We start from the raw sequence: 1,153,433 nt of genomic DNA on the forward strand, positions 1-1,153,433 counted from the left end.
AAATAAGAAAAATCTCAAATAAACAACCTAACCTTACATCTAAAAGAACTAGATAAAGGAGAACAAAAATCCCAAATGTAGTAGAAGGAAAAAAATCATAAAGATTAGAGCAGAAAAAATGAAATAAAGACTAAAAGAAATAGAAAAGATCAATGAAAGTAGGAGCTGGTTTTTTGAAAGATAAATAAAATTAAACCTTTATCCAGACTTATCAAGAAAAAAGAGAGAGGGCCCAAATATATAATTTCAGAATAAAAGAGGATAAGTTACAACCAACAGCACAGAAATATGAAGGATCATAAAAGATTACTATCAGTAATTTTATGCTTTTAAAATGGACAACATAGAAGAAATGGATACATTTCTGGAAACATACACTCTCCCAAGAGTGAATCAGGAAGAAATAGAAAATATTTAAGCAGTTCAAGTATCAGTGATTAAATTCAATCAATAATAATAATGTAAAAATCTCTCAATAAACAAAAGTGGATGACCAGACATGTTCACAGTTGAATTCTACCAAACATTTAAAGAAGAGTTAACACTCTTCTTTAAACTATTCCAAAATTGAAGAAGAAAAATGCCTTTGAATTCATTGTAACAGTCCAGCATCACTCTGATGCAAAAACCAGAGAAAGACACCACAAAACAAGAAAATTACAGGCCAATATCAATGATGAAAATAGATGCAGAAATCCTCAAGAAAATATTAGTGAACAGGTTTAACAATACATTAAAAACATCATACACCATGATTAAGTTGGATTTATCCTAGTGATTTAAGGATGGTTCAATGTCCACAAATCATACAGTGTGATACACCAAGCTAACAAACTGAAGAATAAAAATCATGTGATCAACTCAATAGATGCAGAAAAGGCTTGTGGCAAAATTCAACATATATTTATGATAAAAACTTTAAAAGAGTAGGTATAAGGGAAAATATTTCAGCATAATAAATGCCATATATGAAAGACCTATAACCAACATCTTCATCAGTGGTGAAAAGCTAAAAGTATTTCCTCTAAGGTCAGGAACAAGACAAGGATGCCCACTTTCACCTCTTTTATTCAACATAGTTTTGGAAGGCACAACAATCAGACAAGAAAAAGAAATAAAAGGAATTCAAATTGGAAAGGAAGAGTAAAACTGTCACTGTTTGCAGATGACATGATACTATACGTAGAAAATTCTGAAGATACCACCAAAAAACTATTAGAACTAATAAATGAATTTAGTAAAGTTACAAGATGCAAGATTAATTTACCAAAATCTGTTGTTTCTATACACTAACAAAGAACTATCAGGAAAAGAAATTAAGAAAACAATCCCATTTACATTGCATCAATGAAAATAAAATGCCTAGGAATAAATCTAACCAATGAGGTAAAAGACTGATACTTGGAAAACTATAAGATATTGATAGAAGAAATTGAAAATGATATAAACAAATAGAAAGATATACCATGCTCATTACTGATATAATTAATGCTTTTAAAATGACTATAAAATTCAAGGCAATCTACAGATTCAATGTAATCTGTATCAAAATATCAGTGACATTTTTCACAGAAGTAGAACAAATAATTCTAAAATTTGTATGGAAACACAAAATACCCTGATAGCCAAAGCAATCTTGAGAAAGAAGAAAAAGCTAGGGGTATTATGCTCTCTGATTTCAAAGTATACTACAAATCTACAGTAAAATATAAGTATTTTATTGGCACAAAAATAGACAAATAGGTCAATGGAACAAAATAGGGACTGCAGAAATAAACTGATGCACATATGGGCAATTAATCTATGACAAAGGAGGCAAGAATATACAATGGGAAAAGACAGCCTCTTCAATAAATGGTGTTGTGAAAACTGGACAGCTACATGGAAAAGAATCAAACTGTACTGCTTTCCCGGGACATATACAATAATAAACTCAAGATGGACTAAAGACAAGTGTAAGAGCTGAAACCACAAATATTGTTGAAATGTCTTTGACATCAGTCTTAGCAATAGATTTTTGGATATGTCTTCTCTGGTAAAGAAAACAAAAGCAAAATTAACAAAGGACTACATCAATCTAAAAATTTTTTGCACAGTGAACAAAGCTGTCTACCAAACAAAAATGCCACCTACTGAATGGGAGAATATATTTGCAAACAGTATATCTGATAAGGTGTTAATATAAAAAATATATACAAATAACTCATACAACTCAACATCAAAAGAACAAACAGCAAAATTAAAAAAATGGAGTATCTGAATAGACATTTTTCTAAAGAAAATATACAGATGGCCAACAGACACATAAAAAGATGCTAAATATTAATCATGAGGGAAACACAAGTCAAATCCATGATGAGGTACCACCTTACACCTTTCAGAATAGACATCATCTAAAAAATGACAAGTAATAAGTATTAGTGAGATTGTGGAGAAAAGGGAACACTTGTGTGCTGCTGGTGAGATTATAAGTTGGTGCAGCCATAATGGAAGACAGTATGGAGGTTCCTAAAATATTTAAAAATAGAACTGCCATATGATTCATTAACTTTACTTCTGGACATTTAGCCAAAATAAAAAAAAAAAACACTAATTTTAAAAGGTGTATGCTCTCTAATGTGGATTGCAGCATTGTTTACAATAGCCAAGGTATGGAAACTACCTAAATGTCCATCAATAGACAAATGGAAAAAGAAGATGTAGTATATTTACACAGTGGAATATTACTCAGTCATAAAAAATGAAATGTTGCCATTTGTGACAATGTGGATAAATCTAGAGGATGTTACGCTAAGTGAAATAAGTCAGACGAAGAAAGACAAATATGACACAATCTCATATATGCAATTATAAAAGCAAAACAAACCAACAAACAAAATGAAACAAAAATAGACTCATAGATGCAGAGAAAAATTTGTGGTAGCCAGAAGGGAGAGTTTGGGAGGGGGTGAAATAGGTGAAGGGGATGAAGTAGTACAAACCTCAACTATATAATAAATAAGTCATGGGGTTGTAATATATAGCATAAGGTATATGGTCAGCAATATTATAATAACTTTGCATGGGGACAGTTGGGACAGACTTATTGTGGTGATCGTTTTATAATGTATGCAAATGTCATGAAACTAACATAATATATATCAACTACATCTCAATTTAAATAAGTAAATAAATAATTTAAATCCTTGCCATCATGTTATGTCATATCTTTTCCCAATTTTTTTTCTAAAATAACTACAATACATTGTCATATCTAAAGAAATTATCAATAGTATATCATATTCTATGTAGACCACATTACATTTTTTCTACTTTTTAAACAAATATCACTTCTTATGAATGATTTGTTCGGATCATAATTTGAATCATGTCTTTACATTTTATTCCATTTCTTAAGTTTTATTTAACAAGGAACACCCATTCCTTCCCTTCTTTCCCATCATGTTATTGATCTCTCAAATAAACATGACTATTATCCTCAAGAGTGTTCAACATTCCAGATTTGACCAATTACTTTTTCATGGTCTCATGTAACAGATTTTTTTCTATTCCTTATGTGTTTTTCAACCGACTTAGATATGGAAGTTGATTACATTCAGGAATCAGGGTTTTTTTTTTTTAATCAACAAGGCTTCTTTGAAGCATTATATATTTCATATTACATCACATCAAATGGCCAGCAATGAAAGACTGTCCCAATTTAATGATGCTAAAATAAATTGGTAGGTTCATGTGTTGGTTATCCGATGTCAGATTCCTCATTAACAGTTCTTTTTTTTTTTTTTTCAGTTCAACATTTCTTTTTTTTTTCGCTTTATAACAAATTTTATCAGTTATACATATACATATGTTCCCATATCCCCTCCCTTTTGCGTCTCCCTCCCACCCTCCCTATCCCACCCCTCCAGGCGGTCACAAAGCACCGAGCTGATCTCTCTGTGCTATGCGGCTGCTTTCCACTAGCTATCTACCTTACGTTTGGTAGTATATATATGTCCATGCCGCTCTTTCACTTTGTCACAGCTTACCCTTCCCCCTCCCCATATCCTCAAGTCCATTCTCTAGTAGGGCTGTGTCTTTATTCCTGTCTTACCCCTATGTTCTTCATGACATTTTTTTTTCTTAAATTCCATATATATGTGTCAGCATACAGTATTTGTCTTTCTCTTTCTGACTTACTTCACTCTGTATGACAGACTCTAGGTCCATCCACCTCATTACAAATAGCTCAATTTCATTTCTTTTTATGGCTGAGTAATATTCCATTGTATATATTTGCCACATCTTCTTTACCCATTCATCCGATGATGGACACTTAGGTTGTTTCCAGCTCCGGGCTATTGTAAATAGGGCTGCTATGAACATTTTGGTACATGTCTCTTTTTGAATTATGGTTTTCTCAGGGTATATGCCCAGTAGTGGGATTCCTGGGTCATATGGTAGTTCTATTTGTAGTTTTTTAAGGAACCTCCATACCGTTCTCCATAGTGGCTGTACCAATTCACATTCCCACCAGCAGTGCAAGAGTGTTCCCTTTTTTCCACACCCTCTCCAGCATTTATTGTTTCCAGATTTTTTGATGATGGCCATTCTGACTGGTGTGAGATGATATCTCATTGTAGTTTTGATTTGCATTTCTCTAATGAGTAAAGACGTTGAGCATCCTTTCATGTGTTTGTTGGCAGTCTGTGTATCTTCTGTGGAGAAATGTCTATTTAGGTCTTCTGCCCATTTTTGGATTGGGTTGTTTGTTTTTTTGTTATTGAGCTGCATGAGCTGCTTATAAATTTTGGAGATTAATCCTTTGTCAGTTGCTTCATTTGCAAATATTTTCTCCCATTCTGAGGGTTGTCTTTCGGTCTTGTTTATGGTTTCCTTTGCTGTGCAAAAGCTTTTAAGTTTCATTAGGTCCCATGTGTTTATTTTTGTCTTTATTTCCATTTCTCTAGGAGGTGGGTCAAAAAGGATCTTGCTGTGATTTATGTCATAGAGTGTTCTGCCTATGTTTTCCTCTAAGAGTTTGATAGTGTCTGGCCTTACATTTAGGCCTTTAATCCATTTTGAGTTTTTTTGGGGATGGTGTTAGGGAGTGATCTAATCTCATACTTTTACATGTCCCTATCAGGTTTTCCCAGCACCACTTATTGAAGAGACTGTCCTTTCTGCACTGTACATTCCTGCATCCTTTATCAAAGATAAGGTGACCATATGTCATATGTCCGTGGGTTTATCTCTGGGCTTTCTATCCCGTTCCATTGATTTATCTTTCTGTTTTTGTGCCAGTACCATACTGTCTTGATTACTGTAGCTTTGTAGTATAGTCTGAGGTCAGGGAGCCTGATTCCTCCAGCTCCATTTATCGTTCTCAAGATTGCTATGGCTATTCGGGGTCTTTTGTGTTTCCATACAAATTGTGAAATTTTTTGTTCTAGTTCTGTGAAAAACGCCAGTGGTAGTTTGATGGGGATTGCATTGAATCTGTAGATTACTTTGTGTAGTAGAGTCATTTTCACAATGTTGATTCTTCCAATCCAAGAACATGGTACATGTCTCCATCTATTTGTATCATCTTTAATTTCTTTCATCAGTGTCTTATAATTTTCTGCATACAGGTCTTTTGTCTCCTTAGGTAGGTTTATTCCTAGGTATTTTATTCTTTTTGTTGCAGTGGTAAATGGCAGTGTTTCCTTGATTTCACTTTCAGATTTTTCATCATTAGTATATAGGAATGCCAGAGATTTCTGTGCATTAATTTTGTATCCTGCAACTTTACCAAATTCATTGATTAGCTCTAGTAGTTTTCTGGTAGCATCTTTAGGATTCTCTATGTATAGTATCATGTCATCTGCAAACAGTGACAGCTTTACTACTTCTTTTCCAATTTGGATTCCTTTTATTTCCTTTTCTTCTCTGATTGCTGTGGATAAAACTTCCAAAACTAGGTTGAATAAGAGTGGGGAGAGTGGGCAACCTTGTCTTGTTTCTGATCTTAGTGGAAATGGTTTCAGATTTTCACCATTGAGGATGATACTGCCTATGGGTTTGTCATATATGGCCTTTATTATGTTGAGGAAAGTTCCCTCTATGCCTACTTTCTGCAGGGTTTTTATCATAAATGGGTGTTGAATTTTGTCGAAAGCTTTCTCTGCATCTATTGAGATGATCATATGGTTTTTCTCCTTCAATTTGTTAATATGGTGTAGCACGTTGATTGATTTGCGTATATTGAAGAAACCTTGCATTCCTGAATAATCCCCACTTGATCATGGTGTATGATCCTTTTAATGTGCTGTTGGATTCTGTTTGCTAGTATTTTGTTGAGGATTTTTGCATCTATGTTCATCAGTGATATTGACCTGTAGTTTTCTTTCTTTGTGACATCCTTGTCTGGTTTTGGTATCAAGGTGATGGTGGCCTTCTAGAATGAGTTTGGGATTGTTCCTCCCTCTGCTATATTTTGGAAGAGTTTGAGAAGGATAGGTGTTAACTCTTCTCTAAATGCTTGATAGAATTCACCTGTGAAGCCATCTGGTCCTGGGCTTTTGTTTGTTGGAAAATTTTTTATCACAGTTTCAATTTCAGTGCTTGTGATTGGTCTGTTCATATTTTCTATTTCTTCCTGATTCAGTCTTGGCATGTTGTGCACTTCTAAGAATTTGTCCATTTCTTCCAGGGTGTCCATTTCATTGGCATAGAGTTGCTTATAGTAATCTCTCATGATCATTTGTATTTCTGCAGTGTCAGTTGTTACTTCTCCTTTTTCATTTCTAATTCTATTGATTTGAGTCTTCTCCCTTTTTTTTTTTTTGATGAGTCTGGCTAATGGTTTATCAATTTTGTTTATCTTCTCAAAGAACCAGCTTTTAGTTTTATTGATCTGTGCTATTGTTTCCTTCATTTCTTTTCAATTTATTTCTGATCTGATTTTTATGATTTCTTTCCTTCTGCTAACTTTCTGATGTTTTTGTTCTTCTTTCTCTAATTGCTTTAGGTGCAAGCTTAGGTTGTTTATTCGAGATGTTTCCTGTTTCTTAAGGTGGGATTGTATTGCTATAAACTTCCCTCTTAGAACTGCTTTTGCTGCATCCCATAGGTTTTGGGTCGTCGTGTCTCCATTGTCATTTGTTGCTAGGTATTTTTTAATTTCCTCTTTGATTTCTGCAGTGATCACTTCGATATAAAGTAGTGTATTGTTTAGCCTCCATATGTTTGTATTTTTTACAGCTCTTTTCCTGTAATTGATATCTAGTCTCATAGCATTGTGGTCAGAAAAGATACTTGATACTATTTCACTTTTCTTAAATTTACCAAGGCTTGATTTGTGACCCAAGATATGATCTATCCTGGAAAATGTTCCATGAGCATTTGAGAAAAATGTGTATTCTGTTGTTTTTGGATGGAATGTCCTATAAATATCAATTAAGTCCATCTTGTTTAATGTATCATTTAAAGCTTGTGTTTCCTTATTTATTTTCATTTTGGATGATCTGTCCATTGGTGAAAGTGGGGTGTTAAAGTCCCTTACTATGATTGTGTTACTGTCGATTTCTCCTTTTATGGCTGTTAGTATTTGCCTTATGTATTGAGGTGCTCCTATGTTTGGTGCATAAATATTTACAATTGTTATATCTTCTTCTTGGATCGATCCCTTGATCATTATGTAGTGTCCTTCTTTGTCTCTTCTAGTAGTCTTTATTTTAAAGTCTATTTTGTCTGATATGAGAATTACTACTCAGGCTTTCTTTTGATTTCCATTTGCATGGAATATCTTTTTCCATCCCCTTACTTTCACTCTGTATGTGTCTCTAGGTCTGAAGTGGGTCTCTTGTAGACAGCATATATATGGGTCTTGTTTTTGTGTCCATTCAGCCAATCTGTGTCTTTTGGTGGGAGCATTTAGTCCATTTACATTTAAGGTAATTATCGATATGTATGTTCCTATTCCCATTTTCTTAATTGTTTTGGGTTTGTTATTGTAGGTCTTTTCCTTCTGTTGTGTTTCTTGCCTAGAGGAGTTCCTTTAGCATTTGTTGTAAAGCTGGTTTGGTGGTGCTGAACTCTCTCAGCTTTTGCTTGTCTGTAAACGTTTTAATTTCTCCATCAAATCTGAATGAGATACTTGCTGGGTAGAGTAATCTTGGTTGCAGATTTTTGTCCTTCATCACTTTAATTATGTCCTGCCACTCCCTTCTGGCTCGTAGAGTTTCTGCTGAGAGATCAGCTGTTATCCTGATGGGGATTCCCTTGTGTGTTATTTGTTGTTTTTGCCTTGCTGCTTTTAATATGATTTCTTTGTATTTAATTTTTGACAGTTTGATTAATATGTGTCTTTGTGTATTTCTCCTTGGATTTATTCTGTATGGGACTCTCTGTGCCTCCTGGACTTGATTAACTATTTCCTTACCCATATTAGGGAAGTTTTCAACTATGATCTCTTCAAATATTTTCTCAGTCCCTTTCTTTTTCTCTTCTTCTTCTGGAACACCTATAATTCGAATGTTGTTGTGTTTAATGTTTTCCCAGAGGTCTCTGAGACTGTCCTCTGTTCTTTTCATTCTTTTTTCTTTATTTTGCTCTGTAGCCGTTATTTCCACTATTTTATCTTCCACCTCACTTATCCGTTCTTCTGCCTCAGTTATTCTGCTATTGATCCCATCTAGAGTATTTTTCATTTCCTTTATTGTGTTTTTAATCGATGTTTGATTCATCTTTAGTTCTTCTAGGTCCTTGTTAACTGTTTCTTGCATTTTGTCTATTCTATTTCCAAGATTTTGGATCTTGGAAATAGAATCTTGGATCATCTTTACCATCATTATTCTGAATTCTTTTTCAGGTAGACTGCCTATTACGTCTTCATTTGTTAGGACTGGTGGGTTTTTATCTTGCTCCTTCTCCTGCTGTGTGTTTTTCTGTCTTCTCATTTTGCTTATGTTACTGTGTTTGGGGTCTCCTTTTTGCAGGCTGCAGGTTCGTAGTTCCCGCTGTTTTTGGTGTCTGTCCCCAGTGGCTAAGGTTGGTTTAGTGGGTTGTGTAGGCTTCCTAGTGGAGGGGACTAGTGCCTGTGTTCTGGTGGATGAGGCTGGATCTTGTCTTTCTGGTGGGCAGGTCCACGTCTGGTGGTGTGTTTTGGGGTGTCTGCGGACTTTTTATGATTTTAGGCCACCTCTCTGCTAATGGGTGGCGTTGTGTTCCTCTCTTGCTAGTTGTTTGGCATAGGGTGTCCAGCACTGTAGCTTGCTGGTTGTTGAGTGAAGCTGGGTGCTAGTGTTGAGATGGAGATCTCTGGAAGATTTTCGCCGTTTGATATTATGTGGAGCTGGGAGGTCTCTTGTGGACCAGTGTCCTGAAGATGGCTCTCCCACCTCAGAGGCACAGCACTGACTCCTGGCTCCTCAATTTGGGATGATTTGTTGTCTATTCATGTATTCCACAGATGCAGGGTACAGCAAGTTGATTGTGGAGCTTTAATCCACTGCTTCTGAGGCTGCTGGGAGAGGTTTCCCTTTCTCTTCTTTGTTCTCACAGCTCCTGGGTCTCAGCTTTGGATTTGGCCCCGCCTCTGCGTGTAGGTCGCCAGAGGGCGTCTGTTCTTCGCTCAGACAGGACAGGGTTAAAGAAGCAGCCTCTTCGGGGACTCTGGCTCACTCAGGCCGGGCGGGAGGGAGGAGCACGGAGTGCGGGGAGAGCCTGCGGCGGCAGAGGCCGGCATGACGTTGCACCAGCCCGAGGCGCGCCGTGCGTTCTCCCAGGGAAGCCGCCCCTGGATCCCGGGACCCCGGCAGTGGCGGGCTGCACAGGCTCCCGGAAGGGCGGTGTGGACAGTGACCTGCGCTCGCACACAGGCTTCTTGGCGGCGGCAGCAGCAGCCCCAGCGTCCCACGCCCGTCTCTGGGCTCCGCGCTTTCAGCTGCGACTCGCGCCCGTCTGTGGAGCCCCTTTAAGCAGCGCTCTTAATCCCCTCTCCTCGCGCACCAGGAAACCAAGAGGGAAGAAAAAGTCTCTTGCCTCTTTGGCAGCTCCAGAGTTTTCCCGGACTCCCTCCCGGCTAGCTGTGGCACATTAGCCCCCTTCAGGCTGAGTTCTCGCCGCCAGCCCCAGTCCTCTCCCTGCGCTCTGACCGAAGCCCGAGCCTCAGCTTCCAGCGCCGCCCACCCCGGCGGCCGAGCAGACAAGCCTCTCGGGCTGGTGAGTGCCACTCGGCACCGATCCTCTGTGCGGAATCTCTCCGCTTTGCCCTACCCAGGTATGTGGGGAGTTTCTTGCCTTTTGGGAGGTCTGGGGTCTTCTGCCAGCGTCCAGTAGGTGTTCTGTAGGAGTTGTTCCACGTGTAGCTGTATATCTGGTGTATCCGTGGGGAGGAAGGTGATCTCCGTGTCTTACTCTTCCGCCATCTTACCCGGAAGTCTCCTCATTAACAGTTCTTGCAAGGGTTTGTTTTAGCATCCATTGATAAATGTTGCCTAGATCCATATTTCACTAGGGGTTACGAAGTGTTGTTTCCAAATCTTATTTGTTTAACATGTTCCACTGGAAACCTTTTCAAGATGGATCCTGTATCCATTTATCATGACCCCATTGCTTTCTGGAACTACTAGACAATGCAGGCTTATTCTGTACAATTTTTGCCCCAAACCTCAAATCAACTATTTCTTCAAGCAACCATAGTTCCCTTTAAAGGATAATAGAAACTGTCTCAGCCCAGGTTCTTTAGTAAATAGATTTTAGTGCAATCTCAGGGCAGCATGAGTAAGGGAAATAAAAAGCGAAGCAGGAAAGAGTGGGAAGCAATGTAAGATAATGCTTACTCACGTTTTTGCTTTACACTAAGCTTCGTTGGAGACATATCCTTGCCAAACACATCTGTGTGGCCATGTGGGAGTCTCCAGAAAGGCTTTACAAAAAAAAAAACATTCTTTGGAGCATCCATAAGAGAGAAAAGAAGGGAGTAAGTACATCTGTCTAGCTCCATCTTCTTTTATTTACTATTGGTCAATGTTCACCCCTAGGAATTAGTGTTTTGCACTTCTTTTCTTCATCATCTGAAACTTTTAGGAGCTGTTGGGAAGCCAGATTCTATGTCCCACACTGTGATATTTTATCTGCATACAGGAGTTGTGAGAGGGACCAGAATTTTAGAGGTGTGCTTTGTTGGCCTGGCTCTGAGAGTGACAAACAAATGGTAGTACCTGGTGCCTTAGGTCAAGGTGTTTGTTGGGCCCATGCAGTAGAACTGAGTGGATACGAAGGGAGTTAGTCAGTTGGGTGGCAGCTCAGGTGGAGCAAGCATCCTAGGGCTGGGAGGTACGTGAGGCCAAGGGAGTCAGGAGAGATACATATGGTACGTTTGACATAGAAACTCATGATATTTTTAAAATATATTTTTAGGCAATATTTATTTTTTTTACATTATGAAAAGATCTATGCTTCAGCAAAATGATGTTATTCCTAGAAAGCAAAACCTAAGCTGTATGAGTTAGGATACTGCTAGAGAGCACACATAACTTCCATTACTTTCCATTAGCTGAAACTCAGTTGTTGGACCATACTTAAGTTAAAGAGAGGCTGGGAAATAAGGTTTAGCTGTATTCCTGGGGAGAGAAGTAAATGGGTTTTGGAGAGCCAGTTTCGTTTGCATAGATAATGTTTAGCATTGGGATATTTCTAAAGTATTGTAGTGATGGTCTTTTAAGCAGTTATTCGTTGTTTTTAGAGGTTAATATGTAATATGCCACAGAGATCACTGATGTAATATGCCACAGAAATCACAGATGTTTGGCCACAGGTAGCATTTTTCTGGTGACTGTCATGGCTTTAATTCAAAATTAGAAAATAAATGAAGCAATAAAAATAGGAAACTGGCCATCACAGAGTACTTGTGTTATGCTACAGCTGAATCACATGCTGATAAAACTTCAGTTGCTAACTTCTTTTACTATACTCTAACATTCAGGTCAAGAAGATATTGCTACTCCTCTATTATATAATGTTGAAATGGCAACATAAGGAATAATTAATTTGCTTATTAAAACTGAAGTTCAGTTTTATGGTGGGAACAGCCAGCTATTCAGTGAATTTTATTTTGATCCATTTAATGTATTTGAATATAAAAAAATTATTCTTGCATATTTATGAATCACTATATATTTTATAAAGATATGACTCAGCATTATTACTGTTACATAAATATTGGAAAACAAAGTAGAACACAACAATGTGGCATGATATATATTTTTCTAAGAACAAAATTTCTTTTATTGAAAGAAATAAGACTTAGTGCTGTGTACATTTCATTCTATCATATCAGGATGTACTAAATGTCTGCGTGTCTTCCTTTCAATGATGTAAAAATCAGTGGGTTCAGATGATGGCAGACTGATATTTCGACTGAAATGTTCTTCATCAGCACTTTACCTAATGGTTTTAACATCTACTATTAATCATTGCCTGAGTAAAGTATTTGTTATTTTTTAATTCTATGACTCCTTTTGCATTTATTAACTGTGATTATTTTGTAAAGTAGAGCTATCCTTCATGAATTATTTGATTGTCCTGAAACACAGTCCCTATAGGAAAGCCAAAATAGATACTTAAATTCTTTCCCTTTTTTATTTTATGGCAATTCCCAGAATGATGAATCTTGTATCCAACAAAGAAAATTAATGATTTTGCATTTATTAGTGTGAACTAATAAATTTTTAGGTATTATATATGTTTCAATTAATTGCTGTTATTGTTCTTTATGAGCTCAAGTTATCCTGTCTTTTCTAATGGGATGTGATTAAGTCTCCACTTAAATGATAGCCTTTATAACCACGATAAGGAGTCCCAATCTCATCCTGTACATTCCTCCTGAAAACTTAAATCAGCTATTTCCCCAAGAACGTTTCTTTTAGTGGTGAATGGAATTTGGAAACCAAAAGTTGTCCACTGTTTATTCATTATTTGTATTATTTATCAATTATAGGTGTTCATTGTTCTTATAAACTTTTACAGTGAAAAAGCTAATAAACAGGCATTTTTAAGAAAAATGTTAAATAAACCATGAATTCATACTGATATTTCTTAGTCAAAGATTACAGATTTTATTTTATATATGTATGTATCTCTGTTCTTCTATTCTGAAAGTATACTCTTTTAATAATTTTAACATTTAAATGTACATACTGGTTATTTCAAAAACAATTATACTAATTATATTACTCACAAGAAGACCAATGAATGTAGATTAAGATGTGTGTGTGTGTGTGTGTGTGTGTGTGTGTGTGTTTGGTTTGTCCTTGGTATGTACGTCTCATTAGAGGCATGACATGGGACATGACAGTTCCATACTGTCAAAATACTGAATTAAAATACTTATCTTGGGGCTTCCCTGGTGGCGCAGTGGATGAGAGTCTGCCTGCCAATGCAGGGGACATGGGTTCGTGCCCCGGTCCAGGAAGATCCCACATGCCGTGGAGCAGCTAGGCTTGTGAGCCATGGCCGCTGAGCCTGTGCGTCCAGAACCTGTGCTCCGCAACAGGAGAGGCCACAACAGTGAGAGGCCCGTGTACCACAAAAACAAAACAAAACAACAAACAAACAAAAAACTTATGTTTGTGGTTATAATTCTTCTATAGAGAAAAAATTTAACTTCTCAATCATCTAACTGATATATAGCTAATTTTCCATTTATTCTTATTTTTTGGAGGTTGCTTTTTTTTCGTTTTTGTTTGATTTTTAAATTAATGTAAAACATTTATATAGTTCCAAGCTCAAAACTATGAAACAAGTACGTTGAGAAAGAGCTTGCTTGCATATTTTTTCCCACATCCAATTCTCCACTTCCTTAGTAACTAAAAATTTTTATTAGTTTTTAGTTTATTCTTCCATTATTTCTTTTAGAGAATATTAGCAAATATGTGTTTGTATTTTTCCCACTTCTTCCACAAAAGGGAGCATATACTCACTGTTCTGCACCTTATTTATTCACCTAAAATTGCATATTTTTTGTAGTCTACCTTAGGAATATATCCCTTGACACGGGATTGCTAGGTCAAAGTGTAAATCCATATAAAATTTTATTAGTTATTGCCAAGTTCCCTTCAATAGAATTGTATCATTTTGTTTTTGAGAAGATTTTGAAAATAAGAGTTCCATTGTCTCTCACCTACTGAATCAGACTCTGAGCTTTAGATTCCCAGGTGATTTGGATGATCGCCCTAGCTTTTGGAAGCTTGTTCTGAAGGAAATTTTAAAGTCCAGCATGAAATTAAATCCAATCAATTGCTCACTTGATATGTGCTAGGTATTATGCTCGACACTAGTGAGAGAAATTCTAAGATGAACATATTATAGTCTCCCTTGGAGGATGTCATAACCTAGATAGTGGAGAAGAAACATTTATATACAAATCATTGTAACATCATGTGATTGCTGGTATAATAGAGATGTATACATGGTACTAAGGAAACACAAAAGCGCTGACACAAAATCTCTGTCTATGAGAATTGTACCTGGTATAGATTGGGATATACTGCTCTTAGAAAAAGCAGAAGTATTTATTTAATAAACTGTTTACAAAACTCATTTAATGGATTCTTCTTGAGAATAAATAAACATGAGTTTAACTCTGAATTTATCTCATTTGTACTTGCTTCTTTGCTAGTTTATTCTTTGGCATAACTTTCAGTTTTCAAGTTGAAACTACCATGGACCTCTACAAAGATTTTTGAACCTAAGGTGATAACAACATGCAGAGTCCTAACATAGTGATATTTTCAGTGTGAAAACACTACCATAATTATGAGCATATTGTGGTCTGCATAAAATAATGTTACTCATGTAGTTGACAGGAGAGAAGATAAAAGACAATAAAAAGAGAATTATTTATTAAAAAGATCTAATGTTACAAGAACAGGACACAGAACTATTATCTGACTGTGCCTTCCACATGGTATATACCATTATATATAGTATATATACAGACTGCATACAATATATTTAACCGTTTGACATGGGGTCCACAGTACCTTCATTTGGGTATGCAAGGCATTCAACTTCATGATATTTTTAATTATGAGGATTCTTTTTTTCTTCAGAGTTCAACTGATGTTATATAAAAATACAGTCTGTTTAGTGATTTAAGACTGTGTGGTTACTATTCCATCCAAGAAAAAGCTGACTCAGTATAATGTACCTTGATAAGGAATGCTGTTCTGCTTTCTACAAAGTAACAAGTATGTAATACATAAGTACATAAACATTTTAAAACCTGTTTTTAATAGGTTTATGATGCAAAATACATATTCTGTGCATGTTGCATAAAAACATCCCATATCACTGATTCCTATAAGAATACATCAGACATTCTGTATTTAAATATTCTGTCAGATACACACCATCCATCAGCTAGTAAGAAATATTGGTTAATTTGAATTTGCCGTGTATTGACATTATACTTCATTGGGCTTTGTTTTATAAGAGTTTTAGTAATAATTCAATTCTTAAAGTCCGCTAAGTCTAGTATGAAACACCATGGAAAATGAAGAAAATGATTTGATTCATCAAATATGAAGTAAAAATTATTGCCCATTCTTTAATATTCTTGCTGCAGTTTTTTCAGATGCACAATCTGCTCCTGCAAGCTATACCATACTTGGGGGGAACTCATATTTTGCCTGCGAAACAGTTACCATCCCTCTATATGCAAAGTCCAGCCTCTCCCACTCCAAAGGAGGTACTCAAGGAAGGCCACTTGGTTGTCGTTATACACAGGCTTTGATATTCACCATCCGTGGTAATTTACTACAATAATCTATTAACCAAAATAGTCTTCTAAATCACTTCTTGTTTGTTTAGGGTTGTCTTGGGCATAATCCCCCGCAAAGAGGATGAGTAACCAAAACAAACAGTGGTTCTGTGTCTCTGAACACAATTTCTGAGGATGTTCAGAACAGAAACTCCAATCTCTCTTCTGGTTCTACAAGGATTACCCTTTAGAGCTGGCAGCTTGAGCTCAATACTGTTTCATTTTTGCTTGCTGTTAAAGATGCGAATAGAATTAACAGGTTTAGATTTTATAAAGGAAAAGAAGTATGACTGATTCACTTTGTTATAAAGCAGAAACTAATTTAAAAAAAGGGGAAAAAAAAAGGAAATGAAAATAATCTACCTTTTGTTCTCATATTAACAACACCTGTAAAACGGTAGTTTCTCCAGGCTATTTTTTGGCATATGGTTTTGCAATAACTATCCCTTCAGGCATCTTCTTGGGTCTAATGTGAACTCTGGCACGTTCTCATACTGGTTAGAATATCTGTAAAATATCATCACATAGAAAAGTTTCACCTCACTTTCTGACAACTATCTAGGATCACTTAGATTCAAGTTGAGTCCTCAAAGAGCAAATGGGTATTACCTCCTAAGCAGTGTATGGCTAGATGGACTAGCTGAGACCCTGTACTGAGGCCATGTTTCCACACACTGCTTAATTTTTTTAAAAAATCAATTTATCCAAGAGGTCCTCTTTATTTTAATAGTTGGTAAGATTTTATTAATGGCATGTGATGCATGTAACTCTTTAAAAAAATCAACATTTTTTATGCTTGAACCATTTTAATCCATAGACTATCTCTATGCAAAATTACTTGCAGAACAGATTTTCATTGTCCTTAAAATTATTTGCAGTTAGAAGAAAACCTTGGGCCTAATACAACACTTTTTTTGGCAATGAGTGGGGAAATGGGGAAGCTCTGTCCCATATTCATTTCATTTTCAAGTTAGCACCCTTGGCAGCATGTCAGTATCTGCAGCTTTTAGTGATCATATATATATATATATATATATATTTGTGACTTTATATTTTGTTATTAAAAATAAACATTTACTATACTTGCAGCTAGATAACATAGTACTTGATGAAAAACAATAGCACTTCAGTTCATTTTGACTCACTTTCTATTTACCTTGCACTAATGTAAATGGCTTATTCCCTATCCTAATAACTTGCTCTAGGGATGCATATAGAAGAGCATATTGACAAATTTTGCTATTTCACTATGCAATCATACAATATTTTTTGAGAAAATTTTTGTGTACTTATCCTATAATGGACCACACAGTTGAAGTATTTTTTTATATCTCCTGCTGCTTTGTCAATCGGAATAGTCAGCCAAAGGAAAAATGAAAAACAGTAGACTTGGAGTCTTAAGCAAATTTTTCATTCTCAGTTTTGTATTTGTGTTTGAAACAGATCTGCTAGAGACCACTTGCTTAACAAATGGATGGCACACACTCAGGGTCATCAGATATAAAATCAAATTCCAACATACTCAAAAAGTAAATAATACATTTGACAGAAATTACCTTTGCTTACAAAATTTATTACATACAATCTGCATATTTTTATTGGACCAATAACTGTCCTCTCCATTTACAAAAAACAAAGAGAAACCTGACGGATAAGTAATATTCCCCCTAACCTCCTGTAAGTGCAACATGTGTAGTTCCAAGTTTTTAACACTTATCTCAAGGTCCTGGGTCTCCACTTACATTACACTCTATTCACTGTTGTTATCAAGCTAAAGCAAAGCAAATTAAGTCTGTAGTTTTCACCAAGAGGTTGAAGGAATCATCAATGCCAAAAGCAACGTTACTGATGATGAGGACGTGGAAAGAGTGTGGAGGGTTGACTGAGCACTCGTGATTTTCCCACCTGTGGAAAAGAGAAGCATTATATGGACAAAATTATTTTGGTTTTGCCTGAGCTAGAAAAGAGTTGTTTTAGGTATGTTAAGATAAATGAATGCAACATCAATCCTCCTTCTGATGAGAGCGTTCCTTGTGCTTATGAAACAAGATGTTGTCTGGGGTTCTCAAAAGGTATATGGAGGGCAGAAGTCTATATGGAATATTGTGTTAAAAAGGTTGTGTCATGTCGAACAAATACACCTAATCAGAAGATTCAGTATAATTTTCAACATGATGCACTGACGGAAAATATCCCAAATTCCAGGTATGAAAATAAAATAATTTCTATAGTACACAGTTCAGGAAATGGAGTAAAAATAACTAGCAAAAGTTTGTGGCAACAAGAATTCATAATTTATTTTTTACGTAAATTTTTAAATTTAATAATAAAATATTAATTTATTAATTTACTTATGGGTCCTTGATTGATTTGACTGTTTCAATTGAGCAGGCTTAAATTATAGATTCTCATGCCAAACTTGTTAAAGAAGAGACATCTTTCATTAATCTTACCTCTACCCAGGAGAAGTTATTCCTTCTTGAGACAAAAACATTGTATTCAGTTAATGTATTAGGGTGGTTTCTTGATTAAACTCACTGATTTGAATGTATTAGTCTGAAGTAGTTTTGATAGCTCCATAAATTCACAAACTAAGTATGGCTCTTAGACCTAACTTCAGGAATGGTTCTTCAAGCCAGAGGTCTTTGGAAGTATCATCATCATGATTGATATTTAATGAATGCTTATTATATGCCAAGTACTGTACAAAGCCCTTCTTACATGTTATTTAATTTGATCCTCACAACATTCCTATGCAGTAAGTGCTATTATTTATCCTGGTGTTGCTGATGGTACCAGGGCTTAAAAAGATTATAGAAACTTGTTTAAAGTCATTGAGCTAGGAATTAGTGGAAAGAGATGCTCTTATATGTTGTCTCTATTAAAACAATGATTGGCTTTGATTAAAACCATGATAGACTAATAATAAAATGTATGAACTGATTTTTGGAATTATCCTTCTGTCACGTTATCCTCTCTGACCAGACTGAGTGTAACAGGATTCTGGGTGTGATTTTTGTTACAGAATAGAGTCTAAATTTATTTTTCAGATGCTTCTTTAAGAGCTGAAGTAACTTTTGTTTGGTAAACTAAACATATACACACTCTGAAAGCAGCAAATCTTCTTTCCTTTGAAAACTGTTACAGCTAAAGCACTAATAAAAGCTATTATTCAACATATTGGGGAGTGTTACATATATTTCAGCTTGTACAAAGTGGGGTCATTGTGAAGTGCATGGCCACATGTGAGCTATAAGAAAGGCATGATGACAAAGCCTCACTGGAGTGGTATGTGCATGCATAATAAATGACTGTGAAAACATTCTTTCTGTTTATTTGAGAGTGGCTGCATCCTTGTTAAGTCAACTAACATGACATTTTTCCAAAAAAAACCTCACTTTCATAATGCTAATTAGGATCTATATCTCAAATTCCACATAGAATCCACAAAGCAAAAATATGCTATTTCAGCATAGCAAAACAAAACAAAACACAAACAACAACAAATATTGGACTATGTTCTAGTCCCAGATATAAAACTAATTAACTATTTCACTTGAGCAGGTCATTCAACTTCTTAGGCTTTTGGTTTTTGGAAAAAGATAAGAATGAAATCAATCGTTGCTCATGTTTTATCGGTCTAAGAAAATACCATGAGATTTCACTTCATTAAAACTCAGGAAATGGGTTGTACTGGCCAAAGTGTTTTATTAACTAAAACATAAAAGTTGATAAATTCTTTTTATGGAATAGAAGTTACAAGTTAATTAAAATATAAATGGGAGAATCAAGGTGTTTGTAAGTACTTTCAATCTTGGGGCTGATATTATTTGGATGATACTTTAGAATCTGATTGTGTTACAGTTGAAAGGAACCTTGGAGAGCCAGAGAATAATAAAGTACTTAACTCATAAGTTTGTTAGGAGAATAAAATAAAATGACATATAGAAAGCACCTAGCACAATGGAAAGAACACGACCAGAGCTCAGTAAATGCTCTTTGTATTGTTGTTATTAGAAATGTAAGACTTATCAAGCAAGCAGAGAGTTGTCATCTTTTTCACTTTTCAGAAATAATATTTAGTTCTTCCATGTGCTCTTGAAAATCTGAACATTTCAATTGTGAATGAATCAGTGTACAGACATTATTACCTTTCTTGCTCTTGAAACTATAATTTTATAAGTAAATCATAAAGTGTATTAAATTTATGTGTGGCCACAATATATTTAAGTTCTCAGGTCTTTTCACCTGAATTTCTGAAAAAAAGTCAGATTTTCTGTATCGTGTGATTTTTATTTTTAAATGTTCATTTTGAAATAATTTTAGATGCACAAAAAGTAGTGAGAATAAAATAAAGAATTCATCCAGATTCCTTAAATGTTTATGTTTTATCTTCTTGCTCTATTATTCTCTCTATATATACATACATTTATTTCCTGAACCATTTGAAAATAAGTTGAAGACATGATGTACTTTTACCCCTAAATATTTTAATGTGCAGACCCTAAAAATAAGATATTTTCATGTATACAGTACAATTTTTAAAAACAGGAAATTAATGTTGATATAATATTATCTAATTTACAGACATTATTCAAATTTATCAATTGTCCCAATAATGTCCTTTATCTCATCTTATATTTTTATGCAAGAATCTACTTACCAAGTATTATGGCAACAGCTTTTCCTCAAAGTTTCAGTCTATCTTATTATTTTCTCCACTATGTTTTCCTTCTATCTCACTTTGTGGCATCAAAAAAAAAAAAATCTTAAGAAATGCCTCTGGTCTTAACCTAAGTTGAGCAATACATTGAATATAATAAAGCCACATTCAGAGTTCTATAGAATATCATTGGATACTTCCCTCTAGGTTGATACTTCTGCTTGAGAATGACTGCTCAATAAATAATATTCATAATTACCTATTAATTAAATGTACATTAAACATTTTAATACAAGGCCTTAATAAAAATTGCCCAATATTTTCTCAATGAGACATTTGTTTAATGAAATCTTTCCTTTCTTTTCTGACTACCTCAATGAAATGACTACTTTCTTCTGAATTTGTTAAATCTCCCTTCCTTTAATCAGTTTTCTCTTGCTGGTGTAATAATGATGACAGTGGGGTTGAACCCTGGTTCCTCCCCTTAGTAATAGTGTGATCTTAGGCAAGTTACTTAAATTTTCTCTGTAAAACAAGAATAATACAACCTACCTCAAAGATTGTTAAGAGGATTAAATAAGATGATGTATGTAAAGCACTTATGACTGTGCCTGACATATAGCAAGGGCTCACTCAAAGCTAGAAATTATTAATATTGCTAAGAATAACAATGATGCTCAAATAAGTTCTAGAGATCTAATATATAGCAAGTGATTATAATTAATAAAACTGTAATATATACTTGAGAGTTGTTAAGAATGAAGATTTTAAATGTTCTCACTACAAAAAAGAAATAGCGGTTATATGATGTGATGGAGGTATTAGCTATATTTTTGCAATAAATCTGTGTACATATTTGCAATATACAAGTGTATCAAATCAACAGTTGTACACCTTAAACTTATACAATGCTATATATCAATTATATTTCAATAAAGCTGGAAAAAGAAAAAAAAAAAAAACAAAGATATTCAATGAAATTTATAATTTATTTTGAAATCCATAGACACAATCAAATTTTAAGTTAAAAAACATTCCCTTTAAACTTTCCTGTCCCTCACTTTCCATTATCTAATGACAATAGAGAAATGGGTATAATATATTAAATTAGTGCAATACTGGTTAAAAGCAATAATGAAAAGCACAAATGACCAGCAAGACACTACTTGAGCTCAGGATAGACAGGGGAGTTTCACAAATAAAGATATTTTAATGAAAATGTTAACTCTTTTCTAGCCCACAGTTGTGAGTGGGCTGCCATGGTTTGTATTAATTGGAGGATCATATAGCAAATCCGAGTAAAATAAGAGAAACTCCAAAGTCTCTGAACCATGCAATCCATCGTGTTAATTTTGATGAGTTTTACACCATCTTAATATTGTTAGTGGTTATCAGATTAAACCTATTGTGTCAAAACTTACCTGAATATGAAGAGACCCTGATTTGGGAGCTAGCGGTTCCATCCCCTCCTTCACTGCATGCTCGAACTTCAATAATATAGACTCCAGCATCAGGGAGTGGGACTACTGCTTGAGCTTTCTGTGTTTCAATAATTTGACTGTTGCTGTGACCCTCTTGCCTATAAAATACCTGGGAATAATATCAGATGTTTACACATTTGATATTCAATCAAGGATTTCAAATGTTTATTGACTGCCTTCTGTATGTCACATTCTGAGCTAGGTACAGGGAGCTTACAGCTTAGATAGTTATGTAAGCAAATGCAATGTATGTGTTATATGCAGCAATAGAAGTATACATAAGGGGCTATGGGAATACAAAAGAGAGAGTTTAATTCCATCTGGTGGTTTAAGGAAGGTTTTTAGGAGAAGGTGATGCTGAGCTAAGTATTTAAAGATAAGTAGAGTTCACCAGTTGGAAAAGGCAGGAAAAAAAGTCTACAAAGAGATAAAAGAAGATTAAAAATACATCTAAACAATAAGAAAGCAATAGCATTAGAAAACATTTGAGAATAGTGAGAAATTGAGGCTAGAGAAGTAGGTAGTGAGGGGGCAGATCATTGAAAGTCTGTTATTCCTGGTTCTTGAGATGAATAGTATTCTGAGGGAGTACTCAAAGCTGTCATCTTCAAATCATCTGAAAGGAGTAATCAGAAAATTTGTTAAATACATCAATAATAAATCCTTAACAATGTAGAAGATAGCTGAAAGCTTAAAATTATATTGAGTATTTTTATTTTTACTTTTGTGTTTGCCTTTTGGTAAATTGGCATTTGGATACGTTGGGTAGCCAAGTTAAATGTTTTTGACATCTGTTCATGGTACTAGAATTGAACATGTATTCATGGCAAACAGAGTTTTATAACTATAGATTAGGACACAGAATTATCCTGTGTTTACAGGTCAGAAAACTAATGTCATAGAGATTATACGATTTATACAAGATCATATGGCTAGCTGTAGAAGCAATTGAATTGCAAGATTAGTATTCAGATGATCACTTCAGAGGTGTTTCACTGTATTATACTGTTTCTATGCATTTGCCCCCAATAAACTTGTGTGTGTGTGTGTGTGTGTGTGTGTGTGTGTGTATAATGGTCGAGTAGCAGCAGTTAAGATTTTAAATGCATTTGCATTGTTTCATTGCTTTTGTGCTTTTATCATAATTGTTAGTATTATGATTGCTTTGCATAATGGAGAGAACAATGCCTTTGCAGTCTCACGGATCTGGATTCAAAACAATCTCTTACAAAACAAAACAAAAAACAATCTCCTACACATTCCTGTCTGAGCAAATTTGAGCATGTTACTAACCTTTCTAAATCTGAAGTGCCTGTACTGTATAGTAGAGATAATAACACCTATTTCATGGTTTTGTTAGGAAAATGCATATAAAATGCCTAGCACAGGACCTGGTAAGCTTAATAAGAGAAAGCGACTTTTTCTGTTGCTATTATTGTTCATTGTCAATGGTCAGTATTTCATTTGCATCATAAAAGATGAACTTCCTTGGGAGACTAGACAAAAAATTATAATACTTTGTGTTTATTAAAAATGTGTTTTGAACTTGAACTAACCTACATACAAGAAAAATATACTTTAGAAAAGTAATATTTTCATATATTGAAGTGTGTCTGTACTCGATCCTCCTTTCTGCATTCCGGTAAAGTATGTTGCCTCCATTTACTTTCTCTATCTTTCATGGATTTAAATTTAATTCGGAGTCTTGGGAGAGAAGTAAATTCTCTGTAAAAGTATAAAATACGTGCAATAATTCTATCTACTGAAATTCTTATAGGGAAGGATGCCATAGGTTTAACATAGTTGGGAAGTGGCAAGAGCAACATCAAATATTTTACTGGGTATCTCATGTGAGTTAGGCACAGTGCTATATGCTGGAGATTCATCAGAGAATAAGACTATATGGTCCCCTCATGGCACTTACTGTCTAACAGTGGAGACAGATAAACAGTGCAATCGAGTGTGCTACTTGCTGCAGTAGGAAATATATTTGATGCTATAGCCATGTACAGAGTGGTACAGATTTGGGAATCAGAAACATTTCTAGGAGGATGCCTATAGCACGTTCTTTTGGCTTTAAAAAATGAAAATTGTATCAGAATTTATGCTTCTCATTTTGACTGTAGCAACATACTGAATTAGAATTCTGTTCATCCACATGAGGTAATTAGAAAGCAAATTTATGGCAACGAAAAAGTATGTAAATTGGTGAGGATTGGCAGGGGATTGACTATTTTAGAGGATGTTGTTATTATGGTTCAATAAATTACAATTCTTATGACAAAGAAAAATGCAGTCAGTAATGCATATCTAATGTGGCTGTAAAATCCAGAGTTGAAGAAAAATTTGTGGATCAGTTGAGATTTAGGAACAAAGGTAAAGGCAGGAAAATATCAGTTAATGGTAGCAAAAGAAGTTTGAGATTAAGTGTGGTTTTTAACAATACATCCAGGGAGATGCAGTGCTATGAGTCAATAAGTAGGTATACTAAGTGAAAAGATACATTAAATTAATGGTTAGTCTTGTGTGATTTAGAGAATCTTTGCTCATTTTAAAGTACTGATTTAGAAGACATGACTACGAATGAGAAATATGAGAAAGTTAAGGAGTTATCAAGACATGTCAGAAAGAGTTATTGACAGTGAGAAGACCAGGGAGTACTTTGAGAATCTGGACATTTATAGATTGGAAGTTGCAATGATGGCTATCTCTAGGCATAAAGAAAATTGTCTATTGTCAAGACTATTCTCAAATTCTACTTAAAAAACTTAGCCAAAGAGATGATCCTAAACAAAAAATTAGTGCAGTCCTGTTATTCTCGAAGGCATGATCTAGAAATGACTAGTTTATATGTCTGATAGTAACAATAATGGTGTGAGTGTGCCTAAAAATATAACAGAATAAATTTTTGCTAGTTTCACCCACAAGTGTCATTGGAAGGATGGATCCTATTAAATGGAAGGGCTATTCACTTGCTGAGCATCTTGGGTACAATTGTTCTTCACAAAAGTGGGTGAGGGATCCAAAACCCCAGTGACAATGTGTGGGTGAGGAGGAATCAGCAAGATAGTAGAATCTAGGTGCAAAGAAGGTGGCAGGCTCAAGTACCAGTGAGAAGCCACAAGCTGTAGGGTGACTACAAGAACTTTTAAGAACAGGACTTCCTATGGCAATTTTCAGATGTTTGTTTGTATGTTGTGCCTTTCACTCTATCTCCCACTGACATTTCCATAAAGTCTTCTTTGTATATGTATATACTTGACATTATACAAGCCATTTCTGTTTTAATCTTTAAAAAAATATTTTATGATGAAAAAATATAAGCATAATCAAATATAGAAATGATGGTATAAACCATTATATATGATCCCTGAATTAACTTGTAGGGATCACAGGAAAGAGGCTGAGTCCCATATTTGGAGTAAGTGTAAGATAAAGGAACAGCTGTAAGATACAAGAAATCAAGGAGACCAGAATGGCCACAGACCTTAGGCTCCCTGAGAAGCTGGAGAAATATAGGGATGGACTTCAAAGATCCACAGGCTGTGGAATACAATTTCAGTTCAAGTGTACCTATATCTCAGGAGTCTAGAAGGCCCTAAATGATATCTAAATGGAATAAACAAACAAAAATTTCTGTCTCTATTGATGGATCATATAATAACTAGTAAGCTTTGAGCCTGATTTTCCCCATACTCTCCCTAGCTCTATAAATATCAGAAAGTAGAGGTGAGGGAGAAGATGTATGGTGAAGAGGTCATATATCTGGGAAAGGATATTTCTAGATATAGACAGAAAAATGAGACCCTGTTTTCTTGATATGTAGGCTGAAGCCCTTATCCTGAATTTCCTCTGAGTGCTTTTGTCTTCCAATGGACAGAAATCTGTCTTGGTGGGGAAGGGGATATTTGCACAAGGGAAAGCATAGCCCCTGTGTATTTAGCATTTATTTTCTCTTTCACTTAAGTTTAAGTCTGTATAAGGAGAATAAGGTGGGGATAAGATGGCTGTTTTACTTTATAATCTTGGTAAGTTTCTTTCACAGTACAAAGAAAAAAATTCTCCATTCTCAAGATCATTAAGGAGAATTATGGCTAAATATACTTTAGTTTTGTTATTGGCATTTCTTTGGAAGTGGTAGTAACAGACATAACATGTGCCAAAATTAGTAAGGATTCTAGATTCAGACCCCAAGCTAGTGGAGTCATAAAAACAAAGTTTTCTTCATTTAAAAATACTTATTTGGGAAAAATAAGTTAAATTAGGAAATTTCTTTGAAGTTTTTGTTCCACTTTCCTGATTTTATATATATATATATATATATATATATATATATACACATATATATATATATATATATATATATATATATATATATAGAGAGAGAGAGAGAGAGAGAAAATATGTAGCTAATCTGAATTGGGAAATGTAAAAGAAAAAGTCAAATATTAAAATGACCTGAAGAAGTTATGGATATTCTAAATAAACTCCCAAATTTGACTCATATTTTTAGGTGGGAAGCTATTTTGTTTGAGTGGAAATAATTTGTAGCCAAGTCTACAAACGACAATTATTTTCCAGCATTTTTCTTGTTCTTCATGCTTCTATTCCTCTTGCTTGTTAATAGAAGCTGTGATACCTTAAAAGTATTACTATTAAATCTGGAATTCTTAAACAAAATCCCAAGAAGTCCAAGTTCTCTTGGACAGTCTCAAAGAGCAGTGAGAAATTTCAGTACTAGATAATTCTATTTATCTGAATAGATACAATTTTGATGTGTTTCCTGTGACACTGTCATATATGGTTCAATTCCATCGTTCTTTCACTATAATGTTGGTCACTTTTGAAGTCCCTGATAAGATTTTGTGGTGGGGAGACCTTCTTTTTCTCTTAACAACTTTGAACCAATTTCCCTTGTTATTGTATCTTTCTCTGGTAATATCTTGTCCTTATGTATGTTGCTGACACCTCAATCTGTGGAATCAAGTAAAGGAGTAAGATTCATGCTTCCTTAGAAAATGGATTTGTCTAATTCCAAGCTCTGCTGTTTGTGTGTGTGTGGTTTATTTTTTTGAGAATACATTGTATCCAGTATATGATATCTTAACTATAAAAAAGAAGAGATTAATGGATTATTTATTGATCAAATCTATGGAACAAATCCATTTTTCTCCATATTTATCACATTTCAATCATTTTCACAATCTGGAAATTTTCTAGATGAGGATTTTTTCTTAATTCATCCATCTTAAACTGGACTTGATATAAAACATGGAATATACAATCCCTGCACTTTAAACCTCAGGCATTAACTCCTAGTTTCCAGCTTCAAATTTACATACCATGTATATTTCTAGTGATCTCTTTTGCTTTTACAAGCAAAGTCACTTGGCCAGGACAAAAAGTAAAAATAAATTTACTTTCCTTTTGATATTGCAATTAATCGTGGAAGCTCTCTCTTGCCCTGATTAGCAGGAAATCCTCTACTGCAAAATTTCCAAGAATCTCAAGAGGCAAACTTAGTCTTAATACAGCAAGCTTACCTCAAATTACCTCATGGAAAGAGAAAAGATTAGTGTGTTGACATGTCCCTAATTTTGTTAATTTTTTTTGTGACAGCCACACACAATTATGTTTAAGAAGATGGGGCTCACTAATACAGTGGTGCCACTCTTGGTCTGGCAGTAGTTTTTTTTGGGATGTAGTAGGAATCAAAGTCTTCTCCCTCTGAGTACCATACTAGCCACTCCATATTTGTGTGAACCTCCCTCCAGATGGTACATCTCTTTCACTGCATGCAGATCCTTGCCTAAGGCTGCAGTAGTTCTCCTCCAACTCATGCTCAGAAAAGGGGGCTCCAAGCTTGTGTCATCTGGGTTCCACCTCTTTAGTAAATATTCACAGCTACTGTTTCTAATCCTATTCCTGTTCCATTATGCCTGTGTCAATAGGAGCTTTTGTGCTTAGTCACCTGCCCTGTGAAAACCAGACCTTCCCAGGAGAATCCAGGCTCTATGTTAAGCCTCAATCATCAATCTGAAGTCCCCTTTCCCTTGCAGGGCCCTTTGTGTCATTCCTGCCAGTAAGTCTCTAACTGGGGATTAGCCCATACATCAGAAGTTGTAATAAGGTTTAGTTGCAGAAGAACAGGCTTTGAGGTCTCACTCCATTTGTTATCAGCAGAGTCCTTTCTTAGGTGCTAGATTTTCCTTCTCAGGGACATAAGGAGGTGAGACCATTTCAAGGAAATAAAAGAAAAAAATCCTCTGTCAACATGTACCTACTTGTCATTATTTATACAACTAAGATGGGCCATGTTAGTGATTACCCCCTCCACAACAATGTATTCTAGGTGACTTGTGCTGTCTTCATTGAGACAGAACTAGCAGGCAAATTTTAAAGATCAGTTTTTTCTGTTAAAATATTTAAAAATTCCACCTTACTAGGTGGAATTCTTCCAATAACAATAAGAAAGACAGTAGCTATTTTTCAATGAGCACTTCCTATATGCTAAGCATTTTACACAAATTATCTTACTTAATCCTTAAAATAATCTATATAATATGTTATTATTTTTGCATTTTTTTGAAGTTAAAATGAAACTCAAGTTAAGCAACTAGCTCAAAGTTACACAACTGGGATTTGAACTGAAATCTGTCTGGCTCAGAAGTCAATGCTCTTTTCCCATTCCACCACAACACATAGGAAGGCCATGATAGGAAAAACACACAGCTGATAATACACACTTTTGAGTAATCACATAAAATACCTCAAGTTGGGTCAAAAATTAATTTATCCACCCACTCTAGAAATGTTAGGGATAAAGAGATGAGTAAGACAGAGGCCTTGCTTTCAATCATATATAAACAGGTTGGGGAGACAGTCACATGTAAAGAGGGGAGCAATGGCAGAGGTAGAAGTGGCAAATGCGAGCAACAAGGAGGGTCATCCCACCTGGAAGCCCTATGCCGAGGCTCATATATTCTCCAGGTTGTATGGTATATCTTTTCTCACCTGAAATGTGCCTGAAGCCAAATGGCTCTTCTAGGCAGTCATATGCTTTTATCTAGCTCTTTCTTGCGTCTATTTGCCTCTCCAGTTTGGGAGATTGTTTGCCAGAGTTCTAATGATATTAGATTGGTTCTCGGATGGTCCATCACCATTTCTGGCCAGACTGCTATCCTTAAGCATTGAAGGATATCTTTGCCTTAGAATACAAGTTGTGAGAATGAGGGGAAGGATGTGGAAAGAAGAGGACTAAGAGAAGGATACAGAAGATGGCACATCTACCCTCCCCCCAAAGATCAAATTCAATACCCACGAGGATTAGGACAGATTTGAGTGTGAGTGTTTAATTGTGAGGATGTCTATGATCCATAGCAATCATAGTCTGTAAGAATTGCTACAGTTTGTGCCTTAAGATATTCTTAATGGGAATTATCTAACTTAAAAATATATTCCATTTATAACTTTTTCAGTTTTTAGCTTCAGAATTTTAGCACTTTATATACAAAGTGCTGTGTTACCATCTCTGATAGTTGAACAGCCACCCAAATGATGCTTGTCAGTCAAATATTATCACTGAAATTAAAAAAAATCTGCTATAAATAATATTCCACTAATGAATCAGTATGAGTTTAAGACAAATAGAATCTGATGTCATGGAAAAAGAATTTGAAATTCAGCCAATTCAATATATTGACCACATATTTTAAAATCAGAGACAAAGCTGTTTTTGAAAAACAAACTGCCTAAACATTTTTATATTTGCAGATCTCTTGCTGGCACATAGCAGGATGACCATATGTGAAATGTTGTATCTATTTTGGAGCTTGCTGTCTCTCTCCATGGTCTCTTTCCTATCCCCCGTGCTGAAACTAGCATTTTTTCTACTTGTGTTTCTTTGCTAATGGAAAGTCTTTCTACTCAAACTATGTAGTCCAGTCTTTTCCATCTGCCAGGACAGTTTGTCTTTGGGAAGAGAATGCCAAAACTCTCTAAGTTCTGCTTGTCCTGACACTGTTTCATGGAGCCATTTTTACCCTGTATTCAAATTGTTGTCTTCCCTACCCATTCCCTTCTTGTGCCTTGTGTAGCTGAAACTGATTTTGATTGCTTTGGATTACCCACGGCAGGAAGGCTCTTTCTAAGATACAGGTAGAAAAATGATTGAGAAAAAGATATGTATGTTAATAGATCTTTATACACCTTTTAAATTACACATCCTCACGTTAGCAATTTTTTAGATGAGAGTCTATCCAAGAGAGTGAAAAAACACTGACCTTGTAGCCCATGACTTCAGACTCGTTGGCTAATGGTCTGACAGGTTCCCAGTCCAGAGAAAGCTGAGAGCCTTGCTGCTCCCACCTGAGGTTGTTAGGTGCTTGACTTGGGGCTACAAAATAAAAAGTGAAAGTGAGTGGACGAAGAGTCTTAAATACATTTATTCACTTAAATCCTTGTGAGTATTTCAGTCTTTTCTTGTGCTCAGTCTTTTCTTGTGAGTATATCAGTCTTTTTTAGTTGACTGGCACCATAGGCTTCTTTCCAGCTAGAGTCAGATAAGGAAGGTTTTGCTCCAGGAGTGTCTTTTTTTTTTTTTTTTTTTTTTTTTTTTTTTTTTTTTTTTGCGGTACGCGGGCTTATCACTGTTGTGGCCTCTCCCGTTGCGAAGCACAGGCTCCGGATGCGCAGGCTCAGCAGCCATGGCTCACGGGCCCAGCCGCTCCGTGGCATGTGGGATCTTCCCAGACCGGGGCACGAACCCGTGTCCCCTGCATCGGCAGGCGGACTCTCAACCACTGCGCCACCAGGGAAGCCCCAGGAGTGTCATTTTAATAGCTACTCTGCTGAGCTTTTGAACCTGAATCCTTTTATCTCCCTTCTGTGTCAAAATCGCTTAGCCTTGTTTCACAGGAAGATAACCCTTATCTACTATGAATACAACATTTTCTGAGCTAGTTTTGGAATTCAGATCTAAGCATTGAAGCAAGACTATAAATCAAAACTCGTCTTCAATTCTGCTTTTTATGTACCTCACATGGCTTTCAGAAATGTTAAAAGATGTTTCCCTTTTGTCTGAAACAAACAAAAAGCCCAGGTCACTTACGGGATTTCTTTGTGGTTGCACTCACTTCACTGCTAGGTGGCCCATATCCAGCTCCATTATAAGCTCTCACTGTGAAGTGATATAATGTATTTCCTTCTAATCCTGTCAGGATGACAGATGACTCATTCCCCCTAGTTTTGATGGTTTCTGCTGCATCTTCTTGTTCCATGTCTTTCCGATAGCCAATCTGTCAACATGAAAGATTAATTTTAAAGTTTCCCCTGTGCTTATGATTGTTGATTTTTTTTTTTCCTTTGGATGTTTCTCAAACCGATCCCTGGGAAATCACTCCTGTATCATCCAATTAACAGGTTCTACTAATGAGGCTAAAATCACTGTCTTGGCCACTGCATAATTTGCATCTGTGTAAACCGCAGCAACTTAGCAGTACTCAGCAAAGCAACGAAAGGTGCTACCTTGTACCCTGGTAGTATGAAGAATCATTCAAAGGAATTGAAGAAGTTCTTTTCTCATAGGTCATCAGAACCATTTCCCATTCAAAGCCATGGGGCTTTTAATGAATTATTTGAGAAAGAGGCATGAGAAATATTTCCTCCTGGGCCCCACACAAAGGTGAATCACACAGCTGGATGGATTTAACAGAGGGGAGGCGACAGAACACTCATGATAATTTGGAATTGTTTAAATGCAGAGAAATGGCTTTGCTAGGATATGGGAGGGCGGCAGAAGGGAACAGCTCTTTGTCAAAGCACAATTTGTTCATTGAGGTGGTCTTCCCTGGTTATGAGCTCTTGGTGGCTGGTCTCATACAGATCTTGACCCCTTTATGAGATTCAATAATTATCTCTGTGTACCTAAAGCTTAACCTTACTGGAATTTAGCCATGCATAAAGGCACAAGAGAGTAGTTAATTTTCCCCCTACTTATTTATTGTGGTAAAAATAATGGAAGAGTAATTCTTCTTTCTCCAATTAATTACTGTGGTGAAAGAAGTGGACTGCTGCAAACATTTCATCCTCCTTCAAGTGCTTTTTCTACTCTGCAGGCTAGAAAACCAAACATCACATTTTCCAGATTCTGGTTTACCTAAGGTTGATGCTACAAAATTTGGGCAGTGAGGAGTTTGTTTGGAACTTGAGATATTCTGGAGCATGCCTAGGACTACCAGTTCCTTGGGGCCATAAGAAGTCACTGTAGGCTCCTACCTCTCAGGAAAAAAAAAAACATTTGAGTCACTGTACCGTTTTAAAATGCGTCTACGAGCCTAGATGATGGCTAAAGACAAAGGGAGTAAGAAATGGGTAGAGGAAGAAGAAAGTTACAAATTATAACTGCAGCCTTATGAAATGAAGACTGTAAGAACCATATTTTCTTCCTTATACTGTTTTATATCTAAATATTAAATAACCTGGGCCCCTTCCTTTCTTGTGATAGAGTGTTGTGGGTAGGTAAATTTCTAATGTAGTTCATTACAGGCGATGGGCAGATGGACTAATGGAAATTTCCTTGGCTCTCCCTTTTAGGGAGATGGTGGGTACATTTTCATTTGTTTAAGAGATATTTGCACAATGGAGCATTGTCATTGCCAGTTGTTGCTTTTGGGGAGTTGTTGAATGGGAAGAAGGATGTGTATGGATGTTGAGTAACCAAAGGGATATGGTACTTTAGCTTTCAGCATCCATTTCACCCTCATTCTAGTGTCTTCCTGGACTGAAGAAATGCAAAGATAAGAATCATACTTCCAAGACTCCCTTGCAGTTAGGGCTCTGAATATGTTTTAGGCTTAACCAGTCAGATGCCATGCCTGGTATTTGAAAGTAAAAATGAGATGGAGAGTGAATTTCTACAAATTCTGTTTCTTTTGCCTATGAGTTTAGTAATGGAGACATTATTTTTCCTTTCCCCTCCACCCCCTGACTGTAGCAGCAAAAATGAATGGCTTATTTTCTAACCATTAGCTTTATGGGAGTCAAGGAGCCAGACACAAATCATTCATCTTATTGGTACAAATTGTAGTAAATATGGTGAGATTCTGGAGCAAGCAGTAATAGCAGAGGCTTCCAGATCACAGAGGCTTCCTGAATGAGGTGCCATCTTGTTCATGGTGGCTTCCAAACCATGACAGTGGAGTGTGGGACTAGGGATGGAGACTTCCTGTTTTGAGAAGACAGCAGTGTCTTCCTGGTGGCTTAGTCTTATTGACTAGCTTTAACAGTTTCTCTTGAAAGATCACCCTGGAGTCTGGTAATTTAACTCAATAATTTTGTAAACCATTTAATACTTATAATAAAACACTTCTAACTTAAACTAGATAGAGTAATTTAGTTCTTTACAATTAAACACTGCCTGACACACCTACACAGATCTTGAATATGAATATATATATAGATATAGATATAGATATATAGATATGGTTAACAAGATAATCATAATCAAATTTCTATTTCTCATCCCTGTCTCTTCATAGATTTGAACTGGCATACAGCTGAGTGACTGAACTTCAGAAATTTGTTTGATTAAGCTGAAATGCTCTAACACTGCCTTGTGTACTATGTTTGCCCCATTAGTCCCAATTCCAAGAACTAACTTATCTTGCTTGGTCTCAAGCATACTTTTAACTGAAGAAATCTAAGTTATTTTCAAACTACAAAATTTGATGAGATGTTGTTGGATGAACAAATGTGTATCTTTCTCCTTCCCAGTGATATATCTGATTTCTAGGTCTCTGCTTCAATTTTCTTTAATTGGCTAGATTATTTTAAGTTAGTTAAATGTATATATATATATTTGAGGGAGTGGAGTGTGATTAAATTCAGCAAATTACAGATTTTGATACAAACACAGATTTCAATACAAATTCTGGACTTCTAAATATTGAATTCTTTTTGACATCTTTATTGGAGAATGATTGCTTTACAATGGTGTGTTAGTTTCTGCTGTATAACAAAATGATCAGCTATACGTATACATATATCCTTATATCCTCTCCCTTTTGCATCTCCCTCCCACTCTCCCTATCCCACTGCTCTAGGTGGTCACAAAGCACCAAGCTGATCTCCCTGTGCTATGCATCTTCTTCCCACTAGCTATCTATTTTACATTTGGTACTGTATATATGCCCATGCTACTCTCTCACTTCGTCCCCACTTACCCTTCCCCCTCCCCGTGTCCTCAAGTCCAGTCTCTACGTCTGCGTCTTTATTCCTGTCCTGCCCCTAGGTTCTTCAGGACCATTTTTTTTTTAGAGTCCATTTATATGTGTTAGCATACGGGGGGTGTTTTTCTCTTTCTGACTTACTTCACTCTGTAATACAGTCTCTAGGTCCATCCACCTCACTAAAAATAACTCATTTTTGTTTCTTTTTATGGCTAACATTCCAATGTATATATGTGCCACATCTTCTTTATCCATTCATCTGTCGATGGACACTTAGGTTAAATATTGAATGTTTAATTTTCTGATGAATCACCACAAAATTAAACAACCCAAGTAAAAGATAAAATGTTCGGAAGTAACTGATTGTGAGAAAACACAAATACTAGCTGCACCAGGTAAAACCTGTGATAAATCTAAAAACTCCACACATTATTTCTCTTTCTGGCATACTGAAAAATAGAGCTGGAGAAGCTACGACCTTCATAGTGAAATAATAATTTTATTTACTACATTTTTTTTTGATGGAGGATAGGGTAAATCAGAAAAACAGAAAAATATTTGGAGTTTAACATCATGCTTAATTAGTGATTCTTAACTTGGAATTGATGTAATATAGTATTCATAAGTCACACTGCACCTTTGAAAGTTGAAACTTCCTCTTCATTCAATTTATTTCATCATGATTCAATTCTATCCTGATGATAGAATTTATCAACCTATAAACTTTGAACTCTGTATGAAATCACTTGAAATGAAGTTAAAAACATTTAAAAAGACATAAATATCTGAAACTGGAAGAATAGATAACCTGCTATTTTATCACCCTCACACAATTGGGGATTTTTTTGTGTGTGTGTTTATCCCTTCCTGTATTTTTTATTACATATAGTTAATATAATTATGTACCTACTTTTCTTCTCTAACATTATAGTCACATATAAATATTTTTCCATTTTTTATATCAATACTAAAAGTCTATCATATGCCTTGTGTACCAAATATCATTTAACCACTTTTCTATTGTGGAACATTTGGGTAGCTTCCAACTTTTCCTCTCTTAATTAAAATGTTTCCACGAATATGTTCATGTACATTTTTTTCCACATATTGGAATAATTCCCAAGAATAGAATTCCAGACAGGTGATTGTGGGGTCTAAGATTATTGAAATTTTTTGCTTTTGATACAAAAATGCCACACTGGTTTTCAAATAGTTTTTACTAATTTTCATTTCCAAGAAAAGTGTATGAATCTGAGAGATATGCCATAATGTTGCAAGCTTTAGGCACATCATGGTTTTGGAGTCAGAAAGCCTAAATTTTAATCTTATTTTTGATATCTATAAGCTTCATATAATGGGACAAGTTACTTAACCACTGAATCTCTATAACCTTGTTTATAAAATCCTCAGTTTTATGAACAGTTTTAGACAGCTCCCTTATTGTTACCCAACTACTTGAACGATTTTGTTTCTTGATGGTTTAACATTTCTGATTTTTGTAATTTGTAAGTTTGTTTCCTTTTATGCTGTCCTTCATATTGTTTTGTTTTTTGACTTTGTTCCTCCAAATTATGTAATATTAATAGTGGCAGGCAGGAAGCATGAATTCTGAGTCAGCTGATACCTTTAAGATTGTAGATTTTAACCTAAATCTAGATGGCTTTTCTTAGTAGATAATCCATTTCTTTTTCCAAAGTTGATTCTCCATAATGATGATTTTAACTAAGCAGATAACATATTCAATTATCTGATGTGATGATTCTAAGATATCCATGTCGTACACAGTCTGGTTCCCTTACATGAAATTACAGGATCTAAAATCCATGAATGCTGCTATAGGGAGTCAGTGGTTACTGGATGAGCTATGAACATTCCCCTACTTCCCAGTCTTCATTCAGTCATATATATAATCATTGAAGAATTCTTCCTAGTATTTTATATTCTCCTGTCTGATTTTTGTTACCTGTTAGATTTTAAAAACACAATTCTTAGCTCCTGTATTCTCTTGTTTCTTATAATTTAAATTGCACTCAATGATCACTGCTCATTCAATAGTGTACTCTCTGAATTTAATAAAGACAGCTCTACTTTCTGCTGTTATTTAATGTTGCAAAACAAAAATCCGATTTTTGCACCATTGAAAGTAATTTATTCTCTAGACTAGTAAGGCTAGGTTTTTTTTTTTTTTTTACTTTATTTATTTTGGCTGTGTTGGGTATTTGTTGTTGTGTGTGGGCTTTCTCTAGTTGTGGTGAACAGGGGCTATTCTTCGTTGTGATGCATAGGTTTCTCATTTCAGTGGCTTCTCTTTGTTGTAGAGCACGGGGTCTAGGTGTGTGGGCTTCAGTAGTGTGGTATGCAGGCTCAGTAGTTGTAGCTCATGGGCTCTAGAGCGCAGGCTCAGTAGTTGTGGTGCACAGGCTTAGTTGCTCTGTGGCACGTGGTATCTTTCCAGACCAGGGCTCAAATCTATGTCCCCTGCATTGGCAGGTGGATTCTTAACCACTACACCACCAGGGAATCCAAAGATTAGAGTTTTAAAAAATAATCAATATGCACATTGAAATGTAAATATTTTACCATACTTTGAGATCTTCAAAACTATTAATTTAATTACTTTAAAAAAAAACTGTTTTGAATATGTATTATTTACCAAGCACTGTGCCTGCAGGCAACTGGGGTAATGGTGAGCCCAAAAAGACATTGCATAAGACTCATCAGAAAAAAAAAAAGGAGAAGACTCAAATCAACAGAATTAGAAATGAAAAAGGAGAAGTAACAACTGTCACTGCAGAAATACAAAGGATCATGAGAGACTACTACAAGCAACTGTACACCAATAAAATGGACAACCTGGAAGAAATGCACAAATTCTTAGAAAAGTACAACCTTCCAAGACTGAAGCAGGAAGAAGTAGAAAATATGAACAGGACAATCACAAGCACTGAAATTGAAACTGTGATTAAAAATCTTCCAACAAACAAAAGTGTAGGGGCAGATGGTTTCAAGGTCGAATTCTAAAAAAAAAAAAAAAAAAACATTTAGAGAAGAGCTAAAACCTATCCTTCTCAAACTCTTCCAAAATGTAGCAGAAGGAGGAACACTCTCAAATTCATTCTACGAGGCCACAATAAGCCTGATACCAAAATCAGACAAAGATGTCACAAAAAAAGAAAATTACAGGCCAATGTCACTGATGAACATAGATGCAAAAATCCTCAACAAAATAATAGCAAACAGAATCCAACAGCACATTAAAAAGATCATACACCATGATCAAGTGGGGTTTATCCCAGAAATGCAAGGATTCTTCAATATACACAAATCATCAATGTGATGCACCATATTAACAAATTGAAGGATAAAAACCACATGATAATCTCTATAGAAGCAGAGAAAGCTTTTGACAAAATTCAAGACCCACTTATGATAAAAAACTCTCCAGAAAGTGGGTATAAAGGGAACGTACCTCAACATAATAAAAGCCATATATGACAAACACACAGCTAACATCACTCTCAATCAATTATCTCAAAAGGTGAAAGCATTTCCTCTAAGATCAGGAAGAAGACAAGGGTGCCCACTCTCATCACTATTATTCAACCTAGTTTTGGAAGCTTTAGCCATGGCAATCAGAGAAGAGAAATTAAAAAAAAAAAAGAATCCAAACTGGAAAAGAAGTAAACTGTCACTCTTTGCAGATGACATGATACTATACATAGAAAGTCCTAAAGATGCCACAAGAAAACTACTAGAGCTAATCAATGAATTTGGTAAAGTAGCAGGATACAAAATTAATGCACAGAAAACTCTTTCAGTCCTATACATCAATAATGAAAAATCAGAAAGATAAATGAAAGAAACACTCACATTTTCCTTTACAACAAAATGAGTAAAATACCTAGGAATAAACCTACCTAAGGAGGCAAAAGATCTGTATGCAGAAAACTATAAGACACTGATAAAAGAAATTAAAGATGATACAAACAGATGGAGAGATATACCATGTTCTAGGATTGGAAGACTCAACATTGTAAAAATGACTATAGTACCCAAAGCAATCTGCAGATTCAATGCAATCCCTATCAAACTACCAATGGCATTTTTCACAGAACTAGAAAAAGATATTGTACAATTTGTGTGGAAACACAAAAGAACCTGAATAGCCAGAGCATTCTTTCTTGAGAAAGAAAAATGGAGCTTGAGGAATCAGGCTCCTTGACTTCAGAATATACTACAAAGCTACAGTAATCAAGATAGTATGGTACTAGCACAAAAACTGAAATATTGATCAATGGAACAGGATAGAAAGTCCAGAGATAAACTCACGGACATATGCTCACCTTATCTTTGATAAAGGAGGCAAGAATATATAATGGAGAAAAGACAGCCTCTTCATTAAGTGGTGCTGGGAAAACTGGACAGCTACATGTAAAAGAAAGAAATTAGAATACTTCCTGACACCATACACAAAAATAAACTCAAAATGGATTAAAGACCTAAATGTAAGGCTAGACACTGTAAAGCTCTTAGTGGAAAACATAGGTAGAACATTCTATGACATAAATCACAGCAAAATCTTTTTTGACCCACCTCCTAGAATAATGGAAATAAAAACAAAAATAAACAAATGGGACTTAATGAAACTTAAAAGCGTTTGCACAGTAAAGGAAACCATAAACAAGACAAAAAGACAACCTGCAGAGTGGGAGAAAATATTTGCAAATGAAGCAACTGACAGAAGATTAATCTTCAAAATATACAAGCAGCTCATGCAGCTCAATATCAAAATAACAAACAACCCAATCTATAAATGGGTGGAAGACCTAAACAGACATTTCTCCAAAAAAGATATACAGATTGCCAACAAACACATGAAAAGTTGCTGAACATCACTAATTATTAGAGAAATGTAAATCAAAACCACAATAAGGCATCACCTCACACCAGTCAGAATGGCCATCATCAAAAAATATAGGAACAATAAATGCTGGAGAGGGTGTGGAGAAAAAGGAACCCTCCTGTACTGTTAGTGAGAATGTAAATTGATACAGCCACTATGGAGAACAGTATGGAGGTTCCTTAAAAAACTAAAAATAGAACTACCATATGACCCAGCAATCCCACTACTGGGCATATACCCTGAGAAAACCATAATTCAAAAAGAGATATGTACCCCAATATTCATTGCAGCACTATTTACAATAGCCAGGGCATGGAAGTTACCTAAGTATCCATTGACAGATGAATGGATAAAGAAGATGTGGCACATATATACAATGGAATATTACTCGGCCATAGAAAGAAATGAAATTGAGTTATTTGTAGTGAGGCAGATGGACCTAGAGCCTGTCATACAGAGTGAAGTAAGTCAGAAAGAGAAAAAAAAAAAAAACATATGGTAACACATATATATGGAATCAAAAAAAAATCGTTCTGATGAACCGAGGGGCAGGACAGATATAAAGATGCAGACGTAGAGAATGGACTTTAGGACACAAGAGGGCAAGGGAAAGCTGGGACGAAGTGAGAGAGTAGCATTGACATATATACATTACCAAATGTAAAATGGATGGCTAGTGGGAAGCTGCTGCATAATGCAAGGAGGTCAGCTTGATGATTTGTGACAACTTAGAGGGGTGGGAGGGAGGCTCCAGAGGGAGGGGATATGGATATATATGTATACATATAGATGATTCAGTTTGTTGTACAACAGAAACTAACACAACATTGTAAAACAGTTGTACTCCAGTAAAGATTAAAAATTTAAAAAAAATAAAATGTAAAAAAACCCACAAATGTTACATTTACATTAGAATAAAAATATTAAATAAGGATAAATCTAAGGAAAGATTTGCAAGGTCAGTATAGACAAAGATCAAAGAAGGCTTAACAAAAGAGGGATATAATTATCACTTATCATATATTCTACCAAAATTTTTCTCTATACTCAGCTCTATTCAAAACAGACCCAAACTGCAAACAGACCTAATGCCCATCAATGGAAGAATGATAAATAAATTGTGGGATACTCACATATGAAATTTAGGAGAAAACACATAACAATATGGATGAATATTACTGATATAATTTTGAGTGAAAAATGTGACATAAAAAGCTCCATACGATTCTCAAAACTAGTAAAACCAATCAGAAGTCAGGACACTGGGTTTTTGTTTTTGGTGGGGGTGTGGGGTTTAGAATAAGGATAATGACTATAAGAGACACATGGTGATTCTCTAGTTCTTAGTAATGTTTTGTTTCCTGACCTGGATTGTGGTTACACAGGTATGTTCACTTCGTGATAATTCACTGAGATGTAGATTTATGATTTGTGCACTTTTCTATATGTAGATTAAAAAAAGTCTTACCCTTTGAAAATAAAGTCTCAGCCATTTTGTAATTAGCAAATAGTCAATTAGTAATTGGCATTTTTATAATGCTAAGCATGTCTTTTGCAAAACTTCCTTTTTGTGCGTGTTCAAACACCATATAATATTTCTATATTTCTTAGTATAGTAAGCAAGACCATGTCTGTATCTATCTCTTCAACACCCATTGAATTAGGACCTCTATGCCACAAGTATGTTGTCAGGAGCTTAAGATAAAAACCCAACCCTCAAAAGGAAGATTATGTTGCAGTTTGGTATTTCTCATATGGGTCATTCTAAGAGAATGTCAACAAAAATATTCCAAGTATTTGTAAAATTAAATGGGTTGATGTCTACATTTGTTATTTTATTTTTTGCATGGATGCTTTCTGTGTACAAATGTGTATTACATAACAGAGAGTGAGATTGTGGATGGACATGATGAGCTCAGGATGGCTGCGTTTAGGAGTAAAGAAAAAAAACATGTTTAGAGGTCACACAGTAAATTACCATTTGTGTCAAAGAGTGAAAAAATAGGAAATACTTTTGAATATGATAAAAGATATCATCCATACATACCCTTTTGGTTCTTCGTGTGGGTAAAACAATATATTCAGGCAAATATTTTAATCTTTTTGAAAATAAAATGGTTTATAAAAGTTTTAGTAGGAGAAAATATGAAATGTGGTTTGGGTTAGAGAATTTTCTCCATTAAGCAATTTATTTAGAAGTAAATGAAACAGAAACACTGTATACACTGAGTTATTCATTACTTTCTAAAAGAATTCTACAGGGTTGCCTTTCAATAGGACAGGGGAAGGAACAATTTAAGCAACTGTTACATCTTCAAGTTACTTCTATAATTTCCTTTTGATCTGCTGATTTTTTTAAAATCATAAATAGTTTTAGTTAGCCTCCCAGTCTCTGAAAATAACCTAAGAAGTAAATCTAATGATAGGGACATGAAAGCTATTTGATTTTTCAGAGTCCGCAGAATTTCAGAAAAGGGAGTGTAGAAGTATTTTCTTCTCACTGTTTAGTTTTTTATATTCTTATTTTTATATATTCAAAACAAAAAGCCAAAGGAGAATCTGTACAACAGCTGCTACCCACACACCATATGGAAAATAAAACAGCCTTTGTTTTAGCCTTTTGGTAACTGGTTTCATTTTGGCTTCTTTTCCCCCTTTAATTTATGTCTGAAATTCCATTTTACACACACACACACACACACTCACCCTTGCACCCTCTGCTATACCAATTAAGTGCAATCTGCCTAGTATGAGTTATTGTCAAACAGCAGTGAGGACCATTTTTTTTAAATTTTTTTTTTTTTGGTCTCCTGCTTTGATGATTAGAGTCAGCTCATAAAATAAAAACAACAACCTCATCCCTTTTCCCCTTAAGAAATCCCCACTACAACTTACTTTATAGAGCAAAACACAATTAGTGTCTTTTCAGTGCAATGAATAAGTGGAAATGACTTTAGTGACATGTCTAAAATGAACTTCTGAGTTACATACCCTCTGGAAGTTCTAAAATAAATACATGCAAGTGTTGAATATAGCCTGGGAAAAGGAGTCGCTAAGGGTGTGTGTGTCTATTAGTGAGAATTGTAAAATGGGACAAGTTGTTTTGTCTTTTGTTCTTCTTCATAATAAGCATGAAAAAGTTAAGAATTAGGACTAGGACACTGTGTACTTTTCCCCCTGCTACAAAAATACATTGTCGCTCATTATTGAAATGAACACAGCCATTAAAAAATATACTTAATAATACTCTTCCAAAAAGGTCACAATGAATACAAGCACCATTAACTTGATAATCATGAGGAATTTTGTTTCACTGGCAGAATATACAATATAATATTTAAAAATATGTCTAAAAATATTTTACTTACACTTTCAAATACATTAAATAAATAAAATATTATTTTATTCAGTAAAATTTTTATCGATTGATTTATTGTTTTATTTAGGAAAATTGAGGACATTTAGGGACAGAAGCATATGCTCAAGCAAACAGAAACTTATGCCCATGCAGGGCATTGGCATGGGTTTATGTTACTAGTGTTTCTTCAGAGGATCAGGATGCTAAGGAATCCCAGTCTAATTATGGACATAAGAATTGTATTGTTCCAATGTCTTCCTCTCTGCCTTTTGCTTATTTAAAGTTCCCACAAACATCTCTCAGTATTAAACTGTGAATTTTTTTGAAGAGCAGGGACTAGATCTTAATAGTTTTTGCATTTCCACTGCCTAGAACAGTGCCTGATAATAAATGCTTGATAAGTGAAGGAATAACAAATATTAATCATCCAACATTGCATCATAACCCAATTTCCTTTGTCATTCCTCCCAATTTGGGAAAATCAGAGAAAAGATGATGAAATTTGGTCCTATTTTTCTTTAGTCTTTTTTCGTGCTAAACTGGCATCTGCTCTGATTTTGTATGCACATAAAAATCCCGGTGTTCTAGGAAAACTTTAGAGGCTCTGCTCTAAGATTCAGGAATTACCATTCACAGGACACTTAATGCTGGTGGGTTCATAAATTCAAAACTGAAACTAATAATTTATTTGCATGGGCCAATGAAAGGGATGGCACTCGAGATGGGACAGTCATGATAATTCAAAAATCAGTCATTCAGTAAATATAGCTCACTTCTGATTTTCAATCATGCTGCCTGTCAGAAGCTAGAAATTTCAGATATCTCAATGTCAACGCTTCCTACTTCTAGTCTCTGTAGCCATGAAATCTCAAGCTACTTCTATGTAAGTAAACAAAATTCTCAAATGGGTTGTTTTAAGAGAATGTCAACAAAATTGTTTAATTGTATTTGTGAAATACAATTAGATGGAGTGGTGTCTATATTTGTGATTTCATATTCTTTCTTATTTCCTCAGATGGTCATTTTTGTGAGGTAGTATAAGACTTGTATAATAAAAGGCAGCCTTGCAAACTTGTTGAAAAGACCACTTTTTTTCTTTTCATAGCAGAATTCGAATCTTGCCTAATTGTGACATTTAGAAATGTCCATGGGTGGACCCACTTTGAAATTAAAGGGGATGATATTACTAAAATTTCCTGAAGCCTCTTAATATAAAGTCATTTTATTTTCTGGTAGGCTAGGGGCTGTCATCATTCTGACCCTATCTTTATGCATAGCTATTTCTACCATATCAATTGCTTTGACCATTCTATTAGATAGAGCAATTAGTCATTTTAATAACAAAAGCAGTTTGATTTGAATTAATTGGTTAATGTATTTGAAAGTGTAAGTTAGTTGCAGATGAACATAGTTTAAGTCAAAATGCTTGATTCATTATTTGGTAAACAAATCAGAGTGTAATGGAGGCTTCCTTGTAAAGGACAAAAGTGCTAAATGTAGGTAGGTAATTGATAGATGGTATCAGGGAAAGCCTGCTACTGAGATCCTTATAGCTGCCCTATAGGTCTGGCTACATCAGGGAAAAGAATGTCAAAACCAAGACATCAAACAAAAGGAGCTACAAGGCCTTACCAAAAAAACAAAATAAACAAAAATGAAAGAAAGAAACTGAAATAAAGTCTCCCTTGCTAGACTGTGAACTTCATAAGGGCAGGGACTCTGTCTATTTTACTTATTGTTTTACCCCACACACTGCACCAAGACTTAGCAGGCATTCAATAAATAGCACGTGGATAAGTAAGTGAATGAATAATAAATGATAACTGAGATTCAGATGAAATACACAGAAAGTCAGATCAGGGACAAACGAGGTCCAAATCTGACTGACAATCCAGGTCACAATTAGAATCAGGCTGTGAGTCAACTGAGGAGCTTACAGGGGAAGGAGAATACAGTGATGGGAGCTTAGGAAGGGGATCAGGTGATGTTATAATAGCCTTAAGGACTTTATTGCTCTTAATGATGTCCATCTTCCCTTTAAATGACCCTTGCTTGAGGGTAGCCTCCCAAAATTAGTGGAAGAGAAAATACAAATATTTCAGAGTCAAGTGAACGACATAGGTTCAAGTTTGATTACTTATTAAGAAGAGTTCACTGAGGGGTTATCATTAATTAATACTGTACTATGTATTCTAGAGATAAAGCTTGTCTATATCAAAATGGCAGTTGAGTATGTGTTTGACAGGAGCCATATCCTAGAAAGAATTAAATGTGTGAACATGATTTCAGAAATGATTTTTTTTCTCATTTACTATTATGCCTGGTGTATCAAGGGAAGTTTCCCATATAAAAGTCTCATCTTGACTTCTTTTAACTGCTTTTATCTGAGGCTAAAATAGTTGTCTGCAGTGGTTAATTCGATTCTCTTATAGTCATATGATTCTAATGTATATCAAGACACCTTGATATCCTGACAAGAGACTTAAATGATTCCACAACAAACAAATGTGTTGCTGGTCTGGAGTTCTGAATTGAGGTTCTCTCCAAATTGCTGCCACTAGCCATTATTTAGATAGAAGAATATTCTTAAGGGTATTTGATGTCTACAACCTGAAGTAACTAAACTGATAACACAAGGGATATTGATCACTTTTTTTGTTTGTTTTTTATTTTTATTTTTTATTTATTTATTTTTTTATCTAACAAATTTAATCAGTTATACTTATACATATGTTCCCATATCCCCTCCCTTTTGCGTCTCCCTCCCGCCCTCCCTATCCCACCCCTCCAGGCGGTCACAAAGCACCGAGCTGATCTCCCTGTGTTATGAGGCTGCTTCCCACTAGCTATCTACCCTACGTTTGGTAGTGTATATATGTCCATGCCGCTCTTTCGCTTTGTCACAGCTTACCCTTCCCCCTCCCCATATCCTCAAGTCCATTCTCTAGTAGATCTGTGTCTTTATTCCTGTCTTTTTAAAATTTTTTTAATTGTGAAAATTTCCTGAAGATCACCAGTAACTGCTAAACCCAATAGAAACTTTTCTGCTTCCATCTCGATCTTTTAGCAGGTGTAAACACAGTTGACCATTTCCTTCTTTTTGATTAGCTCTTTTAGTTTCTTTGATACCTCACACACTTGATTTTCTCTCCATCAAAATGACCTCTCCTTGTCACTCTCCGTTCTGATTCCTTTCCTTCAGCTAAACTTCTACATGCTGATTGTAACAGGACACAGGTTATCTCCCCCTTCATTCCTCCTCTTATCCTCTCCTTTCCTCTACTCCCTTCTGGGAATTTGTCCTTAGGTGATTTAATGTAACAGAATGGCTTTAAATACCACCTTTCTGATTGCCCCCTTTATGTCTTCAGCCCTGATCTCTTAATTAGACTCCAAACTCACATATCCTATTGCTTATCTGACGTATCCTCTTAAATTTCCAATAGGCATCTCAAATTTAATTTAGCCAAAACAGACGTCTTTATTTCCCATTTTCACATCTCTTCTTTGTCCATGTTTTCCCTTTAAATTTTTAAAATTTTATTATTATTATTTGGTAAATCATACCACTATTCATCCATTTGACCAAGGCCATGATATAGGAATCATCATTTTCCTTCCCTCCACATCTGATCATTCAGAAAATCCTGCCAGGCCTGCCTCTAAAGTATGTCTACCTTTCTCCTACTCCACTGTTATGACCTTAGTCTAAGTTCTCATCATTTCTTGCATGGATTATTGCAATGACCTCCTAACTTCTACTCTTGACCTTTCTCTCCTCACCCTTTCATTCTGCATGGAATAGCTGCCAGAGTAATATTAAAAAAAAAAAAAAAAAGTAGATCAGACATTGTCACTCTCCTCCTAAAATTGCCCCAATGGCTTTTCATTGTACTTGGAATAAAATACAAACTCTTCTCATAATCTCTATATCCCTACATAATATTGTGTCTGCCCACCTAACTCTCTGACTACTTCAAATTTCACTCACATCAATGTTCACCAAAGTGTAGTTGCTCCACTTCCTTCTGTTCCTTAAGTGAATCAGGATCAGGTGTGTTCTACCTTTGCACTTCTACATGTATTGTTATCTAAGTTTATATTTCTCACATTTATTTATTTATTTATGTCCTCCCATTAGGATGCAGTATTCATAAGAGCAAGACCTTTTCTACCTTATTCACCCATTCAATTCAGGAAAAACAGGAGATGTGACCAAAAACACTGTCTCCACTATTTTCAGAATGTCACAGGACTGGTAGTGGTTATAGTAACTAACTACTTTAGACATTGCATGTAAAGCTGCAATTATGGCTAGAAAAATGACTCACAGGATTGATATGATAAGTACATAAAACTTGAAACCAGTCTCATTGGTTTTTGTGACAAAAACAATACTTGTTTCATCATCATCATGCTCAGAATTCTACTATTAGTAAATTCAACTAGGATTGTGGCTGGGCTAGAATAGAGGCGGGAGATAGTGATGAGAAAAAATATTAAGCTTTAGGGGTTACTACATTTTAGAAATATTTAGTTCGGGAGATCTTTTTACTTAAAAGAAAGATGAGGAGACAATGAGAAGAGTAAATTCTGGGATGGGTAAGGTGAAGAGCAGAGGTAGAGCTTTTCTTAAAGGGATAGAGAGTAGAAAAAAGAGGCAGTGGGAGTGCTGCTGGTAATTTTTACCTATATTACATTTATTTGTTTTTGAATTTTATTTATTTTTGAATTTTATTTTATTTTTTATACAGCATGTTCTTATTAGTTATCTATTTTATACACATCAGAGTATACATGCCAATCCCAATCTCCCAGTTCATCCCACCACCACCACCACACCACCCACCCCACTTTTCCCTCTTGGTGTCCATACATTTGTTCTCTAGATCTGTGTCTCTATTTCTGCCTTGCAAACCGGTTCACCTGTACCATTTTTCTAGGTTCCACATATATGCGTTAATATATGATATTTGTTTTTCTCTTTCTGACTTACTTCACTCTGTATGACAGTCTCTAGGTCCATCCACATCTCTACAAATGACCCAATTTCACATTTATTTTTAAAATCTACATGAAACTATGCACTTATGAGACAGTATATCTTATAAAGAGTCTTTGCTGACTATATTTTACTTAAAATAACTGTTATGTCATATTTGGTCATTGAATTATATAATTTCTGATAATGAAAAGCATACATTTGATTTTCCCATTAACAAGATATTTTCTTTTTTTTTCGGTAACAAGATGCCATCTTTTAAAAAATACAATTTATAATGCACTATAAAATACTATAAATGTTACTGTGCTCATGGAAGCTGTGTTGCTTCTTGTGTAAAAATAGTTGTCAGAATTTGTGTTGATTTACTTTAAATAAAATTCAGTCAATGTAATGATTGCTCCCGAATTTGATTAAATGCTTTTAACATATCCTCAAAGATATTCCATTTTTGCTTGTGATAAGTTGTTGTTTTGAATACAATAGATTTAGAGATAACTTTGTGCTCTGACACTCTTGAGTGCCATGCTTGAGTGATCTTGATCTTGATCTCTAGTAGAACCTTGATCACCAGCATTTTGTAAAACCCTTCTTACCATGGTCAGTAAGGTCTCTGTGTGGCCATACCCATTGGGCAATCTCAGGTCTCGTCTTTCTGAATTTCTTAGCAGCATTTGATTCAGTAGAACACTCCATTTTAAAATTCTTCTCTTGGCTTCTGAACTTCTTCAATGTCTTCTATAATTTCTTTGGCCATATCCACTTTCTTTCTTGAGTTCCAAATGAAGAGGCGCCATAGGGCTCAATTCTCAGACATCTTTATCAACATTTGGTGATCTCAGCCAGCACATGTATAAAAACCATTTATATACTGAAGATTCCTCAGAGTTATAACTCTGTCTCTAACCTTTCTCTTAAAATAAGACTTACTTGATAGCTCTTTTTGTAAAAAAAAAAAATATAATAAAAAAAGGCTTATAAAATTTAACAGATTAAAATAGAATCTTTGATCTTTTTCTCTAAAATATGCTCTTCTCCATCCGTTCCTTATGTATGTGAATGATTTGTCATTCTCCCAGCCTCTTGGGTCAAAAAGCTCTGGAATTAACTTTGACATAGTCCACATCTAATTTATAAATCAAATCCTGCCACACTTCCACTCAAAATATATCTTACAGGGTCCACTTCTCATCAATTCCACATCTACTATTCTAGTCGAAAGCAACTTCATTGTCTGCTAGGTTGGAAGGACCGCGTCTCCACTGCTCTACCTGAGGTCCTCTCTAGAGTCTGTTCTTCACCCTCTAGACCAAGAGGTGCTTTTAAAATATGAGTCAGAGACTGACTGGACTCTCTGTTCATAATTGTTAATGGCTTTTCCTTATACTGAAGATAAAATCTAAACTCCTTTTCCTGGTTCACAAGACCACATATAACCTGGTTCTTGTCCCAGCGATTTTTCCTGCTACCACTCTTCCTGTTGTTCACTGTTATCTAGCCAAAATAGCTCCTGTTCTGTTCTTTGAACAAGACCAGCATGCTCTTAAGACAGGGCCTTTGAGTTTGCTGTTCTCTCTGCCTATCTCTCTCTCTCTTTCTTTCTCTCATTTGATCATGTCAAATGTCACAACCTCAGAAAGGTTAATTCCTCAAACCTCTATAAACAGCAGACTCTCACTCTACCTTCTTGTGCAGTACTATTTTTCTGCACAACATTCATCAATCAACTGAAATTATATCACACATTTATTTGTTAGCTTCTTTATTGTTTGCCTTCCCTACTACAACATAAGCTTCATGAGGACAGGGACTTTAGTTTGCTCATTGTTTTATCCCTAGCATCTAGCTCAGTGTCTGCTAATTAGTAGGCCTCCAATAAATATCTGTTGAAAGAATAGATGAATGATGATTTATATTTAGAAAGAGAACCATTGTTCACAGCTTAAATCTTATGTGATCTCTGTAGGACCTCATAGAAAGCTGTTATTGCAGGTGAATCATGGTGGGAATATGAATGTCATGCTATTAGGACAGGCAGAAAAATAGTTGAGGGTGACTGGTTGTGTGACAGGAGCACCACTTTGAGATGTAGAAGCCTGGATCCTCACTCTTCTGAACAGCAGAATACACTTTATGGGTTACTACAAGTATGCACAACAGATGTTCTGATTCAGAGGTCTAGGTGGACCTATACTCATGTAATCATTTTAGGTTTAGTTCCATAGAAGCAGAGCTTGAGACAGGGATTTGAATGATGTAATTAACTGTGAGATTGCTTGCAGGTGAATCTATAAGGAAGGGAGGAAAAGAACATGGAAAGTAGAAGGAACTGAGCAAGAGTGTGGTCCCAGGTGATCTAGCCTTGGCCTGATGTACATGACAAAGTCTCTGGATCATAAACTGCACCATAAAGTTGTTTCCTCCTTGAAGCAAGGGACAAGTATCAGTCAGTATCAGCCAGTCATTGACCTTGGGTTGCTTGATTGTGGGGTTGGTACCTTTTCAGGTAAGGCATCACCCCTTAGTGGAGGGCAGTTCTCCAGAGGGGAAGCTGAAAACCATTCATAGCCAACACTCACAGCAGCTAGGGGATGGTTCTTGTTTCTGTGGAATACTCAAGTTCACAGACTGCCCACAATCCTTTAGTCCATGTGGAGAATAAAAATTTATTGAAGTCAATGAATTGTTATAAAGTGTTCACCACTATAAGGCTTCCATAACTATGTTTAAAAACAGTAAAATTTGAAGGACAAAAAGTCATTTGAGTGAATAGGTACAGATCTCTAATTTCCAAGAAAATCTGAGAAGTTAGTATAGGAGGTAAGATCTGCCACGAACAATATAATAGGAAAACTTGTTTTATACATTAAATTATTAGAGATAACTACACGGAAAGTATTTTTAACCACCAATAAATTGGATCCCAGTAAATATCAACCTGTAGCTCCTGTTTTTTTAACTAAAGGTCTATTTTCTTTTTTTTTTTTAAATCTTTGCCCAGTGCTATGGAAACTACTATATTGAAAAATAAGCTAGCTAATGAGCAACATAATACATGTCAGCAGAATAGTATATTTCTCATTTCTTTTCCATAGAGCAAAATTTCAAAGGAATGTAATTCTGTTGAAGTGTCACCAAACAATTTCTTCAAGACAGTACAGTGCCGGCAGAAATAACAAGGCTTATTTTCAGTAATTCTGTTCATACCTCAAATCCCTGTGGTCTTCCTAGACTCTCTTTAATATGTTTCCATGCAACAAGAATCTCTGACACAGACACACTTGTAGCCTTGACATCTGTGGGAGCAGCAGTGGGTTCTGTATGAAGGAAAATGGAAATAATAAACCACGATAGTAACAAGTTATGCATACCAAAGCATTGCACCTGAATATGTCCAGTGTTACTTCCTTCTATCTGATTTTTGAAGTGAAGTGCTGTGATGATTATGAAAAGCACAGCAAGAAAAAAGGATGCTCTTTTTGGATTTTTACACTGTGTCCAGTCTCATCAGTACCTTACCAATGACAAATAACAAATCTAGCAAGACAAGTAAAGAAGATCTTTATCCTTGGATTAACTAGGACATTTCTGGAGAAGTTAAATTGTCTGACTTAAATTGTCTGCCAGTCTAGCATAATGATCAAAATAATGGACCAGAAGTCAGGCTTAGATTTTTTTTGGTTGTTGTTGTTGTTGATTTTTGTCTTCCAAAAGATTACTTACCTTCAGACAAGTTGCTTTACCTCTTCCTGAGCTCCAGTTCCATCTTCTGTCATTTGGGCATACTGAGAGTATTTAGCTCATAAACTTTTAAGGTTAATTTAAATTGAAATAATACATATAAATTATTTAGCACAGTGCTTGGCCCTTAAAACATTAATTCACAAAATATCACTTTTTATTTTATTTTTTTACCCTGTAAATGCACAAACAGAAGCTAAATTTCATTAGATTTCTTTTGTTGTTCCAACCACAAAGCTACATTTCCATGGTTGTGTAAGGAACGTGTTATGAATCATAATATTTAAAAGGCATGCATTGACTTTTAAGACAGATATAGGCCAAAAAGGAAAGTCCCCAAAGGTCTTGGTGCTGTTGCTCAAAACTACCTTTTCATTCATTCCTATGCTCAGTGACCTTTCTCACTACTTTTTTTTTTAATACACCATGTCTGACTGGTATCCATCAAGATGTGTACTTTATTTGAGGTTGTACTGTATGTGAGGAACAAAATATTTTCAGCTTTGACATTGCTGAATCATAAATACTGTGTCACAAACACACGTTAAATGAAATGGTGGAATAAAGGCCATACGTTAGTTCAACTAGTCTATACAAAGTCGATTTCAAAAACCCCTACCCCATAAAAATTGTAGAGGCTTTTTGATTCCAACCACATATAAGTGGTAAGACTTCAGATGAAACTGTTGACTATATATATATATATATATATATATATATACACACACACACACAAACACATTTTGTTGTTGTTGTTGTTGTTTTTAGATTCAGGGAACCATACTGCAAAGGCAGAGTTCTAAATACAATTTTTAAGTCTTAGTCATATAAAGGGAATTATTGAGTTGGCCAAAAATTTTGTTTGGGTTTCCCATAAGATGTTATGGAAAAACCCAAACTAACTTTTTGGAGAACCAAAAGTAACCATTTGCTGAGATTTTTCCTTTTCTAATGGAAGGAAAGTGGCCACATATCTACCTGGAGAGCCTTTATGTATTATTAATGGAAAAATATAAGTCAAAAACTTCTACTCTTGTTACTGTAAAAAAACACACAGAAGACTTTTTCAAAGGTGCATGTTTGCACTGAACACTGATTCTTCTTTTGGTAAAGTTTTCATTAAAATTTTATACTGAGGTATTTAAAAGTTGTTTGTTTGGGAGAGGGGGAAGATGGCGGAAGAGTAAGACATGGAGATCACCTTCCTTCCCACAGATACATCAGAAATACATCTACACATGGAACAACTCCTACAGAACACCCACTGAACGCTGGCAGAAGACCTCAGACCTCCCAAAAGGCAAGAAAGTCCCCACGTACCTGGGTAGGGCAAAAGAAAAAAGAATAAACAGAGACAAAAGAATAGGGATGGGACCTGCACGAGTGGGAGGGATCTGTGAAGGAAGAAAGGTTTCCACACACTAGGAAGACCCTTGGCAGGTAGAGACCATGGGTGGTGGAGGGGGGAGCTTCGAAGCCATGGAGGAGAGTGCAGCAAAGGAGTGCAGAGGGCAAAGTGGAGAGATTCCCGTACAGAGGATCGGTGCCGACCAGCACTCACCAACCCGATGCTTGTCTGCTCACCCTTCGGGGTGGGAGGGGGCTGGGAGCTGAGGCTTGGGCATCAGTCAGATCGCAAGGAGAGGACTGGGGTTGGCTGCATGAACACAGCATGAAGGGGTTAGTGCACCATGGCGAGCTGGGAGGGAGTCTGGGAAAAAGTCTGGACCTGCCGAAGGCAAGAGACTATTTCTTCCCTCTTTGTTTCCTGGTGCGTGAGGAGAGGGGATTAAGAGCACTGCTTAAAGGAGCTCCAGAGATAGGTGCGAGATGTTAAGTCCACTGCTGCCGCCACCAAGAAGCCTGTGTGCGAGCACAGTTCACTCTCCACAACTCCCTTCCGGGGAGCCTGTGCAGCCTGCCACTGCCAGGGTCCCGGGATCCAGGGACAAATTCCCCAGGAGAATGCATGGCACGTCTCAGGCTGCTGCAATGTCACGCCAGCCTCTGCCACAGCAGGCTCGACCCCCACTCCATGCCCCTCCCTCCCCCGGCCTGAGTGAGGCAAAGCCCCTGAATGAGCTACAACTTTAAACCCCGTCCTGTCTGAGAGAAGAACAGACGCCCCCCGGCAACCTACATGCAGTGGCGGGGCCAAATGCAAAGCTGAACCCCGGGAACTGTGCAAATAAAGAAGAGAAAGGGAAATCTCTCCCAGCAGCCTCAGGAGCAGTGGATTAAATCTCCACAATCAACTGGATGTACCCTGCATCGGTGGAATACCTGAATAGACAACGAATCAACCCAAATTGAGGAGGTGGACTTTGAGAGCAAGATATATTATTTTTCCCCTTTTCCTCTTTTTGTGAGTGTGTATGTGTATGCTTCTGTGTGACATGTTGTCTGTATAGCTTTGCTTTCACCATTTGTCCTAGGGTTCTGTCCGTCAGATTTTTTGTTTGTTTGTTTTGATTTGGTTTTTTCTTAAAAAAAATTTTGTTCTTAATAATTATTTTATATTAATAACTTTATTTTATTTTATCTTATTTTATTTTATTTTATCCCCTTTTTCCTTCCTTTCTTTGTTTCTTTCTTTCTTTCTTTTTCTTTATTACTTTCTTTCTACTTTTTCTCCCTTTTAATCCGAGCCGTGTGGATGAAAGGCTCTTGGTGTTCCAGCCAGGAGTCAGTGTTGTGCCTCTGACGTGGGAGAGCCAACTTCAGGACACTGGTCCACAGGAGACCTGCCAGATCCACATAATGTCGAATGACGAAAATCTCCCACAGATCTCCATCTCAACACGAACATCCAGATTTACTCAACGACCAGCAAGGTACAGTGCTGGAAATCCTATGCCAAACAACTAGCAAGAAAGGAACACAACCCCACCCATTAGCAGAGAGGCTGTCTAAAATAATAAGAAGGACACAGTCACACCAAAACACACCACCAGACGTGGACCTGCCCACAAGAAAGACAAGATCCAGCCTCGTACACCAGAGCACAGGCACTGGTCCCCTCCATCAGGAAGCCTACACAACCCACTGAACCAACTTTAGCCACTGGGGACAGACACAAAAAACAGTAGGAACTATGAACCTGTAGCCTGCAAAAAGAAGACCACAAACACAGTAAGATAGAAGAGAAGACAGAAAAACACACAGCAGATTAAAGAGCAAGATAAAAACCCACCAGACCTAACAAGTGAAGAGGAAATAGGCAGTCTACTTGAAAAATACTTCAGAAAAATGATAGTAAAGATTATCCAAAATATTGGAATCAGAAGAGAGAAAATGCAAGAAACATTTAATAAGGACCTAGAAGAAGTAAAGAGGAAACAAGCAATGATGAACAAAACAATAAATGAAATTAAAAATACTCTAGAAGGGATCAATAGCAGAATAACTGAGGCAGAAGAATGGATAAGTGACCTGGAAGATAAAATAGTGGAAATAACTACTGCAGAGCAGAATAAAGAAAAAAAAAAGAATGAAAAGAACTGAGGACAGTCTCAGAGACGTCTGGGACAACATTAAATCAACCAACATTCGAGTTGTAGGGGTCCCAGAAGAAGAGAAAAAGAAAGGGACTGAGAAAATATTTGAAGAGATTATAGTTGAAAACTTCCCTTATATGGGAAAGGAAATATTTAATCAAGTCCAGGAAGCACAGAGAGTCCCATACAGGATAAATCCAAGGAGAAACACACAAAGGCACATATTAATCAAACTGACAAAAATTAAATACAAAGACAACATATTAAAAACAGCAAGGAAAAACCAACAAATAACACACAAGGGAATCGCCATAAGGTTAACAGCTGATCGTTCAGCAGAAACTCTGCAAGCCAGAAGGGAGTGGCAGGACATATTTAAAGTGATGAAGGAGAAAAACCTACAACCAAGATTACTCTACCCAGCAAGGATCTCATTCAGATTTGATGAAGAAATTAAAAACTTAACAGACAAGCAAAGTCTGAGAGAGTTCAGCATCACCAAATCAGGTTTACAACAAATGCTAAAGGAACTTCCCTAGGCAAGGAACACAAGAGAAGGAAAAGACCTATAATAACAAACCCAAAAGAATTATGAAAATGGAAATAGGAACATACATATCGATAATTATGTGAAATGTAAATGAATTAAATTCTCCCAGCAAAAGACACAGACTGGCTGAATGGATACAAAAACAAGAGCCATATATATGCTGTCTACAAGAGACCCACTTCAGACCTAGGGAAACATACAGACTGAAAGTGAGGGGATGGAAAATGATATTCCACCCAAATGGAAATCAACAGACAGCTGGAGAAACATTTCTCATATCAGAAAAAAATAGACTTTAAAATAAAGACTATTAGAAGAGACAAAGAAGGACACTACATAATGATCAAGGGATCAATTCAAGAACAAGATATAACAATTGTAAATATTTATGCACCCAACATAGGAGCACCTCAATACATAAGGGAAATACTAACAGCCATAAAAGGGGAAATCAACAGTAACACATTCTTAGTAGGGGACTTTAACACCCAACTTTCACCAATGGACAGATCATCCAAAATGAAAATAAATAAGGAAACACAAGCTTTAAATGATACATTAAACAAGATGGACTTAATTGATATTTATAAGACATTCCATCCAAAAGTGAGAGAATACACATTTTTCTCAAGTGCTCATGGAACATTCTCCAGGATAGATCATATCTTAGGTCACAAATCAAGCCTTGGTTAACTTAAGAAAATAGAAATTGTATCAAGTATCTTTTCCGACCACAATGCTATGAGACTAGATGTCAATTACAAGAAAAGATCTGTAAAAAATACAAACACATGGAGACTAAACTCTACACTACTTAATAACGAAGTGATCGCTGAAGAAATCAAAGAGGGAATTAAAAACTACCTAGGGGGTTCCCTGGTGGTGCAGTGGCTGAGAGTCCACCTGCAGATGCAGGGGACATGGGTTCGTGCCCCGGTCCGGGAAGATCACACATGCCGCAGAGCGGCTGGGCCCGTGAGCCATGGCTGCTGAGCCTGTGCGTCCAGAACCTGTGCTCCACAACGGGAGAGGCCACAACAGTGGGAGGCCCGCGTACTGCAAAAAACAAACAAACAAACAAACAAAAACTACCTAGAAACTAATGACAGTGGAGACAAGACGACCCAAAACCTATGGGCTGCAGCAAAAGCAGTTCTAAGACGGAAATTTAGAGCAATACAATCCTACCTTAAGAAATAGGAAACATCTTGAATAAACAACCTAACCTTGCACCTAAGGCAATTAGAGAAAGAAGTACAAAACACACTCAAAATTAGCAGAAGGAAAGAAATCATGAAGATCAGAACAGAAATAAATGAAAAAGAAATGAAGGAAATGATAGCAAAGGTCAATAAAACTAAAAGCTGGTTCTTTGAGAAGATAAACAAAATTGATAAAGCATTAGCCCGACTCATCAAAAAAAAAGGGAGAAGACTCAAATCAATAGAATTAGAAATGAAAAAGGAGCAGTAACAACTGACAATGCAGAAATACAAAAGATCATGAGAGATTACTACAAGCAACTCTATGCCAATAAAATGGACAACCTGGAAGAAATGGACAAATTCTTAGAAATGCACAACGTGCCAAGACTGACTCAGGAAGAAATAGAAAATACAAACAAACCAATCACAAGTACTGAAATTGAGACTGTGATTAAAAATCTTCCAACAAACAAAACCCGAGGACCAGATGGCTTCACAGGCGAATTCTATCAAACATTTAGATAGGAGCTAACACCTATCCTTCTCAAACTCTTCCAAAGTATAGCAGAGTGAGGAACACTCCCAAACTCATTCTACGAGTCCACCATCACTCTGATATCAAAACCAGACAAAAATGTCACAAAGAAAGGAAACTAGAGGCCAATATCACTGATGAACATAGATGCAAAAATCCTCAACAAAATACTAGCAAACAGAATCCAAAAGTACATTAAAAGGATCATACACCATGATCAAGTGGGTTTTATCCCAGGAATGCAATGATTATTCAATATATGTAAATCAATCAACGTGATACACCATATTAACAAATTGAAGGAGAAAAACCATATGATCATCTCAATAGATGCAGAGAAAGCTTTTGACAAAATTCAATACCCATTTTTGATAAAAACCCTGCAGAAAGTAGGCATAGAGAGAACTTTCCTCAACATAAGAAACGACACATATGCAAACCCACAGCCACCATCATCCTCAATGGTGAAAAACTAAAACCCTTTCCACTAAGATCAGGAACAAGACAAGGTTCCCCACTTTCACCACTCTTATTCAACATAGTTTTGGAAGTTTTAGCCACAGCAATCAGAGAAGAAAAGAAAATAAAATGAATCCAAATCAGAAAAGAAGAAGTAAAGTTGTCACTGTTTGCAGATGACATGATACTACACACAAGGAATCCTAAAGATGCCACAAGAAAACTACTAGAGCTAATCAATGAATTTGGTAAAGTTGCAGGATACAAAATTAATGCACAGAAATCTCTGGCATTCCTAATCACTAATGATAAAAAGTCTGGAAATGAAATTAAGAAAACACTCCCATTTACCACTGCAACAAAAAGAATAAAATATCTAGGAATAAACCTACCTAAGGAGACAAAAGACCTGTATGCAGAAAATTATAAGACACTGATGAAAGAAATTAAAGATGATACAAATAGATGGAGAGATATACCATGTTCTTGGATTGGAAGAATCAACATTGTGAAAATGACTCTACTACCCAAAGCAATCTACAGATTCAATGCAATCCCTATCAAACTACCACTGGCACTTTTCAGAGAACTAGAACAAAAAATTTCACAATTTGTATGGAAACACAAAAGACCCCGAATAGCCAAAGCAATCTTGAGAACGAAAAATGGAGCTGGAGGAATCAGACTCCCTGACTTCAGACTATACTACAGAGCTACAGTAATCAAGACAGTATGGTACTGGCACAAAAACAGAAATATAGATAAATGGGACAGGATGGAAAGCCCAGAGATATACCCATGCACATATGGTCACCTTATCTTCGATAAAGGAGGCAGGAATGTACAGTGGAGAAAAGACAGTCTCCTCAATAAGTGGTGCTGGGAAAACCGGCCAGGTACATGTAAAATTATGAAATTAGAACACTCCCTAACACCATACACAAAAATAAGCTCAAAATGGATTAAAGACCTAAATGTAAGGCCAGAAACTATCAAACTCTTAGCAGAAAACATAGAGAGAACACTCTATGACCTAAATCACAGCAAGATCCTTTTGGACCCCCCTCCTAGAGAAATGGAAATAAAAACAAAAATAAACAAATTGGACCCAATGAAACTTAAAAGCTTTTGCACAGCAAAGGAAGCCATAAACAAGACCAAAATTCAACACTCAGAATGGGAGAAAATATTTGCAAGTGAAGCAACTGACCAAGGCTTAATCTCCAAAATTTACAAGCAGCTAATGCAGCTCAATAACAAAAAAAAAAAAAAAAAAAAAAAAAAAAAAAAGAACCCAATCCAAAAATGGAAAGAAGATGTAAATGGACATTTCTTCAAAGAAGATATACAGATTGCCAGCAAACACATGAAAGAATGATCAACATCATTAATCATTAGAGAAATGCAAATCAAAACTGCAATGAGATATCATCTCATACCAGTCAGAATGGCCATCATCAAAAAATCTAGGAACAATAAATGCTGGAGAGGGTGTGGAGAAAAGGGAACACTCTTGCACTGCAGGGAGGAATGTGAATTGGTACAGTCACTATGGAGAACATTATGGAAGTTCCTTAAAAACCTACACATAGAACTGTCATATGACCCAACAATCCCACTACTGGACATACACCCTGAGAAAACCATAATTCAAAAAGATTCATGTACCAAAATGTTCATTGCAGCTTTATTTACAATAGCCAGGAGATGGAAGCAACCTAAGTGTCCATTGACAGATGAATGGATACAGAAGATGTGGCACATATATACAACGGAATATTACTCAGCCATAAAAAGAAAGGAAACTGAGTTATTTGTAGTGAGGTGGATGGACCTAGAGTCTGTCATACAGAGTGAAGTAAGTCAGAAAGAGAAAGACAAATACCTTATGCTTACACATATTATGGAATCTAAGGAAAAAAATAATGTCATGAAGATCCTAGGGGTAAGACGGGAATAAAGACACAGCCCTCCTAGAGAATGGACTTGAGGATATACGGTGGGGGAAGGGTAAGCTGTGACAAAGTGAGAGAGTGGCATGGACATATATACACTACCAAACATAAAATAGATAGCTAGTGGGAAGCAGCTGCATATCACAGGGAGATCAGCGCGGTGGTTTGTGACCACCTAGAGGGGTGGGATAGGGAGGGTGGGAGGGAGGGAGACGCAAGAGGGAAGAGATGTGGGAACATATGTATATGTGTAACTGACTCACTTTATTATAAAGCAGAAGCTAACACACCATTGTAAAGCCATTATACTCCAATAAAGATGTTAAAAATATGTATATACTATATTTGTGTTACTTCAAAGTGCTTTGGTAAATTCACATTAATGTTTACACAGAACTTGACATTAGTTTCTGCCATTGTATAAATAGTCATTTCTCATTCTGCCCTTTGAATATCTTTTTTTTTTCTTTTGCTCAATGGTTTCCTTTATCCCACTTTCCAACTGCCTATTATTTGTGCATCTACCTGATTAAAAAAAAAAAGAAAACTCTGTGAAAAGCTTCTACTTTTATTTCATTCTAGAATTCTGTTCAGCAGACCTGCCACAAAATTTTATTTTCATTGTTGTTAAACAGGAGTTAAAATTCTTTATTTTGCAAGTTAATAAAAGGAAATGCTCATGTTCTTAAGTGTGTATAATCTGATCTCCAGGATTTAAGATATGATTTATTTCAAAAAAAGCCACCCTTTGAATATCATTTGTTATTTGGAAGAAGTTTTGCTTATCTGTTAAGAGAATGCATTGCAGAGATTTGTGTGACAAATGCCTTCTTTCAACTTTCTTTTTATTATTGAGGCAATTACATCTTTGTCAAAAGAGATTGCAGGGGGATAAATAATTTCAGAAGCACAAAATATGTGTTTGGATGACAACCTTTCGATCTCTCTTTACCACTATAGAAAGAAATTTCTCTCTCAGCTTTCTGTAGCACTACACAAGTTTAAGTACTTTTTAAATAGAATGATGAAAGCTTTAAAACAGTAAAAAATAAAGAAAAAATATTCAGAAATTATTTCCCAAACCAGCACCCTAATTTCTATTTAAAACCTCTAAGCTTTTTAAATCCAGGTCAGACACAAGAAGACATTTCACAGTTGCACCCTCGGGGGATAAATATTATAGTTGCATCAAATGAATGAGGGTAAATGAAACAAGAATTGAAGAGTCATTTTTTATTTTATTTTTTCACCGTCTGGATGTAAATAGTATCAGAAGTAGACCCATGCTGACCTGCATTGGAAATTTTAGCATGTAAAAATGTGACCTCATTCAGTTTACTTCCAAAAGTTTCAATTTGTATGGTTCATTAGCCAGTGAATATTTTCTTGTATCAATACGTTTGTCTGCAGACAAGAGTAACTGACTAGATCATAGAATGTCTGCTTTGAATTGGAACTAGCTGTCCTGTTTGGGCATGCCATTGTAATTGAATGATGGAAAGTCACAACTAGAAATAATTTTAGAAACTCACTTGGATCAAAGGTCACACATGGTTGGCCAGTGGGTCTTCAGCCATATTTTGTTTTCCCAAATAATCTATTAAATTAATTAATTTCAACATTCCATATAAAAATAAGAATTTATGGCTTATTTGGGGGAAAAAAGCGGGATACCAACTCAGAATCCTTGGGTGCTGGTAGATGAGAATTAGCAGTTGGTCTCATTAGTCAGGGCATATTCTTTTTAGTTTGCCAGATTCTCTACCAGTCTTTATTGTCTCACTTCTGGGACTACTTCACTTATTTATATTTCTTACCTGACGTCTATAGACTTTTGAGTTACAAACCTATGTTTTAAATCCATGTCCTTTTTTTTTGTTTTTGCTTCTTATTTATTTATTTTTAATCTAAAATACCGTAAAATCACGTAATATGATTCAGAAGGCAAAGTGTCATCAGGAGCAAAATAATAAATCCAGTGATCTTTCACTGTAAATATTTATTATTCTCTTACTTCTAAAGCTTAAAAATATGAATTTTATTGTTAATTTGATGAATGCTCCCTATCATGAAATTGTTTAGATGCCACACACACAGTTCTCATTGCTCCCTCATCTTAGTGATTGTAGACTCAATGAAGATTTGTGTGTGTGTGATAAGTTTGCGCAGGCTACATTAACTGCATAAAGGAAAAAGGGCTTATGAATATTATTGTATATAATAGGTACAGTTTGAAAACTTAAACATGCCCTCATTTTGCAGATGAAAAAAGTGACATAGAAACAGGTTGATTTATCTGAACTCTGCTTCTGGCTCTGAAAGAGCCCCAAGTAGAACTCAGGTCTCAAGTGTTCTCTCTTCTGTTGTTTTTAAATGGCACCAAGGAAGCAGCTGGCTCATTCTTTACCTCTTAGGGCCAGTTTTGGGGTGCAGAAGAGATTTTACAGGAAGAATGTATAGTCAATTCTCTTGCTGCACAATTGTTTCCAAATAACTGACAGATGAATGAATAGAATAAGATTAAAAACAAATGAACAAAAATAACAAAGAAAATAGATGAGGGGGGAATAACCAAAGGTAATAATAGTAACTGCCATTTATTGAAGATTTGATATATGCCAAGCATTATTTAAAATTCTTTATAATGTATCAATTAATCCTCCCAACAACGCTACTATCATTTTCACCATTTTTCAGATGAGGAAATCCAGGGGCAGAGAGGTTAAGCAACTTGCCCAAAGTTGCACAGCTGCTAGAGGGTGGAGAGAAGATTTGAACAGAGCAGTCAGGCCCTGACCACCATACTGCTCTGCTTCTGTGCACACATCTGTGTTTACCCCCTGATGCTTCTTCCTACTGCTTTATCTTCTCCTTGCCCCACCACACCTAACTTCTCTCAAGAATATTTATGTTGGAATCCCCAGCAGGCTTCTCTAAGCCTGGCCAGAAACCACCTAAATCCCCGTCATCTCCTATTTAACCCTGCCACAGGCATACTATCAACTCCTTTTATTCCTATTTCATGGAATTTTTGATAATTTTGAACCAAAGCTACACTGCTCCTCATAGATCTTGTCATATTCAGGCATCTCTAAAACTCTCCTGATCTGTAAATCACAGGATGCTTCTTGCCACGCTCACTTCTATCTGTTATGCTTGGGAAATTTGATGAAAATTCAGGGATTTATTTGAGATTACACTAGCATTTTGTCTAATAGATTCAAAGATTTTTAAAGATTTCTTTTTTCTTTTCACTTATGATGATATTAATTAGGCCATGGCTGACTCCTTCAATCCAATCTTGGGATATGAAGTGGACAGGCTGACTGACAGAATTCAGTTCCTGTTAGATTAAAAATTTTGTACAGCATTACCATGTTCATGAATTTAGATGATACATTTGTATTAAGTGAACTAGCAGCTGGAGTATTCCAAGTAATATGGGGGGATGTGCTTATAATATTGATTATACGTTTGACTTCCCAGGAGGGGTGGGCAAGAGCATTAATCAAAGGACAGTTTAATAAACTCCTTGGGAGAAGCGTTATGGTTTCATTATTTAAAAATTCAGTTAAGACAGCTGTAGCTGAATTTTTACAGGCACTAATCCAAATGGATCATCTGGCAAAGACAGAAAATTATTCCCCGTATTTTACAACTAATATGCCAATTTATTAATTTTCAAGTTCACATAAATCCCACCGAGCTCAGTTTCAGCTAAGGACTGATTTTCAGAATAACACCTCATGAAAGTCAGGTTTTAATTTGAGCTGTGGTAGCTCAATTTGCAAGAGGATAATTGCATATCATTTTCTGCAAACAAAGAGAAGCTTTTTGACTTTAATAAAAAATAAAAGCCACATATTTTTACAGATAAGGAAAAAGCCAAAAAAACTAGAGAAGGTTAAATCACATCACATGTAAACAAATATTTCAACCTACAATTAATCTATATTGAATTTCCCTCTATTTTTCTATTAGACGTATTTGAATGCTCAGGCTCTTTCCCTTTCCAAATCTAAAGTGGAAAATGGATGTAAATTTAATTAATAAGTATTTCTAGAAATATGGAAATGAAGGCCAATTTGATTTCTCATGTTGGAAATATTGCTTTTTATCACTTATACCATGCACTTTAAAATCAATTATGTTGGAACTTTGTTATTCTTTAAAAAAAATAGAATTGTTTCCAAGATGAGAGTATTGCATGGGTTATATAACACCCTGAGACCTGAAGTCAAATCAGGGTTAGAATGCACATAATTTTTGCCTGGTTCAAAGGGTATAGATAAATGTGAATTGTGCATGGAAGTCCCAGAAGGCAAATCTCTTTCCTCCCAGGTTTATGTAGAATGTTGCTTGTCACTGACAGAGCCATTCGGGATTATTTCTGTTGTGGAAACCGTGAAAGGTTTCAAAGTCTCAAGGGTGTTAGCAAAAAAAAATTTGGAGCTTTTCTGACAGTACTTTAGGGTAATAGTCAACCTCCGAGTGGCAAGAGTCAAGGTTATTTCCCAAGTGATTTACTAAGTATCTATATGTATAAATGATGAATCCTTCTATAACAGATTACATTCAAGGTTTTCCCTTCAATGATGAACTTCTCACTTGCATCCCAATAGGTTTCTTGAGAGGAAAAGGAAAACATAGAGGTATGGTGAATGCACACAAGAACTTATGGAAGTGTGTTCTGGATGCGAATGTCATCCATTGTCAATGTGCCAGTGGGAAATGGGTTAAGAACTAGTACTGTCAGGTGTGCCTTGAAGTCCTTGTGCTCTGTGCTTCCCTCCAGAAAACATGGCTGTGTTTGATATGGCATCTGGTACATTTCTCTTCATGTCTTGATGTCAGCTGTGAAAGGGCGGTACCTTCTCCATGGTACTCTAGGTGCGTAGCTGTATCATGATATGAAGGGAAGGAATTATGCCCATAAACAGAGATAGAAGGCCAGTCCCTCTGCTCTTGTTCTTTGCTTTATCTAAGAATACAGTGGACAGGTGGACTAGGTTAATAGAAGTAAAAAGAAACAGAAGTGGTCTATGGAGAAATACAGTCTCAATCAGATCAGTTGGGCTTTGGGCAAGAGTATGATGACAAAGACTCACTGTGAATCTCTGTGAACATCCACAGACATGGAAGAGAGGCCCCTGCTGTGGCATGAGCATAATATATTATTTTGTCAGTTTATTACAGGCCTTGAGTCTTTTTAAAAATTGTTCAATCTTGAAAACATTCACTCCTTTTCAAGTAAAGCAGTTTGCCAAGTGACTAAAAAAGATGTTGGTTTCCCTCTTTTTATTATAGAGCAAAAGTCGATCTGTTATTATTGCCTATACTGGGACAATTAAAATTTAAAATAATATTTCAGAATGTAGAATAAATTGACAAAATTTTAGTCTTAGATTTGTAATGGCGTCCAGGGATGTTCTACTTCTAGATTTTCATTTTTAGAGTGGAGGAAGATCAGGCTCAGAAAGGTGAAAAAAATGCTCAGGACCATACAGTTAGTCTGAGCTTGAAACTCAAGCTCCGCTTACCCTAGGCAAATGCTCTCTCTTCCTTCCATTGTCCTGCTTTTCACGTTTAACACAATATAATGGTGTTAAAACTTTATTAATATTTACACAGGAAGTTCCAAATTAGTAAATTTAATTAGTGAGCAAATGCTAATATATGATTGAATTTTGTTGTCAGAACAAAGGCAGACTCTATTCAGATTTTTTTATTTTGACATATTTATTGGAGTATTATTGCCTTAAAATGGTGTGTTAGTTTCTGCTTTATAACAAAGTGAATCAGCTATACATATACATATATCCCCATATATCCCCCCTCTTGCATCTCCCTTGCACCCTCCCTATTCCACCCCTCTAGGTGGTCACAAAGCCACGAGCTGATCTCCCTGTGCTATGCAGTTGCTTCCCACTAGCTATCTATTTTACATTTTGTAGTGTATATTTGTCCATGCCACTCTCTTACTTCATCCCAGCTTACCCTTCCCCCTCCCAGTGTTCTCAAGTCCATTCTTTATTCCTACATCTGTATTCCTGTCCTGGCCCTAGGTTCTTCAGAACCACTTTTTAATTTTACATTCCATATATATGTGTTAGCATATGGTATTTGTTTTCTCTTTCTGACTTACTTCACTCTGTATGACAGACTCTAGTTCCATCAACCTCACTACAAATAACACAATTTCCTTTCTTTTCATGGCTGGGTAATATTCCATTGCATATATGTGCCACATCTTCTTTATTCATTTGTCTGTCGATGGACACTTAGAGTGCTTCCATGTCCTGGCTATTGTAAATAGAGCTGCAGTGATATTGGGGTACGTGACTCTTTTTGAATTATGGTTTTCTCAGGGTATATGGGCAGTAGTCGGAGTGCTGGGTCATATGGTAGTTCTATTTTTAGTTTTTTAAAGAATCTCCATAGTGTTCTACATAGTGGCTGTATCAATTTACATTCCCACCAACAGTGCAAGATGGTTCCCTTTTCTCCACACCCTCTCCAGCATTTACACTTTGTCAATTTTTTAATGATGACCATTCTGAACTGGTGTGAGGTGATACCTCATTGTAGTTTTGATTTGCATTTCTCTGCTGATTAGTGATGTTGAGCATTCTTTCATATGTTTATTGGCTATCTGTATGTCTTCTTTGGAGAAATGTCTATTTAGGTCTTCTTCCCATTTTTGGATTGGGTTTTTTGTTTTTTTGATATTGAGCTGCATGAGCTGCTTGCAAATATTGGAGATGAGTCCTTTGTCAGTTGCTTCACTTGTAAATAATTTCTCCAATTCTGAGGGCTGTCTTTTCATCTTATTTATGGTTTCCTTTGCTGTGCAAAAGCTATTAAGTTTCATTAGGTCCACTTTGTTTATTTTTGTTTTTATTTCCATTTCTCTAGGAGGTTGGTCAAAGTTGATCTTGCTGTGATTTATGTCATAGAGTGCTCTGTGTATGTTTTCCACTAAAACTTTTATAGTGTCTGGCCTTACATTTAGGTCTTTAATCCATTTTGAGTTTATTTTTGTGTATAGTGTTAGCACATGTTCTAATTTCTTTCTTTTACATGTAGCTGTCCAGTTTTCCCAGCACCACTCATTGAAGAGGCTGTCTTTTTTCCACTGTATATTCTTGCCTCCTTTATCAAAAATAAGGTAACCATATGTGCGTGGGTTTACCTCTGGGCTTTCTATCCTGTTCCATTGATCTATATTTCTGTTTTTTTGCCAGTACCATGCTGTCTTGATTTCGGTAGCTGTGTAGTATAGTCTGAAGTCATGGATTCTGATTCCTCCAGCTTCATTTTTCTTTCTCAAGATTGCTTTGGCTATTCAGGGTATTTTTTGTTTCCATATAAATTGTGAAATTTTTTGTTCCAGTTCTGTGAAAAAATGCCATTCGTAGTTTGATAGGGATTGCATTGAATCTATAGATTGCTTTGGGTAGTATAGTCACTTTCACAATGTTGATTCTCCCAGTCCAAGAACATGATATGTCTCTCTATCTATTTGTATCATCTTTAATTTTTTTCATCAGTGTCTTATAGTTTTCTGCCTCCAGGTCTTTTGTCTCCCTAGGTAGGTATTTTCCTAGGTATTTTATTCTTTTTGTTCCAATGGCAAATGGGAGTGTTTCCTTAATTTCTCTTTCAGATTTTTATCATTGGTGTATAGGAATGCAAGAGATTTCTGTGCATTAATTTTGTATCCTGCTACCTTACCAAATTCATTGATTAGTCTAGATATTTTCTGGTAGTATCTTTAGGATTCTCTATATATAGTATCATGTCATCTACAAATGGTGACAGCTCTGCTTCTTCTTTTCCGATTTGTATTCCTTTGATTTCTTTTTCTTCCCAGATTGCTGTGGCTAAAATATCCTAAACCATGTTGAATAATAGTGGTGAGAATGGACAACGTTGTCTTGTTCCTGATCTTAGTGGAAATGTTTTCTGTTTTTCACGATTGAGAACAATGTTGGCTGTGAGTTTGTCATATATGGCCTTTATTATGTTGAGGTAAGTTCCCTCTATGTCTATTTTCTGGAGGGTTTTATCATAAGTGGGTGTTGAAATTTGTCAAAAGTTTTTCTGTATCTGTTGAGAGGATCATATGGTTTTTATCCTTCAATTTGTTAATATGGTGTATCACATTGATTGATTTGTGTATATTGAAGAATCCTTGCATTCCTGGGATAAATCCCACTTGATCATGGTGTGTGATTTTTAATGTGATTTTGGACTTTGTTTGCTAATATTTTGTTGTGGAGTTTTGCCTCCATGTTCATCAGTGATGTTGGCCTGTAGTTGTCTTTCTTTGTGACATGTTTGTCTGATTTTGGTATCAGAGTGATGGTGGCCTCATAGAATGAGTTTGGGAGTATTCCTCCATCTGTTATATTGTCAAAGAGTTTGAGAAGGATAGGTGTTAGTTCTTGTTTAAATGTTTGATAGAATTCACCTGTGAAGCCATCTGGTCCTGGGTTTTTGTTTTTTGGAAGATATTTAAGCGCAGTCTCAATTTCCTTGCTTTTGATTGGTCTGTTTATATTTTCTATTTTTTCCTGGTTTAGTCTTCGAATGTTGTGCTTTTCTAAGAATTTGTCTATTTCTTCCAGGTTGTCCATTTTATTGGCATAGAGTTGCTTGTAGTAATCTCTCATGATCCTTTGTATTTCTGCAGTGTCAGTTGTTATGTCTCGTTTTTCATTTCTAATTCTATTTATTTGTCTTCTCCCTTTTTTCTTGATGAGTCTGGCTAATGGTTTATCAATTTTGTTTATCTTCTCAAAGAACAAGCTTTTACTTTTATTGATCTTTGCTATTGTTTCATTCATTTCTTTTTCATTTATTTCTGATCTGATCTTTATTATTTCTTTCCTATTGCTAACTTTGGGGGTTTTGGTTCCTTTCTCTAATTGCTTTAGGTGTAAGTTTAGGTTGCTTACTTGAGATGTTTCTTGTTTCTTGAGGTAGTATTGTATTGCGCTACGCTTTCCTATTAGAATTGTTTTTGCTGCATCCCATATTTTTTGGGTCATTGTGTTTTCATTGTCATTTGTTTCTAGGTATTTTTTGATTTCCTCTTGGATTTCCTCAGTGATCTCTTGGTTATTTAGTAGTGTATTGTTTAGCCTCCTTGTGTTTGTATTTTTTACAGATTTTTTCCTGTAATTGAAATCTAGTCTCATAGCGTTTGGTCAGAAAAAAAATACTTGATATGATTTCAGTTTTCTTATACTTGCTAAGGCTTGATTTCTGACCCGGGATATGATCTATCCTGGAGAATATTCCATGAGCACTTGAGAAGAAAGTGTATTATGTTTTTTTGGATGGAATGTCCTATAAATATCAGTTAAGTCCATCTTATTTAATGTATCATTTAAAGCTTGTGTTTCCTTATTTATTTTCATTTTGGATGATCTGTCCATTAGTGAAAGTGGGGTGTTATAGTCCCCTACTATGATTGTGTTACTGTTGATTTCCTCTTTTATGGCTGTTAGCGTTTGCCTTATGTATTGAGGTACTCTTATGTTGGGTGAATAAATATTTACAATTGTTATATCTACTTGGATTGATCCCTTGATCATTATGTAGTGTCCTTCTTTTTTTTTTTTTTTTTTTTTTTTTTTTTGCAGTACACAGGCCTCTCACTGTTGTGGCCTCTCCCGTTGTGGAGCACAGGTTCTGAACGCGCAGGCTCAGCAGCCATGGTTCATGGGCCCAGCTGCTCCGTGGCATGTAGGATCTTCCTGGACCAGGGCATGAACCCGTGTCCCCTGCTCCGGCAGGTGGACTCTCAACCACTGCACCAACAGGGAAGCCCGTAGTGTCCTTCTTTGTCTCTTTTAGTAGCCTTTATTTTAAAAACTATTTTGTCTGACATGAGGATTGCTATTCCAGCTTTCTTTTGATTTCCATTTGCATGGAATATCTTTTTCCATCCCCTCATTTTCAGTCTGTATGTGTCCCTAGGTCTGAAGTTGGTCTATTGTAGACAGCATATAATACGGGTCTTGTTTTTGTAAACATTCAGACAGTGTATGTCTTTTGGTTGCAGCATTCAATCCATTTACTTTTAAGGTAGTTGTCGATATGTATGTTCCTTTTCCCATTTTCTCGATTGTTTTGGGTTTGTTATCATAGGTGTTTTCCTTCTCTTCTGTTTCCTGCCTAGAGAAGTTCCTTTAGCATTTGTTGTAAACCTAGTTTGGTGATGCTGAATTATCTTAGCTTTTTCTTGTCAGTAAAATTTTTAATTTCCCCATTGAATCTGAATGAGATCTTGCTGGGTAGAGTAATCTTGGTTGTAGGTTGTTCCCTTTCATCACTTTAAATATGTCCTCCGACTCCCTTCTGGTTTGCAGAGTTTCTGCTGAAAGATCAGCTGTTAACCTTATGCAGATTCCCATGTATGTTATTTGTTTTTTTATCCCTTGCTGTTTTAATTTTTTTTTTGTATTTAATATTTGATAGTTAGATTAGTATGTGTCTTGGCATGTTTCTCCTTGGATTTATCCTTTATGGGACTCTCTGTGCTTCCTGGACTTGATTGACTCTTTCCTTTCCCATATTACGGAAGCTTTCAACTACAATCTCTTCAAATATTTTCTCAGTCCCTTTCTTTTTCTCTTCTTCTTCTGGGACACCTATAATCAGAATGTTGGTGCATTTAATACTGTTCCAGAGGTCTCTGAGACTGTCCTCAATTCTTTTCATTCTTTTTTGTTTATTCTGCTCTGCAGTAGTTATTTCCACTATTTTATCTTCCAGGTCACTTATCAGTTCTTCTGCCTCAGTTATTCTGCTATTGATTCCTTCTAGAGAATTTGGATCATCTTTACTATCATTAATCTGAATTCTTTTTCAGGTAGACTGTCTATGGTTGGTCTGGTGGGCTCTTTCCTTGCTCCTTCATTTGCTGTGTGTTTCTCTGTCTTCTCGTTTTGCTTAACTTACTGTGTTTGGGGTCTCCTTTTTGCAGGCTGCAGGTTCATAGTTCCCATGTTTTTGATGTCTGACCCAGTGGCTAAGGTTGGTTCAGTGAGTTGTTTAGGCTTCCTGGTTGAGGAGCCTAGTGTCTGTGTTCTGGAAGATGAGGCTGGATCTTGTCTTTCTGGTGGGCAGGACTGTATCTAGTGGTGTGTTTTTGGATGTCTGTGACCTTATTATGATTTTAGGCTGCCTCTCTGCTAATGGGTGTTGTCATGTTCCTGTCTTGCTTGTTGTTTGGCATAGGGTGTCCAGGACTGTAGCTTGCTAGTTGTTGAGTGGAGCTGGATCTTAACATTGAGATAGGGATCTCTAGGAGATCATTGAGTGTTTGATGTTACATGGAGCCTGGAGATCACTGGTGGACCAATATTCTTATCTCATCTCTCCCACTTCAGAGGCACAGGCCTGATACCTGGCTAGAGCACCAAGACCTTGTCATCCACATGGTTCAGAAAAAAAAAAAAAAAAGAAAAAATTAAAATAAAATAAAATAAAATAAAGTTATGGAAATAAAAATAATTATTAAAATAAAAAGAAATTAAGATGTAATAAAAAAAAGAAAGGAAGAAAGAAGAGAGCCATGAAACCAAGAAAACAAATCCACCAATGATATCAAGTGCTAAAAACTATACTAAATGGAAAACAAAACAAAACAAAATGAAGAAACAGAACCCTAGGACAGATAGTAAAAGCAAAGCTATACAGACAAAATCACACCAAGAAGCATACACATACATACTCACAAAAAGAGAAAAAGAAAAAAAAATAATATATATATATATATAGTTGTTCCCAAAGTCTACCACCTCAATTTTGAGATAATTCATTGTTTATTCAGGTATTCCAGAGATGCAGGGTACATTAAGTTGATTGTGGAGATTTAGTCCACTGCTCCTGAGGCTTCTGGGAGAGATTTCCCTTTCTCTTCTTTATTCACACAGCTCCTGGGGTTCAGCTTTGGATTTGGTCCCGCCTTTGTGTGTAGGTCACCTGAGGGCATCTCTTCTTCACTCAGACAGGACAGGGTTAAAGTTGCAGCTGATTAGGGTGCTCTGACTCACTCTGGCCGGGAGGAGAGAGGGGTATGGAATGCGGGGAGAGGCTGTGGCAGCAGAGGGAGGTGTGATGTGGCAACAGCGTGAGGCACACCATGTGTTCTCCCAGGGAAATTTTCCCTGGATCACGGGACCGTGGCAGTGGCAGATTGCACAGGCTCCCAGGATGGGAGGTGTGGATAGTGACCTGTGCTTGCACACAGACTTCTTGGTGGCCGCAGCAGCAGCCTTAGTGTTTCATGCCTGTCTCTGGTGTCCACGCTGATAGCCGCGGCTCACACCCGTCTCTAGAGCTCATTTAGGCAGGTGGTGCTCTGAATCCCCTCTGCTTGCGCACCTCGAAACAATGGTCTTGTTGCCTCTTAGGCAGGGGAAGACATTTTCCTGGACTCCTTCCTGGCTAGCTGTGGTGCACTAGCCCCCTTCAGGCTGTGTTCACTCAGCCAACCCCAGTCCTCTCCCTGGGACCTGATCTCCGAAGCCCAAGCCTCAGCACCCAGCCCCCACCCGACCTGGCCAGTGGGTGAGCAGAGCAGTCTCTTGGGCTGGTGAGTGCTGGTCAACACCGATCCTCTATGTGGGAATCTATCTGCTTTGCCCTCTGCACCGCTATTACTGTGGTCTCCTCTGTGGCTCTGCAGATTCTCCCCACCACCCCCGCCATCTCTGCCAGTGGAGAGACTTCCTATTGTGTGGAAACTTTTTCTCCTTCACAGCTCCCTCCCAGAGGTGCAGGTCCCATCCCTATTCTTTTGTCTTTGTTTTTTTTCTTTTTTCTTTTGCCCTACCCTGTTACGTGGGAGTTTCTTGCCTTTGGGAGGTCTGAGGTCCTCTGTCAGCATTCAGTAGGTGTTCGGTAGGAGTTGTTCCACTTGTAGATGTATTTCTGATTCATTTGTGGGGAGGAAGGTGATCTCCACATCTCACTCCTCCGCCATCTTGAAGCTCCTCCCTCTATTCGGATTTAATTTGCCTGGTATCTTTCATATTTCAGTCCACCAAAGTAAATGAAGTGTTACTATGAAATGTGTTACAGTAACAACCTTGGTGCCTTTGAAAGAAAATATTCATATTTCCTATCTAGCAGGAAAGAGAAATCTCTAAAGGCAAGCCATTTCAAGTTTAAGAAAACACAGTATAAACAACCCATGGTGGCTGCTATAATTTAATTTTAAAGCAAAGGTTGACAAGGAATGTACAAATCTGAATTTCTTAAAGGCCACACTAGTGTTACCATATGAAGCATGTACACACCTCTCCAATTCATCTCACGTGACATTTGGGACCATGCACTTTATAGTTAGGTTAAATAAATTAAAACCACAAGAATATGCACTTCCTGAATAAAACATACTTCAAAACAGATATCAGAGTAACAAGTGATGTAAAATATTATTATTATATATACTAATATAATACAATAATGAAATATGGTTAAAGACACTCCTGATGAGAAGGTATAGGGTAGTGATTAAAAGCATTAGCTTTGGGGTCATACAGACCTGTGTTCAAATTCCAGCCCTGTCACTTACTACAGTTATTTACAACTTTTGTTATTTACTGGGTTGATTTGAGCATGTTACTTAGCCTCTCTGAGTCTCAATTTCCTGAAAAATAGATTGCAGCTTGAGATTTCTACCTCATATTTGACTGTAAGAGTTAATATAAGTAATGTGGAGACTGGCTATACTATCTGAAAAAACGTCAGAAACTTGAGATGCTAAGTGCATGAATATCTCATCAGAACACCTATGATTCCTTATTATTACTTGATTCTTCACTTTCCTGTTCATTCTTATACTAGGAAAAACTTTCTACTTCTGCTTCAAAATGTAGCTCTATGTCATAAAATACAAGGCAGCTAGTGCTGAAAAACTACATCTTATAAGAATCAGAAACTACCTTTGTGCTTCAGTATTCAAACGACCTTATTTATTTCCACCATCATGAATTCCCCATACCAAAAAGATTGGTAATTCTCTTAAGCTATTCAAGTCACACATGTGGGCACAAAGGAAGTAAAAGGGTCAGTTTATGAGAAAACAATAATTATTTGGGAGGTCAAATGTATGCTGCCTTTGGTGTAACATTAGCTCAGTCTTCTGTAAGGTTTAGGGACTGTAAGGCATTTTAGTTACTTTCAGGGCCAATTGAAATTGTGCACTTGAATTGAAGAAGGACTGTGTAGAAAAGCTAACTTTAGGGAGTTAGCTCTATCAAGCTTTCTCTCACTCAGAAAATGCATTTTTGTATTAAAACTTGAAAGAACCAAGGATTTGTTTGTTTGTTTATTGTTTAGCGGTATGTGGTCCTCTCACTGTTGTGGCCTCTCCCGTTGTGGAGCACAGGCTCTGGACACGCAGGCTCAACTGCCATGGCTCACGGGCCCAGCCGCTCCGTGGCATGTGGAATCCTCCCGGACCGGGGCACGAACCCGCGTCCCCTGCATCGGCAGGCATATTCTCAACCACTGTGCCACCAGGGAAGCCCAGAACCAAGGATTTCGATGTAGGAAACTGAGTTTGCCCTCTAGCACTAACACCTGTTGACTGTAACCATGAATAAGTCACAGATTTACAGTTTACTGATCTGTAAAATGGGTTTCCTGCCTAGGCCCTGCCTATCTAGTAGTTTTATACTGAGAATTATATCAGGCTATGCATATGAAGGCAGCTTGCTCTAAACAAATCAAGGATTTAATGATTGAAAGGACTGGGTTTAATTCTCAATTAGAAACTATTTAACTTTTTTTAACAAGTTCCTTAACTTTTCTGGACTTCAATTTATCTTTCTCTACAATGAGGTTAATAAAGCCTATTAGACAAGATTGTTGGGGGATTTAATGATACCATGTGTGAAAAGCTTCAAACAAAAAATGCTGTCTGATACTTCTTTATCAGTCGGCTGTTTTGTGTATGAGGCTAGTAATGAATAGTTATTGGAGTCTTTATTTAAATTTATTTCACATAAGTTAAAATTTTCAATTAAAATAGAAGTTATATAAATTTCTAAATTTAAATTAGAATAAGGTTAAAATAGAAAATAATCTAAATTGTGAAACAGAGAAGAATGTCCTTCCATCCAGAGAATATTCTACAGGAGTACTAATATTGTTATTGTCATGGAAAGGTATTTGCCATACATCATCAGGGAGTGAAGAACATAAAGCAAAGTATATGGACTGATCAATTTTTTTCAAAAAAATTATTGGGAAAAAATTTTGGAAAAATATATCTAGGAAGTGTAGTGGGACTATGGGTAAGTTTTATTTTTGCTTTTGGTGTACCTGTATTATCTAATATGTTACATTAGTGTCACATTCATGTACCAAAATAAAATATTAAAATGTTAAATGAAAATAATAAGCATGAAAAAAACTGACCTCCTTCAGCTGAACATATGACCACAATTTGACTGAAAGGTCCATCTCCTTTATTGTTATAAACGCCAACCTTCACTTCAAAGGGAGTAAGAGGAGGGACACTTTCATCTCGATAAATGAATTTTGAAGCTTCAGAAGATGTCACCATTTTTTCCTTCCAGCCACGTGTTCCATTGGGTCGGAAAGCCACAATATAGCCAAAGCCTTCCCCATTCTGAAACTCTTCCGATACTGGCTAGAGAAGAAAAATTCAATGAAATATCAGGAAAATAATTGATCAAAACCCCCACTCTTTCCAACCTTTAAATTTTTTAAAATTATTGATAACTAGAGCAATAGAGACTCTCCAATCTTTATATTACATTGGAAGCCAACATAGAACAATAGCTTGGCAGTCACTGGAAATTTAAAAGGCTTTAAAGGTATAAGATTCAAAAATTAAACGGTATCAGTTGGTATTTAAGAAAAGCATCAGGAGTATTGAAAACTCTTGAAGTGAAACAAATTTGATCCAATTAGTCATGTATGTGAAACAAAGGTCATTGAATTCCACACTAGAATGTAATATGCTGGGGAAAACTGTCATATGGTCTGGTGGTCGGGAAAATCTTGTCACTGGTAATGCTCTGCAGAGGCCTTTGCACAGAAAATGTCGGTGAAATTAATGTAAGACCTTTCTTCTAGTGTTTTTCTCAATTACTGTTGTGCTTTACTAACATATGAAAAAATTAGAATACAGAATTTTTTCAAGAGACTTGTACTCCATGGCTTACATTTAAATTTGTTAAATGAGCATAAATTGCACACGACAGAAAATAGTAATTGTGATTAACTAGTTAGTCAGTGGAGAAGTTACCAGACATTGAATGTTTCACAAATAGATACACAATAAACATTTGCTACATTTTCTTATTTTGAATTTTGATTTAAGAAAAACTATGTATTGAGTGGAGGAAAAGAGAAAAAGCCTATTATATCAAAGTACTATAGACTAAGTGTTTATACCCCTTTCTCCCCCACAATTCATGTGATGAATTCCTAACACAATGTGATGGTATTAGGAGATGGGCTTTTGGTAGGTGACTTGGCTATGAGGGTGGAGTGCTCATGAATCAGATTATTGCCCTTGTAATATAGAATCTAGAGATCTGTCTTGCCCCTCTGTCATGTGAGGACATAGTGAGAAATTGTGTTCTATGAACCAGGAAGCAGGCCCTTGCCAGATCTGAATCCACCAATGCCTTCCAGAACTAAACTTCCAGCCTCCAGAACTGTGAGAATTAAATTTCTGTTGTTTATAAGCCACCCAGTCTACAGCATTTTTGTTATAGCAGCCCCAGCTGACTAAGACATAAAACTGACAGGGAAGGCAATTCCGTTTAGAGAGGTTTGATCTCAGCGAAGGTCAGGTATTGGGAAGTTAATACCTCTGCAGAAATCAAAAAACAAGGCATAAAGTTTTATTGAAGAAGAGGCATATGAACAGAAGAACAGGTCAGAGGATGTGCTCATGGCAGATTTCTTAATGGGGAAAGGAGTTTTTCTGTATGTTTCTGTACATTCTATCATTGTTCTTAGAGATGGTCAGGGATTGGTTGTTTTCTCCAATAGTCATTTCCATCTCCATATTCTAACGCATTGTTCTGTTAGCTACATAGCTATATTTGATAATAAAGTTAACATTAAAGAAGGAAGGTGGCTTTATGGAAAATAAATGTACCTCTCACACTCTTTCTTCCCTGTTCTTTTCCTTTGACAGAAGGAATTTTGGAGGTCATACAGTGAGGGACACAAAAGAATAAGGGTTTTGAATTCAAAGTCCCAATTCTACTGCTTCTCAGGAAAGTACTCAAACTCTGCATCAGTTTCATAATTTGTAAAACAAGGAAAATTATCCCCAGTAATAACATAGTTGTATGGGATAAATGAGATAACCTAGTCACTACTCCAGAAAAAACCTCAATGGTTTTAGCCTCCAAAAATATCAAGGGTGCTATTCAATTGTGAAGTAAATAAATATCAAACTAAGCCAAATAAACGTCTGAAGTAATTTGTGAAAGTATGTATTTTAATCATTCAAACTATATTCTGAGACAACCTATATGACAGGATGGCACACGTTAGACTTGATATGAAAATGAGAAAAGTTCATGTTGGAAATATTCATGTGAGTAACGCATGCTCAAAGTGTTTCTTAACCTCCTTTAAACAGAAGTTACTCAGTTACTCTATACCAAATACTGATACTCTATGTGTAACTTTCTTTTTTAAGGAATCAACAAGTTCTGACATCTGAGTAGGCTTTCTTACCTCCCAGGCGATGACTAACTCGTGCCTTCTTCCACTTCTTCCACTTACATTGGTGGGTGTTGTCTTTGGAACTGTCGTTAAAAATGGGCCAAGAGTGAGAACAATACATAGATGTACAATTTAAGTGTCCCTACACCAAGAATGCATCATAATCCTACTCTGGTTGGGTAACATCCCCAAATAAACAAATCAAAATGTGTTTGGAAGTAAAATTGGTCTTATTCAATATTAAACAAAATGTTTGTGACAAATACCTTGCTTTCAAATCTATGTGGGGGAGTGTGATATATATTTTTCATGGCCACATACTGCATCCCCAAACTAGTTCACTTGTATAAATGCTCTGTGGTTACTAAGGTCCAAATCATAATTAACACTATAGTCAAGGACATCTGCTAATGGTTAGTTAAATTTCGTCCTACATGTTTTCTTCTTCCTAAGGATGTGAATCTTCTGTGATTTCAGGGCTTACAGAGACCCTAGAAAGTGCACAGGTTGACATTAGCCTTATTGCTTTACTAGAACTCCAGTTTAAAGAAATCTTAGCAACAGTTCCATGGAGTGAGAACCTATTTAAATGAATAAACATTTTTAAAAAACTGTCAAGAATGAACCTCTCTGCAAACTGCAAAATATATAGATACCTGGTGAAGCTTTTTCAAATGCAAAACTATTAAAAGAATAAATATGTCAAAGGAATAAATTTCCCCTTCACAACACTAAACCACAAAATATGTAGTTGAAAGGGAATACTTTCAAATGAAGAGCTATTAAATGAAGAAAACTATTAAAATAAATAATTTTCCAGGCTATGAGCCTGAATTAGCAATTTTACACTTCAGCATTGCCTTTATATCCCAGCATATAGTTTTAAAAAAATATTGATATACTCATAAACAATAAATTCACTCCCATTTATTACCTACTTGGAGTGGAAGGCTGTTAATTACTGGTAGATATTCACACAGCATTTTATATACGGGAAAAACTGATGCAGAATTTATATGCTACTAGAAAGGAAAAAAACAATTCTTCTTGGACCACAGAGGTGGGAGAGAACACTATCATTGCTTCCATTGAAATATATGATCTTTATTCACCAGGTCCAAATTTCATTTCCTTGACACTTTTCTCCGCGAACATGAGTTCTTGTCTTGCTCATGTACATGTAGAAGGATACATACAGAAGCAGCTACCAATCTTTCTTTTTTCACAGTTACGTACACATTAAGGATTATTCATATGTGGAGTTCACTCTCACGAGTTCCCTCAGAATTACATGGAATTGGATACCTCTTTGTCTCTAAATCAGGAAATCAAAAGGAATTCAACTAAGAAGAATGATGGTATTAGAGCAATAACAGTGAATATGCCCTAATTTATATGAAGAGCAGGCAGATGATTTAACTTGAGTTTTTTACTAGTAGTCATAAGTTATCACTGCATGTAAGAATCTATGACATATCAGTCTGCCTTGACACCATGTCTCAAAACCACTGTTATAGAGTAGTAGTTTTAAATTCATTTTCTGTTGTATAGTATGAGTAAAGCACACAGGAGGAAAACTGGTTTAACTGTATGTGTAAAAGGGTAGGGCTACACATTTCCAAATATACCCTCAGTGGCTAATCTCAGAGTTCTGAATATTGTGACCATCAATGCATGGTCAGATAAATAGCAGGAGCAAGTTAATTTGTTGATATGGTGCCACTATGCTTTCTCTTAGTACCATTTGTTTGTAAAATATAAAAAGTTATGCACACACACATATGCTTCACATTCATCACTGACAATAATTAACAGGTAAATAATATTACAAGTAATATCTACCACAATCACCTACTTCATCTATTACATTGGAATTGCTAGTTTATACCCCAAATGTAGGATTTTGAATATTTTTCTTTGAAGATACCCTCCCTATGATCATGGATTTTGTGGAAAGACTAGGCACTGAGCATCCTTTTCTATTTTATTCAGCCCTCAAAAATCATCTAAAAGGAGGATGCTTGGAACCTCTAGTTTAGGGTTGGAGAGTAGGCTATAGGCTATCTTGTGAGCATCTGTCTCTTGAAGCTCATTAAAGAAGTATGAGTAGAATGAAATACAAGTCATGATTTGAGGTCAAATATTTCTTCTGGAGCTTTGGTAGTATTGTTCCATAGTCTATTAATGATTTTATTTTTTTAAAAGCATATTTAGAGTTTTCAAAAATTTTAACTTTGTGAGTAAAAAAATTAAAAATAAACTAATGAAAAATGTGGTGAAAATTTCCACTTTGAGGAACCAAGAAAGCAAAATTTAATTTGTTTCTGTGTGGGTTACTTCCATATCAAATTATCCATAAATGACCTAGATTCTGTAAAATTTATTTTATCATTTGAAATTAGTCTTTGAAGCCTTCCTACTGCTACTAATTTCTTTTAAGAAGATAAAATAAATAAATGTAAATAAAGATAAAATAAAATAATGTAAATAAAGATCATCCAATTTTAATGTATAATAAATGACACAAAACAGGCACTATAGTTCATTGAGTTTTAATAGTATATGTGTATAAGCACCAACTGTTCTTTTTTAAGAAAGGCTTACTAGATATAATAGGAAATACTAACAGAAAACTTAAGGCTTTAAAGACATGGAAATAACCTAAATGTCCATGGATCAATGAATGGATAAAGAAAATGTGGTGTATTATACAATGGAATACTATTCAGCCATACAAAGAAGGGAACCCTGCCATTCGAGACAACATGGATGGACATCAGGGTCCTTATACTAAGTGAAATAAGCTGGACAGGGAAAGACAAATACTTTATGGTCTGACTTATATGTGGAATCTAAAAATATGGAACTGGTAGGAACAGAGAACAGATTGGTGATTTCCAGAGGTGGGAATGAAGGGTGGGGGAAATGAGGAAATGTGGTCAAAAGGTACGAACTTCCAGATATAAGATAAATAAGTTCTAGGGATATAATATACAACATGGTGACTACAGATAACAATACTCTTATCGTATATTTGAATGTTGCTAAGAGAGAAGATGTTAAAAGTTCTCATCACAAGGAAGAAAATGTACTTGCGTGAGGTGATGGATGTTAACTAAACTTATGGTAATCATTTTGCAGTATATAAATATATCAACTAATTATGTTGTTCACCTTAAACTAATACAGTATTATATGTCAATTATATCTCAATAAAACTGGAAAAACAAACAAACAAAAAAGAAAACCTAAGGCTTTAATAGATGCAACTCAGGCATTGTGTTTTGGTGTCAGGATCACAATATTTGAATTGGGTACTTTAATTCTAATTGGCTTAAATTTCCTAATTACAGGCAGATGATCAGTGGAACCCATGCTCATTGGTTTCGTTTTCAAGTTGGTGGTTCACAGTTATTATCTCTGAAGTCAACACTGATTTTAATTATATCGTTTTATTTTTAAAACAGCATATTCATGATATGTAGAGATTTGACTTAATCGTTCAGAACGCTTCTATTGTAAAAGTTCTATAATTCTTTTTAGAAGCATAAAACTAATATAATCAAACATGTAATAAATGCTTTCATTGAGTTCAGAGAAATATATATTTACCTAAAACCAAATTTATTTTCAATATAATTATTGAAACTCTGATTTAGAATTAAGCAGCTAGATGCTTTTCTCCCTCCGTTGGCTACTGATAAATGCCATGAGCTTATTAGCTTAGAGAATCAAATTTACATGCATGGTTAATGAGTTAAACTCTTATTCTTCAGAATTTCTTTTTGAACATTAGTCTTCCATGAATGAATAACGTGATTAGTACCTTTCCAACAATATATAAATGTCTTGCTGTTTTAGTGCCTTATCTGGCATGTTGAAATGTAGACTTTTGTCCCTTTTTATCTTATATATTTGGTTGTAAATGCTCAGAGTGACTAAAATATAGTGTACTACCTTAGTTTAAGCGTGCATGAATTTAAGCTTGAGTCTCAAATAACTCTTTCTAAGTGTAATAGTCTGAACAAAGTCAATCACACTAAAAACATGCTTTAATTAGCCTTCAACTAAACAAGAGAATACAGGATGAAATCATATATCAATCTCTCTTTTTTGTCCCTGAAAAATTTCCAAATCTATTACAGTAGATGTTTACATAGCTCATTAAATAATACAGGTTTACTAGAGACCTGGGAGAGGTCACATAATTTAGGAGCAAATCCAGGAACGGGTTTGGGCAGAAAAGTGCAAAAGAATGGAAAGAGGGAAAGGAAGTTGATAATATAGTGAAGATGGGAGTCAGGAGAGAAATTAAAAAAAAAATTTCCTACCTGAATTGAAGTATGTAACATACAAATATTTCAGTTAACTGATTATCATCTAAGCTCACTTTATAAAAAAAGTTAAAGAGCTTCCAAAATTAAAAAAATTACCAGTGGTGTTTCCTAAAGAGTTCAGATAATGCTGTTACTCCTATCAATAGGGTAGATAAGGTGGTATGTGTAAGTGGTAAAATTATTCTTCTGGGACTGAGAAAGATCTGGGCTTGAATCTCAGTTCTACCATTCTAGCTGATGGGTTGAAAATATTTCTTAACCACTTTGTCCTTTAGTTGTCTCACGGAGATAATAATAGTACCTACTTTTTAAGGTTTTCATAATTATGCATCACAGTGCCTGGAACTATAATTGATAACTATTACCTAATGTTATTATTTACTTCAAAAAGAAAAAGTAGTTGTCTTCTATGATAAACACTAAGTTCAGTAGGAATCTATACACATGTGATCTTGAAATAGACTGTTCTTTTGGAAATCTGGATAATATGGTTTCGATAGTACCATGGGAATTGTGCTTTCAGTTTTGGTCAGCTTGTTTTAATTTGAAAACCTAGGCAATATATCATTTTTGATTTACAACTTTCGTTGCTAGGATATTTCAGAGAATGTAAGATTTCTCTGATTTATGAACCTTCTCATAAATAGCAATAGTCAGGACCACAGGAGGTACGTATAGACAATAAAATATGTTTCCCTTCACTCATTTTCTCTGAACTTTATTCCACAAGGAAGTAGAAGCAGAGGATAGGCATAATAATATTTGAGCAAAATTTGTTGGAACGTGTGGTAAAATGAAGAGAAAAAAAAAGGCAAGAGGAAGAAGGGAGGGGTGGGAGGAAGATAACTTGGGAGTCATCACCTTTGGTTTAAGATTAGAATTCCAGCTCTGCCACTTACTTATTAGGTAACCTTGTACAAGTTTTTAACTCTCTTATTCTGCTTCTCATCTGTAAGATGGGGATAAACCTGCTTGTTTTAGAGGGTTGATGTGAGAATTAAATGCTATAATGAAAGGCAAGGGCTTAGTATAGGGCTTGGAACATGGTTCATTATTTATGACTGGTATACTGCATTATAGGGACTAGGAAGATGGAAAAAGTCTAACTTGAGTGTCTCACATTTACTCCTGGGTTGATAACCTCTCATTACCCTTTTGTCTTTCATGCTCAAGTCTTCTACGTTCTTCCCTCATCTTGCTATTAATCGGAAAGGGGCATGCCTAACAATTAACCAAGTTTCATTTAGAAAGGCATTTGTTAAAGTTACCATCTTTGTTTGCAAAGTGTCTCTGAAACTGAAGATATATTTCTTGAATATATTTTGCAGAAAAGGCTTTCCTGGACCAAAGTGGTTTCATGATTTAAAATACTGTCTGCTGTATGAGCCATACGATTATCTTCTTTTTTCCTAATTATTGAGATTTGGTCTTAAAGGTCTGTTGCTTGCTATGATTTTCGTCTGCTCTTAATATTACTAAGAACAATTTCTTTTATTTAATATAATTAAATTACTCATTGGGTTGAAGAAATCTATAATGTTCATTTAATAGTATTTTCTTTTAGAGTTTCCCAATTATTTCAGTTGACTGCTTTACGTTTTTTATATCATATACTTTTTTAGAAGCATAGACTAGAAAGACCTTTAAAAACCCCACAGCTTTATGCCTTTTCTCTGGACACACCAGTGCCTGACAATAGTATGTAGATTTTTTTTTTTTTTTTTTTTTTGCAGTACACTGTCCTCTCACTGCTGTGGCCTCTCCCGTTGTGGAGCACAGGCTCCGGATGCACAGGCTCAGTGGCCATGGCTCACGGGCCCAGCCACTCCACAACATGTGGGATCTTCCCGGACTGGGGCACGAACCCGTGTCCCGTGCATTGGCAGGCGGACTCTCAACCACTGCGCCACCAGGGAAACCCACTATGCAGATTTTTTAATTGCCCCCTATAAATAATTCTGCCTGAGTCTCATTTGGTCTGGCCTTCAAAGCTCCATTAAATGCCATTTACAAGGCCAACCCACATGCCCCTGGGAAAACTAATTCATCCCCATCTTATAATAGTATTTTATTGTGTTCTTTCCATAACTTTTGAATCAGTGAAGTTTCCTAAGTAATTATCATGGACAAGAACTGTGAATATACAAATATGAACAAAACAAGATCCTTTCAGAAGTAGGAAGGTAATGTACACGGAAAGAAACTGTAGTAGGAAGTTTAATGAGTCTTTTCTGGACTTGGGATGAGACACATGTAACCTCAGATGCTAAAATGTGGTTGACTAGACAAAACCACAGAACTACTAGGAAATAGAGAAAATCAATTTCATGACCCTTTCCCATTACCCCCCTCCAGCCATATATATAAGATTTTAGCTCAAGCAGTGTTTTGGAAGAAGGCTGTCAGCTTAGCAGATGGATGTGCTGTGGCATATACTTCCATCCCCAGCTGTCGCTAGGAGCAAAGTGAGAGTATCATTTCCCCCTCAAGCTAAGTGACAAGAGAAGCAAAATAGCTGATGAGGAGAGTGCAGATGCTTAGCTCTCACGTCCCGGCTGGATGCTGTTGAGCTTCAGAATTTTGTAAGATGGCTCAGCCCTGCACTATGCTACTAGAGCAGAGACCAAAATAGTTCTTGAGAACATATGGCATTTCTAGAGTCTGGTAGGTCAGAAATGTGAAATGATTATCATGAGCAAAGCAGACACTGTGGAAGGTAGGTTTGAATAGGCTTGTTGGTATCACAGCCAATAAAGCTGCCTGCTAGGAGATAGGATATTCTCTTAAGAATCCAATGTACCCCAAGAGAGGAAGAAGCAGAATGTGGACAAAAGCCATCTCCTGGAGCACTCAACATTTACATGAGAACAACAAATTACAGCACGTGAAGTCATTTTTCATTTTCTTCTTTTCTGACCTGGGAAGTGACCAGAATAGCAGTTGGAAGGTCAGGGAGGAAGTAGAAAGAAGAAAGAAAAGACAAATCGTAACCCTTGAGTCAAGTCTGTGCTGGGATAGAGGGACAGAAACATGGAACTGGATATGAGATGAAAGTGTTTATTAAGTTAATATAGAATTTTTGTTGTTGTTGTTGTTACTTTTTTGCTACTAGATGTTTATTTCAGACTCTTTTGTCACAGAGGTCAATAAGCAATCAAAAGGTTACACATATCTATTGTATTCCAACACAAGTCTTTTGAGGAAAAAAAATGTACCTGTTAGAACTTACTATTTCAGCTCTACCTGGAGCTATACACATGAGATATAGATATTCAATTTCATAACTCCCTAGTTCCAAATAGACAACTAAGGATTTAAAAAGAAAAAAGAAATAAAAGAATTCCATACAAATCACTAGTTATACTTACATGGCCGATACACAGGGTAGTTTGAAAATACTGAGAATAACCTCTTCTTTATTTTATTTATTTATTTTTCTAAATTTTTTTAACATCTCTATTGGAGTATAATTGCTTCACAATGGTGTGTTAGTTTCTGCTTTATAACAAAGTGAATCAGTTATACATATACATATGTTCCCATATCTCTTCCCTCTTCTGTCTCCCTCCCTCCCACCCTCCCTATCCCACCCCTCTAGATGGTCACAAAACACCGAGCTGATCTCCTGGTGCTATGCGGCTGTTTCCCACTAGCTATCTATTTTACGTTTGGTAGTGTATATATGTCCATGCCACTCTCTTACTTTGTCACAGCTCACCCTTCCCCCTCCCCATATCCTCAAGTCCATTCTCTAGTAGGTCTGTGTCTTCATTCCCATCTTGCCACTAGGTTCTTCATGAATTTTTTTTTCTTAGATTCCATAATATGTGTTAACATACGATATTTGTTTTCCTCTTTCTGACTTACTTAACTCTGTATGACAGAATCTAGGTCCATCCACTGCATTACAAATAACTCAATTTTGTTTCATTTTATAGCTGAGTAATATTCCATTTTATATATGTGCCATACCTTCTTTATCCATTCATTTGTTGATAGACAGTTAGGTTACTTCCATGTCTTGGATATTGTAAATAGAGCTGCAATGAAAAATTTGGTACATGACTCTTTTTGAATTATGGTTTTCTCAGGGTATATGTCCAGTAGTGAGATTGCTGGGTCGTATGGTAGTTCTATTTTTAATTTTTTAAGGAACCTCCATACTGTTCTCCATAGTGGCTGTATCAATTTACATTCTCACCAACAATGCAAGAGGGTTCCTTTTTCTCCACACCCTCTCCAGCATTTATGGATTGTAGATTTTTTGAGGATGGCCATTCTGACTGATGTGAGATTATATCTCATTGTAGTTTTGATTTGCATTTCTCTAATGATTAATGATGTTGAGCATTCTTTCATGTGTTTGTTGGCAATCTGTATGTCTTCTTTGGAGAAATGTCTATTTAGGTCTTCTGCCCATTTTTGGATTGAATTGTTTGTTTTTTGGATATTGAGCTGCATTAGCTGCTTGTAAATTTTGGAGATTAATCCTTTGTCAGTTGCTTCATTTGCAAATATTTTCTCCCATTCTGAGGGTTGTCTTTCAGTCTTGTTTATGGTTTCCTTTGCTGTGCAAAAGCTTTTAAGTTTCATTAGGTCCCATTTGTTTATTTTTTTTTAATTTCCATCTCTCTACCAGGTGTGTCAAAAAGAATCTTGCTGTGACTTATGTCATAGAGTCTTCTGCCTATGATTTCCTCTAAGAGTTTGGTAGTGTCTGGCCTTACATTTAGGTCTTTAAACTTTTTTTTTCAGTATGTGGGCCTCTCACTGTTGTGGCCTCTCCTGTTGCAGAGCACAGGCTCTGGACGTGCAGGCTCAGTGGCCATGGCTCATGGGCCCAGCCTATCCACGACATGTGGGATCCTCCCGAACTGAGGCACGAACCCATATCCTATGCATTGGCAGGCGGACTCTCAACCACTGCGCCACCAGGGAAGCCCCATTAATCCATTTTGAGTTTACTTTTGTGTATAGTGTTAGGGACTGTCTTAAATTCATACTTTTACATATACCTGTCCAGTTTTCCCAGCACCACTTATTGAAGTGGCAGTCTTTTCTCCAGTGTATATTCTTGCCTCCTTTATCAAAGATAAGGTGACCACATGTGCATGGGTTTATCTCCGGGTTTTCCATTCTGTTCCATTAATCTATACTTCTGTTTTTGTGCCAGTACCATACTGTCTTGATTACTGTCGCTTTGTAGTATAGTCTGAAGTCAGGTAGCCTGATTCCTCCAGCTCCATTTTTCTTTCTCAAGATCGCTTTTTCTATTCGGGGTCTTTTGCATTTCCATATAAATTGTGAAAATTTTTGTTTTAGTTCTATTAAAAATGCCAGTGGTAGTTTGATAGGGATTGCATTGAACCTGTAGTTTGCTTTGGGTAGTAGAGTCATTTTCACAAGGTTGATTCTTCCAATCCAAGAACATGGTATACCTCTCCATCTATTCATGTCATCTTTAATTTCTTTCATCAGTGTCTTATAATTTTCTGCCTCCAGGTCTTTTGTCTCCTTAGGTAGGTTTATTCCTAGATATTTTATTCTTTTTGTTACAATGGTAAATGGGGGTATTTTCTTAATTTCACTTTCAGATTTTTCATCATTAGTGTATAGGAATGCTAGAGATTTCTATGTATTAATTTTGTATCCTTCTACTTTACCAAATTCATTGATTAGCTCTAGTAGTTTTCTGGTAGCATCTTTAGGATTCTCTATGTGTAGTATCATGTCATCTTCAAACAGTGACTGCTTTACTTCTTCTTTTCTGATTTGGATTCCTTTTATTTCTTTTTCTTCTCTGATTGCTGTTACTAAAACTTCTAAAGCTATGTTGAATAAGAGTGGTAAGAGTAGGCAACTTTGTCTTGTTCCTGATCTTAGTGGAAATGGTTTCAGTTTTTCACCATTGAGGACAATGTTGACTGTGGGTTTGTCATATATGGCCTTTATTATGTTGAGGAAAGTTCCCTCTATGCCTACTTTCTTCAGCATTTTTATTATAATTGGGTGTTAAATTTTGTCGAAAACTTTCTCTGCATCGATGGAGATGATCATATGAATTTTCCCCTTCAATTTTTGAATATGGTGTATCAAATTGATTGATTTGCATATATTGAAGAATCCTTGCATTTCTCGGATAAACTCCACTTGATCATGATGTATGATCCTTTATTGTGCTCTTGGATTCTGTTTGCTGGTATTTTGTTGAGGATTTTTGCATCTATGTTCATCAGTGATATTGGCCTGTAGTTTTCTTTCTTAGTGACATCTTTGTCTGGTTTTGGTATCAGGGTGATGGTGGCCTCGTAGAATGAGTTTGGGAGTGTTCCTCCCTCTGCTATATTTTGGAAGAGTTTGAGAAAGATAGATGTTAGCTATTCTCTAATTGTTCAATAGAATTCACCTGTGATGCCATCTGGTCCTGAGCTCTTGTTTGTTGGAAGATTTTATTCACAGTTTCAATTTCTGTGCTTTTGACTGCTATGTTCATATTTTCTATTTCTTCCTGGTTCAGTCTCAGAAGGTTGTGCATTTCTAAGAATTTGTCCATTTCTTCCATGTGGTCCATTTTATTGGCATAGAGATTCTTGTAGTCATCTCTCATGATCCTTTGTATTTCTTCAGTGACAGTTGATACTTCTCTTTTTTCATTTCTAATTCTATTGATTTGAGTCCTCCCTTTTTTTTTTCTTGATGAGTCTGGCTACTTGTTTATCAATTTTTTTTTAATCTTCTCAAAGAACCATCTTTTAGCTTTATTGGTTTTTGCTATTGTTTCCCTCATTTCTTTTTCATTTATTTCTGATCTGATGTTTATGATTTCTTTCCTTCTGCTAACTTTGGGTTTTTTTGTTCTTCTTTCTCTAATTGCTTTAGGTGTAAGTTTAGGTTGTTTATTTGAGATGTTTCTTGTTTATTAAGGTAGGATTGTATTGCTATAAACTTCCCTCTTAGAACTGCTTTTGTTGCATCCCATAGGTTTTAGGTTGTCTTGTTTTCATTGTCATTTGTTTCTAGGTATTTTTTGATTTCCTCTTTGATTTCTTCAGTGATCTCTTGGTTATTTAGAAGTGTATTGATTAGCCTCTGTGTGTTTGTATTTTTTACAGATTTTTTTCCTGTAATTGACATCTATTCTCATAGTGCTGTGGTCAGAAAAGATACTTGATACAATTTTAATTTTCTTACATTTACTGAGCCTGTTTTGTCACCCAGGATATGATCCGACCTGGAGATTGTGCCATGAACACTTGAGAAGAAAGTGTATTCTGTTGTTTTTTTTTTTTTTTTTGATGGAATGTCCTATAAATATAAATTAATTCCATTTTGTTTAATGTATCATTTAAAACTTGTGTTTCCTTATTTATTTTCATTTTGGATGATCTGTCCTTTGGTAAAAGTAGGGTGTTAAATTCCCTTACTATGATTGTTTTACATTTGATTTCCCCTTTTATGGCTGTTAGTATTTGCCTTATGTATTGAGGTGTTCATATGTTGTGTGCATAAATATTTACAATTGTTATATCTTGTTCTTGGATCGATCCCTTGATCATTATGTAGTGTCCTTCTTTGTCTCTTGTAATAGTTTCTATTTTAAAGTCTATTTTGTCTGATATGAGAATTGCTATTCCAGCTTTCTTTTGATTTTCATTTGCATGGAATATCTTTTTCTATCCCATCACTTTCAGTTTGTATGTGTCCCTAGGTCTGAAGTGGGTCTCTTGTAGACAGCATATATATGGGTCTTGTTTTTGTATCCATTCAGCCAGTCTATGTATTTTGGTTGGAGCATTTAATCCATTTACATTTAAGGTAATTATCGATATGTATGTTCCTATTCCCATTTTCTTAATTCTTTTGGGTTTGTTATCATAGGTCTTTTCCTTCTCATGTGTTTCCTGCATAGAGAAGTTCCTTTAACATTTGTTGTAAAGCTTGTTTGGTGGTGCTGAACTCTCTTAGCTTTTGCTCTTTTGTAAAGGTTTTAATTTTTCCATCAAATCTGAATGAGATTCCTTCTGGGTAGAGTAATCCTGGTTGTAGGTTTTTCTCCTTCATCACTTTAAATATGTCCTGCCACTTCCTTCTGGCTTACACAGTTTCTTCTGATGGATCAGCTGTTAACCTGATAGGGATTCTCTTGTGTGTCATTTTTTTTCCCTTTCTTCTTTTAATATTTTTCTTTGTATTTAATTTTTGATAGTTTTATTAATATGTGTCTTGGCATGTTTCTCCTTGGATTTATCCTCTATGTGACTCTCTGTGCTTCCTAGACTTGATTAACTATTTCCTTTAACATATTGGGGAGGTTTTCAACTATAATCTCATCAAGTATTTTCTCAGTCCCTTTCTTTTTCTCTTCTTCTTCTGGAACCCGTATAATTTGAATGTTGGTGTGTTTATTGTTGTCCCAGAAGTGTCTGAGACTGTCCTCCGTTCTTTTCATTCTTTTTTGTTTATTCTGCTCTGCAGTAGTTATTTCCACTGTTTTATCTTCCAGATCACTTATCCATTCTTCTGCCTCAGTTATTCTGCTATTGATCCCTTCTAGGGAATTTTTAATTTCATTTATTTTATTGTTCATCACTGTTTGTTTGCTCTTTAGTTTTTCTAGGTCCTTGTTAATGGTTTCTTGTATTTTCTCTATTCTATTTCCAAGATTTTGGATCATTTTTACTATCATTACTCTGAATTCTTTTTTAGGTAAACTGCCTATTTCCTCTTTATTTGTTAGGTCTGGTGGGTTTTTATCTTGCTCCTTCATCTGCTGTGTGATTTACTGTCTTCTCATTTTGCTTAACTTACTGTGTTTGGGGTCTCCTTTTCACAGGCTGCAGGTCCGTAGTTCCCGTTGTTTTTGGTGTCTGTCCCCAGTGGCTGAGGTTGTTTCAGTGGGTTGTGTAGGCCTCCTCGTGGAGGGGACTAGTGCCTGTGTTCTGGTGGATGAGTCTGGATCTTGTCTTTCTGGTGGGCAGTTCCACGTCTGGTGGTGTGTTTTGGGCTGTCTGTTGCCTTATTATGATTATAGGCAGCCTCTCTGCTAATGGATGGGGCTTTCTTCCTGTTTTGCTAGTTGTTTGACATAGGGTGTTCAGCACTATAGCTTGCTGGTCGTTGAGTGAAGCTGGGTCTTGGCGTTCAGATGGAGATCTCTGGAAGATTTTCACCATTTGATATTCCATGGAGCTGGGAAGTCTCTTGTGGACCAGTGTCCTGAAGTTGGCTCTCCCACCTCAGAGGCACAGCCCTGACACCTGGCTGGAGCACCAAGAGCCTTTCATTCCACACGGCTCAGAATAAAAGGGAGAAAAAATAGAAAGAAAGAGAGAAGATAAAATATACTAAAATAAACTAAACTAAAATAAATTTATTAAAATAAAAATTAATTATTAAGAAAAAAATTTGAAAAGTTAAAAACAAAACAAAACAAACAAAAAAAAATGGTTGGACAGAACCCTAGGACAGATGGTAAAAACAAAGCTATACAGACAAAATCTCTCACAGAAGCATACACATACACACTCACAAAAAGAGGAAAAGGGGAAAAAATAATATATCTTCCTCTCAAAGTCCACCTCTTCAATTTGGGATGATTTGTTGTCTATTCAGTTCTTCCACCAATGCTGGGTACATCAAATTGATTGTGGAGATTTAATCTGCTGTTCCTGAGGCTGTGGGAGAGATTTCCCTTTCTCTTCTTTGTTTGCACAGCTCCCAGAGTTCAGCCTTGGATTTGGTCCCGCCTCTGCATGTAGGTCGCTTGAGGGCGCCTCTGTCTCTTCTTCACTCAGACAGGACGGGATTAAAGTTGCAGCTCATTCGGGGGCTCTGGCTCACTCAGGTCGGGGCAAGGGAGGGGTATGGATGCAGGGCAAGCCTGTGGCTGCAGAGGCCAGAGTGACATTGCACCAGTCTGAGGTGCGCCATGCGTTCTCCCAGGGAAGTTTTCCCTGGATCATGGGACCCTGGCAGTGGCAGGCTGCACAGGCTCCCAGGAGGGGAGGTGTGGATAGTGACCTGCTCTCGCACACAGGTTTCTTGGTGGCGGCAGCAGCATCCCCAGCATCCCACGACCGTCTCTGGGGTCCGCGCTTTCAGCCACGGCTCATGCCTGTCTCTGGAGCTTCTTTAAGCAGCACTCTTAATCCCCTCTCCTCGCACACCAGGAAACAAAGAGGGAAGAAAAAGTCTTTTGCCTCTTCGGCAGCTCCAGACTTTTTCCCTAACTCCCTCCCTCTCGGCTAGCTGTGGTGCACTAACCCCTTCAGGCTGTGTTCACGCTGCCAACCCCAGTCCTCTCCCTGGGATCTAAACTCCGAAGCCCGAGTCTCAGCTCCCAGCCCCCGCCTGCCCCTGCGGGTGAGCAGACAAGCCTCTCGGGCTGGTGAGTGCTGGTCGGGACCGATCCTCTGTGCGGGAATCTCTCCGCTTTGACCTCCACACCCCTGTTGCTGTGCTCTCCTCCGCTACTCCGAAGCTTTCCCCCTCCGCCACCTGCAGTCTCCGCCCGCGAAGGGGCTTCTAGTGTGTGGAAACCTTTCCTCCTTCATGGCTCCCTCCCACTGGTGCAGGTCCCATCCCTATCCTCTTGTCTCTGTTTATTCTTTTTTTCTTTTGCCCTACCCAGGTACGTGGGGAGTTTCTTGCCTTTTGGGAGGTCTGAGGTCTTCTGCCAGTGTTCCGTAGGTGTTCTATAGGAGTTGTTCCACATGTAGATGTATTTCTGATGTATCTGTGGGGAGGAAGGTGATCTCCGCTTTTTACTCTTCCACTATCTTGAAGCTCCTCCCCAGTATATAATTTTTTATTAGCTGAAAATGAGACTGTCATAGTACCTAAAAGAGCCTTGAATATAGTTGGGGCTGAAGGCAGATATGAGATGGAACATATTGGCAAACAATTGTGGGAGAAGAATAAAACTCTTTTATTTTTAAACTCTATGTATTTCAGTCTGTTCAGTAAATCAGTTACCTAACTGTAACATAATATAGTATAGAAAGTGCTAAGGATAGGAAAGATTTTCATCTGATTGTTTACTTGATAGTCATATTTATCTGGTTGACCATTAATCACTTAAAGGTAGAAAACTTTTTCCTTGTGTGGCCAAAAATATGTTATGTGACATTTTCCATTTCAAAGTCCAAAGAGAATGACAGGACAGAATACAATGCACTAAGAAACTAGAAAGTTATTGAATATGCAACAATGTGTTTAAGCAAAGTCTTTCATTTGACACTTCTTCTCTGCTCCTTTTGTCTTATCTATGCTATAAGAACCAAAGAAAATGGCTACATGTTGTGACAATATCATGATCCACTTATGGATGAGGATGGCTAGACAAGAAAAGCAGCGTGGAGAGCCCAGACATGGAGGTGGAGAAGGGAGATGTAGAGTGGAACATGGTGATCTGTACCGTGCACCACACTCTGAAAGGCTCTCTTGACTCCTCAACCATTCAGGTGGGTTGAGGGGCCAGGATGGATGACACATGGTCTGCTGTGGATACTTCTCAACAGGACAATGTCTTGGAGGCAACTGCAAGCCAAGAGACTGAATGGCTCTTACTATGTTGACAAACATATATTTAACCTGAAAATGTTTCCTCTATAGGAAAATGGCAACATGCATAATTACTTTCATTTAAATTTATATTTGGTAAAGTAATAACACATTTAAATTCATGATAATAATAATAATAAATGGCTAATGTTAAGCACTTACCATATGCCAAACTCTTTACCTTCATTATCTTATTTAACACAGTAATCCAAGGTAGTAGGTTGTTATATGATCTCCATTTTATAAGTGAAAAAAAATGAGCCTTGAACAATGCATATAGCTTACCTATGTTTATTGCTAGTTAGTGGCAGAGAAAAACATTAATCCAGATCTGCATAACTCTGAACCTCAAACTCTTAATTACAGGTATTAGGTAGCACCTTCTTTTATCTCTCTCTATCAGTTCATCATAATTTGAAATGAAAAACTGCAGGTATTGAGATTTAAGCCAAGAGCTTTAATAATAATAGAAATTTTATAGAACAGAGAAGACCAAACATTTCTAAACTATAGATTACATAGTTAATGGTATCTTCTCTCCTTTTCTTTTATCTTTCAACAGTTATTGTTATAAATATGTAACACAGAATATTAAAGTTCAGTTAAATGAGAGAATTACTCAATTAAATGAGAGAATTGTTCTTGCTAAATTCATATTTACATATTTTATTATTTCTACCACAGTGTTTATTTCAAAATTCATTTCCTAAAATGTGATTTTTCTCTCTTGAGTGTCATCTTTTTTTTTTTTTTGTGGTACACAGGCCTCTCACTGTTGTGGCCTCTCCCGTTGCGGAGCACAGGCTCCAGACATGCAGGCCCAGCAGCCATGGCTCATGGGCCCAGCTACTCCGCAGCATGTGGGATCCTCCCGGGCTGGGGCATGAACCCGTGTCCCCTGTATCGGCAGGCACACTCTCAACCACTGCGCCACCAGAGAAGCCCGAGTGTCATGTTTTTAGATGGTAGAGAAAGCATTCCCAGTATTCAACACAAACTTATATACTGGTTTGAAGATAGTAACACATTTCCACATTTGCAAATTTCTCTCTCTCTCTCTCTCTCTCTCTGTAGCTAACAAACTCACTAAAACTTGTAAGAAAATTGAACTATAAATAAATAAATATAAACATACATTAAAGTGCAAACATATACAGGTATCCCTTGCTTTTCAAAAGTTTGCTTTATACCACTTTGTGTTTACGAAAGGCCTACATTAGTACCTGTTTTCACAAACTGAAAAAAATCTGAAGAGATTTTCACTTTTATGAAAAAAGGTGAAAAATGAAAATTGGTTCTTCACTTTATGCCTTTTTGGCTTACAAAAGTTTTCTTAGGAATGCTTTCCTTTTAGATAGCTGGGGAAATCTGTATTTGTATCACGATTTTGAAATTCTAAAAATAATAAGTAGACTAAACCAATTTATCTTATATTTATTGATTAAGAAGAGTATTTTGATGACCATAATATTCAAAATATACCCTACAGTATATTGCAAAGAAAAATTAACCTTTTTTGGTGTGTGGGCAAGAAACAATCTAAGGTAAAAATGCTTTACTAAAACTGCTTTGGGATTTAGAATATTGTAGTAAAGAGGAGAATTTTAAAAGGACATAAAACTTTCGATTCAATATCCCGAGTGTGAGACCTTTTCTCTTCCAGGCAGCTCCATTGGTTTTGAAAGATTACTTGGTCCATTAGCACAGCATCATCTTTTAAAATACAGGACATGTACTTAATAGAGGCATAGTGCATCACTTGAGAGGATGTCTCAGGATGTTAGTGTCCCTTTTAATCTGTGCTGCTTGACAAAACAGGCACAAAACTCAACCCTTAGTTCAACACCATTAGTAGCTTTAGCCCTGTGTGGTACCAAAGCACAAGAAGCATAAGGTATGCAGTACAGCCTTCCTCAACTCACTTTCAAAAAAAGAGTATTTCATGTATTTTTCATGCTATTGCTCTTCTCTTCCGTAAAATTTAATGGACTAGAGTATGTCATGTGTATAGAACTCATGATAAAATGGAGACACAGGCGCTATATGATTGAAGGAGCTTCAGAAATAGACAAGGGACAAGTCTTTTAAAATGCATCATCTGAATACGATTTAACTTGAAAAGTGAAAGTGTTGTTGTTAAAGTATTTTTAATAGCACAAAGAGATTTGTACTACAAAAAGTCTAAAATGATTATTCACCCCAAACGGATTATTTATTTTGAAATGAATATTTATAGAGAGCATCTGAATTAGGCAGTAATCTTTGCCTTTGTTTAAACACAATTAATAATATGCAAATTAAAGCAGTGCTTTTTAGAAAATATGTGAGCCTAAGAACTAATATTGGCAGTCATTTCAATATTTGCACAGTGAGTACATTAAGTGAGGAGCAACTAACCTGTTATGCTCTTAATTAATGAACACCTGTACACAATGAAAGCATAGCTGATTTCATGAATGCATGAAAATCCAACTGAGCAATTAATGTTCAATTTAAAATTCACACTATTGAAAAAGTAGCAGAAAAAAAACAACTTGTAATAGGCAAATCACAAAAGCAGAAAAGTTGGATTTTTCTGTGAATGAATGTTTTCCAACATATTTAGACTAGTTTTTCTATTCTTGGTTGCTTAATTTTTATATGAAAAGAATTTGAACATCTTTTTAATGATTATTCACATTTTATGCAATAAGTTGATCATTTGGGATTCTTTTCTTTTCTTTCTTTCTCTTTTTAAGAACGAGACTGAGTGTGTTTTAGAGAAAGAACCAACTCTTTTGATAATTTATTTTAATTATTATAAGCTTTGTTCGATTTCTTAGAAGTCACAAGTCACATTTTTGGTACAATTCTATAACTATGATACAAAATGTACAATACAGAGTTCATTCTTAACCTTCTATGTACATGTGTCTCTGACCTGGGTCCTGATGTGGGTAGCAGCATATAAAGGAAAGAAAAGGAATATTCCTTTTTAATCTTTCAACAAAGACATATGGAGTACCAGTGCCAGACATTGTTCTAGGTATTGAAGATAAAACAGTGAACAAATAAGACAAATTTCTCATCCTTAGTGTACTTATATTGTAATGATTATTGAGATTCATGTTATCACTGTGTGTAAAAATATTAATTTGTTTTTCTCCTCCTTGTATCTGTAATCTACCCCCTCTTCATTTCTCTGTTGTTTTAATTATTCTTATCAACATTATCGATATTTGTGTTTGTCTAAGCTAGTGCCTTACTAACTACTTTTTATATACAATTTTATAGGGACATACAGATAAATCTCAATAAGACTTTGTCCAAAGTAATCAAAACTCTACTAACAATTTTTCTTTATTCTGCTTCTTCCAGATGATGGACAAGATATCTTAACATTTGTTTTTAACTAAAGCTGTTAATTTTCCTTGTGTGGTCTTTAGAAAGATTCTATCAGAGATACTTCATTCTAAAAGGACGGAAGAATACTGTTTTGTTTTGTTTTTTCTAAGTTAGGAAGCAGTTATTTTACACGTAGACATCAAGATGGCAGTAGGTCAAGTTAAGACTATGTTTATCTTTGCAAAGTGTAATTTATACCATCTCAGACTGCGAAGGGCAACATAAAGAGTTTAAGGAAGTACCCTATAATTAGAGGTAACTGTTATCACTGGAGGAAAAGAGGGTGAGCTAATCTATTCTGAATTTTATAGGTCTGCAGTATTGAATGAGTATATAATTAGAAGAAGAAACTAACTGCTTCAGTTTCATGGTAACTTGATGCAGGCAAGTGTTGGGAGGAAATTGAAGCACCTAGACCTGTACTTTTAGAAACAAGGAAAGAATGTTCTGAAAACAGAAAAAATGAAAGAATTATTTTGAAGGAAAAGACTTTATGATGTCTAGGTAAAGGAATCAGGAAAAATTATACTAAAGCAAGTATTAATGGTTAATTCAACTTGCTTTAAAAGTGATTAGGGACATACTAAATAGAATGCTGACTCTCCAATATTCTTACCTGCTTCATTTGTGCGGATCATTCGAGATGGAGTGCTTGGATCTCCAGTCCCAATTGGATTGGTGGCCACCACTCTGAATTCATATTCCACCCAGGGGTTCAGGTCCACTGCCATGGCTGATTCCATGTCTCCTGTTATGATTTCTGGGACTGTGGAGAGGAAGGAGATTTCATGCCATCAAGTGAACTGGAAATGCTCATAGATTGTGATCAAAGATATCACAGGCACTGACATAATTGGCAGGCTGCTGCGTACATCCTTATAGCACATGGTCATGTGTCACCTCCCGTTTCATTAGTAAAATGAAAATCAATCTTCAGAAGTAAGCACTTGCACTTGTCAGTTTGTTATAGTTAGAATTCTTTCATCTCATGTTTACACATAGATTGACATAACATAACTTGCCATGATCATTTTGTCAACCCCTCAGCCCCAGATAAGATGCCAACTAGAGCTCTAATTTAAACAAATAGTTCTCATATTTCTAGAGAAATTTCTTGAGCAGTTTTCTTCTCACAGTTCTGGCAAACATGCTTAGCCACTTGGCAGTTCCAAGCAACAGAGTAAGAATATATTTCTCTAATTTAAAAACTCCAGTTTGTGGTTTCAAAGTAGAAGCTCTGAACTCTCCTTGGAGTGATTTTTGCACTACATTTAGATTTCATTAAAACATAAAATTGTGTGTCAACATAATTACCACATAGTAAAGTATTTTTTACATAGCATTTATACTCTATATGACTGCTTTTCTTGTTCACTCATCTCTGCTGTGTAGGAAATATTTCTGGAAGAACGTTTGTTACAGAGGTAAAAAGGGGGAAAGTAGAAAACCTCCCTTATGAAGTGCAAACATTCTCTGGATTTATATCAGCCCTGGATTTCTGTTTAAGCATGGCAGGGCAGTGGCAGTGGGGAGCTCTTGATTTTGATGACTTGATGGACTTTTACTATGACAAGGTGGAATTAAATGCATCTTGGATTTCCCATAAAAATCTCTTTTGAAATGTAACTGTAGAATGTTACCAAATAATTAGCTCCCTGAAAGGTGAATGATCAGCGTATAGGCAGTGTGGGCTGCCTGACAAATCTCACAGTCCTACAGAGCTGACTTTTTAAAGCAGTGAAATGAAGACATGAAAAAAGTCTCTCCCCTTTTGCTGCACTGGCAAATGAGTAACATGTTTGGAGTCTAAGAGGTAGGGGTTAAAGCCCATTGTTCAGTCCATAGCTTGGTAGAATACTGAGCTGTGTATATCAAACATAAAGGTGGGAAGAAGAGATAACAAGTCACTCAGCTCTCCCTAGACCCCAACATACACTGCTTCACCAATACTTGCCTTGGGTCCCTCAGGACTTATTGTTTCATTGACTTCTGTTCATGTCAGTCATTTCAAGCAACTACAGACAGATAGGTCGTGCCTCATCCACTTTATTCTAATCCCCATAGAACTCTGCACATTTCCCCTTTCTGTCTCAGTTGTCATCCTTCTCTACTGTTTAAAATTCTTTTATTAGGACCTTTGGAATTCATAATCCATCATTAGAAAAATTACCATATACTCATTCTTCTTTCTGAACATTCTTCCAACTTTTTACTACAGTAGAAACATGAATCCACTCTAAGGCAACTTTATGCCTCTCAAAGTGTGGCCCTCTTAAGATATTGTAAAGAAGAGGGCAATCCATCTCAGTTGTGCCTCTCTCCTCCCCACCTCCCCCTCAAATGTCTCTAATGCAAGCATGCAGATATTTTTCCCACTTAAAAACAAATAAAAAAAATTGTCTCAAAATTTTCTCTCCTTCCAGCCTTCACCCAGTCTCTATCTTTCTTTTATAGCAAAACTTCTCGAGAGTTATTTGTGCCTTATTTGCTCTCTCCAATTATTCTCTTTCTATTCACTCTTGAACCCACTCCAATCAATCTCTTACCTCCAGCATCCCACCATAACTGCCCCTGTCACGATCACCAATGGTCTCTATTGCTAAAACCGTATGGTTGTGTCTCTGTTCCTTAGATTGTTTGTTCTAACATCATGCTTTGACACAGTTGATCATGCTCTGCTCTTTGAAATACTTTTCAAAACTTCTATTTTTCTCCTTTCTCATTATGCCTTATCAGTCTCCATCGCTAGTTTCTTTTCATCTTCCTGGTGCACCACAGTTCTACTAACTCCCATTTTTTTAAACTCCATGGTGATCTTATCTAGTCTCATGGTTTTAAATACCTTCTGTATGTTGATGACGCCAATATTTTCAGCCATGAACTTCCTCCCTAGACTCCAAATTCTCATGTCCTATGACCTATTAAACATTTTTATTTAGATGGGATTCTTAACCTTAATTTCCCCCACATACTTCTGCAGTATTCCTTACTCAGTGAATGACAATTTCTGTATCCAAAACTTTGGGGTCATCCTGGATTTCTTGATTTTTACCCTGCACTACTCCAACTCATAAGCAAATTATGACATCTCTGACTTCAAAGTGTTTTGATTTCTCCACTTCCCTTGGCAGCAAAACTTCTTAAAAGAGTTGTCTGCATTAACTTTTCTCCATTTTCTCTTAGACCAATTCTTGTGAGACTTTAGTCCTTACTATTTTACTAAAACTTCTAGTGTCAAGATCATAAATTAACTCTGTGTTGCTTAAATCAATGATCAATTCTCATTCCTCATCATACTTTCCAAGTCAGCAGCATTTGACCCAGTTGATTACTTTCTCTTCCTTGATAGATTTTACTCTTTTGTCTGTCAGGATATCACTTTTTTTTTAATTTTATTTAACAAATGGTTGTTTCCCCTCTGTATCCTTTGGATGGCTCCTCTTTTCCACAACTTCTTTCTATTGGGTACTTGAGGGCTCAGTTTTCATACTCCATTCTTCTTTATTTTATGCTTATATCCTTGGAGATGGCATGCAGTCTTATGGTATTAAATGAAATTTATATGCCAATAATTTCCTAATTTATATCTTTATTCTAAACCTCACTCTTAAACTCCAGCCTTGTATATCTAATTGCTGTCTGATCTCTTTAAATGTGTCCCTTCCAAGTACAGTCATACAGTGGTTAGGATTTCAATATATTAATTTTGGGGAGACACAATTTAGTCCATAGCAGGCAGGTTGTGATTTTTTAAATTTTTTAAAATTTATTTTAATTTTTGGAAATTCACTTGATGCACAATACTATGTTAGTTTCAGGTTCACTACATAATGATTTGACATTTGCATACATGATGAAATGATTGCCACAGTATGTCTAGTAACCATCTGTCCTCCCCAAAATATATTACGATATTACTGACCATATTCTTAGGCTATATATTACATGCCTGTAACTTATTTATTTATAACTGGAGTCTTGTACCTCTTAATCTCCTTCACCTATTTCACATCCCTCAATGCCAACTTTCTGGCAACATCTGTCTGTTCTCTGTATCTAAGAGTCTGTTTTCATTTTGTTTTCTTTCTTTTTTGTTTTTTGAATTCCATATATGAGATCATGTGGTATTTGTTTTCTCTGATATTTCATTAGCATAAGACCCTCTAAATCCATACACATTATGTCAAATGGCAATATTTCATTATTATTATAGCTGAGTAATATTCCATTTTTTATATATTTACCACGTATTCTTTATCCATCTATCAATGGACACAGGTGGCTTCCATATCCTGGCTATTATAAATAATGCTGCAATGAACATTGGAGTGCATACATCTTTTTGAACTAGAGTTTTTGTTTTATTTGGATAAATACCCTGAAGTGGGATTGCTGGATTTTATAGTAATTCTATTTTTTTAAATTATGCAATCAAATTTTTAATAACAAAGATACTATTTTTAACATGGCCAAATATACTTGGCTAAGTCCAGATTTTAAAAATCAAGAGCTTGGTCAACGACAAGAGCTTGTGGAGGGAGCATCAGTGTTCTACTGCATTCCTGCATCTGGCAATACAACAGCAAGTACCAGTTTTTAGTAATCTTATTTTTAATTTTTTTGAGGAAGCTATTACTCTTTTCCATAATGGATATACCAACTTACATTCCTACTAAGAGTGCACAGGAGTTTCCTTTTCTCCATATGCTCACCAACGTTTGTTATTTGTTGCTTTTTGCTAAGAACCATTTTCACAGGTGTGAGGTAATATGTCATTGTAGTTTTGACTTACATTTCTCGGATGCTTAGTGATGTTGAATGCCTTTTCATGTGTCTGTTGGCCATCTCTATGTCTTCTTCGGAAAAATGTTTGTTTAGGTCCTCTGCCAATTTTTTAATCAGGTTGTTTGATTTTTTAATTTGATGTTGAGTTGTATTAGTTCTTTGTATATCTTGGATATTAACCCCTTATTAGATGTATGATTTGCAAATATCTTCAAATATTTCAGTAGGTTAACTTTTTGTTTTTTTGATAGTTTCCTTTGCTATGCTAATTTTTTTTAGTTTGATGTAGTCCCATTTGTTGATTTTTGCTTTTAGTGCCCTCGTCTGAGGAGACAGATCCAAAACAAATATTAAGACTGATGTCGAACAGTGTACTATGTTTTCTTCTAGGAATTTTATGGTTTCAGGTATTACATTTAAGTCTTTAATCCATTTTGAGTTTATTTTTGTATATGGTGTGAGAAGGTAGTCCCATTTGATTCTTTTGCATGTAGCTATCCAGTTTTCCCAGCATTATTTATTTAAAAGTCTGTCTTCTCCTCATTTTATATTCTTGCATCCTTTGCCATAGATTAATTGACCATATGTGTATGGGTTTATTTCTGGGCTCTCATTTCCCATACCATTTTGATTACTGTAGCTTTGTAGGACAGTTTGAAATGAAGGACCATGATACCTCCAGCTTTTTGTTTCTTTCTTGATTGTTTTGGCTATTTGGGGTGTTTTGTGTTTCCATACAAATTTTAGAATTATTTGTTCTAGTTCTGTGAAAATTGCCATTGGTATTTTGATAGAGATTGCATTGAATCTTTAGATTGCCTTAGGTGGTTTGGTCATTTTAACAATATTAATTCTTTCATTATATCATTTTCTACGTATAGTATTATGTCATCTGAAAACAGTGAGTTTTACTCCTCCTTTCCAATTTGCATTCCTTCTATTTATTTTTTCTTGTCTGATTTTTATGTCTAGGACTTCCATAAAGGTAGTAAATGTGGGCATACTTGTTTTGTTCCTGATCTTAGAGGAAGCTGATCTTTCAGCTTTTCACCATTCAATATGATGTTAGTTATGGGCTTGTCATTTATGGCTTTTACTATGTTGAGGCATATTTCCTCTCTACCCACTTTGTTGAGAACTTTTATCATAAATGGATGTTGAATTTTTTCAAAAGCTTTTCTGTATCTATTTTGATAAGTATATGATTTTTATTCTTCAATTTTTTAATGTGGTATATCACACTGATTGATTTGGGAATATTGAAACATCTCTGCATCCCTGGTATAAATCCCACTTGACCTTGCTGTATGATCTTTTTTATGTATTGTTGAATTCAGTTTGTTAACATTTTGTTGAGGATTTTTGAATCCATGTTCATCAGTGATATTGGCATATATTTTTCTTTTTTTGTGTTGTCTTTATCTAGTTTTGTTATCAGGGTGATGCTGGCTTCATAGAAAGAGTTTAGAAATGTTCCTTCCTCTTCAATTTTTTTGGATAGTTTGAGAATAGGTACTAACTCTTCTTTAAATGTTTAGTAGAAATACCCTTTGAAGTCATCTGGTCCTGTACTTCTTTTTGTTGGCTTTTATTTTTTTTTTTACTGATTCATTTTCAATACTAGTAACTGATCTGTTTTATTTTCCATTTGTTTCTGATTCAGTCTTGGGAGATTATAAGTTACTAGAAATTTATCTATTTCTTCTAGGCTGTCAATTTATTGGCAAATAATTTTTCATGGTAATCTCTTAGGATCCTTTATAAGAGATTACTATTGCTATTATTTATGTAACAGTTGTAACTTCTCTATCATTCTTGATTTTATTGATATAGGCTCTCTCTTTTTCTTGATGAGTCTGACTAAAGGTTTATCAATTTTGTTTAAACTTTCAAAGAAACAGCTCCTAGTTTTATTGGTTTTTGTTTCCTATTGTTTTATTTAGTCTCTATTTCACTTATTTCTGTTCTAAAATTTATTATTTCATATCTTCCACCAACTGTGCATTTTATTTGTTCCTTTCCTAGTTCCTTTACGGGTAGGGTTAGGTTGTTTACTTGAGATTTTTCTGGTTTCCTGAGGTAGACTTGTATTTCTAAAACTTTAGAACTGCTTTTGCAGCATCCCATAGATTTTAGGATGTTGTTTTAATTTTCATATGTCACCAGGAATTTTTTGGTTTCCTCTTTGATTTCTTCAGTGACCCATTTTTTTAAGGAGTCTTTCATTTCTTAATGTTAGTTGTTATTCTTTTTTTTCAAATAATATACCTTAGCAGAACAATGCTTTCTTTATTTTTTAAAATTTTATTTATTTATTTATTTATTTTGGCTGCACAGCCTGCGGGATCTTAGTTCCCCAACCAGGGATTGAACCCACACCCCCTGCAGTGGAAGCACAGAGTCTTAACCAGTGGACCACCAGAGAAATCCCCCACCATTGGTTGTTTAGTAGTATATTGTTTAGCCTCCATGTGTTTGTGTTTTTATAGTTTTTTTCCTTGTAGTTGATTTCTAGTCTTAAATCATTGTATTTGGAAAAGTGTTCAGTATGATTTCATTCTTCATAAATTTACTGAGACTTGTTTTGTGGTCTAGCATGCAGTCTATCCTGGAGAATATTTCATGTGCACTTGAGAAGAATGTGTATTCTGTTGTTTTTGGATGGAATGTTCTGTAGATATCTGTTAATCTATCTGGTCTAATGTGTCATTTAAGGGCAGTGTTTCCTTACTGATTTTTCTGCCTGGATGATCTGTTCATTGAGGCAAGCAAGATCTTAAATTCTCCACTATTATTGTGTTACTGACATATTTTTCTTTATGTTTGTTAATATATGCTTTATGTATATAAGTGTTCCTATGTTGGATGCATATATATTTGAAATTGTTATATTTTATTTTTGGATTGATCTCTTTAGCATTATGTAATATCTTTCTTTGTGTCTTGTTACAGTTTTTGTTTTAAAGTCTATATTGTCTAATATAAATATTGCTACTACAGCTTTTTCTTTGTTTCAATTTGCATGGAATATCTTTTTCCAACCCCTCACTTCCAATTTGTTTCCTTAGAGCTGATGTGAGTCTCTTGTCATTGCATCTATGGCTCTTGTTTTATCATCCATTCAGCCACTGTATTTCTTTTGATTGGAGCATCTAGCCTATTTAAATTTAAAGTAATTATTGATAAGTATGTACTTATTGTTATTTTGTTAACTGCTTTCTGGTAGTTTCCACAGTTCATTCTTGTTCCCTTCTCCTTTTGCTCTCTTCCCTTGTGGTTTGATGACTGTCTTTAGTTTTATGTTTGAATTCCTGTCTCTTTTTTATGTGTATCTCATATCTCTTGTAAATCTTTGGTTTGTGGTTACCATGAGGTTCATATATAACTATATAACTGTATATCTATCTATCTATCTATCTATAATTATTTAAGTTGATGATCTCTTAAATTTGAATGCATTCTAATAACCCTGCATTTTTACTCCCTCCAAAGTTTAATGTCATTCACATCATTTTACACCTTTTGCTTTGTGTATCCCTTAACAACTTGTTGTGGATATAGATGATTTTACTACTTTTGTCTTTAACCTTCCTACTAGCTTTATAAATGGTTGATCTATCACTTTTATTGTAAGTTTTATTTTATTTTATGTTTGCCTTTGCTTGTCTGTAAATCTCTTCACATCTGAGTGATAGCCTTTCTGGGTAGAGTATTCGTGTTTGTAGGTTTTTTCCTTTCATCACTTTGAAAAAATCATGCCACTTCCTTCTGGCCTGCAATGTTTATGCTAAAAATTCAGCGATTTTTCCTATGGAAGTTCTCTTGTAACTTGTTTTTCTCTTGCTAATTTAAAAAAATATATTTTTATCTTTGATGTTGACATTTAATTATGGTATGTCTTGGTGTGGGCTTCTATGGGTTGATCTTGTTTGGGGCACTGTGTGCTTCCAGGAACCTGATGTTTGTTTCCATTACGAGGTTAGGAAAGTTTTCAGCTATAATTTCTTCAAATGATTTCTCTGACCCTTCTTCTTCTGGGACCTCTATAACATGAATTCTAGTACATTACATGTTGTCCCAGAGGTCTCTTAAACTGTCCTATTTTAAAAAAAATTTTTTCTTTGTTTTTTTTTTTCTTTTCTTTTTTCAACTTGGGTGATTTTCACTACTGTGTCTTCAGTTTGAGCTGTTCCTCTGTATTATGTAATATAGTATTGATTTCTTCTAGTGTATTTATTTCAGTTATTGTATTGTATTGTATTTTTTATTGTATTTTATATTTTGTAACTCTTTGTTAAAATTATCACCACATTAATCTATGTTCTCCTGAGTGTAGTGAGCAATTTTATGAACATTATCTTGAATTTCTTACCAGGTAGATTGCTTATCTCCATTTCGTTAAGTTCTTTTTCTGAGGTTTTATGAGATTTTTTTATTTTTCCTTTGTATCATATTCCTCTGTCTCCTCATCTTGCCTAATTCTTTGTTTATTTCTTTTTTTAAATTAAATTTATTTATTTATTTATTTATTAGCTGTGTTAGGTCTTTGTTGAGGTGTGTGGGCTTCTCATTGTGGTAACTTCTCTTGTTGTGGAGCACGGGCTTCAGTCATGCGGACTTCAGTAGTTGTGGCACATGGGCTCAGTTGCTTTGTGGCATGTGGAATCCTCCTCAACCAGGGATCAAACCTATGTCCCCTGCATTGGCAGGTGGATTCTTAACCACTGCACCACCAGGGAAGTCCCATCTTTGTTTATTTCTATGTGTTGGATAAGTCAGTTATACTTCCCCATCATTGAGAAGTGGCCTCATGTAGGAGACATCTAATAGGGCCCAACAGCACACTGCCTTCTAGTCACTGGAGCTATATGCTCTAGGCGTCTCCCCATTTGGGTTGCACGGACTCACCTATTGTAATGAGGCTGACTACTGTGGGTGCTCTGGTGGGCTAGACTGGCCTCCAGTTTGTTTGACTCTCAGGTAATGCCTCATGGCTGCTGGCCTGCTAAGGGCAGGCCAAGTTTTGAAATGGTTAGCTGCTCAGCCTGGGTGGGCCCTGAGCTGGTGTCAGCCTGCTGGTGGGCAGGTAGGCCCTCAGCAATAATGGTTAGACAGAGGACTCCAAAATGGCACTTGCCAGCATCAGTGTGCTTGTGGTAGAATGAGCTCCCCCAAATGGCTGTCACCAGTGTCTCTATCCCCAAAGGGAGCTCCATTGCGTCCTGCTTTTCTAGGAGGCTCTCCAAGATCAGCAAGTGGGCTGACCCAGATGCCTTTAAAATTATGACCTCTACACTGGGACTTGAAGTGTGTGAGATTATGTGCATGCCTTTTACAAGTAGAGTCCCTATTTCTTACAGCCCTCCAACTCTCCTGAATGCAAGCCCCACTAGCCTTCAAAGACAGAAGTTCTAGAGACTTCTTCCTGGTGCAGGATGCCCAGGGTGAGAAGCCCGATGTAGGGCTTGGAATCTTTGCTCCTTGTGGAGAACATCTGAGATGGTGATTATCCTCCCATTTGTGGGTCACATACCTGGTGGTGTGGGTCTCAAGTACACAGTGTCTCTGTCCCTCCTCCCCATCTCTTTTATGGTTTCTTCTTTATATCTTCAGTTGCAGAAAAATCTTTTCTCCTAGTCTTAGTGTCATTCTCATAGATAGTCACTCTGTAAATAGCTGTAGTTTTGGTGTGCCCATGGGAAATGGTGTGTTAAGGATCTTTCTACTCAGCCATCTTCACCACACATCTCTTGAAATTTTAAACAGAGTGGTCAGTATGAACCTTATTAGGAAGTTACGTTTGAGTGAACTTTTGAATGAAGTTTGTATTTAGTTATGCCAATATTTGGAGGAAAGCATCCCATGTAAAAGGAGTAACTAGTACAAAGGTATTAGATGCATTATAGACAGGACATTAGAAGACCAGTGAGTCAGGAGCAGAGTGAGAATGGTAGAAGATGAGTTTGTAGAGGGATTGGAGGAACCCAGTCATATAGGATTTGGGCTTTCATCCTGAGAGAAATGAAGAGACATTGGGGAATTGATACTGTGTTATCTTTTAGTATATTAAGCTATGTTGGAAACAGGAAGTAATTAAGGTTAAATGAAATCATAAGGGTGGGACAATAATTTGTTGAAGATAGTGTCTTTATAAGAAGAGACACTGGAAAACTTGCTTCCTGGCTGTCTGCCATGTGAGTACGTAGTGAGAGGGCTACTATCTGCAAGCCAGGGGGAGCATCCTCACCAGAAATCAAAAGGACCTGGCTGACACCTACATGCTCAGTCTCCAGAACTGTTAGAAAATAATTTATTTTGTTGTTTTAGCCACCTAGGTGATGGTATTTGGTTATGACAGCCCAAGCAGGCTAATATACTACCTCTACCACAGTACTTCTGATCTTCCTTACAATATAATATTTCTTTATTTTTTTCATTCATTAACTTCCAAGATACTATTTAACTTACATGTTTATTATGTTCCCTGTTTATTGTTTGTCCTCACCCATGTGAATACCGTCTCCACAAGGGAATGAATGTTTTGTTTTGTTTTTGTTCCCTCGTACATCCTAAGTGCCTAGATCACTGTCTGATGGTTGCTTGCTACATTATTGTTGAATGAATGAAAAAGGAGTTCAAATTGCCAGGTGTGATCAACAGTGAATTTCTGTTTTAATCTTGATGTAATTATTTCTGATGCAATGTTAAAAAACAAAATTAATATAAAATTTATAACTATCCTTCTTCCCAAAGCTACATATATTTATATTCTCCTAGCCATAATTATAGGTTGTAAAGACTCCTAACCAGGGGGAGACATTCAAGGTGGAAGAGGAGTAAGATGTGGAGATCACCTTTCTTCCCACAAATACATCAGAAATACATCTACATGTGGAACAACTCCTAGAGAACACCTACTGAATGCTGGCAGAAGACCTCAGATTTCCCAAAAGCCTCAGGAGCAGCGGATTAAGTCTCCACAATCAGCTTGATGTACCCTGCATCTCTGGAATACCTGAATAGACAACGAATCATCCCAAAATTGAGGCGGTGAAATTTGGGAGCAACTGCAGACTTGAGATATATATTTTTTCTCTTTTTGTGAGTGTGTATGTGTATGTTTCTTTGTGTGATTGTGTCTGTATAGCTATGTTTTACAATGTTTCGTAGTGTTCTCTCAGTCCTTTTTTTTTAAGTATAGTTTTTAGCACTTGTTATCACTGGTGGATTAGTTTTTTGGTTTGGTTGCTCTCTTCTTTCTTTTTCAATTACTTTTTAATTTTTAATAATTAAAAAATTATTTTAATGACTTTATTTTATTTTATTTATTTCTTTTTTATTTTAATCTACCTTTTCTTTGAAGCCATGTGGCTGACAGTCTTGGTGCTCCAGCCGGGTGTCAGGCCTGTGCTTATGAGGAGGGACATCTGAGTTCAGAAAATTGGCCCACCAGAGACCTCCTGGCTCCATGTGATATCAAATGGCAAAAGCTCTCCCAGAGATCTCCATCACAATGCTAAGACACAGCTCCACTCAATGACCAGCAAGTTACAGTGTTGGACGGCTTATGCCAAACAATTAGCAAGACAGGAACACAACCCAACCCATTAGCAGAGAGGCTGCCCAAAATCATAATAAGGTCACAGACACCCCAAAACACACCACTGAAAGTGGTCCTGCACACCAGAAAGACAAGATCCAGCCTCACCCACTGGAAAACAGGCAACAGTTACCTCCACCAGGAGGCCTACACAACCCACTGAAGCAACCTTAGTCACTGGGGGCAGGTACCAAAAACAATGGGAACTACGAAGCTGCAGCCTGTGAAAAGTAGACCCCAAACACAGTAAGTTAAAAAAAAATGAGAAGACAGAGAAACACACAGCAGATGAAGGAGCAAGGTAAAAACCCATCTGACCAAACAAATGAAGAGGAAATAGGCAATCTACATGAAAAAGAATTCACAATAATGACAGTAAAGATGATCCAAATGTTAGAAATAGAATGGAGAAAACACAAAAATGTTTAGCAAGGACCTAGAAGAACTAAAGAGCAAACAAGCTATGATGAACAAAAAAAAAAAAAAAAAGAGAGAGAGAAATTAAAAATTCTCTAGAAGGAATCAATAGCAGAATAACTGAGGCAGAAGCACAGATAAGTGACGTGGAAGATAAACTACTGGAAATTACTACCACAGAGTAGAATAAAGAAAAAAGAATGAAAAGAATTGAGGACATTCTCAGAGACCACTGGGACAATATTAAAAGCAATAACATTCGAATTATAGGGGTCCCAGAACAAAAAGAGAAAAAAGAAAGGGACTGAGAAAATATTTGAAGAGATTACAGTTGAAAACTTCCCTAATATGGGAAAGGAAATAGTCAGTCAAGTCCAGGGAGTGCAAAGAGTCCCATACAGGATAAATGCAAAGATAAAAATGCCAAGACACATATTAAACAAACTATCAAAAATTAAATTCAAAGAAAAAATATTAAAAGTAACAAGGCAAAAACAACAAATAATATACAACAAGATCCACATAAGGTTAACAGCTGATCTTTCAGCAGAAACTATGCAAGCCAGAAGTGAGGGGCAGTGCATAATTAAAGTGATGAAAAGGAAAAAACCTACAACCAAGATTACTCTACCCAGCAAGGATCTCATTTAGATTTGAGGGAGAAATTAAAATCTTTGCAGACAAGCAAAAGCTAAGAGAATTCATCACCACCAAACCAGTTTTACAACAAATGCTAAAGGAACTTCTCTAGACAGGAAACACAAGAGAAAGAAAAGACCTACAATAACAAACCCAAATCAATTAAGAAAATGGTAATAGGAACATACATATTGATAACTACCTTAAATGTAAATGAATTAAATGCTCCAAGGAAAAGATACAGACTGCCTGAATGGATAAAAACACAAGACCAGTATATATTCTCTATACAAGAGAACCACTTCAGACCTAGGGACACATACAGACTGAAAATGAGGGTATGGCAAAAGACATTCCATGTAAAAGGAAATCAAATGAAAGCTGGAGTAGCAATTCTCATATAAGACAAAATAGACTTAAAAATAAAGATTATTAAAAAAGACAAAGAAGGACACACATAAGGATGAAGGGATCAATCCAAGAAGATATAACAATTGTAAATATTTATGAACCCAACATAGCAGCACCTCAATACATAAGGCAAATGCTAACAGCCATAAAAGGGGAAATCATAGTAGGGGACACAAAGTAGGGGACTTTAACACCTCACTTTCACCAGGGGAAATATCATCCAGAAAGAAAATAAATAAGGAAACACAAGCTTTAAATGATACATTAAACAAGATGGACTTAATTGATATTTATAGGACATTCCATCCAAAAACAACAGAATACACTTTCTTCTCAAGTGCTCATGGAATATTCTCCAGGATAGATCATATCCCGGGTCAGAAATCAAGCCTTAGCAAGTATAAGAAAACTGAAATCATATCAAGTATTTTTTTTCTGACCAAACGCTATGAGACTAGATTTCAATTACAGGAAAAAATCTGTAAAAAATACAAACACAAGAAGGCTAAACAATACACTACTAAATAACCAAGAGATCACTGAGGAAATCCAAGAGGAAATCAAAAAATACCTAGAAACAAATGACAAACACAATGACCCAAAAAATATGGGATGCAGCAAAAACAATTCTAAGAGGAAAGCGTAGCGCAATACAATACTACCTCAAGAAACAAGAAACATCTCAAGTAAGCAACCTAAACTTACACCTAAAGCAATTAGAGAAAGGAACAAAAACCTCCAAAGTTAGCAAAAGGAAAGAAATAATAAAGATCAGATCAGAAATAAATGAAAAAGAAATGAATGAAACAATAGCAAAGAACAATAAAACTGAAAGCTGGTTCTTTAGGAAGATAAAAAAAAAAATTGACAAACCGTTATCCAGACTCATCAAGAAAAAACGGGAGAAGACAAATCAATAGAATTAGAAATGAAAAAGGAGAAGTAACAACTGACACTGCAGAAATACAAAGGATCATGCGAGATTACTACAAGCAACTATATGCCAATAAAATGGACCAAATGGAAAAAATGGACAAATTTTTAGAAAAGCACATCCTTCCAAGTCAGAACCAGGAAGAAATTGAAAATATAAACAGACTAATCAAAAGCACTGAAATTGAGATTGTGATTAAAAATCTTCCAACAAACAAAAGCCCAGGACCAGATGGCTTCACAGGAGAATTCTATCAAACATTTAGAGAAGAGCTAACACCTATCTGTCTCAAACTCTTCCAAAATATACAGAGGGAGGATGACTCCCAAACTCATTCTATGTGTCCTCCATCACCCTGATACCAAAACCAGACAAAGATGTCACAAAGAAAGAAAACTACAGGCCAATATCACTGATGAACATAGATGAAAATCTCCTCAACAAAATACTAGCACACAGAATCCAAGAGTACATTAAAAGGATTATACAACATGATCAAATGGGGTTTATCCCAGGCATGCAAGGATTCTTTGATATATGCAAATCAATCAATGTGATACACCATATTATCAAATTGAAGGAGAAAAACCATATGATCATCTTAATAGATGCAGAAGAAGCTTTGGACAAAATTCAACACCGATTTATGATATAAACCCTCCAGAAAGTAGGCATAGAGGGAACTTACCTCAACATAATAAAGGCCATATATGACAAACCCACAGCCAGCATCATTCTCAATGGTGAAAAACTGAAACCATTTCCTCTAAGATCAGGAACAAGACAAGGTTGTCCACTCTCACCATTATTATTCAACAGAGATTTTGAAGCTTTAGCTACAGCAATCAGAGAAGAAAAAGAAATTAAAGGAATCCAAATCCAAAAAGAAGAAGTAAAACTGTCACTGTTTGCAGAAGACTTCATACTATACATAGAGAACCCTGAAGATGCTACCAGGAAAATACTAGAGCTAATCAATGAATTTGATAAAGTAGCAGGATACAAAATTAATGCACTGAAATCTCTTGCATTCCTATACACTAATGAAAAATCTCACAGAGAAAGTAAGCAACATTCCTATTTACCATTGCAACAAAAAAGAATAAAATACCTAGGAATAAACCTACCTAAGAAGGCAAAAGACCTGTATGCAGAAAACTATAAGACACTGATGGAAGAAATTGAAGAGGATACATACAGATGGAGCAATATACCATGTCTTTGGAGTGGAAGAATCAACATTGTGAAAAAGACTATACTACCCAAAGCAATATACAGATTCAATGCCATCCCTGTACAACTACCAATGGCATTTTTCACAGAACTAGAGCAAAAAATTGTACAATGTGTATGGAATCACAAAAGACCCCATATAGCCAAATTCATCTTGAGAAAGGAAAACAGAGCTGGAGGAATCAGACCCCCTGACTTCAGACTATACTACAAAACTACAGTAAAAAAGTCAGTATGGTACTTGCACAAAAACAGAAACATAGATCAATGGAACAGGATAGAAAGCCCAGAGATAAACCCACACACTTATGGTCAACTAATCTATGACAAAGGAGGCAAGGATATACAGTGGAGAAAGGAGAGCCTCTTCAATAATTGGTGCTGGGATAACTGGACAGCTACATGTAAAAGAATGAAATTAAAACATTCCCTAACCCCATACACAAAAATAAATTCAAAATGGATTGAAGACCTAAATGTAAGGACAGACACTATAAAACTCTTAGAGGAAAACATAGGCAGAACACTCTATGAAATAAACCACAGCAAAATCCTCTTTGACCCACCTCCTAGACAAATGGAAATAAAAACAAAAATAAACAAATAGAACCTAATGAAACTTGAAAGCTTTTCTGCAGCAAAGGAGTCCATAAACAAGATGAAAAGACAACCCTCAGAATGGGAGAAATATTTGCAAATGGAGCAACTGACAAAGGATTAATCTCCAAAATTTACAAGCAGCTCAATATCAAAAATCAAACAAACCAATCCAGAAATGGGCAGAAGACCTAAATAGACATTTATCCAAAGAAGATATACAGATTGCCAACAAACACATGAAAAGATGCTCAATATCAGTATTCATTAGAGAAATGCAAATCAAAACAACCATGAGGTGTCACCTCACACCAGTCAGAATGGTCATCCTCAAAAAATCTAGAAACAATAAATTCTGGACAGGGTGTGGAGAAAAGGGAACCCTCTTGCACTGTTGGTGGGTATGTAAATTGATACAGCCACTATGGAGAACAGTATGGAGATTCCTTAAAAAATCAAAAATAGAACTACCATATGGCCCAGCAATCTCACTACTGCGCATATACCCCGAGAAAACCAAAATTCAAAAAAAGTCATGTACCACAATGTTCATTGCAGCTCTATTTACAATAGACAGGACATGGAAACAAACTAAGTGTCGATCAACAGATGAATGGATAAAGAGGATGTGGCACATATATAAAATGGAATATTGCTTAGCCATATAAAGTAACAAAACTGAGTTTCTGTAGTGAGGTGGATGGACCTAGAGACTGTCATACAGAGTGAAGTAATTCAGAAAGCAAAAAACAAGTACTGTATGGTAACACATATATATGGAATCTAAAAAGAAAAAAAAAAAGTTTCTGAAGAGACTAAGGGCAGGACAGGAGTGAAAATGCAGACATTGAGAATGAACTTGAGGACACAGGGAGTGGGAAGGATAAGCTGGGACAAAGTGAGAATGTGGCATTGACATATATACACTACCAAATGTAAAATAGATATGTAGTGGGGAGCATCCACATATCACAGGGAGATCAGCTCAGTGCTTTGTGACCACCTAGAGGGGTGGGATAGGGAGGGTGGGAGGGAGACACAAGATGGAGGAGATATGGTGATATATGTATATGTATAGCTGATTCACTTTGTTATGAAGTGGAATCTAACACACCACTGTAAAGCAATTATATTCCAATAAAGATGTTAACCAGAAATAAAGACTCCCACCCCTATTCCATATCCTCCCCATCATCCTTAATTCTAATTGCTCTTTGAAAATGATAAAAAAAAGTTTAGAATTCTAAATTCATTGCTACTTTTAAGAACTATTAAAAATTGCAAAAAAAAAAAAGAGTTGAAGGTATTAATACTTGTGATGAAATAACATACAAAATGAACTAGAATAGAGACATTTTTATAAAATTAGGATTTTGGTGGCTTCCCTGGTGGTGCAGCCATTGAGAGTCTGCCTGCCGATGCAGGGGACACGGGTTCATGCCCCAGTCCAGGAAGATTCCACATGCTGCGGAGTGGCTGGGCCCGTGAGCCATGGCCACTGAGCCTGTGTGTCCGGAGCCTGTGCTCTGCAATGGGAGAGGCCACAACAGTGAGAGGCCCACATACCACAAAAAAAAAAAAAAAAAAAAAAAAGAATAAAATTACGATTTTGATTTCAAATGCAATATTGTGGGGATTAAAGATAATGGAGAATGTATATCAAAGGATGCATTTTTAAAGACTTTCATGTATCTTTCTGTAAAATTAGTCTTTCTGGAACTCTGGAGACAAGTTGGTTTCAAAGAAAACATTCTGCTTCAGAGAGAACACACAGCAACTTTAGTGGAGAACTGCATGTTGATTCCAGGAGAAAAACTTGTTAAAATGCTTTTCCTGTTAAAAAATTGTATCCATAAATTAAATTAAAATAAATTAAATTAAATTCTATTAAAATTATAAACCTGTTTAGTTGATAAATTTAACCACCAATAGTCAGTGGAAACTATCCATCAAGAAGAGACATATCTACTGATTGAAGAATAGTTAAGAAACATATTTGAATTAAGTAAATAAAGGTCAATCAATTATTTGATTATAGGTGATTTGGTATTCTTAATCAGACATAGTCAAAAAAACTAGGTCAGCTAATGCTGCTCAAGAATACAAAGAGGAAAGTCAGGTGTTCAAATCAAAAACAATTAGTTTGAATAAAAAAAGGGGTTTGCAAGTGAAATAATCTATTTCTTATGATTGTTTTCATACCTTCAAAATGAATAAACAGCCCCATTCACAGTCACCTGTTTTAAGTCTTATTTTTGGGTGGGCGGCATTGATAAGTTAACTCCAGATGTCCTCAGCTAGAAGGCCCATGTGCAATTCATTACTTCATTTGTCAAAAATGAGGAACTCATTATTTTTTGTATTCATGTTGGCATATAATGGAATTTTAAGAGCTTTTTAAATGCTAGCTTATGTGTTGCATTAACTTCATCAGAGAGTTCAAACTGCAGAACTAATTTTTTTTCTATCATATGTTTCTGCATTAGAGCATATCTCTACTGAAATTGATTTAGGTGAGATAGTAACTATGAAAACAAAACACCTGCTGCCTAGTGGAGATGATTTGCATCCAGAAGGACTTCTTTCCCTATCACAGGCATGAAAAAAGTTATGGTCAGTTTGAGCTAGGGGCAAAACCCAGGAAACATTCGAAACATCTCCTTTAGAGCATACAAAAAGTGAGGACTGTTCTTTGGCTTGCCTGGAGAATGGCAATGCCTCTACCAGGACCTTCAAGAGATGCTGAGTTTTAGAGAAAGGTGTGATTACCTTAGGTAAGGAGACTCCTTGCTAGAGAACTATTACACTCAAGGGCAAATAAAATTGATCATTTATAGAAATATATTTCTGAAAAACATATATTTACTTATAAATACAGTGCAACCATAGATTTTTTATAAGTACTTGTTGAACTGAATTTAAAAAGAACTATCTACTCAAAAATATTTACAGCAGGGCTTCCCTGGTGGCGCAGTGGTTGAGAGTCCGCCTGCCGATGCAGGGGACACGGGTTCGTGCCCCGGTCTGGGAGGATCCCACATGCCGCGGAGCGGTTGGGCCCGTGAGCCATGGCCGTTGAGCCTGCGCGTCCGGAGCCTGTGCTCCGCAATGGGAGAGGCCACAACAGTGAGGGGCCCACGTACAGCAAAAAAAAAAAAAAAAAAAAAAAAAAAAAAAAAAAAAAAAAAAATATTTACAGCATTCAAATTATATTAGAAAAATAAGAATGCAACCTTATATCATGGACTTCTAAATAAATAAACACCTAAAATAACATTTAATCCAAACAATTAAGCCCTCTATACATACAACACACACACACACACACACACACAAACACCTCACTTTTGTTTTTCCCTAGCTTATGCCAAAATATTTTACTTTATATATGTATATATACATATATATGTACAAGATATATATATATATATATATATACACACATATCTATATATCTATCTATCATTATCTATTAATCTATCAAACAACAAAAAGTAGAAACAGGTGAATCAAGGTATGTAAGAAATCAAGAAATAAGAGTAACTAGGAAACTATGGAAGATTATATGTCCTGTATTGCCATACCATGTGTTAAGGTAAGAAACACAAGAACATGGGCATGGATGAGCAAGGAAACATATATATGTATTGTAATGTACTTACAAGTGAAACTTCCCAAGAAGTAAGTATTGTAGGCAATGTGGCAAGAGTGGGCAGGGAGCATAGCTACAAGAAGGAGAATGAGTTTCCTGAGTGCACAACATGAGATCTGAAGGTGAATCCATTTCCTGGCAGCATAGCAAAAGGTTTGGGCTGACACACTAAGGATGATGTGGAAGCATCTTATAAATGGAGGTTATAAGGATTCTTGTATAAACATGTTCATGTGCTCTGAATTTGTGTCCTTTCCAGAATTATCTACTGAACATAGACATTCTCCCAATTTCTTGACTCTGCATATTATCACAGGGTTAAAATCGAACCAGGAATGTGTCTAATACCCACAATTACATATATTACAAGATAAATATATACACATGTATTGTACACTATAAAGATAATCATACTAAATTCTATGAATTAATATAGGAACTTAATATCAAGAAAAACCTGAATTGTGGGACTTCCCTGGTGGCACAGTGGTTAAGAATACACCTGCCAGAAGACCTCAGACTTCCCAAAAGAGTGAACAAGGAGAGGGCATATGGAACACCACCTAAATGAGCTCCAGAGGAGGGCACGAGGCACTGCTATCAGTGAGGACACCAGAAATGGGCATGAAATGCTAAAGTTTCTGCTACAGCCACCAAGAAGCCTGTGTGCAAGAACAGGTCACTATCGAACCTCTCCTCTCAGAAGCCTGTGCAGCCTTCCACTGCCAGGGTCCCATGATCTAGGGACAAATTCCCCAGGAGAACACATGGCGTGCCTCAGGCTGTTGCAATGTCATGCCAGCCTCTGCTGCCACAGGCTCACCCTCCATTCTGTACCACACCCTCCCCCTGGCCTGAGTGAGCTAGAGCCCCCTAATTAACTGCTAATTTAACCCCATCCTTTCTGAGTGAAGAAGAGATGACCTCAGGTGACCTACATGCAGAAGTGGGCCCAAATCCAAAGCTGAACCCCAAGAGCTGTGCGAACAAAGAAGAGAAAGGGAAATTTCTCCCAACAACCTCAAGAGCAGCAGATTAAATCTCCACAATCAACTTGATATACCCTGAATCTCTGGAATACCTGAATAGACAATGAATCATCCCAAAATTGAGGCGGTGGACTTTGGCAGCAACTTAGACTTGGGGTTTGCTTTCTTAATCCAATTTGTTTCTGGTTTTATGTTTAACTTCATTTCATATTTAGATTTTATTATCATTGGTAGATTTTTTATTGATTAGGTTGCTCTCTTCCTTTTTTTAATAATATAGATATACATGTTTTTCCCATTTTCTCTTTCTGTGAGTGTGTATGTGTACGCTTCTTTGTGTGAGTTTATCTGTATAGCATTGTTTTTACCATTTGTCCTAGGGTTCTTTCTGTCTGTTTATTTATTCTTTTTGTATTTTTTTGGTATAGTTTTTATCACTTGTTTTCATTGCTGGATTTGTTTATTGGTTTGGTTGCTATATTCTTTCTTTCTTACTTTCTTTTTTTATGACTTTTTAATTTTTTTACTTTTAATGATATATTTTTTAATTTTAATAACTTTGTTTTATTTTAGTATTTATTTTTCTTTTTTATTCTCACTTTTCTTCTGAGCCATGTGGCTGACAGGGTCTTGGTGCTCTGGCTGGATGTCAGGCCTGTGCCTCTGAGGTGGGAAGGCCGAGTTCAGGACATTGCTCCACCAGAGACCTCAGGGATCCATGTAATATCAAAAGGCAAAAGCTCTTCCACATATCTCCATCTCAATGCTAAGACCCAACTCCACTCAACGACCAGCAAGCTACAGTGCTGGACGCCCTACGTCAGAAAATAAGGAAGACAGGAACACAACAACACCCAGTAGCAGAGACACTGCCTAAAATCATAATAAGGTCACAGACACCCCAAAACATACCACTGAACACAGTTCTGCCCACCAGAAAAACTAGATCCAGCCCTATCTACCAGAACACAGGCACTAGTGTCATACACCAGGAAGCCTACCCAACCCAATGAACCACCATTAGCCACTAGGGGAAGAACCCAAAAACAATGGAGACTGCGAACCTGGAGCCTGCAAAAAGAAGACCCCAAACACAGTAAGTTAAGCAAAGTGAGAAGAAAGAGAAATACACAGCAGAAGAAGGAGCAAGGTAAAAACCCACCAGACCAAACAAATGTATCAGAAATAAGCAACCTACCTGAAAAAGAATTCAGTGTAATGATATTAAAGATGTTCCAAAATCTTGGAAACAGAATGGATGAAACACAAGAAATATTTAAAAAGGATCTAGAAAAACTAAAGAGAAAAGAGGCAAGGATGAAAAACACAGTAGATGAAACTAAATAATCTCTAGAAGGAATCAATAGCAGAATAAATGAGACAGAAGAACTGATAAGTGACCTGGAAGATAAAATAGTGAAAATAACTACCACAGAACAGAATAAAGAAAAAAGAATGAAAAGAATTGATGACAGTCTCAGAGACCTTTGGGACCATATTAAACACACCAACATTCAAAGTATAGGGGTCCCAGAAGAAGAATAGATAAAGAAAGGGACTGAGAAAATATTTGAAGAGATTATAGTTGAAAACTTCCCTAATATGGGAAAGGAAACAGTCAATCAAGTTCAGGAAGTGCAGAGAGTCCCATACAGGATAAATCCAAGGAGAAACACGCCAAGACGCATACTAATCAAACTATCAAAAATTAAATACAAACAAAAGATATTAAAAGCAGCAAGAGAATAAACAACAAATAACATAAAAAGAAAGCCCCATAAGGTTAACAGCTGATCTTTCAGCAGAAACTCTGCAAGGCAGAACAGAGTGGCAGGACATATTGACAGTGATGAAAGGAAAAAACCTACAACCAAGATTACTCAAGTAGCAAGGATCTCATTCAGATTTCACAGAGAAATTAAAACCTTTACAGACAAGCAAAAGCTAAGAGGATTCAGCACCACCAAACCAGCTTTACAACAAATGCTAAAGGAACTTCTCTAGGCAGGAAACACAAGAGAAAGAAAAGACCTACAATAACAAACCCAAATCAATTAAGAAAATGGTAATAGGAACTACATATCAATAACTACCTTAAAGGTAAATGGATTAAATGATCCAACTAAAAGATATAGAGTGCCTGAATTATTACAAACACAAGATCCATATATATGCTGTCTACAAGAGACCCACTTCAGACCTAGGGACACATACAGACTGAAATTGAGGGGATGGCAAAAGACATTCCATGCAAATGGAAATCAAATGAAAGCTGGAGTAGCAATTCTCATATCAGACAAAATATAGTTTAAAATAAAGACTATTACAAGGGACAAAGAAGGACACTACATAATGATCAAGGGATCAATCCAAGAAGAAGGTATGAGAATTGTAAATATTTATGCACCCAACACAGGAGCACCTCAATACATATGGCAAATGCTAACAGCCATAAAATGGGAAATCGATAGTAACACAATAATACTAGGGGACATTAATACCCCACTTTCATCAATGGACAGATCATCCAAAATGAAAATAAATAAGGAAACACAAGCTTTAAATGATACATTAAACAAGATGGACTTAATTGATATTCATAGGATATTGCATACAAAAAGAGCAGATTATACTTTCATCTCAAGCACTCATGGAATATTCTCCAGGATAGATCAAATCTTGGGTCACAAATCAAGCCTTTGGTAAATTTAAGAATATTGAAATCAAATCATTTGATGTTTCCAACCACATCACTTTGAGACTAGATATCAAATAAAGGAAACAATCTGTAAAAAATACAAACACTTGGAGGGTAAACAATACACTACTAAATAACCAAGAAATCACTGAAGAAAACAAAGAGAAAATAAAAAACATATACCTAGAAAAAAAAGACAAAGAAAACACAATGACCCAAAACCTATGGGATACAGCAAAAGCAGTTCTAAGAGGGAAGTTTATAGCAATACTATCCTAACTCAAGAAAAAACTCAAATAAACAACCGAATTTTACACCTAAAGCAACTAGAGGAAGAAGAACAAAAAACCCACAAAGTTAGCAGAAGGAAAGAAATCATGAAGATCAGATCAGAAATAAATTAGAAAGAAATGAAGAAAACAATAGTAAACATCAATAAAAGTAAAAGCTGGTTCCTTGAGAAGATTAAAAAAATGATAAACCATTAGACCAACTCATTAAGAAAAAAAGGGAGAAGATTCAAATCAAAAGAATTAGACACGAAAAAGGAGAAGTAACAACTGACACTGCAGAAATACAAAGGATCATAAGAGATAATTACAAGCAACTATATGCCAAGAAAATAGGCAATCTGGAATAAATGGACAAATTCTTAGAAAAGCACAACCTTCCAAGACTGAACCAGGAAGAAATAGAAAATATAAACAGACCAATCACAAGCACTGAAATTGAGACTGTGATTAAAAAACCTTCCAAAAAACAAAAGCCCAGGACCAGATGGCTTCACAGGCAAATTCTATCAAATTCTATTAGAGAATAGCTAACACCTATACTTCTCAAATTCTTCCAAAATATAGCAGAGGGAGGAACACTCTCAAACTCTTTCTACAGGGTCACCATCACCCTGATACCAAAACCTGACAAAGATGTCACAAAGAAAGAAAACTACAGGACAATATCACTGATGAACATAGATGAAAAAATCCTCAAAAAAATTTTGGAAACAGAATCCAAGAGCACATTAAAAGGATCATAGGCCATGATGAAGTGGGGTTTATCTCAGGAATGCAAGGATTCTTCAATATACGCAAATTGATCAATGTGATAAACCATATCAACAAATTGAAGGAAAAAAACATATGATCATCTCAATAGATGCAGAAAAAACTTTGGACAAAATTCAACACCGATTTATGATATAAACCCTCCAGAAAGTAGGCATAGAGGGAACTTTACTCAACATAATAAAGGCCATGTATGAGAAACCCACAGCCAACATCATTCGCAATGGTGAAAAATAGAAACCATTACTTCTAAGATCAAGAACAAGACAAGGTTGTCCACTCTCACTACTCTTATTCAACATAGTTTTGGAAGTTTTAGCCACAACAATCAGAGAAGAAAAAGAAAGTTAAGGAATCCAAATCAGATAAAAGAAGTAAAGTTGTCACTCTTTGCAGATGACATGATACTATACATAGAGAATCCTAAAGATGCTACCAGAAAACTACTAGAGCTAAGCAATGAATTTGGTAAAGCAGCAGGATAGAAAATTAATGCACAGAAATCTCTCACATTCCTTTACACTAATGATGAGAAATCTGAAAGTGAATTTAAGGAAACACTCCCATTTACCATTGCAATGACAAGAATAAAATACCTAGGAATAAACCTACCTAAGGAGAAAAAAGACCTGTATGCAAAAAACTATAAGACACTGATGAAAGAAATTAAAGATGATACAAAAAGATGGAGAGACATAACATGCTCTTGGATTGGAAGAATCAACATTGTGAAAATGACTTTACTACCCAAAGCAATATACAGATTCAATGCCATCCCTGTACAACTACCAATGGCGTTTTTCACAGAACTAGAACAAAAATATCACAATTTGTATGGAAACACAAAAGACCCCATATAGCCAAAACAATCTTGAGAAAGAAAAATGGAGCTGGAGGAATCAGATTCTCTGACTTTAGACTATACTACAAAGCTACAGAAATCAAGACAGTATGGTACTGGCATAAAAACAGAAATATAGATAAATGGAACAGGATAGAAAGCCTAGAGATAAACCCACACACATATGGTCACCTTATCTTCGATAAAGAAGGCAAGAGTATATAATGGAGAAAAGACAGCCTCTTCATTAAGTGGTGCTGGGAAACCAGGACAGCTACATGTAAAAGAAAGAAATTAGAACACTCCTTAAAACCATACACAAAAATAAGCTCAAAATGGATTAAAGACCTAAATATAAGGTCAGACACTATCAAACTCTTAGAGGAAAACATAGGCAGAACACTCTATGACATAAATCACAGCAAGATCCTTTTTGACCCACCACCTAGAGAAATGGAAATAAAAACAAAAATAAACAAATGGGACCTAATGAAACTTCAAAGCTTTTCCACAGCAAAGGAAACCATTAACAAGCCAAAAAGACAGCCCTCAGAATGGGAGAAAATATTTGCAAATGAAGCCACTGACAGAGGATTAATCTTTAAAATTCACAAGCAGCTCAATATCAAAAATCAAAAAACCCAATCCAAAAATGGGCAGAAGACCTAAATAGACATTTCTCCAAAGAAGATATACAGATGGCCAAGAAACAGATGAAAGGATGCTCAATATCACTATTCATTAGAGAAATGCAAATCAAAACTATAATAAGGTATCACCTCACACCAGTCAGAATGGCCATCCTCAAAAAATCTACAAACAATAAATGGTGGAGAGGTGTGGAGAAAAGGGAACCCTCTTGCACTGTTGGTGGGGATGTAAATTGATACAGCCACTGTGGAGAACAGTATGGAGATTCCTTAAAAAAACTAAAAATAGAGCTACCGTATGACCCAGCAATCCCACTACTGTGCATATACCCTGAGAAAGCCATAATTCAACTAGAGTCATGTACCACAATTTTCATTGCAGCTCCATTTACAACAGCCAAGACATAGAAGCAACCTAATTGTCCATCAACAGATGAATGGATAAAGAAGATGTGGCACATATATAAAATGAAATATTACTCAGCCATAAGAAGAAACAAAATTTAGTTATTTGTAGTTAGGTGGATGGACTTAGAGACTGTCATACAGAGTGAAGTAATTCAGAAAAAGAAAAACAAATACTATATGCTTACACATATATATGCAATGAAAAAAAAAAGTAATGTTTCTGAAGAGCCTAGGGGCAGGGCAGGAATAAGGATGCAGACATGGAGAATGGACTTGAGGACACAGGGAGTGGGAAGGGTAAGCTGGGACGAAGTGAGATAGTGGTATGGACATGTATACACTACCAAATGTAAAATGAATAGCTAGTGGGAAGCTGTCGCCTAGCACAGGGAGATCATCTCGGTGCTTTGTGACCACCTAGATGGGTGGGGTAGGAGGCGTGGGAAGGAGATGCAAGAGGGGGGAAATATGGGGATATATGTATGTGTATAGCTGATTCACTTTGTTATAAAGCAGAAACTAAGACACCATTGTAAAGCAATTATACTCCAATAAAGATGTTTAAAAAAAGAAAGAAAAAAAGAATCCATCTGCCAGTGCAGGGGACACAGGTTCAAGCCCTGGTCCAGGAAGGTCCCACATGCTGTGGAGCAACTAACCCCGTGTACCACAACTACTGAGCCCGTGTGCCTAGAATCCATGTTCTGCAAAAAGAGAAGCCACCGTAATGAGAAGCCCATGCACCCGAACAAAGAAGAGCCCCCGCTCGCCACAACTAGAGAAAGCCTGTGCAGCAACAAAGACCGAACCCAGCCAAAGTAAAATAAATATATAAATAAAATTAAGGAAAACAAAAAGAAAAACCTGAATTGTATTTCGCATTTGGATGAATATACTTTCTTTGCCCTAAATTTCAAAATTTTAACCCAAAATAACTTTCTGCTCAAAATTAATTTATTTAAGCAATGAGATGGACCACTTTACTCCTATAACATTCAGATTAATTTAGTTTTATGGTTACTGCACTCAGATATTTTACTGACTTTATATTTCACTTCTATGCAGGTAAATCAATTTTATATTTAGATAGAAAATAAAATCACAAATCCCTGCTCAGTATGGACAACTACTTCTGAAGATTACATTTTATAGATGCTGTACACGTTTTCACCAATATGCTAAATTGGTGATGACTATCAACTGAGTGTAATTTCACATATCCCTGCAGACAGCCACATTTGGAGAGGGAAGGGAAGTTTAGTTATAATGTGATGAGAAAACCTTCAGGGAAGAAAATTATTTTTAAAATAATGCAACTGGAAGGCAAACATCTTAGAAGTAAACATTAAAATGCTGTATTGTTTTAAATAATGTGATTTTATGTAAGATTTTCTTTTTATAATAAAACAGATGTGTGACTCTAAAGGGGTAGCACAAGGAACTGGAGTAATGGAGCAGTTCTGTAGCTGTCTTGGTAGCGATTTGAATAGATATAATAAAATTTCATAGATGTAAAAAAGGGTGAAATTTGAATATGACCTGTGTTTTATAGCATTGTATCAATGTCAGTTTCCTGATTTGATCATTGTGCCATTGTTATGTAGAATATTTTCATTGGGGCAAGGTGAGGGATGGACCTACTGGGAATATTTGTATTATTTTTGCAACTTTTATGTGAGTCTAAAGTTATTTCAATAAACAAAGATAAATGATGTGGTCCTTCCTTGGGAAATGAGAAAAGAAGAAAGCAAAGTGACTTTATAAAAAGAAGGCAACAATGATTAATATTGTCATAAATAATAACATTTCCAGAATCCAGAATAATCCTACTAAGATTGTTAGGAAATATATCTCATGACATAGGAAGCTGCTCTGGTGGTGTCTGACATTGCCTTAGAGCCTCTTACCTGTTTTTACTGTTTGCCAGCCCAGGGAGAAGGGGCTGCGAGCCTGCAAGTTGTATGAGGAGATTGGGCTGTGGTTGTCAGTGGCTGGACTCCAAGAAAGTGTGGCTGTGCTCTCAGTGATTTCCTCAACGATCACTATCCCTGGTGGGCCTGGGGGACCTATAAGCAAAAGGGAATGGATAAAGTTACGGTCAAGCCATGAGAAATTTCCAGTAAGGACACAACCAAACTAGTATCTTAATGAAATACATATTTAGTAATGAATGTTGAACAGTAAAAAAGAAATGAGATGCAAGTTGGTTTCCATGATTTCTGGGGATAACTTAATTGTAGTTTAGATTTTTTTTTCTAATACTTTGTGCTTGCAGGCAGCTACCAGTTAGCATTGCATTTTATAGAGGAGGAAAATATAATTAAAAACAAATGCACGGATTTGAATGTCAGGAGCAACTATGACTCTTGAAATCAATCACAACTTACAGAAGTGACAACAGAGTGATAGACAATGCTATCAGGAACATAAACAATCCCATCATTACCACAAACCTACAGGTGTATGGGCCTAATTTTCATGTTCAGGAAGAGTACAGTGTACAAATAGTGTGATGTATCTATCAAGTAGCTTAAATTCAAACAGGGAGGTCTTCCCTGGTGGTGCAGTGGTTGAGAATCTGCCTGCCAATGCAGGGGACACGGTTTCGAGCTCTGGTCTGGGAAGATCCCACATGCTGCAGAGCAACTAGGCCTGTGAGCCACAACTACTGAGTCTGCGCGTCTGGAGCTTGTGCTCCGCAGCAAGAGAGGCCGCGACAGTGAGAGACCCACACACTGCGATGAAGAGTGACACCCGCTCGCCACAACTAGAGAAAGCCCCCACACAGAAATGAAGACCCAACACAGCCAAAAATAAATAAATAAAATTAAAAAAAAATCAAACAGGGAACAATGAAAGGCTCTGAAATGAGATTTCAGATCAAGAAAGAGTATATACTAGAAGTGAGACATGGAAAAATGATTAGATGAAGATAATGATGATGACTTTCTGGTGAGGGTGAGAGGATGGTGAATTAGGGAAGATTATTTCCCTTTTGATCATAAAAATATTGGTATAGAATAGTGATTATCAAGCGATGTGCATGTAGACTCCAGCTTCAAAAAACACCCAAGATCTGATATGAGGAGAAATATACCTCTGTATTACTACTTCTAAAACAGGGATTTCTAATAACATTCAAAAATATGTAGAGTGTTCATATTTTAGTGGCTAAAAACAATGTCAGTTTCCTATTAACATTTTTGTTTTCCCTAATATGGACAATTCAAGCTGCAAGGATGCTTTTATTTTCAATGAAAAATATAATCCACCTTTAAATATTTTATTTTCCAAATTAGTCCTTATGTAGCAAGTTGCTCTCTGGATTTGGGGATTATGAAGTCTGAGCAGTAAGGGCTGACCTAGACTGTAAGGAGCTAAGAAATGGTGGAATGCTAAAGAGATGGAGACAGTAAAGTCCTCTGAATACAAAATAAGGAAGGGACAATGAGATGGACAAAGTGTTTTTTAAACATCACCAAGTGAATGACAATTTTAGGAAATGAGAAATGAGTGTTTTATCAAGAGTAAGAAGAAACAGCAGTGGCTAGCAGAGACTCAAGACTTAGAAGACAAGGACTGTTCCATCAGGAAGGTGACAAAAGACTAGGATTGTGAGCAAATGTGTAGAGGATAACCATGAGAAGTGGTATTTTTTTTCCTCTGAGAGAAATTAAGGAAGAAACAATGAATAAGAGAGAAAGCTTTTGAAATGTTAAGAAGGGAAGTTGGGAGAGCTCATTGGGAAGGTTCTCTTCTTTCCACTAAAGAAGGAAAAATTATCCACAGAAAGTGAAGGTTGTTGGGTGAGATTGGGACTGGGAGCTAGAGGAGAATGGAAAATGTCTGAATAAGCCCATGATAAAAGAGGAAAGACATGAAGAAGAGTGAAATATAAGTATTTTGGAATAGTCCTGGAGTTCAAGTTTGGTTCAATAACATAATTTTGAAGTGGAACTGACCAAGGCAACAAGGGTAGAAAGCCAGGACCAGGGCCAGAAAAAGCGGTTAACTGGGTCAATTTAGACTTCGTTTATAAATTTGATATGACATCATCAAAGTTGTCAATGGTATAAACGACCATAGCCTCAAGGAGGACTAGAGAGTCAAGTGAAGCCAGAATGGTGCTGGCAGACTAGAATAAAAGAGCAGAGTCCAGAAAACCAGGTTTTTATGAGGGGAAGATGTAAGAATAAGAAATTGTGAGAAGAAAATAGTAGAATTTGTGATTTAAGTGTAGGGAATTTTGATGAGAATTTGTGTTTATCTGGAATTAAGTGGGAAATATAATTATTAGGTCAAGGACTTATGGAAGAATATGTTTGATGTGTCACCAATATAAATTAAAGTTCAGAGTATTAAAGTGGTAGCTAAGGATGAGGTGTGGAACATAAATGAGATCCAGGTACTGAAGTCTAACATCTTATTATTATACTGCAGTGACATGAATATGGAGGAGTGAGTCTAATGATAATAAAGATAAGAATATTAACTGTAATAATAATACCAATAGCTACCATATCCTCACTGTACTGTATTAAGTCACTGCATTAAGTATTTTGCAAACATTAACTTGTTTACCTATTTCTATGTCACTGTGAGGTAGGCATTATAATCCCTATTTCATAGAGGACATAAGGGATCTCAAAGAGCTAGTTTGGTTGATTAATAATAAATAAGTTACATCATCAATAACCTTACTATATGTTAGGTGGTACACTAGGCAGTGGGTATCAGAGAATCCCTTCTAGTGAGGAGAAATTATTCCCCCAAGTAGCTCTGCTAGTGAATGGCACAGCAGAGATCTGAAATCAGATCTGATTGTAAAGCCTGATTTGTTCAAGAAAGCAAGGATTACAGAGATCCTTCTTCCTTTCCCTGTTAATCTATGGAGTACTTTCAGTTGAAGGAGTGAAAGAAAGAGAAAAAATGTGTTTTTGGGAATGGCACATTTAAATTATGTAGTAGAGATAGACATAACATTGAAGAAACTGTTTAGGACTTTGTGGCAGACTGTGTATGAGATAGCCACCAACATTTTCTTTCCTCCTTGTACGTGCAGGTCATACCCTTTTTGAAAGCTGAAGCCGATTCTTTCAATCCCGTTGAATTTGGGTTGGCTTGTGACCACAGGCATACTTCAGTGATACTGTGGATTTTTTTCTAGATGACCATAATAAAGCTAATATTGCAATAAAGCAAGTCACACAATTTTTTTAATTTCCAAGTGCATATAAAATTATGTTTACATCATACTATAGTCTATCAAGTGTGCAATAACATTATTTCTTAAAAAAATGTACATACCTTAATTAAAAATACTTTATTGCTAAAAACTGCTAACCATTATCTGAGCCTTCAGTAGGTCATAATCTTTTAGCTAGTGGAGGGTCCTGCCTCAAAGTTGACAGCTGCTGACTGATTGAGGTGGTGGTTGCTGAAGGGTGAGGTGGCTGTGGTAGTTTCTTAAATTAAGTCAACAATGAAGTTTGTCACATAGATTGAATCTTCCTTTCATGAATGAGTTCTCTGTAACATACTATGATGCTAGATAGCATTTTACCCACAGTAGAATTTCTTTCAAAATTGGAGTCAGTCCTCCCAAACGATTTTCACAATTGTTTCAACAATTTCCATAGAACCTTTGCCAAGGTAGTTTCCATCTCAAGAAACCATTTTCTTAACACATCTGTAAGAAGCAACTCTTCATTTGTTAAAGTTGTATCATGAGAATGCAGGAATTCAGTCACAGCTACAATCTACACTTCTAACTTTAGTACTCTTGCTATTTCCACTACATCTTCATCTACTGAAGTCTTGAATCCCTCAGTCATCTATAAAAGTTGGAATCAGCTCCTTCAGAATTTCTGTTAATGTTGATATTTTGACTTCTTCCAATGAATCACAAATGTGCTTAATGGCATTAGGATAGTGAATCCTTTCCTGAAGTTTTTCAGTTTATTTTACTCAGATCCATCAGAGGAATCACTGTCTATGGCAGTTGTAGCCTTATGAAATGTATTTCTGAAATAAAAAGCCTTAAAAGTCAAAATTACTCCTTGATCCATGGGTTGCAGAATGGATATTGTGTTAGCAGGCATGAAAACAACATAAATCTTGTTGTACATCTCCATCAGAGCTCTTGGGTCGCCAGGTGCATTATCATTGAGCTGTAATATTTTGAAAGAAATCTTTTTTTTTTTTTTTTTTCTGAGCAGTAAGTCTCAACAGTGGGCTTCAAATATTGAGTAAACCACGTTGTAAACAGATATACTGTCATCCATGCTTTGTTGTTCCACTTATAAAGCACAAGCAGAGTATATTTAGGCCCTAGGATTTTCAGAATGGTAAATGAGCATTGGTTTCCACTGAGAGTCACCAGCTGCATTAGCCCCTACAGGAGAGTCAACCTCTCTGTTGAAGCTTTGAAGTCATGTATTGATGTCTCCTCTCTAGCTGTGAAAGTCCTAGATGACATCTTCTTCCAATAGAAGTCATGTACATTGAAAATAAGTTATCCAGTGGACCCATTTTTATTAATTATCCTAGCTAGATCTTCTGGATAACTGGCTGCAGCTTCTACAACAGCACTTGCTACTTCACCTTGTACTTTTATATTATGGAGATGGCTTCTTTCCTTAAACCTCAGGAACCAACTTCTGCTAGTTTCAAACTTTTCTTTTGCAGCTCTCTCACCTCAGTCTTCATAAAATTGAAGAGAGTTAGGGCTTTGCTCTGGATTAGGCTTTGGCTTCAGGGAATGTTGTGGCTGGTTTGACCTTCTGTCCAGACCTAAAACTTCCTTCATATCAGCAATAAGCCTGTTTTGCTTTCTTATCATCTGTGTATTCACTGGAGTAGCACTTTTAATTTCCTTCAAAAACTTTTCCTTTGCATTCAAAACTTGGTTAAGTGGTACAAGAGGCATAGTTTTCAGCTTATCTCAACTTTAAACATGCTTTCCTCTCTCAATTTAATCATTTCTAGCTTTTGATTTAAAGTGAGAGACCTGCGACCCATTCTTTAACTTGAACACTTAGAGGCCATTGTAGGGTTATTAACTGGTCCAATATCAATATTGTTGTGTCTCAGAGAATAGGAAGGCCCAAGGAGAGGGAGAGATATAGGGGGACAGATGGTCAGTGGATTAATAAGAACACATACAGGGGCTTCCCTGGTGGGGCAGTGGTTAAGAATCAGCTTGCCAATGCAAGGGACACATGTTCAAGCCCTGGTCTGGGAAGATCCCACATGCCACGGAGCAACTAAGCCCGTATGCCACAACTACTGAGCCTGCGCTCCAGAACCCATGAGCCACAACTCCTGAAGCCCGCACACCTAGAGCCCGTGCTCTGCAACACGAGAAGCCACTGCAATGAGAAGCCCGTGCACTGCAATGAAGAGTAGCCCCCGCTCGCCACAACTAGAGAAAGACTGCATGCAGCAACAAAGACCCAACTCAGACAAAAAAAAAAAAAAAAAAAAAAAAAAAAAAAAAGAACACATACAACATTTATCAATTAAATTTGCTTTCTTATTGGGTGTAGTTCATGGTGCCCCCCAAAATTGCAATTGTACTATCAAAAATCACTGATTGCAGAGTACCATAACAAATACAACGATAATAAAAAAAAGTTTGAAATATTGCAAAAATTACCAAAAGGTGACACAGAGACACAAAGTGAGAAAATACTTTTGGAAAAATGGTGCTGATAGACTTCTTTGATGCAGGGTTGCCACAAACCTTCAATTTGTAAAAAATGCAATATCTGCAAAGTGCAATAAAGTACAATAAAATGAAGTATGCCTATATTTGACCCAGATAACAATGGTAGAAGTGACACAGCATAACTTATGAGGAGAAGTCATAAGAAGATTTGCAGCTTCATCCCATGTCTCCTGGAATGCTTATGGGAAAATCCAGCTGCCTAGTTAGAAGTCCTATTAAACTGAGGCTACCATTCTGTCAGGAAGTCCAAGCTAGCCATTTGGAGAATCCCATGGAGAGAGGGATATCCGACTTGCCCTCAGCTATTCCAGTCATCTCAAGCCCAGGCACCAGACATGTGAAGAAGCCTTCAAATGATTCCAGCTTCATCCACCTTTAGACACATGTGAATGAGAAATCACTGCTAAGAACCAAGCTATGCCTGTCAGCTGCCAAAACCATGAGAGCAAATAATGTATGGATATTTTAAGCCACTAATTTTGGGGAAACAATGGATAATTGGAACAGACTTCAAAATAGTTTGATTTGAGAGTTTAATCATAGGTAGGGAATTTGTCAGGAGAATCTTTAACATGCTTTGAAAAAAGACTTGAAATTTAGCTATTGTATTCAAATAGAAATAATTACCAACATAATTCATTTATTAAGTTCTTCCATATTGTTCCATGTATTCTGTTCCATTTTATCCATTCTACTCAGTTATGTCTTCAAAGAGCATTAACAATCATCTATGTGTGAGGTATGATAGGAGATATTGTGGAAAGTAATTATCTGTTAACTTAAATAAAATAATTTGCCCTTCTGAGTATTAAATCTCTACTAAAATATTTAAATTAATTCTCTTAAAAAACATATATTTATTTTAATAATAGGCGATAATTACTCTTAATACTTTTTTAAAAAAACTTCAGCTGGAACAAAAATAGGAACTTACAACATAATTAATAAATCCCCAAGTATTTTTCTTTATATTTGGCTATTTTCCCAAATATAGTCCTTAGCAAAATAGTCAGTGACAGATAACAAGATTTATGTACCCAGGATGCTGATTGTGGCTGTGCAATTATATATAATTACAAGCCACTGTAAATAATTAATTGTCCAATAATCATGTAATGTTTAAATCATAAAACCTTATAATAAAATAGTAAGCTGCCATTAAACTGCCTAATATTTAGGATGCTTTAATGATATGGGAAATGTTCACAAAAAAATAAAATGCAAAATTATATGTTAATATAAATATATAAATAGTAATTTGCCTAATGTGTATAGGAGAAGACTGGAAAGAAATGTATTAAAGTGTACATGGTGGTTATTGGTTGGACCTGAAGCTATAATGATTTAAATTTTGCTCTTTATACTTGTTTGGATTTTCCAATTCTGTACAATAGTATGTATTACTTTTAAAATTATTTTAAAAGTCATTATTTTAAACAATGCCTCCATATTGTGATATGCATGTACTATTCTAAGTATATTCTATTTAACTAAATATTTACTTATTCCTAGTATGTGTGTGGAAAGCACTGCGCTGAGTGGTGGGAGAAAGGTGGGGGAAATGGTTTATAGGAGGACAAAATAGGGTTCCAACCCCAGGTGTGTTTAAAATCCAGTGGCAGAGACAGATCTTTTACAAAAAAACAAATGCCAGGCAATAATAACATTGCACATTAGTACATTTGACATCTCATTATAGCACTTGTTACATTGGCTATAATTGTTTTTATGTAAGTTCCATCTGTCTGAATATTCAGCATGGTAATCTGTATATATTAGTCCCTCAGTAAATATCTGTAGGAGAACAGATGAAAGGGAGAAGGGAGAAGAAGGAAGAAGAGATGTGGAAAGACCAAAGGAGTTTTGTTTTGAATTTGAAATGCTGTGTAACAATAAACAAGTTTTAAAATAAAGTAATTATCATGTAAGACAAAGATCCAATATGACAGCCTCTTTTTTTGTTAAATCAAAATATTTGAGTTAACAGTTTTTTTTGTTTGTTTGTATTTTTCAGTTAAGAGTAGAGTAGGTTGGTAATATAAATGACAGACTAGGTCCATGAATGAAGAAAACAATTTCATATGATTTAATACTACGGCTCATCATTATTAGAAACTTAGAGTATTAAGGTCTATGGACAGACAACATTTTTACATCTTTGTAAATCTGAAAGATTGTTATGAATATATTATTGTAAAAGTATTCTAAAAAATTACTGATGAACCAAGATGGCAGAGTAGAAGGATGTGCTCTCACTCCCTCTTGTGAAAGCACGAGAATCACAACTAGCTGCTGGACAATCATTGACAGGAAGACACTGGAACTCACCAAAAAAGATACCACACACCCAAAGACAAAGGAGAAGCCACAATGAGATGGTAGAAGGGCACAATCACAGTAAAATCAAATCCCATAACTGGTGGGTGGGTCACTCACAGACTGGCGAACACTAATACCACAGAAGTCCACCCACTGGAGTGAAGGTTCTGAGCCCCACGTCAGGCTTCCCAACTTGGGGGTCTGGCAATGAGAGGAAGAATTCCTAGAGAATCAGACTTTGAAGCCTAGTAGGAATTGATTGCAGGACTTCGACAGGACTGGGGGAAACAGAGAATCCACTCTTGGAGGAAACACACAAAGTAGTGTGTGCATTGGGAACCAGGGGAAGGAGCAGTGACCCCAGTAGACACTGAACCAGACCTACCTGCTAGTGTTGGAAGGTCTCCTGCAGAGGCAGGGGGTGGCTTGGTTTCACAGTGTGGACAAGAACACTGGCAACAGAAGTTCTGGGAAGTACTCCTTGGCATAAGCCCTCCTAGAGATTGTCATTAGCCCCACCAAAGAGCCCAGGTAGGCTCCAGTGTTGGGTTAACTCAGGCAAAACAACCAACAGGGATGGAACACAGCCCCACATATCAACAGTCAAGAGGATTAGAGTTTTACTGAGCTCTGCCCACTAGAGCAACAGTCAGCTCTACTCACCATCAGTCCCTCCCATCAAGCCACTTAGATAGCCTCATCCACCAGAGGGCAAAAAGCAGAAGCAAGAAGAACTACAGTCCTGTAGCCTATGGAAAAAAAACCACATTCACAGAAAGATAGACAAGATGAAAATGCAGAGGGCTATATCCCAGGTGAAGGAACAAGATAACACCCCAGAAAAACAATTAAATGAAGTGGAGATAGGCAAACTTCTAGAAAAAGAAATCAGAATAATGATAGTGAAGATGATACAGGACCTCGGAAAAAGAACGGAGGCAAAGATCGAGAAGATGCAAGAAATGTTTAACAAAGATCTAGAAGAATTAAAGAACAAACAAACAGAGATGAACAATACAATAACTGAAATGAAAACTACACTAGAAGGAATCAATAGCAGAATAACTGAGGCAGAAGAATGGATAAATGACCTGGAAGACAGAATGGGGGTATTCACTGCTTCAGAACAGAATAAAGAGGAAAGAATGAAAAGAATTGAAGACAGCTTAAGAGACCTCTGGGACAATATTAAATGCAACAACATTCACATTATAGGGGTCCCAGAAGGAGAAGAGAGAGAGGAAGAACCAGAGAAAATATTTGAAGAGATTGTAGTCAAAAACTTCCCTAACATGGGAAAGGAAATAGGCACCCAAGTCCAGGAAGCACAGAGAGTCCCATACAGGAAAAAGCTAAGGAGAAACAGGCTGAGACACATAGTAATCAAATTGGCAAAAATTAAGGACAAAGAAAAATTATTGAAAGCAGCAAGGGAAAAATGACAAATAACATACAAGGGAACTCCCAAAAGGTTAACAGTTGATTTCTCAGCAGAAATTCTACAAGCCAGAAGGTAGTGGCATGATATACTTAAAGTGATGAAAGGGAAGAACCTACAACAAAGATTACTCTAACTGGCATGGATCTCATTCAGATTCAATGGAGAAATCAAAAGCTTTACAGACAAGCAAAAGTTACGAGAATTCAGCACCACCAAACCAGCTCTACAACAAATGCTAAAGGAACTTCTCTAAGTCGGAAACACAGAGAAGAAAAAGACCTACAAAAACAAACTGAAAATAATTAAGCAAATGGTCATAGGAACATACATATTGATAATTACCTTAAACATCAATGGATTAAATTCTCCAACCAAAAGACATAGGCTTGCTGAATGGATAAAAACAAGACCCATATATATGCTGTATAAAAGAGACCCACTTCAGACCTATGGACACATGCAGAATGAAAGTTAGGGGATGGAAAAAGATATTCCATACAAATGGAAATCAAAAGAAAGCTGGATTCACACTTGTCTTTTTTTTTTTTTTTCCTATCAGATAAAATAGACTTTAAAATAAAGAATGTTACAAGAGACAAGGAAGGACACTACATAATGATCAAGGGATCAATCCAAGAAGAAGATATAAAAATTATAAATATATATGCACCCAAGATAGGAGCACCTCAATATATAAGGCAACTGCTAACAGCTCTAAAAGAGGAAATCGACAGTAAAACAATAATAGTGGGGGACTTTAACACCTCACTTACACCAATGGACACATTATCCAAAATGAAAATAAATAAGGAAACAGAAGATTTAAATGACACACCAGACCAGATAGATTTAATTGATATTTATAGTACATTCCATCCAAAAACAGCAGATTACACTTTCTTCTCAAGTGTGCATGGAACATTCTTCAGGATAGATCACATCTTGGGTCACAAATCAAGCCTCAGTAAACAAAAGAAAATTAAAATCATATCAAGCATCTTTTCTGACAACAATGTTATGAGAGTAGAAATGAATTACAGGGAAAAAAAATGAAAAAACACAAACACATGGAGGCTAAACCATCCGTTACTAAAAATCAAGAGATCACTGAAGAAATCAAGGAGAAAATCAAAAAAATACCTAGAAACAAATGACAATGAAAACACGATGATCCAAAACCTATGGGATGCAGCAAAAGCAGTTCTAAGAGGAAAGTTTATAGCTATACAAGCCTACCTCAAGAAACAAGAAAAATCTCAAGTAAACAGTCTAAAATTACACCTAAAGGAACTAGAGAAAGAAGAACAAACAAAACCCAAAGTTAGCAGAAGGAAAGAAAACATAAATATCAGAGCAGAAATAATTGAAATAGAAACAAAGAAAAAAATAGCAAAGATCAATAAACTAAAAGCTGGTTCTTTGAGAAGATAAAAAATATTGATAAACCTAGCCAGACTCAGAAGAAAAAGAGGGAGAGGACTCAAATCAATAAAATTAGGAATGAAAAAGGAGAAATTACAACAGACACCACAGAAATACAAAGCATATTCAGAGATTACTACAAGCAACTCTATGCCAATAAAATGGACAACCTGGAAAAAATGGACACATTCTTAGAAAGGTATAACCTTCCAAGACTGAACCAGGAAGAAACAGAAAATATGAACTGACCAATCACAAGTAATGAAATTGAAACCGTGATTAAAAATCTTCCAACAAACAAAAGTCCAGGACCAGATGGCTTCACAGGTGAATTTTATCAAACATTTTGAGAAGAGATAACAGCCATCCTTCTCAAAGTCTTCCAAAATATAGCAGAGGGAGGAACACTCCCAAACACATTCTATGAGGCCACCATCATGCTGATACCAAAATCAGACAAAGATACCACAAAAAAAGAAAATTACAGACCAATATCACTGATGAATATAGATGCAAAAATCCTCAACAAAATACTAGCAAACAGAATCCAACAACACATTAAAAGGATCATACAAAACAATCAAGTGGGATTTATCCCAGGGATGCAAGGATTCTTCAATATACACAAATCAATCAATGTGGTACACCATATTAACAAATTGAAGGAGAAAAAACATATAATCATCTCAATAGATGCAGTAAAAGGTTTAGGCAACATTCAACACCTATTTATGATAAAAACTATCCAGAAAGTGGGAATAGAGGGAACCTACCTCAACATAATAAATGCCATATATGAAAAACCCACAGAAAACATCATTCTCAATGGTGAAAAACTGAAAGCATTTCCTCTAAGATCAGGAATGAGACAAGGATGTCCACTCTCACCACTATTACTCAAGATAATTTTGGAAGTCCTAGCCATGGCAATCAGAGAAGAAAAAGAAATAAAAGGAATACAAATTGGAAAAGAAGAAGTAAAACTGTCACTGTTTGCAGATGACATGATACTATACATAGAGAACCCTAAAAATGCCACCAGAAAAGTACTAAAGCTAATCATGAATTTGGTAAAGTTTCAGGATACAAAATTAATGCACAGAAATCTCTTGCATTCCTATACACTAATGATGAAAAATCTGAAACAGAAATTATAGAAACACTCCCATTTACCATCACAACAAAAAGAATAAAATACCTAGGAATAAACCTACCTAGGGAGACAAAAGACCTGTAAGCAGGAAACTATAAGACACTGATGAAAGAAATTAAAGATGATATCAACAGATGGAGAGATATACCATGTTCTTGGATTGGAAGAATCAATATTGTGAAAATGACTATACTATCCAAAGCAATCTACAGATTCAATGCAATCCCTATCAAATTACCAATGGCATTTTTACAGAACTAGAACAGATCATCTTAAAATTTGCACAGAGACACAAAAGACCCCGAATACCCAAAGCAGTATTGAGGGAAAAAAATGGAGCTGGAAGAATAAGACACCCTGACTTCATACTCTACTACAAAGTTACAGTAATCAAGACAATATAGTACTGGCACAAAAACAGAAACATAGATCAATGGAACAAGATAGAAAGCCAAGAGGTAAACCCACGCTCCTATGGTCAATTAATCTATGACAAAGGGGGCATGGATATACAATGGAGAAAAGACAGTCCCTTCAATAAGTGGTGCTGGGAAAACTGGACAGCTACATGTAAAAGAATGAAATTAGAACACTCCCAAACACCATACACAAAAATAAACTCAAAATGGATTCGAGACCTAAATGTGAGACTGGACAGTATAAAAGTCTTAGGGGAAAACATAGGAAGAACATTCTTTGACATGAATCACAGCAAGATCTTTTTTGATCCACCTCCTAGATTAATGGAAATAAAACCAAAAATAAACAAATGGTACCTAATGAAACTTCAAAGCTTTTTCACAGCAAAGGAAACCATAAACAAGATGAAAAGACAACCCTCAGAATGGGAGAACATATTTGCAAATGAATCAATGGACAAAGGATTAATCTCCAAAATACATAAACAGCTCATGCAGCTCAATATTAAAGAAACAAACAACCCAATCCAAAAATAGGCAGAAGACCTAAATAGACATTTCTCCAAAGAAGACATACAGATGGCCAAGAAGCACATGAAAAGCTGCTCAATATCACTAATTATTAGAGAAATGCAAATCAAAACTACAATGAGGTATCACCTCACACTGGTTAGAATGGGCATCATTAGAAAATCTACAAACAACAAATGCTGGAGAGGGTACAGAGAAAAGGGAACCCTCTTGCACTGTTGGTGGGAATGTAAATTGATACAGCCACTATGGAGAACAGTATGGAGGTTCCTTAACAAACTAAAAACAGAATTATCATGTGATCCAGCAATCGTACTACTGGGCATATACCCAGAGAAAATCGTAATTCAAAAAGACACATGCACCCCAATGTTCATTGCAACAGTATTTACAATACCCAGGTCATGGAAGCAACCTAAATGCCCATCAACAGATGAATGGATAAAGAAGTTATGGTACATATATACAATGGAATATTACTCAGCTATAAAAAGGAACAAAATTGAGTCATTTGTTTAGACGTGGATGGATCTAGAGACTGTCATACAGAGTGAAGTCGGAAAGAGAGAAACAAATATTGTATATTAACGCATGTATGTGGAACCTAGAAAGATTGTACAGATGAACCCATTTGCAGGACAGAAGTTGAGGCACATATGTAGAGAACAGATGTAGGACACCAAGGGGGAAAAACCGTGGTTGGGTGGGGATTGTGGCACGCTGAATTGGGTGATTGGGATTGAGATGTATACACTGATGTGTATAAAATTGATGACTAATAAGAACCTGCAGTATAAACAAACAAACAAACAAAAAACCCAACAACTAATACTAAACTTATTTTGGGTTATTTGTATGGAAATATGTTAATATAAAGCTTTCAGACATTACAAGTAATTTCTAAAAAAAAATAAGTTAGTGATGTCATTTACCTATTAAAACACATTAAATGAAATTTTCAACCATAATGAACATGAAAATGAGTTTATGGTTATTATATTAGTATTGGTTTACAATGCTCTATTTACAGAGAAAAATGTACTTTTAGACATTATATACTGAATTCTGGCTGCAATTAGCTTTCTGTATATATTTAGGAGTGAATTACATTAATATTATATTAATACAATCAATAATTTTGTTTTTAAAGCCTGTTAATTATGGTCATATTTTCAACATCTTTTGAATTTTTTTGAAGTCAGGGAGTAAATTTTCTCTTCAAAGAATTTTATAGCTAATTTATACAAGATATATTTGAAAATAGATTAGTAAGAGATAAGATGACAAATGTGTGACTGTAGCTAGTGTCTGAATGTTTTATAGATGCCAGTTATTTAGAATAAATCCTATTAATTTTATACTGAGGTGTAATGATTCAGTGCCAGATGGTCAGGAATCTGGAAAGTCCCCCTCTCTCCCACACCCATGATAGTGCTCTTATATAGAGTCACTAAGATAAATATGTTATTTGAAAGTAGACCATTCAGAAAAATGGACACATTTTATGTTTATTTCTTCATGGTAAGGACTCTGAGCAAATGACAAAGCACAAAGGCCCTTGGCAGAAGCCATGTTCTCATGAATTCAATCTGTGTCAATCAAGGGCTCCCCAGGATTGCTGTCAGATCAACTCACTCTGCTGACCTAATGTTCAGTTAGAAATTTGTCTTCTCTTGAGAAGCCATTGACTTTTATAGTTGAAAAACAAATAAACTATATATCTCTTTGTAACATTTAAAGTTGTTATCTTTATCCTGGTGACATGAAACAAGGACTTAAAGACTTCATGTAATAGTTAAACATGTTACAGAGTCTTGGAATGTTTGAATTAACCAGAGCCATCTAGTTCAACCCTATTATTTTTCAGATGAGGAAGGAGAGAGAGAAACTCCTCCTCAGAAAAATGAGATCAAAAACGTCCGTATCCTTTCGAAGGAAAATGAGTGGAAGCAGGTGTTAGCTTTAGTCTGGACAGCCAGTGGAGGGGTGTTTCTTGTTTAAAGCAAACTATGACAAATTAATGTTAACAAACAGGAAGCTGCATACTGACCTCCTGTGAAATTATTGTTCATTCTCCTTTTAGACATCAATTGGTGGTGCTGGGCTTTAGAATTTTTGTGGTGTGACTGTCTAATCCTTTTTGAGGAATAATTATTTAAAACATCTTCCTAATGCTAATAATGACTCCCTGTGGCAAGCAACTTCTTTTTCTCACCTAGCATCACATTCTCTGTCTGATTCTGACACCTGCTTATTCAACAAATATTTCTACTGGTATGTGTTATTTTTTCAACAAATCTATTTTGTAAAAAATAAATCTACTGGTTTTTTTTCCATTTTTATTTGATTTGGGAGACTTTCTATTTTTCTTATATAGAAGTTTTAAGTGAAAAATTAAACTTGAGATTCAAAACATTAAAAATTCTTTGCTTTAAATTGATTAAACTAAAATGAAAAATTCAATACAAAATATGCCATGATATCTTAAATTGGTTCTGTCTTTAAGCCCATAAATATTGCTTGGGGACAGACACTTCTTACTTCTAGACACATGTAGGCATATGGGTCAGAAGAAAGGAAAGCAATCACAAAAGTAAAGTCATGAACATGCCCTTCTAATACTAAGGGAAGTGATTTACCTACTGTCTGAAAGATTATATTAATGCAGAAAAATAAACTCGATAACTCAGACCATGAAGAGTATATTTTTTTAATTAATTAATTATTTTTTTAATTTTTATTTTTGGCTATGTTGGGTCTTCGTTTCTGTGCGCGGGCTTTCTCTAATTGTGGCGAGCAGGGGGCACTCTTCATCGCGGTGTGCAGGCCTCTCACTATCGCGGCCTCTTTTTGCGGAGCACAAGCTCCAGACGTTCAGGCTCAGTAGTTGTGGCTCATGGGCCTAGTTGCTCTGCGGCATGTGGGATCTTCCCAGACCAGGGCTTGAACCCATGTCCCCTGCATTGGCAAGCAGATTCTAAAGGACTGCACCACCAGGGAAGCCCTGAAGAGTATTTTTTATTTTTATGATGTATAGTTTAAATACATGCAATGAACTATCCAGTACAAAGGACCATTTTGTGTAGATCAAATTTAAAAGACCATATATAAATAACAGCAAAACATTTCATTAAAAAGTAATAATAAACAATGTGAGTAGATTTCCTGTATCATCACATCACACATTAATACCTAGTAGTAACTGGTTGCTGAGGTTTTCATCTTTATAGTAGAATTATGAAGACTTATGGTATACCCTTATTTAAGATGTTACTGATAGCATATTTGTTTTTATGCAAGAAAATGTCTCCTGACATACTTTGACATATTGTAAAGTTCAACTTCACATAACATTGCATCTTTCTTTGCCTTTTCCTCAAATACTTCCTTACCATCATTATGTTCCTCATGAAGTCGAGAGGGTGTTCCTAAATTTCTTTACTTTTTACCTACCTAATTTATGTGACCCTTTCATACTGTTCTCGATCCTATGAGACTAATTTTTTTTAAAACCAGGGGTAGTTAAGGATGGAAATGAGAGCTAAACAGTTTTAATTATTTTTTTAAAAACAATTTTGTTTCTAATTAATTTGGTAAACTTCACCATTTATTATATCTATCCATGTATCATTATTAACATCATTATATATATTATTATTATTTTGTATCTACCATCCACCATTTCCATTATATTTATTATTGTTATTTTGTATCTTTCTGTCTATCTATCTATTTATCTATCATCATTATCATCATCATCATCATTATCTATGTAACCTGGTCCCTCAGCATGAAATTCTTGTCTCTCCTCACTTTGCCTATTTAACACCTGTTTAGGCTTCAAATTTCAAATCTCTGCTCAAGTATCACTGCTTTGGAGGAAATTCTCTTGCTGCCCTGTCTAGGTAAAATCACAAGATTATATGCATTCATATAGTACCATGTACCTCTCATTCATAGTTGAAATCTATGAAGGCTTCTACTTATTTGTGTGAATTTCCTATTAAGGGTAGATTTCCTATTTGAATTTTAGGTACAGGAGGGCTGAAGTTGTGCTTGTAATTTGCTCACTATTGTAGTCCCACTTCCTAGTACAGTTCTTGGCACCTAGTGTGTTATCACTGTAGATTTGTAATAAATGAATGACTGAATAATTTTTATTAGCCTAGTGGGCTAGCATAGCTGTTGGGCTACTTTTTTGCACATCTTTCCTTTTGACCCAATCAAAATATGAAAAAGAGTAATATATCTTTACAAAATCATTTATTCTGAAAAAATACTCTTAATATATATTAAAAAATAGATTCTATTTATGTTATATTCTCATCTTTGGTAAATTCGTTTAATTAGATACCCATCAGATCATGGTGTTTCTAAGCAACAGCAGCAACAAACAAGCTATTAGTGTCTTTCAGACTTTGATGAGCAACAAAATCTCTGGCATGTTTGTAAAAAATTATATAGATTCCTGAGCTGTACTCAATAGCTACTGAATTTTAATTTCTGTGACTAGAGCTTCAGCGTTGTATTTCATATAGTTGCCTAGAAATTTTTGTGCACCCTATATTTTAAGAAAAACTGATCTAAAGAAAAGAGATTTTGATAAAGAGTCATAAGAATATTATTCCAGTTCTGACTCTTTTATGTAAGAGCTTTATTCAAGTTTCTGAACCTCATTAATTCTGTTTCCTTACATTTTATAAAGGGGATGATAATATCAATCTTATGTCATTATTGTGAGGCTGTGTAGGGTAATGTATGTAACAGTACTTTGTAAAGAGCTATACTAACATTGACTAGGCCTTTAACTAACTCAAGAACTTTGACAATGTCATATGATCTCACAATGCTTCATTTTTTACCAATAAAAATGAGAACCTATGCACCACATTGATTTATCAAAACAAATAAGGATAGATGTGAAAATGCTTTGAAAAAGAAAAAAAATGTACTATTATTGGTGGATTCAATAAACAAACTCTATCTTCAGGGGAGTTTATAATGGAAGGGGAAAAAAGTGGTGCTGAAATGATAATGATTTAATGAGCACCTATCAGGTAGAAGGTAATGTACTAAATGTTATGTACTTTAATCTTTACAGAAAATCTGGTATTGACACCTGAAGACTGAGTCTCAGAAAGTACAAGTGACTCACTCAAGACAACACAATATTCCAATACTGGACTTGGGATTCAATTCTGATTCTTAATTGTGTATATATCTGAGTTTTAACTCTGTGTTACTCATTAATATGCAACACTTCTTCACATAATTCAACATAGACAGAAAATGTAGATTTCAGAAGTTTAAGAATCATTTTTTTATTGATTGAAAATGGATTTAGAGATAGAAAATATATGATAGAGATGAAGTGAGCCTTGTGGTTGGCTCCCTAATATTCACTCCACCTGTCCCAATGTGGTATAGGGAATTAACCCCCTCTCCCCCATTATATGCAGTAGCTCTGATTAGTCTATGCCCATCTTGGCAATCTCACCTGCCCCTGCTAGTGACTGGTTCAGGAAGTTATGTCTAAGCCAATCAGATCATGACAATCGCATTATGACAGGTACTGGTTCAGGAGTAAGCACATGGTCTAAATTAGCAAAGCCAGATAAAGGCATAGACATTTGTAGAGATATGCTAGTTTTTTCTCCTGTTGTATGTGAACATGAAAGAATTTAGGCCCTATTATTCTTGGCAGTCAGCCTATGATTACAATGAGCTTTAGGGTAAGGTCAGCACTGAAGATGACAGAATGGAGATGGGACCAACCTGTGTCCTTGAAAAAAACTTGAGACATTGGATCAACCAATGAAAATAATCTGCTTTAGCTTCCTGTCAAGATAGCTAATAAATTTCTTATTGTTTAAGCCAATTTGAGTTAGGCTTTATATTACTTGCAACTGGAAGCATCCTAAGATACAAAGGATAACAGAAGTCCCTTGGTTTACAAAGATTAAAACTAGAATGAGTCATTATCTGTGCTAAGACTGGTTATATTAGCATAAATAATCGGAAAAGGGGATCTCCAACAATATCTAATTACTCCAAATAAATCTTTTGGAATTGAAAAATGACTAAAAGTCAATCAGGAAAACTGAAAGAACAGCCAGCCAACTAGCAGCAAACAGCCAGAGAGGCAAACAGCCAGAGAGGCAAACACAGAATACAATGAAATTACTAATATGACTTAAAAATTTAACCTATAGGATATATTAATCACTTTTGGATAGAGACTTGGGACTTATTAAACATGTAGTATTATAACCAATGAATTCCTATGACAATAAAGTTCATCAAAGTATTGAAAATTAAAGAAGGAACTGTAGAACAAGATTGAAAAATCCTATTTTACAAGCCCACAATTAAATAATCTGTGTCATTCTCATTACTACATTCATTAAAATAAAAGGCCTGAAAGTGCCGGAGAAATTGCCATGTGAGGACAAAAATGAAAAGCTAAACTTGACAGCTTTGACTGATGGAGGCTGACTAGATACCTTGACACATGGGAACTCATGCAGGCCTTGCCACTTTCCAGCCAGGTGAGTTAGAAATTCACTTTTGTATCTCTAGGACACAGAAAATTCTTCAGACAGTGAAGCTGGAAGGATGGGTTTTGCAGTGAATATCCCAAGAAAACTGTTCCTCTGGGCTAGTACTTAAAGATAGAACAGGTGACTTATTTTTTCTTTTGGTGGCAAAAAGGGATAAGTAAAAAATATGCCCAAAGACTGGAAAATTCAAGGCATTTCTGAAAAGCAGGAAGGCAGATGGTTTAAGTTTGATCAGAGTAGCAGGATGTTATGTGGAAAAAAAAGAGGTTGAGGGAAGACCTTGAACAGCAGGACAATGAGTTTGAGTATTTTTATGTAGGTAGTGGAGTCCAGTAAATACTTTAAAATGGGAGGTGGACTAACACATTAGATATTAAAAAGGAAGAGTCAAGAGTGGGAATGAAACATTATTCCAGAATTTCATGCTAAATAAAATGGAAGAATAATGGTACAATAAAGGCAAAATCTGGCGGAGGATCTCAAAAGTTTTCTTTTCAACTTAATGCAATAAATTTTAATTGAAATAATTCTAATGATAACACTGAACTGCAGACACAGGAAGATGCTAATTTGGAGCCTGAAGAGAGTTGAAAAGGTCAGGAATAGTCATTGGGAGCTATGTGATGGGGAATAAATAAGAGTTGAACAGCAACATTGGTGAAAAATGAGAGCTTATATGAAATGAAAAACATGATTTTATAGGAGTTGAATCAACATTGTTCCATTAGATTCTTTATGCCCTACATTTGCTCATAAGCAGAAAAAAGGTGATCAAGTTTAAAAGCCGGTATGATAGGCATCAAGAAAGTCATGGATTTAAGGTAGGAATTGACTTAGGTAAAGCTGGTGACCTTACAAGTAAAGTGGAGTCTATCTGAAACTCAGAGGAAGGCAATGACACATAAGCCTTTTCTTTAACGTTCTTATTGAATTTCCTGTCCATTTACAGTTTAACCTTCTTTTATTGCACTTCACAGATACTGTTTGTTTTTTTTTAAATAAATTGAAGGTTCATGGCAATCCTGAGTCTAGCAAGTCTATCAGCACCATTTTTCCAACAGCATTTGCTCACTTCACGTTTCTGGATCACATTTTGGTAGTTGTTGCATTATTTCAAACTTTTTCCCTATTGTTATATTTGTTATGGTGATCTATGATTTTTGATTTTGCTATTGTGACTCACTGAAGGTTCAGATGATTGCTAGCATTTTTTAACAATAACATATTTTTTAATTAAGGTATGTACATTGTTTTTGAGGCTTAATACACACTTAAGAGACTACAATATGTTGTAAGCACAAATCTTTTTAAAATTAAAATGTACGTGATTTACAATGTTGTGTTAGTTTCAGGTATACAGCAAAGTGATTCAGTTATACATATATATATTATATATATTATATATATATAATATATATATATTCATTTTTATATTATTTTCCATTATAGGTTATTATAAGATATTGAGTATAGTTCCCTATGCTATACAGTAGGTCCTTGTTGGTTATTTATTTTATATATAGTAGTGTGTATATTTTAATCTAAAACTCCAAATTTGTCCCTCCCCCTCCCTTTCCCCTTTGGTAACCATAAGTTTGTTTTCTATGTCTGTGAGTTTACCTCTGTTTTGTAAATAAATTCATTTCTATCAATTTTAGATTCCATATATAAATGTAACATATGATATTTGTCTTTCTGTGTCTGGCTTACTTCACTTAGTGTGATAATCCCTAGGTCCATCCATGTTTCTTCAAATGGCATTATCTCATTCTTTGTTATGGCTGAGCAATACTCCATTGTGTATATATACCATATCTTCTTTATTGATACATTTGTTCATGACCACTTAGGTTGCTTCCATGTTTTGGCTCTTGTAAATAGTGCTGCTATGAATATTAGGGTGCATATATCTTTTCAAATTATGATTTTCTCTAGATATATGCCCAGGAGTGTGATTGCTAGATCATATGGTAGCTCTATTTTAGTTTTTTAAGGCACTTCCATACTGTTCTCCAAAGTGGCTATTCCAATTTACACTCCCACCAACAGTGTAGGAGGGTTCCCTTTTCTCCACCCACTCTCCAGCATTTATTATTTGTAGACTTTTTGATGATGATCATTCTCATTGGTGTGAGGTGATACCTCATTGTAGTTTTGATTTGCATTTCTCTAATAATTAGTGATGTTGAGCATCTTTTCATGTACTTTTTGGCCATCTGTGTGTCTTCTTTGGAGAAATGTCTATTTAGATCTTATGGCTATTTTTTGATTCGTTTCTTTTTTTATATATATTGAGCTGTATGAGCTGTTTTTATATTTTGGAAATGAATCCCTTGTCATTTGCAAATATTTCTCCCATTCTGAGGGCTTTTTCATTTTGCTTATGGTTTACTTTGCTGTGCAAAAGCTTTTAAGTTTCATTAGGTCCCATTTGTTTACTTTTGTTTTTATTTCCATTACTTTAGGAGATGGATCCAAAAAGATATTACTGCTCTTTACGTCAAAGGGTGTTCTGCCTATGTTTTCCTCTAGAAGTTTTATAGTATTTGGTCTTATATTTAGGTCTTTAATCCATTTTGAGTTTATTTTTGTGTATGGTGTTAGAGAATGTTCTAATTTCATTCTTTTACATGTAGCTGTCCAGTTTTCCCAGCACCACTTATTGAAGAGATGGTCTTTTCTCCATTGTATATTCTTGCCACCTTTGTCATAGATTAGATGACCATGGGTGCATGGGTTTATCTGTGGACTTTCTATTCTGTTCCATTGATCTATATGACTTTTTTTTTGCACCAATGCCAAACTGTTTTGATTACTGTCACTTTGTAGTATACTCTGAAGTCAAGGAGACTGACTCCTCCAGCTCCATTTATCTTTCTCAAGATTTTTTCGCTATTCAGGGTCTTTTGTGTTTTCATACAAATTTAAAAGTTTTTTTTTAAGTTCTGTGAAAAATACCATTGGTAATTTGATGGGGATTGCATTGAATCTGTAGATTGCCTTGGGTTGTATAGTCATTTTGATAATATTAATTCTTCCAATCCAAGAACATCATATTCTTTCTATCTGTTTGTGTCATTTTTTTATTTCTTTCATCAGTGTCTTAAAATTTTCTCAGTATAGGTCTTCTGCCTCCTTAAGTCGGTTTATTCCTAGGTATTTTATTCTTTTTGATGCAGTGGTAAATGCCATTGTTTCCTTAATTTCTCTTTCTGATCTTTTGTTGTTAGTGTATAGAAATGCAATAAATTTCTGTGTATTAATTTTGTATCCTGCAAATTCACCAAATTCATTGATGAACTCTAGTAGTTTTCTGGTAACATCTTTAGGATTTTCTATGTATAGTTTCATGTCATCTGCAAACAGTGACAGTTTAACTTCTTCTTTTCCAATTTGGATACTTTGTATTTTTTCTTCTTCTCTGATTGCCATGGCTAGGACTTCCAAAACTATGTTGAATAAAAGTGGTGAGAGTGGACATCCTTGTCTTGTTCCTGATCTTAGAGGAAATGCTTTCAACTTTTCATGGTTGAGTATGACATTAGCTGTAGGTTTGTTGTATATGCCCTTTCTTATGTTGAAGTAGGTTCTCTCTATGCCCACTTTCTGAAGAGTTTTTTTTTTTTTTTGGTATGCGGTCCTCTCACTGTTGTGGCCTCTCCTGTTGCAGAGCACAGGCTCTGGACACACAGGCTCAGTGGCCATGGCTCATGGTCCCAGCTGCTCCAAGGCACGTGGGATCTTCCTAGACTGGGGCACGAACCCATGTCCCCTGCATCAGCAGGTGGACTCTCAACCACTACACCACCAAGGAAGCCCCTGAAGAGTTTTAAAATCATAAATGGATGTTGTATTTTATTAAAAGCTTTTTCTGTGTAAGCATACTTTTATATATACTGGGAAACCAAAAAAAAAAAAAAAGTGTGATTCTTCTTATTGTGATATCTGCTTTATTTTTGTGGTTTGGAACAAAACCCACAGTATCTCCAAGGTATGCCTGTACTCCATGTTGCCAAAATCTAGCATAAGTCATTTTTTGCTATTTGCAATTAGCTTTACATATTTAGATTAACATTTCCTGTGAGAAAGAGTGTGTGTGTGTATGTTGCAAGGAATAGGGTGGAGTGAAAGGTGAGTCATTAAAAAAATGCTGAGGTATTTAAAGAGATGGGAACATCATACTTTATATAACAGTTTTGTGATTGCAGCCATAGGAAACTTCTGAAAATCTTTTCCCACCACAGCATTCCAAATTGTTTTTCCTCCCATTTCACTGGATTTGTTTTTCTGCTTGTTGACATGTTATATGACATGATAATATATTTAATATTAAATGCCTATAATTATTATTTACTCATTTACTACTCCATATATTGAACATTATTCCTTATTTATGTGATTTTTTAAAATGTAATTACTCTCTTTGGGGAAAAGGATTGTATATTCATTCATTCATACATTTAATAATTTTTTCAACAATATTGAGGAAATATATACTGTGTGCTAGACTCTGGGCATTAGGCAGTAAACAAGATAAAAATGATACTTGCCCTTATATGTTTTACTTTGTAGGGAGGAGAAGCAGTCAATGAACAAATGAATGAGATAATTTTAGATAGTAATAAATGTAATGAAGAAAATAAAGTGGGGTAAAAATTGGGTTGAGGAGATGCAGGATACATTAGACAGGGAGTTGAGAAATAAATGATGAGAAGGAGCTAGTTAGCCACATAAATATTATGGGCAAGAGTTTTTGAGTCAGAGACGTCAATTAAAAAAAATCCTAAGTGTTATGAGTTTGGCATATTTGTGGATCAAATAATTTTTGTGTGGTTTAAGCAAAGTGAAGGAAGACGTTAGAGCAGGGTGATAATGTTGGAAAGGTCAGTAGATGTCAGATAATAAAGGAATTTGAAGATAATGGTTATGAATTTAGATTTTATTCTGAGTGTGATGTAAAGTCATTGGATAACATATGAGAAAAGTCAAAGTAAAGAAGCCATTGAAAACGGTGGAGCAAAAGTGCAATGGAAGACTTCAGAGAATGTAGAAAGATTTGGAGGGAAAATCTATTTAAATTATTAAAAATGTATGAATATTTTTCTTTGCAATAAAGTTTTGATAACAAATGTAAATTGTGATGACTTAGTAAATCACTTTTCCAATGTTGTTTTATTATACTGTTGCTGCTTAATAGAAGTTGTCAATGTAGTTTCAATGATAGTGGTCATCGGATGATCTGAGGATGCTTTGCATATATGCCTTTTGCAATCTTACTGAGAGTATAATGATTTTTCTACTTCCATTGTAAGCAAAACCAAAAATTACACCACCTCTTCCTCATATCAGTCTAATAAAATTAGAATTTCATGACATTTATCCTGTTTAGTATAATTTGTGAACATGTGGTTGTCATTGGAATTTTGACACCTTGTGAGTTTTAAGCTAAAATGACTCATGCCATTTTTGGTTGAAGAACTTAATTACTAATGTGAGACTCTACACATCACTACGTTTAAAAGGTTTATTTAAGTAATTCTTGTGTTCATTTTTAGAAAAATACAAACACTTCTTGGTCAGTTATTACAAACTTCAAGTTAAAAGTAAATTAACCAACAATTTCAGGTAGTTAGGCAGGCATAAATATTTAATGTAGTTTTACATGAGTTGAAGTTGTACACACTGTATATATTCCAATATATAAGTATTTCTCTCCATCCATTGAAGGTGATCTTTCTGAAATGGAAAATAGACATTTGAGGATCCATTGTGCAAACTGGCAAGAATAATTAAAAATAATCAACTTGTTTATTTAAAACCTCAATCTACCCAGACACTATCTTGAAATTAATTTAGTAAGCTAGTATTAAATAAATTCTAAAAACAGATGAGTTGAAGAAATCCTGTAGGAAAATAGCATATGGAGTGCTAAAATATGCAAGGTACCACGCTTCTGCAAAGCTTTCTATAAATCCAATATTTGTTTATTGTGTATGACTCATTACAACTCTGCAATGCAAATTAAGACCAAGAAAATTATGTATGCCTATATGGACTTTTAAATTCGTTCAGTCTCACTATTCTTTTATGAATAATTTATAGATATCCCTGTGACATATTTTCTCAAATATACCATGAAGTAAACTTGGAATTATTATTTCCAAAGACACATTAGGCCATACATTTATAAAGCCATTCTTTTTAAGACAGGAGCACCCTTGGCAATACTGTGGACTAAACTGTAAGACTTTCTTTAATATGTTTTTTTCTGAAGTATAAGTTTTCACTTGCTCTGATTCACCAGGGGTTGGTTTCAGGATCCCTTCAGATACTAAAATTTGGGAATGCTTAAGTCTCTTGTATAAAAAGGCATAGTATTTGCATATAATCTACACAATCCTCCTGTATACTTTAAATCATCTCTGGATTAATTATAACACCTAATAAATGTAAATGCTATGTAAATAATTGAAATTATAATATAAATGTTATATAAATAATTGCCTGCACAATAAATTCAAGTTTTGCTTTTTAGGAACTTTTTAGAATTTTTTTCCCCTGAATATTTTTGATCCACTGTTGGTTGAATCTGCAGATGCAGACTCCACAGATATGGAGAGTTGACTGTATTTAGATTTTCTTTCATGATTTTCCTTGATACCAACATGTTCTGCAAGTATCTATTTGAGACTAGGGACATGTTTCACAGTCATGGAAGTGAGCAAAAGTTGCCAAACATGTATCTGGGGTCATTAATTTCATATTTTAACTAACTGAGCAAATCAATAGTCCCCTTAGGGCTTAGAAAAGAGTAAGTATTACTTCCTAAGTGCTTGACTTATTGGGCAATGGCTGAGATATAATGGAGAAAGAACTGTCTTAGTGGTTTCTTGATGGATACTTGCTTATACTCTGAGGATTTTTGCTCTACAACTGTAAGAAGACATTTATTATTATGCAATGTACCATTAGAACTAGGCACAGATTGAAAAAGACTGCTGTCATATGGTGACAGTGAACTTGGTACAATCCTTGTGCCACCAACTAACTCATTTGGAGAAATGGAGACACTGGGCTTTTGCAGAAACACTTAAATAGAGCAGTCATGGAGGCTGGATAATTTGTAACAGATGTTCCATATAATGGATGGTTTACAGGGAGAGTGTTTATAATGCAGACTATCTCATTCAGGGCATGATCGATGCTTCTTATTAGCTTAACTTAACATTCTGTGAGCTGAGATTGTGAGACAAATATGTGAGGTCTGATTTACTGATACATACAGATCAGGTGATAAAATGTCTTTGAAAGAGTGATTAAGTATTTCAAATAAAGTTTACTATAACAGTTCTACTTCTTGAGTTGACACAAAAGAAATAATTATATGAACCAATAACCACCTGAACTTGTTTTATGCCATACTTTTCTGTGATCAATATACACTAAAATTAAACAAATCAGAATGCTGACAAATGAGAAAGCTGACAGTTTGGTATAGATGATTAACTTATGTGATTTAGGAAAAAAATCCCTTTGTTTGAAATTTTGTACTTTTGACCTAGAATGTTTTAAAATGTTTAAAATGTTTAAAATCTAAGACGTAATTCCAGAGGAACTTGAAAACCACTCATACCATTTGTATTCAATTTTTTAAAAAATCTATGTATTTATTTCACAAGTACTTCCAAGTTTTTTAGTGTCCTTTGTGGTGTTTATAAAGGCTTTCTACTCTTTATTTTAAGTTTTGCATTACTTCATTGTCAACTAAAGTAAAGGCATGGTAAAGTCTCATGTAAGCATTCATAGAATGCATATTTATGTTTTAACAATATTGAACACAGTGATTTAAATCAATTTTATAACATATATTTGGGGCTCATTTCATGTGTTATCAAGCTGGTGACATTTAGATAGGCAGATAATGATGATTGTCACTGATAAGAAAGCAGTACTCAGGATTATGATGTCTCTATTGTAGCCTCATCTACACATCTTTTCTAGAATGAAATATAATTTGTGTATTTAACTTCTTTTTTACTCACTCTTATCCTATTGGTGACTTTGTGTAACCGTACTTCAAGCCCTTCAATATTTATTTCACATATGGGAAATTCTCTTGTACACTAAGATAGCTATTGCAGGTTGTTCAAGGATGGAGGCCCTCAAAACAGAATCTTCAATGCAAATAAGTACACATTAATATAAGCAACACACTTCTGGAAAGTGAGGCAAGGTTTCATTGACTCAGTTAACTGAATATACTGAGATGGTCTTAGTCATATTTCACAGTTTATACTAATGACAGTAAACCTGCAGGGAAAACAATTATGCCAAGCTTATCAACATGCTGATTTGACCCTGAGGAAGGAGAGGCAGCCAAAATGCTCCCACTCCCCTTTAGAATGTATTATCAAATTATAATTGAACAAGATGAACATTTCAGTCGATAATGAATAATAATTCATTATCTATAATAATGGATAATCAGATAGGATTGCCTGTTGGATAAATGTGGACCATTCTCTTGCTTATAGGTACCATGAAGAACAATAATTCATTTTCTTAATCTTAATGATTAGGGAAACAAAAATTCTTCTAGTTAAGAATATCAACAACAATAACTAGAATTTACTGAGAAGCATTCTACCATTTGAAATCTCATTTCATTTTCCTATTAAATCTGCAAATTAGGTATTATATCCCCATTTCACAATTGAAGAATCCAAAAGAGGTAAAAATGACTTGCTATGGTCATCCAGCTAGTGTCAGAGTGAGATTCAGATCCTGGCCTGGGTCATTTTTATGATGCTACGTTGTATGGGCTGGGTAACCTGGCTTCTATCACAGCCACTGTAAACAACTTGAGTCATTTTTAAATTGGACTATTTAGATTCAGCTAACATTTACTGAGCACCAGCTATAAAGTAGTCCAGTGCTAAGTGTACCAGTTGCCCAAAAATCTTGCTTTTCCAAATGCAGCACATGTAGAGCAGATCTTTCCCCACTACTTTTTGCACATTTTGAATGTATGTAGTTTTATTTTCTCACAGCAATAATTAACCTTGCAGCTGTCACTTTTATATCTCAACTTTTCAATACTTGCCCATGTTGACTCTTGCAGAAGTAATTCTCTATTTTAATGTTTTAATTCTCCATTTTAACTGTTTTTTAATAAAAGTAGGAACTGTTTTTTTTTCCTTTCCTTCTCAGTTTTTATATACCACAGCAATGATTAGCAAATTTCCGAAGGCAAAATTTACTGATATACTCAGTCAATAACTTAGAGACCCATGTGCTCATGACTGCCAACCTTTACACATAATGTATCAAATTAGATTTTCTCCATACATATTAAACAACATGTTTTACACACCTTAGTTTAAAAAAATACTAAAGGGAGACATGTATTTGAAAGATGTTTACCAGAAGGAGTGACTTTTTTTTTTCTTGGCATTAACAGACATCATCTGGTGTTCAGTTTTTTCCCTACTCTTTCACCTCACTTGCTCTAACTCATTACAGAGCTAACTGCCTTTGTAATTCCAAATTGAGGAGTAGTGAAATGGAGACATTACCTTGCCAGGTGTTTGGGAGGACAAAATCCAATATGCAGTAAAATTTTCTTCCAATCGAAGTTAGCTCTCTGTTCAATCTGCATGGATTTTGTGTTGATTAATGAAGAATCATTCAGAGTCCAGGCTACATGTTGTATTGTGTTAAATAAAATCAAGAAAATAATTAAGAATTGAGTATTGATATAGGTGGAAATAAAACAAGATTTGGGGATAGAAACTAAAGTGAACTTACCAATTTTCTATTGTCTTCCTTGGAGATGTGATCAATCATTGGGTTGATATTTGGCAGAATTTTTGCTTGGAACTTGGGTTCCACATTTGGGTTATCAAAAAAGGGCCATGCAGGACAGAAATAAAGACGCAGACATAGAGAACTGACTTGAGGACACGGGGAGGGGGAAGGGTAATCTGGGATGAAGTGAGAGAGTGGCATGGACATATATATACTACCAATACCAAATGTAAAATAGATAGCTAGTGGGAAGCAGCTGCATAGCACAGAGAGATCAGCTTGGTGCTTTGTGACCACCTAGAGGGGAGGTATAGGGAGGGAGGGAGGGAGACACAAGAGGGAGGAGATATGGGGATATATGTATATGTATAGCTGATTTACTTTGTTATAAAGCAAAAACTAACACACCATTGTAAAGCAATTATACTCAAATAAAAATGTAAAATAATAGGGCCATGTAGTATATATATATACCCTACAGAACTATGTATTCATGGCTTCACATGAAAGCAAATTACTACCCAATACTCTAAAGACATGCTAAAACAATATAGGTAACAGTCACAGAAAACAATATATTCAGGAAAATTAAAAAGTCAGGTTTTAGAAAGGACTGGTGGTGGATTTAGGCTGCGTCTATATGAAGTATATAAAAAGTATGTAAGATGATATTTCCAAACAATTCAAACAAACAAATGAACAGACAGATAAAATGTACTTCCAATATTTTACCTAAGTAATATTGGTGACTTTAAGGGCACTTTTCTGAATATCAAAGACAATTTCTTTTTTTTTTTTTTTTTTTTTTTTTTTGTGGTATGCGGGCCTCTCACTGTTGTGGCCTCTCCCGTTGCGGAGCACAGGCTCCGGATGCGCAGGCTCAGCAGCCATGGCTCACGGGCCCAGCCGCTCCGCGGCATATGGGATCCTCCCAGACCGGGGCACGAACCCGTATCCCCTGCATCGGCAGGCGGACTCTCAACCACTGCGCCACCAGGGAGGCCCGACAATTTCTTTTTAATATTAGTAATTCAAATATTTAATGACAACCTTTAAAGCTTATGATATAGTTAAATCCATTTGAAAGACAATTTTTTTTGTTTTGTTTTGTGTTGTTTTGTTTTCATGACTCTTGGCACAGTTCACCCATAAGTAGATGAGAAACAATGAACATCAAAGCTTTGAAAGAATAGCAGCAGCGATTGTATGGAAGGCTAGGCACTTTTTAAAGCAACTGGCAGTTTTTTCCTTCCCTCATAATTGGAGCAATTGGAAGAAAGTTTAAAATAAGACAATGAGGACAGATCATGCAGAAAGAGGTCTATTATTTATTTATGCTTAATATTCCTGAGGGTATTTTTTCCAGAAGTGATTTTATTTCTATCAAAACCTAGAGTGTTTGAATAAGAAGCCCCACAAGATGTCCTGAGATAATAGTTATTAGAGTTTGATATTTTATATAATTGGCAAGACGTAGGGGTCAGAAGAAGTTCAGACTTGTCAGTAGGGTTAGAGGTCATTTAGGCCAAGGTATAAGATAGAGAGGGGTGATCAATGATGCTGAATCTCCTGGTCATGTGGTCTAAGATTAGGTACTTTAGAGGATTAGAGAATGTGAGGCCTATCCTTAGAGGCAGATGAGAGTGAAAACGTGTTGTATTCCCAACTGGTATAGAGTAACTTCTGTTCTCTTTTTGGCTTAGCAAATAACTACATGTCCTTTAATCCTGCCCATATATCATATCCTTGATAAAAATTCTGTGACTTCTAGGCAGAGCTTCTTACTCCATTCCCTTATTTCTCACAGGACTCTTTTCTTTTTGTCTTTTTCTCTTTCTTTCTTTTCTTATTTCTTTCTCTTTCTTTCCTCCCCTTTCCTTCCTTCCTTCCTTTCTTCCTTCCCTCCTTCCTCCTGTCCAACCTTCTTTCTTCATTTCCTCTCTACTTTCCTCTCTTCCCTGCCTTTCCCTTCCCCTTCATTTCTTCCCAACTTCCTTCCACAAATATTTATTAATACTTCTCAAGACCTATAATGTTTCAGGATCTAAGTATGATCAAGGGATACAGTGATGAATAACACTGAAACAATCTGGCAATTTTTGGTGGAAGGCCATGTATAATTTAAAATGCTTGCTTTGAAGTCAGTCTCCCTGGACTCTGCTCACTATTCTTCCACTTATTAAGGTGATATTTGACAAGTCCTAAACCTCTCTGATCCTTAGTTTTCTTATCTGCAGATTGGAACTAAAAACAGTATCCCTCTCATATTGTTTTATAGGACATTCTAAATGTATTGAGGGAAATAATTCATAGAGAGCCTTTAGCACAGTGCCTGTATATAGGAAAAACTTAACAAATGTTAGCTGTTTTTATTATTATTAATGGAGCTTATGATCAGAAAGCAAAATGTGCTGTTTATATATCTGTAATAGTACTCCTTGTATTATATTGTAAGGTGTTCCTTCATGTTGGAGGCATCAGTTGCTCATGGTTAGCTGGTTCTTAACACAGTGCCTGCCACATAATATGTGCTCTATAAACGTTTGATGAATAAGTATTGAATGAATGAGTGAAGTGTGAGCAGGGTTAAACGTAAGCAACCTGCCCAAAGTCACACAACTAGTAAGACCTTGTGGGGATGTGAAACAATCTGTCTGACTTCAAAGCCCATGCTTTCCTTAAGATACTGCACTGCCTTTCATATATTATCACTTGCCTCTCTCCACCTACTGTGATTTGGTTATTAAACTCATCATTCCATTGAATTTGCCCTGGCCAAAGTCATCAATGTATTTTAAATTGCTCAAACCAATGGTATCTATTTGTTCTCTATTTACTTGCATTTGACACTGTTGCCTATTTTCTCCTTCCTAAAATTCCCTTTTCTTGTCCCTAAGACTTGGTTTCTTTGACTTTCCTCTTGGTTGCTCAGTGTCTGTCAGCTACTTCCCAATCTTCTTTGTAGCTTTCTCCTTGTCTTCAACATAAGTGTTTCTGAAGCTTCTATCCTGAGCTTCTTCCTCTTCTCATTTTTTCACATGCTGTCTCTGCAATTTCATTTTCATATGATCATGCTCAAATCTACATCTCAACTCACGTATTTTCTCTCCTGAGCTCAATAGCCACAAATCTATTTGCTTACTGGCTATTTCTCTCTGGAGAGCCTTATTTTAAATGCTCTTGCTTTACCCCCAATTCACTTATCTACTTATCTTCCAGATTACATGAAAAGCATGATCATTCTTCAATAGGATGACCACATAATATATGAACTAAACCAGGACAATTTTGAGAAAAGGGACTTCACTAATAATTACGCTGGCACTCCAAGTATAACGTGGAACTGTCTTGGTCTAACCAGAATGTGTCTTCCCTCCCACTGACCATTCAGTTATGTGTAACCACTGGCATTCATTCTTGCCTCCTGTTTCTCATTTTCCATAGCCAGTGAGCCACAAAGATCTGTAGCTTCTGTCTCCCTCCTATCTTTTGAACATGTGCTTTCCTTTCCATCTCAATTACCATTGCCTTTTATCATACGCTTCTTATTTCTTGTCAGGATTTTTGCTGTGGTCTCCCATTTGGTGTCATGCTCCTCTAAAACGTCTTCTTCGTTTGTCAGAATGATACTTTTAAAGTGCATATCAAATCATGTGCCTTTCCTGCTTTGGCCCTTTGATGGATATCCATAACCTGTGGCATAAATGTTATGTTCTTTCCCAGGGCATCAGAAAGCATGTATACCCAATCCTATCTCACCATTTCTTCCTCTTGCACACTAGAACTGTCCTGACATATAGTAGGTACTAAATAAACAATGAATGAAATCAACGTTTAAGACATAACCCCACACACCAAGAACTTATTTCAACAAGTTTACATAAATGTGAAGTAATACTAAATGTCATATTTATATTAAGATGGATATGTAAGAAAAACAGGTTATGTCTGTGGAACAAAATGCATAGTGAAATGTACATACAATTTGTGATGCAAAAATATATATGATGTAAAATCCAGTTGATTAGATTTTTCTTAAAATGGAAAAGTGAAATCAGTGTACTTGTTTCAAAATAGCAAAATGCTCCATAGAAAGTCTAAGTCAATTGATGGAAATATCAGTGTCTAAAAGAGAACTTGACTTCCAGTAGGCACTCAATATTCATTGAGTGGTTAAATACAAGAAATTTAGTCTCCATCAATTGGTTGTCTGTATGCAATGACAATTCATTTGTGCATTTTATATATAACTGTTTCAATCATTTAGTCATTTGAGTCAAGTCACTTAACTCAACTACAACTTCAGTGAACCAAACTAAATGTGGTGCAGAAAATCCAAATGATTGACCAAAAATGTTACTTTTTAGTCAGTTATTAAATAGTTCCACAGATTAGAAAACAACCATATGAAAAATACAAGAGAAAAGAAACTAAACTGCTATTCAGTGCCTAAAAGAAATGTTACACGTGTCAATCAAACCAGCTAATGTAGAAAATGTCTAAGCTAGAAAAGCGAGAGATTGATATAAGTTATTTAAAAAGTCTTACCCAATACTAGTGATAGTAGTGAACTAAAATTTCCACAGTGATACAGGATATTCCAATAAGACATTGCATGAATGAGATTAGATTTTCTTCTAGGCAAGGACATTTTATAACTCCATTTTAAAGATTTTTTAAATATTGGAAAAGGAAATATATTAACTGAATAATTTCAATTCTCTAAAACATAAATGATTTGCAGATTTGTTTACTATTAATATTAATTACATTGAAATTACACTGAATACATTTGTTATTGTCCTTTTGAGCCTCAAATACCAGCATATCGTCAAACACAGCTTTGCTTTTTGTGATTTATGGCTCTTTTTCTTTTTCACTGGAGACTCATTTGAGTCCAAGACATTACTCTACCAAAGGCTTGTGCAATCTCCAAGCCTGTCATTTCTTATTAGATCAATGGTGGAAAAGAAAAACTGTGCAAACTCTATCTTCTAAAAGATAATTGTGTTAAACACATGCATTTTAAAGCTTGAAATTTTCAGAAGTGATCAGATGCTAAAGATAGACATTTATATCAATGGTTCATAAGGGTAGTGCTTTGAGAGATATAAAGATAGAGCACATTAATACTGCTCAATTATCAAATTTAAATGTATTAGGAATATGTTCAAGATTTTCACTGAACTTGAGTTTCCCTTTGTATGTGGAAAAGTGATAGTATGTACTTGCATCTTTCCAAGGGTAAAAGGCAGGACATTCTCAAATTTTCCTCTCTCACTGGTGAGAATCACTGAAAATTATAGCTTGGAGAAAATTTGAAGAGTATTTAATCAAAGGTTCCAAATTGGTTTCCATTCGATGGTAACTGGTATCTTTAGTTTTTTTTTTTTTTTTTTTTTCAATTATTTGAAAAATAAAACAAAACAAAACAGATAACAGTTCACAACTAGCTAAAATGTAAAGTCTCTTTTGCTCTTGGCTGGAGTTAAATCACCTACTTTGTTAACAGTGGCTACCTCACAATAAAAGATTTTGGTGAAAATTAAAATAGAAATATGAATTAATGATTACTTCAACATGATAAACAAAATCTTTCAAAACGTGACTCTCGAGGCAGAATAATTAAAAAAATGATCTTTTGTGTAAAAAGCTGGTGAAACTTCTGAGGAGTGTTTAATATGTTAATCTTATAGATGAGAAAGCAGAGTGAGACAACTTTGTTATAACTGATCTTCCTCTTTGCTAAAATCCTTTTTTTTTTCCTGTTGATTTATACATAATTTAATAGCTCTGCCAGGCTGGCTTCATGGTTGTGTTACTTGTGCAGTCACACAAGGTCCTTTCCTTAGAAGGTCCCTATACTTGGATTAATGTTCTGCTGTCACTGTCTTGAAATTCTTATCAAGCTTTGAACATGGGGCTCTGCATTTTCATTTGGCACTGGGCCCAACAATTTATGAAGCCAGTGCTATAGCTATGCCTATGTCTTTATTTCATTATTTCCCCTAAAGGATGTAGGTTATCCAGGGAGATTTCTTCTTTGTTGTTTCTCACCCCATTCCCAAAGGTGCCTCTCATACTAGTGGACAAGTGGACATAGAGCCACACAGAGGGCTGAGACCTTGGCATCTTCATCTTTCTATTCCAAGTGCCCAGCTCAGGGCTTGATACAGAGCAGGTGCTGGATGAATGGGTGAGTGAATAACTGAATAACAAAATATCAGCAAATACCTGTTGACTTATTTAATTGACAGAACAGGCAAACTTTTAATAGTTTCAGGCTTGTGGGGCTTCCCTGGTGGCACAGTGGTTAAGAATCTGCCTGCCAATGCAGGGGACGCAGGTTCAAGCCCAGGTCCAGGAAGATCCCACATGCCGAGGAGTAACTAATCCCCTGTGTCACAACTACCGAGCGTGCTCTCTAGAGCCCATGCTCTGCAACAAAAGAAGCCACCGTGATAAGAAGCCAGCACACAGCAAAGAAGAGTAGCCCATGCTCTCCGCAACTAGACAAAGCCCACGAGCAGCAACAAAGACCCAGTTCAGCCAAAAATAAAATAAATAAAAAGTAAATAAATTTATTAAAAAATAATTTCAGGTTTGCAATAAAAAGTGACTAGGTGGATCAGGAGAGACTAAAGGTAAAATATTCAAAGAAAAAATTTATTAGAAAGAATAAATAGAATTGAACTGATAAAAAGTTTAAAGCAAGTAAGACTAAAATACAGTTTGAACTCCAGGTTAAATCAGAAGTGATGGGTGGAAAGAGGTATGAATAGTTAAAAGCAGTTAGATCTTTCTCAACAAGTTGTGTTCTAATGTGGATTCTTTCTTCTCAAATTCGGTTTAATACACATCAGATTCATCTTGTAAATTGTAATTCAGGAAATAAAATTTGTTGCCCAAGTTTGGGGAAAGGAGGGTATATAAGTTGTGTGTTCAGAAGGAACCAAGAGATTATTGATTCTTCTTTGACTATCCCAAGAGTTTCTTGATCTACAGTTTTGCATTAATAAACAGAGTAGTATGAATAAAAATTTGCATGAACAAGTGGATTTTTTATTGTTTCCTCTGCCTCTAGGCAGAATTGACAGAGTTCAGGCTCTGGTTCCCAATTAGATTAGCTAAACACATTTTATTCTTTAAATGATGATAGTTTCTTACCCTTATATTCTCTTTGGGAAACATATTTCTTACATTCAGTTTTGTAAAATAAAATAAAATAACAAAAATCCAACACTCCTTTCTCTGGAGTGTTTTATGTTGTGTTTGATCACTTATCTCTCATATTGCTTGGGAGTATCTGTTCTTTACAAATTATGTATCCCCCTCAGTGAGGTTATCTCTTAATGGTTTATCTCCTTTACCTTGGATAATATAATACAGGTTTATCCATCTTTAAAGAGGTTCCCTATAACATTGTCTAGACGTTCTTTCTTGTTGCTATATCACACTCGAATAAGTGACTTAAATTGTGCACAGATGTCCAGGTGTGGCTTTAATTTCTTTTTATATTCCAGAAAAATAACTTATTTTAACATAATCATTACTTCTATTATGGTTCTACAAATTATGCATGGTGATGTTATGAGGCTGGTTCACTGAATATTAAATATGTGAGAGCAAGCAACTTTATGCTTCAGATGATTATTTACGGAAAAATTCAATTTTTGGAGGATGATAATAATGGTAGGATAGATGTGAATAATAGCACTGACATTCACAAGCAAAATAAAGCAAAAATGGAAACAAGCATTTGGGGTAAGGATAGCTTTAAAGCAGTGAGTGGGAAGAGTAGCAGGGAACATCACTAGTCAGGGACTCTCAGATTCTAAACAGGCAATGATGAGGTCTTAGGACCACACACCTGAGCTCCAATTTAGTGTGATTATGGGGCCAGGTGAAGAATTGTAGGATTTTGTGAGATGCCCAAAAGAATTTCATAGACTCTCTCTAATGGGAAAGGAGATGATCTCCTAGACTGATCTAGGAGAATATAGATTTTTAGTCCCCTAAATCTCCACTGAAATAGAATTACAGAGTTACAAAAACATATTCCTTGCCACCTAAGAACGTTCCTCATTCTCAAGATTGAGCAAAGTGAACTGCTGAGGCAATCCAATGAAGGTATCCTATAAGAAGTATGGTGAAATTGTCTTTACTGCACCCATTTTTATGACAGACTTGAGTAAGTGTGCTTTAAGGATTCTGCTGCTGGAATTGTAGCCATCATTAGAAAAACTTCATCTAGAACTCTCAGCTTTGGTCCTGTGGCCTGTACTATTAGAATGCCCCAAGTTTACAAACCAACGAATGGAGGAGTGGGAGAAAGAAGAATGCAAGGTAAAACTATTTTGAGTTTCATTTCACAAGCCAACCTTAAAAACAGCAATATTCATGAATCCCAGTTCCTTCAATTACCAGGAACCATTAACTTACAAAAAATAATTGTAAAAATAAAAAGAAGAACCAGAACCTTTAGTTCAGTTTTTGTTGTTGTTGTTGTTGTTGTTGTTGTTTTGTGGTACTTGGGACTCTCACTGTTGTGGCCTCTCCCGTTGCAGAGCACAGGCTCCAGACACACAGGCTCACCAGCCACGGCTCACGGGCCCAGCCGCTCCGCGGCATGTGGGATCCTCCTGGACCGGGACACAAATCCGTGTCCCCTGCATCGACAGGCGGACTCTCAACCACTGCGCCACCAAGGAAGCCCTAGTTCAGTTTTTAAATCTGCCTACAACCAACCAGGCAAAAGAGGCAAGCTATTTTTATTAATTTTAGAAAAATGATACAAATATATAATAGAAAATTGGTGATGAAGCAACTCACTTCAAAGGAAAGATTGAGCTGCATGTTACACGAATATTCAGACAATAGCAACCTGTTTGAAATTGCCATTGAGTATAATTCAAAATTTCTGCATTTTATCATCTCCTAGGCATAAATCCAAAGGCTAAAAGAGCAGAACACAAAAAAGCCAAGCCTGAATTATGTTCTAAACCCTGTTGAATTTAATTTTACTTACAAAGCAGAATGTTATTTTGCCACTTAAATATGCCCCTCACGGCCCTGTAAAAATACCTGGTTTCTTGTTATCAACCTCTAAATTGTGTTATTCATTTAGAAAGCTCCAGTTTTAGGAATATCATTTTAAATTACTAGGCAAGTGCTACACAATAAATACACAGAATCTAAAACAAACTGTAGTGAGAGAAGAAAGCAATTTTCTGTAAATTTGACTGCAGTGTGGGGTTTGCTGTTCCACAAGCCTTGTAACTTTTAAAGGCATAAAGGAAAATTTTTAGCTAAATGAAATATCATGAGAGGATGAGCACTTTAAAAACTTGATGTTTTATAAGAGAGTAATACAGATACACATTCTTGTTATAAATTTGGAGAAGAGTTCAAATAACCTTCTGAACAGAACCATCATGTACAAAATTGAACAAGCTGCCACTCACCCAGATACACACTTGCTTCAAAACAACATTTTACTTGAACCAGTGGTGGATGTACTACCCAAAATCAATAAACCTTGGATGACACATACAACTAAAACAAAGAGATGATGAAGCTTACATAGACCTTATATTTCCTGCTCAAGATTTTTATAATATTAATGAATTCTTAAAAACTTATGATTGGAAAACACTCCAAGTGGATAAGATACGTTAATCTAAGATATAAGTTTTTGCTATAGATTGTGAAAGTTTTCTTTGCAGAGATCATGCAAGGTGTCTTAGCATGCAGTATTCACACCAGTCAAAAATGTGATTGTTTAAGATTAAAAAGGGAGAGGTGAGATTCTGGTAATGTTCTAGTTCTCTTAAATGGTAATTTCATGGTGTAATAGTGTAAAGTAATTTCATCACTTTGTGATTTTTTTCTTTGAGTTGTATACCTGTACATCTATGATTTTAAAATTTTTCTGCAGGTATATTGTTGCTCCATAAAAAAGCTAAAAGGAAAGAAAGAATGAAAGAAAAAAGAAAAGGGAAAGAGAGCAGAAAGAAAGGAAGGAAGAAGAGAAAGAAAGAGAGAGAGAAAGGAAGGAAGGAAGGAAAGAAAGAAGGGAGAAGGAAAGAAAGAAAGAAAAAGAAATAGAAAGAAAGAAAGAAAGAAAGAAAGAAAGAAAGAAAGAAAGAAAGAAAGAAAGAAAGAAGGAAAGAAAGAAGGAAAGAAAGAAAGAAAGAAAAAGAAAAAAAAGGGAAAATATTACATGCTAAGAGCTGCATTTCCCATACTGGGGAATAATGTGCTAAAAGAAATTAGTGCTGTAGTCATTTACTTAATTCAAATAAGATGTAGCTTTATAGGGTCGCAGAATCAGGCGGCCTGGTTCATGGTTGGAAACCAGTTAACTGTCATTTCTGCACAGAAAGACTGTTGACATTTCCAGACTTAAAAAATCCCTGTCAACAGTCACAAATGCCACCATATTAGGCATACAGTTTTCCTGTTTCAGGAAGTAGAATTTAGAAGTTCGTGGAGGAAAAAAAGTGCCTGGGGGTTCCACTAGCTTTGCATTTGAAAAACACATACATAGAAAAAAAAAATGTTGTCTCTGTAGTGTCAAAGTGTCTTTGTGACTCAACTGTTGAAAATTTCTGTTTGGTATTAAGTTGGGTAAACACCTAGTAACCACTTAGTACTAAAGGTGTTTTGGACCTGAAGTTGGCTCTGTAGGTTTTGTCTGTTTCTAAGGAGCAAGTTTCCATGTAATCTTTTCAAAGACAAAAGGTTAAGCAAAAATGACATATATTGTAAAATCGAAAGTAAAAGGCACAGTACTTATGTGTTCAAAGTCCATGCATTTAAATTCCTTTGTATGATAATTTATGGTGATCATGTCTTCAGACTGCACTATTAGCATACTCACCCCTAACAAGAAGTTCTGCCTCATCTGACACACTGTCTGCTGTGGTCTGTACCCTGCAGCCATATCTCCCAGCATGCATCAGAAGGATGTTCCTGATCATTAAATCTGCAGAGGATGCTTGCTGAAAGAGGGATGAAGTGCCAGTTTAAAATGTTGAAAATCTGCCTAGGTCAAGGTGGTTTAAGGGGAACTTTGCATATTCAGTCAAAGGGCCCATTTTTGGCCTTACAATTTATATGACAACAATTCAGAAATCAAACATGCCCTACTTTAAGGAACACATGGAAGCTATGCTTTCAACATTTGCTAATAACGAGTTCGAACATTTAATATCGCATATAATGTTAGCAGCTACAATATTTAAAAAATATTTAAATATGCACAAACAAATTCATATCTTTAAAAGTACAGGAAAAATAATCGGTGAGCAAAACTTGTTGCTTTGCTATTCAGAGACAGGATTATTTTTGTGTCAAGAAAGTAGTATTGAAAGGAATAACAACACATGGAAATTAATTATGAGGCAACAGTAGTCAAAAGATTACCTTGTGTGGCTTTATTGAATGGTTCCTTTCGTAAGTACACTGTGGGCAACAGAATTAAGTAGTGCTTAGATGCAAGAGTGCTGGTCCCAAAACCATGTGTTCTCACTTCACAGAGATTTATTCCTTCCATAACCACCAACATCAGGAGTAGGGTCAGCCTGAATCTCTGTTAATCAATGCAATTACAGAGCACAAAGGCGCCTCAAAACACCTGATCCTTGTTGGAAGCACGATGATTAGAACACAGTTAAAGAACAACTGCAGTTAAGGAGATCAATAAGTATCAGGGAGATTATCTTTTAGATGTATCAATTCATGGGATCTGTGCTGATCCTACACTTTAGTATGACTGGTACAGCCTTTCATTACTTAATCTTGTTTTTCATTTACTTTAACAGGAAAGATAGATTTCCATTTTCATGACTGTGTAAAGAGCTTGTATTTACAATGCATGAGGTATTCTTTTCAGAGAATGACATAGTGAAACTCCAATATGCTCTTCAGTTTCCATGTTTCAATCAAAAACAATTCACTGGAATGAGAGTATACGCATGCAGCATGAAGTGACATCTTCAAAGAACTCAACACTCCTCTCCAATGGTAGTTGGGCACGTGAAAGAATGTTTAATGCAAGCTATGGAGAAGCACCCCAGATTAGAGATCTTTTATTAGTTGATGGAATGGGTGAATTATCTTAAAAAATGATGCATTTGTCCTTATAGGGCAGTGGCCTGATGAGTATTTAAGACTTTAGTTGTTCACCTTTATTTTGAAATAAACTAATGGACTATATAAAAATCATGAAAGTGAGAGGAATTTCTGGAAATCTGTTGGATTCGTTTTTTTTTTTTCTTAGCATTCATAAAAGGGTGAGAAGTCATTGGAAATTTTTACCTCTCAAATGATGTGTGTTTCTTTAAATAAATCAATTAACTGTATACTATGTTTTAGCCATTTCTTTCTGATATTTCATTTCTGGTTTGTTTGTTTGTTTTCCTTCCCATTAGTCTTATGACAGGAACTTCTAAGGGTATTGACGTTTTCTCTCATGAAATAATTGTTAAGACATGGTCTAGTTCAGTCATTTACAAGGGAATGCTTCTTGGTAAGAATGCATTAAAATGTTATAACAATAATTTCAAGGAATGTGATATTTGTCCAATGAATATCCTCCACTGCTAATTTCCTTAGATAAAATTGTTACTCAAATTTCATTTTCTCATCTGTACTAGACTAAGTGCTCACTTCTTTCAAACCTGAAAAGGAAATTACGCTTAAAAAAACCTTTGATTTCACTTTGGGAAACAAAAGCAAATTGTAAACATGATGGCATGGCTCAGTTTCAAATCTACATAATATAATACTGTCTAAATGAGATTAAATATATTTACCAATTTATATAGTATGGATCCATCTTAGATGTGAAGATCTCCTTTTATCCATGGATTTCTAAGTTTCTCTTCTAGTAGGGTACTCTGTTAAATTAATCAAGAATCAATGTGCACACCATGGGCCTAGAATAGGGCCTATGTTTAATGGAAAAGCCAAGGAGGTGCCCAGAAAATCAGAGAGGACTTTATTATTTCCAGAAGTAACACTTCTGAAAGACTGTAGTCTTAGTTACTGGAGTTTTTTGTTTGTTTTGTTGTTTTTTTACTTGCTTGTTTTCCAGTTTCACAAACTGATTCGTGGTAGTTTAACAACAGAAAAAGTAATGATTGTAAGTCATTCTTCAGGGTCATGTTTTTGACAAAATTATCTCATAAAATCACATTCTCATGATTAAATAATTGATTGCCTTGTTTTCCAGATCTTTTTCTTCCCAAATAATTGACTTCTTTTTGTCCTGGACAAAAGTCTTAAAACTTTTGTCCTTTTTGTTGAATTGTAGTGAAAGAAAACTTAATGGGATTAAGAAGAGACTTCCTTGAAAATCACATAAAAGTCCAAGGAATTCAGAAGGGTAAAACATAGGTTATCTTTTCTATGCTGTCCTTTTCTTGGTTCCTGCAATTAACAGCATGCAATGCTCTAGCAACTGGCTGAAGCTCCATCACCATCATCAGGAATAAAAGCCTACAGCCTATTGTATATCTGTTAATGACAAGACTATTGGAGGAGTTGAGATTGTCTCATTTGGGGCCCATTCCTCCTCTTTTGGATTATATCTGCATTATATTTTTACAATTCTAAACAGGGAAGATTAAAAGTAAAATGAATGAATTGTGAACACTAAATCTAAATTACCCTTTCAGGAGATTTACTGATCTTTCTAGAGAAGTAATGAGAAGAATTCATGTGGGAGCATATTACGCTTAATCTCAGCCCACAGTGTGCAGTTCCTGAGAGAGAACTTCCACAATTTAGTGCAGTTTTAATGAAATGGTTACTTAAAGCAGATGTTTGCTTTCTTAAGCTTAAACCTCATTTTCACTTTTTCTCTCTTAGGAGTTACTCTCTCTTTTCTTGTTTTCTTTGACACTTGTTTGATACTGCCTTTTCTTTGCTGCTTTCTTTGGCTTTATGAACAAATTGCATTATGTGTTGCTTCAAAAGAACTTTCCCACAACCAGTGCTTAACACAACACTCCAAGCGTTGTGCATCTAGCATACTGCATGCCACATAGAGGGAGCTCAATAACTATCTGTTGAATGGATGAATAAATGAGGGCTCTTTAAGAAAGAGTCTGTCTGTTCACTCTCTGTGGGAGTGGCAACACTGCTAAGTCATTTACATTTCTTGGTCACATACGCTCATTAGAGCGGTTGCTAGATTACTGTAACTTTTATTTATGACTTGGAAATAATAGAGGAAATGTCATCCTTCAACTCAAGTCCAGTTCTTTATTGGCTTTCACTTGGACTAAGAGTCCTGCTCATCCAACATAAGACTGCCAGTTAAGACTTCCTAAAAATGGAAGCATATTTAACTTTGCTGTTCAAAGTGCCTGTTAACTCTTGCTGCCTTGAGGATAAAGTCCAATTTCCTTGTTTCAGCAGAGGTCTCCTCAGAGCATGATTCCACCTCCTATGCTGAATTCTGTGCTTCTATGACATTAACCTCACATTTCTTCCTACACCGAATACTTCCCATAATTCTGCCTGTTCTGTTACTGATGCACATTCTCCCCTCTTTGCCTGGAAAGATACTTTTAGACACAGCTCAAATGCCTCCTCTTTGGTTAAGCCTTTCTTCATTAGTTCTGCCACTGTTTAGTTTTGCTTCATTAGCACTCTGCTCATGTCTCTGAACTAGCACTTGACATTCTTGGAAGTCACGCCTAAGGTCCTCTGGGCATTCCCACAGCTGAGCTGGGCACTAGGGCAGCTGATTGCTGTTGGGTGAGCTAATGAATGCATGGATGGCTTGCTTCCTTCCTTCTTCATGCCTGACAGTACCTCTTCCCCTCCCTCTTTTTTCTCTTAAAGAAATAAGGAAGGGAAATAGGAAAGACTATGGAGGAAGACATCAGAAAATAGTGCTGAAAGAGTATATACAGGTTTTGGAATGACACAGAATTGTGTGAACCCCTACTCTGCCACTTATTAAATTTTGAACTTGGGAAAATTACTCTATTGCTCAGAGATTCTCTCACAGCTTCAATGTGATAATGCAAGTAAAGCCCATAGCAGTGTGTCTGGCACATAGTAAATGTTTGATAAATGTTATCTGTTAAAGGGCACTATAATTGCATTCTTAGCCAAGAGGAATATTTCCTTGATTGATATGCAGTCCTTCAACAAACTGGATATCAATGTTTTCCATAGCTATAGTAAGTTTTCTGGTAAGTGCCTAGCTTTATTTTAGATGTGTGTTTTCCCCCCCTCATGGAATACTACTTCACTCAGAATAAGAAGACCTGAATTCTAGACTTAGTTCAGTGCCTTCCTAGCCCTGAGACTCTGGGCAAGGCACTATACTGGCATAATAAGAGCTACTCTGTCTCTCTCTTGAGTATTGAGGGAAACTGAATGAAACAATGTTCATACATGAACTCTTAGGAAATGCTTCAGAAAGGTAACGTATTTGTAAAGCATTTTTTCAGCAGGATTAGCAGAATTCTGTACACATAGTAAGCACTCTGAGAAGGTTTGGGGAATGAATTGTCTAAACAACAAGATAACTTGACTGTTCTCATAAAAAGTGAATTCGTGCTGAATGGCTTACTCAGAAACCTGCTAGGAATAGCAGTTTTTGTGTCCTTATTTAGGGTTTACATAACTTTCCCAATGGGCTCACATAGGGCACTTCCAGCATCCCCAGTCCCCACCAAATAGACACATAAACCATTCCTCTCTATAAAACAAAGTAGTACAGCATGTAAATTCTATGAGATGCAATTAAAAAATACCTTCTAACATAAAAAACTGGGTATTAGCTATGAGACATGGATTATTAGATATGATTATTGTTATTGACATAAAATCTTGGGTAGTTAAAATACTTTCCTGCTAACAATATTTCTTTTTCCCAGAGAATAATTTGCTTAAAATAGCCTACCATGTTAGAAAATGATACACATATACATTATTCTTCCTTTTACAATTGTTTTTTTCTTAGGCCTTTATATAATGGGATTTACATTCATGATGACCTGGGTTTTAATATATTTTTTAAGAAAGTCACTGTTATTAACTCACATGCTTAAATAATTGGATATATTATCTGAAATAGAAATTTTAGTTTCTTCCAGTGATGAAAATACTAAACAAAATGCTATTTGACAGACATTTATGTCTGTTATGATGAAATATTAAATGCATCCAACAATGAATTGAAGATTAAAAGTAGGTAAAAATGGCTCTACCATGCCATTACTGGGACCTTGGTATTTACTTCAAGCACATATTCTAAAAATGTATTGTTAAGTACTAAGACAAATGCAGAAAGAGATTTTCTTAGGGACATAGATTAAAGAGGAAAAACTAGTTGATGACTCATTGATGAACTCAGGATGGCTAGGTAACCAAACTGGATCGTTTAGTATTATAAACACAAAATCACAAATTTATGGGATCAGTCCACTACCTTGGTTAAAATGAAGATTAGGAATTATGAAACAACTCAAAGCAAGAAATCACAATTAAATTTTAGTACAATGAATTAAATTTTATAGGTGACAATATTGAATATATGAATATATAAAGAATACTGAGTGGATGAAAACATGCTGTGTATAACACATTAGTGTTCCTCTTTTCCCAAGTTGGCATACAGGATTAAGGGGTGTGATCTTAAACTTGTCAGTGGATGCCAGACTTAGGTAGCATGTTTGTGCCCTGATTCTTGAAAGATGTCTCTTATCTGGTCATATGTACATTGACTCTCCTTTCCCTAGTGGCAAGGTAAATGGGTATTCCTTTATCTAAGATTAACATAAACAGCCAAGGCAAAAGGACTCCATTATAGATGGAATATTTGTGTCCCCTCAGGTTCATATACAGTAAGTCCCCTATGTACAAATGAGTTCCATTTTGAGAGTACATTCGTTAGTCCAATTTGCTCATAAGTTCAACAAAGTTGGCTTAAATACCCAACTAACACAACTGGCTATATAGTATTGTACTGTAATAGGTTTATAATACTTTTCACACAAATAATATGTAAAAAATAAACACAAAAAATAAAGAAAACATTTTTAATATTACAGTACTGTAGTACCTTGAAAAGTACAGTGCAACAGTGGGCATATAGTGGCTGGCATAGAGTGAAAAGGCAAGAAATAAAGTTACTGTACTACTGCACTCTATACAGTACTGTACAGTAAAGTACACAAAAACAAAGCCACTTGTAGAGGATGCACACATGTGACAATGTATGCCAGACACAAGAACTAACATGTGATTGTACATGTAAACACATGTCCACATCTTTAAAAGTTCACAACTTGAAGGTTTGTATGTAGGGGACTTACTCTATTAAAACCTAAACCCCAATGTGATGGTATATGAAGGTGGATGTTTGGGAAGTAATTAGAGTATGAGCATGGGTGAAGCCCTCATGAATGGTATTAGTGCCTTTATAAAAGAGACCTCAGAGACCTCTCTCACACCTTCTGCTGTGTGAGGACATAGTGAAAAGATGACCATCTGTCAGTCAGGAGGCTGGCTCTCACCAAACACCAAACCTGCCAGTGCCTTGAACTTGGACTTCTCAGCCTCCAAAGCTATGAGAAATAAATTTCTGTTGTATATAAGACACCCAGACTATGGTGTTCTGTTACTGTAGCCTCAATGGAATAATATAGGCCCTAAGTATGTATACGGTCATTTCTATATTAATCTAGTGCTTCTAAACTAAAAGAGGCATGAAATAGATAAGGTCACAGAATTTATCAGTCTTATGCTTCTTGAATTTACTCTTAACTACATCCTACCTGTTGCCAAAGTTTGTCTTAAATGATTACTGAGAATATTTGACTCATAGTTCTTTTATTGTTTATGCAATTATCACTAATCTTTCAGCAGATATTTATTTCTATGTGCTATGCTAAGCTTTGGATATACAGATATAGATTCTGCACTTAAGGAGTGCTTAGTCTAATCCAGGTTTGATGGGAAAAATACAGGATGGGAATGTGGAGTAGCTTCCCTTACATCTGTATCTAGGATTGGAAGAGAAGTAAAGGAGACAGATGGATGTGTTATCTGATGGCACAATACTCAGACCAGGTCCAGAGAGAAATGTTTTCTCCTCCATGTGCTTCATATAGTTTTAGCAATCATTCTGTGAGAATTTACTCTTAAATTTAGGTATTTAAAGTAGCTTTCAAACCAGCTCTTTATATCCTCTATGTTATGTCCTCTCTTTGTCTCACCTTTACCCATATGACATGACATTGCTAAGTTAATACTTTTTTAAAACTGATTTTATTTACAATCTCAAACATCTTCATTGGCTATCTTCACTCTTGCCTACAGGATGGTCTAACTTCTTACTCAGCATTTGAGGCTGGGCACAACCTATCATCTTGTCTCTCACTTCTAGTGGAAAACATACTCTGCAACTTTCTTCAAGTTGTTCCTCAATGAACTGCCAAAGTCTCCAAATTCCGTGTCACGCATTAAAGCCTTGTTCAAGTCTTATGTCTTTCAGAAAGGCTTAACTGACCATGAGGACTGGCTACATCATTTTTGGGTCTCAGTGAAAATTGAAAATATGAATCCCCATGTCCAAAAATTATTCAGAATTTCAAAAGACTGACAGCCAAGCTTTACACCAAGTACAAGATCCTTCTAAGTGTTGGGCGCTGGGTGACCACACAGCAGACCCATGAAGTTGGTCCCACTGAACCCTCCAGTCCACACTGATCTCCTAGAACATGTATGCACATTCTAGGCAATGGTGCTCTTTGGAATAAATATCAAAGGAAAAATGCATCTCTTTATAAATTATAAAACACCTCTCCTTTCCTACCATAATGTCTTTACCTTCTCTTTTATTCTTAATTGACTTGCGACCTTTTTTCTCAATGCATTTTAGCATGAAAGAATGAGTAGTTAGATTATATCTTCTTAAACCTTGTGTTAAAAAAACAGTGATTAACTTTATATTTTATACTGAATATTTGTTGTGAGCCTATCCAGACATTAGCATATTTATGCATTATTCCATCCAAATATTCTTTTTACTATTTTCTTACATCTCCAGTACAAGCACAAAGTTCACTGATACACCTCTGTCGGCTTCAATCTGTTTGGTATGTTGGTGACAAACAAGGAGACAGCATCTTATGTGTCGAAGAATGGAGATGGGGACTCCATCTAAACTTTACAGTCCTAGAGCTGGAAGGGACCATAGAGGGACTCTCATCCTCACTTTGAAGCTGGCAGTGTTTTAAGTGCCATGGCAGACCAGTATTCTTTAAGAGAATTCTAGGCAAGAGTGGTACTTGAACTCACATCATTAATATTATGAGGAAATCATTCTTAGTGTTTGTATGACAGATCAACTTTTTCATGGAATCTGTTCAGTAATAATATTTTATAATCTGAATAACACCTGGTCCATAGGTTGGCTCAATGAGGCAACACTGGTAGAGGTAAAAAGGTGTTAACAATCATGGCAGTAATCAATGTTTTTTCCCTAAGAGTGAATTATACCATTGTCTAGGAATAGAATAATCTTACTGTCTTTCACTGTTTATGCTTTTTTAAATTACCTCCATTGATGTTACATAAAAATGATACAACTAGTTAGAAAAACATTTTGTTCCTCCATGCATTAGCTTGTGCTTTGTAAACAGCTAGTAATGGCCTGACCACCAGGAAAGCTCTAGAATAATAATATTTTACAATAGCTATACATTTATTTTATGAGAGCTCATAGCATATGCACAGTTAAAATTGTCCATTCATTCATGTAACAATCATTTGTTAGAGTGTCTAATTTGTCTAAACAGGAAACTGAAAACACTTGGCACCTTTGAAGTTATGCCCTTGTCTTTTGCTCATAGAAAATATGGCTGAGTTTGACCAAACCTATGGATTCTTCTTAACGCAGTGTTTCAGTTGACTGGAGTTGGTACAAGAGGTGAAATCTGTCATATCTGATCTGCACATGTTACAAGATAAGAGATAATTGCCTTTGAGAAACTCACAATGCAATGTGGGAGGTAGACAGTTAGCTCTAATGCAATGTGATGTGTTAAAATAAATAACAGGACAAAAATATCATTGCAGAAAAAAATTAATTTTAGTGTGCAAAGAAAAATAATAAATCATGTGGTTCAACCAATTCCTATAGCAGTTGAGAAGACTGAGGCCAAAAGAGTGTAGGTGACTTGTTCAAGGGCAAGTTAAGCATGGAGGTTGAAGTATATCTTTGGGCACTTGACTCTTAGTCAAGTGTTCTTTCCACTCTACTACTGTGCCTATGAAACCAATCCTTGTTCTACTTAAACTTGCAGGTAATTTGATTCACTTGTACAAGTTGAAGCACAGTTTGGCAAGCGTACCAAAATAAAATGGTTTCAGTATATGGTAACAACCACAAAGATATTATTATAAATTAACTCTCCAAATAAACCATAGAATGATCTGAGAGCTCATGTTTTTAAGACTGCTCTTTATCAACCATATCCAAACATGAAATGTTGCATCTTCCCTTGAAATGTCAGAATCACTTTTCTGATAATACAAATGACCCATTAGCTTCATTTACCTATGCCGTCATTCAACTTTTCTGTGACTTTTAATCCAGCATTGAGAGAATTTTCTGTGTGTGACTCACAACTGATATGTTTTCTTTTAGCCATGTGTAGTTTGTAGTGACACAGCTTTAGCTGAAGAAGAGTTGACCAAATTTGACTTCCTAACTTAAGTGCATAATTTAGAGGGAGCAATATTTTACTGATATTTCAATGTGTCTGTTCTCTCTTTTCTAGTACTGTCCTATTTTATATTTATCATTGAAGTTAACACTATTTTGTTACACCATCATATAATGGCTTCCAGGATGAATTGTGTTTTATTTTGCTACTGATTTTTACATTGTGGAATAGTCAGTGTCTACACACAAGGCTAGTCCCATCCTGGCTATGGGGAAGAGTGCTCAGACACCAGTCTGGAGGTTTTCTATTTCTTTCCTGAAATCACAGAGCCCAGGCAGGCAGAATATGGTAGCTCTCATCTTAACCATCAGTTAGGGCCAGTATAGATCTGATATTGTTATAAAGTCTCAAAGTCTTAGGAATGTAGTAGATCAATCTGTGTTTCATTGATTTTGCATAGAACTATACGAATGGGTCTGGAATGAGGCCAGTTTGTTTGTGTGCCTCTATTTTACTTAGGACTCTTAGATGCCAGCAATTTATCACCCTGGGTCCCTGGAATCATGAGGGAAGAACAGAGGCTAATGCTGAGTCTAGAAGACTCATTTGGCTACCCTGGCTGAAGGCTCAGCCACTGTGGAACAGATTCAAGCTGTTCTCAGTGTTACCTACCTGATTTCATGAGCCACAAAATTGTAAGCAGAGCCAAGTGGTTGTTATTTTCCAACACTAAGTTTTGGAGTGGCTTGTGGTACAGCAGTAAAAAAATCATAAAATAATTAGGTACCTGGAAGTGGGGTGCTGACATAACTAAAGTCCAAACATGTGGCACTGGCTTTGGGGTTCTAGTGCAGAAACTTGGAAGGCCATGAGGACATTACTACTGAGAGCTGGAAGGATCGCAATGAAACTGTTGGTAAGGGCTTGAGGAACAGTGAGGAAACTTCCTGGAGAGTGGAGAAAAGGAGATGAGCTGAAAGAGAGAAATGCTCATTTCTCAAGTGGAATATAGAAGAAATCTAAAGGAGCTGAGGCTCCAGATGGAAAACAGAAAGACTCTTCAGCTTTAGTCATGCCAAGTGGTAACAGACTAGTAAAGTAAGAAATGGCCTTGGAAAACATCAATTCCAGGATGCTACCAAATAAAACATATTCCCAGGGTAAAGGTCCCAAGTTGTGGCTAAGAGATACTTTATTTGCACTGGAATATTACAGGCATTTTTCCAGAGGAACGAGACCCTCTGTCCAAGATAGGGAAGAATTCAAAGAATAGGGGCTGAGAAAGCATTGAGAAGATCATAATTGGAGGATGGAGGAAAAGGTAACTGAGTTATGAATTGCAGAAAAATTAGCAAAACCCTTGGCAGGCAAGGGTTATGTGGAAGATGAGCTCAGCATATGTCTCATAGAGGTCTCTTTATATATATGAAAGAATATGGTTTGCTATGGAACAAGTGTGTTGACAGATGTTTTAAAAGAAATTAAAATGACCATGAATGGTGGAGAAACTTTTATACCTATTTTTTTTTGCAAAAATGTAATATTCCACGTGGAATAATTAATTTTATATAAGAATTTCTAAAGATGTATTTTCCAGTTAAATATCGGGCTGTTTCAAGTTTATCCTAAAAATTCAAGTTTTTTTCTCATTTTATTTGCAATATTAGTAAATATTTTAACAAGTATAATCTTCACGAAGTAGATGTATTATTTCAGCTATGGGCTTTATGACCAAATACTAAGTATTTTTTTGCCAAGCCTAACTTGATAGTTGCTAATGCTTAGGAACAAGTTTCTGAGTCAAAAAGTATCCCACTGCAAAAGAAGGACATTTGGGTCACAGCATCCATTTAAGCACTGTCATTCACAGTCATGAAGATTCTCATCAATATCAAAAATACCTAGAATTTAGGGAATTCAAACACATCAATGTCAGACAAGACTAACTATTCAAACGACTGCTTAGATTGTGAGCTACAACAGCAATCTTCCACTGAAGATTCAATCAGAAGAAGAATAGTTCAGTTAAAAGGAAAGGTCAAAGTGAATAAATGTGTCAATCAGAAGCCAACTATGAAAAGTTCAAGGTCAAGGACTCTTGCAGTCAAATTCAACTGACATTTTGAAAGTGATTGAGTCATTTTGATACAGAAAACTAATAAGTCTTTGTAATTTTATGAAAGAGAATTCACCAATTATTTAATGTATAAAAATCAGTTTACTCAGAGATTGAAAAATTGTCAGAGGCCATAGTCTATTACTTCCCCTCACTTTTCTGTAAATATATAATACTGCTTCTGATATTTCAAGGAAGAGTTACAAGACTCTTTCAAAACTGAACATCTTTGAATTGACTGCAACACAAATGATTATATATGTACATATATTTTGTCCTAAGATTTCATATTGCTAGGGCTTGAATGGTTCATTATATGTGAAATATTTTGTGTGTGCTGTTTATACAAATTAAGGGATGCTGTGTCTTACCCAGAAAAAGGACATTGTTCCATTCTACAAGATTATTATCGCTTTTAGAGAAATCTTTATTTAGCTTTAGAGAAACCTTTTATCATTTATCGAGATATTATATATACAAATATATTCTTAGCCATAGGAAGAATTCTGATTTGAGACTATTTTTCCAGTTTAGAACCCCTTCTGAATTAAGAATTTTCAAATTCTAAGGACATCATGAGACTGAAATATCTTCCATAAATCAAGCAAGCATGCAATATTTAACAGAATAAAATGTGATTTGGGGGCTATCAAAACCCCCTCCTGAAAAAATGTTTAGTGTCCACTAAAACTCTTAAAGATGATTTCACTGTTATCAGCTAGCATATCTGAAGAGTTTTTTGGGTTTTAATCTTTGAATATAACCTTTAAAAATAATAGAACTTTAGAATTAGATAGGAACATTAGGAGTCGTCTACTCTAATCTCTTCACTTTGATGATAAGGGCTCAGAAAGGTGACATGAATCATCCAAGGTATTACAGCTAAGTAGGGACAAAGCTGGGCCCACACCAAAAACTTGACACCACCTCCACACCAGATCTAGTAATCTTTTACCATATAATGATGTCACTCAGTAGTGTACTTTGACATGATATCATTTATGAGAAAAACATCTGGCAGCATCTATTTAAATTAAAAATAGTTTTGTTCTTTTACCCTGCAATCTATTCCTGAGAATCTATCCCAAAGAAAGGAAATAATTAACACCCAAGAATGCAGATATTCAGAGATGTTTTCTGTAGTATTGTTCATTAATTTCTCAAAACAGGAAACAGAGTTAGTATTTACTAAGAGGGCAATGGCTAAATTGAGGAATAGTCATGTACTTATTATGTACCCATTGAAAAGAATGAATTAGAGATATATCATGTGACATAGAAGAATTAAGATAATAATGAGATGCAAAAAAATGTTTCAATATTAAAAAAAATAATCACAAAAATATCCCTCTATATATGTAAATCTAACTAGGATTATAGTAGGACTGAGGATAATATAGAAGGACATATATAGAACATTAAAAACCTTAACTAAGTGTGATAAATGCTTTCATGAGAGGATAAAAGCAGGGGAAAGTCATCCTAATAAAAGCAGCATGCATAATATAATCTCACTTGTGTAACATGTGTAACTGTGTATGCTTGAAGAGATGCATGGAAACATGATTACAAAATTTAATTGTGATTACCTTAAGATAGTATGATTCCAAAGGATTTTTATTCTCTTCTTTCTAGTTTTAGTATGTTTAAATTATCTATAATAAGCTTCTATTATTTATATAAGTAGAAAAAAAACTCTACCTTCATTGTGGTGAAAAAATGAAAAACTGACTTTGCTTTAGAGCTGAAAGATATTGTTACCATGGAGAAGTACCAAGCCAAGTGTTTATCATCAACTGCAGATATTATAAACAAATCAGCTTGTGTGGCTTAAACAATCCATGCCAGATAAGCAGATCTTCCCACACAAGTGAAGATTGCATTTCTGTTTCTAACTACAGATAGTCATTTAGAACTCAGTCTCTTTATGATTATGAATCACTGACTTATGGTCCTCTCGAGGCATCTGTTAACAAAGAGTCTTAATATTTCCTTATGCTGAATGTCAGCCTGATTTAGCACTGCAGTTGTATGTTAGCAATCAATAGCTGAATTCTGTTTGTCATCACGTGATATGTTGTTCTTCATATATTATTTTTTAAACATCTTTATTGAAGTATAATTGCTTTACAATAGTGTGTTAGTTTCTGCTTCATAACAAAGTGAATCAGCGATACATATACATATATCCCCATATCTCCTCCCTCTTGCGTCTCCCTCCCACCCTCCCTATCCCACCCCTCTAGGGAATAGCACTGACCTGATATCCCTGTTCTATGTGGCTGCTTCCCACTAGTTATCTATTTTACATTTGGTAGTGTATACATGTCCATGCCACTCTCTCACTTTGTCCCAGCTTACACTTCCACCTCCCCTTGTCCTCAAGTACATTCTCTATGTCTGCATCTATATTCCTGTCCTGAACCTAGGTTCTTCAGAACACTTTTTTGTTTCTTTTTAAGATTCTATATATATGCGTTAGCATACGGTATTTGTTTTTCTCTTTCTGACTTACTTCACTCTGTTGACAGACGCTAGGTCCATTCACCTCACTCCAAATAACTCCATTTCGTTTCTTTATATGGCTGAGTAATATTCCATTGTACATATGTGCCACATCTTCTTTATCCATTCATGTCTCAATGGACACTCAGGTTGCTTCCATATCCTCGCTATTGTAAATAGAGCTGCAATGAATATTGAGGTACATGACTCTTTTTGAATTATGATTTTCTCAGGGTATATGCCCAGTAGTGGGAGTGCTGGGTCATATGGTAGTTCTATTTTTAGTTTTTTAAGGAACCTACAGACTGCTCTCCATAGTGGCTGTATCAATTTACATTCCCACCAACATTGCAAGAGGGTTCTCTTTTCTCCACACCCTCTTCAGTATTTATTGTTTGTAGATTTTTTGATGATGGCCATTCTGACCAGTGTGAGGTGATACCTCACTGTACTTTTGATTTGCATATCTCTAATGCTTAGTGATGTTGAGCATCCTTTCATGTATTTGTTGGCAATCTGTATATCTTCTTTGGAGAAATGTCTATTGAGGTCTTCTGCTCATTTTTGGATTGTGTTATTTATTTGTTTTGATATTGAGCTTCATTAGCTGCTTGTAAATTTTGGAGATTAATCCTTTGTCAGTTGCTTCATTTTCAAATATTTTCTCCCATTCTGAGGGTTGTCTTTTGGTCTTGTTTATGGTCTCATTTGCTGTGCAAAAGCTTTTAAGTTTCATTAGGTCCCATTTGTTTACTTTTGTTTTTATTTCCATTAGTCTAGGAGGTGGGTCAAAAAAGATCTTGCTGTGATTTATGTCATAGAGTGTTCTGCCTATGTTTTCCTCTAAGAGTTTTACAGTATCTGACCTCACATTTAGGTATTTAAGCCATTTTGAGTTTATTTTTGTGTATAGTGTTAGGTAGTGTTCTAATTTCATTCTTTTACATGTAGCTGTCCAGTTTTCCCAGCACCACTTATTGAAGAGGGCGTCTTTTCTCCATTGTATATTCCGGTCTCCTTATCAAACATAAGGTGACAATATGTGCGTGGGTTTATCTCTGGGCTTTCTATTCTGTTCTATTGATCTATATTTCTGTTTTTGTGCCAGTGCTATACTGTCTCGATTACTGTAGCTTTATGGTACAGTCTGAAGTCAAGAAGCTTGATTCCTCCAGATCCATTTTTCTTTCTCAAGAGTGTTTTGGCTATTTGGGATCTTTTGTGTTTCCATACAAACTGTGAAATTTTTTGTTCTAGTTCTGTGAAAATGGCCATTGGTAGTTTTATAGGTTTAGCATTGAATCTGTAGATTGCTTCAGGTAGTATGTCATTTACACAATGTTGATTCTTCCAATGCAAGAACATGTTATATCTCTTTGTCTATTTGTATCATCTTTAATTTCTTTCATCAGTGTCTTATGGTTTTCTGTATACAGGTCTTTTGTCTCCTTAGGTAGGGTTATTTCTAGGTACTTTATTCTTTTTTTTATTTTGCAATGGTAAATGGGAGTGTTTTCTTAATTTCACCTTCAGATAATTCATCATTAGTTTATAGGAATGTAAGGGATTTCTATGCATTAATTTTGTATTCTGCTACTTTACCAAATTCATTGATTAGCTCTAGTAGTTTTCTTTTGGCATTTTTAGGATTCTCTATGTATAGTATCATGTCATCTGCAAACACTGACAGCTTTACCTCTTCTTTTCTGATTCAGATTCCTTTTATTTCTTTTTCTTCTCTGATTGCTGTGGCTAAAACTTCCAAAACTATGTTGAATAATACTGGTGAGAGTGGACAACCTTGTGTTGTTCCTGATTTTGGAGGAAATGGTTTCAGTTTTTCACCATTTAGAATGATGTTGGCTGTGGGTTTGTCATATATGGCCTGTATTATGTTGAGGTAAATTCCCTCTATGCCTACTTCTGGAGGGTTTTTATCATAAATGGGTGTTGAATTTTGTCAAAAGTTTTTCTGCATCTACTGAGATGATCATATGGTTTTTCTCCTTCAGTTTGTTAATATGGTGTATCACATTGATTGAGTTGAATATATTGAAGAATCTTTCCATTCCTGGGATAAACCCCACTTGATCATGGTATATTATCCTTTTAATGTGCTGTTGGATTCTGTTTGCTAGTATTATGTTGAGGATTTTTGCATCTATGTTCATCAGTGATATTGGCCTGTAGTTTTCTTTCTTTGTGACACCTTTGTCTGGTTTTGGTATCAGGCTGATTGTGGCTTCATAGAATGAGTTTGGGAGTGTTCCTCCCTCTGCTGTATGTTGGAAGTGTTTGAGAAGGTTAGGTGTTAGCTCTTCTCTCAATATTTGATAGAATTTGCCAGTGAAGCCGTCCGGTCCTGGGCTTTTGTTTGTTGGGAAATTTTTAATCACACTCTCAATTTCAGTGCTTCTGATTGGTCTGTTTATATCTTCTATTTCTTCCTGGTTCACTCTCAGAAAGTTGTGCTTTTCTAAAAATTTGTCCATATCTTCCATTTTATTTGCATATAATTGCTTGCAGTAATCTCTCATGATCCTTTGTATTCCTGCACCGTCATTTGTTTCTTCTTTTTCATTTCCAATCATGTTGATTTGAGTCTTCTCCCTTTATTTATTTATTTTTTTGGTGAGTCTGGCTAATGGTTTATCTTTTTTTTTTTAATCTACTCAAAGAACCAGCTTTTAGTTTTATTGATATTGGCTATTATTTCCTTCATTTCTTTTTCATTTATTTCTCACCTGAGCTTCATGATTTCTTTCCTTTTGCTAAGTTTAGGTTTTTTTTTGTTTGTTTTTCTTTCTTTAATTGCTTTAGGTGTAAGGTTAGCTTGTTTACTTGAGATGTTTCTTACTTCTTGAGGTAGGATTGTATTGCTATAAACTTACCTCTTAGTACAGTTTTTGCTGCATCCCATAGGCTTTGGGTCATCATGTTTTCTTTGTCATTTGTTTCTAAATATTTTTTGATTTACTCTTTGATTTCTTCAGTGATCTCTTGGTTATTTAGTAGTGTATTGTGTAGCCTCCATGTGTTCATATTTTTTACAGATTTTTTCCTGTAACTGATATATAATCTCATAGTGTTGTGGCCAGAATAGATACTTGATATGATTTCAATTTTCTTATATTTACCAAGGCTTAATTTGTGACCCAAGTTATGATCTATCTTGGAGAATTTTCCATGAACACTTGAAAAGAAAGTTCATTCTGTTGATTTGGGATGGAATGTCCTATAAATATCAATTAAGTTCATCTTGTTTAATGTGTCATTTAAAGCTTGTGTTTCCTTACTTATTTTCATTTTAGATGATCTGTCCATTGGTGAGGGTAGGGTGTTAATGTCCCCTACTATGTTTGTGTTAGTGTTGATTTTCCCTTTTATGTGTTAGCATTTTCCTTATGTATTGAGGTGCTCCTATGTTGGGTGCATAAATATTTACAATTGTTATATCTTCTTCTTGGGTTGATCCCTTGATCATTATGTAGTATTCTTCTTTGTGTCTTGTAATAGTCTTTATTTTAAAGTCTTTCTTGCCTGATATGAGAATTGCTACTGCAGCTTTCTTTTAATTTCCATTTGCATGGAATATACTTTTCTGTCCCCTCATTTTCAGTCTGTATATGTCCCTAGGTCTGAAGTGGGTCTCTTGTAGACAGAATATATAAGGGTCTTGTTTTTGTAACCATTCAGACAGTCTATGTCTTTTGGTTGGATCATTTAATCCATTTACCTTAAAGGTAGTTATCGATATGTATGTTCCTATTTTCATTTTCTTAATTGCTTTGGGTATGTTATTGTAGGTCTTTTACTTCTCTTGTGTTTCCTCTCTAGAGAAGTTCCTTTAGCAATTTTTGTAAAGCTGGTTTGGTGATGCTGAATTCTCTTAGCTTTTTCTTTTCTGTAAAGGTTTTCATTTCTCCGTCGAATCTGAATGAGATCTCTGATGGGTAGAGTATTCTTGGTTGTAAGTTTTTCCCTATCAATACTTTAAATATGTCTTGCCACTCCCTCTGGCTTGCAGAATTTCTTCTGAAAGTTCAGCTGTTAACCTTATGGGGGTTCCCTTTTATGTTATTTGTTGTTTTTCCCTTGCTGCTTTATATATTTTTTATTTGTATTTAATTTTTGGTAGTTTGATTAATATGTGTCTTGGCCTGTTTCTCTTTGGATTTAGCCTGTATGGGACTCTCTTCACTTACTGGACTTGATTGACTGTTTCCTTTCCCATGTTAGGGAATTTTTTATCTCTAATCTCTTCAAATATTTTTTCAGACAGTTTCTTTTTCTTTTCTTTTCTGGGACCCCTATAATTCGAAAAATGGTGCATGTAATGTTGTCCCAGAAGTCTTTGAGACAGTCCTCAATTCTTTTCATTCTTTTTTCATTATTCTGCTCTGTGGTAGTTATTTCCTTATCTTCCAGGTCACTTATCTATTCTTCTGCCTCAGTTATTGTGCTATTGATTCCTTCTAGAGAATTTTTAGTTTCATTTACTGTGTTTTCATTATTGTTTGTTTGCTCTTTAGTTCTTCTAGGTTCTTGGTAAACGTTTCTTTTATTCTCTCCATTCTATTTCAAAGATTTTGGATCATCTGTATTATCTTTCCTCTGAATTCTTTCTCTGGTAGACTGCCTATTTCCTTTTCATTTGTTTGGTCTGGTGGGTTTTAACCTTGCTCCTTCATCTGCCGTATGCTTCTTTGTCTTCATTTTGCTTAGCTTACTATGCTTTTCACAGTCTGCAGGTTCATAGTTCCCATAGTTTTTGATGTCTGACTGCGGTGGCTAAAGTTGGTTCAGTGGGTTGTGTAGGCCTCCTGGTGGAGCATACTGGTGCCTGTGTTCTGGTGTTTGAGGCTGGATCTTGTTTTTCTGTTGAGCAGGACTGCGTCTGGTGCTCTGTTTTGGGGTGTTTGTGACCTTATTATGATTTTAGGCAGCCTCTCTGTTAATGGGTAGTGTTGTGTTCCTGTCTTGTAGTTGTTTGGCATAGGGTGTCTAGCACTGTAACTTGCTAGTCATTGAGTGGAGCTGGGTCTTTTAGCATTGAGTTGGAGATCTCTGGGAGAGCTGTCACCATTTGATATTATGTGGAGCCAGGAGGTCTCTGGTGGGACAATGTCCTGCCCTCAGCTCTCCCACCTCAGAGGCACAGGCCTGATACCCAGCTGGAGGACCAAGACCCTGTCAGCCACACAGCTCAGAAGAAAAGGGAGAAAAAAAGAAAGAAAAAAATAATAAATAAAATAAAGTTATTGAAATAAAAAAATAAAAATATTAAAAAGAAAGAAAGAAGGAAGGGAGTAACCAAACCCAAAAAATCCAGCAATGATAACAAGCTCTAACAACTATACTGAATAAAAAGAAAAATATGACAGAGAGAACCCTAGGACACATGGTAAAAGCAAAGCTACACAGAAAAAATCACTCAAAGAAGCATATACATTCACAAAAAGGTAAAAAGGAAAAAATATATATATATCTTTATTTTTTAAAAAAGAAAGAGAGCAACCAAATCAATAAACAAGTCTACCAATGATAATAAACTCTAAATACTAAACTAAGGTAAACGTAAAACCAGAAACGAATTAGATGCAGAAGGCAAACACTAAGTCTACATTTGCTCCCAAATTCTAGTGCCTCAATTTGGGAAGATTCATTGTGTATTCAGGTATTCCAGAGATGCAGGTACATCAAGTTGATTGTGGAGATTTAATCTGCTGTTCCTGAGGCTTCTGGGAGAAATTTCACTTTCTCTTCTTTGTTAGCACATCTCCTAGGGTTCAGCTTTGGATTTGTTCCCTCCTTTACGTGTAGGTCACCTGAGGGTGTCTGTTCTTCGCTCAGACAGGACAGGGTTAAACTAGCAGTTGATTAGGGAACTCTGACTCACTCAGGCTGGGGGGAGGAGGGGTACAGAATTAGGGGCAAGCCTGCAGCAGCAGAGGCCAGCATGACATTACAACAGCCTGAGCCGCGTTGTGTGTTATCCCGGGGAAATTTTCCCTGGATCACGGGACACTGGCAGAGGTATGTTGCACTGGCTCCCGGGAGGGGAGGTGTGGATAGTGACCTGTGCTTGCACACAGGCTTCTTGGTGGCTGCAGCAGCAGCCTTAGCATTTCATGCTCATCTCTGGTGTCTACGCTGATAGCCACAGCTTGTGCCTCTCTCTGGAGCTCATTTAGGCGGTGGTCTTAATCCCCTCTCCTCACACATGAAACAATGGTCTCTTGCCTCTTAGGCAGTTCCATATGTTTTCCCAGACTCCCTCTGGGCCAGCTGTGGCACACTAGCCCCCTTCAGGCTGTGTTCATGCAGCCACCTCCAGTCCTCTCCCTGGGATCTGAACTATGAAGCCTAAGCCTCAGCTCTCAGTCTCCACCTGCCCTGGCGGGTGAGGAGCAGACAAGCCTCTCAGGTTGGTGAGTACTGGTCAGCACCAATGCTCTGTGCAGAAATCTCTCCACTTTGTCCTCTTCACCTTTTTTGTTGCACTCTCCTCCGTGGCTCTGAAGCTTCCCCCCCACACACACACCTACCTCCTGTCTGCAGCAGTGAAGGGGCTTCCTAGTGTGTGGAAACTTTTCCCCCTTCACAGATCCCTCCTAGAGGGGTGGGTCCTTTCCCTATTCTTTTTTCTCTTTTTTTTTTCTTTTTTCTTTCGCCTTACCCAGGTACATGGGTGGTTTCTTGTCTTCTGGGAAGTCTGAGGTCTTCTGCCAGCATTCAGTAGGTGTTCTGTAGGAGTTGCTCTACATGTAGATGTATTTCTGATGTATTTGTGGAGAGGAAGGTGATCTCCATGTCTTACTCCTCCGCCATCTTGAATGTCTCTCCATATATTCTTTTAAAGTCTCTTTGCAAAGATCATATTTTAGTTAATCTTGGGGCAAGTTGCTTTGGTGTTTTCTTGCTGTTATATGTTCTCCATGCCTGCTCAATCCAGCATAACTGAGTAAAGGCACACAACAGCATTCCAAAGCTCAAAAACATGTTCCTTGTTTTAACATTAAGAATTATTGGTGGGTTACATTGATGACACAGTAAATGTAAAGCTTATGATGTTAGATGAGACCTCGATGACTGATTAAGAACTTCTAGATAGGTAGAAGATGACATTTTATAACAGCTTACTAAGGTCTTCAGATTTAACTAGAGCTTGATGTCATTAGGATGCTACAAGATGATAGTCTTTATTTTCAGCTTAGTCAAGCACATTTTATTATGTATCAATGATATAGAAATATTTCATTATATTTCTTTAAGTTTATCTTGGCTACACATGGGATTTCTATACAGATCCATATAAAATCTATATTTGAATTATCTTTCGGTATATTAAGCCAAGCAGTTGAGTTGATTTTTTAGGTCTTTTTGATTTCATACATTCACTTTATAATCATGACAGATCAGAATTTCTTGGAGGATTTCCTGAAAGACTTTGACAGTATCCTTTGATGTTACCAGCTAAAAATTGACTTCATGGAAAATTAATTTTCTACCATTGTGTTCACAGGTGGAGCCTTCACCTTTGAGTTCAAGGACTTCAACAAGTATGCCTAATGCTCATTAAAAAACTATATTGTTTGCATGTCTCAATCAATATAGTTTAGTCATCTTTATTTTTATCTTCAAATGTCTTTTGGAAACTCCTAAAATCTTTTGAATTCTCAAGTCTAATATTTACTTGAAGAAAACACTCACATCCTACAATCTGTATTCCTTTATTATACCTTAAAGCCACAGTTATAAGCACAGTAATAAATATAAACATGTTTCACAGGAAGTAACATTACTGAATGTAGAAGTTGCAAATATGAATTCGGAATAATTTTTCACTTCTACTATTGTCCTTAGGTTAGTCTATTATTATCACAGATTTGTTTGATAAACTCTAAATTTAATTTTAGATTGTGAACAGCTTCATAAGTACATTCATTCTCTCCAACAGTTTAACCTGCAGCAAAATCAATAGTAATACAAATAATGATGCCACCATTCATTAATGTAAAACAGCTGGCATATGCTGGCTAAAAGAACCTATGAATTCATTTGGGTATGGAATATTCAGTGTATTTCATGTTAGCTTTAGATATATCCACAATCTCTTTTCAGCAGTTCATAAATAAATATATCTGCTTTTTTTCCTATCAAATATAACTAAAGCACAGAAATCAGTAGAATAAATATTTGGAAAAGACATTTAACATGGATTATGTTAGGATAGATGAAGTAGCAAATATTATAATTGTCCTCAGAATATGCTACTTTTTCCTGAAATACTATTTAATTCATTTATTCTTTAATTAAAATTTAATGTTTCTCTGTTAATTTTTTTCTTTATAACTGCTGCCAATTTTCTAGTAACAAGTGAAGTGATTAATATTTCCTAACATTTAAAAAAAGAGAACACTAACCATATAAAATGGAAAAATAACCAGATCAAGTGCTTTAACTGACTTAATTTTTTAAAAAAACGGGGGTCAATTCAAATAGTGACTGGTTAATTTAGTCAGCAGTTGACTTAGTTTGTGTTGCTAGTGACAGCAGATATTGAGTTTTAGTGTTGTGCAAATTACTATTTTTCCAAATGTTCTTTTTTTCCCCCTACTTAACTCCACATGTATAATCTACCTTCTGATTTAGTCTTAAAAATACCATAACTGAAGTTAAGGATCATTTTGCACTGTTCAGACTGCGTGGTAGATTATTGCAGTAATGGTCCCAAAGTTTTTCATGTCTTTCTGGATTCATACCCTTGGGGAGCCCCTTCCCACATTCATTGTGACTCACGAAGTGAATTGCATTGGTCAATGAGACCTTAGCAAACATGGAACAAACAGGTGACTGCAACATGTGTGTGCATTGGAGATTGCTAATTTGGAGCCCTGTTACAACCACACAACATGGCCTAGGCGAGCCTGCTGAAGGATGAGAGACCCCTTAGAGCAGAGACAACCATCCTAGCTGCCACCTCCCCAAACAGCTTCTAGTTGACCTGATAGCTGACTGAAAACTCATTAAGGAGCCCAGCTGAGACCAGCAGAAAAAACAACCACGTCCAGCTCAAATTATTGATCCATAGAATTGGATCATACATTTTATAGAATTGGTTTTGCAGCAAAAGCTAACTAAAACGAAATTAGAATCATAATTGAATGAGATTTTTTGGGTCCTGGGATGAGGGCTGCAAGTTAGAGAAATGTAAAAAAACATTGTGGCCAGAGGACAGATGGAGGTAAATGGCAAACATGGACTCAGTACTTTGTGGATCCCCCTCGCCACAGGGAATTTCCCCCCACTTTGAATCTGGTATGGCTTTATGACTTGTTTTCACCAATAGAATGTGACAGAAGTGATATTGAGCAAGGTCTGAGCCTAAGCCTAAGGGATCATGATGCTTCTACTCTTGGATCTTGAAACCCTGAGGTTTCCATATGAACAAGCCTGGGCTAGCCTGGTGGATGATGAGAAACACATGGTCCATTTGACCCTATAGCCCCAGCCAACAGCCAGCTGATCCCCCACATTAGTGCCTCAAAGTTGGCTGGCAGCTGACTACAGATGCATGAGTAAGTCTTTCCAAGACCAGCAGATGAACTCCAGCTGAGTCCAGCCCGAATTGCCAACCCATAGAGTCATGAGCTAAATAAATGATTATTTGAAACCACTAAGTTTTGGGGTGGTTTGTTTTGCAGCAAAAACTAACTTTTATACAGATTTTTTGTTTAGTGGTTACCTCTATACTTTCAGAATAACTACTCTTTAATTCTTTTTTCTTTTATTAATTTTTATTGGAATATAGTTGTTTTACAATATTGTGTTAGTCTACTCCTTAATTCTTTACCTATAGTCATTCACAGGAACAGAAGGATATGTACAAAAAGTATTCATTGATATTTAAACTGTGAAATTTTCTTCTAAGATATTTATATCTCAACATCTAAAATAAAAAAAAACAGACCAATGGATTATTACAATCAGAATTTTGATATAAGATTAAACATGGTTAGAAACAGCAATGTGGGCAAAACCCAAAAAACTTAGCTAAGAAAAATGATCCTTAATTTACTCTGCCTTATTATTCTTAAAGGCACATGGAAATATTCTTATTGAAATGCTTGCATCTCTCACACTAGCTAGTTATTTTAAAAACCAGAGATATTGCAGTAACCTGTTCAGAGTCATTACTGATGTGATAGGAACAGTGAGCAAAACATGTCACTTCTAGTATTCCTTACTACTTAAGTGATGGATAATGGCAATTAGAGTGCAGGTTTCAGAAATGCTTTTAGGAAATACTACCACTATACTTAATAAGTACTGTAAAATAAATTTTGTCAATATGCTATACTTTTTTGTGAGACCCTCAGCAATTAAAAAAGGATAAAATGTAGTATTTTATAGTTTTGCTTAGGCTTCTTGATATGAAATCCTTGAACTGTTTAGTACAGTGTTGTATCTTCACAATTAATGTATTCTAAATTATTTTAGCTAAATTTGCTTCAAAATGGTTAATTCTTTTGGTTTTATAGATGGGTAAGGTGTATAATGAAAAATGGTTTGATTTTAGGGTGATTTAAAAATAATCAGAAAGGTTATTACCTTACCTTGTACTAGTTGATTGAATATCCTTCAGTAGTAAACTTAGTTGAATTCAATTGAACATTAATTCTTAAGAACTAGTTTTTCTGCCAATGACATACTTGGTTAACAATTCACATTTCTCCTCCAGAGTTTTTTTCTCTCAACAGCATAATGTCTTAGTACTATAAGATTTATCACATTCAAGAGTTGTTTGCTACTGTCTAGATTAAGATTTCTAGAAGGGAGAGATCATGCTTTACTCAGCCATACATTCCCTGCCCCTATATTGTGCTGTATATACGACAAGTAACCATTAAGCTTTTGTAAAGTGAATAAATGTATTAAAACTTTTCCTGATACTGGTATATTTCTTTTTTTATGTGATAATTTAGCAGATGAGCAAAGAAATGAGAAAGTAACTCTGTGTAAGAGTATAAAATTGTATTTGTTTATATAATAATTAAATTAGCAAATACTTTATTTAGCAACTAATCTACCTGACATGATGCCAGGCACTGGCAATGGTTAGCAAAATAGGAATGATTCTTTTTTCAAAAAATATATAATGTATTTGAGGAAAAAATATGGAAGAAAGCAGAAATTCTGATTTTAGCCCCTGAATTTTTAAACTACATTATATTCTTACGGCTGCTCCTAGAATAACAAGCAGTCTCCTGAAAAAAATCACATAGTGCTTCTCGGAGATTTATCTAAATGACACTGAATATTGAACCTTAACACTATAATAGTTAATTTCTTTTTTATATACCACAGAGAAAGCTTCAAGCAACACGTAAATTTATGTAAAACACATATACTTATGCTAAGCAACAATTTATCCCTGGATTTAATTCGAAGACATATAGCAGCTTTACTTTTGCTAAGAACATGTAACATGATATAATTGGAACCAAGAATAATCATGACCATTTATGTCACTTTCATAGGTGATATGGGACGCTTTCTTTAAAATAGAATCACTACAGTACTATATTAGATGAGGTTTGCTATAACTGTAAGATCACCACTGTTATTGGAATTTGGTACACTTTTGTCTTTCATATTTTCCTCATCCTTAGCCTCTACCTGTAATGTCTTTCCCCTTTCTATGTTCTCTCCCTGCTTTGCCTGCAATTCTCTTTTTCTCCTTAAAGAATTGGCTTAGGTGTTATTTGGTTTAGGAAGTCTGCTCTTCTTCCACAGTTTGGATGGTGTGTAACCTGGACCGAGTTCCCCAAACATATTTCTTTCAGTGCTCTTGCCACATATTGGTTTATATGCCTGTTCCTCTGTAAGACTGCAAGCTCCCCAAAGACGGTGCTCTATCTCAGTTGTAGTGATATACCTCCCACAGAATGTTTGCTATTGATTGCTACAGAATCCTCAATTCCTGGACAGGTGCCTAACATATAGCCATTCAGTAAATCTTTATGGAACTGAGATAAACTCAGATTTCATCTATTGTACACTGATAAATACTCTATAAAGCCATCAATTATTCCTTAAAGATAATGATGTCATGCTTTCCAAATTCTCTAAGTTGATCTTTTCTACTTCCCTTATATAAGGGATATCAAATGAAGAAAGGAGTGAATGATAATAGCCCAATAGTTGTTTCTAAAATTTCCTCCTTCTCCTTTTTTAAGAGAGGAAACATCTTTGAGAGGCAACCTATTGATTATTAACTCTAGACTCCTAAATTTCACTTTTATGTTGTAATATGATAAAAATAGTCCATGAGAGAAACTGCAGGATTTTGAAAAGCTACAAGCTAAACATATCATAACACTTAGCCACCCTTTAGAACTTAATACAAAACAGATGCAGAAAGAGAAATTGTTAAATAACGGTAGAATTTCAAAGATGTCTTGAAAATAATGGCCTCTCAAAAACCGAGCTCTTTGAAAATTACTTTGAGAAATAATAACAGGAGTCAGTCTAAAACACAATACTTCTATATCAATAGTATTTCAAAATGTAACACTGAACAATGTTTGCTTATAAAAATCCTAAACCTTATGTGGTATTAGGGAATAAGGACAGCCTTTTATTTACCGAGCCTTTCAGAAACTAAAAAGAATAATCTTTTATTATATATTATTCCAACAAGGTAAAAATTCTAGTATTGAGGGCCTTATCATACTATGCACTTCATCACTCTGCAGGTTAAATTTTATCCCCTGGATACACAGATCCATGTAGGACATTCTTTTTAAAATAACAAAAAAAGTCTATAAAAAGCATTACTTCAACAAGATAACTAGAACCACTGTATATTTCTCTTTTATTAAGAACTCCTGGGATTATTATTTGCAAAGAAAACAATTACTTTCAACACAATATCAAAAATATTGAAAAGTTCATGTGAAGCAAAATGAATAAAACTATTGATTACTGTCATTTTCTATATTTATAATGGAAGTTAGAAACTTTTCTTAGTTAAAAAAAAGTAAAAATTGCTATTTAGATATTATAGTCAACAATTTGTTTCTAAGCAGCCTACTCTAAATGGCTCATTTTTAGTTCATATACTCCTACATTCACTGATTCCTTTAGCAAATTCACAAATGTTTATTTAGTCTTTAATGAATACAGTTACTGTGTAAGTTCAAAAAATAAATATATTCCTAACTTCCAGAAATGTAAAGGCTAGAATGAAAGAATCAAGTGACATTTACAGTAGATTTTGATACTTGCACTGGTGGAGGGATGGAATAGTTATAATGGAAGGACTGAGAGCACTGGGGGTGAGGAAGAGGGAAGAATCTGAACCCCTACTGGATATCTGACTTGAAAACTGGATTTTGGTGGCCAAAAACTCACATGAAACCAACCATTCTGTAAGTAACATACTTAGTAAAAATAGATATGATTTAAAGTGTCTCAAATGTGGAATTTATGCTCTACTTTCTTTGCCTGATCAGCAGTAAAAAAATGTAACATATTGCATCTCATTGTCATTTTGAGAGAATTTTCAAAAGACTAAAAAAGGAAGGTGATAAAAAAAGGGGTTCACACACTATAAAATGATACAATTACAGCAGCCAGAAGAGTGAGCATTAATTAATCAGAAAACACACCCACAGAACATCTGAAGAAGCAAGTGTAATAGAATATTTTAAGATGTTTTTCAATTCATTCTCGGTAAATTTTATGGCAGGATTTTTTAAAACAATGTGTGATCTGATCTTACAGACATACAATTTTAATGTTTTACTAGTGATCAAGTAACTAAGGTAAAAATAAGCTGAGTTGTCTAGCTAAAGAGGTGAGATTGCAGAGAAGAAACACAATCTCTTTCTGTCTTCAATTTTCAAGATGCCACTGTGAAGAATTACAGCTAGTTTTAGTTCTTCATATCTTTACTCATCAAATCAGATTTGTAATATCATCCATGACAATGATGTTTTCAGCTCAGAAGCTTAAATGGTAATAGTGGATGTACTATAAATGTGCCTGTGGTGCTCCGAACCTTCACACTGAGGCCTTTTACCCCCTTCCTTCCTGGGCCTCATTTTCTTCATTTATATGTAATTTGCCTGACTCGCAATGTTGTGGGAATCAAATGAAATAAAACATATGAGAGAGGAAGGGCTAAAGTTCTCTTCATTATGTAAAATTCTATTTATATATTTTAGCCTAGGTCTTAATTAGATAATAAAACTGTTTCAAGTTTATTCTGAAACTATTAATTAAACATTGAAGAGCCTGATAGGTAGGGTTGCCTTTAAAAATATATATAACAGAAACGTATTTTTGGCAAAGGGACAGAATATTGCTCATAATAGTAAAGTTTACAAAAGTTAGAAAAAAGAACTTGTATAGTGTAAACGTAACCACATAATCATAAACTTTATAGGAGTAACTTTAGATGAATATATGAAAATCTTATCAGCAATGAGAATAATTGATCCAAAAATTCTAAAACAAATGAAGGATATTTATCTATGTTATTCACAAGATGATATAATTTAACATTAAACTGATTGAGAAAGAAGGGAATTTACAATGTTATCTCCCGAAATAGCTGTAGATATGCTCTAGGTTTGTTACTATATGTTGGGGGATAGTGTGGTATTGGAGTTCAGAATTCATTTCAATAATAACTCTTCCATACAAAAATTGTTTAAATTTGAAAAAGTTGTTTATCTTTCCGAATTTGTGTCTTTTTTTGTCAAAAACAAAACCCCAAACGAAAACAAAACCAATTCCTACATCATAGGATATTTGTGGGAAGTAAAAGAAATGATGCTTGAAAACGTTAGCATGTTTCCGGCTACTTAGTAGGCATTCAGTGGATGAGAACTATTATCATTGCTTTTTATTATTACTCATACCTGCTTCAAGTGCTTTCTCGGCGATGACATTTGCCATCATGGCTACCTTAGGTCAGGGTTTCAGAGAAACAGACTCTGAGATGGAGACTCCACTGGGGAATGCCACTGGGATCAGCATTTATGGGGAACATAAAGAAAGCAGAATTGAGCAGAGGGGGAGTTTAATTGCAATGCAGTCATGACAAAAGCCTCAGTTTATCCTACAGGGAGCTCTGTAGTTGAGAGACCCTTCAGAGCTGTCCTGCTTTAAGGCAAAAGACTCGGCCGTTTTAACCATCCCTATGCATTCATCACCCTTACCCTTGGTTATGGGCTGGAGGGTGGGGCATAACTTGGGCCAGATAACACTCTTTGGCTGAGAGCCATTCCCAGACAGTGACTCAGCTTAGAGCCATCAGCTGCCAATACTTTCTATGGCTTAGGGAAAGAGTGCCTCAGTCTTGAAAGGGAAACCTGGGCAACACTCCATAGCATCTACTACAATGCCCTCTGGTATCCTAAGGTAAATTGACACGATTATTTATCCTTCCTAAGACGACTCATTGTAACAGGCCCATGAATCAATGTGAATGATGAATGGGAGAGGAGTATAAAAAAACAAGAAGGAGAGAGGTATTTTTAAAAATTACCAAGATTTGAATAGTGGCCTCTTAAAAAAGAAATAAAAGCAAACAAGGATTATGTACAAAATTAGAATATTGAGAAAAGATGAGTATTAGGCTCTGAAGCTAATTTAGGAACTCATTTCACTAACTTGAACATTTGATACTTTATTTACTAATTCATTAATTTATTCTAAACTGTTTAGAACATATATAATTTACAAAGATTTTGCTGTCTCATAAAAATAAGTCTGTCATATTGGGATGGAGAAGGAGGTATGGAGTCAAACTCCATTGATTATTCTTCAATGTACAATTCCAGGATAATTAATAGAAATTTAGAGTAATAATGAATAAACATAATGGAAATTCTGAACTGAAACTCAAAATATTAGCAGAGTTATTTTGCATGAAAATTTATATTAGAAGTTTGTTACACATATTAGAAAGACTAATACGTTTAAGCAAGTAATTCACTGTTGAAAATGACTTAGACTTAGGTAAGAACTTGGTTTAATAAACAACACTGGAAAAAATGAGATAGGCTTCATGGTCAAGGTTAAAAACGATAACAATGGTTGGAAAACTTACTGAGGCCTACCAGTGGTCACATTACCAAAGACAGAAGCACTTCATTCAGGATTAAATATTTCTTTGATTGGATTTGAGTTAATATAGGCATGAAATGGGAAAATAATTTTGGAGAAAAACAAAACTTCCAAAAGGGAAAAAATTATGGAGTCCTGGACATGTAAGCACTTAATTTCAGGAGTTAGTGAGCTGAAAGCATATTTAATATCTGGAGTTTACAATCTAGGAAAGCAAATTCTGTTAAGAGATAAAGGAGTGTTTTCTATTTCTTACTGCCTACTTTTCCCCATCCAATAACCTGAAACATCTCACCTGGCTCTGATGACAATCTCTGGGCAGTATGGTACTTTTATCCTCTCAGAGGTCACAGAACACAGGCTATTGATCTGATTTTTCTCAACATGGCCAATACTAAAATTGCCTTTCTCTTCAAGAAGCTCTATTTTCCCTGTCTCTCTTTCAAAAGAAAAAAACCCAAGCAAAAAACAAAAAGTAAACCTGCAGTTCTGCACTAAAGCACATTGCAGAGAAACTAGTAACTTTTATATTACCCATAATGCTATGTAAATGTATCATAAAGATAAAAACAGCTGTCAAAAGTGGAGCCTCTAAATGAACAAAAAAGCTCTATATGATCACCATAATATCATACCCAGGTTTGTTTTGGTGGACTTCCTTTAAAAGAACAAAGTGAAGCTTGTGACTTAGATGGCTAAAACTGTCTTTTAATATGTGTGACTTTGGAAGCATTATCTGATTGGACTACATCTGACAAACTACAAAAAGTCATGAGGCGCACTTCAAATTTTGCTTTGTGGGGCCAGATGCCAATTCGAATAAAAATGGAGGTGGATAATCAATATGGTGTTACCACCAGCTGTGATCGTGATGGGGTACTGTGGTCAACAGATTACTCAGGTGAAAAGCCCAAGAGTTAAGGAAGAGTCTCTCAATAATAGGCTGGCTTCGATGTCATCTAAGGCAGTCATCTTCTATTCAGTTCCAAACTGGCCTAAAGTGAATGTCCAATTTTGCATAATAAAACAATGAAATAAACTATTCTGCAATATAATTTAGCAGAATTTTATGCAGTAGTTAATTAATTATGTTAAAACATGAAATAATGCAGTAGTGGGCTAAGCTGAGAAAATGCTTTTACAGTTTTTATTTTTATTGTTTTTTTTTCTTCAACAAATATTGACAGAGTGGCTGTTGTATGGACATACAAAGTGATCAAAAATAAAACAGAATATTAGCCTTTGCTTTGGGGGACCCCATAGTTTAGCTTATGTCATTAATACATAAAATGTCACAGAATCACAAGTGTTAATGGCATATTTTGGTCATGTTCATGTGACTGCATGAAACATACACATACTAAGAAGATGTGTATTCTTTTCTGCCATGAGAACTGTTGCTATTTTGAGAAGAGAGTAGATGGAGGCACATTCTCTAACACAGACAAGCAGGGAGCATGGATGTGGTACACTTTCTGGAATGATCTGAAAATTCTTTGACCTTTGAGTGCAACCTCTCTTTAGCTCCCAAGCTTTGGTTTGTTATTAATCTATTCTGTCCTATTAAAGTGACAATGTAATTTTTTTTTTTTTTTTTTTTTTTTTTTTTTTTTTTTTTTTTTTTTTTTGCGGTACGCAGGCCTCTCACTGTTGTGACCTCTCCCGTTGCGGAGCACAGGTTCTGGACGTGCAGGCTCAGCGGCCATGGCTCATGGGCCCAGCTGCTCCGCGGCATGTGGGATCCTCCTGGACCCAGGCACAAACCCGTGTCCCCTGCATCAGCGGGCGGACTCTCAACCACTGCGCCACCAGGGAAGCCCGACAATGTAATTTATTTTGTTAAACTAGGTGAAAGACTAGGAGAAAACTGTTATAAAGCTAATATGTATAGTCAAAAGATTACAGCAGAGTTCTGTACAGAAACTTGGTGAATTACCAGGATTCAGAGCAAGACAAAGATCCAGGAGGCAAGAAACTGAGTGATGAGGATGGACAAGCCCTTTGCCAGACAGGGAGGGGTAGGGCTCAGAGTCCAGGAGGCCATACTACTTGGAAGTATGACTATTACTAGTGAGCAGAATGAGCCAAAGAGAACTTGTGACTTTGGTAGAACTGTTGATTCTCTGCCTTTCATACATTTTCTGATTAGTTATGAAGTGCCTCCAAGACTTACACCTGCTAATATGATGAAGAAGATGGTGCAGCAGGTGGTCTCAAAGTCCTAAGAGCTTTGTGCCTCAGTAAACCTTGGCAGTATGTCCAGTGATTTCATTTATTTTTACAACATTAACTTTTATTCATTAAGAAAGAGAATGGTACCAGTTGAGCACTTGCTGTCTTCTACTCTGACACTTTTACTCTTTAAGAAATAGTGGTTAATTCCTAAGAAGACAAACTAGGAACAGAAGTAACCATGATAAGAAGACTGACATAGGCTACGACTTGCAGCTAATAAAAAATCTTACGGTATTAAGGAGTTTATATTCTGGCCCCTTCACCCACCTAATACTCCACACAAATCAGGGCTATGAATCAGGCATGTTCCCTTATGATTCCTATGGTTAGTATACAGATGATCATAATTACTCCAAGTTTCTAATTTTCTGACATTCAGATCTGGTTGATAAAGGAATGGATTAGGTCAGAGAAGTGAGTTCCTCATCACTAAAAGGATTACAGTGGATACTGATGATACTGATGGAGAATCCATGTACCAATCTAGGACTAATTCAGTAATCTCTGGGATCCCTTGTAACCCTGAGATACAATATCTTTTCTGATCTAAGGTTGATTTTCTCTTTTTTCTTTTCCTTTCCTAATGCTACTCATCCTCTGAGGTCTAGGTCAGGTGGCACCTTCTTCCCAAATAATATTACTTTATATGATTGTTATGAGGAATTGATGAGCTATTGTATGTGAGTGTGTATGTATGTGTGTGTATATATATATATATATATATATATATATATATATATATATATATATATATATATATATATATATAGAAAGCTGAGTGCTTGGCATATAGCAGGTGCTAAATTAATTCCTTTCCTCACTTTTCTCCACAATGACAAAAAAAAGTCACATTAATCTCTTTCTTTTCTGGTCTCCAACAGTATTTGGCTCTAATAAAAAATTAGTAATTTTTTATGGTCATATTTTTCTTGAATTACTTTATGTTCTATGCCATCTTTACATTTACTGAAGACCAGAACCAAATCTCCCTTTTATTTTTATTTCCCACAGTTTATAGACAAGGGCTGAACACACAATGGTCAATGAATGTGGAGAGGGTAAGCTTTATAAAGGAGAATCAACATAACGTAGTTTAAAAATCACAGTGTATTCAATATTGTTACCCCAATTTAGAATTCATGTGGCCTGGAAAAGTCTTATGCTTCTGTTTCCTCATTTAAAAATGGAGTCAAACATCCCTACTCTGCTTTCCTGGGTGTACTGTTATAACCAGAGGATTGAGTAAGTATGAAGGACCATCAAATAGTGCACTTTGATTTGGTTGCCCATTTAGTTGCAATTTATCACATTTGGAGAGCTCACAATGGAAAGGGCAATTCTTCTTTTGCCAACCTTCCTGAATGCAAATGTTTGGCTTTTTTCTCTGCTCCAAAAGGAACAAATTACAGGCTTCCATGATATTCAGTGTAACTGATCTTTATGCATTGTAGGGATTAAAACTAGCTTACATCTTGAATGAATAATTAGGGATTTCAAGTCTCTGGAGAACGATGGATCACCATAGTCCTCCATTAAGACTGTGGCTTTGGAGTCACACGGCCATGTTCAGGTGCTGTTCAGACATCCTGAGAGTATTAAGAGGTTCTCAAAGACCTCTGACCAACATAAAAAACTGTGTCAAAACACAATTGTGTCAAAGCACGATTGCAAATGATTATTTGATAACAGGGTGGTTATTTAAGGCTGAAGCTTATAATGGTCAATTCCTCATTGTAACCTCTGCTTAACCTGCCTGGAATGAATGTAAAGTCTGCCTGATGTTCAACCCATGCTCCACACAGCTGTCAGAATTATCTTCTTAAAGAACAAATCTGAGTCACATGGCTCCCTGTTGCATTCCAAATAAAACCCAAATTCCATGGCTCAGAAATCAGTGACTTTAACAATGAGGCCTCTGCTGCTCTCCTTTAAATGTATTCAACAAATAGTGATGTATTCTCTACTCTGTGTCTCCACTATGCCATCAGGGCTACAGGTTCCTCACTGTTCCTGAGACATGCTCTAAACTCTCTGCCTCGTCTGTGCTTCACCTGCTCGCTCTGTCTGAAATGCAGTTTCTCCTCCTAACCACCTGGCAAAATCCTACCAGTCCAGGTCCAGTTCAAATTCCAAATTCTTCTGCCCGCTGTATGTAGAGTTCTCTGGTGATAGCACTGTGATAGCAGATTGCTAGCCCACCCTGCTATCTGTCTCCTTAATCTGTGCTCTCTTAGGGGTGAAAGGCCATGTATTTTAACTTGGATCCTGCACAGCCCTTTTCTTGTACAATTGAATCTAAATTAAATTTTAAAAATAGCCTCACTAATTTGCCACCTTCAGTTAACTCATATCATTGCCAAAAAAGGGATTTGGGTGAATTGAACCAAATGTTTACAGATTAATTGATTGTTTGGACCCTTTGAACAGTGGCTTCAATAATGGATTCACTCCAAAAATCAGTCAAATTGCTGGGTTTATAAAACATGGCCTAAGTCAAGAGGCAAGAGAAATAGAAGCATTTTCATTATAGATTTCAAAGCAATAGCTATTATTATTTTAACCTGATGTGATTATATGTTTATTTATTCACTCTCTTGCAGTCCAAAAGCACTATTTTATTTAAAACATAAATATACCTTGTCTATAGGTGTTATAAAAGTTACACATAAAATTTTTCCTAGAGCTTCATCTGTAAACCAATGGCTGTGTATAAAAGATATCATTATAACTAGTTGAAAAGTAGAGAACTTCATTAAGCTATATTTTGGCAGTACAAGATGGAAAGTATCAACGCAATTGGTATCTTTTTTTTTTTTTTTCAGAGATTTGGTTGATTCATTTGACACTATGCAGTGTTAATATGCTTGAAATATATATTCCTCTTTCTCTTCTGATTCACCCCCATTCAATCACACACTGGTGGGTTAGGGCCAGGTCAGTTAACCTAAAGAGTACTTCAGTCAAATGCACACTCTATTCCTGCTTAAGTCCCGAATCCTGCTGGGATTTCTTACTCTGTTGGACAAGACTAGACCCCTAAGGTCTCTTCAATGGCTCTTCTTTGAAACTCAAAGCAAACCATAGATCACCCAACTAGGCTCTCTTCTGAGCCCTGGCCTTCCCTCTTATTACCAGAGTCTTCAATTGGCCTCTCAAACAGAAAGCATCCACATGACCAGAGGCTTTCCCAAATCTCGCTTCTTTATAACACTTTCATCCCTCCTTCTAAAACATGTTATTTCTCAGACATATTATATTTCACAAGGTGAAAGGCAGGATGGGGATAGAAAGTTTTTCTTTTTTTTTCTCTGACTTTTTCAAGTCACAGAATGGGATTCTCTCCCATGTATGTCCTTGAAGCCAGCGAGGACACAATCAGTGTTTGAGGTAATTGGTGTAGAGGGAATAGACAATTTCTTCTAACTTTACAGTTTTGAATCTTCCAAATATTTTAAGTACAAACATATTTCTATTAATTTTTAAAAATAAGCTAAAGTGATATATTCTACATAACCTTAAGCTAAATATTCTTCTCACTTCTCAATATATTAATTTGCTTTATTTTTCTATTCTGGAGTTTATTATCACTGTCTACAAACTGAGTTTAATTTATTATGGCTTGTAGCAATATAGGTTTGCATGGAGTAAAGAGTCAATTTTGTAATTCTCAAGGGCAGGAACAGCATATGTGTAAAGAGAGATACAGCAGGTATTATTAACTGCCAACCGTATGAAAAGAATTATAGGTATTTATTGATACAAATGAATGGACCTGAAACTAAAGTGGTAACACATAAGAGAAAAAAACAAGAATTCATATAATTTATCAGACCATTAATTTCTCTACTGATATTTTAAAATAAAGAGGGAGGCTGCTTCTATGAAGCAAACCCAAAATTTAGTTTAGACATATTTTTTCTTTATATTTCTGATCACTCAAGATGAATGTTTACAGGTAATCCTAAGACGAAATATTTTTGATGGTATATTTTTTTGTTTTCAAGTGTAATATTTTTGTGTCATATTTTTCTGGCTTTGTTTTATGACACTCATAGCATAAAATTTGTTCTAAATTTGAAGCTATGATCGACCCAAGGTAAATAAAAAATAAAAATTGCAAATTCAAGGAAAATGAGTTTAACATGATCTAAATATTTTATATATAACATAACCATTGACAATTAAAATTGATTTATTTAATGAGATGTGAATAATGCAGTTGGGTAATGTTTTCTTATTTATACAGTCTCTCTTTAACTGCAAAGTAAATCAGGATGAAAGGAATAATTTAGAAGAAAGTGTTTACTTTAAGTTACATTGGCAAATGCAACAAAGAAAATTCATTCTTACTATTCTGCTAATACAAATTTATCAAATTCTAGAGTAAGAAGGGGTCTTAGAAATTATCTGGTCCAACTCCCTCACTTTAGTGCTCTATGAGATTAATGCCAAGGCAAATCAAGTGACTGGCTTTTTGTTACACAGCTGATTAAGGACTGAGCTGGGTCTTGACCGAGAAAATTCCTTACTTTGGGTCTAGGACTTTTCCCACTGTGTCACATTATCTTTAAAATAAAATTCAATCCAAGCCAAGTTTTATATGTTTGGGCTCATTACAGCTGTGGTCTACCAGTGCTTCCCAAAATGTTTACAGAAGAATAAACTGATGTTAATAAGTATGTGGTAGCATTTTAAATTGTATTTGTAGACATAATTTGTATTTGGATCCACCTCTTTAACCAATATAGAAGAGATATTTCAGCCAAAATCTCTCTCTGCCACCTGAGTTCCATTGCCCTTGTCTCTCTCCATCATTATGTTACTCTTTTATGTTTTAAAAAAGCCAGTCGGGGAAAAGATCATTTTTCTACTTCTCTGTTAAGACACTATGATCATACTATAGAATTTGGTTCAAAAGATTTCTTACTCCATTTAGTTGATTGTCACATAGATATATAAAAGAAGGTATTACAAGGAAAGATTTGGCAGATGAGAAATGAGCATGTCTGTGAATGTTTGTCTAAGGCTAATGTGCATTTCTGACTTTGGGTTGCATGTTTAAGCTCTATAGCCTGTGAGATATTAAAGAATCTCCAAGAATTACTATTTCTTCAGGAGTAGGACAGGCAGGCTTATTTCATTTACTTATTGTATCGTAATTGCTAAGAATGCTTTAAATAACACTTTTTATGTTTATGTAGCCACAAAACTTTTGAGAAGTAAGGTGTAAATATTGACAATACTAATCAAATAGAAAAAAAATGGCAAAGAAACCAGATCTGCATAATCAAGTATTCCCAATTTCTTACTGGGGGAGTTTTAAATAAATATTACTTTCACTTTGACATAACATAAAATAATGAAATAAAATAATTGTTTGAATCAATTTGAATTTTGTCCTAATTTTTCCTTAACATTTCACAGAAAAGAAAGTTTTTACATTTGAGTCTAAATTTCTAAAAGTATTATTACTCAAAGAATAAAATTTTATTAACTTACGGCCCTGATGCTTTCAAAATGTCCACCTTCTTTCTCGAAATCGATAGGCTGTCCTTTTAGTGTCCAGTAGAAAGTGACATCCAAACTAGCATCATGAATTGCTTTGCAGTTAAGGACGACGCTTTCTCCCACTGTTAACTCTGTTCTTTTAGGAGTAAGTTCTATTCTTGTAGGTTCTATAGAAATAAAAATATGTTAATTAGCATAACATATAGTTTTCATCTTCATTCTGTATTTTAAATAATAGAGAACAAAATTAAATAAGTAATCTATGTAATATAGTTGTTCCAGATAAATATCTTTTAATAAATTATTATTAATTGAAATATTACCATTTTGTATGTTAGGGCATTTTACTAGGCATTTGTAGGGAACAGATGATTTAAAAGTCCCTATTCCTGTTAATAAGTCAGCTTGGATGAAAAAGAGGAACGACTACATAACTAGAAAGAGCATTTTGTACTCTGGAAACAGGAACATTAGAAAAAAGAAGCTGTACCCTCCCTGTCCACCTTCAAGTTTCATCAAATATAAATAAAAGAATTTTTACAATAAAAAATGCTTCACATCTAAGGAGGAATAATTCAAGTGAGTTCACTTTAAAGGTTATATGGAGCACCTCCCTTCAAATTACTAACTTAAAGGAGATAAAAACTATACTACTACTATACCAGCTTGTATTCACTTTATAGTTTACAAAACCTTGTAATTAGAGGAGTAGAAGAGGCACCTCTGGCTGATTATAAAATATCCCCTTTGATAGACTGTGGATGCTTTAATTGAGATCTAAAAAAAAAAGCAAAATATTGAATAGAAATGTTTTTTGAGAAAAAATGCTTACATTAACTATTTAATGATTCAGTTAAATTTTTTAAAAAATAGATACATTTTTACTGGGTTTAGAGCAACTTTAAACCAATAAAGGCTAATATCAGCTGTATATCTAAGGGTTAGTTAAGCTAATGATCAAACAACTGCAATATGATATATTTTTTTAATAAAGTAGGGAGGTGATGGAGACAGGATTTTGATACTTTTTTTCCTAATTAGGTTCCTGATTGTAGATACTTCAAGAAGCCTGACACAGATGAAAAATTATCCTAATTTTCCTATTTCAGCTCTACTGTTTGCAATAGCGTAGTCTGATGAAGGACCATTGTTAACCACTGATAAGATCCTTTAATAGGTAGCATCCTTCAAATCAGTCTCAGAAAGAGTGATACCAGGAAAGGAATGCCACTGTAAATATTAAAATTCTGGAAGTCAAATATTCTGTGTGGCATTCTAAATTCTGGTTTCTAAATTCTGGCTTCATCAGAGAAGACAGGTCATCACAGCATACTGCAGTTTAAACTTTGTGAGAATTAGAATATTCTGAGTAACTAAATATTCCACTTGTGATTAACAGAGAACATTTTTGTTATTAATAAATTTTAAAAGTCTGTGGATCCAGCATTGCCTCACTATGAAAAACTTTGTTTAGCACACACAAGGAATGAGACCTGGACTGGAAGACTGACTTGGATTCTAGTAATGTATGCTATAAGTGAAGACATTTTTAAAATTATGTTCCTTCCTTCCCTGGATGTTTGCTCTTTTCTAAAATATCAGAGTGCTGGCTATTTTAATTACATTACTCTTTCTAAAGAAAGGGGAAAATGAACATTACTATATTTTTTGTGTCCAAAGTATGATTCATTATATACTACATGCACAAATGGAAAAAATTAATGATATACTTCATCGTGAAAAGTATTCCTTTACCAAATGAAGAGAATGTCTAAGATAGGAGATGTTCTTAGTACTAAACAATGGCAGATAGTCTCAAAAGAAGGTTCTAGGCTTGGAATCTAGTTCACTTTAGAACTAGAAAACTAACAGAAACATTTAAGCAGTAATATTTATAACACTAAAATGTTACAGTGTATAAAAATTCCATTGATGCAGAAATCAAAGAGTAGCTCTGGTGTCAGTTCATCTGATGTATATTTCAACACCACATGTTCACGTCCTCCTTCTGCTACTCTTTTTTTTTTTTTTTTTGCCCCAAACCCCCAGTTGAAGGGGTAACAAAGGAATATTACTGATTGATGCTAAAATTAATCTTGATTCAGGAAAATATTTTTATACTGTTGGCATACTTTTAAATTTTGAGACGTCGACTAAAACTTCAGAAAGCTTTCTTTATCCTCCCACATAGCTTGTTCAGAGCATAATATTTAAATTTCTACCAACAAGGTGTTCCTTTCTTCATAGTCCCATAAATAATAGAAAGGGACAATTCGACTGTGTTAGCTCTTTGTGTACAATATATTTCTTGAACAGGAACATGCACTCACATACGTGCAAATACACATACACGCACATTATATTTATTCACTTTCTGATATGGCCATGAAACTATGCTTATAAAACATTTAGCCACATTTTCTTACCTTTCACAGAAACGGAAGCTATGATTTCAGCAGAACCAAAGACATTTTCCCCTTGGCAAACGTACTCTCCCTCATCTGATTTAGAAGCATTTAGGATCCGTAGACTCCCGTCTGGAAGAATAGCTATTCTGAAAATTATTAAAAAGGTTTTGTTTTTTTTTTTCCTGTTTTACTGCAAATCAACTAAGTGGTAAGAAACTCTCATGAAGTCTGAAACCACTTCCAAGTAATAATAAATAATATAAAGGATAATTGTGAAAATATGCAGTGATAGGAGAAATGTTTTGCCCTTCAAGAAATTATGCAATAAACCCACATAATACCTTCTTATATTTAAAAGAGTTAGGGAGTTACAGGTTATTTTTCTTTTGACAACTTTATGACAGTTCCTTTTAAAACTTGTGGAAAAAAGGTGACCCTGAATTTGGTTATTCAAACTTATACTATAATATCACCAGCATTATTTTAATATGAAGCTTGAGGTATTTCACCTCAAACCAAGAATGACCTCAAAAATCAAATATAAAAAGAAACAGCATAAAAACATAGAGGAGGACAAGTACAAACATAAAATTAATTGTATACAGCCTCGAGATGATTTATGGTGGTTTCTCTGCAGTGCAACCCGTGTAGCAAGGCCGTGACAGACCTGATACCTGAAACCTGGGCTGCTCGCACTGCACTTTTCAAACGTAAAAACATGACATCTGAATTTTCATTTGGGCTCTTTCAAGACCTTTATCAAAACTGTATCTTGAGTCTTATATGAAGGTGAGAAATTAAAGCATTATTAAAAATTTTTAGAAGTTCTGTGAAAATGAGGTTGACATTCAGGATTACCATATTCTCCTGTGTATTCATCATTCCAGAAATATAAGGATATCAAACTTAATTAGAATTTTTGTCCTTTTCTCCCTCTTATGCTCCTGAAGTATAACCTATTATTTCACCAGTGCATCGACCTACTGAAGCAACCTGAGAAATAACAGAAATGGCTGTTGTGATTTTATTTGATATGCCACTAGAATTTAGACTGACTTCTTTTAGAAAATAGGAAGTAACAGTCTGTGCTACTTTTGGTAGAAAACTGAAGGTCTCACTGAACTTAAACTCCTAAAATTGGATCCTCCTAGTTCTGAAAAGGATAGTTATTGCAGGGCAACATGATAACATTACACTATTTAAGATACAAGAATCATGGCTAAATCAGTTTATCAACATCATTTATGTTGTTTTAAAATATGTATTCAGTTTTGCCAATCAGTCCAGAACTGATGGTTATGGACAGTATTGAACTTTTAACAATTGGATTAGATTCTAGGCTGCTGAATATTGTTTACTAATTTATACTTACATATTATTATCCATAAAGAGACCAGTTTTAAAATATCACACTGTTTTCAATATGGATCAAATTTGATTTACAATGTATGAGGGAGCCAAATTTAGAAGCAAGCCAAACTAGGAATAGAGGATTTGACTGTAATTTATGTCTAGCAGGGATATTGAGACATTTGGAAAACACAGTGGTCTCTAAATTTATATAATCCATTTAAGATGGTCAATGAAAAATTCTGTTTGTTATTTAGACAGCGCTATTTCTATAAAAATTGAATATATGTACTTATTCCATTTCAATCACGAAGATACACATGCTACAAAAAGATTTATTTGAAAGCAAAGATTATACTTTTTATGAACAAATAATCCTCCCCTTGTGAGAATGACACACTATTGAAATATAGTTAAATTACTACAGTTTGTGCAGATTGTTAATATTGTGAAAATGTCTACTTTTTACTGACTGGTGTAAATTCTAATCTAGCAGGTGAGAGGTTTGGTTAAAAAGTCACCCCCTTTAAAGAAATAAATTTATCTTAGATATTGGTAGTATTTTAGCTGTTAATTTAAGTCCTTTTTCACTGACAGGAGGCAATATATTACAAAGATAGTTTATGAACACTCCTGTACTTTAGGCCACTGACCCACTTGGAGGATGAAGAATTTTGAATACCATGATGTTTTTTACCTGTCAAGTGAGTGTCATTTAACCAAAACCTGTCTACGGATTCAAGTTTCAAACCCTTATCAAATAAGCACTTTTTTTTTTAATTTAGCAAAGAAGAAAATAGAATAGACAATGAATGTAATTTATATTATAACATCTAGCTATTGTAATCAAATACTGAGATAATTGAATATTGAATTAATATTTCTTTGCAATTTCCAGCCTCTTTGTCTTCTGCCCTATGCTATTACCATGTGACTCCTACATTTGGAATCTTGAGATTTGTAGACTAATTCTTCTGAGACATCCTTGAACTTGGAATGGGGTAATAAGGGAGTGGTAAGGTGAAGGTCTGTTGTGGACAGGGAGAAATTTTAGAAACGCAAACCAGCATTCTAGCACTCAGTATCAAGGCACATTTACTCTCTTCTGGTCTCTAAATTTCTCCACAAGTTTCTGCCTAGACCTGGAGATGTCTTGGTTCTCATCTTGCATTTAATTACTGGATCTTTGCCTTGGTAACTTGCCCAGTCCCACAATCTACCTAGTATACCATTGTGTTTACCCTATCTTGCAAGGATTCATTGCTAACTTCCTGATGCTTATCTTGATCTCCAAATTTCAGGATCATTTTCTGTACTCTCCATTTCCATGTTTGGCTTACCTGTCAGATAGTACAACCTATTTTAGACCCTTCCAAGTGCTTGTCTGGGAGTAACACCTATACACCTGCTGCCATATTATTTAGAGATCATGCTTTGACTTCCAGATTAGATTTTTTTCTGGTACCCTATCATAATGGATATTATATCATGGGATCATTAATCACTAATTGAGACTGTGTGCTTTAAAGTCAGAGAGGGTTGCATTCAAATCACTGCCATTTATGAGTACTTGTGTGATCTTAAAATTACTCAGTCTGTTTCCTTATATGTAAAACTGTCATAATTATATCTAACTAGTTCTTTAACAGTATTAACTTGATAATATATGTAAATTATTCTATTTTTGTAGTGTGTGTAGACATTAATTGAAAATTTACTCAAAATTTTAAATAAAATTTGTGACAAATTATAAAAAAGAAAAAGTAGAGAATGCCAGGGAAAGTTCTTACTATGAAAGCCTTAACTATTTAGGGTGTTTGATGAATCTTTTCTGAGGGAAGTATTGCAGTGAGAACTGAAGGATGAAAGAGAGCTAACTAGGCAAAGTGTGGGAAAGCAGAGGGAATGACATTTGCAAGGCCTCCAGATGGGAAAGACTGCAAGACCTTGAAGAATGAAATGGCCAATTATGATGGCATATAAAAAGTGGGAGCAGAGGGTGTCTCAAGGTGAGACTGGAGAGGTAGACAGGGAGTAAGATCATGCAGGACCTCACATACTATGAAAAATATCTGATCTTTATTTTAGGTCAATGAGAAGCTGCCTTTTTTTTTTTTAACAGCTGTACTGATGTATAATAGGTATATAATAAGCTCGCATGTTTAAAGTGTATAACTTTGAAAAGTTCTCATGTATAGATATACAGTCATGAAACCATTAATTAGCATTGCCGAGATGATCAACATATATGTCACCCTCAAGCCTTCCCTGTGTTCCTTTGTATTCTCTCCCCCCAGCCCCTTCTCATACCACAATTATCACTGGGCTACTACGGATCCACTTCCTATCACTAGAGTAAGTTTTCACTTTTACAAAATTTTATGTAAATAGACTCTTAACATTATGTACTCCTTTTGTTTAGTTAATTTCACTCAGCATAATTAAGTTAAAATTAAATTGAGTGTCATCCTTGTTACAATGATCAAGAATCCATTCCTCTTCGTTACTGAGCAGTATTCTACTGTGTGTAGATGGCACAACTTGCATATCCTCCACCTTTTGGTGGATGCTTGTGTTATTTTCAGCTTGTGGCTATTACAAATAAAGCTTCTATGAAGATATTTATGTATGTCTTTTATGAATATTTGTTTTATTTCTTTTGGATAAATACTTAGAACTGTAATGACTAGATCATCTGGTTAGTTTTATTTTTAACTTTTTAAGAAGCTGCCATACTGTTTCCACATGGTTGTGCCACTTTACATTCCTAGTATCCCAGTGTGAGAGTCCTTGCAACACTCGATATGGTCAGTCTTTTTAATTTTAGTGATTACGATAAGCAGGTACTAGAATCTTGTTGTTATAAATTCAATTTCCCTAATGAGTGCTGATGTCGAGCATCTTTATATTTGGTTACTTTCCATCTGTATATCTTCTTGGGTGAAGAGAGTGTGAGAATACTTTACCATTTTTATGGAGCTGTTATTGAGGTTTGAGAGTTCTTTTTATATTCTATATAGAACTCCTTTTGCAGGTATCAGACTGGCAAATATTTTTTACCAGTTTCTGGCATGTCTTAGCATTTTTCCAACAGCAGAAGTTCTTGGTTGATGAAGTCCAATCTATTTTATGCTTTGTGCTTTTGTTGTTATACTAAGCAATAGGTTAGGTTTGTTACCTAACCTAAGGTCACAAGGTTTTTCTATGTTTTCTTTTTGATGTTCTATAGTTTTAATTTTTATGTTTATGTCTATGATTCATTTTGAGCTACATTTTATTCATGCTATGAGGTAGGAATCTAACTATTTATTTATTTATTTATTTATTTATTTATTTATTTATTTATTTATTTATTTAGTGTATGGTTATCCTGTTGTTCTGTGCCACCATTTGGAAAAGACTACTTTTTCTCCACTGTCAAAAATTAATTGGCATTCATGTCCTGGCTATTGTAAATAGTGTTGCAAAAAAGACTGGGGTGCATGTATCTTTTTGAATTATGTTTTTCTCTGGGTATATGACCAGTAGTGGGATTGCTGGGTCATATGGTAGTTCTATTTTTAGTTTTTTTTTTTTTTTTTCCTTTTTTTTTTTTTTTTTTTTTTTGCGGTATGCGGGCCTCTCACTGTTGGGGCCCCTCCCATTGCGGAACACAGGCTCCGGACGCGCAAGCTCAGCGGCCATGACTCACGGGCCAAGCCGCTCCGCGGCATATGGGATCTTCCCGGACCGGGGCACGAACCCGTGTCCCCTGCATCGGCAGGCGGACGTTCAACCACTGCGCCATCAGGGAAGCCCTATTTTTAGTTTTTAAGGAACCTCCATACTGTTCTCCATAGTGGCTGTATCAATTTACATTCTCACCAGCAGTGTTAAGACGGCTCCCTTTTCTCCACACCCTGTCCAGCAATTATTGCATGTAGATTTTTTAATGATGGCCATTCTGACCAGTGTGAGGTGATACCTCATTGTAGTTTTGATTTTCATTTCTCTAATAATTAGTGATGTTTAGCATCTAAACGCCCATCAACAGAAGAATGGATAAAGAAGATGTGGTACATATATACAATATTTACTCAGCCATAAAAAGGAATGAAATTGGGTCATTTGTAGAGACATGGATGGACCTACAGACTGCCATACAGAGTGAAGTAAGTCAGAAAGAGAAAAACAAATACCATATATTAACACATATATGTGCAATCTAGAAAAATAGTATAGATTATTTTATTTGCAAAGCAGAAACAGAGACACAGACATAAAGAACAAACGTATGGATGCCAAGGGGGAATGGGAGTGAGATGAACTGGGAGACTGGGATTGACATATATACACTACTATGCATAAAATAGATAACTAATGAGAACCTATTGTATAGCGCAGGGAACTCTACTGGATGCTCTGTTGTGACCTAAATGGGAAGGAAATCCAAAAAAGAGGGGATATATGTATATGTATGGCTGATTCACTTTGCTGTACAGCAGAAACTGAGAAAACAGTGTGAAGCAACTATACTCCAATTAAAAAAAAAAAAAGACAATTAGCTGTACATTGCAGAGAAAAATGATGCATTAGGTAAACCTCTTTCCATTATGAGTTATGGTGTTGCTGACCATGAGTTCAATGATAATAAATCAACATTATATATTATATCAGATGTCTTTAAACAGACATGCATAAGGCAAGGCTATGTATTGAACAGTTGTCCACAGGTGATCAGAGGCTTGCAGGAACCTAACCCTGTTTTCCCCCCATGAGCAACGATTCAGTATTTGCTAATTCAGTGTTTGTGATGAATTTATAGAACATAGATACACAGAAAAATGAGAATGACTGTATTTACCAAAGAAGTGATGGAGCGGTCTGGGGTTTGCTTAAAAATAATTCATGGAGGCACAGGGAATTAGGTTGGGGTATAGATGAAACACATTGATGAATCGAAAATTGGTGAAGCTGCAAATAGCTGCTCATTAAACTACTTTCTCTATTTTTGTAAATGTTTGGCATTTCCTTAATAAAAAGTTGTTTGCAAAATCCCCGCCCAAAAGATAAATCAATTAGCATTATATGTGTAGGTCAACAACTACTTAACTCTCTCTGCTATCTCATTTATTACTGTCTTGATTACTGTAGCAATATGATCTGTCTTGAATTCATGTAAGTTAACTCTTTCTACTTTGCTCTTCTTTTTCAGAGCTGTTTTGGCTATATTCTTGAATTTCCATATGAATTTTGCAATTAGCTTGTAAAATTTGAAAAACACTGCTGAGATTTTGATTGGAATTTCAGTGCATCTTTAGCTCAATTTTCACAAAAAAATTAACATGTTAACAATATGGCTTTACAGTACATGAACATATCTCCCTTTATTTAAGTCATTTAAAATTTCTCTAAGAAATATTTTGTAGTTATCAGTGTACAGGTCTTAGATATCTTTTGTCAGATTTATCCCTTTTTTGATGCTATAGTAAAGTACTTTTAAAAATTAATTAATTAATGCATTTATTTATATGAAATATTTTGAGTTAATTATAGAGAAACATGTAGTTTTAAGAAGTAATGCATAGAGGAATAAAGGACATGGTTAAAAATCTTGGGGCTCACATCTTGGGGCCCAACCTGGATGTATTGACTCAAGCCTGGGAGTAGATCTCAGGAATCTGCATTTCAGCAAGCTCTTTAGCACACCAGAGACCTTCAAGATGGCAGAAGAGTAAGACATGATGATCCCCTTCCTCCCCACAAATACATCAAAAATACATCTACATGTGGAACACCTCCTACAGAATACCTACTGAACACTGTCAGAGGACCTCAGACTTCCAAAAAATCAAGAAACTACTCATGTACCTGGCCGTGTGGCTGGCAGGGTCTTGGTGCTCCAACAAAGTGTCAGGCCTGAGTCTCTGAGGTGGGAGAGCCGAGTTCAGGACATTGGTCCACAAGACACCTCCTGGCCCCACGTAATATCAGACTGTGAATGTTCTCCCAGAGATCCCTGTATCAATGCTAAGGCCCAGCTCCACTCAACGACCAGCAAGCCCCAGTGCCGGACACTTTATGCTAAAGAACTAGCAAGACAGGAACACAAACCCACCCTTAGCAGAGAGGCTGCCTAAATTCATAAGAAGTTCACAGACACCACAAAACACACCACCGGACGTAGTCCTGCCCATCAGAAGGACAAGATACAGCCTCATCCACCAGAACACAAGCACCAGACCCCTTCAACAGGAAGCCTACACAACCCACTGAACCAACTTTAGCCACTGTGGGAAGACACCAAAAACAATGGAAACTGCGAACCTGCAGCCTGCAAAAAGGAGACCCCAAACACAGTAAGTTAAGCAAAATGAGAAGACAGAGAAATAAACAGCAGATGAAGGAGAAAGGTAAAAACCCTCCAGGCCAAACAAATGAGGAGGAAATAGGCAGTCTACCTAAAAAAGTAATTCAGAGTAATGATAGTAAAGATGATCCAAAATCTTGGAAATAGAATGGAAAAAATACAAGAAACATTTAACAAGGAACTAGAAGAACTAAAGAGCAAATAAACAATGAAGAACAACACAATAAATGAAATTTCAAATTCTCTAGAATGAATCAATAGCAGAATAACTGAGGCAGAAGAATAGATAAGTGACCTGGAAGATAAAATAGTGGAAATAAGTACTACAGAGTAGAAAAAATAAAAAAGAATGAAAAGTATTGAGGACAGTCTCAGAGACTTCTGGGACAACATTAAAAACACCAATATTCAAATTATAGGGATCCTAGAAGAAGAAGATATAAAGAAGGATTGAGAACATATTTGAAGAGATTATAGTTGAAAATTTCCATAATATGGGAAAGGAAATAGTCAAGTCTAGGAAGCACAGAGAGTCCCATACAGGATACATCCAAGGAGAAACATGCCAAGACACATACTAATCAAACTATCAAAAATTAAATACAAAGAAAAAATATTAAAAGCAGCAAGGGAAAAGCAACAAATAACATACAAGGGAATCCCCATAGGCTTAATAGCTGATCTTTCAACAGAAACTCTGCAAGCCAGAAGGGAGTGACAGGACATATTTAAAGTGATGAAAGGGAAAAACCTACAACCCAGATTACTCTACCCAGCAAGGATCTCATTCAGATTCAATGGAGAAATTAAAACCTTAACAGACAAGCAAAAGCTAAGAGAATTCAGCACCACCAAACCAGCTTTACAACAAATGCTAAAGGAATTTATCTAGTAGGAAAACAAAAGAGAAGGAAAAGACTTACAATAACAAACCCAAAACAATTAAGAAAATGGTAATAGGAATATACATATCGATAACTACCTTAAATGTAAATGGATTAAATACTCCAACCAAAAGACATAGATTGGCTGAATGGATACAAAAACAAGACCTGTATATATGCTGTCTACAAGAGACCCACTTCAGACCTAGGGACACATAAAGACTGAAAGTGAAAGGATGGAAAAAGATATTCCATGCAAATGGAAATCAAAAGAAAGCTGGAGTAGCAATCCTCATATCAGACAGAATAGACTTTAAAACAAAGACAAGAGACAAAGAAGGACACTACATAATGATCAAGGGATCAATCCAAGAAGAAGATACAACAATTGTAAATATTTATGCACCCAAAATAGGAGCACCTCAATTCATAAGGCAAATGCTAACAGGAATAAAAGGGAAATCGACAGTAACACAATCATAGTTGGGGACGTTAACACCCCACTTTCACCAATGGACAGATCTTCCAAAATGAAAATAAATAAGGAAACACAGCTTAAATGATACATTAAACAACATGGACATAATTGATATTTATAGGACATTCCATCAAAAAAAAAAAAAAAAAACAGAATACACTTTCTTCTCAAAATAAAGAAAAGGAAGAGAACAACCAAGTCAGTAAACAAATCATCTACCAAAGATAATAAGCTGTAAATATGAAACTAAGATTAACATAAAACCATAAATAAATTAGATGCAGAAAGCAAACCCCAAGTCTACACTTTATCCCAAAGTCCACTGCCTCAGTTTTGGGATGATTCGTTTTCTATTCAGATATTCCACAAATGCAGGGCACATCAAGTTGATTGTGGAGATTTAATCTGCTGCTTCTGAGGCTGCTGGGAGAAATTTCCCTTTCTCTTCTTTGTTCACACAGCTCCTGGGGTTCAGCTTTGGATTTGGCCCCGCCTCTGTGTGTAGGTCCCCTGAGGGTATCTTTTGGGAAGTCTGAGGTTTGTGTCAGCGTTCAGTAGGTGTTCTGTAGGAATTATTCCACATGTAGATGTAGTTTTGATGTATTTGTGGGGAAGAAGGTGATCTCCACGTCTTATTCCTCCACCATGTTGAAGGCATCCCTCCTGTCATCTTTGTAATATGAAAAACAATTATACGTGTAATTATAATTAAATGAGATTGTGCTAATGGAGATGTACTTTTCTGGGGAAAGTCATATCTAAGATGATATCTGCAAGAAGTAGGAATTACACCACTGAATGGCTGGAAGCAGGAGATGGAGTGAAGAGTCTCAGTTAGATTCATCAACTTCTTATTGAATAGCTTCTGTAGTCCAGACACTACGGAAGATATCTGGTATACAACTATGAATAAGTTCCAGTTCATACCCTCAGGGTTTACAAGTAAAGAGGAATCATCAGACAAGCAAGCAAGAAATTAACATTTAGCATATTAAATTCTGGAAAGGAATAAGCACAGGTAACTTTGGATTACATAGAGGAAGAGCTCACCAACCTGGGGGATGTGAGTGTGGTTAGAGGAGAAATCTCAGGGGAGGTGACAACTCATTTGAAGGCTGAACATTAGGTAAGTCTTATTCTTATCCAGGTTTCCTGGGGTTGGGGGATAGGTAAAATTATTTATTGATAAGCCTGTTTTCTAATTGCTTTTCTGAACTCTAGTCTTTCACTCCTTGCATTCAAATTGCACATTTCCTCTGGATTGAACTTCCTAAATTAGAGCTCACTCTTTTGCCTGAAATTTTCATGGCTCTCTCTAGCCTGCAAAATAACATACTTCTCCTTTGTAGAACAGTTAAAAGTCTTCACCAAATGGTCATAACTTCTATCATCCCTGATCTCCTGTTCTCTGCAGGTCTCCAAACTCTTTGTAATGCATTTTCAATGTGTGTTTTATTTCATTTGTAAATTACCTATGCGTCTCACACACATACACACATAGAGTGCTATACTAATAATGCTAAGTACACTGTAAACATATACTAATTAGATATTATAAGTAAAACAAACATGTTATTCCATTTTCTCCTTTCCCCCTCCCATCCCCTAATGAATATCTTGCACAATTGAACTGTCCAGAACTGTATTTGGAGACCATTTCTCTAGTCATAAGACCATGTACCTTTCAGTGGTTAGATTCCTATGTATTTATCACAGCTAAGATGTGCTATCTTCCTGAACTCCTCCTTAATGCTCTTTAGTTAAGATTATTCCTGCCTTCATTTTCTACTTCCTCAGAAGCAAAATAGCATTGTCCCATTTTTTTCTTAGTACATGATAGTTTGTGTGTCTTATCCACTGAGCACTACAGTTACAGCATTTTCAAGTGCTTACATTAAGACTTGAGAACTGAAAAAAATGATTGGTTCAAATAATTAAAAACTACTTCAGTGTTGAAAATAATACAGTGGAACGTTGTAACAATTAGTCAACCCCAATTTATCTCTTCCATTGATGTATAAGAAAGAGTTACCACCATAAAAATATAATAAAATTTTACTATTATATTAGTACTTTCAATGATAGAGTTATAAAAATTATTTCAAAATATTCTATAACAAAAGTACATTTTATATGAGATATAGGTACATTTATGATTTTTGATAAAATCTGAGGTGAAAACCTTAAAAAATAAGAGAGCTTAGGACATATAAATATCTTAATATGGTTCTGCTAATGCTAAGCATTTACTGATCACTTTTTATGTGTCAGGCATCTTACTAACCTTCCACACCTTATTTCACATAAGGCTTCTAACTATGTGAGTTGAGTATTGCTAGCCTCATTTACTAATGAGAAAACTATGGTTCCTCATCATTTATTGCTTTATTCAAGGCTATTCAGCAAGTGGCAGTGCCTTGATTTCAGCCAGGGTCTTTGATTTGTTATTTGTTTGCCTGCCAGTATCTACCTGACTCACTTGTAACCTCCTGCACTTATTGTCTGCGTAAACTCCACAATAGCTGGTACTTAATAAATGGGGATGGAAATAAACTAGATATAGCTTAAGTGATTTATCTTATAGATGAAGAAATTGATGTTCAGAGCACTTCAAATCACTTAAAAAAATAAAATAGCATATAGTTTGTTTGATAATATTTATTATGCTCCTACTGTCTGCCAAGCCCTGTAAAAAAAAAACCTATTTTAATACATTTTAATTCTTACAAAGACCGCAGGTGTAATTTTACACTCATTTGATAAAGGAAAAGGAAGAAAATTAGGCACAGAGGCAGAAATAACTCTCAAGATTTTAGAGCATGCCTGCTGAATTCCAAAATTCATACTGCACTTTCAGCTACTATACGTTGACCCAAAGTAAACATCAGAAGAAAGCTTTGCATTAGATCACAAGCTTAGTGGCAGCTCTGACCTGTGATAGAAGCTGACAGAAGTGGAAACTCAAGGGTAACAACAGAAGACACATGTTTCCTATAGACGATGAAATAGAGAAATTCACACTCCTTAACTTGATCAGTAAGATTTTACAAAGCTAAGGGCAATATGCACTCAAGGAGGGCTGTGCCGTCACCAGGCTCTTCCCTTTAGATGCAGTTTAGCTCGAAGGAAGAAGGGAGATGACCCAGAAAGACATGCATGACCGCCTTTAGAAAGTGAGAGAGAAAGCTTAAGTGCAGAAGTTACTTTAATTAATGGATCTCATCCCTGGCTCTGAGCATCACTGCAAGGAACTTGAAGAAATTGCAGGGCCTTTTGTGCTGAGCTACCGAATCATTTCAGAACCTCCATGCTCTGCAAAAAGTGTGAGATGGAACAGAGGCAGCTTCTTTGTCAGAGCTAGATATTGGAAGGTATTTGTCATTAACAAAACAAAATGAAATAAAATAAAAACCACAAACACATACTTTTATTGTCCTCTGAGGATATAGCTACAAGGATTTGTCACAGACACAGCAAACAGCATAGACTGAACTACACTCATTTTTTCCCCTTCAGATTGGCTTCTTACACCAATGTTTCTTATTTGACATAAATTTGTATGAAAAATTCTGAGTGCGCATGTACCTATTTTTGTGGAGACACTATGTAACTTTCCTCAGATTCTCAAGGGAATCTGAGATGAAAACAAGATTAAGAACCACCATAAAATCTTTTATTTTGTAGATGACATAACTGTACTCAAAGATGGGAAGCCTAAAGTATTACCTTTTAAAAGTTCAGGGTAAAATTCAGACTATTAACTCAGAAGTCACCATTTACTTGCCTTTTTTCCATCATAACAAATTGGTCAAGCCAGATCTATTGCACATTTTAAATATCTCCTACATCCAACCCCTTGATTTTGGCTTACTGGAGAGTCTAAACACAGTGGGTAAAAAACATGAAGCGGTTTGACCTTTTCTAATTATTGCCTTTAACCATGTTCTGTCTAATCCCTTTTTCTACTTCCTTTGAACATACAGAAGGTCCCTCAGCTTTGAGATAACTTTTAATTGTCACAAAGGGCACATTTATCTCCGATGTTCTGCTCTTCCCCTCCACTCACTCAGCCCTTAGCAAGTGACTCGAACCCAGGAATCTGCAGCTACAAGGAGAATGGAGAATGGTCTCTCTTTACGCCTTTTCTCTTTCTTCTCCCCAATTCTCTTTCTCCTCTGTGTGTCATAGTAGGGAGGAGAGAACTGGTAAGGGAGCAGTGTCTCTTCCTCCTCTGACTTCTTTTCGGTCCTTACTGGGATGCAGCTTCCACTCTGGGTGAAGTGCTGTCCACTGAGCCATTGCTGACGGAGGCCTCCAAAGACTGGTGCTTGTGAGAATGTCAGTTAATCTGTGGGCCTTTCTTCCTGAGTGTTCCCTGATGTAGCCTTCTTTTCAGGCATTGTCTCTTCCCCTCTCTGTCAGCTCTCACTTCTGTCAATTTGCTCATGGAGGCTAGAACTCTCATGCTTGCCTCCCTTCTCTAAATTCCATCCAGCCCATGGGAACCTCACATACTCTTGCTCTTCTAAGGGTAGGAGTGTAGGTCTCTTTCCTGCCACCCCCCTTGCTGCTGTGTCATCTCTCTCCAGTTATCTTCCCCCCACATTAAAACAGGGCCAGAAGACAATAGGCAATTCCGTTGCCTAAGCAAATGTTCCATAAGGAATAAGATACCAGTTTTATAATGTCTGCGACTGTCCTTGGAATTTTCTCACTTACTTGAATTTCAAGTTGGGAAGGGTAAGGAAAAAATCTCACAATCCACATTAAGCCAAAGCCTACAAAGAATGTCTCCCCATCTCTCTAATATTGTCTTATACACACAAAAGTTAGAAGTGAAGAAGGATGTTGAGGTGGAAGATAATGCTATGCTGAGATGACATTTAGACAAGAAGAACTGGTGTAGCTACCTGTGTCCTGAATGAGCTACCTGGTTCCTAAATTTTTAGGTGTCTCTGCAGGATACTGGGTGCTTAGTGCAGCTTTGTTCTCACTTTTGAGTTTCAAGTTTAACATATAATTACCATTTTCTCTTACTACCACAACCTTATTTGAAGCTCTCATCAACATTCATCTTTATTTTTGAAATTCTATTATCTCTGCTTTCAGTACCAGACCACTCCCTATTTCAACACGTTGGTTACAGTGTGGTGTATGATGCTTTTACCACCGACTTAATGCTTATCCAAGTCTACATGCGGCATTCAGGATAAAATCCAAAACTCTTCAGTATGATGTATGATTCTTTCATAATCTTAATCTCTCTCTGCCTTTCTAATCACATCTCAAAATCCTAGCTGCTTCCTCACATCTACACCCATCATGCTTTCTCTTTATAATGAACCACTTGTCATCCTGTGAAGAGTCTATGTCTTTCCATAACCTCGAGTCTTTGTGAATAGTTTTCCTCTATCTAGCTTTTCCTGCTTCCCAGCTTCAGATCTCTCTGGTAGATTCCTTATCATTCTCAAACTAGTTGTTGTTGCTCAAATCACGTCTGGGTGAAGTTCTGTGATCCTCAGTTATTATCTCCTTACCCATACATCATTATTCTTCTGTACTGTTATACTTCTAATACATTCCTCAGTATCCCAGATCTCAGAATATTGTTATAAATATGTTTTCTAGACTGAAAACTATTTGAGGAAGGAAACGAGCATCATAATGACACAGTAAGTAGTCAAAAAATTAGTGTGCAAATCCCTTATCTTAGTGTCTGATTAATTACCACATTTAGTATAAATTAATTTATCAGACACTGTTTTTTCCATGAGGGTCCACACTGAGAGCTATAGCTATCTAACTATGGTAAGGAGGCAAAGAGTAAAATTGTAGAAGGGGACAGTAGAAGATATTTTGAGTTAACTTCATTTGATAGGGTTCAAATTCCTGTATTTGTTTTCACTTTTAAAATATGTTTTCATTCAAATTGTGAAATTTTTTGCTCTAGTTCTGTGAAAAATGCCATTGGTAGTTTGATAGGGATTGCATTGAATCTGTAGATTGCTTTGGGTAGTATAGTCGTTTTCACAATGTTGATTCTTCCAATCCAAGAACGTGGTATAATAAGTGAGAGAGTGGCATGGACATATATACACTACCAAATGTAAAATAGATAGCTAGTGGGAAGCAGTTGCATAGCACAGGGAGATCCACTCGGTGCTTCGTGACCCTCTAGAGGGGTGGGATAGGGAGGGTGGGGGGGAGACACAAGAGAGAAAAGATATGGGGATACATGTATATGTATAGCTGATTCACTCTTCTAAAGCAGAAACTAACACACCATTGTAAAGCAATTATACTCCAATAAAGATGTTAAAAATATTTTTTCATTATTTTCACAGGTTTAGGTACATTTCATAGTACTATAGTGTGTCTGTTATAATGAATATGCCAGTTTTTCCTTATCGACAATGCAAAACTACTCAAATCTTAATGGATATTCTTTCTTTGAACCATACTTTGAAAAATGCTATTTATTAGCTAGATATAAACCTGTGTATTTATAATATGTTCTTCTATTCTATATTAAATTTATTTGTTCTTAAAGGCTGGTAAAAACCTGTTTCAACTAAATGCATTTTTTTCATTTTCCCCTGGAAGCATTTGTCTTAACACTAATGAGAAATTGATCTTACAAAGAAAGGGAAATTAAAACCAAACACAATAGAGCTAGGTAAATGCAGAGTGATGGCACTGGATTCTAAACTTTTCCACTGAGATGTTTCTAAAGCTGAAAGATGCTTTGGAATTGTATATAGCCCCAACTGAGAACTCTTTTAGTAAAAAAAAAAATAGTTGAGATGGCATTGAATAATCTACCCTGTAGCTTTTCACAGTGTTTTGAATACTCTGTCATTTCATTTAACTTGGACATGAAACTTGTCAATATATCTTAATGCAGACTAAAAAGGAAAAGGACAGGTATTTATAAAGACTTGAAATCTTTATTACTCCTGGAGTTTGTGTGAGTTTTTGCATTTTCTTTTTAGTCTGCTGCCTGCATAAATATCTAAATCTCTTAGGAAGCAGAAATAAATCATTGCTCTTTTGAAACCTCTAAGGTCACCGAGATAGCATCCAGGGCAAAATTATGAATTTTTGATATCCCCACATTGGGATGGTTTTTAGTCCATGTTAAATTATACTGACCTAATTAGAAAGCTTGACTGTGGCTAAGCTCTTTAATACTAAAACAATGGACTTTATTATTATTTTTTTATTAGTTCTCTCTTGGAGAGCAGGTCAAGTTACTTTCTGAACAAAATACATCAATATCAGCTAATTGATTTATTTGTAATTTTTATTTTTATCAGTTAATTGATTTTGATGTACAGCAGTGTAGGGTAAATTAAAGTATATTAGACAGTCAGTACAAAACCCCACTTCTGCTCTCACTTGTTATCTGAGTTTTATTTTAATTCTATGCCTCATCTCCTTCATCTATAAAATGAAGAGTGTGGACTAAATTTCTAAGTTATTTTTCACTTATTTTCCATGACTTCAAATCTTTTTCTGTCTCAGGATACATTCCATGATTTCTTTTCTATCTTGCAGTAAGCTCCAAGCCCCAGAGTATATGTCTGCTGCTGTTTTTGCTTTTCTTTCTTTCTTTTATTTTTTTGAAGCTGCGTTGAAGTTTTCTTCCTATCAAGATCTTTCGCAGAACAAGACAGGTTCCCAGTTCCCTGACTTCCAATTTGCATAGACACGCAGGACACTGTCTTCTTTTGGGGAAGACAGAAGAATATAAAACCTTGCTTAGCTCTCTGAGATACTCACTGATCCCTTTTTCACTTATGTGAAACTACCTGGCTACTAACAAGACTCATTTGGGTGGTAAGGAATAACTATCAGTATTTGAGAAATTTTAAGGCAGTATTAACTGAAACATAAGGAAATTAAGTGTCAGTTAAAATTTCAGTTGTGTTTAGGGCTTAGTCAGTTTCACAAACAGAAAGGTTTGGAGAATGAGAAGCTGTTGTTCAATCAGAAATCATATTAGTCCAACCATCTTAATTATTTTGATGTGAGTCCATTAACTGCATCATTTATATTTTGATTTATTTTAATCAAAATTTGTGTGGTACAAAAAATCACACACAGTTTTTTTTTTTTTTTTTTAATTTTAGACAGACAGACTCTGCCACTTATGGGCTGAGTGACTTTGAGCAAGCAATTTAAACTCTCTGAATAAGTCATTTGTAAAATCAGGGATGCTAATATTTATGTGGTAGTAGTAAGCATTAAAAATGAATAAAGTGGCTATCACCACGCCAAGAATAATAGAAGGCATTCAGCTGGTATTTGCTATTTAACATTAAAAATAATAATAGCTATTATTTGTGGAGTGCTTGCTATGGGCCAGGCACTGTGCCATATTCACATACCTGAGTCATATTCTCTTGGGCAGGTCTTTTAATATAGTAATATTAAGCTGAGCTCTAAATGATAAGAAGGAGGCAGCCATGGCATTCAGAATCTGGGAGAATATCTTTGTTAGATGGAATAACAAGTACAAAGACCCTGAGACTATAGCGAGTTTGAGCCTAGGGACAGTGAGAAGGCCAGGACGAATGAAGTGCACCAAGTAAAAATAAGAGAGGTAAATGTTTGTATTGATGGAAACATTTAAGTAGATTAGCTAGAAATTTTAAATCTAACCTACCATGGAAGAAAAAGAAAAAGTATATTTTGCTTTCAGTGAGAATAATCTGAGATGTGAATACAGATCTAATTACTTAAATGGTATTCACTTTAGCTGGAAGACAAAATAGGGGTCATTCATGTATTTAAAAGAAATACTGTTTATATAATATTATAACATTGACTGAAATAATATGAATCATTTTTTAACATTTCATAGTTCTGGTCAGGTGTTTCGGTTGGAGGACGGCTGTTCAAAAGCACATCTTACTTTTGGCATCTTTAAACAAGGCAGTTCAGTTTTTCTTGCTATTTTTAGAGCAATCTTGGTACCTCTGGACTCAGAGAAAGCTCAGCTACCAATTGAATTTCATAGTCTTATACTAACAAGTGCTGTTCATTCTTTCATTCACTTAAATATTTGTTGAGCATCTAGCACGTGTCAGGCATTGTTTCATGCTCCACGGATGAGGAGAAATAATTTCTTTGGATAAAGCTCTCAATAGATATCTTTCTGTTCCTTGAATGGAAAAAAGCAGCACACTAGTGCCAGCAACAAACCTTGGGGTCTAGAATGCTTCGTAACTCCACTATCACTATCTTCCTTTTGGCTAGTTAACTGATACCTATCATTCAGTTCTCTGTTTAAGTGTCACTTCCTTTGAGAAGCCCTCTCTGACTACCCCTGGCCTTGTCTGTTTCTTTTGTTATACACGTGCATCGGATCAGATTTCTATCCTTCAGAAAGAAAAGTAAATTCCTTAACCCAATTTGTTATTATTGATTAATTAGTGTGATATTTATTTGAGGCCTGCTACCCTACTATAAGTTCTGTGAACACAGTTCCAAGTCTATTTGTGTTATTCATTGTATCCCTCATGTCTGACATGGAGATTGGTTCAGATTAAGTTGAAAAAGAGTATTTGTTGAGTGAATAAATAATTGCATGAATGAATATTCTTAAGAAAATATCTCCTATTTTGCCTTGTTTTAAATGCATTGTATCGGTCATTTCAACTTTTTTTCGTGCTGCTATTAAAATGAGGCTTAAGAAATACTGAAAACTTAAAGGCTTGTTTTTAAACAAAGTCCACTATCTCTTACACATGAGATATGTCTTGATCACACTCTAAGAGCACAATAAAAGAAGATTACATACATTATTAATTTAATATTATTTTCTCTTGATTCATTTTGATGAATATCTACCTCGGTGTACTATTTTAATTGCAGTTTAGAGGCAAGGGCTGGAAGTTGGGGCAGGCAATTCTACTTTATAAAGATGAAAATGTCATGAATTTACATTGCAGCATAATTAGGAACTCCTCTATGAGACATGAATAGGAAGAAAGGTAGAATTGAGACACTTGGGGCCTAACTCTTCTGCCCCATTGATTGTTTGCCGTTAAATAACTCATTTCACCTGTAAAATGAGGGAGTTAGTCTAGGTGGTTTCTAATGACTCTTTCAGTTCTGAACATTATATTATTCTATAACTAAGAGAACCCATTCAGAAAACCCAGGGGGGAAGATCATTGTTTATAATTTAGATATCTGACCAAATATGGAATCCATCAGGCAAGCTGTTTTTTTCAAGATACCATTAGACAAGTGTACAAGAATGTAGGTCATTGGCACAAAGCTAGTAACTACTCTCCTTTATTGCCTGTTCTGGGTTAGATGATAGACTCAACCCAAAGTAAGACAAAACTATTTTTCACTAAATTCTAAAATATTCTTATATTTTTTTGCTTAAATGAGTCTTTGGGTGAGCATGGGTTAATTAAAAAAAAAAAGTGTTCTTGGCATAATTACCAAGGTTCAGCGAGAAACAGCCTAAGTTAGAATCAACTTCATTATATGGAGGCCAAATACAGTTAGGATGGACAGAACTTACCTTACCTTGAGCAATATGAAATGAACAGCAGAATTATTTCCATATTATCCTGAAGCACAAAGTGCCTTTTAGTGGAATATGCTTCTTTAAAATTTAGGATTGGTAATTAAATGTTTATCTGAAATATTTTCCTCTTCTTTTTTTTTTTTTTACATGAAACATATCCATATGCCTAGGGTAGCAATCATCTACATAAATATTATTATTGTAAGGTTTATAATAATGTCTGGTCAGATGAAGCCTGATTCTCTAATTGATTTCATAGTCTTCAGCAGTACTGCTAGAATATCAAGTGTTAGTGACACCTTTAAAAAAAAAAAGTATTCCCTTTTTAACTCCAAAAATCATACTATATATATACACTAACAAACGTAAAATAGATAGCTAGTGGGAAGCAGCCGCATAGCACAGGGAGATCAGCCCGGTGCTTTGTGACCACCTAGAGGGGTGGGATAGGGTTGGTGGGAGGGAAGGAGATGCAAGAGGGAAGAGAGATGGGAACATATGTATATGTATAACTGATTCACTTTGTTATAAAGCAGAAACTAGCACACCATTGTAAAGCAATTATACTCCAATAAAGATGTAAAAAAAGAAATCATACTATATGTTTTGCTTCTTTTCCTGCATCATATACCATTTTTTAGCTAGAGAAATTAATGAAATCAGAAATGCTACTTTTGATTTGGTAGGACTGATGAAATAGACTTGAATCACCAAACAGCTACTGACAGTCACTTAGAAAGAAAATTGGAGCAAAGATTTCAGCAACGTGTCAAAGAGACATGGATAATTTTATGAGACAGTGTAATGTAACGATAAAGACTTTCAAGTGAAGGCTCAGGAGTTAGATAAATCTGGGATCAAATCCTTCCCTAATCACTTCCTAATTTGTAATGTAGACAAGTTATTTTGAGCCTTTGTTTTGTGGATATAACATTATCTATCTCTAAGGATTACCTTAAGGATTGAGAAGGAATGAAAATTGATTAGCATTTGGTCTAACACCCAATAAACATTCAATAAATAAATGTCGGCTATTATTCATGAAGGAATTGTAGAATCTTAAAATTATGTGGGACTTCATGCATTCACCCTTGTACTCACAGTAAGAGTTACTGTTAGTGTTTATATGATAAAGAGTCATTCAATGTCACTGTTTAAAAGTTTTAAGGGATAAGGAGCTCAGTAGTTTGAAAATACCCCACTTAATTGTTGGAAAGCTTTGTTGACACTCTTTAATAATAAGCCTAAAAGTGGACTTCCTGTTTGTTAATAGCATTTTCATATATCTATTTCTTTATGTTTCACAAAGTACGTTTGATACATAATCTCATTTGATACAACAACCCAATGAGGGAAGTATGTTTCATTCATTTACTCATTTATTCATTCATTCAAAAATATTTATTAAGTGTATCCTATGTGCCACATACTGATCTAGGTTCTGGGGAGTTACAGCTTCATAACAGATGAAAAGGCGGAGATCTTTAGGCTCTTATTTTGGTGTACTTTTTTTTTTTTTTTTTACCAGATTGTTTGTAACACTAATTATTTATTTCTGTGAGATGAGAATCTGAGTCTCAGATTCTTTCACAATGTCTCCCACATTGTTTTTTATTTATTTATTTATTTATTTAATTTTTTTTTGGCCGTACATGGGCCTCTCACTGTTGTGGCCTCTCCCGTTGCAGAGCACAGGCTCCGGACGTGCAGGCTCAGCGGCCGGCCATGGCTCACGGGCCCAGTCGCTCTGTGGCATGTGGGATCTTCCCGAACTGGGGTACGAACCCATGTCCCCTGCAACGGCAGGCGGACTCTCAACCACTGCACCACCAGGGAAGCCCCACATTGTTTTTTTTTTTTTAAAATAATAAGCTTTATTTTTAGAGCAGTTTTAGGTTCACAGAAAAAGTGCGTGGATAGTACAAAAAGCCCCTACAGCCGCTGTCCCCACACATAGCACCTCCCCTACTATCAACATCCCACACCAGAGTGGTAAATTTGTTACAATTAATGAACCTACAATGACACATCATTATCACCCATAATTAATATTAGGGTTCACTCTGGGTGTTGCACATTCTATTGATTTTGAGAAATGTGTAATCACATGTACCCAAAACTGTAACATTGTACACAGTAGTTTTATTGCCCTGAAAATCCTCCATATTCTGCCTATTCATCCCTACTTCTCCCTTAACCTCTAGCAGCCACTAATCTTTATACCATCTCCATCATTTTGCCTTTTCATCAGGCAGTTGGAATCCTATAGTATGTAGAATTTTCATTTGGTTTACATTGTCTCTTTAAATTTCTTCTAATCTTGCTGCCACCAACTTTACTGACCCTCATCACTTCATCATTTACCCCATTCCTCTTCCTACAGATCTGCTTTATTAGGCTACTCTTTGGCTGAAACCAGCTAGATGCTGAGATTGATTGTGGATTGCTTAAACAATTATAAAATAAAAATGCACATTTATACATTTTGTGGTTTTATGACTTAATTTCATGCACAATATCTCACTTGATTCTTGAACTTGTGGTATATTAGAGATTACCAGATTCCTTTACAAATTAGTTGGAAAAATTAAGTGACTTGTGCAGGCAAGTAACTAGATAATTCAAAACACCCCAGAATCTTCTGGTTAAATACTATGCTCTTGCCACTGCTACCTATTGGTTTTCTGACACATTTCTACAAAAATCATATTATCCAGTTAATTTTATTTTTATCAAAAGTATTATCATTTTTCCATGTCTTTTCCATAATTTATAATTTATACTATCATAAACTATAGAAAATAAGAATAGGGAAATGGATATTCTTGACATTTATTTGGGGACCTCACTTAGATTTCTCATTTATACTATACTCTCCATGTTTTTCAAATTTATCTAGGTATAAGTAAAATACGGATTTTTTTCCCCATTCATTCATTGGTCCAGTGTGATATGAGGAATAGTATATAGAATAAAGAAGATAGAGCTACCACTTTAAATAAGATTGTATTTTAATTTAGAGCAAAGATACAGCAAATAATAATCTAAAGAAAAATTGTCAAAGAATTGAAAAATACAGAATAACATTAAAATTATTAATTGATACTTTGTCCTATCCTTATATTCATTATATTCAAAAGTGAATTTTTAGCTTTGATTGTGTTTGTCATCAATGATAAGTGTTGGACATAGAGAACCACACAAACTTAATCTCTCAAGCTCATGATTTAAAATCAAATAGGGAATATTACTCAGCCATAAAAATGAATGAAATATTGTCATTTGCAGCAATGTGGATGGGCCTAGAGAATACTACACTTAGTGAGGTAAATCAGAGAAAGACAAATATTACATGATATCACTTATATGTGAAATCTAAAAAGTAGTACAAGTGAAGTTATTTACAAAATAGAAATAGACTCAGACATAGAAAACAAATTTATGGTTACCAATGGAGAAAAGGAGAGGGGAGAGGATAATTTAGAAGTACTGTATGGGATTAACAAATACAAACTACTACGCATAAAATAGGTGAGCAACAAGGATTTACTTCATAGCACAGGGAAATATATTCAATGTCGTTTAATAACCTATAATAGAAAATAACTGAAAAAAGTATATCAATATATATATATAATTGAAATAAGGATCTACAAAGAGTCACAGCAATGAGCACAGCAATCTGTTAGATTAGGATAACAGAAGTAGGCTAGTTCTAGCCCCAGAGGATCTTCCAAACTTGCCTTTTGGTTACGAGTGTGGATTTGAGTTAGATAGCATTTTGATCTTGGGTAACTTATGCAACTTCTCTAAGCCTCAGTTGTTTCATCAGTGAGAAAGAATGATAATAACAACTCTCACTTTATTTTGAGGAATAAATGACATAAAGTATATGAAATGCTTTTTGCAGTGTCTGGTTCATAAAAATAAATTGTGATTATCATGACTATTTTCACTTGAAAATATTCTTCAGAATAATGGATGGTCCTAGGGAGGCAAACTATTTCAACCAGAGAAAACTAAATGAGAGAAAGTGAAATAATCAATGAGCTGGAGAAGAGGTTCTTTGGTTGGAAGGTAAGTAAATTAACTTGGATAAGGAAAAAAGACCTGGAGAAATAAGAAATGTGGGATAGGCAACAGGCCAGGAGATTGATTTCAGGACCTCTGGTATTGAAAGTAAATTTTAAGGCAATAATGCAGGAAGTTGCATTTTGTATTTGTTGATGTTAGGATGATAGTTGCCTGATAAGTATTAGTAGTAATCATGTCCAGGGGAATTCTTTCTCCAAGAAATATTTTCATACTTATCTGTATCTTTTTCTATCCAGAATATCTGTATCTTCAAACATATTGCTTTACTGTATAAAACATTCATTTAAACCACTAACATTTTAATGAGAGTGCTGTGTACTGACACAATATAAAAATATAAACAATTTTAATGTAAATAATATAAACAATTATAAATGTAATACATAGATAATCTTTATGAGATGGCTTATATCTCAATTCCTTATTTTTATTAGCTATTGTGTCTCAATCTTAATTCAAAATTCTTCAAATTGATTTTAACAAAGGATGTGTCTAGTTAAATTCTAAGCTAGACATCTGGTCTGTGTTTTGTTTTCAAATTGTCAAAATAACAAAGCTTAGTACAGAACTTTTAGAAGACAATTTCTGTCAAATGCTCTACAAATAATATTGTTTTTAAATTTAATACACTAGCACATTATTAAAGTGGTAGGAGGCATGAAGAAAATAATGAACTTGTGTCTTATTTACACTCCCTTGGCTGCTTTGAGTGAGAATAAAAACTCATTTAGCATTCTGTGAAGGAACTGCGTTATTGGGTACTCTGACTTGCAAAGCAGGTTAAGTATCATCTATCTTTTCTGATGAAAGGTGAATTCTTACTTAGCCACTGGAGACAAAAAGGCCGTTATCAAGATACATGCATTATATTCAAAGATCTTATTACTATTGATATTAAGGATAAAAAAACATGTGTTCCTTTAGCAAACAATAAATGGAATAGCATGTTTGACCACTTCACTTCTCTCATTTGTTTCTGTCACATTTCTGATGTTCATATTTGTGATTGTGATTGTCCTTCTTAAAGGGTGATGATAAGCCTAAATTTCTTTCCCCACCCTCTTCTCCCCTCCCCCATGCTCAATGAAACTTCATTTCTATTGGAGGACTTAAATAATCATCTTTCTTTATCTCTTAGAAATATGCATGTTGTGATAAAGTGAGTGCATTCAGAGTACTTAAAAAATCCTGCCTGAAGTAATAGTGCCCCATAGATCTGCCCATCACTCCAAATTATGTTTATCCAAGAGGTCTTTTGAACCCAAGAAATACTACAAATATTCAGAAAGTTCGCTGGAATAAGCAATAACTTGTACGTGCTGTACTGTCAACCCATTATCTTTAGAAAGGAAACCTAATGACCTCTGTCACAAGGTTTCTTCTGCAATAAGAAAAAAAATTTAAAGAAAAAAAAGCTAAATGGCAGTAGAAGTGTAAAAAGCCATACTCACATGGGCAGTCTACAACCTAGGTGATTTATCAGTAGTAGAGTGCTTTTGGTGAAAGGTAGACATTTTAAATAATAATAAAAACATTAGTTATATTATGTCAAAGAGAATGGTGCATAAACCATTTTGTACACCTTAAAGAACAATTATGAAGTGAACGTTTATGTTAACGATTATTCAGGTCAGCAACTAGAGTATTGCCAATACTTCCAAAACTAGACTGCATGGCCCACCATGATCACAGCCCTACCCAGCATTCTGACTTTGGCAATGATCATTCTCTGGCTTTTCTTTTAGTTTTAACATCTATATATGCATTTTTTAACAATATGGTTTAGTTTTGCTCATTTTTTAATTTTATAAAATCACACTATATACTTTTTTGTTTCTTGCTCTTTTCATTTAATATTATGCTTAAGTGATTCATCTATATTGTAGGATGTAACTGTAGTCCACTAATTTGCATTGTTGGGGGGCATTTCACTATCTGGATATACTGTAGTTTATTTATTATTTTATTGTTTATGGACATTTAGGTCATTTTTAGTTTTCTCTATTACAAACATTGTTTCTATGAATAATGTATTTATCTCCTGATGCACATATGTAAGACATTAGTTAGGTATTCACACAGAAATAGAATGGCAAAATTCTTGGGTATAGACATCCTTGCTACATAATGACATTATTTCAAGAGTACTGAAAATATACAATCTCTTCAGCAGGTTTAAGATTTCCCTTTGCTCCATTGTAACTTGGTAATGTTGGATTATTAAAATTTTTCCTAACTTGGAGGATATATAAGGATATCATACTACGTTTTTCTAGATCTGCATTTTCCTGATACTAATCATATTGAGCACTTTTTCCCCTTGGAGTCCCTCTTTTGTCAAAAGCCTGTTCAGGACTTTTCCAGTTTTTCTACTTTGTTTGTTTTTATATTGTTTTGTTTTTTGTTTATTTGTTTGATCTTAAGTCTGGATAAAAGATCTTTCTTTAGCTTTGTGTTTGAAATATCTAAATATCTTGTTCCACTCTAAGGTTTGTCTTGACACTCTTTATGGTATATTTTGAAGAACAAATTGCATAATTTTAAAACAGATTTTTTAAAAAAATCAATATTCCTCAACGGTTGCTCCCCACTCCCTTTCAATCTTTTTTTTTTAAAGAAATTCCTATCTACTCTAAAGTCATAAAGATATTCTCCTATATTATCTTCTAAAATATTATGTATTTAGGGCTTTAGTTCACCTGAATATATGTTTTAATATGATGTGAGGTAGGGGTAAATTTTCTTTTTTTTCTACATGGTTTTCAATGTGTAATGTCTCCTCTGCCTTAAGTACCCATAAATATATGGCTCTGTTTTAGTCTCTCTCTATTCTGTTTCTTTTGTCTGTAAGCTAATTTGTGTCAGGATTTGATTATCTAAATTCTATAACCTTGTAAGAATAAGACTGTATTATAGTGATCATTATATTTTACGAGGCATGTTCTTCACATTTTTCTTTTTGTTAATGTGAATCTTTACAGTTCTTGACTTTTTGTACTTTCATATAATTTTTGGAATTTGCTTGTCAAGTTCCACAAAAGCAAAAATCCACGACCAATATTAAAATATGATTGAGATATTTACTGGAATTGTTATCTTCACAAAATTGAGTTTTTTGATTCATGAACACGGTATATCACATTTATTTGGAACGTCTTCATTACCTTTGGAAAAAATATTATTTTCCTACAATAAAGTCTTGTCCATTTTAATTAGATTTAATCATGAGTTCAAGATTTTTTATATATTGAATATATAAAATATATAAATATATTTTATATATTTCATTTTTTTGTATTAAATGGAATCCATTTAAAACATTTTTATTTTGCAACTATTTGTTTTTACTATTATATAGAAGTACTATCATGTTAACTCTCTTATTTCTAAAAATGTATCTATATATTCTTTTGGTTTTCAGCATAGGCAAATATATAACACAAAAATAATGAGAGTTGGGCTTCCCTGGTGGCGCAGTGGTTGAGAGTCCAGCTGCCGAAGCAGGGGACACGGGTTCGTGTCCCGGTTCAGGAAGATTCCCACATGCCGCGGAGCGGCTAGGCCCCTGAACCATGGCTGCTGAACCTGCGCGTCCAGAGGCTGTGCTCCGCAATGGGAGAGGCCACAGTAGTGAGAGGCCCGCGTACCACAAAAAAAAAAAAAAATATATGATAATAATAATAATAATAAATGAGAGTTTTGTTCTTTCACTCATGCATTCTTTATACTATATTATATACTAGCACTATGTCATTATGAAGACAATTATTTTTTAATCCTGCTTCAACTAATATGCATATTAAGAAACTCATGGTAAGGTTCATTTAACAAATATAGTAAAACTGTTATTTTAAAATATAATCAGATTGCTAAATAGTGCTTAGTTCAGTGGCAGATAAACATTTCAATTTTAACTAGACATGTACCTGACAGATTTTAAATCTACATGCACTAGAAGTAATACTTATTGCTTGCTACCGTTTTTCCATATTTGACCAAAAGTTAACATAAACTAATCTAATTTATATGTCATTATCAAATTATTGATTAGGATCTTTAAAATATTTAAATATTTTGATACTAGAAAATACAGTGACTGTCGATATCAGGTAAAATATTTTGGCATAGGTTTTCTTCAGCAAACACTTTTTACACCATTAAAATTGTGTGCCTATTTTTCAGGTGTAAAACTGATGTATCTATTGGGCAAGGAAGAAAGGTTAGTATTTATACCATTTGATTGACAGTAAAGCCACTTTGCTTTTATAATTGTCTATAGAGTTTGGAAATCTTTATCATTTCTTTTAAACAATGAATATAAGGTGGATCAAAGCAATTAAATCTGATTTATATATTTTGACCAATTTTGGGGAAAGATAGTAAATAGCAGCATTTCCTTATATTTGATTAAATAAATGGAATTTTGAAAAATTTAAATGAATATTACCAAAGATGTTACATAACTTTTTGTTTAAAAATGAATATTTAAAAAGTACTTATAGGGCCTCCCTGGTGGCGCAGTGGTTGAGAGTCCGCCTGCTGATGCAGGGGATACGGGTTCGTGCCCCGGTCTGGGAGGATCCCATATGCCACGGAGCGGCTGGGCCCGTGAGCCATGGCCGCTGAGCCTGCGTATCCGGAGCCTGTGCTCCGCAACGGGAGAGGCCACAACAGTGAGAGGCCCGCGTACCGCAAAAAAAAAAAAAAAAAAAAAAAAAAAAAAAAGTACTTATAATCCAGGAAAATAACATTATTATTATTATCCAGGAAGTCACAAGTAATATTTAATTTAGTCTGCAATTCTGAGAAAATGATTGTTTTTAACTGATTGTGCAGATTTACTATCTAATAATGCTAAGCATGAAATCCTGTGATAAAATGAAACAAGTGTGTAAACAATTTTGCTGATTAGAGTTTGATTACTGGAAATTCTAGTTGGATTCTAATTTTAGAATGTTTGCTCAGTTTCCCTGGCCCCTCATTGTTTCTCATAAATCAGATGGAACGGAAAATTACATATTTATGACTTCTTTTTGTGCTCATTTTTATGAGAATATTTTTTTGTGGTAAGACATTAAAAATGAATACTTTATGTATAAAAACAATCCACAATATCTTCTTCATGACAGCAATCTCGTTCTTTTGGAAAAGCATGCACATGCAGGAGGATGTAATAAATCCTTAGTTTCTGTCTGACCTTTGGCAGATTACTTAACTTTCTGAACCTCGGTTTCCTCATCGGTAAAACAAGAATGTTGTAACCTACTTTGAAGGGTTTTGGATTATAGATGGTGTTATGCATACAGAGTAGTCATTTAAAAATAGTCATTAATAAAAATAACAATAATAATAATGGGTGAACATTAGTTAAAGCAGTGCAAAAACTTCTGACATGTATTTATAAGCATTGAAGACATTCAGATGCATTTAAGCGAAGGGACTAAAAATGCAGTTTTCACTGTGGGAACATCTCAGGGAATGATGAATCAATTCTTTTCAATCAATAGATACATATCGATCGTACACTGGGCACTTTCATTAGAGCTCTGTCAGCCTTCTTCAGGAACACACTGACGTTAGGACCACTTCTCTGTGCCCATGTGTAAGTACTTTTTATTTAGCTGGTTTGTGTGTGTGTGTTTGTGTGGGTGTTGTTGTTTGTTTTGTTTTTTGGCAGTAAATAATTCAAAACTGCTTTGAACAGGGAGCCAGAGACCCGAATTCCAGGTCCGGCTCTGCCAGTGATTAACCTTCCAGCTTTAAGTAGCTCACATTAAGGCATCTGTATCTCTACTTCTGACAATGCTACCTTGTAACTTCACACAGTACACTGAGCCCTGTTGCATGAGCTTCACCTGAAAAACAGCACCAAGTGAAAAGAAACCTTCGGGGTTAAGGAGGAGAAAGATATAAATGAGTAGCTGTAGAAGTCGCAACCATTCAGGCTGGCGGTCCTGTCACAGCCAGGGCAGAGAGCAGTAGAAGCTTGATTGGTGATTCCACTTAGAGGGTCAAGGCTAAAGATTGCTCATTTCCTCCAGGAATAAAATTGTGGCTAAAGGGTATGTGGTTAAAGTCATATTGTGAAGGGTTAAGAGTTTCAGAAAAAAAAAAAAAAAAAAAAAAAAAAAAACAGCACACAGGCTCAGGAGAGAATTCTGACTTAAAGATATTATTAAACAGAGCCAGGCCAGAGGGCTGGATTTAACCACCTGCCAAGCACTTTTCATATAAGAATAAAGACATATTATACCCAGGAACTTAAGAGATACCCAAACGTATTATAATGAGGTTGAAGGTATTTCAAAATATTTTAGGCATCCAAAACTAAGTTGGTAACATCCGTTTAAATTAATAGGGGGAAACCATTTAGAATTGTGCAATTATTTGTACCAGGTAGCTTGCCCAGTGAGGAATAAATCCAGTTTAAGCAATGTTCTTAAAAGCGGTGCTCATTAGATGGCTTGCACTCTGGGCTCAGAAATCTTCATTACCATAATCCTCTAGGGGCTATTGGTCCCCATAATTTCAATTTCAGGCAAAAACCCTCTGAGCATCATTTCTTATCATTCCAGCTCAATCACTCTAAAATTCCTACACTTTTTTGAAATGCATAGATATCTACAATACACTGATCCCAACACCTTCTCACACTCCCTGCCACATTTATTTCCTCACATTTCTCCTCTCTCAACTTTAATTTTATGGTCATCCATTACAATCACTTTTTTGTAAATACACCCTTGTCTGTCTCTCATTTAATTATACCTCATATAAAAATCCCATTGCTTTTGCCTCTTGGTGTACCGGCCTCTTCCATTTAACAGAATGTACTTAGAGCTTAAAATGCCAAGGGATGTTTTGAGGGTACCAAACACATACCTCCTTCCCTCCAGGTTTTAAACAATTAGGAAATATGGACTAGGAGTTCCAGCAGTCCTGCCTTACTCCAGAGCTAATTTTGAGATGGGCTGGCAAAAGATGCAGATGAAAAAATGGGACTGATCAGAGAGGATCTTGTTCATCATGCTAAAAAGTTTAGACTTTACTCTGTAGGGAGGGAGAGATTATAAGACTTTTAAAGACATACTCATGTTTAGGTTTCAAATACTATAGCAATATTCTACTAGGGAGATTATTTAAAGAGTTACTGAAATAGCCCAGCAAAACATGAGGAAAATCTAGATTATAGGCAATGGTGAGGATGGAGACCATATCTTACATCTTATTTTGCACATTGTATAATGTAGAATGTACTATAGAGCTATTTTTATATCCCTTCATATTAGCCTAAAGGTAAAAATATATTAGGAAAAATGAATTTATCTTGTACATAAAATGATCAAACAGTCTTTCTAAGTATATCATGGTATTTTCCACATTGAATATGATCTACTAAGGTAGTAATTCCATACTCTGTGACATGTTTATTTTGAACAGCAAAATTTGTAACAAACTGATATAAACCTTATTTTGTCATTACAAAGCTGAGATACAAGAGTAGAGACCAAAACGTCAAATAATGAGAGAATGGTTCCCAGGAGAATCTGTATATCCATAATTACAGTTTCTGCCCTTCTGATAATAAAAATAATAAATAAAACATAAAGAATATTTAAAGGTTGTGTGTATGTATTCCTGCTTACAAAATTTAGAAGTGATGTATATTCAGTATAATATATATGGAAATTAAAATGTGCATAGAAGAAAATAGAGGTCTTATACAATTCCCCATCTAGATATAATCACTGTCTACACTTGGGGCTATTTTCTTCCAGTATTTAATGAAAGGCATTTATGTGAGAAAAAAAAAATTGTAATAGAGTCACTCTTAAGCAAGTTCCAAATTCCGAACCTTTAAACATTACTATTAGCTCTTTCTCTTATAACGAACCAAAAAAAACCCTTTATGGGCTACAAAATGTCTATGTTTCTATCTGCACCACTGTATTTACTATGTTTGCAGAGGAGGTAAAGGACATTTCTTCCTTTTTGCTTAAAGATTAGGTCTTATGATGCTTGCGCTGGAATAACTCATGTATTAAAACCCTTCTACTCCAGGGTGTCTGATTCTGATACTGGTCAATAATTTAATGAGCAAATCATGATTGTTAGAGAAAGCTTATATGAATAGAGTGATCTGGGGACAATCACAAAACTGTTTTACAGATCAAAAGCCCTTACGGCCTCTCGTGGTTTGTGATCAGACTACCTACAGTTTCCTTGTCTCTTGAGTACTTATCTACTGAGAGAGCCTAACCCTGTTTTCTTAGAATGGCAGGATTCTTGAGATCCAAATCCCAAGAGCGCATGAAATTACAGACCGTATAGCCAAAAGCAAGTCAATAAGTCTTCCTGTATCTCTGTTTCATCAGTAAGGTGATTGTAATGGCTCAGAGAATTGAAAGAAAAACAGTGATGGCAAAGCACTTTGCAAATACAAGTTCTTAATTGACTGGTCATTAAGAAAACCTATTAGGCAGTGATGACTCCTAGGAGGCTCCTGTCAAGTCACACTTTCCCTCTAAATACAAACACATGCTGCCCATGTGTCACACAGATACCTACTAGGATAAGAGCTACTCTTCAGAAGTTTAAACCCATCATCAGCAAATGGGCCAGAGGTCTGAAAATGCCATCCCAGTGCATGCTCTTTTCAGTAGGCACATGTGTGTTTCAATAAGAACACGTGTGATTGGTGATTGGAACACAGATAGCCTTGTTGTCCTGAATGATAACAATGACAATAGCTAATATTTATTTGGTATTATGTGTCAGTTTTATTGCTATGCCCTTTACATGAATAATTACATTTATTCTTCACAGGAACTCTATGAAATAGGTACTATTACCTATTTCAACATGATTAGTGGGCCACCACATACTCAAGAGCATTGCTTCAATAATTCTCTCCTTTTCCTGTGTAACCATCAGTTTCTTTCCCTTCCTGTTTAAAACTCCTTCAAAAAAACTCTGTTACAGATGTTCCCCAACTTAACGATTTTTCTTTTTTTAATTATTATTATTTTTATTGAAGTAGAGTTGATTTACAATGTTATGTTAGTTTCAGGTGTACAGCAAAGTGATTCAGTTATACATCCATATATATCTATTTTTTTCAAATTCTTTTCCCTTATAGGTTATTACAAAATATTGGGTATTATACCCATGTTTTTTTCAACTTATGATTTTTCAACTTATGATTTTTCAACTTTACAATGGTGCAAAAGTGATATGCATTCAGTAGAAACCGTACTTCACATCTTGCAGTTTGATCTTCTCCAGGCTAGTGGTATGCAGGACAGCACTCTCTGACTCTGGGCAACAGCAGCCGCTGTTCAACCACATCATCACGTGGGTAAACAACCTATACACTTAAAAGCATTCTGTACCCCTAGTACAGCAAGCAGTAAATTACACGAGATTTTCAACACTTTATTATAAAATAGGATTTGTGTTAGATGATTTTGCCCACCTGTAGACTAATGCAAGTGTTCTGAGCACATTTAAGGCAGGCCAGGCAAAACTATTATGTTTGGTAGGTTAGGTGTATTACATGCATTTTCGACTTGGGATCTTTTCAACTTACTATGGGTCTATCAGGATATAACTCCATCATAAATCAAGAAAGATCTGTACTTGCTTTCCCTAATAATTCTCCTCTCATTCTTTCTTGAAGCTGCTCCAATCATACTTTTGTCTCTGACACTATAACTGCTCCTGTCAAGTTACCATTGAATTACAAGTTACTAAAATTTTAGAGTCAAGTCTCTGTCCTCATTTTAATGTACCAGCATCATTTACACGAGGTATCACTTTCTTTTCTTGACCTCTGTTATCTTTTTCTCCAACTTAAATGGTTGTGCCTAGTTTCTTTTTCTGATTCATTCTTTATTTGAAGACCTCCAAATTTTGAAGTGCTTTACTTCTAAAAACTCTGTTGCACCAACACTTACTCCATGATGAGCTAATCAAGTCTCATGGATTTAATTACAATTTATATGTTGATGACTCCAAATCTCTAGCCCTAGTTCATTCCTGTTACCATCTCAGATATCCAACTGCATTTAGATATTTTAATTTGCATAGGGTTCTCATTTAAATTCCGCAGGCTCCCAAACTTACTTTTTCTGCAACCTTTCCCTTTCAGTAAGGACCAATCCATTCTCCTAGTTCTTCCAGTTTTTCAAGTTAACATCTTAGAGCCACGTTCTTTCTCTGACGCTTCAATTTCAATCAGTTAGAAAATCCTGTCCTTTCTATCTTCAAAACACACCACTTCTCACTAACTCTACTACCAAACACTCTGGCCCAAGCCAGACTTTTTTTTTTTTTGCCTAAATGTATACAGTAGCATCCTAATCTGTCTCCCCGCTTCTACCATTACACACTACGGCTGCTCATGTTTTACACAGAAGTCAAAACAATCCTTTAGAAAATAAATCAAATCATGCTTCTTTCCTCGACCTCTCCAAAGGTTTCTAATATCACTTATATATAGTGACAACCAAAGTACTTCAGTGAGTGGTAAGAATCTATGTATTCTGGCCTCTTACTATCTCTATAACCACATCTTCCATCACACTTCCTTTCACTCATTCAGCATTCGTCACACTAATCTCTTTGCTGTTTATCAAACGAGCAGGGCATTTTTACATCACATTATACGAATTAGAAATGTTTACCCCTATTTTCTGGCACTCTTTATTCCATTTACCCTGCTTTATTTTATCTTCATTATATTTAACACCATCTGACAAATTGCACACTTTTAAACATTTTGGTATGGGTTCTTCCAATAAAATATAAATTATTTGATACAGAGACTTTGTTTACTACTGAGTTCCCACCATTGAGAAAAATACCTGTCTGATAGTGAACACTCCGTAAATATTTATTGAATGAATGAGTAACAACTCAGAAATGTTTACCATCAGCACCATTCTTTTTCCTTAGTGCCAGACCTATGTATAACTAATTGACTACAGGATTTTTACAGACGGGTATTTCAAATTCACCCATAAATCAAATCCCTCCCTAGCCTGCTCTCTTTCATATCTCTCCTATTTTATTTTATTTTTTCCTATTTCTTCCTTAGGTAATGGCACCCCAATCCAATCTGAACCTGCATAGCTATCTCTCCCTCAATCTCACTTTCCATAATCCAGTTTATCAACCAAGTTCTGTTAATTCTACCTCTTTTTTTTTTTTTTTTTTACAAATCAAGTACTCACTGTTTAAAAAAAAATAATTAATTAATTATTTTTGGGCTGTGTTCGGTCTTCATTGCTGTGCCTGGGCTTTCTCTACTTGCAGAGAGCAGGGGCTATTCTTCGCTGCAGTATGCGGGCTTCTTATTGCGGTGGCTTCTCTTGTTGCAGAGCACAGGATCTGGCTGCACGAGCTTCAGCAGTTGTGGCTCGGGGGCTTTAGAGTGCAGGCTCAGTAGTTGTGGTGCACGGGCTTAGTCGCCCCGTGTCATCTTCCTGAACCAGGGATCGAACACGTGTCTCCTGCATTGGCAGGCGGATTCTTAACCACTGTGCCACCAGGGAAGTCCCAATTCTACCTCTTCAATATTCTTCAAGTTAGTCTTTTATTCTTCAAGTTCACTGCTAGTGTCAATGTTTTGGGACCCATTATTTCTCACCTAGATATTTATAATAGCCTTTTAACTGGTATTTGGCTCTCTTCCCAGCTCTTAAATCCATCTGTCATATTATTTGCAGAATAATTACTACAAATACTGGCACTGTTTTGCTCTCTTTACACTCATACCATCTTTTGCATACTTTTGTTAAAATGCTTTTCACAGTGTATTTCAATTAATTGTTTCCATTTATCACTGGAACTGAAGCTCATAGAGATAAAGTGATTTGCCCAAGTTCCTAGTAAGTGACTAGTTTCCAGGTTTGCAATTTCTACTCCAGGACACTTCATTCATATAAATATATTGTTTCAATGAGGAAGATTTTATTTAAGAAACACTAGATGGATAAACTGAGATAGTTATTGAACCAGAAAAAGATTCTCATCTTTTGATTTAATCATCTGGATATTTCAGATGAGAATGTATTTATTATGTAATTATTTGCTTTTTTCCCCAGGAGAGTTTCAGTATTTAGAATAGTACCTGAGTGTTCAAAATATATACTTTTTAAACAAATGAATAAGTGAGTGAAAAGTTTGTAATACGTTTCTGGTTTGAAATAAAATTTATACTTGAAACTATGTGAGTTTACCAGTTCACACGAGGAATTTCACAATCTAAGTTTCCCATACAGGTATGGCAGCCTGAATATTTAAATGGAAATTTAATTTTTATTTTATATAATTTCCCTGGTATACATGTGTTGAGATAGTGCTTTATACAGGCAAGCCTAGGAGCTATTGTGGGTTCTGTTTCAGACCACCACAATAAGGAGAATATCCCAAATAAGTGAGTCACATGAATTTTTTTTATTTCCCAGTGCATATAAAAGTTATGTTTACACTATATTGTAAACTATTAAGTGTGCAATAACACTATATAAAAAAAACAATGTGCATACCTTAATTTAACAATACTTTATTGCTAAAAAATGTTAAACATCATCTGAGTCTTTAGCAGATGGAGTACCTTTTGGCTGATGAAGTATCTTGCCTTGAAGTTGACGGCTGCTGACTGATCATGGTGGTGGTTGCTGAAGGTTGGCTGTGGCAATTTATTTTCTTTAAATATTTTTTTATTGAATGAAAAATTCTTTAAGTTCTATAGTGCTTTACAATTCTCAAAAATTTCACATATGTGATTTTATATAATTCCATAATAACATTTTTCTTTTGCAATTTCTTAAAATAAGGCAACAATGAAGTTTGCCACATTAATTTACTTTTTCTTTCATGAATGATTTCTTGGTAGCATGCAGTGTTGTTTGATTACCCACAGTAGAAGATCTTTCAAAATTGGAGTCAAACCTCTCAAGCCCAGTTGTTGCTTTCTTAACTAAGTTTATGTGATATTCTAAATCCTTTGCTATCGTTTCAACAATCTTCACAGCATCTTAATCTGGAGTACATTCCATCTCAAGAAAACAATTTCTGGGCTTCTCTGGTGGTGCAGTGCTTGAGAGTCTGCCTGCCGATGCAGGGGACACGGGTTCGTGCCCCAGTCCGGGAAGATCCCACATGCCGTGGAGCTGCTGGGCCCATTAGCCATGGCCGCTGAGCCTGCGCGTCTGGAGCCTGTGCTCTGCAACGGGAGAGGCCGCGACAGTGAGAGGCCCATGTACCGCAAAAAAAAAAAAAAAAGAAAGAAAGAAAAGAAAACAATTTCTTTGCTTAGCCATAAGAATCAGTTCCTCATCCATTAAATTTTTATCATGAAATTGTAGCAATTCAGACAAATCTTTGTGCTCCACTTCTAAATTAGCTCTCTTTTCATTTCTAAGACCTTTGTAGTTACTTATGTCACTAAAGTCTTGAACCCCTCAAAGTCATCCATGAGGGCTGAAATCCACTGCTTCCAAACTCCTGCTAATGCTGATATTTTGAGCTCATCCTACTAATCACAAATGTTCTTAATGGAATCTAGAATGGTAAATCTTTCCAGAAGGTTTTCAATTTACATTACTTGCTCAGATCCTTCTATGGCATAGCTTTATGAAATGCATTTTTTAAAGAATAAGGCTTGAAGTTGAAATTATCCTTTGGTCCATGTGCTGCAGAATAAATGTTGCATTAGCAGGCATGAAAATAACAAGAATTTCATTATATATTTTCATCAGAGCTCTTGGGTAACCAAGTGCCTTGTCAATGAACAGTGATATTATGAAAGGAATCTTTTCTGAGCAGCTGTTCTCAACAGTGGGCTTTACACTATTCAGTAAACTATGTTGTAAACAGATATGCTGTTATCCAGTCTTTGTTATTCCACTTATAGAGCACAGGAAGAGTAGATTTATCCTAATTCTTAAGGGTCCCAGGATATTCAGAATGGTAAATGAGCACTGGTTTCAACTGAATCACTAGTTTTAATAGACCCTAACAAGAGAGTCAGCCTGTCCTTTGAAGCTTTGTAGCCAAGCATTGACTTTTCCTCTCTAGCTATGAAGGCCCTAGATGGCATTTTCTTTCAATAGAAAGCTGTTTCATCTACACTGAAAATCATTCATCTAGTGGAGCCATTTTTATTAATTATCTTAGCTAGATGTCCAGGAAAACTTGCTGCAGCTTCTGTATCAGTACTTACTGCTTCACCTTTCACATTTATGTTATGGACATGGCTTCCTTCCTCAAACCTCATGAACTAATCTCTGCTGGCTTCAAACTTTTCTTCTGCAGCTTCTTCACGTGTCTCAGCTTTCATAGAACGAAAGACAGTTAAGGCCATGCTCTGGATTAGACTTTGGCTTAAGGAAATGTTCTGGTTGGTTTGATCTTCTGTTTGCCATATCAGTAATAAGGCTGTTTCACTTTCTTATTATTCATGTGTTCACTTTCAATTTCCTTGATGAACTTTCCCTTTGCATTTACAACTTGGTCAACTGTTTGGCACAATATGCCTAGATTTCAGACTATCTTGTCTTTTGATGTGCCTTCCTCATTAAGCTTAATCATTTCTAGCTTTTGATTTATAGAGAGAAACATGCAATTCCTCCTTTCACTGGAACACTTAGAAGACATTTCATTATTGTTGTGTCTCAGGGCATAGAGAGGCTCAAGGAAAGGGAGAGAGACAGGGGAATGGCAGGTCGGTGGAGCAGCCAGAACACACATAACATTTATCAATTAAGTTTGCAGTCTTATTTGGATGAGGTTCATGGTGCTCCAAAACAATTACAATAGTAACAGCAAAGATCACTGACCTCAGAGCACCATAACAAATATAATAATAATGAAAATGTTTGATATATTGAGAGAATACCTAAAATATGACACAGAGTCAGAAGTGAGAAAGTGAGAAAATGCTGTTGAAAAAATAACACTGATAGACTTGCTCAATGCAAGGTTGCCACAAAACTTCAATTTGTAAAAAATACAATCTCTGCAAAGCATAAATATAGCAAAGAGCAATAAAACGAGGTATGCCTGTATATAAAAGCAAAATGGAAAATAGGGAAATCTTTAGTAAAACATAAAGTTTCTCCACTCAAAATGTTTTATGTGTCATATATATTTTATGTTATTTTTACTGGAATATATATTTTAATTATATATTATATATATTTATATGTGTAAGGAAATATAATATTAGTAAAAATGTTAACTTGATCAAAATATGTGTATTCATTTTGAATTTCTTCTCTTTTTCTTGCAGGTTTAGACACGGAGTCACATCACCATAGGCCCTTCTTGGTATACAACCTAAATAAGGATGGAAAGATGAAAAAAAAATTCTCTTGTTCTCCCAATTGTTTGTTTATGTGTATTGCTCAATATTTTTTAAGTTTAGCAAACCAGGAACATGTTAATTTCATGCCTTTTATAACTGAAAGGTGTCAGTCAACATAAATATCTCCTGGTTTAAAAGATACATATTTTGTTTGTTTGAACAAGTGATCATCCTCTTATCTTTCTTTAGAAGAAGTTCTAAAAGAGCTGAAAACATACCTGTGACTGTCCAGGCAGTAAAAAGTATTAACTTATATGTTATTTTTTATATAATTTATCATTAGATTGATTAACAATAATCATAAAAATAACAGAAAAGAATAAAAGAAGACTGCACATGTAAATTAGTTTTCTCCAGAATTATATAAACCTCGATAGAAGTAGAACAAAGTTCACTTTACTTTTCAAAGTAAATTCAGAGAAAAGCAAAAGAACTGGCATAAATCACACTTTTGGCAGGCTCTAAGTACAAATACAGATGAATATATGATCTTTTAAAAAGATGGGGAAATACCACTGTCATAAGGAGTGATATATGAAGAAATTTTATTTCCATTTATATTGAATAGAAGAATTGAAATGGCAGATCTTGAATACCATATTCAAAGGTAAGGTATCTCAAATTCCTAAGGCCAGTATTATAATGATGGTTGTTATTTTGTATCTTTACTTTGACAATCCTGGGTTTAATCTGATCTTTATTGAGCTATGGATGATTTGGCCACATCTATTTTCCTAATTCAGCAAAAGACTATTCTAAAGTTAAGACAATACTGAATAATCTATAGGTGAAGAGCATCATTTTTATATGCCTTGAACATATACTGAAATTCCAGATAAAGGTGACAAATAATGCCACATACCAGTATTCAATAAATTAAAAGCAGAGATAAGGCTAGAGCTAACTCAGGGAGCAGCAGAGATATATCTAACAAAGTGGATGAGGGACCATTATTTAGAACCAGCCTGTAAGTTATGATTGGAACCAACGGTAAACAAGAGATTGCTGGTATTATTTGAGTTTATGAACTTAAATGAGAGAAGAAAAAATTATGAAATAACACCAGCAATTGCAAGTGTGATATTAACCACATTAGTAAGAAAAGAGCCCAGTGAAACTGTAACCAATGTTAAAAAGCAGTAGTAAGGGTAATATTCATGGGCAAGTTTACTCTTTTTTTTTAAGATAACGAGCCATATTTGCCTGTGCTGAGTAAGTAGTAGGTGCTTAATAAATATGTTGCTTGTTTAATAGAGAAGATTAGCAATGGAAGGGAATTAGAAAAATGATCAAGCTTAGTCCTCACAACATTATGGTAAGAAGCACATGTTTTATCTGGGAGATTTAAATAATTTTTTCTCTCTTCTATCCAACATAACATAAGAATTTATATTCAACATGGAAACATACATATTCCTCATTACAACTTGAACTTGTCTGTTTATGTCTTTAGTAACCCTAGAGAAAATATAGTAATTAATTTTTACAATAAAAGTAAAAAATGAATCAGTTAATCAATGAACAGTTAATTAAACCAGTATGTATTGAAAATTCTCTCTGTGTCAGACACTGTATTAAGTACTAACTACAAAGAGATGAGTAGGTTGGAGGGGCAACATAAACAAATAATTGCAATATCCTCATATTTGGAATAGTGTAGAAAATAAAATACTATTGAAATAGAGTGGGTGAGGCAACTCACTTTGCTTGTGTTGGGTAGGTGGACATGAGGCCATGGGAAAGCTTTTCTGGGGAAAAGTCATTTAAACTGGATCTTGAAAATTAAGTCAAAGTTAGGCAAATCGCAGGTGTTGGTAAGGGCATTTCACGCTGATGGATGATCAGAAATAAACGTTTGTGTAGTTTTGTTGCACAAACATTTTATGAGTAGCTTCAATGTACTAGTACAGGTTAAGGAGACGAAGATGAATAACAGATGGCCCTTGACTTACAGGAATTTCTATTCCAGTGAAGCCAATTGACTGATAAACAGGTACTGTTTAATAAAATAAAATTACAATGTATCATTTATTAGACATGTAGCCATATGCCAGGGACTGGCATAGACACTTTATATTCATTACGTCATGAAATCTCCACCACCCACTTCATAATTTGTAAAACTGAGGCTTGGAAAAGTTAATTTGCTAAAGGACAAATAGCCAATAAGATACAGAGGCTGAATTTTTATGAGGGAATACCACCCTTTAAGGGGAACATAGAAGAAAAAGGGATTCTCTAAACAGATTATGGAGGGTTGATAGCTTGCCCTTCCAAGTTCATATTTCATTTATTTTAGTAAAAACTGAGTTTAAAAGGAAAAGTCATGCTCAATAAATTCAGTTTTGTATGTAACTGAATTATTGGAAGCAGCTATGAGCTCTTCTTTTCTATCATCTCTGAAAAGACATATTTCCTTTATATTTTTTTGTTGATACATTTAGGGAGTTAAAAATATCTATCATTTGTGTCTCTAGCTGTTTTTATCTCACTTTTCTATTTAGCTTTCTGATTTCTATCCTGGCAATCCTTTGTTATTTTCTGACATTTCACCCTCTGGACCAACTTTTGCTTTGGTGGTACTCTTATCTATGAATCCATCTTTGGTGTCATTAAAAAATAATCAAAATCAAATGAAATTATAAATTGAATTTGAGGGAGAGCCACCTTTGAAATTAGATACAAAATTGTATTGTTCAATTTTTAACTTCAGTTACCAGCAGATAGCTGATTACATGCCCTTGGTAACTTCCTAATGGAACTAATATCACTAACAGAGGGCCAAATTATTTCCGCCCTCCCAGATTACAATGTAAAGGGATCAAGCTCATTGCTGCTGAGAACAAAGAGTAGCTGAATAAATATGTACTGAAGAAATGAAGGAAGGAGGGGATTTGTGACCACATTTATAATTTTAAATGATTCTTGGTGAACTGTATCATGGTCAAATTATCCATCCTGGGTCCCATAAGCTCTTATAAATATATTCTCTATGCAAAAGTATGATGATATTTTCTTTGTAGCTGTCTGCATTGTTAGAGATAAACAGGGAGTGTGGATTTTTCAACTTTTTACTGTACCATTTTCATTGGCATTATGTGTGCAGAATCTCTATGAAAAACAATATTTTCAAGGGAAGAAAAATTAAATATGTTAGGCTGAATTGGACAACAAACCAAAGTGAATCCCATTAGCCAGCTGGACCTCCTAAATGAAACAGTTAATCCTCTGATGTTGGCAATTCCTTCCATATCTGTTGGAGACAGTACATTTTGTGTAGGGAATATCTAAAAGCAGACAGTCTGTGTGAAGGGTGACAGGGGTTGAACTGGCCATTAACTTCATATGTAGGTTGCTATTTATCATTAAGATTATTGCCAATAACTGCACATAAACCTCAGTGTATATAATGTCTTTTAATCTATGTGGCCATAATTGAGAAATTACTGAAGAGTTTCCAAACATCTTTCATTTATGTTGTCCATTTTATAATACAATTAAAATTAATAACAAAATACACTTCTATTATTTTATAAAGGTGATTAATTTATAGTACATAAAGTCTATAATAACCCTATAGAAAATTAATAGTAAAAATAAAAATATATGGGTTGCTTCTGTATTTGCAAAGGGAGGATAAATCAAAAACACTAGTTTTGCTCCATATTTAAAGTAAAAATTGGGGTATTCATAAATATTAGCTTTATCAAGTCAAGTAGGTTGTTTTCAAGAAAAATGCTTTTTTTGAAAAATGGTCCTTTTTCTTCAGTATTAGACTCTTCGGTGCATTAACAACGGAACATCACTTGGTTTCAGTTGTAAAAACTAAATATGAAACATTTGGGGATTTTATTGCTTAGTTACTCAAAATTTAAGCATAATGTTCCATGGTTTTCTCAAAGGATATATGATTCATGCAAATTGCTAAAAATGTCTTCACTTGCAATTTTATTATAAGAATGTGCATAATGGATCAAACCATGAAATCTCTATGTAAAAATAAACTATGAATATCAAAAACTATATTTTAAAAACTCCAAAATTCAGAGAAAACATTAAATAGGCAAGAGCAGCTGATTCTATTTCTTCAACTTGTAGTACATTTACCACTCTACTGCCCCACTATTAGCACTCCCCTATCACTACCAGCACCTACTGCATATTGTGCTTTTAATATGTGCCAGACAGGCTCCATAGAGGTGTGCTACATCAATTATCACTTTTTATTTAATTCTCACAATAATTTTATTAAGTGGGTGCCTTGGTCCAGTTGGGCTGCTAAAACAAAATACTATAGACTGAGGGGCTTATAAACAGCAGAGATTTATTGCTCACAGTTCTGAGGGTTAGAATTCCAACATCAGGATGCCAGCATGGTCAGGGTCAGATTCTAGTGAAGGCCATCTTCCAGATTGCAGACCTCTGACTTCTTGTATCCTCACATGGCAGAAGGGGTGAGCTAGCCTTTTACAAGGGTACTAATCCCATTCATAACACCTCCATCATCATGACTTAATCACTATCAAATGGTCCACTTCCTAATACCATCACCTTGGGCATTAGATTTTCAAAATGTGAATTTTGGGGGGAAACAAACATTAAGACCATAGTAATGGGTACTGTTTTTAAAGATTAGGAAACAGGTCCAGGAGGAAGGTAAATAACTCATGATTACAGAGTTATTAGAAAGCTGACTAAGCATTGATCTTGACTCTCAAAGCACTCTCTGTGTGTCGTCCGGCACAGTTCTGAAAGAACCTTAGTTCACTCAGCCACACCTGCCCTGTAAAGCCCTGCATGATAAGACCTTGGTTGTTTCTTCTTTTGCCACTAGATACTTTGACCCTGGCTCCCCATGCCAAACTCTTTCCCATCTCACTGCTTTTACGCATACTGTTCCCTTTGCCTGAAATGTTCTTGTCCTTAGGTTCAGCACTATTCACATATTAAATTCTGCTCTGCTATAGTTTTATTTAAAGATACATGAGGGCAGGAACTCTGATGTGTTTGCTGCTGTATCTCTAATACCTAACATAGTGTCTAGCATACGGTTGTCATTCAAAAAATGTATTGAATAGATACGTGAATGAATAAAGGAATAAAATGGATGAAACATACAATACAATCTTTTGAATGACTATGACTCAAAGGTGTTTGTATTTTAAGCTTTACTTTTATTTTTTAATTGAGGTAACAGTTTTAAACATTATATAATTTTCACGGGTACAACATTATATTTGCACTTCTGTATACACTAAATCATGCTCACCAGCAAAAGTTTAACTTCAATCCATCATAATACAGTTGACTCCTTTACCCATTCACTCCCTCTACCCTTCCTCCCCTCTGGAAACCACTAATCTGTTCTCTGTATCTATTTGTTTTGTCTTGTTTTGTTTGTTCCTTTCTTTTTTTATATATATTCCACATATGAGTAAAATCATACAGTATTTGTCATTCTGCATCTGATTTATTTCACTTCGAGTAATGCCCTCAAAGCCCATCGGTGTTGTTACAAATGGCAAGATTTGGCTGAGAAGTATTCCATCATGAGTGTATATATATTGCACATAAGCTTTATTGTTCATTGTTTCCTTTAAGGAAAATGCAAATGTCAATAAGAAAGTGTGGGTTTGGATGTGTGTTATGTATTGTATGTGTGGTACTTCCTCTTCCCCCCTCCCCGCACCCCTGACCAAGAAGAAATTCTTTTTTTTTTTTTTTTTTTTTTTTTTTTTTTTGCGGTACATGGGCCTCTCACTGTTGTGGCCTCTCCCGTTGTGGAGCACAGGCTCTGGATGTGCAGGCTCAGTGGCCATGGCTCACGGGACCAGCTGCTCCGTGGCATGTGGGTTATTCCCGGACAAGGGCATGAACCCATGTCCCCTGCATCAGCAGGCGGACCCTTAACCACTGCGCCATCAGGGAAGCCCAAGAAGAAATTCTTTATCCTTGGCCTTGTTCTGAACCAATGGGACAACATCTGTGAAAATTATATTTTCAATTCATGAGTTACTTTCAGGATTTTTGTTTTGGAAAATACCAATCACACACACACACACGCGCACACACACACACACACACACACACACACACACACACACACACATATATATATATATATATATATAATACACATATATAAATAAATATATAAATTTCAGAGGTGGAATATAGGATTCTGTTTTTGATACATCCTAATTGTAGGCGTGGTATGTGATTATGAGAAAAGGATGAGGATCTGAACTGTGCGATTTTCTTCAGCAATCTTATAACATACCATGATTTGCAACTTCATGGTCTTTAACTGTTTGGGATTTTTCCACTGGTAAATTTAAATGCCTATATAGGGGCCAAAGAACTTCTGTAACTCCCAAGAAATTCAGAAAATATTCATGCTTGGGAAGCTATATATTTATGTCACTCTTTGGAAAGCCTGATGAAAATGGGCTTTGGTAACACTTCTAAGCAACTGCAGTTTTATTTGTGATTGCAACCGCTTTTCTGTCTTCAAGGGAATTTTGATCTAGTGAGTGCCTGTGCATAAGTATAAAAATGGAATCATAGAAAAATAGTTGTAGAATGGAAAATGACTCTCATGGATTGGGACTTTTACTGGTCCATTGGTCATGATTAAGACAAATCCACATTGAAAATACATCTTGTAAGTTTCTAGCAAATTTCCAGCTGTGAATAGAAAAGAGACTAACCAACAGGGGTACAGCCACGTTATAATAGCATGACTCTCCATCAGCATATTTTACAATTCCACCCATCCACCCCCAAATCCTACATAGATACATTTATTTAGTTTTTTGCTCATTCACAGATATTTTCTGAGAACCTACTTTATCCCAGGTACTCTGCAAGTTACTAAGATATAATAACAAACAAGAAAGATATATTCACTGGCCTCAGATTTCCTAGTGCTTGTAGTCTATTTGGGAAGACATAGGTCTTGAACAAATTGCTACATAAATATTAATTCAAATTGTAGCAAGTGCTATAATGGATAACTAGAGAATAGTACTAGAGTGCCCATGGGGAGGGGGGCTCCAACCTAGTCTGATGCAAATTTAGAGAATTTTTTCCCTGGGCAAGTAATATTTTATATGAGAACTGGTAGCCAAATAGGAGTTATCTAGGTGGGAAGAGGAGTAGTCTAGAAAGAGAGGACAGCTTATTAAGCATCCTAGGCAGGAAGGAACATGATGCCATTACAGTTCCCTTGCCCTTTCAAGATTCTAGAGTCTCTAGGCTCCCTCCATTTCTTTTTTTTTTTTTCGGTACGTGGGCCTCTCACTGTTGTGGCCTCTCCCATTGCGGAGCACAGGCTCTGGACGTGCAGGCTCAGTGGCCATGGCTCACGGGCCTAGCCGCTCTGCGGCATGTGGGATCTTCCCAGACCAGGGCATGAACCCGTGTCCTCTGCATCGGCAGGCGGACTCTCAACCACTGTGTCACCAGGGAAGCCCCCTTCCTCTATTTTTAAAGTGAGCAAAGTTATTTCTCTCTCTGCCATTCTTCTATTGTCACATCATCCCCTAACTCTCCTATTATGCCTCTCTCTTCTACATTTTTTTTTTTTTTCTTTTTGGAGTGCAGTTGATTTACAATATTGTGTTAGCTTCATTTGTACAACAAAGTGATTCAGTTACATCTATATTTTTTCAGATTATTTTCCATTATAGGTTACTACAAGATATTGAATATCATTCCCTGATTCACAGTAAATCTTTGTTATCTATTTTATTTTATTTAGTTATTAATTAATTTATTTTTAACATCTTTATTGGAGTATAATTGCTTTACAATGGTGTGTTAGTTTCTGCTTTATAACAAAGTGAATCAGTTATACATATACATATGTTCCCATATCTCTTCCCTCTTGCATCTCCCGCCCTCCCACCCTCCCTATCCCACCCCTCTAAGTGGTCACAAAACACCGAGCTGATCTACCTGTGCTATGTGGCTGCTTCCCACTAGCTATCTATTTTACGTTTGGTAGTGTATACATCTCCGTGCCACTCTCTCACTTTGTCACAGCTTACCCTTCCCCCATCCATATCTTCAACTCCATTCTCTAGTAGGTCTGTACCTTTATTCCCATCTTGCTCCTAGGTTCTTCATGACCTTTTTTTTTTTCTTAGATTCCATATATATGTGTTAGCATACTATATTTGTTTTTCTCTTTCTGACTTACTTGACTCTGTATGACATTCTCTAAGTCCATCCACCTCACTACAAACAAAATTAATTTTGTTTCTTTTTATGGCTGAGTAATATTCCGTTGTATATATGTTGCACATCTTCTTTATCCATTCATCTGCTGATAGGACACTTAGGTTGCTTCCATGTCCTGGCTATTGTAAATAGAGCTGCAATATATATTTTTGTACATGACTCTTTTTGAATTATGTTTTACTCAGGGTGTATTCCTAGTAGTGGGATTGCTGGGTCTTATAGTAGTTCTATTTTTAGTTTTTTAAGGAACCTCAATACTGTTCTCCATAGTGGCTCTAGCAATTTATATTCCCACCAACAGTGCAAGAGGGTTCCCTTTTCTCCGCACCTTCTCCAGCATTTATTGTTTGTAGAATTTTTGATGATGGTCATTCTGACTGGTGTGAAGTGATACCTCCTTGTAGTTTTGATTTGCATTTATCTAATGATTAATGATGTTGAGTATTCTTTCATGTGTTTGTTGGCAATCTGTATATCTTCTTTGGAGAAATGTCTATTTAGGTCTTCTGCCCATTTTTGGATTGGGTTATTTGTTTCTTTGATATTGAGCTGTATGACCTGCTTGTAAATTTTGGAGATTAATCCTTTGTCAGTTGTTTCATTTGCAAATATTTTCTCTCATCTTGAGGCTTGTCTTTTGGTCTTGTTTATGGTTTCCTTTGCTGTGCAAAAGCTTTTAAGTTTCATTACATCCAATTTCTTTATTTTTCTTTTTATTTCCATTTCTCTAGGAGATGGGCCAAAAAGGATCTTGCTGTGATTTATGTCATAGACAGTTCTGCCTATGTTTTCCTGTAACAGTTTGATAGTGTATGACCTTACATTTTGATTAAAATGGGCTTTAATCCATTTTGAGTTTATTTTTGTGTATAGTGTTAGGTAGTGTTCTAATTTCATACTTTTACATGTAGCTGTCCAGTTTTCCCAGCACCACTTATTGAAGAGGCTGTCTTTTCTCCACTGTATATTCTTGCCTCCTTTATCAAAGATAAGGTGACCATATGTGTGTGGGTTTGTCTATGAGCTTTCTATCCTGTTCCGTTGATCTATATTTCTGTTTTTGTGCCAGGACCATAGTGTCTTGTTTACTGTAGCTTTGTAGTATAGTCTGAAGTCAGGGAGCCTGATTCCTCCAGCTCTGTTTTTCTTTCTCAAGATTGCTTTGGCTATTCGGGGTCTTTTGCATTTCCATGCAAATGGTGAAATTTTTTGTTCTAGTTCTGTGAAAAATTCCAGTGGTAGTTTGATAGGGATTGCATTGCATCTGTAGATTGTTTTGGTTAATAGAGTCATTTTCACAATGTTGATTCTTGCAATCCAAGAACGTGGTATATCTCTCCATCTATTTGTATCATATTTAATTTCTTTCATCAGTGTCTTATAATTTTCTGCATACAGGTCTTTTGTCTCTTTAGGTAGGTTTATTCCTAGATATTTTATTCTTTTTGTTGTAATGGTAAATGGGAGTGTTTTCTTAATTTCATTTTCAGATTTTTCATCATTAGTATATGGGAATGCTAGAGATTTCTGTGCATTAATTTTGTATCCTTCTACTTTACCAAATTCATTGATTAGCTCTAGTAGTTTTCTGATAGCATCTTTAGGATTCTCTATGTATAGTATCATGACATCTGCAAACAGTGACAGCTTTACTTCTTCTTTTCTGATTTGGATTACTTTTATTTCTTTTTCTTCTCTGATTGCTGTGGCTAAAACTTCCAAAACAATGTTGAATAATAGTGGAGAGAGTGGGCAACCTTTTCTTGTTCCTGACCTTAGTGGAAATGGTTTCTGTTTTTCACCATTGAGGACAATGTTGGCTGTGGGTTTGTCATATATGGCCTTTATTATGTTGAGGAATGTTCCCTCTATGCCTACTTTCTGGAGAGATTTTATCATAAATGGGTGTTGAATTTTGTCAAAAGCTTTCTCTGCATTGATTAAGATGATCATATGGTTTTTCTTCTTCTATTTGTTAATATGGTGTATCACATTGATTGATTTGCATATATTGAAAAATCCTTGCATTCCTGGGGTAAACCCCACTTGATCATGGTGTATGATCCTTTTAACGTGCTGTTGGTTTCTGTTTGCTAGTATTTTGTCGAGGATTTTTGCATCCATGTTCATCAGTGATATCAGCCTGTAGTTTTCTTTCTTTGTGACATCTTTGTCTTGTTTTGGTATCAGGGTGATGGTGGCCTCGTAGAAGGAGTTTGGGAGTGTTCTTCCCTCTGCTATATTTTGGAAGAATTTGAGAAGGATAGGTGTTAACTCTTTTCTAAATGTGTTATCTATTTTATATATTGTGGTGTATATCTGTTAACCCCATACTCCAAATTTATCCTTCTTCGTCTCCCTTTCCCCTTTGTACCATAAATTTCTTTTCTATGTCTGTGAGTCTGTTTCTGTTTTGTATATAGATTCATTTGTATTTTTTTTTAGATTTCACATATAAGTGATATATAATATTTGTCTTTGTCTGACCTAAGTATAATATTCTCTAGGTCCATCAATTGTTGCTGAAAATGACAATATTTCATTCTTTTTATGGTTGAGTAATATTCCACTGTGTATATATATGCCACGTCTTCTTTATTCATTCCTCTGTTGATGGACACTTAGGTTGCTCCCATGTCTTGCTTACTGTTAATATGTTTTCTATTTTTACGGACACTTGTGATTGTATTGGGCCCTCAGGGATAATCCAAGGATATGTTCCCTAATTTAAGATCCACTGACTAATAATCCTATTTCTATGTGCAACTCTTTGCCATGCAAGGTAATGTACCTACGGATTCAAGGGATTAGAACCTGTTTATCTTTGGGGATCTATTTTCTGCTTACTACAATCATGAAAGAGCTATAGGAAGGAGAATAAACTGGAGTTACTGATTGATTAGATGTGGTGGAAAATAAGAATGGAAGTATAAAGGAAGTCTTTTAAGTTTCTGCTTTAAGCATATGAAAATATGGTGCTTTCTTTATGAATATAGTAAGAACAGAAGAAGAGTCAGTTTAGGAATGAAGTTGAGATTATGAGTTCAGGTTTAGGTTTGTTAAAGTGAGATAACCAGCCAAGTAGAGACAGACAATTGGGTCTGGAACTCAGAGTGGATGTTTAGATTGGAGATACCTATTTTGAGTGGCTGCTGCATAGATGATAATTGATGGAACAGAGATCACTTGCAGAGAGAATATAAGAGAAGAGTGCCTAAGTCTGAGAGTGTCCATTATTTCTACCCTAATAAAGTCTATTTAAGGACCATTAAGATTCATCCAGCTTTCTCCTTCCATGATTCAGGTAGAATTTCAGGTAATATATTTTAGAAAAATTGTTATTTATCTTGATCTCAGTAACTTCCAGGGAGTGAAACTTCTGCCACAATTAACACAAATCTGTCTGGCTATTCAATTACATGACTAACCCTTCATGTAAGTTAGGTTACTTTATGTTCCAAGGAAAATAACATAGCAAACTATGATGATAACCACAGGATTATCAAGCAGGAAATTATGACTGCTTTCAAGGAAGGACTGTTATTACCATTTCTAACATCTGGAAGGGATGTCTGCATAAACGAGGGAGTGGGGAGCAACATTTCCCACTGTATTCTCTAGCATTTCTTGTCTTCCATCCTCAGCAATAGCAACACTTAACCAGCTGTTTAGAGCAGTGGTTTCCCAGACCAGCAGCATTTGTAATCATCTAGGAACCTGTTAGACATGCAAATTCGTGGGCCCCAGTTCAGACCTACAGACTCAGAAATGCTGAGAATGGGGCCCAGAGTCTTGTATTTTAACAAGTTGTCCAAGTGACTTCTCTGCATGCTAAAGTTTGAGAACCACAGGTTTACAGTGTAAGAGTTACTTTATTAGCACATGAAGAACCTTGGGTTATGAACCCAAGTGAGTAACTTATTGGTACACAGTGTCATTTCCTAACCCTGATGCATCTCTAGTCTGTGTCCTATGGTCATGGGTTTCTTTCCATGATCTCACCCTGTTTAATCACATTCTCAGATTTATTACTATTTTTTCAGGACCCTTGAAAAATGAGGACTACCGTTCCTCTTTGGTTAATATTACAAGTACTATTGTTGCATTCAGTCTAAATCACAATATAATATACTGTACAGATGAGTGATGTACCCAAATTAGCTGCTTTTCTTCCCAGGGTTCAGAGCCAGGAGTCTCTCTGACTTGGATCTTATCAGATATCTCTAAAGATTTCCCCAGTGGCTTCCTCTTCCCTCTCATCTTTATTTCTTTTTAACGTTTTCATTTCATGCTATTTAACTTTCTCTGTTCTATGACTTCTCTGCCAGGGTCTATAATAATTATTTTGACACATATTTACAAGCCTTTGTCCTTTTATTTAATTTATGTAAAATGACTTTTATCTATAGAAAAAAAATGTATATTTTGAATACGACAGGAAAGAGGATGTGAATTCTACATTTACCAAATGTTCCAAGGTACAATTTTCAAGAGTATGGGCTTTAGAGTCAGAAAATTTTGACTCATAATCCTACATCTATCACTTGCTTCATGTGTGACCTTAAGCTGTTTTACAATTCTGAGTATCGGTTTTTCTATCTTCAATATGAGGACAATAATAAAATTGATCTCAGAAGGTTCCTGAGGGAATTAAACAAGATACTGCACATAAAGTACTTAGCATAGTACCTGGTGCATGATAAATATTCAATAAATATTGGCTTTATTATAAAAAGGGCAATGGATTTTGAATTATATCTTAGTCCATTTGGGCTGCTATAACAAAATACTTGGGTGGCTTATAAAAACCAGGAATATATTTCATACAGTTCTTGAGGTTGAGAGTCCAAGGTGAGAGTGCCAGCATGGCAGGGTGAAGTCCCTGGGTTACAGAATTCTCACTGTGTCCTCACTTAACAGAAAGAGGGCTCAAGAGCTCTCTGAGGCCTCTTTTATAAGGGCACTAATTCCATTCAGGAGGACTCTACCTTCATGATGTAATAATCTCTCAAAAGCCCCCACCTCCTAATAACATCACCTTGAGCATTACGTTTTCAACATACACATTTTTGGGGGGGACACAAACATTCAGATGATAGCAGTTTATAAACACACTTTAATATGTCCTGGAGAAATTCTCCTTTATTACTTAATAGCTCTTCACTGTTGATTCAAATTAAGCTGACGATGACATAGTCATTTCCAGACTTTAATATTTTTCTTATAGCAAATAATTTTAAAACTACTTTTACCCTAGTGGGTACTAATAAATATTGATTAACTTACTTTTATTTATAGACACTTTTCTAATCAGTTTGCAGTCCAATGAACCATTTTAATTACATTTCAATCACTCATTGTTATTAACTTTGAATATTAATACTCTTAGAGATGGACACCTTTCTGTGCCTAATATCTTTTCTGTCCCTCAAAGCATCTCCAGTTGCAAAATTTCTTTCAATTATCTATTCTAGGTTAGAGCACAGAAACGATTACCATGTGCCTTAGGAATTTGGCTGAATAATTGTAAAATTAAAAATTTAGGGAAAATTTTTTAAATTAGTGATGCTGATTAATTTCAATATTTAAAAGGATTATTGGCACTTTAATCAGTTAAATAGCATCAAAGAGCATCTGACATGAAAGTGCATTACATTACATTTGTGATTAGCATGACAAGTCACTATATTCATATTATTCCACCTAAGAGGTTGAGATGTATTATTTATGAATTTGATTCCTCTCTCTGTATGAAATATTAAGGCTTGATATATAGAAATGTAAAGAGAAGTGCTGATTTTCATCTAATAGTAATAGAAAAATCTCGTGGCAAAAGCATTTCATGTTTAAAGGGTAGAAATTGTGATGAACTGATTTACTTAATACTATTTCACAAACTTTAAAGTTGGATACTTAGTTCTGTCAATCTTCTGAAATATGAGACAAAGGTGAATACATTTCTCAGGAGAAAACAACCCAGGGCAAGACCTGGAGATTCTACTTTTAGTCTCCAACTATGCTAGAAGCTAAATTCAGGAATAGGCCTCATAAAATTTATTCAGGAAGGCCACAGTGAACCGAATCCTTGGCTATCCTGGAGTGTATTCACTGGATTGTGGATTAAGTAAAGTAACAAATAAGAGCACATTAGCTTTAAACAGTGACTGAAAGAAAAATATGTACTTTTTAAGAAGTGTCTCTTGATGGTATCGACATAAAAATCCATAGATTCCACATTGTATGTACTGCACAGTGGGGTATCTCCCATCTTTGGACTATCAGATTCGCTTAGTGAAATATGCAACAATCCTTCAACACAGATCTAGGAAGACAGACAAATGGGTGAAGAAGAGAAGGTAAAGCAAAAAACCCCAAGTTGTGACTGTATCTCTGCCTAACTTATTCTTCAACTAACACTGGGCCTGGGTGTGTTGGGAAAAGAGCTTATTGAAGCAATAGTGATCAGTTTTTAAGCAAATATATTTTCTCACAGGGGGTGGAGGTTGGGATGGGTAGGAGGAGATATTCCATTTTACAAATGTTAAAATGCAAAAAAAAGTGCATGTAAGAATAAAAATAATGTAGGAATATACCTCTATAAAGCTATTTATATAATATTTGGGTCCTTAAACTATTACCTTGGAATCAAGTTTATATTTTTGAATAATGCTCTTTATTTCACTTTATTTCTCTTATTTCACATTATTTTGAGTGTTCTTAAATTTTGATTTTCTCTCCCCCTAGATCTATGACTTATAATCATTGATATACCAGTATTGAAAAGCCAGACTTATCCCTGAATTAAATGGGTTATGATTTTTCTGTGGAATCATGTATCTTCCATTTCTCTCTTTTCTTGACTGTACTAATCCAGCTTGAACTCCTTTGTGTTGATTAAAATTTTCTGAAACATGGAATTGGAGGAAGAAAAAGTCATTCTTTAGCTAGACTACTGATACTTTGATAGGTTTCAATGGAACCAATTGGACTAACTGATACTCACTTAAACTCATCATGGTGGTATAAATTTGATCAACTTCCTTGTAGAGCAACTTGTCAATATGTATAAAAACCCTCAATCACATACATATTGTTTAATGCAGAAGTTCCAATTCTAAGAGAGTAACTGGACAAGTAAGGCAAAGGTAAATGCTTAAGTATTTTCATCTCAAGATGGCCTAAATAGGGGCTTCCCTGGTGGTGCAGTGGTTGAGAGTCCGCCTGCCAATGCAGGGGACACGGGTTTGTGCCCGGTCCGGGAAGATCCTACATGCTGCGGAGTGGCTGGGCCTGTGAGCCATGGCCACTGAGACTGCGCATCCAGAGCCTGTGCTCCGCAACGGGAGAGGCCACAACAGTGAGAGACCCACGTACCACACACACACACACACACACACACACACACACACACACACACAAAAGGCCTAAGTAGTGAAAAATGAAAACAATGTACATTTTAAATAGAGGACTGGTTAAGTAAGTAACAGTACAGGCATAAAAGGAGATATTATAAAGACATTAGCATTTTGCAGTGGTTATACAAATTAATATGGAAAATGAGCCTTGATGTTATATTAGGTGAAAAACTTACATAACTGAATATAGAGTATGTTACACTTGTGAATATATCAATATTCATATCTTCAAATTAAAGAACTCTCATTTTGTCAAAAAAAGCATCAAAGTGTTAATTGACATAACATGCAGAGCTTTTAAAAATTTGCTTAATTCATGGCAGTTTACTTTCGGGACAATCTTCAGACATGAACACATTAAAGGTGTAGAGGAATTTCGTCTAGCCTGGCCCAGAGATAAAATTTGGAGATAAATCAACTTATCTTTGATATATTCTCATCTGTCTTTAAGCGTCTTCTCTAGCTTCATGGTTTTCTTTTCCTTTCCTTTCTGAAAAAATCAGTCTTCACAGCAAGAAATTTACTCTTACGTATTCTTCCACATATTCTTCTAAAATTGTGTATTATATAGACACTGCCTCAGAATCAGGATGAGGTTGTTCCCTTTTATTTCATTCATTCCAAAGTTTCTTTTCTTAGAAAATGCAGAAGTGAAAAGTACTCTAAAGAATGATTCCCTTAGGAAGTATTCTTGAGAAATCAATCTTGGACAGATTAGTAAGAACTGTTCTGTTGTCTGGTTACTGGTGAAGAGAAGAAGTTGTACTTTTCCAAGTAGTAATTTACATGTAAATAGCAATCAACAAATAGCAACAAGAGCATAACAACAATCTTGCAGCTGTTTGCATATCATTTGCTTCTTAGGGACCCCCAAGGAGAAATGTAAATGAATAACCATGGAGAAATCAAACTTTTTTCTCTTTTGTAGTAATATGTGTTTCTAACTTAACCTGTTTGCCCCTGAGAATAGAGCAATACTGTGTTCTTGCTATTGGCTAGTTCCAAACCGAACCAAATAACAGTTTAATCTCTTTAGAGAGTGTTCTTGTGCCACTTTTTTTTTTTTCACTATAGATCATTCTGTGGGCATATGTGTTACTTGGTGAGTGAAATTCAGAGAAAGTCTAGAAATTTTTTTTTGAATCATTTTTTTTTTTTAAAGAGACTAAAAGCTCACACTCTGATATGGTTAGTGTAGAAAATTTCTGTGAAATAGAGATTTAAAATGCTAGCCACAGCTTTTCAAATTTTTTTCTAGGTAAATGATGTAATTTGAAAAATAAAAATAGTCATATATGAATAACGCTTTTTAGTTATTAAAAGCTATTTCCATGTCCATTTTATAATTTTAAAATAGAAGTTCTTAACGACTATACATAAGAAACATTTAAAAACAAGATAGATATTCTTGGAAAGGCACAACCCATTCTACCTATTAAAATGGATTACTGTATTCCAAAGCCTTTGATTACTGTCAATTCTGTCAACCTTTATGTGGTTAGGTAATTTTACAAACCATAAAATATGACACTGAAATAAAATAAGCTTCCAAATGAAAAAGATGTATTAGTTAAAATTCAAAACAATTACAAATCCTCATTAATTTAGCATAGCTGAAAACAATAGAGAAATTGAAAATGCTTCCTGGTTTCAAATCAATTCCCTATTATTGAATAGTTTGTACCCAGCAAATTATTATTGACTCATATAGTCATTTGTATTTCATATCAATAGCATTTCCTTCTGTCTATCACAAAATAATAACAGATAGGCATGGTTAAAAGATACTAGAGTCTAATAAGCAGTAATGTCTTTACACCAGCTTTTATGGCCCTTCTCATCTTTGTTTTCTGTTGATCACAAGAAATTCAGAATCAGAGTGGAGGTCAGCAACTTTGACTCTGCTACAGTGAGTAACAGTTCAGTCTAACCGTAGTGAGGGAATCTCCTGCAATCCCTCAAAAGCCTACAATCAGACATATAGTTACATAAATAAATTGAAGTAGTTTTTTGAAAGCCACACGATATTCTCAAAGTAATACAAATGTTAAAGATAATTACCACATTAGTTCATATCATAGCTTTGCCATGTGAGATATCTTCAATTTTGACAAACCTCTGTAACTTAGGTATTATTATGCCCATTACGTGGATGGGAACAAAAGCCTCTGAGTTTCAACAAGTTAGATTAATTCCCCAGTTCATATTGACTCCACAATAGGATTCTGTTACACAGTCCAAATCAATATCACAGAGAGTCTTGTTCTCATATGTAGTCTAATGAAACACACAGCCTGAGATATATTATATATTAATGCTAGAGTGGAGAGGCACTCTATTCAAATGATTCACTCGTTCATTTATCCAAGTGAATAATATTCACTTACTGAATAACTAATAGATGTTGTGTTAAGTATAAATGCAACATAACAGTGTGTTAAAATAGAATTCCTTTCTTTTAAAAAAATATCCTGCAAAAGTTAGTGAACTGATTTTTCCAATAATCATTTTAGACTCTGGCACTCATAAATCCTTTTATTTCAATCCTAGTAATCATAGTGGTAGCTGTTATACCTGGCACAAAGAGATTTTCAGATGGTAGAGAAGATTTTACTGGAGTGAGATACTGGGACTGACCCTGGGGCAAAGAGATTAATGTTCGTGGAACACATGCTAGGGGTCAGACAGCTTAGACATTCCATTTCATGTTATACTCTCAGGAACACTTTTATAGTAGATAGTACCAGGTCAGGACACTTCATAGGTTTTGTGGGTTGGCATTTTTCTTCTCATAGCAGAATTCTATGATATAAATAAGACAGTATTATCAAAACACATGTCAGTTGGGAAGAGCGTCATTTATCTCGTTCATTTTGTAGGACAAGTAATGGAAGTTCGGGGAAGTGACTTACTCAAGGTCACAAAGCAAGTAGGTGCTTATGCCAGATCAAGACCTACTAGAACCCAGGTCCTGGAAGTTCACTCCCAAAATGCTTAAGGCAATAGTGTGTAGTGATTCTAACAGGCACACTATGTTCTTGCCTAAAATCTCTTCAGAAGACAGCAGTTCCTCGGCCAGGAGAAAACAAGCGTGTGCTTATCACAGAATCCTCTTACTTTTTATTTTTTCCTGAATACAAGCTGAGACAAGCAAGTGGTGCTGACCATGTGTCTTTGATGGACACATTTACTGGAAAAAATTCAAGGAAGCTGAGAATTTCTTCACCTGCCACCTGTGATGTGCTTTCAAGGCAGCCAAATCAATTTATTTTATTATCCCAAAAGAGATTCTTGAAAGCTGTTATTCAGTATTTCATTCTCTCTGCTGTATGCCAACACTTTCTCTTTAAAGTTACCTTAAATCTTATATATATTTTTTCTATCAGCCATTCAAACTTGCAAGAAGAAATGTACAAAATCCACATATAAAATAAGACTTGCCTTCCAAAGATGAGATTTGTCAAGAATAATAGAATAAGAATTATAAAATATAGATATAATTTTACTATTATATAGAAAAAAGTAAACTTGTAATAGGCAACTATACTTTCTACTTGGCTCTCAGAAGCTGTTTTTATTCATTCCCTGGAAAAAAAAATGGGTTTACTCTATTTTTCCTCCTCTCAGGTAACCAAGTTCATAACAAATTCTTTTTTTTTTTTTTCTAATTCACTCTGGTATACAAGCTAGTAGCTAGTGATATCTGAATATATTATGTATGTTTGCACTCTTCCAAATCCAAGTTATAACCATCAAACTTAATTTTTTATTTGATAAGAAAGTTTTATTTGAAAGTTGCAATTATATCATAAATACAGGGGTGACTTCTTTTTATTTAAATGGTTCATTAATAACCTTAGTTTCTCTCCCAGCAAGGTAAAATGTAGAATGTGCTTTCTCTTTTACATAAAACTGCTGTTTGTTGAATGAATTATGGATGACTTCTACTAACCCAACAATTAGGGGGTTAGGGGGACCAATGCTCTTACATTGTTTCCTCTGCTTGCTGGTTCTGATGGATCCCATATGTGACTTTTGGATATAAGAATTATCCATAAAAAAAAAAACAAAAAACTGTCCATGCCTGGAGCCCAAGTTTGTGTCTGATGCCAGGAGGGTTTATTGTTATACTGTCTGAGGGGCTATCTTAGGGCACTAGAAGAATGGAAGATAAGGAGAGATCATTCTCTTTCAATAGTGGTAATCAGTTCCAACAGATCCTTCCAACACATTCTCTCATCTCTCTGGTAGCCATTGGCCTGAATTTTTCATATGAATGACTTGAGGTAAAATGTGAATGTAGAACCAGGTTTTTCTCCATGAAAACACCATTGAATGATTTATCTATGGATAGATTTCTTGGCTTCTGAGTTTCAAAAACAAAAAAATACTTTATAATATTATCTTAATACAATGTCCAGTTTTCCATTTAAATAATAGTTTTAAATCACGTATAAAGAAAGAACACTTTCTCAAGTTCTACTAAAACTATATGATTTAAAAATTATGTTATATTTTAAAAGCATTAATCTTTTACCAAAACATTACTGGTTATAACAGTAAATTTTTTATAGTTTCCTGGTATTTTTGAGAAAAAAACAAAAAAACAAAAACTAGATAGAGCATGCTATGTCTCTGGCTCCCATCTTTCTTTTACGTTTATATTTGCTGGGCATCACCATTCATTAGATCTGCTGTATCGGTCCAGAAATAACATGTCTCAAAACATACTTCTCAATTTCCTCTCAAAACAGTACTCTTTCAAGACTTCTGATTTCTTTCTTGTTAATCAAGTTTTATATGTGTGTGTGTATATATATATATATATACATACATATATAAATTGCTGATGCCCTTGTACATATAGTAGTCACTTAATAAATGTTTTCGGCCACTAACTGTGATGTGAGCAAAATACAAATAATATCTTATTCTTTAAGTAGCCCTAATAGTTGATTGGAATGAAAAGACCAGCTTGTAATTCCTGCATAGAAAAGGCACAGTAGTAACCAAAGCCATTTTGCTAATAAACTGACCTAAACTTCAACTGGGATTTTCAGGATGAAAACAGATTTGTGCCATGTTAATCAGAGCTTTCTTTCTTACTATAAATCTATTTCAGTCTATGAGGTTCACTTGTTTCTACTTTGAGACTTGACCACTGGAGAAGAGAGATCCTAGAGGAACTGACTGGTAATGGAAGCTGATGATGTGAGTGCTGTCCAATAATGGAGACACGATATCTTGAGAGCTTGCCCAGCCGGTCAGAATGGTGGATGGATTGGGTTGGCTATTTGGAAGGTGGAACCAAAGGATGAGGAGTTCTCATCTGTCTTTGTGAAATCACAAAATCATTAATATGTTTTATAGAGCAATTGTGAGGATTAAGTGAATTAATTTATATAGCACTAAGCATAGTGTCTGGCTCATAGCAAATATTTATTATCTAATTGTTGAATGAATGAGTGAATGACTTATAAACTTAGTCTTGAAAGATGAGAGGAAATTTTATATTTGGGGAAATAGATGTATTCCTTTTAACTGTTGGAGCAGAAACATTTTCAGGACTGACAAGTAAATTCTGGGCAAAAGGATGGAACTTGCTGTAAGAGGGGGTTGAAAAGTAAGGTTGGCCCCAGGTTTAAAGAACTTTTTACAAATTATATTAAGTAGTTTAAACAATGGGCATTGAGGGAGCCACTGACAGTTTCTAGTTAATGTGACATTCTATCAAATCAATTCTATAAAAAAGAGATAAAATAAAAATTTAACACGTGATAGGATGTTTAAAGCATCAAGTTATTTCAGGTGGAGATTAAGAAAAAATATTTTAAAACTCTCCCTGCCACAACCTGCTTTGGCTATCTCATAAAACTGACACTTCGGAATAGGATCCAAATACACATAAGTAAGATTGGACTGATATTGGCAAATGTGTATCAGTGCCAGATCAATTACAGCCTGCTGGTCATGAATTAATGATTACGAATTGCCAAAATCTTTCCTTGTGCTTACCCACAACAATAATTAATCAAGAAAAGAAGTTTTATCTGAATGTTGTGTTTTCAATAAAATTTTCGTATTGCCTCACAAGTATAATGATGTCTAATTTTGATGTGATAACATGCATCACAAACTAGAAATTTGCTTTAAATTCTAAAACATAAACCCTTGGATGTATACCCAAAGATCAAACACTTTTACCTATCCTTCAACATTTTAATGGAAGAATAGGGTAGATACTCACCTTGATGGCTATCCCAAACAGATCAGGAATAGCAAACAAATTTATGGTTACCAAAGGCGAAAGGGAAGGGTGGAGAGGGATAAATTAGGAGTATAGGCTTAACAGACATAAACTACCATACATAAAATAAATAAGCAACAAGGATTTACCGTATAACATGGGAAATTATATTCAGTATCCTATAATACCTATAATGGAAAATAATCAGAAAAATATGTATATAACTGAATTATATTGCTGTACACCTGAAACTAACACAATATTGTAAATCAACTATATATATATGTGTGTGTGTGTGTGTGTGTGTGTGTGTGTGTATATATATATATATATGTATATATAGATAGATATAGATATAGATCCAAGATCAACTGGAGGGTAGATGGGTAGATGTACCTCAGCTGGCTCTACTTGAAAATTTGGGAGGTATGGAAATGGTAAGTTTCAGAAATATATGATGTTCATTTGGTGATGACACAATACTACACAAATGCTAAAAATTAAAAAAAAAAAAATTAAACCCCCCAACTGTACATAAATGGAAACCTTTGAACTTGCATAGAAGCAAAACCTGGGGAAGTGATATAATTTTTATTTGAAGTAAAAGTAATTTGAAACATTTATAGTGATGTTAGGTTTGCAAAAAATTGTAATATGACTATTGGAATTTGTTTTCTGACAGGGACATGGCCTGTTTGGATTAAAAAGAAGTGGGGGAAATTTATGTTCACAGTTTAAATTCTAGACCCAAAACAATTTCAGGAGGCAAGAGATAATTATTATTGCTATTTGAAATATAACACTTCTCTAGTAGCAAAGCCTCCTTTCATTGTGCTGCCTCATCCCCTTTAGTAATCTTTATGGAAGGTGCTGAGGTTCTGAATGTTAAGAGTTTGGTATTGGTCCCTCCCAAAATTTATTTGTGACCTTCAAGACTCAACCTTACTTTCAGGTTACATGGAGGTACAGGCTACACTGTTGATATGGTAGCCATTAGCTACACAGGCTATTTCAATTTAAATAAAACTACAAATTCAGGTTCTCAGTGGCACTTAGCCACATTCCAAGTGCTACTGTATTGAGCAGAGCAAATATAGAACATTTGCTCTGATCACAAAGATTGATTGGATAGCACTGGAGAGAGGACGAGATTTGACTTCAGTAATAAATGATTCAAATCAGGTTAAATGAAGAATTTAGTCATCCATGTTTTTCTCTAATGACTAACATGGAGGTGATCAAAAAGTTCTGTTACACGGCTGTTTTGATTTTGCTGTCTTTTTGAGGTAGATATATCATTTGAGCATTGTGGTGCTCTTAATTTTGCAGTCAGAGTATCGTTAAGGGAAGGTGTTAGTGAATTATCTGTGTCATAAAGGAACTCTTTTCTTCCTTAATTATATTCTTTTGCGTTCAGCTTGAAATTATATCATAAACATAGGTTTGAAACTTTCACTTGTGCTTTATCTTTAGACTTAATTGTGCCATTTGATGAATCTCAAAATGAGTCAAATGATTTCAAGTAAAGAAAGATGCACTCTGTCTATATTCTATCCTCTCATGTTTATATTACCTTAGTTATGAGTAATGAAAATGTGATTGCCAGAGTTCCAGAATGCCATACAAAGAAGTTAATTGGAACAAGTAGCCTAACACTTCTCTGAACAGGTATCAAAAAAATTCAATTCTAACACTGGAATAATTTAGAAGGAACTAAGACAATTCAGAGATGCTTGTTCCATTTGTGGTGTCTAATAATATGTGTCATAAATTCATGTCTTAAAATAGAATTTCTCTACTGTTCATGCATATATTCTTCTACTCTTCATTACATCAGTGTGTTTACCACCAATGATATGCACCAGGTTGCAGTAACAAACTCTAAATCTCAGTATATATAAAGCATACCAGGCCTTTCCCCCATCACTCCTGAGCATGTGCAATGAAGGTCAGCTGGTGGCTCTATTTTTTATTGTTTTAACCTCATGACCTTGGCTGTTGGATTGGCTCCTGTCTATTTTGGTAGCAGAGGGGATGAGAACATGGCAAAACAGTCTTTAAAGCTATTAAGTCTATTACAGACCTACTTGAGAATGGACTTGAGGATATGGGGAGGAGGAAGGGTAAGCTGTGACAAAGCGAGAGAGAGACATGGACATATATACACTACCAAACGTAAGGTAGATAGATAGTGGGAAGCAGCCACATAGCACAGGGAGATCAGCTCGGTGTTTTGTGACCGCCTGGAGGGGTGGGATAGGGAGGGTGGGAGGGAGGGAGACGCAAGAAGGAAGGGATATGGGAACAGATGTATATGTATGACTGATTCAGTTTGTTATAAAGCAGAAACTAAAAAAAAAAAAAGCTATTAAGTCTATTAAAGCTCCTCTCCAGAAGTGACACATCAGCTTCCACCCGCATTTCATTGGTCAAAGCAAGTCACATGGCCGAACCTAATTCCAAGTCAGCAGGGAGGTACAGTCCCAACATGGGCTGAGGACAGAGTCTGCATATTTATGAACATCCAGAATGACTATCACAAGGGTGGAATGCAGCATTTTAGGCAATATTTCTCTCTACAACTTTGTATAAAAATAAGAGAAAGAGATAAGGTAGGAAACTACTTAATTCACAAATAAAAGGCAATGAAAGAAAGAAAAAGATAAAATGACATTGCAAGAGGTAAACAGAAAAACTATTATTGTCTCTTCTTTTAGGGAGATAATGAATACTAGAAGGAGGTTGGGGATATTGAACTCTCTTTATGAACATATCTTTTCATTCTGAAGGTTGCTTCAGGGACAAATGTATCTCTTTGCCATGCCTCTGGATCACAAAGATAACTTGGTTGGCTGACATATGTCTTTCATCCTTTCTGTCTTTTTGAGATATTGCCTCATCAGTATGTTTTATTCAGTCTCTCTGTCCTTGTAATTTTACCACTTTCTAAAGTGAATTATTAATTGAATAATTTAACTGAAAATGGTACCAGTTTTTAAACAGTAACCACTTGGTCCAACAAAAAACATTTAAGTGGAAAAAGACTGGTCTAAACTTTCCCCTTTGCACCCTCCAAATAATTAACCTCAGGTGCCATTTATAACCAGTGTTGCTATTGACAGGTCTTACATATAAATATAATGTATTTTTCTTTCTCTCACCCTTGGTACATCTATGTAACCACGTTCTGTTATGCAGAAATTTAGGGTTACAAACTTACTTTGACTTTACATTTTTCACATTGATACTTTGGGAACAGCTATATTACAGTCAAGGATATGGCTTGAAATCCCCTCTTTAATTCAATACTCAGGGGGCTGCTGCACCTTCAGGAACATTTGCACACATGCTGAAAGATAATAAAATGTCATTGTTGATGCTTCCAGAGACTAAGCATCTTCAAATAAAACATTCCAGATTGAAGCGACATCAATCTCACATTTCACTATCACCGTTGTAAATGGTTCCCCTGACCCTGTGCCTTCTATCTATCTCTGATTCTGAAGATGCAAGCAGGGCAATCAGATTTGTCATTGGACACTTACTTAAATACAGAGCCCTTCAACATACTCTTTATGAACAAATATAAGTCATTTTTACCCTACTGTATAAAATTATAGTCTCTGGCATGGATCACAAATTAGATTAAGAGTACTTTGTTGTACATTATATGGTTTATAAATAGATTTTTCTGTGTTTTTCTGTATGTAATGTACTCTATAATATCTAGTGGGAAAACCCATATCTAAACTCACGTTCTCATGATGAACCAGGATACATTGCCTTTTTAAACATTCAGAAAATAGTTTAAGCCTGTATCATGAAAAATAGGCATCCTATATTATTGAAAAATATCAATTTGTGTAGAACTCCTTATAGCTGCACTTATAATGCTACATTTATCTTCAGGGATGTTTACGTTCAAGTAATGACCCTTTGTAAACTGATCACCTTAATATAATTTACTTAAATGATAAAATTTCAGCAGTATTTCTTAGATGTCTGGGATTTACAGAGAAAATTCTGTTCAGCTTATGCTCTATCTTTCTATATAGACAGCTAGAACATGGAAATGAATGAACTGACTCCAAAGATGAAAACAAACATAAGATGAATTCCTTAGATCCTAACATAAAGGTGAAGAAAGCAGACCTTACCATATTTTTTCTTATACGCTGCATCGGTAAACTGTGCTCTTGCTACTTTATGCCTTTCATTCTGAATGCTCATTCAAGGAGTAAAATCTATTTGAAATATAAGTTGAAATACAGACCATCTTTTACACTTTCTTATTTACAAAGAATTACTGAAGTAAGGTTAGTTAGTAATTTTTGTTTTATTATCAGGAAGAAAAAACGATAGGAGAGAAAATAGCCAGGAATATGGTTCTGCTGCATAAGTGGAACAATAGCCGCTTGGATGGGTCTCAGGAGTGGATGCCTGAGGCATGTCCCTGCTACCATCATCTAGTCATCTATTGTCTTATTTGGGGATCTTTAAAAGGCAAACAATCCTAGTATTATGTGTGATTTAATTCTATAGGCTTTTCTTTAGTGAGGAGAGAAGGCCTTAGTGGCATGAAAGTGCTGGAAGCTGGGGATACGAATTTGGTCAAGGGTGTTGGAATATCATTACAAAAGGGGAAGAAGTCTTTCTTCACAATGATTTTGCATTTTTTCCCTAGAGCCAGTTCTGCCTATGATAAATTTGTGCAAGAAACGTAGAGCTGATATGCTGCCAAGTGACTCTGGTCCTCTAAATCACAATAGATCACCAATCAAAAATTATTAAACTTTAAAGTGTTAGATACAATGGTGAGATTATGTACGCTGTCTGTACTTTTATGGAGTTTGTAGACTAGTTGTGGGGTCAACCACTTTTCATTCAAGGTAATGTAAACATTAATTAATCAAAATGGTAATAAGTGCTACAAAAGAAAAATATAAAGTGTTATGAAAATATGTAATAGTGGAGTCAAGAAGAGCACATATGAGACCATATGATAGGGACTCAGAATAACTGTCTCTAAATTTAACTTTCGTACTCGGGCTGTTTGTTTTTTTACAGGTCTTGATACAACTAAGAAACATTGCATATGTAAAGAGTTGAACTAATATATGGATTTATTAATTCATTGGAGCTTTGTGATATAAATACGTGTCTCTCTCATTTGACCTTTACTTCTGATTCTTCCTGCCAACTACATTGCCCACCAAACATCTGAATTATTGCATCAGCTTTCTACCTCCAATCTCTCTCCACTCTGTCTATCCCACATGTAGCTGTTTGGCAATGTCTTCATAAAACAGTTGTCTATTGCATTTTATGTATTCTTTTTGCTATATAACACTAATCCCATTGAATTTTATTCAAGCTCAATAATATTTGTTAGACATTGCTGAAAATCCTATAGAATCTCCCTGTTCTCTGTAAGATGAAATGCAGTCCTCAGTCTGACCGACAGCATTCCCCCTAGTGTGACCTCAACCTATTTTTCTAATCTTTTCACTCCTTTATTCCTACACAAATCTTCCACCACAGTCAAGCCAATCTGCTCAGAATGTCTTTTAATAACTTTACTTAGGCTTTTTCTTAACAAGGAGAGGTCTCCCCACTATTCTCTGTTTAGGTAATCTTACTCAGCTTTCCAGGTTTCACTCAAAACAAATTTTGCTTCCTATAAAGTATGTGTTAATAATATTACCATTTTGGAATAATTTGACATTAAAAGCACATGCACACATATATGTATACATATATATGTACTTAGCTTACATGTTGAAATATATATGTATATATATATATATATGTAGATAGATGGATAGATACTTAAGTCTTTGAAAATGAAGACTTCACTTTTATAAACTTTATTGTTTTATACATAAGTTTTCCTTAAGAATTTGTTAAATGATGAATACATGGTAATGGAGAGGAAAAGAAGTGCAATTATCAGCTATCCGATTACTATAGAGTCCCATTTCAACCTACCTATAAAATAAAGTGACTTTCTTGCTTGTTTGTTTTAATTAGCCTACAGTTCAGTTCTCAAACGGTTGTCAATGTGGTTCTCAGACATTTAGTTCTATTGTACTTTGGCCTGATTTTAAGAATCACCAAAATGTTTAGGTAAAAAAGGGTAAAACTATAGTTGCAGCATCTGGAAATAAACCTTTTTATTCTATAATCCATCGCACTATGGGGTTTGCTGGAATTGCATAATTAGCGTATTTTAATATTGTTTATAACATAAATTTTTTTCATTAAGTCTATTGACCTCATGCTAAGAAAGAAATTATTTTTAATAAATAAGAATTTATCTACTGTCAGAAACTCTTGTATTTTACACTAGGGACCTTTATTTTCCTCAAAATCTATAGGATACCTGGCATGAAGGAAATAAAACATAATTTACTGACAAGTGTATCAGCAAGGAGTGAGGGAAAAGTGGTCTTGGGGATACTTTTATTAGTCTAAGCTTATTATTAGTCTACTTTATTAATGTTTAAGCTATGTGCTGAAAATAGTAAAACCAAATCGACTAAATCCACTTTCCACATCTACTAAATCTGGGTGAATTTGTTTATTTTTTGAACTTTTAGCCTTAGGCATAAATAGATATGACGGTAGTTAGTATGTCTTTCAACTGCCAAAATATTAAATTGCTTTCAGAGTTGACTGATTTCCAATGGTGCTCAGAGAACTCCCATGAAAGTAAGATGTGATGCAGAATATTTCAGGTGCCTCTGACTACAGTTGATTTCCTGTTGTCCAAGTGGGGACACCATTATATATAAATACCGTATCACCTTATGATGTTCTCTGTTAGAGTGATGGAAGCCATTATCATATCCTCATCTTGTCCCAAGAAACAGACAATTTAAGGTGATTTCACAGGCAAATATACAAATGCCTGTTGTCGATTCTGGATAGATTTTCATCATCCAAAGAAATACATTTCATTTTTACATTTTCAAGGCAGTGATGGACTCCATCTTTACCATGTTATATGATGGTTTTACCAATATAATGTACAATTTAAACTGCAAATTTACTTTATAAAGGGATTCTAGTGTATATGCCATTGTTTCAATATTGATGAGTGTTCCCATCTTTTTTTTCCCACTCTCCTCTCTATTCCCCTCCAGACACTCCCTCCCCCACCCTTTTAAACTGCCCCAAACCTGAGGAAAGAGAGTCTTGATAAGGCTTTGGAAAGGAACAAAATTTTGTGTTGCAAAGTCAAGCTAGCTCTTTAGCAAACGTCTCTCCTTTTTTTCCTGGACACCCAGTTAGATGGTATATTCTGACTAAGAATATATTTTATACAATGTCGTGCCACTTGGTGGCCCTTATTGTCTGATTTCCTGGCTGTTAGGTGTGGCCAGTGCCAGTGAGTAGATGTGAAAACTCCCATTCCAGGTGTGGCTTATTCAAACTTCCCATGCCACTTTCTTTTTTGTAGCTGGATGTAAGGAGGGCTGTGGCACAACTTGCAAGGGGCCTGAGCCTGTGAATTACCATTTGTGGAAGAGCTGCCTTCTGATTCACAACACTGGTTTTAACTTTATATGAGCTGAAATCATATTCATTGATGTAAGCCTTGTGACTTGAGGGCTAAATTTTATGTAACTAGTGTTTCATTAAATAATACAATTTGTTAGCACACTTAACATCAAAATCTATAAAAGGTGGGCAATATTGTGAGGGAAAGGATTGTTTGACATAGAGATGTTTCCCTTTGAAGAATCTGAATGTCTCACAGATTTGCCTTTAAGAACAAGAATTGGTTATTGTGTGGATCCTTGGGCACTGCTTGGAAACATAAAGACCTGGCTGTGGGGATTTTTGTCTTGAATTGGAACCAGCTAAGGGGCTGAGATGTCTAAAGGAATGGGACCTGGTGGATGAGTACAATTGGGAGGAGGAAAAAGAAGAAGAAATCTTGAAAAGTGAAGGCAACAAAGCAAAAATAAACAAGTGGGACTACCTGAAACTAAAAAGCTTCTGTACAGTAAAGGAAATCATTAACAAGGTGAAAAGGCAGCCTACTGAATAGGATAATATATTTGCAGATTGTATATCTGATAAGGGGTTAATATCTAAAGTGTATTTAAAAACTCATACAACTCATAGCAAAAAACCAAGCAATCCAATAAAAAAAAAAAATGAGCAAAGGGCAAAATAGACATTTTTCCAAAGAAGACATACAGATGGCCTACAGGAACATGAAAGAATGCTATATTCCTTCCTTCTTTTCAGGGAAATACAAATTAAAATCATGATGAGCTATCACCCCACAATTGTTATAATGGCTACTATCAAAAAGACAAGAAACAACAAATATTAGTGAGACTGTGGAGAAAAAGGAGCCCTCGTACACTGTTGGTGGGAATGTAAACTGGTGTAGCCACTATGGAAAACAGTATGGAGTTTCCTCAAAAAAATTAAAATTAGAACTACCATATGATCTAGCAGTTCCACTTCTGGGTATTAATCTGAAGAAAATGAAAACACTAATCAATAAAGATATATGCGCTCTCATTTGTTGCAGCATTATTTATAATAGCCAAGATATGGAAATAACCTAAGTGTCCTAAATGGATGAATGGATAAAGAAGATGTGATATACACACACATACACACAAGCACAATGGAATACTATTCAGCCATAAAAATAATTAAATCTTGCCATTAGTAACAACATGAATGGGCCCTTAGAATTACATTATGCTAAGTGAAATAAGTCACACAGCGAAAGACAAATACAGTATGATGTCACTTATAATTGGAATCTAAACAAAGACAAAAGAAAAACAAGCTTAAAAATACAGAGAACAGATTTGTGGTTGCCAGAGGCAGGAAGTGGGGAGTGGGTGAAATGGGTGAAGGGGACCAAAGGTACGAGCTTCCAGTTATAAAATAAATAAGTCTTAGAAAGTAATGTATAGCATGGTGACTATAGTGAATAATATTGTAGTGCATATTTAAATGCTGCTAAGGGAGTGGATCTTAAAAGTCCTCATCATAAGAAAAAAAACTGTAACTATATATGGTGATGGATGTTAACCAGATTTATCGTGGTGATCAGTTTGCAATGTATATGAATATGTAACCATTATATTGTGCACCTGAAGCTAATATAACGTATCTAATTTAAATAAAAGAAAAGAAATTAAAAAAAAAAAGGTGAAGAAGGAAGGAGGCCAGGTAAAGAATAAACTCCTGGATATTCATGGAATGCAGACTCAGAACAACAGACGATTCAGTAGGTAAAGTGTTCTGTTTGTGGTCATTTTATGGTACATTTCTTTTCTTTCTGGTAGAGGTTTGTACCTGTAAACACTTCTGACTTTGCGGGCATACTTGAGGAGATGCATATGCCAAGATGACATTTTGAGGTCTGTTTCTATGAGTTATACAAGGTGTTCCAGAAGACAACCATCTAAAGGATTCTTTGATTTGCTGTTTATCTCAGAGAGGTCAGCATTTGCCTCTTGCTTGTAAATGAAGCACTATGTCTCTGGCTACACACATGCAACATATTCTCTGCTCGCGGTCTCAGCTCGTGCATCTCTTCTAGAAACACCAGGTAAAGCTAGGTATTCTGCTGCTTGGAATCCTCTTAATGACAGGGATGTGATGGAAGTAGCAGGAGTTTGAAGTCAAATAACCCCTGAGTTCGAATCCTATCTCAACCCTTTAGCAGCAAGCTTATGAAAACGCTGGGCAAGCTTATGAAACCCTTTTGGATTAAGTAACCCCTTTGGATAAGTTAACCCCAGAGTGTTAGTTTCCTTAATGAAAAACAGGTATTATAAAACCTGCCTTTCTAGCTGTGATGGGATTGATATCCACCTAAATTAGTGCAAGATACAAAGAATGTGTTATATCAAGGCTAACTCTTCACTGCCCTGCTTTTATCACTGGGGTACAGTAGCATGCATCCTTCTCTTCTTATTATTGCCTATGTTAAGTAGCACCTCTACTTCTAGTTTATATAAGATATATCATGGGGCTTCCCTGGTGGCGCAGTGGTTGAGAGTCTGCCTGCCGACGCAGAGGACACGTGTTTGTGCCCTGGTCCGGGAAGATCCCACATGCCGTGGAGCGGCTGGGCCCATGAGCCATGGCCGCTGAGCCTGCGCGTCCGGAGCCTGTGCTCTGGAATGGGAGAGGCCACAACAGTGAGAGGCACGTGTACCACACACACACAAAAAAAAAAAAAAAAAAATATATATATATATATATATATATATATATATATATATATATATATATATATATAATGAAGATTATAGGATGCAAGTATAGTGAAGAAGAATTGCATATGACAAAAAGGCTGGAGGAAAATATATGTTTGTAGAACGATACCATAGATCTCTTAATTAGAAAGAGAGTAATACTACCAGATTCAGATATGAAACTAGTAGAGGTAAGATGTAATAATGGAGGGATCAAACTATCCTGATAGATACTATCACCTACCCATTCTTCTCAAAGGAAAGCACCTAAGGTTGGTTATCTATCTATCTATCTATCTATCTATCTATCTATCTATCTATCATCTATCTATCCATCCACTTAATCTGTCTAAAGTCAACTGTATCTTCATCTAAGGATTATTCCTGTTAATATTTTGCTATTGTTTCCCTCATATATATCTGAAATTATACACATTTCAAATACAGTTTTAAAATTCTGTTTCTTTCATATAAACTTATATTATGAAGAAATTCCTATGAGGCCAGGTGAATAAAGTTAAATAAATGTAAAACTACCAGGCATAACTGTGTTTGAAACAACAGGGAGTCGAAAAGTTTTTGGTGAACTGAGAGATCATGACCTATTGAAAGAAAAAAGCCTCTGCCACTACTCAGATCTGCCAATTGTGGCCATGTTGGGTCTTTTAACTGTTCAAAGAAATAATAAAAAGAGAAAGGGGGAGGAATAAATTTTATGAAAAATTTCCTGATTTTTAAATGCTATTTATTTTTTTTCTAAAAACAATGTGAAAACTAAACAAAATATGTGCAAGAACCAATTAGAGCTTTATAATTCCAGTTAACTGTCTCTGTTTTAAATGTATTTCAAAAAACGTGAGTTTAATGGCTGAACAATCACATAATTTTATTCAATCATCTCCCTATTCTTGGGCATCTAGTTTTCCACTTTTTCCTATAATGAATAATACTTCAATAAACATTGAAATAAAACCTGGTTTGTGCTCTCAGGGATGAAGTCCTATAAGTAAAATTGTTGGGACACATATAGACACATATTGCTAATTCAAGCAATGTTTTTTTTTTTTTTTTTTTTTGGTTTTTGAATATACCAGATTTATCTTGATACCCATATGTGCATTTATTCTTTTTTATAGAATTTTTAAATTTTATTTATTTTTTTATACAGCAGATTCTTATTAGTTATCCATTTTATACATATTAGTGTATATATGTCAATCCCAGTCTCCCAATTCATCCTACACCTGCCACCCCATTTTCCCCCCTTGGTGTCCATATGTTTGTTCTCTACATCTGGGTCTCAATTTTGGCTCTGCAAACCAGTTCATTTGTACCATTTTTCTAGGTTCCACATATACACATTAATAGACGATATTTGTTTTTCTCTTTCTGACTTACTTCACTCTGTATGACAGTCTCTAGATTCATCCACGTCTCTACAAATGACCCAATTTTATTCCTTTATATGGCTGAGTAATATTCCATTGTACATATGTACCACATCTCCTTTATCGATTTGTCAGTTGATGGTCATTTAGGTTGCTTCCATGACCTGGGTATTGTAAATAGTGCTTCAATGAACATTGGGGAGTATGTGTCTTTTTGAATTATGGTTTTCTCTAGGTATACACCCAGTAGTGGGATTGCAGAGTCTTATGGTAGTTCTATTTTTAATTTTTTAAGGAACCTCCATACTGTTCTCCATAGTGGCTGTATCAATTTACATTCCCACCAACAGTGCAAGAGGGTTCCCTTTTCTCCACACCCCCTCCAGCATTTGTTGTTTGTAGATTTTCTGATGATGCCCATTCTAACTGGTGTGAGGTGATACTTCATTGAAGTTTTGATTTACATTTCTCTAATAATTAGTGATGTAGAGCAGCTTTTCATGTGTTTCTTGGCCATCTGTCTGTCTTCTTTGGATAAATGGCTATTTAAGTCTTCTGCCCATTTTTGGATTGGGTTGTTTGTTTTTTAATATTGAGCTGCATGAGCTGTTTATATATTTTGGAGATTATTCCTTTGTCCATTGATTCATTTGCAATATTTTCTCCCAGTTTAAGGGTTGTCTTTTTGTCTTGTTTGCAGTTTCCTTTGCTGTGCAAAAGCTTTGAAGTTTCATTAGGTACCATTTGTTTATTTTTGTTTTTATTTCCATTACTCTAAGAGGTGGATCAAAAAAGATCTTGCTGTGATTTATGTCAAAGAATGCTATTTCTATGATTTCCTCTAAGAGTTTTATAGTGTCCAGTCTTACATTTAGGTCTCTAATCCATTTTGAGTTTATTTTTGTGTATGGTGTTAGGGAGTGTTCTAATTTCATTCTTTTACATGTAGCTGTCCAGTTTTCCCAGCACCACTTATTGAAGAGACTGTCTTTTTTCCACTGTATATCCTTGCCTCCTTTGTCATAGATTAGTTGACCATAGGTGCATGGGTTTACCTCTGAGCTTTCTATCCTGTTCCATTGATCTATATTTCTGTTTTTGTGCCAGTACTATATTGTCTTGGTCACTGTAGCTTTGTAGTATTGTCTGAAGTCAGGGAGTCTAATTCCTCCAACTCCATTTTTTTTTTTTTCCCTAAAGACTGCTTTGGCTACTTGGGGTGTTTTGTGTCTCCATACAAGTTTTAAGATTTTTTGTTCATGTTCTGTAAAACATGCCTTTGGTAATTTGATAGGGATTGCATTGAATTTGTAGATTGCTTTGGGTAATATAGTCATTTTTGCAATATTGATTCTTCCAGTCCAAGAACATGGTATATCTCTCCATCTGTTTGTGTCATCTTTAATTTATTTCATGAGTGTCTTATAGTTTTCTGCATACAGCTCTTTTTTTCTCTCTAGGTAGGTTTATTCTTAGGTATTTTATTCTTTTTGTTGCAATGGTAAATGGGAGTGTCTCCTTAATTTATCTTTCAGATGTTTCATCATTAGTGTATAGGAATGCAAGATATTTCAATGCATTAATTTTGTATCCTGCAACTTTACGAAATTCATTGATTAGCTGTAGTAGTTACCTGGTAACATCTTTAGGATTCTCTATGTATACTATTATAACATCTGCAAACAGTGGGAGTTTTACTTTTTCTTTTCCAGTTTGTATTCCTTTTATTTATTTTTCTTCTCTGATTATCATGGCTAGGACTTCCAAAACTATGTTGAATAATAGTGGTGAGACTGGACATCCTTACCTTTTTCCTGATATTAGAGGAAATTCTTTCAGTTTTTCACCATTGCGAATGATGTTTGCTGTGGGATTTTCGTATATGGCCTTTGTTATGTTGAGGTAGGTTCCTTCTATGACCACTTTCTGGATAGTTTTTATCATAAATCGGTGTTGAATTTTGTCTAAAGCTTTTTCTGAATCTATTGAGATGATCATATGGTTTTTCCTCTTCAATTTGTTAATATGGCCTATCACATTGATTGATTTGCATATATTGAAGAATCCTTGCATCCCTGGAATAAATCGCACTTGATCATGGTGTATGATCCTTTTAATGTGTTGTTGGATTCCATTTGCTAGTAGTTTGTTGAGGATTTTTGCATCTATATTTATTAGTTGTATTGGTCTGTAATTTTCTTTTTTTGTAGTATCTTTGTCTGGTTTTGGTATCAGGGTGATGGTGGCCTCATAGAATGAGTTTGTGAGTGTTCCTTCCTCTGCAAATTTTTGGAAGAGTTTGAGAAGGATGGGTGTTAGCTCTTCTCTAAATGTTTGATAGAATTCACCTGTGAAGCGATCTGGTCCTAGACTTTTGTTTGTTGGAAGATTTTTAATCACAGTTTCAATTTTATTACTTGTGATTGGTCTGTTCATATTTTCTATTTCTTCCTGGTTCAGGCTTGGAAAGTTATACCTTTCTAAGGATTTATCCATTTCTTCCAGGTGTCCATTTTATTGGCATAGAGTTGCTTGTAGTAGTCTTTTGGATGCTGTGTATTTCTGCAGTGTCTGTTGTAACTTCTCCTTTTTCATTTCTAATTTTATTGATTTGAGTCTTCTCCCTCTTTTTCCTGGTGAGTCTGGTTAACGGTTTATTAATTTTGTTTATCTTCTCAAAAGAAACAGCTAATAATTTTATTGATCTTTGCTATTGCTTTCTTTGTTTCTATTTCATTTATTTCTGCTCTGATCTTTATGATTTCTTTCCTTCTGCTAATTTTGGGTTTTGTTTGTTCTTTTTTCTCTAGTAGGTGTTCCTTTAGATTGTTTATTTGAGATGTTTCTTCTTTCTTGAAGTAAGCTTGTATTACTATAAACTTCCCTCTTAGAACTGTCTTTGCTGAATCCCGTAGGTTTTGGATGGTCGTGTTTTCATTGTCATTCTTCTCTACGTATTTTTTGATTTCCTCTTTGATTTCTTCAGTGATCTCTTGTTTATTCAGTAACGTATTGTTTAGCTTCCATGTGTTTGTGTTTTTTACCTTTTTTTCCCTGTTTTTCATTTCTGATCTCATAGTGTTGTGATCAGAAAAAATGTTTGATATGATTTCAGTTTACTGAGGCTTGATTTGTGACCCAAGATGTGATCTGTTCTGCAGAATGTTCGTGCACACTTGAGAAGAAAGTGTAATCTGCTGTTTTTGGATGGAATGTCCTATAAATATCAATTAAATCTATCTGGTCCATTGTGTCATTTAAAGCTTCTGTTTCACTTATTAATTTTCTGTTTGGATGATCTGTCCTTGGTATAAGTGAGGTGTTAAAGTCTCCCACTATTATTGTGTTACTGTCGATTTCCTCTTTTATAGTTGTTAGCAGTTGCCTTATGTATTGAAGTGCTCCTACCTTAGGTTCATATATATTTATAATTGTTATATATTCTTCTTGGATTCATCTCTTGATCATTATGTAGTGTCCTTCCTTGTATCTTGTAACATTCTTTATTATAAATTCTATCTTATCTGATATTAGTATTGCTACTCCAGCTTTCTTTCGATTTCCATTTGCATGAAATCTCTTTCCATCCCCTCACTTTCAGTCTGTATGTGTCCCTAGGTCTGAAGTGGGTCTCTTGTAGACAGCATATATATGGGTCCTGTTTTTGTATCCATTCAGCAAGCCTGTGTCTTTTGGTTGGAGCATTTAATCCATTCACATTTAGGGTAATTATCAATATGTATGTTCCTATTACCATTTTCTTAATTATTTTGGGTTTGTTTTTGTAGGTCCTTTTCTTCTCTTGTGTTTCCCATTTAAATAAGTTCTTTTAGCATTTGTTGTAGAGCTGGTTTGGGAGCTGAATTTTTTTTAGCTTTTGCTTCTCTGTAAAGGTTTTGATTACTCCATCAAATCTCAATAAGATCCTTGCTGGATAGAGTAATCTTGGTTGTAGGTTCTTCCCTTTCATCTCTTTAAATATGTCATGCCACTCACTTCTGGCTTGTGGATTGTCCGCTGAGAAATCAGCAGCTAGCCTTATGGGAGTTCCTTTGTATGTTATTTGTCATTTTTCCCTTGATGCTTTCAATAATTTTTCTTTGTCTCTAATTTTTTCCAATTTGATTACTATGTGTCTCCTTGTGTTTATCCTGTATGGTTCTCTCTGTGGTTCCTGGACTTGGGTGGCTATTTCCTTTCTCATGTTAGGAAAGTTTTCAACTATAACTTCTTCAAATATTTTCTCTGGTCCTTTCTCTCTCTCTTCTCCTTCTGGGTCCCATATAATGTGAATGTTGTTGCATTTAATGTTGTCCGAGAGGTCTCTTAGGCTGTCCTCATTTCTTTTCATTCTTTTTTCTTTATTCTGTTCCACAACAGTGAATTCCACCATTCTGTCTTCCAGGTCACTTATCCGTTCTTCTGCCTCAGTTATTTTGCTATTGATTCCTTCTAGTGTATTTTTCATTTCAGTTATTTTTTTGTTCATCTCTCTTTGTTTGTTTTTTAATTCTTCTAGGTCTTTGTTAAACATTTCTTGGATCCTCTCGATTCTTGCCTCCACTGTTTTTCTAAGGTCCCGGATCATCTTCACTATCATTATTCTGAAATCTTTTTCTGGAAGGTTGCCTATCTCCACTTAATTTAGTAGTTTCTCTGGGGTTTTATCTTGTTCCTTCATCTGGTACATAGCCCTCTGCCTTTTCATGTTGTCTGTCTTTCTGTGAATGTGTTTTTTATTCCATAGGCTGCAGGATTGTAGTTCTAGCTTCTGCTGTCTGCCCTCTGGTGGATGAGGCTAACTAAGAGGCATGTGCAAGTTTCCTGATGGGAGGGACTGGTGTTGTGTAGAGCTGGCTGTTGCTCTGGTGGGCTGAACTGAGTAAAACTTTAATCCACTTTGTTGATGAGTAGTGCTGTGTTCCCTCTCTGTTGGTTGTTTGGCCTGAGGTGACCCAACATTGGAGCCTACTGGGGCTCTTTGGTGGGGCTAATTGCAGACTCTGGGAGGGCTCATGCCAAGGAGTACTTCTCAGAACGTCTGCTGCCAGTGTACTTGTCCTCATGGTGTGACACAGCAACCACACTCTGCCTCTGCAGGAGACCTTCCAACACTAGCAGGTAGGTCTGGTTCAGTCTCCTTTGGGGTCCCGACTCCTTCCTCTGGGTCCCCAAGCACACATTATTTTGTATGTGCCCTCCAAGAGTGGAGTCTCTGTTTCCCCCAGTCCTGTCGAAGTCCTGCAATCAAATCCTGCTATCCTTCAAAGTCTGATTCTCTAGGAATTCCTCCTCCCATTGCCAGATCCCCAGGTTGGGAAGCCTGACATGGGACTCAGAACCTTCACTCCAGTGGGTGGACTTTTGTTGTACAAGTGTCCTCCAGTTTGTGCATCACCCACTCAGCAGTTATGGGATTTAATTTTATTGTGATTGTGCCCCTCCTACCATCTCTTTGTGTCTGCTCCTTTGTCTTCGGATGTGGGGTATCTTTTTTGGTGAGTTCCAGTGCCTTTCTGTTGATGATTGTTCCGCAGTTAGTTGTGATTCCCATGCTCTCGCAAGAGCACATCCTTCTACTCCATCATCTTGCTGCATTTGCAGCAATGTGTTAACAATGTAATTTCTCACTAACAAGATAAAAGGGCCTATCTCAATGTCATTCTCTCCAGCAACTAAGCACTAAGGTTTATTTTTTTTTCTAATTTGGTAAATGTAACTGGTATCTAATATTTTCCTGAATAATAATGAACATGAGATTGTTTTTAGGTATATTCATGATTGTTTTAATTTCTTCTCTTTTAAATTGGCTATTCATATGCTTTATTTGTTTTTCTTCCAAAGTATTAGTGTTTTCCTTTTCAATTTGTATAAACTTCCTATATATTTAGGGTAAATATTTTCCATGGTTTTATCTTAGCCATCAAGATAATGTCCAAACTCCTTAGCATGATATCTAAGTACCCTCGGATTAGGTTCTTGCCAATCTTTCAACCTTCAGATCTCCTCACCCCAAACTTGTTCCTTCATATCCTGTTCTCCAGCTTCCCTCAAGCTTCTATGCTTTGGCAATTTATGTTTCAGTTTTTGAATTAATTGTATTTTCTCCCTTGTCTGTCTGGTGAATTCCTACTCAGACAAAGCTATATGATGTTCTGAAAAGTGTACAGGCGTTTCAGGAAACCTAGCACTGAATTTGAGTTTTGCCATTAACAAGTTTTACCACTTAACTTCCAGTTATGCAACTTCATCTCCATTTCCATATCTGTAAAACTGATGTAACCATTCCTAACTTTCCTCAATGAGGTCAGGATTAATTTAGATGATATATGCCAAATGTTTAGTAAAACACTTGGTTTCCAGCAAGTACTTAACAAAAGCTATTATATGTGACTATTTGTTCTGGAACTTCCTGCTCCTATATCTGACTATACTTTAATGCTTGAAAACTACTCCTTTTAAACATGACATTTTGTACCTTGTGTCTGAGAGTTTTGTGTTTGTTTTGTTTTAAAGTTATGTGTGAGAAGTGGATAATTTAATGATTTCCAGTGGTTTGACAAAATAGAATAAAATATAAAATAAATTCTGGAACTTTAAAAGAGTTACACAAGTTCCATTTACCTCATAATTTCACACTTTTTATTTATCTAAGTCAAAGATCTCTGTAACCCCTTGCAGATATGTTAGAGAATATCATAATTAGTCTATGGAAGTTGCTAAGTGTGATTAAGGGCTCCTCAAGGGACAAACACCTTTTTACTTTTTAGTAGAAATTTCCCCAAAACTTAAGAGTATAATAATCACTTCCAGGTCCCTTCTAGCATATCCAGGCACTGATAGGTAGAATATAATAATTAAAATAAACTCTACTTTTCAACCCCTCACTGACTGGAGCAAAATAGGATTTTTATAGGATTATGGCTACTCCTTACAAAGGTGAATGAGTTCACAGATGAAACATGCAGTACCAAGTGTGGATAGTGTTATTAAAAATAAGATTTCAAAGAAAAAGGAAATAGCTACATCAAACTTCACCTCAGTAAGGCAAGGTTTGAGAGCTGTAAACACTTGGAATACTTTTTTTTTCTAGTTTAACAAGAAAAATGTAATAAGTGTTCAAATTCTCATTACAAGGTTGTCAGAGGAAAATTAGTGCATGATGGGCTCCAAGACATGGATTGTTCAGAATTTACTGACGTGTGAAATCAGAATTAGGCAAAATGCTAGAATCAGGAGGAAAGCTGGCAAGGACTCATTTGCAACTCATTTGAAGTGTCAATACAAATATTAATACTTTTTAACAGAACTTTCTCTTAAGTTTAAGTAAAGTCTAGAGGGTAATAAGAAGGTATCCATCCTGATTACTCTTTACTTATTGATTTTAAACATTTACTAACATTTTAAAAATATGTTCACTTTAAACATAAATGTGGATTAGAATATTGTACAGCACTTATGCTGAATATGAGTTGAAGGCATCTGACTCAATGACTTTATTTTCTAGTTCATTTAATCAGAATTAAGAACCGTACGTCCAAGTGTATTATTTTAGAGACAATGGGGCTGTCATCTAGAAAGGTGAAACAAATTAATTGCCAAGGAGGCTGTAGGGGAATTCTTCTATTGGATGAGAATAAAATGACCTTAGAACTTAAAGATTTGATTGCTCTATGTTTTGTCCAAAATCACACAACCAGTTAGAGATAGCATTCATGTCTCTTAATTAATCACGTGTCTGGTGCTAATGTTAAGATTACTGTAATATAGAAGGGAGGAAAGTTATATACTATGACTAAAGATCACTGAAAGTAGTTAAAATTGTCTCCTTTCCTGAGTAAACATTTTATCACCTCAGGTAAATAAAATATCTAATAAAAGCATACATTTTAACAATAGTTTTTCCTAAAACTGTTCCTTCAAATATCACCTATCAATGTCAGATTTTTAATGAATACTAACTTATTATTTTCTTCAGGTTTTGAACTCTTCACTACATTTGGCACAACTTTAGCCATTTTCTTCTTGAAATTCTTTTATTTTGACCTCTGGGAAACTACATTTTAAGGACGTTTCCCAACCTCTCTTTTTCTACAGCCTCTATTTCTTCATTTTCCATTCCTTCCAAAAATGCAGGCATTTCTTCCAACTCTGCTCTATGCTTTGTAATCTATTTGCATCTCAGTGTATCTGTGTCAATTACGTTCAAGTCTCTCAGCCTTTAACCAGAGATTCTATTTTGAATCCTTAGTTGGTGACCAGATATTTCAAGATTTCGTTCTTGCTCCCACCGGTCCACAGCAAATCCCAATTAACTCATCATACACCCCATCAAAATAGCAACTCCTTCCAATTATTTTGTCTCTGTAAAAAGTGGAAAACATCTACTTAACTCACTTCTTCATGAACATCATCATTTAATTTTTTTATTTATTATCAGGAAGTAGGTGAATAGCAGTCATTTTATTTGGTCCTAGTTATAAAAAAAAAATGAATGAGACGAAATTCCCTGGCAGTTCTAGTAGTTAGGACTCCATGTTTCCACTGCAGGGGGCACAGGCTATATCCCTGGTTGGGGAACTAGGATCCCACAAGCTGAGCAGCACAGCCAAAAAAACAAAAAAACAAAAACAAAAACAAAAACATGAGTGAGATACAGTGACAGCCTTTTAAGCAACTTGGAGAAGACCAGGAGAAAGGATCATGAAGATTAAGTAGGAACTTCTTGAAAGAGTAGGATCAAACAGAGGAAGACACATAAACAAAGACAAAGGGACCCAAAATGATACAATAAGTTCAGTGAACATGAAAAATTCTGTATCATTAAAGCATAAAAGGTATATGGCTAAGTGATGGGAGACAAGGCTAGGAAAATGGATTGTTCTTTGCTTCATAAATACAAATTCACATTAATTGCATCCTTCTTGAGCATATGCCTCCATCCTCCATTCTCACTGCCAGAATACTGTGTTTGTTTAACAGTGAAAGAACCCAGGATATTTTTCTGTCCCTGGTGTTTTCCACTAATATTTCATAAATGCTACTTTGCATTCTCCCTTTCCACTTATACACACCAATATGTCAGCATACATATTCCACCTTAGTCTTAATCATCACCAGAGCTATTCAGACTTACCTGTCCTTAACCTATACACTATTCATGTGAAATTTTATCCATCCTCACAGTTACAGGAAGACTATGGATTATTTCCATTTCATGCATTAGATTATTTTACTTCCTCTGTCTGAAATGTCTTCTTTTCTCCTGCCAAACCAAATCCTACCTCTTACTCCAGGACTGGTTGAAGTCCACAACTTCCATGATATCTTTTTGATGACTTGTATATGTCTTATCAGTGTTGATATGAGCATTAGGGAATCCATCCTACTCATAATTTAGACTCATCTCCTCTGGGAAGATATCTAAATTGAAGTTGCAAATTGAGGTAAAGCAACTTGAAGGGATTAACAAGATGGTAGCTGTACTTTTCCTCTTCTCACCTGCCAAGTCTTGTAATTACACAATCCCACCAAGTTCTTAGGAATACACAGGCTGTTCTGAAGTATGAAAAAGTTATTATACAAACAACACAAGCCAAGATAATGTCTGAATTATTCTTTTCCTTTGTATGCTATTTTTCCATGGAACTGTATTTTGGTGCTTGCCTTATTAATTTGACTAACTAATTCACAAAATAAACAAAGTTTGGTTGGGTATCTACCATGAGTCACATAAAACAAAGTTTGGTTGGGTATCTACCATGAGTCACATACAACAAAAGCAAATAATCTACAGATGTTAACCTCAAAGAGTTTACAGAACAGTTGAGGAAAAGATAAATAAGTAAGCATTTGATGATAATATAAAACATAAGTATTATGGCAGAACTGTGCAGGGCACAAACAGTAAAGGAGGGGCTTGGCCAGGGAAATCCTTCCAGAGGGATGAGGCCTTAGAAGAGTCCTACTGTGTGCTCAGTATTTTTTGGGACACTGTGGGGTGTGGGGACTTTAAGCCAGAATAGGTATTGCAAAGTACAAACACAAAGGCACAGAACTTTAACCAAACGCACTTCAGATCCCAATGTAGAATTTATATTGTAATGGATTAGAAACAATATTACTGGAGCTAGTTTCCTAGCTTTAGAACTTACAGCCAATTAAAAATCAACAAATTAGAAACGGAAAGCCGTATTGCTTAGGGCAGGATTTACACTGAGATAAAAGATAAAAATGTATAAAATGCATAACTGGAGCTAAAAACAAGCCAAAAGCAATCAAAGGCATTTTAGTGACAAAAGAGAAAATCCTCATATTGCAGTAAGCCCCAAGAAAATAGTTTGTTCATTTATTTATTCAACAAAAACAACAACAAAAGAAATTACTGAGTGCCTACTGGATGTGGTAGATTATTTTAAATAAAGGAGATAAAAGGTGAAAAACCTAATCAAGTGAGGTAATCAGATAACTTGGTAGGAATAATGTGATAAGTGCTGTGAACAAAATATGGGACAAATATCCTGGGTGCACAGAGGAGGTAGTGATTAATTCTTCAGGTGGAGGGAGACATCACAGAGAAAGTAATGGGGAAGTGTAAATTGAATGATTTCAGCAAAGAACAAAATGTGAAGGCCATTCTAGACAGAGAGGGGGACAGAGTAAGCACAAACCAGAAAGAACAAACATTCAGAAACATTAAAGTACATGGCATATTTGAAGAATGGTGATAGAGGTTTGTATAGTTATCATATTGTGATATACCGTGCTTTGTAAGATGGCTTAAACGCTCTTGGAACAAAGCAGGGTATAACCAACGAACCAACTAATTAAACATAAGCAAGTATGTGAGTGGAGGATGCAGGTGATAGGGCAGGTGCTTTTATGCTAGTAACTACTTGGTCACGTAGGTCAAGTGTCTAGGCCAATTTCAGTGTGTTGAAGAAAAGACTGGACTAGGAATCAGAAAATGCTAGTCCTTGTCTAAAGTGTCCACTCATCCCAGTTTGTCTGGGATGTGAGATTTTCAGTTCTATAACTGACATAGTTCTGGGCAAGCTAAGGTGGTTAGTCACTTTAACTCTGCCATCAACTTGTCACAGTCATCTGACCTTAGAAAGGCTTCACTGGTTTCTTGTTTGTTTGTTTTTTTAACCTAATCAAACGAATTAAAATAAATTTTCTGTGGAAACTCTTTTAGGTCTGTGATACATTATTTACAAAACTGACTGCAAACATTCCCCTCTCTCTATCCATTCCCTTTTACAATGAGACTTTGTAGTCCATTCCACTTATCTATTTCCCACGCTGAGTCTGGGCTTGTTCTATGACTTGCTTTGACCAATAGAATGCAGCGAGGTGATGATGAATCCATTCTAAGGCTGGCTTTAAGAAACCTTGCAAGATTTCCATTCAGCCTCTTGGAACCCTGCCCACAACTGGGCAAACAAGCCTAGCTAATCTGATAGAAAATGGCAGAATATGTAGGTCAGAGTTAAGTCAGCCCAGTTGCGCCAGACAGATGTGACAGATATTATAAGAAATGTGTAAGAAGCCAACGAAGATCAGCAAAACTTCTGACCCAAGCTGCAACTAAGTGCAGACAAATGAGGAAGCCCAGCAGAATAACCACCCAACTTGACCCAAAAAAAACTGCTGAACAATAATAAATGGCTATCATTTGAAGCCATTGTATTTAAGTGTGATTATTATACAGCAACAGATAGTTCTAAAAGATAACTTATAAATTCAAGCTAAAGGAGGTGCCAAAGGACACTAATCTGATTTGAAATTGATTATATTCCAGCACAGAGAATTGTAAGGACCAGGGTTGGTAATAATGTTTCTTACTTAAAAGAGTAACTCTAAAATACAAAGAAACAGACCAACACAACACAACACAACAAAAAAAGCTGTTGGGAATATGGGAATCATAGTCAGAGGAGGACTCCCTTATCTGAAAAGATCATATCCCTGGGATCCTTATATTATTCACATTTTACAGTATACTGCAAGTTAGGGGTAATGATAGATATTTGTAACAACATAATATAAGTAATCACTTCTCCTGATGTCATCTTTGAATATAATTAAAGAGAAATACTATTGTACTCATTTTATAGTCTGATGACACATAATCTCTTTGCTTATAATAGCTATAATTCATGTTGTGATGTCCCTGGGTAATTGGACTCAAGCTTTAAAATGCTGCAGTAGTCTCTCTATTCTTAAATAAACACTAATGAAAATGGGCCAGAAAGAGCATACACAGTCCATTTATAGAAGATGACTTTTAGCTCAGCGAGTTCTTACACAATGTTGGTAATTCTAACAATGGGACAAATGGAATAATTTTTTAAAATGCTTCCCAATTAAATTTCTTTTACCGTGTTCAACTCTGTCCTTTGATATTCACTCACAATTTCAATTGACCTGCTATTGAAGAAAAATACATGGGAATGACTGAAAGTGTAATTTTGCCCCAATATAGAATGTATATTCTGTCTCATTACATGAAAAAAGAATAGCTGTTTTTAATTACACCTTTTGACAATGCATAAATCTCTCAATCCATAAAAATTTAAGTAACACTACATTTATTATTTCTAGAGAACTTTTCATCTCAAGATTTCTAAATGATTTTCGGATGAATGTTAAATCTAGACATCATCTTTCATTCCCTATACTTTATTCCTCCTTTTGATCTCAATAGTACCAAAATTTTATTTATCTCATCACATTATTCATCTGGCTATCATTTAAGCTTTTTTGATTTCTTCTCCTTTCAGTCAATTGCCAAGAATAACTTCTTTTATTCTGTGAGGGTTTTTTTTTTTTTTTTTTTTTTTTTTTTCATTTTCACTAACATTCCTCCATATAGGCATAATGACACTGCATCCGGTCAACCTCTTCGTTTTAACACTACCCTCTTTTATTCTCATGGAAAATAAACCTGATTCTCATAATATAAGGGCAATATGGTATTTTGGGAAGGACACTTGGCTGAAATTTAGGAGAGGCAGGTTAGTGAATTTGGGCAAATTATTTTACTTCTCTTATCCTTAGTTTTATTTTCTGTAAAATGAAGAAGTTGGACTGAATGATATCCAAGATTTCTTCCATCTTTAAGAACATCTGCTTCCTCAGTATTATGGAAGGCATTATGGTTGTTATGATATAGTCAATTTATACAGGTATTTCCTACCACAGAGTGACTTAGGAAAAAGTAAATTTCTATAATATCGAACAGTTAAAGGAAAATAATCTACTGGGTTTTTTTGTTTGTTTTGTTTTTTTTGTTTTGTTTTTCTTTCAGTTAAAATTTGTTAACTCTTATTTCCTTAGAGAACTAGCCTGGTGTTGAAACAAATAAAGTGAAGAACTGAGCCTTGGGGAAAGCTGGATTTCTGGGCTGGGGAAACAGCATCCTGGACTCTGCTTTTCCCTGGCTACTGCATTTACTTTAGCAGCTTGAAGAAGCTGTTCCCATCAACTGTGAATATTTTTAATTTGCTTTCAAATAAACAATTTTTTTATAAATTATATTTACATTCTCCCTTCTCTCTCCATGTAGTTGCATATCAAGAAAGACTTACATGGAAAATGATAGGGGATTATTGCTCTGGGAGACCAGTAAAAGTTTTAGAGCAGTCTAATATACTGACAGAAAATGACTTTCTAGGTATATTAATTTTTCATTGTAGGATACGTAGCCTACATTTTAGTATAGGCGAAATCGGAAACTGGATTTAAGTCAGTAGGCTGAGATAGTCCAAGAGTGATATGGTAGTTGGGATTTTAGAGATTTTGGTGATTAATATGGCTTAGGAGAGCAATCGATCAAAAAAGCCTATTATTTAAAGCCTATGGTTGGTAGAAGAATGATGGGAATAGTGACAGAGCTCCAGGTAGGAGAGAGATCAGGTTTCAAGGGATGATGTGTAGGTGCTGTCTACACATTAGGCAATGTCAAGAGCTCCAAGTGAAAGGATCACCCCAGAATGGAAGTGTACATCAGTCAATGCATTCATAACGGGTATTGAATGTGAACCATGTGCTGCAGTAAACATTCTGAGAGCATCATATCTTTTAATTCTTGCCAAGACTGTGAAATAGATATGATTAGCCTCTCCTTCTTATAAATGCAGAAAATGAGGCTTACAAAGATTAAACAACTTGCTTGGGACCACACAGCAAGTAAATAGTCTAGTGACTGGTTACCTAGTGCAAAATAAAAATACAGGACCCATTGTTGAAAAAATCATTAAGAATTTCAATATGGTGACAGCAAAACACCAAACCAAGAGTGAAACACCTCTAAGTATGGTGCTTCGTGCAACTGCACACATGAAGCCATCCCTGTCTACCAATAATTAATCCCAGGCCTATCATAGTTGATATTTGTGACCTCTACCTCATATCCTGGCTCTTGTTGAATGGGGGTCAGAAGCATTCTGATGAAAGTTTAAGAGAGCTATTATAACTGGGCATAAAGATATTGACAATAGCTCCTTGCCAGAAGATTATTGAGACATATTATCTGATGAAATGTTTAAATATATCATCAAAGGTACACATGTGGACAAAAACCAACTGAAGTATTGTCTGTAATTTTTTTCTCTTACAAGCTTGAGAAGCCATCAGAAATACAGCCTGCTAGTTTAAAACACAAAGGCTTACATATAAACCTGGTCTGATCCTAAATTTGAGACTAAAGTATTGATTGGGGAGAATGTGTGCTGAAAAAGTAATACCACATTTGTCAAACCACTACAAACATCATCTTACCCTGTAAAGTTCAAGTAAAGCCTCTTACTTAAGATGAGTTTTTTTAAAAAGAGAGACAAATTTGAAATTACCTATGCAGATGTATTTGCATATGTAGTATGAACATCAACTGTGATGTGTATGATATTGTCTTTATTCAAACGCTTCTAGACACCAGAAAAGTAAATAAGGGTGTGCACTAGATGGTTTCAAACACATTATGAATATTTAATAAATAAAGAACAATTGTAGAAACATTTCTAGATGCTTTTACCCCAAAACACATTCTGGGTTCTGTTGGAAGCTCAGTGTAAATTCAGACACTTTGTAATTTCAGAAAGAAAATTTTGATAGTATATATCTATTCTCCATATTAGAATCTTGCTTTTTACTTTATATCCTTTAAGTTTATTAGTTCTTTATGGAATATTTTCATCTAGTAAGAAAATTGGAGAAATCATGCTACAATATGGATGCTTTGCTAAAATATTGATATTCGGGTCACTGAAATGAAAGTGTTTTATATTTGCTTTACTTCACTAATTTTTAAATATATCTGCCAAGAGGGATTTAAACAAAAATTGGTTTCCAGATATGTCTTGACGTACACTAGTGTTTCTATTTATGCAAGGTGAGCAATAAATTTCCATAAAAAATATGTTGTCAAACAAACATAAATTCAAATAATGAAGAGTTTTTTCTTGTCTCTCTCCCCTATCCACCTCTCTCACTCTCTCTCTCTGATGAAGATGGTGGGGAAGCTGGAGGTGAGGGACACCCCTTAGCAGAGAGATGCATCAGAACCTAGAACATCGTATCATCTCGCCTTCCTCCCAGCAAACCATGGAGTCTTTATTCCAGTGATTAGGAGAATAACTATGCTTTAAACATTTCATAAAACTAAATCTAAGTTTTAAAGTACTTAAAAATAGATTGACTCTCTACAAATCAAGGATCATGAGAAATATAACAGAGATTTGAAAATACCACTTTAGGCTAAATGATTAATTATGCAGCAGGTGTGGGAGAGGCAGATAGGTTAAAGTTGTCATGTTCTCAGTATATGATTCAGAGGGGAGAGTGAGTAGTGATCTAGTCTGGCCAGGAGGAGAAGCAAGAAGACACATAATGAGATACAGAGGTGGAGAAAGGAGAAAGATTCTAGTCCAAATAGGAGCACACTAGAGTTAAGTCCATGGACCAGGGCTGATAATGTTTCTGATTCTGCCTGATCCAGGGTAACTGTTCAGTTCAGTCTCTTGGAGGTCTGGCTTCCCTGCTTGTTTTTGTTCCTTTTTATCTGAGTGGTGTCTGCTTCTCTTTCATTGCCAGATGTTACCATACAAATAATCCCCATTATTTGAGAAAGCCTAATTGCATCTGATATCATGTAAACAAAAGAACCTGACCTAAGTTATGAATAAATTGCATAATTGGAGATGTTTGATACAAACCAGGAGAGTAGAACTCTGTCCAGTTCACCCTGTTTGAGTAAAAAGGATAATCCTGAACTGCTGTGGTTTCTAAACCTGCCTGCTCATGAAAATCACCCATGCCCTAATAAAAACTCTAAATCATGTAGACCCACCCCATTTCTGCTACATCAGAATTACCAGGGGAAACGGTCTATTCTTCTGTATTCCTAATAAAATTTATGTATAATCCTTATGACTAAACCACTATGAAAAAAAATTATTGAACAATGATCATGAGATCATCATTGTGCCCCTAAACTCAAGTTATGGTTGTAAAAACTGCAGAAAGAAATAGAAAAATCAGACTTCTTTTGTTATCTCTACTTTCATGAAAGGCATAATTTAAAGAGAGGTGTGCCCTTAAAAGCCTGCAGTTTTCAGAAGTCGTCAACAAACAGATGCTATAATTTGGAAGAAACCTGAGGGAACACAGAGCTGCCAGCAACTAGGACGGTTCTGTGAGGCCTGAACCAGGGGAAGGAAAGAGCCATTCCTCTTTTCCTATGAATCACCATGGGCTTTAGGTAAACAAACCCTTCAGTGCTGCAAAACATGTGGACTCAACTCAGAGATGGTCCCTGGGTGAGAAGGAGGCAGGTACAGTATGTCACTGTTGAAGAGGCTCATATACATGTAAATGACACATAAAATGAGGCAGAAGGATGGGACTGAGTCTCTTCCTTCAAACATAACTGTGTACCCCAAGAACTCTGCTTGATGGAAGAAGCTTAATGACTAAGGATCTAAATGCCATTTACATCCTATACAGTTAAGGAACACATCTTGTTTCAGTTCCATATTAAGCATCAGAGCCCCTAACCAAATTCCAGAGAATGGAAGTTGGAAATCACTGCACTAAAATTTGATGCATACGTGGGTGCATGCATGCGTACCGGCCCCCATCCCCTTCCCCCAGCACATACGTACACAGAGGACAATGACATAAAATGTTAAGCATTGATCTCAGTATGGGAGAAAAACACAGTCTTATTCCACACACATGATTTATATAGATATAACAGCTCTAATATCGTATGCCACCCTCTAAATTTTTAAAACAATTTCATAATAGTGTTTAAAATCAGATAGGGACAGTTTGGAGAGCAAAGCTATATCAAAGTATTTAGTTAAAATGATTTACCTGTGGGGTTTAAACAGCATTAAGTGGTTTGTGAAAAGTGTTCTGATTTATGCTTAATATGGATGGTGCTTAAAAGTCTGGGCACCGGAAATTTACACCCCTAGAGACACATTCACCAGGAAAATACAGGCCTTAAATACAGCTGGTGTTTGCTTCCAAGACTGTTTTTCTGAATATTAGCATTTAAACCACCTACAGAAGTTTTGCAGATGCTTCACTGGGTAAATGAGGTAGAGATGAGAAAGCTCACACCTTATGGCTGCCACTTTTAATCCAGTGATAGTCATGTAAACTGGGTTGACTAGAGAATCAGATTTTAACCTAACATAAAAGAAGCTATCTTGGAAATGCAACTCCATTTAGTTAATTTTCTTAAATTAAAAAAACAAAGGGAACTGACCGTTCTTCTTACAAATTCCTAATATAATTCCACGCTATTTTAATTTTACCATTTAAGAGAGAAGCCTCAGATCTTTATGTGAATAAAATAGTCATATACTATTACTTCCTTTATTATAATGTCTTTCTTCAAAGAAATTTAGAGTATTATATGATGCTGTCTCCTCTAATCCTCATAATATCCTTAATAATTTAGCTTGAAATATTACCATCTTCACTCACATTTGAGAGGCTGGGTCATGGAGACAAAAGGTAAGACTGCAGAGGATTTGGGCTCCTGTGTTGTTCCAACAGATTTATTTAAAGGTATTGATTAGTTTCCATACTGTGCAGAGCACCATTCTAGACCCTGAGGTTACTGAATAAAAAACCACCACAGTCCCTGCCTCCCAGAGATTCTATTCTAGGGAGGGAGACAGATAACTATAGAGTACATAAAATAAACAAACAAGATTATTTCAGATTGTGGTAAGTGATTTGAAGAGCAAAAGATGATGTGAAATGAGAGGGATAATTGAGATAGAGGTTCTATTAAAGATAGAGGGTGAAGAATGCTTCTGAGAAGGTAACATTCAACCCAAGACTTAGATGTACACAAGGACACAACAGTGCTAACACCCTGGGGCAATAGTGTTTCAAACTGAGGAAATAGGAGGTGCCTTACTCTGAGGCAGAAATAAGTAGTACGTGCACAGACCAGGAAGGACTGTTGAGGTGGAATTTTTGAGTAAGAGGAAGGGGAGTAATGAGATGTGGAGAAAGAAGAAGCAGTCAGCTCATATAGGGTCTCACATGACATGGTATGAAGTTTTAATTTTATTTTAAATAGAGGAGGGAGCATTGGAAAGTTTTAAAAAGTAAACTGACGTGATTCAAGTTATATTCTAAATGAAAACTCTAGTTGCTGGGTAGAGAATGCTAGGACAAATGTAGATAAAGAGAAGCCAGTTCAGAGGCTATTGAGAGGGTAGGTTAGACAACATAGTGTGGATTTTGTGCATTGCTGGGGAGATAAAACTACTTTGAGCAGTTCAGAAGATTTTATTTCTGTAGAATGAAATAATTAATAATTGAGCACAGAAGTAAATAAAAAGTAGGTGATATATTAAAGACAAAATAAATGGATCAATTTTCATTCATATTTTTAAAGATAATATTCAAAGATAAAATGTGAAGATTCACTCCTTCCCAGCAGCTAATGATAATGCCTGCCCTCCCTGACATAACCATTATTGCTGTCGTTAATGATATTGAGAGTAATGCAAATGGTTGCTATTTACTGAGAATCTTCCAGTGTTAGACACAGCTTAAGAAGAAAAACAAATAAAAAGAATCCAGATTGGAAAAGAAGAAGTAGGACTGTCACTGTTTGCAGATGACATGGTACTATACATAGAAAATCCTAAAAATGCTACCAGAAAATTACGAGAGCTTATCAATGAATTCAGTAATATTGCAGGATACAAGATTAATATACAGGCATTTGTTGCATTTCTATACACTAACAATGAACTCTCAGAAAGAGAAATTAAGGAAACAATCCCATTTAGCATCACATTGAAAAGAATAAAATACCTAGGAATAAATCTACCTAAGGAGACAAAAGACCTGTACTCTGAAAACTATAAGATACTGATAAAAGAAATTGAAGATGAAGCAGATGGAAAGACACACCGTGTTCTTGCACTGAAAGAATCAATATTGTTAAAATGACCATACTAGCCAAGGCAATCTACAGATTCAATGCAATCCCTATCAAATTCCTAATAGTATTTTTCACAGAACTAGAACCAAAAATTTTAAAATTAGTATGGCAACACAAAAGACCCTGAATATCCAAAACAACCCTGAGAAAGAAGAATGGACTTGAAGGAATCATTCTCCCTGACTTCAGACTATACTACAAAGCTACTGTAACAAAACAGTATGGCACTAGCATACTATATACACTATATATATATATATATATATATATATATATATATATATATATATATATATATATATATATATATATATAGAGAGAGAGAGAGAGAGAGAGAGAGAGAGAGAGAGAGAGAGAGATCAATGGAACAGGATAGAAAGCCCAGAAATAAACCCATGCACCTATGGTCAATTAATCTATGACAAAGGAGATAAGAATATACAATGGAGAAAAGACAGTCTCTTCAATAAGTGGTGCTGGGAAAACTGAACAGGTTCATGTAAAAGAATAAATTAGAACATTCTCTAATACCATATACAAAAATAAACTCAAAAAAGAATTAAAGACCCAAATGTAAGACTGAATACTATAAAACTCCTATCAGAAAACATAGGCAGAACACTTTTTGACATAAACTGCAGCAGTATTTTTTTGGATCTGTCTCCTAGAGTAATGAAAACAAGAACAAAAATAAACAAATGGGACCTAATTAAACTTAAAAGCTTTTGCACAGCAAAGGAAACCATAAACAAAACAGAAGACCCTCAGAATGGGTGGAAATATTTACAAACAATGCAACTGACAAGAGATTAATTTCCAAAATATTCAAACAGCTCATACAGATCAATATAAAAAACCAAACAACCCAATCAAAAAATGGGCAGAAGACCTAAATAGATAATTCTCCAAAGAAGACATATAGATGGCCAATAGGCACATGGAAAAATGCTCATCATTGCTAATTACTAGAGAAATGAAAGTCAAAACTGCAATGAGATATCACCTCACACCAGCCAGAATGGCCATCATTAAAAAGTCTACAAATAGTTAATGCTGTGGAGGGTGTGGAGAAAAGGGAGCCCTCCTACATGGTTGGTGGGAATGTAAATTGGTGCAGCCATTATGGAAAACAGTATGGAGTTTCCCTAAAAAACTAAAAATAGAATTGCTATATGATCCACCAATCCCACTCCTGGGCATATATCTGGAAAAGATGAAAAGTCTAAGTTGAAAATATACATACACTCCAATATTCATAGCAGCACTATTTACAATAGCCAAGACATGGAAGTAACTTAAATGCTCATTGACAGATGAATGGATAAAGAAGAGATGTGATATGTATGTATGGGTATACACACACACACACACACACACACACACACACACACACAAATGAAATATTGCTCAGCCATAAAAAAGAATGAAAGGCCATTTGCAGCAACATGGATGGACCTAGATATTATCATACTAAGTGAAGTCAGTGAGACAAAAAAAGACAAATATTATATGATATCACTTATATGTGGAACCTTAAAAAGTGATACAAATGAACTTTATAAAACAGAAATAGAATCAGAGACATAGAAAACAAACTTACGCTTACCAAGGGGGAAAGGAGGGAGGGATAAACTGGGAGTTTGAGATTACCAGATATACACTACTATATATAAAATATACAAAAAACAAGGACCTAGTATATAGCATAGAGAACTATATTCAATTTCTTGTAATAACCTATAATGAAAAAGAATCAGAAAAAAAATATATATGTATGGAAAATTGAATCAATTTGCTGTACACCTGAAACTAACACAACATTGTAAATTAACTATACTTTAACAATAAAAAGGTCAATATGCAAAATCTTAGAGTCTCACAAAAATCTGAGTTAATTATCATTGGCTTCACTGTACAAATGAGAAAACTGAGACTTAGAAAGATAGTTAGGCAAGCTCAGTATATGTGAGATGGTATTTCTTTATTAAGTGCTTAAGAGCATAAGTGCGGCTGGGGTTTCTAGATGTGAAGCCTTTCACCACTGACCCCATACTAACTGTGTGACTTGTCAAATTATTTCACGCTTGTAGAGCTCAATTTCTTTGTAAAATGGGAAGGATTCAAAAACCAACCTTGTGGGAGTGAATGAGCTAATATATGTAATGCTTTCACATATTCCTGTCCTGCTGTAAACCCATAATAAATGTTATCAATTATTATTATTGCTCAATTCACACAGCTAGCAAGTGGTGATGTTCATTTCTCTTTTGTTTTTTTTTCCCCAATAATGATTAAATCATCAAAAAATGAGTATATGAAAAAATTGGGGTACAACCAAACATCTAACAAGTAAATAAGTAATTTTTTTCATGTTTAATTTACTTACCAAGAACTATCATGAAATGTGAGACCGAGGATTTCCTAAATACTATTTCAATACTTTAAATTTTTTAAATTGAATTTTATAATGTACAGGTCAACTAGTATCTTATAATAGATGTTAAAAGAAAAGCTTAAAAATATGCATATACAGCCAGCCCTCTTTATCTTCTGGCACATACCTAGAAGATTGATCGACAGAAGGTTGAGTCCATAGATGTGGAACACAGAAATATGCAGGGCAGACTGTACAAGCCATTTTATATAAGGATCTTGAGCATCCATGCAGAGGGTTCTGAAAACAATGACCTTCAGATACCCTGGGAAAACTGTGTACAAAATGATCCATTCCAGCAGAGAAACCAGTTGTACCAAAAAAAAAAATTATAGGTAAACCATAAATATTTTATATATTTTAAAAACACAAACAATATAGTCAGATCTATACTCAGGCATTCTCACATTGTCTGCTCTTATTCCATTTCTACTTGTTCATACGCACAACCCACAACACATAGAGAACATCTTTGAAAGAAACAGCATCTATAAAGTATTAAGCAACATAGCTTGGTACACAATGGGTGTTTAGTAAATCACTGTTATTAGTAATTTCAGTCCAATGACACTGCTGGTGCACACAGTGATGAAGAGTACAAAGATATCTAAATTGCTATGGGACCCAAACTCAAGCCACTTGTCTCTGTAACTGCTTTGCATGGAATCTTAAAAAGGAGTTTCTTTCAAAAAAGCCTTTGAGAATATTACACTTAAAATGCTCCTCTGGCATCAGAAAAGAGGGAATAAGCAATAAGCTTCTAGAATACTGGGTTCTGGGTGTACTATATTTTTGGCAAAGTTATCACCCATAGATAAATTAAATTATATATTTTAACTAAATATAAATTTTAAAATTAGAACATTACTAATCCCAGAAGCATGCTGTTTATCCCTCCCTGAACAATTCCAAGACCTCCCATTCAAAAGTAACATCTTTGATGCCATTGTAAATTTCTCACTCTTTTTGTTTTGTTGTATAGAAATGCAAATTTATTTATGTTTTGTATTGAGAAACCTAGTTAACTCTCTAAGCAATTAAAATAATTTTCCTATATATTATTTTGAACTTTCTATGTGTACAACTAAGTATTTTGCCAATAATGAAAGCTTTACTTACATTATTTTCTATTTCCTTTTTACTTTCCACTTCTCATACTTTTTCTTCTCTTCCCTTGCTGGCTGGGACCTCTAATAAAATGCTGAATTTGGCTATAGCAGAAACTCTTGTGTATTTCCCAGGCTCAAAGGGGATGCTTCTAATATTTTGCTATTCTTAGTTTATTGACTGAATGATTGATACCTTCAGAGGTTTAGAATGTCCCCACACCTCCCCTCCAGGTGCCAGAGACTTTTTAAAATCATAAACAGGTATATTTCATCAAATACTTTCTCTGCTCTATTGAGATGACATTAAGCTTTTTCTTGTTTTATGCTTAATGTGGTAAATTGTATAAATTGATTTTCTCATGCTAAATCAACTTGGTTTCCTATGTGAAAACCAAATTGGTCGTGTAGTATCATTTTTAGATTCTATTGTTTTATATTTGCAAATATTTTGTTTAGAATTTTTACATCTATGCTCATGAGAGGGCTTGGTTTGTATTTTTACTTCTCATACTCTCTTTGTCAGCTTCAGTTAGGTTGTTTTCCTTCTTTTCTATACTATAAAACAACTGTGTAAGGTTGGAATCATTTATTCTTTGTTTGGTAGAAGTTTTAAGTAAAAGTATCTGGGCCTGGAGTTTGAGTGTGGTGGGAGGGGTGAAGGTTTTTAACGATTAATATAATAATTACTTGACTATTTGGATTTTCCAATTTTTCTTGAGTCAGTTTGGGAAATTATGTTTTATTTCTCCTTTTCATTTAAGCATACAACTTTGTTGACATTCAATTATTCCTCATATTCTTACTATGTTTTCAATTTGTCTGCAAAATTTGTGCTTATGTTTTAATTTTTTCTCTTAAATTTTTTTATGTCTTCTCTCATGTTCTTGATCACTAGGGATGTGCCAATTTTCTTAGACTGTTGAAAGGACCAATATTTGGTCAACCCTTAAATTATGTTTGATATTTGTTTGCAGTTTAATTAATTTTTTGCTTTTATTAATTCCTTGTTACTTTCTGTAAGTTTAGTTTCATGTTCTTTTCCTAAATTCTTAAGATAGACACTTAACTCTTTCATTTTCAGCTTTCTCCTTTTCTAATATAAGCCTTTAAGATATAAATTTTCCTCTAAGTTCTGAAATACAAGGAATATATATTAAAGTCACCTACTACGATTCACCTATTTTTTCTTATAAATTGGTTGATTTTTATTTTGCATATTTTGAAGCAGTTATAAGAGATGTACAGGCTTTAAATTGTTTGCTTGATCAATTTAAGCTTTTTTTATATAATGACCATCTTTATTTTTCTTCTTTTATAGTCTATTTTTATGATATGGATGGAGTTAAGTTTTTGGAGGGATTAGTATTTAATTCATAAATCTTTTCCTACTCTTTAACTTCCAGCTTTCCTATTTCTTTATGCTTTAAGCATATCTCTTGTAAACATATGATTATCAGATTTTTATTTTAGTTCCAATATTTCTAGTCATTCCTAATGTTTGGGTGTATTTTACTAATTTATTTCATACTTCCTATTTGTCCCTCATTTGCCATATGTGTGTGTGTGTGTGTATATACATATATATTTATATATATATATATAAATATATATGTATATATATATATATATATTCATTCTCCTCTGTTCATCGATTAGTTAATATTTTCATTATATTTATTTCCTCAACTAGTTTGGAAACAGCACACTTAATTTCAATCCTCTTATTCATTGTACTAGAAATTTAGACACACTTAAACTTAGCAAATTCTAAAATTAATAAATATATTTACCTGTTTCCAAATAATTCAAGCATCTTGGAACACTTTAACTCCAAATACCTTCTCATGTTATGTTTTTTTAGTTTTTGATTTTTTTTCTTATTTTTAAAAATTAAAAAAATATTATAGTTTTTTATGGCAATATAAAACAAAAATTGCCTATATACGGGTACTTTCATTACCTTTAATTCTTTGTTGTACCTTAAGTGTCGGGTTCACTTCATGTTGGGGTCGACCTTAACTACATTCTTACACTGAATTCTTCAGGCTGCCCAGGTACTATACCTTAGGGTTTCTTACTGGTAATTACAAAATCTCAGTGAAAGACCACCTCCCTCCATTCAGAACTCAGACACCAGACATGATTTTCCTTGTGATTTTTCCGAGTGGGTTGATTAATATTAAAGTCACTTTTACTCTGCATGGGTAGCCACTTGTGAGCCAGTCTTATAGGGGGCATGCTGTGGGCTTTGTCTTCCCCCTTGTCCCAGCAACACATAAAAACTAAGGTCAGTAACTGCCCTTGAGATAAAAGTCAGTTTTGACACATGAGTCCAGGGTAAGCTCAGATCCTGGCCTTAGCATTTCCTCCTGACTGTCTTGTCAGCTCAGTGATAAAATCAAGATATTTAAATAATATTTATTTACATATTTTATATTTGTCATCGTTTTATCTTTTTTCTTTTGGGAAGATTAGTGTAATATTTCGGGCATATTTTTTCTGTTACAGAAACTTAAATTTAGTTTAAAAAACTGTATAATAAAAGTAAATATTCCCAAATAGATGTGAGCTTAGTCTTTTAAAAACTACCCTTTGGCTACTAAATTAAGCATAAACTCAATTTGTCTTTCCAAGTTCTCCTCAATTTGTCCTTAGCTATTCAATCTTTCCTGCTTATTTACATTTTTACACATAATCTATTCCTTGGCCAAATAATAGTATTTACCTTTCACAAAAGTGTGCTGGATTCATGATTTTTTTTTTTTTTCAAATTCTAAACTCTTTCTAAAATACATTCTACCTCTATGTGTCAAATCCTATTTCAGGACTATTTCAAATGGTGGTTCATCCAAGTTTTCCCTCATCTTCCATACAGATTTAATTTTCTCCTTTTCTTAAATCACAAAAGTTTTTTTTACATAATGGAATACACCAAGAAGTGGTTTGGCTCCAATGAGAATTTGACTTTCTTTCTGACTCTGTAACTTGCTATGTGTGTGGCCTTAGGCAATCTCTCTGTGACTCAATTACCTTATTTAAAATGAGGTTGATTTATGTTCCTTACAATGGTACCTTATTTTGAGGATTGATATTAAGTACTGCCTAGATAAAAGAACCAATTCTCAATAAAAGGTATTTATTTTTATTGTTGTCTTAATTATCCTGTTAATATTACCTAAATAGTATCTATTAAGGATCCTGTGTTAATAATTCTATGTTATTATTACCTTAAATATCCTGTTTTATAATTATCTATGAGTTAGTTTTATTGCCCTTTAAACAGGTGCCACCTTGAGGGTTGAGATTCTGTCTTACTTGTTTTGGTATGAACAGGCATAGTGTCTTACATTCAGTATATGTTGAATAAAGTTTTGTTTTCACTGAAGTAAATTGAATTAAACAGAACAGTGTCTCAGCAATTTGGCATTAGGGAAAGAAGTGGAGCTCCTATTTACAACTGAAAAGAGAGAAAAACAAAAATAAATTGGTACCCTGAATCCTCTAGATACAACTAAGAACATAGTGCTCATCTTATATTTTTCTATCTATCATCTATTTATCTATCTATCAATCTATTCATCTATCTATCTAACCTTATCTGATAAATAACTCTGTTATTTGAGCAAAGAGAAGCAAACATGCTAATGATTACATGTGTGTATGTTATCTTTTACAGAAATGATCTGTAGGTTGTTTTTCATTGTTGTCAAGGTTATTGTGTCTATGCCCTGATTTGTAACCAGCCCACTAATTCCAATTATGAGTCAACCATAGTTAAATTAGATGCTGATTTATGCAACAACTGAACAGAAGTGACTCTGTAACTCTCAGAGGAAGCTAAAAATGTCCGTCATAAAATACTTTTTTTCTAAACATCCCCAGAATCGTCTCTTTTCACGATTTTATATTCACTGAAGAGTCACTTGGTGAGATAGTAGGATCAGTCAGTAGTATGTACTTAGATGCTTGAATTCCCAAGTATTTTACATGTTGTTTGTATTAAGGACAAATTAAGCTGAACGCTGTAGTCTGGGGGGCTTTTGGAAAAGAAAAGCCTTTAAGCAATTAATGATTTGTTCAAGTTGTGCCTATGTGGAGAGCATAACTAAGCAACTTGTGCAGCAATTTATAGTAACTGGGGTAAATTAACCATACTTAGAAGTAGAATTTATGAACTATTTGTTAAACTAGTAATTAGCTAGAGATGTAAAGCCACAAACTGGAGGTGTTCATAGCACAACAGAGCCAGAATTATTTTGTTGTCATTTGCAGCTTAAATTAACTGACTTCCTCAGTGTTACCTCCTCTTGGGAACTGAGGCATGTTTTGTTATATTTAACACATTTTTAAAAAGTAGAAATGAAACAAACTGATGGTGAGATCATGAAAAAATGTGTGAAGACCTTTGAAGAGGAACATTTAGATTTTCCACGACCTTAAATTTGGGAAATGTTAGGAATAAATAATTTGAAGCTTTCTTACATGCATGTTTTGTCTTTAAATGAATGTCATTAACTTGAATATTCATGATCATTGTTATATTATCTAAACATACTTTTGAAAATGGAATCATCTGAAAATGTGAGTGTGAGAATTATTTTGATCTTCCATTCCCATTCAACTATTTGACGTTGTGTGAGCACGTTGTTACTCAATAAGTTTGAATAATTTGGGGTGATTCATTGTCTGAGGAAGACCAAGTTTAGAACATTGGGTATCCCTCAAAATAAGGGAGATCTACAATGGGAAAAATATTTGAGCACAGCCCAGAAGCATCACAATAATGGTATCTTTAGAATTATTTTTTCTATACCACTTGATCAATTGATCAATGTGCCACTGAAACTAAAGAACACATAATATTTCTTATAACTGGACTGTCAATCAATACCTATGTGGTCTAGTTTATCATAAGGTAAGATGGAGAAAGAAAAAAATAAAAGCAAGGTGAAATTTTGACCACTGTGTCTCTTGATTTTTAGTTTGGCTCCATGGCTTTTGTTGGAAGGAAAATTAGATTCAAATTTAGTTCTTTATTTGGAGGATTTTCTGAATATTTGTCAGAGTGTGTGTGTGTGTGTGTGTGTGTGTGTGTGTGTGTGTGTGTGTGTGAAAACTGCCTATGATATTGTTCATGCAGCTTTTGAGTATAGACAGGGAAGGTGAATCAGAATTATCAGAAACATCATGGACACTAAGAAGGTATTCAATCACTATTCTCCATGTAGATTGTCACTGCTAGACAATCTATTAAAGATTGTCAGAGAATCATTGACTAGCATCAGACTGATTTTTAGAGCTCAGCTTTATGATGGATGACCTTGAACAAGTCATTTAATCTCTTTAAGTTTCAAAATTGGTATATTAGAGGTGAAAATATCTAAATCAGAGGGTTGTGAATTGGCACATGTTGGGAACTAAATTAAAAGTTAGAAGTTGAGTTACATCATTTACCTAACTTCATACTAACTACAGCTTCTTGATTATTGTATCTGCTTGAGCATTTCCAATGGTGAGAAAGCATAAGAAGAGAGTTCTGTCTTTTGAGTTAAGATTTCAAGTGTTATTGAGTTTGACCAGCATGCTACAAGGAAGGGGAGGAGAGAGAAGGGAAAAGTTTGTGTAAAGTTTACAAGGTGAGAAAATGAATAACCTGCTTTGGGGAATTATGAGAGTCCAGAGTAATTAAATATAAAATACTTTGGAGGGTGGAAGGCGGTTAGTGGAATACTACCTTTTGATTTCTTATATTGATTTATTTGTAGTTTCAGGGACCTAGGTTTTAATAGCCCTTGAGCATTTCTTAATTGAGCCCATTTTTACTTAAAGACATGATTCCTCCTAGAGGCCAAAAATTTGTTCATATACATTGGTTAATTTCCAATGCTCCTATGGCTTTGCATTTTTTCCTCTTTAGTGCTTTGCTAACATTTTAAAGAGAAGTTTAATTAGGCAGGACCTTCTGCAGTTAGCTTTTGAAACCAGGAAGTCAGCATCCTAACCCCACCATAATGAGTGTAAGGCCAATTCCTCTTCATCCCCTTAAGCTTGGTGGGCCTCTGGAACATCAATTCACAGTCCCTGATAAAAATTGTAGATAAAACATTGTAGACTTCAAGCAGTTCACACATATTAAAACTTATGAAATCAGCTATCAACCTTCTCTTCCCTTAGATAAATGTTATTTTATTTTATTTCCTTTGAAAGCATAGATTTTAATGATAAAGGAAGTCAACTGATATATTCTTGATATATGAATGCTCATTTCCTCTCATTATACAATTTCTTAGACCCTGAAAAAAGCAAGATACCTAGGGTCTATATTGTTTTATGTTCTTAATATGTAAAAGACATTGTCGCAGAGGAAACAATGAAACAGCTTGTTCATTAGCAGACACAGCATGTAGATGGAAACAAAGAGACAGAAACAAGACCTTAATCATACCCATGAATTCCTCTTTTTCCTTAGGAAATGAAAGAAGACTCTGTTTTCCCCTCAGTAACAGTGTCCTTCAGGGCTTGTGCTAAGAATATATTTTTCCATATGTCTGTGAGTCAGTATGTGAGCCTGATCATTGTTGCCTAATAAACACAACATGAATTCCCACTAGAAGTCAACTAATGGGCACTCCAAGTGTGATTTTCTCTGCGTGTTAAATGAGTAAGTTGGAAACTTCACCATTCTGAAGCTCCTTTGGTGAGGAGGGGATTATTACAAGGGATTTGGGACAAGTGTTTCCTTAGATTATAGACCCATAAAAGAAAAATTACACCATAATACTGTCCTTCCATAGGATAATTTTTATATTTTGGGATGCAGGGTTTCTTTAGCACCCATCTGAATTATAGTCTATTATCTCTGTAAGTGGTATCCACCACCCCCGTCTAGAAATAAAAATTGGTACTTATTCCAATAATTGTCAATAATTTTTAAAACATGTATGGCATATTCTATGCATTGCAATAACAGTTTATATATGTGCAGATGAAAAGGAAACAAAACAAATCGTGCCTTTACCAAAAGCTATGTATTCTTCATTTCAGCCAAAATTGTTTTTGTCCACAAAAAGTACAGGAAATGAACAAGGAATAATGCAAGCTTAATATTTGTGCACTGCTGGAGTGCCTCTGGGTGATTATATTTTAGCAAAAGTTAATGGCCAAGTAATGGAAATAATGAGCTGAAGTGAAAATCTAATATGAGTTTGATGAGCAGAACATTCTGAATGAAAGTATACTAGAGGAGAAAATCCCCATGGACTGTTTCATGTCTTAGTACTCCTGGAGCAAGTTCCTTTTAGTATGAAAATGGACATGATTGATAAAGGAACTTAAGTGGATATGTGCTGGTGATCTTTAAAAGAAATGGGGCAAAACCAAGAGATTCCTTAAAAGAAAAAAATAAATATAGTTTTAAAATCTTCTTCTCTATTTCCATTAACTCCCCATGTATATTTATCTATATGTATATTCTCATGGCCTAAAATACTGATCATGGAACAAGCAACTATTCCACCTGCTAGTTCAGAAATTATCTCAATGATACTGAACTAGGAGTAGGTAAGATTGGTGAGAATGGCCACACCAGGAATAGATTCCAAGAAGTGGAGGTTTGGGGTGTGATGGACAAAGAATGTCAATTTAGGGACACAGATTAACAAATTTGTCACATGGAAGGCCCAAAAGACTCCTTTAATGCCAGATAATAACTTAGTTCAGGTATGTTTCCCTTAATTGGTAGAGAAAGGATAGGAAAGTGTTAAAGTTTTTCAGATCTATTGATAACAAAAAATTGAGACCAGTATGCAAAGATTCAAAGGCTCAAATGATACCATCATCATCACCGACACCACCACTGCCAACTTCAGCAGCAACAACTTCATCACCATGATAACATTCATTGAGCACTTACTGAATGCCATACGCCAGCCAATGTATTTTACACACAAAATGTCATTTATTTTTCAGAGCCCAACAAGGTTACTCTTTTAGATTCCAATTTTATAAGTAAGAAAACTAAGTAACTTGTTGAAAACTCATAGTCTTCCTGTTTTACACACTGGGTTCTGTTACTCACAATGTTAAAGTGTTCTGTAAATTATAAATGCTACAGACTTATGAGTAATCATCATCATTATTAATAATAATATGATGTAATGTTTGAACAGCAGTTCATACTGATCATTTTCTGATATAAACAACTCATTCTGTAATATAAACAAAAAAATGACTAAAAGCAAATCTCAAACTCTAATATAATCAATTTTCTTACATACTTTAGATGTATCATTTAGGGCCAAATGAATGAAATATTTTGTAATGTATAATCAGACAACTTATTTGTTAATCATTTTTCTTCTAAAATTCATGTTGTGTTCTAGTTATTCCTTACTAAATTTTAAACTTTAAAATAATGGTTTCTGTATTTCTTTAGTGAAACAGATAAATTCAAAAAAGTCTGCACTTTGAAGTATCCCTCCAAAAACAAACAAAATGAAACTGAATTTGGGAACATTCCATGAAAATGTGGCAGAAAAGGTAAGCTAATAAATTGTTTGACACTCTATTGATAAAACAAATGACTGACTATTAACCTCCAGTTGTTATAACATTGCATTTACAGTTTAGAGTTAAATTGAAATTAATGCTAGATTTAAATTCACCTTTTTGAGTTTCTGACATGTTTTCAGATGAGTAGGTAACATTTTTTTCTGCAATTAGAAAGCTTTTATTACATTTTTATGCTATTGCTCTGGACACAATTTTATGCTTTTGGATATGTTTCTCACACTTAAATGTTTCTCTTATGATATATTATTACTTTAAAACCTTTTACCCAATGGAATACTAGTCTTTATTTGCCCATGTAGGAAACTGCCATTTGCTGTTTCAATCTTTAATTTGGAAAGATTCCAAATAACTGTGAAGATTATGAATGAAGGGCAAAGCTATTCGTTTAACATTTTTTTCCCAGTTGTATGTTGCATGAGTGGGGGATATACTTGATGAATATCACATGAATGGTGAATATACTTATATTACAACAAAATAAACCATGATTTGAATCTGTAGCCCCATGTGAAATACATATGACCAAAACTTTTCAAAGCCTTAACAGTTTTCTAACATCTCCCTTTCCACTTAAGTTTATATTTACAATTCTTACAAATGGTTGAGGTGCTTTGTAACAGAGACAAACGATCTAAAATATATGTAAGAAAATAAGTTGTCATGTGTAACTGAGATGCTATTTTAAATAATGTATAATACATATAATTAAAATCTTAAGTTTCAAGTTTCCATTCATATTTTTAGAATGTACAGTTGTCCAAATATCTATGTATGTCTTCTTATACTACTTTGTGGAACTCTTTCTATTGTTAATTAAATCTTAGCCTCTTATTTTAATATTTGAACATTTATATTTTTTATACCAAACTAGATTGTATTTTTTGTGAAACCTGAAGTCTCAGTGTGGTAGTAAATTGTACACAACTAAAAATTATATTTTGCAAGTGGTCCTGTCAATTTTTAAGAATAAAAATGCCCTTTTGGGACTTCCCTGGTGGCCCAGTGGTTAAGACTCTGTGCTTCCACTGCATGGGGCACGGGTTGAATCCTTGGTCAGGGAACTAAGATCTTGCATGTCATTCAGATGTGGCCAAAAAAATACAAATTCACTGTTACCTTTGATCTTTGTTATTAAATTAAACCAGTTTACCGACCTATTATGATATAAACATATCAGGGTAACACAATGCTATGTAATTGTGTCCAAATCTTCCTTTTACTTAAATAAAAACACATTTCAGCCTTTTTCCTAAATAACACTTTGACCAGATCTTTAGATCTGGAAAAATTGAGTGATCTGAGTTTGAAGCCATTGTATTTGTCTCATTAACCCAATGGGTTAGCAGTGAATAGAAAAGTGAGCAAAAAAAAGGAAAATTCACAAACTATACTTTTTAACTTCTGGAAAATAAAAAGTTTACTATGCTCATATCTGTTGTAATAGAAAACCCATAATCCCGTTCCTCTCTCAGCACTTTTGCTTTGACAAAAGAGATGATACATTTTTAAACTCAATGTGATGTCTATGAATAGTTGATGAGGAACATTCTATGGTGAACTGAAATAAATAAGACAAGGCTTACATGCCATCCACAAACATAAAACAAAGTAATGCATTTCAAATGGAATTCCTTGTACTAATATGGCATATATATTTTGATGATATGAAAATTTTTAATACATTCAGAAAAAATGATAACCAAGCAATGTAAATATGTTCTTACTGGTATTTGATGAATTAATTTTCTTCTGCTTTAATGAAAGATTTGTGTCAGGTTTTTTTTTTTTTTTTGATATTTCTGAGCAATAATCCTAAAATCTTCAATTCGACCATATATAATTCAACCAAATGCAATTCAATGAAATGCAACGCTCATCTCACAGTGTGTGATGTGCTGCCCAACACTACCCCCACTAAGAAAGAGAAAATATTTTCAAAACAAAATGTCCATTATGACCCATGTCAATTCTAGGTTATCACCTTTTCCAGGCAGCGTAGGTCCTTGGGCCTGGATGGAAACCAATCATTCATAAATTATTTCATCAGAGACAAGCAATTTAAAACAGTTTCTCAGAATTGAATGGGAAAAAATATATATTTTCTAAAGAAATTTTTGAAGTATTTGAAAATATTCCAAAATTACTTAAAGAATTGCTTAAATGGACCCCTAATGCTGACTTAAATTATTTTAGTTATATGTTTACAGAGATCCAAACATAAAACAGAACATAAACTCCTTATCTTTATAGATCAAATGAAAAACAAAACTGTAAAACAACATACACAACATTATTTTAACAGAATGGAGGATAATATTATGCCAAATCTAAAACACCACATGATAATGATTGGTAAAGCATGGGACTTTCAAATTTCCCATATATAGACTGTCATGCAACTATTTGATTCTCTCATCACTTTTCCCCATTTGTATTCATGTGGTATCCTTTGGCTTTACATACCAAAGACAAACCTTTACATGTTAAATAGTTTTCTGAACATTTCTCATTTGCCTGTGGCAATTGAAATAATTCTATAGTATTTTGCATCAGTGTGATTGAAAACAAAAATGCAAACTGTGGCACAAATTTCACTTGGAAGTATTCTGTCATAAAGTGATTATCCAGAAGATCCAGGGTATATTTATATTATTTTAAATATTAACATTGAAATGAGAACCCGATCTCTAAAAATTATCATAGATAACTTGTGGATCCTCAAATCTGAAGATCCAAATGAAAACCAAAACTTACTAACTTAATGAAAGTGCTTGCTTTCTTCATAACCTGGTGAAATTCCCAACTGGTGCTGAAACACCACTGAAGCAAAGAAGTCTGGCTATATTGAGGTATAACATTTTTCTTTATAAATAATTTGGGTTTTTTTAATCATTATATAGACAAAACCATAGTTCAGTCAGTTCATGACGTATATCTCACAATTATGGCAAGACATATACTTTTTTTGTATCATCTGCATTCAAAAAGTCTGATATTAAGAGTTTGAGTTATGAAATAGACTTCTAACCTTTTATTCTCTCTAACTGCTTTGTCTCCCTTCTTCCAAGTGATGGTTGGTTTTGGAGAGCCTTGGGGTTTGCACTCTATGATGACTTCTTGGCCTTTAGTAATAATTATTGTTTTCTTCAGTTGATTCAGTGTAAAAGTGGGAGCTGAAGCTGTGAAAAAGTAAACGGTTAGTTCTACCACAAGCAATGACAATAACCCCTAATGGATGATTCACCAAGATTTGGCAAATTTGTCTTTGGAATGCATTTCTAATAAAATCATAGGATATCTACACATGTAAAAAGAACTAACTTGAAATTTAATTTATTATTATTTAGTAGCTATCTTATTGGCTTTTCTTTCCATCAGCAGGTGATAGTTCCATACAATTGTGGGGTCCAGAGACAAAGGCTGTTTCAAAGAATGAGATGATTTAATTATGATTATCAACTTTAATTGTGAAAGACTAATGAGCACTTTGGACAAAAGGTGAAGGGGCTGGACACAGAAGTCTATATTTTGGGCTTCCTTTGGAAAAATGGAGGTTATCTGCATAGAAGGCAATCCTGTGTAACCCATTTCCCATCTATGAGTCTCAATGCATATTTTATTTTAATAGTATACAAAATTAAATGTAGTTTTAAAAGAAATATATTTTTAAGAAATTGAATTATTTAAATTTCATTGTTTGCAATTATTCATCTAGGCCTGATCATTTTAAGACAGTTTTGATTAAACTTCCCAGGAAATTCCAGTACGTAGCTGTGGTTGAGAATGCTGGACTAAAACAACACATGACAGAGAGACAAAAACAAATTAAAAAAAAAGTCACCTTTGAATATAAAAGAGAAACTGGAAATATGTATACAAGTTTACTGTATCTGAGACATTTATTTATGCCAATATGACAATTTTATGAATATTTCATAAGTTTTTTATGTCCATCACATATCAGTATAATGGATGGCACACAACATTAAAAGATGCAACACACACAAAAAGGTACAAATTGAGATGGATTAAAAAATTGAAAGAAAAGTTAAGGAATTTATAGGAAGATTGCAGGTGATATTTTTGGTTGCCTACTTGGAATATACCTTATTAAACATAATTTTGAAAATATGTCTAGTGAATGAGAAAGGGACACATTTGAGAGTGTTTCTGGATAAAACATTAACTAGGTGAAAGTTGAATCAGCTTTTTAATTCAGACATGTTGGAGTATGAGCTGACAGGAAAGTACATTAATATTTGATTGGTTAGTATGTACGACATTGAAACGTGGACTCCTATATCTATTTTGCATGGATTTGTGATAATGTGAAGAAATTTCAAATGTAAACCTTCATTATTCAATTTGATTTATGGTTTTTGATTTATCACAGAGCTGATATGTGAATGGTGCATTTTCAGATTCCAGAGATCTTGGGTGTTTCTGTTAATGTTGTGCTTTGGGTCAGTGGAAAGTACAAAGCACACTTAGGTTCCTGCCCACGTTTGGGAGATGGTGCATTAAGACCATCTATGTCTCTCTCTTTGTATTATAATCATCCCAGAACAAAAGCTTAGAAAATCATGAGAGTGGGAAAAAGTAAAATCCATTCCAGAAACTGAACCATGCTCAATCTGGATAGCTTATTCCCCTGGACTGAATTTTTCCTGTAGTAAAGAGTGAAGTAGTGCTAGTGTTGTGGTTATATTCTCAAGAGTGTAACACTAGGAGCTTGCTGTCCTGGCTTCAGAAGGGCTTTCATCAACCTGGAAGGGTGACAATGGTTGATGACCCTTCAAGAGAGGGTGATTTACTTAGGAGTCCCACCTTGCAGGAGCCATTTACCTACTGGTAGGTAGGAGCTGCTTGGGAGAATATTAAGCACTGCTGTGTTGAAAACATACATTCTGATTCCCTACCCTTAAAGCATTCTTCCTTGAAAGTTAACATATTTTTCTTATATGATTTTTTTAATGCCATAAAAAAGACATATTGTATAAACCTCTTAGGATTAAAACTAAAATTAGAGAAAATCTTATAGAAAGTTATGGGATAAACTGTACACCATGTATACTTGTCTCTTCAAGCTTAAAAAAATACATATAAGCAAGACATAGTATTTCTTTTCAAACCATAAAATAGGTTTTTACGATCACATCATAAACCTTCAGTATAGTAAGAATTAGAGCATGAAAAGCAGCAACATTTTTTTTTCCTCTTTATTTACTTAGAAATTGCATACCTAGAATCTTCAGCTCAGCACTCCCATAAATGGCTCCATATTTATTTTCAGCCAAACACTGATACATTCCAGCATCTGATTGATTCACATTGTGGATCATCAATACTCCATTAACCATCTCCATCCTACTCTGTAATGGAATAAAAAAAAATAGATACAGAAAGTGAACAAATCATAGAGATTTTACAGTTATGCTCTCCTAGATCAAGACAAAAAAAAAACCTCTGATTAATGCAATTGAACATTATTTGACAACTTAGGAACACAAATCTTCTGTTCATTATTCTAATATAACATCTTTATGTAAAATACAACTATTTCTCAATCAGAAATGAAATTATAACTATATTTTCCTGTAGTTATACTTATGAATTTTACTTTTGGTTATGTTTTTAAAATAAGATGCTTTTGTTTGGTATACTAGTTAAGCTTATGAAATACAATCAGCTGATACTGCTTTTATTTGAATTCATTTTACAGAGGAGAAGCAGGAGTTCAAATAGTAGAAGGATCGAGACTATATATACATGGGATCAAGGTTAAATATAGACCAGGTCATCACAAGAATCTCTTTACTATATTAATCCAGTCAGAAATTTGCCTTTTCTCTCACTTCCCAACACAGTAACACACACACAAAAAAACTGCCCTGCAACTGGATTCTGTATAGAACTATTGGTCAGAAAATGTAAACTGATCAGATGAAACAATACAGGAGACAGAGGATTGAGCATGAGCAAACTAAGGTAAACTGAGGCCAAGAACACATTTGAAAAGCAAATTTTAAATTTAAAATGCCGTTAAACAAGCAGGTGTCTTATCTACTTAATGTCAAACAAATCATTATTTTAATTTTAGTGAGCAGTGCTTTGATTACCTATCAGCGAAGATGCCAAGAAATTTGACATCATTTTAAAAATTAACCCATTCACTTAACAGACTATTATCTGCCCGTGGTATTCACTTTACTTGGGTGTGGGAGTTGAAAATGCAACTAGCACAGATCCCATCTCAGCATTAACCTGATATCCCAGAGAATTAGAGAGAGACAGGCAATGAACAAGTATCTCAGGATTCCCACTCCCTCCCCCTCAGTTTTCCTTAACAGCTCTATTGTTCTTTGTATTTGTGTCTGTCTTTCTGCTTAACTGTGTTCTGTTTTGGACTAACTGGTTTTAGAATAAGGGAATATTGGAGGTGGATGGGACTGTGGGGATGATCTGATCCAATCTCTTCATTTTACAAAAGAGCAAATCAAAACCCAAACAGGCAAATGTCAAATGAGATCCTTTGGTAATGGCAGGACCTGGGCAGAAGCTGTGTTTGGAATTTCAAACTTTCTCTCTCTTTTGTCTATGAATAGTGAACTATTCCCCTTTTGCCCTCCTTCCTGGAAAGGGCACAACAAGGGAAAGAGTTGAAATTATAACAATTATTCTTATTTTAAAAAGTAATCGATTTATTCTCAAATTCAGTAGGTATTAAGTTGTTTTGAGGACACGGGGAGGGGGAAGGGTAAGCTGGGATGAAGTGAAAGAGTGGCTTGGACATATATACACTATCAAATGTAAAATAGATAGCTAGTGGGAAGCAGCCGCATAGCACAGGGAGATCAGCTAGGTTCTTTGTGACGACCTAGAGGGGTGGGATAGGCAGGGTGGGAGGGAGACACAAGAAGGAGGAGATATGGGGATATATGTATACATATAGCTGATTCACTTTGTTATACAGCAGAAACTAACACACCATTGTAAAGCAATTATACTCCAATAAAGATGTTAAAAAATAAAAAGTAAAATAAAAGCATGTAATAGATTTACTAAAAATAAATTTGTCAGTATGTAGCAGGATGTTGTGAAGAACGTGCCCAGGGTACAGAAGACTAGGATTCTCTTCCAATCTCATCTCTTACTAGATATATGATCTTGGGCAAGTCACTTTACTTCTTGGAGATAACTCCATCATCTGCAAAGTGACAGCAATAAACTAGATGAGGTCTAAAAGTCTGCTGGAAATGGCAATACATCTATGATAATCATTGATATTTTTGAATGAATTTATAGGATAGAATAAAATTTAAAGAAGTGATATATTACTCAAAAAAGGAATGAGGCAATTAAAATAAAAAGAAAATCTTGTTTATATATGTTATTTTTCTTATTCCAAATATAAGGGATACTTAAGAAATGGCTTTCAATAAGACTAAAGGAAGATAGCTTGTCCTTTGTGAAATCCTTCTAAAATTACACTGGAACAGGCTAAGATTACCAACAGTACCTGAAGCAAGAGGGGTACTCCATTCTTCAGCCAACGGTATGTGGGTCTGGGTTTTCCAGTAGCCTTACATTCCCATCGGAGAGGGCTCCCGCTGTCTAACTGAGTATCATTCAGTTTTGTTACCCAGTGTGGGTATGCTGTAAGAGTTTAAGCATTAAATAAGGGTGATATCATTTCTCAAATACTTTACCAAGCTCAAGATTCATATGGAATATTCACAAATTCTTATGCATTAACTATTGGTGTTTGGAAGAAACACAGCATTACACTACACACAGCACTCTATTTCCTGTGTAAAAAAATATAGCAGTTATAATGTTCTGATAATCTAAGTGAAGCAAATCTTGTTTTACCCACTTTGTAGTAAGTGGCTAGACTCTCCCCATGGAGAGCACTGGAACTTGTTTAGTAAGAAGGCTTAGAGGTATCATTTCTTCCAAATACTAAAGCAGCTTTAGCATGGATTGAAATAATAAAACGTGAGTTTATTGAATAACTGCTCTGCTTTTTCTTTTCTGATAGAACCTGAATAGCTTTGGAAAAAATAATTTGTAAATTAAAATTTAATTTGCTATAAAATTGTTCTATATTTACTAACATTCTAGTGCATTATAAATATATACATAAAAATATAAGTTTTCAAAATTACAACAGAGAAACATTTATCAGAAAGATAACATTGCAATTGTATGAAATCTGTAAGATATGGTTAAAGTGTCTTTCCTCCATTGTCAAATATTTTTTTAAGTTTGTACCTCTTAATCTCCCTCATCTATTCCTTTCATTCCTCCACCCCTCTCCCTTCTGGCAACCACCTGTTTGTTCTCTGTATCTATAACTCTGTTTCTGTCTTATGTCTGTTCATTTATTTTGTTTTTTGGATTACACATATAAGTGAAATCATATGCTACTTGTCTTTCTATGACGTATTTCCCTTAGCATAATACCCTCTAGGTCTACCCTTGTTGTTGCAGATGGCAAGATTTCATTCTTTTTTTTTAGGCTGAGTACTAGTCCATTATATATATATTTATTTATATATATATATTTATATATATATATATATATATATATATATATATATATATATATATATATATATATATATATATATAATCTCACATCATTTTTATCCATTAATCTATAAATGAGTACTTAGGTTGCTTCCATATCTTGGCTACTGTAAATAATGCTGCAATAAACATAGGGGTGCATATTTATTTCCCAATTATTGTTTTCATTTCTTTGAATAAATACCCAGGAGTGGAATTGTTGAATCATGCGGTAGTTTTATTTTTTAATTTTTTGAGGAACCTCCATACTGTTTTCCACGGTGGCTACACCAATTTATATTCCCACCAACAGTGCATGAGGGTTCCCTTTTCTCCACATCTTTACCAACAATTATTTGTTGTTTTTTGATAACAGCCACTCTGACAGGTCTGAGGTGATGCTCATTGTTGGTTTGATTTGCATTTCCCCGATGACTAGAGATGTTGAACATCTTTTCATGTGCCTGTTGGCTATATACACATCTTCTTTGAAAAAATGTCTATTCAGGTCCTCTGCCCATTTTTTAACTGGGTTGTTTGTTTTTTTGATGTTGAGTTGTATGAGTTCTTTGTATATTTTGGTTTATAACTCCTTATCACCTGTATCATTTGCAAATATCCTACTCAGTTTGCAGCCTTTTTGATAGTTTCCTTTACTGTGCAAAGGCTTTTTAGTTCTTTTTTTTTTTTTTTTTTTTTTTTGTGGTACGCGGACCTCTCAATGTTGTAGTCTCTCCCGTTGCGGAGCACAGGTTCTGGACACGCAGGTTCAGCGGCCATGGCTCATGGACCCAGCTGCTCCGCAGCATGTGGGACCTTCCCGGAACAGGGCATGAACCCCTGTCCCCTGCATCGGCAGGCAGACTCTCAACCACTGCAACAGCAGGGAAGCCTGATTTAGTTCCATTTTTAAAATTGCTTTTGTTTCCCTTGCCTGAAGAGACTGATCCAAAAAAATATTGCTAAGACTTATGTCAAATATCATACTGTCTGTTTTCTTCTAGGAGTTTTATGGTTTCAGGTCTTACATTTACTTCTTTAATTAATTTTGATTTTATTTTTGTGTAAGGGGTGAGAAAATAGTCCAGTTGGATTCTTTCTCATGTGGCTGTCCAATTTTTCCAACACCATTTATTGAAGAGGATTTTTTTTCCTCATTTTATATTCTTGACTCCTTTGTCATAGATTAATTGACCATGTACATGTGGGTTCACTTCTGGGATCTCTATTCTTTTCCATTGATCTAGGTGTGTGTTTCTGTGCCAGTACTGTAGTGTTTTGATTACTGGAGCTTTGTAGTATAGTTTGAAATCAAGGATTGTGATACTGCCAGTTTGGTTCTTCTTTCTGAAGATTGAGTTTGCTGTTCGGGGTCTTTTGTGTTTTCATACAAATTTTAGAATTATTTGTTCTAATTCTGTAAAAAATGCCTTTGATATTTTGAGAGGAGTTGCATTGAATCTGTAGATTGCCTTGGGTAATATGTTCATTTTAACAATATTAATTCTTTCAAACTTTGAGCATGTTATACTTTTCCATTTGTTTGTGTTGTGTTCAATTTCTTTCATCAGTGTCTTATAATGTTCCAAGTATAGGTTTTTACATCCTTAGTTAGATTTATTTCTAGGTATTTTTTTTAATTTTTTTATTATTATTATTTTTTTATTAGTTTCTGCTTTATAACAAAGTGAATCAGTCATACATATACATCTGTTCCCACATCCCCTCCCTCATGCATCTCCCTCCCTCCCACCCTCCCCATCCCACCCCTCCAGGCGGTCACAAAGCACCGAGCTGATCTCCCTGTGCTCTGCAGCTCCTTCCCACTATCTATCTACCTTACGTTTGGTAGTGTATATATGTCCATGCCTCTCTTTCCCTTTGTCACAGCTTACCCTTCCCCTTCCCCATATCCTCAAGTCCATTCTCAAGTAGGTCTGTGTCTTTATTCCCGTTTTACCCCTAGGTTCTTCATGACATTTTTTTTTTTAAATTCCATATATATGTGTTAGCATACGGTATTTGTCTTTCTCTTTCTGACTTACTTCACTCTGTATGACAGACTCTAGGTCTATCCACCTCATTACAAATAGCTCAGTTTCGTTTCTTTTTATGGCTGAGTAATATTCCATTGTATATATGTGCCACATCTTCTTTATCCATTCATCCGATGATGGACACTTAGGTTGTTTCCAGCTCCGGGCTATTGTGAATAGAGCTGCAATGAACATTTTGGTACATGTCTCTTTTTGAATTATGGTTTTCTCAGGGTATATGCCTAGTAGTGGGATTGCTGGGTCATATGGTAGGAGAGGGTGTGGAGAAAAGGGAACACTCTTGCACTGCTGGTGGGAGTGTGAATTGGTACAGCCACTATGGAGAACAGTATGGAGGTTCCTTAAAAAACTAAAAATAGAACTACCATATTTCTAGGTATTTGACTCTTTTTGATGTGATGACAAATGGGATTGTTTTCATAATTTTTCTTTCTGAAAGTTTGCAGTTAGTTTTTGTTTAGAAATGCAACAGATTTCCATATATTAATTTTGTATCTTACAATTTTATTGAATTCATTGATAAGTTGTAACAGTTTTGGAGTGGTGTCTTTAGGATTTTATCTATAAAGTATTCTGTCTTTTGCAAAGTTTTACTTCTTTTCCAATTTGGATTTCTTTTTATTTTCTGATTGCTGTGGCTAGGACTTCCAACACTATTTTGAATAAAAATGGCAAGAGCAGGCATCGTTGTCCTGTTCCCGATCTGACAGAAAATACTTTTAGCTTTCCACTTTGAGTATGGTGTTAGTTGTGGGATTGTCATATATAGCCTTTATCATGTTGAGGTATGTTCCCTCTATACCCACTTTGTTGAGTTTTCATTATAAATTTATGCTGAATTTTGTCCAAAGCTTTTTCTATTGAGATGATCATTTGAGTTTTATTGTTCAATTTGTTAAGGTGGTATATCATATTGATTGATTTGTGGATGTTGAACCATCCTTGCATCCCTGGGGTAAGTCCCAGTGGATCATAGTGTATGATCTTTTTAATGTATTGTTGAATTCAATTTGTTAATTTTTTGTTGACAATATGTAAACCTATGTTCATCAATGATATTAGCTTAAAATTTTGTGTGTGTGTGTGATATCTTTGTCTGGTTTTGGTATCAGGGTGATATTGGCCTTGAAGAATGAATTCAGAAGCATTTCTTTCTCTGCAAATTTTTGGAATAGTTTGAGAAGGATAGATGTTAACTCTTCTTTAAATTTTTGATAGACTTCACATGTGAGGCCATCTGGTACTGGACTTTTGTTTTCTGGAAGCTTTCTTTTATTTTTATTTTTTTTAAATTGTTGATTCAGTTTCATTACTGGAAATTTTTCTGTTCATATTTTCTATTTCTTCCTGATTCATTCTTGGGAGATTGTACATTTCCAGAAATTTATCTGTTTCTTCCACATTGTCCATTTTACTGGAATATAATTGTTTGTAGTAATCTCTTATGATACTTTGTATTACTGTGGTGTTGGCTGTAACTTCTCTTTCATTTCTGAGTGAATTTATATGGGCTCCCTTTTTTCTTGATGAGTCTAGCTAAAGGTTTATCAACTTTGCTTATCTTTCAAAATACCAGCTCTTAGTTTCATTGATGTTTTAAAATTGTTTTCTAGCCTCTATTTAATTTATTTCTGCCTCATTTGCTATCTGGCCCTAGCTTATACAGTGGCTGCTGGCCTACTGGAGTGAGTGCCTGGGTCCCAGTATGGCTGGCGTCATTGCCTGGTGACACAGGGCTGGCACTGACCCACTGGTTGGTAGCTGGTTATGTGGCCCTGGGATGTCCTGGGACTGGGGCCAGCCTGCTGACGGTAGGGGCTGGGTCCTGACCCAGCTGGCTGCCAGACCACTGGTGGGTGGGATAGCCCTTAAGGTACAACTTCTCTGGAATGCTTTCCTGAATCATCCCAGTAGAATGAAGTGGACCTTGTGCTTCCATAGTCCTTTGCACATCCTTTCATCACAACAGATAGCATGCTCTGCCCTATGTGGGGTTTGCTTTTCACCTGATCTAGTGGACCAAGAGCTCCTTCAAATCTCTATTACTAGCATGTAGTGCAGTAATAGCCACTAAATAAACATTAGTTGAATTAATGAGTGAATTAACAAAATGTGCATGGCATAGTCAAGTTGGTTGGAGTGCTGAATTTCTAAAGGAGTTGTTACAAATAAGAAAAGGAAAACTGGTTGAATTCAGATATTAATATTTCAAAATACTTTTTAAAGTCCCTGTGAATAACATTAAGTTTTTTAGAAGAACTGATCTTGAGATACAGTGACAGTTATAGCTGCTGGCAGATTCAGTTGAATATGAAATTTGTTTGATTTCACATTGGAAACATCTGTATTTGCTTGTATCAGTGCGCTGCATTATAGTTTTCCTCTGTTTTTTAGTGTCTTCATCTGAGAAATAAGAATATTATCACTTACCCTTTATGTATAATGTATATTATAAAAGCAAATATGAAAAGTATTAAATATGAAAAGTACAATTTGTGATTCAGAGAAGTAAAGATGATATTGTACATATTTTTGAAGTAGATTTTCCCAATGTTACACATAACTTGTTATCTCTGAAATTTTTGGACAATATAAACACTTGTAGGCTGTGAAGTTTATTTATTATACAGATGCATTAATTTAGAGTAGGGGCAGCACATTTTGTCTGTAAGGATGAGATAGCAAATATTTGAGGCTTTGCAAGTCAGCTGATCTCAGTCTCAATTACTTAATTCTGCCTTATCAGTGCAAAAGCTGACCTAGGCAATATGTAAACAAAGGGGTGAGGCTGTGTTCCAATAATTTTTACTTACAAGGAAAAATGACAAGTAGGATTTGGTTCATGGGCATTAATTGTGACTTCTGATTCAGGCCACGGGCAAGAATAAGTTAATAAAGGTTACAAGATTTGTAACTTAGAGGATGGCTTTGGTGCTGGGAATGTATCTCATTTTTAAGGTTATCAATTCTTTATGTTGTACAAAGAACCTTATAATTCCCCATTCATTTTTAATTTAAAGTATTTCTGTGTGTAGGGCAATTTTACCTGATGCTTTGCCATGTAAAAGAAACATGATTATAAATTATTACTCATTTTTTAATGTAACTAACAAGCAATATTTAGTTCAAATTAGTTTGTATTTTCAGTTTGACTCTTGGGACTAGAACATCCATTTTTGCTGAAAACACTTACTGTATACTTGTAATTGTCCACGAAAGGAATTTTTTCCACGTGAGTTTTCAGCTCGGCACTCATATATGCCTGCATCGTCCAGCTGCACATTGGGTATTTCCAGTACTGCCTGAGATTTACGCAGACGTGCTTTACCAGGAATATAACCATTAACCTTCATCCATGTGATTGCTGGAACTGGGCTACAATAGGGAAGGAAAATACCATTAATACACTTTCCACTATTAAGAACATAGATTCTGTTATCTGGTAATTTAAGCACTTAGTAGGCTGAGTGCAATAAAGTGTCATCACAATTAAGGACCATGTGCTAGTTGATAACTTCACTTTCCATGTGGATCGTCTGGTAAGTAGTTAGATTACAAGGAGGATAGTTTCCTTTTCTTTCGTATTTCAGGAAAGCAATTCAGAGACTCTCTCTCTCTCTCTCTCTCTCTCTCTCTATATATATATATATATATATATATATATATATATATATATATATATTCATATATATATTCTACTTTATTTTTTTAACTTTTTAAATTTGTTTAAATGGCAAAAGTAACTTGGATAAATTACAAAATAATATATGCTTATTATAAAAGTTGAACAAAAGAGTCAGGAAAAGTGAATTAAGAACTTTTTTGCTCCCACCCCTTCAAGTATCTTCTTTCTGAAAAAAGAAATACAGTTAGCAAGTAATTTCCCACCTTGTCACGATGATGCATATATAAACACATATGATGAGATATTTTATTAATAAAATATCAAATCCAAGACCAACTCCTGACTTATTCCGGCTAATAGCTGCATATTATTTCCTTGTATAGATGTATCAGAATTTAATCAACCATCCCCTCTTGTTAGACATTCAGCATAGTCCCAACCTTTTTCCTTTTTTTTTTTTTTGCTACTAAGAACTAATATTTCTATAAGCAACCTTGTACATATATCTTATACCATTGCTTTTCATTTTCTACAGCATTCACAAAAGTGGAATTGATAGATCAAAGGGCATGCACATTTTTCATTTTAATAAGTACTGCCAGATAGTTTTCCATAAATATAGTAGCAGTTTCCACACCTATAATTAATATATGAGACTGTTTTCCCATATCTTTGCCACTACGTTATGTGATCAATCTGTTTAATGTTTGTCAGCATTGAAAGGTTAAAAGTGGCATTCTGTTAAAATTTCTCTGGACTCTAAGAAAGTTGAACACCTTTTGATAATTATATTGACTATTTGAATCTGCTTTCCTGTGAATTGTTTGCTTATGTTATTTTTCAATTATTTCTTTCACTTTTCTATTTGCCTGTTTGCATTGTTTAATTTCTTAGAGTTCTTTGTGTATTAGGACTATTATGACTTTGTTTCTCAGAAAAATTCTTTCTCAGTGTATTGATAGTTTATGATGGTATCTATGATACAATTTTATAAATATTTTTGGGAGAAACAAATATTTTGGAGTTTCCTTCATGACTTCTGAATTTTTGTTTGCTTGTAAAATTATCTGTAAACCCAAGTTTATGTCCATATTTCCTTCAGCGTTTCTGGTAGCATTTTTTAAAAATTATTTTTAAGCAGTTGGATCTTTAATCCATCTGGATTATATTCATGTTTTTGATGTGAAATAGGAAGTGCAACTAATTATTTTAGCACCCTTAAAACTCTTTTTCCGACAATTTTTGAAATGTTGCCTTTGTTATATAATTGGGTCTCACATGCTTAAGTCTCTTTTGGGCTTCACTGTTCTGTTCCACTGGTTTATTTATTACTATCTACATTTAATGTACTTTATGCTCTGGACCCAGTCTGCTTTTTCAGTTCGATTTCTCACTACTTCCTTCCATATCTCCTGACACAGAAACACAACTTTGTGTGTTCCCAGTAATATCTGTTAAAATGCTACTAATTCTTTGAGACCCATTCTAAATGCCTCCTCTTCAGTAAAGTCTTTCCTTATTTGTGCAGTCGGCTGGGATTTTTTTTTTTTCTTTTAAACATCAAAGTGCTTTGTGTATATGACTTTGATGTTTTGTAACATTTTACGATAGATTATAATTTCTAAATGTAGGATATTTTCCACTAATTTTCCTGACTGAAGCAATAGCAATATTCACTATTATAAACAATGCTATGATAAACACCCTGTTTATTTTTTAACATTTTTCTTATTTGTTTCTTAGGAATAAAACATAGAATTGAAACGGCTGTACTAGAGTTGAAAATTTTTGCTTCAATATCCAGGAAAACTGAACCTTGCATTTTCAAATAACACTTACATTGGCCTGATATATCATTCTTTTAATGTGTACAAGAATGGATTTGATATATTTTTAAATTTAAGATTTTTGCATCTATATTCAAAGGTGAGATTGTCTATACTCATTAGGTTTGTTGGTTTGCATGTGTGCATATTTGTTAGTGAGTTAGTGGTTGCTTTGTTTACAAGCTAGCATTGACAGATTTGGTATCATAGTGATGGGTGATAGCTTGGTAAACATGCCAGAACATTCCTATCTCCTGTTCTGATAGCTTAAATAGTAGAGAAATTATATGTTCATTAGAACACTGATAGGACTCACAAAAATTCACCTCACCTGCCACCATCAGTAGAGTTAGTTTTTTTAAAGTGTTTTCAATTTCTTCCATGTTTTCTTTAATTATTTGTATATAAATTTTTGCTTGGGTCAACTTTGGCAATTCATGTTTCCCTAGAAAATCAAGTATTTCATCCATAATTTCAATGTTTTAGCAGTGAGTTATATAAATACCAATTGTTTAAAGGTTTAAAAAATTCTTCCACCATAAGTGGTCACATGTTTTAGTAGTAGTTAAGCATGTATTCTATATCCAGACTTCCCAGGATAAAAACAGCTCTGCAACTACAAGGTTTTTTTTTTTTTTTTTTTAAACAGATCTTTACTCGAGTATAATTGCTTCACAATACTGTGTTAGTTTCTGTTGCACAACAAAGTGAATCAGCTATATGCACACACATGTCCCCATATCCCTTCCCTCTTGAGCTTCCCTCCCATCCTCCTCATCCCACCCCCTACGTCATGGCAAAGCACCGAGCCAATCTCCCTGTGCTAATGCTGCTTCTTCCCAGTAGCTATTTTACATTCAGTAGTGTTTATATGTTGATGCTACTCTCACTTCATCCCAACTTCACCCTCCCACCCCATGTCATCAAGCCCATTCTCTATGTCTACCTCTTTATTCCTAGCCTGCAACTAGGTTCATCAGTACCGCTTTCTTTCTTTTTTTTTTTTTTAGATTCCGTGTATATGTGTTAGCACACAGTATTTGTTTTTCTCTTTCTGACCTACTTCACTCTGTATGACAGACTCTAAGTCCATCCACCTCATTACAAATTACTCAATTTCATTTCTTTTTACAGCTGAGTAATATTCCATTGTATATATGTGCCACATCTTCTTTATCCATTCATCTGTTGATGGACATTTAGGTTGGTTCCATGTCCTGGCTATTGTAAATAGTGCTGCAATGAACATTGTGGTGCATACCTCTTTTTGAATTATGGTTTTCTCAGGGTATATGCCAAGTAGTGGGATTTCTGGGTTATATGGTAGTTCTATTTTTAGTTTTTTAAGGGACCTCCATACTGTTTTCCATCATGGTTGTATCAATTTACATTCCCACCAACAGTGTAGGAGGATTCCCTTTTCACCATTCCCTTTCCAGCATTTATTGTTTCTATTTTTTTTGATAATGGCCATTCTGACCAGCATGAGGCGATACCTCATTGTAGTTTTGATTCGCATGCAACTACAAGTTTTTTAATATCTCGTTTCATTTCTTCAGTTACCCCAAATGTAAAATATGGTAGAAATAATAATACATAGTTCAGAGTGTAATTATAAACATTTAATGATTTAAACTACTACCTGGCACAGAGCAAGTAGGTAAAAAATTGTTTGCAATAATATGGTGATAATATTTGTATCTTCTTTACAATTTTAATGGTTTGAGTATGTGCTTTCTCAATATCTCCCCCTCCCCTTTTTACCATTCTGTGTTGGTTAAGGGCATGATATACCAGGGAATACAACAAAATTCAAACACAAAGATGCTATGTAACCTTAAGAAAGTTATCTAAGTTCTATGATCTGGCTTCCCCATCTGTAAAATAAGGGTGTTCATTTGTCCTTTCACAATGAAAATATCTTGAGGGCAGAGGCATCATTTCTCTTGTTCAGCAGTATGGCCACAGTGTCTCATAGCGTGCTGGGCACATAGTTGGTAGTTAATAAATGTTTATGAAATAAATGAATGAATAATTCTCATAACATCACTTTGAGCATTAAGTGAGCTAAGTTCTTAAAAACTGCTTAGCAAAATACATTGCAAGTAGTGAGTACCCAATAAATGTTAGTGACAATGATTAGTTTTGTTAAAGGTTTGTCTCTTTTACTGGTCTTTAAAAAAACATTTTTAATTTTTAATTTTTTAGTGTGTGTTTTAGAGTTTCTATTTTTTACTTCCTTATTCCTGTTTCTTGATTAGCACATTTATTATTGTACTCTATTTTTTTTAGCTGGAGGTGTGATATAGTTATTTTTTATGGTTAATAATAAAAGTATGACTGCTTTTACCTCTGATATCAGAGATAACCACATGCCATATATTTTGATATGCAGAGATAGTGACTTGTAGTTTCTGCTTTTTGGAACTTGTTAAATTAATCATAAATATAGAATGAATTATTGTGAAAGTTATATGTCCTTTGAAAAAAGAAGGTATATTTTATTTTTGATAAATGTTTTAAAATTAGCTTTTAGATAGCTTTTGTTAATTGTTTAATTCAAATATTATTATTGAATAATTTTCAGTGAAGTTATTAGTACATGGAATTGAGTGGAAGCAAACAAGTCAGAAGCCAATTAGATATTGAGATGACTACATTGCCAAAGAAACCAAGTGTCTCAGTTTAAAACAGCAACAAATCTTTGAGCATTTGAGCCTTAAACCAAATTTTAAGCTTCCAAATGTAGATCCACAGGAATTTGAGTTACAAAATCTGTACAGCCCCCAAGGAGGGAACACTCCTCAATACACATTTCAACTGTGGCCATGAAATAGAACAAAAAAATAAAAATGTCAGAGAGGGAAGTCAAGATACCCTGGAGGATAGACAAGGTAAGTTCTTACAAAGAGTAATATCAGTGTCTAATTAAGAACTCTCTCATTCTTCCCACACACAAAAGAGAGAAAAGCTTTACAATGAATGATCTTACAGGAGAATTTCATATTTGTGATGGGCCAGTGAGTAGTTTGGGGCTCCTGTTCTTCTCTTTTCTGAGTGGAATATTTTTTCTGTGGATAATAAACTTCTCTTTTAAGTACATATGTTACAGAATCAAGATGATCCATATCTAGACCTGATGGAGATCTGGAAAACTTGGACTTGAGTGGATGCAGAGGCCAGATGAGATTTGCTTTGTCTCCCTTGGGAAAAGGAACGAGAGCATTCAATGTGTTGGAAGAACTAAAATATTCTTCAGAAGAATAGATTAACTAAGTGTTCAAAAACCACATTTTCCTTTTTCCCTAGACACATAATTATGCCTCATTTTTCCAGCATCCCTTAGGTAGGGGCATGGGATTGAGTTCTGGTCAATAGAATACAGAAAGAACAATGTACCAAACGTGATCCAGGAACAAATTTTCCACATGATCCTCCATTTTCAATTTTCCTGGGTCTACTGGATAGATGTTAATGTCAATGGTAACTCTTGCAGAAATAGGTATATATAAAATGCTTTTATGTCTTTGTTGTAGGGAGGAATTAACTTTTAAAGCAACATATAAAACATTGCTACCCATAAAAATATTTATACATTTGACTGCGTTAATACTAACAATTTCTTTTTATTAAAAGAACACAACTGGGGAGGAGTTACTTGCCACACAAATAACTGACAAAGCCTACAGATTAAATAAAGAACTCTTACAAATGTATAAGAAAACAACTCATAAAAATGAGAAAAAGACAAAAGAAAAAAAAACAAATTATCAAGAAACATATGACAGCACATTGAATCTCATTAATAATCAGGGAAATGCAAATTTAGATTACAATGAAATTTTATTTCATGCCTAACAGATTTGCAAAATGTAGTACTTTGAAAAACCTGGTAATTGTAGGCATGGATGTCAATCAAGAAGAAGTCTTATACACATGGTAGGGTTTTACATTTGTACAACAACTTTGGAAAACTATGGGAATCATCTTACTAGTGAGAATAATTACATATTCTATGATCTGGAAGACCACTAATGAGATGGAATGGAATTACTAATTACAATCCCCAGAGAAACTCTTGCACATGTCCACAAAGTATAATGTACACTATTTTTATAGTGGTATTTAAAAATAAACCTTTTTAAAGATATCATTTACCAAAAATAAAATAAATCTATTTAAGTGTACAGTTTGAAGAGTCTTGACAAATGTACATGCCTATTCAACCATCACCTTAATTTGGTTAACAGGATATAGAATATTTCTTTCACCCCCAGAAGTTTCCTCATGCCCCTTCCCTATCACCCTCACCTTTGTCCCAGGTGATCAATTATCTGACTTCCATAATTTAAGATTACTTTGTCTTTTTTAGTCTGTAATGTAAATTGAATCATACAGTCTGTACCCTTTTTAGTCTGGCTTTTTCTCTCAACATAAGATTTGTGAGATTATGTTGTTGTGTGGATCAACAGGTCATTTCTTTTAATGGTTGAGTAGTATTTTAGTACATGGATAAGCCACAATTTGTTTACCCAGTCTTCACTATTGGACATTTGGGTTGTTTTCAGTTTTAAGCGATTATGAATAAAAACGCTTTGTACATTCATGTACAAGTGTTTGGTGGACACATTTTTATGTCTCTTGGGTAGTAACTAGGAGTAGAATTTCTAGGTTATATGATAAGATAAATGTTTAATTGTATAATAAACTGCCAGACTATTTGCCATAATAACTATATAATTCTATACTCCCACCAGAAATGAATAAAATTTCCAGCTGTTTTACATCCTTGAAAAATACTTGGTATTGTCAATCTTTTAAATATTATTCAATATGAATAGCCACATGTTGCAGTACTATTTGCTCAAAATAGTACTCTTTCCCTATTGAGTTACTTGGCATTTTTGTGACAAACTTATCTTTTATGTGTGGGTCTATTTATGGACTCTCTTTTGTTCCATTAATCTGTAAACCTGTCTTATGCCAGTTCCTCACTTTCCTGATTACTACTGTTTTTAGAGAAAATCTTGAAATCAAGTGTGTTAAGTCTTTTATGTTCATTCTTTTTTTTACCAAATTGTTATGGCTATTCTATATTCTTTGAATTTTAATGTAAATTTTAAAAGTAGCTTGCTAATTTAAGTTTCCTGGGATTTTGACTGAATTATGTTGAATTCATATGTGAATTTGGGGAGATTGACATCTGAACACTACTAAGTGTTGTAATCCACAAACATGGTATATCTCCTCAGTTATTTAGATATTCTTTCATTTCTCTCAGCAATATTATGTGATTTCTCAGTGTACAAGTCGTGTGTATATTTTGTATAGTTTATCCCTAAATATTAACTTTAGTAATTTTTGGTAGATTCTCAACATGGTACACGTACATATCTACAGCATCTGCAGAGACTGTTTTACTTCTTCCTTTCCTGTCTCTAAGACATTTTATTTCTTTTTATGGCTTATTTTAATATCTGTGATCCATTCCCATTAAATGTTGAACATAAGTAGTTAGAGAAAAAAAGAGAGAAAAAGAAAGGAGGATATTTTAGTTTTTACCATTTAGTATGATGTTGAATATATATATATACATATATATATATATTTTTAGATACCCTTTTTCTGGCTGAGGAAGCTTCCCTTTAATCCTACATTGTTAAGCATTTCATTAAGTATGTTGAGTTTTGTCATATGCTTTTTCCGCACTAACAAACATGAATGTAAGATTATTCTCTTTTGTTTTATTCATGTGACAAGTTACATTAATTGATTTTTAAACTTATTTATCTATTTATTTATTTATGGCTGCATTGGGTCTTAGTTGCTGCGTGCAGGCTTTCTCTAGTTGTGGCGAACAGGGGCTACTCATCAATTGTGGTGCTTGGACTCCTCATTGTGGTGGTTCCTCTTGTTGTGGAGCATGGGCTCTAGGTGCACGGGCTTCAGTAATTGTGGATCACGGGCTCTAGAGCACAGGCTGTTAGCCGTGGCACAAATGTTTAGTTACTCCACGGCATGTGGGATCTTCCCAGACCAGGGCTTGAACCCTTGTCCCCTACATTGGCAGGCGGATTCTTTACCACTGCACCACCAAAAAGCTCACATTAATTGATTCTTAAAAGTTAAATCATTTCTGTATTCCTGAGGTAAACCTCACTTGGCCATGTGGTATCATTTCTTCCTTATGTGCCTGACAAAATACATCAGTGAAGCTATCCTATTCTAAAGTTTTTGCAGTTGGGAGGTTTCTAATTACAAATTTAATTTCATTAATAGATATGGGATAATTCAGTTTTTTCTATTTCTTCTTTTGCCAATTATGCAAATTATGTCTTTTAAGGAGTTTATTTAGTTTAATTGTAAAATTAAATGTTAAACATTCCCTTCCTGCCATTTAATGTTTTAGAGATATAGTGAAGTTTCCTCTTTCCTACTTGATATTGATATTTGAATTTTATCTCTTCTTTTTAATGTTTATCAATTATATTGACGTTTTCTATAAGAACAGCTTTGTATTTCATTTTTTCCCATTGTCTGTCCATATTCAATTTCATTGATATCTGCTATTTAATCTTTCTTTCCTTGTATTAACCTTTTTATTTTTTTTTACAGTACGTGGGATTCTCACTGTTGTGGCCTCTCCCACTGAGGAGCACAGGCTCCGGACGTGCAGGCCCAGCATCCATGGCTCATGGGTCCAGCTGCTCCGTGGTATGTGGGATCTTCCCGGACCAGGGCACGAACCTGTGTCCCCTGCATCGGCAAGTGGACTTTCAACCACTGTGCCACCAGGGAAGCCCCCTTGTATTAACTTTAATTTTAAATTGATTGACGTTTCTAATTGTTTAAGGTGGAAGTTTAGACCATTGATTTTCAAATTTTCCCCTTTTTAAATATATAAATTTACACTTAAGCATTACATTAACTATACCACACATTGTGTTTTCATTATTATTCAGTTCAAAATATTTTCTAATTTCCCCCATGATCTCTTCTTTGACAATTTGGTTATTTAGTTGTGTTTTCTTGAATTTCCAAATATTTTAGTGACTTTTCAAGTATCCTTTTGTTATTGATGTACAGTTTAATTTTGTTTCAGTTAAAGATTCCACATATACACAATATATGATATTTGTCTTTCTGTGTCTGATTTACTTCACTCAGTGTGACATGATATCACTTATATGTGGAATCTAAAAAAAAAAAGGGTGCAAATGAACTTATTTACAAAACAGAAATAGAGTCACAGATGTAGAAAACAAACTTATGGTTACCACAGGATAAGCAGGGGAAGGATAAATTGGGATACTGGGGCTGACATAAACACAGTACTATATATAAAGTAGACAACTAATAAGAACCTACTGTAAAGCACAGGGAACTCTACTCAATACTCTGTAATGGCCTATAGGGGAAAAGAATCTAAATAAAGAGTGTAAATATGTAAACGTATAACTGATTCACTTTGCGGTACACCTGAAACTAACACAAAATTGTAAATCAATTATATTCCAATAAAAATTTAAAAAAAAAGAATATATTCTCTAAATTTTCAGTCCTGTAATAAGGAGTGATACGTCTTTTATGGCCTACCGTATAGTTAATTTTTGTGAATGTTCTATGAGTAGATTTTTTAAGTGTGTTCTGAGTTAGTGGCTGTAGTGTTCTTTAAATATAAATTATGTCAAGTTGGTTAATAATTGTATTCAAGTCTTCTGTTCTTTACTGATTTTCTGTCTTTTTGTTCTAGTAATTGATAAATTACTAGAGAAGAATGTTACTTCATTGATTTTCCATCCTGCTATTCTTGTAATTTATAAGTTACTAGAGAAGAGTGTTAAAATTTCCAATTATAATTGGGGATTTGTCAATTTCTTCTTTAATATCAAATTTTCCTTCATATATTTTAAAGCTTTGTTATTAGGTGCATATACATTTTAGATTTCTAATATCATCTTGAGAAATTAATCTTTTTATTATTATGAAGAGCCTATCTTCATATTAGGTAACTTTCCCTGTGCTAAAGTATACTCCCTGATACTAAGATAGTAACTTTAACTTTCTTATGAGTAATGTTTATATCTTTTTTATCCTCCTGCTTTCAACATATATACTCTTGATAAATGATAGATAGATAGATAGATAGATAGATATACACACATATTTAAAATGGGATTCTTGCAGATAGTATATTATAGTATTATAGGGTCTTGCTTTTTCATACAGTTTGACAATGTCCACCTTTGGTGTGTTTTAGTGAATTTACATTTAATACAGTTATCTATGGTAGGTTTGAAGTCTAGTTCTCTTTCTACTCCATCAAGTTTTTGTTCCTTTTTTGACCTCTTTCCTTTCCTTATTTTCCTTTAATTACTTATTATTATTATTTTTTAGCATTTCATTAAGGCCCTCTATTGATGCATTAGCTATAGCCCTTTATTCTTTTTATGTATGTATTGTTGTTCTGAAGCTTGGAATATGAATCTGACAATATTATGCTCACTTGTCTCCTTTCCCATATTTTGTGCTATTTTTATCATATATGTTATTTCTACATACTTTATAAACCCTCTACCACATTGCTATTATTTTTACTTTAGAGAAAAAAGTAGAAATTAGAAATTTTAGAAATTAAAAAGAGAAAATATATTTTCTATTTACACACGTTAAAAAAGAAAAAGAGTGATTTCTAGCTTTTCATTCATTTGTGGGGATTGGAGTTTCCAAATAATATTTGTTTTCCTTCAGCTTAAAAAACGTTCTTTATCATTTCTTATAATGCTGTCTACTACAACATATTATTCAGGATTTGTGTTTTATTTGTTTTGTTTTGTTTTTGCTTGACCATGGTTTTATTTTGCTTTCATGTTTGAAGAATATTTTCACTGGAAAAATAATTCTAGGTAGACTATCTTTAAATTTTTTCTTTTAATCATTTTTTTTAGCAATTAGATTATGGTGTGCCTTATACTGCTTGTATTTCATTGAGCTTTGGAGATCTGTGGAGTTATGTTTTTCAATAATGTGATAACTTTTGACCATATTTTCAAATATTTTATGCCTATCCCTATCTTCTGGGGCTAAACTTCCATATATATTAGATAACTTAATGATTGTTCTATTGATTTCTTAGGCATAATTCAATAATTTTTCTCTATATATTTTATATAGTTTCTATTGCTCTATCTTCAAGTTCATTCATCTATTCTTCTGCAGTGTCTAACCTGATATTAAGCCAAACAAATAAATTTTTAAATTTAGTCATTAATATATTTGTAAGAGCTGTTTAAAAATGTTTGTAAATGTATAATACCTGATATTTCTCTGTGTTTTTTGACTGATTTTCTCCCGTTTATAGTTCTTTTTTTTTTTTTTTTTTTGCTTCTTCATATTTCTAGCAATATTTGTTATACCCTATACATTGTCAGGTAGCTGATTTTTTAAATTAGTCCCTTAACAATTGGTAGATTTTGTTCTGACATGCAAATTTACTTGTAGCTCAGCTTAATCCTTCCGAGGATCGTTTGTAATCTTTATTAGGATGTGTTCAGAGTAGTCTTTATTTTAGGGCTAGGTTAACCCTTGTCCTAAGGTCTGGTCTTTTTTAGGTTCTCTGGTGAATTAACCATTTGTTCATAAAATTTTATCACTTTGATTGGTTGGGGTTTTCATTTCTTTTGACTCTGTGCATATCCAGTATTTTTTCAGCTTCCTGGTAGTTTTTCTTCTCCAGTAGTTTTTCTTAGGGTGTGAAGTCTCACTCTATGCATACACTGCTTATTATTTGGTCTAGTACTCAATGATATCCCAATGTAGATTTGAACAAATCATCCTCTGTGTTGCTTTCCCTTTCTGTTATTGTGCCTTATAAATTTCAGTCAACTCAGCCTCTCTGCTACCTTTTCTCTGGCTTTTCAGCTCACTGAGACTGTTGTGCTCTTCTTGGGTTCTTCCTCCCTAGGTCAGTTTGTGGTAAATGTTTCCTGGTAGAAAGCTGGAATGATACACATTCATTTTCTATTTATTAGACAAAGTAAATAAACTACAAATACCCTCAACAAAGGTTGTGGAAACAAAAGGAAGTCATGAGTGATTACATATATTATAATATGAATTTAGCAATATTTTAAAATTAAGAAAAAATAAAGGATATTTTGATATATATCCACATGTTATAAGATAATTTTGTTAAAGCAAATCACAAGGATGATAAACAAATACTTCAGGCTGTTGGTTCCTCATAAGGAAAGGCAGGTGGGATTGGTGAAGACCACACAATGACTTAGAGATTATTGTTACTCTTGCTACTGTTTTCATTCTTAAGTTTGTTGCAGGGTTCTTAAAAATTCTTTTATATTAAAGATATGTTACATTAAAATGTATAGATCAAAAGTGTCTGATATTTTTATTTCTCACTCAGGTATTCTCAGACATAATTGTCATCCTTTTCCAAATAAAAATTTTTGGATAAATAAACCTACTTTAACATCTAATTTTCTTTTTATATTCATTTTATTATCATCAGGTTCTATAATCACTATTTGCTTATGTGATGGCATTTCTAGTACAGCTCTGTTTTTTTTTAAATAATAGATGTGTATCTAAAAGAATTTACATGAAGTCATTCATATTTTCCTATGAAACTATATGGTAATATAGGTTTTCAATTCAATCTTGGAGGTCAATTGATTTCTGACACTTTACATTAAGTTTCTTCATCTCTACATTTACTACCAGTTATTTAATCCATACATAAATAGTTTAATGTAGTAGAGAAGTACAACTGAAAAGAAAGCTTAGTTCTTTAATATTAGAATATTCCCTTCTTGATATTATTTTCTTATATCAAGATTTCTATATTTTCTCCTCAGTAAAATACAAAATTACTGAACTAAACACTTATCTTGCATGACATATTTTTTCTGTCTCTAATCTTTACACCATTTCTAGCTTAGTTTGTGTTTTGGCCTTAATAAATGGAATTATACCTGACCCTTAATTATTTATCTAAGAACATACTACCTCAAATAGTAATGGTCAAAGTTAAAATTGCCATTCTCTACTTTCTTAAGTTTTTAATGTCTTAATTTTCAGTAGTATATTCATAGACTTTCTGACTCCTGTTTGAATCATTCTAGCTACTTTATTTTGTAGTAAAATCTTAATTCCTATGCAACACCTCTTTCAATCTCCCAGGGAAAGAACTCAGCATTAATAGACAAAAAATGTAAGATGGAAGGCAAGGCTGTGGGATAGTGATGAGTAGTTTCAGGTTATGAGATTGCAGGGGACATGAGAATACAATTCTGGAAGTAGGAAGAAAAAATTGCACTTTGATGGCATAAGAAGGAAGAAGATCTAGGAAGGAAAAAATAAAGAAAACTTCAGTATTAAGAGTGATTATGGTCAAAGCTTCAACAGTTTCAAGTGTGTTCATTAACTCCTTCAATAAAAATTTTCCTAGTCCTTACTGCATGCCAGAACTGTATTAGAGGTGAAGATCAATAAAATAACTGATAGAATGCATTAGGGAATTTCTAACAATTATAAAGGCCAAAAAATGAACTAAAGGATTGAAATACAAAAGGAGATGGCATTAAGAGAACATAGTCAAGAAGACTGTTTATATTAGACTGGAAGGTGAGGGAATGCAGTCCAGAAGAGAAGAAACATGAAGTGAGCTTTGAGGGTTAGGAATATTTATCTAGACAGCAAAAGTATGTTCCTCACAGTGAAATCCATGTGCATAAACACAGAAAAGCAGGAGATAGCATATCAGATTGATGGAACATCACATAATGTAATGTATGTTACACTGCATGATCTGTGCAGGAAAGTGTTAGTAAGTTTATGAAAAGTGCATGCTTTCCCTTCAAAAACAAAGATATATTAAATAAATTTTCAATTCTGTTTACTTTCTTTTTTACTTTCTTATATTCTCAAGATTAGTATTCTAAAATTTTTGCCTCCAAGTTGTTAGAAGTTTTGGAAAGTAAAAATTTCAAAAAGCATGGGTGGAGTGGCTGAAGACTTAATTGGAAAGATTTCTATATGCAACGATATGCACAAGCTATTATTAAATGAAATAGTGATCCTGAACCTAGTAGCAGTTCTAACTTTTTACAGGCATTCTGGACAGCTCATATTTATTTATGTTGTTCATGACACCTTAGGGGAAATAATTTTTGCTGTTTTCAAATGACATCTTTATAATCAAGTATGAATCATTCATTTTTCTTTGTAGGTACATAGGATATTTTAAATATCTGAGAATATGATAAAATTTGAATCTACTTAATATTATAATATTATTCAAAGAGCATTTCTTTTCAATAATAACCTGAAATGGGTTTTTTGCTTAAAAAGAGGATTGATTTTAGCTACACTAAGAAAATGAGTAGAAATATCAGCTTTGATGGTAAGGCAGAAACTGTTATATTTTTCCTTATTTTAGACTGTTGAGCTTATATCTGTTCAACTATACATTTTATTTTCATGTAGAATAAGCAATGAAACTTAAAGAAGGTAAAGAAGCTTTTTTCTTCCTAATATTGCACTGAGGATGGCACTATTCATTTGGCTCAAAAATATCCCTGCTAATAACAGTAAAAGATTGTGAAGTTATGTTGAAATTCTGACACATGCTTTTTGTTATGCGCTGTCAAAGTGACAAGTTAAAAAGTGCTTCCAAATGTAGCTCTAGAAAGTAAGGAAACTGTTGGATGAACTTTAGCCATTGTTGAATTCATTAAAGGTATTTTATTTAAAGATCATTTTTATACATATGATAAGGTAGTGTGTGGAATCTGTCAAGGAAGAAGGAATACTTAGCTGTAAAGATTTAATGATTTCAAAGGAAAGTACTCCCCAACTGCAAATCACCATACATAGACAAACTGTAGGTATATCTAATGGAGCTTCCTATTTTCCTTGCATAAGTCACAAGTGAGATATGAAGTTTATATCTGATGTGAAAATATACACAGTTATGGCTCCTTTGTGACTTGCACAGAAAAGAAGGAAACATTGTATAGCTTCGATAGAAAATGAAAAAACTAAGTTTTATAACTTTTCTCTAAGAAAGCACATAAAAAGCCATCATAAAAAAAGGTATTGAGCTAAAGTACTTTTTTTCTTTTATGATCCTGTAACTCAAAAAAAAAAAAAAAAGAATAAAACTCATCTGCTAGTGTAGGTGGTCACTACTAGCTACATAATATGCAAAATCTTTGAAGGCAGAAGTTTTTGATGTAAAAGTTTAGAAACTTTCAGCAACAGTGAGCATGATGCCCAGATCTTTCTTGAGAGGGTTTCACCTTTGAGGCAAGAAACCAATGTCACAGTCACCAACAATTGGACTAGTTAGCATTTAAGGAGGAGAAATTAATTGCATCTAACTTACGTATAAGATCTGTCTGCTTAGATCTGTCTGCTTTCTGATTCTTGACTAATGTATTGACTCATAGCCTTCTTCTGCTTAGGAACTAAGAGTCACAGTTCAGAATATGTCTATCTTAGGCAAGTAATCAAGTTTGGGTAAAGAATCTTGGTAGTCTCTGTGAGGTTATGGTCTGGCATGGTTTTTATATTGGGTTGGCCAAAAAGTTCTTTTGGGTTTATCCATAAGATGTAATGGAAAAACCCGAGCGAAATATTTGGCCAGCCCAACATTTTTATCATTGTTTTATAAAGCTTACTACTTTTCTTCCCTTTAAAGAAAGTAATGTAACAGTGAAAGCAGTTAATTCTGAGCTCAGTCCATGTCTCATATATTGGCAATTGGATATCAGTATATGAGACATGTAGTTCTTTTCCACATGTAGTTCTTCCCAGGTGCTTCTTAGCCCCCAAATCAGAGGAGACACTTAAATTCAGCCAAATGAGGACTTGGAGGAATCACATGCTAAACTGCTTTGTTTTTTTGTTTGTTTTGTTTTGTTTTTTTGCTAAACTGTTTTTGCCAAGGAACAATAAGACTAGGTTTTCAGAAAGCTGAAGGAAGTGTCTGGAATAATGATATATTTATTCATTCATTCATTAAAAAAATATATATGATGTATCTACTATGTGATATGTTGTAATAGATTTTATAATAGATAAGGGGGTTTTAATGATAAACATGATAGACATGGAACTTTCATACAATTAGTTAGGTAATGACTTTAAAGAATAATAGGCATGATTTTGATGAAGTGCAGAGATAGGAGCACCCAAGGCAATGTGGTGGGAGAAGAGAACGTTTCCTTAAGCAAGTAACATTAAGTTCATTCTTGAAGGTGAGCAGCAGTTGGCCAGTTAGAGGCAAAAATCTTCAAGGAAGAGTTAGTAACATGTGCTTCCTTGTAAGAGAAAATGATGTATTTAAGGAAATGAAAAATTCAGTATGTTTGGTGGTGACAGGTCTGAAGAGGTAGGCAGGAGTGAGCATGAAGTGCCATAAAAGTAATTTTAAAGAGCTTGGATTTTCTTAATGGTTACTGAAAAGCTTTGAAGCATTTTAAGCAGATGTGTGATGTTCATATGTGAGTTTAGGACAGGGCTCTACAAACATTTTTTACAGCAAGATATAGTAAACATTTTAAGCTTGCAGACTCGATAGTCTCTGTTTTAAATACTCAAGTCTGCCATTGTAGTGAGAAAACAGACATGGCAATACATAAATGAATGGGTATGGCTGTGCTCCAATGAAACTTTCTTTATGAATAAAGGTGATCAGTCATAGTTCATAGTTTACCAACTCTCTATTTAGGATATTATATTTGCAACAAATAGAATGCATTGAGAATAAGTAAAAGTAGAGTTAGGGAGAAAAATTAGAGGGCTGATGAAGATATCTATATGAAAGATGACTCTGGTCTAGACAAAGGTAATGGAGTAGAAATAAGAAATGGATATTTAAAATATTTAAGAGGTAGAAATAACAGAACTTGATGCTAGGTGGAGTACAATGAGAAAAAAGTTTGCAATGTTAGTCACTGAGATTTTGGCTTATATAACTGGAGAACAAGAGACAATATTAATTGGGCTCTTAATATGGGCCAGTCACTGTTCCAAGTACTTTGTCTTTGTACATATCAACTCACTGAATTCCTTCCTCCCTTCCCTCACATTAACATGAGATCAATTTCCCTAACAAATTTTTAAGTGTCCAATAAGTTATCATATTGGATTATCAGTGCAATGTTGTGTACAGCAGATCTAGAACTTAATTATTCTCCATAGATGAAACTTTATCATAGTGAATAGCAACTCCCTATTTTCCCTCCCCATTATCCCCTGGCAACCATCATTCTACTCCCTACTTCTATGTGTTTGATTATTTTATATACCTCATCTAAGTGGTTATCATGCAGTACTTGTCACTTTGTGACTGGATTTTTAATTTAGCATAATGTTCTCTAAATTCATCCATATAACAGGATTTCCTTGCTTTTTTAAGGCTGAATAAAATTCCATTTTATTTATATGTAACGTTTTCTTTATGCATTACTTTATCAATGCACATTTAGATTGTTTACAAATCTTGGCTTTCGTAAATAATGCAGCTATGAATATGAAGTGCAAAAATCTCAATGCCCTAATTTCATTTCTTTTGAGTAAATGCTGAGAAGTGGGATTGCTGGATTATATGGTAGTCATATTTTTAATTCTTTGAGGAACCTCCATAATATTTGCCATAGTGGCAGCATCATTTTACATTCCCACCATCAATGTCTAAATGTTCCAACTTTTCCATATTTTTACCAATACTTGCTGTCTTTTGATTTTTATGATAATAGCAATCAAAACAGGTATAAGGTGATATCTCATAGTAGCATTGATTTGTATTTCCCTGATGATTAGTGATATTGAACATCTTTTCATATACTTTTTAGCCATTTGTAAGTTTTCCTTGGAGAAATGTCTATTCAAGTTCTTTGCCCATATTTTAATCAGATTATCATTATTATTTTTTATTTTTGCTATTGAGTTGGTGTCCCTTATATATTTTGATATTAACCTCTAATCAGATATATGGTCTGTAAACATTTTCTCCCACTCTGTAGATTGCATTTCATTCTGTTAGTTGTTTCCTTTGCTGTGGAGAAGATTTTCAGGTTGATGTAGTCTCATTTGTTAATGTTTTGCTGTTATTATTTGTGTTTTTGGTGTCATATCCAAGAGATCATTGCCAGATCAATGTCATAAATTCTTCTCCAATGTATGCTAGGAGTCTCATAGTTTCAAGTTTTATGTTTAAGTTGTTGATCCATTTTGAGTTGATTTTTTTGTATCGTGTAAAATAGGGGTTGAATTTTATTCTTTTGCATGTAGATATCTAGTTTACCCAGCAACATTTGTTGAAGAGACTATTGTTTCTTCATTGTATGTTCTTGGCACTCCTGTCTGAGATCAATTGATCATATTTGTTTGGGTTCATTTCTGGGCTTCCCATTCAGTTACATTAGTCTACATGTCTGTCTTTATGTCAATACCACACTGTTTGAATTATTGTAGCTTTGTTATATAGTTTGATATCAGGATGTGTGATGTCTCCAGGTTTGTTCTTCTTTCCCAAAATAATATTGTCTCTTTGAGGTCCTTTGTGGTTCCATAAGAATTTTAAGATCGCTTTTTTTTTTTTTCCAAATGCCATTGGAATTTTGTCACAGATTGCATTGAATCTGTAGAATGCTTTGAGAAGTATGGACATTTTAACAATATTATGTCATTCAGTCTATAACATAAGATGTTTTTCTGTTTATTTATGTCTTCTTTATTACCTCACCAGTGTTTTGTAATTTTCAGTGTATAAGTCTTTCACTTCCTCAATTAAGTTTATTCCCAAGTATTTTATTCTGTTTTATGCTGTTGCAAATGGGATTATTTTCTTAATTTCTCCTTCAGATTGATGTTAGTGTACAGAAATGCAACTGATTTTTGTATGTTGCCTTGTATCTTGCAATTTTACTAAGTTAATTTATTAGTTCTAACAGTTTGTTTGTGTGTGTGTATGAATGTGTGTAGTTTGAAAAGTTTTCTACGTTAAGATCATGTTATCTGCAAACAGATAATTTTACTTTTTCCCACCTTATTTTGATGCCTTTTATTACTTTTTCTTGCCTAACTGCTTTGGAACTCCTAGTACTATGTTGAATGGACATGTCAAGAGTTGGTATCCTTGCTTTGTTCCTGATTTTAGAGGAAAAATCTCTCAGGTTTTCATCACTGAGTATAATGTTACCTGTGGGATTTTTATTATATGACCTTTATTATGTTAAGCTAATTTTCTCCTATTTTCAGTTTGTTGAGAGTATTTATTATGAAATGATGTAGAGTTTTGCCAAATATTTTTTTTCTGCATCTAATGAGATGATCATGTGGCTGTTGTCCTTCTCTCTGTTGATGTAATGTGTCATAGTGCTTGATTTTCATATATTGAACCATTGTTGCATCCCAAGAATAAATATCACATGGTTGAGGTGTGTAGTCCTTTTAATTTGGTTTACTAATATTTTATTGATGACTTTTGCATCTATCTTCATCAGGACTATTGGCCTGTAAGGTTTCTTTTCTTGCAGTGTCTTTACCTTACTTTGGTATTAGGGTAGTTCTGGCTTCATAGAGTGAATTTGGAAGAGTTCTCTCCTGTTTAATTTTTGGAAAAGTTTGAGAAGGATTGGCATTAATTATTCATTAAGTGTAAAATTCACCACTGAAGCCATCTGGATATGGGCTCTTCTTTGTTTGGAAGCTATTGATTACTGATTCAAACTCTTTACTAACTGTAGATATGTTTAGATATTCTATGCTTTCGTGATTAGGTCTTGGTAGGTTGTATGTTTCTAGACATTTATCCATTTATTCTATGCTATCTAATTTTTACCATATAATTGTTCATATTAGTCTCTAATGATTCTTTTAATTTTAGTGGCATCAGTTGTAATGTCTCCTCATTCATTTTCTGTTATTTATGTGAATCTATTCTCTTCTCTTCTTAGTGAGCCTAGCTATTGTTTTGTCAATTTTGTTTATCCTAAAAAAAACAAAAGAACTTCAGTTTTGTTGATTTTTTTCTATTTTTTTGTTCACTATTTCATTTATATCTGCTCTAATTTTATTTCCTTCCTTCTGTTAATCTTTTCACTTAGTTTGCTCTTTTTCTAGTTCTTTGAGTATAAAATTAGGTTGTTTATTTAGATGTTTATCACTATAAATTTTCCTTTTAGTACTACATTTGCTGTATCTTACACATTTTCATATGTTGTATTTTTGTTTTCATTTGTCTCAATATATTTTGTAATTTCTTTTTAGATTTTTTTCTTTCACTGTTTGGAGTATGTTGGTTAATTCCCATATATCTGTGAATTTTCCAACTTTTCTTCTATTATTGATTTCTATTTTCATTCTGTTATGGTAAGAAATGATACTTAGTGGGATTTTAATCTGCATAAATTTGTTAAGACTTGTTTTATGGTCTTACATGTTATCCCTCCTGGAGAATGTTCCATGTGTGCTTGATAAGAATGTATATTCAGGAGGAGTAAAGTCAGAAGCATGGGAGCATGAAACACTCCCTTTGTCTTTCTCTTTCTATCTACAACCAGTAAAACATCACCAAATCAACAAAGTTGCCTTTATCCAACACACCAGGACACTGGAGAAATCCACACACCTATACATCTAAAGGTGAGTGGACTGGCAACCATAGATGAGGTGGAACTGGGATAACCATGAAAGCAGTGCCTGCCATTCTGGCCCTCTGGCCACAGCAGCTGAGCCTGCATCCCAGAGAACTTGTTAGCATCAGGGGAAGAAGCACATGTTACTATGGCTTCCTGGCTGCAACAGTACCTACAGCCACAGGTAACTTGGAAGCAGCAGCAGTGGGGCCTGGGACCACAACTCTTCAGATACTGAGTTGACCACAACTCTGATTTACTGACCTCCCACCCACAGCAGAAGAACCCGTGGACACTGGACATGACATAGGTGCCTGCATAACTCTGGCTCATCCCCACCCCCACCGAGGCAGAGATGGTGACAGGTGATCCCAGACATGGTAGAAGAGCCTACCATTTTGGTGCCACAGGCAGTAATGCCAGTGATATTGACGGCAGCAAGGTACCAATGGCCCCAGAGGCACAAGAAGTAATAAGGGTACAGGGAAAAACCTCTCAGAGAGGTGGTGGAGGGTGGAAAGTATGGACACTCAAATATAACTGGAGGCAGTTCAGAATCGAATACAAAAATGTTTACTGTTTCAAATGCATTATCAGGGGAACAACTCATCAAGAGCCATGAAGAACCACAGTAAAAATGTGCCATAAAAAGAAAATGACAATTCTCCAGAAACCAAACTTCAAGTCATGAATATGGTGATCTAAATGATAGAAAATTCAAAATAGAATGAAGTAACTCAATGAGCTACAATAAAACTCAGAAAAGCAGTTCAATGAGATCAGGAATAAACATAATGAACAGAAGGAATATTTTACCAAAGAGACTGAAACTCTAAAAATGAACCAAACAAAAATTCTGGAGCTGAAGAACTCTGTACATGCAGTAAAGAAAGCATTAGAAAGTATTGTAAATAGAGCAGACCATATGAAGAGAGAATTAGTGAGCTTGAAAATTGAAATATAGAAAAGATACAAAGGATAGAAGAGGAAAGAGAAATAAGACATTAAAAAATGAAAAAAATTCTATGAGAACTATTTGACAGTTGTAGGAAGAACAGCAGTAGGGTAATGAGCATCTCAAAAGAAGAAGAGAGGGAGAATGGAGCAGAAAATTTACTTAAGGAAATAATGGCTGAGAACTTTCCAACCTTGGGAGAAGAACTGGATTGTAAAGTCCATGAAGCTAAGAGAACACTTAATTAACTCAACACAGAAAGACCTTGCCCAAGACACCTATATTAAAATTTTCAAAAGTCAATGACAAAGAAAACAATTTTTAAAGGCAACCAGGGAAAAATGGATGGTAACCTACAAAGGAATCCCCATTACACTATCAGCAGATGTCTCAGAAGAAACTCTAAAGTCCAGGAGGGAGTGGATTGACAGTCTCAAAATACTGAAAAATTAAAAATCTCACCAAGAATACTCTATCTGGCAAGTTATCATTCAGATATGAAGAAGAAATAAAGACTTGCCCAGACAAATGAAGGGAGTTCATTAACACTAAGCCTGTCTTAAAAGAAATGTTGAAAAGAGTTCTTTTACCAGAAACAAAAAGGCAAAATTACACTAAACGCTGAGTAAGGTGATAAATAGACAGAATCAGATAATTGTCGCTCTTTATCAGAATAGGTTTTAAACACTTTATTATAGCATAAAGGTTAAAGGGGGGAAAGTTTAAAAAAAAACAACTATATCTACTAAAATTTGGTAACAAGTTCACAACATACAAGGGAGAGTTTGAGCCAAAAAAAAAGAAAACACATAAAAGGGGAAGAGGAAAAGGATGGAACCCATATATGTGAATGAAGATTAGAAGCTATCATCAGGAAAAAGGACTATTTTATCTATGAGAGTTTTTATAAAAACCTAATGGTAACCATAAAACATAAATCTAGAGCAGAAACACAAAACAGAAAAAAAGAGACAACTAAAAAATAGTCATAGAAAACCACCATACTAAAATGGCAGACAGACACACACAAAAAAGAAAGAGTGGAGATATACAGCAACCAGAAAACAAATGGCAGTACTAAATCCTCATCTATCAATAATCATTCTAAATGTAAATGATTGAATTCATCAATCAACAAACAGGGTGGCTAGCTGGATTAAAAAGCAAGACCCAATTATATGCTGCCTAGAGGAAACTCACCTCAGCTCTAAAGACAAACAGAGGCTCAAAGTGAGGGGATAGAAGATGATATTTCAAGCAAATGGCAGCAAAAAAAAGCAGGTGTAGTCATACTCATATTACACAAAATAGATGTCAAGCCAAAAAAGCTAAAATGATGGACACTACATAGTGATAACAAAAAATATTATAAATAATAACTTAATAGAGTAAACGTGCCAGGTACAAAATCAACATACAAAAATCTGCTCTGTTTCTATACACTAACAATGTGCTGGCAGAAACAGAAATTAAGACAACAATCCCATTTACAATCACAACATAAAGAATAAAATACCTAGGAATAATTTTAACCAAGGAGGCAAAAGACCTGTAGACCGAACTATAAAACACTGTTAAAGGAAATTGAAGAAGACAAAAATAAATGGAAAGACATTCCATGTTCATGAATTGGAAGAATTAAAATGTTCATATTACCTAAAATAATCTGCAGATTCAATTTAATTCCTATCAAAATCCCAAGGACATTTTTCACAGAAATAGAATGGAATTCATATGGAAACACAAAGGGCACTGAATAGCAAAATCAATACTGAGAAAAAAGTATGAAGCCGGAGGTATCCCACTCCCTGATTGCAAGCTACATAACAAAGCTATAGTAATCGAAACAGCATGGTATTGACTTAAAAACAGATACTTAGATCAATGTAACAGAATTAGGAATCCAGGAATAAACTGATACATATATGGACAATTAATTTATAACAAAGAAGTAAAGCACATAAATGGAGAGAGGATAGTCTTTTCAATAAATGGTATTGGGCTCAGGTGAGCAGGTAACACAAAGGAGTTCATACCAGGAGGTGTGGACCATTGGAAACAATGTCAGAAGCTGTCTAACACGGGTCCCAATACATAGTCTATTTTGGGTTTGGTGCTGAGCAAAACTTTTGAGCAATTTAAGAAAAGACAAGGTGTAAAGGAGATAAACAAAATTGATAAGTTTTTAGCCAGATTCATCAAGAAAAACAAGGAGAGGACTCAAATCAATAAAATTAGAAACGAAAAAGGAGAAGTTATAATGGACACCACAGAAATACAAAACATAATAAGAGGCTACTATAAGCAACTACATACCAATAAAAGGGACAACCTGGAAGTAATGGACAAATTCTTAGAAAGGTACAACCTACCAAGAATGAACCAGGAAGGAATCGAAAATATGAACAGATGAATCACAAGTAATGAAATTGAAACTGTGATTAAAAATCTCCCAAAAAACAAAAGTCCAGGACCAGATGGCTTCACAGGTGAATTCTATCAAACATTTAGAGAAGAGCTAACACCCATCCTTCTCAAACTCTTCTAAAAGATTGCAGAGGAAGGAACAGTCGCAAACTCATTCTATGAGGCCACCATCACCCTGATACCAAAACCAGACAAAGATACTCCAAAAAAAGAAAATTACAGACCAATAACACCAATAAACACCAATAACACAATAATATAGATGCAAAACCCTCAACAAAAAAACTAGCAAACAGAATCCAACAGCACATTAAAAGGATCGTACATCATGACCAAGTGGGATTTATCCCAGGGAGCAAGGATTATTCAATATACGCAAATCAATCAATGTGATACACCATATTAACAAATTGAAGAATAAAAACCATATAATCATCTCAATAGATGCAGAAAAAGATTTTGACAAAATTCAACACAATTTATGATAAAAACTCTCCAGAAAGTGGGCATAGAGGGAACATACCTCAACATAATAAAGGCCATATACGACAAACCCACATTCATCATCATTCTCAATGGTGAAAAACTGAAAGCATTTCCACTAAGATCAGGAACAAGATAAGGATGTCCTCTCTTGCCACTATTGTTCAACATAGTTATGGAAGCCCTGGCCATCAGAGAAGAAAAATAAATAAAAGGAATACAAATTGGAAATACAAATTGGAAAAGAAGAAGTAAAACTGTCACTGTTTGCAGATGACATGATACTATACATAGAGAATCCTAAAGGTGCTACCAGAAAACTACTAGAGCTAATCAATGAACTGGGTAAAGTTGCAGGATACAAAATTAATGCACAGAAATCTCTGGCATTCCTATACACTAATGATGAAAAATCTGAAAAAGAAATTATGGAAACACTCCCATTTACCATTGCAAAAAGAATAAAAAACCTAGGAATAAACCTACCTAGGGAGACAATTTAGCTGCATGCAGAAATCTAAAAGCCACTGATGAAAGAAATTAAAGACGATATAAACAGATGGAGAGAAATACCATGTTCTTTGATTGGGAGAATCAATATTGTGAACATGACTATACTACTCAAAGCAATCTACAGATTCAAGGCAATCCCTATCAAACTACCAATGGCAGTTTTTACGGAACTAGAGCAAAAAATCTTAAAATTTGTATGGAGACACCAAAGACCCCGAATAGTCAAAGCAGTCTTCAGGGAAAAAAATGGAACTGGAGGAATCAGACTCCCTGACTTCAGACTATACTATAAAGCTACAGTAATCAAGACAATATGTTACTGGCACAAAAACAGAAACATAGGTCAATGGAACACGATAGAAAGCCCAGAGATACACCCATGCACTTATGGTCAACTAATCTATGACAAAGGAGGCAAGGATATACAATGGAGAAAAGACAGTCTCTTCAATAAGTGGTGCTGGGAAAACTGGGCAGCTACATGTAAAGGAATGAAATTAGAACACTCCCTAACACCAAACACAAAAATAAACTCATAATGGATTAGAGACCTAAATGTTAGACCAGACACTATAAAACTCTTGGAGGAAAACATAGGAATAACACTCTTTGACATAAATCACAGCAAGATATTTTTTGATCCACCTCCTAGAGTAATGGAAATAAAAACTAAAATAAACAAATGGGACCTAATGAAATTTCAAAGCTTTTGCACAGCAAAGGAAACCATAAACAAGATGAAAGGACAACACTCAGAATGGGAGAGAATATTTGCAAATGACTCAACGGACAAAGGATTAATCTCCAAAATATATAAACAGCTCAAGCAGCTCAATATTAAAAAAACAAACAAACAAATCCAAAAATGGGCAAAAGACCTAAATAGACATTTCTCCAAAGAAGACATACAGATGGCCAAGTAACATGTGAAAAGCTGCTCAATATCACTAATTATTAGAGAAATGTAAATCCCAACTACAATGAGGTATCACCTCACACCAGTTAGAATGGCCATCATCAAAAATTCTACAAACAATAAATGCTAGAGAGGGTGTGGAGAAAAGGGAACCCTCCTACACTTTTGGTGGGAATATAAATTGATGGAGCCAATATGGAGAACAGTATGGAGGTTACTTAAAAATCTAAAAACAGAATTACCATATGATCCAGCAATCTCACTACTGGGCATGTACCCAGAGAAAACCATAATTCACAAAACACATGCACCCCAATGTTCATTGCAGCACTATTTACAATAGCCAGGCCATGGAAGCAACCTAAATGTGCATTAACAGACAAATAGATAAAGAAGATGTGGTTCCTATATACAATGGAATATTACTCAGCCATAAAAAGGAGTGAAATTGGGTCATTTGTTGAGATGTGGATGGATGTAGAGGCTGTCATACAGAGTGAAGTAAGTCAGAAAGAGAAAAACAAATATCGTTTATTAACGCATATCTTTGGAACCTAGAAAAATGGTACAGATGAAGCAGTTTGCTAGGCAGAAATTGAGACACAGATATAGAGTACAAACGCATGGACACCGAGTGGGGAAAGCAGCTGATTTATGGTGGTAGGGTGGTGTGATGTATTGGGCGGTTGGGATTGACTTGTATACACTGATATTTATAAAATTGATGACTAATAGAACCTGTTGTATAAAAAAAATAAATTAAATAAAATTTAAAAAATTTAAAAAACAAAAAAAAAAACGTAATTGGTAAAAAAATGCTATAATCTGAACTTTAGTGAGTTGTGATCTTTTTGTAATAGTAACATCAAAGATCACAGATAACCATGACAAATATAAGAACCATAATAATAATAAGTTTGAAATATTGTGAAAATAACCAAAATGTGACAAATAGACATGAAGTGAGCAAATGTTGTTGGAAAAATGGTGCCAATAGACTTGTTCAATGCAGGGTTGCCACTAACCTTCAGTGACAGAACAGAGATCATTTGTTTTCTGGGGTTGAGAATGCATGGATGGGAAGAAGGGAAAAATTACACATTTACATGTAGATATGTTTATGGGTACTGAATATGTTCATCATGTGGCTATGTGATAGTTTCATGGATGTATACATATGTTAAAATGTATCACATTGCATATTTTAAACATTTTATTGCATGCCAATGATCCCTCAATAAAGCTTTTAAGAAGCAGCCTGAAAAAATACTTCAGCAGTTCAGTTAGTTTACCTAATTGGACATCTGACTCTTAATAGAATTTTTTCTACACATTTAAGTCATTGAAAATATATGAATATTTATCCTTTCCATTTTACTCCTTTAATCCCCAAATGAAAACAAAACAAGAACCTAATGGGGTAATCATCTTATGTATAATCTCTTTAGATATCATTCTTTATGTTTCTTCTATTTTCTGTTATTGTGACACAGACTCAGTAACAATCAGAGAGTTAAAAAATGATGAAGCAATGGGAGGAGAGATTCTCATGGACTAGCTTCTTTTATGTTAAATCCCCTCTTTAAAAATCTGTTTGTATGTGGAATCTCATAGATGACATGATTGGAAGAAACTGATATTGTTGATGCTAGTATAACTATTGTTGCTTAATAAGATAAAAATATTCAGTCAACAACCATTTTTCTAATAGCTTTGCAATGTTATGGGGGAGATATTCTGTTTATTAACTAAGATTTTTAAAATTAAATTGCATATAAGTGAAGGAAGAATATGCTATCATTCAGGTTCTGATTGACTTGATCACTAAGTTAAGACTTAGCATATACCACTTTAGCCTTAGTTACCCTAATTCGGGGGTCCAAACCCCCAGTCTATGGACCAGTACCAGTCTGTGGCCTGTTAGGAACCCAGCCACACAGTAGGAGGTGAGCTGCTGGTGAGAGAACGAAGCTTCATCTGTATTTACAGCCACTCTCCGTCGCTCGCATTACTGCCTGAGCTCCACCTCCTGTCGGCATTATGGTGAGTTGTATAATTATTTCATTATATATTACAATGTAATAATGATAGAAATAAAGTGCACAATAAATGTAATGTGTTTGAATCATCCCGAAATCATCCCCCACCCCATCCATGAAAAATTTGTCTTCAACGAAACTGCTCCCTGGTGCCAAAAAAGTTGGGAACTGCTGATCTAATTCATCACATCCAAGATACCTCTGATTGTAAGACACACCATTATTTTAAGAATAACTAAGAAAGAAAACATTGCCAATTAAACACAACACACCGTCAATTGTAATATATATCTGGATTTCATAGATGTATTTTTTTTAATGTGTACTTTGGAGTGTATATATCTATGCTTTCTTTCAATGCAATGTGGCTAAATGTAATGGGATTATACGAAGGTGGAGACAGGAAGATGTTCTTCCCCTTTGTTTCTGTGTAGGAAACCCTGTTGTGTGTTCTTTCAGAAATGTTGAGAAGGCTACATTTCTCTGCAGGGATTTGTAAAACAAGTGACCTGATTTCATAACGTACCTTCCTTTGAAAAAATGGCCATAAATAAGACATTCTAAAAGTTGTAACCAGATTGATTTGATCCCCAAAAGAAATGTAGGGAATAGAAGTGGTCAAAAGTACTTTTCATTTGCTTTTCTACTATGAAACAGCAGCTGACACATGTCCCCTTTGAGTATCATTTTTACATCTATTGGCTATCAGTTAAAATTATTTTTCAGGGCTTCCCTGGTGGCACAGTGGTTGAGAGTCTGCCTGCCGATGCAGGGGACACGGGTTCGTGCCCCGGTCCGGGAGGATCCCACATGCCACGGAGCGGCTGGGCCCGTGAGCCATGGCTGCTGGGCCTGTGCATCTGGAGCCTGTGCTCTGCAGCGGAGAGGCCACAACAGTGAGAGGCCTGCGTACCGCAAAAAACAAAACAAAACAAAAATTATTCTTCAGTCTACAAAATATTATAAAGATTTGACATGAAAACTATTCTGTACCACATAGCTACCAACAAAAACAGTGACAGCAACAGAAGGTAGGTGCTGCTATATGACATTACAAAAAAAAAGAATAAAGAAAAATCATGATGACAGATATTTAGTTAATATTTTCTTAATATTTTCTATCTTGAGATATTCTTTCTCTGGATTTAACCATTTATTCACATACAGATACATACATACCCACACTTACATATTTCACTTGTACAGGCAATGCAAATTGCTTAATTGCAGCAAATGCTACCATGTGCATGTGACTCTACCATTGAAGGTCAAGCCCACAGCCAGGGACAATGAATGTAAAAAGTACCGAATCAAAAAAGAATGAGGCCCTCTAATGTCATCTGAAATAGAAAATGCTTAGATATAATGGAGAATCAAAAATTATCTAAGGCAACAGAGCATGAGCTATAAGACAATACAGAACCACTTTGATTATACATTATGCATGTAGATATATTTCATTTAATTGCATATTTTTAAGAATACTATTATATTTGCAGCATAGAAGTAAAGAATATGAAGTTGTAATGTTTTAACTTCACAGTAAATTTTTTTCCAGTAAATATTATTGCAAGGATAAATAAAAGCTTAGCTAATGTTACCTGTACAGTAAAGGCATAGGAGATGGTTTTGAAAAATACAGTTCAAGTAAGAGCCTTTTCCCCGTGATTCACCCTCCCCTCCTCATCTCAGTAGCACCTGTTTCCAAGTTTTATGATGCACTGAAACAGATATTCCAAAGACAGAGATGGAATTATGTCCCTGATTACTCATTTGGTGAGAACATGAGAGTGAACAAATGAACTTTATATGTGGTCTTATGTGTCCTGGGTGTCACTGACATCAGAGATATAAGGGAAAGTTTTCTACTCTATCAAATATCTGGCAAAAAGGTTAAAGACATACGGATATGATGCAACATCTGAATCTCAGGATAAATTCTGAGTTGAGAAGAAGACATACATTAGAATTGGTGGGATTAGGCATTCATTGAACTATTTCTGTCCAGACCCTGGAATATGATTTCTAAATATGTGATTACTTAAGGCACAAATGTCTCCCTACGAACTCCAAGCAAACCACCAACTTAAATATGTAATGAATAAAAGGAAAACTGTGCTTTTGAGAATTGTTATATGTAGTCATGTGGTTACAGAATACTAAAAACCTTAGTATTGTAAAAACTTAGTATTAATTATTTTTGTAAATTGATAAATCACATTGGAAAAGTAGAAAATAACAATAATGATGATGATTATGGTAATAAATAAATAAAATTAGTTTTTCTTTAACACCACCCAAAGAAGAGATGTTTTTAATCTTGACAGGTGGTATATATACAGAAATATTTTGAGAAGAGATGGGCAATACAACAACTTGCAATGACTTGATAGTTACAGCCCATAGGGAAGTCCACTCTCTTTGTTCTAGCTCTGTGCTCAGAAGCCACCTACTTTCTAATTACTCATGTTTTCTACCGAGGGCATTATTTGTTTCTATAGACAACCAGTTCTTGTTACTAGCAAATTATTACAGATTTTTCTGATTTATCACAGTGACTTTAGTAGGACAACTCAATCATGCTAGAACCCATATATCACTTGTAAAAAATATGTTTCTGACATTTATACATACAGGAACAGACACTACTATATGAGGCCCTACCATGGTGAAGCCATCTTATGAGGTGCAGACTAATAGAGCCACTTTTAATTTTACAGTCTGAATACCTATGCATATGTGGTCTCAGGCTTAGAATTCTCTGATATATTAGTTTATTCTTGATTTCTCTTGATCATATATAAATACCTGTTGTATTAATGGATTATTTAATTCAGTCCCTGAAGGTTCACTTTGCACCTACTAAGTGGGAATGAATTTAAGACATTTATGGTGATTAAACAGGTGAAGATGAAACGGAAGGAAGAGTGAAAGATATGACTTTACACTCTGAGTGGCTGTCTCACCTCTAGTGGCAGTAAAAACTCTTGTAGGTAAATGAGGGGGTGGGGTGTGGGAGCTGTATTTGAGTTGCAGTTCTAGGAATCCAGCCTGGACCCACCAGGGTCTCGTTTGTGGAACAAGACTCTTAAAAGTGGTATGCTTCTTATTGATTCATTGTACTATGAATAAAGTCTACTTGTCATATGTTTATTTTTGTCATATCAATATTGTTTGAGCTAGGGCGTATCAAAACTTGTCCACTAGATAAAGGAATTTAGAATGTTAGGATGTTTTCATATATAATTTTTAGAATGATTTGATACTAAATTGGTAATATAGGTACCAAGCATTGGTAAAATGCATGCCATTAGTATTTTATACATTTTAAAATTTTATATTTTTCCTTACAGCAACTCTGAAAATTTGAATGTGTCATGATCAAGTATGACTTACTAATACAATACACTTTCCTTTACACCTTCCTCTCCCTAACTTTAATAGCCAAGTAACCTACCTCAAACCCTGGACATCATCATTGACCTCCCTCAAACCTAAACATCTCTCAAGTACAATTCTTTTTTTTTTTTTTAAATTTATTTATTTTTGGCTGTGTTGGGTCTTCGTGGCTGCACACAGTCTTTCTCTAGTTGCAGCGCATGAGCTTCTCATTGCAGTGCCTTTTCTTATTGTGGAGCATGGGCTCTAGGTGCATGGGCTTCAGTAGTTGCATCATACAGCTCAGTAGTTGTGGCTCATGGGCTCTAGAGTACAGGCCCAGTAGTTGTGGCACATGCACATAGTTGCTCCACGGCATGCGGGATTTTCCCAGACCAGGGATCAAACTGGTGTCCCCTGCATTGACAGGCGGATTCTTAACCACTGCACTACCAGGGAAGCCCCTACAATTCTTTTTCTCTATTTTATCTTCCTGAGGGAGATACTGATTCCTTATATCCTCTTTATGAATGTTAATGGCCAGCCAATTTCTGATCTCTCAATCAAATTCCAGTGGAAGAGGTTATTCTATGAAACTCCAGGGAGATTCATCCAAAATAAAGCTGTTGGATGAGTCTAAAATAATCCAAGTAAAAAGCTCAGTCATTTTGGAATTATCTCTTGCTTTATGCTCTTCATGACTTGTACTCTATACTAATATTCCTAATCACTGAGATACTTGAATGCATCCAGAAAAAGAGTTGCTATGATAAAAATGGAAATTACTCTTAGCAACTGAAAAGTGGTATGGTAAGTTGAGAGGAGCATTAGTTTTAGAATCAGAAGACCTAGTTCTGCCTCTATAGCATGTTAGCTGTGAGGCCTGGTGCAGGTATGTGGTTTTCCTGGTGAGACAGATTAAGTGGTCCTAAGACAGCTCTAGAAAATTTAGAAATATGATGCCTGTTAACTGTGAATCCAAATGTGAATAATAACTTGGTCTGGTGTCCCTAGAAATAGATAACACTTCTGAGTGCAAAAGTAAACAATTAAGTAAAACACTCCCTTCCATACTTGGCACTATGGAAGAATGATGAAAATATAAAGAGCATCAAATGATGAAGCATCAGATAATTAGCCTGGTCAGCATGTCTACATGTCTTGGTCTAACCTGTCCCTGCAGAGTCTCATTTTCCCATCTATAAATTGATAACAGTCTACGTGATCTTTAAGGTTCTTTCAGCACCCATTTCCTTTGGGTACCATCTGAAATGAGGATGCATCCTTGGTTTCAACAATACTGAAGCAACCAGTAGCTCACAAGGGTAATTTTATTGAATCCGTAACATACCACTTTCCTATGATATCTAAACATTTATTGACTCCTAGACCCAGTGACTAACTCCTCTCCCCATATCTTCCGTCAATCTAATGATTAAGTAATTTGAGTTTGGTTTGACAGACAAATACCCCACAACTCCAATTTATTTTTAATTCCTACAGCCCTTAGTGACTGGCAGTTCCAAATAAACAGTATTAATAAATCATCAGTCTGTAACTAAAGAGCCGGTTTTTTGAGGAACCTTTGCCAGTTACAGACTGTGGGAAATCTCAGGGGAATATTTGTCATTCTCACAGTTACAATGGGCCATAAGAGCAGTCATATGAGACATCTTGGCTAAGGACCGAGAAAAATGAAACATAAACTACAGCAAAAATGACTTTATGAATTGATAACTGGTGCTTTGTTATTTGAAATAAACATATAAAAAGAGAAAAAAAATTACTTAATGTCCTGGTTCCCTAATAGGCATTTGATGGAGTGTAACAAAAGATGATTTGTAAATGTTATCTGAAAGAGAGATAAGCAGGAAATAAAAAGGGCAGGAAATTGAATGTGTTCTTCCCTCCCACCTCACCACCAGGTTTCAGATGAGTCTGGAAAGGTCATTCACATAATTATTACAGTAACTGGTTCAAGGCCTTTTGAGCACAGCTGATCTGATTGTGTGTTAATGGCTGCAAAATCAAGATAAGGAACAGGTAAAGTAAAGGAAAAAAATCTGCTTGTAAGATTGTAATAGTAGATAAATTGATGTTGTTTTATAGCATATGGCTTTTTTATTGCAGAACAACCCCATGTTTGCCCTTGTGTAAGGGGTCATTTAAGCATCAGTGACCAAATTTTACTTCTTTTTTGTTGGTGGCCGTGTGACATATCTAGTGATATTTCTGAGGTCTGGAAAAGGTCATATGGTGAAATGAAACCTGCCAGAAAACTGTAGCTAATATAAAGTGGTCTGAATTTTCAGGGCCAAGACATGTGAAAGGCATCTGGAGACTTCTGTCTGACCAAACCAAGGCAATAATATACATTCTTTTACAAATAATTGACCATATTTCTCATATCTGAATTCAATTCAATAAACATATTCAACACTTGCTGCATATAAGAATACTCTAGGGATCCAAAAATTTAGTAGACAGATACACACAGCTGGCCCAATGGAGCAGGCGAACTAGTGAAATATGGGTGCTCATATGGTTCCAAAGTAAAGATATTGAATCTCGAGTAAAACAGGTGGGAATTAATAGAGAAGTGGCATTTGACCTAAACGTAAACCCTGAAGACTGAACAAAGATTGTGAGGGCAGGGTATTTTAGACTGAAGTATCCGAGTTGCAGGACTGCATAGGCAGGAAAGCATGTGGACATAAGATGCAGGAAAGCATGTAGGCATGAGATACAGGAAGGGGTGTCCGTGATTGATTAAAAGATGCATTTGAGGGGCTTCCTTGGTGGTGCAGTGGTTGAGAGTCCACCTGCCAATGCAGGGGACACGGGTTTGTGCCCCGGTCCGGGAGGATCCCACATACCATGGAGCGGCTAGGCCCGTGAGCAATGGCCGCTGAGCCTGTGTGTCCGGAGCCTGTGCTCCGCAGCGGGAGAGGCCACAACAGTGAGAGGGAGTACCGCAAAAAAAAAAAAAAAAAAAAAAAAAAAAAGATGAGTTTGAAAATGTAAAGTGGAATTTTTGCTGGTTATTAAATTACCATCTCTCAGCTTCACTCTTCTTACTCTGCCTTGTGACACAAGGGCTAGGATACTGGAAACCATATTTCTTCACTGCCAAGAGGGGTGCACTGGAGAGAGGCTGCAAGAATAGAGGAGGGAGAAGGGACGTACTCATTGTTGCTCACTGTCTGCTTGAGATTCCTGTGAATGGCATCTCAGTGGGGCATTCTTCCCAAAGTAGCAAAGGAACCAATTTGAGTTTTTCCAACACTTGTAGTTCGAGCTGCATCACACCGCCACCTCGGAAAACTTAGCACCAGCCAGCTGGCTGGTGCTCACTCCTCAGAGGGCTGAGTCCCAGAGGAGTGCCTCCAAACTTCTAAGTTTTAATGATTCCAACTCTTCCTTTTTTTCCTTCTGCCCAAGAGATGGTAGCTACTTCTTGCACTTACTAACTCTCCATATATTAAAGTTCTTGTTTTGCTCTGTGTGACCTTGCTAACAACTTATATAGACTATTCTTAAACACCGAGTACCACCAGTTGAAAATATCACCAACTTTCTGGTTTTTCTTTTTTACTGCATTTCTTTTTTTTTCTTTTTTTTTTTTTTTTTTTTTTGCGGTATGTGGGCCTCTCACTGTTGTGGCATTTCCCGTTGCGGAGCACAGGCTCCGGACGCGCAGGCTCAATGGCCATGGCTCACGGGCCCAGCTGCTCCACGGCATGTGGGATCTTCCCGGACTGGGGCACGAACCCGTGTCCCCTGCATTGGCAGGCGGACTCTCAACCACTGCGCCACCAGGGAAGCCCTGCATTTCTTTTTTTTAAAAAAAGTTTTATTTTATATTGGAGTTTAGTTGATTTACAATGTTGTGTTAGTTTCAGGTGTACAGCAAAGTGATTCAGTTATACATATACATATATCTATTCTTTATCAGATTCTTTTCCCATGTAGGTTATTACAGAATATTGAGTATAGTTCCCTGCACTATAGAGTAGGTCCTTGTTGATTACCTATTTTATATATAGTAGTGTGTACATGTTAATCCCAAACTCCTAATTTATCCCTCCCACCAACTTTCCCCTTTAGTAACTATAAGTTTATTTTCTAAGTCTGTGGATCTGTTTCTGTTTTGTAAATAAGTTCATTTGTATCACTTTTTTAGATTCCACATATAAGTGACATCATAGGGTATTTGTCTTTCTCTGTCTGACTTACTTCACTTAGTATGATAATCTCTAGGCATACCACATTCAGAGAGAACCACTGAAATGAAATATTTATTAGGTTCCTAAGAGATTCCTTACTTACATTGTCCTTTGACCTCTTATCTCTCATTTCCTTTCAAGAATTTTGTGTCCAGTGTTTAAAAGCCAACCTGGGAAATATCAAAGACACCCTTTCTTCCCAAACTAAAGTCACTGAGCTGAATGTTGAGTAAAAACAGGCAACACTCTTCCTTTCTATTTCCTGCACATACCACCAATCACTTTAAAACGTTTCATAATAATGTAGTTGCAAAAAGGCAGCTAATTAAGTCTGCCTGACTCTAGCCTTCTACTCTTAATATTCAGCCCAGTGGGTGGATGAGTGGCCAGCAAAAGAGAATGTTTAAAATGTTCATTTCCAACCTGACCCAGAACATTTCTCTCCTTTCAGAAAACATTACCTCTAAATTATTAGAAGACAAATTGATCTCACTATATTATTCTAGCAGTATGGGGAGAAAAGCTTCTACTGCCTCTGCAGATAACCCATTTTCCCTCTAACAACCTTTTTTGAGAACTTCTACATTATACCCAATCTAATTCTGCTAGTTTAATCCCATAATGTTGGAATTTCACCCTCTTCCCACTTTGTTGAACCTAGAGAACAGCTTGTGGGTGATCCCTTGATAATAATATTTTATATGCCTAAAACAGTCTTTTCTTCCAAAGTAATTAATCCACCTCCCCTTTTTTACACTTTGATGTATTTCCCAAGCCTTTACACACCTTTGTTTCCTGATGGATCCTTGTTAAGAATTTCCCATTTTTCTGGGGAAATTATATTGGGTTGGCCAAAGAGTTCATTCAGTTTTTTTCTGTAAGATGGCACTAGTAGCACTTAGTTATCTTTAACTTCATTTGAAACAATTTCGTAGATTGTATTGACAGCTGTTATATCAGCATGGATTTAAAAAAAAAAAAAACATCAAAATTGGTGAATTTTTGTGTAGCCATTTTAATTTTGAAGATTGAAGAAAAAGGCAACATTTTAAGCATATTATGCTTCATTATTTCAAGAAAGGTAAAAACGCAACTGAAATGCAAAAAAAAAAAAAAAAAATTGTGCAGTGTATGGAGAAGGTGCTGTGACTGATTGAACGTGTCAAAAGTGGTTTGCAAAGTTTTGTGCTGAAGATTTCTCGCTGGAGGGTGCTCCACGGTCGGGTAGACAAGTTGAAGTTGATAGTGATCAAATCGAGACATTAATTGAGAACAATCAACATTATACCAATCAAACATTGAAAATCATTTGCACCAGCCTGATTACTTTAATTGCTCTGATGCTTGTGTTCCATATAAGTCAAGCAAAAAAAAAAAATTCTTGACAGCATCTCCACATGCGATTTTCTACTTAAATGTAATGAAAACGCTCCATTTTTAAAACAAATTGCGATGGGTGATGAAAAGTGGATACTGTACAATAATTCAAAATGGAAGAGATCGTGGTGCAAGTGAAATGCAACACCACCAACCACACCAAAATCTGGTCTTCATCCAAAGAAGGTGATGTTTTGGAATTGGAAGGAAGTCCTCTGTTATGAGCTCCGTCTGGAAAACCAAATGATTAATTTAATTCCAACAAGTACTGCTCCCAATTAGACCAACTGAAAGCAGCCCTTGATGAAAAGTGTCCGGAATTAATCAACAGAAAACCCATAATGTTCCATCAGAATAATGTGAGACCGCATGTTTATTTGATGACCAGGCAAAAACTGTTATAGCTTGGCTAGGAAGTTCTGATCATCCACCGTATTCACCATTGCATCTTCGGATTTCCATTTATTTCGGTGTTTACAAAATTCTCTTCCAGGGAAATTTCAATTCCTGGAACACTGTAAAAGGCACCTGGAAGAGTTCTTTGCTCAAAAAGGTAAAAAGTTTTGGGAAGGTAGTATTATGAAATTGCCTGAAAAAATGGTAGAAGGTAGTGGAACAAAAGGGTGAATATTTTGTTCAACAAAGTTCTTGATAAAAATGAAAAATGTGTCATTTATTTTTACTTAAAAACCGAAGACATTTTTTGGCCAACCCTATACCATTTCAGAATTGACCGATACTAAACATAGCATGTGACAGTCACTTTATGCATTCTTTCTGTACTCAGTGTTGTGTAAGTCTATTTCCAGAGAGATTACTCAGGGTGTAACCAGAACATTCCTTTTGTATTCTGCTGCAGTAGCTTAAAGAGAAACCATTTGATTTTTTTCTAAATTCAGATTTAATTTAGAGAGATTTCTTTAGAATAAAACTTTCAGCTTACAACTTTCCTGTTGACTTTTTATTTGACTTCAAATTTTTCAGGTTGCTGAACTTGTGTGATATTAAGACATAGTAAAATTTGATAACCTAAAATCACTTGCCTTCTGCTATTTTCCTTTAAGAATACAGAAAAAAATGTCCATTCATATATTTTTAAATTATCTGTGCAACTATAACTGCATTAATTTACATCCTTTAAGTTACAAGAACTGAATGCCTTTAGGGACAGATTTTATATAGAGGTAAATGTACTTTTCCAAAGGAGTAAAAGAAAGCAAACACACATTTTGTGGGCAATGGAAGTATATTTTGACATGTGAAAATAAAGGCTATTATTTATTATCTGTTAATAAAGAGTTGATTGGATTAAGTAGACACAGTATTCTCTGAGTTCACTTATTTCTTCAAAAAATATTTCCTGAGTGCTCTGTGCCAAGCACTGTGGTAGGCACTAGGAACATACAAGTGAAGAATGCAGTCGTGACTTCTGCCCTCATGGAGCTTAAAACTTAACGATGGTGACTTGCTTGTTATTCTGTTTGCCTCCCTTGCCTGTCACCCTCCTCTTTCCCCAGACTCTCTGTCTTCTTTCTGTACTGCCAACTGCATCCTCTGGGCTTGCAAGCTGGCTTCTGGTTGCCTTTAGCCATGAGAGCCACCAGAGGCGATCAGAAGACATGGGGAAAAAGTCAGGATATGAATTTCAATTTATGCCTTTATTAAACTCTTTTGAGCCATTGGAGTCTTTCCAACTGGATTCCTGACTGATACGGTGAATATATATATATATATATATATATATATATATATATATATATATATATATATATATAATTTTTTTTAAATTTTATGTAGAGAAACACATATGTAAATATTTTCAAACTGTATTAAAGATTATGAAGAAACAAATACAAGTATTGAGATATAGTGTAACGGGTGTGAATTAAACAAAGTATTACAGATGAACTCTTAGAGGGTGATATTTAGGTTGAGGCCAGAGGATAAGTGGGAGCCAGCATAGAAAGAATGGGAAAGATGGTCTTGATGGAGGAAACAGCAAGTGCAAGGCCCATAAGATACAAAAGAGCTTGACGTGCTCTGTGCCAGAATTTGGTTATAATATTCTATGAGGAACATTCAGTTAAACCAATCCATGTGGACACACTGAGGGGACAAATCAGCTTGAATGGCAAGGTGTGGATCGATATCTAGTGACAGATACTGAAGATTTTGGACAGACAAATGTCTGCCAGAGAACCATGTACTTGTTAAAGTGGGAAGCAGCTCAGGTGAGCTGTGGGACTGAAGCAGATGCTCAGGTATTAATTTGAAATTACTGTGATCATGTTGGAATGCAATGATGATCCACTCCACATGATAAGGTGCTGTAAAGAAATTAACACATGTAAAGATGTTATTTCTTTGATCTTATTTACTTTCATCAGAGTGGTAAGTTAGTCTTTAGGTACAGATAAATCTCTTCGTAACATGATTTTTTATTTCATAATTGTGACACTTCACATAAAGAATATTAAATGGGCAGCAGAGACCTTCTTGACAGGCTGTGTGTTTTGTTCATCTTCCTATTTATTTATTTATTTTCATGAGGGGAGAGGGAGTAGCAAAGAAGTGGTGGGGAAGTTGAAGAAAATAAAGTATTAAAAGAACTTAATTTGGCAGTTGGATCCTACCTAGAATGAAAGGGACTTTAAGGATCAATTTACTAAGCATATTTCAAGACTTCCGAAAGCAAACACATCAAACTTATTAAATAAGCCTGCCTGGGGAAATTTCCCATATTGCTTTTTCTCCATGAATCTAGTTCTCTAATTTGTTTTACAGTATGTCCTCCTTTTGTTTGCGGCTTTAGTGCAAATTCTGGCATTTAAGAATTATTTAACTGTAGGATATACTAAAACCTTTGACATCAAGGCAAATAATTATTTTTGTATTTTTCAGAATTGATCAGTTCACTTGGGACATTTTCAGGCATACTTGGTACCACAACATGGGCAAATGGTGAAAAACATTACTTTTAAGGTATTATTTAATCTCGTGCATTTAACTAATATATATGAGTTTGGAAAACTTCCTCAGATATCTGACAAGAAACTCCTGGATGAATTTTAAATTATTGAAATATGTTTCTACTTATAGGCATCTTTTGCTGGACCACTCAACACTTTTAATAGACCATACAACAATTTATTTTGTTTTTAGTTTATTATGATCTTGCTCCTACTCAGATTTAAACAGAATTGCACATATATTATTTCAATCAGTCCTAATATTAGAAAACATGGTGATTACTATTGTCATGGCCTAAACCTCCTCTTACTAGCTGAATTTTTCATATTTACTAATATTTTTCTCACCCATAGACTACACCTACTTCAAACACATTTATAGAGCATGCTTTATCTCCAAGTAGTTTATAGTTATGCTGTGGGAGTTAGCTCACCACAACTGAGGTTGAATGATTAGTAACTCTGATAGTGATGCATTTATGCAAATTATAATTATAGAGTCTAGAAAGGACTCTGAGGTCTTATCACACTAAAAAAACCCAAAACTATAACACTCTTTAAAATAAATCATAATAGTCTAATCAAATATAATCAAAATCTCACTCCTGTTCCTATGCCCAATATTTATACTTTAAACATCATTGACAAGTGATTATATATTGTGAGATTTAAAACCTCAGAAATAGAATCATTAATCATAGAAGGCATTAGAGTGTGATATAAATCATCTTTCTGATTTGGGGAATGATTGCATATTATACATATTGACAGCTGGTGTTATCATGTTATCATTATTTCAGGAGAGACTGAAGTAATCAATTGCATCAGTGTAATTATTTATGATTTTTATACTCTTGTCATTATATCTTATCAGAATCTATATCCTTTACATAAGGAGGGGATAGCACCATATCCCCTTTTTATTTCACTTCATTTTATTTCATCATTGCTGAAGGAAATTTAAGAATGACACTGAAATTTTAAGACAAGTAAGCAAAGAGATATAAAGCTCTTCTTTTATTTAAAGACTTTTCCTTTATGTTAAAATAGCAAAACCATATACATTATTGTTCATAGAAATAACCAGAAAGATGAAAATTTGTTACTTTGTCAATTCCCATTTGCCCCCCCCCCCTTTTTTTTTTTTTCAGTACGCGGACCTCTCACTGTTGTGGCCTCTCCCGTTGCGGAGCACAGGCTCCGGATGCGCAGGCTCATTGGCCATGGCTCACGGGCCTAGGCGCTCTGCAGCATGTGGGATCTTCCCGGACTGGGAAGATCCTGGTCCCCTGCATCAGCAGGCGGACTCTCAACCACTGCGCCTCTAGGGAAGCCCCCATTTGCCCTTCTTTTATAAAATGAATAACCACCAAAGAGCTTCAAGGTTTCATTCAAGAAAAATAAAACCTAGCAAAATAAGTGATCAAAAAATAAGATATGTCACATCTTAATAAACAATTGTGTCTAATTATAGAAGGATATGTACTTACTTGCCAAGTGCAAAGCATTCCATCTTAACAGTTGTTCCCTTAGCAGCTGTAACTGTGAAAGCGAAATGGACCTCAATTTTCGGCTCATATTCTCCCATCACACCTGGGAAATAAAGAATATTCTTTAAAAATAAAATGAAAGTCACAATTTCTCTCCAGTCCTGTAGATGTTACGTTGGAAAACACTGTGTTGTCCATATCTGTTTGAAGACTGCTAAACTTTTGATGTACTGAAATAAGAAGTACTTATAGACTGGATCATTATGATGAAATCTTAATCTTCCCTTAAGGATTGGATTGCATGTATATTCAATACCATTTAAAATAATAATTATTGAAAGTGCTAATCAACACTGGTAGTTTAGCTACCGATTATATTTCAGAGGAAATAAATAACTATTAACAAATCCTATGGTAAATAATGGTGTTGATTTTTTTTTTTTTTAATAAGTAAATGTCTCGGAACTTTCTTTGTCATTTTCAGATAAATGAATGCTTATTTGTTAAGTCAACATATATTTATTGAATATCTATAATATGCATGCATTTTGTTAGGCATTGTGGGTGTTACAAAGATAAATTAGCCATGGATTGCGTTCTCAAGCACTCAAAAAGTGTATTCTTAAAGAAACAGCATATACTCAAGTATGGGAGAAGAGCTATATATCAAAATCACTGTAATGTAAGATAGGAAGTGATGAGTTCCCTGCCCTGAATGAGGTATCCTTAAAGTATTATGTGCATTTGAGGGAATTATAAGAATAGTTAGAATTTGTATAAGTGAGAGAAAGGAGAAAGTAAATGGAACTGCAGGAACAAAGACAAAGAGATAGGAAACCACCAGAAATAGGAATATTATTTTTTTCTGGCTTCTTGGTATGTGAAGGGAATTCATACTAGGCAAATTTGGAAATATAAATGGACTCCAAAAAATAGAGGGCCTTGATTATCAGAGCAAGACATTCAAATTTTAATCTCTAAGTAATTAGGAGCATTTGGAATTTTGAATAGGAGACTGGCATTTTGTTGAGATGTATATACTGGAATTGGAGCAGAGACCAGTAAATCAATTATATTATTTCAATAATGGAAGTTAGAAATAATGAAAACCTAGACTTGAATTATACATCAAAAAAAGAGAAGAGGCATTTGAATGAGAAAGAAACAAGAATGACTTGAACTTTGCACATAATAGGGGTACTGGAGATAAGGTTGTGGGCCTCATCAATAACAACAGTAAGATTTCTAGCTTGAGAGAGGAGTGTGGTGATGTAAGTGAAAGAAAAGCATGCAGCTATGGTGGGAAACTTGATGATTTCTATTTTGGGAGTATTGTCTTTGATACCTATAAGATATTTAGAATGCAGTGAGAGGATGAAGCTGGAGATGAGTTCTGAACAGGTGACATATACTTAATATCATCACTCACAGGTGGCAGTTAAAGCCATAAGATTACAGAGGGCTTTCACCTATCAAAAAAACAATACACTATAACTGAATCATTTTGCTGTATGGCAGAAATTAGCACAACATTGTAAATCAACTATACTTCAATTTAAAAAAATCATACACTAGTGATGCCTGGTGAATTCCAGTGCTTGTGTCCTCAGGCAGCCCTGGAGCTAATTTCCCCCAGAAAATAATTTTTAGCAGATCCCTATGTGTAAAGTACCACAGAGGACACAATTGTGATTGAGCACAGATGCTTCTCTGAGGACCCTGTGTGTGTGTTTTTGGGGGTGTCTCTGTATAGGGGCATATGTGCACATAGAGATCTGTGTATGTGTATAGCTCTATGTGTAATTCCTTGGTGTGTGTGTGTGGGATCAGGAGGGAGAGAGGAGGAAGAAACCCAGACAGAGGAAAAAGTAAATGTCATAAGAGATGAAGGCAAGATGCTCTGGGCATGTAAAGGGAGAAATAGTTAACTTTGGCAAAGAAAACCCTTATGTGTTCATTTATTATTAATACTATTATTTTAAATTTTGATTTGAGATGGTTCTTGAAGGAATAAAGAATGTAGACAACTTTAGGTGGAAAATGTTTAAGTTCACTGAGGACAAGATTATTATCTTTGTTTTGTTGTTGTTTTTTTCCCTAGTTTTTTGCAAAGCAATCATAAATATTATTGATGTTTTCATCAGAGATTGGGCTTGTGGACACTGGCTCTGCTCATGACTAGCCTACAGAACCTCTGACAGGTCAGTGACCTCTGTGTCTCATTTTCTAATCTGAAAACTGAGGAAATAGATGAAAACTACCATTAATGTAATATCCTGCTCTGTCAGGCTAACTCCCTTGATTCCTTCCAAGTCTAATGTTCACCAAGCACCAAGTTCCTGATACACAGCAAGTGAATTGAGTGGTTAGTACTACAGTATTACTTAAAACAGATATTTAAGCACGTCTCTATCTCTTTCTCAATATTGTTTTTCTCTTCTACTTTTTTTTCCTATATCCTTCTGCCCCGCCCATATATTTTCCAACTTCCTTTTTTTATATATATATATTTTATCCTGTATATCTCCTGAATGACAGTATTTGGCCTGCTAGTGTTGCCAGGCTGAGTGTATCCAATGATGAGGAATTTATCTTTAATGCTCTCTTACTTGGAAGCCCCCATATAAGGACTTCTAGGCATCCTGTTCAGTGGCTACCTTGACTGCCCACCTGAAGCAGTACCTGAAGTCAGCTTCTGATCTCCTCATCCACTCTTAACATTGATTCTGTAGTATTCTTGTTCCTCTCTGCCTGTTAACCTGATGATTTAATAATACATGATTTATCATGATGCTTATTAAGCTTAAGCTTATTAAACTTAATGCCTTACTTGCATAGGTCCCTGTGATTGCTGGCAGTTGTTGAGTTCTGTAGAATGTTGTAGAATGGCAGTGAAAGTCAGGCTGAATTTAGAAAATATTTCTATATAATTATTTCTAGTAAATCATTTAAAGACATCTCAGAAGAGAAGAACCTGAATCTCCAAACTCCAGTAATTTGTTTTGATTATTTTTTTCCTAACCTAACTAAAAATTCCCATTAGAATCCACTTTTATATTAATAATTTTGTATTCTTTATATTAAAGAAGGTCCAATAATTGTACAACATTTAAAGCCCTTCAAAACCTGGATCTGCCTCAAAACAATAAGAAGATATTACTAATATTAGGGGCTAATAGGAGCCAGACCAATGTTTTCTCTCAAATTCCCTTCCAGATAACATTTGTGATTTGAAAAAAGACATTCTATTATAGCTTTAATTCTTAAGGATGATTCAAAAGAAAGGCATTCCTGGTAAGGTTTAGGTTTGCCCAAAAATTACTGGTGCTACTTAAATGATTCCTGTATATCTGAAGATACTGTTAAGCCTCACTCAAGGGCCAAAGAGGTTTGTTAATATCTGAACTGGATACTAAAAATAAAATTAAAAGTTTTAAGTACAAGGCTTCAAATTATATTACTACACTGTAAGAAATAACTAGTTCTTTTAAATTTTACACTCATAGTGGTGATATACGGACAGATTAGAAAGCTCCTTAGGTATGTCTTGTTCTTTAAACACATAATTACAATCAGGGATTAAGTTTTGCTTTGTCTTTCATGGGATAATTATGTTACAGCTAAAGTTCAGTTTAGCTTAGCGAGGGCAGACATCATGCAGAAGAACTACAATCCTGCAGCCTGTGGAATGAAAACCACATTCATAGAAAGATAGACAAAATGAAAAGGAAGAGAACTGTGTATCAGATGAAGGAACAAGATAAAACCCCAGAAAAACAACTAAATGAAGTGGAGAGAGGCAACCATCCAGAAAAATAATTCAGAATAATGACAGTGAATATGATCCAGGACCTCAGAAAAAGAATGGAGGCAAAGATTGAGAAGATGCAATAAATGTTTAACAAACACCTAGAAGAATTAAAGAACAAACACCTAGAAGAATTAAAGAAGAAACAAACAAAGAAGAACAATACAATGATTGAAATGAAAAATACACTAGGAGGAATCTGTAGCAAAATAACTGAGGCAGAAAAACGGATAAGTGACCTGGAAGACAGAATGGTGGAATTCACTGCTGTGGAACACAATAAAGAAAAAAGAAGAAAAAAAAAATGAAGACAAACTAAGAGACCTCTGGGACAACATTAAATGCACCAACATTCGCATTATAGGGGTCCCAGAAGGAGAAGAGAAAATAAAGGAGCTGAGAAAATATTTGAAGAGATTATAGACAAAAACTTCCCTAACATGCGAGGGGAAATAGCCACCCAAGTCCCGGAAGCACAGAGAGTCCAAGGCAGGATAAACCCAAAGAGAAACATGCTGAGACACATAGTAATCAAATTGACAAAAATTAAAGACAAAGAAAAATTATTAAAAGCAACAAGGGAAAAATGACACATAATATACAATGGAACTCTCATAAGGTTAACAGCTGATATCTCAGCAGAAACTCAACAAGCCAGAAGGGAGTGGCACAATATATTTAAAGTGATGAAAGGGAAGAACCTACAACCAAGATTACTCTACCCAGCAAGGATCTCATTCAGATTCGATGGAGAAATCAAAAGCTTTACAGTCAAGCAAAAGCTAAGAGAATTCAGCACCACCAAACCAGCTCTACAACAAATGCTAAAGGAACTTCTGTAAGTGGGAAAAACAAGGGAAGAAAAGGACCTACAAAAACAAATGTAAAACAATTTAAAAAATGGTAATAGGAACATACATATTGATAATTACCTTAAACGTGAATGGATTAAATGCTCCAACCGAAAGACACATGCTTGCTGAATGGATACAAAAACAAGACCCATATATATGTTGTCTACAAGAGACCCACTTCAGACCTAGGGAAACATACAGACTGAAAGTGAGGGGAGGGAAAAAGATATTCCATGCAAATAGAAATCAAAAGAAAGCCGGAGTAGCAATACTCATATCAGATAATATAGACTTTAAAATAAAGAATGTTACAAGAGACAAAGAAGGATACTACATAATGATCAAGGGATCAATCCAAGAAGAAGATATAACAATTATAAATATATATGCACCCAACATAGGAGCACCTCAGTACATAAGGCAAATGCTAACAGCTATAAAAGAGGAAATACACAGTAACACTATAATAGTGGAGGACTTTAGCACATCACTTACACCAATGGGCAGATCATCCAGACAGAAAATTAATAAGGAAACACAAGCTTTAAATGACACAATAGACCAGATAGATTTAATTGTTATTTATAAGACATTCCATACAAAAACAGCAGATTACACTTACTTCTCAAGTGCACATGGAACATTCTCCAGGATAGATCACATCTTGGGTCACAAATCAAGCCTCAGTAATTTAAGAAAATTGAAATCATATCAAACATTTTTTCCAACCACAATGCTGTGGGGTTAGAAATTAATTACAGGGGAAAAAATGTAAAAACACATGGAGGATAAACTATACGTTACTAAATAACCAAAAGATAACTGAAGAAATCAAAGAGGAAATAAAAAAAATACCTAGAGGCAAATGACAATGAAAACATGAAGATCCAAAACATATGGAATGCAACAAAAACAGTTCTAAGAGGGAAGTTTATAGCAATAAAATCCTACCTCAAGAAACAAGAAAAATCTCAAATAAACAATCTAACCTTGCACCTGAAGGAACTAGAGAAAGAAGAACATAAAAAAACACAGAGTTAGCAGAAGGAAAAAAAATCATAAAGATCACAGCAGAAATAAATGAAATAGAAACAAAGAAAACAGTAGCAAAGATCAATAAAACTAATATCTCCTTCTTTGAGAAGATAAACAAAATTGATAAACCTTTGCCAGACTCATCAAGAAAAAGAGGAATAGGACTCAAATCAATAAAATTAGAAATGAAAATGGAGAAGTTGCAGTGGAAACAGTAGAAATACAAAGCATCATAAGAGACTAATACAAGCAACTCTATGCCAATAAAATTGGCAACCAGGGAGAAATGGACAAATTCTTAGATAGGTATAACCTTCCAAGACTGAAAGAGGAAGAAATAGAAAATGTGAACAGACTGATCACAAGTAATGAAATTGAAGCTGTGGTTAAAAATGTTCCAACAAACAAAAGTCTAGGAAGAGATGGCTTCACAGGTGAATTCTATCAAACATTTAGAAAAGAGCTAACACCTATCCTTCTCAAATTCTTCCAAAAACTTTCAGAGTAAGGAACACTCCCAAACTCATTCTACAAGGCCACCATTATCCTGATACCAAAACCAGGCAAAGATATTACAAAAAAAAGACAATTGCCAACCACTATCACTGATGAATATAGATGCAAACATTCTGAACAAAATACTAGCAAACAGAATCCAACAACATATTAAAAGGATCATACACCATGATCAAGTGGGATTTATCTCAGAAAAGCAAGGATACTTCCATATATGAAAATCAATCAATGTCATACACCATATTAACAAATTGAAGAATGAAAACCATATGATCATCTCAATAGAAGCAGAAAAAGCTTTGATAAAATTCAAATCCCATTTATGATAAAACCTTTCTAGAAAATTGGCATAGAGAAACCTACCTCAACATAATAAAGACCATATGCGAGAAACCCACATTCAACATCATTCTTAATGGTGAAAAACTGAAAGCATTTCCTCTAAGATCAGGAAGTAGACAAGGATATTCACTCTCACCACTATTATTCAACATAGTCTTGTGAGTCATAACCATGGCAATCAGAGAAGAAAAAGAAATAAAAGGAATCCAAACTGGAAAAGAAGTAAAACTGTCACCGTTTGCAGATGATATGGTAGTCTACATAGAGAATCCTAAATATGCCACCAGAAAACTACTAGAGCTAATAAATGAATTTGGTAAGTTAGCAGGATAAAAAATTAATGCACAGTAATCATTTGCAGTCCTATACACTAACAACGAATGACCAGAAAGAGAAATTAAGGAAACAATTCTACTCACCACTGCAGAGAAAAGAATAAAATACCAAGGATTAAACCTACCTAAGGAGGTAAAATACCTCTACTCAGAAAATTATAACACACTGATGAAAGAAATCAAAGAAGACACAAAAACATGGAGAGATATAGCATGTTCCTGGATTGGAAGAAACAATATTGTGAAAATGACTGTACTATCCAATGCAATCTACAGATTCAATGCAATCCTTATCAAATTACCAATGGCATTTTTTACAGAACAAGAACAAAAAACTCTTAAAATTTGTATGGAGACACAAAAGACCCCGAATAGCCAAAGCAATCTTGAGGGGGAAAAAAATGGAGCTGGAGGAATCAGATTCCCTGACTTCAGACTATACTACAAAGCTACAGTAATCAAGACAATATGGTACTGGCACAAAAACATAAATATTGATCGATGGAACAGGATGGAAAGCTCAGAGATAAACCTGTGCATCTATGGTCATCTAATCTATGATAGAGGAGGCAAGAATATACAATGGAGAAAAGACAGTCTCTTCAGTAAGTGGTGCTGGGAAAACTGGACAGCTACATGTAAAAGAATGAAATTAGAACACTCCCTAACATCATGCATAAAAATAAACTCAAAATGGATTAAAGACCTAAATTTATGACAAGACACTCTAAAACTCTTAGAGGAAAGCATAGGAAGAACACTCTGACATAAATCACAGGAAGATCTCTTTTGACCCACCTCCTAGAGTAATGGAAATAAAAACAAAAATAAACAAATGGGACCTAATGAAACTTCAAAGCTTTTACACAGCAAAGGAAATTATAAACAATACGAAAAGGCATCCCACAGAATGGGAGAAAATATTTGCAAATGAAGCAACGGACAAAGGATTAATCTCCAAAATATATAAACAGCTCATGCAGCTCAATATTAAATAAACAAACAACTCAATCCAAAAATGGGCAGAAGACCTAAATAGACATTTCTCCAAAGAAGATATATAGATGGCCAAGAGGCACAGGAAAAGCTGCTCATCATCACCAATTATTATAGTAACGCAAATCAAAACTACATTGAGGTATCACCTCACACCAGTTAGAATGGGCATCATCAGAAAATCTACAAATAACAAATGCTGGAGACAGTGTGGAGAAAAGGGAACCCTCTTGCACTGTTGGTGGGGATGTAAATTGATACAGCCACTATGGAGAACAGTATGGAGGTTCCTTAAAAAACTAAAAGTAGAATTACCATATGACCCAGCAATCCCACTACCGGGCATATCTCCAGAGAAAGCTATAATTCAGAAAGTCATATGCATCCCAATATTCATTGCAGCACTATTTACAATAGCCAGGTCATGGAAGCAACCTAAATGCCCATCAACAGACGAATGGATAAAGAAGAAGTGGTACACATATACAATGGAATATTACTCAGCCATAAAAAGGAACGAAATTGGGTCATTTGTAGAGATGTGGAAGGATCTAGAGAATGTCATACAGAGTGAAGTAAGTCAGAAACAGAAAAAGAAATATCGTATATTAACGCATACAGTGGAATCTAGAAAAATGGTACAGATGAACAGATTTGCAAGGCCAAAATATAGACACAGATGTAGAGAGCAAACGTATGGACACCAAGCAGGGAAAGTGGAGATGGGGGTGGTGGGGGTGGGATGAATTGGGAAATTGGCATTGATATTTATACACTAATATGTATAAAATAGATAAGTAAAAAAAAAAAAAAAAAAAAAAGAGGCCCAACAGAGTCCGTTTGCCCCTTCTGCCATGTCTGCTATGCAGAAGAGGGCCTTCCTCAGACATGCTGGTACCTTGATCCTGGACTTCCATCCCCCACAACTATGAAAAATAAATTTCTGTTTATTAGCAAAAATGAATAAATAAATAAAACCAATCATTTGGATCTGTGATAAGATAAAAGAACATTAAATAAAATGTGGTATGTATAAAAAATAATAAAGTTCACTTTAGTTTATATAATTTACCTCTTTCTTTCAAAGATGAAAGGGCTGAGTCAAAGAGGTCAAGTAACTTGTTCAAAGTCCTATTGAAAGCTGTTGGTGGAAATGGGGCAAAATAGCAGTTTTCTCACCTTAAGTTTCCAGCTATTTTCTTGACATCACTCAGTTGAGGAATTTTAATCACAGAGTATAAGAGTACAGGCATATCACATGTACTCTATCAATCATTAACTCTCTGCCATGGATATTTGGTTTATTTCAGCTGTAATTTTTAATATCTCAAGCCATATGCAGCTTAGCTCATAATTTATTTTTCTCCAGTATTATTTGATGGTGAAAGGAAAGGGAAATAGTCTTATAAGACACATAGTTAAAGATCAAAATATTAGGCTTATCTCTTCAATCGAGGTAGCTCTTTTATTTTTTGATCACTCCAGTGTTAAGCTAAATATGCTCAAGAGACACTATACTGAGTCTTCATCTCCTTCCCCACACCTGTTTCTTCTGGCTTAGTTGGATGCCCTGCTTTGGAATTACATGCCAGTAGAAGATGACCTCAAATTACTCAAATTCCTAATAAAGAGAAGCCTTCCAGCTGAGAGCATATTACTCTCCCATGTCTTCATGGTTGTTGATTTTCTTATTTATTCCAATTACTTACAAAGAGCTAGGGTGCTTTTCCCTAAGTGGAATGCAATTTAGAGCAGTGTTTCTCCAAGTGCATTGGAAGAACAAAGAGCCAATGGCTTCAGAATAATCTGGAAAATTTACTAAAATTTCAAGCTATAGGTTTCAATTCTAAGCCTAGTGATACATAACCTTTGTATATACACAAAGATATTCCTCTTGATGATTTTATGTACATTAAAGAAAAGTTTTACCTACCTTGATTCTGATTTTTATCATGTTGCTTGTCATGTGGGGATTAGAGTGTAGTAGACTAAAATGGTTAAAAAAATGGCATATGGAGGGTCCACAATCATACTGTATTCATTGATGGCTTGCCCTAACAGTAATACAAATTATATTTAACTTGAACTGGCACTCACACTAGAGCTGTTTTTTTTCCCCTGATTGTCTAGACATCAGCTCTGACTGGTCAGTGTCCAGGAGATAGCACTTGTTAAATAAATATTTCAAATGACATTTCCATCTGACACAGTAATGTCATGTCTAGGGTCAAGAATTCATGCTCAGTATGTCTTAAAAATTTGACTTAGCTAATTAGCTATAAAGGTTTGGCTGGTAATCTTCTTATGTTCAAATAATGAGTATTTACATATTTGTCTTCATTGTCTTTGCCAATTGTACTCAACAACTGTTTCTTGTCTTCCAAGAATAGCAGCTATTTTTTCAATGTTTTTTTGGGGGAAAGTGCTTCTTCCATCTTCTCTAACCATGAAAGCTAAATGGGAGCCACTATCTTCCTATAAGGTCTGCTGTAGTTATTAACTTGTTATGGACATCTGACCAGTTAGATTACCTCTTTGTCCTGGACAAAATCTTTGATTCATGGACGGGCGGCTGAGGTTGGCATTTTTAAGCCAAGGACCAGGAGCCCAAGTCTCACTTTCTCTTTCATGGCAAAAAAGAGCCTGCATGTCTGAGAGCCACTGGAACTTCCACAAGTGGAAGGAGGTAATCTGTCATTGAAGAGAATTAAGCCAATTTAGATAGGATTAAGCCAATGCAGATAGAGGAGAGATGAAAAAAAGATTACTAGTAGCATTTCAGTTCTACTTGGGATTTAGCTTCTTGCTCTTCTCTCAGTTAAATAAAATGAATTCCCTATTTTGTTTAAGTTATTTCAAGTTGGGTTTCTCAGTTACAACCAAAAAGAGTTCTGGCTGATACCTCATTGAGCTCAGCATAACCAGTGGTGACCCTTTGTCAGGTTCTATCTCATAATTTATCTTGATTCTGAGTCTGTCATACTCTAGATTAGGCAAAGGCAAGATGGAGTGGTGGAGGGATAGGGGCCAAGAAAAATCAATATATACAATGTGTCCTATTTTAAAACATTGTACCATTTAATCATGAATGCAAATTCTAATAGAGGATACAAATATTCTATATCTATATCTGTATATCTACCTATCTCCTAGTAAAAGAGGATAAATGAAATTAGAAAAGCACAAGATAAAGCACTATGGAAGTTGAGAGGAAGGATAGATTATTAGGAAAATTGGGGAACTGCTTTAAGTGGATTGTGACAGTGGGATTGGAGTTGAAAATGTGACTGTGGAGGTTTAGTGACTTTCAAGTGGAAGGGACTATTAGTAAAGACATGGAAGTGGGATTCTGTCTGGAATTTTATCAGAAATTTAATTTTATTGGATTGAGTATGAAGGAGTAAAAGAGTAAGAAGTGAGAAGGAGTAAGAGTGAGAGAGAAATTTCAAACATAAGTAGGAGCTAGATGATAAATAATATCAAGGAATGTTGTATTTTATCATTTGTCTATTAGAATGACTCAGCAGAGTCTTGATAAATTTGCACGGGCACTTGTTTGGAAAAATAGTTGCAACAATTGATAGGCATCTGATTTTATTTAGAGATAGCACCTAGAGTTACTATTTTCCATACTCATTGTTATCAGTGATTACATGTTGGTAAATTGAACACAATAAGTGTAATGAAGGTGTACCTAGGATAAGTATCAAAAAGAAGGCCTTATGAACTAAAATATAGTTTTCACATTATATGGTTTGAACATTTAAATGCACTGAAATGACTTAATGAAATGTCTTGGGGATTTCCCTTTATTTCATCAGAAATATATGTGAGGAGAGAGGGGAGAAAGGAAATGACTAAATAGCTCACATTATGCCTACAGATATTGTGTCACAATACTGTACTCATCCTTTCAGGAAATATTAAATATCAACCTGTGACTGTAGATAAATGATGAAAATCCCAGCTCCATCCCTGACTCTATTTAAACATGGAGGCAACGACACAGCCTCTGTGGGTCCATTTTCTCACATATAATGAGAATCCTACCTTGTATTGTGGGTTTAGAAATCTAGTAGTGGCATGTTAGGGAATATATGTTACACATTAACAGATTCATTTTTACTTACTGTACTCAAATAAGTTAAAAATTATAATCTGTGGAAATTTTAATCACTTAAACACGTGTCCAGAAGCCTTCGTTTCAATTCCCTAATGAGCCCCTAAGTAACAATTTCACAAGCCTAGATAGATAGACAACATATTGCTTTCACACTTCAAAAATTTTATATTACCCTGAATCATCGTTTCTCGAGGTGAGTTATTGTTAGGTAAATAAAGAGACTGAAGGATCTCTTGGCAAAAGGAAATAAATAACTTATGCTGTCTTCAAATACAAGCATAATTATGGCATTATTTATCTGGGAACATTAAGAAGAATCAGAGAGGTTTATGATTAGAAGATGTTTTTCATCACAATTATGTATATTCTGAAAATCAGAGAACAGAATCAGTGAAAAAAAATCAGGAATAGATTTTTTTCCCCTACCCAACCATCAAGAATATATCAATCAAGGTGTTGCCTCCTATTGTAATCGCTTTCCTCTGATTACTGAATTTTAAGACATATTTTCTTCTGCTGCTTATGCCACAGTGATTTAGGGACATATACCAATCTCTCACCATCACCATCTGAGGGCTCTTTTTCGCTGTGCATCAATAACTTGGAAAAAGAACTTATGAAAGTAAAGTCTAAAGAAACAACCATATATATAAATAAATAAATAAATAAATAAATAAATATATATATATATATATATATATATATATAAATAAACAAACATATCAGCTCCCTAACATTAAAATAATAGAATAGAAAGAGCAAACTTAAAAAAAAATGATAGCTAAAGATTGTATATTCACTTTAAATCAGAAGTATGTTGAAAAGTTGTCCTTCTTTAAAATATTTTGGTTATTTTTATAAATTTTATTCACAAATAAAATTGCAGAAATTTCTCTGTAAATATATCTACATAACAAATATATATATAGCTTTATAATAAGTCCATTATTTAAAACTCATGTTTTGTTTTGTTTTGTTTTCTCAAGTTTTCTTTGACTTTGTGAAGCGTGTGTTACTTTCTTACTGCCAAGTGAGTAAAATATAATAGATAGATTGGGGAGAAACAGATTTAAGAGCGTACAGGGAAAATGTTTATGATGGGTGAATCTGTAATCTAAGCTAGAGAGGGAAGGCACCTGAGGCCACGAAGGTGTGGCAGATAGTGAAATAGTGGATTAATCAAAGGACTGGGGAGCCTGAGGGGTTGAAAAATTGTTTGTGTGGAAAGTGATAAACAGAATTATTTGGACAGAAAGGAGGCTGTGGGCAAAGAGCTGTTTGCTTAAAATTGAAATTTTGATGAACACAGAATAATTGGTAATGGAAAAATTCTGGCTATTACTTTTGTAATGTGTGGCTAAGGTGGGAAGGAGAACAAGTTCGTGGGAAGCAAGGAGGTCAAGACACTGAGAGGTCAGGATGCTGAAAAGATCATTGACGTGAATACAGATGACACCAAGACAGAATATAAAATCTTCTGTAAATGAGGAAGACTGAACTAAAAAGATGAGAGATTAATGCATTAGAGTTGATTGCAACTCCTGAAAAGCATGCTGTGGATCCTTTCTCTTTATTTATTGTCAATATTTTGTAGTTTTCCACTCATAGACTTCAACGTTCTAGTCCTAAGTTATCTTTTCAAATTTACTCTCACTCTTCCCCTTCATGCATCCAATATTTTATATAAGAGAAATGCTGTGTATTTTCAAAACATAATTCATCCTTAACTGATGTTGAACCTTCACACATGTTGTTGGTCCTTATCTAAATTTTAGTTTATTGATAAAGTTCACTTCAAATTCTATCTCATCAAAAGAAGAAGAAGAAGAAGAAGAAGAAGAAGAAGAAGAAGAAGAAGAAGATGATGATGATGATGAAGAAGAAGTGGAAGAGGGCATGGGAGAGAGGGAAGGGAGAGGGGGAGTGCAGAAAACTTTATTTTAGTGTAGAAAGCTTCTGTAATTCCTCCAGCAAGAAATTTTGTCCCGTACTTCTGGATTACCATAGCATTTTATTTCTTATGATACTAATTGTGTTCTACCTTGTATTAAAGTTATTTGTGTACAGGTATTCCAATTATCTTATTGGTCAAAACCATCATCATTAAATCTGAATAAACATTACTATCTAACCCAGTCCTACCCTTAATTATCCTTTAGTCTGTCTTTCTTTCTGATGTCTTTTTAACTTGTCCTTTGAAATGCCAGATAATTATAAGCAAACATATTTTTGTACAGCTGTTTTAACTCCTCACTCTATCTGTTTGTCAAAAAGAAACCTGCATTTTTCCCCTACTGCATTCATTTGACTTTCATTAGTCAATGAAAGAATAGAGCTGGGGCATACTGTCAATACTTTCCTTTCTCCAAAAAGCTATTCAAGACCCCAATCAACATTTGAATGTGTTAGTCTGTCTTTTCTACTACTACTAGTGTTATGGCTATATTTCACTCTTTGGGTCAGCCTGGACTTCATGGTCCATAAATTTCTCCTATTGAAAACTAGGTTTCATTTTCCTATGAAAATTTTGATCTACTATCTTGGATTGGTTCTAATAAACAATTTCTTTACTTCTCATTTGAAGTATGAGAGTGTTTCAGGAGCAAAGGAAGGAATTTTGTAATATTCTTTCCAGTATCTCTTGTATATTTCTAGTATTTCTTCCTGTTTTTTTCCACAGACATAATCTTAATTTTAATTCAAAGCTTCACTACCTTGATCTTGATCATTGGTATCCTTGGCCCCTGATTCTGCAGTCTTTTCCATCTAATCTATTCTGTACAATGACTCCAGCTTGATCTATGTAAAACACCATTATCATCATATTTTCCTTTCTTTAAAAAATCCCCCATTACCTTACTGGTAAAATTCAAACTCCTTTACATTTTGGCATGTAAAGCCCTAAAAATCTGCTTCAAAGCTAACTTTTCAAACTTAGTTACCTCTTGACCATTATAAGTCCACTGCTTTGGTTAAACTGTTTCTGAAATGGGACATTAATTCATTTGTTATATTGAAGTTATCAACCCATATGTACACTCAAAGACTCTTCATTAACAAGGCTATATTGAATTTCTTTTCCTCAAGAATATCTTCTATTCTCATAGTAGACCACAATGATGGATCCATCCTATAAATTCTTAAAGTATTCAAGATTATATAAATATACTATTTACACTTCCCATCTCTACTTAGTCATGTTTTATTTAAAGTTTTGTGTTTACATGTCTTATTTCTCTATAATGAGATAGATAATTTATTGGTGGCTAGAGCCATGCCCTACACTTAGTTTTGGGTCATACAGGTTTGGATCATGGGAGGTTCATGAACATGAATAGTCCTAGTCTACCACAAGCCAAGTGATAGGGGCTAGTTTTTGAGCACGAACTATATATGCAGGCATAGAATGACAACTAATCTTCAAATTCTTTCTAGAATTTATCATTTATCAGGACTGGAAAAATATCATAAAGCTTCCAGAATTTCCTCCAAATCCTCATAGGTAGTTTCAGATTTCAATGTCATTTGGGAAGAAAAATTTAATTTATCAGTTTTTGATTCTATATAGATGTATACATGTGTATATGACAAAAAATTATAATATTTTAAAATGGATTAACCCATTAATATATTGTAGCCCTGTTTATTCCTTGTTCACTAAAGAGATTTATCTTAGGCCTTTAACACTGATGAAAAGAGATCCTGTCTTAATGATGACCTGTTAATGGTGATGGATAAATCACAATGGATTTGAGTTTTCATGCCTTTCTTTTCACAAAATAACCTATTTGACTAGACAACATACAACAGTAGAAAAATATTAATACATTTTCTTATTATCCTTTTTTGTTGAACATATTAGCCAGTATTAAGCCAAAATAGAGGACAAAAATATTTTGACCACAAGGTAACTATAATTATTGAATACAACTGTTAACATTACAAAGCAACAGAAACTGGTATTCAATAGACTGTAAAAGATACACTCTTCCTCCCTTTGAAAAAGAAGGGAGTGAATCAGAAGAGGATTCATAATACAAATGGGACCCTCTTCTGCAAATTGTCCTAGTTCTGTTTGGGTGTGAGTGAATTCTTTTAAAAGAGAACCAGAAATAGGACTGTACCTATAGCTAAGTGTTCACTGCAAATACGCTGGCTACACAAATGTTGCATTTCTAACACTGAAAAGTCTTTGGAAATCTGCTTTTATTTAAAGTTACATATCACCTTATCCCAGTTCGACAAATCCCCTTGTTCCACAGGCTTAAATACATTTGGTAAGTCAAGGTTTGGGGAAGTAACCAATTTAATGATAGATGCAATTATGATTTGTAAGGTCTTTTTTTTTTACTTCTAGTTGCATTAGTTTTTCATATTGCCAATAACTGAATTTGTGAAAGATTTTTTTGTCACAATTTTAGAAGATTTCCAAAGTTGTAGAGATAAATTAAAACCTAAAACTACAATGAGAGGCTTAGTATGGCATTCAGGTCATGCACTAATCACTATTGAAAGTATAATGATAATATAGCAAAGAAAATAATACTTAATCCATATATGGGATTTATTATATACGAGGTACCTTTCTAAGTCCTTTAGATGTATCAACTCTGATCCCTACAACCCCTTGAACTGGTCTAATAATTACCTTCTTTTTACTTCTGAGAAGACTGAATTAGAAAGTTTGTAAAATTGTCCAAGTCATGGCTATTAAATGTTACATTCAGGATTTGAATTCATGACATCTGGCTGCAGAGTCTATGCTGTTCTCCATAATGCTAAGTAATTAATTAATTGTATTCCATGTGTTTTGCCATAAATCAGCACTTTGGAGGCAAATATATTTTTCCATAGAAAATTGTTAAGTAATGGTTTAGTTGCTATTTAACTCGCAAGATACTACCTAGTTCATAAAATGTGATCTAAATAAATTTAGATCATGATTGACATAACACAAGAAGATAAATTACTTCTCCTCCCTACACATGCTTTTTCATAGTTTCAGAGCCAGCCTCAGACAAAAAAAATTGAAAGATGTACTGTTTTTATATTCTACTTCTTTTTATTTACCTTTCTTCTCTTGTTCCTTTGGGTATGCTTTTCCCTCTGTCCATAATGCCAACCCAGAATTGAGGCAATTGACAAACTCCTATTCTCTTTCAGCACTGCACTCGAATGTCAACTCCACACTGAAAATGCTCTGGATGGCCCTGTGGAGTTAGTGCCTGTCCTCTTGGTGCCTTTGACATATGATGCTTCTTGATTTTACTTTTTGCACATTGTGATATCAAAAACATCGCCTTGTCTATCTTCCCTATTAGGCCAAGTGTTCTTTGAGGATCAGACGGTGTGTTATTCTTGAATCCTCAGCACCAAAAATACTGTGAACTGTACCAGAGACTTTAGGTGCATGATTATTTTAATCTTTACAACAATCTCAAGACTGTTGTATGAATAAAGAAACTAAGGTTTAGAAAGGGTAGGTGGCATAGTTAAAAATGAGGCAGAATTGGGATTACAAAATAATTAAATCTGTCAGAATAGCTCTCTGTCTGACCCCATTTTTTTAAGTGATGCCAAATTCCTTCCTATTATCCTTCACATCCTATCCAACTCTTTTCCCAAATAACACTTATTCCTTTCTTCCTGGGAAATTATCACAGGTAGATGTTCAAAAGCAAAATGATACGATTTAACTGATATATACTAAAGTAAAAAGTACTGATCTCTGATTTTCTCTGTGGCATCTTATTTTTTAAAGCATGATGCTTATTCACTTAAATGACTGTTTAATTAGTGGAATTTATCTCGCGTGGTATACGTTTTATGCCACAGGGGAGGAAGGCATTGTAGACAGTGGGTCTGCTGTGTTTGGCCAGATCTGTCTGAGAATTCATTTCTGAGGTTAGAGCCTCAAAATTGTTCCCACTGCTTTTTTTTTTTTTTTAACTTGTTTTCTGCTTTCACTCACTTCTGAACTTCAAATTCTCTAAAAACTTCTTGAGGACATGTCTTTTGCTTAAACAAAGGCAAAAATCAGAAGGGCCTGTGGCAGTGACCAACTTATGGTAGGACAGCTATTTATGCATATGAGTCATTTTCAAGTTGGTCATCTGTAAGGTTTGTACTACATGTATTTGATCATCAAGTTGTCAGGGTGACAGAAAAATATTTCTCTATGTTGGCTTTAATTTATTTATTAAACCAGTGAGTAACACAAATATTCTTTAGGATCCTGGATTTGGTGCAGTCTTCATTCTTTTCCTTTATAGTTAAATGTTTAACATTCTGACATTAAAAAAAAACCTACCTTTAATGAAAAAAGTGTGCTATAATATTAAATAGAACCAACTAATTATTAAGAAAGTTAGGCTATGTATTCTCTTGACAGATATTTTGATAGATAATTAACATACAATATAGCAGGCAACATTACATTCTCTATAGATGAATTCTATCATTCCTAAAGATGAGCATAACCCCAATTTTACTTAAACGGGTTACTCCTTTCTTGCTATCTAATTTCATAAATTTGATGGATTCTCTCTTTCTTGATAAATTGAGAAAAAAATCCTCACATCATCTAAAGGGATGAAATTGGAAAGAATCAAAGATTGCTTCTATGATAGGTGGGCTATTCATACAGAGGATCATCTCTAACCATACCCTTCAAATTTTATTTTAGGTAATATTGATAAAATAATCCAAGACCCGAATTTGGCATTGATATCATAAGGGAGGCATAATAATACAGTGGGAAAAAAAAACACTATGACCTTGGGAGAGTCCCTTAACCTGTTGGTAACTGAGCAATAAAGTATAATATTTAGCAGGTTACTCTTTAGAGTCATAGACACATAGGTTAAGAGGACTTGCTACCTGTTTGTATGACGGATCATTTAACTGTAAAAGGAAGATAAACTCAAATGCTGTATTGTTGTGAAGATTAAATGAGCGGATGTATGAAATGCTTTCATCACGGGGCCTGTTGCATAGAAAGAATGTTAATCATTTTCAAGCCTTCCACTTATGCAACTGTTATCTCCCTTCCACAGCACTGTGATACAAGGGTTATAAAATAGTAAGATGAATCATTCAGTTTTAAAATATTTTAAATAATGGCAAGATTATATTGGTGTAAGTAAATTGCCTCCCACTATGTCTACTCTGAAGAACATAACACTCATTTGAATATATGAGTTTCAGTACATTTGTTAAAAAAAAATCGGTATTTTATGATAAATTTGCAAAATATCTCATTGGAGTGAACTGTGGAAGAAACACTTCTAAATATTACAAATGACTTTCCAGAAGCAGTAGTTTTAGAGCCCACAATATCCTGGATGTGACTTTTAGCACTGGATGATAAAAGTGATCACAAAATAAGAATATAATTCAATAAAGAAAGATATAAATAAGGATATAAATTCAATAACCTTGAAGGATAAGGGGAACCTTAAAATATCCACCATAGAGTTACTCAGTTTTAAACAAATTAACTGAGACAAAATGTGAGAATTAGTTCAGGAGAAAATAAAATGGAAGGAAATCATTTAAAATGATTCATAGACTTAAGGTTATTTTTAAATACCTTATTTGATGCTCAGAGAAAAATCAGGTAGATCATATTAAGAATAGCAGTGCAAAGTAAGATAAGGAGAAATGGTAACTGTAGGATAATAGGCATCTTATTAATAATAGGAAGATTGTCTAAGTAAAGTGAAAAGACCTATGTCACCTATGACAACTCAATTATGAGGATACTCAAAAAAAACAGCATATTAATCTAAATTTCAATAATTACCTTAAAGGTGATCTAAAACTATGAATGAAATACATTTCAAATTATTCCAGAAACAATCGACCAACTGCAAAAATACCGTGACTGACAATCACTATAAAGTCGCAGTTGCTTATGGAGATAAAAGAAAATGCCAGATGTTCCCTCACCTGCCTGGACATAAAATTTCCTACACAGTAAAAAATAAATACCTCCAATCTCCACTGCAGGCCTACTAAATCAGAGTATGTAAGGGAAAGACCCAGGAACCTGAATTTTTACCAAGATTCTTCCTAACATAATTCTGTATAATCTTTCATCCACCTTTTGTCTGGAAATCCTGTCTCAATTGTTCTTAATATATGAAATATCTGGGATATGTCATGAAAATGCAGATTCCTAGGATTTATAGGCTGAGGACAACTTGCATGTAGATCTTAAATTACATCTTTCATCTAATCCTGTCTCTGAAGGAATAGCAGGAATAGAACAACCCCAATAATGGAGTCCAGGTGGTACATTTGAAGACCCAATTTCTCCTGAGACCTCCCAAGGATGCAGCCTTCATTCTTAAAGACACTGCACAGTCCACACATTACAACATTTAGTATAACATTAAAAATGCTGGGTTTGCAAAACCTATGGGACGCAGCAAAAGCAGTTCTAAGGGGGAAGTTTATAGCAATACAATCCCACCTTAAGAAACAGGAAACATTTCGAGTAAACAACCTGACCCTGCACCTAAAGCAATTAGAGAAAGAAGAACAAAAAACCCCCAAAGTTAGCAGAAGGAAAGAAATCATAAAGATCAGATCAGAAATAAATGAAAAAGAAATGAAGGAAACGATAGCAAAGATCAACCAAACTAAAAGCTGGTTCTTTGAGAAGATAAACAAAATTGACAAACCATTAGCCAGACTCATCAAGAAAAGAAGGGAGAAGACTCAAATCAGTAGAATTAGAAATGAAAAAGGAGAAGTAACAACTGACACTGCAGAAATACAAAAGATCATGAGAGATTACTATAAGCAACTCTATGCCAATAAAATGGACAACCTGGAAGAAATGGACAAATTCTTAGAAATGCACAACCTACCAAGACTGACTCAGGAAGAAATAGAAAATATGAATAGACCAATCACAAGCACTGAAATTGAAACTGTGATTAAAAATCTTCCATCAAACAAAAGCCCAGGACCAGATGGCTTCACAGGCGAATTCTATCAAACATTTAGAGAAGAGCTAACACCCATCCTTCTCAAACTCTTCCAAACAATATCAGAGGAAGGAACACTCCCAAACTCATTCTACGAGGCCACCATCACCTTGATACCAAAACCAGGCAAGGATGTCACAAAGAAAGAAAACTACAGGCCAATATCACTGATGAACATAGATGCAAAAATCCTCAACAAAATACTAGCAAACAGAATCCAACAGCACATTAAAAGGATCATACACCATGATCAAGTGGGGTTTATTCCAGGAATGCAAGGATTCTTCAATATACGCAAATCAATCAATGTGATACACCATATTAACAAGTTGAAGGAGAAAAACCATATGATCATCTCAATAGATGCAGAGAAAGCTTTCGACAAAATTCAACACCCATTTATGATAAAAACCCTGCAGAAAGTAGGCATAGAGGGAACTTTCCTCAACATAATAAAGGCCATATATGACAAACCCACAGCCAACATTGTCCTCAATGGTGAAAAACTGAAACCATTTCCACTAAGATCAGGAACAAGACAAGGCTGCCCACTCTCACCACTCTTATTCAACATAGTTTTGGAAGTTTTAGCCACAGCAATCAGAGAAGAAAAGGAAATAAAAGGAATCCAAATTGGAAAAGAAGAAGTAAAGCTGTCACTGTTTGCAGATGACATGATACTATACATAGAGAATCCTAAAGATGCTACCGAAAAACTACTAGAGCTAATCAATGAATTTGGTAAAGTAGCAGGATACAAAATTAATGCACAGAAATCTCTGGCATTCCTGTACACTAATGATGAAAAATCTGAAAATGAAATCAAGAAAACACTCCCATTTACCATTGCAACAAAAAGAATAAAATATCTAGGAATAAACCTACCTAAGGAGACAAAAGACCTGTATGCAGAAAATTATAAGACACTGATGAAAGAAATTAAAGATGATATAAATAGATGGAGAGATATACCATGCTCCTGGATTGGAAGAATCAATATTGTGAAAATGACTCTACTACCCAAAGCAATCTACAGATTCAATGCAATCCCTATCAAACTACCACTGGCATTTTTCACAGAACTAGAACAAAAAATTTCAAAATTTGTTTGGAAAAACAAAAGACCTCGAATAGCCAAAGCAATCTTGAGAACGAAAAACGGAGCTGGAGGAATCAGGCTGCCTGACTTCAGACTATACTACAAAGCTACAGTAATTAAGACAGTGTGGTACTGGCATAAAAACAGAAAGATAGATCAGTGGATCAGGATAGAAAGCCCAGAGATAAACCCACGCACATATGGCCAACTTATCTTTGATAAAGGAGGCAGGAATGTACAGTGGAGAAAGGACAGCCTCTTCAATAAGTGGTGCTGGGAAAACTGGACAGGGACATGTAAAAGTATGAGATTAGATCATTCCCTAACACCATACACAAAAATAAGCTCAAAATGGATTAAAGACCTAAGTGTAAGGCCAGAAACTATCAAACTCTTAGAGGAAAACATAGGTAGAACACTCTATGACATAAATCACAGCAAGATCCTTTTGGACCCACCTCCTAGAGAAATGGAACTAAAAACAAAGATAAACAAATGGGACCTAATGAAACTTCAAAGCTTTTGCACAGCAAAGGAAACCATAAACAAGACCAAAAGACAACCCTCAGAATGGGAGAAAATATTTGCAAATGAAGCAACTGACAAAGGATTAATCTCCAAAATTTATAAACAGCTCATGCAGCTCAATAGCAAAAAAACAAACAACCCAATCCAAAAATGGGCAGAAGACTTAAATAGGCATTTCTCCAAAGAAGATATACAGACTGCCAACAAACACATGAAAGAATGCTCAACATCATTAATCATTAGAGAAATGCAAATCAAAACTACAATGAGATATCATCTCACACCAGTCAGAATGGCCATCATCAAGAAATCTAGAAACAATAAATGCTGGAGAGGGTGTGGAGAAAAGGGAACACTCTTGCACTGCTGGTGGGAATGTGAATTGGTACAGCCACTATGGAGAACAGTATGGAGGTTCCTTAAAAAACTAAAAATAGAACTACCATATGACCCAGCAATCCCACTACTAGGCATATACCCTGAGAAAACCATAATTCAAAAAGAGACATGTACCAAAATGTTCATTGCAGCTCTATTCACAATAGCCCGGAGCTGGAAACAACCTAAGTGTCCATCATCGGATGAATGGATAAAGAAGATGTGGCACATATATACAATGGAATATTACTCAGCCATAAAAAGAAACGAAACTGAGCTATTTGTAATGAGGTGGATAGACCTAGAGTCTGTCATACAGAGTGAAGTAAGTCAGAAAGAGAAAGACAAATACCGTATGCTAACACATATATATGGAATTTAAAAAAAAAAAATGTCATGAAGAACCTAGGGGTAAAACGGGAATAAAGACACAGACCTACTTGAGAATGGACTTGAGGATATGGGGAAGGGGAAGGGTAAGCTGTGACAAAGGGAAAGAGAGGCATGGACATATATACACTACCAAACGTAAGGTAGATAGATAGTGGGAAGCAGCCGCAGAGCACAGGGAGATCAGCTCGGTGCTTTGTGACCGCCTGGAGGGGTGGGATGGGGAGGGTGGGAGGGAGGGAGATGCATGAGGGAAGGGATGTGGGAACAGATGTATATGTATGACTGATTCACTTTGTTATAAAGCAGAAACTAATAAAAAAAAAAAAAAAATGCTGGGTTTGGGTGGGATGGAGGGAGATGCATGAGGGAAGGGATGTGGGAACAGATGTATATGTATGACTGATTCACTTTGTTATAAAGCAGAAACTAATAAAAAATAAAATTAAAAAAATAATAAAATAAAAGAATAATAAGGGAAAAAAAAAGAAAAGAATCTTAAAAAAAAAAAAAAATCCTCACAATAACCCTATGAGAAAAATATCCAGGCTATCCCCTGTTCAGATGAATAAACTGAAGCACAGGCAGGTTAAGTCTCTTGTCCAGGGATAAAGTAGGTGATAAATCTGTGACTGATTTACTTTAAACTTTGTGACTGATTTACTTTAAACAAAATTAATAAAAATACATTCTAGTTTAAATCTCTGTAATGATGCCATTCTCATGAAATTGCTTTCTGATACCTTCCTTGATTGATGGTAAAGGAGATGGTGTTCCAGCTAGTTCACTGGCATTGCACCTAAAGCCTCTCTTGTGCTCTATAGCCTAGAATGTAGAAAAGCTCTTGAAAGTGAATTTTGGATAGGAACCCTATTCACCTTCTGTGAATTGTAGGAAAAGTCATTTGAAAGCCACTGATCTAAGCAAGAGGCAAAGAGTGTTGTAATTAGAAGTATAAAGAAGGGGATAGATGAGAATGAAATTGAAGATGTAGAATTCACAGGGCTTGCCAAACCTATGGAATATGTATGTAGTCACGAGATTAGGAGGATTCTAATTGATATAGAAATATTTGTATTAGATGTTTAGAAGAAAAGCGATCTCACTAACAACAGATAGTGGCTGAAGAAGTTAGTTTGTAGGAAATTCTAAATTGGAAACAGAAATAGAAGTGCCCACTAAAGACAAATATTTAGAAATATAGATGGGGCATAGGAGTAGAATCCTGCAGGAACACCTATATTTGGAAGGGTAAGCTTTCTTAAGTCCTTTAGGGAAAAATGCCAAGTGTAAACAAACCAGACAAATGGGTGAATGGACACATCTAGACCAATAGCTAAATGGAATGATTGATATAGGGGTTAGTTTTTTTCCTTTAACATCTTTATTGGAGTATAATTGCTTTACAATGTTGTGTTAGTTTCTGCTGTATAACAAAGTGAATCAGCTATACGTATACATATATCCCCATATCCCCTTCCTCTTGCATCTCCCTCCCACCCTCCTTATCCCACCCCTCTAGGTGGTCGCAAAGCACCAAGCTGATCTCCCTGTGCTATGTGGCTGCTTCCCACTAGCTATCTATTTTACATTTGGTAGTGTATATATGTCCATGCCACTCCCTCACTTCGTCCCAGCTTGCCCTTCCCCCTCCCCGTGTCCTCAAGTCCATTCTCTACGTCTGCATCTTTATTCCTGTCCTGTCCTTAGGTTCACCAGAATTTTTTTTTTTTTTTAGATTCCATACACATGTGTTAGCATACGGTATTTGTTTTTCTCTTTCTGACTTATTTCACTCTATATGACCAACGCTAGGTCTATCCACCTCACTACAAACAACTCAGTTTTGTATCTTTTTATGGTTGAGTAATATCAACTGTATACATGTTCAACATCTTCTTTATCCATTCATCTGTCGATGGACACTTAGGTTGCTTCCAAGTCCTGCCTATTGTAAAGAGTGCTGCCATGAACGTTGGAGTACATGTGTCTTTTTGAATTATGCTTTTCTCAGGCTATATGCCCAGTAGTGGGATTGCTGGGTCATATGGTAGTTCTATTTTCAGTTCTTTAAGGAACCTCCATACTGTTCTCCATAGTAGCTGTATCAATTTACATTCCCACCAACAGTGCAAGAGGGTTCCCTTTTCTTTACACCCTCTCCAGTATTTATTGTTTGTAGATTTTTTGATGATGGTCATTCTGGCTGGTGTGAGGTGATACCTCATTGTAGTTTTGATTTTCATTTCTCTAATGAGTAGTGATGTTGAACATCTTTTCATGTATTTGTTGGCAATCTGTATATCTTCTTTGGAGAAATATCTATTTAGGTCTTCTGCCCATTTTTGGATTAGGTTGTTTGTTTTTATGATATTGAGCTGCATAAGCTGCTTGTATATTTTGGAGATTAATCCTTTGCCATTTGCTTCATTTGCAAATATTTTCTCCCATTCTGAGGGTTGTCTTTTCATCTTGTTTATGGTTTCCTTTGCTGTGCAAACGCTTTTAAATTTCATTAGGTCCCATTTGTTTATTTTTGTTTTTATTTCTATTTCTCTAGGAGGTGGGTCAAAAAGGATCTTGCTGTGATTTATGTCATAGAGTGTTCTGCCTATGTTTCCCTCTAAGAGTTTTATAATGTCTGGCCTTACATATAGGTCTTTAATCCATTTTGAGTTTATTCTTTTGTATGGTATCAGGAAGTGTTCTAATTTCATTCTTTTAGATGTAGCTGTCCAGTTTTCCCAGCACCACTTTTGCTTCCTTTATCAAAGATAAATTGACCATATATGCGTGGGTTTACCTCTGGGCTTTCTACCCTGTTCCATTGATCTATATTTCTGTTTTTTGTGTCAGTACCATACTGTCTTGATTACAATAGCTTTGTAGTATAGTAGATTGAGGAGAGACAGTGAAAGGTACAGAGGAACCTATTCAGGGGAGTCTTCACCCAGGTAAATCAAAAAAAGAAAATATTTTCAGGTTTAAACAGATTTTCAAAAGATGTCAAGAATGATGAAGACTGAGAAAAAGCTGGTGAGTTTGATGAACAGATGCTTGAAGAATTTTGAGAAAACACCTTGATTGGTGTGCTGAGGTTAAATGCTGGATTGCAGACCATGAGATGAAGAGAGGAAGTATAGCAATGGAGACAGTGTGTGTAGACTAGTCTGACAATAGGAAAGGAAGTCACATTAAAATTACTGAACATACATTTTCCACTCTTAAAAAGTAATTCAAAGTTCATGGTTCCTTTCTTATGTTAAGAATGATATATTCACCATTACAATGTCAGTTATCAAAACTTTACATCCTCTGGGATTTTGTTTCCTGAATGACAATAACAAGTTTTCATGTGGGAAACTAGAAAAAGCCTAAATTAGATTCATATTTAAGAAATTTATCTTATTATTTGTAAGCACTTATTAACTAATTCTTCAAAGTTTCTAAGACATATTAAGGGAGTTAATAAAATGATGTACATTGTTTTTCTTGATAAAAATTCTTATTTCCATAGATAGAAGTTCAAATTGTTTTCATAAGTCTGCTTGAGGAGAAATTGAATTGTGTGAAATGACTGATTGTCAAGGACATTTGAGCAAATTATTCATTTTATTCAGAAATCTTCCAATGATTTTTTGAAGTTTTTATTTAATTTGTAGCATATCAAGTTTATAAGATTTCCAGAGAGACACATAGCAAAATAAATAAAAGATTAATAAATGCCAAGTAAGTTTCTTATATTCCTGCAGAACTTGACATAAAACCTTAATGCTATTCAGCTTCTTTCACATAGATAAATATAATCTAGTAGGAGTTTTCTTTCACAACTTTCCCAGTTCCTTTGGAACTATCCATAAATTGAAAATTCTGAACAAAGATTAAAAGAAGAAAAAGTCTCCTGGGTTTAGGGTAGAACATTTAATACCCATTACAAAATTTAAAGGAGAAAAGGGAAATCTAAGAATACTCAAGGCATTCCACTTGCCATATTTCCTGTGATAAACTGATGAGGAAATAAGAATGACTTTGCTGCATCTCACTGTTTGCTTGGCAAAACCAATTCAGGTACCAGAAATAGAGAAAGTAGCACAGGATCCATTCTGTCTGTACTTTATCTGGAGCAAAGCAAACAGAGAGGATTGGAGTGGAACAGGGATACATTTTAATTGATGTTTATTCCATCAAACGTTGTTATTTCTGATTCAGTGACTGTGATCTTAGGTGCTGAATTACCAGCAGAATGCTGTTTAACAGCCAGTTCTCTGGGGTTGGAGGACAGTGAGAATTCTGATATGTAGCCATTGCTACTTTTCACGTTGTAGATACTTCCATCATGGTTGATCTCAAGCTACCAAGACGTGAAGAGATGCACAACCAACTCCTGCAAACAGGAACAAGCCAGTTCCAATACACTGCTAGAATAGCCATGAATATTCCAAAAGATAAGTAAGAAAAGTGAATTGCTTCAGATTTCTCTTTGATGTTTGTATTCGTTTTCTGTGCCCTTGTATTAAGATCCTTAACCTCATCTGCAAAAATCCCTTTACTGTATAAGGTAACATTCAAAGTGTCCAGGAATTAGGATATGGACAACTTGGGGTCATTATTCAACCCACCACAATCTTCAAGGATATACCATCTTTTATATTCTTCCATTGCTCTTAGGACCTGTCTTATTCAGTAGTGAATTAATGGGGTCGATTCATAAATTATGTAAGTAAGTGATTATGTGCATAATTCCCTTGACACAATTCTTGGTTTAAAAATAAACCTGTTGCCTACATATACATTCTTAGCTGGTGACTTTGTCTGTAGTTCATTTAAAATAAATTCCATCAGACTTCCCACCACCAAATATTAGGTTATCTGCATCTATAGTCTTTTTTACTTTTCTCTGCACAGTGACAACTGATGAATTCTCTAACAAAGTCAGTCTATCTGCATGCATTCTGAATCTATTCCCATTCATTATCCAAGTTGCTTCCTCAATTCTTTTTCTTGCTCCTACACTATCCAACTCCAGGGATGGTAAAGGGACCCAAGGACTGTTTTTATTTTTCTTTCTTTTCTTTTTTTATTTTTCTTTCTTTTCTTTTTTTATTATCCTCTCTGTGTCACTTTGGAACCAATATAGCCCTAGAGAAGGGTCTGAAAAAATGCTGCCTTAGGAAGGAGTGAGATCTTACAGGAGAAGTTTCCATCTGGACTAGAAGAGGAGTGAGGAGCCTGGTGCTGTACACAGTGGATTGTGGGAAATCGCTTTGCTCTATCTCCTTGAAGACGTGAACTTATTATCAGAATGTAATGTTATTTTCTGTCCCTAGAGATGCATTTAATATCTTATATGATATTCATAGACCAATTCAAACTTCTTTTGTTTTTTAGTTCATATTTGTTTCTATATGTTTTCCATCCTTTCACTTTAATACTTGTAAAGTTTTTAGAACAATGCCTCACATGTACCAATTCATTATAAATGTTGATTGAATAAAAATAAAATAAAACAAAATAAATAGTCTTCAGAATTGGGCTGAGGATTCTAATGAGAGCAGAAATGAAAGTATGAACTTGCCATGCATCAGACCAAGATAATGAGACCTTGAAGGGAGACCAAGACAGTAGCGTTGAAGGAGAGGCAGAGGTGTGTCGAGGGAGAGATATAGAGTTGTAGGAAAAAAACTTGGCAAAAGAGAGAAGTTGTTAAAGTAGGGTGTTTAATAAATTTTGCTGTTTTGCAGAATGCTGCCTCCATGTTCATTACTCTCCAAACCATTAGTAAAATTCTGTATTACCTATAATAGTTTTGGAGCTAGATTTGTTTGTTTTGTTCACAACACAATGACCTGTGAGATTGGCTCCATGGGGCACTGGACAGGCAGACAGACCCTAGGATTCTTGGTTACACTCAGTTTTTAGGGTAATATCTTCCCTTGTATTATATTGTAAGCTACCTAAGGACAATTATTGCATTTGTTTTGCCCTCCATTATATCCTCACTACTAAATGAATTTTCTGACACATAGCAGGTATGCAATATACATTTGTAAATGTGTGAAGATAGTTTTTCACAGTACCAGCAGAGGAAAATCTGATCACGTCACTCATGTACTTCCAATCTTCTAAAGCTGCCCGCTCTGTATTTTGGACAACTTTTGTGTGTTTGAATGATCTTGGCCAGAATTTTTACTCCTGCAATAACCGCTGCAACCAGGCCTGTGTAGGTGCAACCAGTTTCACTCAGCTGCAACTTGAGGGCATCCTGTAAATGCACGGGAATTAACTGCTTGTGGAGTCACCCTCAGGGATGAAAGCCCATTGATATGTCTGCCAAGGAGATTATTCTGAGTGCATTTCATAAGGCTCTGGTCATGTTCGACCAAGCTCCACCTGCCTGTAGAGGTGGTCATCTCCATAATGCAACCTCCTTTTTCACTAGTTCATTCCTCAAACACAGCCCATTCCACACTCCTGCTCTCTGTGATAAATTTCAAATAAACTACCTACAAGTGAATTTTGTTTCAAGCTTTGCTTTAAGAGGATCCAAGCCAAGACATTTTCCAATAGTTTATAAAGTAAAATTTTATTTGTCCTTGAGGGAAATAATTTGCCTATGTATATAGCCTCTGTTATTTTGAGAAATGCCTACTTTTTTTCAAAGAAGTGTAAAAATACAATATTCTGAAATGATTTTTATAGCTAACTCTATGGTCACAGCAGATTAAACGTAACTTTTATATTCAAACCCCTGCAGAAGTGTTTGTCAAGTTTGCAGAAATATCCATTATAATGCCTGTCTCTGCAATGAGAGGTTTGTAAAACCCAGCAGGAATTGTTGCTGACTGTGATGCAAATTATGAAATCATCCACAATCATATTCTATTTTTATTTTCAGACTAAGTGTTTAATTTAAGCCACCTACTTGGGAAAGCATTCAAGAATATGTCCTTCCTATAAACATAGTCTTCATTTTTTTTTTTGAAGAGAGATCAAATAGTAATATAGAAGTTTTTTGAATTAAGAACAATTCTAGTCTAATCGATGCCTTTCTAGAATAATTTAAATTTTCCTGCTTTTTGCATATTATCTTGATATAAATTCTATAACCATTCAGTAAGCTCAGTAATTTTTAATAGAAACTGTTAATTTAGCATTGCATATAAACGTTAAGTCTGAGAGGCTTGGACATTGCTCTGTGTTTCCCAATTCTGTAGAATTGGTTCCCTTCTGAGGTGAGGGTGCGGGTGGCTGGGAGAGGTGGGTCGACAGTCAGCTCTGCTTTGATGTGAGGGCAAGGAACTGGCTGTCAGGCTGCGGAAACTCATGTGCTAGAATGAGAAGGTTTTGCATTCTGTGCCACTATTCACATTAAGAACTTTAGCTTTCCAGGGAAAGTTCACTCGTGTTTTTAAGAGAGTTGTTAACAGCCCTTTGGTCTTTTTGCATGCAAGGACAGGGAAGAGAATGGATTACAATATTTCTCTGAAACAGACGTTCAACGTATATACTTTCAGTCCCCCTTTGGCCCCATTTCTTATGCCCAACCTTTGCTAACTGTGATTTCAGAGCTTTTACACGCTTCCACTGGGCACATGATTTTAGCCCTTTCTTTAGATCCCTTAAACGTTATTCTAGGTTTTAGTTAATCTGCCTGTTTAATCCTTAAACTCACATCCTTCCTCATTCTTCCAGAAATATATCAAAGTGTCTCATTTGTTAATGAAATGCTTCCTGTACTCATTGATGATACGAATTTCTTCTTACAGGGTCTCAGAAGGGAGACAGGAGACAAATACAGAACCCAGTCCACCATCTTGAGCTGCATGCCCACTTCTCCTTGTTGAAATACTAATTTTTCTTGGCTTCCTTGATACTACACTATTGTTTTTCCTATTATCTCTCTGACTTCTCCTTCTCATTATCCTTCGTAGGGTTGTCATTTTTAACCTTTCCAAAGCAATTTGGACTACTCAAGGCTTGGTCCTAAGCTCACTTCTCTTTCACACACATTTCATGGGCTTTCTTAACCACAATAATGGTTTCATTTATCATTTGCATTGTGATGACTCATATTCATATTTCAACACTATTATTGAAACTATGAATTGTATTTGTAGAGCAAAATTTTAAGATAAATTACATCCAAACTGTATCACAATATTATTTTCTTGTTATATTCAAAATTTCACTTATGAAAAGCACGTCTATTAGAGCACACATATCTACAAATAGCTTAAAAATCTGTAACAGTATGTATTGAATGACAATTATATATCTATTTATTTATTAACATCTATTTATTTTAAACTTTTACAGTTAGTCTATGGGAAAGTTTAGAACACTTGGTTGCATTTGCAGGAGAGAATGTCAGAGTAAAAGTGGAAGACAAAAGCACATAAAAGTAGTGTAGGAAAGGTAAAGGAAAAAGTAGGAATAAAACTATCACTTTATATAATAGAAAGTCAAGAATTATTTTCAAGCGTTAAAAGGATAATAGAAATTTAAGCACATTGTCAAGGTTAAAAAGTAAACAACAGAAAAATACTATTTAACTATAAAAGAGTGGAGGATAGAAGAAGCAGATGTACATCATATGAGTTATTGTCTAAACTTGATTAAACAAGAAGCACAGATATTTCCTAGCATTATATGAGAACTTCATGAAGAAAAATAGGAGAAATTAAAAAGTTAGCTTTAGGAAGTAGGATTGGATGGAAGGGAGGTGTGTGGGTTTGCTTTTTCTTTCCCCTTCTTACCAGCACTTATAAACCACTACATTCCTTTGATAAGGGTGTATTACTATGATAAAAATAAAAATTAGTAGACAATCACCAAGAAAACAATAATCTCAGATAATTTACAGAAAGAAGAAATATGAATTTTCTAACTTCTCTCACAAAATCTTAAATAAGACTGTCATTGAATGATATAATTGAAATTTAGCAGGTGTTTTCCACCTGTTTCTTTTTAACTTAAATGTTAATTTTAAAATAACAGTTTTATTTTACTTGTGTGCATTGCTTTATTGAACCTTTCATATAGTACTGCACAGATAATGATTTTTTGAAAATATAGATGTTTGTAAAATAAAAATAAGTCAACAGTTTCAACTGCTTCAGTAAATTCAATTAACATGACTAAAAATATTTATTAGTTTAGTGACACAGTACTGGTTACCTAAGAAACAATGACTAACAGTGTGATGTTCTGAAAAGGCCAGTGGGAATGAAAATCAGCAGTCAAGGATGGAGGGATTGGTTTTAATAGTAGGAGGGACAGTAGAGTAGCTCTACTGAAATTACATAAGGGAAGAACTGTATGGATGAAGATGTATCAAGAGTTAGATTTGAAATTCCATTAGTAGGAAAGTAAATTTGATACTTAAATAGTTTTTGTAAAGCAGTGGGGAAGGAGGGAGGCTGTCCAGTTTGAGAAAAGCAGAGAAGATTCCAAAAACCTATGGGACAGTTACAAATTAACCATCCACAGAAATTTACTAGGATCGAGTGGCAATATTGAAGTTGTTGATCATGAAACCCTGGCAGGTGTAACTCTCTAGCAGCTTTCAGATTCCAAGGCAGTCACAAATTAAGTGTATAGTGAGTTCATTGGGATTGTGGTTTTGCCCAGGAAGAGCAATAGAATCAAAAGGGCAAAGGAGTTTAAATAGCTGCAAACAAATTACTCTAATTATTCCTGAAATGTTTGACTATGGAAGGTATAAGGTAAAGTTAAGTGATACATTTGGGCCATGAAATTAAAGAAGTGCAAGAGACTGTTGAACATGGGTCCTGAGCTTTTAAATCACCTGTGAAGGTGGTGTCAGTTTTTGGATTCTTACTTTACATGTGTTCCTCTCCCTTGTGAAGGTTAATGTAATGTTTAGGATTGGTGCATGAAAAGAAGGCAGAATAGCCTACTCAACCTCAGGCACTATCTGAATGTATGGTATTATTACATAAATGGATGGTGTAAATGGAACTAGTCAGCAAAATGTTACAATTTTCAAACAAAGACGCTTCAAATTCTTGTGGAATTAATGAGAAAATACTCAGAAACTTTATGAAAATGGCTTATAGAAAATCACCTCAATTTTAAACTATTAACTAGGTAAGTTTTCTAAATGCATATCTATTTTCCTTTATTCTTTTCACCCTATAGACATTCTTATATAATCTTGAAGTTGGCATAATATACGCACAATCATAGCTTTAACTGTATTGATGGAATACACAATGATAACACTTAAATCTCTTTCTCTAGCCCAGTCCTCTCTTGTGCATATTAGGAATATGTATCAGTTGCCTACTGCATATTTCCACATAGATTTCCCATGGATATCTTATCTCAACATAGCCAAAACTGAATTTGTCACATTCACCAATTTCTCAATCTATTTTTTCATCTGTCTTATCTCTTTTCATGAAAAGAATCATCATCCATTTGTTGAACTATGAGAAAGGTTTCTCCTATTCCAGAGCCTCATGTTTAATCATCACATTCTGATAATTCTACCTTCTTAATATCCCAGGCATGTTTTCTACACTTCAGTGCTATTACTACTGCTTTCATTCTGTCCCTCCTCACCTCCTCACCTCTTGGCTGGTTAGTTTCAGTAGCCTCTAAATTGGTTTCCCATTTTTCATCCTTGTTTCCCATCTATTCCTCCATGCCATTACCTAGCAGTGTGACCTTTTCAGGTCCCTTCATCTCTTTCAAATTGGCTTCCTCATCTCTGAAATATATATTGCATTTGTACTCTCTACCTGATAGGATTATAGGATTATTACTAATGTTATATATATATATATATACATACATTATATATATATATATATATATATATATATATATATATATATATATATATATATATATATATAAACTCTGGCTATACACTCTGCAGCATATATTCTAAAACTAAGCATATAAAAGACTAGTGTTGAAATTGATTATTTTTTAAGCTTCACAATCCATCAGGATTCTCGAGCTCACTTCTCAATAATACCTTCATAGCTTTTTTATTGCATGATAGAGCAAGCCATATATCATATATCAACTGTAATATACCACTTGACTTCTTTAATGCAATGCTTAACTGTAAATGTCTATAACTACAAATCGGGTTTTTAAATTTGAAGATACTTTGGATAGATGGCAATACCTATACTTATAGAATCATCATTTCTGCCTGAATTACACTTAAAAGTTAAAGTTCCAGCTGCTCCTATTATTGGAAAAGTAATAATAACAATTATAACTATGCCATGAAGTATTAAAAACTGAACATTCAATTTGAAGGTAGCTAAAATTAAAAAGTGATGAAAAATGAACCTGTAAAATACTTGCAATTCATACACATATGTTATATAGAGACCCTAAAGAGCAAAAAAAGAACTGTGGAGGCTTTATTACAGTACATCCTTTTGGAATCCCTCTCCCTTTTTGACATTAGCGTAGTGTTAAGGTTAATATTTCTTAGCTATAGATCATCACTTTACTATGTCAAAAATTTTATTCTAAGGTATGCATGATCTTAGACTAAAAGTCTAGAGTTTCTAAATATGCCAAATGCCTTTTTATTTTATTTGTGCTAGGTTTAAGTGCTTAGAAGAACACTAATACATCTTTTTTTTAGGTCTTTTTGTATTGAAGTACAGTTGATTTACAATATTGTATTAGTTTCAGATGTACAGCATAGCGACTCAGTATTTTTGCAGATTATACTCAATTTTTCACATTTGAGGTGGCTGACCATTTCAATCCAGTCCATGCAACTTACCATCATTACGGAGAGTGAGTGGTGTTGGAGGACTAAGTACTCGAGCGTTCGTCACTGTGTTTTTCACCAGACAAATATAGCTGCCAACATCTGATGTTTGGACTTTAGAAATATAAAGGTTGCCTGTCTCCTGGGAAATGAACCGCCGGCTGTCTTCCACCACAAAGGAAGGGAACTCGTTAAATACCCAGCTATAGACGATCTCTGAAAATACACAAAATTCAATTGTTGAAAAACAGATTATTTTACTGAAAAACTCAAACAACAAAGCTTTTACTAAGTATTAGATAGGTTGCAAGATCATCTGTATTTGATCCAGATGTCTATATCATTTTGTATTTTATGTTCAAAGAACTGTTGCTCTTAATGGCTACCTGAAGATCTGAAATATTTTTAAAGGATGCTCAGCCTTTATCTATTCATCCATGCACTCATTCATTCAGTTCTAATGTTTGTTGAATGTGTTTTAGAAGCCTGACACTATGATAGCACTGAAATTAAAAAGATGAGAGAGACAGTTTTGCATTCTCAAAGATCAGTCTAATGGGAAAGATTTACCCAAACCTATGGAACAATGTGGAATAAAGAAATGGAGATGCATACTCTACTGTAAAGAAGACAATGGAGAAGGGCACTTAAGCCATCATGTTGATCAGCAAAAACTTCTTAAGTTAAGAGATGCCTGAGATACATTCATTTATTCATTTATTCAACAAATACTAGTTGTGGGTCTTGATGGGTCAGGAATGCTCTAAGTGGAAAAAAAAGTCTGTGTTCTCATAGAGCTTACATTATAGTGGAAAGTACAAGAATACACAAACAAGTATTTGTCAAGTGGTAATAAGTGCTGTGAAGAAAACTAAAGCATGTAAGAGAGCTAGAGAGTGGCAGGGGTGAGAAAGATGCCTGAATTTATATTTAAAAAACTCTCTCTGACTACTGGTTAGAGACGAGACAGCGTGAGGACAAAGCAGGGACCAGGGGAAGGGGAAGCAGGAAGAATAATGTCCCCTAGTCTAAGTGGCTATTTTCAAAATAGCCATGAAATATATAAATGATTTGCACTAGAATGGTAGTTAGTGGCAGTGACAGTAGTGGTGAAGTGATGAGAAGTGACTGGTTCTAGGAAAACTGTGATAGTGGAGTTGACCAGAATTGCTGATGGATTGATTATGAAATGTGAAAAGGAAAAAAAAAAAAAAAAAAAAGAGTCAAGGAGTAAGGTTTTGGACCACCACAGTTTTGTGTTATTAGAGTGAAAAATCCAAGAAAGGGAGTAGTAGGAGAAGAGGTTAGAGAAAGTGGAAATTAACCCAAAGTACTAAACACAAATTAACATGGTCTGTATGTTGTATTAAGGAGCTTGTGCTCTATCTTGGATGTTTTCTAGCAAAGGCTTGACATAAAGATGTACATTAGTAGGGTATTCTGGTGATTCTGCAAAGGTTGGATTTAAGTAAGTGCAAGTTGCAAGAGGGAAAAATAGGACGATATTGCATGCTGAAGGTAAGAGCTGGAGAAATCTGAATCAGAACCTAATCATAACAATGAGAAGAAGGATATTGGCCCAAGAAATATATAGGGAGTAAGATAAATGAAGAGACAAATAGTCCAGGAACACTTTTATTATCTCCCTTGAATGACTGGGAAGAGGATGACATGTGAAGTTCAGGATGAAAACAAATGAAGTCAAACTGGTTTAAGGAGAAAGATCATTGGCTCACTTTCAGGACATTTTGAGTTTGAGGCAAATCTACATAAGTAGTTCCAGCAGTTGGTAAATATGTGTTTGAAGTCCATGAGAGGAAATCTGTGGTTGGGAGTTGTTGGTATGTTGTTGTAACTGAATCATGTAAGTAGCTGAGAATACATACAGTGAGAAGATAGTTCTCTGGAAAGCACAAACATCTAAATAAAGGAAGGAAAATGTTCAAACGGTAAGAGAGAAGGAACCATTGGAAATATTCAAGGGGAATAAAGAAAATGCAATGTCACAGAGACCAATGGCTTAATAATTTCAAGAGGGTTAAATAATGCCGAATAAGGCAAAAAGGACTTAATGGGAATATTTATAAATATAATAAAAGAAAATGTTACTTAGGATTCACATGTGGTATATCACTGAATAGCAGTTTCAGTAAATGAGTGAAAATAAAAACCAGCTTGCAATTCAGTTAATAGAATATCAGAAATTGAAGGAATTATGTGTAGGCCAATAGCATTAAAATCTCAACAGGAATTTGAATTACCTATGTTATGGCTAAAAGAGCAGATTCTAAGGTCACCTTTCCACAGTCATTTATTTAGTAACACTTTTTACTTGAATTTTTATAAAGCGCAAATGTGATTCTAATCTACAGTGAGGCTTGGGAAGCCTTGTTTTATGCCTTTCTTTTCTTCCTCTCTCTCATTCTTTCTCTCTCTCTCCTCCTCCCTCCCTCCCTCCCTTCCTTCTTTTCTTCCCTTAAATATATGAGTTCTTCTAATTGTTATAATGAGAGTTACATTTGTTGCTCAAACATCACTCAGGCATTTTTATATTTTTGCAATTTACTTTAGGTTAGGTTTTACTGGAGTTACCTCAATTTTTGTTTTGTATTATTAGAAATTTGGAGTAAAAGAAAGCAACAAACAATCACATTAAAGACTATCATTAATTGAAATACCAGTTTTGTTATACAGATAGTGTTTGTTGAGTCAATGTTTTGTAAAATATTTTAGAATAAGAAGAAAATATTTACACAAAATTGGCATTTTCTCAAATTTTACAGGTAAGTGTGCATTTGGGGGTTCAAAAGTGCCTATTTAGCTTTTAAAATAAGTTTACATAGCAAAGCATTTCATAATTCTAAGAAGAATGAAAAAGTAGAAATAGTACAAAATAGAAAAGCTGACAGTCTGAACTTGAATTGGATTTTCTACCTCTGCCAAATATGCATATATTGAACAGGGCTAAATCTATTTTAAAATCACTGTTTACTTTCTCCTATATGGTTTTTCATTCTCTATCAGCAGTTCTTTAAAATTCTTTTCAAACTTTACTCTCAAAAAAAGCAAGCATTGGGCTTCCCTGGTGGCGCAGTGGTTGAGAGTCCGCCTGCCAATGCAGGGGACACGGGTTCGTGCCCCGGTCCGGGAAGATCCCACATGCCGTGGAGCGGCTGGGCCCGTGAGCCATGGCCACTGAGCCTGCGCGTCCGGAGCCTGTGCTCCGCAACGGGAGAGGCCACAACAGTGAGAGGCCCGCGTACCGCAAAAAAAAAAAAAAAAAAAAAAAAAAAGCAAGCATTCATTATATTTTTAGTATGTCAGAGTGTGAGGATTATAAAATGATTCAGGAAAGTAGTAAAACACAATTGGCTTTGGAGTCTAGTCTTTAGTCTCATATAACACTTTGTTTCATACCAATTGTGCTTGGCCTTAAAAGTATTTTAAGGTAAGCTGATATATTAAGTACCAAAATCTTAATATTATTATTCATTATCAGAAACATACTGAGACTGTTTGGTCAATTGTGATTTTCCCATTCTTCTAAGGTTCTTTTTTAATAGTATGCTTAGCTAAGGCAATTAAAAATGTTTTAGAAGTTCTTGATATGATTCTTCAGTGAGTACTCCCCAAAGTTTCTATGTTAAATTTCTCTAGTACATTTTTATATTGTGTTGTAACACACATTTGGCCTACAAACGCATGTGTTGTATTGACTTGAGGTTTTGGTTTCTTTTCTTTTTTTTTTTTAAGTTTTTTAGCCGCACGCACAGCATGTGAGATCCTAGTTCCCCGACCAGGCACCAAACCCGCCTTCCCTGCATTGGAAGCACGGAGTCTTAACCACTGGACTGCCAGGGAAGTACCCAAGGTTTTGGTTTTTTATGGGAGATTTTTTTTATCTTTCTCCCTGAGTCAGTGAGAGCCATTCAATTTCGCTGAAAGAATAGCCCATTAAGGCCCTGGCTGTTGCAGACATGCTATTCTAACTTCCCCTCTCAAGCAGACCCAAAGACTTGTCCTTTATACCAGCATAAATAGTCATCCTTAAGCTCCTAGACTCTAGGGTCTGTTACCATGACATGTAAACAAATCTACCTTGCTTCCAAGATTTCCTCGGGATTAACAGTATTCCTAGATTTCAGTTAGGATTTTAGTCCTGGATTTTAGTTCTTTTTTGTTTCTGATACCTAGGATATTTTTTTCTTTCCTGTGAGCTTGGCTGTATATTGAACTTTATTTTATTTATTATTTCTAAATTTTGGGAAAGTCTCTGGGTTGGCTCTATTGTCCTAATTGAATGTCTATGTTTCATGGCTTTACACAGTGCAGACTTTCATCACAGTTGCTGTAATTGATTCAGTGTCACAAAGAAGACTACCCTGCCTTTGCTCCCTTGACACATAAGATGATTACTTAAATGACATATTTCTACATCTATAGGGTATAAAAACAGTATTACCCATATAGGCAATGATGTTCATTTCTTATAACTGTAGTGCCATTAATTAAAAAAAAAAAAAGATGAGAAAAGGGAACGAAACTGGATACTGCAGTCTCTGAAGTCTTTGTAAAAAATTTCAATGAGTAATCATATGCAATTCATTTCAACATTCTTTAATATAACTACAAGTTAGAAAATAAACATTCTTCTTCCTAATAATGTGTGTTATTAGGAACACACATTATTCTGCTTCTGTTACAGAAGAAGCTTTGGGTCAAAAGATTTGGAGAGAACATGATGGATGTAGCAATTGATTTGTTCACCACCCAAATTAATAATGCAACTCTCCCAGGGAACATAGTTTCTTTATCCTTGTCAGCTATAAAAAGGAAAACCTAAAAATCAGAACCTTCCCTATTTTTAATATATGCTCAATTTCATGGTTTATAGTAAAATTTTCACCTAATGGGCTGTACTTACCAAAATCCCTGGACTTATCCCTTTTTGGCTATTCCTGTAATGTGAGATTTAATGTTGTATCTGTCAAATAGCTATAATTATAATTTGTTCTTTATTATACAACTATAACTTTTTAGTTTGTTTTTTAAATAATTTAAGTTTTGTACTGTAGTTTGATATATTTTTTTGTTAATTTTTACTGGATGTTGCTTAATAGAGTGTATGTCATAAACATTTTAATATTTACTAATTGCTTTGTAATCATTTTTGTTTTTACAATTCCATTAACCGTTAGGACTCCTTTGCCTCCTGTTTTGATGAATTAATTGATATGAAGATACTTGAATAGTGGAATTCAGTAAGTTACTGCCTGAAACAGTACTGCTTTAAAAATTGGTACTATGATTATTTTGTTTATATAAAAATTTTAGCTGATGGCTAGATAACATTTTGAGTTTGGGAATTAAGGACATCATGAAGGAAATTTTAGAGAATTGTACCATTAATTATCCATTACTACTGAGCATAAGGGGATACAACTTGAAATTAGAAGGCAATATTTTTTTTTACATTGCTGTTTTATACCTGCATTGTGATAGAAAATGTCACTATTAGCCACATTAAGTATTCTTGGCAGGGTAGAGATTAAATCTACTGTCTTCACCACCATATCCTTAGACCCCAGGTGGATGCCTGGTGTGTGGTTGCTTAATACATATTTGATGAAAAAATAAATAGAATAAAATATCTATATATGTATTTTTATAAATCTTTCTAAATTTAAGAATAAGAGTAGATATTTTTCACTTTAATGTTCTCATTGTGAATTTTCTCAGCTCTACATGAACTTATTTTGGCCTTTAGAATATGAATCTAAGATTATGTTTGTAGTTGAGCTAAAAACAGGCATTAAGAAGTAATGCAGGCAGTTTTAAGAATCTGGAATGTACTGTCAATGGACAAGAGAGAAAGCGTCACGCTTACAAAGTTACTATGAAGTACTTTTGTGATTTATTCTACTAGGTAAATTGGACAGAGATTGAGGGGGGCATTAAATTAAATGTGATCCAAACTCCCTCTCAGGTTAACAGCTTCCATGGTGGTCAGTCATTTAGCCTCTTCTTGAAGATGTCACTGACACTGTTGAAGAAGCTGATTTGGCAGCTCAGGTTACTAAACAGATCATATATAAATATTATTTTGGCTGCTGGCTTTAGGATGGAGACTGAGCTCAAGACAACTGGTAGTATCAACAAGTAGGTAGTGATACATTTTTATATGCAAAGCACTGCTTAAGATATTATGGATATGTAAGGTGGGGCTGGAAAAGGAACTAACTTGAGAGCTTACTATGAGTCCCACACTTTGCACATTTTCCCACTTCTCCCAGCCACACACATACCCAGAGATTAGAAGGCAACACTGTGAGTGAATAAGACCATGAACTTCGGAATCACAAAGACCAGAGTTCCAGAGATGACTGCATGATCCACTGACCTAGGTGCCTTTGGGCAAACTATTTAACTTAGTCTACTCATCTGTAAAATGCAATTTAATGGAGGAAATTGTAGGTTAAATGGGATATTATGAGTAAGGTTAGTATTACAGAACTTGATGTAGTTATTATAATCATCTTCAACATTAAAGGTCTGAGGCACAAACAGGTGAACAAGAGGAAAATTATAGCTAATAACTTTCAGAGGAAAAATTCCAACTTGTCTGACTCACTCTAAGCCTATATTTTATCATTGTATTATTCTGCTTTGATTATTATATTCTAATCTTGCTGAACCTCAATTTCAATATCCTTAAAATGGAATAGTAATATCTATATGATATGATTATGCTGAGGATTATATATGCCACTTAAATGAGAGTGTTCAACATGCAGAAACTACTCAGTAAGGATAGCTATTGGCTTAAGACAAATTACCTGATATATTGCAGTGGTATTTGGTACAATTCAGATTCATCTTGAACCTTGTACAGTTGAGTTTAATTTCTACATGTGTCAAAAATTTCACCTCTAAAACATAGCCAGACGTAAGGATCAACAGAGAGTAACAACAGAGTAAATCTGTCTAACTGACACTTGGTTAGCACCGGGAGAATCAAGATATTTTAAAAGATGTTGTGAAGAATGCAAGAGAGGACATTTGTATGTTTTAAAAATCAAATTACCTTAATACAAAGGCAGGCTATATTATTACATTAAATTTCAGTTATCTTGGTTGAACAAAACAAAGTACTAATTCTTCTTTTTATAAGTTTTTGAGACATGTATTTTCATATGTTTATTACCTAGAGTCAGAAACAACAGAGTTCTGCTTAAAAATTATAATATGTCACTGAGACAAAATAAAATTTTATGTGCCTATAGCTCAAAACACCTTTAGTAAAACAAAAGAAAAGAATATTTATAATAGAAACAGTAGTAAACTGGCATTCTCTCATGATCCACAACTCAAATGACTCCAAGTAAGTGAATTCCAAGTTCTAGAGTTCAAGTGATTATACCAACTGAGTGACAGTATCTATTTTTATTTTCCTTGCGGAACGTTTCACACTACAGAGAACTTTTTTTTTTTTTTTAACCCCAGGAGCCCTGTGTCTAGATGTAAAGGTCATTGCTAACACTTCTCAAAATGCAACTTAAATATCTTGCTCTGCTAATGGGTTTTAAAATTATTTTTATTGAACTGAAAACTTCATCAAGTCAGAGACCAGCATTTTCTCAGCAGGGTGTGATGGTCCATGTCACAAGTTCATCTTAGGCTTCAAATTTTGCATTAAAAAGCATTCATGTTACACTTCTGACAATTCCTTGTTAAAATACACAGATCTCAGCGCTTAATGAACAACAGAATATCTGTTTCCCAGAATCTTGCCAAGAAATATGACCTGGCATTTTGTGCCTATCAAAATTATGAAGAGCTTAGCTGAAAGAAAAGATGCATGGAGAATTACTGGAAGACTGTGTAGTTAATCAATTAGATATGACCAAGGTAATCTAAAAGTTCATCCTCATTAAATCAAAACATTAGACAGCTTAATGATAACAACAACAACAGTAACAGTGAACATTTTATGGTCTTAGGTCAGTTTCCTAGAAACAGAGTCTGAGAAGGGGATTCTTTTGAATGTGATTTATTGACAGTGTTCCCAGGAGAAGGAATAAGGGAAGCAGGATTGGGTAAGGGGAAAAAAAAAAAAAAACTAAACAAATGTGTGGTCCCCTCCAGAGATTGGTTTAAAACTAATCCCACTTAGGGCTCTGGATTACAAATTTCACTGTAGACTTGGTAAGTCAACAGAAGGTAAAGAGAACCAGTCTTTTATACTCACCTCCCCTGCATCAGTTGGTTATTGTCTACCAGGTGGGGGAATTGAGGTGCAATTAGGGCAGGGAGCATAATTTCCTAGGTAAGGAAAACTCTGGAGAAGGTGCAGCTGCCAGATGGGTGCATTAACCAGATGAGAGAGAACTGGGTGTAGCACCAATAGTATCTAATAAACCTCTATAGCACTTAATGGGTTCCAGACAGTGTGTTCTATGTGTATTAACTTATTTAATCTCTACAGGGATAAGTAACCCCATTTTATGAATGAGGGAACTAAGATACAAAGATCAAAAACTTGAGCAAGAAACCTTGCTGAGCACAGATCTTTATTTGAAAAAAGAAAAATCTGATTAATAGTTATTTCAAGTATTCATTAGATTGAGTTATGTATATTATGGGGTCTAATTTTGCCAATTAAAACTTTGATGCTTCAAATAGCAACTAATTAGAGCAGTGTCTAAATCCCATTCACCAGACCAAAGCAGGTTTCTAGATATTCCTATAAACTACCGAGTCGCAATTTAATTAAACTGTGGTCACAGAGCCTTAAGTATGTAAAAAGGTAAGAATGTGTCCTGCTAGCATAGAAACCTACTGTAAAAGGGAAAGACAGTGTGCCTTACATGCAGATGTTCATAGGGATAAAAGCAATATTATTGTACAGTTGCCAGCAAGGATATTTATTCCTGCTCCCCTCTTACATTAAGACTTAGAGTTTTCCAAATATTTAACAACAACAAAAATCCCATACTTAAATAATCCAATATTTTCTGGAATTAACAGGAGTCCACAAGATGGCAGTGCTTGATGAGTAGAAAGCATTAATCTTGGGCAATATTCCAAAGGGAAGAAAATGGAAATCTTGATGAGTAATAAAAAGTTTACTAATTTTTCTGGGTTTTATTTAGTAAAATGTCTTTTATCCAAAGGTATTTGTCATTTGTACATAAGATAAAATAAATAAAATTTAATTTAGCTATAGGCATTGAAAGCAAAAGAAAATTCATAAAATACATATTCAAAACACTCAACATTTTTCATTGACAATGAATTTTTAAGAGATATCTTTACTTCTTTTAATTTCATGCTATGCAAATTTTATAGTTAAATCTGAAGATTTATTTCAGGATAAATAATAACAGGAAACACATATGAGTTTAATAAATTATCCCTCCTTTAGGTAGATGAGTTCACAGGAGACAAAAATCCTCTAGAGTTGTGATTAGCCTAAGATTCGCATGTTAAATGTGGAACTTTTGTTGCTTTTGGGTTACATTTATCATATAGGTGCAGTAGAGAATCTTTAGATAAGATAAATTATTATAATGAGATTTTCTGCTGCGCAACTTCTCCTTACATTTAATGTAATTTTTCACAAACAGTTTTGTGCTTTAACTGCTTAACTAATGCTCATTAATCCTTCATGCAAATCTGTAATGAAGGTAATTTATTTGTCACCTTGATATGCATCATATAGAAATAGTCAATATTATCTATTTATCAAGAGACACTGAAATGGTATATTTTCTGCTCTAGGGGTTTGTCCCTATGGTTCACCTGCCTCAGAAAAAAAAATCCTAATCATAAAATACATATTTATACCTGTTGATATGTAATCACTGTAATAAATCTTCAAATTCCTACTCATATGAACTCACATATCATAGAACTCTTGTTGGAAGTTTTTTAGTTGATTTCTTTGAAAACAGTAGAAAAGCTGGTATGAGCTATACTAATAATACAAATGGTATAAAAAAACTATTTAGAATTTATTCTTTTTCTAATTCTACAAGAGATTTTTCTGCAAAAATCAGATGGTTTTTGATTTTTATAATTATGTTTATATCTTTCCTGTCTTATAATTATTATCAAAATAAACTAATGAACTGGAAATAATGATAAAGTCCAGTAATGATTAATAGAGGTTTTGGAGCAATGAAAGTACACATTAAGAAAGAAGAACTATGCCTTTAAAATTGACATATTTACAGTAATTAAGAGTGGCCAGGGACTTCCCTGGTGGCGCAGTGGTTGGGAATCCGCCTGCCAATGCAGGGCACATGGGTTTGAGCCCTGGTCCGGGAGGATCCCGCATGCTGTGAAGCGGCTAAGCCCATGTGCCACAACTGAAGCCCACGTGCCCAGAGCCCGTGCTCTGCAACGAGAGAGGCCACTGCAACGAGAAACCCGCAACCAAGAGTAGCCCCCACTCACTGCAACTAGAGAAAGCCCACAAAGACCCAACACAGCCAAAAATAAATAAATAAAATAAAAAAAAAGAGTGGCCATTATTTTGAGCCTAATATTCACGTTAAATATGGATGTTAGACGTTCAGAGATATGTAGTATGTATCAACTATAAAAATAAAAGATTTCAGTGGAAAAAAATATGTTGGTTCTCCCTGAGTCAATTATTTTTTCATGTTTACCTTGTTCTTTTTTTTAATTTGCCCAGAAGTTTTCCAGACTTCAGTTTCCTAAAATGGTTATTCTTTGGTCAGTTCCTATATTGCCTGAATCTTTAACACTTTTTATAATTTCTGGATACAGAGGAGTTCACTTCTTAAAAACCAAACTTATTCAGACTTCTTTATTGAGTATCAATTACTTAGATGTATTCTGAGTATTCTCCACAAGCGTGGGCTCTGTGATGTATCTTTCCCCATAAGCCTCTGTTCCTAGTTTGTTGGTCAATTAATGTTTCTGATGATTGATTCAAGATATTTTCTAAAATCACAAGACTACTAGGAACTATAATAGCTAAAATAAAAGCACTATAATAATTTTCTTGGAACCCGGGAGGATTAATCAATATTATCGTTTTAGAAATAGGAAAATCGTATGTTTGTAGGGATTACTGAAAATCTTAAGAATGTAACCCAGTTGTTAGATAAATTTACTCAGAAACCACTGCTTGAGGAGCTGATTGTTAAAGGTGAAAAATGAGAGCTTCTGATTTATAGGGATCGCCTAAAGAAACTGGATGCACACAAATTGCTTAAATGAAAATCAGGAAATAGCAGGATATACCACATCAGAGACTGGGTAGAGCAGGAAATTAGATTTTTTAAAAATAAATGCTAAGTACTTATCCCTTATTCTTAGTTGAAGGAAGTGCTTAAGACACCAGTGATACTAGTATGAATCCAAATATAGTAGAGTGACATGAGATGTGTACTAAGTACCCAGCTTCCTATTCCAGTTGGGACCTGGGTGCAAGGACTGAGCCACATGGGGTTGAACTCAGTTAGTGCATGCATAGGTGTAAGGTAATGTGGCACCATGAACAAACTCATGGACTTTATACCAATGCAAAAATACATTTGAACTTTTGCATCTAGCAGCTATGCAGTCTTCAGCTAATTACCTGACTTCTTCAGTTCTGTTTTTTCATCTGTAAAATAGTCAAAATAACACCAAGCTCTTAGGACTTGGGGGAAACATTTACAAAAATGTTAACATAATTTCAGGACTATATTAAGTGTTCATAAATTATCATTATTATCTAAAATGCTAACATATGTGTATATATATATATATATATATATATATATACACACACACACACATGTATACAATTTTTGCTATGTTTACCATCTTTATCAAATCAATCTAGCAGTCACTAAAATCCTCATAATGTGTCTCTTACACATATGCATAAAAGAGTGGTTTGACTTTACATGTCAGTAACATACCCATATGCTATTCTTGTTCCAATTTATCATACAACAATATATAGATTATGCAGAAGTAAAATATCTGTACATTTTGTAATATACGTGGCTCCATAATATTCTCATCTGACATCAAATTGGAGTTTAGGATTACTTTTACTCTATGCATGCCACACGCTTACCAATAGACCTTAAGTGATTTTCTTGTATGAGACTCTTTTTCATGGAACTTAAAATATATTATAGTCTGCTCTGCTTTTACGCCTCAACACATCTCTTTCTTAAACCATCCAATATTATCTCCCACTCTTTATAATCGTTAATGCTTCATCTTAGATAGAATGATTCTCATATCGGTATGCCTCATAATGTCGTTTCCCTGTACTAGAATGCATTCTCACCTTCCTGCTGCCCAGTCACATGCCTACATACAAGCCAAGTGCAGGTGCTATTTTCTTGAAGAAGGTGTCAGGAGTCACTTTTAACTCTTCTTTTCTGAAATTCTATGGACATATCATTAACTTGTGTCCCGATTTGCTTGAAACTCTGACAAATTACACTATTTTTTCCCAGCAGGATTATTAATAGTCTCCCTTTTCGCTTTCAAAATGTTTCAGTTTGTATATTAAATATATTATATGGTCTCCCACCTCCCCACGCATCATCCACAAAAGAAACTCCTCTTGTATTGGTACTGACTATGCTCTCTCATTGTTCTCTGTTCTATGTGGATTATATATTCATCATAGAGCAGGGGCTGTGTCATATGCTTACTGAACAAATGTGACATCAATTAAATTAATTTAAAAATTTAAATTAAAAATAAAATTATTTAAATTAATTTATATTTAGAAACTTTTAAAAGAATGTCATGTTGCCACTAAAGATAGTTGGGGATATCTTAAGTGGCACCAGAGTATTCTTTCATGTCATTTTCCAGTTGTCTAAAATAGTGTCCAACTCACTATAGTGTCCAGTGAGTAGTTTATAAATCCTTTTCTGATGATGAATGTAGTGTTATGTCATTTCATCATTATTAAAATGAGATGCTTTCTTATATTATTTCTTTAACCCTTGGTAATAGAGTTTTATAAATCCTGTAAGACCCTACATGATTTTGCCCCTGGATATCACTTTAACCTTAACATTGTCTTTCCTTTCTTCACTTCACCCAAGCCACACTGGCCTTCTTTCTGTTAATTTTTAACCTAAGACATGCACATTAATTTTTACTTTAGCCTGAAACATTCTTCCTCCAGATGCTTGTGTGGCTCACTACTAAACTTCTTTCACGTCTCTGCTCAAATAGCTTCCTCTGGGCAGTCCTCCCTAACCAACTCACCTAAATGAGCCCTAACAATCTTCTCTCACTCTTTCCTTCCTCATATATATATTTCTTATTGGTTGTCTTCTGCACCAAAATATGAGTTTTCTTACACTGGGAACTTTACCTATTTTGTTCACCACCATACTCCTCAGTATTGTAAAAAGTGTGAGGTACACAATAAGTAATGACTGAATGAATAGAGAATGAACACAATAGTGAAAATGTTTTCTACTAAGTGTCGTAACATAAATCTCTTGGAAATTAAGCTATTAGGTACAATTTTCCCTTTTATAAGGTAATAAACAAAATATTAAAATGATTTATGAGGAAATTTTTAAGAACCCCTGGGAATGTATGTATTTTATTATACATGTAGACATGTTATGATAAGGACATGAGACTTGAATAAATACCAACATTCTAACCATTTGGCTGGATTTTTTTTCATTTATTTTATTATGTATTTATTTATTTATATTAAAGTATAGTTGCTTAACAATGATGTGTTGGCTGGATTTTATAGGAGCAATTAGGTTGATACAAAGTAAATAAAATTTATTGAAGTAATAATACGATTATTAGTTGTTTTCACAAATGTTAGAAGTGGAAGAGAAAATTACACTAGAATTTTAAATGATGAATTAGGAGAACCTGTAGGCACAACTCTGTTATATTTATTTTGTCTTGTTTATTTCATTTGAGGTTACTGATTCAAAATTTGTGGTGAAGACTTGTTAATAAAAACCATGTCATCCTTTTTTTTTTTAATTAGTTCTTTTGCTATCAGACCAACATTTTGGGATTTTTGCCACTTTGTACAGTTTTTGCGTTATTACTTTTAACTCAGCCTGAGCTTTTAGTTTAATCACAAAGAAATGCCATCAGAATGAATGTTTTAATCTATCTAGGGAAAAAGCTCATGCTTTCCAGTGGTGGGTCTTTGCTATAGAATGACAGCAGCACAACACTGATTTTCTTAACTCTCTAATGAAATCCTCAGATAGAATTGTCAAAATTTTAAAGTTCAGCCTGATAGTTATGTTTTACAAGTGGTCAAGCACTATCCAATACCAATATTTCCATCAATGATTGCATCAGGGGAAAAAATGAAAATGCATATATGGAAGGTGACCAAGGAAATCTTAATAATGTTGACATTGTTGAAATACTATACCTAATAAATATTTATAATTAGATAATGTCATAGTGTCTTTATGAGAACACTAGGGTGCTGACCTATATGGGGCCATTCCAATTTTAATAACTTTGAAATACTATACTCTTTTTTCTTACTTATCCCTTTTGGCTTTCTTTTCCAATTGTACTTTTGTCAAAGAGTAGTTCATTAGTTTATTCAATATCTTTATTTCTGAGAGTGAGTCCTCTTCAGTAATACTGATATTTTGAGGATCTTAAAAACTAAAGAGTATAAACTGTATAAACATATTACCGATGTAAAATATTATCTTGATGCAGTAAGTGTCCTGTTATCTGGATCTAGGCTTCTACATCTCAGCACTATTGGTATTTGAGGCTAGATAATTTTTGTGAGAGACAGTCCTGTGCATTGTAGGATGTTCATTAGCATCCCTGGCCTCCACCTTGTACCCACTAGTTGCCAATAGAATCTTGTCCCTCTCCACTGCCTGTCCCCACTCCAGTTATGATGATGAAAAATGTTTCTAGACATTGCCAAATGTTCCTTGTGTGGGAAAGCATTCCTGTTTGTGAATCACTGCTCTAGATTAATCTAGAAGTGATGTATTCTGATTAACCAACCATTTGAATTATTTGGTAATCATTGTATTTAGTTCTATTTCATTTTATAAATTATTAGGTAGATAGAGAGATAGAAAGATGAAAGCTAGCTCCTTTAATTTCAGTTTTCTTTTTATTTTTAAGGGCAGAGTACTATGCCTCCTTCATGATTTTTGTTCTAATATATATATATATATATATATATATATATATATATATATATATATATATATATATATATATGTAGACTAGGTAGTCAGCACACAGTTTGCTGAATTGAGTTAGAATTAGGAAACAATCATATCCATAGCACAGAATGATGTGAAACTATTGTTTACTTTTGATTGAATATATCAAAATGCATCAAAATTTTTGATACTGTTCCAGGCTATTTTTTCCCAATTAACTGTCAAAATAATTGAAAAAAAATGTCAAAGACTGGGTTGACTATATATTGACTCAATGACACAATATAGACACTATCAGATTGTCATTTTTCTATCCCTTATATAAAAGGTAGACGGGTCTAGAAGGAAGTTCAGTTTCATAAACAGTCCAGTTGTCTGATTCTGCATAAATAATTCACCTTGCAAGCATACAGACTTGTAAGTTGTGTGTGAAATCTGAAACAATGCATTTAATTTACTTCTTTTTACTCAGTCATTTGAGATTACTTTTTCCCCACATTCAAAAAATAATGAAATATGTATTTCCAGAACTTATTTGATTGTATTAAAAATGAAGCCCATATAAATTAATTCAAGATAATGGAAACAAAATGCAAATTTATAGTATAAATAATATAAAAGGAGGAAAGAGTTTGCATGAATATTTAAGGTACATGGGGTCTGAACTAATCAGAGAAGAAAGGAATAGGTTTCTTATATTGTTAGAGAAATTTCCAGATTATTAAGTCTCTGTTTTAAGGCATTTTATTCCAGGACTCATAAGATTCCATATTTTTTACATTTTTTTGAATATAGCAATTACTGTAGAAAATCTGGATGGCTGGTAAATCAGTTCAGTTGAAAGCAGTCTACTCAAGGCAAAGCTACACAAATGTCTGTGTTTACCAGAGGTAATAAATCCTAAGAACTTACAATCTAGAGTGAATCAAATCAAGTACACACTAATTCAGAGACAAGACAGATCTTTTCTTTCACCTAGATTTCTAGTTTTTGATTGTTTAATCTTCGCCTTCACCATTTATCCTCTGTGTAACCTTGGGCAAGTTACCAAATATTCCTCAGTCTTTATTTTCCTCTTTTGAAAATGGAGGTATACATCACTTCATATTATTTTGTAAAGATTAAATAGAAGTAACTTTAGCAAAGTACATAGCTTCATGCTTGGCGCCTAGAAAACATTTACTAAATGAAATTATGTTTTTAATTCAGAATGCCTTTTAGATAAAGAAGATTTTTGAGACAGGACAAATCTATATACAAGGACAAAAATTCCAAGGTTATCCTAACTCAATTGGTATTGAATTAATAACCTATTTTTTTTCCCATTTGGCTTGGCTTAAAATAATTCAGGGATTATTCCCCAAGGAGACACAAGGTCCTATTGTTGCAAAGAATGAAATTTTCTCTTAAATGTCACATAGTAAGTGTTTTAGTATGTATAAATATATTAAGCACTTACTATGTGCCAGGCCTTTTTCTAACAATTCTCTATTATTGGTAATAATATTATTGGTTATCTCAGTTTTATAGAATTGAAACTAAGAATTGATAACATTAGTTTGTTTGTTTATTTGTTTGTTTTGTACAAGACAGACAGAAAGGGATATAGTTCCAACTAGAATCTTAGGAAGTAACTGAAACTGTGAAGACTTTTCTAATTTAGGGAGCCCCTCGGCCTACATGAGAGCAGTTTTGCAAGCTCTAATTATTAGCACAGAAACTATATTAGCACAAATCACACCCCCTCCTCCATAAAATCAATCAAAATCAGAGTTCTTTCTTGATTTCTTTTCAATACCATCCTCCTCCATAAAATCATTCAAAATCTGAGTTCTTTGTTGATTTCTTTTCAATACCATTCTTAGAAAAATATGACAATATTTATTTTAAAAGCTTTAGAAACCAATTGCATGATACCAGCTTACCCAAAACAGAAAGCAAAATTCTATATCTTTAACAATAGGTTTTTGGAAATTTTCATTTTCTTTTATTAAACACAAGGAAAGATATAAAATGAATGGTGTGCATTTTCAGTGCAGGCTAAACCTTCTGCAGTTTGCTGCCTGGTTCAATTTCTAGATTAAAGACATTCGATTAGTTAAACTTCAGACTGAAGCACTGTAACATTTAGGAGTATCAGTTTCCATTGAAAAAGCTGTGCTGCTATTATAGCATGTTCCTATCTTCCTGACCTGTTTGTCAAGCTCCAGACTGCAGCTGCACACAGGCTTAGAAAGAGCTCATTTCCTAAGGGAAAAGCAAAGTTCTCAAGTACATTTAAAAAAAAAAAAAGCCCATAGTTTTCCTTTGTCTTTTCCCCTTCTGTCTTTCTCTTGTGTCCAATAGAGAGCCGCTGAAATGGCACCCAGAATGATGTTGACATAACCTGGATCACAGCCCAGGAACATATATCCCTGAAGCACAGCCCTGTCACTGCCGGCCTGTTCTGCCTGCATTGGTACTGTGTTAATTGGGTAAGGTCAGCCAGTTCTCTCTCTCTCCAGACTTTCATTCTCCCCAAAGGGAAGAACGGTTCCAATGAATGATCTGCCATGTCTAAGGGCGCGCATTTTCGAGGCTTGTTAGCTTAATGCCTCTTTGCAATATGTAAGAACAGTGTAAGAGAAACCATTTATATCAGTAACCTCCAGACCAGCTTTACAGAACAATTCTGGGACCGCAGCTCTTAGCAGCTGACTTGTCCTCTCCACAACATACATGGGCATATTCTAATTAGAGTCACAATGCTTATTATATTTTTATGGGTATAAGGGATTTCTCCTTAATAAGATACTAAAAAAAATTGAAAAGTTTATCTTAAATACACAAATAAATTTAGAAAAATCATAGAACTAGCTAAAGAATTACTTTACCCTTTTCTCCTCATTTACAAAATAAAATAATAATATTAAGACTTATTTTATAGGTATTGTTTTAATTTTTTTTTTTTTTTTTTTTTTTTTTTTTTTTTTTTTGCTGTATGCATGCCTCTCACTGCTGTGGCCTCTCCCGTTGCGGAGCACAGGCTCCGGACACGCAGGCTTAGCGGCCATGGCTCACGGACCCAGCGGCTCCGCGGTATGTAGGATCCTCATGGACCGGGGCACGAACCCGTGTCCCCTGCATGGGCAGGCGGACTCTCAACCACTGCGCCACCAGGGAAGCCCAAGGTATTGTTTTAATTTGATTAATCCATGCCCGAGCTTAGACTCGTGCCTCTTATGCAGTAAGAATTCTATAAATATTGTTTTCTTTTGCTTGTTTTTAATGAAGGAATAGTTTTCTACATTTCCCTGCCTAACATGTGCTTAAGGTTTAAGGAGAACCCCGCACTTAAGACATTGGACTTCTATCCCAGCCTAGGCTGTTTTGGTTATTTACATGGTGAGACAACAATGACAGCAGTGCTTGAGATTTTACTTTCTTCATTTCCTTAGTCATATCTGGCTGCTGATCCACAGAGACTATCATCCTCCATATTCCCTGACCCTGGCTGGGATGCCAGCCTACCAGTGGGCTAGAGAGAGATAAGACTGTGAGATCTGATATTGTTTGGACTTTTTAACAAGGTTCACATATAACCCTTTCACTGTTACAGGAGAGTCTGGATTTCTTCTCATCTAGTCCAAAAATGTTATTTGCAACTAAGCACCTAGCAGCAGGCAGTGTCCTTTTGAAGAAAGGAAAAAGAAAAGTTGAAGGCATTCAAAGGACTAATTAGATAATGCTTGCCTAACTCCTATTACTCTCTGAAGAAAAAAAAAAAAAGAAAACTAGATATAGTCTTAGAACTTTACTAAATGGAAACCAACAATATGTTTGCTCAGGCAACGTGCTAACTGTATTTTAAGTGAATTAGCCAATGGGCAGGAGAATATTTATTTCCTAACCCCCTGCTATTTCTCATCCTTGGTAAAGATTTTTTTTTTTTTAACCTCTGCAAATGTGTTCAGCAGGAGGTAAAAATAATGACGGTGCCTCTGAACAGTGAAGAGAGACTAGAGCTGTGAAGTTAGAGCCCTTCTACTTTGTAAAGTATCTTTCTTAAAATGGGTTTGGTGGAGGAATAGGAATCTTTATTCCTGTTAGAAGGACAAAATGAAACTAGAGAAAGGCAGTCAGAACACATGTGAGGGAAAGTCAATGAATACTCTTTACAAAACTAGGAGAGAACTGAGTTCCAGCCAGGCAGGATGAAAGAGGGGCCAGGGAATATAGCTGTTCCTTCTGCTCCGAACAGGACCTACTTTACAGAGGTCTAACAAAGGCCAACAATTTGAAGTTCAGAGGTTTTGCAAAGAGTAATACCAAATAGAACTCAAGTGGACTAAGGAGAGAGCTTTACAACTAGTGCAGGGGTGACTAGATTAAGCTAATTTACATTGTTGCAGTATTTTGGGAGAGCATTTCGACAATACTTGTCAACCACCTTACTGCTGATTCTCTCACAAGGAAATTCCATCTCTTGGAATTTAGTATAAAGAAATAATTTAGAATATATACAGATATCTATAACCGTTAATGGCAAGGCTATTTACAGCAAAAATAAATATTTTTAAAAAGCTCAAATGTCAAACATCAGGGTAGAGATTAAATGAATTATTTTTTTGAAATACTGTGCAGCTATTAAAATAAAACTGGAGATTAGACATGCCATGATGTTTCGAATATATTGCTCATTAAAAAATCTAATCTCTAATGCCCTAAGTCATGTACTGTATATAAAGAATTAACTTCTATCCTATTCATTAGAATGATACTAGCTATGCACTATCCTTGAAAGAACTGAGAAAACAGCCATTCAAATCATCTTCTGCAGAGTTTAATTTCCTTGTGGAACCCTGAATAAAAAAGGCTAGGTTTGATACACTACTTCCAGGTCACATTTTTTTATAAACTCTAAAGAATATCAGGAAGTTGTTGATCTGTTAATCTCCTTATATCTTAAATAAATTATAAATATACTGTTATAGATATAAATATAGATATATATGAAGATAAATATGGGTTGGAGATGTAGTTTATCCTTCTTGATATTATGACTTTTGCAACATAAACATTTGTATGTTTTCAGGGTTTACAACCTTTACATTATTTATCCTTAGTTTATTTTTCAATTTTATCATAGGTTATGTCAGTTTTGTTTGAACCATTATTTCGTCTACTTCTTTGAAAGGAATGGAGGTAGGCAGGAAAGTGCTAATAATAATTTAGATAATGTTTACATGGGACAAATATAAATTCTGATGTTTTATGTCATGTATGCATGGTGCTCTAATATAAATTGGGACTTTTACTAATTATCAGTTGGTATTCAAACTGAAAGATATGTACATATCTGAAATATGTGCAGCTGGTTAAAATTTCAAATGATTCTGTCTGGAGACTGCATATATATAGCTAAAACACTCTGGGTTCTTCAGATCCTTCAAAAGTTCTTCAAATAAAAGAAAAAAAAGAAATACAACCACAGTTATTTTTATAATCATTTCAGTGGCATCAACATTAGTGATCTTCTATTTTATTTACAAACATGGAAAGGAATCTTAACTCTGAAAGGAAGAAAATATGTGCGTTATAAAGACTCCATATTTACAGAAAAGACAAATTTATTTATCATTCCAAAAGGAAAGAAACAATAGATACTAGCATTAAAATTGTGTACAAATTTTCATAGAATGATAGCAATATAACAAAAGTAGGAACAAGATTTTCATACAGCTACATATATATACATGCTAAAAGCAAGTTACATTCCTGGAGAAAATGAAGATTATGTATGTACCTGTCATATAAAAATTTTAAAAATCACAAGAGGACATATATTCTTCACTCAAAGATTTATACTCCAATGCTCACAGCAGATTCATTCATAATAGCCTAAAATTGAGAACAGCCACCATCATCAACTAGTGAAAGGATAAGCAAACTGTGATACATCGAAACAATGCAATACTATTCAGCAATCAAAAGGAACTAGCTACTAACTCAGTAACATGTATGGACCTCAGAAACATTATGCTAAGTGAAAGGAGCCAAGCTTATAGACAACGCACTGCATGATTTCCTTTAAAAGAATTTCTGGAGAAGACGACATTTAAATATATAAGGTAGACATTAGTGGATGCTAGTGATGGGCATTGGGGGAGGAAAGTGATTGGAAAGAGGCATTAGGGAACTTCCTGTGATAATGGAAATGTTCTCTGGCATGATTATGACTGTGTTTATATGACTCTATTCTTTTGTCACAAAGCTCATTGAAATGTACACTTAAAAATGTTAATGCTCATTATATGTGAAGCTAATTTTAAATCATCCATATTTAATAAGTGATATAAAATAAAACATATTAATGATTAAAATGTTAATTTTCAAATTTAGAACATTATTTAAATACCTAGATGAAGATAACATTTTCTATTTATTTCTATTCCTCTACAGCAAGATTTATATTGTGTGATTAAATAACTATATCACTACATTTAGTTCCTTGAAAATAAAATTATAAAGAATGATATTTTATCTTCTGAAAAATATAGAAATGATTTAAGATGGGTTTGTTGGACAACCTTATAAGTTGTTTTAATAAGATTAATTAGCAGTATTTATTGAGCAGTTGATACATTCAGGACTGTGTTAGCAGATTATAAAAGATACAAAGATGCAAGGACTACCTCCATCAAGTAGAAAAGTTAAAATGTCAGAAATGACTGTCACGCAGTGGAATATGTGATAAGAATTAGACCAGAGAAGGAAACTTGTTTGTAGGCACTTAGGAAAGCTGATAAGGGAGTGGGAGTAGAGAAGGATGAATCGTTTCTTAGCTGATCAGAAGAAGATAAAGTGAGGGAGATATCATCATCAGAATCATTATTATGGAATATTTACTATTTATCAGTTACCAGGTTAAGCACTTTACTTGCATTATCTCATTGCATCTTTTCACCTACCATATACATGTAGAATTTTGAAAATAGGAATTAGAATAAGAGCAAGTTGTATTACTTTGCCAAAGTCACACCGTTCGTAAATGACAGAGTTGAGCCTTTCTGACCCCAGAGTGCAAAAGTTAAAAAAAAAAAGGCCTAGGAAGAGAATTTTGGTTTAGATCAGGGATTGGCATACTCCAGCCCACAGGCCATATCTGATTTGTCACCTGATTCTTTATTGACTGTGAGCTAGAAACAGATTTTATGTATTTAAATAGTTGAAAAAAATTGAAAAGATCAATGAAAAGCATATAGAAATCAAATGCTAGTGTCCATAAATAAAGCTATATTACAACAGAGCTACCCTCATTCGTTTTTTGCAAGGTCAATGGGTACCTTTATGCTACGGGGCAGAATTTAGTGCCTGTGACATAGGATATATGACCCACAAAGACAAAAATATTTACTATTTGGTTATTTACAGAAAAAGTTTGTTGAACTTAGATTGAGAGGAATTTAAGTTTGGTGAGATAATGCTTAGGTAAGTAAGTTAAATTCAATGCAAGTAAGAAGATTTCTCAGAGTAGGAAGCAAAGAACTGGACTATGGCATTGCTGACTCTATTATTTTCTGTAATGATTAATTTTCATTTTAAAGCCAGAAAATGCTATTTACTTTCCTTGGCTTTTCTGTTTTGAATTACCGTGATTGCTGTCTGTTTCTCTCAAAGATCTATGGTACTATTTAATTACTTGAGAAGAAGTTTGGGAAAATTAATGCCAAAATATTACTTTAAAGTATTATATTAGGTCAGAGCTCTTTGTATTCCTATTTTTAAGGGTTGAAACTGAGGCTAAGATAAGTTGTATTTGTGCCTTGTAAACCGACATTCTAGTTATGGTATAGTTAGGATCCACACTCAACTACATGAGTCCATTATGTGTGTTTTTCTTTTTATCATCTTCTTTATTGGGTCAGAGTCAATGAGAAAATATTGTTTCTTTGGTATATCAAAGCATATGAGAGGAAAGAAGTATTAAATTTTTCAAAAAAAATATGAAGATTTTTAATTTGTAAGCACATCAATTCAGTCTACCCTGGCTGCATTTTACCACATTAAGTTGACTAGTTCAACTGCCTTGCCCAAATCAAAGTGGGGATTTATATCAGCACAACATGAAAACACCAGTTATTTCCAGTAAAGTAATAACCAAAAGAGTGAGCAGCATGATTTCCTGGCCCACTATTTCCCACACTCTTCTGTGTAGAGTAACTTATAAAAAGGGGGGGAAATAGACTATTTTAAAGGAGCTGGAAATACATGGTGAAATATAATTAAACAATTAAATAAATTTGAGCTGCTATATGTAGAAACCAAAATCAATATAATAAGAGAAAAAGAGGGTCATGTTCTACATTTTTTACTCTTCTACTGTGTTTAAATATTCTAGAACAAACTCCAGGTTGAGGTGTTTGCTTTGTGATATTTAGCTTTCTATGTATAAATTTTGTCAGATGGAGTTTAAAAAAATATATTGGAAAACACGTGAGCTTTCCTTTCTAGTGACATCTAGAGAACACAGTACAACAGAGTGCATGATAAAAACATATATTTTAAAACTGATTTGTAAAGATTTTAAAAGAATGTCAAAATGTATCTGTTGATAAGAGCCAAGTTCAGAAACTATTAAGCAACCAGGTAAAGCTCTTATTATAAATGTTTTGCTGGCTAGCAGAGTTTGGGTGGAAACAGTTTTTTTCTGTATAAATTTAAGGGTATAAAATGTGTATTGTTATTTATTTGACTCACATAAGAAAGCATGCAGAGTAAAAAATACATGATTTCTTTATTTCTCTATTGTTTCATTCAATATGCTTCTATTATCATGTATCCTGTCTGGCTGCTAAATAATTGTTGAGATACAAACTTGAGCACTGTATTATTCTGTTTGGTAAAAATATTAAAATTTCTATATTTATACTATTTACTTTCATATATTGTTTATACAGTTGATATTGGCAGTGCTGAATGTTCAGTTCAGTTAACAGTTTGGTCAAGTCAGTAAAAACAATTGATGAAACTACCTATTCATTTAAATTGGTGTAACAAACAGGTTGACCAGTGACCAATGTATACACGAAATAGAATTTTTCAATAAAATTTCTGAATGAAGCTGTGGAAAGCCCATATTATGTAATCAAAAGGACACTGGGCTTGGGATTACACAGGGCTGAATCTCTGTCATGTTGTTTATTAGACATGGACTTTAGAGAAATTTCTATCTGAGTTTCAGCATCCCCATTTATAAAAAGGAGGTAACAATAATAAACATACAATGCAGTGATAAAGAAGAAATAAGAAGCTATATAGAAAGTGTAAAATATTCATTTCCTTTCCTTCTCTTTATTCTAAAGAAGTGGTTGACCCTCATCAGAACCTGACAATGTAGTTCTCTGTGTCCAAATAATGTAAGTCAGGCCCCCTTGATTACAAGAGTTTTTAGGGAAGAAAAATCATAATCACATGATAATAATGACAAATTAATTCATCACTTTAAAAATTAGTCCCAACAATACTCTTTCCTTCTTAGTACTAAAATCTACCTTTTTCCATCTTGCCAAGCTCTTTTTTGTCAGTTATTTATAACAAATGAGGATATAGTGTTCATATATTGCAAAGTGAAACTGCAAATCTTGAAAAAGTTGTGGACTTCAAGGCAAATTTGGAAAATGGCTTCGATCATTAGAGCATAGTTACTAACAAATGAAGATGTGATGAAGTGCCCAGAAACTCTGCAAGAATGTGGATGTTACATGATTGAACATATAGTGATTTGAAATCAAATATTGATAGAGGCCTTGGGAAGATTGCTGAATTCCTCAAGTATTTGGCGAAAAATTATTTTTTGTGATCTTTGTAGGTACAAAACTAAAATATGGAGCATGGGGTGTCATGCTATCTTATAATTTTGTAGGAAAAAGATGCTAAAAATCCCTTCTGAGTAATTTTTTTCTCAGAGTTATAGTTATTGCAGAATTTTTAAGTTATGAGATTCAGATTTTAAAATGTAAAATTTCATTTTTTAAAGAATAAATATCAACCAAAATATTTTGTTTTCAACTCTGTGAAATTTTGTTCCTGTTTTATATAGAGTTGCTTTAAGTGAGTAATTTCTGGTACCAACTAAAGATAAAGAGGCCCCCTAAATGGGGTTCAAAATCAATATACAAAAAATGATGTTACATTTCTATACACTAATAATGAACTTTAAGAAAAATAAATTAATCAAACTATCTCATTTATAATTTCATTAAAATAAAATACCTAGTAAAAAAAAATAACCAAGGATGTAAAAGATCTATACAATGAAAACTATGATACTGATGAAAAAAAAAAGAAGAAGAAGAAGAAAGAAAGAAGTGAAAAGATATTCTTTGTTCATAGATTGGAAAACTAATATTGTTAAAATGTCCATAATATCCAAAAAACCTACAGATTCAAATAAATCTCTGTCAAAACTCCTATGGCATTTTTCACAGAAATGGAACAAACAATCCTAAAATTTGTATGAAACCACAAAACATCCTGAATAGCCAACGAAATTTTGAGAAAGAAGAACAAAGCTGGAGGCATCACAGTCCCTGATTTCAAACTATAATACAAAACTATAGTAATCAAAACCATATGATAAAAGCATAAAAGCCAACTCATAGAACAATGGAATAGAAAAGAGAGCCCAGAAATAAACCCAGGTATATACAATCAATTCATTTATGACACAGGAGCCAAAAATATACAATGGGGAAAAGCAGCCTTTTCAATAAGTGATGTAGGGAAAATTGGACAGCTATATATATGTAAAAGAATGACACTGAACCACTATCTTACACCACACACAAAAGGTAACCAAAAATGGATTAAAGACTTGAGTATAGTATAGTATAAAACTCCTAGAAGAAAACATAGGAGGGTAAGCCCCCTGACATAGGTCTTGGAGATGATTTTTTTTTTTTGATCTGACTCCAAAAGCAAAGGGAACAAAAGCAAAAATAAACACATAGGATGACATAAAACTAAAAAAAAAAAAAATTCTGCATAGCAAAAGAAACCATCAACAAAATTAAATGCAACCTACTGAATGGGGAAAAATATTTGTAAATCTTATATCTGATAAGGGGTTAATACCTAAAATATATAAAGAGCTCATAAAACTCAATAGCAAAAAAAAATCTGATTAAAAAATGTGCAGAGGATCTGAATATTTTATTTCCAATAAGCCATACAGATGGACAAAGTGTACATGAAAAGCTGTTCAAAATCACTAATCATCAGGGAAATATAAATCAAAACTGCAGTGAGATGTCTCTTCACACCTGTTATAGTGGCTGTTATCAAAAGACAAGAAATATCATTGGCAAGATGTAGAGAAAAGGGGGGCTTCCCTGGTGGCGCAGTGGTTGAGAGTCCACCTGCCAATGCAGGGGACACGGGTTCATGTCCTGGTCCGGGAAGATCCCACATGCCACGGAGAGCTGGGCCCATGAGCCATGGCCACTGAGCCTGCACGTCTGGAGCCTGTGCTCTGCAATGGGAGAGGCCACAACAGTGAGAGGTCCATGTACATCCAAAAAAAAAAAAAAAATAGATGTAGAGAAAAGGAAACCCTTGTGAATTTTTTATAAGAATGTAAATTGATGCAGCCACTATAGAAAAACAGTATAGAGGTGCCTCAAAAAAATTAAAAATCCATCTACCATATGACCTAGCAATTCCACTCCTGGGTATTCATCTGAACAAAATGAAAACACTAATTCAAAAAGATATATGCACCTCCGTGTTCATTGCAGCATTATTTACAATAGGTAAGACATAGAAACAGCCTAAGTATCCATTGATGGATAAATGGATAAAGAAAGTATGGTACATATACACAAAGGAATATTACTCAGCCATAAAAAGAATGCATCTTGCCATTTGCAACAACATGGTAGGACCTTGAGGGCATTATGCTAAGTGAAATAAGTCAGACAGAAAGAAAATAAATACCATATGATCTCACTTACATGTGGAATCTAAAAACAAACAAACAAACAAACAAAAGAAAGCTCATGGATATAGAGAACAGATTAGTGGTAGGCTGAGGGGGGGGGGGTGGATGGTGAAATGGGTGATGGTGGTCAAAAAGTACAAATTTCTAGTAATAAAATGAAGTCATGGGGATGTAATGTACAACATGATAACTATAGTTATTAACACTGTATTTCATATTTGAAAGTAGCTAGGAGAGTGGATCTTGAAAGTTCTCATCACAAGAAAAAGATTTGTAACTATATATGGTGACAGATGTTAATTGGAGTATTGTGATGATCATTTTGCAATATATACAAATATCAAATCATTATATTGTACACTTGAAGCTAATATAGTGTTATTTGTCAATTATACCTCAATAAAAAAGAAAGAGACAGAGGTCCTTTAAAGATAGCAATGATACCTGGTGACCTTTTGCTTCATTGACAGAGTTCATTTTTCCATTCACTGATTCCTCTCCCATTTCAAACCCTCAGATTCACATTTCCAAGGGCCACTCATCTTCCAGTTACCTTGTTGTCAGTTTGATGTCAATAAATCCCTGCAAACTGATACTTAATGTTAGCACACAATGATTTGAGATGTTATCTCTCTCACAGTCATTTTCATTCTAAAGAGGATTCTTCAGGATAGGTCCACAGGACAAAATTGAATTTCGTGCTTACTATCATCCAAGCATTGGGCTAATTGCTTTACATAAGCTATCTCTTAATTCTCACAATGATCCTGTGACGTAGTTTTTATTACCCCTCTTTACAGGTAAGATAATGCTTATTTTAACAAAGTCAACAGTGCCAGAGACAGGCTGGGAATCCCTGGCTGTCTGAGTTTAAATCCTAGGTGAAATACTCTGCTATAGTATAGCTATTTGGAAGCAGAGACTACCTAGTAATTCCTTTATCATACTAGATGGTCACCTAGTTGCATTCTCTGGATTTGTTAACTTATACATTGTCCGGTTCCACAGTGGATTTGAGGCTGGTGACCTTGTCTACTCGTCTTAAATTAAGTTGAGATCAAAATGTTTTCTATCTAAAGAAAATAAAAAACAAAAATTCTTTTTTTTCTTTAATACTAAATGTCTCTGCTGGAATTTTACAGTTCAGACGTAAGTATTAAAGGCCTCCTTTGCTCTATCCTAATTAAAACTTCACAGAGGAGTCACAGGGCTAGAAGAAATGCAGGGTTGCTTTAGCAACTTGGTTGCTAAGTTGATTTAGCATCTGGAATAGGACCAGGGCCCTTAGTCATTCAGCGTCCATTGTTGTTTGAGTACTTTACTGAAATTATTTATTAAAGAGTGTACAAAGAGAGTGTTTAAAGTACAGTGAAGTATATTACTCTCTTGTGTTTGCTGTGTGCCAGGTCATAGGCTTTGCTATAGTTCATTAATTATAAATTCACCTATATTCTATGATGATTCAAAACACACATGCAGACATAAAATATTAGTCTGTAAATCTTCATGTAATGCCTCTAATCCAGTTTCCTTGGCACTTCTTATATAACCAATTATTATATTTTATTCTCCTTCACTTTAAGACTCAGGATACATTCAGCACTAGTATTCCCCATGAGTGTCATGGAGTCACCACAATTCTGTGATTGAAGGAGGGACAGTAGAGGGATGGGTAGGTTTGGAGAGCATGTTTGGGGGAACAGGACCTGTGTTTATGGTTTTGAATTTGTAGGGAGCCAGATATATCAGACCAGGCATTTATTTTGCCTGGGACTCAATCACACATAATTTTACAAGATTACCAAGGCAAAATGATACTAGGCTAGTAGAATTGAGAATAGGCTAAGGGTCTAGGCAGTAGAATAAGGAAAATGATAAAATGTTTTTGGCAAATAAATTTCTTAATTATTATGCTTTTTATCTAGATGCAAGTGGCTTGTGGCTTTATATACTGTGGTGTTTCTCTTATTTTAAGTCAAGTTTGTTGGGACTGGGCTTGCATCTTTTAAGCTCTTCTTACACCTGTCTCAGGACTTATTAGAGATCTTTGCAAGTAATAGAGATGCCAAATAATGATTCTGGTTCTCTTCTCTTGAGGATATAAGTTCTTCTTTTTTTCAACCATTGAGCCTCTGGTGTTCCTGAGCATATAGAAGGTGCATTAAACTTTGAGTATTCTAGATCTTATGTTTGAAAACTACAGCAATGCAGTCTTTAAATAGTCAATGAATCTTTTGCATCTAGGCCGTTAACTTAATCCTTACAAACATTTGGAGGTAAAAAGTGTGAACTGTAGATATTTTTAATTTCAAGTTGATCTGTTGAAATTGTGCCACGTAAAAGCACAAATTCTGTCAGTAATTCACAGCTATTAAAACTGGTTGGTATCATAGAAACAGAACAACTATTTTTTTGTTTGTTTTATTAGTTTTTTCCCCATATTGTTTACTATAGCAAGAGAAATCATGCTGTTCACACTGTAAACAATCTCCCTGAGAGGTCCGAACCAATCTCATAATCAATCCTGAGACAACTATACTGATTATGCCTAAAATTATAGTCTCCTGCCCAGACCCCTTTCCTAGATTTCAGACTTATATATGAAGTTTTGTGTAATATCTATACGTACCTAACGCTTCTTATATCCACGACTCAGTTAAATGTATTCTATTCTAAAACAATTTTATATCTTAGCCATACACTTGAATTCAGATTCTGTTTGACTAGTGAATTAATGAGTGAATCAATTAATCAGCAAAAGCAATCATATATAAAGCAATCAAAATAATTTTAAACAGGCATATTAACATTTTACATATAGTTTCTGAAATAACAGAAATAAAATTGTAATTTTGAAATGAGTAGAAGGAAATATGCATTTAAAAAACTTCCATTAATTAAAAAAAAAGCTCATGAAAGTGAAATGAGGGCAAATAAATCATAGAAAAAGCAGGGTAACTAGTATAAAATAAGATAGTAGAAATAAATATAAATAGGCTAAATTTATTAGTTAAAAAATAGTGATGCATCTCCTAGAGTAAAGAAAATAAAAACAAAAATAAACAAATGAGACTGAATTAAACTTAAAAGCTTTAGCACAGCAAAGAAAATCATAAACAAAACAAAAAGACAACCCTCAGAATGGGAGAAAATATTTGCAAATGAAGCAACTGACAAGGGATTAACCTCCAAAACATAAGGATAGCTCATGCAGCTCAATATAAAAAAAAAAAAATCAAATAAACAACCCAATCTAAAAAGGGTTGGAAGACCTAAATAGACATTTCTCCAAAGAAGACATACAGATGGCCAAAAAGCACATGAAAAGATGCTCAACATCACTAATTGTTAGAGAAATGCAAATAAAAACTACAATGAAGTATCACCTCACACCAGCTAGAATGGCCATCATCAAAAAATGTTCAAACAATAAATGTTAGAGAGGGTGTGGAGAAAAGGGAACCCTCCTACACTGTTGGTGTGAATGTAAATTGGTAGAGCCACTACGGAGAACAGTATGGAGTTTCCCTAAAAAAATTAAAAATAGAGCTACCATTTGATTTGATTCAGCCATCCCATTCCTGGGCATATATCTGGAGAAAAACATAATTCAAAAAGACATATGTAACCCAATTTTCATTGTAGCACTATTTACAATAGCTAGGTCTTGGAAACAACCTAAATGTCCATCAACAGATGAATGGATAAAGAAGATGTAGTACATATACACAATGGAATATTACTCAGCCATAAAAAAGAACGAAATTGTGTCATTTGTAGAGATATGGATGGACCTGACATACAGAGTGAAGTAAGTCAGAAACAGAAAAACAAGTATCATATATTAATACTTATATGTGAAATCTAGAAAAATGGTACAAAGGAACCTATTTGCAGGGCAGGAATTGAGACACAAACGTAGAGAATGGATGTGTGGACATGGTGGGGTAGGGGGGTGGGATGAATTGCAAGATTGGGATTGACATATATACATTACCATGTGTAAAACAGATAGCTAGTGGGAACCTGCTGTATAGCACAAGGAGCTCAGCTCAGTGCCCTGTGGTGGGACAGGGGAAGCGGGAGGAGGGATGTCTAAGAGGGAGGGGATATATGTATACCTATAGCTGATTCATTTCATTGTACAGCAGAAACTAACACACCATTGTAAAGCAACTATACCCCAATTAAAAAAAAAATAACCAAAGATAGTAGGCACTCAGTAAGCATTCACTGAATGAAAAGCTAAGTACAATATTTGATATAATAAAACAAGCATTTTTTGAAAGGCTGATAATTCCATTGTTTAAAAAAAAACTCTTGTTTGTGTTCATGTTATAAAAGTTTTAGTATAGCTTTATCCAAAATATACATTATATGGTATAAAATATACCAAAGACTGAAATCCTGGTTCCATGATTTATTAAAGATGAGAGCTTAAGGGTTTCACTTAATCTTTCTAAAGGTTAGATTCCTCATCAATACAACAGGGATGATAAATAATTGCTAACTCTCAGATATTTTGCAAAGATTACATGGTATAGTAAATGTGAAAATGTGATTCTTATATTGTAAAATGCTATATTCATATATATTTTTAACTACTACCTAACACTTTGTACAAGAATTTTAAGTTCCACTTTGATGTAAACTTCTGAGATAATGCTTATGGACAAAATAGGATAAAAAATATTTAAAGTAAAAGAGTAATTATTGATTTTTTATTTAGAAGTATCTATGGTGATAACCTCTAAACCTTAAAGTATTTCTGTATTTGGTTACAGGTTTTATGAGGCTTATTTTTACATTTTCACAGAGCTTTTTTTTAATAGTATAACCCTGAATTTCAAAATTTCTAAACTGACAGAGGTGAGTTTTTGGCAACCAGAATCATTTTCAGCAGATGTGCTTAACAGTCTAGAAATATATATCTATTTCCTGGTAGATGAATAACTACTTCAGTATCCAATCAAGATGTTTTTATTCACAGATGTTACTAACAGGAATTAATATTGCTCTCTTGGGAAGTAAACGGGAATTTAGAATATGAGTCAATCCTAGCTCTTGCTGTTATTCACAGAAAAAAAAAATGTGCATTGTACGTCCATTTGAGATAATGAGTAAATGGATTTTGGGACTATTTCTGAATATTATTTAATCTTCTCTGATGTATAAACTATTTACAATTTCATATAGTTGTCACTAAATCTTAGTAGCTGTTATACTTTGTAATCATATTTGAATATGATATTATATGACCCAAATATCTGTCATAAATGTGAGTTGGTTCTGATAAACTAATCACAGGAGGCTAATAGAAACTGTCTAAAGCCTTATAAAACTCTTGTTAGAATCAGCACATTTATTCAGTTATTGAACATGCATTTACTGAATACTTACTAAGTGTCAGGTAGTGCACTAAGTATTAGAGATATAAATATGAGGTAGAAAGTTTCATCCTCTTAAGGAACATATAATCTACTAGAAGAGATAAAAAAAATATTAGTAAACTTTTACTTCCAACACTTTACTTCACTTAATAAAGCTCTGATAAAATAAAATAATAAACCAATTATGATTTGAAAGAAGGAAGTAAAATAAGAGTGGGGAACAAAGCAGAATCAAGCATCAGTTAACCAGGTATGCTGTGATGATCTACATGGCTATTTGGACTTGACAGAAATTTGGGTCTTAGATTCTAGTACATCTCAGGTTATTTACTCATTTCACAGTGCACAGTCTCATCCCACCAAAACAAAGGCAGCTGTTGAGGCTGTTGCTAACTGGCGCCAGACCACGGATGCAATCACGAGGCCTCTCTCACTGAGTAGCCCTGGCTTATTCTTTATACACTCACCCTGCCTCTTCAGCAAGAATTTTTGACTTGACTTCCCCAAGACATTTTCAAAGTTCTCCTTTTAATTGATCAAGCAAAGCATTAAAATTAATTCACTATTTCACAGTGTGATTGTGATCTCAACTAATAAATCCAATCATTCAGGTTACAGTTTGTTCTTTTGACAAAAATATAAAATATTCCATTTTATTCTTCCATACTGATGATGTGAATCATGTTTCATTTATCTATTCTACATTCACAGCATCATTAGAGAAAAAGGTGAATGGTAAGAAAAGTTTTCTTACTATTGAATACATGGTTGATCTATATTTACTTGTTCTTGTTTATGATTTCTTTCTCAAAGTTTCTGAGAGTTATGTATGGGTTAAAATCCTTGGCTAACTTATTTATGAATGTTATGCATATATTTACTCAACAAATAATTTTTGAGCTCCTACTCTGTGCCAGGCACTGTTCTAGGCATGGAGTTCAACACTGAACAAAATCTACAAAAAATCTGTCCTCATGGAATTTACATTCTAAATCAAGGAGACAGTGAATAAATGAGTAAGTAAAATTGTGCAGTATATGGAAAGTGATGAGCATATGGAGAGAAAGAAAGCAGAGGAAGAGGAAAGGAATTGTGGAGGTGCAATATCAAAAGAGGAAAATCAGGAAAACGTTTTACCATGAACGTAAAATTTGAAGGAAGGTATGAATGTGAGGGAGACATTCATATGCCAAGCATAAGAGGGATCAGGCACAGGGAATAGCAACTGAAAAGACTTTGAGGCAGGACCATGTTTAGTTACTTGTGGAGCATCAGGGAGACCATGAGTACATGTGAAAAAATAGGAGGGAGAATAGTAGATAAGGTCAGAGAGATTACATGGAGTCAAATGGTAAGGACTCTCTAACCCACTGTAAAGACTTTGGCTTTGACTCTAAATAAAATGGTGTATTAGACAGTTTGGGGTGCCATAACAAAATACCACAGACTGGGTGGCTTAAACAACAGAAATTTGTTTTCTCACAGTGCTAGAGGCTAGAAGTCTGAGATCAGGGTGTCAGCATAGTTGGTTTCTGGTGAGAGCTTGCTTCCTGACTTGCACATGACCATCGTCTCACTGTGTTGTCACAATGGGGAGAGAAAGAGTGAGCTCTCTAATATCTCGTCTTATAAAGGCACTAATCCCATTATGAGGATCCTACCCTCAGGGCCTTCTATACATCTAGTTACTTCCCAAAGGACCCATCTCCAAATACCATCACATTGCGAGTTGGGGCTTCATATGAATTTTGGGGTAACTCACTTCAGTCTTTAGCAGAAGTTTTTGGAGAGTTTTGGGCAGAGGGGTGACATGATACAAATTAGTTTTAAGCAGGAATCACTCTTAGCTAGTATGTTGAGAATAGAATGAAAAATGGTAAAGGCAAAATGAGGGAGCTTAGTTAAGAGGCTACTGCAAAAACCCAGGTAAGAAATGATGGTAGTTTATACTAGAGAACTATCAGTGGAGGGCATGAAAAATGGTCAGGTTTTAGATAAAATTTCAAGTAGGGCCAATAAAACTGATGGTTTCTATGTGAGGTGGGAGAGAAAGTGAGAAGTTAAGAATGACTCTAAGGCTGATGAATTGTAAGAAATGAAATTGCTATTAATTGAGGTAAGAAATGAAATTGCTATTAATCCAAATCCCCACTTCAGATTTGGGGAAGATATAACCAGGAGTTCAGTTTTAGTCATGGTTAAGCTTGAGGTGCCTATTAGCCATCCAAATGGAAATTTTGAATAGACAGTTGAATATACAACCCAGATTCCTGGTTGGAAACATGTTTGGGAGACATCAGTACTTAAGGATCATTATGAGGTGAAACCTAAGGGAATGAGTGTATATTAAGGAAAGAAGTTCAAAGACAAACACTTACTTGGGGGACTGCAAGATTAAGAGTTTGAGAAAATGGGGCAAAGTCAGCATAGGGGATTATGAAGTAAGGTAAGGGGAAAGCAAGTGTGTGTGGAGTCTTGCAAGAAAGTATTTTATAATGGAAAGAGTGACCAACATGGAGACTGAAAATAATCCAAATGCCGTCAACTGAGGAATGGATAAACAGAATGGGGCCTATCTGCACAATGGAATACTGTTCAGCAATATAAAATAACAAACTACTGAAAAATGCCACAATATGGATGAAACGTAAAGAAATATTAAACCAAATAAAAGAAGACAAACTCACACACACACACACATGGCTGCACATTGTATGATTCCAGTAAAATAAAATTTTTAGAAAAAATAAAATTATAGAGATAGAAAATAGATCAGTTATTGGGGACGTGGGAAGACATGCCTTTGTGAAATAATGGAAGTTCTAAGACTGGATTGTGGTGATAGTGACACAACTGTATTAAATATATGAAAACTCATTGACCTGTACACTTAAAATAGGTGAATTTCCTGGGATATAAATTGGGTCTCAATAAATCTGTTAAAAAGATAAAGAAAAAGACAGAGAAATAGGGCAGAGAAACAGAAAGAGACAGAGAGACCGCACTGGAGTTGAATTGGATAGTGCATGTACAGACAGAGCTTTTGAAGAGTTCGCTATGGAGAAGAGCAGGGAAATGAGGTAGTAGCTGAAAGAGGACAGGAGTCAGGAGGCGTTTGCTTTGCTTTGTTTTGTCTTTAGATGAAGTAGGGGACAGTATGGTTGCACCCTGTTGGGAATAACGCAGAAGAAAGTAAACAATCTCTGGTAAAAATGTAGAAGAGAGGAAAGAGAATTACTGAAGTGATTCTTTAAGTAGATAAAAAAGGATGAACTACAGTGCACAAGTTGAGGGATTGGCCTTAGCAGCACAGCAATGCATCTATACTAAAAAGAGAAGTTAGAGTGTGAATACACGTTAGTGAGTGTGTGATTTGGTGATGAAGGCTTGTGGAAGTTATCTTCTAATTGCTTTCCTTTTACAATGAAATAGTTATCAGCTGAAAGTGAGGATGGGAGAAAAATTGAATGATGGGAGACATTGAATGCTTGACAAAATTACAATGAAAGGACTAGGTTTGTTTTTTTCCCCCCCTTAATTTCTGGTCAGCATAAGCGCACTTGAAATTCATAGTTTATATTTTAAATTTAGACTAGTCTGCATAACTCTTTATTTTTTTCTACAGTCATATTAAGCTGAGTAGTTTCAGGCATGCAGTAGGCTGAAAAATGGATTTACATCAGGATCAGGGTTTTGCTGACTGTCGAGTCAGTGTGATGAAGCAAAGAGAGATGAAGAAAGCAAGGCTCTATGCAAGAAAATGATAATGATTGAAGGAGAAAAGTAAGGATCAAAGGAGGGGAAGAAGGGTGAAAAGGAGGTAGGATCAATGATTTGTAGATTTCAATGAGGTTAAAGGATTCCTGGAATCAGGGTACTATAAGCAGTGTGCAGAAGATAGTTCATGCTAGTTAGAGAATAGATGCTTGCAAATGTAGTAATTATGAGATTGTAGCTGTTGGTGACAACGGATAAGTGGCTGAGATTGGTTGTAAAACAAGACCATGGGAATGAAGAAAAGAAGGCAAAATCTTCAGGAAATGAAGAAGAATGACAACAACAAGAAAGTGTAGAGTTTGATGACTTGAAATTTTAAAAATTTAGGGGTCTTTTTTTGTAAGGAGGAAGAAAGAAGAATGGGCAATGAGGAGAAGGGAGGATATATGTTCCAATCTCACACTGCATGGCACGTACAACTTGGTAGAATAAAGAGTCATAACTTTAAAGAGCTGCAGTGGAAACCATGTCTTCAGGGATTTCAATTGGAGACAGAATGTAAATGCCATGTTCAACAAAAAAGCTAAAGATATGCTATAGGATTTGGCTGATCAGAGGATAACTACCCATCTGGTAAGTGTTAAACATTGGTCTAGACACTGAGCTACTCCTGTTATTCTGTGTCATGCATGTGTCCCCCAAAACTTTGCTGTGCTAACACTGATGTTTGAGTATGTCATTCGGCATAACACTTCAACATGAGTACCTGGTAGAATATAACCTCTCCTACAATTTTAAATTATATAATCAGTCTTATATTTCTTATGACATGTATACAATAGCAATCAGCTGGCTTTGCTCTTGCTGACTTTATTCTTCTTGATCTCAATGAGATATCACATTTTTATTTATTTAATCAATTATTAATACATATTCTTAGCTTATCGTGTATGCAATTCTCTATACTATTTTTTCGCATTAGAAAGCTTCTGTATATAGTTTTCTCTGCCAATTGGATAATTTGTCTATGTGTAATCTTGCAGCTTTGTTTCTTATATTATCCTCTCTCATTTCATTTTTTAACACATGTTCCAACAGCCTTGCAATACAGATTGTACCTCAGAAAAAATCTGACATTTTATCCACAGGGGTCACTGCATATTGTTAACCCCTGTAAGCCTGGAGATGAACAGCTTCATCCTCTGTAGAGCCTGTTGCTTTCTCATCCTCCTTCTTCTCCTCCTCCTTTCTCTCCTCCCCCTCCTCCATCTTCCCCTCCTTTTTTTTTTTATCTCTAACACTTATTTATCTAATACTTCTCTTCATACAAATCTAATGACCCAACATTAGACATAACATGTATTAATTCTATAGGAGTCTCCTAAACCTACTAAAATCTCTTTTTAAAAAAAGGTAAAACAGGGCTTCCCTGGTGGCGCAGTGGTTGAGAGTCCGCCTGCCGATGCAGGGGACACACGTTCGTGCCCCAGTCCAGGAAGATCCTGCATGCTGTGGAGCGGCTGGGCCCGTGAGCCATGGCCACTGAGCCTGTGCATTCGGAGCCTGTGCTTTGCAATGGGAGAGGCCACAACAGTGAGAGGCCCCGTACCGCAAAAAAAAAAATAAAAATTAAAAAAATAAAAGGTAAGACTAGATATGTTTGCTGTAAAGTTCACTAACTGCTCACAAAAGGATTGGAGTGACTGAATTGACATATAAGAATTAGGTTGGTACAACTCAGAAATTATTCCTCATAGTGATTCCTCTGAGTTTCAAAGCAGAATGTTTTCAAAAATATTTTCCTGTTGAAGCATAGTTTACTTTTCTTTCAATTAAAAAGAAAGTTAGGAGGGTAAGATAAAGACGAGAAATTTTAAGAAAACTGATTGAGGTCTAATCATAATTTATGATAAGAATTATCTATGGTAGAACAAAACTGAGCCCAAACACTACACTAATAATACAACCTAGAAAAAAATATGGCTTTCACTCTAAACAAAGAAGAAAAAATTGGTTGAGGTACCAGGAACCTGAATTCTGTTTACAGTTGTTAACTCTAAAATCTTCATAATTTCTCAGGTAGAAATAGATGTTTGATTCTCTCTCTCTCTCTCTCTCTCTCTCTCTCTCTCTCTCTCTAATTGATGCTGCCCTTTCTTAAATTGTATTATAGGAAAACTATACTGAGGTACAAAGAGGCACTCATCTCAAATTATAGGACTCAAACATAATGGGTATATTTTTCTGTGAGTTGGCAAAAGGTAAGATAATTAATCTGAGCACAGTTTACTATTCTGTTACTCCAAACCCCAAGAAGTACTTACCTATTACTTTACAAACAAAAGCTCAAGTAGCAAGAAAAGAACAAGTAAATTATAGTTTTGTATGAACAAAAAAATTTCTTAGCAGTTTTTGTTCCAATGTGAAAAGCTACGCCATAAACAACCCAGTTTCCAGTTTATCTTCTGAAACAAGATTCACAGTGGTATTTAGTTAACTCAACTCTGACATTCCAAATAATTTTGAATAGTTTTTACTCTCTCAGCTTATCACTTTCCTTATGCTTCAAGCAGTATATTCGTCACTGGTGGCAGGCAGAGATATAACCAGGACAGTCAACACTTAGAAAGACAATGAAACAATCTTATCAGAGGAGCTAAGTCTCCTACCCTATGGCATTTAGACTATATGGTCTTTAATTACCCATCTGGTACTCTGATACATGTCACGAAAACCATGCACATTTCACCTGAATATTCCCCAGTCAATATCCTGTCTAAAAGAATGAACATATAGTAAAAGAGAGCAGCAGCAATATAGAATGGGATCCGACTGTACCTGGTGAATGAGGCGGAGGAGAGCACATCAGAACAACCCCCTGGCCTTCCCTCACAGAGACTGCACTTCTTGTCCGGCCACTAAAATTTCCCAGATCTGTCAACATAACACAGCATTTAGATGCAAGGCAAAAAGGAGTTTAAAGAATTACTATTTTGTAACTTGTACATACTTTTCTATCATTATCCAGTGAAGGTTTCGTTTTGTTTGTCAAGCAGTGATAGGAATGCTTTGGCAATAAATCTCTACCATACAATTTTAAATACCACGATTTTCAGATTATATGTACACTCCTAATTTCTGTGTATAGTGCATACAAGTTGCCAGTGTAGGAATAAATTAAGCAATACCTTTATAACACATTAAGTAGTTATTTTACATATTTATAATACTTTCTGCATATTTTTCTACCACCAATTGAACCCATTGGTACATAGTAAGAACAGAAATAGAAGTGGTTGGAGTGTCTGGTGTCCAACCTGCTGCTTCATTATCTGTCGTGCTAGGAACGGTGTGTAAAGCCAAGCATGAATTTGCCAAATTAGGAAAACTTGTGCACTCAAGCTAAATATAATGAAGATATAAGGTGTTCTTTTCTATAAATGTGACTTTAAAAAATCATGTTACTTTTATTTTATGGAAGCCTGGAATAGTGTGTACAAATTAATTATACTCATCCATTTTGATTACTCTAGAAGTATTATAGTTATTGAAACACTCACTTGTATGTATGAAGGATTGGGGTTCAATTGTCTTCCCTTAAATTATTTTGCATTTGCACAATTTAAAATATTTTCCTAAAAATAAAGTGGCCTTAAAAAAAGAATGATAGGTATTATTTGTATTTCTTTTATCATTTATTAATCTATTCATAACTCAATACATATGTACCTTTCCTTTTTTCTTGGGCTAGGCTGATCAAAGAAATGATTTTTAGTTTCTTGGAAATGGTAGGGGCTCAATATTTTTATAAATAAACGTTGTCCTAGAATTCCCAGTTTGTGAAACCATGTTCTCCTGGTGAGAAATGCTTCTTGAAAATGTTCTGCCTTTCCTGTCATTATTTACCAATCATAAAAGAGATTTTTTCAAACTTTTCATCATTTCATGCTAAAATAGTATATTTCATAGTAATACAATGTAGATCTTAAAATTTAATGTCTGTTAAAACGACGAATGATGAAAGTAAGCAGTTAATAAAATATACTGAATGGATATGAAAGAAATAAATCATTAACTTTAATATTATAAGAGGGATCGTATAACTTACTTTTTTTGAGATATGGGTTACGATTTACTTATTTGCTGAATTTACAATCAAACCTTTTAAAATACATTCAAAATCATTAAGGACTAATAAACAGTAAGAGCATAATGAATAAAAAGAGAGAAATTCATTATTGAAGAAAGTGTTTAGGATTTTACACACAATTCTGCATTTCACTGTAGTTAAGTGTATAATAGTTAATATAAATAATAGATTAAAAAAGTGTCAATACAAAAGAGAAAGAATAATTCTACTTTTACTTTTTTTGGTGACTTGAAAAACAAACACACTAACTTCTAATAAAATTCAAGTTCAGTCGTTTTCAAATTTATATGATTCATGGCTTTAAACTAATGTGCATTGACCTTTAGAGATAGGGGCTGCCTTTTTTTTCCAACAAATGACCTCAGTCTGATAACAAAGCATGGCAAGGTTTCCCATTTGACTTCCTTTGACTACTCTTAGAAACCCAGCACAGTGAGCGTGTGGTTGTGGTGGGGCTGTTATATCTCTTTAGAGATTATATGGTTTTATTGTCCTCTTTTCATCTTCATTGAATTTATAAATTCTGAAAGGCTATTTGGATATCAATTTATTTTAACTGAGTTTCTTAAATGTTTTCTGAAAAGTATATATGTAGCTTCTAATACATTTACTACAAGTTTATATTGTGCTTATTATGATATTTCAAATCAACCTATCATAGTTAAAAAATATTTTAATAGCAAACGGTCCTAAATGAAGGCCTATTTCTGATAAATTGAAGTACAGGCATGGTCTAGAAATTAGACACACAAAAAGAAAAGAAGATTGTACAATAATTATGACCTGAATTGTGTTTTGAGATCACAATGACCCAAAAGATAACATTCAGCTCTAATTGCTTTATTTTGTATCATCAGTTAATACAGGTACAATTAACATTTTCTCATGGAATTTTCTCTGTGTCATTATTTCCTAGGAGCTATAGCACCAGCAGTACAAAGGTAAATGGATTTTTTTCAACTGTGAATAGATTTTTTTTTCATAAAGACATATACAGAAATACTAAAAAGAAGCCTGCACTTTGAAGGAGAGTGTGTTTTCCTCATTTAAATCCTTCCTCTTAGGAAAAAGAAAAAGGGTAAAACGCTATTATTTATAATGTAAAAGTGGTCCTCGTGTCAGGCAAGATTCTGGTTGATCTGAGACCAGACTGATGTAAAAAAATTATTGGTTGGAGTGGGGATGGCGACTAGAGAGAATAGTCTGAGTAAAAATACAACCAGTTATTTTGATCTCACTGTGAACAGAAAGCAGTTGGTTTCTTTGGAGGTACTCATCATAGAACTTAGTTTGAGTGCTTATCACATTATTTTAGTAAACATTCTATTATATCTAGGAGAGAAATGAAAATAAAAAGAACAAGAGATTTTATGGATGTGACTTTTTGATTATTTTTTGTCACCTACAAAAGGGAAAAAAATACCTGTTCCTATGTTCTATTTTTGCTCTTTAAGGGAAAAGAATGAGTAAAAATAAAAATCTTAATACAAGGACTCTAAAATTCAGTTTCAAATTATATACTGAAGTAAACTTCTTTCTGGACTTAATATAAAACACATAGACAAATGGACAAGTAATAATCTGGAGGAGAAAATTTATGATCGAGAATCACAGGGCCCCAGGCCTTGTCTTTTCTCTGACCCTTTTTCCAAGTTCAGAAACTCATGCAGAGCTTGAGAGTGGAGCTTTAACTAGACCTGTGGCTTACAGAATTATTACACCTATTCATCCTAGGTAAACCATACAAAGAAAAAGGGGTATACAATTAATGATGTGACTGAGAGCCTCACATGACAATATAGAGTTGGAATGTGTGATTGGAAGCATATTGACCATACATAAGACAAATCATTTCCTTTATTCATTTAACAAATATTTTTTTTCAATGAAAACTATACACCAAATACTATGTTAGGTACTGATGATGCAGAAAAGCTGTAAAGGAAGGATGTATATAAATGAACTAATCATACTTACTTGGGCCAACTGTCCACAGACCCAGCTCAGATGAGTCTATGCCAACAAATAGATGCATGAGCCCAAACCATCACTGCTTCAGCTTGTCACAGTCATACTTATGGGTAACTAGTAAATACCATGTACATGTACCATATAGCATTTCATGCCATTCCCCTAAATGTATGTTGCAAACATATGCACACCAGCACATACACACACATACACTGCACATACACTTTGGGATCCTTCCTTCCTTCCTCAAACCTTCTTACCTACCGGCCTGCTTTTCTGATTTCCATCTTTTCTTTTCTTTCCTTCATTATTCCACAAAGGGTTTGGGGTAGCTTCGATATATATGTATATAAAAAAAAAATGTAAAATTGGTAGTTGACAAATTCCAGGTGAAGGCAAAATGGGTATGGCAAAAATCCTGTAGCATAACATGAGGACTTAAGAAAATATGTCATAGACTTCTTTTGTAAATTATTGGAAGTTGGCCATAAAATTAGACTCATAAACTTAAGAGGGTCAAAACAAACATGGATATGTCCCTAGTCTTAGAATTCATGATTATTTTAAGATCAAAAACTTTCTAGTAACTCAGGAGAAGTACAGTGTCGCTGGATATTAAGGTCCAAGAGGGATTTCTTCTGCAAGACTTCATAAAGATCACAGTAGGTGGTATAGTAGGCTGAGCAAGTTTTCAAGTCAATTAGAAATGTTTCATCACCCACTGAAACACTTTAAGTAGGTGTAGTGTGAGCTACACACACACACACACACACACACACACATAAAAATATTTCAGAAATTATTCCCTAGAATGGTGAATTATTTTAAAGTGTTGGAGAGTGACAGGGGTTTTGGATACTAATTTTATGATTATGTATGCTAAATATAAGAGATTGGTTAGTTATTGTGGAGAAGTGAGGGAAAATGGTCAAGGCAAGAAGATAATCTTATAATTAGGAATTAAGTGCTGAGGTTCACCTTTCTTCTGGTTTTTAATTTCCTAGTCTTAGATCTGTTCTGAATAAATGGCAATCCTTGGCTTATGGGAGTCATGCATTTGGAAGAAGGAATGGAAATGGGGTGATCATTTTGAATTGCACTTGGTTATACATTCACCCTATAGGTGGGGCCATAAGTTTTAGACTATCAATGCTCCAGACATTCTCAATTAATTCTCTAATGTTAAAAGTGCTGTGACTATAGAGATAATTCATTATACTTCAAAATTCTTAAAGTTAAGTTTGAATTTTTACAAAAAGTGAAACCATTGAAAAAGGCAAAACACTTTAGACCAGGTGTCAGACACTAGCTTTATTAAATATTACTAACTTTTGGGTATCAGATTCATATGTAAGATTGTTAAGATTGAGGAACTAAGATGAGTGATATATCTGAGGGGACTCATGGATTTAACTTCTACGATTTCTACAAAGATGACTGATAGATTGCATATTGAAGTCTTTCATCAGTTTTGTTCTTGTTCCTATTATTGTTCTTATTATTGTTCCTATTATTTTTTCCTATTATCTTGTTCCAATAATCTGATAATTCAGATTATTGTCAGATTTTTTGTGTATCCAATGTAAATATCCTGTAATAAAAATCGGTCAGACCTCATTCAGAAACTATCTTTGACATTGTAAAATGTTAAAAATATAAGGGCAAATAAAAGAATGGATGGATAATAACACTAGCTACTAGCATACTACTGTATGCCAAGTTTTCTGGAAATGAAATAGTAATTTCTCTGCTTTAAAGATTACTAAATGTATGTGAAAAGCAAATAAACACTTGACTTTGGTCATACAGTTAATAAGTAGATTTGAGTTGGCAAATCAAACTCAATGGGGTTGTTTTTAAAAAACGTATTAGGGAAAAAGCAATTCAATATTTGGAAGTTAAAACCAACCAATAGTTAGTTTTAGGAATTTAAAAATAATCTTCATAAGCAACTCTTATTAAAAATCATTTTCTGACAGATAAAGATATAGAGATGAGAAAATTAGTGAAAATGGATAAAATAATTCATACATTTATTTTGAGAGATACTTAAATTAGCATTTTAATACATAGCTATTTATTTGCATGAAAAGTCTTTCATAAGATACTCTACAACAAGGAAGATTCTTAATAATAGTTTAAAATTAAACTAAAATAAAAATCAAAATTTTAAATAAAAATTTGATTATTGAATGGTACCTTGACCAAAAGCCATAGAAACATGAAGATTTGTGGGTTTTTATTGGCAAGTGTGAGTTCATGAGCTTGTGATCGATTTGTAAGCAGATTGGGCAGGGTTTATTGTCCCCAGTTATTGATGAGGACACTGTCATTCACTAAGGTTAAGTAATAAGAATAAAAACTCACAGCCAATAAGGATTTGGGCATCCAAGGTGAAAAATTCATTTTGGGGATTAGCATGATTTTAATCTAGAGGTGTTCTGATACTCTTAATTTAGAATATTTTGATCAATGTGATTTTTAAAAACATTTTCCTATTATATCACATGAAGTAATTCTTTAATATATTTGTTATAAGTCATCTGTAAATGGGACAGCTTATCACCTTTTGAAAATGTTTATTATTTAATAGAATTAGTCTTTTGAGAATATCAATGGAGCTAATTAGAGGTATCTCACAAAATACAGTCCCATCTATTACATGGAGATAAGAATTGAATTAAGATACAGCTGGAGACATGGTGAGGTAACTCTACAAGAGACCTGTAAATTTTATAATAATGAAATTTTCCTCATTCCCATTCTTTCTTTGGTTATATATAACAGGTCAGTAATCTCTTGCTATGAATTACAATTTTCACTTTACATACTATCACACCCAAATCATCCAGCCAAAGTGTTCACTGATTAAGAGGAAACCAAAGCACACCTGTGTATATGTGCTTTGAAAGAGATGATTTTAACTACATTATAAGTGAAATAGTAAATTGCAAATGCTATTGTAAAGAGATAAATTATCCAAAGAATGTGATAAAAATGTTTTTGATTTTAGGTCCTTTCTTTGGTATCTTGATGTATGTTATAAAAAGCCACTTCAACTGTGAATAATATATATGGTGAAATAATCTCAAATGTTAAAGTTGTATATGAATATGTTTAACTAATGTGATGATAGTGTATGAACCCTGGAAGAGGGTTTTGTACATTTGACTTAATTTTCTCCACTCTGGGTAAACAGTTACATAAATAATCCTTATTTCCTTGCTTCTAAGTTTACAATTTTTCCAAACTCAAATTAGTCTTAATTCATTCTCAGGAAATTATAAGGCTAAGCATTAGAAACTTATGTATACAACGGAAGTAAAAAGCATGTATAGGGATTTTGAGTATTATAGACCAATAGAGATGGGGCCTGTCTGTCACTTAGTAAAACAAGCAAGTCATTTAGTACATGCACTAATTCCTAAAACTATTAGATCTTTTTATTGTCTTTCAAAAATTTCAGCCCAACTATCCTCTTCAGCTATTTTGCATTTAATAATATTTAAATAGATAATCACTTCCTCTTTTACAACCATGACTCCTTACCCCTTTCTCCTTCCATTTTATTCAAGTACAACTTCAACTTTAGGTTAAATTGAACTGTCTTCCTATTCTGCTCTGGGCAAGGGAATGTGAGTGGAAAAAACATCAACAATGATGACTAATCTTGCTCTAAATTTATGACCATTAATCTCAGACAAGCCCTTTGTTCTGCCTGGTAATTCCAGTACATTTATGGAGTCCATTTTCTCTTAATCCTCTAGACAATAGGTTTACAATTACTCTCTTTCAAAACAACCTCCTGCCCCTTCCCCTGCTTCCCCCCTTATAATTCCTGAAGAAAATAGAAGTAATCTAAAAACTGCATACATGTATTCCATCCATGGGGGCACTGCAGTGTGTGCCACATATTTCCCTTCAATGAAGGACTTGTCTGAACTGTTGGGAGTTACATTGACAGAGAGCTTCCAGCTCTCAGCTCCCTCAGGGACTGCCTTTGCTACAGAGAATCAACTCATCTGAGGTTATATCCCTTCCTTGTTGGCCAACAGCCAACAGTTGCTCGATGAGTACACTGACCACCTCAGCCCAACTCCAGACAATACTGACAAGCCATTCTAGCTTTTGACATCCTCATTAGTGTTAGCTGCGGCTGTTGCTGGGCCTATATCACAGCTCAAATTATTCTCTTCCCACATCTGCTCCTTCCTCCTTCCTTCTGGTGGGTGATTCCAAAGGCACTTCTTAAAACTATCATCTACACTTAACTCCATCTCACCAAGTCGGATTCCCAGGGAAGCCAATCTGTAACACTACCACAATAGTTATTGATTTATCTATATCTATATTGTGTCCCATCTTCTTATCGTAACTATCTGTGATCTAATCAAAGACCCATCTCCCCTTCAGACATCATCAGTGACATTCATACGGGTATTGCTCCAAAGTTGACCAAAAAAAAAGGTGGAGGGAAAAATTGTATCTCTTTGACCCCATTTTTCCCTCTAGGTACAAACACATTTTGTTCATCCCTTCCGCAAAAGAAAAAAAAAACACACACACACACAAAGAAAAACTCCCATTTTTTTTAAGCTTCTCAAATCAACCTGTCTCTCTACCACTGTCCAAATGTTACTGTAAAAGTAATGACCTCAACACTGTTTCAATTAATGATCAATTGCTCAGTTCTCATCTATTTGACCTATATTCACTAGTATTGATAGAGTTGATCACACTTTTCTTCTGAAAACAATTTCTTCACTTGCATTTCTCCTCCTTCACTGTGCCCTCCCCTTCACTTTCATTAGCTTGGTCTTCCTCATCTTTCCAATATCTAGACATTTCATGGCCCCTCCTTGGATCTTTTCATTTCTCAGTCCATACCATTCCCAAGTTTATCTTACCTATCCCTTGTATTTAAAAATCATGTATAAACCAAAAAATTACCAAACTTATTCCTGCCTGGACACCTCCCTTGAATGGCAGCACACACACACGCACACACACACACATACACACATAATTTGACATTTCCATCTAAATGTTTAATAAGCATTGCAAACATGACACATCTTATTGGGACTCCCATTTTCACCTGCCAACCTATCATTGCCATAATATTTCCCATCAGAGTAAATAATCATTCCATTCTTCCAGTTATTAAAACAAAATACAAAAATAATCTGTAATTCAGTATGTCTCTCACACCCTACATACAATTCATGAGCAAGTCCTACTGATATAATTTCATAATATATCCAGAATCCAACAACATCTAACTTCTTCTACAGCTTTCATCTAGGCCTCTCTCACCTTGATTGCTGTGTTATCACCTTACTGGTGTCACTGCTCCTTCCTTTGCTCTCTTTCTATTTATTAGCACTGTAGCCAGAGCTGGTTATTTTAAAATAAAGTTATATATACCAAATGCTTTAAATGGCTTTTTATCTCACTAAGAGGAAAAGTCAAACTTTTGAGACTTACACTGCCCTACAGGCCCTAGACTATCTAGACTTTGTTTCCTCTTTCATGTCATCTCTTACAACTACATACATCTTCCCTCCCTCCATTCTAGCACACTAGCTTCCTTGCCTTTTATCAAATATATCAAGTATTGTCCTGCCTCAGAGCCTTTGTACTTGTTTCTTCCTCTATCTAGAACACTTTCCCCCCAGATATAATAATGACTGTCATCTTTTCCTCTTTAGGTCTTTATTTAATGTCACCTTCATGGAGAGATCTTTCCTGGATAACTTATCAACAAGTATGACCTCCATGACCCTCTACATATTCTTTATTCCATTTCCCTAAAAAAAATTTGTTTTAGCACTTATCTGCTAACAAACTATTTATTTGTTTTGTCTACTGTGTCCCCCACACAGAGAATTTATGGTCTATGAGAGCAGGGATTTTTGTTTGCTATGTTCATTGTAATATTCTTAGGCCCTTGCCCTAGCTGTTCTCTCTGCCTGAACTACTCTCCCTCTAGAGTAGAATCCTAAAAATATATTTTAAAATATTGCTATAAAAAATGAGATTTTTGAAAGCAAAAGACCAAAGTTCAAATTTTAGTATCCCTATTTATTAATGGCCTCCTTGGGCAAGTTATTTTACTTCACTATGCTTTACTTCCCAGGCAAGATGAGATAATTAATTATATATGTGTTATAAAATTACTGTGAAAAATTCCCTGACATATAAAAGTATGTTACATAACTGACCAATTAAAAAGCACTTAATCAAGAGTATTTCCCTCTTTAGATTTCAGAGACATATATCTTATCAACTTCTAATTATAAACCTACATATTTGTTTTTCTAAATACTTTGAGCTATAGTATAAGAGGTTCTCAGATTCTAATATTTGAGGACAATCCACAAAGTTATATAAATTAAAAGAGGAAATAACACTCATTAAGTAAAAGAGGCAGCTGAGTGGAGCCAAATTTAAACAAGCTACTTCTCTGTTCATATCTCAGCTTCTTTATCTGTGAAATGAAGGCTAAAAAAACTATATCTCATAAAAAATTTTAAGATTTAAATATAATGATGTATATATAGCAATTAATACAACACATGGCACAACACAATAAATTAAAGCAATTATAACTGTTATTATTCTTGTTATAAAAAACACTGTTGTGAGAATCATGAGATTAATGCTAAACTTAACCCTTCTACTATTTAGCTATGCAATTTGCAGCAACAGTTTAACCTTCCTGTGTTTTCTTCTTCATCTATAAATCAGGGATTTTGGTCGCTCAAGAGAAATAAGCTTAAATGCCTGTGCAGTTGAAAGTATAAGATATTTAAAGAACAACTATTGATGATAAAGAACATAAGACTTGCAGAAAATATCTTCTACAAATAAAAAATTAAAGAAGAAAACAACAAGACAGGTAGGAGAGGTGAGACATGGTGTAGTCAAGACTTATACCACAGCCTACCCCAGCACTACCCACCAGCAGCTGGCAGCCTCTGCACAAATCAGGGCTTGGCAACCAATGGGACCAAGAGCCAGCCATGCCTACTTACCAGGCTACCCACATAGTTATCCTGCCACAACAGCAGGGCAACCCTAGAGCATATAGTTCTGGTGACCAGAATGAGTTCACTGCCAGGAAGCATAAGACATCTCCTATAAAAGGCTACTTTTCCAAGCCTGGTAATATAGTCAACCTACCAAATACAAAGAAATAAAAACAGCAAATTAGGCAAAATGAGGTGACAGAAGAATATGTTCCTAATAAAGAACAAGATAAACCTCAGAAGAACAAATAAGTGAAATAGAGATAAGCAATCTATCTGATAAAAAGTTCAAGGTAATGATCATAAAGATGTTCAAAGAATTCAGGAGAAGTTTTGATGAACAGAGTGAGAAGTTAGAAATTTTTAACAAAGAGTAAGAATACATAAAGAAAAAACCAAACATAATTTGGTTTTACCTTTGCTTGGTATTATTTACCAAACGTAGGTAAATAATACAATAACTGAAAGCAAAAATACACTGGAAGGTATCAACAGTAGATTAGATGATAAAGAGAAACAGATCAGTGGGCTAGAAGACAGAGCAGTGGAACAGAGAAAGACAAAATAATAAAATGTAATAAAGACAGTTTAAGAGACACTGCAACAACATCAAGCATGTTAATGTCCACATTATAGGGTTCCCAGGAGGAGAAGAGAGAAAGAAATGGTCAGAGAACACATTTGAAGACATCGTAGCTGAAACTTCCTTAATCTGGGAAAGGAAATAAATATCCAGGTCCAGGAAACAGAGTTCCAAACAAGATTAAACCAAAGAGGACCAGACGAAGACTCATTGTGATTAAAGTGGCAAAAATTAAAGAGAAAGAGAAAATATTCTAAAGAGCAACAAGTTATGAACAAGGGAACACCCATGAAGCTATCAGCTGACTTTTCAGCAGAAACTCTGCAGGCAATATGAGAGTGTGTTACTATCAATTTCTCCCTTTATGTCTGTTAATATTTGTTTTATGTATTTAGGTTCTCCTATATCGGGTTCATATATATTTACAATTGTTATATCTTCTATAGTAACACAACAGTAAAAGGGAATTTTAACACACCACTTACATCATTGGACAGAAAATCCAGACTGAAAATACATAAGGAAACACTGGCCTTAAAGGACACATTAGACCAGATGGTCTTTATATATCTATATCTATATCTAGATATCTTTAATTTTTGTGTTTCCTGGTCCCAACAAAAAACCCAAACATGTGAATGCTAAACAATATGCTACTGAACAACCAAAGGTTCTCTGAAGAAATCAAAGAAGAAATTAAAAACTACCTGTAGATAAATGGAAACTACAACAAATCAATCCAAAAGCAGTTCTTAAGGAGAAGTTTATAGCAATACAAGCCTACTTCAGGAAATAAGAAAAATGTTAAGTAAACAACTTAAATTTACAACAAAAGGAACCAGAAAAAGAAGAACAAAGAAAATCCAAAGTTAGTGGAAGTAAAGAAATCATAAAGATCAGGGTAAAATTAAATAAAATAGAGACTAAAAAAACAATGAAAAAGATCAATGAAACTAAGAGCTGGTCCTTTGTAAAGATAAATAAAATTGATAAACATTTAGTCAGACTCATCAAGAAAAAAAAAAAAAAAAGAGCATGCCCAAATCAATAAAATCAGAAATAATAAAGAAGTTGCAACAAAAACCACATAAATAGGAAGGGATTATAAGAGGATAATTCTATGCCAATAATCTGGAAAACCTAGAAGAAATGGATGAATTCCTAGAAAAGAACAGGAAAGAAATAGAAAATATGAAGAGGAAAATTACTAGTACTGAAATTGAATCAGTAATAAAAAAAAAATCCCACAGCAAACAAAATTCCAGAACCAGATTGCTTCACAGTTGAATTCTACAAAATATTTAAAGAAGACTAAATGCCTTTTCTTCACAAACAATTTCAAAGAATTTCAGAGAAAGGAATGTTTCCTAACTCATTTTGTGATGTCAGGATCACCTTGATATGAAAACCAGACAAGGATATCACAAGAATATAAAATTGCAGGCCAATATTCCTGATGAACATAGGTGCAAAAATCCTCAACAAAATACTTGCACACCAAATTCAACAATACATAAAAAAGATCATACACCATGTTCAAGTGGGTTTTATCTCAGGGCTACAACGATGGTTCAATATCCACAAGTCAATCAATGTCATACTCTACATTAATAAATTGAAGAATAAAAGTCATCTGATCATCTCAATAGATGGAGAAAAATCTTTTGACAAAATTCAACATTCATTTATGATAAAAACTCTTCACAAAGTGAGTATAGAGGGAACATATCTCAACATAATAAAGGTCATATATGACAAACTCATAGCTAACATCATAGTTAGGAAAAGCTACAATCACTAATAAGAGAAGGATGCACACTCTTACTACTTTTATTCAACATAGTATTGGAGTTCCTAGCTATAGGAATCAGGTAAGAAAAAACAAACAAAGGGAATTGAACTTGGAAAGGAGAAGTAAAACTGTCACCCTTTGCAGATGACATGATACTATACATAGAAAATCCTAAAGACACCACCAAAAATTACTGGAACTCATCAATGAATATGATAAAGTTTCATGATACAAAATTAATATACAGAAATCTGTTGTATTTCTTTACACTATCAATGAACTATCATAAGGAAAAAATAAGGGAAAAAACCCATCTACAATCACATCAAAAAGAATAAGGTACCTAAGAATAAATCTAACTAAGAAGGTAAAAGACCTGTACTCAGACAACTGTAAGACCCTGTTGAAAGAAATTGAAGATGACACAAACAGATGGAAAGATATACTGTGCTCATTAATTAGAAGAATTAATATTGCTAAAATGACCATACTACACAAAGAAATCTATAGATTCAGTGCAATACCCCTGTCAAATTACCAATGGCATTTTTCACAGAGCCACAACAAATAATTCTATAATTTGTATGGAAACGCAAAAGACCCCAAAAGCCATAACAACCTTCAGGAAGAAGAACAACACTGGAGGTACCACACTCCCTAATTTTGAGCCATGCCACCAAGCTACCATAACCAAAACAGTATGGTACAAATTCAGATACATGTATCAATGGAACAGAATAGAAAGCTGAGAAACAAGCCCACACTTACATGGACAATTAATCTATGATAAAGGAGGCAAGAATATACAATGGAGAAAAAACAGTCTTGTTGACAGCCTCTGCAATAAATGATGTTGAGTAAACTGGACAGCTACATGCAAAAGAATCAAATCGGACTACTCTCCCACACTATGCAGAAAAATAAATTCAAAATGGTTTAAGACAATGTAAGAACAGTGATCATAAAATTTCTAGAAGAAACAAAGGCAGTACTTGCTTAACATTGCTTAACATTGGTCTCAGTAATTTTTGGGGATATGTTTTCTCAGGTAAGGAAACCAAAAGCAAAAATAAACAAATGGAACCATGTCAAACTAAAAAGATTTTGCACAGTGAAGGAAACTATCAACCAAATGAAAATGCCACCTACTTAATGTGAGAAGATATTTTCAAACAATTTGAAAATCGATAGGGGGTTAATATCCAAAATATACAAAGAACTTATAAAACTCAACATCAAAAAACAGCAACCAGGTTAAAAAACGGGCAGAGGATTTGAATGGATATTTTTCCAAAGAAGACATACAGATGGTCAAATGGCACATTAAAAGATGCTCAACATAACTAATCCTCTGAGAAATACTAATTAAAGCCACAGTGAGATATCAACTCTCACCTGTCTCAATGGCTATTATCAATAACAAATAAAAAGTGTTGGAGAGGATTTAGAGAAGGCACTGTTGGTGGGAATGTAAATTGGTGAAGCCACTGTGGAAAACAGTATGGAGACTCCTGAAAAAAATTAAAAATACAACTACCAGCGATTCCACTCCTGGGTATTTACCCAAAGAAAATAAAAACACTAATTAGGAAAAATATGTTCACCATAGTTCACTGCAGCATTATTTACAACAGCTAAAATATGGAAGCAACCTAAGTGCCCATCAATAGATGAACTGGTAATGAAAATGTCATATATATATATATATATATATATATATATATATATATATATATATATATATATATATACAATGGAATATTACTCAGCCATAAAAAAGAATGGAATCTTGCCATTTGTGACAACATGGATGGACCTAGAGGGTATTATGCTAAGTGTAATGTCAGACATAGAAAACAAATACTGTATGATTTCCACTTATATGTGAATCTAAAACAAAACAAAACAAATTGACAAGCATAACTGAACAGAAAGAGTCATAAAAGCAGCGAACAAAAAGGTGGTTTTCAGTGAGGAGGGGCTCTGGAGATTGAAGGAATAGGTAAGGGAAATTTACAGGTACAAACTTCCAGTTACAAAATAAGTGAGTCAGAGGTAGGCAATGTACAGTGTGGGTAAAAGTTGATAATTATGTGATAACTTTGTATGGTGACAGATGACAAGTAAACTAATCATCATGATCACTTTTAAATGTATAGAAATATCAAATTACTATGTTGTGTACCAGGAGGCTAACATAATGCTGTACTTCAATTATACTTCAAAAACAAATGAACAAACTCATAAAAAAAGATAACAGGTTTGTGTTTACCAAAGGCAGGAGTGTGGGGCAGGGGAAATTGGATGAAGGCAGTCAAAAGGTACGAATTCCCAGTTATAAGATAAATAAGTATTAGGGATGTAATGTACAACACGATAAATATAATTAACACTGCTGTCTCTGTGCTATAGATGAAAGTTTTTAAGATGGTAAATCATGAGTTCTTATCACAAGGTAAAAATTTTTTTCTATTTCTTTAATTTTGTATCTATATCAGATGATGGTTGTTCACTAAACTTGTGATAATAATTTCATGATGTATGTAAGTCAAATCATTATGTTATATACCTTAAACTTATACAGTGTCGTATGTTATTTATATCAATAAAACTGTGTAGAAAACGATAATCATGGTGGGAACTAAGTACAATGGAGAGAGTATGCACACAAAGTCATTTACATGTGTTTAATAAACACTGTGTAAACTAAAGGAAACACTTGTGTGTAAGATTTTTCCTGGAGAACAGCTTTTCAAGCTTGGTCCTGATGATCTCTAAGATGCTAAACACTCCATGAATTTAACTTACCGCCTATGATTCTAACTTCAAGCTATCATTCAGAACCTAATTTTTATGTGTAGTTATATCTTACCTATCATCCAGAACTTATTTCAATCTGCAAACATATTTATGAAATAAATACATATATAAAAAATAAAATATATATGAATGAATAATCCTAACTAGTCTCCATTACTACATTGAATACCAAATGAAACACTTTTTATATTTTGTATTTGTATTTTGATGATTGACTTGATAATCAACTGAAATAAGAAAATATTGTTTTCAGTGTAAAATTGTACACCATTTACTTACAAGGCTACAGTTTTCTGTAGTTTTATCATGATTGATCTAAGAAAAATAAACATAGAAAAAAGTTGCTGAAATGAACATTCTGCCATTATAATTGCTATAATGTGTCATACTTATCTTCTAAATTATACATTAGGAGACTTTATATTCAAGTCACAATGAATTATATTTTAAAGCTTTTTATATAGTGTCTGACACATAACAGACGATATGTGTTTTAAAATAGTAAAGGACTTCCCTGGTGGTGCAGTGGTTAAGAATTCACCTGTCAGTGCAGGAGAAATGGGTTCAATCCCTGGTCCAGGAACATCCCACATCCCACAGAGCAACTAAGCCCATGAGCCACAGCTACTGAGCCTGTGCTCTAGGGCCTGTGAGCCACAACTACTGAAGCCCACGTGCATAAAGCCCATGCTCCACAACAAGAGAAGCCACTGAAATGAGAAGACTGCACACCACAACAAAGAGTAGCCCCTGCTCACTGCAGCTAGAGAAAGCCTGCGCACAGCAAGAAAGACCCAATGCAACCATAAATAAATAATAAATAAATAAATTTTAAAAAATAAAGTAAAATGTATTTTAGTGTGTACATATGAAGCTCCAGTCTTTGTAGTGTAGAAAATAATAATTAGAGGAATTATTCCAAAGTTATATTTTTGGTAAATGATAGGCCAGTAGACATCATGATTTCCTTCCTCATTTGTAAAATATGAAAACTAGATTGTAATAATACCTCCAAGCCACCAGATGTCTTTATGCAGTTTGAAGAATGGTAGCAGAAGTTAAGTTTTACAGAAATGTCTGCTCTTCTACTTTGTGCAAACTCAGGATGACCCTTATTTTAAAAATCTAATTTATTTCTATTAATATCAAGAATTTCTGAAACCTTACCATATTTTTATAGAAAAACTCCCCTCTGTTGTATATCTCTCCACTCCTACAAGGCAATTTTTAGCTCTACTAGCTCCTACTTAGAATAGCTCCAATGAACAACACAATTATTTCTTTTCCATATATCTACTGAAAATATATAATTAACTGGTGAGTAGATATTTTTAAACAATTTTTTGACTTTATAAAATTAAACTTTTGAATCTGAGCACTGAACATTTCAGCAAAGCAATAGATCTTTCCCTCCTAAATCCAACCCAGTCCCAAACTGCATGAGAAAGTTTGCTTTGGTCTCTTTTGAATTTTGCTTTGGTTATACCAGTTCTTTCCATAATTGACTAATGTGTGTGTTTGAGTGTTTTGCTCTGCCAAATTTGTTTTCAACTGCTGTGCGTATTGCAGAGCTCTTAGAACAGTCCTGGCCCCCTGAGCAAATGCTTCAAGATGTAAATTGCTGGCTTTTCTTGATTCCCTTAGCTCATTTGCTGTTGTAGAGTTAAATCAAGTATCATGGATTTGCATTTTTTTACAAGCTATAACCTCACTAGTTCTATTTAAATAACTTACACCCTATTTAATTAAAAAATCTTAGGGAGCTACTTTATTTCATAACTCAGCTGACTAGTGATCAATTTTCAACCTATCTTAGATCTTTGCGAAAAACCTCATGCCTTGCCTTAGACTAAATCTCCTCTGACCTTGTAGCAGTATTTTTTTCCCCTTTTTCAGCATTCAGTTATCTTAGGAAATTTTAATTTGTGATCTTCACTTAGGCTGAAGTAATATGGCAAGTGATTTTGGGTAATGCTCAAATTTTAGGGAGGGTTGATTGTACTATGTGCAGCAATTCATATTATACAGCAAGTCAATAGTGAGAAATAAATAAATAACAAGTTATTTCAGGTCAAAACTCAGGTCATTTGCAGTATATCACCTATGCTTAGTAAGTCCAGTGCCTGGCATTCAAAAATTATTGGCTGAATGAATAAATGATGCACATTTAAAAGGACAGTTATTACAAATTGACCTCTGTAAATGTCAAACACTACTCTCTTCCTATTTGATTTATTTCCATGAAACTAGAGAAGAGATTTTTTTTTTCTTAAGGCAGAATACACATTTAAATAATTTATTGAAAACACTACTTTTGTGTAGAAATCTCCATCAATTATATGAAGAAATTCTTGACAGAATGAAATCACTTTTCATTTTAAGCATCAGTTCAATATACTAGTATTCTTGTGATTTTGTTTCTGTTTTGTAGTTGCTCTAACTCTTTTGAATTAAAGTACAAGAAAATACTTCCCAGAAATTTGGTAGGCCTAATATGACTATTTACTCATGGTACATTTTTCTTTAAATCTGCTATGACATATGCATTGCTTACATTGCTGAAAAGCATCCCACATAATTTAGTCCAAGGCTCACAGACATTTTCTGTAAAGGGTCAGATAGTAAATATTTGAGGCTTCATAGACCAAAAGGCAAAACTGAACATATTATATGATACTGTTATATAATTTTCATGTCACAAAGAATTATTGTTTTAAATTTTTCAACAATTTAAAAATGTAAAAATAAATCCTTAGCTTGTGGGCTCTGTAAAAACAAAGATTTAGCCTGTGGCTGTAGTTTATTGACCCCTGATCTAGTCTGCTGAAATTAGTAGGAATAGGAAGACTTAATAAATTTCTACTGCTAGAGAGTCAATGACTTTTCTACATAGCCTGTTCAAGTCATTTTACAGAAGTAAGATATTTGCATGGTAGGAGAGCTTGGCCTCTAGAATCAGAAAGGAATGGATTTGAATTCTCTTCCACTTATTGCCCATGTAATGCTGGACAAGCTCCTTTAAGCTTCCATTTCCCTACCTATGCAATAGGAATAATAATACTACATAATTAGTATCAGGGAGACAATGCTTGCAGTTCATCCAGCAGCAGGCCTTAACTTATAGTTAATCCTCAGTAAATGTTAGCTATTACTATTTTATATGAAGAGTTAGCACATTCATCCTATATCCAGCATCTAGCACTATGTTTACTAAATAGCAGTTCAGTTTTTTATTCATTCATTAATTCATTTTCCTTCATTAAACAAATATTAATTGCATGTCTACTATGTGTCAGGCACCATGTTATGTACTTAATAATTATTGTTGAATGAATAAACCTTGACTGGTGAGCTGATTATAGGTATAGGAAAAAGTAAGTCATTCTATGTTCTTGAACAGAGAAGACATACCAATAATAGTTCTCAGAAATATTGTGATTATCTTAGCAGCTTATAGTTCAAATAGCATCTCAAATTGAATCTTTAAAAAATATGTAAAATGGAAGTATGATAATGTTGATGGCGATGATGTTGATGACAGCTAACATTTACTGAATATTCACTACCTGTTAATCACTGTACTAAGGGCTCTATATATTTTTTTCTTTTTTTTGTTTGTTTTTCCACGTTATATTTTATTTTCTTATGTCTTTTTTTTATTGAAGTATAGTTGATTTACAATGTATTACCAATCTCTGCTGTACAGCAAAGTGACTCAGTTATACACATACATTCTTTTTTTATATTCTTTTCCATTATGGTTTATCCCAAGATATTGAAAATAGTTCCTTGTGTTATACATTAGGACCTTATTGTTTATCCATTCCAAATGTAATAGTTTGCATCTACTAATCCCAAAATCCCAGTCCATCCCTCTCTCTCCCACGCTCCCCCTTGGCAACCACAAGTCTTTTCTCTATGTCTATGAGTCTGTACCTGTTTTGTAGATAGGTTCATTTGTGCCATATTTTAGATGTCACATATAAGTGATATCATATGGTATTTGTCTTTTTCTTTCTGACTTACTTCACTTAGTATGATGATCTCTAGTTGCATCCATGTTGCTGCACATGGCATTATTTTGTTCTTTTTTATGCCTGAGTAGTATTGCATTGTATATATATGTATCACATCTTCTTTATCCGTTCATCTGTTGATGGACATTTAGGTTGTTTCCATGTTTTGGCTATTGTGAACAGTGCTGTTATGAACATAAGGGTGCATATATCTTTTTGAATTATAGTTTGGTCTGATTATATTCCCAAGAGTGGGATTGCTGGATTATATGGTAATTCTGTTTTTAGTTTTCTGAGGAACCTCCATGCTATTTTCCATAGTGACTGTACCAACTTACATTCCCAACAACAGTGTATGAGGGTTTCCTTTTCACCCTACCCTCTCCAGAATTTGTTATTTGTAGACTTTACAATGATGGCCATTCTGACTGGTGTGAGTTGGTACCTCGTTGTAGTTTTGATTTGCATTTCTCTAATAATTGGTGATGTTGAGCATCATTTCATGTGTCTACTGGCCATCTGTATGTCCTCTTTAGAGAAATGTCTATTAGGTCTTCTGCCCATTTTTCGATTGGGTTGTTTGGTTTTCTGTTGTTGAGTTGTATGGGCTGTTTGTATATTTTGGAGATTAAGTCCTTGTCTGTTGCATCATTTGCAAATATTTTCTCCCATTCCATAGGTTGTCTTTTTGTGTTTTCTTTTGTTTGGTTGGTTGGACTTTTTAATGTATTTTTGAATTTTATTTTTTATACAGCAGGTTCTTTTTAGTCATCAATTTTATACACATCAGTGTATACATGTCAATCACAATCGCCCAATTCATCACATCACCACCTCCCCTCCGCTTTCCACCCTTGGTTCCATACGTTTATTCTATACATCTGTGTCTAAATTTCTGCCCTGCAAACTGGTTCATCTGTACCATTTTTTCTATAGGTTCCACATATACGCATTAATATACAATATTTGTTTTTCTCTTTCTGACTTACTTCACTCTGTATGACAGTCTCTACATCCATCCACATCTCTACAAATGACCCAATTTCGTTCCTTTTTATGGCTGAGTAATATTCCATTGTATATATGTACCACATCTTTATCCATTCATCTGTCAATGGGCATTTAGGTTGCTTCCATGACCTGGCTATTGTAAATAGTGCTGCAATGAATATTGGGGTGCATGTGTCTTTTTGAATTATGGATTTCTCTGGGTATAGGCCCAGTAGTGGGATTGCTGGATCATATAGTAATTCTATTTTTAGTTTTTAAGGAACCTCCATACTGTTCTCCATAGTGGCTGTATCAGTTTACATTCTCACAAACAGTGCAAGAGGGTTCCCTTTTCTCCACACCCCCTCCAGCATTTGTTGTTTGCAGCTTTTCTGCTGATGCCCATTCTAACTGGTGTGAGGTGATACCTCATTGTAGTTTTGATTTGCATTTCTCTAATAATTAGTGATGTCGAGCAGCTTTTCATGTGCTTCCTGGCCATCTGTATGTCTTCTTTGGAGAAATGTCTCTTTAGGTCTTCTGCCCACTTTTGGATATATATATATTTTTAATACTGAGCTTCATGAGCTGTTTATATATTTTGGAGATTAATCCTTTGTCCATTGATTCATTTGCAAATATTTTCTCCCATTCTGAGAGATGTCTTTTCATCTTGTTTATGGTTTCCTTTGTTGTGCAAAAGCTTTGAAGTTTCATTAGGTCCCATTTGTTTATTTTTGTTTTTATTTCCATTACTCTAGGAGGTGTATCAAAAAAGATCTTTCTGTGATTTATGTCAACGAGTGTTCTTCCTATGTTTTCCTCTAGGAGTTTTAAAGTGTCTGGTCTTACATTTAGGTCTCTAATCTAATCTCAATTAATTCTCTCGAAAATATCCTTTTAGTTAAATACTCTTATTACTCGAAATTTTGTTTATTTATTTTGTAATGTGGACTTGAGGCTCAGAGAAATTATATACAGTTGCCCAACATCACACAGCTAGTAAGCAAAAGAAAATCCCTAGAGATTATATTGTATATTAATATTATGAACTTTTAATTAATTTAATTAATTTGATAAACTTTAATTGAATACCTAGAATGTAGGATCAATAAAATGGTCCTTGCTTCAAGAAGCTCATTTATTCATTCACTCACTCACTCTTTCTTTCAAGTACAAATTAAATGTCTACTATCTTCCAGGCACTTAAAGGCACTGAGGTTATAGCAGTGAGTATTGAATTTGCCTTTCAAATAATATTCATTGTTTTTATTTTGTTTTATTTTATTTTTAGAGAATATTCTGAAGAATTGTGTATTTTCCCTGCGTAGTGACAATCATTTCCTTTTCTTTTAAAATTCTTTCCTAGCTACCATATTAAATATTATAAGTTTTTATCTTTATTCTGATTTTTCTGAATTTTCTAGACATAAAAACATAACATTTCAAAATACTGTTTACTTTTGTCACTTTTTAACAGTATCATATCTTAAATTTTTCTTATTTCATTTGTTTTAGTGACTCAGTTAGAATTTTAAGATCACTATTATGTTACATGATGGCAAAATAAGAAATTTTATCATTTTTGCTTCTTTAATGGAAATGTCTCAGAAGTTTCTCTATTAAATAATATGGTAATATTTGCTTCAAATTTGATAGAATAAATGAAACTAAGAGGGTTTCACTAAAAATTTATATTTCACTCAACTGTTTTTAAAATTAAATATAGACTTTTCAGTATTTGATAAGAAAATCAAATTTAAATGTATCTATTTCCATGCTAGATTATGTTAAATAGATTTCCTATAATACATATATATATATATATGTATGTATATAATGTATTTCCTAGAAATACAAAAGACTAGAAGATATATGATAAAGTTGTTTACTTCTGCTCTTTTACCAGTTTCTCCTTGAGATTCCAATAGTGCTTGCTTTTTAAATTTAATATTAATGAATAAATGTTTACAATTTTTATATTTCCATTATTGACTATACCTTTTATAAATATATAATCACTAGCTCCTTTCTTGCTTGGAGCCTTCACTCTTATTTCCTTTGCCTACAGTGATGTTATTTCTCACCAACCTATTCCCCAATACTCACATATGTGTGCACAAATGATCAAGCACAACACACATAGACTAGTATATGTATACAGAATTTTTAATCTTTTAGCTATTAGCTTAAATATCACTTCTTCATCCATACCTCCACACAAATCCAATCTCCCAAAATTATAGGATCACACACTGAGTATTATTCTCTTTCCCTTTATCATAAGTGTAAATAACTTTGTGCAGTTACTTTTTAAATGCTTGGCTCCCTTCAATAAGTTTCACAAGGGCAAGTACCAAGTTTGTGTTACTTAGTGTTGTGGCCCAGTATCTAAAAGAACACTTTGGGGTTTCCCTGGTAGCACAGTGGTTGAGAGTCCTCCTGCCGATGCAGGGGACACGGATACGTGTCCCGGTCTGGGAGGATCCCACATGCCGCAGAGCAGCTGGGCCCATGAGCCATGGCCACTGAGCCTGAGCATTCACAGCCTGTGCTCCGCAGCACGAGATGCCACAACAGTGAGAGGCCCGTGTACCACAAAAAACAAAAAACAACAACAACAAAAAAACACTTTGCACATAATGAGAACCCAATGAAGGAATGTTTGTCCTTTTGTTTGTACTTTATCTAACATTACTATTAATCAACTCTGCTGTATTTTTGTTGTTGTTGGAACATATTTTGTCTATTCTTTCACATATAATCTGTTTGTATTTATATGTGTATGTGTAACTAGACATAAAAATTCATATACATAGAAAAAATTTAATAATCTGATATTCTTTGAATTTTAATATAGTAATTTAATGCATTTACATTTGTCATAGCTGATATGTCTGATCTTATTTGTCATTTTATGTGTGATTTCTGTTTTTAAGCTTTCATAGTGATTCCTTTTTTTCTGTTCCCTTTAATATAGCAACATTTTCTTTGTCTTAACTTTGTTATAATGCAATATATTTGCATTCTATATAGTTATATCTATCTGGCTAGCTTTCTTATCTATCATCTATATTCTTTTAAAAACCTACTTATGTTTTTCAAGAGAAAACATAATTGCATTCTTATTAATAAAGAGTTGTGTGAGAATTTTTAATCTCCTCTCTATTCAAAATGAGAAACTTAGTAGGTGTTTTAATCATTACTACTCATTTCCTTTTTGGAACATTATTAGTATAATCTGGTTTAGAGCCCAAACTGTTTTTATTAAGTTGCTATGGTTTATAGTATTAGATATCTTTACTTTCAACATTTTTGGCATTCTTCTTCTCAAGTAACTTTTATGACTAACTAGCTTTAAACATAAATATTTAACTCTTCACAGCAAAACTTCAACACTTATGTGATTCTTCTCTTGAACTTCGAGTCCATGTATGTGATAAATCTCAGAACTTTGTCACATCCAGATATGAACATTAACTCTTCTGGTTTATATTTCTTTGGTTACAATTTTCTTGAAAACTGGAACATTGCTCATGTGAAGATTATGTCTCTTTCTTATGTTAGTTACTATAGGGAAAGTCAATGTTTACAGGACTTTTTCCAATTCCCAGGTCTATGAGACATTCATTTGGGGTATTTCTGTTGGATTAAGGTGACATCTCTTATATTGGCTGTCTAGTTCTGACACTGAAATGATTGGGAGCAGAAAAATGACAATTCTTAATATCCAATGTTATCAAGGTTCATAATATTTTTATGTCCCATCATAATCACTTTATCCTTAAAACTGTATAATTCAGATACAATGTACCTCATCTAGGTCTAATTCTACCCTAGATATTTACAGAAGATGCTGTCTACGAATTATTGTAAACTCTTGGGGTAGAAAAATATCCTGATAATTTTGGACAGCAGTACCAACATAGTAACATTATGCCATGGGAAAGGGGCAGCATGTCTTCCTCTCTTATTCTCAGTGAGAAGGACCACTTTACTTTATGAAATAAAATTTAGGTTTTCCAAAATCCAACACCATGTTGCTTATATTTCTTATAAGTTTCTCTACACTTTGACATTAGGTTTTCAGATTATTATGGCATTAGAGTTATAGCTGGCATTTGTGTTTTTCTACATAATAATGAGTTTTTTACTAGTAATGTGAGAAAGACTTTTCAAGAAATAGCTAACAAACAGTTGTTTTCAACATTTGTGTCTGTTTATAAATGTTCAGTTTTCAAGTTATTGATCCAACTGCTATGAATTCAAGCTTTTTCTTGCTGCCAGTACCTGTCATAATACACTAGGAATTCTCTTCTTTTTCGGTTTTAGTTACATTTTTGCAGGTGGTGAACACAAAGAAAGCCTGGGAAAAATAACAACCTGTAAAATTTGAAACTCCCTAGTTGTTTCATTAGGTTTTGGACAGCCAAAGCTATTCATATCACATTCATGACTCTGGCACATTTACAGGTCTCTAGATTAAATGGAGATTAACAATATTGAAATTAAACTCTGATACTTCGATGATCAATGTTGCTGAGTCTAAAACCTTGTTTCTTTGAAAGTAAGGATGAAAAAGTTCATCTTGCTTGTAAATATTGAAAAGTTAACTGGTGAATGAAGCATCTATTTTAAATGTGAAATATGCCACCATGAAGAGTATATCTGGACTATTTTGACTCCAGGAAAACCTTCATACCACCTAATACGTGGTGGGTGGAAATGGTAAGTACAGCAGTCACTATAGCAACAGCAGTAGGAAGAGGTAATTTTGCTTTCATCTCACTTAATAATAGAATGCCACTGGCTGGCATCAAAGACACCAGCAGTTCCCTCCTAGAAAAATCCCTGGCAAGGCAATGGCAGCAGCTGCACAAATACCAGAAAACAAAGAGAAGTGTTCTCTCTCTTGATCTCCAGCCCCAAATGTTTAAACTGTGTAAAGATATACATAATTTTAATGGATTATATGCTTTAGCAAAGTAAATTAAAAAATTCTTTATATATACATATGTTTATATACACCAACATATATTTTGAGATATATAAAAACAATGTGATGTTGGCTAGCTTGATGTGAAGGAATGGCAAGAATGTACCTAATTTCATTATCAATTATGAACCATAAAGAATTTGATGTACTTGTCCATGTCTCCCTGTGTCCTTACTACAACAATTTGCCTACAAAACTGTTGCACTAGCTTGTGGGAGATTTTCCTTCCTTATTTGTCATTGTAGTCTCTGTGCCTATGAACTTTTCTGCAGTATAGTAGGTGTTCAATAAATGCTTGTTGAATAAAGGAATATATTAGTGTGATGTTATCAAAAAGCAAGGAAAGTATTATTATTGATAATTTTTATTAAGATTCACTAAGAGGAGAGGTATCAAAATTCAGCATCTTTCTTGATGTAGCCCAAATTGTCCAGCTTTTATTTGCACATTCACTTAAGCTTTAGTTTGCAGTATTAACAGTAATCTTATAGTAATGACAAATAAGTATGATTGCTGTTTTCATAAGGGTGTCTTGATATGTAGTTAGGGCAGAAAGTGGCACCTTTGTATTTCTTGCTCATATTAGAGACACCACCATGAAAAAATGGGATTTAAAGGTCTTCTGATGTTCAAGAGTTCACCTGTTAAAATGCAAATCCCAGTGAAGTGGCCCAATCTTCAATAGCTCCAGTAACTTTTACCAAGACTGTGAGCTGAAAAGACTTTGTTCTTCCTCTGAATACAGCACTTAATGCTCATACCGTGTATTTAGTACTTGTATTGCTTTTGTAAATAAAGTATATTTACAAAAGCAATACAAGTTTGAGATATATAGAAAACAGTTTGATATATATGTATAGAAAAGTTGAGAAGTTATTAAAGAAAATTTCTGTATATTCCACACCTAGTTTCCTCTATTGTTAATATCTTACATAGGTATGGTGTGCTTCTTACCATTAATAAACCAATATTTACATATTATTATTAACTAAAGTCCATAATTTTTTTCAGATTTCTTTAGTTTTTTTTTTTTTTTTTTTTTTTTTTGCTGTACGCGGGCCTCTCATTGTTGTGGCCTCTCCCATTGCAGAGCACAGGCTCTGGATGCCCAGGCTCAGCGGCCATGGCTCACGGGCCCAGCCGCTCCGCAGCATGTGGGATCTTCCCAGACCGGGGCATGAACCTGTGTCCCCTGAATCAGCAGGCGGACTCTCAACCACTGTGCCATGGGGGAAGCCCCAGACTTCCTTAGTTTTTACCTAATGTACTTCTTCTGTTCCCAGATTCTATCTAGGACACCATGTTTCATAGTTGTCATGTCTCTGGATATTCCTCTTGACTGTGAGATTTTCTCAAATTTTTCCCTGTTTTTGATGACCCTGAGTTTTGAGGGGCACTGGTCGGGTATTTTTAGAAAGTCCCTCAACTGAGATTTGCCTGTTATTTTTCTCATTATTGGACTAGAGTTATGGATTCTGAGGAGGAAGACAGCAGAGCTAAAGTGTCATTTTGCACACAGCATATTAATTATACATATTACCATGATTTATTGCTGCTCATGTTGACTTTAATCTCCTGACTGAGGTGGTGTTTGCCAGGTTTCTCCTCTGCGAAGTTACTCCTTTAGCTTCCCTTTCCATACTGTATTCTTTGGAAGTAAGTCACTAAGGACAGCCCACAATTAGGCACTGAGTAGTTATGTTCCACCTCTGTGAGGGTGGATATCATCATAAAATACTTGGAATTCTACATGGGAGATGTGTCTTTTCTCTACCATTTATTAATTTATGAAATGAATGAATATATATTTATTCATAAATTATGAATATGTATTATATATATAATATGGATGTATATTTATTTTATACTTTATAACCCAGTACTATCTTATTTTGTTGCTCAACATATTCTAGTTTTTGCAATTATAGCTCTTTCAGTTGAATTCTGTACCTTGCTGAGAAACTCCATGACTGTGGATTTTTTCTTTTATTTTTAATCACTTTCTTGCACCTACATTGTCTTTTTATTTCTATATTCATTTTTTCATGTCAAATATATTATACACTGAGATAAGAATGAGACTACATTTTTCTGATTCCCTGCACATAATAGGTGAGCATTAATTATTTGTTCAATTATGATGATCTACACTAAGTGAAAGGCTGTTTATGAGAAAACTTAAATGTGATCTTTAATTGCAGTCATTGTATATGGCAATGGAAAAGATTTATAAAGGTGAAGATCAATGAATTAGTATATAGAATGTGACTTAAATAAACATATATATATATATATATATATATTTTTGTGTGTGTGTGTGTGTGGTACGTGGGCCTCTCACTGTTGTGTCCTCTCCTGTTGTGGAGCACAGGCTCTGGACGCACAGCCTCAGCAGCCATGGCTCACGGGCCTAGCCACTCCACGGCATGCGGGATCTTCCCAGACCGGGGCATGAACCCGTGTCCCCTGCATCGGCAGGCAGACTTTCAACCACTGCACCACCAGGGAAGCCCGAAAAAAATATTTTTAAATGAGGTATTTTGTTGTTGTTATTGCTGAAAAAGACGAACTTCAGTACTATGTTGGAAGTATAAAACGTCTAGTGAAATTTGCCTATATATCAAACATTGTTTTGAGCTTGATGGACTTCTTTTATGGTAGAAAGGAAAATAAAATATGTTTTCAAGTTCAGAGTTTCAAATTTTCTGTGTCAATATTTTACTGCTTGCTGTATATTTTTTCTTATGCTTTTTCAAATATCTACCTTTGGGAAAAGAATCAGATTATGACAGGAACCCATCCTGACATCATCCAAGCTTTCTTCTTTTAGAGAATATAATGTATGCAGGTTGTATCAATGCCCATAGGTTTATATTCAGATAACATTTCAAATAATATCCACTTATTCTCTCAAGTTGCTACATAAGAAAAGATTTTGCTGGACAAAAAGCTTTATATTTTTCTGTTTTATATTCTTGTAAAATTCTACATAAATCTGTTAAAAATACTGACTGAAGACCATAATAATAACAAGGATGACTGTAATGATATCTAAATATATTCAATGCTTGTTTTTGCCAGTGACAGTGTTAAGCTTTTTACATGAGTTGTCCTCTCAACAATCCCAAAATGTAGCACCTTCCCCAATTAAATAAATGATACAGTGGAAACGTAGAGACATTAAAAGTCTTGCTTTGGGTCACACAGCTAAATGTGTGATGCAGGCAGAATTCAAACCCAGGTCCCTCTGATTTCAGAGCACACATACTCACACCATAACTCCTCATCTCTGCACATTTAGAGATAATGTCCTTTTTAGGTATTTCTTTCCTTTATCTCTGTTCTCTCCTCAGGTTTTCTTTCCTACGTGGTGTCTGTTGCTGACAGCTCACAACTACGAATGAACCAAAGCCTAACAAATGTGATTCAGCTTCAGGGTCTTTGAATTTAGAAATAAAAATAAGCCTATTCTAGCTCTCTTTCATGGTGACCCAGATGTTTCCTTCACTGTGCCCTGCCATGTTGTCACCGGTGCCATGGGCTGATTAGGCAGCCTGCTGGTGTCAGTTGACTGTCAATCTTTTTTAACATCTGAGTCTCTGGGCTCTTTTGAAGCATCTAAGTTAACATATTGTTACAGAAACATCAAAATTTCAATCTTGTCAAGTACTGTTAGTTGAAAAGAAAAATGAAAACTTTGCAGCTGTGCATTCCTTCCCCTTAGCAAATGAGGAAAAGAGAAGAGTAAGCATCTCTCTTTTATCATATGATAGATTAATGCATGAAGTGATGAAAATGATACTTGACATCTACTGAGTATGATTATGTGCCAGGCACTGTGCTTGATGCTTTATATGCATTATTTCCTTTAGTCCTAAGAACAGTCCTGTGAGGTAGGAGCTACTGTGAACCTTATTTTAAAGTAGAGAAAACAGACTTGAAAATAAATGATATTTCTTAGGATGTTCAGCTGGTAAGTTACAGAGCTGGAATTCCAGTCAAATGTATTTGATTCTTGTCCATTCTCTTAATCATTATATAACACTCACTTAATCATTATGTACCATTATCACTGCCAGCACAACTGTTTTAAATCATTTATAAATCTCATTCACATTTTGAGAATTTCCACCTCTGCCAGTCTTCAAAAGTGATCCTCTCTGGTCCCATTATCATGGACTACAGCATTGGTCAAAACCATGGTGAGAACCTCAAAAGCTATGTTATCGACTACCCTGGTGAAAACAGGATGGATGAGAGAATGTGGCGATGAATGTCTAATTCATATGAATGTCAAAAGAAATTTAAAAAATTGATGCTTTAATCACACATTAATTTGTTATATTTGGTATAACCAAAATTATATATAAATACATTATATATATATAACATAACTATGAGTTTAAAAATATCAAATGAACACCCATATACCAACCACTAAATTAAAGAAACAGAACTTTAGATTGTGATTAGGCTCTTCTATTCCTTTCCCTTCCTATCCCTTTGCACCATTACTGCCCCCATCATAATACATATTTAAATTTTGGGGCTTGTCATTCCTTCCTTTAACAATCTTCCTCACATATGCTTATCATGAGATATATTATTTAATTGATTTAAAGTCAGCTGCCCTAAAAATTCTTTGTGCTCTGTTATTCATGTTCCTCTTTTCCCAGGAACAATTCCATAGTTTTGTCTTTTTCCAGAACGTCATATTGTTGGAATCATACAGTACGTAGCCTTTTCAGATTTGTTTCTTTCACTTTGTAATATGCATTTAAGGTTCCTCCATGTTGTCTTATGGCTTTAGAGTTCATTACTTTTTAGTGGTGAATGATATTCCATTTTTTGGATGTAACACAGTTTATTCATCCATTTACTTACTGAAGGACATCTTGGTTGCTTTCAAGATTTGGCAATTATAAACAAAGGTGTTATAAACATCTGTGTACAGGTTTTTATGTAGACCTGAGTTTTCAACTCTATTGGGTAACCACTAAGAAGAACAATTAATGAATCATTTGGTAAGAATATGTTTAGCTTTGTAAGAAACTGCCAAAATGTCTTTCAAAGAGGTTCTGATATTTTGTATTCCTATTAGCCATGTATGAGGGTTCTTTGCTGCTGCACATCCATCCCAGCAATTGGTATCATCAGTATTCCAGATTTTGTCCTTTCTACTAAGTTTGTAGTGGTATCTTATTGCTTTATATGTTCTGTTTTTCATTAATAAGATCATATATTTTATCTTATCTCTTTTTTTGTTCATTAATTCGCTAGGGGCTTATATGTTTTATAATTCAAATAATTATATGTTACCATTGTTATTTTGTATGGTAATGTACATTTAATTGATTATCAGTTTACCAACATCTCGCTCACCATTTTTTCCTGCATCTTAGATCTTCCTTTTGAGTATATTTTCTTTTTTTCCTGAAATATACTGTTAATCCTTCCTTTAGTGTAAAACCATTGGTGGTAATTTCTCTGAGTTTTTGTTTAGTTGCAAAGTCTTTTTTTTTTTTTTTTTTCTCTCTAATCTCCTATTCTTGATGGATAATTTTTCTGAGCACACAATTCTAGGTTGACAGCTATTTTTTGCTTAGTACTTGGAGGATTTTATCTTCTGGCTTCTTTTGTTGCTGTTGAAGAATTTGGTTGTCATTCTTCTGTAAGTGCTTTGTCTTTCCTTTCTGTTCTTAAGATCTTTGTAATACATGCTCTGTAGTTTCACTGCATTGTGTCCAGGTGTGGAGTTCTCTCTTATTCGTGCTGCTCTGTATATATCCCACCTTTGGTATTCTGGTGTTTGTGAAATCATAATTTTCATGAATTTTGGAAAATTCTCAGCTACTGTATTTACAAATATTTGTTCTTTCATTACAATTTCTATTCTCTTCTATACTTCAGTAATGGCAATTCTATACTTTAATCAATTCACTGAATATATTTCATTTAAAAAAGCCATATTTAATTCTTTTTCAAATCTCTTTGGTCAATCTGGATAGTGTATGGATTCTCATTTATTATATTACCATTTTCTTTAAAAATTTAAATTCATAGTTATTTTATATTCTGTATCTGAAGTAATCTGTATTATTTTAAGTTTTAAGGGTGAAAATCTGATATTTTTCCTATTTGGCCTTTTACTTGTAACATTTTCCTCTGTGGCTGGTGATGTTTGATTGTTTGTTCATGTATAGTTCATGTTAAATTTTGGAAATCTGGAGGCCTATATTCAGGATGGTTTCCTCCAGAGAGATTTCCATTTGCTTCTGTTCTAAGCCAAGAGGTAATCCAGCCTTGGGGTCATTCAATCCGGCTTCCAAGTTGTTTTAGTGTTAAAACAACTTGGAAGAGGGGTTAAAATGTAGCAGGACCATTTGAATTGCAGATATTACCTGATACCAACCTTTGCCAACAATTCAAACAATATAAGTAATATCCTGCCAAGAATTAGCATTTCCTTCTGGAAAAGCATGAGTATGTCAGACACAGTTTCCTATTAATATTATCTCATTTTTTTCTTCAATAAGACATGTGTGATTTCTTATTAACAGACTGTGAGTCTGAAAAGTGTGTGGAAACATTGTTCTTAAAGGAAGCTGATTCATTTTGGGGGTTCCCCAGTCTTACGTTCAATGGCACAGTTGGAAAATATTGACTTTTCTTATTCTCCAGCCACCCATGCTTCAAAAATACATAAATTCCAGGTTCATTTATAGTAAATAACTTAGAAAGACCAGGTATATCCAACTGATTAGACAACTTTTGGTTTTGGTTTTGGTTTTTGACAGGCACTCTCCATCATCTTTCTGTTAGTAAACACCATAAGTATGTTTACAAAGAAGCTACGTCCAGGTAGGTCATTAATTTTAGCATCTTTTTATACAGGAATGATTAAGTTACAGGTTGTTCTTTCTCAAAGTATTTTTTTTTTTCTTCTTCTCAGATTTCTTCAGGAGGTCTGGTTGCTGGTAGTTATGAACATATTATAGTTTTGAATGTATTACTGACTGCAGCATTTGCCTTCAAGACAAATCTCTGTTATTAGTTGCTTAATGCTCACAGCCCAGCTCTTGTTTTTAGCAAAGTCTTTCTTCCTCCTTTTTTTTTATAGGGGGGTGAGTGGCTTAGAGGGAATGCATTCTTAGAGATTTATCCCACTTTATGCAAGTCCAGTGTTAATTATATTTTAGGAAGAGTACTTTGTCTTTTAATGTGAGAGTTTCTTGGGAGTGTCTGGAGCACATATTGATGAAAACTCTTATCTAAACTATAAACTATAATGATTAAGCGTGTGATCTATGTATGAAGTCATTTTACAGTTAAAATTATCTTCAGCACAGGACATTGTTCACATTTTGTTCAGGGACTTCACAGTACCTAAATAACCTTTGCTAAAGTAAGCTAAGTCATTTCTGATGGCTTTGTGTCAGGTTGTATGCCCATCTACAATTTCAGTGCTAAACTGTACTATCTAAGCCTATATGTCATGGTTCTGTTGTCCCCATTCAGGCTTATCAGAGTGGTGACAAACTCAGTACTGTGTTTGATCACCAGTAATAACTGGGACTGTGATCTCTGTGATGAACATGATGAGATAGGAGGAACTTAAGTGGGAAGCTATAGAATGTTATGAGACAATGCTGTGCATCTCTCAAATAGGAGTCTGTGAAATAAACTGCAAAATCTGCAATACATGGCTGGAGGGGGATCTGCCTTTGTTACAAATCACAGTAATGACCGAAAACCTAGCACCAGCAGCTTCTTTAACACTAAAAAGTCACTGCCTCAGAGCAGATTTAGTTTATACACAGCACTTACCAAGCAAGTTTCTCCTTTATTTTCTTTTAAAAATAATGACATAGTATACCCTACCCGAAGAGTCAAGATGTTTTTTAGCATCACTTAAATCCTTTTTGACATAATGTACACTATTGATTGGAGAACAATGATGCTGTAATTCATAATAATGGATTTCAATGAATTTTTAAAAAGCATAACTAATGTAGAATCAAAGTGAGTTTCCCTGGGAAATGCACCATGAGCTTTCCCATGAAAAACCGTAAATAACAGTTATATAAATCATTTCATAAGGACCTAAAAACATTCTCCTTTCTGGCTATAATTTTTAAAAGTTTGGGGCAGGAATTTTGTTTTGAGTAATCATTGTAATTCAACTGTTGAAATTAAAAAAAAAAAAACGGTTTCATTTATTGTGTTTCCTATTTTACAGTGTCTGGAACGTGTCCATGTCTTCCAGCATCTTTGTTTCTAGACAGCTTTCAGTGCAAAGGGCTCTCACTAGTCACACCTACAATTCCAAGAACTTGGCCATATTCCTGCTGCTGCACAGTCTGTCAAAATGTCTGATAAGTCACAGATGTGTGCTAAATAATTACTGCCGTTTGTAATTAAAACTAGCTTGCAACTCTTAAACTCAATTAATACCTTCATAGATGGCCTTAATTTCTCACTGAATAGCTTCTAATGAAGCATGACAATTTTTAGGTGTACTTTATAAACTTTGTTTCAAAGAGTGAGACTTTTCTCTTTCAACATTAAGAAAAAATCATAAAATTTCCTTCCTCTCTCTCACAAATAGATGGTTGAAATAATTTGTTTCTATCTCTGAAATAACATTTTCCATACTTAAACAGAGAGGACAATTCTATTATTACTAATATTGTATAATAATGTCCTTGGAATTCTTGACTGAGAAGGTGATTTAAGCAAATGATTGCATGTCACACCAGAGAACATTTGGCAAAAGTCAAAATCAATTCATAATATTATACAAGATGCTGCTGTCTAATTTTTTATAAGCCTCAATTTCAAGTATTTTTGTAAAGTTGAGCAAACAGCTCAAATATTATTCTCTTCAGACATGCTTCTGGCATGAAGTAAGGATGTCATCAACTCTGAAAAAAACTTTGAAGCTTATTTTAATTGATGTTATATCACTTATGGTGCCAGTCTTTTGGGGCCTTGTTATTTCTGTTTTATTGGTCATGAGTGAAAAGAATACAAATGCAGTAAAATAGAATGATTCTTCTTAGTGTTTACATTGAATTTTCTCATTCCATGAGTATTATTGCAGAAAAAAATGTTACCTGCGTACATTTCTATATTTTTTAAAACTTATTCTTAGAAGAAAAGAGAGCCAATAGAGCAATGACAATATCAATGCTTTATCTCATCTATTTATATTTTAAGTTAATAGTCTTTCATGATTGAATATATATTCAATTACTTCATTGATCTTATTTGAGATATTAATAGACACATGCAATGCATATGTGGGGAAATGTAATATATAACCAAGTATAATGAACCTGAATTTAAGAACAGTGAAAAGAAGAAGGGGAAAACTGGCTGACAGTAAGGAACCTACATTATATTAAGAGAGGTTCTCACGTATGCAATTAGTTTTGGTTTTTACTTTTTACCCTTAAGAAGGTCAGGAAGTTAAACAAATAAATATTGTATCTGCTGAAAGCAAGTGTAGTTACCAGTGGTTGCTGCCATCATCTGCAGCTCTGTGGAGTCAATAAGAGCATAAACTTCTGCTAAATGCACTGAGCGTCAAATCCCAGCTCCCACACTTACTAGATCTTGATCTGGTTTCTTAAACTCTCTAATTTATGTAATTCACTGTAATATATAATTTTTACCAGCTCATGTAAAGTTGTCATGAGCATTACATGGAATACAGTGTTCATAGTATTAAAGTACAGCTAGCACATAAATAAACTCAAAAAAATGGTAGCTAGTTGTATTTTTAAATTTTAGGACACAGAGCCATGAGTTTAAAAAGTAAAAAGCAATTCTTGCCAAGTCTGTGTGTGGAAATAACACAGAAGTCTCTTAAATCTGCAGCATCTATAAGTCTCTGGATGGTGTCAGATCTCATCTATGTTTATCTGTCCTGTTCAGTTTCAAAATTCCCAACATCCTACCAATGTGTACCATCTGGTCTGGTGACATATTTCATCAGTACCAAGAAAAATTGAATTTTATACTGACAGGGCAGAAGAACTTTCAGAAAATGTTTTTAAACTTTCTTTTAGGAAGATTTCTTACTGTTCCATTTAGCTAGGTCCCTGCTTTTCCCCACTACTTAATCAGCAATCATCATCACCAGCATTTCTGGAAGTATTATCTCAAATAATCACAACCAAAATATTGGATTGGGGCAGAAAGGTGTTTCTTTGTGTGTTGGTTTTTTTTTTTTTATTTTTATTTTTTCATCATGTTTCCCTTGCTCTTTTAGAATGCATAGTCACTAATTGTATGTAAGTCAACACTAGCTTGTATTGTTGTTTAGAATGTGAAAACATTCTAAGTTGTGTAACAATAATTCATCCCTGCTTTTGGTTCTTTTCCACCAGGTCATTAATAGTTTTCTCTTAATCAGAGTAAAATCAACTCATTTGTCTTTTTCAACAAAACACAGAGGAGAGGCAGCGTAAAAGAAAAAGCAGAAAGCAGACAAAAATAGGAACCAAGAGATTTGACTCTAATATCAAAGCTCGGGCCAGTCAGTTCTGTCATCTTAGAAAAGCATTTCTTGGATATAAGTTTGTTTACCTCTAAAATAAGGGGTTGGAAGAAGAAATCTCAAAGTTCCTTTCCGTTCTATGATTCTAAATGCCATCATATTTTGGTATAATGTATAATGTACGCTACTTACTTAACAGAAAATAACTGGTGTGGAACTCCTTGATAAGTAATTATTAAGGTAGACTGCATTGAAGTAGACTGCTCAATATGAAATTCATTACCATGCAATATCACAGAATCCTACCCTTCAAAGTAATAAAATGGAAGTTGAGAATTTTGTGCATATTCTCAAGACTCTTGATGGCAAATGGTGAAACAAATTCATATTTTACTGACATGGAAAAGGTGCACATTATTTATAAAGTCAATAGGCAATTTGAACAGATTCAATAGTTCTGAGATGAGTTTAACAAATAGATAGAGTAAAAGTCTGAAATACCAATGCAGATACTGTACTGTAGAATGCTGCATGTATAATGGTGTTTTACATTACTACTGCATGCAATTTTAAGCAATTAAGCTAGACTCAGCTATTTGAAAAACTGCCTTCTCGGGCTTCGCTGGTGGCGCAGTGGTTGAGAGTCCAACTGCTGATGCAGGGGCCACGGGCTCGTGCCCCGGTCCGGGAAGATCCCACCTGCCACGGAGCGGCTGGGCCCGTGAGCCATGGCCACTGAGCCTGTGCGTCCAGAGCCTGTGCTCCGCAGCGGTAGAGGCCACAACAGTGAGAGGCCCGCATACAGCAAAAAAAAAAAAAAAAAACCTGCCTTCTCTCTATGGTAAAATAGCACTGTCCACATTTTTTAAATAATTAAGGCTATTAAAAGATAAACATACAAATTAACTCATTTTAAACTGTTAATTAGAAATGCAAATATAAAATTACCTTGATGTTAGACTTTTTTAATGCTGCCAAATCCACAGAAAGGAATTTGTCTGTCCGTTAGGAGCAGAGAACTTGGTTTCAGTAAGTTTAAAAGGCAGACTGAATGAGCAGAGCTAGTTTCCACTTGGTCACATGACTATTAAGCTAGTGGACCTGAATTCAGAAACAAAATTTCCAATGGCTTTGAAAGACTAGATTTTTATTTCTAATGACGTCCATCTGAGTAGTTCAATTGTCCACTGGCCAAACGATCTATTTAAACTATTGCCTACCCTTTTAGATTTCATGAAGCTTGAGCATTTTCTATTATAAAGAATTTCAGAGTCAATGAGAATAAAATTCCTTTTTTAGTTATAAAAGAAGGAAAACACTTTTCAGGTTAACTTCCAAAGGGTATTAAAAATCCATATTAATGAAAATATGGAAAAAAATGTATTCCATGAACCTTTCAACTCCATTTAGAAACATCTATAATACCATGGCATCTAATTATCACTCCTACAGCTCTTTTTTCCCTTGGGAGCTCAAAGCAGTTTACATAGTTAAGTCACTTTAACATAGAAAATCATTTAAAAGGATAAAAGAAACTGAGGCACACAAAAATTAAGAAGTTTGGTCACTATTATATAATTGGTGATGAAGATATGAAATTTATTGTTTGATGTAGGAATAAGGTGATGAGGTTCAATCATATTCTTCCACTTATATTCTGTGCGATCTTGGACAATAACTTAATGTCTTTGAGTCTCATTAATTCAGTGTAAAACCGAATAATCTTCCTTATTTGGGGTTACTACAAGTTTCAGTGGCATTGAAATAATTTATATTGGAAAGTTTGTTATCAAATGCTGCATTTATAAAATATTGTATTCTTAACTCTTCTACTGCAGTCTGTCAAGAAAAATAAATTATTTATCTGATACCTGGACCAAAAGGTTTGAATGTTTCATGATTATTTGTACAGTACAATTTAAATATATATGTATTCAGACTATCTCCCCATTACATTCCTTATGCAACTGGGACCCCAGACTTAAGAATAGTGTGGAGGATAAAGCTGAATAGGTCTCATGTGTTGCCTAGAGCAGAGAAGAGAACCACATAGTCTGTGTTCTAAGCACAATCACTGAGGGGAACCAAATGTCAGGATTAGAATAAAATCAATCATAAGATATCAGGGGAGAGAATAAAGGCATAGTTAGGAGATAGAGCAATAAGTCAGGACCTAAGAGTACTAAATAATAATAGTGAGAAAAAGTTCAAAATATGGTGAAGAAATAGGGTTCCAAATGCAGGTCCTGAATAAGAGACCAGGAGAATTTCTACGGAAGTTGGTTACATGGTACAGGGATCCTGCACTCAGTTAGAAGTACAGGATAGGCTAGACGAAAGCAACTATGCATATTAAAATCAGAGAGGGGTGTCAAAACTTATTAGCTTTCTTTCAATGAGGGATCATATGGAGTCTTTCACTATTCATAATTTTGTCAGGATATTATTGATACCTTATCAATGTCCAGCCTGGAGGGGTGAAAGGGAGTAGTGTTAATGGACATCAAATAAGAATATGTTAAAGTTTTATTTTTCTTAGGTGAAAAATCACTTAGCAAATATTATATGTTTGTATATAGGAATGTCTTTTTGTAATAGTGCTCATTAAATACAAAACTAAGCTAATATTTTAACATTTATTTAAAACATGAGGAAGCAGCTTCATTTATTCATTCAATCATTCATTTGGTAGATATACAGTGAGTATCTACTCTGTGCCAGGTATATATTCAAGGAAGATAATCTGAGTTTACAGACTTTTAGAGAGACTACTTGGAATGAATGATTAGAAATGTGTTGAGTACTACATGCAGCACATTTTTGGAATGTATAAAATGATGCAAGAGGTCACAGAAGTACATATACCTGAGAAAGCTGAAGCTTGGCAGGAGGGATATTATAAGAATATAGTGCAGTTAAAACTAGGAATACACATGGGGAATCACCTGACAGTCCCGTGGTTAGGACTCAGCTTTTCACTGCCATGGTCGGGATTCAATCCGCATTTGGGGAACTAAAAGTCCACAAGCCACATGGCGTGGCAAAAAAAAAAAAAAAAAAAAAAAAAAAAAAAAAAAAAAAAAAAAAACTTGGAATACTCAGCCACATTTATAGTTTTTAATCCCTTATTGTTATAGGAAAATTTATGACTTTTTATTGTCCAGTAGTAATAAAAGAAGCACATGAAAATAATCAAATAGAAGAAAATTAATAGTTTGCTACTTTGTTCCCCTTCAAATGCAGAAAGTTCTCTAATAATCAACTTTCAATATATGAATAAATCTAGATTCAAACTCAACTAAATTATGAACTAAATCAAAATTGAACCAACATATGAAAAGAAAAATTATTCGCAGTAATTATTTTTGAGGGTCAATAGCATTGTTATTCTGAGACTCTTGTGTATGATATGGGATGAAGTAAATGAATAATTAGGAGTTATTCTAATTCTATCATCCCCAGTAGCAGTTAGAACTGGGATTCTGAACGTGGAAGAAGAGATAAGTTGTTGTTCAGAAAAGGCTAAGTAAAAAGCACTACAATCCTGGATTTGGATTGTAAGTATCAGTGTGATCTACTCATGAGATATTTTATGCTTACTAATACTGTAGTAATGAGTGCTTCTAGTAACCTATGTTCTTTTTCTTTTTTAGGTTATAAATCACATTTATCAGTTCATTCAGTCCCATGTACTTTTAATTCCCGTTGATTTGGATGAAGTCATCAGGTTTTCCCATTTCAGTGCTATGATCTAAAAAAAAATTTAATTGAAGTATAGTTGATTTACAATGTTGTATTAGTTTTAGGTGTACAGCACAGTGATTCATACATATGTATATATATATAGATAGATAGATATAGCTAGCTAGCTAGATAGATAGATAGATATTCTTTTCCAGATTATTTTCTCTTATAAGTTATTACAAAATATTGAGTATAGGTCTCTGTGCTATACAGTAGGTCCTTGTTGTTTATCTATTTTATATATAGTAGTATGAATATGTTAATCCCAAACTCCTAATTTATCCCTCCCCCACTTGGTGTTCTTGATATATAATTTCCAGTAAAAGAAATCAGAGCACATTAGGAGAAATGATCAGCTCCAGATCTGGGGCTTGTCATACCAGATGGTCACAGTTAGGATCATATTGAAAGACGCCAGGAGCCAACTTGAGGGGACTTCCACTAGCCAAAACAGGGAAATTTAAGGTTCAAAAATGATAATAGTTGCAATTGGTTGAACTATATCAATATGTTTAAATTCATTAATTCCTTTGTTATCAAAAAACTAATTGTTTATCTTCAACGAATGATAGAGAACCAACTTCTTAACTTGGAATTTGGCAATTAAATAAAGGCAAAGAATCAAATATTTATCCTGCTTTGTCAGTATGAATTCTACCATTAGGTAAACTAATACCAAAGAAGAAGGGAGTGTCTCTTTATTAAAGCATTCCAACTAACAAATAACATATAAAGGATAGATTTAGAATATTATCATTTTGAAAATTCAGTGTATTAATGGATATAGAAACCATTCATCAAGAACTACTAACAGCACAAAAGGCTACCAAACATGGTTTACTTTCTGTGGAAAGAATGCACCACCACCATCAAAGGAATCAAACCTCAGTCTGATCAAGCCTCTGGATCCAGCTGCCAATTTGTGGGAAATCCAGAAGGTCCAGCAACATGTTGAACTGCATTGTGAGTGTGCAATCAGAAAATTCCAGACTGTAGGAAACTCTCCAGGTCAAATGACCTAGATTTTTCAGCAGCTGACTTGTAAGTAAAGGAAAAGGATGAAAAGAGAACTAAAAAGGCATATCTTCTTTAAAGGTATGCAAAACCAAGCTATAGGGATAAATACATTGGTGACAAAACTAAGGTAACTCAAGGAAGTAAACATTTAATAATTTTTTTTTTTTTTTTTTTTATGTATAGAGAGAGAGGTTTGAAACTGGGATGAGGCACAACTTCTGGAATCACCTACAAAGTTCTAGTTCTTGTTCTGGGTGATAGTTACAAGGGAATTCACTTTATAATAACTCATTAAGTTATAATGTTCTTTGTTGTTTTGTGTCTGTATTTTATTTTATAGGTTTAAAAATAAAGAAGAATATCAAATTTACATTGCATGCTACCAAAATATGCTATTAAGCCAGACTATATTGTTCCTTAGTATATAGTTTGTTATTTTTGATTACTCTTCTTTTTTAGGTGTTTTATGAAAATCTTTAATCTCAAATATGCAATAATTTTATAAAGGGCACAGTATTAAGATTGTTTGTAAGAGTCATATGACAGATATAAAAGCAGAAATAAGACTTTAAGTTGAATGTTTTGAGAAACTGGTACATGTTACTTGTACACTGAATGTTACCTGGGGTATATACTTGTTCAAGACCCAACTTGTTTATTAGTAGAAGACTATATGTAACCAAAAATAATGATTCCACCAGAAAGCGAACTGACCCTATGAATCACCTCTGCTCTTTCACAAAATGAGATCTACTGATAACAGTTTAGAGATCTCATCTTCAGAGAGCAGAAGTGCAGGACTTATTTTTAATTCTAAGTTATCTTCAGTTGTGATATATTTTACTTACACTTGTTTAGCAAACTCAGCTGTACTTAGAGCATGAGGCAAGAAACTTCCTTTCAAATAGGTGTTTAATATTTTAATATTACAGTTCATGGCTCTATTTGTTTTATATATTTTCATTACATGTTGTGCCTTTGAAATCAGAATAGAAATATATAAATCAAACACATATTATAATAGTTTTATTGCAAATGAAAAAAAATAACTCTGATAGATGAAACCAGTCAGCAAACATATTTACATTAAAGCAGAGAAATAAAAGCAAAGTTTCAAGTTATTTTTTCATTCCACAGTGTATTTGTCTATCAGGTTTTTTGTGTGTGGGTGTGGTACTCGGGCCTCTCACTGCTGTGGCCTCTCCCGTTGTGAAGCACAGGCTCCGGATGCACAGGCTCAGCGGACATGGCTCACGGGCCGAGCCACTCCGCGGCATGTGGGATCCTCCCGGACCGGGGCACGAACCCGTGTCCCCTGCATCGGTAGGCAGACTCTCAACCACTGCGCCACCAGGGAAGCCCCTGTCTATCAGTTTTGGGGTTTTTTTTGTAAATAATAAAATCACTTACTATATAAACGAGTGGAGACTTTTGTGACTATTCAGATGACAGGTTAATGAGAATTTAAAAAAGACAGTACTCACAAGTATGTCCTTTAAAATGTTGTCCTATCTTACTGTGTCTAACCACTGTTTCAAGTTTGTCTCTAAGTATTATGTATCTTTCAATAGTTAGTTAAATCACACATTAAGTAATTTATTTAATATCATTATGCCATCTTTCATAGTAATATTATATTTATATTAAATATATAAATAATGGTATTTACACATCATGGCAAGATCAGAAATATAATTATTATGTTAATGTGTAAGCCAACAAAACTAATAATTTCAATCACTAGGTTTATTCAGAAATAAACATCAGGTATGTAGACATAGATCTCTTAATGAGAAAATCAATGCTAAATTTCAACGGCAAATTTTTCCGGCTGTTTTTTTCCATTGGTGGAAATATCGAAAGCTGTCCCAGATGAAAAAAAAAAGGTAATAAATCCACAAAAGTTTTATTGTATTTCCTCTCTCCTCAACTTTGTGTATATGTCATTCTTTTTCCCTAGACCATAAATGTATATGAAACATGTTTCCCAGTGCTTGACATTAAGCTCATGATGGATAGTTGTGGCTATGATAGAAACACCTCTGTGTTTGTTGCACCAAGATCAAAATTCCAGCTCTTAACACCAGGCTGATGATCAATTTTGAAAGAAGAAAATCTTTTTCTAAGTTAATAACAATTAAGATCAGCAATTATTTGTAATTTAAGCAATCCAGATCCAGGCTGGCTAATGTTAAGATCATCTGAATAATGATTTTATTAATCAGGGTCTGTATTTTAATCAATCTACACTTCTCATTAAGGAATTGAAGATGTGTGATTTTTAAAATGTCTACTAGTTACAAATTCAGTAGGTTAACAGTGTTCTATAAACTGAAAACTATTCTCCTTTGTACTTATATTTTCTTTAAGAATTTGAACCTATCATTTAACGTTTAGAGAGTATATTCTCTTTTGTTCTGTTCTCAAGGGGTTAATATTAATGGCATATAATTTTAAAATTCTTTGGTAGCTTCTTATACTCAGTAGTTTTAAGGTTGCTTTGCTCCTGTTGTTAGTAAGTTACTACTTACAAAAAATTAAGCTTTATAACCTGTGTTCCCATGTTTTAAAGACAATCTAGGCTAGTTCTAACTAGTTAGGTCAGTCCCTAAAGAAAGAATGCAGTTGGCCTTTAAGAACCTAAATAATCATTTCAAATACATTCACTTCAAATTTATATGTTATTGCTATGACACTGACAAGTTTGAGAAACCAGGTAAGCCTTGTCGAATCTAATAAAGTCATTGAATCTCTTCTAAAAGTATAGGAGGTTAACAGGTAAGTCACTCCTGTTTCTATACTTATATAGAAAGGTGTGTGGAATCATCTTTTTTTTTTTTTTTTTTTTTTTGTCCTGAAAGGAGCTTCCCATTTGTTTAATTACCGAAAAAAGGCCGGAATAAAAGTTGCCACTTGAAATTTAAATTCAATTTTCTGACCCAGAGATCTATGTCTAAACACTTGATGGTAGCATGTTCACTTCTGACTAAACCTGGTGATTAACAGTATTAGTCTGATTGCTTACAAAGTAACAATAAATATATCTCTGATTTTGCCATGAAAAAATTCTGTTCTTTTATCAGTTTAGCCATATTTTATCACATCTAGTTAATGTTTAAAACATTCAAATTACATTAATAATATCCCAAGGCGGCTTCCTCTAAAAGAAGAGTTTCCTTTCTATTATTCAGATTTCATCATTGTTGTCAAACACATATTGAAGGTCTTTGGCTGGGGGTAAGCAGTAAGGATTGGAAGAGTAAGGTTACCTCTCACAGATGAATTATGAACTTGGAGGTTGGATGATTATACTTTTCACTCTCTGTTGGGAACAAAAAAATGCCATCTCTCCCCTTCCTGCTACAAAGCCATTTACTATGCCATTCCCAGTTCCACTGGCAAAATCACTTATTAGCATATCTACCACTGAGAGTGCTGTCTTCCAATTAGGTAGCATGGCAGGGGACGAGGGTAAATCAGCATTTCCATTTCCAGATAGCATCCTGAAGCTAACAGCACTGCTCAATATTTTGCATCAGCCCGGAGGCTAAAATTACTTGAAACTTTCTGGAAAATTTTAATTGTGACATTTAAAAATAGATCCCTAAGGGAGTAGTTACACTTTTCTAATCATCTTTGCCACATAGATCTGAATTTAATAGCTTAAATACAGAAGAAAACTGAATAGAGATAAATTCCATGAAAATCAAGGAGACATGGTCTAAGCTCCGCTCTGCTCCGTCCAGATCAATTGATCATGTATTATTAATTCCTCACGTTTTGCCCTGTCAGGAAGTTTCAGCTGCTGATCTTGTTTTCTGGTGTGTAGTTTGAAGAAATGAGGAGATTTCAGCTGTGTATTTATAATGAATGTTGCTGTTCTGAGGAAGAGAATAAGATAGCAATTTTGGCAGATGGAAAAGAGATTTAAGGAGTAGATGGTTGAAGAGGTAATTTTTAGGGTTGTTAAAGTTCTTATGTGAATAATCAAAGTTTAAGATTATGCCCGTTTCATAAGAAAGAAATAAAATTCAGGATCTCTCTCATGTAAGGTATACTAACATTTAAATTTTTAAAATTTGTATTTATCTACTATCCAACATCTGCAGAAGACAGAGCAAGGTCTTTGCAGTAAGTCAGGATTGAAATCATCACTGGATTTTGACAAATCAATTTCTGTTTCAATTATCACTCTATAACCTCTATGACACTCCGTGCTTCATTGAATTCACAGGCCCAGATATGAAAATGTATGTGGAAATCCTATGTAAACATTTAAAGACCTAAACCTAGAGAAAATTATGGAGAAAATTAACCTCTTAAATTTCCTTGAAACGATGTTTTATCAGGTAAAATAAAAGTTTTCAAAATAAGTTTCCAAAATATTAAGTTTGAGATGTTGTGTAGATAAGTTAATTCGTGCTCAATAAAGAGGCTGTTGTAGGGTGATTATTGGTCACCGGACCCTTGCTCTGAAAGTCCCATGTCATTTAGTGTTGAAATCACCGCAACCATTTGTTGGCATTTTTAACTCTATTTTTACTCTTCTCTTCTTTCCTGATCATCCTTAATATTGTTCAAACTAATGTCCCTAAAACATGATCTCATCATGTTTCTCACTTATTTAAGAGCTAAAGGTGTCCCCTCTTCTTTGTCAGTTCAAGTGTGTGCTCAAGAGATTTCAGAACAGCCAAAATCCCCCTTGTTTGCCCTATGAATATGTATCTCCCTGGCTCCCCAGTGCAAGCAATCACATGCCCCAGGACAATTGATCTCCTTCTCCACCTCATATTGTGCCACTTACCACTTCCTGTGATGCTATTTTCTCTTCATCCGTTTTAGCTGGCCTTCACTGTTTTTCTGCAAACTACATATTCAGTACATTTTTCAGCACTGTACATTGACTTGGAATCATCTTGCTATAAATTCTGCTGCATGATATGAATATTCTATAAATTGGATCACAGACTTTGAAATTAGAAACCTAAATTTAAATCCCCTTTTGATACTTATTATCTGGGAGAACCTGGGCAAGCTAAGTCTGTTTATCTTTATCAAAATAGGATCAGTATTTCTTGTCTTTAAAAGTTGCTTTGTAAAGTTAAACAATCACTGTATGAAAAGCACTGAGCAGAGTGCCTGGTATATAATAAATTTTCACTAACTGTTGACTTTAGCTATGACTTCTTACACGATGCTTTGTTCTCTGTTTCATGTACGCTTTTTGAGTGTTATCTTGTATACCATGTCTGGTGTATCTTGGGTGTTTCCTCTTTCTCCATGTGGTAGGCAGAATAATATTCCCCCAAATTTATCTTTATGTGAACCCTGGAATTTGTGAACATGTTAGGTTACATGGAAAAGGGAATTAAAGTTGTACATGTAATTAGGTTGCTCATCAGCTGACCCTAAAATAAGGAGAGTCTCCTGGGTTATCCAGGTGGGTGCAATGTAATCAAAAGTGATCTGATAAGTAGAGAATGGAGACAGAAGCAGAGATTCAGAGGTGATGCCCCAAGCAGTCAGAGAGATGTTGTGCAGCTGGCTTTGAAGGGGGAGGAAAGGGGTCACAAGATAAGAAATTTAGTTAGCCTCTAGAAACTGGAACAAACAAGGTAACTGATTGTTCCTTAGGTCTCCCAGAAAAGAATGCAGCCCTGCCAGTGCTTGATTTTAGCTCACTGAGACCCATGTTGGACTATCCTACAGAACTGAAAGATAATGAATGCGTGCTATCTAAGACACTAAATTTGTGGTCATTTGTCACAGCAGGAAAAGAAAACTAATACACCAGTTCTCCAAAACGCAACCAATATGATGCTGGCACACAGTTTGTGCTCAACAAATGCATGTTTATTTAAAACCCCACCCTTATGCTGCTTCCTCACCATGCTAAAAGCAAAAGTGTATTAAGGGTGGGAAAGGCAAGAGGGCAGTCTCTTTTTATAGCTCTTGGATTTAGAAAACGGTGATCCTGACTGCAAGATGGAAGATGCGTATTGAATTTTTTTAGAAGAGAGAATTAGTTGAAAGGACACAAGCTTTGGAGTCACCCAGATCAGGGGTGGAATCCCAGGTTTACTTCTAAATATCTGTATGACCTTTGGGATTGGAGCCCTCTTCAATATGTTCTATGTGGCAATTGCATTGCCTTATGTGGTTTCTACCCACGTAAAATTGTAAAAGCCCCCAAATATCTGCACAATTCCCAGTGATCTGTGAATTTCTGTCCCACCAAGCAACCACATTCCTTTACACAGATGCTACAGGAAGCTGTGGTGGGGACTGATAAATGCTGCACTACCATGTGCCACTGGGGGAAGAAACATGTCCACAGCGGAGGGGAGCCCAAGCAGCTGAAATACAACCTGGTCTTAGTACCCATGGGCTGAATCCAACTGGTAAGACCCCCTACAAATGACCATGGCAGCAAATTAAAAGTCCTGATTCTGATTCACAGAAAAATAGAAAATTGACTCATTTTAGTACTAGCTCCTGAACTTCAGCTCTGATGGTGGTATTGAGTGGTTAGGAGGCACAAGATGTATGTATCAGGGACAAGTGTCCAAAAAACTTAAATCCAACAGGATGACAGGTACCCTGAATTTGGAGAAGACTTTAAACACCATGGAAAACAACCTAGACTTCTTTGAGCCTCAATTTTCTCAGTAGCAAATTATTTATATAATAAAAATAGCTTTCTTGCAGAGTGATACTGAGAATTAAAATTATATATGTTAAACACCTAACAACGTGCCAGGCACAATGTAGGTAATTAATAAATGATAAGATTTTACTTTAAATGGAGCAAATACTAATAACCCAGGAGAAGGAACCATTACCCTTACAAAATGTGCAAAGGAAATTGTTGAGCTGTGCAAGTCCCTAAATTCTTTGAGTTCCTGAAAAAAGAACAGTTTATTGGTTTTCTATCCTCAGAAGTGCACTTCAGAGCAAGACCACTAATAACAAGCCACTTGGAAACCACCCAAATAGTCTGTGAGATCACGTTGCTTTTTAATAAAAATTATATTGTCAGAACATTCCCAAAGCTAGAATATCCACCCTCACATATTCTTAGATGCTACTAATGTGTGAAACTACTGAGCTATGACACTGTAATGTGAAAACCAGTAGCAAATTCTCAAGAAAAACTATTGCATTTTAATAAATATATAAATAAGAACAATAATAGTTCCACTATGGTATGGTGCAGGAAAAAAACTATCAAACCTTGAATCCATATGGCTATTGTCTTAAATCATCAAAAATAATTAAAACAAGTGAAACCAAAGCGAACTACAACTACATATAAGCCCAGATCTAATGAGTTGTGGAAAATGCAATAAACTAATCACACATTGCTGTTAATTAATGGGCTGTAAAAGACTTCCAGGTGGCTTAGGCAAATAACAATTATTATTTTGTATTTTAGAAGGAAAAATTTTGGTAATTATGTGATAAATGTAATTTATCTTAGCTACTTTTACCTAAAGATTCTGATATTCCTGCTTCATTGTAAATGATTATTCAGATTACTTAAAATACATATTTTCTCAATCCCTTATATGAAATTATATTTACACATCATTTCTCAAATATTTTATATCAGATTATATTCATTTTGATACATTAATATGGTTATAATTATAAACCTCTAAGTCAAATATTTTCTCCTGGTAAAATGAAATAATTTGTTTAGAGACTATATTACTATAATTTTCACTTCTTCAGTATATAGAGAGGTTATTAAATTCTTCTTCTAGTACTTTGCATTTTTTTGTTAATCCAGTATATGTTTATTATGTCCTAGTGACAGTTTTTATTCTTAAGGATTCAAAGATTTTGTCTCAACCTTTTAGGTATTTGTATTCTTATAGTGAAAATATATAATAGTCCATATGAAAATTGCAACACTACAGCAAGGTATAATATACTATTGAAGGACAGAGGTGAGAAGAGTGCAGAGAGGGTATAAAAGTAAAAGGGACATCTGAAGACCAATAAAGAGATGGAAGGACGCCTACTGCAATACCTGGCACAAAATTGATTTTACTAAGATTTGTTATATAAACCAAGGTAGAGGAAGCTGATTCCACTTGTTGTAACTGGTATTCTCCTATTAACTTAATGCATGTTTATTTTATGCCAATGATTGTGTTTATTCTTAAGGATTCACATATATTATCACAATATTTGAAGCATTTATGTCTCAGTGGAGACAAATAATTGTGGTGTATGAAACTGCTTCAAGAGAAGAGTGTACACTTTCCCATGTGAATCATTGTATAATAAACACAGATGAGATCTTTTGCCTTTTTTTATTAGTTTGCTAACGTATTGATGTTATATGCAATTCCAGAAACTTAGAGGCAAATGACACACTAATGTCATAATGGACAATAAGTACATTTTTAAAATTAATCAGTTACAGAGTTCAGAGTAAGCTTCATTGAGGAAAATATCATTAGAGCTGAGAAACAGGGAGATTTGGGAAGATCCAGAGAATGAGCATTCTAAGCAAAAACGATAACAAGACCTTAATGAGGCTTTGTGACATCAGAACCATAGTCTGTGGTTTGTTTGTTTGTTTTCCTATTTTACACATGAGAAAACAATCTGTAACTTGCCCCAAGTTTTTCTGCTAGGAGTTTTTATTTGAACCCAGATTTTTGGACTTCAAGTCACATAAACAAAGCACAAAGAATCTGTCATTGTAGAGAGGTCACTGCACTCTGGGAAGAATCAGGAAAAACTTATGGAAAACATAACATGTAGTTTATAACTTGAAGGAGAGTTGAGAAGTCAATAATCAAGAAATAAGAAGGCACTCCAGGTCAGCATAACAGTATGAAGCAAAGAGAAGAAGGGATATTACAGATTCCCTGCAGTAAAATAACAAATATGTACAAAAATAGGAGAGTAGGTGTCTGGAAAGATTGCTTGAGTCCAGATGTGGTGGGTTTTAATTTTTATTTTAGGACTCAGTGGAACACTGATGGTAACAGCAGAGGGGAGTCTTGATAAGAATTGAGGTAGGAACACAAGGGGTGATTTGAGAGGATGGAGATGACAAAACGAATCAGGAAGCTACCACAATGTTCCAGGTAAAAAGTACATTAAAGACTTCAACTAGGGTGGTTGCACTTTGGTAAGAAAATGATCAATGTGTGACAGTTACTTGGAAATTGATTGGATATGGGGATAAAGGATAACAAGGAGGGTCAATCAGAGATGGTCTCAAGTTTTCTAATTTGGCACCATTGGTACGATTTACAATAGAGAAATTCATAGCCTAGAAGATTTTTATAGAAAAGAAGGTGAATTAGAATTATGATGCTGAATGAGATATTCATTAAGTGATGTAGTACTAGATATTAGAAATAAAGACATGGATTTAGGAGATATGAATTTATCCTGCATAAGGAAAATAGTTGAAAAAGAGACAGTGTCTGAGGTAGTTTATGGAGATGGAAGAGAGAGAGAGAGAGAGAGAGAGAGAGAGAGAGAGAGAGAGATTGAAAGAGATAGAGATGAAGTTGCCCAAAACTTGGGAATACCTACACATAGTGAAAAACAGGACAGGGACAGAATAGGGACAGAACAAAGAAAACAGATGCTCAATAAGCAATGAGGTAGGCGGCAGTGACTTTAAAGAATGTGTCATGTAAAAGTAAATTCTCTCCAACTAATGAGGCACATATAGGTGAAATGCTGATCTAGGGATTAAGTGCTGTTAAGCTATCTGAGCATCAAATCAAAAGAAATGTGAGGGTAGGGCTGTAAGTGACATTGTCAGGCAGTTGGTGACTCAAATCACAGCCAGCATTTCTACTGTGGCTCTCTCTGCAAAGATAAAATTTTGAGCTCTCAGGGATATTTTACTAAATCTCAAATGGGATGAAGATGAAATGTTTGTAAATTTTGGCATTGGCATATGAGTATAATTCAAAGAAGAACCTATCCTCTGTACAGTACTGACACTGAAAGACTATTTCAGGAATAAATGCTCAATTTAAATATGGTCAGGAGACTCTGATGTTGTTCAAATTAATTGGATGTAAAAGGAAGAGAAAGATGAAGCTAGAAGAACACCCGTGCATTTCACTGTTGAGGAATAAAAGCCATTTCAAATTATTTTTTTCAGTAGAATATAGGATTTACTATGTGTACCTTCCGACCCTCTTATCATTATAAATTCCACTATCCATCCACTGCCTAATTTTTAAAGAAGCAAATGTTTGTGTCCAATTTCTTACCATATGCTCACGTCTTGACATCCCATATACTAACTTCTACCTCACTCCTCTAATGGAAGTGCTGTCCTTATATTCAACAGTGTTCTCTTAATTGACAGATGCAGTTACTTTGCCCATTTTACCTGCAAATAACTCAATGGAATTTGATGTGGTTAACAAACCCTTGAAAATCTCTCCTCCTTGTTTTCCATAAATCTACTACTCAGTTTCTCCACTCCCAACCCTGTAACTGCACTCACTGACTTAGTCCTTCTAAGCATAGCAAAGAAGCTTCTTTATCCCATCTCTCATTATATAAGGCTCCACTCTGATGAAAGAAAAACAACTAACATACTTTCTACCTTATCCTTTTCTAGGAGAGCAGTTGTAAAAGGATAGATATATCTCAAACACAATAAAGGGCCCCCAGCTAACCTAACCCTCAATTGTCTTTCTTATGCTAATGTTGATTCCTAATTTTTATTATGATTAATACTTTATAAAGTAGTACAATTTTATGGCCTTGATGAGTATTCAGTCTTTTTAGTGTAAGCAAAACCACTTCTTAACCAAACACACGTATCTGCACATCAACGTTTAGCATTCATCATCATTAGGGTAAATTGAATCACCAGGTTACATGCCTTTATTATGCTATTAAGAAAAACCAGCTCAGTTGCTAAATGAGGTCTTAGAGGGTGAAAATTTCTCTAACGAGCTATTATATTTGTGTAAGAGTAGAATGTCCATTGAGCTGCTTTTCTCTAAAATCGTTTTAAAGGATTTGAATCATCTGCCTGCCCCTGTATTTTTTCTGTCACTGCCATTTACTAGTGACTCATTTACTAGTTATATATGTTAAATAATTAATCAATAATTATTTTCTAAACTAAATAATGAAATATATTTTAAATTTCATTTTAAAAGAAAGATAATTAGGAAAGTTAAAATTTAGTATGGGGTTGTGTTAAAATGTACATGAGCTTTTTTGTTCTTTTTTTTTCTCCTTGTGCAAGGTTGTAAACTTTGAGAATGAGATATGCCTACAAAGTTTGCATAATCTATGAATAAGAAAAAGCAATTCTGTTTTGTAGTTTTATAGAGAGATGATAATTTTTCTCCATGGCAGATGCCAGGAGGAATAAATAACATCTGTTATAAGCAAAGATGAAGGATATCATTTTGTGGCAGAGGAGTTTCAGTGGACCCTGGGCAAGGACAGGTATTTCTAGTTCAACAAGACCATGTAAAAAATGTATGTATTGAAATATTGTATTTGTCCTGTTCTATTTATGCTGAAATATATTTGGCAACATCAAAGAAAATCTCATTATTCAAAATGATGAAGAAGTGTCAGGGTTGTAAAGGTAAACAAGATTAGGTTGACAGTTAAATTTTATGCTTTATATTTAAATACTCATTTAGCCTTATCCATATTTACAGTGCCATCCAGATTATGTTAGGGAAACTGCATTGTATGTAACTAAATTATGTTATAGATTTTATATTACTAGTACTTCTAAAATATGAAAACTCAAATCATAAAATTTCGAATGCAGTTAAAGCTCGCATCTAAAACTAATTTTGAAAGTAGAAAAATACATCTTGGTATTGTTAGTTATTCAACGGATTTTACTTTAGGACTAGTAGCAGTAGCTATAAACTTCAGGTGTTAGAAAACAGATTGAACTAAAGTAGAATATCCGTATATCCCAAATTTCTAAGTCTGGGCCTTCTAACGTGATACAATTGCAGTAAACTGAATTAGGCTTATTTTAGAAGATAAGCTCTAGACCACATTACTGAAATCTCCATGGTCTCCATGTAACTTCTGATCAAATGTGACCTGATGATATCGATAGTAGAACTGAGTGAATACAATTTTTTTACCTCTCTTATAATTAGGGCTAATTTTTTTTTCTTTTTGTGGTACGTGGACCTCTCACTGTTGTGGCCTCTCCCGTTGTGGAGCACAGGCTCCGGACGCACAGGCTCAATGGCCATGGCTCACGGGCCCAGCCGCTCCACGGCATGTGGGATCTTCCCGGACCGGGGCATGAACCCGTGTCCCCTGCATGGGCAGGCAGACTCTCAACCACTGCGCCACCAGGGAAGCCCCATGATTAGGGCTATTTTGAGTTTCACCTGGACATTAATAAAAACCAACATGAAGTCCTCAGTATAATATGAAATTATGCATCACTTGATTTATTGAAACAATAACATTAGAGTAAAAGCAGTTGATGTTCATGTTCTCTGTGTGGCATTGTTTTGGAATAATCAGTTTGAATAAATAAGCTCCTAGGATAGAATAAACCAAGGAGTGGTCTTGTGTGAAAACACTGCAGTATAAACTAAAAGCAAAGATGATATGAATGTGCCTAAGTACATGGCTGTATCACATGTATGAAGTTCATTTTTAATCTGGGCTGTATGGTCACAAGTAGTATATATATGACCTTTATCATTTCAATTTTCTGATCTCAAAATTAGAGGTCATGAGACCACCCAGCATAACCTCAGTATTGTTCAGGTGATTCAATGTGATATCACATGCAAAACTCTACAAACATTAGGGGATTATTATTCCTTTTATTTTATTAAAGGATCCAGTTCTATAGTTAGATAAATAAGACTTGAATTTCGGTTTCATCTCTTATTAACTATGTCAAGTGAATTACTTCCTTCAGTTTCCTAATGTTCAATATGTTTAAATGTGGATAATGCCTAACTCATGGGATTTTTGTTTATGATTGAATAATCAATAAATCTTAGCTATTATTATTATTAACATTGTAATTAAATGCTATTAATGTTTATATAGTTAAATATCAATGTAAATACTATACAAATATCTAACATTTAAAGTAAATGTTCAAATTTGTAAATACAGTTATTTTCATTATATTATTTATTTTATGAGCAAATGTCAGCCTTGATTTTTTTAACCTCTGAAAGTGGGTGAATCCACTAAGATCAAAAATATTTAGAGAATAATTTAAGAAGTAACTTTGCAATAAATCTCTAAAATACAAAATTCACAAAATTAAATGAAAAAAAAAAAACACTGCCACAGAGTATTCTATACAAGAAATAATGTAATGTGACAGATGTGATTCTTTTAAAATGCTATTTAATTTCCTGTGAACTATTTAAGGAAGATAATTCTTTAAACTCACTTACGTATTAAGAGTTGGTAGGTAAGCACTTTTTTCTTATGGTGGGCTGAAAAACAAGATTTTTCAAAACTGACTGAAAAAGTAAACTACTATTTCTAGATCTTTTGACATGAGTAATAGCAGTGGCATCAGGTAGACACCGTATGTGTTGACAACTAAAATAGGGTAACATTTGCACATACATTCTCAAAGAACTTAAGAGCAAAGTTTGTTGCTTAGGTTGACAAATTCTATCACTATATTCTCGACTATGTTTGCAACCCAATGAGGCCATGGAATAATTAGAAAACTTTCTTTGCTACCAGGATCAGTAGAGAAATGTTGCTGGATTTCTAGAATCATGTTTAGAAAAGAAAGTCAGAATTTTCTTCTGTCTGCAGACAGGGACATATGTAAAGTTACATTAAAAAGGGCAACTTTTCAATATTTGTCTGAAATACTTTAGTTTGTCTTAGATATCTATTAAAATATGACATATAATACCAATAACAAGCAAAATAGTATATAAAGATATTACTAATTTTAAAATGAGTATCAATACCTGTTTTGATATTAATATCAATTATATCCCTTAATAACCTTATAGGTATTAATATACATTTTAAATATAGTAATAATCTCACTAACTACAATCTATGTAGACCTTTATAATTTATAAAATGTTTCTGCATAAACTGTCTTATTTGCTTTGATTCTCTATTGCAATGTTAGGGAAAATGTGTATGCATCTCCTAATAAATAATTCTTCTTATAGTCTCAGAAGGGGATTCTTTTTTTTTTTTTAACAAATTTATTTATTTTTGGCTGTGTTGGGTTTTCGTTTCTCTGCGAGGGCTTTTTCTCTAGTTGCAGCGAGCGGCGTCTACTCTTCATCGCAGTACTCAGGCTTCTCATTGCCGTGGCTTCTCTTGTTGTGGAGCACAGGCTCTAGACGCGCAGGCTCAGTACCATCCCTATGGTTTCATTGAGTCTCTCAATATGTTCTGTTCCTGCCTGCCTTTCCTGAGGGTCAACCACTATTTTTAAATGTTGGGTATTTTCTTCTGAAAATCAGAATAAAACTAGCTCATCTGAAATCACTTTATTCTCCCAGAAACTTTTTCGTCTTCTCTGTGTGACTTTATTATGTAACAGCATTATGTATTGCTCAATTGAATTGATCAAAGCTCCGAATTTTGATATTTTAACTCCTCCGTACTTTTTACATTTCCACCCTTTTCTATTCAGCCATTTGCAAATTCTCGTTTATCTTGGAGCCTCCTACAGATATCTATCATATCCAATACATCAGGGCCTTCAAGTCCTTTTTACCTAGGTTATCAAAATGACCTCTTAATTTGGCTTTTCCTACAGAGTTGTCTGCATACATATTTCCAGAGCAACCCCCTGATTCTCTTTGCCCTTTATGAACTTAAAGGGTAAGTTACAAACTTCTGTTTAATTATGGTAAAACATCAGGGATTTATGCAGGGGCAATATAGTCATAATTGTGTTTTATATCATTTCAGAAAACAATACATAGGGATTTTAGTGGGGTTCGGGTAGGGTGGAGAAGGGAGATGTTAAGGAGTAGAAGAAGTAGGCAGGAGTTCCAAGTAGGCAATTTTTCTGGTAGGTCAAGGGGAGATACTCATTATGGGCTCCTTGACTTCTAGAACAATGCCCAAGAGAGTAGAGATTGAGTAAATGTTCTATGAATAAAACAACTACAGATATGCTGAACAAAAACTGCATGGTTAAGCACATTGTAGGGTAGAACAAGGTAGATTATAAGTATGAAGTTTGAAGTTAGATATGAATTGGAGCTGCTGTTCTATTATTTACTAGCTGTGTGACTTTGGGAGAATAACGACATTCCTGAGCTTCACTTTTTTTCATTTATAAATTAGGTCAAAAATAAGGGCTTCCCTGGTGGTGCAGTGGTTGAGAGTCCGCCTGCTGATGCAGAGGACACGGGTTCGTGCCCAGGTCCAGGAGGATACCGCACGCCATGGAGCGGCTGGGCCCGTGAGCCATGGCCGCTGATCCTGCACATCCAGAGCCTGTGCTCCACAACAGGAGAGGCCACAACAGTGAGAGGTCTTCGTACTGCAAAAAAAAAAAAAAAAAGTAGAACTTCCCTCATAAGGTTGATAGGAAGATTAAAGAGGTTGATGATGCATTAAATGCATTTAACAGTTTGCCTGGCTTTTAAGTGTTCAATAACTATTACTGCTTATTCCTGTGTTAGTGTTATTACATTTATGTACATACAGACAGACAGACATATACATATATACATCTATACATCCACACCTCTATTTGTCTATGTATCCATCCATCTATTGTTATACATGAGGAGTAGCAATGTGTGGAAATGGCAGTCAGGTTATGAGAACTCTAGACTGTGTAATACATATTCACTTGGACTTGTCCCTCAATAAAAGATTTTTTGGAGGAAAATAAATTTAGAAAAGACTCATATCTGCCCCTTTGTTTATGCTTCTTGTTGTATATTAGTATCTTTCTATTCATCAGGACTATAGAATGTCCTGAGATGGAACTGCTATTTTATCAAGTAAAAGGGACACTAGTAGTGAGATTTAAATTCCATTGTACTTTTATACCGTGGATTTTTGTGCTGGGAAAAGATCTCTAAAGACACTCTGCTAAGGATTAGGGAACAATGAATTAGGTAAATGGGCTTGAGCATTAAGGGTCAGAGGATTTATATGCTCCCTGATCCTGGTCTTTCTGGGTTACTTCACACAATGTGAGTGAAGAACTGCCTTTCTGAATTTCTAAAAACTAGAAGCAGAGCACTGAGATCACTGAGAGGAGCTCTTGTACCCGAGGTCAAGCCATTTCACTGTATCTCTCACATGTGGACACTTATTCATGATTTCCATAAATAATGAAAATATGTGTTTGGATGAATTTTAATAAACACAACTCTTGCAAATTTTTAAATAAAATTAAGAATTAATTATTTGAGGACAATCGGCCACAGATTTCCACTTTGATTCACTCATAACTTTCTTTTAAAGCATAAAATTAAATATTTTTAGATTTTATTTTGATGTGGACCATTTTTAAAGTCTTTATCGAATTTGTTACAATAGTGCTTCTGTTTTATGTTTTGGATTTTTGGCCACAAGGCATGTGGGATCTTAGCTCCCTGACTAGGGATTGAACCTGCACCCCCTGCATTGGAAGACAAAGGCTCAACCACTGGTCCCCCAGGGAAGTGCCTATGGATCACCATAAGGGGAGTGTGGTGTAGTCGGCAGAATGTGAAACTATTTTTAATTAAAATTTTTTCTGTGATCTGAGTCAAAGAATTGATACTATAGTTTGTCAAGGGGTCATATGGTACCATACCCAAGAGGTATATGGTACAGGTACCATATTTATTATGATCAGAATAATTGTCATTTTAAAGGAAAACTTAAACCATATTCTTTGAGTAATGGTTTTATAAAAGTAAAACAGTGTTGCTTTGTTTATAGAAGACAAAATTACAAACTAATAACTTCTCTTGTAATAAAATCAGATAATTTTATAATTAGTAAAATCATCCATGCCAGAGTGACTCATCCAGGTTAATATTCAAATAATTTAATAAATTTATTATGAACTAAACCTCATAGACTAATGGGATAAAGCTTCGAATATACTGTAGAGTTAGCAATTATTCAAATAATTTCATTAGATGTTAAATGCTAGTAAAATGTGATTTTAAAGTCTAGGGTCAATTTTACTTTAGGGGAAAAAGTTAAGAAAAAACTAGAGAAGTAATTTTTGAGTTTTAGTTGAAAATGAAAGGTTAAATTAAACTGCTTAAATACAAAGTCTACAAAAATCATATAATCCCTCAAAGAGTTAAGGGGGTTATTTTAATCAACTGCTTCAAGGAAAACTAATGGAATATTCTGGATCTACATCATCTTAAATGCCCTGAAAAGCAATATGTTTGAATTTAGATATGAATTATCAATTTACTGGATGGCATATAAAGATCTTTTTGAAGCAAGAGACAGCATGAGGAGATTTTATTCTGATTCATTTTATGTTTGACTTGTTGGTATGAATTATTTCTAAAAATCCAAACTTTGGAGAAACTGTTATGAGCCTTAGATTTCTGAAGGATGTTTGAGAAGTGTGTAGTGTAACATTATCAATTCAAAATTCTCATCAGCATGGTAATAAGCTAATAGAGTGACAAAGTTTTTTATGGTGTATTCTTGCTTGTCACTGAAGAAAAATCACTATACTAGGTGAGGAAATTATATTCATGATGAACATAAGCTACAGGAGTAAAATAGACTCTTGTCAAAAATAATCTTATTGATAACCAGTAACAATCATTACTAACAATAATACTCCAACTTTGTGTTTATTTATATCTTTCTTTCTGAGCTTAAAAATCAGTTCACAGACATAACTTCTCCACCTCATTAATTTTTACTACACCCTTATGTGATATATATTTATTAATGCTAATGTATATTATTAACATTAACTAAGCTGAGCCATGTTTATAAATATTCATTTAGGGAAAGCTTAAATTGAAAGATCCTCATGGGTAGATATTTAGACATATGAGAGGTGGGTTAAAAGGAGCAGCAGCTGCTCAAATCCATTAGCTGCTCAAATCAAAATTAAAAAAAAAAGATTTATAAATGAACAAAGTGAATAGCTTCATGATTAAATTATAGTTACATTTTAAAAATTGGTTTGGTTTTAAGTCAGGCTAATTAAATGTGCTATTGAGTTGATGTAGAGATGTTAAAATCTCTATATAAAGCCTCAGATGAGAAATTTCTATGAGAATTAAATGTCAAGAAAAAATATTCTTGTCAAACAAAAATCCTTTAGATGTTTGTATTTCTCCTTTTTCTCTGACTACTGGGAGTCCCAAGGAAATATTTATGTCTTGACCATAATAATTATGAGACATATGGCTTATACTATCTTGACCTATTATGATGAAATGTACTTTTTTCCTGATGTTGTATTTACTAATTTACATATTTATCCTTTATGGTATATGATTTTACATGGCAAGTCAAATAAATCACCTTTGGAATGAGGTTAAGATCAAATATATTAGTAAATCAAAATAATTGTTATATAAATATACACTTGTTAATATGCTGAGTGACAAGTGAATAGGAACAAAACTTTAAAGAAACTAAATTTATTTTACACTTAGAATACATTAGATATATCTTTTATTATTGCTGCATCAACAGATAAAAGTGCCAACACTCATTTCCTAATCACCATTCTCTTCAAAAACCAGGATCTATGATGATAGTTTCAGCTTTTAATAACAGCCACAGTCATCCATGTCCTGTCTCAAGATTATTTAGAAAATGTAGCTTTCCAGGTCCTAACTATAGATTGTCTAATTTTTTTTAATTAAAGGAAAAAGGTATAATAAACGAGAAAATATGATAAGAAAAAAATAATTGCATACCAAAAGTACTATAAATCCCCAAATTCTAGATCTAGAAGGAGACCTAATGTGCCTTAAGCTCTTAAATTTCCATAAGGAAAATTAAGCAAGTGATTTATTAACTAATTTAAACAAAGAGAATAAATGCAGAATGATTATATACTTATTTTTTATCCCAGTATTTATTTTCGTTTTACACATAGGTATTAATATATTGATTATAAAATGATGGTTGTTGAAGCAAACAAAAATATTTTTTGAAAGATTACAATATAATTATTGTTTGAGAAAGGAATTAAAATCAAAATGAGTATGCCATAAAATGAATATAAAACATATTTATATAAGGAAAAGACGGAGTACTATTAGAGTTAAATAAGAGGTGTCATCTGTAAAATGTGTTTACATTTAACAGCATAATACTTCATAGGTTGGTTATGAGGATGAAGTGAGTTAACATATTTTAAAACACTTAGAACGTTGTCTGCCATAGAAGTAAGCATTAAATAAATATAAACTACATATATGAACTTGAGACCTTAAAAAAGTTTTTGTTTTTAAAAATCTTTTTTTGGGGGGGCTTCCCTGGTGGCGCAGTGGCTGAGAATCTGCCTGCTAATGCAGGGGACACAGGTTCGAGCTCTGGTCTGGGAGGATCCCACATGCTGCGGAACAACTACGCCCGTTAGCCACAGCTGCTGAGCCTGTGCGTCTGGAGCCTGTGCTCCGCAGCAAGAGAGGCCGTGATAGTGAGAGGCCCGTGCACAGCGATGAAGAGTGGCCCCCGCTTGCCACAACTAGAGAAAGCCCTCGCACAGAAACGAAGACCCAACACAGCAAAATAAATTAATTAATTTTAAAAAAAATCTTTTTTTTTTTTTACTAAACTGGTTTGGCAATAATGTCATCCTCCTCAGCACCGGAACTTATTTGGATGAATCTTATATGCACCTCCAACACCTAGATTTTAGTCTCTATAAATAACATTATGCATTATGGTCAAGAAAATGTAGCTGAATCTATACTTCGGGGGTGGACACAAGATCAAGATGTTATTGGAGGAAAGCTAGAATATTTTAAAATATATTTCTGGTTAATAAGGACAAAGAAGCTAACATTCAGGGATTCCCAATAGGTAAATTGTGACAATTTATATATGTATATGAATAAGATAAATCTGCAAAATCTCATGCAACTTTAATGATACTCAAAATTGGAACGTTTAATATGATGCATGTGGGTATATAATATATATAATTTCATACAAAAGGAAGATAATTCTAGTAGGATATGTTTAAATTTTATTACTTTTAATAAATATGTAATTGTTAATATATGAATATCTTGATTCTTCATTTAAATATGTACCTATTTATAAAATATAGATCGGTACTTTTTTCTATGAATATAATTAGGAAAGACACATTTAATGTTTATTTAACATTGTCCAATTAAGTCTTAAAATCACATTATTTTAGGCAAATATGTCATATTTCAAAAGGTGAAAACCTATGCAAAAGCTATAGATTTAAAGTATTATTATTATTATTTAAAGTATTATTATTTAAAGTATTATTGATATAACAAAAATAATAATGTTCAAATTATAAAAGAGGCCAAGTCTGTTAACAGTCTCACTTTGAAAGGAGCAACCCGAATTAAATTGGTTGATAACTCAGAAACTACTCTGGATTAGATAATATGATCCTCCTTTCTATTTGATTTTAGAAGATCACAATTGCAGTACACAATGTAGAAAACCATAGCTGATAAAATTATTGTGTAATACATGATAAACTTAAGATATAAAGGTAAAAATATTTATATAATAAAATAATTGTAAACCGAGTTCATAAGTTTGTAATCATTTTGATAATTTGTAATTTTGCCTAATTATATGGCATTTAAAACATTTAACAAACTTGTATTAGATTTAAATATTTAATTTAATCTAATATGTTTTAATAATTATCTAAACTTGTTTTGAAATATTAGTTATGTAATACATATTTAAATTTTTACATAAATAGTGGCTGATGGATATAAATAATTAATGATTTCAGCTTCAAAATGTATAAAAAGTAATCAGAGTTCCTGTAGCCACAAAAGCCCTTTGGACATTAAGCATTCTATGAACAATAAGTAGTGAGTTCATTCTCTGTCTCGGAGGCTGGTCATAGAAAATCATGATGTAAAGGAAAGTTGCCACCAAGAATGTAATCTTGCTTTACATTTGTATGCTCTCACTCCCTTTCAAAAGCCCCTTCTTTTCTTTCTCTCCAGCATCCTACCTCATTTTCTCCCCCTAATCATAAAACTATCTTGATTCCTAGAGCATGGGTGACTCCTAGCACCCATGCTCACACCCAGGTATACTACAAAGCAAATTGATTGTCTTCATCCTATCTTCTCTATCACCTGTATTTGCATTTTTTCCCCAAATATCACCTGGCAAAAAATAAAACTAAGCCTAACAGACTTAATTTTTATATCATCAACACAGACATAATGGAATCTAGGGGAGCAATTTTGAGGCAGAAGTGGCCTTCCCTATGTAAGTGACTGACTGCTTCAACCAGGCATCTTACAGGCTCTTATGCATATGTATGGCCTCCAGAACACAGCAGTGAGTCGGGTGGGGTGGGGTTGGGGAGAAGCAGAGTAATAAGACACTACCAATGATTGCACATGTCTGTCTACCCATACATTTAAGTTAAAAATAAAGCAAATATTGCTATAAATTAAGTTCAGAACAGCTTGATGTGGACTAGATAAGATAAGTAAGTAGGTAGGTAGGTTGATTGAGAGATAAAGGTTCCCTTGCCTAGTCATTGAACTGTAAGTGTTGGTGCCAACTTCCTCACTGTAGGTGGAATTGACTCTTTGATAGCTGTGACAGGTCTTTGCAAAAATTTAGAAAGGCACAATCATATAGACATCTAGTATCTTTCAGTAAATAGATTTCTGGTCTGAATAATGCAGAAAACTTTGCATATTTTGCCACCACTGTTGATTTGGGAGAAAAACAACTGATATACAGGCTATTGAGAATTAGCGTACTTGTGCTAGAGAGTATAGACCAAAGAGAAAGGTATAAGCCACTAATACTAGTACATCGTGTTTTCTGGATTTGCTGTATCTGTCTTGAAAGGATTGCTCTATTGAACAGAGGAGCAATTAGGAGTGTTGTTTATTTGGTTTATTAGGATTTTTTCAATGTACATACTGAAAAGTATTAGGTTCTGTGATACACCACATAATATTTTCAAAAACAAAAGGAGTACACTTAGGCTCCTATCTTGGTATATTTGGTGTATGTAAGATACCAATCTAAACTCCTTAGTCAATTATACTTTAAAAGATAATAATTTGATTTTTCTAGTACCTAGCTCGATGTTCTCGAAACTGAATCAATTATCATTCCTTTATTCTTTCCTTTTCTCCTTCACACTCCTTTAATAGGGTGTCTGGGTTCTGGGTTAATTAAACATAATACATGAAGATTATACAGACAAAAATCAATTATTCCATTCTTCAGGGTGTAATTTTAACTTAAAAATCTTTTTGTGACAAATTACATAGCCATTACAGTTACATATGAATTATTAGCACAAAGATCCCTGGCCCTTCCATTTCTTAGAGATTATAATCTTCAAGAATTTAATTCAAGTAAGATTACCTACTAAGAAATTATCTCACCCAGTACCCTATCCTTAATTTGGTGTAAGAAAGACCCCATCATAAATGAAATGATTTCAAGAGTTATAAGAAATCTCTACATTTAGTTAATTAGATATATGATCTATTTTAGAAAATGTATATATTCTAGTATGCATGAATGATTACATGTAGTGTCTTTTTTCTAATAAAAAAAAACTGGGACACTTTGGAGGGAAGTTATAATCAGAATCTGAGATATTAGCTTTTCAGAGGCATTTCTTTGGTTACCTGACTACAAGCAGAATTTTTAGTGTATGCTATCTTATGTCCAGAAGAATCTATAGCAAATAGTGACTATAATAGACAGTAGAAGAATAAAAGCAGTTAAGTGTATATTTTAAAGGCAGACAGAAAAAATTAAAAATCTATTTCTTACTATATTTCAAAGGATATTTCAATTCAAAAACTTTACCTGCTTTTATGAACAGAATTTTTAACCTCCCCAGACTACTATTTATGTGAAGAGGACACACATTTCAGGGAATTTGAAAATATCTCAGGAAGAAACACATTGTTTTCATACTTCTAATCATTACCAGTTTATACCATGATTTTAAAAGTTGAAGTCATAAGCTATTGCCTCACTAAACTTTGAAGTTTTATATATATGTATATGTATATATATATACACACACACATTATATATATGTATATGTGGAAAGAAGAATACTTTACTCACAGGCAAACTGAAGTACAGCTTCTCTACTAAGAATACTTCCAAACGTGTTGGCTGCCAAACACTGATAATGGCCAGAATCCTTTGCTTCACTTGGATTGCTTATAATGAAGTCCCCATCTATCAAACTGTAGCGATAATCACTTTCCAAATCTATTTCTGTTCCATTTCGAAGCCATCTTAGGAAAAATCAGAAGACAAATACATAAAAATTACTTGAGACATTATAATACTCCCTGGGAGTGTCAGAATCTCATTGAAAGGAATTTTTAAGACTTAAGAAAAATGATTAACAGTGAATTTCTACCTGTAATTGGGAACTGGGTTGCCACGAGCTTCACAATTCAGTGCTAGTTTCTTTTCATCAGAATCAGTCGGGAAAATTATATCATCTGGTTCTTGCACAAATACTGGCCCGTAGTCCACACTTTCTGTAAGGACCAAAAGGAAACACTTAAAATTTCTCGAAATATCAAGACATTTTTTCTCCACTATGTTCCTACTCAAAATTCTTGCACTTTCCTCATAATAAACAGGCATATTACCAAAGAAAGATATAGCTAGCAAATTACATTGTTTTAGAAAATTGCAGAGACCTAAATGGATTTTTTTCTGTCATTGACCAAGACTGCTTTTAAAAATATGATATATGAAATGAAAAAACACATCTCAAATATAGATGTTGTACATTTTAAAATATATATCTTTGAATTCACCAAAAGTGGAGCTAAGGAGAATAATATTAAACAAAATCATTATTTAAAAAAAAAATTTTTGTAAAAGTCTTAGAATGTTAAAAATAATACATGATAAAGGAAAATCATGAACTAATATAGTGTTACTACTTGGGTACTACAGACATGAAAATGTTGGTCTTCATGCATTTTTCACATATTTCTTTCTTCACTCATTCAACCAAGGACTTTTAGTACTTAATGATGCTGGATTGTAAGGGGAAAATGATGTAATGCAAGTACACACATTCTCATGGAGTAAATGAGGCATGTCCTCAAAATAAGTCTAATAATTGAATAAAGATGACAAAAATGTATACAATTAAATGTTTACCAGCTGGTATATAAAGTAAATAAGGAAATCAGAAGAGAAGAGGCATGAAAAGGAAAATAGCTTTTTCCTTAGCTACAACCAAAAAATGTTACATGAAAATAACTAAAATGTATTATTCTATACCAAATTATATTGCTGTTACTTAAAGTTTTATTTTAAAAGAGGAAAATAAGTGATTTGATAAATAAATAACTTGAGGAAATTATTGTCAAAATATTATACTGCATATTGTTGCATCATAATGAATTTTTTAAAATTCAGAAAAGCACATGAAAGCTTGTCAAAATCTGTTAGAATTAAACTACACAATCAAGTCATGAAAAAATAATTCCTTCTGGTCTTTACTCATTAAAATATAATTATTTAAATTAATATTATAAATATATATGATGCATAAGATTAACTTTTAATAAATATATCTTATATTTTTATATATATTTTTAAATTCTTGAGCTTTAGAGTCAGACACTTGTGTTTAAATTCTAGTACCATCGTTTTCTAGCCTTGAGCCAACTACTTTTATCCTTTGATGCTTCATTTATTAATTGTAGATAATAATGTCTCCTTACAATATTATTATGAGTATCAATCAACATTTGTAAATACTTAGTATGTCACAAGTACTCAGTAAATTATAATTAATAAGAATAATAACTAAGGTTTACTTGTGTTATAGTTACTATATGTCAGACATTATACTGAATAATTTATATGCAATATATCATGTAATACTCATAACAACAATGTGACTAGAATTAATTTACTCACTTTATTTTTATTTCTTTTATAAAGCAGTGATTTTTAATTTTTCTTTTTAGCAGTAGTGTCCTTTATTTTTTAATTAATTTTTTATTGCAGTATTGTTGATTTACAATGTTATGTTAGTTTCAGGTGTACAGCAGAGTGAATCAGTTATACATATACATATATCCACTTTTTTTTAGATTTCTTTTCCCATATAAGCCACTACAGAGTATGGAGTAGAATTCCCTGTGCTATATGGTAGGTTTTTCTTAGTTATCTATTTAATTTCCCCATTTTGTAGAAGACAAAACTGAGGCTGATATAAATTAAGTAAATTTGTAGAGTAAATAAATGATAACTTTGGGACACAAATCCAGGGCTTTGGAATATAGAACCTGATTATCACTACCACTATTGCTACTATTACTATTACTATTAGTTATAATAATAATTATTATTATCATACATTTAAACAACATTTACAAACACTTTCATATATTATTATTTAATTATCTGAGCTGAGTTTTATAATTATTTGTAATTCAAAGTTGAAAATGCTGAGGTTCTGAAAGGAGACTTCCACAAAATTAGCCACATAGTAAATAGTTGATTTTAACTAAGTTTCTATGGTTCCAAATCTTATATTCTGAAAATTGTCAAAACAGGACAAGAGAAATAAAGGTTTCCCAGACTGGGGAAAAACAGAGTTAAGATCTGCTAAATCACAGACTGGAAAATAAGGGACTAGTCTGAAAAACATGTATTCTGACTGCCTGTACTCTGTTAGATATATTTGTTCATTGTCACTTTGAAAGCATCTTAGTGACTTAGTGAGCCCTCTTCCTCTCTCTCTTTCTCTCTCTCTCTCTCTCTCCCTATTCTTCCTCTTTCTCTTGGTTTTCTCTTAGAAATAAAGTTCATTGTAAGGGGTGGAAGAGCCTGGGTCTATGTAGAGCTTTCCAGTCCAAAGCAAAGAGTAATCAAAGATGATTCTATCTCTGAAGGGATTCGTTTTTAAAATTCCATACCAACAAGGTATTATTATAGACAAACTCAGACAGACTATTTGATACATACACCTGTAGTAGTAGACTCCATCTATTGATCAAAATTATGCATTGCAGGAGACCTTAAGATGGCAGAGGAGTAAGACGTGATCACCTTCCTACCTACAAATACATCAAAAATACATCTACATGTGGAACAACTACTACAGAACACCTACTGAATGCTGGCAAAAGACCTCAGACTTCCCAAAAGGGAAGAAAATCCCCACGTACCTGGGTAGGGTAAAAGAAAAAAGAAAAAAACAGAGACAAAGAAAAGGGATGGGTCCTGCACCTCTAGGAGGGAGCTGTGAAGCAGGAAAAGTTTCCACACACTAGGAAGCCCCTTCACTGGCAGAGACAAGGGGTGGGTGTGGGGGAAGCTTCAGAGACACAGAGGAGAGTGTGCAGCAACAGGGGTGCAGAGGGCAAAACAGAGAGATTCCCGCACAGAGGATGGCTGTTGACCAGGACTCACCAGCCTGAGAGGCTTGTCTGCTCACCCGCCAGTGTGAGTGGGGACTGGGAGCTGAGGCTCGGGCTTCAGAGGTCAGACCCCAGAGATAGGACTAGGGTTGGCCGTGTGAACACAGCCTGAAGGGGGCTAGTGCTCCACAGTTAGCCAGGAAGGAGTCCAGGAAAAACTCTGGACCTGCCTAAGAAGCAAGAGACCATTGTTTCAGGGTGAGCAAGGAGAGGGGATTCCTTCCCTGTCTGCCCACAGAAGGCAGGGGACCACATAAATGAGCGCCAGAGATAGGAGTGAGACACGGCTATCAACTCAGACAACAGAGAAGGGCATGAAAAGCTAATGTTGCTGCTGAAGCCACCAAGAATCCTGGGTGCAAGCACAGGTCGCTATCTACAACCACCCAGGAGCCCGGGCACCCTGCCATTGCCAGGGTCCTGTGATCCAGGGACAACTTCCCTGGGAGAACACATGGTATGCTTCAGGCTGTTGCAATGTCACACCAGCCTCTGCTGCTGCAGTCTTGCCCCACATTCCAATTTTAACTACCGTGCACCTCCCTCCCCCTGGCCTGAATTAGCAACAGCACCCTAATCAGCCTCTGCTTTAACTGTGTCCTCTCTGAGCAGGAACAGAAGCCTGGGTGCAAGCTACCTGCAGAGGTGGGGCAAAAACCAAATCTGAACCCCAGCGGCTGTGTAAACAAGGAAGAGAAAGGGAAATTTCTCCGTGCAGCCTCAAAAGCAGCAGATTAAATCCCCACAATCAATTTGGTGTACCCTGCATCTGTGGAATACCTGAATAGACAACAAATCAACCCAAAATTGAAGGGGTGGATGTTGGGAGCAACTGTAGACTTGGGGTTTGCTGTCTGTGACTGACTTGTTTCTGAGTTTTATGTTTTTCTTAGTATAGATTTTAGGGCTTGTTATCATTGGTGGATTTGTGCTTTGGTTTGGTTGCTCTCTTCTTTTTTATTATTACTTTTCTATTTTTTTATTTTAATTAGTTTTTATTTTTTAATTTTAAATATTTTATTTTATTTTTCTTTCATTTTTTCTCAGTTTTCTTCTGAGCCATGTATCTGATAGGGTCTTGGTGCTTTGGCATGGTGTCGAGCCTGAGCCTCTGAGGTGGGAGAGCTGACTTCAGAATGTTGGACCACCAGAGACCTCCCAGCCAGAAATAATATAAATTGGTTAGAGCTCTCCCAGAGATCTCTGTCTCAACGGTAAGACCCAGTTCCACCCAAAGGCCAGCAAGCTCCAGTGCTGGATGCCCTATGCCAAACAACTAGCAAGACAGGAACACAACCCCACCCATTAGAATAAAGGCTGCCTAAAGTCTTACTGAGTTCACAGACACCCCAAAACACCCCTCTGAATTCAGTCCTGCCCACCAGAAAGAAAAAATCCTGCTCCACCTACCAGAACACAGGCACCAGTCCCCTCCATGAGGAAGCCTAGAAAAAGCACTGAACCAACTTTACCCACTGGGGCAGACACCAAAAACAATGGGAACTAAGAACCTGCAGCCTGTGAAAAGGATGCCACAAACAGTAAGTTAAGCAAAATGAGAAGACACAGAAATATACAGCAGATCAAGGAGCAAGGTAAACCCACCAGACCAAACAAATGAAGAGGAAATAGGGAGTGTACCTGAGAAAGAATTCAGAGTAATGATAGAAAAGATGATCCAAAATCTTGGAAATAGAATGGAGAAAATACAAGAAATGTTTAACAAGGACATAGAAGAACTAAAGAACAAAGAAACAATGATGAACAACACAATGAATGAAATTAAAAATTCTCTAGAAGGAATCAATAGTAGAATAACTGAGGCAGAAGAATGGATAAGTGACCTGGAGGATAAGGAAATAACTACCACAGAGCAGAATAAAGAAAAAAGAATGAAAAGAATTGAAGACAGTCTCAAAAGCTTCTGGGACAACATTACATGAACCAACATTCGAATTATAGGGGTCCCAGAAAAGAAGAGAAAAAGAAACGGTCTGAAAAAAATATTTGAAGAGATTATAGTTAAAAACTTCCCTAACATGGGAAAGGAACTAGTCAGTCAAGTGCAGGAAGCACAGAGAGTCCCACACAGGGTAAATCCAAGGAGAAACATGCGAGGACACATATTAATCAAACTATCAAAAATTAAATACAGAGAAAAAATATTAAAACAGGAAGGGACAAACAACAAACAAACAAGGGAATCTTCATATGTTTGACAGCTGATCTTTCAACAGAAACTCTGTAAGCCAGAAGAGAGTGGCAGGACATATTTAAAGTGATGAAAGAGAAAAACCTACAAGCAAGATCACTCTACCCAGCAAGGAACTCATTCAGATTCGATGCAGAAATTAAAACCTTTACAGACAAGCCAAAGTTAAGAGAATTCAGCAACACAAAACGAGCTTTACAACAAATGCTAAAAGAACTTATCTAGGCAAGAAACACAAGAGAAGGAAAAGGCCTACAAAAACAAACCCAAATCAATTAAGAAAATGGTAATAGGAGCATACATATTGATAATTACCTTAAATGTAAACGGATTAAATGTTCCAACCAAAAGACACAGACTGGCTGAATAAATACATAAACAAGACCCGTATATATGCTGTCTACAAGAGACCCATTTCAGACCTAAGGACACATACAGACAGAAAGTGAGAGGATGGAAAAAGATATTCCCTGCAAATGGAAATCAAAAGAAAGCTGGAATAGCAATTCTCATAACAGAGAAAATAGACTTTAAAACATAGACTATTACAAGAGACAAAGAGGACACTACATAAAGATCAAGGGATACATCCAAGAAGAAGATATAACAATTATAAATATTTATGCACCCAATATAGGAGCACCTCAATACATAAGGCAAATGCTAACAGCCATAAAAGGGGAAATCGACAGTAACACACTCATAGTAGGGGGCGTAAACACCCCACTTTCATGAATGGACCGATCATGCAAAATGAAAATAAATAAGGAAACACAAGCTTTAAATGACACAGTAAACAAGTTGGACTTAATTGATATTTATAGGACATTCCATCCAAAAACAACAGAATACACTTTCTTCTCAAGTGCTCATGGAACATTCTCCAGGATAGATTATATCTTGGGTCACAAATCAAGCTTTGGTAAATTTAAGAAAATTGAAGTCATATCAAGTATCTTTTCCAACCACAATGCTATGAGACTAGATATCAATTACAGAAAAAAACTGTAAAAAATACAAACACATGGAGGCTAAAAAATACTAAATAACCAAGAGATCACTGAAGAAATCAAAGAGGGAATCAAAAAATACATAGAAACAAATAACAATGAAAACATGATGACCCATAACCTATGGGATGCAGCAAAAGCAGTTCTAAGAGGGAAATTTATAGCAATACAATCCTACCTCAAGAAACAAGAAAAATCTCAAATAAACAACCTAACCTTACATCTAAAGTGATTAGAGAAAGAAGAAGAACAACAACAAAAAAAAAAACCAACAGAGTTAGCAGAAAGAAAGAAATCATAAAGATCAGATTAGAAATAAATGAAAAAAAAAGAAGGAAACAAGAGCAAATGTCAATAAAACTAAAAGCTGGTTGTTTCAGAAAATAAACGAAATTGATAAACTACTAGCCAGACTCAACAAGAAAAAACGGGTGAAGACTCAAATCAACAGAATTAGAAATGAAAAAAGTGAAGTAACAACTGACACTGCAGAAATGCAAAGAATCATGACAGACTACTACATGCAACTATATGCTAATAAAATGGACAACCTGGAAGAAATGGACAAATTCTTAGAAAAGCACAATCTTCTGAGACTGAACGAGGAAAAAGGGGAAAATATGAACAGACCAATCACAAGCACTGAAATTGAAACTGTGATTAAAAATCATCCAACAAACAAAAGCCCAGGACCAGATGGCTTCACAGGTGAATTCTAACAAATATTTAGAGAAGAGCGAACACCTATCCTTCTTAAACTCTTCCAAAATATAGCAGAGGGAGGAACACTCCCAAACTCATTCTACAAGGCCATCATTACCCTGATACCAAAACCAGCCAAAGATGTCATAAAAAATAGAAAATTACAGACCAATATCACTGATGAACATAGATGCAAAAATCCTCAACAAAATACTAGCAAGCAGAATCCAACAGCACATTAAATGGATCACACACCATGATCAAGTGGGGTTTATCCCAGGAACTCAAGGATTCTTCAATATATGCAGATCAATTAATGTAATACACCATATTAACAAACTGAAGTATAAAAACCATATGATCATCTCAATAGATGAAGAAAAATCATTTGACAAAATTCAACACCCGTTTATGATAGAAACTCTCCAGAAGTAGGCATAGAGGGAACTTTACCTCAACATAATAAAGGCCGTATATGACAAACCCACAGCCAACATTGTTCTCAGTGGTGAAAAACTGAAAGCATTTCCTCTAAAATCAGGAACAAGACAAGGATGCTCACTCTCACCACTATTATTTAACATAGTTTTGGAAGTTTTAAACACAGCAATCAGAGTATAAAAAGTTGATTTGCAAATGTTGAACTGTCCTTGTGTTCCTGGAATAAATCTGACTTAATCATGGTGTATGATCCTTTTAAGATATTATCATATTCAGTTTGCTAATATTTTCTTCAGTATATTTGTATGTATACTCATCAAACATATTGGCCTATAATTTTCTTTTTTTGTAGTGTTATTATCTGGTCTTGGTATCAGCGTTGTTGTAACCTCATATGATGAATTTTGGAGTGTTCCATCCTCTTCAGTTTTGGGAATAGTTTGAGAAGGATAGGTATTAGTTCCACTTTATGTGTCTTGTAGAATTCCCCTGTGAAACCATCCAGTACTTGATGGGCTTTGTTTGCAGGGAGTTTTTTAATTACAAATTCAATTTCAATATTGGTGATCAGTCTGTTCAAATAGTCTGATTTTCTTGATTCCGTCTGGGCAGTTTGTATCTTTCTAAAAATTTGTTCATTTCTTCTAGGTTGTCCAATTTGTGGGCATATAACTGTTCATAGCATTCTCTTATTTTTTTTTGTATCTCTGTGATATCATTTGTCATTTCTCGTCTTTCATTTCTATTTTGTTTATTTGGGTCAGAGATCTCTTTAATTGCTTTCATTTTATAAAATTTATTTTTATTTTTCCTGTTCTATTTCTTTCATTATTCTATCTTCCAGATAACTTATTTGTTATTCTATATCACTTACTCTGCCATTCATTCCTTCTAAGGTGTTTTGTATTTCATATACTGACTTATTTATTTTTGATTGGGTCTTTTTTATATTTTCTAGTTCCTTGTTAAAATGTTCAGTGGTTAGATCAATTATTTTTCCTAATTCAGTTAACATTTTTATTACCAATACTTTGAATTCTTTAACTGGCAAATTATTTCTGTTTATTTGTTTTTCAGGGGTATTTTCTTGTTCTTTCAATTGAGAATAGTTCCTCTATCTTTTCATTTTACTTAATTTTCTCTGTCTCTATGAATTTAGGTGAAATAATTACCTACTACAGTCTTGAAGTGGTGTTCTCATGTGGGAACCTCCCTATGCAGACTGTGTATGCCTAATGCTTTTGGTAGGATGGCTGGATCTGAAGTGGACGCCAGTCACATCTTTCCTCAAGGTGTGCTGGTAGCTGTCACCTTGGTAGCGGCTGGGGCTGGAGATTCAGGAGCTAAAGGTGGCACTGGGTATAAGGCAAGACTTCCTCTCTGATCAGTGGCTATCACCAGACTGTCAGGGGTAGGGTCTGATCCCAAGTTACTGGAGCAGAAGCCCTGAGGATCGGGCTCAAAGTGGCTCTGTTCCCTTAGTGTGTATTATTCTCTCTCCCCATACCAGGACCTTTGCCCCAGAAGAGGGGAGTGCTGAAGCAAGTAGGGCCCATGTGCAAACAGAGGTCCATGTGCTGTCTGTGTAGGCGAATGTGGCTCTGCTCAGATGCAACCTTGTGTGCAACTTCCCTTTGTCTCTCACAGCTAATCATTGCCCCCTGCCTCTGTTTCTCCCATCACCCTCTCACTGTTGTGGAGTCACTTCACAGGGCTGGTAGAACCCACATGGACTCTAAGCACATGTTGGGAGATTAGCTGTGGTGGAGCTGTCACTGTCAGAGATCTAGGCAGCTTTTGGGACACTGCCTGAGGAAATGCCTACTATGGCTGCTGCCACCCTCCCTGGGCTCTGCCCTGGGACCAGATAGCTTCTGCATCCCATGGTAGAGTCCTTTCCCCAATCAAGCTGCTCCAGATCCAGCACTGCACTGTGCCATGGAGTGAGTGGGACCAGAGTGCTTGCTTGACTTGGGCTGTGGTATGCACCACAAGGTGGTCGGTCATGGGAAACCTGCAGCCACTAGAGTAGGACCCTCTCTGCTCTGCCTTGGGGTCTAGTTAGAGTGTGCACACTCCTCACAAGTGGAGTGCAGGCTTTTCCAGATATTCTATCTGATCCAAAGGCCTTCCAACCAGCCAAGAGGGCTTGTCTCCTCTGCATGGGACTTCAGCACAGGGACACCAAATCTGTGGCTTGAGCCGCTCACTCCCCAGGGTGGGTGTATACCCGTGTAATCTCCCTTGTCCTCTGAGTCCCTTCCAGTGGCACAGACCTTGACCCAATTGCTTTTCTTCCCTTCCTACCCAACTGCATCTTCATCTTTCTTATATCCTTGGTTGTATCAGAGTCTTGCTAGTTTCTAGTTCATTTTCAGTGAGTTCCACACGAGATGTACGTTTTTGTGTATTTGTTGGGGGAGGTAAGCTCCACATATTCTTACTCAACCATCTTTATTTCCCTCCTCAAAACTTTCTTTTTTGGGAATATTTCTTCTTCATTTGTTTTATTCTCCTCATACCACTTAAACATACGTTGGCTTTTTAAATAACTGTCTGCTCTATCATCTCTCTAACAAGTTTTATACTTTTATTATTTTCCTATTTGTTTGACTTCTAATTTGTTTGCTATGCTCCTATCTTTTCAGTTGCTTCTATATTACCAATAATGATTGTTTCAACTCTTTAATGGTTTTATTTGTCTCTCCTACTTGTTTCCTGAGCTCTAGTTGCCTTTATATTACCAATAATTAGGGTTTCAACTCTTTAATGGTTCCCTTTGTCTCTTCCATTTGTTTCCTGAGCTCTAAGGATTACTTCTTATCATTTTCTGTTATCTTGTCATATGTACTTTGACTTCATGTATGGGTTCTTTAAACTGTTCTTCCAATATTATTGTCAGTCACTTCCTCAGAGGAAGACAATTGTTATATCCTGAGTACAATTTTTCAGGTTATGGAGGGATCCTCACAAGACAAACCTGTTGTCTTGGCCAACAACCAACAAGGGACTGTGGTCTACTAACAACCACGAGTGTGTTTTCAAGTGGAACTTCCTTCAGTCAGTCCTTCAAAGGTGAATGCAGCTACAATCAACAGCTTGACTGACATTTCATCTCATGAGAGAACTTAAGCCAGAACCACCCACCTAAACCACCCACAGATTCCAGACCCACAGTCTCTGTGAGAAAATGAAAGATTATTGTTTTAATTTGTTAAGTTCTGAGGTAATTTTTACACAGGAATAGATAATTAACAAACTATTTTTTATCTCCCTCTATTACTTATATGAAAATGTGTTTAAGACAAAACATAACTATGAAATCTATGAACTCCCCAAGAAAAGTAAAGAATAAAAATATCATTTACAAATAATAATACTTGGGAGAATGAAAATGCTTTATTTAAATTTTATTGAGCCTTAAACATTTAGAATTAGAAGGATAATCTTTCCATTCTAATAATCTCTAGGATATTTAACCAGTTTTAGCTTCATCACTTCTAGTAATGTATGAAGTCTTAACAAATTACTGTTTTATTGTTAGGATTCTCAAAAATAAAATATGTCTTAAATAAGTAACATAAGTTTATGTCCTAGATGAAGACATCTTTTGATACAATTTTGTTCTAAAATAAATACACTTTACTTAAAATTTTATCATAATTGAGTTGATTAGTACATCAATAATACCTTGCTTAATTTATGGAAATTGTCATTAAGATTAGAATATGAAGGCTGTACCATGAATATCTTATGTTCCTCAGACAGAATATTATGTAGAATAAGAAATTAACAAAAATGATATTTTTAACTTTAAACTTTAATTTATTGAAAAACAAATTTGTTTTAATATAACCAATAGACTGACCTTGAATGATTTGAATCATAATCAATTAATAAATGAAGAAGAGTATTTTAAGCGTATACTTATACTCAATGTCAAAATAATCATCTACAGTGAACTTTTATGTCATCATTAGCACACAATTATATTTGATAGGTTTTGTCTATTCATGTGTGACATGAATAGATGCTCAATAATCCCATTTATTCTTCCTAAGAACACTAGAATACTTTTTTAACCTTTCCTATGATTGGACTGGGACTCCAATGTGACTTGCTTCTGGACCGAAATAATATGTGTGAAATCCAGGACTCATCACAAAAATCCTGCATAGCCCTCCACGCTCTCTCTTCACCTGTAAATTAGCTGAAGTTAAAAAAGCAGTAGGTGCCAGTGAGATCCTAATAGATATCAAAATATTAGATGGTTCCCAAACTCACCACATGGAGAACCATTCATTGAAGAATGAAGTGGAATGGGATATGAATAGAAATAAACATTTATTGTGTCAAATTATTTATTATAGCATACAGAATTACCTTGCCTTGATTAATATTACATTTAAAAGCAAAATAATTTTAAAGCTTTTAATGAAGATATAATTTGATTAGGAAGCAATGGTCACTGAAGTATATATCATTCGATTTTAGAGTCCTGCTTATATTCTCCTTACCGAGTTCAGGTCTTTGGAGTACTACTTAGTTAAGTATAGTCTCAGGCCATGGGCCTATGACAGGAGATATTCAACCATTCCACCTCATATCTAGCTATATCAGTTATAGTGCTCCAGTTTTTATAACTAGTTTTCTACTTAATCCTTAATCCCAGTCCTTCTTCACATGCCCAAATTCTGAAAACAGGTTTTCATCCTGTGTCTCTATTTCTAAATCCTATTTTGTTAACCTTTCTAGAAGGTCCAGTGTTATTATTTAGACATTTATATTATGTGGATGTTATGCTTCTTGTTTTGCATTTTTACGTGGTTGACTTACACTGTACAGTCATGTAATCAAGTCTGACTTCATTTTTGATCTTTGACTGTAGATGGCTTTCAAGCCCCACCAGTCATTTTTTTCCTTTTGCTTCACCTCAGGGAAAGATGATATGCATCCCTCCCTTGACTCAAGTATGAAAGTTCATAGCACGAAAACCCAAGCCCACATAAGAACTCTCACCCCAGCCCCACTTCCCAACCACAACAAAAACTAATGCAACCCATTCCTTGTTCAAGCCATTTTCCTACCATCCTATCCTGTTCTCATCAGAAAGCTTCATGATGTGAATAATAAACACTTTTTGGTATATGTATAGCATTATTAGTCTCTGCATTTGAACCAATTTTGTGTTATGGGATATTGATCTTGCCCTCTGTAGGAAAATCACATGGCAATTTAAGGCTCACTCACCTGGGTAGGTGACAGTCTTCTCTAAGGGAAGCATATATTCTTCCCAAGGGTTTTGCATCCATGGAAGCAATATATCTTCAGACAGTTAGGAAAAAGTGCTGCACATCCATCTTTAGGTTCGTGGTTATCAAATTCTTTTAATAACAAGTATTTTATAATTTTCCTCTTATGATTCTTAAATTAATGGATATTCTAACCTACCTATATGCATTTTTTTAATCTAATGAAGGGATAAAATAAAAAATAAGTAACATTATAAAATAGTATTGAATTCAATATGTAAATTTTCAAGAACAATTGTAATAGGAGATATAAAGAAGTAATCAAAGTTTGTTTTTGTTGGTAAAATCCCCATGAAGGTAACAGCTACAAAGACAAACTGATCTAAGTGTAGTATAGATCAATCAAATTTTATGAGTGTTATTGGTGTTAGGTGATGTGATTTTCTAAATGGTCAACAAATTCTGTTAAAGTTCTTAACAAAGCTAAATATAATCTTGCTGTAATTTACACGTTTTTCATTGACATTTCCATTATGTACCAAAAATACCTTGCATATAATAAAGTACAGAGTTAGATTCTTGCCTCAGAAAGTTTTAAAGAGAATTTTCACTAATGTGAAAGTTTAGAAGGACACTTAAGCATACTGTAAGTATAGGTCATTTAGTACTCCTATTCTCCACTTTCTAAATTAAAGTAGCATCCTTGAATCAAAATTAAGGCAATCAAAACTACTCCACAAATTTTAAAAACACCTCTAAAGTGGAGGTACAACCCCTTCGTAGAATCAGACCAGAGCAATAAACCAGAGCCTAAAGTTAGCACTGTATTGACAGTAGTCTTTCATCAGAGATGCCTAAATAGGAGGATGAAGTTCTACTGTGAAATGATGACCCTGGAGTCCATCTACTACCCTAATTCCAGTGGAGCGTTTGAAGCACTGGTATGTCGTTTTGCTTATGGAGACTTTGGTTTCCCTTGTACAGTCCTGTCTTAGGATCAAGCTGATATCTCATTTCTTCTAATCCTTTTTGAAATTTCTGTCACTTATTGATAGGCTACCCAGATACTAACTTTCTTCCTGCAGGAGGGTTTTAAGTATCACCTTATCTGAGACTTCTACAACCAGGTTCCCTAAGGAAGCCTTGTTTCTTGGTGTTAAAACATTATGTTTTCAATTTTTTCCTGAATCATGACCAGACATTACCATGTCTACCTAGATTCTAAACTTGCCTTTCTGACTTAAATCCTCTTTTAAACAATTATTTCTTTGTCCATTTTTCTCAAAGATTAGGCCTAGTGCCAGACCCAATGCTCTCCACCTACTGGTTACCTCTAATTAATGGCCTCATCTAGCTTATTCATGTAATGTGAACTAAGCATATCAGTATTATGGTCTAGAGGAAATAACAACATGTCATGTTCAATACAATTAAACCAAATTCATTTTTAATGATCATTGATATATTTTATGTGATAATTTCCAGAAATTTTGAAATGTTTAATTAGAAATTGCATTTTATGATGACATCCACAGTTACAATGTGAGTAACACTTTTCACAGTTTGTGAGAATATAAGATGAATTCTTAAAGAAAATATCCAAACCTTTCTTTAAGTTGCCTTTTAACACTGAAATTAAGTTTCTTTATGAAAGGTAAACAAGTGTAAACTGTCATTATAAATCTTTCAAGGATTCCTAAGAATTGAAGAGCATGATTTATTAAAAAGCTTTGTGATGAATGTTTCATGGGTAGTAGTATTATGTTGTGCACATACTATATATTGAGAGTCTAATAGATGTTTTCATCATTTTTAATGTGGCTATAAAAGAAAGGTCAGCTGATTCAGAGGCACTATCACTTATGAGAAGAATCAAAATGTACTGACCCCATACAACGTTCAGAAGATGTCAAACCACAAAGCCACCTTGTCAACAGATGGAAGACATTGTTTTTCCCTCCTTTTCATTTATAATAAAAATAAACACAGTTTAGCTTAAAAATCTTCAGGCAAATATTCTGTCATGGTGTAGAAATTTAGCCTAAATTCAGACTTCAAATTCCTCAAGTACATGCCTCTTTAATTAAACAATATTTGTTAAGCTCCAACTAAGCTTGCACTGCTCTAAGTGCTGAAAGAGAAAAAAAGAGGAATATACAAGATGGTCTTTCCTCAAATGGAATATAGTTAAATTGGAGAGAAAAGCATACTAACAAAAACTAATAACAATAGCTCTAAAAATTAAGAATACCATAAAGCAATAAAATCAAAGTTTCAATGAATAGTCATGAAATGGTAAGTCTTTTATTAAAAGATGGTTTTTAAACTGAGAGAAACTGGAGTCATCTGATTTATATAAGAGTATATCATCCAACTGAAATGCCTTTTTCCCTGCCCAGAGGGAACACTTATTCTCATAAAAGATCATTTAATTTTTTTATTTAGTCCTCCAAGACAATTTATCAGCAAAGGCTACTTTGAGGAAACAACAGAAAATTGTCAACACAGAGACCACTATGAGTCATGATGCCATTGCTCATGTTCCAAGTCTAATCTGGAAATAACCCACATCAACAATGAAATTCAGCCAAAGGTATTGAGAATGTGAGGCAACAAATCTGGTAGTTTGCAGGACTCTTCCAGACGTCAGAAGCCAGTGGTAGAAACTCCAAAAGCTGGGTAGATTCAGAGTGCTACATAAATTTCAGGTGGTACTTATCATTGATAGAATTAAATATATCCAAAATTATGTACTTAAACTTAGCAAAAAATAACTTGCTTCAGCTACTTTTAAGAACCACATTGTTTTTCCACCTGAGGTAGCATTTGTAGTCTCTGAATCCCAAGAATGGCTTCACCAGTAAAAGCCTAAACTTTCTAGTAAGAATCATTCTTAATCCTGACTGTCTCTCTGCAAGGAAGATAAAATATCTTACCTAACCATCTCATCACATATGGAAGAATAAAATGAACCCTACACTTAGTTTACTCCCACTAAAACCACAATAACCAGAAGAGATTAAGTCAAAGACCAAGTTATTGGATGTTCATTTATAATGGGAGGAACAGGTATAGTGTCAGCAGTGGTTAATAGTCCTTGTCTACATTGCAAAATCCAAAACTAGGACATGTTTTGCAGGTGTTTGAGGTGCTGACTCATAAGGGCTTTCAATTAACCTATATTACCATGAGAATTTCCAATTTAAACTTTAGTCAATTTTTAAAATCAATTAAATGACATTGCTTGCATTCAAACAACTACTTTAGAGTAACTATTAACAACTAAATTTTTTAAAACTACATAATACCTCTTGGTATAGGGAACATTTCACTGGCATAATTTGAAGTGATCATAGTCATTATCCAAAATAGTATCAGGTTGAAAGAAAAATGACAATCAGATGACTTCTCTGATTGCTCAGCTCCAATGAACAGCATTCTCTCTTTCAGGTACTCTCCATTTCTCTTCTCCCTTTCTTGAGTCCAGCTCAAAATTTTTTATTTATTTCCCTGGCTCTACTTCCTCACCTCAACCAAATTTCTGTGACTCACTGTTGTACTTTTCTGGTAGCCTCCTTGTTTGCCTTCTCTTGCTCTGACTTGCTCCTGCTGTCGGAAATCAGCTACCATGTTTTGCGCTACCCTATAGAGAGGCCCCCTGAGAATGACCTCTGGCCAAAGCCAATGACACTCAGTCCAACCGCCCTCAGCAACTGAGTCCTGTGAACAATTATGTGAGGTAAGTGAGCTTACAAGTGGATCTGTACCTATGTGAGCCTTGAGATAAAACAGGAGTCTCACCTTGTGAAAGACACAGAACCAGAGGACAGTTAAACCACATCTGTCTTCCTGACCCACAAAGGTTGTGACATAATAAACATATAACTTTTGTTCATTTTGTTGATGTCCTCACCATACTTCTATATTTGCTACAGAGCATTCTTCTCACAATATTGTGATTTTAAGGTTTTCTTTATAAGTTTCATCTATTTTATTTTTCTGTGTTATCTTGTGATTATCTCAACAGGTTGGTACTCTTTTTAGGCACCTAGTCCCCATAATCAGTCAAGATTTGTTTACTCAGGCCCAAATTAAACATTTTCCTTTGGAACAGAAGTCAGATGAAAGCCAGAGTCTTTTGTAACCTAATGTTGAAAGTCATATAGTTATATTCCATTACTGTTGTCATAATCTATTCTCCAGAAATAGGTTACTAGCTTCAGCCCACAGTGGAAGAAAAGGGATTACACTGTAAATACCAGCAGGTGGAAATCACTGTGACCTGTTTTATAGTCTACCTACTACAGGTGTCACCATATTATTTTCATATTTTATATTTTAAGAAATAAAATATCACACTGTTGAGGTCATCTGTCTTCCCTATCCTGGTACCATTTACCTGCACTTCTTTTCCCTTTGTCCTCAGAGGTAAACGCTATAGTCACTTGCTGTCTCAAGTTCATATATTAAAAATTGTATTATATATAGTTATCCATGAATATTATATTTTTATTTTTTACATAAATGACATCATATGCAATATTCTGTAAATTTCCTTGTTCACTAACTACTATATTTTGAGGTATATCTATTTTGTTTCATAAAGATATGGTCTATTCACTTTAACAGTCTTAATTTTTCAATGAACGAAAAACACAGTTTATGTATCCATTCTCCTTCTGATGGACATGTGAGTTTTTTTTAATTTTTTTGCTATTAAACTTACATTTCAGTGAAGTACTTTTATATTTCCTTGTGCATGTGTGGGAGAGTTTCTCCAGGTTTTACATACAGAAGTAGAATTGCTTTCCCAAATTGATCTGCAAGCAACACTTTTATGTTTCTCAGAAAAATCTTAACTCTATCTGGGGTACTTTTGGGCTTCACTGAGCAGAAGTGGGATAACTTTCTATTCAGTCTCTTAGTTTTCACATTTTTCACAAGAGCATGTCAACTCCAGCTTTACTTTCTATTAAGGCTGAAGGGAATTACCTGACAAAAGCCGTATGTCAGGCTTTTGTCAGAGAGAACAAACTCAAAGTCACAACTAGCCAAGATCTATCAAATGCTCAGATGGGAAAAAAATGCTTATGGAAGATTACTTGGAAAATACACAGACTATCCATTCTGCCTGATACTCTAAATATGGATTAAACTAGAGCATCAAAGGACTTAAATTATATCAAACTGGTCCCTAGCCTAGAGCCTCACCACTCAAAGTATGGTTCACGGACCAGCAGCGTAAGCATCACCTGGAAGCTTTTTATAAATGCAGATTATATGGCCCTCCCCTCCTGATCTGTTGAAAGGGGGCGTATTTTAACAAGACTCTCAAGTGACTGTATGTATATTAAAGATTAAAGGAAGAGCACAGTTTTAGATAATTACTTCTAATTTTGTTGTTGATGATTGGGTTTCATCTGCCTTTATTGAAGCAGATGAAACTCATTGTCATGTACACAATAGCAATAATGTTCAGATCATTGACCATTACATCAAATATTAAACTGTTAATGAAGACCCTCCAGAAAAATTTGTCTAATCTAGCATCAGAAATAGCTGCATTTCTACTGAGTAACTGATTCATTTTAATCCTTAAAAGAGTGGGAAATGTGTAACTGATGAGAGTTTCTTTTTCTTTAACTAATTACCACAAATGGGACTAACCTATGACAGGCATACAGACACTTTGAATTAGTCTCAAACTTGGCTCCATTTTATGTCTCAATATTTGCTGTTTTCATCATTTTTGTATGTTTTAATTCACGTTTTCTAGCTGTATTCTATGTATCATTGCGAACCACATTAACTTATATTTGGAACAAGAGAACAAAGGAGTAGAACACGAGGTGATGCCAAATTATACCAAATACAATAGTATCCCATAGTTCTGATCACTCAATCAATACATTCTCTCTTGGTGTCATCCTATAAAATAATGAATGAGGCCTAAAGAAGACAAATCCTAACACATCTCTGCCTGATGAGTATGACATTAGAGTTAATGTAATGGATTTTTTAAAAATAATTTATTTTTTAGAGCAATTTACAACAAAATGAGAATGCAGAGATTTCTCATTTACCTCCCTTTCCCCCACTTGCATACCCTCTCCCATTATCAACATCACTCACCAGAATGATTCATCACTCACAGAATGAACATCACTCACATTTTTACCAAAGATGAACCTACATTAACACATCATAATCACCAATAGTCATAGTTTATGTTAGGGTTCACTCTTGGTGTTGTACATTCTATAGATTTGGACAAATGTATAAGGACATATATCCATCATTATGATATCATTCAGAGTATTTTCACTGCCCTAAAAATCATTTGTACTCTGTTTATCCATCTTTCCCATATGATGAGTATGTTTAGTTTTATAAGAAACTGCCAAACTGTCTTCCAAAGAGGCTGTATTATTTTGTATTCCCATCAGCAAGATATGAGAGTTCCTGTTGCTTCACATCCTCAGCAGCATTTGGTGTTTTCAGTGTTCTGGATTTGGACCCTTCTAATAAGTGTGTAGTGGTATCTCATTTTTGTTTTAATTTTCATTTCTGTGATGATGTAAGATGTGGTGTATCTTTTCATATAATTATTTGCCATCTGCATATCTTCTTTGATGACATGTCTGTTAAGGTTTTGGGGCCATTTTAAACTCATGTTGTTGAAGTTCTTATGTTGATTTTTAAAAGTACTTTGTATATTTTAAATAACTTTCATTTATCAGATGTGCCTTTTTGCAAATATTTTCATGGAGGCTGTGGCCTGTCTCCTAATTCTCTTGATTTTTTTTCACAGAATATATTATGGAAATTTAAAAACTTATAAGTACTTTGAAAAATAAAACATTTTAAGGAATGAACACCATACTTAAATAAAATTTAAATGCCAGCACTATGAGATGATGCTCCACATGGCAACAACTGACATAATCATGAGGCATGAGTTTGCCTGGGTTTGGTACCACAACCTAATTTGAAATTTCTAGGATTTTTCCAAGTAGTTTAGTTCTTACAAAATGTTTCTCTAAATGTTTAGTCTTTTATCAATCATAATTGAAATATAGCCCAAAGTGTATTGTACTTAAAATCAGTAGATATAAAAATGAACTTGGTTACTTATTAGAAGTGTGACCTTGTCAAAGATACTTATCTGCCCCCATGAGTTTCCATTTCCAAAGAAGACAGTAATAATATCCACTTCAAATGTTTGTTGACAGTATTATTGATATAAGCTATGCAAAAGAGACTGACACAGAGCCTGGTAAAAATCAAGCACTCGTGCTTCTCTCTGTTAATTAGCCTTGTACTGTTTTGTTGATATATCCAAAAATGACAAAGTTAGAGAACATTTAGAAAATGTTGTTCAAACCACAATGTTAATAGCTGCATAGTCATCCTTAATTTAACTGATTTCTTAGTGTTGGATTTGAATTATTTCTTATTTTCTACTCATAAATGCTGCTTAGTATATACTTATATCTCTGTGTACATTGTTTATTATTTACTTATGCAAAACACATTTCTAGAAATAAAATATGAGATTGAAGGATATGAATATTTTGAGGCTCTTGATTTTCATTGTCAAATTGTCCTTCAGAAATTTAATATTTTTGCTTTCAGTATATGAAATTAGCCTTAATCCTAAATCAGAATTGGAAGCAATTATAATTAAATACATTAAAAATTTTTTGAAATAGGTGTGGAACATAACACTAACTTATGACCAAGATGACCTTAACATTTTCCTCAGCTTCACTTTTGACAGGTTTCCTCCTGACTATGGCTTCTGTGAAATGTAAATCTTTACCCAGTCTCTTACCAGTTTTAAAACCCAAGAATGTCTTTCTCAAGGACCTGGGAGCCATTTTTTTTTGAAATGTAATCATCAAAAAAGAGAGGGTCCCTATTTCCCAGACTCTATAAGATGGTAAGAGGCTAACTTCAATAAGCACCAATTAGTAAACATAGATGGCCTTATCACACTGGCCAAACTCCTCCTTAATGTCCTCCACCTTTCCAGATCTTAAAAACTCACTTTCTGTTTCACAGTTGAGTTTAAGCTCTCTTCTCTTTTGCAATAGGCTTAACTCCTACTGCAATAGTCTTGAATAAAGTCTTTTTTCCCTGCTTAACTCCAACAGGTACAATTTTCTTTTGACACTTACCATCTTGTTTGAAGGCATCTGAAGAATGATAAAGATTGATGGGGGAATAATAATGTTGAGCTGCCCCTCGCAAGCTCGGTGAAGAAACACTCAGTGTTCCTAATGGAGGACTGCTGTATCGTGGTCTAGTCTTTGAACCATAGAGGGATGAAAATGAACTCTTCTTAATTCTTAGCAAAGTAGCATATGAAGTAGGGAGACCAGGAAGAGTTCCAGAATATTCTGTAAAACAAATAATAATAATAATGAAAAGTGAATTCTGAGGAAATTGGGGGTTTTTAATGAAAATTTTTCTTCTGAAGACATTGTTGAAAATCCCCCTTGGAGATGCAACAAAATGCAAACTACAGTGGGAATGGAAAAAATAAAATATTAAAAATATATTTTTTAACATTTTCTGAAAACTCTACTAGTTATAAATTTGGTGTTGCAAGAAAGAAAGAAAGAGAGAAAAAAGACATGAATGAGGAATGAAAAGAAAGGAAAAGAGGGACTTCCCTGGTGGCACAATGGTTAGGATCCACCTGCCAATGCAGGGTACACGGGTTTGAGCCCTTGTCCGGGAAGACCCCACATGCCTTGGAGCAACTAAGCCCATGTGCCACAACTACTGAGCCTGCACTCTAGAGCCTGTGAGCCACAACTACTGAGCCCACATGCCACAACTACTGGAGCCTGCACACCTAGAGTCCGTGCTCACAACAAAAGAAGCCACCACAATGAGAAGCTCGTGCACCACAACAAAGAGTAGCCTCTGCTCGCCACAAGCAGAGAAAGCCCATGCACAGCAATGAAGACCCAATGCAGCCAAAAATAAATTAATTAATTAATAAAAAGGAAAAGAAAAGGAAAGGAGGAAGGAAAAGAGAAAAAAGAAGGAAGGAAAGGAGGAATGAAAGAAAGAAGGAAGAAAGGAAGGGAGGGAAGAAGGATGCAATCCCTCTAAATTTCATTTCTTTTATTTTCTTTGTCAGGAATATTTGGTCTTAATATTAAAATATCCATTCACACACATTTAATCAGTTTTTTTTATTATTTAAAATGAGAAAAAGAGGAAAACAACATTGTCAACTACATTCTACAAATATAGATTGGATCTTCATCATCTAAAATTTATCATATAGTAGGAAATGTGTCTAATGAAGCATATATATTTGCACTAGACTGTAAGTTATGCCTCATGTTCTTGAAAAGCAGTCAAATTCATTATGGAATGTAAAAAAAAATAGATGGAATTTGTTTTGTAGAGTTTGTTATATATAATCTATATAACAATATTATTAAGTAGGAATACTTTTATGTAATTCCTACCTTTAATGATTATTGAGAAACGTATTGCCCATATTTTACTTTAATTTCCAAGATTTTTCATTAGAAAAGATATGCATAGTGCCTGAAGTAGATTGTACTGACTCTCCTTTGTGACCACAGGTAAGTCAGTTTGGTGTATAGATCAAACTTTTAAAAACACAAACTAATTATGATGAATTCTAAAAAACAATTAAGAATTGGATTTTTTCTATGTCTAATATCAGCTCTATTCAACAATTCATTGATTTTGGAAATATTTTAGGAGTCAGACATTTTTAGTCAGGGTATTTGACCTTTCAACTTAATGGATGCTAATTTAATTTTGGATAAAAAATAATTTATATTTGTGAGTAAGCTTTCTTACAATTAAGATTATTTAGAATCATTATCCTTTCTCATAGAGATATTTTGGAATGCATGAAGCATTTCTGTGATTTGAAAATAACCCTTTAGGTGTTAAGCATCAAATCAAATTTAACATTTTCTGTTCTGTGAAACTGTAAATATGATTTCTCTGAAACTCAAAAAGGTATATTTTTAGATGCACTCCACCTTTAAAATGAGCATGATATGTGTAGTCCAATCCCATCAGGAGCTGTTAAGAGATTCATGTCCTTTACTCTTTGTGTTCAACCACAAGTCTGGTAAAAGTGGATCAATTTTAACTGAAAATAGCTAGGCTCTCCTGGGCAAACTATATGAGAACAGATTATGGGTAGACATAAAATCTCCTTTAAAACCTGAAATTAAATGCAAGTTTTGGCACCTAGAGGTGTAAGGTAATGAAAAGAGAATGAGTTTCCTTTAAGGTAGTTTGTAGTTTTAGTCTCTGAACCTACTCATTTCTCTATGCAGTCTGTTGCTTTGTTTTAGCTGCCTACCTTGCTCATATAAAAAAGAAAGAAAGAACTGTCCCATGCTAGTGTTTAAAATAGAGTATGAGAACGTGACTTATAGTACTTAAAGCTAGATAAGGATAATCAATGGAAAACTAGAAAGGCCATAATGAGGTTTGAAAAAGCCAGGATCATGCTTGTAACACACACACACACACACACACACACACACACACACATATATATATATATATATATACACAAAATGCATACTGTCCAAGTGGTACAATAATTGGCTTATGACACTCCATGTAATTAGAGATGAACCAAATTAGGATTTGATTGTTGTGTTTCAAAATAGGATTTCATTTGTTATGTAATCAGTTGCACTGTTGCTGTAGAAATTACTTTTTCATCAATTAAAGTGACTCCAAAGCTGCTACTAGAAATCTAAAAATGTATTCATTCATTCATGTATTCAAAAAGCGTGTAATGAGAACTCAGTAGGGGATAAGTGCGAGGGATACAAGGATGAACAAATATAGTTGTCCCTTCATATCTGCAGATTCTGCATCCACAGATTCAACCAAACACAAATCAAAAATATTCAGGGAAAAAAATTTCCAGGAAGTTCCAAAAAGCAAAACTTGAATTTGCTGCACACCAACAACTATTTATATAATATTTACATTGTACTAGGTATTATAAATAATCTAGAGATGACTTAAAGTATTCAGGAGGAGGTGTGTGAGTTATATGTAAATACTAAGCCATTTTATACAAGGGCATTGAGCATCCTTGGATCTTGGTATCCAAAGGAGTCTTGGAACAATTGCCCCATGGATTCTGGGAGAAAATTGTATTGCATCATCCTTCAAGGAGCTTATGATCTAGTGGAGAAGAAAGGTAACTATGTGTGCAACTTTAGTGTGAGAGAAAAGTAAATTCAGGAACCTATGGACTCTCATCCACAGCTGAAGAATCCTCTCATTCAGCCTAGGGACATCAGAAAATGACTTTCAGATGAAATACTATTCAAACTGAGCCCTGAAAGCCTGGTAGTGATTAGCTCAGCAAAACTCTGTGTAGGAAAAGAAAGATATTCTATACAAAGGGGAGAAAGTATATGAAGACCTGGAAAGGAACGGCAGCACGTCATACTTGGTAGATTAAAATAGTCTGGAACTCAAGGTTAGAGACATACAGGTGAGAGAAGAGGTAAGGCTGGATAATTAAGCAAGGGACCAGTGATGAAATGCCTCGTATATCATGTGAAAATGGAAGGAAAACAATATGCATTTTAGAAAGATCACTCTGGCTGAAGTGCCATTTGGACTAAGACAAAAGGAAAAAAGACTACCCAAGAGACTAAAACTGTAATAAAAGCAAAGTTCAGTCAGAACTGAGAAGGTGATCATCTGTATCGGAAGGAAATAAATAAAATTACTGACAGAGTGAATTGCAGGCAAGGAAGGGAAAATAAGAAACTGAGGATGGTCTGTCCTACAAGAAGATGGATAAAAATGCAGGAAAAGTCACGTGCTTGAGATGAAAGCTCAATAATTCAGTTTTGGGCAGGTAGAGAGCTAGAGGTGGTTCTAGTGCATTTATGTTGATTATAAAATTCTGTAAACATAAAGGCTCATGAGAGATTATTAAATGGTAAACAAATAGGTGGTTATAAAAACTATGAGAATTAATAAATTTGCCAATGAAATACGAAAATGAAAACTTGAGTGCTTAAAATGGTAATCTGAGGAGCACCAGCATTTCAAATAAAAGCAGAGGTAGTGGAACCTGGAAAGGAAAGAGGAAAATCAGAAAAGTGGGATGTCATTGAAGGGAAGGGAAGGGAAGAGAAGAGAGTCTTGCAAAGCAAATGGGAGAGCAGTAGACAGTGTTAAAGATCAGTGTGGAGAGGCTGCCCTGCAAAGAGGGGATGCACAGGAGTATCAAAGGTGCCCTACTGTTCCACATACAATGCACAGTTGTACGTGAAAGTGGGGTCAGAGTCAGGAGCTGAAGAGTACTTTCCAGGCTCTGGAGAGAGTCTCAAACCCCTAAGCCGCCATTTCCATTGCATTAGAAGTAAAGACCCTGGACTTAGCCGGTAGCCTCCATTAGTCTCCTGGTCTGAGAGCAACTGATTATTAATTCAGTGAGGTATCCCTCTCTCAAGGGCATTTTTAATTCTTCTGCCTGATGCCGTTCTAGCTGCCCAGGCTTTTTTTCTGACATCTCTGATTTTCCCACTCCACAATCCCAGTTCTGGGGATCCTCAGCTCTGGAAAATAGATATATTAGCATAAATAAATGAGAAATGGTGTTTCAATTACAGGACTTTTATATTTACATCTTATCTTCTGTCCTTAAGCTCCATACTTTGTTGTATCTCTTGATGATGGTGCTTCCTATTTCACTGAGAAATTAGAAGAAATTGGAAGAAAGTGTCCTTCACATGCTCCCACCACCTGTTTGTACACTCATATACCCTGCCTTGAATTCACTGATATGCTATGGATAAATAGACTGTGTACCTATTAAAGGCCAGTTGTGTGCAATGAATCTCATTCCATCCTATCTTGACTCCTGAGGGACATCGTTCTAGAAATTCCCCTCTGTCTCTCCTTCAACATCAATCATCGTCTCCCTGTTAGATTGTTCCCATAACTGTACAGAAATTCCTATAACCTTAAAAAGGCCACCTTGACCTACCATTTCTTCCACTTATTTTCCTTTACATCAAGACTTCTTGAGAAGAGCTATGGATGGTCATTGTGTTCAATCCTCTCCTCCCCTTCTCCCTTGAGCCTATTCCAAGCAGCCTTGCCTGTACCACTCCACAATAAAGACTCTCTTCCAAGTTAATAGTGACCAGGTCACTGCTAAATGTAAGGATCAATTATCACTGTACTAGGCCTATCAGCCGTGTGCAACATGGCTAACCATTCCTTTCTTCTTTAAATATTTTCTTCATGTGATCCCGGGATACTGCAATCTCATGTTTTTATTCCTATTTCATTGGATACTCCTTATTTCCTTGCCTAGTTCTTCTTTGTCTCTTCAACTTCTAAATGTTGATGTACTATAAAAAAAATCTTCTCCGTTTACACTACTCTTAAATGCTCTTGTTCATGAACATCAACTCCTTCCCAGATGAATTCCATGTTTACTTTAGTCTCAGTTACTTGGACCCTGCTCCAAGTCTTTGATATTCTGATATTTCCTACTCTTAACTCCTTGTCCTAAGTAATGTCTCTTTGCTCACTCTCCTTTAGTGGTTCTGCCTCTGCTCCTAAAAATTTCCTGACCTCTGTCCTAAAAGACATCTTTCAAAATAGATCATTTGGTAAATATTACTCAGGGTTCAGAATCTGTTTTTAGTCATCACCTCAAGAACGGTTATTTAAGAAATAGGAGAGTAGGTTGGGTCTAAATTCTGAGCCCAGGGTTTCAAAGAAGCTTAGTGAAATATGAATACTAAGTGACAATCCAGTGGCCTCTGGACTGAATTCCTTCCACACGTAACTCCTTGCTTGCTTTCAGCAAGCTCAAACATCTCTTTCTCGCAAATTCACTCTTTTCTCACTCAGCATTCATTGACTTCTTCAACATTTCTTCATTGAATTTCTACTAAGTGTTGGGAATTAGGGGTACAGTTGCAAGTAAATCACATGTGGTTCCTGACTTCACGGAATTTACAACCTGGGAGTATTGATAGAAAATTATACTTGAGTAAAGTATTAATAGAGGAACATTAAATAAACAAAATTAATCTTAAAATATATAAAACCAAGAACTATGATACATATGATGCAGAAAAAGGAAAACAAAGAAAGCAGAGTGCCCTGGGAGGAAGCTTGCCAACATTTAGTTTTCTTTGCTGACATAATGACTGAGTTACTGGGAACAAAATCTCTTCTCTTGGCTGTGGTGTGTACATCTTCCTCCTGCACCTTGGCCACTCGTTTTATTGAATGAGAATTTTGGATCTGTCAGTAAACTTATCTGAAGTATAGGCTCCAAAGTTAGATGGCCTTATTTAATCTGGACTCTACCTCACAGCAGCTCTGTGGCTTTGGGAAAGACATGAATAGCTCTGTGCCCCAATTTCCTTGTCTTTAGAATGGGAGGTAACAATAGTACTTCCCTCATAGGTTGCTGTAGAGATTAAATAAATCAATACACATAAAGCACTTAGAACTTTAGAGCTTTACCTGGTTCACAGTAAGAACTCAATATATGATAAATATATTATCTGCACTTTTTAACATATGATATATATCTATATCTATATATCTCTCTCTATATATATATGTATATCTATATATATATATAGATATATTATCTGCACTTCAGTTAACACCCTGTACTACTTTCTGGTGGACATAAATTTTTTTCCAGTTTTATTGAGATATAATTAACATGCAGCACTGTATAAGTTTAAGGTGTACAACATAATGTTTTGACTTACATACATCATGAGATGATCCCCACAATGGGTTTAGTGAGCACCCATCATCTCATATAGATACATCATATAAAAAAAAAAAAAAAAACTTTTTTCCTTGTGATGAGAACTCAGGATTTACTCTTTTAACAACTTTCATTTATAACATACAGCAGTGTTCATTATCTTTATAATGTTGTACATTCTATCCCTAGTACTTATTTATCTTATAAACAGAAGTTTGTACTTTTTGATCACCTTCATCCATCCAATTTCCCCTTCCCCACCCCACCATCTCTGGTAACCACAAATCTGATCCTCTTTTTTATGGGTTTGGTTGGTTGGTTGGTTGGTTGGTTTTGAAGTATAACTGACCTGCAATATTGTTAGTTCTTGGTAGACAAGATAGTGATTCAATATTTCTATATATTTCAAAATGATCACCATGATAAGTTTAGCTGTCATCTGTCACCATACAAGGATATTACATAACTGTTGGCTATATTCCTCACACAGTTCATTTCATACCTGTGACTCATTTATTTTTTAATTGAAAGTTTTTACTGCTTAATCTTCCTTACCTATTTCTCTCCTCCCCCTATCTCCCTCCTCTCTGGCAACCACCTGCTTTTCCTCTGTACCTATGACTCTGTTTCTTTTTGGTTATGCTTGATCATTTTTCATTTATTTTTTAGATTCTGCATATAAGTGAAATCACACAGTGTTTGTCTTTCTCTTTCTGCCATATTTCACTTAGCATAATATCCTGTAGGTCCATCCATGTTGTCACAAATGGCAAAATTTCATTCTCTTTTAGGACTGAGTAATATTTATATATATATATACATATACATATATATATATATATATATATATATATATATATATATATATATATATATATAATATCTTATCTTCTCTATCCATTCATCTCTTGATGGGCACTTAAGTTGTCTCCATATCTTGGCTACTGTAAATAATGCTTCAGTAAGCAGAAGCGTGCATATATCTTTTCAATTTAGTGTTTCATAGTGGCTGCACCAATCTACATTCCCATCTGGTGGACATAACTGAATTTTGGGCTTACTCCTTCCAGATTTGATTGGGTTACAAAGTGAAAGTATAAATACCATATTTTAATACTCACTTTACTCTGAGGAATTAAAAGCATGAAAAATGAAAGGCGAATAGTTAGACTTCTATTACCTTGCCAGATGTATTCCTATGAGTGAGATCCTAAGAAAAAATTGTAGCCACTGATGGAAACCATAGATCTACAGAAAACTCAAAGCCTATAAATTCTTGTGTTTATATAGGCTAAATCAATATTTATCTATCTTTTTCCCTATTCCTGTCCAGGGTTTGGAAGGAAAAGTGACTCATAATTTCTTTCCAGAGAAATCTTCATCAGTTGCTCAAACTTTTAATGAATATCTATGCTGAAAGTGTCGGCAGAAGCTAGATATACATTAATCACTTTTTCTTCTATTTTCTCACTTCTTATAGATCAGACTTTAGGGAATATGCATTACAGTTATTAAGTGGTCTAGAGATTTTGTGATAAAACTCAATTAACCTGGTGCTCTCACACCATGGAATTCCAGCTGGAGGTTGGGTATGAGTAAATATTAATACCTTCATTAAATATTTCCTAATAAAATGACCCTGAATATTATCTGACCCAGGACAACTGCACTTATATTATTTAATAAAATTGTAGTCTATTAAGTCAGAATGACATTGCCACCACTTCAGTCTTGGAACTAGTAACACTGTTTTTTCACTAATTAAAAGGTCAGTTTATAGATGTAACATTGCTATTGAATGTAAATAAAACTCAAGAAATAATGGATTAGAATTAGCAGGGCTAGAATTTTATGGCAATATTTATGAATAAGTAAAGATGAACATGCCAATATGATAAAGGATACATTTTAAAATATTTAATCTCTTACCATATTTGAAATTTCCTGAATTTTCTGATACCAACCATACTTCAGAATTCTATCTCTATTACTAAGTGTGAAAAACATATGTACCAGGAACTTAAAGCACTTAAAATCTTAATGAAAGAAACTAGATCATCACTATTGGATTCTGTATTTGAATGTTTTCTGTCCATTATCCATACAGTGCTGTTAATTTTTATAGCCAAACAAGGATAAGCAACAGAAAAAATTTATGAAATGACAGGTCTTTATATAAATTCATTTATTTCCTATAGTTCTAGTTTGATTTTAAATATTTATTTAAACTCTTAAAAATATAAGTAAACTATAGCAGCAAGTGATATGTGATGTTCTGAAGAATATTAATGCTTAGTCACTGGCTCATAAATCAGAGGAACAAAGAGTGCCACCATCTACTGATGACACTGTGCTCAGAAAGAGCAGAAGTCATACAATATCTATGCCCACAGTGTGACTCAATTTGGCATCAAAGTTAGAATAAAGAAACTTAATATCTGATCTTTTTCAAGGTAATTGCTAAGGCTGTCCTCTCTTTGATACGAATTAATGTTAATTGTGCAACTTTAGCCTGCTATTGTTTTATGAAGCTTACAAGGATGGATGTAACAACTCAGCGAAGCCAGTCATGTGAAGCATATTTAGAACTGGTTAATAATTTATAAATAATGCACATCATTTCAATTCGGTTGTCTTCATCTATGGCAGAGGACAGTCTGATAGAGCCTGAGTAACATGGATTCTACGTCTCAACTCATCACTTTCTTCAAGAAGTGTATTTTGTGTAAACTTTACAGTGTTTTAGCTGTAGGAGTAAGAAAGGAGTTCAGAGGATGAAATTCACCATTTTTAAAGCACCAAAGTATGGCATCTAAACTGTAGTACTTTTCTTACTGATGTAAGAAAAAAAATTAACAGCATTGCATTTCTAGTGTTCTCTACATAAGAATGAAAAATAGACATACTTACAAGGTAAAAAAGAAACAGAGCTCTAAATTATTTCTATCACTTCTTTTTAGGTATATTGTGTTTGGATTTGAGGTCATAATGATTTCAAATTTGGAGAACTTTATCTTCTTTTCTGAATATTAATGCTCAGTTATATGCACAGATAGATCATGAAAGTTGTTACACCTTAATCTGGGAAGTATATATGCTTTTACTGCAAAAAAAAAAAAAAAAATGAGAGAGAGCTTCTTACAGTTCTCGTGTATATTTTTTTCACTAATGTCAAACGTTTTTCAAAATCTATAGTATTTAGAGGGCAGACAGCAGAAGCAAGAAGAACTACAATCCTGCAGCCTGTGAAACAAAAACCATATTCATAGAAAGATAGACAAGATGAAAAGGCAGAAGGTTATGTACCAGATGAAGGAACAAGGTAAAACCACAGAAAAACAAATAAATGAAATGGAGATAGGGAACCTTCCAGAAAAAGAATTCAGAATAATGATAGTGAAGATGATCCAGGACCTCAGAAAAGGAATGGAGGCAAAGATCGAGAAGATTAAAAAAATATATAACAAAGACATAGAAGAATTTAAGAACAAACAGAGATGAACAATACAATAATAGAAATGAAAAATACAGTAGAAGGAATCAATAGCAGAATACCTGAGGAAGAAAAACAGAATAGTGACCTGGAACACAGATTGGTGGAATTCACTGCTGCAGAAGAGAATAAAGAAGAAAGAATGGAAAGAAATAAAGACAGCCTAAGATACTTCTCGGACATCATTAAACGCAACAACATTTGAATCATAGGAGTCCCAGAAGGAGAAGAGAGAGAGAAAGAAACCAAGAAAATATTTGAAGAGATTAGAGTTGCAAAATTCCCTAACATGGGAAAGGAAATAGTCACCCAAGTCCAGGAAGCACAGAGAGTCCCATACAGGATAAACCCAAGGAGAATCACGCCGAGACACATAGTAATCAAATTGGCAAAAATTAAAGACAAAGAAAAATTATTGAAAGCAGCAAGAGAAAAATGACAAATAATATACAAGGGAAGTCCCATAAGATTAAAGGCTGATTTCTCAGCAGAAATTCTAAAAGCCAGAAGGGAGTGGCATGATATACTTAAAGTTATGAAAGACAAGAACCTGCAACAAAGATTACTTTACCCAGCAAGGATGTCATTCAGATTCGATGGAGAAATCAAAAGCTTTAGAGATAAGCAAAATCTAAGAGAATTCAGCACTACCAAACCAGCTCCACAACAAATGCTAAAGGAACTTCTCTAAATGGGAAACACAAGAGAAGAAAAGGACCTACAAAAACAAACCAAAAACAATTAAGAAAATGGAAATAAAAACATACATATTGATAATTACCTTAAATGTAAATGGACTAAATGCTCCAAAAAAAGATGCAGGCTTGCTGAATAGAGACAAAAACAAGACCCATATATATGCTGTCTACAAGACACCAACTTCAGACTTAGGGACACATACAGACTGAAAGTTAGGTGATTGAAAAAAAAATATTCCATGCAAATGGAAATCAAAAGAAAGCTGGAGTAGCAATACTCATATGAGATAAAATAGACTTTAAAATAAAGAATGTTACAAGAGAAAAGGAAGGACACTAATGATCAAAGGATCAATCCAAGAAGAATATATAACAATTATAAATATATATGCACCCCAGATAGGAGCACCTCAATACATAAGGCAACTGCTAACAGTATGAAAGAGGAAATCAACAATGACACAATAATAGTGGGGGACTTTAACACTTCACTTACACCAATGGACATATCATCCAAACAGAAAATTAATAAGGAAAAACAAGCTTTAAATGACACAATAGACCAAATAGATTTAATTGATACTTATAGGACATTCCATCCAAAAACAGCAGATTACACTTTCTACTCAAGTGCACACGGAACATTTTCCAGGATAGATCACACCTTGGGTCACAAATCAAGCCTCAGTAAATTTAAGAAAATTGAAATCATATTGAACATCTTTTCTGATGACAATGTTATGAGATTAGAAACCAATTACAGGGAAAACAAGTAAAAAAACCACATACACATGGAGGCTAAACAATATGTTACTAAATAACTAGGTGATCACTGAAGAAATCAAAGAGGAAATAAAAAAATACCTTCAGACAAATTACAAAGAAAACACGATGATCCAAATCCTATGGGATGCAGGAAAAGCAGTTCTAAGAGGGAAGTTTATAGCTATACAAGCCTACATGAAGAAACAAGAAAAATCTCAAATAAACAATCTAACCTTACACCTAAAGGAATTAGAGAAAGAATAACAAACAAAACCCAAAGTTAGCAGAAGGAAACAAATCATAAAGATCAGAGCAGAAATAAATGAAATAGAAACAAAGAAAACAATAGCAAAGAATAATAAAACTAACAGCTGGTTCTTTGAGAAGATAAACAAAATTGATAAACCATTAGCCAGACTCATGAAGAAAAACAGGGAGAGGACTCAAATTAATAAAATTAGAAATGAAAAAGAAGAAGTTACAACAGACACTGCAGAAATACAAAGCATCCTAAGAGACTACTACAAGCAACTCTGTGACAATAAACTGGACAACCTGGAAGAAATGGACAAATTCTTAGAAAAGTATAACCTTACAAGACTGAACCATGAAGAAGTAGAAAATATGAACAGACAAATCACAAGTAATGAAATTGAAACTGTGATTAAAAGTCTTCCAACAAACAGAAGTCCAGGACCAAATGGCTTCACAGGTGAATTCTATCAAACATTTAGAGAAGAGCTAACACCTATCCTTCTCAAACTCTTCCAAAATATTGTAGAGGAAGGAACACTCCCAAATTCATTCTATGAGGCCACCATCACCCTGATACCAAAAGTAGAAAAAGATACTAAAAAAAAGAAAATTACAGACCAATATCACTGATGAATATAGATACAAAAATCCTCAACAAAATACTAGCAAACAGGATCCAACAACAGATTAAAAGGATCATATACCATGAACAAGTGGGATTTATCTGAGGGATGCAAGAATTCTTCAATATACACAAATCAATCAATGTGATACACCATATTAACAAATTGAAGAAGAAAAACCATATGATCATCTCAATAGATGCAGAAAAAGCTTGTGAAAAAATCCAACACCGACTTATGATAAAAACCCTCCAGAAAGTGTGCATAGAGAGAACCTACCTCAACATAATAAAGGCCATATATGACAAACCCACAGCAAACATCATTCTCAATGATGAAAAACTGAAAGCATTTCCTGTAAAATCAGGAACAAGACAAGGATGTCCACTCTCACCACTCTTATTCAACATAGTTTTGGAAGTTTTAGCCACGGGAATCAGAGAGGAAAAAGAAATAAAATGAATCCAAATTGGAAAAGAGGATGTGAAACTGTCACTGTTTGCAAATGACATGATACTATACATAGAGAATCCTAAAGATGCCACCAAAAAACTTCTAGAGCTAATCAATGAATTTGGTATAGTTGCAGGATACAAAATTAATGCACAGAAATCTCTTGCATTCCTATACACTAATGATGAAAAATCTGAAAGAGTAATTAAGGAAACACTCCCTTTTAGCATTGCAACAAAAAGAATAAAATACCTAGGAATAAACCTATCTAGGGGGACAAAAGACCTGTATGCAGAAAACTATAAGACACTGATGAAAGAAATTACAGATGATACCAACAGATGGAGAGATATACCATGTTCTTGGATTGGAAGAATGAAAATGACTATACTACCCAAAGCAATCTACAGATTCAATGCAATCCCTATCAAATTACCAATGACATTTTTTAATGAACTAGAACAAAATATCTTAAAATTTGTATGGTGACAAAAAATACCCCGAATAACCAAAGCAGTCCTTAGAGAAAAAAACGGAGCTGGAGGAATCAGACTCCCTGACTTCAGATTATACTACAAAGCTGCAGTAATCAAGACAATATGGTACTGACACAAAAACAGAAACATAGATCAATGGAACAAGATAGAAAGCATAGATATAAACCCACACACCTATGGTCATCTAATATATGACAAAGGAGGCAAGGATATACAATGGAGAAAAGACAGTCTCTTCAGTAAGTGGTGCTGGGAAAACTGGACAGCTACATGTAAAAGAATGAAATTAGAACACTCCTTAACACCAAACACAAAAATAAACTTAAAATGGATTGGAGACCTAAATGTAAGACCAGACACTATAAAACTCTTAGTGGAAAACATAGGAAGAACACTCTTTGACATAAATCGCAGCAAGATCTTTTTTGACCCACCTCCTAGAGTAATGGAAATAAAAACAAAAATCAACAAATGGGACCTAATGAAACTTCAAAGCTTTTGCACAGCAAAGGAAACCATAAACAAGACGAAAGGACAACCCTAAAAATGGGAGAAAATATTTGCAAATGAACCAACGGACAAAGGATTAATTTCCAAAATATATAAACAGTTCATGCAGCTCACTATGAAAGAAAAAGAAACCCAATCCAAAAATGGGCAGAAAACCTAAATAGACATTTCTCCAAATAAGACATACAGATTGCCAAGAAGCACATGAAAAGCTGCTCAACATCACTAATTATTTGACAAATGCTAATCCAAACTACAATGAGGTATCACCTCGCACCAGTTAGAATGGGCATCATGATAAAATCAACAAGCAACAAATGCTGGAGAGGGTGTGGAGAAAAGGGAACCCTCTTTCACTGTTTGTGGGAATGTAAATTGATACAGCCACTATGGAGAACAGTATGGAGGTTTCTTTAAAATACTAAAAATAGAATTACCATATGACCCAGCAATCGCACTACTGGGCATGTACCCAGAGAAAACCATAATTCAAAAAGACACATGCACCCCAATGTTCACTGCAGCACTATATACAATAGCTAGGTCATGGAAGAAACCTAAATGCCCATCAACAGACGAATAGATAAAGAAGTTTTGGTACATATATACAATGGAATATTACTCAGCCTTAAAAAGGAATGAAATTGGTTCCTTTGTAGAGATGTGGATGGATCTAGACACTGTCATACAGAGTGAAGTAAGTCAGAAAGAGAAAAAGAAATTTCGTATATTAATGCATATATGTGGAACCTAGAAAAATGGTACAGATAAACTGGTTTGCAGAGCTGAAATTGAGACACTGATGTGGAGAACAAACGTATGGACACCAAGGGGGGAAAGCGGCATGGTGTGGGAGTGTTGCTGTGATGAACTGGGAGATTGGGATTGACATGTATACACTGATGTGTATAAAATGGTTGACTAATTAGAACCTGGTATATAAAAATTAAAGAAAATTAAATTCTAAAATAAAGAAGTCTATAGTGTTTAGATGATGTCTGTAAATTACCAAAAGCATAATGTGTGATTGAATTAAGTTGATATTTCTTTCATAATCTGAATACTGTTTTCTAATCACAGGAAGTTAGTAAAGGTAAGAGCTAGTTATGTAATATAACCAAATTTATTTAGCGATTAAAGAATACTCTCTTCTTTTGGGTAAAGTTTCTGTGAAGTTTTAACTTTGTAATGATTATATTAGCTTTCCCTTCCTATTCTCTGTGTGTTTAAGATAGATCAGATAGTACTTAATAATAAATCAAATAAAGCTGAAATAAGTTAGCAATAAATACTACAATTAAAAAAATTATAACACTAAATGCCTTTCTCTTCTGTTTCTGAAAATATTCTATGGGAAATTTATGTTTTCATTATATGCAGTGATATGAAGAAGTAAACATATATGTCGAGTGTTTCTATGATGCAGTATAGACCCTAGAATCTATAAAATATGGATGCACTCAGTCCATTGTGGATTTAGTGATGGAATTCAAGGTGGCCAATTACATCAGTGGAATTTTAGATAGTTAAGAATAATCTTGCATTGTGAGGGCTACATAGGCACACATAATGCATTTGTGTGATTTAGCATTTTTTCAGTATATACAAAATGATCAACAATTATGTATCCCAAATTGAAAAGTAACTATGGAAATACATAAAGCAATACAACGTGTAATCTTTGCCTTCAAAGAGTTCTTACAATCTAAGAGCAGAGTAATGTAAATTTCAGGGAAACCAGTTTATAATCATGGAATTTGAACAAAATTCAGTCTGACACTGATAGACACTCAGATAAAAACATAATCACGGTTTTTGAGTAAATGTCTTCACAAGGTTTAGTTTTATTGTTTTTTTTGTTTTTATAATAGAGGATGCTTGGGAAGTGATTTTTACACTTGCATAGGCTAGAAGCCATACAGTAGTAAGAGGGTACAATAACACCCTCCCTAATTAAGAAAATAAAGTTTTCTCTCAGGCCAGTTGGAATCCTCACTCCACATGGACACTGTTTTGGGTAGACATATGTCTCTGTAAGGAAGCCAGTAAGATCCAAGGAATCTTCACCTTCCCACTTGGGTGGGCGTGCCAGCTCCTGCTTTGTGCAGCTGCTCTGAGCAAGTCAATTTCCTTATATTTTACAGTTAAAGACATCCCCATGTTTATCTTCTTTAGCTGTTGGTTATTGCCTTTCCAGTGATCACAGTTTCATTGTGATGCCCAAACCACAAACCACAATATTAAAAAAGAGACTGAAATGGCTGTATGATAGGATTACTGTTCAGTCTAGCTTGTTTGGGAACACAGAGGAAGATGCAGTTGATACCAATCAAAAAGAGTTTGGCACTAGATGTGAAATTTGAATTGAGCTATAGTCATATCTTACAAATGGAAAATCAGCATTTTGGACATTTGTTCATGATTTTTATTTTGCTACTTAGCACAGGAAAAAATTGCTTGGAATCTCCTCAAGGGGAATTTGTTATTAAGTCCCCAAAAGACCTCATTATAAGGCAATTTTTCTTCAAAGGCAGTACCACAGCTTTGACCCTAGTAACCATAAGCTAGTGAGGCACATACTGGAATATGTGGAAACTGTACAACAAACAGCAATTTCTTCAAAGAAGAGCTCAAAAGATAATTTCTCAATGACAATTTAGCAAAGTTATGCAAATTCTCATTTAACAGAAGAAATACCTGCAAATCACTTAAATTCACTTTCTGCAGTGGTTTTAGTATTCTAGCCTTAACTGACTGCTCATTTGTTCTATTTACTGAGTTAAATAATGATAAAGACATCGGGCAGGCTAAAATCTTGCAGCCTGATTCAGAATGTCACTCTCACCTTCAATGCCTCCACATCTGCTTCATCTGTGGCACTTATTCAATATCTAGAAAACTCTATTTCCAGAAAGCAACGCCCAAGTGTGGAACTGCTATCTCTCAGGTACTTACAGATCACAAACTCTACTACTTTCCAACTCAAAAGTTTTACTTACATATGAATGAAGTTTCGAAGGAATAGTCATCTGGTACCTCTCTAAATCTTCGAGTGTTCATTCCTTTTGGTATGGCAATACCATTTATTCTTTTGGTATTGCCTTCAGGATCAGAAGGGTCCATCTCTTATTAATAATTTTCCTTACAGAATAAGTTATAGTGTTCAGATTCAAAGGAATAGTTGTATTTAAGTTTCCCATGAAATCTAATTTTAAGCCTTCTGATTATAAAAGAAATCTTTGCTCACTGTAGAATCAGAATTATCTCTTATCTTGCTACCCGTAAGTATACCTTTTGCAAAAACCAGAGACACTGATGTTTTCTCATTTGAGGTACAGACAGATATACCAACAAAAAACATATGCTTATTTTTTATTTTGCTTGAAGGAAACTAAGATCAGTTTATAGATGTTCTTCTATTTTTTCTTTAATATTATGATTTTTTATCCTGTCACAAATGTACTTCAAAATCATTTTATTGCCTACAAAACATTCCCAATAATGTGTTTTAATTTATTTAACTGTGTTCTTGTGATTAGATTAATTTATCTGTCATATACAGGTTTTCTTTGCTATTGAAAAGTAGAGCATTCCTGTGAGGCCTTTCATAAGCCAAAATGGTGTAAAGTGAAGAAGCAATTACCTTAGGACATATCTTGCTAACGGATATACAAAGCAAATCGAGATAAAGCACAGACACTCACAGACACAATTCAAAGCTGTGGAGACCTGATGCTAAGATGCTGAGTGTAGTTCCCAGGCAAGGAGCATGGGGGTGCCACTCTCAACGCTCTGGATGCGCTGCCTCTATAACTGCTATTTTCGATGAAAGACAAATGCTGACTGCCATTTTCGCTTTTTGACTTTTTTCACAAAAGTGAAAATATTCAGATATCTTTCTGCTAGTGAAAACAACTAGTAATGTAAGTCTTGTAAAAGCAAAGTGGCATAAAGTGAACTTTCTCAAAGCAGGGGATATCTGTGTAGTAATGCAGGAATATCTTTGTACATAAATCTTTGTGTGACTAATAATTTCCTTAGAAGAACATTGTAGAGGTGGAATTTCTGAATATGAAAATAGTTCTGGCTAGGATTTTTTTCTCAGAGATTTGACTTAATTATGCTCCTGCTAGCATCATAAGACAGCAGTAATTTTTAACATTGCATTATAGTATTTTTATTCCATTTTATCACATGATTGCAATGTTAATTATCCTTTTAAATATGACAGTGGAAAATCCTATTTCATCAATTGCTTAGACATGCATTTTGCTTATGAGTTATACACTTCATTTTTTCATATGTACATATTTCCTTATTGAATGTTTTATTAAATAGTTATCCTTTTTTCCCTATTGAGTTGTGATTTCTTTTCCATGATTCTTAAAAGCATTTTGTGTATTATGATCATTAATTATTGCATTTGCTGTAGTGTTCATTTTAACTTGATGATAATATGCTATAGAAATAAAATTGACATTTTTATGTAGGCAAGTTTATTGATTATTTTCTTTATGGTTTGCCTTCTTTACTTTTTATTTCTTTTCCCTTATTTCTTTCTTTCTTTCCTTCTTTCTTTCATTCTCCTTTTTAATTTCTTTTTTTAATTTACTTGTGACAATTTTAAGAATCCAGATGTAGAAATATTAGTCAGATTGGCCCTAAAAACAGCAGATATATTTAGTTTTCTTTGTGCTTTTTCAAATGCTAATTTAAAAGAAATTTCATATTAGCCTAAGATGATGCAAATTTTATTTATTATTTTTTCAGACGAAGGGGACAACAAATTTTTAACTACTGTTGTAAAGTTCAAAAATTTTTAGAATATCTAACAGGTGATATCAATTTCTTATGTTCTTATGTCAGGTAAAAATATTTGCCTGGGATAAAGAGGACTGGTTCACCATGGAATGGAGAAATTCAGTGAATATTTAATCCAAATTAATAAAAAATGAATTTAAACCAAACCCACAGGCCAAAAAATACATGTAAACTGCACTATCTAAGAAGAACCTTTCGAGACCAGTGTGGCCCCATGTGGTTTTACAGTAAAGGCAAACCTGCTTTACAAAACAATGCTTAAAAATCTGTATTATTGGGCTTCCCTGGTGGCGCAGTGGTTGAGAGTCCGCCTGCTGATGCAGGGGACACGGGTTCATGCCCTGGTCTGCAAAGATCCCACATGCCGCGGAGCAGCTGGGCGTGTAAGCCATGGCCGCTGAGCCTGCGCGTCTGTAGCCTGTGCTCCGCAACGAGAGAGGCCACAACAGTGAGAGGCCGCATAGCGCAAAAAATAAATAAATAAATAAATAAATAATAAAAAATACTGTATTATTAGTGACATCTTACATGCTGTCAAAATATTTCTTATTTAAATTTTATTTGAGATTGTCACTAAGCCCACTTAACACCTTAGTTCTGAACAACTTAGTTGTGGCTACAAGTTTTAATTTCATGACAATGCAAAAAATTCTGACTTTTTAGATGACATTTTTCTTTCTTTTTTCTTAATGATACTTGGTCAGTAGCTAAGGCTCAGTGACATTTATCAGCTACCTAATTAAAATGTAGACTCTTTTATAATAATTGCAAATGTGACCTTCATTTGTGTATTTTTGCTAGCTAGCATATTTAGCCAAATGTCACAAAGAACCCTAATCCATTCTTTCCCATAATGTTTAATTATATTATATTGAAAGTGTTCATTCTTCAGTTACCATGGTTTATGAAATCACACTTCTTCCCTAGGGAGTGGGGAGCTATATTTCCAATGCCATAATAATCATTGATTGCAAGCTTGTGTCTACAAGCTGCCAAAACAACAAGCTGAAAAGTGAAAATTCATTAAATTAACAGGTAGGTTTGCCTTCATGATGCCAAACAATAGCTCTGATTTGTTTTTCTCTATACAGATAAGGGATTCACAGACATAGGTTCAATTGTTTTGGTTTTCCATAGAAACAGCCCAGATCTCTCCTCTCACTTTTCAGATCTTTATATCTAATTGCCAGATGAATTATCTTCCTGAATGTTCCACAGATATTTGCCAATTTACCCAATTTCCATACTTTCCAAGTCCTACCTTGTCCATACACATTAGCACTGCTCTAGTTAACTCTTTTCTCCTAAATTCTCCCTGGATCCTTCGAGTCCATGCTCCACAATTTCATGAAAGTCATGTTTCTAATGCAGAAATATGATCATGGTACACGCCTGCCAAGGCAAAGCAAACCGTTAAACCTTCAAGACAAAGCAAACTTTTCTTCTGAGAGAGAAGACCCTTCTTATCTATTTGTCCAAATTCATATATTCTCTTTCCTGTCTTCCTTCTCTGAAATTTTAATCAATCAATAATAAATTATCTACAGTTTCTCAAAGGAATCAGACCATATTTCCTTTTCAGCCTTTGTACTTGTTCTTTCCTTACTACTGTTGTGTTAATTATGAAGCAATGAATAGTTTATAAAAACATAATTTTGGGGATGTTCCATTTATACATAACTCATCACTGTTATTCATAGAACTAAAGGTTAATGAAACATTTTATCTTAGTTTATAAAATATAATTAGAATTCAAAGATAGAATCAAACACATTTAATATATCAATTTAGTTTTTATTATATACTTTTTAAATATTTTAATACTCCCATATTAAGAGATTTTATCTGTATTAAGGAAATATTGTAGGATTGATGTAAATAATTTTGTTCTATTGAAACTATACTTTGCATGTAGTTATGAGATTATAAATATACAATTAAATCTATCACAATGTCAAAGTGTATACTTTACTAAGACTTTTTTACCTTACAAAACACATGTCCATGTAATAATGTTTGGGTGAACACATAGAATTGGGATAATAGATATGTTAGGTATAATTTTAGAGTTTAAAATGTATTTTTGAAGAGCAGCAACAATCTAACTTTTTTTAGTAAGTTACACTATTCCCAAATGTCACAGTATTGCTTTGTAAAACAGCTGAGACAAGTTTAGATTTTCACTAGAAGCAGAGATATTTTGCAAACTAGGGCATACACTTAGTCAATTCGTTTTTCTTTGGTCAATTTATCAAAATATTTTCCCCAAAGGATGTTTTTACCATATTGTAAACAATATTAAATTATTAGCCACATTTAAGTCTGTTAATTATTCTTCTGATTCAATAAAGTGTAACTATATAGAGGAGAAACTACCAACTTTGGGTAAAAGTAGAAGTCTGAGGGCATTTTTTACTCAGATGTTTTCTAATGGATGCTGCCATTATATTTTCATGGCATGGGTGAGGGAAAAAGGTTTCAAAATCCGAGCTAACAGCTTGCCCAGTTTCTCATCTCAAGAGATTAAACATGTAACATTGTGGTTGAGGAACTACCATGGTGTGACCTGATGGATGGAAGACAATATATTTAAGAGAGAAAATGTTTTAAACTATGTAATAGTTCAACACTGAAAAAATGTTTTCCAAAATACAACATAAAATTATAAGAATTTCATCAAATCTAGAAGAAATATTATACAGTTTTTTTGGAAACAAAGTAAGTGATGATTATTCAATTGCCCATTAATTCTACAGCAAAGTGTAAAAGGTTTTGTTGACAATTTCCTTACTCAGTGTGCTGTATTCTATAATTTACATTACTGCTTGTAACAATATTTCTGAAGACAATTTCTGACTCTTCAAACTTATTTTTCTCAAGCTCAAATCCCAACTCTGTTGTTCATTACTTGCCTGATATTAGATAAATAACTGATTATCTGTGAAATCAGGATAATATCAGTTACTTCACAATGGCTGTTCTGAAGATTGAGCTAATATGTATGAATTGTCAAGTACCTTGTCTGATACAAAATAGGAAGTTTACAAATTACATCATGGTCATTCTTTTTATTACTGTTACTAAATCTAATAGTATTGTACTACAAAAACTGGAAATTAAAATCAGTGCGATATATATGTACTGATTCTTCAAAGTAATGTGGAACTATTTCTTATAATTACTTTTTGCATTCTTAGGAAAGTAGAGATTCTCAGGTCAATTAGCACTATTTGAGGGAGGTGTTAGATTTTATATCATAACATTAAAGAAAAGGTTTAAAAAATAAAATATTAAACCACTAAATTTTGGGAGTCTTTAATTGAAAATGTTAGTCAGAAAGTGATCTAAAATATACTATTCAAAGATCTCTGCTGATGAAATCTGAAATTGAGCTCCCTTATTAAAAGTATTCCCTACATCTAAAATAGGTTTTTCAGAACTAAAAGATGAAAATATATATATATACATGATATAAATGAATTCTTTTCTACCTCTATTGAGGAGAAATTTAATCTGGCCAAGAGGTGGTTGAATAAAAATTTGAATAACTACAGTTCCTAGTAATAGTGATTTTATGTGTTTTCTCACAGGAGCCCTTAGCAGAATCTGCATAAGTGGTAAGGCTCTTGTCTGCTGCAATAATATAAAAAGTTGGATTAACCCCCCCAAAGGGCTTACCACAGTGCTTTGTATGTGGTCTGTTGAGGATAAGTGTTGTTGAGTAGAAGAGAAACATAAAAGCCAAAAGAATGATTGATTTTTCTATAATTTCTCATTAAAAAGAATAATATAAGAAAGATAATTTGCTAATGAGACCTATAATGAATTAAAGAGACAGTCCTATAGCTGTATAAATTTTTTATATCCAAATAAGTCTTATCTTTTAAAGTACTTGCTTCTATTAGTGATACTGGCTTTTACTGACAAAGACAGTTTTTGAACTCCTATTTTGAAATGGCCTCCATAGACTTATGAGTTTATGGCTATCCATTGTTAAAAAAACAGCTTTATTTACAATAATAAAAAGTAGTGAAACTTAATGAGTGGATGGTGTTCATTAAAGGAGAAATTTGGAGTGAAAAATATTGAGATTAGGAGAACTGAAAATAAGTTAGATCAGGGGAAACCATACAAACTTTTCAAATCAGGGAGACATATCCATGTTAAGATTTCATTAAAAGCTGTTTAATTTAGACACCATCCCTAGTTGCTCCAACATTATAATGAAAAAAACACATTAAAATGGAATCATATCTGCCTATGGTCTGTTAGTTCCATATTTTTGCAAAGGTTGGGGATAAGTTCTCTGTGGATAAGTTCTTTAGGGATAAGTCATATAGAATGAGATCATGAGTGAAAATTTGAGTTATGTATTAAAGTCTTAAATATAGGTATAATGCATATGCGATTTATTTTTCTACTGGCTCTGGACAAATTTAGTGGACACAAATCATGTATATCTGCATTATTTTGATTCTTACACCTGGTAATGTATTTTTCTTCTCAAAAAGAAAACAGAATTGCAATTGTTGTAAAACATGTCTATTATTTTTTTTTTCTTCAGCTTACTAGCAATTGCAATTCCTTAATTAGAAAGGTCAACTCTGTGACACAATGCAATATTGAATCATTCTTTGGTCATCTTTTTTTTTTTCTGGTAAAAACTACTTTCTGTTGGGAATTAAAGCCTGAGGTCATAACCTCAAATATAATCTCATTGCTAACAGTACAAGTTTAACATTATACCTTCTAAGTGATATTTTTAGAAAAAAGCATCTCACATGATAAAGAGATTTTTAACATGGAAAATAAATACAATAACATAATTTATAGAATCTTGAACTGATCTTAATTTCATGGTCACTGTCTCTTTAAAGGAATAAAAAAACTGATTGGTTTTTATTCAATGAAACACATTCTCCCCTTTTAAAAAATGCATTTATGCACACTTTTTACTCTATGCCTCACTCCTCTTACCTTTAGTTCTTCCCTGATTACAATGATCATCTTCTTAAAATCAATATTCACATTGATTTCTTAGAAACAAATGAAAAACTACTATCATTCCATAATATTTAAATATATATAAACATATTTGACAATCACCACCAAATCAGCTGTTTCATATGCTTATATCTATATGTTTTCTGATAAGTAAGATACTTAAATAAGTGTTTATCAATTAATAAACAGATCATTTCTAAATTTTTCAGCTTTCAGAAATAAACTGTATGAAAGTTTTTTTCTTTTTTCTTCTGTTTTTTTTTTTTTTTTTTTTTTTTTTTGCGATATGCAGGCATCTCACTGTTGTGGCCTCTCCCGTTGCTGAGCACAGGCTCTGGATGAGCATGCTCAGTGGCCATGGCTCACGGGCCCAGCAGCTCCGTGGCATGTGGGATCTTCCCGGACTGGGGCACGAACCAACGTCCCCTGCTTCGGCAGGCGGACTCTCAACCACTGCGCCTCCAGGGAAGCCCTGTATGAAAGTTTTTAAACTTGATCATTTGGCAACTTTCAGGGATTTTGAACTCCCTGAAATCATCTGTAAAATATTATGTATACAAGCATTTGAGGAGAGACGAGGCTGAGTCCATAGCTTTTATCAGAATTTTATGGGAACCTGGGCCACACGAAAACAGTTAAGTACTTAATATTTTCAGACACTTGCTTATAGATATGTAATGTTCTTGGATGTTGAAAGTATGTTGATTCAGTTGAAACATAAATTTTTTTTGAGTATTTCCTGGGTGCCAGGAACTCTGTTAAGTGCTCCAGCAAAATGCGGTTATTAAAGAGCAGGCAGATGGGGACAGAAGAGGACAAACACGTACATATATTCACTATAATACAAGGCCGCACAAAATTAATATAATAAAGGACCTGCAAAATGAGAAGGGGTTAAAGAAAATACTCATGACGAGTGATGTTAACTTCAATGCGTCACTTGGCATGGAAGGATTTTTTTATCATTTATCAATCTTAAAAAGCTTTTATTAAGGTACAAATATTACAATTGCACCTTAAAACAAATGATGCCATTGAGTCAAATATGTGTGAAATAATAGTCATTTTACAAAAACCAAGCACCATGTAATCTTTTACTCTACTGTCTAAATACATCTCAATGCAAATATTCATGAAAAAGATATACCTATTCAGCACTAAACGTATGTGAAACTTTTCGGGGGGACAATGAAAAGACATGACCCATGTCCTCAGGCAGTTTACAATCTATTTTACCCCTGAATACTATTTGAGAGTTAAAAAATATTATTTAAACTAAAATGTCCTCTCAAGATGACACACTTATGCTAGACTAAGACAAATTTTTGAAATTGGAGGAGTAAATGCAAAGATATTTAATGCGGTTGATTAGCATCTATTAATATTTTTGTCATAAGACTTGATGGACACCTGAAATACTATATATTCAGATTTCCTAAGATGCTACATGTGTTTCTAATGGCTCCCCTTCCTAATCCTAACATTCAAGGTCTTCTATATATTAAATTCATCTTACCCACCAAAGATTATCTCTCTTATTTTCCTACCATGCCCTTAGCATATTTTCTTTGAAGTTATAATTTTTATAAACAAGTTATTAACAACATAGCACTGTGTGTGCCTCTATTTCATAAAAACAAACAAACAATGAATTCAACCCACATTCAGAGGGCATCAATTTTATTCAAAGGTTTTAGCACAGATGTTCACAAAGTTAAAGTATTATTTTTCTATTATAATAAAATCAGATGTACAATGAAATAGAAAAGCAAACTTTTCTTAAAATTTTAAGATTTCTCATAGTTCAGAGCTAGTCCTCATAGTGAGCCCTTTTAGACTACATTCAATGATATTCCATTGATGTGGATTCAATCTTATTGCTCTTTTGAATATTTTGCTAAATAAGTTGAGAGTTCCAGTCTTAAGATCCAACGCACCAACTCATGCTCATCCCATCATTTATTCACACATTTCTAGTTTAAAATGTTTTTTAAATGCCTTTCCTTTCCACCCAGCTAAATTCAACATCTCATCTAAGTCCAATTCTAATTATCCTCACTTGATGAAATCTTTTATTATTATTAGCCATATTCTTCTCTTACTGCGAACATCCTCAGCATTGGTAAATAATATATGTTATCATAGCTTTGTTCACATGTTCACATGTAAAGTACTAATAACACATATCTGTCAAGAGAAAAGAGGATTGCATACTTAAGGCATTATTAATCCGCCCAAAAGAAACCAAAATTATAAGAAAGAGAACTTTAAGACAATAGTTACGGAAAGTACCAGTAGTTTATCCACAACATAAGAGAAAAAGCAATGCTGGCAAAACATCTTTAAGGATCATGGAAATTCCTGTAATATCTATATCCAGATTCCTTCTGGCTTAAGCAACCACCTTCTCCCTATCCACACATATACTTCATGAACTGGGAATTTGAATGTGGGGAGGGAAGGATCAATGTACTATGAAAATTTGTTCTAGAATATAGATTAAGGTCCTGCATAAACAGATGGCAGCTGAGCTGTTTGCTGCATCAAAGAGGATGCAGGTAAAGATAAAGGGGTTGTGGTGCATTGCATGGCCTCAGCAAGGTTATAGTTCTGTATAGTTGGCTTTTTTTTTGCCATGTGCAGGGATTTTGTTCTTGGCCACATATTGATGTAGTAAGAACTTCCTTTGAGCAGTAAACTGTTTACACGTAGCTGTCAGATGTTTTGATTAAGTAACTTATCCTTTATGCCTTGGTTTCATCATCTGAATGATAGGAATTATAACCCTGTTCTTTATAAGGTTGCTTTGAGAATTTGAAGGAAAAAAAAATACATGTAAAGCACTTGAACCAGAAATAATGCTTGGTATACAGAAAGCAGGCAAAAAATCTCAGCTATCACTATTATTATTCTAAAGCAAGCTGGGAATTTACCAGTCTACTGCAAAGTTAACTTTGAATCAGATTGTGAATCACACATTATAAGTAAATGTGACCGAAGGATGATTGCCAGTTTATTTGGCTCCATACGAAGGGGAATTTGGAAGTCCTAGTGTTGTATTCATAAGACGGTTTAGTTTACAACTACTCTAAATGAAACAGATCCAAAATTCTTTTTCTCACATCTAAATTCAGCTTGAATTATAGAGAAAATGAATGAATATCTTGCTCAAGGGTGATGCGCTCAATTATTTTATTTTTCTGTTGGCCTAAAGTCTGCAGATTAAAAACATGCAGAAATTATTTACAAAAACAAACTTTTTTCTGCATGTGTATATGTTTATAGATTTAAAGTATTCACAATGCAATATTAAACTAAGATTACAAAATGCTTTAAGAAGTTGGATTTACTGATTATAAAGTAATAGGTATTTTTATTTTCTCATGAGACCTAAAATGGTATTTTTATTTTGTTTTGTTTTATAGTCTCTCTTCTTCACCTGCATATTGAGAGTAATGACATATCTACCTATCCAGAATTATTTGAGACTGAGCCAAGAAAACTTATAAAATTAATTTCTAAATCTCTTTATACATTTATCAAATAAAGACTTAAAACCATTGAGATTAAATTCAAAAAATTCATTAAATAGTGAAACATTAATTTAGTTGCTGTTGAACTCCCCATTCTTCAACTCCATACAAAAATAATAATTTTAATTATAATAATATATTTAATTATTTTTTCATTTATTACCTGCCCTTGGAGAAGTTCTCAGGTAGCATAACAAAAGATTTTCTCAGTTAGGGCCTTAACCTATAGTGAACTTTAGTTTGGCTGACTCTTTGTGACACATAATCTCAATAGCTATGGATAAGAAGAGGAGATTTATTTATTTTTATAGCATTCAAGAGAGTAGTTATTTGTCTCCACAATTTAATGTGACTTAATAAGATCAAGCCACCACTCCTAGAGCAGAGGCATACAAGCTTTTATTCATCTACTCCAAAGTATATTAGGTTTTGTTTGTTTCTTTGTTTTTTTGTGGTACGCGGGCCTTTCACAGTTGTGGCCTCTCCCGTTGCAGAGCACAGGCTCTGGACGTGCAGGCTCAGCGGCCATGGCTCACAGGCCCAGCCGCTCCGTGGCATGTGGGATCTTCCCGGACCGGGGCAGGAACCCGCATCCCCCGCATCAACAGGCAGACTCTCAACCACTGCGCCACCAGGGAAGCCCAGTATTTTTTAAAGAATACAATAGATAGAAAGATTCTGTAGATGTGCATAAATATGAATTTATTTAAGCATATAGAATAGTAAAAACAATAGTTTAATTAACTCTGGTTTTAGAATAAAACAGTCATAGACATATACCTAATCATTGCTCATTGCTCAAGATAATAATATTTCTCAATATTTAATAGACTCAGCTAAACAAATCTGAAAACCTGTATGGTGTATTTATCAGGACCTATCCAAAAACTGTTCCCAGAAATCCATCACTGATAGTCTCATATTTGATTTCAATAGTTTTGTGAAGGAGATTATTCTAATAGAAGGCCAGGTTGATCCAACTATTGCCCAAGATTTGAACACTGCTTTTGGCAAGATGCTTTGGTTTGCAAGGAAGAAAATTTTCAACTCAAGCTGAATTAACCAGTAAAGCCATATATGGTTATACAGTTTAAGATACTAGGGATCCAGCTGGTATGAGGGTATTTTATTAGGGCTGCTTAACAATGTCACAGAAAATCCAGTTACTGTTTCTTCTCTGGGTCTGATGGTGCTGTCAGTTAACAAATTGCTTTCACATATATTATTATATATAATCTGTATAACAACTGAGTATGGGGTGATTATGTATATATGTATATACATATGTGAAAGTGATCCGTGAATTATAAAACGTCATATAAATGAAAGATGATATAATTAGCACTATTATTGTTACTCAGTTTGAAATGCTTTGGCAGTAAAAATCAACTGTGCTACACCTGAGGTTTCCTTAGCATTCAAAGAAGGGACATTTGAAGTTCTCAATTTAGAAACATATCTTTGGTAACCACACATTTACTACTCTAGTAGAACAAAATAGTCAAGAACATTTTTTTTTTTGTATTTTCTCTTAAGAATTAACACTTTTTGATTGAACTTGCAAAAAATTGCCATATATCTCTAAGAAGCAGTTTTTTAGTAATGGAAAAGTTCAGTGGCAAACTATAAATGTCAAACACGTCCTTTTTGAGATTGAGACCATCTTGTGGCATCATTTATTTCCTCACGTTTGCATTTGTACATTCATAATTTATTTGTCAGACAAGTTCATTTAGTACTAAATTTCATGGTTAAAGGTAAAAAAAAGGTGCGAGAACAGGGCTTTCATTTCTATGAAAAAGAGATGCAAAACTTTTCTCTCTATGTGCAAAAATGCAAATATCCATGGGCAATATGTAAATGTGTTATTTAAAGGACATGATGAACTTCAAAATACATTCTTGCCTTATTGTAAACCTTACACTTCTTGAATATAAAATTGTCAAAAGTATAAATATTGCAGTGATTGTAATATTCACTGTGATAAATAGCTGCTCAACTTGACACCTTTAAAGTTATAATTAATATCATCAAAATCTGGCTACCTAGAAAGTTGAATGGTAGTTGTTCCACTGAAGGAGAACATTCTAAAAGCAAATAAAATTTTAAAAAAACTGACATAATATTTTAGTTAGAAATGGATACTTTCCTGAAAGAACACAATTTCCTAGAGAAAGCATGAAGTTTGCTCATACCTTATCTTCATATTGGATACCAAGCTGTGCTCAGTACTTGAGCTTAAATAGGCACTAAAAGCAGGTCAAAGTAGTAAAGTTATAATATACTACTTTTAGCAGGCTCTTCTGATTTTTTTTTAATTAGTCATTGAGTTTCCTGTAATAAAATATACACCCCAACTCTTCCCCTGTGAAGAAAAAAAATTTTTCTATGTGAAGTGATGGGCTTCTGTCCAGTAGAGGGCACTGCTGTATATTTATCCAAGTCCTACTTGGCCATTAAAACTTGAAAATAAAATTTTACAGGACAAATGCTTTTTTGTGGATTATCATAATGAAGAAATTGGGATCAGAAGAAAGTAAGGAGAGAGAAAGGGAAAAGACAATGAGAATAATATTTTACGTTAAATAAAATATTAATATATATTTTAATCTCAGTATGAATTGTTTAAAAATCACTAGCCACTTTCTTTTCCCCAAAGAAGACCTGGTAGAATTAAAACACATTTGACAACAATAGAGAAAACAATGATTTTAGAGAGAATTTTTTTCTATAAAAGGCTTGTAAAAATTTGGCATTAATTTTGAAATTGAATTATTATAGTTAACACTTAAATACCCCTACCTACTGAAAAATGTTCCCTGACATTTCTACCTCTCATGAGAATATTAGTTTCTTATTCTGTGCTCGACAATGTGGCTCTTTTAGTTTGTATAGTTATGTACATGCTCTAGGGCTCTGCTAAATTGTAGTTTTATGAGGTGAGACTCCTCTTATTATTCTACCAATGCTTGGAACAGAGTGTTCGCTTAACAAATATGAATTGAAAAAATGATTAAGGGGTTAATTAACAAAAATGAAAACCATTTCAAGAGCAGACAAGGTTATTACTTAGAATGCCAAATGAGTAATTAAAATATAAATTCTGTGAAAAGGTATAACTAAGGGGACTATTGAATTTTCTCCAAATAACCCTGAATATAGACAGATGCAAATGATTCATTATCAATACATATTCTGATGTTTTATTTATTGCATTTTTATTTAGGATTTTAAGGAAGTTTTTCCTTTCAATTTTCTTGACTTTTTTTTAATGGAGTGCCAAACAGGGAAAAAAGATAATAAGGAAATAATCCCTCCTATGAAAACTTCATTTAAAATAGATTAATACTTAGCACTATAAATTACCATAATGTGAAGCAGCAACTCAAGATTCTACTTGTAAAATACAAACAAATATGATATATATACATATATAGATTGAAATCTATCTATCTATTATGCATATGTCCAAAGGATACTACTTTTAAAACCTATGATTGCATCCAGTATGATAATTTTTTTAATAATTCTTAAAATTATTTTTTAAATAATTATTTTCCTGTTTCTTTCTCTTAAATGATTTAGCTATGTTTTTAAAATTGTTGGGTTTTTCTTAGATAAAAACACTTTGGTAGATGAAACACAGATCACTATATGCATTCATGTTCCTTTACCTAGATTAAATATTAACCTACTTTCATTTACAAAATGACATGAAGGGTCATTCTTAATAGTCTGACCAACAGATATTTAATCAATGCAACAATTTATTTCCAGGATATCTGCATCTCAGAGGTTTTATATCATTCTGCCTGGCTTTTTATTTTTAAAGGACAATAAAAAATCATAAATGAAAATGGCCATATTAAAAAAGCAAGACGTTTTACTTCCCAATGTCATTGGAAATGGGAGACTATGCTAGCAGAAAATACAAAAATGTTATCACTCAAGGGCAAATATTTTACAGCCAAGCACCACAAAAATGGCACAGTAAAACACCACTCAGTGTGTCCACAACAATCAGTTTGGATAGACTTAGCTACAGAGCATCTAAAGAGACTTAGAGGATTGGCCACAATTCCTTTCTAATGGCTCTGCCAGAGCATGGTTAATTTATTTCAGCTCTATAGGCATGATCCAAGCTAAAGTGACACTCAAGCAATTTAAAAATACATCCCCAAATAAATGTCTTTAAAATGCAGGCAAATCACCAGGAAATAGATAGTTGGATTATTGATATTTTTAAAATAAAGTTATTTTCCTTATTTTATATTTGAATATAATGGCTTAAATGAAGTATCTAGAAAGTAGATTTATTATGGACAGCAAGAACAGACTCATGTTCCTTATGGAACTGAAATCATGCTTATTTACAGAGAGGAATGGCATTACACAACATAAGAAGTTACAGGGAAGAGTAAAGCAAAGAAGTAAATGCAGGGAACAAAAGGACAAAAATGATGATCACCAAAGATTGCCTACTCCAGGCTCCCTTTGGGACAGTTAGGGAGACAATTAAAACTTCATAGCTCTCTTCCAGTCCCTCCCTTCAGGAAGCTTCCACAAGCCTCTTAGATAGCTTCATCCAACAGAAGGAAGACAGCAGAAGCAAGAAGGACTATACTCCTGCAGCCTGTGGAAAGAAAACCACATCCACAGAACCACAGACTAAATGAAAAGGAAAAAGACTATAAACCTGATGAAGGAACAAGATAAAACCCTAGAAAAACAACTAAATGAAGTGGAGATAGGCAACAAAACAAAGAAAACAGTAGCAAAGATCAATAAAACTAAAAGCTGGTTCTTTGCGAAGATAAACAAAACTGATAAACCTTTAGCCAGACTCATCAAGGAAAAGAGGGAGAAGACTGAAATCAATAAAATTAGAAATGGAAAAGGAGAAGTTTCAAGGGACAACACAGAAATACAAAGCATCATAAGACACTATTACAAGCAACTCTATGCCAATGAAATGGATAACCAGGAAGAAATGAACAAATTCTTAGAAAGGTATAACCTTCCAAGAAACCAGGAAGAAATAGAAAATATGAACAGACCAATCACAAGTAATGAAATTAAAACTGTGATTTAAAAATCTTCCAGCAAACAGAAGTCAGGGGGCAGATGGCTTCACAGGTGAATTCCATCAAACATTTAGAGAAGAGCTAACACCCATCCTTCTCAAACTCTTCCAAAAAATTGCAGAGGAAGGAACACTCCCAAACTCATTCTATGAGGCCACCATCACCCTGATACCAAAACCAGACAAAGATATTGCAAAAAGAGAAAATTGCTGACCAATATCGCTGGTGAATATAGATGCAAAAATCCTCAACAAAATACCAGCAAACAGAATTCAACACATTAAAAGGATCATACATGATATTCAAGTGGGATTTATCCCAGGAATGCAAGGACTCTTCAATATATACAAATCAATCCATGTGACACACCATATTAACAAACTGAAGAATAAAAACAATATGATCATCTTAATAGATGCAGAAAAAGATTTTGACAAAATTCAACACCCATTTATGATAAAAGCTCTCCAGAAAGTGGGCATAGAGGGAACCTAACTCAACATAATAAAAGCCATATACAACAAATACACAGCAAACATCATTCTCAATGGTGAAAAACTGAAAGCATTTCCTTTAAGATCAAGAACAAGACAAGGATGTACACTCCCCCCCACTATTATTCAACATAGTTTTTGAAATCCTAGCCATGGCAATCAGAGAAGAAAAATAAATAAAAGGAATCCAAATTGGAAAATAAGTAAAACTGTCATTGTTTGCAGATGACATGATACTCTACATAGAGAATCCTAAAGATGCCACCATAAAACTACTAGAGCTAATCAATGAATTTGATAAAGTTGCAGGATACAAAATTAATGCACAGAAATCTCTTGCATTTCTATATATTAACAATGAAAGGTCAGAAAGAGAAATTAAGGAAACAATCCCATTCACCATTGCAACAAGAAGAATAAAAAACCTAGGAATAAACCTACCTAAGGAGACAAAAGACCTATACTCAGAAAACTAAAAGCCATTGATGAAAGAAATCAAAGATGACACAAACGGATGCAGAGACATACCACATTCTTGGATTGGAAGAATCTATATTGTGAAAATGACTATACTACCAAAAGCAACCTACATATTCAATGCAATCCCTATCAAATTACCAATGACATTTATTACAGAACTAGAACAAAAAATCATAAAATTTGTATGGAAACTCAAGAGACACCAAATAGCCAAAGTAATCTTTTTAAATATATTTATTTATTTTATTTTGGCTGTGTTGGGTTTTCATTGTGGGGCATGGGCTTTCTCTAGTTGCAGCGAGGAGGGGCTACTCTTTGTTGCAGTGTGAGGGTTTCTCATTGCAGTGACTTCTCTTGTTGTGGAGCATGGGCTTTAGGCATTTGGACTTCAGTAATTGTGGCACGAGTGCTCAGTAGTTGTGGCACATGGGCTTAGTTGCTATGTAGCATGTGGGATCTTCCTGGACAAGGGCTCAAACCCATCTCCATTGCATTGGCAGGCAGATTCTTAACCACTGCACCACCAGGGAAGTCCCATCCAAAGCAATCTTGAGGGGAAAAAATGGAGCTGGAGGAATCAGACTCCCTGACTTCAGACCATACTACAAAGCTACAGTAGTCAAGGCAATACAGTACTGACACAAAAACAGAAATATAGATAAATGGAACAGGATTGAAAGCCCAGAGATAAACCCATGCACCTATGGTCAACTAATCTATGACAAAGGAGGCAAGGATATACAATGGAGAAAAGATGGTTTCTTCAATAAGTGGTGCTAGGAAAACTGGACAGCTACATGTAAAAGAATGAAATTGGAACACTCCTTAACACCACACACAAAAATAAACTCAAAATGGATTAAATAGCTAAATGTAAGATGAGACACTATAAAACTCTTAGAGGAAAACATAGGAAGAACACTCTTAGACATAAATCACAGCAAGATCTTTTTTGACCCACCTCCTAGAGTAATAGAAATAAAAACAAAAATATACAAGTGGGACCCAATGAAACTTAAAAGACTTTGCACAACAAAGGAAACTATAAACAAGATGAAAAGACAACCCTTAGAATGGGAGAAAATATTTGCTAGTGAATCAAAAGACAACGGATTAATCTACAAAATATACAAGCAGCTCATTCAGCTCAATATTAGAAAAACAAACAACCAATCAAAAAATGGGCAGAAGACCTAAATAGACATTTCTTCAAAGAAGACATGCAGATGGCCAAGAGGCACATGAAAACCTGCTCAACATCAGTAATTATTTGAGAAATGCAAATCAAAACTACAATGATGTATCACCTTACACCAGTTAGAGTGGGCATCATCAGAAAATCTACAGACAACAAATACTGGAGAGGGTATGGAGAAAAGGGAACCTTCTTCTACTGTTGGTGGCAATGTAAATTGATACAGCCACTATGGAGAACAATATGGAGGTTCCTTAAAAAACAAAAAATAGGATTAGCATATGACCCAGCAATCCCACTACTGGACATATACCCAGAGAGAAAACTATACTTCAAAAAGACACATACACCCCAATATTCATTGCAGCACTATTTACAATAGCCAGGTAAGGGAAGCAGCCTAAATGCCAATTGACAGACAAATGGATAAAGAAGATGTGGTACATATATACAATGGAATATTACTCAGACATAAAAAGGAAAAAAAACTGGGGGCTTCCCTGGTGGCACAGTGGTTGAGAGTCCACCTGCTGATGCAGGGGACGTGGGTTCGTGCCCTGGACCAGGAAGATCCCACATGCCATGGAGCGGCTGGTCCCGTGAGCCATGGCGGCTGAGCCTGTGCTCTGCAATGGCCACAACAGGGAGAGGCCCGTGTACCGCAAAAAAAAAAAAAAAAAAAAAAAAAAAAGGAAAAAACTGGGTCGTTTGTAGAGACGTGGATGAGCCTGCAGAGTGTCATACAGAGTGAAGTAAGTCAGAAAGAGAAAAAACGAATATCATATACTAGTGCATGTATGTGAAATCTGGAAAAATGATACAGATGAACAGGGTTGAAAGGCAGAAATAGAGTCACAGATGTAGAGAACAAATGTATGGACACCAAGGGGGGAAACCAGGGGGACAGTGGTGGTAGTGGGATGAATTGGGAGATTGGGATTTACATATATACACTAATATATATAAAATTGATAACTAATAAGTACCTGTATAAAAAAAATGTTTAAAGGCTTCATAGCTCTCATGGAGGCACACATGGTGTTCTGTTTTTAAATAGCTTCTAAAACATAGAACCAATTTCCTTACTTCTCTTATCAATTTGCTGAAGATTTTGGCCTGGGTCACTAAGTTGTTTTTTTTTTTTTTTAGCTCTAAGAGTTCATGAAACATGGTAACCTTTAGAAACAAAAGAGGAGAAATCAAATTCATTATATTTTGGGGACAAACTAAATTTAGTTTTAACACCAGAAAACAGCCTAGAGTTCTTCAAAACTATTTTAAATCCCTAAATGCATTGCTATTTTTCCATCACTGTGATGAGTACATCAAGATTTATTTATACATAAAAAAATATTTGATAAGTGCATGCAGTGTACCAGGTAGAGGTAATTAAGAAATACTCCCTTCTCCCTAGAAGCTCAAATACTATAAAAGTGACTCAGAAATTCAAGTCATTAAAACTTGGTGGGAAAAAAATTCTGAAAAAAAGGTAAGAGGCAACAAACTTCAAAAAGAGATTAAAACGGGTTGCCATAGGCCATCACGTCTTAGTGAAGGAACAAGACTGGAGCTGGGGTTTGAAAGATAAGTGGAACTTTACATAATACAAAAAGTGGAAACGTTATTCTATTCAGCAGAATAAGCACTTATATTGCCATGAAAATACTACACTATTTACTAGAAAACTACCAGTAGTTTGCAATTTTTTGTAATATAAGGAAGTGTGTTGATTTAAGATCCAGAGGAAGACAGGGTCTAAGTCATAAAGGACATTTTACATCATGTTAAGGAGCCTGAATTCTACCCCGTCGATGGATTCACACTACAGAATGGAGGGGTCTTACAAGGAAAATCATAATCAGATATCAACTTTAAATGTTGGTTTATACTTAGAATTTGTAGTAGTAAGAAAATTTCTAAAACAATAAATATCAGCTTTTAAGAAAATGTTGTGTGTTTTTTCATTATATAAAGTCAATAAAATGAAAATGAAAATGGCTATATTTTTATGTGAAAGGTTGAGTGATCTTGGATATCATTTTAATCATAAGGCTTCAAAAATTAATTTCTATTCTAAAATTCCCTAGAGTAGTATTAAAATACACAGAGTTATACAGCACAAATGAACTTAAAAACCAAAGACTTTCATGATACCCAGGAAGGGATTTCTAACAAATTTTAAAAGTCCATAAGTGAAAAACTGTTCAGAGAATATTTTATTTTCAAAATTGTAAAGCTTATAATATTCTAGTTCTGCAACTAAACTCTAAGTGGAAATGTTCTAATCAATAATTTTAAGACCTCTATAAAAAGAGAGATAATTTCTTTGGAGATTTGAACTTGTGTTCAATTATGGATGCCTAGGATTTTCCTTTACAACTGGGGTCTTTTAAACTTCAAACCTCCTGTCATCTTTGATAAATAACTATGCTCTCCTTGAATTTAAATTATAATTCAGATACTGTATATTGACTAGAGTGGCTTCCCTTAGTTAGTGGAATCAATGTCTGGAAGGGGCACAAAAGGGTCTTTTTGGATGCTGATAATGATCAATTTCCTGTCTGCTCATTGGTTCCACAGTTACGATCACTTGTAAAAATTCACCAAGCTGTACATGATAGATATAATTTTTTTTTTTTTTTGGCTGCACTGCACCGCTTATAGGATTTTAGTTCCCTAACCAGGGATTGAACCTGCACCATGGCAGTGAAAGTGCTGAGTCCTAACCACTGGACGGCCGGTGAATTCCCAATATATACACATTTTTAATGTATGCTTTATCTCTATGTAACTGTTTATTTATAAATATGGAGCAAATTTTAAAATCCTAAGACAACACATCAATGAAACAAAGGCTGAGTTATTTTCAAACTATAGACTTGGCACTCCCATCCAGCTTCCTGCCTCTCTGGGTCTTGTATTTGTATCACAGGTAGGCATGGAGATCATTGCCTTTTTCTTCCTTACTTCCTTTTATTAAACTGTTGTTAAACTTTTACAGGTTTAGAGATTGGAGAATTGAACTCCCTGTTCAACTTCAGTAGTAATCTATTATTTAAAATGTATTAGGACATGTTAAAATGGAAAAAAAAAAGCCATTTCTTTAGCAAAACAAGTTGACCTTCAACAGTATCTTTAGGATATGTTAGGAGGATAGTTGTCCTTTTTCAGCAAATTTGTCTTTTTTGACAAAGTGTAGCTTCCGGATCAGTGAAATAGGAAGGGTACATGTTGCATATCAGCCTGATCAGCTGAGTCAACCCTGGATATCAATGGGGTTTCTTAGAGAAATATGTCAGGAGCAAAAGCAAGAGAGCTCGTTTTAGCATAAGTAACAAATATTTAAAGAACTCTTTCCTGACATTTCCTCTGGTAAATAAAACAAAAAAGCACAAAACAAACAAAAAATCAAAAACAGACTTACCTAAACCCTAGGCTTACCTGTATCACACTACATTACAATAGCTGATGTGAGGGAATTTCCTAGTGGCCCAGTGGTTAGGATTCTTGGTTTTCACTACCAGGGGCCTGGGTTTGCTACCTGGTCAGGGAAGTAAAATCCCACAAGCCACGTGGCAAGGCCAAAAAGAAAAAAATAATAATAGTAATTTTTTTTTTTTTTTTTTTGCAGTATGTGGGTCTCTCCTGTTGTGGCCTCTTCTGTTGAGGAGCACAGGCTCCGGATGTGCAGGCTCAGTGGCCATGGCTCACGGGCCTAGCTGCTCTGCTGCATGTGGGATTTTCCTGGACTGGGGCACGAACTCATGTCCCCTGCATCAGCAGGCAGACTCTCAACCACTGCACCACCAGGGAAGCCCTATAGTAAAATGATTTAAAAAAATGTTTAGTTGATATGGTTGATTGACTACACTTTATTAACCTTGAGCTGATTAAGATCAATAATCTTAGAATCACCTATCTTTTTATCCCCAATGACTAAACCAATGTTTATGTTAAAAGAAAAAATGAAGTAAGTAATGCAGCAGAACAATGTTTTTCAAAGTGTCCAAGGGTTATTCTTCACAGAAATCACCCTAGTTGTTGACAAAATCATATTTGAGAAATTTCTAAGGCTCGGTTATCACAAATCATTTTTCCTTTATTTAACAGGTTCCCTGAGCGCCTAAAATTTTTAGTAGAGACTATCTTCAGGGTGTTTTACCCAGACATTCCCAGGTAAAATATAAATGTGTAAAATTTGAGGATATAATAGATACTAGTTGAAGCTCAAATATTTCCCTTTCTTTGGGATCTTTTTTTAACATACAGGACATGCTCTCTAGTTACCATGTCTGTGTACAATAATTGCAATGGCCTGGATAAAAGAGATCGATCCAAGGGTGTGACCTATACCAAGCTGGACCAGTCAGATTATTTTCCTTTATAATTTGAAACTTAAACAAAGAAATACAGAGATTAAAAATTGTTGGCATGGTTTTTCTTATGATCAACGCTGTAAGGACTAAGACTAGATATTTTTCTAGGGCTTTGCTGTATAATTTTTCCTTTACTTCAATGAATTACCCCATATCCTTCTAAGAAAGCCTCTTTTAAGCTCATCTTGAGCAAAGTTTACTTCTTATAATATTTATTATCAACCAAAGCTTCATGAGAGTAAGAGAATAAAGAAGCAAGCTCAAAACTGATATAAGACATAACTGAATACCTCAGATTTTTTCAATGAGCCAGAGACCCATCAAGTTCTCAAGCAAAATATTGGCAGGTTCATACCTGAGGAATGGAGATGAACCAAAGGTAAACTGAGTTTTACTAAAACTACATCTCTTTTCAAACACTGCTAAATCCTGGATTAGATGCAGAAAATTACCCCTTTACCCTATGTGCCTAACAGAGGAAAGAAAGAACCATTCCTGGGGAAAATTTAATCAATCCCAGCATCTTCCCTTGCATACAATAAAAATTATGAGGCATGTGAATAAAAAGGAAAATGTGATCCTTGACCAAGTGATAAAATAGACAATAAAAGCAAACCCAACATAGATCTAGTTATTGGAGTTAGCACACAAGGACTTTAAAATAAATATAATAAATATTTATATAAAACAGAGGTAAAGAGGGTAAAAATGGGTGAAAGATTGAAGAGGGTCTACAGAAAATTTGAATCTCAATAATCAAATGGATGTTCTAATTTTAAAGCACCCAAAATATCTGAAATTAGAAAAACTTTGGAGAATCTAAAAGCAGATTGGACAATGGAAGATATGTTATTAAACTTAAAGACCGAACAACAAAGATAAGCATGGAAGGAAAAGGAAATAAAATATAATAAACACATAAGTCATGGTCAAGGAATCTAGATAGTTATATTTGGAGTCCTAGAAAGAGTGAATGGGAGAGAAGATATATTGAAAATTGATGCCTGAGAATTTTCCAAAACTAAAGATATCTCACAGATTTTAAAAGCTCAATAAACCCAAAGCAGCACAAATACAAATAAAAGCATACAAAAGCACATCACAGTTAATTATTATAAACCAAAGACAAAGAAAATAATGTAACAGAAGCCAGGTACATAAAGAAACTTTACTTCAAGGAAGCAACAGTAAAACTTATGGCTGATTTTTCAAAAGGCATAGCAAAAGACAAAAACAACATCTATAAACTGCTAAAAGATAAACAGTTAAGACAAAATTCAATATTCCCCCCAAAATGTTTTAATAATGAAGGCAAAATAAAACTGTTTTTAGAAAGACTAAAGCTGTATCTCAAGCAGACTCACATTATAAAAAATAAAGGAAGTTCCTCACACTGAAGAAAAATTATCCTAGATGAAAATGTGGGATCGCAGAAAGGAATAAAAGCACTAGAAAGAGTAAATATGTATACAAATAAAATAATATTGGTCACAGTAATAATAAAGTAATAATAATGTAATGTTTTGTGAAGTTTATGACACACATTTAAGTATATGTATGGCAACCATAGCACAGAGGATAAAGAGGATAAATGGAGTTAACCTACTGTACATTTCTTTCATTATTTAGGAAGTAATAAAAAACTAATTTAAGGTTGCTGTAATGAAACAAATATGTAGTCTATAAATTAACCTCTAAAAGAAAAATGCAAAAGAGTATATAAACTATATGATACTAGACTATATAAATTAGAATAATTACATAAAAACTCAGCTGACCAAAAATAATGCAAGAGAGCAGGAATAAAGGAAAACAAATCTTGTTTCTATCACTTAATAACAAGATGTTTCTATCACTTAACAAGATGTTTCTTTTCTTGTTTATTTTTAAAAAAACACAGACTAGTAAAGCATAAACTAATAAAAATATTCACTTATGAGAATGTGTGGATGAAATGGAAGGAATGTATATGAGAAGGAGACTTCTTGGAATGTATATCTTTATAGTTTTGACTTTTGAACTGTGTAGATGTTTTACATTTTTAAAAAAGTAAAATTAAATTTAAAAAAACAATAAAGCAAACTCTAATACTGTGCACTAACAGAAACAAATTAATATCAAATTTATAACATAATCACACAGAAAGTAAAGAATGAATTCAAATAACCTTTGAAAAGAGTCCTCTGACTGTAAAGACTCAGTGAAACATGTTCTAGGAAAAAAAGCAGCTACACAATAAATCTCAAACTTTATTGAATAAATTTGCTTTTTGTAATGGTATTGATATCATGATTCTTAATCTACTTTGTCTACCTTGTAAGATAAACTAAATAAGTAAATATACTGAATTTTTGAGAATCAAAATTCTCAGAATAAGAAAAGGGAGATCAAATTATAGAATGAAGAAAGGTGAGGAAGAACTAGTTATCAATTGATTTGAATTAGATGTGACAACCTATAATTAAGAAAATGTAACTAGGATTATGAATTTTCTAGTTTTTGTTTAAATCCTCAGTAGCAATGAACACACCTAACACTAGATCTTAGTGTCTAAACACCTTTGTCACTAAAACTAGGAATCTTTGGAGGAATGGAAGACACCAAGTTTGGGAGGAGGAAATTAAAATTGATCCTAGAATGTCTTGTTGCCTCAGAATTCAAAGAAATAATGAATGTATAGAGAAGAAAAATGAACAAAGCTGCTGTTTTGAAGAGGTTTCCAATAACCACTCTGGCAAAATTTAAGTTTAAAAAGAAAAAAACAAAACAAAACAGTGTGGTATTGAAATAAAAACAGACACAAAAATCAATGGAACAGAATAGAGAGCCCAGTAATAAACTCACACATACATGGTCAACTAATTTATGACAAAGGTGCTGGAAATACTCAATCAGGAAAGAACAGTCTCTTCAATAAATGGTGATAGGAAAATTGGACAGCCATATGCAAAATAATGAAAGTGGATGGTTATCTTATACCATACACAAAAATCAAGACAAGATGGGTCAAAGACTTGAACAGAAAACCTGAAACCATTGAACTCTTAGAAGAAAACATGCATAGTAAGATCCTTGACATCAGTCTTAGTGATGATTCTTTGGATTTGACCCCAAAAACAAAGGCAAGAAAAGCAAAAATAAACAAGTAGAACTACATTAAACTAAAATGCTTCTGCACAGCAAAGGAAACCATTGACAAAAATGAAAAGGCAACCTACTGAATGGGGGAAAATATTTACAAATCATATATCTCATAAGGGGTTAATACCCAAAATATATAAAGAACTCATTCAACTCAATAGCACAAAACAAACAATTTGACTAAAAAATGCACAGAAGTTCTGGATAGATATTTTTTCCAAAGAAGATATACCGATGGCCATCAGGTCTATGAAAGATGCTCAACATCACTAATCCTCAGGGAAATGCAAATCAAAACCACGAGATATCACCTCACACCTATCAGAATGGTTATTATCAAAGTGATAGGAAATAAAAAGAGATGGTGAGAGTATGGTGATGAAGGAGCCCTTGTGAACAACTGGGGGGGATGTAAATTTGTACAGCTCTATGTAAAATAGTATGGGGTTCCTGAAAAAGTTAAAAATAGAGCTACCATATGATCCAGCAATTCCACTTCTGGGTATTTATTTGAAGAAAACTAAAATGCTATTTTGAAAAGATACATGCACACAATAGCAAATATATGGAAACAACATCATTGAAGGATGAATGAATAAAGGAGATGTTTATACACACACACACCACAGCAGAATGCTAGTTGGCCTTAGAAAGAATGAAATCATGCCATTTACGATAACATGGGTGGACCTTGAGGGCATTATGTTAAGTGAAATAAATCAGATGAAGAAAGACAAATACAGTACGATGCCACTTATATGTGGCATCGTACAGCATTTGTATAACAACAACAAAATCCACGCTCATGGGTACAGAGAACAAATTGGTTGTTACCAGAGGCAGCAGTGGATGAAATGGGTAAAGTGCATCAAAAGGTACCAACCTCTAGCTATAAAATAAAGTCATCGGGCTGTAATGTACAGTATGGTGACTACAGTTAATAATATTATATTGTATATTTGAAAGTTGCTAGGAGAATATATCTTAAAAGTCCTCATCACAAGATAATGTTTTGCAACCCAATCCAAAAATGGGCAGAAGACTTAAATAGGCATTTCTCCAAAGAAGATATACAGACTGCCAACAAACACATGAAAGAATGCTCAACATCATTAATCATTAGAGAAATGCAAATCAAAACTACAATGAGATATCATCTCACACCAGTCAGAATGGCCATCATCAAGAAATCTAGAAACAATAAATGCTGGAGAGGGTGTGGAGAAAAGGGAACACTCTTGCACTGCTGGTGGGAATGTGAATTGGTACAGCCACTATGGAGAACAGTATGGAGGTTCCTTAAAAAACTAAAAATAGAACTACCATATGACCCAGCAATCCCACTACTAGGCATATACCCTGAGAAATCCATAATTCAAAAAGAGCCATGTACCAAAATGTTCATTGCAGCTCTATTCACAATAGCCCGGAGCTGGAAACAACCTAAGTGTCCATCATCGGATGAATGGATAAAGAAGATGTGGCACATATATACAATGGAATATTACTCAGCCATAAAAAGAAACGAAACTGAGCTATTTGTAATGAGGTGGATGGACCTAGAGTCTGTCATACAGAGTGAAGTAAGTCAGAAAGAGAAAGACAAATACTGTATGCTAACACATATATATGGAATTTTAAAAAAATGTCATGAAGAACCTAGGGGTAAAACGGGAATAAAGACACAGACCTACTTGAGAATGGACTTGAGGATATGGGGAGGGGGAAGGGTAAGCTGTGACAAAGCGAAAGAGAGGCATGGACATATATACACTACCAAACGTAAGGTAGATAGATAGTGGGAAGCAGCTGCAGAGCACAGGGAGATCAGCTCGGTGCTTTGTGACCGCCTGGAGGGGTGGGATGGGGAGGGTGGGAGGGAGGGAGATGCATGAGGGAAGGGATGTGGGAACAGATGTATATGTATGACTGATTCACTTTGTTATAAAGCAGAAACTAATAAAAAATATATTAAAAAAAGATAATGTTTTGTAACTATTAAAAAATATAACAAGTAATGTATAATTTCACATTGAATAAATAAAAATCCATGAATCTATAATGGCATTTTAAAACATAAACTCTTCTATTTTTACAAAAAGGAATGCAAGGCAATAATTGTAGAAGGAACTATTGAATTAGAAAATTTTCATTTTATGTTTCCAAATGTAATAATTCATTCAGGCAAAGATCATCCATGTATGCTAAAACTATGACATAAATTTGTGATGAAGGGGTATATTCACATAGTTTCAAGATGTCATTCTACACATTACATATCAATAACAAAGAAAAAAATATGCCTTTAGAATTGATGTCTGGCAAATCCCATCTTACTCAAGTAAATCAAACTCACCAATAATAGGACAAATTGACATCATAAGCCCTTTTGTATGATGAAATGGGAAATGTGCATCATTTCCTGTGTAATGTTTTTACCAATATATTTAATGTATTCAAGAGGAAGCTATCATACAAAACAAAATCATGAGACATAGCACAATTGTTTTGGACTTGTAAAAATGTGAATGTCATGAAAGATAAATCAAAAGACATTATAGAATAAAGGTGTCTCAAGAACTATGATACCAAATGTACTACATGATCCTTATTTTAATGCTGGATTAGGACAACTGGAGATACTTGAATATGGATTGAATATTACATACATTATTGTACCTCTGCCAAATATCTTGAGTATTATAATGTGACCATGTAGGGGATTGTCCTAGTTCTTAGGAGCCACATGTTGAAGTGTCATAACATCAGCCACTTATATTCAAATGGCTCAGAAAAAAAATATATATATATATATATGTGTGTGTGTGTGTGTGTGTATGCATGTATGTGTGTATCTATCTATCTATTTCTATGTAGAGAGACGAAGCAAATACAGCAAAATGTTATTAACCAGTGAATCTAAATCAAGGGTTGACAACTTTTTCTCTAAAAGGCCAGGTAGTAAACAAGTTAGGCTCTGTGGTCCATGTGGTCTCTGTTACAACTGCTACACTGCCATTACAGTGCAAAAACAGCCAGTAAAAAAATACATAAATGAATGGGCATAGCTTTGTTCTTAAAATTTTACTTACAAAAACAGGTAAGAAGCTGGAATTTTCCATGCAACTCTATGTAGTTTGCAGACCCCTGATCTAAGTGAGTATTTATAAAGGTGTTCATTTTACTTTCTTGTAGGATTGAAAATTGTCAAAACCCCAGAAAAAAGTGGAGGGAGGCAGGATTCTGTTAGAACAAAAATTATTTACTTCATGTTATATATTATAAAAGTGGGAACAGTCTTTAATAATAAGTCATTTAGACTTTAATTGCTGTGATGCCATTGCCCTTCTCAACAAGATAAAGAGAAGAAGGTTAGAGACGATTTAGATCCAGGTCATTAGGTACAAACAAAAACGATCATTAGCTAGAGAGAACAAAGATTTCTAAATATTAAACTGCTCACTCCCTGATCATGGTTTTTTGCTCATAAACTTAAAATTTCCAATAATAAATGGCAATAGAAAAAAAAAAAAAAAAACCTTTCCAGGGAAATATAACTATTAGAATCTCAAACTTAGACATTTTAACCACTAAATCTTAAAAAATATGTTAGCGATAGGAAAATAAAGTTGATTACTTAGATTATATGTGAACTCACAAACCTTGTGGTACTTAACACACCACACTACATACTCTATGAACATTAGCTTTTTCCTTGAAGACTTTTTAAAAATTAAGCTGCCTCAGCAGATGTGATTCATATACAAAAAAGCAAATTCTTATTCCATCACTGTTCTATTCTTTCTCTCTCTTTATAATTTAATGATGATCACTTGATTTTAGTTTTGCAAGTAATTTTTACTTCATTTTCTTTGCTTACTAGTTTTTTTAAATGTAATTTTATATACTTAATGTGTATTATACACTCACATGTATATGTGTAACTAGACAGATAGATACAGATATAGACAGGTGAGAGATAGAGGTAGAGATAAAGGTAAAGTTATACTTTGTCACCTAACACTAGATCCTTGAGAAATTTCCCAGAGAATAGCTACATTTGACTAAACAGTAGGAGAAGGTAGGGAAGGCTTCAGAGGATGACAATCATTGAAAATATCCAGGGCTACATGAAGACATTAAGAGATAAGCAAGTATCTAAAGAAAGAGAAGGATGCTCACAGCACAATTTCTCTTTTAAAACCGAAAATTTGGTATCTGAGATAGATCAGAAGGGCTCATAGTGGGTTTTTTTTTTTTTTTAGGAAACTGAAATGCTCTCAAGTACTGTTGAGTTGTCCTCTATATAAAGAAAGAATTAACTAGTGTGGGTTTTAGAAACACATCAGTTACTGCAGGCATAACTTCTACATCAAGAAAATCTGCATGTAAACCCAATTCAACAGATACATCTACAGGGAAACAATGAAGAAAGAAATTAGACAACAGTGATGGGGATATTATTGAAAGACAAGGCAACATGGAGTAATGTTTGTTAGGTAGTGTAGTCTCACACTCTTGAAGTAACTCAAACTGCATCCTCTTTGGCAACAGGGTAGTCTTTTAAAACTGTATATTATTTTAAAATATAAAATAATATGATTTAATTGCAAGAGAATGGAAAATAGTTATCTACAATCCTCCCAGATGTACAGTACTATTTTTATCATCTAATACAATTCATCTCTGCATTTGGTTTACTTCAGAAATTATACAACGCGTAAAATTTTATATCTTTTTATTTTCTATTCCACGTAAGTATTTTATTTTAAAGGCCTACCAATGCGAATGGACTTTTTCATTCATTCAAAATGTTTTTTGTTCTTTTTTTTTTGCAGTACGTGGGCCTCTCACTGCTGTGGCCTCTCCTGTTGTGGAGCACAGGCTCCGGATGCGCAGGCTCAGCGGCCATGGTTCACGGGCCCAGCTGCTCCACGGCATGTGGGATCTTCCTGGACTGGGGCACGAACCCGTGTCCCCTGCATTGGCAGGAGGACTCTCAACCACTGCGCCACCAGGGAAACCCCAAAATGTATTTTTGAAAGTCTTCTCTGTGTTAGGTACATTTGAGACATATTCTAGAGATAAATATTATCTTCATTCTGTAGAAGCCAATTTCCTGAAGGATCTTATGGAGCTGCCTCTAATTTTAATAAAATAATTATCATCTTTCATAAAGCTATGAAGTTTTAAATTTCTACAAATATATTTATCTAACAGGTAAATCATAATAAAATAATATGTTGTCAGTGAGAAGTACTATATTATTTGCAACTGCATTTGATTACCAGGGGAAATATTCATGTTCCCTAATCACAGATGACATTCAAGATGCTAGTAAAATTATTCAGAGTAATAAAAACCTAGGCGCCTAGAGGTTGTTTTTTGACAGATATAAATGTACTTGAACTATTTCATCTTAATATTATGTGGTATTTGGCTCTGGGCTACTGTCATTTAATGTAACCAGAAAAAGCACAAGTCTTTGCCCTTGACATCTGTTCACCTACAGGTAAGTAGAGATGAGTAATATTCAAACATTTTCAAAGCCTTTTATTCCATATCCTTTTTGAGCCTTCTCTATGACTTATATGTCAGAAGGAAATAAGAAAGAAAAAAGAAAGAAAGAAAGAAAGAAAGAAAGAAAGAAAGAAAGAAAGAAAGAAAGAAAGAAAGGAAGGAAGGAAAGAAAGAAAGGAAAGAAGGGGCACATCTCTTCTATAGGTACCATTTATATTAAAAATTTCAGAATCCTTAGCTCCTCTCTTTGTCACAGTATCTCAGATAATTGGAGAGGCTGAAGAGTCACATAAGCTTGGTAGCCCAATAAAATATGATGAAGTTCACTAACACAATGTTAATGCAAGTTTCTGTGCCAGAAACACAGTGAGACCAAACTGAAACATCCGAGTTTGGAGCTGGAGCAGAGAAAGGTTTATTGCAACCCCATGCAAGGAGATGTGGCTCATTCCCTAATAAGCCTCAAGCTCCCCTAACAGTTTCAGCAAAGCATTTTTAAAAGCCAGGTGAGGGAGGAGGTCATCAGATCTTGAACAATTCTCTGACTGGCTGACGATGAGGGAGCAGGGTGGTGTCACAGGAGTTAACTTTATCAGTCCTTAGGCTCCAGGAGACCTGGGGCTATGTGCTCATGGTCATCAAGTAGTTAACATCTTCCATTTGGTGGGGGGTTTTCACATCTGTAAAACAACTCAGGAAATTTGCATCAAATACTATTATCTAGGTACTTCAGAGAGGAGCTAAACCAGAGGATATGGGGAAGGCCCCATAGGGTCCTCCTCAGTTATAACAAAAACATGCCGAAAAATCACAGAATTAAAAGTGTTCTGAGATTTTAATCTCTTCTGTAAAATCAAATTAGAGCACTTAAACTATAGAATAGCCTAAATAAGTTATAAAATATAGTTTGATCCTATAGTCCCTACTGGAGAATTGGCAAATGTTCCCAGTGGTTAAATCTCAGGGTGGGACCTGATGCTGATGGCATCAGGATGATTTCAGGTGGTGTGGGGACATTGGAGTAGACTGGAGTGAGAAGTTTATTCTTTTTCTCTTTAATCCTGATTATTTTAAAGTTTTCATGTATTTTATGTTTTTTAAACAACTGTTCCTCAGTTTTTCCACCAGAAAAGCTGACCTCAGTCTCAGTTTGTTAGGCAAAAATATCTATTTGAAATGTAGTTTTTTTTTTTATTAAAATGTATTTGATTTACAATGTTATACTAGTTTCAACATAATGTACAACATTCATGTACAACATAATGATTCAATATTTTTATAGATTATAATCCATTTAAATTTATTGTAATATATTGGTTATATTTCCTGTGCTGTACATTACATCCTTGTATCTTATTTATTCTTTTTTATTTTATTTTGCTTTTTTGGTTTTTTGTTTTTTTGTGGTACATGGGCCTCTCACTGTTGTGGCCCCTCCCGCTGCAGAGCAGAGGCTCTGGATGCGCAGGCTCAGCAGCCATGGCTCATGGGCCCAGCTGCTCCATGGCATGTGGGATCTTCCCAGACCGGGGCACGAACCCGTGTCCCATGCATCGGCAGTTTGACTCTCAACCACTGCGCCACCAGGGAAGCCCCCTTATTTATTTTATGCCTAGTAATCTGTACCTCTTAATCCCCTTCACCTATCATGCCCCTCCCTCTACCCTTCTCCCCACTGGTAACACTAGTTTGTTTTCTGTATCTATGCTTCTGTTTCTGTTTTGTCATATTCATTGTTTGTTTTATTTTTTAGATTCCACATATAAGTAAAATGAAAGGTAATGATATTTTAAATTGTATTTGCTTTATGGTTATCATCTATATGTAACAAATGAAAAAAAAGATACACTTTAAAAAATTAATATAAGTAAATTTACTAAAAATGATAAATCAGAGAAAAATACTGTCAATATAGTAAATGTAATATGTGAAAATGGCAAAAATCAGAAAATGTATTGTAATACAGAGATATGGAAAATTATAGCAGTGGCATGTGTATGAGTAAACTTTAGGAAACACTGACTTAAACTTGAGCTGTCTTATAAGGTAGCCACTACCCACATGTGCCTATTGCGCATCTGAAATATGGCTGGTCCAAATTGAGATGGTCTATAAATGTAAAATACACACTGATTTCAAAGACATTTTTATATTGATTACATGTTATAATAAGATATTTTGAATATTTTATATGAAGTGGATATTTTATTAAAACTGATTTTGTCTGTTTCTTCTTCAATTTTTTAAAAATATTGTTGGCTACAAGAAAATGTGAAATTACACAAGTGATTCATGTTGTACCTCTATTGGATAGCACTAGCCTAGACAATGACTCCTCAGCATTCTAGGAACTACATAATCTTTTGTTCATTTAGTTCTGTCATGCTTAAAAATCTTTTATGACTATCCTATAATATTTCTCTGTAAAAAATGTCTGTTATAAAATAAAATCTTAGAAATTCCCAGATCTTAAGACTTGGAGTGTAAAAATCTTTTTCTTCTGGATTGAACTATCCTGATACCTATTTGTACATAGCCAATAAAATAAATACATAAGAAATATGTTTAAATAAACAATAAAATTTTATTGGAAATATGTCTCTTAATGAGATGGGTGTGGTTATTTCATTTCCACTTTTTCAATATATACATAAAAACTTGTTCCCATATAAAGCAGATAAGAAGAGAAGTGTTTTGACAATGGTGCGTAATACTTTGAACCCTTTCTAAGTTACACTAGAAAAAGCACAGTTATCTATTATCAAAATAATGTTTATTAATTTGTCATCAAAAGACTCAATTTGATTGTCCTTTAAGTTTATTTAAAAAGAAGTATTGAAAAAACAGTGAGTTATGAAACGGAGCAGGACCCTGTTTCAGGCACTAAATCCAGACTCTACAGATAAAAGTTAAAACAACACTGAGATAAACATAATATAGTCCATAGATTACAGTTGATCCTTGAAAACCATGGGGTTAGGGGTACTGCCCAGACCCTCCAGATGAAACCAAGCAGGATGCTATAAGGCTCCTGCACATGAAAATCTTTCTATGTTCCCTGTTTCTTGTTTGTAGGGAATAGGTTTCAGCCTCCATGGCCATCTCTGAGTTCCAAAGGGCAGGTTCAAACAGTTGCTAATCAGGGAAGGAGGGGGGGATGCAGAGAAAAAGGAGGAGTAGCCAAGGAACAATAGTGCAGCCTTGGGGCAGGTTGCTGGTTCCATCTCAAGGGATACACATAACAATATCTTTGAGCTCTTTATAGAACTAAAACCCACAATAAATGAAGATGTTAGCATTCTTCATTCCAGATTAAAGGAACCAGAGAAAGTCTTCAAGAGACCACCTGAGGGCAGATTAAAAGAATGATAGAAACTGATCAGACCACCTGAAGCCATATTAAAGGAGTGTAGGCCCTGCACACACCCTGATCCTTATCAACAACCCTGCCCTTGAACCATTGTTATAAAATTCCTCACCAAATTTCCCCAGGTGGGGACACACATTTTTTTGAGGCATGAGCCCACTATATCCCCCTTTGCCTGGCAAAGTAATAAAGCTTTTTTTTTTTTTTTCTTATTCACCCATAACTGTGTCTTGGCACTGGTGCACAGAGGCTGAGTTTTCGGCATCAGTTACAAATGTAGGTACATTAGAGTCTTGTCCTTTTGTTTAGTGTTTCAGGTATTTTTTTCACCCTTGGCCTTTGTACCCTTTTTATAAGGTTAAGGATGGTCTAAGGAGGTTCTTTATCTTCGATGAAGGGCCACATAGGAGACTGTGACAGGGAGACTATGCATGAGGCTTCCATATCAGAAGTGATCCCAAAAAGATCAATTTTAGGAAAAAGTTCATAAGGAATACAAAGATCTGGAAAAATTTTAACTTTAAAACTTTCATTGGCCTGCCACTTCCAAACATTCCAGTTTGGAAACCTCATCTCTAAAATGGTTTCCTTCCAAAATCACTGAAAAAATGTATGAATGAGGAAATGAGGAAAGAAGTTCATTTTTGCCTTCGTTGACTAATCTATATGAAATTTTTACCATAAACTTTACTTGATTCACATACTTAAAAGTATGTTCAGTGCTTCGTTGGTGGTGCAGTGGTTGAGAGTCTGCCTGCCAATGAAGGGGACAAGGGTTCATGCCCCGGTCTGGGAAGATCCCGTGTGCTATGGAGTGGCTGGGCCCGTGAGCCATGGCTGCTGAGCCTGCGCGTCCAGAGCCTGTGCTCCGCAACGGGAGAGGCCACAGCAGTGAGAGGCTCGCATACTGCAAAAAAAGAAAAAAGTATGTTCATCTCTGAATACCCTTAATACTTTCTCTTTATAATTCTTATTGTATTTATCACTTTTTACCTAGATTATAATTATGTTCATACATGTATTATCCTTGTACTACAAGAAAGTTAGCTGTGGGTTTGAACCATTTGTAACTCATCTATCTTTAATATTTAGAGTCCACCTTATTCATGAATTCATGAATTAATTGAGGCAATGTGTAAACATTTTGCAAAAATCAAAAACAGATTGTTTAGGAACTTTTAAATTTTTTTCTCTTTTGAAACTAAATTTGAAATAAAGGAAGACTCATATATGCAGTAATATATACTAGATTCCTTTTATCAAGTTGTGGTTAAAATGATACACTAAAAATAATATTACTTACCTTAACATCTTATGCCAGAGTGGTACATTTGTCACAGTTGAGGTACCTATACTGACACATTACTATTACCCAAAGTCTGTAGTTTACAGTAGGATTCAATCTTGGTGTTGTACATTCTAAAGGTTTTGACAAATGTACAATGATACATATGCACTATAATAGTATCATACAGAACAGTTTCACTGCCCTAAAAATCCTGTGCTCTGCTTATTCATCCCTGCTTCCTCCCTGACTCCTGGAAACCACTGATCCATTTACCATGCCTTTTTCAGAAAGTTAAATTGTTGGAATCCTATGTTATGTAGCCTTTTAAGATTACTTCTTCCACTCGGTAATGTGTATGTATGTATCTTCTATGTTTTTCCATGACTTGATAGCTCGTTTATTTTTATCAGTGAATAACATTCCATTGTCTGAATGTACACAGTTTATTTCTCCATTCACTTACTGAAGAGCATCTTTGTTGCTTCCAAAATGTATCAATTATGAATAAAGCTTCTGTAAACATCCCTAAACAGATTTTTGTGTTTTGTCCCTATAAAAGTTTTCAAATTGTTTTGATAAATATCAAGAGTTACAATTGCTATATAATATGGTATGAGTATGTTTAGTTTTGTACAAAACTGCAAAACTATTTTCCATAGTGGCTGTACCATTTTTTATTCCCACCAGCAGTGAATGAAAGTTCCTGTTGTTCCACATCCTAGTCAGCATTTGGCATTGTCAGTGGTTTGGATTTTTACCATTCTAATAGATGTATAAAAAGTATCTCATTGCTGTTTTAATTTGTAATTCACTAGTAACATATAATATTGACCTTGTTTTCGTATACTTATTTACCATTTTTTTATCTTCTTTGGTGATATATCTATTTGCCCAGTTTTCAGTTGGATTGTTTGTTTTATTATTTTGGGGTTTTAAGAGTTCTTTGTGTACTGTGGATAACAATCATTTATCATTTGCAAATATTTTCTCCCAGTCTGTAGCTTGTCTTATCATTCTACTGCTAACATTTTTAAATTTTTTTCCACACTATTGCAGTTGCATTGTAGTAGTTGGTACAGGAATTAGAGATCCTGAGAGAATGTTCCTAGAGTATATCTAAACTGTCTTCCAACTCCTAACACTTTAAGAAGTGTATTTTTCAAATGGAATTTTGACATCAACAACTTATCACAAAGTGTATCAATACAAATAAAAACTAACAACTCATGGACATGTAAAAGCATTTAATAGCCTGTTGAGTTTTTCAAGATTTGGTTTTATGTTAAGAAAACAAAATTAAAACAAACATCCTTCCCCCATGTATTAGTACATTATTAGATCCTAGCATGCAATTAACCATAAGGTACACAACTTGACTAACAAGAACAGCCTGGGCTAAAGAAAGTCTATGGTTTGACAGATGATTGTAAATTTTTCAGGTTGTCATTATTAAACTGTGAAAAATAAGAATACTATGAATAAAATCAGAATGTCCTATTTAGTTTTCTGAATTTTCTTCTCAGTGATGAAGTGTTGGTTCTACAAGAAACATAGAATGGGACTTATAAAAGTATTTTGTGAAATAAAGGTTAGTAGAATAATTATATTTGATTGTTGGGTTTTTTCTAAGTAAGATCTCTACCTATACTTTTTTATAGGTCCCTTCTGAGCATATGATTGAAGGCCACACAGATAGACACATCAGTTTTGTATTATTTGCATAGATTAGCATAGCCTTTTCACAGGCCATTTTTTATTATTTTCCTGACAATATAAATACCAAAGACTATTAACACAAGAAGAAACTTAAGGAAAGGCAGATTGCATCTTGTCACAAATCGAAGTACAACGAGTGAACTGAAGACATTTCTCTCTGCTGAGATCAGATTTATCCCATTAAATAAACACATAAAGAATGGTCTGTTCACCAGACTTGGTGTGGTTAAGACTTTTGAACATTTACACAACAGCTTAGGTAAATTTCAGCATTGTCACCCATTCTCAAGGTATTTAAACTTTACGGTTTTGCAGATCTTATAGAAGTACTTTCATTAACTCCTTCAAGCATAATTTTTTACATAAGAAAGAAACGATGCTCAAATCACCTATTATAGAATTGTAATCTTCCTTACTAAAGAGATGTTTGAATTATTTAAGCTATGTATTATGTAAAAAGAAGAAATAACAACTCTAGAAATTCCAAAATTTAATATAGCCAGAAGTAAAATGGAAAGAAATAGTTGTTTTGTTTTTTTTTTTATCTGTATGTGACTGAAATAACATCTGATAATACCAAAGTTTCTGGGAGCAACTCTTTTTTATATTACTTATCACATTGTATATTAGTTTTGTAGGGCTATATAACAAATTACTACAAACTGTACAGCTTAAAATGTCCCAAATCAGGATGTCATTGGGACCATGTTCTCTCTGAAAGCTTTAGGACAGAATCTGTTCCATGCCTTTCTCTTAGCTTCTGGTGTTAAAGACAACAGTTGATATTCTGTGTTTTGTAGACACATCACTCAAATCTCCTCCACCTCCTTTACATGGAGTTCTTGCTGTATCTCACTTTGTTTTCTCTTCGTATAAGAACACCAGTTGTATTGGATTAGGGTCCACTCTAATTAAGTATGATCTTATCTCACCTGACAACATGAGCAAAGATCTTATTTTCAAATAAGAGATCTCAAGAACATCATGAATTTTGGGTCTATCTTATTCAATTCAGTAAAAAACATAATATATGAACTTTGGATACAGATCAATATAAATCTGAGTTCTGACTCTATTTAGCTATATAATTTAAGACAAGTTATTTAATCTTTCTAATTATATATCAGTCTCTTTATATATAAGAGGATTATAATAAATGCTTGCAAGGTTGTTTTAAAGTTTAGAAATGCTAATTGTAAATTGTCAAATAACTCTCTGACACATAGAGGACTCTAAAATATCAACTGTTATTATTTTTATAATTATTGCTTAAAGGATCACAGAAGCTGCTTTCTATCATGAATACTTAATTGTTAGAGTGGAATTCTAGGAAAGAAATACAAATCTTTACCAAAACATATGTAGAATTTTGTAAAAGTGTCACACTATTGTCTTGATATTAAAATATAACCACTTATCCTTCGGCCTGCTAACAGTGTACTTCTCAGATTCAGGTGACTTGGTGGGAGGTAGGTAGAAATACAGTGTCCTCAGGGTTGATCTTGATGACAATACACTTTATAGTGCTTTACCCCACTTCAAAAGAACTCTTCTACCCTCCTCTTTTTATCTTTATATATCTCTTTTTTTTAGAATAAGCCATTTACAACAACATGGATAGACCTAGAGATCATCATACTAAGTCAAATAAGTCAGAAAGAGAAAGGCAAATATATGATATCTCTTATCTGTGGAATCTGAGATATGAATCAAATGAACTTATTTACAAAACAGAAACAGATTCACAGACATAGAAAACAAACTTATGGTTATGAAAGTGGAAAGGGGGAGAGGGAGGGATAAATTAGGAATTTGGAATTAGCAGATACAAACTACTAAATATAAAATAGATAAACAACAAGGTCCCACTGTATAGCACAGGGAACTATATTCAGTATCCTGTAATTAACCATAATAGAAAAGAATATGTGAAAGAATATATATATATATATATATATATATATATATATATATATATATATTCTGAACTACTTTTCTGCATACCAGAAACTAACACAACATTGTTTCAATTAAAAAAATATATCTTTTTTTAATATTTGTGATGAACTAATCAATAGTTATTTATCATCTACTATATGTTAAGTATTATACTAGGTAATATAAATAACACAGAAATATTATATGATCATGCTCACAAGGAGCTTATAGTTTATTTAAAAGAGAAAACTAACATATAAAATAGCAAGTTTACTTAGACACATTAATTGTAATTTTAATAAGAAATCTACTTTTTTAAGAAATATTTTTCAAATCCTTATATTGGGTCAGGCAGTATATTGGGTATTAGGTACACAAGGGTGATGGAAATGATTCCTTCTTCAAGATCCTCTCAGACCAGTGAGAGACACAAATGAGTGAATAGATCATTTCTGTAGAATACTGTAAGTTTAATGGTAAAATTTTGAGACTGCTGTACACAGAGATGAATACTAGATCAAATCAGGAGTGTGCCAAGGCTCTGGGAGAAGGTGACATTGAATTGATTATTGAATGACTAGCAGTAGATAGTCCCTTAGAAAAATAACAGAAGACAGGACAAGAATTTTGAGAAAGGGGAAACAATGTTTGTGAGGCAAAAGATTTGTGAGCATTTTGAAGTTATTCATAGCTCAGATCAGTAGGATTAAAAGGCACTGTTGGGAGAGGCCATGCAATGAGTCTTGAGAAAATAAAGGACAAGATCTTAAAGAGTTTTCAGTTTATTTGGATTTGATTTCATAGTATCTGTGTGGACAAACAGAATTGCAAACAGAGTTGCAAGAGAATTTCTGGAGGGTTGGAAAACTGAGGAAATTAACATTTATTGGGTCCATTTATGTAGAGGTGATTTTATATAAATTATTTCATGTAATCTATATAGGAAATCTGCAAGATGAATATTAAGTCCATTCCTCAGAGAAGAAAACTGGGTCAAAGATATTAAGGCATTTTCCCACAGGTATGGGTTAGCCAACAAGTTTGTGTTTTGTTTTGTTTTGTTTTGTTTTCTGTAAGCTGGCTCTAGGAGCAATTAGTTGCCTTTAACTTCTTTCGAAAGAATTTTGTTAGGTTGTATTGTGACAGCTGTCATATCAGCATGCATTAAAAACAATCAAAATTGGTGAATTTTTGTGTAGCAATTTTAATATTGAAGATGGAAGAAAAAAGCAACATTTTCGGCATATTATGCTTTATTATTTCAAGAAAGGTTAAAACGCAAAAAGCAAAAAAAAAGATTTGTGCAGTGTATGGAGAAGGTGCCATCACTGTTCGAATGTGTCAAAAGTGGTTTATGAAGTTTCATGTTAGAGATTTCTCACTGGATGATGCTCCATGGTCGGGTAGACCAGTTGAAGTTGACAGCGATCAAGTTGAGACGTTAATTGAGAACAATCAATGTTATACCATGTTGGAAATAGCCAACATAATCAAAATATCCAAATCAAGTGTTGAAAATCATTTGCACCAGCTTGGTTATGTTTGTCGCTTTGATGTTTGGGTTCCACGTAAGTTAAGAGAAATAAACCTTTGACCGTATTTCTGCATGTGATTATCTACTGAAGCATAATGAAAACATTCTGTTTTTAAAACAAATTGTGATGGGCCATGAAAAGTGGACACTGTACAATAATGTGGAATGGAAGAGATCATGGGGCAAGCAAAATGAACCACCATCAACCACACCAATGGCCTGTCTTTATCCAAAGAAGGTGATGTTGTGTATATGGTGGGATTGGAAGGAAGTCCTCTATTATGAGCTCCTTCCAGAAGACCAAACAATTAATTCCAACAAGTACTGTTCCCAATTATACCAACTGAAAGCAACACTTGACAACAGAGTCCAGAATTAGTTAACAGAAAATGCATAATCTTCCATCAGGATAACGTGAGACTGCATGTTTCCTTAATGACCAAGCAAAAATTGTTACAGCTTGGCTAGGAAGTTCTGATTCATCTGCCATATTCACCAGACATTGCACCTTTGGATTTCCATTTATTTCAGTCTTTACAAAATTATCTTAATGGAAAAATATTCAGTTCCCTTGAAGACTGTAAAAGACACCTGGAACAGTTCTTTGCTCAAAAAGATAAACAAGTTTTGGGAAGATGGAGTTATTAAATTACCTGAAAAATGGCAGAAGGTAGTGGAACAAAATGATGAATAGGTTGTTCAATAAAGTTTTTGGTGAAGATGAAAAATGTGTCTTATATTTTTACTTAAAAACCGAAGGGACTTTATGGCCCACCCAATAAATGGCAATGCCAACATCATGAGGAGTAGATGTGTTCCAGAGCTGAACGTAAGTACTATGAGAAAAGACTTAGAAGGGATTTGTAGAATGGAATTCATATGGCATAGTTACAGGATCAGTGAAATAACTGGCCAAACTACCGAAATAAATCTGGATATATAGACTGCAGTCAGATATGTAGGCATATAAGTGTAAACTCTAGGATAGATTTGAAGAGAATGAAAATTGAGAATGGTGAAGATTTCCTAGGAAGATAGTGAAATTATTAAAATAGATGTTAGGTCAGTTCTGTTTGCCTGAGATAACTGAACAGGAAACTTTAGCAGGGAGCAACTATGACACCAATTATGGTACAAGGTGATGACCCCAGATCTGGGGTCAGATTAAGAGTGTTACAGGAAGGAAGGTTTTTTGGCACTGGGACTAAAACGGATAGCATTTTTTTTAAAAGAAAGAAAGAAACCTTAAAAGTGAGGAAAGTTTCTAATTTTAAAATTGGTTGGATATTAGAACATGAAGAAAGATTAAAATATTTCACGCCATGTAGGACTAATAGAGATATAAGTGACAGAGACAGGAACTTTACTAAAGGAATCTGAGTTAGTGAGGTTTACAGGGAGTGCAGTGAGATGATGCATTACGTTTTTGATACACTGAGTGTGAGATAACAGTGAAGTATCCAAACGGCATATCCAGTAGCTCTAGGCGTTGCATATGAATCAAGTACATCATTAATACAAATGTGCAGTAGTCAGAGAAATAACACACTTGTAACTGTCTCCTTTTTTTCTCAGAATATTTTTCCAAGAGTTGCAAATCCTAACACATAGGATCTGTTCTAAATTAATGGGTGGTTTGAAGTGTGAGAAGTCTGATCTCTTTTTCTTTTTTTTTTTTTTAATAAATTTATTTATTTATTTTTAGCTGTGTTGGGTCTTCATTGCTATGCACAGGCTTTCTCTAGTTGCAGCAAGCGGGGGATACTCATCAGTGCGGTGTGAGGGCTTCTCACTGCTGTGGCTTCTCTCGTTGCAGGGCATAGGCTCTAGGCACGAGCGCCTCAGTAGATGTGGCACACCAGCTTCAGTAGTTGTGGCTCACAGGCTCTAGAATGTAGGCTCCGTAATTGTGGCCCATGGGGTTAATTGCTCTGCAACATGTGGGATCTTCCCCAACCAGGGCTCGAACCCATGTCCCCTGCACTGGCAGGCTGATTCTTAACCACTGTGCAACCAGGGAAGTCCCTGATTTATTTTTCTCAAGGAGTGGTTAAAATAAAAAATGTTTTGAAATAAACAGATCTCTCCCTGTGTCCTGTGTTACAGAAATGTCACAATTATGCTAATTATGAAGTCCTTGTTTGGAGGTACATGTGAGAGAAGTTGGGGGCCATGGACTAATAGCAGTTTACCTATTTGGTGACTTTAAAGAATGATTTCAGAATAACAATAAATATATATACATATACACGCACACACATATATATATGAATACTGACTCTCTTAACGTAACTAAATAATAATAGCCATGGTTATTTTATATTATACTGTTTTTCTTGTTACGATAGTCCTAATTATGATTTTTTTATATCAAAATCCAGATTATATGTTGACAGTGGGGGTGGCTCTGTATGGAGAAGGGGAGGTGCAGGAAGTAGATGGAAACTCTCTGTAACTTTAGCTCAATGTTACTGCAAACTTAGACTGCTCTTTAAAAAAATCTATTTAAACAAACAAATTATGATCCTTATAGATGACATAGCAATTACTCTTAAGGAGACAATTGTATCTAATTAAGCAAATAAATTAATAAACTATTTGGGAGTAGAAGTTGTGACCTTGAGACATGGGTTAAGGAAAATCAGGAAATGAGAGAACGAAATGGATAAGCTGCTCAACATTATAAATGAACAGAATTTAGGAGTGAGGGAGAGGAGAGTCAAAAAAAAGTGTGAGCAAGAAGGGATTGGGGTGGGTTTGCTAAATAGTTAAGTGCCTAAAGAGCACTTAAACTAGACTTGTATGTTCTTTGAAGTCATTTGTATTCTTGAAGTGTTCAAGATCTCCATCTTACTTCCCAACCTACCACATCCAGGGATGATATTTAAAATATTTAACAACTCGGTATGGCATGGGCTCACTACTCATCAATCAAATTGGGCAACAACTATCAAAACAGTTTGAACTTACCAGCGCCTATCACCAGAATAAAAGCCCTGAACTTACCTCCAAAAATGCCTGTATCAGGAGGGTTTTTTCCTTTGGCTTTGTTTGTTTGTTTGTTTTTAAGGGAAAAATTGGGCTGAGATTCATATATCCTTGAAACCTGGTGATGCTGAGGTGGCACATGTGGGACCATGAACTGATAAATTAACTGAAGTAGTACAAGAAGAAGCCAAAGGAAATTCTGAGAATGTTGAGTTCTTATGAATCTGCTGAATCTTGGAGAGGGCACAGGAGTCCACAGGGCATGGAAACTGGAGGTTCCAGTCTATCTTTCTGATATCTCAAGAGACAAGAATTAGCTGACATCTGGATTGCATGCTATGCCCATACGCAAGATACTTAAGCACTTTCTTTCTCAATGTTTGAAAAAAAGTATTTTTACAAAAAGAAAACACCAAGAGAAATACTGCTTAGAATGTTTTAAATCTACCAGAGGATCTCAGAATCTGTACATCCATTGGTTGATATCTTTTGTTGGGTCTCTACAATAGAAAAAAGGAATATATAGAACATTTTGCATAGTTCTGGGTTTCCTCCAGATTAGAGTCAAAATAAGTAAATTTAAAGATGACTTTCTGTAGGCCAGACAAGTACAGACCCACTTCCATCACTTCCTAGATGACCATCTTCTATATATTCTCCTGTACTTCGTGTTGTCCCATACTTCACTATTTACATTTTCTTCTCTTGAAAGCTGGAACTGTGTGACTATGGCATGGCTAATACTTGATTCCAAGACTCTTAATTTAGTTCAAATATTATATTTCATTTTTTAAAAGAATGATGCTTTTTAAAATTCTGAAGTGTCAATTGCTTTACAATACCATGGGACCTGTGTGTATAAGGATAGTTACTTACAAGTTCAGAAGTTTAATGAAGTCTTTTATTCTTCTATGAGAATATAAAGAGCAAACCCAAAACTTAATCTTGGATTTTAAATAATAATATTTTTAAGAATATTGAAAATATTTAGTCTGTTGAGTCAAGAGCAGAATATTTAAAAATCAAATTGTGATGTTTATGATTCCATTTATGATTTATTTGTTAGGTCTTTAAGTTCAGTCTTGGAGGGTTATATTCCAAGAACCTAATACTCCGAGAATGTCTGACATTTTGTGTATAATTTAATCCATACTTGGTTAGCTTTTGATCTATTGATCAATTTATTTGTTAATTCATTCAGTTATTTATACAGATATTCAGAAAGGTTGCTAATGATTAACTTACAATTTAAATCTCTCTAGAGGATAAGAAGAGAAAAAAGCTCAGTTCAATGTGTCCTGGGTGGGTCTTAAATAACTGCACAGAGGAGTAAGTAAGATATTTGAAATGGATCAGCCTCATACAACTCCCTGACAAACAACTTAAAGCAATTACTCAATAAAGTTTGTCATCAGGATCACCTTCAAATACATGAAAGACAAATTCTTAACTTATTTCTGTGGCATGGAAGGGGCAATTATATATATAGGGCAACTGCACTTTACTTGTGGGAAAAATGTAAAAATATTTATGCCAGTATATTTAGCTTTTTTTATTGTTAGTATAATAAAAATACAAAAAAAAAAACTACATAAAAATGTTTATGCCAGTAATTGAAATGCAGCCTATATTATTATACAGGTCAGAAAGTGTTTAGACAGTAATATCTTAATATGCTGCTGTAAGGATGTGGGAGTGCAGAAATTCTAAATAATGTTGTACAAGAAAGGTTTTACCACCCAATTTACAAAGGGAGAGATTGGTAAATTCCCCTTAGGGTAAAACTGAAAAGGGCACCTAATCATTGCTTTATTGGCCGAGCTTCTCCCCAAGGAGGGCCTAACTTTTTTGAAAACTCCAAGAGAATTTACTATATTACATATGGCCTTTGGCCATATTGCATTTGATACATTCTATATTTCCAATTTAAATGCACATTTATTTTGTGGGGGAAAGGCATTAAGTTGATGTGGAAAACTATGATCTTGTTCCATGCACATATGGAACTTAAAGTTGTAATTGTGAGAAACAAACATCTCACTTACACTGTAAGAAGTGAGGTTAATAGATAAGTTGATTAATTAATTGAAAGGCCAAAGTGAATTTTGTCTAGGCCAGCTTCAATGCAAACTTTGATAGCACAAATAGTCCAATTCAGCTTGCTAACCACATTTGAAGAAGCAGAAACAGATGCTCCAGGCTAAAGACTACTCACAAAAGGTTTTAATGAGATGAAAATGTATGAATATAAATTGCACCTTATCTCTGATGCTTTAAGAGTGAATTTTCTCAGAGATTATCTTTAGAAAGATATTGTTCTTGTATGAGCATAAATGCTCACACTCAATTTCACTTATTGCAAGTGATATTTCTATTTCTTCTGTCTCCTAAGGAATAGCTTATATGGTATAATTAGTTAGATTTTGGCAATAAGCAGTCTTTTTAGGGAAACATAATTCAATATATTATTATTATTATTATTATTATTTTCACTAATGGAAGAGGTAAGAGTGGCTCTTAGGTACCAGGTAGAATAGAACATCCTCAAGTCTGTAAAACTTCAGTCACACAATTTCGGGAGCCCATATATCAATCTGATGGAGTTATGATATTACTACAATGACTGCTTACAAGTTTGTGCTCTACAGCTAAACTGAAATCGTAGTTAAAGTATAAAAACCATAAGGACTGAAATTCTTTTCTCTCACTTTCAAGGAAACATTTCTTATTTAGATGTAGGATCAATATTTAACATTATGTTAAAAGCTCCAAATATTTTGTAGTGAAGAGACTCAGAATATTAGTGTAGAGAGGAAAATATCTGAAAATAAATAATTTCAACATAGATTTACACTTACTAGGGTAATTAAATTATTTCTATGCAAATTTTAAAAGATTTGCATTTCTCTGGGTACAGGCTAAACCACTGTAGCTGAGATGTGAGAATTAAAGTTTTTTTTTTTTTTTCTCAAGTATCCATCCAAAGGTGGGCAGGGTTTTTGAGGCTACTTGGGTGTACTGTCCTTGACTTTTGACTTTCACTTGTGTATCCGTGGCAGGTGGTTCAGTTTCTACCACCTCCCAGCTAGTAGGAAGGAGAAAGGGAGCAAGGAAGTCAACATCCTACAGTTTTAAGGTCAAGAACCATATCCATATCCCATTGGCCAGAATATAGTTATATGGCTACACTTAGCTATGAGGGAGTCTGGGTGTGGTGGCAGCCTCTAAGCCAGACCCCGATGACTCTTACTGGGAACCAACATTAAATTATCTATATCTATATCTATATCTATATCACTAAAATATACTTGCTTTAGATAAAAGAAAAAAATATACATGTTAGATAAAAAGACAGCTGGGAAAATAAACTTAATATCCTTTTGACCCACACTTGAGAAAGTTCTTCTAGATTTAAGAGTGCTACCTGGTCCACACAGCCTTTTACCTTCTTTCAAAATGCTTGCTAAATTTTAAAAGATCTAGTGTCAATCTGGGAGTATCCTAGGAAGAGACACAGAAAATTTGTCTGAAAAGAAAAGATTGGACCACTGGGGTCTTAGATGCTCTTCTTGAATATTTTAATACCAGCTAACATTTATTGAGTATCTACAATGTATCTTGCTCTGTTCTAAGTACTTACCACACAGTAACTAACTTTATCCTCACAAAGACCCTTTTGAAGGGTTACTGCCATATTAGGGATGAAGAGATTAACACTTAGTGGGATGAAATAGTTTCATATGAAATATTTAATAACTGAAGTTGATGAAGCATATAGGGATAAAATCTGTTAATTCTGAGACAGAATCAAAGCAAGAAAAAAGTGAGAATGAGGCAATAAGATAACAAATTCTAGTTTAGTATAGGAGCCTTTTGGAAAACATCTACAGAATGTAGTAAATAGCAGAGTTGGCTGTCAAGTTGAGCAGAGAAAAATGTGATTCATAAATCATGAAAAGAGGTAACAAGGCAAAGAGCAGGACTGGGTCAGAGTTACTCTTTTTGAAGAGAGAAAAGTTTCCAAGATGAAGCCACAGTTGTTCTTTTAAATTAAAATTAAAGATTTCTAGGAAAACTTGACCAAGCAGTGGTCACTTTTGATTTTTTTAAAAAAACAAGATCTCTTAACCTTTCAAAATTCATTCTGGGTTGCCTTTCTGACAATGTCCTTGATAATGTCTCTCACCTCCACCATGGAAGATTTCATCATTGCTTCCCCTCTCCTACCTCCAACTTTGGTGTGGTCCCATCCTTTCACTTACCACACTTGACTATATGTGTTTACATGACTGTCTTCCTTAATAGTTTATAAGTTCCTTAAAAGCCTTGCTCATGTCTTTTTAATTTGTGCTCCCTGCACCTAACAAAATACTGAACATTCTCAATAAACTTTTATTGAATTGTATTAAATGTCTTTATGGCATATAGGAAGCAGTAGACATAAAACAGAAAAATCATCATATTTTTTTGAGCAAAGCCGAGAATCCTCTTTAACACAGATAGGTGCTGTCTATCATTAGAACCTGACCAAAATATGAAAGCTATTTCACACGGCAGCCACAGTAGGTCAGCACTGCAGAAACTGCTTGGCTGAGCACGGCAGTATGGTTTTCGATCCTTAGCCAAAACGTCTCAATTCACACTAAGATCACTGATGTACCCGTATAAGAAGGTCCATAGAAAACAGAATATTAAGCCTTTAGAAGAAAAGAAAAAAAAGATTAGAAATTTGGGATAAAAATATTTGCTGATACTTCTGGGAGGATTATAGAAGTTTAGAGTCATTTTACATCGATCCTAGTGAAGTTTTATTTTTCTTTTTCTTCTAGCATTTAGAAAGTTATACCTTCTTTTCTTCAATTCTGTTTCACCACTGTCCTAATTAAGAAATTTATAAGAGTGAGTAGTGGGATGGCCAGCAATCTATGCCCATCAGGGAACCATTTCCAAACCAAGAACATACATTTCAGGTTTGCCAATATAAACACTTAATGAAGGAAATTTGCTGCAATGCTGAGAAAGGCTTATGTGTGTTTTCTCCTACCTTCGGTGTACAAGATCAATGATGGCAATCAATCAGCTACTTGGAAGGATTGATCTTTGTAATTGTGAAATTGAATAGTAAGGGAAATAAAAGCATAGAAGGCTAAAAATAAGGCCTCCTTTAAACTTTTGGAATTTAGGTCTAAAAACAAACTTTTGCATTGGCAGATATGTCAACTTTTCTTCACTTTCTCCACATTGAGGGACAGTATTTGGCGTATTTATCTTGTGCTTAAAAATTCTCAGGCTTTCTGAATGCAGGGTTAACATCTCCATTTCAATATTATAGCTGTTATGAACCTCTCCAATGCTGTTTAAAGGAAACACTACCCACTGTGTGTCCTACCTCCATAAGAAATGTGTTGCTCTCTTAATCTGTTGGTTTTGTTTGTTATAGCGTTATAATCTTTGTAAATCAGAGCAACATTGTTTTGAAGAGTGATTAATGCTTATCTCTCCTCTGTGAAAAAGAGGTCAATTGGATATAAGCATTAGAACTTACAGTTGGTCACTTTGGTTTCAAATAGTAATTAAAGGAGCCCTAATGTTCTGGTCTGTTAGGTATTATCCTGGTGATGAGGTTTTGCTTTTATCAACTCAGAAGTCTTTGGAAGTGGTGTGCTTTTTAACCCCTGTGTTGTAACATGTGAATTTTTTTCTCTTTTAGAGGGGGAAGCTTTCATATTACATGCTAGGTTTGACCAAGGTATAAAAATCAGGATTAAAAAAGGTTTTCATTTGTCTGTTTCAGTTTAAGTTATATTCATCATTCACCATTTCTTTATCACTATGCTGTATCTGTTTGAGGAATAGAATGAGAATAATTTTATGTATTATAAGAAAATATCTGCTGACATATCAGCTGTTAACCTTACGGGGATTCCCTTGTGTGTTATTTGTTGTTTTTCCCTTCCTGCTTTTGATATGTTTTCTTTGTATTTAATTTTTAATAGTTTGATTAATATGTGTCTTGGTGTGTTTCTCCTTGGCTTTATCCTGTATGGGACTCTCGGTGCTTCCTGGACTTGATTAACTATTTCCTTTCCCATATTACGGAAGTTTTCAACTATAATCTCTTCAAATATTTTCTCAGTCCCTTTCTTTTTCTCTTCTTCTTCTGGGACCCCTATAATTCTAATGTTGGTGCATTTAATGTTGTCCCAGAGGTCTCTGAGACTGTCCTTAGTTCTTTTCATTCTTTTTTCTTTATTCTGCTCTGCAATAGTTATTTCCACTATTTTATCTTCCAGGTCACTTATCTGTTCTTTTGCCTCAGTTATTCTGCTATTGATCCCTTCTAGAGTATTTTTAGTTTCATTTATTGTGTTGTTCATCATTTTTTTTTTCCTCTTTAGTTCTTCTAGGTCCTTGTTAAATGTTTCTTTTGCACAGCAAAGGAAACCATAAAAAAGGCCAAAAGACAACCCTCAGAATGTGAGAAAATATTTGCAAATTAAGCAACTGACAAAGGATTAATCTCCAAAATTTACAAGCAGCCCATTCAGCTCAATAACAAAAAAAAAACAAACAACCCAATCCAAAAATGAGCAGAAGACCTAAATAGACATTTCTCCAAAGAAGATATACAGATTGCCAACAAACACATGAAAGAATGTGCAACATCATTAATCATTAGAGAAATGTAAATCAAAACTACAATGAGATATCATCTCACACCAGTCAGTATGGCCATCATCAAAAAAACTAGAAACAATAAATGCTGGAGAGGGTGTGGAGAAAAGGCAACACTCTTACACTGCTGGTGGGAATGTAAATTGATATAGCTACTATGGAGAACAGTATGTAGGTTCCTTAAAAAACTAAAAATAGAACTACCATATGACCCAGCAATCTCACTACTGGGCATATACCCTGAGATGGACTTGAGGATATGGTGAGGGGGAAGGGTAAGCTGTGACAAAGTGAAAGAGTGGCATGGACATATATACACTACCAAACGTAAAATAGATAGATAGTGGGAAGCAGCCGCATAGCACAGGGAGATCAGCTAGGTGGTTTGTGATCACCTAGAGGGGTGGGATAAGGAGGGTGAGAGGGAGGGAGGGAGACGCAAGAGGGAAGATATGGGAACATAGGTATATGTATAACTGATTCGCTTTGTTATAAAGCAGAAACTAACACACCACTGTAAAGCCATTATACTCCAATAAAGATGTTAAAAAAAAAAAGGGCTTCCCTGGTGGCGCAGTGGTTGAGATTCCGCCTGCCAATCCAGGGGACATGGGTTTGTGCCCTGGTCCGGGAGGATCCCACGTGCCGCGGAGTGGCTGGGCCCGTGAGCCATGGCCGCTGAGCCTGCACGTCTGGAGCCTGTGCTTCACAACGGGAGAGGCCACAACAGTGAGAGGCCCGTGTACACCCCCCCCAAAAAAAGAAAAGAAAATATCCATTGAAGTGGAAGGCTTTAATATTATCCTGGATTTAGGAAAGAATCTCTTAAGCTTTTTATAATTGAAGTGGAGTCGATTTACAATGTTTCAGGTGTACAGCAAAGTGATTCATATATATATATATATATATATATATATATATATATATATATATGTTCTTTTTCACATTCTTTTCCATTATAGATTATTACAAGATAGGGAATATAGTGGCCTGTGCTATACAGTAGGTCCTTGTTGTTTATCTATTTGATATATAGTAGTGTGTATCTGTTAATCCTAAGCTTTCATTGAATTATTAAAATAACTTACCCCATCATCTGCAAGTTATCTGCACCTTAATTTATGATTTTACAAATAATTAATAAATGGGTTTGACTCTTTTAGAGCTGCCAAGTAGCCAGTTGTATTACAGCTCCCACACAGAACACTACTGAATGGCATCAATCCCTTACAATTACAAAGAGCCTATTCATGGGCCATCTACCATACAGAATGGTGTCCTACATGTAGGAAACAACCATCGTGTAACTAATGTGTACCAGAGCCCACTAAGACTTTATAGGCTCTTTACATAATTCTGTATTATAGGTAAGGACACCAAGATTAGAGAGGTTAAGTAACTTGCTCAGGTACCCACAGCTTTCATGGGGCAAAAAATTCAAGAGAAACAAGTTGTTTTCACTATTCTCTCCCAAGAACTTACAATTTAAGGAGGAAGACAAATAGAAAAATTATACAGTTATACTTCTTAATATCCGAGCATTATATTCATCATTTGTAATACTAGGATAAATCTATCCCACAGGTTTGCCATAAAGATTAAATAAAAAATGTGTATGAAGGGAATTATTTATATTTGTTATATACACATACATAATCAGGCACAGGATTTTAAATGCCACGCCTAATGTACAAATTCCTGATGTAATTGGATTCTTCAGCGTTCTTTCAAAATGATGTATCAATTTCCTGTATCACTTTCCTCACCATACTGTTAACGAGCAAAGTAATGAAATTCTCCTGTCCTTCCCTTTGAGGTGCTTCACAGTGAATGTTGAAGGCAGATGTCTAATTCTTACTACCCAAGGCACTTTGTACTGAGTTTAGCCACACAGCCTCGTATAAAAGTAGCAGCATGTAAGGTCCTCTGCGACACTGTGAGTTTCCTGAAGGCAGAAGCTATCCTTCTGGTTGTTACAGTCCATTAACACAGAGTCTGAAACATTGAACAGGAGTGTGCCCAATATGTCAATATTTCCCATAATAATTTACATGCACATAATCAATCAAATTATAGTAACTAGAAGTATTATCAAGGCAGAGAATTTCAGAAGAAGGAACACTAGCCAGGAGTGACAGATTCTAGGCTCTAGTCTAAATTTTTATCTCAACACAGCTGCTGACTTGCTACGAGATCTTGCACTAGTCACTAACAGTTTCTTGAATTTATAGCTTGTTGATCTATTAAATAAATATAAAAATATCTGCCTACCTATTTAAAATAAAGTTATAAATAATAATATTAAAATCTTTTAGAGTTAGAAAAGAACTAAGAGATTTCTTCCTTCTTACCACAACCCGAATTAAAGCTGCCATCCAAAAATACTGAGTTGACAAAATAGAGAGAATTATTAGTTATCGAACCAAGATTTCTTGTTTCTCATTCCAGTCCTATATTTACTGTATTATCCTACCAGGAAAAAAATTACATGTTAAATAAGTACAATCTTATTTAATATAAGATTATTTAGAATTTAATATAAATTCTAGAGTATGTTCCAAATATGAGGTATATGTTTGGAACATCTCTAGAATTTACAAAACAATTGCATAACTGCTAATTGCCCTGTAGTTTACCCATCCTCATTCTGACATTTTACAGGAGAAAACGTGGGCTCAGTAAATTTAGTATGAATTAGTCAAAGTCACAGAGCTCACAAGGGCGTGAGCTAGGACTTGGTCTCACTATCCTGTCTTACACTTTGTTCAGCTTTGAATAGATGTTGAAGTACCTGCTGAGTACCATGGTTGTGTTATATTCTAATTAAATGAGCTAATCTTGGTATTGTTTCCCATAACATTTAGGAGTAAAATTTTCCTTTTTTTTTTTCCTTTCATAGATCCTAATCTTTGCTATTGAAAGTATTATTTTCATCACTTGTAAACCATGCAATTAAGCTATTTTTCTCCTACTTAGTAAAATGCTCTACCCTTAGTGGAGGAGAGCATGGAGGATTCATAAACAGGAAATGTCTCAGTCTTACCAGGCATATTTTTGCAAAATTAATTCAGTGGGATATATAACAATTTATAATACCAGACATTCACATAGCAGCAGGATACAATATTATAAGTGTAATCGAAAGAAAATACTTAACCTGCCTTAAGGTAGAAAAATTTGTGGAATTCTCTTTCAGCAAAACTTTCCAAATTCGAAATTTCCAATTTGACAAAAAGTCAGAAGGTTTTAAAGAGCTTATTTCTAAGCTATGAATTAGGTCTAAGAGGTGAAATCTCCCGATAGGTTAGGTTTAGGGCAAATTTACCTCTTAGTGACCAAGTTCACTACGTAAGGTAAGTGGCTATTCAGATACGAGGTAAAAGTGTAAGAATATTTGTTTACACATGTCAATGAGGAGACATCCTAAATAGCTAGGAAACTACAGGTGAACTTGGTTTTTCTAAAATAAACTCTGGTAAAGCAGAAATATGTCCTGTAAGTTTCAGGCATACTTATGTATCCTGTATCACCTTAAGACACACTAGGTGAATAAGGAAACAGAAGAGATTTTCATAATATAGAGAATACCAGAATTTAGTAATATAAAAAGGAAAAAAAAAGAGTCAACAATTGACTTGGACAAAATATAATACTATAGTTACACTGCAAAAGAAACAGGTTATTCTGACCATTTAATGCTAACTTCCAACATACTGAAATTAGTGATTTACATAAGTTTCTCTGATAGACACAAAACTATTATAATTGTTGTTGGCCTAATTAGAATTTCAAAGTTAAACTATTTCACATGATATTATTTCTTGATTATTTTATCTCAGGGAGTATTACCCTACACAATGTAGGTGGGCCTCATTCAATCAGTGGAAGACCTTAGAGAAAAGATTGATGTTTCCCAAAGAAGGAGAAATTCTCTTCAAGGCTGCAACATAGTAACTCTGCCAAAGTTTCCAGTCTGCTACCCTGCAGATCGGACTCCAGACTGCAACATAACTCTTGCTTGTTTTTCCAGCCTGCTGACCTGATCTACAAATTTTGGATTTGCCAGTCCTCACAATTACATGACACCATGAGACAATTCTTTAAAATAAATCTCTCTCTCTCTCTCTCTCTCTCTCTCTATATATATATATATATATATATATATATATATATATATATATATATATATATATATACTATAACACATACACATATACAAAACCTGTTCTGTCTCTCTGGAGTGCCCTGACTAATATGCTCTTCTACCCATATTTCCCCAAACCTATGAACCTCGGAATTTTTAACCTGTTAAACTGTAAACCACTCTAAATCCTTATGAAAGAGGCTGAGTGATACACTAATAAGCAAAATAAATAATAATGTAACACACATGAATATTCCAAGCATAATACTCTCACAGAATTCCAAAAACAAAGATAATACCTTGGGCTAAAATGCTTTTAGCAAATGTGGAATTCAAGTTGGAAACAATAAAATGGATAGAGTTCAAATAGATAAAAAATAAAATAATATGAATTATAGAGTGCTGCTGGTGAGCAGAAAACAACCTAGAACTGGGTTTGCCAGCTTACTTCCCATATTCAGCAAGGCAAGAGCAGGCCACTCCATCCGGGTTGATGGTTTCTTTGGAGGGGGAGTCAGGGGAGATTAAGTATTATTAATACTAGACATTCGTGTATCTTCAGTTAAGAACACTTCAAATTCACTCTGCATTTGGTACATATCCAACAAACATTTGCTGCCACTTCAGTGATACAGGTTATGCACTACACATAATGTCTGCTGAGGGTACAGCCAGGGGCTGAAATCCAGCCTGTGTCAGCTCTTCAAGCTGGGACTGCAAGCCCTAGGATGGAAGGGAGCCCCTTCTAATTGCCCCCAAGTTCCCGAGGTGCCAGAAGCAGCCCTGAATACAAACATGCTCTTCAGCTTCTTTCTTCTCTTTTACCTCAAAAATGGATATCTCTTTTCCTATTCTCTTCATCTGACTTTCTCAGAATATGAAATAAATCTTATTTATGAGCTACATTGGCAATGACGTTACAATGCTTAAACCTTAACAAGTAAGGTAATCTTCTATTGAACATGCACAATAGTGATTAATAAGATGAGTGTCTTAGTCTGTTCAGGCTGCTATAACAAAATACCACAGACTGGGTGGTTTAAAAACAACAGAAATTTATCTCTCACAGTTCTAGAGGCTGGAAGCCAGAGATCAGTGCCCTCTTCTTGGCTGCAAATTTCTCCTTGTGTCCTCACTTGGCGGAAGGGGTGAGCTAGCTCTCTGGAGTCTATTTTATAAAGGCACCTCCACAAGGCCACACCTCTTAACACCATCACACTGGACATCAGGATTTTAACATGAATTTTGGTGGGACACAACATTCAGACCTTAACAATGGGCAAATTCTTTCCATGTAACTACTATGGGGTTTAGATTACTAACTTTTCTTACTTTTTTAGTATCCTTTATCTCTTATTCCTATAACCCTTTAAAGAAGGACAAACTTCAATTCTTATATTTCATATTTATAAGGCTATGGAAGAACAGAAAACTAAACAAAACTCTTTCCTTTCCTGTTCCTTGAAAAACACTTTTGCTTTATAATTGAAATTATTCTCTCAAGGTCATTTAATATGACCAAATTATATTATCCTCCAACTTTTGAAATAATCTTATAGTATTTCATAATATTTGAAAATTGAGAGTGTATTTATCACCAAGTAAGGTTAAATTGCTAAGGGAAATAGCATTTGCCAAATGCCTAAAATATAAAGATCAATATATTTTAACCTACAGAAAACACACCAAGGTTATGGTCACATTTAATACACACCGTCACTTATGCCAGCTGAAGTTTTAAAAAGCTTCCTGCCTAGACTTAATACTTCAATTCAATTTATCTATATATTTGAGTGATTACTGTGTACCAGACTCTACAATAAAACTGAGGCATCCCTACAAAAATCTCTTTGAACAGAAGCAACAAAGAAGAAAAATTCATGCAATCCTGACTTGGTAAACAGATGTAGGCTGGACTTCGGTTGACATTGTCTTTGTCAGGGGGCAATTTTGAACAGCCCCCCCACCTTTCCATTCTTCTTAGGAATAAGATGTACACGTAGGTCAAAAGGGAATCCCAGCATCTTTCAGAGAGTTGTGTTTGTTTATTCATTCAACATGAATGAATACTTATATCTTCCAAACTATATTTGCCTGATCTTTAGGATGACATAAATGTAAATCTGAGGTGTAAAAGGTTCCCCCAAAATGCAATCTGTTTTGAAGTAAAACTTTATGTTACTATCCACACTTTCCCTATTATGTATTTCTTCAAAGTAAAAACTAAATTTTATCTAATATATATATATATATATGTAAATGCATATGTATATGTATGTGTTTGTACATGGTGTTTGATAATTGCATCATCATCATTTTAGTACTTAGTGATAAAAAATGTTGATCAAGGTCCTACTAGTGATTTCCAAAAGGGGTAGATTTTAAACTTTAGTTCAATTATGTGAACTTCCAAATTTATATTTTTATAAATGAACTTTTAAAGTTAATGGAGGAATAACAATTATGTAGGGGCTTCCCTGGTGGCGCAGTGGTTGGGAGTCTGCCTGCTGATGCGGGGGACGTGGGTTCGTGCCCTGGTCTGGGGGAATCCCGCGTGCCGCGGAGCGACTGGGCCCGTGAGCCAAAATTACTGAGGCTGCGCGTCTGGAGCCTGTGCTCCGCAGCGGGAAAGGCAGCAGTGGTGAAAGGCCCGCGCACCGCGATGAAGCGTGGCCCCCGCTCTCTACAACTAGAGAAAGCCCTCGCACCGAAACGAAGACCCAACACAGCCAAAAATAAATAAATAAATAAAGCAAACTGTCAACAAGTAAAAATAAACACTATTATAAAAAAAAAAAAAACACAATTATGTAATGTGGGAAGAGTGGTAAGAAAAATGTATGGGGAATAACTATAATGACCTTAAAATCTAAATGAGAGTGAGCAACACAGAAAAAGGTGGTAAAACTAAAAGAGAAATTTTAGTCTCTAGGAGACTAAAAATGTTTGAGCTCTTAAGCTATCATCTATTTTTATTGTATCTGAACCCTGTAAAGCAGCCAGTTCCTTACACACACGCACACACACATTTTTTATTCTCATGCATGTGCCAAATGTTGTAGGCTACAGAAGATTCTAATAATTTGCCTCCTAGCAAAGGAAGAAGGCCACTTTTGACATATATTTTGAACAAAACCACACATATATTGTTACCTAAATTAAATTAAAATATTTGGTAGACATCAATGGCAATCTATCCTTGTAGTACTGTTTTTACATTCCAAGAAATATGATCATGATCTCATGTGCATGGTTAGCTGGTGTGGTTCCCTGAACTCGAAACAAGTAATAAAGTCACCCTGCTAGATCTCGAGTGAAAGAAAATGGTATCTTACATAAACCTTATCTAAATGAAACACATTAGATACAGTCATATAATATACATGTGTGTGTGTATATATATACACATATATACACATATATATACACATATATGCATATGTATAATGTTATCTTGACCCAGTTTCTAGCCCCTACCTAGACACCAGTCAGTTCCCCTTCTTGAATACCTGATTAAGTTCACTTCCCAATCCCTTCCCTTAACAAACTTTTATGCTCTGGGCTACAATGTGCCAGCCCTAATTGCCCCAGGGGCAGGTATCACACAACTAGAACTTCTATACTCTCGCCAAAAATATTGAAATTAGCTAATTCTCAGGAAGTCTGAGAAACCTAGCTTACACCACCCCATCTGAAAAACGTAAAGTTGCCCCCTACATTTCCAGCTTATTTTTACATGACCTCTGGGTATAACCCGCTGTGTGCTTCTGCCCAGCAGCCTTCTCTCTTTCAAATCTGTAAGTAATACTTCTCTCTTTCAAATCTGTAAGTAATAAAGAGTCTGCCTTTCATCTGCCCAGTGTCAATGTGTTGTGTCCAAACATCAAATAAAATCCTTAAATCTTATAAAATAAACCCACCTAGTATTTTCAGTAGCTAAAAAAGAAGAAATTAATAAAGAAATAATTGATAAAGAAGAAAGAAAAAAGGAAAGAAAATAAGAGAGACAGAAAAAAGAAAGAAGGAAAGAGAAAGGACAAGGAAAGAAAAAAGGACATTTAAAGAAAGAAGAGAGAGGAAAAGGAAAGATAAAAAAATAATTAAAACAGGCTTTCCATTTATATAAGAATTTGGTGCATTTTACTTTAAAAATACTTAATTATGTTTACTGAGTATCAATGATGACCTTGGCCCACAAGTCCTAACACAAACTAGGCATCAAACAATTTTGTGAGTTAATAAATTCAGTCTTCATTGTTCAGTCTTCTTAACCAAAACTGTGAAATAATGTAGTCTATGAGCAGCTGTACAGAATAAGCATATAGTTTCTGCTTTGTGAAAAGGATTTACTTGGTATCTCAATTTTCACTATTGAGAAAATATGTAAGGTGGTATCTAAATAAAGGAAAAGCAACCAAAGACAGCATGAGGAATCATGCCACTGTTTACTCTTTATGTTGTACAAGAAAGAGAATTCTGATACAACGTTTTATTGGAATTGATTTTTCAGGGGACAATGTGTTAACCTGATATACCTCAGACTGTAAGCTCTTTTATTAAGTAAGCTCCATAACTTCAACATCTTTGAACAATGTCTGATGCATAGTGGGTGAGAGTGAATATACGTTGAATGAATGAATGAATCCCGATGTTGACAGCTTCATTCTCATTATATCACAACATAAAGGATTAGAAAACTTTTAAAGAGAGTATAGAATAGATAGTGTTTTTCTAACTGGTTGTAGAATTAGAGATTATTGATTCCCAGTAGGAAACAGGCAAGAAATCAACGTAATAATAAACAATGTAAATAGGGACACATCCTGCCTCCAGGGCTGGGAACCATCGGAAGCCACTAGGTACAGAAAACAAAATTAATGTCTTTCAGAAGTCTCTTTCTAAAGCAAATTAGGAATCTGGTGATGTGAATTGTGAAATCAGTACTACTGAAGCAACTTGCATTTTTGTAAAAGGTGTTCTGGAGACAACTCTATTGTTTCTCCAGTTAACAAAGAGATTCCTGAGACAACACAGTTGAAATGAGCCCATTTACTGCTACAGCAACCTTCTTTACTCTGTTTCTATAGACTCTTGAACTTATATTTTGATTTTTCCTCAACTGGCTTTCAAACCATGTAGAAGACAGCATTCTAGGTCTTTGTGGGGAAAATATCAGGATCTAAAGGACACAGTCAAACTGCTAGGAATGTCCACAGAAAATAGCCCTCTTGAGGCCTTTCACTGTTACAGGACCATCTGCTGACCACGTGCTTTTCATTATACATTTAATAAGTTCTTGAGAGTTCTCACCTCTCCTTTTTTATGCCCAATCAGATATATTAATAGTATGGCAAAGCTTTTAATTCTACAAAACTAATAAGCACCTGCTAATGCTTCATAGCAATGGCTTATCACACTAGACTCTTAACTGGTCCCTTTTCTCTCAGTCCTACTGAAGTCAATCTTGGATAGCATTCCTCTTGTCAGATTAATCTTCCTAAAGTATTATCTTCATCATATCCTTTTCTTACTAAATCATGTTTTCAAGGACTCCCACTTTCCAAAGATCAAATTCTAAACTCCTTTCCTGACAGTGTGAAAGTTTCATACACCCTTAATTCTTTAAGCACTTCATGTGAATAGTGCTACCAAGTCTTTGCAGTGTCTTGTCTTGCACCCCTCTTTAGCTGATTCTTGCCTGTCTCCTAGATTCAGTTCAGTTCTCACCTCCTGCATGGAACCTTTCTATTCTAGTTCAGCTCCCATGACAACTCTCTTTGTTCTGAAATTAAGGCTTATTTCAAAAATTGTACTATGTATTAGGTCATTGTACTGTTTTTGTTTCTGGTTTAATTTATTTCTGGTTCTATGTTCTGTTTCCTTATCATAGCAATTAACTCTACACTTCTTTATATCTGCCCTCTGATTGGAACTGAGTAGAACCCTGCTCACCCCCACCCCCAAGTACAAAGGCCCCTCCATGTCCCCTGCCTCTTAGTTTTAGAAAAGTTGAAATCTACCAGATCTCCCTGGGTCACAAAAGAGCAGTTCAAGCAGTTAATGAATAGGACAATAGAGTCACAGACTCAGTGTCTGATGCACATTCCTGAGTTGTTTTGCAGATACTATAACTGCCACCAGAGGTAAAAGACTAACTGCATGATGACAAGACTACAACCATGACATAAGCTGCTCCATCCTGAACAGTACTGAAAACTATGAGTAGCACAATTCCAAGAACTGGCCTTAAGAGAATGGGATTAACACTATTGCTTATAATAATCTATGTCATTTTAGCTTGCTCTATCTGTGTATGTAAGTGGGCAACTAAAACTGTCAGCAAAGAAATGCTTCAAACCCATGTCAAACCCATATCTTGCACTCTAAGACCTTAACACCCTTTCTCAGCATGAAGAAGTTAAGAAGATGGACGTTTGTCCCAAATCTCACAGAAATGGAATGATATCTGACAGGGTGGGGGGAGAGTGGATTTGTGAGCAGCTCTTTGCAGGAAACTGCCCTCCACAGGAAACCTCTTTTCTTGTCAAAACTATATTGTAACTAACCTTAAACCAGGTACCCCCATGCTCTGCTCACCTCCAGCCCAAGCACACTTTTCAATTCTTTTGATCACACAATACTTTGCCTAACCCGTTGGCTCTTTCCATTGATCAAATAAGTGGAAATGAAGAATAAGTAATTAACAGATGACCAGATTTCTTCCCTGGCTTCCCCTTCAGTAATCTCATGAACAAACTGTGTGAGCAAACTGTGAACAAGGCAGCATCTAAAGAAAGATCACAAGAAGTAAACAAGCCTGCACACAGTGGGGGATGGTGAAAACTCTGATCCCCCCCCATCTCAGTGATTTACTGTGATTATGTTCCTCTTTTCCTTTAAAAACTTTCATGGCCAAGCAGAACCTTCAGAGGTGGTTTTGGCGGACACTGAGTCCACCATCTCCCCAGATTGCTGGCAATCTGATTAAAGGAAACTTTCCTTTCTACCACCATTTGCCTCTTTCCTGGGTATTGATTTTCGAGTGGTGATCAGCCAGACCTGAGTTTGGTAATAGGATCACCCTAGATAACCATCCACTTCAGTTACGCTATTACTTCCATCTCAGTAATTTACCTAAAAATGCCCTCATCTGCAGTTATTCATTATCCACTCTCCCCCACATTTCTTTTCTTGGCTCTTTATTTGCTATAAAAGCTTCTTTGTGTATACCTTTAAATCCTTTCCTGCCACATCTTTTTTTCCTTGCCTGATAAAACTCAAATGATAGGTAAGTCAACTATTTGCTTGCCCCATGTTTATATTCAAATAAATAAAATTTTAGAAAATAAAATTACAAAAACTATGCTGACTTAATTGTGATCTCAAATTTCAAGTGGGAATTCATACAGACTGTACCTAACAATGGGCACCAACCATTTCTCCTATTGCTCTACCACGTATTCTAGTCTTTTCCTCGAGAGGTATTTATTTCTCCTCATGTTAAATCTGGACTTATGCTGGATGTATGTTTTTATGCTAGACTTAACCAGTAATGTGGTGGAAGTGATTTGGTGACAATGTGTATTCCAGCCTCTAAAAGGCTCTAAGGATGCTAAGGAAACACAGTGGGGTATGGAGTATCCATCCTAGCCTGTGGGATTAGGGAAGGTTTCCTGGAAAGGAGGATTTCATCTAAGGTCGAAATTAACTTGTGAATTAAATTAGGATTAGGTAATGAGGATGGTAGTATTAGTAGGAATGAATATGTCCATTTTTAATGAAATAACTTCAATCAACTCTTTATATTAAAAAAATTATTTCACACATAACACTACTACCTTCCTGCCCCCATGGAATTTTGAGTTCCTAGATGAGGGTTTAAAGACCAGCATGAAGTATCTGAATTTTGATAACTATACCATTGATTTGAGCCATCCTAAAAATAAAAAATAGGAACCTGACTTCTAACTGCCTAAAATAGAGAGTCAACTAATATGACTTTTCCTCAGTATAAAGTAAGAGTTGTAACAGAAAATAAAATCCCACTTTTATTTTAGGAAGCTCAGATTTAGTTCTATATAGTTGTTTTTCCCTCTCCAGTTTGCTGAGATGTTTATAAGTTTTGAAGACATGACTCAATATTCATTTGACAATGAAGAACAAATTATGATTAACCAATAATAATTAATATGGCCATTTATTTACCATTAAAAATAGGCAAGTGATATATTGGAGATATATTGGAGAGCTTGATACCCTGACATAAACATAAATTTGGTTCTATATTATAAATACTTGTGTGAATGCTTTTGTAAATGCCTCTCTAGTTCAATAGCAGACATGTCCTAAGAAGCATGAAACAGTGATCAGCTTCCAGGAGCTGTTTTGTATTACTAAACTAAAAGGGGAAACCAAAGAGTGGTGAGCTGAAGTTATAGGCCAGGGACAGATCATTGATCTAGGTGGTTTGGCTCAAAAACCCATGCTTCTTAGATGAAAATTTATGTTGCTCTTTACGGCACGACACCTGTATTCCACTTAGCTGTATCCTTCAGTTACACGTTTACTTTTGCCTCCCATGTGTTCTGACCATGGTTCCTTCTGTCCTTTCCTGCCTGAGGTAGGCCTTGATTACTGACTCCTTTCCAACTCCTCAGACATCAAACACTTTTTCTTCCCTCAGTCAAGGCTTGTATCCAAGCCCAATTGTATCCACTCTGATTCAGTGACTCATGGTCACGAATCACCCTCTTGCAATGTCAACTGTCTCCTCTAACCCTCCTAGGGTCATGAGTTGAAGAGTTCAAGCCATCTATACAACTTCTTGTTCTGACACATTTGCTGTGCATCACTATGAGGCTGCTCTTGAAGGAAAAACAAGGCCCATGAGAGCAGGTTATAATCTATTAAAAAAAAAAAAAGAAAGGAACAAAAAAAGCTGATTTCTGTAAGATAGACCCTGAAAAATTAAGGAAAATCAATTAGAGTTCTATATTATAATCGATAATACTAAAACAAAAAAGGTGATCTTGTCTTTGCTAATGGTTTAATGACCCTCTTGAAACCAAGCAGAACCTTCCCAAGTACAAATTCCCCTCCAGGTCCCCCTTTCTCTTGTTTGTAGAAAAGCTGAAGTCTCTGAGGCTTCCCCTCAGTCATAAAGGAGCAGGCTCAAACAGTTAACAATTAGGACAATAGAGTCACAGAATCTTTCACTGTGTGATGTACATTCTTGAGTTGTTTTGCAGGTACTATAACTGCTACCAGATGGAAAAAGTTAACTGTGTGATGACCAGGCTGTAGCCATGACATAAGATGCTACATCTTGCGCAGTACTATATCTGTGACTAGCACAATTCCAAGAACTGGCCTCAAAAGAATGGGATAACACTATTGTGCATAATAATTTATATCTTTGTGGGCATCAAAGTTACTGTGGCTTGTTCTGCCCGTATATGTAAGTGTGCAACTAAAATTATCAGCAAAGAGATAACCACAGACCCATGTAGATATCCTCCACTTTAAGAATACGGTGCCCTGTGTCAGCATGAAGTTACAGAAGATGTACCTTCATTCATAATCCCATAGATGGAATGATGTCTGACAGTGGGGATTTGTAAGCAACTCTTTGTAGGCAGCTGTTTGCAGGAAACCACTCTTGGCAGGAAGCAGCTCTCTGCAGGAGGCCTTTTTGTCTTGTCACTCTAGCATATATTTTAACTTAACCTTTATACCAGGTGTCTCCATGCTTAATTAACCTCCAGCCCAGGCACAACTTTCAAATCTTTTGATCACACAATGTCTTGCCTAACCTGTCGATTACTTTCTTAGATTAAAGAAGTAAAAATTAAAAAAAAAGTAATTATCAGATGACTGGATCATTTCCCCAGCTTCCCCTTCAGTTATCTTGCCAGCAAACTGTCTGAATGAGATATCATCTAAGAAAGATCACAAGGAGCCAACAAGCCTGCATGCAGTGGGAGATAGTGAAGAATCTGATGCCCTACCTCAATGATTAACTGAGATTACTTCCCCTTTTACCGTTTAAAAATCTTTAAGGCCGAGCAGAATCTTCAGAGTTGGTTCTGGGACATGAGTCTGCCTTCTCCCCAGTATGCAAGCCTCCTGAATAAAGCAAGCTTTCTGTTCCTACCAGCACTTGTCTTTCAAGTATTGGCTTTTGAGTGGCAAGCAGCCAAACCTGAGTTCAGTAACACTATCAGAATATAGTAATTTAGGTTAATTAACCTGAGTTTTACAAGAGTTGCAGTATTTGCAGGATTTGGGTTCTAATCTAAAAATCTTAGTTAGAATTTATTCTTCAAAAGCCCCCAAATCATGGGCTTCCCTGGTGGCGCAGTGGTTGCGAGTCCACCTGCCAATGAAGGAGACACGAGTTCGTGCCCCGGTCCGGGAAGATCCCACATGCCGCGGAGTGGCTGGGCTCGTGAGCCATGGCCGCTGAGCCTGCGCGTCCGGAGCCTGTGCTCCGCAATGGGAGAGGCCACAACAGTGAGAAGCCCGCGTACCACACACACAAAAAAAAGCCCCCAAGTCATTCAGAAATATTGTATACATGATTTGTATTGTTAAAAAACAAAAGGTCCCAAATGGAGTTGCATATGCTAAGCTTCATGTCACCAAATTTTGATTTAACCTAATTACAGTTTTGCTTTCACAGAAATATCAGTAGAATCTTAAAACATTCAATCAGGAATCGCCTGATCAGCATTAGTGAGGTAATCTGCCTGACAGACCCTTGCCATCCCTAAAGGAAAGTAACCTTGCAATAACCAACCCACTTTGTTACCTAGTATAAATTTCTTTTTCCTGCTCCCTTCTGCTTATAAAAGTCTTTCATTTTGTATAGTTTCTTGGAGCTCCTTTCTATCTGCTAGATTGGATGCTGCCCAATTCAAATTTATTTTTGCTCAAATAAACTCTTAAAAATTGTAATATGCCTTAGTTTATCTGTTAACAGTTCATAATGTCTTTGGTAGTAAAATGTATTCACAAATATATTATAATATTATATTTGTGTTCAGAAATTAAATCCATTAAGGATTTTATCTTTGGAACCGTTGAAAAAATGTTTCAAAATACCAACTTGCTGACTCTTCCTGTTTAGAGCCATCAGTTTTGTTTATAGATAACTTTAACGATTCTCCTAAAATTAACTTAATTAATGTTTCTGTATAGCCTTTAATTTATTATTCAGTTTTGGAGATCCATGATCACCATCTAGCCAAAGGCTCTAATTCCTTTGCTTATGATAGGAAAATTTTTCAAATTTCCCTTTCTCTCTCTCTCTCTCTCTCTCTCTCTCTGTCTCTCCGTCTGTGTGTGTGTGTGTGTGTGTGTGTGTGTGTCTTTGTATCTTGTCTCTGTCTCATATAGGATCAGACTCAGCTGTGTGTTTCTTAGCATGTATTGAAAACCACATATTAATCCATGTATTTGAAAATATACTCCTTTTAAAAGAAAACTCTCTTTTCCTCACTGGTTCTAACCTATAGGAGACAGAGTTCTTAAATATTTTCACTTTTAATTCTATTGAGCCTGAATGAATAAAATGATCAATTTAGTTAATTGTCAGAGGTAGATTACCATAGCAGTTAAATAATCAAACTGGGTGAGTTTTGAAACCTTGGGCAAAAGACTCAGTTTTTTCATACATAAAATATAGGTAATGACAGGTGATTGTGGAAATTAAATAAGTTAATAAACACAATACACACTTAGAACGCTTGACAAGTAGTAAGTACTATACAGGCATCAGCTTATATATATATATATATATATATATATATATATATATATATATATAACCATTTAAACATAATATATAAACATAAATTCAGCTTTATTTTAAACTTTTGTTTCTGAAAATTGGTACTGCTTATTATTCAGATCAATTATCTCATATCTTTATTTTTCCAGTGCTGTCTCAAAACTTTTTTCTCTTTCTTTCCTTTTTTTTTTTTTTTTTTTTGAAGTATAGTTGATTTACAATACTGTATTAGTTTCAGGTGTACAGCATAGTGATTCAGTATTTTTAGAGATTTTACTTCATTAAAAGTTATTACTAGATAATAGAATTCCTTGTGCTATACAATATATATTTTTTGCTTATCTATTTTATACATAATAGTGTGTATCTCTTAATTCCATACCTTTAATATGCTCTTCCCCCCTACATTCTCCCCGCTGGTAACCACTAGTTTGTTCTCTGTATTTATGGACTAAAATGTCACCTGCCATACCAGTAAATGAAGGATGTTGTGGCCATCAAGCCATCAGCCACTACAGCTGTCCCCAGTGGTGCATCCTGAGGGGAATCAGGATGGAAAAGTACAGGACTCTGGCCCTATATAGTTAAGGTGCATATCAAAGGAATGATTTCAATGAGACCAGACTCTTGCATCTTCCCATAAAGAGAAAAGTGCTAAATTCATTAACCTGAGATGTCTGGTTTTCTTTAATTAACAGTAAACTTTTGATGTTCTGGCTACCTGATTTTTGTTGCAAAACTCCTATATATCCTGGCTTCTCCCTTACGTCTTTGGAGTAGTATCTCAGAGCTATCTGAGAGGCTTCCTCCTGGGCTTGAAGTCTTCAGAAAGTCTGCTAAATAAACATAATTCTCGACTTTTAGGTGGTGCATTTTTCTTTCAGTTGACATATCTGTGAGTTATGTACATTTGTTAGCATTATTTTTTAGATTTCACATAAGTGATATCATACTGTATGATAAACAAAATGTGGTATATATGTATATATACATACATATAATGGGATATTACACTGCCATTTGCAGCAACATGGATGGACCTAGAGAATATTATGGCTAGTGAAAATAAGTCAGACAGAAAAAGACAAATTAATATTTTATTTTAAATATACAAAACCACAAATGGTCTAAATTTGGTATCATTTTAAAATAACTTTATGGTGTTGTCAAGGAAGAAGAATTTTTCCTCTACCTTTCTAGGTTCTACTGGCTAGTGTAAGAATTAAGCTGAGCCAGAGTAACAGGAGGAAATCAAACCAAAATGTAATTTTATATATATGTATGGAAGAGACCCAGGAAAACTGAGTAACTCACCAAATGGCCAAATACCTCACCTTAGATACCATCTTGAGCTAAAGACAAAGGAAGACTTTGTGCAAAGTGTTTTGGGACTTCAAAGTGAAACAGGCAATTCACATGGAGATGGAAAAGCAAATTTGTAGCAACAAATGTTTGCAGGGCCATGCAGAGACAATGAGACACAGAGAAGAATTTTAACAAACAGAATTTGCTGGGTTCCTCCCTGTTTACCACAACTAGTTCATACTCTAGTTATCTATGGTAATAGTTTCCTTCCTGGAACAGGTTCTCTGTCTACATTTTTTTGGCAGTGGGGAAAAGGTCAAAGTTTCTTCTTGAGCCTTTTGGGCCTTGTTTGTTTTCAGTTTGAAATAATCTGTATGCCTGCCAGAGACACATTTTGGGGTGGGAAATTTTGATCCCCTACGGGGTTGTATTTAATATTAACTCACTTATGTGGCTGGCATCACTAAGCATTCTTAGTCACTATAAATGAACTCAAACATTTTAATTTTTTCCAATTTTTTTTTTTTTTGGTGGGAGATTTGGAAAATGTGTAATGTTTCTTAATTGATTTCTTTCTTTCAAGGACAGAATAAATTTTAATTCAAACTGAAAATGAGAAAATTTAGTTTGGGGGAACATTTTTTTTTCTTTTTTTTTTTTTGTGGTATGCTGTCCTCTCACTGTTGTGGCTTCTCCCGTTGCGGAGCACAGGCTCCGGACACACAGGCTCAGCGGCCATGGCTCATGGGCCCAGCCGCTCTGCAGCATGTGGGATCTTCCCGGACCGGGGCACGAACCCGTGTCCCCTGCATCGGCAGGCGGACTCTCAACCATTGTGCCACCAGGGAAGCCCTAGGGGAACATTTTATGCACACAGCACTAAAACATTTTTCAAAAGAAACCAACTATATCGCTTATATTCAATGACAGAGTTTGGGTTTTTGCCATGCTCTTTCTTGACATAAGAGTGAAAGAGCTTTTAGAAGTTTGAATCAGAGTCACTATTGCTTATTTACGTGACAGTATTCTAACAACACACAATAGCAGCAAATGTTGATCTTGTAAAACACAGAACAGATCAAGATATTGAAACCAAGAAGGACCCTATGGGGCTCCTGGGCACGGAACCTTTTCTGTCCGCCATTTCTTGTTTGTAGGGAACAGACTCCAGCCTCCATGACCTTCTCTGGATTCCAAAGGGCAGATTTGAACAGTTGCTAATCAAGGGAGGAGCAGCCAAGGAACAATCTGAGGCAAGATGAAAGGAACCCAAAAAGCTCATCAAGAAGATTACCTGAGACCAGATTAGAGAAGTGTATGCCTGGCACACACCTTAATCTTGTAAGGAACCCCATGATTGAACTATTGCTATAAAACTCCTCATCAAATTCTCCCAGATTGAGACACATAGTTTTTCAGGGCAGGAGTCTGATGTGTCCCCCTTTGCCTGGCAAAGCAATAAAGTTAATTTTTTCTATGTCACCCAAAACTCTGTCTCTGAGATTCAATTTGGCACCAATGCACAGAGGTCAAGCTTTCTGTATAAATAGTGCTTTTTTTTTAATATAAAATCTTCTCAAAGTTGTTTCTAATACAGAATTTTATTTTTCTTGCCAACTTTAATCATTATAATTCACAGAAGTTTGTCACAGATACATTTTTTCATTAAGTGGAAATGTTACTAAAACAACTGGGTTCACCTCTTGGTGGGTGTCCAGCTAAAAGATAGAACCAAGCCAAAGATCAAATCAGGAGAAGGAAAGATTTATTAACTGCACCAAGTAAGGAGAACACTGGGGATCTTTCCAAAGTAGTGTTGCCCAAGCAGCAAAGTTGGGGAAGTTTTAAACTAAGGGTACACACATATTCAGGCAGGGACTTGAGAGGCTGACAGAGTCCAAACTTTAGTTGATTGAAGTCATGGAAGTCAGAAGAGGTTAATATCATCATCTGCTTGGTTCCAGTTGGTCTGGTGGTTGACTGCCTGGTGAGTTTGAATTCGACAGAACAGCTCAAGAAAGTGCTTTAGGATAGTCTTTACCATTGAAACAAACATGGGTGTTTTTTCAACTGATTTGTTTTCTTTGTTGCTGTTACTTCTCTGGCTTGATGACAATTTGTTCTTTTGTTCCCTTAAGATCTTTATTGTTCAAGGGCAACAATTCTGGGCAGGCTTAGATCACAAAATGGCTTAGGCCAAAAATGGTGTCCCTTCTGTCAAGAAACCCATGCCTGGTTCCCTTTCTCTGCGGACCCCCTACCCTACCTGCATACAGGAAAACTATATACTTAGAGTGAGGAGAAGGGTGGTATTGCATCATGGTTACATGTGTTGTCCATAATGTTTAACAGCCTTCTCAAATATCTAAAATAATAACCTGTGTGAAAATCTTGGCTTCTCCATTCACTAATTGTATGATCTTAAACAATTAACTAATTTTGTCTGTGTCTTAGTATTGCCATCTGTAAAATGGAGACAATAATTTTTTCCTATGTTTTAGAAACTGTGAGGATTAAATAAGTTGATATATTAAAAATGCATAGAGTACTGCATGAAGTAAAGTAAGCAGTGTTAGTGAATAATATCACATAAAAATTTAACTTCAAGTAAATATTCCAGAATGATTCTCAAAGGAATAGCTCTATTTCTTGCTGAAAAAAAATTTGTGGTACTTTGTGTGTTATCAAACCCTTGTTTCAGGCACTAAATGCAGACTCTACAAATAAACAATAAAACAACACTGAGGTAAACATAGCTTTGTCCATAGATTACAGTTGATCCTTGAACACCATAGGGATAGGGGCAGCGACCAGACCTTCCACACAGTGAAAATTCACTTATAACTTAGATTTGGCCCTCCTTATTCACTGTTCTTTGGTATCTGTGGTTCCTCTACAACCATGGATTCAACAGTGAATTGTGTAGTACTATATTTACTATTGAAAAAAAACTTGTGTGTAAGTGGACCCATGCAGTTCAAACACATGTTGCTCAAGAGGCAAATGTATAAGAAGATTTAATACAGTCAGCACTCCACTTCCTCGAGCTCCGTATCTGTGGGTTTAACCAATCGTGGATGGTGTTTGTTCGTTGAATCTGAGGATGTAAAACTCATAGATACAACTGACTATGGGATGTGAGCATCCATGGATATTGGTATCCATGGCAGGTCCAGAACCCATCTCCTGCAGGTACTGAGGTATGTCTTTATATAAAATATTCTGCTCTAGTTGTCTGTTAACACTGGCACACACCAAAATTATAGACCATAAATCTGAGGGCCAAGACATGTAACTTCCTGTTTTGCTTCTATTTCCTAGATGAGGAAATAGGGATTCTTTTCAGTTTATCCCAGAGTATATTCATAAGTGATTAAATAAGTGGTGAGAACATTGTCTCCAGAAATGAGGGGAGAGGCTTGAAGTGCCACTGACAACATGTTCTAAAGGGAATAATGTTAAAAAGAGCTTCACATTTACTTGAAACTCAGAGTATGCCCTAGATTTATATATTTGACTATTCTGGAATAGTCTTGTGTCTTTAAAAAGACTAATGGGAAAGATTTAGAGATTACTTCCCAGCCATCAGGTTTGAAGGGCCACATCATTACAGAAGTCCTAGTCATCAAAATCTACAGTCTGTGTGGTTTGTGTTAAATAAGGATTGTACAAATTTACTCTTAGACTCTTCAAAGTGGCCAGAAAATAGGCACAACTAATGACCTGAGAGCTAATTGCTAATAGGGGAACTAATTTTACATAATGCATGTTTTTGAAATATATGAAATATGTATCATTTTAAAACCTTAATGAATTAAGGTTGACCATAGTCAGTCTTTGATAAATATATTCCTTTCCTCTTTATTTTTCCAATAAATTAAGGGAAGAGAAAGTTATCGAGGAATAGATTAAATGGTGAATACTTATTTCATTGTGATTTTAATAAAACACTTTAGTTTTGGATCAAAGGACCACCCACAGTGCATGAATATCACCCAAATTATTTTTTAAGAACCAAGTTTTAATATAATTAAAAAAGGAAAATCCTTCTCAGTGACACGCTAAAAATATATTCTTTATGGGAATATTTTGAAAAAGGTTCTTTAGCATATATTCTTTGAAAATGACTATCTAGCATAGTTTTCAAATGATATCTCTCTTCTTTTTAAAACATTCAGTTTCTACACACAATTTCACTTCATCTTATTTTTGCTTTTCATTCTCTGCAGTTCAAACAGTGCCTCTCATTCAAATCTCAGTGCTTCTGTGCCAAGTGTGAAGGGAGTATGATGTAGGGGAGCAAAACTTGCTACCCAAACTTTTCTCTTTGGCATGTGGATTATTTCAAGCTGTAAACAGTCAAGGCCCAAAAGACTCAGGAAGAAACTTTGACCTTCTCCTTAACTGCCTAAAATAATTTATATATCAACTAATCTATGACAAAGGAGGCAAAGATATACAATGGAGAAAAGACAGTCTCCTCAATAAGTGGTCTTGGGAAAACTGGACAGCTACATGTAAAAGAATGAAATTAGAACACTCCTTAACACCATACACACACACACACAAAAAAAAACCTCAAAATGGATTAAAGACCAAAATGTAAGACCGGACCCTATAAAACTCTTAGAAAAAAAAAAAAAAACATAGGAAGAACACTCTTTGACCTAAATCACAGTAAGATCTTTTTTTGGCCCTCTTCCTAGAGTAATGGAAATAAAAACAAAAATAAATAAGTGGGACCTAATGAAACTTAAAAGCTTTTGCTCAACAAAGGAAACTAAAAACAAGACAAAAAGACAACCCTCAGAATGGGAGAAAATATTTGCAAATGAATGAATGGACAAAAGGTTAATCCACAAAATATATAAACAGCTCACGCAGCTCAATATTAAAAGAACAAATAACCCAATTAAAAAATGGGCAGGTCTTCCCTGGTGGCGCAGTGGTTGAGAGTCCGCCTGCTGATGCAGGGCACACGGGTTCGTGCCCTGGTCTGGGAAGATCCCACATGCTGCTAAGCGTCTGGGCCCGTGAACCATGGCCACTGAGCCTGTACGTCCAGAGCCTGTGCTCCACAATGGGAGAGGCCACAACAGTGAGAGGCCTGCGTACTGGAAAAAAAAAAAAAAAGAAAAAGAAAAAGAAAAAAGGACAGAAGACCTAAATAGACATTTCTACAAAGAAGACATACAGATGGCCGAGAGGCACATGAAAAGATGCTCAACATCACTAAATATTAGAGAAATGCAAATCAAAACTACAATGAGTTATCACCTCACACCAGTTAGAATGGGCATCATCAGAAAATCTACAACAACAAGCTCTGGAGAGGGTGGGGAGAAAAGTGAACCTTCTTACACTGTTGGTGGTAATGTAAATTGATACAGTCACTTTGGAGAAGTGTATGAAGGTTCCTTAAAATCTAAAAATAGAATTAGCATATGACCCAGCAATCCCACTACTGGGGATATACCCTGAGAAAACCATACTTCAAAAAGACACATGCACTCCAATGTTAATTGCAGCACTATTTACAATAGCCAGGTCATGGAAACAACCTAAATGCCCATGGACAGATGAATAGATAAAGAGGATGTGGTACATATATACAATGGAATATTACTCAGCCATAAAAAGGAATGAAATTGGGTCATTTGTAGAGACGTGGATGGACCTAGATACTGTCATACAGAGTGAAGTAAGTCAGAAAAAGAAAAGCAAATATCGTATATTAATGCATATATGTGGAATCTAGAGAAATGGTAGAGGTGAACCATTTTGCAAGGCAGAAAAGGAGACACAGATGTAGAGAACAAATGTATGGACACCAAGGGGGAAAATCGGCAGGTGGTGGTGGTAGTGGGATGAATTGGGAGTTTGGAATTGACACATATACACTAATATGTATAAAAAGATTAACTAATGAGAACCTGCTATATAAAAAATAATAAAGTTCAAAAAATAAAAATAAATCAGTTTAAAACTAAAAAAAATAAAAATAATAAAAGAATTTACATAGAGGGCCTATTCCTGGAATAGAGCTAACACCAGAGATATCTGCAAAGAACATGAGCTAGGGGTGGTGGGGAAACTCTAGGCAGAGCCTAAAGAAAGATCAGAGTCTGCTCTGTGTCCCCTTGACTCTGCAAGGCCCAGTAAACACTTGTTTACCAAACACTTGATTTTCCATCTCCATGTGAGCTGCCTTCCTCCCTTTGAAGTCCCAAACCACTACTCCCAACATCTTTTTTGTCTTTAGCTAGAGACAGTATTTAAGATGAGGTCTTCTGTCGTTTTGGCAAGTTAGTTCTCCTGGTTCTCTCCAATGTACACATGTTATTAAACTTCAGTTTGATTTTCTCCTGTCATTTGTCTCATATCAATTTAACCCTTAGACCATGCAGTAGAACCTAGAAATGTAGAGGAAAATTCCCTCCCCAGCAATGGCAACACTGTTTGCTGAGGCCAGCCAGAATGAGGAAAAACTGTGAAAGGCAGATTTCATATCAATTTACACAGGTAATTATGCAACTAAAACTTCAGATGTTTTCTTCCCTTTGCTGGACCAATTTGAGACTCTACAGTAGACTTCAGTTGATTTCTACATGATCAAGTGTTCTACTTAATCTTGGAAGCATGCTTTAAAAAACTTAGCTTGCCTGGTGCATGCAAATTTTTATCACTTGATGTACAATGTAAATTCCATCTTAATTCAATACAATTAGCCTTAATGAGCCCTTTATGATTGCTCCTAATAGGAACATGTATAAAGCTTGTAATTACAATGACCTGCTTTTGTCATCTAAAGACAGATAAGATAGCACAAGATGACACCCATTCCTTTAGTATCCCTGTGTTTTTATAATATTTTTAAGATGCTGTTATTCAGCCTATTGGAGTCAACCAATATTTATGGTGAATTTACCAACCACTAGCTGAAAGATTGTATCTTTTCATGGCTAAAAAATACAAGTCCTGTGGAACCAGATTGCCTCGGTTCAAATTCCAGCTCAAAAAATCACTAGCTATGAGTCTTTGACCTCATACTCCCAGATTTGTAACTTCCTGTCAAAGTTCTCTGTACCTCATCTTCCAATTTGAAAATTTTGGATAATGATGGTAACTATTGTCACAGAATTGTGATGAGTGAATTAATTAACAAATGTAATGGCTGGGAACAATGTTTGGCAGTAAGTATTCAAAAAGCCTTATAATTATCAGGTGAAAAACATCCAGTGGTGTTGCTGTATGGAAAATACAAAAATGAATAAATACTGCAAGGAGCTGGTTATCTGCTAGGATGTATGGATGAAGTTGAAACACAGATAAGATGGATATCTTTCTCTGCTTTGTACTTCAAATATAAGCTCTAAGGTAGATTGTGACATTGTTGAGAGTTAAGGGAAGGGAAGAGAAAATCCAGTTGAGAGGAATTTGAAAGAAAGAAAGAGAGACAGAGAGAGAGAAAGAGAGGAAGTATTTTGTATCTGTCCTGAAGAATAAATACAATTTCAACAGGCAGAAGACAGAGCAGATGCTGGGACAGGACACCTATCACATGAATTGCTGGGCTGGCCCAGGTTAGGGCATGTTGAAGGACAGGAAGATTTCCAGGTTGATTAATGAGTCTAAGATGTGTGTAAAAAGGTAGAGTGAGATAAACCTGGAAAGATATTCTGGGGCACAGACATCAATTATTCAGATTATTAGAACTAATATTTTGGATTTAAGTTGGCACATACTTAGCTTTGGGTTTAGAATGACACAGGCTGGAACTCTGGCTCCACCACTTGATGGATCATTGGTCCTTAGAAAGTCAAAAACTGTCTGAACCTCAGTGTTATCATTTCTAAAATGATCTACCTCATAAAATCTAAGATCTACCTCATAAAATTATTTAAATAAAATATGTGTGTATATAATCTGAAAGGAAGCAGAATTTGCCAACCCAAAATATGCCCCTTTCATTTTAGGATGATTATTTTTAAGAAATAGCAGACACAGGAGAAGCTCTGAAAGCTGAGTAGAAATTACATTTTTGTAAGAGAAATTTACATTGATAAAGACAATCTCCATTTGTAAGGGTGTCCTCCTCTTTGTACCAGGAAGAAAGGAATAACCAAATATCTAGAAATTCTTATCAATGGAGAGGCACAGACTTCTATCTGCAGAACAACTATACCCTTGTTTACTGTGTTTTCCCTGATATCTCCCATAACTGGTCTCTCCCTACCCCTCAACCACAACATTTCTCTTTGGTCTAGCTGAAGATAGTATTTAAGATGGTGGCTTGGAATATTTTGGTGAGTTACTCAGTTTCCCTGGATGTCGCCATGTATATAGGAATTATACATGTTATTAAAATTCTATTTACTGTTCTCCTATTAATCGTTCCTTTTTTTATTTATGGGGGAGGGAGAAGTCTCAGCCAAGAACCTAGAATGGTAGAGGAAAAATTATTTTTCCATGTATACATACACATATATACACACACAAAATACTTATTATGCCTTTCCCTTGCCAAACATTATTGTAGATATTATAGGCACCGTGATAAATAGCAAAGACAAAAACCTTGCCCACTTGAAATTTGTAATGGCAGCAGAGGGGCAAAAATATACAATAAACAAAATACATAAGGAAAACATATAGCATATTAGATGCTGGTGAGTGTTATAGAATAAAACAAACAGGGCTCAAATGCAGAATCCAGGTATGATGGTGGAAGCTTAGAGACACGTTCTTTGTTGTTTTTATTTTATCCGGGAAATAGGAAGCTGAGTCATCAGCTGTGAGTCATGATGGGGACAGAGGGGTTGGAGGTTGGATTAAAGAAAAGAAGATATGGAATGATTACCCTGGACAGCAAAAAGGTGATAGAAACAATGGATTGTAGATTCCAGTGGAGTCAAAAGACTTGGAATGGAAAGGATGGAGTGTATTATTTGGGAAACAATAGGAAAGTGTATGTTTAGAAAGTGATTAAGGTTATTGGTAAGGACAACATCTAGGATATGACAAAGGGAATGGGTATCTGAGGAAATGTAGAAGATGAGACCATTAAAAGAGAGAATGAGGAACTAATAGGGTTAGATATCAGTATGTGGATATTGAAATCACTAAGATTATCACAAGAGTGATGCCAAAAGCTCAGCCTCTCTGTACACCATTGCCAAATCAAATCTCTGAGACAGAGTTTTGGGTGAAGTAGAGGACAGTCTTAGTGCTTTGCCAGGCAAAGGGGAACACAGCAGGCTCCTGCCCTGAAAAATTATGTGTCCCAACCTGGGAGGATTTGATGAGGAGTTTTATAGCCATAGTTCAAGGGTGGGGTTGCTGACGAGATTAGGGTGTGTGCAGGGTCTCAGGTGGTCAGTCTCCTAATCTTGATGAGCTTCTCTGGTTCCTTTAATCTAGCCTCAGGTGGTGGTTTCTTGGCTGCTCTTCATTTGATTAGCAACTGTTCATATCTGCACTTTGGAACTCAGGGAAGGTCATGGAGGCTAGAGTCTTGCCTACTAGAAACAGGGGACAAAAAAGCCTCTGTGCCCAGGAGCCCCACAGGGCCCCACTTGGTTTCAAGGGTATTGTTGGAAATAAAACAACAGTGAGCCAGGTGCTTAAATCTTTAAGGTATCAAAAGGAGTAAATGAGGAGTTGAAAGTTGATTGCAATGAGTAATGGATAATATCAATATATTGTCTGATGTCATGACGTTCAAAGCTTATGTTTTTCTGTTTGTTTTGTTTGTTTGTGTTTCCTAGAGAGAGGTAGAGAGAATAATCTGAAAGCAGCAAAGAAAAGTAAGGAGGACACTTCTTTCATCTCCATGACAGAATGTCTTAGGAGAAGAGCGGCTTTCTGCTAGAGCACAAAGCTTGAGTGAATAGTATTGAGAAAAGGAGTGCAGAATTTGTGGGTTTTGCTGCTGACTCTGAGTTTCAGAGGTTAAAGGGTTTCAGGAGTGTAGGTAGTTGGGAAATGGGATCAAATAAAATGCTGTAGAAGTCCCTATGGGAATCAGAATGCAAGGATGATGGATGATTGGGAATCCTGATAGACTCCAAATACATAATACATGTGTGAGGGTAGGACTGGAAGTCTGCGGTTTGTGGGTACAATGAAGGATAGGGTCTTACCAAGAATACCTGTAATTCTCTGGCCAAAACCTGTTTCTTACCTCTCAGCACGTTTACTCTTCCTCATATTTTAAAAGGACTAGGACTGACTTGAATTTCCTTAAATTTCCAATCCCTTGCCTCAAAATCTTGCTTCATCTTCATACTTTCTCTCCCTTCTACTTTTGTTATATTATAAGAAGCATATTTTACATTTGTATACATTTTACCCCTACAGATACATTTTTTACCAATATTTCAATATATTTTCACACAAGCCCCTGAGTTTAAGTGACCTTATTTAAGTGACACATTTAAGTGACCTTCTTAAATAAGACACTCTATGGTGATCTTAATCTTACTTTGTACTCTCTTCTTTGGAACTTCATTCTATCAATTGTTTTTTCTTTCTTTTGAGTTTAAGAGCTATTTTTTTTCTATTATAGGTGAAAATCCTTGAGGATGATGATGTTCAAAAACCAGTTCATGGGTAGTGTAGGTGAAAGAGGGTTGAATCCTGGCCTTACTACTATAGGACCTTGAGCAAGTTACTTAATACATATGAAGAGTATTTTTTCTATATAGCTATTGCAGAATTAAACATGGCAAAGTCTGTGACAGCATATTTGGTACATAGAAAGATCTCAGTGAATGGCAATTAAGATTACTTTTTTTCACCTTGCTAGCTCTCTAGAGCATTTGATGCTACAGATTATCATTCTCATGTTTTTTTCGTCTCAAGATCTTGACCAGTCCAGAGATGCATGCCAAGCTTCCGTCTTAGTTTTTTTTCCCTTTGTGCTTTCTCTTTCTCTCAGCTTTACACATTCATACAGCTACAAGCATCCCCAAGCTGAAGATTCCCAAATTTCTCTTCCAAGATTAAAATACATTTTACTCATTTATATTTGGTTCTGAAACTGGCTATATATCAGAATTACTAAGGAAATCTAAACCTCCTGGATCCTCTCCCAGATCAGAATCTCTGAGAACAACATCTGTTTATACTGATATTAAGACAGATTTAGAAACTAACAATATATATTTTGAACAAATTAGCTTGTCAAAAAGTGCATTTCTGTTTTTTCCCCATTGCTCCTAAGAGTGCTGTTGTGATTAATAAATATTTATTGATTGAATAAATGAATAATTAATACAATATGGAAGACAATGGAAAAAGCTTAAAAGAATAATCATGAAGAATGAGGTTATTAGCAAATAAATGAAATAACTCCTGAAGATGCTTGATGACTTCTGAACATGATTTGTTGCCATGATCAAATGGCAGTCCACTAAAAGTTAAATAATACTCTTCAGAAAAAGTTTGGCACTTCATAGTGAGAAAACCAATAAAATGAAGAAAAAAATCCATGGAGGTAGGAACTAGCAATGAAGGATAGCAGAACAAGGTAGGAATAGTTCTAGGGTAGTCCTGAATGTTGACTTGTCATGGCTGTATTGGATCCATGCAACTCAAACTACTTTCTCCAACTATAATCTTCTTTGAATAATAGGTGTTCAAATTTCAGGATCATTTTGAATATTCCCCAGAAACATTTCATTCAGTATAATATTTAAAGTACTTATGACCGATGCGAATTATGACCATTATTTTTCTGTATATGCATTTGAAGAACACCTGGATTTTCACATTTTTCTATCATCTTAATATCATTCATTTTTAGAACCAGATTTTGGGTATATCCACATCTTACCTCTGATTTATCTGCATTTAACTGAAGAAATGCTGATTAAAAGTGTTGAATTTAAAAAGTTTAATTCATAACACTTGTCTAATTAAAAAATAAAAACATAAAAAAACACATACCTCTCTTCCTCATCCAAAAGACACAATAGAAAACTATATTCTTAATTTTTTTCTATATTATGCTTTATACTTCTAAGAGCATTGTATTGGTAATGCACATGCATACTCTCTAGCAATAATTCCCCTACATTGTATTTATAAGCAGGCACAGCAATTCTGAAAACTTATCATGACATTTTAAATAGTTAGAAATAAACAATATACTGGCAATTATTATTAATCTATACTATATTCCAGTCCTTTCCTTGATCTTCTATATTCAGAAGAATAGTGACAATCTTGGATTTACTCTCCCTTTAGAAAGTTCAACACACATAACAAAGTTAACAAATAAAACTACAAATAGTACAGGCTTGCAAGTGTTATTACAAAAGGGCAGAAAAATAATTGGCAAACTATCCAAAAACAGCAAATATAGATGTACACTGTGTGGATTCCAATTCTACAGGGTAATAAGCAAAGGGGAAAAACAATTGGAAGAAGGAGTGCTCCATTTTAATTTTGCAAATACTACTAAATTTAAAAAAATTGGACAGAAATGAAAGCATAGTTAATTCACTTAGCTACTCCCCTGGTATGCTTCTTGAGTGTGAAATTACATCTTAAACATGTTTTTTTTTTTTTAATTTTCTCCAATAGCACACTGCATTTAGTACAATACTTAAAAATAAAACATTTTCATTAAAAAAAAATATTGAATGAATGAATATCCAAAACACAACTTTATTCATTCTACTAACCTGTTCTTGGAATATATTCTTCCTTTAGAGTTAGGAGACATAAACTATTTAAATATAGCCCCTAAAAATTTTGAGTTCTAGCCTTACCCCATACAAGAGTTGATTTGCAGTATTAATTCTGTGAACACTGAGGGAGGGAGGTTTATTACAAGTTATAGGGGCTGCATGTCATTTGAGATAGAGTATATATAAAGAGAAACTGGGAAGTGGTTGAAGCTAATGAGTCCAGCTGGATGTGTTGAGGTTAAGTGGTCCGTAGGACTTACATAGGTGCAGTTGAGAAGGCAGATGATAAATGCCAGTATCCAGACAAAAGTCTGGCTGGAGATAGAAGATGAGCTCACTCTGGATACTGAAGAGGATTGGCAGAGGAATAGAAAACAAAGATAACCTGAAATATCATGGAAGCCACAGGAGGCATTTGGAGAGGAGAGAATTTGTGGAAGGAACATTCATTAGTTTAAAATGTCCCTGTAAAGTCTAGTAAGAAGAGGACAGAAAATTGAATAGTATCTCAATTTGTTAAAAACACTTTAATTTCCATGGGTATATTGCTCCACTAGGAATTGTTATAGGCTCACAAGGGATAAACAAAATAGTTCTTGACCCAAGAGAGCTCATAGTTGAAAGATAAAAGAAAACTATATGAAATTTGAGTGATTGCAATATCATGTTAAGTTCTAAGATACAGAATATAACTACTAACATACCTTCTCAGGGCCATTTTGCTAATGAAACTCTTCAAATCAATAAGTTTCTTTGAAGTTAGATGACTAAAGTCACACGTGGAAACCAATAATGTTATGATTATTTGGGAAGTGAATTTCTATACTCATGCTAATGATTTTTTTCTATTTCTGACAACAAAAATAATTTGTGAGTCAATGATTCTGTCATGTAAATATATCTTTGCTTGACAAAATTCCACTTCCCTGACACATTAAACATAAATTTTATTTTGGGGGTGGGACCAATTCATGTATGCATATAATATAAATATTAAAATCTATCAAATAGTTTAAAATCTTCCCAACCTGAACATACAGTGTTATACCAAGTTAGAACTGATAATCTAAAACCCTGTTCTTGCCTTCTGTACATGTCCTCTTTCTGTCAAGGTAACCTCAGGCATTTTGGGGAGTATTCAATGAGGCTTTTGAAACTAGACGGACATAAACTAGATTTTGCGGTCTACCCTATACTTCCATTCTTGCTCTGACTCCAGTGGACAACATTCATAGCCTTCTAAAGGAGCCTCACCAGTGTCATTATTTTAAAAAAGTCGCTGACTATTCTAGTTCTTGGTGCCTTCAAGCTGCCAACCTGTATAGCATTAGAAGGTTCTAGACTCATGTAGGGGTGGGAAGGATGGCCTTATCCTTACCTTTGTCAGCTGGATATAGAGAGATTCTCCTGCTGATTTTATGGACAGTCTCTCAAAACAAAACAAAAAACAGAGATTTTCCAACTGCTGGCCTTCACCATGCAAGCACTAGATCCCAGGGACTAATCTATTCTGTTCTATTCTATTCTATTCTATTCTAATCTATTCAGCCTTCTCTCTTCTAAGTTCTTTCCTTTCTTCTGCTTTTACAAAATAAAATTTTGTGTGCAAATCAATTAGCTAATATTTACTGAACATTTACTATATGCTAGGAGTCATTCTAAAATCCTTATATTATCTCATTCATTCCTAAACAAGGTTAGGTATGATTATCATCCCATTTTCAGGTGAGAAAACCAAGACTTTAAAAAGATTAACTAATGGTAGAGCCTGGATTCAAATGCAATCTTTAAAATTCTACAACCCTTGCTCTTAATCATTCTCAAGAGTGCCTCTCATTAAAAAAAAATATTCTTGAGGAGTAAGACAGCTTGAAGGCAGCTCCCTACATGAGATGTAGCTCAACCAGATGAAATGATTAGATACATTAATAATATGTATAAGTATATTTTCATCAAACAAATGATAATCACTTATCAATCAGGCAGAATATAGTGAACATAAGGGATTTATGAATTAAATGGTACGTGGCTGTTGATTTCAATGTCATTTTTCTTTTGGTATGACTCTGGGTTATTTACTGTAATTCTCTGAGCCCCCATGTCTGTCTGTAAAAGAGGATGATAATGCCTATCTTTAAATTAGGAATATTCTGTTTCAAATAAATGAGATAATGTGTGTAAGCAGCAGGCATGATACACAGAGTGCTTGGAAGCAGCCACTTAGTATTAATTTCTTTCTTTATTCCCTATCTAGAATATAAGAAATGTAAACCATCAGATAACTTGCTTCACTAGGTAGACTCCTTTTGTAAAGTAGATCACAAGGTGGTGAAATGGTCCTGATCAATATTCTAAATGTTGTACATAGTAAAACAATTTTCTGCTATAAGCTACCAGGAAAAATTAAAACTCAAATCTATGCTATGCTAGTTGAAAAGTTGAAATGTCGATTGTTTTTTCTTCTGGAGTGAGTATGCAGGTGATCTGTAGAATGCAAAAAGAATCTGCAATGAAGACATGTACATTTCGCTTTGGTAAAATACTACAGAGTTACTGCAACAAAGGCTCTATAATTTATGTAGTCATTTTTGTATAACTATATTATAATAGATTTTATTTACTTAATAGTATCATGTATATTTGAAGTTCAGAAGTACAAATATAATTTTTACATGGATGATATAATTCTTAACTCTTAAACTCTAAGACTGAAAAAAAAAAAATCTCCCCAAAGAGCTCTGGGTGAGCTGTAATACAAGTTATTCCATGTCCAGGGGAAATTTAATGTCATGCATGGCCCTAATTCTGCTCACAAAATGTAAGTATTCTATTAAAAATATTTGACTCATATCAAGCACGGAATAGCAATTTTTTGCTCAGCTATGCAGATAATTCAATTTTTCAGCTTTTGTTCCTTTGTAATGTATATAGACAGCAAGAATCTTTTTTTTTTTTCAGTAATGCATTCTCTAAATGAAGGGAGAAAATGGATTGTTTATTTTTTACAATAAAATGTCCTGGCTGTAATTTATGCCCTTGAATGAAAGAGATGAAATCTTAATATTAACAGTACATTGGATTCCATATTTCTATCTGTGGACATATATACACATTTATGATACAGAAATAAATGTTCAATCCAAAAGTTTTTCTGTAGGTTGCTCCTAGTGTTTACATGGAGGATGGGTTAAAAAAATATCTCTTGAAAAGATGACTAACAGAATAGAGTATATTTATTCTGTGAGGAATATCTTGTATAAACTAAAATTATTTTATTATACATCTACTGAATTCCAATAAAAAGTAAATATGTTAGGAGTTATACCTGGGATTGAACCATGGAATAACAATACAGCTACCAAAATCATATTCACCCTATGAATTTTTTTTAAGAGTATACTATAGGAATTAAAAATGCTGAACAAAATATTTATCATTATCACCCATCTCCATAGAATTGCTTTGGTCAACACTACCTTTTATTTTACACAAAATTCTATTTAAAGATTATTTTTTTAAAAAAATCAAGGCTTATATATAAAATGGAAACACGATTCTAAAATAGTTTTCTAAGACCCATTTGGAAATTTTATAAGTTATATGGGATATTTCCAAGTAGTATTGCCAGATTTCATAAATAAAGGACTCCTTTATTTAAATATGTCACATACACTATATGGGATATATTAACAACAACAAAATATATATATATATATATATATATATATATATATATATATATATATATATATATATATATCCTTTATCTGAAATTCAAATTTAACTGGACATCCTGTATTTTATATAACAAATCTAAATTCCCACTTATCTTTTAGTTGTGTTCCAAATGTTTTATAACAAATCAATTTATAAACAAAGTGAATTTTTAAAGAATGTTTTACTTATTCAAATTTATGAGTCCCTGTTTTTCCCCTCCTGTCCTTCGTTAAACATACCAATTCCTCCTTTAAAAATCCAGAGTACTTTGCTAATTTGGGGATATATTCTTAATTCTCTAATAGTGAACTTGTTTTAGCATTATTTCATTCTCCAGAGTGTGAGACTGCTTCTCTAGGAAATAGTGTTACACTTGGGATGTAGGCAATTGTCATCCATCCTAATACACACACGTCGTCTAGAACAAGGGGTCTGGGGCAGGTATGCCTCCTTACATAGATGCACTTTTACACTATTCAGTCTCAGCATCCTCTCATCCTTTAAAACACAGATTCACAAACAACAGTTGTAACCGGGCAGGACCCTATGGGGTCTTCCGAGGACAGACCCCTCCGCCATATCCTCTGCTTTAGGTCCTCTCTGAAGTACCTAGATAATAGTATGTGATAAACATTTCCTGAGTTTTTCAGATGCTAAAAGACACCACCAAATGGAAGAAATTAACTGTTTGATGATCTTGAGCACATCTACTGGCTCCTGAGGATTAATGACGTGAACTGCCCTGTTACTTCACAATCAACCGATTAGAAAATTGTGCAGGAGCTGATCACATACACTGTGACTCCCCTCCCTCACCTGACCTTTAAAAATGCTTTGCTGAAACCTTTCGGGGAGTTCATTTTTGGGGGCATGAGGCACCTGTTCTCCTTGCATGGACTGCAGTAAACCTTTCTCTGCTGCAGACTTTGATATTTAGGTTTGTTTGGTTTCACTATGAGTCAGGCACACCTCAAATTCGGTAACACACAACTTTCTCTCTCTTTCTCTCTGTTAGAGACGTGTGGTTGTGGTGGTTTTATGAGAGTGAATAAAGACAAGTGTGTAGAAAGTTTTGTTTGCTTGCATCCTTGACTATTAGAGTACGGACTGTTAGTGAATGACTGGAAGGTGGTTTTGTGAAGGGGTACGCAGGGGATTCTTGCCAGAGTAGGGATGCTGGGCAGTGATGGTGACAAAAACAGCAACATTGGTGGCCCTAGGATGGAGCTACAGAAGGTCCCCTGACTATACATGGAAAAGTGTCAGCCAGGGAAGCACGTGAGACATTTATGAGTGAGCCAGACATAAAAATCAGCAAATGACTAGAATGTACATTCTCTATTTTTAAAACACCACCAAAATACTAGTACTGCAATAAAAGTAAAACATGAAAGGAAACATTTCTGGAAGAGAAAGGAAAACAAGAGTGCTTTGTGTAAAGATTTGGCAAATGTAGAAATCCCAACTGTACTTCTGTCACTGATGTAAATGTAAAATAACCACCGTGAAAACTTCTCAGCAATAAACTTTTGTTAGATCTTTTTATAATATATAACTCCACACCTAAGGATGCTCCTCTAATTCCTTTCTTCAGCAAAAACCCTCAAAGGGCATGAATTCACTTCAGTATCCTTTCCTTAATAAAAATCCAACTAATCCAAATTCAATAATGTATTGTACACTTTAATAAGTTTATTTTCAAATTTCCATTAAGATTTACCCCAAACATAAAAAGCTTTATTTGCTTATTAAAAACCTGTTAATTTGTAATAGTCATGTTTTAATTGAAATATTGCCCAATTTAGGCAATAACTCTGTGAGGATATATTATCATTAATTTGCAGATGGAAAAACTAACTGAATCTTAGAGAAATAAAGAGAATTATGGGGGGTAACAACAGCTAAAAAAATTAGACCTGAATTCAAACCCAGTCCCGCTGACTTTAATTTCAGTACTCTTTCCGTAATGCAAGGGGCCCTGTAGCATTACTGGCAAGGCTTAGATTTGCTCTGCCAGAGGCTCATGAAAAGTTATTACATTTAAATCATTGCAACTATGAAGAGCAAAACGTGAGTTCTATTTATTCTTTCACCTAAGTTGTAATAACTGTCATTTTAAAGGACCTACTATTGTACAAGATGCTTCATATAAATTGTCAAATTCCACATCTCAAAGTAGATATCATTTACATTCACAGAGGAACATATTTGGCTAAGATTAAGTAATTTACCCACGTATATCCTGGTAATATATTGTCTGGTAAGATGGGAATCAAACCCAGGTGCTTGGAGCTCATTCTAGGAAAACTTACCACCTTTTATTTAAATGTCTCTAAGTAAATGAGCCTGATTTATTAACCAAAAATCTTAGTTGACAAGTTCTCTATGATATAACAAATCATTCCTAAACTTTCTCCCATGAAAGTTTAAAAAGCATCAATACTTGTACTGAATTTCTGTGTTTTTTCCAAAATTTAAAGGTATGGGATTACAAAAAACTATTGACAAAACTAATTTTGAAACCAGTAATTCTATTTTCAGAATTAGATTTTGAAAACAGAGGGGAGTCAAAGGAAAATGAAACAGACTATTAAGAGGAGGAGTAATATGGAGCAATAAGAAATTTCTAAAAAGTAAATCTTTTTAGAGTAAGTTGCAAAAGTTGGGAGGTCAGAGAGAAGATGGAAATTCTAGAACATCTAGGAGGTTGTTCTTCTATTACCACTTGGCCCAAACACTAATTTGGGCTTGAAACCCAATTTCTGGGCACAGGTAGATAATGTGTGGTCACAAGAAGGTTATGGATTATGAAGTCAGGTTGACAAGAGTTTCAGTTTTAAATTTGCCAATCTTTAATTATAGAAGCATTTTGCTGATCCACCCGGAAATACTATGGGATCAGAAAGGAATCCCTGGAAGAAGAGTGCTTGTTCTGTTTGGAAGAATAGATATGGCTTTTGAAAAGGCAAAAGATGATCCACACCTGTGATTCCTGAATGCCATAGCAAATACATCAGAATTTCTTCAGACAGTTGTTAAAACCAGATTCCCAGACAACACCTTGACATTCTGTATGTTTAACGAGCATTTAAGGGAGTCTGATGAATAATCAATTTAGGTATAAGAGCCTAGGCAAATTGAGCATCGGAGATAGAAAAAAAAAGTACAAGTACGTAAAAGAACTCCTTGTAAACAAAATTCTAGTAATGACACTAAGTTTATGTTAGAAAAAAAAGAGGATGATGTGGCTATTAAGATTAGTTTCAAAGTCATTTGCATGTTATTTTTGGAAACACTTAGAAAACACTGAAAGTTTTTAAGTGGGAGGGGATGACAAAAATAGTTTTGTGTGTGAAAAACATTACCAATAGAGGTGTCCGGGAGTGTGGATTTGAATAAGGGAGGAGTGGAGACAGAAAGATTAGTAGGAGACTTTTACATAATTTACTTGAGATTACATTTTAAACAGTGTGGAATGGACAGGGACAGTATAAAGAAAAAGGGGAAATTGAAAATTTAGGAGATAAACCAGATTTGACAGCACTTGTGACTCTTTGAATTAAAGAAAAGAGAGGGATTAGTCAATATGACCCCAGAGTTTTTCAGCCCCACTGACTGCAAGAATGGTGACACTGGTAGCAGGGAGGCTGTGACACCTGTTTCTTTACCTTCAATTACAGATGCATTCACCAGAGTGAGAAAGAAAAGAAAAGCAAGTTTAGAAGATAAATGAAGGATAATGCAATGTTTAGTTATGTTTGATTGCTTGGCCATGCTTAAGCCGTAACAAATCAGAGATTTGTTGTTGTTGCTGTTTTCTAATATATAATTAGAATTTTGAACGATGTGAATTATAAACAATGTGTACAGAAAGAAAAATTAATGCATCAGTCAACTTTTATATTTCTATTGACTTTGGTATTTTAATCTTCTAGTTTAATGTTGATTGATTGACTGTGGCATTACAAAGTGGTATGAGTATATTTGTGTGCATCATGCAAATATCAAATGTATGCATTTAAAACATTTAAATTATTAAAGTAGTAAATTTGTTTAAGGTGTCTCTGTATGTGTATGTTAAAACTATAATAACTCAATAACAAGGATTATCATCTATTTTCTTAAAAGGTCTAAAAAGTTAGGTTATACAGCAGTATCCATTTTTCATAGCTGCAATATTTTCTCTGTATTTCACATAGTAGGAAAAAATGTGAATTTTATACCAATCCAGGGAATATCTCTCTATAGTTATTCATCAAGGACAGTGGTCTAGGTCATAGTTTATTCTCTAGCTTTTCAAGTTTGCCCTCTGAAGGTTGCTCACTTACATATTTAAAGCTTTTTTAAAAAGGGTACAGAAAGATGTGGTGCCCAACCAAGTATATTAATAATAGCTCCAGACCTATGTAGGACACACATTTCAAAGATTCTCTTACAAAGGGCTCGCAAAAGGGCTTTATATCTTTTAGAGTACTTATATATGCCATTATTTTATTAGTAATGACAAAAATCATGTTTCCCATTTTGTCCCAAATGGGGATATTTCTAAAACTTTCTTTTATGTTCACCAAATAATACAGAATATTTTAGATAAGATTGCTGAGAGATCGTGGGGTTACTATAAGTTTTAAGGAGAATAAATTTTTCCTGACATCTCTCACATAATCATATTTCAAACTCAGATTAATAAAGAATGGGAATTCCTGGGTGATCCAGTGGTTAGGACTCCTCTCTGCCGGGGCCTGGGTTTGATCCCTGGTCAGGGAAATAAGATTTGAACAAGCCGCACAATGCGGCCACAAAATTTTTAAAAAGTAAATATAAGACTGAACTTGATTTTTCATTTTCTTCCAAGTGATTAGCTTTCAGATGGAAGAAAACAAATCCAAAAGTAAATTTTATACCAGTCCTATGAAAAAGAGAGACACTGTGTGACTAGCTCTAAATTATTCATTTAATAACAGAACCAAGGCTAAGACTTGGGATTTTTGATTTTTAGTTCATTATTATCTTCACTCTAGTGTATTTCATTTCATTTGAAATTCATGCACAAATAAATATGTAGGTTATTCAGGAGTCTTTAATTTTTAATAATCTTGGAAGGAAAATTAATTTAGGTACTCAAATGAGCCATAAATTTTTAAAGTTGTAATCCATAATTATTTTTAAGTTAATTTAGGACAATAAGTTAAAGTGAAAATACTTATGCTTTATTTAAAGAAAAAAACAACTTGATCACTTTGACCTTTACCACATTTTGCATAGGAGGCTTAAATACCTTTGTATTCTATAGTGAATTTAAAATAGTGAGGGATGAAGATAAATTTTACTTGACCAATACAAAAAAAAAAAAAAAAAAAAACCTGTAAACCGGCTCTGAATGCACATCATGTAGTTTTCATCTTCTGACAGAGCAGTATTTCAGAAGATAACAGTAGGGAGGAATTTATGGCAGGTGCATTACTACTTAGGAACTAATCTCATCCACGTGGCTATTAATGTGAAATATGGATTTTAATAATCCTGGCTCTGTGAGTTGTGTGATCCTGCCTGGTGGGAATGTGATTAGCCAGAGCCTGCAAGATTAATTGAGATATATAGCACATGATTACATCTAGTGGCTTACAAGCAACTTTGATTATGCTACAGTTTGCATAGTTAATTCTGTATCCTTATAGTTAAACGAGCAAACAAATAAATCAATACTCTATTTTGACAAGAACTCTTCTTTCCTTAGGTCATTTAAACAGGTCGCTTATATAGAATTTAAAAGTCTTCCAGAGAGAAGATTTTTTTTTTAAATGTAGGTAATGAAAAGGACAGATAAATCGCATTTTGAAATTTTTGAAATTCACTCTATCATTATACATTCTACTGAACAGAACTTTACTCAGGAAAGAAAATTTCCGACATCAGCACATACAAATTTAAGAAATAAGAATTTTAAATCAAGAGGTTTAATTAATAATGAGAGGATTTTTTGTTGTTATTTTGCAAAAATTGATAGAGACAGTGGTTTACTCCTTTAAATAATGGATAATTTCCATGGTATTCCCAAACACTAATATGATTGACAAAAGAGCAAGAAAGCTACTTAATCACTCCATTAGTTTTTAATTCTTACTCAATGATAATTAAATATTTATTTTGAATGAATTAAAATAAGTGCACAAGTGAAGACTACTGCAAGTGTCTTGTAGTAAGGAAAATATTTTAATAAAAGTAATTGTTTAGATGTGAGATCAAGTTCCAAAAACACACTTTTCATAAAGTTCTACATAACACATGCAAAGGAAAACTGTATTGTTATTATTATTATTACTATTAACATTATTTTAACTTATATCCTAAATATTGCTATTGTCCTTTTCTCTCTTGATCTCCTTATTTTTTTTAATTATACATAGTCCCAGATGATCACATATGCTTTTATGCTTTTTATGCCTTTTAATTTCAAGCATATCTAACTCTCCTTATCTAGTGCTTCATTATTAGCACTCCTCAATGTGCAGGATGAATTTCCACCTATGTGCATTTGTGAAACCCAACCCATTGCCTCCTACCAAATTTGTTCCTCCTTCTATATCTATTCCATTTTTAAATTTGTGGCAGTTCTAACCACACAGTAATAAAAGAAACTGCCATTTTCTTGAACTTTCATTTTAATCCCTACATCCAAAAGACCTCAATTACTACTTATTTCATGAATGATTAATATGTTTCTCTTGAAAGTCTTCTCTTTGGAAAAGCTTTGATTACATCCCTCTCCACCCTTGGTATGGCATAATTTGGCTGAGCTTTCAAAGAACTTTGCTTTAGATGGCAATTCTATTATTCTAATTAAAAAGCTAGCTTTTCAAACTCATCTCCCTCTGCTCCTCTTTCCTCATTCTGTTTTCCAGCCAGACTACACTCTTTCCTAGGCCTTATATAGGTCCTCCTTTTTCCAACCTCTAAGCATACTAATTTATGACCTCATGAATAACTGCATTCCTTTTTATCTAGGTGTCTATTTATCAAGGAAAATGAAATGCTCTAGAACAAGCAAATTTTCCTAAAGTCAAAAAATGGGGTCACGTGCTTGTTTAAGTTAATTAAGATTCTTATAACTTACCAAGTATAGAATGAATACATTCACAGTGATAGGAATTTAAATACACACATTGAGCAACCACCTCTGAAGTTGTATCATTAAATTGATCAGAAGCATGGAATTACTTCTGAAGGAAGAAAGAACAAAAATTTTGTGGAGTCTTCACTTGGTAATGCTGAAAGCAAAGACTGAATATGATTAGAATTCAAAAAATTTCAACAACTCTTCTTAGAGCACATCTGGATCACAGACCCCATTCTAGGACACTAGAATTGGAAAGTATCCCTAGAATTCTGAAGAATACATAAAGGAACTACTACTTTATATAACTGATAATGAAGCATAAAATTCTAGGAAGGCTAGAAAAATAATATAAATGTGTTCAAGACAGATTTGTGCACATTGCTAAGTGATAGCTCTGAAGTGGATAGTTAATGGAACCCAGATGGTTTGAGGCTACAGCTCACTTTTGTTATTGATTCATTGCCTTTTCACCTAATAAACCACAAATAGTGTCAAAAGCAGAATCATCTCCTAAATTGAATTAAATCTTATTAAAATGAACTATGATATTTGGAAGTCATTACTGGAATAACTAGAAACTCTCTAAGTTCAAGAATTTCTGAGCAATATGTATACATTTTAAAAGAAAGAATTAGGTTATCTTCCAAGAAAGACTGAGTTACTACTGAAAAAGAGAGGAGTCTTCTCATAGGGATAACTTTTGCATTTTTAATTTTTTACTCGTCCTTTTTGTATTTTTGAAACCAGAATTATTTCATATTCAGAAGTAGCATGAATTCCAGAGAGTAGCATATCCTTCCAGGAATATATAGATACGGTACATAGATAAAACGTAGTGGTAGTATTTAATATTTTAAATATGATAAGTACACTGCAAACATTTCTTTACTAATGGCAATTTGAGATAAAATCTGGTTCTCCTTTTGTTTTATACCATTTTAGGTATATTGAAAATCTGTATTGATCAACATTTGAGAGTAAAAAACACGACAAAATATTTTCTTGTTCTTATTATATATTTTTATCTTGATAGATAACAATAACACTCAATTTGTTCCATTTGCCACCTTCATCCAGAAACTATGTTATTCTGAATTGTACAGGATGTGACTTAGGTCTACTGATCAAAGTCACTTTTTAATATGTTAGGAAGGAACAAAAGTCACCTAATTTTCACCTCCCAACTTCTAGTTTTGTATCTTGTTTCACTTATAAGAGTGTTTCAGCAGCTAACCACAGCTCCTTCTGTGTCCATGACAACTTGTTCAGGATTAATTATTTCCATTCTCACTGTATTTACAATCCTGTATGTGGATAATATCATACATGATATTATCTGGCAATAAAATCTCAAAGTTGCTTTAATCTAATTACAGTGAAAGAGTTCCAGTAGAGTTACTCAAATGACTGATACCTTTGTTAAATAAATGGTAAAATTAAATAATGAACAATACCTCTATATGTTGAAGTCCTATCAATGTAAGCATTACACAGAATGATGAAATGTGTTTTTAAAAGTGGATGTGGCTTTTGGAATCAAATAAATCTGAATTTTAATTATGACTTGACCATTATGTAGCTGTGTCAATCTTTGTATGTTTCTTAAACTCTCTGAGCCTCAGATTTCCTCATTTTCAAAGTAGAAATAACCATGCCTATCTCATATGATTATTGTAAAAATTAAACGTAAAAAATGAACATTTTTAAAGAGTTTTAAAATATGAGTTATAGGCCTGCTGCTTGAGGTAGACATCTTCATTTAGTGTATAGAAGCAAAGCTCTTCCTTCATCCTTTTAAAGGATCCTCTGTCTCTTTAAATTATATTTACAAATTGCTACATTGTACTGAAGTTTCTTTGTTTTAAAAGGAAAAGAAAGTTACAGCACACTTCATACTTACATACTTCATGTATTCGACCTCATTTTCAGAGGTCATCACAGAAACAAAAGTGAACAAGGGTATTTTTTCTTTCCTATACAGATGCTGCCTACTTTTAACCTTAGCAAACAGCTTTTAAAACCAGTGTTTCAACACTTGAATAGGAAAGACATCTGGATCTTCTGGAGAATCCATGAATTAACTCAAACGTTAACAGATCAAACAACTTGGATATAAAGACACAAGGATGGATTTTGAATACTTAAGTATCCTGAATAATATTGATAAATAGTGCTTATGTGCTGCTTGTTTGAATATAATCCAGGCAATTTTGTAACATTTATTGCTGACAATAGCAAATGTCAGGAGAATTAGTCTGTATGTCTGTAGTTTTCAATTAGAGAAAGACAATCTAAGATAATATAATAAAAATCATTGTAATGATAATTATATCACAGTTTCATAATTTATAGGGATATTAATAAGCATGCCATTTTTAAATGTATAGGATATTTTCCACTGAAGTACTTTATGACATCTTATTCATTTAACATTTGATATTGCATTGCAGGCAAGTTGAAAATGGGAAACTGAGACACAAGGCTGTGTGTTTCATTGGTGGCAAGGCTAATAATAGAAAATGATACTCCATATTCCTGAATTTTTCATTATTGTTAGTTTTTGCTGCCCATCTGAAATATATACCTTAAAACACATGGTTGGGTAGTTGTAGTAGATTTTATAATGAATTGATGCTGCAAATAACTTTTGCATGATAAAAATGGATATTTAGACTTCTTCAACTTGAATTCTCATAACACTTGTCCTTGAAAATATCACAATTCTGTGAACTTTCATAAAATGAGAAGTTAATAGGAACATACTATTTATTATGAATAGCTGTACCTCTACTACCAAAAAACCAAAACTTACAAAAAATACAGTAAATAAGCAAGCAAAGTGACTTTGTTCATATTGTAAATCATTTTGTACCAAGCAACTATGGAAGGCTTTTAAACAGTAGAATCAGAGAAAGAAGTGTGAAGACATTAGGAGTGAAATAGTGCAATATCAACAAAGTGATTTCAAAAGCCAAGTCAAAGATAAGAGACAAAGGCAACAGAATCTATTAATTATCTTAATACTTACTATATATGTGGTAAACTCTGTTTATAATATTCAGAGAACAGTTATAGATAATGAAGTAAATTTTTAGAAAATGATTTTTTCTTATTTAAAAGTAATATATGTTTATTGTAAAAAAGTTAGAAACAGAAGTAAAAATTAAACATATTCTATTTCTTTCCTTTGTAGGTAACCATGTTGTATTTTAAATATGTCTAAGATCTATAAATGCATATTTAAATCAGAATATATCACATTTTACATACCGATTTATAATATGAATTCAAGTTTGGAATGCTTTATTCTTCATAATAAAATTATTTTTGCTTTGTTTCATTAAAAACTTCTAGTATGTGTATCACATTGAAAATTGTTGGATATTAAGAATGAGTCAATGTCCAAAATTAATTAATTCTGCTTGCTTATTCTAGCAGAGCTGCTTATTTTCTAACATCTTCTGAAAAATAAGTTGTTACATCAATGAACTCTAACTATAGTACAAAAAAAATAACTATAAATTTTTTTGAAAACTCAGCTCTGTGAGATGACTTCTCAGGTTACACTCACTGTACTTCATTCACTTCTGAAGTTCATTGGCATTATTTGTGCCTATGTTTGATTGGTTTTTATGTGTGTGTTCTGTTTACCTACTGGAGTAGACCAGGACTTTCCTTTTGGTTTCTATATGTTCATCACTGACTCAGTGTAGAGGTATGGCATTTATAATTGTTTGTAGAATAAACAAAGTAAATGTGTGAATGAACACATATGTTTCAAAATGATAAATTAAAATAATCCTTTAATAGGCATTTCACAGCTTACTCAGTTTTCAATTTGGTGTCATCAAAGTTGCTATTATTTGCTTCCCCAGTAACCACTCTTTCTGTGCCTACCTCCTGTCACCCTCGTGTGGAACCTGAAAAATGCCACATATTCAATTCTTTAGGTGTAGCCAGAGGGGAGGATTAGAGGGAGGAGGAAGGAGAGCAAGGTGGTGGAGTGGGAGGCTGCTGAGTTCACACCTCCCCCACCCTATGAACACGTAAACAATACTTCTACATATGAAGCAGTTCTCACCTAAAACAAACTAGAGACTGGCAGAAAGACTCTTATACAACCAAGGTTGTAGGAAATATCCACACAGAGTTGGGTAGAAAGGGAAGAGAAGTGATCAGGTCAGGACCTGTACCCCTAGGAGGGGACACAAAAGAGGGGGTGTTACTTGAGCTCAGATCATCCCTGGGGAGTAAGCAGCTCAAACCACATATTGGGCACCCAGCCTTGGGGTCTGACACCAGGAAGGTGAGTCCCCTTGTCTAGTTTGAAGACCAGTGGGACTGTCAGGGGAGGCTTGTGAGAAACTTGGACTCCACTTGTGTAGAGTAAACACAGGCTTGCTTGCTCCTAAAACAAGGTAGAGGAAGCAGACTGAGACTTCCCTGACTCTGGCTGGTTTTCTGCTCTAGCCCCAGTGCCTGCTCCAGCCCTTCTTGCTCCATAGTGCAGCCCCACACTACAGCAAAGGCTACTGCTGCTGAGGAGAGTGCACAGTTGCGGTAGGTTTTAGTAGTGCTGCATTGTTTTTCATGGCTATACCTCTGGAAGCATGGAGACCAATACGATAATCAAGTTGGTAGTAAGTAGAATAATCATTTACTCAAGTAGTTATATACTTCATTCATTCATTCATTTACCCAATATGTGGCAGCCTATGGTGTTAGGGATTGAGAATGTGTTCACTTTGAAGGAAGTGTAATTCCTTAGTGTCATAAAGCAACTGTGGAATGCTGTGACACATGAGCCAAAGGGAACTATTATGCAGAACAACTAGAAATGGAGGAGGTGGATTTGTGGAAATTAGATCTAAAGGCCACAGGGATAAGAAGAGAAGACAATTATTGGCTCTTTACAGGGTGGGGGTGTAACTCTACAGGGAGCGGTTAGTAAAATGTTTAAAGTTCTTCAACTGGATCCCACAAATCTATCCACAGTAAATGTACTTAAACTCTCTACTTAAATGAAGTGGACACATGCTTAATAGGAGAGATTTTAATAGTAGACCATTTATTTGTGTCTGATATTGTGCTGAATATATTAACTGCATTACTTCCAGCTTTTATAATAACTCTATTTTACAATAGGAAAAATAAGAATATTATCATTCACTGACTTTTGCAACTACACACATGTCTCATTTTTATCCATAAAGAAATCCAGAAATCTTACAAGAAAGCTCAATGTATAAAATTTCAGGACAAATTTGAAACATACATGCTATTAAATATTTTTTCACCTTAGACATAAAACATAATAATAGAATCTTTCCAACTATTAATATATGCTTTTAGATTTTTAAAAAAGTTCCCTGAACTTTAATCTTTAAAACAGAAGCACAGATAAACATTAAATATAATTAATAAATGATACTTTTAGAAATAAATTTTACCTCAAATTTTAGTTCACTCAATCAATTTGAAAATGACTTTTTTTTAAAGAACATACTAAATTTAAAAGGTTTTGGTGGGGCGGAGCCAAGATGATGGAGTAGGAGGATGCACAGTTCACATCTCCTCACAACTAGGGCACCTACCAGATGCTGGTGGGGGACCTCAACACCCAAGGGGAGAGGAGGAACCCCCGAGAGACCAGGTAGGATGTGGGGGAGGAAGGGGGGAGGAGAGGTGGAGGCCAGATGGGACCAGTGCCCCTGAGGGGTGGCTGGGGGAGGAGAGGGATTACCACACCTGGAGAGGTCCACTCACTGCAAGGGAATAAATGGAAAAGAGGGAGACCCTCGGGGGTTTGGAGGATTGGCGAAGAACACAGTTAGCATTTCCCCTGCCTACTCAGCCCCAGGGAGCCTGCTGGAGTCCTGGGCCTGGCCCTCCACCCTCCAAGGCTGGAGGCACTCTGGGGCCCCCTCCAGGCATGCTGAGCCTAAGCTTTGCCCCCCCTCCCCCAGGGCCTTTTCTGGCCTTGTGGGTCCTGACATAGGCCCCGCCCCGGCCTAAACACTGCCACCCCACAGCCAAAGGCCTTCTGGCTTTTTTTTTTTTTTTTTTTGCTACTGCAGTTCTGTTTCATTTTCCAGTTTTCCAGTTGTTGTTTGATTTATATTTTTATTTTTTCTAATATATCTGTTAGTTTTCTAGTTTTAATTTATTTTTTTATTCTTTGTTATTGTTCTTCTCCTTTTTTTCTTTTTTTTTTGCCATGCCATGCACCTTGAAGGATCTTGGTCCATGGGGTGGGGGTTGGGCTTGAGCACCTGTGGCAGGAGCACTGCGTCCGAACCACTGCATTAACAGAGAACCTCAGATCCCAGGGAAAATTAATCAGAGTGAGGTCTCCCAGAGGTCCTCACCTCAACACCAACACCAGGCTCTAACCAACTGCTTATAAACTCCAGTGCTGGAAGCCATAGGCCAAACAACGAGTAAGAAAGGAACACAGTCCCACCCATCAAAAATAATGACATTGGGCTTCCCGGGTGACGCAGTGGTTGAGAGTCCGCCTGCTGATGCAGGGGACACGGCTTCGTGTCCCGGTCCGGGAAGATCCCACATGCTTCAGAGCGGTTAGGCCCGTGAGCCGTGGCCACTGAGCCTGCGCGTCCGGAGCCTGTGCTCTGCAACGGGAGAAGCCACAGCACGGAGAGGCCCACGTACCACAAAAAATAAATAAAAAATAAATAAATAATGACATGACAAAAAATAAGTTACAGATGAAGGAGCAAGGTAAAAACCTATAAGACCAAAGAAATGAAGAGGAAATAGGCAACTTACCTGAAAAAAAAAATCAGAGGAATGATAGTAAAGATGATCTAAAATCTCGGAAATAGAATGGCGACATGGATCAAGAAAATACAAGAAACGTTTAACAAGGACCTAGAAGAATGAAAGAACAAACGGAGATGAAGAACACAATAAATGAAATGAAAAATATACTAGAAGGAATCAATAGCAGAATAACTGATGCAGAAGAATAAATAAGTGAGCTGGAAGATAGAATGGTGGGAAAAACTGCTGAAGAGCAGAATAAAGAAAAAAGAATGAAAAGAATTGAAGACAGTCTCAGAAACCTCTGGGACAACACGAAACACACCAACATTTAAATAATAGGGGTCACAGAAGAAAAAGAGACAGAGAAATGATCTGAGAAAATATTCAAAGAGATTATAGTAGAAAACTTTCCTAACACGGGAAAAGGAGTAGCCACCTAACCAGGAAGTGCAGAGCATCCCATACAGCATAAACCCTAGAAGAAAAACATCAAGACACATTTTAATCAAACTAAGAAAAATTAAATTCCAAGAAAATATATTAAAAGCAGCATGGAAGGGCTTCCCTGGTGGCACAGTGGTTGAGAGTCCACCTGCCGATGCAGGGTACATGTGTTCATGGCCCAGTCTGGGAAGATCCCACATGCCACAGAGTGGCTGGGCCCGTGAGCCATGGCCACTGAGCCTGCACGTCTGGAGCCTGTGCTCCACAACGAGAGAGGCCACAACAGTGAAAGGCCTGCATACCGCAAAAAAAAAAAAAAAAAAAAAAAAAGCAGCAAGGAAAAAGCAACGAGTAACATACAAGGGAATCCCCATAATGTTATCAGCTGATATTTCAGCAGAAAGTCTGAAGGCCAAAAGGGAATGGTGAGATATATTTAAAGTGATGAAAGGGAAACACCAAGATTACTCTACCCATCAAGGAACTCATTCAGATTCAATGGAGAAACCAAGAGCTTTAAAGACAAGCAAAAGCTAAGAGATTTCATCACCACTGAACCACCCTTACAACAAATGTTATTGAACTTCTCTAGGCAGGTAACACAAGAAAACAAAAAGACCAACAAGAACAAACACAAAACAATTAAGAAAATGGTAATAGGAACATACATATATATAATTTCCTTAAATGTGAATGGATTGAATGCTCCAACCAAAAGACACAGACTTGCTGAATGGATACAAAAACAAGACCCATATATATGCTGTCTACAAGAGACCCACTTCAGACCTAGGGAAGCATATGGACTGAAAGTGAGGGGATAGAAAAAGATATTCCATGCAAATGGAAATCAAAAGAATGCTGGAGTAGCATTACTCATATCAGATAAAATAGACTTTAAAATAAAGACTGCTACAAGAGATAAAGAAGGACACTACATAATGATCAAGGGATCAATCTAAGAAGAAGGTATAACAATTATAAATATATATGCACCCAACATAGGAACAACACAATGCATAAAGCAAATTCTAACAGCCATAAAAGGGGAAATCAACAGTAATACAATAATAGTGGGGGACTTTAACACTCCACTTACACCAATGCACGGATCATCCAGACAGAAAACAAATAAGGAATGACAGGCTTTAAATGACACAACATACCAGATAGATTTAATTGATATTTATAGGATATTCCACCTGAAAGTGACAGAATACACTTTCTTCTCATGTGCACATGGAATATTCTCCAGGATAGATCACATCTTGGGTCACAAATCAAGCCTCGGAAAATTTAAGAAAATTGAATCTATATCAAACACCTTTTCCAACCACTGCACAATGAGATTAGAGATCAATTACAGGAAAAAAATATTTAAAAAAACCATAAACACTGGGAGGCTAAACAACCTTGGTTGTGCTGCTAAATAACCAAGAGATCACTGAAGAAATCAAAGTGGAAATCAAAAACTACCTAGAAGCAAATTACAACAGAAACACAATGACACAAAACTTATGGGATGCAGCAAAAGCAGTTCTAAGAGGGAAGTTTATAGAAATAAAATTTCACCTCAAGAAATAAAAAAAATGTCAAATAAACAATCTAACCTTACACCTAAAGTAACTAGAGAAAGAAGAACAAAGAAAAACCAAAGTTAGCAGAAGGAAAGAAATTGTAAAGATCAGAGCAGAAATAAATGAAATAGAAAAGAAGAAAAAAGTAGCAAAGATCCATAAAACTAAAAATTGGTTCTTTGAGAAGATAAACAAAATTGATAAACCATTAACCAGAGTCATCAAGAAAAGGAGGGAGAGGACTCATCAATAAAATTCGAAATGAAAAAAGAGAAGTTACAACTGTCACTGCAGAAATACAAAGGATCATAAGACACTACTACAAGCAACTACATGCCAATAAAATGGACAACCTGGAAGAAATGGACAAATTCTTAGAAAGGTACAACCTTCCAAGATGAACCAGGAAGAAATAGAAAATATAAACAGACCAATCACAAGCAATGAAATTGAGACTTTGATTAAAAATCTTCCAACAAACAAAAGCCCCAGGCTAGATGGCTTCACAGGTGAATTCTATCAAACATTTAGAGAAGAGCTAACACCTATCCTTCTCAAACTCTTCCAAAAAATTGCAGAGGAAGGAGCACTCCCAACTCATTCTACAAGACCCCCATCACTCTGATACTAAAACCAGACAAGGCTATGACAAAAAAAGCAAATTACAGTCCAACATCACTGATGAACATAGATGTAAAAATCCTCAACAAAATACAAGCAAACAGAATCCAACAACCCATTAAAAAGATCATACACCATGAGCAAGTGTGATTTTTCCCAGGAATTCAAGTATTCTTCAATATACACAAATCAATCAATGTGATACACCCCATTAACAAATTAAAGAATAAAAACCATATGATCATCTCAATAGATGCAGAAAAAGCTTTTGACAAAATTCAACACCCATTTATGATAAAAACTCTCCAGAAAATTGGCATAGAGGGAAACTATCTCAACATAATAAAGCCATATATGACAAACCCACAGCCAACATCATTCTCAATGGTGAAATACTGAAAGCATTTCCTCTAAAATCAGGAACATGACAAGGTTGCCCACTCTCACCACTATTATTCAACATCGTTATGGAAGTTTTAGCCACAGGAATCAGAGAAGAAAAATAAATAAAAGGACTTCAAATCAGAAATGAAGTAAAGCTGTCACTGTCACTTGTAACTTGTAAAGGATATGACATGATACTATACACAAAGAATCATAAAGATGCCACCAGGAAACTATTAGAGCTAATCGATGAATTTTGTAAAGTTGCAGGATACAAAATTAATGTACAGAAATCTCTTGCATTCCTATACACTAACAATGAAAGATCAGAAAGAGAAATTAAGAAAACAATCCCATTTACCATAACAATGAAAAGAATAAAATACCTAGGAATAAATCTACCTAAGGAGGCAAAGTACCTATACTCAGAAAACAATAAAACACTGATGAAAGAAATAAAAGATGACACAAACAGATGGAGAAATATACCATGTTCTTGGATTGGAAGAATTAATATTGTGAAAATAACTGTACTACACAAAGCAATCTACAGATTGAATGCAATCCCTCTCAATTTACCAATAGCATTCTTCACAGAATTAGAACAAAAATTTTACAATTTATATGGAAACACAAAAGACCCTGAATAGCCAAAGCAATCTTGAGAAAGAAAAATGGAGCTGGATAAATCAAGCTCCCTGATTTCAAACTATACTACAAAACTACAGTAATCAAGACAGCTTGGTACTGGTACAAAAACAGAAATATGGATCAATGGTACCAGAGGATAGAAAGCCCAGAGATAAACTTAAACACCTATGATCACCTATTCTATGAAAAAGGGGGCAATAATATACATAGGAGAAAAGGCAACCTCTTCAATAAGTGGTACTGGGAAAACTGGACAGCTACATGTAAAAGGATGAAATTAGATCATTCCCTAGCACCATACACAAAAATAAACTCAAAATGGATTAAAGACGGGCTTCCCTGGTAGAGCAGTGGTTAAGAATCCGCCTGCCAATGCAGGGGACACAGGTTCGAGCCCTGATCTGGGAAGATCCCACAGGCCACGGATCAACTAAACCTGTGTGCCACAAATACTGAGCCCGCGTGCTACAACCACTGAAGCCCGTGTGCCTAAAGCCCATGCTCCACAACAAGAGAAGCCACCACAATGATAAGCTTGGGCACCGAAATAAAGAGTAGCCCCCTCTTGTCGCAACTAGAGAAAGCTTGCACAGCAACAAAGACCCAATACAGCCAAAAATAAAAATAAATAAAATAAAAAAAATTTATTTTAAAAAGTGGATAAAGACATAAAGGTAAGCCCAGACACTATCAAACTCTTAGGAGAAACAGGAAAAACACTCTTTGACATAAACCACAGCAAGATCTTTTTTGACCCACCTCCTGGCGTAGTGAAAATAAAAACAAAAATAAACAAATGAGACCTAATTAAACTTAAAAGCTTTTGCACTGAAACGGAAACCATAAACAAGACGAAAAGACAACTCTCAGAATGGGAGAAAATATTTGCAAATGAAGCAGCTGACAAAGGATTAATCTCTAAAATATACAAACAGCTCATGCAGGTCAATATCAAAAAACAAACAACCCAATCAAAAAATGGGCAGGAGATCTAAATAGACATTTCTCCAAATAAGACATATAGATGGCCAAGAGGCACATGAAAAGCTGCTCAACATCACTAATTATTAGAGAAATGAAAATCAAAACTACAGTGAGGTATCACCTCACATTGGTCAGAATGGTCATCATCAAAAAATCTACAAACAATAAATGCTGGTGAGGGTGTGGAGAAAAGGGTACTCTCTTGCACATCGGTGGGAATATCAATTGATACAGCCACTGTGGAGAATGATATGGAGGTTCCTTAAAAAACTAAAAACAGAACTACCATATGACCCAGCAATCCCACTACTGGGCATATACCCTGAGAAAACCATAATTCAAAAGGATACATGTAGTTCAGTGTTCATTGCAGCACTATTTATAATAGCCAGGATGTGGAAACAACCTAAATGTCCACAATAGATAAATGGATAAAGAAGATGTAGTACATATATACAATGGAATATTACTCAGCCATAAAAAGAGTGAAATTGGGTCATTTGTAGAGATGTGGATGAACCTAGAGTCAGCCATACAGAGTGAAGTAAGTCAGAAAAACAAATATTATATATTAATTCATACACATATTAATGTATATTAACAGAATCTAGCAAAATGGTATAGATGAATCTACTTCCTGGGAAGGAATAGAGACACAGACATAGAGAATAGATATGTGGACACAGTGGGGGAAGGGAAGCATTGGATGAATTGGAACATTAGGATTTACATAAACACACTACCATGTGTAAAATAGATAGCTAGTGGGAACCTGCTGTAAAACACAGGAAGCTCAGCTTGGTGCTCTGTGATGACCTAGATGGGTGGGATTGCAGTGTAGATAGGAGGGAGGTCCAAGAGGGAGGCGATATATGTATATATACAGTTGATACACTTCATTGTATGGCCAAAACTAACACAACCTTATAAAGCAATTATACTCCAATAAAAAATAAATAAATAAAGGTCTTTCTAGAGTGATTTGCAAGAGATTTTATAGGGGAATTTTCAGGAAGCACACAAAAATATTTTATTATGTATTTCCAAAACTTGGTGAGAAGAAAATTAAAGAGTAATCTAACTTTTTCAACAGTTTTATGTCTCTGTTAACTTCTCTTTGCATTTGACTCAGAAGAAAAACTGTTGTTTAAACTTGTTTTTGTGCTCACAACATTAGTCCCCACTTTAGACTTTCTCTTCAACACTGTTTCAAGTATTTTGTATATATTTTTTTGTGTTCCTATCCTCTGCACATTGTTTATACAACTTAATTTTAATGAACATCCAACTGAGGTTAAAAGATTCACTGTTTTGCCATACAGAATAATTTGATCATTATCTTGATTGTAGTATCACAAGAATCAGTAATTTCACTTTTCTATTTTTCCACTAATTTTATAACATATGGAAGAATGTAATAAACTAGTTAATTGTAAAGACACTTTTGTATAAATAAAATAAAACTGTTGTTTTCTCAGGAAACATCATCATGCAAGTACTAAAACAATGTGTTCAAATAGAATAACTGGTATAGGAAAGGCATTTTAGAGGTGCTGACATATAGTGTGTAAATATGCATGTGATGTTAAAGTGGAAAATGTCCTTTCACCTCATGTATGTAAAACTACAGTCAGTAAATGCATTTGCCCAAAGGAGATCAGTAAGCGGCTACATTGTGAATATTCATGATAATACATTTATGTACTCGAAGTAAATATAATTTATTAAAAAGTGATTCCAGAGATTTAAATCTCTGAAAATTTTTTTAGAAAACTATTTATTGAGTACTTGCCCTTTATAGATTTCCCCTTACCTGATCATTTTAAAGAATCAAATTACAAAAATTACCTTGTGTTCTCCTCTCCTTTATTTTATCTGTTTAACTGCTGAAAAATTATCACACTTTAGAAAGCTCCTGGATTTCAGTGGCTACTGCAACAGTAATTTAAGAATATACAATTACATAGTAAAAACTCAATACAATAATTTATCCCAGAAGTTTTAAAAGTATGAAAATAATGTCCTGCACATAAGGTGAAAAAATTTCAGTGAAACAAAGGTGATGATAGTTAATATTGAATTGTCATTTTTGATTTTTAAGAAAAACAAGTGAATTGCATAGCTGAAGAGATTGCCATAAGAGTACTTGGCCAAAAGAAGGAGAATGTTAGATTATAATGAAGGTTCTCATGATTGCTATTTTACATAATGTAACGGATTATTTTCCCTTATAAACTGTTTATTTCAGAATAGTTTTAGATTTCCAGAAGAATTATACAGATAGGACAGGGACTTCCATATACCCCATATCCAGTTTCTCCTATTATTGATTCTTACAATTAGTTAATGAATCCATATATATATATATATATATATATATATATATATATATATATATATATATTTTTTTTTTTTTTTTTCAGTACGCAGGCCTCTCACTGTTGTGTCCTCTCCTGTTGTGGATCACAGGCTCCGGATGCGCAGGCTCAGCAGCCATGGCTCATGGGCCCAGCTGCTCCACGGCATGTGGGATCTCCCCGGACTGGGGAATGAACCCGTGTCCCCTGCATTGGCAGGCAGACTCTCAACCACTGCGCCACCAGGGAAACCCCATATTGGTATATTATTAATTAAAGTTCACATTTTATTCAGATTTACCTAGTTTTTACCAATGTCCTTTTTCTGTTCCAGGATCCTATATGGGATAACATATAATATTATACATCATTTCTCCTTAGGTTCCTCTTGGCTATGGTAGTTTCTCAGCTAATCTTTATTTTTTATGATTTTGACAGTTTTCAAGAGTACTGAACAGGTATTTTGCAGAATGACTTGGATATTTCTGATATTTTTATGATTAGCCTGGGTTTATGTTTCTGGGGAGGAAGGCTGTGGAGAAAAGGTACCTTTCTGATCACACCAAATCAAGGGTATATAGTATCAATATAATTTACTGTTGTTGACCTTGATCAATTGACCCAGGTAGTATTTTCAAGTTCGCCAACACAAATTACTATTTTTTTCCCCTCTCTTTCCATATCCTTTGGAAGAAAGTCACTAGAACAGCCCACAGTCAAACTGGAGAGTTTTGCTCCATGGCTTTAAGTGCAGATAGCTACACAAGTTATTTGTAATTCTTCTGTGTAGATTTGTCTCTTCTCCTCCATTTACTTATTTATTCAATAATTTATTTATATTAATATAGACTCAAGGATATTTACTTTATACTTTGGGTATTAATCTAATACTACTTTATTTTATTGCTCAAATTATTCCAGGTTTGGCCACTGGGATCTCTCTCTGTTGGCTTCTGCGTCCTTCTGACATATCCCAATCATTATGGGTTTGTTTTTGTTTTCATTTTGAGCACTTTCTTCACTCTAACATTACACAATGCTCTAGGGCCATGGCTGATTTTTTTGAATGTATTGCTTTTTAAAAAAAGAGATGTGAAAACAGATGAAAAATACACTTGTATATATACAGGTTTGTAGAACATGCTGGATTCAGGTCAGCCTCTTTTTCTAGCCTCATATTCATCTTTTTGCATTTTAGAATAAACATCAGTGTATGGAGTAGTCAAAAATTATGTAGAAAAATCCTATTTGAATGCTAAATGTTAAGGATTAAAAAATATAAATATAATTATGCTAACACCTATATGGTTCTTACCATTTACAAGCATTATTTAAAAATCTTTTCATGTATCAACGCATTTAATCTTCCCAGCATTCTTATAAGTGTTGTTACTAATTGCCATTTGAGGGATGATGAAACAGAAGCATAGGGAAATCAAATAAATTGTATAAGGTTACAGGAATTGGTAGTGGTAAGATGTGAGCTCAGGTAATCTGCTTCTACTGTGTTCTTAAGCATTATATTACAGTGCTCTTTTCTAAATCTAATGGACTTTTACAAAATATATATTTCATAAAAGTTCGTAAAATTATATAAAGGGAAACTTCTGCTATTTATGTACTCATTGCTGAAGTCAAATGCATGTCTAGCATGTGCCCTGTGTCTCTTCCCAGTTTTAGCCTTTTAGTCAAGAGCCTGATGTCCTTCCCTTAGATCTATTTCAGGCACTTGAAAATATATACCCTGTACAAAACATCACTTATCATTCCTGCCTCACCCATGTATCTGCTTTCTGTCCTGAACTACCCATCTCTATAAATGAATCCATCATCCTTCTAAGTACCCAAACCAGAAGCCAGAAGTTATTTCCTATTCCTCCTTTCCCCTTAGTCACTCCACCTAATCTATCAATAATTCAGTCTAGAAGTTCTGCTTATTTTTCATACTAAACTATTGAAATTATCTTTGTCATCCTTCCACCTAATTCCTACCCAGATAATGGCTTGGTGAGATTTGTAGAACAAATTCCTCACACCAGACTTCATGTAATTCTTGACTTCATTTTTCCGATCTGCTGCCAGACTGTGGAAAAATACGTTTTTGAGCAAGACAGAACAAGTTTAATTCCGATTCCAAAATATCAAAATTACTGGGCCTTAGCAAGTTACTTAACCTTCCTAAATTTCAATATTCACATCAATAAAATGGGAGATTTTACTGTCTACCTAGGAAATTAATTTTGGGATTTGATGAATACATGTAAATCATATAGTCTGGTGCCTAACACATAGTAGAGACTCAAAAAGTGGTATATATATACACATAACACATATATATATACATATATATTTCAGTTAAAATAAAATCTAAGGTGAAATGTTCTTGCTTGAATACTGTATATGACTCATTATTTATAGAAAGTCAGCCAACTTTTGTAAAAAGCTAGATAATAATTTTTGCCTCTGTGGGCCATACAGTCTCTAGCGAACTACAAACTCTGCCGTTGGAAGTATGAAAACAGCCATAGACAACCCTAATCAAATGTGTTTGTTTGTGTTCTAATAAAACTTAATTATCAAACAATGGCAGTAAGCCAAAATTAGGCCTCGGGTCATAGTTTTCAATGTCTGATCTAAAAAATACACGTCCCTCAGAATGGTTTTTGTAGAGACTTACTGTAATATAACACTTTCTTTTTTTGCTTTTTTTTTTTCCCTGACTTCCTATCCCTTTTCTTCCCTTCTCACATTTTATATTCTAGTTAACATTAAACTACACACGGTTCTCAGCAACATTATTTTCTCAAGCCTCACATACCTGCTTATGCAGCTCTATCTTGATCACCCTTCTTATTCCAGATTTAAGTCCTGTCTGTTTATTCATCATGTGTCAGCTCAGGCTTCACCTCACTCAGAAAGCCTTTGAGGGATCTTAGGTACCAACAGATATTTATGTGGCTGTCTCCTTCAACAACAGGGGTTGTATCATATTCATTTTCTTACCTTTAGGACCTGACTCAAGAAATATTTGTTCAGCTAAACTGAACTTTCATGTTGTCAAATATTATTCATTCCAAAAAGCATTGGTGTCATAGTTGTTTAAATCAAAGGAACAATCTAATCCATCAAAATCCTCTTAACATATTGGTATTTATATTTAAGAAATGAAATCATTTTCTTGTCAACTACTAATTGGGCATTATGTGTACAGAGATTCCATGTTTGCCACACCACTCTGTTGTCCCAGCCCCACTTGTCTTTTCTCCATCCTTGAAGGCACCATGTTTCACCCTCCACTAGGTCTTTGTGCCCTCTGCTGACATGCCTCATATCATAACCTTCACGTTGTCAACTCCCGCTCATCTTCAACCTCAATTCAAACCTTTCTTCCTTTTAAACACAATTATCAGAGGTTGTACATTTAAATCATGTACTGGAATTTTAAGTTTATTTCTATAATTATCTGATTATAAGATAAACTAAAGTCTCAACTCCATGCAGGGGGGAATTTTTTATTTTGGCTCACTTAGGTATCTCTAAACCTCAGAATTTACCTGATGTATATAAACTAAACAAATTTGTTGCATACATAAATGAATGATCTGATTTAGCCTTGTAATGTTTTGTTTATCATAATTTTATTAAAATTGAAATAATTGAGCTATTTTCCATGAAGCAACATTATTTAGAGGCTGTTATTTCCTCTTTCATGTCAAAATAGTCTATTCCTATGTATGTTTTCAGTGTTGTGTACACACAAACACATACACACATGTCAATAATTTTTTCATCTGATAACTATATTACTTTTCAAAAATAGCTGGAAGTACATATTTATCCTTTATTTCAGAAATGTTGCTTCAAGTGCTTGCTTATGTGATTATTAAAGCTTGAAATATTTATTTTCTCCATATTTTTATATGCAGTTCCTATTTATAGGTTCACCTTTGAAATATCTTTCTTATTCTTTCATGCCCCAGACCACTGACTCTGTGATATTTTCATAGTTCCCACAATCAGGATTCGTTACTTTTAATTACTTCTGCTAGATATAATAAGTACCCAACTAACTGTTCCACAAAAGCGTTTTCCAAAGGACATTAGTAGGTGTTTTGGAAAAGAATAAGGTGTGATTAGCGTTCAATGATAAATGAAATTCAATGTTAAATAAGTAACAGATTTTTCCTCAGTATAAGAGCCTTTAGTGTTCTAATGTGTTTCTTGAGTTGCCAAAAACAAAAAAAAAAATCATGTTTCCCAAACTAATTGAGGACAATTTATTAACTACATATCTATTTAGAACTTTTCTCTTTCTACCTATTACATATAGTAATTTTCCTGATTGACCCCTTACTTCATATTAAACTACTTGAAAGTAGGATTACATTATGTTATTTATCCCTATCTCACCTGTTACAAGACTTTGTAAATAATTCATGTTCAAATACATTTTTATTCTTTACTTGATTTCAAATACTCTAAGAATTTTCTCCAAAATAAATTTCTAGTAGATTTTTCTGTTATTTTGATTTATTATATGTTACAGCTTTTCTGTTCCATTTTACATATCCATATAAATTAGAGATTTTTCAAGTAAGAAAAGAATAATCATGGTGAATATATTACAGCCTGAATCCACTGCTGATTTATAAAACAAATAAGCAGTTTAATAACCAATCAAGGTATCACTTGAAATTTACCTTATAGATCCTGGAAATCCTGAAAATAACCCAAGTAGCCAGAGGATTATACAAAGTTATATTTCAGAATGCTGCTGACCAAAGATATACTTCTGAATTTTAAACACAGGCATAAGGATTTATACAAATAATACTAGGAGTATAAATAGGAGTATAACTGTGTCACAGGACAGACCAGCACCTGATTCTACTTTTACTTTTGTTGAAATACAATATGTTACATCAAGACATATCATGAAGACTTTTGCAAGTAACTAAATCTATTTTATGAGAAATGTACATGTACATAAAGGCAGCAGGATCTTAAGTTCCCTATAATCTGTGTCTCTGGTGTTATCAATTATCACTGAGCTACATAAATGTATTCACTTTCATAAAGCCCAAGAAAGAATACTGTGAAGTAACTACTATGTAACTTGAGCAATTAGAATGAACTACAGACTGTAAAGTATGGCTAAGGGAATATTTTGAAAATTCAACTTGCGCATTCTGATCTTGACTTCTAAGATGTACCATAAGTTGAGAGCTATGAATACCAATTTGGATAGGTAACAACCTAACTAGCTAGAAAATTACTTCAAAACTTTGTTTTTATTATTTTTACAAAGAATAGTGTACTGTCAGTCATCTAGTAAATTACAGTTCCAATACACTGAATGGTATCTTATTGACCTTGTTATTATAATATTTAGTATCTATGAGTTGAGGAGTTCTTGGGTGCAATTCCCCATCTGAGAAGGTCAGTTATAACAATGTGCAAAAAAAAAAAAAATTGCAGAATTTGAATTGCAGATGTAAGTACATTAACCTTCAAGCTCTTCTTATGGAAATAACTGTGGAGAAGTTTAGGAACTTGATGACCTTAACACAGCTTTTCATATAGACTAAAAAATACCACTCTCTTTACTTCTCCTCAGTAAAATGGTTTCTGAGGTCTTGCTTGAGTTCTGTGGGAACCTGGGCAGAAATACTTGGTGTGAGGATAACTCACCTCTGGGTTGAGTGAGGCAGGCCACTATCTGAGCTGTGGAGTCAAGATACTGGATAGAGTTTGCTGGTTGAGACGAGGGTTAATATTTGTCCCAGGCTACCAAGAAGGGTCTGAACCACTGAGTTGAGCCCTCCAGGTTTCTGGGAAGGTATAAGATTTTTAGATAGAAAAGCAGCAGCCCTCACACTCTCCATTATTGGCCATAGGAATAGAGGCTCCATGTTCCCTTGAGCAGTGGGTCTGCTGACACCTGGAGTTCCCAAGAACATACATCAGAGCCCCAGCAAGCCAACAAAACAGTAACAGCCCTTCTAAGCTGGGAAGAAGGAAATTAGTTATATTATATATTCCAGTGAGTGCACATGAGAGCTAAAATGTAACTTGACTAATATTTTAAAAACAGAATTTCCAAAGGATTTTGGGGCTAGAAAAACATAATTTTCTAACTGAAAAATTCTGTAGTTGCTTTAAAAGGTGACTATGTTAGTTTGTTATTGACTTAGAAGAACTAGGTGAAGACATACACCAAAGCACCAAGATAGAAAACAAAGGAAACAATAAGAAACTCAGAGAAATCCTATCTCAAGAAAAAATTATATATATATATATATATACACACACACACACACACACACACACACACACATATATACATTTCAAAAATCAATCAAGATAACGATATTTTAGACAAACAGAAACTAAGATAATTCATCCTAGCAGGTCCATAAAAGAAATACTAAAGAAATTTCCTCAGACAGAATGAAAAATATCATAAAAGAAATCAGAGGTGCAGGGAGAAATAAAGAGCTATGGATAAATAGTTGGGCAAATCTATGTAAAGAATGACTGTATAAAACAATAACAACAATATAATTAGATTAAAAGATATATACAGAATGAAATATATGGAAACAATGCTATACACACACACACACAAAGTGAAGTAAATGAAGAGAAAATGTTCTAAAGTTTTCACATTGCTTGGGATGGGTAACAGTTCTAATCTTTATTGGGCTTTAACAAGTCAAGGTCATGTTTTCAGCTCTAGATTATCCCTAAAAGAATAGTAAAACAGGGCATCCCTGGTGGCACAGTGGTTGAGAGTCAGCCTGCTGATGCAGGGGACACGGGTTCGTGCCCCGGTCTGGGAAGATCCCACATGCCATGGAGTGGCTGGGCCCATGAGCCATGGCCACTGAGCCTGCACGTCCAGAGCCTGTGCTCCGCAATGGGAGAGGCCACAAGAGTGAGAGGCCCACGTACCACCAAAAAAACAAAAAACAAAAAAACAGAAAAACAAAAAAAAAGAAAAAGAATAGTAAAACAATGCATAATAAACTATGAAGTGGAAAAAATATGGAATAATAAAAAATACTTCAAAAGTATTTAAATAAGGAGCTTCCCTGGTGGTGCAGTGGTTGAGAGTCGGCCTGCCGATGCAGTGGACACGGGTTCATGCCCTGGTCTGGGAAGATCCCACATGCCGTGGAGTGGCTGGGCCCATGAGCCATGGCCGCTGAGCCTGCATGTCCGGAGCCTGTGCTCTGCAACAGGAGAGGCCACAACACTGAGAGGCCCATGCACCGCAAAAAAAAAAAAAAAAAAAAAAAAAAAAGTATTTAAATAAACAGAAAGAAACAAAATATACAGCAAGAGGGACAAATAGTAAAACAGTAAAATAGTTGATTTAAATCTAAATATTTTAGGACTTAAACTGAGTAAACACTATAAAACAAAGATTGCCATCTTGGAAAAACAAAACAAAATGCAACTATTTACAGCTTACAAGATAGACACCAAACTATAATAATAAAGATAGCTTGAAAATAAAAGAATTAAATGATCAAAAAATGAAATGAAATGTGGACCATATCAACACTAAACAAAGTGATTAAAATCAGAAAGTAGACTTCAAATGGTAGACATTCTCAGAGTTAAATAGGGAACTTTCATGAAATGATCATTAAATTAAAACATGAAATAACTCTAAATTAGTGTTTGATAATTTATTCTCAATTTATAAAGCAAAAACAAGAAAGGAGATAACACAATTTTAAAACTGTCAATTGCTAAAGGCTGGGGAGTGTGTTGACAAAAGGGAACCCTCTTTCAGTGTTGGTGAGAATGTAAATTGATACAGCCACTATGGAGAACACTATGGAGGTTCCTTAAGAAACTAAAAATAGAATTACCATATAACCCAGCAATACCATTACTGGGCATATACCCAGAGAAAATCGTACTTGAAAAAGACACATGTACCCCAATGTTCGCTGATGCACTATTTACAATAACCAGGATATGGAAACAACCTAGGTGCCCATAGACAGAAGAATGGCTAAAGAAGATATGGTACATATATACAATGGAATATTACTCAGCCACAAAAAGGAATGAAATTGGGTCACTATTAGAGACATGGATGGACCTAGAGACTGTCATACAGAGTGAAGTAAGTCAGAAAGAGAAAAACAAATATCGTATATTAATGCATATATGTGGAATCTAGAAAAATGGTACAGATGAACTGGCTTGCAGGGCAGAAAATGAGATACAGATGTAGAGAACAAACGTATGAACACCAAGTGGGGAAAGTGGTGGGGGGTGGGGGTGAGGTGTGATGAAATGGGAGATTGGGATTGACATGTATACACTGATGTGTATAAAATGAATGACTAATAAGAACCTGCTATATAAAAAAATAGATAAAATAAAATTCAAAAACAAAGACACATGCACCCCAATGTTTGCTGATGCACTATTTACAATAGTCAGGACATGCAAACAACCTAAGTGCCCATAGACAGAAGAATGGATAAAGAAGATATGGTACATATATACAATGGAATATTACTCAGCCATAAAAAGGAATGGAACTGGGTCATTATTAGAGACGTGGATGGACCTAGAGACTGTCATACAGAATGAAGTAAGTCAGAAAGAGAAAAACAAATGTTGTATATTAATGCATATATGTGGAATCTAGAAAAATGGTACAGATGAACCAGTTTGCAAGGCAGAAATAGAGACACAGAGGTAGAGAACAAAATATGGACACCAAGAGGGAGAAAGGGGGGTGGCATAAGTTGAGAGATTGAGATTGACATATATACACTAATATGTATAAAATAGATAATAATGAGAATCAACTGTGTAGCATAGGGAACTCCACTGTACCTCAAAAAACTAACACAACATTGTAAAACAACTATATCCCAATAAAAAAATTAAAAAATATAAAACTGTCAATTGTTTTCCAAATTGATGTATTGACTCAATGTTCTACCAATCAAAATCTCATCTCGTGTCTTTGGTAAGCATTGACAAACTTCTAAAATTTATATGGAAATGCAAATTGCTCATGTTAGCCAAGGTAACCTTGGAAAAGAATATAGCTTGAGAGTGGGCTACCTGGTACCACAACTTACTATAAAGTTACAGTAACTAAGGCAGTATGATACTGACACAAGGATACACAAATAAACCAATGGAATAAAATAAAGAAACCATACATGCATTTTTCACATATATGTGCCCCTGATATATATTAAAAAAATGTAATACAAAGTGGTGGTACAGTCTTTTTAAGAAGTTATAAATTAGTTTCATACTTATATGGAAAAAAAATTAACTTGACTCCTATTTCACATCATACATAATGTAAGGTGGAAAGTAGAACAAAAAGTGAAAGGTTTTTAAAACAACAAAATTTCCAAAATATATCACAGAAAAATATCTTCTTGAATGTGGTAAGGAAAGATTTCTAAAACATGATACAAAAGCACTAAAAATAAAATAAAATAAAATAAAATAAACTGGGCTACAATAAAATTAGGAAATTTTGTCATCAAAAGACAATTGTCACAGTGAAAATACAAGTCATATAGTCAAATATACATATGACTAGTCCTATGAGTGATATTTGTAATGCATGACACTGACAAAAGAGTTATATACTATTTATATATAAAACAAAGACTTTCAAATCAGTAAGAAAAGACAGACAATTCAACAGGAAAGTAGACAACATTATTGTTATTGTTTTTCTATTTATATCTCCTTGTGTCACCTGAAGTTTCTATTCTATGTGTGTGGTTGTTCTATTGGTGCATAGATAATCACTATGTTTTTACATAACTTATGAACTGTAGCTATTAGCAATATAAAATGGCATTTTTTGTCTCCTTTAATGCTTTTGCCCTGCATTCTACTTTGTCCATATTAAGATTTCTTTCCTATTGTTTCCATTTGCCAGATACATTTTTGCCATTCATTTATTTTTTGTAATGACTGTGCTTTAAATGTTTCTTGTATACAGTATAGATTTGGATTTTCTTTATAAGCCAATTTAAAAATATTTTTATTTTAAAAGATGAGTTAAACCTATTCCCATTTATTGATATGACTGATATGTTTGGGTTTAACTGACATTTTTAGTATAATTACAGTTTGTTCAGTATTTATTTACTGTGTTTCTCAATTTATTGTGCCTTCTTTGCTCCTTAAAATTTCTTTTGGCATTTAGGAAATTTAGGATGTTTGTTCCATTTTTTATCTTTGTATTTACACCTCATAATCCCTAAATTCCTGCTCCTGCTTTATTCCCCCCTTATTTGGCACTTTACTATCTGATTTTCATTTTTAGGTGGTGTCCTTTAACTCACATCTATTAGATATACAACATTTAATTATCTCATTCTATTTTTACTTTTCTCCCTCCCTTCTGCTTTCATTTTAGAGTTCAGTACTCTCTGCTTTGCCAGAGCATATAAAATTTTCATACTGTTCATCCACTCATATCCTTGTCCTTATTTTAAAATTATTTCTAGAATTAAATATATAAATGCACATCAGCAGTTCTCTTGCTGAAATTTTTGAGTTATATTTTAGTGGATGAAGCTACCCATATAAGAGATTCTGCAGAAATAGCCAGTGTGTATAGTGTTCCCTGGGTTCTTGAATGTTTATTATTCTATACTCTTGATCCTTGAGGAAGAAAAGTTTTGCTGGGTATAAAGTCTTTGACTCAAATTTTGTTTCCTTAGGTTTCTTGAAATTGTTGTTCCATTGTTTCCTTTCTTTGTGTATTGTTCTTCAGAAGTCTACAGCAGTCTATAATTATTTACTATTGTAAGTAATTATAAGTAATTTTACCTTTTTTCCTATAGACACTAAGTATTTTTATTATCTTTCAAGATTAATAATTTTAGTAAGATATGTCTTGGAGTTACTTGTTTTAGCTCAGGCACAGAATATATAGATCTAAGGTACATTTTTTCTTATTTCTGCCAAGTTTTACTAAATTATAAAGTAAATATAATTAGCTCTGTTTCATTGTCATCCTTTGGGGAGAATACATGTAATTTCTACCAAGGATAACAATGAGAGAGAGAGAGAGAAAGAGAGAAAGTGAGACAAAAAGAAAGTGATCAGAGAGATAGTGGTTGATAAGGAATACAGACAAAAAAAGGTTATATATCTCAATTTCATTCTCTTGGTTGTTTACATGCTTTTCTTCAATTCCCCATGTTTAAATTTTCATTTTTCTTCTCCTTTGGGCACCTAGTAATTTATTTTTTATTTATTTCTTGCAGTTGATGCTATGAGCCATTATTTCTGAACCATGCTTCAGAAATCTGTTTAGTAATTTAGCTCTTCCTATTGGACTTTATCTCTCTAGGGATACTTTTCTCTGTACTCAAAGTCCTTTACTCCCTTATTCTCCTTTTCATGGAGTCTCTTAAACTCTCCTTCCCACTCTCCATGTCCACAGGCTTGGAGTGGCCACTAGACCTCTGGTCAAAGTACTGCTGGAATTTCATGTTTATTTCTCTGTTTATGGATAATTTGAAGTTCATGTTTTTTTCCATCTCTTAGAAATGCTGTTATGGTTGATCTTATGTGGTTTTCTTTACATGTATTGCTAAATTTTTGGTTTGGGGGAAAAGATGTGTTGAGAGAGTGGAATTAGATGGCTACAATTAAGGAATAGACATTTTTGAATATGTGTTGCAATGATTCTTTTGTTCAGCCAGATATAAGAATCATCCACTCTAGATTTCATAATCGCTCTTTGTCACAATGTTTACCTAATGATTTTTAGCATATGTTTTAACTTTACTGTTTATGAAAAGCTCATTTGCTGGATAACCATGGTAGTTAAGTTCTTTCTTAGAAAAGATATATTCAAAAGTCAATTGAATAATAAGAAAATCAACCAGACAAATATTTTTATAACATGTATGTCCAAAGATATAATTTATCCAATAATTATTTATGTATTGTGTACCTCTTCTGTGGGAAGTATGTGAATATATACACATAACAATAACACAATTAAGAAAGTATAAGTACCAAAAAACATATAAAAACAAAACACTCATCCCATTTCTAAGGAACAGATCAACATAGTTTTGAAAAGTAAGGAAACGTACTTTTAAAAAATGTAATCTAGATTTCAGTGTAGTCTTTGAGGTCTCTTTTGGTTTTGGTGAATTTTTGAATAATAGATTCAGAACAAGAAAGAAATAGAATTAAGATATCCTTACTGCATAAGTACCTAGAGCAGTATGGCATTACATGTTGGAAATCCCACCCCCCAAAAATATATATACAGTTGTGGAATAAATAAAAATAAATGCTGTCAACTTGACTGATTGTTTTGGAAGTCAATGTCATCACTGCTCATATGGTAGAAGGTGTCCCACTCTTAGTCATGTACTTGCCCTTTGTATCAGAAGGACATTCATTGGACTGATGTTTGCAGCAGCAACTATGATCTCAGATGCCTGCTGTAAAAGCTGTTCCCATAAACATAAAGAAACTTGCTTCACTACACTTACTATTGTGGCTTTATTTCTCTGAGCTAAGCTTGAACAGAGGAGATAATTAAAGAGATGAAGACCATTTTTTTTTTTCCTCTGAGCAACGGTCAATAAAACATAAATGATTTTGGAACTCAATAAGCACATCTTTGCTTAACAAGCTAGGAGGCTTAGTATCAATTTATTGTTGTGCAAGATAATAAAACATACTTTTATTTCATAAAAACTTGTTCTGCTGAAGTATTTGTATTTTAATTTATTTTAAAAAATGAAAAACATTGGCCAGGAAACAGAAATTTAAACAAATTTTCAGCTTGATAATGAGTTTGAGTTTCTAAATGTGTAGTCATATGCATATTTTAAAGATCTAGCACTACTCTTTCACGTGAGTGAAGAGCTTTAAGCAGTATGATTAGCATACAACAAGATTCCATGGCCATAAGATTTTATATATCACAGAATTCCTTAATTTATAGCACTTTTACTTAAGTAATAAATTTTTCCTTTGTAATGATTTGTGTTTAAGACTTTGGTCTATAGATTCATTTTTCACAGTGACAAGTTTAAGAACTTACTAATTTTTTTCTTAAGTTCTTTTTTCTTAACAACCACCAAGTTAAAAAAAAAATCGATTGCTTCTGCAAAGTAATGCAGATTCAAAGTCTGCAGTATATAAAATTTTATAGGCAGAAGCCCTTGTAATTTTATTGTGGCAGGCTCTTTACACGTGCCAGCACCACATATACCAACTGCAGCAGTCTGCGAAAGGGCCTATGAGACAGAAATATATTTCTTGGAAAAAGCCTGTAACTTGACAAAAAGCGTATAATAGATTTATTTCTCCATCAGTTTTAGCTGTTCAACGCCAGGCAGCTTCTGAATTTTTACCTTCTCTATTGTTCCATTGTGATACTTGATATTTTGTTTTTATGTTGTTTTGTATTAATATAATTATTAATAATAATAAATTAATTTAATGACTATAAAGTCTTTACAATATTCTGGGCGCTAGTGGTGCAACACTAATTAAAATAGAGTAGCTGTTGTGTAGGAATTCATGGTCTAGCATGGGAATCACACAATTAAATAGTAATTACAAATTACCAGAATACTAAGTCATCAGTTATTGTTTATTATATGCTGGACAGTTTGTTAAGATATTTTTTCAGATATATTCAAATAAGATATTTATTTTTTAATTCAAAAACCACAACATCCCTGGGAGGCAGAAATGAGACAAGTGCAACATCTTCAAACTCTGTCAGAGCTCTGAGATTATGTGCTGAAAATTATTATTAATTATATCTACAGAGAACTTTACATTTTCAGAATATTTTTTCGTATGTCATTTAATCTTATGCAGCCCTGTGTGATAAGAAATCAAATACAGTTATTTCCATTTTGCAAGGAGCTGAGATGATATCCTTAAAATTCCACAACTAGTATTTGGCAGTTACAATTTAGTACTCAGGGGTTATGCTCCTTCTTTAGTTTTCCTTCCATTGTTTTAGATAACTTTAATTTTAAAGAATTCTTCCATTTGGAATAATGTATTTCTATTTTTATTGGCAGTTGCTTGTTTTTTTACTCTTCTACCAAAATGCATTCATGATGTTAGGATGACATGGGGCTAGTTTTGTTCCTCTCTTAGAGATGATTTCTCTAGTCTAGGATTTCAAAATCCTGAGAAATCTGCAAAGAGATTAACCTGGTACTGTGGGTGAAAATTCTAACTTGGATTTAAGAGTTTGCTCTTTGTTAAAATGAGTATCCTAAAAGATTGCATCTATTACTTTTTTTTTTTTTTTTTTTTTTTTTTTTGCTGTACGTGGGCCTCTCACTGCTGTGGCCTCTCCCGTTGCGGAGCACAGGCTCCGGACGTTCAGGCTCAGCGGCCATGGCTCACGGGCCCAGCCGCTCCACGGCATGTGGGATCTTCCCGGACCGGGGCACGGACCCGTGTCCCCTGCATTGGCAGGCAGACTCTCAACCACTGCGCCACCAGGGAAGCCCAATTGCATCTATTAAATAAGCACTTGTTAGTAACCTCTCAGAGCATTTCATGGCATGAAACAATTTTGGTTCCAAAAATTACTTGATAGAATAAACAATAGAGCTATCCACCTAGAGCCAAGGATGCTGCAGAGGCATCTATGGCAACCAGAGGTTGGTTTGAAGGGGCTGTGTATCTTGGGAACAGAGCAAAACATATGACTGACAAGTAACCAGTCGAACAATAATAACAAACAGAAGAAACACTCATATAGTATCAGACACTGTTCTTAGTGCTTTGCACAAATTGTTAGCACAACTCAAGGAAATCATTATTATTATTACCTTTCTTTTACAAAGGATTATAGAATTGGTGGTACATGCCAAAACCATCTGGCTCTAGAGGCTGTGTGTCCAATCACTATGCTATGCTGTGCATTAGATAAGACTCTAATATTTTTTCAATTTTTGATAGGACTGTCCCTGGAAAGCATAGGAGGCTATTGGGTGGGATCTTTCCTGTCATCCTAGAACTACAGCTAAAGCTCTAAGCTAAGGAAAAAGGGCCTTAAGTGTCTCACATTCTATGCTAAGGGAGCCACTCCCAGCTGGGATCAAGCACCCCTCTGAAGGGCTTCCTAAGCATCCAAACCTCAGAGAATGAGCCCCACCATAATCACCAGCCCTCTGAGCCTGCTCTTACCACCATCTAGTAGACTGATATAAAAGAAGGATAAGAAGAAGGAAACTAAAATTTTGTAAAGTGTAGCATTTGTAAAAAGAAGTTACTCCTTCTCTTTCTTTTTTAGGATTTTTTCTCCTCCGCATAGCAAAGTGACTGGGCTGAAAGAGAATAGTAAAAATGTACAAACCTCCAAGAAGATACAATTTCATGAATTTTGCTTAGTCAAAGGACTTGATGACTCTGCTTTGTGATACTACCAGAAAAGGAAGGAAAGAATTGGGGAGTGACGGCATGGCAGGGTCAGTCTGGTTGCAAGGGTCCAGGAATATTCTGCTAGAATTCTCAGTTCCTAATGTTAGATGCATCTTGGGTGTACTCTCTGTCTTGTGCTGTGTAGGTGAGATTGTGTGTGAGTCTTTGCTTGGACTGCTCATGCCTGAGGTGCATATCAGAGGAATGAATCTTAAAGCCTCCCTCTGGGGGACAAACTTCTCAGGGCATTGCTAAAGCCCACACAAGACGTCTGGGAGGGCACTGTCATCACATTGCAGCCAGCATTCATTTATGATGAGCCCACAGACAAAACAACTAGATGAGCAAGTCAAGCCTGACAAGGAAAGAATGGACCCTAAGGATGGAGACACTTGTGTTTTTCTTTTCCCTCGTTTCTGCCCTAAGACCAGAAGTAGCACAAATAAAACGGGCAGAGAGAAATAAGTTTGAATGAAGAACAGACCACAGCCAGGTGTAACAGGTGCTTGAGAGTGGGCAGAGAAGAGCTTTGAAACAGATATGACATTAAAGTCTTAAAAAAAGCAACACTCGATAATTAGAATCAGAAAAGCAATGTTAGAATAAGAACAAGTGACAACAGTTACGGAATCTGATTACACTGTTATTTAGATTATTGCTGTCCAGAATCAAAGGGAATTGTGACAGCATATTTGGAAAACAGTTTCAAGGAAATCAATATTTTTCATGTGTACACCTTCAAAGATTGTGAGTTCTCAGTAAGCCAGGTGTTGTGTATATGTGAGTGTATAGATTATTATACACACAAACATAATGTTTCTTTAACTTGAAGAGGCAATATTATGCTTCTAAACTTAAAGTTTCTTTTTCCACAGTAATATATTATTATTACCAATAAGCATCTGAAATTCTCAGAAGTAATTTTAATTTTTATTCCAAAAGTATTTAATAGATTGATACTATAGAGTTATTTGGAACACCTCAGAGAAGGGACATAAGCTAAGTAATATAAAAATAATATTTTCAGCAAGGTACTTTCCTGACAGCATTTTTTATGTTTTCAGTAAAATGAGAATTCAGGAGTGTGTATAAGTCTTTCACACAGTAAGCTTCTTCACTTCCGCTTGGACTTTAAAAAATCTTCCCTAATTCCTATTTGCACATATGAGGTGACCTCGGATATTTTTTTATAATAACACCATATGCATCTGTTCCACTAGCAGATACACACACACACACACACACACACACACACACTCACTAATGCTTCACTGATGGTGCAATTACACATGAGTGCCTCTAAGGATGCTTGCACTGTTTTTTTAAAGTTCAATAGCTATTAATAAAATAATTATTATTTGTTATTTATAACAAATTATTATTTGTTATAAATAATTATTATTTATAAATAATTATTACTGTTTAGCCACAGATATTTATTAGCTATCATGCATTTCAGGCACTGTGCTGGGTATTGGAATGACCAATATGAGCAAGATAAACACAGTCTCTGTGTTCACAAGTTTACAGCTTGTTGAGCTAGGCAAGTAAGTAAAAATATGCCCTGACATATAGTATAAGTAGAGGTAAATATGGGTAAAAAATAAAGAGAAACTCTTAATCTAGATGGAGAGCTGCCCCTCTCCACAAAAAAGTAAAAGCAAAAGGACATTTAAAATGACAGCTAAAGGAAGCATCATAAGGTTAAAGCTAGCCAATGGGGAGTAGAAGAGTGTTCCAGAATAAGGGAAATAAGAGTAACAACAATTATATAGTGGTCACTGTATGCCAGACAGTATTCTAAGCACTTTACATGCATGAACTATCAGATAAATACTATCTAATTACCACTCTTTGGAAAAGGAAATAGAGACATAGAGAGATCAAAACTTGACCAAGTGGTATAGTTAGAAAGTGGCACAGCCAGGATTCAAATACAGTGGAGATCCAGTGACTGTGCTCTTTGACACTCTGCAGTACCACCTTGCATCCCAGGACTTCAGAAACCTGAGAGCATGTGGTGTGTTTGTGGGAATCTTCCTGACTCATTCTGGCTGTTGTAGAGGGAAAGGAGGTGAGAGTCAATAAGGCACAGGGATTGGCAGAACCTAGATGAGGAAGGACTGTTAGATCCTAGTGAGTTGGTCTTTATCCTACAGCTATTCAAGCCTTTTGTACAGAGTAAGCTCAATGTTTGCAGTCGAATCACCTGGCTGCAGTGCAGATGTCAGATGAGGTGTGTGATCAGGCTGGTGTTGAGACATCAGTTAAGAGGTCTTTGCATTAATCAAGGTGAGAAATATTGGTGGCCTGATCTAGGAATGGAGATAAATGGATGGCTCCTAGTTTTTCTGGGAGAGTAAAGGGTCATGATTTTTCTATAGCTACTTTTCTTAAAGAGCATAATAGAAATTAAAAACTTGCACTCTGTCATGATTCTCTTGTAGCAGCCATGATTATGTTACTTACCTTACTCTGATGGGTTGCACTTGAATTTGCAATAGGGAGACTCCACAACCTTAGAATAATTCTCATTAACTTAATACATAAGTAGTGGGCAGTGGGATCAAGAAAATATCTAATGATACCTCCTCAGAGAATTTTTTTAAACTGGCAACTATAATACCAAAATAAGGGTTGGAGACATTTATTAAATACTATTTAAGAAGTTTAATTTTCATAAACATGGAACATAAAACAATACATACATCCTCACAAGGATGAACTTAAAGAATTTAGAAGAATGAGGTTTAAAATCTTCTTAAATTTTCAAAGCAGCATGTAGACTTTACTTGTGGAATTCCCAAAACTTCCATGGAAATAAGCAACTAAATATTTCATTGTTGCTTATAACATATTCATTAAATACATGGGGAACAGGGTGCTGAGGAAGGATGTGGCATTTCCTATGCCACCAATTCTTAGGAGTACTTTAAACATATGGTGTAGGCTCAAAATATTTTGTAAGGAGGTAGGGATCAGATATTCCAGTGGAGCTAAATCATAAAAGGGTGGTAGAATTAGTTGTAGGTCTTTATTAACAATAAGTTATCATTAAGTGTGTCAATTATTTGCACTTTAAAAATATAAATCAAATAGGGTTATTCTTCCATCATCTTTACTCTCACTCACCTTTCTACATGCATAAAATTTCCTTGTCTCATGGAAGTCTATCATGTTTATGAATATCATCTGACACGTATAAATTATAGCCAGGGAAAAAAAGGAACTACTAACTTAGCCAAACCACTTTTCATTTAGAAATAAGAAATAGCAAGGTTGTGAAAAGTGAAGTTGACTATGATCGTTTAAGTAGCCATAATAGGACTAGAATTAATTTTTCAATCTTCATTCCAGGACTCAATCTCTTCAAACTTTTCTCACCTAAGGTTCACTCTAGTCTTATTTTCCTAATGTCTCTTTTCACAAAGAAAGTATTTTCAAACCATGTCATATGACAGAAACAAAATTATAAATGTAGAAGTTGGCAGAACTGAAGATTTTCTGTAAAACTAGACAAAATAAGAGTATAAATGATTTTAAATATATACTCTTTAAATATATATTAATATAAATATATAACTATTAATATATGCATCAAATTCCACAAAAATAAGAAAATACATTCTAAAATTGTAATCTGTGTGGTGATAGAAAGTTAATTTTTACCCTCAGTTGGAGCATCTTCAAATTGATAATGAGTCACGCAACATGAAATTAGGTGAGATAATTTACTTTGATCTCATGTTTTTATCCTAAATAATGCCACCCTGTAAGATAGTACATAGTTATATTGTAGGCGTCTGAGAATATAATAAATGTGGTAATGAAAACTAATACAATATATAGTGTTTTGCTAGTTCATACCCCACCTGCAGCATGGCAAGAAACCAGCTTCTTCCAGAATCTCCTGATTTTAGCACCACCCTTGAGTGGCTTAACATTGGGCCCTGCCACAGTCCACAAGCTGTCCACTCTTCCCCACAGGTGTTGATCAGAATCTCTTTCCTTCTGGTAGACATGAAGGATACAGGAACTCCTGGCCCCAGATGTCATACTTCGCTCCCCAACATACTTTGCTTCTCAGTGAGACACAGTAGAGAAGAATATAAGTTACGGTTTCCCCTTTCCTCTTCAGTCACCCCTTTACTCTGGATCTGGACACTGTCTCTAGTTTTGTCCTACTAGCTGTCTCTTTACTTCCCCTTTCCTTTGGATCAAGGATGGTAAACTGGCTTATCTAAAACGGCAATGTCATTCAACTAGAAATGGCTGGAATGCTGTGTGGATTCTGGGTGAAACAATGCTCAGGTCAGGGGTAATAATATAGTGAGATCTGCCAAAGGGTATCATGTCAGGCATTTGACAATACTACTATAAAAATAACAGAGAAATTATAATTGCAAAACTCAAGAGCCAATATTTTAATAACTTTCAGTTTTACTCATTTTGTCACATTTCTTGGGTACTCACTATGGGTCAGGCATCATGCCTAGCACCAGGATACAATAAACAGAGCTAAAATTTGACTTGACTTGTATATAAAACTGCCCTAAACTTGACATTAGTTATTGACATGTGTAAAAACAAATGAGCAATTTTTATTAAAAAATAATTTTCACAAGACTGTATTTTATAAACACAGCTTGGAAACACAGCCAGGAAAGCTGATTACTTACTAAAATTCATTAATTATACTTTAAAATAAAAAAGAGCAACAAAACAAGAAAAGTTGCAGGTAATTACAAAGAAAATAGTCCATATAATAAAATATTGAAAATAAAGCTCACACAATTAAAAATTTATCCAGCTGACCACTTGTTTTTAAAAAACAAGAGTAAAGTATATTAAACAAACAGAAGAATACAATTTACGATTTTTGGAGAATTAGGCATTCCCTGCCCCCCCTTTCTCCAAGTGTTTCAAATTCTAGTAGAACCAAAAAAACAAATATTAGAATGATAGTTGTATTATTTTTCTAATTTTTTTTTTTTTTTTTTTTTTTTTTTTTGCGGTACGTGGGCCTCTCACTGTTGCAGCCTCTCCCGTTGCAGAGCACAGGCTCTGGACGCGCAGGCTCAGTGGCCATGGCTCACGGACCCAGCTGCTCTGCTGCATGTGGGATCTTCCCAGACCGGGGCATGAACCCGTGTCCCCTGCATCGGCAGGCGGAATCTCAACCACTGCGCCACAAGGGAATCCCCTAATTATTATTAAATAATAATAATTCTATTGTTAGAAAAGATTAGCAGTCCTTCCAAGAGATATTAATATAAAAAATCAAATTAAAAACATACCTTTTCAAATAGAAAAAACTAATTTAAAAAATTAAAATGCCTATAATATCATAGTGAAATTGAGCCTTAATAGCCCTAGAATCTTATGCTTAGTCAGATTTAGGAATTTTGTTTTTCCAACTCTCTCTTCTTCTTGGAGCCAATGCTAAGCTAAGATGGGGAGAGAAAGTCCACTTCTCAGTCATACCCTTGTTTCCACTAAGTTTTTCGGTACCTTTCTACATCATCTCTTTAGTTTAATGCTACAATCCAAGACTTGGATGTCCTCTGATGGTGTATCCGTGCCACTAATGCTTCTCTCTAACCCCCACCTAGGTGCATGGAGTAGTTGTAAGGCTCTGTCAGAAACCTTCTTTCCGTGCTACTGGGGCAGCATGAACCTATGGAGAGGCTTGATGCTTTTTAATCTACTCTTTCCCCACACATGAGAAGGATTCACTATGCTTCCTTTTTACAGAAGCAATAGGAAAGCAAAGGAAGCAGGGTCCAGCTCAGGATCCAAACATACTTGTGAGGAAATGTATGTCTCTTGCTCATTTCTAAGTGTCTCTGCCTTACTCTCCAGCAAAAAAGTCAACAAAAGTAGACTAAATGCACTGGTTGTGCCCCTTTGTATCTCCAAACAACATCCTATTTTGGACCTGGACAATACCTTTTGAAGTTAAAAGTCAAGAATTTGAGGGTTTTGCTCCCTCTTATAAGATGAAACCTTCATTCCCAACTACCAAATGGAATGATTAGAAAGCAAAAGGATTGTATAAAAAGCAATAAAATAATCCACTATCTAGCTAGTGATTTTTTTTACATGGTGTTATATTAAAAGATAATTTGTATCTCAAAACAAAAGTTAATCAAACCAAAATTTGTCTTCGAGGATCCTGTTATTTCTCTACTTTTATTAATAAAAAAATGCCTATATAGTTCACATTGTGTCTTTCTATTGAATAACACTGGTCTACATGAATAATAAACATACTTTACATTGCTAAAAGATAACTCAAAATGCAATTCCCCATATGCAAACAGACATGTGAATCAACAAGTTTTTCTTATATAACACTATCTAGTTAGAATTTGTTTTATATAATATTTTGTTAAATGCTGCATCGTCTCCTTCATACTCTTTTAGTCAAAATCAGGAAACAATATTTCTAGATAAGGAAGGTTTTGTCCTCTGGAATAGTGATTCTTAAACTGTAATATGTAAACATCTAGGTAGATTTTTAAAATGCAGAATCTGACTCAGTAACTGTGGATGGAGCCTGAGATTCTTCATTTCTAACAAGTGCCCAGATGATGCTGATGCTGCTGCTCTGGAGACTACACACTGAGCTGCAAATTTCTAGACGACAGAGGTGTTCCAATGTACCTGAGTTCCCCAAATTAGAAAATAATAATGCTAAATACACATGCTGAAATATCTGCACTTATAAACTAATACTTTATTACTATTATTACTATATTTAGCTTCAAATACTTATTTCTTTAAAAATATTTTCTGAATGTAAATGAATGTTTACTATAACAGTGTAGGAAAATAAGAAAAAGCAAACAAGAAAATGGGCATCACCAACCATCACTCCACCAAGTGATAACCATCATTGAATTTTTACATATTTGTGTCTAGTAGTATTTCTATTTAGTTTGTTTTAATAAAATTTGATAACATTATAAACACTGTATTGAAACAGTTTCTTTTATCATCCTATGCTGTAAATATTTCATAATTTCCTAATATTGTTTACTCAGTCTTTAATGGCTGCTTATTATTCTATCATATGGATATACCAAATATTCTTAGTTAATTTTACTTAATAGACACTAGAATTGCTTCTACTTTTACGTTATTAACAATGTTTTGATGAACAACTTTGTCTGCTATATCTTTGAAATATTTTCAGTACCTAATGAAGCAAACATTTTAGTGCTTATAAGTATACAGTTCATAATAGAAAAACCCATTAACAGAAAATTATGAAAGATAATATTAATATATATAAATCCAATTCCCTCCATTAAAATTTGAACTACTTAGATAATGCCTGTAAACTTAAAAGTATTATGTGTTCTGAAAATAAGAAAAAAACTGCACTAATAATCAATTTGTCCTATTATTCTCATGATAGTCTGTCTACATCTGTGATATTTTATTACTTAACTTTATATCTTGCTTCTTTTTTTTTTAATTGGAGTATAATTGCTTTCCAGTGTTGTGTTAGTTTCTATTGTACAATGAAGTGAATCAGCTATATGTATACATATAACCCCTTCCTCTAGGACCTCCTTCCCACCCCTCCATCCTACCCACCTAGGTCATTACAGAGCACCGAGCTGAGCTCCCGGTGCTATACTGCAGATTCCCACTACCTATCTATTTTACACATGGTAGTGTATTTATTTCAAACTTAGATATGTGCTCATAATAGACGTTCCAATTTAAAGTCTTAGATCCTGGAGTACATACACTAGTTTTCTGAAGAATTTTCTAGGTACCTTTGAAACCTGTATGCCTGCAAACAAATGCACACATTCATATACATATACAATAACCCTAAAGGAAATAGTACACTCTAATCTTACCTATAATGCAAGTATCAAAAATATTAAAAATGATCTCAGTTATTAAATTGTCATTTACTCTTGACAAGTAGTTACTAGTGAATAGTAAAACTGAACACATGTACCTTCTATTAATTACTAATAACTTCAAGGAAGTTTGAAATTAACATGATCCCTCTGTAAGATACTTTACTAAATTCTTGTTTAATTCCATTACTGATTTGCAGAAAAATACATATTAGAAAATATAGTTTAAACTTTTCTGTGATTGGAGAAATTCTTGGGGGATTTTCTCTGCTGGCAGTACAGGGAAAAACATAAACTTAATTATTAGACTTAGCTTAAATATCATCTCAACTATCTGTGTGCTTTGGACCTTGGGGGAGTTATTTAACCTATCTGATCCTGTTCCTTTATAAATTGGGGTTGATACTATCCATATTACAGGATTATAAGAGTAAACTGTAATGCACTTAAATGGCTGAAAATAGAGTCTGACAAATAATGGACATCAGTCTGCCCATTATTAAAATATTATACCAATATTTTCATATTTTTATTCTCATTTTTCCAAGGAAGAATGGAAGAATAATCAATATATTTTCTCAGATGCTAGTGAAATGATTTTCAGGTTTCTTGTTCAGCAGGGAAATTAATTTTCCAAATAAAACCTTATGTGGCAAACTAATAGAGAAAATATGACCAAAAATGAGATATACTCATTGTAGGGCAGACAAGAATACAGCAATGACTAGGTGAGGCTTTATTCACTGAGCTTGTATTTATTTCCATTGTAATTACTATTGAGGCATCTCTATAGAATTTGGAATTCCAAAGAATACAATAAATATTTTAGAAGTGGAAAAACTATTTTCCTAGCTTCTCAAGGCTTAAACCTAGGAGTCATCCTTTATTCCACTATTTCCTTCACTTACAACAACTCATGCTGGCTCTACCATAAAAGTAAATCCTTAGCCTATTAATTTCTTTCCATGACCCCTGTCACCACCCTAATTCGTCGACCACTTAGACTATGATAATAGGCTTTCTCTGTTTTGTAACAAATTTATTATGGTATAATGGACATAAAAAAACCTGCACGTATTTAAAATGTGTAATTTGATAAGTTTTGATATATTTATATACCTGTGAAACCATCACCATAATGAAGATAGCGAACATATCCATCACCCCCCAAAGTTTCCTCACCTCATTTGTAGTCCTCCTTGGCCTCACCTCTCAATATCTCCTGCAATCCATGTTCTACTTCCTGTCACTATAGATTAGTTTTCACTTTCTCAAATTTACATAAATAGTATCAAAGAGTGTATAATTTTTTAGTTTGGATTCTTTTACTTAGTATGATTATGTTGAGATTCTTAAATGTTGTTGTGTGTATCAGTAGTTCTTTCCTTTTCATTGTAGAGTAGTATTCCATTATATGAAAATACCAAAATTTGTTCATCCAGTTTCCTGCTGATGAACATTTGGGTACTTTCCAAGTTGGTAGTATTACAAATAAATTTGCTATGAACATTTACCTTATAAGTCTTAACATGAATATATGCTTTCTTTCTCTTAGGTAAACGTTAGGAGTAGAACCCCTGGATCCTGTGGTAGGTTTATGTTTAACATTTTAAGAAACTGCCAAACTCTTTTCCAAAGTATCGATAGTTGTACTATTTTACTTTCCTACAAGCACAGCATGAGAGTTAAATTTCCTCTACTTCCTCACCAACATTTGATATGATCAGTCATCTAAGCTTTAAACTTTCTAGTAGGTTTTTATTGGGACCTCATTATGGTTTTAATTTTGCATTTTCCTAATGACAAATGATATTAAACATCTTTTTGTGTTTGTCATCTGTATATTTTCTTTGATAAAGTATGTATCAAATCTTTTGTCTCCTTTTTTTTAAAAAAATAGGTTTGTTTGCTTTATTCTCTTTGATTTTTCAGAGTTCTTTATTCATTCTAGATACAAGTCTTTTATCAGATACATATTTTGTAAATGTTTTCTCTCAGTCTGTTGCTTGAATTTTTACTCTTTAGCAGCATCTTTGATAGCTGAGACTCAATTTCAAAATTCCAATTTATTATTTTTCTTCTTTTTTTTTTTTTTTTCGCTCTACGCGGGCCTCTCATTGTTGGGGCCTCTTCCGTTGTGGAGCACAGGCTCCAGACGTGCAGGCTCAGCAGCCATGACTCACGGGCCCAACTGTTCCGTGACATGTGGGATCTTCCTGGACCGGGGCACGAACCAGTGTCCCCTGTATTGGCAGGCGGACTCTCAACCACTGCGCCACCAGGGAAGCCCTATTATTTCTCTTCTTAAAGCATGTCTTTGGTATTGTATCCAAGAACTCTTTGTCTAACACAAATTCACAAATATTCTTTCTTATTTTTTCTTCCAAAAGATTTTCAGTTTTAGGTTTTACATATAAGTCAATATCTATAGATATATCTTGAGTGAATCTTTGTATACTGAATGAAGTATGGATCAAGTTCACATTTTTACATATGAATATCTAGTTTTTTCAGCACAATTTGTTGAAAAGATAGTTCTTCCTCCACTGAATTGCCTTTGCACCATTGTAAAAAATCAGTTGTCCATTTTCTTATTCATTCAAATTACAGCAAAGTCTCATAATTACTGGATTTGGTGATTGTGATGGTTAATTTTATGTATTGACTTGGCTAAGACATGGTATCAAGATAATTAATCAAACACATATATGGATGTTGTTGAGAGGGTGTTTTTAGATGAAATTAACTGTAAATCAGTAGACTTTGAACTAAAACTGATTACTTTCCATAATGTTTGTGGGCTTCATTCAATCAGTCAAAGGCATTAAGAGAAAACAGAATAAGGTTCTAATAGGAAGAGGGAATTCTGCCTCTTGATTACCTTGATACTCCAGATATAGTAACAACTCTTTGGGTCTCCATCCTGCAGTCCTACCCTGAAGATTTTAGAAATGTCAGCCTACATAATCATGTAAGTCAATTCCTTAAAATAAATAAATAAATGAATATAGAGAGGTATATATTGATATTTATCACAAAAAGGCAGAAATGTGTATACACATTCTATTGGCTCTGTTTCTCTGAAGAACCTTGATTAATATAGTGATACGATCTCTTTATGTGAGTTAGAATACTGCTTTCAGATACCAAAACTAATCAAAGTAGCTTAAGCAAAAAAATAGTATCTCATGGTATCCAAAAATAGGAAATGCAGCTGTCATCAGGCACAGTTGGAGTCAGTGTTTCAAATACCATTAGAGCACTCTTTACACTCCTTATGACTCTCTTCCTTTCCTTAGTTTTCTCTCTCTCATTTCTTCTCTCACTTGGAGAGACTGACTCTCACTTTTCAGAAATATCCTAATTGCAAAAAAACGGCTGCTGACTAATCAAATGTATTCCATTCCCAATTCTGAGAATCCATGAGTGAGTCTCATTGGCCAGCTTGGATAAGGTGTCCATCCCTGGGTTATGGCTATGAGTGGGAACAAAATGTAACAAGGATGTTCATGCTGGAACCATGTAGATAATATGCAGGATGAAACTGGCCCTAAAGAAGAGGATTCTTGACTGGCAAATGACTTTCAATATTTATTTTCAGAGGCAGAAGCAAATCTAAATTTCTAAAGTAAGGTAAGAGTAAATAATGAATTATAAACTCTCTAGTTTCTAGTAGAAACCCTGTCTGCTTGAGACATTAAGAGCAAATCAGAATACAAAATTTAAGTTCAATCTGATCATCCAGAGAGTCTATACAAAATGTTCCTCCCTCCAAATCAGACTTTTGGATCCAACTCCATTCAATTGTTCTGTATAAGAGTGGACCTGATTTCATTTTGCATTATCAATCTTTTAAAAGTTTTGCAGGAGCTAATGTAGAGCTCTGACTCCCCTATATAAATTGGTACATTCTTTCCTTCCTCCTCCTCTCCTTATCTGGCTTTGTTCTTCTTCAGATTACTTGTCACAACTTGGAGTATTTATTATTTTCTGTGTGTTTTTTGGTTGTTTGTTTTGTGTTTGCACATTCATATTTAAGAATGTAAACGCCACAAGAGCTGGGGCTATATGAACACCAAAAATGTGTTTGGTGCAAATTTTTGATGCAGTAATAAAATATATGTTATGGTCATTTATATTTTGGCATTGTTTTTAAAGAATATAATGCATTTACAAAGATAGGGTCCATTAATGAAAGTGTCTGAGTGCTGAAACAAGGCCAATTGAGGATCTGGCACTTTTATAATACATTCTGAAAGGGTCTGGTCATTTTAACTCATCTCATCCTTCAAAATCAGTGATCTAGCACTCACATTTACAAATTTTTCTTGAATTTTTCACGTACACCTGCTCAATGTGTCAAATGTGACAGAACAGATGTAGTCAGTGAGTGACCAAACATATGTTTCATTTGTATTACTATTCATTATAATATGTCATAATTGACAGCACATCCATGCAACTTTTCAAGTACCTAGAAACTATTCTAGGTTCCTTTTAGGGAACTCACTGTTTAAAAAAAAAATTCCTATGGAATACACAGGAAAATTAAAAATATTTTTCTAAGAGAAACTGTCATTACTGGGTAAGTAGTTGAGTGAAGCTCATTTTCAGGTTCTAATGATATAGAAGGAATTTTTGTCACCCTAGAGAGCAATCATGAATACCACCAAGACTGATTCAACGGATCCCATGAAGCCCCTGCCCGATGCTTACTTCCAGTTCCTAGGTTATCTATGAATTGGATATTTAAAAAATCCAAAACCTCCAGATGCCCCAACTAGATGAAGGCATATATTTTTACAAGTATGTTGTACTACTTATTAAATCAGTTATGTGATTGTGGTGATGTTAGTGATTTTTTTTAACATTTCTGGAAAGATTCTCCATTTACATTGCCTCCTACTCCCAGTAACTCTCATAGACAGTGTTAAGGATATCTATATATGAGAGGGGTAGGATACAATGTAAATGGAGAATCTTTCCAGAAACGTTAAAAAAAAATCACTAACATCACCACAATCACATAACTGGTTTAATAAGTAGTACAACATACTTGTAAAAATATACGCCTTCATTGCCAAAAAAATGATATATATATATCATTTTTTTGGCAATTTTCATTAAAGATTTGATGGGGCTTTCTGTTGTTGTTGGGGGTTTGTGTTTTTTCATCAAGCTTTCTATATTTATTGTATACTTATTTGAGGGTGTTTCTTTATTTGATCTTTGACTTTTCTGAGAGAGTATATTTTTCAGTCCACAAACGTAATTGTGCAATAAACATTGTCTTTGAAAACTTGTTCTTAAATAAAATTAAGTTAAATTAGATGTTGAAGCCCTATCTTCCTGAAAGGGCAGAAAATTGTTCTACTGGCTATTTTAGAGACCCACTATAGAACCGGAGAGGACAGAAAACCTAAGGAAGAGCCTTTGCTTTCCAAAGCACTGTGGTCATTGCTGAACTCCTGTTTTTGTGGTCTTTTGAGGCCATGTATCTTTTGGCTTCTAGTTTTCCATGTCTCTTATGGAGCTCAGGTATCTCTGCTGAGGTTGAGAATCTCTAAACAGAGGCTCTTGCTTACCTAGGCATCCTGTACAACTTGCACCCTCTGAGATTTTACCAGCTCATTTTTGCCACCCATATACCAAGGCACAGTTTTAGTAACTTCCTAAATTTCCACTCTTCCCAACATCAAGGAATCACTCTTTCCTTAAGCATTGCTTTAAAGGAAGTCATCCAATTTCCCACCTACATCTGACACTTTACATCATCTTTTCAATGCACTTAAATTTATAGACAGGTGGAACTTTTTTCTTTCAGAATGTTCTATTTTGTGTTGTGTAAAATTTCCTAAAGGAAGGAAATATAAAAGGTCTAGTTAACTGTTTGGAATTGAAAGGGGGAAGATAGTAGGAAAAATCCAAACTAACATCCCAAAGCTTAACCAGACAAACTTGCTTTTATCTATCTATTTTGTAATTTATATTTCACTTTTAAATTATGAAGAGGTCATAGCAGGATAGAAACATAGGATGGAAGAAAGGGATAAGTTTATTCATGATTCCAAATAAATTTGTGGGTTTTTTTATTTCATTTGGCTATGCAGTTGTATGCAACTCTTTTCAGGAAACCATCTTCAGCAAGAAACCCCTATTGTTTGTCACTTTAGCAAAGCTATAATTTGACCAACTTTTAAATCAGGTGCCTCCATGCTCTACTCATCTCTGGCCCAAGCACACCTTTCAAATCTTTTGATCACACAATACCTTGCCTAACATGTTGGTTCTTTCTGTAGATCAAAGAAGTAGAAATGAAGAACAAGTAATTAGCAGATGACCAGATCTCTTCCCTAGGTTCTCGTTGGGCAAACTCATCAAAAAACTGTGTGAACAAACTGTGTGAACAAGACAGCATCTAAAGAAATATCACAAGAAGTCGACAAGCTTGCACATAGTGGTGGATAGTGATGAGTCTGATCCCCTATCTCAACAACTATCTGAGATTACTTCCCCTTTCCTTTTAAAAACTTTCATGGCCAAGCAGACTCTTCAGAGTTGGTTTTGGGGACACGAGTCCTCCTCCTCTCCAGGTTGCCATCTTTCTGATTAAAGCATTTCTGAAAAAGCAATGTTTTCTTTTTTCTACCAACACTTGCGTCTCAAGTACTGATTTTCAAGCAGTGAGCAGCCAGACCTGGATGAAGCAAGACTGATAATTCAGTAGACTCTTAGGCCAATTTAAACTTACAGTGACCAATATCACTTTAAGGGGGTGACTGATTGACATTGCAATTGCCAGCTTCCAAAAGGCCACAGATTTTTATAACTAGACTGTGAACCTGGGGCCTTGAGGGGGTGGGCAACTAGCCTTGAAGGAAGCATGCAAGAGATTTTTCCCAGGGATAAAAGTCCTGCTTGTAAGTTTACATATTTAGTTTTCAAGCTACAAAAACTCTATTTAAGGCCTACATATAAGAGCTTGAGGTTTTTTTTTAATGCAATCCAGCTTCCAAGATTTATTTGATACAATTAATTTCCTTCTAATCCAAAAAAAGCATTGCAGAAAATGAAGTTAATGGGCACTTTTTCAATCATTTGTAGGCATCATTTTAGGTAGGGAATTTCCTTACAGAACAAGCCATGTAATTATAAAACTCAGGTTTTCATTTTTACCCAGCCAACACAGTAACTCTCTATGAGAAAATTTGATCGAATTGAAACCTGAAACACTTTAATACAATGCCTGTAGCACCATTTCATATACCAATTGCCTCTCCCACTGTCTCTTACATTATCAGAACTCCTAAATGGAACTCCACCTTTATACAGTTCCACCCATGCTAGTCCTCTGTAAAATGTCAATAGCCTATGTAAAAATCTGATGGATTCCTTACCAAGCTGCTTTTTTAAGAAAGGGAGGCTAACAACCCCAAAATTCTAACACTATTCAGATTTTGTCTACCATATGTTTTACCTCCATAAAATAAACAATGCTAATACATTAGTATCTGTGGATACATGCTATTTTCAAATTAAAAAAAAAAAAAGAAGCTATATTTTCCATCAGAAAGTGCTTTCTAAAAAATACCTAGTAAAGACCTAGAATTCACTCTTTAGATGAGTTAGGGTGGTTGTTTGGAAACCAAAGTCCCAGCTCTGATAACTTTGCTTTTGAGCTTTCACCTGATTTGTTTACATGACAGTGAAGCATTTATATGACTATTGAAGAGTGAAAAAAAAATCCATTAACAGCCTTTTGCTTTGTACTTAATCTGATGGATTTATTAGTTTTTTAATGGAAATAACAGTAGTTTGATTTAACTGACTTGATTGACTGACTGCTTTGGCACTATTTAGACAAAGAGGGATATATCATTTTAACTAGCAGTTTAGAAGCTGCATAACAATCCATTGCAGAAATGACATTTAAAAAAGCTTCTGTAAGATCACTCAGCTCATTATGAGGAATCAAATATCCTGAATTAAATTCTCGAAGTCCAACCTGACTACAGCAAAGAACTAATGAGATCTGTGCTCTCCTAGGAGCTCATTTAATTAACTCAAGCATTGCTTTCAAGTATGCATTATGGTGTTGCTTGTAAATTCACATATATTAAGTGTAAATTGTAAGATATTTTAGAGGAGAGGGAGTTTGGTGGCAGTGCAATTTACATTTCTTTCTTGGCTATAAGCATTTTTTTTCCTTCTCACATTATACATTTAACATTGATGTATTTTGAGGGTTTTTGTTTTCCTAGCTATTGTCAACAACAAGATATACATTTGCTCCTTTAAAATATGGTAATTATTTTAGTAAATATAATTGATTACTGATTTAAGATTAAAATCTGGGGCAAAGGGGAAGCTATAAACATATAAAATTTTTATTAGTTGACCCAAAATCTGGATGGATAAATTAGACTCTTAGTGTAACAAGTTTTGCCCTGAGAGCCAGATATTCTGCCTAAGGGTGAAGAATAAGATAAACATACCTATTTTTTAAAATGTCTTACTTTTAATATAGTATAGATTTTTTAAAAAACAGAGAGACAATTCTCCTCTGTTCTACAGTTTAGTAGTACAAATCTAATCTTTCCCCTTATGAGGTCATTTGTTGAAGAACTTGAACAAATTAGTAAAAGAAATCTTTTCCCTCACTTTTTACATAATATACATCCCTATCTGTTGATACTGCCCTGCTTTTCAAAGGTGTCATCAGCGAAATGAACCAGTGAATTTAGAGTTGAAATAAAAACAAACAGTGGTTTCTTCTCTGACTTTTCTCACCCTTATCTTGATTAAGGTCAATTTAATTCAACAAATGTTGAGCTTACCCAAAGGTTTATATCTTTGAAATAATCCCTTTCTCAATGAGCTCCTTGTCAGAGAGATTTGGTCCAAATCTAAAGGTTTCTTAGCTGAAAGCCTTGAGGGCAGATGTGTTTCAGGATTTGAGATTTTGGGGATTTTAGAAAAGTAATGCTGAACATAGTTGGTATTTTAATAAACACCCCCAGCAGAGAGTTCCATAATACACAGAATAACACATATTTATATAACAGTGTATACATAATACATTTTATACAAGGCATATTAATATTTTGGCAACATGCATGTGTATTTGTACTAATTGGATTAAATATATTCTGTAAGTTACTTGTCAGTTCTGCTCAGATTTTGTCAGCAAATGAGTTAGGACATGTCACTTTTTAGAGCGTTTAAACTGTATAATTGAGAAGAAGTGACTGTAGACATGTAATAAATCACTATGGTGGACAAAATTCTCAGATGGACTCAGAGAATCTCACTCCCTGGTGTATATGCCCTCCTCTTGAATGTGGGCAGGACCTGTTAATATGATGAGATGGCACATTCTTTATTAGATTATGTTTAATGAAAAAAGTGATGGTATAGTTAGTCACTCCTGTGATTATTCTACATTGTATAAGACTGTCATAGCCTCTAGAAGAGCAACTGTCCAGCTGGCTTTGAAGAAGTAAGCTGTCATGTTGTAAGAGGGCTTTGTGGTTAGCACCTGAGGGCTGCCTCAAGGAGGTGAAAGCCACCATGCTGGACAGCCAACAAGAAAATGGAGACCTCAAGGAACTGAATTCTGACAAAAGTCTAAATGATCTTAGAAGAGGACCCCAAGTTTCAGATGAGAAATGGAATTGCTGCCTCTGCCAACATATTAGCTGACGAGACTCTGAGCAGAGGAAACAATTAACCTGTTGGTGGACTTTGTATCAACAGAAACTGTGAGAAAATACATTTGTGTTGTTTTAAGCTGCAATGACTGTAGTAATTTGTTATGCAGCATAAGAAAAGTAATACAGTAAGTGAATTGTATTACTTTCCAATTCAAAGCTTTTTTCAGATTCTTAACCAAATCTAACCCATTTTCTACAATTCTTACTAAGTCTTTGTCTCAGTTTTATGAAGAAGTAGAAAAAAAAGATACTTTGAGATGAGGATTTTTACATTAACTTTAGAGTTGATTGTCATCTTAAAGAAAGTTTATATATAATACAGACAGTGGATGAGGTTAAAAAATGTTCTGATAAGAGCATAATAAAAAAGTGACAGTTTTAATTTACATAACACTTCAGATGAGATATGTTATATGTTCATTTACATAACACTTCATTTTATTTTAACTAGAAGGGTTTTGGGAATGAGTCTGTTCTCAAAGATGAAACACAAATCTGGTTAAAACAAAACACACAATATTTTACAATTTGGAATACCATTCATGGAAGTCTAATAGCTAAAACACTTTATATTTGTCACTTCAATTCTTACTAGGGGTATGAAAAGATCTTGTTCTACGATATTAAATTTAAATGTGTTTGTATCGAATTGCCTACAGCTTTGAATTTCTATCAGAGTTTCCAGGGTGAACTGGTTTTAGCAGAGATATTGTTCTTTTTAAAGTCACTTCACCTTTTTCACTCTCCATATTTTAACTCCTCAACTTCTTTCCTCTTTCTGAACTATCCAATTACTATCAGAAATCAGTATTTCATAGAACGATCTAAGAAGGTGCCTTATAAAAGTTATTGAATTTGTGATCATTGTTTATGGCATCTCTGTTTCACGTTCAAGTTTCAAACCTCATCAGCTAAGATATATGAGCTCAATTTATTCACCTATAAAATCTTAGTATTTTATATGAAACAAGTTTTCCTTTTTAAGGAAGGCTGATCCCAATTTGATTATACATGCTAAATAATAAGTAACTTCTTTAAAGTTTACTTCCAGAGTTGAAGCTTATTTTGAAAATTAAATCAAGAAAGATAAGAAGATTCCTCTTATTCTCTCCATTTAGTGTCTTTTCTGAAGGTAGAAACCTGGCTCCTTCAAAGCTTTAAGTAGGGAGGGGTAGAGAAGAATGTTAGCTGAGCTGTGCTTTTGTCCTTTGCTTGTTATAGGCACACCTTCCCAAAATGTTAAGCAGGACTGACAACTCTCGGGAACACAATGTCTTCCCATTTGCTGTGCTCTAAGGGCTCAGCCTCAGGATGTGACACACTGATTTCTACCGAGGCAGTGTCAGAACCAGCTCTCTAAACAAACTATAGTAATAGTTCTCCAAAGAGTACCAAGAAATGGATAAGATAAGGTCATGCTTCAAGGAGCCTGTGAGGCAAGCAAATTGATGAATACTTTATCTCCTTGTACCAAATACATTTTTAGAAAAATATTTATTCTTCTACCCATTCACAACATTTTTTTGAGAACCAACATTTAGAGTGAGACTATTATGAAAATATTATTTAAAAATGAATCATTTTTATTGAAGTAAAGTTGATATTATGTGTTACAGGTATATAGTATAGTGATTCACAATTTTTAAAGGTTATACTCTGTTTATAGTTATTATAAAATATTGGCTATATTCTCTGTTGTACAATATATCCTTGTAGCTTATTTTATACATAATAGTTTGTTCCACTTAATCCCCTACCCCTATATTGCCCCTCCCCTCTTCCCTCTCCCTACTGGCAACCAGTAGTTTGTTGTTTATATCCATGAGTCTGTTTCTTTGCTATTTTCACTAACTTGTTGCATTTTTTTTTTGATTTTACATATAAGTGATATACAGTATTTGTCTTTCTCTGTCTGAATTATTTCACTTAGCATAATACCCTCCAAGTCCATCCATGTTGTTGCATGTGGCAAAATTTCATTCTTTATTATGGCTGAGTAGTATTCCATTGTATATATATACCACATCTTCTTTATCCATTTCTGTTGGTGGACACTTAAGTTGCTTCCATATCTTGGCAATTGTAAATAATACTGTTATGAACATTGGGGTGCATGTATCTTTTCGAATTAGTGTTTTTGTTTCTTTCAGATACATACCCAGGAATTGCTAGGTCGTTTGGTAATTCCATTTTTACTTTTCTGAGAAAACTTCATACAGTTTTCCACAGTGGCTGCACCAATTTATATTCCCACCAACAGTGTACAAGTGTTCCCTTTTCTCCACACGCTCACCAACATTTGTTATTTGTGTTCTTTTCGGTGATAGCCATTCTGACAGGTGTGAGGTGATATCTCATCATGGTTTTGATTTGCATTTCCCTGATGATAGTGACATTTAGCATCTTTTCATGTCCCTGTTGGCCATCTGCATATCCTCTTTGGAGAAATATCTATTCAGGTCTTCTGCTCATTTTTAATTGGGTTGTTTGTTTTTTTGCTGTTGGATTGTATGAGCTGTTTATATATTTAGGAATTAACCCCTTATTGGTTATATCATTTGCAAATATTTTCTCCCATTTAGTAAGTTGTCTTTTTGTTTTGTCGATGGTTTCCTTGGCTGTGCAAAAGCTTTTAAGTTTAATTAGGTCCCATTTGTTTATTTTTGCTTTTATTTCTTTTACTTTAGGAGACAGATCCAAAAATCATTATTATAAGGGTTTCTAAATAATTGAAGATATCCTGAGCTGAATTGGGGAAAAAAAATAATAAGGCAGAGTTTCCAGAGAAGGGAGAAACTGCATGAGAAGGACTGGAATACCACTTTGGGTTGAAATGCCATTACCTGGGACCCACGGGTGTCAATTCTTCAGGAACTCCCAATTGAATATGTTAATGTTTCAAGCAGTCACTCTAAGGTGGAGAACAGTGACTTTTGCTCAGTGAAGTGGTATTATGAAGATTATCCCTGATGTCCATAGAGCTGTTAAAGATGCAGAGCTGTCTCCCTCCTCCACTGTTATTTTCCCTGCTCTGGCTTATAGAGATAGAGGGAGGAAAAACGTAAAAATAAATCTGCTTCTTTTCTATTTTTATAGTCTTGGGATAAACTATCTGCCAATGAGGAAATGTAGGAATCCCTCTGAAATATTTTTCAAATCTCATTATTTTTGCCTATCACTCTATTCCTTAAATGGCACATGGAGGCTTCCAAATGTATACTGGCTAAATGCATCAAATATCTATTTGATTCCAAAATCCATGTCCCCAGCTTTAAACTCAGATAATTTGATTTCAGAGTTAGGATTTTTAAACACTACCAGGTATTGTCTCATTTGTAGTGGAAGGATCACCTAAGAGATTGCCATCCAAAATCCATGTAAGTAAGTGGTATAAACTCAGAGTAACTAAATACTTAAAACTAAGAAAATATTCCAGAAAATTGCCTTGTTTTTTACCTAAGGAAAGAGAGACTTAAAGGAAAGTGAGTAGTCTACATGAAATCTATAATCAGGACAAAAACATTGGTGGTCTTCTTACACTGCTATTTGGGGAAAGTAACCTGGCCCACTAAAGCCTGAGTCTTATTCTTGCAGCACGGATGTTATTATAATATAGATGGATGTATTGTGTTACCTTATTTTGATGTAATCAACTATTCAGATGAATGAAGTAGATTTATTCCTCAAAGTTCAAGCTTACTAAACATCCTTCTGAATAATATTTGAATTCCCACTAGATTTGCTGAAAGGGAAAGAAAACATTGACCCTGAACAGGAGTAGCTTATTTGATAGTTATATTGCACAGTGTAAATTAATTCATTGAAATCATGGTATTTATACTTGTCTTTTGACTCTGTAATAATGTTTCAACTTGAGTAAAAATGCTCCATACCAAAAACTTCATTATAGAAATAGCTTTCATTTTTCAGATTTATTCACCAGTTAATAAAAAATATGTTTTGTATTCCTGGCATGTTCCAAATGAAAGGAAAATATGTATTTCAGGTAGATTACAACTCTTCCTGATACAGAAAAGGATTCTGATCTACACATATGTGTTCCAGAAATCACACCTATGGGAATGAAAAATAGTATATGTTTGCTATAAGCAATATTCATTTGTAAAATTATTGAAAATACAATCTTGTGATCAAGTAGTGATAATCAACATAAAATATTGACAGTACTTCAGATAACTTGGAGTAAACAGAATCAAATGAATCAAATCTCCAGACTGTTCTGCAAAATCTCTTTCTTCTCACTATAGAAAAAAAGAACTTAATTTTCCATTAAAAATTGCCTGAATGAGCTCCCTTTTCAAAGATACTAAATTCCTTTCCTAATGGAGGTAAAATATTTGACCCATAGCTTTGATGTTTTCATTTTTCTATTTTAAGCAATAAATATCTTGTAACATTGTAGCTATTCATATGAGACCAAAGTAAATCTACAACACATACTTCAATTTTGGTAGTTCTACAGTCCAGAAATAAATATTTTTCTTTCAATATTTGTTTATTATTCATATAATTCTGTGCCCAGTTCTGTTTGTAAAACACTTGAATTTGATTCTAGGGAAAATAAAGTTGCCATATTGATATTTATATATAATGCCCAGTTAATATATTCATATATTCTGAATTTTCTACCAATAATAATTCTACCATATTCATGTTTCTTTTGTTTCAGAATTCCAGAGGAATGCTTATTAATTTTGCCCAGGAAAAAACTAAATGATTGAATGAATATATATCAAGAATATTTTAATAGGTTTAAATTAATAGAGGTAATTTGGAAAATAATTTTATGAAAAGATGGGAAACTATTTGTATGAGAGAGTTTTCTCTTTTTTTTTTTTTGGTAAGATAATTGAAATTGACAAAAAGGCTTCAAGCCTTTTGTAAAAAAAACATTATTTTATTCTTTGTCAAATATTCTCAATTATTTATTAGTTCAATGAAAAGTGTTAATGTTTTTCATTGGTTCATTCATTTATTCTACAAATTTGTTTTGATTATCTTTTATGTGATAGAAAATATACCTGATGGAGAATTACAGAGATAAATAAGACACAATATTTTTCTTCAAAGAGCTCCCAGTATATTGGAGAAGACATATATAAGTAAACAAGTGCATGACAACTTTATGTCTTAAATAGCAATCATATTGAACAGTCAACTAGGCATGTCTGTGAGCAGATCCATTGTATTTTCTGCACAGATGTGGAAAATATTGCCTTGATTTTTTGCATGCTACCTTTTGGTTGATCCTTGCTTCTTAGAGTATAGCAAGACCATTCTTATAAATACATCTATCTCTCTTGCTGAAGACACATGAAAAGTGTCAATACAAATAGAATGAGTTTTCCACATCCCACTGATAGGAAAAATGGGATATCAAGTTCATTTCATATGCATATTAAGGTAGATGTAATCCCTCCAGATAGAAAATAGGTATTAATCCACTTTGCTATCAAGCGCCTATACTTTTGACATGCTTTTCCAATTTTTCTTTCAAGCAGTGATTGTACATAGACATGAGCTACCCAACAAAATAATTTACATAGACATGAGCTGCCCAACGAAATAAACAAAATGGAGTAAATCCTTTCAACTGCAAATAGCTTCAGCTCCTGGTAATGTATGGCCCAGATCAAAAATCAATACTGAGAAATAGACTCTGCAAAAATAAATTAACTGCACTACTGACTTGGAATTGTTCTGTGAACTTTTGTTCTGATGTTGTTTAACACTTTTTAACCCTTATTTAACCCTTCTTGTGAGAGCAATCCAATCAAGGAATAGATTATAGATTTAACTGATTCTTTCATTAGCAAACTTCATAGCACATAAAACCTCAGTGTAGTATAAATTTCAAAAACCCACACAATTTTATCTCCAAATTGTTCTTGTTGTTTTTGTCATTTTGTTTGTTTGTAATGTCAAAGTATCTAGGACAAACTTTCTGGAATGTATTTAAACTGAAAGGCAGAATATTACATTTAAGAATCTGAGAATGTATGATTGTCCATTTATTATTAGATGAAAGAAAATAAGTGTTTTAAAAGGAATCTTCTTTGGTAATTCCCTTTAGTTTCTATCTTCTAGTATCACAAAAAATGAAAAAAAAATAGAGTTATAATCTTACTAAAGTAGGGAAATGTTCTGATATATCTATAACTTATAGTGCTTTGCTCAGTTGTTAAATTAGTGAATGTTTAATAAAGATTTGCTGAAATAACTTTAGTTCAATTGATCAACAAGCAAAAAAACTGTTATAAGTGGCTAATTTTAACTGCTTTCTTGTCCTAATATTTGTAACATATTATTGAAAAAATTTCACAATATTGATAGGAATGTGACTGAAAAAATTTAAAAATTCCAAATTCTAGTGTTAATAATGTCGTTTTGTCTATTTGAAATACCATAGATAAAATAAATTATTTATAGCACATTAATTATTAGACTTTAGATTATTTTCTAAATTTTGAGATATATGGTGGTACAGGGCAGAATCTGGCCCTATCCTTTTCCTACCCTATCTTCTTCAGCTCTTCCCAGATCTCAATGACAGTGCAGTCTAAATGCAATACGAGACAGAAACAAATACCTTGACAATTGTTAGGCATCTATACAAGAGAAAGAGAAAGATAAAAAGAGAAAGAAAACTGAGTTCAGTTTTCTTCCTCCCAAGTGAGCTCAGAAGTTCTCAGCTGGAACTCATAGCAAAATGAGCAGTAAGTTATGTTTCAGAACAATATATAATATCAACTTCTTTGTTTTCTATTTTATTTTTATTTTATATTGGAGTATAGTTGATTTACAATGTTGCATTAGTAGTATTAGGTGTACAGCAAAGTGATTCACTTATACATATACACATGTCCATTAGTTTTCAGATTCTTTGCCCATATAGGTTATTACAGAATATTGAGTAGAGTTCCCTATCCTACACAGTAGGTCCCTGTTGCATATCAACTTCTAGTCTTTTTTTTTTTTTTCTGAGAAAGTTTCTGGAAATGGTGTTCAGAGATTCAGTAGGGACATGGGCACATGTTTGGGGCAAAAATACATGAATTTGTATATAGTTTTATATGTGAAGATATATATATATATATTTTATGTAGAGAAACATTTATACCTCTCATTCAAAAACATTTTTAAGAACAAATCACTTATATATAGAATATAAGCTTTGGGGCTTCCCTGGTGGCGCAGTGGTTGAGAGTCCGCCTGCCGATGCAGGGGACACGGGTTCGTGCCCCGGTCTGGGAAGATCCCACATGCCGTGGAGCGCCTAGGCCTGTGAGCCGTGGCCGCTGAGCCTGGACATCTGGAGCCTGTGCTCTGCAACGGGAGAGGCCACAACAGTGAGAGGCCTGCGTACCGCAAAAAAAAAAAAAAAAAAAAAAAAAAGAATATAAGCTTTGAATGAGATCCAGATCTCTGAAATATTTATAAATTATTTGTTTCTAAAATTAATGAATTGTATTAAGATCACATATATTAACTTTTAAAAAGTTAATATTGTTCTTTTTGATGTTATTTTAATTAAATTTGTTTTAAACTATAAATATTTGAATTTAAATACTTAAAATATTATTGAAAAATAATGTTCTGTCACTGGAGAAACTCAGTTCCTTTCAAAGGGCCATAGAGCTGGCATCTGTGCATGATCTGTGTGGATTACAATCACAAATTATACCAGCTGTGCTTAACGTACACCTGGCACATAGTGAGAACTCAGGCAGTGGTAGCTATCATTGTGATTATAAGTATTATTAACATTAACAGTCTGTACAATCTATATCTATCACTTGTGTCTCATGCATCATAATTACATATATATTGAAATATATATTCTTTTAAAGTATGATATATAGAAAAGGTTTATACTCAATATTTATGTATCACTCATTGTTCTAAATGATATAAGTGCATTTAATACTCAGTAACTCTATGGAGTGAGTACACTTATTATCCTTATTTATGTGTGAAAACTAAAACCCAAAGTAGCCCAGAAGAATCCACTGCTGGAATTACAAGCGCTGGAAACAGACTTCTATCCCATGTGATACAACTACAAATCCGTGCTGTTAATCACCATAAGGTATTGTCTCTTTACATAGCTATATTCCTATCTGTTTATCTGTCTATCTATCTATCTATCTATCTATCTATGTACCTATCTATCTACCTATCTACCTATCTAATATCTGTATGTACATACATTGTATACAGACATATGAACACACAATACACATACATATATACATATATATATACATATATACATATTCATTCCAGTTCCTTATTATTAATATTTCCCACATCCTTGCTTCAGTTTCCTAAAATGAATGGCTAAGGATAACAATAAATTAATTTTTGCTCCCATAGGATTATTTGAGTTTTACATGAGATATAATGCATTTTAAAAGCTTAATCCATCATTTGGAGAATATCAAGTGCTTATAATAAGAACATTTCTATTGAAAATGACAGCAGTCCAACTTGGACCAGCTTAAGAATAGAAAAAAAAATCTGGAATTTATTGGCTCATGTAACAAAAGTACAGAATACTAGTGTAGAATCTGTCACTTGGGGACAATGGAGACAAGAAAGTTGGATACTCTCTGGACTCTCATTATCATTCTAAGTCTTGTCTCTCTGTGTAAGCACCATCCTTTACAATTACATAAAGCACATCAAATGAGATTTTTTCCAGCACAGCAAGGAACAAACATGACCAGAGGCTACTCAAGAGTGGTGTTCTTCCATTCTTTTCAAAATAATGAAATCTTTCCCATCAGTTTCACTTTAAAAAATAAAAATCCCGGGGTAGGATTCTGAATAACCTAACTTGAGTTTCTTGCCCATCATTGTCCCAACTATTATGCCCAAACAAATGAAGTCACCTGCTCAATCCTGTGATTAGGAGAGTTGGTACAGTGACTGGCAACCTTCAGCTGAACCAAAGAGTTGTGATGAGGGAGGAGTAATTCTCTCAAAGACAATAACTAATGACAAACAAAATAACAAATGTTAGTTGTTGTTGTTATTGTGCATTTAATAAAGTCTTGAGTAGTGGGAGGGGTAATTGAGAGATAAGGGGAATGAGGAAAATCCTGTCCCAGTAGCTGACCTCCAGATCAAATCTGCCCTGGTTTCAGTTGAGGTTTGATGCTCCTTAGGAGCAATTATCTCCCCAGCTTAAGTATTGATGGAAACATTATGGGCCCTATGACTGGCTAGGATTTTGGAGACAGTAACACTGACTCCAGAAATCTCCCTGTCAATAGACATCTCTTTCATAGGCCAGATCCCAGGTAATAGATTTAAGAGTTACAGGTTCATTGTCTGCATTTCTACTTCCCAAGATAGGTTGCTTGCAATTTCTTTTCCATGAACTCCAGGACACACCATCCCCTATCCTCTCCTTTAAAAGCCCCTTCACTGCTCCCCATACAGAGGTAAGACCTTTAGCCTATTCTCATTGACAATCTGGCCCAGGAAGACTGGAACCAATTTACAATTTAGTAATTAGAATTAAGTTGTTATGGACTGCCACAGTTTGCTTTTTTTTTTTTTGTAGCTATATTTTTATTAATGGATTTGACTCTTGTCTGCTCAACTAGTCCTTAGCTCTCATGTTCTACTCAGTACTTTGGTCCAAGTTCTCAGTATATTGTCTTTTTCTCTGCATCTCTTAAGAAATCTTAATAGCTGGATTATTAAAACTTTAATGGCTACATCCTGAAAATTTGTACACTCCACTTATTGGCAAAAGATTTCAAGTTTTCTGAAATCAAGTTCTTACTTTTCCCCACAGCTTTCAGGACTGAGGCACACTTTTCCTGTCTCTGCGTGTTCTTGTCTGGGAATTGTGATCGGCTGAATAGATGGATTTAGGCTAGCCCAGTTCCAATGACTGCTATATGCAAGAGTTCCAATATTCAGCACCTTCCCTCAGTTGAAGACAAATCTAAGTAGCCATCCCAGCTCAAAGGCTCTCTGTAGGATCAGCTGAGGTCTCTGTTGCAACTGTGACAGCATTGCAAAATCCCCGCTCTGCCCAGTTCTGCCTCCCTCACTCCTTTCAAGCATTGCTTTCAAGAGCACTTCTCAAACTCCAACAAGCAAATTGCCATCTTACTGAGTCTGTCCAGTGTGTGTGTAGGCTAAGATAACATTTATGTATAGAAATATTTAAAATTAAACTCCTTAAAGTCATTAAAATATTTTGTGTTTAAATGTTTAAATATTCCTTTATTTAAACATGAATATAATGAATACATTTTTCAATATTTATTTAGTCATCATCATATGTTAGACACAGTACTAGATCCTTGGGACACACTGCAGTGCTCTTTTTCTTTACAAAAACAATTTTTAGCATCATATTATATTCAAATGAGATTACGAACTGTAAAAGAAAAGTGTGACTCATTCTAGACCTCTTGCTTAAAAATCAATGGCACTGTCAATTACCTTTCTGTCAGAGTTCATGAGATGAGAGAGGTAAGACAGAGGAACAAAAGACTAAAACAAGTCTTTAATTTATACGTGAGTGCCTCTCACTCCATCACTTGTAAGAATCAGTGTGATTCTGATATTATTAGACAAACACAGTTACAAGAACATCAAGTCAGGTAAATAAGAGACCAAATCTTTGAGAACATAGTTTTTCTTATAGACATTTCCAACGTCAAATACTAAAAATGAATTAAAAATAAAAACAATCTAAAAGAACACTCTTAACTCTTACATAAAAGGTCAAGGAGAGGAAATGCACAGAGGCTAGTCCAGGGGCCTAGGAGGATAAAAACTAGAGCTATAAATGGTAAATGATGCCCTTTGAATAATAAGCATATAAGGAGTAATATAAGTGTATAATACAAGTATGTAAGTAATAATGAGTATAGCGAAGAAGTTAGGAAGTGTACAGAAGATTGATATAATAGTTCATTTTAAAGTAACAATATAATAATAATTACAGAATTATTGAGCATCTTTTATAGTCTTGCCACTATGATGTGTGCATATCTGAACCAGGTTAGTTTTGAGAAATTTTAAAACAGAAAAGTATGAACAATAATATAAAGAAACAGTCCTTTTCTCACCAACAGAAAAAATGTTGCTGCTTGCTTTTATTATGTTTCAGTTTTCCTGTATATAACTTTTTTTATATAAAAGACACATATTCTCCTTTACTAACCATCTGTTATTCCCCTTCCAAAATATCTACTATCAAAAATTGATGTGTGTTCTTCCAATTCACTCTTTATGTATACATGTAGGTAAATGCCATGTGGTATCAATTTGTGTTTGTTCGATTTATATAAATATTATCATGCTCTGTACCACACCGTAATTTACTGTTTTTCCTTCACATTGTGATTCATCCATGATGATCTACATAGATCCTCTTTATTCATTTTAATGCTATAGAGTATTCTGTATGGCTATATATTATTCACATGAGATTACCATATTTTACCTATTCATATCTAATTGATAGTGGTTTAAGTGATTTCCAAAATTTTGCTGTCATAAACTGTATCACTTAAAGTTTAGATAGGATGAGAAAAGGCCCTTAACAGTTAAATTTGAATGGATTGTTAATATTTTTAAATAATTGGACAGTTTACCAAAGAGTTACCAGAGTTTCAGAATCCATCAAAGCAATAGTGTAATATTCTGCAGAAAGCGGCAGTGGGGAGTCACTTACCACTTAACCTACCAGGTTACTGTGCTGGGAAAGGCAGCTGCATGAGAGCTGCCTGATAGAGTTGTGGCCTTTGGTACAAGAATACAGATGATCGCCAGAGACCTAGCTGGGAGGAAACCAGGGAACTGATACTCTAATGTCACTTTTCGTTTTCTCTCCTATCGTCTACATGTGTCTCTAATAGTCTCAATCCATACAGAATCTAGAGAAAAAGAAAGGCAATTGGTGCAACCCAAGACTCAGCCTCCCAGAACACAGAGCTGGGACAGGACAAACAACAGTGAGGAGGTGATCTGAAAGAGCAAATAGAGAAAACAAAACAAACAAACAAAAAATACCAAAAAAAAAAAACTTCTCTAATTAGCAATCTTTTTGTGTTCTTGTGTCACAATAGGTCTAAATATTTTGGTAGAGGGTAGGGAAGTTAGTTTAGTTAGGCCACCCCTCTCCCTGAAATAGCTACAGAACTAAAAATATAAAAATAGTTAACAATAAAAATAGAATTCCCATATTTTTTGTTCTTAGGTGAATTATGAAATATTTAATTGGTATAAGCACATGTGCATCCGTTTTCCTAACTCAGGAATTTATGGAACATAAAAAAGTCTTTCTTATTTATATAACTTTCTAGTTTAGTTTTCTAAAGAAGGAACATATTTAAGGGAGTAAAAATAAATTTTAATTGAATTTTATCCATTTTAAAGGGCTTCTAAATTTTAAGTTTATTTTCCATTGAAAAGCAGTCAAAGAAAGCAGACAAAAGCTTTTTCTTGTTTCAAAACACTGTTTTGTGTTTGAAACAGCACACCACTTGGGACATTGCTTTTTCCTGGGTTTTACACTTTTATATATAAAGTGACTATAATAAAATGAAAGCTGTGAACCCCCAAGTGCCAGCCTGAAAATAGTAACAAAACTGACATGAGCATATAAATATATAAACATAATTTATTTACCAACCTTGAGCTTGTCATTTTCCCTAGGTATGCTGTCATTTAAAGGACAGTTTCCTCTCTCCTCTTTGTTTTTACAGCTACACAAACAACTGATAAATAAATTTGTAAAAGTAAAAATGCTACCACATCTCTGGGATTCCCTGCAGAGGTTACATCTCAGAAAACAAAAATGTTCCTAGACTCAGAACTTGGCTGGTGGAAAGGCAGGGAGTATAGTAATAACAAGTATTGGGCTAAATTTTTACATGGCTTTTATTATGATGATTTCTAGTTTTATCATCGACTAGCACTGAGATCCTACTCTATGCTTCTCAGCCTGTATACCTAATCTCTACTCTTAAAATAATGGTGACATTTTGGTAGTCTTATACTCATCTTAAAGAAGAACCTGGGTCTCAAAGAATTTGATATGCACAAGGCAAAACCAGCTAAATCTAATATCTAATGAGGATGTGCTGATCTCTGTGATAATTGAGTTTATAGCTTAGGAGTATCATAAAACTCTATGACTTTCACATTATATAGTGGCATACATAAGCAATATTTTAAATATTCCCTCATTAGAAACATACTGAAAATTAAAAAGAGAAAAAAGTTCCTCGAAACACTACATTGAAATTACACCAAGTGAGAAGTAAAAGTATCCTTCTTTTTATGGCCAATGCATTCCCCCTCTCAATTTCCATCTGAGAATTATTATTAATAGTATGGTTAAACATACCTTCTTATTTTTTCCCCAAATAAGGGGAAATGTCTTCTATCCATCTATTTCCTAATTACATTGTGATGAACAAATCCTTCATTACAGAGGTAAGGGATGAAGATTTCAAGTTTCATAGCTTCCACCTGCTTGGCAGTAGGATGGGGCAAGCAGTTGTTTAAGGGGAGTGGTAATGACAAGGGTCACTTCCCCCTGGGAGAGCTTTTATCTTGCCTAATTCTCTTCCCAGTCCATCACTGTTCTTGGCCACTACTGACTATGGGGAAACTTAAGGTTGAGTGACAGGGAAGTGATTTGCCAGAGTTCCTCATCCCTAGGAATATATTAAAAAATGGAAGGTATTTGACAGTGTTTTAAGATAATTCTCTGAGAAGCAGTGTATAGATTAGACTGCATAAGAAAAACTAGAGACAGAGAAAAAAGATAGGAAACTGTGTAATAATCCAAGTGAGAAGTATCAACAGCTTCCATGAGCTGAGTGGATATCAATTTGAAGATGAAATGAAGACAGCGAGAAATAGTGGCAGCAGAATCAAGACATTGTAATTAATCAGATGTAAATGTGCAAGACAGAGAAACACCAAAGATCATCAAAGTATTCCAAAATTTAGGAAATGGATTTTGATGAACACTGTTATCAACTGAGGAGAAGATATGGGAAGAGTCTATTAAATTTGAGCTGCTAAATGTGTATCCAGTGTTATGGGCTCAGTTGTGTCTCCCCAAATTCATATGTTGAAGTCCTAACACCCAGTACCTCAGAACATGACTGTATTCCCAAGTATCAAGAGATAATTAAGTTGAAATGTGGTCCTTAGAATGGGTCTTAATCCAACAGACTGGTGTCCTTATAAGTAAGGAGATAAGGACATTGACAAGTACAGAGGGAAGGCTATTTGAAGACACAAGAGAAGACAGCCATATGTAAATCAAAATGAGAGGTCTCAGAAGAAACCAACCCTGTTGACACCTTGATCTCATACTTCAAGCCTCTAGACTTATGAGAAATTAAATTTCTGTTGTTTAAGCCACCTAGTCCCAGTTTGTGATACTCTGTTATGGCAATCTTAAAAAAAAACTAATATATCTGGCCAAAACTGCCCAGAGGATAGTTAAGGTTGAGAATTAATGTTTGAAAGCATTTGGACCAGGAGTTTAATCTGGGAATTCTATGAATGTTGATAAAAACTGTTACTAAGAAATCCCCAGTGGAAACACTGTAACCTGAAAAGACAGCATTTGTAAATGCAAGGGCTTTAATTGAGATTTCTATAATAATCACTACTACCACCAATTTTTGTTTTTAAACTTCACACCAATCCTTTAGTTAAATAATGTTATATCTTTATCACGTCTGAAATCTCAAGGAGAGATTACATTGCTTGTCCAAAGTAATATCACTGTGTCAGAAACTGAATATAAATCCAGGCATTCTGGCCCCTGATCCCACACTCTCAAGCATACTAGAGTACTTCTGTAATAGTTACATAGAAAATACTTACTTATTTACTGTTTTTTTGGTAAATTCTGCAGCTGTCACAATACCAGATATTAATAATACCTCTTTCTGCCTAACAAGAATGTTAAGAAACCCTAATCTGTCCACACATCCAATTAGAAAGAATCAAGTACTAAATATAAGACCAACATTAAAATGCAAACAAAATATTTTAGTGTATCTTCTACATGTGTGCAAAATAAATTTAAAACACTCATCATGCCCACTGCATGTAGTCATCCTTGTATACCTTTCCACTGAAATTTCACTAAAAATAATCAGTGCTAGAGGAGCTTCAAGATGGCTGAAGTGTAAGACGAGGAGATCACGTTCCTCCCCACAGATGCACCAGAAATACATCTACACGTGGAACAACTCCTACAGAACACCTACTGAACACTGGCAGAAGACCTCAGACAACCCAAAAGGCAAGAGACTCCCCACGTACCTGGGTAGGGCAAAAGAAAAAAGAATAAACAGAGACAAAAGGATAGGGCCGGGACCTACACCAGTAGGAGGGAGCCGTGAAGAAGGAAAGGTTTCTACACACTAGGAGCCCCTTCGCGGGTGGAGACAGTGGGTGGCAGAGGGGGGAAGCTTCAGAACCGCAGAGGAGAGTGCAGACACAGGAGTGCGGAGGGCAAAGCAGAGAGATTCCCGCACAGAGGATCGGTGCCGACCAGCACTCATCAGCCCGAGAGGCTTGTCTGCTCACCCGCCAGGGTGGGAGAGGGCTGGGAGCTAAGGCTCGGGCTTCGGTCGGAGCGCAGGGAGAGGACTGGGGTTGGCGGCGTGAACACAGCCTGAAGGGGGCTAATGTGCCACGGCTGGCCGGGACAGAGTCCGTGAAAATGTCTGGAGCTGCCGAAGAGACAAGAGACTTTTTCTTCCCTCTTTGTTTCCTGGTGCGCGAGGAGAGGGGATTAAGAGTGCTGTTTAAAGGAGCTCCAGAGATGGGCGCGAGCCACGACTGAAAGCGCGGACCCCAGAGACGGGCGTGGGATGCTGGGGCTGCTGCTGCTGCCACAAATAAGCCTGTGTGAAAGCACAGGTCACTATCCACACCTCCCCTCTGGGAGCCTGTGCAGCCCGCCACTGTCAGAGTCCCGGGATCCAGGGATAACTACCCCGGGAGAGTGCACGGCATGACTCAGGCTGGTGCAACGTCACGCTGGCCTCTGCCGCCTCAGGCTTGCCCTGCACTCCATACCCCTCCTTCCCCCAACCCCCGGCCTGAGTGAGCCAGAGCCCCTGAAGCAGATGCTACTTTAACCCCGTCCTTTCTGAGTGAAGAACAGATGCCCTCTGCAGAAGCAGGGCCAAATCCAAAGCGGGGCCAAATCCAAAGCTGAACTCTGAAAGCTGTGTGAACAAAGAAGAGAAAGGGAAATTTAAGCCGGCAGCCTCAGGATCAGAGGATTAAATTTCCACAATCAACTTCATGTACCCTGCATCTGTGGAATACATGAATAGACAATGAATCATCCCAAACTGAGGAGGTGAACTTTGGGAACAATGAAATATAAATTTGTTCCCCTTTTGCTCTATTTGTTAGTGTGTATGTGTATGCTTGTGTGTGTGATTTTTGTCTGTATAGCTTTCCTTTTACCACTTGTCCTAGGGTTCTGTCTGGCCGTTTTTTAAAAAAAATTTTTTCTTAATATTTTTTATTTTTATTTTAATAATTTTATTTTATTTTACTTTATTTTTTTAATCTTCTTTCTTTCTTTCTTTCTTTCTTTCTTTCTTTTATTTTTCTCCCTTTTACTCGGAGCTGTGTGGATGAAAGGCTCTTGGTGCTCTAGCCAGGCATCAGGGCTGTGCCACTGAGGTGGGAGAGCCAAGTTCAGGACACTGGTCCAAAAAAGACTTCCCAGCTCCATGTAATATCAAAAAGCAGAAATCTCCCAGAGATCTCCGTCTCAATGCCAAGACCCAGCTCCACTCAACAACCAGCAAGCTACAGTGCAGAACACCCTATGCCATACAACTAGCAAGACAGGAACACAACCCCATCCATTAGCACAGAGGCTGCCTAAAATCATAAGGCCAAAGACACCCGAAAACACACAACCCAACGTGGACCTGCCCATCAGAAAGACAAGATCCAGCCTCATACAACAGAACACAGGCACTAGTGCCCTCCACCAGGAAACCTACACAGCCCACTGAACCAACCATAGCCACTGGGGACAGACAACAAAAACAATGGAAAGTATGCACCTGCAGTCTGCGAAAAGGAGACCCCAAACACAGTAACATAAGCAAAATGAGAAGACAGAAAAACACACAGCAGATGAAGGAGCAAGATGAAAACCCACCAGACCTAACAAATGAAGAGGAAATAGGCAGTCTGCCTGAAAAAGAAATCAGAATAATGATAGTAAAGATGATCCAAAATCTTGGAAATAGAATGGAGAAAATACAAGAAATGTTTAACAAGGATCTAGAAGAAATAAAGAGCAAACAAACAGTGATGAGCAACAGAATGAATGAAATTACAAATTTTCTAGAAGGGATCAATAGCAGAATAACTGAGGCAGAAGAATGGATAAGTGACCTGGAAGATAAAATAGTGGAAATAACTACTGCAGAGCAGAATAAAGAAAAAAGAATGAAAAGAATAGAGGACAGTCTCAGAGACCTCTGGGACAGCATTAAATGCGCCAACATTCGAATTATAGGGGTACAGAAGAAGAAGAGAAAAAGAAAGGGACTGAGAAAATATTTAAAGAGATTATAGTTGAAAACTTCCCTTATATGGGAAAGGAAATAGTTAATCAAGTCCAGGAAGCACAGAGAGTCCAATACAGGATAAATCCAAGGAGAAATATGCTAAGACACATATTAATCAAACTATCAAAAATTAACTACAAAGAACAAATATTAAAAGCATCAAGGGAAAAACAACAAATAACACATAAAGGAATCCCCATAAGATTAACAGCTGATCTTACAGCAGAGAATCTGCAAGCCAGAAGGGAGTGGCAGGACATATTTAAAGTGATGAAAGAGAAAAACCTACAACCAAGATTACTCTCCCCAGCAAGGATCTCATTCAGATTCAATGGAGAAATTAAAACCTTTACAGACAAGCAAAAGGTAAGATAATTCAGCACTACTAAACCAGCTTTACAACAAATGCTAAAGGAACTTCTCTAGGCAGGAAACACAAGAGAAGGAAAAGACCTACAATAATAAACCCAAAACTATTAAGAAAATGGTAATAGGAACATAAATATTGATAATTACCTTAAATGTAAATGGATTAAATGCTTCAATCAAAAGACATAGACTGGGCCCCCGGAGGAAGATGGCGGAAGAGTAAGACGCGGAGATCACCTTCCTCCCCACAGATACATCAGAAATTCATCTACACGTGGAACAACTCCTACAGAACACCTACTGAACGCTGACAGAAGACCTCAGACCCCCCAAAAGACAAGAAACTCCCCACAAACCTGGGTAGGACAAAAGAAAAAAGAATAAAGAGAGACAAAAGGATAGGGATGGGACCTGCACCAGTGGGAGGGAGCCGTGAAGGAGGAAAGGTTTCCACACACTAGAAGCCCCTTCGCGGGCGGAGACTGCAGGTGGCGGAGGGGGAAAGCTTCGGAGTAGCGGAGGAGAGCACAGCAACAGGGGTGTGGAGGGCAAAGCGGAGAGATTCCGGCACAGAGGATCGGTGCCCTCAGGCACACACCAGCCCTAGAGGCTTGTCTGCTCAGCCGCCGGGGCAGGCGGGGCTGGGAGCTGAGGCTCGGGTATCGGCTTTCAGTCGGAGCGCAGGGAGAGGACTGGGGCTGGCGGCGGGAAGAGAGCCTGAAGGGGTTAGTGCACCACGGCTAGCCCGGAGGGAGTCCGGGGAAAAAGTCTGGAGCTGCCGAAGAGGCAAGAGACTTTTTCTTCCCTTTTGTTTCCTGGTGCGCAAGGAGAGGGCATTAAGAGAGCTGCTTAAAGAAGCTCCAGAGACGGGCGCGAGCCGCGGCTAAAGGCGCGGAACCCGGAGACGGGCGTGGGGCGCTGGGGCTGCTGCTGCCGCCACCACAAGTCCTGTGTGCGAGCGCAGGTCACTGTCCACCCTGCCTTCCGGGGAGCCTGTGCACCCCGCCACTGCCGGGATCCCGGGACCCAGGGACAGCTTTCTCGGGAAAGCGCACGGAGTGCCTCGGGCTGGTGCAACGTCACGCCGGCCCCTGCCGCCGCAGGCCCTCCCCTCACTGCGCGCCCCTCCCTCCCCTCTGCCTGAGTGAGCCAGAGCCCCCGAATCAGCGGCTCCTTTAAACCCGTCCTGTCTGAGCGAAGAACGGACACCCTCCGGCGACCTACATGCAGAGGCGGGGCTGGGTCCAAGGCTGAGACCTGGGAGCTGTGAGAGCAGAGAAGAGACAGGGAAATGTCTCTGTGCAGCCTCGGAGGCAGCGGATTAAAGCTCCACGGTCCACTTGATGTGCCCTGCGTCTGTGGAGTGCATGAATGAACAGCGAATCATCCCAAATTGAGGAAGTGGACTTTGAGGACAAGATTTAAGACTTCCCCCCATTTTCCTCTTTTTACAACAAATTATCTCAAATTAAGGAGGTGGACTTAGAGAGCAAGATTTCAGACTTTTCCCCCTTTTCCTCTTTTTACAACGAATTATCCCAAATTGAGGAGGTGGACTTTGAGAGCAAGATTTTCGACTTTTCCCCCTTTTCCTCTTTTTACAACGAATTATCCCAAATTGAGGAGGTGGACTTTGAGAGCAAGATTTTCTATTTTTCCCCCTGCTCTCTTTTTGTGAATGTGTATGTGTATGCTTCTGAGTGAGATTTTCTCTGTATAACTTTGCTTCCACCATATGTCCCAGGGTTCTATCTGTTCGTTTTTTTTTCCAATAATTACTTTTTAATTTTAATAATGCTACTATGTTTTATACTTTATTCTATTTTACTTTACCTGCTCTTTCTTTTTTTTCCTACCTTTCCTTCCTCCCTCCCTCCCTCCCTTCTTCCTTTCACTCCCTCTTTTTCTTTCCTTCCTCCCTCCCTCCCTCCCTCCTGTCTGTCTTTCTTTCCTTCCTCCCTCCCTCCCACCCTTCTTCCTTTCACTCTTTCTTTTTCTTTCCTTCCTCCCACCCTCCCTCCTGTCTTTCTTTCTTTCTTTCTTTCCTCCCTCCCTCCCTTCTTCCATTCACTCTTCCTTTTTCTTTCGTTCATCCCTCCCTCCCTCGCTCCTTTCTTTCTTTCTTTCTTTCCGTCCTTCCAACCTCCCACCCTCCTTTCCTCCTCCCTTCCTTTCTCTCCTTCTTCCTTTCTTTCTCTCTTTCTTTCTTGTACTAATTCTTTCTTTCTACTTTTTCTCCCTTTTATTCTGAGCCGGGTAGACGAAAGGCTCTTGATGCTGCAGCCAGGAGTCAGTGGTGCCTCTGAAGTGGGAGAGCCAACTTCAGGACACGGGTCCACAAGAGACCTCCCAGCTCCACATAATATCAAGTGGCGAAAATCTCCCAGAGATATCCATCTCAACACAAGCACCCAGTTTCAGTCAACGACCAGCAAGCTACAGTGTTGTTCAACCTATGCCAAGCAACTAGCAAGACAGGAACACAACCCCACCCATTAGCAGAGAGGCTGCCTAAAAACATAATAAGGCCACAGGCACCCCAAAACAAACCACCAGACGTGGACCTGTCCACCAGAAAGACAAGATTGAGCCTCAACCACCAGAACACAGGCACTAGTCCCCCCCACCAGGAAGCCTACACAACCTACTGAAACAACCTTAGCCCCTGGGGACAGACACCTAAAACAACGGGAAATACGAATCTGCAGCGTGCAAAAAGGAGACCCCAAACACAGTAAGATAAGCAAAATGAGAAGACAGAAAAACACACAGCAGGTGAAGGAGCAAGATAAAAACCTACCAGACCTAACAAATGAAGAGGTAATAGGCAGTCTACTTGAAAAAAATTCAGAATAATGATAGTAAAGATGATCCAACATTCTATTTTCAAGAGCCAGAATCTTGGAAATAGAATAGACAAAATGCAAGAAACAGTTAACAAGGACCTAGAAGAACTAAAGATGAATCAAGCATCGATTAAAAACACAATAAATGAAATGAAAAATACTCTAGATGGAATCAATAGCAGAATAACTGAGGCAGAAGAACGGATAAGTGAGGTGGAAGATAAAATAGTGGAAATAACTGCTGCAGAGAAAAATAAAGAAAAAAGAATGAAAAGAACAGAGGACAGTCTCAGAGACCTCTGGGACAACATTAAACGCACCAACATTCGAATTATAGGGGTTCCAGAAGAAGAAGAGAAAAAGAAAGGGACTGAGAAAATATTTGAAGAGATTATAGTTGAAACCTTCCCTAATATGGGAAAGTAAATAGTTAATCAAGTCCAGGAGGCACAGAGAGTCCCATACAGAATAAATCCAAGGAGAAATACACCAAGACACATATTAAACAAACTGTCAAAAATTAAACACAAAGAAATCATATTAAAAGCAGCAAGGGAAAAAAAAAAACAAATAACACACAAAGGAATCCCCATCAGGTTAACAGCTGATCTCTCAGCAGAAAATCTACAAGCCAGAAGGGAGTGGCAGGACATACTTAAAGTGATGAAGCACAGAAACCTGCAACCAAGATTACTGTACACAGAAAGGACCTCATTCAGATTTGATGGAGAAATTAAAACGTTTACAGACAAGCAAAAGCTGAGAGAGTTCAGCACCACAAAACCAGCTTTACAACAAATGCTAAAGGAACTTCTCTAGGCAAGAAACACAATAGAAGGAATATACATACAATAACAAACCCAAAGCAATTAAGGAAAAGGGAATAGGAACATACATATCAATAATTACCTTAAATGTAAATGGACTACATGCTCTCAACAAAAGACATAGACTGGCTGAATGGATACAAAAACAAGACCCATATATATGCTGTCTAGAAGAAACCCACTTCAGACCTAGAGACACATAAAGATTGAAAGTAAGGGGATGGAAAAAGATATTCCATGCAAATGGAAACCAAAAGAAAGCTGGAGTAGCAATCCTCATATCAGACAAAATAGACTTTAAAATAAAGACTATTAGAAGAGACAAAGAAGGACACTACATAATGATAAAGGGATCAATCCAAGAAGAAGATATAACAATTGTAAATATTTATGCCCCCAACATAGGAGCACCTCAATACATAAGGCAAATACTAACAACCATAAAGGGGGAAATTGACAGTAACACACTCATAGTAGGGGATTTTAAAACCCCACTTTCACCAATGGACAGATCATCCAAAATGAAAATAAATAAGGAAACACAAGCTTTAAATGATACATTAAACAAGATGGACTTAATTGATATTTATAGGACATTCCATCCAAAAACAACAGAATACTCATTTTTCTTAAGTGCTCATGGAACATTCTCCAGGATAGATCATATCTTGGGTCACAAATCAAGCCTTGGTAAATTTAAGAAAATTGAAATAGTATCAAGTATCTTTTCTGACCACAATGCTATGAGACTAGACATCAATTACAGGAAAAGATCTGGAAAAAATACAAACACATGGAGGCTAAACAATACACTACTCAATAACGAAGTGATCACTGGAGAAATCAAAGAGGAAATAAAAAAAATACCTAGAAACAAATGACAGTGGAGACACGATGACCCAAAACCTATGGGACGCAGCAAAAGCAGTTCTAAGGGGGAAGTTTATAGCAATGCAATCCCACCTTAAGAAACAGGAAACATGTCGAGTAAACAACCTGACACTGCACCTAAAGGAATTAGAGAAAGAAGAACAAAAAAACCCCAAAGTTAGCAGAAGGAAAGAAATCATAAAGATCAGATCAGAAATAAATGAAAAAGAAATGAAGGAAATGAGAGCAAAGATCAATAAAACTGAAAGCTGGTTCTTTGAGAAGATAAACAAAATTGACAAACCATTAGCCAGACTCATCAAGAAAAAAAGGGAGAAGACTCAAATCAATGGAATTAGAAATGAAAAAGGAGAAATAACAACTGACACTTCAGAAATACAAAAGATCATGAGAGATTACTACAAGCAACTCTATGCCAATAAAATGGACAACCTGGAAGGAATGGACAAATTCTTAGAAATGAACAACTTGCCAAGACTGAATCAGGAAGAAATAGAAAATATGAATAGACCAATCACAAGCACTGAAATTGAAACTGTGATTAAATTCTTCCAACAAACAAAAACCCAGGACCAGATGGCTTCACAGGCGAATTCTATCAAACATTTAGAGAAGAGCTAACACCCATCCTTCTCAAACTCTTCCAAACAATTCAGAGGAAGGAACACTCCCAAACTCATTCTACGAGGCCACCATCACCTTGATACCAAAACCAGGCAAGGATGTCACAAAGAAAGAAAACTACAGGCCAATATCACTGATGAACATAGATGCAAAAATCCTCAACAAAATACTAGCAAACAGAATCCAACAGCACATTAAAAGGATCATACACCATGATCAAGTGGGGTTTATTCCAGGAATGCAAGGATTCTTCAATATACGCAAATCAATCAATGTGATACACCATATTAACAATTTGAAGGAGAAAAACCATATGATCATCTCAATAGATGCAGAGAAAGCTTTCGACAAAATTCAACACCCATTTATGATAAAAACCCTGCAGAAAGTAGGCATAGAGGGAACTTTCCTCAACATAATAAAGGCCATATATGACAAACCCACAGCCAACATTGTCCTCAAGGGTGAAAAACTGAAACCATTTCCACTAAGATCGGGAACAAGACAAGGCTGCCAACTCTCACCACTCTTATTCAACCTAGTTTTGGAAGTTTTAGCCACAGCAATCAGAGAAGAAAAGGAAATAAAAGGAATCCAAATTGGAAAAGAAGAAGTAAAGCTGTCACCGTTTGCAGATGACATGATACTATACATAGAGAATCCTAAAGATGCTACTAGAAAACTACTAGAGCTAATCAATGAATTTGGTAAAGTAGCAGGATACAAAATTAATGCACAGAAATCTCTGGCATTCCTGTACACTAATGATGAAGAAAATGAAATCAAGAAAACACTCCTATTTACCATTGCAACAAAAAGAATAAAATATCTAGGAATAAACCTACCTAAGGAGACAAAAGACCTGTATGCAGAAAATTATAAGACACTGATGAAAGAAATTAAAGATGATATAAATAGATGGAGAGATATACCATGCTCCTGGATTGGAAGAATCAATATTGTGAAAATGACTCTACTACCCAAAGCAATCTACAGATTCAATGTTATCCCTATCAAACTACCATTGGCATTTTTCACAGAAGTAGAACAAAAAATTTCAAAATTTGTTTGGAAAAACAAAAGACCCCGAATAGCCAAAGCAATCATGAGAATGAAAAACGGAGCTGGAGGAATCAGGCTCCCTGACTTCAGACATTACTACAAAGCTACAGTAATCAAGACAGTGTGGTACTGGCACAAAAACAGAAAGATCAATGGAACAGGATAGAAACCCAGAGATAAACCCACGCACATATGGTCAATTTATCTTTGATAAAGGAGGCAGGAATGTACAGTTGAGAAAGGACAGCCTCTTCAGTAAGTGGTGCTGGGGAAACTGGACAGGGACATGTAAAAGTATGAGATTAGATCATTCCCTAACACCATACACAAAAATAAGCTCAGAATGGATTAAAGACCTAAATGTAAGGCCAGAACCTATCAAACTCTTAGATGAAAACATAGGCAGAACACTCTATGACATAAATCACAGCAAGATCCTTTTGGACCCACGTCCTAGAGAAATGGAAATAAAAACAAAGATAAACAAATGGGACCTAATGAAACTTCAAAGCTTTTGCACAGCAAAGGAAACCATAAACAAGACCAAAAGACAACCCTCAGAATGGGAGAAAATATTTGCAAATGAAGCAACTGACAAAGGATTAATCTCCAAAATTTATAAACTGCTCATGCAGCTCAATAGCCAAAAAACAAACAACCCAATCCAAAAATGGGCAGAAGACTTAAATAGGCATTTCTCCAAAGAAGATATACAGACTGCCAACAAACACATGAAAGAATGCTCCACATCATTAATCATTAGAGAAATGCAAATCAAAACTATAATGAGATATCATCTAACACCGGTCAAAATGGCCATCATCAAGAAATCGAGAAACAATAAATTCTGGAGAGGGTGCGGAGAAAAGGGAACACTCTTGCACTGCTGGTGGGAATGTGAATTGGTACAGCCACTATGGAGAACAGTATGGGTGTTCCTTAGAAAACTAAAAATAGAACTACTATATGACCAAGCAATGCCACTACTAGGCATATACCCTGAGAAAACCATAATTCCAAAAGAGACATGTACCAAAATGTTCATTGCAGCTCTATTCACAATAGCCCGGAGCTGGGAACAATCTAAGTGTCCATCATCGGATGAATGGATAAAGAAGATGTGGCACATATATACAATGGAATATTACTCAGCCATAAAAAGAAACGAAACTGAGCTATTTGTAATGAGGTGGATAGACCTAGAGTCTGTCATACAGAGTGAAGTAAGTCAGAAAGTGAAAGACAAATACCGTATGCTAACACATATATATGGAATTTTTAAAAAAATGTCATGAAGAACCTAGGGGTAAAACGGGAATAAAGACACAGACCTACCTGAGAATGGACTTCAGGATATGGGGAGGGGGAAGGGGAAGCTGTGACAAAGCGAAAGAGAGGCATGGACATATATACACTATGAAACGTAAGGTAGATAGATAGTGGGAAGCAGCCGCAGAGCACAGGGAGATCAGCTCGGTGATTTGTGACTGCCTGGAGGGGTGGGATGGGGAGTGTGGGAGGGAGGGAGATGCATGAGGGAAGGGATGTGGGAACACATGTATATGTATGACTGATTCACTTTGTTATAAAGCAGAAACTAAAAAAAAAAAAAAAAAAAAAAGACATAGACTGGCTGCATGGATACAAAAGCAAGACCTGTATATATGCTGTCTACAAGAGAACCACTTCAGACTGAGGGACATATACATTCCATATACAGGGGATGGAAAAAGATATTCCGTGCAAATGGAAATCAAAAGAAAGCTGGAGTAGCAATTCTCATATCAGAGAAAAAAGATTTTAAAATATAGACTATTACAAGGGACAAAGAAGGACACCACATAATGATCAAGGGATTGAACCAAGAAGAAGATATAACAATTGTAAATATTTATGCACCCAACATAGGAGCACCTCAATACATAAGGCAAATACTAACAGCCATAAAAGGGGAAATCAACAGTAACACAATCATAGTAGGGGACTTTAACACCTCACTTTCACCAAAGAACAGATCATCCAAAATGAAAATAAATAAGGAAACACAAGCTTTAAATGATACATTAAGCAAGATGGACTTAATTGATATTTATAGGCCTTTCCAACCAAAAACAATATAATACACATTCTTCTCAAGGGCTCATGGAACATTCTCCAGGATAGATGATATCTTGTGTCACGAATCAAGCCTTGGTAAATTCAAGAAAATTGAAATCATATCAAGTATCTTTTCCGAACACAACACTATGAGACTAAGTATCAATTACAGGAAAAAATTTGTAAGAAATACAAACACATGGAGGCTAAGCAACACATCACTTAATAACCAAGAGATCACTGAAGAAATCAAAGAGGAAATCAAAAAATACCTATCAACAACTTACAATGAATACACAATGATGCAATACCTCTGGCATGAAGAATAAGCCGTTCTAAGAGGGAAGTTTATAGCTATACAAGCTTACCTTAAGAAACACGAAACATCTCAAATAGACAACCTAACCATACACCTAAAGCAATTAGAGAAAGAAGAACAAAAAAATCCCAAAGTTAGCTGAAGGAAAGTGATCATAGAAATCAGATCAGAAATAAATGAAAAAGAAATGAAGGAAATGATAGCAAAAGTCAATAAAACTAAAAGCTGGTTCTTTGAGAAGATAAACAAAATTGATAAACCATTAGCCAGACACATCAAGAAAAAAAGGGAAAAGACTCAAATCAATAGAATTAGAAATGAAAAATGAGAAGTAACAACTGACACTGCAGAAATACAAAGGATCATGAGAGATTACTACAAGCAAATATATGCCAATAAAATGGACAATCTGGAAGAAATGGGCAAATTTTTAGAAATGCACAACTGTCCAAGACTGAACCAGGAAGAAATAGAAAATATGAACAAACGAATCACAAGTACTGAAATTGAAACTGTGATTTAAAGTCTTCCAACAAACCAAAACCCAGGACCAGATGGCTTCACAGCCGAATTCTATCAAACATTTAGAGAAGAGCTACCACCTATCCTTCTCAAATTCTTCCAAACAATTTCAGAGGGAGGAATACTCCCAAACTCATTCTATGAGGCCACCATCACTCTGATACCAAAACCAGGCAAAGATGTCACAAAGAAAGAAAACTACAGGCCAATATCACTGATGAACATAGATGCAAACATCCTCAACAAAATACTAGCAAAGGGAATCCAACAGCACATTAAAAGAATCATAAATTATGATCAAGTGGGGTTTATCCCAGGAATGCAAGGATTCTTCAATAAATGCCAATCAATCAACTTGCCACACCATATTAACAAATTGAAGAAGAAAATCCATATGATCATCTTAATAGATTCAGAGAAAGCTTTTGACACAATTCAACACCCATTTATGATAAAAACCCTCCAGAAAGTAGGTATAGAGGGAACTTTCCTCAACATAATAAAGGCTATATATGACAAACCCACAGCCAACATTGTCCTCAATGGTGAAAAACAGAAACCATTTCCACTAAGATCAGGAACAATACAAGACTGCCCACTCTCACCACTGTTATTCAACTTAGTTTTGGAAGTTTTAGCCACAGCAATTAGAGAAGAAAAAGAAATAAAAGGGGGCTCCCCCGGTAGTACAGTGGTTGAGAGTCCACCTGCCAATGCAGGGGACACGGGTTTGTGACCCGGTCTGGGAAGATCACACATGCCCCAGAGCAGCTGGGCCCATGAGCCATGGCTTCTGAGCCTGCGCATCTGTAGTCTGTGCTCCACAATGGGAGAGGCCACAACAGTGACAGCCCTGCATACAGAAAAAATAAAAATAAAAAAAAGAAATAAAAGGAATCCAAATTGGAAAAGAAGAAATAAAGCTGTCACTATTTGCAGATGACATGATACTATACATAGAGAATCTTAAAGATGCTACCAGAAAACTACTAGAGCTAATCAATGAATTTGGTAAAGTATAAGGATACAAAATTAATGCACAGAAATCTGTTGCATTCCTATACACTAATAATGAAATATCTGAAATTGAAATTCAGAAAACACTCCCATTTACCATTGTTACAAAAAGAATAAAATATCTAGGAATAAACCTACCTAAGGAGGCAAAAGACCTGTATGCAGAAAATTATAAGACACTGATGAAAGAAATTAAAGATGATACAAACAGATGGAGAGATACTACCTTGTTCTTGGATTGGAAGAATCAACATTGTGAAAACGACTCTGCTACCCAAAGAAATCTACAGATTCAATGCAATCCCTATCAAACTACCACTGGCATTTTTCTCAGAACTAGAACAAAAAATTTCACAATCTGTATGGAAACACAAAAGACCCTGAATACCCAAAGCAATCTTGAGAAAGAAAAAAGAGCTGGAGGAATCAGGCTCCAGGACTTCAGACTATACTACAAAACTACAGTAATCAAGAAAGTATGGTATTGGCACAAAAACAGAAAAATAGATCAATGGAACAGAATAGAAAGCCCAGAGATAAACCCACGCACATATGGTCACCTTATCTTTGATAAAGGAAGCAAGAACATACAGTGGAGAAAAGACAGCCTCTTCAATAAGTGGTGCTGGGAAAAACAGGACAGCTACATGTAAAAGAATGAAATTAGAACACACCCTAACACCATACACAAAAATAAACTCAAAATGGATTAAAGACCTAAGTGTAAGGCCACACACCATCAAACTCTTAGAGGAAAACGTAGGCAGAACACTCTATGACATAAAACACAGCAAGATCCTTTTTGACCCACCTCCTAGAGAAATGGAAATAAAAACAAAAATAAACAAATGGGACCTAATGAAACTTCAAAGCTTTTGCACAGCAAAGGAAACTGTAAACAAGATGAAAAGACAACCCTCATAATGGGAGAAAATATTTGTAAATGAACCAACTGACAAAGATTAATCTCCAAAATATGCAAGCAACTCATGCAGCTGAATATCAAAAAAAACAAACAACCCAATCCAAAAATGGGCAGAAGACTTAAATAGACATTTCTCCAAAGAAGATATACAGATTGCCAACAAACACATGATAGAAAGGTCAACATCATTAATCATTAGAGAAATGCAAATCAAAACTACAATGAGATATCATCTCACACCAGTCAGTATGGCCATCATCAAAAAATCTAAAAACAGTAAATGCTGGAGAGAGTGTGGAGAAAAGGGAACCGTCTTGCACTGTTGGTGGGAATGTAAATTGATACAGCCACTATGGAGAACAGTATGGAGGTTCATTAAAAAACTAAAATTAGAACTACCATATGACCCAGCAATTCCACTACTGAACATATACCGTGAGAAAATCATAATTCAAAAAGAGTCATGTACCAAAATGTTCATTCCTGTTCTATTTACAATAGCCAGGACATGGAAGCAACTGAAGTGTCCATCAACAGATGAATGGATAAAGAAGATGTGTCACATTTATACAACTGAATATTACTCAGCCATAAAAAGGAATGAAACTGAGTTTTTTTGTAGTTAGTTGGATGGACCTAGAGAATGTCATACAGAGTGAAGTAAGTCAGAAAGAGAAAAACAAATACCATCTGCTAACACATATATATGGAATCTAAAAAAAAAAATTTTTAAAGAAAGAAAGAAAGAAAATGGCCAGAAGAGCCTAAAGGTAAGACAGGAATAAAGATGCAGACCTACTAGAGAATGCTCTTTAGGATACGGGGAGGGGGTAGGGTAAGCTGGGACAAAGTGAGAGTGGCATGGACATATATACACTACCAAATATAGAATAGATAGCTAGTAGGAAGTAGCCACATAGCACAGGGAGATCAGCTCATTGCTTTGTGATCTCCTAGAGGGGTGGGATAGGGAGGGTGGGAGGGAGGGAGATGCAAGAGGGAAGAGATATGGGGACATATGTATATGTATAACTGATTCACATTGTTATAAAGCAGAAACTGACACACCATTGTAAAGCAATTATACTCTAATAAAGATGTTAAAAAAAAAAAAACAGTGCTCTCAGAATTATCAAATCCAATGATGCCTCCTTAATTTTATTTAATTTGACTTCTTAGTAGTATTTGCACTGGTGCATACAATATCTTCTTACATTATTTTATCCCTTGACTTTCTTCATTTTCCTTTCTTTTCTCTGAGCCATTTCTTCTTGCTTGTATTTGGGGGCATTCATCTTCCATCTTTAAGTACATATGTTAATCAGGTTTTGCCTTTAGCCCTTGAAACTCTTTCTTTAATCATTGCATATTACCTTCTAAGAGCATTTCCTTGCCTTTAAACTCCTGTAGTCCAACTTCTAATGTATCTTGTGTATTATTACCTGATGAACTATCTAAATTACAAATATTTGCTTGAAGCTCTTTGTCGTTTGGATTGAGACAACATTTATGCCAATATGTTGAGCAACGTAAAAAGTTTTTCCTTGATCTGGGTCTCACCTTCCTCTTCTGTAGCTTCCCCAGCCTCATACTGAAATACATGTCTCCCAATGAGTCATGCTCTCCCTTGCCTGTATGCATTTTAGATGCTTTATGACCAGCTTGCTTTGCCTATTCATCCTCACAATATTTCAAAGGATGTAAACTTCCTATTCTAAATGAAATATTTTCTAAAATATCCTCCTATCATGGCTCTCTTCCCATTTAAGAGAAAGCAATGGGCTTTTCCTCTGCAGTTTACATCACTGAAGGCATATCTCTATTAAAGGGTTTACTTTTCTGAATGATACTGGTTTTGTTATTATCGTTGTCTTATCTTCTACACCAGATTCAAATTCTTGAGGAGAGAGAGTCTGTCTTCGCATTTCAGGAGCAAGTACCTAGAAGATGTTCTGGTCTATAGAAGCTGCTTAATAAATACGTATTGCAAGACCAAACTATGGTATGAGTAAATTCAATTTCTGACTAAATATGTAGTACAATTCTGCTCTTCATTTTCTATCAAGAAAAGCCTTTTTTTTTTTTTTTTGCCACACTGCACCATATGCAGGATCTTAGTTCCCCGACCAGTGATCAAACCTGGGCTCACTGCAGTGGAAGCATGGAATCCTAACCACTGAACCACCAGGGAGTTCCTAAATAGCCTTTTTTTAAGACCTGAAAATTAGTGAAATATTTCTACTTTACAATATTTCTAGGTATGTTATTACTATAGAACACAGACATAAGCAGGGGCAAAGTCTATATGTGCTGGTTTTAAATAGAACACTTTGTATTCATAAAATGTGCCACATTGGCAATTCTAGGAATAGGAGTCTATTTTTGTCAGATTCATTATACACTGAAAAATGGTTGCTGAGAAACTGAAGAACTTTTCCCCCTCTTTTTTCTTTAAGAATCTATAGCCATTTACTTGGGGAGAGTAATTTCTGGAGGTTTCAAATTGGAGCTGGTTGCCCATTCAACCAAGATTTGACCCATACTTCTTTTATAGTCCTAAGTACAAACTCTGAACTACCTGAGGAGGGATACGTCTTCTTAGTATGCAATCAGTTACATTTCCTCTCACATTGAGGTAAAGAATATAATAATTACTTTTGCAATATACTCTTTGTCTCAGACCTAAAAGAAGGTGGTAATTTTTGTGGTCCCTAGAAGATACCTGAAGGAGTATACACATTAGTGATTGTTTAAAAAAAATCCTTCTAAACAGAGAAAGTTAAAACTTAAAGAGCCAATATATATATGTATTTTTTTTCTTTTCTTTTCTTTTTTTTTTTTTTTTTTGCGGTACACAGGCCTCTCCCTGTTGTGGCCTCTCCTGTTGCAGAGCACAGGCTCCAGATGTGCAGGCTCAGCAGCCATGGCTCACGGGCCCAGCCGCTCCGTGGCATGTGGGATATTCCCAGACCAGGTCACAAACCTTGCATCGGCAGGCGGACGCTCAACCACTGCACCACCAGGGAAGCCCTGAAGAGCCAATAACTTTTGAACCTGAAAAGGTAGTGCTGAGCAAGGCAGAGCAGGATCCCTGAGCCTCTCCCTGCATTTATTGGGAACATTAAGAATTGTTAAGTTCTGTGTCCTTTAAACTCATATAGACTCCTAATTTAGCTGTTAATAATAACATTGTTAAATATCTGTATAAGATTAATTTTTTAAAATTCTTTACTTTCAGTTTTGTGAAGCTCAAAGTGACGAGCCTAGATGTCTTGGGGACTAGAGTAATAATCAGTTTTGAAATCAAGAGTGAGAGGGATGCCAAGAGTGGAAGAACCCCAAGCAGATCCATTCCATAGATGTCTGTGTAATTTAGGGCCTTTGGAATCATTCTAAATCCTCTCTCCACCTGGGCAGAGTGTTCCAACCCCTGGACTTCAGCTGTGACATAGGAAAGATTACATGTTCACCCTAAAAGCAATCACAGAGCTCTAGTTGCAGTTCAGTTGGATTAAAGGTAAAATGTTACTTGCCTTATTGAAAACTTAATGATTACAATAACTACGATTATTTAATCTAAATATATATTTAGCTATATTAGATTATATGTACATATTTATATCCCATTACATTCAGTGCTAAATTGTAAAATTAAATACTCATATGAAGTTCATAATAGGATGATTTATTCAGTCAGACAAACTTTAGTTTGTATTACAGATAGACCAAGTACTTAATACTGCTTAGCAATGTCAGATTACTAATTATAAAAATATAAGTATAACTGAATTAAAGAAAATAAATATGTATAGAACATTATATCTTTTCTAGTCTGTAGTAAAAAAGATAGATTTGGCTCCCCTTACAGCATTGTAATTATATAATTATTGAAAGTGCTTTCATTGAAAAATATTTATTACACTGATTTAGTTTTTCTTTATTAACTTAAGCAGTTTAAGTATCCTGAAAACTTATAAAATCCATTCTATACTTTTCTAATGCTATCACTATACGCTAATATTACCCTACACTTAAGTAAATTGCTCACCTATTTGGTTCTAAAACATATCAAAGTTATTTAAGGTAAGAAGAATATTCTTTCATCGATTCCTGTCTTCTTTTCTTATTGAAATCAAATAAAATGAATTCCATGTGCCTCTTTCTCTGTAGACATTTAGTAGTGTAGTATTACATTTCAAGCTCTTATCTTCCATATACATTTAAAAAAAGCTAAATTTTTTTTTCACCTTCCTGAAAAGCACTCAGTGTTTCCTCCCCTGCTGGTTTTGTATGATTAACTTTACTGAAATAAAAATCAGCGATTCTGGGGCTTCCCTTGTTGCGCAGTGGTTGAGAGTCCGCCTGCTGATGCAGGGGACACGGGTTCATGACCCAGTCCGGGAAGATCCCACATGCCGCGGATTGGCTGGACCCGTGAGCCACGGCCGCTGGGCCTGTGCGTCTGGAGCCTGTGATCTGCAACGGGAGAGGCCACAACAGTGAGAGGTCCGCGAAGCGCAAAAAAAAAAAAAAAAAAAAAAAAAAAAAATCAGCCATTCTGCAGGATAAATTAGCAAAAATATTTTGTGCATATAATCAGGAGAAAAAACCCAAACTCGAACTTTCTATGATATGAAAAATAAAGTATTTTAATTTTAATAGGTGCATTGATGCCGAGGGTAGGAGATGGAGTAGGGAAATTTACAGTCCACAGTGCTTTTCAATGTACACGAACAGGAAATAATAAAGCTAATTTATCTCCAAAATAGCAAATTGCTTTTTAGCAAATGGTCTGCAAGGGTGCAAAAAAATCAACAACATTAAAGAATCTTTGATATGATAAATAATTAAGAGATTGATCAAGGACCTGATATAAAGTTTCTATAGTCTAATCTATAAATTACTAAGACCCAGGAATATACTTCTGGATATGGGAATTTGCTACTGTGTTATATCACTGAAGCAAAGTGCCAACTCTAGCACACAGTATTAATAGCTAAGTGTTAACAGCAGATTTAACTTGTAACTAAGAAATAAGAAGATTTCATCTTGAGAAAAGTTCATGTTCTCTACCATGTGTGACCATATACGTTAATTGTGTTAAAGGACGAGTGAGGCATGGTGGTGTTGATTGTGTGTGTGCGTGTGTATGTAAAGACAGCTAGAGGAATTATTTGAGTCACTGATGAAATCATAACAAGAAAATTAATCCAAACCATGTTCACATGGTTAAAACAAATCAAACAATAGAGAAAGGGAAGGTATACAGTGCAAAGTCTTCCCCACACTTCTGCCACCTTGGTGTCCTGTTACTCCTTCCCCAGGAGTAATCTCTGTTAACAGTTTTCTTAAGTTTCTCCCCAGCAATATTCTAGACATGTATACATGCATCCAAAAACAAACAAACAAACAATGTTTTGAAATTTGTCTAATACAGCCAAATATTTTGGTGATTATTATTTTTACCAGTATAAAACCATCTAATTTATTTTTAATTATTCGAGTGTAATATAATTTAATAATTAATATATTGATGGACATTTAAATTGCTTGTTTTTTCAGTTTTAAATGGAAAGTATGAATTATAATCACATCTTCCCAATCTCCCATAGTGTAGAGGTGTATATACCATCAACCATTTCAACTAAATCCCATTTGAAAATGTCTACTGAAATTTTATTATCTAATAATAATAATCTAAATATTCAAGATAGAGATTTTATATCAAATATTACCATATTCAAATTTAATCAAAATCAGTCACCCCTTTAACCTTTATGTGTCTGGAACAATATATACAAATTGCCAAGAAATGGATTGGGAAATTCATTCTATATTTTCATAGTACCTAAATGAATAATTGTGTCAACAAAATATTTACATAAACTTAATGTTATTGTGATTATTTTTTAAAAATTATAAGTAAATAAAAGATTGTTAATGGATTTTTTTTATAATTTGAAAGAATAATTTTTAGTAATTAAATACTTTCAGTTTTTAATGACACAGGGAATCCACAGTATAAGACCTGGATGATATTATGAGAGATCCTCAAAACTCCTCATTTTAAATGTAAATACATACAAGACACAACATGGGTAATGAAAGAGTTGATGTTAGAAATAAGATTTCTTGACTCTCAGGTGACGATTCAGTCCACTGAGCTGTCTGGCAAAAGTAATACTGATGAATAAAATACTGTGTTTGAAATACATGTTCTCCAATAAGATGAAAGACCTATCTTGTACTTGTTAATATCTCTATAACAATTCGCTTCATAAAATTACATACTTTAAAAATTTTATGTAAGGTAGATGTCACCTTTAATTCAAAAATAAGCTTATTCTTTAAGCAAAGATTAAATAAAGTATATATCAACTTTTTAAAGAAGTAGACATGAAAAACGTTTTTTAATTCTCTACTTCTTGACTTCATTTTGTAGGCAAAAACCTGAGGCTCAGACAGGTAAAATGTTTGGCTAAAGACATATGTTAATAAGGAAAGAGAGTAAATATTCTGAATTCTTGAATGCCTTTCTCAATATAATCTACAGTCAACTTATATTTTTCTATTTTTCCTCTGATAATAAATTTACCATTTTATTTTGTTATTTTGTGAGGTTTATCTGGCTTTAGTTTTCAATTTTTAATGAGTACCCATCTTATGGGTTTATATCAATATAAAATAAGAAACACATTTTATCTATACATTATATTTGTATTTTTCTGTAAATTACTATGAACCCCATAATCAGAATCATAATATGTACTTTTGGAATATATACATTTATATATGTATGTATGTATGTGTGTTTATGTGTCATAAAATATACATGAATAACTTGAAAGATTGTCTCAACAATCTGGACAAAATATTGTTTGACTCATCAGATTTAATGTTTATTTATAGCTACTCTGGAAGATTTATTTGTTTATAGTGTAATCTGGGCATGCTCATTTGACATTCTGTCATCTTGAAAATAAATTTAATATAAATCCTTCATGCCTCTTTAACATTTTTAAAATTTTATCACAGTCTCTATTAATATAATATGTAATTAATATAATATAAATTATTAATATAAAGAAGTACCTATATATTATTAAATCTGTATTTTATTAATTTTATTTGAATTTTATTTTATTTATATTTTTATACAGCAGGTTCTTATCAGTTATCCATTTTATACATATTAGTGTATATATGTCAATCCCAATCTCCCGATTCATCACACCACCAACCCCCTCACCACTTTCCCCCCTTGATGTCCATACATTTGTTCTCTACATCTGTGTCTCAATTTCTGCCCTGCAAACCAGTTCATCTGTACCATTTTTCTATGTTCCACATATATGTGTTAATATATGATATTTGTTTTTCTCTTTCTGACTTACTTCACTCTGTATGACACTCTCTAGATCCATCCACATCTCTACAAATGACTCAATTTCATTCCTTTTTATGGCTGAGTAATATTCCATTGTATATATGTACCACATCTTCTTTATCCATTCATCTGTCGATGGGTATTTAGGTTGTTTCTATGTACTGACTATTGTAAATAGTGCTGTATTGAACATTGGAGTGCATGTGTCTTTTTGAAGTATGGTTTTCTCTGGGTATATGCCCAGTAGTGGCATTGCTGGGTAATGTGGTAATTCCATTTTAAAATGATCATATCTGCCATAATTTTAGCCAACTTTAACATAATTTTAGGTGTGGACAGTGGTTAAAGAGAAAAGTCTGAGCCAACACTGATAGTGGCAGAGTTCAGATAACCCTTTTAAAATTATTTCAGACATTTATTAAATGACTAAAAACTTTTCAATTTCTTTTTTCATGAACTTAAAATTTTAATTTTTGTAATTTTATGTATTAACAATAAGAAATGTCTATTTCTGAACAGGATGTGTGATCAAACATGTTGTCCAGGGAAATCACAAATCTTCATATTCTCATTGACTTAACTCAGCAATCAATAAAATTAAAACTGTTTAGGGGCCAGTATGTTGCAGATGTTACAGAGTATAAGGATGCTAAATTGACTTCACCCTCAATTTATCTGCAATTATTGATCAACTTACTGAGTTAGACTCCTAACTTGTATCATTTTTCTCTCTTAGACATTTTTTTAACTTCTCCAACAACAATGTTAAGGATCTTTTTTAAAATAAAAATATCCTAGCCAAAAAAATCACCTATTTTTTTTAAATGAAAGCTTCTTTCTTTCTTTCTTTCTTTCTTTCTTTCTTTCTTTCTTTCTTTCTTTCTTTTTGCTGTGTTGGGTCTTCATTTCTGTGTGAGGGCTTTCTCTAGTTGTGGCAAGCTGGGGCCACTCTTCATCGCAGTGTGCGGGCCTCTCTTGTTGCAGAGCACAAACTCCAGACACGCAGGCTCGGTAGTTGTGGCTCATGGTCCTAGTTGTTCCATGGCATGTGGGATCTTCCCAGTCCAGGACTTGAACCCATGTCCCCTGCACCAACAGGCAGACTCTCAACCACTATGCCACCAGGGAAGCCCAAAATCACTTTTTTTTTTTTTTTTTTTTTTTGCGGTGTGTGGGCCTCTCACTGTTGTGGCCTCTCCCATTGCGGAGCACAGGCTCCGGATGCGCAGGCTCAATGGCCACGACGCACGGGCCTAGCCACTCCATGGCATGTGGGATCTTCCCATACCAGGGCACGAACCCGTGTCCCCTGCATCAGCAGGCAGACTCTCAACCACTGCGCCACCAGGGAAGCCGAAAATCACCTATTTTTAATTTCTCGTTTTCTTGCCCAGTTCTTATACAGCTCGTTAATGACTTGATGCACACCTACTCCCTTTCTCTGTACCCTTGTATGTGCAAACAAAATAAAATTGAAAATAAATTTAGGCTTTTTTTCCCTTTATCTTAATATATGAACCTAGGTACTGGCAAGAAATGAAAATCTGCCTTTTAACACCTTGTTCTGTTAAGATTCAGACATCCAAAATGCTCAATATTTAATCCGCCGAGCACAATTTTAAGGAGAAATAAATATAAGCTGGCTACACTAGTTTGAAACACTGCAAACGTCTACTTCTTCCAATCTTTTTCAATAATATTTGTCTGATATCCACCACTTACTCCTCATATGTTACATAAAGATAGAGCTAAAACCACTGTGCAGAGAGGCTGTTACAGTCTAGTCAATCAACAGCAATGTGATAAGAAATTTAAGGATCAAAACTAAAAAACACATATTAACTATCAGTGTAATTTGCACAAAACCAGCCCTACATGGTCTAGTCTCATCACAATATCACATTCAAGGAAATGTCATGCAGGTAGAAAAGAAGGAATTGGAATTCATTTGACTCTTAGATAGAGCACTCTAGGAAACCATCTAAGGGTGAGTATTTGCATACTGCCCAGCCTAAAGGTCCTAAAAAATTGTTCTTCATCTCCCTAACATCCCTCTAAATGATTCTCACACACCCTGCCACAGCTCCTCCACAAACTCTCCCCTCCTCCAACGACTTAAAAAGCTTTTGCAAAACTTAGTCCAGGAGGCTTTCCAATCTTCACCCCAAAGGAACTCAACTGTCCAGGGAACTATTTGCTTAAAGAGCCAAAGAATTTTACATATAAGTGACAGTTGAAGATGAGACTCCATAAAGTCCACAAATTATATTGAATTATGAAAAGAGAACTTGTCCAAAATAGAGAGATATATGGTGCCCGTCCTTGGTCTGCAGACCAATCAGTGCTGTTCAGAGCAAAAAGCAGGTTTAAGTGCAGCATGGTAAGACTAACATGTGTTTTGGCTTAGCCCCAAGGAGACAATAACTGGGTCTTTACTGGAGGCCTGCCTGGGTTTAAGTTCTACTTCTGCTGTTTAGTAGCTATGTAACCTACAGGAAGTTGTTTATCCTCTCTGTCTCCCTTTTTCTCAAAGAAAGGGAATAATAAACACCTATCACTAAGGGTTGTTGTGAGAATGAAATAAACAAATTTCACAAGTGCAGCTAGTATAGGTGATACACTCAGGACAAGACATGGTATTGGTAAGAACCTATTATCAACTTGTAGAGAGGAATTGAAAAAATTAGTCAAATAAATTTGCTTTATTACTAGAGGCATCATAAGGATCTCATCATTGACAGAGCTGTGCCTTGGGGACCATAATGAAGTGAAACACAGGAAGAGGAAACTGTTTCTCACCACTTCAGGGTAGTGAATCATGGGGTCACAATGGAAAGAGATCATTATTACAGACAGCAAAAGCTGCTTGATGATTTCAGAACTGGTACAGGAGGCACATGCTGCAGTTTAGAAGAAGAGGGATTCATGGCCATTGAACAGAGTTTGAGTGATACCTCAGTGGGGCCCTGTTGGGATCTGGAGAGGTTTGGGTTGTTTTTTTTAAGCCAGTGATGTAGTGTTTTATTAGATATTTTATTTTATTGTTCTGAAAACTGTTATAGGTGAGATATTTTTAAGTAGTTGCCTAATATATTGAAGTTTGATTATTGACTACAATCAGCTCCTTGGATATTCTGAACTTATTGGGGTACAAAATGGAAATTTTCATTTATTCATTCATTTATTTATTCTAATTACAACCTTCACCTAAGCTCTCTCTCTCTGACATGTTCTTTGACATATTGGGATTCCTGAATATTTTTAAGTATAAAAAGTCTGGTCAAGTTGTAAAGTTCAATTTCATTTCCAATGTAATGGTCATCTTATTCTAATCTCCAAGACCAGCTAAGCCTTGGCCTGAGACCATAGGACTGGGAGAGAGTCTTCTCTCTTACCCTCCTCTGCCATTCCCTTAAATGTTCAGATTCTCTGGGAGGATGTAGGAAAGAGGTAGAAGAAAAAATGATAACTGCTTTTCCACTGATGGGTGGTAATATAACCCTCTAGGTGTTGATGCCTTCCAAGAGGCAAGCACAGGATTTCTGGATGTCTTATGGGATCCACATGACCTTTCTTCAGATGGGATTATGGGAGCTTCTTCAATGACTGGTTCCCTGATGTGGGAAGTCAGCTTTGTTTTGACTACTTCAAACTTTTTTCTTTTCACATCCAACCCTTGAAAGTTCATTCCATAGAGTCTGGCTGGTGGATTACTCATCCAAATATAGTCTTTGTGGTTAGTGGCCTGCACAGTGGCACAAATGTAGCTCCCTTCTACGTGTCACCTAATGGTGGAAGCATAGGCTGCCTCATTATAGACCCTTCTCTCTGCTCAGTCACTTCTTTCTATTTCTCTAAAAATTCTAATTAAATAAATTTACAGATTTAATAAGTAAATTGGTTGCAAAATTAGAGATTCAACAAGGAGAATGAGATGCTATCTTCCCTTCTTGCAGGAATGACTAAAAATTATAAATGATTCTTTTAGTGAGACCATCGTTACTTTATTTGAACATTCTTTTCTCATAAATCCTGCATCTCTGATGACTCCTCTCCCAGCTAATTCCATTGATATATTAATGTTTTACTATATAAACTGGGGAGAATGATATTAAGATGATAGAGCAGTAATAGAGACATTTAAGCCACTTCTTAATAGATCCTAGGGAAATATCTGCCCTCAAAGAGCAAATTCCTTGAACAATGGATGCTTTTTCAGAGTTTAGAGGAATGTTATTAAAATTTTCAAACTTGGGACTCTAGCCCAAATAGAGACAATAGGAAAAATCTCATTCAACATGCTAATAAAATATCATTGTTTTAAATTATTTACTTCTTAAGTTCCCAAAGCTAAGCAACAATCCAAATGCCTTCATAATTTCAATCTATTGTGCTATGTTCTTTAACTACTGTTTTCTATGATTCTGTGGTCAAAAAATAAAGGGTGATTACCACTTGGGCCATTTACATTCCTAATAGTAACAGACTGTGTTCTTTTCATTACTAGGCATGTACTTTTCCTGCATAGTCCTAATATATTTATATTTATAATTTAATCTAATAGTATTTAGTAAGGTAAATTTCAGGAGAAGTTAATAGTTTTAAGAAGTTGAATTTTTGTTTGTTTTAGTGTTCAATTTGTACTTGCAAATATGTGCTGAGTCTATCAGATTTTTCCAATAATGTTGTCACAAGCAAGAGGTACTATCTCAATTATCTAAACAGTAAACTGTCCACAAATTAAACAGTCACAGCTTTTACTTGTTTGAACTTTTGTAAACAGCTCTGATTCTAAAGTTTAAGGGTCACTCATTATTCAGATGCAATTCCATTTCATTGACAAAGCAGAAAAAAGAAACAAAAGTAATTGATACCTATGTATTTTAACTTTTCTCTATTCCCTTTTTAGCTCTCTAAATATTTCCTTACCTATAAGAATTACTTAATGTCTTTCTCTCTCTTGCCCTTGCTCTGTTTCCACATATTTGTATGTATTTATACACACACACACACACACACACATACACACACACACATATATATATCTATATCTATCTATCTATCTATCTATCTATCTATATATATATGAAATATTTAGATCTTCCATTTCTGGGTCCATGGCAATGTGTGTAGGTAGATATAATTCAAATTCTTATGCAGATTTCCATTTCCATTTTGGTTAAATTAGTAACATTTATTAATATATTTGATACATGGTTCATTGTGGACAATATGGAGACCAGTTTATCATATCACAAACCATTGATGCTGATTGAATCATGCACCAATATCTTAAGAATAACAGTTGTTTTACTTTAACATAGTGGCATAAATTTCCAAGTACCCGAAATAGTGATATTATGTTTTCATTAAATATAACCTTAATCACTGGCAGGAGTTGGTACGTACCCACCTCCTTCTTGCCCCTCCAGTTAATTCTGAAGAATGTGTTCTTTCCAAAATTCCCTGGTAAGATTATGCTCAGGTACACACAGTAACTCACTTAAGTGGTAACTCACTTAATAACATGTTCTTCCCCCATATATATTGACCACCTTCCTTTACTGTGCTACATCTATTTTCTCCTATTGGAAACATGTAATCACCTCCCAAATAAACTATATAAACTACTTGAACTGAAATATTCTCTAAGTCTTCTTTTGGTAGAAGCCAAACTAAGATATTGTCACTAAAGTGTTAACATATAAGAACAGGAATATAAGCCCTAATTTTTTTTTAGAAATCAGTAAAACCAATAACTTAATATATTTAAAATACAAAAATGTATAAGGGCATTATAAAATATTAAGAAAAATATACAGTTATGAAAACATAAAAGTTAAACACACATTATTATTCTAATATGTTAGTAAAATTAATAAAGAATTCTTCAAAAAAGCTAAACTGTGAAATTTAAAAATAATCATTAAAATTAAAAATCAAATAATAATAGTTAATATTTTAAAAATTTTAAAAAAGCACTCTCAGACTTCCCTGGTGGCACAGTGGTTGAGAGTCCACCTGCCGATGCAGGGGACACGGGTTCATGCCCTTGTCCAGGAAGATCCCACATGCTGCGGAGTGGCTGGACCCATGAACCATGGCTGCTGAGCCTGCACGTCCGGAGCCTGTCCTCAGCAACAGGAGATTGGCCACAACAGTGAGAGGCCCGTGTACCACAAAAAAAAAAAAAAAAGCACTCTCAAGAAAATAAACTCGAATTTTCAAGATGGCATAGGAGTAGGAGGACACAGAGTTCATCTCTCTCCACAGATGCATCAAGAATACATCTACAGATAGAAGAGTTCTCGCAGAACACCAGCTGAACACTAGCAGAAGACCTTGGACACCAGAAAGGACAATAAAGATACCCACATAACCAGGTAGGATGAAAGAAAACAGTGAGAAAGATGAGGAGAGGAAGCGGGATGGGACCTGCACCCCTGGTGGGTAGCTGAAGCAGAGGAGAAGTTCCTGTATCCAGGGAAACCTCTTCACCAATGGGGAAATCAGTTGGGATAGAGGGGAAGCATCTGAGGCTGTCAGAGGAGAGTGAAATGGCTGGTCCATGGCCCACAGGACAGAGTGAGAACTACACAGATGGTCCATGCAGTGGCCCTCATGAACCAGACTGGGACGTGTGTCCTTTGGTGCACACGGGGCCGAGAGCTGGAATGTGGGAATTGGAGAGGAAAGCCGGTGGGAGGACTGCTGTTGGCTGTGAGGAGACAACCTGAGGGGACACGAGGGAAGAAATCAACAAATGGGAATGCCTGTGGAGGAAACCCAGACTGCCATGGAAGCAAGGCACCACTGTCAAGTGATGCACAGAGGGTGGAGCCACCACTGCAGCCTCTCTCTCCCCATGCACCAGCCCCTACTCCTAGGCACTAGAAAAAGCCCCTGCCAGGGCTGGCCCTTGCAGGCCTGCCACTGGGCACTAGAAAAGGCTACCACTAGGGCCGGATCTCTCATTCCCATGGCCATTGGCTTCACCACACACCTGTCACCACCAGGGCTCAAGCAATCCAGGCAGCCATGCCACCTCCATGCCCTGTCCTCACCAGGGCAGACCAGAGTTCTCCATGGCAGCCTTGGAAGCAGACACCTGTGGGTGGCTCACATGCAGAGGTGGGGCTAAAACCACAGCTGAGTCCCAGGGTCAGGGCGACTATGGAAGAGGAATGAAAATCTTTCCATGCAGCTGCACATGCCACAGATTAAATCCCAGCAATTGGCTTGGTAGACCCTGCGTCTATGGAATATATGAATGAACAAAGAGTGTGCCCACAAAAGAAACCAGTATACGTATAGCAGCTATGGACTTTGTGAGCAAGCACACGTGGGACTTAGGCCAGATCAGAGTCTGAACTGCCCCCACAGTACCCACAGTGGGTATAGAGACCAACCTAGAGGCTTTGGAGGGCCTCCTGGGGTAGTGGAGGTGAGCTGTGTCTCATGGTGGGGGCAAGGACACTGACAGCAGAGACCCCAGGAAAATATTATTTTTACTATTATTTTGACTGTGTTTTGATTCATTTTGTTGTTGGTTTTGTTTGTTTTTAATTTTTTTTTTATTTTTATTTAGTTTTGGGGGAGTATTTTGGGGTATTTTTTCTTTCTTCTTTTTTTTCCCTTTAAAATTTTTTAATATTTAAAAATTTTTTATATCCTATTTTTACTTTGCTTTTACATTGTTCTGTGTTTTTTTCCTTTTTGTTTTATTTGGTTTTTACGTTTTTTTCTCTTTGTTCTGTTTTGTGTTTAGCTTTTTAAAATAATTTTTGTGTGTTTGTTTGGCTTTCTTTGCTTTATTCTTCAGTTTTCATTCTGTTTTGGATTAGTTTTTTGTTCTCTGTTTTTCTTAGTTTTGTTTTTAATTGTTTGATTTCATTTTTAGGTTCATTTGTTTGCCTGGTTGTTCTCTTGTTTTTTTGTTTTCTTTGGTTTTGTTTTTGTTTCTTTTGTGTGTGTGTGTGTGTGTGTGTCTTTGTTTTTGTTTGTTTTGTTTTGCTTTTACCATTTGTCTGGAGTTTTGTTTGTCCTTTTGTTGTTGTTGGTGGTGGTGGTGTTTGTTTGATTCTGTGTTTACTATTTGTCTTGAGTTTTGCCTCTCTGTTTATTTTCATTTGTTTTCTTCTCCCTCCACCTTTTCTCCCCCTTTATTGCTGTGACATGTGGCTTTCAAGGCCTTGGTCTCTGGCCGGGGGTCAGGCCTGAGACTCAGGTGAGAGCGCTGAGTCCAGGACGATGGACCACCAGAGAATTCCTGGCTCCAGGGAATATTAATTGGCCAGAGCTCTCCAGGTGGTCTCCATCTTGAATCTAAGGCCTGGTTCCATGTAACTGTCTGCAGGTTCCAGTGCTGGATGCCTCAGGCCAAGCAACAAGCAAAACAAGAATACAAACACACCCATCAGCAGACAGGCTGCCTAAATTTGGAAAAAGCTCAAAGACACCCCAAAATGCACCACCTGACATGGCCCTGCCCATCAGAGGGACAAGATCCAGCTCCACTCACCAGCACGCAGGCACCAGTCTCTCCCACCAGGAAGCCTACACAAGCCACTGGACCAACCTCAAGCACTGGGGGAAGACACCAGAAGCAAGAAGAACTATGACACTGCAGCCTGCAGAAAGGAGGCCTCAAAAACAGTACATTAGACAAAATGAGAAGACAGAGAAATATGCAACAGATGAAAGAGCAAGGTAAAAACCCACCAGACCAAATAAATGAAGAGGAAATAGTCAATCTACCTGAAAAAGAATTCAGAGTAATGATAGTAAAGATGATCCAAAATCTTGGAAATAGAAAAGAGGCATGGATCAAGAAAATACAAGAAATGTTTAAAAAGGACCTAGAATAAGTAAAGAACAAACAAATAGTGATGAACAACACAATAACTGAATTTAAAAGTACAGTAGAAGGAATCAATAGCAGAATAACTGAGGCAGAAGAAAGGATAAGTGTCCTGGAAGATAGGATGGTAGAAATAACTGCTGCAGAGCAGAATAAAGAAAAAAGAATGAAAAGAAATGAGGACAGTCTCAGAGACTTCTGAGACTGTTCTAGGACAACATTAAATGCACGTATATTTGAATTATAGGGGGCCCAGAAGCAGAAGAGAAAGAGAAAGGGTTGAGAAAACATTTGAAGAGATTATAGTCGAACATTTCCCTAACATGAGAAAAGAAGTAGTCAATCAAGTCCATGAAGTGCAGAGTCCCATACAGTATAAACCCAAGGAGAAACACACCAAGACACATATTAATCAAACTAACAAAAATTAAACACAAAGAAAATATATTAAAAGCAGCAAGGGAAAAACAACAAATAACATACAAGGGAATCCCCATAAGGTTATCACCTGATTTTTCAGCAGAAACTCAACAGGCCAGAAGGGACTGGCAGGATATATTTAAAGTTATGAAAGGAAAAAACCTACAACCAAGATTACTCTACCCAGCAAGGATCTCATTCAGGTTTGATGGAGGAATCAAAAACTTTACAGACAAGAAAAAACTAAGAGAATTCAGCACCACCAAACCAGCTATACAACAAATGCTAAAGGGATTTCTCTAGGCACAAAACAAAAGAGAAGAAAAAGACCTAAAAAAACAAACCCAAAACAATTAAGAAAATGGTAATAAGAAATTAAAGATGATACAAACAGATGGAGAGATATACCATGTTCTTTGTTTGGAAGAATCAACTTTGTGAAAATGACTATACTACCCAAAGCAATCTACAGATTCAATGCAATCCCTATCAAATTACTAATGGAAATTTTGACAGAACTAGAACAAAAAGCTTCACAGTTTGTATGGAAAGACAAAAGACCCCAAACAGCCAAAGCAATCATGAGAAAGAAAAACAGAGCTGGAGAAATCAGGCTCCTTGACTTCAGAATATACTACAAAGCTACAGTAATCAAGACAGTATGGTACTGGCACAAAAACAGAAATATAGACCAATGGAACAGAGATAAACAGTCAGGGAATCCTTACCTCAGAATATACTACAAAGCTAGAGTAATCAAGGCAGCATGGTACTGGCACAAAACAGAAATATACAACAATGGAACAACGACCAGAGATAAACCCATGCACTATGTTCACCTAATCTATAATAAGAGGCAAGAAGATACAATGGAGAAAAGACAGCCTCTTCAATAAGTGGTGCTGGAAAGATTGAACAGCTGCATGTAAAATAATACAATTAGAACCCTCCCTAACAGCATACACAAAAATAAACCCAAAATGGATTAAAGACCTAAATGTAAGGTCAGACACTATAAAACTCTCAGAGGAAAACATAGGTAGAACACTCTTTGACATAAATCACAGCAAGATCTTTTTTGACCCACCTCCTAGAGTAATGAAAATAAAAACAAAAATAAACATATGGGACCTAATGAAATTTAAAAGCTTTTGCACAGCAAAGGAAACCATAAACAAGACCAGGAGACAACCATAGAATGGGAGAAAATATTTGCAAATGAACCAACTGACAAGGGACAATATTTTAATCTCAAAATATACAAACAGCTCATGCAGCTCAATATCAAAAAAACAAACAACCCAATCAAAAAATGGGTGGAATATCTAAATAGACGTTTCTCCTAAGAAGACAAACAGATGGCCAGGATGCACATGAAAAGATGCTCAACATCACTAATTATTAGAGAAATTCAAATCAAAACTAAATGAGGAATCACTTCACACTGGTCAGAATGGCCATTGTCAAAACATGTACAAATAGTAAATGCTGGAGAGGGTGTGGAGAAAAGGGAACCCTCTTGCACTGTTGACGGAAACATAAATTGATAAAACCACTATGGAGAACAGTATGGAGGTTCCTTAGAAACTAAAAATAGAATTACCATTTGATTCAGCAATCCCACTCCTGGGTATATATCCAGAGAAAACCATAATTCAAAAAGACACATGCACCCGAATGCTTACTGCAGTGATATTTACAATAGCCAGGACATGAAAGCAATCTAAATGTCCATTAACAGAGGAATGGATAAAGAAGATGTGGTACATATACATATATACAATGGAATATTACTCAGCCATAAAAAGGAACGGAACTGGGTCATTTGTAGAGATGTGGATGGAACTAGAGTCTGTCATACAGAGTGGAGTAATTCAGAAGGAGAGCAACAAATATTGTATATAAATTCATATATGTGGAATCTAGAAAAATGGTATAGATATTATCTGCAAAGCAGAAAAAGAGACACAGACATAGAGCAGAAATGTATGGACATCACGGGGGAACGTGGGGTTGTGGGATGAATTGGGAGATGCGGATTGATGTATATACACTATTGATACTATGTATAAAATAGATAACTAATGAGAGCCTACTGTATAGCACAGGGAACTCTATTCAATGCTATGCGGTGACCTAAATGGGAAGGAAGTTCAAAAAAGAGGTGATATATGTATACGTATAGCTGATTCACTTTGTTTTACAGTAGAAACTAACACAGCATTTTAAAGCAACTATACTCCAATAAAAATTAAAAAAAAAAAAAACACAACTATCAGTGGTGTCATCTTCCAGTTATGAGTATTTTTGGGCAGTAGAGTTACCATTTTGTCTAAGCCCTCTTCTGATCATATTTTTTTATGAATTTATTTTCAATCAATAACAGCTCTTCGTTGATAACTTTGAGGTGCTCTTTTTTAATAATTTTCATTTTTAGTAAGAACTGTGATTTTATGTTGTTGTGATTATTTTTTTAATGTAGTGTTGTTTTTCTCAATTTAAAAAACATATTTTCCGTTTTATAATCTTAATTAAATTTGGTACCACCAAGGTTGTATTCTACTTGTTAAGTAAATCTTTATCTAGACTAGGAATTATTCTTGCAATGGAAGCTGCATCAGTCAAGTTTTTGTCAGGAAAACAAAAGCTACGTGCAGATTGGTAATGTTCAAAATAGGGAAATGCAAGCATTCTTAAATGTTGGAAGGTCTGGGCAAGTAAGGTCAGGGAAATAGCTGCTAGATTCTGGTGATTCAAGGGAGGTGTGCCGAATCTCAGCAATCTCAAGAAGAGTGAGCACCACTAATTTTTGCTGCTTGCAACATGGAGGTGGAGGCTTTATGGAGATGGTCTTCTATCAATAAATCTGCCTACAACTGACTGACCTCTTTTGTCTTTAAAATTTTGCACAAGTGCTTTTCTTTGGCAGATTCTGCTCTGGAACTACATGGGGAAAAGGGATTCTAATAAATCTCCTTCCATTGTTATTCTTTGCAATGCTAAGGAGGCTGTGAAACAATGTATAACGATGTTGAGTTGACCACAGATAATGTAGGACAGAAACAGTGCTTTATTGATCATCATTTTATTCAACCTCTTGAGCTTGTGGAATTATTGAAGCTTTCTAAATAAATGTACATTTTCTCAACTTGAAATTTTAAGACAGTGTGGTACTTCCTAGATGTCTCTTAAGAGGTAAATGTTTCAGGTTTTAGATTATATATGTTTTACCCTAACACAAAAATTGTTTCTTGTATTAGAACATACCATGACATACTGAAAAATTTAAAGACTAAACCCAGAAAACCAGCAGTGTGATTGCTAGGAGTGATTACTTTAGTCTGGAAGTGTGAGGGAAGATTTTTTGCAAGAGGCGACATTTGCACTAAACTTCAAAGATAGATAGGATTTGCAGACAGAGATGGAAAGAAGAGGCATTTCAGTTGCATCAACTGAATGAACAAGGCAAAGTCCTATAAATATTCTTAATACTGCTGCTAAAATAGTCTTCCAAAAGTGTCATTCTAATCATAACATTCTGTGATGTTAAAAGCGTTCAATAGTTTTTCATGTCCTAAAAAGTTCCTTATAAACTCGTCACCAGGTCTGAGGTACTGCACAATGCAGACCCAACGAACCTTTCCATTGCCAGTTCTCATTAATCTCCTACACAAAAATTATGTTTTTGCCAGGCCAAATCAATCCCAATATACAGAATAAGCCTCAGTCTTGCTCTACACCCTGGCCTTTCTTATGGGACTCTGACTGCAACTGCTACACCTCTTCCCGCTACTCTACATTACGCATAGCATACTCTTGTGTTTCCTTCTCAGTCTACTTCAAAGTTGTATGAAGTCTGCCTCTCCCTGTCCCCGCTCTATATTCTCTGCTTCGAACTCCCCTTTTGTGTTTTGAGAATGCTTATTCATTCTAAATTTGATTAGGTTTATTTGTAACTATATCTTACTCCTGCCATGAGCTCATTTGATACTTGATGAAAAGATCATATATTATCCATGTTTGCCTCCCTACCTCACTATGCAACATCTAAGAATGGGTCTTTTATGGAACAGCTTCTCAGAAAATATATTTTGAACTGAAATATGTTACCATAAAGCGTGTCATTGTTTCATTACCTCCCTGAAGGAGAGTAGTGGGATGTAGGTAGGGTGGGAGGTCTTTATAAGATTTAATGATGTATCTCTATGATAATTTATTATTATAATAGCTGCTAAGTATCTGGGGAATATGAAAATGATTCTCAGCATATAGATAAAATATGAACATACTTTTGAAGTGCTTGGGCCATGAATTAAGAAATAGTTTAGTGCAATCTTTACATTAGTGTAAATTGACACTTCCTTTCTCTATTTTGAAACTCATAGTATAAGTATAAATTAAAGGATAATTCAAACATGGTAGGAAAGATGTAGTATTTCTACAGCCTCTCCTGGCGAAAGAAGAATTATGATACTGATGATGTTTCTGTCCTATTTAGTCTCGTGACTCTCCAAATGTTCATTCCATGAAACACCATTGCTTTGAGCCTTAGTTGCTGTTCTACTTAATTCACTCATGGCATATAAGAGGAATAAAAGTACTGCTCTATTTAATTCACTCATAGCCTATACCTGCTCTCTTCTGTTAATTTAATTCCTATCATTTGGTAAAGAAGTCAAATAAGAAGTAGATTTTGAATAAACATCAGATCATTGGGAAATTTAATAGTAGATGAGCGTAAAAGAGCAAAAAAAAAAAAAAAAAAACCACTCAGGAGTCCATTTCCCTTCCCTCATAATGGTTTAATAATTAAGTATCCATTCATTAATTCTGTAACAATTATTTACCTTTCCTGCCATGTATCCTACCATGTATCAGACCCTGGACTAGATGTAAGGGAGAATAAAATGGCAATTAGTACAGAGACAAAACAAAACTCTCAGGCAACTGAAACAGCATGGTGATCTTGTCAAATGAAAATAACACTTAGTACCAGCAGGCATGGGTTTGAACTATTTTTAAACATTTCTCCTTTAGTGGTGATGAATTTTTAAACCATCTTCATGTTCTCACCCTGTAACTGATGGACAGTATTTGCAGAAATAATGGTCTATATTTGCATAAAGATGAAGTTTGTGTACATAGAACAAAGTATCACTGTCAGTATTACATTAGCCCAGTAGTCTAGTAATTACCGCGTATAGCAAGATGCTTGTCAGAAATGGATTTCACCATCTTATGCTTTCTCATACATAAAGAACGTTAGAGGAATTTGTTGAAAATTAGAAAAGATAACTAATTATTTTTAACTTATAACTCCACATAACCATTTAATGTCTTTTAGACTGCATTGACTAAAGTAAAAGTCTGTCCTGGCAATGTGTGTTTAAGGCTATTTGGTTTTATTCTTTAAATCCCTTCGTTCTCACCTTCACAACTTACTATCTCATTTACAAACTTTTCTTGAGAGAATTTTGTAAATGATGGTACACTATATTTTAAAAAATGATTTTGCAGAAAGGGTACATGAAGGTCAAAATATATAAATAGATGTAAAACACCAATTGTTTTTTTTTTAATGGGGTTTAGTTGTTTTACAATGTTGTGCTAGTTTCTACTGTACAGCAAAGTGAAGTAGATTTCCCTGTGCTATATAGCAGGTTCCCATTAGTTATTTATTTTATACATATTAGTGTATATATCTCAATCCCAATCTCCCAATTCATCCCATCCCACTTTTCCCCCCTTGGTGTCCATATGTTTGTCCTCTACATGTGTCTCTATTTCTGCCTTGCAAACGAGTTCATCTGTGCCATTTTGCTAGAGTCCACATATATGTTAGTATACGACATTTATTTTTCTCTTCCTGACTTACTTCACTCTGTATGACAGTCTCTAGGTCCATCTACATCTCTACAAATATCCAAATTTGTTACTTTTTATGGCTAATATTCTAATGTATACATGTACCACATTTTCTTTATCCATTCATCTGTCGATGGACACCTAGGTTCCTTCCATGACCTGGCTATTGTACATAGTGCTGCAATGGGCATTGGAGTGCATGAGTCTTTGAATTATGGTTTTCTCTGGGTATATGCCCAGTAGTGGGATTGCTGAATCAAATGTAGTTTTATTTTTAGTTTTTTGAGGAACCTCCATACTGTTCTCCATAGTGGCTGTATCAATTTACATTTCTACCAACAGTGCAAGAGGGTTCCCTTTTCTCCACACCTTCTCCAGCATTTATTGTTTGTAGATTTTCTGAAGATGCCCATTCTAACTGGTGTGAGGTGATACCTCATTGTAGTTTTGATATGCATTTCTCTAATAATTAGTGATGTTGAGCATCTTTTCATGTGCTTCTTTTCTTGGCCATCTGTATATCTTCTTTGGAGAAATGTCTGTTTAGGTCTTTTGCCCAGTTTTTGATTGGGTTGTTTGTAAAACATCAATTCTTATTGAACACTATCAGGTAAAACAATAATTTATTCTCTGACAAGGAGGATTAATGTTCACCTAGAAACACATATAGATTGTTCAAAGTGAACTCAAAAAGCAAATTCAACTTGCAAATGTCAGTAGACATGAAATAACTATTTAGTCAATCAGGAGGAAAGCTTGTAAAGAAAGTATTGCTCAAGTGCTAGTGGTGAGACTATTTAAGGTCAAAGTAAGTAGAAAATTATTTTAAAAAGGATAGTATTTTTTGGTTTTATAATAATCAAAACAATCATTTTAAAGCAACTGTTATATGTAAGGCACTGAGCTACATAATGAATACACAAAGGGGCCCAAGGAAACAGGTTCCATCATCAAGAAGCCCCTGGTCTTGTCAAGTATACAGGACATAATATGCTCATTACACTATTGTCAGGAGAAAAAGCCAATTGAAAGACATTGTTAATAAATGTCTTTCATTTATTATGAAATGAGAGTTCAGAAGATTGCCATGAAATTTTCCCTTTGACTTTTCTTTAATTCTTAATGTAATATATTGAGATACACTTTTGTCTTTTGATCACTAGATTTAACAGTTGAAGACAGAGTATCAACCTCTCTCCCTCTCACTCTTAATTTATAAGTTTGAGTGAATACCGTGTCATTCATCCTTTGTTTTATTAACCTTTATTTAATGTTATTTTTAAAATGAGAACTCCAGTTATTTAAATGGATGTTTAATAGAAACTAAGCTTTTGATGGCTATACAGGTTAATAAAATATGCATCACAACTTCAGTTTATAAATCAGATACTACATATATGCAAATTACCACAAATACAGATATAGTGCAGAACTTTTATCTTTTTTCTTTCTCAGCTAAACGTCCCATCTCTCCATCTCCACCACTCTCTCTTTTTGTTTTGTTTTGGGTTTTTTTTTTTTTTTTTGGTAAAAGTAGCCCAGATTTCTTTTATGTAACTACCTCTCCCCTTTTACAATCCATATGATGTTTGTGAGATTGCTTTCAGCCCTTGAGCTTATGGGTAGGGACAGGATTTCTCCATTCTCTTATTCATAGTGATTTATCTGACTCAAAATAGGCCAATGTGAAAATAAATTTTGTTGGAACCATTGTTGAAACAGTTAAAAAAAAGAGTGCTATCTTCTAAATAATTTAAGTTTGGAGGGACTGGTAGGTATCAATTCCCTCCCACTGGAGTTAGAGAGACTGAGAGTCAAGCCCATTCAAAGAAAAGGAAAACTAAATCAAAGAAAGAATGCCTTGGCTGTATAATCTGAGGACTTGGATCTGGTTGAGCCTAAAATCTTTGCCACTATTTGAACTTCCAACTTGCTGGGACCAATGATCTGCCCTTTCTTTGTTGTATAAACTATTCTGACAGGGATTTTTGTCACCTGCAGCTGAAAGAACTCTAACATAATTTTAATCAGCAAATAGGTACCAAGAACACTTCTAACTCAGAAAACTGATCACTTTGGTAGAGAAAGGTTATTCGGTAAGGCTTGATCAAGTGGAGTCGAGGTAACATTTGGACTGGATCTTAAAGAATGAATACATTTTACTGAGATCATATATATATATATATATATATATATATATATATATATATATATATATATATATATATATATGGCAAAGGGCAATTCCAACCAGAAGGAAGGAGTCAGGGAAGTAGGGGGAGTGTTTAACAGAATGGTAAGTAGTTCTGATTGGACAATGTAGACATAATTTAAAGAATAATGGGAATTGAAACTGGAGGACTAGGTTGGACCTCAATCATAGTGCAGGCTTATAATTGGAGAACTGTTAAAAAATTTTAAAAAGAGCATTAGGGTGTATACATGTGTGTTCATTTAGTATTTGGTTTTCTTAGTCTTTCAATAAAAAGGTGAAACAGAACACCATGAAGGGAAAATCAATTAACAAGTTAGCAAAAGTCAAGTGTATAACCTTTCCAGGGAACTGACCTTTTCATTGAATAATCAATACTATAACACCTGTTCCCAAATCTAAGAACACAATCAAATTTAGATTGCCATCTCTGGTAATTAGCATTCTACTAAAAACAAAGCTTAGAGAAGTTGGGTCAGCATCTATTCTTGAAGCATCTTTTCATTGAAAGAGTGATTGATATTTTTCCACAGCTCAATTAAATGTACAGGAGGCATACAAAGTGCCTCAAAATGCATCAGTTGAAAATGCAATCTCTAAGTCTTCCTCAGATAAGATAATTAGAATTTTCTACTTTGTTGATTAATACAGAATAAATCTTTTTTTAGTGTTTTGAAGCAACCATGTTTCTCATGATCTATTTAGTCTACAAGCTTTTTCCATTATGTATTCAGCAGAGGACCAAAGGCTTTCTTCTCTCTAGTCATAGAATATGGCTTTAATTTCATTAAACCAAATTGATTGCATGCCCATTTACATTTAAGACAACAGGATGTTGTAAATTTTATTTCAACTCGTTGGAATATATGATCCAACAAAATTAAGGAGAAAAAGTCTCCTGCTGTTGCAAATATACAGTTATTAACCTAACTTACTGAATCCCACATGCCAATGAAAAGTTATGTAAATGAAGCAGTATTTTCACATTTTTCAGGAACTAAGCAACAGAAATAAGATTTGTTCAATTAGTGCCTTGATAAGGGAGAAAAGTACAACAGAACACACTTAAAAAGATTCATTGTGTAAGTGCCTATACCGAATTAGGTGTAAACCATCCAACTGTGTATGCTTCTGAAGCGCTCTAGATAAAATGAGTCAGGTTTTATCCATCATGTTAGAGAAATCAGTCAGCTATTTAAGAAATAGCAGAAGATAATAATGTTCAAATGCTGAGTGAATAGCAGTACCTAAAGAGAAAATGCTGTCAATATTTCCAGTTACTTAAAGAAAATTATGCCATAGAACCATGCCATTCAATTCCATATTTACTGATAAATATTCTATAATATTTTCCTCTAGACATATGTGGGCAATGATATGCATATTGGGAAGATGATTTTGCATGTCTAATTATCTTTTATAGTTTTCAGGATAGCTTACTTATTGTGAGAAGGATAACTAATGAAGAAATAATACATTTTAATCATAAATATGATGTTCTTTTATATAAGCAATGCAAAAAAACAAGAAAGGATTGATTAGTATTTACTTGCCTGAATGAAGCCCTCTAAATAGAATATACAGCAGTATAAAAAGCATTATTCCCCAAATTATAAAAAAAATTAAACAGTAAATATGTATTGACCATACAATACCTGTTTTCATGTTATCAATATATGTTATTCATTATTATTGAAATGAAAAAAATGTCCTTATTACTTGAGCCTTTTTAGATAATTTTGGCATTTTTTTCTAAACTTACAGACAGTCACCCCTTTGTTATGCCTTTTTTTTTTTTTTGTAGATAACTTACAATTTTTAATCAAATTCTCAATCTCTCAAGGACACGGGCTTTGCTCCTTTGTTTGCTTGGCTCTAATATTTAAGCCATCTCTTGATTCCAGGTTTACTGCACATCATGCTGCCTCTGACTGGCCTGCTCATTTTTTGCTCTGTCTGGTTAACTTAAACCTTAAGACCTCAATTTAAATGCAGTTTTTGGTGTCCTTCAATACTGGTCATGATTGAACAATGGTTCCAGCTCTGTGTATACGTCACAGTAGGCTGTACCTATTCTTATCATAGCCCTTACACTATGATAAAGATCTTAAGTTGTAATTGACATATAACATTGTGTAAGTTTAAGGTATACAATGTGTTGGTTTGATACATTTATATATTTCAGTAAATGTCTTTTACATTATCTGATCTCTACCTACAGACTCTGCTCCTTGAAGATAGAGAATATACCTAGTCTGGAATTTGTATATCTTTCCGTTAGCACGGTGCCTTGAACAAATAGGCATTCAAATGCTTATTGAATTTATTAGAAGAAAATTTAAAGGAAGAATTTAAGGAAAAATATTTCTAAGTGTAGTTAGATGCTTACATTTCTCTAATCTTAATCAAGTTTTTATTATTTCTCTATCTGATCAGTGTACACTTAGTATTTTCTTCAATGGAGTCACAATTTTATAAGTTGATAAACTCATAGGCTCAGTAATGTGCTTTCTGACCCTTGAGTGTTCCCTATGTCTGACTATGGAATGAAAGGCACCGTGAGATTGTATGCTGCTGAGAGGCTAGCTTTCCATTGTTTGTCTTTTCCATGCCCACAATTTGATATGCTACATATAGCTTTCTTGGGGTTTCTGCTGGTACTAAGTGCTGGGCCATCAGTCTTTAAAACTAGGCATGTAGTCAGCTATTTTAAGCATAGCTTTATTTATTCACTTCATGGTTTTCTGTGGCAAAAGCTCAAAGGAAATAAGGGAGCTTTAAAATCCTGCTAAGTCAATAACTCTTCACTCAGAGAGCAAAATAATTCTGAAATTTCAAAAGAAGGGTATAAGATTTTAACAGTATTATAATAAAATATATACTGGCAAATGATGTATATGTTTACTCTTCATTTAATTATGGACTATTAATTTATTTTAAAATGCATATTTTGAGATAAAGACAATTATGAAATATTATAAAAGAGATTGTAGAGCTCGTTATGGATAAGATAAATAATGAGCAAAAGGGGTTGGGAAGATTATGCTCAGCCTTAAAGACAGATCTAATGTTTAAAGGTGGTGTGGCTCTAAAGCTAAATAATTCTTCTCAGCCTTTAATTAAGGTTATCCTGAAGATTCTCTTTCAGCATTTGCAAAGAGATTATGAACATTTATGTGCAAATGCAAAATAATTATAGATTAAAATTTCTCAGGCCCCTGAGCTAATCTAACTGTGCTTCATTTCTTAGTTTTTTACTTATCAGGCTTTTAAAACCTGCAAGAATATATATATTTTATAATCTATAAAACTCAATCTAATGAAAGACAAAATCATTTCTTGAGCATTTTAGGCCAACTTTGTAGAGTTTAGAAATTAAAACATTTTATTTCTTGAGTTATTTATTTAAATTTCATTTTGATGCAAAGAAGTGTAGTAATAAAGAAAAATATTTTATTATTAAAAGTAAAAGCTTCAGTTTGGGAAAATGAAAAAGTTCTGGAAATGGTTGGTTGTGATGGTTGCATGGCATTGTGAGTGTGCTCGATGTCACTGAATTTTACACTTAAAAAAAGTGAAATGGTGAATTTCATGTTGTTTATTTAACCACAATTTTTAAAAAAATTTAAGAAAGCAACAAACAAAAATTTACATTATTTATCATGATACTTAATTTGTTACTTATTCAGATGTAAAGTATTTTTTTTACAAATAAACCAAAATTTTATATTTCTGTGACAAATTTAGAATTTTGCTTTTTTAAAATTAATTAATTTATTATTTATTTTTGGCTGCATTGGGTCTTTGTTGCTGCGTGCAGCTTTCTCTAGTAGTGGTGAGAGGGGGCTACTCTTCATTGCGGTGCTCAGGATTGTCATTGCAGTGGCTTCTCTTGTTGCAGAGCTCAGGCTGTAGGCGTGCAGGCTTCAGTAGTCGTGGCTCACAGGCTCTAGATCACAGACTCAGTAGTTGTGGCACACGGACTTAGTTGCTCCGTGGCATGTGGGATCTTCGCGGACCAGGGCTCAAACCCATATCCCCTGCATTGGCAGGCGGATTCTTAACCACTGTGCCACCAGGGAAGCCCTAGAATTTGATATAGACTATACTGATTTCCTACTAGTACTGTTTTAGGGTCTATAAAACTATTGTTAAAATCTAAATAGTCTTGTGTTTTTTTGCTTTGATCAAGAAAAAGAGTCCACTTTTAAGAATTTTGATAGGGGGCTTCCCTGGTGGTGCAGTGGTTGAGAGTCCGCCTGCCGATGCAGGGGACACGGGTTCGTGCCCCGGTCCGGGAAGATCCCTCATGCTGCAGAGCGGCTGGGCCCGTGAGCCATGGCCGCTGAGCCTGCACGTCCAGAGCCTGTGCTCCGCAACGGGAGAGGCCACAGCAGTGAGAGGCCCGCGTACCGGGGAAAAAAAAAAAAAAAGGATTTTGATAGGTTCAGTTTTATCACTTTAAATTGGACAAATGGGGCGATATCTCTGCAAACATTCTATCTACAGTTCTTCACATTTTTGTCTTTCCTTTTTATAATATTAATACAGGCTATTAAATGAGTTCATAAGCTTTAACTAAAATATCTATCTTTTTTTTCTTAATTGGATAATCTAGGTACCATAAATACCCATCTGAAATGCAATGTTAGACTCATTGATTATTTCAGATTCTGACATCATGCACTTGGTAGGGTTAACCAAATAATTTTTTATCCAAACCCAGATATTTTGAGAGTGAAAGGAAAAACTATTAATAACTACCCTGTATGAGAGACACAAACAGGAGTGGTCTCAGGTAAACCAGATTATATGGTCACCTTATTTATGGGACATGTTTTAGAACTGTTGACATGCTTAGTTAATTTAGTTTTCCTTAGTAAATCACTCTGATTAAAAAATAAGAACAACATGTTTTGAGTGAAACTGTATGATAAAGATAGAGTTTTTAAAGATATTATCCAATTCCCTTTCTGATAGGTGTCAGAGAACTGTTAAAAATAGTATCTGCCTTCATGGAGATTACAGAGCAGATGAAGATTAGACATATGAAAAAGTGAGTGAAGAATCAAAAAGGTCAATATATTTGTAAAATGATTGGCACAGGAAATCATTGCTCCAAGTTCAAAGAAAGGAAACCAATTCCACCCATCATGCCCTTACATTCAATTAGTTTACAATATAACAATTTTATGGAGACTATTCAATTATTGACTCTTGTTCTTGTTATTCTAAATTGGCCTTTGCCAAGTTTAGGTTATTGTGTGAGACACTATATTAAATGCTATAATTACAGATAAATATGATGCAGACTCTGACACTGAGTAACTTGTTCTCTAGTAAAGAAGACAGAAACGTTAGCCAATAATGAACAAAGCAAGTGATACATTTCTGTAATTAAACTATGCATAGGGCACTATGGAAGAACTGTTAGATCTGCTTTCTCTTTTGTCTCAACATTCATTTCACCAGACTGACTAGTCCCAGGGGCTTCATTTTACAAATTAATTTATTCATATTTTATTTGGTTTGCCTTCATGAGTTAATGGTTAATGCACAAGATTAGAGTGATGATATGTTGGCATTAGTATTGATCAGCATATCAGGAAACAGTCTTCTAGAGCTTTAGGGATCCTAGGTCCATTTCCTAGCTTTTCAATGATGAAAATAACAGTTAGAATACTTTTTCAAAGGATAATTTGACAATCTTTACTGAAATTTATCTTCCAATTTTCTGTCTACTCATAGAGCTCAGCTTTATAGAAACTTCTTGAGAGTCTTCACAAAGACAATGGATAAAGTATGCATGTTTTGTAAGTCTAAAATTATATAAAGAACATCTGTACCAAATATTCATTGAAGATGTATTATTATCATCCTTAGAATTATACTTTATATTGTCTGTTCCACTGTTATGGATGGATTCCAAAAACTGAGAGATGATCATATTACACAGAAAAATAAATAATGGATGAAAATACTTGATGTAGATATTTAGAATTTATATAAAAAACAAGGACATGAAGATCATAATGCTTATATGATCTACCTGGAATGATCTTATATGATCTATCTGGATCTACCTGGAATATCTACCTGGAATGTTCCATAGCTAATCACTGGACCTACAACCAATGTGTGCCTTACCCAATCCCATTATAAGATTTCTGCCCTTATATCACATTGTCAGACCAAATCTGTAGCAAAATGCTTACCTAGACTTGATTACCTCCATTTGGATATTTACTGATTACTTGATTCCCTTCTATTATCCTGGTACATAAAAAACATCAGCTTTGAAGTTAGGCAGAACTTGATTTAAACAGCTCTGGATAATTAACATAATGATGTTCCTAAGATTGTGAGGGTTATAATATGTAAGAGGTGAATTATCTAATAAGTAGATCATATAAAACTTCCTTAGTGTAAGTTTAATGACTATACACTAAAAAGGGTGTTCAATATACTAAGAAGAAAATTCACTAGAGTATTTACATTGTACAGATGATGTAATGTGATTGCTAACATTTCACAATATATTAACTTTTTACCTAGTCCATCCAAAGCACCTAAATGTTGATACTGTTTTAGGCATCTTGTACTTATTATCTATAAACCATATAGCAACTATGTAAGGGATATATTGCTATTTTCACTCTATGATATCAGACGAATTAAGTTACTGACCTTGCAACCACAACTGGTAAGTGGAAGAATCTTTCCATCACAGGTTCACCTGATCCCAAACTCCCAAGGCCCATGCTCTTTCTACCACATCTTGCTTCAAGTAGAGAGGACACTGGTCTTGAGATTAGGAAACCTGGGTATGGATCTCAGTTGAGCAATTTAGTAGTGTTATGACTTTGACCACTCAACTTGACAATTATGAGCTTCAGTTTTCTTCATATGGGAAATCTAAATAATATGATCTACTTCATAAGGTCTGAGAAAATATTAATGCAAGTGGCTGTTACATATTAGTGGCTGAATGATGTTATTATCTTCTTGGAAGGTTGTGGCTCTGGTAAGTCCTTAAAAATGCAGAATGCAATAGGGGGTATGGATGATAACCCTTGTTAACTTCTGTCCCTTACTCTCTCACACAGAATAAATTCCACAAAGCACCCTTTATATTGTACAGTAATAGAAGTCTATATCCATATTTGTAAAAAGTTTGATGTCTTTTTTCTCAAAGTTTGCTTAAAGTTATAGCATCATAAGGTACAAAACTGCCATCCTGGATAGTTACCTATAAACATGACTTTCTTGTCTATAGTGCTGTTTCCTGGTCAAACGAAGATGTTAGAATAATGCTGAATAAAGGAAGCAGCTTATCTCCTTGGAGTGAAGACTCTGTATATTTCCTTCCACATTGTTTTCTCCTGCTTGAGTTGATTATACTATACATTATTCATGAAAGAGTTGAAATTGGCAGATTCATAGCTATTGAATAGGACTACTGTTTAAATATAGTTTTACTTTAAATGAATTGAATGAAAGTCCATTCTCCACTATATATTTACTCTCAACCACAGGCCCTATTAACAACATGCTTAGAGAATCTGAACCAAATTTTATTTTATATTTAACTTTTCTAAACTGCCAGATAAATATAAGAAGTGCTGTGATTATCTCCATGTCTTTAATATGATTTTCCTCCCTTGAGTCAACTTGATAAATTACAGCTGTATATATTTTACTTCGATAATTATGTCTCTATTTGGGATGTCTAAATATTGGTGGGTTTAAACAGCTTTTAGAATGTATCTGTTACTGAACCGACTATACTACTGAAATGCAATACAGTATAGTTCGGTATTCATTTGGTATATTTATTATGGGTTAGAGAATTCCTGTGATAAGAAATATTGTGTATCCAAAGAGATGGATGTTTTATTTCACAATGTTCATGAGGGTTAAATATTCAAATATAAGTTCTGATGTATAAAAGTACAGAAGCATCTATAGGAAAATGATCATCTTCATTGTGTTTGCTGGCACCTTGAGAAATAAAGATACAAAATAGTTCATGTTATCCTAAAAAATGCATGAAAGAGCCTTATTTTTGATCATTTATCAAATAACCAGGGAGGTTCGGATTGTTGGGCTAAGATGATGGAATAGGAAGATGATAAGCTCACTCCTCCCACAGCCACACCAAAATTACCACTACTTACAGAGCAACTATTGATGAGAAATACCTGAAGACCAGCAGAAAAGATCATCTACAACTAAAGATATAAAGAAGGAACCACAGCAAGACAGGTAGGAGGGGCAGAGACATGGTACAGTCAAGATCCATATCCCAGGTGGGAGACCTACAGATGGAAGAATGATTACAACTGCAGACGTTCTCCCCTGTGAGTGAGGGGTCCAAGCCTCACATCATGCTCCCTAGTCCATGGGGCCTACACTGAAAAGACAAGCCTCCAGAATATCTGGCTTTAAAGGTCAGAGGAGGAAGCAGATTGAAACTGCCTGGAGCTCTGGCTAGTCACCTCAACTGCCCCAGCCCACCCCATCTCCTTTAGCTAGTAAACAGTGAAGCCAGAATATTAATATTATTTTTTTCTGTTTTGAAAGCCCTTGTTCTTTCCACTATAATCTTTTATCCAATATGGACACCATTTCTACAAAAGCTCTGAGAGATGATGACACACATCCTGTCTCAACAATCCAAAGTTCTTAAGTGGACAGCCTTGAAAATCTGTCCCTAAATTTTACATGCTGCATAGGCTTAAGCCAGGATAGAAGTATCAACAATTCAATTTCCTCCCTGTTTCTTTAACAATCAATTCTTAATTTTCTACTTGGGTTGTCTTTAACTTCCATGTGTTCCACAGTACCCTGAATACAATGAAGATTATATTAAGCATCAGCTATAATCTTATGAAAGAAAAAAATAACCTGGACAGGTGAGGTCTTTCTGATCTGTACAGATGTTTCTATAATCGCTGGTATCATAAGAAGCTCTTAGTCAGATGTGCAGCCTAATTGCTTACCACTCATCTATTTGAGTCTATGTATTCCTCTTTATCTGTATTGTGTTTGTGTTCTGTTCTCAAATACAAAAGATTCTTCATCTTGCATCATTTCAGGTAAACCAGTGAAAAGAATATCTACCTGGAATGGTCCATAGCTAATCACTGGACCTACAACCAATGTCTGCCTTACCCAATCCCATTATAAGATTTCTGCCCTTATATCACATTGTCAGACCAAATATGTAGCAAGATGCTTGACTAGACTTGATTACCTCCATTTGGATGTTTACTGATTACTTGATTCCCTTCTATTATCCTGGTACATGAAAAACATCAGCTTTGAAGTTAGGCAGAACTTGATTTAAACAGCTCCAGATAAGTAACATAATGATGTTCCTAAGATTGTGAGGGTTATAATATGTAAGAGGTGAATTATCTAATATGTGTCTATCACACAGTACATCTTTAATGATACCTCACATTATTGAAGTTAAGCAATAAACAATTGTATTTTCTTCATATACCTTTCTTTTTGGGGTGCTTCATTTGGTGTGGATATTTTAATAGTGATATTTGTATTTCACTTTAATCGAATCTTGAAGTTTTAGAATCTTTCAAGACAAGATTTCTGCTAATTTCTGATTTCTCCTTTCTCTGGCTTAGCCTTAACACAACACTACCTGAGCCAGTGCAAAAATGCAATTTGATGATCTCCAATCTTGGATTATGTACTCTGGGATATGATTTGTTGCTAACAATAAACAGATCATCAATACTCTTTGAGTAAAATCCCACATCTAGATGCAAAATGTCTAAGGAATAAACATGGGAAATCCTGGGATTGTAGAGACATTACAGGCACACATATACAGAGGTGATGGACAGCCCACCAGAAATTAGTATTTCTGGAACATGTAATGTCTTTTAATACCCATTTCTATACAGGGTTGTACGTCCAAGACATTTCCTTTCACAAAAGTATTCCAAAATTCTTACTAAAACATTTTAATGGCATTGACTAAAATTTCTGCACTAGATTCTCATACAGAAAGCACGTTCTTAACATTTCCAAGCAGACTTTTTTTTAAACTTCTAGTCTAAAACAATATATGTTCCTACAGAAACAAAAATAGCTGTTACATACTCCTCTTAAATGTCGCTTTGTGCTTCAATGCTCTTTGTTTTTCAACAAATCTTCCACATTTATTTAGAGACAGCTGAGCATTTTAGGGAAAGAAAAAGCCTAAGACTTCAAAGTCACAAAGAATAAATGTCTTAAAGATAGATATCAGTATTGTAACACAAGGCCAGTTTACATAACTATAAGTATGAATAAACAAAGGGCAAGAGGACAAAAATTTAAATTCTACCTGGATTTTCATACATTCATTGATCTAAAAGAATCCATTCTAAACTATTTTCATCATCTGTCACACCAATGTCAAGTCTGGGAAGAAAGGTGGACATTTGGGAATAATCATGTGAAACTGGCATAGAAAGGTGAAGGACAGGCTTAAGAAATGGAGCTGTATATTTATCAGTGAGGAAGGAGAATAGTATTGAAACTAATTTTAACAGGTAATAATACAATGTTTATACCCATTTCAAGATTGTAATATCCCTACAGTTCTATGATCTCCACTTAATGAATATTCATAGTTATTGTCTTGAGACTTAAAACTCACACAGAAGCACAATGTTCCTGTCATAATAATCTGCATACATATATGCATAAGGAAATGGAAAGCTTAGTTTGCTAGGCTACTGTGACAAAGAGCAAACTGGGTGGCTTACACAACATAAATATAGTCTTTTACTGTTTTGGAAACTAGAAGTCCAAAATCCAAGTGTGGACTATGTTGTTCTTACTGAGGGCTATGAGAGAAGTGTCTGTTCCTGGCTTCTCTCCTTGGTTTGTAGATGGCTTTTCTTCACTATAATAACATTAACATATGGATAGGGCTTTCAGCTGTGGTAACCAGAAATTGTTCCTGATAAGTATAATCTCCACTGGCCCTTCTGCTCCTTTTGTTGTAACTTCAGCTATGTTCTTGGCTTATCTCACCTTGAGATCAAGAAGTATACATGCTTCACTTTCCCTTTAAATATTTCCCTTGAATTCAGTAAGTTAACACATTTTAGTTCTATCAACTAAATCTATTTTCAAACAAAAATATATTTCTCTTCTGATTAATATTATTAGATAAAGTAAATAATCAAATAGAAACTAGAGGTGAATATACAAAATCAGACTTTCAAATTTTTTATACATGATATAATATATATTCCTATGAGAATTTGTCTCTATCTCATGATAATTCTCTGGTCTACATCTCTTCATTTATCTATATGATTTGTAACTATTACTAGATTCTTGAGAGCTTGTACTTCATCTGCTAAATTTGAAATCTCTGTAATATAATGATTATATATCATATACATCTCTCTATACTTGTGATATTCAAAACATTTATTAATATATACATTAAACAGCATTGCATTTCATAGATGTAAGCTAGTCTGTAATGTGGTATGATTATAAAGGTATAGGACATGATCCCTATCCTTGAGCAAATTAACTTTAAGCGTAAAAGTTAAATGTTATATGCTTATAAACATAAATGTCATATGCAACCTTGCCAAATGGCTGGTAGCACAGTAGTGCAGTGAGGAAGCCAGAACTGTTCTGGGACATCAAGAAGAATTCCAGGGAGAAGATGGGACTGATTACTTTCACTGTAGGATGAGACTTAAGAAAATAATTCTTAGTGTGTGGTGTGAGCAAAGAAGGAGAAATATAGATTAGCTGTTTAGCAAAGTTTGCCGTGGTGAAGAGTATATGTATAGTAGATTTGGGAAGGTTGTGGTAAAAATTCCTATGAAGTACCTTGAATATCATGTGAATTTAGATTCTTTTCTTTTCTTTTCTTTTCTTTTCTTTTTTCTTTTTTTTTTTGGGGGGGTACGCATGCCTCTCACTGTTTTGGCCTCTCCCGTTGCGGAGCACAGGCTCCGGATGCGCAGGCCCCGTGGCATGTGGGATCTTCCCGGAGCGGGGCATGGGATCTTCGTGGACCGGGGCACGAACCCATGTCCCCTGCATTGGCAGGTGGACTCCCAACCACTGCGCCACCAGGGAAGCTCTAGATTCTTTTCTTATTACAAAGGAACATTTCCAAGCAAAGCTTAGAAGAAGGCATTTTGAAAAACTTTTCTGTTATTGATCCATAGAAGGTACTTGAGGGGCAAGAAACTATTGGCAGGAGGTTTTAAGAGCCAGGTAGAAAGAAAAGGAGGTATACACAAGAAAGTTAGAAAAAAAAGAAAACATAAAACTTGATGATTGACTGTGTTGAATTAATCAACTTCAGGAGGAAGGAAAAGTAGGAAATGACTACATTTTGAGGTTATAAAACAGAAAATATAAGAATTGATAAGTTCCACTTTCAACATATTGGATAAAGATAAAAACTAGAATGTAGAACTGAGAATAAATCATAGGCAGTTGACGGATGAAATCAGAAGTTTATTTAACAAATATTTATTAAATACCTATCAAGTGACTAAACACTGAAGATAAAATTGGAAATAAGATACGGTTTCCGCTGTTCCGCTGGGGAGACAAACACCCAAAAAAGTAAATAAATATTTGAGAGAATATATAGAGTGAAGGGCACTGGGACAATTATCCTATTAGTAAACACAAATGTTGTCAAGATATAGTACAAGCTCATCATCAAGGAAAACTAAGTGAAGAGTTTCTTGGTGATCAACAATGATCAACTAGATTAAAGAAAAAAAACCCTTTGAGTTTCTTGAAAACATATCATCCTCGGTTGTTTTTTTTGTTGTTGTTGTTTGCTTTTGTATTTCATTTCTGTGCTAAACAGTAGAAGTTTTCTGGTAGAAGTGGGCAAAGAGAGGAAATGGGAAAATTCCACATTAGAGAGCATAATGCAACAAAATCTTTTTCATTAAGCTCGTTTTAATGGTCTCTGTTTACCCCACATTTTACGAGGCAGCAAAATGGAATGAGACAGGGCATACAAACTCCCTCTTGATTTTCTACAACTTAAGTGATATACCATGTTCACCCATCTTTCTGATGAGATGGAGAACCTTACTTCAAATCATCTAGATGTTTCAAAGCTAGGAAAACTCTGTTTATGAGATTGTTTGAAAATTTGGGCTTCTGTTCATTTCCCTTTTGAGCTGGTCTTAAAGTTGCAGAAGGCTGGCTGAGGATTCCAGAGTAAAGTATCCTAATCCTCCTGAATTAACCATTCATCCTGGGGTTGAGGAAGGACAGTTTGCCCTGGGAAGCTGGAGTAGACTCAGAGTGACTGGATCCTTAGCGCACCTATGCTCAGGCAAAATTTGAAGGGGGCAGAGTTAGACATTGGCTTTTCTGTTATCCATTACAATTCATAATTAATTAACATGAAGTATAATAATGATTATGCAAATCTTTAAATGTGCTAGATTAATTTTGTGGTAAGTTGCATTAGCTCACAACATTTTATTTCAGGAGGGGACATGAACCTTCTATGCTGGTCTTAATTTGCCCACATAAGAAGCAATTTGTAATACCTTTAAAATTTAGAGAAATTATTTTTTACTTATCAGTTCTTAAAAGTCAATCTTAAATCCTGCCATCATCAGGAAGATATTATTTTCTCCCTAATTTTAAAGTAGTAAAACCATTACTGAGTTTTGTAATTATTTATTTTTATTGATTTCTAAATATTTTCTATCTACCATTTGCCATACGGATTTTAAGCTTTTGACACGATGTCTGCTTAATAAATTAAGTAACACACCATTAATGTATTGTAACCATGTAATAAATTCTTGTTGTCTGACTGAGGTATTGAAGATGTTCCCCTAAGGATTATGAGAAACACTTGTGCATAGGACTTTGTCTGGATGTAAGTATATTTTGTTTGGTATTTGATAGGGGAGGAAGGGGAAAATTCAATATGAGATTTAAAATATTCTATATATAATTAGATTCCACATATAAATGATATCATATGATATTTGTCTTTCTCTGCCTGATTTACTTCACTCAGTATAACAATCTCTAGGTCCATCCATGTTGCTGTAAATGGCATTATTTCATTCTATTTTATGGCTGAGTAATATTCCAATATATATATGTACCACATCTTCTTTATCCATTCCTCTATTGGACATTTAGGTTGCTTCCATGTCCTGGCTATTGTAACTAGTGCTGCAATGAACATTGGAGTGCATGTATCTTTTTGAAGTATGGTTTTCTCCAGATATATGTCCAGGAGTGAGATTGCTAGATCATATGGTAGCTCTATTTTTAGTTTTTTAAGGAACTTCCATACTGTTCTCCATAATGGTTTTACCAATTTACGTTCCCACCAACAGTGAAAGAGGGTTACCTTTTCTCCACACTTCTCGAGCCTTGACTGTTTGTAGATTTTTTGATGATGGCCATTCTGACTGGTGTGGGCTGATACCTCACTGTAGTTTTGATTTGCATTTATCTAATAATTATGATGTTGAGCATCTTTTCATGTGCTTTTTGGCTATCTGAATGTCTTCTTTGGAGAAATGTCTATTTAGACCTTCCTCCCATTTTTGATTGGGTTGTTTGTTTCTTTTGATATTGAGCTACATGAGCTGTTTGTATATTTTGGAGATTAATCCCTTGTTGGTCACATCGTTTGCAAATATTTTCTCCCATTCTATGGTTGTTTTTTTGTTTTGTTTATGGTTTCCTTTGATTTGCAAAAGCTTTTAAATTTAATTAGGTCCCATATGTTTATTTTTGTTTTTATTTTCATTACTTTAGGATGTGGATCATAAAAGACATTGCTGCTACTTATGTCAGAGAGTGTTTTGCCTATGTTTTCCTCTAAAGGTTTTATAGTATCCAACCTTACATTTAGGTCTTTAATCCATTTTGAGTTTATTTTTGTGTATCGTATTAGGGAGTGTTCTAATTTCATTCTTTTACATGTAGCTGTCCAGGTTTCCCAGCACCATTTATTGAAGGTACTGTTGTTTATCCATTATATGTTTTTGCCTCCTTTGTCATAGATTAGTTGACCACAGGTACATGAGTTTATTTCTGGACTTTCTATCCTGTTCCATTGATCTATATTTTTGTTTTATTGTGCCAGTACCAAACTGTTTTGATTACTGTAGCTTTGTAGTATAGGCAGGGATTCCTCTAGCTCCCTTTTTCTTTCTCAAGATTGCTTTGGCTATTCAGGGTCTTTGTGTTTCCAAACAAATTGTAATTTTTTTTGTTCTAATTCTGTGAAAAAATGCTATTGGTAATTTGGTAGATATTGCATTGAATCTGTATAACATCTTTCTTTTCCTCAAAATAAGGTCTGTGCTCTTTAGGACAAAACAACATATTTGGAAATAAATGATCTCAAATTGAGATTTACTTAATAGACATATCTGGTTTTGTTATAAGATGTAAAATAATAGACAAATCAATAACAGATTAAAATGCATTTCTTACATGGGTGAGTCAGTGTTAAAAATCTGTCAGTAAACAGTTCTGTTCTAAAGTTACATATTGATATGTAGCCTATGAAAGGTGGATGCATTTTAGAAAAATCAACTCAGTAAAATGATGGAAGAGGGTTACTATGGTTATCTGAAAAAAAAATACAACTTTCTCAATGCCTCCAGAATGTAGGTAACTTTTTATACATTAAAAAATCTCAAAATGGCCAATGATATTTAAAGATGCTTATTTTAGACACAGTCTATATTATGAGGATACAGTGCTCTGCTGCTTTGAAAACCACTAACCATCTACCTGAAGCATTTTAGAAATAGATTCAAAGAAGAACAACTATGACTCATAATTTTAACTTTCTTAAATGTTACCTCTTGTAACTTAATTGTATCCAATTTCTCTCATCTTGTTTGATTAATAAAGGACATTATTAAAGACATATATATCACAGACATAATTTCAAGTTTTATAGCATTTTAAAAATTGACTTTAACATTTATCATGGATGAAAATGAAATATATCATTGCTTGTCAGTAAAAATGATGTTTTTCATGTATATTAAAAAATGAATTTTCCCTACTGTGAACATCCTAAGGTTCTACAGTAATATTAGCAATATTTTATGATCTCATATAATGTGATGATGTGAAGCATCACCTAGAAATGTCCTTTCCTGCTCCCCTAAGTTATCAACTGTCTCTTCCCATCTGAGTGCTAAATGGGAAGTGCTGGATTTTTAACTCACACCTGAGAAAAAATAAGCTTAATTTTGGATTCTAGTCTTTATTTTTTTAAAGCACCTTTCCAAAGGGCACATTTCTTAATCTTCCACTAAGTTATTAAAGAGGCAAAAAGACTTCATATATATATACACACACACACGATATGAAAAAGTCCTGAAAAATAGGAATGCCATGGATAGAATTTTAGAGAGGAATAACTGGAGAGTCTAAAATTGTGATTCTTGACATGCCTCCCACAATATTCAGGAATACCTGGAAATAAGGGAGACTGGCATCATATTCTCTACACAAACTCTTTCAAACAGTAGAATCTCCATATGCATCCAAATGACTCAGAACTATGGGTGAATACCAGAAAGAGATGGCGGGTTGCAATAGCAAGGAGAAAGACATCAAGGAGAGTTTCCTATTCCTGAAACACTAGATGGCCTAGGAAGGAATCACTGGGCCAAGACCCAGAGATCTAAGGAAATATGCTAGGATATTTTCTGGGTGGCCCCTCCCTTAACCTTATCTCAAGAAGCCATCCAGAAATGAAAAATACCCAACAAATCTGCAGGGCAGACCACCCATTGAGGATCTGGGGAAAAAGTGGTCATTACTCCAGAAAATTCCTGTTTACAGGAGTCTATGGAGGCGGTGGCTAGCTGGGCACTTGAGGAAAACTTAAATATGCCACATCGAGGAGCCAGGATAAGTTGTTGTCTTAGCTGAGAAGCCAAACGCCTGAAAATTAGCATCTGGATACAGCTAGTGCCAGAAAACAGACTGGTAAGGCCCCTAGCAGTTGGTAATTGATTGCCTGTAGGTAACTGAGGACAAACTAATCAAACAATCTCTGGTTTTCCTCAGAGGGTCTTAAACTTAAACAGAGACTCTACTTCCCACAAGCTGCCATCAGTGCCCTCCTTTTGTGAGCTTGAAGTGCTTTAGAGTCTTCTTCCTATTGGAAGAAGATAGATTAGAAACAGTTGAATTTTCCAATCTCTATTCTATATTCAAATTTCAGATTTATTCAAATCCAAAGGATTGAAAATATTACTGGAGTAGACCAAATTTAACTGATTTGATTAGAATCAATCACTTGCTACATGAGAAGACTAAGGCTAAGAACAGTTCATGAAACTCAAGTTTTATATTTGCTTATATCTGATGGCAAATGTTCAATTATACTTGTTACTTGAACATGAATCATACTTGTTATGATTCATACTTTATGAACTTTTTAATATATCTTTTTATAACAACAGGAGTCTTCTAGATCAGAAACCATTTCTTAACTTTAATGCATCATGCAGTTGAGGTCTGAAAGAACTTTGTAATTTTCTGAAAATTGAGATGTACAAAGAAAACGTCTCTCAGGACAAAGTGCTATTTATTTTTCCTGCTTATTATTGGTTGAGGAAAACGTCTCATGTATAACAAAATTAGTAATATACCAGAGCACATAATCATTTTTCAATTATATTAGTTTTATACATGACTATTTCAACCCAATATAATTAGCTGTGATTATTATGATCTGTCCATTTATAAAATTTTGAATCTTTTTGTCTGATGGACATCTTTGATTTTGCAGTTTGGCAAAGAGAATTCCTTTTATATTGTTGAAATGGTGCTTCCCCAATGTAGAAAAGCAATGCATATTTTGTAAATTCATGGAAATAATCTGTCAACTTTTAGCATTCTGAAAAGGAAATTCTGAATAGAAAATTGGCTATCCACTAACACTAAAAATATAATTGGATTGAGTCTTTTCTTCCACCTGCATGCTTGTTTAATGTCAATCTCCAAGGTTTCTAAGTATACTAATGAGCATGATATGCTAGTTTTTTTTTTTTTTTTTGCGGAACGCGGGCCTCTCACTGTTGTGGCCTCTCCCGTTGTGGAGCACAGGCTCCGGACATGCAGGCTCAGCGGCCATGGCTCATGGGCCCTGCCGCTCCACCGCATGTGGGATCTTCCCGGCCCGGAGCACGAACCCGTGTCCCCTGCATCGGCAGGTGGACTCTCAACCACTGCGCCACCAGGGAAGCCCAATATGCTAATTTTAATTCTGAACAAAGATATATAAGAAAATATTTCTTTGCTTTAATTTGTTTCAAACATCTTTAGGATCTTTTGTTCACAATGCATCTATGAGAGCAGAATCTCCAGGAGTTTCCAGGAGAACTTCCTTGATTGTCTAACTGTAGGACAGTCTGTGATTGAATTCAGTTCTGAGTAGGATTCCAGATTACTCACTTGAACTAATGATATCCTAATCTTATCTTTCGGTACAAGGCAACATTTTTCAGCCAGGAAGTGGGTGATCTCTGGAAATTTTAGAAAAGTCCCGAAGTGGCTGCATAAAGTGAAACTAAGAACTCCTTGACCTATTTTGCAAAAGCTCTAATTTTGATTGTAATGCTTGGGCCCTGGAATCTAAAAATTATCTAGGTCATTTAGATCAGTGCTTCTCAAACTTTAAATGTGTCTGACTCAGTGGGATCCTGTAAAAATGCAGATTCTGGGTCAATAGATGATGGAGGTATGATTCTGCATTTCTAAGCTCCCAGGTGACACTGATGGACATTGGCCAGGACCCACGCTTTGAGCAGCAAGGTTTTAAAAGTCTTAAGACTCTTTTCAGGGATGAAGTATACCACATTAAAGTTCAGTATTTATTAACTTTATTGATAAAAACTACAATGTCGTTTGTAATTAACAATATATATACAGTGTAGTGTATATTTGGAAGAAAAGGAAGGAATTCAGTGAAGCTTTAGAAATTGACTATTATGCATGCAGCCTCTGTGTTATTAGTTATTCTGTATTTAGAAGAATATTTTGGAGAAAAGATGAGTAATTCATGCATTTCCCATCTACTCTATAGCTTATCATAAAGTCCTGAGTCTTGTGTATTCAGTTTTGCTCTCCTGTAGACTGCTTTTCAAAATTGCACTATTTTTACTAATATTTTAAGTTAATACTTGTTTAAAAGAGACATGTTTGAGAAGTTTAGATTATTTTCACATTGAATTTACTTATTTTAACACAAAGAATGAGTCGTATATGTGAGGAAATCATTGATACTGAGGAAATTTCTACAAATATTTTCACTTAATATTAAATTAATGCCCGGTGACTTGATGAGAATGGTAATGGAAATAGTCTACATTATCACCTATGGGTCTTATCAAAAATCAACTGGAAAGTGAAGATAACCCTCCAGAGTCTTTTTGAATGAAATGAAAGTACCACTTTTTACATTGTTGGGCAGAGTTTAAATGTTGCCACTTACAGGGTTGTACGGATCTAAAGTGGTACCACTAGCAGCAGTGTGAGAAGCCATTGTTAACCATCTACAGATTTTGCTGTGCAAAATTGATACTACCTATTGCTTTGTAACTAAAGCACTTCTTTTCACAGTTGCATTCCAAGTCAAGAGCTCAAACTGATAGAACAGGCCAAGGCAAACATAATAACTCACTAAATCCTATTATATGGTGGGTGGATTCCAATAGTTAACCTTTACCTACTCTTAAAGTGCAGTGTCCTTCTTAACAGTGCACATGTGAAGAACAACTGCATGATATGAATGGACCTTACATAAGGATCTGAACACAATGAAACAGATCAAGGCTACTTTCTAAGTTCAAGCTTTGTTCAGACATCAGCAACATCCCCTAGACAGGCAGAGTGTTAAAGCCTCACTTGACTGAATTAGCTGGAGCTTTTCATACTAGTGCACTTAATGTAAAAAGCTACCAACCAAAGCACTTCACTCAGGAAAGCTGTTCCCAGTAAAAAGCTGGCAGCAAATAAAATAAATACTACCTTCCACAGAGCTAGAAAAGTGAACAAGGTTGGGTTATGTAAGTTTGAAACTAAAATGCTTCTTCATGATAAAGTAAAATTGTCTGCTGTAACCAATAAAAAGTAAGCTGGATTCACTGTGCATAAAAAAAATGAGACTATGCTAGGTAGATCAACAATTATAATCATCTGATACTTCTATAGAAAATTCTGGTTAAAGTGTACCAATACTGGAGAGAGATATATTCTTAATCACCCCACAATCTTTGTACATAAAAGAGAGGATCCACTTCATCCCATGTACCCCTGGCAAAGGCATATATTAAATTAATTGCACACTCCAGTGATTGACTTCACCTTTGCATTATGCTGGAAATAAGACAGAGATTCTGGAAAACATTTAAAAATAGGGATGGACATAATCCAAATCATAAGGATCTGGAGGAAGCTGCATATTCTGGTCCAGATCTTTGTGAACATAGATAAGGGAGAAGAACAAATTAGGTTAAAATCAATAATACATGAAACTGTTTTATATGGTGGGATATTGCTGATAGGAAGGTAAAAGCAACCTAAATATATGTTGAAACATTAACTTTGTTTTGTCCATATCTAAAAAGTCTTCTCTACTTTAAAATCTGCTTCAGATAGAATTAATTAGCCCCTACAACCATAGAAATACAACTTTTACTATGATGCAGTTAGTGAAAATAAAAGAAATGGTATTCTGATATATCATGATTTTGTGGCCACACGATAATATGCACTTTTAATAAAGGCAGTTAAAGGTTGAAATTGCACTGATGGGGGTCCCCAGTGTGTGATAGGATCACGTAAAAATCAGTAAACAACTGAAAGTCCCTTTCTTACAAGTGAGAAGGGTTTACTTTCAATTTTTATGTCCTATGCGCCTTATGCTGGAAATAACAGAGAGATTCTGGAAATCTGAGAGATTCTGTTGGCCTGTAGCGTAAAGCTGTTTCTTTAATTATGTATCCTTCAGGCATTCTAGAAATCAATGGGATATTACAAGAGAAGATCAAAAATATTTTCTGCTCTTAATCCATAAATACCAAAAATATGCATTTGGGTTTCAGGATTGTACTGGAGAAAAAATCACTCCTCACTAATATAAGAAAATCTAAGGCCAGAAGTCAGAGAGATATCAAAGTCAGTTTTAAAAACCAGTCTTGGTAGGAAAAAAATAAATTATTTACTTCTTTTTTTGAACTGATTTGTTAAACGCCTATGTTGTCATATTCTAGATGTTGTCATCTCTATCACTTTTGATTCCCCTTTTATCTCTCACACTGTACATGAAAACCACTGAGATATGTTGTTGGCTGTAACTTTCAAATAAAACCAGAAACTGTCACCACCTCAGCTGTTAACCATTTTGGTCCAATCATTGCTTACCTGGAACTACTATTGGGCTCTTTACTGCTCCCCACTTAACTCCTAGAGTTCCTTTTAAAAGAAAAGTTTAGTTGTGTACTTTCTTTGGCAACATCTTGCAGTGGCACTATTTTTTCAATCAAAGTAAAAGCTGAAGTCTTTACAGTAACCACAGTGCCCTACACAATCAGGTTTGGGCACAGTCCTCCTTACTTCCTGGTGCTGTGTTTTAGCTGGCTGGGTCAGATGACCAAGATTCTCTGGAACATTCCCAGGCCCTAAGAGACCACAAAGCTAGGAGCCACTAGGTGAAAGGAGCCTAGGCCTCTGACTGCCTCCCTCCCCCCAGCAACAGCAGTGATGGGATAGTAAACTGAGTGAAAAATAAACATAATATGGTTAAACCATTGTGATATTTTGTGTGTTTTTTTCAGTATTTATCCTACCCTGAGTAAAGAACCATGATATATAAAGGTAACACAAGCTATTTTGAAAGATAGTATATTATTTGTGCCAAACAAATTCTGTATGCTATACATTCAGTGTCCTTGAAAGAGGGTAATATTGCTCTGGGTTGGATGGATTAGGGGAAGATTCACCTGAATGATAGTCAAGGTTCTTGAAGAATGAATAAGGACTGAATAGGTAGAACAAAATAAGAGAAGAGCATGTGAGGGGGGAGCACTGGAAAGTTCCAAGTGGTAGCTGTGGGAATGTGGATGACATATTTGGTACAGTCGAAAAAACAGGAAAGAGTCGGGGACAAGGACAAGAACCTAATAGGAATGCTTGCAACCAGGAAAAATATTGAGGAAATAAGTGTTGTCTATTCTTCCATACTAAATCTGCAATATGATTTCACAGTCATACCTCAGAACTTCTTATGACTAGTAACTATGTTCCCACCAAAATATCAATTTCCAGCAACATCCTTTTAACAGCACCTCCAATCCTTCCAACTGATTTGCTCTGAAACCCTTGGCTCGAGAATTTTTGGCCTCTACTTTTATCAAATCCACCTATTGTTCACTATGCATGCCCTCATTCTCCCTTACTGTCCTCTTTTCCATACATAAATTCCATAGTATCAGGAATCACCATTCCATTGTCACCCTCAGTCTCCTCCTATTGTACTTGTCCATCAGATTTCCAGCCCCAGTTAAGTCCAATAACTACTATTGTTATATTTGCATACAGATCCAACAACTAGGTGGCAAACCCTAGAGAAAACTACACAACTGGACTGATTGATTTACTTTTAAATTCCAGAACTTAAACTTCAAATTTACACTCAAACACATTTACATAGTATGGTTTTCCCACTCTTTAAAACGGCTATTGTGAACGTTTTTTCAGTCTCCTCAAATTACCATGTGCTCTTTCTCCACAGTGAGTTTCTACTTTATTTCCAGCTCCTACTCACAGTTAATTGGAAGCAATTATATCTACCACCATATCTGCACCCATGCAATTCTACTAGTGTTCTATTTTTACTCCTTTTACAATTTAAGAGAAGTCTTTTTTCTTACTTTATGTCAACTCTTCTACTTTTGTGTTGAATCCTATCCTGCTATCTTTATCAAGGATTTTATTCCCATACTTTTTCACTGTCTTCTGCATTTTATCAATTTCCCCCTTTCTACTGGAGAATACCCATTAACACAAAAATATGATCTGGTTCTACTTCCATTTAAAAAAATAATCAAAACAAAACAAAACAAAAAATTATTTGTATATACGCACCACATCTTCTTTATCCATTCATCTGTCAATGAACATTTAGGTTGCTTCCATGTCCTGGCTATTGTAAATAGTGCTGCAATTACTCAGCCATAAAAAAGGAATGAAATTGGGTCATTTTTAGAGACATGGATGGACCTAGAGTCTGTCATACAGACTGAAGTAAGTCAGAAAGAGAAAAACAAATATGGTATATTAATGCATATATGTGGAAAAATGTTACAGATGAGCCTATTAACAGAACAGGAATAGAGATGCAGACATCGAGAACGAACATGTAGACACAGGGGATGGGATGAATTGGCAGATTGGGATTGACATATATACACTACCAAGTATAAAACAGATAGCTAGTGGGAACCTACTGTATAGCACAGAGAGCTCAGCTCAGTGCTCTGTGGTGACCTAGATGGGTGGGATGGGGGGTAGGTCCACGAGGCAGGGGATATATGTATACCTATAGCTGATTCACTTTGTTGTACAGCAGAAACTAACACAACATTATAAAGCAACTATACCTCAATAAACAAACATTAAAAAAATTAAAAACCAAAACGAGGGCTTCCCTGGTGGCGCAGTGGTTGAGGGTCCGCCTGCCGATGCAGGGGACGCGGGTTCATGCCCCGGTCCGGGGGGATCCCACATGCCACGGAGCGGCTGGGCCCGTGGGCCATGGCCGCTGAGCCTGTGCATCTGGAGCCTGTGCTCCGCAGCGGGAGAGTCCACAGCAGTGAGAGGCCCACGTACCGCAAAAAAAAAAAAAAAAAAAAAAAAAAAAGAAACCAAAAATCTTTCATTTCACGTTCTCTAATTACCCTCATGTCCTTGCACTTTATCTTTTTCTAAATTTTTATTGCCCTTCAACACAAAATTTCTAAGGAGAATGGCCTCTGCCCATCAGCTCCAGTTCTTTACGTCTATTTCACTTTCCTCACAATGGCAGCATGGCTTCTTTCCAAGATATCAAGCCCAAGTGGGCACATCACTGTCTCCATCATGTTTGTCATCATAGCAGTGTTTGATACATGAACCTCCTCCTAATTTAGGGGTCATTTTCTTCTCTTCATGTCTCTGACTTATGCTCTCCTCGTTTTCTTTCTAATTCACTGACTACTTCTTCCTAAGTTTCCATCTTTGCCTGTTTCCCCCACATTTTTAAACCTCACTTCAGGTTTTACTTGAACTGTATACTTCTAGCCCTGACTTCCCTGAGAGTCCAGATTTCTATATTCAACCACCTAATCAACCTCTGTATAAAGGCATCACAAACTTAAGATCTTCCAAACAGAGTTCTCAATTTTTCCCTAGGTTTCATACTCTCCAAGCCTTCACAATTTCAGTAAATGAACTTAGTGAAAAAAAAAAAAATAGTATGCTCAAATACACAAGGCAAAAACTTGAGTCTTCCATATTTTCTCCTTTTTTCCTTATTCTCATATCCATCTACAAAATTTAAACCAAATCCACCTTCCTTTCTTCATCTCTACAGGTGATTTTAATATTGATTTTATTATTCCATTATATTAGACAATTTTTAAATGTTAAAATACTGATATCTCTCTTTATGTAATAGCTGATTTCAGGCATTTATCAGCAAGTTTTGGCACTCTGTAGAATTTCCTTATTCTTCCCTTCTGCTGCTTTCTTTTACCATTACCCCTGACATCTTCATCTCAAGCCTCTCAGACTTTCTTTACCCCATAACTCTTATAATTTTCATATCATTGCTCATCTTCTTATCTTTCTTCCTCTTCCTAAATAAAAAGACTGTGCTTAGTAACGAGGAAAGAACATTTTGAAATTAGCAGATATCTGGTGGGGAGGGAAAGGGATTGATTGAGTAGGGCTCCCTTCCTGCTAGAAGGTTAAATCAATTTGGTGGCCAGTGAGAAGTTCCTTAGTAGAGGAGGTATACTAACTTCCTCCTAAGGGCCTCAAACAGGACAGGAAGGCCTGAGCCACCCTTGAGAAGTTACATTAGAGGCAGCAGTTTGGAGTGGTCCTTAGGCTTAGTGGATGGAAGTCAAAGGAAGCATAGAGCCATTAGCGGCTTATAATTTATGTTAGAATGATAATATATTGATTGCATTTATAGTTATATTAGTTTCTGTTTTACTTGATGTTTTGAAATGTGCTTATATTTTTATTTGAAATATAGTGACTTTTAATTTTATAGGCATTTTGAAAAATACATTTTGAACACTTTTTTCTTAATAGACACAATACATTGCATATACCATAACATTGGTATTCCTAGTGTTATGGTATTTCAAAAAATAAATACTATGGTATTTTAAAGGATAAATGATCAATAAGATGATTGACACTAGCCTGCTTCTATAATCATCTAGAACCACTGTCCTCTTAGCTCAATATATTCTTTCCATGTTCATCTCCATTTTGTTTCTGACTCTAAACACTTTCCTGTCTCAGGCTTTATATTTCCTGTTCCCTCTGTCTGGAATGTATTTGCCATGACTCTTTGCATAGTGGCTACATTGCACCCTTTAGGTTTCATTTAAATGTCGTCTCCCTAGCTAAGCAGTACTCCCCAGACACCCTCTCCACTATCACCTCACCACCCTATCGCATTTTGAAATATGTTTATTTATGTTTGTTTGGTACTTATTCATGATCTCACTTCTAGGACTAGAGTAATAACCTGATGAATATTGGGATCTGGTCTTTCCTATTCACCATCATATCCCCTCATTGTAGAGTGATATCTGACACATAGCATTATCACAATAAATATTTTTAAATAAAATAATGAAAACATATAAGCATTCATTCAACGTTTTACATTGTGACCTCGACCTCCACATTCCAAGCAATTTTCTTGATGTGGGGCACATAGCAGTGAACGATATGAATAAAATCTAAGATCCTGTGGATTTGATAAGTTAGTAGGGTGGGGGAGATAAGATTCAGAGCAAGTAAACGTGTGATTGGAAATATATGGTATGGAGACAGTTAAGCTGAAACAATAGAGAGTGATGGGGGATGCAGTATTACTTAGATAGGATTATGGATCAAGAATGTCACCTACCATATCAGCAAACAAAGGATGTTTTGGCCATCAAGCCAGCAGCCACTGCAGCCACCTCCAGCTGTACACTCTGAAGGGATTCAGGATGGAGAAAAGCAGAATACTGGCCCTAGATAGTTAAGGTGCATATCAAAGGAATGATTGTGGTGAGCCCAAACTCTCTCATCTTCCCATAGATAGAAAAGTGCTAAATTCGGTAACTTTAGATGTCTAGTTTTCTTTAATTAACAGTGATGATTTGATGTTCCGACTACCTGATTTTTGTTGCAAAAACTCCTATATATCCTGGTTCCTCCCATACCTCTTCGGAAGCAGTCCCTCAGAGAGATTTAAGAGGCTGTCTTCTGGGCTAAAGTCCTCAGAACATCCACTGAGTGAAACATAATTCTCAACTTTTAGGCTGTGCATCTTTTGTTCAGTCAACAGGATGGAAAAGAAAAGCCTTGTAGATGAGGTGATACTCAGTTCCATATCAATATTGCTTATTTAGATTATAAAACAGGAATTAAACAACCTAAACTTTGTGTGACAATTTGACACATATCTCAATATAATGTTTGCCATTGGTCAATGGTCCTGTCAATCACCTGTTAATGATGACAAGCAAACTGGTCAGTAGCAATTTTGGATATCCCCATTTTGCCTCCATTATTTTGACTCTGAATAAGTAACTCAATGACATTAAGACTGAAGGCATTTGAATCAAAAACCTGAATTAACATTATCTGTATTTTGTCCCATATCCTTATGTTTTTCCTTCCCATGTCAAAGGAAATTATATTCCTTCCTACCCATGTGCCTTCACTCCCATCTGCAAAGTCTCTGAGAGCTCACTGGGAGCTTAATGTCTCTTATTACATCTTGTTCCCAAAGTTCTATTTCCCCCCAATTCCTAATTTCATCCATGAACAATTTGTTTTTCTTGTCTTCATCCTAAAATGACACAAACATAGAACAGAGAGATTTTTCCTTGACTTCTGCAAAATACCATTTACATAAAGTGATTCTGTATGGTATATAGTCTTAAGTCATAGATTTGGGGCTGACAGTGGAGAAGGGATAGTAGTCTTAGGACTATCTCACTGGGCAAATATGTTCTTCCAGTTCTTGTCCTCTTGCTCTGTTGCTCCTCTCTGCCCTTTTCTTCTCTAAGTTGGTTACATGAAAAATTTTAAAAATGCCTCCCATTTTAAAAAGCAGAATGATTCAGCTCTTTCTGTCTCTTAGGTTGGCCAATTTTAGCCAAGCTTTAAACACAGTCTTTTGAAAACCAAAATTGTCCATCAATGCATTTTGTGAACACATGATATTTCTTTTGTTAAGAGAGAATTTTGCTACCAGTTTTTAAACTGATTGTTATTTTGTTTTATTCCCTATATAGTTTTCCTTAAGCAAAATCTTTATATTACCTGAAAATTACTTCTAACTTGAGACAAATACACCCTCTCTCGCTCAAAGATTTTAAATTTTCTGAGTGGCATTTGAATAGATATGAAGCATACCATCTAATAGAACTACACATATTATTACATAGACTGATTACAGAAAGATTGGATCTTACTCTAGGAAGTGGATCAAAAAAGATCTTGCTGTGATTTATGTCAAAGAGTGTTCTTTCTACATTTTCCTCTAAAAGTTTTATAGTGTCCAGTCTTACATTTAGGTCTCAAATCCATTTTGAGTTAATTTTTGTGTATGGTGTTAGGGAGTGTTCTAATTTCATTCTTTTACATGTAGTTGCCAGTTTTCCCAGCACCAATTATTGAAGAGACTGTCTTTTCTCCATTGTATATCTTTGCCTCTTTTGTCATAGATTAGTTGACCATAGGTGTGGGGGTTTATCTCTGGGATTTCTATCTAGTTCCATTGATCTATATTTCCGTTTTTGTGCCAGTACCATACTGTCTTGATTATTGTAGCTTTGTAGTATAGTCTGAAGTCAGGGAATCTGATTCCTCCAGCTCCGTTTTTTTCCCTCAAGATTGCTTTGGCTATTCAGGGTCTTTTGTGTCTCCATACAAATTTTAAGATGATTTGTTCTGGTTCCGTAAAAAATGCCATTGGTAATTTGACAGGGATTGCATTGAATCTGTAGATTGCTTTGGGTAGTATAGTCATTTTCACTATATTGATTCTTCCAATCCAAGGGCATGGTATATCTCTCCATCTGTTGGTATCATCTGTAATTTCTTTCATCAGTGTCTTATAGTTTTCTGCATACAGGTCTTTTGTCTCCCTAGGTAAGTTTATTCCTAGGTGTTTTATTCCTTTTGCTGCAAAAGTAAATTGGAGTGTTTCCATAATTTCTCTTTCAGAATTTTCATCATTAGTGTTTAGGAATGCAAGATATTTCTGTGCATTAATTTTGTATCCTGCTACTTTACCAAATTCATTGATTAGCTCTAGTAGTTTTTTGGTGGCATTTTTAGGATTCTCTATGTATAGTATCATGTCATCTGCAAACAGTGACAGTTTTACTTCTTCTTTTCCAATTTGTATTCATTTTATTTCTTTTTCTTCTCTGATTGCCATGGCTAGGACTTCCAAAACTATGTTGAATAATAGTGGTGAGAGTGGACATCCTTGTCTCATTCCTGATCTTAGAGGAAATGCTTTCAGTTTTTCACCATTGAGAATGATGTTTGCTGTGGGTTTGTCATATATGGCCTTTATTATGTTGATGTAGGTTCCCTCTATACACACTTTAGGGAGAGATTTATCATAAATGGGTGTTGAATTTTGTCAAAAGCTTTTTCTTCATCTAATGATATGATCATATGGTTTTTCTGCTTCAATTTGTTAATATGGTGTATCACATTGATTGATTTGCATATATTGAAGAATACTTGCATTCCTGGGATAAATCCCATTTGATCGTGGTGTATGGTCCTTTTGATGTGTTGTTGGATTCTGTTTGCTAGTATTTTCTTGAGGATTTTTGCATCTATATTCATCAATGATATTGGTTTTTAATTTTATTTTTTTGTAGTATCTTTGTCTGGTTTTGGTATCAGGATGATGGTGGCCTCATAGAATGAGTTTGGCAGTGTTCCTTCCTCTTCAATTTTTTGGAAGAGTTTGAGAAGGATGGGTGTTAGCTCTTCTCTAAAGGTTTGATAGAATTCACCTGTGAAGCCATCTGGTCCCAGACTTTTATTTGTTGGAAGATTTTTAATCACAGTTTCAATTTCATTTCTTGTGATTGGAATGTTCATATTTTCTATTTCTTCCTGGTTCAGTCTTGGAAGGTTATACCTTTCTAAGAATTTGTCCATTTCTTCCAGGTTGTCCATTTTATTGGCATAGAGTTGCTTGTAGTACTCTCTTAGGATGCTTTGTATTTCTGCTGTGTCTGTTGTAACTTCTCCTTTTTCATTTCTAATTTTATTGATTTGAGTCCTCTCCCTCTTTTTCTTGATGAGTCTGGCTAATGGTTTATCAATTTTGCTTATCTTCTCAAAGAACCAACTGTTAGTTTTATTGATATTTGCTATTGTTTTCTTTGTTTATATTGCATTTATTTCTGTTCTGATCTTTATGATTTCTTTCCTTCTGCTAACTTTGGGTTTTGTTTTTTCTTCCTTCTCTAGTTCCTTTAGGTGTAAGGTTAGATTGTTTACTTGAGATTTTTCTTGTTTCTTGAGGTACGCTTGTATAGCTATAAACTTCTCTCTTAGAACTGCTTTTGCTGCATCCCACAGGTTTTGGATCACCGTGTTTTCCCTGTCATTTCTCTCTAAGTATTTTTTGATTTCCTCCTTGATTTCTTCAGTGATCTTTTAGTTTTTTAGTAATGTATTGTTTAGCTTCCATATGTTTGTGGGGTTTTTTTTAAGGTTTTATTACCTGTAATTCATTTCTAATCTCAGAGTGTTGTGGTTAGAAAAGATGCATGATATGATTTCAATTTTCTTAAATTTACTGAGGCTTGATTTGTGACCCAAGATGTGATCTATCCTGGAGAATGTTCTGTGTGCACTTGAGAAGAAAGTGTAATCTGTTCTTTTTTGATGGAATGTCCAGTAAATATCAATTAAATCTACCTGGTCTATTGTGTCATTTAAAGCTTCTGTTTCTTTATTTATTTTCATTTTGGATGATCTGTCTATTGGTGTAAGTCAGGTGTTAAAGTCCCCCAGTATTATTGTGTCACTGTCGATTTCCTCTTATATAGCTGTTAGCAGTTGCCTTATGTATTGAGGTGCTCCTCTCTTGGGTGCATATATATTTATAATTGTTATATCTTCTTCTTGGATTGACCCCTTGATAATTATGTAGTGTCCTTCCTTGTCTCTTGTAACATTCTTTATTTTAAAGTCTATTTTATCTGATATGAGTGTAGCTACTCCAGCTTTCTTTTGATTTCCATTTGCATGGAATATCTTTTTCCATCACATCACTTTCAGTCTGCATGTGTCCCTAGGTCTGAAGTGGGTCTCTTTTAGATAGCATATATATGGGTCTTGTTTTTGTATCCATTCAGCAAGCCTGTGTCTTTTGGTTGGAGCATTTAATCCATTCACGTTTAAGGTAATTATCGATATGTATGTTCTTATGACCATTTTCTTAATTGTTTTCAGTTTGTTTTTGTAGGTCCTTTTCTTCTCTTGTGTTTCCCACTTAGAGAAGTTCCTTTATCATTTGTTGTAAAGCTGGTTTGGTGGCACTGAATTCTCTTAGCTTTTGCTTGACTGTAAAGCTTTTGATTTCTCCATAGAATCTGAATGAGATCCTTGCTGTGTAGAGTAATCTTGGTTGTTGGTTCTTCTCTTTCATCACTCTAAGTATATCATGCCACTCCCTTCTGACTTGTAGAGTTTCTTCTTCTGAGAAATCAGCTGTTAACCTTTTGGGAGTTCCCTTGTATGTTATTTGTTGTTTTTCCCTTGCTGCTTTCAATAATTTTTCTTTGTCTTTAATTTTTGCCAATTTGATTACTCTGTGTCTTGGTGTGTTTCTCCTTGGGTTTATCCTATATGGGACTCTTTGGACTTGCTGGACTTAGGTGGCTATTTCCTTTCCCATGTTAGGGAAGTTTTTCACTATAATCTCTTCAAATATTTTCTCAGGTCCTTTCTCTCTCTCTTTTTTTATTTAAAGAAAGAATAAAATATATACTCAGATGTTCTTAGGGCCCTTGGCCATTATATTGAGAAACTTAAGATTAATCATCTCACTGATGTTTATTTTACATCTGATCTAGTTTAAAGTTTGATGATGATGTAGCCAAGACTCAGTCAGCAGATTTTAGGATGGGTTGAAAGAACAAACTACCGATGGCACAGAAACCAGATAGAAATGAGCAGATTTGACATGAAGTGATTTGGGCCTGGACTTAATTAAATGAATGAAAATAGAAAGGATGAGAGAAGTGATGTGAGGTATTATAACAGAAGAAATAAACTAACTTGATAACTGACTAAATTCAGAAGGAAGAAATGAAGAACAACTAATTTTTCAATCACATCTTGTGTTTCCATTGTCATTCACCTGCTTCAACTTGGAAATCTTAAATTCCAATAACTCACTTAATATATCAGTAGTTCATATGGGAAACAGGGCAAATTCCTTATCATGGATTACAAGGTTCTTCAGATATGGTCTTCATGATCTTGCACATGATTACTTCTCCCGACTTTATTACTCTCATTTTAATGAACAGATATATCTGAGTGTCTACAATGATTTCAACTTTGTAGTAGGGTAGTTGTTATCAAATCTTTTACTGTTAAAATTTACTTGCAGGGCTTCCCTGGTGGCGCAGTGGTTGAGAGTTCGCCTGCCGATGCAGGGGACACGGGTTCGTGCCCCGGTCCAGGAAGATCCCACATGCCGTGGAGCGGCTGGGCCCGTGAGCCATGGCCGCTGAGCCTGCGCATCCGGAGCCTGTGCTCCGCAACGGGAGAGGCCACAACAGTGAGAGGCCCGCATAACGCAAAAAAAAAAAAAAAAAAAAAAAAAATTTACTTGCAATTTGAAAAATTATTGAGGTTCTCAAAGAATGTTCCTTTAGGTGAGATATATTATTTATATTTTAATTATATTAGAAATCAAAATTGAGAAATTTTAAAAATATGTATTAATATTTTTAAAAATAACTACAATAAACCTACAATGAATTTGGCTGTTGGCAGCAATTACTGTCAGTTTTTCTCCCTTGAAGTGGCAGACCTACTTAGTTCATTTTTTTTAAACATCTTTATTGGAGTATAATTGTATAATTATAATTACCATGGTGTGTTAATTTCTGCTTTATAACAAAGTGAATCAGCTATACATATACATATATCCCCATTACTCTTGCATCTCCCTCCCTACCACCCTCCCTATCTGACCCGTATAGGTGGTCACAAAGCACTGAGTTGATCTCCCTGTGCTATGTGGCTGCTTCTCACTAGGTGTTGGTTTTACATTTGGTAGTGTATATATGTCTATGCCACTCTCTCACTTTGTCGAGCTTACTCTTCCCCCTCCCTGTGTCCTCAAGTCCATTCTCTAGTAGGTCTGCATCACTATTTCTGTCTTATCCCTAGGTTTTTGATGACCATTTTTTTAAAATTCCATATATATGTGTTAGCATACCTTATTTACTTTTCTCTTTCTGACTTACTTCACTCTGTATGACAGACTCTAGGTCCATCATCCTCACTACAAATAACTCAATTTCGTTTCTTTATATGGCTGAGTAATATTCCATTGTATATGTGTGCCACATATTCTTTATCCATTCTTCTATCAATGGACACTTAGGTTACTTCCATGACCTAGCTATTGTAAATAGAACTGCAACGAACATTGTGGTGCATAACTCTTTTTGGATTATGGTTTTCTCAGGGTATATGACCACTACTGGGATTTCTGGGTCGTATGGTAGTTCTATTTTTAGTTTTTAAGGAATATCCTTACTGTTCTCCATAGTGGCTGTATCAATTTACATTCCCCCCAACAGTGCAAGAGGGTTCCCTTTTCTCCACACCCTCTCCAGCATTTACTGTTTTTAGATTTTTTTAATGATGGACATTCTGATTGGTGTGAGGTGATACCTCATTATAGTTTTGATTTGCATTTCTCTAATGATTAATGATGTTGAGCATTCTTTCATGTGTTTGTTGGCAATCTGTATATCTTCTTTGGAGAAATGTCTATTTAGGTCTTCTTCCCATTTTTGGATTGGGTTGTTTGGTTTTTTTTGATACTGAGCTGCATGAGCTGCATGTAAATTTTGGAGATTAATCATTTGTTAGTTGCTTCATTTGCAAATATATTCTCCCATTCTGAGGGCTGTCTTTTCATCTTGTTTATGGTTTCCTTTGCTGTGCAAAAGAGTTTGAGTTTCATTAGGTCCCATTTGTTTTTATTTCCATTTCTCTAGGAGGTGGGTCAAAAAGTATCTTGCTGTGATTTTTGTCATAGAGTGTTCTGCCTATGTTTTCCTCTCAGAGTTCTATAGTGTCTGGACTTACATTTAGGTCTTTAATCCATTTTGAGTTTATTTTGGTGCATGGTGTTAGGAAGTGTTCTAATTTCATTCTTTTAGATGTAGCTGTCCAGTTGTCCCAGCACCAGTTGCTGAAGTGGTTGTCTTTTCTTCATTGTATATTCTTTCCTCCTTTATCAAAAATACGTGACCATATGTGCATGGGTTTATCTCTGGGTTTTCTATCCTGTTCTGTTGATCTATATTTCTGTTTCTGTTCCAGTACCATCCTGTCTTGATTACTGTAGCTCTGTAGCATAGTCTGAAGGCCAGGAGCCTGATTCCTCCAGCTCCATTTTTCTTTCTCAAGATTGCTTTGGCTATTCGTGTTTTTTTCTGTTTCCCTACAAATTGTGAAAATTTTAGTTCTAGTTCTGTGAAAAATGCCATTAGTAGTTCGATAGGGATTGTATTGAATCTATAGATTGCATTGGGTAGTAGAGTCATTTTCACAATGTTGATTCTTCTAATCTAAGAACATGGTATGTCTCTCCATCAGTTTGTATCATCCTTAATTTCTTTCATCAGTGCCTTATAATTTTCTGTATACAGGTCTTCTGTCTCCTTAGGTAAGTTTATTCCCAGGTAGTTTATTCTTTTTGTTGCAATGGTAAATGGGAGTGTTTCCTTAATTTCTCTTTCAGAGTTTTCATCATTAGTGTATAGGAATGAAAGAGTTTCTGTTCATTAATTTTGTATCCTGAAACTTTACCAAATTCATTGATTATCTCTAGTAGTTTTCTGGTGGAATCTTTAAGATTCTCTATGTATAGGACATGTCATCTGCAAACAATGACAGCTTTACTTCTTTTATGATTTGGATTCCTTTTATTTCTTTGTCTTCTCTGATTGCTGTGGCTAAAACTTCCAAGACAATGTTGAATAACAGTGGTGAGAGTGGGCAACCTTGTCTTGTTCCTGATCTTAGTGGAAATTGTTTCAGTTTTTCACCATTGAGGACAATGTTGGCTCTTGGTTTGTCATATATGGCCTTTATTTTGTTAAGTAATTTCCCTCTATGCCTACTTTCTGGAAGCATTTTATCACACATGGGTGTTGAATATTGTTGAAAGCTTTTTCTGCATCTATTGAGATGATCATACGGTTTTTATTCTTCAATTTGTTAATATGGTGTATCACATGGATTGATTTTCATATATTGAATAATCCTTGCATTCCTGAGAGAGATCCCACTTGATCCTATTAATGTGCTGTTGGATTCTGCTTGCTAGCATATTCCTGACAATTTTTGCATCTGCGTTCATTAGTGGAATTGGCCAGTGATTTTCTTTCTTTGTGACTTCTTTGTCTGGTTTTGGTATCAGGGTGATGGTTGCCTTGTAGAATGAGTTTGGGAGTGTTCCTCCCTCCGCTATATTTTGGAAGAGTTTGAGAACGATAGTTGTTAGCTCTCCAAGTGTTTGATAGAATTCTCCTGTGAAGCCATCTGTTCCTGGGCTTCTGTTTGTTGGAAGATTGTTAATCACAGTTTCAATTTCCGTGCTTGTGACTGGTCTGTTTATATTTTCTGTTTCTTCCTGGTTCAGTCTCAGAAGGTTGTGGTTTTCTAGGAATTTGTCCATTTCTTCCAGGTTGTCCATTTTATTGGCATATAGTTGCTGGTAGTAATCACACATGATACTTTTTATTTCTGTACTGTCAGTTGTGACTTCTTTTTCTTTTCTAATTCTATTGATTTGAGTCTTCTCCCTTTATTTCTTGAAGAGTCTGGCTAAATGGTTTATCAATTTTTTTTTTATCTTCTCAAAGAATCAGCTTTTAGTTTTATCGATCTTTGCAATTGTTTCCTTCATTTCTTTTTCATTTATTTCTGATCTGATCTTCATGATTCCTTTCCTTCTGCTAACTTTGTTGGGGCTTTTTGTTGTTGTTGTTGTTCTTCTTCTTCATTCTCTAATTGCTTTAGGTGTAAGGTTAGGTTGTTATTTGAGATGTTTCTTGTTTCTTATTGTACGATTGTATTGCTATAAACTTCCCTCTTAGAACTGCTTTTGCTGCATCTCATAGGTTTTGGGTCTTTGTGTTTTCATTGTCATTTGTTTCTAGGTATTTTTTGATTTCCTCTTTGATTTCTTCAGTGATCTCTTTGTTATTAAGTAGTGTATTGTTTAGCCTCCATGTGATTGTATTTTTTACAGATTTTTTCCTGTAATTGATATCTAGTCTCATAGCATTGTGGTCAGAAAAGTTACGTGATATGATTTCAATTTCCTTAAATTTCCCAAGGCTTGATTTGTGACCCAAGATATGATCTATCCTGGAGAATGTTCCATGAGCACTTGAGAAGAAAGTGTATTCTGTTGTTTTTGGATAGAATGTCCTATATATATCAAGTAAGTCCATCGTGTTTAATGTATCATTTAAACCTTGTGTTTCCTTATTTATTTATTTATTTGTTTATTTATTTCTAGAAACCCTGTTTATTGATTATTCTCTCCATGTACATTTTAGTCAGTTGTGTTGCTCTCGATCAACAAACCCATTATTAACCTAATTTTCAAAGGAAGAGGTGAAAGATACTTATCACCTTCTGTAGAATCTATAAACGTGAGACCAAAATGAATAGCAATATAGGAAATTTTGGATGATCAATCCACTGGTGAAAGTGGAGTAAAATAGTCCCCTACTATGATTGTGTTACTGTCAATTTCCCCTTTTATGGCTGTTAGCATTTGCCTGAAGTATTGAGGTGCTCCTATGTTGGGTGCATAAATATTTACAATTGTTATATATTCTCTTGGATTGATCCCTTGATTATTATGTAGTGCCCTTCTTTGTCTCTTGTAATAGTCTATATTTTAAAGTCTATTTTGCCTTATATGAGAACTGCTCCTCCAACTTTCTTTTGGTTTCCATTTGCATGAAATATATTTTTCCATCCCCTCACTATCAGTCTGTATGTGTTCTTAGGTCTGAAGTGGGTCTCTTGTAGACAGCATATATATCTGTCTTGTTTTTGTATCCATTCAGCCAGTCTATGTCTTTTGGTTGGAGCATTTAATCCATTTACATTTAAGGTAATTATCAATATGTATGTTCCAATTACCATTTTCTTAATTGTTTTGGGTTTATTATTGTAGGTCTTTTCCTTCTCTTGTGTTTCCTGCCTAGAGAAGTTCCTTCAGCATTTGTTGTAAAGCTGGTGTGGTGGTGCTGAATTCTCCTAGTTTTTGCTAGTCTGTAAAGGTTTTAATTTCTCCATTGAATCTGAATGAGATCCTTGCTGGGGAGAGTAATCTTTGTTGTAGATTTTTCCCTTTCATCACTTTAAACATGTCCTGCCACTCCCTTCTGGCTTTCAGAGTTTCTGCTGATAGATCAGCTGTTAACCTTATGGGGATTCCCTTTTATGTCATTTGTTCATTTTCCCTTGCTGCTTTTAATATTTTTTCTTTATATTTAATTTTTGATAGTTTTCTTGGTGTGTTTCTCCTTGGATTTATCCTGTATGGGACTCTCTGTGCTTCCTGGACTTGATTAACTATTTCCTTTTCCATATTAGGGGAGTTTTCAACTAATCTCTTCAAATATTTTTTCATTCCCTTTCTTTTTTTCTTCTTTTTCTGGGACCCCTATAATTCGAATGTTGGTGCATTTAATATTGTACCAGAAGTCTCTGAGACTGTCCTCTATTCTTTTCTTTTCTTTCTTTCTTTTTTTTTTTTTTTCTTTATTCTGCTCTGCAGTAGTTATTTCCACTATTTTACCTTCCAGGTCACTTATCAATTCTTATGCCTCATTTATTCTGCTATTGATTCCTTCTGGAGAATTTTTAATTTCATTCATTGTGTTGTTCATCATTGTTTTTTTGCCCTTTAGTTCTTCTATGTCCTTGTTAAATGTTTCTTGTATTTTCTCCATTCTATTTCTAAGATTTTGGATCATCTTTTCTATCATTATTCTGAATTCTTTTTTAGGTAGACTGCCTATTTCCTCTTCATTTGTTTGGTCTGGTGGGTTTTTACCTTGCTCTTTCATCTGCTGTGTGTTTCTCTGTCTTCTCATTTTGCTTAACTTACTGTCTTTAGGGTCTCCTTTTTGCAGGCTGCAAGTTCGTAGTTCCCATTGTTTTTGGTGTCTGCCCCCAGTGAGGAAGGTTGGTTCAGTGGGTTTTGTAGGTTTCCTGGAGGGGACTAGTGCCTGTTTTCTGGTGGTTATGCTAGATCTTGTCTTTCTGGTGGGCAGGTCTGTGTCCAGGGGTGTTTCTTGGGGAGTCTGTGACCTTATTATGATTTTAGTCAACCTTTCTCCTAGTGTGTGGGGTTGTGTTCCTGTCTTGCTAGTTATTTGGCATAGGGTGTTCTGCACCTTAGCTTCCTGGTCGTTGAGTGGAGCTGGGTCTTGGCATTGAGATGGAGATCTTTGGAAGATTTTTGCTATTTGATATTACGTGGAGCTGGGAGGTCTCTGGTGGGCCAATGTCCTGAACTTGGCTCTCCCACCTCAGAGGCACAGGCCTGTCACCCAGCTGGAACACCTAGACCCTGTCATCCACATGGATAAGAATAAAAGCGAGAAAATAAGAAAGAAAGAAAGAAAGAAAGAAAGAAAGAAAGAAAGAAAGAAAGAAAGAAAGAAAGAAAGAAAAATAGAATAAACTTATTTAAAGAAAAAATACAAAATAATTATTAAAAGTAAAAAAAAATTAAAAAGTAATTTAAAAAAAATAGAAAGAAAGAAGAGAGCAACCAAACCAAAAAATAAATCCACCAATGATAACAAGCGCTAAAAACTATAAAAAAAAATTTAAAAAGGACAGACAGAACCCTAGAACAAATGGTATAAGGAAAGCTATACAGAAAGAATCATACGCAGAAGCAGACATATACACACTCACAAAAAGAGAAAAGGAAAAACAAAATATATATATATATATATAGTCGCTCTCAAAGTCAACTGCCTCAGTTTGGGATGACTCCTTCTCTCTTCAGGTATTCCTGAGATGCTGGGTACATAAAATTGATTGTGGAGATTTAATCTTCTGCTCCTGAGGTTGCTGGGAGTGGTTTCCCTTTCTCTTCTTTGTTCGCACAGCTCCTAGGGTTCAGCTTTGGATTTGGCACCACTTCTGCATATAGGTCACGTGAGGGCATCTATTCTTTGTTCAGACAGGAGAGGGTTAAAGAAGTAGCTGATTAGGGGTCTCTGCCTCACTCAGGATGGGGGGAGGGAGGGGTACAGATGCAGGGCGAGCCTGTGGTGGCAGTGGCCGGCCTGATGTTGCAACAGCCTGAGCCACAATGTGTGTTCTCCTGGGGAAGTTGTCCCTGGATCACGGGACCCTGGCAGTGGTGGGCTGCACAGGCTCCCGGGAAGGGAGGTGTGAATAGTGACCTGTGCTCGCACACAGGCTTCTTGGTGCCTGCAGCAGCAGCCTTAGTGTCTCATGCCCGTCTCTGGGGTCTGCTGATAGCCGCAGCTCGCACCTGTCTTTGGAACTTTTTTAGGTCACACTCTTAATCCCCTCTCCTTGCGCACCACAAAACAAAGAGGCAAGAATAAGCCTCTTGCCTGTTTGGCAGTTCCAGACATTTTCCTGGACATATTCCCAGCTCGCTGTGGCGTACTAACCCCCTTCAGTCTTTGTTCACACAGGCAACCCCAGTCCTCTCCCTCGGATCTGACCTCCAAAGCCAAAGCCTCAGCTCCCAGCCCCCACCCACGGCAGCGTTTGAGCAGACAAGCCTCTGGGGCTGGTGAGTGCTGGTCAGCTCTGATCCTCTGTGCCAGAATCTCTCTGCTTTGCCCTCTGCACCCCTGTTGCTGTGCTCTCCACCATGGCTCTGAAGCTTCCCCCTCCGCCACCCACAGTCTCCGCCCGTGAAGGGGCTTCCTAGTGTGTGGAAACCTTTCCTCCTTCACAGCTCCCTCCCACTGGTGCAGGTCCCATCCCTATTCTTTTACCTCTCTGTTTTCGTTTTTATTTTACCCTACCCAGGTATCTGGGGAGTTTCTTGCCTTTTGGGAGGTCTGAGTTCTTTTGCCAGTGTTCAGTAGGTGTCTGTAGGAGTTTTTCCATGTGTAGATGTATTCCTGATGCATTTGTTGGGAGAAATTTGATCTCCACGTCTTACTCTTCTGCTATCTTGAAGGTCTCCCTACTTACTTCATTTTAAAGAAAATATCTGCCAAGCATACAAGCTTGAATAACAGTTCATAACTTATGCACATTAATCAACTAAGAACATCTATTTGTTCTTAATTCCATGCTTTCTCTAAACATTAAGATTAATCACTTGTAGATACACAAGTCATACATTCAATTTACTTTCCTTACTGTGAAGAGTCCATTTAGAGCGTATGGCTGTGGAATATGAGTGTTTGGGGGGAATGGAGGCGATTGTGTACCGAAGGATAAAATCAGGGACAGCTAGGGCTCTCTGTGTGAAATGCTAGTACCCTTCTCTCTGCTTTAATATACTTTTCCTTCCACTCATTCAAATACACTCAACACCTCACCGTCCACTTAAGCCCTGTCTTTTCCTGAAGTTTTTGGTGTGAATTAATAAATGTTCCAGGAGAGGTTCTCCAGAAGATCTCTAATGCAACTATGATTAATATTAGGAATGCTTTATACCATAGAGACTCCTGGACATTTTTCCTCCCTCAGTGTAGTTCCTGATTTGTTCATCAGTCCAAATGGCTGTCACGTTAGTGAACAAAGAATGTGTAGGATATTTTTTCCTCTGGTTTATTCACAGCATCCAGGACATTGCCTGACTCAGAGTAGCATTTAATGCTTTTTTTACTGGAAGAATAATACCCATGAAAGGCTATAAGCAGGTTTATATGTCAATAAGGAGAGAATATCCAGTGATGCAGAATGAGTTCATGATTGAAACTGAAAAGTTTTATTTTTCTCCAATCACTGACAGATTTTCCTTCTGCCACCCTAGATGACATTCTCAATGAGTCATCAGCTTTCCATATATTTTCAGGTATTAAAACAAGGTATGCTTTGGTAATTGTGACTAATTTTTAGTATACTGATATACCCAGCCCTGCCAAACCCAAACTTCAATCTGTCATCCCTCTTCTCCCCAGATTAGGTTTGCCCTGTGAAAAGGAGACCTGAGGTAGGTCCAAAGTGGAGTTTTTTTTCCTGTCATCCTTTCTCCTGATGAATCTTTCAGATGTTGTTGGAAAGATCAAGGCCAAAAATGTTAATTGACTGGCACTGTTGTGATGCTATCACCAAGGCTATCTGTCAGATGACAAAATGCTGATTCTCTGGTGGCTTACACATGATGGTTCTTTAAAGGTTTCTTATAACCCATCATGCTGCCCAGTTCCTGGATATGGCAATCTACCCTCTGACTGATGTCTTGTGCTGATGCCTCCCTCCCAGTTCTAGCCTCTAAGAGGCGACCTCTTTTTCTTTTTCTTAGTTCATCTCCTGTCACATGGCATTGACTAGAATCCATTGAGATGGGTCAAACCCAGCCAACTCATCAAGATCAACTTCTGTCCCCCAGGAAGTTCACGAACTTTTGCCTTTCCAAATTCTAGTACTTAGTGCATCCTCTGTGACCTTTGCATCTCATTCAGCCTTCAAGGGTAACTTTTATCAGCTTCATGACTTTAAGCAATAGGAGTTAGTTTCTATACTCTGACTACCATATCACCCACCTTCAAAGTCTAGGGAAAGCACCTCAGGCTTTCCGAAGATTTTTCTATCATGTTCTGCTCCACCTCTCTCTTTGTAAGTGATATCTGAGTTTCTGTAGCTTAGCACGTATTTAGTGGTGGAGTGAGAGACAGGTCTCTTCTATTGCCATTGCCACAAAGGGTTCGCCTGTAGCTTTCTCTCTTGGCTTGAGGAAAATATCTTCTTTCTTTCCCCTTAGTGATGGGAAGAGAAAACTCACTCCACTTCTGTCAGCCTTATATAGTCTGATGATTTTTTTAACTTCTTTTAACTTTCCTTAAATTTCTTATTGTCTGATTGTTTAGGCAGAACTGTATTTGGCATCTTCTAGTAAATAACACACCCATGTGTCTAGCAACATTTCTTTCAAATATTGGGACACAATGTCTATTCTCAACTTTGAGGCTGTAGTAAAAGTTCTGAGATGATTGGAAAAAAAATATTGAACTGAACATAATACTACAGTCATTGTTAGCAAACAGATGCAAAGTAGATCTAACCTCTCCCTTATTCTAGACATTGTTAATACAGCTGAAGATCATGCTAACTCCTTTTTGGTAAGCACATACCACTGCTGACTTCTAATGAAATCAATAAATATCCATTGAATACTTGCAGTTCTAAATCCTCATTGCTGTCTTCTTTCTTCCAGACTTTTGCAGTAGTAATTTACCTATTCTCCTGGCCTACATTCTTTCCCAAGCTCTAAAATCTATTTTTTGTAAAGAACCTAGCACAATCTTTTAACATGTTATCAAGTTACATCTCTCCTCTGCTTAAAATATGATCTAGTCATTGCCTCTCTATTTTCCCTTATCACTTTTCTTGTCATATACTCTCTTCATCCATATTGGTTTCCTCTCTTTTTCTGTATTGGTTCCTTTTCAAACACAGTAAGTCTGTTTCCTCTTGATGACTTGACACTGTGGCTGAAACACTTTCTCCCAGATATTCACCTGGTTTCCTTTTCCGCTTTTATTAGGTCTTTCCTTGGAGACCTACTCAGAGTGACCTTTCTTGATCATCCTGCATAAAGTGACATCTTGCTACCTCATCTCCATACACATCACTTACTATCCCTTTACTCCACTTAATTTCTTTATAAGAATTATATTTTTTAGGTCTTGTGTTATTTCATTTCTTGCTAAGTTGTCTCTCTTCTCTCCTAGAAAGTGAGTTCCTTAAGGACAAAAATTTTGTCTGTCTTGTTCACTGCTATATCCTTGATGAACAGAGTAATATATAGTAGACACTGAATTAGTATTTGTTAAATTAACAAACAAATAAATTGGACTGAAAGATATTTGGAATTTATTAGGTCACTGGACGTGAGAATGAGATTTTTAAAAATTCCTTTTATCTCTGTAATCTCTATCCCCAATACACAACATCTTTGACACATTATATATGTCATGCCCACTTGGAGATTTTTATCCACAGTTATGATATTTTTTTATAAGACAGACAAAACCATAAATAAAACAATGCTGCACCAAAAGTTCTACTGAATCCTATTTTTAAAAAGCAGTTACTATCTTCAGAGTTATAGTGAAACAAATATGGATCCAGGGCCCAATTTGAAATAGCTCTTCCTCAATTTAGGCATTAAACAAAGACAGTTCTATGTCAGCAAAGATATTATCAGCTAGTACATCTCTCTGAATCACTATAAAAGAGCAAGTAAAGAGTGTATAAGCCAAATGTCCTCTTGGGGAACTTTAGAACCTCTTGAAGCAAAATCTGCCAGAATATGTGCTGAGCAGAAATGGGTGACATGAGGCCAGAGAAGCCTGATCAAATGCACTGATAATTTAAAATTTTTACCTAATTTATTTTTCTTTGTTTTATTTTTCATTTCTTTTTTTAAATTTTTCTCTTTATTTCTTTCAAATTTTTACTGACTATTTTCACAGTCCCCTAAACTAACCTAAGATAATTGCTACTTCTTTAACTCAAGACTTCAGAATGTCCAAACAAGGCTCAGCATAGTTATTGGTATTGAAAACATATCAGAACTTTTGTTTGTAGGGAGGTTTTTTGTTTTATTTTGTTTTGTTTTAATTACAAATTCAATTTCACTATTAATGATTAGTCTATTAAGAATGTCTGTTTCTTCCTGATTCAGTCTTGGCAGGTTGAATGTTTCTAGAACTTTGTCCATTTTTTCTAGGTTTTCCAATTTGTTGGTTTATAACTGTTCATAGTGTTCTCTTCTGTTTTTTTGTATCTCTGTGGTATCAGTTGTTATTTCTCCTCTTTCATTTCTTATTTTGTTTACTTGTGTCCTTTGTCTTTTATTCTTGACGAACCTGGCTAAACATTTATCAATTATGTTTATCTTTTCAAAAAAACAGTACTTGGTTTCATTAATCTTTTCTGTTGTTTTTTGGTCTCTATTTATTTCCTTTCTTCTCTTTATTATTTCCTTCCTTCTGCTGACTTTGGGCTTTGAGCTTCTTTTTCTAATTCCTTTAGATGATGTGTTAGGTTGTTTATTTGAGATATTTCCTGTTTCTTGATGTTGGCCTATACTACTATAAACTTCCTTATTAGAAGTTCCCATATGTTTTTGTTGCATCCCAAAGACTTTGGAAAGCTGTGTTTCCATTTTCATTGTCTCCAGGTATTTTCTGATTTCTTCTTTGATTTCTTCATTGACCCATTGATTTTTTAATAACATGTTGCTTAGTCCCCACATGTACTACATGGCTACAATAATCAAAACAACACGGTACTGTCTCAAATATAGACACATAGATCAATAGAATAGTATAGAGAACCCTGAAATAAACCCACACACTTATGGTCAAATAATCAATGACAAAGGAGGCAAGAATATGCAATGGAGAAAAGATAAACTCTTAAATAACTGATGCTGGGAAAACTGGACAGCTTCATGTTAAATAATGAGATTAAAGCATTTCCTCACATTGTATACAAATATAAACTCAAAATGGGTTAAAGACCTAACTGTAAGACCTGAAACCATAGAACTCTTAGAAGAGAAAATAGGCAGAACATCCTTTGACATAAATCATAGTGATATTTTTTTGGATCTGCCTCCCAAGGCAAGAGAAATAAAATAAAAAATAAACAAGTGAGACCTAATCAAACTTAAAAGACTTTGCACAGCAAAGGAAACCATCCAAAAAAAAAAAAAAAAAAAGACAACCTATTGAATGAGGGAAAATATTTGCAAATGATAAGACAAATAAGGAGTTAATATTCAAAATATATAAACAGCTTATACAACTCAATATTGAAAAAATAAACAACCTGATTAAAAATGGGCAGAAAATTTGAATAGATATTTTTTCCAATGAAGACATACAGATGGCTAACAGGCATATGAAAAGATGCTCAACCATGATAATCATCAGAGAAATACAAATCAACACTACAATGAGACATCACCTCACACTTACCAGAATGGCAAACATCAATAGCAAATGTTGGTGAAGTTGTGGAAAAAAGGGACACTCCTGGTTGGAATGTAAATTGCTGCAGCCACTGTGGAAAACACTATGGGAAGTTCCTCAGAGTACTAAAAGTAAAACTACCATATGTCCAGAAGTTCCACTCCTGGGTATATATCTGAAGAAACAAAAACACTAGTTCAAAAAGATATATGCAAAAAATAAAAATATATGTACCTCAATGTTCATAGAAACATTATTTATAGTAACCAAGACATTGAAACAACCTAAGTGCCAATCAATAGATGAATGGATAAAGAAGATGTGGCATATATATACAATGGAATATTACTCAGCCATAAAAAGAAACGTAATTGAGCTATTTGTAATGAGGTGGATAGACCTAGAGTCTGTCATACAGAGTGAAGTAAGTCAGAAAGAGAAAGACAAATACCGTATGCTAACACATATATATGGAATCTAAGAAAAAAAAAATGTCATGAAGAACCTAAAGGTAAAACAGGAATAAAGACACAGACCTACTTGAGAATGGACTTGAGGATATGGGGAGGGGGAAGGGTAAGCTGTGACAAAGTGAGAGAGAGGCATGGACATATATACACTACCAAAAGTAAGGTAGATAGCTACTGGGAAGCAGCCGCATAGCACAGGAGATCAACTCAGTGCTTTGTGACCACCTGGAGGGGTGGGATAGGGAGGGTAAGAGGGAGGGGGATGCAAGAGGGAAGGGATATGGGAACAGATGTATATGTATAACTGATTCACTTTGTTATAAAGCAGAAACTAATACACCATTGTGAAGCAAATATACTCCAATAAAGTTGTAAAGAAAAAAAAGATGTGGTATATACATAAAATGGATTATTACTCAGACATAAAAACTGAATGGCATTCTGCCATTTGCAGTAACATGGATGGACCTAGAGAGTATTATGCTTACTGAAATAAGTCAGACAGAGAAGGACCTAGATAGTATTATGCTTAGTGAAATAGGTCAGACAGAGAAAGACAAATAACGTATGTTATAACTTATATGTGGAATCTAAAAAATAAAACAAATGAGTATATATAAAAAAACAGAAATAGATGCACAGATATAGAGAATGAACTAATAGTTACCAGTAGGGAGAGGGAAAGGAGGATGGGCGAGATAGGGGTATGAGACTAAGAGACACAAACTACTGTGTATAAAACTGATAAGCAACAAGGATATATTGTACAGCACAGTAAAATATAGCCATTATTTGGTAATAACTGTAAATGGAGTATAATCTATAAAAATATGGATTCACTGTATTGTACAACTGAAACTAATATAATGTTTTAAATCAACTGTAGTTCAATTAAAAAACACACTCATCAGAATGATCAGGTTAGAGAATACAAAATCATTCATCCCTTTTGGATGTTTTCTAACCAGAAAGTTCTATAACCAGAAGCATAGCTTATGCCCCTCTTAACAGAAGAAACAAATCAAACAATTAATTGTTTCCTTTAATTCACTTAAAAATAGGTACCTGTACTTACAGAAAATATTATGTTAGAACTTGTGCATGAAACATCAAATAAAATAGGTATCACCTCTCTTTTTATAGAGCAGATGGTCTTATAATTTTTTAATTTAAACATGTAAAACTAATAATTGCAAAATATGCAAGTACTAAAAAGGAAAAATCATCAATAAAACCAAATTTATCCCTGATTGTCACCATTTGGATGGTTCCACTATACTCTATATCCACAGTCAGTTAAGGTCATGCTGCAATCATAGCCAGCATCATAAACAGATCATTAGGAATAATTAAGTTATCTGACATATTTCAGTGTTAAAGCAACACTGAAAATTAGAATGGAAAGCATTTTTTTCAAATGCAAGAAAGAAAAATTTATTGTGTTGAAATCTATATCAAATAAATATTACCAAATATAGAAGTTGATGACCAAATTTCAAGAAATCTGTAGTTAACTTGATTAATGGTTAGAAAAATAAGATGTTCCCCAAAGCTAAAATAAACATAAAATTATACAGCACTTAACCCTTTTCCATTCTCACAACTAATTGTATAGGGTTTATTTTACACATGGTATGTTTACAGAATTTTTGTCCTGATAAACCTATACAATTTATTTAAAGTCAAGGAGAGGAGAAATTTTTCCTTGCATTTGTTCTGCATCTCAACTGTGTCCAGCTTTCCTTGGTGCTCAGTGTATGTAACTGTCTCTCCATTTTACAGACAGAATTGACTTGTATTTGAACCAATGAGTTACAAAAAAGTAGCTGTTTTCTTGCTGACAATGGCTCAAGATAATGCATAGGGGCAGCTCCCCAGAAGCTCATACTAAGCAGTAAGACAATCTCTGCCATAAATAAACATATTTCACAGTAGTATTACTGTGGTAGAAATTTATCTCTGTTTAAAGAATGATACTGTGAACATTCATTTACATTTTCTTGTGGGCACTTGATACAATACAAATTCTTTGAGCATTATTTTAAAATGGCAAAGAGAACCAATGTAGTACATGATTAATTTTTTATCAACAAATATTTGTCATCATTAAAAATAATAATGCCAGTCCAGTGTAAAAAGCATGGGATAACTTTCATGGCACTTTCTGGATTACAACATACTTTGATGTATAGTGCTTACTCCTTAACCAAACTCAAGGGGAAATATATTTTTAATAATTTTTATGTAAGATAAATAACATTTAGATGACTTAATAAATTAGTTAATTCTCTCCTTAATCTTCAAAACACTGAGAACACATATTTATCCTCAATTCTCTAGGATGCTTTCTTTAGTTGATGGTTTAATTTTATATCACTCCAGGAAGTGCTGACAATTTCAGATACTTTTTAACATTTCCTTTGCCTTTAAGATAAAAATAACAAATAAAACTCTCTAAATTCAGATGATGCACCCCCCTCCCCCTGCTGCCCTCCACCTTGCTCACAAGGAGGAATTAAATTGTATTCTGATTAATTACATGTCTAATACCATCAGTGCACAGCTGATAAGAGTCAGCTTGGTTTCCTGCACTGAGGTAGGCTCCATTATCATCATGACTTCCTGGGGGACCAATACAGTGTGCACATACATAATTTCAAAATGCTCACAGAGGAGCCATAATCCATTTCTCTTTGTCATCTGCAGTAGCCCAGTCAGACTTAATATTATCAGGCACCTGTTTTCAGTAACACTTTTGTTTTCATTTCCTTTTAAAGTTATTAGGCAGCACTAGCTGACAGTGACAAAGTTCTGTGCTATTTACCACACTGGCAGTAAGAAGAAGGATAGTATTTGTATAAGCTTATCAATGACAGACATTCTCTGTTTAATAGTATATCATCCTCTTGGCAGAAGGAACAGGCTGTCACCTTTCCAATAAAATGGATTTAACCCAGTGGAGGAGAATGGGGTCAACGTAGAGAAAAAAATGTCTTATTTGTGGGCTTGTTTTTGAAGCAATACAGCTTATATTGAAAGCATCTGAAAGGAAGACAAGGAAAGAAACTAGATGTACTTAGAAAGAGGTCAGTGTAGCTCTGAGCAACTGGATTTACTCTTTTGCCTCCCCTTCATGTCACCTGCTATGTTGAAAGAATTGCTGTAGGAGGCAGCTTTCTCATTATTCTTCCACTAGTTACCCTCTATATGATGTTGGGCATATGACAGAACCTCCCTGAGTCTCATCCCTATTGAGAGCAAACAGTATTTTACTTGTCCAAGTACAAGGAACTGGACCTCACAATCTCCAAATTATTTTTAATTCTAAGATTTATAAATGCAGTTACAGAAATATTTTTTTTCATTTTAGAAGAGACATAAATACATCTAGCTTTAATAAATCTAATTAAATATTATTTAAGTTATAACTTTGATAGAAATATATAAATAGAATTGTGATGTTGACAAATATAGGCTGGTACTGGGGAGTGCAAAAAGAACACTTTCAAAAATCTTCAAACAAAAGGGTGTGTGTTAATGAGTCTAATAATAGCTGTTTTCTAGCTATTCTAACAATACATATTAAAATTAATATTTGTATATGACAGTGTCCTATAAGGCTATTCTATTACATTTCACAGAAAGAAATCTATTTGTAATAAATATCATTGTAATAGATTTCACCCATTGTTAAACATTTCAAAAGAAACTAGCCATATTTCAAAAGGAGTATAATGAGTAAGAAATCCACTGAATAGGGTATTCTGTATAACAGAGCAGAAAAATTTAAACCCTTTAGCTTTTGTTGTTATTATTGTTTATTTATTTCAACATGGGGACTGAGTGAAAAGCAATTCACAAAGAACCTTGAAATGCCAGTCAAGTTGCTTACAAATCCTGAACCTTATTGTCTCTTCCCAAACATTATCTCTTCACATATTTGGAGGATAATATATCCTTGAAGAATCACTTAAAAAAATATAATAACATGGATTTTGGAACAGTAGAGGTTGAAATGTTGATACTTCTTGTCACATATACGTTCATAACTAGGCTTTAGTAATTATGGTTCCTTCCCCAAACGATTTCACACATTCTATCATGAAAAGATTAAATTTTATTGAACTTAATTAATTTCATATGGATAAAAATAGTTTGACTGATTTTTAAAGCCTTTTTAAGCTCAGCTAATGAGGTTATTAGATCACAGTGCTGTCTCTGTCACAGTTTCTGAAATAAAGATACAAAGAAATTCTATTTTCTTTATTGTTAACTAAAAGAGGATTGTTATTATTTGCATGTAAAACATTTATAGATATCAATAAACATGTGGTAGAACTCAAAACTGAGCATGGCTATTTTTATTGCTTTATGCACACCTTTAAACCACTTTACTGAGGTATGATTATAATAAGCTGTACATATTTAGTGTATACAACTTGATGAGTTTGCAATAAGTTTATACCCATGAAACCATCAGCACAATCTATGCCATAAACATATCCAGCACCTCTGAAAGTTATCGTCTGCCTTCTTGACATTATATTATTATTATTGTTATTATTATTATTATTTAGTGGTAAGAGTATTTAAAATAAATAAGATTTACCCTCAGCAAATTTCTAAGGGATACCACTTATATAAGGAAGCTAAAATAATCAAACTCATAGAAGCAGAGTAGAATGGTGGTTGCCAGGAGCTGGAGAGAGGGGGGAAGGAAGGAGTATTAGTCAAAGGTACATAGTTTCAGTTATGCAAGATGCATACTTCCTACAGATCTACTATAGAGCATAGTGCCTATAGTTTGTAATACTGCATTGCATATTCTTTACAATATGCTTCTCCAGTTACTCTCTTTACGAGGTCAAATATACTTTTCCAATCCTTGAATCCGGTCTTGGCCTATGTGATTTGCTTTTGTCAATCAGACATTAGTAAACATGACAGAGAGGCTTGAACCATGCTTGCAAATTGGCACCTACCCTTTCTATTGCTGTACCTAGGAACCCGCAACCACAGCCAAGAGCCTGGGCTAGATTACTGGATGATCAGAGACATGACCAGGTCATTCCCACCGCCTTTACTAGTAGGAGACAGTAACCAGCGGCATGGGTGAGACCACATGACACCATCCAATCCTAATCTTTCAACCCTCATGGGAAGTTTTAGAGATCAGCTGAACCTGCCCAAATCAGAAGAACCACCAAACTGACTTTCAGAATTGTGAGAAATAATATATTTGAATTTTTTGTTTAAGCTAAAAAACTTGAGGATGATTTGCTATGGAGTTAAAGCTAATTAGCATAATATACAATTGACATGTATTTAATCTATTATGTGGATTATATTTCTATAAACAGTAGTTTCTCTAACCTTAAAACACACACCCAGAAATGTACAGATGAAATTCACTCCTTCCTGAATTTCTCTTTTCCAAGTTATTTGTTATTTTTTTCTCTTTCTCTTCCTCAGCTCAACTTTTCAGAAAACAAAATTTATAGTAATTGTATTATTTTCCTGCTCTGCTAATCATTTCACAGCTCATTATCATAAGACAGATGTTCCCACTACTTCGTTAAAGGCAATTATTATTAGCATTAAAAAGAAATGTTTTTAGCAATAATCTCACGTAACCTTCCTACAGCATTGTCACTGCTGACAACTCCTTCTCAGAACCTGTTCTGTTATCACTCTTCCCTAGAATTTCTCCCAACTCACCATCCATGCTTTTCAACCTATACTTTCTCTTGCCCCTTATTCATGCTTCTCAGAATTTCTTCCTTGCCTTATGACTCGTCATTACCTACATAATCCTTGGGTGATTATTTTCCTTCCCAGAGCTTCAAATTCATCTATACAATAATGAACCCCATAATGAACCCCAAATTTACTTTTAACTCAGTCATCTTTCTTATACTTTAAACATCTCCATCTGAGTGTGTCATAGATGTCTGAAGCTCAACATGTGCACTATTGAGTTCTGTATTTCCCCACTCTGAATTGCACACCCTACTTTATTCAGTATTCAAACAAATGGCAATATCATGTACTCCATAAACAAATTGAGACCCTTGCTATTTCCTCTAAAACAAAATATTTAATCATTTACCAACTTCTATATATTTTATTGCCAAAAAACATTTGAATCTATCAGCTCCTGATGCCCTTTACTACTGTTATGCTTAATCCATTTTGTTTCCATAAACCCAAACCAGTTTCCACTTTTATTAATATCTTATATTAATATGGAATGTTTGTCACAAATAATGGACAAATATTGACATTTTGTTTTTAACTGAAGTACATACTTTATTCAGATTTCTTTAGTGTTTATTTTTATTTTTTCCTGTTGCAGGATCCTATCCAGGGTAATGCATTACATTTATTTATTATGTCTCCTTAGTCTCCTCTTTCTATGACAGTTTCTCCAATATTCCTGGTTTTTGATGACCTTGAAAATGTTGAGGATTACTGGCCAGGTGTTTCACAGAATGCTCCTCAGTTGGGATTTTTCTGATATAGAGACATAGGCTTTAGGAAGGAAAACTACAGAGGTGAGGTGCCATTCTTGTCACATTATATCTTGGGTAAATGCTATTACTGTTGGTGTTGACCTTGTTCATCACTAGGTTGATGTAGTCCTTATCACTTTCCTCTACTGCAAAGCTACTTTCTTTATTCCGCTTTTCTATTCTGTACTTTTTGGAGACACGTCACTATGTGCAGTCTACACTTAAGCAAGGGGGAGTTACACTCTACCTCCTTGAAAACAAAGTATCTAAATAAATTATTTGAAATTCACCTACATGGGAAATGTGTCTATTCTTTTCATTATTCAATCACTTATTTATATCAATATGGACTTTTAAATTTTATTTTTTGGGTTGTAACTCAATACTTCTTTATTTTCTAGCTCAAAGTTTTCCAGTTTGGGCCATTGGGAACTCTTTTTTTTTTTAACATCTTTATTGCAGTATAATTTCTTTACAATGGTGTGTTAGTTTCTGCTCTATAACAAAGTGACTCAGTTATACATATACATATATCCCCATATCTCTTCCCTCTTGCAACTCCTTCCCTCCCACCCTCCCTATTCCACCCCTCTAGGTGGTCACAAAACACCGAGTTGATCTCCCTGTGCTATGCGGCTGCTTCCCACTAGCTATCTATTTTACGTTTGGTAGTGTATATATGTCCACGTCACTCTCTCACTTTGTCACAGCTTACCCTTCTCCCTCCCCATATCCTCAAGTCCATTCTCTAGTAGGCCTGTGTCTTTATTCCTGTCTTGCCCTTAGGTTCTTCATGACTTTTTTTTTTTCCTTAGGTTCCTTAGCATACGGTATTTGTTCTTCTCTTTCTGTTGGTTCCTGTGTCCCTTCGACATCGGTTCCTTGTATGTTTGTTTTTTGTTTACTGGTTTGTTTGTTTTAGCACCTCCTCACTTTCTGGTGCAAGATATTCTAGGCTCATCAAGTGTATTTCTTGCCCCAGTCCTAGAATCAGCCATTTATCCAAATAACCCTGATTCTTTTAATTGGAGAATGGTATTAGAAACCAAGATCGTGGCACTTTGTGTGCTGGTTTCTACTGCAGTACATTGCTTCTAGGCCTTCTCAGATGACAGAGAAAAATAAATATATGTGTGTACACCTAGCCATGTATATATACATATCTATGAATACTTTTCATATGTAACTATATGTATCTACATTAAGCTACACATGATTTCATATTGAAGTCTCCAACTCTAATCCATTACCACATGGATCATTCTAACCTTCTTCTCTTGCTTATCTGTAACCTCCCACTCCATCAGTGAGACAATTGGCTCCCACCATCCACCATGCATTGACTTAATTGTTCAATCCCATGCATAGGGGTTTTAGAGTTGCTAACACAGAGAAATAAAGTTCTTAACTAGAGTACGGTGTCAAAGTACAGGTTTTTTTTTTTTTTTTTGCTTGTTTGTTTGTTTTTGCCTTTAGTTTTACAGATTCATTTCCAAAGTTACTTAAGTCGGTACCATTTTTCCCACACTCCCCTAAAGTGGAGATTGTTTCATACATTTGTAATACTGTTAGATTCTTTGTCACATTCTGTGTTTCACCTAGGGTGCCTCTAACCTCCTAAATTATTATTTTTTTAATTTATGTACATTAAGGTTTACTCTGTGCTGTAAAGTTCTATTGGTTTTGATAAATGCATAATGTTATTCTTCCACCACTACAGCATCATACAGAATAGTTTCACCAAGCTGAAAAATGCCTATGCTTCCTTCACTTATTTAGTCATCCCCTGACCCCAACCCCTGGCAATCACTGATCTGTGCACTCTCTATGGTTTTTCACTTTCCAAAAGGTCATATATATAAAATCATACAGTATATAACCTATTCAGACTGGTTTCTTTCACTTAGCAATATGCATATAGTATTCATCCTGTGTTTGCATGACTTGATAGTTCATTTATTTTTATCACTGAGTAGTATTGCATTATATGGAATTTCTATGGTTTATTAACTTATTGAAGGGTATCGTGGTTATTTCTAGTTTTTGGTGATTATTAAAGTTCTTATAAACTTTTTTGTGTAAGTATTTTGTGTGTCATAAATGTTAAAATCAGTTAGGTAAATACCTAGGAGCCAAATGTTTGATTAGATGGTAAGACCAGTTAGCTTTGTAAACACTGCCAAACCATCTTGCAAGGTGGCTGTACCATTTTGCCTCCTTACCAGCAATTAATGAACTTCCTTGTCTTCTGCATCCTCAAGAGTAACTTGTATTGCTTTTACTTCTCTTTTTTTTTCTGGATTTTAGCCATTCTGATATGTATAATGGTATCTCATTGTTGTTTTAATTTTGAGTGCATTTTTAATATAAGACTGTATATTCCTGTGAACGGTGTCAAAGTTTCATTGCTCTGAATAGCCAGTTTTTAAACATAAGGTTGTGTAAGAATTCTATATTTTCTAGTTAAACACACCCAAGATAATCCACCCATTAAAAAATGAATAAATAAAACAGAGAAGAAATATAGTCTGGGTCTTCTCTTATTTCTTCAATCAGTGTTGGTTCAAATAACATCAACAATATAAAATGTGCTTATGACCTATGGCTTAATTACCCACATTTTCTGTAATAGTAAGCAAGTTAGTGTACAAAATAGGTCCTGTTATGTAATACTCGTAGACAAATAACCAGGAAAAAAATTAATAATAAAATAAAATAGTAAATATTGAATGTAAGTATTACCAAGTAACAAGAGCATAATAAAAGCCATACTTCTAGAATAATTTGTTAAATAAGGAGGTAAAAGTGGAGAAAGGTTTTGAAAATAATTATCCTTGGTAAGTGGTCCTTTCAGTATCTAATCAATTTTATTTAAACAGCTATCTACAGTGAATAAATTCATGTTTTAAAAATCACTAATATGTGTATATATGCTTCATATTAAATGCAGATGATTAAAAATCAGAGCCCATGTAAAAATTAGAAACGTCCTTTGTTTTTGACTTTTTTTGCCTTTGTCTATAGTATTTGAATAACAACTTACCTCCAGACTCAGCATCGTGTTTCATTGGAAAGAGCAGCACCTAGATTCCCTTATGAGCTGCAAATCTAGGCATCACAGATACCAACTCAAGCTGAGTATTTTTGTCTTTCCACACCATTATATAATACCTCCTTTGAATGACTGTTTATTTCGGGGAGATAAGTTGGGCCAGCACATGAAAATAAAACTTTGGAGTGATATTACAATCTATCACTCTTCCTCCAAGTAGCATTGTCAGATTAATATATAAAAACACTGGACACCAGTTAAATTTAAATTTTAGATAAAATAGAATAACATATTGCATGGAACATACTAGAAATAAAGTAATTATATGTTGTTTATTTGAAATTCAATCTTAACTGAGCATCTTTCATTTCATCTTGCAAACCTACCTCCATTCCCCTCATTTAGTTTATGAGTTCAAGAGGAGAATGACATTGAGAAAATAAAAGAGAGACCAGATCATCATGGAAGATGGTAATACTGCACAGAAAGAATGTAAGGTAGGATAAAATATTTAAGACTCTTTATTTATTTTATAAGTAACCATAATCATGATAAACCAGGATGTTCATTTAACTTTCACTGTCTCTGAAACTATTCACTTATTTTTCATGTTTTCACAAATGTCTCTACCCATATTTTATATATATATATAAAACGATGGTTTAGATTGTAAATGAAAGTCAATGAGATGGGATGGACACTTATTTTGTTAACATTTATATGGTATTTTTATAAGCACCTTATTATATGTGACTTTTTGTGGTGCTAACAGAGGTTTAAAGGTTGTTTTCTCTTTTTTTGTTGTTGAAAGGATGAATCCTGATATAAATTTAAATGAACACCTGAGGATATAGTTAATGAAGACCTTTATATATTTTTGTTATTTGATACATAAGGCGGGATTTTTACCTGAAAGACACCCAGTGACTGACAGAAACAGAATAAGTTTCCAAGAGGAGGCCATCATTGGTGACTAGGATCACCTGAGTCCCAGTGTATTTAGCAGCTCTGACGTTTCTTCATTAAAAAATGCCCTGTTGAGACAGATAACAATTTTCAAAAACAGAGAAAAGAAAATAAACAAACAAAAAGGCAAACAAACAAAAACCAAATCAAAAATCTCATAATAAAATGATAAATAACTTTCATTGCAAATGTCAGATTAATATATACTTGGACATTGACAACCATAATAAAATTTCCATTAGAGTTAATTTAATTCACAACACAAAAACTTCGGAAAAGCGATAAACTTTCTCTATCACATTTACTTATATTGAGTACTCCCTTACAGATAATAAAAACATCAGGTTCTAATGGGGATGATTTTTCCTCACAGGGAATGTATAATAGTTATATTTATTACATTAGACAAATTATTGGAATAGAAAAATAGGGTATAAGAACCAGTTACATCAATATATACTCCTCTGGTCTAGAACATAACTAATTATCAGTTAAGCAAGTGATTTTACACATTGTGTCTGTAGCTCATCTAAACCTCCACAGGGAATTTTTCTCATTTAATTATTAATGTCAACTGCCTTTGTTTATAACTCCTGTGATTATCTGTACTGTGTTATAGTTCCCTACCTCTGTGAGTTATTTTCTCAGCATCCTTTGCTAGCCAAAACCTAAGGGAAATAAGGATTTTCATGAATATTTAACATTTTTTGTCTAATGCCATTTTTATAACAATAACCAGTATAGCACATTAATGTCCTTTGATTCCTTTATTTTTCCTGAAAGATACAATAAGCATAAAAATACAAAATTCTAATATGAAACTTAACATGGAATAACTTGACAAATGTGTACTAGAAATTCCTATAATAGACAAGTAACTTCTGAGTTTTCAGCTGTGAGTTACTGGCGTCCTTCTGGGCCAAAAGCAACTAAATTGAGAAATAATTGTACAGTGTGTTGATGATTTAAAATAACAATTGCTTCTTTGCAACTTATTCCTCCCAATAGACTTAGAGGTTCAGGTTATTTCTATCTTTTAGGAAATATCTTAAAAATATAGACAAGCATTTTTCCCCTAGTTAGGTCATAATTCAATATAGACGTACCCAAAGAGGAAAAGCTTTTCTTAGTGAGTCTTCCACCTGAATGTTAGTTCCATTTTATTTGTATTTTAAAATCTAAGCCTTGAAAACCTACTTTAATTACAAGGTTAGGGATTACTAATGGAAAAGAAAGTTAATGAGTTAATAATGGTTGATTCACAGACACCCCCTTCAAAAAAGATATTTTTCAACATCTTTTTTCTTGCAAGTAAATATCAGAAATAAATGCAATCTGAAGCACAAAAAAGACCTTATCACTACTTTTTACAGTTTAAAACATTCGTATTTATACACTGCCTTTTACCAGAAAGGAAAAGAAGAAAATCAGCACTTTACACATAACAATTAGAGACTTAAAGTTGCTAGAAAAACAATTATGATTCATGAAACCTGCATATTTAAATTAGGGAATTCTCAATCCATTGATAAAATTAGCCTTTCACAGACTGTGAGTTCTAAGACATTAATGCAGTTCTGCTTAACTTTTTTTGATGAGCTTCTGCTCCGTCCACGTCCTGAAAACTGGTACTTTCCCTCTCTATTTACAGTGTCTTCTGTTGTCTTAAATATTCTTCATCAACAAATGCAAATATTTTCAAAGCACTTAAATATTATACACTGGAAATATCAAAGAGAAAACACACGTGTGTGCACACGCTCATACACACACACACATACACAGAAGTTAACCATAGGCTACAAGCCAAATAAGCAGGACAATGTAAGTGTAGCATAGATACAGAGCTATCAAAAGGGGAATATATTCGTAAGGATGACAAGTGTTGGGAATAGTACAGAAGCATCTTTAGCAAAAATTCAAGAAGATATTGAGCTTAGACAGATATCTTATTTTTGGATGGAATGGCCGTGAGCACATGGATAAATAAGTCGTTATCAAAGAGTGATCCACACCGAATAAATCAACACAGAATAAAGGGAAAGCTAGCGGCCAGAGGACAGACAAGGCTATTTTCGTAAGGGTTCATGGAAGGCATTTCTGATAAGGTGAAATTTGGGCTCAGTATTCATGTTTTCAACATGCCATTGTAGAATAAGCCTTATATTCCAGGCACATTTTTTTCAGTTCTCAAATAAAAAGAGTACAGTGAATTTTATAACTAAAATAACCCACTTTACATTAAAACTTTTTCAAAGAGAAAAAAGCCTGCATGTGTGTGATTGTGTGTGTGTGTTTGTGTGTTCATTTTCAAACATCAGTGCTTGGTCCTTGGGGCTTAAATGCAAAAAGTAATAGTTCTTCAAAAAACATTCTTTTTAAGATGCCTAACTGAGATTCTTTCTTTTTACTGGCTTACTTTCTTCTCATTCTCTCTCTCTCTCTCGATCACTCTCTCAAGTAAAGAAAAAAGTAAATAAAATAATATTTAGGTTCTGTAATAGGTAAATTTGTATATGCTTCCCTTGAAAAGACAATTATTCCATGACTTTAATAAAATCCTTGTATCAAAGTAATAAAATAATGTAATTAATCAGACATACATTAAGGTCCTACTGCATGCCAAGTTAAATTATAATCAGTTAATAAATGTTACTAAAGCATATTAAGATGTATATTTTAGAAATACCTTAATGGAAACTGACAGTTGTACATTAAACTGCTATTTATCAAGAGTTTGAAAAGTCAGAACTACTAAGTTGCATACTACTAATTGGATATATTATTTTTTAAAAAACAATTTTTAAAAAGCTTATTTCAATGTTTAGAATATATACCTATCATCATCTGTGATAATCAAATTAGATGTATGAAATGACATATTACATTGCATTTTTTCCTGAGTTATTGCAAATATTTGCAAGTAAAGTAAAATAAGTAGAGCATAGTCTTAGTACTAAGTCATAAATTATAAACAATACATGCATTGTGCAGTTGAATGCATAGGCAAGTACTTAAAGACATCACTCCTTAATTGGAGTCTAAAATAGGATTGCTAAACATATGTTAAAATAAATCAAGTGATAGTATGCTGCCACCTGAATGCAAATTAGCTTTTCTTCTTAAAGATACATATAGGAAACCGCCTTGTTTATGACATGTGTATGTGAGTGTGCATAAATAGAGGGAAATGTCGAGAGAGAGAGAGATTTCTATTAATGCCTACCAATCTCTTTCTCCTGTTTTATAGCAACGGATTCCTTCAGTTTGGCCTCTTACGGGCTATTCACACAACAGTCAGAATTACATTTTAAAACATAAATCAGGCTTTATCATTTCCCTGTTTCAGTGGTTTATTCTTAAAATGAAATCCAAATTCCTTATATAGTATTCAAGATCATATCTAATCTGGCCCCTGCCTAACTTTCTGATTTCATCTTCTGGCATTCTAGACTCCATTCCTACCACATTGACTTTCTTGCTGCTCCTCAAATATACTTTGTACTCATTGTTTCCTTTGCCTGGACCCCTCCACCATCAGTTCTTTCCAGACTGTATCACTTTAAGTCATTGAAGATACTTGTCCTCAGCCTTTCTTGATCATTCTCTTTAAAATAGGCACCCCTTGCTTCCTGTCAACCCTCTCACTGTTTTTCCTTACACTGTCCCTACTATATTTTTCTTCTTAGCAATTATCAGTGCTTGAAGTTATGCTATTTATTTGTTTACTTTATAATTATCTTTTTCTCCTACTAGAATGTGATATCCATGAAAGCAAGAATTTTTGTCTTGTTCATCTTTGTATACCCAACATCTAGAAGATAATCTGCTTGGTTTTAGTAGGTATTCAATAACTATTTTGAATAATAATTATTGAATAAACTGGAGCCTCAAGTAAGTAGATTATTTGGCACAAGATAATACAAGAAGAAAAATTATTATCCCTTAAATTTCCATGATACAACAACAGCTACCATTTATGAAATTCTATGTGCCAGGCATTGTGTCATGCACTTTACTTACACAACCTTTATTAAATAACTTGACATCTCTTATTGATGAAGATAACTTTCCCAAGAACAGACAACTAGTAAAAGAACTGGGGTAAGCACAAGGTTGACTTTTAAATTACATCATCTCTTACAGAACTCCACAGCTATTTCTACAAAAGTCTCCAGAAACCCTCTTATCTGACACAATTGGAAATGGTACTGAGTTAGTAAAAAAATCATTTAAAAAAATCTTACACATGTACCTGAAAGGTTGTCATTTAACTAATATGATTTAACTCTATATTCTTTGGCCTATCTTATTATATAGGAATGAGATTTATTTTTTGATTATCAATATTCTGGTGAAAAATTATTTTATCTCAACATCATGACTGTTTTTCAATGAAAGTCTTGTCTAATGCATAATATACAATTTTTAATTTCTTTAGAGTGGTATAAGAACATGTGAAGTTGTCTAATGACAGCATCCTTAAGGATTTTTATTATTTTTATACAGTTGTTTTACACACATTTAATTTTATAGCATATCCTAAGTCACTCATTTTATTGTTTGTCTAAGACTATTACCTTTTGTTTTATTTTGTGTTTTATTCTTTTTTTTTTTTCTTAGAACCAAATGCTCTCACTCTTGGTACACTCATATACATTGATCTGCATAATGTTTATTTGAATTACCTAATTACATCAACATGTACAACCTCCACAGATGAATGGCACTACACACCTGAATCTTAGTAAGTATACAACTTATGCAGTGACAGTGAGTAAACTAGAGGTGAGCCTACTTAACCATCAACATCTAAATAGTTCTGCATTATTTTCATTTATGGAGACAATAAAGGTTGCTAGTTACTTGGCAAATTAGAACAATAGAGGTTGAGTAAAAGTGTTCTGCTCCAGTTAGCATGTGACAGAGCTGCAATATGAAGGACATGGATGTAAATTTTAGTGAAAGGAGTAAGATGATCAAATATCTCTTTTTCTGTGTACCTTATTCTCCAGCTCAAAAATGACTCTTGCTAAGACTGAAGCTAGTGACACTTTTGTTTGGAAGATACCCTTTAAAGGTTGAGCAATGCTAGGATGGGACTCACAGAAAAGAATCATTAAAAAAAAAAAAAAACGTTATGGGAAGTTGTATTCTAGATGCTCTTGAAGTTTTCTAGCCCAATGCACCTGAACAAAACATTAGATAATAAAATGCTGCTTAAGATCTAGCAAGAACAAATAAAAACATGTGTGTTGGTCTTGTTATGTTTGCTATCATATATCTTTTGAGGACCCAGCAGCAGTGTCAGGAGGTGGATACACAGAATTCTCGCTTTCAAACATAACCAGAGTAAATCATGATATTGTGAATCACAAGAAAATAAATTATATTTTATGTCCTGGACAAAGTGGTATGTGTTGTAGATGGAAGACTGAGCTCATAGTGTTTACATATCGTGAAGATATTAACACAGGTTTCTGCAGTGTGTTCTATTTCTCTTATCTTTTTTAATTTAAGAACTCATGATCTCAACAGACCCTCCCTGTTGAAAAGGGTACAGTAAAGTTTTAAAAAGGGTCAGCACTAGTCCTCTAACACTTCAAGGCAACTTTGTAATTTTATTTAAAACACAAAGGTAGAGAAAAGATATGATTCAAGAGTATTTAATAGTACATAGTGTACTTAATCAAAACAGGGACAAAAGAAAAAAAAGACAGCGACTCTAGGAATCTGGTGTCAGAAATATTCCATGATTCCTGTTCCTGGTGATAGATATAAGGAAAGGGTGAAGGCAGAACTGTGGCTCATTCGGCCTGACACCAGCCTCCATGTAAATTCTGACAAGACTTGTGTTAGGATTGTGAGTATGATTCCCTTTCTGGTAATTGGAAACTAGACATAATGACAAATAATACATGACCTTCTTAAAATAATACAAAATATAAAATATTTCTAAATGCCTCAGTGAACTAGTTTAGAAGGAAAAACTTATTAAAGATCAAAACTAGATAAAAATATCAAGTTGAGCAATGAAGCTAACTTTCACCGTGAGGCTATTCATCAAATCCCAGTGAACTTCACGTTGATGTTCATGATTTCTCTGAGAGAGTTGGACCAAAATCAAAGCTTAGGGTCCACATAAGATGGATCTTCAAATAGGAAACTCCTTATATCTAGGATTCCAGAAAGCTTTAAGATTATAGTCAGGGTGAATTAGAAATATGTCTCCAGAGAGATACTCTACCCAGAGAAGAGTGAAAGAAAAATTTAAGTCTTAAACCATGAGACCAAATGGAAAGAAAAAAAAAAAAGTCTCATAGTGTTAACTTCATAATCAATATTCACAAAATATACAGGCAAAAAAATCAGTATAAATGAGAAGGAAATGAAGCAATAAAGGTCAGAATCTGACTTGCAAAGAATTCAAATATTTGACTTTTTCAACACAAATCATGAAACAAATGTATACGATCTGTTTTTAAAAATAAAGGAATTAACATTATGCAAAAGAAGAAATAGAGATGAAGAAATTATCTAGAATGCAGCCCAGAAAGGCAAATGGATGGAAAATATGAAAAGAAGGTAAAGAGAATGAAGCATATAGGAAGAATATCTTATATGTCTAATCAAATATCCAGAAAGAGAAAAAGAATGCAATATGTGAAGAGATAGATATTGCTAAAAATTTCCAGAGCTGATGAAATTTATCAATTTTAAGATTTATGAACACCAGAAAAAAACAAGAAGAAAGAAGTCCTAGATAAATCATAGTGAAAACTGTGAACACCAAAGACAAAAAAAGAGCAAGAGATAAAAAGAAGCATTAATTATAAAAGTGGAAAATCAGACTCTCAGTTGATTTAATGATAGTAGTAATGGAATCCAAAAAAATTGGAATAACGTGTCAGTAAGAAGGAACAGTCAATCTGGACGTCTTCTTTGGAAAAATGTATATTTGGGTCATCTGCCCATTTTTTTAATTGTTTTTTTTGTTTGTTTTTGTGGTGTTGAGTTGATGAGTTATTGGTATATTTTGTATATTAACTCTTTTTTTAGCTATATTGTTTGCAAATATCTTCCCCTTTAAGTAGGTGACTTTTTCATTTTGTTGATAGTTTCCCTCACTGTGCAAAAGCTTTTTAGTTTGATGAAGTTCCAGTTGTTTATTTTTGCATTGTTGTCCTTGACTTAGTAGACAGATCAAAAAAATATTGCTGAAATCAATGTCAAAGATCATACTTCTTATGTTTTCAGGTGCTACATTTAAGTCTTTAATCCATTTTGAGTTAGACATTTTTCCAAAGAAGACATACAGATGGTCAACAGGCACATGAAAGGTACTCACCATTGTTAATCATCAGGAAACTTTAAATCAAAACCAAAATGAGATATCATTTCACACCTGTCAGAATGGAGATCATCAAAAAGACAACAAATAACAAATGGTGAGGATATGAAAAAAAGGGAACGCTTGTGCACTGTTCATGGGATTGTAAATTGGTGTAACCACTATGGAAAACATTATGGAGATTCCTCAAAAAATTAAAAGCAGAACTACCATAATACCCAGAAATTCCACTTCTGGGTATTTATCTGAAGAAAACAAAAGCACTAATTTGAAAAGATATATGTACTTCAATGTTTATTGAAGCACTATGAACAACGGTAAAGATATGAAAGCAACCTAAGAGCCTACAAGTAGATGAATAGATAAAGAAGACATGGTGTGTATATATATATATATATATATATATATATATATATATATATATATATATATATATATATATATATATATATATATATATATATATATATAACTCAGCCATTAAAAATGAAATCTTGTCATTTGCAGCAACATGGATGGATTTAGAGGGTATCATGCTAAGTGAAACAAGTCAGACAGAGAAAAAAATACCATATAACCTCACTTATATGTGGAATCTAAAAAACAAACAAACAAACAAACAAAACAAAACAGACACATAAGTACAGAAAACAAAAGGGTGGTTGCCAGAGGGGGGGGTGAGTGAAATAAGTGAAGGGGATTGAGAGGTACAAACTTCCAGTTATAAAATAAATAAACCATTAGGATACAATATACAGCACAAGAGATACTGCCAATATTACATAACTTTGTATGGAGACATTGTTGCAAGACATTGTAGCATCATTTTGTAATGTATGTAAATGTCAGATCACTTTGCAGTATACCTGAAACTAACATAATATTGTATGTTGACTGTATTTCACTAAAAAAGAAATAATTGTCAATGTATAATTCTGAACCGTGAAAATGTCTTAAAGGACATGAGTTAAATAAAGTTCTTTCTACTCAATCAATAACCAAGAGGTCAATTATATCTTAATAAAACTGGGGAAACACCTGAATTTGTCAAAAATAAACCTTTATTGAGAAAAATAATAAATGATATTCATCAAATAGAAGGACAAAATGTAATTGCAGAGGGAATCTCTGAAATGTATAAAAGGAACATAACAGAAGCTAACTCATATAATATAATATTTACAATATGCCAGGTATTGTTCTAAGTACCTTACCTTGGGAATTCATTTAATTCATAGAGCTCTATGAGATAAATCTAATATTCTCATTTTAAAGATGAGATATGTGAGGTAAAAAGAGGTTAAGTAAATTTTCTAAAATTACACAGCTATAGAGTACACTTGAGATTTATATCTAGATAGTCTGGGTACAGAGCCTATGACTTTAAACAACACAGTATACTGCCTGAAAAAATAGTCAGGAAAAAAATATGGTATGAGAGAAAATTTAAGAAAAGATTGGCTTACATGTGCCTTGGTAATGATGTTTTGGATATGACACTTAAAACACAAGCAACAAAATAAAAAATAAACAAGTGGGACTACATTAAACTAAATAGCTCTGTACAGCAAAAGAAACTTTCAATAAAGTGAAAATATTTTCTGACTCTTCCTTATAGAATGGGAAAAATATTTACAAACCATATATTTGATGAGGGCTTAATATCCAAAATATATTTAAAAAACTCATGCAACTCAATAGCAAAAAAAGAAGCAATTAAAAAATGGACCAAGGGTCTGAATAGATATTTTTCCAGAGAGGATATATGAAAGGCTAACATGTACATGAGAAGCAGCTCAACATTACTAGTCATTAGAGAAATGCAAATTAAAACCACAGTGAGATATCACCCCATACCTGTAAGAAGGGCCATCATGAAAGACAAATAACAAATGCTGGCGTGGGTGTGGAGAAAAGGAAATCCTTGTGCACTGCTGGTAGAATTGTAAATTGGCACAGCCATTATGGAAAATAGTATGGAGGATCCTAAAAATTAAAAATAGAACTACCAAATGATTCAGTAATTCCACTTCTGAGGTATAGCCAAAGGGAACAAAAGCACTACCTCGAAAAGGTATCTGCATCCCCATGTTCACTGCAGCATTATTTACAATAGCCAAGACATAGAACCTACCTAAATGTCCACTGATAGGTGAATGGATAAAGAAGTTGTCATATCATCTTATGTTTATATATATTGCTATATATATTACATATATATAAATATATATGTTATATATTTATATATGATATATATATGTTATATATTTATATATGATATATCTAAAGATATATGTTATATATAAATATAGGATATATATCACAACATACATATAATCACAACTTATGTCTCATATATATGAATATTATTCAGCCATAAAGAATGATGAAATCCTGTTATTTGTGACAACACAGATGGACCTTGAAGGCATTATGCTAAGTGAAATAAGTCTGACAGAAAAAAACAAGTACTGTATGATCTCACTTATATGTGAACTCTAAAACAAACAAAAACAAACTCACAGAAAAAGAGATCAGATGTGTGATTACCAGAGGCAGAGGGTGGAGATAGGGGGAATTAGAGGAAGATGGTCAAAAGATAAAAGCTTCTGGTTTAAGATAAGTAAGTACTACTAGGACTGTAATGTACAACATGATGACTATGGTTAACCCTGTTGTAGGATATATAGGAAAGTTGTTAGGAGAGTTAATCTTAAAAGTACTCATCACAGGGAGAATTTTCTTTTGTTTCTTCTTTCTTTTCTTTTTATTGTATCTAGATGAGAGGGTGGATATTAGCTGAACCTGTTGTGGTAATCACTTCACAATATATGTAAATCAAACCATCATATTGTTATGCCTTAAAGTTATGCAGTGATATATGTCAATTATATTTCAATAAAATTGGAAGGAAAAAAGAATAAATGGGAAACAAAGTTTGTTTTAATCAAGCAACAATAATCACACCTTGTGGGTTAAAATGTAAGGCAAATAAAATTAAAATACATGAAGTAGCATAAAAATCTGGAGAGAAGTGACTAAAGTTAAATAGTTCAACAGTTTATGTATATTCAGAAGGAACGTAAGATATTCATTTAAATTTTTTATAAAATGTCTACGTTAAATTTTCTAGTTTAACTGCTAACAAAATAGAAATTTGTCATAAAATGAATCTATTTATATTCAGTATAAATATTTACCATCTCCTACTGTTTAGTAATGAAGAAAACTTTTATATTTAAAACTCTTACACAGAATTTAGCACATACACAACTTTCTGCATGCCCTATAAAACAGAAACCTTAATTGTTTAGTCTAACATTAGAAGCTCTCCACAGTTTCACTCAAAGTACACATCTTTTCATATCTTCTACTACTCCACCTCAAACGTTTTAGAGCCTAGCTAATGGAAATAATTTTTCCTTTGCAAATCCAATTCGTGTTGTATATCTTCCAGGAAAACTTGCCCACACATTCTTCAGCATAAAATTCCTTATTTCAAAATATCTAGGAAGGCATAAAATAAATTATTAAGTTGCTTAGTTAAGGGCCTGCAAAAGTCATAATTTGAGTGTATTTGGGGTATCAGGCTGCAGTGATAAGGCCAGAATGGCTGCACACTAATGCCCAGGAAGGAGAAACAGGGAATCAAATCTGTGAGTTACATAAGACCAGATCTCAAAGTATTCATAGTTTTGAGAAAGGAGTTTGAATTTTATTATAAACATCATCTTGATAAATATAAACTATTTCTATCACATAATTAAATTTCTAAAGTTCTCAGATACTTTCCTATAATATCTAATTTTGCCATACAGAGTACACAGGAACACATGACACTCTGTTTTTACAGATTGGATGACAGGTGTGAAAAAGTGATGGCACTTGCCTAAACTCTCCATAATTCAACGCCAGCATCAGGACTAGCCCTCCTGTCTTCTGATTCCTGGTCTAGAGAGCTACATATTATCTGCAAGTTCCCTTTTCCATTTTCTACTGATGAGAAAATGTATTTTAAATTCACAGTTGTTGTAGAATTTAAGAGAATACATTTTCATATATTTTAGGAGAGGTTCTTCTTGAAAAAATGAGTGGAATGACTTGTGACTTGAAACCTGGTTTCTTGCAATGACAGGGTCTCAGTGAAGGGTAAAATGTGTGAATGATGGAAAAGGGGGCCAGAGTTATTGCATGCTGTCCTGGAAAACAAACCATGAAAGCAGCTCATGTTCAGGGTTCCACATGGACAGGTAAGTCAACTAAATTCTGTGTAAAAGAGTTATAATTTCAGGTGTATGTATTCTTTACCACCAAACCGTGAGAGGTGGCAAAGATTTAAGATGAGTACAAATCTGTTTTCTGATTAATTAAAGTTAGCCTCTGAGAGGGAGCTCGAGAAGCTGGACAGGTAGGACAGTGTAAGAAGACATTGAGGAAACCCAAAGGATCTTGAGTACTGAAGGTTTTCTTTATATAACAACATGGTATGAATACGATTTTAGCGTTATTGTCTCTAACAAGATAGATGGAACCATTATTCATCCTGGTATATAATTTTCTTTTAATTTATTCAAGTATGAAAACAAGGATCTTTTGAAGACATTTAAAATGTCATTGTGCTCACTTGGTCTTGGCTAAATTGAGTTTTTAATGATTTACTTAAAATTTAACCTGTATCTCCTCAGAAAATTGGCACTTTGAGTCATTATTGTCAGCTGGCAGTTGATACCACCAGGCTAAACTGCATTTAAAGAATGTCTTGTTATAGGCACATGGATAAAACGGAATAGTAGATAGTTTCAAGGCAATGTTTGAAACAGCTAGTAGCAATCTCCTCAGGAATCATATACATCTTTTTTCATTTCCATATTAAGCTCTTTTGCCTGAAATATTCAAATTCTCTAAAGACAGGGGAAAAATGGCTGATAAAAGACCAAATAAACAAAAAAACAAAACAAAACAAACAAACAAAAAATCTAAACCAAAGAAAGAAACAAACAAAAACTTGGAAATATGTCCCATATAAATGTATAGTGTTGTTATAAAACATTAGTTAGCCCTGGTGGAATTTTACTTGCCATATGACAAGAATGCGTTAAGTGTGGTTTTCTATGTTGTTGACTGACTGGGGACTTACAAAGAAACAAAGAATGAAAAAGAGACTACAGGGAAGTGCAGTGGATGTTTTTATATCTCAAAACTTTAATCTGAATGACTATTACTGACTTTTTTTTCCTCACAGTAACTACTGAGAAGCAACGTGATCAATTCAATAGGCACTAGTAAGGAAAGTGAAGAAATCTAAATTCTGGGCAAAGCCAAGCCCCTGCCTCCCTCTGCCTTAGATTCTTCAATCATGGAAGCACCAGCTTTTCTGGACTCTCAGCATCTAGTTACCTGATTTTGTTAAGGCCTTTGAAGACTCACAGATAAAAAGTCTAAAAACCCTAAATGGATATCAATGTTTCCCCATATTGTTACCCTCAATCAGTGAAATGGCTTTGAAAATTCTTAATTTTCAGTTTATTTCAGCATCAAGAATTTATTACAGTTCACAGAGTTGCAAATATAAGTAAGTTATCAAAGACAAGCTGCACTTCAATTAATTCTACTCCTCATCAACTGGTAACTTGGGGGGAATTTATACAAGTGCCCAGAACTTGCCAGGACTAAGAGATTCAGAGTCCATGTAACACCGTACTAGCTGATAGGGGTCCCAAGGGACCTGCTTCAATTTCAATCAAATGAGTAAAACTGGATTATCATAGTCTAGTAACTGAAAGAATTGGAAAGTGTAAGATCAGGTCATACAACGGAAACTGTTTTGTACTTAAGTTGCTAGGCTTAGTTTGTATTTAAGATATTTATAGCTATTCTAGGCTATTCCAAGTAGCCTTAAATGTATTAAATCAAGATACTTTTTACATTCAAGTATAATAAGAATTTGCATCTTTTGACATTTTACCAAGCCAACAAGATAGTACTTTATTTTGGGGGGAAGACATCCTTAAATTGAGTTTTCACATAAGTGAAGTGAAGAAATTAGGGAAAGTTAAGCAGATTGATTAATTTCGTAATCTAAAATAAGTAGCCTATCATATATAACAATTGTTGTTTTTTTTTTTTTTTTTTTTTTTTGTCACACCACGTACCTTGCAGGATTTTAATTCCCTGACCAGGGATTGAATCCAGGCCAATGTAGTGAAGGTGCTGAGTCCTAACCACTGGACTGCCAGGGAATTCCCTACAACTGATTTTTACACACTACTTGTTTTGAAATAATTATAGGTTCACGGGTAGTTGAAAAAAAAAAGTACAGGAAGGTCCTGAGTTCTGTGCAACTTTTACCTCTCTTTCCCCAATGTTAGTTAGCATCTCACATAGTTATAGAACAGTATAAAAACCATGAACTTGGTTTTGGTACAATCTACAGAACTTATTCATATCTCATCATATTACATGCTCTCATTTGTGTGTGTGTGTATGTGCATGTGTGTATTTGTGTATTTCTATGTGATTTTATCACATACCTAGCATCACATAACTACCACCCCAATCAAGATGCAGGACTGTTCCATCACCACAAGGCTTCCTCATGCTTTATCGCCTCCTCCACTATCTCCCTGTCTTTGAAGCCTAATCCCCAGAAACCGTTAATCTGTTTTCCATCTCTATAATTACATTATTTTGGAGTGTGATATAAATAGAATCATGCAGCAGGAAACCAATTGAGATTGGCTTATCGCTCAGCATACTTCCCTTGAGATTCATCTAAATTGTTACATGTATTCTTCAGCATTGCTGAGTTGTATTTATGGTGTAGATTTATCATAATTTGTTTATTCAACCACTGAAAAACATTTGGATCATTCCCAGTTTTGGATATTGTAAATAAAACTACTATCGATATTTTTGTAAAACTTTTTAAGTGAGCATAGCTTTTTAATTTCTGTGGGATAAATGAGAAAGGTTGAAACTGCTGTGTTATCTGTTAAATCCATTTTCAGTTTTTTTGTTTAAATACCAAACTAATTATTCACAATGGTCATACATTTTAAATTCTCACCAGAAATGCTGAGTGATCCATTTCTTTGCATTCTTACCATGCTTTGGTGTTATTATTATTTTTTTAATTTTAACCATTCCAATTAATGTATAGTAATAACTCATAGTATCTTTAATTTGCATTTCTTTAACGGGTAATGATGTTGAACAACTTTTTTATATTCTTACTTTCCATCTATATATCCTCTTCAGTGAAATGTCTGTATCTCTTACTCATTTTCTAACTAGGTTGTTTATATTTTTACTATTGAACTTTAAAAGTTCTTTATGCTATATACGGGTCTTTTATCAGATATGTGGTTTACAAATATTTCTTCCAGCCTGTAGCTTGTCTCTCCATCCTCTTAACAGCGTCTTTTATTGACCAAAACCATGTTGATGAGGTTCAATTTATCGATTGTTCCTTTTATGGATTGTGATTTTGGTGTCAAGTCTAAAGACCCTTCACCTAGTCCTAACTCCCAAAGGATATCTAACTGCTCTGGCACCATTTGTTGAAAAGGTTACCCTTCCCCATTAATTTCTTTTGCATTATTTAAAAAATTCAGCTTGGCTTATTTTTGTGGGTCTATTTCTATATTATGTTTCTGTTCCACTGACCCATGTATCTAACCCTTTGTCACACTCCCTAGATTGGTGTTTCTTTATATTAAGTCTTAACATAAGGAAGAGTGATTATTCTCACCTTATTCTTTTTTAGAGTTGTTTTGGCTGTTTTACCTCCTGTGACTTTCCACATAAATTTGAGGTAAATTTTCTATGTCTACAGGAAAATTATGCACAACTTGTGATAGGAATTATGTTATACTCATAGATAGATTTGGGGACATTTGACATTTTTACTATGTTGATTCTTCCTGTCAATGAACAAGTTATACCTCTCCTGTTATTATATCCTCTTCAATGTCTTTCACCACATTTTGTAATTTTCAACATACAAATCATAACATGTTTTGTTAGATTTATAACTATCTCATTTTCTTTAGCTACTAATGATTAGCTTCCATAGTCATGTGAGTCATTTCCTTATAATGTCTCTCTCTCTCTCCCTACAGTTAATGGTGTCCTTATATTCTTAGCACAATACCTACATAATCTGCTGCAAGAATTCTACATTGTATAAATAGCATATTTAATTAATATATGTTTAAATATATGTCTTTTAATAACTGATGATTTCAGAATATGCTGATTCAGAATATCTTGGAAAACTTAAAAAATCTGAATTGTATCCATTTCATTTATTTTATATTGTACCTAGTAAAGCAACATTGAATTAATATATATTGTTTATATAGACTATTGTGCACTGATATTTTTAGACTGCTGTGATTGGCTCATACAATTTTTGAAATGCTCCCAGTCTCTGAGAAATGCTTACATTTCCAGATGAAGATTGTAAATACAGCAGTTAGAGTACAATTGAATTTGATATTAGAAGTGCAAATAGATGTAATGGTCAACCACCCATAAGGAAGACCCACTTGACAGATATCTTGAATATTTCCCGGAAGCATATTTTCAGAGTAGAAAGTACAAGAAATATGTGACCACTGTAAATTAGGCAGTGACCTAAATATAAGATACACTGTATAAAACTAATGCAGGATACATTTTAGCTGTTCTTTTTGTATTGCTCAATTGTAGGATTTACTTTATTTCCAAAATCTAAGAACTATATACCTCAACTTTTGAATGCTGAGAAACATGATTCTGTAGAGTCAAGATGAGGTTATAATTGCACAGGAAAGGCAACTAGTTAAAGTTGCAGGGGAAATCCCATATTGAAAGAATTCCATTCCTGGAATTTATAATAGAACAGAGATTTCAAGTCCTGGAAAAGTTTAAATAGAAGTGACCAAATAAGGCATATCAGACATGTCAAACATGAGGCCATCAATTGAAAAGGGGAATCTAGTGTCCTTTATGTGGCAACTATGGATATGCTGCTCTGAACTCCATTCAAGGAAGAATTTTCTGTTCAACTTCAAGGAGAACAGTTAGCTGACAGCCTCTAGATATTAGCACTTTCAGAATCTTCCTCAGTGTTTGAGCTCCTTCCCAGAACTAAACTTCCTTTAGATCTCCTTAGTCTGATGACTTTTTCTTTATAATTCAAGTCTTGTATCTTTCAAAAAATGTTTTCTTGACATGCACATTAATCTAGCACTTTCATTGTGTTTTGTTGCCCTTTGTTTGTATCTTAGTTCTCATCTATGTTATAATAGTCTAGTGACTGTGAGTTTGTATTCTGACCTAAACTTGTGGACACCTTGAAGGTATAAGACATATCTTGTCTGTACTAGTTTCCCAGGCACCCAGCAAAGGGCTTGGCATAGTTAAGCACTCAATAAATGATCACATTTGATATATTTATCATCAAATTGTCAAGAAAGCAAACAATAACAAAAATCCTAATGGAAAACATGCATTATGTAAACTTTTTTCTTTCTTTCTTTGGGGTCTTGGCAACTCAACACATATTTAAGCATTATTAGTTCTAGGGCATTTCTCTGTGCTATGCTTACTCCATTTGCTCAATACAGAAGCTTCTTACTCACAGATGTCTTGTCTATGTAATTTGTTTTTCGTAATATCCATCAAGGCATGTATTTCAGTCAAGGACAAAGCACGCTGAGGAGAAGAGTACTCATGAGACGGGCTCACTTTTCCTCAGATAAATTGGGAGAATGAAGAATCTGTAACCAAGGCAAATTCTCCAGCTCTGAATATACTGTGTGTAATTACTCCAACACTTTTACAAAAGTAAGAGCATCTAAGATTTAAGATATATTACAAAAATTGAAATCCTGGATCAAACTAGAGTCATCCCACAGTATTAAGAACCCCTGCAGATATCAAATCCATGAATGCTCAAGTCCCATAGTCTGCCATCCATATCCATGGTTCTGCCTCTGTGGATTCAACCAGCTCCAGATTGTGTATTACTGTAGCATTTATTGAAAAATAATCTACATATAAGTGAACAGCTCAAACCCGTGTGGTTCACACATCAACAGTACTAAAGTTATAAGCCTATTTAATGATTAGAACATTGAGGCTATAGGTCACATAAAAGTGATAGAAATGTATGGTGCAAAAAAAACTCTTTTATGTTGAACACATTTCCTACAAGATTTTAGAAACTTCTAATACGTTCCCTGAAGTGACTGTAGCATGAGAGGCATTTGTAATATTATGGAAAAAGCATGAGATTTTGAGAGAACAGGCATGAGTTTTAAATCTCAGCTAGATGTCTAGTTAGTTGTGTGACATTTTCAAAACTTTTAATCACTCTGAAATTTAGTTGCTATAAACTAAAGATAACTGGTAATAGACATTGCAAATATACTAAGGATATATAAATGAAATAAATGAAAGAAGCTAGCAATATAATAAGCATTTAATAAGTGTTAATTGATAATAATCTAGCTCTTTTGCAACTTAAGGTTTAGGTGTAAACAGTAGTATTTAAAGAAGATTTAGGTTAACAGCTCAAAAACTATATCAGATACAACCATAATTTTAGCAAAAAGGGAATAAATAAAAAGCCTTGGTGTCTATTTCAAAAGTAATGTTTCAGTTAAATACAAATTTATAGCCTTAGAATATTGTCCTTTTAATTTTACCAAATGGTGTTTAACTGAAAATTATAACATAAACAGTCTCATAATAACACTTACATCTTAGCCAGCAACATAAAATTGTTTTACTTTACAATGAACTATAACATTGTGATAAAACAATTTCAAACTTATGAATTCAAAATTTATGATCATTTAGAGTAGACCAGGCACAAAGTTCAAGTTATCTATGAATAAATCTAGCATGTATCCTAATCCTCTTTCATTGTAGGTACTGTGATGCTGGAAAAGTCATGAGACATTGTCACCTCTAAAACGGCATTATAATACCCTAATATAAGGTTGTTGACATGATTCAATAAAACTACATATGTGACAATGCTTTGTAAGTAAAGTACATTTGAAAGTTTGCCTTTATTATATTCAGAAAGGTAGGATTAAAGGGAAGAGAGAACAATTACTGACTGAGGTTCAAAGTTCAAGTTTCAAGAGGTGAGTGATTGCTGGCTGAGGTTCAAGGGAAAGAGGAAAATGATTCCAGGCTGTACATCTCATCCTGACATACCTAGCATGACAGTTAGGTTTGCTGCCTGGTGCCTGTGCCCTAGTGTATGTGCCCTTTCCCGTGGCCCACAGGACATCCCAAAAGGATTCATTTGGCTTAATCTGGGTTTACCTGCTCCAGGAAAAGACTTTTCAAACAGTATATTTCTGAAAGTAAAACAAATCACTACCCTGGCAACAGGAAAATTTAGACACATTAATATTTCCTTTACAAATTACGTTTGCAACTATAAATTTCTGAAGTTACATTAATTTTATTCTGAAGCTGAATACTTCTAGAACAAGATTAATTGTTCTTAGGAAAAAGGGGTGCAATGAGATAGGCAAACAGTGAACTTTACAATGTGACTGCGAAGCAAAACAACTATTGCTGCAAACCTGAAAACATCACTTACTTTCTAAAACAGTAATGGTGGTTTAAATGGTGATAATTTTGTTCATAGCCATTTTCCACATGAATTACTCCAATACATTTAAAAAACTGCCACACTGAATGATATTAATGGTGCAACAAATTGACTAGTATTATAGGAATATATCTATTATTTTTATGGGCATATTTAATTGTACATGTTTCTTTAGGTTTCTAATTAAAACCGGCAATAAAAATGATGTCTTTGTGTTTAAGCCTGCATTTTTAGACTTAAACTACCTTATAATTAGCACTAATATACAGATAGTTCAGAAAGATATAATGCTAACACATTAAAGTGGATTGGAAATCCTATTATTAGTCCTATTATTAACACAGACCCTTATTAACAGGGGGCAAAAAAAACCCTACTATATGTGGAATATGTGCTGCTCCAGTTTCTTTCAAAAATTTCCTGATGTTATCTGCTAAATGTCAGAAAGATCAGGACATAAATGGTGGCATGGTCCCAAAGGGAAGAGTTTACCAGTTCCACTGTATTTAATACTTCATTGAACACTGCACATTTTAAATACTGCCTCAAGAATTTACTAAGTTTCAAAGTAAAAATACACACATTTCTGCAGACTGGTGTGACGATTCACTAAATAATGATCTCTAACTATTTTTACTTAGTATTAGGCAGACACCAATTAGAAGACAGAGTGCTCAGAGTCTCTACGGACAGGTCCACACTTCACATTTTCAGTAGCAAATTGTAATTGACATTCAATTTAAAACCCATGGCACCATAATATGAAATCTTCTAGGTCATTAATGACAAAGCATGAAGGTATTCTCCTACTTCTTTGTTGCCTAGGGCTACGTCTGCTATTTCCCAGAAGGCTGTGTCATTACTGCAGCATTATGCCCATGGGGTAGTGTATTCCTAACACACGTGTATAATCTGAATACTGGGCATGGTTCTTAGATGCTTAGTTACACACGTCTTATAGCTGCTTGTCAGCAAAAACCCTAGGACAACATGAGCCCTGTAGGCAATAAGCTATTAATTCAATTTCCTGTTGCTGTGCTGGTGGTAGTGATTATGTTTTATGTTTAAAGAGAATGAAAAGGCATAGACAGCTAAAAAAAAATAAGAGCAGAGTGCTTGATCATAAAAACGCCCTGCTTTGTTTGTGATTATCTTCTATTATATCTATGGGGAGCCTTGTTTTTCTTTGAATTCTTTCTCAGTGAATCTAGTTACTTACAGTTGTGATATAGTTGAAATATGGAATTTGAAACTAGATAGATGTAAATTAATACCTGTAGTATTGTCTACTAATTGTGAGTCCTTCAGGATTTTTTTTAACCTCTTTAAGACCATTTCTTTCCTTAGGTGAATGAGGATATATATAATTATTTGGTTGTTTTTGAAAATCCTGTACTAATAAGAACATCTCAAGTTAAATTTATGAATCTAAGATCATAACTTCCTATGTAGCACAGTATAGTATTTAAGTGTCCATGCTGTGGAGTTAGAATACACAGACTTGAATTTCAGCTCTGTTCTTTTCTAGTAACTAAACTTTGGACAACTTATTTAAAATGTCTGAGCTAGGTTAGCCACTAGCCAGTTTGACTATTGAGCACTTGAAACGTGGTTAGTAAATACTGAGATATTCTATAAGTGTTAAATACACACTGGATTTCAAAGACAGTATGAAAAAAATGTAAAATATTGGAGTAATATATTTTTACATTTATTGTATGCTGAAATAATTATATTTTGAAATTCAGATATTGGATTTCACTGTATGTTTTATTATAATGAATTTCACTTCTTTCTTTTTACTTTTCAAAAATGTGACTGCTAGAAAATTTAAAATTACATATATGGCTTGCTTTTGTGGCTCATTTTGTATTTCTATTGGACAGTGCTTCTCTAAGCCTTATTTTTTTCATCTGTAAAACATAATGTATAATAATTTTTCTAAAGAGTTTCTATTGGTATTAACAATATCATGTATGAAAAAATAATTATCCCAATGCTTACAACAAGTAGCTATTAGTACTAGTTATTAGAAGAACATATCCTATAGTTCTTCTTTTCCTCCTCCATGTGGGAGGGAGAGCAAGTTTTCCTAAATTGAGGTCCTGTTTACTGCATTCTTCTGGTTCATATCCTTAGAATAAGAAGCACAAGGCTGTACTGGTTATCTGCAAGATTTCCATGTTACATGCCACTCTATAAATTTAATATTTTATTGAGTTTGTTTATTTACCAATCTGTCTTTTTAAATTGAAGAATAGTTAACAACATTATATTAGTTTCAGGTGTACAGCATAGTTATTCAGTATTTTTACAGATTATACTCTATTAAAAGTTATTACAAGATAATTCCCTGTACTATACAATATATCCTTGCTGCTTATCTATTTTACACATAGTAGTTTGTGTCTCTTAATCCCATACACCTAACTTGCCTCTCCCTCTTCCTTCCTCCCTCCGATAACCACTATTTTTTTCCTGTGTCTGTAATTCTGTTTCTATTTTGCTGTGTACATTTGTTTGTATTCTTTTTTAGATTTTGCATATAAGTGATATATGTTTTTACTTCCTGACTTATTTCACTACGTATAATATTCTCTAGGTCCATCCATGTTGCTGTAAATTTCATTCTTTTTATTGCTGAGTAATACTCCTTTATATATATATATATATATATATATTTTTTTTAATATATAATCACATCTTCTTTATCCATTTGTCTGTTGATGGACACTTGGGTTGCTTCCATATCTTGGCCATCGTAAATAGTGATTCTACCAAACATATAAAGAAGAACTAATACCTATCTTTTGCAAACTATTCAAAAACAGTGAAGAGCATGGAACACTCCCAAAGTTATTCTACACGGTCACCATTACCATTACCCTGATACCAAAACCAGACAAAAACACTACAGGAAAAGAAAATTACAGAAAATCCAATATCTTTGATGAATATAAATGCAAAAGTACTCAACAAAATACTAGCAAACTGAATCCAATAATATATAAAAAGGATCATACACCATGATCAACTTGGATTTATTCAGGGGCACAAGGATGGTTCAGTATTTGTGAATCAATCAATGTGATTCACCACATTAACAAAAGGAAGGATAAAAATCACACTATCATCTCAATAGATGCAGAAAAACTGTTTGACAAAATTCAACATTCATTCATGATAAAAACTATCATTAAAGTGAGTATAGAGGGAATGTACATCAGCATAATAAAGGCCATTTATGACAAACTCACAGCTAAAATCATAGTCAACAGTGAAAATCTGAAATTCTTTAAATTCAGGAAGAAGACAAGGATGCCCATTCTCACAACTTCTAGTTAACATAGTATTAGAAGTCCTAGCTACAGCAATCAGACAAGAAAAAGAAATAAAAGGCATCCATATTGGAAGAGAAGAAGAAGTAAAACTGTCACTATTTGCAGATGACATGACACTTATGGAGTCTGTTTTTATTTTCAAGATTCCCTGAGAGCTAAGAATGTGACTTTTGCATCTTAACATCTTCAGGACAGGACTTTGTATTTTTAGTTGTTTTGGAATAACTAACATTTACATGTTTACTGTTACAGATTTTAGAATTACTAAATATTTGCTGAAAGAAACATTGGTATTTAAAACTAACCATAACTGGTTACCAATTCCAATATAAAGAGTTGATTTAAAGGCTGACAGTCTACTTTGTCTATTCAAATAATGCCCCCAAAATACAGACAATAAATTGATAAATGCAATCATTACCTGAATAATGTCACTTTTGAATAATTAGCTTCTGAATTTAAAAGAAAGGCATTGCAGAGTCATCCTCGTTAAATTCTTACCTATAAAGTTATTCACCTAGATTCTATCAATCTCTCTCTCTCTCTCTCTCTCTCTCTCTCTCTCTCTCTCTCTCTGTGTCCCTCAGACATACTCTCTCTCTCTCTCTCTCTCTCTCTCTCTCTCTCTGCTGTTCCTCACATACCATCTGATCTATAACTTGTCTTAGAATGTGACTGATAATACTATTTTTTAAAGGTTCAGTAATTGGCAAACTACAATCCAATAAACTGGCTTAATTAGTATTCATCTAATTGATTTTTTTCTCTTTTACACTCTAAAGAAAAAAAAAGGAGGAATCAAATAAGATGCACAATTTTAGTGAATTAAAATCAATTCTAAAATGCTTGCTATGCTCAGTGGGTTTAATTCAGTCTATCATATCTGGAAGGGTTTTTATTCCAAAGGAAACTAAATATCATCTAGAGAGGTGAACTCTAACCTGAGAGAGAAAGAGAAAGACAGTATTTTTACAAAGATGCTATGATATTTTTAGCCACCTGAAAGATATCTAATTTGCTGCCTATTCAATTTCTATTACAACTTCCTAGTTCAGTTCAACCATACTTCTCACTATATCAGTGGTTCTTAATCTAGCTGTAGATTAGAATCCTCTGGGGAACTTTTAAGACATTCCCATGTCAAAGCCCTACAACACACCAACGGAATAAGAATCTCTGAGAGAGGAGCTTCCTAGGTGATTCTAATAGGATTTGGAGTAGTTTAGGCAACAATATTTTGAGGGTCCTATTGTTTTCTTCTATAGCATGCACAGAGGAGGGAATAGAGTGAACATGTGACTCAGTATTAGTAGCTCAAATTCAAAAAAGGTAAGGCTGAACTTAAATTTTCCTAGCCTATCCTCTTCTCTCTCACCCTCCACATCCAACATATTCACAAATTCTACAAAGTATTCCTCGTGTTAGTTCATCATTCCATTGCTACCTAATAGCTTACTCTTAGTTTCATCCTCTTTTGCCTGAACCACTGCAAATTTCTAATATCTGGTCTTCCAACTTTGCCAATTGTTTCCCTCGAGTTTGTTGTTCACATCATAGTCAGAGTAATATCTGCAAAATTTGAATATGTTCACATCACAAAACATAAAATCCCTTTATTAGTTTTTGCACTAATGTAGAGACCATGTTCACCATCATGGCCTATGACGTTCTACATGGTATGGCCACCCACTACTTCCCAAGCCTCAACACATACCACTCTTCCTTTTATTCATTTCACTCCAGCAATCTAGACTTGTTCAGTTTTCTTGAACACAATTAACTTCCTTTCAGTATACTACCTTTTTCATTCCTTGCTTAAACCTGGAATGCTCATATTTCTACTTGTCCTTATATTGCAGTTGACTTATCACTACTCAAGAAAGCTTTCACAGACAACTCCAGTATGGGAAAGGTTACTTTATCATATGCTCATAAAAATTTACTCTCCCCCTCCTATAAAATGGTAATCCCAAACTGGTATTATACATTTATTAGTGTAATACTCCAGTTATGTAACAACAGGAACAGTAATATAAAATAATATGTAATTAACTTGTAAATAGAAAATTAAATATATTCCTTGTTCTCTAAATAAACTCATACATATATATGTGTATATGTGTGTGTTTATTTGTAAACTGCCATTTACTAAGTGATCATGTGTAACACAAATTTTTCATCAAACTGTTCTAACAATGCCCAGATTATTTGCTGATTTTTAGAAAACATGTTTGTGATCTTTTGTTTAAACTAGCTGTTATGAGCTAAGTAAAGCTTCTTTCTAAGCCATGACTTGAACATAAGGAATCATATAAAGCTTTTTGAACAATTCCATTAAAATGATAGTCATTAGGTGACAATATCAATAAGCAGAGAATTTCTTTCTCTTTATATCAACAATAGTATGCATTGCACTAAATCCTCTCAGCTACTGCCGAATTAACAGCAATTATATTTATTTATTTTTAGCCCTTATAATAGTATATGACATTAAACAATATATGCAATATCTATATTATTGACTAAGTTATAAAAGTCATTTATTGGAACATCTTATTTAATTAAGTTCAACCTAATCCTTCAGACCAGGTATGTAAGGTAGAGCTGTGTAGCAGTTAGTTGTAAGTTATATTTGCAAACTTATTTTGTTATTGGCCAAGAAGGCAGGGATTTGATGGGTTTTAACAAACTTATTGAATTAAAAGGTAGAAATTAACAGAGATGGTGAAAAGAGGGACTTCTCAGCATCCCAGTTGTAATTTCCTCTAAGACAAACCCTAGGGAACTCTCTCAGTGTGCACAGAGCCTGAAGCACTTCCCTCCTCAGCTACTCCCATTGATCTAAACACCCTGTTCTCTTGGTCTCTCTCAGGTCCTCTCAAAGCTAATATTCTAAGGAAGCTATAGTTTCCCTGCAATAAAGGGAGTGGTGAGCATGCTGGCTGGCATAGGCTACCCACAGACAGTTAGGGCTACATGAGTTCTGACTTTTGGCCATTGGGGTTCTAGTGTCCTCCACAGTCACCAGGGGTGAGTCTCTTGCTGTGTCCACACCACCTTCCCGCCAGCCACACCTTGGCTTTGGTATAAATGTATGAGTGGACCAATGCTAGCTTTAGGCTGACAGGCACCAACCTGCTCCTGTGGTGATCCATCACCTTTCCTTGGAACAAAGCAGGAGATCAGGGAGTGGGATGTCTGTCTTCTTTTGCCTCCCTTGGATCTAAAAATAGAACCAAGGAGGTAGGATTTTGGGGGATAAAGCTGTGTGGCATGTGCACTCACCAATCAAAACAGAGGTGGAAGAACTGGATCTGGGTACTGGAGACCTGATTCTGTGTCTGGTGTTAATTCTATAGCTGCTGGATAGTGAAGGGGGAGGGGAGGAGGAGGCAATACCGCTGGGACAGCAGCTAGTTATCCACTTTACCAGCAGGTATGTAATAATCAACTTGTTTATTCTGATCAGTGTGTACCACAGTGAAATATCAGACCTGTGTAATTATTACTTTGAATCTATCCTCCTACAAGGGTGTGCATTCCATGAGGTTCAGACACATAGCTAGTTTGGTTCCTTTCTTCTTGCACATTGCCTATTTTAAAGCTGCATCAGGCAGCAGGCCTTCAATAAATATTTGTTATTACATGAATCAGAGAGAGAAAATCATGATCATTCACAAAACATTTGGTCTTTCCTTCATGGTTTCACACTAAAGTGACAAAACCATTTTACCTTGGAAAATTAGCCTGTCACTAGCCTACAGTTTTTCATTACAGACTGATTTCAAAAGGATGATTAGAAGTGATGAAAAATATGCCTCTAGTATTTATACTCTTTTAAGAGAGGGCAGTAAAATTTTAAAGGGACAGGTCAAGGAGTTTGTGGACCTGAAGCTTCTATAATTTCAAGACCTTCTTTAGAAAAATAATATATCAATACAATTATGACTACATAGGTAGAAAGCAAATGTTCATATGGTCAGATAAAAATACCACAACATATTGCAAGTATATAAAGAATGACAAATACCAAATATACAAAATCCAGAAAAATAACATAATGCTTTTATTAAATGTCTATACTCTTCTAATAATTTGTAAAGTATTTTCTTTTTGTACTTATAGGAAACTCCAATTATGTAATATTGAATCTCTTTGTTTATTGTTTATGTGTATAACATTTTCTAATCCTATTTCACTTTTTTCATTTTTATTTTCCTATTTCTGTGCTCCATGGTAATTATGGTATTTTCCACATTGTCTATTCTACCTTGTCCTTTTTTACTGTTTCGACTTTTTTTTCCATACTAACTCCTACAAGTTCATTTTAAAAAACTACCATTTTTTTCCTGAGTTCTTGAATTTCAAAATTTTTGGTATTCTTTCATTGAAACGACCATTTAGTTACCTTTTCTAGGCTGTGGTAAAATGTTTTGAATTCTCCGTTTCGTGACATCATTATTTTAACAAAGGTTTCTTTTAGTATTTTTGTATTGATTCTTTTTCAACTTCTCCTACATTGATCATCAAAGAATGAGTTGGATTTCCTGACAGTTATTTGTAGGAGTTTCCTCTGAGGAGTGCATATTTTGTTGCCTTTTCTGAAATCTGCACCTCTGGGCTGTTTGGTCATTTTCTGTGGGTCTTTCTTATACCTTCTCCCTATGCAGGCTCTGCTTGATCTCTACCTACTTCCTTTAGATCCTGCAGACCTTTTCTGATGCAAATTATGGGATATTCTACTTCTGAGTGTGCATTATGCCTTCCTGGAAGTGTATTTTTACTGGCATTTTAATTACAAATGCACAGCCTGCCTGTTTAATCTGACCCAATTGTGGAAATGCTGTAAGGGTTTCTCTCCGCGACTAAAACATCAGAGCAGTTTTGTGATCTTAGAAACAGAAATTGCAGCAACAGTGTGTTTCTCTGTATGCTGGCCTGAACTTTACAGGCTGAGGATTCATACGGCATCAAGTTCACTTTGGAACGGGAATAATGCAACCATGATGAATATGTAGGTATCAATTGTGAAGAAAGAGTAACACAGATTTACACATAACATGCCTCAATAAATAACTGTTCATTGAGTTACCTTAATGAAGTATTATTATATCTCAGAGAATCATTGACTGTGACTTCGGACAATTTACTGAAGTTTCTCACTTGTTTATCAGCTCATATGTAGGGAGATATAAACCCAAACTATCCATGTACTACTGTCTCTGAAGCCACAAGCAATCCAAAAACCACTGCATTCCTTTTGAGCTATTCTTGCATAAGCCATTTCATCTCTTTGTAAAGACAGTTCCGGATTTCTTTGCTTTCAGATTTCAGTAAAAACCATGAGTTCTGAAATGAAATCATCTAATGAAATGAATAAGGTATTTTGGGCAGGTCTAAGTATCAAAGGAGACCACACAGCAGCTGGCAGGGTTTGGTCCCCACAGTCTGATACATGTCAGTGGGAAGCGCTCTATTTTGAAGCATTTGAAGGCAACCACATTATCTATTTCTTTTCTTCGTTTACCACATTTCTCTTTTTTCTATATATTTTTGTTTCTTATTATTAAATCAAGTTATTGGCATAGCACAAACAGAAACCCTGAGTATTAACAGACCAAGAAACTCTAATGTAGCCTTACAATTAAGGGCTTAAAGAGAATCTGAATTTAACTTTTTTTTTTTAACTTTCAAAGCCAATGAGATGAACTCAAAGGAGAGATGTTATTTACATAAAAAATTAAAAATACAAGGCTTTTAAAAGTAGTCTTATTTTAATGGAATTAAGGAAGATTAATTATTTTTGCTTTTCTCATCCCAGTGCTTTATGTGTATGTGTGTGTCCTTTAGAGTAATCAGATTAGTAATCACCCTCTTTCTATCCTAGTTAAGGGATGTGTTTTGAGGGAAAAAAAAAAAAAAGGAAAAGGAGAAGAGGACTGTCACTGTGTTTCTATTCAGAAATTATACCCAGGTCTCCATTGACTTCATTTGTCTTTTCTTGGCTACTAAAACACCATTCTTCCTTTTGCTCTCTTAAATTGGACCCACTACTCCACACTAGCAGGCTTTTACATTCCCTCAAATATTTTTATCTTGTAGCTTCTACATTAATTTGCCTTACGCCAGTTCAGGAGTACCCTCTGGCACCTCATTTATGTCACCTCACACAAATCTGTTCATCCTTTGAACAGTCCCAGATCATCCTAGTTCAAAGTGAATTCTACTTCTCAAATTTCCTATACTACATATCTGGACCATGTATTTGGCACATCAATTGCAGCCTTGTATATTTAATTATCTTTTCATGTGTGCATTAAAAGATCGTTGGAAATAGTGACTATTGTACTTAGTAGATACTTCAACAATAATCAACAATTCTAAAGATATAGCAGCATTTGGAAATCTCCCTAAACAAACTGTGGATTATGTGTGTGTATGTGTGTGTGTGTGTGTGTGTGTGTAACTTTCTGTTTTTTAATTGAAGTATAGTTGATTTACTATATTTTGTTTGTTTCAGGTGTACAGCAAAGTCAAAGTGGTTCACTTATTTTTTTTCAGACTATAGGTTATTACAAGATATTTAATTCCCTGTGCTATACAGTAAATCCTTGTTGCTTATCTATTTTATGTATAGTGGTTTGTATTTATTAATCCCACATTCCTAATTTGTCCCTCCCTCCCTCCCACTGCCTGGATTTTCTTTTTGTAATTAGAAGTTGATCCACTAAGTCACATTTGGCCTTCATTTATTGATTCATCAATCAAGGTTCTCTCATTTTCGCCTTGCTATAATTTTAATGTTTTGCTAATAGATATACAAGGTCTTTCTGATGCAGAAAAGCATAAGCCTTCTTTATAAATCAACTTTTTATGATAAATGATGATAATAACATAAGAGAATATGACACAATGCACTGAATCTGTTATATGTAATTTCTATAAGGACTGAGATATATCAGCTAATATTCATTCATATTTGCCCTATTCTCAAACACACTAATTTAGACTCAAATTAGACTATTTCTTTGGAAGTTTTCACTTGTCTTTAAGGAGGCCTGATTAATATGTTCTGAAAGCTATCTGACTGTAGAAATTTTAATTTATCCTAAAATTAGGATAAGAAGATAGAGACGTTTTAGTATTTTTATAGTTTAGTGTATATATATATATATATATATATATATATATATATATATATATTATTTTTTTTTTTGAATGAGAAACACATTTATTGACCAGATTAGAGCATTTGTGTAGTTCTTTTTCCCTCTGGCCTTACATTATCCAGTGAGGAGAGTGTTTTCCATATATTTATTTATTTATATATATTTTATATTAACAATGTTGTGATAGTTTCAGGTGTACAACAAAGTAATTCAGTTATACATATACGTGTATCTATTCTTTTTCAAATTCTTTTCTCATTTAGATTGTTACATAATATTGAGAAGGGTTCCCTGTGTTATACAGTAGGTCCTTGTTGGTTATCCATTTTATTTTTTTTATTTTTATTTTTTTTTTGCGGTATGTGCGCCTCTCACTGTTGTGGCCTCTCCCGTTGCGGAGCACAGGCTCCGGACACGCAGGCTCAATGGCCATGGCTCATGGGCCAAGCCGCTCCGCGACATGTGGGATCCTCCCAGACCGGGGCACGAACCCGTGTCCCCTGTATCGGCAGGCGGACTCTCAACCACTGCGCCACCAGGGAAGCCCCTCCATTTTAAATATAGCAGTGTGGACATGTCAATCCCCAAATCCCTAACTATCATTTCCTCCCACACTTCCTCCCTGGTAACCATAAGTTGGTTCTCTAAATCTGTGAGTATGTTTCTGTTTTGTAAATAAGTTCATTTGCATCATTTCTTTTTAGACTCCACATATAAGGGATATCATAGGATATTTCCCTTCCTCTGTCTGAGTTACTTCACTTAGTATGGCAATCTCTAGGTCTGTCCATGTTGCTGCAAAGGGCATTATTTCATTCTTTTTAATGGCTGAGTAATATTCTATTGTACATATGTACCACATCTTCTTTATCCATTACTCTGTTGATGGACACATTTTAGTATTTTTATCATAAGTCTCTATCAGTGTAAATATAGTTAATTTTTCCACATTTTGTCTCATGATTTATTTGCACAAATACACAAAAGGCTTCAGTGGTCTCTCAGTAATCAGTAGTTTTTGAGATTTAATTTTAATTTGACAAACCAGATGAAAGCAAGGATGAAAAATACATCTACACAAAGATATAAAACCGAACTTGAATAAGAAATAAGGACCTCATTATACCTTTAATTTAAAATGGTCACCTTACTGATATAAAACACAGTTGCATAATCAGAAGTATTAAAAGCCTAGTCAAGGAAACTTCCCCAAAGAGCCACCTGACACACCAGATCAAAGCACAGTCAAGAGTGATGCAGACCAAAGAATATGGTTCACCATTTTCTACCCATTGCTATGGCATGTAGGATCATAAACTGTTTGTTATCAAAGGAGATTTTGGAGAATTATTTTAATTCAATATTTTTAACATTGAAATTATTGAGAAAGGACACTAATTGCTTTATTTTCTTTAATTTTTTCCTAAATTTCTTGTCATCTCTTTCATTTCTAACAAAACAAACCCTTCATCTTTGGCATAGCAGGACTCTGGAGAAAAGAGGTTATGGTAGAGGAAGTCTGGGCTATTCAGAGAATATTGGCCTTTTGCAAATTAATGACTGTCTCTACTTGTCTAACTTCCAAACTAAACTCCGGCAAACAACAGCATACATCCAACAAAACACATACAACGTTTCCACAGTCTATCTTACTCTACATCTATTCTGCTTTTCCTAAACTATACTTCCTAAGTATATGCTAAGAAGCATGTTACACTGGCATTAGGGGTGCAAAAATAAACAAGTGCTTTGTTTTCAAATACTCATAATGTAGACAGTAATTTACCAATATGTTTGAATATTGTATAAGAAAAATAATTTGAGTAAGTCCAATGTACATGAGTAGTAATGCAGAAAGGAGGAGTGTCAAATGACCTAATGTTGGAGGTTGTGAAAGATGAAAAATACCTTACAAAACATGGAGGAAAAATCATTTCAGGCATTGAAAAGAGAAAGAAAATGAAAGTATAAAAGAATGTAGGTAACCGCTTATGGTTTGGTATTTCCGAAACATAATGTAAAAGAAAAAAGGAGAGAAGTTTTGATTATGGCCAGATCATGAATGAGTGTCTTAGACTTCATTAGAATTTATTGTGTAAGCAGGGAGAGGTCATTGAATGGTCTTAAACTGGATTGCGACTTAATCAGATTCGGGTAGAAGAAGGGTGATTCTTATAGCACATAAATGATGATGTGGAAGGGGCAGAGATTAGCAACGAGGAGAGGAATTAAAAGGCTATTACACTAGTACTCAAGTATTTTAAAGAATATCAATAAAGAAACATACATGTCAGTCTTTAAAATATGAAAGTCCTTAAAAAAAACTAGCAGGTGGAAATTATAACTTAAAAAAATCTTCTTTTCATTGTTACTACATTAATCATATGATCCTTTGATTTTAATAAAAGCAAAAAACACAAATAATTTGAAAAGATGGGTGGTAGCATTATAAAAAGTTAAATAATTCACTTACGTTTTTCAAATTATGTAGCTTTTTTAATGATTTTCTCTAGAGAATTCTCTTTCTTACAAGAAGTGTCATTTTTTTTCCTTCTTCAAACCTTCTTCATGTAAATGGGAATAAAACTTTCCTAGAATATCATTAGTTGCCCCAGTGGTATACTAGAATAGCCCTTAGCATATTTGAAAACAATGTTAATATTTTATTCTCCAGTCTTGTTATTAAAATAACTACTTAGTTTCTGATATTCCAAATCAGACTGGTAGCCTCAATTAATGGAGAAAATTCAATAATTCGGGAAAATTTATCCACTTCTCTGGAATTTCATGATTATAATAGTTATAATTTAGCAGGAGATGGTGCTTTGAGTATACCTTTGCTCTACTCAAAAAGTTCCTATTAGATTTAATTCAAAAAATTCTTTGTATAACTTCATGAAAGTTTATATGAGTTAGGCTGAACACCCTAACCAGTGACTAAAGTCTTATAATAACAAAGTTGCTCTATTTAAGATAAGACAATGACCACCTACATAACTGTTTTCTGTGTACATATGTCTACAGACACACATGTCTACTGCAATGAACAGGTCATTCTTTGTTTAAGCAAGTAAAATTATTTCTCTACACAGTGTTCATAACCTCTCCCTCTGCTGCCTCCAATTCTTAAGATAAAACAAGAAACAAACTCCTCCATTATGTGTTTCCCCAAGGGTAATTTATCATGATGTGACCTGGGCCTCTAAGGCCCCATACTTGACAGTCTCATTAAAGACTATTTTCTATCCTTTCTCTTCATTATACAAGTTCTAATTCTCATAGGCTAAGTATCATGAGGCTATTCACAGCAGAAACATACTGCAAAGGTGAAGAGAGAGCAAATGTTTCTACATGTCAAGCACATTGCTTATTCTTCTTCCTAGTGACAGAAACTCTTCCCAAGCTAATTAATAGGGAAATATATTCGAATAAATTTTGTTCTAAAATAACTGTTAAGTCCCAGGAAAGAAAAGGAAAATGCGAGGAGAAAATTATTACTGACTGTCGCTGGAGCTCTTCTTGCATAATGTAGGAAAGATTGTTGACACTCTTAGTCATCTATAGGAACAAGAACAACAGATAGACTCTGGCTGGACTCAGTGCTTAAAGAGCAAGAAGGAGGATTACAGTGATGGTGGTAAATAGCAAGCCAAGTTAAAGCAAACTTTATTCATGAAAGTTGCTCTTTTTTTTTTCTTTGTTAGCTTGACTACTTCTTCTCTAAAGAAACAATGACTCACCATTTTATTCATCATTTGAAATTTTTACATATTGCATGGAATTAGCATTACACTGATTTTCTTTGAAAATAATAAATAAAATTTAAATAAGTAACTTGAAATTTGTGTAATTTGGGGGGCTTACATAGCGGGTTCACATAAAGTATTTTGTATCAAAATTAAAATGAAGCTTGTGTGAAGGTGTGAGAACATTTAGAAAGTTAATCTCAAAAAGTTAGAGACACAGGTTAGCAGGTTAGGTCGAAAGCCCAATGTCTGGAAGCTGAGTGGGCAGTGAAGAAATCATGTAATCCACCCTCAACCACATCCTTTCCACAGCTTCATTCATGCTATCATATCTAAATATAAGTGATGTGGTTCTCAGAAGGAGGAGGAGGGGAAAGATTCAGCTTTCCACAGCAGAAAGCTTATTGAACTTAGATTTAAAGACTTAAGTTCTATTTCTGGCTCTTCTAAATTTTAGTCATATAATCTTGAGTTGTGATAAGATTTAAAAGATATAACGAATTTGAAAAACCTATATAAATTGTATGTAACTATGCAATTGAAAGTTATTATTCTGATCATGTCATCAGTCATTTACCTCCTTAATGCATCCTGCCTTAGTTGATATTTATTTGATGATGATTTAGAGGTGTACAAGCAGTGTCCCCAGTTGGCGAGTTTGAACTACTCAAGCTATCTCCACATCTATATGTTGTTGCCCTACATTCTTTATTTTGGCCAAGGTGAATATTTTTCTTCTCTCTTTGGATTTCAAAATATGTACTGAAAAAGGGAAAAAGCAGGTGGGTGTATGTATCCATACCTCTGCCTTTCTTCATATCCCTTCCCCATGCCATCTTTTTATCAGTGAGATCCCCCATTCTTTTCTTTTTTTTACCAAGCAATAAGACTTGCTGCTGTAGAGCCATTGGTTTCTCAGCAGCAGATACTGTGAATGACTCAGAAGGAGCTGGGAAACTTCAAATCCTGCTTCAATACTCCTTTGATAGCTAGGGAAAAGTTAGAGGTAGACTCAGAGAATTTAGTTGCCTTTAAAAATTAAAAAAAAAAAATTAACCAACATCTTCCCCACATTAGTTTTCTCCATCACTCTAGTAAGGAGCTGCCTATCTCTTTTGTGTAAGCGTTTCAGTTGTACATAGAGCATGTGAGTTCAACTTAGCATCACTGATGGGCATTGAGGGGGTAGGAAAGGGAATGAAGACGAGATATAACAGTTTATTAAAATCAGTTTTGTAGAAGAGATCAAATACATTTAGTTTTATTAATTTATTCTGCTGTATTTATATATTCTAAGTTACTTGAATGTTTAGCATTCTCTCTTTACTTTTATGTTATTTTAATGCCTGTATATAAATCCAAATGTAAATATCCTGCAAGAGAATCTAACACAAATGCTTTAATTTTCAATTCACCAAATACTTCTCTGGTTGTACTGAATTTTCATACACTGTAAAAGCCAGGGCAAGCATAAAATAAGTGCTATATGGAAACATTTAAATATTCTGGTTCAGTGAAGTGGCACAAAATGTTGCTGCAGAAATGGCAGATAAGTAATCTAAAGCAGCCAAGGGAGCATGAATGTGGAAAGAAAACTAGAGTAAATTATTTATTGACTACCTACTTAGAGTCTGGAATTCTTCTGGTTCTTTGGGGGGGTAAAACATGTTAAATGCATGGTCTCTGACAGAAAAACTTGCAGTCTAGTTAGGGTGAGAATTGGGGCACATCAACACTATTGACAGTAAAAAGTGACTTTTTTTTTTTCATGTAAACTATAGGACTGTGTTCCTATACTAGTTTGAATAACCATTGAATTGGACATCTTTATTTTTATTTGGTTAAACCAGCAGAAGTTTATCTGCTCATGAATGAAGTTTATATTAAACCTTAGCATTATCAATCAATAACTGTCTTTAATAGATATAAAAAGTAGGAGTATTACTGTGAACATATATTACAAACAAGAACATAAGAAAAAAGGAAAATGATACATTCAAATCATCTTCCAAAACAGCTCTTTATTTGTTTTTATTTTAAAATTTTGGATAATAAAATATATAAAATATACACAGACCATAAAAAATAATGTAAAATCCTCTTATTCAGAGATCTGTAACATTTTAGTGAATAGTCAATCATTTATAAATGCATTCAACAAATACTTGTTGCCACGTGGTAAACAACCTTAGAAACAAAAACACACACATACATCTCTGCCTTCATAGACCTTAAGTACCTGTAGTAGTTTACCAGTAGTAAAGAGATATTAATCCAATCATTAAATTAGAAAAGTAAAACTCGTTCTGTGACAATTCATGGGAAAGCAGCATAATGCTAAGGATGAGATTAGTGAGTAATAATAAGTGTAGTATCAGGATGTGACTTAGCAGGAAGATCAAGAAAGTATTCTCTAAGGAAATTAGCTTGAGCTGAGAACATAAGGATGAGTAGAAATTCATTAAATAAAACAGTAATGAAAGAGAATCCCAGGTGCAGAGGACAAGCTCTACAATAAGGAGAGACTCCAAGTACAAAATCAAGGTACAAGACCAGTTTGATTTGGCAGAACCAGGCGTTAAGTGACATTGGAGATGGGGTACTGGTGGACCGAGTTATGGGATTCTATTTTTTATTATAGGAGATATGCGACCCCACCCAAAGGTTTCAGATGGGATAGTGACATGCTTAGATTTGTGTTTTCAAAAGTTCCCTCTAGATGAACTATGAAGAACAAATTGAAAAGGAGAATGGCAGAGTGGATGATTTAAACCAGTTAGTTATAAGTTAAGAGGCTAGTTTGCTACTGTAGGTGAGAAGTAATGGTAATTTGAAGTAGAGTGTTGCACTGGAGGTGGGCAAAACTGAAACTTTTAGAGATTTTTTTACCCATAATTATTATAACTGGGTGAGAAATTAAACCATGCAGTGGAGGAAGAGAGAACAAGATACTAAGAATGACTTCATATTTTCTCAATTAAAGTGAAGGCAATACCATTCACTTTAATTAAAAAAAAATGGAAAAAGACCATAAGCCTATGGTATGTTTGGCTAAATACTTAATGTATCCATTATTGCCACATTGCCCTGGAGAAAGATTATAATTTCAATGAAAAATATTTACCTATTTTTACTACTTTACTTTGGAATCAAACATTTTTCATAACCGTAGTCACTGCAGTTATATGCATAATTTAGGGTCAAGGAGTTTTGAAGATCTGGTTGATGGTTTGTCTCATTGTTTTGGCTCTTAAAGTCTCAGATGCTGCAAGCGGTTTTATACTTCTAGATTTACTATTTTCCTGCTGGTAAACAGTTTGTATATAGGCCTGCTCTTCCTGTTAACCACTACCTAGTTGGCTAAAATACATTGAATCCTCAAGTAGACAGCTCATAATGTAGTGGTCTGGCTTTTGATAACCTTCCTTCCCTGTGAATGGAACCTTTGGATCACATTAATTACATGAACCCAAATGATTGTTATTAATTCAGTTGTACATGCTTGACTTAATTTAAGCAAACCAGATTTAGTGTGCTGGAAATTTGAAACCTATAATATAACACACATACAGACACAGATATGGAATAATTAGAGCTGAGTCACATTAATTACAAAACTCTAAATAACGGTTCATAATTGATAACTGTTGGGATACCATGAATTGACTGCAAATTCATTCCCTTCTAGGTTGTTGGTGACTATTCAACCCTTCCTTTGATCTAATGTACTACTCTTCCTTTCCTACAAAAATATTCCTTTACAACAAAAATATTATTGTCTGCTATATCACAAGAACTGTGCTGTTTATCATAGTTGCACACAAAATCTAACATGGTCCCTGTCCTCAAGGAAATCACAGTTTAATAATCAGAGAAAATCATGTAAGTTGAAACTTACACAAATTTAGCTGGCCTCGACAGAAATACGTGTGTGGTAGGAGTTGTCAATTGACGGGTAAGAGAGATCAGAGACTGGGGATAACAAGTGACAAAACACTTCATGTAAAAAGTGATGTTATCACTAGCTTACAGAAGACAATTAGGTGGAAATTGGGACTCAGGAGGTGGAGAGCTTAAGTCAGAGGGAGACAGGTGAGAAAATACTTAGACGTAAAGCAGCAGAAAATAGATTCGAAACTGCAATTATCTTGGGACAGCTGAGAACTCTGGGAGAGAACTAAAATGAGAGTGCTGTGAAAATAAACCTTGAGCGATGAGCAGGGACCAGATTGCAGAGAATCTTGTAGAGCTTGCCAAGAGTTTCAGACTACATCCTATGAAAAATGGAGACACACTAAATGGTATTAAGTAAAAGATTCACACGATTAGTTTTACTTTGCAGGAAAAGATAGGCAGTAGAAGATCTACTGCAATTTCTGGGGACTATTGCAGGAATGCAGCCAGAGGTGATGAAGGTCAAAGGCAATAATAGAGGAGATATAGAAAGAGGAAAAATGCAAAGAAGAAACATTTGATAGAGCTCGGTGATTGATTATATTTGCAGTAAAAAGAAGAGTGTGGGACACCTCTCATATTTCTGACTTTATACTTAACCTCCTTGCATTTGATTACTTTATCTTTAAAATGGAGATTAAAAACTGTCTCTAAGATGCTGTAAGGAATAAATTTAGATAGCATTTGCAGAGAATCTATCACTGTGTACAGCATGTAGGAGAATTTCAAACATATTTAGCTTCCTCCCTTCTTTCCTTCTACTTATCAGATTATTTAAAATAATCAAAGAAATACTCTTAATGTTGATCACAATTAGTGCCAATTTATTTTTCATTGTATAAACTGCTAATTATTTCACTTGTTGGGATTAAAACAAATCCCTTACAAAATGTCATCTCACATAAGTATCTCATAAACTAATACTTAGTGCATCCCAAATGAAATGGAAAAAATGGTTCTTACATCTTTTAATGTCACAATTTTTGAACATGGGTTTTAATTTTATTAAAAAGTAAAATCACCTGCAGGAAATTTTTTAAAATCCAGGATTGAGTTAAAACTTGAACTGTTTAAAGTAACTCTATTTTAAAAACAAACATATTTAAATCTTCTGCTATCAACTACCTCAACAACAAAGAAAGAAATTAGCATTTTCAAGTCACTCTCATTGGTGTCATTGAGCTGATGTTATCAGTTTGGATGAAGGTGTGTGTGTGTGTGTGTGTGTGTGTGTGTGCTATTCTTTATTTTTAATTTAATTTATTTTTTATACAGCAGGTTCTTATTAGTTATCCATTTTATACATATTAGTGCGTACATGTCAATCCCAATCTCCCAATTCATCACACCACCCCGACCACCACCACTTTCCCACCTTGGTGTCCATATGTTTGTTCTCTACATCTGTGTCTCAATTTCTGTCCTGCAAACCAGTTCATCTGTACCATTTTTCTAGGTTCCACATGTATGCATTAATATACGATATTTGTTTTTCTCTTTCTGACTAACTTCACTCTGTATGATGGTCTCTAGATTCATCCACGTCTCTACAAATGACCCAATTCCATTCCTTTTTATGGCTGAGTAATATTGCATTGTATATATGTACAACATCTTCTTTATCCATTCATCTGTCGATGGGCATTTAGGTTGCTTCCATGTTATTACGTTTTTGCCCATTCCACTTTTCAAAAAGAGACAAAACTGAAACGACTAGAATGTATTATTTACCACAGAGACTAGAGTAGCTATATGGAGTTGGCCTTCTCTTACTGTAAAATTTGAGTCAAATATTGATTTTCATTGCCCAAGGTTATAAGGAAAATTTTCACTGATATAAAACAGGCTACACTAATAAAAAAAAAATTCAATAGCTTAGAGTATCGATAAGAACATAGACCATTAGAATGGTAAAAATAATTTTTCATTTTATGTCTTACTGTTTATACCTCACTTTAACTTAAGAATACAAGTTGGACTTATAATTTATGCATTGCTAAATCAACCATTTTCTTAACAATTAATACTTTATTTTATTCTGGCACTTATGATACCATATATTGCATAGCAATTTCTCAGTTCACACTACAATCAAAAAAATGTGAGACATTTTCTTCTATAGAGAAAGTGACCAGAAAAACCTAGCTCACCAGAAAATGTTCAGTTTGGCAAGGGATATAGATATGATCTTGTTTTTCTGTTTTATAAAATCATATATAGATGCAACTCTTGTAGCCTTAAGTATATGACTCTCTACAAGATATTAGTAGCTTAAATATATATATTTTTTAAACTAGCTAGCAATTATCCATCTGAAATATGGATAATAACAATTGATATGAAAAATCTTTACTATATAACTAGTTACTTTTAAGATTCCATATTTTGTTTATAGACCTTTTAATAAAGCATCATTAGATATAGAAAATGCATGCACTTATGGCTAAATACCTATCCCCAATATGCAAATCACAATTTTAATATAGTGATTACAGGAGGGAAAGATTAAGGGTAAGCTTTCATAGTTTTGAAAATGTTCCCAATTTGAATTTTATAAAATGCATCAGTTTTCTCTAAATAATTATCTGACCTGTTAATGATTTCCTGTTATAAATAAAATGTGAATGTCAGCATAGGCAAGAAATAAAATAGTGAGAAAAACAGACAACATCTTGGTCAGTTAAGTGAGCCTTAACCTAATATATACTACAAAAATGCATTTTTCCTCTGAATTCCAGAGCTCAAAAGGTTTCAGGAAAACAAGGGTTTTTTTTCCCCTAAGAATTTAACTAAATCTATTCGGCCTGTGAATATCAATTTTAATTTTGCATATATTTTATCAAAAATTATTGTAAACCACAAGATTTTTCTGCTGTTAATTTTTTCATTTCAGTTGGGCTCATATTTAGCATGTTATCCTCTCCTGATTGCTTCTTTTATGAAAAATATATAAAATAGTTTGCTCCACAAATATGTATAAACATAAGAATTGAACAAAAGTTATTTTAAGATAAGTAGAGCTTTCTAAGTGTCTTTTTGTTCAGTTACTTTGTTTCTATTCTGCTTAGTCTGTGTGATGATAGTTGTGTTTGAAACGTTGTATTTTTCAAAATGTAAACATTTTACTATAAAAAAAACTCACACGTTCATGTTTTTTTAAAAACGTACAAAATGGAAATGTAGTCTTCCTTCCTATCACCACAGCTGGTTCCACCCTCCGCAGTCTCACTTATTGCAAGGAATCATTATCAAAAGTTTTTAGCTTATCTTTCCAGTAGGTTTCATTGCATATATAAACATTTATTCATACACATATATTATGCATGAATATGTATATGCACTTTTTTGAAGCACATGCAATTCATACAATAACTACTATATTGCATCCATTAGTTTTTCCATGAACAATACTGTAGACATATTTTAAATATCAGTAATCTTGGATGTGAAATGTCTAGGTCAAAAGACATGTGCATTTTAGTTTAATGGTTGTCTCTTAATTGCCCTCAAAAGATTATATCAATTTACATACTCACCAAGATTATGAGAGTCCCTTTTTTACCCCTGCTTATATTAATAGAGAAATCTTTAAATCCAATAAGTCAAAAGTGTATTTTATTGTTGCAATTATTTGTTTATAAGCATGGTTGGCTAGACTTCACATATTTGTTGCCTATACATTCCTTTTTGTGAATACTCTTTGCTCATATCTTTTGACTGTTTTTCCACAATAATTATAAAAGCTAAAATGTATTAAGTGCTTATTATGGGTCAAGCACTATTCTATGTAGTATGCAGGTGTTAACTCATTTAAGTCTCAAAACAAAAACAGGTATTATTTTAATCTCCATATTAAAAAATATTGAGGCAAAGAGAGAGTAAACAACATTGCATATAGGGTCATAGAACTAGTAACAGATGGAGTAAGGATTCGAAGGCAACCCCAGGGTTTCTGTGTTTACCTGCTGGGCAGTGTTGCCTCTCAGTATTAAGTTCTTTGAATTTTTCATATTACCTTAAGAATGCTTTTTCTAAAATTAATTCATTAAAAATTAATTCATTAAATTAGTATACAAGAAAATATACTAAGGAAATTAGCCCTATATTAAATGATATATAATAATTTTTATATTGTTTTCCATTGATCTTTTGATTTTTTGTTTATATTTAGTTGTTTGCATGAGGGGTATTATTCAAATGTAAATCAAAATTTCTGGCACATTTTATTAATTTATGAGGTTTCAGAAATTTCAACCAAATATTTTGTATTGGAGTGTCAAAATTGTTTTGATCAGTTCTGCTTTAAAATGAATTCAACAGCACTTTCTTTTATTTTTCTTTTTTTGTTAATTTAACCAATAGCCTTAACTCTCCTCAGTGAACAAGAGGCACAATTTGTCATTCCTCTTTTGGATACATAGAGATCGTATTTAATTAATCTTAATTTATTATTCTATTAAATTTATCATTTAACATTTACCTGCAAACTTTATTTTGGACATTTTTCATGTATTCTGGTGAAACAACTTCAGTTTCTTAGCAAACTCTGAAAAGGAACAAATGAACAACAAAAAAACAATAATAACAAAAATCCTACTTCTTCATTGAGGATTGTAGGGAATGTAGGGCTGAGCTCACAGGACACTCTCTATTCTTGTGACTCCAAACTTCAGAAATATATATAAGCATTCACTTTTCATAAGAGTAATTCTGTCTGATAATTTACATTCAACCTACTACTTTTGGTTCTGAAATACTTTTTGCCCCATATCTTATAACTGTAAATGTTTTCTACATGTTGTTCTAGTATATTTTATTTTTTGTGGGGTTTTTGGTCATTTTATTATTACACTATAATATGTATTTATATTTAAAACTTCACCCTGTGTATTGCTGAATCTAAGTCATGGGTTAATATAAAAACCTACATTTTAAAAACTTATGGTTTTATATATATTTTTAACTTGAATGTCAGGTATTATATTTTAAAATATTATCCAAGTAGCTGGGGAAGAGGAAAAGATAGAACTTAATATATATAGAAGACATGAAGCTAGTAGGTATTTTGTATGTATTAATTTCAATAATTATTCAAAAAGATTATGAGACAAATATTGTTCTCATTTTACAACAAAGGTAGCAAAAGCTCAATGAGATCAATAAACTCTCCAGTGACATACTGAGGCTGTCACATAGCCAGAATTAACATTATCTTGCTTTGGCTCCAACATCTAAGTTCTTTCTGCAACAGGATGGCATTTTCTACATTAGCTCAAAAACATAACTCTGTCTAAACAGCACATATTTGGGGCAAGAGTTTGTGCTGAACATAAAAATGTCATCATATTTGGCTACACTAGCTCCCATTTCAGTAGACTGTATGTTGCTCTGTATTAAAGTGAATAAAAGAAGAAAAACTAAATTTTACCTCATAAAAGTACATTTGGGTTAAGTTCTACAAGCCATTCATACACTTATTCACTCATTCGTTTATGTAATAGTTACTTACCTTGAATTTAGTATGTCCAAGAAAATACTATGGGATTTAAGACCTAGCCCCCACCCTACTGAAAACAAGAAGGAAGTTGGGAGGAAACACTTGATATGTAAAAACATTTACAATTGATGAAAAAATATGGCAAGTGAAAAATGAGTCATGGTTGTAAGTGTCAAAATATTTTATTGTCTATATTTTTAAAAATTCAGAACAAAATAAGGAAAAAATAAAATATCCCAAATCCAAATGCTCAAATATAAAAATATTAATATGGTGTTGTATTTACTTCCAGACTAGTCTCAAAATATATTATTTACACACTTTATATCAATGTTTGGTTAACTACATGTCACAACTCATTTGTTGCCCAAGAAATCACTTTAATGAGTCACAACTTAAATTCTTTAAAACATTAAACTAGAAAATGTCAGTATGTATTATTGTAATAGGATGACATTGCTTTGAAACATTTTTTAAAATTTGTATACTTATTTACTGTATATGTGCACAATATATTTCTTACTTAAGGCAGATATCATAACATTTGAATAACACTTATTTAGATTGTTTCATAAATTGACTGTTATATTCTGCTCTTCCATGTAAATAACATTTTTCTTTTCTTCAGATATTTTTAATAAACACCATTTCCTATGACCATGGAATATTTCCTCAGATTGCTCAACCATGGTGTTATCAATTACTCCAGGCTTGGGCATTTTGTTCTTGTCATTTTTACTGTAATGAATAATCCAATGATTTTGCTAGATTTTTTGTTTATTTTCTTTAAATAGATTCCTAGAATTACTATTATGAAGTGAACAGATAGTAACTTTAAAATGTCATTTATAATTATTGTTTATTTAATTATATTTATGTATTTCTTCACTACATGAAAATTCATATTTTTACAAATAAAATATATTACAGAAAATTTAGATGAGAAAATACTTTTAATCTTCCTACACAAACACTATTACTGGTTTCACCATTTATGTATTTACTTAAATTTTCATTGACTATTATAAAACACAAATTATTTATCTAAAACCTATAGCAACACAGAATACCAAGAATAAATTGGAGGCAGTGGTACCCAGAAAGGGGGTTGCAAGAGAGGTGAATAAACCAGCTTTCATTTCAAAAAGATAAAAGTTTTATGTCTAAAAATCTGCATAACATACACATTTTAAACGGAGACAATATGATTACAAGATCTGAGAATAACTGCCTTGTGCCATGATATCTAAAGAAGTATTTTTCCTTTTTAAGCACAATCAGAAACATTGAATTATTTATTTTGTGGAAACTTTGATTTTCTGCCCAGATCCTGAACAAGACTCCCAGACTGCTTTGCTGACCAAGGAATGATGAGCATGAGGACAAGCCACGCCACTCAGATTCATGGATCAAAAAGTCCAAGATCAATCACCAGTAACAAACGTAAAAACTGTCAAAAATACTGAAAGCAATAAACTGGAATGCATAATGCAGTACCCTAAGGTGAGGGATTACCTCCTGTTTAGTCAAGCAGCTCAAATATGAAAGCAGAAGCCACTGTACCTAATCCGTTGTGACTTTGAAAAGTTAAAAGAACACACACTAGTAAACACACAGAATTTGGACTTGACTATTAGCTAGCCCTTGGCCTGGAGAGTGTCATTTATTTATGGGCGAATAACCAGGCTCCTTGCTGATTAGGTTCAGAAAATTCTAAGTGGGGAAAAGAGGAAGATCCTTCAGCAGTGAAATGAGTCTTGTGTTCTCACTTACTTGGAGAAATACAAAAGTTTTATATATTTTTAAAAAATGGGAAGTCTGTATAATTTAGGAAGGAAAAGAGCATATAATTGTGTTATCTTCTAGTCTCCAAGCCTTGCATATATAAAGAAATGGATAGGCAGCTAGGAGACCACAGACTCTCCCAAAGGCTGGATTTATCCTGTGTAGCAAACTGTCTGCAAGCTTTCTAACATCACTGTTTGGGTTTACTGACTAAATGACCAGAGTGAATTATTCAAAAGTTATGTTGAAAAAATCCCTTAAACTGTCAAAAACTCTATCCTCTCTACATTATACTAGCTTCTAAAATTAGTCAGTATACTCTTTCTCCCTTCTGAAAATATTAATCAGAGCAGGATAGTGAGAGGTATTGTTAAGCAAAGCCCTTATATCACCAAATTGCCCAGCTAGTTTCTACAATCAGAGATTAATATGCTCTGAACATTTGTGTCCCCCCCAAATTCATATGTTGAAATCCTAACTCTGATGTGGTACAAGGAGAAGCTGGCAATCTGCAACCCAGAAGAGGGTTCTCACCAGAAGGGGCCAGGCTGGCACTCTGATCTTGGACTTCCAGCCTCCAGAACAGTGAACAATAAATTTCTGCTGTTTATAAGCCACCCAGTCTATGATATTTTGTTACAGTAGTCTGTATGAACTATGACAGAGATTCATGTTTTGTGTTAGTATGTCGTTTTTTAAAAAATACTAAGGACTTAATGGATACCATATAAAAACAGCTAATGGTTAGTTACCCAATCCTTAATATGAATTAATTAAATGAAATGCTTCTTTACAACAGCTAGATCACAGAGCTGCTTCAGGGAAATGGTTGATACAATGGAAGAAAAGAAAGGAAAAATACTGGAACACAAATTAATCTGGATAGGGTCCTGGTAGACACAGAGCCAATCAGAAGTCAATAAAGGGAGAAATAGGATCTGAGATAACACTGTATTGAGTGGTTACAAAATATTCAGAGACTATTTTATTCACCTCCTTCCCTTACTCCCTACATTCTCTCCTTCTTTCCTTTATTACTTATAATTTTGAGAGCAATAAAATATGCTCTCTGCACTCAAGGAGTTCATGCTTAATTAAGGAAAACAGCATCAAAGGCAAATAACTGTAATCCAATCTCAATGTCAGGGGAGCCCTTAGCAACAAGTGGTTAGGTTTATGGAATAAGCAAAGAAAGGCAGAGACTATTTCATTTGGAGCTTGAAGAATACCTTCCTAACTATTTGCTCTCGTAGTAACTTCCTGCTTAAAATTCAAAATTTAATTCAAAATATAGACTCCCATACAAAACAAAAAGAGTAGAAATATTGAAGCAGGCTACTGAATTGTTAATGGGTCCCAAACTGCATAACCATCTTAGTTTCTTTAGGACCCCATGAGAGAAAAAGCACTTGTCTAAACCCATGGGTACTAGGATTATCATCAATATATTGTTACGGCAATACTCTACTTTTTTGATAAAAAATATTATGTTAAACCTTTTCAGCCCCCGTTCATTACAGAGTTATCATTCAAACTCGTTGACCTGAATGTGGGTGAAGAAAAACTTGTAAGCCAAAGAGTCAGTAGAGCAATTAACACATAAAGAATGAATACAGAAAAGAAACATATAAGTCACCCTATTAAACTAAAGTTTATGTTACAAACACACTAACTCCAACTGTATTTCTTAGTTAACTTAAATCAGTTCATATTTACTTAACACTTATTAGCTAAAATGGATCATGACATGTAGAAAATTTTTAAAAGAATGAATAAAGCACAATTCCTTGCCATCATAAAACATAATGTACATAAAGGATACACATTACATAAAATATATATGTATGTTATATGTCATATACATATATATGTATATATAGTGATAGATATATCTGGATCTATTTATCAAGTATCTAATATATACCAGCTACAGTATTATTAGAGTCCGGGAATAACAAAATAAAATATACAGTTTCTGCCCTTCAGTAGTTTGAAGTCTAGTAAGGTGAAATACAAATCAACAGTCATGTGCTATGACTGATGTTGCCCTAGATGAGGCAAGAAAAGCTCTAATTTCAAACTCCCAGAATCCTGTAAGGCTTGCAGGAGGCAATTACATTATTTATGAACTGAGCTTTGGAGGATGAATAGTAATTAGGTGTCTAAAAAAGTGATGAGCATTGGAAATTGGGGATCCTAGCATAACTTTACAGAAAAATAGACTCTTTTACCTGGGTAAATTACTGTCTTTTCTGGGAACAAACTTACTCATGCATGAAGCAATGAATAAGAGTTAATCATCAAGTGTTTTTTATATTAGTTTTTTCCTTTATTTTTTATATTGGAATATGTTTGATTTATAATGTTGTGTTACTTTCAGGTGCACAGCAAAGTGATTTATTTATACATATACATGTATCTATTCTTTATCAGATTCTTTTCCTATATAGGTTATTACAGAGTATTGAATATAGTTCCCTGTGCTATACAGTAGGTCTTTGTTGATTATATATCTTATGTATAGTACTGTGTATATGTTAATCCCAACTTCCTAGTTTATCCCTCCCCCCACCTTTCCCTTTTGGTAACCATAAGTTTGTTCTCTAAGTCTGTGAGTCAGTTCCCCTTTCATAAATAAGTTCATTTGTATCATATTTTTTCAGATTTTACATATAAGTAATATCATATATTTGTCTTTGTCTGACTTACTTCACTTAGTGTGATAATCTCTAGGCCCATCCACATTGCTGCAAATGGCATTATTTCATTCATTTTTATGGCTGAGTAATATTCCATTGTATATATGTACCACAACTTCTTTATCCATTCATCTGTTAATGGACATTTAGGTTGCTTTCATGTCCTGGCTATTAAAAATAGTGCTGCAATGAACACTGAGGTGCATGTATCTTGTCAAAGTATGGTTTTCTCTGGATATATGCCCAAGAGTGGGATTGCTGGATCATATGGTAGCTCTACTTTTAGTTTTTTTAAGGAACCTCTATACTGTTCTCCATATAGGCTGTACCAATTTACACTACCACGAACAGTGTAGGAGGGTTTCCTTTCTCCACACCCACTCCAGCATTTATTGTTTATAGACTTTTTGATGATGGCCATTCTGACGGGTGTGAGGTGATACCTCATTGTAGTTGTGATTTGCATTTCTCTAATAATCAGCAATGTTGAGCATCTTTTTCATGTGCTTTATGGTCATCTGTATGTCTTTTTTGGAGAAAGGGATAACAGGATTCAGGTTGCCCTCACTTTCTAGTACTTACTGTGTGCAAACATTGTGCACATGGAACAGCAAAATAAATTGAGGAAGAGATGAGTATGATGGAAGAGGGATAGACAATTACACAGGGAAAATATTATGAAGGAATATGTACATCATAATCCTGGCAAGAACCATATTTATTGAATGTCAGGTAAAAATTAAAGAGGTCATGAATAAAAGTGCTAAAAGTAAAGGCAGAGGATAGGATAGACAACAGGTATTTTGGATGCGAAACTGACAGTGTTAAGTAATATTTCAATACAAAATGTCAGGGAAAGGGCACCCAAAGGTGACTCCCAATTTCGTTTGCTTTCTGTCAGAGTTACTCCAGTGTCATTCACTGAAATTTAGACTGAATGTCAAGGAAACAATTTTGGGAAGGAGATGATGTGTTAAATAAAGGACAGATGAGTTTGAAGTGCCTTTAAGAAATATATAGATGTAAAGTAGGTCATATATATATATGTCTTTTGTTTACCTTTAGGAGAGTATATTGATTGAAAAGGTCAGGGACCTACAGTAGAACTACGTTTTGTTTAATAGAAATAACTGATAGGACATTAAAGGTACAAAAAATGGCAATATTTGGAAAAGCAAGGTTCTAAAGAAAAAATTGAGGTAAAACTAAGAATGGTGCAGTATATACTGTTTTTTACTTTCTACAACACAGACAACATGTTGTGCATTTCCATTTGTTGTGGAAATGCACAAAATATAATTTAATCATCTGTTGCATATATAGAAAATATAGAGGCAAGATTAAACAGTTGAGGGAGCATAGTGTACAAGATGGGAATAATAGCTACATATGCAGTTTGTGTATTAAATGATGCATGAGCAATTTTAAAATAGACATCAGTGTTATACTTATGGACACTTTTTTTTTTTTTTTTTTTTTTTTTTTACTTGTTGACAGTTTGCTTTGTTTATTTATTTATTTATTTTTGGCTGTGTTGGGTCTTCGTTTCTGTGCGAGGGCTTTCTCTAGTTGTGGCGAGCGGGGGCCACTCTTCATCGCGGTGCGCGGACCTCTCACCGTCGCGGCCTCTCCCGTTGTGGAGCACAGGCTCCAAACGCGCAGGCTCAGTAATTTTGGCTCACGGGCCCAGTTGCTCCGCGGCATGTGGGATCCTCCCAGACCGGGGCATGAACCCGTGTCCCCTGCATCGGCAGGCAGACTCCCAACCACTGCGCCACCAGGGAAGCCCTGGACACTTTTAAACCAGGAATCCATTGCTGATGCCCAGATTATCAGTACAATCATTTACACTGATGAATGATGGAAAGGAAGAGAACAGAATAATTACTAAGTGCCTATTCATCAGGTCTTATACATAGGTTCTTGTTAAATACTCAAAGTACTTCAAGGGAAGGGCTATTTGTCTCCATTTGTACATGAAAGTGTTATCTCTGATAAATTACATAGCCAAAGTCAAAGGACCCAGAGATAAAATGTTTTAAAACCAGGTGTGCCTTATTTCGAAGGAAGGATGATAGGATTCTCTTAGAAATAACACCCTAAAAGTGTTTGATGAGTGGGTGATTGAATGAATGATTGAATCACTGATGTCCTTGGTAATCAACATATCTTCTACCTGCCTATAAAATTCAGAACTTTTTATTGATCTAGGAATGGGCCCCCTTATTGTTGAAGATTCAAATCAGTTATTTTGCAACTACAGCATTTTGCTGGATGCCAGGAGAGAGTATTGCTGTGTCAGTGGTTTCTTCAAGGCTGCATCTGCATTTCAGGTTTACTTAGTTGAAGAAAGGACTAATTGACAAATTAAGATTTCAAGTATTCTTTAAATTAAGTGATATTTAAACAAATCAAGGGTTATTTAAAACTATTCTGAGTGAATTGCATTAATTTCAATGTTTCCTCCCTTTATAATTGACTTGACCTGGACCTCATTCATTTCAAAAAGGAGCAGGACAACAATGGTTACTCGAAAAGCAAATTGCTGAGGAGAAGCTTGTCACTGAGTTCTCCAATTACAATCCAGCTGAATAATAGATTAAAGAGGGAAATTTTGCTTTCAATTATATGGACACCTTAGGAAAACAGTGTATATCTATACTTATATAAGTGTATATATATATATATTCTGTATGTATATATTTATATACATATGTGTGTATACACACAAACACAAATGCATGCACACACAAATGAAGAATATATGTATTCTTTATATGTAATATGTATGCCTATTTAATACAATATATATATATATATTATATATATATATATTATATATATATATATATATATATATAAACATTTTAGTAGTGCAGAAAATTCTCTAAAGTCATTTTCTTCCAAAGGCATACAGATTAGCATGTAGAGAAAAGGCACTATAATATGGCTTTGTTAGAATTACAAATTTATGCAACATTTTGGTAGGAATTTATTAACATCTAAAACATTTAAATGAACATAGTTTTAACAATTTTACTTCAGCAATCTGCACAAAAAATAGACTAGCATAAGTGTAAAAGACACTTTGCAAATGGGAATATATTCATTACTATTATGTTTGTATGAATGCAATTCTGGAAATTACAAAACTATACCTTAAAAATAATGAATAATTTGTGGTACTTACATACCATGGAATATTATGTTAAAATTAAAATTAATGATATGTACTGAACAACATAATATCCCCAGTATACTTTTATATAAAACAGAAAGTAAGTTTCACACAAAATATATGTGAAAAACAGAAAGAAAAGAAAAAATAAAGAAAAGAAAGGAAAAGAGAGGGAGAGAAAGAAAGAAGGAGGGAGGGTGGAAGAAAGGAAGAGAGTGTGGGAGGAAGGGAGGGAAGAAGAAAGATAGAAAGGAAGATTCAATAAGAGAAAAAGAAAAATTATGAATGCCTTTTTTGGGTATGTATAAATAATTCCTGAAAAAATGAAAAGTGAAAATGTGTTGTGGAAAAAGAGGTTTTCTTTTTTTCATTTAAAATTCAACTCTCTTCACTTATTTGTGTATCATTAATTACAATGAACCTGTGTTAGTTTTATTATATTTTTTTAAAGATACCATCAGTATTAATAGAGTGATTTAAAAAGGAGGTTAATGCATATGTGTATATGCTTCAAGTTACTATCACTATATATGAACAAACTTACTCATAATTTTCATATAAGATCAAACAAGAACATCCTTGATTTTTATGATAGTTTGGCATGAAGAAACATTAATAAACTTAACCAGCAATGCTATTTTCACTTGCGTGGATTTGTCATATGGCACACACACAAAAATAGTGTTCTTCAACTCATTGAAGACATTAAGTCACAAAGGTTTTTGTTTGTTTTGTTTTATTGTCACAAGAAGTTTACGTTTTAGTGGCCTCTTCAGTAAAACAAACAAAACCCATGGCTTAATGCAATAGCTCTTGCTCCCTTGCCAAATATTAGTTAAGCACAAATGCATGGGTTTATTTCTGAGCTCTCAATTCTATTCAATTATTGGTGTATGTGTCTGTTATATGTCAGTACAATACTGTTTTGATTACTATACCTTTTTAATAAAGTTTGAAATCAAGACGTGTGATGCCTCCAGTTTTCTTTCTCAAGATTATTTTGGCTATTTGGAGTATTTGGTGATTCCATGCAAATTATAAGATTTTTTTTTTCTATTTCTGTAAAAATTAACATTGGAATCTTGATATCTTACATTGAATCTATAGATGGCTTTGGGAGTTATGATATTTTAACAACATTAACTCTTGCAGCCATGATTATGGAATAATTTTCCATTTATTTGTATCTTCTTCAATTTCTTTCATCAATGTTTTATAATTTTTGGTGTACAGATCTTTAACCTCCTTGGTTAAATTTATTCCTGAGAGGAGTTTAAGATGATGGAATAGAAGGACATGGGGTTCACATCCTCCCACAAACATATCAAAAATACATCTACATGTGGAACAATTTTCACAGGATACCCACTGAAAGCTGACAGAAGATATCTTATACAATCAAAGCTGTAAGAAAGATCCCTACTTATCCAGGTAGGATGAAAGGAAAAAAAGAATCGAGATGGGACCTGCACCCCTGGGAGGGAGCTGTGAAAGAGAAAAGGCTCCCTCACCCAGGTAACCTCCTTCACCAGCTGAGAGGTCTGCTGGGACAGATAGGGAGCTGCAGTCAGTCTTCTGGAATTTGCTCGAAAGGAGGGTATGGGAGTTGGCTTGCTGCCAGACAGGGTAGGAAGGGGTGGACACAGATGGTCCGTGCCACATCACCACGCTCTCCAGACTGAGACTTGCTCCTGTTGGTGTGTGCTGCAGTTAGGTGCTGAAACTTCAGCTTCAGCAGGCAGCCCTGGGGAGAGGATTCTGTTTGGCTGTGCAGAGATAGCCCAAATGGCCTGGCATGTGGTCCAGGTTGCAATTGGGGGTGCACGCAGGATAGAGTGTGAGTCTGCCATAGGAAACCCATTATCAATGTGTGAAAGGTATGATGCCATGGGTCTGCCATCAGAGCCTCATTGCCAACATGCTCATGGCTAGGTGGTGCTCTGGCTTTGGTGGATTTTGGGAGAACACCAGAAGCTGGAAGGTGGGGCTGACAGCAATGCTGACTGTCTGCACTCCCACAGTAGGGGTGACTTCAGCTGACTTTGGGAGCTCATGCTTACTAGAGGCAGGTCCAAGACAATAACCAGCCCTCCCCCAGTGAAGTTGGGTCCAAGGGTAGTGCCAGCAACAGCAGCCTTTGTGGGCGCGGACACTGGGGTGGCCAGAGACATCACAGAGTCACTAGTCCCCACAGATAGCTCCTGAGGGGTTATTAAAAGCCACTTCTTTCCCAGTGGGAGTGATTTTGTCCCTCCTACCTCACACCACAGCTTAGAACCGGATCTGGGGGTCTCTACTCCAATTAGGTGCAGACCCTGCCCTCACAGGGCTTTTACAACCATAGAGCAAAGAGGAGGCCCCACCCAATAGCCAGTGCAGGCTCTGGTCCAACACACCTCCCGTCAAGGGAAAAACAGCCAACATGCTCTGAGGAAAGATGAGGCAGGTGTCCATACCAAAAACAACCCTCAGGCCCAAAATATTAGACTCACACAGGCTGTACAGGGATACTAACACATAAAAACAGTCCTTCAAGACCACAGTCAGAGAAATATAAGTAAAAGAAAAAGCAGAGGTACTGTGACCAATTAAAGAAACATGAGAAATCCCCTGAAAGAACAAACAATGAAACAGATCTCTCCAGTCTACCAGAACTGCAAGTTCGAAATGAAGGAAATAAAAATGCTAAAGGAATTAAGAAAGACTATAGATAGATAGAAATGCAGATCACTGTAATAAGGAACCAGAAACTATAAAGACGAACCAATCAAAATTCGTCAACTCAACTGCTGAGGTAAAAACTGAGCTAAAGACAATGAATAGCAGACTAAATAATGCAGAAGAATGAATAAGTGATCTGGAAGACAGAGTAATGGTAATCACTCAATCAAAACAGCAGAGAGAAAGAAAAAAAAACTTTTTTAATGACAGCAACATACAAGATCTATGGGATAATATAAAGTGTGGCAACCTATGGGATTCCAGAAGGAGAAGGAAGAGAAAGGGGGATCTAAAATGTATTTGAAGAAATTATGGATGAAAACTTCCCAAACATAAAGGAAACAGATATTGAGGTACAGGAAGCACAGTGTCCCAAACAAGATGAAAACAAACAGACACACACCAAAACATAGCATAATTAAAATGGCAAAATTTAAGTAAGTCCCTTAATGCATACATATGAGTTATGTTCCCAGAACACATTCGTAAGTCCAATTTGTTCCGAAGTCCAAGAAAGTTAGGCTATGTACCCAACTAACACAATCAGCTATATAGTACTGTACTGTAATAGGTTTATAATACTGTTCACACAAATACTACATAAAAAACAAACACAAAAAACAAAGAAAACATTTTTTAATCTTACAGTACAGTACCTTGAAAAGTACAGTAGTACAGTGCAAAAGCTGGCATACAGGGGCTGGCATAGACTGAAGAGGCAAGAAGAGTTACTGACTGGAGGAAGGAGAGGAGGTGGGAGATGGTAGAGCTGAAGGATCATCAGCAATCGAGGGCAAGTTGCAATTTCACTCTTGCCTGACATTGATGGTACAGGCTCTGGTTCCTTGCTGGATTCAATTCTATCTATCCTCTTGAAAAGATGATCCAGTGATGTCTGGGTAGTAGCTCTTTTTTTCTCATCATAGATGACACAGTAACACTGGATTGCATTCCAACCGGCTGCTGCAAATTTCATGTACCATTCTATGTTCATGTCCTGTGCCTCAAACATTAACAGTGCCTCCTCAAATAAAGAAAATCTCTTTGCCATTTCCTGCATCATGAATGTCTTTGGTTCTTCAGTTACTTCTTCTTCCTCTTGTCTCCTTTCGTCCTTTCTCCGATTCCATCAGGTCTTCATTAGTAAGCTCCAAGTTCACATCTTTGAAGTTTGAAACTTGAAGGTTTGTAGGGAGGAGACTTACAGTATACTAAACATACAAAGAAGAACTTATGCCTATCCTTCTCAAACTCTTTGAAAAGATTGAAGAGATGGGAACACTTCCAAAGTTATTCTATGAAACCACCATCACCCTGATACTGAAACCAGACTAAGACACTACAAAAAAGTGAAATGACAGGCCAATATCTTTGATGAACATAGATGGAAAAATCCTCAACAAAATATTAGTAATCCAATAAAAAATTTAAAAAAGATCATACACCATGGTCAAGTTGAATTCCCTCCAGGGTCAAAAGGATGGTTCAACATACACAGATCAACCAATGTGATACACCACAAAAGCAAAAGAGAAAAAAAAAATTTTTTAACACAAGATTATCTCAATAGATGCAGAAAAAGCATATGTTAAAATTCAACATCCATTCATGATAAAAACGTTCACCAAAGTGAGTATAGAGGAAACATATCTCAACATAATAAAAACCGTTTATGACAAACCCACAGACAATATAATACTCAATGTCGAAAAGCTGAAAGCTTTCCTGCTAAATTCTGGAACAAGGTGAGGATGTCCACTCTCATGACTTTTATTTAACACAGTATTGGATTCCTAGCCAAAGCAATCAGACAAGAAAAAGAAATAAAAGGGATACAGATTGGAAGGGAAGAGGTAAAATGGTCATTATATGCAGATGGCATGATACTCTATAGAGAAAAACCTAAAGACTTCACACAAAAACTATTAGAACTAGTAAATGAATTCAGCATGGTAGCAGGATACAGGATTAATATACAGAAATCTGTTACATTTCTTTACACTAACAAACAAATATAAGAAATAGACAGTAAAAAGAATACCATTTAAAATTGTGTCAAAAAATAAAATACCTAGGAATAAACCTAACCAAGGAGGTAAAAGACCTATAAGCTAAGAACTATAAAACATTGGTAAAGGAAATAGAAGATGATTCAAAGAAAGGGAAAGATATCCCTTCCTCTGGGATTGGAAAAATTAATATGGTTAAAAATGGTATGCTACGCAAAGCAATCTACAGATTTAATGCGATCCGTATCAAATTATCCAAGACATTTCTCACAGAACTAAAACAAATAATTCTAAAATTTAGAAATGGAACCACAAAAGACCCAGAATTGTCAAAGCAATCCTGAGGAAAAAGAACAAAGCTGGAGACATAACCATCCCAGACTTCAGACAATACTAAAAAGCCTCAGTAATCAAAACAGTGTGGTACTAGCACAAAAACAGACATATAGGGCAATGGAACAGAATAGAAAGCCCAGAAATAAGCCCATACATCTACAGGTAATCTTCAACAAAGGAGGCAAGAACATATAATGAAGAAAAGACACTCTCTTCAGCAAGTGGTATTGGGAAGGCTGGACAGCCACATGTAAATAAATGAAGTTAGAACACTCCCTCATACCATATACAAAAATAAACTCAAAATGGTTTAATGACTTAAATATAAGATAGGACAACAAAAAAAATGTCCTAGAAAAGAACATAAGTAAAACATTCTCTGACATAAATGGTAGTAATATTTTCTGAGATCAGACTCCCAATGCAATAGAAATAGAAGCAAAAATAAACAAATGGGACCTAATCAAATTTGTGAGATTTTGCACAACAAAGGAAACCATTAACAAAATGAAAAGGTAACCTATGGAAATGGAGAAAATAATTGTAAATGATGTGACTGACAAGGGTTCAATTTTCCAAAGGTACAAACAGCTCATCCAACTAAATACCAAAAAAACAAACAACCCAATCAAAAAGTGGGAAGAAGACCTACATAGACATTTCTCCAAAGAAGACATACAGGTGGTCAGCAAGCACATGAAAAGATGCTCAACATTGTTAATTATTAGAGAAATACAAATCAAATCTACAATAAGTTATTGCCACACACTGGTCAGAATGACCATCATCAAAGTCTACAAATAATAAATGCTGCAGAGGTTGTGAAAAAAATGTAGCCCTCCTACACTGTTGTTGTGGATGTACATCAGTGCAGCTACTATGGAAAACAGTATGGAGAATCCTTAAGAACCTAAAAATAGATTATATATATATACACACACAATAGGATATTATCCATAAAAAGAATGAAATAATGCCATTTGCAGCAACATGGATGGACCTAGAGATTACCATTCTAAGTTAAGTAAATCAGACAAAGACAAATATTATATGATATCATTATATATGGAATCTAAAAGCTAGTACAAATGAACTTATTTACAAAACAGAAACAGATTCACAGACATAGAAAACACACTTATGGTTACCAAAGGGGGAAAGGCAGGGGGAGGGATGAATTAGGAATATGAGATTAAAATATGTACAGCATTATATATAAAATAGATAAACAAGAAGGATTTGCTGAATAGCTGAATAGCACAGGGAGCTATATTCAATATCTTGTAAAAATCTATTATGGAAAATAACATATATATATATACACACATATATATATACACACACACATGCATGTATATATATATATATATATATATATATATATACAAATCATTTTGCTATACACCTGAAACTAAAACAATATTGTAAATCAAGTATAGTTCAATTTTTAAAAATTAAAAAAATATATTCCTAAGTATTTTATTGTTTTTGATGCTATTATAAATGGTATTGTTTTTCACATAATTTATTGTATGTAGAAATGTTACTGACTTTTAGAAGACATATGGAAAAAGCTCCTTGACATTAGTCTTGGTAATGATTTTTTGGGTATGATACCTAAAGCACAAGCAACAAAAGTAAATATAAACAAGTGACATTACATCAAACTAAAAAGCTTCTGTACAACAAAAGAAATGATCAACAAAATGAAAAGTCAACCTATGAAAATGGAGAAAATATCTGGTAAGGGGTTAATATGCAAAATATATAAAGAACTTATACAACTCAATGGCAAAAAAAACAAATAATTCCATTTAAATAAATGGACCAAGGAACCAAATAGACAATTTTCCAAAGGAGACATACAGGTGGTCAACAGGTACATGAAAAGGTTCTCAACATCTCTAATCATCAGGGAAATGAAAATGAAAACCACAGTGAGATACCACCTCAACAGTTATAATGGCTATAATTAAAAAAGGCAAGATATAACAAGTTCTAATGAGGATGTGGAGAAAAGGGAACCCTTGTACACTCTTGGTGATAATGTAAATTGGTGCAACCTCTATGGAAAACAGTATAGTTTTTTCTAAAAAAATTACAAACAGAACTACCATGTAATCCAGCATTTCTACTTCTGGGTATACATGAAGGAAATAAAATTACTATCTTGGAGAGATATCTCCACCTCCATGTTTACTTCAGCATTATTTACAATAGCCAAGACATGAAAACAACCCAAGTCCCAAGTGTTTTTGGATAAATGGAGGAAGAAATGTGGTGTGTGTGTGTGTGTGTGTGTGTGTGTATATAATATATGGAATATTATATATATAATGGAATATTATTCAGCCATAAAAAAGAAGTAAGTCCTGCCATTTGTGACAACATGTATGAAACTTGAGTCCATTATGCTAATTAAAACAAGTCAGAAAGAGAAAGACAAATACTGTATGATTTCATCTTTACATGCAATCTAAAAAAAAAAAAAAAAAAACAGAGAACTGACTTGTGGTCGCTGGAGGTCCTGGTGGGTGGGTGAGTGGGGGAATGGGTGAAGGTAGTCAAAAGGTACAAAATTCCAGTTGTAAGATAAGTTCTGGGAATGTAATCTCAGCATGATGACTATAGTTAACAATACTATATTAAATATTTGAGAGTGTCTAAGAGAATAAATCTTAAAAGTTCTCATCATATGAAAAAAAGTATAACCATATGAGATTTTGGATGTTAACTAAACTTATTGCAGTAATCATTTCACAATATACACATATATCAAATCATTATGTTGTACACTCAACTTGTGCAATGATGTATGTCAATCATATCTCAATAAAACTGAAAAAAATTTCATTTTCAACTAAAGGAAATATGACAAGTGTGACAAATATCAGGGCTGAGTTGACTTAACTTTTTCAACAGGGATTAGTTAGCTGTGAGAATTGTTTTTTTTTTAATTTATCAGTGACTCGTAAGAATTTGATGTAAGACAACATATACACTAACTATGTTTAACACTTTTGTTTAAATTCAAGAGAAACATAAATTACTAGGTAGTAGTCCAAGTTCAAATTTTGGAAATGGGGTGTTAACTATCTTAGTAGAAGTAGAATTCAAAGCAGCATTGAAAAATTTTAGATGTGATATTATTAACAAATCTCTTCTACCCGATAAAATGCTTTTAATAGGAAAGGAAGGCAGAAAGTCAATACTGCTTTAGGCCAACAGGGGAATTTACTGACTTGTGTGATTGCAAAGATCAGAGGTAGGACTGGCTTTAATCCGAAGTTCCGTCTCTTAGCTCCATTCACTCTAACATGTCAGTTTCATCCTAAAATTAGTTCCCCTGATAATAAAAGTGGCTGTAGTGTTTTCAGACTGCATACACTCTCAGTGTAATGTTCACAAGAAAGGAAATCATTTTTCTTTTACCTCCCTCTAAGGGGAGAAAAAACATTTTTCTCCCAAAGTCCTAAAATACTCCTGACACCTCATCATTCCTACTGAGTTATATGTTCATTCTTAAAACCATCACAGGAGACAGAGGTATGAAGTACAATGGGTGGCTTTCAAACATCCAAGCCTACTTTTGTGTCTTTGGCAGGAAGTCAAACATTTAGATCCCATGCCTGAGTACTGTGGAGGGGAGGTTTTCCAAAAGAAAATCTGTGAAAAGTGGAGACTGGTGCTAGGTAGAAGGAGTATGGTAGAAGAAGTTAACATGAGTCTTGCTCAAGAAAGATTACTCATGAGTAAAATGAATTAGAATGAGGAAAGTTAGGTGAGAAATAATTGCAATAAATCAGACTCAAGATAATAAAAGCTTTGACCAAGAAGTTAGCTCTGGTAATGAAGAGATAATCAGATACAGGAGGCCTAAAAGTATAACAACAACAGTTGGCACACTGACTCTGCCCTGGACTGTAATAATGCTATTAAGATATAAAAAGACTGGTTTCCCTAGTGGCGCAGTGGTTGGGAGTCCGCCTGCCAATGCAGGGGACATGGGTTCATGCCCTGGTCTGGGAAGATCCCACATGCCGCGGAGTGGCTGGGCCTGTGAGCCATGGCCGCTGAGCCTGCGTGTCCAGAGCCTGTGCTCCTCAACGGGAGAGGCCACTACAGTAAGAGGCCCGCATACCAAAAAACAAAAAAAAAGATATAAAAATAAAATGCAGTATAATTTTTATACATTATACCTTATTTTAAAAATTGATCCTGATTAGAAAGTGCCATTTTAAAATACTACAGAAAAGCAAAACAAAACAAAAAAAAAGGCAAAAAGACATGGCAAATGTGACCTACTGTTTCAACTCTTAACCCACTATGGCTGTACAGGGACCCATTAGGTAACTAGAAAGTTATTACAAGGACGGCAAGTATAAAACGGCCAAGAGCATGAACCTGAAAGCACAGTAGTTAGTAATGTAGAAAATAAAATCACTGGTCAAAAACAACTCTAGGAAAATTTGGGACCATTTAGAACATACTCCAAATAGAAATCTAACCAGGGATTTTTTTTTTTTTTTTTTTTTTTTGCCCACTTTCCTAGGTAAGTTTCTTAAGTTATCACTAGAGAATTTAAAAAGGAGTTTTTGTTTTTGTTTTTCCTACAAATCTTGAATATTCCTAATATGTTTCCATTTTCACTCAGTAATATATTTTCCTCATGTTTTCACAATAGCTGTAACTTGTCAGGTGTATCCCACTTTTTACAACTGTGTAAAGAATTCTCCAATTTCAAACACTGAATATTTAGTTGAGTTTATTTCCAAGCTCACAATCTCATCAGTATATGTTGTGTTGCGCTATATGCATGTCATTGCAACTCTTCTAGGATATTCTGGGGTTTTGTTTATTTGTTTGTTCCCTCCCTCTTCATTAGCTAGTTTTGTTTTCTCTCCCTGGCTCATGTCATTATTACCTTTTCTTGGAGAACTAGGATTAAGTTCTTTCTATGTTTTGCTACTACTAAAAGTCCAAGGAGAAAAAGGGTACTTTTCTATTTGTGCTCACTAGTTTTTCCTTCACTTCAAATAAAATCATTTTGCTCTTAACAGCCAGAATTTCCATAAAAGACAGTGTCCCTTTACATTTTTTCACAAATGACTTGTGATCAATCTTTCCTGGATATCTAACTCAGTTTTCCTAATTTCCTTTTTATCAAAACATTTTAATTTCTCCTTAATTTTCTCTATTCTATTTTTAGAAAATGTACATATTTACTAAAAGATAACCTGTTTCCATAGAAACTAATTGATCAAACTTAAGTTAATTTCTTTCTATCTGGGATTGTTATACACTTCTCTGGAGAATCTCTAGTTATTGGTATATCTTAGTCTTTATTTGAGTGATTAATGCACCATACTCTGTGTAAGGAATTTTACAAATATTTTCTTTTTCTCTCCTCAAGTCTGTGATGTAAATAGCACTAACATTTTTATTTTGTAGATAAGTAAATTGAGCCCCAGGAGAGTAAAATATCCAAAATCAAACAATTAGGAAGTGTTGGAATCTACACTTTAATTCTGACCTATCAGACTACAACCATGATATATTTAAGCATAATATTTTGCATCTCTGTTTTCTTTTAATGTGATCATCAGGATCTATATTTAGGGTTCATGTTTTGAGTTTAGACAGAATGAAAATACATCAAAATCTATAGATATTTATGAACAGGGAATGTTTTCACTACAGCTTACCTCAGTTATTTATGACATTTTCCAAACAACTTCACAGACATTCTTGCACATCCATCATCAAATATCTTATCTGGAGTATACTAAATGACTGCATATAGGGAGACTGAAGTTGTTTAATGCTTGAATTTCACTTCTTCAGCATCTTGCTAGTCAGCCTTTGATTTGATGTGCAGAATTATCTCTATTAAAATGTATTTCCTTTTCCCACATACTTCTTAGGAAACCTAAATTGAGAAAAACCTGACTGTTGAAGCTGGATTTCTTCTTCCAAAACACATGGGGAAATTTTTAATATATCAAGCAAAATATAAATATTAGGAATGAGAAGATAAATGCTCTCCTCCTTTGATTTATTGATTGTAGGTCAAATACCATCTTTCATCTCATCTTTCTGACCACTGCTTAAAAATCATCTTCATGGATTCCTAGTTGTCTACACATCCCTTAAATGCTAACCCTCACGGAGTTTGATCTCAGTCGTATCCTCTTCTCTCTCTAAAACAACGCATGAACATTTCTATTGTGATTTAATACATATATAATCACTGATGACCAAATCTCTTATCTCAGCCTGTTTGTAGTCTAATATGTCAAATAATTCACAAAATATTTACCCTTAGATGTACTACAGACATTTCAAACTAACACGGCTAATGGAGAATGCATAACCTCTTTCATGTTGTTCCTCCTCATTCCCCATGTCAATGAATAGAGTTTTTGCTCCCTAGAATTTAAATTCTACCCCCTTTCCAATTCATTGTCTGTCCTGCTATCAGAATGATCTTTCTAAAGGATTAATAGACTAACTCATTACTGCTGGAAATACATCATTACATTTAAGACAAAATCCAAACTTCATAGTATAATATAACATGGTCTTTGTGTTCTAGCTATTATCTTTCTTTCTAACCTACTGAATGAATGGTGCATGCAGGGTATTTGTTAATTTCAGAAAGCACCATATCTCATGAGATAAGTACCTGGCTAATGGCATACAGGAAATATATGAAGGCATGATTTAAATAAAAGGACTATATATACAGTACATTATATTGTATATAATATAATTATAATACACTAAGAAACTGGATCAATCAAAAATTTTGCATTTTTATTACCTCTATAAGATTTTACATTGAAAAATGCTTATCTGTGTACTAATTATGATTAATTTAATATAAAATATAAGTAAACACTTGACATCTTTTTAAATGTATGAAAAAATTATCAGTTATCTGTTCTTTTACTTTTAAAAATAAGTTTTTACTTACAATTCCTAGTTTGTTAAGGTCAAGATGAATATCATAGGAAGAAAAAAATAAATACAAAGTACTAGAAAATAAGTAAGGCCTTTACCTGGTGATAGTAGTGGGAACAGACCTATCAACTCTGTTAACCTGCATTGGTTCAGCCATAGTGACTTCACCATAGTCATCTGTGGTAAGCTAATTCTCAAGGACAATCTCAGACTTACACACTAGAAAATTTTGTGTAAAACTTCTAGTTTCCACATATATTTAATTTTCCCTCAGAATCCCTGAAGTGTTTCTCTTTAAGCTAGTAAAGTTATATCAGCTTCTTGGACCCCATTACCAGAAAGTAATAAGATTTTCTTCACCATTTAAACTGAAGATCTAAAGGAATGTTAGTGCATTGTGAAGCAATTATTTATTCCAATTAAGATAAAAGGTATACAGTTCAAAGGATTTAGCATTGCCATTAAATATGTTACACAAATGGATATATTTTAGGATTAAATCTATTTAAGCTCTACTTACGTGATACAGCCTGGCAGGAAAGTGAAAGGGTACTGCAATTCCATTATTTTGGAGTTAAGCCCTAAATACTGAACACATACATTCCTCTAAAGATTAAGAAGCACTTCATTTAGTCCTTGGTTTGCCACAGGGGGTTGATTACTTCTAAATTTGATAGAAACCTATAGAGTGAGTCTCATCATTTCCAAGGGAGAATTCTAAACTCTGACTTGAATGTCTCAGAATGGTGCTACATGAAAATTAAATGGATGTGTAGGCATCTCCACAGATTTTAATTTTCAGGAAAGTAATTTCCTGCAATATATTTTTTATAATAAATGACTGCTAGGTACTTTATAAAAATCTATGGCCACCAATATCAGAACTAGTATAAAATTTAATATGATTGTAGACATTATTTTTGAACATTATTATACTTAGTAAACCTTACTGAAATCTTACAGAAATTTAAATACTGTATTATAATGCATGATCACAATAATTAGAGATACAGAGCACATGTAAGAAAAATAAAACCTTAGTATTTCTATTTGCTAAAAATATATGTATAGTCCAAACATTTATTCAAATGTTAGTTTCTCAGAGGGAATTCCACTGAACACCCTAATTCCCTTCTTTGTCATTGTCTACCCTGTCTTAATTTTCTTCTCAACACCTATTTTTACTGATACTATATATTAATTTTCTTATTCTGAATCTCACTAGAACAAGATTTTGAGTCACTGCTGTATCACTAACACTTAAGGTTCTCAATTAATATTTGTTAACTGAATGCACAAATTCACGATAATATATTTTAAAGAGCTGTGGATTTGGAGTTAGACAACATTGGTCAGAGCTACTGTCATAATAACAAAAGGTGAAGAATTATTGATACTCAACCTTATCCATAAAATGAAAATGCTAATAATGCCGTTTGCTAAGGTTGTTTTTTGACAGCATCAAATGAGCCCAAATCAAAGTACTCTCTACAGTGCTCTAGCATTTACTAAGATTAACTGTTACAATTCTTGTTGCTCTGACTTTATTTTTTGAACCAAAACTAACTTTAACTTTAACTTTGAATTGTATTACTATTTTGTCTTCTGACAGCAATAAACAAACACAACTTCCTCAGATAACCTTAATTCAACTCACATATCATAAACTATGTAACTAAAAGTATAAACAAAGAATCAAACTGCAAAAATTTTAAAAACTGGACTGTATCATATTTCTTTTACACTAATCACCTTCCTTAGAGACATATCTTTTCTAAAGATTTTAACTTATATGTATGTTATATCATCAAAAAAAGCCAGAAAAAAAATAGATTGCTGAAGTAGGTAAAAACATGGATTCCTGAGTAACGAAGAATGTTCTCTAACTAGGTTTGAGACCTGAAAAGAAAAATGGAAGATTGAGGGCAAGGAGGTGTACAGAAGACATAACTGATGTATCTATGCGTATGATCACAAAACATGTAGACCTTTGTTTTTCATGGTAATGCTCATCAAAGAAAATTACTAAGAGAGAAGACTTTCAACAATGAAGGGACATGACCCATCCAATAGATGTCAGCGAGCTTCTCTCCTCAGCCACCCCACCCCCAAGTTTGCATGATGGGCATAAAAACAGAGTGATTGACCATGGTGACAGGAATAACATGAGCCTATCAGAAATGAGTGAGCTTATCAACAAAGATGGGGGAAACTACCGACACTGATGAATGTGAGACTTTCCAAAAACAGAGACCAAAACAAGCTTTTAGTATGACACAATTCCTTGAAGTGACCAGGTCTCAACTTGGTTACAGAGGATCTCTTCTATCCTAAAAGGGACAACTGTTTATTTATTTATTTATTTATTTTCTGTACGCGGGCCTCTCACTGTTGTGGCCTCTCCTGTTGTGGAGCACAGGCTCCAGATGTGCAGGCTCAGTGGCCATGACTCACGGGCCTAGCCGCTCTGCGGCATGTGGGATCTTCCCGGACCGGGGCACGAACCCATGTCCAGTGCATTGGCAGGTGGACTCTCAACCACTGCGCCACCAGGGAATCCCACAACTGTTTATCTTTAACATCCTCAATACTTACTCAGTATATCGATTTATCTTTCCTGCCTCGGGTGCCCCTGCCTGCACCACCATCCAAGGGTTTACAGAATATATGATCTATTGATGTCATTCCAAATGAGGTTGCCTGAGACTAAAGGGTCCATTTTCTAAGAACGTAGCTATTATCATGGACCTAAGAACACAAAATGCACTGATAGTACTATGTTCCTCATTAAGAAAGCTTAATAGATAGTGAGTTGGCTTACAAAAGCCTCACTTAAGATGCCATCCCAGAGAAAATACCCAGCATAATTGAAATGCTGTCCTTCCAGATATATGCATTTGCTGAATCACTTATTAGGATGAGTCCAATAACATATTGGGTCTAGGAAACGAGGAGTGCAAATTGAATTGATTCCTTCTTCCTTAGCTTTGTGTCTTTTTTAAATTTGTGCCTCTCCCATCCTCACCAACTCAGACTTTGCTGTGTTAAAGGCTTAGTTACTAGTGGAGAAATAATTCTACCAGGAGTTATAATAAGAATCCCTCTGAGCATGTGGCTACAAATATAACCAATTCACTTTGGGTCCCTTGTGACAATAAGCTTGTGGTCATATTACTATGAGGAGCTAGGTTTATAGCTCTAGAGACAGGACAGTAGGGGTAGGGAGGAGAATGTCTGAAACTCAGGGGGTTCACTGGGGCAACTCTTGGTGCTGCTCTGCCTGGCCCATTGACCCAGTATATGGGAATTGCAGCAACCATGACCTGACAGAGGCAGGGCAACTAAAGTCTCAGACCTCTCAAGAATAGAGGTCTGGGGTATTCCCTGGTGGCACAGTGGTTGAGAGTCAGCCTGCCAATGCAGGGGACATGGGTTCATTCCCCGGTCTGGGAAGATCCCACATGCTGCGGAGCAACTAAGCCCGTGTGTCCCAACTACTGAGCCTGCACTCTAGAGCCTTCGAGCCACAACTACTGAAGCCCGCAAGTGTAGAGCCCGTGCTCCACAACAAAGAGAAGCCACCACAGTGAAGAGTAGCCCCCGCTCGCCGCAACTAGAGAAAGCCCATGTGCAGCAACAAAGACCAAAAGCAGCCAAAGATAAATAAATAAAATAAATAAATAAATAAAAAGAATAAAGGTCTGGGGTCACTCCACTAGTAAAGTATATAGACTAACCAAAGTACTGGCTCACGGTGAGGGGAATCTAGAAAAGTGGTAGAATAGAAAGACAACGAATATTGATAAAAATGTAGGACAGACTAGACAAAGCAGTAAAGGCTGTAGCTTGCCTCAGTGATCCTTGTTCCTTACATCTTTCAGAGTCTGAGGTGAGCTAACACCTTGAGGGAGACTAGGAATGACTGAATTTTACCCCTGCTCTTCCGTGTTCTGCTAGAAAAAGAAATGAGGATATTTTGTTCTCAAAATTATGGAGGCCCTATATTGTAGAACCAAAGCTAGATGTGAAGGGCAATGGTATATCTCTGTGGTGCTAGGGTTGGGATGTATCATTCTTTCACATTTACCACTTCAGTTCTTCCAGGCCTTACCAGTGGTTTGCTTTAGCTGTCACTATCATACCCTCACATGTGTACTAGTGGTAAATGATAAAACTTAAAATTTTCTACTTGGAAGATAAACCAGTGGAGAAAAAGATTAAGAAAATGAAATAAGTTGAAGGCTTAGTGCCTTTTCATTCTCTTACCTCTAACAAAGTTAAATATATAAAAGAATATGGATGGATAGACCTAAGAGTAGAATAAATGAGCACATAAGAAAGAAGAGGAATATTATTTTAATTGGGGTGGAGGAAAGAAGGAGCATAAGTATAAAAACACAGATAAATATTTGAATTTTGAAACCTCACTGAGACTGCCATCATTCTAATTTCCTAAGAGTGGGACCCAGAGGTGAGCAAGATATTTGGGAGCTTGGGAAAAAGAATTTGGAAAGCTTGTGTGGAGAATATAAAGTAAATTGAAAGCTTGTGTGGAGAATATAAAGTAAATTAAAGTAAAATAATTGCTGACTAGTAATTTCAAATTTTATATATCTCAATTAAATAGCATGATATTAATGCTGAGAAAGCCAAGGAATAAATGTCAAAGATAAGCAAGAGTTATTTTGAATTTCATATACTTTTGTCCATTTGCTCTAGTTATCATAAATTGGTGGCAGTGATATTTAAACAAGTTATAAACAATTAAATATTTATATGAAATGGTTTCTAGCAATAAATATTCAATTCAACTTCTCCAAAATCTCCAATAAAATATCTATGAGAATACAAAAAAAAAGAAGAAAACTCATGCTTTCATTAAAGTAAGATTAATATGCAACTTGGAAGATGGAAAGAATGTGGCTGGAAAGAAGGTAAACAAAATTGCAGTTTTGACACAGGTTACACTGGGTAACCATCCATCACATAGATCAGTATCTACAGCAATTTGAGGCAGCTAGTGTTCACAATGTTTACTTAGAGATAAGTTTGTTGGGAATGGAAAGGGGGTACTTAGGGGCAATTCATTACACTCTCTGATTGGACTTAAGTCCTCATAAAAGTGTTCTCAATTCAGAGATAAATGGGCTTTAGTACATAGTTTATTTTGGGCGTTGTAATAAGTCACCATTCTATTGGGTCAGATAATTGGGACAGAAAATCCTACTAAGTCTAATAAGGACTCACAGGTCGGGTGCATGGATGCTTATCAGACACTAGAAAGCTATGCACACTATTTTTTTTTTTTTTTTGTCATCAGTGTATATGGGAAGGGAGTTTACTCAACCTACATCATACTGAGCACAGATAAAGGCAATCCACTCTCTTCCTCTGTCAACCCACAACTGGATACAATAGAGCATCCCTCATAAAGAAGGAAAAAAGATACAATTAACAATAAAAAGATTATTTAAAATATCTCAACACAAAGAGAATGCATGGAACATTATCTTGAAGACTCAGGGATAAACATGTCTTAGAAATTTATTTATAACAGGAATCAAAAGGAAATTTTAAAAATCTTTTATTTCCCAACTTCAGGATAATGAAAAAGTGCTTGGTGCTTTTAAAATGTGAGCAAACAGTCATGAGAAAAGAACAGCCTGAGAGGAACTCAAAATACAATGAGATAAAGCCATCAAAATAAGGCAAATGGAAAGGAAGAGATAAGGAGACATTTTAAGGAGAGTAAGAAATAAAGAACAATATTTAGATATACTTTGGTATATATCTTAATGTTTAAGAACAGAATTAACTTTAATAAGTATTATAAATTAAAAGATGGGAGAGCTTGTCCAATACTGCAGAACAAATACAATATTTTAAATAAGAAAAAGATGCTAAGTATGGAAACATTAATATAAACACTAAGAATTAAAGAATTTGGCAAGGGAAAACACAATGAACGTTTTCTTTTAGTGAACTATCTATAAATAATCATTCAAGTTCTAAAAAAGTTAAGAAAATATTGTAGCACAAAACTGGAAAAAAGTGAAGAATTGATCATTATAATTACATGTTATCAGTGATTTGTGTAGAATTGCCATTTCATAGTGATTGCAAAATGCAGAATATATTATTTTTGTCTTCACCCAAAGTGTACCACTCATACTGCCCTTGCCCTTGGAGTGTTACTGGAAAACATAAAACTTTTAGTGGAAAAAAATGTAAAATCTGTTAAAAAATTAAAATATCTTAATACATAGGAATAAATACTTTGTTCATGGATGAGTTAATATTATTAAAATATTGATTATCCATAAATTAATAGAAAAATTAAATGCAACTCCATTAAAATGTTTGCCAAAATATTTGAAGAACTTGATAGGCTTATCCTAAAATTACATGGAAGAATAAAGTTCCATGAATAGCTAAGTCAATTTTTAAGAAGAAGGATCAATTTGGAATGGGCTTGTAGGGCTTGGCTTGTAAATAGGATATGTAACAAAAACAGAATAATTAAAAATTTTTAAAAGGCTAATATTGGGGAAGAACAAAGAGATCAATGACAATGGAGAACTAACTAAAGAGTACAGATTAGAAAAGAACTTATACAAAGTTCAAACCTTCATTCACAAATTAGTGCTTACATAAAAGAATCATTAATAGATTACTGATAAACCAGTTCTCTAGGAGAAAAATATAATTGGAGCCAAATCTTATGCAATATGTAAAGGAAAACTCCAAAGAAGTTAAAGTCCAAATATAAAGGAAAAATTTAAAGAAAAGAGTAAGAAATGTAGGAGAACATTTTAAATCACATTTTTACAGGTAAAATAAAAATCACTGTGCAAGACCTGAAAAAGTGTAAATATAAGACTAAAATCATCTGGATATGACTACATCAAAATTAAAGCTTTCTCTTCAATTAAATTACTTCAATTAGTTTACTCAGTTATGTTTATGACCCAGTAATCTCCTCCTGAGTGAAGAGTAGAGAGAACATCTTACATAGATGCATAACTTAGAGCATGTGGAAATACTCAATGATGCATTGCTTTTGGTATTCTAGAGGTGGAGATGGTGAGCTAAGAGATGGTGAGCACTAAGAGATGGTGAGCACATGCTGAGAAATATTTAGCAGTTAGAAACCAGGTAATCACAGAACAATAAAAATATATTGTAAATTCAACTTACCTTTGGTTTAATTTTTTTTTTAAAGAATGAGTTCTATGATATAGTATTTGTTATGAAATTTGAACTCTAATCCTAACTCTAAACCTAACAAAACAAAGAACGCATACGTACATAGAAAAGTATATCAAATACTTTAGGGTGGGTGCCAATAAATGTTCTGAAGAATGAAAAGAAACATAAAATAAAAACAAGAGTCTTCTCATGGGTCATAATACTGTTTCTTGGACTGCAGACTACAGTATCTCAATTCTCAATAGTTAGAGCCAAAAATGAGAAAATAAAAAAGTAAGAAAAAATGAGAAGGACTTCTAGAAATAATGTCTTTCCAGAATGCAAGAGTCCACAGAGTTCCTCTTATGAAGAACTAAAACTGGCCCACACTAGGCACATCCTCATGAAAGTTTGTAATACCAACTTAAGATAAAATAAAAAGCTTTGGGGGAGTGATGGGATGTCAAACAAGACACAAACAAAAAATAAGCATAAGAATGACACAACAATTCATAATGGAAAAATAGAGTAACCTTCAAAATTATGAAAAAGTTTTCTAAATTAAAATTCTGTGCTTAGCCAAACTATTCATCAAGTGTGAGAAGGATAAAGGTATTATCAGATAGATAAGTTGTGGCAGAGATAATGCTATGTCTTAAACAGACATATTCATATTCCTCCAGGCATATAAGAAATTTATTTTTCATCCTTCTTGCAGTTGAGTGAGACTTAGTAATTGGGTTCTAGCCAATAGAATGTGCTGGCCATGATGTGCATGTCACTTCCTTGACTAGATATAAAACCCCCCTATGTTAAAAAATTTAAATGTCCTTATGTGATCAGCCAAGCTCTCTCTTCCCCTTTTGCAGTGGCTTTGAAGATCATAATTGTTGTGTAATATACAGAGGGAGTTTGGGTACATTACTGAGGGGAACAGAGACCTAAAGTCCCCCTAACGTCTTCATGCATTAGACTATGAGAGGAACAATTAACTTTTATTGTGATATTGTAAGATTTAGGGATTTATTTTTCATTTCAGGGTAGCCAATCATACTCTAATGAGTAAAGTCTGAAAAATATACCTCCCTCTGCAGTCTTTCTCGGGAAGCTATTTGGCTGGCTAAAAAGTTTGTTCGGTTAATGAATGCATTGTTCAATAAAGTTCTTGGTGAAAATGAAAGACGTGTCTTATTTTTACTTAAAACTGAACAAAATTTTTGACCAACCCAATATATGAGAAGGACCTTTACTGAAATGAAAGAATGAAGACCACACCAAGAAACAATGTAATATGGAGTTCTGTAAAAAAGGATGTCAAGTATTTGAGAGAGACAAAGTGAATTTCAAGGATAGTAAAAAGTCCAGAGGACTCTAAGGGTGGTGTTTCCCCCAAATTAACTCATATTTAATAAATGTGTACTAATTTTCTACTATCGCCAAGTAATATTCTAGAAATTAGTCATAATGCTTTAAACACAACAGAATAAAATTTGTTGAACAATGCATGAAGCTTAAAATCTAGAAATAATGGACTATTACTTGGAACTCAGAAGTTAAATATTATGAAATTAATATATTAAATATATGCATAATAATATATAAATATTAAAATATATCTTATATATATTTATATACACTTCTCAGTAAGTACTTGTGCTTGATATCTTTGTATTATTTTATAGGGTTTAGAGAAATATATTTTTTTAATTACAAACAACTTAAGCATGATACATGTCCATGAAAGTTGACTGCAGTGTTGAAGAGACAAAAGGAAGCTGTGAGAACTGAGACCAAATGAAGAGCACAGACCAGCTGTGAGAAGAAAAAGAAACAAATGCACAAAGTATCTGTTAACCAGATTCCAACCTGGCCCACAAATTCACTGCTTCTGGACAGACTCCATCTATAGTTTACTAAAAATCCTGACTTGACTTACATGATGTGCATTCATATTTCCTTTCTGTTACATACATTTTCTTCATGTTTTCCATTCCTCAAGCTGTATCATGATTTATTTCTATGAACTTCTAATAAAATATTTGACTGTTTTAAGCATGACTCTGTGTTGATTCCCAAATATACCAAATTAAAAAAATACAGCAAAATACTGTAAATGAAAATTTTACTATAATGAAATTGTAAACTTTGCCATGGTCACTTAGTGACCATCTCTGACAGTAACATTTTATTTAATTATTTTTAAGCAGATATTATGACATATTTCTCAAGGGTTACTATTTATTTTGTTCAGGGAGAAAAATTTTCATTTCCAGTTCAGCTTTCTCACATGAAACCAAGTAGTTATAATTTAAATTTCCACATCAAATCTATAGGTTAGAAAGATTTAAACTATACAAATAAACTTTGGCCAAGGTTTAAAACACTCAGATTCTATGATTGGATTTCAGTGCTTATAATCTAAAGAAACAGTCATCTTGGCCAACGGACATATGAAAAGATACTCAACATCACTAATTATTAGAGAAATGCAAATCAAAAGTACAAAGAGGTACCACCTCACACTGGTCAGAATGACCATAATCAAAAAAATCTATCAGTACAACCAATAAATGCTGGAGAGGGTGCGGAGAAAAGGGAACCCTCCTACATTGTTGGGGGGGAATGTAAATTGGTGCAGCCACTATGGAAAACATATAGAAGATCCTCAAAAAAACTAAAAATAGAGTTACCATATGATCCAGCAATCCCACTCCTCGGCATATATCTAGACAAAACTATAATTTAAAAATATACATGCACCTCTATGTTCATAACAGCACTACTCAAGACATGGAAACAACCTAAATGCCCATTGACAAACAAAAGAAGATGTGATACGTATAAACAATGGAATACTACTCAACCATAAAAAAGAATGAAATAATACCATTTGCAGCTACATGGATGGACCTAGAGATTATCCTACTAAGCGAAGTAAGTGAGAGAGAGAAAGACAAATACCATATGATATCACTTATATGTGGAATCTAAAATATGACACAAATGAACTTATCTACTAAACAGAAACAAACTCACAGACATAGATAACAGACTTGTGGTTGCCAAGGAGGGGAGAAGGGTAGGAGAGAGATGGATTAGGAGTTTGGGATTAGCAGATGAAAATATTATATGTAGAATAGGTAAACAACAAAGTCCTACTGTATAGCACAGGGAACTCTATTCAATATCCTGTGATAAATCATGATGGAAAAGAATACAAAAAGAATGTATATATGTATAACTGAATCATTTTTGCTCTATAGCAGAAATTAACACAACATTGTAAATCAACTATACTTCAATAAAATAAATTTAAAAAAAAGAAACAGCCATCTTTTCTGTTATATTTTAAGGGACCAAGAAATTGTAGCCACAATACATGGACAACTTGAACACATACTTTCTGTTAATGCTTACCTTGACATATAAATATATTTAAATCTATTTGCTAATTTTGACATGTGTTCACACTAAACACCTTGAAAATAGACCATGGATGAAAATGTTTGATGGGTAGATATGTGCTTTGAAATGAAAAGCTGTCATCTCTTCAGAAAAGATGAACATCTAGGACTATATCAACTACTTCCCATGCAGAAATGCAATCATCTATCCCCAATTCCCCTGGATGGAACAGCTGTTCAGTTTTATAAAATGAGTACATTTCAAAAAACTGTGATTATGTTCAGAGGCAGAATATGATACTTCCCAAATGTATATGCTGAATATAGAAATCACTAATAGAGAGTCTAAGGAACGCTTAGTGAACTTCTGCCAGTTAAGCCACAATGTTTACTCCAAGTCTTCTTACAACAGCTGTATCTGTCTGCTATAACGTGGATGAAAATTTCAAAACTAGTTAGAGAAATTAGTAACAGGCCATTAAAATTGTCCTATGATCATCACAATATTATGATTTTTGAGGATACAATATAGTTTTACTTTCTATTTAATTGCATTTTAGCTGGCAGCATTGTTTTTATGTTCAGAAAAATTAACACATCTAATTTTATTTTAAAATTGTGATTTAAAATATGTAGTTCCATAATAAGACCAGGTTCTGAATACAAGGAGTATAAAATTATTTTCTTGATTACTCTGTCTTTAAATATTCAGATTTATTTACAGAATAATAATTAATTTGTAATGTCAGAAATAAGTTTACATTTTTCATTTTCAGATGTCATAGTGACTTCTACTCAACAAATATTATAAATCATGCAAAGCAATCTATAATATATTAAATGCTCTTCATATTTTTTTATCTTTCCTGCTATGAAGTATTGAATCAGTCTCAGGTACTTTATACTCATTATAAATGCACTAGTTTGTAATATCAGACTTTAAAAAAATGTATAATGGATCTAATTCTTCACTGAAAGCCAGATTCCTCATTTATTCTTCTAATGCATTTTCTTGCTGGAGTTTTTATTGTGATCCTGCAGTCCCAATCTCCAAATCAATGTTTCATCAGTAAAGCAGCAGGCAGTTGGTGACAATTACAAGTTTCAGTGGGATGGGCACATTCAGCACTATTCAGTTTCCTTGGAAGACGTCAACTCTAATGTTCTCTTCTCTGAGTAGCAATGTCATTGTGACAATCTTCTTCTTCACAGAGAAGAATATACTTCAAATATTTATGCTCTGATGATCACAATACCAGTGGGGCTAGTAAGAATCGATCTACAGCAGGGAAAACCTGGTGAGCTAGCGTTTTCTTCCAGAGGGTATCAATACAATGCTTATTCATGTCAGTTAAAAAACTGAAGAATTTTTCTTGAATTTTTTTCTAACTTGTGGAGTATTTTGCAAAAGTGAAAAAAAGAAATGAAAGGAAAAAAAAAAACACTTTTTTTCCTGCTATTTTGTCTTTCATTTTCTCATGGATCATAATTGAATCTTCCACCACTTTAGTGCCACTGGCAGAGTATGAAAATTACAGTCTCCCTTTTAAAAAAAATTCACTGTCCTAGGTTGTTTGGTATACAACATCTGAGTACCACTGGTTTATATATTTTGTACGGCTTTTCAAATGTTTTGAATAGGAGAATAAATCCTGTCGTTGACTACTTCTTGGCCAGAAATAGATATTTTTCACTGTACCTTCTCTCTCTTCCTTCTAAGTATTTTAAACTTCACAAATTTTATCTAATCTCCTGATTTAGACTTTAAACTTTGTAAAAATAATTCTTTGCTTTTACATTCCTTATTTGTTTGTTTACTAAAATATTTCTAATATTTAAAGACAGTAAACACATCTTTCCTGAAAAGAGACGAAGGGAGAATAGAACGTCTGAGGACATAATACAATACTTCTCAAAAATTCATGGGAAATATGCTTCCTACTACAAAATATGCATTTTACTGTACATTTATTTTTATGTAATTACCATTGCTTTACATTAAAATTTTCATATTTATTCCTGAGGTTTTGCACATTCTGGTTTTGCACTACATCTTTTAATTTGGAATGCAGCTGCACTCTATATTTTTAATTTCTAGTCCCACATATCCAACTATCTAATGAATAGTTCTACTTTGACATGTTAACATCAGTTCACAAGGAACTAAAGTCATCGATTTTTCCTTTAAGATAACCCACCAGTTAACTTCCCTATTTCTAGTAATACTACCTCCATTATTTTTTCAATATGATTTAAGGCAACTTTGTGTCTATATCTCACTCCATATATCTCATCATTTAGCTTCCTTAAATGCTCTTCTCACATCCCCCAAATATTTCTTTATGTTTTTCTGTTATCAATTCTCATGAAAACCTTTATTAATACTTCTTTTCTAAGGCACATCACCATTGTAAATAATAGACACATACATTTCATTGTTTTTGTCTCTTCTAGACCTTAAGCTCAATTGGGATATATAAACACAGTGAACAGCACATAATTTAGACAGAAAGTATTTACTGAAAGGTTGAATTTATCACATTATTTCATGCTTTATTTTGTAACACATCTTGAATCAAAACTATTCTTTTTACTCCCTTCATCTACCACAGTTCAGGCTAGTACCACTTAAAAATGTACCCACTTCCTCACATATTCTTCTAGTTCAATTTCAATTGCATATTGCAATAATATCAATGTTCCTAACATGCCATTCCTATCATGTTAGTCTTACTGCTCAAAAAGTTTAAAATGTCTCCAAATACCTAGGGAATAGAGTCTCCATTCACTCCATTTGCAGCCCAGAACTCCATAATCTGGTTTTATTCTAACTTCCCAATAATACTTCATGACAATTATATATTTTCCACTCCTACAATTAATTGTCAGTTAAGTCAATTTTATATTCTTAGTATCTCTCATATTTGACTGTTTCTCTCCATCTTCTTTGTCATTAGCTCATTTCAAGCAACTATCATTTATTCCTTGATTACCCCAAGCACCTGCTAAGTTATCTCCCTGTTACCTCATATTCACTTTGATGTATTTTCCTTACTGCCCCTAGAGGGTGTTAAAAACAGACAGAACTATAGATATATTTTCACTGTTAAAAACCCTTTGGTAGCTCACCACTGTCCTCAGGGTAAATCTGTATGTCACAGTTTGACTTATGAGGCTTATCATATTCTGATCTCCAAATACCTTTCTAACCCCATTATTCAACAGCCTGTGTCTCATATATTCCAACTCAGATGACACAGGACTTGTTACACTTCATTCTAACAGTACATTATATTCTCACTCAGTTCCTAGACTTGCAAATGCAATTACCACTGCCTAATAAATTACCCACCGCCAATTCAAACTTTATTTGGTGAATCTCTCAGAGATTTCAGGTCTCCCTTTTACTATTTTTTTCTGGAATTGTTTGCAGTCCAAGGCTATATGTTCCCATATAGCTTTCTTATGGTTTTCAAACTCAAGTATGGACACCAATGTGGGTTTGCAAAAATGTTTCAAGGAGTATGTAAAATTGGCACTGATAGCTTTGAGGAAATCAGTTTTCAGAACCTCAACTTACAGGTACTCGTTTTACTTAATTTGGTCCACATGGCAAAATATCTATAATGGAGATATAGATTTTCCTTTACCATTTCTCAATTTACAGTTAACTTTCTCTTATGCTCACTTTTTTCTTCTTTATTAAAAAAAGTGCATTACCTCTCATCATCTTGAGTCTTTCTTATAGCACATAACTCATGTGTGAGCCCTGGTTGTAAGCTGATTGATCATTAAAAATGATGGCTGATTATAGATCTGTGAGTTTTACCATATAACAGTGAAGGATATTAAGTAATTAAGTGGTATTCATATTTCAAATCTCCTTTTTTCTATGTACATATTTATGTAAATAAATGTTCTCAGCTCTTAAATCTATTAAAAGAATAAGGATAGAATTTATGGTAAAATTTGTCTTTTTCTTAGTATAATTAATATTTATCCTTGGATACTGTAACTAGCTAAACAAAGCTTCATTCATCTCCTTATGATATCCATTGCAAGTAATATTTTATTATTAATAATTTATCACAATTTTAATATACTCATATATTTTAATGTAATATATTACCGTAATGATTTCTCAACTCATAAATATTGACGTTTAGAGCCCATTAGGTTACAGAAAATTTACATGAAGAGTTACTGAGGGCTTCCCTGGTGGCACAGTGGTTGAGAGTCCGCCTGCCAATGCAGGGGACACGGGTTCGTGCCCCGGTCTGGGAAGATCCCATATGCCACAGAGCGGCTGGGCCTGTGAACCATGGTCGCTGGGCCTGCACGTCCGGATCCTGTGCACCGCAATGGGAGAGGCCACATCAGTGAGAGGCCCGTGTACCAAAAAAAAAAAAAAAAGTGTTACTGAGAACTAAAATAAGATAATCAATAAAATAATTTTAAAAATCAAATATGTTACATTAAACTAAGTGAAAATTTGAGTTCAAGGAGAAAAATAAATTATAATTTCTGAATGCTGATGATAAGCTTGATCATTTATTTTGTAATAGATAATGGTGATTATCAAGTTGCCAATATATTTGAATTCCATTAGCCATATTTACTAACAACAATATGTATAATCCCTGGAATTATAGCTCTTGAAGTTATTTAAACTTTTGATAAAAATATTTCATTTTAAACATAGTAAATTTATAATTTTATGAAAATTTTTAAAGGACTTGTTTAATTTTACCTTCTTCACTAAACATTAAGACTATTAGAGGAAGGGGTAATGAATTATTTCCCTGCTTTGTTACCCTCATACCTTTGTTCTTTTTTCTCCAAGTATTGAAATTCTAAACATTCTTTTTTTGATGTTTTGATTGCAGTTTAATAATTTGCTGATTGCATTATAATCACAGCAATGTTGCTTTTTTTTTTTTTTTTGGCCTTCATAGAGTTTATATTTTTAGTTTTTCTTTTTTATTGGAGTATAGTTGTTTTACAATGTTGTGTTAGTTTCTGCTGTACAATGAAGTGAATCAGCTATGTGTATATCTATATCTCCTCCCTCTTGGGTCTCCCTCTCACCCCCCATCCCACCCATCTAGGTCATCACAGAGCACCAACTGAGCTGAACTCCCTGTGCTATACAGCAGGTTCCCACTAGCTGTGTATTTTATGCATGGTAGTGTATTTATGTCAAACCTAATCTCCCAATTCGTCCCACCCTTCCCTTCCCCCACTGTGTCCACATGTCCATTCTCTACGTCTACGTCTCTATTCCTGCCCTGTAAATAGGTTCATCTGTACCATTTTTCTAGATTCCAAAAGTATGCATTAATATACGATATTTGTATTTCTCTTTCTGGCTTACTTCACTCTGTATGACAGACTCCAGGTCCATCCATATCTAAAGAGACACATCATATCCTGCTTATTTTTTAAACTACCTCTGACCACCCTAGGTAACCCAAAAGCTTCTTCCTTTAAACTCTGTTGGTCACTACTATTTGTGTTACTCTGGCATAGTGTATCTATTTTGTCTCACCAGAGCTGCATTTTTCTTTATTTGTAATATACACTGAGGGAATTCCCTCGCAGTTCAGTGGTTAGGACTCTGAGCTTTCACTGACAAAGGGCTGGGTTCAATCCTTGGTCAGGAGCTAAGATCCCATAAGTGGCGAGGACAATTAAAAAAAAAATAAGTACACATTTACATACAGATACATTCTTTCTCTTACACTATAAATATTTTCCACTAATCTCAAATAATTTTGTAAATCTACAGAAAATATATTGTCTCATATTGATTAGAATATAAGTTCCTTCAGAGCAAGGATCTTGCCTGTCTTCTTTTCCATTCTACCAAGGGTACCTATCATGTTACCTGACACATGAGAGGTATTCAAACATTTGCTGAATATATAAAATAAGCCAAGGACTATATTTATTAAAATTTTGATTAAAATATCTAGCAATAATTTTTGAAAATATGTCCTAGAATTTAGTTTTCTCAACTTTAAAATAATAATAAGCAACTTTGGGTTGATACTGCCATACACTAATAATTTGGGGTATCAATTCATTCACTTAATGTGGTTTAGTACCATGGGAGGTTTCATGTTTTTAAGTAGGTACTAAACAAAACTTAGACTTTCAATCTCAAATGCTAAAAGAACAAATAGTTGGAAAGGCAGCATAAGAAAATGTGCCAGAGAAGTCTACATTTTTTTAGATGAACTCTTCTGTCATAATATTCAATTAAAACTGTCATTTTGTCTCCTGAATCCCTTGGTTAGAAACATGACAGAAAGGTTTCTGTATAGTCATGGAGATTGATTTAGATAGCTTTGAGCATAAGGGAATAATTTATTCTCTTGATAATTCTCTACATGATGTCCTTAATATTTCAAATGTATTTCACTTTTGGATATTTAACATTACTTCTTATTCCAGAAATTATACTCAGAATAACAGATTGGCAATATATTTTTCTTTCTTCAATTTTCATCAAGATGAACCACATAAAACTGTATTGTGGTTCCTCTGAGGAGCACCTATTTTGCGGGTGACTTGATGATCCTTTAAAGTGTACTCTAAGTTGACTTTTCACATTCATTCTTTTTAGTTTTAGAAAAGTTTGCATCTGGCTTAACACAATGGTTTCATTTCATGAGTTTTGAAAAAAAAGATTTTCAGAAATTATCTGAATAAGAAAAGTTTAAGATGAAAAATCAGTAATGGGAAATTTCAATGAAAATTGTCCTTAGAAGCTACACAATTAATTTTCTGTGTTAAATGGACTTCCAACTCAAAAAGACTTCTGTGTTGACAGAGTCCCTGGTCATCATGACAACTGCTCTGGCTATGGCCAATGGGCAGAACCAAAACCACCCTTTGAGAATTAAAAGAATATATATATATATATATATATATATATATATATATATATATATATATATATACACACACACACACACATATGTGTATATATATATATATATATATACAAATATATACTGATCCTGAAAAGAAGCTATAGGACAAATAGAGAAAAATCATATGTTTGCAAAGCAATGCATATGATACCTAAAATAAATAACATTATGATACATTTCTATAGCATGAATAAAGGTCATGATACTAAATAAAGTGAATAAACTTTCATAGAATTATTGAGCTCTCTTACTTCTTCTGAGACATTCCTAGTTGTCCTACACTAAGATTCACATCACTTGAAGGTGTATCCCATTCCCAGAGGGGAGCACTGAAGGCTTATTCAATTCACTGGGTAACCCTGCAATCTTCAGTCATTCCCTTTGCTCACTTTCCCTATTTCTCTCATTTTTCCCCCACAGCCATTCCTATTATGATCCAATATAAAAGAAGGAACCTATGGACGTAAATTTAGTTAACTTCTTTCCAGGTTTGGGGTATAGTAAACATAATTTTCAAGATTTAGTTTCTTCATATCTTCTGTTCCTTCCTTTGCTCACAACTTTTGTGATTTTTTGCATTAGGTTTGGTTTATAATGGCATTTGGTACTGTTATTAAATTTTTCACTTGTTTCTGGTTTTATATTGTGTTTGTTCATTTTTTAGATATTAGACAAAATAAATTTTGTAATAAAGATTGAATCTTCCATTGCTTAAATCAAATATTCATCACGATGAATCGCCTCTAACATCATAAATTTTCAGGAAGTAATTTCAATGATGAATCAAAGAAACTGCTTCAAGTATTTTCTCAATTACTGTTCTCATTCTCCCACTGAGTTTCCTCCCTTTCTCAAAGGCTCTCCTTTTCCACACTGTTACACAATTTTTTTAGTTGCAATTTTTATATGTTCTAATCCAAATAAGAGAAAAAAACCTTTAGAGGCAACATATTTTGAATCTGGGACGGGCTATACAAAGTGTCTGACAGCTTCAAATCCAGCCTCTGACACTTCTTAGATTTATTATGTCATCAAAGTTACATATTCTTCATTTTTATTTATAAAATAGGAAAACTAACAATTGTCCCTCAGGACTGATTTATAAATAACATTAAAAAATATATGGACACTTTTCAGCAACACTTCCTGGTGTAAAATATGTGTTTAATGTAAAAAAAATTAATGATCAGACACCCCAATTAGAGTTGGGAGACCAGAACAGGGAGTTTTCACAGTCTGCAATGATATCAGAGCCTAAAAGGAAGAACAACTCCTTCCTTGAAAGAACTCAGCCAATGAAAAGCCATGGAGTCTTTGTTTACCATAGCCTCCCAACTTCATTTTCCTCTCAATAAGAGCATTACCTTTCCCATAGTGTGTGGGGACTTGCATGTGGTTCCCCATGGTTGCAGACCCTGAATAACAATTCTTTGCTGATTCTGAATAAACCATCTTTGCTGGAGAAATATCTGGCAGTCTTTTTGTTTCAGGTCAACCCCAATAATTTAAGGTTTCTATTCGTAGTTTTTTGTTTTTGTTTTAAGTCTTCCCATAATTATCACTTATTTGTTTCAGCTACTGCTATTGGCATGATTTATTGTGGTCCATTACCATAACAATCTACCACAATACTTAAGGAAGTTGTACAATCTGGTAATTACCTTAAATTTTTTTTTTTTTTTTTTTTTTTTTTTTTTTTTTTTTTTTTTTTTTTGCGGTACGTGGGCCTCTCACTGTTGTGGCCTCTCCCGCTGCGGAGCACAGGCTCCGGACGCGCAGGCTCAGCTGCCATGGCTCACGGGCCCAGCCGCTCCGCGGCATGTGGGATCTTCCCGGTCCGGGGCACGAACCCGTGTCCCCTGCATCGGCAGGTGGACTCTCAACCACTGCGCCACCAGGGAAGCCCTACCTTAAATTTTTTGAGTATAAACCTCCATTTGGTTTGTTTGCTTGTTTGTTTATTTGTTTGTTTTAGCAGGTAAAATTCAGTCTGACATAGGAATAAGGACTTTGGACTGAGAGTCAACAATTTCATATTAGTTCTTACAGCCACTGACTATTTGGGTGAATTTCAAAAATAATACTTATATTATTTCAGTTTTATATAGTATTTTACAATTTACAATTGGTTTTCTAATATGCTTTATATCAATTACTTCAGTTAATAAATGGCTTTGGTCTTTGCTTTCATCATTTGAAATTTAAGGAATTCTGTATTATGTAATCTCTGAAGTGCCACTTGATTCTATTTTTTTTTAATTCACACTTAATATTATACAATTGTATCAGAACTTTACTGTGAAGTTTTAGCTCATAGAAATTTTTACTTTGAAGTAAATTCTACAGATAAATACATTGCATATTTAAAAGGAAATTGATTCTTTGTCCAGTGTGCCATTTATTGAATGACTCTTTCAAGGTATATGGAAATAGTCAAATGACTTAAAGAGTGATCTGTCATCCAAATTGAAAAAATTATTAATAGAATGATTAAAACATAGGAAGATTATGGCTCCAAAACTAATTTAGTTCAAGTTAAAAAACCTGAGTATGTACAGTATGTTAGGCTTTTATATAGATACTGTGTCTAAAAGATGAATAAAATATTATTCATAAATATCTTAACATCAAATGCAAGCCTAATTTCATTGTTTAATCTATCACCTAGTCCTTCAGGTCCAATAAAAAAAATAATTATGCCATTACAATGCCTTCTAATATATGTAAATAATTTCAATAAAGAACCATTATATGATAAAAAATCTGATTTGTAGTAGATACTAACATATTTGCCATTATATAGAATTTATTCAGAATTTTTGAGATTTCTGGATCTACTTAGGACAAATTCCTAAGTAGAACTGTTTACCATTGCATAGGCCAAGAATTTTACATTTTAAATATTTTGCTGGATTATTTGTAGATTTTTAGGCCCTCCTTAATTTCTTATAGTATGCTAACCTGAATTCCACCTTACAATGTTTTATAATGTAACATGGAATCACCTTTATTTACTTTATTCTGTTTGAATGTTATGTCCTTGCTCAGTTTTATTCTAAGTTTTATTCTAAATATTAGAGTGGAAACAATGAGGAATGGTTTCAGACCACTGAATTTAGATAGTAATTTACTTATTTTTTCACTTTCTTATCATTTCCCTTGATTTTAAGCTATGATCTCAGGTGTCACTGAGAAGAGTATACTTTCTTCTTTCCCTACAAGCATCTACTTTCATACATTAATGCTACTTTATTGATTGGGTATGGAAAACAGACAATTCTCTAAGACTGTGTTAGGACTTAGTGTGTACTTACGACTTCCCTATCATGTTCCTTTTACACTTATTATCTCTCCTCTGTTGAGTTCATTCAGGATAGAATAGCCCTTATTTTCTAGATATAGTCAATCCTCATTATTTGCAGCTTTTGCATCTGAGAATTTGTCTACTCATTAAAATTTATTTGTAACCCTGAAATCAACACTTAAAGTGTTTTCCTGATTATTTACAGATGTGTGCAGAGTGGCAAAAAATTTGAGTCACTCCATGAGTACATTACCAGTTAAGGTTGGACAAGGTGATTCTTTGCCTTCTTGTTTCAACTCTCATACAGAGATGACCAGAGGATGGAGAGTGCACTGTAGTGAAAGAAGCTCAGGGCCTGGGGTCAGTTGAATGGTATTTGAATCCAAACTCTGGCACCTGTTAGTGGGGTGGCCTCGGCCAAGTCACTTAAAATTCTGAACTTTGTTTTCTATCTTGAAAAAAAAAAAAAGAATCTTCTAGGAGGAGTTGTTTGTAGAATTTAAGATTTATCTATCTATCTATCTATCTATCTATCTATCTATATCTATTCATCTATTTATCTATTCATCTATCTATCTATCCATATATTTCCAACAGCAATACTTTTTGTTAGTGAGAAAGATCCATTCTTAGATTTTCTGTAAGAACCACTGCTCAATAATTTAAGGAAAAAACTAAAGTTATAATAAGTATAGAGTATATCCCATATTCTAAGTATAACAAGGCAAGTTTTATATCATTTGCCTTGGCTTCTCTCCTAGGATCATCTCTGTAAGTCTAACTGCATACTAGACACCTTACCTAAGTGTCTTACTCCATGATTTTCATATCTAAAACTAGACTTAAGACCCTGCCTAATTTTTAATCATTGTTTATTCTTCAGCAAGTTAATAATTTAGTCTCTACCTAGATCCCTAAACTACAAAACTTAGCATACATTTAATATAATGGACAATAGGGATGGACATAAACAGCCTTCAGACTGGGTCTTGGGCCTTCCACTTACTAGCAGTATGACTCTTGGCCAGTTCTACAAACTCTCTGATCACTAGTATCCTCATCTATATCTTCAGTACAAATAATAGAAGTACCAAATTTAGAGTTTTGTTTTATGTGATTGTATGTGCGTATATGTGGATATTAATTGAATCATATGTATAAGAAACTATAGAGTGTCAAAGACATACTGAATCTTATTATTTTTACATATGGTATTGATAGGAAGGTAAATTGGTACACTATTATGGAGAAGAGTATGGAGGTTCCTCAAAAAATTAAAAAATAGAGCTAGCATATGATTCAGCAACTCTGCCTCTGGGTATTTATTTGGAGAAAATGAAAACACTAATTTGAAAAGATATATGCACCACCATGTTCACTGCAGCATTATTTACAATAGCCAAGGTATGGAAACATCAGTGAAATGTTCATCAACATATGAATCGATAACGAAATTCTGGTGTGTGTGTGTGTGTGTATATATATATATATATATATATATACACACACACACACACACACACACACATACATATATGTATACACAATGGAATATTATTCAGTTACAAAAAAAGAATGAGGTCTTGCCATTTGTGACAACATGGATGGACTTCAAAGGCATTATGCTAAGTTAAATAACTCAGTCAGAGAAAGAAAGAGAAAGATGATATGTACCATATGATCTCTCTTATATGTGGAGTCTTAAAAGAGCAACAATAAGCTTATAGATACCGAGAACATAATTGGTGGTTGTAAGGGTGGGATAGGGTGGGAGAAAAGGGTGAACTGGGTTTTTGTTTTACTTTGCTTTAGTTTAAATATATTGAATAAAAATTTTAAAAGTCCTATATCTCTCTAAATTTCTCTATATATACCAGTCTACATGTCACTCCAGTTTAATACATAGTTTCTCTTATAACTACTTGTGTCTAATGTTGTCAGGATATAGTAGAATGAAAACTTCTGCAGTAAAACAAAGAACACAGCAATGGAATCAAGAGATTTGAACTTAACCATGGTCTGCCTTCTACTATCACTGATGTTTAACTTTATATACAACATTACACACAATGCCTGCCACAATGCATATACTCAGATGGTCACTGCCTAAGTGGATAAAGTTAATTTTCCATGTCTCTGTTTCTGAATCTATCAGAAGCAGATTTTATTTGATGAGTACTATGTGAATAAGTTAGATAATAAATATAAAAGAAATATCTAGAGTGGCTGAGGGTAAGTAGTCATTAACGAGTAACCATTCTTTTTATTGTTGTCATTATCTACATTTTCATTAACAGTGTTGGTGACTTAAGTACTACTTGGAAAGGAGGCAGCTATAAGGATAGAAAAAAGGAGAGGCCTCTTAGGATGCTACATTTGGAGATAGTTCAGCTGTATTAAAAATACAAGTGTTAATTTTTGATAACTCATGCTGAAATCGATCTGTACTCAAACCAATGGATATTTTCTGTCTTGAAACACTAGGCTTCATCACTATACTCTCAGTTAATTTATTTCTTAATTTATTGTGCAATTATTTATTGAGCACCTACTCTGCTCTTGACTTTACACTAGATACTGGGAATATATTGTGGAAAAAATTAATCAGGGTTCCTACCCTCAAGGATCTTACTGCCTACTGGGAAATACAGATATTAAACAACAGATCAACTAATTAAGTGTAAAATTTCAGAGTTGCTAAGTACTACAGGGGTACAATGTATGGGGTTCTATGAAAGGGTAAAAATACAAAGATAGGTTGTTTTGCCCAAGGACATACAGCAAGTGGGTAATGGAGTTTTAATCTCAATGCTAGGATTCTAGTAGTGACATTCTTTCTGCAACAGTAGGCTCCCTTCCTTTTTTATTTTAAATTAAAATTTTTACATTAATTGTTTAAATATACTTCTGAATTTTTTTTACCTAACATGGAACTATTTCTTTCTATTATGACCCTTTTTTTTTTGGTACAAGTGTTTTCTTTATATTAGCATAGTGTTATTTTATCTTGATTTTTCTTCTAATACTTCTTTCTATGATGGGACTCATTTTAAAACCAAATAATATTTTAAAAGACAATTCTATATCCATTCTATCAAATGAAAAGTTTTCGTAAATAATTTTACTCAAAAGTAAACACATTAATGAAGTTAATTACTAAAAAGAAAATAATTGCCATGAAAAGACATGAAGAAACCTTAAATGCATATTAACTAAGTGAAAAAAGGCAATCTGATAAGCCTATATACCATATGATATCAACTAGTTGACATTCTGGAAAAGGTAACACCATGGAAACAATAAAAAGATCAGTGGTTGCCAGAGATTGGGGGTGGAAGGGAGGGACAAACAAATAGATGGAGTGTAGAGGATTTTTAGGGCAGTGAAAATAATTTGTATGATACTATAACGATGGCTACATGTCATTATACATTTCTCCAAACCCACAGAATGTACAACACCAAGAGTGACCTCTAATATAAACATAGACTTTGAATGATTGTTGTGTGTCAATGCAGGTTCATTGATCATAACAAATGTACCACTCTGGTGGGGAATGTTGATTATGGGGAAATCTATGCATGTGTCAGGGCAGGGTGTTTATGGGAAATTTTGTACCTTCCTCTTAATCTTTCTTTGAATCTAAAACTGCTCTAAAAATAAAGTCTTAAAAAAGATAGTAATCATCTTTAGTAGTTAAATATGTAAAAGATTATCATTTCCAATTTTGAACATTTATAAAACAAATCTCCATTTTGTTAATTAAAGTAACATGATTAACCCTTTTGAGTAATTGTTTCTCCCTAGGCAGTAAGGAATAGCCCTAAAAGTGTTTTAGAATACTCCTGACAAATTTTACAAGCTGATTTAAATGCATTACCATGAGGTTGTATGTTCAGTTGAAATATCTTACCACAATTACTAATTCCTGACAATAAATTTTAAAATATATAAGAAAATACATTGAATTAGAATTATGATATAATTGACTTAATAGTAAATCTATCTCTGCATATAACTGGACTTTTAACCTTGCTCAAGTACTTTTCCTAATCTGCATGAACTATTTGATCAACAAAATACTAATGATTCGTACCATCCCTTCCAGATTTCTTATTTAAAAATCTCCAGATTTGGCCAATAGCCTTGTGCACAGGAAAAAAAAAAAAAAAAAAAAAAAATATATATATATATATATATATATATATATATATATATATATATATATATGTTTAGATTCTTGTGTAACTCTTGCTTACACTAACACTGGGCTCGACCAACATGACTTACTTTGGGCATTTGGACATGAGACCAAGTGTTACCAGTAGAGGTTGATAAATGCTAAAGAGATTGCCTTCTGGAGTGTTGTTGCTACCACAGTGTCTGGTATGGTATGACCACCTTAAGAAAGAGGGAGAAAAAGACACAAGAAGATGCAGACCCAGGTATAGCAGCTTTCCCAGATGAGCCACTCTTAAGTTGATCTTACAGCTGAAGACAGCACATGCATGAGTCCGTGTGGGAGCTACAGATGACCTTAAATAACTAAATTTAGTGAGAAATAATAAATTATTGTTTTAAGCCACTAAATTTTTGGGTGATTTGTTAAAGAGGAAAGGTTAACTGAAATAAGTAATTACACACTAAATTTAGCAAATCCCTCAAGTATTATTTGATCATATTGGAAAGAGCATTTTTAATATTGTTATTAATTTTCAAACCACACTAATATTATGTTTTAGAATAAACAATTAAAGTTCTTTAACATTTTTTTTCCCAGGGAACATATTGCAGAAGAAAAGCAAAATTCAATAATTTCTATTTAGCAACTGGCTTCTGTTTAAGTCATCATTAAAACTGATGTTCAAGATCATTATCCATGGACTTTCAGTGCAATTAGGAAAATCACAAATGTTCAACATAATTCTAAAAACTAAAACTCATTAAAAAGTCTGTTGAGCAGTTGGAAGCTCTGTGGAGGAACAGACAATTTTTGGTTCTTTTTTGTGTCCACTAGTATAATGGAAAGCTCATCTTAGGTAGTGAGAAATTTCTGTATAAAATAACAAGAGTAAATCTCTATTCTAGGAACTTTCTTGTGCAGATTTTCATGATACCAAAAGATGAAAGTTCCTAGAGTAGAGTCTCACTCTTGATAGTTACAAAAAATTGAGGTTGTATTAGATTTTGACATGATTATTTTTAACTAGATAAATGATACAATGTTTATAAAATTGAAAGGTTTCTAGGCTTTTAATGGTTTCTTTTTGTTTGTTTGTTTGTTTTACTATTTCTCTACAGGTTTCTTTAAAAACTTGTGATAAATTGTGCATATGATGATGTACTCATTAGCTATTAGCAGTAGAACACATTTACAGATTTTAGACCCTCACAGTTTATGTCAACTAAACATCTTGCTTATTAACATAGTCCAACAAAGTTCTGCTTCTTCTGTAGGCAGTGTACATAGAAACTTTATTATCATTTCTTGGGTCTCTTGTAGTAATACATTGTAGGATTCTGCCTGATGCTTTCCAGTTATATTTTTCCCCAAAAAGGATGATATTTGAAAGCCCCTCATTCTTTGCATATTTTTTGCTTATCTAACACATTTATCAAATTTCAAAAAAAACTAAAATGTTAATTTACTATTACAAAACTTTTTGTACAATAAATGCATAACATTATTATAAAATAACTCACTCAAAAAAGCTGACACTTACATTGCAGTTTCCATATAATCAATATTTTATAAGTGCTTTACTCATGTTGATTGTGAGTAAACATAACCACAAAAACACTTGAGTTAGGAAATTTATTATTCCTATTTTACAAATGAAGAAACTGTGGAATTTATGTAATGTCCTCAGGGTTATATGGCTGGTAAGTAATAGAGCTAGAAAATAAAACCAGGAAACTTGAGTTGTATTTTCTTCTGTTTTCAACATTGTGCTAAATACTCTGGCAGATAGAAGAGAACTACAAGATATAATTTTAAAGTTTAAAAGGTCAAGGAGATAAACAACTGAGAAGTGCTTAAGAAATATGATGAATGACATGCATAAAAGAAAGCATTAAGTTTAATGCTAAGTTGTATGATAGAGAATAATTATATCAAATTATTCTTATTAGCAGTAAGAAACAGCATTTCTTTCATATATACAAACATCAATCCCTACAACAATTCTATAAGATAGATATAATTACCACCTTTTAATAAGTGAAGAGATTGATGTTCAGAGTTTAAGTAATTTACCCAAGGCTAACCAGTCAGTAAATGAAGATGCTAATGTCTAACCTTGTAGCTGTGTGGCTCAGAGTATGTGCTCCCTTTGTTACAGCACACAGAAAAAATTATTAATGACAGTGGGCCTAGAGAAAGAAGGGCTGGGATTTCCCTTAGCTTTAAAACATAGAGGAATTTGTAATAGATTCAAAAGTGAGAGAAAAACACTCTGGAAAAGTAGGGGGAGGCTCTTTGGATAAATTTGGTTTTTGAAAGCCAGGCTGAGGAGTAGAGATGGGTATTGGAAAATTTTGAAGAAAGGGATGAAGATCAATTGGATTTCTTAAAGGTAGAATAGCCTATATTATATTGACTATAGCTGAGACTATAGCCTAGCAAATTAATAGGCAAGAGATCTTTGGTTACAGAAATAGAACTGAAAAGAAAGATTCAGACATAATCAATTACATTTACCCTGATAAAATCTTACTTCAATAAAGAAATTTTCAAATGACATTCATAGAGTATATAGACTAGATTGGATGACTGAATATAAAAGTGAAAGAGAATAATAAAAACAAGATTTTTTCAAGGATAGTTTTAAATCTTTATTACATACAAACTGATAGTTTCACTGATTGAAATAGAAAAAGATAGAAAAAATATATTTTGTGGGTGAAAGTGATAATGAAATCAGTGGTAAATTTATTGAAAATGAGGTGATATTGAAATAGCAGGTGAAAAAAAATTAAAGATAGGTAGGAACATTTGCCCAGACCCAGGAGAACAGACAGTACCTAAATAATGTGATCAATAGCACATGCTCCAGACCAGAGGGCAGAGAGCAGAAGCAAGAAGAACTAAAATTCTGCAGCCTGTGGAACAGAAACCACATTCAAAGAAAGATGGACAAGATGAAAAGGCACAGGGCTATGTACCAGATGAAGGAACAAGATAAAACCCCAGAAAAACAACTAAATGAAGTGGAGATAGGCAACCTACCAGAAGAATTCAGAGTAATAATAGTGAAGATGATCCAGGACCTTGGAAAAAGAATGGAGGCTAAGATCGAGAAGATGTGAGAAATGTTTAACAAAGATCTAGAAGAATTAAAGAACAAACAGCTAGAAGAATTAAAGAAAAAACAAATAGAGATGAACAATATAATAACTGAAATGAAAAATATACTAGAAGGAATCAATAGCAGAATAACTGAGGCAGAAGAATGGATTAGTGACCAGGAAGACAGAATGGTGGAATTCTCTTCTGTGGAACACAATAAAGAAAAAGAATGAAAAGAAATGAAGACAGCTTAAGAGAACTCTGGGACAACATTAAACGCTACAACATTCACATTTTAGCGGTCCCAGAAGGAGAAGAGAGAGAGAGAAAGGACCTGAGAAAATATTTGAAGAGATTATAGTCAAAAACTTCCCTAACATGGGAAAGGAAGTAGCCAACCAAGCCCAGGAAGAGCAGAGAGTGCAAAGGAAGATAAACCCAAGGAGAAACACACTGTAATCAAATTGCCAGAAATTAAAGACAAAGAAAAATTATAGAAAGCAACAAGGGAAAAGCAACAAATAACACATAAGGGAATTCCCATAAGGTTAACAGCTGATTTCTCAGGAGAAACTCTACAAGTCAGAAGGGAGTGGCATGACATATTGAAAGTGATGAAGGGAAGAAACTGCCACCAAGATTACTCTACCCAGCAAGGATCTCATTCAGATTTGATGGAGAAATAAAAACCTTTAGAGACAAGCAAAAGAAAAGAGAATTCAGCACCACCAAATGAGCTCTATAAAAAATGCTAAAGGAACTTCTCCAAGTGGGAAACACAAGAGAAGAAAAGGACTTATAAAAACAAACCTATAACAATTAAGAAAATGGTAATAGGACAATACATATCAATAATTACATTAAACATCAATGGATTAAAAGCTCCAACCAAAAGACACAGGCTTGCTGAATGGATAAAAAAACAAGACCCAAACATATGCTGTCTACAAGAGACCCACTTCAGACCTAGGGACACAAGCTGACTGAAAGTGTAGGGATGGAAAAAGATATCTCATGCAAATGGAAAGCAAAAGAAAGCTGGAGTAGCAATGCTCATATCAGATAAAATAGACTTTAAAATAAAGAATGTTACAAGAGACAATAAAGGACACTACATAATGATCAAGGGATCAATCCAAGAAGAAGATATAACAATTATAAATATATATGCACCCAACATAGGAGCACCTCAATACATAAGGCAAATGTTAACAGCTATAAAAGAAAAAGCGAGAGTAACACAAAAATAGTGGGGGACTTTAACACCTCACTTACACCACAGGACAGATCATCCAAACAGAAAATTAATAGGGAAGCACAAGCTTTAAATGAGACAATAGACCAGATAGATTTAGTTGATATTTATCGGACATTCCATCCAAAAACAGCAGCTTACATTTTCTTCTCAAGCACACATGGAACATTCTCCAGGATAGATCACATCTTGGGTCACAAATCAAGCCTCAGTATATTTAACAAAATTGAAATCATATTAAGCATCTTTTCTGGCCACAATGCTGTGAAATTAGAAATCAATTACAGGGAAAAAATCATAAAAAACACAAACACATGGAGGCTAAACAATATGTTACTAAATAACAAAGAGATCACTGGTGTTTTCTCAAAAAACACCTAGAGACAAATTAAAATGAAAACACAATGATCCAAAACCTATGGGATGCAGCAAAATCAGTTGTAAGAGGGAAATTTATAGCAATACAAACCTAGCTTAAGAAACAAGAAACATCTCAAATAAACAACCTAACTTTACACCTAAAGGAACTAGAGAAAGAAAAACAAACAAAACCCAAGGTTAGTAGAAAGAAAGAAATCATAAAGATCAGAGCAGAAATAAATGAAATAGAAACAAAGAAAACAATGGCAAAGATCAATAAAACTAAAAGGTGGTTTTTTTGAGAAGATAAACAAAATTGATAAACCATTGACTTGATGAGCCAGACTCATCAAGAAGAAGAGGGAGAGGATTCAAAACAATAAAATTATAAATTAAAAAAGAGAGTTACAACAGACACCACAGAAATACAAACCATCCTAAGAGACTACTACAAGCAACTCTATGTCAATGAAATGGAAGCCCTGGAAGAAATGGAGAAACTCTTAGAAAGGTAAAACCTTCCAAGACTGAACCAGGAAGAAACAGAAATTATCAACAGATCACTCACAAGTAATGAAATTGAAACTGTGATTAAAAATCTTCCAACAAACAAAACTCCAGGACCAGATGGCTTCACAGGTGAATCCTATCAAACATTTAGAGAAGAGCTAACACCCATGCTTCTCAAACTCTTCCAAAAAATTGCAGAGGAAGGAACACTCCCAGACACATTCTATGAGGCCACCATCACCCTGATACCAAAACCAGACAAAGACACAACAGAAAAAGAAAATTACAGACCAATATCACAGACGAATATAGATGCAAAAATCCTCAACAAAATACTAGCAAACAGAATCCAACAACACATTAAAAGGATCATACACCATGATCAGGTGGGATTTATACCAGGTATGCAAGGATTCTTCAATATACAGAAATCAAACAATGTGATCCACCATATTAACAAACTGAAGAAGAAAACCATGTGATCATCTCAATAGATGCAGAAAAACTTTTGACAAATTCAACATCCATTTATGAAAAAAACTCTCCAGAATGTGGGGAGAGAGGGAACCTGCCTCAACATAATAATGGCCATATACGAAAATCCCACAGCAGTGTTGAAAACCTAAACACATTTCCTCTAAGATCGGGAGCAAGACAAGGATGTCCACTCTTGCCACTATTATTCAACATACATTTGGAAGTCCTAGCCATGGCAATCAGAGAAGAAAAAGAAATAAAAGGAATACAAATTGGAAAAGAAGTAAAACTGTCACTGGTTGCAGATGATATGTTACTATACATAGAGAATCATAAAGATACCACCGGAAAACTATTAAAGCTAATCAGTGAATTTGGTAAAGTAGCAGGATACAAAAATGAACAGAAATCTCTTGCATTCCTATGCACTAATGATGAAAAATCTGAAAGAGAAGTTAAGGAAACACTCCCATTTACCATTGCAACACAAACGATAAAATAGGAATAAACTTAACTAGGGAGACAAAACACCTGCATGAGAAAAACTATGACACTGATGAAAGAAATTAAAGATGATACCAACAGATGGAGAGATATACCATGTTCTTGGATTGGAAGAATAAATATTGTGAAAATGACTATACTACCCAAAGCAATCTACAGATTCAATGCAATCCCTTCCAAATTACCAATGGCATTTTCTTTCCAGAAATAGAACAACAACAACAACAACAAAATATATATGTATATATATATATATATATATATATGTATATATACACACACACACACACACATACATATATATATATATATAGTCAATGTGGCCTAGTATTATTTTTTTTATTTTTTTGAATTTTGTTTTATTTATTTTTTATACAGCAGGTTCTTATTAGTCATCAATTTTATACACATCAGTGTATACATGTTGATCCCAATCACACAATTCATCACACAAAATTTGTAGGGAGATTCAAAAGACCCAGAATAGCCAGAGCAGTCTTGGGGGGAAAAAAATGGAGCTGGAGGAATAATACTCAATGACTTCAGACTATACTACAAAGCTACAGTAATCAAAACAATATGATACTGGGACCAAAAACAGAAATATAGATCAACGGAACAGGATAGAAAGGACTAAGATGAACCTATGCACCTATGGTCAACTAATCTATGACAAAGGATGCAAGGATATACAATGGTGAAAAGGCAGTCTCTTCAATAAATGGTGCTGGGAAAACTGGACAGCTACATGTAAAATAATGAAATTAGGACCCTCCCTAACACCATAGACTAAAATAAACTCAAAATGGATTAGAGACCTAAATGTAAGACTTGACACTATAAAATTCTTAGAGGAAAACATAGGAAGAACACTGTTTGAAATAAATCACAGCAAGATCTTTTTTGATCCACCTCCCAGAGTAATGGAAATAAAAACAAAAATAAACAAATAGGACCTAATGAAACTTAAAACTTTTGTGAAGCAAAGGAAAACATAAACAAGATGAAAAGAAAACCCTCCAAATGGGAGAAAATATTTGCAAATGAATCAACAGACAAAGGATTAATCTCCAAAATATATAAATAGCACATGCAGCTCAATATTAAAAAAACAAACAACTCAATCCAAAAATGGGCAGAGACCTAAATAGACATTTCTCCAAAGAAGACATACAGATAGACAAGAATCACATGAAAAGCTGCTCAACATCACTAATTATTGGAGAAACACAAATCAAAACTACAATGAGGTACCACCTCACACAAGTTAGAATGGACATCATCGGAAAATCTACAAACAACAAATGCTGGAGAGGGCATGGAGAAAAGGGAACCTTCTTGCACTGTTGTTGGGAATGTAAATTGATACAGCCACTATGGAGAACAGTATGGATGTTCCTTAAAAAACTAAAAATAGAATTACCATATTACCATATGACCCAGCAATCCCACTACTGGGCATGTACCCAGATAAAACTATAATTCAAAATGACACATACACCCCAATGTTCATTGCAGCAGTATTTATGATAGCCAGGTCATGGGAGCAACCTAAATGCCCATGCACAGACTAATAGATAAAGAAGTTGTGGTACATATATACAATGGAATATTACTCAGCCATAAAAATGAATGAAATTGGGTCCTTTGTAGAGATGTGGATGAATCTAGAGACTCTCATACAGAGTGAAGTAAGTCAGAAAGAGAAAAACAAATATCATATATTAATGTATATATGTGGAACCTAGAAAAGTGGTACAGATGAACCGGTTTGCAGGGCAGAAATAGAGACACAGATATAGAGAACAAATGTATGGATACCAAGCGGGGAAAGTAGTGGGTGGTGTGATGAATTATGAGATTGACATTGACATGTATACACTAATATGTATAAAATGTATGACTAATAAGAACCTGCTGTATAAATAAATAAATTTAATTTAATTAAAAAAATAGCACATCTTCCAAAATTGAGGTCTTATGAAAAAGTGTCATGGAGAAGAATACTATGTGCACCTTCATAACTACCCACGGCTGAAATGTGGGAAAATGAGAAATCAACAAAGGAAACTGAATAGGAGCCATCTGAGAGGCAGGTAGATAATCTGGATAAGGTACCATCACACGAGTCAGGACCACGTGGCTTCTACATTTCTAAAGTATTATTTATTTGTGTATGTATGTATTTATTTATTGCCCACACCTCACAGCATGTGGGATCTTAGTTCCCCAACCAAGGATGGAATCCTGCCCCCTGCAGCGGAATCACAGTCTTAACCACTGGACTGCCAGGGAAGTCCCCAAGAAGTATTTTAAAAGAGAGGGAAAATTCCTCAAACTGCATATTAAATAATAATACTTCCTCTTAAAATGGGAAAAAAGAGGTTTGAACATGTAAATAGAGAACACTGTCCGTTTCCTTTGTTAATACTTCTCCTGCTTTATCCAGCACTACCCTAATGCTTTGAAGGTGGAAGACTAGAACAACAGATGTAATATAAAGGATCAAAGAAAATTTTTATACTTTTGGGAAATATAGATGAATATGTAAAGATGTACATGCATTCCCAGCACTAAGTGCTTAATAAATGTTTGCTACTAAAGATATAATGTAAAAATGAAGAAACTTGAACGACGCTTTGAGCAAAGAGAATTTATTCACTAAGAAATGAAGGAAACTATCATATCCTTGAGCCAGTACTATCTTCTAGGCACCATGAACACTTTGAAAAGTTGTTAGGAAAATATAATAAACTTATTGCCATTAATATGACTTATTATAAACCTATTGCCATTAGTATTATAACTAATATCTTACCTCATTAGCTGCAGGAAAAGTGAACTTTTAATAGTAAAATAAATATAGTATATATTATTATCATCCTATAAGTTGGAAAACTTAGTCATAAACTGAAAAGCAAATTAACTAATTATTTTTTTTTATTTTTATTTATTTTTTTTTTTTTGTGGTATGTGGGCCTCTCACTGTTGTGGCCTCTCCCGCTGCGGAGCACAGGCTCCGGACGCGCAGGCTCAATGGCCATGGCCCACGGGCCCAGCCGCTCCACAGCACGTGGGATCCTCCCAGACCGGGGCCGAACCCGTGTCCCCTGCATCGGCAGGCGGACTCCCAACCACTGCGCCACCAGGGAAGCCCACTAATTATTTTTTGATTAAATTCTTGATCATATTAATATTCAGACATGTATATAAGATGAGGAAAAATTATGTTAACTGTCCAGTGTCAACATAGTATAACTATGGTGATACTCTTGCTTAGTGAATATTTACTGGAAAAAAAGAGGGACTAGATTTGGCCATGTGTAAAGCAAAATGATATTTAAAAAAATTATATTATAGATCTCAGAGATAACCTGAACTTTAAACACACACACACATGCTCCTCTGGAAGAGATAAGACTGAATTTTACCCCACTTTATTTCAAGCTATTCTAAATTTCTAAGAAATTTATCAAAATTATTCAAATGACCCAAACTACCCACATTCCTTTTTCTGTACTTTTTAAATCTTGGATGTAAGTTTATCTTAAACAATATTATATATTTTAGGTTAAATATTCAATAAAATAGAAAATCAAATTGAAAGATTAAAATAAGTAAGGGTCTTTTATTTTTTCAAATACAAATATTAAACAAAACAATACATATGCACATAGAAACATATATGTACACAAACAAAATATATGAATGAATGTATGTATCTATATACATATCTATATATCTACGTTCAGCCTTTTGAAGTCTTCACTTAGGAAGAATAAGGTAAAGCACTTAGATAGGCACACAAATTTTTTCTCCCTCTAAAGTAATGTGGATACAAGTGAACAGTAAATTTCATATCTGCTTGTAAAAGAAATGTAGGATAGACTATCATTGAAGAAATGTATGTTAGATGTTTTCACATACTTTTTTTTTCTTCACTAGTGAGTTCACAGAAAGCATAAACATGGTAAGATTAGGCATTTCAGCTCTTCACTTTTTCCCACACAAGTGTCATCCTTTATAACTCTGAAAAGTGCTTGCTAACTAAACATCACAATATCACTTAAGCCTTCATATTTTATTCCTTTATTTTTTTCTTCATTTTACACACTGTTTTCTGACAAGTAGCTAACTTCTGACTTGATACAACTTTACAGCATATTCTCCATAGTGAATAAACTGTGCTTTCAATAAAGTTATTTAAAGTCTAAATAGAAAAGATTCTAAATTGTCATCCTTTTTTTATGTTCAAATTGGATAAACTTTAATATCAATGGAAGTCCTATCTGTTTCAGACAGAGGAAAATTAATGATCCATAAACAAGTACTCCAAGTACAATATTTAGTTCACCAGACAATGATCCAGTTCCCAGAAAACCACCTAATATTATCTTGGTTCTAATTTTTTTTAATCCATGTAGCACTGACTCAGGAAAGCTTCTCTCCATATACTACATGCATAAACAGACATAAACTGTAATGGGAAGAGCAAATTTCCGTTTGACCCATTGTTATTAAATATTTATTAATTCATAAATCTCAGGCCTCTTACAAATGAGAAGTGACATATATTTGCATTTTTCTTGGAGTTCTGGTTTTGACTGTCAGCAAAAAACTGACTTGTGACACATTGCAAAGGGGTTGTCAAAATGCCATCAAAATGTACACAGCCTACCCATTATCAAAAAAAATCAATGTTTAAATATTTGCATAATCAAGCATCAATAACAATAATTTGTTTGAGACTTGCAGCATCTTTCTGAATAATTCACCACAATTACATATGGAGATAAAAAAGAAAAAAAAGGGCAGCAGCTAATAATTCTTGAATAACTTGTAATTCAGATCCACCTCTGCTAGGATCAAAGAAAATATTTCCATGTTTTCATTTGAGCATTTTGATGAGTAGATGCAGACATTCTTTTATCCAACAAGCCAGTAGGGACTTCAATCTTTGCCTTTCTTCCATCTATGACCTTTATCTTTTTTTTTTTTTTTTTTTTTTTACTTTCAAAGCACTTTCAAACGCATACATTAATTCTTTTGTGAATTATTTTATCCTTTTACAACAGTTTTTGAACACTTGCTATATTAGTGGCACAGTCCTAGACACCATAAAAGAAAAAAAAATTGGAGGATGTTTTAACATCATATATAAGCAGTGAGACACGTGGAAGACTAGTCAATCATAATGCCATCACATGGATCAACCTCTTCCCCAGAATGTTACCCTTCTGCCACCTCAACTTCTAACCATTCTCAAGGAGTCATGATTTATACTACTTGGTTCACAGACTTGATCCCAGGCAACAGATCTTTCATCACTACCGGTTATATTATCTTCCCTCTGCTTCGTTTTTCCTTTACCTTAGAGGCTTGGAATGCATGTTTGTTTTCCTCACAGCCACCCAGGGGTGGGCATAGATGAGGGGAGAGAAAGCTTAGATCTTAAAAATTCAAAACAATGATGTTATTGTCTTTGGTCTACCTTAAGTGTCATAGACATGCATTCACATGCATGCAAGCATGCACTGACAAACATTATCACATCAAATCATAAAGATTAAGATAAAAGAGAGTGAAAAAAGGACCCATTGAGCTCAATGTCCCCATAATATCCACAAAAATTCTGACTCTTGATTGACATGGGGATACTTAATAACCAAATGAGTCCAATACTTGCCATGAAACAGGGCTAGCAAGGCACATACACAAATAACTGCAATACAAGGAAAAATATGAAAATACCAAAAAAGGTAGGAATGCAGTCTACTTAGGATGATCAGGGAATAGCACTAGCAGAGAGAGTACCTGACTCAGGATTTGATGGAGAGATAGCATAGCTTGTTTTCCTGAAATCAACTCCCCACCCACTCCAATGAGAAAGAAAAGAAGGGACGCAGGCTAGCCCAAAGTTCAATCTGTTAGTCTAGTTGGTCTGGACATTGATGGAAAAGAATGTGGGATCAGAACTCAAAAGAAATTAAATATGATTTTAAATATTTTAGTCTTTTCCTTTTAATTAATTTTGAGCCTATGTGAAAGATTATTGCAGTGGTTTAGAGAACCTAATATGGTCAAGATACCTTCTTCAGATACCTAAGTGTTTGATTCACTCCAAATTTTTAATTTAATTTCTTGTAAAGACAATCTGAATGGCTCAACTCATATTTCAAGTCAAGTTCTGGTTAGTTACTTTGACTCACCTGAATCCAATCATCAGTAACAAAAGGAAGAAGATGATGCTAGTTTAAAGCTGCCCCTTATGAAGGAGCTGACAGTTTGGCAGTTTCACATTCAATAAATTATGTATGGTCTATCCCAGAACATAATTCACATGTTCAAGGCAAGGAGAAAATGTTAGATGCTGCATATTAGTGTGGGAGAGTTTCATAGTTCATATGTTAGAAAGTTCTAGGGAAGACCTACATAAAATTAGGGCAAAACAGACTTTGCTTGTTGCTAGAGGTTTTTTGTTGTCTATATAAAGTTCTGGTTTTAAAAAAAAGCAGAAGAGAACCCCACACATAGTTGTTTATACAGGTTAAGAAGAGGTAACTAAGCTGAGCTGTCCTCAACATAAATTACTCTCAAAATTTTGACGCCTTTTTTGGAGATGCAGTGTGAGCATTTTTTATAAATTGATTGCTAGACAGAAAGCACAAAGGCCACACAACTGCAGCCTTAGAATAAGTTGTCAAATACAAAATGTTGCCTTACTTGCTCTGCCATAATATTACCTAAATTGTAGAAAAAGTTGCAAGTGATTCACCATAATCTGTGTTTTTTTCTTCTTACTAGCACAGGGCTAACTGTATTTCCCAGGTTTCTTTGCAATTAGGTATGGTGGTCATGTGATTGAATTCTAGGCAATGGAATGTGACTTTTGCGCCTGGACATATCTGGTCCATTTCCACTCCTAAAATGAGTCCTCTTTGCTCTTTCTACTCTTGCTAATCTTTCTAAGATCCTCATTTCACTTCACCAAATATGAAGCAGGCAGAAAAAGAATAACATTACATTTGTAGGTTTTCACAATCCAGCTTAGATGGTGAGTTATCTATTTAACTATAGCTATCCCACAGACAATTCTGAACATCTGTGCAGGAAGCACAGTGGATTAGGAAAACTAAGTTGCCTATTCTTATTAGGTATAATGGTATGTAAATATTCTCTTAATAACATTTTAAATAAACAGAGAAATTTCTCAATTATAGGTGACCAAACCAAGGAAACAAATTATGTTTTATGTTCAACCAAAACACTTTAGGTTTTAAATGTTAGTAATAACTTCAGCTGTCATTTTAGTTGCCCAAGAAGTCATTAACTTAATAAGAAAATTTCAACAGAAAAACATACCCCTTTTAACACAGCAGTGTCCCAATAAACCTAATTCACTAAAAATTAGCTGCTGTAATTTATAAGAGCACTTATCAAGATGAATCACTTCTAGATGTAATTATCTTCATTTATTGAAAATTATGGGGAAAATGTGAATAAAATATTTCTTTTAACTGAAGGAAATGTGTTGGCGTGAATTAAATCCTCAGCATAACCACACACACACACACACAAAAGTGAATATATTCATTGCTATATTCAATCATTTTAATGCTTTAACATTTACTATTTTTCTAATTCATTTGAATTATCTATGTTGTTTTATATTTTTTATTTTCTTTATTCCACCCACATCTGCATTGATCTACATAATCTGTGCATATTTTATAATCTATTCCAAATGCTAGTGTATTTCCTTGTATACATTGATTTAAGAATCGTAATTGTTGGATGAGGCAAATGAGTTTCACTTATCTACACATACATATATAATACGTATCTCGGTATAGATACAAATATGTAGTGTTATTAAAAGTTAAATTTGGCACATTTGAACAGGTCTACTTACAGACTGAGATCCTAAATATTTATCTTAACATTTCTTTAATTTAGCGGTGCATATCCAGTCCCTGAATCCACACTATATATTACATCCTACACACCTACATGAACTAACTCTGATCTGACTCCTAATCTCATCTCTCCTCTCCTGCAACTGTCTGTGCTATAACCATACTGGTCTTCTTTTAGTTCCTTGAGTATGTAAAAGTTGCTTTGACCTTTGGACTTTTAATACAAATTTATTTCTCTCACTTGGATATTTTTATGCACATTTTTACACATCTAATCCTTCTCATCACTTAGGTCATTCTATCAAAAATAAAGATTTCTCACATATCAATTTGTATCCCAGGTTCTGCTCATATTTTTGTTCCATAGTGCTTAGAACAATCATAAATTTATTAATGTATGATATGTATGTTTATTGTTTATTTTGTTCACTACGTACCACCAGTTCTGTGGAGTTCAAATACAATCAGAGCCCTCTCAGACTATATTTTGATATTGTACATAAGTGTTAACACAGCCCTGGAACATGACAATTAATGCACAATGTTGATTTGCTGTAAAACAAATGCCAGAACCATATGTATGTATATATACATTAAAAATTCTAGATTGACACACAAAAATTAATGAATAATTAACTGTTACACTGAGTGGAGGGCCTCAATGGACAAAGCATCAGGGCTTTGGAGGAAAACATATTTTTAATATATTTCCATGTTTTTGAAACATGATGATGTATAATGTGTTCAGAAATTAAGAAATGAAATGAGCTTTTAAAAGATTATATATTTGTGTGAGAGAGAGAGAGGAAAGGGCGAGGGAGAATGAGGGAATAAGAAGAAACAAAAAACCAAGGAAAATAAAAGAGTGGTGAGAAGATATCTGATGATCCTTTAGGGGACACAGAATAGTGTGGTTAGGAGCCCAGGTTCTGAAGTGAGAACCAACAATTACCATTGAAAAATTACTGGCTGGGAGACATTAAGTATGTGACACATTCTCTTTTTACTTTAGTATCTTCACTGGTGAAATAGAGATAATGTTTCCTTATAGTAGGCTCAAACCTATAGTAAACAGCATAAATGTTCTCATTTATTCTTTAAAAATCTTCATTTTACAAAAGGAAATATGAAATAAATTATCATTGAATACACTTTGCCCTCCATATCCATGAGTTCTGCATCCATGGATTCAACCACCATGGGTCAAAAATATTTGGAAAAAAACCCAAAAAGTTCCAAGAAAACAAAACTTGAGTTTACCATTCATTGGTAACTATTTACATAGTATTTGCACTGTATTAGGTATTATAAGTAATCTAGAGATGACTTAAAGTATATGGGATCATGCTCATAGGTTATATACAAATACTATACCATTTTAAGGGACTTGAGCATCCTCGGATTTTGGTATCCCTTGGTAGGTACTGGAACCAAACCCCCTTAGATATTGAGGGTCAGCTGTATTGTCATTATGCCCCATTAAGTGTTTGTTGAATCAATTAAGAATTTGTGAAGTTGAGGTGCATTTTAAGGTGACCCAGAATAAATCATTTTTATTTGACTATTAATCTTCTACCATGACTAAATCCTTACTTGTTAGTTTAAATGTAGCTCTAAAATAATGGTTTATAAGCATTTGACATATAAACACTCTTATGCTAAGCAACAAAAACAGGATACCCTACTGTATATTGAACATGATCTCACCTATAAAAAATAAAAAAAGTTAAATAGGAAATATGCTAGTGATTGCCTCATAGTGATGGAAATTTAAGAGGTTTTTTGTAATTTTCTGTAGACCTTTTACTCTTTTAAATTCATTATTTTGGAAACATTTTATGGTCAGCTAAACAATGAAAAAGCTATATAAAATGAAAAATAATTTTTAAGCATTTTATATTGTCTATGTTACAATTAATTTTATATAATTTAGTCACACTCTTGTGGATTAATTTCCACAATTAAGTTTATCATAAAACACATATTTATTAAATATTAAACAGTAATGTTTGAAATCAAATTTTAGGTGATCATGTAAATGAAAAGCCGTCTTAGAAATACATAGCAACAAATCCACCTGCAATTCCTATACCAGCCCTTGCCCACTGTGTGACTTTAAGAAAATCACATATTTGTATCATTGAAGATCATCAACATTTAACTGGCATGATCTGAGTGAGTACTCTTTGACATGTGACATACTAGATCCCTGGGCCCACAAAGTCTTTTAAAATGTTTTTTTTCAACTATTTGCTACAAATAATAATAATACATGAAGACAGTGAAATCTTTAGAGGGGAAACTCAGTCTTCATGTTTGGACACTGTAAATGAGAGATACCTATTAACCATCCAAAAGACAAAGTTGAGTGAGAAGCTGGATATGGGAAGATGAAGCTCAGTGGACAGGCTGGTGGTAAAAAAGCAAATTTGGAAGTATCCAGCATGTCAAGGGAATTAACAGCCTAGAAGTAGAGAAAACGTCTTCTGGAGAGGTTGTAAATAGAGATGAAAAGGTGACCCAGGATGAAGTCTTCAGGTACTCAAACATCGAGAAGTTGTTGAATACATGAAAAAGATCTTACAAAGAAGAAAGAGAGGTGGCTAGTGAACCAGAAACGTTATGAGAATTATTGTGAGAAGATAATATTCAACATTCAAAATGTTGAATTTGATATATTTTGTAAATATAACATGATATATATAAAAATTATTCTTGACTTCAATAAATAAGAAGTAATCTGGAGGTGATAGTAAAGCTTATCGATAATGGATCAGATGAACTAAATCTAATAAGGTGATATCTGTCAATGATAAAGAAAATCATGAGAAGAACACCAATCACTATAAAAGAATAGTTACAAGTGGGAAAACTGTACCTTAGCAGGCATCCTGACAAATACTGTGAAGTAACTAAGATCCAAAAATAAGTAAGTTGTGCAAGATGTCAGAAAACTAGTTAGTGGTCAGGACAATTGAGGATAACTGCAGCCAGGACCATGGTATCTGACCAATCTCATTGTGAATCTCAACACAAGTAACATCATCCCTCTGGGTCACCATTTACTGAAATGTGATATGGGAATAATTATAGTACCTACCTCATAGTGTTCTCTGTATGAATAATTAAAGCAATATTATAGAGTACTTATTATGATCCCCAACTCAGCACTCGATATGTAGTAATTAACATCACTGTCACCACTACAGTCAATCAGGATTCAAGTCAGGTGTCCCTGACCCTAAATGATCTCTTCTTTCTCCTTTAGAATAGTAAGACCTTTGGTAGACCTGTTATAGAAGGAGTTCATGTATTAGATTCCAAGACCTTAGAGAACATGTTAAACACTGAAATGTCTGTGAAAATCTAATCAAATTATGAATCATTTTAAAGTCAAATTCCACCTTTCCTAATAACTATAAAATCTTCAAAATATTATGAATATTTCTGTGAAAGACAGAAATATTTAATTTGTGCCTCACCCTTGTGTGTTGTCATATATAATTTCATTGCCCATATGTACATGCTATGACATGAGAATAAAAAAACATTCAAGTTTCTCCACGTATATTATTCCCCAATAAAGGAGGGTACACCAATATACAAGAAATGCTATAGGTTTGGTAACAGACAAAACACTGGCTGTACACTCTAGACAAGTTATTGGACTGATCTGAGACTTAATGTTTTCACCATTTGTCAGAGTAGATAATATTCACTAAATTTTACATATTTTCTCTTCCATTTCCAGTCCCATTTCCAGTTAAGCAGATCCATGTGACAAGGTTTGGGCAAAGTGTTGTGAATTGAGGAGATGTGTCATTTCTATGATGAAGCACAGAGTGAGACTGTGTTTTTCAGTGTGACCTCTGAGCTGTGTTCTTTTCTCTGACCTTGGTAGTGTGGAGGCCCCCTGCTGAAATAGTAAACTCACAAAAATCCCAGAAGACTTAATTCCTGAATTACTTCACGGGCAACAGCTTATGAGTCACCTAAACCATAGTAGAATTTTCTTGAGCAAGAAATAAATTTTGTTTTTTGTAAATCACTGATATTTGGAGATCATTTATTAATATAGAATATCCATACAATCTTGACAAAAGTACTTCTCATTGGGCTTCCCTGGTGGCGCAGTGGTTGGGAGTCTGCCTGCCGATGCAGGGGACACGGGTTCATGCCCCGGTCCGGGAGGATCCCACATGCCACAGAGCGGCTGGGCCTGTGCGCCATGGGTGTGGAGTCTGCATGTCCGGAGCCTGTGCTCCGCAACGGGAGAGGCCACAACAGTGAGAGGCCCGCGTACCACAAAAAAAAAAAAAAAAAAAAAAAGTACTTCTCATCTACAAAAAGAAGACAGTTCCATTGGGGTTGCTGTAAGCATAGAGAAAATGAACATGAATAGCCTAGCAAAATAAGTATGTGCAAAGAAAGGGTAATTATGAATATTGTTATCAGAAAGTAAGTCTTTTGGACTCATGTCATAAGAGAATGACATATAATTAAAGGAAGAATAAATTTGTACTTCTGATATCACATTGCAATGTCCTCTTTATAATCATCATTTCAAAATTAACAAATGACATTGATGCTAAAAGACAAGCTATAGTCAATTGCATAGATACATTTATTTAGATTTCAAGCCTATCATTCTTTCAAGCATTTTGACTACATTGTTGAGATTATATTCCTTGTTAAAAAATATATTGACTATGATCCTGAAATTGAATATGGGATTAAATTTTTTAATAATACATACCAAATACTCTCAATTACTGATTTTGCTGAGAAGTCAGAATGGTGCTCATTTTAATGAAGAAATTTTTCTTACAGACAGCAGAAGCAATAAGAACTACAATTCTGCAGCCTGTGGAAGGAAAACCACATTCACAGAAAGATACACAAAATGAAAACGCAGATGATTTTGTAACAGATGAAGGAAAAAGATAAAACCCCAGAAAAATAACTAAAAGAAGAGGAAATGGGCAACCTTCCAGAAAAAGAATACAGAATAATGATAGTGAAGATGATCCAGGACCTCAGAAAAAGAATGGAAGCAAAGATTGAGAAGATACAAGAAATGTTTAACAAAGGTCTAGAAGAATTAAAGAGAAAACACCTAGAAAAATTAAAGAACAAACAAACAGAGATGAACAATGTAATAAATAAAATGAAAAATACACTAGAAAGAATCAACAGCAGAATAACAAAAGCAGAAGAACAGATAAGGGATCTGGAAGACAGAAAGGTGGAATTCACTGCCACAGAACAGAATAAAGAAAAAAGAATGAAAAGAAATGAAGATAGCATAAGAGACCTCTGGGACAACATTAAAGGCAACAACATTCATGTTATAGGGGTCCCAAAAGGAGAAGAGAGAGAGAAAGGACCCGAGAAAATTCTTGAAGAGATTATAGTCGAAAACTTCCCTAACATGGTAAAGGAAATCGCCACTCAGGTCCAGGAAGTGCAGAGACAGCCAGGCAGGATAAACCCAAAGAGAAACATGCCAAGACACATAGTAATCAAAATGACAAAAATTAAAGACAAAGAAAAATTATTGAAAGCAACAAGGGAAAATTGGCAAATAACATACAAGGAACCTCCCATAAGGTTAGCAGCTGATTTCTCAGCAGAAATTTCACAGGTTAAAAGGGAGTGTCATGATATATTGAAAGTGATGAAAGGGAAGAACCTACAACCAAGATTACTCTACCCAGCAAGGATTTAATTCAAATTTGATGGAGAAAACAAAAGATTTACAGACAAGCAAAAGCTAAGAGAATTCAGCACCACCAAACAAGCTATACAGCAAATGGTAACGGAACTTCTCTGAGTGGGAAACACAAGATAAGAAAATGACCTACAAAAACAAACCCATAAAAATTAAGAAAATGGTAATAGGAATATACATATTGATAATTAACTTAAATGTGAATGGAGTAAATGCTCCAACCAAAAGACATAGACTGGCTGAATGGATAAAAAACAAGACCCATATATATGCTACAGGAGACACTCTTCAGACCTAGGGATGCATACAGACTGAAAGTGAGGGAGTGGAAAAAGATATTCCATGCAAATGGAAATCAAAAGAAAGCTGGAGTAGCAATACTCATATCAGATAAAATAGACTTTAAAATAAAGAATGTTACAAGATGCATTATGATCAAGGAGGCAATTGAAGAAGAAGATATAACAATTATAAATATATATGCACCCAACATAGGAGCACCTCAGTACATAAGACAACTGCTAACAGCTATAAAAGAGGAAATCAACAGTAACACAATAATAGTGGGGGACATTAACACCTCACTTACAGCAATGAACAGATCATCCAGACAGAAAATTAATAAGGAAACACAACCATTAAATGACACAATAGATCAGATAGATTTAATTGATATTTATAGGACATTCCATCCAAAAACAGCAGATTACACTTTCCTCTCAAGTGCACATGGAACATTCTTCAGGATAGACCACATCTTGGGTCACAAATCAAGATCGGTAAATTTAAGAAAATTGAAAACATATCAAGCATCTTTTCTGACCACAAAGTTATGAGATTAGAAATCAATTACAGGGAAAAAAAAACGTAAAGAAACACAAACACATGGAGGATAAACAATATGTTACTAAATAACCAAGAGATCACTGAAGAAATCAAAGAGGAAATCAAAAAATACCTAGAGACAACTGACAATGAAAACACGATGATCCAAAACCTACGGGATGCAGCAAAAGCAGTTCTAAGAGGGAAATTTACAGCAATTTAAGCCTACCAAAAGAAACAAGAAAAATCTCAAATAGAAAATCGAACCTTACACCAAAAGGAAATAGAGAAAGAAGAACAAACAAAACCCAAACTTAATAGAAGGAAAGAAAGAATAAAGATCAGAGCAGAAATAAATGAAGTATAAACAAAACAATAACAAAGATCAATAAAAATAAAGCTGGTTCTTTGAGAAGAAAAACAAAATTGATAAACCTTTAGCCAGATTCATCAAGTAAAACAGGGAGAGGACTCAAATCAATAAAATTAGAAATGAGAAAGGAGAAGTTACAATAGACATTGCAGAAATACAAAACATCATAAGAGACTATTACAATCAACTCTATCCCAATGAAATGAACAACCTGGAAGAGATGGACAATTTCTTAGAAAGGTATAACCTTCCAAGAAACCAGGAAGAAGTAGAAAATATGAACAGACCAGTCACAACTAATGAAATTGAAACTGCTATTAAAATCTTCCAACAAACAAAAATCCAGGACCAGATGGCTTCACAGGTAAATTCTATTAAACATTTAGAGAAGAGCTAACACCCATCATTCTCAAACTCTTCCAAAAAATTGCAGAAGAAGGAACATTATCAAACTCATTCTATGAGGCCATCATCACCCTGATACCAAAACCAGAGAAAGATACTACAAAAAAAGAAAATTACAGACCAATACCACTCATGAATATAGATGCAAAAATCCTCAACAAAATGCTAGCAAACAGAATCCAACAACACATTAAAAGGATCATACACCATGATCAAGTGGGATTTATCCCAGGGATGCAAGGATTCTTCAATATATGCAAATCAATCACTGTGATACACCATATTAACAACTTGAAGAAGAAAAACCAAAGGATCCTCTCAATAGATGCAGAAAAAGCTTTTGACAAAATTCAACACTCATTTATGATAAAAACTCTCCAGAAAATGGGCATAGAGGGAACCTACCTCAACATAATAAAGGCCATATATGACAAACCCACAGCAAACCTCATTCTCAATGGTGAAAAACTGAAACATTTCCTCTAAGATCAGGAGCGAGACAAGGATGTCTACTCTCACCACTATTATTCAACATAGTTTTGGGAGTCCTAGCCACATCAATCAGAGCAGAAAAAGAAATAAAATGAATACAAATTGGAAAAGAAGAAGTAAAATGGTCACTGTTTGCAGATGACATGATACTATACATAGAGAATCCTAAAGAGGTCACGAGAAAAATATTAGAGCTAATAATTGAATTTTGCAAAGTAGCAGGATACAAAATTAATGCACAGAAATCTCTTGCATTCCTATACACTAAAAATGAAAAATCTGAAAGAGAAATAAGGAAACACTCCCATTTACTTTTGCAACAAAAAGAATAAAATACCTAGAAATAAACCTACCTAGGGAGACAAAAGACCTGTATGCAGAAAACTATAAGACACTGATGAAAGAAATTAAAGATGACACAAACAGATGGAGAGATATGCCATGTTCTTGGATTGGAGGAATCAATATTGTGAAAATGACTATACTACTCAAAGCAATCTACAGAGTCAATGCAATCCCTATCAAATTACCAATGGCTTTTTTTACAGAACTAGAGCAAGAAATCTTAAAATTTGTTTGGAGACACAAAAGACCTCGAATAGCCAAAGCAGTCTTGAGTGAAAACAACAGAGCTGGAGGAATCAGGCTCCCAGAATTCAGACTATAGTACAAAGTTACAGTAATCAAGACAATATGGTACTGGCAAAAAAACAGAAATATAGATCAATGAAACGGGATAGAAAGGCGAGAAATAAACCCATGCACCTATGGTCATCTAATCTATGACAAAGGAGGCAAGAATATACAATGGAGAAAAGACAGTCTCTTCAATAAGTGATGCTGGGATAACTGGACAGCTACATGTAAAACAGTGAGATTAGAACACTCCTTAACACCATACACAAAAATAAACTCAAAATGGATTAGAGACCTAAATGTAAGACCGAACACTATAAAACTCTTAGAGGAAAACATAGGAAGAACTCTCTTTGACATAAATCACAGCAAGATCTTTTTTGATCCACGTCCTAGAGTTATGGAAATAAAAACAAAAGTAAACAAATGGGACCTAGTGAAACTTAAAAGTTTTTGCACATCAAAGGAAACTACAAACAAGATGAAAAGCCAACCCTCAGAATGGGAGATAATATTTGCAAATGAATCAACAGACAAAGGATTAATCTCCAAAATATTTAAACAGCACATGCAGCTCAATATTAAAAAACAAAGAACCCAATCAAAAAATGGGCAGAAGACCTAAATAGACATTTCTCCAAAGAAGGCATACAGATTGCCAAAAAGCACATGAAAAGCTGCTCAACATCACTAATTATTAGAGAAATGCCAATCAAAACTACAAAGATGTATCACCTCACACCAGTTAGAATGGCCATCATCAGAAAATCTATAAACAATAAATGCTCTAGAGGGTGTGGAGAAAAGGGAACCCTCTTGCACTGTTCATGGGAATGTAAGTTGACACAGCTACTATGGAGAACAGTATGGAGGTTCCTTAAAAAACTAAAAATAGAATTACCATATGACCCAGCAACCCCACTACTGGGCATGTACCCAGAGAAAATATAATTCAAATAGACACTAGCATCCCAATATTCATTGCAGCACAATTTACAATAACCAGGTCATGGAAACAACCTAAATGCCCATGGACAGAAGAATGGATAAAGAAAATGTGGTACATATATACAATGGAATATTACTCAGCCATAAAAAGGAACGAAATTGGGTCATTTGTAGAGATGTGGATGAATCTCGAGACCTTCCAACAGAGTGAAGTAAATCAGAAAGAGAAAACCAAATATTGTATATTAACACATATATGTGGAACCTAGAAAAATGGTACTGATGAACTGGTTTGCATGGCAGAAATAGAGACACAGTTATAGAGAATAAATGTATGGACACCAAGGGGGGAAAGTAGTGGTGCATGGTGATGGTGGTAGGATTAATTGGGAGATTGGGATTGACATATATACACTAATATGTATAAAATAGGTAACTAATAAGAACCTGCTATATAAAAATAAGTAAAATAAAATACAAAAATTAAAAAAAGTCTTAAATTGTCAAAACAACATTTCTAACATAAATAGGGTCTTTCTAAATATGTATACCATTTCCACAGCAATTTTGGGGTACCTTTTATATCGGAACATGTTTTTGAAAATGAAAAATATAAACAAACACTGCGGTTAAGGACAAATCACTTTGTCTCTTCAGTTACTCTCTGTACATTTTAGGGTCTCTGTTGGTAAAAAGAAGAGATTTAAAGAGGATTCTCTTTAGTGAACTTACGTACTATGTTGAAACAAACTTGCCTATGTTATTTCATAGCACAGACTTCAAATGTTGTGAGAAAACTTGGATTATACTAAAGGCTTCTGAGGATAGCAAAGAAAATTAAAAGCTTTGCATCTTACTTTCTGTTTCATAAAACAAGAGGAAATGATTTAAATGATTTAGCTTACCTGCAGTATAAAATATAATGTGATACCTTGTTTCATAAAAAAATAACTTCCAAGCCTCAACTCACTAGACTAAAGTGGATTTACTATGCTAACTTAAGCATGGAATATAGCTGGTTTCCATAATATCATTTTATAAACAGCAAAGTATTTCCAAAAGAATGACTACTATCTATTGTTTTATCAGAAATATGCTGGATGACAAATAGGACACTGACGTTGCATCAAAATGTATTTTTCAAATTTTCTTCTGACATTGGAGAGGAAATCAAGGCTGTGGAACCAAATGCACCATATACCCCTAGTTCTGCCTCATTCATTACCTTCTTTGATGAGCTAATTTAAAAGTTAAGCAAATTAAACCATTTGTCTCTTCATCTAAAATTGTATATACCTGGGGTTGGTATTGTAATCTTTATGATAGCCATGGAATTGAGTACATTATGCACTGAATAGATAACAAACAACTATAATGATGATAAGAGTATTTTATAACAAGTCCTGTTTGATCTGCTTCCTTGTTTTCTGAAACAGATTTTCAATTGTTTCAGTGTTATACACACAGTTTAAAATTAGTAAAACAATCTGTTTTAGGCAAGTCCAAAGCAATAGCATCCCTGGGCCATATCATGCATGGAAGTTTATAATCAATGTTCAAATTCCAATCCCCTCCTTTTCAAAATTACTTCAAGGAACCACCCTTTTAATAAATCACATTTCTTAGTGTCTGTCAACTCTCCTATAGAGTGAATTCATGTCATGTGATTTATAATCTTAAGAAATATACAAGTTAGAAGAGTCTCCTCAGTGTTTTGAATATTATTATATCATTCTATGTAATAATGGTACTCATTGAAGATAAAATATTGGACTTGATGACTTCAGCAATACTTTATTTTTTTCTTGTTTCTAAATATATGTCTTTATTTATTCCATAACCCTTCTTGGGACCTGGGTAACTTTTTAAAAATTAATTTTTATGGCAGTATAGTTGATTTACAATGTTGTGTTAGTTTCTGCTGTACAGCAAAGTGAATCAGTTATATACATATACACACTCTTTTTAAGATTCTATTCCCATATAGGTCATTAGAGAGTACTGAGTAGAGTTCCCTGTGCAATATAGTAGGTTCTTATTAGTTACCTATTTTATATATAGTAGTGTGACAGTGTCAATCCCAATCTCCCAATTTATCCCTCCCCACTTCCCTGTCCCCCCACCCCATTGGTAACCATAACTTTGTTATCTACATCTGTGACTCTATTTCTGTTTTGTATATAGGTTCATTTGTACCATATTTTTAGATTCCACATATAAGCGATATCATATTATATTTTTCTTTCTCTGTCTGACTTGCTTCACTCAGTATGAGAATCTCTAGGTTCATCCATGTCACTGAAAATGACATTATTTCCTTCTGTTTTTATGGCTGACTAATATTCCATTGTATATCTGTACCACATCATTATCTATTCCTCTGTTGATGGACATTTAGGTTGCTTCCATATCCTGGCTATTGTAAACGGTGCTACAATGAACATTGGGGTACATGTACCTTTTTGAATTATGGCTTCCTGAAGATGTATGGAAACACAAAAGACCCTGACTAGCTAAAGCAATCTTGAGAAAGAAAAACAAGAGCTGGAGGAATCAGATTCCCTGATGTCAGAACATACAACAAAGCTAAAGTAATCAAAACAATATGATACTTGCAGAAAAACAGAAATATAGATCAATGGAACAGGATAGAAGTCCAGAGATAAACCCATGTACCTCTGGTCACCAAATCTATGACAAAGGAGGCAAGAATTTACAATGGAGAAAAGACAGTCTCTTTAATAAGTGGTGCTGGGAAAACTGGACAGCTACAGGTAAAATAATGAAATTAGAACATTTTCTATCACCATATGCAAAAATAAACTCAAAATGGATTAAAGACCTAAATGGAAGACCAATACTATAAAAGTCTTAGAGGTAAACATAGGCAGAACACTCTTTGTCATAAAATGCTGCAACATTTTTTGATCCAACTCCTAGAGTAATGAAAATAAAAACCAAAAATAAACAAATGGGACCTAATGAAACTTCAAAGCTTTTGCACAGCAAAGAAAACCAAAAAGACAACCCATAGAACGGGAGAAAATATTTGCTGATGAAGCGACTGAAAAGGGATTAACCCGCAAAATATACAAAGAGCTCATGCAGCTCAATATAAAAAAAAAAAAAAATACAAACAACCCAATCAAAAAATAGGAAGAACATCTAAATAGACATTTCTTCAAAGAAGACCACTGAGACTCAGGCTTCGGTTGGAGACCAGGAAGAGGACTGCTGTTGGCTGCATGAACACAGACTGAAGGGGGCTAGTGAGCCACAGCTAGCCAGGAGGGAGTCTTGGAAAATGTCTGGAGCTGCCGAAGAGACAAGAGACTTTTTCTTGCCTCTTTGTTTACTGGTGCACGAGGAAAGGGGATTAAGAGAGCCACTTAAAGAAGCTCCAGAGATGGGCGCAAGCCACAGCTATCAGCATGGACCACAGAGACAGGCATAAGACACTAAGGCTGCTGCTGCAGACACTAAGAAGCCAGTGTGCAAGCACAGGTCACTAAACACACCTCCCCTCCCAGGAGACTGCAGCCTGCCTCTGAGAGGGTCCCGGGATCCAGGGACAACTTCCCCAGGAGAACACACGGCACACTTCAGGCTGATGCAGCATCATGCCGGCCCCTGCCGTCACAGGCTCACCCTGAACTATGTACCCCTGTCTCCCCCCGAGGCCTGAGTGAGCCAGAACCCCCGAATCAACAGCTCCTTAAACCCCGTCCTGTCTGAGCAAAGAATAGATGATCTCGTGTGACCTACACACAGAGGCAGGTCCAAATACAAAGCTGAAACACAGGAGCTGTGCGAACAAAGAAGAGAAAGGGAAATCTCTCCAAGCAGCCTCAGGGGTATTGGATTAAATCTCCACAATCAACGTGAGGTACAGTGCATCTGTTTAATACCTGAGTAGAAAAAAAAAATCATCCCAAATTGAGGAGGTGGACTTTGGGAGCAAAAATATATTTTTTTTTCTCTTTTTCGTTTTTTGTGAGTGTGTATGCGTACGCTTCTGTGTGTGATTTTTTCAGTATAGATTTGTTTTTATCATTTGTCCTAGGGTTCTGTCTGACTTTTTTTTTTTTCTAGTATAGTTTTTAGTGCTTGTTATCATTGGTAGATTTGTTTTTTGGTTTGGTTGATCTCTACTTTCTTTTCTTTTTTTTATTGCATGCTAAAATTTTTTTAATAATTATTCTTATTTTTTATTTTAATAACTGTATTTTAATTTATCCTTTTCTTTCTTTCTTTGTTCTTTTTTCTCCCTTTTATTCTGAGCCATGTGGATGACAGGCTCTTGGTGCTCCAGCCAGACTTCAGGGCTGAGCCTCTGAGGTGGGAGAGCCACGTTCAGGACACTGGTCCACAAAAGACCTTCCACTTCCACATACTATCAAATGGAGAAAATCTCCCAGAGATCTATATCTCAATGACAAGACCCAGCTCCACTCAAGGACCAGCAAGCTCCAGTGCTGGACACCCTATGCCAAACAACTAGCAAGACAAGAACACAATCTCACCCATTAACAGAGAGGCTGCTTAAAATCATAATAAGGCCACAGACACTCCAAAACACACCACCAGACGTGGACCTCCCACCAGAAAGACAAGATCCAGCCTCATCCACCAGAACACAGTCACTAGTCCCCTCCACCAGGAAGCCTACACAACCCACTGAACCAAACTCAGCCACTGGGGGCAGACACCAAAAACAATGAGAACTACAAACCTGCAGCTTGTGAAAAGGAGACCCTAAACACAGTAAGTGAAACAAAATGAGAAGACACAGAAATGCACAGCAGATGAAAGAGCAATGTAAAAACATACCAGACCTAACAAATGAAGAGGAAATAGGCAGTCTACCTGAAAAATAATTCAGAATAATGATAGTAAAGATGATCCACAATCTTGGAAATAGAATGGAGAAAATACAAGAAACGTTTAACAAGGACCTAAAGGAACTAAAGAGCAAACAAACAGTGATGAAAAACAAAATAAATGAAATTAGAAATTCTCTAGAAGGGTTCAATAGCAGAATAACTGAGGCAGAAGAACGGATAAGTGACCTGGAAGATAAAATAGTAGAAATAATTACTGCAGTGAAAAATAAAGAAAAAAAGAATAAAAAGAATTGAGGACAGTCTGAGAGACCTCTGGTATAAATGAACCAATATTTGAATTATAGGGGTCCCAGAAGAAAAAGAGAAAAAGAAAGGACTGAGAAAATATTTGAACAGATTAGTTGAAAACTTCCATAATATGGGAAAGGAAAAAGTTAATCAAGTACAGGAAGCAGAGAGAGTCCCATACAGGACTAATCCAAGGATAAACATGCCAAGACACATATTAAGCAAACTATTAAAAATTAAATATAAAAAATATTTATTAAAATCAGCAAGGGGAAAACAACAAATAACATACAAGGAAATCCCCTTAAGGTTAATACATGAACTTTCAGCAGAAACTCTGCAAGCCAGAAGGGAGTGGCACGACATATTTAAAGTGAATAATGGGAAAAGCATACAACAAAGATTACTCTACCTAGCAAGAATCTCATTCAGATTTGATGGAGAAATTAAAATCTTTGAAGACAAGCAAAAGCTAAGAGAATTCAGCACCACAAAACCAGCATTACAACAAATACTAAAGGAACTTCTCTAGGCAGGAAACACAAGAGAGGGAAAAGACCTACAATAATAAACACAAAACAATTAAGAAAATGGTAATTGGAACATACATATTGAAAATTACCTTAAATATAAATGGATTAAATGCTCCAGCCAAAAGATAAAGACTGGCTGAATGGATACAAAAGCAAGACCTGTGTATATGCTGTCTACAAGAGACTCACTTCAGAACTAGGGACACATATAAACTGAAAGTGAGTGGATGGAAAAAGTTATTCCATGCAAATGGAAATAAAAAGAAATCTGGAGTAGCAACTCTCATAACAGACAAAATAGACTTTAAAATAAAGACCCTTACAAGAGAAAAAGAAGGACACTACATAATGTTCAAGGGATCAATCCAAGGAGGAGATATAACAACTGTACATACTTATGCACCCAATATAGGAAGACTTCAATACATAAGGCAAATACTAACAACTACAAAAGGAGAAATCGACAGTAACACAATCATAGCAGGGGACTTTAACACCCCACTTTCACCAATGGCTAGACCATCCAAAATGAAAATAAATATGGAAACACAAGCTTTAAATGATACATTACACAAGATGGATTTAATTGATATTTATAGACATTCCATCCAAAAACAACAGAATACAGTTTCTTCTCAAGTGCTCATTGAACATTATCCAGGATAGATCATCTCTTGGGTCAAAAATCAAGCATCTGTAAATTTTAGAATATTGAAATCATATCAAGTATATTTTCTGACCACAATGCTATGAGACTCGATATCAATTACAGGAAAAAAAATCTGTAAAAAAATACAAACACATGGAAGCTAAACAGTACACTACTTAATAACCAAGAGATTAATGAAGAAACCAAAGACCAAATCAAAAAATACCTAGAAACAAATGGCAGTGCAAACACAATGACACAAAATCTATGGGATGCAGCAAAAGCATTTCTATGAGGGAAGTTTATAGCAATAAAATCCTACCTTAAAAAACAAGAAACAACTCAAATAAACAACTTAACATTACACCTAAAGCAATTAGAGAAAGAAGAACAAAAAATAACACCCAAGTTAGGAGAAGGAAATAAATCATAAAGATCAGATCACAAGTAAATGAAAAAGAAATGAAGGAAACTATAGCAAAGACCAATAAAACTAAAATTGGTTCTTTGAGAAATAAACAAAATTGATAAACCATTAGCCAGACTAATCAAGAAAAAAAGGAAGAAGACTCAAATCAATAGGATTAGAAATGAAAAAGGAGAAGTAACCACTGACACTGCAGAAATAAAAAGAATCATGAGAGATTACTACAAGCAACTCTATGCCAGTAAAATGGACAATGTGGAAGAAATGGACAAATTCTTAGAAAAGCACAACCATCCAAGATGGAACCAGGAAGAAATAGAAAATATGAACAGACCAATAACAAGCACTGAAATTGAAACTGTGATTAAAAATCTTCCAACAGGGACTGCCCTGGTGGCACAGTGGTTAAGAATTTGCCTGCCAATGCAGGGGAAATGGGTTCGAGCCCTGGTCCAGGAAGATTCCACATGCTGCAGAGCAAAAAAGCCCACAAGCCACAACTAATGAGCCTGCGCCCTGGAGCCTGCGAGCCACAACTACTGAAGCCCACACATCACAATGAAGAGCAGCTCCCACTCATCAGAACTCAGAAAGCCCGCACACAGCAATGACGACCCAATGAAGCCAAAAATAAATTTTAAATAAAATAAATTAATTAAAAGAAATCTTCCAACAAACAAAAGCCCAAGAACAGATGGCTTCACAGGTGAATTCTATCAAACATTTAGAGAAGAGCTAACACCTATCTTTCTCAACTCTTCCAAAATATAGCAGAGGGAGGAACACTACCAAACTCATTATACAAGGCCACCATCATCCTGATACCAAAACCAGACAAAAATGTCACAAAGAAAGAAAACTACAGGCCAATATCTCTGATGAACATAGATGCAAAAATCCTCAACAAATTACTGGCAAACAGAATCCAACAGGACATTAAATGGATCATACACCATGATCAAGTGGGGTTTATCTCAGGAATGCAAGGATTTTCAATACAGGCAAATCAACCAATGTGATACATCATGTTAACAAATTGAAGGAGAAAAACCAAGTGATAATCTCAATTGATTAGAAAAATCTTTTGTCAAAAGTCAACACCCATTTATGATAAAAACCCTCCAGAAATTAGGCATAGAGGGAACGTACCTCAACATAATAAAGGCTATATATGACAAACCACAACCAACATCATCCTCAATGGTGAAAAACTGTAACCATTTCCACTAAGATCAGGAACAAGACAAGGTTACCCACTCTAACCATTACTACTCAACATAGTTTTGGAAGCTTTAGCCACAGCAATCATAGAAGAAAAAGAAACAAAAGGAATACAAATCAGAAAAGAAGAAGTAAAGCTGTCACTGTTTTCAGTGACATACATAGAGACATACACAGAGAATCCTAAACATGCCAGCAGGAAACTGCTAGAGTTAATCAATGAATTTGGTAAAGTTGCAGGATACATAATTAATGCACAGAAATCTCTTGCATTCCTATACACTAATAATGAAATATATGAAAGAAAAATTAATAAAACACTCCCAATTACTTTTGCAACAAATACAATAAAATACCTAGGAATAAACGTACCTAAGGAGACAAAAGACCTGTATGCAAAATATAAGACACTGATGAAAGAAATCAAAGATGGAGAGATATATCATGTTCTTGGATTATAAGAATCAATATCGTGAAAAGGACCATACTACCTAAAGCAATCTACAGATTTAATGCAATCCCTATCAAATTCCCAATGGCCTTTTTTACAGAACTAGAACAAGGAATCTTAAAATTTGTTTGGAGACACAAAAGACCACAAATAGGCAAAGCAGTCTTGAGGGAAAAAAATTGAGCTGGAGGACTCAGGCTCCCGGATTTCAGGCTATACTACAAAGCTACAGTAATCAAGACAATATGGTACTGGCACAAAAACAGAAATATAGATCAATGGAACAGGATAGCAAGCCCAGAGATAAACCCATGAACATATGGTCACCTTATCTTTGATAAAGGAGTCAAGAACATACAGTGGAGAAAAGACAGCCTCTTCAATAAATGGTGTTGGGAAAACCGGACAGCTACATGTAAAAGAATGAAAGTAAAACACTCCCTAACAGCAAACACAAAAATAAACTAAAAATAGATTAAAGAACTAAATGTAAGGCCAGACACTATTAAACTCTTAGAGGAAAACATAAGCAGAAAACTCCATGACACAAATCACAGCAAGATCCTTTTTGCCCACCTCCTAGAGAGATAGAAAGAAAAACAGGAATAAAGAAATGTGACCTAATGAAACTTAAAACCATTTGCACAGCAAGGAAACCATAAACAATATGTAAAGACAACCCACATACTGGGAGAAAATATTTGCAAATGAAGCAATGGACAAAGGATCAAGTTCCAAAATTTACAAACAGCTCATGCAGCTCAATATCATAAAAACAAAAAACCCAATCCAAAAATGGGAAGAAGACCTAAATAGACATTTCTCCAAAGGAGATATACAGAGTGCCAACAAACACATGAAAGAGTGCTCAACATCATTAATCATTAGAGAAATGCAAATCAAAACTACAATGAGATATCATCTCACACTGGTCACAATGGCCATCATCAAAAAATCTACAAACAATAAATGCTTGAGAGGGTGTGGAGAAAAGCGAACCCTCTTGCACTGTTGGTGAGAATGTAAATTGTTACAGCCACTATGGAGAACAGTCTGGAGGTCCCTTGAAAAACTAAAAATAGAACTACCATATGACCCAGCAATCCCACTACTAGGCATATACCCTGAAAAAACCATAATTCAAAGAGTCTTGTACCACAATGTTCATTGCAGCTCTATTTACAATAGCCAGGATATGGAAACAACCTAAGTGTCCATCAACAGATGAATGGATAAAGAAGATGTGGCACATATATACAATGGAATATTACTCAGCCATAAAAAGAAATGAAATTAAGTTTTTTGTAGTGAGGTGGATGGACCAAGAGTCTGTCATATAGAATGAATTAAATCAGAAAGAGGAAAAAAAAAATACTGTATGCTAACACATATGTATGGAATCTAAGAAAAAAAAAAAGGTCATGAAGAACCTAGGGGCAAGACGGGAATAAAGATGTAGACCTATTAGAGAATGGTCTTGAGGATACAGGGAGGGGGAAGGGTAAGCTGGAACAAAGTGAGAGAGTGGCATGGACATATATACACTACCAAATGTAAAATAGATAACTAAGGGAAGCAGACACATAGCACAGTGATATGCTTTGTGACCACCTAGAGGGGAGGGAAAGGGAGGGTGGGAGGGAGGGAGAGGCAAGAGGGAAGAGATATGGTGATATATGTATATGTATAACTGACTCACTTTGTTAAAAAGCAGAAACTAACACACCACTGTAAAGCAATTATACTGCGATAAACATGTTAAAAAAATCTACAAGCAATAGTTGCTGGAGAGGGTGTGGAGAAAAGGGAACCCTCCTACCTTGTTGGTTGGAATGTATATTGATAGAGCCACTGTGGAGAACAGTATGGATGTTCCTTAAAAAATTAAAAATAGTGCTACCATGTGATACAGCAATACTTTAATTCAAAACCTATCAGGCAAGATTAGAGATTAACATAAAAATAACATTCATGTATTAATCAAAAAGAAAAAAAAACGTATCTTTAATACTAAGCATATCATTATAGGTGTGAACACAGTCTGATTTTCCTTAAGCAATACAATTATAGTGAAATCTGGAATCAGAATTTTAAAATATAATGTGCAGGGAGGAACCAAGATAGCGGAGTAGAAGGATATGTTCTCACACCCTCTTGTGAGAACTCCAGAATCACAACTAGCTCCTGGATAATCATCACAGGAAGACACTAGAACTGACCAAAAAGGATGCCCCACATCCAAAGACAAAGGAGAAGCCCAATGAGATGGTAGGAGGTGCACAATCACAGTAAAATCAAATCCCATAACTGCTGGGTGGGTGACTCACAGACTGGAGAACACTTATGCCACAGAAGTCCACCCACTGGGGTGAAGGTTCTGAGTTCCACATCAGGCTTCCCCACCTGGGGGTCTGGCACTGTAGGAGGAATTCCTAGAGAATCAGACTTTGAAGCCTAGTGGGAATTGATTGCAGGACTTCAACAAGACTGGGAGAAACAGAGACTCGACTCTTGGAGGGCACACACAAAGTAGTGTGTGCATCAGGACCCAGGGGATGGAGCAGTGACCCCAGGGGAAACTGAACCAGACCTACTTGCTAGTGTTGGAGTGTCTCCTGCAGAGGTAGGGGGTGGCTGTGGCTCACCATGGGGACAAGGAAACTGGTAGCAGAAGTTCTGGGAAGAACTCCTTGGTGTGAGCCCTCCCAGAGTCTGTCATTAGCCCCACCAAAGAGCCCAGGTAGGCTCCAGTGTTGTGTTGCCTCAGGCCAAACAACCAACAAGGAGGGAACCCAGAACCATCCATCAACAGTCAAGCAGATTAAAGTTTTACTGAGCTCTGCCCACCAGAGCAACAGTCAGCTCTAACCACCACAAGTCTCTCCCATCAGGAAAATTACACAAGCCTCTTAGATAGCCACATCCACCTGAGGGCAGACAGCAGAAGCAAGGAGAACTACAATCCTGCAGCATGTGGAACAAAAACCGCATTCACAGAAAGATAGACAAGATGAAAAGGCAGAGGGGTATGTACCAGATGAAGGAACAAGATAAAACCCCAGAAAAACAACTAAATGAAATGGAGATAGGCAACCTTCCAGAAAAAGAATTCAAAATAATGATAGTGAAGATGATCCAGGACATTGGAAAAAGAATGGAGGCAAAGATTGAGAAGATGCCAAAAATGTTTAACAAAGACCTAGAAGAATTAAAGAGCAAACAAACAGATATGAACAATACAATAACTGAAATGAAAACTACACTAGAAGGAATCAATAGCAGAATAACTGAGGCAGAAGAATGGATAAGTGACCTGGAAGACAGAATGGTGGAATTCAGTGCTGCAGAACAGAATAAAGAAAAAAGAATGAAAAGAAATGAAGACAGCCTAAGAGACCCCTGGGACAACATTAAATGGAACAGCATTCACATTATAGGGGTCCCAGAAGGAGAAGAGACAGAGAAAGAACCAGAGAAAATATCTGTAGAGATTATACTTGAAAATTCCCTAAAATGGGAAAGGAAATAGCCACCCAAGTCCAGGAAGTGCAGAGAGTCCCATGCAGGGTAAACCCAAAGAGAAACAGGCCTAAACACATAGTAATCAAATTGGCAAAAATTAAAGACAAAGAAAAATTATTGAAAGCAGCAAGGGAAAAATGAAAAATAATATACTAGGGAACTCCCATAATGTTAACAGCTGATTTCTCAACAGAAACTCTACAAGCCAGAAGGGAGTGGCATGATGTACTTAAAGTGATGAAAGGGAAGAACATACAACCAAGATTATTCTACTGAGCAAGGAACTGGTTCATATTCGATGGAGAAATCAAAAGCTTTACAGACAAGCAAAAGCTATGAGAATTCAGCACCACCAAACCAGCTCTACAACAAATGCTAAAGGAACTTCTCTAAGTGGGAAACACAAGAAGAGGCCCTACAAAAAGAAATAAAAACCAATTAAGAAAATGGTCATAGGAACGTACATATCAATAATTATCTTAAATGTCAATGGTATAAATGCTCCAACCAAAAGACACAGGCTTGCTGAATGGATTAAAAAACAAGACCTATCTATATGCTGTCTACAAGAGACACACTTCAGACGTAGGGACACATTCAGACTGAAAGTGAAGGGATGGAAAAAAGATATTCATGCAATTAGAAATCAAAAGAAAGCTGAAATAGCAATACTCATATCAGATAAAATAGACTTTAAAATAAAGAATGTTACAAGAGACAATAATGGACACTACATAATGATCAAGGGATCAATCCAAGAAGAAGATATAACAATTATAAACATATATGCACCCAACATAGGAGCACCTCAATACATGAGGCAACTGCTAATAGCTCTAAAAGAGGAAATCGAGAGTAACACAAAAATAGTGGGGGACTTTAACGCCTCATTTACACCACTTGACAGATCATCCAAAATGAAAATAAATAAAGAAACAGAAGCTTTAAATGACACAATAGACCAGATAGATTTAATTGATATTTATAGGACATTCCATCCAAAAACAGCAGATTACACTTTCTTCTCAAATGCACTCAGAACATTCTCCAGGATAGAGCACATCTTGGGTCACAAATCAAGCCTCAGTAAATTTAAGAAAATTGAAATCACGTCAAGCATCTTTTCTGACCACAGTGCTTTGAGATTAGAAATCAATTACAGGAAAAAAAATGTAAAAAGCAGAATACATGGAGGCTAAACAACCTGTTACTAAATAACAAGGAGATCACTCAAGAACTCAAAGAGGAAATCAAAAACTACCTAGAGAACAGTGACAATGAAAACACGATGATCCAAAACCTGTGGGATGCAGCAAAAACAGTTCTAAGAGGGAAGCTTATAGCTATACAATCCTACCTCAAGAAACAAGAAAAATCTCAACTAAACAATCTAACCTTACTCCTAAAGGGACTAGAGAAAAAGAACAAACAAAACCCAAAGTTAGCAGAAGGAAAGAAATCATAAAGATCAGAGCAGAAATAAATGAAATAGAAACAAAGAAAACAGTAGTAAAGATCAATAAAACTAAAAGCTGCTTCTTTGAGAAGATAAACAAAATTGATAAACCATTAGCCACACTCATTAAGAAAAAGAGGGAGAGGACTGAAATCAATAAAATTAGAAATGAAAAAGGAGAAGTTACAACAGACTCCACAGCAATACACACCATCCTAAGAGAATACTACAAGCAACTCTATGCCAATAAAACGGACAAACTAAAAGAAATGAACAAATTCTTAGAAAGGTGTAACCTTCCAAGACTGAACCAGGAAGAAACAGAAATTATGAACAGACCAATCACAAGTAATGAAATTGAAACTGTGGTTAAAATTCCAACAAACAAAAGTACAGGACCAGATAGCTTCATAGGTGAATTCTATCAAACATTTAGAGAAGAGCTAACACCTACCCTTCTCAAACTCTTCCAAAAAATTGCAGAGGAAGGAACACTACCAAACTCATTCTATGAGGCCACCATCACCCTGATACCAAAACCAGACAAAGATACTAAAAAAAAAAAACAGAAAATTAAAGACCAATATCACTGATGAATATAGATGCAAAAATCCTCAGCAAAATATTAGCAAACAGAATCCAACAACACATTAAAAGTATCATACAACATGAACAAGTGGGATTTATCCCATGGATGCAAGGATTCTTCAACATATGCAAAGCAGTCAATGTGATACACCATATTAACAAATTAAAGAATAAAAACCATATGATCATCTCAATAGATGCAGAAAAAGCTTTTGACAAAATTCAACACTCATTTATGATAAAAACTCCCCAGAAAGTGGATATAGAGGGAACTTACCTCAACATAATAAAGGCCATTTATGACAAACCCACAGCAAACATCATTCTCAATGGTGAAAAACTGAAAGCATTTCCTCTAAGATCAGGAATAAGACAAGGATGTCCACTCTCACCACTATTATTCAACATAGTTTTGGAAGTCCTGGCCATGGCAATCAGAGAAGAAAAAGAAATAAAGGAATACAAATTGGAAAAGAAGAAGTAAAACTGTCATTGTTTGCAGATGACATGATACTATACCTAGAGAATCCTATAAGTGCCAGCAGAAAACTACTAGAGCTAATCAATGAATTTAGTAAAGTTGCAGGATACAAAATTAATGCACAGAAATCTTTTGCATTCCTATACACTAATGATGAAAAATCTGAAAGAGAGATTATGGAAACACTCCCATTAACCATTGCAAAAAAAAGAATAAGATACCTAGGAATAAACCTACCTAGGGAGACAAAAGACCTGTATACAGAAAGCTATAAGGCACTGATGAAATAAATTAAAGATGATACCAACAGATGGAGAGATATACCATGCTCTTGGATTGGAAGAATCAGTATTGTGAAAATGACTATACTACCCAAAGCAATCTACAGATTCAATACAATCCTTATCAAATTACAAATGGCATTTTTTACAAAACTAGAACGAATCATCTTAAAATTTGTATGGAGACAGAAAAGACCCTGAATAGTCAAAGCTGTCCTGAGGGAATAAAACGGAGCTGGAGTAATCTGACTCCTTGACTTCAGACTATACTACAAAGCTACAGTAATGAAGACAGTATGGTACCGGCACAGAAAAGGAAACATAGATCAATGGAACAAGATAGAAAGCCTAGAGATAAACCCACACACCTATGGTCAACTAATCCATGACAAAGGAGGCAAAGGTATACAATGGAGAAAAGACAGTCTCTTCAATAATTGGTGCTGGGAAAACTGGGCAACTACATATAAAAGAATGAAATTAGAACACTCCCTAACACCATACACAAAAATAAACTCAAAATGGATTTGAGACCTAAATATAAGCCTGGGCACTATAAAACTCTTAGAGGAAAACATAGGAAGAACACTCTTTGACATAAATCACAGCAAGATCTTTTTTGATCCACTTCGTAGAGTAATGGAAATAAAAACAAAACAATAATAAACAAATGGGACCTAATGAAACTTAAAAGCTTTTGCACAACAAAGGAAACCATTAACTATATGAAAAGACAACCCTCAGAATGGGAGAAAATATTTGCAAATGAAGCAACGGACAAAGGATCAATCTCCAAAGTATATAAACAGCTCATGCAGCTTAATATTAAAGAAACAACAACCCAATTAAAAATGGGAAGAATACGTAAATAGACATTTCTCCAAAGAAGACATACAGATGGCCAAGAAGCACACGAAAGTCTGTTCAACATCACTAATTATTAGAGAAATGCAAATCAAAAGTACAATGAGGTATCACCTCACACCATCACATCATCAGAAAATCTACAAACAAGAAATGCTGGGGAGGGTGTGGAGAAAAGGGAAGTCTCTTGCACTGTTGGTGGGAATGTAAATTCATACAGCCACTATGGAGAACAGTATGGAGGTCCCTTGAAATACTAAAAATAGAATTACCATATGATCCAGCAATCCTACTACTGGGCATATACCTAGAGAAAACCATAATTCAAAAGACACATGCACCCCAATGTTCATTGCAGCACTATTTACAATAGCCAGTTCATGGAAGCAACCTAAATGCCCATCGACAGACAAATGGATAAAGAAGATGTGGTACATATATACAATGGAATATTACTCAGCCATTAAAAGGAATGAAGTTGAGTCATTTGTTGAGAAGTAGATGGAGCTAGAGACTGTCATACAGAGTAAAGTAAGTCAGAAAGAGAAAAATATCATATATTAACACATGTATGTTGAAACTAGAAAAATGGTACAGATGAACTGGTTTGCAGGGCAGAAGTTGAGATACAGATGTAGAGAAAGAACGTATGGACACCAAGCGGGGAAAACCCCAGTGGTGTGGGGATGGTGCTGTGCTGAATTGGGCGATTGGGATTGATATGTATACACTGATGTGTATAAAATTGATGACTAATAGGAACCTGCAGTATAAAAAAACAAACAAAAAAAACAACTAATACTAAACTTTCTTTGGTTTATTTGTATGGAAATACGTTAATATAAATGTTTCACACATTACATGAAATTTCTAAAAATGTTATATGTTCTGGTATAATGTTATAAGTCATAATTTTAGTTATTACTTTAAAATGTCTATCTTAGAAATAACTAAATTTCCTTGTCAACTGAATTATTATGAACTGTTATCAAATCTTTAACCATAGTCATTTTTAAGTCTTTTGTCATTTACAGACAATTCTGGGTGTACTCTGGTGCTTTTGCAAAAATGTTCCTATAAAATGTTTTCATCTTCAAGGAATTCATGGAAAAGACTCTGACCAGTACAGGTTTCTGGTAACTGACTATACTGCTGAACTGAATGAATAATCATTTTCAGAACTCTAATGGAAAACTGATGAATTCATAAAAGAGCTAACAAAGATCAAGATAAAAAAATTAATTACATGGGACTGAGTGAAAAAAAAAGTAAAGTGCAAAAGAGTGTATGCATAGGAGAATGCCTTCTGTATATGAAAAAGAGGAAATATATCTACATCTATCAATCATCTATCTATATCTATTTGTTCTTATTTTTGGTAAAAGAAGCACTGGAAGAATGCATCAGAAAATAATGAAAATAGTACCTATAGGGATAAGTGGGAATATAGTAAAAGGGATAGGGATGGGAAGGACAGCTCTCCTAGTATACTTTCTTATACAGGTTTGATTTTTTGTTGTAACATTCTAAAAGAAAACGAGCCTTGACTCTTCAAAAATGCCAAGAATGATTTAAAAAAAAAGGAGAGGAATTTTTCTATATTAAAGGAGAATAAAGAGACATGACAACTAAAAAAAGAATATGATGTGCATGTGCACATGTGCACACACACATTCACATTTCCATTTTAGCAAATGAAGTATAAGGAAAATCACAATTACCAACTTTCCTCTGTGTCTTTTAAATCAGTCAGTTATTAGCAAGATTATTATATTTTCAACATCTTTGCTTAGCATCCCCTTCAGCTTTTTGTTCAAATAAAGCCTAGTTTTCTCCCTGCTTTCTCTGTTGCATTCTCAGTGGTCATGTTCTCTCTATAGCACTCTGCAGGCTGGGAGGTGAGATAATATCCTCTTTGTTCCTCATTGCTGCTTCCAGAAGTTTAGCCTTCTATCCTCTCTAAACAGCCCAGTTTTGAATGAAGATCAGGCCATCAGTCTACACCACCCACTAAACTTCCTGATCTTTTTACCTCTAAAGTCACTACACTTATTCTTTGATTTCAACGTCTAGCTACTGTCTCCTCCTTCCCATAGGAATCTGGACATCTTTGGTGATATCAGTATCAAGATAGCAATTATTCCAATAACCTTTCCTCTCAGTTCGATAGCCTTCTTTATGTTAATAATCTAGCTACTTACTAGGAAACCATATGATATTACATATTGCATCACATCATTACCAAGAACTTCAATCACTTCATCACAGCAATTTTACACACCCCACTCTCCAACCTCCACTTTCTATTTTCTAGCTCACTCATTCTAATACCCTGATTCCAGAAAAGATCTGTAATCTATTGACCCTGGCAGCTTTCCACTCACTCTCTCTCTCTCTCTCCTGTTCTCATTCTGACCTCACCCAAATTAGTATAGCTCTTTGCATAAGCACTCCCTTGCATATATTCTCAATATATCCCTTCCTTCTCCCCTCTAACAAAGCCCTGACTTTGGTTAAATTTTCTACCAAGTTATTCTTTTCTGTGTCTGAGCAGCTGATAGTATCTAGAGACAAAATACAGAGTCTCCAAATCCTGTATCCACCTTCCCATTGTATATCTCTTGATTTTTTCCTCCAAATTTTCTCCCTCTGCTTATGTTTTCTCCATGGCATAAATAAATGGCACAATTTTTTTTTTATATTCTCAAACCAAAATCCTTGAGTGAGCATCCTCAACTTCCTTTTTTCTCTCATATCCCACATCATATATCCAGACTCATACTACATTTCACGCCCTCCACATCACTGTGGTATAGCCACAATCCACTCTCACTTGGATTATTGTAATAGTCTTTTCTAATATCTTTGTCACCCTACAGTTTATTTTCCATTATGCAGCCAGATTGAGTCTTTAAAAACCTATACCAAAACATGTCTTTCTTCTGCTTAAATACTCCAAGGCTTCAATCTCACTTAAACTAAAAGTCCTTTAGATAATCTACAAGACCCTACATGAACTGATCCTATCTATCTACCCACACCCTGGTCCTAGTCACTGCTCCCTTGCTGCCTCTCTTATCTCCACAATTAATATTGCTTCTCAAAATGTGTTCCCCTGACCAGCAGCATTTGCATCACCAGGGAGTGTGTTATGATGGCTGACATTCAGGCCCCACAGCAAATCTATTAAAACAGAATCTGCATTTTCAAAGGATCACCAAGCAATTTGTATGCACTTTAAAGTTTGAAAAGCACAGATGCAGGTATTACTTGCGTAGAGATATTTTAATTGTTCTTTACCAATTAAAAATAAGAGGCTTAATTCCCCTTATTGAAAATAAGGGAAGAGATTTCCTTCCCTTCACTTTTTGTTAGAACATTTACCTTAGAAAACTTGATATTGTAAGTACTTTCTCTGTCTCTTTGATATGTATGTGAAACTTTTAGAAACTTTTTAAAAAGAAGACTTTTGTCAGCTTTATGACTTAAAAATGGCTTTCTCAAGGACCTGGAAACCATCTGTTTGAAATATAAATATCAAGGAAAATAGAGCCCTCATCTACCTCTTTCTATGGGAGGTAGGAGCCTAACTTCAGTGGGTACCCTGCTCCAAGTTGCAAAACTACCTACAAAGAAGTTTGTTTTTGTTTTTTGTTTTTTGGTCTTGATAAAGCCAAGAAGGTAACATAGATGGTCACTTGAATTACTAGGTAAAGCTAGGATGTACTATTTATGACAAAAGGTGTTGCCAAGTCTTCTTACGTGAGGACTAGTTATTGTTTGAGATCACGTATATAATGAGTAGTATTGATTGACTAGCTAAATAAGTGGTTAGATTCCTTTCTGTCTTTGAAATCACTTAGCTGATCATCTGTGATGTAACATCACATTCTAATTCAATTCGTATTCAATAATAAAAGTGTTTTCTTTCTCTACTACCTTTGTGGAGAAGATTCCTGGGATGGAAGGAGATTTTGTTTTTAATTATATTTCCCCAACATTTGCAAGTTGTAAGTTTAGGGAGATGCACTCAATTAATCTGCAAATACCTGAACCTCATCCTTTGCTCACACTATTCTTAGCCTCATTGTCATCCTAAAGTCCCTTAAACATTCTAAACACTTTAAACTGTTGCTGTTTTCTCTGCATGCAAACACATCCCCAAGATGAGTCTCACCTAAGAAAACTGTTAACTTATCAAATATTTCTTCTTCACTGTTCTATTTATTTAAAAAAAAACCTCCTCTATTCCCTTTGCTTTTAATTTCTCTCTGCTTATAAATATCTAAAATAATACACATCTCTTTTGCTTTGTTTTTCAATCATCAGAATGTTAACTCTGTTATGACGCAAATATTCTTTATTTTGTTCCCATCTCTATGTAGCCCAAGCACCAAAACAGTACCTTACATGATATGTGTTCAAGGAATATTTGTAGATTAAATTAGGGAGTAAGTTGTCATTCATATGAATGTGTTAATTATCCTAATCAAATGCTTACAAATATTTAGTTTTCCACTTCAAAAGAATAAATGTTTGAAACTAATTAACCCAGATTGTACATTATGGTGATTTTAATGACTGCAACTATTCAAACTATTACTGCAGAGTAAAATATTAGAAACAAATTAAACCTCTTCTTTCTTGTTCTCCTTTTAAATTTCTGCTCATGATTCTTCCCTTTGTCTCCTATCCTACCCGGGATTTCCACCTCTCACTGTCTTGATTGCTCTGATGACCACAATCAAAAGGCAATTACCTACTGAGGGTGGAAGGTAATTATTCCTATCAAGTAGAGATTGAACACACCTGAACAGACAGCTGCAGTTCTTTTCAGGATGACATTATTACCACAAAATTTGACCCTGGAAATTTGTGATGCATGTAAAATCTATGATAAGTTGTTGATTTATTTGCAAGATTTGGAGGACAGCTATTTTTTTTCCACTAAAAACCATCTTTCTGAAAGGCAAAGTAAATAAGGAAGTGAATTGGATTTGGAGAAACCAGATTTACTCAAATTTCTAAATTAGACTTACAAAGAAAAGTGCATTCTAAGTTAATTTTATTGGACTAAGAAAATCTTACAAAGATTTCACATATGTATATCTATAAAGCTCATAAAATTCTGACACATGCCATGTACTCAAAAATGGGAAAAATAATCAGTCATAAAAATGGCAAATTATTTTCACACATCAACATTGTCATAAACCAATATCATGCAACATAAATCACATTATTTAGAAATTTGAATGTATTAGAATTTTTTTAATATGAAGTCACTTCCATTTTGGGAGTTTCTAAGGTAGCTACTTGCAACAGGGAAGGAAGGAAAATGCTTTCGGTCCTGAATTTGTAACCAAGCAGGAATCTATTGGGACTTCCTCGGGCAGACCCCCTCACCCCCATGTCCTCTGCCTGCTTTTTATTTGTAGAAAAGCTTTAGTTAGTCTCCCAGGCCTCCCCAGAGTCACAAAAGGCTGGCTCGGGAATTAATGATTTAAAGAATGTAAACATATAAGGGCAACAAATAGCAGTTGGGTGAGGAGAACTGGTAACAATTTAAACAGTAAATCAGCCATGTGGCAGCACAGAAACTTTAGTTCCTCCCTGAGGACCTAGATAACAGTGACTGATGCACATTCCTGAATAGTTTTGCAGATACTAAAACCCCCACCAGATGGAAGAAGCTATCTACCTGATGACCATGAGCATGTAGACCCCAGACAAGCTGGAGCCTAAGGATTGATGATGTTAATGCATGTGACGCCACCCCTGTGACCTCACCATCAACCAACCAGAGAATTGTGCACAAGCTGATCATGTACCCTGCAACACTCTTCCTCACCTTGCCTTTAAAAATGCTTCCCTGAAATCCATCAGGGAGTTCAGGTCTTTTGAGCATGAGCAGCCTGTACTCCTTGCTTGGCCCTTGCAATAAACATTTCTCTACTCCAAATTCTGTTGCTTTGGTTTGTTTGACCTCACTGTCCATCGGGCTTGAGCTTGGGTTTGACAACAAGTTGTGTTGCTGCTCTTACAGTTTCCTTTAACAGTAATAATATAGGGAACAGATGTATATGTATGACTGATTCACTTTGTTATAAAGCAGAAACTAATAAAAAAAAAACAGTAAGAATATACAGAGTAAGTCTTCTCCTACCTAGTTCCCTTGGTAGCTTCCTTAAAGTGAAATTAGAGCACTGGTCATCGAATTATTGTCAAAATTATTCACTATCACAAATTATGTTCTAATTATTTGTTAATTCCATTCATTTCATTCTTCAATACCACATAAACTCCATAATGGGATCTGAAGTCTGTTGTTTGTCCCAGTATCTTCAGAGCTTAAAACAGTGTCTAGCCCATGGTAAGCACTCTTTAAATATGTATTAGGAGAAAATTTCAGTGAATAACATACAGTTAGGATCATACCCTGACTATAAAAGAAAGCTCTTCCTATACTGCTTTTGTGTGCTGTTTCTGATGAAAAGAATGAATTACAATTTTCAGGAAGGAGGCAGGAAAGAATGAGGAGGCATCTGAAAGTGGAGTCCTGCTGTTCATGCTTCCCAGAAGGTACATTTCTGTGACTGTGCACCTGGGGAGCAGTGCTGCCTTTACATGGACAACGAATAGCAAGAATGCTGAGAATAGCTCCAATTTCTTTTGTCCCCATGAGGGTGAAATTCAAGTTGGAAATGGAAAATACTATCAGAATTTTATTTCAGGTAAATAAAAGCTCTACTTTCTGTATTTTCTTATGTAACCATAAGACCTGACGGTTACTAGTTAAATAGTTATTTCTTCTAAGCTCCCTTTGATTAAATACTTTAAATGTATCAGGCATTCAACAAAGTATTTTTTCATCATTATCTTAGTTAATCCTCTCCACAACTCAATTATGTAAGCATTATTATGTCCCCTTTCAGGCAAGGATTCTGAGGCTTAAGAGAGATACGTTTTTCAAGTTCTGGAAGTGCCATGATTTGAACTCTAGAATCTTGCTCTTTTTATTAGAACAGTAGAGTCTTTTTGATAATATGGCATCATGCATGTGAACTGTTATAATTATTATCATTAACGTTGAAATGCCTTGTTTTGCACTTCAAGCTGAAATTTCTAAAATCTCAAAGTCTGCATGCACACTGAAAAAAAAAAAATTCATATTTACCTAAACTGTGACATATACTTGATATGTCTTTTTTGGGGACAATCTTTTTCCCATATATTTTTAGCTTACTTTTTCCAAATGCAGTAATTTTTCCAAATGAAGTAATTTTCTTTTTGCAAAGGTGACTGGATAACTGGTTACCCATGATTCACTGAAGATGGCTTTTGAACAAAACCAGGGCAACAGTCAACAGACTCATGGTTTTGCATTATAATTAGAGTTGTACTAAATCATTTCTAACAATCTTTCAATTCTAGACACACTTTCCTAGCACCCTGTATTTACCCTGACTACTGTATTTATCCTGTTCTATTTTAATTATCTGTCTTCTTCCTTGGGCTATGACTGCCTGGTGAGAAGGTCTTCATCTTGCTCCATGCCACATACCCAGTGAAGGTCACTATGCTTTGTGCATAACATTTGCTGAATATTTATTAAACTAATAAAAATAATTAAGCCTCTATGAGTTTTCAGAGATGTAATTCATTGGAATACAAGAATAACAAGAATTTATGCAACTGCTTAATAGTTAAGGGAAATATGACAACAGAAAGATCCTGAAACAAGAATTACCAGCCCACTGCCAACTTAAATTTTCCCAGAAACTTGCATCACTTTCTCTAGCCTCCCCTCATTTTACCCCCACTGCACAATCCAATCTAGTGTAAGCAAAAGATACTATTTAAAAACTGGGCATGATACATACCATTCATTAGCTACAGTCCATATAACTCTGGTTTAGTATTGTCCCTAATTTCATTGCTGTCAGGCTCTGTATTTAACACTTCCAGCCTTAATAAGCTAAAACAACCAATTAGCCCTTCTAGGCACAGCATGGTTTTAACGTTCATTCAGAGTTAGAGGATAAAAGCAGAAGCAACCACTTAAACAAGAAATAAAGAATTGCAATAATTTGTAAAATAATTTTTAATGATATAAAATCAACTTCTAAGAATTTCAGCTTGCTTCAGTGTCCTTTCAACCCACCAAAAGGCAAAACCTAAGCTCTAGAAAATGAGTGAGGTCACCATGTAAAGTGACATGGTCTGTTCACATCTCCAGAGGGTACAATTCACATTGACTTCAGTTTGTAAAGAATCCTGAGGCTGTGCAGTTCAGCTGCTCTGACATAGAGGTGATGCTTAGCAGGATCTCTGCTCTCTGTGTGGTTGAAGAGATTTTCTGAGAAATAGGAGATGGGTAAGTGGAAGTAATCTTTGCTGGTCATTTACTTTGGTACTTGCTTAGTAACAGACACTATGTTATGGAGACACTCTATATTCCTTATCATGTATAATCTTCACTTTTTATAGTTGAGGGCACTGAGTTTTGGAAGGAATAAGTAGAATTGCAATAGCTAGCTAAGTGGAAAAACATACGTTAACCTATATGATTTTTCTGCCTCCATATTCCACAATTCCAATTCACATAGTGTATTTTGTAACAATTAAAGGACTTGCGTGTCACGCAATTGCATATAAAATTTGTGTGGAGGTGATAGGGAGACATAAGAACATTTATTCAGGATCATGACAAAATTATATAGACATTTTAGAAAAATAACTGGCAAGAGTAAATAGAACAGATATTAGGTAGAATTTACTGAAAAGGCCAAGGAGACTCAAAATGCCTGTCAATTTTACTAGTGCCTCAGGAAGAAAGAAACCCCAAGGAATTCTTTCTAAATGCAGTTCATGTGGCTTCCAGAACTAAGTGATCAAGTTAGTCTCAATAATCAGGAATCACTGTCCATACTAAAAGACTCCAATAAGAAATTTAATTTTGGCTGAAGATAAAATCCAAACAAATGATCTCTACATGGAAAATTCAAGGGTGAGAAGTAGACAGAAAAGCAGAGATATCTGAACGTCTAAGCATTAGAAGGATATTCCAACCCCTAGAACTAGTTGAATACTAGTGGGGAAAAATTTATTGCATCCTTCCTTAGGACTGCTGGCATATGTCTCTTCCTTCAAACCTAAAAGATCCTAGTGCAAACCCTTCTGGCATGCATTTTAAGAGCTATATTTTAGGCAGTCATGAGGAGAAGAAAAAGGAACAATTTAGAAAATCTTTCATAGTGCTTTTTTTGCTACCATGTGAGGAACTGGAGACATGCAAATAATCTCCATTATTCTGGTTAAACTTTTGCAGTATGAATCACCCCTTCAATCATCACATTTTAACACAGCTGATCTTTCTAGATATTTAATGGCTTGATGTCAACTTGATACTTACTGTCTTTTCTTGCCTTTGGAGCTAGTTAAACAAACAAGCAAGCAAGCAAACCAAAAACACTCTTCCCACAATTTCCTATCCATATAGAGTAAGACTAGCTCCACATTTTTTTTAAAGTAGTTTCCAGACTGGTACTTTAATATTTTTTTTTCCTTTCACGCAGAAACTACAAACTATTTATTTTGAGCAATCTGTTCATTCCACTAGCTTCTTTCTTTGTTCTTCCTTATTATTCTGGTTGAACTCATGAAGAAATTGTATGTATAATCTTGGATTAACCTTTGCAAGATTGACTTTTCTAACAGTATTGTAACCAGCAGAAATATAAAAGCAGGGCATCAGATACTTCAAAGACCCTGAATACTTTAATCTTTAAATTACTTCTGTGACCAAGGTTATTTTTTCATAAATCTATAAAACCATTGCTCATATCAGCATAATGTAAAGTTTACAAAAGTAACTCTCAGAGATCTGTTTTAATACAAAGGTTTTCTGATGATACCATAATGAAATACATCTCATCCTATCCTGTTGAGTGCTTCATCTCACCAAAATAAGAATAAGAAAGTCTATTAAATGTAACAATACCTAGTCATGATTTTAGTATTCAAATAACATGATTCTCAATTTGTGTTTGTTGAAGACTAAAAGTAATAAATTAAAACTCCCCTTTGGCACTATGAATTTGCAAAAGAAGGGAAACTGAGTATCTGTCTTTAGAGTATTTATAATTGAATATACTTTAGATTCTTAAACTAACCTTATATCTTCCTAGATAATAATAAAATAATATAAGATAGTGGGAACAATTGAGTACCTCAACTCAACAGGAACAATAAAGAGTATTGGACTCATTTACAAATAAAATAAAACTTAACCCTTAATGAAATACCTTTTATGCATTTCCAGGAAAAACTTAAAATTAATGCTAACTCGACTGTATTTATATTGTTGATAGTGTTTTCTTAGATAATAACTATAGATTGACATATTTGCCCATGTCATTATTGTACACTTAGGAGTTCTACTCCAGTTATAGTCATTGGCTAGTAAAAAAATGTGTTTTAATAATCTGTAGTTTCAACAAATCAAGCTTTGCTTGCCAAACCCATGAATGTGTTTAATCACTTTGCATATTACCATTCTAAAATTAGACCAAGGCTACCTAATATAAAAATGACTCCCTGAAAAAAAATAGAAACATAAAATATAATCAAACTGTTATTTGACACATTAAACCCAACTATTTTTAATTGAAAATGTTGTAATTAAAAAAAATAACATTTTAAAAGATAATTTATCAGAAATTTCTCCATTAAAGTAATAGTGTTTAGAGTCAACACACACTTGTTAGATTCTAGGGTGGATACATAGATGACTAGATCAGTTCTGTCTCTTGGAATTTAACCTCTCAAAGCACATATTTTCAATAAAATGTAGCAAGTTCAATATAAGACTAATATTAAAATGTTCCATTTTCATGAAAATGTGCATGGTAATTAGGTTCTCCAAAAAAAGAAAAATAAATAGCGTCCTGATTTGTATAATAGCATTTGCCAGTCTCCATGGTATAAATGTTCCCACTGTGGATGATTTCAAGCTGCCAGTGTGGTGTCATTGAAACTGGAGTGGGGAAGAGAGGTGCACAAAATTGTGAAATCATATATGCACTGTCTCCAGCATGCCATTATCTGTTATGCTCTATATTGTCTGATTTTATTTCAAAAACTTAAGTTTTTGAAATGGAATAAACAGTATTGACAAAAACCAAAGAGCAGAATTAATTGACTTTTTCAGTGTGGGCAAGTCACTCAACTTCTATGGATCTCAGTTTCTTACTTCATAATATTCCTTTGGTGTCCCACTACCATCCTAAAGTGTTGAAAAATTGTGAATTGACAATAATGAGAATCTGACAATAATCTTATATAACAATGTGTTAATAGGTTAACATATCAGTGGTGCCAGGTATTACAGAATTTATCTTTTCAGATGCCTTGTTGGCACCATCCATGACAGCAAACATTTTGGGAATTACAGTATTCAGTTGTCCATTTTACTTGAGTTTTTTCAAAAAATAATATAAATAACAATTTATAATATTGAACCAAAGGAAATTTAAAAACCACTTACAATGCCTTTTTGCGGCATGTGGACCTCTCACTGTTGTGGCCTCTGCCGTTGCGGAGCACAGGCTCCGGATGCGCAGGCTCAGCATCCATGGCTCACGGGCCCAGCCGCTCCGCGGCATGTGGGATCCTTCCGGACCGGGGCACGAACCTGTGTCCCCTGCATCGGCAGGCGGACTCTCAACCACTGTGCCACCAGGGAAGCCCTTTAACCTGGTATATCTTTGATTGCCTACCACTCTCTCCTCTGTCATTCCACTCCAAACACAAAGGCTTCCATGCCATTCCTTGAGAACATCAAGTTTAGTCTCAGGGTTGAGGGCTTTCCTCTATCTGCTTGTAACACTTTTCCCCAGATATCCACACTCCCAATTTCCTCCCAAACTTCAGCTCCAGGCTCAAATGTCACCTTAACCAAGGGAACCTCTCAAAATACTCCTCCCACACTTCTACCACTACCCATCCTCTTTACCCTGCTCTATTTTTCTTCCTAGCACTTATCTACTCCATGTCATACTCTATATGTTTGTTCATTGCTGGACTTCTTCGAAAGTTAAGAATTTTGTTTTCTTTTCTACTGTATCTCCAAGTCACAGTGCTTAGAAAAGTCTCTGGCACTCAATAGGTACTCATTAAATATGCATATACACACACACACACACTCTTTCTCTCTCTTTTAGTGGGGGTAAAAGAATAGCATCACCTGCATCACTCAGTTGAAACCTTTCTAGAGGGAATGGTCTGTCAATTTAAATTGAATATATTCACACAGTGACACCAATACTACACTATAAATATGAGTACTTTTATTATTCTTTTTATGTTTGTTCAGCTGGAGCTAATGCATTATAAGACATAGCTGAACAGAAAGATAATCTATAACAGCTTTCCTTGTCCATGAGGGGAGGAGGGAAACAGGCAGAATTTCTCTTCACAAATCAACTAATTAACACTGACATACTTGGGATCACTAAAGCTCCTTTTCTTTTGTATCTATTTGCTGAGTAAACATAAGATCCAGTTATTTGTATTAAATTTGTTTTCTAGCTCAACAGCCTGGTTTTTGGCTGCCCATAAGTAGATTTGTGGGAGATGTGTTGACATATAACTTATGCATAGCCAAAAATCTATTTATTCTAAACAGAAAAATTGGCTGTAGCAGACTACTTGAGATTATAAATACAAGTATTTTTTTCCTTTCAGATGGAGAAGCTTCTTACTGTATTGCTTTTACCAACTTTACAAACATTTTATAAGAGAGTTATGGATTATATATAGATTTAATTGTCAGTTCAATAAAGACATGAGAAAAAAATAGATTTCAAAATAGGAATACTGATATTTTATCCTTGCTGAATGCCACAGTGATAACTTGTCATATTATCAGTTACTCTTTGTCATACCAGGATATTTGTGATTAAGACTCTCGCTTTGGGGTTGGTTTTCTACTGTGCATTAATCATTGTATGAAGTTATACCTTCCTTATTACTATTTGACTCTAAATATTTTCTCCAGGATGCTTTGATGTAGATTAATTTGCCTCTAGATAAACAGCAGAGGCAGATGCTTCCCTGACTTCTGAGTTCTCACTTTAAAGACCAGTGAAATAAAAGTTTAACAAGAAGTACAAACAGAGAAGCTATGTCATCAGTCTTGGCACCCATCTCCTACTGCAGTTTATAATAAAGTATAACGTAAATCATAAGGTCAAATGTGCAATTGGTTGTTGATGTCTGCTTGCTGATTTACTTTAGGAATTTAAAACAAATTAATTAGTTATATTCATCCTTTTCTGACTACTCATTGCTAATCTTCTATTCAAATTTAAACATGTTGATTCATCTACAGAAAAGGGCAACAATAATACACTCTAACTTATGAGTTAAAACAATTGCATAATATCAATTATTCTGTGAAGGAAAAATTGATAGAGAATGCAGTATGATGTTGTACTAACAGCCAGCATTGTGTCCATACTGACCGATATGGTGACCTTAGGGATTTTATATGACTTCTTCAAGGCTCAGTTTCCTCCTCTGTAAAATGGGATTACAATAACATCTATTTCACAGAAAAGATGGATTAGATGAAATAAAATATAAATGACTTTTAGCATGGTAGCTGGCACACAGTACTGCATATAACACGTTAGATGATGATGGTGATGAAGATGGGAGTGATGATGAAATTATGAAATTGATTACAGTCCTAAATATTATTCATTCTTTAAAGTCAGTCTTCATAATTAGCTAGTAGGGTGAAGGCTTATTGGAAACTATCTGTAGTTTACTTGAAAATAGGAGCATTCTATCTATTCCCTAGAATTGTATAGTAGTTGTTCCTGGTATACAGAACATATTTCATAAATGTTGCATGGCATTTTGAGGTCAGAAACTGTCCATCCATCTTGATTTTCCTCCTGTCCCTTGCCAGTGTATAGGAAAATGCCTTACTTAGAATTATATTGCAATGTTCTGAGAAGTCTGTGAACTTTTTGGAATTTTGCCTTCCTAAGAAGGTTCAAATAGTGCCTTTCTCTTATATAAAAATCAAACAGGAAAATGTTATAGATTTATGAGACAAATAATATAACTAGAAAGAACTCCAAATTATAATATTTAATAGTCTCATTTCTCCAACAATTTGTCATTATGGTGGTGTACCTCCTAAGATGTCAAAGTAATACAAAGTAACACATTTAGTCTGCCCAGAGGTCAGACCAGTCTCCCCATACTTGGGAGAGAAATGTCTTTCACAACATTCAAAACAGGAGTGTGTGTGTTCTCTATTCTCCTGATACAGTAGAGTCTAAAGATTTTTTTTTATAAATGAACTATATCTAAGATATAAAACTGGTATTGCATAGGTTTACAATACGATTGTTGTGCTTAGCATAGTGATTTGTATACTGTTTACTGCTTAAAATTTTTGTCTAAGGATCTATTGATACAAAATAGCAGAGGCAAACATTCAAATTCCTTGGCCCCTAAACTACAGAAATAAGTGTAATTTGAAATAGAAACATTCAAATAAAATTGGTCTCCTGGGTGGTACTTCTCCTGAGCTCACCTCCAAGGTACACAAAAGTCTGACAACTGTGGTGAAAGAGAAGATACCCCTCTTTTCCTACTTATCTGTTCTTCAGTTTCTCCAACTGAAAATTACAACTATATATTGTGTATATCTCAGCAATTTGGCGAAAAATCCAGCTATGTAAAACTTAGAGAACATGGAGAAGTAAATTTATATTATCAATATAGACTAATTGAAAGTTTAAAGTGTTATTATATAAACCAAACTGTTCACTTTGAGAGTAATAGTAGAATTCATTAAGGACAATGAAAGAGAAGATTTACTAAAGTTTAGGTAATCTAAAAAATGTACAGCCCAACATCCAGAAATAACTTTGGGCAATCCACTTGCTTTCTATTACTATATACTGTGGTTTGGAAACTTGTAAGATTAGGTTGTTAAAGGAGAGTGCATAAAACTGCTGATTCATTACTTTTCTAATAATAAACGGTGACGAGTAACTATAAATGATTATCAGGGAATAGAGTGCTCAATAGCTATAATGGACACAGAGGGGGTACATTTCCAAAATAGCATGTGCCATATGTATACACAAAACCAATTATGCAAGTAATGTACATATCACTCATGCCACATTTTGCAAATCTGCAAACCATTTAAAATTCCTTCTAATGAGAAGTTTGCTGATTATTGCTCAGGGAAAATTAAGGGGGATTTGAGTAGTACCTTCTGGAGAAATTTACAGCTGTTTAGTTCTCTCTTCTCTCTTTCTCGTTTTGGATCTCTTTCCCGTTTTGGATCTCTTTCCTTTAATCATCAAGAAAAAATATTTATATTTTACATTTAGAAGCTTTTGGTTGCATAGTTAAGGCTCACATCAAGGCATCTAGTATATTAGTTACATCATTCTTTCATGGCTCCAGCAGTATTGATCTAGGCTTCCGGCCGCTCATGAAGAAAGGGAAAGGTATATTCACTTCACTCCTAGAAGTTGATGCTTGGCATTGTTTTCACCTATTGTATTAACTGTGCCAGTTCTTCTGTAAAATCTAAAGGGACTTCCCATGTTTTTACAAGTTGAAACAAATAAAACAAGGCCATATATTTTGTGGAATAAATTAAAATTTTAGAGTTTCTAGATAGGAAACTCTAAGATACAACCAAAGGAGGGTTTAATAATTCTTCCATAATCAATATAACCAATATAACCAATATATATGTGATTCTATCAAGACATTTATCACCTTTTTTTGTTATTATCAGCTTATAAATATGTTTTGTAAACTAGGCCTTGAGAAAGGATAGAACTTTATTAATTGTGATAGTCCTAGCAAAACACCTTAAAACTCCTTGGAACTTAATAAATGACCAAGTGAATAAGCCTCCTTCACCATAAAACAATATACTACATGAAATTATTTTCTTGAGAGTTCCATAGGAATGACATGTAAAAGCACCAAGCTCAGGGCTTGGAATATTGTAAGTGCTCAATAAATAATAGTTAACTTTCCTTCTAAAACACAATTTATTAGGCTTTCCCAATGTCACTTCTTTTTTCTCCTATGAAGTAGCAGCATTATTCTTACAAATTAACTTCTATTTCTGGTTTTCTTGTTAGGTCATTTTGCTATACTAGTAAAATATAATCTACACCTGATGGCTGCAACGGTCTTTCCAAGCAATTAATTGAGTTCACGCCTGTCATTTTAACTGTTACTACACTACTTCCCTGTTCTTGTTCTACCCAATCTTCCAACCTTCAAAGATATTTTTTCCTTCCTCATGTCCAACTCTCTATATAAAATAAAACCATATGTGTGTGTATATACTTATGTATATATATAATTCATTATTTACTTTGTCTGATTATAGACAAACTTAATTCCGACATTTTTTTTCTTTTTTTTTTTGCAGTATGCGGGCCTCTTACTGTTGTGGCCTCTCCCACTGTGGAGCACAGGCTCCGGATGCACAGGCTCAGTGGCCATGGCTCATGGGCCCAGCCATTCTGCGGCATGTGGGATCTTCCTGTACTGGGGCACGAACCTGTGTCCCCTGCATTGACAGGCGGACTCTCAACCACTGTGCCACCAGGGAAGCCCCTAACTCCTACATTTAAAAAACAATCTGGGGGCTTCCCTGGTGGCACAGTGGTTGAGAGTCTAACCATCTAACAGAGCCTGGCCTTTGGCATCAGAGTTCTAGGGAAAAATATTGACTTTGCATCTTACTGGTTATTAGATTTTAGGCAAGCTGTCAAACTTTTTTAGATGCTCAGTTTTCTCATCTATAAAGTTGGAATGACAACACCTAAGTGAAAGGGTTCATGATAAATGAGATAAGGTAGGTAAGAGACCTTGTAAATGCCTGGAATGTTGGCGGCAATAAATAGATACTGGCTCTCTTTTTCCTTCTCCTTTTATATACCACCAGGAGCTTATTCATGTTAAAGTGCTGAATGGTGACATCACATTCCTTAGAGTTAGCTATTATTTTATCATTTTCCCCTTATTAAAATAAAATATGAAAGATGCCTTATCTTTCTTGTGTTGGACTGTTTTTCTATAGTAGCCTTACATATGTGTCTAACTTATGACAGAAGCAGCTTCCTTGAAAATGCTTTCCTCCATTAAAATATTTTCACAATTTTTATTGTTTTGCTATTTATACTTCGGGTTCATATATACCTTCATCTTATAGTAAGAGTAACTTCTTTTTCCCCTAGTTAATTTTAAATATATTATACTTTCCTTAATTCCAAAGGGAAACATTGCTTTATGAACATTTGTAGAATTTTAAGAATACTGACTGATTGAGGTTTATAAAAACAGGTTGTGGTTTCACAACCACAAGTATAAATGACACTACTGGATATTTACTGCCTTTGTAAAAATGACAAAGAGTCATCCTCAACTGGACTATCAGATTTAACATATTTTATTTGGAAACAAAAATTACTTTAAGGATTGTAAGTCCTTTAGATGTTTCACAACATCTCTTTAGTTCCTCTTTCTATTATATTTTAGAAAGGTTTGATCTGTTCTGGTGTGCTTATTTTTAAGAATAAGCATAAAATAATCACTGGTTTGAAAATTATCTTATATCACAGTTTCTCATAAACCATGAGAAAGCTAGTATCTACTTTGATTCTGGAATAGCAGAAAGATGAAGTTATTGTACAATTTTAGCTTGGTGCTTATTTTATATTTTCAAGGATGGCAATTTTAATGTGAATCATAGGTAATTGCTTTGTTTATCCTAGTATTACAAAGATACATTAAATCTTTATAATAAAGTAGTTTTTATATTTCTGTCAAAGTATTTAGCAGTGAAATTATGAAAAATAAACATAACATCAAATATTTCTAACCATATTTTCCCTTGCTTGCTGTTGACTTTAATTTTGCTCAGCCAAAGATATATACAAGTTGATATTCAATAATACTAAATTGACTACAATTTCCCTTTCTCCTGAGGAATATGTTTCATTATCCATTTACCCCCATCATTTGTGAATAAAAATGGTATTTTGTATGTTGACAAAGATATAGAAGGCATGAAACTTCCTCAATGTAATTTCAGCTAATTAAAGACTTGTTAAGAAAGAAATAGAAATGAGAATTTGCTTGAGAACTTTCTTAAGTAATTTTAATTTTTAATCATTTTATTCTCATACTAATTAAACAGTTTGATGGGTACCTATAGGCTATTTACCTTGTTTTCTGTATTTTATTCTACAATTTACTGTGTGGACACCATCAAATTGTGATAGTTTCTGAAAGTATCCAGATTTTTTCCCACGTTGCTTTGTTTTTACGTACAATGCTTGCACAATTCACATAAATGTACTATAAAATTTTCTATACTTCCCTTCAGCTCTATTAAAAAAGGAATTCAAGGGAATCCCAATATTTAAGGCACATATAAAATGGAGGAAGAGAAACCCGTAAGAGGAACAACACAAAATGGGTAAATGACAGAAAAGGACAGCCAGAAGAAAATCACTCTTTAATTAACTAGCAGCCCACTGGCTTTTACTCTAATACATGCCTACGGTCAAACATATGCCTTCTTCCACACCTCTTGAAATATACTTCTGCAACATCAAACTTCTCACATTTCCATGTTCATGAGTCTGTATCTTTATTATTTCTATAACTACTCATTGGATTTTCCTTCCAGTTGGAGATTTTTATTACTGGGCAATTCCTGTTATTCTTTCAACACATAGCCTGAATGTTCCTCCTTGACAAGGCTTTTCTTAAATTATCCAGGAAGAATTTATTATTTTATTTCTAGATTTCTATAGCAACTTATTTAAACCACTGGAATTGGGTGTCACTTCTATTTTTCACATGTGTCTTCCCCAATCTTACTCATCTTCATCTTCTTATTTCTATGTGTTGTGCAAAGTCAGTGTTCAATAAGTGCTTGTTGTTTTATAATAAATTTAATATAACTATCCCTCTTCTACTTTTTATTGATTAAGTGTGTTCTGTTGTTTTGTCTATAAAATTAGATATGGAGTGATTAATTCCATTAACAAATTTTCCTTTATCTTGGGGCACGTTGGGAAAGCCCCAGCCTCTGTTCACTCCAGCTCCAGTCATTCCACCAAGGTGGCCTGGTTAGAGCCAGTGCACCCCAAGAAAGCCCTGGATTATACCCACTCCAGACCCAGATGGCCCGTAAAAGCCAACCAGCACACATAATCTACCTAGGAGACACTCCTATGTAAAGCCAGGTCTTCAAGTCAAGGAGAAGCAACTGTTTCACTTAATTCATAGAAACAAACAAAGGAATTCAAACAAAATGAAAAGACAGAGGAATCTGTCCCAAATGAAAGAACAAGATGATCCAGCAGGAAAAAACAAAAACAAAACAAAACAAAACAAAAACCTAATGAAATAGAGAAAGGTAATTTTCCACATGAAGAAGTTAAAGTGACAGTCGTAAAGAGGCTAATGGAACTCAGGAGAAGAATGGAGAGACACAATGAGAATTTCAACAAAGAGATAGAAAATTTAAAAAAAAGAATCACGAAGAGCTGAAGAATGCAATAACTAAGATGAAAAATACACTAGAGAGAATCAACAGCAGATTAGATGATCTAGAAGAATGCATAAACAACTTGCAAGTCAAAGTAGTAGAAATCACTCAATCAGAAGCACAAAAATAAAAAAGAATTTTTAAAAAATGAGAACACTTTAAGGGACTTCTGGGAGAACATCAAGTGTACTAACATTCCCATTATTAAGGGTCCCAAAAAGACAAAAGAGAGAAAGGAGCAGACAAATTATTTAAAGAAATAATGGCTGAAAACTTTCCTAACATGGAGCAGGAAACAGATATCCAGCTCCAGGAAGCACAAAAAGTTTCCCCCAAAAATAAACCCAAAGAGATTCACACACAGAAATATTATATCATAATTAAAGTGGCACAAGTTAAAGAGAATTTTAAAGGCATCAAGAGAAAAACAATATGTCACATACAAAGGAACCCCCATAAGGCTATGAACTTGATTTTTCAGCAGAAACTTTACAGGCCATAAGAGAATGGCATGATATATTTAAAGTGCTAAAAGGAAAAACCTTAAAATCAAGAATCCTCTACCTGGCAATGTTATCATTCAGAACTGAAGGAGAGATAAACAGTTTCCCAGATAAGCAAAAACTAAAAGAGTTTATTATCCCTAAATCAGACTTAACAGAAATGTTAGAGAGTCTTCTTTAAGCATAAAAGAAAAGGTCATAACTAGAAATAAGAAAATATATGGCAGAAAAAATGTCACTTGTAAAGGCAAATACATTGTAAAGGATCAATCACTTAAAAAGGAAGTATGAAGGTTAAAAGACAAAAATCTTAAATCCAGCAATCACTATAAGCATTTAAGAGATACACAAAGTGAAAAGATGCAAAATATGACATCAGAAACATAAAATGTGAGAGGGGGTATAAAAATGTAGTGCTTTTAGAATGCACTTGAACTTAAGTGACTATTAGCCTAATACAAACAGCTGTATATATTGGTCAATATAAATAAACTGCATGGTAACCACAAATCAAAAACCTACAATATATACACAGAAATTAAAGAGAAAGATAAACATAACACTAAAGAAAATCAAACCATAATGAAAAAGTCTCAAAGAAGAAGAAAGGAACAGAGAAGAACTACAAAAATAATCAGAAAATAATTTTTTAAATGGCAATAAGTACATATCTATCAGTAATTGCTTTAAATGTAAATGGATTGAGTGTTCCAATCAAAAGACACAGAGTGGCTGAATGGATTAAAAAACTCACCATCCATCAATATGCTCCCTCACTTTGGATCCAAAGACACACACAGATTGAAAGTGAAAAGATGGAAAATGATATTGCATAAATATGAAAATGAAAAGAAAGCTAGGGTAGTAATATTCAGATTAGAAAAAAATATATACTTTAAAACAAAGACTGTAATGACAGACAAAGGGAATCACATAATGATGAAGGTGTCAATTCGAGAAGAAGATAAAACATTTGTAATATTTATGTACCCAACATAGGAGCACTTATATATTTAAAGCAAATATTAACAGATATGAAGGGAGATATAGACAATACAATAATAGGAGGGACTTTAATACCCCACTTTCAAAAATTGATAGATCATCCAGACAGAAAATCAATAAGGAAACATTGGACTTAAATTACAGATTAGACCAGATGGCTTTACCCAATGTATAGAGAACATTCCTTTGACAGCAGCAAAATACACATTCTTCTCAAGCACATAGGGAACATTCTTCAGGGTAGATCATATGTTAGGCCACTTGTTAGTCTTAATAAATTTAAGATGATTGAAATTATATCAAGCATACTTTCTAACCACAATGCTATGAAACTAGAAATCAATTACAAGAAGAAAACTGGAAAATTCACAATATGTGAAGAATAGACAACATGCTCCTGAACAATGAATGAACCAAAGAAGAAATCAAAAGATAAACTAAAACAAATCTTGAGGCAAATGATAATAAAAATACAAGATACCAAAACTAATGGTACACAGAAAAATCAATTCTAAGAGAAAAGTGAATAGCATAAACACCTGCATTAAGAAAATGGAAAAATCCAAATAAAAAACCTGTTTACACTGCAAAGAACTAGAAAACAAGGAAAAAACTAAGCCTAGATTTAGTTGTAGAAAGTAAATAATAAAGGTCAGAGCATATTAAATGAAATAGAGATTAAAAAAATAGTAAAGATCAATGAAACTAGAACCTTTAAAAAAATAAACAAAATAAAGAAAACTTCAGGAAAATTTAACAAAAAAGAAAAAAGAGTAGACTCAAATAAAATTAGGAATTAAACAGAAGACATAACCCACAATACAAAGGATCACAAAAGAATACCAAGAACAATTTTAGGTCAATAGATTGGACAGCCTAGAAAAAACACAAATTCCTAGAAACATGCAACCTACCAAGACTAAATAAGAAGGGGATAAGAAATCTGAACAAATTGATAACTAATAAGGATATTAATCAGTAATTTAAAAACTCCTAAGAAACAAAAGTTCAGGACCATAAGGCTTCACTGGTTAATTTTACCAAACACTTAAAGAAGAATTACTGCCAATTCTTCTCAAACTGTTCCAAAAATCAGACAAGGAGGAAACACTTTCAAACTCATTTTATGATGATAGCATTATTTTGATGCCAAAGCCAGACAAAAACACTACAAGCAAAGAAAATTACAGACCAGTATCCCAGATGAACATAGATGCAAAAATCCCCCACAATGTATTAACAAAACAAATTCAATAATACATTAAAATAATCATACAACATGATCAAATGGGATTAACTCCAGGCACAAGGATGGTTCAACATCTGCAAACCAAGAAATGTGTTACACCACATTAACAAAACAGAAGATAAAAGTCACATGATCATCTCAATAGATGCAGAAGAAACACTTGACAAAGTTTAGCTACGATTTATGATAAAAATCTCAACAAAGTGTAACATAAAGGGAACATCTGTCAGTATAATAAATGTCATATATAACAAACCCACAGGAAACATCGTACTCAATGGTAAAAAGCTAAAAACTTTCCCTCTAAGATCAGCAGCAAGATAAAGATGTCCACTCTCACCACTTTTATTCCATATGATATTGGAAGTCTTAGCCACAATAATTTGTCAAGAAAAGAAAAAAAGGCATACAAATCAAAAAGGAAGACGTAAAACTATCACTATTTGCAAATAACATAATACTATATTTAGAAGAACTTAAAAACTCCACCAAAAAACTGTTAGAACTAATAAAAAAATTCAGTAAAGTTGCAGGATATAAAATCAATATACAAAAATCAGTTGCGTTTATATACACTGACAATGAACTATCATAAAGAGAAATTAAGAAAAATAATCTCATTCACAATGCATCAAGAAGAATAAAATACCTAGGAAAAAAATTAACCAAGGAAAGACATGTACACTGAAAATTATGACATTGATGAAAGAAATTGAAGAAGACACATATAAATTCAAAAAGTTTATGTGCTCAAGGATTGGAAGAATTAATATTGTTAAAATAGTCATACAACCTAAAGCAACCTACACATTCAATGCAACCTGTATCTAAATTCTAATGGCATTTTACACAGAGATGGAACAAACAATTCTAAAATTTGTATGGAACCATGAAAGATCCAGAATAGCTGAAGCAATTTTGAGAAAGAACAAGTGCTTCCTGATTTTACACTGTACTACAAAGCTATGGTAATCAGAACAGTATATACAATGGGAAAAGGACAGTCTCTTCAATTAGCAGTGTTAAAAAAACTGGACAGTCACATGCAAAGAAAAGACCTGGACCACTGTCTTATACCATATACAAAAATGAACTCAGAATGGATTAAAGACTTGAATGTAAAACTAGAAACCATAAAGCCCCTAGAAGAAAATATTGGTGATAAGTTCCTTGATGTGGGTCTTGGTGACACTTTGGGTTTTTTTGGGGTTTTTTTTTTGGATTTACACCAAAAGCAAAGGCAACAAAAGTAAAAGTCAACAACTAGAACTGCATCAAACTAAAAACTTCTTCACAGCAATAGAAACCATAAACAAAAGCAACCTACTGAATGGGGGAAAATATTTGCAAATCATATATCTGATAAGAAGTTAATATCCAAAATATATATAGAACTCATATAACTCAATAGCAAAAAGAAAACAAACAATCCAATTAAGAAAGGGCAGAATAACTGAATAGACATTTTTTTCCAAAGAAGAAATACAGATGACCAACAGGTATATGAAAAAGTGCTCAACATCACTAAGTATTAGGGAAATGCAAATCAAAGCCATAATGAAATATCATCTTGCACCTGTCAGAATGGCTATTATCAGAAAACCAGGAAATAACAAGTGTCGGCAAGGATGTGTGGAAAGGGGAACTCTTGTGCACTAATGATGTGAATATAATAAACTGGTACAGCCATTATGGAAAACCATATGTAAGTTTCTGAAGAGATTAGAACTATCACATGATCCACCAATTCCACTTCTGGGAACATATCAAATGGTAATGAAACTATTATCTCGAAGAGATAGCTGTGTTCTCATATTCATCGCAGATAATTCACAATAGCCAAGATATGGAAACAATCTAAGTGTCTGTCATCAGATGAATGGATCAACAATATATGGTATATATACACCCAGTGAAATATTATTCATCCTTAAATACGAAGGTAATCCTGTATTTGCAACATCATGAATGAACCCTAAGACTAAATGAAATAAGCCAGCCAGAGAAAGACCACCACATGGTATCTCTTATGTGTGGAATCTGTTTAAACAACAACAACAAAAAATAAAACTCATAAAAACAGAGAGTAGAAAAGTAGCTGCCAGGGGCTGGGGGTGGGTAATTACCATACTTATAGCTGATAACTCTATCTTGTATAATTGAAAGCTGCTAAGAGAGTAAAATTTAAATGTTCTCACCAAAACAAAGTAAATATGAAGTATGTGAGGTGATGGATTTGTTCATTAATTTGGTGGTGTAATCCTTTCACAGTGTATACATATATCAAATCGTCATGTTGTATACTTCAAATATTTTATAATTTTATTTGTCAATTATACCTCAAGTCTGAAAAAAAATTAAATTACCTATACCTCATTAGTGTACAGACAAATATATAAAAAATTCTAAGCTTGATACAATATGGTAAGACTGAAATAAAACTATTTTAATCTTGTGAGACAAACTGCAATATTATTTTACATACTTTATATATGTCATCAACTTATTAAAAGGTAAAAGATATATTTGTTTCATAATAAATTTATTTTTTCTTACAAATAACAAGTATGTCCTTTTTATAAAACAAAGTTTTGAGTTTGTTTTTCCATTTGATTGCAAGGATTTTATTTTGTTTAAATATTAAATCATTCAATAATATTTATTAGACATTTACTATATGTCAGGCTATGTGGTAGCACAAATTAGATAATTAAGGTATGCTTCAGTATCTGATATTTAGGACTGGACACTCTGAGAGTTAAGAATTATAACTGGCTTAAAAATTAAATTTTAACTTGAATCCAAAAGTAATCAAACTTTCAGATTCAATTAATGGAAAGGCTCATTCTGGTTAATGTGATTTTTATTAATTAAGAAATCATTAAGGGATAAGGAAATGAAATCCTACACCATAACTTTCCAAATTAATTTAAATCTCTAATCATATTGTGTTCCTACCACTTGGGGCAAATACCAGGTTCTGATTTGCATCTGCCTGTATTTTGACATTTCCTATCCCATTATTCATTCTGCTACTTTCTTTCCAAATATTATTATGTCTTATCTAAAACATATCAAAATTTTATTTGTATGTTTGAGTGTATGTGTCTGTGCATGCAATTCAAAGTTATGTGAAGCTAATGTTTATGCTAGACTCATTCTAATCTGTAAAGAAGAAAAAAATCATCCGTTTGCTTTAATCAGTAGTGTTCTTTATCTGCAAGGTTAAAGTTAAATGACTCGGGCTTCCCTAGTGGTGCAGTGGCTTAAGAATCTGCCTGCCAATGCAAGGGACACAGGTTTGAGCCCTTGCCTGGGAGGATCTCACATGCCATGGAGCGGCTAGGCCTGTGTGCCACAACTGCTGAGCCTGAGCTCTGGAGCCCGCAAGCCACAACTACTGAGCCCACGTGCCACAACTACTGAAGCCTGCACGCCTAGAGCCTGTGCTCTGCAACAACAGAAGCCATGAGAATGAGAAGGCTGTGCACTGCAATGAAGAGTAGTCCCCGCTCACAGCAACTAGAGAAAGCCCGTGCATAGCAACAAAGACCCAACACAGCCTAAATAAATTTAAAAAAAAATAAGTAAATAAAATAAAGGACTCAATAATCTAGAATGGGCTATTATTGAATTATTATGGGAACTTCATTATATACAACATAGGTCCAGGTAGGACTTTTCTTGAAGGTAGTGGTTATTCCTACTGTCCATACCATTGAGAAAGGGTTTAATCTGGAATAGAAAATAATGACTGGCTAGGTAGATGTTAAACTGGCTTAAGAATACTTTTTTCATCTTTCTCTGAGTCTTAGGTGATTTGGTCTTCATTCCACTGCAAGTTATACCCAGAGCACTTCATTTGGTGGTTGTGGACTTGTGTGTGTACGTGTGTGTGTGTGTGTGTGTGTGTGTGTGTGTGTGTGTGTGTGATGGAGATAGGCTGAGAAGTAAACTTGTTCCATTCATAGAAAGAGGTTGAGAACTAAGCAAGTTTGTGTTTACAAGTGATCGTAACTGCAGATTTAGACCTAAGTGCTGTGAACAAAGCTGCATCTTATAGTATTGGTTGTAAAAGTGTTGTGTTGTTTATTTCACTCAGTCAGAGCTTTAAGTGCATATTTACAATGTGGCAGTACCTTCCATATTGGTCTCATTATGAACAGCAATCTGATTTCAATGGGTTTGTCCTAGTGAGCAGGACCAATCATTTCATATTTATTGTTTGTCTATCATTCTAGGAACTGGAGACACACTTGTGAACAAAATAGACACCATACTTCCTCTCAAGTAGCTTACAAGTGTGCAAAGTGCTGTAAAAAAAATTCAGGAGCTGCGAAAGCATCTCTCAGAAGACCAAAACTCATCTGAGAAGTGAGGGAAAGTTTCTCTAATGCTACTGAAGTAGAGATGTGGAAGAGAATCAGGAGTTGACAGGATGAAGAGAGGGTGCTCAATGTTGGCTCCACAATGGGTTCACCTGGGAATAAATACTGATACATGTGCTTTACCCTCCAGAAATTATTATCTAATTTGTCTTGAGGGCTGTTTGGCTGAGATTTTTAAAAGCTCCATCACTGATTCCAATGTGCAACCAAGGTTAAGAACCATTTGCTGTTCCAGACAGTGGCAACAGTATGGGAAAGACCAAGGACTGAAGGACGTTTAAACATCTAAAAATATTTCAGCTTGGGTCCAAAGAGATGGGAGGTGAAGGTGTGGAAGATGGAGCAAGAGGGTCCTTGGCAGCAGGGGCAGCTATGAAGCTGGTTATTCTGAGGCCCAGAAAGAAGAGGCGGAGCCTTCAGTTGAGTGGGGAAGGGCATTTCTGCTGATGGGGTGAACATCTCATGATTACCAGGTGTCAGGTTGATGCTGAACCAATTCTAGCCAGTTAGTACTAACTTTCCATAGGTGATAATATATCATTACTCACAATAAATGATTGGCAAACCATTTAAAAGTTAAAGTATGGCTAATTGGAAATGGTGTCTAATAATGAAATGAGATTTATGAAATTTTCATCTAAATTTCTTGTCATTCCAGTATGGTAACAAAATATTCCTTGCAAAAATAAAATAATGTAGCTTTGGGTATGCAAAGACACATGTACTAATAACAGAAAATGCAGTAAAACATAAGTCTTAACTAGGGAATAATAAAAATTGGGGGGATAGAATTTTTAAGGGACAATTGCAATGTTGATTAGTTCTTCCATCTTCCTATTGATTTATGCTTTTCACAAGGTAAATGCATCTATAATAAATATGTATTTATAGTTTATCCTCCAATGTATTCACAGCTTAGATGAGGAGAGTGTATATGGCTAGAAATAAAAGACTGGGAAGTTATTCTTCAAATATTAGTACTGAGTTTTGGTGAAGATAAGGACCAATTGGCTAACTAATGGTATGTAATGAGCTATTTAAAATTAAAAACTACCCTAGCAACACCCAGGATAAGCTTGTTTATTGATATCTTACATTTGGTATAAATGATTGGTACAAACTAGATTATAAAATAAGAAAGGCAAATAAAAAAGAAATCATTGGTTAATAGATACATAAAAATGCGTGGCAGCTATAGTTCTGGTTTTCTATAACTTGTAAGCCCACGATGCTATTTCATATATTTTTCCAATAATTATTTCGTGTTCTACCTGCCCACCTCAGACTACCAGTACAGTAACACTCTTCTCTTATTGTTGGTTCAGTATCCACTAGGATATGACTACGTGTTGGTATATTTTCATTAATTTGCCTTGAAAATAATGTGTAAACCAGCTTCCTTCAACACAAACTGCTTTTGTTTTGTTATATCTTTACTTACTGCTTCTGCCAACTTGTTCATTTATGTTATTCAAATACATCAATTATTGGTATGTAAGGCCACCATTCTCTTCTGTGTGGATATGTTCTTTCATTTTATCAATTTAATCTTTTTTCCTTTTACTGTGCATTCCTTAGCATTATTTTCTTATAAATTAGCTATTATACTGCTTGTATTTTATGTATGCTCAAATCTCTTTAGGTCAAGAGGATTTGATTTTACTTACATTTTTCATTCAGTTCTTTCTTCTTTTTTTTTTTTCAATAAAGTTATTTATTTATTTATTTATTTTAAAAAAAGGCTGGGAAGAACATATGACTAGCTGGACAAAAGATTTATAGGTGATTACAAGGTCAATAAACTAAAAAGGAAAGGTTAAATAAATAAAATATTCCACAGAAACAGCACAAGATATCTGGGAATAAAAGCATGAATACAGTGAAATAAATGGTCAAATCAGGTGAATTTTAATAAATGTTATTTTTTAAGTGGCAATAGGAAGATACTTAATCTTGGAAAGAAATGCTTATGAATAGTGAATATTTCTTGGTTTCTTACCCAACATCTGTTTCCCAATGTCTGGCTCCTACTAAGTACTGAGAATTTTGTTCAATTAACTATCTTTTCCCCACAGTTCCTAGTGCTTCAGAGAAAACTGACATTACCCAAGTTCCAGAGGTGGACGGTGCTTTACTGAAGGCCAATAAATGCAATGCTATCCACTTCTCCATGGAGTTTGGTTTAGAAAAAGAGGCTGGAGTCCATCAATATATGCCACTGGTTCTTGTCCTCAGAGATTTGTTCAGGGGCAGTCACATAATCTTCACCAAAGGAAATTGTGCTACAGATTCCAGGCCATGAAGTTCTATTAAAGTCTTTTAAAATAGCTACACCAGAGATGATCTTGCCCCTTTTGTGGATGTGGAGCTTAGAATTGCTGCAGCCATTTTGAAAATATGTGGAAACCTGTGTTAAGAGGAAGCTTGAAACCCAGTAGGACCCTGTGGGGCCCTCCTGGGAACAAACCCCTCCGAGACCCATGTTTCTTGTTTGACCTTCCCCATGTTTCATAGAATAGTCTCAAACAGTTAATGATTGGAGAATTGAGGGAAAGAAGAAACAAGGGAAAAGCAGTCAAATAAGAAGAGTAACAATAGCTTAAACAATAGTTGCACAATAAAACAGAATCACAGGACTCCCAGTTCCTCCTCATGGGATATACATAATAATCTGACCTATATCTTTGAGTTGTTCTGCAGAAGCTAAGACTCCTACCCAATGGAGAACGTTGACTACATGATGACCACAAGCACATAGACCCCACACTGGCTGGAAATAGAAGGTTGATAATTAAGATTCCTGAAACATCACCCTGCTATGGCACCATCAGCCAATCAGAAGAAAGTCCACAAGCTGCAACTCTCACCTTAAATGCTGCCTTTAAAAATTCTTCCCTGAAAGCCATCAGAGACTTTGGGTCTTTGGAGCATAAGCTGCCTCTTTTCCTTGCTGGTGTCCTGTAAATAAATGCTGTACTTTCCTTCATCACAATCCAATGTCAGTAGATTGGCTCTGCTGCACGTTGGGCAAGCAGACAGATGTTTGGTTGGGTAATAAGCTGACCTTATAAGAATGTAGAGCAGAGATCCCCTGATATCCTTGAGCTAAACTTTTAAACCACGGACCTTCCGGTTGTATGAGCTGATAGGCCTTCTTTATTGTCTAAGCCATTTTAAATTGGTTTGTCTGACACTTGAAGCAAAAAAGAGCCCAAAACGATACATAAACAACCTAAAGAAAAAAGTAGAGTTCACACTTATGACCACCTGTCTTCCAAATTATCTGTCTACTATGTCTGCCTTAGAGATTCTTTTTATGAAAAATCTTTCCATAACTCAATTTCTCACCAAACCATTTAATGTATTTTTCTCTTTTGCTAACACATTACTATAAAATTATTGGTTTAAGAATAGCACCTATCATTTCCTCTCAGTTCTAGTCCTAGTCCACAGTTATAGGTGTGTTCGGACCCAAGCTGGGTTATGCTACTTTTGGAGAGACTTTTATTTTTCAAAATTTGTTACTCTCCTTTTCATGGATTTTACCCTGAAAATAATCCTCAGGTGCTCAACAAGAAGAAATTTCTTATCTGCCAAATAATAAACACTTTGAGAGTTTCAATATTTTTATTCTTTTAGCCAATACACTGACATTTTTATAATTTTTTTAAAAGCAAACATACAGTAAAGGGGAAGAGTAAATCAAGATTAGAATAAGGCTGAATTAGATTTCTTTGCTTAAGATATTAAAATAGTGCAATGAATACTTGTTGGACTCAGAGATCTATCATGGATAATGGGAATAAAGATGTTTCTCATAATACTTTCAGTTTCTAGAACTTGGATACAGTTCCTCTCAACTTCATGAAACAGTTTTATCATTGTTTAAATTTTGCTGTAATATAAGCTACTTTTCTGTTGTCCTGAGCCCATTGATTGGGGGTGAAATTCACTGAGGTACATTCCCAGTTTGCAATCAAATAGCAATCAGATTTAGAATAGCATATTGGCAAATTCCAAGTGTTTGCAAAACTATTATTACGTTAAAGGGAGTACATTTGTATGTTTACAACTTGAACTAGTTGGCCCAAATTGTTTAAAAATGAAGGATGCTACCCAGGGATGCATTACTTATAGGAGTTGTGAAGGCATCAGAAAAACAGGCTTGAAGTGCTGCATTTGCATTAAAGCACAGCTTTACTGCCACACAAACAGTGCCTCTCTTGAAATAGAAATTGTTAATAAATTTAGCACTTTATACCTTTGCCTTGTAAAAAGCATTTTGAGGGAAGAAGGGATCATTTTCCCTTGATGGAACAGTACTAGCATTTTCCATCTATAGCAAATGTAAGAATGATTAAGGAATCAGCCATCTACTAGTAATACTTCGGATTGATGGGTTTTATCACCCATGGAACTCAGATGAAACCCTTCTGGGCTTTTTAATACTCTTTCCTGGAGGCTGAACTTCAAATTTCCCCTCTTATGTGAAAAGAATTTAAAGAGACTTTAGAGTCGGAGTGCATCAACCTTGGCAGTACGGTACTCAGCAGTCTTGACATCTGCATAGGTCTTCTGTGTCCCTGGTAGCTTCCCTGCCACTGTTGGAAACATGTCATTATCATCAGATGATCTTCCATGTGGAAAAGCCCAGGGTAAAGCAGATTCTGAATTGTTAAGACAAGCATTTCCAAATAATGTACAGTAAAAATTACAGTGGCTATGGAAAATTACAAAAATATTTGAAGTAAATTATAGGTCCTTCTGCCCAGTAAAATAGAAACATAATTTCTAGAAATATATAGTCTTAGTATAAAAAGAAAAATCGGGCTTCCCTGGTGGCACAGTTGTTGAGAATCTGCCTGCTAATGCAGGGGACACGGGTTCGAGCCGTGGTCTGGGAGGATCCCACATGCCGCGGAGCAACTAGGCCTGTGAACCACAACTGCTGAGCCTGCGCATCTGGAACCTGTGCTCTGCAACAAGAGAGGCCGTGATAGTGAGAGGCCTGTGCACCGCGATGAAGAGTGGCCCCCTCTTGCCACAACTAGAGAAAGCCCTCACACAGAAACGAAGACGCACCACAGCAAAAATAAATATATTAATTAATAAACTACTACCTCCAATATCTTCTTAAAAAAAAAAAAAAAGAAAACTCTTCTCAAATGAAACATATGGGAATTCAATAAGTACAAACTGTGAGGATGTAATAATTGCCTTGAATAAATTGTTCACTTCCTATGGCATCACTGATCTTATATAAAATCACTCAGAAGCTAAAGCGGGTAAAAACCGACAACTTAACTTGAGATAAATGACAGTCTATGTCCGGATATTTTCTATGCAGCATATAGAAAAAAAAATTTCTAAAATATTTTGTATTCCTCTTTATTTTTTTCTCTTCAGCAATTACCACAGACATAACGCGACCAGACAGTCAGAAAAACAGTAAAGCTAGTTACCCATCGTTTCTTCAGGTCTTTTGGTTCCTATTGCTTTGAGGGCTCTAACTATTCATATACAAAAGAGATTAATGATAAAAGTGATTACTTCATTTCCATAAAAATATTTTTTAACGAAATAAAACTTATTTACAGATACTAGTGAAATATGTTTTGCCTGGTTCCTCTTACTTGTATGAGAATGAACTGTGTATTACTGAATCCTGTTAGAAGCTGAAGACCTCCCCCCCACCAAAAAAAAACAAAACAAAACATTAAAAACCAGTGAAGAAACCAGTATTATTTCTATATTGCCTGTCTCTGCTTGTCTCACGAGCATTGTATGTTAATGAGTTAATGTTAAGTCAGTTGGCTATTCATAAAATCATACATGAGAGGGAATGTGGATATGGAAGAAAGAGCAAATCAATGATCTAAAAGCACATACGAATACTTGTTATCTTTTGCCACAAAATACCTGAAAAAAAAAAAAAAAGAGAGAGACTATTATGGCAATATATCATATATTAAATTGGGGCCTATCAAATTTAGCAGTGGTGATTTCTAATCTTTCTTCAATGACAAAAGTCTCTTTAATTACGTTTTCCTTTCCTTCTGCATCCTCACTTCTCTGTGCCTTTCCATGGGCTCAAATTTAGCAAATTTCTGTCTAAGAGATTTCATTTTTAGGTAATAATTATTTTCTGTGGAAGCTAAAAGTCAAAGGGGTTGTTTACCATCCAATTTCTTCAGTGGCTGTGTCTGTGCTTCCTCTGGAGGCAAGACTGCTATGCCAGGTTTCACCACATGTTCTGGAAGGGAGCTATCATCTTTTCTGGTCATAGTTCACTAGGAGGATGCTTGAATCAAGCTTAGCCAATCACTGGACTCTCACAGTAGGGATCTACACATGGTTTCTCTGAGGCATTTGAAAATTCTGAAGACAGTTTTTAAACCCCTAATTATAACTTCAAAAGCTCGGTGCTTCCCTTTTTTTAAAATTAATTAATTAATCTATTTATTTTTATTTTATAAAGAGACTAAGATTCACAGTGATAGGCAGTAGGGACTCCTCCCCCAAGCCCACAGGGACATATCATATGAGGGTTGTTTTGTCATCTTCAAGCTACAGGTGCCCCCACTACCCAGACGAAGAGTTTAGCCTCTGGCTCTACCTCTTCTCTTGAAAATAACTGCTAAAATGAATCATTATTTCTAATATGTTGGACCTGAAGAAAAGGTTGAGAATCACTGCCCTAAAGCTAATGAAATGAACTCTAAGAAAAATATTAAAGTCATAGGATTAATAAATAATAGGACTCATAGGAGGTTTCTATTTGAGAAACTTGACTGTACTTTTATGCCTGTGAAAAAAGTGAACACCATATCATGTAAAAATTATGCAGAAAACACACTTTAAAAATATCAAAAAATACTGTGAAAAAGGAGAAAGATAACTTCAGAATTAATCTTGAGAATTAAAAATTCTTTGTCACTGTCCTACTTAAAATCTATGAAGGCCTATCCATTGCTCTTAGAATGGAGTCCATAGTCCTTAATATGGCATATAAGCTGTATAACGTGTTTTGATTTTTTTCATTTAAATAACCCCCAATGACTTTCATCAACTTTTATTATTCTTCAAATCTCAGCTTAAATTATATTTCCTATGTGAAAACTTTTAAAACAATCCTCCCCTCACCTGATGATCCTTATCCCAATGGTTCTATGGGATATTATCTATGAGAATGTCAGATATTATCCTAGCACTTGATATGCTGATTTGAAATTTTAAAAATATTCCTGAATATATCACGCTTCAAACAAATAGTTGTCAACATGGTCACGATATTGGTATCATCTGAAAAACTTTTAAAAGTATTCAGACGTCTGAGTCCCATGCATAATGATTCAATTTATTTGATCTGGGTTGGGTTTCAGGTTTTAGTATTTCTTAAACACTTCAGATGTTTCTAATATTTAACAAGGCTTGGAAACCACTGTACCAGTTAGGAAATTCAAAAGAATCAGGATCATCTTTATTGTAAGCTCACTGTCTAAAAACATGTCTGGTACTCAGGAGGTACTCAACAATAGTATTTGAATGAATAAATTTGAAGAATGTTCTAATTTGAATAATAATAGGTAGAGTATGATGATCATTGATTATTTTTAAAGGGATTTATAGGTTACAAAACACTTTCATTATCTCTACTTGTTCATTTCTTTGAGAACATTTTGAACTGATCAGACATTTGAATTAAATAAAACTGTAGATATATAATAAGATATTGATTTTCTGCTGAGATGGTATGGTATTTTCTGAAAAAATGTAGAAGCATTATTAGCTTCTTTGTAACAGACAAAGGTCAAATATTTTTTTTCAAATTATCATCTTGATCATAAGAACACTGACTTTTATATTTTTCAGAAGCAGTATCTATCTGTCTATTATCTATCTATTTATCCACTCTATCTATATGTATATCCTCCACACAAATACACACACACATACACATGTATATATACCCACACATATATTTTTCTATATTTCCATATGTTTTGGGGGTAAACTGATTTTCATTAGTTTATAAAAAATCTTTTAGAGTAGCTCATGCTCAGAGTTAGTAATATGGGAAATAGCTGGTAGTGTTTTCTCTGGGTCAGATATAACTTTTGATCATTACTATCTCCTTTCATGTCACATAGATTATATTGGGCTTCCCTGGTGGTGCATTTGTTGAGAGTCCACCTGCCGATGCAGGGGAAACGGGTTCGTGCCCCAGTCCGGGAAGATCCCACATGCTGCGGAGAGGCTGGGCCCGTGAGCCATGGCCGCTGAGCCTGAGCATCCGGAGCCTGTGCTCTGAAACACAATAGGCCACAACAGTGAAAGGCCCACATACTGCAAAAAAAAAAAAAAAAAAAAAAATCTCCTTTCATGTCATATACATTATATTATACTCAGTCTCAAGTGGCACTTAAACTAAAACACTAATTTGATTTTACATCTCAATTGAGAATGCTCTTGAACCAGTAATCACTCAGTGATAGCTCCTTAAATATCTTCTTCTCCTCATTACTATCACTACCTAACACCCACCACAGATTCTTTTTATTATTAAATTTTTAATTAGAGATAATATTAAACAAAAGAGAGTACTTGTGACATGATCTCAAATTCACTACAGTTATTCATATAATACATTAATTCATGTAATAAATATTTAAGTATCTAATAGATGTGAGGCTTTGTTTTTGGTACTGAGGACACAATTAAAAAAAAAGAGAACAAAAGAAGATTTCTTGTTCTTAATAAAGTAACTTCCTGGTCAGGGAAGATGGGCAGAGGCAAGTAATAAAGAATAAATTAATAAATTCTGTATCAGGGAGCCATAAGTACTAAGAAGAAAACTAAACAGACAATGGGAATAGAGGTGGCTCAGTGCTATTTTATATATTTATTTTATTGGATATCATGTGCAGAAGACTATATTTAAAAAAAAAAACTCTTCGATTCATATTAAACTATTTTTAGTGGTAGTGCCTTGCTCTTTTTTTTTTTTTTTTGGTGGTATGCGGGCCTCTCACTGTTGTGGACTCTCACGTTGTGGAGCACAGGCTCCAGACGTGCAGGCCCAGGGGCCATGGCTCACGGGCCCAGCCGCTCTGCGGCATGTGGGATCTTCCTGGACCGGGGCACGAACCTGTGTCCCTTGCATCGTCAGGCGGACTCTCAACCACTGTGCCACCAGGGAAGCCCGCCTTGTTCTTATTTCATTAATTTGTTTATTCATTTTCATCATTTTCCTCATTGCCATATTGTTCTCTCATCTAAAAGAAACTATTCTAACGTACTCAGTGTGTATCATACTGTTTGCACATGTTCTTATAAACTAGTTTTGATAAGATAAACTCATTGTAGTGAGATCTCATTTTCTTTCTCACGTTTTTTTTTCATCCAATCCTATGGTTTTCTACATGTACATCTAGTCAATTGCTTATAAGTTTGACATATTATACCAGAGAATTCATTCACCATATTGTATTAATTCATTCTAAGGGTGCTGCTTAGTATAAGACAGTCAGCCAAGGGTCTTTGTATACGGTGGTAAACTATATAAAGTTTACACAAAATTATGGGTTTTTTTCTATTACTGTTCTATGAATCATAGGTGCTCAAGATTGGAATTAAATTCTAATATCATCTAGTATAAGTCATTCTCCAATGGCTGCATTCCCTCTACAAGAGCCAAGCTGACACATGTGAATAGAATACTTGAACACATCCAATGATACTGACTGGGAGATAGCCCAAAGCAGAGTTGGACAATTTTGCCTATTAGAAAGTACTCTTTTATCATTAGAGGAATACATCTGGCAAAAAATAAAAATGGATAGGATAACTGGCAAAGGAGTGTTGAGTAAGAGATGATAACATGAAATAGCTTAGAAAGATAGAAATATGTTAACTAAAATGTTCAGCTGAAAATATTCCCAGTATGGGAATAGAAGCCTCTGATGTCCATGAGTCCAAGTATTGTAGGAGAAGCGTTCCCACAAATTTTAAAGATAAAGTATGGAAGAAAACTATGTATCAATAATAGCCAAGGCCAAAGAAGAGTTAAAAGTAATTATAGTTCTTCTTAGATTTGTATCCAAACTATATTACATTATAATTAGCCTAATGACATATTCTAAAATTCTCTTTAAACTGTATGAGGAATTCACTGTCTTGCATTATAAACAATCTATGAAAGGAGCAGGGTTCCCTTCTCATATGTGTTTTCAAGAGAACAAATGGAAATGTGACTTGTAGGAGGTACAGCATCAGGCTGTCTTCAAAAAAAGCAGACATTATTCTGTGAAGTAGTTTCCTTTAGCCAGACAGAGAAAAGAAAAAGCGCAGAGTGTATTCTAAGACTCAGCAAGGAACTAATCTGTACTTCTCTGTCCCCATATTATTTTTCATAGGCACCAAAGACGGATAGCTCCGGGCACTTCTTAGAGAGAGGAAAATTTATAATACTCCAGTTGTTACTACTAAATATTCTCATACTTGTAAATGGAGGTTGTGATAGTAGGAATGAGGTTATATTTCAGTGTCAGGGACTGGTTTATAGAAGGTCTAAGTGATGAAGATTAATAAATCTATTTTAGAAAAATGAAGCCTTCTGATTTTTAGAATAAGTTGAGAATAAAGAAGGCAAATTAGGACTCACTAAGAATAAGGAAATATAAAACAATGCAGTTGGCCCTCCATAGTTGCAGTTCTGAATCTGTGGATTCAACCAAAAAATATTCAGAAAAAACAATTCCAGAAAGTTCCAAAAAGCAAAACTTGAACTTGCCGTGTGCTAGAAGTTATTCATGTAGCATTTCCAATGTATTCATAAATATTCACATAGCATTTGCATTGTATTAGGTATTCTAAGTCATCTAGAGAAAATTTAAATTATACAGGAGGGTGTTCGTTGGTTATTTGCAAATACTATGCCATTTTATATAAGGGACTTGAGCATCTGAGGGTCTGGTATCCATGGGGGGCCCTGGAACCAATCTTCCAGGGACACTGAGAGACAATCATAAAACAAAATTTTAAAACAAAAAGCAAAAACAAAAAAACTAAAGATTTGAGAAAGATTTTTAAAAAATATAAATTAAATACAGCATGATTCTCTATTGACATAAAAAATTCTACAGAATATAAACAGTAATAAGATGAGACATTCTGTGACATGGTGAGAATAAGAAAAAACAAGACCAACATATGGACATGTTGGAATATAAGACAAATATATTATACTACTATAAAAGAAAACAATCCCCACTCCCCAACAAATATGAGTGACAACTGCTTTTTTTTTAAACAATGACAACTCTAGCTCTGCTTTGTTCCACACATCTCCTAGACAAAAAAAAAGGTTTAAGACATTTAATCATCAAATTACCCTACATCCTAACAGCGTAATCCAAAACAGATCCGCCACTTCCTTGAGCCCTTTGTAAATCATTCAGCAAAAGCCCATACCATATATCAAGCCCATCCAAACTCCTTAGAGACACACCCCATAGTTCACTGTTGTGTATGATCTCCCTTGCTGCAACAAGTCAGTAAACCTAACTTTGTTCAATATCAGCTAAGTCATGCAGAATGAACTGTCTGTGTAGCATGAGAATAGAAAGGATTTTTTTTTTTTTTTCGGTACGTGGACCTCTCACTGTTGTGGCCTCTCCCATTGTGGAGTACAGGCTCCACACGCGCAGGTTCAGTGGCCATGGCTCACGGGCCCAGCCGCTCCACAGCATGTGGGATCTTCCCGGACCGGGGCACGAACCCGTGTCCCCTGCATCGGCAGGCGGACTCTCAACCACTGTGTCACCAGGGAAGCCCTAGAAATGATTTTTAATTATCGGCATCCTCTAATATGATATGGAAATATAGGAATTAATTACTATATTTGGAATGTTATTTTTGAAATATTCATGAGACAAGAGGCATCATTATCAGCTCGGTACATTTCTTTCTCCTTTGGAGTCACATTAGGGGAGTATGGGTAAATGACAGTGATTGGGGTAACTGGGAGAAACCAAAATTGCCAATACTTTCTAGTGGAATGGGAAATACTTCTTGCCATCCAGCATAGGTAAAGGATTCTGATCACAACGTGGGCAGATAATCCCAGATAAAGCAGGTTAAAGCAGGTCAACTGTGCCTTGACTACAAAGCCATTGTTAGGCATCTTAGATAGCATGCCTGAAAAACAAAAAATAAGCTACATTTAAATTCGTTTTTTAAGCACTTTTACCTCCCTCTACTAAGAGAATATCATGTCTCTGATAGGGAACATTCTTCAACCTGGTCCCAGAAGGAAAAGACATGTGAAACAGATCTTCAGTCCACCCAAATTTTGAAGTAGAACCTCAGCTAAATTGTGGTCCTCAGATGACATAAACAGGAATTACTTACATACTGTTTTAAGCTCCTGATATCTTGGGGCTGTTTATTATGACCGGTATCAGAAAATATCAGAATATAACTAATATATGGGATCTCTAGAACAAAAAGTTGCAAGTGGAATGTGGGTCAAAATTCTCCATATGCAACATCCAAATTGATACAATAATACCTCTTCCTTTGTGACACCTCCCACCTCTCTGAACTTTTCTCTTTTTCCCCTGAGTCATCTGCAAGTCTGGTTTCTTCAATACATTCATGATATCTGCAGCAGATGGATCACTGTCATTCTTTCCAACTCAAATTCAACTACAGTCCTTGGTACTTTTAAGATCCATGTAGATAATCCATTTGTGGTAGATTAAATACAGCTATATATATATATATATATATATATATATATATATATATATATATATATATATATATATATATATATATATATATATATATATATATTAATCTTCATTTATTGAGTTAGATTTTATTTTCACTCCTTGAATTTAGGCTGACCTTCTGACATGCAAAGACCAATAGAATATGGTGGAAGTTCTGCATGAATTCTGGTATGTAGACCTCAATAAGTCTTGCAGGTTCCAGCTTCACCAGTTTAGAACACTGCCTTAAGACCACAATATAAGGAAACCTGTTTAGCCTACTGAAGGGAGAAAACAAGTTTTCCCAGACCAAGCAACATCAACTGTCAGATATGTGAGAAATACTAACTTGTTATTGGTGTAAGACGCTACATTTTTGGATTGTTTGTTACAGAACAATAGTTAACAAAAATGTCATTCAATAACCTTGATTCACTGTTCTTTAATAATCTCATTTTCAACAACCTTCACTTCTCAATAAATTATCTTAGCTATATTCCCAAGCTTGTTATCAACTAGACTCTTCTCTCTCTGATAACTTCAGGTCAAATATTTCACTCCTCCTACTAAAATATACTATTTCTCCTTCTTCTCTCATTCTTCAATCACTTGGCTCTCCAGTTTCTCCAGGTCTAGTTTCCTTTTGACCTCTCTTCTTTCCTGTGTAACCTAGAAACCAAAGATGAGAATGTAAAGCACTCTCCTGCTACTATCCTGCATGTTCCACAGCCACTTTTCCACCCAAACTTTTAACAATCAATTGGCCTTCTTCATTCTTCCAGAGTTTTCTATTATAACTAAGAGAATCGTAGTGGCACTGCTATTCACCCAATCACTAAATATGGGGGTCACAAATGCTTTATCCCTTTCTCTCATTATCTTTTTACCTCAGCAGTCAGACATGAAAATTTATGTTATTTTATCCTACTTTATATACTGGAAAACTGAAAACAAGCGAGATTAATTGACTTGTGCAGAACTTCATGGTCAATAAATGTTGGAACCAAGATTCAGACGTATCTGATGTCAAAGGCTTTTTGCTTTTCACTTAGTGAAACTGATGGGTTGCTTGTTGCTGTTGTTGTTATTTTACATTTTAATATTATCTGGGAGGGAAAATAAATATGAAATTAGAAATAGATGTGCTGAAAATAGCAGACCTTTTCCCAGCTATGAAATTAGACATTTGACTATTGGTCATTAGTCAAAGAGAATTAGAGCTTAGAGTGTGTTAAATTCTATTATATCATTTACCAGTTAGTGAATTGTAAATGACTTCTTTTGAATAACAGTGAAATGTTCTGATAACTTCCTTATTACTTGCTTATGCTTTTGGGTTATATGAATGATATTTAAAATTGAATTTAAGAAGTAAAGCACTTGTCATGTGATTTGATATATGATATTTGTAATACTTTAGAGAAAGCATGTAGTAAACTTCCTGGGGCTTTAAAGGAAAAACTATATTTGTGAATTTTTAAGCAGTATAATGGTAATGAAAGTATAAATTGATATTTGTATTATATTAACAAAATATGGAAATATTAATGAAATGACAAAAGTTATTGTATATATGCTTGATTTTATTTTAATGCTATTTTTTGTAATTAAGAATAATGAACAATATCAGTTAATTTTAATTAAATAAATATGGGAAAACATGAGAGTTGAGCACGGGATATGATGTACCCAGTCCCAAGACATCTCTTAAGGACTATCTCCTCTTATTCTCTAAAGGCCCTTCATTACTTTTTCTTCTCTTTATGTTTCTGTTTTCAGTAGTCCATCCACCTTTATACCCTAGTCATTAGGCTTTTCTGGATCTAAAACCTCTAATTAAAATCTTAACTTTCTAGTTTTTCCTCCTTGTTTTATTTGGCATTTTCTTACTTCACACTGCCAATTTTCTTTTTCTCAACTGTGTTATCTCTCAGACACTAAGAAACTTGACAGTGATAATCGTCCTTTACTGATAAAGGAATCTGATATGTAGCTTACAGTGAAATAAATAAGAGCCAAGACCTCAATTTATCAAAGAAAACCATTCTGTGAATACTAGTGCCTACTATGAGAAGGAGCTTTTTAGAAAATTTCTATTTAAGTCTCTCACGTACATTTAACCCCTACTTGTCTGTGTACCAAATCTTCATCTGTATTCCTCTTCCATGGTGAGGTGGCAGAGGTCTACAAGCGGCCCTTCTCTGACCTTAGAAACCTGGGTCCAGGAAGAGAGCTCCTGTCTCCCACCAGCTACTCTTTCTATTCAAAAAATATTTTTTGATGCTCATAATATCAAGCACATAGGTGTTCCCTGGAATCATAAAGAATAAGTGCAAATCTTCTTCTGCTAATCAAGTCTTTAAATATTAAGATTTTATGTATAGATCCATCTTTTAAATTTTAAAATGAGGGTGAAAAATAACTCATGTTTCAGTTATGCAAGATAAATAAGTTCTGTAAATTTATGTACAGCATGGTAACTACTGCTAACCATAGTATATTACAGCATTTGGAATTTGCTGTGACAGTAGATCTTAAGCATTCCCATCACAAAAACTAACAAACTAAAAGTTAATATGTGAAGAGATAGATATGTTAACTAGCTTGTATGAGGTGGTCATTTCACAGTGTATACATATATTAAGGCATCAAGTTGTACACCTTAAATACATACAATTTTTTTTTTTTTAATTTTGATGCCATAAGCTCAGCCTCTGTATAGTGGTGCTGAATCAAATATCAGAAACAGAGTTTTGGGTGAAGTAGAAAAGAATAGCTTTATTGCTTTGCCAGGCAAAGGGGGACACGGGGGACACAATGGGCTCCTAGTCTGAAAAACTATGTGTCTCCATGGGGAAGGATTTGATGAGGAGTATAACAGCAATAGTTCAAGGGTGGGGTTGCTGACAATTAGGGTGTGTGCAGGGCTTGTATTCCTCTAATCTGGTCTCAGGTAATCTTCTTGATGAACTTCTCTAGTTTCTTTAATGTATTCTCAGGTAGTCTTTCTCTGGTACAAAGAATGCTGACATCTTAAACAGTTTAAAGACATTTTCCCTTGAGGTGGAACCAGGACCCTTCCCCAAGGCCACACTATTGTCTCTTGGCTGCGCCTCCCTTGTCTTTGCACCCCTTCCCTTTCCAGATGAGCAACTGTTCAAATCTGCCCTTTGGGACTCAGGGAAGGTCATGGAGGCTGGAGGCTATTTCCCACAAGAAAAAAAGGGACAGAAAGTCTTCTGTGCCCAGGAGCCCCACAGCATCCCACTTGGTTTCAATTATACCACAGTAAACCTGGAAAAAAATGTAAAATGCTTACTATCACTCTCTATCAATATTTTGGAAGTAGGTAATAGAAGAAGGAACACACTATAAACTTCTGACTTTGTATAACTCATGGACCAGTGGGTGAGGAAGAAATGTAAATAGATACAACATAATATAATATTGTAATTATTATAATAGAGATATAAACAAACTACTGAAGGATACTGAAGAGATATTGAATAATTTTGCAAATAATATTTTATTATTTCTTATGCTACATAGGTCCCTAATCAGGTTATGCTATTTTCTTCTTTTCACATGCCTTCTGAATTCCCAGGATAAAAGATATTTATTCAAAAATGGCTAATCATAGTTTAGATGTTTAAATAATATATATTTTTAAATACCTAAATTAAAATGTAAATGACCTGTTTAGATGGCACCTGTTTAGATGATTGGTAAAAAATACTTTGTGCTTTGTGTGATCTTGGGTTTTGTAATTATAGGGGAGCAGAATTTGCTACCCTACCATATGTCTCTTTGGCTTCTTGTTTTAAGTAAGTTATTTTCTGAGAAACAGCGACCTTGGAAGGCTGAAAACCAAGTAGAAGTTGCCCTTTTGTAAGAAACATTTACACCTGTTAAGGAAATCTCCATTGGTAAGGGTGTCTTTCTATTCTGTATCAGGAAGAGGAGGATGACCAAATCTCTAGAAATGTACCAATGGAAAAGAGTTAAATCTGCATAGCAATCTTACCCTTGTTTACTGTGCTGTTCCAGGTAACCTCCCATAACTGACTCTTCCTCACCCTCAACATCCTCTTTTGTCTTTAGCTGAGGATGGTATTTAAGACAAGGGCTTCAGTCATTTTGGCAAGTTACTCAGTTTTCCTGGGTCTCTCCCACGTGTACATGTTATTAAACTTTTTAAAATCTCCTCTTGTTAATCTGTCTCATGCCAATTCAATTCTTAGACCAGCCAGAAGAACCTAGAACGGTATAGGAAAATTTCTTCCTCCCCAACTAATCTTAGATGTCAGATTGTTTAATAGAGGATTTTGTAGGTTAATGTAGGCATAACACGTATACAATATGAACCAGACACTTTAAATCAGAGCATCATCCCAAGTTACATAGTTGAAAAAAGTGTTTGAGAAATGTCCTATTCTGTGGTTTCATTGTCTTGATTCTGAGCCAAAATTTCTCCTTTTTTTCCCAAATGGATCTTAAAATCGCAAGTCTTCTGGCAATCACTGATGAGTCTCCATCCAAATACGGACTACCCCAGCTTTCTCCTCTCCAAAAGGGTCCTCAATAGTGCCAGGTCATGCCTTCCTTTAGATTTTTGTAATACTTTATATTTTGATATTTTTCAGTTTTATATTCTGTAATTCAATGTCATATGTGTCATACTAATAATTATTAGTTTCATTTACTTTTCACTACAACTTATATGGTACCATAGTCATTTTTTTCTTTAAATACATACTTTTTGATTATATAATGATGCTCTAAGGCCTATCAAGACAGGACAACTGGAATATTTTTAAAGGGCCAATAAATAGTAAATGGGAAACTTATATACATGTAAGATCAAAGCTAAATATAGCTTGATTAAATCTTCACTAACAGCAAGTATAAGTGTATGAACAATGATGAGGGCTGCTCTGTTGTAAAATATATTTATCATAAGCATGTAAAGTAGAGCTTCTTTCAGCTTTTTTCCATATTAACAGTTGACATGTATTTTTTTAAGGCTATTTTATATCAATTCTCTTTCACTCCTTGTATGTTACCAAACTGAACTTGGGTCCACTAACCTGCCATGCAGCAAAGCCAATCTACTAACACTAACTTGTGGTGAAGGAAAGAACAGCATTTCTTTGAGGGCATTAAACAAGGAGAACAGGCAGCTCATGCTCAAAAGACCCAAACTCCATGATATTGAGTTGGCCAAAAAGTTCCTTTGTTTTTTAAGTAAAAATAAAAGACACATTTTTATTTTCACCAAGAACTTTACTGAACAATGTATTCACCGTTTCGTTCCATTACGTTCTGCAATTTTTCAGTCAACTTCATAATTCCATCTTTGCAAAACTTTTTATCTTTTTGAACAAAGAATTGTTCCAGGTGCCTTTTATAGTCTTCCAGGGAATTGAATTTTTTTTCAATTAAGAGAATTTTGTAGACCAAAATAAATGGAAATCCAAGGTTGCAATGTCTGGTGAATACAGCGGATGAATCAGAATTTCCCAGCCAAGCTGTGACAGTTTTTGCTTGGTCATCAAAGAAACATGTAGTCTTGCATTATCCTGATGGAAGATTTTGCGCTTTCTGTTGATTAATTCTGATGCTTTTCATTGAGTGCTGCTTTCAGTTGGTCTAATTGAGAGCAGTACTTGTTAGAATTAATCATTTCGTTTGCCAGAAGGAGCTCATAATAAAGGACTACCTTCCAATCTCACCATATACACAACATCACCTTCTTTGAATGAAGGCCAGACTTTGGTGTGTTTGGTGGTGGTTCATTTTGCTTGCTCCATGATCTCTTCCATTCCACATTATTATACAATATCCACTTTTCATCACCTATCACAATTTGTTTTAAAAACAGAACTTTTTCATTATGTTTCAGTAGAGAATCACATGTGGAATTATGGTCAAGGTTTTTTTCGCTTAATTTACATGGAACCCAAACATCAAAGAGATTCACATAACCAAGCTGGTGCAAATGATTTTCAATGCTTTATTTGCATATTTTGAGTATGTCAGCTATCTCCCACATGGTATAATGTTGATTGTTCTCAATTAATATCTCGATTTCATCACTATCAACTTCAACTGGTCTACCCGACCACGGAGCATCATCCAGTGAGAAATTTCCAGCACGAAACTTTGCAAACCTCTTTTGACACGTTCTATCAGTCACAGCACCTTCTCCATACACTGCACAAATCTTTTTATTTTTTTCATTTCAGTTGTGTTTTTACCTTTCTTGAAATAATAAAGCATAACATGCTGAAAATGTTGGGTTTTTTTCTTCCATCTTCAATATTAAAATGGCTATAAAAAAATTCACCAGTATTGGGTTTTTTTTTTTTTAATGCATGCTGACATGACAGCTGTCACAATACAATTTAACAAAATTGTTTCCAATGAAGTTAAAGATAAATAAGTGCTACTAGAGCCATCTTATGGAAAACAAACGAACTTATTGGCCAATCCAAATCATTCCGTAGCTTTCAAGGAAAGATTTTTAAAGGCAACATTTGAGGTGACGGTTGCAGCTTGTAGACTTTCTTCTGACTGGTTGATGGTGTTGGAACAGAGTTCTGTTTTGGGAATCCTAATCATCAACCTTCTGGTTCAAACCAGTCTGGGTGGTCTATGTGCTTGTGGTCACCATGTAGTGACCATCCTTCTTAGAACAACTCAAATATATGTGTCAGATTGTTACATATATCCCTAGAAGAGGAATTAGGACACAGTTTTATCACTGAATTAATGTTTCTGGACTGCTTGTCCTTTGTTTCTGCATTCTGTCACTTCCTTAATTAGTAAATAATTGAGTTTGCTCTTTGGAACTCAGAGAAGGCTTAGGAGACTAAAGCCTTTTACTACAAACAAGAAACAGGGAACAAAGAGGAGTTCCTATACCCAAGAGAGCCCCATAGGGTCCTGCACAGATTCACTCCCCCCTTTCATTTGATACTCCTTAATACTGAGGGGAACAGGTGTGGGATACGAAAGGGAATACAGTTTTAGATGAAAAGGTTAATCATAAACTTAGCAGGGGAACTAGGTTTTAGGGGGACTCAGCTTCATATACTGTCAATAACTTTCTGTGAAGTCTCATTCTTTCTTACTGGGTTTGAAGCATGTATACGTAAACATATGTACCCAAAGATATAAACATGCACTGTGAAAAATTGACAGGAGGCTTTTCATACTTCGGTGTCTAAAGGAAAGAAGATAGCATCTAAGGCCACAGAAATTATACTTCAGGTTGGCGTACAATTTTCTTTTGATGAAGGGTGTTTTTTTAAATATTAAGTATATGTAAACTAAAGCATTATTAAGGGAAACTAAAAATAGCATGTGATAGAACATACAAAGGTCTCAAACTGAAAACAACATTTGGGAACAATCTGACATGTAAAGCCTTATCCCTGTACCCAGAAGAAACTTGGTTCTCTTTTCTCCTTTAATATTGGATATCAAAATAATGGTAAAACTCCATCAATTAAATTTAATCTAATTTTAATTTTCCTCTAATAAATTAGTCCATCTAATCCTCACCTTAATATTACTGAAATCATGTAAAAACATGGAACAGTTACATCTTATTTGTGTATTTCTCCAGCCCTCATATATGACTTACTTTGAGTAATAGCTCAATATACATTTGTTGCAATGAGTGTGTGTGTGTGTGTGTGTGTGTGTGTGTGTGTGTGTGTGTGTATATATAAATTTCAGGGACAACTATATATATCAAGTAAGTATATATTTTGAAAGCATTTTTATATAATTGTTATACATAATATAAAAAATCTGAATTTTTTTTTAAATGGATATAATTTGAATATAGTGATGCATGCTATATTTTAAAATATCTCCCATAACTAATCTGCAAATTATTTTTTCTTATCTCTGTCACAAAGATTTCTTTACTAGCGAATGATTTACATGCAGTATAGAAAACATGCATTTTGTTTCTCAAAAAAAAACAAACAAATGAGCACAAATAGAAACTGAGGAATCAGGCTGCCTCCCCTCAACAGCGACCTGCAGAGCCAATTACTCTGAGTGGAGCAAGTGCATTCTGATGAGGGGCAGCTCCCTGCCTCTGTGACAGCTGCTGAAAATCAGTGCTGTTAACACCTCCAGACCTGTTCTCCCAAACCCAGTAGGAGAATGAGTAGGGGAACAAACAACCATAGGCATTAGTCATTATAATTCTTTACCATTATTTAAATTTCATAATATTCCAATCTTTTCAAAAGTTTAGCAAATCATTTCAGCTTTACCACAAGAGTCTTGTGTACAAACTAGCCCTGACCAAATTTAAGCAATTATAATGTATATATTTCAACACAGAGCAGTGTCAATATCCCTTGCCTTTGCCCATGCCTGATTCTAGAGGTCACCTATCCCATTTCTGTACTTTAATGTAAACTCTCTCAGCCACGGAATGTTTGTTTGATGTGACAATTAATAAATGTGATTTATATTTACACAAACATAACTTCAAAGATATTATGACATATAGCACAAACACTTGAATTTCTAATGGTGACAAAATTTCATCTTTTGAAGGTAGGGTTTGCATTGTAGAAGTAGTTGATACTTCTTCAGAGTCAAACACAGCAAATAAGGTATGTGAATAATTTCATTAATGTTGTCAAACCCAAGTTTGTGTGCCCAAAGCACAGTGAGGCCAAACAAACCGAAACATCAGAGTTTGGAGCAGAGAAAGTTTTATTGCAGGGCCGAGCAAGGAGAATGGGTGGCTCATGCTAAAAAGACCTAAACACCTGGATGGTTTTCAGGGAAGAGTTTTATAGGTGAAATTTGGTGGTGGTGGTTGGGTGGTGACCTTCTTCTGATTGGTTGGTGGTGAGGTAACAGGGTAGTGTTCCAGGAATCTCAATCATCAACCTTCTGGTTCCAACCAGTCTGGGTCCATTTGCCTGTGCTCAGCCTGAAGTTACCATCCTCTACCTGGGTGGGGGACCTAGGTTCCTGTGGAAAAACTCAAAGATTGTTACATATACCTCTTGAGGAGAAACCAGGACCCTGCTCCATCAGTACACTATTGTTTTATTTTTATTTTATTTTTTTTTTTTTGTATTTTTAAAAAATTTATTTACTTTATTTATTTTATTTTTGGCTGCTTTGGGTCTTCATTGCTGCACGTGGGCTTTCTCTAGTTGCATGAGGGGGTCTACTCTTTGTTACGGTGCATGGGTGTCTCATTGTGGTGGCTTCTTTTGTTGCAGAGCATGGACTCTAAGCATGCGGGCTTCAGTAGTTGTGGCTCACGGCCTCTAGAGCGCAGGCTCAGTAGTTGCAGTCCATGGGCTTAGTTGCTCCACAGCATGTAGGATCTTCCTGGACCAGAGCTCGAACTCATGTCCCCTGCATTGGCAGGCAGATTCTTAACCACTGCGTCACCAGGGAAGCCATACACTATTGTTTACTGACTGTCTTTCCTTTGTTTCTGCATTCCCTCAGTCCTCTAATTAGTAGCTGTTTCAATCTGCCCTTTGGAACTCAGAGGTCTAGGACAGGGTCCCCAACCTTTTTGGCACCAGGGACCAGTTTCACAGAAGACTTCAATGGACTGAGGTGGGGAGGGATTGTTTCAGGATGATTCAAGTGCATTACATTTATTATGCACTTTATTTTTATTATTATTACCTTGAAATATATAAAGAAATAATCATACAACTCACCATAATGCAGAATCAATGGGAGCCCTAAGCTTGTTTTCACTTGCCACTCACTGAGAGCGTTCTGATATGAGTCTGCAAGCATTGATTTGTTATGGTCTCTGTGCAGTCAAACCTCTCTGCTAATGATAATCTGTATTTGCAGCCACTCCCCAGTGCCAGCATCACTGCCTCAGCTCCACCTCAGATCATCAGGCATTAGATTCTCATAAGGAGCACACAACCTTGCATGCGCAGTTCACAGTAGGGTTCGCGCTCTTATGAGAATCTAATGCTGCCACTGATCTGACAGGAGGCGGAGCTCAGGTGGTAATGTGAGCAATGGGGAGTGGCTGTAAATACAGATGAAGCTTCGCTCTCTCCCCATCGCTTACCTCCTGCTGTGAAGCCTGGTTCTTAACAGGTCATGGACAAATACTAGTCCATGGCCCAGGGTTTGGGGACCTCTGGTCTAGGAGGCTGAAACTTTTCTCCTACAAACAAGAAACAGGGTACATGGAAAGGCTTCTGTACCCAAGAGGCCCACAGGGTCCTGCTTGCTTTCATTAATACTATGTTTAGTAAAAACTGAAATGTAACTACAATATTTCTTAGTGGCCTAAAAACTGATCCTTAAATATATTGCCATCAAATCCAAAAGTAGACTAAAAAAATTCTGCAATGATGGTATTCCTGAGAATTAATCTGAAGATTATTTATTGTGTACGTGAACTTGGTTCCCAGCTTTCTCAAGTTCACATTGTTTCTGGCAGAACTACAACTTCAAGTAGGTTTTCCTGATTCCTAGTTTTTTTCATTTCTTTGTTTTTGTTTCATTTTGCTACATCTTTTGATCCCTCCAAATAATCTGAAATAAAAATCTTTTGTTTACTTTGTTGTCAACATTAAATTCTTTTGCTTGTTTAAGCAAACACATCAGGACCTTCACAACTGTTCTCTCAGATTCTCCCTCTACCTGGCAGATTCAGGCCCCAGTTGCATCCTTGGTGAATTATACCTTGTCTCTGTTTGGCAAGTGTGTTATATGCACTTGCAGCACTTTTTATTTTTTCTTTCATGGCACATCTTACAATAGTAATCATTTGTTTAAAAATTATCTATAAAATACCTGCTTCCTCTTAGACTGTAAGTTCCAACAGCAAGAGACCTTAATTCCCCTGCTCACAGATAGATCTCCAGCACCTAGCAGAGTGCCTAGAAGATACAGGTCTATGTTATATTTTTGTTGAATACAAATTATTTGTTGACTAAATATTTGTTGAATAATTATTTGTTAAATAAAATAATAAATCCCTATATATTCTGGATGATGGTAAAAGGAACATGGGTAATCAAATTTTGGAAAATCTGAATTTTTATCTCTTTTCTACCAACATCTAGATGTGTTTCTGTAGGCAAATCTCAAATTTCTCAACTGTATTTTGAAATAATTTATTCAAGTCTTTACTAAAGTTTTTCTAAGAAATTTTACATTCAGAACATACCTGGCAAATTAATATTAACTAAAAATAACATAATTATACCACAATTTGGGGGGAACATATCATCAGCAAATAAATTACAATTCTGTGGACAAATACCTAATATTCCTAACTGTTATTGTGGAACCAGTATAAATAGGATTCAGTATAAAATCAGGGTTAGTGAAACCCCGAGTGGAGTCCTGTGGAACTCCCAGGCATGGAGACCTTTTTGTCCCCTTTTTGTTTCTTGTAGGCAAGACTCCAGACTCCATGACCTTCCCTGAGTTCCAAAGGGCAGATTCAGTTGCTAATCAAGGGAGGAGCAGCCAAGAAACCACCTGATGCAAGATTAAAGGGACCAAAGAAGCTCATCAAAATTAAGAGACCCCACCACCTGAGACCCTGCACACACCCTAATCTTGTCAGCAACCCTACTCTTGGGAAGTCATAAACTCCTCATCAAATCTTCCTGGTTTGGGACACATAGTTTTTCGAGGCAGGAGCCCACTGTGTCCCACTTTGCCTGGCAAAGTAATAAAACTATCCTTTTCTACTTAACCCCAAACTCTGTTTCCAAGATCTGATTCGGCATCAGTGTACAGAGAAGTGAGCTTTCTGCATCAATTCTGGCACAAATCTGGGGCCGACTTCAGGATGGTCCACCAGAAGGATTCCTAGAGGCCAGATTGCCTGGGACACTTGACTGGAAAGGCCGAGCCCCAGTCATACCCCGCCCACCATCCTGGCAGCTGGAACTCTGAGGCAGGAATAGACAGTGGAAGAGGAACTGCTCTAGCAGATTCTGAGGCCCTTTTTGACTTGAGGATGCTCCTCTCTTCCTTCTGCCTGGGCCGCCCTGGACTTCCGTTCCCGAGGAGTTATTTTGGGGAAGCAGAAGTGTAGCATTTGGGAAGTCACAACACCTCTGCCAGCATTTTGGTAAGTAAGTCCCCCAGCATGCATGCTGAGGTTGCTTGACTTGGTCTGTTTGGGGAAACTCTGGTTCCTGTTTGGGGATTTTCATTAAGATGATTCCATTTGTAACACACCACTTGGACCAAGGTCACCAGTTCAGTGGGACTTGGAAGCCAGTTTGAGCCTTGGGCTGTTTATATTTTGTGTGTGTGTGGCTTCCATTTGGCTGGCAAGGATTCTGGTTTTGCTCTCCGTTTTGTGCACACAGTTGTTTAATTCAACTCAACATGGGAAGCACTTCTCCTTTGATTCCATCTGAGAGCCGCCTGGGAAAATTCTGGCAGTTTGGTCTACCTATAACTATGAATCTATGACTGAAAAGAATGAGATTCTATTGTAACTGTGTTTGGCCATTCTATATTCTAAAAAGTGAGGAGAGGTGGCCTCTGTATGGTGGCCTAAGTTATTATATTATTTTTCAACTATAAATGTTTTGTCACAGGAATGGAAAGACTGGGAATTTTCTCCACTCCAACTGGGCTAGCCACTCTGGGCTCACTCCCTTGTGGAAACTGAGCCACTCTGGTCTCCCTGAGAGCCAACTCTGGGTTTGTTCTCTTTCAATAACTGAGCCAATCTATTTGGAAGCCTTTGTCTGGGAGTGGAAGTAGAATATTTTTTTCATGTGTGTATAGTTGTATTCATAAAGTACACTAATCAAAAGCTATACGACAACATTAATAGCAAATCCAAATCCAAATGAAGACACTCCTCTGATTTTCATCTTTCATCGAACATCAAAAACCACCAGTCTTTTAGTCCTTTTCTTGTATATTATTCTGTATCCACATTCTCTACAACGGATTGGATCCCTTGATTTTATTTCATTTTCTGTGTGACATTCTCCACAGATATATATCATTGGCTGTTGCTTTGGGGGTTGAACATCCTTCTGGGTGTCCATTGCTGTCCTTGTTTAGCCCCTAGCGTCTTTCCAGTTTTGGCCCAAATACCCACCCCCCAATCCTCCAATTCCCTACCCACGTAACATCAGAAGTAGAATTTTTAAATTATACCTCCTCTGATATTCTGTCTGTGTGGCCATAGCTTATGTGTCATTTGTGTTTTAGTGTGTATCATTTTGGGGTGAGCCACTCAGGCTTGCACAGGATGGGAAAATTCTACCTGATCATTGTGAGCCATTTTGAGTCCTCTGTCTGGGAGTGGAAATGGAATCTTTAGGCTACACCTTGTCTGATCTTTTGTTTGTGGGACCATGTTTGTTGTTTGTATGTATGTGTGACAGTGCTTACATTGACTGGTTGAGACATCTTTGGTAAATAAGAGGGCTCACATGTGACAGCACCAGGGAATCCTTCCCTATTGTGTCAGGCTTTGCCTGTGGCAGAATGTTGTTGGGATTTTCCCTTTTGGACTGGCCTTGTTATGGGTGATCAGAGCTCTGTTCCAACTTGTAGCCCCCTCCCCCCCCACCAGGGTATTTTTGCAAAACTGGGAGATCTTCAGCTATGCTCCCATGAAAAAGAATTGACATTTCTCCCCTGTGCTCAGGCCCTCAGGAATACTTATCTTGTCTAGACTATCTCTAGAAAAAAAAACTTAAAAAGACAGCAGGAGTGGGGTGGTCGGGGTGGGGGTGGTGGAAGCCTTTTAAACTCAAGCAGAAAAACTGAGATTTCTGGTTCTGTCTTTATGTAAAAGTTAACCTGTAAATGAACTATATTTAATTCACTTCAAAGTGTGCACTTACAAATTAAATCTAAATATATAGAAAATTGACCATGATAAATTCTAGGACCACATGATCTGGGAAATATTCAGTACTGAATTGATATTGGCTATTGAAGGTGGCTTAAGCATGTTGGTTTGATTAATATAGACATGTCTTTAGAGTCATCAATGTTAAGTAATGCAAGTGAGATATGAGCTTTGGGTGAGTTTTTAGGAAAAAATATGTTTTAGGAATGTCTTCTTAAGGATTTTGACTACTTAAAAATTTAAACTTGTGCTAAATTAAGTTAAATGATGGAAGTTTATTGAATAACTAAGACATTTCAAAATAAAATAAGATGCTGAAACGTTAATTACTGAACATTGGCTTCCTTTTACAGAGAAATAAAAGGTTTAGAACTATTAATAAATATGTTTGGTGCTACACTGAAATATTTTCTATAAGAAAGCACATATTTCAAGAAATTGTTATTTAGATTTATGTTTACTGATCTACATAGTGCTGATATAAAGGACAGTTCATGGTTGCTTAAGGAAAGTAGGATGTGTGTTTTCAGTAAAGAAGGTATAAGAAATGGAGTTGCATTTTATTAAGGGAAAAGGAAGTAGGTCTGACTTAGGGCTGGCTGTTTCTGAATGGAAAAATTAAGTGATGAACACAGAAAGTGATAAAAAGTTTTGTGGAAAGTGGGCCCCAAGAAAAGAGTTTTGTGCATGGTGAGGATTGACTAAGGTTAAAATAAATTTAATTGAGTAAATGAGTTTTAAAATTAAGCAGGTGCAAAACTTAAATTTGGCTTTTCTCTCTGTTAAGAGAACCAGTTTTCTTAAGATGTGAAGTGTCTTTGATAACAGATTTTGTTTCTTTACCTTTTCAAGAGATCTGTTCTATATCTGTCTTTGAAATTTTTTTATTGTTACTTTGTCTAAGTGAATAACTATTGTTTCACAGTGACCTATGATCCTGACTGAGTGTTCTAAACTGCTTTGATATATATATATATATATATATATATATATATATATATATATATATATATATATATATATATATATAATTTTTTGTGACATATATTTTTGATATATATATATTTGACAAAACTTCTTAAATCAAAATTTAATGAAGTCCTTTAACCTCTAGCTAACTTTGAGATGCTTCAAAGGGTCCCTGAAACATCCAAAAAGAGATAAAAAACTAATTAGTTTTGCTTGGTATGTTAAAAGTACATGGGAAGTATGGTCAAATGAGTAATAAATCTTAGGTTATAGTGTGTGGTAAATGTTAATAACATAGATATTCTAGAAATTATACGGAATTCCTAAAATTCTTATATGTCCTGATAAAATATCATCAGTTATAAATCCAGTTATTATCTTAAAGTGTTGTATGTCTCAGCAGTAACCAAGTTACTTTGTCAATTGCATTACATTGTAATCAGACGTTAAACATGACTTCTTAAGTCTTTTGTCATTATAGACAGTTATGGTTTTTATTCTGATGCCTTTGCAAAAACGCTTCCTCTTCAAGAAGATTTATAGAAAGGACTTTTGGATAAATACAAGTTTCTGACTTTCAGACCATAATGCTGAACTGGGTAAGAAATTGAGAAATTCTAGGGGAAACCTGTTGGCTTTATAAAAAGTTAACAACAAGACTGGTTACTAAATGAACAGGTGAATACGGTTATAACTTTTATGGGTTTTGTCTGAAATGTTATTGGTTTTGATTTGTGTTTTCCAAATAAAGTAAAACAACTTCCACTCAAGTTGGTTGTGATTTACAACAATGCGATGAATTATACCTCTGTGAGTGAAGCCGAGATATTTTTCTTTTCCTTCTGCCTGCTCCCTTTAAAAACTGGAGATTCTTGGGTTCTGAGCAGCCTTTTCAGACGAATGAAAAAGATTGTCTCCTGGCATGTGTAGGAATCTTGATATTTTGGGGACTTCTAGAAGAGAGAAATCTACCTAGGCAAAATATTGATGGCAGGCCTTTGATATGACTTTCTTGGCCTTGAGTGGCCTTTGGAAATTTTAGTCTGAGAAGCCTTCTGAGGAATTACACCAGAGTCAGTGTGGAAGAACCTATGTGGTCAATGGACCGAATTTATTTTCAAAGCAAGTTAGCCTTGGATGTACTTGATGAAAATGGGGGTAATTTTAAAAAATTATGTTTCACTGAATATTAAATTCCAGTTTTGTTAATTAAGGTCTGAATTTACCAATACTCACTTCCCAGATAGTTCCGTGCTGTTATATTGTTACAAAATATAATTAAATTGTCAGAAGAACATGCTAAGTTTTATTCTGAAGCTTAACTTTGTAATCAATCTTTGGATAAAGATCAGATGCTCCATGATCTACAACCAGGAGGTTAACAGCAGGCTATGTTCATTCAAATTTAAAGACTCCCTTATGTTGGCGACAATTAAACCCATACTAGGGATAACCAGCCTAGTAACACTAGGAAACTGGGCTGGGTGCCTTACGGGCAATGCCAATATACAATTTCCCTTAAAAATAAGGATTGGTACAGAGCAGACTAAGTCAGACGATCTGGTATATACTGGGCTGCACCTAATGGAAGTTCTTGATTTATATTCTTACTTATGACCTTACTATCTGTTAGTTATATTGTTTTTTATATTTCCTGTTTTGCAAAATTGTTGTTTATTGCATTACCAAATGTGTGACTGGGCCTCTGATAAAATGGTGATATATAGTTCCATATGAGATCCATGACTGCAGTAGTGCAACTCTAGATAAGGGAAGAAGCAACATGAGGGAATATTTTTCTGGGCCATAAGGGACTAGCAATACAGGTGGTACAGAGACCTTTGGCACTGTTAATAGGCCTAGTCCAATAATAGCACATTGAGTGGCTTATCAGTGAAATCTTCGCCAGACCTGGGAATGAGCATTCCCAGCTCCATGGGACAAAATGGTCATGAAATGCCCCCTGAACCATGGTCGAATTCATAACACTGAAGGGGTTCTGCCAACTGAAAATTGCAATCTGCCTCTGCAAGGATTAAGGCAATGGCCACTAACCTTTAAGGAATTCAGGGTGGAGATCAGGAATGAAGCACTCTGTGCTCTAGGAAATAACTGGCAGAAAAGGCCTTCAGATAGTTAGATATTTTCAGGAGATTTTATGAGCCCAATTTCTTCATTTTCCCATATCTAGAAAAACAGTGAAATCATTAACAGTGACATCTGCTTTACCATTGAGGAGGGGAATGCATTTGAAAGTCAAAATGGAGTAACTATGGTAATACTTGCAGCCCTTTATGGATGTGATTTAAGACACATTCATTCCTGTATTGTTACAGACTTGAATTTTGTGATCTATGTCAGACACCACAAGGATTAAAAAATTCCCCCACCCTCTTCAAAAAGATTTTGGCTAAAGAATTGAAGGATTACACCTGGATCAAGGTTGAATAAAGGCTTTTCCAGCCATAAAGGTAAAAGCATCAGAAGTGGCAAAAACCCTTCTCAAGGACATTATTAAGAGAACTCTCACCAAGCTATGCAAAAAGAGTCATCTAAAATGGGACAAGATCTTGCCAATTGCTATGTTCAACAGATTGGTCAGTTGTTAACCTCTGTGCATGAGTTTGTGTTCCACAGGTCTCCCCCTCACCTGAAAGTTCCCTTGCATCCCCTCAAAGCAGGAGACCTGGTGTTGCTGAAAGTGAGAAAAAGAGCAATGACCCTGGGCAGCAGATTGAAGAAAAATGGAAGGGATCCTATGACATTCTTCTTAACACTCATGCCTCTCTAAAACTGGATGGAGTAAAACTGTGGGTACATCACACCAGAGCAAGAAGATTACCAGAGACTGACTAGCCAAGCCTGCCTACAGCCAGTGAACAGACTTCCAAGAAGCAGACATCTCACTCTTTGGGAAACTTTAAGTATCTGTTCCAACAAATGAAAGTTCTGTTTTCTTATCCTTTCTAAGCTTCTGTTTTCATACCTTCTACCTATAGATTCATGTGCTGTTTCTTTCAATATTTCTAACTGCTAGATATATGGTCACCTTTCTATTTCCATGTCTTCAGGATTGCTTTGAAGGGTTTCCCCATCCAGGGAATGGTTTGGAAACAACTGGCTTCAGACTTATTCTCTTGAATTCCTTAGGAAATGAAATCTATTCTGTCTAATAAAGTTCTGGTTGTCACTCCTCTTACCTTTAACTGGGTCTATTGAACCAAAATGGCAGAACAGGGATTGAGATCTTAACCATATAAGACTCAGAACCAGGACTTGGAATGCAAATATTTCTAATTCGGTATCTATTCCCCCAAATTAAGGCAGGACTATGCCCCATCTCAGCAGGAAGTAGTCAGAGCAGTTATCACCCTGTTCCCTGAAAGACTTGGGGAAAGATAAAACTGAAGTGGGGATTAAAACCTAGTCCCCTCCCAAAAAAAAAACCTAGTCCCCCTAAAGCTGAGTTCTTCTGCTGAGTTTATGATTAACATTGCTATCCAAAATGCTGTTGTTCCCTTTCTCGTCCAACATCTGTTCTCCTCAAGATTGAGAAGTATGAAGGAAAAGGGGGGAGTGAAACCAAGTAGGGTCCTGTGATGCTCCCAGGCATGGAGGCTTTTTTGTCCCCCGTTTCTTGTAGGCAAGACTGCAGACTCCAAGACCTTCCCTGAGTTCCAAAGGGCAGAATCAGAGAGGAGCAGCCAAGAAACCACCTGAGGCAAGATTAAAGGGACCAAAGAAGCTCATCAAGGTTAGGAGACCACCTGAGACTCTGCACACACCCTAATCTTGTTAACAACCCCACCCTTGGGAAGTATTGTCATAAACTCATAAAATCCTCCTGGGTTGGGACACATAGTTTTTCAAGGCAGTAGCTTGCTGTGTTCCCCTTTGCCTGGCAAAGTAATAAAGCTATCCTTTTCTACTTCACCCAAAACTCTGTCTCCAAGATTTGATTTGGCACTGGTGTACAGAGAAGCTGAGCTTTCAGCATCATTAGGAGCTCCTGCTTTTGTGTCTGACAGATATGGAATTTGACCAAGACAACTTTAGCATTCCCCTCAGCTTGACTAAACTACTGCGATTTCTTCCCCATTATAGGCCCTTGACCTTCCTTTTCTTAGAATATTTACTTTAGAAAACTTGTAAATTACTTCTCTGCCCATTTGACATGTATATAAATCTCCTAGACTGTTGACAGTTTTATGACCCACAGAATGCCTTTTGTCAAGGACCAGGCATCATCTCTTTGAAATGTACTCATCTAGGAAGATAGCATCCTATTTTCCAGTCTCTGTGGGAGGGGAGGGTAGGAGTGTAACTTTGATGGGTACCAATTAGGAAACATAGATGGCCTAATCACTGAGAAAAAAATCTGCAAACTCAGAAATAACTCAATATGCTCAGCACATCCCATTGGTCAACCTCCCCTGTGACGTCCTCTAGCTCTTTTCTACTGGCTCACTCAGTGTTTTGAAACCATCCCACCTTTGTTTCAGTAGAGATGAGTTCAGTCTTTCTTCCTTATTGCAATAGCCTTGAAACATGTCCTTGCCTGTTTAACTTTGTCCAGTGCAATTTCTGCTTTGACAATTTAAATCCCATTTGAGGAATTTGGTAACCATGAGACCTAGAACATGTATTTTGCACTTTAAGCATTTATTTTCTGATTGGTAAAATGGAAATTATATGTGTAATGTACCCAGCACTAGTATGAGAATTATACATGTAAAGTCCTCAACATAAACCTATGTGACATATTATGTGCACTGGTTTATTACTGACTAATTAAATAAAACACACCAAATAATTATCAGTATATCATCTATTATGAAATTGATTGTTTTAGGATCTGAAGGTAAAGCTAAAGTTCTCAAAATGATTTTAAACGGAAAATAACTGTGGGCATTCAAAACTAATATGGAGCTATTTTTTTCTTTAGGCTGAGAGTTCTGAGTAGCCTACTCAAGGGTATTCTTGAATGACCCAATAAATATTAAGTTCTCACAATTATTCTGAATTAATTGAAAAAACGGAATGTGGGAATAGTAAAATGGGGGGAAAATAACAAAGTTATTTAGTTTTCTAGGCAGATGATTTCGGCAAACATAGCATTGTGATCCAGCTTTTATTTTTAAGAATTGTGGTCATATCAAAACCCCTTGAAGCATGGGGCTTTGAAAAATAAGGTCCAAAATGTCTATTGCAAATGGTATCAGAGAATACCATCAGTCTTAATTTAATAGAGGTATTCAGAAAATTGGACTTCAGGAATTGAGATATTACTTTATTGCTAAGTCTATTAGTTTTTATCTCAGTGTTATGGCAACAGACTCTGAAATCTTCATACTCCCTCATTTTACCTAAAATGTGTTATAGCCTATGATGTTCATAGTTGGGTACTGATGTTCTTAAGTTATTCAATTTATTCTTTAAATTCAATATTAAGTGTTCTCCCTCTCTCCCTTTTCTCTCTTTTTATGACAGAGTATACTCTGAAATTTTCTCAGTTGGATGATGTTAACTTACTACTGCTTTAGAAATTGCTGATCTCACTACATTTTTCATAACTGTATACCTGTGTTACACAAACAGCAATGTGTAATCAGATTCATATTTCCAGATAAGCACTGTCTGTCTTTCCACCTGCTATTGTATTTGATCACTTGCATGTGTATTTACATTCCATAAAATGTTCTTGCTACACTGGAAAGAAAAAATGGAAGAAAACATTATGTTCTCTTAACATTATCAGTTCCAAGTTCAAGATCAAACTCTTCCTTTCACATTCACAGATTCTAATGCCAGGCAAAGCTATTACAGGGGAGAAGAATTTGCCACCCCAAAGTATGTCTCTTTTAGCATAAGGATTATTTTAGGTTGATTATTTTTAAGAAATTGTAAACACAGGAGAAGCTCTGAAAACCAAGTAGACATAAGACTTTTGTAAGAGACATTTACAGGTATAAGGGAAATCTCTATTTGTAAGGATGTCTTCCTCTCTTACAAGGAAGAGGGGGATGACTCTAAATCTCTCAATATTCTTTTCAATGGAGAAGGCAACAACTTAAGTCTGCATAACAGCCTAACTCTTGTTTACTGCGCTTTTCCTGGTAACCTCCCATAACTTATTCCTCACCCCTAACACATTTTGTCTTTAGCTGAAGACAGTATGTGAAGTTATGGCTTTCCCCATTTTCAGTTTTTCTGGGTCTCCCCCATGTAAACATGTTACTAAATTTTGTTTGTTTTTCTCCTCTTAATCTTTCTTATATCAATTTAATTATTAGGCCAGCTACAAAACCTAGAGGAAAAACTTCTCTGGCCTACACTTTTTTTTTTTTTTTTTTTTTTGCGGTATGTGGGACTCTCACTGTTGTGGCCTCTCCCGTTGCAGAGCACAGGCTCCAGACGTGCAGGCTCAGCGGCCGTGGCTCACAGGCCCAGCCGCTCAACGGCATGTGGGATCTTCCCGGACTGGGACACGAACCCATGTCCCCTGCATCGGCAGGCGGATGCTCAACCACTGTGCCACCAGGGAAGCCCTGGGCTACACGTTTTAAAAATGTTTCCTTTGTTTTTTTTCAATGTTTCAAACCATTTAAACTTCATGAATAATTGTTTTTAAGTTTTCCAGTTTAGTATAGTCAATGCAGGCCATTTCCCAGCATAACGATGAATTTTTGAAAGCGGTATAAACTGACAGCAGCCCATATATTGAGTGACAAGGCAGGTTCTATAAAACAGCAAATGTTTTATACTGGTTATATTGTTTTTTCATTGTGCTGAAAATTTCAGGTTAGTAAATCCTTAAAATGCATTTTAGAATTGGATGATTAAATCTTGTCAGGAAATTTTATTTTATTTATTTATTTATTTTTATGTTTATTTATTTATTTCTTATTAGTCATCCACTTTATACACATCAGTGTATACATGTCAATCCCAATCTCCCAGTTCATCACACCACCACCCCCACCTCCCCCGCATTCCCCCCTTGATGTCCATATGTTTTTTTCTCTACTTCTGTGTCTCAATTTCTGCTCTGAAAACCAGTGCATCTGTACCATTTTCTAGGTTCCACATATATGCGTTAATATATGATATTTGTTTTTCTCTTTCTGACTTACTTCACTCTGTATGACAGTCTCTAGATGCATCCACGTCTCTACAAATGACCCAATTTCATTCCTTTTTATGGCTGAGTAATACCCCATTGTATATATGTACCACATCTTCTTTATCCATTTAACTGTCGATGGGCATTTAGGTTGCTTCCATGACCTGGCTACTGTAAACAGAGCTGCAATGAACATGGGGGTTCATGTGACTTTTTCAATTATGGTTTTCTCTGGGTATATGCTCAGTAGTGGGATTGCTGGGTCATATGGTAATTCTATTTTTATTTCTTTAAAGAACCTCCATACTGTTCTCCATAGTGGCTGTATCAATTTACATTCCCACCAACAGTGTAAGAGGGTCCCATTTTCTCTACACCCTCTCCAGCATTTGCTGTTTGTAGATGATTAAATCTTGTCAGGTAATTTTAAACCTGTAGAGGCATAATACCATAAAAAGCATTTTAACATCTTTGATTTTATTCTATCAAAAACAAATTATTTTTCCAGTATAAATATCCACAGCTTACTATGTGTCCTATCTGTTGATATCACAAAATGACAGCATTCAGACACTTGTTACCTGCAAAGGCAGTGTATCTGCTATTTGTCACTAAGCAACATTCAGAAAAAATTTCCCCTTTTCTATTAACATGGAAAATGTGTCAGGACAAGAAACACACACAGAGAAAATTACTCCTCTGGTGAGATATTTTGAGACAAAAAGTCTTTCCTGGTCAAAGATGAAATGCACCTCGTCAGTCACTTCAATTACTGCCTCATTTCTGTCAATAGAGCGAGAACCAACTCCCTGTGGCAACGTCACAGAGGCATTTACCAACATGCAGAGCTGGATTTGGTCTGTGAGCAGTGTTTGCTGAGCTCAGCCAGGTCTGAGTCAATGAACACAGATAGAATGATCTTTAATTATAACTATTAATCTTCTTTAAAGTTGAAGAAAAGACATTTGTCTTTTTTGCATGAATATTTGCTAGTTCATCTTTGGTATCAATGGATACCTTCCTTCCTCAGTCTTTTCTGATATGCCTATGGCATTAAAGTGTACTGATTACCAACATTCACATTGCAAGAATCAATTTGAAGAGCTGTAAACTTATTACACGTTAAAATAAAGCATTTCCTATCCTGTGACTGTGATTAATATCCATAACCAAATGAGCTGGGCAGGAATGGAGGGGTGTGAAGGTTGAGTTAACAAGATGCAAAATCATTAACCATGTGTAGAAAACACTTCCTTAGAAGAATTATAATTCTGGCCACTTGCAACAGATTTTCCAGGCAGAGCGTTATGAAATGGAGGGAGAAAAATAATCATTAGTGAGCAAACCAGCAACAACATTAAGGCTCTCAGTAATCCCACTTTGTATTAAAGCCAGGTTTATATGGAGGATCTGTTAATAATGAAGGTAGATGGGCTGCTGGCACCTCAGGGCTTTCCTCTGGAATCTTTAAGTTTATGATGGCATTGCAAAACCTTCTGTAAAACCCATCCCCAAAGCCAACCCTGATAGAAAAGAATTTTTCAGGAAAAACATCTATATTACCAGAGGAGTATAGGGGAATAACTGCTTACACTCTCTGACCATTCTCCCATTGCTATTTGCATTGATCTGTTATTTTTATTTCAAATAAGTTATGGTACATTTGATTAGCTCTTTCCAAAAAAGAATGTAATCTATTCATATAGTAACCCTTTACTGAGGGGCTGTTATGTGTCAGATCACATAGTAGGCACTGAGAATAAATACTAAGACAAACTGGAAACAATCTGTGTCCTCCAGGAGCTAAAGTTATTCCATATCATATCTCATTTTTTTTAGAAACATATCAGATTTAGAGCTTGGATCATAACCAACTTCTGATACCAGGAGGACAAATATTAGAATATCTGAAATGAAACAAAATGGATTGGCAAGGTCATTCAGTATATCCCCAGCTTTAATACTCGACTACTTTTAAAGCTCTCTAAAATTGTTTTGTATTCTCTCATTCTTAAAATGTTTTCTGTGCTGGTACTGTATAGTAGAAAATCCACAAAATTTGAATCAGATGGCCTAGATGCAGGTTTGTGCTATGCCACTTTCTAAAATTACAAATTTAGAAAACTGTTTTACCTATTACAATGTAGGGGGCAAATTTTTGCCACCCCAAAAATGTGTCTCTTTGGCATAAAGATTATTTTAGACTGATTAGTTTTAAGAAATAGAAGTCTCAAAAAGTTTTTCTTTTTTACCTCCCCCTTAACTGCCTAACAGAATTTAGATAGAGGGCCTGTTCCGGGAAGGGAACTATCACCAGAGATAACTACAAAGACTATGAAGGATGTGTGGTTGGGGGATTTAGCAAGGCCTACTTGTTCAGAGTCCTCTCTGTGTTCCACTGTCTTTGCATGACATGGTAAACATTTGTTACCGAGTCCAAACTCGCTCTGCTCGCTGCACGACAGGCCAGTGAATCAGAGACGAGGTGTTGAGGCAAGGAATACGACTTTATTCGGAAAGCCGGCAGACTGAGAAGATGGCGGACTAAAGTCTGAAAATAACCATCTTATCGGGCTTTGGCTGCCAGTTTCTTCTATAGCACAGAGAGGGGGAGGAGATGTGGAAGTAAAAAAGGCCGTAAGTTTTGCAAATATCCCCTGAAATGGCCAGCTTCGGTGAGGGTTGAGTAGATGTGTTAATTTCTTCTTTTTTGCAGCCATCCACAGGTGGGCGGGGTCAGATTGTCTCCCTGTGAGCTGAACAGAGGCACTTTAACATTCGGGCAGAGGGGCAGGGTTCCCTGAGGCAGGTCATTATGTATGATTATAATAACAAAAGCAACAAAAAGCAAAGGTTAAAGTTAAAGAAACAGATCGAACATGGAGTCCGATTTAGCTCTTCCCTGTTACATGTTTGCTTACCAAACACTGGCTTTTCCCATTTTCCTTTAAATTGCCTTCCTTCTTCCCTTTGTTACAGATCGCTATGTCTTTCTCCTTAGCTTAGGATGGCATATAAGCTGCAATTGCCTGACTGCCAGTGGGTTTCACAGTCTTATGTGACCCTGTATGTACATAATTAAATTTGTTATTCTTTTGTTAATCTGTCTTGTGTTAATTTAATTATAGAACAGCCAAAGAACCTAGAAAAAAATTTCCTAACAACATTACTTTTCATTTATTGAATATTGATTATATGTTATTACACATGATGCTAAATGTGTGCCTTATTCATTAAATCCATATAACTCTGAGAAATGTACTGCTATCACACTCGTTTTACAGATGGGAAGAGAATTTGAGGATTAGAGTTATTAAGAATATTCTACACCATCAAAGGGCTAAGTAGCAGAGCTGGGGAGTAGAGTGAAGCCAGGTCCATTTGACAGCAAAACCCACACTCTTACCTTTTGGGTCACTTGTCCTCTTCTTGCTGGCCTAAGTTAGATCCTTATTTAAGTCTTCATTCCTTTTCAGCTAGAGCCTCACAAGTATGTCTCTGCCTCCAGTCTTTTCTCCCCTCAAAGTCACCCTTATTCAGTTGCCAGAGTGGTCTATTTAAAATGTAGATCTGACCATATTCCACTGCTGCCTAAATCCCTCAATAGCACCTTGTGGGGGTCTTTCAAAAGGAGAAATACTCAAGTATAAATGCCCACCTCCACCATGGCTCATAGAGTACAGGGTCATCTCTCTTAGTGTTATTTTCCTTACCCTTTTTTCCCCACCAAGATTTCACTACAAACAATTCCCCATGATTTAATCATGCTGAAGGTTCTCACAAAATGATTGGAGAGTTCTGCTCAAATTTGAATCCACTTTTTCCAAAATCTTTATCCTCTGATATTATGGGCATTATTGATGCTTAAAATATTAACTAATGTTGAACCTTTGCTTTGAACCTAAGAACTAAAGTGGAATCATATAAGGCTATGTCTTGTCCATCTCTCCTCACTCAATCATCTCATTCATTTCCTCTGACCAAATTTCAGAGGAGGATCCTTTAATATGCAAGGAGATAGGCTTATATGAAAATATTTGGAAAACAGTGTGTTCACTTCAGTGAGCAAAATATGATAAATATATGTTGAATAAGCTAGAAAAAATAGAATATTATGCTAATCCTATAGCCATCTGAGTGTTTGAGTGAAAATAAGAATTTATTATTGCTTAAACTGTGATACTTAAGGAAGTTAATATAGCATATTGATATTTCTGAACTTTGCAAACAAGCAGTTTTAGTTGAAACCGTGTAAAATATAACCACAATTATCACATTAATTGAAATCTTAACTTATAAAAAACACTTTTTTTCTCTTTACTAATACTGCACCATTCAAAAATTTTATCAAAGAATGTATTATATTTCCTTTTCCTCTAAGTCCCATGGAATATTTTAATGGATATCTGCTATTTTAAAATACAAAGAATCTCAACTCTTTTTAGTCAGTGTGATAAACTGGAAGTTGATAAGCCTTTGTTCTACTTTGCTGAAGGCATTTTATAACTATGCTCTCATTTAGGTTTTTTTGACATGTTAGGGAAGATGGAATTTTATTCTGTTTCACAAAGAAAGAAAGCAGATAGGTCTGGTGATAGCACCCAGATAAGCTCAAGTAACTAACAGTCACAACGGTGAAAGATCACTTCTTATGTGTACCTGTGATGGAAATTATTATTTGTTCATGATTATTTGTTCCCTCCTTGTCCTTTCCGTTTCCTTGCCCCGTTAATCTTAATGTGGCTATGGGATTTGCTTTGATCAAAGAAATATGGATGAAGTTAACAGTGAGCTAACTCTCAGGAAAAGGTTTGGAAAATATTGTGTATTTCTGTTTGCCTACTTGGTGTTGTCCTTTGACGCTGGAGAACCTTATGTTCCCAGTGGGGGTGTCCTTCAGCATGGATCACAGATGAGGAAGAAAAATGGAGCAATTCCGTATCATCACTGTACCTAGGGCTTCAACCCTCAGGACAAAGCTGTTAGCTGTTATGATGTGAACAACAAAAAACTTGGTCATTTTAACACTGAATTTGTTAATTTACAGTATAACATAGTAAATAGCTGAGTGTGTTTTTTTCTGCCTCTACTGAGAAATTTGTCAGTTTCTACATTTTACCTGAGAAATCATAGTATAGCAAAGGGTCTTTTAAAAGAGTTGGTAATCAAAAGTATAAAGGATAAATTTAATAAAAAACACATTCAAAAAAACAATTTAAGAATAAATTTAAACAAGGAGAAAAAAGACTTGTACACTGAAAATGACAAAATACTGCTGAAAGAAATTAAAGAATACATAAATAAATGGAAAGACATCCTGGGTTCATGGATTGGAAGACTTAATACTGTTATGATGATAGTGTTAGCCAAAGCAATCTACAGATTCAATGCAATTCCTATCAAAATCTCACTGGCATTGGGTTTTGCTGTTGTTGTTTGTTTTCTTCAAAAGGAGGGAAATCCATCCTAAAATTCATAAGAAATATCAAGTGACTCTGAATAGCTAAAGCAAACTTGAAAAAGAACAAAGTTGGAAGACTTCTACTTCCTGGTGGAAAAACTTTCTAAACAGTTACAGTAATAAAAGCAATGTGGTATTGGCATAAGGACAGATATTTGGACCTACAGAACGAAATAGAGAGCCTCAAATTTTTGGTTAATTGATTTTTGACAAGACTGCCAGACCATTCTATGGGGAAAGGACCATCTTTTCAATAAATGCTGCTAGGAGAACTGGACATACATATAGCAGAGTAAAGTAGGACCTTTATTTTACATCATACACAAAAATTAACTCAAAATAGATGAAAGACCTAAACTATACAATTCTCAGGGGAAACCATAGAAGGAAATCTTTAGGAACTTGGATTTGGCAATGATTTCTTGGATGCAACACCATAAACACAGGCAACAAAAGAAAAAAATAGATAAATTGGACTTTAAAATTTAAAACTTTTGCACACCAAAGGATATTGTCAAGAGAGTAGAGTGAAAAGACAACCGACTGAATGGGAGAAAATATTTGCAACTCATATACCTGATAAGAGATTATTATCCAAAATATATAAAGAACCTACAATTCAGTAACAATGACAAAACGATTTAATTCAAAAATGGGCAAAGAAGTTACTCCAAAGACATTACTCCAAAAAAGATATGCAAATGGCCAATAGACACATGAAATGATGTTCAATATCATCAGTCATCAGAAAGATGCAAATCAAAACCACAATGAGATACCACCACATACCTATTAGGATGGTAACTTGCTAACATGGCCAAACTACAGGTCAAATTATTTCCTGACCGTAATGTTATGGCCCAGATCCTGTGAAATGCACATAACCCATCTTATTTTTTTGATGATCACAAAAACTCTATGAAAGGGTACTCTTTCTGTGTTAATAGAGGAGGAACCTGAAAGTAAGGGATGTTATACAATTTGACCACACTTACACAGCTACTATGTGACACAGCCCAGGATTTTATCCATGGTTGCCTGGACACAAAGCCCATATTCCTTTGACTTCACATGTAGTCTCCCAAATAAGTGTTTCCATCCCCACTCTTACTCCCAGAATACTGAATGTTTTAAAGGGTGTAATTCACTTTTCTTACCTTTTATTTTTCAAACACATTACACATGCTAGCTCATTACAGTCTCATAAGTTTGTAAATTATATTTTATTCTGTTTTCACTGATATAAAAAGTGAGGTTTACTACCTGTTAATTCCTATAGAGATAAAATAGAAAATTAGGATGAACTATATGGTGAAGTAATTACAAATGCTGGCTTTAAAATGGGACTGTTGGTTCGATCTCAGTTCCACTGACTGACTTGCTAGGTGATGATGGGCAAGTTACTTAACCTATCTGTATAACAGTCTTTTCATCTTCAGAATAGAGATGAGAGCAATACTAGATCATATGATTCCAATGAGGATAAAATGGAAGTAATTCACTAAGGGGGTTTGATCAATGTCTGGCACAGAACAAGCACACAGTAATATTAGCCATTGTTTTATATTTGTTTCCTGAGACCAGACTTCAGACATACTTTTACTGAGTTAAGTAATAATTTTTGGTTCAGAGTATGTTTAGTGACTGCCAAACACCAGTAATCTCATGTATTAGACTATATTTTAATTACATTATGTATTTGTTTATTATATTTGTATGGCTTCATTAGAGAGTACATTTCTAAATTAAAAAAAAATCTTATTAAGAGTTTGTACTATGATTTACAAGTATGAAGTGTCTAATGCTTTATATGAGAGATTGTTTAGTCAATATTTATTTGTTGATTTCAACAGAAATGATTTCAACTGAAATGATTTCAACTGAAATGGCTTTAGAAGAAAATTTTGAAATTTAGAGAGAACATTTTAACTTGGCGCTTTATGATGGTATTTCAGAGGAAATAGGAGAGTTGCATTAAAGGAGAAACTGATGAAACAACAAATAAAAACAAAATATCCAAAAAGCAAGGTTAACTCAACTGAAATATGGAACAAATTTTCCACCTAGAATTTTTGTCTACTTATTTTTAATGATTGGACAGATCAATTGGTTTATGTTTAAATTTGTTTTAACTTCGTTTCTATTTTGTGGGAGAAATACATTCAATCACTCTACACATAATTCTAAGGGTTCTGAGCTCTCCATGTATAATCTAATTGCGTGATTATACAAATAATCAATACTAACAAGTAATATTAGTAGACTGAATGACTGAAGTTAAATATAGTCTCATATAATCTAATACTTGCTAAAAATAAGCAAATTTATATTCCATAATTTGAATTTTGTATTTAATTTTGAAATAATATTTGCCTTCTAAATCTCAGTGCTTTTCCAGTTTACTGTTGCCTCAATTTAATCTTGGGCTGAGATCCCTAGTAGATTAGGAATAAGAGTTCTTAGAGATCATTAACAGAATTAAAACATTCTACCAAGTGTAATCAGGAGTAATATACTAGTACTGAAAAGAAGGAACATTTGAAGCAGAGATTATTTCACTCCATTTTCATCCTTTGAGTTGTTTAGTGTTTAAAAAATTTTCAAAGAAAAGACTAACGTTAATGTTGGGCAGATATAAAAGTGAATCACAGTTGAGAAGTGGTGGCCAGTGGAGGGAGAGGGAGTGTGGAATAGAATATCTTGTCCTTTCTTATATCTAATTTCTAAGTATCCTCTATTCTAAAGTAACAATGAATAGTACTAACTTATATTTATTACAAGTCTTTTCCCTTAGGAAGTTATTTTCACATAATCTAATTTGTTTTATACAAGGGAGCAAAAACCCATTGTAATGAAACTTTGTGTTATATTGTTTTGCATATACTGTAGAAATCACTTGATTTTTAATATTCCATTGAACATGATTCTTCCCTCTACTATAATTAATTCTCAATGCTCTTTCAGTTATTTGTGTTGGCAATAAATATGTGTGTGTGTGTTTTCAAGTTTGCAAAGGAGTTCTGTGATGTCAAATATATAATTTTTGTGCTGTTATATAATTTCAGTTATAAAGAAAAGTCTTTTCTATGATAATAGTTCATCAATATGCTGTTTCTATATGCTGTTCCCAGTATTGCTGAGTGAAGGGAATGTAGGAGGATGGGAATAGAAAAAAATATGTAAGTCTTGGGAAACAATGTGATAGTAATAAGAGAGTAGGATTTGGAGTAACATAGCTGTGAGTGCAAATGCCACTTCCATCTTTGACCTGTTAAGTATCCTTGGGAAAATTACTTAAACTCTCTAAATGTGTTTTCCATTTTTCAATAGAAATATTACAATTTACCTAACTGGGTTATTAAATTACATTAAACAGAATTAAATTAAAGCTTGGCACAAAATAATTACTGGTTGTTAGTTATCTTCTCCTATGCTTGACAATCTTGAAGCTTGGTGTTATCTACATCTGTTTATCACTGATTTAAGTAAAGATTATTCATTCTTCCAAATGTAGAGGTAAGATAGTGTTTAAAAATAGAAACTTACTTTAAGACCAAATAAACTAATCATTCCCTTTATCAAATACTGCCAAGTGAGAAAGCCCATTTACTTTAATAATAATTCCATTAATATGACCAAATAAATATAATTGTATTTTCTCCCTTGTGTTCTCATGAATATTCATTAAACATGAATTTTAATATTAAAAAGCTGCATTATATATGATAGGTCTCAACTATCCTGGGTTTATTATTAAAGGTAAAACATACCCTAACAGTGTTGATAGGATCATATATAGGTTTCTTTCAGTTAAGTGTTTGAAAAATAAAGTCATTGTATACTGTAGGTGCTCTGTATGCTTGTTGACAATGTTAGAAAAGTTAGTCCATGAAAGGTGGAAGTAGCAAAATTCTGCTGACAAGCATGTAAAACCATGCATTTGGATTAGTAAGATTAATTGATTAATCTTGACCATGCTCTATAAATAAACCTCTCTCTACCCCATTTTCCCTATAAAGCAGAGATTATAATTTACATTCTGCTTGGTTAAATGCTGAGTGTCAATCACACTGGAGATGCTCAATAAAGAGTAGCTGTTATGATTTCTCTGACACATGCTCATGTAAGATTTGTAGAATTCTGAAAGTACACTTCTTTAAATTGTTTCTACAATCAAGCACTCTGAAAGCCATGTTAAATGTGTGTGCTGGTGGGGAGAGGTGGTGGTTAAGGCACTAAATCTAATGTAAAGAAAACATGTCCCTATTGAAATTATATGGAACACGACAGATGCATCTGGGATGACAGGGAGAATGGAAAATTAAAGGCCTATATTATGGGTCACTGTCTGAAGAGAACTTGGGTCACCCATAATAGTAAGAGACTTAGACACCTGGGAACTAAAGCCTGATTAAAGATGCTAAGTCACTGACAAAAAGCACTTTTGACAATATTAGAGTTAGTCCACATTGAATAAAAGAATAAAGAGTACAAAGCTTTTTAAACTATAAACTGATTTAAATAAGAAAATAATGTAAGTGTCAAACACTCTATTTTCCAGATCACACCCACCCCCACACAATCCTCATCACTCACAGGACCCCATTTAGTATGTGCCAGAGAGGAAGGTTTTATAATTCTACCCTTTGCAGTTCCAGGGTAGGTTTGGGGTCTCTATGGCTACCAGATCAGATTCTAGTTGCACTGGGGGACTCCTGAACTGATTTTGAATTGAAGTTATGCAATTTTATTTGGTCTTGTAGGAAATCAGTCCCAGGGAGACTTCCCAGAGAATGAGATTCACTTAGGTATGCTTTAATTAATCCATTAATTAATTAATTACATCAACATGTATTTATGTACTCAATGCTTAGTATCAGCAAAGTAGGTTCTACAGACAGAATAGGCTACCAAAACAAAGCAAAATTGTTGACCACATGGAGCATTTGTAGTATTAGGCAAGGCACCCAGTAAACAAATAAAACAATTAAGTAGTATATGCATTGATATGTGTGACTGAAGAAAGATAAATCATGTTAAGATTGATGAGAAGTGAAAACTCTGTTGCTTAAGCTAACATGGTGTGGAAAGGCTTATTTGAGGAGTTGACCTTTGATTGATGATTTAAGTGAAATGAGGGTGCAAGTGAGAAGTATCTCAGGGGTTTGGGACATTCAGGACAGTTCTAGCAATTTTACAGGTCTTGAAATAGTTGTGTTTAAGGGAGAGCAAAGAGGTCTGTGTTTCTACAGTATATTGAATAAAGGAAAGAGTAGGAAGAAAGGGTGGAAAGATAACCAGAAACCACAGCTCAAGAGGGTCCTGTGGACTATAATAAAGTTTTTTTTTAATGCATTTTGTGTTATTACAACCATGGCAGTGTTTTGAGCAGGGAGCTGTTATAATCAGATTTACATTTCAAAAGAATCACTTTTACTGCTTTGAGATAAACTAAGGAGGAAAAGGTGGAAGCAGGGAGACCAGTTAGATGATTGCTGTAAGAGAGAGATGATGGTTAATATCACTCGCGCTTGTATGTATTTACTCATGCTTGTATGTATTCATGTACATGTACATCTGTATTAATTGAGCATTTACTATACTGAAGCGATATAATAGTTGACTGAGGGAAAGTCTAATTCATTAAATGTCCATAAGAAACCTGTAGTTAAAAAAGGTAACATAATATTAATTGATTTATTGATTGATGTCTTAGAATGTGCTATTATTGCTAAAAATAGTATCAATGTGTATAACATATAAGCTTGGATGATCTTCTGGACTGACAGAATGTCATAAGGTCAAACAGGTCGCAACACATTTCCATCAACCAACTAAATATCTAAATAACAACCTTATAATGGGTAGTAAGCATTTATCTGTAAAGCAGTTACTTGTAACAAGAATAAATCAACCACTGTATTGAAAGAGGTCAATAATAGATTTAAACTGATGGTCAGCCCAAACACAGATATGATGTGGGAAATACAACAAGCTTTATTTATCTAAAGGCTAGAGAGAGGAGTCAGCAAAATCAGAATATATAGTGGACAAATCAACCACATTCTCCAGTGACAGACATGCAAATATCCTGGTAATTCCCAATCGTCCTCACTATTGGAACAGAGTTTCAGATAATAGACTGAGAGAGTGAAACACTCCTCTTTTGACTTAATCTTAAACACATAAGGCTAAATTTGACGATGGTTCAATTGTTTGGGTATATACGCTGGAGACCATAGCAATTGGATTGTCTGCACCCCATCAGTCTCAGAATTATAAAATGTGATATAACTGCTAGGTACAGTAAAACATATGCCTAGACCAGAACGGGATCGTCATTCACCACTCAGCCTTTGGGACAAGCACGTACCAGAATTTCATTTTGTAGAACTAAAACAATGGTCAGGTACCCAGAATCTTCTGAGTCATTCTACTTTGCAAAAATTATATATTTCTAATAATTTGTAAAACATAAATGCAACTAAAATAAATTTTCATCAGTTTGAAAGAGAAACCAAGAATTTATTAAAAAGATAGTGATTCATATGGGGTCAAGGGTGTAATTAATAGGGTTCCTTTGTGCCTCCTCCCTGTCCTGTCCAACAAGTTGGAAACAGGAGCAAAAGTACTGGAAGAGAGAAATAGCTACAATGGAGCTTAAGTAGTGCCTTCTCTTTGCCAGGGTCTGCAGGGTTTATAGGGAATCTTCAAGTTTACTGAGGTCATGGGGGTGGGGAGTAGGTGGCTGGAAGTGACACAGAAGGAGGAGCCTGCAGGAGATTCACGGCCCAGATCTCAAGGGATCTGTGGTGTAGGAGAGAGGCAGAAGTGGCTGTTTCAGGAAGGGACAGGAGATGGTCATCCCCATGCAGTGACAGAGTCGACACAGTGCCCCCTGAGTTGTTCCAGGTGTTGACACTTGGCAACCAAGAATAGAGAAGATGCTGACTGGTGGGACATGACCTTACAACCGCAAGGACAGCACAAAAACCAAAGCCTTCCCCTCCCCTTCTCATCACCACAGAATATGTACACTCCCTTGTGCTCCCAGACACATCTTGGAAAGGAGCAGTGGAAGATGATGCCTCCTGCTTGGGGGTGTAATGCTATGCAAGGGGTTTCCGTGAACTAACTGAATATTACTCACACAGAAATTGTAGGAAGTAGAGAAGACTGAATTTTATTTAACAAGCATAATTTTTTAAAATTTTGTTTTCTTTGTTCTGACTTTAGGAATAGGGGCGCCAAAGCAATAGAGATAAATTTTAGAAAAACAAAACAAAACAAAACAAAAACCTAAAATTTTGGTATGTCTGGCTTATCACGATTCAGTTGCTTTCTACATAAGGTATTGCTGCTATTATATAAATTATAAGAGCTAAGTCAGAAAAATAAATATGTTATAGAAAAGAAAAGGAGCAATAAAAGCTCTTTCAACTGTGCTGATACTCTCAAAATACCTGTCTGTGCGGGAGACCACCAATTTAAAGAATAAAATACTTCAGCTGTAATAAGCATCATAAATAGATAACATTTGTTTCCAGATTGCCTTTTCAATGCTGTAAGTTCACCCCACTTCAGAAAAGCAGGCTCTGCGGCAACACAACAGGCTCTTCCAAGATTATGCAGGTCTATTGATATTCCTGGAAGTTCACACAGCTATCATGTACAAATCTGACACACTGAAGAATTCTGAACTTTCTAGTTTCACTTAATGCTGGGCATTTAATGTCTCAATCTGTGTTGAACATGGCACATATCCCTCTCTATTAATGGCATTTGTCCTATCAATGTCATCTGGTTTAGATTTCAATTTCCTAGGCAGGAATAAAGTCTATTTGGCAGAGAGTAGAAAGAAATGTTATAACCCTTCAGCACATTCTAATCAGTTTCTAGCCACAGTGGCTATTTAACACTATATTTTCAAGCTCAACTTATGCTCCATTGGAGATCTGAGCTTCCTTGGCAGAAGCTTGGTCTGTTTGGCAGGAGAATAAAATATATGTTTGTAATCTTTCGGTATTTATACTCAAATGATAGCCTCCTTAACACTGAACTCCACATTTTCAAATTTGATTTATATAGCACTTCACTGGAGAGGCTGGACTGCTGTATTCAACTTGGGGAACTAGTCATGGGGAGAGATATAGGTAAATTTGGGCCAAATTAAGAATGATTATGTTTTGTATTTACTTGTTTACACTGTATTTTATTTCATAAAATATTGATGCTTAGATATTTTATATATCAGCTATAATAAACAAGATAAATGCAGGGGTATAAGCATTTTAAAATGAAAGGAAAAATAAGAAATAAGCATAGGAGAGATTTTGTAGCACAACAAATATATTGCTTTTGAGTTAGATGAGCCTGAAGTTGAATATCAGCTCCACCCTCAGAATCTGCACAAACCTGGAAGGAAAAGTTGCCCAAACTCTCTAAGCATTAGTGTCTGTATCTACAAAATGGAGCCAATAATTCTTACCTGTAGTTTTGTGACTAGTAAGTGAGATAATATATGCAAAACACTTAGGATAGTAATTGGTTTAGTCTACACAATAAAGTTCAAAAATTTCTAGTGTAACAGGAAGTTAAAATGGGACTCTTTCTGTCTTGGTGTCAAAAGAAAACCCAAGACCATAAATAGATGGCAAATATTTCATATTTCAAAATGAAGTGCTAGTTCCCCTCTGCTAGATTTTCAAACAATTTTAGTCACCATGAACGGAGCATGTATCATCAGCCTTTACAAGGTGCTGGTGAAGCCAAGAGAAAAGCTGGACACCAGAGAGTGAATTTCATCAGAAAGCAATACAAATGCGCTATGAGTACTCTCCAACCCGTCTTCAAAGACGGTAGTTGTCGTTTTCCTTTTATATCAAGATTTTCAAGATAGGCTTTAAAAAACCACTAGGAGAGCTAAATATGTGGTTATTGGAGCATATAGGTCAGAGTAGACTGTTTCTGAGTCACATCTGAGAAAACGAAGGTGCGAGTGGCTGGACGAAGGAGTCTGTGACAGCAGAAAATGGGGCTAAGAGAGACAAATGATTTCATTCCCATTAAAATGGACACAAGGCACATATTTTCCATAGATCGCATCAACTATTTTCATGTAGACCACATATAAGAGCAGGGTTGCCTGGGGTTGTCTTATAACACTCCAAAGAGATCTGCCAGGGGTAGTGAGAAGAGCTCAGCTGATAGAGACTCGTGGTATGATCGATCTACGAAGTGTAGGAGGTAAGAAATTTTAAGTGGTCACCCTGGAATAATTATATTTATCTTAGGGAAGAGGACTATAGATGCGAGATCTCAAGAAGCTGGGAATTGGGGGGAAGTTGCTGAAACACACTCAAAATACCTAAAATTTATTCACAAAGAGTCAGCATTAAATATGTCAGGCACTGAAAACAGTAACAGCTCATGATATTACCAGTCAAATGATATCTTTCCTAGACTTCACCTCTCTACTTGCTCCCTACTTCAGTCTTGAAGGAGACTGAGCCTACTTAATGGGTAAATGAGCTGAAATGCACAAAATGTAGAATTAGAGAAAAAATGTAAAAACACTCTTCTGCCCTATTTATTGGCTTTTACTCAGAAAACTCTACCTGGAGAGTAGAAAGGACTTTGAGCTATTATACAATACAAAATATTTTAGTTGCCTAAACAAGATCGGCGCTCTTTAATCACTTAAGAAAAGTCACTGGGCATTGTCCCAGAAAGTTTTTTCAGACATTTTCTGAGTTATCACCTACCCAAGTCCTAAGAGACAGCCACTGTTCTGATTTTTTTCCACTATAGATGACATTTGTCCATTTGAGAACTTAATATACACAGAATCATATGGTACGCACTTCTTTGGGTAGGGTTTCTTTCATAAAGCATAATGTTTTTGAGTTTCATTCATACTGTTACATGGTCGGGAGTTTATCCCTTCATAGTGCTGAGTAGTATTCCTTTGTATAAGTAAACTCAATTTGTTTATCCATTCACCTTTGATGGACACCAGGACTTTTTCTAGTTTTAGGCTACTGTGGATAAACGTGCTGTCGATATTCTTGTACACATATTTCTGTGGATATATGTTTCATTTGCTTTGGGTAAATACCTAAGAGTGGAATTGCTAGGTCATACAGTAAGTCTAAGAAATTGCAAGAACTTTTTCCAAAGTGGTTGGACCCATTTGTCAGATGTGTGTGTGTATATCTTAATTTTAGACATTCAGGTGGGTATGTGTGTGTATATAGTTCTTTTTTTTCTTTTCTACTTAGTAATTCTTCAAAAGTGAAAAGCAGATGCTAAGAAAATGAAATCACATTGATCACATAGGCTGAAATATAGTTAAAGGTGTTTTATGATATCAAAAAATAAAATCATAATTACTGCTGGATGAAGTTAACTATCAAGGTACACAAAGTAAACTTTTAAAAATTGACCTCAACAGTATAATTTTTTTAAAAATTATTTTGGCATTTATTTATTCTTTCAATCTTCTATTACCTTCATTCTAGTTATGTATACAAGTAGGCTCTGGGAACATTATGTCCGTGTCTAAAACTAAAAGAAAATGAAAAATTTTGTTCATGTTAGAATAGCCATTTTCTAAAATCTAAGACATCACATGTAGGAAGTTGATTGATTATTCTAGAATGCTAGTATGCAGAATAAAGTTATATATATTTGCTTTACCACATACTTAATCATTCATCTGTTCCATTCATCTACCTTACATGCCACCATATCCTGTTCTTTAATGAGGTTACTGCAATTTTTCTAGTTAATTTTATAAAGCTCCCTTTAAAAGCTTATTCCAAAGGGAAGCAAACTTCCCCTTCCTCAGCACCTACAGATGGCCTCAACCAGAACTGCTGTCACTCCAAGTGTTCAATACCCTCAAATGATCTATTACACCATGGTGTATTTAACATAAATAAAGGTTAAAAGATCATAAAAACAAGACCATATGCCCAAACATGTTTGTGCACCTTGGCAATGGGAATGTAAGGACTGAATCAGATTATATCCAGCTTGCCAAGAAACTAGATCAAAATTAAGGGGGAAAAATCTGTCATATGGGCCATGGAGCTAAATGATACTTCCCTTAAGTGTGGTGGGGAGAAGAGTAGCCAATATACCTACATCTCTGCCAGATTTTCCCTATCAGCCAGAAAAATAAAAGTCTACAGCTGAACTACGGAGGAATATTGAAAGATTTAGGTCTCTCATAGGCATATATGTGAAATTTCATTAGGAGAACTTCCCCTTGATCAAGTCATGGCTTGTAAGCTGTCTTCTCAGGAAGACTTCATGATCACCATCCCAAATTTAGGCCTCCCTATCCCCGTTCTCTTTTCTCTATAACACTTATCACTTTCTAATAAACATGTAATTTATTTATTCTTTTTTTTTATTCACTGGGCTCACCCACTAGACTCTAAGCTTTGTGATGGCAGAAATTTTTGTTGCTTGTTTTGTTATATGCGTTACTTACTTGTAGCACATAGTGTTTATTACATACCTATGGGATGCACTATAAATGAATGAATATGTGAAGGCTACTTAGGCATCACTGGGGTCACATTGTAGGAGATAAATTTATATCAGTGCTATGCACACACTAGGGAGTCTTCCAGAGCTAAAAGTAATAATATTAAAAATGACACATGTTACATAAACACTGTCAACCAGCAAATGAAGAAGCTTAGGATCATCTGGAACAAGGTAGAGCAAGGCTAACCAGTGGTAAATGGATATGAAGGATTTGGGGGCCATGTCACCTTTCCAGAAGAGGGACTGAGTAAGAGAAAACAAGGAGTTGGGAAAAATGTCACAAGGAGGTCTGCAACTGAAAATTTTCCAACAGAATTTAGCAGCCTTAGATATCAACCGTTCTTAAATCTAGATTAAAGATCAGACAAATTATTTGGGGGTACCCTCAAAAGCAGAGAGACTCACCTCAGTAGAGCTCTTCAAATAAGATCAAGAGTATTAAAAATACATGGTAGTAGTACAGTTGTCACTATGTTCTAGGCTTTGCAGTTTGAAACAGTCACACATCAAGGATTCTAACTTTTTCAGGAGAATGTTCTAATATATTTTCGGAAGGTAGATTCATAGCAGTGATCTTTTGGTGAATTTATTTGAATTTAATTTGTTAGTAACCTAAAGAATTATTTTTATCAAATAAAATGATTATTTATTAATGATAATTCAAATATATAAATTAATATATTTCTTAACAAATTCTTCTGCTTTTGTTCAAAAATTGAAGCTTAGTATTTTTGCTTACAATAAACTCCACACCTTGACCATATTCTCCAAATAATCCACATAAGTTACTGTCAATAGCAGAGGGATGCCCTTTTCAAAAAACAAAATTAGCACATTATAGTGAGAAGAAATGATGGTGATGTGGTTTAGCTCTAGTTCCACTGAGAAACAATTCCTACTCTCCTCAGTTCCAAAAATAATTGTGGACAATATCATGGCAGAATTGGAATTTAGTTATAAGAAATTGCTAATTAATAAACACCAAATAATTACTTACCCAGGTTATACATCTTCTTAATTTCTTATCTTCCTAGTCATATAAAGTTCAAAATAAATCAGTCTCAGTTTAGACTTATGAAAAGGGGAATTGAGCTGCTCAGCAGCCTAAGAAAAGTTATTATCACTCTATCATTTTTCTTATTACATAAGAAGAAAACAAAGCCTTTTTCATATAGTTATTATTTTTATTTAATTATAGCTATTCTTTTCCATATAGTTTTCATTCAATTATACTGATTACTTTTGTTCCTGGTGAGTGAGGAAGCTATCACTGAATTCCACGTGCACCCCTTATTCTCTTTGTTTAGAAGTTTGGAGCACTTCCCAAATCCCATGTCATTCTTGCACCCCCGATGAGGATACCCTTTTCACTCAGCTAAAGAAAGACAAACAGTGGGAGTATTCCTAGAATACACCACTGGCCATGTGACAAGACTATTTCAACAGTCTGAGACACAGCCTAGAAAATAACTAGAGTTATGATGGAACTTGAAACTCTGGGAGTCAAGATTATTTGAAAGAATAAGGGATAATAAGCCAGAGATGTAAAAAAAATCTGTCAGAACATGATAACTCCCTGCCTCTTATGTTTGATATAATGAATAAATGAGATAATGCATATAAAATGTTTAGCACAGTGTCTGGTCCATGGCAATCACTCAATGACCTTCAGCTATATTTCAGAAGAAAGTACAATTTGAATTCTTGTATCCTTACTTTTTCAAAGATTTTTAAAAAAATGATGAAAGTTACAACAATAAAATTTCTGCTCTGATATAAACAATGATTTCTTACTGCAAAATGAAAAGAATAATATTATTATTTATTTTAAGAAATGTTGAAGTTTGGGAATATTATAGAGAATCTTCAAGGCTTAAGTAAGTAGATATCTCTGATCACATTTGTAAGATTTTAAATTCAGAGATACTATGATTCTAGAACAGAAAGTTCCTATTCAAAAGTTACTGCACTGGGCTTCCCTGGTGGCACAGTGGTTGAGAGTCCACCTGCCGATGCAGGGGACACGGGTTCGTGCCCCGGTCCGGGAGAATTCCACATGCCACGGAGCAGCTGGGCCCGTGAGCCATGGCCACTGAGACTGCACGTCCGGAGCCTGTGCTCCGCAACGGGAGAGGCCACAACAGTGAGAGGCCCGCTGACCACAAAAAAAAAAAAAAAAAAAAAAAAAAAGTTACTGCACTTATTTTTAACTTGGAATATGGACAGAGCATTCCATAATGAAGATACATTCAGATAATCCTTATGTACCTTATATAGATATTCACAATATGACTTATCAATAATAAAGTGTCAATTCACAGAAGACATAAAGCAGCCTAAGTTTGAAACACATGTTTAGGTAAAGTAAAATCATTTAAACATTCAATGAAACAAAAATCTGCCAGAAAACAAATAATTATAAAATGTATGTCAGAACTCAGAAGAAGTGATTTAGAGATACCTAATACTTAATCTAATCCAGTGCTTTGTAAAACACTGACTTAAGAGTGCGTTTGTAGAATGTGGCTAGCTTTAGTTACGCCAAAACTATCATAGCATCCATATTTTATAAAGTTATGAAAAACACAGAAGTGGAGATATCAGTCTGAATTACTCAACAATTTCCAATATCATGATTCATCCATAATTTTCCTGATGGCAAACATAAAACTTTTACCCAGAAAGAATGATAATTCCCATGACATTAACAATATACTAATTTCATCATGGTCTTCACTAAAAGCAAAAGACAACACTTTCTTCAGGGAAATTTGTCTTCTAAACTATCTTGACCCCTTAAATAAGAACCATACCACCACTGAATAATCCTGTTTCCTAAATATATGGGATGGTAGGGAATAATAAAATGACTTTACCAATATTTGCTCTTCTTCTAAATTTCATCTATATTTACAGTATATTAGTGACTGAAAAAAGTATATCTAATTTGAACTAAAAGTGTGAAGTCAGATATAAACAGGGGTGAGCTTTCAAGCCAAATAATAAGGTACGACTTAAGACCCATAACTCTTGAACAGTTTAATTCACAGTGTTTTTAATGTTCTAATCTTTTTCTAATTATTTACACAGTTACTTTAATTTTTAATTTAAATTATAGATGTTTTTTCCTAATGCTTTTGGTTGTACAAGCATAGTCAAAAGTTTCTTCCCTTATAGTTTAGCTGACTAATAAAAATAGCTTTGGCTATGATATATGTGTGTGTATGTGTGTGTATGCACGTGTGTGGGTTTCTATTTTTTAATATCCATACAATTCTAAGTATTCACAGGACATATTTCCATTTTGAGGTGATTTTGAAATATGTCACAATTTTGATGATGATTAAGACATCAAATCAATTCACATATGGACATTTTATTCTACAAATATAAAAAATACCAACAACTTCAAATGGGTCTTTCTGTTTTAAATGTATATTGTTGGGCTTCCCTGGAGGTGCAGTGGTTAAGAATCCACCTGCCAAGGCAGGGGACACGGGTTCGAGCCCTGGTCTGGGAAGATCCCACATGCTGCGGAGCAACTAAGCCTGTGTGCCACAACTACTGAGCCTGTGCTCTACAGCACATGAGCCACAACTACTTAGCCCACCCACCACATCTACTGAAGCCTGCATGCTCTAGAGCCCATGCTCTGCAACAAGAGAAGCCACCGCAGTGAGAAGCCCGCACACCGCAACGAAGAGTAGTCCTTGCTCGCCGCAACTAGAGAAAGCCCGTGCACAGCAACGAAGACCCAACATAGCCAAAACTAATAAATAAATAAATAAATAAATAAATAAATAATAAAATAAATAAATAAATTTATATTGTTTAGGGATTTTATAGCTTCATAGATTTCCTTAATTTCTCCCAGGTATACAATTACAGTAACATAGTTCATTTTGTCCCGTAGACTTATTCCTGGAGTGTTCTTATTGATACACTTCCAATGGTGGAATCATTGGTCTTTTCTTGGTCTTTTTCATGAAAAAATATAAAATCTAGAAGGCAGCACAGACATGCGTGTAACTCTAAAATGCAAGACAGACTTTTCTTTAAAAGTGGTATGTAATTTTAAGGGTGGGAGGAATTTCCCTATTAAAGAATCAAGAGAAAGATCTTTTTTTCTTTTTTTTTCCTTTTTTTTTTTTTTTCTTGTGGTACGCCGTGGGCCTCTCACTGCTGTGGCCTCTCCCATTGCAGAGCACAGGTTCCGGACGCGCAGGCTCAGTGGCCATGGCTCACGGGCCCAGCCGCTCCGTGGCATGTGGGATCCTCCCGGACCGGGGCACGAACCCGTGTCCCCTACATTGGCAGGCAGACTCCCAACCACTGCACCACCAGGAAAGCCTAGAAATATCATTTTAACTAATACTTAAAGGATAGGAATACCTTAATTGACCCATATACATTACCTCCTTCAATTCAAATAAATATTTCCTGATCCTGCACAGTTAAGATGTTTCTGCCAAACATTTGCTCAAGCTTTCTGATGAAGTTCTTTCTATAGAGGAAAACAAAGTGATAATTATTGCAGAATACCTGGATACATTGATTCTGTGGGTTTATGGACCTGTGAGAGGTGGCTGGTTTACTTTAAGAGGCAGGATCTGAATAGTTCTGTGGCAGGAGGAAGGAGGGCAGGGCTGCCAGTAGCTTAATGAGCTTTTCTGAGAAAACACACTCATATGGGAAGATATAGCCCTAATTTATTTGGCAAGTAGAGCCTGGATGGGATTTCAGGCTCAAATTTCCTCCTTGGCCATGAACCATGTGCAGTGAATAGATCAACTATGTATGATGATTTTGAGAGGGTGGAATAAATCATCAATTTGCATGAGAAGAAAGAGGAGAAGGAAAAGAAAAAAAGAAGGAAAGATGCAAGGAAGGAAGGAAGGGAAGAAGGAAAGAAAGGAGGGAGGGATGAAGGAGTGAGGAACAAAATATACAATAAGCACCAAATCTGTTTCCTCTCATCACTCTAAAACAGATGATTTCCTAAAAGGATGGTGGCCCTTATCTGGGGACTCTACTGAGAAATTCTGCACATCTTTCTTAAAAATAAGTGAATAAAAACTTCTCTATATGGTGGGAAAGGGGTTATTCTAAAGCTTTAAATTGTCTCAAGAAATAGTATGGTACCCAGGCAGGGGCCACAGTGAAAAAAGCTGGAACAGCAGAAGACACTATCCAGACCCACACTATTTTCTCAGAAATGCTTGTTTTCGTTAGGAAATGGCAGCTGTAGCAACTGCTGTTCTTTCTGTTCCAGTCGCATCCTTGTCTCCATCCAATTCTTCAGTCACAAATATACTTTGCCCTGAAGGGGTTCACCTCCTTACTGGAGTTGTGACTACTGCCAACAGGGCAAACTTTGAGAGAGCTCACAGTTCTTGACCACATCAGTGGAGAACTCAGTAGCCTTCTCTCCTGGGTCTGTGAGGTAGTCACAACCTATGAAAGTGTAAATAACAAGGGTCAACAGGCTCAAGGAGATCAATGCCTTCTTGCCACAGCACAGGCTGAGTGTGTGTGAGACTCAGAAAAGGGATACAGGTGTTTTCAGTAGCTCATAGACATTTTTGAAAATAAATTAGCTCAAATTTTTGTATTACATCCTTAAAATTAATTCAATTACATTTATGTTTGATCAATTAAGCAGAATTACTGCCCTGCCTTTCATAATAAGCTATATTTAATATAGAAAGTCAATATTTGAAGGAATCTTCACAGGAATAAGACATAATATCAAGGCATAAGTCAAATATAGAGTTATTTCTATGCTATCATTATAGCTCTGTGAAATTATTTTTGCCTATGGGAAAGAACTGAAGGAAAACACAAAACTTAAAATGTATGGAATAATGTGGAATGAATGTGGGTAAACAAGTTTTCATCTTTATTTTGTTCCTTAAGTATTTTTAAAAGTGTGTTAGTATATGTAATTAATGCTATCTTTTGTTTTGAAAGTTTTGATTTAAATACTTGAGGTTTTATACTGTTACCATTACCTTTGGGAATAATATAATAAATTTTTAGTAATTCTATTTCAAAGAGACTAGGAGAAAGTATACAAAATTGAAATTATGTTCTATGATTATTCTGGAGATAATTTAATAATTTACATATGCATTGCAGTAAATATATATACTTTGAAATAATGATTTACATATGCATAACAGCAAATGTATACAATTTACATTGAATAGAACCAAACTTTGAAAGTATTTGCTAAGTATATTATTCTTACTTATACTTTATGTGACAGAAAGGCACAGGCTTTAACACCCTCTGGACATAAGGCCAACTCTTGAATTTTTCCCATTTTGGTTGTGTGACTTTGTATACATACATCCTTTCTCTAAGCCTCAAACTCCTTATTTGTAAAATGGGAGTAATAGCACCTTCATCTTTGGGTTGCTTCGAGGTTTATGAATTGAGAACAATGGCTCAATCCACCATAAGAATAAGAGTATGCGCAATCACGAGTTTTGGTTTGGAAATATTTGTTACCCCTGAAATACTCAGCAAGAGAGGTAAAGCTGGCAATGTGTTAGTTCAGAGGAAAGGACTAAGGAAAAGACATCATCCTAATAAGTAATTAGGCTCAATTTATACCACTAAAAATATAATATGCTGCCTACAACAACGTATCTAATTAGTAAGAAAATATTGAGTATTAATATGTGAGAATTAATAACCCCACATTTCTTCTGAATTTTCGTGTGATTCCTGGCCAATGCTTTATTTGAAATATCAAATAGTTATGTATGCATGTATGTTTCAAGTGGTTTATTCCCCTGCTTTGAAGGAGTCTTAAATTTCCATACTGAGGAATCCAACACTTGGAATTAATATATGATATGGCATTATGAAAGACTCCACATCCTCAGGTTCTGACTATATTCCCTGCTACTTTTTGCTACTATGCATTTTTAATTTCTCTTGTCTATCCAATAAGAGGCCCAGAAATATCTTATCTTCTAAGGGCAGTGACTTAAATATACTATGATCTTGAGTAATAAGCAATTAGCTAGATTTAAAAGAAATCTTGAGCCCATTTTTTATTTCTCCTTTAAACAGTTTTTTCTTAATTTTTGAATGTCCCAATAGCTGGGTATTGAGTCAATCATTTCACAACTTGTATGTTTATATCATCAAGAATTGCATCTTTCATGTCAGTTTTTCTGCAGTAGATAATGAGCTCTACTTAAGGTCTTTGATTTAAATGTTCTTATTACTCTATAACTATGTTATATTTTTTTTGCTGTTATTTGTTTTGTCCCATTAGATGTATTTATCTTCACTTTTATGTTTCAGAATGAAAGGTGACCTGAAAAACTGCATACCTATTTTTCAAAAGACTGATTTTTTTAATGTAATGGAGATAAACACTAGTATGAAGATTTGGATAAAGATTTGTAAAAAAATTAAAGAACATTAAATACAATTTTTTTTTCAAAATAGTTTTATGAGAACCACTTTTGACATCTTTAACGAAGACCTGAAATAATTTGGGGACCGAAAAATTTTTTTCTACTGTTTTGGTTAATGTGGTAGACAAGGTAAAAGGCCATTTTTTTCCCAAAATATATTTCTTTAAAGGTTTTTGTACACTTCCTTTATATTATTTAACAGCAAGGTATATAATTATTATTAGAGAAAGTCTTAGTTTAAAAAGTTCTTAGAAAGCATGAGATGGCAAAGCTTCCCTGTGCTATAAATGCTCTGTTGCAAGCTTACTTATGTACTTTGAAGGTGAGGAGATGAGTGTCCTGAATATGCTTAATTACAAAAGAATTATCTTTGAGAAGTCTGCCAAAGACATTTAAAAGGAATTATCTCTATTAAAGAAGTTTTGCTTTTTGAAATTGTTGCTTTTGTAGGTCAAAATGTGACCAGTTTTTTAATGAATGACCAGTTATTATGGATTTTTCCATTTTAAGAATATAAGATAATTAGAATATGCTATATGAGTTTTTTATTTATAAAGCTTAAATTATAGTACAGAGTTTGATATCATGAGACTAGCTAGATGGATGGATGAAAAGAAGGAAGGAAGGAAGGAAGGAAAGAAGGAAGGAAAAGAAAAAGAGACAGAGATAAAAATAGGGCATTATAATATGAACATTTCAGATCACCTTAAAGCCCTGTGGAAAACATCTCACTAAACAGGCACTTGAATCTGCTTTCACTCACAAAATCAAAGATTTTTAGTTTTGGAAGTGACCTTGGATAACATCATTTTCCAAGTGCAGGATACTTCTTAATGAAGCATTCACTGGACTCACATACTTATATCAGAATCTTTTTTCTCAAACTGAGCTGAAATATCTTTCTTTCTGATTGCTAGAGTCCTAGTCTTTGGAGCAAGGCATATCTGTACTAATTCCTCTTCCACATGACATCCCTTTTAATAGACAGCTGAGAACATGCAAATTGTCTCTAAACTCCTTTTCTTCAGACTACATATCACCAATTTCTTTCCTCATTTTCCAGGTGATAATGATTCATCACCCCTGCTAACTTCACTCAGCCAACTCCAGGTTGTTAATGTCTCTCTTCCAGATGGGTTCTGACCAGACCAGAGCAAAGTAACACCAAAGTAGCCTTCATTCTGGATGCTATTTCCTGCTCTCATTTTTAGTAGCCATTTTTCACCACTATTGAATTATAGCAATCTAATACTCCTTTTTTATTTCAATTTTATTTTTGTCTTTTTTTTATACTGTTTTTGTATATCTCTTAGGTTTTTCTTGCTGACAAATGGCACTTATTGAATCCATTTTCTATGTAGACTAAGTAAAAGGACTGATATCACAGCTGGAACAAAAGTATAAAATTGTTTGGTTCTAATTCATTTTATCCAAATATTTATTATATTCTTAAAAGTAAAAATAAATGATATAACTCATTTAATTTCAGACATTAAAATCTACCTGCTTCTTAAATGACATGAAAAGGACACATTTTGAAGTTTCATAAAAATTAATAATTTTTAAAATGATAACCCTAATTTATTTTAGATTACAGGTTAAAAACCTCAGTGTTTAACTATGTATCATTATAAAATAGATTCAAATCTTCTACCCTCACCTCGTCCCCAACACAGGTGTCTCTGAACATAGTCATAAGAAATAGTTTGTGAAAGTCTGCAAGTCAAATTACACTCACTAGGTAGTATTTTTTTTAATATTTTAAAATCCTTTAAGTTTTTTTTATTAACAACAAGTGGGAGATTTTCTTCTGTTATTTAACATTATGTTTCAATGTCTTCCCTGATGCTAATAAGCATTTACTAAACATGGAAAATATCAACATAACAAATAATTATCATCAGTGGCTAATTTCAACATATGTTAGATAGCCTATTTGTTAAAGCATTGTGAGGTGTTCTTGAATCAGATTTAAATTATCACTTTTATTATTTGTATAATTTATCACTGCAATCTCCATTGTTGTAGTGATTTATATTGGATGCTAATTGCACAAGGAATTTCTTTACTTCTTTTGTTTTTTCAGAGTAATTTTCTTCAATCATGTGATTCATTCATTTTTTCTTGAATTTCACATATAGGAGACTGGACTCAAGGTATATTTCATGAGGATCTCTATGTCTGGAATTTTGTCTCCTCAATAATACAACAGACAGATTTTTTGCCTTCACAACAGAAATGTTCTTATGAGGCTAAGTCTAAAGCTTTTAGTTTTTCTGCCTTTTCTTTCCCCTCATTTTTCACTGTTTGTAGGTAAAATACTTCTCCTTTCTTAAAGAGTGCAAAGCATATTACCTATAGGTCATAGCACATCCCACTAAATCCCATGGTTATCCAGTATAGTATACACATATTCCAATTATTATAATTTTATTAGTGTGGAACCTGAGACTATGGGTTTGCTTCATATAATACTTTTTTTTTTTTTTTTTTTTTTTTTTTTTTTTTTTTTTGCGGTACGAGGGCCTTTCACTGTTGTGGCCTCTCCCGTTGCGGAGCACAGGCTCCGGACGCGCAGGCTCAGCGGCCATGACTCACAGGCCTAGCCACTCCGCGGCATGTGGGATCTTCCCGGACCAGGGCTTGAACCCGTGTCCCCTGCATCGGCAGGCAGACTCTTAACCACTGCGCCACCAGGGAAGCCCCGTATAATACTGTTTTGAAGTAGCAGAGTTAGGACTTACATTCATGATTTCTTTTTTTTCTTTCTTTTTTTTTTTTTTTTGGGTGAAGTAGAAAAAGATAACTTTATTGCTTTGCCAGGCAAAGGGAAACACACACTGGGCTTCTGCATTGAAAAACTGTGAGTCTCTACGCTCATGATTTCTTTTTCTTTTTCTTTTTTTTTTTAAGAAGATGTTGGGGTTAGGAGTTTTAATTAATTTATTTATTTTTGCTGTGTTGCGTCTTCGTTTCTGTGCGAGGGCTTTCTCTAGTTGTGGCAAGCGGGGGCCACTCTTCATCGCGGTGCACAGGCCTCTCACTATGACGGCCTCTCTTGTTGCGGAGCACAGGCTCCAGACGCGCAGGCTCAGCGGCCATGGCTCACGGGCCCAGCCGCTCCGCGGCATGTGGGATCCTCCCGGACCAGGGCACGAACCCGTGTCTCCTGCATCGGCAGGCAGACTCCCAACCACTGCGCCACCAGGGAAGCCCCCTACGCTCATGATTTCTAATGGCAAATGTCATATCATTCCAAACTTCCAGACTACCTCTAATTAATTCATCAAAAAAATCAAGCTATAAAACTATAATATAGAAACAATATCAAATGAGATTATAAATTTAAATGAGGGCTTCCCTGGTGGCACAGTGGTTGAGAGTCCACCTGCCGATGCAGGGGACATAGGTTCATGCCCCGGTCCGGGAAGATCCCACATGCCACAGAGCGGCTGGGCCCGTGAGCCATGGCCACTGAGCCTGTGCGTCCGGAACCTGTGCTCCACAACGGGAGAGGCCACAACTCTGAGAGGCCCACGTACTGCAAAAAAAAAAAAAAAAAAAAAAAAAATTTAAATGATTTGGATTTGCATGCATTTCATCTGAAAGTAAATCCTAGCAGTTTCACTTTGGGAACATTGTATTTTGTTTTGAAATTCATATTTATATCTAAATATTAACAATCAATATTCAACATTTTGTGTATCATCAGTGTATTTTAATAAAAACTGTGGGAATTAAATTATTTCAGTTAGCTATGGGTATTTGTTAGAGTAAGAAACCATTCATGCAGAAGCCTAAGCTCCTGCTATAAGATGACATTGAATTTTACGTCATTTACTGTTAGATTTTTATTAATTTACAAAAGGTGTAAGATGCAAATATGATAATAAAGCTTCCTTTAAAATGTTTTGTAAGACACTAATTAGTTCAATCACCCAATCAATTAGACATCTTTAATGAATTATTGTTGAAGCAGGCAGGTCAAATGGGGGCAGGGAAAGACAGAAGAGAAGAAGAAGCAAGGAGAAAAGTTTACTCAATATATTGAAAATTTGGAGCCTGAAAATAAAATTTCTAAGAAAAGGAATGAAATTATATTTTGTAACTGTTAATATGTTTAATGTATTGATAGATTTATGTAGTCGGGGTACCATAGATCTTACAATCAATTATTTAATTTAATTTAATAATTTACTTTTATAGAATTATTGCTAATATTACTAACATTAATAATTATTGGTGTAGAAAAAAAAAACCCTCTGTACTTGTCCTCTTTGCTTTTTCTTCTCGTTTCCTCTCAAACACACTCAAACCAAACATTCATTTTCATTCATTCAAGTCATTCCCACCATAACTACCACTGCACTGTAAAAGCTCTTGACAAAGTAACAATGAAATCAAAATAAATAGAAAGTCAATGTTAAGTCCTCATTTTAGGAGAACTATCACAGCTTTTGTCATAGCTGTTCACTTCCTCTTTCAAACAAGTTATCTTTACAAAGCATCTGAATCAACATTCTTCAGTTTTTCCTTCAATTTCTGAAGCTTCTCCTTCTCAGGCTCTTTTGTTAATTCTCCTCATCTCTGAAAGCTATGTTTTAGTCCATATAGTTATTCCTCTCTCTAACTTCTTTTAAATTATTGGCATGAAACACCAGCACAAACTCCCAATTTTATATCTAGAGCCAGCTCAGGTTTCTTAAACTCCAAATTCATGTTTCCAACTGCCTATTTTACATCTTCACTTGTATGTCAACTAGGCATCCTACACTTGTCTGAAAAATAACCTCCTCAATCTCCCCACCCAAAACCTGCCATCTTCTCAATCTTAATAAATAAGAGACTCTATCTTCCTACTTGCCCAGGCAACTCCCATCTTCCAGTTACCCAGGCACAAAAGACTGGTAACATTCTTTATACTTTTCTTCCATGTCATATCTAATCCATCAACAAATGCTTAAAATGTAAATTAAATCATGGCATTCCTCAGTTCAAAGCCCTCCAACATCTGATTTCCATCTCATTGAGCATAAAAGCTAAATTCCTCATAATACCTCACATTAACTTATTTGATTTCTTTGTCCCACCAGCTCTTTGGGTTTCATTTTTTCCAAACCACCCAGAACACATGGAACACACTTCTGCCTCAGGGCATTTGTGTCTGTTGTACCTTCTGTCACCAGAGCAGCCACAAGGTTACCACCCTTACTTCCTTCATGTCCCACAGCAAAGGTCTCATCAGCAGGAAATTTTCCCATAATCTCCCCAAAATCAACAAATAGACAAGCAAACAAAAAAACCCAATCCCAACACACTCTAAACATTTTAACTTTGATTTATTTCTTCCCAAATATTCATCATTTCAAAATAGTGTACATTTTTCTTTGTACATTAATTCAATGTTTCTCTGTAATGGAAAGTCAATTTCAAAAGACCAGAGGTTATTTTTTTCCAGATTTTATTCATGAATGTATTTTTAGATCATTCATAATAACATATCACATATGTCTGTGAATAAATGAAATACTTAAAACTGATAAAATGTTAATAAATATTTTAGAAAATTGTGAAATTGAAGATGTTGCCATGATTTTTATAGATTACTTATACAACGCATCTCAACAAAAGCTTATACAATTTACAAAAATGTAAACAAATAATAAGCAAACAAAATAAATAAATGCATATAAAAATGAAGAGGAAATAATAAGAAAACAAAATGGAGGATATCATAAAATCCAGCATAATTCATTGGCTATACTTTGGCTGTCATTTGAAATAAAATCTTGTAGCAGCCAAACAGAAGGAAATTCTATATGTGACCTTACCTACAGAATCCATAAGATGAAAATAAACAATCCCCTCTATCCTCACCTAACAATAACAATAGCAATAGAATTAAATTGAAAAAATAAAGTTATTCAGAAGGTGAACAATTGTTCTTGGTAGTAAGAAAAGAGAGACGTTCCCCACCTCCACTCTAGCCCAACCCCCTAAGAGAATACTGTCAGAAATGGTAGATGCCATGCCTAACTCATTCCTGTAATTTGAATATGACATTCTTATTATGTCCCTCAATACAAATCAATAGTAAATGCCAAAGGGCAATTCAGTGCAAGCAATTTTATGAAAGAAAAAAAAAATAACAACATTCAAGTATACAGCTGTCTGGTCAGGCTCAAGGGAATGATAAATTTTAGAATACTTAGGTCAAACATTTTCAAGTGACTAGAGATATGTTATATATAATATCGTAGATATTTCTGATGTTACATCTTTGAGGATGTTTTGTGTTAATAACAGTGCAAAATTAACACTGATTTATTATACAAATGCAAGTTGAAGGGACTATTTCCAAAAAGAATAGAAAACCATTTCCTATATCACATCAATTTAATTTTCACAAATAAGTTTATGGATTTAATTTAAACTAAGGCATATTATATGGGACAGAATGCTCTGAAATATGAATACTATAGTTTAATAATTATTCTAATTTTAATATTATAGTAGTTATTTAAATAGTAACAAAAACACAATTTAGCAGTTTTTTTCTTTTTTCTTTTCTTTAATTTTATTTTTTAGAATGCAGAAATAATTCTTTACCTTACACTTCAGAGAGTCTTAAAATTTTTCTCACACATCTTCATTTTTATTCTCTGAAAATCCTCAAGCAGAGAAAAATAGATATTTCTGAAAAAGTGTGTGACTTACTATTTTTACCATAATATTTGCAAACTAATTTATATTCTATTTGTATGATATACATTTCTAAATTCTCTTCTAAGATTATGCTTATTATTATTTATCACGCAGCTAAATATTAGGAAAAAATTGATTGTACTGCTCCTTCTCAAAACAAATTGCAGAAAAAAAAAATCAAAAATTTACACTATAATTTTCCTTCCAACTCCAAAATGTATTAACAAATGCTCTGTAAGTATCCTTATATCACTTTAAATTTATTCTCCTTGAAGACAAAGTTTAAATACTTTTCAAGTCCACTTAAATTTTAAAGTATATAAAACACAACTATTTGAATATTTACTTAAAACTTGACTTTACAATTCTTATAAAAATCTGTACCCCCAAAATATTTCCCTCTTACTACCTCATTGTCATATTGCTCTTCTTTTATGCCCAATGTTTATCTAAAGAGTTTATTTTTTATTCCTAATTATTTAGTTTATAGACATGAATAAAATTGTGAAATATATAGGAAAAACAGTCTTTCTTTCACAATATAGGCCATAGAAGTGGAAATATAAGGCAAATTATAAAATAAATATTAGGTAAGACATTCCACAATAGTTTCTATCCATACGTGTGTGAGGCTATGCCTCTCAAGCAACTCTGAGTGCACCATATATTGGGTTGGCCAAAAGGTTCATTCGTTTTTTTCTGTAAGATGGCTCTAGTAGCACTTAGTTGTCTTTAACTTCATTCAGAACAATTTTGTTGTATGTGACACCTGTCATATCAGTGTGCATTTAAAAAAAAAAACATCAATATTGGTGAAGTTTTGTGTAGCCATCTTAATACTGAAGATGGAAGGAAAAAGCAAAATTTTTGGCATATTATGCTGTATTATTTCAAGAAAGGTAAAAATGCAACTGAAATGCAGAAAAAGATTTGTACAGTATATGGAGAAGGTGCTGTGACTGATCGAATGTGTCAAAAGAGGTTTGTGAAGTTTTGTGCTGGAGATTTCTCACTGGATGATGCTCCACAGTCAGGTAGACCAGTTGAAGTTGGTAGGGATCAAATGGAGACATTAATTGAGAACAACCAACGTTATACCATGCAGGAGGTAGCCGACATACTCAAAGTATCCAAATCAAATATTAAAAATCATTTGAACCAGCTTGGTTATGTTAATCACGTTGATGTTTGGGTTCCACATAAGTTAAGTGAAAGAAACCTTCTTCACCTTATTTCCGCATGCAATTCTCTACTGAAATGTAACAAAAACGTTCCATTTTTAAAACAATTGTGATAGGCAATGAAAAGTGGATACTGAACAATAATGTGGAACAGAAGAGATCATGGGGCAAGCAAAATGAACCACCACCAAACACACCAAAGGCCAGTCTTCATTTAAAGAAGGTAATGTTGTATATATGGTGGGATTGGAAGGGAGTCCTCTATTATGAGCTCCTTCTGGAACACCAAATGATTAATTCCAACAAGTACTGCTCTCAATTAGACCAACTGAAAGCAGAACTCAATGAAAAGCATCCGGAATTAGTCAACAGAAAACATATAATCTTCCATCAGGATAATGCAAGACCACGTGTTTCTTTGATAACCAGGCAAAAACTGTTACAACTTGGCTGGGAAGTTCTGATTCATCCACTGTATTCACCAGACATTGCATCTTTGGATTTCCATTTATTTAGGTCTTTACAAAATTCTCTTAATGGAAAAATTTTAATTCCCTCAAAGACTGTAAAAGGCACCTGGAACAGTTCTTTGCTCAAAAAAATAAAAAGTTTTGGGAAGATGGAATTATGAAGTTGCCTGAAAAATGGCAGAAGGTAGTGGAACAAAATGATGAATATGTTGTTCAATAGAGTTCTTGCTGAAAATGAAAAATGTGTCTTTTATTTTAACTTAAAAACTGAAGGAACTTTTTGGCCAACCCAATAATTATACTCAGGTTCTTCATTCAAGATATGGGCACATTACAAAAAAAGTGAAATATTCTTTAAAACAACTCACTTTGATTATTTTGCATCTAATAGATAATTTGATTGTTTAGACTAAATTGCCCTGGTGTTTGATGTGCTAGATACAATAATTCTGTTCATGTTTGTTGAGTTTATTAGTGTGTGCAGACACAACCCTCCAATAAATTGAAGGATAGAATCAGTATAAAACAAGTTATGTTTAGCCCAAGACTAAGGTTAGGACAAAAAAGGTTCACATACTCCCTTAAAAAATTTATTTGTAGAATTTAGTGTATTTTCAGAGAATGTGACTATATTGTAACTACACCTCAGTAGCAAATGCTGTTAATGTCTCAATTCATAATCCCTCGATTCACCTACAGCCACAGAAGAGTGTTCCTGTCCCTCTTCAAGGGTCAACAATGCATCATTGTGTCTCTGTCTCGAGGTTTTCTCTAGCACTGTGGAAACGTTTTCAGCCAAAACAGGACAGCTCAAAATGGCCCCCGTATTTAATGTTCCCAAAGTCAACCCTCACCCAATTAGAACAATGAGGGACACATTTAACCCAGTTCCCTATCTCTTGTACAACAATTATGAGGCATGTTTCCTGTGAACCCCGAGAGGGAAGTTGGCGTGGGATGGAGTTCCAACTACTTACACTTGTTGACCTGCTCATTACTGTCCTCTTTCTGAACTTTTCTCTCTTCTATGTCTTGCTTTCCCCACTCTCACTTGTGCTTACTGAGATCAACTTCCTGGTTAGATATCAACATCAAAATCCTTTTATCAAGGTATGCTTGGGGGAACCCAAACTAAGATGATACCCAAAAAGTTACCTGGAAATTTTATCCTATTTTTTAAAATATTATTTATTTAATTATTTATTTTTGGCTGCGTTGTGTCTTCGTTGCTGTGCACAGGCTTCCTCTAGTTGCAGCGAGTGAGGCTACTCTTTGTTGCGGTGCGCTGACTTCTCATTGTGGTGGTTTCTCTTGTTGTGGAGCATGGGCTCTAGGTGCATGGGCTTCAGTAGTTGTGGCATGCATGCTCAGTAGTTGTGGCTCACGGGCTCTAGAGTGCAGTCTCAGTAGTAGTGGTGCATGGGATTAGTTGCTCTGCAGCACATGGGATCTTCCCAGACCAGGGATCGAACCCGTGTCCCCTGCATTGGAGGGCAGATTCTTAACCACTGCTCCACCAGTGAAGTCTATCCTAAAATTATCTAGAATTTTTAGCACGGGCACCATACAGGTAACATGGTCCCAGAGAACTTGTGTTTTGATAGGTAGGATTAAGAGACTGAAGACTGTAGAGTTTTCCCAGTGCAGCAGAAGAGAGCTGTGCTAAAAACTGAGACTCTAGAACCAGATTGCCTACATTTGAAACAGCCTCAACTGCTTGCTCCTTGATCTCTTACTGCTTTGGTTTAACATAAGGATATTAATAATCTTGAATTAGAAAGTTGTTATGAAGATCAATCATAGAAGAACTTCTGATATTTAGTAAGGGAAAAATGAATTTTAGCTATTACTACTGTTACAGGTTGTACTAATTTGGCCTAAAAGTAGTCATTGAAAGAGCTCTGGTTCAGTTGAATATGATTTCCAAAGGAAATATTTCTCAGAAATGCAATGACTATCCATTATTGATTAACATTTGTCTTTGCTAATATTTAGACTGATGAACAGAAAGGCACCCAACATCTACTCAAATCAGGAATACAGTAATAATGTCTATTAGAACTATATTTAATAAATCATTAAAAAGAAAATAATCCTATTTACATAAACATTTAAATTCAAAGATAATATTGGCAAGACTAAGTGGGACAACACAGGCAAACAGGTGAATAATTTTTCCATCAACAGGGTAGTTCCAGGGCTTCCCTGGTGGCACAGTGGTTGAGAGTCCACCTGCCGATGCAGGGGACACGGGTTCGTGCCCCGGTCTGGGAAGATCCCACATGCCGAGGAGCAGCTAGACCCGTGAGCCATGGCTGCTGAGCCTGCACATCCAGAACCTGTGCTCCGCAACAGGAGAGGCCACATCAGTGAGAGGCCCACGTACCACAAAAAAAAAAAAAAAAGTAGTTCCATATTGACACTTCATAATTCACTGTGTTAGAACTGTTGGCACTTTTGGAGGAATTTAACATTCTGTGTTCTGATCCTTAAATTTAGGCCACCTTTCTACTTTTGAACAAATTAAATAAATATATATTGTATTGCTGTGATACTTGTCTCATCTGGCACCTTTTGTTCTCAAGATTCTAGAGTTCTATTATTTATCTAAATGTCCTTAAGCTCCTTCTTCTGTTCTGTCTTCTTTCCTGATTTTTAGCCATAGCTTGATTAATCATTGTGTGCCTCCAAGAGCCAGAACTGGGAAACAAAGTTAAAGCAAGCACTGTTTGGTCCTGGTGTAAGTATGTAGGGTGTCGATAAGCCTACTGTAGACAAAAATGGCATTGAGGGTAGTACAGATCTGTGCCATGGGCTTTGGTTTGGTGGTGTTGGTTCTACACAGGTGACTTACACTTTCAGTTGGGATGTACTGACCCTTCTTCAAGCTACACAGATGACTTTCACTAAAAGCTCTCCCATTCACAAGCATATAACCATGATTTTCTCTGGCTTCTTTAGAAGAAAAATAATCAGTATCCAGAAGCTTCGAATAAGTAGTTAAAGAACTTGAAAGATTCTATTTGGCAGTGGAATGAGTTTCCTAGAAGGTAAGACACTGTTTCAGGCAATAGCTTTTAAATATTTTCTTTATGTTTTCTTGAAAGGGAATATGTCTAATAGATTTATGATAAAAGGTATGCAGTAGATAGGTGATGAAAAATGAATACATTCAATTCTTAGAAAACTTGTGATTGCCTTAATCAGTAATTACATGATGCTCCTGAAATTCCTTAGGCCAGCCCTATTTGATGTAAATGTAAGAGACACAAATGCAAGCCAAATATGTAATTTTAAAGGAAAAAGAAATAGGTAAAATTAATATATTTTGTTTTGTTCATATATTTTTGTTAACCTAATACATCTAAAATACCACAACATATAATAAAAATATTTTTTGTATAATCAAAATAAAATTACTAATAAAATATTTTACTTTTGCTTTTTCGTACTGAGTCTTGGACATCTGTGTTGTATTTTATTTTCACAACACATTTCAATTTAAATTAGCTACGTTTCAAGTGCTGAATAGCCACATGTGGCTAGTTTTACTGTATAGCACAACCGTGGCTCAGCCCAATATTTTCTTTATAGTATTCTCTTAGATATTTGCTACTTTATGAAATACTTCTCTGTTGCTTTGCATGTAGTATTCTTTACAGTTTCTTCTGACTAATACAGTGAGGATATCAACTCTCAATTGACAGAATGGACCTCTATCTATTTCTAGAGGCCTGGCTATCTTCTTGCATTCTTTTTTTAATCCATTAGAATTATAAAAGAATTATAGTATTAGAATTACCATAATAGCTGTTAGAATTGCTTTTAAAGATGCTTACATGTTTGTGAGTGAAAGTCTGAGAACTTCAAAGAGTAAAGGACATATCTTTTATCACTCAAGCTTGCCTATACTGAGTTTTTAAAAAAATTTATTTCCCAGATCTTGATAGCATTCTCAATAGTACATACTTTTAAATAAAGACATAATATAACAATGCACATGACGTGTGTGTGTGTGTGTGTTGAGAGAGAGAGTGTGCACAAAATTGATGAATTGACGATTGCTCTATTTTTACCCATAGCTTTGGGAGTACAGTGTTTTTTTTAACCTTCCACCTAAACAGGTCATCATGCGGATAATAATGTGACAATCTGTTATCATTACCTCTGTTGGACTGTTCTGAAGACATTAGAGAGGATTAAATGACATGGAAAAGTCAATCTATGGAAAAGTCTATTGTACTCATCTCTGTTATTTCCACTACTACACATCACTGGAATCTTAGAACAATATGATTTGCTGTAGTGACATATAAACACAAAGGTCATTTTTCACCTTTTTCTTTATCCCAAATAAATCTCAGAGGTCCTTTAATACTTTCCATTCCACATGCTAGCTTAATATCAAATATTTTGAATTTTAAAATATTATTAAAATTTATATTTAGTATATAATAATGAAATGTTTTATTATTTCAAGAATTTACCAATTTGAGAAACACACAGGTAGTATGAAATACTTAGTATAATATATTGTCCTTGATTAACTCTATGAGGTGGTGGGCAAGGTAAGTCTTGGAGATTTCCAACATTTCATAAAGCAGAAAGAAGGAATGAGTATTTAAAAGTAAGTACTATAAGCAACCCTAAATCTTAAGCTTCTTCATTTTCCTGAAACGTACTTACTTCATCTTATGTATGAGCATGGCCCCCCAAATCACCTAAATCATGTGTGATCAAAAACTTTTTACTGAAAGTATTCTATTTCTTTTTTTCCTGTCTTCAACTTGTCAGAGGCAAATTAGGTAAGAAAAAAAGTTTTAAAAAGTAAATATGATAGCATTAAAGAAAAGCATATATATGCATATGTGTATATATACATATATGTATATATATATATATATATATATATAGTTTTTTTTTTAAATGAGATTTGCAATCATGGTCATAGAATAGAATTGACAAAGCACAAAATCTGCTGCCACTATGTGCAATTTACAAGCTACAAAAAATGTTTTATAGACAATTTATTATATCTTTTATATATGAACTAATCACTAAAAAGCTTATAGAGATACCAGTTTCTAAGTTAGAACACAAGAAAGTGTAGATAGTTTATTTTCAAGGGAAAAGAGATGTTTCTGTGCAAAGTTTATCATTCTTGAAATAACATTCCAGTTCTTGAAACTCAACTATTGCCTCAAAGTTTACTAAGGCAGAATACTGTTGCTTGGAAATCATTTACAGTGTAATATTTATTGCTAGTAGTCTAATTACTTAACTTACCATACATTAGCGATAGGGATTTTAGACTTCCTTTATTTGACATGCTAGCCCTGAGGATGGTAGATCATCATTTGGAAAATACTTAACATCTGTAAAGGCATGATTGTCAACCCAGCTTATTTACATTTGAACTCTTTCCCTTACTCACAACCCCATAGAAAAAAAGGGGAAAACTTAAATCTAGAAGATTAATTTGTAAATGAAATTAATTTTTCTGCCTAATATAAAAATCTGTCTTTTTACTGATGAATATCAGCTATAGAAATCATTCCTTATGTTTTTTGTCCAATTATTAAGAATGCATTATGTGTAAAGCTCTATGGATGGTACAGATTAGTATAAAATTAAAGTGCTTAGCTTTATAAAATATTGTATAGAAAATAAAAGCAGATGAACAAATAATTGATGATGTCAGTCAGTATGTGGCATATTTCTTAATTAATGAAAAAAGAGTCTGACGCATATTGTGGAAACAGTTGCATTTGACCTTAATCTTGAACATGAAAACAGGGAAAACTGGGGGTATAGAGTATGCAAGATAGGGTTAATAATAAAAACAGTGGAATTGGAGAAGGGTAGTGAAATGCATGTTTAGGAATAATAAGTATCTAGAACGAGTGGAAAATAAATTTCTTTGTGAATAATAGTTGCATTAGTTAGCCATTACTGCACAACAAACCATTCCAAAATTCAGTGTTTTTAAATAACAATCATTTATTATCACTTACTTATCTTGAGTGGCTGAGGGTCAGCTGATTACACCTAGGCTCAGCTGGGATGGTTCTCCTGGAGTGGCACTACTACACTGTCTTTTTTTTCCCTTATTCTCATGATGATGGGAAAAGAACAACAGGATTTGTGGAAATATACAATGTATCTGAAGGTCCAAGCTCAGGGCTGATATACTATTTCTTTTGCCTCATTCTATTGGCCAAAGAAAGTCACCCATGGTTAAGCCCAAAATCAAAGGACCGGGTTTTGTATATATCTGTTATATGTGTGTTGCTTACTTTTTGTTTGTTTGTTTACCGTTAGACATGTTCTTGACCTGCCAAGACCAGGTAAAAAAATAAAAATAAAAATAATGGTATTTCAAGCAGAAAATAATTTAGATATTAGGTGCTTATAAACTGTTAAAAAGGCTGAAGGAACAACTGTCAGAAAGCACTGCTAAATCTTCAATTAACCACTAGGCTTGAAACAGTAAGAAATTGCAAAAACTATACATAACTGCCAGCAATGATAATAGCTTCCAGCACTGAGACATAAGATACTAAGAAAAGCATCTGTGGTCACTAGAACTGGAAGGAGCATGGTAAGACTTCTACTTCTCTTATAACTTGCATATCTCATGTTTCCTGTTGAGTGGCACCTAATCCTGAGTCTTGCTGGCAGGTCTTCTGAGAAGTGCAGTTATTAGGCCCCCAGGCCCTCTAATGTACTGAAGAGGAAAAGAATGAGGAAATAATGCTATGTAGCAGCAGAAAATCCAGCAGAGTATTATATAATCATTGTTTCGATTATGAATGGGAGCATTTGTTTTGTATCCCATTTTCTGATAACTTATGACAGATGAATCACTTTTCTATGTTTATTTTATATCCCACAACAGCCCCAGGATGCAAATATTATTAATGCTTTGAAAAAGCATCATATCTATTTTTGCTTCTGCCCTTCCCCCCTTGCTCCCTCCCTACATCTCTCTCTCTCTTTCTTTACTTTTCTTTTATCCCTTCTTTCCTTCCTCTCTTCCTTTTCTTTTTTCTCCCTTTCTCTTTCTTTCCTGCCTTCTTTTGCTTCCCTTCTCTCCTTCTTACCACTTCCCTACCTTCTCTACCCCCCAACCTTCCTCCTCTCCTTCCTTTCTCCTTCCCACCCTCTCTCCCTTCCTTCCTTCCTTCCTTTTTAAAATCTCATCAGACTCTCAGTATTGTTCTACTCAGTGGTAAAATAATGTGGTATTCATTCTATCACAATAGCAATCATACTAAACACCTTCCAGATACCAAAGTCCATATGTGTGTATGTGTGTGTATGTATACATGATAGATAGGTAGGTAGATAGATAATAGATAGACAGACTTGCTTAATTTCAACTTCTCATACCCTTGTAAAATGAGACATCATTTTTTTTTAAAGCTGAAGGAAACTTAAGGTTCATAACAATTAAGCAAAAGTTTCTACAGGAAGCAAATTTACAGCAGAGATTCAATCCTGGCTCATCCTTATTCCAAAGTCTGTAATCTTTCCAGATGTCAAAATCACGTCAATACACTCAGTAGATATGACAGATTTTAGGGGAAAAAAAGTCTGTATCTTATTAATCATTAGTCTGTCTAGGACTTACTAAGTAAACTAAGCTTAGTACAGAAAGAGTAACTAAATTTCAGACATCTACTGGTAGAGATAGAGCCCCTCATATATTTTGTAGGAGAGTCTTGAGACATTCACATAGCTGAGTATTCAAGCTAAGGGTTTCCATTGCTTGTATATAAGCAGGATTAAACAGAAACTTTCTTATATATTTGAAAACTGCCCCAGAAAAATCATTTTGGTTTTTATTTTCCACACTCAGTCTTCCCTGGCATCTAAATAAAGGTATAGGAAAACATGACACTAAATGCCAAAATGCCACTCTTTCCTCTGTCTCTGTGAATTCTTTCCACAATAGAAATGTTCAATAAACATTACTATTTACTGGTCAAGTATCATGTATGATGTATTTTACATACATTCACATTACTTGAAGTGTTTAAATGTTTACAGTTTGTGAATGCTAGCAAAAGTCTATGTAATATAAAACCTAGGCACTCCTTCATATTATCACGCTGAAACTTAGTACTGTATTTTCCCCTTTTTACTTTGGGCAAACTTAGTTTTTTTCATATCCTTAGGAACTCCAACTTGAGAAATATTAATTCACCAACATATCTTCTCTGACCAAAATGATATTGAAGATAATACCTTGGTAGCCAACTTAAACCACCCCCTCCCACCTATACAACTGGCAGACAGAGGTAAATGCTATCTAAGAAATTCATACAACTTCAAATTATAAAATATTTTATACAAACCGATAAATTATTTGTCATCCTGTTTTGGTTCACATAGCCAGGGATTTTTGTATACTTTATATAACAAATTTTCCTATAAAATATTTGAAAATAGTAACTTCCAAAAGACAAAAACCTACAAATATAGTTAAAATTAAAAAAAAAAAAACCCTAATTTTTACAAGTAACAAAATACTGATCTTTATAACAAACATCTTACAATGAATTAAGATTTTATTATTGAATAACAGTTTTGGAGGGAACTCTTCCATCTCCCTTCCTGACAATTAGGAATTGTACTTTCCCATTGATTTGGACACACTACCCTTGAAAGACTATTGTGGACACTTCCAATTGTTAGAAAGTTCTAATATTCAGCCAAAACTATCTTCATGGAACTTCCCCATTATTTTAAGTTGTGAATTCTGGATACCACACTGTAAACATTATAACAAGTAGCAGTGCTGTTAACATAAACAATTCATATGTAGCAACTAAAGTATGTGAAAAGGGGACTTCCCTGATCGTCTAGTAGTTAAGAATCTGCCTTCCAATGCAGGGAACACAGGTTTGATCCCTGGTCAGGGAACTAAGATCCCACATGTGGAAGGGCAACAAAGCCCACAAGCCGCAACTACTGAGCCCATGTACTCTAGACCCTGCATGCTCCAGAGCATGCGCACCACAACTAGAGAGGCTGTGTGCCACAACTACTGAGTTCATGTGCTCTGGAGCCCATGCCACAATTAGAGAGAAGCCTGCGTGCCACAACAAAGAGCCCGTGTGCTTCAACAAAAGATCCTGCATGCATGCCACAACTAAGACCCGATGCAAACAAATAAATTAATTTAAAAAAAGAAAAAAACCCCACACAACTTAAAGGTTGAGGATTATTTTTAAAAAATAAATAAAAAATAAAGTATGTGAAAAGGACTTTTTCTTTCAATTTTTTATGCAATTTTCAAGAACATTAAGGATGAAAGATTAAATTTCTCATTTTTTAAAATGAGAGAGCATCCCACTCTATTTTCAACAGCTGTTGTACTCTTTATTTATATTCATTGATACTAGGAATTAGAGTTTTTTCATTAAGTGATAAGAATTCTGCCAATTCTAAATACCTATAAACTTAGAGCCACACAGGCTTTTCTTTAATGGAATGAAGCTCTTTCTCGTGGAACTGAGCCAAAGTCTATTAAATAGCATTGTGTAAGTTATTGAGTGAAATGTTTCATTGTCAGAGGCTGAACTCAGGACCCCTTTTAATATATGTTACTGCTTATTATGGCAGGAATTTAGCTGATTGTGTCAAGATAAAACTGTCAGTGACTGCCCTGAATGTTTCTAGTAGCTGTAGTGACAGATTAGGTACAAGTAAATGAATGAAATAGGGCTTTATTTAAAGTGACACTATGAATTCACTCTCATCAGATTCATCAATTCTAATTCACTTATGTCTTTTTGGAGTGCTCAGTCTGTCTCATCTGTTTCAACTGCTTCCTATTCTACCAATATGCTTTTCAATTAGCAAGGCAGAATAATAGCATGAGTGACATAACAAGAGTGAGCTATGCTCTGCCAAACCCATGTCCATAGGTTCTCTGTACAGTAAAATATGTTCCCCATCCTCAACGTGAAACCTAGATTTATTAATAGGTTGCCAAAATCTTCTTCTCAAAAATTAATTAGAGTTCTGTTGAAGTACTTGAATTTAACATAATTCAGCTGGTAAATGATAAAATGCACCAGTTCACAGGTGGCAAAGGCATTTACTCCATTCTATTTCCATCTGCTGATATGTCTACCATAAATTTAAATTGCATATCCATCATGCATCTGGAAGTGAGCATTAGATCCAAAATCCTCTTATCCACAGCTGATATGCTGTGTTCAGTTGTCTTTCTTTAAAAATGTCACAAGCACCATAAATAGTTTCTAACATTGCAAAATTCAATTAAGGTGTCTGCATATAATTTATCTCTGGTATTCACAGGTATTAGAGAAGCAGCTAGTTAATATAGAGTGTGATTTGTTAAGATGCTCCACTGATTAAGAGTTGAAGACAAAATGCTTTGTATACAGGAAATAATACCTTCCAAATGTGTGTGCATCTTTTGTAGACAGAACACAAACTGTTATTTTTATTTTATTTTGTATATGTAACCTATTCTCAGATCATTCTTGTTGTAGCAAGCAGAAATATGATGGCAAAATTTGGCTGAAAAATCTGTTCGATATTAGAATACAGCAACGGACTAATTCATGGGGAACTCACTCTTTTTCCATGGCTTGGGGTTTCACTATCAGAGACTTTCAATCTACTTATCTTTTTTCTCCCCTTATTTTCTAGACTTTGAGAAAATGAAAATTCATGGTTATTTTTCTCCAAAAAATTAATTTAAAGATACCTAGTGTGGTTAGGACCTTCAATAAAAATGAAAAACTGGTATGACTTAATGGAATGTATGAAAGGCACTTGAAATGTAAAATTTTCTGTAGTGATATCCCAGAACAGGAGTGTGACTAGTAGAAAGTAAAATTGCACGTCAAACTCTTGACTCTTAACACTCTCCCACAGAACTCTTCTCAAATTCAGATTTAGTCACTTTCCTTCTTTACTCAAATTTTCAAGCCTGAAGAAACTGAAATCATAGAATAGGCTTAGGAAAATACTTTCCAATATTTTGAATCAATTAACTTGAATTAACCTGACAAATTGAACGATAGATCTATCACAGCCTTGAAATTGGGTATGATACTGTCAGTATTTTATAAATAATTAGAAAACAAAGATAAATAATTCTACATCCCAAATTGATTGACCTCCTTGGCTGATTATATAAAAATACATCTTATGTATTATACTTAAGTAGCACACAGTAGATTAAATTGAAATAATTGAATTAATAAATTGAATTAAATTGAAATAATTTCAATAAATTGAAATGTTCATGTCCACTTAGTTGTGAATATTAAACATGTTTCTAATCATGTATTTTAAAACATTTTAATGTATTCATTTTATAAGACTATTATTTAATTATACAATGGTCATTTTTATTCAAAATAGATATAATTAATATTTAGTGATTTTGGTTGTTGTTTTAGTATACAAGAATGCGGAGTTGCTGAGAAAATGGCATACAAGTCACTTTCAAATGGGAGATCTCCTATTAAAGTGGGGATGATTCAACCTCTTTCTGTGCAAGACTTCCTGCCTATATAACCTAAGCACTGCCTTCAAACTCAATCTGTCCAAAAAAACCACAAAATCCATCCACTAGCAGATTATATGTTGGTTGAGGAAGATACGAAACAAGAGGCTATATGAGAGTACTGTTTCTCTTATATTTTTCAGCAATTTAACACAATCTCTATGTACTTGCCATGCTCATATCAAACTAAAAATTTTAATAAAGACAAAATTTTTTATTATTTTCACTTTAATATTATTACTAGAATATTTGTAGAGTGTTTGTGTTTACTAACACAATTAAGGTTTTTTCAATTTAAAATAAAGCACTTATTTAGAGTAAACAAAAAATTTAATCTTTAGCATATTGAGCTATTGTTAAGGAGTTCCACAAATGGCACACACAGGCTTTATTTTTCTTTTCCTTTCAACATTCTTTTCACTTCAAAGGTATATTAATAAAAGATGAACTGTACCTTCTGTCTGAAAACAGGGCCCAGATTATAAACTTCAAAAAGGAACTGGTTCTTTAAAGATATCCTTTTGCTGTAGTCATGCAAAAATGATGCTTAGTAGATCTTGAATGACACTAAATGGCAATCCTTTAAGGTCACCTGTTAAGAAAATACATCTGCTATTATGGTTACAAATAATTTTTCTTTCAAATTTCCATTGTTTGAATTAAACCCAATTTTCTTATTAAATATCTTATGTAATTGCTTTATTTATACAGAAAATTACTGTGCTATTTACCAATATCAACATGTATTTATAATACTTCTAATTAAATATAGAGTTGTTACATTGTAAGATTTAATTTTTCCTTTGTAATTTATATTTGCTAATAAACACAAAAGCATATCACAAGCTAAATTTTCATGGATTTCAAAAGCTTAAAACATTTAACACATCATTCAGATAGAAAATCATAAGGAATAATTGAATTTAAACTGTATGTAAGACCTGATGGACTTACAGATATTTACAGAACATTTCATCCATCAGCAGTAGAATACACTTTTTTCTCATTAACACATGGAACACAAGTATTTATCATAAATATTGTTGAATTTGTCAAATGCTTTTTTCTTCATTTATTCAGATGCTTATATGGTTTTTGTTCTTTATTTTGTTAATATTGTTCTGCAAATCAATCAAAGTGATACACCACATATCTTTATGATAAACACTCTCAACAAACTGGGCATAGAGGGAATGTATATCAACATAATGAAAGCCATACATGACACAGCCACAGCTAACATTATACTAAACAATGAAAAGATGAAACCTTTCCCTCTAAGATAAGGAATAAGACAAGGATTCCCATTCTTACCACATTTATTCAACTAGTACTGGAAGTTCTAGCCTGAGTCATTAGGCAAAGAAAAAAGAAATAAAATGCATCTAAATCAAAAAGGAAGAAGTAAAAACATTTCTATTTGCAGATGACATGAGATTATACATAGAAAAACCTAAAGACTCAAAAAAGAAAATTAGAACTAATAAACAAATTCAGTAAATTTGAGGGATACAAAATTAAAATGCAAAAATCATTTGTATTTCTATACACTAGTAACAAACTATCAAAAGAGAAATTTTAAAAAATCTGTTTAAATTGCATCAAAAAGAATAAAGTACATAGGAATAAATTTAACCAAGGTGGTAAATTACCTGTATACTGAAAACTATAAAATACTGATGGAAGAAACTGAAGAAGATACAAAATAAGGAAAGATATTCTGTGCTTATGCATTGGAAAATTTGATATGGTTAAAATGTCCATATTACTCAAAGTGATCTAAAAATTCAGTGTAATCCCTATCAAAATTCCAGTGGAATTTTTCACAGAAATAGAAAAACCATCTTAAAATTTGTATAGAACCACAAAACCCCTGAATAGCCAAAGCAATCTTGAAAAGGAAGAATGAAATTGAAGGCCTCCCACTTACTGATTTCACACTGTATTACAGAGCTATAGTAATCAACACAGTATGATACTGGCATAAACACAGACACACAGATCCATGGAACAGAATAGGTAGCTCAAAAATAAACCCATGTACATATGGTCAATTAATTTATGACAAAGGAGCCAAGAATATGTATATGGGGAAAAGACAATTTCTTTAATAAATGGTATTGGGGAAAGTGGACAACCACATGTAAAAGAATGAAACTAGACCCCTGTCTCACACCATACACAAAACTCAACTCAAAGTGGATTGAATACATCAATATGAGACATGAAACCACAAAGCTACTAGAAAAAAAAAAACACATGGGGTAAGCCCCTTGGCACTGATCTTGGCAATTATTTTTGGATTTGACACCAAAAGTGAAGTTAACAAAAGCAAAAATAAATAGGTGGGACTATACCAAACTATAAAGCTTCTGCACAGCAAAGGAAATAATCAATAAAATGAAAAAGCATCATATGGAATGGGAGAAAATATTTGCAAATCGTTAGATAAGGAGTTAATGTCCAAAATATACAAGGAATTCATACAAATCAACAGCAAAACCAAATAAACAAACAAAAAACAAAAATAGAGAATCCAGAGGAGGACCTTCAAGATGACGAAGGAGTAAGACGTAGAGATCAACTTCCTCCCCACAAATACTTCAAAACTACATCTACATGTGGAACAGCTGCTACAGAACACCTACTGAATGCTGGCAGAAGACCTCAGACTTCCCAAAAGGTAAGAAACTCCCCACGTACTTTGGTAGGGTAAAAGAAAAAAGGAAAAAACAGAGACAAAAGAATAGGGAGGGGGACTGCAACTCAGGGAGGGAGCTTGAAGGAGGAAAAGTTTCCACACACTAGGAAGCCCTTTCACTGGCAGAGACAGGGGGTAGGTGGGGGTAAGCTTCGGAGTCACAAAGGAGAGCTCAGCAACAGGTACAGAGGGCAAAGCGGAGAGATTCCCATACAGAGGATCAGTGCTGACTAGCACTCCTCAGCCTGAAAGCCTTGTCTGCTCACACACTGGGGTGGGTAGGGGCTGGGAGCTGAGGCTTGGGATTCAGAGGTCAGATCCCAGGGAGAGGACTGGGGTTGGTTGCATGAACACAGCCTTAAGGGGGCTAGTGTGCCACAACTAAATGATAGGGAGTCCAGGGGAAAGTCTGGAACTGCCTAAAAGTCAAGAGACCATTGTTTTGGGGTACACAAGGAGAGGAGATTCAGATAACTGCCTAAACAAGCTCCAGAGATGTGCACGAGCCACGGCTATCAGTGCGGAACAGAGATGGGCAAGAAATGCTAATGCTGCTGCTGCAGCCACCAAGAATCCTGGGTGCAAGCACAGGTTACTATACAAACGTCCCCTCCGGGGAGTCTGTGCAGACCACCACTGCCAGGGTCCTGTGATCCAGGGACAACTTCCCCGGAAGAACACATGGCATGCCTCAGGCTGCTGCAACCTCATGCTGGCCACTGCCGCCGCAGGCTGGCCCGCATTCTGTACCCCTCGCTCCCTCCGGCCACAGGGAACCAGATCCCCCTAATCAGCTGCTCCTTTAACCCCTCCTTTAACCCCCTCCTGTCTGGGTGAAGAACAAATGTCATAGGGTGACCTACATGCATAGGCAGGGCCAAATCCAAAGCTGAAACTCAGGGGCTGTGCGAACAAAGAAGACAAAGGGAAATTTCTCCCAGCAGCCTCAGGAGCAGTGGATTAAATCTGCACAGTCAACTTCATGTACCCTGCACCTGTGGAATACCTGAATAGACAAGCAATCACCCCAAAATTGAGGTGGTGGATTTTGGGAGCAACTGTAGACTGGGGATTTGCTGTATGTGACTGACCAGGTTCTGATTTTTATGCTTACCTTAGTTTAGTTTTTAGAACTTGTTATCACTGGTGGATTCATTTATTGGTTTAGCTGCTCTCTTCTTTTTTTTTTTTTCTATTACTTTTTAATTTTTTTTATTTCCTTAATTAAAAAAATATTTGAATAACTTTACTGACTTTTTTTCTTTTTCTTCTTTTTTTTCTCCCTTTTTGTCTGAGCTGTGTGGCTGACAGGGTCTTGGTGCTCCAGCCAGCTGTCAGGCCTGAGCCTCTGAGGTGGGAGTGCTGAGTTCAAGACATTGGACCACTAGAGACCTCCTGGCCCCACATATTATCAATTGGCGAGAGCTCTCCCAGAAATCTCCATCTCAACACTAAGGCCCAGCTCCATGCAATGACCAGCAAGCTCCAGTGCTTAACACCTCATGCCAAACAAATAGCAAGACAGGAACACAACCCCACCCATTAGCAGAGAGGCTGCCTAAAATCGTAATAAGTTCACAGACACCTGAAAACACACCACCAGACGCGGTCCTGCCCACCAGAAAGAAAAGATCCAGCCCCATCCACCAGAACACAGGCACCAGTCACCTCCAGCAGGAAGCCTACACAACCCACTGAACCAACCTTACCCACCGGGGGCAGGTATCAAAAACAATGGGAACTAGGACCTTGCAGCCTGTGAAAAAGGAGACCACAAACACAGTAAGTTAAGCAAAATGAGAAGACATAGAAATATGCAGCAGATGAAGGAGCAAGGTAAAAACCCACCAGACCAAACAAATGAAGAGGAAATAGTCATTCTACCTGAAAATGAATTCAGAGTAATGATAGTAAAGATGATTTAAATCTTGGAAATAGAATGGAGAAACTACAAGAAATGTATAACAAGAACCTAGAAGAACAAAAGACCAAACAAACTATGAAGAACAACACAATAAATGAAATTAAAAATTCTCTAGAAGGAATCAATACCAGAATAACTGAGGCAGAAGAACGGATAAGTGGCCTGGAAGCTAAAATAGTGGAAATAACTACCATAGAGCAGAATAAAGAAAAAAGAATGAAAAGAACTGAGGACAGATGCAGACACCTCTGGGACAACATTAAATGCACCAACATTCGAATTGCAGAGGTCCCAGAAGAAGGGGAGAAAAAGAAAGGGACTGAGAAAATATTTGAAAAGATTATAGTTGAAAACGTCCCTAATATGGGAAAGGATATAGTCAATCAAGTCCAGGAAGCACAGAGTCCCATACAAGATAAATCCAAGGAGAAATATGCCAAGACACATATTAATCAAAGTATCAAAAATTAAATAAAAAGAAAAAATATTGAAAGCAGCAAGGGAAAAGCAACAAATAATATACAAGGGAATCCCCATAAGGTTAACGGTTGATTTTTCAGCAGAAACTCTGCAAGCCAGAAAAGAGTGGCAGCATGTATTTAAAGTGATGAAAGGGAAAAACCTACAACAAAGATTACTCTCCCCAGCAAGGATCTCATTCAGACTCAATAGAGAAATTAAAACATTTACAGACAAGCAAAAGCTAAGCAAATTCACCACGACCAAGCCAGCTTTACAACAAATGGTAAAGGAACAACTCTAGGCAAGAAACACAAGAGAAGGAAAAGACCTACAATACCAAACACAAAACAATTAAGAAAATGGTAATAGGAACATACATATTGATAATTACCTTAAATGTAAATGGATTAGATGCTCCAACCAAAAGACATAGACTGACTGAATGGATACAGTAAAAAGACCATATATATGCTGTCTACAAGAGACCCACTTCAGACCTAGGGACACAAACAGACAGAAAGTGAGGGGGTGGAAAAAGATACTCCATACAAACAGAAATCAAAAGAAAGCTGGAGTAGCAACACTCATATTAGAAAAAATAGACTTTAAAATAAAGACTAACACAAGAGACACAGAAGGACACTATATAATGATCAAGGGATAAATCCAAGAAGAAGATATAACAATTGTAAATATTTACACACCCAATATACGGGCACCGCAATACATAAGGCAAAGGCTAACAGCCATAAAAGGGGAAATCAACAGTAACACAATAATAATAGGGGGCTTTAACACCCCAGTGCACCAATGGACAGATCAAACAAAATAAAAATAAATAAGGAAACACAAGCTTTAAATGACACATTACACAAGATGGACTTAATTGATATTTATAGATCATCCCATCCAAAACAACAGAATACACTTTCTTCTAAAGTGTTCATGGAACATTCTCCAGGATAGATTATATCTGGGGTCACAAATAAAGCCTTGGTAAATTTAAGAAAATTGAAATCATATCAAGTATCTTTTTCTGACCACAATGTTATGAGACTAGATACAATTACAGGGAAAAAAAATTGTAGAAAACACAAACAAACTGAGGCTAAACAATACACTATTAAATAACCAAGAAATCACTGGAGAAATCTAACAGGAAGTAAAAACAAACCTAGAAACAAATGACAATGAAAACACGAAGACCCAAAACCTACAGGATGCAGCATAAGCAGGACTAAGAGGGAAGTTTATAGCAATACAATCCTACCTCACGAATAAGAAAAATGTCAAGTAAACAACCTAAACTTACACATAAAGCAATTAGAGAAAGAAGAACAAAGACGCCCAAAGTTAGCAGACATAAAGAAACCATAAAGATCAGATCAGAAATAAATGAAAAAGAAATGAAGGAAACTATAGCAAAGACCAAAAAATCTAAAAAGTGGTTCTTTAAGAAGATTAAAAAAAATTATTAAAGCATTAGACAGACTAATCATGAAAAAAAGGGAGAAGATTCAAATCAACAGAATTAGAAATGAAAAAGGAGAAGTAATAACTGACACTGCAGAAATACAAAATATCATGAGAGATTACTAAAAGCAACCACATGCCAATAAAATGGACAACATGGAAGAAATGGACAAATCCTTAGAAAGGTATAACCTTACAAGACTGAACCAGGAAGAAATAGAAAATATAAACAGACTAATCACAAGCACTGAAATTGAAACTGTGATTAAAAATATTCCAACAAACAAAAGCTCAGGAACAGATGGCTTAACAGGCGATTTCTATGAAACATTTAGAGAAGAGCTAACACCCATCCTTCTCAAACTCTTCCAAAATATAGCAGAGGGAGGAACACTCCCAAACTCATTCTACGAGGCCACCATCACCTTAATACCAAAAATGGACAAAGATGTCACAAAGAAAGAAAACTACAGGCCAATATTACTGATGAATATAGATGCAAAATTCCTCTACAAAATACTAGCAAACAGAATCCAACAGCATATTAAAAGGATCATACAGCATGATCAAGTGGGGTTTACCTCAGGAATGCAAGGATTCTTCAATATACACAAATAAATCACTGTGATACACCATATTAACAAATTGAAGGATAAAAACCATATGATCATCTCAATAGATGCAGAAAAAGCTTTCAACGAAATTCAACACCCATCAATGATAAAACCCTCCAGAAAGTAGGCATAGAGGGAACTTACCTCAACATAATAAAGGTCATAAATGACAAACCCACAGCCAACATCATACTCAATTGTGAAAAACTGAAACCATTTCCACTAAGATCAGGAACAAGACAAGGTTGTCTACTCTCATCACTATTATTCAACATTGATATAGAAGTTTTAGCCACAGCAATCAGAGAAGAAAAAGAAATAAAAGGAATCCAAATCGGAAAAGAAGAAGTAAAGCTGTCACTGTTTGCAGATGACATGATACTATCCATAGAGAATTCTTTTTTTTTTTTTTTAATTTATTAATTAATTTATTTATTTATTTATGGCTGTGTTGGGTCTTCGTTTCTGTGCGAGGGCTTTCTCTAGTTGCGGCAAGCGGGGGCCTCTCTTCATCGCGGTGCGCGGGCCTCTCACTATCGCGGCCTCTCTTGTTGCGGAGCACAGGCTCCAGACGCGCAGGCTCAGTAGTTATGGCTCACGGGCCTAGTTGCTCCGCGGCATGTGGGATCTTCCCAGACCAGGGCTCAAACCCGTGTCCCCTGCATTAGCAGGCAGATTCTCAACCACTGCGCCACCAGGGAAGCCCCCTAAGAGTGTTTTTTTTGTTTGTTTGTTTTTGTTTTTTGTTTTTTTGTGGTACCTGGGCCTCTCACTGCTGTGGCCTCTCCCGTTGCGGAGCACAGGCTCCGGACGCGCAGGCTCACCGGCCATGGCTCACGGGCCTAGCCGCTCCGCAGCACGTGGGATTCTCCCGGACCGGGGCACGAACCAGTGTCCCCTGCATCAGCAGGCGGACTCTCAACCACTGCGCCACCAGGGAAGCCCTAAAATTTTTTTATAATACTTCTGTAGTATTTTTAACATTCACATTATTTTTTGTTTTCCATTTATCTAAGGGATTTACAATAGGTATTTCTTCTTAAAAACTTGTGACTTTCATTTGTAAATGTTTGAAAATTATAGAAGTGTATGTAATTGCTGACTTATAGGTAATTTACATGTGTGAGACCATCTCTTTTTTTTTTTTTTACTTACAATGAAGTTCACTGTTCAAAAGAAATTCTCCATTCAATAATATGGGTATTTTTAAAAAATTTGCTCTTCATAGATTTGTGAATGTACCAGCATCAAAACCAGAGCATAGCTACCCATACAAACAATATGTCTTATCTCAAATAACTAAACTGTGATGTAAATTTTGAAACATTAGATTAATGACTTCATAGTGACTGAGGCCATTAACTGAGAGTCAATGTTGAGACACTACCAAGAGTCAAGAGAAACCTAAGATGCATATTTCATGATCGGGTTGAGTAAAAATATTTCAATTGCTTGTAATCTTCACCACCAAAGATTATTGATCTTTATGAGTCTTACCTATATTAGTCAGAACCATAGGAGATTGACATTTATATTAGACAAATACAGTGGAACATAAGTAATTTCATGTGGCCCAAAGTAAAGATTTTCTCTAATCCTGGCTTGCATTTCTCATATCAGGTCCAAATTGTAAATATCACTGTAGTAGACAAGTCACGTTTTTTGGTAAAACAGAAAGCTAATCTTACTTTTGCAGCTCATACTCCAAGTATAAAACTATTCCAGGGCTTCCCTGGAGGCACAGTGGTTAAGAATTCGCCTGCCAATGCAGGGGACATGGGTTCGAGCCCTGGTCCGGGAAGATTCCACATGCCACGGTGCAACTAAGCCCGTGCACCACAACTACTGAACCTGCACTCTAGAGCCTAGGAGCCACAACTACTGAAGCCTGCATGCCTAGAGCCTGTGCTCCACAACAAGAGAAGCCACCACAATGAGAAGCCCACGCACTGCAATGAAGAGTAGCCCACACTTGCCTTAACTAGAGAAAGCCCATGCACAGCAACAAAGACCCAACTCAGCCATAAATATATATATATATATATATATATATATATATATACTATTCCAGAACACAGATAATGTATTCTAAGGTCACTTCAAAAGAAACCCAATTGCATTCTTAACAAGTAAAACTGTTGTATTTTTTGGTGAGGAATTATGAGAAGGTTACACATTTCTTTTATTTCCTTCTTTTATCCCTACTTGTCTCTATCCCTCCATTCCTTCCTTTTTTCTTCATTCTCTCTTTTTTCCCTCTTTTCTTACTTTTCTTTCTCTTCCTAACACTGTGAAAATTATACATTTCTACTCTGTACCGTAGACCCCCCAATTTTTTTTTTTAAAGGCAGACATGATTTATTTTCCCCTGAAGTTATAAACTTTGGCAGAGAGATAGTTACCTAGGTAACCAGCAAAAGCTTATTTAAGAACTTGAAGAATTATGTTTCTTTCAGCTTGGACTTTCATTAAGAAGAATTCTTTGGAATTCAGAATTCCATGTTCCCGTTATTGTCATTAAGTTTTAAAGATGACATGGTACATCATTTTTTTTTTTTTTTTTTACTTATGGAAATATTGAGAAAATTAAATGAAGTAATACTCATTAAATGCTTACCAACATACCTGACATATATCGAGCATTTAATACATAATACTAATTATTATTATTTTCTCACCTTAATTATGAATTATTACAGCAAGAAAGAAATAATAATGGGGCTTCCCTGGTGGCGCAGTGGTTGAGGGTCTGCCTGCTGATGTAGGGGACACAGGTTCGTGCCTCAGTCCAGGAGGATCCCACATGCCATGGAACGGCTCGGCCCGTGAGCCATGGCCACTGAGCCTGCGTGTCCGGAGCCTGTGCTCCACAACGGGAGAGGCCATAACAGTGAGAGGCCCGTGTACCACAAAAAAAAAAAAATAAAGAAAGAAAGAAATAGTAATGAATGGTAGTATTGTTGTGTTTTCAAATTCCCTCTTCAAGTTTGCTTCTCAGAAGCAAAACCTTTCAGTCTAGTGTCTGAAATAAGCTCATGCCTGTCTTTAAGACAATATGTTTTGATGAAGAAATTACTCCATTTGGAGTCAAAGTAAGATTTCCTTAGGCATTAGCCACTAACTTACTCTTAGATCATAAGTAAGTCATTCAGCATTTCTGAGAAAATGCCTTAGAATGGGGATAATGGTATCAGATCCTCTGTTTACTTGAAGAATTATAATAAATGTCTCAAGAAATGATAGCTGAGAAACTTCTTTCTAATCTCAGTTTTACATGTTAGTTGCTATGTCTGTCTCAAGTTGGACTTTATGAAAGGTTACAATTTTTGCCAACCCATCTTTTTCTCACTACTTGTTTTAAAAGTACATCAAATTTCACCCAGAAGTCCTAGGTGACTTACTCAAAAAGGAGGTGAGTTGTCTCATTATTCATAACCTTGCTTCATTTACTCTTATGTGGTTCTGCTGTGATTTTTTTAGATCTAACATGAATTTTACTTTACACAAGGAAAAGAGTAAGTCCTTATAACCAGCCTAAAATTGTACAGTTGCTTGATATTTTCCTTTTCTCTTCTACATTTCTAAATTCCTCTATTTCAAATTATTTCCAATTCATATATCTTCTTTATATATATATTTTTCTCTTTTCTCTCCTTTATCAGACTGGAAAAAATTAGTCTTTTTGCAAGATAATTGACTTTAATAGAATCCACTTTTAGTTTTCTACTTCAAATGTGTCAATGCATAGGAAAACAAACAAAAAAAATAACCTTAAAAAACTTATATCTAAGCCTTAAATTGATATTTAATCTGTATTAACAACATGTTATCTTCAAGATAGTATCCAGCACAGTTCTATGCTTCAAATGACCTTCCTACCCTCATTCACCTAAAGAACTCCCATTCATATTAAAATTTCTGTTCAGGCTGGAGGTCCTCTTAAGTTTTCCTTACAACTCCAGACATCTAATTATGCTGTGTTCTTACTATTGTGGAACTTATTACAACTTCTCTTATTAGAAATATTGCCATGCACTGATGTATCTGTTTCTTTTCCCCACTTCTAGAGTTCTTCATATATCCTTAAGTCTTCTAACCTAAAGTGAGAACTCTCTTAATGAAATTTTAAATTTATGCCAAAATATACACACAGATGACTGAATTTAACTTGGTTGCAACTTAGTTAATGCTTGTTTATATAAGGTATCCTCAATTCAAAAACAAAGAAAATCATATTAAAGAAATGCATAAGTGTCAGAATTCTCAGAAACATAGCAGTTAACAAAGAAACAAGTCTGACAGGTTGGGGATGATTATAGACAACAACAGAACATTCCTATTTTCATCATCCCACTCTTCTAGGCTCTTTCAACTTTCCTTTGAAATGACCTCCTTTAGACATGAGATACTCAGTCAACACTCTTTTCTGTTACAAGTTAGTCTTTCTACTGAAACTATTAAATCAGGTGCCAAACAAAATGCTAAATTTTGAAGGTATAATTCTTCCTCATATTTCAATGAAAAAAACTGTCAATAATTATGCCATGCAAGGAAAAAGACAAGGATGCCCACTCTCATCACCATTATTCAGCATAGTGTTGGAAGTCCTAGCAACAGCAGTCATACAAGAAAAGGGAAAAAAAGGAAAACAAATTGGAAAGGAAGAAGTATAACTGTCACTGTTGGTAGATGACATAATACTATACATAGAAAATCCTAAAGATACCACTAAAAACTACTGGAATTCATCAATAAATTTGGTAGTTGCAGGATACAAAATTAATATATAGAAATCTGTTGTGCTTCTATACACTAACAACAAGCTATCAGAAAGATAAATTAAGAAAACAATTCTATTCACAGTTATATCAAAGAAATAAAATGCCTAGGAATAAATCTACTGAAGAGGTAAAAAACCTGTACTCAGAAAACTACAAGACATCAATGAAAGAAACTGAAGATGATACAACAGATGGAAAGCGGTACTATGTTCATGGATTGGAAAAAAAATTAATATTATTAAAATGACCATACTACCCAAGGCAATCTACAGATTCATTGCAATCCCTGTAAAAACACAAACAGCATTCTTCACAGAACTAGAACGAATAATTCTAAAATTTGTGTCAAAACACAAAAGACCCTGACTAAATAAAACAATCCTGAGAAATAAGAACAAAGCTGGAGGTATCAAACACCTTGATTTCAAACGATACTACAAAGCTACAGTAATCAAAAGAATATATAGTACTGGCACAAAAACAGACACATAAACCAATGGAAAAGAATAGCAAGCCAAGAAAAGAGCCCACACTTATATGGGCAATTAAGCTACAAGAAAGGGGCATGACTATACAATGGGAAAAAGACAGCCTCTTCAATAAACAGTGTTGGAAAAATGGACACCTACAAGCAAACAAATGAAAATGGACTACTTTCTCATATTATGCACACAAAAACATTGAAAATATATTAGACTTAAATGTAACACCTGAAACCATAAAACTTCTAGAAGAAAACATATACTATAAGCTCTACAGCATAGGTTTTAGTAATAATTTTTTGGATATGTCTCCTCAGACAAGGGAAACAAAAGCAAAAATAAACAAATGGGACTACCTAAAGTTAAAAAGCATTTGCATAGTGAAGGAAACTATCAATAAAACTAATAGGCCACCTAATGAATGGGAGAAGATATTGGCAAACAATATATCCAATAAGAGGTTAATATCCAAAATTTACACAGAACTCATACAACTCAACATCAAAAAAGCAAACAACTTGATCAAAAAATGGGCAAAGAATCTGAATAGACATTTTTCCCAAGAAGATGCAGATGGCCAACAGACACATGAAAAGATGCTCAACATCACTAATCATCATGGAAATGAAAATCAAAACCACAATGAGATATCACCTCAAACCTATCAGAATTGCTATTATCAAAAAAGACAACCAATAACAAGCTTTGGCAAGAATGTGAGAAAAGGGAACTGTTGGTGGAATGTAAATTTGGAAAATGACTATAGAAAATACTGTGTATGTTCCTCAAAAAATTAAAAATAGAACTACCATATGACCAGCAATTCCACTTCTTGGTATTTATCCAAAGAAAACAAAAGCATTGTTCATTGCAGATTTATTTATAGTAGCCTAGATATGAAAGCAACCTAGGTGTCCATCAACAGAGGAATATATAAAGAAGATATTTTATATATATATATATATATATATATATATATATATATATATATACCCACAATGGAATATTTTTCAGCCAAATTTTGCAATTTGAGAAAACATGGATGGACCTAGAGTTATCATGCTAAGTGAAATAATTCAGACAGATAAAGACAAATACTATATGATTTTGCTTATATGTGGAAACAAAACAAATGAACAAACATAACAATACAGAAATATAGTTATAGATACAGAGAACAAACAAGTGATTGCCAGAGAAAGCAATAGGTGAGGGAGATCAAGAGGTATAAACTTCCAGTTACAAAATAAATGAGTCAAGGGGATGAAATGTACAGTGTGGGGAATATAGTAACTCTGTAATATTTTTGTATGGTGACATATTGTAACTAGACTTATTGTGGTGATAACTTGAAATGTATAGAAATATCTAATCACTATGTTGTGTAACAGGAACTAACACAGTGCTTTAGGTCAATTTAAAAAACAAACAAACAAGCAAACAGAAAAAAAGATCAGATTTGTGGTTACCAGAGTCAGGGGGTAGGGGGAGGAGGAATTGGATGAAGGTGGTCAAAAGGTACAAACTTCCAATTATAAGATAAATAAGTACTAGGGATATAATGCACAACATGATAAATACAATTAACATTGCTGTATGTTATATATAAAATTTTTTTAAAGAATAAATCTTGAGCGTTCTCATCACAAGGAAACTTTTTAAAAAATATTTCCTTACTTTTTAATCTATATGAGATGATAAATGTTCATTAAACTTAATGTGATAATCATTTCATGAAGTACTGTGAGTCAAAGAATTATGTTGTACATATTAAGCTTATACAGTGTTGTAGATCAATTTTATCTCAATAAAACTAGAAGAAAAAATGCCATTCATTAATAATTTATACCATATTTGAAACAGAAGAAAAATAACTACATTTAACATGTTTGTTCTAATAATAAATATTTATTTTTCTAATTGTTAATTTCTAAATTAATTTATTGATTTTTTCTTCAAATATTGTAGTCACTGAGAGCAAAGAATAAAAATATTGAATCTTTACAGAATTGGTTAGGTTCTATTAATTATTTTGTGAAAACAAAGGGAGGCTTGGAGTGATTCCAGCAGTGTACTAGAGGCAACTCACTTGCAATAGCCAATTGGTAAATATTCAGAAAGTTTTCAAGCTACCATTAATATTTAATTCAGCCAGTATCGGAATATTTAAACCAGAATCAGTGAACACTATACATTAGGGATTTTAAAATTACTCATTCGGTTTGGTTTACCAGAACACCACTGTTAATCACCAACTCAAAGTGTGAAATCAGAGCACCTCTTAATTAGCATGTAAATATTATCATCTCTTAGAGGCATAGGACAAGAAAGTTGAGGCTGAGGCTATGAGTTAATTATAAAAGTAGGTGAGCTCCAGAAAGGTGAATTCTCAAACCTAAGAAGTCTGTCACCTCAGTGTCAGAGCCTTGAATGGAAAGGAGTGAGATGTTGATATTCATAATAGGGACATCTGGCTAAACCATTCAAAAATACTGAATTCCTCTATCAGGAGTATGTTTACGAGGGCAATCCTCTGGCCCTCCTGATGTGGTCTGGTCCTTCTGGGTAAAGATATAGATACTGCATCCAAGATCAGACATGATCAGAACCAAAGAGTGGTAAGCGAATTGGATCACTGTTTCCCACTGTCATGTGTCTACTTTCACACCACCTTTCCAGTAAAGTGTGTCTGTTGATTCTACGCAACATTATGCAAGGTCTGTGTCAATGGAGGTGGCCCTGACTTTCATCACTGGATCAACAATGCCTCTCACTTTGTTCACCCCTGTACCTTCATAGGGGCTCCTGTGGCCAGCTGACCAAGACAGGGAAAGGCCAAGGGTGGGTCAGGGACAGATCTGCTCTGTTTGCATGTACATCCTGAGAGTGAGCATTATATTATGGCAGACTGATTCTGAAAGATATCCATGGCGGGGAATTCTTTCAAAGGACAGTGAACCTGGTCATTAAATTTTTGTTGAAAGAGAAATAGGCCAAAGTAAGGATATATAAATGGACTATGGATAGTATATACACAGTAGGGTACATATATGTATCGGACTATGTATATATAAAACAATGAATTGGGCTAACATGAAGTGTGACTGTGGATAATAGCAAATCCCAACATTTGGAGTTGGTAACCTGGAGATCCAGAAGAAACAAGGGCATAGTCCAGGCTGAAGACCAGCAGGCTCCAGATCCAAGAAGTGCCAATGTTTCAGTTCAAGTCTGAAAGCAGGAGAAAACTGATGTTCCAACTTGAAAGCAGTTGTGCAGAGGAATTCCCTCTTACTCACATGAACGTCAGTCAGTTTGTTCTTTTCAGGCCTTCAATTCCCTGGATGCGGCCCACCCACATTAGGGAGTACAATCTGCTTTACTTAGCTGATGTATTCAAATGTCAAACTCCTTCAGAAACACCCTCACAGACACGACTAGAATAATGTTTGACCAAATGTCTCTTCAGCCCCTGTCCCAGTCAAGTTGACCACAAAAAACTAAGTATAACATTTTCTTAACCCCACATCCTCCTTTAACTTTTCCCTGTTTCACTTCTACACAACACAACCACATTCCTCAAAAGAGATACCTATACTTACTGCCTTCATTTTCATACCTCACATTCATCCCCTTTCACATTAATATCTACTTTCATTCCCAATATTCCATTTTGCTTTATTGAACCTTAGCAGAAACATATTCCGCTATCAGGCTCTTAAGTGTGGGATTCATCAAAGTTCAATCCTGGCCTTCTTTAATCTCTACTCTATAATCTCTTCCAAGGTAATCCTTGATTTCACTATATTACCTAAACACAAACAACTGCCAAATTTATAACCATTTTTTCCTTGGCTTTCTCAAAGTCATGACAAAATTAACATGTTTAAAATTGAAACCAGGAACAATATCTGCTTCCTTTCATCAACCTTGTCAACCCTTAACAATAACCATATCATCCTCTGGTATTCTCAATCTCAGTGACTGATTCCACCATCTTCTCATCTTGCAAAAGCCACAAACCTTAAGGACATCTCTGATATCTCATTCTTCCTCAACCATGAATTCAATTATTTATCAAATCATGTTTATTTGATCCCTATGTATATTTCAGATCATTGTCTACTCTATTTCTATTACCACTCATTTAACATATTTTCTGCATTTGCCTTTGAATTGGCCTCCCTGCCAATTCCACTGTGTGTCCACTTAAAAATATTCTTCATGAGACATACAGGTGGCCAAAAATCACAAGAAAAGATGCTCAATATCACTAATTATCAGAGAAATGCAAATCAAGACTACAATAAGGTATCACTTCATGCCAATCAGAATGGTCATCATCAAAAAGTCCACAAAAAATAAATGCTGGAGAGGGTGTGGAGAAAAGGGAACCCTCCTACACTGTTGGTGGGAATGTAAATTGGCACAACCTAGATATGGAGAAGAGGATGGAGGTTCCTTAAAAACTAAAAATAGAGCTACCATATGATCCAGCAATACCACTCCTGGGCATATATCCAGAGAAAACCATAATCCAAAGAGATACATGCACCCCAATGTTCCCTGAAGCACTATTTACAATAGCCAAGACACGGAAGCCACCTTAATGTCCATCAACAGATGAATGAATAAAGAAGATGTGGTACATATACAATGGAATATTACTCAGCCATAAAATGAATGAGATAATGCCATTTTCAGCAACATGGATGGACCTAGGGATTATACTACGTGAAGTTAGTCAGACAGGGAACAACAAATATCATACAATATCACTTATGTGGAATCTAATTTTAAAAAAATGATACAAATGAACTTATTTACAAAACAGAAACAAACTTACAGATATTGAAAACCAACTCATGGTTCCCAAAGGGGAAACGTGGCAGGGGGAGGGATAAATCAGGAACTTGGGATGAACATACACACACTACTATATATAAGATCGATAACCAAAAAGGGCGTATTGTATAACACAGGGAACTCTATATTCTGTGATAACCTATATGAGAAAATAATCTAAAAAAGAATGAATATATGTGTATGTGTAACTGAATCACTTTGCTGTACACTTGAAACTAACAAAATATTGTAAATCAACTATACTCCAATAAAATTAAAATTAAAAAAAATAAGATATAATAAAATATTCTTCATGTTGTAGCCAGAATGATAGTTTAAATTGAAAATCATATAACTGGCTGGAGTGGGTTTTTTTTCCTATTTATATGTTTTTGTACTTTATATATATGCATACAACTAATTGCTCTCTCTATATATGTGTGTATATACATTAATTGTCTCATTATGTGTTATTCACTGTGCTAGTTATTGGAATTTCAAATGTGAACAAGATAAAGACCTGCCCTTAAGTAGATCCAGTGAGAGAGCAAGGCTGGTGAACAGCCAGTTTCAGTGTTGTGTGATAAGAGCTGTTATAGAGGACAGCCTGGAATCACAGGAAGGGCACTCAGTCCATTACTGAGCATTCAGGGAAGGCTTTCAGGAGGAAGTGACTTTCAAGCTGAAGAAAACAGAAGAACATGGATGGCCATAGTTGTGGTTAGGGAGATGAGTTGAGTCACGTGGTTAGGGATCTTTGTTTGCTACACTAAGGAACTTAGAATTGTTTCCCAGGTGCTTATGAGAATTAAAAATAGTCTACTGAATAACTACCAGTGACAATACTAGTTTTCATACTTATACACACATTAAGTATCACAAAACACTTCCAAATATATTGTCATTTAAGCTTCAACATGGTTTTACCAATGTCAAAACATTTTTTTTCAGAGAGCCTATAGCACACAGAAGATTAGAGTGAGTAAATGTCAGAATCCAGAAGAGTGCAGTTCAATCCACTTTTTCTATAAACAGGATATAAAATTCTGTCATTCTAAATAAACCTCATTGATCTAGCACTGTGTAAAATCTGCCCTAATATTAAAGGAAAATATTATTTGTCTCTTCAAGGATATTTAAAACCTTAATTTTTAATTTAAATGTTGATTATATTGTAGTGAACCATTTAGGAAATACAGTCAACTTTTAATGATACCAGGTGGATCATCCTAATTCCAGATTAACTACATCCCACTGACACAATTTCTTCCCCACCCTGCTGCCACCTGTCTGGTACCAAACCCGCTCAGCTGTGGAAACTGACAGCTGGTTCTTCAGGGGGGAGTGGCGGGAGCAGGCATCAGGTGAAAATGACTCATTAGCAATGAAATGGAAAAAAATGTGCAGACTTCCCTGCGGACATTTTGGATGATGCACAGTTCTTTTTTCTAAGGCTTACCTCTCTCTGTTCAATTGAGAGTTAATTGCAAAATAATAATAATATATTTAATTTTCAAAAGTTTCTGAAATTACTATGATGTGATGCCATCATATTTAATTAATTTATTTACATTTCCTCCACACCAGTAAGGTTTCCATTTGGACGTGAATCGTACGGGCCAAAAGAAAAATGCCCTAACGTTTTGGCTTTCTGTTCATTTCCAGGGATACTGCATTAGAAAGAACCCTGGGACTGGGAGTTGGCATACTGAATTCTAGTCATTCATTAGCTACACAGAATCAATAGTTCTCTGAACTCCTCTGGACATGAGATTGTACATGAAGAAAAGAGAATTTAATAGGCAGAATGATTGAATTATGCTTAATTATAGATTTTTATCTCCCTTTCCTGTTTCCTTTAGTTTTATTTACTTGAAGTTATTAATAGATTGCTTATTTCTCTCAAATATCTCTTTTATACTTGTGGATTTCTATACTGTTTAAAGATCTTTTCATTGTGTCTATGAAATATTTGAAATATCAACAAAGTTTTATACTTGATTTTTCAAAAATGGAGTTTTCAGAAAAGAGCAAAGACAGTTCAATTTTCATGAAATTAAAAATACAGAGTTTTTACAAAAACTTCTCATATGCTATAAAATATCAATGATTGAAACATTTATAGAAATTTTTTCTTATAGTGAGTTAATTGTTGTTACAATGTCTCCTAAATGCACTTTCAACTATGGGAATTAATCATGTTTAGCTAAAGAATTTTTCCCATTTCTAAGACCAAAATGGTAGCAACACTAAAATGATTAGAAAGTAGCTTAATATACAAAAAAGAACTGTCAGTGCACAGTGGCTTCCTGATAGTAAATAGTAATGTGTGCTTTTTAGGATCTTGGTTCTGGAGAGTATGTCCAAATGTTAGTGACACACTGATGTTCCAAGAATAACCCTGGAAACAACAAGAGAGACTGACAGAGCTCCTAAAATAAACTTTTCTAAAACCACATCTCACCTTTTATCATTTGAACTCCTTTCTCACATATGTTTCTTCTCACTTTTCTCATTTCCTGACAACCTGAAGCTCTGCCATTAGTAGCAGCCACTAGAAGTCATACTGTTATATCTGTCACCATTAGTTAAGAATACCATCCAACTTCAAGAACACTAGAATCTTTTTCCTTTACTCATTGCTGTTTCCCCAGTGACGGGTCAAAAGGGTTACCTATAGCAAGTAACTAAGCACAGAATTTCTTGTTGAAATATTCCATTTCACGAAACCAAGAACTCCCAGACAAACCTTGTTACTACCATTTGTCAAACATTTATCACACGTATCTTCTATCTTGAAAAACCTTATCTCCCCTAAGTCCAATGTCACGGAACGGAGCTGTTTTTCAGACACCACAGCAAAAATCTTCACAAACCAGACAGCAGGCTGAAGTCAGTTTTTATAGACTTTATTCGCTTAAGGCGCTGTGAATCTGTGAGAGCAACTAATGCTGAAAAAGGTCTTTCGTGCCTTTCTAGCACTGGCACTGCAGCTGTTAGCACTTCTGGTGTCAAGGTACAAATGTCATGAAGGTACTGTCAGTAAAGTAACACCCATGAAAATCAGCCTGACAGTCTGGCTGGACGCCAGAACCTGTAATCATCTCGTTATATGCCGCTTGGAGCTGAACTTCTGTTATCCCTGTTCCCTCCAATTGCTCTTAATTGAAGCAGAGGGATTTGCTTCACATCAATAGAATGAAAGGGTATTTTTGGATTCTTTAAAAGTATAATTTCAAAACTGAAGACTAACTGAGGTGCTTAGAATATTATGGTTCAGCTTTCTGTAATTCATAAACGTGTGTCATGGGAGGAAACAGCTTGAATAAAAATGTGTTCCCCAATTCCCCAAACCAAGTCTTCTGTGAAGAGAGTACAATTGAAAACTTCTTCAAACAGATGAAAGACGTACAACACATGATGTTTATTTTGATAACTCTATGAGTTCTAATTAGAGAAAATTGCCCAGATATAAGTAGAAATGATTAATCAATGAAGTGATTTCTTAGTCTTTAAGAAATTCCAGAATTTATTACAAAAAATGTATAAAAAATTTACCATATCTTGTCTTTCCTAAGATTCTCTGATTTGATTTTGGTACAATGCCATAACAGCTAAGGGGCAGTGGGAAGATGCATTTTCCCAGGGATAGGACTCCAGGGATTTGAATATCCACAAACTGCTTGGTATCATCAATTACTTTACGATTTGTAGTTATCATCAGCTTTACTCTTGATATGGTAATTTATTAACCTAGTTGTCAGCATTTACAGAGGGATCCCCTTGGCCTTGGAGCAAAGCTTGTGGACAATTTTTCTGGAGACATCTGCCACCAGAGCACATAATCAGAAAATAAGAATAACCCATCTAGAAAAAAAGGCATATGTTCCTTTTCTATTCCAATTCAAAGGACAATGTCACAGGCATTACTTTCCCAAATCTGTATTTCTAGGTATATACACATGTACACACATTTCCATGAGGTACAAATCTCTATCATTTGTATCATTCTATCAAAATGGCTTTGCTAAGGTTACAGTAGCCTTCTAATTAAAAGAAATAATTATGAAAAAAATCACTGGCTTGCAGTATATGTTCAATCAATGTAGTCCTCTTCACTCTAAATATCAACATCAGTGGCCTATTTCTGGGATTTATCTTCCAAACTTCTATCTAATCAGTATACCCATATGGACATCTTATAGGCCTCTCAACCTTATTATTTTCATACCACCACAAAACTTCTACTTTTTCATCATTAGCCCCTTTTCCTATGGTTTTTTCATTCATGCAGTTCCTTGACAAAAGCAAAATAAAATATAAAGCATCATTTTCCTTGACACATTTTTTTATCCTGACTAAACATTTACTATATTCTGCAATTGCAACTCAAAAATAGGTGCCCAATCTGAACCTCTTTTTCATCCTCAATACTAAAGTTCAGCCTGGGGTGTTTCTAACTTGGGCAACAGCAGTGGCTTCTTAATATTTTCTTCCCATCCCTCTTTCTCTTACTACTTCAGTGTGTCCCGTCCTTTAAACTAAAGCCTATTTGCTTCCGTATAAACAAATCTACAGTGCCATACTTATGAACAGAGGCATCTGTATACTTCCCTTTGCCAAAAAATAATGTTCAGAATCCTTAGCCTGTGGCTAATACAGTCTATTTTTTCCAACTTCATTAACTGATAGTACCCCTATGCTCACTGAACTACTCACCATACCAAATGCTTTCATTTTTCCTTGCCGTAAAAGGTACTCTTCACTCTGCTTCAGATAGACATCATCTTCCCCACCCTTCATTACCTCGCTGCTCAGAGTATGGTCTGCAGAACAGCAGCATCAGCACTGCCTGGGAGACTATTAGAAATGCAGAATCTCAGGCCAACCCCAGGCTACTGAATCAGAATCCCCCATTTTACAAGAACCTCAATTTTTATTATACACAATAAATATTGTCTCTTCCATGGAGCCACTCTCTTTCTTATCTTCCCACATTATTCTTTTCACATCCTACCATGGTGCACATGCTGAAGCATTCTGGATATTTTAATTACACTTGGACACTCCTTCACTTCCTTTTCTTCCTCCTCTCTTCTCTCATTTTCTCCTCCTCCTCCCTCTTTTCTCCTTTTCTTACTCTCCTTCACTTACTATTGTTAATAGCAGCAGTAGTAGTAGCTGTTGCATTAACATATACCTCTGGCTGTGGGCCAATTAATTGCTCAGAATTTTTTCTTCCAATTTGAATTTCCTTCCAATCTTGTTCCAGTGAAAGTTGGGTTTTCTTTTTTTTTTTGCCAAGAAATTAAATACTCTTTCTTGCTGTTTGATGATGAAAGTAAAACTAAGCTTTACAAACATTGTCACCACTGAACCAGTGAAAGTAGTTATATGTAATGAGATGCTGTATTTCCAACTGTAGATGGTATGAGAGAGACATATTCATAAAATGAATGAAACAACAATTCAAAATTTTTCACATGGTGTATTAATAGTATATACTCTTTCTGTCAAACTATATCTGTATAGTTGTAATTTTTATTAGAAGGGAAATTGTGGATTGCTAAAATATTTCAATTGCTTAAAATATTTTATAAAACGTACATTGAGAAGCTATGAATACCTTTGAAACTGGCATTATTCAATTTATAAGTATTTTTTGACTATCTGGATCTTGAAATTTGCTTATACATTGTCAAATGGTTTTCACATATCATCTAGTTCTGACCTCTTTTGGCCTAATATGGGTTCACATCCATTTTCTGGCTCATGTTCTCAGATACCTAAGAGCAAGACAGTCCTCACCATTCTTCTTTATTTGGAGACAAGCACATGCTTATTTTGGAATATCTTCTTATGGACAAATTCCTTATTGAGTGAACAAAGTCTGGGCTATGACCAAGGCTGAAGGATATAAAATTATGGCACATTTTTGCAAACACAATATTTACTAATCTAGATGTAAATTATTAGACTATATCTTTGTTTTTCAGTTGTCTTGATTATTAAAGGCACAATTTAAATGGGCTTTTGTTTGATGGTCTTTACAATAAAGATACACAAACTTACTGAATATTAATTACATGTGAATCAATCCTTTCTGTAATGAACAAATTTTTCTTTGAAAATGTAAACTTTAATTTGACACAATATGCTTTATATCACATGCAGGGTATGTGTTCTGTGGTAAAGTAAATTCACATAAGCAAGAAAGATCCCCATAAAATACTAAATCAATCAGTTTGTCCTCTCTTTCAACAGGTGAGAATTTTCCTGCTGTTTCAATGCTAACACCTTCTTAGCACATTTTTAGCTGTCTATAGAAATCTTCAGTCTAGAATAAATTAGTGGATGAACGTGATCTCAGAAATTAAATATTCAAATAGAAAATGGATTAATAAGACAACCTTTATAGCCAAAGAAATGAAGATCTGTGTCAAACTACAAATAATTCAAGCTAATTACATTTATGAAATTATTTTGCAAGTGTGATCCTATATGCTTGTTGTTAAATCTTATTTGGTTTACATTTGATGTCTATTCATTGAGCTTAGTATCGCAGAGAAAATAACACTAATAGAAAACAACAAGAAAAAACCTTGAAACCTTGACTAATGTGATGATACCTGAGAGAAAGGCTAGTCTGGCTATAGAAAGTTAGGTGAAGTATGATTCCAAATCGTTCTGCTGCTCCACTTCTTTTATCTATTCCTTCTGCTCTGCTCTCTTTCTACCAAATCCACTCCTTTTTTCCTGCCTATGAATAGAATGACTGCAGTCGTTAAAATCTTATTTCCTTCTCTTCTTAATAGAAGACCTGCAATTGCATCTCCATTCTTCTGATTGCTTTTTGCCAGTTAATTGTTGAAGGACTTAGAACAAAACCTTAATTTCTCTGAATTGCTTTGTTTTTTCCCCATGTATCATTTAAGATTTCTTTGAGAATATAATAATGATGATTATTGAATACTTACTAATTGCTGTAAAGTGTTCTCAGAAAATCACTTACACTATTTAAACGATGCCTCACAACAATCCTAAGTAGAAAGGCCTAATAATTTGTCAACACCATACAATTCAAGGTAAGCAGACAGAGTAGAGCTCATTTACTTAACTTCCAAGATATTTCATAATGCCTTGTGCTGAATGTGAAGGAAGGATGTTATAATAGAAACTATTAAGTATCATATGGCAGAAAAATGCATTTCCTGAAACTTACACATTGTGCGAAACACTATATTTAATCTTCTATATTTATCTATATTTAATGTCCTATATTATCTATATTTAATATTCACAACAACAAAAAAGTAATAAAGAAGTCATCATTATGATCTTTAACATATAAAGAATCTAAGGCTCATGGAGGGTCTATAATTTACCTCAGGTCAAAAAAGCAAGTATGTGGCAGGATCGTTTTTCAAAATAATATATGCTGTCTTTAATCCAGGCACATCATATTACATCTTTTTTGCTCTCAAGCCTCATCATTCCATTGCAATTTTTGAGGAAGCAAATGATATATATGTTACTGTCATATATTATTTATTTATTTTTTTGTTTTGCTTTTGTCTGTTGGATTGATATAAAATAGGTACTCAAATTTTACTGGAACATATTTTCTCTACTGCATTTCTGATACTTCATTTCAGATGACGCAGACCTGATCACAGTCAAATAATGAGTTGATAGCCTCTTGGAATTTCTCTCCTGGCTGAAAGGCAGTGGCAGTCAAAAAAACAGCCATCTGTCATGATGTCGTCAGAGACAGTGGTTTAGGAGATATAAATTCTCTGAAGGGAATTTTGCAACAAGGTATATCTCTAAAGAGTAAACAGGGTTAAGAAAATAATTTCAGATAAAGATAAGAAGCTAAAAGAAAATATTTCTTAATCTTTCTTCAGGGTTTTGAGAATGATCAGAGAACTAAAGGTACTGGAATATTACATGAACAACTAAGATTATGGTCAATTTTAATACTATAAAAAACTAGCATGAAGAATAAAGTATAATTGCCCTAAAATTACAATGCTATTAATTTCTAGAGCTAGACTTTTTGAAAGGGCCTATATTTTAAGAACCACTAAAAATAAGTATAACTTTAGCTCATTTTATACATTTGGAAAATATCAAAATAAGAATGTTTTGTTTTTAATAAAAAGAGTACACAAGGGACAAATTTGAGAATGGTAGTGTGATGAACTCTTTCAACTCTCTCCCTAGTGAAACAACAAGAATTGATGAAAATCATTTTAAAAAGTGTTTGTAAGTCTTTGGAAATTGTCATAAAAGCACACAAAAAATGAACAAATATTTATTCAAGGAAATCTACTGTATCTGTGTTAGAGGTGGCAGACTCTGTGGTACTCGAGCCATGACTTGCTCCTTCAATCTATCCCTCCTATCCACCTCTGCCACCTGCTGCACAGTGATGAAAAGTTGTACTCTGATGGGTATGGCCAAGAAAATGGGAGGTCAACACAATGCTGAAACCAAAATCTGAAAATGGCATTACAAGAATATATATATAATACAAAAATGGTCTTCCTAAATGTGGACAAAAAATTTTCTGACAAAAAATCAGCAAAGCAAATCTAGCAACATATAAAAAAACATAGTATACTAGTATATCATGACACAGTAGGACATAAATATATAGGGTATTGTAGCACAGTAAGAATGAAAGCTAGATGAATTTCTTACTTAAAAACTGAATCAACTTCCGGGTAAGATGGCGGAAGAGTAAGACGCGGAGATCACCTTCCTCCCCACGGATACACCAGAAATACAGCTACACGTGGAACAACTCCTACAGAACACCTACTGAACGCTGGCAGAAGACCCCAGACCTCCCAAAAGGCAAGAAACTCCCCACATACCTGGGTAGGGCAAAGCGGAGAGATTCCCACACAGAGGATCGGTGCCGAGCGGCACTCACCAGCCCGAGAGGCTTGTCTGCTCGGCCGCCGGGGTGGGCGGCGCTGGAAGCTGAGGCTCGGGCTTCGGTCAGAGCGCAGGGAGAGGACTGGGGCTGGCGGCGAGAACTCAGCCTGAAGGGGGCTAAGGCGCCACAGCTAGCCGGGAGGGAGTCCGGGAAAACTCTGGAGCTGCCGAAGAGGCAAGAGACTTTTTCTTCCCTCTTGGTTTCCTGGTGCGCGAGGAGAGGGGATTAAGAGCGCTGCTTAAAGGGGCTCCACAGACGGGCGCGAATCGCGGCTGAAAGCGCGGAGCTCAGAGACGGGCGTGGGACGCTGGGGCTGCTGCTGCCGCTGACACAAAGCCTGTGTGCGAGCACAGGTCACTGTCCACACCGCCCTTCAGGGAGCCTGTGCAGCCCGCCACTGCCGGGGTCCCGGAATCCACGGGCGGCTTTGCTGGGAGAACGCACGGCGCGCCTCGGGCTGATGCAACGTCACGGCAACCTCTGCCGCTGCAGGCTCGCCCTGCACTCCGTGCCCCTCCCTCCCTCCTGGCCTGAGTGAGCCAGAGTCCCCGAAGAGGCTGCTCCTTTAACCCTGTCCTGTCTGAGCGAAGAACAGACGCCCTCCGGCGACCTACATGCAGAGGCGGGGCCAAATCCAAAGCTGAGACCCAGGAGCTGTGAGAACAAAGAAGAGAAAGGGAAACCTCTCCCAGCAGCCTCAGAAGCAGCGGATTAAAGCTCCACAATCAACTTGATATACCCTGCATCTGTGGAATACATGAATAGACAACAAATCATCCCAAATTGAGGAGCCAGGAGTCAGTGCTGTGCCTCTGAGGTGGGAGAGCCAACTTCAGGACACTGGTCCAGAAGAGGCCTCCCAGCTCCACATAATATCAAATGGCGAAAATCTTCCAGAGATCTCCATCTCAACACTAGCACCCAGCTTCACTCAACGACCAGCAAGCTACAGTGCTGGACACCCTATGCCAAACAACTAGCAAGACAGGAACACAACGCCACGCATTAGCAGAGACGTGGCCTAAAATCTTAAAAAGTCCGCAGACACCCCAAAACACACCACCAGACGTGGACCTGCCCACCAGAAAGACAAGATCCAGCCTCATCCACCAGAACACAGGCACTAGTCCGCTCCAGCAGGAAGCCTACACAACCCACTAAACCAACCTTAACCACTGGGGACAGACACCAAAAACAGCGGGAACTACGAACCTGCAGCCTGCAAAAAGGAGACCCCAAACACAGTAACATAAGCAAAATGAGAAGACAGAAAAACACACAGCAGGAGAAGGAGCAATATAAAAACCCACCAGACCTAACAAATGAAGAGGTAATAGGCAGTCTACCTGAAAAAGAATTCAGAATAATGATGGTAAAGATGATCCAAGATTCTATTTCCAAGATCCAAAATCTTGGAAATACAATAGACAAAATGCAAGAAACAGTTAACAAGGACCTAGAAGAACTAAAGATGAATCAAGCATCGATTAAAAACACAATAAATGAAATAAAAAATACTCTAGATGGGATCAATAGCAGAATAACTGAGGCAGAAGAACGGATAAGTGAGGTGGAAGATAAAATAGTGGAAATAACTGCTGCAGACCAAAATAAAGAAAAAAGAATGAAAAGAACAGAGGTCAGTCTCAGAGACCTCTGGGACAACATTAAATGCACCAACATTCGAATTATAGGGGTTCCAGAAGAAGAAGAGAAAAAGAAAGGGACTGAGAAAATATTTGAAGAGATTATAGTTGAAAACTTCCCTAATATGGGAAAGGATATAGCTAATCAAGTCCAGGAGGCACAGAGAGTCCCATACAGAATAAATCCAAGGAGAAATACGCCAAGACACATATTAATCAAACTGTCAAAAATTAAACACAAAGAAATCATATTAAAAGCAGCAAGGCAAAAAGAACAAGTTACACACAAGGGAATCCCCATCAGGATAACAGCTGATCTCTCAGCAGAAACTCTACAAGCCAGAAGGGAGTGGTACGACATAATTAAAGTGATGAAGGAGAAAAACCTGCAACCAAGATTACTCTACCCAGCAAGGATCTCATTCAGATTTGATGGAGAAATTAAAACGTTTACAGACAAGCAAAAGCTGAGAGAGTTCAGCACCACCAAACCAGCTTTACAACAAATGCTAAAGGAACTTCTCTAGGCAAGAAACACAACAGAAGGAAAAGACCTACAGTAACGAACCCAAAACAATTAAGGAAATGGGAATAGGAACATACATATCGATAATTACCTTAAATGTAAATGGACTAAATGCTCCCACCAAAAGACACAGATTGGCTGAATGGATACAAAAACAAGACCCATATATATGCTGTCTACAAGAGACCCACTTCAGACCTAGAGACACATACAGACTGAAAGTAAGGGGATGGAAAAAGATATTCCATGCAAATGGAAACCAAAAGAAAGCTGGAGTAGCAATTCTCATATCAGACAAAATAGACTTTAAAATAAAGACTACTAGAAGAGACAAAGAAGGACACTACATAATGATCAAGGGATCGATCCAAGAAGAAGATATAACAATTGTAAATATTTATGCACCAAACATAGGAGCACCTCAATATATAAGGCAAATACTAACAGCCATAAAAGGAGAAATCCACAGTAACACAATCATAGTAGGGGACTTTAACACCCCATTTTCACCAATGGACAGGTCATCCATAATGAAAATAAATAAGGAAACACAAGCTTTAAATGATACATTAAACAAGATGGACTTAATTGATATTTATAGGACATTCCATCCAAAAACAACAGAATACACATTTTTCTCAAGTGCTCATGGAACATTCTCCAGGATAAATCATATCTTGGGTCACAAATCAAGCCTTGGTAAATTTAAGAAAATTGAAATTGTATCAAGTATCTTTTCCGACCACAATGCTATGAGACTAGATATCAATTACAGGAAAAGAGCTGTAAAAATACAAACACATGGAAGCTAAACAATACACTACTCAATAACGAAGTGATGACTGAAGAAATCAAAGAGGAAATTAAAAAATACCTAGAAACAAATGACAATGGAGACACGATGACCCAAAACCTATGGGATGCAGCAAAAGCAGTTCTAAGAGGGAAGTTTATAGCAATACAATCCCTCCTTAAGAAACAGGAAACATCTCGAATAAACAACCTAACCTTGCACCTAAAGCAATTAGAGAAAGAAGAACAAAAACATCCCAAAGTTAGCAGAAATCATAAAAATCAGATCAGAAATAAATGAAAAAGAAATGAAGGAAACGATAGCAAAGATCAATAAAACTAAAAGCTGGTTCTTTGAGAAGATAAACAAAATTGATAAACCATTAGCCAGACTCATCAAGAAAAAAAGGGAGAAGACTCAAATCAATAGAATTAGAAATGAAAAAGGAGAAGTAACAACTGACACTGCAGAAATACAAAAGATCATGAGAGATTACTATAAGCAACGCTATGCCAATAAAATGGACAACCTGGAAGAAATGGACAAATTCTTAGAAATGCACAACCTGCCAAGACTGAATCAGGAAGAAATAGAAAATATGAATAGACCAATCACAAGCACTGAAATTGAAACTGTGATTAAAAATCTTCCAACAAACAAAAGCCCAGGACCAGATGGCTTCACAGGCGAATTCTATCAAGCATGTAGAGAAGAGCTAACACCTATCCTTCTCAAACTCTTCCAAAATATAGCACAGGGAGGAACACTTCCAAACTCATTCTACGAGGCCACCATCACCTTGATACCAAAACCAGACAAGGATGTCACAAAGAAAGAAAACTACAGGCCAATATCACTGATGAACATAGATGCAAAAATCCTCAACAAAATACTAGCAAACAGAATCCAACAGCACATTAAAAGGATCATACACCATGATCAAGTGGGGTTTATCCCAGGAATGCAAGGATTCTTCAATATACGCAAATCAATCAACGTGCTACACCATATTAAGAAATTGAAGGAGAAAAACCATATGATCATCTCAATAGATGCAGAGAAAGCTTTCGACAAAATTCAACACCCATTTATGATAAAAACCCTGCAGAAAGTAGGCATAGAGGGAACTTTCCTCAACATAATAAAGGCCATATATGACAAACCCACAGCCAGCATCGTCCTCAATGGTGAAAAACTGAAACCATTTCCACTAAGATCAGGAACAAGACAAGGTTGCCCACTCTCCCCACTCTTATTCAACATAGTTTTGGAAGTTTTAGCCACAGCAATCAGAGAAGAAAAGGAAATAAAAGGAATCCAAATTGGAAAAGAAGAAGTAAAGCTGTCACTGTTTGCAGATGACATGATACTATACATAGAGAATCCTAAAGATGCTACCAGAAAACTACTAGAGCTAATCAATGAATTTGGTAAAGTTGCAGGATACAAAATTAATGCACAGAAATCTCTGGCATTCCTATATACTAATGATGAAAAATATGAAAGTGAAATCAAGGAAACACTCCCATTTACCACTGCAACAAAAAGAATAAAATATCTAGGAATAAACCTACCTAAGGAGACAAAAGACCTGTATGCAGAAAATTATAAGACACTGATGAAAGAAATTAAAGATGATACACATAGATGGAGAGATGTACCATGTTCTTGGATTGGAAGAATCAACATTGTGAAAATGACTCTACTACCCAAAGCAATCTACAGATTCAATGCAATCCCTATCAAACTACCACTGGCATTTTTCACAGAACTAGAACAAAAAATTTCACAATTTGTATGGAAACACAAAAGACCCCGAATAGCCAAAGCAATCTTGAGAACGAAAAATGGAGCTGGAGGAATCAGGCTCCCTGACTTCAGACTATACTACAAAGCTACAGTAATCAAGACAGTATGGTACTGGCACAAAAACAGAAAGATAGATCAATGGAACAGGATAGAAAGCCCAGAGATAAACCCACGGACATATGGTCACCTTATCTTTGATAAAGGAGGCAGGAATGTACAGTGGAGAAAGGACAGTCTCTTCAATAAGTGGTGCTGGGAAAACTGGACAGGGATATGTAAAAGTATGAGATTAGATCACTCACTAACACCATACACAAAAATAAGCTCAAAATGGATTAAAGACCTAAATGTAAGGCCAGATACTATCAAACTCTTAGAGGAAAACATAGGCAGAACACTCTATGACATAAATCACAGCAAGATCCTTTTGGACCCACCTCCTAGAGAAATGGAAATAAAGACAAAAATAAACACATGGGACCTAATGAAACTTAAAAGCTTTTGCACAGCAAAGGAAACCATAAACAAGACCGAAAGACAACCCTCAGAATGGGAGAAAATATTTGCAAATGAAGCAACTGACAAAGGATTAATCTCCAAAATTTATAAGCAACTCATGCAGCTCAATAACAAAAAAACAAACAACCTAATCCAAAAATGGGCAGAAGACCTAAATAGACATTTCTCCACAGAAGATATACAGACTGCCAACAAACACATGAAAGGATGCTCAACATCTTTACTCATTAAAGAAATGCAAATCAAAACTACAATGAGATATCATCTCACACCAGTCAGAATGGCCATCATCAAAAAATCTGGAAACAGTAAATGCTGGAGAGGGTGTGGAAAAAAAGGAACACTCTTGCACTGCTGGTTGGAATGCGATTTGTTACAGCCACTATGGAGAACAGTATGGAGGTTCCTTAAAAAACTACAAATAGAACTACCATATGACCCAGCAATCCCACTACTGGGCATATACCCTGAGAAAACCATAATTCAAAAAGAGACACGTACCAAAATGTTCATTGCAGCCCTATTTACAATAGCCCGGAGATGGAAACAACCTAAGTGTCCATCATCGGATGAATGGGTAAAGAAGATGTGGCACATATATACAATGGAATATTACTCAGCCATAAAAAGAAATGAAATTGAGCTATTTGTAATGAGGTGGATGGACCTAGAGTCTGTCATACAGAGTGAAGTAAGTCAGAAAGAGAAAGACAAATACTGTATGCTGACACATATACATGGAATTTAAGAAAAAAAAATGTCATGAAGAACATAGGGGTAAGACAGGAATAAAGACACAGACCTACTAGAGAATGGACTTGAGGATATGGGGAGGGGGAAGGGTAAGCTGTGACAAAGTGAAAGAGCGGCATGGACATATATACACTACCAAACGTAAGGTAGATAGCTAGTGGGAAGCAGCCACATAGCACAGGGAGATCAGCTCGGTGCTTTGTGACCGCCTGGAGGGGTGGGATAGGGAGGGTGGGAGGGAGACGCAAAAGGGAGGGCATATGGGAACATATGTATATGTATAACTGATTAAATTTGTTATAAAGCAAAAAAAAATAAAAATAAAAAAATAAAAAAAAACTGAATCAAACTAATAAATGACATTAATAGAATAAAAGAGGGAAAAAGGCATATGATCATCTTAATAGATAAGGAAAAATGTCTGATGAAATTCAACCAAAAAAGAATTAACAAATTGTGACATATTTTCATAAATAACAATAAAAACTTCTGATACATACAATAGAATGAACAAATGTCAAATATTATTGTAAGGAAAATTACAAGATGCAAAAGTATATACTCCATGATATCATTTTTATTAATATCAAGAACAGGGAAAACTCATATATGGTGATATAAATCAGGAAGTGGTTACCTACTTATAGTGAAAATTGAATAAAAGTATAACAAGTGTACTTCTCAGGTTATGGAAATATCCTATATTTTGATTGGGATGGTAGTTATATAGGTGTATATGTTTTTCAATATTCATTAAAACATACACTTATGACAAATGAATTTAATTGTATGTAATGTAACTCAACACAAATAAAAGGCTAAAGAGGGGCAAAAAAAATGATACATTGTATTATGAAAAATTTTTCTATCATAACAAAATCATAATTTTGTTCCATGGCTATATCATTATTTAGGAGTGTCTTTTTGTTGGACATGTAGCTCACACCCAGTTTTTTGAGATTTTTAAATTATGCTGTTATAAATGTCTTTCTGGAAACACATTTGTTTACAGTTTATGACATTTCCTTGGGAGTCAGTGCCTAAGAAGTTGAAAATTTTTATATTTTATTTATTTTTTTATTTTTATACAACTTTTAAAGGTTACTTTCCATTTAAAGTTATTACAAAATATTGGCTATATTCTCTGTGTTGTATAATACATCCTTGTAGCCTATCTTACACACAATAGTTTGTACCTCCCACTTCCTTACCCCTGTTTTGCTCCCTCCCACATGGTAACCACTAGTTTGTTCTCTTTATCTGTGAGTCTGCTTCTTTTTTGTTATATTCACTAGTTTGTTGTATTTTTTAGATTCCACATATAAGTAATATCATGCAATATTTGTCTTTCTCTGTCTGACTTATTTCACTTAATATAATGCCCTTCAAATCCATCTATGCTGTTGCTTCAAACAGAAAAATTTCTTTTCTTTTTTGTGGCTGAGTAGTATTCCATTGTGTGTATGTGTGTGTGTGTGTGTGTATACACACACACACATATATATATATACATATATATATATATATCATATCTTCTTTATCTATTCATATGTTGATGGACATTTAGTTTGTTTCCATACCTTGGGAATTGTAAATAATGCCTCTATGAACTTTGAGGTGCATGCGTCTTTTCGAATTAAGTATTTTTGTTTTATTCAGATAGATACTAAGGAGTGGGATGGGTGGGTCATATGGTAGTTATATTTTTAGTTTCTTGAGAAACCTCCCTACTACTTTCCACAGTGGCATTTTTCACAGAACTAGAACAAATAATTTTAAATTTTGTATGGGAACACAGAAGTTGAAAATTTTAAATCTCTTTATGCATATTACCAAATTGCTTTAGGAAATTACTATATTGATTTGCTATATTACTATATTAATTACTATACTGATTTATAATTTTGCTATACATTTCTCTCTCTAGATCTATAGATCTAAAATTATACATATAATATACAAGTACATAGATGTGTATTCACAGCTTTTGAGGTATAACTGATATACACTAAACTGTACATATTTAAATTATATAATTTTATGAGTTGTGTTATATGTATACATCCCTGAGGCCATAACCTCAACCAGATAATGAACATTTTCAATGCCCTTAAAAGTTTCCTTATGTCTCTTTGTAATCCTTCCCTCTAATGTCATTACCAGGTAACTGCTGAACCACTTTCTGATATTATAGATTACTTTGTATTTTATAGCTTTTTCTATAATAGAATCATTTGCTATGATCTTTATTTGTCTGTCTTTCACTCAGCACAATGATTTTGAGATTAATCTATGTATATATTTCTGAATATAATTATATAAAACAATTTTGCTGAGTATTATTATATAAAACAATGGATTGCTGGCATTTGACAATAACTAATGTAGGATTTTTTAGAGAAGTGAGTGTGAGTGTGCAAAATGAGTACCACCTTCACCTATATCTTGAGATATTTCTGGGATTTAGTGTAGGGAGGTAGAGCCCAAACAAGAAGCAATGGTCTTGATAAATAGAGAAGATACATCTTATATGTTGGGGCTGCCATAATTTACAAGATGGTGATTGGAAGAGCAGGGTCCTGAAAAAGGGGAGTTTTTTATAGAGTACCCCATATATTGGTATGGAATACTTCTTGGATCCTTGGTCAACTTCTGAACTACAAAAAGAACAGGGAAAAACTATGGAAGTTCTTAGAGGCAACAGCTTCTGGGAAGCTGAGAGCAAGTAAAGAATCTGGGATCTCCCATTACGGAGAAGACACTAGTCTTCTGCCTTAGCCAGAATGCACAGATTGTAGTGGACACCCTGTTCTCTCCATTGGAACCTGACAAAGGCCATGCAACTTGGAGTAAGAACCATGACATAAGAATTAGAGCTATGCATTAAGACTAGGGACACATAACTAATACAGACTCTTCTTAACAATGCAAAATCTAGGGCTCTTCAGAATCAAGGTGCCCACCAGAACAAAGTACACCATTTTTTAGAGGAAGAATACAGTAACCAGAATCTCAACAATATGTATCACAATATCCAGCATATGAAACAAAATAAAACAGTGAAACTGTGCCTCACACTCACTGGGTAAATGACTAAATAAAACTTTTGAGCTTAACTTACAGAACAGCAGAAAAATGCAGATGTGGAAGAAGGCTGCCAACAACTTCCTCCAAGCTAGTGCTGCACAGTGCACTGAGGAACTAAAGTGAGCCATCATAGGCCAAAAATCCACCATATGCAACACATGGAAACCCTTCCCCCATTCCCTGAATTTGCACATGTGACCCATGAAGAGACCTGAAAGACAGTCGCTCCTGCACAGAGGACATTTACCTTTTCACCAATCCTTTTCACATCCCTTTACCCTTTCACCAATCATTTCTTAGCCCTGACACCCTCCTAATCCCACAATAAATATCTTGTTCAAAAATCCAATGGAGAGACACATCTGAGATTTGCCTCCTGTTTCCTTGCTTGGCCGCCCTTCAATAAATCCTCTTGTCTCTGTTGAAGACTGTTGCCTCGGTATTTGGTCTTTCCAATGCCTAGGGGACAATGAAACCACTTGCTGGTTTACAACAGCAACAACGAACTAGGTATTTAAAGAAATAGAAAAAAATTGACTGATGAAATATTACAAAATAGTAGACACAGACCCATAACTGATCCAGATTTTGGAGTTAGCAGAAAATAATTTCAAAATAACTACGATTTTGATTAAATAAAGAGAAAATATGGAAAATAGATGAAAGACAAAGTATCTTAATAGAGAATTATAACATATAAAAATTTAAATTTATATTTTAGAGTGGTAACATACAATATCAAGAATTACTAACTCATTGAATGGACTTAACAGCATACTCAACAAAGCCAAAGATAATATTAGTAAATTTAAAGACTGATCAATAGTAAATATGCAAACTTAAGCTGGGAGAGAATAATAGAAATGAGATAAATAGAGCATAAATGATACCATGTAGTCACATGAGCAAAAGTCCTAACATAAATATAGTAAGAATTCCAGAAAGAAAGGAGAGAGATTAGGACAAAACCATTATTTGAAGAAATAATGGATGGAAATTTTTCTTAATGCTTATACTCATTTGTTATTTCCTCCTTGGACATTTGTTCATTTGTGCTCTTGGTTCACTTTCTTCTTGGTATTTTAATATTTTCTTTTCCATTTGTAAACTCTATATTTTATTATTATCAATTTTAGAGTATCCCTCAGAAATCAAATCTGAATTATTAATACGCCCTTATATTTTCTTATAAAATATGTAAAGATTCTCAATTTTTCATATGGTAAACTCAAACTCATCTCAATGTGGTCTGTGAAAACATCCCTAAATGTCCCTGTAAGTTAGTCACTCACTTCTTACCTTTTGAAAGCACTTGTACTATACATATATTACAAAAAATGTGATGTCATTTTTGCTTATTGGTCTGTTTCTTTCTAGTCTAATATGAGTTCTTCAGTTCTTCTTATTTGTAGGTTCTCTGTAAACCTTTCTTGAATGGATAGAAGAATAAAGGGAAATATATAATAAAAATAGAGTAAGAAATTATGATTTACAGTTGGTTCTAAAGGGAAACAGAAAGGAAGCAAAGGCTACAAAGTGTGGTTTGGATATTCTCCATTATCCTGACAGTAAATTAGCTTTTCATTTGGATTGTTACTTTCTTTCAGAAGAGTTTGATGCATTTTAAGTTGATGCAGTAGTGCATGTTATTAAAGCCACGGATCATAAATTATTCCTTAAATCACTGAGTCCTGGGAAAATAGAAAGCCAATGAATCACATACCATTTGAACATCAATTTAGTTTCTGCACAACCTTATGCTGGGTTGGGTGTATGTGTTTGGCTCCAGCAGGTCTGCATACTTTCTAATTTGCTTGAAAAGTACGTGAAAATATTCCCATGGCCCTCTTGTAAAATATGACAGCCTGACATTTTCTTTAATTACAAGACCTGATCTGTTTAACAGCACAAAATTGGCCTCCAACTTGACAGGCCTCCCCTTTAAAATCAATGGTTAGACTCTAGGGCACCAGTTTGGTCATCAAGATCAATATTAGAAAAAATATAGCTTGTCAGGACCTCTCAGCCTTTTATTGATTTAAATGGGGAGCAGCTCACAGATTGAATAGTAATGTTAGAGTTCTGATCCAAAAAAAGAAGCCTCTTACACTAATTTCAGTATAAGCAGATGAATCTGTGATAAATGACACAAGCATAAGATAATTATCCAACTACTGTAGTTAGATAAAGCTGAATGTTTTCAGAGGGAAATATATATATATATATATATATATATATATACACACACACACACACACATACATATATATGTGTATATATATACACACAGACACACACACACACACACACATATTTATACTTAGAATACACTTCTTTAGATTTTTCAGTAAGTGAACAAAGTAACAAAAGTGTTACCTTGGTCTTATCAGAAATAAAACAAAACAAAAAAAACACTGAAGAGTCATCTTAGCATTACCAAAGAGTAGAAAGGGAATCAACATGAAAAGAAAAGAAGAAAAATTACCATGAGAAGAAAAATACTTTGTTGTTTTCACTTGAACAACTCTTTATTTAAATAAAAATGTGCTTAAGTTTTAGAAAGAATATTTAACTAGAAGCCAATTTTCTTCAATTCTAGTTCTGGATAATTATATTGTTGCACAAGTCATTTAACTTATACAGGATTTGATTTCCTACTCTGTCATATGAGAGATTAGGAAGATAGAATCTAAGTATTATTTTAAAACTGCGGAAAAAAAACACACATAACAGTCTATGTTAACTTCATATTTCACCAGTAATTAAAATAAGTCTGTAGAGTTATTTTATTTTCATTCCAAATTTGAATGCTAACAGAAGGTTTGAATGCTGGTCACAACAATGTGGAAGGAGAAATTAAAACCATACGCATGAGGATGTTTCATCTCACTACAAACAAATACAAAAAGAAAAAAAATTCAGAAACAAGAGTTTGTGATTTCCGAATACTTTCAAAATTTTAAGGAGTTTGTATTTAACACTACTTAATCATATAATTAAAAATGGTTAAGATGATGGGCTTCCCTGGTGGCACAGTGGTTGAGAGTCCGCCTGCCGATGTGCAGGGGACACAGGTTTGTGCCCCGGTCCAGGAAGATCCCACATGCCATGGAGCGGCTAGGCCCCGTGAGTCATGGCCGCTGAGCCTGCATGTCCAGAGCCTGTGCTCTGCAAAGGGAGAATCTACAACAGTGAGAGGCCCGCATACCGCCAAAAAAAAAAAAAAAAAAAGGTTAAGATAGTAAATTCTATGTTGTGTATTTTACCACAATTAAACCTTTTTTTTTAATATAGAAAACTTTTTAAAAGGCTTTAGTTTAGTTTATACTAAAAGATAGATAAGTACATATAAACTATTCATAGTTTAGAATAATGAGACTGAGCAGGACCCTGTGGTGCCCTCCCAGACATAAAAACATTTCTGTGTCCCCTTTTCTTGTTTGTAGGAAAAAGGCTCTTAGCCTCCTAGACTTTCTCTGAGTTCCAAAGGCCAAATTCAGTTACTATTTAGGAGAGTGAGAAAATACAGGGAGAAACAATAGGGGCCTGGTCTTGGTTCCTTGGGGGGTGGGGGAGACAATTTGATACATATCTCTGAGTTCTTCTACCAGAACTAAGGCTTCCACCCAGGTGGAGGATGGTAACTTCAGGTTGAGCACAAGCAGTGGACCCCAAACTGGTTGGAACCAGAAGGCTGATGATTGAGATTCCTAGAACACCACCTGTACCTCACCACCAACCAATCAGAGGAAGGTTACACACCCTGCAGCTCTCCCCCCAAGTTTTGCCTATAAAAACTTCTTCCCTGAAACCCATCACCGAGTTCATGTCTTTTGAGCATGAGCCATCCATTCTCCTTGCTTGGCCCTGCAATAAATAAACCTTTCTCTGTCCAAACTCTGACATTTCAGTTTATTTGGCCTTACTGTAAGTTGGGCACAGGAAGTTGGGTTTAACAACAATAACTTGGAAATATTTTTTAAATTGCTAATTACTAGACTAACAATGATAGATCAATGAGTGTATATAATTTATTGAGCACTATGGTAAGTATTTTACTTCCTTTACTTCATTTACATAGCTCATATATACATTTTAATTTATCTTACATTTATATGCTTCATATATTTACCTTGCTTTTATATCCATTACCTCATTTATTGTATGGATGCACATCAACCATAAAAGGTATTACTCTACATATAAGGAAAATGAACTAATATTTGATGAGTAAATTCCTCAGTGTGCAGAGAAAACAGTCACCATAGCTTGGATTTAAAATCATTCATCTGACAGTTAAATTCATTTTTTCTACTGTGATACAAATTAATATCATGTTGTTTATTTTAAAAACGTATGGTATAGTTTGTCCCTATAACTTAAGTTATATAGTTTCCTAGAAAAACGTGGTAGCTTTGGATAAAATTTCAACAAACTTCAGTTTTCAACAAATTTCAGTTTTTTAAAAAATGTCTTCTTTCGGTCAAAGATAAAAACCTTTCAAACAAAAACCAAGAACTACACAAATTTCCATTTCCTATTTAGAAAGTTAAAATGGCAATGCTGACTACTGTGAACACTGGTATGGATTTTAAATTTACCACTTCATTTTACAGAATGGAAAATGCTTTTCTAAGTTATTTGGAAGACTATATATAATAGGCCTAAAGGTAGGACATTTTTAATATATCATATCAATGAAAAATTGGCCTAGAATTATTTCCTTGTTCCATGAATTTTAGGCTTTAATAATCAAGAAACTTTACTAAGTCTCAAATTCTTCTGGTTTCATTTAATTAGAACTTCACAGACTGCCAACTTTTTGCTGTGTGTGAAAACCTAACAGATGTTATTAAGTGTCTCCTGTGTTAGAAAAGCATATGAGGAATAGAGACTACTTGCTTTCTTAGAATACTGTAAACTGTACTGAGAGATTTATTTACATATTCATTTGTTTTTAACCTCATAACCCATTCAGAGAGACAAAGCCTTGTTAAGGTAGTGTTCTGGTCGCTGTGCTTTATTTTGTTTTTGTCTGAAGGTAACAGTTTCATTTCTCTTAGAGTCATGTGCTTCTTTCATTCTGAAATGGTTATGATTGGAATCATCTCCTGAACCAAATCCCAGCACTATACTTTAGTGTCTATTCTTTAGGGTTACTGGCTGGACATGGGGAAATAAAATAATATCTAAAACATTATTAACCCATCAATGGGCTAATCGATTAGCAAACATTGCTGAGCATTACATCTTCTTAATCTTGCATACCAAGATACTAGCCTCGGTCAAATAGAGGCATGATTCCAGCAATGGGCAGTCAACACTGATTTTTCAGCTATCTCTGAGCAAAGGCCTATGAACAGTACAATGCCTCAGTAGTAAAGTTACTGATTCTTTGACAGCAAGACTTGTGGTCAACAGTTGCTCTATTCTCAGTGGACAGTGAAGAATCTGTCATCCAAAGGCACAACACTGAAACCTACTCTATAGCATCCTGCTCTGATGTTAGCTGAGCTATTTTCTAAACACAAGATAGTGAGTCTGAGTTTAAAAATTGTATTGTGAGGGCTTCCCTGGTAGTGCAGTGGTTAAGAATCCGCCTGCCAATGCAGGGGACATGGGTTCAAGCCCTGGTCCGGGAAGTTCCCACATGCCATGGAGCAATGAAGCCCGGGTGCCACAACTACTGAGCCTGCACTCTAGAGCCCGTGAGCCACAGCTACTGAAGCCCGTATGACTAGAGCCTGTGCTCTGCAACAGAGAATCCACCACAATGAGAAGAGCGCACACGGCAATGAAGAGTAACCCCCACTCACCGCAACTAGAGAAAGCACGCACGCAGCAAGGAAGATCCAACGCAGCCAAAAATAAATAAATAAATTTAAAAAATTGTATTGTGAGTCAGCTGCAGCCAGGATTTGTGACAGTACCTTGAAAATATGAATTATTCATAGAACGGTTCTTACATTATTTTCAGAATAGAGGACATTTTTGCAGGGAGCTTGGAATTAGACCTAAACTGTTTATTTAAAGAAATGTGAACTTCTTCATACTCAGCTGGTAAAGTAAGGCAAACTGATTTATACAGGAATGATTTTAATCAGATTCCTTTTCTTATACAAAATGTACTAGGCGAATGGTTTTTGATGGAAGAGTTGGAGGTTACAAGAGGTAACTCTGGAATATTGTACTATTCAATGTAGACTTGGTCTGGGAAGATCAATTCACACAATGCTTGATAGAAGTATTAGATTACTGAGGGTAGGGCAGACAGTGAGAGAGGTCCTGGGTGAAGGAAGTTCAGGCACTTCAAAGACAAATTTAATTTATATCACAAACTTCTTAGGCTCAGCTTTGATCTCCTATCCCTTACCTCAGATCAAGACATTGATTTAGCTCTAAATCATTTTAGATGTTGTGATTTCCAGAGTATAAGGTACTTGGAGAAAGGGGACTTTATCTGTGTTGATGCAGGCATTGAACTGAAAGAAGTTTCTGGGCAGAGTAGCTTCTGAAGGCTGTGTTTAGAAGGAGGGGCTATTTTAAGCCATTTATAGGTATGCACAAATATGCCACTTGTTAGTATGGTGATATTATACAACAAGGTTAACTTTCAAAAATAAAGTATTCAGATGGAGATAAGTTGGTGTCCTAAACATACACATAATCAGTCACCTTGCTGTCTTTTTCAAACTTTTAAGTATCACCAGTAGAAATTCTGATACAGTCATTTAGGAGATGTGTCCCGTTCCCTGAATGTTAACACTAGTGCTGATAAGTACTTGCTCAAGCAATTTGCACATAGATAACTGGAGGGAGTATAGCCCAAAAGTTTTCCAGCTAAAGAAAGTGGAGGGTACAGCTGGCATTTATTAGCATGTAATTGAACTACAGAGATGGCAGTTTGGGTCAAGATTTTCTATTCTTTGCTCCAGTTTTAATCTCATGTGTCATTTCCACTCTTTGATAGGTCACAGGTAGACATAATTATGCTGCTATTAAATAATTTCTTCTAATTTGCATTAAATTGCTTTGAAGATAATGTGTTTCAAATTTATAATCCTAATTAATATTTGTACAGTTACCCATTATTTGTCATGTTTTCTGATTCTAAGTTTAGTATTTTATTTTGTAACACTGTCTATTCAGGACATTTTATAAATATAGTCCAGTGCTTGCAAAACTTATGAGCATACCAGCCTATTTCAACGTACATATAGAGTGCAACACATTTTAAAATTTAACATTTAAGATTAACGCTCTTCTAAAATCAATAAGCATTGAAGAGCATATGGACTCTAACATAATGTCAATATGGTGCCGGTGAACAAATAAGTAATAGTAGATGCATGAAAGAGAGGTTCTTGTCACTGAAAAAATTAGCATAATTAATAAATATTAAAATATTTTTATATAAATTTTGTTTTATTGCTTAAGAGCTATGAAACATCCTGACAACTGCTATTTATATATCTTAATATATACACATATACATAGGCATATTTAGTATATTGTATGTATCTTTATTTTATATATATGTACATGTATATACATATAGGTATTTACAGGTTCCGCCGTCTGAAAACATTCCTATGAAACCTTTGTAAACCAAAATGGCATAAAGCTAGGACGCAATTACCTTAGGACACATCTTCCTGAGGGATGCACAAGATAAATGGAGATAAAGAACAGATGCTTATAGATGCAGTTCTGAGATGCTGAGTGTGGCTGCCGGGGAAGGAGCTTGGCAGTGCCACTCTTGCTGCTCATGTGGATGCTGCCTCTATAATGGCTGAACACTATTTTCACTTTTCTCCTTTTTTTTTTTTTTTTTAAAGCTAAAATCCTCTTTGCATTTCTTTCAGTTAGCGAGAACAAGTACTAATGTAGATCTTTCGTAATAGTGAAGTGAGGTAAAGGGAACTTTCAAGAAGTGGGGAATACCTGTATGCAGCATTACATACCTACTTCAACATGTATAAATCAAATATAACCTATATTATAGTAAATATTAAATAAGGTACATGTATTTATTTGAATTATAATAGCATACACAAGAAAATTCATTCTCAATTCTACAGCTATGAATATTCCTATTTGAAAATCACAATGCACTCTGTTTTGAGAAACTTCTAAAAGCCAAAAAAGAGTTTTTTCAACATTTTTTGGTACATTTCTCAAACATAGGATTATTAGGTTTTTTTTTAAATAGTCATTGAAATATATTTCACATACCATAATATCCATCCACTTAAAGTGTATAGTTCAGCCATTTTTAGTTTATTCCTGAGTTTTTCAACAAAAAAACTAATTTTAGAGAATTTCCACTGCTTCTGAAAGAAGCCCTGTATCCTTAAGCCTTCACTCCCCATTCTTTCCTCTAAGTTATCTAATTAATTGGTTTACAACTGCTAATAGTATTCTCTTATTACCTTTTTATTTCTGTAAGGTCAGAAATGCTTCCTCTCCTTTCATTATGACTTCATTAAATTGAGTCCTCTATTTTTGTCTTGGTTCTAGGTAAGTTTGGCTATTATGATAAACTTTTTGAAGATCTGACTTTTGGTGTCATTGACTTTATTGTTTTTATAATCCCCACTTAATTTTTTAATCTCTAATAATTATTTATTTCCTTCTGCTTGCTTTGAATTTAGCTTTTTTTTTAAATTTTTCTAGTCTCTTAAGGTAGAAGGTTGGATTAGTAATTTCAGATGTTGCATCTTTTTAATATAGGCATTTATAACTATGAATTTCACTGTGATGACTGCTATGATTGTATATTATAAGTTTCGATATGTTGTGATTTTCTCTTCATTCATTTCAAAGTATTTTCTAAATACCATTATCTTTCCTCACCCCCATTGGCCCATAGGTTTTTTAGGAGTGTGCTGTTTATTTTCCACATATTTGTCAATTTCTTAAATTTTTCTTCTCCTATTGATTCCTAACTTAATTATCTTGTATTTGAAATCATACTTTGTATGTTTCCAATCCTTTTTAATTTATTGAGGATTATTTTGTGGTTTGGTTTATGGTTCATCCATGAGAATGTTCCAGGTGCACTGAAGAAAAATATAATTTTTCTGTTGTTGGGTAGAGTATTCTGTAGATGTTTGTCTAGTTTAGCTGGTTTATAGTATTGTTCAAGTTTTATACTTTTTGGTTTTCTTCTGCCTAGATATTCTATATATTATTGAGAGTGGGGTTTAAAGTCTCTAACTATTACTGTTAAATTGTCTATTATTCCCTTTAGTTCTAGTTTTTGTTTCATGTGTTTTGGGGCTCTTTTGTTAGTTGCAAAAATGTTTGTAATCATATTTTCCCAATGGATTGGCACTATTTTTATTATTAAATGCCCCCCTTTGTCTCCAGTAAAAGTCTTTGTCCTGATATTAGTATAGGTGTTCCAACTCTCTTTTGTTTTTATTTACATGGTATATCTTTTTCCATCATTTTATTTTCAACCCACTTGTGTCTTTAAATCTAAATAAAGTATGTCTCTTATAAATAGCATATTGTTGGACCTTGGTTTTCTTTTTCTTTTTTTTAATCCATTCTGTCAATTTCTGCTCTTTTATGGAGTATTTAATCTACTTACATTTAATTACTCATAAGGTTGGGTTTGAATTTGACACATGCCATTTGTTTTCTATAAGTTTTATGTCCTTCTGTTCCTCTGTTCTTTTATTCTTATTTCCTTTTGTGTCAAATATATATTTCTTTTTTAAATGACCTTAGTAGAAAAAGAACTATCTATGTTTCTTAGGTCATGAAACAAATATGCCCCCCAAAAGTGAATTTCCCAAAGTTGAATCTTACTTTTTACTTAATAAAGAAACTTTCTCTTTAAAGACACTTTTACTGTGTAAAATAAGAAATCATTTGTAGTGTAATTGTAACTTCCCCTACCTCCCAAATGCCACCACCATATTATGGATGTGTTTCACAAATTTTATAGTTCTTTGAGTTTTCTTAGAGTAGGGCATATTCACTTAAAAATATTGTTTTTCAGGTAACTTTTGAGCTTGATGAATATGTTTACTACCTTGATTGTAGTGATGGCATCACAGGCATATGCATATGCCCAAATTCATCAAATTGTATACCTTAAATATGTGCTTTTTTTTTTTTTTTTTTTGCAGTGCGCGGGCCTCTCATTGTTGTGGCCTCTCCTGTTGCGGAGCACAGGCTCCAGACGCACAGGCTCAGCGGCCATGGCTCACGGGCCCAGCCGCTCCATGGCATGTGGGATCTTCCCAGACCGGGGCATGAACCCGTGTCCCCTGCATCGGCAGGCAGACTCTCAACCACTGTGCCACCAGGGAAGCCCAATATGTGCCTTTTTTTACATATCAATTCTACCTCAGTAAAGCTGTAAAATATAATAAAATGTTTATCATTCAGTTTAGTTCAACAACCACTTACTAAGGGTCTGCTAGAAGGAGGAAAGCAGGGAGTGCTAAGTGTTAGGGCTGGCTGATTTTTTAAAGTCTTTTGTCTATTAAACCCCAAATCTCTGCCTTCTCAGGTACATTTTCTATTGGCTTCACTTTTTTTGCTGTGCATTGTGACAAAGTTTCCTCTTTCTTTGAATGCCTTATGTATTTTTGTTGTTGTTATTGTTGAAAACTAGACATTTTAGATAATATATTGCAACAACTTTGGTATGAGGTGCCTCCACCACCTCCTCCCAAGGTTTATTTCTGTGATGTTTTGGTTTTCTTTGTTTGTTTTCAGGGGCGGAGGGGTGTGACTGTTGTTTTTATTTGTACTGCTTATTTAGCACTTTCCTGGAATAATTCTGTGGATTCTATTGCCTGTAGTGTATAACCATTGAGCTCTCTACTACTCTATTTTTTAAAGTTATTGTGTGTGTGTGTGTGTGTGTGTGTGTGTTTTCCAACTGTGAGGCTTGTGGGATTTTCGTTCTCTAACCTGGGATCGAACCTGGGTCCTTGGCAGTGAAAGCACGGAGTCCTAACCACTGGACCAACAGGGAATTCCCCGTGTTTTATTATTTTTTCTTATTTTTATTTATTTTTAGATTTTTTTTTGATGTGGACCATTTTTTAAAGTCTTTATTGAATTTGTTACAATATTGCTTCTGTTTTATGTTTTGTTTTTTTTGGCTATGAGGCATGGGGGATCTTAGCTTTCTAACCAGGGATCGAACCCACATCCCCTGCATTGGAAGGTGAAGTCTTAACCACTGGACAGCCAGGGAAGCCCCTGTGTTTTATTTTTAAAACTGACTTTATAGGGTCCCCTCTGAGTCAGTATAATTTGTTAGCCAATGATTAGTCAGAAGATTTCCTTAACTGCCTTGGGTGCATGTCTTCCACTCTTTGTGAGGGTCATCAGTTTATAAGACCGCCTTATGTTTTTACCTTTTGCTTGCTCAGGACCTCTAAGGTCTACCAAAGGTTAGGGACTTGTGCCTTCTTCTTCCCAGGTATTTCCTGGGCATATACACAGCTTTGAGTGTGCATGAAGCCTTTTATAAACATGGGAATATGTTGGAGCTTTTCAAATTTTCCTGTGGTAGTCTAATTCTCTGAGATTCCTTTTAACTTCCTAGAAGGGCTTTGGTTTGCACTAACTGAAAAAAAAAAAAAAAAAAAAAAGACTCCAGCCAATTGGCAACCTTTTAATGATAGCAAAGCAGCAACATTAAGGGATGTTTCCCAGACACCAAGGGCATGCAAGAGCGTGTATGTGTGTATACATGTGTGCATAAGCAGTGAGGTAGTAATCTAAGGAACTGGGTGTGATAAAGGGTGGGCTATCCCCCTGGAGTCATATTGGAGGGGAGAGAGCAGAGCCTCAGAGAGGCTTGGTGCTGGAGAAGAGTCCTCAGAGGCCATGTTGAGCTTAGCTCCCAGGAACAGCAGGTGCTTTAGGTTCAGGCAGCTGAACCTGCTGTGGTGGACTTTCCGGAGGGGCTGCTGTAACCATGGGCACATCCTCAGCTAGACTCAGGTAATCCAAGTACAGCAGAAGGTGACATTGAAGCCCAGGAAGGTGGACAAGGAAGTGACTCCCAGCTCCAGGATGGAGAAGAGCATCAGCAGCACCAAAAGATTCTTCTGGGGCAATTGGGTATCGCTGCTGCTGGTAGCCAGATCCACTGCCAAAGCACATACCACAAGGCCAGCACACGGGGAGCTCACTAGGTCCAGCCCTATACTGACCTTCATCCTGGAATTGTGCAATTTGTCTTGACAATCAGGTTGGCTGTTCCTACAATGAAGAAAAAGCACTCCTCTGACCAGGGGTTACCAGTAAGTGGTGGGAAACTCTACAAAGTTTGGGGCAGCAGCCGAATATCCCCACAGCTGACATGAAGCAAGCCAGTAACAATCTGCGGGGCCCTTTAGGTGGTTAACTGTCCCCGGAGGAAGAGCTTCTCCTTAGGTGAGGTGGGCATTCTCCAAGGTCTTGGGCTGTGAGAATGGTTCCTCCAGGCTTTGTTATGGCACCCCTGGGATTTCAGGGGGAGGGACAATCACTGACTGTTACTCCTGGTTTGTCAACACTCCACTGACAAACTGGCTTCTGAAGGCAGGTGGGCTGTGGCCTGGGCTGCTTCAGACTTGCTGGGAGGAGTTGGAGCCCTGGTCTTGACCAGATCACAGCCTTAGGCATTGGAGATGTTGCCAACAGCTTGCTATGTTTCAGTAATGTGCTTGGAGTAGGTTTCTCCTATAACAGCTGAACTGAGTCAAAACAAATAGTCACCATTCTTTGAGACTGGAGATTTCCCAGGGAAATGCAAGTTTGCAAAAATATTGACTAAGCTCTGTGGATAGGGTTTTTCACAGATCTCTAAACATGGTTACATCTCCCCATCATTTGCAACGCTGCTGGCTTTTGGTTACTGTACCATTCATCTGGGAAGGGAGGAGAGATGGGATAGCCCCAATTTGAAACATCACAGACCTCACTGTGTTCCTGAGGTTCTGTAGTTTTCCTTGGATAGAGTTTTCAGTTAGTTCTGTAGCTCTGACTGGTTGCCAGAATTGTGAAATGCTTAATTTCCCCCAATATTTGCTCTGCTTTGTTGAGGCGAATCACTAAATTCCACAGTCTACCAATCCAAAATACAATGTCAACACCTCTCTTTTGAACTGTCATTCTAAAGTCTAGTTCTTACCCTAATAATAATCATCTTAGGCTGTTTTCTTTTCCTTTTGGGGCTTCAACTTATTTGGCACCTCTTGAAACACCTTGGTATTCCTGCTCCTACTTCTGGATAAGTTGTTTATCACTTTAGTTATCTTTATTTCCATCCCCCTGCCCCCCCATCTTCAGTTCTCTTCTTTAATTCTTTACACATGAGTGTTCTATTTTTCTTTGATTTCACTGGTAAGTCCCTCTTCCTTTTGTTTTCCAGATGTAGTCTTACCTTGACCGACTACGTTTTCACCTTTCACTGATTACTACCCTTTAAGGGCTTTGTCCAACAAGTATCTGTTAACATAGCAACTCTGTTTTTAACTTTGCAAGCTTTCATAAATTTTTCTGTTGTTTATATTATCACTTGCCTGTTCACTTCTATCAATTGAGATGCTTATGACTATGTAAATTATTTTCTTTTTGCCAGGCTGAAAGTGTCAGCCCCATAGAAAAGTTACATTACATTAGGACTATTTTCACCAACCTTTTAACTTTATGAGTCTGACATTTCTGGAAGTACTTTTCTCTCCATATTAGTAAATGTATCAACAATGGAAGTTAACCATCAGATCTCCTGGTTCAAACATTGTAATGGTTTTAAAAGCAACAGTAGCATTGATCCACTTTGCAAAATCACAGCATGATTCAGAATTTAAGTACTGCCACTTATTTGCATTCTTTCTTCTCACCTGCCTTTTTCTTTATATGAATAAATCTTCAGAACAGATGGTGGAAGATTATCAATAAAAAAGTGTTGTTAGCCTCAGTGTGAATCCACTATGCTCAGTCAAAATGCATTGCTTAGCCACCTGCTCATCTATCACATTAAGTCAACTCTTCTGTTTTAGGCATTTTCTGGGAGGACAGCTAATTATTACTTTTTTCTTATGGATTAAAGAACAGAGAAAATATTCACTTTTCTAATAGCACTTTCACAATATGTAGCCATACATTATATAATATGTAGCTATAATTTATATAATTGTTCACTTTTAATTTAATGACACTTATTTTAATGACTCATGTTATTTAAATTTCTTATGTTTGAAGATTTATGGTTTTAAAGAGTAAATTTTTGAGAAGTTAAATCAGATCTTAATTTCTAACTAATACATAACAAAAACTGGGCCAAAAGTAGCTAGAAGAGATTCAGTTACTATAAGATATAATATTTTATATGCAGTGTATTAACTATTTAACTGTATGTGTTACAGGCTGAATGTTTGTGTCCCTCCCTCCCAAATTTGTAAGTTGAAGCCATAACCCTCAATGTGATGATATCTAGAGTTGGGGTCTTTGAGAGATAATTAGGGCTAGATGAAGTCATGTGGTGAGGTCCTCATGATGGGATTAATGGTGTTCTAAGAAAGGAAATAGAGAAAGAGAGATGCCCACACCAAAGAAAGGCCCTGTGAGAACATGGAAAGAAGGGACCATCTGCACGCTCAGACGAGAGCTCTCACCAGGAACTGAATCAGCCAACACCTTGATCTCGGACTTCCCAGCCTCCAGACTTGTGAGAAGGCTATTTTGTTATGGCAGCATGAACAAACCAAGAAAGAATGTTTATTTATAGATGTCATTATTCTACTGTTTTAAAAATATAGTGTACATCCCATTATTGTAAAAGTACCATTCTTTTTTTTTTTTTTTTCCTTTGCGGTACACGGGCCTCTCACTGTTGTGGACTCTCCTGTTGCGGAGCACAGGCTCCGTACGTGCAGGCTCTGGACTCGCAGACTCAGCGGCCATGGCTCATGGGTCCAGCCGTGCTGCGGCATGTGGGATCCTCCTGGACCGGGTCACGAACCCGCGTTCCCTGCATCGGCAGGCGGACTCTCAACCACTGCACCACCAGGGAAGCCTTAAAAGTATCATTCTTGATAAATATTAAGCAAGAAGTGAGCTTTGAAAATGTCTACTCTAAACTCATTAAATAATGAAGGAAATGATTACCAGAAATGTAGTGGATTTATCCAAATATTTTTTTTACTGGAAAACATCCTAGCTTTAATAAAATAATCTCTCACATTTTTATAATATTTTCACTCCACTTATTAAATAAGTCATAGAGACACATTTTTAGACCTATTATTTTTGAAATGTTCAATAGGTAAGAATTAGTAACATTTAAAAGGAGAACTATTTTTAGCTGTATACACAAATCAGCAGGTATGGGCTATAAAACACACTTAATGGCATAGAGTATCTTGGATTAAATGCCAAGTACAGAAGAGTTATGGTATGATAACAATATCATATAAAATTATATCAAATTATCAAAATTACAGAATGTATAATGAACCTTAATGAAACTAGCAAAATTTAGAGAACTTTCACCAAGCCAGCATTTCATCAGTGATTACTATAAGAAGCAGTTAAAGGCAGAAATTAATTTCTAAATATAAGAAGGATGTATCTAGTAGAGGAGAGATAGTCTTTGGAATGCTTGCTGGAGTTGTATCTTTCAGTTCCATTGACTGAGAAAATATTTCTTGACCTTTATGGAAACAGAGTCTCATTATCTCCTACATAAAACAGAAATCCAGCAGCTAAAAAAGGAATCAATTTCTTCTCTACTCAATCTCCAATCCCAACATATGAATGATGTAATTCCTCTTTCTGTAGTGAAAGTAGAATTAAAAAAAGACATGACAACTCTGTATTGTTTATTGCATTACTTTCAGAGCTCTTTGAGGAGGCTACCCATGGTAAGTTTCTGGTAACTTTGAATTGTTTTGTAGAGTCCTTGTGTTTATTCAATCATGTGAGGCTTCACCTTTCTGGTCATATATATACACAAATTTTAGTAAAAAGTAGAGGAATGATAATCACCTGCTTTAGAGTTGCAAGGACAAACACTTATATTCAATCTCTACTATTTACAAGACATATTTCCTAAATTGTGCAAGCCTCTGTGTCTTTAGCTTTAAAACAAGGATAATAATAGCTATTTCTCCTGGAATTTTGTGATGATTAAATAAGATAATTAAGGTGCCTAGCACTCAATAAATACCTAGTAAATGAGGGTTTATGTTTTAAATATAAAGGAAAATAACTGTGGGTGTATTGAAAAATATCCAGTTTATTTTTATTGACTGTAACAGAATTGCACCATACAATTCTAAAGAAAGGAGTAATATCATCAAAAAAGTGATCTGAAATGCATCTATATTGTAAAAGTACTTCGAAGTGTAACTGCACAAGGAAACTACAATCACGCATATGAGAAAACATAGATGCTTAGCCAAGATTACTATAGCAAAAAAGCTATACCATTCATAACCATGGAGCACAGTTTTGTGAAAGCTAACTATGAGAAGCACGTTCATTTCAAAATTTAGTTTTGAAAAATTCTTTCATGATCATGTAAAAATTAGATCTGTAACAATGATTGATACTTATTGAGAAATGTTCTTGAAAATTTGGGACACATGTCTGATTAAAAGAAAAGATGTCAGATTAAAAGAAAAGGAAAGAGAAGGGCTCTTCAGTGAATCAAAGAAAGGTATGACTAGGTATAGGAAGCATTAAAAGGGAAAAAGTCTCAGATAACTGAAGCAGAACAGTCATAATTTGGTGAAGACTGAATGTATAGGAGGAGACAAGAATATTTCAAATGTTTCAAAAAAGAAGGTTAGGAAAACTAAATATTTTTAGTCGATTACATTGGTGCTTATCCAAATGAATAAATGTGTGTCAGTGAGGAAGAACAGGAAAAGGATATTAAGTAGGAAGCTAGCAATGTCTACCACCTGATCTTCCAATAATGTAATCTTCCTTCTGAGATGATCTGAGAATGTTTCAATATGCAATGTGTGTATGTATCCCAGGAATATCAGCAGGGTAAAAAAAAAAAAAAAAAAATGGTGTGTGTGGGGGGGACTATTTCTTCCCTAGCCAAATAATCTACTCGTGGTTTATCTTAATAGAAATTTTGTGAAAATTTAAACAGCTTCAATGGAAAATAAAGACACAAAAATACTAATAATTATAATTAATGGAAAAGAAATATATTTATAAAACTATAGAGGAGGGAAGAGACTTAACATATGTTGAATCTCTATTAGGCCAGACAATATGTTAGGTGCTTTCCTATATATTATCACCTCACAGTAACTTTAAGAACTTGATGTCATTATCTCCATTATATAGATCAGGGGTTCAGAATCAGAAAATAAGTAAGTTTTCTAAGAAAAAAAATGTATTAAGTGGTAGAAATAGGAATACAATCTAGATCTGACTATGTAAATGCTACTCTTTCATGATGCCTCCATAAGAATCTGGGAACCAAATAAAGAACTCCAAATCCCAGTAAAGATATTTCTGTGCTCTGAGAATATAGATAAGAATAAGTGATATACATTTAGTTTGTTTTTCCTGACTTTGTATTCACAAAATAGTGAAATTCTGACCTAGATATGTTAGCTCTTAAAACTACTCAAAGATTCTTATTATTACAAATGTAATTTTTCAAAATAACAGCTCATTTTATTTAAGCAAGGGTGATTTAATAAAACTTGTTTTAACAGACCCTTTAAACGGAATTTAGTGTTCATGTAAAGTGTAAGACTTTACAAGCATAGAGACACAATTCTATCCTTTGAAGATAATGAAACTTGGAAATGATATTACACTAATCAAAACAGAACTACATTAAAGTTGTAGTCATCATCCATGGTGATTATAAAGTATGATAAATGACAGTCAAGCAAATTATGTATCTTGAAATTGGCACACAATAACAATGAGATCAATTACCTCATTATAGAGTTCAAAATGATACCAAATACTGTGATAAGGGCCTAATCTAAAGGTTATCATTTAAAACAGATTAAATTACTGTTTCTTTTAATATCAATAGATGAACATCATGATGAAATTACATCATTTTCAAAACTACAAAACCATTTGAACATTCTAGAAAACTTCTTGCAGAAATGCTCAGAGTTGATTTCTAATTGGCTGAATTTCAGTGAAGGTACTAATTGGCTGCTCCAGATATATTTTAATGATAATATAATTAAAAAACAAAACAAAACAAAAAACTGCTATATAGCAAACAATTTGCTTTCATATATTCCACCAGCTAATTACCCATAATCATTTGACTTTTTTGCTTACATACATTTTTGCTCATGCTTGGATGTCAGCAAGGAAAAATACAAAGAAAACAAATGTTTCTTGTTCATTTTACCATGTAAACATAGACATCTGCAGCATAGTGCTGACAAAACACACTGAACATACTAAAGTGAAGAGGAGGCTAAAGGGCCTAGAGAAGGTAGAATTAAATGAGAAGAGAGTATTGGAACAACAATTCTCTTCCTCTTCCTTTCCCTCCTTTTTCTTCTCCTCCCCCTTCTTCCCCTTCTCCTTTCTTCTTCACATTTATAATTAATATTATTAATATTAATTATAATTAATAATTATAAAGAGGTGTTAAAGGGGTGTGAGTTGGTGACATTAACATAGTTCTAAAAAGAATGATGATTTTCTAATGTAATATTACAGAGATATATTTTCATTAGTTTGCAGTGAGTATACATCTTCAAAGGACAGAAACATATAATGATGTAATCTATCCATCATCATTCTTTCAAAGTAAACTATTAAATTCTTCAAAGTAATTTTTGGACACTGAATCATGTAAGTGTAACTCTATTTTAATGCTTTGGCCCTCCCTAGTCATGTATAACCTGCTTATAATGGGAAGGAATTAATTGAACAGTATAAGTTGGATAAGCAATAACTCTAAGGATTGCAGTTTCTCAGCTTAACTATAAGATGTTGATCTTTTTGGAGAATGTGTTGGAAGGCCATATGAGTAATGGGAGGCAGTTTTGTAAATAGAACTTAACCTAGAAGGCACTATTTTTCCTGGATAAAGTCACACATGTTTCTTTTAACATTTCTTAAAACATTCCATAAAAACCTCACTTAGCCATCTCTATCTCTTCTGCTTAATGTTCAGTAAAACACTAGCAATATCTTTAAAAATTACAATGTAATCCTTAATTGAGTGCATGAAATAGAATGAAAAATAAATGTCAACAAGTTCAATCACCTACCTAAGTGTTCTGCTTACAGTATCCTGAGTTTTTACATAGCTTCTGCTTTAAATGTTTCCAATGAAAGAAAGCTGATAAACTTTGCTGTCTCAAATGATAGCTTTTTAAATATTTAAAGACAGTTATGTCTTTCCAAAGCTTCTCTTTCCAAAATATACATAAATTCTTCAAAAATTTAAAATTATCATTGGAAGAGAAGCCTTTGGCATATTCTAAATTCAGTGTAACCAAGTTTAGCACAGGTTCTAGAAGATTCTTAAAAGGGCTTATCATTTTGTTTGTCTGAACATATGAATCAAGGTGTACTGTGAAATAACTTTTATTTTTATGAATTATTTTATTTAGTTTCAGGAATTACCAAAGTGTTTTTGTAGCAAAGTTTTGTAAATATTAGGCTTATTTTGTTATCAAATTTGATAATATATATCAACTAACCTTTCAGGATTTTGAGAACATTGATAGCTCATCAGGTTTAAAGTATTTCCTACAGGACTAGATCAATTAAATAACATTTTTAACCTTAAGCCCATTATAGTACCCATGAGGTAGACTAATATGTCACTCAAATCCTCTTCATCTATATTGAAAATATAAGACAACTGTCAGCTACACTATAGTCTGTTAAGTTCAAAATCCTGCTGAATCAGATTTTACCTGTCTCCCAGCATTTCTATTTCTGTAGGTTTACCCCCTAAACAACTCAGCATAACAGATGAATTGGAACTGGATGAGAGAACATGAATCTTGAGTAGTAGAGTCAGAGAGCAGATTAGGTGTAGAAAAGTTGTATGTGCTGAACAGATTTTTTTTTTTTTGCTGTACAGATTTAAGAGCACAGAACTGAAACCGAACAAGCTCACCTCTCTTTTTCTATAACAGAAGATTTTGCCAGATCTACTCCTCTCAGACAGTAATAATAGAAAGTGAGAAGAAATGGTGATCACAATAAAAGTAAATGGAAAAATATGAAGATTCTGGTACCCTATTTCTCTGCTTTCTGTATCTATCTTAGATCACCATGAGCCCCCACTGTATCTCCACAGCCTGCTACTACAGTAGATCATTCAGGCTGACCACTGCCATTTCCTAAATTCTAATTCTCTACTAGACCACAATCCAAAGTCATCCTCAACTCTGTTTTTTTTTCTCCATTCTCTGCTTATTTAAATCTTCCAGACCTGGTAACTGGCTCTTTCTTTACTGAATCTCACACTTGAAATTAATGGCTCCCTCCCTTGGCAGACTAAAGCAAGGGCATACATGAAAGTATGAGACCATTCTCCACGACATCCCAAAAGCTGTCTGCTATACCAAGATACCTCTTGGATGATGGAAAGAATGAGATGAGAAGGAAATAACTCTGAAAGAATCATAATTTAACCAATAATCATTGTTTTTAAACAGAGATTTTTAAACCTGAAAGAAATAAAGTAATTTATTAATAATTGGCAAGTTTTAATTCCCCTAAACCTCTCTACTTAGTAGGATAGAGGTGTAATAACAAGGTTATGTTAGTTATAGAAAATAAAGAAAATAGCTCATTATATGCCTTCCTGGTAGACTAAAAAAAAGTACAAAAATACATTTATATTTATTTTTCACATTCACATTGATTATTATTTGTTATGATTTTTCTAGATTTTCAAAGTAACTATAAAATATAAATTTTACAAGTTTAAAAAAAAAACAAAACATAATTCATGTAAGGGGTATTAGAAATAATTTTAACTTACTGGGATTATTAAAAAAAAACGAGATGAGAAGCAATTTTAAGAAATGTTAATGCTTTTCACTTTGATATCCATCTATCTATCTATCCAACCATCTATTATGTATCTATCTAATCTCCAGCATCCTCTGTTTAGAGTAAAAGATTGCTGGAAATGTGATCATTACCAAATGTCTTATGAAAAAGTGACATTTTATTTAGTAACTTTACCTTATTGTGACATTAACTACAGGCAATACAGATTTTCAAACTTAAATTATTTGTACTGCCCTTTGGAGAGTGACAACAACCATGTATCTAGGGCATATTATGAACCTGACACTGTATGAAGCCTTGGGGATGCAAAGATTAATAAACTACAGTCCCTTTCTCAATTAGCTCAATCTTGTGGGGAAGACAGGCATATAAATAGGTAACTAGAATTTACTAGGGTAATATCTTATAGTTCCATATACCACATATATGGATATGTATATATATATATACATTTTCAGTATATCTACATAGATAATTAGTGATAATATATGCATATTCATGCCATATTCAATAATTATGTATGGTATAAAAACAATCTAAAAATATTTATGGAAAAGTAGCTGAAATCAAGATCCTAACTAAACTACTAGAATGCAAAGTAAATAAGAAAATTTTTCAAAATTGAAGCCATAGACCTGCTACTACCTATATAATTATTATGGACAAAAAATGTTTAAATATTTTATTTATAGATTATGGAAAATAAAACTTTGTTAAGATAAAACTCTATAACTGTTAAAATATGCCCTGCTCTGTGTATGTGTGTGTGTGTGTGTGTGTGTGTGTGTGTGTGTGTGTGTGTGTGAATTATCTTATGTTCATCATTTGTTGGTAATATTGCTCTAGAATTTGGCAGGGGGACTCAAATCCCTATAAGTTCAATAAACAGTTATGTCTGTAGTATATGAGTAATTTGGTGGTAAGTGCTAGACTGACAAAGACCAAGAAATCATTTGATAAGAGAGCTCTGATTCACTTTAAATCTTGAAGTACACATAGAGCGAATTGCTAGCATGTAGCCACATTATATTAGTTATATTATATCAGTAATGTTATTATGCTAAACTTTATTTTGAACTTCAGATGTACATGTGTGAGAGAAATGCATGTGCAAATACACACACACGAATATGAAATATATACCTAAAGCAGCCTTGGAAAGTTAATCTACTTCCCTGTATTGCTATGAGACATGCTTCTCTTAAATAAGTCTAGATAAGCATGTCTGCTATCCTTTTTAAAGATTCCTTAGTAATCAATTACAAAGCTTAATATATTTCCCTTCCCTCCAATGACACACACACAGTTGAACCTAAATCATTTGTTTTTTCTTCTTAAGGCAGTAAGACAATCCTAAAAAAAAGAAAAAAACTACAATTTTCTATACAATAACATTTTATGTCCTATAGTAACTCCATGAATGTGATACTTGCACTAATTAGCACAATGCTAGTCGCAAACAGTAAAAATTTGTGCAATACTATGTGTACAATGTTATGGACAAAATAAAATTTTAATCATTGAACATGATTATTATTCATAAATTCCTTGAGACATTGAATTCAGGCTTGATGACAGTAATGTCAGCAAAATGATGGAATAGTTTTCTAACATTCTGCCCCCACAAAGAACAGCAATTTTAACAATCATGCACAGATAAGAGTGCCTTTGTAGAAGTCAAAGTGTTCAGTAGAGAAGTTTTAGCACACTGTCGGAACAACAACAACAAAAAATCTGAGATTACACACATTGAAGAGGAACTGTTTCACTTTACCTGTGCCACCCCTCCTTCAAGGCAGCACACCTCAGTGCAATAAAAACCTTACTGGCCTCTGATTTCTCCCTTGGGGAAAAGTGAGAGTTCGAGAGTGCCCAGATTCCCCGGGTGAGTGGGACACTGCCAAAGACGCCCACTTCTTTCTTGCCCCATCCAGAATAATGAGGTGTGCTGCACAAGTAGGAGTGGAGAGGGGCTGGGAGAAGAGCAGTCTGGGCTCTCAGAGGACATCAAAAAGACATGGATCCTACTGACCACTTGGCAGTTTCCATCAGGAAGCCTGCCCAGGTTACCACTAGAGATGCATCATCTTTGCACTCCCACAACTGGTTGATGGGCACCCCCAACACGCTGTAACTCATCCCCACACACTCCCATCCCACAGCCAGCTCCCAGTGTGTATCTCTAAGTGCAGCAAGTGCAAACGTTTGCAGATGGGTAGTGAGGTATGGCTCTGTGAAATTGGGAGAAAGCTTTTGGTTTGTTGTAGTCCCATTTGCTTAGTTTTGTTTTGCTGCCTGGAACTGAAGAATACAGTGAAGATAAGAAAACTGAAAAATGTAATAGAGACCATTAAAAGCAGACTTGATCAGGCAGAAGAAAGAATCTTGTAAAGTCGAAGACAGGTCATTTGAAATTATCCAGTCAGAGGAGAAAGAAGAAAAAAAAAGTGAAGAGTTTTATGTGATTATGAGAAATGATTAAATGAAAAAATATACACATTACTGAAGTTGAAGAATAAGACAGTGAGAAAGGGGCAGAAAGGCTATTTAAAGAAATAATGGCTGAGAAAGTCCTAAATCTAGGGAGAGATTTGGACATCATGAAGCTCATATGTCCTCCAAAATATCACACCCCCTAAAAAAAATCTCTAAGGCACATTATGATAAAATAATAAAAGCAAAGTTTTAAAAACAGCATGAGAAAAAATTATCTACACATACAAGGAAACATACAAGGCTATCAGCAAATTTCTTAGAAGAGATCTTATAGGCCAGGAGAGAGAGAGGAATGATATATTCAAATTGCTGAAAGAAAAATTATCTTTCAATGAAGAATACTTTACCCGGGCTTCCCTGGTGGCGCAGTGGTTGAGAGTCCGCCTGCCGATGCAGGGGACACAGGTTCGTGCCCCAGTCGGGGAGGATCCCACATGCCGCAGAGTGGCTGGGCCCGTGAGCCATGGCTGCTGAGCCTGCGTGTCCGGAGCCTGTGCTCCACAATGGGAGAGACCACAAGAGTGAGAGGCCCGCGTACCGCAAAAAAAAAAAAAAAAAAAGAAGAAGAAGAATACTTTACCCATCAAACCTGCCATTCAGAAATGAAGAGAAATAAAGACTTTCCTATACAAAAAAAAAAAAAAAGTGAGGAAATTCATTACCACTACACTTGCCTTATAAGATATGCTGAAAGGAGTTGACTAAGTTGAAATGAAAGGACTCTAATTAGTAACATGAACACATATGAAAATTAAAAACACATTGTAAAAGTAAGTATACAGTTAAATTCAGAATATTCTAATACTGAAATATGGTGGTGTGTTAGTCACTTAACTCTAATATATAGATTAAAGAACAAGAGTATTAAAAATAACTATAGTTACAATAATATTTAATGGATACTCTGTAAAAATATAAATTTTAACATAAAAAAACATAAAATGTGTCGGGCGTATAAAGGTAGAGGTTTTGTATGCAATTGAAGTTAGCTGTTATCAGCTTAAAATAACTATAAGATACTTTTTGTAAGTCCTATGGTAACCATAAAACAAATACCTACAAGAGATGCACAAAAGATAAAGGGAAGGAAATTAAAGCATATCACTATGGAAAATCATCAATTCACAAAGGAAGACAACAAGAGAGGAAGAAAGGAATAGTGGTACTACAAAATTAGTCAGAAAACAATTAATAATATGGCCTTAGTAAATCTTTACTGGTGAATAATTACTTTAAATGTAAATGAAATAAATTTTCCAATCAAAAGGCACAGAGTGGTTGGATGGATAAATAAACAATATCCAAGTACATGTTGCCTACAAGACAATCACTTCAGCTTTAAGGACATACAGAGACTGAAAATGATGCAATGGAAAAAGATATCCTATGCACATGAAATCCAAAAAAAAGCAGGAGTAGCTATACTTATATCTGGCAAAAAGACTTTAAGCCAAAGTCTGTAACAAGAGATGAAGAAGGTAATTATATAAAAATAAAAGAGTCAATTCATGAACAGTACATAACAATTGTAAATAGATATAAACCAAAATTTTGAGCACCTAGATACATTAAGCAAATACTAACAGATCTGAAGGGAGAAAAAGACAACAACACAATAACAGTAGGGAACTTCAATATTGTACTATCTGCACTAAAGGATAGATCATTCAGACAGAAAATCAATAAGTAAACATTGGACTTAAACTATATATTAGACCAAACTGACCTAATAGACATATAAAAACATTCCACCCAACATCAGCAGAATACACATTCTTCTTAAGCATACATGGAACATTCTCAGGATAGAGCCTATGTTAGGTCACAAAACATGTCTTCACAAATTTAAGAATATCAAAATCATACCATGTATCTTTTCTGACACACACTGGTATGAATGTAGAAATCAATAACAGAAGGATAACTTGAAAATTCAAATACATGGAAACACACATTCAAACACACTCCTGAAAAACAAATGAGTCAAAAAGAAATCAAAAGGGAAATCAAAAAAATATCTTGAAACAAACAAAAATGGAAACTCAACATAGCAAAATTTGTCAGATAAAGCAAAGGCAGTTCTAAGAGGGAAGTTTATAGTGATATATTCTTTCCTTATTTCTTACATTAAGAAAGAAGGAAAGAAAGAAATATCTCAAATTAATGATATAACTTTACATTTCAAGGAACTAGAAAACCAAGAAGAGACTAAGCCCCTTCCAAGACAAAAGAAATAAAAGCAAAAAATCAAAAACAAACAAACAAAAAAACAAATGGGACCTAATCAACCTTAAAAGTTTTTGACCAGCAAAGGAAACCATCAAGAAAACAAAAGGACAACCTAATGAATAGGAGAAAATATTTGCAAGTGACGTGACTGACAAGTGGTTAATATCCAAAATACAAAAGTAGCTAATACAACTCAATATTTTTTTAAAAAATCAAAAAAATAGGCAGAAGACCTAAATAGATGTATCTCCAAAGACATGCAGATGACCAACAGGCACTTAGAAAGATGTTCAACTTTGCTATTTATTAGAGAAATACAATTCAAAACCACAATGAAGTATCACATCATGCCAGTCAGAATGGCTATCATCAAGAAGTCTATAAATAATAGATGCTGGAGAGGATGTGGAGAAAAGGCAACCCTCCAAAACTGTTGGTGAAAATGTAAATTAATGCAGCCACTGTGGAGAACAGTTTGGAGGTTCTTTAGAAAATTAAAAATAGAGCTACCATATGATCCAGCAATTACACTCCTGCATATATATCCAGAAAGAAACACAAAAACACTACTTTGAAAAGATACATGCACTCCAATGTTCACAGCAGCACTATTTACAATAGCTAAGACATGGAAGCAACCTAAGTGTGCATCAACAGATGAATGGATAAAGAAGATGTGGTATGGTATATATATGCAATGGAATATTATTCAGCCATGAAAAGAATGAAATAATGCCATTTGCAGCAACATGGATGGACCTAGAAATTATCATATTAATATAGGGTTGGCCAAAATGTTCGTTTGAGATTTTCCATAACATCTTACAGAAAAACCTGAATGAACTTTTTGGCCAGCCCAATAATATGATAATTTATATTAGTAAGTCAGACAGAGAAAGTCAAATATATGATATCACTTATGTATATAATCTAAAAATAATAGAAATGAATCTGTAAACAAAACAGAAACTGACACAGAGACACAGAAAACAAACTTATGGTTACTGAAGGAGAAGGGGGGAGGGGTAGGATAAATTAGGAGTATGGGATTAACAAATACAAACTACTATAAGCAAAATAGATAAGCAGTGGGATTTAATGTATAGCACAGGGAACTATATTCAATATCTTGGAATGACCTATAATGGAAAATAACCTGAAATATATATGTGTGTGTGTGTGTGTGTGTGTGTGTGTGTGTGTGTGTATGACTGAATCACTTTTCTGTACACCTGAAGCTAACACAATATTGTAAATGAACTACACTTCAATTATATATATAAAAAAAAATCAGACGAAGTCCAAAGTTAGCAAAGGGAGGAAAAAACAAAGATCCAAGAAAAAAATAAATAAAATAGAGACCAGAAAAACAACAGAAAATAGAAAATAAGAACTGGTTTCTTGAAAAGATAAACAAAATTGAAAAACTTTTATATAGACTAAGGCAAAAGACTGTAAACTTAAATAAGTAAAATCAGAAATGAATCAGGAGAAATTAGAACTAATACCACAAAAATACAAATGATCACAAGAGATTACTATGAACAACTGTATGCCAACAAACTGGATGAACTATAAGAAGTGAACAAATTCCTAGCAACATATAACCTACCAAGACTGAATCATAAAAAAACAGACAATCTGAACAGACCAATACTGAGTAAAAAGATTCAATTAGAAATCTCAAAAAAAACCCTTTACGAACATAAAAAAGGTACAGGTCTTGCTGGTTTTACTGGTGAATTCCAATAAACGTGTATAGATGAATTAATACAATCCTTCTTAAACTCTTCTAAAAGTTAGAAGAGGAGGGAACACTCCTAAACTCACTTACCAGGCCACAATTGCCCTGATATCAAAGCCAGAGAAGGACACTGTAAGAAAAGACAATTCCAGATGAGTTTTCTTGATTAATACATATGTAAAATTCTCAAGAAAATACTAGCAACCAGAATTGAAAAGCACATCAAAAGGATCATGCACCATGGTCAAGCTGGATTTAATCTTGGATTGAAAATGCAGTTAATTATACACAAATCAATGTGATACAACACATTAATGGAATGAAGGATAAAAATCACATAATAATCTCAATTCATGCAGAAAAAGAATTTGAAAAGCTCAACATCCTTTCATGATAAAAAAACTCTCAATTAATCAGGTATAGAAGGAATGTACCTCAACATAATCAAGGACTATATGAAAAGCCAATAGCTAACATCATACTCAACAGTGAAAAGCTGAAAGATTTTCCTCTAAGATCAGAAACAAGATAAGGATGCCCACTCTCACAACTTCTATTCAACATAATACTAGAAAAAAACCTAGCCAGGGCAATTAGGCGAGAAAAATAAATAAAATGTACCCAAATAAGAAAAGAAGAAGTAAAATTGCTCCTACAGATGATATTATCATATGTATATATGGAGAAAACCCTAACAATTCCACCAAAAAAAAATAGTAATAATAAAAAACTCAGTAAAATTTTTGGATAAAAAATGTACAAAACTCAGTTGCATTTCTATATGCCAACACTGAAATAATGGGAAGAGAAATTAAGAAGACAATCTCATTTACAACAATGTCAAAAACAATAAAATAGGAGTAAATTTAGTAAAGGAGGTGAAAGACTTTTACACTAAGAATGATTAAGAATTTTTTTTTTTTTTGTGGTATGTGGGCTTCTCACTGTTGTGGCCTCTCCCATTGCGGAACACAGGGTCTGGACACGCAGGCTCAGTGGCCATGGCTCACGGGCCCAGCCACTCCGTGGCATGTGGGGTCCTCCCAGACCGGGGCACGAACCCGTGTCTCCTGCATCAGCAAGCGTACTCTCAACCACTGCGCCACCAGGGAAGCCCTAAAAATGATTAAGAATTTGATGAAAGAAATTGAGGAAGACACTAATAAAAGGAAATACAATTGACCCTTGAGTAACACAGGTTTGAACTGCATGGCTCCACCTAAAAAGTCCACCTGTGAATTTTATTTTTAGTAAATATACAGTAAGCCCTCCATGTTTGTGGGTTTTGCATATGCAGATTCAACAAACCACTGATTAAAATTTCCATCTGGTTGGTTGAATCCTTAGATGTGAAACCCATGGATATATAGGACCAACTGAATTCATTGTACTATACCATTTTATATAAGGGAGCTGAGCATCCACAAATTTTGGTGTAAGTGAGGCTCCTGGAACCAATACCCTACAAATACCAAGAGATGACTTGGTATATCCTATAGTTCATAGACTGGAAGAATTAATACAGTTAAGCTGTCCATAGTACTGAAAGCAATGTACAGATTCAATGTAAAACCAATCAAAATTGCAAAGGCATTTTTACAGAAATAGAAAAACAATCCTAAAATTCATATGGAACCACAAAATCTCCCTAAGATCCAAAGCAACCTTGAGAAAGAAAAACAAATATGAAAGCATCATGCTTCCTGATTTCAAACTATAATACAAAGCTATGGTAATCAAAACAGTATGGTACTGGCATAAAAACAGACACATAGAACAATGAAACAGATTAGAGATCCCAGATATAAACTCACACAATACTTTCAACCAAGAACACACAGTGGGGAAAATATAGTCTCTTTAATAAATGCTATTGATAAAACTGGATATCCACATGCTAAAGAACAATATCGGACCACTCACAAAAATAGTTAGCTGACAACTTTAAAACTCCTAGGAGAATAGAAAAAAAGTTCCTTGACTTTGATCTTGGCAATGATTTTTTTGGATATGATATCAAAAGTACAGACAACAAAAGCAAAAATAAACAAGTGGGACTATATCAAACTAAAAAGGTCTGGCACAGCAAAAGAAACCATCAACAAAACTGAAAAGGCAACCTACAGAATGGGAGAAAATATTTGCAAATCTCGTATCTAATAAGGGGCTAATAACCAAAACATTAAAGAACCTATAAAACCTGTATAAAATAAAATAATCCATTCAAAAATGGGTAAAAATCCTGAATAGACATTTTTCCCAAGAAAACATACAAAGGGCCAAAAAATACATGAAAAGGTGCTCTACACCACTAATCATCAGGGAAATGCAAATCAAAACCATAGTGAGATATCGCCTCACAAATATTAGGATGATTTTTATCAAAAATACAACAGATAGGAAGTGTCCATGAGGATATGAGTATAAGGGACCTATTGGTAGAAATGTAAATTGGTACAGCCACTATGGAAAACAGTATTGGGGTTCATAAAAAAGTGAAAATAGAACTACCCTATGACCCACCTTTGAGTTATACATCTGAAGAAAACAAAATCAGAATCTTGAAGAGATATTTTTACTTCCATCTTCATTGTTCCTCATTTCAGTATTACTCACAATAACCAAGATATGGAAATACCCTAAATGTTCATCAATGGATAAATGAATAAAGAAGACAAAGATGGGTGTGTGTGTGTGTGTGTGTGTGTGTGTGTGTGTGTGTGTGTGTATAACGGAATATTATTCAGCCATGAGAAAGAAGGAAGTCCTGCCATTTGCAACAACATGGATGAATCTAGAGGGCATCATGCTAAGTGAAATTACTAAGACAGAGAAAGACAAATACTTTATGATCTCACTTATAACTGGAATTTAAAAAATATCAAACTCATAGAAACAGAGAGTTAAATAGTAGTTACCAGGGGCTGAGAGGGAAGATGAGGTGATGCTAGTCAAAGGGCACAAGCCTTCAGTTACAAGATGAATAAGCTCTGAGGATCTAATGTACATCATGGTGACTACAATTAATAATACTGTGCTGTGTACTTGAAATTTGCTGAGAGAGTAGACCTTAAGCACTCTTTCCACACACAGACACACTCACACAAAGGTAACTTTATGAAATGATAGTTGTGTTAATTAACCTGATTGTGGTAATCACTTCATAAAATATGCCTATGTCACATCATCATATTGTACACTTTAAATATCTGCAGTTTATTTGTTAATTATACCTCATTAAAGCTGAAAAAAACTAAAAAAAAACTAAAATAAAAGGGACTAAATGGTTTTCTTTTTCTCTCTCTCTCCCTAAAATGATTCACACCATTTTCCTACCACTCCTGAAAAGGAATAAATAAATAAATGGGGAAACAAAAGCAGCTGTATGCAAGGGTGGAAGAGATAAGGAGAGAACAGGAGAGTACCATAGCCTTTTAGTACATTTCAAGGCATAAGTTAGCTAATATTTTCCATAAGCATTTATTTTTTCCCTTTAAAGGTAATAAATTGATATGATAATTGTTGATACTATGATGTATTTTAAAGCAAAGAGTGAGAGAGTTGATTCATTCTTTCCAATGGCAGTAGTCAGTTCATGAGAACTTAGAGGAAGTAGTTATGGCAGACCCTGTAGGATGACTAACCAAATGACTATTTCCAACATGTTTTTCTTGCCTTCGTTAGCCATGTGATAGATTCCTGGCCAACAAGATATAGATATGTCTGTTGTAAAAATCAGAAAGACTTTATTTTAATTTTCTTTAACTAAAGTGGAAAAATTACACCTTACCCCTATTTGATTGAAGATGTGATGCCCAAGACTGCAGCTGCCTTGCAGCCACTTGTGAATGCTTCTACAAATTCCAGAATTGTCTTCCCAAAGCCCTGGCCTTACTGAGAACTTAAAGAGTACCCAACCATCTTTATGGTGTCACTTCATATAAGGAAAAGTGACACCTTCCTATTTAAGTTACTATTAGTTAGATTTCACTTTAGTTGTAACTGAAATCATTCCTAACTGAACAAATAGTCAGAGTGGTAACTTTTCTATGTTTGCTTCGCACACAATCACTCCAGGTTTGTTCCAGGATCCAGTACCTGACCTTAAGGGATAAAGGTGTCACTTTTGTTTTTTAATCTATTCTTTCACTTGATTTTATAATATGACTAAAATTATAAAAAGAAGTTGTCATTTACCCAAAATAAATGATAGGGAATTTCTATCAAAATAATTCACTGAAACTTATGTTCCAAAATTAATTCTAATTGAAAATAAAATGGAATATCAAAATTTTGTAAAATTTGCAAAACCTGTGAATACATTTTCTGACTGAATTTATACCTTTTACTACAATAAAAAGAAAAATTTCCATGTGATAAAACATGTACCACTTATTTTAGTAGCCCATTAAAAAGTATACTTCCTCAGGAAAATTTCACTGTGAAAGCAAGATACGAGCTATATAATTTTAAACACATACACTCTAATACCTAAAATAATATTGTATGTTGAATAATTTATTTTAATAAATATTTATTTTACATTATGTGTCCAAGAGTTAGCTAAAATCTGAGAGAACTATCTGTACTTTAAGTGTCCGAGAGTTAGCTAAAATCTAAGAAAAATCTCTGTCCTTAATGAAAGCACAATAAAACAGAGAAGCAAGCAAACAAAAAAATTACAAGGCCTTGCAAAAGACCAAAACCCGTAAAATGATTATGTTAGATCTAGAGATGAGACAAGGAAGAAGTACTGGGGAATGCACTCTGAAAGGTAATGTCTGAGCTGCCTTGATAAGGATTAATAAGAGTTCACCAAAAGAATCTTCAGAAGGAACAATATTTATAAAACAATTAATGAAAGCATTAAAAGTCATTTATATATAATATATGTATAAATACATAAATATATATATATTTGTTGTCATTGTTGTTGTTCATTCCTTTTTTTCCCCCTTATTTCCAAAGCATAAGGTGCCAGAAAGAGAGGGTGGGTGAAAGAAAAATCAGCTGAAAGATGGGACTATATGACATGACAGAATGTAGGATTTAGACTGACTTTGGATTTAATTATATGCAAAATTATGAAGAGCATGGATATTCTGTAGGATTTGTTGGTGTCTGCAGGCACTTAGAACATTGATGCACCAAATGGATATTAGCAATGATGCTAATGATCACAAAACTATAAAATTGAAACAGTGCAACATATAGTGGTATAACCAACTAACACTCAGTTGCAGACATAGTTATTTTAATGAATCTGAAATGTTTACTAACTTGACAAAATAAAAATAATTCTATGACATTGGATAGTAGATACATACTTTAAATGAACAAAGATATCCTCATAATAATTTTGCATAGATTTTTAACTTGAGTCTTGTATGCACTATTTTTATCTAAAACTTGACATCTAAAATTTAAGATCTTTGACCATTAATGAAGATGATTTTCACAGAGAATATTGACAACTTAGAATTTTATAGAAAAGCTATTCTATTTATCATATGGAAGTGTAAGGTTGACATTAACATTATTTATATACGAGCAAAATTCAGTAGAATTTTACTTTCTATTTAGGAACTCAATTTGAACTATGGCTCACTTGGCAACTTTTTTTTTAACCTTATTAAAAAGGAAAGTCTAAATGTAATGATCCCGAACTAAGGGGTCATTATTTTTGCATAATTGTATTCATTATTTGTTTTTCATATCAATGAAGAAAGCTTAAGGCAGAATAGATCAGCATGCCTTTTAGCCATGTTATGAATATGTGAAAATCCACTGCAAACACAAACACTAAGCAAGCTAGAAAGAAATCCCAGGAGAAGCATTTGGAAAGCATTTATCTACTTTTTGAAAAAATACATTTTTTAAGGTTGCACTGTATTTTCCCTACATCGTTTATTTAATTTGTGTTTCCAAATGTTTCTCATTTAAATTTCCCTGTGATGCCCAACCACATTCCAACAGTCATTTACTACAGGAGTCTCAGAGGGGCATATATAAATACACTAAAAACTAAACATAACAACTTAAGCTTTGTCTCTAGGGCCACCACCCCAGTCAAGGTTATAATTAACTTTATCTTACCTTATGTAATAATAATAGCACCCTAGTTGACCTCCTTTCTTTCTACAATTGTCAGCCGGCAATCTGTTCTCCACCAAGCAGTTGGAATGATTTATATGTGTGTACAGAAACACAGTACACACACACAATATGTTGTATGGTTATGTAACAGAACATGTTACTTGCCTAAATGCCTAGCATTACATATGATTTAGAATTCATTTTCTAATGGTTTTCAAGGCTCCACATGATCTGACATCTTTTTTGTCTGAGAATTCTTTTAATTCTTCTTGTTGGGATTTGTGCTTTTGAAAACTGAAAATCCCTTTGACTCTTTCTAGATAATTTCTAGTCACCATCACTTTAAATAATGACTGATTATTCTCTTTCAATCTCTCTTTTCTTTTTGAATCCTAATTAGACCTTTTTATTAATTATATTTACTATGTCTCCTAACTTATGTTTGAGATTTTCTCTTTATCTGTGCTTATTCTGATTAATATCTTCAAATTCATCTTCAATTTTATTAATTGTATTCCTGGGTTGTTACTCTAATGTTAGTTCCATAAACTAATTTTTAAATTTTAGTGATTAACTAGAAATTCTACGTGTTTCTTTTCTCCAATCTGCTGTCTCTTTTCCTTTGTTCATTTTCTTGACTACCTATTTTTTAAACATATTATATTTGATATATTAATTATTAAGTAATAATTATTTATTAATTGGAGATGGAATTGGTTCACATGTTATTACTATTTCAAAATAGTCACCAGATTCATGGTGCTTTTTTATTATTCTTTTTTTAAAATAAATTTATTTTTTATTTATTTATTTTTGGCTGCATTGTGTCTTTGTTGATGTGCAAGGCCTTTCTCTAGTTGCGGCAAGCTGGGGGCTACTCTTTGTTGTGGGGTGCGGGCTTCTCATTGTGGTGGCTTCTCTTATTGTGGAACACGGGCTCTAGTTGCACAGGCTTCAGTAGTTGTGGCTCACAGGCTCTAGAGTGCAGGCTCAGTAGTTGTGGCATGGGGCCTTAGTTGTTCCACGGCATGTGGGATCTTCCTGGACCAGGGATCGAACCCGTGTCCCCTGCATTGGCAGGAAGATTCCGAACCACTGTGCCATGAGTGAAGTCACAACTTTTTTTATTATTCTTAATTTTAGATTGTGGACCCATAGCTAACTCATTAATGGTTCATATCTGCAAAAAATATTTGGGGACTGGGTTGAGGGTATATTCCTCCAGAGAGGATTGCTAATCCCAAATCACTTTAATCTAGCAGATTGGAATTTCTTAGACTAGAAAGAATGTACAAAAATCAGAGAAACTGAAACATATAAAAGATTGAATCTATGTTTACAACATTTCAAGGTACAACATTTCATTTTGTTTGTTCATTTGTTTTTTTCTACCTAGATCTCAGGTTAAGAAAGACACATTTCCATAATGTCTTCCTTGTTGGCAACTGAATTTTTCTAGTCAAACTTTTCATTGAATGCATATCATTTTAATAACATTCTTACCTTTATGTGGGGTTCAGTGTCAACTCTCTACCTTAGGCAGAACCTTAACTATCTCCTATGATCTCTTGATTTAATGCTTTTGATATTATTAAACATCATTTTAATTCAGACAGAATAAGTTCTCCATTATCTCTCATTAATTTTTTCAATGGCTAATGGTTTGTTTCATGTTTGTGTAAATATATAAAATTTTAATTATTCATTTGATTTTTGCTAGTCCATCTTCTCCATTGTGATTTAAACCCCATGAGAAAAGATATCCTTCTATCTTCCAGATTTATATCCCTAGTGCTTAGCTCAGGGCTTGAAATAGAGTAAGCACACAGATATGATTTGTAAATAGATTAATGAATACTTGCATAAATGTTCTCTATTTTTTAAATTAACATATTTCTTTTATAATTAAAACTACATTACCTTTTACAAATAACTGATGGTATTTTTTCTTTTGTGCTTTCCTCTTTTTTGAGTAAATCTTAAAGAGCAGACATACTTTGCATTGCTGCCTGGAAACATAAGAATGTGTCTCTTTTTTTTTCTATAATGCAGATATTTAAGCCATCAAACCCACCATCTGTACCTTCTGGTGGAAGCACTGAACGACTTGTAATTACTGACAATACGCACTTTTGTGAAAATGCTGCTACTTTCAGTTGGGAACAGGTATCATCACAAAACTGAGCAATATTATGGTAGAGATTGAGGGAATAACATTTTTAAAATTCTAAACTTCAGTATCATAAATAATCAAGAAACTTTAAAAATACTAGCAGATAACATGAACATATTCAGTTATTAAGATATCTTTTAAAGTTTACTGACGTATAAAAATCTCACATGAAGGAATGGTTTAATTGACAACCATGTCAGTTCAATGCAATACAGAGCTGCCCCAACAAGCAAGTTAAACTAATTTGCAAATGTCAAGCATGTCCCTTTAAATTGGTTCATTAACTCACTTTTGGAGAGCAGTGTCAAGAACTAGGGAGTTACTGGCATTCCTTATTAGCAGATCTCCTGGACAGGGTAAATAGGTTTAGACGGAATTAGATTGATCACTCTGCCTTAGAATTCAGTGCAGCACATCAAGCTCCAACTGTTTTTCCTCAGGTAGATAAGAGTGAAACATTTCCAGCAATCTAGGTTTCTAATGAGAGCCAGAATGTGTCTTGGCCAGTCAGCAAATGGAGGTTCATGAGCTGATGCACACGTGTATTTCTGTGAGTCTTCCACTCCTGATTTTAGTGACAACAGACAGACTTTGTTGAGGAATGCAAAGAAGGAGGCAGTTAATTCAACAGAAAAATTAAATGTAACTAAGGCAAAAAAAGCATTAATAGGAAATACTGAAGTAAGAAAATCCCAAATTGCTGAATGTTGGAGTGGCAAGAATACAGTATTTTGGGAAGTGTGCGTTTTAAGAGTGATATTTAATCCCCTGGATTCTTCACTATAATGTATTGATATTTTCACTTGTCATTGTACCTAAAGCCCTGATTTTTCTTTAAAACATGTGAGACAAGTATGTGGTGGTATCCAACTTGTAAGGGAGTGGTCCATTATATTGTCAAGAACTCATTAACCCCAAGAATATAGTGAAAGTGACATGTGTGACATGTTTTTTGGTCTGTGATACGTCTTTCTGGTACACTTGAGTAATATATATATTTAAAGCAGATTGCTATGTAGAATTATAATAATTAATGGTCATGAGCAAATAAGTCATATGCCTTAACTTTGGCTGAGATATTTATTAGCTAGATGATAACGGGTAAGGTATGTAAGCTCTTGCCTCTTCATCTTGTAAAGTGGGCATAACTTTGCTTCTGTGATAATGGCTCTTCTGAATATCAATGAAAGTAAGGTATACAAAGCATATATTAAAGTGCCTATGACATAAGAGGTATTCAATATGGTAGCTCTTCATCCCCATCACCATCATCTCTATTACTCTATACCAGATTTGCTCTCAAGAACACAAGATTTTGAAATAGTTCATTATAAAAATCTCTTAAATTTATATGAAGAGAGATACCTCTCTTCCTAGAAAATGTGCCATAGTGACAAAAAAAAAAAAAAAGGATTTTAGCATAGGATGAACTGATTTCCATATTCATTATTTTCCAACTATTTAATTCCCTACATCATCTTCATCACTGTATCTGTTAAACACACGTGTAACTCACAGGGTTGTAAATGAATTACACTAATTGAAAGCCTGTGCCCAGTGCTAGTACACAGAGAGCACATAATAAATACTGTATTCAATGATACCCTTAAACCTTCTAAATATTTTCATCTTATAACAATAGATTCTCATTCTGCAAAGGAAAGATTGGCACTACATGAAGTGACAATTTGTGAGTTAATATTGGAGCCAACCAGACTCTTAACTCTGAACACAAATCTTTGCTTTTTGTCTTAGTATATAAACAACTTACATGAAATATCACACACTATACTCAAGTCCACACCTGTCTCTATGAAAAACTAACCTCAATAATTTTTACTTTCTTTCTTTAAAAATCATTTGTGGATTTACCTGACTGCATTCTGTTGCAGTGATCCAGAGACTTTTTGTAAACCCTTTCTTGGTTTTATAAATACTTCAGTAGAGAAAACTAGTCAGCTTTCAGCTTTTTATCCATCACAGTTCCAAACATTGCTTTATTTTTAAACATATTTTTTGCACCTGTGATACACGTTGGTTTTCCCCTGAAAAACCAACGTGTATTGGGCCTATATTTAAAATTGGAATCAAAGAAGTCAAACTTCCCTTTAGTTATACATCAGTCCTTCCTCTATGACTGAAGGCACTATAAATATAGCTCTGTACTGCAAATAGCAAAATGCTATTTTGCTATTTGAAATGAGAGGGTAAAAAAGGAAACATGTCTTCTCTTGTCATGAACTATAAACACAATGGCCCAGAAAGAAAACAACAGTGTCAGCACAATTCAAGAAATAAAACAACAGGCTGTCACTGGTCTTTACATAGCAATGTGGTAATGACATAGGGAGCAACACTTCTGAAAGGACCATTCCAGGCACAGCGAGCCTCAACTGTGTGAGTGTCTGCACTATAGAGGTTAGATCTAGCATCAAAGTCCAGGAAATGACTATATAAAATATAGACATTAAGGTGAGAAATAGTACGAATCTAAAGTAATAGTATTCAAACGCTATGGGTGCAGTACAAAAAGAGGCAAATAATGCAAGTGGTTATTTCTGATTAGAAAAATACTACTGATTAAAAAGCATATGGAAAAATATCTGGCTTAAAATTTTTTTAAATTAAACTTCTCAGGGGCTTCCCTGGTTGTGCAGTGGTTGAGGGTCTGCCTGCCGATGCAGGCAACATGGGTTTGTGCCCTGGTCTGGGAAGATACCAAATGCTGTGGAGTGGCTGGGCCCGTGAGCCATGGCTGTTGAGCCTGCATGTCCGGAGACTGTGCTCCGCAACGGGAGAGGCCACAACAGTGAGGGGCCCTCTACAGAAAAAAAAAAAAAAAAATTAAACTTCTCATAGGGAACAGGGGCTGCATCTAATACAAATCATCTCCCTGTAGCACCTAAAGACAACACACAGCATGTTATTCCATCTATGAGATTAATAAAGACTTTCAAAATGATGGCATGCATGTTGCTATAGTAAAAAAGGTCCTTCATACTTTAGTCATAATGGTTTAAACAGTTAAATGAAACTGGACAGCAATAGGAATATATGTGTAAGGTATTTTTTTAAGTTTGTATCATTTGTTCTAACAATTACAATTCTGTGGCTCTCTTTTTTGTAATAATCTTAATTATAAAATAATTATGTGCAAAGATCTTGATTATAGTGCTATTTCTTTATAGGAAGATATTTAGAAATACCTAAAATATTTTATAAAAATGGAATGATTAACTTATGTCATAAAACCTGATACATGCCATAGTCCTTAAAATAATATTTATGAAGAGTATACATATGTATATATACTCAAATAGAAACTTCTTAACAAGTACTTTTATTTTTACCACCACTCAATTAATGCTACTGCTGTTGGTATACTACTAGATACTATTTATTAAACAGCTAAAATTTCTCAGACATTCTTCAAAACAATTTATATTTAATACTGCATGTAATTCTCATTATAGCCTTATAAGGTAAGTCCCATTTCACAGATAAGAAAAAGTAACTTGCCCAACAGTTACAAAAAAACAGTAGATGTGAGACTTAAATCTACAGAATTAAATTATTTTAAATTGCAGTTATTAGATTTGGATGAGATCATGAGAGTGGAGCCCTCCTGATGGGATTAGCGCCCTTATAAGAAGAGGAAGAGACACCAGAGTTCCCTCTGCCATGTTAGAATACAGCCAGAAGGCAGTCATCTGCAAGCCAGGAATAAAGCTCTCACCAGAACTCAACCATGCTGGCACACTGATTTTGCACTTCCCAGCCTCTAGGATTGTGAAAAGTAAATATCTGTTTAAAAAATATTTTTTTCAATTATTTCTGGAAAGATGGAGACACTAGCCAAAATTCAAATGGATGGCCTGTAATTTTAACTATCATTGATTATTTTATCATTAAACGTTTGATTATTCAGATACATAAATACATTTTGCTATGTGCTTTTATGATTTCAAGACTTGTGAAATGGAAATAACATTTAAAAATCTGAGCATATTTAATTCTTTGACTATGTGTTAATTTCTTAAAGATACCTCAACTGAATACAAAAATTATTTTAAGATTAAAACAAAATAAACTTTGTACCTGTGTTAAGATTTCAGCAGGAATCAAACAACAGTGAGATAACTCAGGAAAGTTAAATAATGGAATATTTAGGAGGGTGTAAGCAGCTGTTTTTTTTGTTTTGTTTTGTTTTGTTTAGTTTTTAAGAGAATCAGGAAACAGATAACGTTGAGAAAGAATCCAGGGGCTATCAAAAGTTGGGAGCCAGAGAGTCTTTTGCACTCAAAGGACTGAAGCGCAAGGGGAGGAAATAATTACCAGAGTCCAGAGAGAAGAGATACAGCTTTAAGTGAGCACTAAAACAATCAGTGCCCCTTTGTAAAGGAACAAAGCCAATCTGCAGTAGCTCAGTAGAGACAGAAGTAGAAAAACAGATACCCACAAATTCAAACTTCTTGTCCTCTTTTTCCTGCTGATACCTCGCCTGTGAACACAACAGGAAATCCAGTGGGCCAAAGAATTCCCTTGATGGAATTCATAATGCCTGCTTCCTAGGGCAAGAAAAGAACTGGCCAAAGCAGAGCGGATCAGCCTTTGGTAAATTATTTGCAAAAATGGTTTCAATTATTCCATTTCCTGTATCTATGACTTTTCAATGTGACTTTGCTTCATCTCCTTTCAAGAGAATGAACCTTGTAATTTTCTTGTTTTGATCAAATAGAGTATAGAACAAGTGTATGCATGCACCAGTTCTGAGCCTAAGCCTCAAGAGGTTTTCCACACTTGTTCTTTTAACACTCTGCTCAGCCACCATGCATGAAAGCACATGCTAACCTTCTGGGTGATGAGGGACCAGTGGTCAAAGCAGGGTAAGCTTAGTTGGTCCAGTGAAGGCCCAAGTAATGCCAGGACAACCAAGAGCAGCAAATCTACCCACCCAACTCACAGCTACTCATGGTTGCCTGAGGAATCCAGCTCACGGGTAAACTCATGAGCAATAATAAATGGTTGCTGACTTAAGTTACTTAGTTTTGGGCTGGTTTATTATGGAGCAATAACTAATTAATGCAGTATTCTCATTAATGGGTTTACTCATTCAAAAAGTATTTGTTAGCCATGTTAGATGAACTGTACTAAGTACTGTATAGACAGGATGATTAAATATGAACACATAAATTATTTACACAAAATGTAAGTAAAATGCATAGTGTTTTAAACACACAGAAGAGGAACAGTTAATTTAAGAGGTGAAGATATATTTAAAGAAGGAAGACAAGGACCAAAAGGGTAAAAATATGAAAATGAAAGATGTGTTTGTTGAGTTTTTTGTTGTCAACTAACTTGGCTTTTCTACTGGGTCTATGAGAAGGAAAATAATTTCATGAAGATAGTATTATTAACCATTTTTCCATTCATACCATATTAGTAAATATTTTATAACTATCACATATAGATAAATCTGTAGATATATATATTAATTTCCAAGTTTATGTCTTAAGAAAATATATAAAACCCTGAATGTCTGCATAATTTGTACTCCCATATTAGAAAATATTCATATTATAATATATTATAATTTATTTGTGATTATGATAATACTACTACTATTGATGATGAATAATAATAATGCATAGTATTTATTGAGTATTGCTGACACTGTGCTAAGTGTTTTGAAGGCAGTTTTACATGTTACTTGAAAGATGATATTTTCTCCATTTGTTTATTTGGAAAATGGGGTTTGAAGACATAAATAACTTTTTCCAGGTCTCACAGATATAAAGCAGTGAGCTGACATTAAAATACTCTCTCTCACACACACACACACACACACACACACACATTATAGATTCAAAAATATTATCTATACAGTAGTTTTTATTTATATACTAATCTCTAGATGAGGATTGCTCCCAGTCTCACGAATACGAAACCATAAAAAAGTAAGCCACAATTATTTTTATCTCCATAATATTTAAATTAATTAATTCAACATATACTAATTATTAATTGAATATTTACTATGTGGTGGACATTTACTGTTTGTTGAACTGCATAAGCTTGTGATTTGTTGCACTAATTGGGGCTTCTCAAAAAAATTTGTAAAAACAATACAGAATCTTAGTGTCTCTGCCCATTTACATTATTATAGACAGTCTATAAGAATTAAGCTACTGAATTAGGAAATTAGGCAAAACAATATTACCTTCTAAATTCAACACCTAGTAATTCAAAATTCTCTCCTCTGTTAAAAAGAAATAAGCACTTCAACATTTAAGAATTTTAACAAATATTTCAGATAAATCAGAAAAAACTTACATGAGATTTTGAGATTAACTTTTGTCACCATGAGATCATAAATTCAAACTAGAAATGTGTTTTAACAAGAGAGAAAAATAGTTCAAAATAAGTAAAATAATTCATAAGAAAGCTAGAATTACTGTTTCTAAATTATTAAGACATCAGATGTAAATGGTTAAAATGGCAGAAGAAGCTTCTACACTGATTCTTGTTTGGAGCTTGTGAAGGTTATCACCTATTTGATTTTATTCTCCAAACTCATTCACATGTTTGAATAAAAGTCCAATAGAACTTTCTATGATGATGGAAATGTTCAATAACTGCACTGTCCAATATGGTTGCTACTAGCCACAAGGGCTATTGAGGAGCTGAAATGTGGTTAGTGTTACTGAAGATGTACATTTTTAATTTTATTTCAATTAGATTAAATGTAATTATAAAAAACTATATGTGGCTAGTGGTGAACACAATTATAGAGGATGGATTCTGAAAGGCAGAGACTTTCTCTTCCCCAAAAGTTTCCAAGAAGCAAAGTATATTTTATACCAATCAAGGAAAAAGCCAATCAAAAATAATAAATAGTTGTATACATTTTATGCTTTGAAGGTGATTTGACTATTCAGAAAATCATAAAGCATAAGTAAAATTAGATTTTTAATAAAGTGTGGTTATTTTTAAAATTCAATCATATTTATAAATTACAGTGAATGAAATAATACCAGAACAAATTAGAAATGTCTCAATTACATTAAATTCCCTCAAAAAAAGTATCAAAATCAAATTTCAAGCCAGAAAAGATAGAGACGTTTGGGAACAATTTATTTCTATATCATGAATGTGTGACATCTTAGCTAAGAAAGGACAGAATTTCTTTTCTCATTCAGATCTACTCTCACTTCAGAAGGAAGCAGGAGAGAGACAAACACCAGGAAGATGTATAAATCAATAATTTTCATTTCCCTAGAAAAATGGTTCTGTTCAAATAAATCTGACTCTTCCATTTAGGATACGCTAGGGAAGCAGGTCTTGCGTTCAATGACATTTACCTTTTGTTTAAGTGAACTGGCATTTTGTGTTGAGAATCATCTACAAGGTGGTAAAGAAAATTAATTTTGTTTCCTCTTTTTTCTCAACATTAATGTACACGAATGAGTTTGGAGGATAAAATCAAATAGGTGATAGCCTTCATGAGCTACAAAAAAGAATCAGTGTGGAAGCTGTTTCTGCTTTGGGATTTCCCCTCAGTCTAGCTAGGGCCACCTGCCTCAGAACTCCAGCACTCACAGATCTACCTACTAGTTCCTCTTACCTCTGGAGTCACTTTTCTTTCTAGGATATTCTTAACTATAAAGGCAAGGGCACCCTCATGGCATTAATCACGTCTGTTTATATTGTGCAAATTTAAAACGGACTACACGGACTATCTTCTTTAAATGTTGTTTTAAATTTCTTCCTCTTAAAAAATCAATAAGGACATAATCACTGACAAGGATACACTAGGATATATTTCTGTTGATATTAATCTGAATTTTAACTGGTTTAGGTTGAAGAATACATATTTGTATTATTGAATATATATATATATATATATATATATATATATATATATATATATATCACAGTTTAGGAATTAATGCAACTATTTCAGCAGTCACATTGAAATGGAATAAGTGTTCATTTTATTTGAATGACATCAATAGATCCTTTAATGTAAGTCACATAGTACAGATTAATTTCTAAGACTGTGTGCATTTCATCATGGTTTCCATGTTATGTAATAAAATATATCTGAAAAAGAGGAAAGAAATGATTGAAATCATATTTAATTTAGGTGAAATATAATGAAGTGAAAAATAGTATTTCTTGGATATTAAAAGAGAAGTTTGCATTAGTTATTTTTCTACAAGCCCTTAATGGCAAAATTTCCAAGTAAGTTGACAAATCAATGAATTGTGATTTGCAGTTTAAGAATTAAAATTACTGTTTGTATAAATCAGTCTCTGTTGATTATGCCAAACACAATTATAGAGGCAACATAAGGCAGTGTTTAAAAGCATACTTTCCATACTTTCCAGAACCAACTAATCCAAGCTTGAACTGTGACACAGCAACTAGTTTTGTGACCTTGTGAAATACACTTAGGTTCTCTGTGCCTTAGTTTCTTCTGTGTAAATGGACTAATAATAACACATACACCATATAATTTAAGTGAGAATTAAATAAGTTTTCATGTATAAACCCTGGTGGATGGACAGTAACATAAGTAATATATGTTTTGTGGTAATTTTTAAATATGACCATAGAGTCTTTGATACACCTATATTCAATGGAGTTTACCTCCCCTCCACTTAAGTGTGAGCTGTTACTTAATAACTTGTTTCTAACAACAAACTGTGGTAGAAATGGCTGAGTGTGACTTCCGAGGGTAGGTTATAAAAGACATTGAGTTATTGTTTTTCTCTTTTGTATCACTTACTCTGGGGAAAAATGCGGTGACATCATTTGGACACTAAAGCAAGCCTAAGAAAAGGTACTGGAGTCCTCCTGACAATAGTCTATAAGGACCTGAGGTTACTTGCTGACAGCCATGTGAGTGAGCCATCTTGGAGGTGAACCTTCAGCTCCAGTCAAGCCTCTGGATCACTGTAGTCCCAGCCAACACTTTGACAACTTCACTAGAAACTAAAAACTCTCAGAACTGTGGGATAATAAATAGATGCTGTTTCAGCCTCCTAAGTTTGGGGTAATTTGTTAACCCAAATTAGGTAACCAATACAAGTGTTTGGTATTATTATTGTGTCTATACTGCATTTAGAACATTATTCTGAAAGTGAATAAATTATGTTAATGTTTATTTTCCTATTCCATAGATAAAACTGTTTCTGATGTTTTATAACAAAGTAGCACTAACATTTTTTAGGGTGAAAACATTAATATAACACTGATTTAAGTATACTATTTTGTTTACCAGCTGTGTTTTTACCAAAATATTTAAAACAAATAGAAAAGACACTTTTTTCCATTAATATTTTACATCACTTTAGCAAGTACTTAATTGCTTTCAGTTCAGAATTACTATGTCTAATTAAATTAATTTTGTTATATCATAAGATACAAATTAAATTTATTGTAACATAATATGATTTTTGTTATATGACAACTTAACTCTTTTTATAAATGGAAAATACAATACCGGGTAAATTCTACCAGTTTATGCACTCATTCACCCATTCATCTAGCAAATATTTATCATGTTACAAACATAGTTCTACACACTGAAGATGTAAAGAAGATGTGAAGAAGACAAACATGATCCCTTACCTCAGGGAGCTTATAGTCTAGAAAAGTATGTTGGTAACAACTCTGTCATCTTAATGGTATACAAAAGCTTTTATTAGATCACTGCCATTATATTGCATATGAAAATGCACTCTGTGCAGAGTCCCTGTCTCAGAGAGATAATTCATACATTGCCTAGAACAGAGCTATAATGGTTGTATTGGTACTACCTTTCAGACTGAATGTGAATTTAGCATTTTTTTTTTTTTTAATATATGAGAGGCAGCTTATAAGCATAGTGTTAGAAATGCTGGGAGAGAATTTCTGCTCTTAAATCCTTATTGCATTTCCACCTTAATTCATGAAATTCTATTAACAGAAAAATATCTGTGGTCTAAAAATTAAGATGACAGGTGTGGGAAAAGGTCTCATGTAAACTTATACTCAAGAGAAAAGACTGACTCTGATACATTTGAGCACTAACTGTGATGGAAGGAGCGAGGGAGGAGATAGATCAAGGACACTGAGTTACAGAAGGGCTCAGGGGTAGGTCCCCACTGATAATCTCTGTGTAAGAAGGTGCTGAAAAAAATTATTTGATTGACAATTTTTCAGAATCATAGCAAAATGAGGAGAGTTGTGCTTACATAGAAAGACTGTACAGATTAATTTGGAAAGAATTTTTTGAGCACATACTCTTATTGATAAAGTATTTTAAATACCTACTCTAAAGTGTTATTAACACTACTTACATACATGTATTACTAAATAAACACATTTTAAATCATAATATAAAAATACAGGATAGGTTTTTTGGAGACCTGAAAGAGCAGGGGTGGAATTAGTTCGGAGAGCTAAAGATTGACAAGTAAATAAAGAGATTGAGAAAGATGCAGACCAACCTTAAACAGTTCTATGCTGGTCTACAACTTTCAAACATTTATTTATCAAGTCTACATTTTCCTTTGCATTTCTTGCCAGATAAATATCTGGGTATTTCAAAAGAAAGGTATAGCAACTACCCGACTTAGACAATCATATGTTGTCATTTATAAAATGAAGTCTTCTATGAGAATCAATTTGCTCATTTTGTATCGAATTCTTGTAGGACTCTTTTGCTCTAAGAGACATTTATGTTCATGCAAAATAGTCCTCCCATAAGTGTTGGCTTATATTAGTTCTCTGATAAATCTACATTTATAACAGAGATGTATTTATATTTCAAGTAGTACGCTCTCCTAGATAGACAAATAGGTTTCAGTATCAAAAGGAATTATGTCCAAAGGAAGTTCAGTCAGTATTAACATAAGGATATTTCTGGACGTGAAGGGAGACTCCTACTCCTACTCTTACTGTGTGGAAAGTAAAATGGGTTTAAGAACTGCCATCCCTGCCATACACGCAGTGCAAGACCCTTTGCTTCTTTGTACATATGTAAGATTAGAAGAAAAACTGCATTCTATAAGCAGTTCAGTGTTAAATGCTAATCAACAAACATATCAACTCTTTTAAGTACACTGTTGAGCAAGTAACCTTTGTATTCAAAGTTTGTTTCTCTTTTCCACCACAATTGAAAAAAAGTCAGGGAACAGAAAAAAACAATTCAGATTTACATCATCAAAAATTATTACTTACAGTGATCAAACACACACAAATTAAGACAGTAGATGATTATTACTTATTCTATTTTAAAAACAAAGAAAATAAGACAGACAAATGGGTTTAACAAAGGACACTCAGCAAGTCTCTAGCAGAGATGGAAATAAGAGGACAGAACAGGCAGCTCACTGCTGCTCAACCTTGCAGTGCTTTGGCACTTCGACAGGATGATTAACTTTGACAGGCTAAATTAACACAAACATAAAACAGGAAATCTATCCATGCTTGTCTCTCTGCCAGGAAATACAAGCCAGTAATTGCTGAGATTCCGCTTTTCAGCATAAAACAGGCCAAATACTTACATCAAGAGATTGATTTTGCAGAGCAAGACTCTACTCTGATTTTAGGGTCATTGGAGTCTAGCATCCTTTTCACAACAGAATTTTCTCTTAAATTCTATCCAGGTTAAATGTAGGTACAAATAAATGGCACAGCCTGTCTCAACACATTTCAAAAGGAATCAGAGAAGCATGAGACCATGCTGTAAAAGGAATTAGCCAACTACACTAAAAGCCTTTCTTATCCATATACTTTTTCCATAAGGGTGTTTTCAAACAAATATAGGGTAAGATCTACCCATTTTTCATTAAGAAGTATTGATGTGTGTTGAGCCAGTCATTCCCCATTTATTACAATCAATACAAGACAAAATATTTTGGTTTTTGCATTAAAGATACTATGACTTTTCTCTTCTTTACATAAAATACAAGAAGTAAACTCACTGCAAGAGGACTTGTTTTTACACAAACTGCAGGGAAAAACGATGGTATTCTTTCAGTATCTTTTCAATGGCTTACTTTAATAGTTTTCAATCATCTTGAAAATAGTCTCATAAAACTGATTGTGATCCTTGAAAATGGTCAAAATATTTTGGCAGAGTTTGATTTGCTTATTCCAGGCTCAGTTTTTCTAGATTTTCTAACACCTTGATTCTACTTTCCAGCCCCAGATATTAGCTTCTATGCACCTCCTAAACACATTATATTCATTACATATTTTAATCCTGTAATAACTCTTAGTTAAAGAAACTGAAGATCAGAGAGATTAAAGAACTTTCCTAAAACCAAATAGCTAGAAAACAGCAGAGTGAAGATTTAAACTTGAGATTGTCAGACAGCTTAGCTAAATGAAAAATAATGCCGCTGTGTATGTACTCATGCTCTTGGTTCAACTTGCACACATACTGGACCCATATTGCACCCATGCTTTAGATATTAAAAATGATAGAATTTAGAGTAAAAACAACCACATATGAATCCTTGCTCTGAGTAAGAGGAAAGTGCCTTTTAGCTGTACAGAAGTACACTTCTTAAGGTGTTCCTGCTGAAAATGCAATAAATTTTAGAATATGGGACTTGTGACTTCTATGAAAAATAATAGCATTGGACTAGTGGGTGTGTGTTTGTGTGTGTGTGTGTGTGTGTGTGTGTGTGTGTGTGTGTATGAGAGAGAGAGAGAGAGAGAGAGAGAGAGAGAGAATGAATGAGAATGAGTATCTGGAGCTCACAGTGGAGTCCATACACCTTTATGTATTAGTACATTAGGAAGTTAAACAAATGGGATCCAACAAAATGGATACTAATGCATTTATTAATGTTTTCCATTGATTTTATAAGCAGCTGATAGTAATTTTATGCCCTTTCATTAAAAGAAGATGGAGGCTACTTAAATACTTTAATTGTTGGGGTTAGAAATAGATTTGCTTTTATCAGATCAATATTGCTTTGACCAAGTGGCAATTAAACTGATAAGCCTTCTACTATAGAATGAAGGAAGGGGTTTAATTAAATTTCATTCTCTAGCCTTCATAATGAGGGAAAAGGATCAGCGTTTGTTATATTTTTGAACTGCACATGGATTGTAAATTAAAAAACAAAAATAGAAGTCTTCAGAAAGACTGAATTTTACATTAGAAGGACAAAATGAAAAAAAAAAGAGGATATTTTCTATTTCTTATTCTACATATTTGTAAAAATATTTCCACTATTTACTTCTGCTTTATCTTAAAAACTAGTAAATTCAAGTGGTTACTGGTTGTACGTTAGAACTAGTTGGAAATTTAGCTTACCTATGAATAACTTTATCAATGGGAATACTATTGTCAATAGCAATGCCTTACTTCAGGTCTGAATCATCCCAGAGACTATTTCAGTGCTTGTTAGTTAGCTTCTTGTTATCAGTGTCAAATCCTCTCCATTCTTCTCCATAATGCTACCAAATGAGAAGTCCTAAGATTCAAATCTTAACCATTACTCCCTATCCCCTTTTTAAGCCTCCTATTACTCTCCACTACTTACAGAATGCAGCTCAGTTTTTCTTAGTATTAAATAAAAGACCCTTTCAAATCTGCCTTTTGTCCCTCGTCCTAGATGTTCCACACTGAACTAACTTCAGTTCTACGAAAATACTGTGTGACTCGTTTTTGTTGTTAATCGCGGTTACCCATATTCCTCTGTCTGCTGAAATGGTAGCAGATTTGTCTGGCAAAATATTTCGTTTATCAAGAAATAGCTCAAATACCGTCTCTTTTCTCAACTTATTTCCTTCCCCTACTTCCATTTTTTCCCCTACCTCCACCTTCCTCTGTCCAAAGTTAGTCACTAATCCTCTGTTCTCCTGTGTACTACATATTCATATCATAAAACACATTATGCTATATTGTCATAATCTGTTTATGCATTAGTTTCCCCACCAAAATTCAAATTCAGTAATGTACAAGGCTATTCAACAATAGCCTTGTAGTCATCTTTATACCACTAATGCCAAAAGCAGAGCTTAGAATGTAGTAGGCACTCAATAGCTACTTACTGCACAAATGAGATTTTATTATTATTTTAAAAGCTTACTTTATTCAGTAAGGTAGTAAACAATTTTATGGAAGGAAAAAGCAGAAACTACCGTTGTCTTACTAATAGATAATTTATTTCGCAAGACATAAACATTTGAATTCAAATGTGAGTGGAGTGGGAGTGGACCAAGATAGCAAATTTCCACTTAAATTGCTAAAAATCACAACACAAAGTCAAGCAGCAGTTTACTTTCAACATTAGGGAAGAAGACCCCTTCAAACAAGATACCCAATATTTCAACCTTCTTTCTGCAAACTGAAACACCTCTTATTATTTTGTCTAGAGCTTCAATCATTCTAATTTTCTGACATGTTGTCCATTCCTAGTTTTGTTGTGCTTAGAGTCTATATTATGCACTAAGCCAACTAATTAGAGTGCCAAATAATAGGGCAACAGTTCCAAATTAACTTTCTATATTATTGTCCTGTTGCCAGTGGCAAAAGCAATGATAACAAGGATAAATCCACACTCCTCCTTGCTAAACACCTATTGAAATAAATTATGCAGTAAAAATCATATTTGCATTCCATTCTGTAACATGCACCATTTTCCCCTGTTTTAGACAGTTTCATGAAAGAACATTTCTTTCTCCAGTATTACTCTCGCTCCAAATTTCTGAATAGTTTTCTCTATAAGCCTTACTCTTCCAAATACCTTTCAAGTTAATATTTTCATATTGTTTTTAATTTCTTTGGAAATAGCAAAGTCAGTGTATCATCTTAATTCATTGAAAACACTCTAAGTTTTAAGTAAGTCTTTACCTCAATTCATTTAAGCTCATTAAATACATTCATTCAGGGAATTTTACTTCCTTTGTCTATTTTAGTAGTTAACATTAATAATTTTTGCAATAAAAGCCTCCTAAGAACCTTCATCACACTTAGGACTTTATAGAAACATAAAGTTAATTGATGATAAATTTTTCAACAAATGATATTGCCTACCTTGTCATGTTAAAATTTAACATTCCCAAAATGAAGATAAATTACTATTCATTTTCTGGGAAAAGAAACAAGAATGGCAAATTTCATTTTATAGTAGAAATTGTCTTTAGATAATATGTTATATTACACATACACAAATAATTTCTTAGCTTAAGAAGCAGTTTATGAAATATGAAAAAAAATAATGCTAAGAGAGGGTTTCTAAAGCTTTACTTTAGGCATAAATTCTTTAAAAACTTCTAAACTATTGAGTACTTTCTAAAGGTAGGTTTTCCCAAACTACATGGTATCATTAAATCTGTCATCTTCAAGTTGTATCACCATGAAGTAGGCTAAGTCTGTCTTCCTTTACTTCTGCTATTGCTTTCAGAATTTCCTTTGTTCCTCTGACTAGTGAATTCTCATCATCACCCCCAAAATAGAGCACCTCACAAAATTGTCTATCAAATAGTGGCCAAACTTATCTAATTCCATGTTTTTCATACCTATATTTGTGGATTCATATACTATAGATGTTTTGAATCTTAAAATCACTTTAATTAATTTCAATAAAATGAGAAAATATGGAAATGTAAAACAAAATACTTAAAAGGTTGAACAATGTCCAAACAAATTTTGCAAATTTACAAATTTTGCAAATTTGCAAATTTTGTAAATTATTTAGCCCATAAATTCTAACTTAACATACTTAGGAAGGTAAGCAGGAATAATTAAATAATGTCTCCTTGTGTAAAATTTAGAATAATCATTGTTCTTTATTGTTCATACTTAGAGAAATTGGTATCATCTGAGCAAAAGCCACACTATTTTACAATTGGTGATTATAGTTAGGGTATATTTTTATTTAAATAAATAATTGATATTTTTACCTTACAATCGTTGCATTATTAAGGAGAAAGCTCAATAAATCTACCAGCAAATTATTATCAGAACTACAAACATAATATCAAATAAGGGATAAATACATATTGATTAGGTGATTTAGTTTATTCTGTTAACTTCAAATGTGTACAGGATTGTTGCTTTGGATAACAACTGAAGTAGCATTTGGCCACTTTTCATAAGCGAAATAAAATAGTTTTCCCTTTTCTCCTTTTCCCCCTAAAGCAAGATCTTTAAACCATTTTTATCTTTGTAAAATTGTCCTAGATGGTCAGAGTATAATGAGTATATGTCATTATCAGAATTAATTTCCTGGAATTATTAATTTGATAAATTTAATCTCAGAACATAGGGGTGTACCACATACAACATATTTATATAAAATAGTATGTATATTAGTGTAGATTTTTAAATTTTGTTTTTGATGATAAGAAAGATTTGTAGACAGTAAAGTTCAATTGGCATGTGTAATCACTGATAATTAGACATCATGCAACTTTTCAGAAAGATATTCCTCTGTTCCTCATGAGAAATGTAAGGAACTGAGAAACAAGGTAGGGGCAGAAATATGCTCATTAGTGATGCATTACATGGAAAAATCTTACATGGGAAAGAAAATAGCAGATACATAAAAACATGATATATTAGCCTGTTCCCAAAATTACTTCCCAAGTTTTAGAAATCCAAATTACTAACATCAGTTTTCAAAGGGCTTCTTAAGAAAACAGGATTTTTCACTGATTTAATGTTAGTTTGTGGTTTAACATTAATGATTTAATATTAGTTAGGGATCATATGGGCTGGTGTATTTTATGTAGAAAAGCCCACATCATCCAATAAAATACATTCTGGGGTGGGTAGAAAAAAAGGAGTTATAATACATGAATCCTTTCATCCTTCCTTCCTTTCTTAATGCATTTTACCTTAAGAAGTATTTATTAAAAACTAACAGTAATGTAATTCTGTGCTAGGTGTTGCAGGGGCAAGAAGAGAAGTGTAAGCCATTACTGTCACCCTCAACTACCTCAATTCTGTATGAATAAATGCATAAATGATTTTAAACAATAGAATTCAATTTAATGTATTTAAATTAAAAGGGTCTCCCCAAAACACAGCAGAGTAATAAATGGATGTGTATTAACACAATTTCAAATAATTGGTATACATTCCACTTGTTATTCATTCATAGTACTGTCAGTTCATATGTATATACAAGATATGATGAATTGCAAAAGAGAAAAGAACAAAATTATAAGCAACAAATGCTTTTTTGGTCCAGAAGATAAGGTGGTCAGTTATGCCAAAATCTTGGAAGAATCTTATAGAGTGGGCTGGATTTAAGCTGAGCCTTGAAAAATAAGTGAAAATTAAAGAAGAAATAATAGGAAGAAGTATTCCTAGAAGACAATAACTCAGTAATCATTATTTTAACTGTTATCATTATAATAATTATCATAACAGGAAAACCAATTTTTAAAGTTTATTGCAAGTTTTATATTAAAGGTTTCATACAGATTGTTTTATTTATTCATCACTAAATCTTTCTCAGTACGTTCTATTTTATCTCTATTTTAAAAAGGAGGAAACAGGCTTGGAGATTAAGCACCTTTCCTAAGACCATAGAGTTAAGAACTGTCAGAGGCAAAAGTCATATCTAGGTGCTTTGTCTCCAAAGGCCATGCTTTCAAATATCACTATTTACTTCCTGGCTTAAAAGAAAATACTGAGAGGTGGAAATGTCATGCTGAATCTCAGGGACCATATAATCATGTGTGATTTAAGCATATGGTTCACAATGGAAAACAAATCTTAGTTTGATAAGATATACCAGATTTCAGACCAAGAGAATTGCCCAAGAATATCCCTAGAGAAGGCTTGGGTTTATGGAATGCCCTGGAATTGATGGAGGGATGTTGAACATAAAATTTGTGTACTTATGACCTGTGCTAGGAAGTTTCTATTATATGAAAATTCACAGGGTTTTAGAGTCCTAACTCAGACAGATAGTACTTAGAGATTTCTGTCACAAATAACGTCATGATAAAATTATATACTTCAGAGAGACAACTCTAGATGTAGCAAGCAAAGAACGATGTCGAATTCAAATATACTTGCAACCTTACCTATGATGGGGAGTAGAATATGTCACTCCCCCAAATATGCCTCTTTGGCATAAGGTTTGCCCTTGAGCTGGTTATTTTTTAAGAAACAGCAAACATAGGAGAATCTCTGAAAATTTAGAAGTTAGTACTCTGAAAGAGATATTTACATTTATTTGTAAGGGTGTCTCCTTCTCTGTACCAAGAAGAAGGGAATGAGTAAATCTCTAGAAACTTTTATCGATAGAGAAGGTGACTGACTTAAATTTGCACAACAACCATACCCTTGTTTACTATTCATTGACAGATAACCTTCTATAACTGGCTTTACTCTCCCTGTAACACCTATCTATCTATCTATCTATCTATCTATCTATCTATCTATCTATCTAATCTATCATCTATCTATCCAACTATCTATCTATCAATCTAAATATAAGATGCATACTGTTTCTGAGAATGGCTGCATCAATTTACATTCCCACCAACAGTATACAAGGGTTCCCTTTTCTCCATATCCTCACCAACATTTGTTATTTGTGGTCTTTTTGATGATAACCATTCTGACAAGTGTGAGATGATGTATCATTATGGCTTTGACTTGCATTTCTCTGATGATTAGCAATGTTGAGCATCTTTTCATGTGCCTGTTGGCCATCTGTATATCTTGTTTGGAAAAATGTCTATTGGGGTCTTCTCCAAATTTTTTTAATCATTGCTTATTTTTTGTTATTGAGTTGTATGCATTTTGGATATTAATCCCTTATTAGTCATATCATTTGCAGGTATTTTTGCCCATTCAGTAGGTTGTCTTTTTGTTTTGTTGATGGTTTCCTTTGTTGTCCAAAAGCTTTTAAGTTTAATTAGGTGCCATTTGTTTATTTTTGCTTTTATTTCCTTTGACTTAGGAGAAAAATCCCCCCCAAAAAATGTTGCTATAATTTATGTCAAAGAGTGTTATACCTCTGTTCCACTCTAGGTTTTTATGGTTTCCAGTCTTACATTCGGTATCTAATATATTTTGAGTATATTTTTATAAATGGTGTGAGAAAATGTTCTAATTTCATTCTTTATATATAGTTGCTCAGTTTTCCCAGCACTGCATATTGAAGAGACTGTCTTTTCTACAGTGTATATTCTTGCCTCCTTTGCAGTATATTAATTGACCATAGATGCTTGGATTTATTTCTGGGCTCTTTATTCTGTTCCATTGATCTATATGTCTGTTTTTGTGTCAGTAATATACTCTTTTGATTACTCTAGTTTTGTATTATAGTCTAAGGTCAGGGAGCATGATACCTCCAGCTCTGTTCTTCTTTCTCAAGATCGTTTTTGATATTCAGGGTATATTGTGTTTCCATTCAAATGTTAAAATTATTTGTTTTAGTTTTTTGAAAAATGTCCTTGGTATTTTCATAGTGATTACATTGAATCTGTAGATTGCCTTGGGTACTGTGGTCATTTCAACAACATTAATTCTTCTCATCAATGAACAGGTTCTATCTTTCCATCTGTTTGTGTCTTCTTAAATTTCTTTCATCACTGCCTCATAGTTTTATGAGTAAAAGTCTTTTACCCCTTTAGGTAGGTTTATTTCTAGCTATTTTATTATTTTTGATGCAATTGTAAAAGGGATTGTTTCCTTAACTATCTTTCAGATAGTTTATTGTTAATGTATAGAAATGCAATGGACATATATATTAATTTTTGCACCCTGCAACTTTATCAAATTCATTTATGAGTAACTTTTGGTGGTGTCTTTAGCACTATCTATGCATAGTATAGTATCATCTGCAAGCAGTAACAATTTTACCTCCTTCTTTGTAATTTGGATATCTTTTTTTTTTTTCTTATCTGATTGTTGTGGCTAGGACTTCCAATTTTACGTTGAATAAAATTGGTGAGAGTGGGCATTCTTGTCTTGTTGATCTTAGAAGAAATGCTTTCAGCTTTTTATTGCTGAGTATGATGTTAGCGGTGGGCTTATCATATATGGTCTTCATTTTGTTGAGGTATGTTCCCTCTATACCCACTTTCTGGAGAGTTTTTATTTTACGTTGAATTTTGTCAAAAGATTTTTCTGCATTTTTGAGATGCTCATATGACTTTTATTCTTCAATTTGTTAATGTGGTGCATCACATTGATTTATGGATAATGAACCATCTCTGCACCTCTGGGATAAGTCCCATGTTACCATGGTGTATGATCCTTTTAATGTATTGCTTTATTTGGTTTTCTAATATTTTGCTGAGGATTTTTACATCTATGTTCATCAGTAATATTGGCTTGTAATTTTCTTTTTTTGTGGTATCTTTGTCTGGTTTTGATATCAAGTGATGCTGGCCTCATTAAATGCTTTCAGAAACATTCTTTCCACTGAAAATTTCTGGAATAGTTTGAAGAGGATAGGTGTTAAATCTTCCCTAAATTTTTCGTAGAACTTGCCTCTGAAGCAATCTGGTCTTGTACTTTTGTGAGTTGGGAGCTTTTTAAATTACTGATTCAATTTCATTATTGGCAATTGGTTGTTTCATATTTTCTATTTATTCCTGGTTTAGTCATGGAACAAATTTGTCCAATTCTTCTACATTGTCCATTTCTTCCACACTGTCCATTTTATTGGCATATAGATTTTCATAATAATCTTTTATGATCCTTTGTATTTCTGTGGTGTCAGTTGTACCTTCTCTATTTTCATTTCTGATTTTATTGTTTTGGGTCCTAACCATAAATGCCTGCATAATACAATTAAGAGTAAAAGAAATAACTAATTCTTACTTTTGAAGAGTTTGAAATTTCTAGACAGTGATTTTATATTTGCATAGTATTTGTAGTATCCCAAATGTCATCACAGGTCTCACTGATACTTAGAAAACATATTGAGATTTATTATTCTCATTTTACAGACAATGAAACTGGTTTAATTTGCTCAAGGACATACAGTTAGTAATTATGACTTTGTAAATAGGCCCCTCATTACCATCCAGTAGTACCATACTCCTTTCTATACACTGATTCCCCAAAGATAAGAAAATTAAACATATGAAATAAGATTTTTAATGCTAATTTTAGCTGTACACATATTTTTAGAAAATAATCACTTGGGTCAAGTTTTGAGACAAAGCCTAGTTATATTTAGTAGAATTTAAAAGAGGAGATCAGAAAATTTAGTTTTGATTCCATGATTGTAAACATAGAAAATTCAAGGATATGTTACATTCAAAAATTATTATTATGATGTTAATTTGCCCTTTTTTATATCTTAGAGAGAAGCACATAAGAATACAAATATGAAAAACATTCTATTCCCCATAGACACAAAGCTCTAAAGCTTTAACAAGAAAGGTACTGGACATGCACAAAGACTACTGTATAAATTAAACTGAGGGACAAAAAAACAAGGTATGAATAAAAGGAAACCCATTCCATACTATCAGATTCTTGGTTAAATATACCTGAGACATTAAAAAAAAAGATCCCTCCAAAAATTTTATACATATATGTGTGTATATATATATTTAAAGCAATTCACACACACTCACACACACACACACCCCATATATATTAAGTTGGCAAAAAATTTGTTTGGGTTTTTCCACAAAGTGTTACAGAATACCTGAAAGAACTTTTTTGGCCAATCCAATACATTTGAATTAAATGCTCACATACATAAAAAACATTAAGTGTCAGGAAGCCTATATACACTATATATAGTTCCAATACATACACAGCTATGAGAAAGTCTAATTTATATATTAGACTCAGTAAAAGAAGATCAAAATTGCCAGCATCACTACTCTTGCAGTTTAGAGACTCAGGAGCTCAGTCCCAGGGTTAGGTGCGGAAACAGCCTGAAGAGGTCGGGCTGTGGCAACTGAGGGTGTACTAGGAAGAAACCTGGGCCCACAAAAGAGTCAAGGCACCATTACTGGTAGGCTTATGAGGAGAGGGGCAGACACCATAAGAGCTTCTTTCCCTGTGAGCACTCCCAGGCAACAGGACACTGCCTACAGGAGCTTCAGGGCGGGCATGAGTCACTGCCGCCATCTTGGGATCCAGAAGCAGGCATTGGCCGTCTCTTACAGACCCGTGGGCAGATACCAGGCTCTGCCCCCACTGACCCAGGAGGTCGCGGACAGCTCCTACCACTAGAAATTCTGCCAGTGGGCCACAGCATCCAACACCTGCCCCCTTAACGGAAAGGCACAAATATCTTCTGCAATTAGGATATCCATCAGTGGGTGCTGGAACCTACCCTGCTGTCCTGGGAGCATGCAGATAGCTCCCCCTGATTAGCAAGTCCATCAACAAGTGCCAGGACCTGCCCCACTATCCCGGGATCATATGGATAGCTTTCCCTACTAGAAATCCGCCAGTGGGTGCTGGCATCCACCCCACTGTCCCAGGAGGGTACAGATAGCTTCCTCCACTAGGAAGTCCATCAGCAGATGCCAGGACCTGGCCAGTTGTCCCAAGAGTGTGCAGAAAGCTCTCAGTACTAGGAAATCACTCAGTGGATGCTGGGACATGCATGCACTGTCCCAGGAGGGCATGAATAGCTCCCCCTACTAGGAAATCTGTCAGCGGGTGCCAGGACCAATCCTGCTTCCAGGAGCACATGGATAACTCCCCACACTAGGAAATCCACCCAGAGTAGGGGCTGAAACCATAGTTGAGCCAAAGGGGCCACGTGACTAATGAAGAAGAGCTGAAACCTCTCCTTGCGGCTGTGCAAACAGTGGAATTACACCTCCGCTGACAGCTTCTTAAATTCAACATCTACAAAATATCCAAAAGGACAACAAGTGCTCCTGCAGCTAGGACAGGTCTGGCTTAAGCATCTGTGGACTTTGTGGGCATGTATATACAGGGGTTGGGCCAGGCCAGAGTCTGAGCTGCCTATAGTGCCTATACTGCCTATACTGCTCCCACAGCAGGTCCAGGTGCATGACTACTGCAGTCCTGGCACCTGATCTTAGTGGATCTGCGCCCATGGACTAGTGAAAATGATGACCAAGAGTCACCAGGGCCAATTGCCAATATACCCACAGTTAAGTTGGAACCAAGAACAGTGCCAACAACAGTGTACTTTGTGAGCCCACACAACGGGTGAAAGGGGACATAAAAGAGCATATTCAAAATTGAACAGTTAAGGTGAGGAAAATTCAGTGGCTACTCTCCCAGTGGGAGTGCTCCAATACCACCTACCTTGTACCACAGATCAGAATCACAGCTAAGAAGCAGATCTGGGGGCCTCTACTCCAATAACTAGGGAGCAGACCCCACCCCTGACAGGGCAGTGACAACTACAGAGCAAAGGTGAGGCCCTGCTCAATATCTAGGGCAGACTATGGTAACCACAACACAAATCAAACCCCCTTTCGTGGGGATAAACAGCACAAGCCTCTCGAACAACCTCACCAAACAGCAGGCAGACACCAGAAACAAGAGGAACTATGATCCTGTAGCCTGCAGAAAGGAGACCACAAACACAGTGAGTCTGACAAAATGAGGTGACAAAGAAATATATTGCAGATGAAGGAGCAAGTTAAAAACCTACAAGAGGGGAATCCCTGGTGGCACAGTGGTTGAGAGTCCGCCTGTCCATGCAGGGGACGTGGGTTCGTGCCCTGGTCCAGGAAGATCCCACATGCCGCGGAGCGGCTGGGCCCGTGAGCCATGGCCGCTGAGCCTGCGCGTCCGGAGCCTGTGCTCCGCAATGGGAGAGGCCACACTGTGAGAGGTCTGCGTACTGCAAAAAAAAAAAAAAAAAACCTACAAGAAAGAAGATGGTGGAGTAGGAGGAGGCGGTGTTCACACTTCCTCACAACTAGGGCACCTACCAGACAAATGTTGGTGGGGGACCTCGACACCCAAGGGAATGGGAGGAACCCCAGAGTGAATGGGTAGGACGTATGGGGGAGTGAGCAGGGAGAAGTGGAGGCGGGTCAGGACCCACACACCTGAGGGGTGGCTGGGGAAGGGGAGGAGTTCTCACACCTACAGAGGCCTACTCACCACAAGGAGATAAAGAGGGACAGGGAAAGACCCTAGGGGGTTCAGAGAAGTGGAGGAAAATGCAGCTAGAGTTTCCCTCACCCACTTGGATCCCAGGGAGCCTGCTGGGCCCCTGGGCCTGGTCCTCTGCACTCTGCAGCACCCTCTGGCCACGTGGGTCCTGGGGGTGTGGGAAGGAAGGAGGGGGAGGAAGAGTAGAGGCAAAGAGGGAGGGACCTTTGGGAATTGGAGAATCGGGGGGAACTTGGCTAGTGTTTCCCCTGCCTATTTGGACCCCAGTGAGCCTGCTGAGGTCCCAGGCCTGATCCTCCACACTCAGAGGCTGGATGCACTCTGGGGCCCCCTGCTGCTGTGCTGAGCCTAAGCCCCCCACCCCCACCCCACCAGGGCCTTTCCTGGCTGCATGGGTCAAGCATAGGTTCAGCCCCCGCTTAAATCCCACCCTCGCCTAAGCCCCACTCCCTTCCTAAGAGCTGCACTCCCACAGCCAAGTCCTTTTCTGGCCTTTGGGGTTTTTTTTTTTTGCTATTATGGTTCCATTTTACCTTGTGGTTGTTGTTTCATTTATTTATTTTTTTTCTAATATATATATTTTAGTTTTCTAATTTGATGTTATTTTTTATTCTTTATTATTGTTCTGCTCCATTTTTTTCTTTTCCCATGCCATGTGGCTTGCAGGATCTGGGTTCCCAGGCCAGGGGTCGGGCCTGAGCTCCTGTGGTGGGAGCACACAGTCCAAACAGCTGGACTAACAGAGAACCTCACACCCCAGACAATATTAATCCAGTGAGGTCTCCTGGAGGTCCTCATTTCGGCATCAACACCTGGCTCTACCCAACGGCCTGCAAACTCCAGTGCTGTAAGCCTCAAGTCAAACAACCAGTAAGACAGAAACACAGTCCCACCCATCAAAAAAGAAAAAGAAAGGTGACAAAAAATTATGTTACAGATGAAGGAGCAAGGTAAAACCTACAAGGCCAAATACTTGAAGAGAAAATAGGCAACCTAACTGGAAGATAAGTCAGACTAATGATACGAAACATTATCCAAAATCTCAGAAATAGAATGGAGGCACAGGTTGAGAAAATGCAAGAAATGTTTAACAAAGACCTAGAGGAACTAAAGAAGAAACAAACAGAGACAAACTATATAATAACTAAAATGAAAAATACACTAGAAGGAATCAATAGCAGAATAACTGAGGCAGAAGAACAAATAAGTGAGCTGAAGGATAGAATGGCAGAAATAACTTCCAAGGAGCAGAATAAAGAAAAAAGAATGAAAAGAATTGAAGACAGTCTCAGAGACATCTGGGACAACATTAAACACAGCAACATTCAAAATATATGGATCCCAGAAGAAGAAGAGAAAGTGAAAATATTTGAAGAGATTATAGTTGAAAATGTACCTAACATGGGAAAGGAAATAGCAACCCAAGTCCAGGAAGCACAGAGAGTCCCATACAGGATAAACCCTAGGAGGAACACACCAGACACATACTAATGAAACTAATGAATCAAACTAATGAAAATTAAATTCAAAGAAAAAATATTAAAAGCAGCAAGGGAAAAGCAAAAAAAAATAACATACAAGGGAAACCCCAGAAGGTTATGGGATGATTTTTCAGTAGAAACTCTGCAGTGCAAAAGGGAGTGGCATGATATATTTATGATCATGATGAAAGGGAAAAACCTACAACCGAGAATACTCTACACAGCAAGGCTCTCATTCAGACTCAACAGAAAAATCAAAAGTTTTACAGACAAGCAAAAGCTAAGAGAATTCACCACCACCAAACCATCTTTAAAACAAACACAAAGGAGAATCTCTAAGTGGGAAACACAGGACAAGAAAAAGAAGACCCACAAAAAACAAACCCAAAACAATTAAGAAAATGGCAATAGCTACATACATATTGATAATTACCCTAAATGTAAATGTATTAAATGCTCCAACCAAAAGACACAGACTGGATGAAGGCATACAAAAACAAGAACTGTGTATGTGTCTACAAGAGACCCACTTCAGACCTAGTGATAAATACAGACTGAAAATAAGGGGATGGAAAAGGATATTCCACGCAAGTGGAAAGCAAAAGAAAGCCAGAGTATCAATACTCATGTCAGATAAAATAGACTCTAAAATAAAGACTGCTAAAAGAGAGATTGTTTCAAGATGGTGGAGTAGAAGGACATGCTCTCACACCCTCTTGTGGGAACATCAGAATCCCAAGTAACTGCTGAACAATCATTGACAGGAAGACATTGTAACTCACCAAAAAAGATACCCCACATCCAAACAAAGGGAAAACCACAATGAGACAGTAGGAGGGGTGCAATCACAATAAAATGAAATCCCCTAACTGCTGGGTGGGTGACTCACAAACTGGAGAACACTTATACCACAGAAGTCCACACACTGGAGTGAAGGTTCTGAGCCCCATGTCAGGCTTCTGAACATGGAGTTCCGGCAACGGTAGGAGGAATTCCTAGAGAATCAGACTCTGAAGGAAAGCGGGGTATGATTGCAGGACTTTGACAGGATTGGGGGAAACAGAGACTCCACTCTTGGAGGGCACAACCAAAGTAGTGTGTTCATCGGGACCCAGGGGAAGAGCAGTGACCCCAGGGGAGACTGAACCAGACCTACCTGCTACTGTTGGAGGGTCTCCTGCAGAGGTGGGGGTAGCTCTGTCTCACTGTGAGGAGAAGGACACTGGCAGCAGAAGTTCTGGGGAGTACTCCTTGGCGTGAGCCATCCCAGACTCCACCATTAGCCCCAACAAAGAGCCCAGGTAGACTCCAGTGTTGGGTCGCCTCAGGCCAAACAATCAACAGGGAGGCAACCCAGCCCCACCCATCATCAGTCAAGCAGATTAAAGTTTTACTGAGCTCTGACCACGAGAGCAACAGTCAGCTCTACCCACCACCAGTCCCTCCCAGCAGGAAACTTGCAAAAGCCTCTTAGATAGCTTCATCTACCAGAGGGAAGACAACAGAAACAAGAACTACAATCCTGCAGCCGTGGGAAAAAAAACACATTCACAGAAAGGTAGACAAGATGAAAAGGCAGAGGGCTATGTACCAGATGAAGGAACAAGATAAAACCCCAGAAAAACAAATGAAGAGGAGATAGGTAACATTCCAGAAAAATAATTCAGAATAATGATAGTGAAGATGATCCAGGACCTTGGAAAAAGAATGGAGGCAAAAATTGAGAAGATGCAAGAAATGTTTAACAAAGACCTAGAATAATTAAAGGACAAGCAAACAGATGAACAATACAATAACTGAAATGAAAAATGCACTAGAAGGAATCAAGAGCAGAATAACTGAGGCAGAAGAATGGATATGTGACCTGGAAGACAGAATGGTGGAATTCACTGCTGTGGAACAAAATAAAGAAACAAGAATGAAAAGAAATGAAGACAGCCTAAGAGACTTCTGAAACAACATTAAATGCAACAATATTCGCATTATAGGGACCCAGAAGGAGAAGTGTGAGAGAAAGGACCTGAGAAAATATTTGAAGAGATTATAGTCGAAAATTTCCCTAACATGGGAAATGAAATAACCACCCAAGTCCACGAAGCACAGAGAGTCCCATACAGGATATACCCAAGGAGAAACATGCTGAGAAACATAGTAATCAAACTGGCAAAAATTAAAGACAAAGAAAAATTATTGAAAGCAGCAAGGGGAAAATGACAAATAACATACAAGGAACTCCCATAAGGTTAACAGGTGATTTCTCAGCAGAAACTCTACAAGACAGAAGGGAGTGGCATGATATACTTAAAGTGATGAAAGGGAAGAACTTACAACAAGGATTACTCTACCTGTCAAGGATTTCATTCAGATTCGATGGAGAAATCAAAAGTTTTAGAGACAAGCAAAAGCTAAGAGAATTCAGCATCACCAAACCACCTCTACAGCAAATGCTAAAGGAACTTCTATAAGTGGGAGACACAAGAGAAGAAAAGGACCTACAAAAACACACCCAAAACAATTAAGAAAATGGTAATAGGAACACACATATTGATAATTACCTTAAACGTGAATGGATTAAATGCTCGAACCAAAACACACAGGCTTGTTGAATGGATACAAAAACTAGACCCATATATATGCTGTCTACGAGAGACCCACTTCAGACGTAGGGACACATACAAAGTGGAAGTGAGGGGAAGGAAAAAGATATTCCATGCAAACAGAAATCAAAAGAAAGCTGGAGTAACGATACTCATATCAGATAAAATAGATTTTAAAATAAAGAATGTTACAAGAGACAAGGAAGGACACTACAGAATGATCAAGAGAGCAATCCAAGAAGAACATATAACAATTATAAGGAGAATCTCAATACATAAGGCAACTACTAACAGCTAGAAAACAGAAAATCGACATAAACACAATAATAGTGGGGGACTTTAACACATCACTTACATCAATGGACATATCAAACAAACAGAAAATTAACAAGGAAACACAGCTTTAAATGACACAATAGACGAGATAGATTTAATTGATATATATAGGATATTCCATCCAAAAACGGCAGATTACACTTTCTTCACAAGTGCACACGGAACATTCTCCAGGATAGATCATATCTTGGGCCACAAATCAAGCCTCAGTAAACATAAGAAAATTGAAATCATATCAAGCATCTTTTCTGACCACAATAGTATGAGATTAGAAATGAATTACAGGGAAAAAATCTTTTAAAAAAAGCCCCACAAACACATGGAGACTAAGCAATAAGTTACTAAATAACCAAGATATCACTGAAGAAATCAAAGAGGAAATTAAAAAAAAAATACCTAGAGACAAACGACAATGAAAAGACGATGATCTAAAACCTATGGGATGCAGCAAAAGCAGTTCTAAGAGGGAAGTTTATAGCTATACAAGCCTACCTCAAGAAACAAGAAAAATCTCAAATAAACAATCTAACCTTGCACCTAAAGGAACTAGAGAAAGAAGAACCAAGAAAACCCAAAGTTAGCAGAAGGAAAGAAACTATAAAGATCAGCAGAAATAAATGAAATAGAATCAAATAAAACAGTAGCAAAGGTCAATAAAACTAAAAGCTGGTTCTTTAAGAACATAAAGATAATTGATAAACCATTAGCCAGACTCATCAAGAAAAACAGGGAGAGAACTAAAATCAGTAAAATTAGAAATGAAAAAGGAGAAGTTACAAGACACTGGAGAAATACAAAGCATACTAAGAGACTATGACCTACTAGCAACCCTATGCCAATAAAATGTACAACCTGGAAGAAATGGACAAATTCTTAGAAAGGTATAACCTTCCAAGACTGAATCAGGAAGAAATAGAAACTATGAAGAGACCCATCACAAGTAATGAAATTGAAAGTGTGATTAAAATTCTTCCATCAAAAGTCCAGGAGCAGATGTTTTCACAGGTGAATTCTATCAAACATTTAGAGAAGAGCTAACATCTATCCTTCTCAAACATTTCCAAAATATAGCAGAGGGAGGAAGACTACCAAACTCATTCTACAAGGTCACCATCACCCTGATACCAAAACCAGAAAAAGATGCCACAAAAAAAAAAAAAAAAAGTAAAGTACAGGCTTATATCACTGATGAACTTAGAGGCGAAAATCCTCAACAAAATACTAGCAAACAGAATCCAACAGTACATTAAAAGGATCACACACCATGATCATTAAAAGAATCATACAATAGGATCAAGTGGGATTTATCCCAGGGATGCAAGCATTTGTCAATATACACAAGACAAGCAATGTGATACACCATATTAGCAAACTGAAGAATAAAAATCATATGATCCTCTCAATAGATGCAGAAAGAGCTTTTGACAAAATTCAACACCCATGTAAGACAAAAACTCTCTAGAAAGTGGGCATAGAGGGAACCTACCACAATGTAATAAATGCCATATATGACAAACCCACAGCAAACATCATTCTCAATGGTGAAAAATTGAAAGCATGTCCTCTAAGATCAGGAACAAGACAAGGATGTCCACTCTCACCACTATTATTCAGCATAGTTCTGGAAGTTCTAGTCATGGCAATCAGAGAAGAAAAAGAAAATAAGGAATACAAATGGAAAAGAAGTAAAACTGTCACTGTTTGCAGATGACATGATACTATACATAGAGAATCCTAGAGATGCCACCAGAAAACTACTAGAGCTAGTCAATGAATTTGGCAAAGATGGAGGATACAAAGTTAATGCACAGAAATCTCTTGCATTCCTATATACTAATGATGAAAAATCTGAAAGAGAAATTATGGAAACACCTTAATTTACCATTGCAACAAAAAGAATATAATACCTAGGAATAAGCCTACCTGGGAGACAAAAGACCTGTATGAAGAAAACTATAAGACAGTGATGAAAGAAATTAAGGATGACACAAATAGATGGAGAGATATAACTTCTTCTTGGATTGGAGGAATCAATATTGTGAAAATGACTATACTACCCAAAGCAATGTACAGATTCAATGCAATCCTTATCAAATTACAAATGGCATTTTTTTTACAGAAGTAGAACAAAAAATCTTAAAATTTGTATGGAGACACAAAGACCCTGAAAAGCCAAAGCAGCCTTTAGGGAAAAAAGAGCTGGAGGAATCAGACTCCCTGACTTCAGACTATACTACAAAGCTACAGTAATCAAGACAATATGGTACTGGCACAAAAACAGAAATATAGATCAGTGGAACAAGATAGAGAGCCCAGAGATAAACACACGCACTTACCGCCACCTAATCTATGATAAAGGAGGCAAGGATATACAATGGATAATAGACAGTCTCCTCAATAAGTGGTGCTCGGAAAACTGGACAGCTACATGTAAAAGAATGAAATTAGAACACTCCCTAACACCATACATAAAAATAAACTCAATGGATTTGAGATCTAAATGTAATACCAGACACTATTAAATTCTTAGAGGAAAACATAGGAAGAACACACATTGACATAAATCACAGCAAGATCCTTTTTGATCCACCTCTTAGAGTAATGGAAATAAAAACAACAATAAACAAATGGGACCTAATGAAACTTAAAAGCTTTTGCACAGAAAAGGAAACTACAAACAAGATGTAAAGCCACCTCTCAGAATGGGAGAATATATTTTCAAATGAATCAACAGAAAATGGATTAATCTCCAAATTACATGAACAGCTCATGCAGCTCAATAAAAAAAAAAAAGAACCCAATCTAAAAATGGGCAGAAGACCTAAACAGACATTTCTCCTAAGAAGACATACAGATGTCCAAGAAGTACATGAAAATCTCCTCAAAAATAACTAATTATTAGAGAAATGCAAATCAAAACTACAATGAGGCATCACCTCACACCAGTTAGAATGGGCATCATCAGAAAATCTACAAACAACAAATGCTGGAGAGGGTGTGAAGAAAAGGGAACCCTCTTGCATTGTTGGTGGGAATGTAAATTGATACAGCCACTATGGAGAACAGTATGGAAGTTCCTTAAAAAACTAAAAATAGAATTACCATATGACCCAGCAAACCCACTACTGGGCATATACCCAGAGAAATCCATAATTCAAAAAGACACATGCACCCCAATGTTCACTGCAGCACTATTTATAATAGCCAGGTCATGGAAGCAATCTAAATGCCCGTTGACAGATGAATGGATAAAGAAGATGTGGTACATATACACAATGGAATATTACTCAGCCATTGAAAGGAACGAAATTGGGTCATTTGTAGAGACATGGATGGATCTAGACACTGTCATACAGAGTGAAGTAAGCCAGAAAGAGAAAAACAAATATTGTATATAAATGCATATTTATGGAACCTACAAAAATAGTACATATGAACCAGTTTGCAAGGCAGAAATTGAGACAAAGATGTAGGGAACAAACCTATGGACACCAAGGGGGGAAAGTGGTGGGTGGTTGTGGTGATGGTGTGATAAATTGGGAGATTGGGATTGACAATGTACAAACTGATGTGTATAAAATGGGTGACTAATAATAAATAAATTAATTAATTGAAAAAAAAAGACTGCTACAAGAGATAAAGAAATACACTACATAATGATCAAGGGAGCAATCCATGGAGAAGATATAACAATTATAAACATTTATGCCCCCAGTATAGGAGCACCTGAATATATAAGGCAAATGCTAAGAGCCATAAATGGAGAAATCAACAGTAACACGATAATAGTAAAGAACTCTAACACCTCACTTACACCAATGGACAGATCATCCAGACAGAAAATAAAGAAATACGAGCTTTAAATGATACAATAGAACAGATAGTTTTAATTGATATTTATAGGACAATCCACACGTAAGTGACAGAATACACTCTCTTATCAAGTGCACAGGGAATACTGTCCAGGATAGATCACATCTTGGGTCACAAATGAAGCCTCAGAAAATTAAAAAAAATTGAAATCATATCAAGCAGCTTTTCTGACCACAACACTATGAGATCAGACATCAGTTACAGGAAAAAAAAAAGCACAAACACATGGAAGCTAAAGAGTGCACTACTAAATAAACAAGAGATCACTGAAGAAATCAAAGAAGAAATCAAAAAATACCTAGAGACAAATGAGAACTAAAACATGACAAACCAAAACCTATGAGGCACAGCAAAAGCAGTTTTAAGAGGGAAGTTTATAGCAATAAAATTTTACCTTCAGAAACATGAAAAATCTGAAATAAACAACTTATCCTTACCCCTAAAACATCTAGAGAAAGAAGAAGAACAACAAAAAAAAGTTAGTAGAAGGAAAGAAATCATAAATAGCAGAGTACATATAAATTAAATAGAGACAAAGAAAACAATAGCAAAGATCAATGAAACTAAAAGTTGGCTCTTTGAGAAGATAAACAAAATTGATAAGCCATTAGACAGACTCATCAAGAAATAAAGGGAGAAGACTCAAATCAATAGAATTAGAAATGAAAAATAAGTAACAACTGACACTGCAGAAATATAGAGGATCGTGAGAGATTATTACAAGAAACTATATGTCAATAAAATGGACAACCTGGAAGAAATGGAAAAATTCTTAGAAAAGCACAACGTTCTGACACTGAACCAGGAAGAAATAGAAAATGTAAACAGATCAATCACAAGCACTGAAATTGAGACTGTGATTAAAAATCTTCCAGCAAACAAAAGCCCAGGACCAGAGGGCTTCATGGGCGAATTCTATCAAGCATTTAGAGAGGAGCTAACACTTATCCTTCTCAAACTCTTCCAAAATATAGCAGAGGGAGGAACACTCCCAAACTCATTCTACGAGGCCACCATCACCCTGATACCAAAACCAGAAAAAGATGCCACAAAAAAAGAGAAGTACAGGCTAATATCACTGATGAACTTAGATACAAAAATACTCAACAAAATATTAGCAAACAGAATCCAACAGCACATTAAAAGGATCATACACCATGATCATTAAAAGAATCATACAACAGGATTGGGATTTATCCCAGGGATGCAAGGATTCTTCAATATATGCAAGTCAAGCAATGTGATACAGCATATTAACAAATTGAAGAATAAAAAACATATGATCATCTCAATAGATGCAGAAAAAGCTTTTGACAAAATTCAACATATATTTATGATAAAAACTCTCCAGAAAGTGGGCATAGAGGTAACCTACTTAAACATAATAAAGGCCATATATGCAAACCCACAGCAAACATTAATCTCAATGGTGAAAAACTAAAAGCATTTCCTCTAAAATCAGGAAAAAGACAAGGATGTCCACTCTCACCACTATTAATCACATAGATTTGGAAGTCCTAGCCACAGCAATGAGACAAGAAAAAGAAATAAAATGAATCCAAATTTTAAAAGAAGGAGTAAAGCTGTCACTGTTTGCAGATGATATGATACTGTACATACAGAATCCTAAAGGTGCTACCAGAAAACTACTGGAGCTCATCAATGAATTTGGTAGAGTTGCAGGATGCAAAATTGCATTCCTATAAACTGACAATGAAGAAAAGATCAGAAAGAGACGTTAAGGAATTTCCCTGGTGGTGCAGCGGTTAAGAATCCACCTGCCAATGCAGTGGACATGGGTTTGAACCCTACTTCATGAAGATCCTACATGTCGTGGAGCAACTAAGCCCATGTGCCACAACCACTGATCCTGCGCTCTAGAGCTCATGTGCCACAACTACTGAAGACTGCACACCTAGAGCCCATGCTCCACACAAGCAAAGCCACCACAATGAGAAGCCTGCACACTGCAACGAAGAGTAGCCCCCTTTAGACACAACTAGAGATAGCCCACACGCAGCAACAAAGACCCAACACAGCCAAAAGTAAAAAAAAAAAAAAAAAAAGGAAGAGAAATTAAGGAAACAATCCCATTTACCATTGCAATAAGAAGAGTAAAGTACCTAGGAATAAACCTACCTAAGGAGGCAAAAGACCTGTCCTCAGAAAACTACAAAGTACTGATGAAAGAAATCAAAGATGACACAAACAGATGGAAAGATATATCATGCTCTTGGATTGGAAGAATCAATACTGTGGAAATGACTATACTACCCAAAGCAATCTACAAATTCAACACAATATCAGTCAAATTACCAATGACATTTTTCACAGAATTAGAACAGATATTTTACAATTTGTATGGAAACACAAAAGACCCTGAATAACCAAAGCAATTTTGAGAAGGAAAAACAGAGCTGGAGTAAACATGCTCCCTGACTTCACACTATACTACAAAGCTATAGTCATCAAGATAGTATGGTACTGGCACAAAAACAGAAATATAGATCAATGGAACAGGATAGAAAGCCCAGAGATAAACCCATCCACCTATGGTCCCCTAATCTATAACAAACGAGGCAAGAATATAGTGGAGCAAAGACAGTCTCTTCAATAAGTAGTGCAGGGAAAACTGGACAGCTACATGTAAAAGAATGAAATTAGAACAGTCCCTAACACCATACACAAAAATAAACTCAAAATGGATTAAAGACCTAAATGTAATACCAGACACTATAAAACTCTTAGAGGAAAACATAGGAAGAACACACTTTGACATAAATCGCAGCAAGATCTTTTTTGACCCATCTCCTAGAGTAATGTAAGTAAATCCAAAATAAACAAATGGGACCTAATTAAACTTAAAATCTTTTGCACAGCAAAGGGAGCTGTAAATAAAACAAAAGACAACCCACAGAATGGGAGAAAATATTTGCAAATGAAGCAGCTGACAAGGGCTTACTCTCCAAAATGTAGAAGCAGGTCATGCAGCTTAATATCAAAAACACAAACAACTCAGTCAAAAAATGGGCAGAACACCTAAATAGACATTTCTCCAAAGAAGACACACAGAAAGCCAAGAAGCACATGAACATATGCTCAACATTATTAATTATTAGAGAAATGCAAATCAAAACTACAATGAGGTATAATCTCACACCAGTCAGAACGGCCATCATCAAAAAATCTACAAATATTAAATGCTGGAGAAGGTGTGGAGAAAAAGGCACACTCCTACGCTGTTTGTGGGAATGTAAATTGGCACAGCCACTATGGAGGACAGTATGGAGGTTCCTTAAAAAGCTAAAAATAGAACTACTACATGAGCTAGCCATTCCACTCCTAGGTATATACCCAGAGGATACCGTACTTCAAAAAGGTACATGCACCCCAATTTCACTGCAGACTATTTGCAATAGCCAAGACATGGAAACAACCAAAATGTCCATCAACAGAGGAGTGGATAAAGAAGATGTGGTACATATATACAATGGAATATTACTCAGCCATAAAAAAGAATGAAATAATGCCATTTGCAGCAACATGGATGGACTTAGAGATTGTCATACTGAGTGACGTAAGTCAGACACAGAAAGACAAATATCATGTGATATTGCTTATATGTGGAATCTAAAAAAAGGGTACAATTGTACCTATTTACAAAACAGAAGTAGAATCACAGATGTAGAAAACAAACTTAACGGTTCCCAGGGTCTAAAGAGGGGGAGGGATAAATTGGGAGATTGGTATTGACATATACACACTACTATATATAAAATAGATAACTAACAAGAACCTACTGTATAGCACAGGGAAGTCTACTCAATACTCTCTAATGGCCTATATGGAAAAGAATCTAAAAAAAGAGTGGATATATGTATATGTATAACTGATTCACTTTGCTGTATGTCTAAAACTAACACATTATTGTAAATCAACTATACTCCAATAAAAATGAAAATAAATCAAAAAACACATATCTCCATATTAATGCTTTTGCTTACTTTTTTTGCATTTTGTTTATGAACAACAGAGATTCTAGTACATTTTATGTTCATATGAGGCTCTTGATGCTTCCTGACAATGTGCATTGCTTTTTTTTCTACTGGACTACAAATCTTTTCTTACTGCTTTTTTTAGAACTATTTATATGTCAAATATGTCAAATAAATTGAAATTATTTTTTCCTAAAAAAACAGTAATGTGATGTATTTCATTATTACTTCAGATATTATAGCACAACAGAGAATTATGATTATGATTTTCTCATACTTGTGTTTACATTTTTCCAAGACAGTTGAATTCTCCATCCTTTTAAAACACTTCTAGTAAAGCTCTGCCCCTCAGGTCACTTATGCATACTATTCCTATGGAGACACAAAGAGTTAAGATGGTAATTAGAAGATGGTCTTCATGTAATTTCCTTTAGATTCAGAAATGAGTACACTTTTTCTATTATTGTACTTTACTTAAAATCTAAACTTGCTAAAACAGACTCAGAAAAGTATAATCAGTTTAATATTAGAAATGAGAATATAGAAGAATTAAGACTTTGGCTCATTAAAAAAAATCAGTAAAAATCCATAATGTTCTTTAAATTGGCTGCATTAATCCCTGTATAGTGTTCTCATCCTGAAATTATAGCTCCTTTTAACATACATATTTAGGAACTGGTAGTTTAGCAAACCAGTAAAAATACATTATTCTTAATGCAGTTTGAGGGCATGAGTCTTTATTCTCCACTCATGTACAATTAGTGTGTCTAACCTTGAGCAACACTCTTAACCTGTGATAGGTCACTTCTTCATAAGCAAAAGGAAACTCTATCTGTTCTTTCTGTCTTGCTTTATACATGTGACATACTTTTTTGAGTAAATATTTGTGGAAAACAATATTGCAAACAATAGAGTTATTATTTCAAAACTTAATAAATGGAGAATAGAAATAAATTTGTCCAATTCTCTCAGATCTTGCTCCTACTGCTTTGCTTTTCAACATCATGCAACCTTTTTAACATGTGTATCAGTCCCAGAGAATAATTCAGACTCTACCATTTAGTATCTGAGTGATTTTTGGACAAATAGTTTGACATTTTAAAGTCTAAATTTCTTCTTAAAGTAATAGGGATAATAATATTCTGCTTCATAGGGCTGTTGTGGACACTAAATTAGATAATATGAGCAAAACATCAGATTGCCTAGTAGACATAAGTACTTGGTAAGTGTTCACCTATAATTTTTATCAGTATCCTCCTCACCACTATCATGTCATTATCCTTTTTTCCTTAAGACACTTAAAACATCTAGATACTAGAAGCCTTTTTAATCATGCATGGAATAAGTACTATTTATTCTTTGCAGCCATTGACTTTTCACTTGCTTTATATGTTTCTTAAACATCTTGAAGGAGAGTTCATGTGTGATTGTAGGTTTAATGTTGTAATAATACCACAGATATGCACAGAAGGTGATTCTATAATAATAATCAGTTTGTATCTAGTTTGTGAAATCAGTTTCACTAATTTATATTCTATATTTATATTATTTACATAATTTTAATTGTTATACTGTAAGTGTAACAGAAGCTACTGAAATAAATTACTTGCTTACAGGAAGTTTGGTATAAATATATTTTCACATATTATACAAAATTTTCCATTGTTTATGAACCCATCATAATTTTTTAAAGTATTATTTTCTCTAGCATTTTATTACAATAACATCTTCTATTAACATCCCTTGAACCTTGTGAAATAATTGCAATCAAAATAACTCAAAAATTTTACATTCCAGTTGCCACTGGTGGTCAAAGGAAACAAAACCATATATATAATTTGCTCTCCCAAACAATGGTGAACTCAAGTATAATAGTACTTCACTCAGTAGTTTCATAGACGGCTTTTGGCAGTTCTATTGAAAATAGCTGCAGGGACCTTTCAATTTCAAAAGAACACTCATTTCTCTAAGAAATTGTATAGTAAAAGCAGAGAAAGCCTTTATTTATAAAAATCTAAATGTTTGACATCTGTATACACTATAAAGAGTCTAGATGTCCAGATGTGTAACAAACACACCTAAGCCATAGATCATTTGTCTCTCAACATCCAGATTGGTTAGAACTCCAGTGAACTAGTTCTTCATTGCATTTTTTTTTCTGTTTTTTGATTTTTAGCAAAAACTAAGGAAATAAAGAGTATGTTTGCTAATTGTAAATGTTCTTCAAATAAATTGTGAAAGAAATACTTCCTGTTATTCATGGATACAAGTATTTCTAGATAGCTGACAATTACTTTTCACCTCAAAAAAACTTACATAGATTTAAACAATCAAAATTTATGGTTGTCAATCTTGAGATCCCTGAGCTTCAGGAACAACTGTTAGTGAAGTAGACCAGCAGTTAACTTAACCACACTGGAGAAATGAAAGAACCACCTACAGATATCACACAGGAATAAAAAATTACAGAGACCATATTTTTATTTTGTATAAATAAACAACTCTTTGGATGCATAGTTATTATGCAGACTTCAGGTTGGGAACTAGCTCTTTATTATTCATGGACTAACAAAAGGATGGAATTTTTGCTGCGACCTGTTAATTTCCTTGAATAACTTTTTGTAGTTTTTAATTTCATGTGGCAGAAGGCTAGCTATTTTAAATTCACATACACTTTTATCTAATACATGTGCCTCTAGTATATTCATGTACTTCTTGAGTATATCAGTGAAATATTACTAATCACTGTAAAATCTTTAAACAAAATTTATATTGAGTATAAACTTTCTTTAATTTGTGCATTGTAAAACATTCATTCCAAATACAGTAATTTTTTTCTTACTTTTTTTTTAATTCACCCACAATACTATCATTTATGCTCAATTGCTCTTCATCAACTGTTTCATTTTTCTGGATGTACTTTTTTAAAAAATAATTCTCCCTAAATCGTTCGACTCACTTCTGGCATTAATATTCACTGTATTACTCATATAACAAATGTTTGATGTTCATTTCCCCTCAAGTGATGAACGAATGATTCTCCTGATAAACGTCACTAAAGTCAATATATATTTAAAAATAATTTCTTGATAAAACATTGCCCTCACTCCCCACTTCCTTTTTTTTTTTAAATTGGGTCAGTATCTTAGTTTTTTTTGCAGTTTAACACTGCAAAACCTCATTAAGAAAACATTGATTTGTTCAAAATAGTACAGGCACACATCGGAGATATTACAGGTTGTGTTCCAGACCACCACAGTAAAGCAAATATTGTTGTAAAGTGCGTCACACAATTTTTCTGGTTTTCCAGCAAAATAAAAGTTATGTTTACATTATACTATAGTCTATCTGTGCAATAGCCTTATGTCTAAAAATACAATGTACATACATTAATTAAAAATACTTTATTGCTAAAAAATGCAAATTGTCATTTGAACCTTAAGCAAGTCATCATCTTTTGGCTGGCAGACAGTATTGCCTCAATGTTGATGGATGCTTACTGATCAGGTCGTGAGTGCTGAAAGTTGGGATGGTTGTGGCAATTTCTTAAAGTCAGATAACAATGAAGTTTGCCACATTAGTTGACTATTCCTTTCATAAATGTTTTTGCTGTAGCATGCAATGCTGTTTGATAGCGTTTTACCCATAGAATAACTTCTTTCAAAATTGGAGTTAATGCTCTTAAACCTGTTGCTGCTTCATCAACTAAATTTCTGCAATTTTTGAAATCTTTTGTTGTCATTTCAACCATCTTCACAACCTCTCCACCAGGATCAGATTCCATCTCAAGACACTACTTTCTTTGTTCATCCATGAGAAGCAACTCCTCATCCATTCAGATTTTATCATGAGATTGGAGCAATTAAGTCACATCTTCAGGTTCCACTTCTAATTCTAGTTTTGTTAGTTCCACCATATCTGCAGTTAATTCCTCCACTGAAAGCCTTTAACCCCTCCAAGTCATGCATGAGGGTTGGAATCAACTACTTCCAAACTCCTGTTAATGTTGACATTAACCTCTTCCCATGAATTACAAATGTTATTAATAGCATCTAAAATGCTGAACCTGTTCTAGAAAGTTTCCAATTTACTTTGCCCAGATCCATCAGAGGAATCACTATCTATGGCAGCTTTAGCCTTATGAAATGTATTTCTGAAAATAATAAGGCTTGAAAGTCGAAATGTTTCCTTGATCTATGGTCTACAGAATGAATGTTTTGTTAGTAGGCATGAAAACAACATGAATCTTGCTCTACATCTCCATCAGAGCTCTTGGGTAACCAGATACATTGTCAATGAGCAGTAATATTTTGAAAGGAATGTTTTTCTTTTTTTTTACTGAGCAATAGGCCTCAACGGTGAGCATAAAATATTCAGTAAACCATGTTGTCAACAGATGTACTTCATTTAGTCTTTTGTTGTTCCATTTAAAGAGCAGAGGCAGAGTAGGTTTAGCATAATTCTAAAGGGCCCTAGGGATTTTGGAAAGGTAAATGAGCATTGGCCAACTTAAAGTCACACAATATATTAGCCAAAAACATAGACTCAGTCTGTCCTTTGAAGCTTTGAAGCCAGGTATTGACATCTCCTGTCTCGCTATGAAAGTCCCAAATGGTATTTTCTTCAAATAGAAGGCATTTTATCTACATTAAAAATCAATTGTTGGGCTTCCCTGGTGGTGCAGTGGTTGAGAGTCCGCCTGCTGATTCAGGGGACACGGGTTCGTGCCCCGGTCCGGGGGGACCCCGCATGCTGCGGAGTGGCTGGGCCCGTGAGCCATGGCCGCTGAGCCTGGGCGTCCAGAGCCTGTGCTCCGCAACGGGAGAGGCCACGGCAGTGAGAGGCCCGTGTACCACAACAACAACAACAAAAAAATCACAAGACATATTAGTGTGCATACATATACATGAATGCATATAGTCTATGCATGTTATAGCATAGATATGTATAAAATGTTTGTGCTAATAAATTTTCATATAGATAATATTGTAGAAAATACAGATGAATTATTAGTGAGTTTTAACAAAGTTGCTTTGCTGGATGGAAAGTAAAGACATAAAATCAGTTAAATTTGTAAACACCAGGTACATGAGTATGAAAAAGTAATATAAAAATATAATTTTTGATAATAAAAATTATAAAGACATCAGGAATATATATATATCAGAGAGTATACAATCTAAATAGAGAGAAAAGTCATTTTCAGGAATAGGAAGACTCAGGTACCTAGAGTTACAATCTCATATTGACCTATAGATTTAATAAAATTAAATTAAAAAAGATCCTAATGGGTCGAACTTGTCAAGTTAATATTGAAATGCACATGGAAGTGCAAAAAGACCACAAAATTTTAAATCATTATGACTATATAGTACTGATAGGAATGGACATATAAATGAATGGAATATATAAGGGAACCCATAAATGGAGACTTAAGAAAATGTGAAAGTAAAAACAAGAAAATTTAAAAAAGCATTTTTACTTTATCTGGATAGGAAATTATTAACGGATAAGATGCACAATGTGGAAATCACAAAGGAAAATATTGGTACATTCAATGTGTTATAATTGGAAGCAATTATCTGCAGCACACACATCTCTAAAGGATTAGTACATAGACTATAAAAAAGGTATGAATTCAGTACAAAATATACTAAGAAGTTTAACTGGTACTTCACAAAAGAAAAAAGATATGAATAGCCAAAATTCTATGAAAGAACAACCAAACTGATTTGTAATCAGAGATGTAAACTGTAAACCATAATTCACATGCTCCAAATGGGAAAAATGTTGAAAAGTTTAGTACCAAGTGCCTGTGAGATGACAGGTAGGTCTAGAGGGACATTTACACACTGTTGATGGGAATGTAAACCTGTACTTTTCATTTATGAGACTATAGAACTTCCTTCACACTGTGCCCCCCCCCCCCCCAACAAGCCAGTCTGGGTTGGGAATTTGGTTATTTACAAAAGAAAGACACCTAATTGATGAAATAAGACATTTAAAGAATATTTCAGGAAGAAATTGCAGGAAAATAGCTTTTGAAAAATAACTTTCAGACGTGACTCTTTATTAACAACCTGCTGGAGATGTTCATTATAAATGGAGGAGTGAAACTCAAAAATGATATCTGGCTTGAATTAGACGAGTTATAATGAAGCCTGAGAAGACTATCAAATTAACAAGAAAGACATATATGAAAAGACAAAAAAATCATGAATGGTCCCCTGAAAATAAGTATCATTAAATTATCAGTGGAAGAATAGGTCAAAGAGAACAAGAGTAAGGAGTGAAGAGAGAGAAAATGGAAAAGCAGGTGACAGATGGGTCTCAGAAACCAAGGAAGAATCTTTAAGAAAGATGAGGGCTAAAGTCCCCATTGAAGATGCCATTTGAAAGAACAATGTAAACCAATTTTTTATAAAGAACTCTGCATTAACTTGAATATGGAAAATTATTTGCTTTTTTTCAATTAGGTTCATATTAAGCCTTTGTCTATCATATTTATCCTTATCATTGTTTTCTTCATGATAAGACACAGAGCTTATTTATATAACTGTGGATGTAAGCAAGCTTTCCAACATTTCTGCATTTTATGAAAGAAAATATTATCACCATATTTTGAAATAACTCTTAGTTAACTTTCAACATTCTTACTTTGTTTTTCACATTGGAATATTAGGCTAAATATTTATGTTTTCACATAAAATAAAGAACGTACTACTCCTACTTGACAATTGGGTTAGCTGTAGTCTATAATTAGCAATTTACAAACAGACACTAATGTAGGCCAGCATATCAAGTTTTTATATTTAGAAATATATTTATTCTACATATTACCATTTACATTTGTTGTGTAAATTACTTGTTAAATTGAGTATTAGTGTTGCACTTTTTAAAAACTGATGTAGAAGATACTACTTCAATCACTGACTAGCTAGTTAGTTGATGTTGCCTTTTTGCCTTTTTCTAGTAGGCATTTAAAATAACTCTGCTTGAACTGGTTTACCTTGTTTCCCTCAAATACCCGCTACATACAGGTATATCTGGAAGCATTGTTATCTTATGTTAATCTGACAGAGTAAAGATCATATCGCTTCTTCTATATTAAATCATTTTTAACATATAATAGAGATGGAAAGAAAATTGAGACAACAAAATAAAAAATATAAATAAACCATTTCTTTTAAATTCCTTTATGACTTTCATTATTCATTTATAATATGGAGAACTTTAAAGGACAATACATAGTTGTATAGTGATTTATTATTCTTTTCTGGAAAGGTATATCTGACTTCTAGGTTAGTGTGACATCAGCAAAATTATTACCCTTTCTATTCTGAGTAAAATTTTAATTTTAGATAGTGGCTATACACAGTTATTTCTCCCCAAAAAACTTTTACCCTGGGGAAATCTATAATGCTCAAAATTATACCATATGTATAAATTCCAATATCTTCTTTGCTGTCTACTTCAGACAATACTGTTCATATTAGAATCTCAAGCTTTTAAAAGATGAACTTAAAAAAAATTGAAAAATAGCTTTCACTTCCTTAGATTTTTTTTTTTCATTATGACTATCTTTGTTTTTTTTCCATTTGTTTTTTAAATTAACTTTTATTGGAGTATAGTTGCTTTACAATGTTGTGTTAGCTTCTACTGAACATCAAAATGAATCAGCCATACATGTAAATATATCCCCTCCTTTTTGGATTTCCCTCCCATTTAGGACCCCACAAAGCATTAAGTAGCGTTCCCTGTGCTATAAAGTATGTTCCCATCAGTTATCTATTTTATACATAGTATCAATAGTGTATATGTCTCAATCCCAATCCCCCAGTTCTTCCCACCACACCCCTTTCCCCCTTGGTATCCATACATTTGTTCTCTATGTCTGTGTCTCTAATTCTGCTTTACAAATAAGGTCATCTATACCATTTTTCTAGATTCCACATATATGCATTTATATACAATATTTGTTTCTCTCTTTCTGACTTACTTCACTCTGTATGACGCTCTGTATGTCCATCCACGTCTCTACATATGGACCAATTTCATTCCACTTTTATGGCTGAGTAATATTCCATCATATATATGTACTACATCTATTCAAGATGGCAGAATAGGAGGAGAAGGAATTCATCATTCCTCGAAAGTACAACAAGAATTCATCTACAAATGGAACAATTCCCACAGAGCACCTACTGAACATTAGAAGAAGACTTCAGACAACTAAAAGAACAAAAGAAAGAAGAAAAAAAGAAAAAAGTAATCAAAAAAGGGACCAGCAAACCTGGCGGGAAGCTGAAGGTGAGGGGAGATCTCCACATACAGAAAAACTCCATCATGGTGAGGATATCAGCTGGGACAGAAAAGGACCTTTGGGGGCTCAAAGGAATGCAGCAGACAGTCTGTGGAAGGCAGGATAAAGTAAGAACTTCATGCATGGTCTATACTGCATCTCTGCACATTGCAGCCTGAATCGTGAGTCATCTGTCGGGAAAGGGGACTGGGTGCTGGAAAGCAGTGTTTGGAGCACAGTCCTCTGTAGATTTTTAATACAGCTATACCTGGTTTCTTTGGAATGGGCACTATTGTCAAACTTATAGAAAGTGACTTTCCCAGAGCTATTTCAAATTTATTAATGAATTAAGAATTTATTACTCTAAAGCATTTTTAAGATTTAATATCCTTTATGTATTTCCTGGTACTGCCTTGGGTATTGGACATTAATCAACCTCCAATGAATTTATAATGGAAAGTAATGACTACACAATTCCAATGTTAAAGGAAGGACCTTGTCCAGAGCGATATCTGCTAAATGCAATAGGTTTGCCATGCAGGCAGTGTAGAAGTAAGTTAACTGATTATTGGAACAGAGGAGATATTACTACTTAGAGCTTTATCACCTAATCATCATATTTATGCCAAGATTATGTCAATATGTCTATTCAATTAGGTTATCACAAAAATGCAAAACAGTGCTAAGGATGTCTTCATTGAGAACGAACTAGCAATCCCAGTGGGGTACATCCCCAAATTCTCCAACAGTAGAGAGTAGAAATTAATGTTTTCACCTGTCATATGACAAACTCAGAAATAACCCTTCTCCAGATGCCATATTTGCTATAATCTGTCTAAATGTAGTGACAATGTATGAAAAAAGGCCTTTATTTGTGACATTATTTATTGAGATATAGTTCATACCGAATATGTTTTCAATGTTCTTTTACAAACACTAGAGGGAATTTTAGCTTTGTAAAAATGTGAAAAAAGAGGAAGTATACCATGGTAGATAGAGTGTGAATTCTCCTATCTCGATTTAAATCCCAGGTTCTCACATGTTAGACATATGATATTAGATAAATTTTTGCCTCAGTTTCCTTACTGGTGAAAGGGGAATAATAGAAGTCCTTACCTAAGAGAATATTTTGGATTTTGAAATCCTATTTAAGAACTCAGAACATCTCTGGCATACAGTTTGTGCTCAGTGAGATATTGCTCTTATCATATGTATTAAATCTATGAGCACTCCTTCTAAATATTCAATTTTATCTTTTTTGACAAAATATACTAATTACAGCTATTATAGATAATATATATAATATAATATAATCACAGCTATTATATATAATTATATATAATATATAATTATAAAATACATAATATATAATATATATAATATTATATATAATATATATAAATATACTGATCACAGCTATTGTATTCCTGCATGTCAGATACAGTACTAAACACATGTACCTCTCAGCAAGGTCTTGCCACATCAGTTTTCAGGTCAGTGAAATGTAGCAGGAAATAGTAGGATTGGATCCTCTTATTTGAAGTGAAGGAAGGAAAGAAATGATTGTAAACTGTGTTTTTATGATACATCATACTTTGGAGTAAGTTCTTCACAAGCATTCATCTTGTTGTTTATTCCTTGCAAAAATCAGTTTTACAAATGAAGCCATAAAATTGAAAAAAACTGTGTTGCTAAATTAAGAATGGGGTCAAAACATGTACCTCAATTTTCTAAGTCTAAATCTCTTGCTTTTTTGTTGTTGTTACACTGTGTCTTCTCCCTACTTTTAACATCCATTATGGTAATAAATATTAATAAATTCTTAAAATTATCCAAAGAAATTTCAAATATTATTTTATATAATAGAGGAGAGGCAGGCACATAAAAAATTCCATATGAATATCTGATTATACTATTAAGGTATATCATTTTGACTTTCTGACTTTTCACTTTTTAGTAAAGCTATAACCTTCTATTATAATATAAATTCTCAAGTAAGGTGTCATCTAAATTTTTTTCAGCCAAAAATTAAGTTGCAAGTCAATGGCATATGCATTAACATTGTGTTGTTCTAAGCTGTTGCTTTACAGTTTTTTTTGTATCATATGCGTAAAGAGACCAGCCCATAATTAGCAATTATTTCTGCTTTTGTCAAATATTCCTTTTTGTTGTTGTGGTACTTAACCTCATAGTCTGAATATTATTTATACTCAGAGAAGAACAAGTTTATATAAAAAATATCAGATTAGGGTGGTTTGTCTTTCCTAGCATTTCTATGCTAAGCCCCATTTCATAAAGATATTTTTAAAATGCAGTGATTTCACACTTGAGTTTACTATTTGGCTAGTTGTTGGAATGTACTACTATAATCATCCTACACATAGCCTTTGGAAGCATTTACAGGGACATTTGTAGCTTCAATTTTGATATCACGGCTGTATCCCAGGAACTTGTGACTGGTATTACTTGCATTGCAATTCTGTTTAATAATGGCTCTTGCCCTATGAACATATAAAAAGTGCCCTTCTACCACTAATCTGTAAATCTCTGGTACTGAGGCCAACTTGAGCACACAGTCAGTATGACAATTCTCCAAGGACCTGCTGGCTTACAGCCATTGCCTCATTGCCATTGTCAGTTATTACACAGTTAGATGAAATAATGTGTGGGTAGTGTAATTCAGATCACTTCAACATTCATAATGATGATGAACAACTCTCATTCTTGTTTCATTACCTGCTTTGGCTAACAGCTCAAAATGTGTTCATTGGATAACAACCACTCCTCCAGTTAAATTTGTGATATGAAGATATGATCTTAGATCTCATCTTTTTTTAATATGTGGAATCAAGTAAATTAATACTTAACCCAACTGCTAGAACTTCATGCACAAATAATTTGGGTTCAACTAATCAGGTTTATAAGTACAAGGTGACATAAGTGCTTATCATGTCGTTTAATGTCACTTAAGGTGATATTCTGGGAATAACACAGCCCCAGATCCTTTTAGATCAGTAGGTTTCAACAGGCATGATTTTGCCTTACAGAGGACACTGAGCAATGTCTGAAGACATTATTGATTGTCACAACTTGTGCAATGTGGGGTGTTACTGGCATCTACTCAGTAAAGGTTGAGAATGTTGCTAAACATCCTGCGACAAACATGACAGTTCTTTACATCCCCTCCAACAAAGAATTATCTGACTCAAAATCTTAATAGTGCTGCAGGTGATAATCCTGACTTTAAATGACAAAAATCTGAACTTCAAATAATGCCCTTCAGGGCATATAGTCAGAGTACTGCAAAGCTGTTTTCTGGTCTCCACTGCCCATATACTATATAAATGTATATGGGATGACAAAACTATAAAAGTGTAGAAAAGGATATAAATATAGAGTATAAGTATGTATGTCAGGAAACAAGTCTTAAGTACATTTTCACTAGAGTTAATCGTAGATAGACACATTCAAAGATAGACCAACAGTAAAAATATAATTATTTTTAATTTAAGCATAAGTTTCAAGCAATAAGAACTTGAGTGTAGGCAGTTTGACAGTGATGCCAATAATTTTTGCATGTGCCTCTGTATTAGAATTATAGCAAAAATAATACTATTTTTGATAATCAATTTTCACATATATTTTTGCCAAAATGGAGATTTTATTGAAAGTTATTAAGGAGTCTGACTTTAGAGTCACAATTAATCACTCAATCAGTATTTTCTAAGTGTGACCTAAGTGTCCAACACTGTCCTTTATTTACACTAAAAGCCTGTGATTGGTACAAAGGAACCTAGTTCACTCAAAAGGTAGGAGAAAGGCACTTGAGTGGAATTCCTCTAAGTCTTGCTAAGTTGCCAGAGCCTGTAGTTATCAAATTTTTATTTGCCTAAGAAACACTTGAGGGCACTTTTTTCATATTCCTGGGCCTAAGCAACAAAGAGCCTGATTTAATAGGTGTAGAGAAAGATCCAAAAGTGGACATTTTTAAACAAACCATTCTGGTGATTTCATGCTGATGATTTCAAAGCATAGTTTCAGAGATTCTGCCTTATACCTGTAGTTCACTAAGTGCAACTATAAGTAGGTACTTGTGAGAAAGAGAATAGGAAGAGTTATACAGGTCAAAAACGTTTAAAGACTATAAACAATAAATTATTATTATTTTATAACAGTAATTCATTGATTCAGCAAGTATTTATTGTAAGCCATTTATCTGCCATGAGTAGTCTAGGCACTGGGGATAAGGTTATGAATAAAACAGAAAAATAATCTGCCCTGACGGAGCTTACATTCCAGCGGGAGGAGACAGACAATGAATTACTAACATCAGGCAGAGACAATTAATAGCTGTCTTCAGATACATTTTTTTTTTTTTTTTTTTTTTTTTGCTGTACGTGGGCCTGTCACTGTTGTGGCCTCTCCCGTTGCGGAGCACAGGCTCCGGACGCACAGGCTCAGCGGCCATGGCTCACGGGCTCAGCTGCTCCGCGGCATGTGGGATCTTCCCAGACCGGGGCACGAACCCGCGTCCGCTGCATCGGCAGGCGGATTCTCAACCACTGCCCCACCAGGGAAGCCCCAGATACATATTTTAAGAGTGATTTATTAGTAAGCTCTTGAATGAAATAATAAATTTAAGAATTTCTTTCCTTTGAAATATGTTCTTTCTCCACATCTCTCTCCATAGACCCACAATTCTATCAGTCAAATTTTTAAAATGTTAATTAATGTCATATTAATGGGCTAATGTTTTACTTCAAAGCAGTATCATATTTCACTCTTAAATGTTGTTTCCATTTAAGAATAAATTTTATAAATAAATAAATTTTATTTTGGCTGCCTTTATACCTCTGTGTTAAAATTGCATACATTCTCATAATCATATTTTTGTGTGGTATAATGAGGTGTTATTACCTTGTTATCTAACAAAATACAGTTTTTTGGAGTTCTCTGATTTGAATGACAGAGAAATTATAATATGTGTGTGTTTATAGTGTGTGTTTTTCCTTTTTTTGTTGTTGTTTGATTCAACTATCTAGTACACTAAATTTGGAGAATTTGAAAAATATTCCAATAAATAAAATAAAAATAATGAAAAATTCTTGAAAAACTGTAGAATACAACTTTTAAAACTATTTACTGCAGACTTTCTTGTAGCTTTTATTATTTGATTGTGAATTGTAATCCTTCAAGACAAGATAAAATAAGCAGTGTTACCTAAACTTAATCATAGATTCTTTTTCACTGAGTTTATAAAAGGACAAAATGCTGTGAAAGAGTGATTACGAACACAGGGAAAAGTGGAAAAGATTTTTTTTTTTAATCTGAAAGGCCAATTAAAAAAAAAAACTCTCTCTCTATTTAGGTAAACACACACACAAACAAGTGTAATTATATAACTATGTGGCCTGCATCTCATTGGGTATGAAAAGGTTAATCAGAACAACTCCCTTTCTATTTTATGTTAAAATCTACTGATTTTAGTGCTTGCATTTCAACCTAAAGAAGAGGTCATTTTCAGATTATTCCCAAATCATTGTCACTCTTCTCTTCCAAGAGAGAAGAACACGGTTTTCATCATCAAGGCATTAGGACAATAGTATCAAAGGAAAAAACACAATAAAAGGAAGGAGTAGTCAGAATAGAGAACACCAAATCTTTTGTTGGCAAATCTGTAAATATTGGCTGGGATTTGTAGAATATACTGGAGGGAGCACACAATCCAAGGAAATAAATTGCTAAAAGTACATGCACAAAGATACCCTGAGCACACACATTAGGAAGGATGGAGATTGATCTTAAAATAAAAATAAAGGCTTAAAAAAAAAAGAATTAATTCCACTACTGATAGGTTATGATTTAAAAAGATATATGAGCCATAAAAAATATCCATTAAATCTGGAATTGTTTGTATTTATACACTGACTTGTTGCAGGAAAGATTGAGAGTAATTACTAATTTAAGACCATTTTAAGTTATAAATTTCACATCTATAATTTTTGTAATGCACCGTTTGTTTTTCAGTAGTGAAAAATATAAAATTCTTACACTGACATAATCTTTGTTTGGTTTCAAGGCCAGATGCTATCATAAAAGAAATCTAGACCCAAACAGAAGTTATCCCCTTAGTCACAGTAGTCAAGGATTTTGTTTTATGTTTTGTATTATTTGTTGTTATCTACCCAGTGTGGCAGAACAGAGGATCAATGTCATAATTTTAATGATTATTATTCTGAATGGTATGTGGTTTTATGCTTAAATGTAATAAACTTCAGGTAGTTCTCATTCAATGGGTTCAGTTCTATCAGTTCACAAAGCATCTTGTCTTCATAAAGTTTTATTCTTTCATTTATTTATTCAACAAATATTAAATGTTTACTGTGCCTCTACTATGTTACAATTCAAAGTGCCTATCTAGGTATCATTGTACATTTCCTTGCATTTTTCGATACTACCTGGTTCTTGCATTAGGACACCAGTGTCAAGTTAGCAAAGCAAGTTTAGCAACACCTTTCAAAACACTGTCTCTTGGGACTTCCCTGGTGGTCCAGTGGTTAAGACATTGCCTTCCAATGCAGAGGGTGGAGGTTCAATCCTTGGTTGGGGAGCTAAGATCCCACATGCCTCACGCCAAAGAACCAAAACATAAAACAGAAGCAATATTGTAACATATTCAATAATGACTTTAAAAACAGTCCATATCAAACAATCTTAAAAAACACTGTCTCAGTGAAACTGTTCCACTAAAGAATATGACAGAGTGGACATGCATTAAACCTCAATTGATTAATTTATGGTTCAGTCACTCCAGACCCCACTGAGAGTTTATTTTTACTGTATAAAATGATAACAAATTTAGTTATTTGGTTATCTTATCACTTTAAAAATAGTAAATTTGTGTGTGGGTGCATGTGTGTTACACATGCATAATCACAGAGAAATAATCATTACAGAATGATAGCTAATGAGAAAAAATAGTAGATCAAAAAAGCCAAGCATTCTGGTATCATATTTGTGTTGGATCAAAAAAAAAATAACGTTATGGATGCAATGATAAATAATACTTATGACATTGATCCTTAGATATGAAGAAAGAGGAAACTCTTTTATGACTGTCCAAACATTTATTTCCTGGTGGGAAATCCATGGTGCCAGGTCACTAAGTTAGAGTCTCATAAGTCTGGACAAATAACAAAGAAACCCTTTCCTTATATACAGTCTTTGAGTCCTGCCAAAATTTGGGAAAAATGAAGAACAAACGTTCAAGGAATGTGATCATAAGCCAGAGAAAGGATAAAAGGTGACATATGAAAAATAAAAATAAAAAAATGCGGTAGAAAATGAAGGCATGGAGATAGGGAAGTATCTATTTTAAAATGTGGTATAAACTGAATTAGAATTTTATCTCTGTTAAATTAACTGATATTAAATGCCTCTTCTCTTAATAATGATGCATAAACAAACTATTTTTACTACATTTTTTTTCTTTATGTCCAGATAGGAGAAAAACAGAAAAGTATAATTACATATACAGAGAAAGAAAGGGTAATACAACATAATGGATTCTCAAACATAGCTGCATCAGAATCATCAGAATCATCTGGTGGCTTTGTTAAACAAGTTTCTGGGCCCTGCCCCTGGAATTTTTGTTTCAATATGTCTGGGGTAGTGCCTGACAACTTTAATTTCTAATTTTAGAAAGTTACTCTTTTTTAAATTTTAATTTCTATCAAGTCCCTAGATCATGCTGATGCTTCTAGACCCTTAGAGAATCACTGACAAAATGCATGGCATAGTTTTAGGAATTTCTAAAGATGCTAATGGAAACTTGGTGAAGAACAATTCCTTCTTTCTCTACTATTTTTACTTGATTTTATAAAAAGACAATGTAATGCCTTTAAGGGGTAAACAAGAAGTTATAAGATACTTAAGTAAAGTACATTTCTTTCAGCATAGTTTGAATCAACATTTTTTTTTTTTCAGAAACTGTATGATTAGGATTGGGGATTAATTCAGTTGAGCACAGGAATTCAAGTGGCAATTTTTTTTTTTTTTTTGGCATGGAGCCCACACACATGAATAATCAGTTTGCATTTTTGTCATTAATAGTATGTTATAACCATTACAAAAATGCATTTATTGGGCTCCCCTGGTGGCGCGGTGGTTGGGAGTGCACCTGCCGATGCAGGGGATGCGGGTTCGTGCCCCGGTCCGGGAGGATCCCGCATGCCTCAGAGCGGCTGGGCCCGTGAGCCATGGCCACTGAGCCTGCGCATCCGGAGCTTGTGCTCCACAATGGGAGAGGCCACAACAGTGAGAGGCCTGCATACCTCAAAAAAAAAATGCATTCATTATAAGTTGTCTTGTTCAGAGTTTAGAATTAGAATCCAAAGGAATGATAATACTTCTTAGATAGGTTTAGGGATCCAAAAGTTGCAAGGTGCAATATTTTTTCCATGATGAACACGGTAAAGAAGAAGGAGGAGGAGGAGAATGATGAGGAAGAAGAAAAGGAGGAATAGGAAGAGAAGGAGGAAGAGAGGAAGGAGGAAGAGACTTGTTTCATTGCTTACTAAGTAGGCAGTTAGGTCTGAGATAGCCCTGAAAGAATCCCATATGTTGTGAAAGTAGGTAAATGTTTTCTTATGTGTCCAAGAGGAGCTTGGATGTGGCACAGCAAGCTGATGAACCTTATTATACCTTTTGGATAGAGCAAGGAGAATACAGACAGCAGTAGCCTACAGGATCAGAAAATGCCTGCTTCCTTATTCCTTATACTCCAGATGAGTGGTTATTAGATGTGAACAAGTATCTTACTGTATATGAAAAGCCACAGTTGGTTTACAGAATCACCCTCCCATAGCAATTTTCCATCCCTAAACAGTTTTAAAAGCGATTCATATGGGAAAATGGAGGTCATCTAATATGTGGGAGACATTATGACTATATCAGAAAATGTTCCATTAACTTGGATTAGGGACTAAACCTTTTTAAGTCATTGATCCATAATGAAATCAACTTACATAAACATTATCACCCAAAACTCAGACAATGAAACTAGAAAATAATTTAACACTTTTTCATTCAATAATTAAACCTGACTAAATCTCAATTTAATTTAACCTCTTAAAATATTATCAGAACTAAATTTTACACTGTTTAAATTCCATTAGTTTGTTAATGAAGTTTCACATCTCACTGGAAAAATGTATTTTTATTTTAAAAAAGTATATATTTTTATTCATCAGTTACATGACCAAATATTTTTATACAGTAATTTTCTTATGCTGTTATTTATTATTAATGAAAAATTGGAAATGAGTCAAATGAAGAGGTATAGAAGAATAGAGAAATAAATTACTAAATAAACCTATAATGAAATATAGAGTCAACAGAAGTAATAACTAGGAGTTAGGGTTACAGGTAGTTTTTACTTGCCTCATTACTTTTCTACATTTGCCAAGTTTTCTACAGTCACAATAATTAGAAAATGATAAATTATTTTCTTATCAACAGATTTATATATTTAGGAATTTATCTGCAATATTCTTATGTTACTCACTTTACTCATTCTAAAGGACATTTGTTTGAAATTGAATAAAGTTTTTTTGAGGTGCAGATCATACACTTTTATCTAGATATAATATGTTTATAATCAATCATAACATTTCCAAAAAACATACTATTCTTTATCAGAAAACACTGAAAAATTGAAAAAAAATTAGCATAGTACCAAGATAGTTATAATTCTTATTCACAAATTGTTTCATTTGCCAAGTTAGGTAATGTTCCAAAATCATAACGTTTCCAAACTATATGTTATAAAATTTTCATTTAACAAAGCCATAATGAATTTCTCAAACTAAGTTGATTTCAAAAAAGATTTCTTAAATTATAACCTTTCAAGAGTTCTTGAACTCATGTGTAAGAACCAGCAACAGTGGACGTTTCTGGGACACAGTTTAAGAATGAATCTAGTAATTGAGATTGTGTAGATTCAGATTCCAATTTATATCTGGCAAATTAATTCTCCTGATTGGAGAACCAAAGTCAAATATTCCTTTTTTTTTTTAATCGGACCCAGTACCTTTCTAAAGCATTTGATTGATCCCATTGCAGGACATTAAGCCAAACAGTTCTGTGGGGTAGATTGATTTTTGCCTCCACATGGAACCAAGGGAAGTTTTTAACAACTCGTTCCTCTTTGTTAGCTCCATATGCATAATCCCATGTAGACAGATGTGTAATATGATTGATCCAGTTTTCCAAAGACGTAGTGTTCTATTTTCCATGTTACATGTTACTATATAATTTCCCTACACAATTTACTTTAGAGGACATTATTTCCAACTTATAAAATTGTAATTATTTTTCAAATTATATAACAAAAGTTTTCAGTCTTTTATATGATTATTCTACATAGAACGCTATTATTTATACAATGTACCACTTTAGGAAAAATGCATCATGAACAAAGTAACAATTTACAGTTTCTACAGACTTTTCTTGGCCTTTGTTCTATAGATAGTAGCCAGTAATGAGATAAATCACAGGAAGTTTTAAAAAAGATCAAGTATATTTTTGTTTATATAGATTGATCCCATGATTTTCACAAGACATTAATTTAAAAATTAAATTATCTCTATAGTCGTACATTAATTTTAAGATTCTGGTAAAATATATGGTACATACTAGGCACTCTGCATTATTCAATAAGTGATTAAGTTAATAAATTAGTGAATTTATAAAATCTTTCAAAAAATTAGGAATAGAAGCCTCTATTTTGAACAGATTTGTATCTTGCAAAAATATTACCATCTTACATAATGATAAACATTGAGAATTATTCCATAAAAATAAAGCAATTCTACTCATAACAATGGGGCAAAGAAAGAAACATGACAAAAAATTTTAAAAAGAAGTAGATACATATTTTTGGTGGTATTAATGCCTAATGAAGAAAATAAATTTAAACACCACTAGAAATTGCAATTTATTATCCACAGAGCCACTCTACAAAAAAGGAATATACAAGTAAACAAGAATAATTTTCTATGTGAGGAATAGCCAGTTGGAAAATATTATAATGAAAGACATGATAAGAAAAATATAAAATATAAAAATGAGCTCAGAAACTTATAGAAATTATATAGAAAATTAAAATATCTTAGGAATATAAGAGAATATTAGAATAAGAAGAAAAAATACAGTTATATGGAAAAACAATAAATGTTCTAAAGACAGCAATTATTTACAAACTCAACAGTAAGTCTCATGAGAACTCCAAATGAATCGGAAAGGATGAGGGACCAGTGTGAATGAGGACAGGGACACTTGATAAAGACTACATTAAATCTGGAATAATAAACAGATAAAATTGTTAAGAAAATACTTATGATGTTTGCTGGGGTTTGTTGTATATGGCCTTTATTATACTGACATTGGTTACCTCTATGTCCTCTTTCTGAAGAGTTTTTATCATAAACGGGTGTTGAATTTTGTCAAAAGCTTTTTCTGCACCTCTTGAGATGATCATATGGTTTTTATTCTTCAATTTGTTAATATGGTGTATCACATTGATTGATTTGCATATATTGAAGAATCCTTGCATCCCTGGGAAAACTCCCACTTGTTCATGGTGTATGATCCTTTTAATGTGCTGTTGGCTTCTGTTTGCTAGTATTTTGTTGAGGATTTTTGAGTCTGTGTTCATCAGTGACACTGACTGGCCTGTAATTTTCTTTTTTTGTGATATCGTTGTCTGGTTTTGGTATCAGGGTGATGGTGGCTTTGTAGAATGACCTTGGGAGTGTTCCTCCCTCTTCAATTTTTGGAAGAATTTGAGAAGCTTCATCCAATTGAATGAAATACAAGTCCACAAACAGAACAAGGTACGTATAGGTATTCAGACTATGATGAAGGCCTAAATTATTAAAGAACAAATACATTTTTAAGCAAAAGTACTTATGATAATTAGTTATGCATTTTCTAATACATATCTCACAATATAGAATTCCAATTTTGTCTATATAAATTAAAGAATTAAACAAAATGTCTGGGGAGGAAATCAAAATGGTGAAGTAGGAGGATGTGGAACTCAACTCTCCCCATGAGCACAACAAAAATACATATATATGTGGGACAATTCTCACAGAAAACTAACTGCAAACTGGTAGAAATACTCCAGTACAACCAAGGCTTGAAAGAATGATTCACATGGAATCAGGTAGGAAGGTAAGAGAAGTGACAAGGTCAAGACCTGTGCCCTAGGTAGGTGACTCAGAATAAAGGTAGATTACATGGAGACCCTCCCAGAAGAGTGAATGGTTCAAGCCACATATTGGGTACCCCAGTCCTGAAGTCTGACATAGGGAAGATGAGCTTCTTTGCTGGTTGGAGGGGTGGTGGGACTAGCAGAAGAGCTGTGGGAAGCCTGGACTCTGCTCAGGATGAGCTTGTGAATGTTTGCTTACTCTTAAGTGAGGTGGACAAGGTGGATTGAAACTGTGCAGGTGGCTGACTGATTTCCTGTGACTGCCCTAGCATGCCCAGCCTGAGCTGAGAAATTACTTCAGCCTCACATACTTCAACTTGCAGCTCCACATTTGAGGGAGGGCTGCAGGACCAAGGAAAGAACTTGGCTGAGAGACACAGTGGCAAACAGCCCTGAAAGGGCATCTGAGCAGGGCAGGGGCAGCCATTAACAGCAGTTACACAGGCAGTGCATCAGAAGCAACCCTGAACTCTCTCTATGGCCAAATTGCCAGAATGCACACTACATCATGCAGCAAGAGCCTGCACGAGTCCCTCTTGCTCCAGAAACTGCTCCCCTTTAAGGCAAGGGTACTGGAGCTAAAAGGAGAGAGAACTGACACTTAAAGGAAACAGAGACAGCTCAGAACTTACCCCCAGGGTTTCTGCTCCAGCAACTAGGGACACACCCCCATCTCCAATAGAGTGGTAGAGTCTAGTGAACAAAAATGAAATCCAGGCTCACACCTGGCTCCAACCCTAGCTCTGCCTTCTCCGGTCCCACTTCCTAGCAAGGTGGCAGCTGCCAGTGCAAGCTGAGGAAAACATGACCTGTGTTCATGTCAAATCCAGCTCTCCCACCAAAGTGACTGGGCACATGCAGACTGTATAGAGACACTCCCACATAAGGACTACTTTTCAAGAACACAATAGGAAACTGTTTCATCTAATTTCATAGAGACAGAGAAAGTTAAGCAAATGAGAAAACAGAAGAATTGGTCTCAAGTGAAAAAGCAAGAGAAGACACCTGAAAAAAAATAATGAAACAGAAATAAACAATTTACCAGACATAGAATTAAAAGCACTTGTTAAAATGATGCTAACAGAATTAGGGAAAACAATAGATGAAAATAGTGAGAATTTTAACAAGGAAATAGAAAACATAAGAAATAACCAGTCAGAATTGAAGAATACAATACCTAAAATGAAAAACACACTAGAAGTAATTATAGCAGACTATGTGATACATAAGAATGAATAGGTGATCTAGAAGACAGAATAATGGAAATCACTCAATCAGAAAAACAAATTAAAAAAAAATGAGAACAGTTTAAGAGATCTCTGTGATAACATGAAGCATACCACCATTTTCATAATAGGGGTCCTAGAAGGAAAATAGAGATAGAAAGAGGTCAAAAATATATTTGAAGAAATTATGGCTGAAAACTTCCCATACCTGAAGGAAAAAACAGATATCCAGGTACAGAAAGCACAGAGGGTCCAAACAAGATGAACCCAAACAGACACACACCAAGACGTATCATAATTAAAATGGCAAAAGTTAAAGATAGAGAATCCTAAAGTCAGTAGGAGAAAGACAAAAAGACATTATAGAAGGGAACCTCGATAATGCTATCAGTTGATTTTTCTGCAGAAATTTTGCAGGCCAGAAGGCAGTAGCACAATATGTTCAAAGCACTGAAAGGGAAAAACCTGTAACCTAGGATACTCTACCTAACAAGATTACTATTTACAATAGAAGAAGAGATAAAGAATTTCTCATACAAGTAAAAACTAAAAGATTTTATCAATACTAAACCCTTGAAAGAAATGTTAAAGTTCTGCGCTAAATGGAAAAGAAAAGGCTTTTCTTTATAAAATTCTTACTTATAAAGAACTAAGAATCTTTAAGAAAGGAAAAATCCCATTAATAAAGGCAAATAAATAGTAAAGGTTGAGGATCAACCACTTAAATAAAGTACAAAGTACAAAGATTAAAATAATAAAATTGTAAAATCAACTATAATTATAATAAAGAGTGAAGTAATAAATGTGGAGATGTGGAATATGACATCAAAAACACAAAGTATGGGGGAGGGTAGCAACAGATATAGATCTTTTAGAATGTGTTTGAACTTAAATGACTACCAGTTTACAATAAGTAGATATAGTAATAGGTCAATATATATGTACCCCATGATAACCAGAAATCAAAAACCTATGATAGATAACACAAAACCTAGAGAGAAAGGAACACAAACATAACACTAAAGAAAATCATCAAACCACAAGGGAATGAACAAAAGGAAGAGAAAATGAAGAGGGAAGAACTACAGCAACAAGAAAGCAAGTAATAAAATGGCAATAATTACACACTTATGAATAATTACTTTAAATGTCAATGTTCTAAATGCTCCAATCAAAAGATACAGGGTGGCTGACTGGATTAAAAAAAGACCCATCTAACTGCTGCTTGTAAGGACTCACAAAAGAGCTAAAGACACACACAAACTGAAAGTGAAAGGATGGAAAAAGTTATTTCATGCAACGAGAAACAAGAAATTGAGGGTAGTAATACTTATATCATACAACATAGACTTGTAAACAAATAACAAAAGACAAGGCCATTATATAATGATAAAGGGATCAATACAAAAGGAGGAAATTAACTTGTTAACACCTATGCACCCAATATAGGAGCACCCAAATACATAAAGCAAATACTAACTGACATAAAGGGAAAAATTAACCAAAATACAATAACAGTAGAGGACTTTAATATCCAACTCACATCAATGGACAGATCATTCAGACAGAAAATGAATAAAGCAAGCATGGTCTTAAATGATACAACAGACCAGCTGAACTTAACAGATACTTACAGGACATTCTATCCTAAAACAGCAGAACACACACTCTTTTCAAGTACGTATAGAACGTTCTCCAGGATACATCACATTAGGCCACAAAACAAGTCTCAATAAATTTAAGAAAACATAATTTATATCAAGCATTATTTCTGACCATAACTGTATGAAACCAGAAATCAATTAAAGAAAGAAAAATGAGAAAATCACAAACACATGGAGAATAAACATGTTACTAAAAAAACAAAAACAAAAACAAAGTATCAATGAAGAAATCAAAGAGAAAATCAGAAAATAACTCAAGACAA

General features: G+C 34.8%; 2 protein-coding genes across 4 annotated transcripts; both read right to left on the reverse strand.

Annotated features, from left to right (window-relative positions):
* Positions 1 to 17,588: 17,588 nt before the first annotated feature.
* On the reverse strand, positions 17,589 to 789,837 carry CNTN5 (contactin 5; the record flags this gene model as incomplete). Of its 3 annotated transcripts, XM_079707895.1 has the most annotated exons (23): positions 17,589 to 17,692; positions 21,872 to 22,040; positions 30,214 to 30,326; positions 31,041 to 31,227; positions 50,629 to 50,738; positions 74,808 to 75,042; positions 77,118 to 77,188; positions 97,005 to 97,154; positions 125,214 to 125,372; positions 165,570 to 165,690; positions 203,885 to 204,060; positions 206,320 to 206,447; positions 313,540 to 313,690; positions 315,754 to 315,883; positions 318,031 to 318,167; positions 324,333 to 324,514; positions 366,029 to 366,131; positions 401,211 to 401,414; positions 440,315 to 440,410; positions 504,347 to 504,522; positions 504,651 to 504,774; positions 525,485 to 525,706; positions 789,783 to 789,837. In XM_079707895.1, the coding sequence occupies 23 exons, from the start codon at positions 789,835 to 789,837 to the stop codon at positions 17,589 to 17,591; spliced, it is 3,303 nt and encodes a 1,100-aa protein (XP_079564021.1). The 3 variants fall into 3 exon arrangements, with proteins under 3 accessions (XP_079564021.1, XP_079564022.1, XP_079564023.1); XM_079707896.1 differs by lacking the exon at positions 525,485 to 525,706; XM_079707897.1 differs by lacking the exons at positions 440,315 to 440,410; positions 504,347 to 504,522; positions 504,651 to 504,774; positions 525,485 to 525,706.
* Positions 789,838 to 968,799: 178,962 nt separating this feature from the next.
* Positions 968,800 to 968,976, reverse strand: LOC307056218 (DNA-directed RNA polymerases I, II, and III subunit RPABC4-like; the record flags this gene model as incomplete). Its single annotated transcript, XM_079708784.1, has 1 exon — positions 968,800 to 968,976. The coding sequence occupies one exon, from the start codon at positions 968,974 to 968,976 to the stop codon at positions 968,800 to 968,802; it is 177 nt and encodes a 58-aa protein (XP_079564910.1).
* Between the last annotated feature and the right edge of the window lie 184,457 nt (positions 968,977 to 1,153,433).

Source organism: Hyperoodon ampullatus (genome assembly GCF_949752795.1).
Source record: "Hyperoodon ampullatus genome assembly, chromosome: 7".
Classification (NCBI taxonomy): domain Eukaryota; kingdom Metazoa; phylum Chordata; class Mammalia; order Artiodactyla; family Ziphiidae; genus Hyperoodon; species Hyperoodon ampullatus.